This window comes from Hyperoodon ampullatus (genome assembly GCF_949752795.1).
Source record: "Hyperoodon ampullatus genome assembly, chromosome: X".
NCBI lineage: Eukaryota > Metazoa > Chordata > Mammalia > Artiodactyla > Ziphiidae > Hyperoodon > Hyperoodon ampullatus.
In genome coordinates, this window is record NC_136913.1 from 106,839,629 (window position 1) to 107,993,061 (window position 1,153,433).

At 38.5% G+C, this 1,153,433-nt stretch overlaps 5 protein-coding genes across 8 annotated transcripts; 4 read left to right on the forward strand and 1 right to left on the reverse strand.

Annotated features, from left to right (window-relative positions):
• Positions 1–17,657: 17,657 nt before the first annotated feature.
• On the forward strand, positions 17,658–136,053 carry STAG2 (STAG2 cohesin complex component). Its single transcript, XM_079727422.1, has 34 exons — positions 17,658–18,013; positions 59,775–59,918; positions 63,156–63,234; positions 67,514–67,678; positions 73,099–73,195; positions 77,646–77,722; positions 80,377–80,581; positions 82,535–82,686; positions 85,347–85,420; positions 86,552–86,675; positions 87,470–87,568; positions 87,665–87,744; positions 93,028–93,135; positions 94,182–94,293; positions 98,465–98,582; positions 99,013–99,116; positions 100,173–100,265; positions 100,412–100,501; positions 101,092–101,295; positions 102,840–102,910; positions 103,238–103,325; positions 103,418–103,498; positions 108,131–108,223; positions 110,536–110,710; positions 114,965–115,104; positions 116,569–116,670; positions 118,690–118,838; positions 120,438–120,566; positions 124,187–124,410; positions 126,503–126,692; positions 126,783–126,893; positions 130,336–130,462; positions 131,446–131,523; positions 136,024–136,053. The coding sequence occupies exons 2-34, from the start codon at positions 59,875–59,877 to the stop codon at positions 136,045–136,047; spliced, it is 3,807 nt and encodes a 1,268-aa protein (XP_079583548.1). The 5' UTR covers positions 17,658–18,013; positions 59,775–59,874; the 3' UTR covers positions 136,048–136,053.
• A 53,397-nt stretch (positions 136,054–189,450) lies between these two features.
• On the forward strand, positions 189,451–189,585 carry LOC307069102 (thymosin beta-4-like; the record flags this gene model as incomplete). Its single annotated transcript, XM_079727245.1, has 1 exon — positions 189,451–189,585. One exon carries the CDS (start codon positions 189,451–189,453, stop codon positions 189,583–189,585), a length of 135 nt encoding a protein of 44 aa, XP_079583371.1.
• A 150,590-nt stretch (positions 189,586–340,175) lies between these two features.
• Positions 340,176–341,837, forward strand: TEX13D (TEX13 family member D; the record flags this gene model as incomplete). Its single annotated transcript, XM_079728105.1, is given in 4 exon segments — positions 340,176–340,442; positions 340,501–340,956; positions 340,958–341,111; positions 341,530–341,837. Coding segments are annotated over 4 exon segments (1,185 nt in total).
• Positions 341,838–353,332: 11,495 nt separating this feature from the next.
• On the forward strand, positions 353,333–371,920 carry SH2D1A (SH2 domain containing 1A; the record flags this gene model as incomplete). Of its 2 annotated transcripts, none has more annotated exons than XM_079727170.1 (4): positions 353,333–353,469; positions 366,035–366,098; positions 370,724–370,868; positions 371,880–371,920. In XM_079727170.1, 4 exons carry the CDS (start codon positions 353,333–353,335, stop codon positions 371,918–371,920), a joined length of 387 nt encoding a protein of 128 aa, XP_079583296.1. The 2 variants fall into 2 exon arrangements, with proteins under 2 accessions (XP_079583296.1, XP_079583297.1); XM_079727171.1 differs by having other exon boundaries at positions 370,724–370,859.
• A 9,394-nt stretch (positions 371,921–381,314) lies between these two features.
• Positions 381,315–963,809, reverse strand: TENM1 (teneurin transmembrane protein 1; the record flags this gene model as incomplete). 3 transcript variants are annotated; one of them, XM_079727499.1, is made up of 32 exons in its annotated part: positions 381,315–382,073; positions 387,828–387,970; positions 388,549–389,769; positions 390,617–391,004; positions 397,075–397,371; positions 409,694–409,929; positions 411,070–411,242; positions 422,802–423,312; positions 425,112–425,478; positions 458,844–458,998; positions 486,983–487,215; positions 492,385–492,405; positions 500,449–500,698; positions 508,082–508,225; positions 522,665–522,932; positions 528,358–528,619; positions 533,240–533,359; positions 550,577–550,793; positions 562,021–562,167; positions 564,007–564,030; positions 565,579–565,764; positions 638,952–639,152; positions 642,831–643,025; positions 644,585–644,686; positions 649,462–649,672; positions 650,767–650,966; positions 675,347–675,496; positions 709,190–709,428; positions 734,420–734,660; positions 877,627–877,683; positions 879,308–879,568; positions 963,593–963,809. In XM_079727499.1, 32 exons carry the CDS (start codon positions 963,807–963,809, stop codon positions 381,315–381,317), a joined length of 8,196 nt encoding a protein of 2,731 aa, XP_079583625.1. The 3 variants fall into 3 exon arrangements, with proteins under 3 accessions (XP_079583625.1, XP_079583623.1, XP_079583624.1); XM_079727497.1 differs by having other exon boundaries at positions 675,347–675,499; XM_079727498.1 differs by lacking the exon at positions 492,385–492,405 and having other exon boundaries at positions 675,347–675,499.
• Positions 963,810–1,153,433: the final 189,624 nt, after the last annotated feature.

Sequence of the window (1,153,433 nt, forward strand, 5' to 3'; positions counted from 1 at the left end):
CTGCCACATAATAGGCACTCTAAAAATATGAGTTGAATGGATGGGTGGACAAATGAACGAATGAATGACTCCTGAAATTTATGAGTGATTCTTCTTGCTCTGTTATTTTAGCCATTTTTTAAAGATAAAAAATGCTTATAGAACTAGAAACATACTTCGATAAAGACCCAAATTATATTAAGGAAAAGAACAGAGAACTCTTCACAGGTGATAAATTTTCTGTTTACTGATGTTCTGTCAGCAGTTTAAAAAATGCAAGCAAAATAATTTTATTAAGAAAAAAATATGCAACAGTCTAATAAAAAAGGCACTAGATAACAGTAAGAGTTTAATTCTTCCTTCAACTCCTCCCCATTAAGGTAAGACATGAAATGAAACCTACTATTAAGGGAAGCTAGAGAGTGACACAAAGGCTGCCTTAGAAAGATATAACCTTGACCAGAATAAAGATATTAATAATACATAGAAATATAATACAATAATATACTGAAAGGTCTTGGTTGTAGTAGAAAGTACATACATTTTGCATCCTAATAGATATGAGTTTGAATCCTGCCCTGGCACTCTCTGTGAAAGTCATTTAAACTCTGAACCTCAGTTTTCTCATCTGTAATATGGAGATCATAATATCTACCTTAGAAGGATGTTATGAGGTTTTACAGAAAAGGTACCATGCCTAGCCCAGTGCTTGACATAGAATGGGTGGACAATAAATGGTAGTTTTACTTGTTATTTACTTGAACTTTTATATGCCTCAAATATATACATACATATTGTTGCAAAGTGATTGGGGATAGAGAAAGAAAATATGTCATGAAAACCTGCAGTATACTGTGGAAAAAGCACTGGACTTGAAGTCAACCAGACCTGGGGCTGAATCCTGGCTCGGCCATTTCAGGGCTTTGTGACCCGGGGGAAATTCCCTCAACCTCTCTGAGCCTCAGTTTCCATATCTGTAAAATAGGGATAATAGTACCTACTTATAGAATGAGGGGGTTTGTTCACTTATACCCAGGTCTAAAAACCAATTTAAAAATTAGTATTTTGGTTTGTGAGCTCTGAAAAAACAAAACTCATACTTATGAACGACAACCTAATTTAGGAGTCACAGCCATCAAAAGGCTCAAATAATCTGGTGTGATCCCAAAGACTTTGAGAAGAAATTTTTGTAAAAAGAACATGAAGTACTCTGGAAAATGTAAAATAAGAAGAATCTACCTACTTATACCTGAGGTGGCTTCAACAGTACTTGGATATTGGAAACACGGTATCACGATGGGTTCACTGAAAAAATTAGGTCCTGGATATGCAGAAATGAATTCTGGATCCAGAATTAAGTTGATTCTCTCTAAAGTACAGCCACTCTGAAAAGCCCTGTTTGGGTGGAGAGCTGGCCTCTTGCCATACCATCTCTACCTCAAGAATCTTTATCAAAAAGCATCAATTCATAAGATTACACACAAACCAAAAAGACTAGCTTAAAACTTTACAATCAGTTTTCATTAAACTAGTTTAGTTCTCTCCCATCAAAAGAAATACTGGACTTCCCTGGTGGCTCAGTGGTTAAGAATCTGCCTGCCAATGCAGGGGACATAGGTTTGAGCCCTGGTCCAGGAAGATCCCCATGCCATTGAGCAATTAAGCCCGTGCGCCACAACTACTGAGCCCGTGTGCCACAACTACTGAAGCCCGCGCACCTAGAGCCTGTGCTCCGCAACAAGAGAAGCCACCGCAACGGGAAGCCATGCACCGCAACAAAAAGTAACCCCCACTCGCCGCAACTAAAGAAAGCCCGTGCGCAGCAACGAAGACCCAACGCAGCCAAAAATAAATTAAAAACAAAAACAAAAAACATATGTGAATGAAAACCACAAGCCACAAAAGGATATGTATGATCTGATACCATTTATGTCGAATACTACAATACAATACTATGTATTTTTCTCTACCTATTTAGGTAGACGTATTTAAAAGATTTACCTGGAAGAATGAGCATCAAACTCAAAAATGGTTATCTATAGGAAGAAGGGAGGGGAACAAGTTGGGGAGGTGGCCAAGGGGACTGTGATAATCAGTTTTATGTGTCAACTTGAGTAGGCCATGGGGTTGCTAGTTATTTGGTCTAAGATTATTCTGAGTGTGTCTGTGAGGATGTTTTGGGGTGAGATTAACATTTGAATTGGTAGACTGAGTCAAGCAGATTGCCCTCTCTAACATGGGTGGTCCTCATCAAATCAGTTGAAGGCCTGAATAGAATAAAAAGGCTGACCCTCCCTCCTGCCTGATTGTTGAGCTGCTCAAACTGAAACATCAGCTCTTCTTGGGTCTCCAAGCCTGTTCACTCTCAAATCGGAACTAGACTGTTGGCTCTCCTGAGTTTCCAGCTTTTCAACAGCAGATCTTGGGATTTCTCAGCCTCCATAATTGTGTTGAGCCAACTCCTTACAATCAATCTCTCTCTCTCTCCACACACACAGATATAGATATAGATATAGATATAGATTATAGATATAGCTATGGATACAGATATGGATCCTGTAGGTTCTGTTTCTCTGGAGAATGCTGATTAATACAAGGATTTTACTTTTATCTTTTTTCCTTTTTAAATATTTATTTATTTATTTATTTATTTGGTTGTATGGGGTCTTAGTTGCAGCAGGCGGGCTCCTTAGTTGCACCATGTGGACTCCTTAGTTGTGGCATGAGAACTCTTAGTTGCGGCATGCATGTGGGATCTACTTCCCCGACCAGGGCTCAAACCCTGGCCCCCTGCATTGGGAGCGAGGAGTCTTATCCACTGCACCACCAGGGAATTCCCACCTTTATCTTTTTAGTGTCCTGATTTTTAAAAAGGAGAATAGATTCATTTGTTACATTTATTATTAAACATATCTTCAAAGAACCAAAGTATGTCAAGCCTGTATTATTCCCAGTTAACAGATAATGAAACTGAAAGGTTAAATGATGGCACAGTCCTTCCCCTTAGCTCCCCCCATCACAGTTGGCGCTTGCAAAGACAAATGCAACATTATAAAATAACAGTATTTGGAGCTCCTTGTTAGAAATTAAAGGTATTATAATTTCTTGATTTTTCCTTCTCACCTTCTTTTCTCAGATCTTCCACACCAAAGGGGTGAGCTCACACACATAGAGGAAGAGAGAGGAGGCAACAAATGTCTCATAAACATGGTAATTAACCCCATGTTCCTTTCAAGTTCTGAGGATGTGCTAAAAGTTGTCTGACCCCCAGAGTGTGGAGTGAATACTGCTTTGGAAATCATTGACAAGCAATGCTTCAGAAACATAATTCATGGGCACAGTAGCTAGACAACAACATTTGCAGTGGAAAATTCCTCTCACTCCCAGGTTAAAGGATGGGGATAATTATTCTGGACAGGAAAAATGTGCTTTGAAATGTGTAAGTAAGAGGAAGGCAGAAAAAAAATTAAAAGGGGGAAAAAACTACACGAATATTTATAAAATATCCGCTCTCTTGACTTTGTTGTCTGTGTTTCTAGGGGAAGAGATATTGACATGAAATCTGTGGGATTTTCTGTTTCACTAAAGAGGGGAGAATAAGAATAAAAGTGTTTCTTTCTGTTGTCAACAAAACCAGAAACCCCCTTTCCACCAAATTAAGAGAAAGTTACCTCATCTTAGATTTTAGGAGGTCTCCTGTAACTACCTGAATGTCTATAAACAGGGAGCTAGAACAGTCTCTCTTCTCCTCTGCCTTGCTCCAAATCAATGACTTGACCTTTAAATTAAAATGTGGGATTAGTTGTTACACAAATAAAATGTCCTATTATTCAAATAGAATTATGCATCTTTTCAAACCTGATCTTTTATCAGGATACTTCTGAAAGCTGTTTTCAGAATCCTTCCTTTTCCTTGATTAAGTACAACTTTCTTTAAGCCATGTAATTTAAATGTATAAACAACAGTATTGTATTCCAAAATGGTTATGTGGACTTCTGGTTTGAATTTGGACATGGTCTCTCAAGATACTGTATATGTTATGCTTATGTGAATGTATGCTAATAATATTTCATTGTAAAGTTTCATTACTTTTATCTGTAGAAACTAATTTTTTTAGATTGTATCACTGAGCTTTTATTAAATATCCAAGTGCATTTCAACTGAAATGAAAAAGGGTTTCTGAATTTCACAGAATCTTTATTTTGCATTATTTGTATAAATATTTAAACTACAATCAGAATTGTTTATTACATTGGAGATCCAAGACATATACTCTGGCTTTATAATATACCTTTTTATTTCTTCTGCTTAAAACTTGTTGTAAAAATTATGAAATGTTTTACAAATAAAGATATATAGAGAGAATAATATAATAAGCTTCATAGAGAATAATATAAACTTCATTGTACTCACTACCCAGCACTGTCAAGTCTTAAACGTTTCCCATATTTACTGAAGATCTTTTTTGTAAAAGAAATAAGACTTGATGGATATGATATAGCTGAAATTTCCTGCCTCCATTCATTTACCGTCTCCCTTTCTCAGGAGCCACATTTGTGGATTTGATGCCTTTCATTTCCATGCATGCTTTCATATTTTTACCACATATGTGTCTATCCATAAACTGTATAGAACATCGTTTTGCATATTTTAAGCTTTATTAAATGGTATCATACAATCAGTAGTAGAGGTAGTATAGTGCAGTGAATAAGAGCACAAACATTGGAGCCAAAGGTGGTCTAGAATATCTGCTGTACATGTTACCAGCTGTGTGACCTTGGACAAGTAACTTAATCTCTCTGTGCCTCATTTTTCTCATCTATAAAATGGAAATTCATAATAATACCTACAATGTAAGGTTGTTTTAAAGACTAAATGAGTTGATACCATACAAAGCACTTAGAATATAATAAACTAAGCATGATGTGTTAGTATTATTCTGCACCTTGCTTTTTTTAACATAACATTTTTGAGATTTATCCATGTTGATACATGTAGCATTAGTTCATTTTCACCACTGCATAGTATTCTATCATATGAATATACTTCAATACATCTACTCTTTTTTTTTTTTTTTCCTTTTTTGTGGTACGCGGGCCTCTCACTGTTGTGGCCTCTCCCGTTGCGGAGCACAGGCTCCAGACGCGCAGGCCCAGCGGCCATGGCTCACGGGCCCAGCCGCTCCGCGGCATGTGGGATCCTCCCAGACCAGGGCACGAACCTGCGTCCCCTGCATCGGCAGGCGGACTCTCAACCACTGCGCCACCAGGGAAGCCCCATCTACTCTTTTGTGATGGACATTTAGGTTGTTTCCATTATAAAAAGTGCGGCAATGAACATCCTTGTACGTGTCTTCTTGTGTACACATATGAGAGAATTTCTCTAGATTTCTCCATTTTTAATTAACTATTTCTAGAAAGGTACATTTTTAGGAAATATGGCTCTGATTTCTTTTTCACAGGCAAAGGAACTATGTATGTGTTTTATCCATTCCAGTGTCTTCAAAATCAACAGTGCTTGTGACTTTCTAAACATTTGCAGCTATCCTCTTGAGCATCAAAATCACAATTTGGTTGAAATAATGATGCCACGACAGCAAATACTGGTCTCATTAATTAATTTTTAAAGTTTTCATTATTTTTTTGGCTGCGTTGGGTCTTAGTTGCGGCATGTGGGATCTTTCGTTGTGACACAGGCTCTTTGTTGTGGTGCAGGCTTCTGTCTAGTTGTGGTGTGTGGGTTTTGTCTTCTCTAGCTGTGGCATGAGGGCTCCAGGGCGCGTGGGCTCTGTAGCTTGCGGCACGCAGGCTCTCTTGTTGAGGCATGTGGGCCTAGTTGCACCGTGGCATGTGGGACCTTAAGTTCCCCAACCAGGGATCAAACCCACATCCCCTGCATTGGAGGGCGGATTCTTTACCACTGGACCACCAGGGAAGTCCCTCATTAATTAATTTTTGATTGCCTTTTATTTTTAACATACTGTTATCTGCAAATTGAAGGATAGAACCTGACCTCAAATCAAACAGCACACAATTTTTCTACTATGTATAAAAAATCTGATCACTATACTTCAAAGGTTTTGAGGTCTATGTCACAACAGTTGTAACTAATGAATGTCTTTTCAAACTGACTGTTTTGTTATTTCTTCTTGGGAAATGACTGAATTGGTCAAGTGGCTTTTTTATTGGTCTTAACTTACTGAATGGTAGGCTGTAAACCTTAAGAATGTTTCAACAACTCATAAAGGAATAAATACCCCAGTTAAAAGTCTCTGATGATTGGAATCTTAGACTACTAACCTCATTAAGTTTCATCTGGTAGTCCTTTTGAAAATGTATTCAAATTTTATCATTTTCTCTTTCTGAAGATTGTAAGAAAGTGTTATGTTTTATAAATAGGGACAGACAACTTCTGATAGCCATTAGTTTTTGCATTTTCTTGTGCTACTAATTAATACACTTCTCCTTTAAGAATACCTAAATGGCTATAATATTTTGCTCTGTAAAGTGAGTTTAAATTGATTCTCAAAGTGTTCTATAAACCATATTTAAATCTGAAAGAATAAAACCTCAATAAAGACTCCAAGGCTGATCTCATTTTATAATTCGGCACCTAGACATTTGGATGTCCCACCCTCTGGGAAACAAGTCATCTACTTTCATTGTTGTTAGCCAGCTCTTCATTTACAGCTCTAAGAAAATACATGTCAGGTTTTATAGCTTCGTAAATAAATCAAAAGGCATCTTTGAAAAGAAAAAAAAGAGCACGCGAAAGGCATTCCAAACGAATGGATATATCAAGTGCTTATTGAGCACCAGATTTTATTCATTGAGCATTTACTGTGCTAGACAGATGTTCCTACTCTCGGAGGGAGTAAGCATACTAAGTTTGGCCAGGAAGCAGAAGACTATGATCTAATATTTAAGTCTGGTCTGGCAAGTGTGTGCTCTAGTGGTGTAGAGAAATAGCTCAGGGTTTGGGGAAGAGAGGAGGAGGGTGTGTTCCTCACTCTGTCACCGGACACTGTGTTATACTGGGGACATTACTCTCTTGGTCTTCAGTTTCTCCTCTGAAAAATGAGGAGGTTAGTCTGGATGCTCTTCTATGTACCTTCCACACAGTTCTATGAACTGTAAGGAAGGGACCAATGTGGAATGTGGTATTCAAGAGAGACCTTATGGAAGACATGAGGCTTCAAAAAGTGCCAGGAAGAATTCAGATGCTTGGGAGGCAAGCAGTGTTTGGGCATAACTAAATTGATTTCTACTGTTAGATATGTGATTGCTTTTAGTTTACAGTGTACAATAAATAACTACAAAACTAAGATCATGTATATATTTGCCTACTTTTTTTGGAAGATAAGTTTGAAAGATATTTTCAGGTGATTAGAGGATGACATATTAAAAATATTATTATTATTATTATTATTGAGTATTTAGCAGCAGTAGATCTTTTTGAATGTATCAACTCAGGTTAAAAGCAAATTATAGGGCTTCCCTGGTGGCGCAGTGGTTGAGAGTCCGCCTGCAGATGCAGGGGACACGGGTTCGTGCCCCAGTCCGGGAAGATCCCACATGCCGCAGAGCGGCTGGGCCCATGAGCCATGGCCGCTAAGCCTGCGTGTCCGGAGCCTGTGTTCCGCAATGGGAGAAGCCACAGCAGTGAGTGGCCCGCGTACCGCAAAAAAAAAAAACAAAAAACAAAAAAAAATTATAATAACAGAAAAATTTCATGAATCTAGACATTATCTTTTATTTTGATCCATGGCAAATATGTTTTAACAATTGGCTCTCCAGGGGAAAAAACAGCCCTGATCTATAGCATTTGCTGATTTTCATGGTGTCAATGCTCTCACCATGGCTGATTTCAAGCTCTCACTGTGAGGTCACTAACTGGAGCTGGGAAGACATGCATACAATCAGCTCTCGGGAGCTGGTGCTGGCAGGTTCTAGCATGCTACCATAATATGTAACGTGTATATAAAGAATATATTTACCTTTCTTTCTGAACCATTTGAGTATAAGTTGCGGACATAATGCCCCTTTTATCCTTAAGTACTCCAGTGTGTATGTATCTCTTAAGAATAAAGACATCCACTTAAGTAACTATAATACAATTATCAAAATTAGGAAATTAACACTGATACAGAATTATTATATACTCTACTAGACTGTATTCAATGTTGCCAATTGCCCCAATAATGCCCTTTATAGCTTAAAAAGAAAAAAAAAGGTTTGGGGCTTCCCTGGTGGCGCAGTGGTTGAGAGTCCGCCTGCTGATGCAGGGCACACGGGTTCATGCCCCGGTCTGGGAAGATCCCACATGCCGCGGAGCGGCTGGGCCCGTGAGCCATGGCCGCTGAGCCTGCGCATCCGCGGAGCCTGTGCTCTGCAATGGGAGAGGCCACAACAGTGAGGCCTGCGTACCGCAAAAAAAAAAAAAAAAAAAAAAGGTTTGGTCCAGAATCTAATCCAGTATTGTCTATATTTTGGAGATAAAATGTATTTTCTCCGAAGTTTCTATCTCTAGCCCTCTTCCACTTTGCAAATCTCCCTTCATCCTTTCTTCACACCGCTCAATCTTTCCACAAGCAGTTCTAGCATTAATTTCTAGAGTCTAACATTAGAAGTGCTATCAGCATATAACAGTAAACTTGCTACCAATGATAGACATCAAATGTTGACAGCGGTTCTAGAATTTGAATTTTACTTAATATTCATAGTTACTAGTAAGAAATACTGCACTTAAATTCAAGGAGTCGCCTTTGTTGCTATTAAAGGTAGTGTATGACTTTGGCTTTACAAATTTGCATGCATGCCAATAAAAGACAGTCTTATTGGAGGTTCTGGGCAATGCTAAATTTATTCATTTATTTATTTATTTTAAATATTTATTTATTTATTTGGCTGCGCTGGGTCTTAATTGTGGCTCGCGGGATCTTTAGGGATCTTTAGTTGCAGCATGTGGGATCTAGTTCCCTGACCAGGGATCAACCTCGGGCCCCCTGCATTGGGAGCACGGAGTCTTAGCCACTGGACCACCAGGGAAGTCCCTGAACAATGCTAAATTTAACCAAATCACTTTCCACAATATAGGGAAATAGCTAAAAATGTTTATTTGGGGTGGGTGTGTTGGTGTGTTGTTCTGCTAACAACAATGCTACTGCTTCCAAAAATTGCTATTTCTATAAAAGTGAATACCCAGCAACAGTTCCACAACGGCAACAAACAAAATGAAAAATAATGTAACCATTAAATGTGTATGGATTTGAAATGATAAATGTCTCTTGAACATATTGAAAAATCCTGCATCACAATAGGACCTTGAAAGTAATCCATAAGTTTGAGTTGATAGGTCTGCCTGTGCCATGATGTCTTTTTTGTTGTTGTTTATTAAATGTTGGCGCTCAAAAAATAAGGCAAATGTCATCTGTCTACATAAATCCTATGACATGTTTAACTACTTAATACAAATAGCTAGGATCAGTGGCAGCATTAAGTGATGAAAGTATTAGCTGCTGATAGGAATGAGTTATTTTGGATACTATTTCTCAAATGATTTAAGCAGAAAGTAGTTTTTTCCTTGAAATTTCCAGATAGTCATACCAAGTTTCGATTTTGCTTCCATGGAGATTTCGCCATTCAGTGAAGGCTGTGTCCCTGCATGCGAGAAGGAAAAGAAAAGAAAAGAAAAAAGAAAAAAGAAAGAAAGAAAAGAAAAAAGAGGAAAATCGAATGGGTTATCAAATAAAAACAAAACAAAGATGTTCACTGTAATTATCATCTTATTTCAAGCTAAAAAGCACGTATACCCTATCTAAATGCTGACTACATTTTCACTGCCACTGCTTATTTAGTCCAAGCCCCATCACCTCTCAGACTGCCTAACCCTTTCCAATCTGTCTTCCAGATACATCTTTCTAAAATGTCAAAATGAGCAGGTGGCTTCCATGTCTTCCTGTGGCCTGTGGGAGGACACCAGGCTCCTTCCTTAGCAAGGCATTCCAAGGACCCTCTGGGATTGGGCTCCTGCCTATGACTCCAGCACAAACTTCTCTAGCTCTCCTTTTTAATAGAGCTCTCTGCCTTCCAATTCCTAGGTGTAAATCAAACGAACTACTTGTAGTTCCAGGAGAGGGTCTCTCTGCTTTGACTTCCATGCCTTTGTTTACCCTCCTCCCTGGGCAAAGCTTTTTATCTTTTGTTTACCTGATGAATACTAATCTTACTTTGCTTACAAACCCTCTTCTGACTCCTGCCCATATTCACCTTTGTACACCCAATCTACTTTGTCAATCTTCTATAACAGCACCTCTAACACTTGATTGGATTTATTTGATCCTGTCTTTTCTTAATAGGTTGCAAGCTCTTTGAGGTCAAGGACCATGAATTATTCATGTTTGTATCATCAGCTCCTAGCCTATTTTGTGTCTGGCACATCGGAGGTACTCAGTAAATACTGCTGAATGAAGAACAATTGTAACTAGAATTATCTAGATAGCCATGGTCCAATACGTAGCCACTAGCCACATGTGGCCATTTACATTTTAATTAAATAAAATAAAAAATTCAGTTCCTCAGTTGTACTAGCCACATTTCATGTGCTCAGTAGCTACTTGTGGCTACCATACTGGACCGCACAGATTATGAACTTGCCATCATTGCAAAAAGTTCTAATACATTAGTGTTGATCTAGATAATTCTTTTATTCTCCCATTTCAGTTTAATATAAACTGATTTTCTACTATATGCTAACATTTGTGCTAGGCATGGTGGTTATAGCAAATGTGAACAAAACATGAACACTATCGTTATTATTTGCAAGGCATTCAAAATCTGGTAGGGAAGAGGCTTGCAAAACGAGAGAGGTCATTTCCGTACTGGGACATCGGGGAAGGCTTTATGGAGATTTTCTCCTTTAAACTGGGCATTTAAAGATGAAGAGAATTTGGGAATTCCCTGGCGGTCCATTGGTAAGACTGAGCTTTCACTGCCTCAGGCACAGGTTTGATCCCTGGTTGGGGAACTAAGATCCCACAAGCTACGAGGTGCAGCCAAAAAAAAAGCAAAAACAAAACAAAACAAACAAAAATGATGAAGAGAATCTGAATGGGGCAAATCTTAGGAAAGGAGAGAAAATAGAAAAGAAAAGGTATACGTGGGAAAGTACCATGAAAATGGGAAGTAATTTAGTTTGCTTAGAATGTACAGTATATGAGCAGGGAATTGTTGTTTAGTTCAGTCAGTCATTCCTTCAATCATCCATCTAATGTTTTTTGAGCACCTATCTTGTTTCAGGCTCAATACTAAGCGCTGGGGATACAACAGTGACCTATACAGACACTGGCCCAGCAAAGTTCACAGTTATGAGTGATGAGATTTGGATAAGACTCCGTGGAAGGCACTAAAAGCTACCCTAAAGAGTTTGTACTTTGTTCCTCAGGCCCTCACACTTAAAGTGTGGACTTTAGACCAGCAGCGTGGGCTGGGCACGAACTGGGAGTTTGTCAGAAATGCAGAATCTGAGGTACCGCCCTAGCCTCAGGCTCATTGAATCAGAATTTGCATTTTAGCAAGATTCCCAGGTAATTCTTAAGCACATTAGTGTTTGTGGAGCATTGTTGTTGGCCAGGTGAGTGAATAAGAGAATATGTAAGTGAATGAGTTAGAGTAAGTAAGGGAGTAAGAAAGAAGGAAGTAAGCAAACATAAAAGTAAGGAAGTAAGGTAGAGTATTCTAATCAGGATTGGATTGGATGCAAAAGAAACTGGACATAGGACTATTATTGCAGCTCAGACGAGAAGTTGGAAGGGTTGGATGTGAGAGATTGAATCTTTCGTATAAAGATATAGCTTCAGTTCCATTAACTGATACTGGAAATATTGTATGTTACTCAAAGTAAGAAAAAAAATCAGCAAATTCAGTAACATAACATTTGAGATGTCTCAGTAGGTACCAGCTATTCATTTCAGATAAGGCTTATTGGTATGTCTAGTTCCTGTTGACACCACAGTCCACAGTCTTCTCCTGAGTATCAAAGTATCAAGTCCTTAATCATATAAGTTCATAGAATATTGATAAGGATTTCAGAAATTAAGTCATTATACCTCAGTTCACAAGAAGTTGATTTGTATATGAGAAATTCAATCTATTAATTTATAATGGAGTAATTACCTTTCTACTAACCAGATATTTTTACTTTTATTACCAGCATTAACTTTATTACAACTTTTTATTTTGAAATAGTTTAGAACTTACAAGAAGTTGCAAAAATAATACAGAGAATTCCATGTACCCTTCACACAGCTTTTCCCAACAATAACAGCTTACATAACCATAGTACGATGTCAAACCCCGGAAATCGACATTGATACAATACTGTTAACTCAAGTACAGACATTATTTGGATTTCACCATTTTTTCATATAGTCGTGTGTGTGTGTGTGTCTGTGTGTCTGTGTGTAGTTCAATAAAATTATTATTATTTTTTTGGCCATGCTTCGGGTCATGTGAGATCTTAGTTCCCCAACCAGGGATCAAACCCACCCCCCCTGCATTGGAAGTGAGAAGTATTAACCACTGGACTGCCAGAGAAGTCCCAAGTTCTATAAAATTTTATCACATGTGTAGATTTAAGTTAACATCACCACAATCAGGATACACAACTGTTCCATCACTACAAAGAAACTCTCTCCCATTACTCCTTAATAGTTACACCCTTTCCCCAACCCTAACCATTGGACACCACTAATCTGTTCTCCATCACTATCACTTTATCATTCTGAGAATTTATATAGTGGAATCATACTGTGTGGCTCTTTGAGATTGGCTTTTTCCACTAAGCATAATGCCCTTGAGGTCCATCCCAGTTGTTGCATGTATCAATAGCTCCTTTTCATTGTTGAGTAGTATTCCATGGTATAAATGTACCATAGTTTGTTTAGCCATTTACCAGTTTATAGACATTTGGGTTATTTCTTGATTTTGGCCATTTAAATTTGCCATGAGCATTTATGTACAGGTTTTTGTGTAAACATAAGTTTTCATTTCTCTGGGATAAATGGTCAGGAGTAAGATTGCTGGTCATAGGGTAAGTGTATTTTATTTTTTTTTAATTAATTAATTTATGGCTCAGTTGGGTCTTTGTTGCTGAGCGCAGGCTTTCTCTAGTTGCGGCGAGCGGGGGCTACTCTTCGTTGCGGTGTGCGGGCTTCTCATTGCAGTGGCTTCTCTTGTTGTGGAGCACGGGCTGTTAGGTGTGCGGGCTTCAGTAGTTGTGGCCCTTGGGCTCTAGAGTGCAGCCTCCGCAGCTGTGGCGCATGGACTTAGTTTGCTCGGCGGCATGTGGGATCTTCCCGGACCAGGGCTCAAACCCGTGCCCCCTGCATTGGCCGGCGGATTCTTAACCACTGAGCCACCAGGGAAGCCCTGTATGTTTCACTTTATAAGAAACTGCCAAACTGTTTTCTGGAGTAACGAGTACAAGACCGTAAAAATTACCTAAGTAATACATGCTCACTGTAAAAAAAAAAAAAAAAAAAAAAAATTAACATAACAATGTATAAAGTGAAAAGTTAACTTACAAGCCCTGGAACCCTGTACCACCTATTTCCTGAGAGGTATTGATAACCTGTTAGGTTTCCTGTATGTTCTTCAGGAATGTTTTATGCCTATACAAGCACATATATATATTTGTAAATATACATATTCACAAATGGGATCATACTATACAAGCTATTTCAACTTGATTTTTTTTTTCACTTAACCCATCCTAGACACATTTGTTTATCAGTAGATAAATACATACTTAATTGCCTTAATGGTGGGCATAAAACCCTATTGTATGGATGTATCACAATTTCCTTAACCAGTCCCCTAATGACGCCATTTCTATCATTGTCAGTTTCTCTTTATTACAAAGCTATAATGAAAATCTTCTACATAATCTCTGTATAATTTGCATGAGCATCTCTGTATGATATATTCCTAGAAATGGAAATGCTAGGTCAATTTTTCATGTTATGACATACTTTTTTTTAAAACAATTTACACTCCCACCAATGGTATATAAGAATTCTTAGTTCTTCACCAACATTGAGTACTATCAGAATTTAAGGGCTTCCCTGGTGGCACAGTGGTTAAGAATCTGCCTGCTAATGCAGGGGACACGGGTTCGAGCCCTGGTCCGGGAAGATCCCACATGCCATGGAGCAACTAAGCCCGTGCACCACAATTACTGCGCCTGTGCTCTAGAGCCCGTGAACCCACTACTGAAGCCCGTGTGCCACAACTACTGAAGGCTGCGCGCCTAGAGCCTGTGCTCTGCAACGAGAAGCCACCGCAGTGAGAAGCTTGCACACCGTAACGAACAGTGGCCCCTGATCACAACTAGAGAAAGCCTGCGTGCAGCAATGAAGACCCAACTCAGCCAAAAATAAATAAATATATATATAAAATTCAAAAAAATTTAAAATCTCTTGCCAATATGGTAAAAGTGGTATTTAATTTGCATGTCTTAGTGGTGAATGAAGTTGAGCACTACTTTATATATTTTATATATTTAGTAGCCATGTGCATTTCTTGTCCAATAAGTTGACAGTTTATATCCTTTGTTCAGTTTTCTACTGGAGTATTTTTATCTTATTGATTTGTGAGAGTTCTTTGTATATAAGGAAATGAGCCTCTTTCATTCATGTAGCAAATATTTCCTCACAACTTATAGTTTATCTTTTGACTTTGTTTATGGTATTTTGATATACATAATTTTAAATTTCTGTGGACTCAAACATATTCATCTTTAGGCTTCTGGATTTTAGGTAACATACAGAATGGTGTTAGAAAATAAAAAAATATATATGTATGCTGTGTAAAGTAAGAGACTATCTGGAAAACCTAATTATAATCAGAAGCTTGCTCCGTCTACATGGAGTCAGAGCAAAGAGAATTGTGGTATGCTTTATTCAGACTGTGGTAAGACTGGAGGATCATCTCTGCTACACAGTGGGGTACGCATTTCTAAAGAACAAAATATTTTTGCATCAAATACTGTCTTGCCCCTTACACAGTATCAAATATTCTAACTATTCAACTTTACTTTCTCAGTATTTCTTATCAGGCACCAAAAGCTTCTGCCATTACAATATTATCTCATGAAGAACATGCTACAAATAATTAAGATTAAAGCTTATTTTACATCAGTTACATATTTCATTTGATGACATTTTCTCACTTTGTCCTCAAATTCTAAGGGTGTACTCTTGGTCTTTCAGTACCCTAGCAAATAAATTCCACTTCTCAGATAGGACCGGGGCACACAGCACTCTGGTCTGCACATATTGAAGGTTTAAAATATTTTTTGAATGAACTCTAGAAAAAAAGAGGAGCTACTGTGAAACATTCTCAAATATTGGTATATATTTGTTATAAAATTTCTGATGTTACACCAGTTACACTTATTAATTTTCTTCAGTGGTATTTTTTACAAAATGAAAGTAAGTTTACTAAACAGAGGAACTTTTCAATTTTGTTCAAAGTATAAAATTGTTTAAAGAAGTCTCAGTTGCTACATAGACAATCAGCTGAGAATGTTAATTTATAAAATAAATAAAAAACTATTTGCACCATGTACTATCAACGTGATGTTTGGACCAGAAAATCAGTAATTTTCAGCTAATACTAAAACGGAAATCATTTAATATCAATTGATATTAAATTGGCACAACTGAACTAAATTAATGTAAAATGATTTGGTACAGAGCCCAATATTTCTATTACTTTAAGTGGAATTTTGCATTAACTTATATAACTGTAAATTTTCCACTACTCCCTATTTAATGTTCTAGCTGCATCATTCTGTGACTTGAATCTGTTAAAAACTGAATAACATTCTACCAAAGATGGTCTATAAAAGAAACGGAAATTTATTTTGAACAGTATTCCACTCCCCAAAGTTTTTGAGGTAAGTAAAAATGTCTCAGATTTTATTTCTTGTTATTGATATTTAGATGTTTCTGTTTAACTTTTATTGTTCAGTTGATTAAATATACCATAACTCTTTTTTAAAGTTGCAGAAAAAATTAAAAAAACCAGTGAACACAGAGTTTCTCTCCTATCCTAAGACACAGGCGTGATAAGGATATAATTTAAGGATTGAAAATAATCATTATATTGCATTAGGAATGTTTTAGAAGCGATATCGGGTGAATTCTCCACGATTTACATGGGTCTTGCATTATTTCTCATTTGGAAAATTTGTCTTGTTATTAAATACATTTTTTCCCTTCTAATTGAAATCTAATTTAATATTAAAAGAACAGCTTAACCACAAATTAAAAAAAAAGAAACAAACAGCTCTTATTAACTAAACATTGTATAAATTTGTAACAGCAAGGGAAACACTAATAGGTCACTTCTTCCCGTCCTAGGAAAAGCGGCGCTTCGGAGGACAAGCCGTCCCCGAGTTGATCCTTCCCCCCCCGCCCCCCCGTCGCCCCCCCCCCCCCCCCCCGTCGAGAGCTTTCGGCGGTCAAAGGTCCGGGACGCTAGATTCGAAACAAACAAAAAAATAAATAAAAAGGATAAAGACTTAGAGTTTGGGGTCGAAGGAGCGTTAGGGTATCCTTTCGCATTTCAAACATCTTGAGGGAGGGGTGAGGAGGCAGGATAAGAAGGAACCCAAATTCTTAACTAAGTCGCGAGGCCGCCTCCACCCACGCTTCCAGGAAGACTGTGGATAAGCGGGGGAGGCGGGGAACACCGCGTAGGTGCTCCTCGACTCCTTCTGCCCGATTTTCGATTTCCCTCCACTTCGCTCCGTCCTGTTCCTTCCCTCCGCCCCAAGAGTGGAGAATAAATTGGTCCAGCGCCCGGCCTAGCCTAGTAGCCCAGTTCCCTAAGTCTCCTAGACCCTGGAGAGAGACAGACCACGTTTTCTGGGAGACGGGACTAGTGTCATAAAGGAAAAAAAAAAATTTTTTTTTCTCCAGTGCCAGGTCTTCCCGGTAGAGAATCAGCTCGCTTTCTCTCCACACCCGAAGCAAAAAACAAGCAAAACAAAACAAAACAAAACAACTCAAAAAGCAACCCCCCTAAATCACTTAGGATCAGGTGCCGGAGTTACGAGAGTTGAGTTCTTTCGGTGGGAAGGAGTAGGCAGCGCGGTGAAGCGAGGGTCCGGGATCTAGGGCCGGAGCCCTCTCGCTGGGGCCTGTCACAGAAGTGGACGTCGGAGGGTGATGCCCGACTAGGCTGCCACCTCGGGCTGCGCGGGGGGCGGAGAGGCCCGGAGCACGAGTCCCCAGCGAGCCCAGTTTCCGATTTCCCACAGCACGGGGGCTCCTCCGGACATTCCTACCGCCCTCCCCTCGACCCCCCCCCCAATAAAGAAAGAGGAAACGCGGCGCGACCGGCTGCGCGGCGGAAGCGCTGCTAAACGGATGAGTAAGTCAGGCGCGGGCACGCCACCTTGTTTACCCCACTCGGCGGCGCGCCCCTGCGGGCGCCTCGCTGGGAGGCGGCGTCGGAGACGCTGAACCCGGGAGGCAGTCGGCCCCGATTGGCTGGAGATTGGGAGGAGGACGCTGGGTGGGAGGGCAGGGGGCCAGGCGTTGCAGTGGCGACTCTTTGCCGCTAGATGACGCTCCCTCCCAACGGGAGCCGGGCGCGGGTTCGCGGCCGACAGATGGCGCCTGCGCGTTCCATTCGCCTCCAAGTCGCCGAAGAGCGAACACCCCAAACAATCCCGAAGCGCCACCAAAAAAAAAAAAAAAAAAAAAAAAAAAAAAAAAAAAAAAAAAGAGAGAGAGAGAGAGAGAGAAAAAAAAAAACCCGCCGGATCCGACCGCCACTTTCAAAACCCCCCACCGCTCTAGAACCGCGGGAGCTTCCGTCCCTGAGTAGAATTCGAGGGTGTAAAGAAGAGGAAGGGAAAAATATCTTGTACCAGCCCAGGGGTGAAGAAGCCCCCGGCCTGAGAAAGAAGGAAGGAGGGGAGGCGAACAGTCTCGTTGCTGCCTCTGTATACGCTGAGGGGGGAGGTAAGTTATAAAATGGCGGAGGCGAAGCTTCTAGAAGTTTGGAGGGGCACCCGGAGGGCGCGGGGCCCACCGTGAGGCGCGTGTGGTTGAAACAGGGCGCGAGAGAGGAGTTGGGAGGGAAAGAGACTGGGCATTCTTGCCGTTTAATTTCCTCTCTTCTTCCTTTGCCTCCAGCGGGGCCCGCCGTGGAGCGGGCGGTCAAGTGAAGGCGGGGAGAAGCCTCCTCGTCCCCGCGTAACCCCCAGCCCTTCTTTCTCCCCTCTTCCCCCAAGTGGCTCCCTCAGCACTACCAAGGAACTTCCAGCCCCCCTTCCTCCCTACCTCCTACTCCTAGAGTGGCTTTCTACCGCAGGACTCTTCTTTTCGACTACCCTCGCTGAAGGTTTTCTCTTCCTTCCCTCGCCCCACTCTCCCTCGGGGCCTCTACGGAGACCCCCCCCCCCATGGGTGGCCCAAAATGGAGAACGCGGAGCAGCGCAAGATGGAGGCTCTGCTTCTCGGTGTAGTGTTAGATTTAGGTGCCTTTTCTCCGGCAGGCTCTTAAGCCTGGGAGAGCCCGAACTGGAGGTGGGGTGGGGTGCGAGCCGTAGTGGGGAAGGCCGGGCGGCCGCGGTTGGGGTGGGGGAGAGCGCGGCATCGCGGCGAGGGGAAGGAAGAGAGCAAAATGGTGGTGCTGGGAACCTAGGGGGGAGGGGAGGCGAGGAGGCTCGCTTGTGTATATTTGGGCCTCGGACCGAGGGAGGCGAGGGAAAATCTACTCTGATCACACCCCTCCCTCGTGCCCCCTCCCTTCTCCCTTCCCCTCCTTCCTTTCCTCCCTCCCTCCTCTCCCTCCCTCTCTTCCTCCCTTCCTAGAGAGGGAACAACATTCATGTGACGGGCCCCTCTGCTTCTCCCCCGCCCCATCATCTCCAGCGCGTGGTGGGGGAACTGCCGGGGAAAGCGATTGGCATCGATCTCTCCATCCCTTCCGAGGCCCGACTTCGGTCAGTTTTCTTCGGGCAACAATTTTCTGAATAGGTTGGGGTCTGGCGGTGTTGGCCCCCGCGTGCAGACCTTGCCCCGAAGGGGGCCCTGCCTGCCTGGCATGGGAGGAGGGGGGAAGGGCGGGAGTGGAAGGCTGTTTGTTGGGGGGTTTTGGCGCCACTTTTGTTTTAGTTTTAGTGCTGCTTTTCGTTCCCACCCCCACCCGCACTGTCTTTCTCAAGGCACGAACTGAGCTGATCCTTGCCCCAGGTAGGCAGCTTCTGCTTTTTCCCTCCACACTTTTATTCTTGCTTGGGGTCGACTTTCTTTTTTCTTCTCTCACGTACCCGGTGATCTGTGGACGGCGATTTTAGGACGGAACGGGTCGGATGGGCCATGGGAGAGAGAAGGTGTGGGAAACAGCATCAAGTAGTTCCGCAAAACTTTGAGCCCCGTTCTCATTTTCTTCTGGCCTACATTCGTAAACGTATTGTTGATTTCTGCCCTTTTTTTCCCCCGTCGCGAGAATGTCTTGTTTTGCCTTTAGTTTTTTTTATAAACCGCTGTACTTTCGACATTTAGTTTCCGCTCCCCCTTGGTGTATATGCCATTTTATTTTTAATCATGAACTGTAATGGGTTTTATCGTGTGATTTTTCGTGCTGCAGTGTTCAGCTGTAATTTTTAATATTGCATTAGTAGTTTCATCTGGTTTGTGAGACTTTCTCTTCCGTGGCCTAGAAATGTTTTATATGTTGTTGCCTACCGCCCCCCCTCCTCCTTTCTCTTGGATGTAGTTTGTTAATTGAGGGTCATGGTATTTGATTAAATGGTTATTTACAGTTTACGTGATATATCTATTCGAAACTTTTGATGTGTAGGATTAGATTTAAGTAAACGAAGAGCTCGTGTTGGTTTGAAATGGTTCCTTAAAATGCGCGGGCCGCCCTCCCCCCCCCCCCGTAGAGCCCCATCTTCCCCTCACACTGGAGTGTAAATTCCATACCCCTTTTCTCCCACGGACCGCCGTATTTCACGGCAGCCACACCCTGTATTTGTCTCTGTGGATTGGGCTCATTATCAGCTTAATTTAGTGACTCTTAAACCACCATGATGGGACTTGCTTAAGCACGAAGCTTCTTTTCCTGTTTAGTCCTAGTGGTTAGTGTCGAAAGAGGAATAATCGAGGTTTCTTGATGAAACCTGGTGCGGTCCAACCTCTGCCTTTTTTCTGTTGTCTTTTTTCCTACTCCGGGCTGTTGGCGGTGTCAGCACCGCTGCTGGGGGCGGGGGTGGAGGGGAGAAAGAGTCGGGTTACCGAAGTGCGTCATTCCTGGCTCTAGCAGGGCCTGCTCGGGAGCTGCTGGTGTTTGTTACTGTCCTCGCAGCACTTTCCTGCCAACCTTCTCTCTCTGCGTATTGGTTAGGAGCAAAAGCAGGAGGCGGTCTCCTAATTCTATCTGTAGCCTAGCGCGTTGCGTTTAAGGGTATATGTGAACTTATTAAAAAAAAAATCGGCCTGGAAAGTGGATACATTTCTCTTTAATGACATACAATTCAGGTAGTTTAGACTTGATTTCATGTATTTTCCAGTGAACGGTGGGGTAATTTTGAACATTTTAAACCACTTACGGTAAAATGCCTGTTTTTTTTCCTACACTGATATCAATCTATAATTAGGAATCAGAAGGACCAGTTAAGGCATAAGTGTTCAGCGGTCTTTCAAGTGCTTGAACTGTAATTTTATGACACATTATGTTAAATAGTCTTTTTTTTTTTTTTTAGTTTTGAGCCAAGGTGCTACGTGAATGCAAGCTAATTGTAAATGTTTAAGTTCGTTTTCATCACGTTCTTATTTACCCTTTTAGATGTAATTTTAAATATGTCCTTGGGATCTTATTGGCTTTATCAGATTCTTAAAGCTGGGTATTTCCCTTTTTAAAAAAAAATCCGAATTCTTAAAAAAATTTACCACCTAACAAGGGGTTGTATAGGGTGGCTGTACAGTTACATTGTTAGATTCTTGACTTCTTGCTAGTCTTTGATACTTTTTTATCTTTGGATTTTTCTCTGTACATACTGAGCACAATTAAATTCCTTTTAATTCTTTTCTGAAGATAATTGGGGGAGAGGTGGGAGGTAGAGATGAAACAAAAGTGGCCTTGAGTTGATGATTGTAGCTGGGTGATGAGTACAGGAGAGCTCATTGTACTATTCTCTCTACTTTAGCTTGTACTTGAATGTTTCCATAATTAAACAGAAAAAATTTGGAAGAAAAAAATTCAGATTGTCTTGCAATTTTGGTGTAATGACTTAAGTTTATATTTACATATTATTTGCCTGGGAAACTTGGCCTTGTGTATAAGTAATTACACAATGTCTGACTTACAAACTCAAAAAATATTTAAATTGAACCAGTATAGAATAAGCAAGATAAATGGTTATAAATTGGTTGAACTTTAAATGTTTGTAACTTAGTCTGAATGTGCTCTACTTTTAGTTTCTTTTTTAATCCTTTGAAAATAGGAAAATTCCATTAGCAAATTTTGTAAATTCTGCTTGGTGTCTATTTCATTAAGTTGGAGTTCCAGTGAGTCAGTATGAAAGGGATTTACTATTAATAGGAGGGGCTTTGGCAGTTGGAATAAATGACAGTGGAAGGGATTCGGGTGCCCTAGGGAGCATTCCTGGTAAGAAGATCGAGGTAGGAGTTGAATTCAGTTTCAGTATTTGGTGTTTAATGAATGGGTAGAGAAGAGGATTGGAAAAGAAATCTACTTCTTACCTGTTCTTTCCCACTGTGAAATAACTATAGCATCCTAAGGTATCAGAGACGGGCAGTGGGGGTGGGGTGGTTTTTAAAAAAATTGATCTGAAAATGAATGTTTACATACAAAATGAGTTAAAGCTCCCCTCCCCCCACTTTTAACCATCTGATGCTATAAATAGGTAAAGGTTGATATGTAAAATATTTTAATGTTTTCTATTAAGAACATCTGACCATTACCCATCAACAGTAAAGTAAAAATGCGTTGCCATTAAAACCTTCAGTCTCCTTAATTAGTGTATTTGTAAATTGCTCCTACAAAGAATTTGTAGATCATTTGAAGTTAAGTGCCTTATTTTCTGCAATTTTGTGTTGTTCAGTGGCAGGTTTTTTCACCCTATAATATGTATTTTTGATCATACGTCAAAGTTTTAAAGGGAACTGAAAATAATGGATATTTAACTTCTGTATTTGGCGAAGTGTGATCCCTAATCATTATTAAAGCAAAAATTCCACCCTAGGCTGGGGACAGACATTTCATAATTGTTAATATTAGTCTGTTTGTATATTTCACATTCATCATTTTAGCTTTAGAAGGATATTAAGAGAAGATAATGTATTTTGAACTCATATGCGAATAATACTAAATGTTGAGGATTGTGACTTCAGATTTATTTTATTGTGAGGCAAGAGCTAAACTACTAAAGCAGCAAATTATGAGTTTGGTAACTTTGAAGTCTAGTTAGGTTTTTTTTTAAAGCCCAAGTACTCAAGATTTTAATGAAATTAAATTATTACTTTTTCATTGTTTTCTTTTTGAACCTTAATGACGTTGGTGGTCTCCTGAGAACCTATGAATTAAAATGGGTGGGTTGGGGTGGGGGACAGGCTCAAGCTCAAACCATCCTTTGGGAATATAGGGTTAGATGTGAATATACACCTTGGACAGTTTAGTAATGCTTAATACTCTGCATGTTTAACTGATGCCACCCACAGTCATGTGTGGGAAGGGAGTAAACAGTGAATAGCATATTCTTCTTTGGGTTCTTTATAATAGATGGAAGACTTCAGTTTTTGATGCTGCAAGTTAACTTTCGAGCTTAAAATTTACATTAGATGGATGCAATGATCTATTACATCTCAGTGGGATAAGGTTCATATCTTTAATGTGACTTTTTTGTCTCACATGTTAAAAAAACACTGGTCTTGTGTTAGTACTTTGGCATCGCTATTAGATTATTCGAAGACTTGAACACAACAGTTTACTGTGTAGTGGAGCACTATCCTATACCTATTTTGGGAGTTGGGGAGCATAGCAAAGGCAAGGGATAGTCCCAGTTATCTATGGGTGTCAGTATATATTGAAACACCGTTAATTATCAGAGAGTAAAGAAGAAACTTTAAAGATACAGATTATTTTAAAAGTTCTTTACATGTATTTTATTTGTGTAATTTCTACATTTGATACATATTTAGGACTTTTAATTTGTGGTTCAGTACTGCTCCTGTATAATAATTTTCTAATATCTCCTGCTATCATGAGTGGTGGTTATTGCGTGTTCTCTTTGCCAAAGGTACGTGAGAAAACAAAATTGTCAGTTTGATATTTTTCAGTCTCCTGAGTTGCCTGCTTTGCATTTAATTTAACCAAATTTTATATTTTGTCAGTGTGAGTGGTGTTGCTTGGTGGAGTCTTAATTTTTGTATATGTGCATTTAAAAAAAAACTACATCTCTTTAGCAGCTATGGTAATCTGCTACCTGAACTGTATTTTTTTTTCTGAACTGTATTTTTAATGTATGCTTGCTATAGTTCTGTCTTTGCTACTAGCCAGAAGAAAACAAATCTTTACATATGGTTGGTCTAGTCTAAGATTATTGAAATTGTTTTAAGCCCCACCCCCTCCCCCAAATGAGGGGAGGGTGAATAATGTTGATGGTCTCTTCTTTTTTATTTTAATTGGAAAATACACGACTAGGCTTGATGAGACAAACTAGAGCGATTTCTGTAAACTCTGGATAATCTAATGTACACCTCAAAGGTAAAATTCCTTTATAAAAATATATTGTTCAATCTTTGCGACTGGCTCCCTACTGTATCCCTTTAAATTCTTCAGGAACACCCAAACACTGGTAAATATAAACAGCTTGTGATCGCAAAAAATATATATATATATATTGTTCAAATTCTGTTGAATGTTGTTAGAGGGGGAAAAAGCAGGTCCTATTTACACTTTTGCATGAATAACATTTGTTGTAATGGGATTTGACCTATAACTTGTTGAATCCTGAGATATTCTAAGAAACTCTTAATTTAGTTGCCATTTGAGTGACTTTTAAATGCCAATAACTGTACTGTGTGTTTTAACATGTATTGTTTAAACTTCTCTGCTACCTTGCAAGATAGATGGTTGTCATTTTACAGATGGGGAAATTGAGGCTCTCAGAATAAATGACTTGTCACATGATAATAATTGACAGTCTGAATTCACACCCATATTAGTCTGGCCTCAAAACCTTTGTACTTTTTTGTTAAACTCAGTAATTTCTCTTAACTGTGTTAAGTCTTGGGATATCTATCACTGAAAGCATGTATCTTTTCAGTGTTAGGAAATGATTTTTTTAATGTATAGTACAAGGTTAATGTAGGTTTTTAATGTAGGGTTAGATGAGTTGCTGCCTGATGAACGGTCTCAATTGTGTTTTATACTAATAGTTGAAATAGTTGAAACAAATCTGAGCTTTAGTTTTGTTTGAGTATGCTCATTATACAAAAGTTTGTGGAATAATATATATATTTTTTTGTTTTAGATGGGATAATATGTTGAATTGTATTCTTGATTTTTGGTAGGTCATACTATGGTAGATAGAGTGGTTTCACTGATATTTTTTTTCTTTTGTCATTTAAGCTCTATATAGAATGGAGCTAAATGTGTCTGAGAATAGTTCCCCAATCATTCAGCATGTATATCGAGTGATTTGAAAAGAGAATTTAGGTGACTCTTATAATTCATTGCTCTGATTGGTTCTGTAGGGGGATTTTTTTGTTATTTAATGGTACCTTAAAAATATTTTCTTCTAAGTGTTAGTACCTTCTCTGTTTCTACTTTCTATTCTAGTTCATCTTTTCACTTAATTAAAATTTCTTGTTCTTATTTTTTATCAGGTAATAGTTAATATTGCTGCCCTGGATTATTTGGTTCATTAATGATCAGAATCTTGGTCTCAGCTTTCTTTGCTTTTCCTCTTTCTCCTTCCTGCTTTTCATAAACTATAACTAGAACTTTTCTAATCTGAAGGAATGCTAGGTATCATGTAGCTGGCCTAAGATAAATTAGTGGAGATGGGGTAAAACCGAAAATATTAGTGCTTTTCACAGCCATGAGTCAAATTTATATATTTTATGTTAATCATTTCCTTAAGCTTCATTCTGTAGGAACTATTTTTTTCCAGGTGATACTGTGTTCTACCCAGACTCAATATTGAGTCTTTTCATCCATATTTTCCCCTTTGTAGTCCAAGAATACCACTGGTGTTCTACCACAGAATTATGCCCCAAGGCATCCATTGTATATAATAAATTAGTTTCTCTCCAGTGCATCTAGAAAGATACTAGCTATGTACTGTTCTTGGGGGAATTCAGGAAATTGTCACTCATATCATTTTCTGAGTTCTGTGGTTAATAACATGAGGAACCCTGGTTGAGAAAGGTTGCTAGAATATTAAGGGACTTGGTTTGGTGCCAAACAAGGTTTTACTTTTCATGGTTTCTTTCCTGTCAGTAACCCTAATATAGCCTCTACTTAAAACTTAGGTTTGATAAAAAGTGAATGCAGTTGCTGATACTGCCATTTCTGTGGGATAAATTGGTCAGTGTTGATTTCAAGCAGTTAGTGCTACTTAGTTGCTTTAAAGAATTGAATATTGAATGTGGGAAGTTAAATGCATAATTTCATTTGTAAAAAAGAATATTGTAGGAGGTCTGTTCATTATATTATTCAAAGCCTTTTAAAAGAAGTCTTTGACAGTGGCTAACATTAGCAATAGGTAACACTAACTGTACTCTTACTGTGTGCCGGACACTATTACAAATGCTTTATGTGTATTAGCTCACTTAGTCTTCATAACCCTCTGAAGTAGGATGACCATATGATTTTTTGTTCAAACCAGGATACTGTTGAGAGTGAAAGGGGGCACTAACTGGATGGCATGCTAGGATAATAGTATAAACTAGGACTGTCCCAGAGTAACTAGGATGTATGATGACCCTAATTAGCAACCACCCCCCTTTTTTAGAAGAGAAAACCAAAGCTTAGGAGGCCAAGTAACTTGCTCAGTTAGTAAGTGGTAGGAAGAGATTCGAAACCCTTATGGAGATTTCTTTGGTCATGAACGTGATTTAAATTACTTTACACTGCCATATTCTTAGAGTTTGTTTGTTTTTACTCTTTTGGAGGAGTTTTTACTGGTATGGGGTCGACAGTAAAAGACAAGATACAGTGTTTTTAAAAACCCAGTAGAATTTCCAGTTGGCTTTTTTCAAGTGACTCTTTAAGACTTAAGTGATGATGTCTTAATGTTGAAAACCAACTTCTCTGAGTGAGGTCCTCCTAAATAAAAACAGAAAACTCCACGATAACTACTTTTACTATTTACATCTGTATTTGTTTTCCTTACATTGTTTAGACTCCCTTTACGGGTTTCTTAGGAGGAAATGTGAATTGTATGATATTTCATGGGGGCTCTTAGATGGAAAATTTCTTCTGAGAAGAAAGCTGAAAGAGACACAGTTTTGTGACTAAGGAGAAGTAGTATTAGAAAAGAAAGAAAAAGGTCTAGTTTAGAGACTTATTCGAAGTTAAACTGATTCTGTACCATAATTTGAAAATTAAGTCTTTTGGAGATTGATGTGTCATTTCGTAAAATTAATAGTTGTCTTTTATTTTTGGTGACTTTTGCAACTGCTTTGTATTCCCAGCCTGTTTGTTTGTCGTACACCCCCCCCACACAAATGATTCAAACATTTGGTGAAATGATTTCAGCATAATCACAGATTTTACTATTTTGTAAAATAAGATTTTTTCCCTCTTTTTTCTTTTAGTGAGGGTGAGTAGTAGCTGATCTTAAGAGGACTTCATACTTAGCTATTTTAATATTTCATTGAGGATTTTTTTTTTCCGCTAGCTAGTTCACTTTTGTAAGTTTTGTTGGCATCACTATCTTATAAACAACTGAGAGGCTATTAAGTAGGTCTATTCAATTCTTAAAGTCATTTATTTAGTTCATTAAAGCCATCGTGAACTTGGAAGGCAGGGACTGCATATCTGACCAGAGGAAGGAATTTGTGGGCCACATAATGACTGGTAAACAAAAGGTTATTTTGTGGATTTGATTTATTACAGAAATTAATACAGTTGGTTTTTTAAAAAAGCTATTGCTGGGTTTTAATATGGGGCCCATGGGTAGGGTGGAGGTGTGAGAACCCTGTGAAATTAATGTACAAAATGTATAACTGCATTTATTCAAGTTCTCAAAAGAGTTCATTCGTTGTTTTTTCAGCTGATACTTAAAGTGCCTTCAGGGATGGGATATACAGTGGTAAACTACATAGTCTCTGCCCTCAGTCAATGTTGTCAGTTTGAGTTTTATCACCCCAAAAGGGTTAAAACTAACCCATTTTGGAAACATTATGTATTGGGATTACTGTATATTAAAGAATACTAAGCTAAAACCAATAGCCATCAATGCAGTTTTTTTAAATTTTTTTTTTAAAATTTATTATTTATTTTGCGGTACGCGGGCCTCTCACTGTTGTGGCCTCTCCCGTTGCGGAGCACAGGCTCCGGACGCGCAGGCTCAGCAGCCACGGCTCACGGGCCCAGCCACTGCGCGGCATGCGGGATCTTCCCGGACCGGGGCACAAACCCGTGTCCCCTGCATCGGCAGGCGGACTCTCAACCACTGAGCCACCAGGGAAGCCCAATGCAGTTTTGATAGTGTCCTTAATTTAAGATTAGTGACAAGTATTTAAAAATAAGGACTACTCTGAAAAGCTTTGGGGGAAAATAACAATTAAGGACTGTTGATGTAGTATTGCAATGCTTCAGTTCAGTCTTCGGTGGTTGTTAATAAACTAAGTTTAAGGAGCCCATGATCATTCCCTGTAACCAGTTACTGTTGTCCAAAGGTTGAGACCTTCTAAGTGATATTGTGCTTCTGTGTAAAAGAAAAAGAGGCAATCAACAATCACTCTGTTATATGGGACTCCTGTGTGTCTTTCTCTACCTCAAGTTGTAAATGCTTGCGTTTAAGTAGGAACTTAAATTTATCCATGCTTGTGTTTTGCTTTTTGACTTTGGATTCTTTGTTGGAGTGTTAGCTTGAAATGTCTTTGTAGCAGTATATGATATTCATTAAATTCATTCTCTACATATATATGATGATGTAGGTTTGGTATATTTAAAGTAGTATTTCCATTTCAGGATTGGGATGTATGATACCCTCTTTTCTTGGGTTTCTAACATTTTTCTCTTTTCAAAAGCAAGAATTTTTCCACACTCACCAATGTATCTCCTGCCTTGTAACTAATTTGCAAACTTTATGGTGATTAGAATGTTACTACAAAGAACACATTTAATATTCTCTTACTAAAAAAGGCCTTTTTTGTGATTTAAAGAAGTAGTATTGAAGATAGTTGGGAACATGAACCTTTGAGAATTTCCCTTCTATGCTAAAGAAGTAGAGAAAATGTAGGAAATATTAGCAAAGCCATAATATTTTTCCTTTGGGATATGTCCCTCCCTGTTTCCACCACTCATTCAGGCCAAAAGACATTCCTCAGACTTTATTCCTGGCAGGAGAATTGAGGAAGTGGTGGTAGCCATGGCTGGCAGGGAAGTAGAAGCTTGAAGGTATGTTTTTGAAAAGCAAATTTGTCAATGACAAATGGATTTTTCCAGTTTGAGTATATGTACTTTTTTGAGTTTTGGTTACATGTCAATGCATAAAGTGCTACTATTCATTGAGGAATATTCAGTGGTTGCATTCATATTTGGGTGTTCTAAATATACTTGAAAAATTTCAGAGGGATTATCTGGACAATACAGGATTATATTAGAAAAGATCATTTAGTAGGGAATTAGTTCCTAAACCTTTGAAGTTAGACTGAAACAGTTATCCAGGTTGCTGCAGAAAAATAGCAAACCTAACATGAGAGATAATTATTTGTGTGTATAAATATGTAATGTTTATATGTACAATATTGGTGAATATCCAAACTTATGTCTTATAACTAGTTTACCTTTTTCAGACAAGGGATTACGTTTTTATCTGATTTTGAATTCTTGTCTCATTGTGTAATATGTATCATACAGATTCTGAAATGGTAATTAAAACCTTAGGTTTTCTAGGAAAGTAACCCTACATTATAATTACATTATTAATATCTCATCTTCAAGACCTGTATGTTGGAAGAGAAGTAGTTAGTTTCCTCTAGTTGGCTTTGCATTAATGATAAACTTTGTGTATCTACAGGATATCATTTATAGGATCTACTACACAGCAAGGCTCCCTAACATTTAATTTTTGTTTCTTAAAACAACCATGTGAGGTAGTTGGTGGTATTTTCATTTACTGAGGTTCAAAATAGTTAAGTGACTTGCCCAAGTTCACTCAGCTAGTTAGTGGCAGAGCCTACTTTTGAATCCAGTTCTGCCTAATTCCAGCACACTTCTTTACACAGTGATACACTGCCTTCCAGTGGGATATTTATAGACTTGTGTAGTGATAACTTTTGGCGGGGGGTGGGGAGAGTAAGAGGGGGCAAGCATCCTAACTTGATGAGACTGAGGAAGTTAGACTTCTCAAAGTAGAAAACTTTTGGAAATTAGGTAGGGGAAAGGCTTATTTTCTACCAAGAGCTGATAGGGAATAAATTATTCTCAGTCCGAAGTTAGATGTGATATGTTTCGTATTTTATAATAAGCATCAGATAACACCTAGGAGAGGGTTGGGTGGGGGAAGATGATAAAGCTTGTTACATTGAATTTGTTTTAATCCCCAGTAAAGTGACATCTGAATTAATTTTAAGGAATTAAACTTCTTATAAAATAAACTATGAAACAAAATGTTATCCAAAGCATTGTTGGCATATGTCTCACTAGTAGTGTTCCTACTAAAGGACAGTAATACTAATGGGAGCAAAATCTGTTCAGGTAAATTGGTCTAAATCCAGATAACATCATGATGCTACTTTATGTTCTTCTGTTCTGTTTTGATTTTCATTTTTCTCCAGCGCCCCTTTTCTGTTGCTTTTCCATCTCCAGTATCTGTACAATTTCTAAAATTCTCCATGGAAAGTAGAACTGTTTTTTGTTTGTTTGTTTGTTTGTTTGCGGTATGGGGGCCTCTCACTGTTGTGGCCTCTCCCATTGCAGAGCACAGGCTGCAGACGCGCAGGCTCAGCGGCCATGGCTCACGGGCCCAGCCGCTCTGCAGCACGTGGGATCCTCCCGGACCGGGGCACAAACCCCCGTCCCCTGCATCAGCAGGCGGACTCCCAACCACCGCGCCACCAGGGAAGCCCAAGTAGAACTGTTTTGATGATGATTTCCTTTTTTTACTTTTATGCTTTTACTAATAATACTATATAACTCCATATGCTAGGCACTGAAATAGAAGTGATTTCAAAAATAAACCCATTTTATCCTCCCAGCAACTCTCTGAGGTAGGTACTGCTATTGTTTTCTGTTTACAGGTGAGGAAACAGGTGCAAAACAAAAAGGTAAAATTGCGCAAGGACACATACCTAGGAAAGCGGTGGAGACTTGATGTGAACCCAGGCAATCTGATTAGTGTCCCATGTTCTTAGCACTACAGTACCATACTGCTGATTGTTAACATTAATGTGAATGGTTTCCTCATCTTGGCAGTGTATTTATTTTAAGTCTTCTCTTTAATCGTGAAGTATGTTTGCTCATCCTAATAGGAATTTTAGAGGTCAACAGAAGACTGGGAAAATTTCTGATCCTCAGGTTTCCTAGCTATAAAATGGGTAATCCTGCATGCCTTATGTTATTATGGGGATTAGATAACAATACTTTTCTGAGTGTTTTCTGTATGCCAGACAATATGCCTAGGGTTTTGCTGGCATGATAGGCCCCCAGATAACTGTAATATTTTCATTTATTGAGTACATTCTGTATGTCAGATACTTGATATACTACTTTTACATCTTACACTGTATAGGGGATATTGTACTCATTTTACAGAAAACTGAGGCCTAAAGAAATTTAGTAATTTGCCTAAATATGTTCTCACCTCTCGACTGTTGTATTTACTGTTCCCTTTGTCTGGTGTGGTTGCTCATTTCTTCAGGACATTTTGTTCCCTCAAGTAATTAGCCTTTCAGTGAAGTATTCCTTGGCCATATCATGTAAAATATCTTTTGCCCCCAACACTTCCTTTTCCCCTTACTGTATTTCTCTGCATGGCTCTTTTCATTATCAAACATAGTTTTATGTGGGTTATCTCTTTCCCCACCTTAGAATGTAAACTCATTGAGGGCAAGAATATTTGTCTTGTTCATTGCCTTAACCGCAGCACCTAGAACAGTGGTTGGGACATAGTAGGTTGTATAATATTTGTTGAGTGCATGCATTATGTGGTATCCCGAGACTCACTAGGCTTACTTGCAAGCTGATCCTGAATTAGACTGATTTAATCTTAATGGACCAAGATGGGCATTTTCCGAAACAGAGATGTGATGAGGATTGTGCTTGGGGCTGTTTTGGGGTGGGAGTGGGGAGGCAGTGCAGTCTCATGTTGTAGTTTTTAGAAGTCTGTTCTCATGAATTGCCTTGAATTCCGGGAGGAGTATGTGCCCTCAGGTCAGCTTCTAGGTTCTGTGAAGCCTTTTATCTCTTAGTAGAGGTCTGCTTTCCAGCTTCTTACTGTCTTAACTTTCAACCCCTCGTTTTGCCTAAAGATTTGTTCATTGACCATTTATAGTGTATTTGTGATGTGCGCAGTGTGGAGCTGTGAAGCAGGGAGTTGGCTTCATACAGGAAGATTCCTAGCTTTGTCGTCATAATATGTATATAAACATGTATGTATGGTAAAAAAAAAGAAAACTGCCATGTACTGAAACTTTAAAAAATTGTTTTAGTTAATATTTTGATAGCACATAAAATCATTATTTTCTGATATCATGGAATTCATACCTCTTTCTTTCTTTCTGCTTCTCATAAAATTTGTTGCAATAATGTATGTAGTTGGAACATGGTAGTGATAACACTGTACCATGCTCTTGCACTTAAATGATAGCTGATTTTTGAGAGAAAGACAAAATTGTATTTTTAGATATTTCAATCTTAAGCTGATATTAGTGCAACTGGAGTTCAGCAGATATAAGAGTAGGAGATAGACCTTAGGGATCCCTGTGCATACTGTACATTGGTCTTTAGAGGGGAGAAGTTATAAATAAAGAGGAGTAGAAGGCCAGGAGTGAAAACCTTATTATTAACTGGGTAGGAGGAAGAAGTAGGAACATTGATAGACTGGTCAGGGATATAGGAGAAAATCTAGGAAAATGTAGCATAAAATCCATAAGCATCTAAAATTTGAAAAGAATCCAGATGGCATGTTCTCCCATCTGGGAGATGCTTTTAAATTGTATATAGTATAAAAACTGTTGTTTCAATTATGTCAAGATGAAATTAACTTTAAAGCTGATATAATCAATGGTTATTCTTATGTAGATTGTTTTCTTTGTGGCATCTCTCCGGGAGTTGGGTTCTTCTTCCACCCTGGGTCCCAGGTTACCAGACTAAGCTGGGAAGTGGTCTGGGACAGGAAGGGAGGGCATATCTGGCTTATTGCATTCTGAAAAGTCAATGAAAATTTTACTGGAATTACTTTGTATGGTGCTGTGGATACTCAAAGAATTGATTGTACTTAAATATGAGTGGTATTAGATAATATACTGCAATTTGATGTCCTCTTCAAAATAGCTGTGAAAATTATGATTGGATTTGCTGGAGTCTGTTTTGAAAAGGAAAACCTTTTCTTTTTTTTCCTCTGTTCTTTTATATGAGATAAGTGTGTAGGCAACCCCTTAACTTTTCTTCAAATTTTGTGGAAAAACTATCTTGAGTAGAAATAAAGCCAGACGTGACTATCTTACAAAATTTTCTCACTTTTCTGCTTCTTGGGATAATATTGCAAAGAGAAATTATTGTTATCAGTCTAAAAAACTACTCATAATTCTACTTGCTTCAATCCAAAACTATTTATTTTTTAAAATTTTGGTAAAATATAAAATTTTACCATTTTAAGTATACAGTTTAATGGCATTAGTTACATTCACATAGTGGTCCAAACATCACCACCATCCATCTCCAGAACTTTTTATCATTCCATAATAAAACTCTCTACCCATTAAATAGTTCCCTATCTCCCCTCTGCCCTCAAACAGTTCCTGGTAACCAGCGTTCTGCTTCGTGTTCCTATGTATTTGACTAGGTACCTCATGTAGGAGGAAGCATAGATATTTATCCTTTTGTGACTGGCTTATTTCACTTAGCACGTTTTCAAGGTTCATCCGTGTTGTAGCATGTGTCAGAATATTCTTCCCTTTTAAGGATGTATAATATTCCATTTCTTTATATACCACATTTTGTTCATTCATCCGTGGTAGACACTTGGGTTGCTTCCACCTTTTGGCTGTTGTGAATAATGCTGCCATGGACATGGTATACAAATAACTGTTTGAGTCTCTAGTTTCAGTTCTTTTGTGTGTATACTGAGAAGTAGAATTGCTCCACAAATATTTGAGTGTCTATAAGTGGCAGGCACTGTGCTAAGCACTGGGGATATCAGTGAACAAGGCAGGCCTGATCCCTGCCCTCAGAATTTACAGTCTAGTAGGGAAAAAAGATATTAAATAAGCAGTTACAATTAAGTATGTTAAGTGTTACAAAAGGGCAAGTACAGAGTGCCATGTGTATATTTTATATGGTCGTAATAATGTATATATTGTTAAAGTAAAAAGAATACAAAACATCAAATGCTTTTTCGTACTCTGATATCCCCTGCAGCACCTCACTCGCCAACCTACCACCACATGGAAATTTTTTTGTTTTTTCCCCCCCAACACATTTAAAAATTTAATGCATCTGGAATATATATATATTTTTTTTTCTTTTTTTTTTGCGGTACGCGGGCCTCTCACCGCCGTGGCCTCTCCTGCTGTGGAGCACTGGCTCCGGACGCGCAAGCCCACTGGCCATGGCCCACGGGCCCAGCCGCTCCACGGCACGTGGGATCCTCCCAGACCGGGGCACGAACCTGCGTCCCCCGCATCGGCAGGCGGACTCCCAACCACTGCGCCACCAGGGAAGCCCTGGAATATATTTTTGACTCTGATGTGACGTAGGGCTATTGTGCTGTTGTGGTTTATAAGCAGTATATATTTGGTCTTCTCTATTTCTGGCACAGAGCTCCCCAAACCCTTCGAATTTCCTCAGTGTTCAGAGTGATAGAGGTATCTTTTGTTATATCAATAAGGTGACTTTTAGAAAGCACCTTAGGGTGGGGACTGGTTGGTTGCTAGTGGAGCCAGCTGTGGTTAGAGGGTTAGAACGTTCAATCCCCACCCCACCCCCACCTCTGGGGGCATGGAATGCAATCACCAATGGCCAATGATTTAATCAATCCCGAAGCCTCCATAAAAATCCGACAGGAAAGGGTTCAGAGAGCTTCTGGTTTGGTGAACTTATGGAAATTTGGGGAGAATGGCGAGCTCCAAGAGGGCTTGGAAGCTTCCTCACCCTTTCCCCGTACCTTGCCCTGTATCTCTTTCATCTGGCTGTTCCTGAGTTCCTTTTACAATAAACTGGTGATCTACTAAGTAAAATGTTTCTGAGTTTTGTGAGCCGATATAGCAAATTAATTGAACCCAAGGAGGGGTTCTTAGTGTCAAAAAAAATGCACAACCTAAAAGTTGAGAATTATGTTTTATTTGGAGGAATTTCTGAGGACTTAAATCCGCAAGACAGCCTCTGTGATAGCTGAGGGACTGCTCCAAAGAGGTAAGGAAGGGGCCAGGATAAATACGAGTTTTGCAACAAAAAAACATGTAGTTAGAATATCAAAAGATTACTGTTAGTTAAAGAGAAACCAGACATCTCAAGTTAATGAATTTAGCACTTTTCTTGTATGGGAAGATGCAAGAGTCTGGGCTCATTGAAGTCATTCCTTTGATAGGCACCTTAATTATAGGGCCAGTATCCTGTGCTTTCCCGTCCTCAGTCCCCTCAGGGTGCACCATTGCAGGGTGGCTGCTGTGGCTGAGGGTTTGGCAGCGGGAAGCCCGTTTGTCTCCATCCTGAGTTACCTCAGGGCTCACCATCGGGGCAGGGGTAGTGGCTGATGGCTTGATGGCCATAGATAGCATCCTTTGTTTGCTGATATGGCAGGCAACGTTTTCATTCACATTAGGAACCTCTAATTTATAGCCAGTCGGTCAGAAGTACCCGTAACAACCTGGACTTGTGACTGCCCTCTGAAGTGGGGTTGGGCTGGGGCACTCCTGTAGGACTGAACCCTTAAACCTGTGGAATCTGATGCAGTCTCTGGGTAGACAGTGTCAGAATTGAGGTGAATTGTAGAACTCCCAGCTGATGTCTGGAGAATTACTTGGTGCTGTATGAGATATCCCCACCCCCTCACCCCTGCCCCCAACACAACATTGGAATTGGGTCTCAGAACCAGTTTAGCTCTACACATTTTTGTCTTTTTGTGTGTGTGCCATACCATCAACTACCTAATTATTTTCCTTGCTGTACATTTGTCTGTCTCTTTCCTCCTCTGTTTTAGAAGGCACAGCTTCTATGAGTAACTTTGTTTTTTCCCCTTATCTAGTTATGTCCAGCAGTGGGGATCATGCTGTCATTGAGTATGAACACTTTGAAGCTCCTTGTAACTGAAGGTGTATTGTTTTCCAGTAGGGTCGTACCTACCTTACAGTCCCACCGTTGCTGTCGTGTATGGTAACCACATTATCCCTGCTTTGGAGATGTTATTTTAAGCAGTTTTGCTAGTGGTATCTCAGATTCCTTTAATTTGCATTCTTTGATTAATAGCTAGAATGAACATTTCCCTCCTGTTTTTTTTTTTTTTTTTTTTGCGGTACGCGGGCCTCTCACTGTTGTGGCCTCTCCCGTTGCGGAGCACAGGCTCCGGACGCGCAGGCTCAGCGGCCATGGCTCACAGGGCCCAGCCGCTCTGCGGCACGTGGGATCTTCCTGGACCGGTGCACAAACCCGTGTCCCCTGCATCGGCAGGTGGACTCTCAACCACTGCGCCACTAGGGAAGCCCTTCCCCTTATTATTGAGCAAGGTATTTTAAATGCGACAGCCAACACTTAAGTTTAACCTGAGGGCCTTTTAATTATGAGTATACAGTAGTTTTCTGGTTAATTACTGGTAGTGATGGTTTTTAGTATTAAGTCTCAATAGAAGTATCTAATTATTTTATATTGGATTTGTGTATTGTTTTGTAATGTCTGTTCACCTTATTCGTGGTGTTAGTTCAATTTACTAACAGCAGTTGCTTAGGAAACCTGCAATAATCTATCCATCCACTTGTCTAGCCCAGTAGTGTTAAGTTGCATTCAGTGGACAGTTTGTGGATGAGCTGTGCTCAAGTGTTTTGTAAACAGAGTATGAGAGAACCAGTGGGAAAAGCCCAGATTTTTTTTCTCACTGCAGTGTAGTCTTCTTAGCAATGAAGCCGACAGTGAAATTAAATTTTTATTAGTAGTTCAGCCTGTTTTTCTTTCTTTTTAAAAAAAAGTTATTTATTTTTGGCTGCGTTGAGTCTTTGCTGCACGCGGGCTTTCTCTAGTCGTGGTGAGCAGGGGCTACTTTTTGTTGCGGTGCGCGGGCTTCTCATTGCGGTGGCTTCTCGTTGCGGAGCACAGGCTCTAGGTGCACAGGCTTCAGTAGTTGTGGCTCGCGGGCTCTAGAGCACAGGCTCAGTAGTTGTGACGCACAGGCTTAGTTGCTCTGTGCCATGTGGGGTCTTCCCGGGCCAGGGCTCAAACCTGTGTCCCCTGCATTGGCAGGTGGATTCTTAACCACTGCGCCACCAGGGAAGCCCTCAGCCTGTTTCTTGATAGTAATGATTATTCTTAGTCATGAGCAGTGTAGATAAAGTGAAATTGGCTGTTCGACATCGTTCTTTGAAAAAAAAATAATTACATGATTGCATTAATGGTTGTGCCATGTAGTAGTCAGTCCATAGACTACTTCCAGATAGTAAGTTCATAGACTTCCCCTATTGAGAATTTGTCAGTGTCAAGGCATTGTGAAACCAATGGTAAAAGATACTCTTCTTTAGATATCTGAGAATGTTCTGGACTATCTAACTTTAGAGTGATTAAAGATACATTACCAGCTTTGTAGAGAAAAAATGTTCAGGTCTGGGGAGAGAAGTTCAGGGCAAGTAGAAATATAGAATAATTTGCAAGCATTTTTGGGGGGATTAGGACTGACTTTAGTTAGGAACATAAAATGTATTACTTATAACTTTAGTTAAAATGATCATGCATGTTATATTACGTTTAAATGTAGTGAATGGATCCCTGCTCCCCTCTCAACACAATCACCTTGTTTTATTCTCATGGTAGCTTTACCACTGCTTGGTATTTTCTTATTTCTTTGTGGTCTTCGCCCTACTGGAATTTAAGCACCATGGGAACAGGGGCTTTACTGTTTAATGCTGTTTTCTAACAGTGCCTGGTACATAGTAGGTCCTTAAGAAATACTTGTTGAATGAATGAATTATTCACTCATTTATCTGGATATGATTGAAATATTCAGAAATAAATTCAGTCCTACTTATGAATGTAACTAAACTTCTGAACTTAAGAATGTCTCAGAGTTTTTTGTTTTTTTATTTTTTAAATCAGTTTGAGAAGTGGGAAAAAGATCTGAGAGGCTTGTCAGTGTTACTATAGAATACAAGAAATTAGAGGTAAGGCTAAAAAGGCACCAGTCTCCAAAGATCATTAAGTAAATTTTTTGCTGTGTGTAACTATGTCTGAACTCATTATGTGAGCTATGACTATTAGCATATTTTCTTATCAGTTTTATCTTCACAAGTTAAGACAAGCTTTTACTCTTAAGCACCTGATTTTGTGTATTTCCAAACTTAGACAAGTTTCTTTTACAGGTTGCAAAAGTTAAGAAATCCGAAGCAGGTGAGAAAGAGTAGTTAGAAAACTACATTGCCGTTTTGCCACCATCTTGTAGGGGGATTGACAGAGGGGGAGGTATGTTTGCTTTCACTGTGTTCTCCTGTGTTGAACCTATTACCTAATACCAAATTCTGAGTATGCTGGTCATTACGTGTGTGAGTCAAATGTAATAGTAGTGATGATTCCATAGTAGTTTTAGTGCATTGTAGAGTTTACATAGTACTTCCACTTTGTTCTCATAATAATCCTTTCGGGAGGGAGGTCTTGTGGTATTCATGCTATTTTACAAATGAGGAATTACCCTTTTGGAGGAGCCAAACAACACGGCCCAAGGTCACACAACTAGAATTAGTAAATTAAACACTAGAACATACATCTTATGTGTTCTGGTTCTGTGTTCTTTAGAAGCATAGAGTTTTAGATCAGGAAGAAGCCTTAAAGATTCTAAACTATATATATACATACATATATATACACATATATATATGTGTGTGTGTGTGTGTGTGTATATGTATACACACACACACACACACACATATATATATATGAATTTAACATTACAAAGCTGATGTGCCAGGATTCTAACCCAGGTCTTCTCCTCAGATCGAATCTGTATCGTTTCTAGTCTTCCCTGTCTTTGATTTTGGAGATGTGTATGCTACTGGATGAACTGGCTGTCTGATAACAAAGGTATTTGGGTTTCTTAATATTTTTCTGATTCACATCTATGTTTGTAATGGTGAATAGCTTCCAAAAACATTTAAATGTATTTTGAGGCAGCTTGAGATAGTGGAAAGAACATAAGCCTTAGAGCCTAGCAGATTTAAGTTGGAATCCTATGACTTCTTTCCTCATTAACTGTGACCTTGTGGAAATTACCTAACTTTTTTGTTTCCTCATCTATAAAGTGGGTAGGATATTACCTACCTTGAAATAATCAAAGACAGTGTAGTATGTTAAGTTCCTGACACATGGAATATGCTCGATAATGTTACCATTGTTTTATTTAGCATTCATACAAATTGATATGAACAACTGTTAATGATCTTAAATGTTAGTGGATATGAAGTTTTCAATATTATTACTACTACCTGTTGATTTTTATTGGGTGCTAGGCACTAAGCTAAGTGCTTGATAAATCTGTCATTTTATTTTATTTATTTTTTAAATATATTTTTTAATACATTTATTTATTTTATTTTTATTTATTTTCGGCTGCGTTGGGTCTTCATTGCTGCGCGCCGGCTTTCTCTAGTTGCAGCGAGCGGGGACTACTCTTTGTTGCAGTGTGCGGGCTTCTCATTGCGGTGGCTTCTCGTTGCGGAGCATGGGCTCTAGGCACGTGGGTTTCAGTAGTTGTGGCACGCAGGCTTAGTAGTTGTGGCTCGCGGGCTCTAGAGTGCAGGCTCAGTAGTTGTGGTGCATGGGCTTAGTTGCTCCGTGGCATGTGGGATCTTCTTGGACCAGGGCTCGAACCCGTGTCTCCTGCACTGGCAGGCGGATTCTTAACCACTGTGCCACCGGGTACGCCCAAATCTGTCATTTTAAATCCTTAAGCAGGAACCACGCAAATTACAGGTGCAAATCTCCTCACTTTGCAAATAGCAAAAAATTGTAGGCATGCACCTTATCTCTAACCAAGAGCCCTAAAATAAATGTTGATCTACTTGGATCTAATAATGATAAGATAGGGAATAATTAAACATAAGGTATGTACACAGGAAGCGGTATTAGTTATTGTAATGAAATACTGGGGTCAATCTTAATGTCTAACAATAACTAAGTAGGTTATAGTACATCACGTGTGGTGGAATTTCATGAAACTATTAGTAGTAGTTATTACGAATATTACAGAAATGGTAGAAATGCATATAGAGATGAAAAATTATGCACAGTTACATCCATTCTGTGGTTATAGTTTTGAAAATTTTACACCTAGACATTCAGGCATGCACAAAGCCTGGGAAGAAAAATGAGAAAAAGTGATTTATTAGTGTAATGGATGCTATATGATTATTCTAAGCGTTTTAAAGGTAATTTCTTGTGTCATCTTGTGGGAACCAAGGTCATATGCTTCCTGTGTAGTGTGCACTGAAGGACATTGATTGCCCTTAAAATATTCAGCAGGTTTGACCTAGATGACAGGGTCCAGTATAATGTTTCTTATACTTTGTGGACACTTCAAGTAATCTCAACTATTGGCTTTTTATTCTTTTTGTGATACACGGGCCTCTCACTGTCGCAGCCTCTCCCATTGCAGAGCACAGGCTCCGGACGCGCAGGCCCAGCGGCCATGGCTCACGGGCCCAGCCGCTCCGCAGCATGTGGGATCTTCCCGGACCGGGGCACGAACCCGCGTCCCCTGCATCGGCAGGCGGACTCCCAACCACTGCGCCACCAGGGAAGCCCGGCTTTTTATTCTTTTAGTAAGCTCTCAGCACACATTATCATTCAACCCATTGCATTTTGCAATGGAATTTTAGGTTTTTTTTTTCCTCCTCCTTGTTCTTGAACGTGATAGCCACCACAAGTAGACCTACATATTATATAACTACTTTTGTACCTTAATGGATTTATTTGAGAATTTTCAAGTTCTTGGGCTTTAAACCCCAGATATATGTCCCACTGCAGTATTATGAGGGGAACCATCCATTGTAATCTTTTATGCCCATTACTTTTTCTTGTCAATCAGCAAAGCAAATACTTTACTGCTCTCTGCCTTCCGAATTACTTCATATACTTTATGGTTGATATATTTTATGGTATGTGTGTTCTTTTCTGTTTCATTGCTTCCATAAAAAAGACTGGTTTAGGTGTTTGTTTGATTCCTTCTGTTTTTCCATTTATCTGTGAGTACTACAAGACACAGTGCACCATTGATTCTTGCATTTCTCATTTATATTCTGATTTTAAAACAAGCTTATTAGAAAGAATTTGCCTGGATAAATGGTATGATGGTCTTGGTGGTTTGAAAAGTTACCAGAATGCTGCTTTTTCAGTTGTTTCCAGTTAAGGGTTGATTCTCTGTGTGTCTGTCTGTCTCTCTTACGTATTTTATTTATTTATTTATTTATCTATCTATCTCTCTCTATTTATTACAACAATTATTTATTTATTTAGGCTGCATTGGGTCTTCGTTGCCGTGCGCGGGCTTTCTCTAGTTGTGCCGGCGGGGGCTGCTCTTCGTTGCAGTTCGCGGGCTTCTCATTGCAGTGGCTTCTCTTGTTGCAGAGCGCGGGCTCTAGGTGCGCGGGCTTCAGTGGTTGCAGCAGGTGGGGTCAGTAGTTGCAACACGAGGGCTGTAGAGCGCGCAGGCTTCAGTAGTTGTGGCGCACGGGCTCTAGAGTTCACACTCAGTAGTTGTGGCGCATGGGCTCAGTTGCTCCGTGGCATGTGGGATCTTCTCGGACCAAGGATCGAACCCGTGTCCCCTGCATTGGCAGCCAGGTTCTTAACCACTGCGCCACCAGGAAAGTCCCTCCCTGTGCCTTTTAAAAATGCAGAATTTTTCTGGGCATAGGACATACATATAATTTAGTGTTTTTTATTCCAGAAAAAATGGTATTGTAATTATTTCTCTATAATAAGTTAGCTTAGACATTTTTTGTTGTTATCGTGTTGGGAAGTTCATGGGGATGTGATTGAGGATATATTTTATGTCAAAAGAATAGACTTTACTATACAGTTGTCCCTTGGTTTCTGTGGGGAGTTGGTTCCAGGACCTGCTGTGGATACCAAAATCTGCGGATGCTCAAATTACCCGTGGTCAGCCTTCTGTATCTGTGGTTCCGCTCCCGCAGATTCAGCCAACTCTGGATCATGTAGTACTGTAGTATTTACTGAAAAAAAAATCTGCATATAAGTGGACCCGCATAGTTCAAACTTGTGTTGTTCAAGGGTCAGCTGTATCTTTTCAGGGTGAATTGTATATAAGATGGAGTTTTTGTCCTCAAAGAGTCAACAGTCAATACAGAAGGTAATTAAGGAAACAAAAACATTAAAAATACAGGATCATTAGGAACAGAAAGAGGTAGTGATTATCTGGGAGACTTCAGGGAATGTGCCTTACAGAGGGTAGTGATTGAGGTTCAGAAGGAGCTGACCAGGGCATTCCAAACCAACCCCCCACCCCATACATTGCAGTAGTATCCAACTGCTCTTAGTTGCCTTAACATACCACGAGTTTTGATGCCTCCATGTTTCTTTGCTTGAGCTGTTTCTAATGCGTGGAATGCTCCTGCACCCACTTGCCAGCATACTGTGCATATCATTCTAGATTTAGATTGGGGTCACCTGGAAACCATGTCCGAGCTCCCCTTACCCAGTTAAGAGCCACTTCCCTGGGGCTTCCTGTGCATATTTATGCCAGTGTACTTTATTTTTTTAATTTTAATTTAATTTTATTTTTTTGGCCACGCCACATGGCTTGTGGGATCTTAGTTCCCCAACCAGGGATTGAACCTGGGCCCCTGGCAGTGATAGTGTGGAGTCCTAACCACAGAACTGCCAGGGAATTCCCAATGCCAGTGTACTTTCTTTTTTTTTTAATAAATTTTTTAATTTATTTATTTTTTGGCTGCATTGGGTCTTTGTTGCTGCACGCAGGCTTTCTCTATTTGCGGCGAGTGGAGGCTACTCTTTGTTGTGGTGCGCAGGCTTCTCATTGCGGTGGCTTCTCTTGCTTCAGAGCACAGGTTCTAGGTGCGCGGGCTTCAGTAGTTTTGGCTTGTGGGCTCTAAAGCGCAGGCTCAGTCGTTGTGGCACACGGGCTTAGTTGCTCTGTGGCATGTGGGATCTTCCCGGGACCAGAGCTCGAACCCATGTCCCCTGCATTGGCAGGCAGATTCTTAACCACTGCACCACCAGGGAAGCCCCTAAAAATATACTCTTTAATGCTTTTTTCCATTTGAGTAAACTTTTGTCTTGGGTTATTCAGAATTTCTAGAAACTGGCAGCTCCTGGTGTTTCTGTAGAAGATAGAAATTGGAAAGAAGAAGATCCCAGTGGCAAATTGAAGTCTATATGGAATTAACTTCGTGGAGATTTCAATCATGGTTAGCTTAAACTTGGGCAGTATCTTTTAGGAAAGGCACATTTCTTTCTTGTGGAAAGAAGAGTGGTATGGTGACCACTGGTGGCTTAGACTTTGGGAAGCTTCTTAAGGACATTCTGGGGGAAATGCATCATTGAGCTTTGGGTTTCTGGCATTTGTGTGAAGAAGGTTCAGATGATTAAGTGGCCCAAGCAGGAAGGGGGAAGTGTGTTTGCTTTTCTTCCCTAACTACTCATGCCTTCTCTGTCTCTAAAACTGGGTCATTCTGTATATCAGAGGTTGCTTATTCCATGACTTAACAGCAGCTTTTCTTAAAGTGGGATTGGACCCACCTACATAGGGGATTTGTGAATAATACAAGATGCCTGACACTTGTATACAGGTCTACTGAATGAGTCCCTAGTTGTGGGTCCTGTGACCCTGCATTTAAACAAGCGTTTATATGATTCTTTTTGCCCACTGGAATTTAAGAGAAGCACTCTCTTATAGATAGAATTTTCCATTATTTATTACGTGATCACCTAGAAGTATGGTGGGGGAGCTACTGTTCCCCTTTGGGGACGTACAATTACAAACAATAAGTGCTTCTTTGCTTTATAAGATTGATGGTAAAGTAGCTGTTGGGGATTTTCTGCTGCTCAAGATTTTGCTAGAGATCATTTTGTGTACACGAGTGTAAGGAAAAAATATTGTTTTTATTGCATGTATTGAACAAGGTGTGTAAGATATTTCAGGGGTTTCCTATGTGATAGTTTTAGACATTTATGTAAACATAGAGGAGGGAAACTAACACCTCTCTTATATTTGAAATTAACTGATTCACAGGACTTTAAGAGCATAATCTCATTTGTTCTGAAGAGCTGATATGTGGATTATCCTAACAGGGCACCCATCTATTTGTGAAGCAAATATGCAGAAGGCAGGTTCAGGCCCAGAGTTTTATCTCCTACTAGTTGTGTGACATTGGGCAAGACTTAATCTTTTAGAAAATAATCTTATGAGTGTTTAGGGGAAGTCAGTGATGTGTTATGGAAACCATTTCATTACTTAAGTATTTTGGTAAGACTTCTGGTCTTACCATGGTGGCGTGAGGGTGTTTTTCTTCTTGCGTCCAGTATAGAAATAACAAGGAGAACAGAAAAAAAGCCCTCTGTAACTAAATTCCTTTCTTTCTTTTTTACATACTTGGAGACATAAAACGTGCAAATCACAAAAAATGTGTAAGGGTGGGGGTGGGTAGTGCATCAAAGAAGCATGGAGAGGGGCTTCCCTGGTGGCGCAGTGGTTGAGAGTCCGCCTGCCGATGCAGGGGACACGAGTTCGTGCCCCGGTCCGGGAAGATCCCACATGCCGCGGAGCGGCTGGGCCTGTGAGCCATGGCTGCTGAGCCTGCGTGTCCGGAGACTGTGCTCCGCCACGGGAGAGGCCACAACAGTGAGAGGCCCGCATACCACAAAAACAACAACAACAACAACAACAACAACAAAAGAAGCATGGAGAGTAGTGAGCTAGTTAGCCCAGGGATGGCTGATCTGAGAAATGTCAAGTGCAAAAGATAATAACATCCTTTGTCTGTGGCAATGGGAGTAGATAAGGAGGTGAGCGGCCTGGAAGATAAAGCCCTTGTGGACAAGGTCAGATTAGGAGAGATGGTAGGGCAGTATGTAATAACTATTGCGCAAAGACGCCATTATAGCAGGAAGTGATCTGTCTCCTTGGAAGCAGTGGAGAGAATGTTTTTCTTTTTGAAGTCAGCAAGAAAGAGGTCATCAGCCCGTTAGGAATGTGCGCAAATGACATGAGCAGGAGGAGTTTATGGAAAAGACAGTAAGAATGGCTCTTAAGTATAAGGAAATTAGAGAAGTGCAAATTAAAACTACAAGTATCGCTTCTTAGCCAGACCTATTTGGTTCCTGATTTTTATTAGTGGGCAAATAGTGCATTATCCAAGTCTTCTGGTTTACAAGTTTTGAAAAACAAGGGATTTATTGAAAATGTATATTTGGTTTCTGAGTTTGTGAAGTAACATTTTGTGTAGGGAGATTCACCTATAACCTGAATTACCACTTTTCATTTTAGCAGATAGGCAAAAATTTGGAAGTCTTAACAGTGCTCTTAGCTGTACAGAAACACAACCATACATAGGTTGGTTGCTGGTGGAAATACAAATTGGTATAACCTTTGTGTATGGAGGCCAATTTTAATATTATTTGTTAATATTACAAATGCATATGGCTTTTGGCCAAAATCTGCAGTCATGTACCAGTTGGTATGAGGGACAGCTTATGTGTTAATTGACCAAAATGACCAGAGCAACATGGAATTAAATATTGTTCAAGTGGTTAAAACAGATAGTTTTGGTGTTCTAGTATAGATGTTGAAGAAATTAATTGGAAGAAAGCATTTGGTTGGTGGTGGGGGGAACAGCACTGATGGACACAGATTTAAAATTTTTTTATTAAGATATCATTTACATAAAGTGCAAGTCACTCTTTTTAGTGTACACTTCTGTGAGTTTGGGCAAGTGTATTATATAGTTGTATCACCATTATCACAGCAACATATATTACAGTTCCGATATCTCTACCCCCGAATCCCTCCAAAACTCCTTGGTATGTGTTGCTCTTTTTCCCCATTCTGAGCCCCTGGCAACCACTGATCTATTTTCCATCCATAGGTTTTTTGCCTTTTCCAGACTGTCATATAATTGGAATCATACAATAAGCAGCCTGTTGAGTGTGGCAGCTTTCACTTAGCAGAATACATTTGGGATTCGGCTGACTCTATATCTGAAGTTTGTTCTTTTTTTTACTGTTGAGTAGTATTCCATTGTATGGATATAACATAATTTGCTTATCCATTCACCAGTTGAAGACATTTGGGTTGCTTTCCACCTTTTGGTGATTACAAATAAAGCCACCCAATTTTAGGGCTTCCCTGGTGGTGCAGTGGTTAAGAATCTGCCTGCCAGTGCAGGGGACACGGGTTCAAGCCCTGGTCCAGGAAGATCTCACATGCCACAGAGCAACTAAGCCCGTGCACCACAACTACTGAGCCTGCGCTCTAGAGCCTGCGCTCTAGAGCCTGCGAGCCACAACTACTGAGCCCACGTGCCACAACTACTGAAGCCCGTGCGCCTAGAGCCCATGCTCCGCAACAAGAGAAGCCACCGCAATGAGAAGCCTGTGCACCACAATGGAGAGTAGCCCCCGCTCGCCGCAACTAGAGAAAGCCCGCGCGCAGCAATGAAGACCCAACGCAGCCAAAAATAAATAAATAAAATAAATAAATAAAATTTAAAAATCATATTAAAAAGCTATTTTTAAAAAAGCCACCCAATTATATAGTTGAAGGTTTTTACATTTGAGTCTAGGATTCATTTTGAGTTAATTTTTGCATATGGTACAAGGTATGGATTAAGGAACTTTTTTGGCAAATGGATATATAGTCGTTTGGAAAGACAGTCTTTCTTCATTGAAATGCCTTGGTGCCTCTGTCAAAAAGTGAGTGACCGTATGTGTGTGGGTCTATTTCAGGTCTCTATTCCATTGATCTGTCATAATCACCATTTACAACATCTTGATTACTGTAGCTTTATAGTAAGCCTTGATACAGTGTATAGTGTGAGTTCTCCAAATTTGTTCTTTTTCAAAATTGTTTTGGCTTTTCTGATTCCTTTACTTTTTCATCTAAGTATCAGTTTGTTGATTTTTTTTGGGAAAAAAAAAAACTTCTAGGATTTTGATTAGACATTTTAAAGTTTGATTTTGGTATAATTAATATTAGATTCATAGGAAGTTGCAAAAACAGGAGAGAGGTCCCATGTATCCTTCACTTAGTTCCTACCAATGGAAACGTCTTGCATAACTGTAGTACAATATAAAGACCAGGAAATTGACAGTGGTGCAATCCACAGTGTATTCAGATTTTACAGTTATATGTGTGCTTTTTTGTGTGACTGTCTTTGTGTGTTTTTAATTTTGTGCAATTTAACACATGTATAGATAGATGTAGCCACCACCACCATCAAGATACAGATCTGTTCCATCATCACAAAGATCCCTCATACTACTCCTTTATTGTTACACTCATCCCCCTCTCTCACCTTCTTCTATTCTGTTCCTAATCCCTGGCAACCACTAATCTGTTCTCCATAATTTTGTCATTTTGGAGGCTGTTCCATAAGTGGAAATCATACAGTTTATACTGTTGAGATTGACTTTTTTTCACTCAAAATAATTCCCTTGAGATTCACGCAAGTTGTTGCATCCCAACAGTTAATTCCTTTCTATTGATGACTCATATTCCATGTACTATGGTTTGTTTAACCATTCACCCGTTGAAGGATATTTGGGTTTGTATTAGTTTGCTTGGGCTGCCATTACAAAGCACCACAAACTAGGTGGTTTCAACAAATTTATTTTTTCACGGTTCTGGAGGCTAGAAATCCAAGATCAAGGTGTCAGCCAAGTTGGTTCCTCCTGAGGGCAATGAGAGAGAATCCATTCCATACCTCTTCCCTAGCTTCTGGTGGTTTGCTGGAAATCTTTGGGGTTTCTTGGTTTATAGAAGCATCACCCAGGTCTCTACCTTCATCTTCACATGACATTCTCACTGTGTGTATCTGTCTGCAAGCTCCCCCTTTTATAAGAATACCAGTCATACTGGATTAGGGCCCATCCTGATGGCCTCATTTTAACTTGATAACTTTTGTAAAGAACCTAACTTCAAATAAGGTCATATTTCAAGGTACTGGGGGTTAGGACTTCAAAATAGGAGTTTGGCGGGGGGGACACAATTCAACCTATAACAGAGTTGTTTCCAATATTTTGCTATTACAAATAAAGCTGCTGTGAACATTCATGTACACATTTTGTGTGTGTGTGTGTGTGTGTGTGGTACGCGGGCCTCTCACTGTTGTGGCCTCTCCTGTTGCGGAGCACAGGCTCAGCAGCCATGGCTCACGGGCCCAGCCGCTCCGTGGCATGTGGGATCCTCCCGGACCGGGGCACGAACCTGTGCCCCCTGCATCGGCAGGCAGACTCTCAACCACTGTGCCACCAGGGAAGCCCCATAGGCACATTTTTGTGTGGACATAGATTTTCAGTTTTCTGGGATAAATGCTCACAAGTAAGATTGCTGGTTTTTATGGCAAATGTGTGTATGGTTTTAATTTTTTAAATTTTTTATCAAAATCATCTATATATAACGTTGAATAAGTTTAACGTATACAATGTGCTGATTTGATACATTTATATATTGCAAATATGATGACCACAGTAGCTTTAGCTGACACTTATGTTCTGTTACATAATTATCATTTCTTTTTTTTGTGGTGAGCTGTATGGTTTTTAGAAGAAACTGCTAAACTCTTTACCAGAGTAAAGATATAGCTGAGACTACCTTACATTGTTCAACCAAATACTACAATTTTTTTAAAATTAATTTTTAATGGAGTGTAGTTGCTTTACAATGTTGTGTTAGTTTCTACTGTACAGCAAAGTGAATCAGCTATACATATACATATATCCCCTCTTTTTTGGATTTCCTTCCCATTTAGGTCACCACACTGCATTAAGTAGAGTTGATTTTTTTTTAAGCTAGATATTTCTTTGACTGTTTTGCCATAAAGATACAAGCTTTGTTTCCTTTTTACTGTATAAATAGGAGACAAATACAGTATTTTGAGTGTAGATGTCAATTGTCAGTGTCTTAATTTATAAAATTACATTTTAAAAGATATCAATAGTTATGTTGTATAGTATGCTTGTTCACTAGAAAGGTGTTCTCAAGTAATTGGTAAAATCTTGTTAATATTTGATACAAGAGACGCTTGATAAAAGGGTTTAAATTAAAATTTTTTTATTATTGTGGCAAAAAAACCCCGTAAAGTTTACCATCTTAACCATTTTTAGGTGGACAATTCAGCATTGTTAAGTAAATTGACATTGCTGTGAAACTGATCTCCAGAACTTTTTCATCTTGCAATTCTGAAACTCTGTACCCATTAAACACCTTCCCCTTTCCTGCCCCCTGCAAAATGTGGTAACTACCATTCTGCTTTCTGTTTCTGTGAATTTGATACTTTAGATACCTCATGTAAGTGGGATTGTACAGTATTTGTTTTTTGTGACTAACTGGCTTATTTCATTTACAATAATGTCTTGAAGTTTCATCCATGTTGTAGCGTGTGACAGGACTTCCTCTTTTGTTAAGGATGAATAATATTCCAATGTATGTATATGCCATATTTTGTTCATCCATTCAGCTGTTAATGGACACGTGGGCTGCTTCCACCTCTTGGCTACTGTGAATTTGCTGCTATGAATATGGTTGTGCAGATATCTCTTGGAGACCTAGCTTTCAAATATTTGGGATATATACCTGGAAGTGGAGATTTGCTGGATTATATGGCAGTTCTATTTAAAAATTTTTGAGGTACCTCCATACTGTTTTCCAGTGCAGTCGCACAATTTTACAATCCTACCAACAGTGCACAAGTGTTCAATTTTTTCCACATCCTTGCAGGCACTTGTTGTTATGTCTTTTTTATTCTAGCCATCCCAGAGGGTGTGAAGTGGTATTTCATTGTAGTTTTGATTTGGTTTCAATTCAAGTGCTTTGTCCCTTTTAAATTTGTGTTATTTAATTTTTTGTTGTTGAGTTGTAGGAATTCTTTGTATATTCTGGATATTAACCTCTAATCAGGTATGATTTGCAAATCTTTTCTCCCATTCTGTATGTTGCCTTTCACTCTGGTGGTTGTGTCCTTTGTTGTGTATGTTTTGATGTAGTCCCATTTGTCTATTTGTGCTTTTGGTGTCTTCCCCTAAGTTTTATTCTATGAATTTTATAGTTTTAGGTCTTACATTTAGATCTTTAATCCATTTTGAATTAATTTTTGTATATGGTGTGAGATAATGAATGATCCAACTTCATTCTTTTGCTTGTGGATATCCAGTTTTCGCAGCAGAATTTTTTTGAAGAGAAACCCCATGGAGTGGTCTTGGCACCTTTGTCAAAAATCATTTGAATGTGTATTCAAGGGTTTATTTCTGGCCTCTCCATTCTATTTCATTGGTCTGTATGTCTGCCTTTTTATTTTTTAATTAATTAATTTTATTTTTGGCTGTGTTGGGTCTTTTGTTGCTGCACGTGGGCTTTCTTTAGTTGCGGCGAGCGAGGGCTACTCTTCATTGCAGTGCACGGGCTTCTCATTGTGGTGGCTTCTCTTGTTGTGGAGCACGGGCTCTAGGCGCGCAGGCTTCAGTAGTTGTGGCACGCCGACTCCATAGTTGTGGCTCGTGGGCTCTAGAGTGCAGGCTCAGTAGTTGTGGCTCACTGGCTTCATTGCTCCGCGGCATGTGGGGTCTTCCCGGACCAGGGATTAAACCCGTGTCCCCTGCATTGGCAGGCAGAGTCTTAACCACTGCGCCACCGGGGAAGCCCTGTATGTCTGTCTTTATGCTAGTATTGCACCTTTGTGATATGTTTTGAAGTCAGAAAGTGTGTTTCCTCCAACTTTGTTCCTTTTTTCCTAAACTGTTTTGGTTATTTGGAGTCTGTTGAATTTTATGAGGAATTTTTCTATTTCTGCCCAAAAAGGCTCTTGGGATTTTGATAGGGATTGCTTTGAATCTGTATATTGCTTTGGGTAGTATGGACATCTTAATATTAAGCCTTCTAATCACTGAACATGGAGTGTCTTTCCATTTATTTGTGACTTCTTTAATTTCATTCAGCAGTGTTTTATAAATTTCAGCGTTTGAGTCTTCCACCTGTTTGGTTAGGTTTGTTCCTAAATATTCTTTTTGGTGCTATTGTAAATGGAATGGTTTCCTTTTTGGATTGTTCGTTTTTAGTGTATAGAAGCACAACTGACTTTTGTGTGTTGACTTTATATCCTGCAACTTTGCTGAATTTGTTTATTGTAACAGTTTTTTTTGGTGGTGGGGGTGAAATCTTTAGAGTGTTCTACGTGTCAGACTATATCATCCGTGAACAGAGATAATTTTGCTTCTTTTTTTCTGATATGGGTGACTTTTATTTCTTTTTCTTGCCTAATTATTTTGGATAGGACTTTCAGTACCATGTTGAATAGCAGTGGAGAGAGAGGTCATCATTGCCTTGTTCCTGATCTTAGAGGGAAAGCTTTTAGTGTTTTACCATTAGGTATGATATTAACTGCGGGCTTTTCATAAGTGTTCTTTACTATGTTGAGGTATTTTCCTTCATTGTCTAGTTTGTTGAGTGTTTTTATCATGAAAAAGTGTTGAATCTTCTTATTTATTTATTTATTTATTTATTTTTGTCTGCATTGGGTCTTCGTTGCTGCGCGTGGGCTTTCTCTAGTTGTGGCGAGCAGGGGCTACTCTTCCTCGCGGTGCACGGGCTTCTCATTGTGGTGGCTTCTCTTGTTGAGGAGCACGAGCTCTAGGTGCGTGGGCTTCAGTAGTTGTGGCACACAGGCTCGGTACTTGTGGCACATGCATTTAGTTGCTCTGCGGCATGTGGGATCTTCCCGGACCAGGGCGTGAACCTGTGTCCCCTGCATTGGCAGGCGGATTCTTAACCACTGTGCCACCAGGGAAGTCCCAAGGTGTTGAATCTTATCAAACACTTTCTCTGTATCAGTTGAGATGATCATGAAGGGTTTTTGCCTTTCATTCTGTTAATATGTACATTATAGTAATTGATTTTCATATGCTGAACCAGCCTTGCCTTCTGGGAATAAATCCTACTTTGGTCATGGTGTATAATAACTTTTAATATGCTATTGAATTTGGTTTGCTAATATTTTGTTGAGGATATTTGTATCCATGTTCATCAGGGATATTGGTCTGTCGTTTTTTGTAGTGTCTTTATCTGGCTTAAGTTTAGTTTTCAAAAAGTAATTTACATGTTTTAATCTTTATTTAGGAAAGCTTAAGTTTAGAGAGAATTAAAATAATTTTGGAGCACAACATACATGTGACCCTCCTGTCATTGTCATTGTGTAGAATTACCAGCCTTTTAGATTTGAAATGAGAAATTGGAAGTACCTATACTGTATTCATAAACTTTATTGTGAAAACATGATTTCTGAACTTTAATATGAATATAATTCAAGCCTGTGAATTGTGTACTGTGGATGTTAGTAGGAAGGTTAGTGGTTTATATCAAGTGGATGCGAATGCTGGGTATTTTAATAAAGTGTTACCTAATCAGAAGTGGAAGGGGCAAGAAATATTAAATATAGGAATTCCCTGGTGGTCCAGTGGTTAAGACTCCATGCTTCCACTGCAGGGGTTGCGCAATCCCTGGTTGGGGAACTAAGATCCACATGCCACGTGGTGCAGCCAAAAAACAAAAAAAGGTATTAAATATGTAGCATGTATGTTACGTTTGCTGCCATAATAAAATGAATAAAAAATACTATACTTGGTAGTAGTAACTGCAGTTCTAAATTTTAGATTAAAATTTCCCACTGTTCTCTATAAAGTGATTTATTTTACACTTTGTTTATTAACCGAATTGTATCTAAGTTACAGTTGTGTCTCCATCTTCATGTGAGTTATTAATAAACACTCAGGGTTTCATTTAGATACTTTTTAGTGCCTTGAATAAATGTGAAAGTTCTTTTGGTGTAATCAGTCTGAGAGTATATGAAATAAAAATTTGGATTTCCATCAAAATCTGGGTGGGATTATCCTGTCTTCATCAACGTTGTTATGAAATCTGCCTTGATAACCGCTATTGATTGAAATCTGCCAGTGAGCCAGTGGTGCCCAGTGTGAAGTGGATTTGATGGTAATGATGCACTGTGCTTATATCATGCTGTATACCATTTACAAGTGTTAACACATGAAATTAGCTCGTTGTTGTAAATTTGATTTTCAGACCTAGACATTCATTTATACCAGCTAATTTTGTCTCACCTCTGAAATGTCGAAAGCCACTACACCCACTAGTAATTGCTGCTGTTTACTCATGTCTTAACATACAGAAAGTTATGTCAGTGGGGCACATACATACTTTAAATTATTGCAGAAGGCTAACTTCAGAGTATGATATTCAAGTATAAGTGAGATGAAGAGTGAACATTGACAGTACTTTAAAAAATGATTCATGATTTAGCTGTTGATCTTGCAGACTGAGGTATGATTATGTATTTATGTATTTATTTTTGGCTGCACTGGGTCTTTGTTGCTGCGCGCGGGCTTTCTCTAGTTGCGGCTACTCTTCATTGCGGTGCGTGAGCTTCTCATTGCGGTGGATTCTCTTGTTGTGGAGCATGGGCTCTAGGCGCGTGGGCTTCAGTAGTTGTGGCTCAAGGGCTCAGGAGTTGTGGCTCAAGGGCTCTAGAGCGCAGGCACAGTAGTTGTGGCGCACGGGCTTAGTTGCTCCACGTCATGTGGGATCTTCCTGGACCAGGGCTTGAACCCATGTCCCCTGCATTGGCAGGCAGATTCTTAACCACTGCACCACCAGGGAAGTCCTGAGGTATGATATTTGATAGTATATGATAAAACAAATATTTACCTGTTTTGATATTTATTTTGCAGTAGGGCCAGATAATGTCTAGTCAACAGCAGCTGGTTAGGCAAACTGGGGAAGTAGCAGACTTGGAATTAGATAGTTTATATATGTCCACTGTATCAGGTATGATATGGTATCCAGTGTCTAGCAGCAGTCAGTGTCAGTATGGTAGACAGATGAGAGGAGGACAGTATTGTGGCATTTGGATTAGGGCAACTGGAGAGACACAGGGAAACTTTTTAGGGTAGGTTTAGGGGCAGAATTCCAGTTCCTGGGATGGAGCTGGTAGATATATTACAGCGAGAACAAGGCAGAGTATTGATCCTTGGATGACTAAGGCACAGGGTACGACTGAGTATAGAGTGATAGAGTAGTGGGTCTGCAGGAATAAGGCAGAAGCCTTTTCTTATCTCCCCCCTTTTCCCCTCTCCTCAAAATGGTAGCACTTTGTGCATGTGAAGTTAATGATGGAGTGCTAGATTTTCTACAGAAATCAGAACTGATGGTCGAGAACTGGGGCAAGCTGAGTAGGTTGGGCCAGGTGATCCTAATTGTGGTTAGTACTTGAGTCACATTTGGAAAGTATTGGGGAATGTGGGTAGACAAGAAAATAAGGAAGATTGCTGAGCATATACTATCATACATTTAAAAATAGGAGGGGAACAGGTGGATGTTTCCAGTTCTATCTGGCTTAGTTTCTGGCAGTGTATAGTGATGCCAGATGTGTGTAGACTGTGCCCCAGCTTGCTCCTTCCCCTCTTCCTGAAAGTAAAACTTGTTTTTGAAGTGTTGTGGCATTAGGTGTGTTCACTTTGTCTACTTAGTTATTTTAGAAAGTTTTTTTTTTTACTTTTGGCCTTCCCTTTCTTCTGTATATTATTTTTTAAGTTTGTAAGGGCAGATATATATATATATATATATATATATATTTTTTTTTTTTTTTTTTTTTGCGGTATGCGGGCCTCACTGTTGCAGCCTCTCCCGTTGCGGAGCACAGGCTCCGGACGCGCAGGCTCAGCGGCCATGGCTCACGGGCCCATCCGCTCCGCGGCATGTGGGATCCTCCCGGACCGGGGCATGAACCCGTGTCCCCTGCATCGGCAGGCGGACTCTCAACCACTGCGCCACCAGGGAAGCCCCGTAAGGGCAGATATTTGACCTCTCCTACGGTTAGTTAGGAAATGTAGACAGGATTATTAATTCTTTTACGTATTTAGATTTCTTCTAGTCCTACCTTCTCCAGATTACCTATTCCTGCACTAGAGCAGGTGCTTCCATTAGAAATTCTTTAGGACTCCTTCCTAGTTTGTGGAAAGGTAAATACATTTGCAAATGATTTATGTGGTAGGTGTAATGTGAGTATGCTATCAAGAAACACTTAGGTTAAAATTGTGTTGCTGGCCTGGATATACATGATCATTGTTTGATTTGTCATTCTTTTCACCCTGTCGTTTACTTAGAAGACTATTAGCAGAAATTAGGGAGATAAACAGAGGGAGGAAAAATATCTTTTTGAGCAAGGAGAAATCTTTTTTAAAGGCTTTTTTCATTTCTTGCCCTACCTATGTACTCAAAGTTGCCATGTATCATTTGACATAAGGAATGATAGTGACTTTCCTGCTTTGAGTAAATAACTCCAGGAACTAGTCTCCCTTTTCTTTCACACTCATCCTAAATGATAGACTTCTGTCTGCTATCTCCTAAGAAAGTAGATAAGCCAATAAAAGGAACATACCTTTGGGTCTTGTCGGGAGTTCATATGAAAGTTTCTGTTCCCTGCTAATCTTGAGTAGGTGAACATAATAAAGATAATTTTATGATAGAACTCAGTTTCTTTTTGTAGATGTGTAACTTTTTGACATTATGTATCTGAAATATGAATAGATCAGGTTTTAGCAGCAGAGATAGTTTTGTAGTTCCTCTCAGTTCAGATTTTAAGAGAAGACATTGAAAAATAAATATCCACCCTCATAATTTACTTTTTTTCTTACTAACGATAACATTGTAATTAAAAATTTAAAAATCAACCACACTTTCACCACTCTGATATGTTAACTGTTTTCCTTTGTTTTCTTTTTGGTTAATATTGTATCCTAATATAAGGCTTTTAACTTATCAAACTTTACCCATGTTGCTACACAGTCATCATATGTAGTTTCAGTGTATGAATATGAATGACATTTTTGTACCGTAAGTTAGTCCATGGCTGGGCATTTAAGTAGTTCCTATTTTTAAGTGTTTGCATTATAATGATGGTGGCGTTTCAGAAGGGTTTATACGTTTCCAAGATGTGATCCTTATAGATAGAAGAACGTAACCCTTTTGGGCTAGTGTTAAAATAAGGGTGTGACGTGTGGTATATGTCCTGAATTTGCTAGCTTTTAGCAGTTGAATATTTCTGCATTTTTAGGGAAAGAATTAATACACCAACTACTTTAAGTGCTTCCCCCACTCCCCAATAACATATGGGTTCTGAGGGACCTTGTTAGTGTTGTAGTTTTTTATTTTCTATCTTGAAACCACTTGGGATTGAATTAAAGGAACTTTGAAACAATCATTCTTCTATAAAAAGAAATCAGAATTACTTTAAGTTTCTTAAACAATATCAAAGAAAAACAGGTTGTTTTTTGTGTATTTTTACTTTTTTAGCAGTGGGTGGATAATTTAAATCAGTTAAGTCATTTTTTGGAGTTAAGGATGCAAGCATAATTATATATATTTAGTATATATTTGTGTTTATGTGCTAGAGTAGTAGGTATCCAACAGGTTTTCAGAAGTGGAAGAAGAAAGTTTTTTTGTTATTGAATTAGTTAACTCGGGATCTAAACAGAGTAACAGGCCCTAAACAGATTCATTATAGATAACTTGAAAAGTATGGTGATCAAATTTCAGCTTTTAGGTCTCTGTTTATATCAAAAGCATTACTGCTGAGAGCGTTTACTTGAATTTAAGGTATAGAATTAAAATATATATAATCACTTATTACTTTTTAATTTTAATAAATCTTTAATGGCAGTGTATTACACACTTGAGCCTAAGGAAGTGGTTTTACTTTAAAGTATGTTATTCAACCTATCGATAAATGTGTTTGCCTAGTTTTCAGTAAGGAGAAGCAGAAACTAGTTGTTATTGGATGTATTTTTTTCCCAAAGGGGAAATAGTGATTGAGAGTTAAAGCAAATTTTATTTCTGTGCTTTATCCTCCAAAGCTGTTGGAATGTTAACTCTCTTATAGTAGTTATAGAGGATTGGTACAAATGCTAAAAATCTCAGAGCTTTTCTTTGACATTAGGTGAGAGCTCCACCTTGTGATCTTTGAGCATATTTCTTAAAAATTAATAACCTACATACAGTAGGCCAGAAATGGTGTGGTGAGTTTGATTATTAAACTTATACTTTTATTTGAGCATTATGTATTCTTACAGTTTGGGGATTCCCAACTTAGGTCAAATGACATTAAGTACATTTAAAGACCTTGTTTGTGAATTTTTTAATGAAAATCTTTGGGGGAAGCAAATTGTATTTATGTATAGCTGTAGACATTTAAAATAAAAAGGGAAAAATTCGAAGTTCTTCCTGCAGATAAAGTTTATATTCTTTTTTTTTTTTTTTTTTTTTTTTTTTTGCGTTATGTGGGCCTCTCACTGTTGCGGCCTCTCCCGTTGCGGAGCACAGGCTCCGGACGCACAGGCCCAGCGGCCATGGCTCACGGGCCCAGCCGCTCCGCGGCACGTGGGATCCTCCCAGACCGGGGCACGAACCCGCGTCCCCTGCATCGGCAGGCGGACTCTCAACCACTGCGCCACCAGGGAAGCCCAAAGTTTATATTCTTGAAGAAAAAAAAAAAAAAAAAGCAAACCAATGCTAACATATCCATCGTTCTCCCTACCCCTTTAAATTACAAAACAACTTTAATATATATAAGTTTTTTGAGCTATGAAGAACTGTTTTGGTGGCAAATTGGTTATTTAGAGCATGATTACAGTAGTAAAAACTCAAGATACATGGGATTTAATATTATGTTTAATAATAGGTTGCAATAGAGGTAGGTGCCTTTTCCTAGAAATATATTTTCACATTTACTGTTACAGGTACTTCCATAAGGGCAAGGATCATCGCTCTCCTGTTCACTACTGTATGCCCAGTGCCCACTGCTGCATTTGGCACATGGTAGATACTTTTACTTGGTTGGATGGATTTTTAATATTTAGAAACTTTTAAAAACAGGTGTTTCACTGGGATAGGGAGTTGGCTAGTTTAATAATTTTTTCTAAACCTATCAGACCCTGGCATGATATTTCTTTTTAAAATACAGACACCTTGTCTGGGAGACTCACATCTTTATAAATTCTGTTTTTCTTTTATGTTTTCCTTGGTTTCTAATTACCAAGTACATGTTAGTATAGCCGTACTTTGAGAAAAATAATTTGACCTGGCAAGACTTCTTGTACACTAGAAATTAATTTTGTGCTATTTAGAGGAATGTAGTATATCATACAGTACCTGTTTTATTTAGTGCTCTCTGCTTTTCAGAGCTGATTCATTCTTTATGTCCTTTAGTAGAATACATTTATGGACTATCTTTAAAGTTTGCTTAAAAACTGTATATTTAAGGAATGCATCAAGTTTGGTTTTATAAAATGCTTAGAGAGAGAGGGGAGGGGACAGGTAGTCAGACAGACACAGCAAACTCTTTATTTCCATCTTGCTATCTAGATGATTTGATGTGTTGGTTAGAACTTATTATCTCTGTACCTCTCCAGCTCACTTAAAAAAACAAAATTGTTCTCTTTTTAAAAAACAGTTTTCTTTTTTAAATTAGTTGGGATTTTTAGGAGGCTAGAGTGTATTCTACATGTGATGGCAAGTCTCAGAACTCTGATATACTACTTAGATAATTCCTTAGGTTACAATAAAAATAAAACCAAATTAACAATTAGTGGTCTTGGAGGGTAACAATCCTGGGACCATGATTTAGTGTGAGAAGACTATACTAACAGTGATATCTAAATAAAGATTTTACAATATGAGTATTCTTCAGAAAAAAAGAAACTCAAAGTGGTGGTATAGACAACCCTTGATTAGGGCTTAATTTGTATATTATTGATTCTTGTTTCTCCTCTTCATTATTTTGCTATTCATAGTAGCTTAATTAGAGTGAGCAAGGAAGTGCAGTGTTTTGAACTTTTGTATGTTAATTACATATTAGTAGCCATTTATGATTTTTTGAGATTTAAACTTAATGGAAAAATTGAATGGTCAGTTTCTTATATAAAGTTTACTCTGCTGGAAGAGGTCCTTAGAAGTTCATCACTATGTGATATTTGAATATTTATTATTAATTGGATATGTTTAGTCTTTAGGTGGCCACCAAGTATGAGATTTGCTTGGAAATAAAAGCATAAAATTTTAAAAGAAAGTTATACATAAGATTCAGAGCTTCAAACCCAGTCTATTTTCTCTTTTTTGTTATAGACTTGTCATTTACTTTTAGGTCACTCTCTTGTTTAGGAACTGCATCTTCCTATGGCCAAACTTACTTTGGTCACAAATGGCATTCATCTGTTGTCCATATGACATTATTGGTATTTAAATTGATTATAAGTTCCTTGAGGGAATGGATCAGAGCTAACATTTTTTCCCCTTTCCTGTTCAATGCAGGTGGTATTATCATGAAGTGTAGTTATTTATTAATAAGCCAGGCTTTTGGACCGTATGTTTCTTCTATGGTAGAAGAACCTGTTTTTAAAGTATTTTAAAATTATATCTTAGATTTTTTTATTAGCTCCTTTTAACTATACTGTACATCATAAGCAGAAAGCTATAGAATTTTCAGGCATCTTGTATTATGGTTTAAACTTGTCATAAAGATTTTAGGATGAGTAAAAGTCACATTCTGTTCCTAGTTAGGGCATCTGTCTTTTTAAGCCAGGCTGGAGAATCATAACAAATTTAAAAAAATAATTGTAATAGAAGCTTCTTTCTTTGTATTTGTTGTTACTGTCATGGGGCTACAACAGTTGTAACAAATCCATATCTAGAAAAAGCAGTCAAATGCAAGGGAAAGAAATCCTTATTTACTAAAACACATTAGCAGACACTTGGAAATTTAGTTTTGGGGTAGATACCCTTCCCAATATTTTTGGTGTGTTTATAATAAATATGGCGTTCTCCCCCCCTCGCCCCCGTCCCTTTTAAAGGAATTGTCTCTCTTAGAAGAAAGAAGCAAACCATCATTTTACCCACGTAAATATATGAATATATTTCTGACATTGGGGCGTCCCAGAAGATGATAAAGAAATGATAGCAGCTCCAGAGATACCAACTGATTTTAATCTACTTCAGTAAGTATATTATGATAATTTCTAAATACTTGTTTTTTCCACAAAATGGGAACTGTATTAACTTCAGTTAAAGTTACTTCTGCTTGAGAAGATATAATGTTTCAGTATAAAATAGCATGCATACTTGGAAATAGTTTATATCAATGCTTATTGGGTTCTGTAACAGTAATTCCATGCCTTTTTTTAGTATATTTTATAATTTAGATCCTGGAAAATTTATTATTTTTGCTGTTCAGTTCTTTGAGTCCATACTTGGTTTTACGATAGCAACTGTTTTGAAGGGAGTGTCATGAAATTCTTAAAATGTTAAGTGTTCTCATTAGTAAGGAATATATACCATGCAATAGTATTTAGGATGTAATGTCAGATTTCTGTTTAAAATCAAATGACAGGCTAAAACAAACGTAGGAGGGTAGGACATGCTTTCCTTTTTTTTTAACCCCCCAGAAACAAATTATATGCTCATTGGTCCATAAAGTGACTTCAACATAGCTATTTTCTTTACCCTTGTCTTAAAAGCTACTATACTCCTTATTCAGCTTTTATTCTCATTACTCTTCGGTGTTTTGATGTAGGAAAGAATTTGAGCTGCTATATGCAGCAGTGGTTTTCATACTAAGCTCCAGTTTCATGAGGTACCTAAGTGAAGCGTGAACCTTTAAACTGCTCGTGGACCCCATTAACTTTACGCACACATATACCACATATTAGGGTCTTTATAAGACCTTGATTTAAAAACAGTCTGGTTGCTAAAAATTTTGAAAACAGCAGATATCCTTGTACATAATGGTGGCCAGTGTCTGCTTTTGATGTTTTATAGATTTTCATTTTAAAAATAATTTTATTATTTTCAGAGTGTTAAGGGTCTGCTGGGATATTGCCAATATTTCAAAGTATGATTTTTAATGTGATTTTAATCCCAGTTTATATTGACTCTACTTTCAGATTCTTGAGGAAAATTTCTTGTTTTTGTTTGAGGGAGGATATGGGATAGTCTGAGAAAAAAAATTAATTTTTGGTTTGACTACTATAAAATTATCTTATGAAATTTCTCAAATACATTAATACAGTAGAGGTAATTAAAAAGGTTTGCGTTATAAACTAGACTTAAATTAGAATATCTATAAATTAGAATATCTCGAGTAATTAGGGCCTGAAATAGGATAATGGATAAGAGGGAATCGATGTTGTGGAGGTAGAATAGACAGTATTTGATTGGGTATGTGAGGTGGGGGCAGGGTAAAGAGAAAGGAGTGGAAGATTCAGTCATGTGATGGATGGCTCATGAAGTTTCCAGCCACTAAAAGGTGAGACCAGTATACCCCATAAACATATTAGCATATGTTGATTTCACCTAGGATAGGTTTTTGTGGTTGTTCTTTTGATCTTAAAAACAGAAGGAAGCATTAGAGAAAGACAGACTGACAAGAATATTTCTTCTCTGGTTGGGGATATTTTATACTCTGATTACCCCATTTACTCACTTCAGTTTTCTTCAGAAGGTTTTCCAGTTAGTAATTAAGCCTCTAGTGGCTCATTCTTTTAGTTGGGATAGCCTGGAGATGAGGATTAAGAATGTAATTGAGCCTTTGATTACTCTTTGGCCGTCAGAATATTGGCAAAGACTAGTGATTGCAGACTTAGAGCATTTACTGAGCTCTCTAAGAGAGCTAGTGTCCCACAGATATCTTGGGGAAGAAAGAAGATTACTTACACACCAAGATGTTTAAAACCATTTTCAAAAATTTTTTTGCAAAGTCATATAGGCATGTGGGAAGATTATTGATGACAACAGTCTTCTTAAGGTGTAAGAGGCATGAGTTTCAAGGTTAATATTAAGTAGTCATTCAGTTTTGGGTGCATTAACTATGGGAAATGGTGTTTATTACAGGCTCTTTTCCTCGCAACATTATAGGACATAGTTAGGATTGCCACTATCTTCAATACATTGTTTAAATAACTTTGTAGGTAAGTGCTATAAATAGTAATTTTTTTTCCCCTGCTAGCATCTTAACCATTATTTTCGATTTATAAAGTATTCCTAACTCACAGCCTCTGGACAACTGGTTATTATAGCAATAAAAATGGAAATAGAAGAAATCTAGTTAGAGAAGACTAGCTTTAGAAAGATAGTCTTTCACTTTGATTCTATTTATTTTAAACAAAACAGACAATAGTTTTACACATTTAAAATGGTAAAACCTTTATCTTTTACGTGTGTTGTTCAGTTCTAAAATCCATTGTGACCCAAATATTGATACTAAGTATGCCTTGCCTTAAGCATTTAAGTGTGGGTCTGTTCCTTAAGCATTTAAGTGTGGGTCTGTTACTACTATTTAGATAGATAGACCCATGTTTACATATATAGGAAGCATCACACATGTGTATTTAAATTGGTTTACTTCCATTTTGCCTTAGAAAATCCAGATTATACAAAGCACCCCTCCTACTCCAGAATGAGGGACAGTTTCTAAGAACTATAAATCTATATTTTAGAGATTAAAGAGGCTTCAGAGATTTCATTCTTTCCTGCATAAACATTGTTTGTAGATGAGAAGATTGAGTGGTTGTCAGTTGTCCAAGATCACAATTTCCTAGTACCGTATTAACTAGAACCAGTTTTCCTGACTATAGCTCAACAGCTTTTGGCTTCATAAAGGATTTTGATCAATTAGCACACTTCCCTACCCCGTTTCAAATGATTTAGTTTATAAAAATGTTTTACGTATATTCTTTCAGAAATACATGTTTTGTATAGTTACACTTAGATTATGAATATTTTTGTGTTATATAGGAAAGGTCATAAGATCCTTAATATTGCTAAAATTCCCTAATAAAGATTATCCCATACCTAGTGCTAAAATACAGTTTTACCTGAACACCATGGTCTTTGAATCAGAAAATGAAACCAGCCATTCCAATAGAACACCACGGTTCCTAGAGTTACAAGTTTGAGAGCCCCTGGTTTTGTTTTTATGCTTTGGTTAAAAATTAACAAAATAAAAACATGCTTAGACATTTGTGTTTTAGATTAATGTTTTTGTGTTATGTAATTTTAAATGTTTGGTAATATGCTACGATATGTTGCTTTGGGAAAGCATCTTAATTACATTTAATGCTAATATAGTTTTGTAATGAGTTAACCAAGCCTTTCTTTTAGAAAATATGGCAAAATTTAGAAACTCCATCTACATTTCTAAGGAAGGTTTTAAATAATTGCTTATCTTTTTGTCATAGGGAGTCAGAAACACATTTTTCTTCTGACACAGATTTTGAAGACATTGAAGGAAAAAACCAAAAGCAAGGCAAAGGAAAAGTATGTATAGGATATGTGTCTTTATTTTGGTTCTTACGGTCATAAATATACATATATGAATAAATATAATTATATACTATATATAGTTGTTTTAGTTATGTCTCAGATGTTGTTGTCTTTTAAAAATGCTTTTTTCCCCTGACTGGTATGGCAAGCCTTTGAAAACTTCTACTACTGTAAAGTTGAAATTAATATGTCATTGTTTCTAGTAGTTTATTTTATAAAGCATAGTATGCTAAGCAAAATGTGGTATTCTGTTGGCTTTATTTTTATTTGTACATGAGTAGTCCAATGTAAAGCAAATCAGTAAATTTCTTATTCTAAAGCACCCTAAAAATGTATCCTACAAGCGTTTAAGTCTAATGGGTTACTGTTGACAGTGACTCTTTATAAGTAATGTCAAGGATAAAAACTAACAAAGTGAAGTTCTGAGTCAATAGAATGCAAGTTTAGAGTATGAGTGGGTAGCCCGAGAGGTGTGGGTAACTTAGTGAATGGTTAAATCATTTTGCTATTTTGGAAAGTACATTTGACTCTGTGCATGTGTAAATACATTGTGCAAAAGATGACTTGCTTTTGTTCAGCATTTTCTTTGCCAAAATTAATTTTGGATTTATATTTTCTCATGACACATTTACTTTTTTTCTCTCTTTTTTTTGATGATTCTCTTATTTATTTTTATTGGGGTATAGTTGTTTTACAATGTTGTGTTAGTTTCCACTGTACAGCGAAGTGGAGTTCCCTGTGTATACAGCAGGTTCTTATTAGTTATCTATTTTATACATACATGTGTATATATGTCAATCCACATTTACTTTTAAAAAGTTTTAAATAATGCAGAAATGTACAGTGAGCAAAGTAAAAATTTCCCACTTTAAATATGTAAACATTTTTGATGAACATACACATGTATATATACACCTATATATAAAAATGCACATAGAATTTTACTTAAATGGAATCATACTGAGCAGACTGTTTCATTTGGTTTTAAAACTTAATGGCATGTTGTCGGCAGCTTTCCTATCAGTGAATTTTTCCTGTCTGTAATTTTTAATGGTGTCATAGGATCCCATTTTATGTATGGAACATAATTTATTTAACTACTCCTTGGAACATCTTTTTAGAGTGCACATAATCCATGTGTTTCATAATTTCGTATGCATTCTTAGTCCCTTAAAAAGTGGTAGTTTGGCGGAGGGGAGAGAATGTGAATGAATACAAATGTTAACTCATGACTATCCAAAGACAGCCATAATTCTAGTGGGTAGTATATACTTATTCATTAGAAAACCACTTTTCCTTGTTCTGCAGTCATCTTTCAAAACCGCAACTCTGCTTTTGGCTTTAATTTGCAAGCTGGGATAAGACTTATAGTGGCATCTGAATAGAGTAGCCACTGCTGTGAGTGAGGTGTTAGGCGTCAGATCAATGATTTATTATAACAATAATAATATTTTGACCCTATACTATGTATGTTCCATGCACTGTGCTAATAATTTTACATGTTATCTAATTTAATATTTGAATAACCCTGTAGATTAGAAAACTTAATTTTTATAGATAGGAAACTGAGGTCTAGAGAAGTTTAGTCATTAAGGATTTGAGCCCACATCTGTTGAAAGGTGGTATACTCTTAATCCACTATAGTATACTACCTCATAGTCTTTTTTTTAAAAAATAAATTTTATTTATTTATTTTTGGCTGTGTTGGGTCTTCATTGCTGTGCATGGACTTTCTCTAGTTGCAGCGAGCATGGGCTACTCTTTGTTGTGGTGCACGGGCATCGCAGTGGCTTCTCTTGTTGTGGAGCACAGGCTCTAGGCACGTGGCCTTCAGTAGTTGTGGCTCGTGGGCTCAGTAGTTGTGGCTTGCAGGCTCTAGAGTGCAGGCTCAGTAGTTGTGGTGCAGGGCTTAGTTGCTCCGCAGCATATGGGATCTTCCTGGACCAGGGATTCAATATTTTATATTATTTTTAAATTTTTTTAACATCTTTATTGGAGTATAATTCCTTTACAATGGTGTGTTAGTTTCTGCTTTATAACAAAGTGAATCAGCTATACATATACATATATCCCCATATCCCCTCCCTCTTGAGCCTCCCTCCCACCCTCCCTATCCCATCCCTCTATGTGCTCACAAAGCACCGAGCTGATCTCCCTCTACAGTTGTATTTTTTTAATTTATATTTTTTATTGAAGTATAATGGACAAATTATATTAGTACAACATAGTGATTCATTATTTTTGTAGATTATACTCCATTTATAGTTATTATAAAATTTTGGCTATATTCCCTGTGCTGTACATTACATCTTTTTTTTTTTTTTTTTTTTTTGTGGTATGCGGGCCTCTCACTGTTGTGGCCTCTCCCGTTGCGGAGCACAGGCTCCGGACGCGCAGGCTCAGCGGCCATGGCTCACGGGCCCAGCCGCTCCGCGGCATGTGGGACCTTCCCAGACCGGGGCACGAACCCGTGTCCCCTGCATCGGCAGGCGGGCTCTCAACCACTGCGCCACCAGGGAAGCCCACATCTTTTTATCTTACTTATTTTTTTTTAAACATCTTTATTGGAGTATAGTTGCTTTACAATGGTGTATTAGTTTCTGCTTTATAATAAAATGAATCAGCTATACATATACATACATGTATCCCCATTACAGTTGTATTTTAAAGTTCATATCTTAGACCAACTTTGTCTTTTTCTTTTTAAATAAATTTTACCTTTTTTTTAATTTTTAAAAAAATTTATTTATTTTATTTATTTATTTTGGGATGTGTTGGGTCTTTGTTGCTGCACACAGGCTTTCTCCATTTGTGGCGAGCAGGGGCTACTCTTCGTTGCGGTGCCCAGGCTTCTCACTGCGGCGGCTTCTCTTTGTTGCGGAGCACAGGCTCTAGACGTGCAGGCTTCAGTAGTTGTGGCACATGGGTTCAGTGGTTGTGGCTCGCAGGCTCTAGAGCGCAGGCTCAGTAGTTGTGGCGCACGGGCTTAGTTTCTCCGCGGCATGTGGGATCTTCCTGGACCAGGGTTCGAACCCTTGTCCCCAGCATTGGCAGGCGGATTCTTAACCACTGCGCCACCAGGGAAGCCCCTGAAGTAGTTCGTAAGAGTAGGGTGGTTTTAGATTCTTGAAGGAGAAAGGACCCTTTATGAAACAAAGTATAGAAACATACAGACTGTCAGTGGAAATAAATTTGTAGATCTGGCTATAGATCAGGGATCTGCAAACTATGGCCTGTTTTTGTACTACCCACGAGTTAAGAAAGGTATTTACAGTTTTAAAGGATAGTAAAAATAAAGAATATGTGACAGGGACAGTATGTGGCCTGCAGAGCCTTAAAATATTTACTATCTGGTACTTTACAGAAAGTTTGCTGACTTGCTCTAGATCATAGAAATGGGTAGATCTAAAAGAGACCCTCGAAATCATCTATTCTAACCTGTAAAGATATTGATACAACTCTGGCATTTTAGAAATGAGGACTGTGAGTTGGGGAATGACATTTTTTTAAATAATAAGGTATAAATGCTGTTGGAGGTGTTTTATATCTGAGACATGTAGGCAGCCTTTTCACTGATTTATGAAGTCCCTCCACCCAATGTTAACTTTCTTATAAAGGGGCTTCATTTCCATAGTGTTCGTTAATTGAACTTTCATGATAAATAAGTGTTGGAGGGAAGGCCCAGAACAAGAAAGAGGTTGATATACCTATTCATACTGTTTAGAATTCCTTTGTCAATGCACTGCAGTGATTTATAAGACTAACAATAGACATCAAGTTAAAATGTTGAACTAATTACGAGTTACTTATTTCATAGAGTTTTGTTATTCTTGTTGCCCACTACAGTCTGCACCCTAAAGCAACAGTCCTATGAAGTAGGCACTTTCTTTTTTTTTTTTTTTTTTTTACTTTTATCCTCACTTTACAAATTAGAAAATCTCTCTGCAGCACAGTGTGGTTAAGTAACTTGTCCAAGATCACTCAGCTAACAGGAATAGAAATTTGGGACCTATGCAGTCTGTCAGTCTACAGAGACTGTGCTCCTAACTGCAGTGTCACATGAGGTATATGGTAGTGTAAGTTAAAAAAATTGATACCACAAAGAGGCTGTCACAACCATATCATTTTATTATGACGCATGTGTATGGCACTCCCCTTTAGGTCAGGTTTAAGTGTTTTATAATTATGCACGCTATCAGCTGCTTCTGCTGTAGCTTTATTTTGAACTCTCAAGGATAAGGATATAACTTAAGCAACTTGTATTTTTATGCAGACTTGTAAAAAAGGCAAAAAAGGCCCAGGAGAAAAGGGCAAAGGTGGAAATGGAGGAGGAAAACCTCCTTCTGGTCCAAACCGAATGAATGGTCATCACCAGCAGAATGGAGTGGAAAACATGATGTTGTTTGAAGTTGTTAAAATGGGCAAGAGTGCTATGCAGGTAATGTTTATTGTGTTCTTCCTGGTTCATTTGTACATTTTGAACTTAAATGAGTTATATAAAATATATCCCTGATTTTTGTAATTGTGTTTAAAAAATTTTTAATACTGTGTATTAGAAAAAAGCAACAAACTAGTCAGAAAAAAAGGGATCTGTCTATTCATACATAAGACGTTTAAGCTGTGTCTTGAGTCATTTTCTGCTGCATTATTTTCTTTTAATGGCATATAATAAAAACTATGTCAAAAAATATGCTGATGTAAACCCTGACTGTGACATTTCAATTTCCTTTGAGTTTATATAGTGGCTGTTAAAACATGAAGTTCTTTGCACATACAGAATTCTTGGCTGAGTGACCTAATGTAATCACTGTCCACTTTAGTGAATTCTTTTGATCACTGTTGTCTATCACAAATTTTATAACTTCTGCTGTTTCTTACCAGAAGAGTACAGAGTTGGAGTCATATCCATGTCAAATTATCCTAACTTTGTTTCTTCATAATTTTATGACAGTAGAAGCCTTTCAGCTTTACACTGGAGGCTAAACCCATATGGTTTTAAAAAATTGAATCAACACTATACTCAATATACACGCTTAATGAAATTATTATTTAATTTATAAAAACTATAGGGAATAGTTTTTTTCCTTCATGGAATTAACTTTCATCAACAAAAGGTGCACATGAATGGTTAGGGAAGGCTAGTCATTAAACTTTTTGTTATTAATGAATAACTGAAATGTAAATCTTGATTATAAATATGCATTTATCTAAATATGTATGGTTTTGTAAATAAATTTTAAAATATCAATTGGAACTAATAAGGCACATTTTTTATACGTAAAATGAAAAAGAATTGTTAGCTTTTGAACTATCACCAATTGTATAGTGCAACGTATTTTCTTAAACTTGAATTCACTGTCACTTATCCATATATGGTTAGCTTTCATAGGGTTGTGATTAGGATGTGGATTTTATTTCTTGTTTAATGTTTTAAATGATTATTTTGTGTACACATTTGAAAGAAATAATGTTTTATTATATTACTGTGCTATGGTTTATTTAGTCATTTCCTAATTTAAAAAATTATCCTCCTCTCTGGTTCCCATTTTGGGTTAATTTTATTGAAGGGATAAATTATCTCTGTTAAATTGTATACCATTTCATTATTTTCCTTTTTATATTTATATTATACTTTTCTCTATAATATTTTATTCTAAGTGGCTAAATGCATTAATTTTTTTTCTAATATCTTATCATTTTTGTTAACATCAGAAATCTCAACTTATATCTGCAGCTAATTAGGCTATTCTATTTTTGTCTAGTCTGTAGGGTTTTTTTTTTTTTTTAACTTTTTGGCTCATCAGAACTTTTTAATAGAAAATGTGAGGGCTTAGCTTTATATTTCTTTTTGTTAATGGTATCTCAGTGTTTAAAGAGTGAACATTTTCCTTATTTTTGTGTTGCTTATGGTTTGTCATATGTTAAGATTGTACCTCTATGCCATTTGTTTTTCTATTTCTAAGTGTGCTTTCCCGCTTAAAAGCAGTATATCCACAGTATCTCTCCATTGATTTCCCTGAATCATCTCTCCGCCTCCAGTTTGTTTTGTGTACTCCCACTTGTGTTATCTTTCTAACACCAAGTTTGATCAAGGAAGTCTCCTGTTTACAAACTTCTAAGAGTTCTTCCTTATCTAAAAGTTCCAGCCCAGATTTCCTTATGGCATACTTGCTGTTCTCTAGCTGCCATATGTTCTCTGCCCCTAGACCTTTCTTTTTGTTTTTCTTACTGCCTGGAATAGTCTTATTTTTCTCCCTTCCATATCACAGGATTGACTAATTCAAATGTCGCTCTTTTTTGGGGAAACATTTTTGGACTCTATCTCCTTCTCCCCTTGAATGTATTTCTTATTCTTCTCTTTCCAGTATAGCACTTAGTATATTGTATTATAGTTATGCACATGTCTGTATTTGCTTCTAGATTGTTAATTCCTTGATTGGGGACTGTGTATTATTCATTTTTTTGTATCCCCAGGATATCCCTATTTCGGTGATTATGAGTGAGAGTGAATAAGTACAAGACTCGCTGTTGGTTTTAAAATAGTTCTTAAATTTTAAGAAAGAAGAAATCATGCACGTGCCCCTAGTTCTATTAGATAATAGATGTTGAATTTTATTGAATGAGTTTTTAGTATACTATTTGATGATTAAAAATTTTTAATATATTTCATTGTGATAGCTTGTATTAGTTTTACTATTTATATTTTATTTGTATTTATTACAGCAGCCTTATGTAAACTCTAGTATAAACTCTTGATCTTCATGAATAACTTTTTGATGTGATGTGATTTTTTTGTAAGATTTCATTAAATATTTTTGTATCTTTATTGATGAGAATAACCCTTGTTCTAGTTATCTATTGCTGCATAACAAACCACCCCAAACTCAGTGATGTAAAAGAACAACCATTTTATTATGCTTAGTGATTCTGTGGATCTAGAATTCAGACAGAGGTAAATAGGGATGTCTCTTCTGTGCTTCCATCCATGATAGCTGGGATCTTAGCTGAGATAGCTTGAATGCCTGGAGATGACAAAAACAAATATGGACTATAATCATCTGGAGACTTCTTTATTCATGTTTGGTACCTAGTCAGGAGTGATATGAAGGCTGGGCTCAGCTGGAACTGTTACCTGGAGTACCTACAAATGGTTCTTCCACGTGGCTTTGGCTTCTTACAGTATGGCTTCTGGGTTTGGAGAGACTCCTGAGAGGAAGTATCTAGGTCTGTAGTGCTGCAAGAACCCAATGCAGAAGTTGAATAGCCTTCTATGACCTAATCTTGGAAGCATCATTTCTGCTGCACTCTGTTCTGGAGAAAGGAACATAGACCTCACTTCTTTTTGGGGAGCAGTGTCAAACAACTTGCGGCCATGTTTTAAAACTCCCATATCACATAATATATTCTCTTGATACTGCCCATATCATATTTGGGGATCATCTTAGAAACGTTTCTTTCATGAATTGAGTTGGTTAACATACACAAGCTGCTATAAAATATAGAAAAGGACTGAAATCTAGAAATTAAGCAACATTTTAGAATATGTCCAGTAAATCTCTATGAACCAGGTGATTCTTAAATAATATTTTCTTTTCTTTTTCATGTGATCTTATTATCTTTTTTGTACATCAAATTGTACATATTTTATTCATTCAGTTCATACCCAAATTCTGTATTTATTGGTATATAACTTAAAACATTTTCCCTCCTGACTTTTTGTTTTTTATATTAGCTGTAATTTATCATCTTAATTTTTAAAATCTTGTTTATTTAAAAATTGTTTTTATCTGTTTTGTGGTTTCCTCTTTTGTCCACAAAGGAATATAGTGCTGCTTTTATTTTTTAGTTCTGTTTTTTAAAAAATTGCTATATTGAAATATACTTCACAAACCATAAAATTCACCCTTTTAAAGTGTAAATTCAATGAATTTTAGTATTGGTACATTCACAGAGTTGTGCAGCCATCACCACAATCTAATTTTAGAATTTTTTCAATACCCCAGAAAGAAACCTCGTGCCCATTAGCAATCACTTTCTCCTCACCTGCCCCCAGGTCTAGGCAACCATGTATCTACTTTCTATAAATTTGCCTATTCTGGACATTTCATATAAATGAGGTCATATAAATGTATGGTCATTTTTGAGTGGCTTCTTTGACTTAGCGTGTTTTTAAGGTTCATCCATGGTGTGGCATGTATTATAACTTCATTCTTTTTTATTGCCAAATAACATTCCATTGTATGGATATGCCATGCTTTATTTATCCATTCATCCCTTGATGTACCTGTGGTTTGTTTCCACTTTTTGCCTGTTGTGAATAATGCTGTTATGAGTATTATTGTACAAGTTTTTGTTTGGACATACGTTTTCATTTCTCTTGGGTAATAAATACCTAGGAGTTGAGTTCCAGGGTCATTTAACTCTTTAGCCTTTTGAGGAGCTGCCAAACTTTTTACAAAGTGGCAGCACCATTTTACTTTTTTACGAGCAGTGTTTTAGCATTCCATTTCTCCAAATTCTTGCCAGCATTTATTTTTGTCTGTACTTTTTACTATAGCCATCTTAGTGGGAGTGAAGTGGTATCTTATTGTGCTTTTGATTTCCATTTCCTTTGTGGCCAGTTATACTGAGTGTCTTTGCATGTGCTAAGGGCCATTTGTATATCTTCTGTATAGAACTGTCTATTCCGATCCTTTGCCTATATTTTTAATTGGGTTATTTGGCTTTTTAAAATTATTGAATTGTAGTTCTTTATATTTTCTGGGCACAAGTTCCGTATCAGATATATGATTTGCAAATATTTTCTCCCATTCTGTGGGTTGTCTTTTCACTTCCTTGATGGAGTCCTTTCAAGAACAAAGTTTTAATTTTGAATAAGTCAAATTTATTTTTTATTTTGTCTCTTGTGCTTTTGGTCTAATATATAAGAAGGGTTTGCCTAACTCAATGGTTATGAAGATTTACTTCTGTGTTTCATAGGTTTAACTCTTACATTTAGGTATTTGATTGTGTATGATGTGAGATAGGGTCCAGCTTCATTCTTTTGCATACAGATATCCAGTTGTTCCAGAACCATTTGTTGAAAAGACTAGTCTTTCGCTATTGAATTGGGTTGGCATCCTTGTCAAAAATCAAATGACCATCAATCTAAGGGTTTATTTCTGGACTCTCAGTTTTATTCCATTAATCTACGTATCTGTCCTTATGCCAGTACTGTACTGTCTTGATTATTGTAGCTTTGTAGTAGGTTTTAATATCATGAAGTGTGAGTCCTTCAACTTTGTTCTTTTTTCAAGACTGTTGACTATTCTGGATACCTTGCATTACCCTAAGAATTTTAGGATCAACTTTTCAATTTCTGCTAAGCCAGCTGGGATTTTGATAGGGATTGCTTTGAGATCTGTAGATCAATTTGGAGGGTGTTATTTTATTTGCATTTCCTCAATGACCCAGGCATTCACTTCTTTTCAAAAATTTTGTAAAATTTTCATTCCATTGCAGTGTTAATATTTAGATATTACTTAGTACAATATTTTAGTCAAATATCAGTATTTTCTAAGATATCTATAATATCACTAAGAAATTTCAGCTTATAGAGTTGGGTCCCATATTTAGTTTTCAGATTCCTTTTAATGCAAAAATGAGGAAGATGGATCATTTATGTACAATCAGGTGATTAATTTACTGAATTAGATTCCATTTTATTGTTAAAATTTAACTTTAAGTTTTAGTATACAAGTGTATGTATTTATTGAAATAATGTGATACCACTTAATGTTGAATCTTAACTTTAATCTGACTTAGTTAACTCTTAGAACGTTAGAAAAAGCTAATGGTTCTTTTCCCCCTCTGCTGTAGTCGGTGGTAGATGATTGGATAGAGTCATACAAGCATGACCGAGATATAGCACTTCTTGACCTCATCAACTTTTTTATTCAGTGTTCAGGCTGTAAAGGTAAGGTATATTTATTTTGGAAGCAGAATGTTCTCAAATGTTCTCTTCTTTTTTGTTTCACCTAAAAATTATTAGCACTTTATGTGGAAACTAATGCCACAAAATGTATGTAAGGAAAAAAGAGCAAAGAACAAAGAGAGAAAGTCTGTTGAGACTGTTATATTCATATGTGAAAGTTAACTAAAAACTTGGCAATTTATAATTGTTATGTTACTTTATTAGATATATTTCCCACTTTCAGCATCTGGTTTTAGGAGCAAAGAAATGGATTAAGAAGAGAGGAGGGGGCTTCCCTGGTGGCGCAGTGGTTGAGAGTCCGCCTGCCGATGCAGGGGACGCGGGTTCGTGCCCCGGTCTGGGAAGATCCCACATGCCACGCAGCGGCTGGGCCCGTGAGCCATGGCCGCTGAGCCTGCGTGTCCGGAGCCTGTGCTCCGCAGCGGGAGAGGCCACAGCAGTGAGAGACCCGTGTACCGCAAATAAAAAAAAAAAAAAAAAAAAGAAGGGAGGAGGAAGATAATGAAGAGATACAGGTTCAAGTGGCAGGGAATTGTAAAGTGTAGGGAGTTAAAAAGTGCCATGAATAACAGTAAGTAGGTAAGTAAGTAACTAAGTAAGTAAGTAAAGTAAGGAATTGGTGACATTTACAGGTTTTTTTTCCTAAAAGGTAGAGAAACTGGAGTGGGGAGCGGGGTCTTTTTTAAAGTGTTTATACTTTATTTTAAAAGATTTTGAAGTAAGAGTAGGGAAAATATAAAATGTCTTCCCTGAGACAGAAACATGTAGCACACACATTTGGCCAGGGGGACAAAATTGTGTAAGTTGGGGGAGTCATACATCCTGATCTGGATCAGTAAATGAGTTAGTCAAGATCATGGGCAGGTTCTGATTTATTCTGTGTCTCCCTAATACTTGGCCCATCCTTGAAATTCTAGAAGATGCACAGGCTAATAAATGTTACAGAGTTTTCCAAGGGTATTACATTTTTTAATGAAAATGGCACCAAAAACATGGGCATTAGAAGTTAGGAGGAGGGAAGATTGCCTAAAAGTAGATCTAAAAAATTAAGGTGCTAAAGAATGACTGATTTAATAAACAAATCTGAAAAGAGATCCCAGAAAACAATTTACTTATGTCTACTCCTTTAATTCTACAAAACTTCTTTAAAAATCCTGTCATTGGAATTGGAAGACAAGTAACATTTTAAGAACTGATGCATTTTATGAGGTCGATCACAACTTTCAGTGCAGTCTGCATATTAAGTGTTATATATGTGAGGCCTGATAGACAAATTTATTAACTTCTTGAGTCTATGGTCTTCATAATGCCATTAATATGGCCATTTTTGAGAAATTTTAATGTCTTTTTAGAGTGCAGAGAGTTGCCTAGTTTACTTCTTAGCTAAAGGTAGCTGTAAATCAGTATTAGAAAATTCTACTGAATCTGCTCAGAGGAAGTGTTGTAGTAATGACAGTATGATGAACCAGATTAACTCTAGAAAATGAGATATGTTGATATTATTTTTTTTTGTCTATGTCCATTCCATCTTTCTGGAGTAAAAGGGTACAAGTACCTGTTTGTGGTGTTATGTAATCAAGGGCAATGTCCTTTCTCTTTAGATTCTTTGAAAATGTGAAGGTTGATTGCAGACCAACTGAACAGGTGCCAGAAATAATTTAATGAGTTGAAACTCTAATTTTTATATTCAGTCTTAGCTATTATACCATAGTTTGATCAGTTTTAGTTTCCTAACTAGGCTTCTGAATTGCAGTTTTAAAACAAAGCCGTAGTCAGAGCATTCCCCTTTATCAGATACATTCCTTTTCTGGCATCACTGTATTTATAAATCAGGAGCTTGCCCATTAAACATTTGGACATACCTTGTCACAAACAAGGTTGTGAAAATTTTTAAAAATTGAGGGTGTTGAAAACTTAGGTAGATTTAAACACTGCTATAATATTTATTTTAGAAGCAAGGAAGCTCCATAAAGAGGAATTTACCATGTAATCAAAGTTAAGGTCATTAAGTACTTACAAAACATACTCAAAATATTTTGGTAGAATTCTTTTATAAATGAATTAGAAACATGCTTAAGTATATACAGTGTACCTTTTCCTGTGGATTTAGGATTGTTATTATGAGCATCAGTTATTTTACTGTAGTTATGCCTTCTGAAGTATTGAGGTATGTGGAGAGATGTTTGGCCCTAAACTGAATGGCTCCAGACTGCTCTGTGGTTGGTGATTTTGTGGCCAGTTGTTTCCTTCTTTCTTTCCTGGTCAGCTGTCACTTTTCAGTTTACCAGTATTTAAAGCAGTCTTGCTTCGTGTCCCCCACACTTTTAAGGCAGTGGGAGCTGGCCTGATGTCCTGATGGCTCCTTTTACACCTGCCTCAGGAGTTATTATATGCATGGAGTTTGTGACAGCTATTTTGTTTTCTGCTTATATTTGGGTTTATGGCTGTTATATGGTCTATGAGATGAGAGGAGGAGCTTTAGAAGTTTGTCAAAATGTATGCAATATGTTTACTTGGAGATTTATTTATATATAAATGCTTATTTCGTAGAAATTATTTCAGGGATTGAGTTATTTGTCCTTCTCTAGCACTGCCAAATTTACAGTACCTGGGTATAAAGTATGAGAAGGTTCTGGAGATACATCCATGGCTCTAGATATAAATTAAAAACCCCTCAAAAGGTTTTTGAGAATGTGCTTCTTTAGTCAGGGAAATCATGCTTTCTTTCAAATTTGTTAATATTTTTAAACAATCATTTGGGTTTTTAATGTAAGTAAGGGGTCTTTCACAGTACCAGTAGAAATTGATCTCACCTGGGGCTGGGCAGCAAGATGTAGACTAATAATCTCATACAGATTATTTAACTTCTCTTTGCCTTAGCATCGGTTTCCTCATCTGTAAAGCCAGGATTATAGTACCTCCTATATAGGCTTGTTACCAGGGCTGAAGTGGCTGGTGCATAGGCAGCTCAATGGATGTTAGTTCCTATTCTACTCCTGCTGGTTTTGTTACGCTACTGGAAGGTCTTCAGATTGCATGCCCAGAGAGAAGGGAGCTTACATAGCAGTTGTTCTTTTCAGATTTGGGGTTGGAAAGAGAGTATGATGTTCTATTGTTGTTTTTAAATTTATACGCACACACACATGTGCATGCATATATAAAATAGAGCTTGGTCAATTGAAATATATCTGACTTTTATAATAAATCTCATGTTCCTGTACCAAGACATTCTTTTATTTTTAAATTAAAAAAATTTTTTTGTTTGGCTGTGCCGTGCTGCATGTAGGATCTTAGTTCCCCAACCAGGGATCGAACCCGTGCCCTCTGCATTGGGAGTGTGGAGTCTTAACCACTGGACTGCCAGGGAAGCCCCAAGACATTCTTTTAGATGTTACTATATTTATGGTATTCATAGTGATTAGACTGGCAAAGAATGAATAATCTAGCATTAGAAATGTGGTTTAGGAAATTCACTTTTTACATTTTTTCTTTTAAAAAAAAATCTGACATCCCATCAGTGGAAATTCATGTATGACTTCTTGCATTGTCTCCTACTCATAACTTTTTCCTAGAAACCCCTTTTTTGATATTTGACCTATACCTGGCTAACTTTTACTACTTTTTTTTTTGAAATACAGTTGATTTACAGTGTTAATTTCAGGTGTACAGCAAAGTGATACAGTTATACTACTTGTAATGTGCATCCTTTCTCCTTGCCTCTTCCATACTCCTTTAATACTCTAAATGTCCTTATAAGAAACACCTACTTATCCAGATCTTTTTTTTTTGTCTGAGCTATAGCCTTTCTTGGCTTTTCAACTAATTTGGGCATTTATTATGTACTAACTTTAATACTTTATTTTCCCCTTTCTCTCTGCTCCCCCCGCCCCCTATTATTCTTTGTTTAAACTTACAACTAGATTACAGGCTTCTGGATGAGCAGGAACTACAGCTTACTACTTATGTTTATTTGAAGCCCTTTGAGGGGATGATGGGATATAGTTGCCTTACATATTGTTGTACTTAATAAAGAAACCTGGCTAAAGTGAAGTCTACCTATTACTCTTTCCCTTATTTTCTTCAGGTTCATCCTCAAGGTTTTAAATGTTACCCTGGATGCTGCCTCATGCTTGATGACATATGCTTTATATTAAAGGGTCTTAGTCATTCTATGCATAAGTAAAGTTAAGCCAAGTAGAAATGGCTAAGGCTGATTGTTCTAGGAAAAAAAGATACCTGTCAGAAGTGTGGGGCTGTTTTCTTGTATATGTTGAGAATGGCATTTGTGCTTTATAGGGTTGAGTAACATGGTAAAGATCAGGTGATATTGAAGTACACCTTATTGTGCGATTGTAGACATTTTAGTGTTAGAGATGGGCTTAGAAGTTATTTTTTAAATTTACCATTAACTTCTTACACTTGCAAATTTCAGGTGTTGTCACAGCAGAAATGTTTAGACATATGCAGAACTCTGAAATAATTCGAAAAATGACTGAAGAGTTTGATGAGGTAAGTTATTACCCTAAATGTTATGATAATTTTATGCATCTTGATCTTGATTTACTCTTCAGAGTATTAAATTCTGAATATTAGTGTTGTGGGTAAGAGCTCTGGCAGTAGAAATCCAATCAAATGATGGCCATGTGACCTTGGGCAAATTGTCTTAGCATCAGTTTCATCATCTGTAAAATTGAGCTAAAAATACTTATAAGGCTGTTATGAAAATTGCATGCAGTAATGTTTGAAAAATTACTTAGCATTTTACAATGCCTGGCATATAGTAAGGACTTAATAAATGGTAGCTGTTTTTATTTGTCAAAAAAATAAAATTTCAAGGAAGAATAAAATTAAGTGCCTACAAACATACCTTAGAATATTGTAGAAGGAAGATTCGATAAATACTTGGGGAACCAGGTGGAAGCTTAGGCAAAGGAAAATACATACATACATATATATGTATAAAATTGTTTAAAGTCTTATTTTGTTTCAAATATGAGTAGTTAAGAACAATACAAATCCATAATAAGTAGTAGCTTAGACTTTAGTTGATCCTTTATCACAGTGATGTCTTTGAAGTATTGTTGCCAATAAAGACATATTTAGATTTACTATAATATAAACTCCTTCAGGGCAGGGATTTTTGTTTGTTTTGTTCACAGCTGTATTCCAGCACCAGTAGTTTTACTCTTTAAAGCTTTTCACCATGAATTTTCAAGTAGAAAGCCTTGTCTCATTTGAGTTTTATTTGATGTTTTTTGGGGGGTTTTTGCTTACTCAGATGAAGGAACTTTCAACTATCATTCTAAAAGATAGACAAGAGTTGTTAAAATGGCTTTGATGATCACTAAGTGCTATTAATCAGTCTCTAAGTAATTGAGATATAATTAAGAGGAATGGTATTATTTTAACTTTCTGATATTAAATGTTGTAGTGAGAATTTTCTTTCTTCTAAACAGCTATTTGAAACAAGAATCCTGAAATAAGATTTGAAAATATCAGCAAACCAAGTTGCTAACAGCAATTAAGATGACACTTTTCAATATAGCACTAAATGAGCCAATCAGAAAATGTGGAAGAAAACCTTTTTGTGGAGTATTAGGACCTTATTCTCAGATGAGACATAGTTCAACTTTTTTATGGCATGACTTAAAATTTTTAAAAATGTATGGCTCTAACGACAAAATTTAATTGTTAAAAATTTTTACTAAACCATACTGATAAAATGACCTTAAGTTTCTAGGACATTCTTGTCAGAAACTCTTAGAGGTTCTGTGTAGTATTGATCTCTGTTTTTATCTTTATGACTTGCTTGTTTTTAATGATTTATGGAGGACCTCAGTGTATCTTCATTGGTGAATGCCCCATCTTATATGTAGGAGTACTTGAGTACCTGTCTTTCCAGATCATTCTAGCTACATTTCCATTTTTTAAAAAATTATCTCATTGTTTACATCTGCTGACTATTTGATGTCCTGAAGCTAATGAAAACATACATTGTAATCCTTCGATTATTTATAACTCATACATCAATCTATTAGACTGGCTGAGAATGTGATTTCATCATTTTGAATCCATTAAAACATATAGCTTTGGTTTGATGTTGGTTTGGTTTTGTTTTAAAGAAATTTAGTAACCGTATCTTTGCTTATCAGAATAATGTTTTGTTTGATGGGAGAGGCTTTTTATTTTGGTATGTAATTGGTATATGTTTTCATTGGTTAGAGTGAATTCAGAATGTCCATTTTGTTTTTTTTAAAGATTTATTTATTTATTTATTTATTTTAGGCTGCATCGGGTCTTAGTTGCAGCATGCGGGATCTTTGTTGAGGCATGTGGAATCTTTATTTGCGGCTCACGGGCTTCTCTTTAGTTGTGGAGCGTGGATTCCAGAGTACGTGGGCTCTGTAGTTTGCGGCATGCGGGCTCTCTAGTTGAGGCGTGAGTTCAGTAGTTGTGGCTCATGGGCTTAGTTGCCCCATGGCATATGGTATCCCAGTTCCCTGTCTAGGGATCAAACCTGTGTCCCCTGCATATTGTAAGGCGGATTTTTTACCACTGGACCACTAGGGAAGTCCCATCCATTTTGATCTTAAATAAAAGAGATGTGTTCAAAGGTACCTCTACCTTTGCATATTATTCTCCTGCCTACTTTGAGGATTTATTATAGAAGAAAGATGAAATAAAGGAGTCTTTCTTTAAAAAATAAATTTGTTTATTTATTTATATTTTATTTTTGGCTGCATTGGGTCTTCATTGCTGCGCGCGGGCTTTCTCTAGTTGCGGCAAGCGGGGGCTACTCTTCGTTGCGGTGCGCGGGTTTCTCATTGCGGTGGCTTCTCTTGTTTCAGAGCATGGGCTCTAGGCGTGTGGACTTAAGTAGTTGTGGCACGTGGACTCAGTAGTCGTGGCTTGCGGGCTCCAGAGCACAGGCTCAGTAGTTGTGGCGCACGGGCTTAGTTGCTCCGTGGCATGTGAGATCTTCTCGGACCAGGGCTCGAACCTGTGTCCCCTGCATTGGCAGCCGGATTCTTAACCACTGCGCCACCAGGGAGGTCCGATAAAGGAGTCTTTTCAGCTTCTGCCTAGGGTATTTGAAAAAAAAAGTAAAAGTTTATTAAGTCATGTGTTTGAAATGAAATTGCTGTTTAAAATTTCTGTTTTAGGATAGTGGAGATTATCCACTTACCATGGCTGGTCCTCAGTGGAAGAAGTTCAAATCCAGTTTCTGTGAATTCATTGGCGTATTAGTACGGCAGTGTCAATATAGTATCATATATGATGAGTACATGATGGATACGGTCATTTCACTTCTTACAGGATTGTCTGACTCACAAGTCAGAGCATTTCGACACACAAGCACCCTGGCAGGTCAGTATTTAGAAATATTTTCTGTGCATTTTCTTAGGTTAGAGATCAAAATGATTTTCATTAAAAGAAATGAAATAATGGTGACAAATTAATTTTGTTTATTAAGTAGCCCCTAAGAGGACACTCTCCCCTCTCCTTCAGCCCTCACGAATTACTGGGAATGGAGTGATATTTTCAGTTTTGATTCTCTGAAGGCATAATTAATTTTCTTGTGGTAAACCTACTTGATTCCTATCCACCTCTTCTCCCTTTCTGTGGCATAGTGATCTGTTGGGTTCTTGAAATATGTTTTATCAAGGAAGGTATTGACAGCAAATTTGGGGAACAGTCATTTTGGATATGTAGTTCTAAATGACTTTTATGCATAGTCTCTGCTAGCATAGTCCCTCATGGTATGATGGTCACTACAGGATGATGCTTATTTAATCACACCACAAAAAGTTGATTTTTCTTACGCTTCTGAGTAACTTTAGGCTGAGTCAGATTCTTTGATCTTTAAACTTTAATGAAATGAGTTACATTTTTAAGGCTCACATGATTAATTCTAGAACAGTGGTTTTTAGTGTTGATGTTGATAAAATGTTCTGGTTTCTCTTTTGTGCTGAAAGTACTATTATTGAATATGTGCTTTTTGGTTTGAGTTTGAATAAATCAACTAGGCATTAATTGTTACTATAGTATTCTAAGCCTTAATGATAGAATATTTTGATTTCTACAAAAATTTTTCTTTCTCTAAGTTTGGGGATGTTTTTTTCCTTTAGAGTATTTCCCCAGAGAATTAAAGCTATGATTAAAGATGTACTTCTGCTCAGCCCTCCATTTAAAAAAAAATAAAATGCATACAATCAACCTGTAGGTTTTGCTTTTAGATTTGAGGTCACAAAATATGAATGTGATCTTGCTCTGTGAATTTAGGTAGCTTTTTAAGAACTTGAACAGTTAAAGTAAATTAAAACATATATGATGGGGTAAGGTGGGTAATTTTAGATCAGAATGACAAACTGGTTTGCTGAAGGTGTGGAATAGCTCAGAAGATTGGGAATCTCTTTTAAAGAGAGCCAATAGCCACAAATTAAGGTTTAGTTTTGTGGTGTTCTATCACACAGTGAACCAGGTCTGAGACATAGTCTGGACTAAGCTATATTAAGCATAAAGTGTTCAGATATTTCAATTAATAAGTTTGAAATCACAGGCAGTGAGTCTTGTCTCAGTAGCAAGAGTTCAGTAACAGAAGGTAGAGATCTGGAAGAACTCTGATAAAAAGCACTTTATTGAGTGATATTTTACTCTTTGTACTTTTGACTTTTTATCTAGATCTGTCCTTCATAATCGCACCATTGTCTTTATGATGATATGTAATAGAGTAAAATTAAAGGAAATCAAATACTGATAAAACTGTCCAACATTTCTACACACTGTACTTTGATAAAAAGCACTTAAGTTCCCTCCCCCTTTTGTTACTGGATAGCTAAACGACTGCTGTATGAATCAAAATTTATTTAGAAGGTGAATCGTGGTCTCTGGAAAAGGTCATTGTAGGGGACATATATCATAGTATAGTGGGATTTGAGCATAGTCTAGAGTCAGATTACCTAGTTTTGAATCTTGGTTTAACTATGTATATGAACGGTGTAGTCTGAGGCAGATTTCTTAATCTCCCTGAGCTTCAGGTTCTTCATGAATGAAATGAGGATAATACTTAACTTTGAGGGCTGTTGTAAGGATTAGGAGTTAATCCATGAAAAGTATTTAGCATAGGTAACTGACATATACTAAGTATTCAATACACATTAGCTGTTGTTTTACTATTGTTGTTTTCATTTGTAGCAGCTATATTTTTCTTTTCTGTTAGAAGCAGAACAGCCCATCTTGTTTTTAATTTCTCTTAATTTGATCTTAACTTGTAAATTTTTGTGTCTGAGACTAAGTTCAACATTTTCCATTTAAAAATAGCTATGAAGTTGATGACAGCTTTGGTGAATGTGGCACTAAATCTTAGCATTAATATGGATAATACACAAAGACAATATGAGGCAGAACGGAATAAAATGATTGGAAAACGAGCCAATGAGAGGCTAGAACTCCTGCTACAGAAGCGGAAAGAGGTACATACACTTTTGCACTGAATATTTAAGCTATTAATCTGTAACTAACTTGGTCACCATTAATTATGATATAACTTTGCTAGTTCATCAGATAAATTTTTTTGAAAAATTTAAACAACATGTTTCAAGTTGTTTATACATCTAACTTATTTTTGTTGATTATTCATGCCAACAATACCTTCTGTGTATATATTCTTTCTGTGTGGACTAGGATTAAGAGTTCAAGGCTTCACATAAGGAGTCCTGGGCCAGTCTGACAAGCTGCTTAATGCTTTAGTGTTGTTCATCTCTACTGTGAAAATATCTCTCCTAACTTCCTCCCTCAGCTTATTGTCAGGATGAAATGAGGTTTCACTTATGTAAAGTCACTTTGAAAAATAACTTATAAGCTATTTATGCTGTCATAATCTGTGTTTTTGGTTTTTTTGTAGTGTAAGAGGCACCTGGTTAACATTAATGACCACCAAATTCAACTTTGAATGAGGAAAATATATTTTTTCAGTTTTATGCTAAATAATAATAAATAAAATCTTTCGATGTTGTGTTTTTTGGTCGTTGTTGTTGTTGTCTCCCCTGCCCCCATGCCGTGCGGCTTGTGGGATCTTAGTTCCCTGACCAGGGATTGAACCCAGGCCCTGGCAGTGAAAGTGCCGAGCCCTAACCACTGGACTGCCAGGGAATTCCCTTGATGTTGTGTTTTTGATTTAAATTTCTCCTTCATTGGTGATGTAATATTTTGCTATCTGATATTGGGGATGTTTATTTTTATTTCTAATAGGCAAAGTCTGATGTTTCAGAAATATTAGTAATGCAGTTGAGTTAAAATATTTGCCGTGGTATTCCATAAATAACTTACTTGAGTTTGACATTTTTGGGGGGGTAGTGGTAACTATAATTTAAAAGTTGGTTATTTCTGAGATAGCCAATAACTTTTTAAAATGCCCCCTGCTCAAGAAAAGCCAGAAATATCTTGCCCACATTTCCAGCATACCTAAACTCCTCATCTTTTTCACGTACGGTTGACCCTTGAACAATACAGCTTTGAACTGTGCAAATCCATTGATACTTGGATTTTTTTTCAGTAGTAAATATTACAGTACTTACATGATCCACGGTTGGTTGAATCTTTGGTTGTGGAACCTTGTATGTGGAGAAACTGTGGACACAGAGAAACTGCATATACGGAGGGCCAACTATAAGTTTTATTTGGATTTTCAACTGTGTGGAGGGTCAGCGTCCCTAGCCCCTGCGTTGTTCACGGGTCAACTGTAGTTGAAATGAAGAATTGACCTTTTTGCCCCTTAATTTAGTTAATAAATTGCATTGGATGCTTTATTAGATGAACATAATGCATGAAATTATGGCCTGATTCTAAGATTCTGAACATAGAATGAGTGGATATAGGTAAAAAGGGGTTTTGAGTTTAAAATTCTTGTACAAATATAAGATATTAATACTTCTAGCTTGGGTTAAGTTTTTAAACATGTTGAAAGACCACCTGTGCCTTTGACTGTGCTAATGAATACAAGTGCATGCCCTTGTTAGCATTATTTGGAAATGTGAGATTATATTCATGAAAAGAAAAAAAATTTTTACAGAAACATACAACATAATCTAAAAGCTAATTAAGGGCTTCCCTGGTGGCACAGTGGTTGATAGTCCACCTGCCGATGCAGGGGACACGGGTTCGTGCCCCGGTCCAGGAGGATCCCACATGCCGTGGAGCGGCTGGACCCGTAAGCCATGGCCGCTGACATGGCCGCTGAGCCTGTGCGTCCGGAGCCTGTGCTCCGCGACGGGAGAGGCCACAACGGTGAGAGGCCTGCGTACCGCAAAAAAAAAAAAAAAGCTAATTAATACTTAGCGTGTGAAAGATTTTCCTTGTAATTCTCAAGCTCTGAAACAATTTTCTCTTAACTCTCAAGCTCTGAGTTGAAAATATATGGGAGTAAATAAGTCAATCAAGATTTGAAATGTTTAGTTGATTATTTCAAGTGAGCCTTGTTTTCCTCAAAAATATTTAGCAGGGAGACAAATTTTTTGCCAAGTTATTTTACTCAAATCATTTTTGTTCTTTGAGCAGGCACTAGTTAACATGACTTATTTTTCAGATGCTGAAGACCAAGATAATGAAACATTGCTATGCTTTTTTGATTATGTTATATAATATGTATTATAATAAATACATAACAGATTTCTTTATGTACATTTATACAATGAAAATATGTGACCATTTAAAAAATTAGTCTACCAGCTAAACATTAAAAACCAAGTACACATATTCCAGGTATCAAGGGACTGTGGCTACCTGATAGACAACAGCTCTTAATTTTTGTATGTGGACACTTTTTGTTTAGTGGAATTAAGAATTGGGTGCTCGCTTCGGCAGCACATATACTAAAATTGGAACGAGAAGATTAGCATGGCCCCTGCGCAAGGATGACACGCAAATTCGTGAAGTGTTCCATATTTTTGTTAGAAAGCAGAAACTAACACACCACTGTAAAGCAATTATACTCCAATAAAGATGTTAAAAAAAAAGGAATTGGGTGTAATAACCAAAACACTGGAGAAACCTGCATTTGTGCTTGCAACAGCTTTTAGATGTCCTTTTGGTTCTCTTCCATTACAATTGAAAAGAAATGATGTGTTCTTTTCAGCTTCAAGAAAATCAAGATGAAATAGAAAATATGATGAATGCAATATTTAAGGGAGTGTTTGTACATAGATACCGGTAAGTCAGGATAGTTCTTTTAATGTAACTCTTATTCTGTTCAAGTTTGGATATTTAGTGGTTTAGGTAATATAAGTTTAGTGGAAATCGTGTTAGAGTAAGATCAGTGTTAGAATCTAAGCTCTTCCACTGATTGAGACACTCTATGCAAGTTACTTAACTGCTCTCAACTTTGTTTTCTATCTGAAAATGGGGTAATATTGTGCTTGACTTGTAGATGCCCAGAAAATGGAAGCTACTGCTGTTATTAGGAGTCAGGGTACAGAATACTTAATTGATTTTGGAGGTACTATGTTAGTAGAGACTGTACGTTCTGATTCCTGACTCTTTCCTCTTCCATTTGAATATCAGTGGGAAAAGCTGGATAGATTTAAGTGAGATGTTTCCCTTATTTTGAATGAGTAGAGGAAAGAAATAGGTAATCTTACCACCATTTCTGCTGTAACCTATTCTTTAAATGTTGGTGGCATGTTTATTTAACTTCTCCGTCATTTCCTTAACTTGGCAGTTATTGAATCAGGTTAATACTTCCTTTGTAATATCCCTTTGTCTATTCTTACCTTTTTATTTCTGTTGTCACCATTACCTTAGTCTGTTCCCTCGTCATTCTCATGCCTAGAGATTATTGCAGTTGTCTTAAAATGTTCTTTTGTTGAATCATTCTTCTGCTCAAAAGCCTTGAATGACTTACCATTACCTACAGGATGAATTCAAAATAATTTAGTCTGACATTCAAATCCAAATTGAGCTTGGCCTCAATATTAGGTGTAACTAATTCTCACCTGGAAAATATTATCTAACCAGACTAGTGTTCCTGCTGTCTGAACACACCATGCCCAGGAGGTGTGAACAAAGGCTGGGGTATGGCATGGTATAAAAGGTGGGGATTGGATTCTGTTTGTAGGTTTATTTAACTTTAAATATTTATATGGTGATAATTATGCTTTGACAACTAGACTGTAAGCTCTTGGCATTCGGGGGCCATGCTTCAATTCTACTTTGAAATCCCCAATAATACTTAAGGTAGTGGTATATTCATAGTAGGTATGAAGTATTTGGCGCTGCTTAAATAAACCACAAATCCTGTGGTATGCTGGCACTAATATGCATAATTTTCCTTCCTCCATGCAGGGATGCAATAGCTGAAATCCGAGCTATTTGCATTGAAGAAATTGGCATTTGGATGAAAATGTATAGTGATGCCTTTCTTAATGACAGTTATTTAAAATATGTTGGTTGGACTATGCATGATAAGGTAAGATATGCCTTATAGACTGCTTTTCTTTTTACACATAGGCATAGCTATCTGCTGCTCTCATTCATAGTGACTTATCTGCATATAGGTATAACTGGGAGCACATTCCTATAGGCCTCTCTCCTTTATTCTTTTCTGTCCGCTCCATGAAAATATCGTCTCTATCACAAAGTTCCCTAGTTTTTTGAATCTTGGCCACTGATTTAGCCTTCAATCTTGAAACAATTTGTGTACTGAAACAATGGATCATGTAGGTGATGGTGGTAGTGGTGAGACATTTCTTAGAGCAGTAAGAATTCTTACTCTGTTAATATGTAAGTGCTATATACATTTTAAAATTTCTTTAATTTTGCTTCTCTTGATAAACATGTATCTTAGCCAGATTATAAGTTACAACTTGGCTTCTGACCTTTTTTATTTTTTTTTAATTAATCTACCTTTCTCTTAGTCTGCCTCTTCACAAGCCTTGAAGTTCTTTGTATATATTCCTTACAAATATTACTTTCTGTAAAGGAAAACTTACTGTGAAGTATGCTACTATCGTCTTTCACAATAGTATTGCTCTGAAAAAATTTTCAAAAAATTTTCATTTGACCTACAGCAGTAGTAACCCCAAGGTATTTAGTTTTAAATGTTTATGTATTGATTGCTATTTTTGCATTATCAAAGATGAGAGTTTCTGAAGAAATGCTATTGTATAGAACATTTAAAGTAGAAAATATTGTAAGTATCTTGAATGTTCAGGTTGAAAATATGCAGAGTTTTAATGCATTTTCTCCTCTTGTTTCATTCAGCAAGGTGAGGTAAGACTCAAATGTCTCACTGCTCTACAAGGGCTTTATTATAACAAAGAGCTTAATTCCAAACTGGAGCTATTTACCAGTCGGTTCAAGGTTAGTATTACTCTAAGTATTTAAAAATTACCTGTTATTTGAAAGTATTTTTTCTGGCTTTCCCTTTAAGAATATTTTAATTATTTTTGTCCTTAGGATAGAATTGTGTCTATGACCCTTGACAAAGAATATGATGTTGCAGTACAAGCAATAAAATTACTCACTCTTGTTTTACAGTAAGTATGGGTTTTTTAAAATATTTATTTATTTATTTGGCTGCCCTGGGTCTTAGTTGCGGCATGTGGGATCTTTTAGTTGTGGCATGCAGGCTCTCAGTTGTAACATGCATGTGGGATCTAGTTCCCTGACCAGGGATCGAACCCGGGCTCCCTGCATTGGGAGTGCAGAGTCTTAACCACTGGACCACCAGGGAAGTCCAACAGTAATAAGTATGTATTTATTGCATATTGCTAATGTCTAGTTATCTAAATAATACATTAGAATACTTGGTTTAAATTTGTCTAGATCTAAATTTTAATAACTTGGGGTTTTACAGCAAGAAGTTTAATTTTTTCATGTAAAGTTGAGAAAACAGGAAGAGAGAACCATTGGACTAGAAAATTCTGAGCTAGGAATTCATGTGTTCTCATTCTCTTGACTAGTTTCCTTTCAATTTTACTGTCTCTAGATGCTCTTGAAATAAAGTTAAACACTTGAATGTGTTAAATATGCCTATCATATTTTGTCACACTATTATTTTTTAAAGATTTTATTTATTATTTATTTATCTTATTTATTTTTGGCTGTGTTGGGTCTTAGTTGCGGCATGCAAGATCTTCGCTGAGGCATGCGGGATCTTTCGTTGCGGTGCGTGGGCGTCTCTTTAATTGTGGCGTGCGGGTTTTCTCTCTCTAGTTGTGGCGCGCAGGCTCCAGTGCGCGTGGGCTCTGTAGTTGTGGCACACGGGTTCTAGAGTGCATGGGCTCTATAGTTTGCGGCACGTGGGCTCTAGTTGAGGTGCGAGAGCTCTGTAGTTGTGGCGTGCTTGTTGCCCCTTGGCATGTGGGATCTTAGTTCCCTAACCAGGGATCAAACCTGTGTCCCCTGCATTGTAAGGCAGATTCTTTACCACTGGACCACCAGGGAAGTCCCTTGTCACACTTTTAGAAATTAGTATTTACTCAAACTTATCTGTAAAAAATCTGAATTTAAAATGTATTCTATTATGTTAAAATGTAAAAGTGATGGAATTCCCTTTTTTTCTTTTTAAAAAGGTATGATGGTATATATATAAGATTTACCATTTAAACATATTTAAGAGTACAGATCAGTGGAATTAAGTACATTCATATTGTTGTGCAGCCATCACCATTATCCATCTCCAGAACCTTTTTTATTTTCCCATACTGATACTCTGTAGACGACTGCCAAGTGTGATTTTAAGTCATATTGTCTACTCTTTATCTCTGAATTTGATTATTTTAGGTACCTCATATAAGTGGAATTATACAATATTTGCCCTTTTGTAGCAGGCTTATTTCACTTAGCATAATGTCTTCAGAATTCATCCATGTTAGGTTATGTATCAGAATTTTATTCCTTTTTGAGACTCAGTATGTTCCATTGTATGAATAACACTATTTATTCATTCATCTGTTAATGGACATTTAGGTTGTTAACATGATCCAAATAATTGCAAAAGGGCCTTTTCAAAAAAAATCATAGCATGCTAATTCTGATACTCATATGTACGGGAAAGTCATCATGTAAGAGTAGCCAGCAAAATTCTGATAAAAACTAATGAGAGACGACTACCCGGTATGATTTTAAGTCATATTGTAAAACCACAGTAACTTTTATTATTATTATTAATTTAAAAAATTGAAGTATAGTTGATTTACAGTGTTGTGTTAATTTCAGGTGTACAGCAAAGTGTTTCGGTTATACATATATATAGTAGGTCCTTGCTGGTTATCTATTTTATACATAGCAGTATGTATATGTTAATCCCAAACTCCTAATTTATCCCTCCCTCCCCCTACCATAGTAACTTCTAAATTTTGACACTAGTATGTGAATAGACAGAAATCAATGGCACAGAATAAAGAAAAGAGACAAACTTAAATGCATCCAGGAACCTAGTGTAGGGTAAGGGTCGTTTCCTATCAGAAAATAAATGGTTTTGTGACACTTAGGTTCTATTTGGGGGGAAATTAAATTGGATTCATATTTCGACCTTATATAGAAATGATTTCCAGGTGGATGAAATGTTTAAATGTAGATAAATGAGACCATTAAAGTGCTAGATGAAAACTTAGGGGAAGATTAAACATTTATATTTTATATGTAAACTGAGCAATGTCTTTCTAAGTATGACATAAAACCTAGACATTAAAAAAAATACTGAATTTTAACTACATGAAAAACTAGAAGAAAAAAAACTAGAAATGTGTATATGACATAAAATATAAACAAACTCAGAAAACAAATGACAGACTGGGCAAAATATTTGCATCATAGGAGTCACTTTCAATAAATCAATAAAAAGAACAGAAACCCAATAGGAAAACAGTCAAAAGTTAGGAGCCACATCATTGACAGAAAAGAAAATAAAAATTTAAACATATGAAAAGTTGTTTAGCCGTACTTAGAGACATGTATATTAAAATGAGACCATCTTTTACCTATTTCTTGACAAAGATACAAAATGTGTTTGGTAATACACTATGTTGGTAAGGCTATGCAAAAACAGACCCTTGTACATTATTGATGGGACTATGAATTGGTATAACCTCTTTGGAGCAAAGCTTGGCAGTATCTATTCAAAATATAAAATGCTTACATTCTCTAACATAGTACTATTTGTAATAGAATTTTGGAAATATTCTAGGTGATTATTAATAGAGGAAGAATTAAATTTATATATAATAACTAATAGAAGCACCTCATAAGGGTTATCTCATTTAATGCAGCAGTCCTGTGTGAGAAGCATGGTTGTTAACCCCATTTATATGAAATGGACTACATTGCAGTCATTAAAAAGAAGGCAGGGCTTCCCTGATGACGCAGTGGTTGAGAATCTGCCTGCCAATGCAGGGGACACGGGTTCGAGCCCTGGTCTGGGAAGATCCCACATGTTGCAGAGCAACTAGGCCCGTGAGCCACAACTACTGAGCCTGCGCGTCTGGAGCTTGTGCTCCGCAACAAGAGAGGCCGCGACAGCGAGAGACCTGCGCACCGCGATGAAGAGTGGCCTCCGCTCGCCGCAACTAGAGAAAGCCCACGCATAGAAATGAAGACCCAACACAGCCAAAAATAAATAAATAAAAATATGCATACAAATTCTTTGATGTTTAAAAAAAAAAAAAAAAGAAGGCAGCTCTACCTCAAAATTTAAATTAGCTGGTTGGGATTAATACATACACACTACTATATATAAAATAGATAATCAACAAGGACATACTGTATAACACAGGGAACTTTGCTCACTACTCTGTAACAACCTATATGGGAAAAGAATCTGAAAAAGAATAGATACATGTATATGTATAACTAAATTGCTTTGCTGTACACCTGAAACTAACACAACATAGTAAATCTACTATACTCCAATATAAAATAAAAATTAAATTTAAAAAAATCAGAAAAGAGAAGGCAGCTCTAGATACACTGACATTTTCTGAGAATTCACTTAACTGGGGGGATTTTGAGCAGTCTTAACAATTGCATTTTTCTTTAATTTTTAATTGGATTTAAAAATTATAAGTTTTTATATGCACATGTTATAAAAATATTGAAAGAATCCCGAAGTAAATAAGAAAATAATAGTATCCTACTTATATTTCTACAGCTTCTCCTCTTTCCCTCCGTAATACCCTGTGGACATCTTTTTTTGTTGTTTCTGGTATTTTAATGAAGGGTAATGGCCATTTTTGTTGACTCAGCCATGTATATACCTAATAACTGAAACTTGTCAGGAACATTCCTTATTGGTTAAAATGAGTGAACTACTACACATTTACTATAGTTTCACTGATTTGATTCAATATATATGTATATGTATATATTTTATTATAAGATGGCACAAGTGGTTTTTCCAAAAATGATGCAGTATTACACATCGAGTTAATTTAAATTAAAGTGCTTTTGAAACTTTTAACATTTTGTTTTCATTTTTCTCAAAAAGAAGTAATACTTCCTTAGACATCAGACTTCTGGAAACCTTGTGCACAGCGGAAAACCAAAAAGGATCTGAGCTCCTGAACTAACCATCTACTATCCTTAGGCTTTTTTCTCTGATGGTGGTCCTATGATTCCTAATTTACATATAATGGTAAAAAACCTAGATTGTTTATCTCACAGTAGACTAAAAACATATTAGGAGGGAAAGAGGTGCCAGAGGTCAGGACTTCAAATGCAGAGTCCCACTATGGAAGCACCCAACAAGGTTTACCCTGGTGTACTGTGGTTGATGGGCCTAATAATGACTTTGATTTACCAAGATTTTGTTAGGTTTATTTTGTTCTTTTAAAATAAGGTCAGTAAAATGAGCACTGCATTTTAGTAAGATTTTTTTAATGATACATTGTAAAGGTCTTTGGCACTTAAATTTTAATTATTTGCTAAAATGCTTTTGCATTGCCTTATATGGTGTTTAGTACATGGTGAATGAAGTATTATTCTTCATTGTGAGATAACTGGGGTGTTAGTATATTTTAATGTTGCAATATTGTCTCTTGCCTTAATATTACTATGAAATACATGCAAAATGTTCTCTGTGATTATTAACTCTAAGCTCTTAGCATACCACCACTTCTTTTCCTACGTTAGTTTATATTATTTTGTCTTCATTTCCCTTTAGCATATTTGTCACATTGTTATTTCTCTTAGTATATGTTTCATTATACTCGGTATTCACTCTAATTTTACCTCCCATTGATCTTAGGTGTTAACAAAATACTCAGCTGTTTTGTCAGGGGATGCTTTTACTGATAGACGATAATCAAATAAGATTGATTTCTTCTTTCAGCAGAAGTTTTTAATGAAGGTTTTTTTTAAAATAAATTTATTTTATTCATTTATTTTTGGCTGCGTTGGGTCTTCGTTGCTGCACGCGGGCTTTCTCTAGTTGTGGCGAGCGGGGGCTGCTTTTCATTATGGTGCGCAGGCTTCTCATTGTGGTGGCTTCTCTTGTTGTGGAGCACGGGCTCTAGGCTCACGGGCTTCAGCAGTTGTGGCTCGCAGGCTCTAGAACGCAGGCTCAGTAGTTGTGGCGCATGGGCCTAGTTGCTCCGCGGCATGTGGGGTCTTCCCGGACCAGGGCTCGAACCCGTGTCCCCTGCATTGGCAGGCGGATTCCTAACCACTGCGCCACCAGGGAAGCCCTGAAGGTTTTTTTTAAACACAAGTTTAAAAGTGAAAGTGTACTATTTTTTAATGTGTGAATATGAATTTTTGTAATCAGTATGCTTAAAATTGCAGCATTACTTTGAAAACTGCTATTGCTTATTTCTTTTTAGGAGTAGTGAAGAAGTTCTTACTGCAGAAGATTGTGAAAATGTCTATCATCTGGTTTATTCAGCTCATCGGCCAGTAGCAGTAGCAGCTGGAGAATTTCTCTACAAAAAGTAAATCTGTATTTCTGTTGTTCATTTGTCTAAAGTATACTTTAATGGAAGTAATTTATTGTGTTATAATTCATATTAAAATATATATAAATATAACTTAATAAAAATTATTCAGTACCGGTCTTAAGCCTATTTTTACATTACAAAAAAATATTTTTCAAAATAATAAAAGGTTTTACTTCGAGTACTTTGATAACAGTTTGATATAAGAACCACAAGAATCCTTTAGTCTCATCACTTTTATGTTGCTGTATAACACCTCAGATTAGGTAGTATAGATAGCAGTGTGAATATCTAATCACCGAAAATATTTAGCAAATGTTATGTAATGGCTTTTAAAGTGAACAATTTGAACCACTTGGACTAAACTGTAAGATTTTAAGATTGTAAAGTCTTAAAAGATTTTATTAAAATGCTCATTTGGGGTGAAGCATTTATTAGAAAGAGTACATGATATAAAACATTTACACTACAGTTTTCTATTCATTGTTATCCAGTGATAACTTTGTTGTTTATAAGGAAGAATGATCATGATACCCGTAGAAAGAGGCCACTAAGTTCAGACTTTGGGATAAATTGTGCAAGAAGGATAGAAGGAAAAGACATGTCATTTTTAAAGAGAAGAATGTTTATCATAGATTTATGTACATAAATGGTATAGGTTAGTCAAAGGATAGAAGGAAGAGACATGTCATTTTTAAAGAGAAGAATGTTTATCATAGATTTATGTGCATAAATGGTATAGGTTAGTCATTGTGATACTTTTATAAAAAGAAATGCTTGGTTAAAATGCAGTAAGGGTTTTAAAAAGAAATAATTCACAATGCAACTAACTTGAGAAGTTAATTTAAAAGGATTTAGAAGTACCACCAAGTGTGAAATGAAAAAGGTTTATAGCAATTACTTAGTATAAAGTTGGAAAATACTGTACCTACTCAGCTCCCATGTACTCCTTTGTTAAATGCTTAAATATGGAATTCAGACAGTTTTTTTAAATTAGGAAATTTTTGTTTATTTTAAAAGTAAGTACTTTGCATTTATCATAGGCTCTTCAGTCGTCGAGATCCAGAGGAGGATGGAATGATGAAAAGAAGGGGACGACAAGGTCCAAATGCCAACCTTGTTAAGACATTGGTTTTTTTCTTTCTGGAAAGTGAGGTTAGTTGATGTTCATGTTATACTTATGTTCAAAACAATTTGGAGGTGGGGTTCAAATGATGTAAATCTTAAAATCTTCCAAATATCACAGTGAGTGTTGGATAAAATAGAGTTCTACCAACTCCACACCAAAAAAATTTTTTTTCTGTGTTAGTAAGATACTCAAATGGTATATTTATATGTAGTGCTAAGAGCATGAATTTTGGAGCCAGAAAGACCTGATTGGGCTTCCCTACTTATTATTTGTATAACCTTGATTCAGTTACTTAATCTTTCTAAGCCCATTTTCCTTGTAAAAATGTGGATAATAATTTCTTAGATAACGCTGAGATAATCCATGTAAAACTATTAGCACAGACCTAGCATTTTGTTAGTTCTCAATGTTTGGTACCTGTGATTATTATTGTTGTTGCAGATACAGATTTACATTTAACATGAGCTCTTTTAGGTCTCCCTTAGGTTGAAAACCTACCTGTTCACCAGAATTTGAGAGGACCCAACATACATTTTTAGTATATGTGTATTATTTAATCGTGTTAGGGCCTTTTAATTAGATTTTCTAATTGTTTCTATATATAGAAATACAGTTGGTTTTTGCATATTGATCTCTTATCTGCAGTTTTGCTAAATTCACTTTTTAAAGTAAGTTTTTAATAAAATTCTTAGTATTTTCTATAATATAGAAAGTCATTTGCAAATAATGATGATTTTACTTCTTCCTTTGCTACATTTATGCCATTTTTTCCCCAGCCTTATTGTGGTGGCTAGGGCATCCAGTAGAATGTTGAATAAAAGTGGTGAGAGTAGATAGCTTTGGATTGTTCCTGATCTTAGGGGAAAAGCATCCAATATTTCAACATTAATTACGTTGTTAGTTATAGGTGTTGTGTAACTATTTATTATATTGAGGATGTTTCCTCCTATACCTATTTTTGCTGAGAAGTTTTTTTCAATTTTATTGAAATATAGTTGATTTACAGTGTTGTGTTTAATTTCTGCTCTGCAGCAAAGTGACTCAGTTATACATATGTATATTCTTTTTCATATTTTTTTGTTATGGTTTATCACAGGATACTGAATATAGTTCCCTTGCTGTACTAGGACCTTGTTGTTTATCCATTTTATACATAATAGTTTGCACCTGCTAATATCCCAGACTCTCAGTCCTTCCCTCCCCCACCTCCCCTCCCCCTTGGCAACCACAAGCCTGTTCTCTATATCTGTAAGTCTGTTTTTGTTTCATAGATATGTTCATTTGTGTCGTATTTTTAGATTCTACATATAAGCGATATCATATGGTATTTGTCTTTCTCTTTCTGACTGACTTCGCTTAGTATGATAATCTCTAGGTCCATCCATGTTGCTGCAAATGGCGTTATTTCATTCTTTTTTGTACTGAGTAATATTCCATTGTATGTATGTGTGTATACACACACACACACACACACACACACACACACATATATCTTTCTTTCTGTCTTTTTTTTTTTTGTGGGGGCTGCCCCGCAGGGCATGCAGGATCTTAGTTTCCTGACCAGGGATCGAACCCATGCCCCCTGCAGTGGAAGCATGGAGTCTTTTTTTTTTTTTAACATCTTTATTGGAGTATAATTGCTTTACAATAGTGTGTTAGTTTCTGCTTTATAACAAAGTGAATCAGCTATACATGTATCCCCATATCTCTTCCCTCTTGCATCTCTCTTCCTCCCACCCTCCCTATCACACCCCCCTACGTGGTCACAAAGCACCAAGCTGATTCCCTGTGCTATGCGGCTGCTTCCCACTAGCTATCGGTTTTACCTTTGGTAGTGTATATATGTCCATGCCACTCTCTCACTTTGTCACAGCTTACCCTTCCCCCTCCCCATATCCTCAAGTCCATGCTCTAGTAGGTCTGTGTCTTTATTCCCGTCTTACCCCTAGGTTCTTCATGACATTTTTTTTCTTAAATTCCATATATATGTGTTAGCATACGGTATTTATCTTTCTCTTTCTGACTTACTTCACTCTGTATGACAGACTCTAGGTCTATCCACCTCACTACAAATAGCTCAATTTTGTTTCTTTTTATGGCTGAGTAATATTCCATTGTATATATGTGCCACATCTTCTTTATCTATCTGTCAATACCACATCTTCTTTATCCATTCATCTGTCAATGGACATTTAGGTTGTTTCCATGTCTTTGCTATTGTAAATAGTGCTGCTATGAACATAGGGGTGCATGTATCGTTTCAAATTATAGTTTTGTCTGGTATATGCCCAGTAGTGGGATTGCTGGGTCATATGGTAGTTCTATTTTTACTTTTTTAAGGTGCCTCCGTACTGTTCTCCATAGTGGCTGTATCAATTTACATTCCCACTAACAGTGCAGAAGGGTTCCCTTTTCTCCACACCCTCTCCAGCATTTATTATTTGTAGAATTTTTAATGGTGGCCATTCTTACTGATGTGAGGGGATACCTTATTGTAGTTTTGATTTGCATTTCTCTAATGATTAGCGATGATGAGCATCTTTTCATGTGCCTATTGGCCATCTGTATGTCTTCTTTGGAGAAATGTCTGTTTAGGTCTTCCACCCATTTTTTGATTGGGTTGTTTGTTTGATATTGAGTTGTATGAACTGTTTGTATATTTTGGAAATTAAGCCCTTTTCAGTCGCATCATTTGCAAATATTTTCTCCCAGTCTGTAGGATGTCTTTTTGTTTTGTTTATGGGTTCCTTTGCTTGCAAAAGCTTATAAGTTTGATTAGGTCCCATTGTTTATTTTTACTTTTATTCCTATTGCCTTAGGAGACTGACCTAAGAAAACATTGGTGCAATTTATGTCAGAATGTTTTGCCTGTCTTTCTCTTCTAGGAGTTTTATGGTGTCTTGTCTTATATTTAAGCCTTTAAGCCATTTTGAGTTTATTTTTGTGTATGGTGTGAGGGTGTGTTCTAGCTTCATTGATTTACATGTGGCTGTCCAGCTTTCCCAACACCACTTGCTGAAGAGACTGTCTCTTCCCCATTGTATATTCTTGTCTCCTTTGTCAAATATTAATTATCCAAAGGTGTGTGGGTGCTGAGACGTTTTATCATGAATGGATGTTGAATTCTGTCCAATGCTTTTTTCTTCATCCCTTGAGATGATTATTTTATCTTTCATTACTTTAATGTGATGAATTATGTTGATTGTTGTTTTGAATGTTGAATCAACCTTGCATTCCTAGGATAAACCCCTACTTGGTCATGATCTGTTATCCTTTTTATATATTGCTGGTTTTAGTTTGCAAATATTTTGAGAACATTTCCTCCATGTTCATGCAGGGTATTGGTATATATATATATATTTAATTGTAATGTCTTTGATGGGTTTCGGTATCATGGTAATGCTTGTCCCCTAAAATGAGTTGGGAAGCTGTAGGGCCTTTTTAAGCTTCACAGAATGAAGAGAAATGATTTAGTTATATATTGAATTGATAAATAATCATGTATTTTGTATTTTAAGTAATCGTTACAGCTCCCATTAAGTTACAATAAATTTGTAGTATATTTTATAACTGAGAGTAGTTCACCCGTGTAATACAGTTGGCCCCCCATATCTGTGGGTTCTGCATCTGTGGATTCAGCCAACAGGGGATTCAACCAATAGTGGATTGAAAATATTTTTTGAAAAATTCTGGAAAGTTCCAAGAAGCAAAACTTGAATTTGCCATATACTGGCAACTATTTACATAGCATTTACATTGTATTAGGTATTATAAGTAATCTAGAGATGATTTAAAGTATATGGAAGGATGAGCGTAGGTTATGTGCAGATACTACACCATTTTATATAAGGAACTTGAGCATCCTCGAAAAATCTGACGGGGGGTCCTGGAACCAATCCTCCTTAGATACAGAAGGATGACTGTATTGAGTCAGGTACTAAATATGCATGCATATAGTCTCTTCAAAAATAATTTTCATGTGAATGATTTAATGATTATTGTGAGAAATGTTACTACCTAGCAGGGTTTACTTATACATAGCAAGCTAAGGCAGTTCTTCTCTGTCCTTTCTTCCATTTGACCTCAAAAAACAAATTGTTGTTTGAGTTTGCACATGGTGCCAACAAAGCTTCCATTCTTTTGATTAAGGCTAGTATGATATTTGTCTAAGAGCACATTGCTCTTTTTAAATTTTAGTTACATGAGCACGCAGCATACCTTGTGGATAGCATGTGGGACTGTGCTACTGAGCTGCTGAAAGACTGGGAATGTATGAATAGCTTGTTGCTGGAGGAGCCACTTAGTGGAGAGGAAGGTAAGGATGTTTAATTATGGTATTTTTGTTGTCTAGATAATTTTGAAAATAGAGTTTACTTATTCCATTTCTTTATCTTTTAGCATTAAAATAATGATTCAAAGTCTTTGAATAATTTTGTTTTCATACACCTGAATATTATGCTATGTAGAAAGATGTAGTTGCTGTCAATATTCTTTATTTTGTTTTATTATATTTTATTTTTTTGTATCTGTTCATATTTTCATTTCTCAAATTGTGGAGCAGTGTTTTACAGATTTGTAATGCTTAGGAAGGTTTAACTTGTTCTGATCCTTTTTGTGATTTAGTAATGGGATTTTCTTTAGTACATTAGGTCAGATTCTGTCACAGGCAGAAGGAACTGTTATGTAATATTATAAATGGCATATAAAGAAAAGAAATAGGTTAACTTTCTGATTTTTTTTTTCAGCGCTAACGGACAGACAAGAGAGTGCTCTGATTGAAATAATGCTTTGTACCATTAGACAAGCTGCTGAATGTCATCCTCCTGTGGGGAGAGGGACAGGAAAAAGGGTATGCCAACATATTTTCAGTATTCTAAATTATATGTCTCTTTTTCAATATCTTTTTTAAAGTTCTTATTTGTAACCATATAATCAAATTTTTGAATCTTAAATTTTATTTTTCAGGCAATCTTTGCTTATAAATATGTGTTAGAAGTAAATTTTAAAACATTAGCAGTTTGCAAAATCCATGTTCCTTCCATAAGATACTTTGTGAGTTAACTACAGGAGATGCAGTGATTGACAGTAACTACAGGAGATAAAGTGATTGACAGTCCCTGACTTTAAGACTGCCTGTTGTGCAACATTTTAGAATGGTGTATTTGTCTGTTTTGGTTTATTTATAGATTTGCTTTCCTTTTCTTTTAATAAAAGTTAGAAATAAAGACAGGATAATCATTCATTAATATGGGGGAAATTCCTATTTCCTGGGATTTGATTTTAATGCATTATTTCAAAGTTCACATATATTTGTATTGTAGACCAGAGTTGCACAGGCTTTCAAACTTTGTGAAGCACAAAAATACATTTTTATAATGTGACCTAGTACACATCTATATATATGTGTTTGTGTATAACTGAAACAGAATTTCATCAAACAATACTGCAATTTATGTGATGCATTCTATTTTCCTTTGTTTTCTTTTCGTGTTTTTTTTCTTGTTTTTCTAATTGCTGGTCGTTACTTATGTTGATTTCATAACTCATGGATCATGGCACAACTTATAGTAGACTGAAATCCTACTCAATCCTATTATTATATAAGCTCCTAAACTGCATTTCCTAACTGCTTCTCCTTTCATCCAAAGGTAGAGTTAGTTAATCTAATTGGGTATTGATTTTGCCTCTAGACCTATTCAAAGTGTTGCTATTTTTTAAAAATATAATGTGCAAGCTATTCTCTTTGTTACTTTTGGGTTTCAAGTTTTACAGTAGAAATTCTTGTATCGATCATTTAAAATGTCATTTTATTACTTATTTTGGATATCTTAACTTAAAGTTGAGCACCTAACAGTGTCAGTGGGCTTATTAATAAATACTTAGAAACTTCGTTGTGTTACCTTAGGTGCTAACAGCAAAGGAGAAGAAGACCCAGTTGGATGACCGGACAAAAATCACTGAACTCTTTGCTGTGGCCCTTCCTCAGTTATTAGCTAAAGTAAGTTTGTGTCAGTATCAGGAGTGTTACTAAGAAATTACAAGTTTTGTTTGGAAGTGCCACACAGAATTTTGCACTTATCATATTTACTTACCATTATTGTGATGTTTTTGACATGATTTTCTTTTTTTTTTTTAATTTCGAAGTACTCTGTAGATGCTGAAAAGGTGACTAACTTGTTGCAATTGCCACAGTACTTTGATTTGGAAATATATACCACTGGACGATTAGAAAAGGTATCGTGTTTCTGTGTATAAAAAACCTTGAAGAAAAATTGTTAACTTAGTTCATCCCATCATATTGTTTATTTATATTTTTTGAAATATGTTTTTATAACTTTTAATGTAAAAGGAAACCTGTATCTTGTATGCCATATATATTTTAGATAAGGTGGATTTATTAGAGAATGGCACTAATGAGGTTTCCCTTTGATGCACGCCCATATCCGTACCATCATTGCTAGCCATTATGTGACTATATCACTGACCATTTATGGAGATTAGGAGTGGGTAACTAGATAATAACAATTGCAAAATGAAAGCAGCTAACATCCATTGAATACATTTACTGTGTTCCAGGAACATATGTATTTATATGTATTAACATCTCACCAAGGCCCTATGAGATAGGTAATATTATTCCTGTTGAAGTTGGGGAAATAAGTTTGGGTGGGTCAGTGCATTTATTTATTATGACTAGAAGAACTTAAAGTATGCCCTACTGGTTATAAAGTTACTGTGTTTGAAGCTTTTCATCCCGGTTGTGTAGTCATTTTATGCCTATCATATATACCTTAGTTTTAATGAAGAAAACTTTGATTTTGCAGCATTTGGATGCCTTATTACGACAGATCCGGAATATTGTAGAGAAGCACACAGATACAGATGTTTTGGAAGCATGTTCTAAAACTTATCATGCACTCTGTAATGAAGAGTTCACAATTTTCAACAGAGTAGATATTTCAAGAAGTCAACTGATAGACGAGTTGGCCGATAAATTTAACCGGCTTCTTGAAGATTTTCTGCAAGAGGTATATATTACAAGTATTTTGTCAGCTGTGCCCCACTGCGCACCCCCCACCCCACCCCCCGGAACCAAATTAGTCACCAGTCTTGGTGATAATCCCTAGCAGTATGTTGAAAAGTCATTCAGACTTTTTGTTCTATGATTCATCGTGTTACTATTATTCATCCACCAAAATAGGAAGGTGGCAAGAATCTGCAACTAAGAGAGGGTGAAAGCAAAGCTAACATCTTTCCCCTTTTTTTAATTTAAAGAAATGATCTGGGAAGTTTCCAGGGTTTAGTTGAACAAGAGGCTGTTAGGGAACAGGGTGTTAACAGAACAGAAAAGTTGAGCTAGACTGTGGCCACGCAACCTCAAAAATTGGGGTATTTCTTTAACATTTTGGAAGTTTATTTATGGTCTTTGATATTATAAAGCCTTGATAAATTATAGACACTGTCGATTTTGTTGTTTTGTTGTTCTTTTGTATTTCCAAAGAGGCTTAAGTGTGGTACTCAAATACACTTGTATTTTTATTGTGATTTTTATCTTTTCTGGAAAGGTACACTTAACAGTTTAATTGATTTGCATAAAGTAAAAAGTTGTGATTCTCAAATTAATGCATTTAGCCTTTTCCACATCACTTTTGTCATTAATACTGCAAAAATGATATGGACTTTTGTAATTTCCAGTTATTTTGTTTAGCAGTTACTTCTTTAACTTTCTTATTTCTGTGTATAACATTTCATGCTTACTATGTTTTGCTTAATTGGAGGTTTGTGCAAATATGTTGATGTACAAATGATCATATTCTTAAAAATTGTAATGGCTCTACTATTGTCTGGATATGAATCTGATTAGGACAAGTTAATTTAAAATCAAACTATGTTTGTTAATTAAGTTTAATTACTTACCTTGTATAAAAATTGATGGTGAAAAACAAGCATTTTTTTTGAGAGACCTGGAGTTTAATACAGTAAGTTCGATAGTATTTTTGAAAATTTGTAAGTTTCTTATAGTGAGGCTCATAAAATTTTCAAAAACTTAAGTTACTCTAAATTGGAAAGTTGATACCCAGAGAAAGGATTAGTATATCTAGTCCTTATGCAGAGGATTTTTTCCAAATTAATTTTAATTGGTCTGATATATCTTTCTTGAGCACTATGTTTCATTTACTTAGTAGATTTTGTCCTTTAGGTATTACCTTTTATGATCTCTTGCTTGTCCTCTAATATATTTCTCTTTATTGTCCCAATGCATTTATTACTGTGAAAGAGTAGATGTCTTCATTGTTTTGTCTCAAGATCACTTAAAGGAAAAAAGGAGAATGTCATTCAGTTTTTCTCTCTTGGGTATAATGTATCTGTTATAACAACTCTATGTTGACCCATTATTCTGGCCACATTGCTTTAAATTTGGCCAGGTCTAAGTATTGAATGACAAAGTTATTTTGTGGTTTTTAATTAGTTTATTCTTTATTTTCAAGGTGTGGAAATCACCAATGTGATAGCCTAAGATTTTTCATTTTGTGGTTATTAATGTTTAATATGATATAATTAACATTCATAGGGCGAAGAACCTGATGAAGATGATGCATATCAGGTATTGTCAACATTGAAGAGAATCACTGCTTTTCATAAGTAAGTTCAATCTTAAAGTTTCTGATTTCTTAAAACTGTAGCAAAATCAGAACCAAATTGCATGTTTGGGATTATAGTGTAAAATTTTTTGCTGGATTTCTTGTGCTTTTGGGAAAAAAGTACTTGATAGAGTCATATTGTGAATTGGGGAACAACAAATTATCAACTAATATACTTTTTAAAAATACACATTTTTTGTTGTTGTTCTTGTGGGCACATGTTAGAAACTTTACTACATTTTACTTTAATAGTATTCTGTTAACACTCAAGTCCAGAACAAATGTGATTAAGCTTAACTTTTTAATATAACTTAATTCTTTTTTACAGTGCCCATGATCTTTCAAAGTGGGATTTGTTTGCTTGTAATTACAAACTATTGAAAACCGGAATTGAAAATGGAGACATGCCTGAACAGGTTTTTATTTATTTACAAGTTACATATTTAACTTTGAGAAAGAAGACTTGTGACTTTTAAAATTTAATTGTATTCTCTTTGTTCTTTTATAGATTGTTATTCACGCACTGCAGTGCACTCACTATGTAATCCTTTGGCAGCTTGCAAAGATAACTGAAAGCAGCTCTACAAAGGTTTGTGGTGGTTCAGTGGCGTCTTTATTAAATAGCATTAACTTTTCAGCAAACTTAAACATAAGACATATCATTAAAATCTTGCTTATTTCTAATCTACTATTTAGGCATGTTTACTTTTTTTTTTTTTACAACTTTATTGGAGTATAATTGCTTCACAATGGTGTGTTAGTTTCTACTTTATAACAAAGTGAATCAGTTATACATATATATCTGTTCCCATATCCCTTCCCTCTTGTGTCTCCCTCCCTCCCACCCTCCCTATCTCACCCTTCCTGGCAGTCACAAAGCACTGATCTGAGCTCCCTGTGCTATGCAGCTGCTTCCCACTAGCTATCTACCTTACGTTTGGTAGTGTATATATGTCCATGCCTCTCTCTCGCTTTTTCACAGCTTACCCTTCCCCCTCCCCATATCCTCAAGTCCATTCTCAAGTAGGTCTGTGTCTTTATTCCTGTCTTACCCCTAGGTTCTTCATGACATTTTTTTTCTTAAATTCCATATATATGTGTTAGCATACGGTATTTATCTTTCTCTTTCTGACTTACTTCACTCTGTATGACAGACTCTAGGTCTATCCACCTCACTACAAATAGCTCAATTTTGTTTCTTTTTATGGCTGAGTAATATTCCACTGTATATATGTGCCACATCTTCTTTATCCATTCGTCCGATGATGGACACTTAGGTTGTTTCCATCTCCGGGCTGTTGTAAATAGAGCTGCAATGAACATTTTGGTACATGACTCTTTTTGAATTATGGTTTTCTCAGGGTATATGCCCAGTAGTGGGATTGCTGGGTCATATGGTAGTTCTATTTGTAGGTTTTTAAGGAACCTCCGTACTGTTCTCCATAGTGGCTGTACCAATTCACATTCCCACCAGCAGTGCAAGAGGGTTCCCTTTTCTCCACACCCTCTCCAGCATTTATTGTTTCTAGATTTTTTGATGATGGCCATTCTGACTGGTGTGAGATGATATCTCATTGTAGTTTTGATTTGCATTTCTCTAATGATTAATGATGTTGAGCATTCTTTCATGTGTTTGTTGGCAGTCTGTATATCTTCTTTGGAGAAATGTCTATTTAGGTCTTCTGCCCATTTTTGGATTGGGTTGTTTGTTTTTATGTTATTGAGCTGCATGAGCTGCTTATAAATTTTGAAGATTAATCCTTTGTCAGTTGCTTCATTTGCAAATATTTTCTCCCATTCTGAGGGTTGTCTTTTGGTCTTGTTTATGGTTTCCTTTGCTGTGCAAAAGTTTGAAGTTTCATTAGGTCCCATTTGTTTATTTGTTTTTATTTCCGTTTCTCTAGGAGGTGGGTCCAAAAGGATCTTGCTGTGATTTATGTCATAGAGTGTTCTGCCTATGTTTTCCTCTAAGAGTTTGATAGTGTCTGGCCTTATATTTAGGTCTTTAATCCATTTTGAGCTTATTTTTGTGTATGGTGTTAGGGAGTGATCTCATCTCATACTTTGACATGTAGCTGTCCAGTTTTCCCAGCACCACTTACTGAAGAGGCTGTCCTTTCTCCACTGTACACTCCTGCCTCCTTTATTAAAGATAAGGTGACCATATGTGCATGGGTTTATCTCTGGGCTTTCTGTCCTGTTCCATTGATCTATCTTTCTGTTTTTGTGCCAGTACCATACTGTCTTGATTACTGTAGCTTTGTAGTATAGTCTGAAGTCAGGGAGCCTGATTCCTCCAGCTCCATTTTTCGTTCTCAGGATTGCTTTGGCTATTCGGGGTCTTTTGTGTTTCCATACAAATTGTGAAATTTTGTTCTAGTTCTGTGAAAAATGCCAGTGGTAGTTTGATAGGGATTGCATTGAATCTGTAGATTGCTTTGGGTAGTAGAGTCATTTTCGCAATGTTGATTCTTCCAATCCAGGAACATGGTATATCTCTCCATCTCTTTGTATCATCTTTAATTTCTTTCATCAGTGTCTTATAATTTTCTGCATACAGTTCTTTTGTCTCCTTAGGTAGGTTTATTCCTAGATATTTTATTCTTTTTGTTGCAGTGGTAAATGGGAGTGTTTTCTTGATTTCACTTTCAGATTTTTCATCATTAGTGTACAGGAATGCCAGAGATTTCTGTGCATTAATTTTGTATCCTGCTACTTTACCAAATTCATTGATTAGCTCTAGTAGTTTTCTGGTAGCATCTTTAGGATTCTCTATGTATAGTATCATGTCATCTGCAAACAGTGACAGCTTTACTTCTTCTTTTCTGATTTGGATTCCTTTTATTTCCTTTTCTTCTCTGATTGCTGTGGCTAAAACTTCCAAAGCTATGTTGAATAAGAGTGGTGAGAGTGGGCAACCTTGTCTTGTTCCTGATCTTAGAGGAAATGGTTTCAGTTTTTCACCATTGAGGACGATGTTGGCTGTGGTTTGTCCTATATGGCCTTTATTATGTTGAGGAAAGTTCCCTCTATGCCTACTTTCTGCAGGGTTTTTATCATAAATGGATGTTGAATTTTGTTGACAGCTTCCTCTGCATCTATTGAGATGATCGTATGGTTTTTCTCCTTCAATTTGTTAATATGGTGTGTCACATTGTAGGCATGTTTACTTTTAAAAATAGTTATTTGTAGTTTGATGTATATTCAGTGAAAGAACATTAATATGTTTTGTTTAGGGCATGATTCTAAATTTAAAAATTCACATTTATACGTGGCATAATTTATGGATTTCCATATCATTCTCAAAATTGCTGGGTACATAAAGAACTACAGATTTTGTAAATCATGACCAAGAGCCTTTGAAACATTAGATACAGCTATTGGGTTATATTAATTAATTATGACAAACCACCTGTCCCTAGATCTTATGCCTTGTATTGTTTTGGGGTCTCCTTATTCATACTCAGGATCTCTGTACTGATGTTCCAGATTCATGATAAATCACTTTCTGGTTGAGTGTAATGTGCCAGCTACTAGGTCATAGAACTTTCAAATTTTTATCTGTAGTGGTAATCCTTGATGTGTTTAGTAACTGAACTAAACAGTACTGCCTTTTTCGTTTGTAAATTAGAAACTTAAACTTTGTACTTGTAGTAGTAGATGTTGCCTTAAATATTAATTGGGCACATTTTTATAAATATTAAGTAATTTCTGTAAGCTATAGAATTAGCTGTTCATAGTTATTTTCCTTAAAAAGGAATCCTCTTGATAATCGGTTTGTTTTGCATAAAATCACAGAATAATTTTAGGATTTTTTTGAGGTTTTTAAGCACAAGATGCAATTATATCTACAAATGGATATTTTCTCCCTTGAAAAGACAATGTAGTACTATTGTTAAAATAGTGTACTTTTTGTTAGACACCCAAAAATTTTAATTCAATATCAAGCTTGTAATAGGAACAATGACTGTATTAGCAGATATGATTGCTCACCTAAATCAAAAGCATTGAGTTAAAAATTAACATGGAAAAAAATGTAATACTTTTAGTAGAGGAAAGAGGGTAAAAATGAAGGTTATTAAATGCAAAAATTATTTCTACTGAAGCTTGGTTGAGTTTTCTTCACCAAATCAAGCTCTAAGTTAAACCTGTTTTTATTTAACTTGTCTATTACATATACCAAATGTGTACTGATACTCTATCGTTTGGCATCTATTATCAGGAGACGGGCCAGAGGTTATGCCTTAAATAAATTAGTGTGGCTGATCTTTATAAAGTAGCTTTCTATTTTAAATTAACTGATGTAAATATTTAGAAAAAGAAAAGAAATTCTAAAAAAAAAATTAGAAAAAGGAAAAAGATTCATCCTTTTAGTGTAGGTTTATGAGACACTTAAATTTTTTTTTTCTTAAGTGGAGTAATACCACAAAACGAATTTTTCTTTGGTCCCTCTCTGTTTTTAAAAAGCACAACCACTATCCTACAAGTGAAAAATGAAACATGCTGTCCCTTTTTTATCATTTATTTCATTCCATTCATCAGTCGGCCACCCATCAAATTACAAAATGAGGATGGAACATAAATCTTTACTTGTTAAGCACTCTGAGGTAGTGGATTTATATGGATAGCCATATATGGTCATATAAGTTTTCTCATTCTAAAGGACCCAGATCACATAGGTTATTATCCGTTAATATACCTGGTATTTTTTTTGATAAAATTTTATTCTTATATACAGATGCTTTTTCTATACGGTGATATTTGGCTTTGAGTGAATATTCTAACACTCAGCTTTGTGAAAACATATATTTACTACGCCACCAGTATTTATATATTCATTAATGATATGCATGTACTACTAGTCTGAGGATTTTAAGTACTAGGCCTACAATATTAAGTACATAGTAAATTAAGTGTATTAAAGAATGAACAGAGAAATGGAAATTGAAAAAGTCTGAGTTAAAGATGATATAAACAATATTTTTAAATGTCACCTAATTATCATGAACATACCTGGTGTTTTTAAGGCTGTGATTTGTTGAGATTTTAAAAGTGGTTTTTGTTTTCCTTTTTGATAAATAATAAAGAATTTAAATCTAATGTACAAGCAGAGTTAACATAGTTAAATATATGGCGATGTTTTATGTAATTTAAAATATCTTAAATATGGAATGAGTTTTTAATACAGTATTTTAAAATGCTCATGTTAAATTTTTTCAAGGAGGACTTGCTGCGTTTAAAGAAACAGATGAGGGTATTCTGTCAGATATGTCAGCATTACCTGACCAACGTGAATACCACTGTTAAAGAACAGGTCAGTAATTACTATAGATAGCAGTCTTTTGTAAGCAACTCTGAATAAATATCTGAACTAATATAGAAAATTTAAGAAATACTGAAATTGGGCAAATTAGAAATATCTTGTATCTGTCTGTATATATACCATGCTCAAAAAATAGATTAACATTAATTCCATGTGGAGCATTATAGATTACCCGCATATTGCAGTTATTCTGTGTTATTGTTTCTTTATGCCACACATGGTAAACAGACCCATATATACAAAGTAGGTGTATGCAGTTACATAAATTATTCCTGAAAGCAACAAGTATAACAGGTATGCCTCAGGGAGGAAAGGTCCATCTGGTTTTGTTATCTCTGAGAGTATTATCAGATGTTGGCATTCCTGCCCATCCTGATTGTGTGAGTTATTTTTTCTTATGTGGACTTTGAAATAAAAATTTTAATCATTTCCGTCTTCAGAGTGTTACCTTCCCACCCCATATGCCCTCTTGATTCCATTGCTGCCAAGCTTCTCAATCTGGAAATATATTGTTACTTGGTGCCATGGGTAGTTTTCCCATCTGTAAAATAACTTCTGATCCTGGGACCAAGAGCCTATTTAGTTTTGAACTGTAACAATAAAGGACTTGGGACATTTTCTTCTCTACAATTCAGATAAGAGGGACAAAATTTCAGAAGGTAGTAAAATGAGTTTATAGTTAATGTCTTAGAATAGGGTTTCAATGAAGTATACACTGATCCAAACTTAATACATGAAGTATTACTTGATATATTTTCATAGGCCACCAAGATACTCAGCTTAATAGCCCGTATTTCTTACAGTGTTAGCACATAATTCCTTATGGGTTATTGTTGTAATCTCCTTTATATATAATCTGTTGTTCAGGCCTTGGAGATTAATTATTTGGTCATTAAATAGCCTGTGTACTAGTCTTCCTAACAGCTTCCAGGAATATGTCCTGGTTAGCTTACAAGACCTGTCAGTTCACCTAATTAGTAAATGTCACCATGCTTATCACTGTGTATCCTTACTGTGTATCCTTACTGTGTATGTTGCAAAAGCTTTTGTAACTCAAATATCTTGATAGGTATAAATTATTACTATAGTAGTAAAATGAGAGGAAGAGACCAAAAGAAGAGGTAAAAGCATAGAGAAAAAATAAATGTGGTTAGTTCCAAAAAGGCAAAGCTATTATTAAAATCTGCTTTGAGCTCTATATTATAATCTGTCCTTCTAGTAGTAGTCTTCCATTAAATGTAATTTTCTGTTGACTTTGTGATCACAAAATTTTATTTTCCTTATCACTTCCCAACAAATAACTAAATTTTTTCCAGTTACCTTCTGACTACTTTTACGAGTGTTTGACTCTATTTAAAACTCCTGGCAGAGTTTTTATAAAGCTCCTCAAGATATAACTTCATCCAAAAATATATATATATATATAACTTCAGCTTTATTGCTTTATTTATTTATTTGTTTGTTTATTTATTTATTTATTTAGCTGTGCCAGGTCTTAGTTGTGGCACGTGGGATCTTTAGTTGTGGCATACGAACTCTTAGTTGCGACATGCGGGATCTAGTTCCCTGACCAGGGATCGAACCCAGACCCCCTGCATTGGGAGCGTGGAGTCTTAGCCACTGGACCACCAGGGAAGTCCCACTTCAGCCTTATGTTTATTATACTGTCAGGTTTGCCTGATGATTAGTAAGCAGACCCACACTTGGTTATGTTTTTTTTTACTTAATCATCACATATACTGACAATGAAAGTGCTTAAGAAGTCCTGTAGATTTTGTGATCTCTCTTCTAAGAGATCTTCTAGGAGATATTCATCTTCTTGGTATAAGCGTTTTCTTCCATAGAAGAAAAGAATGGTACCAAGTTTATACACTATTTGATATTTGAGAATGTATACCATGAGATATTGTGGTATATATAGTGTAAAGGGTGGAGTTTGGAGTCAGAAAACCTGAGATTGAATCCTGATTGCATGTTCTGATGATGTTAACATATTGTACAAATCATTTAAAAAATTAAAAGAAAATTGCTGAAAATTAAAAAGAATATTTGTGAAATTATCTTGCAGTTAGTAAATCACAATGCAAATATCAGTAGTTATTGTTGAAAAAATTACACTCTTCACTTTTAAAATCTTAGGAAAATACTAGACATTGCTTTTTCTTATGAGTTTCAAATATAGAAAGTTGGGTTTTATTTCCACATTAAATATGTAAGTTACTTGTGGCAGTTCGTGAGAAACTTTGGTTTATGGCATGCTATCCTTTTTTTTTTTTCTTTTTCTTTTTTTTTTTTTATACTAGGCCTTCACTATTCTATGTGATATTTTGATGATCTTCAGCCATCAGATTATGTCAGGAGGGCGTGACATGTTAGAGCCATTAGTTTACACCCCTGATTCTTCATTGCAGTCTGAGTTGCTCAGCTTTATTCTGGATCATGTCTTCATTGAACAGGATGATGACAATAACAGTGCAGGTAATTTTATTGCCATCTTTTTGTTAAATCTGTGTATCTACTATAAATCAAGTTTAATTAACAGCAATGTAAAGTTTTACACTACTGTTTGATATTTTATTCTTAAAACATGAAACAGAGGTACATTTTCCAGTGCAATTTGTGTTCATTGCTTGTAATATTATAAAGACAGTGTGGTATCACAGAGCATAGGCTTTGGAATCAAATCTTTGTTTCTCACTAGTTGTGAGCTTGTTTTTCTAATTTGTAGCTACCTTACAGAACTGTACAAGTTAATTAAATTGAGCAAAGTGACTAGTATATACGTGCCTGGGCATGTAGTAGGTAGGTACTCAACAAAATTTACTTCTCTTTCCCCTTAATAATTGGTAATACCAATATTCAAGTAATTAGAGCAGAATAAAGTGTTTCTTTTTTTTTTTTTTTTTTTTTTGGCGGTATGTGGGCCTCTCACTGTTGTGGCCTCTCCCGTTGCGGAGCACAGGCTCCGGACGCGCAGGCTCAGCGGCCATGGCTCACGGGCCCAGCTGCTCCGCGGCATGTGGGATATTCCCAGACCGGGGCACGAACCCGTTTCCCCTGCATCGGCAGGCGGACTCTCAACCACTGCGCCACCAGGGAAGCCCTAAAGTGTTTCTTTAAATGACCTTTCTGTTGTATACTTTCATAGCATAATTTTTCTGTAAAAGTCTGGGGCAGTACAGAATGTTACAGGTAAATAATCAAGCCAACCTTGCCTAGTGTTAAGTTACTCTTCGCACCCTAATTGCATACACAGATGCCTTACTTGAACAAGAAATCGTGGAAAAACAGATAGTATTTGGTGACTTCTTCTGGGTTTTTTTTTTTCCAATTTGAAGTTAAACTTGAAGGATATATAACATCAGTATGTGTATGTCCATACATAAACTGACACATCACAGCAAAGCTTTTAACTATATATAATTCTAGACATGGCTTGTAGCTTATTTTTTTATCAATAGAGAGCTTTGTTCTCAAGTATTAAAAACTTAACCAGAACAGAATTGAGAAACCTAAGTAGCCAAAAGAGATATCAAAATCCATGTACTAAAGTTTATATACTTACAATTTTCCACCATTCACTTTCAGCTATTGGTTTAGTTACACTTTATTTTTAACATTCATTTGACATTTATTGGTCAGCAGGCAGTATACTAGATGCTATGAATATCAAAAAAATGAGACATGGTCTTTTCCTTTAAGAATTCAATTCAAGTGGAAAAGACATCTAAAAAAAGTAATTATAATGTAATTTGATAAGTAATAGAGGTAGCTACAAAGTGTTGGTGGGCATGTAGAGGAAGTTCTAACTGTTCTGTAGGAGTCAAAACACCATTGAAATAAGCTAACATCAGAAATGGATACTAAAAGATGAGTAGGAGTTTTTAAAACTTCTATAGGAAAACATAATTATATTCCCAAAACTGATACAAAATTGGTTTTGGTTTATAACCCTTTTGTTAGTTGGGGACTACCTCAACTTCATTTAGATCATAGGAAATAGGAATGAGAATAAGCTTGCCAATCCTCCTAAATTTTCTGGGAGCTTCCTGGAATTACACTTTGTCTTACCTCCTTGGACTTCATGTTTTTCTATTTCCACTTTAAAAATGAAATGTATTCCAGTTCTGTGGAAAAGAATAAAATGTAACACTTGTATATACCAACCACCAGCATTTGTCAAATTTTGCTCTGTTTCAGATTTGTTTTTTTAAAGGAATAGATAGATACAAAAGAAAGCCCTTGTTTGTATCCCTCCCCATCCCATTATTCTTTTTCCCTAGAGATAACTGCTATCCTGAATTTGCTGTTTATCATGCCTTTGCATTTTAATTTTATTTTACTAGGAATTTATGTATCTTTTAACAATATATAGTTTATTTTCTGTTGCTAGCTTCCACATAAATGGTATCATGTTGAACATTTTATTTTTCATCTTGCTTTTTTGAGTTAACATTATTTGTGAAATTTGTCAGTATCGACATGTGGTTATAGCTTATTCATCCTGACTGCTGAATATTATGTGATATGAATTAACCACACTTTATCCGTTTTCATATTGACGAACATTTAGGTTGTTTCCATCTTTTCTCCTATTATAAATAGTGTTACAAAAATGTTCTCATACTTATCTCCTTGAGCACATGCTTTTCTAGTGTACAGGCATACCTCCTTTTATTGCACTTCGTAGATACTGTGTATTTTTATAAATTGAAGGTTTGTGACAACCCTTCATCACACATGTCTGTGGGTGCCATTTTTCCAACAGCATTTGTTCTCTTCATGTTTCTGTGTCTTTTTTTGGGTAATTCTTGCAACATTTCAAACTTCTCCATTATTATAATATTTGTCATGGTGATCTGTGATCAGTGATCTTTGATGTTACTACTACAACTTGCATGAAAGCTTAGATGATTACCATTTTTTAGCAATGAAGTGTTTAATTAACTTATGTACATGTTTTTAGACTTAATGCTATTGCACACTTAGTAAGACTACAGTATAGTGTAAACATAACTTTTATATGAACTGGGAAACCAAAAAATTCATGTGACTCATTGTAGTATTCCCTTTATTGCGGTGGTCTAATCAAACCTGCAATATCTCTGAGGTGTGCCTGTATACCTAAGAGTGGCATTGCTAGATTATATAGTCTATGTGCATCTTAAACTTGACCACAAGTTGCCAGATTATTCTCCAAAGTGGTTTTATTCTTTTATCCTCCCACCAGCAACATATGATAGTTTCCATTGCTTTTCATACTCATCTAACCCCTGGTATTGTAGACCCATGGTTATTTGATTTGTTAGCCCACATCAGACTAGAAGGGGAGAATAAAATAGGGAATGCTTCTAGAGGCACTGGCAACACATAATAATAATGGCAACTGACATCTGTGGAAGGCCCAGTGTGTTAGACACTTCTCTAACATTCTTTAATCCCCACAAGAGAAAAAGGTGGCTAATTTTTGATAAGTAAGAAGTGAAGAAACCTAAAAATCAGGGCTCAAAAAGCTCTTAATATCTGGGTAACTTAGTCTGTAGGGGGAATAAGTCTGTATCCCTCTGGTTCCTGAGAACAGTACCAAACAATGATTGGAAACAATATTGTATAGAAATCCATTATAATCACAGAGTCATTAAGAAAAAGTTAGCTTGTATGTTTAGTGTACTCTTTTAAAAGAATGAACAGTATATTTTAGGTTTCTAAGCAAATGACTGGCACTCTGGAATAGGCACTTTTGATAACAAACTTTTCAGATGGTCTGTCTTAAACAAATTCCTATTCTTAAAATTTGGTTTTTATTTACTAGCAGTTATCAAGGATTATCAGAGACAGGGTAAAATAAATACTTGTTTAGAAAGAGTTCTTATTTTATACACAGTATTTTTTATGTAAGTAATTTCATTTGTAAAATTTGTCAAGAGGAAAATTCTTTGCATAGCTTTTTATGTAAAAGGCTTCGTTACAATTTTATGCACAGTATCAAATAATTTGAAAATCCTTTGGCAGCACTTGGAGGCTGTAATCCGGCTCTCTCAACTATGAATTTGGAAATAATTTTGTCCCTTTGATAACTGAATATCAAGATCTCACATAATGGATCAGAGCAGATATATGTGAAGTTACCTTAAAAAGACAGAATGGTTTCTAGGCCAGTCTAACCGAATATCTGTAATATGTATAAAGAAAGTATCTGTCAGTAAAAGTTGGGTTTGAGGTGGGGTCATCTTTAGAAGGGATAGGAGAATTTCTGAGGTTGTCTGCCCCTAGAGAAGAAAGAGCCTTACCCAACAGATACTGAATATGCAGGTCTCATCGTCAAACTATCCTGCTAGGGAAGTAGATTAATGTGTTAGGCAAGCTTAGCCTGATTTCACTAAACATCAGTTCCTCTCACTCACTCCACTTGTTCCTGTTCCATGTTCACTAAACAGCCTTCTGATTTGACATCACAAAAATTTTGTGTGTTGGAATAAATGGGCTGGTCATTCATGAAGATATTGAGTGATTATAATTTTTATTTTATTTAAATGTTTTTTCCCTTATTTTTCAAATTCTCCAAAATAAAGATGTTTTATATTGAATTTGATACACAGACACTCACACACGCATGCACATACACACGCGCGCGCGTGCACGCGCACACACACACACACACACACACACACACACACACACAAGGCTGAAGTAAAATACAGATGGCTTAATGTTGGAAACCTTTTTCCCCAGATGGTCAGCAGGAAGATGAAGCCAGTAAAATTGAAGCTCTGCACAAAAGGAGAAATTTACTTGCAGCGTTTTGTAAGCTAATTGTATATACTGTGGTGGAGATGAATACAGCTGCAGATATCTTTAAGCAGTATATGAAGGTAAAGTTGAAAAATGGATAGCGAGATATTTTTACGTCGCTTTTATGTTTGGTTGCCATTGAATTTTTTAATAGTAAATTACTTTTCTAGTGTAAAAGAAATCTCTTAAAATATTTAACATTTTCAGTAAATTTTCTCATACCTCTGATCCTCCATTAATGGACATTTTGGGTTTATTGAGTTCATTTGTGTTTGGAATATTGCAAACAGCTTGTCTTAGGTTAACTGTCACTAATAGAAATTGCTTTTGTGATTTAGTTTAAAACAACAGGATGGTGTCCCTACCCTGCTTGATGTAACATAAAAAAGTGTTTAGGAGTCAGAGAACTAGATAATACAGTTTTGGCTTGGTTACTATGCAGCTTGTGACCTTGAGTAATTCAGTACCTTTTGTGTCCTGAGTTTCTTCATCTGTTCCACTGTGATAGCTAAGGTTCCTTAAGCTCTGAAAATCTGATTTGAGTCACAGTGGGTTATTCACAAATTGTCATAAATATATGTGAGATTCTTTAACTTTTAAGTAGTAGTAGAAAGGATATTGTTGATTGTACTAACAGAATGTGACTAAATACGATGTGATGATTTTTCTGTAAGCCTTTTTCAAGTAAAATCTAATTATAAATGTAAACTTTTTTAAAGCTTTTGCTTTTACAGGATAAAATACGTAATACATTTATCAAAACCTAGTTAATTCTCTCTTCAGAATACTTTCCTATATGATAGAACCATTAATAAAGTACTTTGGAACTTAAGTTATTTGGCCTAATACTTGTTAGATTTTTTTTTTTAACTAAGGTTGTTTTTGAAGTCATTTTGCAAATTTTAAACTTTTAGACTTAGGTATTCTAGATTAAAGTCAATTTTGTTAGTCATACAGGGGCATGGTTATCCTGTTATCTCTGGTAGTTGTTAATGTATGCATTTTGAAACAAGATCTTAAATTAGAAAAAAAATTCCTGTGCAGTGTAATGTAAATGCCACATACAGTAAGTTTTCTTTTAAATGTTGTTAACAGGCTGTTAGTTTCTATAAGCCAAATCAATAAATTTGGAAACTGCTCATGAACTACATGTCATTAGCAATGAATAAGTTATGAAAGTAACTGATTACATTCATTGTCTTAATAGTTCACAAAGAGCACAAGAACTTTGTTTCTGTCCTTTGTTTTATTTCTGAAAATCTGTATAACTTAATTATTGTTAAACAATACACCTCCTTAAAACCAACTGTGGAGCTTAATGTGATTAGATCTTAACTGTCTGATATTTCTGAATTTACTGATGTTAGGGATTATGTGTTTAAAGATTATAATGAAGTTTTAGTAACATTCTTTCGTGTCTTTGAAGGCATAATTCTAGCCAAATAACATTCTTGTGATATGCTTATGTGACTAACCTAAAATTAGTCTTATTGTCCAATAGTTTTAAGAGACAAAGGCCTAATTTGTACAAATTTCTTTTCTAGTATTATAATGACTATGGCGATATCATCAAAGAAACAATGAGTAAAACAAGGCAGATAGACAAAATTCAGTGTGCGAAGACCCTTATTCTCAGTTTGCAACAGGTAAGACATGAAGAATACCAGGTTTAGGCTAACAAAATAAGCACTTAATAGTTTTCAAGGGTAACAGTTGAAAACTGGGCAAAGGATGCAATAGATAGTTCATAAAAGTGGAAATGAAAAATACTCAATCTCACTAGTAGACATTGTACAAGTGAGATCATTTTTTGCTTTGAGACTGGCAAGATTGGCAAAACCTATAGCCGCCTAAGGTATGGGAGAAACAGGTTCTGTCAGCAAGGTATATTGGTTCAACCTTCCTGGCAGGCAGTTTGGCAATATATGTCAAGATTTATAATGTGTATGCCATTTGAGGCAGCAGTTCTACTTCTGGAAGTTCGTCCACAGTGGTAATAGGATAAGTTTGCAAAAATGAGTGTAGAAGATTATACATTACCAAGTTATTTATAATAGCAAGAAATTAGAAAATAATCCAAATGCCTGGCAATAGGATATTAGATGAATATATTGTGTAGTATATCTCTGCAGTGGCTGTGTAGCACTTAAAATTGATGTAGGTTTGTATTCATTAATTTGTAAAGATCTCTACAATATATAGTTTGAGAATAAAAAAAGATTGCAGTATAGCATCTCTATAAAATTGTGCACATCTCTGTGTACCTATTTGGAAAAAATAATCACCAAAATGTTAGCTGTGGTTAACTTGCCTTGGTAGGTTTCAGGTGAATTTTACTTTATTCTTTGTACATTTGCACATGTATTTTAATGAGCATTTATCAACCTTATAATCAAAAGGTACCAGTCATTTTCATTTTGGCAGTGTCAAGGCAGGTTTAATTAGGCAAAAATCATTTGCTTAGTATACTTTTGTCTGTAGAGATCAAATGCATGCAGAACATAACCCAACCCATTTCACTTTGATAAATTTTCTTGCTTTTTAGAAATCTAGGTATGAAAGTTCTTAATTTCATTTGCATATTTTGATATTCTTTATTAAAATTAATAGACGTTTAAAGGTTTTAAAGGCAGCATTTAAATAACTTTTGGTGTAAAATAATAGCTGTTTGCTGTAGAAAGTTTAGAAAATATTATAGGAAAACTAGAAAAAATACAACTTATCCTTAATTTTTTTCACTTAGCAATGTTTTAATTTTTGACTTCCTAATCTTTTTTATGCCTACATGAAATCTTATTTTACAAAAATAAAAAATCTTATTGTGCATTGTCTTGAAATGCTGAATTTTTCATATTAATAAATCCTGAACACTTTCATGCCGTTAAATACTCTCCTCTGCATTTTTAATGACTGTGTAGTATTCCATTTTATAGAGGGACTATAATTTAACCAAGATCTCTTCTCGTTTGATGTTGAGGTTTTTTCCAATTCATGCCATTATAAATAGCACTAAGACAAACATTTTTGTACTTATGTATTGTATACAAATATTACTGTTATCATTCCTTTTGGATAAAGTCTGATAATAACAATTGCTTACTCAAAGGGCATGAAAATTCTAAAGCTTTCACTACACATCGCCAGATTGCTCTGTAGAAAGAAAGGTTTTCTCAGTTTATGTTCCCAGCAGATCAGTGCCCATTGCACTGTATTCTTAAGTAGTAGCCATTATCTGTTAAAAATCTTGGCAGCTTGATAGTTGAAAGATTGTATTTTGTTTTGCTAACTTTATGATGAAAGTTCTTGATGTGAAGATCCATCAGTTAAATGTCAATAAGAGCATAGTTGTTAGTTGGTTTCCTTTTTCTTTATATTTTTATATGCTATTTTAATATCCAATTAATACCGGCAGAAAAGAATTCTGTCATAACTAATCTAAGGAGTTTCTAAAGTCAATAACTACTTCTAGTCTGAATATATGAAGTGCTACAATTTTGGTCATTTGTATCATGTTTTTAAAAATCCATGTTTTAGAATGAAGTACAATGCCTTATTTATAGAACATCAAGTATATTTTAAATATAAAATGTAGTATTTTAAAATTAGTTGTTAATAATCCATAGTTATTAAAAAAACTTTAACATGCTTTCTTTCTTTCCAAACAGCTTTTTAATGAAATGATACAGGAAAATGGCTATAATTTTGATAGGTCATCCTCAACATTCAGCGGCATAAAAGAACTTGCTCGACGTTTTGCTTTAACTTTTGGACTCGATCAATTGAAAACGAGAGAGGCCATTGCTATGCTACACAAGTAATTTCCAAATATTTTATTCAGCTCTTCTGTTTGTTAATCATGAAGTTTTTTTGTATCTTGCTCCTTTGTTTAGAATAACCAAGTTCAATTGATGCTTTATTACTTGTTTACAAATCTGTGGCATGTCTCCTTTCTTAAGAACCAGTTATAGTGCTATCTCTTTTAACACATGAATTGGGACTAGAACACCTTTTATAGAAAAGTCTTTGCTTTAATTAAAACCATACAAAATCTTTATAAATTACGTGAAGAAAAGCAACATATATTCATCAGGTATTATAGAACCTCTTTTAACAGTTTTTGTCATAATCTCTCTTGCTGGGTAGATAATTTTTTGAGATTTGATTTCTTTGTTTCAAGTTTTCTGTTTCTGGTTCTGTTCTCTATTTTGTAGTGACCGTTTCTCTTGTTTTGAGCCACAATCTTTATTTTGTCTGCATGTTTTCTTTGCCTTATCAAAATTGGAAATCATCTGATTTTATTTTAGGCATGTAATTTAGTGATCAATTATACTTTTAAGTATATTTTAGAGCTCTAACATAACCAACATGTGGTTATTAATACCCTTTATGTCTTTATTGTGGATAAAGAGCCTTGCCTTTGGAAAAATCAAGAGGCTTGGGCTCTGTTTCATTGAAAGCTCTCTGTTTTGTGTCTTTTTAAAATTCCTGTTGCTTACTTAATTATGAAGTGTTAAATGTCTCCCTTCAGAAATTGTTCTGCTCTTTGTTAGTCCTATACCTTCCTCAACTTTAATTTACTCTCTCCTTTTCACTTTGCTCTAAAAGTCTCAAATTTCTTTTTATGCCTTTTAATACTATGGATGAGAATTTTAGGTAATATTTAAGGACCACACATGTAGTAATTATTTTGAGAAGTAATATATTATTTACTTCATATATATATATAATGTTGGGTAGTTGTCTTGATTAATAGAGGTATTTATTGTTAAATAAATATAAAGTGGGCCCTGAGTGGAGTTTAATTTTTAAACTTTACTCTTAAGTGGGTCATTACAGATAGTTTTGAATAATTATTTTTAAGTTGATCCTATGTGTTATAGTTCATCTCCTCTGTGTCTTGAAAAATACAGAAAATGTACTGATCATTATGTGAAAGGATTTGGGTTATTTTCTATGGAAAAGAGAACTGAGGAGAGAATGTAGATATACCAAACCACATTTTAAATAAAGACCAGCTGGTGTGTGTATGTGTGTGTCTGTTTTGTTTTAAAGAAAGTAACAGTTGGGAGTTCCCTGGCGGTCCAGTGGTTAGGACTTGGCGCTTTCACTGCTGGGGCAAGGGTTCAGTCCCTGGTCGGGGAACTAAGATCCTGCAAGCTACGTGGCGCAGCATGCCCCCCCCGCCCCCGCCAAAAAATAAAAACCAAAACAAAGTAAAAGTGACATAAAATGTAAATATATTTGCTCATTCTCGCACTATAGCCTCCTTATTCTCTCTATTCCTCAGATTAAATGCATGACAAAGGAAACATCTTAGTAGTGGGATGAAGTATAGAGAAATTCCCTAAGTTACTCAATTTTGTATTGTAGTCCTTTAAATATTTGTCTTTTTTTGTTGTTGTTTTTGTTGCAGAGATGGCATAGAATTTGCTTTTAAAGAGCCTAATCCACAAGGAGAGAGCCATCCACCTTTAAATTTGGCATTTCTTGATATTCTCAGTGAATTTTCTTCTAAACTACTTCGACAAGACAAAAGAACAGTGTATGTATTTGCTAGAAATACTCTATTTAATTTTGTTTTGGAATTCTTAAAGATTGTTATACTTGGTTTCCCTCTCAGATTAGATTAGATTTGTAGGATTGCATTAATGCACAAAAAACTTTATACTTCAGAAATTTTATAATTTAAGGATTATAACTGTTTTATGCATAATACTCCATTTTAATTCTGTGAATTCCCCTTACAGTGTAGTTGTGGCTTTAGAGGTGTAACTGGAATGCTTTGTGTATTCCTATTTGAGTTCTTGGCTCAGCCTAACTAAGGAAGGAGCATTTAACAGATAATAATATCTCTGATCCATCAGGAGCATCTTAGTCTGTGTCCTGAGCCGTGACTACACTGGAAAGTAGAAGTCCCCCTCTTTTATCTTTGTACTTTAACTACAAGTCCTGTTCTCAACAGGCCATTTAAACAGGATACTTTTATGGTTTGGTCTTCTAAAATGGTGACTTACGTTCTAAGAGAGCCTAACAAATGGAATTAAAGTCTCAAAATCTTCTTTCATCTCTTCCACCCCCAACCCCCAACCCCGGGCTTTGAGGTATAAAAAGACAGAAGAATATGAATAACTCATAGGTAATGTCTTCTGAAAGCCCACCAGTATTTTGCTTTTAAAGATTATATAGATCTTGGGGACTTCCCTGGTGGTCCAGTGGTTAAGACTTCACCTTCCACTGCCGGGGGTGCAGGTTCAGTCCCTGGTCAGGGAGCTGAGATCCCACATGCCTTGCGGCCAAAAAACCAAAACATAAAAAAGAAGCAGTATTGTAACAAATTCAATAAAGACTTTAAAAATGGTCCACATCAAAAAAGTCTTTAAAAAAACAACATTGTATAGATATTATATGAAATTCTAAGGCAGACAAAACGGTGATAGAAATCACAATAGTGGTTACTTCTTGGGGTTGGGGAGACTGAATGGGAAAAGGGATACAGGGTACTCTGTAGGGTCATAGGAATGTCCTGTATCTTGATAGGTGTATGGGTTACATGGCTGCATTAATTTGCAAAACTGATCCAACTTTACTGTTAATTTCTGTGCATTTTATTATATATAAATTTATCCCAGTTCAAAATTGCATTGAGGAATTACCTGGTGGTCCAGTGGTTAGGATGCCATGCTTTCAGTGCCAAGGGTCTGGGTTCAATCCCTGGTCTGGGAACTAAGGTTCCACAAGCTGTGTGGTGCACCCCCCCGCCCCGCCCCCCAAATTGCATTGGCACTATTAATTAGAGAAATAAAAATTAAAACAATAAAAACACATTTCTCACTTAGCATATTAGCAAAACTTAAGACGTCGGATAGCGCCAAGTATTGCCAAGGATGTGGAGCAATAGAGGCTTTTATACATTGCTGGTGGCAGAGTAAATTGGTACAAGACCACTTTGGAGACATTTGGCAATGTCTAGTAAAGTTTAAGATTCTCCCTACCTCATGATCCAGTAATTCTATTCATAGGTAGATACCCTAGGGGAACTCTTACACATGTGTAGAAGGATAACTATTAAAGTATTTGACTGTTGCATTGTTTGAATAGGGAAAAACTCAAAACTGACTAAACATCTATCAGCTAGAAAATGGTATCAATAGATTAATATACAATGGAATACTATACAGTGGTCAAAATGGTTAGATTTTTAAAAAGTAAACACAATTCCCTAATTTTATTAAAAACCCATTTAATTGTTCAAATTTCTAGTATCAGATGTCAACAGTGACTTTTATTTGATTGAATTGGGATTGAAATAAGATTCACACAATCCAATTGATCTGCTTTTAAAATCTTAAAAATTTTTTTCAAGTTTATTGAGCTATAATTGACACATAAAATTGTAATATATTTAAAGTGTACAACATGATGATTTCATATACATTGTGGAAGGATTCCCATAATCAGGTTAATTAACATATTTATCACCTCACATATTTACCATTTTTTTTTATCAGAACACTTAAGCTCTACTCTTTTAGCAAATTTCAATTATGTGGTATTATTTAAGTACACAGTATCATCAACTGTAGCCACCATGTTATACATTAGACCCTCAGATCTCATTCATCTTAAAAAAATTTTTTTTTCTGACTTCATTGAGATATAGTTGACATATAATACTGTGTAAGTTTGAGGTATACAACATGTTGATTTGATACACTTACATTATTGGAAAATGATTGCCACCATAGTGTTAGCTGACGTCACTCTTCCAAAATGGTTAGATTTTAAAATTATAATGTTGAGTGCAAAAAGCTAAGTACAAAATGGTGCTATGATGTTTACAGACAAATAGGTATTAAAACATTACAAATGGGGACAAAAAATAGCAAGTTCAGGTTAATGGCAACCTCTGTGGCTGGAAAGAGGACAAAGGGAGCTAGCATCAGGGAGGGCTACTTATCTGGAATGTTCTGTTAAGCTTTGTGGTGGATACATAGTTGTAAATCTCTCAACTAATGAGTATATTTTGGCTCAGACTGCACATCTTGTGTCAGGCTGGTAAGTTCTCAGACTAATAGCCAACTTCCAGACCACGCTTTGATGAGTACTGTACTACTGTGTGTAGCTGAAATATATTTACAATATATACAACTAACACTAAGCAGTATGTTTATAACTCATCTCTCCTGTCCTTTCTCTTATGGTGTCCAAAACTGGTAATTCTGAACTGATTCGAATTAGCCATTATTATGACAGCAAAATTTGGTTTGCACTTTACAGTTAGTTGATGAAACTTGTGTGAAGCATAATTTACACAATAAAGCACTGAACTCTTAGTGTCAGAAGCCTGGGATTTGAATCATGGTTATACTGCTTTCTCATTTTTATGACCATGGATATATTACTTAACTTTTCTTATCCTTTCTCTCCTTATCTGTCAAATGGGGAGAATGTCTCCCTCACAAGACTGTAAGAGTAAAGTTAAAGAACCCAAGAGGAAAATGCCTAGCACACAGTAGTCACACAAATGTTAGTTGATTTTTGATTGCTATATTATATATGTCATAAAATCCTTGTGATACTTGAATCCAAGGGTAGATGTGTGACTTCCATCAGGCTGAAAATATTGTGCAGGTAGGGACCATATCTGATTGACCTTTGTATCTACCCCCATTGCCTGGGACATAGATGCTCAACAAATAATAAGCTGAAATGCTATGAATTATTTCATTTAATGTGAGAATCTTGATAGAGACAAAATTGTTCATCAGTGTACTGATGAGGCTTAGATTGAGTAGTGAAGTAATATGCCTATGCTCACGCAGCTAGGGGTTGGTAGAACCCTAGTTGTGTAATTTTTAAATCCAGTCCTCTTTCCAGGAATATGACTCAGGTTTGTTCTTCTAACAGAGGACTTGTAAATGTTAGGATAGAACAGAGACTTCTTGAGACAGAATGCTAATAATCCTTCAGTTGTTACTGTATGCTTTGAGGAAATGTAGACCCATCAACCACTATTTTCATTCTAATTTACTTTTTATTTAACTCTCATTAAATCATGTATGTTCCATTATAGTGTGTGAGCCTATAGGAATAAGCAAAAAGCAAAAAAAAAGCTATGTCAATTTGATGTATCAAAGCTAATGGTTTCTACTCCTTTTTAAGGTATGTTTACTTGGAGAAGTTCATGACCTTTCAGATGTCACTCCGAAGAGAAGATGTGTGGCTTCCACTGATGTCATACCGAAATTCTTTGCTAGCTGGTGGTGATGATGACACCATGTCAGTCATTAGTGGAATCAGCAGTCGGGGGTCAACCGTGCGGAGTAAAAAATCAAAGCCATCTACAGGAAAACGGAAAGTGGTTGAAGGCATGCAGCTCGCACTCAGTAAGAATGTAGTTTATTCTCTTTATATTTGTCCTTTATGTTTACCATAAACCTTAATGACTGAATTGTCATTAAGGGTCACCTTATTTTTAAATTTGAGATATGTGTTGTTAAATAATATCTTGAACAATGTGTCCTCCAATTATGTGTAAATGTACTGTTCTAAGCATTTTACATACATAAATTCAGTTCTTACAACTTTTTAGGTACATACTCATTTTTCAAATGTGAAAGCTGGTACAGAGAAGTTAAGAACTTTTACCTAAGGTCACACTGATATTAAGTAGCAGAGCCAGGCAGTCTCACTCTAGAGCACCTGCTCTTAAATCACTGCACTATACTCTATGTATAGGGATATGGACTCAGTATTTTAGAGCTAATCATTACCTAAGAGATCAAATCATCTAGTTTAAGTGGTACAACAGATTCAGAGAGGTCCCAACTTTTGAATTTCTATGAAGAAGAGCATTAATCATAAAGAACTTGATAGAAATACAAGTTGCTGTCTATAATCTTAGGGTTAAGAATACATTATGACACTTGAATCTCTTGGACTGTTAGTACTCCAGGGTTGGTTCAAAATGGGTCTGGGGACTTTTTTCCTCTCTTTAGGAAACTTTAAACAAATTAGCATAGTTGCCAAAATTTGCTGCAGCTATTATTCCTGAGTAACAAACTACCCCCAAAACTTATGACATAGCAGGGACATGATGTCTGGTGCTTCCGCTAGGAATACTCAAAGGCTGGTGACTGGAATCATACGGAGGCATCTTCACTTACAGATGTATCTGATACTGGCTGTCAGCTGGGACCTCAGCGGGATTGTCTGCCAGGACCACCTTACACATGTCCTTTCCATGTGGCTATTTGGCTTTCTCACAGCATGTGACTGGGCTCCAAGAGCAAGTGTCTCAAGAGACAAGAACTCTGGAAGCTGCCATTTTCTTAAGGCCAGGAATTGGCATAGCATAATTTCCATCATATTCTATGGACCAAGCAGTCACAGGGCACAGGTTCAAGGGAATGGGACATCATCCCCCACCTGTTAATGTGAGGAGTGTCAAAGATTTGGGGGCCATATTTTAATTTTATTTATTTTTTTAGGGGCCATATTGTTAAATTGCCACATGGATTAATGGTTTTAGTACTTTTTATCCAATAATATAAATGCATAAACTCGTAACTTATAACTTAAACTTGTAACTTAGATTTGGACTTGATTGATCATATAGTCCCAACATCCCAGTCTGTGGAGAAATCTCTCTTACAGTGTCCCTGACCAGTTAAAATAGTTAGGGCTTGATAGCAAGTTAAAATAAAATTTCCTTTTTTTAAATAGGAAAGTTATCAAATTAAAAGATGTATTCCCTGCATGCCACTATAAATTTTAAAGTGTTCTGAACCTCTAACTCACCTGGTCTACACAGTTAACCTCCTAAGTGGCCTGTTTGCTTACTAGTCTTCATATTCTTAAGTCCACCCTCCACACTACCACTACATACTTTGTCTAAAACATGTAACTCACCACATTGCTTCCCATAAAACCTTCAGCAGTAGTTCCTTTCACCTTAGCACAGCTTATAAGACTTTGCATAAATTGATACCTGCCTCTTTATTCAGCCTTACCTTTTGCCGTCTAATCCAGGAGTACTAAACTCCTGGTTTGCAGGTCAAAAATTGCTGAATATCAGTAAATTAGTATGGTTCAGTCATTGTTGTTTCATGCCTCGGTGATTTTGCTTATGTCCTCCCCCCTGCCTAGGAGACTTCACAGTCCACACAGTATCTACTTTAGTCAGAAGTAACTTCTGGGTAGCTGGCTCTGATCCCTCTCATTGTTCTCATTCTATCTGTGCTTCCCTCTCTTTTAGCACTTACCACACTGTGTTATAATTGCCTGTGTTTTCTTTTTGCACAACTAGGCTGTAAGGGCATGGCAGGGACTGCACCTTACATACCTTTGTATCCTTCTGTTCCAAGCTCTAGCATGTGGAAAGCAAACAGATGTTTTTTGACCTGAACACATTGTATCAGACACTTGGTTAATCAAAATTAGTGACTGAACTTCATTGCTGTTAATTTTCTTTCTCAGCTGAAGAAAGCAGTAGTAGTGACAGTATGTGGCTAAGCAGAGAACAAACACTGCACACCCCAGTTATGATGCAGACACCACAACTCACCTCAACAATTATGAGAGAGCCTAAAAGATTACGACCTGAGGACAGTTTCATGAGTGTCTATCCAATGCAGACTGAACATCATCAAACTCCTCTTGATTATAAGTAAGTACATTTGATCATTTTCTGTACTATAACTTTATTAATTACATAGAAAAAAGTTAAGTTAAAAGAAGAATAAAATTCTCCTTGAAGCACGCAGGTAACATGGATGTTAGCTCAAAGACAACAAGAGGAAGCAAGGCAACAGCAGGAGAGAGCAGCAATGAGCTATGTTAAACTGCGAACTAATCTTCAGCATGCCATGTAAGTGAGAGTGCCTTATTGTCTGAGTACAGGAAGTTCACTAATTCATTTTAACATATTTTAATGTGTGCCTTATCTAAAAATTTCAGCAAACTCTCTAGAGTAACTAAGCTGAAATAATCAAGGAACTAAAAATTGGTCTTTCCAACAGAAAAAAAAAAACTTAAATATTAACTAGTTAGCTAAAGGACTGATCGTAGGTTGATCTGTTGGAAAAGTTTAAATATGAATCCTTGTTTATTTTGGTACACAGAACTATAGCTAAAAATTCAGTTTTGTTACATCTTAATTGATCCCTACCTTAGTTCAGGCCCTCATCTCTCACCTGAACTATTATATTAGCTTTCTAACTCGTTTTCTTCCCTCAAATCTCCCATTTATCCTCTCACCAACCCCTTCCCTCACTCCCCTCACCACCACTCCATCATTCACACTGCCATCAAGAATTGCTGTTCTAGAATAAAAATCTGATAATGTAACTCTTTTCCTTAAAACCTTTCCATGGATCCCCATTGCCTGCAAGATACAGTTCAAACTCCTTAGCTCATGGCATGCAAGATCTTTCTAAATATGGCCCCTGCCTACATTTTAGTATCATATCCTACTCCTTGGCAACTGGTAAAATCATCATAAAAGAACAAGCTCAGGTGTCACCTTATGTGAAGCTGTGGTGTCATCTATGCTCCCGTAACACTATGTATACTCCTATTTCTTATAGCACTTACCACATTGTATTGTAATTTGTTTATGAATTTGTCCCTTTCTCTAGACTGTGAGCTCCTTAAGGGCAGGGACCTCTTTCTTTCTTTCTCTTTTTTTAATTGAAGTATAGTTGATGTACAATATTATATAAGTTATAGGTGTACAATTTAGTGATTCACGGGTTTTAAGGTTATACTCCATTTATAGTTATTATAAAATATTGGCATTTCCCTGTGTTGTACAATATATCCTTGTAGCTTATTTTATACATAATAATTTGTACCACTTAATAAGGACTACTTTTGTTTCCTGTTAGTGCTCAGCACATTAAAAAGTACTAAGTAAATGTTCATTGAATGAATAAATGTCCAATGCTAAAAAAAATTGTAGTTTAATTTTCAAATACTTTGTTTTTACTGGAATCTGTATGAGATTTTTATAAATCTTTATTAGCTTTGGCTCCAAAAGAAATGGCATATAAGTAGTCTTTAGATGACTGGTACAAAGGGGGAAGATCTGATGATTCTGATTAAGTTTTTTAGTTTGAAAGCTTTGTATTTGTAATATAATGTGGTATATGTTTCAATGCTGGGAGATAATAGTTGTTACCTTTTTAAAATTTATATTTTGTTTCATTTTATTGGTTTTTGAATGATGAGAATTTTACCTATATTTCTTAAGAAATGATCATTTACCACATGAGTGGTAGTCTACTTAAATTCACTTTAGTTATCTGTAGTGGTGTTAAGAACCTCTACAGACAAGGTATACTTTATCACATCTATAGATTCTGATCCGAGTATGTCTAATATGTTCATTCTCTATACTATCCCTTGATTCTGTCCCCTATTCTGTTTCTATAGCCACATTCCCTTTAATATATGTTCTTATTTCACGCTGAATTCAACAAGTGATTTCTTAGCTTCTGACCAGTCACCAGTTCAAACACTTCAGAATTCTGCCATGCAATCATTTGGTCCTTAATGTCTCCCCTGAAAACTTGCCCACCGGTGCCCAAGATCTTCCACAGCATCTCATTACTCAGTACCATTTATCATTATTCTTTTGTTTGTAGATTGATTGATTAACCTTTTTTCTTCAAGTTTTATGGAGATAAAATTGACATACAGCACTGTATAAGTTTAAGATGTTCAGCTTAATGATGTGACTTACATACATCCTGAAATGATTACCACAACAAGTTTAGTGAACATCCATCGTCTCATATAGATACAATGTTTGTAGTTAGTTTTAATTCTTCTTAGAGATAAACTTCCTCAGGTGACTAAGAAATTATCCCAGTTAAATAATTTATTACCAGAAGATCCTTTTGGGTGTTGTACCATAAGTGTTCTATTGCTTGAGACTTTAAAGTATTTTTGTTTTACAACAATTGTTCTGTAATGGTATCTGCCCTATAACTAAAAATACTTCCAAATTCTCCCTCTCCCTCTCTCTCTCTCTCTCTCTCTCTCTCTCTCTCTCTCTCTCTCTCTCTCTCTCTCATAGTTTGTATCACATATATCTTTCTTATACTTCAAATGAAGTGCAGAATGAATTTCTGTTTTTCTATAATATATGGTCCCCAGAGCACACATATCCCCTTCACGTTGCCTCCACCAAATATAGTAAATTTGTCATTTACTATCCAGAACTCTTGGGAAATAGGGACCATTGTCAGCATATTTGTCCAGGTAGTCTGGACTAGACATCACGTCTTGCTATCTTTATCTTTTAAGACTCAACATGGTATTGTGTAAATTGTAAGCAAGCATTCAATAAATAATTGATTTTTGAGGTAGAATCTTTAAATGAGTGAGAAAAGAAGGAAATGTTAGCCAAACTGGGGAGTAAGAAGTCACCCTTAATTTCAGTATTATGTTGACTCTTTTATGCCGATCTGGGCTAATTTGTGAACTTGAAATTTGAGTTTTTTTCTTATAATAATGTGATAACAGAATTTTTGGTCTTAATTTTTATTTTACTTTTCTATATATGTCTCAGTTTTGAGTTTTATAGGATACAGAATGCAAATTTCAGCATAAATGTTGCTCATTTCTTCCTGAAGGAGAATTAATCTCTTCTTTCAGTATATCTTTATAGCACTAAAGGCATATTTCTCTTGAAATATTTATCACACTTTGTCATAATTAATTATCTCTGTTTCCCAGAGTAGACTGTGAGCTCCTTGAGGGCAGGAACCATGTCTTACTCATCTTTTATTTTGCATCCATAGGACACAGTAGAAGCCTGTCACATAGTAGGCACTGTGTGAATGAGTGAGTGAGTGCCTGGTACATTTTAGGTACTGAGTGAGTGATGGGTAAAATTAACAATATGTATTCATGAAAATATATGTATTCTGAAAATGTCATTTCTTTGGTCTCTGTTTTATACTTGTTTATTAATTTGTACCCTGCCTACTTTCAAAAAGGATTTGAGGTATCTTGTCTGTTCCCATGTGGGAAATTCTCATTGAACTTCTAAATGGGATATCAGAACTATCAAGCTAAATGTATTGAAGTAATATCGAATAAACCTAACTCCATAGCATTTTTAGACAAGTGAACATTGGGGTTTTGACATCATTGATGACATGATCAATGCCTAATCATTTTCCCTGACCTTTAATTCCATCATTTTCCATTACACTTGAATAGACAGAGCCACATAGTTGCTGCCAATATATTAATAGTCACAACTTTGGTTCAGATCTTGACCTTGTTTTGTATTTCTCTAGTCGGCGTGGTACAAGCCTAATGGAAGATGATGAAGAGCCAATCGTTGAAGATGTTATGATGTCCTCGGAAGGGAGGATTGAAGATCTTAATGAGGGGATGGATTTCGACACCATGGATATAGACTTGGTAAGATACAATGATTCTGTAGGATTTTCTATTTAGATTTTTTGGAAATTAAGTTGGGTATTATTAGAGGAGAGAAATACTTGCTATGAAAAGTAAGTTTTGCAAAATTCTTAAATAAAATACTTGCCAGGAGTTTAGATACATGAGAAGGGATTGAGGAAGAGGGTGAGGTTGGTGGGGGTGTTAGGTCCTAATTTAAGATGATGAACTTTCAGATTAATTTAGGAATATATAGATTTAAAGGATTTATTTTGCTTAATAGTATACTAGGTATAATATTACCTTATAATTTGCCCTCTTTTTACCATTATCAAAATAATACATTGTTAACATGATCTACCCTGTTATTGAGATCAACTTCCGTATCAGATAATAAAGTAAAATACTTAAACTTGGAAATTTAATATATATGAGGGTATATTCTTTGATAATTACATCATATATACAATTAGGGCTTTATTGTATACAAAATGCTTGTATATATTTCATTTTGCCACACAGCTCATTCAGCTTTGTGAGGTAGGTTGAAAGGCTTGAGGATATTGAAGCTTAGACAGCCTATCCAAGGAGACAAAACTAGTAAGCAGTAAAGCTGAGATTCATTATAAGCCAGGTCTTCTGATTCTATTTCTCAGTATACCTTGGTGTATTCTCCTTAAAGGGAAGAAATAAGTAAATATAGCTTCTCTTCAGAATAGCGTAATTCAGTATCTCGAAAGGAAAGTTGAGAGAGACATTTTTAAAGTAAAACAAAAAAATTGGTTTTCCAGTTTTCATCTTTAAGTATAATTTTCCACGAATGAATTGGTTTTGCATGTTTAAACAGTCTGTAGTTTGAATATATAGCATTTGAAATATTGTAGGGTACAATTGCAATTACATGGACCATGTGAACACTTAATGATAATTTCAATATTTTCAGTTACTATTTGGCTTATTATAGATATGACAATTGTCAACTAACTTCCTTTTTTCTCCCTTAGCCACCATCAAAGAACAGACGAGAGAGAACAGAACTGAAGCCTGATTTCTTTGATCCAGCTTCAATTATGGATGAATCAGTAGGTTTAATTTAAATATGCCTCAAGATTATAAAATCAAAAGTAATAGGCAGTCTGTAAGTCTGAGGTTGAAGAGCTGGGACAATACATTGAGAATGGATAAAAACAACTGGACAGGAGGAAAAGAGGAAGGCAGGAGGGATTTCGGGGTAGGGCTGGGGAGGGATTATGCAGTGGTGGTAACAGATTCAAAGTGCCTTTGAATCCCTGGCCAACTGGGACGTGATATGTTAAGGAATTTGGACTTTTCCTGTAGGCTTGAGTTACATATTGAAGGATTTTGAATCCTGTAGGCTTGAGTTACATATTGAAGGATTTTGAATGAGGGAGCGGCATGATCAGAATTGTGTTTCAGAAAGATTTCTTTGGATAGGATGAAAGAGAAGAAAAATAATCATAATAGTCATAATCATAATATGAAGGCATGGTGAAAAATAGAACTTGAACAGAGGCTTTGGTAATAAAGATAAGGGGATTGAGATAATCGGTTATTGTTAGGTATTGTCAATTCTGTTTCTTCTATCAGTCCCTGTTACCATGTTCTCCCTGAGAATGCCTTGGTTCAAATCTTATAGTTTCTCTCAGATACACTATGCTCTTTCATGACTCCATGACCTTGTAAAAGCTTTTCTCTCTGTCAGAATTGCCCCTTTCCTTTTCCTCGTAGTGAATTCTTTCTTCAGTAGTCAGTTTGGACATTACCTGCAGAGTTTTTCCTAACCTTTTTAGATAGATACTTTATTCTCAGTTCCCATAACACTTTGTATATACTTCTATTTTGATAACTACCAGATTGGTGTAGTGAAATAAGATACTACATTTCACTCAGACTGAACTCCAGGCAGTGATGATTTTATTCATTTTGAGTTTTGCCTAGCTTAGTAGGTATTTAGTTTTATTTGTCAAATTAATAAATCCGTTAAGTGCCCTTCTATCTCACTTTTCAGTGTCTACCCATTTATGCTCCTTCTTTCTAACACCTCCTGCCTCAGGTGACTGTTGTATCATACTCTGAGGCCTGCCTTCTGTGCCCCTATCTCTGCCATTCTCTCCTTGCCCTCTTCTTGCCTCATAATCTGCTTTCAGATAGCTCTTGGAAGAATTTTGACAAACTAACTCATATTAACATGTTTATATTAATAAGGCCAGCTATTTGAGCTAAAAGACAAATATTTCATAGATCAGTGGGTGTAGAAATCTTTGGACAAGCCACCTTGGGATCCTTTAAACCAGTGTTTCTCAATCTCTAAGGTGCATATGAATCATCTGGAGATCTTATTAAAATGTAGGTTCTGCTTTAGTAGGTCCGAAGTGTGGCCTGACATTCTGCATCTCTAACAAGACCGTAATTTGAGTAACATAGGTGACCTAGGCCTACCCTTAAGTCTGTAGTTTAAGTGCCTATTGAAGTATGTGGTTTCCCTGATAATCTAGGAGTATGTATCTTCCAGTTCGTTAAATAAAACATTTAGGTAGTGATTGTGATGAGGAATAAAAGAGAATCTTTTCAAGCAGATATAATGAAATGCATTAATTCTGCAGTTTATCGAGTTGGAAAGTGGTACTAAAATGAATAAGATGCTCCCCCTGCTCTCAAGGGGTTTGTATTCTAGTCCAACTGTACTATCACTTTGAGGTGAAAAGGGATGGAAGCTAGTATTTGAAAACTTATGTGCCTGACACAATGCTAGGCACGATTTAGTTTGATCTAATCAGCAACCTTGTAAGAAAGGTGGTGGGATCCCACTTTTACACTCAAGCAAACTTGGACTGAAGAGGTGGTTCAGTGACTTGCTCAGAGTTATACAACTTTAGTGTCAGAGTAGTAATTTGACCTGAGTTCCTTTTGATTTAAAAATCTCATGCTGCCTCTACTGTGGAAGAAATACCAAGAAAAATATTTTAGAAATTGGAATGATTAAATGTAGTCAAAATTGATGTGGGCAGAGATCTCCTTATTTTTTCATGTGTTCATCTAAAGTCAGGAAAACTGTAGGCATTTGTTTCCTTAGTCTCTTACTAGATTTGCAAAAAGGTGCTCTTCACTTTAGGTTACTACAGTAGTTGAACAGCAATGTAAATGTGTGTGTATTTTTGACATTTAACATTTAGGGAAAGCTATAATCTGAGTGAGGCCAAAGATAGGGACCTAATAATTATTTGTTATTTGTAGAAAATTTTTGGCATTCTTGTGTTTATTGAATATGTCATAACTAAGAGGATAGTTCTGCTGCTTCTAAAACTGGGAAAATGAGCACATGCGTCTGTACCTGTAGTTTTATAGTATTACCACATGATGGCAGCAGTCACATAACTGAGTGCTCACTATCTTTAAAAGTGCAGGTATCTTTAGACATCTTTGACCATGTATATATATTTAAGTTAATACTAGTTTGTTAAAATATACATCAAACTTTACCTCATTATCTCAACAATAACTTAAGAGGTGGAATAATAGAAATTTTTAAATGTAAAAATCTGCATTTGCTTTTCTACAATAGCTTACATCTGTTTTTACTCAAGCCTGTGATAAATGAGTCATCAAAACAATAGTAAAATTGAGACTTTAAATCCTTTTATACTCAGTTCTAAGATTCTCTAATTTTAAGTGAAGTAACCCAAAGCATCCTATTGTAGATACTAGCATCCTAGTATAGATACTAAATAAATCCTAAATGTGTTTTTCGTAACATGTTATCCATGTAATTCAGAAGTGGTAATAGGAAAACTCTGAGCAGATCAGTTTGGGGTTGCATATATACAACATTCTAGATTTATGATTTATTTAGTTTCATATTTGGAAACAGTGTCAACATTGGTTTATCCCATTGTGCCAGTGGTTGCTTTCTGCTACTAGTGGGCCAGTATTGTCTCAACACACCAAAGCTTGCTATTGGTACTTTTAAAGTATATGCTTAAGTGGTTATTAATGTTAACACCAGAGACAGGTGTAGCTCATGTTAGCACAGAAAGAGAATAAGTATCACTAATATCATTCTTCCGTGTTGAGACTCTTACTAGAATTATCTGTAGTATAAAATTGGTAAAAGAAGGGTTTGGTATAATTGAGCTAATTTAACTGTTCTAATAGAAGAATCTACTTATAACCTAGTCTGTACAAACACAGGAGAAAACAAAAGACAACCTGTTCAGGCCATTTCTAGGTAGGCACTTGGTTTGGAAAGAACTTGAGTTCATCTTCATGCCACACTCTACACTAAAATTGCTAATTAAGATTTTATCCTTTCATTCACCATTAGATCTTCCTTTACCCAGAGTCACAGAGTGTTATGGCTAGAAGGGATCTTTAAACATCACGTATCACCTAGGCCTCTTTGGTGGAAACATTCTAATCACCCAAACTCTGACTCTAACCAAAAAAGGAGAACCCTGAAACTTGGGTGGGGGCGGGCAAGGGGTGAGTAGTGGTGGTGGTTTTGGTGGATGACAGGTAAGAAATGGGGTACATTAATTCTCTGTTGCTTTCATTACTGGGGATTCCAAACACTTTACTTGATAATTTACTACAGTGAGCTTGCAATGAGATAGATATTTGTTTTCTGGTCTGAAAATACACAGTTCCTTCAATTCAGATCAGAACAATTTGTGAGTTCTATGACTTTTGTTAAAGTGAGGTTTAATAATTTACAAGTAAGAGCCCTTTGTAATCTCAGTCTTAGCTCATTACCTCTGACTTTAATATCAGTTTTTTACTATTTTATTATAGTATTTTAAAATATTACTTAATTGTCATAGTAAGTGCTGGAATTTTAATTGAAGAGCCTAACTTTTAGTATGTACAACTGAAGGTTATATCTTATTCTTATTTAATGAACGAGAGGGAGTTGCTCCATTTATTACCTGCTTTTACTTTTTTAAGTTAGTGACAAGTAATTATTAGATTTTACTTAACATTCTTTTCCCAACTGAAATGTAATGAAAAGCATCAATATAACTTTGTTTGCTCAGATTTTACCTTACTTATTTGATTTCTTAAAATTTGTAGTCCTGTTCATTCACTCAGAAAGCTTCCTATTTTCTACATATTTATATTGTTTTTGGATGTTTTTGGTCTGCATGTTCAAATGCCTTTTTAAAAACTATACCCACTTCACAGTGCAAATGACCAAGTTTGCCATACATCTTGTGCCAGAAGTGTATGTCAAGAAGCACATTCATTTGTTCATTCAACAAATGTCGGGTGCCTATGTTCAGGGCATTATCTAGGCATTAGGGGTGTGTATAAACGTATAAATGAGACATGATCTTTGCTTTTAGTTATATTTGTGAGGTAAGTAGCATTGTGATTAGGCCTGATGTTATTTCATTATATGTTAATGATAATTATAATTTTAGAATTATATATCTGAGGAGAGGGGAATTTTTCAAAGTGATTTTTAGCATGTTATTAAACTTAATATTACCAAGTATCAATGTAATATATTTTACAAAGAAATGAATGACAATTTTAACCAGATTTTTTTTCCTCTCTCTCATTAGGTTCTTGGGGTGTCAATGTTTTAATACCAGTACACAATTAAATCTGTGGTGAAGTCATTTTCTAAGTGGAAGAGGAAATTTTAAAATAAAGTGTGGTAGATACAGTGAAATTCTGTACAGATTTTTCTCTAAGGAGAATATGACGTGCTTATACTTACCAAGATCAAGTGCATTTGAGGGGCAGTTTTGTTTGCCTGAAAAAAGTAAAGGACAAGTAAACAATTTGATGATAAGCTACAGTTTTTCTTAGAAAGTAAATATTTTATTTATGCGCTGTTAGTTGGCTTTTGAATCAATTATTTCATGCTTTTTTTAAAGAAAATATAACAATCTGAAGAGGCATTTGGTACAGACATGAATCCTCTCACATTTATTTACTGGGTGTACTAAGTAATGATGACCTCTGCTGGATTTCTGTTTACATCCAAGAAACAAATTTAAGGTTGAGTTTATTCCCCTACCCTGAAATTATAGGATAGAATTGTTTTTAGCATTATAAATTTAAATGCTTGAAACATCAATCAACAAAGCTTTCTTTTAAAATATTGTAATTGTGGAGAAAAGTAAACTTATAAGCAGAACTTTTACAATTTTTTCATCTAAAATGTATTTTAAGATATTTTTAAAATCCAAGAGCTTCTCTATACTTTTCAGAAATACCCAGATGCAGTGAACTGCCAGAAGGTAACCAGTCTCAAACATGCTTATCCCATTATCAACCCTGAAAGTTTGCTTGTCCTTTAAGATAAAAATGTAATGTTGTGATATTCCTTCCAGTAGTGCCACTGTATTTTGTCTCCAAATAAAAGAAGCTTATTGTAGTATGTTTGCAGAAAAAATTCTAAACAAAAATTATACAGCTTATTAGAGTGTGGGAATAGGGATCTAAATTTTAAATAAAATTATATATATATATAAATTGGTGCTGATTTTATAATTGCGCAGTTTGTTTAGTTTTTTCTTACTTTTAAATTCCAACTTAAAATTATGAGGTTTCAGAAATATATTGAAAGTTTAACAATGTTTAAAAATAGAAAAGCATGAGTGTTCATGCTTTAAAATGATTTTTAAATTTGTATTTTATATTGTTTTATCTATCTGTCTTTGCAAGCAGTCTTCAGGTTAAAGATACTTCTAACAGGTTACAGTACATTTCCTCTGTATGTAAATTAGATGGGATAATAGAATTCATAACCCATAATATTCTTTGAAAGCTAAGCTTTAAACTTCATTTTATGTCCTTTCACAAATTAGTTTAAAACAGAAAGTGGCTACTTGCCATTTTGACATCAACTCATTTTGCGAGGCTTAGGCAGCTAGACATCGTTTAAAACAAAATATTAACTTATATTACATGTGTATCTATCTTTTGTCAGTCGTCTCTCAGTTCTTGAGGTATATTATTTTAATCATTCCATGCCTTAATATGCTTGCAATACAAGAATATCTTCAGATGGGTGAATACCAAAAGGCTTCCAGTTCTTAGAGTCAGAAATCAACAAGCATTGGGCTGTGGTAGCCAAAAACCATAGGTTAGCTAAAGATCATGATAAAATACAATTATTTTATTAAATCATGGTTAATAACAAATGAAATCAGACTTGTCTAACAGATTTTCCATCAACAAATATTGTTATGTGCAAAAAAGTATTGCCTATGTTGTTTTTCACACCACTGCATTTACTAGAACTGCTGAGAGGACTGTATATATGATTTTAAACCTAAGTTGATTTTTTTTCTCACTCTTGAAAGGAGTACTTCTTTGTGAAAGCAGTTCTTACAGCTTTGTTTTCAACCAGCTAAAAATGTTTTATATATTACTCTAACCTGTTGTCCTCCACATTCTATTGTCCTAATTGTACTGTTTTCTGATTTGTATTTATGTCTTGAGACAGTAACTTTTTGAATAAAAATAAACCTACAGTATGTTGTATGTTTTATCTTTTGTAATTGAAGGAGGAGGGTGGCTATAAATGGTTTAGAAAGTGTACCTGTTATCATATCTTTTAACATGTTTGGGTGGGAATAATTTATAGAAAACATTGCCATTTTATATTTTTAATAAATCATACTTTTTTTAAATGAGACTAAATCCCTAATTGGGTTATTACTTTAAAATAGAAATCTGTGACCATTATTACTTTAATTTTTATCTGGTATGAGTTAAATGCTCTTTAAAATATCTGCATTGTTCATCCAGGACACATTTGAGTGCCTGCTATGTGCTAAGGCATGTGTTAGAGATCTAGCAGTGAACAAGATAGACAGGGCTCCTCTCTCGTAGATCTAGTGTGGCAAACAAATAAGGAAAGAATCAAATAAAATAATTAAACTTGTAATAAGTGCTAGGAAGGAAACCAGCAGTGTGTGCTGAGCTAGAGAGTGAGAGAGAGAAAGAGTTTGTGTGTGTGTAAAACCTCCCTTAGATAAGTGACTGATGCTTGGAGGTGAGTGAAAGCCCATAATTGAAAAAGAATTTACTAATTGAATTCTTATTGAAAACTCTTAGTCTTCAGTGTGTTAAGATTTGTATTGTACTCTTTAATTTTAAATTTTTTAAAAAATTTTTGGCTGCGCCATGCAGCTTGTGGGGTCTTAGTTCCCTGGCCAGGGATTGAACCCAGGCCATGGCAGTGAAAGCACCGAGTCCTAACCACTGGACCACCAAGGAGTTCCCTACATTGTACCCTTTTTTTTCCCCCATTTTCCCCCAGCTTTATTGAAATGTAATTAACATATAACATTGTATAAGTTTAAAGTGTACAATATGAATATTTGGTACATGCATATATTGTGAAATTATTACCACAAAGATTAGTTAACACATCTACCACCTCATGTAATTACCATTTTTTTTGTGTATATGGTGAGAACATTTAAGATCTACTCTCTTAGCAACATTCACATATACAATACAGTATTATTAACTATAGTCACCACCCTGCATTGTACTCTTAAAAAATGATTTATATCAATGTACACTGGCACACTGGTCGTTTAGGCTGCTTTGTAGATATTATAAGCCCAGTCTTCTGCCATTGGTGATGTGGAACTGAACATAATAAATGACAGCTAAAAGCTGGGCACTGTTTGGTTTACATGCAGTAACTTACTAATAAGGCTCATGACAACAGGTGAAACATGTTATTATCATCCCCCCTCCCCTACACCACCCCTGTCCCTCCCCTCGACTTTTTTTTTTTTTTAATCAGGAGGCAGTGAGGAAAATGAAGCATAAAAAAAGTTAAAACACCTTGGGCAAGGTTATATGGCTAGTAGGTGATGCGGTTGGCACTCAAGCCCAGACAGTCTGGCTGCGTTAAGTCCTGGCAGTATTGAAACTATTTGATACATAAGGATTACATAGATAATTGCATAAAGATAAAATAGCACATATTCATTGTGCCATGGTGAGGAAATGGAGCATCTTTAAGGAGTCCAGGTGGCTATAGAACTGAGTAATATGAGACAACATAGTCCTTAATATGCTGCCCAGCTGGCTTCTGTAAAGAGTGTAAATTAAATCTGAGCCCTGAGCGCATCGATAGTTACTAGTTAATAGTTTTTAAAGTTGAGAGACTGGGGAAGAGGAGTAGGATTAACCAGAAGGGATGTCTTCAAAATCTTGCCAAAAGGGGAACTTGTAAGGATTCACATGGATGAATTCCAGGTCAGATAGATTATTCTGGGAGCTGTAATGATTCAGCAAAAGAAAATGAGCCAAGGTCTTTGATTATAAGGAAACCAGGAGATGAGTTCACTAAGCATCACTTCAGGTCAACAAGTCTTACTGTCTACTGTGTGCCTGGCCTTGTGCTAGCTGCTGAGACCAAGAAGACAGACTTTGTTTTCAAGTTAATTACAGTTCTGCTGGGCGTTGGGATGCAGATACAGAACTAATAAAATGGGGTAAGTTCAATGTTTTTACTGGGTGTTATGGGAGCCCAGAGGAGGGGCACTTACGGTGGGTGTGCTCTGGGAGGCTTCCTATAAGGCTGACACTTGAGTTTTTCCCTCAGCGTTTTACTATTAAAAATTTCACGCAGCAACGGTGAATTTTACAGTGAACACATTTTACATTCTTGCTTTACCATATATCCATCTATCAATATGTCTTTTTCATGTAATTTAAAAGTAAATTGCAAACATGGGTACACTATCCCTTAAATATTCCAGCATTTATCATTAGGAGTTTAATATTTACCATGTTTTCTTTTTGATATAAAATTCATATATGATGAAATACACAAACTGTAAGTATATATTTGCTGAGTTGTAACAAATGCTTACAGTTGTTTAACCCAAACCCCTATCAAAGATATTGAACATTACCATCAATCTAGAAAGTTCATTTGTACTCCTTACCAATCAATCTCTGCTTTCATCCCCTCTGCAGCAACTCTTGTTTATCTTTCCACCATAGATAAAATTTGGCTGTTCTAGAACTAGATATGAATGGAATCATACAATATCCTTTTGTGCCAGGTTTCTTTCACTCAGCCTGTTTTTGAGATTTATCCATACTGTGTGTATCAACAGTTTATTTGTTCAATAGCTAATGGACATCTGGGTTGTTTCCACTTTTTGACTACTATGAATAAAGCTGCTACTTGAGTTGAATTTTAAAAGCTGAAAGGTGGGCTAGGTGAAATGGGGGCAGGGTGACCAAGGCCAAGAATTCCAGGCAGAGGGGACAGCATAAATGAGCATCATGGACAACACTGTAAGTCACCTGTACTTCAGTTTTTAAATAAGTGGCCATCATGGGTGTAAGAACTATTTAGTAGCCGCTTAGGGGTGGGTGGGGCAAAACTGGAAGATAGTTGGCCACCCACTACCTCACATCAGATTTAAAAAAGAAAAAGGACATTCACAGCTGTACCTTTGGTCACTTCATTGTTAAATGCAGTGTTCTCAGAATTGGCAAATATCCAAGATAATAGTAGTTTGCCTTTAAATGAGCTGTAATAAATTGATTCGTATACTAATATGGATTAGTCACATTAGGCCTTATTCTACCATTGAGAAAAATAATACATTCCCTACAGTTTCAGTTGTGTAATTGTATTAAATTCCTGAGAAGTAGGTTCCTCAGTAGAAGTCAGCTTGGGGCTGATCGTGCAAACTTAAAATGGAGGGTCAGCTACAGTAAGTTTACTTGCTTTTTATTTTACCTCTTCCATCTTAAGTTCAGGATAGGCAGGAGGAGTTTAGTGAATCTTTGGCAAGTTAGCTTTTAAATAATTTTATGGTACTTATAGCAAAATTATAACTAATTTTGAAGAAATAACAGCCAATCTTTGTTGGATGTTTACTGTATGCCAAACTATTCGAAGCACTTCACTGGTAGTTAATTCTTGCATCAGATTTCTAGTTGATATTATCCACATTTTACAGATAAGGAAATGATGCGAAGGTTAAATCAACTTGCCTAAGGGCACATAACTCAAAAGTGATGGAATTTAGATTGAACCCATCATCTGACTCCACACTGCATGCATGCTCTTAAACCACCTCTCTTCATCTTTGTGCTACTAAATGTACCCAGCTACTTGCCTCTATTTGTATACACTGCATTTCCTTTTGTTACAGTGGATAAACTGTCCCTGTATCAAAGACACTGGATTTCCCTCTCTCCCCTGCCTGCTTTATCAGTTTTCCCCTCAACTCGATCATTCCTAACAACATGCAAACCTTCCATCTTCAAAACTAGGGAAAAAAGCATTCCCTGGATTAATCATCTCCCTTTAGCCACTGCCCTGTTTTTCTCCTTTTGCTGTCTGGACTTCCTCTTCTCTGATTCTCTCTTGAAAGCTCTCCAATCAGGCCTTCCTTCCTACCACTCCAATGAAACTCTTCTATGTCCCAGTGACCTTCATTTTGCTGGATTTCCTTACCAATATTCTCTCTAACCTATCTACAGAGCTTTGTTTCCTCCTCCAAATCACAGTTTCTCGCTCTGTGCCCCAAGCTAACTCATTGATGGCAGGTTAAGAATCGCACCCTTTTGGTGGAGTTCTGGGGATGCCTTTCTTTGGCAGCCATCTCTCAGGGAACTGACAGAAGGGTGTTCCCATGTGGCTTTCCCATAGCCTGTGCAATAGTAACTGATAACTGTTACATGAAGCCCCCAACCTCCATAGCTGTCAGGGTCTGACTTATGCCACATGGAAACTTGCCACTGATTTCCTGGCTTTCCTTGTTAGTGAAGCAACCAATTTCATCTCCTCCTTTGCAAATGGCTTTGGTAGTGAGTTGAGAGAGGTTTGGATGGGGTGTTAAGATTAAACTTGGAGCAGAGCGTGGCACTCGATTTCACGCCTGCCAAAACGCGTTTGGGTCAGATTCATTTTCTGATTCTAAATCTCTTGGGCCCAGTGTCCTTTGTACCAAGTTTCAGTATAAGTGTAGACACATTTAACTGGCCCTTCCATAGCATTTAAAGGTTTATCTGGCATTTCTTAGGATTTTAGCACCTTCAAAAGCCTTTTGTTAAGAATTGTCTGCTCTGAGAGCCCCAGTGGCCTCTGTATTAACTTCAGAAGGCTAAGCTGTTGCAAGGAGAGACTCAATAGCGATTCAGTGGTTTAATACATAAATTTTCTCCCGCTGGTAGCAATTCAGGACAGCTCTTCCAAATTGGCAGGTGCCTTTTCTCTATGTGGTTGTTGAAAGACACAGGCTCGTGGCAGGCAACTCTGACATCTTTAATACATGGCTTCCCAGGTTGTTTGGTCATCACCATTCTAGCCCACAGGAGGTGGGGAAAGATCATGGATGTGCGCCTGAAAATCGCACACATCACTTCTGTTCACATTTCATTGGAGAGAACTTTGTTATGTGGCCACACCTAACTTGCAAGGGGGCTGGAAAATGTAGCCTAGCCATATGCCCAGGAAGAAGGGAGGAATGGATTTTGGCTGACCACTGACATTCTCTGCCTCAGACTTTCCCCTCTGGCCATCCGTGTATATCCCTCTTGCCATTCTTAGGACGTGCTTGCCCCATTCCCCAAGGGAAACAATCCAAAGTCCTATCCAGTTACTACATGCAACTCAAAATTTAGTTTCTCTGTGTTATGCTCAGTCTTCTCCATCAGGTCCAGATACAGATGGGTATCCTCTAACACCCAATATAAAATAGTGCAGCGTGGACAGAATAACCACAATGGCCCACATTCAGAAGAAAGAAGGATGGCAGTGGAGGAAGTCCTTTGGTCAGATTCTCGTTCTGCTCTCTGGATGGGATTTCCTTATCCTTTGTCTTTCTTATCCTCCTCCTGGAAGTTTTTCCTTGTTCTTTATTCTCCATGGCCACCTCTGAATTGGACAGTGCCAAATACTTTATTTTGTTTGGCAGCATGCCGCTTTAAGGTACCTGATCTGTACTAGTTGGTGCAGGATACCCTGCTGTTAAGATCCAACGATGGCTTACATACAGTGGCTTACATAAGAGAGTTTTTTCCTGCTCTTCTATAATCCAGGGTAGCTGTTCTAGGTTAGGATGTCACTCCTATGTGGTTATCCAGGCCGACAGTGAGAAGTTCTGTCATTTTTTGCAACTACTTTTTAGTATTTTACTGCATTAAATTTAAAAATTAACACGAGGAAAACTGATATCTTTATGATGTTAAGCTGTTCTATTCAAGAACAAGGGGTGTCTTTCCATTTGTTCAAGTCTGCTTTGTATCTTTCAGGAGCGTTTTAAAGTTTTCCTCACATGGGTTTTGCACATTTCTTGTTAAGTTTATTTCTAAGTATTTTATCTTCATTATTGCAAGCTGAATGGGGTTTTCCTCTACCATTATCTCCCCTATTATTGCTTGTGTATATGAAGGCTATTCATTTCTGTATCTTAATTTTATATTCTGCTATTTTACTGGATAAAATGGTGCTGGAATAACTGGTTAACCTCAACCCTTATCTCACCCTATGCACAAAATCAATCTGATATGGATCATAGATCTAAAGCTTCTAAAAGAAGACAGAGGGGAGGGACTTCCCTGGTGGCACAGTGGTTAAGAATCTGCCTGCCAATGCAGGGGACACGGGTTCAATCCCTGGTCCGGGAAGATCCCACATGCCGCGGAGCAACTAAGCCTATGCGCCACAACTACTGAGCCTGCTCTCTAGAGCTCGTGAGCCACAACTACTGAGCCCGCGTGCCACAGCTACTGAAGCCTGTGTGCCTAGAGCCTGTGCTCCACAACAAGAGAAGCCACTGCAGTGAGAAGCCCGCTCACCGCAACGAAGAGTAACCCCCGCTTGCCACAACTAGAGAAAGCCTGCGCGCAGCAACGAAGACCCAATGCAGCCAAAAATAAATAAAATTTATTTTAAAAAAAAGAAGCAAAGAAAATACATCATCAGTATCATAAAAAAAAAGAAAGAAAACAGAGGGGAATATCTTTGTTATTTGGTGGTAGGCAAAGGTTTCTTAGGAGATAGATAACAATATTTACCAAAGAAAAAATTGATAAAATAGACTGCATCAAAATTTAAATTTGTGCTATTGAAATGACACCATTAAGAAAATATATAGGGCTTCCCTGGTGGCGCAGTGGTTGAGGGTCCGCCTGCCAATGCAGGGGACGTGGGTTCGTGCCCCTCTGGGAGGATCCCACATGCTGCATAGTGGCTGGGCCAGTGAGCCATGGCCGCTGAGCCTGCACATCCAGAGCCTGTGCTCCGCAACGGGAGAGGCCACAGCAGTGAGAGGCCCGTGTACCGTAAAAAAGAAAAGAAAAGAAAAGATATAGTCAAGCTATAGAGTGGGAGAAAATACAAAACATATGTCTGAAAAAGGAGTGGTATCCAGGATATATAAAAAAAAAAAACTCCTGACACCTCAAATGAAATAAATACCCAATAAAAATGGGCAAAAATTTGAACACACACTTCACCATGAAAGGTAGACGAATGGGAAGAAAAACCCATTAAAAACGTGTTCTATAGTATTAGTCATGAGGGAAATGCAAATTAGAACGAGATACCACTACACACCCACCAGAATGGTCAAAATCAAAAAGACTAACGGCATAAAATATTGGCAAGGATGTGGAGAAAGTGAAACTGCTATTTTGTTTTGGAAAAAGGTCTGGCAGTTTCTTAGGAAACGAAACATACACATACGTACCCTATGATCCAGCAATTCTACTCTTAGGTGTTCACCCAAGAGAAGTGAAAGCATATGTCTATAAAATGACTTGAACAAGAATATTCATAGCAGCTTTAGTTATAATAGCCCCAAACTGGAAAAAGCCCAAGTTCCATCAACAGGAAAATGGATAAGTAAACCGAGGTATATTTATACAGTAAATATGACTCAGCAATAAAAAGAAATGGTGGAAAAAATCATAACAGTGGTTGTCTCCACTGTGTAGAGGCCACGATTGACTGGACAGTGACACAAGCGAACAATATGTGGTGATGGATAAACTCTGTCCTGTGTGACTCAAACGCTTAGACTTAAGATTTGTGCATTTCACGTTATTTATATTTTACCTAATAACAAACACCATAAACAAATATTTAACTCTAGTTAATATTTATACTGAAGTGTTTAGGTGTGAAATGAACTTCTGTCTTATTTCAGAACGTACCAAAAATAAGAGTAATTCATGGATGAGCTGGATTAGATGGATAGATATGTGTAATTAAAATGTTAGTTGTAGTCTCCAGGTGGTGGGTATATGCGTGTTCATTGTAGAAATCTTTCAACTTCTGTGTTTGAAAATCTCCATAGCAAAATGTTGAACAGGAAGGACTGAGCAGAGAGGAAGGGTGGAGGAGGGGAGGAGAAGAGAGGGAGAGGGAAGAAAGAATCACTTATCCCTAGCTTTAAGCTAGGACTATGTGGTCCGTGGAAACAAGGAAGGTTAACAATCTGTTCCTAGTACCAAATAAAGAGACTAGGTAGTTCACCAATCGTACGCAGACAGTATACGGTTTTGGAAGACCACTTAATTTACCATTGTTTTAAAAAGTACATACGGTTTTAATTCAAGAGTTTAAGTAAAAAAGCAACAAGAACACCACTGATGGCTTATTCACTTCCCCTATGGCAGAACTCCTCAAACTTAAATCAATGCAATCTATTTAAATAAGATTTTGCCTTGTTAAATAATTGGTAGTGTGGCTGCATTCAGAAAGCTATTTAATTTTTGTGACTTATCATAGAGTGGCAGAGCTGGAAAGACCCTCAGAAATTTCTAATCCAACTCACCTCGTTCTACACAGAAGAAAGCATGTCCAGGGAATAACAAAGCAAGTTAAGGGCAAACCCAAGTTTTCCAACTACCTGTCTCTTGGTTTTCTCACTCCCAGGGATTTTCAAACATTTTAGGACTGTTTTGTAAACTGAAATTGTACATGGAACCCCTATATGTGAAATGGATGAAAGTAACAAATGAGTTCCGTAGGTAGTTTGAATCTCTGGTAGAAAACATTTAACTGAAGAACCTCTACTATTTCTAGGATCCCATTTTAGACAGTGTGGATAAAGGTAAAATGATTTTTTTATTTATGTCTTGGTAACTTACAATTTTCCACCTCTGCCTTGAAGGCAGTTATTGAAATTTAAGAGGATGTGTATATGGTCCTCTTGCCCAAATGACTTCTAGTTTGCTTTCTCTCAATATTCAAGGCCTTGTTTCTGTTCAGTCATGACTTGTAGAGGGGGCTAAATGGCCACTAATGTTTATACCCCATGCTGTTCAAAAAAGGATAATAGAACAATATAAAAATAAGCAAGCAATCAGGACAAAAGACAATTACAAGTAAAAAATCAAGGTCCTGTATACCTGCTAGAAGTGGGCCATAAACTTGTTTCCAAGCTTTCTAAAGTGAACACCAAGAGTGAAAAAATAGTTACAGGATTCAGTGTCTCTAAGCATCTAAAACAAAACCAGTTCTTCAGATTAAGCTTAACTCTTATGAATTCTTATAAATAGGATCCTGGGCAATAAATTTTGCTTACTGTCAAAAATCTCACATTTCTAGTATATTTCTTGTGATATCCCTCAGTGTAAGCTACTAGTGTAATGCTAAAGTGCAATTCATTAGAAGTAATTCCAGGGAATTCCCTGATTGTCCAGTGGTTAGGACTTGGTTCTTTTCACTGCAGGGGCCCAGGTTCAATCCCTAGTAGGGGAACTAAGATCCCACAAGCCACGCAGCATGGCCAAAAAAAAAAAAAAAGTACTTCCACAGCAGCATTATTCACAATAGTCAGAAAGTGGAAGCAACCCAAGTGTCCATCAACTGATGAATGAATGAGTAAAATTTGGCATATGCACGGGCTTCCCTGGTGGCGCAGTGGTTGAGAGTCCGCCTGCCGATGCAGGGGACACGGGTTCGTGCCCCGGTCCGGGAAGATCCCACATGCCGCGGAGCGGCTGGGCCCGTGAGCCATGGCCGTTGGGCCTGCGTGTCCGGAGCCTGTGCTCCGCAACGGGAGAGGCCACAACAGTGAGAGGCCCACATAACCGCAAAAAAAAAAAAAATTGGCATATCCACAAATGGAATATTATTCATCCATAAAAAAGGAATGGAGTAATGATGCATGCTACAACATGGATGAACCTTGAAAATATACTTAGTGAAAGATTCCAGTCAGAAAAGACCACATATTGGATGGTTCCATTCATGAACCATTTAGAAAAGGCAAATCTATAAAAGAAAAGAGAAGTGGTTTGCAGTGGATGATGGTGGTGGTTGGTGAGGGGAAAAGGGCTGTGACAGCTAATGGGTATGGGGTTTTTTTTGGAGGGGGGTGATGAAAATGTTCCAAAGAATAACTGTGGTGATGGTTACACGACTCTGTGAATACACTAAAAAAACATTGAATTGTATATTTTATTTATTCTTTTTAAAAATAAATTTATTTATTTTTGGCTCTGTTGGGTCTTTGTTGCTGCACGTGGGATTTCTCTAGTTGCGGTGAATGGGGGCTACTCTTCGTTGCGGTGCGTGGGCTTCTCATTGCGGTGGCTTCTCTTGTTGCGGAGCATGGGCTCTAGGCTCTCGGGCTTCAGTAGTTGTGGCTCATGGGCTCTAGAGTACAGGCTCAGTAGTTGTGGCTTGTGGGCTTAGTTGCTCCGCGGCATGTGGGATCTTCCTGGACCAGGACTTGAACCCATGTCCCATGCATTGGCAGGCGGTTTGTCAACCACTGCACCACCAGGGAAGCCCAAATTGTACATTTTAAATAGGAGAATTTTATGGTCTGTGAATTATATCTCAATTTTTAAAAAAGCAGTTAAGTCGAGGCCAAAGCAATTCAGTCCAGGGATACAGTTTTCTTGTATTCAGGGGTACACTTTTTTTTTTTTTTTTTTTCGCGATATGCAGGCCTCTCACTGTTGTGACCTTTCCTGTTGCGGAGCACAGGCTCCGGACACGCAGGCTCAGCGGCCATGGCTCACGGGCCTAGCCGCTCCGCGGCATGTGGGATCTTCCCGGACCGGGGCACGAACCCGTGTCCCCTGCATCGGCAGGCGGACTCTCAACCACTGTGCCACCAGGGAAGCCCCAGGGGTACACTTTTATCCAGGGATAAATTTTAGACCAGAGAAATGGATGGACTTCATAGCCTTCAGGCAATCCTCCATAAAATTTGATTTCTCTCCGCAGAGCTTTTGATAAGTTGAGCAACCGTGGGTTTGAGGGTATGCGGTCTGACAAGTCCTTAGAGCACAACTAGTCTGTGTTTGCCAAAGTACAGGCCCATGTGTTTTAAAAGTCAGCCTGAGTAAAAGATGAGCCAAACAAGAACCCATCCCAGAGTAGAAAGCCACTGCCCTTCAGCGTGAAGGCAGGCCAAGGGAATACTCACTGTCAGGGCCAGTATAAGTCTCGAGAATTAAGTTGGGATTTGCTTTAGCACACAGATGAATCAGGTCCCCAAATTCTAAAGTAGAGAGCAACACTATAGCAATTTTAGGCTGGAAAAAATTTAAAGAAGTAACCAAATCTGCCATGAAAAAACAACAGCAGGAAAGATTTAGCTTTGAACAGTGTGACTTCCTGATGAGCCAGCCACTGAAGAGGAACTAGTTGTAAAAGGTATGCCCAGATAACCGAATGAATTGACTTACCGAATAAGATTGTTAGTGCTGAACTTGATAAATGTTGGGGAATGTCTACCCAAAATGGTGACTTTGATTTTTTAAAAGTGATATTAAGTTATGAAGGTACACCTAAACTGAGGAGGAGCTAGAATACATGCCCATTGGATGAATCAGAAAACTTACAATGGGTTAAGTGAAATATTCCTAGTGATTCTGCTGTTCTTGTTTACTTGGTGACTAGAGGTGCACTGAATATACATTTAGGCAAAATGCTATATGGCCACATGTTAAAAAAATATTTTCCTGAAGCTAAGGCCAAAACTAAATAACACTATCGTAGAAAAAACTTCAGGAATAGAAGAGTAAATCCAAAATTTTATTGAAAAACTATTTTAAATTTTTGTTTAAAAATGAGGTTTTTCACATTAAAAAATTTTGACATTATGATGCAGGAACACTAATTTCTCAGCACTGTCAGTTTTGTGCACTGCTTGAAGAAAATGTTTTCTGAATATTTTTTAATAGACTTTATTTTTAGAGCAGTTTCAGGTTCACAGCAAAACTAAGTGGAAGATATAGAGATTTCTTATATACCTCCTTCCCCCCCTCACATGCATAGCCTCCCCCATTATCCACACTCTGCACCACAGTGATACATTTGTTAAAATCAATCAATCTATATTGATACATGATTATCATCCAAAGTCCATAGTTTACATTAGGGTTCACTCTTGGTGTTGTACATTCCATGGGTTTGGACAAATGTATAATGACATGTATCCATCATTAGAGTATCAAAAAGAGTATTTTCACTGCCCTAAAAATCCTCTGTGCTCCACCGATTCATCCCTCATCCCCACCCCAACCCCAGGCAGCCACTGATCTTTTTACCATCTCCATAGTTTTGCCTTTTTCGGAATGTTATATAGTTGGATTCATACAGTATGTAGCCTTTTCAGATTGGCTTCTTTCACTTAGTAATATGCATTTAAGATTCTCCCATGTCTTCTTATGGCTTGATAGCTTATTTGTTTTTAGCACTAAATAATATCCCATTGTCTAAATGTACCAGTTTATCTATTTACCTGCTGAAAGACATCATGGTTGCTTCCAAGTTTTGGGAATTATGAATAAAGCTGCTATAAACATCTGTGCACAGGTCTTTACGTGGACCTGTTTTCAGCTTCTTTGGGTAAATACCAAGGAGCATGATTGCTGAATTGTATGGTAAGAGTATGTTTAGTTTTTTAAGAAACCACCAAACTGTCTTCCAAACTGGCTGCACCATTTTGCATTCCCAGCAGCAATGATTGAGAGTGCCTGTTGCTCCACATCCTTGCCAGCAATTGGTGGTGTCTGTGTTCTGGATTTTTGCCATTCTAATAGGTATGTAGTGGTATCTCATTATTATTTTAATTTGCATTTCCCTGATGACATATGATGTGTAGCATCTTTTCATATGCTTATTTGCCATCTGTATAGCTGCTTTGGTGAGATGGTTATTAAGGTCTTTGGCCCATTTTTTAAAATCAGTTTTTTTGTTTTCTCATTTAGTTTTAAGACTTCTTTGTGTATTTTGGATAACAATCCTTTATCAGATACGTCTTTTGCAAATATTTTCTCCCAGTCTGTGAATCAACTTTTCATTCTCTTGACAGTGTCTTTTGCAGAGCACAAAAGTATTAATTTAATGAAGTCTGGCTTATTAATCCTTCCTTTTATGAACTGTGCCTTTGGTGTTGTATCTAAAAAGTCACCATAAAATACAAGATCATCTAGATTTTCTCCTATGTTATATTCTAGGAGTTTTATAGTTTTACATTCTACATTTAGATCTGTGATCCATTTTGAGCTAGTTTCTTGAAGGTCTGTGTCTAGATTCTTTTTTCTTTTTGCATGTGGATGTCCACTTGTTTCAGCACTATTTGTTGAAGAGACTATTTTTGCCCCATTGTATTCCTTTTGCTCCTTTGTCAGAGATCAGCTGACTATATTTATGTGGATCTATTCCTGGGCTCTCTATTCTGTTCCATTGATCTACTTGTCTGTTCTTTAACCAATACCACACGTCTTGACTACTTTATAGTAAGTCTTGAAGTTGGGTACTGTCAGTTCTCTAACTTTGTTTCTCTCCTTCAATACTGTGCTGACTATTCTGGGTCTTTTGCCTCTCCATGTAAACTTTAGAATCAATTTGTTGATATCCACAAAATAACTTACTGGGGTTTTAATTGGGATTATATCGAATCTGCAAATCAATTTGGGAAGAACTGACATGAATGTGGAATATCATTCCATTTATTTAGTTCTTTGATTTCTTTCATCAGAGTTTTATAGTTTTCCTTATATAGATCTTGTATATATTTTGTTAGATTTATAGCTAAGTTTTACATTTTTTGGTGTGGTAATGTAAATGACATTGCATTTTAAATTTTAAATTCCACTTATTCATTGCTGGTATATAGGAAAGCAATTGACTACTTTTGTATACTAACCTTGTATCCTGCAACCTTGCTACTATAATTGCTTATTAATTCCAGGAGTTCTATTTTTTTTTTTTTGGTCTGTGCATTCAGATTTTCTACATAGACAATCATGTCATCTGGAATAAAGACAATTTATTTCTTCCTTCCCAATCTGTATACCTATTATTTCCTTTTCTTGTCTTGTTGCATTTGCTAGAGTTTATGATGTTAAAAAACAGTGGTGGGCTTCCCTGGTGGTGCAGTGGTTAAGAATCCGCCTTCCAATGCAGGGGACATGGGTTCGAGCCCTGGCCCAGGAAGATCCCACATGCCGCGGAGCAGCTGGGCCCATGTGCCACAATTACTGAGGCCCAGGCACCTAGAGCCCATGCTCCACAACAAGAGAAGCCACCACAATGAGAAGCTCGCGCACTGCAACGAGCCCCTACTCGCTGCAGCTAGTGAAAGCCCGATGCAGCAACGAAGACCCAAAGCAGCCAAAAATAAATAAATTAATTAAAATTAAAAAAAAAAAAAGGGCTTCCCTGGTGGCGCAGTGATTGAGAGTCCGCCTGCCGATGCAGGGGACACGGGTTCGTGCCCCAGTCTGGGAAGATCCCACATGCCGCAGAGCGGCTGGGCCCGTGAGCCATGGCCGCTGAGCCTGCGCGTCCAGAGCCTGTGCTCCGCAACGGGAGAGGCCACAGCAGTGAGAAGCCCACGTAATGCAAAAAAAAAAAAAAAAAAAAAAAAAAAAAAAAAAAAAAAAAAAAAAAAAAACAGTGGTGAGGGGGAAATTTTGCCTTGTTCCTGTTCTTAGTGGGAAAGCTCCAAGCTTCTCACCATTAAGTATGATGTTAGCTATAAGATTTTTGTAGATATTCTTTCTACAAAAGTTGAAGAAATTTCCCCTCTATTCTTAGTTTACTGAGAGTTTTTATCATGAATGGGTGTTGGATTTTGTCAAATGCTTTTTCTTCATCTACTGATATGATCATGTGATTTTTCCTCTTTAGCTTATTGATGTGATGGGTTAAATAACTGATTTTTGAAGGTTGAACCAGTTTTGCATACCTGAGATAAATCCCACTTGGTTGTGGTGTATAATTCATTTTATGCATTGTTGGGTTTGATTTGCTAATATTTTGTTGAGGATTTTTGCAACTATGCTCATGAGAGATACTGGTCTGTACTTTTCTTCTAGTGTCTTTGTCTGGTTTTGGTATTAGGGTAACACTGGTCTCACACAATGAATTACGAAGTATTTCCTCTGCTTCTATCTTCTGAAAGAGATTGTAAAGAATTGGTATTAAATATTTGGTAGAATTCATCTGGGCCTAGTGCTTTCTGTTTTGAAAGGTTATTAATTATTGGTTCAATTTTATTAATAAATATAGGCCTATTCAGATCGTCTATTTCTTCTTTTTTTTAATTAAAATTTTTTTTTTACAATTTTTAAAGTTACTTTCGGGCTTCCCTGGTGGTGCAGTGGTTAGGAATCCACCTGCCAATGCAGGGGACACGGGTTCGAGCCCTGGTCTGGGAAGATACCACATGCCACGGAGCAACTAAGCCCGTGCGCCACAACTGCTGAGCCTGCACTCTAGAGCCTGCGAGCCACAACTACTGAGCCCACGTGCCACAACTACTGAAGCCCGTGTGCCTAGAGCCCGTGCTCTGCAACAAGAGAAGCCACCGCAATGAGAAGCCCGTGCACCGCAACAAAGAGTGGCCCCTGCTTGCCACAACTAGAGAAAGCCCATGCGCAGCAACGAAGACCCGACACAGCCAAAAATAAATAAAAATAAATAAATAAAGTTACTTTCCATTTACAGTTATTACAAAATATTCCCTATATTCCCTGTGTTGTACAATACATATTGAGCCTATCTTACAGTACTTCGTACCTCCTGCTCCCTGTCCCCTATATTGTTCCTCCCCACCCCTTCTGCCTCAGTTATTCTGCTATTGATTCCTTCTAGTGTAGTTTTCATTTCAGTTATTGTATTGTTCATCTCTGTTTGTTTGTTCTTTAATTCTTCTAGGTCTTTTTAAACATTTCTTGCATCTTCTCGATCTTTGCCTCCATTGTCTTTCCAAGGTCCTGGATCATCTTCACTATCATTATTCTGAATTCTTTTTCTGGAAGGTTGCCTATCTCCACTTCATTTAGTTGTTTTTCTGGGGTTTTATCTTGTTCCTTCATCTGGTATATAGCCCTCTGCCTTTTCATCTTGTCTATCTTCCTGTGAATGAGGTTTTTGTTCCACAGGCTGCAGGATTGTAGTTCTTCTTGCTTCTGCTGTCTGCCATCTGGTGGATGAGGCTATCTAAGAGGCTTGATGGGAGGGACTGGTGGTGGGTAGAGCTGACTGTTGCTCTGGTGTGCAGAGCTCAGTAAAACTTTAATCCACTTGACTGTTGATGGGTGGGGCTGGGTTCCCTCCTTGTTGCTTGTTTGGCCTGAGGCAACCCAACACTGGAGCCTACCTGGGCTCTTTGGTGGGGCTAATGACAGACTCAGGGAGGGCTGACGCCAAGGAGTACTTCCTAGTACTTCTGCTGCCAGTGTCCTTGTCCCCACGGTGAAACAGAGCCACCCCCTGCCTCTGCAGGAGACCCTCCAACACTAGCAGGTAGGTCTGGTTCAGTCTCCCCCAGTGTCACTGCTCCTTCCCCTGGGTCCCGATGCGCACACTACTTTGTGTGTGCCCTCCAAGAATGGAGTATCTGTTTCCCCCAGTCCTGTCAAAGTCCTGCAATCAATTCTCACTAGGCTTCAAAGTCTGATTCTATAGGAATTCCTCCTCCCATTGCCGGACCCCCAGGTTGGGAAGCCTGACGTGGGGCTCAGAATCTTCACTCCAGTGGGTGGACTTCTGTGGTATAATTGTTTACCAGTCTGTGAGTCACCCACCCACCAGTTATGGGATTTGATTTTACTGTGATTGCGCCCCTCCTACCGTCTCATTGTGGCTTCTCCTTTGTCTTTGGATGTGGGGTATCTTTTTTGGTGAGTTCCAGTGTCTTCCTGTCGATGATTGTCTGGCAGCTAGTTGTGATTCTCGTGTTCTCGCAAGAGGGAGTGAGAGCACGTCTTCTACTCCGCCATCTTGTTTCCTCAAAAAACATGATTTTTAATGGCTAATATTTCACCATAGATATGCACCAAATTTTATTAAATTAACTCCTTTATAAAATTAAGTCACTGTCAAGGAACATGGTATATCTCTCTCTACTTACTCAGTTTCTCTTTATATCTCTCAGTAACATTTTGCGGTTTCTTCATAGCTATCATACATTTGTAGGTTAACTATCTTTTGATGGATTTTATTTGTTTGCTGCTATTGTCAGTGGAACCATTTTTCTCTTATCTTCTAATTGCTTATTACTAGTATACAGAGCAGCTGTTGAGTTTTAGATATTTATCTTTTATCCAGCCACTTTACAGAAATTTATTTTTATTTTTGTGGGGCTGTTTATTTTCTTTTTTGGTTTTGATAGACAGCCCTAGTCATCTGCAAGTAGTAGTTTTGTCTCTTTCTAGTAGCTATAACTATTAGTTTTGCTTCATGTCTCATTACACCAACAAGAATTTGGAGATCAATGTTAAATAATGATGATGATTTATGTTTAGGTCCTGACTTCAGTGAGAATGCCTTAAGTGGTGCTTCATTGTTGAGGATGTTATTGCCTGTTGATTTGATAGGGTTTTTTAAAACCATATTAAGAAACTGCATTTATTTCAAGTTTGTGTGGTCTTTAAAATGGTGAATGTATATTGAATTTTATCAAACGTCTTTTGTATTTATAGAGATGGTTATATTGTTCTTCCTTATTTGACCTATTGATGGAATGTATTACACTAATTCCCTAATATTAAACCCTCTTTTGTTCATTATTCAACAAATATTTGTCGAGTGCCTTCTATTTGCCAGGCACTATTCTAAGTGCTGCACAATCAGTAGAGAACAACATAGATAAGATTGCTCCTCCAGCTTTGGTTCTTGCTTCTGTGCTGTTTGATACTAGTGTCACATAGATGCCTATAATCCATTAATGTATTCCATAAACATGTGAATACCTTTCATGTGCCAGGCACTGTGTTCTGGGGATATAGCAGAAAGCAATATAGTCATGGTAATTCATGAAACTTAGTGAAGGAAACAGAATTTAAACTGATAAGGTATAGTCGTATAATTGCAGGGGTGTTTTTTGGTTTGTTTTGGGGGGGGGTTTGGCCACACTGCGTGGTTTGTGGGATTTCAGTTCCCTGACCAGGGATCAAGCCCAGGCCCTCTGCAGTGGAAGTTCAGGATCCTAACCACTGGACTGCCAGGGAATTCCCCATAATTGCAGTTTTGATAAATGCTATCAAGGAGAAATACAGAGAGTTTATAAGAGTGCTAACTAAATTAGGCAGGGTACTAAGGGAAGGCCTCTTTGAAGAAGTGACATTTAAATTGAGACCAGAGGGGATAAATAAGAGACAGGTGAAAATGGGGAAGAGTATTCCAGGTAAAAGGAACTGCATGTGTAAAGGCCCCAAATTGGGAAGTAGCTTGACACTTTCTTTGAAATGAAAGAAGGCCAGGATGCCTGAAATAAGGCTCAGCACCAAGGTAGGACAGGCTAGGACCAGATCCAGTAGGGCCTTGTAAGCCATGATAAGGAATCTGGATTTCCAGATTTTTAAAAATTGAAAGAATATGAAGGATTTTATGCCTATGTTGGGGTGCCAGTTAGGAGGCTCCTTCAGTAGTTTAAGCTAGAGAGTGTGGTGGCAGTAAGAATGGAGAGAAGTGGACAGATCTGATAAATGTTTTTGGAGGTTAAATCAACAGAGGTTGGTGTGGGTGTAGGGGGTGAACTGAAGTGTCAAGGATGAATCCCAGATTTCTGGCATGAATGTGGATGGTGGTACCATTTGCAGAAATAAGAACATTGCAGGAGGAATGAGTTTTCCTGGGGTAGGGGTCATGAATTCAGTTTTAGCTATGTTTACTTTGAGATTTCTTTGAGACATCTGAGTGTAGGTGATAAATTGGCAGTTGAATGTATGCATCTGAAGCTCAGAAGTAAAGTCTGGGTCTCTAGCACATAGAGGGTATTTGAAACCATGAGAGCTGATGTGACTGTATATAGAGCTGTGCTCTCAGATACCATAGCCACTAGTTGTATGTGCCTATTTAAATTAGTTAGAACGAAATTAGAAAATCAGTTCCTCAGTTCCTCAGCACTAGTCACATTTCAAGTACTCCTTAGCCACATGGGGTCATTGGTTACCATATTGGACAGTGCAGTTAAAGAACATGTCCATCATCACAGAAAGTCCTATTGGACAGTGCTGATACACAGTGAGAAAAAGGTTTAAGATCGAACTCACTCTACTTTTTAAAGTTCAGATAGAGGAGGAGATGCTTCAAAGGGCACTAAAAATTAGTGACCAAAGAGAGAGATAAACTAGATGAGCATGGTGTCATAGAAGCCTTTGGAAGAGACTATTTCAAGGAGGGGTCAAGTGTTGATTTCTGCTGCTAGGTCTGATAAGATGACTGAAGAGTATCCATTGGATTTAGCAATATGGAGATTATTGGTGACCTTAACAAAGCAATTTCAGAGGGGTGGTAGAGCCAAAGTCATATTGGAGTGGATTAAAGAGAGAAATGGCAGGTGAGCAAGTAGCAACTGTGTGTCTTTTAAAGCTTGACTGCAAAGGGAGAATGTAGAGGTGGACCGGAGTTGGAGGGAGATATGGGGTCCAGGAAGGTTTTTTGTTTTTTAAATGAGGAGGATTTAGAACATGATTTATTTTAATGCTGATGAGAAGGAGCCTGTGTGAGGAAGAGGTTAAAGATACTTGGGGGAGGTGTCTAGAGAATGATTGTGAGATTCCTGAGAGAACCTGAGGGGTTGCAATTCAAAAAGAAGATGGCCTTTGATAGGACTCTTCCTTCGTGCATCAGAAGAGAAAGGAGAAGATGAGTACAGATACGGGTAGGTTTCCATGTGATGGCTTCCGTTTCCTGTGAAGTATGAGGTAAAGCTCATAAAGTATGAAGAGAGCTTGAGAAGAGGGGGATCCAAAGATTGAGGATAAATGAGAAGGTGCGAATAGTGGTTCCAAATAGTAGTGGGAGACAAGCTGACTATGGAAACTTAGGTTGCCTCCTATCATAGAGGGCCCCATTGAGGTTAGCAGTCAGTTTATAATGTGTGTGTGTGTGTGTGTGTGTGTGTGTGTGTGTGTGTGTGGTTTTACTCCCTCAGACGTAAGTACAGAGAAGGCAGTTAGTTGGATTTCTGAGGGTTGGGAGTTAGCCAGGTAGGTGTTAGCCAGAACAGAGTGGTAAGGCAGTTCTGGGTTTTTGCGACAGAGTGAAACAATGGCATCTGTTTGCAGGTGACTCTGATTTTCAGTCTGGATGCACTAGATCACCTGGAGGAGTGTTTTAGAAACTCCCAGTGTCTGGGCTTCACCCCCAGAGATTCTGTTTTCTTGGCCTGGGATGGGGCCCCAAGTGTCAGTATTTCCTAAAAGCGCCTCTGGTAATTCTAATGCACGCTTAGTTGAGAACTACTGAGAGATGCAGGGAGTATTCAGAGGAGAAGTTGAAGGTAGAGGAGTGTTTGCTGATCACAAAGAGGCCAGAGGGGCTGGGAGGGAGGAGAGTACAAGGTTGGGTGGTGGGGGTAATTTGTCCTCTTTCCCATGCAACATGGTGAGGGAGCATCCAGTGTTATTTTGTAAGCAAATTCTGGAGTCTTTTGTCCGTTAAAGAGAGAGTCAAAGGTTCAGAAGTGGATTTCTACCATAAAAAACTAGGATTTTCATTTTATTTTCTCATGTCTTTGTTATTTACAAGTGTGAAACAGTCCAGTTTGGTAGTCATTAAATGCCTTCTGTCTGTGAAGTCTGATGTCATTGTTATCAATAAAGTGACCGATGAGCCAAGTTTGCCTGGGACTTTCCCAGTCTTAGCTTTGGAAGTCTTGAGTCCTGAGAAGCCCCTCCGTCCCAAACAACCCCGGGAGACCATTGAGAGTGTTGTGTTGGATAACCGGTATGTGCAGCCTGCCTCTTGCCCTTAAGGAGCTTATAGTTTCCAGGGCCATGAGAAAGCAATAAATGTAATAAATCAGTTAAAACAAGAATGTAAACAAGGACATGGGTTTCCTGGGTCACCATATCCAGACAGTCGACGGTAAATAGAGGGCATTAGAAAAGGGGAGACAGTATGTTATATACATAAGAAACTAAAGTCCCAGATAACTTTGCTTCTAATTATACTGTTTTCCAATTGACTGTACTTGAACCAGACCACTCCTGGACATGGGTCATTATATTGTTTTTGTGAGTTTATTCAAGACATACATTTTTCACTTGAGGTAAATGAGGTATAGATGCTTCTTTTCAGAATAATTCAAACCAATCCCATTATGCTTTTCTTTTTTAATTAGCTTATAAATTCAATTGCCTGGGTACAATCTGTACCTAGGAACAAACCATCATATATCCTTTTTTCCCTTCACACTTCAGAGACTCTTACTATATGATTTGGATTTGAAATGGTAGGAATTTCCAGCTAGGAGATGGGAGGAGGGTGGTTGAGGAATTGATCTTCTGCTAGATTTTGGAGGTTCCTACAGTGACATTTGAGCAATATATCAGAAAGTAGGAAACTGTGATTTCAGTACGTATCATATCACTGTATTGGGCTGCTCATTGACACAGTTTATCAGCCTTCATTAGATTTTCCTCTGTGCATCACCCCCAGCACCACCACCACACCGAATCCCTTGATCTTATAGGCATGCTTCACACGTTAGAGGTCTGGAATATTTGCAATCTGGACCTTCTCCTATTAAATTGGTAAGTTGAAAATATCTCAAGAAAACATTATTTTCCATAGCTATATGTACATGGATTTCCATTCTTTTTAGGTGGCTGCAAAATTCGGATTCAGGGGGACTGGACCAGAGAGCGCCGCTTTGAAATCCCTGATGAGGAACACTGTCTGAAGTTCCTCTCAGAGGTCCTTGCTGCTCAGGAAGGTAACTCAAGCCTCAGCAGTTTTCTTTCTACTATTTGCATGGGACATGCTGTACAGAGGCAAGTGGCCATTAGCAAAGTACCTCGCCCGTAGAGCCTTGATAGGCGATTTTTTTTTCTTCAGGAATGGTCCCAGGGATAGGTTAGGGAATAAGTCTATTCAGCTTTAAGGACACTGAGTCAATTTCCAGAATCTTCAGTTTCATTCCTTGTACAGCTTACTGCAGACTGTAATCCTCCTCTGGTCCCAGATGATCCCAGAGCTGCCCTCATTTTCTTAGTCTCTTCCTTTGTATTCAGGAATGGCGCTGGCCCCTGCACTTGAGTGCTGAGTGTGGCCTTTGGTTATGGTATATTCCATTCTGACTATGACCCTTATCTCTCCAGCACAGTCACAACTTCTTGTTCCAGAGCAAAAGGACTCATCCAGCTGGTACCAGAAATTAGACACTGAGGACAACTCTTCTGTTTTTTCAGGTACTGAGAAGATTCTTTTTTTCCCTGGTTGCTACGATTATTGCAGAGTCAATAGATTTTATCTGGGCAGATAAGATCATGTGGATTAATGTCAGTGTCAGATACCTTCTCCTATGGAGTGGTTTTATCAAGTCCGTACCCACTGACTCATGTTCACTCCCGATCCTTTCTGTGGCACATTAGCTATTTCAGTGCCAGCTTAGCAGAGGGGTAAAAACTGCAGGCTCTGGGGCCAGACTACCTGGGTTTGAATCCCAGTTCTCTGACTTACTAGTTATATGACCTTGGTCCAATTACTCTAACAACTCTGAGCTTCTGTTTCTTTTTCTGTAACATAGGAATATTTTTAATAGCACCTACCCCATGAGGTCTTTGTGACAGTTAAGTGAGATAAAGATATAGTTCCTTACTATCAACCAGGCATTGTGCTAAAAGTCTTCTATAAATACTAGCTCTTATTATTCACGTTCCAAGTTAACGTAACTTACTGTCATTCTAGTTAATATGTCAGTGCTTCAGGGACAGATGTGCTTCTTCCCCCAGTCTACGTTATCACTACTCTTATACCTTTCTGTTTGGTAACGCCACTGAGTAAATAGTGATCAAACCAAAACCGCTGATGAAAGCAAAGTCCTATCAGTCCTGGATAAGTTGGATGTTATCTTTTCCCCCCTTCCACTCTGGGTTCTGTGTCCTTCAGGGCTTCTTGGATTTGAGGATAATTTTTCATCTTTGAATTTGGACAAGAAAATAAATTTGCAGAATCAGCCTACAGGGGTTCATCGGGAACCGCCACCCCCACCGTCTTCAGTGAATAGAATGTAAGTCCTATGTTGAAACAGATTTCCCATGTGTGAGACACACATGGGAATCGTTTAAGGCAATTTCACTTTTGAATTCCTCCTTTATTTGCTAGGCTTCCACGTGAAAAAGAAGCTCCTAACAAGGAACAGCCCAAAGTGACCAATACCATGCGGAAGCTCTTTGTACCAAACACCCAGTCTGGGCAGCGGGAGGGTCTCATCAAACACATCCTGGCAAAGCGAGAGAAAGAGTATGTCAACATTCAGACTTTCAGGTTAGTCTCTCTTCTACTTACTGAGGCTAAACGTTAGTACGTATAGGAAAAAATGGTCTTTTGGTATTTAAGGTATTAGTTTAATTAGCTTAATTCAGAATAAAAGCATAAAGAAAAGAATGGTGAGCTGATTCAAGCCCCTGTCTTTATGCTGGTCAGTAACATACATATCCAAAATAATGCAAATGCTACAATTTCCCTTGAATTTTCTTTTTTTTTTTTTTTTTTTTTTTGTGGTACGCGGGCCTCTCACTGTTGTGGCCTCTCCCGTTGCGGAGCACAGGCTCCGGACGCGCAGGCCCAGCGGCCATGGCTCATGGGCCCAGCCGCTCCGCGGCATGTGGGATCTTCCCGGACCGGGGCACGAACCCGTGTCCCCTGCATCGGCAGGTGGACTCTCAACCACTGCGCCACCAGGGAAGCCCTCCCTTGAATTTTCTAATTACTAATGAGACCACATCTACTAATCTCTCTATCCACTCTTAGAGAACCAAGTCAAGCTCACAAGTACTAGAGAATTGTCTCCTAGTACATTTCATAAGCAAGTGTGTTTATCTATCTGACCTGCTGAATTTCTTCTTGCCAATATTGGAAAATTAAGTCCGCCATTACCACTAGACTTTAATTTACCTACTTTGGGAAGTTAACTGAAGGAAGTTTCACCCAAGCATCTTGATTGGGAGGTCCGTCTTGGATTCTTTCCTCTATTATATTTTTCATTTCATCTTGGTGATATCCTCTTTTCTGGACTCACTATGTGTGGTGTGTGGCGTGTATCCCGATGTTCAAAGCAGCAACACTTTTCTTTGTTATTTTCGAACAGCATGTACCCTTTTAGTCCAAGATTCCAGTCCCATCTGCTATCCCATTATGCCTCATTTATTCTAATTCAGTCATGACTATATCCCTATGCTGAAACCTCCAGATCTTCAGATTTCCCGTGATGCTTATATTTGTATGTAAACAGTTAAGACAGTCATGAGTTTTCCCTTCTGCTTTCCCCCTTAATACTATATCTGTCTCAACAGAATTTCCTACACAGATGTCCTTGTAATCCTTCGGGAAGTGAGTTTTTGGATTTAACTACAACTCCTTATGGAATAGTTATCCATATTAGACATCCTTATAGCATGAAGATACCTCTTTCCCATCCACAAGCTCTCCCTTCAAATATGAGTTTGGATGGAATGTAATAGAAAGGAAATGTGGTAGAGCAATTAAATTTGTGTTTTTTAAATAGAGACTTGGTTCCTTTCTGTAGGTTTACCTGCTGTAAAATTTGGAGAGAATAAGCCCACTGCCTTTGTCTTCTACACGCAAGAGGGTTTTGTGTGTGTGTGTGTGACAAAACAGTTTGAGACATTATGTTGCTTATTGTGAACATTCACACTTGACCTTTGTTTTTAAATTATTTTTTGGTATCATGTATTAGATTCTTTGTTGGAACATGGAACGTGAATGGCCAGTCTCCAGATAGTGGGTTAGAACCTTGGCTGAACTGTGATCCGAATCCTCCTGATATCTACTGTATTGGGTAAAATACACGTCTGGAATTTCATTTTGGCTGTATGTTTGGTGTTAGTTTATGTGACATTTTGCTTTTTTTCCCCCCACCATTTGTAGAAACCTACTGTAGACTATATGTGAGAGTTAACCTGTGGGTCAAATTTGTGAGATCATAAAGGAACAGATACCTAAATTGGCGTAAGGAAGCATCTAATCCTCTCAAAACCCATAGAAAACTATATACTTCATAGAAACTGAGATTTGAGGTTAATTCTAACAGTGACCATTTCTAGGATATATAAGCAAAGCTCTATTTTTGTCCCTTATGGAGGTTTTTTTGTTTGTGTTTTGCATAGCCTGTGCATATACTTGTGGCGGGGAGTCTTTTGAAAAGAAAACTACTTTGTCCTTACTGATCACCTGAGTCAATAGAGCAGTTCTCTAAAATATATCTTTTCCCCATATTTTCATCTAATGTCTCAGAAAATGGGACAGGAAGTAGTCAGAGATAATTATGGGATGTGTGTAGATCCCACATCCTCTTGTTTTCTCAGATTCCAAGAGCTGGACTTGAGCACAGAAGCCTTTTTCTACTTCGAATCTGTGAAGGAACAAGAGTGGTCCTTGGCTGTGGAGAGGGGTTTGCATTCCAAAGCCAAGTATAAGAAAGTAAGCCACATTTAATTATCTTTTTTAGTATACAACTAAATAGAACTCACTAGAAGTTACTCTGTTATCTATAGCTTGTTCCAAAAGAGTGGTTCAATTGAATTCTTCCCCATGTGTAATACTGGAATAGGGCACACTAATCCTTTTTATTCCTATTTCCTAGAAAAAAATTCTCTAAGTTTCCCAATCTTATAGTTTCATTGCTTAGGTAGTTTTTAGGAGAAAAGAAGAATTTTATTGTTCTCATAGCAATAATTAACTCAAATGATGACACATAAGGTAAGTGATTTTTGCAATGAGAGTTTAAGATTGAAATTGTTCGCTGACATGGTCAGAACTGGATGCTTTACAGAAAAGCAGTTTGAAGCATGTGGGTGCATAGGGCAAGCTTTGGAATTGGAGCAAGAACAGAAGTGTTGTGGAATTTAAATGAGCTCGAAACTTGGTTGTAAGTCAAGAATAGAGTTGACTTTAGCAAGGTCGCCCAATTTGTTGGTCTCTAGAAGGCACATGGTAGAGGCTACCAGGAGAGTTATTTTAATTATGGGGCTACCATACCAAGCCCTTTAAAAGGAATCATTTGTCTAAGTAATTTTCATCTGCATCTTTTAACAGCTGATATAGGTGATCAGACTCCTGAAGATATTATTCCTCTCATATAGACTAATACACATTTCAGACATATTTCTAGTTCACAGACTTAAAAGTAAAAACGATTGTTATTTTATACATTTTAATTTCTTAGGAAATTGTAAATCAGAAACTAGGAAGAAGAGGCAAAAGGAACAAGCTGGGATAGAGGTTTTGTCATTATTATTTGAATTTTTAATGCTGCCTACTCATGGTAGGCTAAAAAGTGATTAAAATAATTAATCTAGAGCTGAGTGTACTCGTGTCTCCAAAGACTTTTAACTCCTACTGGTCAGAGCCAGATTAAAGCTTTCCCAGAGAAATTTTGTTTTCTCTTTATGGGAAATTAGAGGATTTGGATTCAGATTAGGGCATGGTTATATCTTCTTGGTGGAAAATTAGTTGTGGGAATTCGATATGTGGCAAAGAGTGGTATTAACATGAACCTCTTCTAATTCCCTGCAACTCATAGGTTCAACTGGTCCGCCTTGTTGGGATGATGCTCTTGATATTTGCCAAAAAGGATCAGTGGCCATATATCCGTGATGTTGCTACAGAAACAGTTGGGACTGGAATCATGGGGAAGATGGTGAGTTACTTTGGAAATGAGCTCAGTTATGACTTATGTCCATGTGAAGTTCAGGTGCTAGTTGCATCCTTGTACTAACTGTGAATAATTACTCTTGCTAACAGGGAAACAAAGGTGGGGTAGCTGTGAGATTTGTATTTCACAACACTACCTTTTGTGTTGTCAATTCCCACCTGGCTGCCCACGTGGAAGACTTTGAGAGAAGGAATCAAGATTATAAGGACATCTGCGCACGAATGAGTTTTGTGGCCCCAAATCAGACCCTCCCACAGCTGAACATCATGAAACATGAGTGAGTGGTTAAGTCTTCCTTAGCCTTTGAATAGTGGAGGTGAGAAGAGACTAAACGTGGTGAGAAGCTATAGAAATGTGAAGAGTGAAGAGATTATTGTTTAGGGATTGGGGTCACAAAGAAGGGGGTGGGTTTGAGTAATAGCAGATGCATTGAGTCAGAGGAATTAGATTTGCTATCAGAGGAAAGGTTAGTTCTGTTAGTGGGCATCTAGAGTAATGGTAGAGGGGGTCTGTCAATTGACATCAGTTTTTATTATTTTTTATTATAAGATAGAAATGTTCATTGTGAATGTAATAAAAGGTAAAAGTAAAAAATCCCTCATTTCTTACCTCTGCTCTCCCCAGCCAGTCCCTCCTTCCAAAGAAAAACACTGTGGACAATTCAGTGTGTATCCTTCCAGATCTGTGCTGTCCATTATGACAGCCAGTAGCCATAGGTGGCTGTTGGGCACTTGAAAGTAGCTAGTCCAAATTGAGATGTGCTGTGAGCATATACACTGAATTTAGTAGGGAAAAAATGTAAAATATCTCAACTTTTTAAGTATTGATTACATGTTGAAATAACAAAAGTTTGCATATATTGAGTTAAATGGAATTTGTTTTTTTTTAAAGAAGGCATTGGGTTTTTTTGTTTTGTTTTGTTTTGTTTTAATTTATTTTTGGCTGAGTTGGGTCTTCGTTGCTGTGCACGGGCTTTCTCTAGTTGTGGTGAGCAGGGGCTACTCTTCATTGTGGCGCATGGGCTTCTCACTGTGGTGGCTTCTCTTGTTGTGGAGCACGGGCTCTAGGCATGCGAGCCTCAGTAGTTGTGGCACATGAGCTCAGTAGTTGTGGCTCACAGGCTCTAGAGCACAGGCTCAGTAGTTGTGGCACACGGGCTTAGTTGCTCTGCAGCATGTGGGATCTTCCTGGACCAGGGCTTGAACCCGTGTCCCCTTCATTGGCAGGTGGATTCTAAACCACTGCGCCACCAGGAAGCCCTGGAATTTGTTGTTAAAGTTATTTTCACTTGTTTCTTTTACTTTTTATATTCAGCTACTAGACAATTGAAAATTACATTTGTGATGTGTGTCCTATGTCTTCTGTTTGTTTTTTTAATTAATTATTTAATTTAGTTTTATTTTTGGCTGTGTTGGGTCTTCGTTGCTGCGTGCGGGCTTTCTCTATTTGCGGCGAGCAGGGGCTTCTCTTCATTGTGGTGCACGGGCTTCTCATTGCAGTGGCTTCTCTTGTTGCAGAGCATGGGCTTTAGGCACACAGTCTTCAGTAGTTGTGGCATGTGGGCTCAGTAGTTGTGGTGCACAGGCTTAGTTGCTCCGTGGCATGTGGGATATTCCCAGACAGGGATCGAACCCGAGTCCCCTCCATTGGCAGGTAGATTCTTAACCACTGCGCCACCAGGGAAGTCCCTATCTCTTCTGAATAGTGCTGTTGTAGACTTTTCTCTATGCACATACAAACACACACATACTCATTATATAGGATTGTATTATCCTATTTACTGTTAATCTCTTTCCAAGCCAGTAAATATAGATCTACATTATTCTTTTTACTGGCTGTGAAACATTAAGAAAAGGGGCTGTGGAGATTTAAAGACACCGATGGATAATGTGAAAGGTTAGTGAAGAATGGGACTTAATAAGGATAGAAACAAAAATCGGTTGAGGAATGGATTGTTAGTAGAAAATGGTTAGTTGTAAGGAAATTAATACTAGTAATTGAAATTCTGAGAGGGTGATGAGATTTGGAATAGTGGTTTGAGATGTGAATTAGTAGGAAAACAAAAGATAATTTGGGGGTATTAGGATCAGTAGAGAGTGGGGTAATTGAGGAAAGAGTAGGGAAAGGTAGTGATGTTGGCCTCTTTCCATATTGTCTCAACAATTAGGATCATATAGAATTCTGTTTCACAGTGGTAAAACAAAACCGTCACATCAGTAATCCATTCTTCTGCCTCAGTTACTCTGCTATTGATTCCTTCTAGTGTATTTTTCATTTCAGTTATTGAATTGTTCATCTCTGTTTGTTTGTTCTTTAATTCTTCTAGGTCTTTGTTAAACATTTCTTGCATCTTCTCGATCTTTGCCTCCATTCTTTTTCCGAGGTCCTGGATCATCTTCACTATCATTATTCTGAATTCTTTTTCTGGAAGGTTGCCTATCTCCACTTCATTTAGTTGTTTTTCTGGGGTTTTATTTTGTTCCTTCATCTGGTACATAGCCCTCTGCCTTTTCGTTTTGTCTATCTTTCTGTGAATGTGGTTTTTGTTCCAGAGGTTGCAGGATTGTAGTTCTTGCTTCTTGCTCTACATCTGCATCTTTATTCCTGTCCTACCCCTAGGTTCTTCAGAACCTTTTTTTTTTTTAGATTCCATATATATGTGTTAGCATATGGTATTTGTTTTTCTCTTTCTGACTTACTTCACTCTGTATGAGGTCCATGCACCTCACTACAAATAACTCAATTTTGTTTCCTTTTATGGCTGAGTAATATTCCATTGTATATATGTGCCACATCTTCTTTATCCATTCATCTGTTGATGGATACTTAGGTTGCTTCCATGTCCTGGCTATTGTAAATAGAGCTGTGATGAACATTGTGGTACATGACTCTTTTTTTTTTTAAGAAGATGTTGGGGGTAGGAGTTTATTAATTAATTAATTTATTTTTGCTGGGTTGGGTCTTCGTTTCTGTGCGAGGGCTTTCTCTAGTTGTGGCAAGTGGGGTACACTCTTCATCGCGGTGCGTGGGCCTCTCACTATCGTGGCCTCTCTTGTTGCAGAGCACAGGCTCCAGACGCGCAGGCTCAGTAGTTGTGGCTCACGGGCCTAGTTGCTCCACGGTATGTGGGATCCTACCAGACCAGGGCTCGAACCCATGTCCCCTGCATTAGCAGGCAGATTCTCAACCACTGCACCACCAGGGAAGCCCCATGACTCTTTTTGAATTACGGTTTTCTCAGGGTATATGACCAGTAGTGGGATTGCTGGGTCATATTGTAGTTCTATTTTTAGTTTTTTTAAGGAACCTCCATACTGTTCTCCATAGTGGCTGTACCAATTTACATTCCCACCACAGATTGTCTATTTCTTCTTAACGTGAGTTTTGGAAGATTGTATCTTTCAAGGAATTGGTTCACTTCATCTAGGTTATCACATTTGTTGGCATAAAGTTGTTGGTGGTATGCCTTCCTGTGTTACGTTTTTAATGACTATAAGATCTATAGTTCTTTCTTTCACTCCAGATATTAGTAATTTGCATCCTCTCTCTCTTTTTTTAATTAGCCTGGCTAGAGGCTTATCACTTTCATTGATCTTTTCAAGGAACCAGCTTTTGGTTTCAGTGATTTTCTCTGTTGATTTCCTGTTTTCATTTTCATTGATTTCTGCTCTAATTATTTTTTAAATTAATTAATTAATTAATTTTTGGCTGTGTTGGGTCTTCGTTGCCGTATGTGGGCTTTCTCTAGTTGTGGCGAGTGGGGGCTACTCTTCATTGCAGTGTGCGGGCTTCTCATTGCGGTGGCTTCTCTTGAGGAGTACAGGCTCTAGGCACACAAGCTTCAGTAGTTGTGGCACGCAAGCTCAGTAGTTGTGGCTCATGGGCTCTAGAGAGCAGGCTCAGTAGTTGTGGCTCATAGGCTCAGTAGTTGTGGCTCACGGGCCTAGTTGCTTCAAGGCAGGTGGGATCTTCCCAGACCAGGTCTTGAACCCGTGTCCCCTGCATTGGCAGGCGGATTCTTAACCACTGCGCCACCAGGGAAGTCCCTCTGCTCTAATTCTTATTATTTTTTCCCTTCTGCTAACTTTGGATTTAATTTGCTTTTCTTTTTCTAGTATGCTAAAGTGGAAGCTTAGATTATTGATTTTACATCTTTTTTATTTTCTAATATATGCATTCAATGCTGTAATTTTCCCTCTAAGCACTGTCTTTACTGTACTTTACAAATTTTGACAAGTTAAGTTTTCATTTTAATTTAGTTCAAAATATTTTCAAATTTCTATTGAGATTTCTTCTTTGACCCATGTGTTATTTGGAAATGGGTTGTATTTTGGAATTTTCCATCTACCTTTTGTTGTTGTTGTTATTGATTTCTAGCTTAATTCCACTGTAGTCTGAAAGCATACATTGTATGATTTCTACTCTTTTAAATTTGTTAAGGTGTGGTTTTTGGCCCAGAATGTGGTCTATCTTGGTGAATGTTCCATGTGAGCTTGAGAATAATGTGTATTCTGCTGTTGTTTGATGAAGTAGTCTATAGATGTCCATTATATCTAGCTGGTTGATGGTGTTGTTGAGTTCAACTTTGTCCTTACTGATTTTTTGCCTGCTGGATCTATTTCTGATACAGGGGTGTTGACGTCTCCAACTATGATAATGGGTTCATCTATTTCTCTGTGCAGTTCTATCTGTTTTTGCCTTACTGGTTTGATGCTCTGATTTTGAGCACATACACATTAAGGACTGTTATGTCTTTTTGGAGAATCAACCCCTTTATCATTATATAATGCCCTTCTTTATCCCTGATAACCTTCCTTGGTGTGAAGTCTGCTCTGTCTGCAATTAATATAACTACTCCTACTTTCTTTTGATTAGTGTTAGCATGGTATATCTTTCTCCATCCATTTACTTTTAATTTATATGTGTCTTTATATTTAAAGTGGGCTTCTTGTAGACAACATATAGTTGGGTCTTGTTTTTTCAATCCACGCTATCTCTGTCTTTTAATTGTTGCATTTAGACTCTTGATATTCAAAGTGACTATTGATATAGTTGGATTAATATCCACCATATTTGTTACTGTTTTTTACTTGTTATCCTTGTTCTTTGTTCCTATTTTTGTCTTCTCCTCGTTTTTGGCCTTTTATGGTTTTAACTGAACATTTTATATAATTCCATTTTCTCTCCTTTCTAAGCATATCAGTTATACTTCTTTTTAAAACTTTTTTTAGTGGTTGCCCTAGAGTTTGCAATATACATTTATGACGAATCCAAGTTCACTTTAAAATAAGACTATACTGCTTCACAGGTAGTACAAGTACCTTATAATAACAAGATAATCCTAATACATCCCTCCTGTCTTCTGTATTATTGCTGTCATTTATTTCACTTATACATAAGCGTATACATATCTCATTTTATTGCTCCTCACTTCATTGCACTTCATAGATATTATGTACTTTACAAATTGAAGGTTTGTGGCAACTCTTCATCGAGCAAGTCTATGGCACAATTTTCTCAACAACATTTGTTTGTTTTGTGTCTCTGTGTCACATTTTGGTAATTCTTGAAATCTTTCAAGTTTTTTCATTAGTATTATATTTGTTATGATGATCTGTGATCAGCACTCTTTGATGTTACTATAATGAGTTGCTGAAGACTCAGATGATGATTAGCATTTTTTAGTAATGAAATATTTTTAAATTAAGGTATATACATTGTTTTTTTAGACATAATGCTATTACACACTTAATAGTCTGCACTATAGTGTAAACATAACTTTTATATGCACCAGGAAAACAAAAAATTTGTGTGACTAGCTTTATTGCAATATATGCTTTACTGCAGTCTGGAACTGAAGTTGCAATATGTCTGAGGTGTGCCTGTACACACACACACATACACACAGGCATAATAGTTGAATACAGTGTTGTTATTATTATTTTGGACAAACTATTATATGTTAGATCAATTAAGAAAATAAAAATTAAAGTTTTAATTTTACCTTCAATTATTCCTTCTCTGATGCTCTTCCTTTCTTTATATAGATCTGAGTTTCTGACCTCTATAATTTTCCTTTTCTTTAAAGAAATTCTTTTAACATTTCTTGCAAGGCAAGTGTACTGGCAACAAATTCCCTCAATTTTTTTTTGCGAAAGTCTCTATTTCTCTTTCATTTTTGAAGGATTCTGTTGCAGAGTACAGAATTCTAGATTGGTGGTTTTCTTTTTTTTTTTTTCACTCAACACTTTAAATATACTCACTCTCTTCTTGCTTGCAGGGTTTCTGAGAAGTTGGATATAAATCTTATCTTTGCTCCTTTATAGGTAAGGTGTTTTTTTTCCCTTTGATTTCTTTCAGGAGTTTTTTCTTTACCTTTAATTTTCTGTAACTTGAAAATAATATGCTTAGGTGTAGTTTTTTTGGCATTTATCCTGTTTGATGTTCTCTAAGCTTCCTGGGTCTGTGGTTTGGTGTCTGATATGAATTTGGGGAAATTCTCAGTAATTATTGTTTCAAATATTTCTTCTGTTCCTTCCTCTCTTTCTTCTCCTTCCAGTATGCCCATTATGCAAATATTACATCCTTTGTAGTTATTCCACAGTTCTTGGATATTGGGGGGTAGGTTTAATCTTTTTTTTTTTTTTTTGCGGTACGCGGGCCTCTCACTGTTGTGGCCTTTCCCACTGCGGAGCACAGGCTCCAGATGCGCAGGCTCAGTGGCCATGGCTCACGGGCCCAGCCGCTCTGTGGCATGTGGGATCCTCCCGGACTGGGGCACAAACCCGTGTCCCCTGCATCGGCAGGTGGACTCTCAACCACTGTGCCACCAGGGAAGCCATAGGTTCAATCTTTTATCTGCTTGCTTTTCAGTTTTGGAGGTTTCTACTGAGATATCCTCAAGCTTAGAGATTCTTTTTCTCAGCAATTTCTAGTCTAGTAATAAGCCCATCAAAAGCATTCTTCATTTTTGTTAGTGTTTTTGACCTCTAGCATTTCTTTTTGGTTCTTTCTTTGTTTACATTGTCCATCTGTTCTTGCATGCTGTCTACTTTATCCATTAGAGTTCTTAGCATATTAATCATTGTTGTTTTAAATTCCTGGCCTGATAATTCCTACATCCCTGCCATGTCTGAGTTTGGTTATGATTCTTGCTCTATCTTTTCAAACTGTTTTTTTGCCCTTTAGTGTCTTGTAATTTTTTCTTGATAGGCAGGTATGATGTACTGTGTAAAAGGAACGGCTGTAAATAGGCCTTTACTGGTGTGGTGATAGGGTGTGGGGGAAGGGGACAGGACTCTATAATCCTGTATTAGATCTGTGGAAGAATGTTGCCTGCAATATCAGTAAACAAAAGATGCCATCAAGCCTTCAGCCACTGCAGCCACCCTCAACTGTGCCCCCTGAGGGGATTCAGGATAGAGAAAAGCAGGGTACTGGCCCTTAAGGTGCATATCAAAGGAATGATTTAAATGAGCCCAGACTCTTACATTTTTCTATACTTAGAAAAGTGCTAAATTCATTAACTTGAGATGTCTGGTTTTCTTTAATTAACAGCAATCTTTTGATGTTCCAACTACCTGGTTTTTGTTGCAAAAACTCCTATATATCCTGACTCCTCCCTTACCTCTTCAGAGCAGTCCCTCAGAGCTATCTAAGAGGCTGTCTTCTGGGTTTAAGTCCTCAGAAATTCCTCCAAATAAAACATAATTCTCACCTTTTAGGGTGTGCATTTTTTGGGGGGTTGACAGATCTCAGACTTTAAGGGAGACCTGTCCCTCTGGACTGTGAACTTCACATGTGCTTCTCAGGTTTTTTTTCTCCCCCCTAGGTGGGACAAGATGGCTTGAGTGAACTGGAGTTGGGTATTTCCCTTTTCCCAGGTGGAAGGCTAGAGTTGGCTGTATTTATTTCCCTTCCCCAGGTCAGTTAGGCTCTCATAAAACCCCAGCAAGTTAGACTTTAGTTATTAAATAGTTTCTCCTTAGGGCAGAGCTTGTTAAGGAGAAAAGAATGCTCCAGCATATTTCCTTTTCCCCTCCCCTTGCTGGAAGCAGGAGGGGATTGTTCTCTGACATTCACTATGAGAACCTGGTAGAGATCCAGGAGGTAAAACTCACAAAAGTCTGGGGGACTCCTGATGGCTGGGTCCCCCTGCAGTTTTAAGGATGACAAAAAAATATGTTACAGATGAAGGAGCAAAGTAAAACCCTACAAGACCAAATAAATGAAGAGGAAATAGGCAACCTACCTGAAAAAGAATTTAGAGTAGTGATAGTAAAGATGATCCAAAATCTCAGAAATAGAATGGAGGCATGGATCGAGAAAATACAAGAAATGTTTAACAAACACCTAGAAGAACTAAAGAACAAACAGTGAAGAACAACACAAGAACTGAAATTAAAAATACACTAGAAGGAATCAATAGCAGAATAACTGAGGCAGAAGAACAGATAAGTGAGCTGGAAGATAGAATGGTGGAAATAACTGCTGAGGAGCAGAATAAAAAAAAAAGTATGAAAATAATTGAGGACAGTCTCAGAGACCTCTGGGACAACATTAGACACACCAACATTCGAATTATAGGGGTCCCAGAAGAAGAAGAGAAAGAGAAAGGGTCTGAGAAATTTTTTGAAGAGATTACGGTGAAAAACTTCCCTATCATGGGAAAGCAAATAGCCACCCAAGTCCAAGAAGCACAGAGAGTCCCATACAGGATAAACCCTAAGAGAAACACACAAAGACGCATATTAATCAAACTAACAAAAATTAAATTCAAAGAAAAAATATTAAAAGCAGCAAGGGAAAAGCAATAAATAACATACAAGGGAATCCCCCAACAAATAACACACAAGGGTTATCAGTTGATTTTTCAGCAGAAACTCTGCAGTCCAGAAGGAAGTCGCAGGATATACTTAAAGTGATGAAAGGGAAAAACCTACAACCAAGATTACTCTACCCAGCACTCATTCAGAGTCAAAGGTGAAATCAAAAGCTTTACAGACAAGCAAAAGCTAAGAGAATTCAGCACCACCAAACTAGCTTTACAACAAATGCTAAAGGAACTTCTCTCAGTGGGAAACACAAGAGAAGAAAAAGACTCACAAAAACAAACCCAAAACCATTAAGAAAGTGCTAATAGGAACATACATATCGATAATTACCTTGAATGTAAATGGATTAAATGCTCCCACCAAAAGACACAGACTGGCTGAATGGATACAAAAACAAGACCCGTATATATGCTATCTACAAGAGACCCACTTCAGATCTAGGGACACACACAGACTGAAAGTAAGGGGATGGAAAAAGATATTCCATGCAAATGGAAATCAAAAGAAAACTGGAGTAGCAATACTCATATCAGATAAAATAGGCTTTAAAATAGAGACTGTTACAAGAGATAAGGAAGACGCAGACGTACAGAATGGACTTGAGGACACAGGGAGGGGGAAGGGTAAGCTGGGATGAAGTGAGAGAGTGGCATGGACATATATACACTAGCAAATGTAAAATATATAGCTAGTGAGAAGCAGCCACATAGCACAGGGAGATCAGCTCAGCTCAGTGCTTTGTGACCACCTAGAGGGGTGGGATAGGGAGGGTGAAAGGGAGACACAAGAGGGAGGATATATGGGGATATATGTATATTTATAGCTGATTCACTTTGTTATAAAGCAGAAACTAACACACCATTGTAAAGCAATTATACTCCAATAAAGATGTTTAAAAAAAGAGAGATAAGGAAGGACACTACATAATGATCAAGGGATCAATCCAAGAAGAAGATATAACAATTATAAATATGTATGCACCCAACATAGGAGCACCACAATACGTAAGGCAAATGCTAACAGCCATAAAAGGGGAAATCGACATAACACAATAATAGTGGGGGACTTTTAACACCCCACTTACACCAATGGACAGATCATCCAGACAGAAAATAAATAGGGAAACACAAGCTTAAATGACACAATAGACCAGGTAGATTTTATTGATATTTATATTTATAGGACATCCCACCTGAAAGCAGCAGAATACACATTCTTCTCAAGTGCATGGAACATTCTCCAGGATAGAGCACATCTTGGTTCACAAATCAAGCCTTGGAAAATTTAAGAAAATTGGAATCATATCAAGCATCTTTTCCGACAACAGCACTCTAAGATTAGAAATCAATTACAGGAAAAAAAAAACCGTAAAAAACACAAGCGCATTGAGGCTAAACAGTGTGCTGCTAAATAACCAAGAGATCACTGAAGAAATCAAAGAGGAAATAAAAAAATACATAGAAACAAATGATAATGAAAACACAGTGACCCAAAACCTATGGGATGCAGCAGAAGCAGTTCTAAGAGGGAAGTTTATAACAATTCAATCTCACCTTAAGAAACAAGAAAAATCTGAAATAAACAATCTAACTCCCTGCAGTTTTAAACTCTCAGACTTGGCCACACCGAGCTTCCAGCAATTTGTCAATTACAGTTTAGGTTTCCCTGCCCAGCTCTGGTTCCCACAGAAGTTTCTGCTCAGGTAAGTTGTGATTCTCCTGCATTCACCCGTTAGTCTCTCCCATTTGATGAGCAGCAGTCTGCCCTGTGACATCATTTCTGTCACGGATCTAAGAAGAGTTGCTGAGTTTTCAGTTTGTTCAAGCTTTTACTTGTTAGGTTGGAGAGGTGACTTCTAAGTTCCTTACATGTTGGACTGGAAACTGGACCTGTATTGTTAGTAATCTCTGAGATCCTTTAGGCCAGAAACTGTGTCTTGAACTTTGTCATAAACTCAGCAACTTACATAACGCCTGGCACATAATAGGTGCTCAGCTAATACTTGTTAAGTGAGAGAATAAATGAATGAAAGAATGAGTATTGGCAGAACAACTCACAGATGTCCTCAGCGAGATCTTCAAATGTTTTATAGCTTCCTCATGAACTCCCCAATTCTTTGCCCAAATGTATAGTATCAAATATGGGAAAAGAACTATTTTCCCTCCTAGTGGAGACTTATAAGCTTCTTTCATGCTGGACTGGAAACTGGAAGTTTAGCTTTTTTAAGATTTTTTAGATGCCATTTTAAGATTGCTGCCCTCATTTATGTTTTTGTTTCTGATATTTTGTATGCCCTTGGTGTTTTTTTCCTTTTGATTAATTTTATTTATTTATTGTTATTGGTTTGTAACATTATATGTTTCATGAGTATAATATTACATTTTGACTTCTGTATACCCTACAGTGTGCTCACCACCAAGAGTTTAGTTTCCATGCATCACCACACAGTTGATCCCCTTTACCAATTTCACCCTCCTGCAACCCCCTTCCCCTCTGGTAATCACTACTCTGTTCTCTGTATCTATGTGTTTGTTTGTGTTTGGTTTGGTTTGTTGACTTACTTTGTTTTGGTTTTGTTCCACATCTTAGTGAAATTGTATAGTATTTGTCTTTCTCCCTCTGACTTAGTTCACTTAGCATAGTAACCTCAAGGCCCAACTATGTTGTTACAAATGGCAAGATTTCACCTTTTTTAAGTGCCTGAGTAGTATTCCAGTGTGTGTGTGTGTGTGTGTGTGTTTCTATACCAACCACATCTTCTTTATCCATTCATCTGTCAATGGGCATTTAGTTTGTTTCCATACCTTGGCTACTGTAATGCTGCAGTGAACATAGGGGTGCATATATCTTTTCAAATTAGTGTTTTTGTATTCTTTGGGTAAACTCCCAGAAGTGGAATAGTTGGATCATATGGTAGTTCTATACTTAATTTTTTGAGGAATCTCTCTATACTGTTTTCCATAGTGGCTGCAGCATGGTATTGGCAGAAAAATAGACACATAGATGAAAGAAACAGAATTGAGAACTCAGAAATAAACCTGAATATATATGTACAATTAATTTATGGCAGAGGAGCAAAGAATATACAATAGAGAAAGGATAGTCTCTTCAATAAATGGTATTGGGAAAACTGGACAGCCACATGCAAAAGAATGAAACTAGACCACTATCTCACAAAAATCATAGACAAAAATCAACTCAAAATGGATTGACTTGATTATAAGACCTGAAAACATAAAACCCCTAGAAGAAAACATATGCAGTAGATTCTTTGACATTGGTCTTAGCAACATCTTTTGATTAATTTTTTATTTTAAATAGTGTTTATCTTGTTTTTCTTCTATTTCTCAATTTAACATACAGTAAAATTACTTTATTTTTGGTGTATAGTTCTATAAGGAGTCCATAAACCACTTTTTAGTGTCATTTTCCTGAGTCCCTCCCTCTCCACCAACTCCCTGGTCCTTTCTGGTTCCTAGGGCTCCCCTATTCGGTCCTCTGGCCAGAAAGCTGGGACTTTCGTTACCCTGTTCTGCCATGTACCTCTTGTGACTGTGTCCATGTCTGGAGTAAAGAGAAAAAAAGCAATGGTAGTTTGCCTCACCCTTTTGGTACTACATCTTCCTGAAGAGGAAGGTTCCCCTCTCTGAGAGTGTTAGGCTTCCATGGGTCCCTGCTACTGCTACTGTCAGTGCTGTTTCCCCTGCCATCACAGGATTGCTTAAGGGTGCCAATTTTGTGGTACCTTGAATTCTTATTTTCCAAGATGTGTGCTAGCACTTACTTTACAGAGTTCTTAAATAGCTGCTCCATGCATTCTGTCCAGGTTTTATAGCTGCATTCAGTGAGAGAGACAGAATGGAGTGTATACATCTTGGCAGGAATGGAAACCAGCCCTTGCTGTTTTTTAAAATCATTTGAGAAAATTTGCCTTTAATTTTTGGATCTAGAAATGTGACAATGGAGTGATGTAATTGACTCAAGGTATTAAAATCATCTATGAATTTCCACCTATATCTTAGTATTCGTTGCATGTATATATATCCAATCAACCCCCAGAGGCAGATTTACCTAGTTGACCCACAGCTGCTCATAGACACATGAAGAAGCTCAGCTGAGACCAGGACTGCCCAGCTGAGGACAGACTGAACTGCCAACCCCAAAAATTGTGAGCTAAATAAATGATTGTTATATTATTAAGCCAGTAAGCTTTGGGGTAGTTTTTTTTTTAACATAGAAATAGCTGATTCTGTAAGCAAGTAAAACAAAAGCATTAATCCATTGTGCTGTCTGATTAAAAACATTTTTCTGGGTGTTTCTGCATGCCCAAGTGTATGATGCACAAAACTTAAAAAATAGCACATCTAATGGTATCACTAATCATTTTGTGCACAGTAGAATATAATTCAGAAAAAAACGTTTTCCAGTAACTTAATTTCTAGCAGAAACTTTGTACCTGGGATTTATAGCTTGGGCACATCTCAAAATCCTTCCATTTCAACTACTGAAAATCATTGGCAGTCTATAAGCATCATTTCAACAAGTTTTGTTTAGATTTTTGAACTCCATAGACCTAAAATTATGAGGAAGTTGAAAGCATTCCTGTAAAGTCTGTTGTTTTGAAGTTTGCTTAGTGAGAATCAATCTCTGGCTATCTCACTTGTCTCTAATACCTTCTTCTCTTTATAGTCACTACAATCTTTATCACTACATTTGGATAGAACACGATTTATCATGGGTGTTGTGCATGGTTTTGAAAATTTTCTTCGTTATAAAATTTTGAGATGGAAAAGTTGACATTTAGCTTTTATTACAGCTTCATACACCATGAAGGATTTTCAAATAAGGCTTTTTCTTAAAACATTCATTATAATTAAATAATTAAAAATCAAATATAGTCCTTAAAGGCTATTTTGCTTACTGTTATGAATGCTAATACAAAAGACAACTCTACAAAGGTTAGAATATGGCATCTAATTTTTATTTTTGTCTTATACTTAATTTAAAAATTACTGGCTCCAAGAAGATGATGCTTTTAAAGTTATTTGGTCACTTCGTGTTTTCTTAATAATTATGTTGACTTCACATATTTCCCTATTTAACTGTAAGTTCCTAATAATTATTTTTGTACATAAAATTGAAAGTTTTCATAATCATCAATAAGTATCATAGCATTTTACTCCTGCCATGATAAATATGCATTTCTACTTCAAATGACTGAGAGATTTCAACATATAAAGCATATAGGGAGATTTTTCACTCCAACTGATGTCTAGAATGCTTACCTATATTTGAAAATAGATGTTTAGCTATTACAAATAAATGTAGGTGATATTCTTTGTTCATTTTTTTCTGACATTTGGAGACATTATAAATGATGGTAACATACATGATTCCATTCTGCACGTGTTCCAGGATGGCAGAAGTGATATTGAGGTCGACATTTGGCCTTTAAAAGAGTGAGGCCATAGCTGAGAGATTTTGGCCAAATACTTCAGTACATCCCTACAGTTGACATTCAGTAATTTCCCTGCTCCAGAACTTTCCTGGATTATGTGACTTGAAAGAGTTCTGGGATGATTTTTATCCATAGCAGCACACAGAGGAACGTCATAAAATCCTGCTTCATTCAGCTCCACTTCCACATAGCATCATGTGTTTTCATTAACACCCCATACCTGCCCCCAAGAAACGCTAATCTCTTCCATTTGTGAGCTGGGTTCTTTTAAGATTAATAGGGGGGACAGTAAGTGGGGAGTGCACCTGTAGTGGGGAAAGAGAGATACTAGAAAGAGATGAACGAACTTGACTAAGAGAGAATATGAGAAGAACCAGGGAGGACTCTGGTTTTCTTCAGAGAACACAAGGCTGCAGAGGTAGGGCATCGTTTGAGTTATTAAACGATTGTTGGAGGTTACTCATTGTTTCTAATTTCCCCGAGGTATGGGTGTGAAAATTGTTAAGTTTTAAGGAAAACACCGTTTGATGGAAGAAGCCATGTTAAATGTTGAAGAAAGTTGCTGAGGCAGGGTCTCAGGAGCAGTGAGGAGGAAAAACCAATGGAATGATGATATTCTCTGAAACCAGCAAACATTCTTACCAGGCAGACTTTCCAGTTTGACGTCTTTATGGTTTTGTAAAAAGTGAGAATCACTTTGCTATAACAAAGCACAAAAGATGGGTTTCCTTCAAGCTCCTGGTTGTCTATTGCAGATTAAAAGGAAGGCCTGCTGAATGCAATGCGGTCTCCTGGATTGGATCCTGGGACAGAAAAAGGACATTAGTGGAAAAAACTGGTGAAACCTAAGTCTGGAGTTTACTTAATAGTAATGTACCAATGTTGATTTCTTGGTTTTGACAAATGTACCATGGTTATATAAGATAGTAACCTTGGGGGAAACGGAGTGGAGGTAAATGGGAATTCTCTGTACAAATTTTCTGTATATCTAAAATTACTAAAAAAACTTAAAAATAACTAAAGCTGGGGGTAAAAAAAGAAGGCTTCAATTTGAAAGAAGGATGCTGGGCTTTGGTAGAGAAGTGTTGCCTTTGGGGCAAGACAGACTCAACAGAGGTCAGATTAGAAAGATGAAAGGACTGCTCTAGTTATGGACTAGAAAGTAAGGTGATGGAACACAATTAAGGAAAGAAGTAGGCAGACTTGCATCGGGGTACTTAGTATAAATTTTAAGGAAAATATCTCAATAGTAATATGCATATTATAATGAAATAGTAATGGTTGGCCTAATACAAACTCATTCTCTAACATAGGTTATCTAGTCATTAGCCAATGTTCAGTTCACATGGAACTGATACCTGCCACCTTTGGTGAGAGTTACAGGACACCAGATATATTTCTTCCCTTCTTCCCTATAGATGTGAGCTGCAGTTAAACTCCAGTTTTTGAGTGAGATGGTTCAATTTTTTCTTCTTAGCGTGTTATTTCATAGTATCAAATTCTGCATTTAAAAAATTAAACAGCTTCAAACATGATCATAAACCACATCCACCTTTTTTTTTTAAACCACATAACACAAGAAGCATGCTTTGGTAATGAGACTAGGCCTTCTTCATGTCCCCTGAGTCTGTAAATGATGGCTGGGCCTTAGATCACAACTTCTTGGATTTCTGAATGGTTACTACGCGTGTAACAAGTCACAAGACATTCCACCACCTAGCCTGCTCTCTAATGCTAGGTGTGTAAATTGTGCCAGCCAACCAGTTTAGTTGCCTCACTCCCTTTTGGTAGACTTGGATAAAGAAGGTGGACTGGGTAAGATTTTGGTTTTAAATAGTAAATAGTGTCTCAAGCCAGCTTAAGCAAAAAACCTATACATTGTCATTTACAAAAAGGAAATGGTGGAGGCCTCATGGTATCTACAGGCAAGAATGTAGGTGGGTCTCAGGCGGAAACTAGAACCAGGAACCAGAAAGCCAGCAAGGAACCCAGGAATCATACTCTCTTTTGGCCTCTCATCTTTGCTTCTCTTTGCAGAATGACTTCCTTGGCTTCTCTGTCTACACAGAGACTGACTGTCTGACTCTAGGCCCCATGAAAAATTCCCCAGAGAGAAAAATCTGATTGGCTAACTCTGGCAGACACGACCCTTAGTCTAATAAACTGAAACCATGGAGGCAGAGTCACATAGTGTAAGCGTGGGTTCCTATCCATATAAGTAGAAGAATAGTACTGAGAGAAACAAGAAGTGTTGTGAGCTATGCAGACACCTCAAAGGTTATCTACTACAGGAAATGGTGATAACCATAATGCAGAGCAGAAAGAAGAGATGTGATTGTTGTGTGAAACCCACACAAGCACACAAACCATGTGATACTGGACATCCTCTTAGAGTTAAGCATCAAATGTTGCTTCAATTCCTCAAAGAATATTGAATATTTATTTTGTGCATAGGTTTGTCTAAGTACCATGGGCAGAAAAGAAGTATTGGATATGGTCTCAGCCCTCACTTGAGTTAGGAAGATGTGTCTATGAGAAAATAAACCAACACTACAAGGGAGTATAATATTAAATATCAAGTAGTACAGATGTTAAGTTCTACTGGAGTTCACGTCTAGAATTAAAACTTTTTGTTTACCTTTTGATTCAAGGTCCATTTTATTAATGGGGCAAATGCATACTGGTGTTAGTTTTATCTTATATAGTATGAACACTGTAGGGGCTATGGAAGGGCATAGGGTTAAAAGTCCAACTACTGTGTCTCAACAAGGAAGTTGTTTGAAGAAATCTGTGCAGCAGTGATCTAATTAAGCCCAACACCTCCAGGTCCTGCCCCACTATAGGTGGGCCAAAAGACACAGTCTCATCTCCTCTGGTCATTTTTATGAACATTGCTCCACAAATTCCTTTTGAAAAAAGCATATGCTCTCTGGACTACCCTATTTGAGTGCAACTGCTCTTTGGAATACTGTATGATCAAGCATAACTTAGCATAGATTGGTTTATCTTATCCTAGAGACTGGTAAACTTGGATGAGAAATCCGAAAAGATCTTGAGAATAGAGTATGGGCAATAGCCCCTTTGGGGGTCTGTGGAGGTGAATGATGAGGTGTAGAATGAGATGGTGAGAGGCCACTGGAAGTTACCTCACTTGGTTCAGGTTGTTGCCAAGTGTTCTGAAGTCTCCCCTAACTTCGGTTCCCAGAAAGCTTCTGTAGAAGTCTTAATGGCAAAGATTAAATCCTCTGTTGTCTTTTTCTTTTTTTAATTTTTATTTTATGTGATCCTCTGTTTTCTTTTTAAAGTCCTATAAAGGCTTATACTCATACCAACTTTCCTCATTCTTGCAGAATCCTGTAAATAAATCTTCAGTTGACTGAAGGATCAAGATTAGGGAACATACTGAGAAAAAGACACTCTGACTCCGTCAGAAGAGCCAGTCATCTGTGTAGCCTCTTCCTCCCACCCCAAAATAGCTCTCTGGCTGGTCTGATGCCAGGAAATTTCTTATTAGAGTCCTTGCTTTGGGGTATTATTAACCAAGCCTGGCCAAGATGGTGTTCAACAGTATTTGTTGTAAGATATGGTGATGACATCAGGGATTAGCATGAATGTCTCTCAGTTTAATGAGATCAGATTACCCATATAAAAGATGTTGGGTAGGGGAAAGCTGGTAAAATATGTCATGGTTCTATTTATTCTATGACAGTGTAAACATAGGACATTTTAAAAGACCAAAATAGAAAGTAAAAACGCACCATGAGCACCATGTCAGAGAGAGGCTTACCACTACCACATCACATTGCTTCCCTTCTGTTCAATGACATCCTAGCCACCTGCCGATGGATGTCTGCTAATAAGACCAGTGGTGGAGGCTGAACAGCTCTGCCAAAGTGAAATATACAAAGCTACTGCTCATCCCTCCTCAGCTGTTTCAAACAAATCATCAGAGGGTGGAAATAACTCAGTGGCTAGATTGCCTGCTTTGACTGGTTCAAAGCAATTTATCCAGATAAACCTTCCTATTTCCTCCATCATTCTGTGAAAAATACCATCAGAAAAGGTCATGCAAAGTAAATACACTAGGTTTTAAGAAAGTCTTTATATATTCCACTTTGAAGAAATATGTTTAAGAGAAACAAAATGAATTACGGAGTTTTCACTGCTGGTTTTAACACAAATCAACCATGTCTTCATCACCTGGTAATAACCTCACCTTTTGTTTCTAAAAAATTAGATAGTGGTTGTATATGGTGGAAAGTATGCTGATAAATCAAGAGGAAAAATTTTTAAATTTTAAAGTGAAATATTGAGATTAAAAAATTACATGGAGAACTTGGAGAACAATTTGACAGAATTCAAATCAACCTTTGTCATTTTATAATACAGTACAATTGACTCCAAGGACTGTGTGTCTAAACCAGATTAAAATGACTAGTCCCTGGAGAGAAGGGATTTTAATGCATAAGTACTTTTCTATGTCAGCCATATTTTTAGTATCTGAGAAGACTTTAAAGCTCACATTTGCTACTAAAATTTTTATTTTTTAGAAATGTAGATCATGCAAATAAAGGTCTCTTTGGGCCCAAATGAACAATATTTTATGAGAGAAACTGTCTCTAGTTTCAAAACTATACCATAAGGTACCTATCAGTACAAGAAAACAGTTCAATTATTTTTTAATATTTGTCCAGTCAAAACTGCACCATATCTGACTTAATTCCATTATAAGAATTTCAATACCCTGCTATTACAGTATTGATCCCCTGCTGCTTTTATGGTATGCCTTATTTTACACTAGCAACGAATTCAGAAAAATACACATGGAAATAGAATCCTATTACCCTCCACTGATACTGTCTAATATGGTTCTGCTGATTAAGGAGACTGCTCATTTTCCCCTCCCCCCTTTTCCCTCTTTTGTCCCCATCCTCACCCCTGCCCAGTTCAGTAAAGTGTACTAGACCAATGGGATGGGGTGGGAAGGATTGAAAAATTGCTGAATGCAAACCACCTCAGGGCAGTATAAAAACACCTATAACAGAGGAGGAGCTTCAAGATGGCGGAAGAGTAAGACGTGGAGATCACCTTCCTCCCCACAGATACATCAGAAATACATCTACACGTGGAACAACTCCTACAGGACACCTACTGAACGCTGGCAGAAGACCTCAGACCTCCCAAAAGGCAAGAAACTCCCCCAGGTAACTGGGTAGGGCAGGAGAAAAAAGAATAAACAGAGACAAAAGAATAGGGACAGGACCTGCACCAGTGGGAGGGAGCCGTGAAGGAGGAAAGGTTTCCACACACTAGAAGCCCCTTCGCGGGCGGAGACTGAGGGTGGCGGAGGGGGAAAGCTTCGGAGCCACGGAGGAGAGCGCAGCCACAGGGGTGCGGAGGGCAAAGCGGGGAGATTCCCGCACAGAGGATCCATGCTGACCAGCACTCACCAGCCCGAGAGGCTTGTCTGCTCAACCGCCGGGGGGGCGGGGCTGAGGCTCGGGCTTCGGTTGGAGCGCAGGGAGAGGACTGGGGCTGGCGGCGTGAACACAGCCTGAAGGGGTTAGTGCGCCACGGCTGGCCGGGAGGGAGTCCGGGAAAAAGTCTGGACCTGCCGAAGAGGCAAGAGACTTTTTCTTGCCTCTTTGTTTCCTGGTGCGTGAGGAGAGGGGATTAAGAGCGCTGCTTAAAGGAGCTCCAGAGACGGGCGCGAGCGGTGGCTAACAGCGCGGACCCCAGAGACGGGCATGAGACGCTAAGGCTGCCGCTGCCGCCACCAAGAAGCCTGTGTGCGAGCACAGGTCACTATCCACACATTCCCTCCCGGGAGCCTGTGCAGCCCGCCACGGCCAGGGTCCCGGGATCCAGGGACAACTTCCCCAGGAGAACGCACGGCGTGCCTCAGGCTGGTGCAACGTCACGGCAGCCTCTGCCGCCGCAGGCTCGCCCCGCATCCATACCCCTCCCTCCCCCCGGCCTGAGTGAGCCAGAGTCCCCGAATCAGCTGCTCCTTTAACCCTGTCCTGTGTGAGCGAAGAACAGACGCCCTCAGGTGACCTACACACAGAGGAGGGTCCAAATCCAAAGCGGAACCCCGGGAGCTGTGGGAACAAAGAAGAGAAAGGGAAATATCTCCATGTAGCCTCAGGAGCAGCAGATTAAATCTCCACAATCAACTTGATGTACCCTGCATCTGTGGAATACCTGAAGAGACAACGAATCATCCCAAATTGAGGAGGTGGACTTTGGGAGCAATGATATATATTTCCCCCCCCTTTTCTCTTTTTGTGAGTGTGTATGTGTATGCTTCTGTGGGTGATTTTGTCTGTATAGCGCCGCTTTTACCATTTGTCCTAGGGTTCTGTCTGTCCTTTTTTTCTTTAATTACTTAAAAAAATTTTTCTTAATAATCATTTTTTATTTTAATAACTTTATTTTATTTTATCTTCTTTCTTTCTTTCCTTTTTTTCTCCCCTTTACTCTGAGCCGTGTGGAGGACAGCCTCTTGGTGCTCCAGCCAGGAGTCAGGGCTGTGCCTCTGTGGTGGGAGAGCCAAGTTCAGGACACTGGACCACAAGAGAACTCCCACCTCCACGTAATATCAAATGGCGAAAATCTCCCAGAGATCTCCATCTCAACGCCTAGACCCAGCTCCACTCAATGACCAGCAAGCTACAGTGCTGGACACCCTATGCCAAACAACTAGAAAGACAGGAACACAACCCCACCTATTAGCAGAGAGGCTGCCTAAAATCATAATAAGGCCACAGACACCCCAAAACACACCACCAGATGTGGACCTGCCCACCAGAAAAAACAAGATCCAGCCTCATCCACCAGAACACAGGCACTAGTCCCCTCCACCAGGAAGCCTACACAACCCACTGAACCAATCTTAGCAACTGGGGACAGACACCAAAAACAATGGAAACTACGAACCTGCAGCCTGTGAAAAGGAGACCCCAAACACAGTAAGATAAGCAAAATGAAACAGCACATGAAGGAGCAAGGTAAAAACCCACCAGACCTAACAAATGAAGAGGAAATAGGCAGTCTACCTGAAAAGGAATTCAGAATAATGATAGTAAAGACCGACCTACCTAAGGAGACAAAAGACCTGTATGCAGAAAATTATAAGACACTGATGAAAGAAATTAAAGAAATTAAAGATGATACAAATAGATGGAGAGATATACCATGTTCTTGGATTGGAAGAATCAACATTGTGAAAATGACTCTACTACCCAAAGCTATCTACAGATTCAATGCAATCCCTATCAAGCTACCACTGCCATTTTTCACAGAGCTAGAACAGAAAATTTCACAATTTGTATGGAAACACAAAAGACCCCTAATAGCCAAAGCAATCTTGAGAACGAAAAACGGAGCTGGGGGAATCAGGCTCCCTGACTTCAGACTATACTACAAAGCTACAGTAATCAAGACAGTATGGTACTGGCACAAAAACAGAAACAGAGATCAATGGAACAGGATAAAAAGCCCAGAGATAAAGCCACACACATACGGTCACCGTATGTTTGATAAAGGAGGCAAGAATATACAGTGGAGAAAAGACAGCCTCTTCAATAAGTGGTGCTGGGCAAACTGGACAGCTACATGTAAAAGAATGAAATTAGAACACTTCCTAACACCATACACAAAAATAGACTCAAAATGGATTAGACCTAAATGCAAGGCCAGACACCATCAAACTCTTAGAGGAAAACATAGGCAGAACACTCTATGACATAAATCACAGCAAGATCCTTTTTGACCCACCTCCTAGAGAAATGGAAATAAAAACAAAAATAAACAAATGGGACCTAATGAAACTTCAAAGCTTTTGCACAGCAAAGGAAACCATAAACAAGACGAAGTGACAACCCTCAGAATGGGAGAAAATATTTGCCAATGAAGCAACTGACAAAGGATTAATCTCCAAAACATACAAGCAACTCATGCAGCTCAATAACATAAAAACAAACAACCCAATCCAAAGATGGGCAGAAGACCTGAATAGACATTTCTCCAAAGAAGATATAGAGATTGCCAACAAACACATGAAAGGATGCTCAACATCACTAATCATTAGAGAAATGCAAATCAAAACTACAATGAGATATCATCTCACACCAGTCAGAATGGCCATCATCAAAAAATCTACAAACTTAAATGCTGGAGAGGGTGTAGAGAAAAGGAAACCCTCTTGCACTGTTGGTGGGAGTGTAAGTTGATACAGCCGCTATGGAGAACAGTATGGAGGTTCCTTAAAAAACTACAAATAGAACTACCATATGACCCAGCAATCCCACTACTGGGCATATACCCTGAGCAAACCATAATTCAAAAAGAGTCATGTACCACAATGTTCATTGCAGCTCTATTTACAATGCCAGGACATGAAAGCAACCTATGTGTCCACCAACAGTTGAATGGATAAAGAAGATGTGGCACATATATACAATGGAATATTACTCAGGCATCAAAAGGAACGAAACTGAGTTATTTGTAGTGAGGCGGACGGACCTAGAGACTGTCATACAGAGTGAAGTAAGTCAGAGAAAAAAAAATACCTGGCACGTATATACAATGGAATATTACTCAGCCATCAAAAGGAACAAGACTGAGTTATTTGTAGTGAGGTGGATGGACCTAGAGACTGTCATACAGAGTGAAGTAAGTTGGAAAGAGAAAAGCAAATACCGTATGCTAACACATATACATGGAATCTAAAAAAAAAGTTCAGAAGAACCTATGGGCAAGACGTGAATAAAGATGCAGACCTACTAGAGAATGGACTTGGGGATACAGGGAGGGGGAAGCGTAAGCTGGGACAAAGTGAGAGAGTGGCATGGACATATATACACTACCAAACGTAAAATAGATAGCTAGTGGGAAGCAGCCGCCTAGCACAGGGTGGTCAGCTCAGTGCTTTGTGACCACCTAGAGGGGTGGGATAGGGAGCGTGGGAGGGAGGGAGATGCAAGATGGAAGAGATATGGGGACATATGTATATGTATAACTGATTCACTTTGTTATAAAGCAGAAACTAAGACACCATTTTAAAGCAATTATACTCCAATAAAGATGTTAAAAAAAGAAGGAAAGATACCTATAACAATGGAAACATTGGCATGATTTGAATTAACTCTTTCATTCAACAAACATTAGTTGAACATCTGTGTGCTCATTGTTTTAGGCATCGAAATACAAATATGAATAAGATAGTCCCTGACTCAAAGAGTTCACTCTTTTTTTTTTTTTTTTTTTTGCGGTACACGGGCCTCTCACTGTTGTGGCCTCTCCCGTTGCGGCCTCCGGACGCGCAGGCTCAGGGGCCATGGCTCACGGGCCCAGCCACTCCGTGGCATGTGGGATCTTCCCAGACCGGGGCACGAACCCATGTCCCCTGCATCGGCAGGCGGACTCTCAACCACTGCGCCACCAGGGAAGCCCCGAGTTCACTCTTTTAAGGGACATCATGGGGGGGGAGAAGTGACAGAAAATTTGTATGTGTGACTGGGTGTAAAAGTTTGAATAGGACTTTGCCAGGTGGACAAGGAAGAGAAGAGCTCCCAGGCAGAATGAATAGCAAGTGCAAGACAAGAAGATGTGAAATGACAAGACGTTTTGGGAACTTATATGCAAATGGTGATGGGAGGAGAGGATGAGAAGTGGCCAAAGATGATGTTGGAAAGGGACAAGAGCTAGATCACAAAAGGGCTTTGTATACCACTGATCACTAGAGAGGTGTTTTCTCTTGTTGGGCAAGGATGGTACATATAGCTTGGATGAAATGAAATGAAATATTCCTGAGCCATGTATTTCTTTTGATTCTCATTTCATGCTTAGCAAGTTTTTTTCTGACTTGGTCTTAGAGATACCATGATATCAGGAAAGGAATATTCAGAGCACTGAGCAGAAATAAAATGGTAACTGGAAAAATAGAACTCCACTTAAAATTCATAAATTAGAATAAAGAGTTCAGAAACAGACCCAAGTCTCTGTGGAAATTAATTACATGATGCAAGTAGCATTTCAAACCAGTATAGAAAGGATGGACTTTTCAGGAAATGATGCTGGAACAATTAGTTAGCCTTGGGGGGGCAGGGGGAAACTGATCCCTACCTCATTCCTTATACCAAATAAATTCCAGATGGATCAAAGATTTAAATATTAAAACAAAAATATTACTAATTTTTTTTTCGGTACGTGGGCCTCTCACTGTTATGGCCTCTCCTGTTGTGGAGCACAGGCTCCGGACACGCAGGCTCAGTGGCCATGGTTCACGGGCCCAGCCGCTCCGCGGCATGTGGGATCTTCCTGGACTGGGGCACAAACCCGTGTCCCCTGAATCAGCAGGTGGACTCTCAACCAGTGCGCCACCAGGGAAGCCCCAAAACAAAAATATTAGAAGAAAATATAGGTAAACATTTTGTTAATCTTGAGGTGGAAGATATTTTAAAGTATTGATATTATCCTAAACTCAGAAACAACAAAAAACGTATAGCTTCCTACTCGGCGGCAACCACCTCGCAGGCCAGACTTCGCTCGCTGGCAACTCGCTCCGCTTCCTCGGCAGCCATGTCTGACAAACCTGATATGGCTGAGATAGAGAAATTCGGTAAGTCGAAATTGAAGAAAACAGAAACGCAAGCGAAAAATCCACTGCCTTCAAAAGAAACAATTGAACAGGAGAAACAAGCAGGCGAGTCGTAATGAGGCGTGTGCCGCCAATATATACTGTACATTCCATAAGCATTGCCTTCTTATTTTAATTATTTTAGCTGTTTCACTTTGTAAGATGCAAAGAGGTTGGATCAAGTTTAAATGACTGTGCTGCCTCTTTTCACATCAAAGAATGGACAACTACTGACAACGAAGGCTGTGCCTGCCTCTCCTATCCGCCTGTCTGGCTGGCAAAGAAGGAAAAGAACTTGCTTGTTGGTGAAGGAGGAAGCTGGGTGGGACGACAGTGAAATCTAGAGTAAAAAGCAAGCCGGTCCACGGTGTCCTGTGGGCTGTAAAATGCAGTTTAATCGGAGTGCCATTTTTTGTTGTTGTTGTTCAAATGATTTTAATTATTGGAATGCACAATTTTTTTAAATATACAAATAAAAAGTTTTAAAACCTGAAAAATATATATAGCTTCCTAATAGCACATGAAAACTAAAATAAAAACAATGATCTGTGGAAAATATTTGCAACATTTATGATAAAGAGAAATTTTACTTAGTATATAAAGAGCTCTTTTAAATCCAGTAAGAAAAAGCCCAACACCAGAATTAAAAAATGGCCAATGGATGTTGATTACCTGATTAGTCTCTCCATAATCAAATAACTTTGTCAAGTATTATAAATGTTAAAAATGCAACTAAAAATCCTCTAATACTTTATTTTTTTAATCTCCTTTGTTTTTCTGGACCAAGACTGACTCTTTTCTCAAATAACATATATCTGAATCTCTGTTCAGATGAATATTTTGCCATCTTTATTTTGACTGCCCTTGTTTTCAAAATGTATACTTGAACTGCTTTTCAAATGTACATTTACCTTTTGAAATATGTTTACTTGTGAGCACAATGGCCTCCCTTTCCTGTGGATCCCAAAAGAATACATGAAAAGATATGGGGATAGATCTTTGTACTCATTTGAAAAGAAATGTAGAAGTGATGTGCTAAGATCCGAGAGTGTGATAGTTGCTGAATTCTGGTTGGTTTCACTCAATCCCTCTCATTTCTTCTTCCATGCTGATCCATGACAAAAGCCATACTTCAAAATTTCCAAGGCTGTGGTTTTATTTCCACAACATATATGAAAGAGTAATTCATTTAGAAAAAAACCCAAATGGTCAATGGACACATAAAAATACTCAACCTCACTATTAATCAAAGGGATACAAATTAATACAACATTGAGATCGTTTTTATCTCTTAGATTGATAAAAATTGAGAAGACTGATAATTGTGTTGACTTGGGGGTGGAGAAACAGGGCACTGTTTTGGTAAGGGCTTTTGTGGCTGGGTCTAACTTGACAGGTTTCCCGAACTTAGAATCTGAAAGTGAGCAGTTCCCTTCTCATTCCCTTCCATCCCAGAAGGCTCTACGCTCTATGGCCTTTTTCCCAGCTCTGCGTGCCTGAGAGGCAGATGTTGTGAGGACATGAAAGATCTGTTATCCCTTTATTTAGAGTATTAGCTAGCTCCACTCCTCTCCTTTGAGAGAGAGGCACTCTTCAAGACATTCTCCCTGAATGAATGTGATCCAACAGAATTTTCTGAATCTCCTCTACAGGGAAGAAGATGGCAGTTTTCTTTTTGTTTTAAGAAAATAATAATTTGTTCAAGTTACTCTTTTCACCAGCACCCTACCACAAAAAAGAACTTCCTGCCAGTTTGATTAGTGTGCAGTAGTTCTGTAGAGACTGAGCAAGTCTTGGTACCCTGACTGAACCAAATTTTTAGACCTCTAGAAGTGAGGATCAGACCCTAGACTATTGTGATCCCACTCAGGCAATAGCCCCTATAAGAAATCAGCAAAACTCTTTTATCCATTCCTTCAGGAAGTATTTATTGCATACTGACCACATGCTATGCACTATTACAGGCATTGGGAAATACTGCAATGAATAAAATACACAGAACAGACAAAAATGTCTGTCCTGAAGGAGATTACAATCTAGTATGCTTGATGGGTATTTCTGTTTATTCATTTACTCATTTGAGCATTCATTCAGTAAATGTTTATTGAGCATATAATAGGTGCCAGACACCATATTGGATCAGTAGTTAAGTCTAGCATAATCAGAGTTAATGGCCCTAGGAATTTTTTAAAAATTGAGATAAAATTCATCACTTTAATTATTTTAAAGTATACCATTTCAGTAGTTTTTAATATATCCACAGTGTTGTGCAACCATTACTATTGTCTAATTCCAGAATATTTTCATCACCTCAGAAAGAAACCTTGTACCCATTAATTAGTCATTTCCCATTCCTCTCTCCCATAAGCCACACTGGCAAACACTAGTCTGGTTCCTATCTTTATGGATTTGCCTATTCTAGACATTTCATATAAATGGAATCATATATGACCTTTTGTGTCTGGCTTCTTTCACTCAGCGTAATGTTTTCATGATTCACCCATGTTGCGGCATGTATCAGTACTTCATTCCCTTATATGGTTGAATAATATTCCATTATGTGGATATACCACATTGTGTTTATCCAGTTATCAGTCAATGTACATTTGAGTTGTTTCTACTTTTTGGCTATTATGAATAATGCTACTATGAAGGTTTGTTACAAGTTTTTGTGTGAATGTTTTCACTTCTCTTGGGCATATGCCTAGGAGGGGAGTTGATGGGTCATATGCTATCTCTATGTTTAACTGACTCAGGACGACCAAACTGGTTTTCACAGCAACTACACTATTTTATATGGTCATCTGCAATGTATGAGGGATCCTATTTGTCCACATCCTCACCGACACTTGTTACTTTCTGTGTTTTATTTTATTTTTATATTATTTATTTATTTATTTATTTTTGCGGTACGTGGGCCTCTCACTGTTGTGGCCTCTCCCGTTGCAGAGCACAGGCTCTGGATGCGCAGGCTCAGCAGCCATGGCTCACGGGCCTAGCCGCTCCGCGGCATGTGGGATCTTCCCAGACCGGGGCACGAACCTGTGTCCCCTGCATCAGCAGGCGGACTCTCAACCATTGCGCCACCAGGGAAGCCCTCTGTGTTCTATTTTTTTTTAATTAATTAATTTATTTTATTTATTTATTTTTTTTGCGGTACGCAGGCCTCTCACTGCTGTGGCCTCTCCCATTGTGGAGCACAGGCTCTGGACTCGCAGGCTCAGCAGCCATGGCTCATGGGCCCAGCCACTCCACAGCATGCGGGATCCTCCCAGACCGGGGCACGAACCCATGTCCCCTGCATCTGCAGGCGGACTCTCAACCACTGCACCACCAGGGAAGCCCTGTGTTTTATTTTTTTAATAGCCATCCTAGGTGGTGTGAGGTGGTGTATCATTGTGGTTTTGATTTTCATTTCCCTGATGACTAAAGATGTTGAGCATCTGGTCATATGCTACTTGGTCATTTGTATATCTCATTGTCTATTGAAGTTCTTTGTCCATTTTTAAATTTTTTTTTGTTGTTATTGCAGTTGAGTTTTAAGAGTTCTTTATATATTCTGAATACAATACCATTATCAGATATATGATTTGCAAATATTTATCTCTCATTCTTTAGGGTTTCTTTTCACTTTTTTGCTGGTATTCTTTCAAGCATAAAGTTTTTAATTTTAATGAAGTCTAAATTATCTATTTTTTTCTTTTGTTTCTTGGGCTTTTGGTGTCATATCTAAGAAAACATTGCTAATGAACATGATTTACTCCTATGTTTCCTTCTAAGAATTTTAAGGGTTTTTTTTTTTGTGGTACACGGGCCTCTCACTGTTGTGGCTTCTCCCGTTGTGGAGCACAGGCTCCAGAAGCGCAGGCTCAGTGACCATGGCTCACGGGCCTAGCTGCTCTGCAGCATGTGGGATCTTCCAGGACCAGGGCACGAACCCGTGTCCCCTGCATTGGCAGGCAGACTCTCAACCACTGTGCCACCAGGGAAGCCCAGAATTTTAAGATTTTTAGCTCTTATATTTGTCATTGATATATTTTGAGTTGATTTTTATATATGGTGTGAGTTAGGGGTCCAACTTCATTCTTTTGCATATGTCTATCCAGTTGTCTCAGCACCAATTGATGAAGAGATTATTCTTTCCCCATTGAATGGTTTTGGTACCCTTGTTGAAAATCAATTGGCCAGAGATATGTGGGTTTATTTCCGTACTCTCAGTTCTGTCCCATTGGTCTGTATGTCTGTCCTTAAGCCAATACTACACTGTTTTTTTATTTTTTTTTTGCGGTACGCGGGCCTCTCACTGTTGTGGCCTCTCCCATTGCAGAGCACAGGCTCGCGATGCGCAGGCTCAGCGGCCATGGCTCACGGGCCCAGCCGCTCCGCGGCATGTGGGATCTTCCCAGACTGGGCCATGAACCCGCGTCCCCTGCATCGGCAGGTGGACTCTCAACCACTGCGCCACCAGGGAAGCCCTACACTGTTTTTGATTACTGTAACTTAATAGTATTGAAACCAGGAAGTGTGAGTCCTCCAACTTTGTTCTTTTCAAGATTGTTTCAGCTATTCAGGGTCCTTTGCAGTTCCATATGAACTTGAGGATTGGCTTTTCCATTTCTGCAAGAAAGGCCATTGAAATTTTGACAGGGATTGCTTTGAATCTGCAGATCACTTTGGATAGTATTGCCATCTTAAACAATATTGCCTTCCAATCCATGAATATGGGGTGTCTTTCCATTTAGTTAGGTCTTTAATTTTATTCAGCAATGTTTTGCAGTTTTCAGAACACAAGTCTTGGACCTCTTTGCTTTAATTTATTCTTAAGGATTTCATTCTTTTGGATGCTATGGTAAATGCAAATGTTTTCTTAATTTTCTTTTTGGATTGTTCATTGCTAATGCATAGAAATACAATTGATTTTTGGATGTTGATCTTGTATTCTGCAAATTTGCTGCATTTATTTATTAGCCTAAGTAGATTTTTCTGTAGTCTTTGTAATTTTCTGTATACAGGATCATGTCATCTGTGAATAAATTTTTCTTCTTCCTTTCCAATTTGGATGACTTTTCTTTTTCTTTCTTTTTTTTTTAAACTGTAGCTTTTTCTAAAAAACAGATTTATTTAATTAATTTATTTTTGGCTGCGTTGAGTCTTCGTTGCCATGTGTGGGCTTTCTCTAGTTGCAGCGAGTGGGGGCTGCTCTTCGTTGCAGTGTGCAGGCTTCTCATTGCAGTAGCTTCTCTTGTTGCGGAGCACTGGCTCTAGGCACGTGGGCTTCAGTAGCTGCAGCACGCAGGCTCAGTAGTTGCGGCTCGCAGGCTCTAGAGTGCAGGCTCAGTAGTTGTGGCGCACAGGCTTAGCTGCTCTGTGGCATGTGGGATCTTCCCGGACCAGGGCTCGAACCCATGTCCCCTGCATTGGTGGGTGGATTCTTAACCACTGCGCCACCAGGGAAGTCCTGGATGCCTTTTCTTTTTCTTGCCAAATTGACCTGGCTAGAACTTCCAGTACTATGTTGAATAGCAGTGGAGAAGAGATATCTTTGTCTTGTTCCTGAATTTAGGAGGAAAGCTTTCAGTCTTTTACCACTGTGTATGATGTCAGCTGTGAATTTTTTATAAATGCCCTTTATCAGGTTGAGAAATTTCCTTTATATCCCTAGTTTTCTGAGTGTTTTATCCTGAAAGAGTGTTAAATTTTGTAAATTTTTTTCTGCATCAGTTGAGATGATTGTGTAGACTTTTTCCTTCGTTCTACTAATGTGGCGTATTACTACATTGATTGATTTTCTTATGTTGAACTACCCTTGCACTTGTGGGATAAATCTCACCTGGTCATGGTTTATAATCCTTCTGATACACTGCAGAATCCGGTCTGATAGTATTTTCTTGAGGATTTTTACATTTATATTCATAAAGGATATTGGTCTGTAAATTTCCTTTCTTGTGATGGCTTTGTCTGGCTTTGGTGTCAGGGTAATGCTAGCCTCAAGAATTAGAAAGTATTCTCTCTAATTCTATTTTTTAGGGAGAGTTTGAGAAGGGTTGGTGTTAATTATTTTTTAAACGTTTGGTAAGATTCACCAGTATTAACATCTGGTCCTGGGCTTTTCTTTACTGGAAGGTTTTTTGGTTTTTTTTTTCCCCTGTTTTTGTTTGTTTGTTTTTTAGGCCATGCTGCAGCATGTGGGATCTTAGTTCCCCAATCAGGTATCGAACACGCACCCCCTGCATTGGAAGCACAAAGTCTTAACCACTGGAATGCTAGGGAAGTCCCTGGAAGGTTTTTGATTACTGATACCATTTCTTTACTTGTTATAGATCTGTTCAAATTTTCTATTTCTTCTCAAGTCAGTTTCAGTAATTTTTATCTTATTTTTTTAAAGTGTTATTTTAAAAATTAATTAATTAATTTATTTTTGGCTGAGTTGGATCTTCATTGCTGCACGCAGGCTTTCTCTAGTTGTGGTGAGCAGGGACTACTCTTCGTTGCAGTGTGTGGGCTTCTCATTGTGGTGGCTTCTCTTGTTGCAGAGCAGTCTCTAGGTGCACGGGCTTCAGTAGTTGTGGCACGTGGGTTCAGTAGTTGTGGCTCGCAGGCTTAGTTGCTTCAGAGCATGTGGGATCTTCCTGGACCAGGGATCAAACCTGTGTCCCCTGCCTTGGCAGGTGGATTCTTAACCACTGTGCCACCAGGGAAGTCCCTTTTAAAAGTGTTTTCAACATATGCATGAAATCTACTTTTCATTTCTGATCTTGTCTTCCTTATTTATGTCTTCTTCCTTTTTTCCTTGAATAATCTCACCAAAATTTTGCCAATTTTATTAATCTCAAAAAATTTGGATTTGTTGATTTTTTCTATTTTATGTATAGTTTCTATGTCACTAGTCTCTATGTTTTTTTCTTGTTCTCTTTCTTCTGCACTTTGGTTTTTGTTTTAATTCATTGATTTTCAGCCTTGTATATATATACATATATATATTAGGCTAGGCTATATAAAATTGTCTTTTTTATAGGGAAATGATGATCAAATATTGGCAGTTTAATGTGATTCATTCTAATACTTAAGGCTAAAAAGGTTTGCTGTAAGCAATATTTACCACAAGTTAAAAAAATGATATTACAAAGTTATTTATTGTTTATGAGTGCATTTATTGGTAGTAAGTGCAAGTCATACATGGGAAATATACACACCAATTTCAGGGTAGTAGTTACCTCTGGGAAGGAAAGGAGGTAAAGGGATATATGTGTAATATTTTATTTCTTACAAAGAAAACTTTAAACTTTAATAAAGATGTAAAACAAATAAGGCAAATTATCAATATCTGTTTAATTTTGTTGGTGGGATAATCCCACAAGATTTGATACTTAGAATTTTTGTTATCATTCAGTTCAATATATTTTCTTATTTTAATATAATGTATGATTTCTTTCTTCCTTTTTTAACCTTTGAGTTGTTTGGAAGTCTATTTTCAAATTCCTAAGCGTATGGACATTTTCTAGTTATCTTTGTGTGTGTGTGTGTAAATAAAGAGAGAGAAAGAGCGAGAGATGTGGTAATACATCTACATTTGAGGAATCTGGGTGAAAGGTACATGGGAATTATTTTTTAGCATTCTTGCAACTTTCTTATGTCTGAAATTATGTCAAAATAAAATGTTTCAAAAATCTTAAAAAAAAAGATTTGCCTTTTCTAGAGACTCATGCTTAAAATGAATTTTACTTCACATAATATTAATCCTAAAAACCTTGTATTTTAAACTTTATCCTTTTAGCTCTTCCTTTTATAATACATTAAACAAGTTGCTATGCTAAACAATTCCATTACTCATATTTGATATTCACTATACCTCATGACTATATCCAACTATAGCATATTGGGTTCTGTTAGTGAAATTAGCCTGTTTTTTTCTTATTGGGATAAATGTATCCTGTTACTAAATATTATTATTTAATTTTCACAAATCTCCATAAGAATTATTAATATCATTTTATATAGTCAATATTCACTTACACTTACCTATGTACTCATACATATATATATATATATATACATTTTTTTCATCATCATTTCTTTCTAAATCTCAGGTTTTATATCTGGAATAATTTTCCTTCTGACTGAGGTATGTCTTTTAGAATTTCCTTTAGTGTGAGTCTCTTGCAAGCAAGCTCTCTTAGGTTTTGCTTGTCTAGAAATGTCTTTATTTCATCTCAAAATTTCAACATGGAATTACCAAAAAGTACATGTAAAAAATGAACACTGTCATTACTTTCTTATTGTTTCCTTTTTCACTCAATATCAAATTTTGCTTTATTTTATTGTTGTTCTTCTTTGTATAGTTTTTTCCTTTAATTTTTTTTAACATCTTTATTGGAGTATAATTGCTTTAAAATAATGGTGTGTTAGTTTCTGCTTTATAACAAAGTGAATCAGTTATACATATACATATATCCCCATATCTCTTCCCTCTTGCATCTCCCTCCCTCCCACCCTCCCTATCCCACCCCTCTAGGTGGTCACAAAGCACCGAGCTGATCTCCCTGTGCTATGCGGCTGCTTCCCACTAGCTATCTATTTTACGTTTGGTAGTGTATATATGTCCATGCCACTCTCTCACTTTGTCACAGATTACCCTTCCCCCTCCCCATATCCTCGAGTCCATTCTCTACTAGGTCTGTGTCCTTATTCCCGTCTTACCCCTATGTTCTTCATGACTTTTTTTTCTTAGATTCCATGTATATGTGTTAGCATATGGTATTTGTTTTTTTCTCTCCGACTTACTTCACTCTGTATGACAGACTCTAGGTCCATCCACCTCACTACAAATAACTCAATTTCGTTTCATTTTATGGCTGAGTAATATTCCATTGTATATATGTGCCACATCTTCTTTATCCATTCATCTGTTGATGGACACCTAGGTTGCTTCCATGTCCTAGCTATTGTAAATAGAGCTGCAATGAACATATTGGTATATGACTCTTTTTGAATTATGGTTTTCTCAGGGTATATGTCCAGTAGTGGGATTGCTGGGTCTTATGGTAGTTCTATTTGTAGTTTTTTAAGGAACCTCCATACTGTTCTCCATAGTGGCTGTATCAATTTACATTCCCAAAAACAGTGCAAGAGTGTACCCTTTTCTCCATACCCTCTCCAGCATTTATTGTTTCTAGATTTTTTGATGATGGCCATTCTGACCTGTGTGAGATGATATCTCATTGTAGTTTTGATTTGCATTTCTCTAATGATTAATGATGTTGAGCATTCTTTCATGTGTGTGTTGGCAATCTGTATATCTTCTTTGGAGAAGTGTCTATTTAGGTCTTCTGCCCATTTTTGGATTGGTTTGTTTGTTTTTTTGTTATTGAGCTGCATGAGCTGCTTGTAAATTTTGGAGATTAATCCTTTGTCAGTTGCTTCATTTGCAAATATTTTCTCCCATTCTGAGGGTTGTCTTTTGGTCTTGTTTATGGTTTCCTTTGCCGTGCAAAAGCTTTGAAGTTTCATTAGGTCCCATTTGCTTATTTTTGTTTTTATTTCCATTTCTCTAGGAGGTGGGTCAAAAAGGGTCTTGTTGTGATTTATGTCATAGAGCATTCTGCCTATGCTTTCCTCTAAGAGTTTGATGGTGTCTGGCCTTACATTTAGGTCTTTAATCCATTTTGAGTTTATTTTTGTGTATGGTGTTAGGGAGTGTTCTAATTTCATACTTTTACATGTAGCTGTTCAGTTTTCCCAGCACCGCTTATTGAAGACGCTGTCTTTTCTCCACTGTATATTCTTGCATTCTTGCCTCCTTTATCAAAGATAAGGTAACCATATGTGCGTGGGTTTATCTCTGGGCTTTCTATCCTGTTCCATTGATCTATATTTCTGTTTTTGTTCCAGTGTCTTGATTACTGTAGCTTTCTAATATAGTCTGAAGTCAGGGAGCCTGATTCCTCCAGCTCGATTTTTCTTTCTCAAGATTGCTTTGGCTATTTAGGGTCTTTTGTGTTTCCATACAAATTGTGAAAGTTTTTGTTCTAGTTCTGTGAAGAATGCCAGTGGTAGTTTGATAGGGATTGCATTGAATCTGTAGATAGCTTTGGGTAGTAGAGTCATTTTCACAATGTTGATTCTTCCAATCCAAGAACATGGTATATCTCTCCATCTATTTGTATTATGTTTAATTTCTTTCATCAGTGTCTTATAATTTTCTGCATACAGGTCTTCTGTCTCCTTAGGTAGCTTTATTCCTATATATTTTATTCTTTTTATGGCATTGGTAAATGGGAGTGTTTTCTTAATTTCACTTTCAGATTTTTCATCATTAGTGTATAGGAATGCAAGAGATTTCTGTGCATTAATTTTGTATCCTGATACTTTACCAAATTCATTGATAAGCTCTAGTAGTTTTCTGGTAGCATCTTTAGGATACTCTATGTATAGTATCATGTCATCTGCAAACAGTGACATCTTTATTTCTTCTTTTCCAATTTGGATTCCTTTTATTTCTTTTTCTTCTCTGATTGCTGTGGCTAAAACTTCCAAAACTAAGTTGAATAAGAGTGGTGAGAGTGGGCAGCCTTGTCTTGTTCCTGATCTTAGTGGAAATGGTTTCAGTTTTTCACCATTGAGGATGATGTTGGCTGTGGGTTTGTCATATATGGCCTTTATTATGTTGAGGAAAGTTCCCTCTATGCCTACTTTCTGCAGGGTTTTTATCATAAATGGGTGTTGAATTTTGTCGAAAGCTTTCTCTGCATCTATTGAGATGATCATATGGTTTTTCTCCTTCAATTTGTTAATATGGTATATCACGTTGATTGATTTGCATATATTGAAGAATCCTTGCATTCCTGGAATAAACCCCACTTGATCATGGTGTATGATCCTTTAAATGTGCTGTTGGATTCTGCTGGCTAGTATTTTGTTGAGGATTTTTGCATCTATGTTCATCAGTGATATTGGCCTGTAGTTTTCTTTCTTTGTGACATCTTTGTCTGGTTTTAGTATCAGGGTGATGGTGGCCTCGTAGAATGAGTTTGGGAGTGTGCTATATTTTGTGCTATATTTTGGAAGTGCTATATTTTGGAAGAGTTTGAGAAGGATAGGTGTTAGCTCTTCTCTAAATGTTTGATAGAATTTGCCTGTGAAGCCATCTGGTCCTGGGCTTTTGTTTGTTGAAAGATTTTTAATCCCAGTTTCAGTTTCAGTGCTTGTGATTGGTCTGTTTATATATTCTATTTTTTCCTGGTTCAGTCTCGGCAGGTTGTGCATTTCTAACAATTTGTCCATTTCTTCCAGGTTGTCCATTTTATTGGCATAGAGTTGCTTGTAGTAATCTCTCATGATCCTTTGTATTTCTGCAGTGTCAGTTGTTACTTCTCCTTTTTCATTTCTAATTCTATTGATTTGAGTCTTCTCCCTTTTTTTCTTGATGAGTCTGGCTAATAGCTTATCAATTTTTTTTATCTTCTCAAAGAACCAGCTTTTAGTTTTATTTATCTTTGCTATCGTTTCCTTCATTTCTTTTCCATTTATTTCTGATCTAATCTTTATGATTTCCTTCCTTCTGCTAACTTTGGGGTTTTTTTGTTCTTCTTTCTCTAATTGCTTTAGGTGCAAGGTTAGGTTGTTTATTTGAGATGTTTCCTGTTTCTTAAGGTAGGACTGTATTGCTATAAACTTCCCTCTTAGAACTACTTTTGCTGCATCCCATAGGTTTTGGGTCGTCATGTCTCTGTTTTCATTTGTTTCTAGGTATTTTTTGATTTCCTCAGTGATCACTTTGTTATTAAGTAGTGTATTGTTTAGCCTCCATGTGTTTGTATTTTTTACAGATATTTTCCTGTAATTGATATCTAGTCTCATAGCATTGTGGTCGGAAAAGATACATGATATGATTTCAATTTTCTTAAATTTACCAAGGCTTGATTTGTGACCCAAGATATGATCTATCCTGGAGAATGTTCCATGAGCACTTGAGAAAAATGAGTATTCTGTTGTTTTTGGATGGAATGTCCTATAAATATCAATTAAGTCCATCTTGTTTAATGTATCATTTAAAGCTTGTGTTTCCTTATTTATTTTCATTTTGGATGATCTGTCCATTGGTGAAAGTGGGGTGTACAGTCCCCTACTATGATTGTGTTACCGTCAATTTCCCCTTTTATGGCTGTTAGTATTTGCCTTATGTATTGAGGTGCTCCTATGTTGGGTGCATAAATATTTACAATTGTTATATCTTCTTAGATCGATCCCTTGATCTTTATGTTGTGTCCTTCTTTTTTGTTTGTTTGTTTACATCTTTATTGGAGTATAATTGCTTTACAATGGTGTGTTAGTTTATGCTTTATAACAAAGTGAATCAGTTATACATATACATATGTTCCCATATCTCTTCCCTCTTGCGTCTCTCTCCCTCCCACCATCCCTATCCCACCCCTCTAGGTGGTCACAAAGCACTGAGCTGATCTCCCTGTGCTATGCGGCTACTTCCCACTAGCTATCTATTTTACGTTTGGTAGTGTATATATGTCCATGCCACTCTCTCACTTTGTCACAGCTTACCCTTCCCCCTCCCCATATCTTCAAGTCCATTCTCTAGTAGGTCTGTGTCTTTATTCCCGTCTTACCCCTAGGTTCTTCATGAAGTTTTTTTCCCCTCAGATTCCATATATATGTGTTAGCATATGGTATTTGTCTTTCTCATTCTGACTTACTTCACTCTGTATGACAGACTCTAGATCCATCCCCCTCACTACAAATAACTCAAGTTTGTTTCTTTTTATGGCTGAGTAATATTCCATTGTATATATGTGCCACTCTTCTTTATCCATTCATCTATTTTTTTTGTTTGTTTGTTTGTTTTTTATAAATTTATTTATTTATTTATGGCTGTGTTGCGTCTTCATTGCCGCGCACGGGCTTTCTCTAGTTGCGGCGAGTGGGGGCTACTCTTCGTTGTGGTGCGCGGGCTTCTCATTGCCGTGGCTTCTCTTGTTGTGGGGCATGGGCTCTAGGCATGCGAGCTTCAGTAGTTGTGGCACGTGGGCTTAGTAGTTGTGGCTCGCGGGCTCTAGAGCGCAGGCTCAGTAGTTGTGGCACACGAGCTTAGTTGCTCCGCGGCATGTGGAATCTTCCCGGACCAGGGCTTGAACTCGTGTCCCCTGCATTGGCAGGCGGATTCTTAGCCACTGCACCACCAGGGAAGTCCTATCCATTCATCTGTTGATGGACACTTAGGTTGCTTCCATTTCCTGGCTATTGTAAATAGAGCTGCAATGAACATTTTGGTACATGACTCTTTTTGAATTATGGTTTTCTCAGGGTATATGCCCAGTAGTGAGATTGCTGGGTCATATGGTAGTTCTATTTGTAGTTTGTTTTTTTTTTTAGATGTTGGGGGCAGGAGTTTATTAATTAATTTATTTATTTTTGCTGTGTTGGGTCTTCGTTTCTGTGTGAGGGCTTCCCCTAGTTGTGGCAAGCGGGGACCACTCTTCATCGCAGTGCGCGGGTCTCTCACTATCACGGCCTCTCTTGTTGTGGAGCACAGGCTCCAGACGCGCAGGTTCAGTAGTTGTGGCTCACGGGCCTAGTTGCTCCGCAGCATGTGGGATCTTCCCAGACCAGGGCTCGAACTCGTGTCCCGTGCATTGGCAGGCAGATTCTCAACCACTGTGCCACCAGGGAAGCCCTATTTGTAGTTTTTTAAGGAAACTCCATACTGTTTTCCATAGTGGCTGCATCAACTTATATTCCTACCAACAGAAAACACCTTTACTCTTGATCTCAAATTATTCTTACAAAAAAAATTAAATACAATGAGCAACACAGAGTCCAAGATGACCAAGCACACAAGGAAACTAGACTCCAAGAGAAAGAACCAGTAGAAATAACCAACAAAATCAACATTGCATTTTAAACAAAGTGCAAAAAACATGATACTAAATAGGCTGAAAAAAGGACACCGTTTATAGCAGGAGAGCTAAAACAAGAAGGCAGAGCATCACCTTGTTTGATCTCAGCTGGGAACATGCTCATCAAGTGACTCAAAGTTTTTGCCACTCTGTGCATGTCCAGGAATGCCCACAAACCCTACAAAGTATTGATTTTGTGGTTACAAATAAATTTTAGCAAGTAGGTGAATTTTCAAGTATGGAACCCACAAATAATGAGGATTTACTGTATTTCATAAGAGTTCCAGAGAGAGAGGAGAGAAAGATTGGACAAAGACAATATACAGGAAAGTAATGACTGAGAATTTTCCAGAACCTATGAAGGACAGCAATAAACAGATTAAAGAAACCCGATAATTCCCAAGCAGAATACATATAAAGAAAGATAGTTCTTCATGCATCACAGACAGGACAACTAAATGTACGATGGTCCTGGGGTGGTTCATGGATTTTTAAAAAAATTGTAAAGGACATTATTGGAATAATTGGGGAAATGTAAATGTGGACTTAATATTTGGTAATAATATTGTATTAACATTACTTTGGTCATAATATCCAAAGAAAACTCTAATTTGAAAAGATACATGCACCCCAATGTTCATTGCAGAACTATTCACAATAGCCAAGGCATGGAAGCAACCTAAATGTCCATCGACAGATGAATGGATAAAGATGTGGTCTATATATATATATTTATATATATATATATATATATATATATGTATACACACACACACACATATATATATATAATGGAATACTACTCAGCCATAAAAAAGAATGAAATAATGCCATTTTCAGCGACATGGATAGACCTAGAGATTATCATATTAAGTGAAGTAAGTCCGAAAGAGAAAGACAAATACCATATGATATCACCTGTATGTGGAATCTAAAATATGACACAGGTGAACTTATTTACAAAACAGAAACAGACTCACAGATATAAAAAACTTATGGTTACCCAAGGAGAAAGGCAGTGGAGGAGGAGTAAATTAGGCGTTTGGGATTGGCAGATACAAACAACTAAATATAAAATAAACAGCAAGGTCCTACTGTATAGCACAGGGAACTATATTCAATATACTGTAATAAACCATAATGGAAAGGAATATGAAAAAGAATATATACATATATATATGTGTATATATATATAACTGAGTCACTTTACTGTACACCAGAAACTAATACAACATTTGTAAATCAACTATACTTCAATTAAAAAAAAAAAGCACAGGGAGATCAGCTCGGTGCTTTGTGACCGCCTGGAAGGGTGGGATGGGGAGGGTGGGAGGGAGGGAGATGCATGAGGGAAGGGATGTGGGAACAGATGTATATGTATGACTGATTCACTTTGTTATAAAGCAGAAACTAATAAAAAAAAAAAAAAGAGTAACGGTGTCTTCCTCCAAAGAGGATATGGATTTGTTTCTGTTAGGCGCTTGGGGGTACCAGCAATATGGGACTGCCTTAAGTCTAGTTCAAGGATTGAAGTTCTCAGAATGACCCAGAGAGTCAGATTTGGGCTGTATCCTATGTAAGGACTGTCCCAATTCTGGTTCACCATTTCCCTGAGGGTGTAGCATTTTGGGGTCCAAGCTTATTGTGGGGAGAGTCTCCTGTTTGTGAGGGCTCTGGGCTTTGACTTCTGTCCTGCTGCCACTTGTTCTGTGAGTTTCCAATGTGAAAATTTGAAGTTTTTGGAATTGTCAAAAAACCCCAGGGAAAAAGTTCCTTTCGTTCTTATTCACCTCTCTGGTGAATATTTTCCCTTTACTTTTGGTCTGGTAGTTCCACACTGTCTTGTTGGGTCTTTTATGCTTTTAAGATGGTGATTTTTATATTTTTATCCAGGGTTTTCAGTTGTTTTCGGTAGGAGGGTTGTCCAAATAATCTAGCCCTCAATGACCAGAATTCGGAAGCTAGCATTTAATTCCATCCCATTTTATTTTCTCTCTCTTCTGAAAGGTGAGAGCCATTCCTGTCTGTTCTTTCAGGCTCAACTTCTCATCTCCTGTATGTGAAGATATATTTCCACAAGAATAAGCAGTAGTTATAAGGCAAAGGACAGTTCCCCAGGGCAAAAAAACAAAACCCTGCAGAAACATAAGTTAACTCTAGTTCAACTACACCCAACGATTTTTGCAACACTTTACATTACCAAACAGAACTCAGTTCATCAGTCTAAAAACATCTTCATTCAGGTTGCTTCATAGTTTCCTTCAAGAACAAAGCATCTGGGCTTCCCTGGTGGCGCAGCGGTTAAGAATCCGCCTGCCAGTGCAGCGAGAAGCCCACGCAACGCAATGAAGAGTGGCTCCCGCTTGCCTCAACTAGAGATAGCCCGCGCGCAGCAACGCAGACCCAACGCAGCCAAAAAACAAAACAAAACAAACAAAGTATCATTACTTGCTTTGCATGTCTGGAACTGAAGGGCCCGTTCAAGGGTTCTCCCCAACCTCTCCCCAGGAAGGAGCAGTTTGAACTAAAGATGGATTCACCTTTCCAGTTTCCGAGCTCTGTGCTTGTTTTTTGTAAATAACAACCTTCTCAACTTTTATGCACCAATATTTTCAAAAAATTCCTAGGCCTCACAATTCATTCTAGGCACCTTGCTAACTTTCCATCATAACAGGCAGAGTCCAACTGACTCTTTCCTCCATTGTTCATGTTCCCAACCTTGGATAGTTTAAATGGAACAAACGTTGATAACCTGCAATGCTGCCTTTCGTAAAAGCTGCCTGTTGCTGAATAGGTCTTGCCAACACATTTGTTTATAAAAAACAGGCACCTCTGTGGCAATATGTTATTCCAATGATGCTATTTCCATTCTACCAGTACATGCCAGAAATGCAATTGTTCTGGTTAATTGCCCTTAGTACAATGGAGTCAACTGTTTAGCTTTACATTTTTTGGTCTTGTGTTTTGGCTGGCTAAGAAGCCCAAGCTGAGGTGTTTACTGAATAGGAAGAATATGAATAAGAAAGAGGGTGGTACTTGAAGGGGCTCTCTATTGGTTTTTAAATTTGAAAATTAGTGCTCACTGTCCAGCAAGTTTTCATTCATTATTTGATATAAGTACAGGATATTTCAAAGAAGCATCTTAAAATATTGAGTTTTAGAACAATTTGTTTTAACACGAGGAATTTTGTATAGTGGGTATAGATGGGAAATGGAGGGAGAGTGTCTCTGTGTAATAGAAAATCCATCAGAAAAAAGGATGAAGGGAGGGAGGGAGGGAGTCAGCTGCTTCTTAGGCAAAGGAGAAGAACGGACAATTTGGTTAAAGCTGGCCACCTGCCTCCTCCTGTCCCTCCAAGTCTGTAGGGACATTAGTTTAGGATATTCTAGGTTATGACATGGCAACAAATAACTCCCAATGTTAGTGCCTTAATGCAACAAAGATGTATTTGTCTCTCATATCCAATGTAGGCCTGAGGGACTTCCTAGCACAACTGTACCTCTATGTGGTAACTATTCCCTCCTGACTGATGGGGACTTTGCCATCCGATAATTGTACCCTCTTAAACATCTGGTTGTTTTAACCTTAGTTGATGTAACATTGGAAGAAAGAGAGTTTGAGGATCTTGCACAAGCAATTAAATACTCTGTTCCAGAAGTGATACATGCCACTTCAGCCCGTAAGCCACTGGCCAAACTTGTCATATGGCCCTGACCAAGTTCATGATGGATGGAGAAGTGTAATCTCCTATGTGCTTGGAAGGAGAGGAGAATCAGACATCAATGAGCGTGAGAAGTCTCTACCACAGAGGTGCACAACTGAGGCTCTTTCCCTGGCTTGCAAGTTATTGTGTCATAAAACATAAGTGTAAATGTATGGTTCTTAGCCACAAGATACAAGCCTGTCAGATGTATGGCTGTGGCACACGGTGTAGAGGAAGGAGCCATTTGTTTTTAGAAAAACTCACTCCCACTCCTACTGCCATTAGGATAAAGTCCAAGTTCTGATTTCCTGGTTTGCAAGGCTCTCCACTACCTTGTTAAAAAGAAAAGCTCCAGGCCCAAAATAGCGTCACTTGTGCTAAGGCCTATGATACCAAACCTAGATTTAATGCCTAACATAATTGCAATGTTGACATTCACTGGAAATATAATCTTCATCACCCAGCCTGGAACTTTCTGGTCAGCACTGACAAGGTCATTTGTCATGTGGGCTCTCTCCATCTCCTGGAGAAAAGACAGTTTATTTGTCTTCCTCACCAGGATGTGAGCTCCATAAGGGCAGAGACCACCACGTCTGTCTTGTCCAATGCCTAGCGCATGGCTTAGCAATTAATGGGTGTTCATAAACATTTGTGAATGAATTACTAAGTAAAGGAATGAATGAATGTCAGACATTCTGTAACTCCTGATGTCAGGATTCTCCTGGTACCTCAGCCTCCAAAGAAATTGCTGAGTTTTCCTGGGAAGGAACTCCCACCGATTTTCTTGTTAAATTTGACCCATATATGCAGCACAATCTTCCAGATACACACAGGGCAAAGCAGCCAAGTTCAGGGGTTGGAGGATGAGGCAATAGGGCAGTGGTGGTACTTGTGTTCCTGGTAGGTTAGTAGTATTGCCTGTGTAGATGAAGGCTGTTTTTTTCATACTTGTAATTACAAAATTTTTTAGACAATTTCAACACAAGGTAATAAATGTTATCATAAAGATATGTGCAGGAAAGTTCTAGTGATTAGTTATTCATTTACACTAGTATAGTTATTCATTTACACTACCTACAGCATTTCCTCTTCATTTTTGGGTCCTCAGTGTCATGGCCATTGCCTCTTGCATCACAGAGATTTTTTTAAATTAAAGTATAATTGACCTATGACACTATGTTAGTTCTAGGTGCACAACATAGTGATTCCTAAAATTTTTCTTAATATCACATCTGTCTCTCTCAAGTGGAATGCCAATTCCATGAGGACTGGTGCCAAGTTTTCTACTACTTTTGGAGGCCTCCAACTTTGCTGGTCCAGTGCTTACCAGTAGATAAAGCAGCAGCCCCAGGGGCTGATTGAAAGTTTGTGTGCAGGGAGATTGATTGAATGCTTTGTTTAGCTCACCTTGCCAGAGGTAGCAAAGTTTGGCTGTTGCTGATTGGTTGCTGATGATTTTGAGGCTCACTGGCAAAGATAACCGGATGAGAAGCGTGCTCTTGCCCTTGTTTTATAGTGGTGTGGGGTGTCCTCTTGAGTGCAGGCATGGCCATATGCTAATACTGGGTTATTGTTATAACAACTTTGCTGTGGGAATAAAGTTTCTCCCCAGGTCTTTGTTATTCATTTTAATGTGTAAACATGTCAACTACAGAGTCTCCTTGGAAAATCCCACCAGCCACTTCTGAAAAGAAAAAGGGGCGCTTTACATCTGGAGGAAGAGATTACTCTTGTCGTACCCTCTGTATAATGAATGTCACAGTTTTGATTTTACTGTGCCTTTTAGTCTTCTCCTGGAGTTTAACTAACCATGAACCCCAGAGAACCTATGGTGACTTCACCTAATAATTAACCCAGGTAGGACTGGTGCCCTCTCAGCTCTATAACAATTGGAACCCTGGAAGGTAATCTGTAAGCTGGTACAATTCCCTTCCAGAAACCCTCCAATCCTGTCTCTTCCAGACCAGAGGCATACTGAACTACACTGTAGGTCTTGTAAAACAAAAATTCGAGGGCTATCTGAGTCATGATTCCTTCAGTGACTATTCTTTTGCTAACAGATCCTCTACCCTTAGTCAAGAGGTGACCACCTGACCTGAAGTGGACTAATCAGAATCCTTCCCCAGAATTTTTCATACTAATATAGGACATGAGCTGTAAAGATATAAGCCAAGATCTGTTTAAAGCCTTCTTCCCTACCTTGTGTAGAAAATCTGACAGCAGGAGGTAGAAAAGTTAACATTCCAAGAGAAGCAGCGATGAGAGGTAGAGAAATGGAGATCTAGAGACAGTGAGCGAGAGCCAGCTAACGGTATTTGTGTCCCTTCAGCCAGTCATCACTGAGGTCACCTCCATCCCTGCCATTTATACATTTTTGGTTCTTGAGTCAATAAAGGTACTCCCCCACCCCCATTGCTTATTTGGCTCAGGCTAGTTTGAGTTGAACTTCTACCACTTACAACTAAATGAGTCCTGATTAATAAAGTGGTTTAAGCAACTCTCTCTCTTCTTATTCTTATTTTAATGTGACTTTATGTCAGTGTTTCCCAACTCTTTTACATCACAACACAAATGGAAAGTGATTACATTTGTATGGCACCTGGGGGTAAGCTGGAGGGGATTTGTGGGTGTCTATATGGGACAACATTCATTACTTGTTTGTATCATTCAATTATGGTAAGAAAAATGAATAGAAAATATTCAAGAACATATTAAATTTTTTTTTTTTTTTGCGGTACACGGGCCTCTCACTGTTGTGGCCTCTCCCGTTGCGGAGCACAGGCTCCGGATGCGCAGGCTCAGCGGCTCCCTAAAAGCTCCATGAGGCCAGGGCCTAAGTCTGCCTTGTTCTCCACTGTACTTGCCACACCTGGCGTAGGCTCTGCCTGGCATAGAGTCAGCATTCAGTACATATATATATATATTTTTTAGTATGTATGTATGTATGTATGTATGTATGTATTTATTTATTTATTTATTTTGGCTGTGCCGGGTATTAGTTGTGGTATGCAGGCTCTAAGTTGTGGCATGCAGACTCTCAGTTGCGGCCTGAAAACTTGTAGTTATGGCATGTGGGATCTAGTTCCCAAACCAGGGATTGAATCTAGGTCCCCTGCAGTGGGAGCACAGATTCTTACCCACTGGACCACTAGGGAAGTCCCCTCAATATATATTTATTGCATGAATTGAACCAAACTCTATTTGGCTTGGTGACCCAAGAAAATACATTCCTTTCTCTAAGCTCTATCTGTAAAATGAGGGCTATGGGGTAGATACTCTCCAAGGTCCTTTCAAGTCCTGACATTTTAGGGTTTACTTTCCTCAAACCTCAATCCAATCCCAGTCATATTTCTTACTGATGACTTCACCTTCCATTTTGTAATCCCCAAATTGTCCACTGAGATCTTGCAATATATCCTGTCCATTTCAAAATTAGTTTGCATAGCTTCCTCTTCCCCCTTTTATTGCCTCTTGTTTCAAAGAAGAAAGCTTTCTCCTTCCAGCCAAAGCTCACTCCTTCATCCATACTCTCTACCCATCCCTGCCATTCTCCTCTGGGAGCTTACTTTCATCCATTCATTCAATGAACATTTGTTGAGCATCTACTGTGTGCCAAACCCCATGCTAGACACCAAGGATAGAACTATAAGTGTCTAAGCCCTACCTTCAAAGGCTTTATACTCTTCCTCTATCATATCTCTGTAGATGCTCTCAAATCTTTATCTTCAGCCTAGATACTTTTTTCCAAAGCTTCTAGTTTTTTTTCCTGGGCATCTCCATACAGATGTCCCATCAGTCCCTCATATTATATATGACATAGCCCAAACTAAACTCTTCTCCTCCAAACTGTTTTCACTTCTTGTTGATATTCTTACTTGTGTTAATAATTCTATCATGATTTGAGTCATGCAGATTTGAGGTCCCAGAGTTACAGTTGCTTTCCTTCCTTTTACTACCTGTGATAGGTGAATAATGCTCCTCACACAATATTCACACCCTAATCCCTGGAACCTGTGAATGTTGTCTTGTATGGCAAAGGGACTTTGTGGATATGATTAACAATCTTGAGATGGGAAAATTATCCGGGTGAGTTTGATATAATCACAAGTGTCCTTAAAAGGGAGAGGCTGAGGGAAATTTGACACAGAAGAGGAGAATGCCATGTGACTGTGCAGGCAGAGATTGGAGTGATGCAGCCACAAAGCAAGGAATGCTGGCAGCCACCAGAAGCCAAAAGAGGCAGGGAACAGATTCTCCCTTGGAAACTTCAGAAAGAACCAACCTTGCCTAAGCCTTGAATTTAGACCCATAAGACTCCTTTTGGATCTCTGGCCTCCAGAACTATAATAGAATAAATTTCTGTTGTTTTAAGCCACTAAATTAGTGGTAGTTTGTTACAGCAGTAATAGGAAATGAGTACACTGTCCTACCTCAAGTCCATTGCTAAGTCCTTTTGAGTCTCCCTCTACCTGTCTTCCAAATCCATTCTTCCCCACAGCATGGCTACCACTAAGGCCCAGTTCAAGTTCTCATGACCTTTCCCCCATGTTACTGAAATAGCTTTCTAGCTAGTCTCCCTTTCTTTTTTTTTAAAATATTTATTCATTTATTTATTTATTTGGTTGCAGCAGGTGGGCTCCTGAGTTGTGGCTCACAGGCTCCATAGTTGTGGCTTGTGGACTCCTTAGTTGTGGCTCACAGGCTCCTTAATTGTAGTTCGCTGGCTCCTTAGTTGTGGCATGCATATGGGATCTAGTTCCCTGACCAGGGATCGAACCTGGGTCCCCTGCATTGGGAGCATGGAGTCCTATCCACTGCGCCACCAGGGAAGTCCCTAGTCTCCCTTTCTTAAGTCTTACCTCCTCCGATTCATCTACCAGACGAATGATGTTTTTTGTTCTAAAAACAAAGTGTGGATCCTAGCTGTCTTAAGTATTCCAAATATTTTGGCTGTAAATCATTACTTGAATACATCCAGAGATGAGGAGCTTCCTGACTTATGATATAGTCAAAACGATTATCAGATAACTCAAGTTGTTTGACAGTTATTCCTGTAACATTTATTAGCCGGAAGTCTACCCATCAGGCCATTCCTGGTTTCCAGCCTCTACTTCTGTCCTTACTGTGCAGTTCATTTGGCTGAACTACCTTTCCCAGAATTTCCTTCCCTGTGTAGGGAAGACAGATTCTTGTGTGACATTTGCAAGGTGGAAATGAAGCAGTAGCCATTTTGTAGCTCATACATGTTGTTCATCTGTTGACTCACTTTGTTGGTATGAGGCAGTCTGGGCCTGCCACTGCCCTACCTTCCCACGGATCTCTCTTCAGCATCTCCAACTCCTGGGACAGGTGTGTGTGTTTCTCAGGACACCTGTACTACCAAAGTCAGTGGTGACCAGAACTGACCCGGGTTTTTGTTTGTCCTCCCGAGCTTCAGCTTGTGCCTGTGGGTTTCAGCGTGTCCTTGCTCTGCTGCATTTTACATCCATCTTCCCTTGCCAACTGCCTGCCCTGTGGACTTCAAGCTGGAATATCCGATGCAAAGACGACAGCCTGATAGAGATCCAGAGAATGCTTAACCAGCTTTCACAATTATATAATGTCAAATCTCTGTAGCAAACCCATATAACCTACATCTATACAGGATATAGATGTAGGTATAGTGGCTCCTAGTGGCTAGGGCCACTCCTAGCGCCTCTGCTTCTTGAATTAAACCCTGACTGATGCACTCCCCCTGCTGGGACCATTTACTAGGGGATCATCCAGTTCCTGAGCTACAGTGCCAGCTCTGTCCCAGGCTCTAGGACCCACCCTGACCACAGGCCAGAGGGAAGTCGGTGATGGTAAGCCAGCACTCTGACACTCTTCCTCAGGTCACTCTTGCTTCTGGGCCAGCCTCGAGTTAAGGTCCCACTTCTGATAACTGGGCAGCTGCCTTCTTCTTGAGACCCAGTCTCCTCCAGGTTTGATAATTGGGGCCTGAGTGAGGTACACTTTTGTTCTCACCACGTTCTCACTGCAGCCCACATATGAGACACTGAGAGGATAGAAACCAGAGAAGCTCCTGAGTGGGGACTCATGAACCGCATCTTTAGAGTGCTGTCATTGATTTACACAACTCCCATCTCCTTCGGCACTTATGTGTCTCCCCTTAAGTCAGATTCCTAGAAGAGGGAGTTAAGTTGGTCTAGCTCGGGTCACATGCACATCCTTGTGTGCTAGTGATTGGCAGTACAACAGAATCCTAAGAAGTGCAGGGGACGCAGATCCTGGGTGGACAGAAGTGAGATGTGCATCACATGTCTGCCAGCTTGGTTTATCCCCAAACCTTCAGCTCCATCCAGAAGTTCACCTTTCCTCAAATATTTATATCCCATCAGAGGGGGCCTAGCAAATTTCCAACTATAGCCCTTCCCAGTGCTGTTTGTGGACTACATTTTTTTTTTTTTTTTTGCAGTACGCGGGCCTCTCACTGTCGTGGCCTCTCCCGTTGCGGAGCACAGGCTCCGGACACACAGGCTCAGCGGCCATGGCTCACGGGCCCAGCCCCTCTGCGGCACGTGGGATCTACTGGACTGGGGCACGAACCCGTGTCCCCCGCATCGGCAGGCAGACTCTCAACCACTGCGCCACCAGGGAAGCCCTGTGGACTACATTTTGCTGTGGTCTCAAGGTATGAATTATTCTGCCTTTTGGAATAACGTAGAATAAGTCAATTCCTCTTTTATACAACATTTCTTTCAAGAGTTTAAAACAAGCTTCAGACTCTGCTTGACCTCGTTCCTTCCCTCTACCTTGGAGCGGTGTCTTTTTCAGACTAGACATACTTCCCAGTTCCCTCAGCTGTTCCTCATGGTCCACTTTGAGTCTGCTTTTTGACAGCAGGAACTATACCTTAAGGCTTGGCACAGAGTAGGTGCTTAGTCACTGATCCATTAACGTGGTTTCTATACTAATCACTCTCCTGATCAGTCTTCCGGATGCAGTCAAATTGGCATTGGTTTCTTTCTTTCTTTCTTTCTTTCTTTTTGCGGTACGCGGCCCTCTCACTGCTGTGGCCTCTCCCGTTGCAGAGCACAGGCTCCAGACGCGCAGGCTCAGTGGCCATAGCTCACGGGCCTAGCTGCTCCGTGGCACGTGGGATCTTCCCAGACCGGGGCACGAACCCGTGTCCCCTGCATCGGCAGGCGGACTCTCAACCACTGCGCCACCAGGGAAGCCCTGGCATTAATTTCAATCGTGCACACAGACTGGTGCAGAAGAGAGTTGGGGGGATTCTTTCTTTGGCCGGGATGCTATGTTTATCTGAACATAGTCCACTGAGCTCAGACCACATTTGAGAACATGATAGCAATAGCTCCATGATGACTGTTGAGCTCACTTCTACTCCTCACAAACCCCACAAAAAAAGTCCAGAAGCTTGCTTAATTGCATTTTCTTGAAGCTGCTTCAAGGGGATGCACTGGCAGCAAACCAGTTGTGCCTGTGAAAGAAAACATCTTAGCACCCACCAGCGTGTCTGCACCGCTATGCTGCCCAGGAATGTTAATTCTAGAGAAATAAGGGAAAATGAGCAAAAAGAAGAAAGTGAAATCCCACAATTCTGCCATCCTGAGGCAACCACCATTAATACTTTGGGTACAATATAGTTTATAACCTTCCAGGTTTGAATTCTGACTCTGCTAATGCTTTTTGACTTTGGGCAAGTTTTTAACTTTTCCTAGCCTTAATTTCCTCATCTGAAAAACTAAGATAATAATGCCAATCTAGCAGGGCTGTCGTGAAGATCTGACAAGATAATTTATGTAAAGCACTTAACCCATAGTTACGCTGAAAATTGTAACTATTATTATTTTACCAGGTTATTCCAATTCCAAGTAACAGTCTTAACCACTCTTCTGATCTTTCTTGTGATGCTTTTCTTCCATAAAAAAAAAAGAATGAGAATATAGATGGAACAAAATTGGCCATAAGTTGATGATTATTGAGAACGTGGGTTCATTGTACTCTTCCCTCTACTTTCTTTTTTTTTAAATTAGTTTCTGCTTTATAACAAAGTGAATCAGTTATACATATACATCTGTCCCCATATCTCTTCCCTCTTGCGTCTCCCTCCCTCCCACCCTCCCTATCCCACCCCTCTAGGTGGTCACAAAGCACCGAGCTGATCTCCCTGTGCTATGCGGCTGCTTCCCACTAGCTATCCACCCTATGTTTGGTAGTGTATATATGTCCATGCCTCTCCCTCACTTTGTCACAGCTTACTCTTCCCCCCTTCCCTCTACTTTCTATATGTGTGTGGGAATTTTCCATAAGAAAATGTTTTTAAAAGACAAAAAACAGTAAGAAACCCTGAATTTAGATGTTGCCCCAATTTCTTGTTACAAACTCATTTTCTACAGCTTAGGAGCTAGCAGGAAGGGACCTTGCAAGTTGGGGCTTGCAAGTATGAACTGGGGCCCAGAAGTAAGGGTATTTTGAGATGTAAGTGTGTAGCCATGAGCATTAGTTTTGGATTGCATAGTTTATGGATATTGAGGTGAATGTGTGACTTTCCCCCTACAGGGCATAAAGCCTATGAGAGGTGGTCGGGGCAGTATAAAGGTCTGCGTAGAGAGGCTAATATGGTGGTGACCCGACTGTGATGTTGAATAGTTCTTGCTATGAAGACTCTCTGGTACTGCCTAGTTGCTGACCTTCTTCTGTCTCCCTTCCATCCTGTGAGCTTCTCCCTATCAGCTCTGAGGGCCTATTGTTAACTTTTCAGGAATTTTGGGAACCAGATAATGTCACATCAGTAGCTTGCAATTGGCCATGCTGGGAATATTTATATGATGGAAATAAGTAAACCGTACGAGTCAGATTTTTTGTTGTTGTTGTTCTGAAGAGCTGGTTGTTAAATATTTACCAGTGTACCACCGACCAGACCATTCCAGTAAATTCCCTTTTTACTCAAATGAGCCAGAGGTGGATTCTGCCACCCCTCTCCTAGCTTCTCCGAGTAAAACAATTAGTAAAAATGTATACCTCGAAGAGAGAGAACAGCTTATTACTGCTGCTGCTTCGAAGAGCTAAACATGGCATGGGGCTCTTTTAGAGTCGGTGACTCCACAGATACCGTTAAAGTGCTTAATTTCCTTTTCTAATTGTCAAACAGCTCTTTGGGGGAATTCTAAGTGACAGGTACCAGCACTGGAGGCCTCAGAGTAGGCAAAATGCACAGCCTCTTCTTGAACACCTCCAACCTGATACATTCCGTGGTGTCATAACAAGCCTCTGTCTTTCTCTCTTTCCCTGTTCGCTGAGATGGAGGACTGGGTAGCACACGTCTCAGATTTAGTGGTTCACTGGTTCCTACTATCATTTCCAGTTTTCTCTCTGGTTTTCGAATACAGTTTTCCTATGGCATTGAGGAGACCTGGGTTGTACACTTAACTTTGTCACTAACTCACTATGTCAACTTGGGCGAGTCGCATCTCTTGAGGTTGTGATCTATAAATTCACGCTGGGCTCTGGCGTTCTCTAATTATGCTTGTTGCTGCTAGAGTAATGGGGCTACTACCGATTTCCCCCATCCCAATGTGTGTTAATGTTGTCTAAAAGCTTATCTTAAACAAGTTTTTGAACTAGATGATTTTTTTTTAGTGAGCTGAATTGACTGCTGTTCTAAAGGTTCAAATAACATAGAGTTACATAGAGTAAAATGTGAGAGTCCTTCATTCCTTCCCCATTCCCCCATTTCTCTTCTTAGAGGTAGCTATGGTTATTAGTTTGTGTGTTTCCATCCACTTCTATTAAAATGAATTTACATATATACATAAATACATATACATGTATGCAGTATACACACACACACACAGGCCAACGGGATTATACTACACATCTTGGTTTATTACTTGCTTTCATGGGCTGAATCTGAGGATATCGAATCAGAACAATAGTGTAGACAAGGGACTCATCTTCAATGCCCCATTTCCCTCTACATGGCTATTTTGCTGTCTGATTTTGCTCTCCCCTCCAAGTCCCAAATTCTCTCACCCTCCCCCCTGACACTATAAGATAAGAATATTTGGCCTCCCCATCTGAGATTTGGGCAGAGGAAGAAGCCAATTGCCGATGATGTTAGGTTGGAATTTCTGTCACCATAGGGTGTATATTGCAGGGTCTGTGATGCCATAATTTACTTAACCACTCTCCTATTGGGCACCCCTGTTTGCCTTCAGATTTTCACTATTACAATCTTGCAAAAAACATCCCTGTAAATATATCTTTATGCATGCGTGTGAGTGAATCCATAAGCTAAATTCCTTGAAGTGGAATTACTGAGTTTAAAGGAATTCACATTGAAAAATTTGAGAGATTATTACCAACTACACACTAAAAGTTATTATTTCATATACCACCAATAGCATGTGAGGGCCTATTTCCTCACACATTATTGTCAATACTAGATATTCTCAATCTTCTTAGTTTTTGCTAACTAATAGACCAAGGATAATTTCATTTTAATCAGCACTTCACTAATAACTAGTGAGGTTGAACACCTGGTATTCATGACAAGTGATCACCTATTTTTCATCTTAAGAATTGCCTGAGACATCAGTGAAATGGCAAAACAGGGAACTCCAAAAGTCCATCCCTCCAAAAAAACAATGAAAAAACCTGTGAACGCCGTCAGAATAAACTTTTTCAGAACTCTGAAAACTAAACAAATACTTACAACAACCAGGGGAATACTTAATCAAGAAACTGTATCTGAATCTCAGTAAGAGAGATTTGTGGCATTTAAACTTACCCTGGTACCACTCCCTACCCCAAGCTTGGCAGTGGCCTTGAAGACAAGAGCCCATATTCCTGGTACAAGCACCCAGTACTGGAGGAAGTAGAACAGACCTTATTCTCAAAGAACTGTGGTTAATATTTTGACCTATCTGGTATCTCCCTGGAGGATTAGCTCAAAAGGCTTGCATTAATTTTACCTAACTTGGAACTTTCCCAGGGCTAAGGTGGCTACCCAGGGGATATTGGTTGAAAATATTTAAAGGCAAGTGTTTTTAGCTGCTGCTCCCTGGAGTAAGGGATAACAGTAGTAGCAAACAATAGAAAACTGAAAAGCTTGGGAGGAGAGGCTGGGAAATGAGATGCTTTGGGGGACAAGAGCTTTGAAAAGCTATGTATTCCTGGGAATCTACAAGGCCACGTGTATGCCCAAGGCTGTGCAAATGCTCAGGAAAGATCTGAGAAGGTTGTAAGCTCTCACCTATGGCTCACTTCGAGGATCTGGAATCAGGGAGGGAAGGTCAGGCAGAGCTGTAAACTGCCTGATTGCTAGTTGATGGCTCAGCACAACACACACAGAGCCCCTCTGCACAGACCAGGAGATTGTTGCTGTAGTTCCAAGGCATTTAAGGAATTCTCTGTTAAATAACTAGCTGACCACTAAGTGTATGGAAGAAGGAGTTCAGTGGCCACACATGACAAAGAATACAAACCTTACAAAATTAGTTCAGAAAAGTCACTAAAGAAAGAAACAACAACCCTTCTCAAACTCTTCCAAAGTACAGAACAATAGAGAACACTTCCTAACTCCTTCTATGAGGCCAGTATTACTCTGATACCAAAGCCAGACAAAGATCCCACTGAAAAGAAGAATACAGACTAATATCCCATATGAATATAGATGTAAAAATCATCAACAAAATACTAGCAAACTGAATCCTGCAGCATATTAAAAGGATTATAATCCATGACCAAGTGGAATTTATCCAAGGTATGCAAGGGTGGTTTCAACATATGAAAATTAAACAGTGTAATATGCCATATTAGAGGATGTTAATAGTCTCTAATTAACATTCTCATATTAAAAGAATGAAGGATAGGACTTCCCTGGTGGTGCAGTGGTTAAGAATCTGCCTGCCAGTGCAGGGGACATGGGTTTGAGCCCTGGTCTGGGAAAATCCCACATGCTGCAGAGCAGCTAAGCCCGTGTGCCACAACTCCTGAGCCTGTGCTCTAGAGCCCATGAGCCACAACTCCTGAGCCCATGTGCCACAACTACTGAAGCCCACACACCTAGAGCCCGTGCTCCACAACAAAGAGAAGCCACCGCAACGAGAAGCCCGCGCACCACAACGTAGACCCCACTCGCCGCAACTAGAGAAAGCCTGTGCGCAGCAACGAAGACCCAACCAGCCAAAAATAAATAAAGAAAAATAAATTTTAAAAAACTCTTAAAAAAAAAACAAAACCACGAAGCTACAGTAATCTCAACAATGTGGTACTGGCATAAGTACACACATAGAGACCAAAGGAATAGATTTGAGAATCCAGAAATAAACCCATACATTATGGTCAATTCATTTTTGACAAGTCTGCCAAAACTGTTCAATGGAGAATAAATAGTCTTCAATAAATGATGCTGGGACAACTGGATACCCACACACAAAAGAATGAAGCTGGACCCCTATCTTAAAACATATACAAAAGTTAACTCAAAATGGATCAAAGACCTAAATGTAAGAGCTATAAAACACTTAGAAAGAAACATAGGTGTAAATCTTTGTGACCTTGGATTAGGCAATGGTTATTTGAATATGATACCAAAAGCACAAGCAACAAAAGAAAAAACAGCAGATAAATTAGACTTCATGAAAATTAAAAACTTTGGGCTTCCCTGGTGGCGCAGTGGTTGAGAGACTGCCTGCTGATGCAGGGGACACGGGTTCGTGCCCCGGTCTGGGAAGATCCCACATGCCGCGGAGTGGCTAGGCCCGTGAGCCATGGCCACTGGGCCTGCGCATCCGAAGCCTGTGCTCCACAGTGGGAGAGGCCACAACAGTGAGAGGCCTGCGTACTGCAAAAAAATAAATAAATAAAAAATAAAAACTTTTATGCTGCAATGGATAATACCAAGAAAGTGAAAAAACAATCTACAGAATGAGAGAAAATATTTGGAAATCATATATCTGATAAGCATCCAGAATATATAAAAACTCTTACAACTTGACAACAAAAGGAAAAACAACCAATTAAAATGTGCAAAGAAATAGACATTTTTCCAAAGAATATATGCAAACAGCCAACAAGCACATGAACAGATGCTTGATATCATTAGTTTTTAGGAGAATGCAAATCAAAACCACAATGGGATACTACTTTATACCCACTAGGATAGCTATATAAAAACTAACAAACAAAAAATCTGAGAAAATAACAAGTTGTAGCAAGGATGTGAGAAATGGGAACGTTCATACATTGTTGGTGGGAACTTAAAATGGTACAGCCGCTGTTGAAAACAGTTTGCCAGCTCCTCAGTAAATTAAACAGAATTACCAAATGACCCAGCAATTCCACTCCTAGGTATATATCTGAGAGATTTAGAAATATATGTTCACACAAAAACTTGTGTTTTTGGACAGCCCAAATGTCCATCAACTTATGAATAGATGAAAAAATGTGGTATATCCATACAATGGAATATTTCAGTCATAAAAATGATGTATGTATTGATACATAATACAATGTGGATTAACCTTAAAAACATTATGCTAAGTGAAAGTAGCCAGACACAAGAGGTCACACACTCTATGATTTAATTTACATGAAATATCCAGAATAGGTAAATCCATACATTTATGTCAGCGGTCCCCAACCTTTTAGGTACCAGGGATGGGTTTTGTGGAAGACAATTTTTCCATGGACCTGGGGTGGGGGGATGGTTCAGAGGGTAATGTGAGCACTGGTTCAGGCAGTAATGTGAGGGATGGGGAGCTATGGGGAACGGCGGGTGAAGCTTCGCTTGCTCGCCCGCTGCTCACCTCCTGTTGTGTGGCCTGATTCCTAACAGGCCTCGGACCGGTACTGGTCTGTGGCCCTGGGGTTGGGGATCCCTGATTTATGTAGATTGTGGATTTATGTAGAATGTAGATTAATGGTTGCAAGGGGCTTGGGGTAGAGAGGAATGGGTTACTTATTAGGATGATGAAATGTTCTGGAATTTGCATAGTGGTGATGGTTGCACAACATTGTGACTGTATTAAAAACCCTCTAATGAAAAGAATTGCCTGTTTACATCTTTTGACTATATTTCTATTGTATAGTTGGTGTTTTATTAATTTGTGGAAACTCTTTATATTTGGTGGATATTTATCCTTTGTTTTATATGCTGCAAATATTTTCTCCCAGTCTGTTGCTTGTCCATTAAATTTGTTTGCATTATTTTTTGCTGTACAGAATTTGAAAATTTTTACATAGTATGATCTGTTAATATTTTCCATTATGGCTTCTGAATTTGAAACTTAAGAAGATATTTTCCATCCCAAGATTATAAAAATGTTTTCAACATTTCCCTCTACTCTTATTGAGCTTTTTATAAAATGTAGATTTTTAAAAGGAAGTAGAATTTTTATATGTTTAGCATAAAGTGGGAGTTTAACTTTATTTTTTTCCAAATGGTCCCACACAATTCATTGAATAATTCATGCTTTCCCCACTGATTGGAAATGTTCCCTGTACATATTTTGATAATAACATTGAAAATGTAGTCATCTTTCACACTTAGGTCTTTCAGAGATTCCTCCATAACAACTGATGGTCAGTGTAGCCTATTCTATTTGAATTATAGACATAAAAACAATGATATTTATACCTATGCAGTTATTTTAACTATTTTCCCCACAAGGCACTTTTGTATCTCTTAAATTATTTGATTGTCTCAACATTTTTCATGGTGGGTGTATTTGTTTGCTAGGGCTGCCAAACCAGAATACCATAAACTTGGTGGCTTAAACAACAGAAGTTTGTTTTATCATAGTTATGGAGACTGGAAATCCAAGATCAAGGTGCCAGCAGGGTTGGTGTCTGATGTGGACTTTCCCTTTGGGTTGAAGATGGCTGCCTTCTTCCTCTGTGCTCACCCAGCCTTTCCTAGGTGTGTGCATGGGGAGAGAGAGAGAGAGAACTCTCTGGTGTCTCTTTTTATGAGGACACTAATCCTATCAGATCAAAGCCCTATCTTTATGACCTTATTTAACTTTAATTACTTCCTTAGAGGCCCCATCTCCAAGTACAGCCACCCTGAGGGTTAGGGTTTCAACATAAGAATTTGAGAGACACAAACATTCAACCCATGATACTCCATTCTTTGTCCCCCCAAATTCATGTCCTTCTCACTTGTAAAATATATTCATCCTACCTCAATAGCCCCCAAAGTCTTAACTCATTTCAGCATCAACTCTAAATTCCAAAATCTCATCTAAATATCATTTAAATCAGATATGGGTGAGGCTCAGGTATGAGCATCCTGAGGCAAAATTCCTTTCCAGTTGTGAACCTGTGAAACTAGACAAGTTATGTGCTTCCAAAATACAGTGGGACAGGCATAGGACAGACATTTGCATTCCAAGAGGAAGAAATAGGAAAGAAGCAAGGGGTGACAGGTCCCAAGCAGGTCTGAAAGCTAGCAAATTCCATTAGACCTTGAGGTTTGAAAATAAGCCTGCCATCCAGACCAACTGGGGTTTGCAGTGTTGTCCCCATGGCCCTACGTGATGTTCTCACCCCTGAAGCTCTGCTGGGTGGTGTTCCAGCCCCTGTGGCTCTGCTCCAGGTTGTGGCAACCTGGTCTGTTGAAACTTGAGAGGTGGGCCTACCCTCAAAAACTGGGGAGGAATCAAGTGTGTCCCCTGGGACTGTGGTGGGAGTGGTGGCCCCAATGGTCTCCAGTCATTCTTCTCTTCTGTGGAAGGCTGACACACATTCACAGCCAGATAATTCTATTATCCCACCTTATAGAACCCAAGAAGTTCAACGGCCTTCTTTCTTTTTGAAGCCTCTCTCCCCCTTCAGTGGGAACTGGCAGTGTTTCTGCTTGTCTAATCCCAACATCTCTTTATTGAGTGATAGTCTAGCCACGCCGTACATGTTCTCCTCAGAACATCCGTTTTCATATTTTGCAATATGAGCAGGATGAGAATTTTCCAAATGTTTAAGTTCTGATTCCTTTTTGCTTAACAACTTCTTCAATTTCCCTCTCCTCTCACATTTTACTATAAGCAGTCAGGAGGACCTGGGCCACACCTCCAACATTTTTCTTAGCAATCTCCTCAATTAAATAGCCAATTTCATTGTTCATAAATTCTGTCTTCCACAGAACACTAGAACACAATTCAGCCGGATTCTTTGCCACTTTATAGCAGAGATCACCTTTCTTCTAGTTTCCAATAACCTGTTTCTTGCTTTCCTTCTGAGACCTCAACACCATGAACTTTAATAATATTTCTACTAACATTCTGTTCATGAATATTTATGTGTTCTCTAATAAGATGGAGGCTTTCTCTCCAGCTCTCCTCTTTTCTTTCTGAGCTCTCCCGAGAATCGCCTTTAACATTCACATTTTTACCATCAGTCCCTTTAAGGCAATCTAGGCCTTTCCTAGTCTGCACCTCAAAACTCCTCCAGTCTCTACCCATTACCCAGTTCCATAGCCACTTCCACATTTTAGGTAGTTGTTACAGAGGCACCACACTTCTTGGTACCAAAATCTGTATTAGTCAGCATTCTCCAGAGAAACAGAAACAAACTGCCTTCCCTAATGTGGGTGGGCCTCACCCAATCAATTGAAGGCCTGAATAGAATAAAAAGGCTGACCTTTGTGTAACATAGAACTCCTCCTGCCTGAGCCTTTGAGCTGGGACATCTGTTTTTTCCTACCTTTGGACTCAAACTGAAACACTGGTTCTTCTTGGGTTTTGAGCCTGCTGACTTTCAGACTGGAGCTACACCTTCAGGTCTCCTGGGTCTCCAGCTCACCAATTGCAGGTCCTAGGACTTCTCAGCCTCCGTAATGGTGTGAGCCAGTTCCTTATAATCAATCTCTGTCATTCATTCTCTCTCTCTCTTTCTCTCTCTCTTCTCACACACACACACACACACACACACACACACACACACACACTATAGTTTCTGTTTCTCCCGCAAACCCTGACTAATACAGTGGATGAAGCAAGTATTATTAACCTCATTTTGGTGATGGGTAAGTTAAAGCACAAGAGTGGTTAAGTCTTACTAAATAAAGCTCATTAAATGAGTTACAAACTATGACTAGGTCTTTCAGTTCACAGCCTCTTGTCTACTCAGTATCCCTACTGAGAATGCACATGGTGAAGGTCATTGTACCTGCCTACATTTTATAGTGTATCAACTCCTCTGAAGCCATGAAACCTCCTCTCAGTTCCTTGCATTATATTGATACTGGATAGCAAAAGCCCCTCTCACTTTAATATCCCTTTGAAAGCAATTTCCCTGTTTTGGGGTCAATGACTTGTCCCCCATAGAGAGTCCCAGGAGGCCTGACCTCTAGGGCAATACTTAAAAACATTACTTAGTAATTTTTCTTATTAAGAACTTACTTTTGGACTTCCCTGGTGGCGCAGTGGTTGAGAGTCCACCTGCCGATGCAGGGGACACGGGTTCGTGCCCTGGTCCGGGAAGATCCCACATGCCACGGAGCGGCTGGGCCCGTGAGCCGTGGCCGCTGAGCCTGCGCGTGCGGAGCCTGTGCTCCGCAACGGGAGAGGCCGCAACAGTGAGAGGCCCACGTACTGCAAAAAAAAAAAAAAAAAAAGTTTTTAAGTACTTTCTTCCTAAGTACTTTCTTACTTAGCCCTTAGAAAAAGACTTTATTCCTTTCTCCTTCCTTTCCTGCATCCATTCTACCTACTTTTGGCCAGAGGTCATCAATTCCATTTTGGGAAATTCTCTCTATATGTAATGGATAAAGTCTGGCAGGAATATTAAAGATACCTTGTCCTCTCCTAACTCAGGAGCAGTGATGGTGACCCAAGCTGGGTCCGTTAGAAGCTTCCACTTGGATTTGGCTAGTGAGTAGAGTGATAGAGACTAGACAAGATGCTAAGCAGTTCTTGCTCAACACCTTCTGGAGTTGCCTGGTTTCTGCCCTAGTTTCTGGAGAGCTGAGTTCGCCAGCCTTTTCTTAAACCTGTTTGATCCCCTGTATCTATCCTTCAATTAAATCCCTCTTTTTTCCCTAAGTTAACCAGAATTGGATTTTGTTATTCACAACCAAAAACCCCAATTCATATAGTACAGGTGATTCATTCAGCAGATATTTATTAAGTATTTACTATTTTTCAAGCACTGTGCTAGTCAGAGGGGAGGGCTTTCCAAGTGCTTAACAGGCTGATCTCTTTTTGTCAATAAGAGAGAAAACCCGGGGTTAACTCTACAAGCCTTCATTATAAGTGCCAGGAAAGAAAGAGACTCTGGGAAACTCTCAGTGAAGTACTGAGAGTTAATTATTAACTACCATTAAATAAAGTTTAATAGAAACAATAAAAACATGAATGTTGGAATTGTAATACTTTTCTCTAACTGAAATATTTAATTCAGAGCTGTAATAATTTTTAACTTTGTAATGAGTTTCTTTGGAGATCACATGTATTGTTATATTCTGGTGAGGTTTGAGTAGATCCCTGTTGCTAACCACTCAGGAACACAGTACATAGTGTTGCCTGTATGAGAAGTAGCTCCATCACAGAACAACGTTGATTATTTGAAACATCTGTGCTTGTGATTTATTAATAGCCATGAGGTGAAAGATACTCGGTATTTCAGGCATTTAAAAGATGAAGGGGTAGTTTGAGGGAATGAGTGGTTTGGGGGAGTTAAATACTGATTCCTCGCTACTGCACCCCATGGAAATATACAGTTTAAGCTCTGATATTATCTTAAAGATCTTGGCATTCTGGATGCTGCTTCATTAATAAAGATTTTAGCAATTTTGGGGGCTTAGTAATTGGCTCCGACATGACCTTTTCATTGGAACATTTAGGCTCTCCTTTCAGATTCCAGACATAGAACTGGTGTAGATTCCTTGGCATAATTGATCTGGAGCTCAAATTTAAAGGCACTATTTTCTCTAGCAGAAGCATCTGAATTCACAGCTCACATATCTCCTGATCAGTGGCCAAGTGTCTCTTTGAACTGGACTTTGGTTTCAACTGCCTGTGAAAGAACATGATTCTCCTGATCGCCCACCAAGCATTCTTCTCATTGCACTTTCATGTGCCCTTGAAAGAGCCTATCTTTCCAACTGACCCTCACATGGGTATGCCTTTCAAATTGGGTTTCCATCTCTCTTAAAATTCTCATTTAAAAATGCTCTTGGTGACGTGAAGCTAATATTTATTACAAATCTTTGGTGTGAATTTTGTGGTATTTAATTTCTTTGTGTTCAGAGAAAAAACAAAATTAAAATTAATACGTTTGAAAAACTAATGCAATTTTGGAATGTCCTCTTCATCCATGACATTTTATTTTAGCAAAATTCATAAGGTGTACATTTCTTAACTCATACAAACCTTTCAAATGATGGGCCACGTAATTCACTAAAAAAGGAAAAAATAACCAAGGCACCCTCCAGGGTCCCCAAAGTTAGTTTTGTCAATACAGTGCATTCTAAATCACACCATCTTAAACATAGCCTGCAAATTTGGTGGAAATCTGTGTAGCTGTCTCCATACCACAAAGAAACAGACAAAACTGGATGTTAATTACATATAGATAAGACACAGGTAATCTGTCCAATCAGTGATGACTCTGGCCCTTTCTTCCTTGACTCCTGCTACTCCTTAGTAACTCCACCAGAGGGCAGGCAGTAAACGAGAAAGGAAAGGAGAGGCCTGGCTGTGAGGCCCTCACGACATGAGGAAGGACTCAAGCTACCTAAACCCATTTCTGTACTCACTCCCCCATGGTCCTGGTGGGTCTAGCTTATTTGAGTGAAGTTCTTATTTCAGATAGGGACACTGGGTCCAAATCATGGCTCAGTCAGTTCAGGCAGTCAAGAACTATTTATTGAGTGTCCGCTGTATGCGAGACACTGTTTTAGGCACTGGGGATGCAAGACAGACAAAAACATTAGCTTCTGGAACTAACATTCTAGTATTGTATTTTCATAATCCCTGTGAGCCTCAGTTTCCTAATCTGTACCATGGGGGCAATAATACTAGAGTTTCTGTGAGCATTTAAATGAGATACTTACACATCTAATGAAGTTTCTGGATTTATTATAATTTACAGTTTGTACACAGTTTTACATAGTGTTTATAAAGTTTTGTGTCTGGGACTTCCCTGGTGGTCCAGTGGGTAAGACTCCATGCTTCCAATGCCCAGGTTCTATCCCTGGCCAGGGAACTAGATCCCACATTCCACAACTAAGAAGTCTGCTTGATGCAAGTAAAGATCCCACATGCTGCAACGAAGATCCTATGTGCCACAACTAAGAGCCAGCGCAGCCAAAGTAAATAAATAATAAAGAAACATTAAAAAAATAATGCTGCTTTAAAAATAAATAAATAAAATTTTGTCTTCTACTTTACATTTTCATGAACGTTTTCCTATGAATATCTTTTCTACTCAGTATTTTAACAGTAATGTAACATTTCATTGTGTCAATTTATCATAATATTTAAACGTGACTCTGTTCTATTGTATACTTGGTTCATAGCAGGTTCTCAGTAAATATTTGTTGAAAGAATACATGAATACCACACATTTATATTATTTGCATCTTTTCATTATCACAAATAATACTCTTTTTAGCTTTTGAATAATCTTTCTGGGAAAAGTTCTAAAAGTAGGATTATTATATCAAAATGCATGACACAAGGCATGAATATTTTCATGATCCTCAATATATATTACCATCATGCTGCCATGAAGACTGTACTAATTTACAATTAATGACAACCACATTGTGGTTTAATTTGTATTCTATAATTATTCATATTATCTAAGTTCTTTCATATAGTTACTATGTGGATATCTCTGTTGTAAAACTTATGTGTTTGGGCTTCCCTGGTGGCACAGTGGTTAAGAATCCACCTGCCAATGCAGGGGACATGGGTTCGTCCCAGGTCCGGGAAGATCCCACATGCTGTGGAGCAACTAAGCCCGTGTGCCACAACTACTGAGCCTGCGCTCTAGATCCCGTGAGCCACAGCTACTGAGCCCACATGCCACAGCTAATGAAGCCCGCGTGCCTAGAGCCCATGCTCCACAACAAGAGAAGCCACTGCAATGAGAAGCCTGAGCACCGCAACGAAGAGTAGCCCCCCGCTCACTGCAACTAGAGAAAGCCTGCGTGCAGCAACGAAGACCCAACGCATCCAAAAATAAATAAATTGATAAAAAAACAAAAACAAAACAAAACAAAAAACAAAAAAAAACTTATGTGTTTGAGGGGCAGGATACTTTGGGGGGAAGACAGGGAAGACCCTACATGTAGGATGCTAATTGAGGAGGGCGAGCCTCAAAACTACCCCCTAAGCCATCAGGCCAGCAGGAGCAGAGAATGAGGTGACAGAGGAAGAGTGATGCAGAAAATAAATCAGAGGGGCATTGAAGAGATATGTTACCTTTTTGCCAAAGTCTAACAGATGACAGATAAAGACTGTTACCACAAAGGAGTACCTCTTTGTTACATCACAGCAGGGGTGGGGCTGTTTTGTGCAATGAGCACCTGTGACATTGGAAGTGAAGTCTGCAAACCCTGCTGTCTCAGTTGGACTTGAGAGAGCTGATGCAGCACTGGGCATGGAAATGTTGATGAATTAGTATGAATTGGGGCCTGGTTAGCAATGTGATTTGCATACCTGTGGTTTGGGGTTAGGCATGCCATATCTTTACCTCTTTGCCCTGACGAATACAATTGGTTGAGAGGTTGAAATTAAGCAATGAGCCTTTGATCTGAAATGGTTTGGTAAAATAAGCAATTGTGTGGTTTTGAAAAATAATGTATTTTGAAATGTTTTCAAACCTACAGAAAAGTCACAAGTGCAGTACAAAGAACTTCCACATCCCTTTCATCTAGTTTCCTAAGTGTTAACATTTCACTGCAATTGTGCTCACTTGCTCTCTTTCTCCCTGTATAGTCCCCAGACTGACCCAGCAATGTTTCATTTTCCTCACTGGTCCAGGATTCCATCCAGGAACATGTGTTGCATTGAGTTGTCATATCTTTCAGGCTCCTCCAATTTGATTTTTTTTTTTTTTTTGGCCACGCTGCACGGTGTGTGGGATCTTAGTTCTCGGACCAGGGATCAAACTTGCACCCCCTACAGTGGGAGGTGGAGTCTTAACCACTGGACTGCCAGGGAAGTCCCCAGGGTCCTCCAATTTGAAATAGTTCCATAGTCTTTTCCTATCTTTCATGTCCTTAGCAGTTTTAGAAACTTCTGGTTTTATATTTTGTAGGTTGACCTACATGTTTCCTTAGGACTAGACACAGGCCATGTTTTCTTCTCAGTGCATCACATCAGAGGGCACACAATGCCAACCTGTCCTGTCACTGGTACCGTTAACCTTGATCACCTGGTCATGTTGGTGTCTGCAGGTTTCTCCACCATAAAGACACTACTTTTTTCTCTTTGTAACTAGTATTTTGTGGGGAGATATTCCCAGATTATGCCAACGTCCTGCTCCTCATCAGTCCTCCGCCAGCCACCCTTAGCCTCCTGAATCAGCCACTGTTTGTCATGGTGGCCAAATAGTGATGTTCTAGTTCCATCAATCTTTCTACATTTATCAGTTGGCATTCTACTATAAAGAAAAAACAGGATCCTCTCCTGTTCCAACTCTCTATTGCTGTGTATCAAAATATTCTCAAACTTAGTAGTTTAAAACAATAATCATTGATCTAGTTCAGGAATCTGCATCTAGGCAAGGTGACGTATCAACCAGTGCAGTCGACTGGGTCTGGAGGATCCACTTCCAAGGTGGCTCACTCACGTGGCTGACAAGTTGGTGCTGACTTTTGGCTAGGACCTCAGTTGGTCAGCCTGAACCACTACATGAAGCCTCTCCATGTGGCTGCTTGATTTCCACTGTAGCATTGTGACTGAGATTCAACAGCAAGCATCCCAAGAGAGTAAGGTGGAAGCGCATGGCCTTTTTCTGATACAACCTCAGAAGTCACAGGGCTTCACTTTCATTGTACTCTCTCGTTTAAAGAAGTTACAAGTATCCACCCAGGTTCAAGGGGAGGGGACGTAGCATTTACCACTCAGTGGGAAAGTTGTTAACATCACATTGTAAGAATGGCATGTAGGATAGAATATATTGTGGTGGGCTTCGTTGTAAACTACAGTCAGCCCCATTCCCCATTTGTTTATTCATTCGTTTATATCAATATGGACTCATGGATTCCAATTTTGTATAATCGGCTGTAATTCATTACTATCATTATTTATTTTGATGCTCAAACTGTCCCACATTTGACTATTGGGAGCCCCTTCCAAGGTGGTAGCTGTATTCTTTTGACATGTTCCCATTATTTTTTGTGCATTTTCTTTGGTGGAGGGTGGTACATATAAACCATGATCTGGGTACTTGGTGTGCTCATTGCTAACAGGCTGTCATTGCCTTTAGGTCCTCTTATAGACAGAGCTAATCTGTAAGAGGGCCTAGAATAAACACACACACACACACACACACACATAGATAAATACATTTCTCCATCTCTCTGAGTATAAATGTTAAAAAAGCATGGGTTGGGCTTCCCTGGTGGCGCAGTGGTTGAGAGTCCGCCTGCCGATGCAGGGGACACGGGTTCGTGCCCTGGTCCGGGAAGATCCCACATGCGGCGGAGCGGCTGGGCCCGTGAGCCATGGCCGCTGAGCCTGCGCGTCCGGAGCCTGTGCTCCGCAATAGGAGAGGCCACAACAGTGAGAGGCCCGCGTACTGCAAAAAAAAAAAAAAAAAAAAAAAAAGCATGGGTTCATATCAAAACCTCCAATTTCAACTCAGAATCTTGGGGTTCAGTCTGGTCTTGCTCCTTTCCATGATTTTTCTATATTCTCCAACAGTAAGAAACCTGGTGTTTATTATCTTCAATAAAATCCTCACTTATTTGGTCAATTAATATGACCAGTCTCCCAACTACACTAGCTTTTCTCCTCCACCTACCACCCCTGCACCCTGCCACCAGCACTCTGCACTCTCAGATATCAGCAGGCACGTTGCCAGTGTGCTTCAATGTGGCATCCTATACTGCTTCAACAACCCATATCTTTGGGCGCTAACAGGCACACCTCCAATGCATCTCTGTGCCGCTCCCCTCTTCTCCCCCTTACCATCCCATGTCCTTGGGTGCCACTGGGGATAATACTGACATCCCTCCATACAGCACCTCTTGTATCCCTCCCTAGCACTATATCCTCAGGCACCAGCAGGCATACCACTGACGTGTGTCCACATGGCAGCTCTCTTCACTGCCACTGACTCCTCCAAGCTTGGAAGGGAAGATGGAAAGGGAAAGTAAGCAATTGTGTTTTAACATGATTGAAACTAGCCAACACGTGGTCCAGAGTCCTCTGTCTTTGAACATCCACACTAGCTCCTTTTTAATCATTTAAAAATGCAAACTTGATCTTGCTGTTCTGTTTCTTAAAACCCTTGGATGATTTTCAGGCCCTAAGGCTAAAATCCAAAAACTCTAATATGACCTACAGGACCCTACATAATTTGACCAACTGCCTATTTTTCCAGTATAATCTCTGTTTTATTTCTCTGGGTTCAGTCAGTTTCCCAGAGCAGAATCTTCCAATCTCCAACTTGGAGTGTGTAAACTTTGGCTGCCAGTATTTTTGGGAACTGAGCCAAGGAAAGGGACCGGAGGTCTCAATGATCAGAATGCAGACTTTAACTTAATCCCTATTTTCAGAATGTCATCTCGTGCTTGGTTTAAGTGTCTCATCCTTTACTCAGATGGAGGAAGGGATCTGGGAACTAGCTGCTCCTTATAAATATGTTCAAGCAATCATCCTGATTCCAACTCCATACTCCCACTTTCAGAGATACCTGGTACATTTAATGCTTGAGACTTTTGGGGTTTGCAGTACAAATAGCTTTCTTAGGTTTCAGCTTTCTCTAGTCTGCTAAATCAGTTACTACTCGTTTATCCATTTTCTAGTTTCCACATTTTGCTGGAGGTAGGTGGGGGGAGGGTGTTGTCTTGCCTGTTGTAGCCTCTCTTCCCATTTCCTTTGTCCTCATGGTGTTTGGCCTTTTAATTCCTTTACTGTCTTTTTTGTGGGGTCTCAGGAAGGAGCTAAGTGCATGTGTTCAACTCACCAAAGTTAACTGGAAGTGGAGTTGTCTTAAATAGCAAACACCCTGGTTCCTTTTAAAGCAGATTCCATGAACACAAATTGGATTTCATAGAATCATGAAATATTATATTATAATTAGAAACACTTATTCAGTCCAGTGGTTTTTTTTTTAATAGACTTGATTTTTTAGAGCAGTTTTAGGTTTAAAACAAAATTGAGAGGAAGATACACACATGCATAGCCTCCCCCATTACCAACATCCTCCACCATAGTATTAGTACATTTGTTACAATTGATGAATGTACGTTGACACATCACCACCCAGAGTCCATAGTTGACCTTAGGGTTCACTCTTGGTATTGTGTGTTCTATGGGTTTGGTCAAATGTATGATGACATGTATCCATTATTATAATAACAATCAGAGTATTTTCACTGCCCTAAAGGTCCTCTGTGCTCTGCATTCATCTGTCCCCACCCCCACCTCCGGAGATCACTGATCTTTTTACTGTCTCCATAGTTTTTCCTTGTCCAGAATGTCATATAGTTGGAATCATACAGTATGTAGTCTTTTCAATTGGCTTCTTTCACTTAGTAATATGCATTTAAGCTTCCTCCATGTCTTTTCATGGCTAGACAGCTCACTTATTTTTATTTATTTTTTTAAAACATTTTTAAAAATATTTATTTATTTATTGGCTGCATTGGGTCTTAGTTGTGGCTCGCGGGATCTTCATTGCGGCATGCGGGATCTTCATTGTGGCATTCGGGATCTTTATTTGCAGCATGCAGGATCTTTAGTTGCAGCATGCGGGATCTTTAGTTGCAACATGCGAACTCTTTTTTTTTTTTTTTTTTTTGCGGTACGCGGGCCTCTCACTGTTGTGGCCTCTCCCATTGCAGAGCACAGGCTCCGGACGCGCAGGCTCAGCGGCCATGGCTCACGGGCCCAGCCGCTCCATGGCATGTGGGATCTTCCCGGACCGGGGCACGAACCCGCATCCCCTGCGTCGGTAGGCGGACTCTCAACCACTGCACCACCAGGGAAGCCCTGCAACATGCGAACTCTTAGTTGCGGCATGTGGGATCTATTTCCCTAACCAGGGATCGAACCCGGGCCCCCTGCATTGGGAGTGCAGTCTTAGCCACTGGACCACCAGGGAAGTCCCAGCTCATTTATTCTTAGTGTTGAATAATATCCCATTTTCTGGATGTACCACTCCTTGTCTTTTTACCACCAGGTACCTCTTTTATTATATTTATTATATATTATATATTATATATATATTTATATATTATATATTATATATATATTTATTATATTTATTATATACCTCTTTTATATTATATTCACCTTCCCTCACCAAATACCCATATTTGAAAAGAGTTAGACTTCCAAAACTCAGTTTGAGAAACTATGGTCTAGTCAGTGCCCTCATTTTACAGATGAGGAGACTGAGCCCCAGAGAGGAGAGGTGATTCGCCAAAATCTCACAACTACTGATGGGGTTCAGGGCAGGCCATCCTAAGATGTGCCACTTTGGCATGCAGATTACTTTGAGCTGAAAACAATCAAGGCCCAAAAGCCTCAGAAAGAACTTTTGACCTCTCCTCTAACTGCCTAGAAGAATTTACATAGAGGACCTGTTCTAGGAAGGGAGATATCACCATGGATAACTACAGCATAATATGAAGTAGGTTTGGTGGGCAGGGAGGAACCTAGCAAAGTCTGTTTGTTAAAATTTCCCTCTGTGTCCCACTGTTTCTGTTTGGCCCAGCAAACGTTTGTTTACAAACATTTGCTCTTTTTCATCTTCCTGTAAATTGCCTTCCTTCCCTTTGAAGTCCCAGACCCTTACCCGCTTCTCCTTAGTCCAGGATGACATATATACCCTATTTTACCTGACTGTCCTATGGGCCTCATAGTCCTACGGAGCCCGCATATGCACAAAATTAAATCTGATTTTCTCCTCCTATTAATTTGTTTTATGTCATTTAAATTATTTGACCAACTAAAAGAACCAAGAGGAGAAGAGGGAAATTCTCTCCTGCCTGACACTAATGAGGGGCCACGTTAGGATGTGAACCCAGGTCTCCTGCCTTTTGCTCTAGCGCTCCTTTTAGATCTATGATATAAGATTTATGTTCCCCCAAACTGATAAGCAGGTGAGGGAAATCTTTCCTTCTGACTCCATGCAGTGGTTTTTTCTCAGCAGTATCATTCGTGGCATTGAAACATTACTGCTTCTGGTGCCTAGGAGGAAAACGCCTCCCTCCCATCTTGAGGGCCACAGAGGGCTAAACGCACTGGGAATCACTGAAGCTTTCTCAGGGCCCTGGGGGAACTGTTTGCTTGAAATGTAATAAAGGTTCCTCTCCACCAAACATGGAGAAAAAGCAATGCTGGGAACACGTCAGAGTCAGCGTGGGAGGTCTTGTCTCTCCTAGTCAACCAACCAATCATCAGGGATAGATTAGACTCCTACTGTGAGCTCTTCTATGCTAGAAGTTACCAAGGATACATAGGCTTTGCCCTGAAGGGATTTATGATCAAATTGCAGAGACAAAACGTTCTATCCTCTCAACCTCTCTGAAGGCACGGCCTTTGTCTTCCCCATTTCTTGCCAGCCTCAGTGCACCTGGCCTCCTTCTGGATACATGTTCGTTATCTATGGTTTGATTAAAGCTTCTTTGTTGCACTATTTCCTCTCCTACAAATGAGGAGGCTAACGATAAAACCCCTACTGTTTGTATAGGCTTTGTAGTTTACCGTGATCTCAGTTAATCTTCTATCTTATCTTTTTCCTCAGCGCTTTGTACACAAATGTTATTGATTCCCTCCAGAGGCAGCCATGTGTGATGGAATAAACAGCATTAAAACTGGGGTCTTAGGGCTTCCCTGGTGGTGCAGTGGTTGAGAGTCTGCCTGCTGATGCAGGGGACACGGGTTCGTGCCCCAGTCCGGGAAGATCCCACATGCCGTGGAGTGGCTGGGCCCGTGAGGCATGGCCGCTGAGCCTGCGCGTCCGGAGCCTGTGCTCCACAACGGGAGAGGCCACAACAGTGAGAGGCCCGCGTACCGCAAAAAAAAAAAAACAAAAAAAAACAGGGGTCTTAGCACAAAGCCCTTCAACTAACTATCTGAGTGTCACTAGGCAAGGTGCTCCCCCTCCCCGGGCCTCAATTTACCTACATGCAGAAGGAGGAAAGGGTTTGGATTCCACTGAGGCCCCTTCCAGTTTCTAGTTTGAGTGCAGCACCATTGTGTGGTTTTTGCTATGGGTGTTGGTCCAAACCAAAGGGCAGGAACAGGATGCAGTCTGATAACCAGGGACAGAGGAGGAGTGGTTGAGCAGCTTTGCACATTTGTGGGTGCCTCACTCCCTGTCCTTAGATTTCCCAGGCTGTTTAAGTTCACGATCCCAGGGCACTGCTTGTCCGCCCCCTGCCATACACACCATGCCATTCAGGGTTTCTTTCCCAGGGTCTGCTTTGAAGCCAGAGGAAGATTTTCAGAGCTCTCGAATCTTCTTACTTCTTGCCCTCTTGACATCTGAGGCCTGAAAAGAACTTGGGTTGCCTGCCTAGGCAGGCTTCCGGAGGCCACAGCCTTCTGTCTTCAGGGGCTGGGGGCAGGAGGATGCCCGAGCGAGCGCAGGCAGTCATTGTTTGGGTATTGACTCAAAGAAGGCAGAGCCACAATGCACAGGAAAAAGGATGAGCTCATGACGGCTAAATGAAAAGATTCTTATCTTGGAAACAGCGGTTTCTTATGCAAAACAGGGGGCGGCAATGTGATTGTGCCCCACGGAGTACATTCAACAACAGGGATTTCAAATGAAGAAGCTGTTTTGCATACCTACGGGAGCGGCAATGGGCCAGATTGTTCATTAATTTAAAAGGTGGGGGGGGCGGGTGCTGAAAAACCCACGCTCGCACTTGCTGCAGAACCGAAATAATTCATTTGCCTTCCTCTCAGTCCCAGTTGATCAGCTGGGAGACAAATGTTGTTTTTTCAACCGTAGCCACCTCTGGAGAAAGGAGGGGAGGGCAGAGGGGGAGGGAGGACGGGAGAAGGTATGGGCGGGGAGGGCAGCCCGTCACAGATAACTGGAATAGCGGAGATCTCCCAACCATTTCCACTTGGTGTTCAAATGTATTGTACAGAGGTGGGTGGCTTTTTTGTTGCCTTCTTCCCGCCCCCCCGCCCCCAGGAGATTTACCTTCCTAGTTCTGTTTGATTTCATATGAAAGAAGTCTAAGCGAATCCCCATTGATGGGGTGGAGAGGAAAGAAAAGAAGAGGGTGGGAAAGGGAGAGGCTAGGAATGTGTCCCTTAACTACACTCCCCCTTTTTCCCCAACTCTGACATGTGGTCCCCTGAGTGGATGGACCAGAGCTGTAGCTGTCCCGGAAATTCCAGAATAGAGGTCACCCACTGAATGGGTAATGTCACACGTGGAGAGCTGGGTTGAGTGTGGTTGCAGGTGGGAGGCAGTAACCCCTCCCACGTAACTTTCCTACCAGCCAGACTGCTCTGCTTCTACTGCACATGATCTTTTGAGTTAGGAATAAGATTGGTTATCATTGATCAAGCACTTTCATATACATTACTTCCTATGTCATCTCCTATCACTATGTTACACCTGGTGTCAGGCACTTTCACTTATGTTACTTATTTGAGCTTCTTAGTTACCCAGGGAGATAACTGGGTATTATTGCTCCTGTCTTAGAAATGAGGAAACTGTGGCTCGGACACATTAAGTGGGTCACCCAAGGTCACAGAAGTTGGAAATAACAAAGCTAGGATTTGAACCCACATTGGTCTGATGTCAAAACCTGTGCCCTAAACTACTGGGCAACGCTGACTCTCCTCCCTTTCCTCCCTTCTTCCCTAAATAGTATTTGCCCAACTGTTAATCAAAAGGCAAACCTCCCAAGGATGGCATTCTGGCAAGCAGGGCAAGGATGAAGGTCCTTCCTGAATGTGCGACATTCCCCCCAAACACGCATACCTTCAGTATGGAAGACAAGCTAAGGAAGACAAGCTTGGTAGACCTTTTCTCTACCATAGGCTCACAATATGATTCATGTTTTTCAAAGTCCAGTTTATGGAGGTATAATTTTCATACAGTAAAATGCTCCTTTCTAAAGTGCTGTTCAATGAGTTTTGACAGACGTCTACTGTTGTGTCACCACCAACACAATCAAGATATAGAATACATTCATTACCCCCCAGAAGTTCTCTGAGCTCCTTTGCAGTCAATCCCTTGCCCCTATACCCAACCTTTGGCAACCACTCATCTATTTTCTATTTCTGTAGTTTTGCCTTTTCCAGAATATTGTATAAATGGAATCCTATAGTATGTATACTTTTGAGTTTGACTTCCTTTATTTAGCATAACGCTTTTGAGATTCATCCATGTTTTAGTTCAGTCCTTTTTATTATCAAGTAATATTCCACAGTATGATTGCACTATAATTTTTTTTTTTTTTTTTTTTTGCGGTACAGCGGGCCTCTCACTGCTCTGGCCTCTCCCGTTGCGGAGCACAGGCTCTGGGCGCGCAGGCTCAGCGGCCATGGCTCACAGGCCCAGCCGCTCTGCAGCATGCGGGACCTTCCCGGACCGGGGCACGAACCCACGTCGCCCGCATCGGCAGGCGGACTCTCAACCACTGCGCCACCAGGGAAGCCCTGCACTATAATTTTATACATGCATCAGCTGATAGACATTTGGGTTGTTTCCAGCTTGTAGTGATAATTAATAAAGCTGCTATGAATATTTATATACAGGTTTTTACATGAATATATATCTTCATTTCTCTTGGGTAAATAACTAGAAGTTGATTGCTGGGTTATAGGGTAAGTGTATACCTAACAACAAGAAAAATTCCCTGCCAAACTTTCCAAAGTGGCTGTACCATTCTGAATTCCCTTAGCAATGCATAAAAGTTCTAGCTGCTCTGCATCCTTGCTAATACTTGGACAGTCTTTTTAATTTTAGTGATTCTAATAGATGTGAATTTTAGCTGACTGTAGTTTGACTTTGCATTTTCCTAATGAGTGATGATGTTGAAGGTCCTTTCATGTGCTTATTTGCCACCTGTGTCTCTTCCTTGGTGAAGTATCTATTCAAATCATTTGCCCAATTTTTAATTGGGTTGTTTGTGTCTTTATGATTGAGTTTTGAGTTCTTTATATAGTCTGGGTATATGTCCCTTATCAGGTGTGTGTCTTGCAAATATTTTCACCCAGTCTGTGGCTCACCTTTCATTTGCTAAGCCTACCTTTGGAAGAGCAGAAGTTTGTCATTTTGATGCAACTCAATGTATTAAATTTTTTCTTCTATTGTTCATTATTTCTTTGGTTGTATCTAAGAAATCTTTGCCTAACCAGAAGTCACAGAGTTTTCTTTTTGAATATGTTTTATTCTAGAAGTTTTATAGATTCAGCTTTTACGTTTATGTCTATGATCCATTTTGAATTAATTTTTATATATGTATATGATATGAGGTAGGGGTTGAGGTTCATTTTTTGGCGCATACATGTCAAATTGTCCTGGTGCCATTTTTTAAAAAAAATAAGTTTATTTATTTATTTATTTTGGCTGCGTTGGGTCTTCATTGCTGTGCGCGGGCTTTCTCTAGTTGCAGCGAGCGGGGGCTACTCTTCGTTGTGGTGTGTGGGCTTCTCATTGCGGTGGCTTCTCTTGTTGCGGAGCACTGGCTCTAGGCCCGCAGGCTTCAGTAGTTGTGGCATGCAGTCTCAGTAGTTGTGGCTCACGGGCTCTAGAGCACAGGCTCAGTAGTTGTGGTTCATGGACTTAGATGCTCCGCAGCATGTGGGATCTTCTCAGACCAGGGCTCGAACCCATGTCCCCTGCATTGGATTCTTAACCCCTGCACCACCAGGGAAGTCCGCCATTTGTTGAAAAGATTATCTTCTTCCCACTGTATTGTTTTTGCACTTTTGTCAAAAATCAACTGACCATACATATGTGGATCTACTTGTGGACCCTCTAGTCTGTTCCATTGATATATATGTCTATCTTTTTTTAAATAAATTTATTTATTTTTATTTATTTATTTTTGGCTGCATTGGGTCTTTGTTGCTGCTCACGGGCTTTCTCTAGTTGTGGTGAGCAGGGGCTACTCTTCGCTGTGGTGCACGGGCCTCTCATTGAGGTGGCCTCTCCTGCTACAGAGCATGGGCTCTAGGTGCGCGGGCCTCAGCAGTTGTGGCATGAGGGCTCAGTAGTTGTGGCTCGTGTGCTTAGTTGGCATGTGGGATCCTCCCAGACCTGGGATGGAACCTGTGTCCCCTGCATTGGCAGGCGGACTCCTAACCACTGCGCCACCAGGGAAGTCCAAATTACACTGATTGATCTTCAAATGTTTAACCAGTCTTGTATTTCTGTGATAAACCTTACTTGGTCATGAGGTATTATCCTTTTTATGTATTGCTGAATTCGATTTGCTGATAATTTGTTGAGCATTTTTTGGCCTGTGTTCATGAAGGATATCGGCCTATAGTTTTCTTATAACACCTTTGTCTGGTTTGGTATTTGTCTGGATTGGGTTTTGAATTGGAGTTATTTTTCAAGCGGAGGGGCTGAATTTAGGGCTGGTCTGATGAAACAGTGTTATAAGAAGGCCAAGTTTCTCAGAGGCACTCAGTTTGCCTTCCTTTACTCTGCTGAGCCACACTACTGACCTTCCCACAACTGCAGATGGTGCTCGATCCTCAATAGTCCCTGTGCTGCTCAGAGCACTGGAATTTTCTGTCTCCCTTCTCTGTTCCATTTCCAAACCAACACCATGATGCACAAAACAATAGAGACCTGCTCCCTTGTGTAATATTTACCTAATCAGTTACATCAAACATCAGAGGCCCAAGAGACCCGTAGTCATATCTCTGTCTATGCTTCGAGTCAACTTGAATGCGCTCCAGGGATGCCTGTACACATGGTCACCAGGGTGCAAGGGATGTCGAGGGAAGATTGCATCCAGCTTGTGAATGGGAGCACTTTCAAATCATCACCTGTACTTAGCAAAGGTTTGAGAGTTCTCTGTAGTATCCTGAGTATTTGACAACCATTCTGATGCTGAGTAATGATTACAGCCGTACATAAAATAGAAAGATTAGAGTCTCCGTTGCCTGCTTAATACGTAAATGTATCCAGTTATGTGTGAGTGCTTTTAATGAAGTAACTTGCACTTCTGTTTCCTACACTGAGAGTGATTGATGCAAAAAACACTTTATAACCCCATCAGAAGTTAGCAGCCCTTTGAAAGGGCTCTGTGGTGCTTGCCTGGCCTGGGGCTAGGAGGCAGTAGGAATGGGTTTTAGCCCTGGCTTTACAGTTAATTTCCACTTTTTTGGGCAATAGGAAGTAGACTGCCTTATCCCCAACTGAGCTCAGAGAATTGTTGGTGATGGATTGTGAAAGAACTTCACTCACTTATTTACTTTAGATTGGTTCTCATTCCAACATACAGGAATGGATAATAAAAATAGTAGCTACCGGGCTTCCCTGGTGGTGCAGTGGTTGAGAGTCCGCCTGCCGATGCAGGGGACACGGGTTCGTGCCCCGGTCCGGGAAGATCCCATGTGCCACGGAGCGGCTGGGCCCGTGAGCCATGGCTGCTGAGCCTGCGCGTCCGGAGCCTGTGCTCCGCAACGGGAGAGGCCACGGCGGTGAGAGGCCCGTGTACCGCAAAAAAAAAAAAAAAAGTAGCTACCACGTGCTGTGCTAAGTGCTTTGCTTATATCATTTCCTTCAATCATCATACCAATCTTGGAAGAGAGGAATTAATATATCCCTGCTTTATAGATGGAGAAACTGAGGTTCAGAGAAGATAAGTCCTTTGCCCAACCTCACCTTGGTAAGTTAACGGCTAGGCTGGGATTGGAATTCAGATTTCCATGGCTACACCTCACTGTCTCCCAATACTGAGGATGCTGACATCTGTCTGAATTTTCTCACATACCCGTAACAGGATGAGCTTGGGAGGACAAGGAGCATTCTGTGTGTCTGTGATGAGGAGCTAGTTGCAGACAGTGACTAGGGTTGAACACTTCCTTCTGCACCCTACCACACACACACTGTTCCCAGTCTTCCAGGAGAAGGGCCATGATTTGAAATGCATCTCTTCTGAAGTCTGGCTTAAGAAGCATGAATGAGTTCCACCTATCTCTGTAGCAGAGGAAGGTCTTTCTCTGCAGAGGCCTCTCAGTGGCTGTGGGAATGCTGCTCTACTGAGTGTCTCTAATTGGAAAACAATTATATATAGCACTTATTAAGCACCAGACACTTCTCTAATCCCTTTATACATAGTAATTCCTAGAATCCTTATAACAGTCCTGTGAGAATCCTTATTATTCCCATTTCACAGGTGAAAAAACTGAGGCACAGGGATGTTAATTTGCCAAAGTCTCCCAGCTAATAAGAGGCAGCTCTGGGATTTGAACCCAGAGAGTTTGGTAACTCTAGACCTGTGCTGGTCCATGGTAGCCACTAGCCATATGTAGCTATTTAAGCTGAAATTTAAATGAATTAAAATTAAATAAAATTTAAAATTCAGTTTCTCAGTCATACCAGCCACATTTCAGGTGCTTAATAGCCACATGCGGCTAGTGGCTACCATACGAGATAGTGTATTTGTAACACATTTCCATCATTACAGAGAGTTATATTGTGTAGCACTCAGCTAGATTCTGTGCTCTTAAATGGCTAAAAGGCATTTAAATGGTATGGCCCTCTCAGAGAACAACCTGAGTACAGCTCCCTATGTTCCTGGGTCGGTCTCCTCTTAACTTTCTCTCCAATTTTCTGTCCCATTCCCGTCCCTTCCTTTTTTTTTTTAGCTTGACTGGTGAAAGGAGAGCATTTTCAGCCCCTTTAAAAACTCTGAGCTAAGTCTCATCTGCGGACTCACTCCCGCTGCCCCCTCCACCACCCCAACCGGGCTCACCTGACCTCAGACCCCTACTTATGCTTTGATGTTTGAAAAGCCACAGCCTCTGCTCGGGACTTTGTGTTAAGCCTGCAGACCCCTCTGGAAGCCTCAAGTCATGGCAGTGAAAGGAAAGACGCCAAGTGGGTGTTGGCTGTTAAGCCCCTTGCTACTTCTGTCTCTAGACCTTGGCCCTTATCAAATCAGTGCTGCCTACAGGAGGAGAAAAAAATAAAGGAGCTTTCAAATAAGTGTCAAAGTCTGTAGCAGCTCTCCTCCGCTACACTGATTTATAGGCAATACCACAAAATTCCTCATGACTGGGGCCAGCAGCCAAGTGATGGACAGTGATTACCAAAGGAGATTTTTGTGAGTTTTCAGAGGCCTAACAAAGTAGGGTCCTCCTTATTAGCAGGTGGCTATCTATAGGGAAACAGACAAACCTCCACCCCTAAAATAAATCTTCCTCTGGACCTTGCAGGAAGTCTGCGATGCTTCCTCCCCTTCAATGTGAGTGTGCTGTTGACTCGTTGGCCAACATATCATGTCAACGTCAATGGGGCAGAGTGTTGCCTATTCTCCCCCCGCAGGGCCCTGAGATGAGGGTGGGGATGTTTTGATGAGTGGGGAGTAGTTTGCTGAAAAGTTACAAATACGCCAGACACACTCCAGTTACTTCTCTCTTTAGCCTGTGGTCCTGTCTGCAGGTTCAAATTCAGTTGCAAGGAAGGTTTGCAAGGGTTCTTCAGCAGCACAATGCCTGTCATAAATGGATATTTCTCAGGGTGTGCCAGGACCAGAACTTTGAGAATGATAATGACAAGTTTTCCAAAAGAATGGGGAGGCCACGGAATGGTTATCTGTGGGTAGGTCTTGGCATCTGTGATTGATACAGCAGGTGCTTTGCTGTCATGTTGACAGGAGGTGAGGGAGGGTGGTGACAAGTATCTTACCAAGTACCCAGCACCTGGGTGAGAGGTGACTTGGAGAGACTACCTTTGAGTCAGGGTTGTCCCCTCTCCTTGTTATTATTCTTGGAAGCAACCTGTTGCCCTCATGTGTGTTGTTATGAAACCTTTGAAGGCGAGAAACAACAAGTGTTGGCAAGGATGTGGAGAAAAGGGAACCATCACGCACTGTTGGTGGGAATGTAAATTGGTGCAGCCACTATGGAAGACAGTATGGAGGTTCCTCAAAAAACTAAGAATAGAACTACCACACAATCCAGCAATTCCACTGCTGGGTATTTATCTGAAGAGCACAAAAACACTAACTAAAAAAGATACATGCACTGCTATGTTCATTGCAGCATAATTTACAGTAGCCAAGATATGGAAACAACCTAAGTGTCCACTGGCAGATGAATGGATAAAGAAGGTGTGGTATATATATATACAACGGGATATTACTCAGCCATAAAAAAAATAACGAAATCTTGCCATTTGCAGCAACATGGATGGACCTAGAGGGTATTATGCTAAGTGAAATGTCAGACAGAGAAAGACAAATACTGTATGCTTTCACTCATATGTGGCATATAAAAAAAAATCAAACAAGACAAAAACAAAGGCGTAGATACAGAGAACAGAGTAGTGGTTACCAGAGGGGGAAGGGTGAGGGTGAGGGCAAAATGGGTAAAGGGGATCAACTGTATGGTGATGGATGGAAACTAAATTTTTGGTGGTCAGCATGCTGAGGATACACAGAAGGAGACAACATAATGTTGTACACATGAAACATATAATGTCACCTCAATAAAAAATAAATCTAGGGCTTCCCTGGTGGCACAGTGGTTGAGAGTCCGCCTGCCGATGCAGGGGACACGGATTCGTGCCCCGGTCCGGGAAGATCCCACATGCTGCACAGCGGCTGGGCCCGTGAGCCATGGCCGCTGAGCCTGTGCGTCCGGAGCCTGTGCAACAGGAGAGGACGCAGCGGTGAGAGGCCTGCATGCCACACACACACACACAAAAATTAAAAATAAATAAATAAATAAATAAATCTAAAAAAAAAAACCTTTTCAAAATGCCTTGCTGGCCCATCTGAATAGTAATAATGAGCTCTCATGCCTGATTGGCCAGCTGCAGTTGATAGAGCATTCTTGAGCCCTTGTTCTGTCTTTACTCTCACCTGCTGTCTAGGAAGTTGGGAGGATGACAGTATCATCTCCATTTTTTTTTTTTTAGCCTCGCTGTGCAGCATGTGGGATCTTAACTCCCTGACCAGGGATCGAACCCATGCCCCGTGCAGTGGAAGCAGGAAGTCCTAACCACTGGACCTCCAAGGAATTCCCCGTCTCCATTTTAATGATGAGGAGATGGAGGCTGAGAGAGGCCTCAAGCTTTCTTTGCAAGGTAGTGTTTGAATGGTGCCTGACTGGAATCCCAGATATCTGGCTATCTTTCTGCTTCTCAAAGTTTCTAGTAAGCCCATCCTGCTGTCTCCTTTGCTTTTGGGAGAAGGTAGAGAAGTTTGGTTGCTGGGAAGGGGAGGCACCACAGCTGGCATGATGTGCTTCTTCATGGCATTGAGGTGATTATAGGGGTTGACAGCACTAGTAGCTTCTGTAGGCTCTCTTCTGCCTCACTTTTTTTTCCTTAGCTCCTCCCTTCTAGCCCCGTCTCTCTTTCCCTGGAGTCAGAAAGCCCCTCTAAAACCGTGCAATCCAGATTGGGACTTGAACCCATGTTTTTTTAATTCAGATCACACACCTGGTCTCAGGACTTAATGAAGGTTGGGTTCTTTATGTCTCATCGCAGAAAGAATTCAGTGAGAGACAAAGTGATAGGTAAGAAGTGAATTTACTTAGAGAGATACACATTCCATAGACGGAATGTCATCCGTCTCAAAAGGTGAGAATGGCCTTTGGAGAAACACACTCCACAGAGTGCGGGCCATCTTAGAAGGTGAGAGGCCCCAAAATATGGGGTGGCTAGATTTTATGGCCTGGGTAATTGCATAGGCTAATGAGTGGAAGGATTATTCCAACTATTGATATATTGGGGGAAGGGGTGGGGATTTCCAGGAATTGGGTCACTGCCCACTTTTTGGCCTTTTATGGTTAGCCTCTTCAGAGGCTGTCAGCACCTGTGGGTGTGTCATTTAGCATATGCTACTGTATTACAATGAGCATATAATGAGGCTCAAGGTCTAATGGAAGTCGAATCTTCTGCCATCTTGTACCTAGTTGGTTCTAACCAGTTTTTGTCATGTCCCATGGCTGTCATTCTTTTAAAGGTTGTGCCCTGTCCCCTTCCCTGCTGTTTCACCTCCAGCATAACCCACCTCCCACCACTGGCCAAGGTCCAGCGAGGACAGCATAGACGCAGGAATCAGGGAATGTTCTGTGCTGCCCTGTCTTCTATCTTCCTGAGCTAGATGTCCAGTATGCCTTGCTGATTGCTGATGCTTATGGGGATTAAGCCATCCTTTCAGGACCATGGGGTGCTTGAAATGGCAGGTTAACAAAATTGAGCTTTATCTTGTAGGCAGAGGTTAGCTGTGGAAGGGTGGTGTGCTGGGAGTTAGAAGGAAACCCTGGGGGAGAGGTGTGCTCTGGGATGTTGTTGTAGAAGGATAAGCAGGAAGCAGGAGCAGCTCTGCAGGGTAAACAAGGTGAAGGCATCACCTCAGAGGGATGATCCAAAGAAGACTTTGTGCCAGTGAATCACAATAGCTGGTTCCTCACCTTCCAGCAAATGATTACAAAAAGCTGGTCACAGCTCTCAAGTGTGCTGTAATTATCTGTTTACTTGTCTGCCTTCCCTGCTTTTCTATGAGTTTTGAGAGCAAGGGGGCCTAGTTTTATTCCCCATTTCCTAGCACAGGGCAAGACCTGGAGTAAATGCTTGTTTGAATGATGGGAATTTCATAACTTTGCTCACAGATACTGCAAACAAATGCCCATCAAGGACTGCCAATCCTTAGCAGTCTTTCCTACTTATATATTAGGCACCTGGGTAGAGCCATTGGGGTCCTGCTTAGCAGGCTGAAGCAGGCCTTGACTAGCCAGAGAATAGTTGGCTAAAATGGAGTACTGGTGCCTGGCAGAGGTATTTTTTTCCCTTAAGGGCCTGTTAAAAGTTACCCTGAGGCTTGTTAAAATGGTAAAGAAGACTTTCTTCAAGACTGTTGCAGTAGGGGAGAGAGACTGAACTCAACTCTTTTTTTCTTTTTATAAATTTATTTATTTATTTTTGGTTGCGTTGGGTCTTCATTGCTGCACGCAGGCTTTCTCTAGTTGCAGCGAGTGGGGGCTACTCTTTGTTGCAGTGTGCGGGCTTCTCATTGCAGTGGCTTCTCTTGTTGCAGAGCATGGGCTCTAGGTGCGTGGGCTTCAGTAGTTGTGGCATGTGGGCTCAGTAGTTGTGGCACACGGGCTTAGTTGCTCCACGGCATGTGGGAGCTTCCTGGACCAGGGATCGAACCCATTTCCCCTGCAGTGGCAGGCAGATTCTTAACCACTGCACCACCAGGGAAGTCCCTGAACTCAACTCTTAATGTAACAAGGACAAGTGAAGATTTAAAGCCAATGAGCAGGGTGAGGGGGTAAGTGGATGCAAAATTACTAAGAGGAATTTGATTAGATGTTGTTATGGACTGAATGTTTGTGTCTCTCCCATTCATATGTTGAGACCCTAATCCCCAATGTGATGGTATCTGGAGGTGGGGCCTTTGGGAGGTGATTAGGTTTAGATGAGGTCATGAGGGTGAGGCCCTCATGATAGGATTAGTGTTCCTATAAGAAGAGGAAGAGAGGCCAGAGCCCCTTACCCTGACCCCTCACTCTTCCCTCTTTCCCTCTCCCATGTGAGGACACAGTGAGAAGGAGGCCATCTGCAAGCCTGGAAGAGGGTTTTCATCAGGAACTGAACCTGCCAGCTTCTTGATCTTGGACTTTCCAGCCTCTAAAACGGTAAGAAATAAACGTTGTTTAAGCTATCCAGTCTGTAGTAGCTTGTTACAGCAGCCCTAGCTAAGATAGACTAAGGGTGAGGAAATTCTTGCTAAGCTGGCTTAACAGTATTATTACTAAAGTGAAACCAAAGACTTAGAAATCAAAGGTGAGGGGTAGGAACTTGATCAGACATCAAGGGTGATCAGGTATCTCAGGTGGGGGAATTTTCTGCTAAACTGACTTTGCAGGATTCTTTGCCAAAGACAGGCTAAGGACAGGGCTGAAGAGGAGGTCTGGTTGAAAAGAGGGCTTAGAGGAGCCTGATTAAATTTTGGTCAAGGCGGGAGTCTCTTTCAGGCCTAGTCTGCTGGGGCATAGCTTTTCTCATTATGTCTGGCATCTGCCACACCACTGTGATCTCCATTTGCCCAGGCAAATTTTGCATGGGCAGGCACACCTGGTGGGAAACCTAAGCTGATGCTGGTGGTTGCCAGGTGGAGCCGTCCATTAGAATCACCTGTGGAGCAGCTTTAACAATACCTATGCCTGGGCCCCATACCTGCTAAATCTGAATTGATGTGGGGATGAGGCATCTATATATTTAAGAAGCTTTCCTGGTGACCTTCATTATCAGGCAGGTTGGGGACCCAGAGGTTTACACGATGGATTGACCAAGAGGGTGATAAAAAGGGAATGGGAACTGATTGTTGGGGAGGGGTGGGGAGAATGCTGGAGGGGATCCAACGTCTACTTTGCTCCCTCTCCCCATAGACATGGGTTCTCTCCACATTTGCAGGGTGCCAGGACTTGTGTACTCAGCAAAATAGCAAAGTAAGCGAATAGTGTTTGTAATGTCTGCCACTTTTGCTTCTCAGGTCTTTGTTTTTTTCTTTAACCCCTTCAGAGCATCTGTTCCCCCTCAGACATCTGGTACCCTCACCTTCTCTCTACTCTCTTCTTTCTGAAAGAGGCTGTTCACTAAGGTTCGTACTTTTGATGAGGCAGATTGGCATTTTTTAAAGGGGGCAGATCCAGAAGTTAAAGAACTAGATGTTCCAAAGTAGGAAATTCAGACATCTGAGAGGTGGCAGCAAGGTTGTGTGTGTGTGTGTGCTTGCGCGCGTGTGTGTGTGTGTGTGTGTTCGTGTGTGTGTCCAGAGGTGGTGAGGGAAAGGCTCTCTAGTATCCCTACAACTGACACAGACATAGCTGCTTTCTTTCCCTGTGCCTAAGGTTGGCTCAGATACGTTGTCTATGCCCCAGATTCCTAGGACTTTCTGGGAGCTATCAGGCAGACTTCTATCTTTTTCCTAAAAGAACAGAAAAATGAAAGGTTTAAAGCTAAACACTGACTCTCAGGTAAGATGCAACCCTTACTGAAATAGCACTATGTCAGCAGAACACGGTCTCATTGGTTCATTCTCAAGCAAGGTCAGGACATTATTTCTGGCAGCTTCTGAAAGCCACAGCCTGTTAGAAAAAAGCCTTCTTCCTGAGGGTTTAATATAGCTTGCTCTCACTCGCTCTTCTCTGGAGCGCACGTGCTCTCTTTCTCTCTTTTCTTGGGCCTCCTTTTAAAATGCTAATTAAATTTGTTTGATCTCTGCTGCCCCCCACCCCTAGCTAATTTTGGAGATCAAGAAAGGGAGCTTGATATCTATAAAAGATGTGCCTGTTTTTCCACCTGAGCTACCTTTGTATTTCATTCTGTTTTATTACAGGAAATTGTGAGGGGGCCCTAAACACTAACATACATAACATTGATTGTATTCTGCATAACAAATTGGATTAGGATACTTACCACACAGATGTTAAAAAACGCTGAATGCAAATCAATGCAATTAGTCATGACTTAATATACTATAATTCACACATTGGAATGTCTTATTGTGATTATACTATTTTAGAACAAAATGCTTTAACAAAAAAAGAGGAAGAAAAGAATTCTTTTACTCTGGTGCTGCACGTGCTCTGAACGAGAAATTGTTTTATGCTAATTTGGAATTTCACTACTCAGAATTCTTATTAACTAATCAGATCCTTCAATTTCTCTTGCCCCCTTTTATATAGAGAAAGCTGCTTCTTTAGCAAGACAATTTCATGCGCAATTCAACTTAAATGCCACCATTATGAACAAAGGAATTTGCACACGGATGCTTTTGACAAACATGGCTTTAGAAAAGCAAGCCTTGGGTGGTGGGGGGCAGGGCCACCCCCCCACCACTGATAGCCGGGACCCTGAAACAAAGCAGACAGAAAGTAAGCAGTTGGAATGAATCCAAGTCAGCCAGCAAATAGGCGGATCTGTCACAAGGGCAGTAGGCTCAGAGCCGCCACAAAGGGTTGTGCAGCTTGTACCTAGCTGAGGGGGCCCATGGGGGCTGAACTCCAGCCCAGGATCCATGCACCAAGCTGCACAACCAGGTGACCCAAGGAAAGGATGCCTTTTTCCAATTCACACAAAGGTGCCTTATGGGTACAAGGCAGGAGTTTGGTCAAAGAGAGGAAAAAAATTCTCATGGCCAGAAACTACAGAAGCTGGGACCTCTGGAGTCTGAACTGTGAACTTGAATATAATTCCTAAATTTTCTGGTTTATCCTAGAGCACCCCCCCTGCCCACCTTGTTTAGAATTCCCCGAGATCTAAGTTTTAGACTCTGGAGTGCTTGTTCTTTGTAATTGCTATCATGTCAAAGCTTTGCACACCCAACTGAGCTGGGGGACCCTTGAGGGTGTGTGTAGGAGGAATTATTTTCCCTCTATTCTTCTAGGTTCTTGGCTTAGACTCCCCACCCCGGAATAAAAACTGATTAACAGGAGAAAAACAAGTTTAATAACATGGTGAGAGACCGGGAAAACTAACTCCTTGAAATAGGCTAAGCCACCACCTTAAATACCATCTCCAGCTAAAGACAAAAGATGCTGGGGGTAGGGTGGCCAGTTACGGGAGGATATCAGGAAGAGCACAGTAAATGAGGGTATGGTTGTTATGCAGATTGAAGTGATTGCCTTCTCCATTGATATTGGATATATTTACACTAAAATTAGTGTTGTTTATCTGATATTCAACTTCAACTTGGTGTTCTGTGTTTTATCTGGCAACCCCACCTCAGCACAGAGCACAGAGCTTGTGGATTAAAACAGATCTAGGCCAGTGGTTAGCACATTTGAGTGTGCACCAGAATCACCTGGAGGTGATTAAGACACAGACTGCTGGTTCCCACCCCCAGAGTTTCTGATTCAGCAAGTCTGGGGAGGTGCCCCCAAATTGGAATTTCTAACAAGTTCCCAGGTAATTGGGTGCTGCTGGTCTGGGGACCACACTTCAGGAAACCACTGCTCTAACACAGCCTCAATAAATACATCCAATGGGAGTGAAGCTCTTGTTGCCAAGTTGATGATAAGCAAGCAGAAAGCTTCGCAGACTGCTTGCAGCAGGTCTGGGGGCTCCCAGGCAGTGCTCCTTCAAGGGGAGTGTAGTCCCCCGTGCTGCCCTCAGCTACCTCCCTGCATAATCCCTCTTGACTGTGTTAGGTTGATGATAAGCAAAATTGTGGTTTGGATTCGTTGCTTCTGGTCTTGTTTGTACCTATAGCACCGTTAACTCCTCTACCTCTGTCCCTTCCTCTAGGTGCCAGTGTCTTTCCATTCTCTAAACCAGGGATGTGAAGACACTGATTCACTTTGAGGCTTTCTTCTTTTCTTCCGGGCAAGTCACCAGAATGGCCCTTTAGTTACAAAAATGGAGATGACTCCATGCCCATTGTCATAGGATATTGACACTTGTCAGGATGTTATGGGGGAAATTTGTATAAGGAGTATCAGGATTTCTATTTGAGATTGAGATCCCGAATTTCTGACTGAGATCCTGACCCTTTCTACTTGAGGCCCAAAGTTATTGTAACATAATTGGGATGGACTAGGGTGGCCCTGGCCCACTCCAGGGTTCGAGAAAGGGTAACAAAGCTCCAGAGGTAAAAAGCATGAGGGTAGAAGGAGCCAGAACCAGGTGGCTGGCCTCTGCACTGGAGGTCCTGTGGTACAAGGGGGATTGGGAGACATTTCTGCCAAGTCTTTGAAGCCACTGATACCAAAATCTGCCTCAACATAGCCCCTCCCAGGAACAAAGTTAAGCCACAAGCAAAGATCCATGTGTATGAAAGAGTTGGAAGAGCTGCAGCCTACTTTATCTAGAAACATTTGTCTGGGGCAATCAAGTCCCATCATCCTTATGGGACATAACCGGCCGAGCAGTCAAGGTCGTATACAGTCATCCCTCAGTATCCATGGGGGGCTGGTTCCAAGACCTCCACGGATACAAAAATCTCAGATACTCAAGTCCCTTATATAAAATGGCAGCATAGTATTTGCATATAACCTAGCACATCCTCCCCTATACTTTAAATCATCTCTAGATTTCTTATAATACCTAATACAATGTAAATGCTATGTAAATGGTTGTAAATACAATGTAAATGCTATGTAAATAGTTACCAAGGCATTGCAAATTCAAGTTCTAGTGTTTGGTACTTTCTGGAAGTTTTCTTCCAAATATTTTCAATGCGTGGTTGGTTGAATGTGCAGATGTGAAACTCACTGTTACAGAGGGCCAACTATTGTGGTCTCAGGGAGTGTCTGATGCCCTGTGTTCTAAGGGACCCCAAGATAAAGGCTGCATTTTCTGTCAATATGGGCATATAAAAATTCAGTCATAATAATTTGAACACTGAAAGAAATGTTAAAATTTGTACTTTGAGTTGGTGAAGTGGCAAGTACTTCTTATGCATAATATATATATGTTGTCACCCCTCTCTTTTGCTCTCATGGTAGACACTGTTATGTGATCACAGCCCTCTTTCCCATTGAGCCTGGGCATGCCTTTTTGTATCCTTCTGTTATTAGTTAGGGTGTTCTTGGTTGCAAGTGACAGAAAAACTTAAATCCTTATCTAGCACTTACTATGTGCCAGGCACGGTTCTAAAGGCTTTATAAATTTTCACATTCACAGACTCTTTTAAATAAACTATAGAAGGTAGAGTTATTATCCCAATTTTACAGATTGAACAAAAAGGGGATTTTTTTTTTTTTAGTATGGATTCAGGGGTGTCTCACAAAACCCAAGTGAATGTAAGTGAACTTCAGAGATGAACTGGGACTATGGGATAAATACTGTCTGGGTTCTCTCTCTACCACTTGTTTCTCTACCTCTTTGTACTGTGTTCATTCTTTTCTCTTATATTAGATCACCTTTCTCTTTCTAGTCCATATGGAGGAAAATCTGGTGGATAATACCACCCAAGTTTTACATGTTTTGAATCTGATCACCCAGAGAGAGAAACTGATCTCTCTCTTAATTCACACATCCTCTTGGAGGGAACTTATTAGCTCAGTTTGGGTTAGGTGTCCAGCCCTGGATTCAGTCTCTTGGGGATAAACTTTGGCTAACCAAATGTAACTCATAAAAGAGGGGTTTACAAAACCATGGACAGAGGGCTGCAAGTCATGTTGTAGGAACAAGTAGTTCCTACTGATACCATGTGGAAAGACGAAGGAAAGGGAAAAGTCCTTGAAATGAAGTATAGGGAAGACAATAGCTGTTCACAAAATCTTAACTCACCATCCCATCTGCCTTCTACCAAGTGATCAGAACTGGTACATGGTACTATTTGTCATCTCTGCTCTGACGTCTTCCCTTTAGTATAGGTAATGAATGTGGTCGCCTCATTTACATTCATTGCATTGGTCCAAAGGGAGGATCCTCATATCTGTCCCAAGTTGTCCCTGTTCTCTGCCCCTGTGGCACTTTTCTGTTCATGTGCAATATTGCTTGATCTCACCCTGCAGGTGAACTCAGTCAACTGAATGCACTTTCAATGAGCTTTTCCTAGACATGGTGACAGAGCTGTTATGGACAAGGAAATTACCCCAGATAGGGATATGGCAATTAGAGGAGTGAGGCAGGGTGGACGTGTCATTAAGAACATTTGTCTGTCTGGCAATTTAGGCAGGACCTCATAGGGTAATAGTTAGGCCCAGAAACTGAATTTTGTTAGAGATGCTTAGAGGTCAGTAATCTCCTGGGGATGGACTCATGCTAACCAGATTTAAATAACAAGCGATAGCGATCCAAAGCCAGAATTCCAACTTATTCATTTTCAGGGGTACAGATAACTGTTAATCAGACTGGAGTTGGCATGTCAGCCTGTCAGGCCAGATTTGAAAGGGAAGTTTAATGATAGTAGAAGGTTGTTTGGGGAGGAAGGAATGAGAACTAGGGGAATTCCTTGAACTATCTCAAGGGCATCTGCCATCCACCTGTGATAGCCCCACCCTAGGAACAGATCAGAGAACAAAGACTAAATACTCATATTTGTTTATGAGAATGAGCTTTTCTGGACCAGTTGAGCAACAATTGAGAGCTTCTTGTTCTTTGACTCACCACCTTCTAGATCTCCACACTAAACTCTGCTTTGGTTAACACATCTATCCTCAGCTTCAGTCAAATTATCATGCAATAATTACCTCAAACAAGTGTTCTGAGAAAGGAACCTGGTTCTGCCGGATGATAACTGATGGTTGCAGCTAAAAATGTTTTCCAAGTCAACACGAGTTAAACTTAAATAGGTTTCTTTTCCATAGGATTTCTCAGAGCCTTTAGTGAACTAACATGCACTGCGAATTTCTAATAGAAGTCTGGAGATCACAGATTTATTTGACCACTTAGTTGTATTTTTCAAAAGAAGTCATGACGGCAAGTATATTGGTTTCCTACCGTTGCTGTTAACAAATCAGCATAAACTTCCGGGCTTGAAATGACACAAATTTATTATCTTACAGTTCTATAGTTCAGAAGTCCTGAAATCAAGGTGTAAGCAGGGCTGTGTTCCTTCTGCAGGCTCAAAGGGAGAATCTGTTTCCTTGCTTTTTCCAACTTTTAGAGACCACCCACGTTCCTTCTCCATCTTCAAGTCCACAGAATAGCAACTTTAAATCCCTCCCCTCTTTTTTCCCCTCTACTCTGCCATCACATCTTCTGACTCTGACACTCCTGTCTCACTCTTACAAGGACTCTTGTGATTCAGGATAATTTTCTCAAGATATTTAACTGAATTGCACTTGCAAAGTCCTTTTTGCCATGTAACCTAACATGTTCATAGGTTTTGGGGATTAGGATGTAGATATCTTTTGCGGGGTGGGGGGGGTCATTATTTTACCTACCACAGGAAACAATGGGAAACACTGGACTATGGTATTAAACACGCTAATACAATCATAGTCTTTGGAGACTGTGCTAAGGTCAAACTTCATTGAATTTGGGCGAGTTCCTGACATTTCTCAGCTAACTGTTTAGAGGTTAGAATGGGCTCCTGTACATCTCACAGAATTCTCAAAGGGTACTTACTACCTGTACGACCTAATGCTCTCTTCTTGCCGGGCAGTGGCAAAAGCTCCTGGATGGAAAAAGAGGAAGGGCTTGTGCACTGAAGAAGGGGACTTTCCCCAAGACTCCTTCCCAGAAACATGCAGTTCTCAGAGACCAAAGTCATGTATAGGAATTCCATGGCAATGGGTTAAAGTTACTTGTTTAATCGAAAGTAAAGATAATCTATTATTTGAAATGGAAATTAGGGCTCCAGAATGTCTTAAATGAGAGTGTTACCACGCTGGGAAACCCCCTGTCGACTTGTGAGCCAGAAAGTAAGGCTGCAAGCAGGTGACCTTTTCATGCCACCCAGACATATTTGTGACAGGTGCTGCTCTGCGTTTGCAGAAATTGACACCCAAAGTTCTTCACTTTCCTGCAGAGAAAATTTGATCTCTTTTTCTCTTCCTCTAAAGATATTTTAACACATGATGGTAATAATTCTTGACTTTGATCTAGTTTCTGTTGGGTATAGGGTCCCCAAAGCTGATGATGTCACCAGAAACCAAACTGAAGATGGAGTTACTGAAATTCCGTTAAACACTACTTTGACTACTTAAGCACCTGACTGTGCTAAAGATTCCATTGCAGGGCTTCCCTGGTGGTGCAGTGGTTGAGAGTCTGCCTGCCGATGCAGGGGACGCGGGTTCGTGCCCTGGTCCGGGAGGATCCCACATGCTGCAGAGTGGCTGGGCCCGTGGGCCATGGCCACTGAGCCTGCGTGTCCGGAGCCTGTGCTCCACAGCGGGAGAGGCCACAGCAGTGAGAGGCCCGTGTACTGCAAAAAAAATAATAATAATAAATAAATAAAATAAAATAAAATTAAAAAAATAAAGATTCCATTGCAGAGGGCAAGTAACTCAGATTGTTGAGAAATAATTCCACATGAGGCTTTGGGTCTGCTTGGGAAAATACATGCCAGAAGTTCCCAGACATTTTTTCTCACCAAATCTCAATAGCCTTTTCTTCACTCCCATGTTTTTCTTGTTCCCACTGACTACCCTAACTTACTAGATTTTAAAAATATTTTGGCTCCAGTGACCAAGCCCTATGCTAGTTGTCCTTCTATCCCTTTGGCCACACTTCTTGTACTTCCCAATTCTCTTTTTTTATTTTTTAAAATTTATTTATTTGTTTGTTTTTATTTTTGGCTGTGTTGGGTTGTCGTTGCTGCGCGTGGGGCTCTCTCCAGTTGTGGCGAGGGGTGGCTGCTCTTGTTGCGGAGCACAGGCTCTAGGCGCGCAGGCCCCAGTGGCTGCGGCACGTGGGCCCAGCAGTTGTGGCTTGCGGGCTCCCGAGCGCAGGCTCAGTAGTTGTGGCGCACGGGCCCAGCCGCTCTGCGGCATGTGGATCCTCCCGGCCCAGGGATCGAACCCGTGTCCCCTGCACTGGCAGGCGGACTCTCAACAACTGCGTCAACAGGGAAGCCTTCTCTCTTTTCTTCATTCGAACTATGAATTCTCCTGAAGACACAGTCATTGGCACTCTTCTCTTTTCTTTATGTGTTCTTTCATCCATCCATCAAACATTTTTAATGTTTATTTATTTATGTTTGGAGACTTAAAGTGCACTCTGGGGATACAGAAATGTATTAGATATAATCCTTCTGAGAACTCAAATTAGGGAAGGAGACGGACAGGAAATCAATGAACACGATATAGTGTAATATCTACTGTGAAATATATGTGAAATCTTTTAATGGAAATCCATGGCAGAGGCATCTATATGTGTTTCCAAGTGGGACGCTTTCAGGTGCAAGTAACAGAAAACTCAAGATGACTTAAACCATAAAAACAAATATTATTTCTTATAAAAAGATATATCTAAAGGTAGAGAGGTCCCAGAACTGCTCAGTTCAGTAGCTCAAGGACCTCACTAAGAACCCAGTCATTTTCCATCTTTTCATCTGCTATCTTTAGCATATCCCTTGCAGAACTGCAAGATGGTTGTAGCAGTTCCACATATTACATGTAGAAATTATGACGTTCATCTAAAAAAGTTGTTTCCTGCAGTGTGTTTAATTTTATGAGTAAGAAAATCCATCTCCCATACCCCCACCCAACTTCCCCTTGGGACTCATCAGCTATAATTACCTAAGTCAATTACTGACAAGGGGAATGAAACTACCATGATTGGTTTAGATGAGTGGATCTCAACTCTGCCTGCATATGAGAATCACCTTGGAGAGCCTTTTAAAAGCCCATGCCCCAGGACTTCCCTGGTGGCGCAGTGGTTAAGAATCTGCCTGCCAATGCAGGGCACATGGGTTCAAGCCCCGGTCCGGGAAGATCCCACATGCCGTGGAGCAACTAAGTCCGTGTGCCACAAGTACTGAGCCTGCGCTCTAGAGCCCGCGAGCCACAACAACTGAGCCCATGTGCCACAACTACTGAGGCCCACACGTCTAGAGTCTGTGGTCTGCAACAAGAGAAGCCACCGCAGTGAGAAGCCCATGCACTGCAACGAAGAGTAGCCACTGCTCACCGCAACTAGAGAAAGCCTGCATGCAGCAACAAAGACCCAACGCAGCCAAAAATAAAGAAAGAAATTTATGAGATGCAGACGTAGAGAATGGACTTGAAGACACAGGGAGGGGGAAGGGTAAGCTGGGACGAAGTGAGAGAGTAGCATGGACATATAAACACTACCGTAAAATAGATATCTAGTGGGAAGCAGCCACGTAGCAAAGGGAGATCAGCTCGGTGCTTTGTGACCACCTAAAGGGGTGGGATAGGGAGGGTGGAAGGGAGATGCAAAAGGGAGGAGATATGGGGATATATGTATATGTATAGCTGATTCACTTTGTTATAAAGCAGAAACTAACACACCATTGTAAAGCAATTATACTCCAGTAAAGAATGAAATTTATGGAAAAATGAATAAATAAAAGCCCATGCCCCAGCATGTCTTAGAGCAATCAAATCAGAATCTGACTGTAGGATCTGGACATCAATGTTTTTAAAGTTCCCCAGATGACTCCCCTGTGCAGCCAAGGTTGAGAACCATTGGCCTAGACCACTCCCTCTGAGTTTTTCCTCTGCAGCAAAGGCATGCCTAGCCTCCCTTAAGAGCACAAGTATCTGCTATAGGACAAAACTGGGATTCTGTAAGCAAAGAAGAAATGAGGAAAAGCTTTGTGGTAGGCAAAGCACAATGTCTGCCACAGTAACTAAACAACATTCATGATTTCAACTAGCACTTCTATGTGGAGACTGACGCTTCTGGTTCTGACTTCATCTGAGCTCCTGACCTATTTCTTCAACTGTCTCCTGGCATTTCTACTTGGAGTTTTTGTCTGCACCTCACTCTCAATTTGTTCCAAGCCAAGCATTCCAGCCTGCTTTCTGTCCTGATGACATTATTTCTATCATGTGGTACCAGCATTCTCAGCGTACTTCAGGCTCAAATTCTTGGAATCTTTTCTTATCCATCCTATTTTTAAAGTCACCCTGTTTTTGTTTAGTTTTGTTTTGTATTTTTTTTACCCTTAAGCTGCAACATTTTAATTCTACTCCATCATATCACCTTCTCTTCTTGTTCAGGCTGCCCTACAGCACTGCATGCTTGCCTTCTGTAACAGCTACCTAGCTGGTTTCCTGATTCCAGTCTTTCACTCTTTGGGTCATTCTGCATATCACTGTAGCTTCATATTCCTAAGATAGTGCCTTCTGCAGGTGATTCTGCCTTTTGATGGTTACAGATTCTTACCTGTTTTCAAGGCCCTTCAAATTTCAAGCCCTCCACATCTTTTAAGGCCTGGTTCAAGCCCTAGTTCCTCCAGGAAGCATTCTCTGTTTACTCCAGTCCTCTTGCATTCAGACAGCTCTTGGTTGAACTCTTGACTCTGCTACTTACTACCTATGTTTCCTGGGCAATTTGCATAACCTGAGTTACGGGTTCTCATCTGTACAGTGGGGATGATACTAGTTTCTACCTTGTAGGGTTATTAGAAGGATTAAATGAGTTCCTTTTCTCCCTGCCTCTTTTCTGACCTCTTATGTTGCCTACTCTTTACTACATAACTTTGCCTTTTATTATCTAATGCCCTGTACCCTGGCCTCATTGTTTCATGGATATAAGTATCTTTTCTCCCCAACTTGATAGTAAAGCTCTTTTAAGGGCAGGCACCATACTTACCACTTGTCTCTGATGCCCTCTGAATTCTCCTATGGTACACTGAGCCAATACAGAAGGTATTCCACACATGCTTGCTCATTTTGTAAGTATTTAGTAGCACAAACTAAAAGTACTATAGGAGCTGGGAGGAAAGAACTGTCTGCAGCTTAAGGGGATGGAGCTTCCATGCAGAGTTACTTGCTTTTTCTACCTCCCTTCCTGTCAGCAACTTTCATGCTTGCTTCCCGGCACTGAGTTTCAAGCCAGAATCTTATTTGGATGGAAGAATCTCCACCCCAGTTTGTATTGCTTCCACCCTTGGGGCAAGGTGGAGGCCTGAACTGCTGTGGCACTGAACTTGCATTCAGCGACCTGTTCATCACATCAGTAAAGGCCAAAGCCTTTGCCTTCCGGTAGGGTGGGTGGAGTAGTTCTATGTGGTGGTGATATGATTTTTCTCCTTTGAATCTCTATTTGGCTGTTGCCTCTGAGTGTTACCAAAGTTGTTGCAAGATGATATTGCAAATGGGGATTTAAAAAAGTGTGACTCTGGGAATTCCCTGGCGGTCCAGTGGTTAGGACTCCACGCTCTCACTGCTGAGAGCCTGGGTTCAATCCCTGGTCTGGGAACTAAGATCCCACAAGCCGTGCGGCGTGGACAAAAAAACAAAACAAAACAAAAAAAACAAAAAAAAACTGTGAGTGACTCTTTGGAGAAAAATGTGTCATGTATTTTGCTCTGTGGCTTTACACTGTTTGGTTTCTTTTATTTAGTTGTTTGATTCTTTATCTCAATTGTGATATTCTCCTTGCATGGAACCCCATTTGAACCTGAATCTACATAATTGGAAGTTGAGTTGAAAAAAGCTCTGGGAGGAGAATTAGAAGACCTGAGTCCTGTGTGTACCTTTAGCCAAGTTACTCCCTTTCATTGTGCCTCAGTTTCATCAGTAAAATAAGAATAATGCCTGCCTTACCTACCTCACGCTGGTATGGAGAGAATAAGATAATTAGCTGTGTGAGCATGCTTAGGAAAGTGAAAAGCCTTAACAGCTTAGAATGTGTTATTTTAAATGGAGTTTAAACACAATCTGGCTTCAGGGGAACATTCTTTAACCACTGGGAGTTGGTAAATTTGCTTGTGTGATTAAGCATAATATATATATTATTGTCTAAAGGTACTTGATGGCTTCCCTAGCCTTCTCCTTACAGCGTTTATAGTTCTGCATGTGTGGTGGTGGTGGGCTTCTGGAACCTGTACTCTATATGATTGTACTTTGGTTAGATGTGATTTATTTAGAAATGCTCTTTTTTGCACTATAACTAAATCACACCCCTCCCTTTTCACTGTTTTTGTAGGTTTTAATGTCATAATTAAATTCATTTCAAAACATAATAATAACAATGAACATTCTCTGAACCCTTACCATGTATTGTAAACTGGCCTTAGTCAATTTAACTGTATCTGTGTTTATTTGTTTGGAGATAATGGGAGCTGACAAAGAAGTTTGAGTTTGAGATGGGTGAGGGTCTCACTTTTTCACAATCTCCCTATGAGTTTATAATGAAAGAAAGTCTTGGATGATGAAATTTTGTCATACACATTAACATTTATTAAATGAATATTCATTAATAGCAATGACAAAATATTTCATGCAACCAGTTCTATAAGCTTGATAATGTCCCAGCAATTAATATCCCTGTCATTTAAAAGGCTTTGACCACAACATGCCTAAGAAAGGTCACAGAAAGAAGGTACAACCACACTTCAGAAGCAGGATTTTAAAAAATTATTCCTTTTGTTAAGGTAAAATTCAGACAACAAAAAATTAACCGTTAATCATTTTAAAGTGTACGATTTGGTGACATTTAGTGCATTCACAATATTGTGTAAGCATCACCAATAATTCCAGAACATCTCATCATCCTCAAAGAAAATCCTATACCTATTAAGAAATCATTCCCCACTTACTTTCTCCCTCCCCCCTTCCCAGCCCCTGAAAACCACTAATCTACTTACTGTCTCTATGGATGTACTTATTCTGGGAATTTCATATAAATGGAATCATGCAACATGTGGCCTTTTGTGTCTGGCTTCTTTCCTTAGAATAATGTTTTCTTTTATTTTTTTTATAAAGATTTTTCCTTTATTCTGTGCTGTGCCTTTCAACTTGTCACAGTCTTTTTTTTTTTTAATGTCTGAAACATTTATATTAACATATTTCCATAAAAAAACCCAAAGAAAGTTTAGTATTAGTTGTTTTTTTGTTTGTTTTTTTATACTGCAGTTTCTTATTAGTCATCAGTTTTATACACATCAGTGTATACATGTCAATCCCAATCGCCCAATTCAGCACACCACCATCCCCACCCCACTGTGGTTTTCCCCCCTTGGTGTCTATACGTTTGTTCTCTACATCTGTGTCTCAACTTCTGCCCTGCAAACCGGTTCATCTGTACCATTTTTCTAGGTTCCACATACATGTGTTAATATACGATATTTGTTTTTCTCTTTCTGACTTACTACACTCTGTATGACAGTCTCTAGGTGCATCCACATCTCAACAAATGACTCAGTTTCATTGCTTTTTATGGCTGAGTAATATTCCATTGTATATATATATACCACAGCTTCTTTATCCATTCATCTGTCGATGGGCATTTAGGTTGCTTCCATGACCTGGCTATTGTAAATAGTGCTGCAATGAACATTGGGATGCATGTGTCTTTTTGAATTATGGTTTTCTCTGGGTATATGCCCAGTAGTGGGATTGCTCAATCATATGGTAATTCTATTTTTAGTTTTTTAAGGAACCTCCATACTGTTCTCCATAGTGGCTGTACCAATTTACATTCCCACCGACAGTGCAAGAGGGTTCCCTTTTCTGCACACCCTCTCCAGCATTTGTTGTTTGTAGATTTTCTGATGATGCCCATTCTAACTGGTGTGAGGTGATACCTCATTGTAGTTTTGATTTGCATTTCTCTAATAATTAGTGATGTTGAGTAGCTTTTCATGTGCTTCTTGGCCACCTGTATGTCTTCTTTGGAAAAATGTCTATTTAGGTCTTCTGCCCATTTTTGGATTGGGTTGTTTGTTTCTTTAATATTGAGCTGCATGAGCTGTTTATATATTCTGGAGATTAATCCTTTGTCCGTTGATTCGTTTGCAAATATTTTCTCCCATTCTGAGGGTTGTCTTTTCGTCTTGTTTATGGTTTCCTTTGCTGTGCAAAAGCTTTGAAGTTTCATTAGGTCCCATTTGTTTATTTTTGTTTTTATTTTCATTACTCTAGGAGGTGGATCAAAAAGATCTTGCTGTGATTTATGTCAAAGAGTGTTCTTCCTATGTTTTCCTCTAAGAGTTTGATAGTGTCTGGTCTTACATTTAGGTCTCTAATCCATTTTGAGTTTATTTTTGTGTATGGTGTTAGGGAGTGTTCTAATTTCATTCTTTTACATGTAGCTGTCCTGTTTTCCCAGCACCACTTATTGAAGAGGCTGTCTTTTCTCCATTGTATATCTTTGCCTCCTTTGTCATAGATTAGTTGACCATAGGTGCGTGGGTTTATCTCTGGGCTTTCTATCTTGTTCCATTGATCTATGTTTCTGTCTTTGTGCCACTACCATATTGTCTTCATTACTGTAGCTTTGTAGTATAGTCTGAAGTCAGGGAGTCTGATTCCTCCAGCTCCGTTTTTTTTCCTTCAAGACTGCTTTGGCTATTCAGGGTTTTTTGTGTCTCCATACAAATTTTAAGATGATTTGTTCCAGTTCCATAAAAAATGCCATTGGTAATTTGATAGGGATTGCATCGAATCTGTAGATTGCATTGGGTAGTAGAGTCATTTTCACAATATTGATTCTTCCAATCCAAGAACATGGTATATTTCTCCATCTGTTGGTATCATCTTTAATTTCCTTCATCAGTGTCTTATAGTTTTCTGCATACAGGTCTTTTGTCTCCCTATGTAGGTTTATTCCTAGGTATTTTATTGTTTTTGTTGCAATGGTAAATGGGAGTGTTTTCTTGATTTCTCTTTCAGAATTTTCATCATTAGTGTATAAGAATGCAAGAGATTTCTGTGCATTAATTTTGTATCCTGCTACTTTTCCAAATTCATTGATTAGCTCTAGTAGTTTTCTGGTGGCATTTTTAGGATTCTCTATGTATAGTATCATGTCATCTGCAAACAGTGACAGTTTTACTTCTTCTTTTCCAATTTGGATTCCTTTTATTTCTTTTTCTTCTCTGACTGCTGTGGCTAGGGCTTCCAAAACTATGTGGAATAATAGTGGTGAGAGTGGACATCCTTGTATCGTTCCTGATCTTAGAGGAAATGCTTTCAGTTTTTCAACATTGAGAATGATGTTTGCTGTGGGTTCGTTGTATATGGCCTTTATTATGTTGAGGTAGGTTCCCTCTATGCTCACTTTCTGGAGAGTTTTTATCATAAATGGGTGTTGAATTTTGTCAAAATCTTTTTCTGCATGTATTGAGATATCATACGGTTTTTATTCTTCAGTTTGTTAATATGGTGTATCACATTGATTTGCCTATATTGAAGAATCCTTGCATTCTTGGGATAAATCCCACTTGATCACGGTGTATGATCCTTTTAATGTGTTGTTGGATTCTGTTTGCTAGTATTTTGTTGAGGATTTTTGCATCTATATTCATCAGTGATATTGGTCTGTACTTTTCTTTTTTTGTAGTATCTTTGTCTGGTTTTGGTATCAGGGTGATGGTGGCCTCATAGAATGAGTTTGGGAGTGTTTCTTCCTCTGCAATTTTTTGGAAGAGTTTGAGGAGGATGGTTGTTAGCTCTTCTCTAAATGTTTGATAGAATTTACCTGTGAAGCCATCTGGTCCTGGACTTTTGTTTGTTGGAAGATTTTTAATCACAGTTTCAATGTCATTACTTGTGATTGGTCTGTTCATATTTTCTATTTCTTCCTGGTTCAGTCTTGGAAGGTTATACCTTTCTAAGAATTTGTCCAAAGTGAAAGAGCGGCATGGACATATATACACTACCAAACGTAAGGTAGATAGCTAGTGGGAAGCAGCCGCATAGCACAGGGAGATCAGCTCGGTGCTTTGTGACCGCCTGGAGGGGTGGGATAGGGAGGGTGGGAGGGAGACGCAAAAGGGAGGGGATATGGGAACATATGTATACATATAACTGATTAAATTTGTGATAAAGCAAAAAATAAAAATAAAAATAAAAATTAAAAAAAATAAAATAAAATAAAATAAAATAAAAAAAAAAAAAAAAAAAAAAAAAAAAGAATTTGTCCATTTCTTCCAGGTTGACCATTTTATTGGCATACAGTTGCTTGTAGTAGTCTCTTAGGATGCTTTGTATTTCTGCGGTGTCTGTTGTAACTTCTCCTTCTTCATTTCTAATTTTATTGATTTGAGTCCTCTCCCTCTTTTTTTTGATGAGTCTGGCTAATGGTTTATCAATTTTGTTTACCTTCTCAAAGAACAAGCTTTTAGTTTTATTGATCTTTGCTATTGTTTTCTTTGTTTCTATTTCATTTATTTCTTCTCTGGTCTTTATGATTTCTTTCCTTCTGCTAACTTTGGCTTTCATTTGTTCTTCTTTCTCTAGTTCCTTTAGGTGTAAGGTTAGATTGTTTACTTGAGATTTTTCTTGTTTCTTGAGGTAGGCTTTTATAGCTATAAACTTCCCTCTTAGAACTGCTTTCGCTGCATCCCATAGGTTTTGGATTGTCGTGTTTTCGTTGTCATTTGTCTCTAGGTATTTTTTGGTTTCCTCTTTGATTTCTTCAGTGATCTCTTGGTTATTTAGTAATGTACTGTTTAGCCTCCATGTGTTTGTGTTTTTTACATTTTTTCCCCTGTGATTCATTTCTAATCTCATAGCGTTGTGGTCAGAAAAGATGCTTGATATGATTTCAATTTTCTTACATTTACTGAGGCTTGATTTGTGACCCAAGATGTGATCTATCCTGGAGAATGTTCCATGCGCACTTGAGAAGAAAGTGTAATCTGCTGTTTTTGGATGGAATGTCCTATAATATCAATTAAATCTATCTGGCCTATTGTGCCATTTAAAGCTTCTGTTTCCTTATTTATTTTCATTTTGGATGATCTGTCCATTGGTGAAAGTGGGGTGTTAAAGTCCCCTACTATGAGTGTGTTACTGTCCATTTCCCTTTTTATGGCTGTTAGCATTTGCCTTATGTATTGAGGTGCTCCTATGTTGGGTGCATATATATTTATAATTGTTATATCTTCTTCTTGGATTGATCCCTTGATCATTATGTAGTGTCCTTCCTTGTCTCTTATAACATTCTTTATTTTAAAGTCTATTTTATCTGATATGAGGATAGCTACTCCAGCTTTCTTTTGATTTCCATTGGCGTGAAATATCTTTTTCCATCCCCTCACTTTCAGTCTGTATGTGTCCCTTGGTCTGAAGTGGGTCTCTTGTAGACAGCATATATATGGGTCTTGTTTTTGTATCCATTCAGCAAGCCTGTGTCTTTTGGTTAGAGCATTTGAGCCATTCACGTTTAAGGTAATTATCGATATGTATGTTCCTGTGACCATTTTCTTAATTGTTTTGGGTTTGTTTTTGTAGGTCCTTTTCTTCTCTTGTGTTTCCCACTTAGAGAAGTTCCTTTAGCATTTGTTGTAGAGCTGGTTTGGTGGTGCTGAATTCTCTTAGCTTTTTCTTGTCTGTAAAGCTTTTGATTTCTCCATCGAATCTGAATGAGATCCTTGCTGGGTAGAGTAATCTTCGTTGTAGGTTCTTCCCGTTCATCACTTTAAATATGTCCTGGCACTCCGTTCTGGCTTGTAGAGTTTCTGCTGAGAAATCAGCTGTTAACCTTATGGGAGTTCCCTTGTATGTTATCTGTTGTTTTTCCCTTGCTGCTTTCAATAATTTTTCTTTGTCTTTTATTTTTGCCAATTTGATTACTATGTGTCTCGGCGTGTTTCTCCTTGGGTTTATCCTGTATGGGACTCACTGCGCTTCCTGGGCTTGGGTGGCTATTTCCTTTCCCATGTTAGGGAAGTTTTTGACTATAATATCTTGAAATATTTTCTCTGGTCCTTTCTCTGTCTCCTCTCCTTCTGGGACCCCTATAATGGGAATGTTGTTGCATTTAATGTTGTCCCAGAGGTCTCTTAGGCTGTCTTCATGTCTTTTCATTCTTTTTTCTTTATTCTGTTCCGCAGCAGTGAATTCCACCATTCTGTCTTCCAGGTCACTTATTGGTTCTTCTGCCTCAGTTATTCTACTATTGATTTCTTCTAGTGTAGTTTTCATTTCAGTTATTGTATTGTTCATCTCTGTTTGTTTGTTCTTTAATTCTTCTCGGTCTTTGTTAAACATTTCTTGCATCTTTTCGATCTCTGCCTCCATTCTTTTTCCAAGGTCCTGGATCATCTTCACTATCATTATTCTGAATTCTTTTTCTGGAAGGTTGCCTATCTCCACTTCATTTAGTTGTTTTTCTGGGGTTTTATCTTGTTCCTTTATCTAGTACATAGCCCTCTGCCTTTTCATCTTGTCTATCTTTCTGTGAATGTGGTTTTTGTTCCACAGGCTGCAGGATTGTAGTTCTTCTTGCTTCTGCTGTCTGCCCTCTGTTGTCACTGTCTTTTTATTTGCTATATAATATTGTTAGGATAAAGCTGAGACTGGGAAGCATGGGGAAAGGTAACTGGAGAAAAGGAAAAGGTGAAGGAATAATTGCTCTGCATAGGCACAACTAAGGCACAGATTTCTTCACAGGACGCTGGTCCAGAAAATCAGCATAATGTTTTCAAGGTTCATCTATACTGTAGCATATGTCAGTACTTCATTCCTTTTTATGGCTGAGTAATATTCTGCTGTATACATATTCCACATTTTAAAAATTAATTTTTATTGAAGTATAGTTGATTTACAATGTTGTGTTAATTTCTGCTATATAGCGAAGTAATGCAGTTATACATATATATTCATTATTTTTTAACATCTTTATTGGAGTATAATTGCTTTATAACGCTCTGTTAGTTTCTGCTTTATAACAAAGTGAATCAGCTATACATATACATATATCCCCATATCTCCTCCCTCTTGCTACATTCTTTTTTAAATATTCTTTTCTATTATGGTTTATCATCATAGGTTATTGAGTATAGTTCCCTGTGTATATTCCACATTTTTAAATCTATTGATAGGGCCATTTGGGTTGTTTCTACATTTTATTTATTGTGAATAGTGCTGCTATTAACATTCACATGCAAGTACTTGATTAAGTTCCTGTTTTTAATTCTTTGGGGTATATACCTAGTAGTGGAACTGCTGGGTCATATGGTAATTTTATGTTAAACTTTTTGAGAAACTGCCAAACTGCTTTCCACTGGACTGCCACATTTTACATTCTCACCAGCAATCTATGTGGGTTCCCATTTCTCCACATCCTCACCAACTCTTATTATTATATTTTTTAAAATTATACTCATTCTAGTGGGTATGAAGTGGTATCTCATTTTGGTTTTAATTTGCATTTCCCTAATGATTAATGATGTTGAACACCTTCTCATGTGCTTTTTAGCCATTTGGATATCTTTCTTGGGGAAATGTCTATTCAGATCCTTTGCCCATTTTTTTCATTGCGTTTTTCTCCTTTGGTTGTTGGGTTGGACCTTTCTTGTTCTTCAGTTTCTCCATTACTACCTTCTTTTATGGTTAACTGATTTTTTTTCTAGAGTACAATTTTGATTCCCTTCTTGGCTTTTTTTCCCCTGTATATTTTAAAGTTTCTTTCTTTAGATTTTACCCTAGAGATTACAGTTAATATCTTAATTTTATACCAATCAAGTTTGAATTAATACTAATTTAGTATTAATAAAATCAGTAGTATACAAAAACTGCTCCTTTACATCTCTGTGCCCCTGCATTGTGTTGTTATTTTCATAAATTACATCTTTATATATTGTGTGCTAATTAACAGGGCTTTGTAATTATTATTTTACACATTTTTCTTTTAAATCATATGGGGACAGAAAAGAATGATAAAAAGGAGTTAGAAATCATATATGCAATATCACTGGCTTTTATGCTTACCTATGTAGCTTCCTTTACTATTGTTCTTTATTTCGTCATGTATCTTTGGATCATTGTCTAGTGCGCTTTCATTTCATTCTGTAGGATTCACCTTAATATTTCTCGTATGGCAGATTTACTGGTGATGAACTCCCTCAGTTTTTGTTTATCTGGAAATGCCTTAATTTTTTCTTCACTTTTCAAGGATAGTTTTGCTAGATGTAGAATTATTGGTTTACATTATTTTTCTTTCAAAACTTTAAACATGTCGTCCTACTTCCTCCATGGTTTCTGAAGAGACATTGGCTAACTTCTTCTTTTGAGGCTCCCTCATATGTGATGGTCTGCTTCTATCAAGATTCTCTCTGTCTTTTGACAATTTGACTTATGTTTCTTGCTGTGAAGCTCCTTGAATTTATCATGACTGGGTTTAGTTAAGCTTCTTGGATGTGCAGATTCATGTTTTTCATCCAGTTTGGGAAATTTTGGGCTATTATTTCCAACATTCTTTGTGCTCCTTTCTGCCTCTACTCTCCCTCTGGGAATCTGTTTATGCATATGTTGGTACATACTGGAAGGTGTCCCACAGGCTTCTTAGGCTCTATTAATTTTTCTTTACTCTTTTCTCTTTCTGCTTCTCTGACTGAATAATCTCAACTGACCTATCTTTAAGTTTGCTATTTCTTTCTTCTACTTCCTCAATCAGCTGCTAAACCCCTCTAGTGGATTTTTCATTTCAGTTTCCATTTGGTTTTTTATAATTTCTATCTCTTCATTGATAGTCTCTATTTATTGAGACATTGTTCTACTGGTTTCCTTTAGTTCTTTGTCCATGGTTTCCTTAAGTCTTTGAGCATATTTGACAGTTCACTTAAAGTCTTTGTCTATTAAGTCCAACACTTAGGCTTTCTAAGGAATGGTTTCAATTTGTTCCCTGTGGATGGGCCATACTTTCCTGTATCTTTGCATTCCTTGGACATTTTTTTTGTTGAAAACTGGGCATTTTGAATATTATAGTGTGGCAATTCTGAAAAACAGATTTTCCACCCTACCCAGAATTTGTTGTTGCTGCCTGTTGTGGGTTTTTCTAAACTATTTTCATAAAGTCTGTATTCTTTGTTATTTGTAGCCCTGAAGCCTCTGTTCTGTTAGCTTAGTGGTCAGCTGGTATTCTGACAGAGTTACCTTAAATGCCTACAGCCAACAAAAGATAAAAGGAAGAAAAAATAATAAAGAAAGAAAAAGGACTACTCTCCTAGTCTTTGCAGGTTGGTTCTGTGTTGGGGTTCTCCTTCAGTGCTTAGCCAGGCTGTTTACAACTCTTAGTCTTTACTTCCTACTTCTATAGAGCCTGAAAGCTAGCCAGACACTAAAGCTTAGGGTCTTCTCTGGCCTTCTATGAATATGCATCCCACGTAGGGCATGTGTATGCATTCCTCGATTCCCTGGTATACATGGGAGCTTGTTAAAGCCTTTATTCCCACATGTAGCTCCTTTCCCAACCTCTTCCTTCCAAGACTTCCTGGTTTATTTCTTGTTGCAAATGTTCCTTTCCCAGACTGCTTCAGCTAATACCTGTACCTTTTTGAATGCTTTTGCCCAGTAAACTGCCCTAGCACTGGGAACTCAGAGTTGGGCAAAACAAAGGGGAGTTGGGCAAAACAAAGGGTAGCTGGGCTCTGGTTCTTGAGAGAAATGCCTTACAGGTCAAGGCCCAATTTTTTGAGAATAAGGTCCGTATTGCTCCCTCTGGCATTAGCAATCTGCATCAGAGGTGCAGGCTGTGGTTTGCACAGCCACTGCTAGTCTGATGTGTGTGGGGGGGTGGGTGGGTGATTTAAAACAACACTGCACTCTATTACCACAAAGCAGCCTCCTCTTTCTTCAAATCTCTCCCTGGTTATTGTCAGTTTTCGATTTTATATTCAAGAGTTCTTCAAAAGTTGATTTTGGCAGTTTTTGCTGGGTCATTAGTTGCTTTTAGGGAGGATTCTTGTAGTCCTCTATTCTTCTATATTCAGTGACATTCCTCCCAGAAGCAGGATTTTTGTGCCTTATAGTAGACATTAGACAACCAAGAAAAAAAATTTATATCAATGGCTGGAATAAGGCTCTTTAGATATTTTCAAGTCTTTCATTAACGGTACAGAGAGGTTACAAGATTCGTTAGATTCTTATACCCTGTTCATGCAAGGATGGGAGTGTCTCTAAGATATTTTTTTAACCAGTTAGAGCCAATTTTTATATTTATCATTCAAGTTAGCAGGCATCAATGAAACAAATTTTTGACATTTGTTATGCTAATTACCAAAGTATAGGTTCCGTTTCGGAGATATAGGTAACAGAAACACTTGTGGTCATCAGCTCTGTATTGTGGCCCTTTCTGCTATAACTCTGGCTCCCTTCCCCCATCTATATCCTGATGAGGGCAAATGACTGACCCTAGAAGTAAAGCTAAAACCTACTGTCCCATATATAATATCACACTGTGTATGCAGAAGTGTTATAAAGTTGATGGCAGACATCGTACCACATATATTATGTTTCATACTCACAACAATCCCATGAAGTAGTAGTATAATTATCATCTCTATGTTATAGAGTAGGAAACTGAAATTTAAGGAGATAAAGTTATTTGTTTAGGAATGCCCAGCTAGTACTGCTAGAAGTTGGATTTTAACCCAGCTCCTTGAGACTCTACATATCTTAAGTATTACTTTATGACCCAAAGCATCTATTTTATGGTATTTTTTTGGTCATGTGAAGAATGCTTTTAAAAACTTCTGAACACCAAATGTTTTTAATGGTTGGAGGCTAGCCCATAGGTAGAATGTGGTTGCCTGGCTTCATTACCTGCCTTTGGTCCTCTTACATGCTTGCCACATAGCAAGTCTCAGGTCCAAAGAAAGATTATGGGAAATGGGAGCAGTGGCCTCCTTTGGGGGGTGTCTGGGAGGATCTAGTTATGGCTTTAGTGCTTGTGTTGTCCTGCAGTGGACGATGAATTGGACTGGAGCATAACTTTCTTTTTCCCCTCTGCCCTGCCACTAGAGTACTGCAGTGCTTGCTGAGAATTTTAGTTCCTCTGGCCTGTCACAGGGCCCTAGGAGCATACACAAGATGAGATGCACTTATGTTTGATAGACATAGAGAAGGACAGTCTTTTAGGACAGACTACTAGTGATTGTTGACTGGAAATAGTTAGGAACATGAATTCAGTTTTGCTCTTGAAGTATCAGACGGGTATGTGTTCTCATTAGGGTTTTCTGGATGGACTTTCCACTGACTGAGGGGAGCATATTCAGCTTTCTAGTAACATCTTCAAGTTAACCCCAACAGAGTTAACTTTAAGAAGTGGCAGAAGACGTGGTCATCTACAGAATGAGATTTGAGGAAACCGCTGGCAGTGCATTACTCCCCCCAGTTCTCCTGTCCGTCATTCCACCATTTCTCAATTTGCACCTAGCAAAATGCCAAATTTGGTAGATTCTACTAAAGCCTTTTCAGAATAGACCCCCAACGAAAAGTGACTTCTTTTCCTTTTCATCAACTTTTGGAAGGCAGACAACAGCATAGGGATTGTCAAACTTACACTGAGGGAAATGAGGATGTCAGGAATTTTCCAGATGGCTTGAAATGAATGCAGGTGTGCCTGGAACTCTGCCATTGCTCTTCATCTTGAAATGGTAGTCAGTAAATGCACTTTTGGTGAACAATTCCAATTTTAAATATGCCAGTGGAATATGCTAGCTAAAGAAACCCAGCTATGAATCTGTTTATTCAGCAAATAAGTGTCCCTGTTTCTGAAATTTGCATTTTTATTTGGGTTCTTTAGATTCTTAAAGTGGTTTCAGAACTGTCATCACAAAAGAGAGTTAAAATAAGTAGAAAAGCTTATTTAGATGGTGTGAGTTGTAGGGGACCCAGAAGGAGAGAAGAGGAAAGATTTATACTGATGGCCTACGGGGTGTGTGTGTCTGCGTGTCTGTCTGGCAGGGAGAGGTAGCTAACATGTTTACTCTCTGCGAGGCACTGTGCTAAGTGTTTTTCGTGTATTATTTCATTTAATTCTGATGTCAACTCTAAGGTAGATACTATTAGTCTCCTTTTGCTGCTTAGAGAGGTCACAGTACAGTAGAGATTTGATTCTAGGTCACAGGAGACCCAGACCCAGATCCGGCTGTGTGACCTTAGGCAAATGACTTCTCTCAGGGCTTCAGTTTCCTCACCTGTAAAATGAAAGATTATCTTTTAAGTACTTTTAGCTGTGACAGCCTATGGTTCCGCACCTGCGCTTCTTTCTACTTTTTTCTGGCTGTTGTTTCCTAAAGAGACAAAGGCCAGAAGTCAACAATGACCGACTTGCAAGTAGGAATATTTCAAAATGTAGCTTTACTGTACAACTGAGCTGGTGTCAGAGACGGCAGGTTACCATGGACAATATATTTGTTTAGGTTTTTGTGTTGTTATTAGCGGTAGTTTTTCATTATGTTGATATGAGTTCTCGACACTATTAAAATGCTTTGTTATCACCATTAGCTTTTGTTTTAAGAGAGATTGACACTTACAACATTTATAATAACTTTTTTCTTGACTAAATTTGGATTCCTTTAGTGCTTTTATTACCCCAAAGTGCCGTCCCTGTTGACTGGTATTTTATAGATTCAGTCATTCAGCCACACAAATTAATTGAGCATCTGCTATGTGCAAAATATTTTTCTAGGTACTGGAGATATATCAATGAACAACAACCCCCCCCACATTTCTGCCCTCATGGAGCTTACATTTTAGTGGACTGGGCAAACAATAAGCAAAATATAGTAGTTCATTGTACATTATGTTAAATAAGTTCTATGGCAGAAAATAAAGCATGATAGGGGGTTTGGAGTTCTGAGTACAGTTGCTTACTATCTCCCTGGAAAAATCAGTGTTGGTTCTCATCAGGGCTGGTGGGTGGGTAACAGGAAATTCTGTTAGGTCACAGGAAATTCTTAATTCCTAGGCAATTAAGTGTGGACTTTGGAGTCAGATAAACCTATTTGAATTTACAACTCTGCTCCAAGCTTTATGACCTTGGGCGAATAATTTTACTTCATTGAGCCTTGTATCACTCAGTGTTGAATTAGAGAAGCAGAACCATTAGGAGTGATATAAAACAAAGGATTTATCATGGGGATTTGACCTTAGACAATTGTGGGAGCGGATTAAACAGTTCACATCAGGCTGTTGCTTCTGCATTTGGTGTTGGGCCTGAAGTCAGCAGGACAGATAGTCAGGAAAGATGAATGTGAAGTAGAGGAGAGCAAGGTCAAACTAGAACTTATAAGGACCAGCTGGAACCCATGAAACAAACTGGAATCCACATCAATCTCTCATAGTCTTTTAAGTCTCCAAATTCAAAGATGGGGGTGTCCTGCAGGAGAAGGTGGTGTGCTTCATTATGGAACTAAACTCACACCTGGCCCCTGAGTCAGAGGGGGCTGAAGGAGGAGGCTTGGCAGTTGGCTGGGGCCTCAGACACTGCCCCACTCCAAAAGCAGGGCCAGGAGAGAAGAGGCAGATGCCTAGGCTGGAATAGCACCTGGCACCCCGCCCCTACCATCTGGGCATAAGAAAATGATGGCTGCCACTTCACTTACATCTTTCAAATTTCATGCAAAATCTCTCTCATGGCCCTGATAAAATTATTTGGAATAAGGAAGGAAATTCTAGAGACCCTAGTTCCAGCTTAGCTAGGTTGACAGAATACGAATCCACCACAAGCCTATTTCTTAACTGGGATACTAATACCTAACTCATAGGATTGTTGTAAAAAATTAATGAGATAAAATTTGTGTAAAAGCATCTAGCGCGTAGTGGGTTGTCAATTTTCTTCCTTTCTCCTACCCTTTGGCCAAGGGATAGCAGAATTTCCGGTATCAGGGCCTGTGGAGAAGGTTTTACTGTTTTGGGGTTGTTTGGGGAGTAGTACTGGGGGAGACTGGGAGGGGGACTTTTTAATCGCTAAACAATTATATCAGATTGCAAGCTGTCTGTTATGTCTACATTTGAGATTGGCCCTGTTTGAGGATGTGAAATGAAAGAGAAACTGAATGACCTAGACCACTGAAGATATATCCAGCATACAAACATACACACATGCAATGAAGATGGATTGGAAAAGATCACATAAGTTGGTGGAAGGCCAATATTTAATCAAGTCATAGTCTAGGAATGTCAGAGCTGGTAGGGAATGATGGGGAAACCGAGGCTCAGAGGGGGCCAGTTAATTTGCTAAAGGCATAACTTGTTTGACCCAGGAACATTTTTTACAGGATTTTTTTTTAGAATCCTGCAGAAACAGTTAAATACATTTTAAGGATGTTGTCGAAGACTCCATCCACTCTATATTATTCAGCGTCCTCCATATGACATCCCCACATGAGAAATTTTAGAACTAAGTGCCAGGAAAAAACTTTTTTTATCCTGAGGAACTGGTATGCTTTTTATTCCTCATGGACAATACAAATCTGGTAAATAATCCTGCATGATCATATTGCTTTGGCTGCCAGGATGTTCAGAGCCAAATTTGAAGCTCCAACTTTATTAACCATGTAGGATTCTATGGCTTGAATATCTATGTCCTATTCTGCCCTCTGGCTTTGTGGCTTTTTTTTCTCCCAATTTTAATTTTTAGTTAATATAATTTTTACATGTAATGTGTTGTATGTATAAGTTTGTATACGTAAGTATGTATAAGTTGCCTCAAATCCTCTGTGGTATGAGGAAGGACATTAACATATAAACAGACGAATCCTATATTATTTTACCTCTGTGGTATAGTGAAAAAGCACTGGATTTAAAATAGCTTCTAGTCTAAGCGCTATCATTTTAATAGACTTCTTAGAACTTCAGTTTCCTTTGATCAGTTTGGATAGTGTAACCTCTGGCATCATTCAGATGATTATTAAAGAGGAGAGGTATCTGAAACCTATGTGATGATTGTCCCTGATTTATAAAAGGTGTGTGTGATTTGAAAGAAACATTTTACTCAATTCTGGATAGGAAACAAGGATTAGAGTAAGTTTTAAGATTAGTTAGAGAACAGTACTTAAAGTAAAATATATTCACTTATTTGATTTGATTTTAATTTTTTTTAGTTTTTCAAATTATCATACAGTAAAATTGACTTTTGGGGAAGTACACAGTTACATGAATTTTAGCACATGTATAGATTTATGTAAACCATCTCCCCAGAAACCTTCCTTGTGCTATCATTTTATACTCACACTCTCCTCCCACTCATATGCCTTGATTTTATTTTAAAATGTTCTACCCCAAATTTTAAGAGACTACATTAAGAAGATGAATTTGATTCAACCATTCATTTACTCTAGAGTTCCTACCAGATGCTCACCTCCATGGTAAGTTCTGCAGGCTATGTAAGAAGTATCATATGCAGACCAGGGCTTCAAGGATGTTACAGTATGGTTGGCAAGATCAGCTTAACACATTGGAAGCAATTAGAGGACCATAGAAGACACTGTATAAGCAAGTGCAAATCTGGCACAGATCAGGAGATGGGGAAACATCTGTCTAGGCTGGACTAAAGGCTTCTGCAATTGATGACACACAACTTGTATGTGTATATTTCTTTCTATGTGAGGACAGGTTGGAATGTATTTAGAAATGTAAAGAGTTAAGTTTTGCCTCTGAAAGTGATATAATAGTCTAAACAGATGAAAGGGAATCACATGCTTGTGAGAATATTTACAAAAGTCTTCAGACTCTACAGTCAAGGAAGTCTACCTAAGTACAAAAAATTATTATTTTACTTTTATAAGACGTGGAGAGACATATGACTGCCAAATGGCTTTGCTCTGTGTCCAGAGAAATTTAACAAAGCTGACATCCAGATATCTATTGCAGAAGTCTAACTAGAATTTTCCATTATGAATACAGTACATGTAAATTCTGAACATATGGCTCCCATCAGTGATCTATGAGGAGGTGATAGAATGTAGGTTGGGGAAGACAAGAGGAAGGCCAAGTCTCTGACGCTGAAGTGAGAGGCAGCTGGACACCATATGTGTGTGTTTGGACTTGGAGCCAGCTTTATGTCGAGGGAAATAGGCAGTCACCTAAGCCTCGTGATTTGTAGGGTGTGGGGAAAGGATCTTCCTTTGCCAAATTCTTCTCCTACAGGCAAGCCCCAAGGCCTGAACTTCCCATTAGAGAAAGAAACAAAATATTGTTTGTTCTGGAGCCCCTCTCAAAAATGTAGGGAGCTGGATGGGGAGGGACACCAATACATTTTTTTTTTTTTTTTTTTTTATTTTTTGCTTTATCACAAATTTAATCAGTTATATGTATACATATGTTCCCATATCCCCTCCCTTTTGCGTCTCCCTCCCACCCTCCCTATCCCACCCCTCCAGGCGGTCACAAAGCACCGAGCTGATCTCCCTGTGCTATGCGGCTGCTTCCCACTAGCTATCTACCTTACGTTTGGTAGTGTATATATGTCCATGCCGCTCTTTCACTTTGTCACAGCTTACCCTTCCCCCTCCCCATATCCTCAAGTCCATTCTCTAGTAGGTCTGTGTCTTTATTCCTGTCTTACCCCTATGTTCTTCATGACCTTTTTTTTTCTTAAATTCCATATATATGTGTCAGCATACAGTATTTGTCTTTCTCTTTCTGACTTACTTCACTCTGTATGACAGACTCTAGGTCCATCCACCTCATTACAAATAGTTCAATTTCATTTCTTTTTATGGCTGAGTAATATTCCATTGTATGTATGTGCCACATCTTCTTTACCCATTCATCCGATGATGGACACTTAGGTTGTTTCCATCTCCGGGCTATTGTAAATAGGGCTGCTATGAACATTTTGGTACATGTCTCTTTTTGAATTATGGTTTTCTCAGGGTATATGCCCAGTAGTGGGATTGCAGGGTCATATGGTAGTTCTATTTGTAGTTTTTTAAGGAACCTCCATACCGTTCTCCATAGTGGCTGTACCAATTCACATTCCCACCAGCAGTGCAAGAGTGTTCCCTTTTTTCCACACCCTCTCCAGCATTTATTGTTTCTAGATTTTTTGATGATGGCCATTCTGACTGGTGTGAGATGATATCTCATTGTAGTTTTGATTTGCATTTCTCTAATTAGTAAAGATGTTGAGCATCCTTTCATGTGTTTGTTGGCAGTCTGTATATCTTCTGTGGAGAAATGTCTATTTAGGTCTTCTGCCCATTTTTGGATTGGGTTGTTTGTTTTTTTGTTATTGAGCTGCATGAGCTGCTTATAAATTTTGGAGATTAATCCTTTGTCAGTTGCTTCATTTGCAAATATTTTCTCCCATTCTGAGGGTTGTCTTTTGGTCTTGTTTATGGTTTCCTTTGCTGTGCAAAAGCTTTTAAGTTTCATTAGGTCCCATGTGTTTATTTTTGTCTTTATTTCCATTTCTCTAGGAGGTGGGTCAAAAAGGATCTTGCTGTGATTTATGTCATAGAGTGTTCTGCCTATGTTGTCCTCTAAGAGTTTGATAGTGTCTGGCCTTACATTTAGGTCTTTAATCCATTTTGAGCTTATTTTTGTGTATGGTGTTAGGGAGTGATCGAATCTCATACTTTTACATGTCCCTCTCCAGTTTTCCCAGCACCACTTATTGAAGAGACTGTCCTTTCTCCACTGTACATTCCTGCCTCCTTTATCAAAGATAAGGTGACCATATGTCCGTGGGTTTATCTCTGGGCTTTCTATCCTGTTCCATTGATCTATCTTTCTGTTTTTGTGCCAGTACCATACTGTCTTGATTACTGCAGCTTTGTAGTATAGTCTGAAGTCAGGGAGCCTGATTCCTCCAGCTCCATTTTTCGTTCTCAAGATTGCTTTGGCTATTCGGGGTCTTTTGTGTTTCCATACAAATTGTGAAATTTTTTGTTCTAGTTCTGTGAAAAATGCCAGTGGTATTTTGATAGGGATTGCATTGAATCTGTAGATTGCTTTGGGTAGTAGAGTCATTTTCACAATGTTGATTCTTCCAATCCAAGAACATGGTACATCTCTCCATCTATTTGTATCATCTTTAATTTCTTTCATCAGTGTCTTATAATTTTCTGCATACAGGTCTTTTGTCTCCTTAGGTAGGTTTATTCCTAGATATTTTATTCTTTTTGTTGCAATGGTAAATGGGAGTGTTTCCTTGATTTCACTTTCAGATTTTTCATCATTAGTATATAGGAATGCCAGAGATTTCTGTGCATTAATTTTGTATCCTGCAACTTTACCAAATTCATTGATTAGCTCTAGTAGTTTTCTGGTAGCATCTTTAGGATTCTCTATGTATAGTATCATGTCATCTGCAAACAGTGACAGCTTTACTTCTTCTTTTCCAATTTGGATTCCTTTTATTTGCTTTTCTTCTCTGATTGCTGTGGCTAAAACTTCCAAAACTATGTTGAATAAGAGTGGTGAGAGTGGGCAACCTTGTCTTGTTCCTGATCTTAGTGGAAATGGTTTCAGTTTTTCACCATTGAGGACGATGCTGGCTGTGGGTTTGTCATATATGGCCTTTATTATGTTGAGGAAAGTTCCATCTATGCCTACTTTCTGCAGGGTTTTTATCATGAATGGGTGTTGAATTTTGTCGAAAGCTTTCTCTGCATCTATTGAGATGATCATATGGTTTTTCTCCTTCAATTTGTTAATATGGTGTATCACGTTGATTGATTTGCGTATATTGAAGAATCCTTGCATTCCTGGGATAAACCCCACTTGATCATGGTGTATGATCCTTTTAATGTGCTGTTGGATTCTGTTTGCTAGTATTTTGTTGAGGATTTTTGCATCTATGTTCATCAGTGATATTGGCCTGTAGTTTTCTTTCTTTGTGACATCCTTGTCTGGTTTTGGTATCAAGGTGATGGTGGCCTCGTAGAATGAGTTTGGGAGTGTTCCTCCCTCTGCTATATTTTGGAAGAGTTTGAGAAGGATAGGCGTTAGCTCTTCTCTAAATGCTTGATAGAATTCGCCTGTGAAGCCATCTGGTCCTGGGCTTTTGTTTGTTGGAAGATTTTTTATCACAGTTTCAATTTCAGTGCTTGTGATTGGTCTGTTCATATGTTCTATTTCTTCCTGATTCAGTCTTGGCAGGTTGTGCATTTCTAAGAATTTGTCCATTTCTTCCAGGTTGTCCATTTTATTGGCATAGAGTTGCTTATAGTAATCTCTCACGATCTTTTGTATTTCTGCAGTGTCAGTTGTTACTTCTCCTTTTTCATTTCTAATTCTATTGATTTGAGTCTTCTCCCTTTTTTTCTTGATGAGTCTGGCTAATGGTTTATCAATTTTGTTTATCTTCTCAAAGAACCAGCTTTTAGTTTTATTGATCTTTGCTATTGTTTCCTTCATTTCTTTTTCATTTATTTCTGATCTGATTTTTATGATTTCTTTCCTTCTGCTAACTTTGGGATGTTTTTGTTCTTCTTTCTCTAATTGCTTTAGGTGCAAGGTTAGGTTGTTTAGTCGAGATATTTCCTGTTTCTTAAGGTGGGATTGTATTGCTATAAACTTCCCTCTTAGAACTGCTTTTGCTGCATCCCATAGGTTTTGGGTCGTCGTGTCTCCATTGTCATTTGTTTCTAGGTATTTTTTTATTTCCTCTTTGATTTCTTCAGTGATCACTTCGTTATTAAGTAATGTATTGTTTAGCCTCCATGTGTTTGTATTTTTTATAGCTCTTTTCCTGTAATTGATATCTAGTCTCATAGCATTGTGGTCGGAAAAGATACTTGATACAATTTCAATTTTCTTAAATTTACCAAGGCTTGATTTGTGACCCAAGATATGATCTATCCTGGAGAATGTTCCATGAGCACTTGAGAAAAATGTGTATTCTGTTGTTTTTGGATGGAATGTCCTATAAATATCAATTAAGTCCATCTTGTTTAATGTATCATTTAAAGCTTGTGTTTCCTTATTTATTTTCATTTTGGATGATCTGTCCATTGGTGAAAGTGGGGTGTTAAAGTCCCCTACTATGATTGTGTTACTGTCGATTTCTCCTTTTATGGCTGTTAGTGTTTGCCTTATGTATTGAGGTGCTCCTATGTTGGGTGCATAAATATTTACAATTGTTATATCTTCTTCTTGGATCGATCCCTTGATCATTATGTAGTGTCCTTCTTTGTCTCTTCTAGTAGTCTTTATTTTAAAGTCTATTTTGTCTGATATGAGAATTGCTACTCCAGCTTTCTTTTGGTTTCCATTTGCATGGAATATCTTTTTCCATCCCCTTACTTTCAGTCTGTATGTGTCTCTAGGTCTGAAGTGGGTCTCTTGTAGACAGCATATATATGGGTCTTGTTTTTGTATCCATTCAGCCAATCTGTGTCTTTTGGTGGGAGCGTTTAGTCCATTTACATTTAAGGTAATTATCGATATGTATGTTCCTATTCCCATTTTCTTAATTGTTTTGGGTTCGTTATTGTAGGTCTTTTCCTTCTGTTGTGTTTCTTGCCTAGAGAAGTTCCTTTAGCATTTGTTGTAAAGCTGGTTTGGTGGTGCTGAACTCTCTCAGCTTTTGCTTGTCTGTAAACGTTTTAATTTCTCCATCACATCTGAATGAGATCCTTGCTGGGTAGAGTAATCTTGGTTGCAGGTTTCTCTCCTTCATCACTTTAATTATGTCCTGCCACTCCCTTCTGGCTTGTAGAGTTTCTGCTGAGAGATCAGCTGTTATCCTGATGGGGATTCCCTTGTGTGTTATTTGTTGTTTTTGCCTTGCTGCTTTTAATATGATTTCTTTGTGTTTAATTTTTGACAGTTTGATTAATATGTGTCTTGGCGTATTTCTCCTTGGATTTATTCTGTATGGGACTCTCTGTGCTTCTTGGACTTGATTAACTATTTCCTTTCCCATATTAGGGAAGTTTTCAACTATAATCTCTTCAAATATTTTCTCAGTCCCTTTCTTTTTCTCTTCTTCTTCTGGAACCCCTATAATTCGAATGTTGGTGCGTTTAATGTTGTCCCAGAGGTCTCTGATATTGTCCTCTGTTCTTTTCATTCTTTTCTCTTTATTTTGCTCTGCATTAGTTATTTCCACTATTTTATCTTCCACCTCACTTATCCGTTCTTCTGCCTCAGTTATTCTGCTATTGATCCCATCTAGAGTATTTTTCATTTCATTTATTGTGTTTTTAATCGATGCTTGATTCATCTTTAGTTCTACTAGGTCCTTGTTAACTGTTTCTTGCATTTTGTCTATTCTATTTCCAAGATTTTGGATCATCTTTACTATCATTATTCTGAATTCTTTTTCAGATAGACTGCCTATTACCTCTTCATTTGTTAGGTCTGGTGGGTTTTTATCTTGCTCCTTCTCCTGCTGTGTGTTTTTCTGTCTTCTCATTTTGCTTATGTTACTGTGTTTGGGGTCTCCTTTTTGCCGGCTGCAGGTTCGTAGTTCCTGTTGTTTTTGGTGTCTGTCCCCAGTGGCTAAGGTTGGTTTAGTGGGTTGTGTAGGTTTCCTGGTCGAGGGGACTAGTGCCTGTGTTCTGGTGGATGAGGCTGGATCTTGTCTTTCTGGTGGGCAGGTCCACGTCTGGTGGTGTGTTTTGGGGTGTCTGCAGACTTTTTATGATTTTAGGCCACCTCTCTGCTAATGGGTGGCGTTGTGTTTCTGTCTTGCTAGTTGTTTGGCATAGGGTGTCCAGCACTGTAGCTTGCTGGTCGTTGAGTGAAGCTGGGTGCTGGTGTTGAGATGGAGATCTCTGGAAGATTTTCGCCGTTTGATATTATGTGGAGCTGGGAGGTCTCTTGTGGACCAGTGTCCTGAAGTTGGCTCTCCCACCTCAGAGGCACAGTACTGACTCCTGGCTCCTCAATTTGGGATGATTTGTTGTCTATTCATGTATTCCACAGATGCAGGGTACATCAAGTTGATTGTGGAGCTTTAATCCGCTGCTTCTGAGGCTGCTGGGAGAGGTTTCCCTTTCTCTTCTTTGTTCTCACAGCTCCCGGGTCTCAGCTTTGGATTTGGCCCCGCCTCTGCGTGTAGGTCGCCGGAGGGCGTCTGTTCTTCGCTCAGACAGGAAAGGGTTAAAGGAGCAGCCTCTTCGGGAACTCTGGCTCACTCAGGCCGGGCGGGAGGGAGGGGCACGGAGTGCGGGGCGAGCCTGCAGCGGCAGAGGTCGGCGTGACGTTGCACCAGCCCGAGGCGCGCCGTGCGTTCTCCCAGGGAAGCCGCCCCTGGATCCCGGGACCCCGGCAGTGGCGGGCTGCTCAGGCTCCCGGAAGGGCGGTGTGGACAGTGACCTGCGCTCGCACACGGGCTTCTTGGCGGCGGCAGCAGCAGCCCCAGCGTCCCACGCCCGTCACTGGGCTCCGCGCTTTCAGTCGCGACTCGCGCCCGTCTGTGGAGCCCCTTTAAGCAGCGCTCTTAATCCCCTCTCCTCGCGCAGCAGGAAACCAAGAGGGAAGAACAAGTCTCTTGCCTCTTCGGCAGCTCCAGAGTTTTCCCGGACTCCCTCCCGGCTAGCTGTGGCACATTAGCCCCCTTCAGGCTGAGTTCTCGCCGCCAGCCCCAGTCCTCTCCCTGCGCTCTGACCGAAGCCCGAGCCTCAGCTTCCAGCGCCGCCCGCCCCGGCGGGCGAGCAGACAAGCCTCTCGGGCTGGTGAGTGCCGCTCGGCACCGCTCCTCTGTGCGGGAATCTCTCCGCTTTGCCCTACCCAGGTATGTGGGGAGTTTCTTGCCTTTTGGGAGGTCTGGGGTCTTCTGCCAGCGTTCAGTAGGTGTTCTGTAGGAGTTGTTCCACGTGTAGCTGTATTTCTGGTGTATCCGTGAGGAGGAAGGTGATCTCCGCGTCTTACTCTTCCGCCATCTTACCCGGAAGTCGACACCAATACATTAAGGTGGAAACAGTTATCAGAGACTTGCTGGGGAGGGGTTTATCTAATTAGTCTAGCAGAACTAGAGGGAAGAATAGGACCCATGGGATAGGGTAGGGGGGTGTGTGTGTGTGTGTGTCTGAATCTGTGTGCACGTGCGTGCATGCTAAGAGTCAGTGTGTTCGCAAAAGCTGACCCCATACAGATTACAATGATAGTATTTAGTGCACATGTATATATCTCAACTCATTGACCATATGTTTGGTGTCTGCAATGGTTTACTCTCTGAGATATCAGGTTGATTGCAGAGATTTACTAAGAATTGATCGAGAAGATGGCCCACTGAAGCGTCGCTGTCCTGAACATCTCAAAGGGCTTTTTTTTTTTTTTTTGAGGATGAGGAAGAAGTTTATTATCTTGATTACTGTGGCAAAAGTTTCATGACTATATACATATGTCAAATCTTATAACATTATACATATTACTTACTTTCAGTCATTGTATGTCAATTATACCTCAGTAAAGCTTTTAAACCCACACATATAAAACACATTTTTTAAAAGCCTGGTCATGGGCTGAATTGTCTCCCCAGAATTCATATATTCAAGTCCTAACCCCTAATACCAAAGAATGTGACTATATCTGGAGACAGAGTCTTTAGAGAGGTAATTGAACTGTAATGAGGTTATTACGGTGGGGCTGAATCCAGTATGATGGGGTCTTCATAAGAGGAGGAAATTAGCACAGAGACACACATGTATACAGAAAAAAGCCTTGTAAAGACACGGGGAAAGACAGCTATCTACAAGCTAAAGAGTGAAGTCTTAGAAGAAACAACACTGCCAACATCTTGATCTCAGACTTCTAGCCTCCAGCACTGTGAGAAAATGAATTTTTGTTATTTAAGCCACCCAGCCCATGGTGATATATTATGGAAGTCCTAGCAAACTAATATACCTGGTAAGAGATTCCACAATTTATATATGTAACTCACGCTCTCCATGTGGCTATAGCATGAGTGCTTTCTTTCCTATCTCAATGATTTCCAGAAAGTGGGGGCAGAGTTAGGAGTGTGAAGCCCATGATGTGAATGGAGAGATTAGCCATTACAGAAGTTGTCACTTCTCTACAAATAACCTAGATACTTTAGGTTAGAAGCAGGACTGTCTGGTGTGTGCGATGCATGCCAGAAACCCCACCCTTTCTAAGCAAATGAAGTGATGTGGAAAGCAAAGCTTTCTGATTGTGTCCTCTATACTCTGTACTCTAGGTATGGCCCAGCCTTGCACCCTGAAAACTGACCTTACTTCTTAAAACAAAATTGCCTCTTGGGTCTTCTTTCCAAGCTATTTTCAGCAATCAGTCCAACCTCACTAAGCTGGGAAAACATAAAGCTCCCAGTTTGAAAGTGAAGGAAAATGTACTCTAAGAAGCTATGAAGATGGGCAGGATCTCAATAAATGTTGGACTTGACTACTTGAAATGTACAAGTAAAATCAGTCTAGAGTCTTGTCTAACCCTCAGAATATAGAAGGAGCATTGGACCTACAAAGAAGGAACTTTTTGGAACTTAAAATCTAAGGCCAAAAGGAATGCCATGTTCATCAACACCTCTTTGACCTAAAATAGTTAATTTATCATCTCACAATCCCATCTCACTTTGTTAATTCTACAACTGAGCCTTTTGTATTCAGAAAGAAATGTACTTCTCAGATTGGTTTGGGGTACAGAAAATCAACAAAACCCCATGTGGGTGTGGTGTTGGCTTTTCTGAGTTTAATGTTGGATGGAAAATTCAGATTACTTCTCCATGAGTCATCTGAAAAAACTGGATTTGCTCATTTGCAGGCGGAAAATTTAATGTGCCCATTAATTTCTTCAGACGATGACATTTAAAGGTGAAAGTGATAACGGTGCTGGGAAGGTGCCTGGTGATCATGATTTTTATGGTGCCGGGGCAGAGAACTACTGTTGCGGTCATGTGAATGGGCTTTGTCAAAGGCAGAAGCCAGGGTTCCCGGATGGTTTCCCAGTAGATTGATAATGGAAATTTCCCATTACAGCTGGTGGGCATGTGATGTATAAGAGATTCATAAATACAATTCTTGGGACCTGAAACCTACTTTCTGCCAGATGAATGGGTGTTTGTAACTTTTGGGTGGTATCTAGGGTTGGGGCCCCACTGGCTTTCTCAGCAGCCTGCTCCATTTCCAGGGAAGTCAGGAAACTTTATTTCCAACCATGTCCCTCTTACTTGAATTTTGCTAATTTCTCCTTGATCAGTGTTTCATTTACAATGAGAACAGCTCCTCAGCGCTGTCCCCATCCAACCCCTTCATGGACCATTGGACCATACTCCTCAAGCCTTCTCTAGGCTAAATAACTTTCTGTAGTGACAACATAGGCTTTTCTCAATTCACTCCAGAAGAAATGAATCTTTAGGTTTCTTGCTTTTACAATAATAATGATAATAATAATAGCTAATAATCATCATTTTTTAAAAAGCTAACATTTATTGAGGGCAAATTGCCAGGTAGTGTGCTAAGGATTTTACATGTATTAGTTCATTTTATCCTCCCGATAATCCAATGGGGGTAGATATTATTATTTTGCCGTTTTAAAGATTAGGAAACTGAGACTGAGAGTTAATTTGCCCAGGTTCACATACTCAGTTTAACCCATATCCTTCTGTGATGCTCTATAGCTTCTCTAGTTATTAAGAGCACTCTGGTTTTCGTGTATGTTAATTTTTCAAATATATATATATTTGTGTGTATATGCATAACACATACATATATGTGTATATGTAAGTATGTATGTAAATTTGCTAAATGAGTGCCATGCTACTTTGTGCCATGCTGAGGTATTAACACTTTTTAAAGGAAAGACTAGCTGACCTTCATCTGTACTGAAATTATTCCCTCAGGAATATTCCATTTCTTTTTTCCATTAATAAGCTGCCTTGAAGAACAAATTAGTTCTATGAAGGATGCTACATTAAGTTTCAAAGTGCTAAATCCAAAGGAATTTTAATATTTTCACCTTTATTCTATCCACATGTCATAGTTGATAAAATTCTGCAGTAGCTCCTACTCTGTGCATTGCCTCCCAGTCCTAGGAAATGTCATGTGGTAACTAAGAGGAACCAATGCATATCCCCAGTGAATGGACCACAGGCCACTTTGCAACCCTTTATAGTCTGGTAGGAAGAATAAACTTAAGCATACACTGTAGGTGAAAACATCCCACGCTGCATGTGGCTTTTGTGCACTAAGTATATTTCCAGAGTTGCTCCTGGTCCTTGGAAGACTGAGGAATACAGATAGCAAAGTGGACATTTTTAGGGGGTTTAATAGTGTCTGGGAAGTCAGGGGTCCAGGATAAGCCATTCTGTTTAGGATTTGAAGGCAAGGACCCAAGGAGGATTAGAGGAGTTCCTGGAGTGGAATTCATTAGTTTTGTATTGGAATTGAGCTGCTGGCCCCAGATTGGCGCTGCTGTGTGCCATGTTAGGCTGGGGGCAGAAGGAAGAGAAGCAACACTTGAATCCTAAGCTTGGCTTTGCCATTTTTAGGTGTGCAACCTTGAGCAAGTAAAGTCTTCCCTCTGGGCCTCAGTTTCCTCACTTATAAAGTGGGCATGAGACTACATATATCTCATAGGCTTGCTGTGATGATTAAACAAGTTAATAAATGGGAGACTGCTTTGAGTCTATAGGGAGCATTAGAAATGTTAGTAATTACTAACAATTATATTTTAGATATGTTGTATTCTATATGAAATTTCTTTATTAGCTTTTCTTTCTCAGAAACATCTATTACTTTCATAAGAATGTCTCACAGTATGGAATTGAAAATATTGTTTTAGCACCTGATAGTATTAAGTTTAGCCACTGATCCTCTTTTGTCTTAGCTACTCCTTCAGCCCACTTCTGAGCAGACCTAGGATGGCCTTCCCCTGGTTAAGGACACTGTGTGAGCTTCTCAACTCTCTTAATTACTCTCCCTACCACCCACTTAGTCATTTGGCTTTAAAGTTTATGGCTTGCACTTAATCAGTAACCTAGGCCAGTGGTCTCCAAAGTGGAAGAAAGATGTATGGACCCCCAGGGGGTGTGCAAGATGACCTATTTGAGTATGGGGAAAACATTAAAATTTATATTGAATTTTTATCTCAAAAAGAAAGAAATTAAGCCTTACTAAAGTTTAATCTTTGGATTGACACTGCTCCCCTCACTTGGATCTCTGAGTTAGATGTGTCACATATATCCATCAGCACCATGAAGGAAGAATGAGTGCTTCACAATTCAAAGTGGTTCTCAGCAGTGGCCTCACTTGTTCTTGCTTTCAGTATATTGCAACACGCTGTGGTCCACCTGTGCAGGGAGAAGGTTATGGCTCATATAATCTTAAACAATAGAGTCTTTTGAATACTTTGTAGGGAGAATGACCATCGGAAATCTTTTGTACCACCCAGAGGGTTCACGAGTTATCTTGAGGAAAAGATTTGAAAAGTAGTGGAACTTAGAGACGTTATACTCTTTTCTTTTAAACAAAAACGAGTATTCCACATTTGCTGACTTTTACTTGCTAAGTAGTTGGCAATAATATGATATCCAGAAGACATTATTTAAAAAGAAAAAGACTTAATCTATCCCTTCAAGGTGACTTTTAATGAGTGAAAAGTAACTGCTTTTAAAAAAAGTGTATTTTAAAAATGGATACTGGAAAATGTTTTTATCTTTTATGTGGTTTTGTTGCTTTGTCACCTAAGAAAGATCTCTGGTATCTGCATAATTTTTAAAAATTGAAAAAATATTTCTAACCTCTTTAAAACTTTTCCAAATGAAGAATTTTGCAGGCATAACATCAGGGAATATGGAAATTTGCTAGACAAATTACAACAAAAACCCTTGCATGATTGGAGTATGAAATCTTTAAAACCGCTTTTGTGATGATACATTAAGCACAGACAATGATGTACTTTTTCTGTTTGGATCTATGTGTCTTTGTGTCCTTTCTTTTTCAACCAAGATATCCAGTAAAACCTAGTATTGAAATAACCTAAATTTAGAACCAGTCCTTCAAATGGATATAAGATTTTAAAAATTAAGAACCTGTGTTGTCATATTGCTCTCATTTAATAAATTAAGCTGAATAATACTTTTAAGTGAGAACGAAATTATTTTTGTACCATTAATAAAAATAGTCTTATTTCACTTATTTTTATGGAGATATAGTTGATTTGCAATGCTATATTAGTTTTAGGTGTACAACATAGTGATTCAAAATTTTTATAGATTATATTCTATTTAAGGTTATTACAAAATATTGGCTATATCCCCTATGCTGTACAGTATATCCTTGTAGCTTATTTCCTTTATACATAGTAGTTTGTACCTCTTAATATCCTACCCCTATCTTGCCCCTCCCTCCTAAAGTTTTATTTTAAATACGACTGATTTTATCTTTTCTCATCCTATTAAAATTCATATTTTGTGTATGTTTATATCATGATATATGCAATCCATTAGTATAGTTGTAGTATGTATATATAATTTGTAAATAAATTTATATTTACTTTTTTTGGGACTATACACCTTTTTTAAACTTAATTGTGTTAAAAATTTAGAGGCCACTGAACTAGACTAACTAGACTACCTACTTGATAGGGAACATAACCTTGAATTGTCTGCCCTAGCTCTTATCAAGAGCCTGGCTGAGATAACTGACATTAGGTAAGGGACATGTTACCCACTCCCACCCCCTCCACTCCTGTAGGTATTATGTGTTCTATCCTTGGCTCAAGGTAGACCACTGAAAGGCTACATATCTAGGAGGTCTAAAGATGGGTTAAAGTGAAAGAGTAGAAGCTGGAAAGGTACTAGAGAATGAATATGGGTCAGTAACCAGAGAGGGAGAAATGTACCACCGTATGGTGAGACTGAAATTTTTTGACGCTCTCCATCTCCAGTTTGACCCACCTTTAATCCTTAGAAAGGTCATCCCAAGATAATATTCTACAGCACATCTCATTCTCCTTATGAACCTCCCTCCAGTCACACAAAGCACACAAGACCATAAAGAGGAATGAGAAGTGCTGAGCAGTATTATCTGGTATTGTTCCTTAGTTGTTTTATGCACGTAAGCCCTGGATAATGGAGTAATAGTTAAAAGCAAGAACATCAGACAGACCTTAATTTGAATCCTGATTCCATAGGTTGCTTGCTGACTGTGACTTAGGGCAAGTAATTTAACCAATTTTTTGGTTAATCTTTTTCTTGAATCGTAGTTCCTTCATCCACAAAATGAAGATACAGTTGTCCCCTGGTATCCATGGGGGGTTGGTTCCAGGACCCCTGTGGATACCCAAATCTGCAGATGCTCAAGTCCCCGATATAAAATGGCGTAATATTTGCATATAACCTACGCACATCCTCCCGTATACTTGAAATCAGCTCTAGATTACTTCCAATACCCAATACAATGTAAATGCTATGTAAATATTTGCTGATGCACAGAAAATTCAAGTTTTGCTTTTTGGAACTTTCTGGAATTTTTGTTCCCTGAATATTTTCGATCCATGGTTGGTTGAAACTGCAGATATGGAGGGCCGACTGTACTAAACCTATCTTACAGGGTGGTTGAGAGGATTAAGTTCATGTAAATTCTTGGGTAGCATTTAGTAACGAATCTGGCACAGAGCAGGTACTTAAGAACAACAGCACTATCCCCCAGATTGTTACCTCCTGATGGTTGGGACCATGCTAGATGCTCTATGCTTCTTTCCTATCCCCACACTGCCTAACACAGAGTTCAGAGTACACTAGGTGCTCAGTTAGTACTTGCTGAACTGAGTAGAAATAGTGGGAAAGACATATCAGGACAAGGTTGATTTAGGAATCTAGTGCAAGCTGAGATTAGAAACTTTCAATCAATTTACCTCCTTCAACCCACCAAAATACCTTCTTCTGGGACAGCATTCTGAATTTTTTCTAACCTCAAATCTTAGTGCAGCATCTCTTTTCATAGATTTATACAAGTTTCATCCCTTTAGGGGAAAAACAAAAAGCTTCCCATTTCCATCAGTGGTATCACTTTTTATTAGTAAAGTTTGAAATACTTGGCTCTATTCTCTCCTTCAACCCTAATAGGCCAGTGCTAGCAATATCATTATGCTTCTCTCTGCATAAACACCATTGAAAAATGGCTCTTCCCTGTTTGCCAGTGAAGCCCAAAGTCCTGAATCTGGCACTGAAGGCCTGACATTTAATCTGGCCACATCTGACCTATCCAAATCTGTTTCCTACCATGCCTCCTGCTCCAGCCAGATGGGCCTTACCACTGGGCTCTAAGCACTATGCACAACCCAAATTCTTATCTTTTCCTTTTGCTAGGGAGGGAATCTCCCATTTCCAAATGTGACACTCTACCTAGCTACTGAATGCCCACTGAGTTCTTGTACAATGCTCACTAGCTATACTGCTCAGATTCTTAGCTAAGTGTTGTATGTTGTATATTTGTTTTCCACAAATGAGATTTGACCCCCCCTGAAGGCAGGGAGAGTTATCTATCGCCCGCAGTGCCATGTATTCTGCAGAGCACATAGTAAGTGATTGATTAAGATGAAAGAACCACGAAAGTGCTTTGTAAACCTAAATATATATCAAAATTCATTCACACATATAATAATGGTTTACTGAACACTTGCTGTGCTGGATAAGTAGGATAGATCTAAGGAATGTGTAAGTATTCCTTAGGGACTCTCAAAGACTCCCGGGGAGGGAAATCTGGTAAAAGATTAGATTTTCTGTAGTTAAGTGGGATAATGCTCAGATTTGGTCATTAAAAGGTTGCGTGACCTCACAGATCAGTGAAATCAGAGATAATTAGGGGGCTTCCCTGGTGGTGCAGTGGTTAAAAATACACCTGCCAATGCAGGGGACACGGGTTCGAGCCCTGGTCCGGGAAGATCCCACATGCCACAGAGCAACTAAGCCCGTGCGCCACGAGTACTGAGCCTGCTCTCTAGAGCTCGTGAGCCACAACTACTGAGCCCGCGTGCCACAACTACTGAAACCCACGCGCCTAGAGCCTGTGCTCCTCAACGAGAGAAGCCACCGCAATAAGAAGCCCGCACACCGCGACGAAGAGTAGGCCCCGCTCTCTGCAACTAGAGAAAGCCCGTGCACAGCAACGAAGACCCAACGCAGCCAAAAATAAATAAATGAAATTTATTTTAAAAAAAGAGATAATTAGGTTGTAAGTGTACTAACCTAGTTGAAAAAAGAATGCACCCATCAGAAGGGATTTGTTAATATCTGTATTACTCACCATTACATCTTACTGCCCAGAACACAGAGTCAGGCACACAGAAGGCTCTTAAGGAACACTGTTGAATGACTAAAGGTGAGACTCCTGGGAGATTCAATTTACTCTGGGTATGCTGACAATATAAGGCTCCCGAGATCATAAGCCTGAAAGTCAGACAATGGTAAATTCACTAAGTTGCCGTTGCCCCAAAAGAGTTCTTGGAAAACACCCAGCCAGGTTGCTAAAGAGCCCCCAATCTGTCCTTTTCTATTTGAAACTTCCTTAAAAGCACCTTTTGGCAATAATAACACCTCTTCCTCTCATCTGCGAACTAAAGTAACGATATATTTTTCATACATAATTAAAACACTGGATCTTAGTTTATCTTCTTTTCCATATCTGGCCTACATTCACTGTGTTACATTTTGTAAGTACCACTCTGAAACAACCTACCTTAGTCAGTGTTTATCTCTTACTTGCGGTATTTGACACTCAAATTTTCAGTTAGCCGCCTTCTTCACTTTTAGCAACCTCATAGTAAACCACACAAAAATATGAGAAAACAGTTGCTCATTCTGTCGCCTCAGAAGGCAGGTAATTTGGGAGTCATTTAAAAATACATGTAAAAAACTCGAGCCCAAGATGGGCTTGAGGACTAATTACTATTGCTGTTTTTGCTACTCAATCTAGGGAGGGGAAGTTCCCCAAATGATTTGGGAGTCATTTTCATTCCACTGCTCAGAGCCAAATCATCTGGTTTGTGTGCTGAGTTCAAAAAAAACACTGCTGCATAGTTTCCCCAAGGAACAAGCCAGGGAGAGAGAATCTGAAAGATCACAGTAGGTTTTAGGTGAGAACTTCCAGAACTTCCTCGAAAATAAAGGTTACATGTGATAAAAATACTGTTTTCCAGCCATTGCCTCTGTGTTTTCTCTCTTGTATTAAATGGCAACAGAGGCAAAATGCCATTTGCCTCTCTGTTCTCTCTTGACCTATTTTTGGTGCTATTTCCTTCACTTCAGCCTTTTAAGTTGCTGTCCTTTAGTGTGAAGAGTGTGAAAGCAAGCCTGGGGTGAGGATTGATATCTTGGGGGTTACAGGATGCATTTACCAGGCCGTATCAGCATGGGTCCTGTTACTAACTCTGGGAACAAGCATTGTGGCCTGTGTTCTGCTTGGATTGTCTTCCTTTGGCTCTTGGCATGTTGAACTCCTAGTTCTTCATGCCTCAGGTTATATGTATGTTATGTCTTCAAAGAGGCCTACCCTGACCACCCCTTCTAATGTAGCTGGTCTCTCCCCAGCCTATTCGCTCTCTGTATCATATTCCTCTAATGTCTTTCAAAGCAACTTATCACTATCTGAAATAATCTAGTTTATTACTTATTTTTCCCCTCTTTCCTCCCCACTAGACTATAACCTCTACGCAGGCAGGGACCATGTCTGTCATGTTTAGCTGTTGTGTATAACCAATGCTTAGCACAGTGCCTGGTGCATTCTAGGTGATCAGGAGCTATTGTTCGTTCAATGAATGAATGAGGGGGACAGAGGGCAATGCAGGATCGCCACAGTGTTCCTTCTTCCTGGAGTGTACAGCCACAAAACAGAGATTCTGCCAAGATTTGTCAAGCTCACTGACCTCTATCCACATTTGTGGATTCATGTGGGAACAAATGAAATAATCAAGAGACTGAACTGGTTTGTTAGTGATTCTGAAGTTGGATGTGAAACTTGAAGGGCTTGGGAGTTATAGGTAGCATTTTTATTTCTTTCATAGGGTGAAAGGGATGACCTTGGCAGAGAATGGAAGATACAAGAAATGAACAGTTGACCACATTCATGATGTTGAGCAGGATCTAATTTTCTGGACTGTGCCTCATGGTAGAACCATGAGGCTTCTGCTTAAGGATGAAATGTATCTTGTGAAGACAGAAAAAATAGATTTGTTTAGGAGACTCATGAACCTCCTCAGTGTAGGCTTGCCAGATTTAACAAAATCGAACAAACAAGAAACCCAGGATGCCTAATTAAGTTTGAATTTTGAATTTCAGATAAACAATGAATACATTTAAAAAAAATTTTTTTTTGCGGTACGCGGGCCTCTCACTGCTGTGGCCTCTCCCGTTGCGGAGCACAGGCTCCGGACGCGCAGGCTCAGCGGCCATGACTCACGGGCCCAGCCGCTCTGCGGCATGTGGGATCCTCCCGGACTGGGGCACGAACCCGTGTCCCCTGCATCGGCAGGCGGACTCTCAACCACTGCGCCACCAGGGAAGCCCAACAATGAATACAATTTTTTTTTTTTTTTTTGCGGGACGAGGGCCTCTCACTGTTGTGGCCTCTCCCGTTGCGGAGCACAGGCTCCGGACGCGCAGGCTCAGCGTCCACGGCTCACGGGCCCAGCTGCTCCGCGGCATGTGGGATCTTCCCAGACCGGGGCACGAACCCGTGTCCCCTGCATCGGCAGGCGGACTCTCAACCACTGCGCCACCAGGGAAGCCCTGAATACATTTTTAATATAAGTATGTGCCATGCAATACTTGGTGTCCTGTATTTTATGTGGCAACCCTACAATCCAGTTTTCATCCAGTTCTCATTACTCTATAGTATTCACAAGAATATTATAAGAACTTTATCAGATGCCTTGCTGACTTCTGGATATAATGTTCCGGTGGCAACATTTCCCAAAACAGTTTCCACGAAACCATAGGGTCCCACAAGATGTGGATATACCTTGATAAATGGTCAAATATGTTTGCAGAATAAACCATCCCCTTTCTTAGACAGTAACAGTGCATATTAGGATATTAAAGGTGCTGAGAAGTACCACAGGAAAGACATGCACACACACACTATCCAGCAAATTTGCTTCCGTTTTAAGGCTCCACGCTCTCTAGTTGAATTCTCTCTCCTTGAGATTCCCATCCTCATGTCATGTGACCAGCTTTGCTGAAAGTTTTGGCTCTGTCACTGGGCCAGGTTTTGTACTGGCTGACTTTACCTTTCCTCATGGGTACAAAGAGCACAGAAACCTGAGATCTGGGCCCTGAAGAAAAATTTTACAGTCTGGCTTAGGGTCTTGCTGCTATCCTCAGCTGTGTGAGCAAGCCAGGACTGTTCAGGAGCCTTCTGAGGTTGTGTGCTCCTGACCGCATATGTGCCCAGCTTAGATGAAACCCTGTAATGGCAATCATTCATTGCTTTAGACATATTTTGTTGTTATGGTTTTTAAAGTAGAGTATAACAATCTTAGTGTGGAAAAAACTAGTTTATCGTAGGAATTAATTTGTGCATAATTTTCTAGGTAAAGTCAAGAATGCATCTTCTTCAAAGGTAAACTTAATGACATTTGGTTTATAAATACCATCATTCCTCACTGTCAGTCCTCTGTGAATGCTCTAGCCTCTGACATTAAATAGAGCAATAAAGAAATCAAACATGCCTACCTAACCTTTAGGAAAATATTTTAAATTATGATTTAATTTTTAATCTCCCATGGCAGCAGTAAAATAAATGATATAAATCTCAACAGGACCAACTGCCTGCTTTGCAATAACACTTAGGGTATGGCCTAGACAGTCAAGATTTCCTCTTAATCATAAACCAATGTGGCACGGGCTGGGAAAAGGGAGGGTGATAGATGTGAACATTCTGCATTTCCTGCGGACCATATATGGTCTTTCACAGCGGTGGAGAGTGGAGAGACGGTTTTGACATGTCCTGTGTTAACAGTTTGGGTTTTCAAATAATGTCTTGTTCTTCCTTGCCACTAAACTTCTCCCTCTTGGCATTAAATAAACAAATACCAACAACCTCAAAACACACAAAACAACCACCACAACAAGAATAAGGTGCTTCCAATGCAGGGGCTGTGAGTTCAATCCCTGGTCAGGGACCTAAGATCCCACATGCTGTGTGGTACAGCCAAAAAATTTAAAAAAAAAAAAAGAAGGCAAGAAAAAACGTGGCTTTTCTGTTTAAAAGAAATGAAAGAATTACTCAGTAGTCTAAAAAGATGGGATTTAAGGTTTATAGAGTCCACTGTGAAATCTCTTACACAAGTAGATGAGGCCTGGGGCACTAAGCCACAGAAGTGGGAATGGCTAAATTGAGGGATGCCAAATTAAATAAGTTGGCTTATTGTGTTGAAATGATACTAATACAATATATTGTAGATGTAGTAACTAGTTTCTCAGTGTTTCCACAATTTAAAAAGCTAGAATCAAAAACCTCACACCCTTAGGAAGCAAATTTATTAGCTTTATAACATCTTGTGTATAATATATATTACATAAATGAATGGTTATATGAAGCTTAGGTTGTGAATACTTTGAGGCAGGCCAGAATCAGGCTCATATATACATGCTCAGTACATCTATGTTGACCATGAATGTCTTATACATAACTGCAGTTTCAAGACAACGTGATTAGATCTATGAGCAATTGTCTATCCTACCAAATCTCTCTGGAACCTCTGGCAACTCAGCTAATCTCTTAGATTAAATTGACATGGTTTCTCAACCTAGGCATTGTTGACATTTGGGGCCAGATATTTCTTGTGGGTCCTGTCCTTTGAATTGTAGGATGTTTAACAGCATTTCTGGCCACTACCCACTAGATGCTACTAGCACACCCCTAGCTGTGACAACCAAAAATATCTCCAGATACTGCCAAGTATCCCCAGGGGGCCAAGGGGTTGGGTTGAAATTGCCCCCACTTGAAAACCACTGGGTTAGAAGATGGTAAAGGTTCAGGTTTCCACAAGTTGACTATAGTTCTGTATAGATCACAAGGTTCTGCCACACTTACTTTGACAGACAGGATCCAAAGACTTTCATGATTACAAGAGGAGGAGGCTCAAGATGAGAGGCCAGCCCAAAGGTCCACTAAATGGATAAATGGATAAATAAAATGTGATACATCCATATGATGAAATAGTATTTATCCTTAAAAAGAATGAAGTACTGATGCCTGCTACACTGTGGATGAATCTTGAAAACATTATGCTAAGTGAAAGAAGCCAGACACAAAGTCACATATTGTATGACTTCATTTATATGAAACATCCAGAATAGACAGATCCACAGAGACAGAAAGCAGCTTGGTGGCTGCCAGAGGCTGGGGGAGGGGAGATGGGGAAAACTGCTTAATGGGTACCGGGTTTCCTTTTGGAGTGATGGAAATGTGTTAGAACTACACAGAGAAGGTAGTTGTACAACATCGTGAATGTACTAAATGCCACTGAATTGTTTACTTTGAAATGGCTAATTTTATATTATATGACTTTCAATCAATAAGTTAAAAGGAAAAAAAAAAAAGGCCAGACAGATCCAACAGAGGCTCCACCAAGGGAGAAGGGAGCAGACTGGAGGAAGTAGAATTGCCCAGGTTTAAAAACTGTGTTTCATAGAAACAGAGTGAAAAAAGTGGTTGCCAGGGGCTGGGAGGTGGGGAAACAGGCAGAGATTGGTAAAAGAGTACAGACTGTCAGTCATAAGATGAATAAGGTCTGAGGATCTAATGTAAAACATGGTGACTACAGTTGACAACATTGTATTGTATAATTGAAATTTGCTAAAAGAGTGGAACTTTATATATATATATACACACACACACACACACACACACACACACACACATATAGTGACTGATGTTTAACTAGATGGGAGGAATCCTTTCACAGTGTACATGTATATCAAACTATCACAACATACACTTTAAATATCTTACAATTGTATTTGTCAATTATACTTCAATAAAGCTGAAAAAATAAAATGCAATCTTCATAACTTTTCTCTTTCATGACACATTTCTTAAAGGGAACTATGAGAATGTGTGGGTGTAAAGGGACATGAAGAAATGTGCCTGTGAAGAGAAAAACATTGGTTGAAGGGACTTTGAAATGAAATGTATTTTGAGTGATCTCAAATTCCATACTGGGAGTTTAGGTGGCTCTTTCAGCTCTTTATGGGGAAAAAAAGGCTTTGGAGTACATCCTTTTCATTAGTATTAGACCAAGTTATTTTATATAAAGAAGAAAAAGAAAGGCAAATGGGGGCTTTATGCTTTGGGCATGCTATTACATTTTTTTCCTTCTGATGCCATCTGTCTTCCCAACAGATTCAGGAATTAGAGGGAGAGGTGAGGTAGAATTTTACCTACATAGAATCACAAACAAATGCATATTTGATCCACTGATGCTTTTCAGACTTCCTCTTTCTTTGTTTTTCCCAGTAGTATCGAAAAGTATTGGCTTCATATCAGATCTAGAAAAAGTTGGAGGGAGCTGTGCACTGACGTGAAAAAAATCACCTGATGAAAATATAATTCCTTCTATATAGGAGATCCAAAATTGAATATAGATAAACATCTTTTATTGTTTGATTTAAGCATTCCATTTCAATGGTAAATTGTATGAGCCCTGTTATTCTAGTGATGGATGTCTTTTAGGAATAAAGACCCAGTGAGTGGTTTTGCCTTTTCTAAATTCTGAGAAGGAGGTCTCAGAGGTTTCTGGCACATTTCCTACAGCAAAGCACTGGCTCCTTTTGAGAGGAAGGTTGGTTCTTTGGGCTGGTCATCTGGGGCACTCCACCTCGCTGCAGACTGCCTGCCCTGGACTAGTAGAGACTTCAGCTGGCTGCAAAACATGGCCATCAGAGACACATGCTCTTGCGTCTCTCGACAGACCAGAGATCAAGAAATTAGGCCCTGGACAAGGAACCTTGTGTTCAAGCAAACAGTAGGCGTTGTGAGCACAGTAGAAGCCTAAGCAAAGTTCTGACAGTGTTTCTTGTCCCTGAGAGAAGACAAGCCCCCTCTGTTTCCAACACCTTTGTAGAGGCCTTAACAGTTGAGAGGCAAAGCCGGGAAGGGAGAGGGCCAGACCTTTCAACTCTTCTCCAGTTCCAGGAAAATAAATAAGAATGATTGATTTTTCAGGAAGGGAGCCATGTGCAAAAGAGGGCTCCAGGACCCCAGAAGAAGGCAAGGGGAGGCGGGAGGAAACAGATGTTTGAATAATGGCAAAGGGACCCAGGAGGCTGTTATGCCTTGTCAGTGATGTAATGCTCAATTGAAATGACTCCTAACTAGAGATGTGCAAGCTGTCCCTTGTCTTGGGAGTAAAGACTGTTCCCATGCAGGTGCACGTTCCTAAGTCCCAGACAGCAAGTCACAAATAAACTTGTGCGTGCTCCAATCTGTGTATGTCACTTTGGCCCAGTCTGGGTCTTAACGCCTGGATGATGATTACTCTGGGGATAGAGACGGAAAAAGCTTTGCGATGTGATTCAGGAAGAGCCCACGAACCAGGGCTGGAGAGGGCTGGTGACAGACCTTGAGCAACAGGTTTCTAGCTCTCCCAGTCTTATGCTTTCTTACCCTGCTTTCCTTGGACTGAAGTTCCCCTTTGATAAGACCCAGAACTTTTCTTATCTGTGCATTTCTCCTAGAAATCCCCAGTGCGCAGTGCGCAGATCCTCCCTAAGGGCACGGATTATCCCTAAGGGCTGGACTACACACTTTATGGTGAGAACTGGCAGATGCCATGAAAGAAAAAAAAGAAAAAAACCTAGTAGAAAACCTACCATTTCCTTTCTTTTTCCCATCTCTACCCCAACTTTATGGTGAGAACTGGCAGATGCCATGAAAGAAAAAAAAAGAAAAAAAACCTAGTAGAAAACCTACCATTTCCTTTCTTTTTCCCATCTCTACCCCAACTTTATGGTGAGAACTGGCAGATGCCATGAAAGAAAAAACAGAAAAAAACCTAGTAGAAAACCTACCATTTCCTTTCTTTTTCCCATCTCTATAGATTCATCTTATACCACTCCTCCCCCCACTTATTATGCTCTTGTCTCCCTGGCTTTCTATCAGTTTCTAGAACACTCCAGGCTTTATCTCACTACCAGGATTTGGCACTAGCTCTTTTCTCTGCTTAGAAAGCTCTTCCCTAAGATCCCTGATGGCTGGCTCCTACTCATTCTTCAGTTTTCAGGGCCTAGCCAGTGCTTAGTACGTACCTGGCACCAAGGAAACACTGATTGGGAGCAGACTGTAGTGGGATGGCTGTGTTTCTTTTGGCCTGGTGATAGGAAGGGGCTGCAGAGAGTTGGTGGAGGGGCCAGGATTGCGGGTGAGAATGAAGATAAAGATGGGGCTGTGAGGCAATTTGTAGCTAGAAGGAACAAATGGAGAGAGTAGAGTGAGCAGGGGAGGGGCAGCGGGTGATCCTTGGGTTTAATCTGTTATCCAAGGCGGGTGGAGTTCTAGTACTGGGAATTCACTGATAGGTGCTGCTATAACCTGAAGCAAGGAGTAAACACCTGGTCAGACTCACTTATTGACATAATCTAAGAAAGCCAAATAGCAGCCCCTGGGATTGCTAGGGAGAATTTCATTTACATTTTTAATTAAGAGACTGATTATTGAATTATCATCTCTTCTTGGCTGATCTCCATCTTTGAGAGATCTTCTTCCAAACTCCTTCCCACTCATGGCTGGAATAAGTGTCCTTCCTCTGCATACTTCACAGTACTCTCTGCTTCTCTCCAACAAGACACTCATGTCACTGTACTGTGCTTGGCAGGTATGAGTCTGTCTTCCCCATCTGGCTGTGGGCTTGGTGAGGGAAGGGTCTATATCACTAGCAGGTGCCTGGCAAGCGTTAGGGATTTGTTGCTGGATGAATGAATGAAACATTCTCTGAACTTCAATATAGCTGCCCCTATAGTGTGTGTATATATGTGTGTGGGGGGGGCCACACAGTGTCTTACCATACCCACTCACTCAATCACTCATTCATTCAACAACCCTTTTTCTCTTTTTTAAGCAATGAACTCTATCAAGACTTCTACTAGGCGCTAGAGCTACAAAGGCAGATAGTGGAGGAGACAGACAAGCTAACAGGTTATTGCAGTACAATGTGGTGAGTGCTAAGAGAGGGAATGTAAAAGGTGCTCTGGGGCACAGACAGGAGACTAAAGAGCATTCCAGGTGGAGGAAACAGCATGCGCAAAGGCCTAGAGGAAAGACAATATGGAGCAATTGAAAAAAAACTGGTTGGAGCAGACAGTAAGTCTATTGTTTTTAGATCTGCCGCCAGCCAGAACTTGTGGCCTTGGAAACTACGTCTTCTGGGTGTGTCATCACCCTGGGCAAGTGAGATAAGTCCTCTGACCACTAGCCCACAGACCACGTCCTCAAAGATCTCACAGAGATGAAATGCACCTGCCTCTCACCCCATCCAAAACACCAAAAACAAAACGACTTACCATAAACAAAGTGAAAAGACAAGTATTAGTATCCAGAGTATATTGAGAACTATAAATCAAGACCAAAAAGGCAATCAACCAAATAGAAAAATGGGCAAATGAAAGGGAATTCATAGAGTAGAAAACACGAATGGACCATAAATAGGAGAAAAAATGCTCAACCTCACTAGTGATCAAGGAAATGAAAATTAAACACAATGAGAAGTCATTTTGTACCCATCAGAATGACAAAAAGTGAAAGTATGACAGTACCAATTATTGGCTGGAACGTGAAGCAAAGAGCAAACTCAAACTCAAAGCAAACTCAAACTCATGTTGAGTAGGAGCATAAATTGGTTTTGCACACTTGAGAGAGGAATTTGACAGTACGTAGTAAACTTGACGCTGTGCACATAACCTAGCAATTATACTTCTGGGTAAATACTTAGATAACTCATGTACATATGGACAAAAGCCATTCATTTTAGCATTGTCTCTAATGGTGAGAAATTGGAAACAACCTGTATATTCATATGTAGACTTCTAAATAGCAGATGAAAGGAATGATCTATATCCATTTGCAACAAAATGTTGCATGAGAAAAGCAAGTTGCCATATATGTACATTTTAAAACATACCAAAAGTATACTCTGTTATTTATGGAAGCATGTAAATGTATTTAAAGTATAGAAGATGTTCTGGAATAACATACACCAAATTTATAATGGCAATTGCCTCTGAGGAGGGGGAAGGATAATGGTATTGGGAGTGTGGGTCCAAGACAAGCTGAATTTACCTGTAAGGGCTTTCTTTCTTTTATATATAAGCAGTAGTGTGCTGATAAATGTTTAACAACTGGTTCTCCAGGAATTAAAAAAACCCTGATTTATAACATTTGTAGATTTCCATGGTATAATACTCCCACCAAGGAAAATTTCAACCTACCAAAGATTTAGCAATCAGCTCTCAAAATTCCCCAAAACTTAGCAAAAAGCTCTTGAGAATAAGTTATGAACTGGCTGCAGTGCAACAGTGTGTGTGTGTGCACGTGCACAAACTTGAAGCCTTGATGACAATATTAACAATCCTCAGTTCTGTATAATGAAAATATAGGTATTTTTTATATTATCCTCTGAAGTTTTATATACATTTTAAATTTCTTAGAAAAAAAGACAATCTTATAAGAATCAGAGTGAGTAGAAATACCTGACAGTTTAAATTGTAATTGGAAGTAGAATAAAGCAGGGCTTTGTCTTAGATGTCCTTCTCTAGACCTTCCATTTAAATAACTTGATAATTGAATATACTGGATAAACACATAGTAAGTCAAGCACCTTCTTCTCTGCTGGTGACATAGTTTTATGAACCAGAAGGAGCCTTCAGAAACAGCAAACTTTTACAATCAAATTAAAAAAAAAAACTTGTAAGAAAAAACCCCAGCAAACTGAACAGAATGGTGTGAATAATTCCCCAGTATCTCTCACAGGGCCTGACACTTTGTTGATGTGCTGTCAGAATATGTCTCATTCCATGGATGCACCATAAAAACAATTGCTAGATTATTTGGACAATATATTTTTTAATGAGCTTCAAAATCTTAGAGAAGTGATGATATATTATCCTACTGTATATATGCTGTTACTTCTTTCTGTTACTGCAACTGAAAGAGGCTCAACTATTAGTGTGGAAGGAACAGAGCAGTTAAATGTAATAAATAATAGTGCCTTGGTTCCCCATTCCCCTGCTATTTAGTGAGTGCCGAGAATGAATCTAGTTCCTATGCCTTTAAAACAGTTGTGAACTAATCAGGCATGCACTCCACTGAAGCATACACAATGAGGAAGCTATTCTTTCCTTAGTGATTGAATCTTTCCTTTGATTTTTGGAGATCAAAATGGGAAACCAGGAATCCAGAAAGAAATGCCTCAAAATGCCTCCTTTCTCCCTCTTTTATCAACCATTTATAAAACAATTTATTTTAGAAATAATATTCAGAAATTAATTCTATAAATAAGCTATATGATATCTGTTAAAATATATTTATACTTAAAATTAATATTTTATAAACAAATTCTGTTTATAATATTACAAATCAAATTTATAAAAAATTACAAATTTATTTATAAAATAAATTAGGAATAAATGTAGATTTATAAAATATGCATTTAATAAATAATTTATTTGTAGATTTATAATGTATATATGAATTTTCTATATTTTCTAAATAAATTTGTAATTTACAAATAACACTGGAATAAAATGAATATTAATAAAGGATATTTGTGCTTTAGAATTAGATATAAAGAGAATTATTACTTGCTATGATAACTGCATGTAATAAAAAGTCCTGTTATATTAAACATTTGTGTAAAATCAAACATTATAAGTAAAATCCACCCATGGAGGTGCCACACATAGGTTGCATGTTCTTGACCATTTCTAGCTTATGCAGCATGCTTTTTAGACAGATGATCCTTCCATAGATCCAGGTTCATTATAAATAAAGATATACTCACATTCTTGATCAACTGGGAGTCCAGACCTCACTTAGCACATGCCACTGAAGAAGTTGAATTTTCTTATCTTTAATGCAGCCTATGCTTCCAAATCTTCAAATTGGATAGAGCAGAGGGAATTGTTTCTAATACATTAATTTGGACTGTACCACTTATTTTCCATGTGATGTTTTCTTTATTAAAAATACTTTATTTCTTGGAAAGATATACCGTGCTCTTGGATTGGAAGCATTAATATTGTTAAAACGGCCATACTACCCAAAGCAATCTACAGATTTAATGAGATCCCTGTCAAATTACCCATGACATTTTTCACAGAACTAGAACAAATAATCCTAAAATTTATATGGAACCATAAAAGACCCAGAATTGCCAAAGCAATCCTGAGGAGAAAGAACAAAACCGGAGGCATAACCCTCCCAGACTTCAGACAATACTACAAAGCTACAGTAATCAAAACAGTGTGGTATTGGCACAAAAAACAGACATATGGATCAATGGAACAGAATAGAGAGCCCAGAAATAAACCCACACACAGCTATGGTTAATTAATCTTCAACAGAGGAGGCAAGAATATACAATGGAGAAAAGATGGTCTCTTCAAGTGGTGTTGGGAAAGCTGGACAGCTGCATGTAAATCAATGAAGTTAGAACATTCCCTCACACCATACACAAAAATAAATGCAAAATGGCTTAAAGACTTAAATATAAGAAAGGACACCATAAAACTCCTAGAAGAGAACATAGGCTAAACATTCTCTGACATAAATTGTACCAATGTTTTCTTAGGTCAGTCTCCCAAGGCAATAGAAATAAAAGCAAAAATAAACAAATGGGACCTAATCAAACTTATAAACTTTTGCACAGCAAGAAAACCATAAACAAAACAAAAATACAACCTACGGACTGGGAGAAAATATTTGCAAACGATGTGACCTGCAAGGGCTTAATTTCCAAAATATACAAGCAGCTCACACAACTCAATAACAAAAAAAACCAAACAAGCTGGGAATTCCCTGGCGGTCCAGTGATTAGGACTCTGTGCTTTCACTGCCGAGGGCCCAGGTTTGATCCCTGGTCAGGGAACTAAGATCCCACAAGCCATGCAGGGCAGCAAAAAACAAAAAACAAACAACAACAACAACAAAAAAATCAAAAAATGGGCAGAATACCTAAGTAGACATTTCTCCAAAGAAGACATACAGATGACCATGGCACATGAAAAGATGATCATTATCGCTAATTATTAGAAAATGGAAATCAAAACTACAATGAGGTACACCTCACACTGGTCAGAATGGCCATCATTAAAAACTCTACAGGGCTTCCCTGGTGGCGGAGTGGTTGAGAGTCCGCCTGCCGATGCAGGGGATGCGGGTTCGTGCCCCGGTCCGGGAAGATCCCACATGCCGCAGAGCGGCTGGGCCCGTGAGCCATGGCCGCTGAGCCTGTGCATCCGGAGCCTGTGCTCCGCAATGGGAGAGGCCACAACAGTGAGAGGCCTGTGTACCACACACATACAAAAAAAGTCTACAAATAATAAATGCTGGAGAGGGTGTGCAGAAAAGGAAACCCTCCTACACTGTTGGTGGGAATGTAAACTGGTGCAGCCACCATGGAAAACAGTATGAAGGTTCCTTAAAAAACTAATAATAGAGTTGCCTTATGATCCAGCAATCCCACTCCTGGGCATACATCTGGAGAAAACTCTAATTCGGAAAGATTCATGTATCCCAATGTTCATAGCAGCACTATTTACAATAGTGAAGACATGGAAGCAACCTAAATGTCCATCGACAGATGAATGGATAAAGAAGATGTGGTATATACATACAATGGAATACTACTACTAGGCCATAAAAAAGAATGAAATTATGCCATTTGCAGCAACAGGGATTGACCTAAAGAATATCATCCTAAGTGAAGTAAGTCAGACAAAGACAAATATCATATGATATCACTTACATGTGGAATCTAAAATATGATACAAATGAACTTATTTACAAAACAGAAACAGACTAACAGACACAGAAAATAAACTTATGGTTACCAAAGGGGAAAGAGGTGGTGGAGGGATAAATTAGGAGTTTGGGATTAGCAGATACAAACTACTATATATAAAATTGATAAACAACAAGGTCCTGCCATATAGCAGAGGGGACTATATTCAATATCTGGTAATAACCTATAATGGCAAAGAATATATATATATATATATATATATATATATATAACTGAATCACTTTGCTGTATACCTGAAACTAACACAATATTGTAAATCAACTACACTTAAATAAATCCTATAAATTCATTTTCCTGTTTTACTAATTGCAATTTTAGAAAATGTACTTAATGCTGATTGTAGGGGGAATTCTTGTTTTGTCCCTGACTTTAAAGGAAATGCTTCTAGTGTTCTACCCTTAAGTAAGATTTTGGCATTTGGATTGAAAAACATTTTTATCTTAATAAAGAAACATCCTTGTATTTCAAGTTTATCAAGAGATTTTTTTCATTCTGTTTTTTAAAAGTGAAATTAATCAAATGTACTATTGCCATTGTGTTTATAAACACAATATTTTCTTCCTTTGCTTCACTGATGTGATGAATAGTATGGATAGGTTTCATTGTATTCATTATATTCCTGAAATAAACCATATTTAGCAACATATTATTCTTTTTACATGCTGTTGGATTCATTTTGCTGGTACTTTATATGGAATTTTTGCACATATACTCATAGCTAAAATTGGTCTTATGTTTGTGTGCACACACACTATCAGCATGGAATAAGGATTATGATTACTTTGAAAAATAAATTGGAAGGTTTCCATTTTTATCCTTGTTTTTCTATTTAATAACTGTCATTTTGATTTCTTCTTTTTCTTTTCTTGTTAACCTTTTGCTTTGCATTTCTGCTTTATCCCACCTTCAATGTGACTATTACCTGGTATCATTTCACTCAACTGTGAGCTCTAAGAGGGTGGGGACAGGGTCTATATTTGCTCCCCACTCTATCCTCAGCTTCTTGGAGCAGAGATGTAAGAAGATGCATGTGGAAATGATCTATTCTATAACCCAGGGAACTTTGGTGATAGACTTTAGATATTAGGATTGGTTATTTCTTTATATTCCATCATCCTTCTATCACTTGCTTCTCCTATTTATTAACCATTCCTTTACTCCTTAACTTCTTGTAATCTTGCCTCCATTCCCAGTATCTACTGAAACCACTAGCGACATTTTAATTGGCCAGAACCTTTCTCAGTTCTCATTTGTCTTGCTCTCTCTGTAATAATTGACACTGTTGGTGTCTTTAAATTCTCTCTTCCCTTGGCTTCTGGTACTTTCCTTTCTTGCTCTTCCATCTCTAGCCGCTCCTGTTTAATGACAGAAAATAGAGATTGAATGAAATTGGTCTGCTGTAAGACAATCCAGTGGTGGGAGCTGTGGAGAATGGACAGTATGTGCTTTGTGTAACAGGGCAGGTGTATCAGCAAATTATTGTCATGTAAAAATGTGGGCCCAATATTGTAATATCTCAAGATTTTTCAGGAGAAGCTGGACTTTCTTTTTTTTTTAAACTTTAATGTCAATTTCCAAAGTTGGCAACTAATTCAGTTTAAAAAATGGAATCCAAACAAAATATATCTGTGGGCTGCCAGTTTGTGATCTCTGGGCTAGAGAGTTTTCAGACTCATAATTATGATGCTATTTTTCCTATAGGGATTTTTAATAATCAGCTTTTTTGAGATATAATTTGCATAAAATACAATGCATATAGCTTAAATGTATAGGTCAATGAGGTGGTTTTTGTTGTTATTTTTAACAAACGTATACACTTGTGTAACCATTACTCCATATCAAGATGAATAACATTTCCTTGAAACTTTCTAGTAAATCCTTCCTGACCCACAGCTGCTGTTCTGATTGATACCACCATAATTTAGTTTTGCCTGTTGTAGAACCTGATTTAAATGGAATCAAACAGTATGTACTCTTCTATGTCTGGCTTCTTTCACTCAGAATAATATTTTTGAGATTCATTCATATTCTTGTGCATATCAATAGTTTATTTTTTTAATTGACATGCAGTATTTCATTTTATAACTATAATGCAATTTGTCTATCTAGTTTTGGGGTTGTTTCCTATAGGAATTTTAGGTAACAACAGAGTTAAAAAATATGGCTATAAATGTTTAGTTATAAAACCTAGACATCACTGAGCAAATCCAGCTTTTGATTAGTTAGTTTTTGTTCAAAAGTAAGTTGCCTTTCTGTTCCACTCACTGCCATTTTCTTTTGCTTGGATTTCTTTCACATCCTTATCACCTTTATCATTCATCATCCATTGTTACCACCAACAAACCACCAGAGTACACTGCAAACAGAGAAACACCCCCTCCCCATTTGACATACTAGTTCCTGATGGCAGTGCTCACTACCTGGTTATAACCTTTATAGGTCTATATGATGCAAATCATATATATCCTAATTAATTAATTGTGTTTGGAAACCTTACTAGTAGGAGAAATGCCTGTTTGTCATCCCTGGATATTTGGACTAGAGACCTTGTTTGATGCATAAACAAAAGGACAGTGAGTGAATTTATTACTGCTCTTATGTTGGCTAGCCTTGAATAATTAGCCATGAAATCTTTGTGAATCTAAACATCGAGATGAAACTACAAATATACAAAATATCAGGATATTTGATGTATACATTCATTAATTCACCATTCATTCAACAAACATTTAATTTTGTTTGTTCTGATTTTTAAAAAATTAACACAGTAAATTAAATGACTCAATAGATTAAAAATAGAACTACCATACAATATAGCAATTCCACTCCTGGGTATTTATACAAAGAAAATGAAAACACTAGTTCAAAAAGATACATGCATCCCTATGTTCATAGCAGCATTATTTACAATAGCCAAGATATAAAAACAACCTAAGTGTCCATCAATAGACAAATGGATAAAGAAGTTGTAAGAGACATATTTATATACACCACACAAAATGGAATATTACTCAGCCATAAAAATGAAATCCTGCCATTTGCAACAACATGGATGGCCCTAGAGAAGTAAAATAAGTCAGAAAGAGAAAGACAAATATTGCATGATTTCACTTATATGTGGAACCTAAAAAACAAAACAAAGTGGACAAACATAACTAAACAGAAAGAGAGTCATAGATACAGAGAAGAAACAGGTGGTTGCCAGAGGGGAGGAGGTGGGGCATGAGAGAAATAGGTGAGGGAGATTAAGAGGTACACACTTGCAGTTACAAAATAAATGAGTCACAGGTATGAAATGTAGAGTGTAGGGAATATAGTAAAAAAGTATCTAATATCTTTGTATGGTAACAGATGGTAACTAAATTTTTCATGGTGATCATTTTGGAAGATATGGTTGAAGCACCTCCTGTACCCTTCCAGGGCCCCATTTTCCTCCATCCTTCCCTGCCCCCCCACCCCACCCCATGCACTATCCTGAACTTCATATTTAACATTTCCATGCATAGTATATACTTTCAATGTATACATATCCATAAATGGTATTTAGTATTAGTTTTCCTTAAAACTACGTAAGTGGCATCATTGTGTATTTATTATCTTGCAACTTGCTTTTTGCTCAGTCATGTTTGAGAAATTTTCCATGTTGATACACGTAGCTCTAGTTCACTCATGTTGACTTATCATAGTATTCAATTGAATAACTATATCACAATATTCATCCATTACCCTGCTGATAATCATTTAGGTAGCTCTAAGTTTTGTTATTGTAAGAAATACAGCAATGAACATTCTCATACTAGTTTCCTTATGTGCATATGTAAGAGATTCTCTAAAGTATTTACCTAGAAGTGGAATTGCTAGTGCTCCCTCCCCCTCCTTCTCATCAAATGCTTTATTGGCTTATTAACAATTATTTAACTTCAGTTTCTCTGAGACTTTATAAGAGTGCCTTGTATTAGAGTTTAGACTAAGTCAATATAACGGAGATACAAAATATGCTGGCCAAACAAAATAGAAGTATGTTTCTCTCATGTAGTACTCTAGAGCTCAGTTCAGATAGCTGGCTCTGTTCCATGAGTTGTTTCAGAACCCCAGGTTCCTCTGTCATAATGCTCTGACATTCCCTAGGGCAGGGAGCCACAAACTATAGTCCTAGGCCAAATCCTGTCCACCACTTGTTGTTTTTTTTTCCCCACCACTTGTTTTTTTTGTTGTTTTTTTGTTTGTTTTGTTTTTCTTTGTTTTGGCCACGAACTACGAGTGGTCTTTATATTTTTAAATGATTGGGGAAAAAAGACTATTTTGTGACATGTGAAAATTAGATGAAATTAAAATTCCGGTGTCCATAAATAAAGTTTTATTGGAACACAGCCATATCCATTTGTTTCCATATTGTCCAAGGTTGCTTTTGAGCTATAGTGACAGAGTTGGGTAGTTGGGACAGAGGCTACATTGCCCACAGAGACTAAAATCTTTATTTTCTGGCCCTTTATAAGAAAAAGTTTGCTGATTCTTACCCTATGGTGTAGTCCATGTCTACATGGTTCATACTGGATAATGAGCATGACTTCTTCACTCTAGCCATGGAAAGAAGGAATGAGGGGTGGAGGATAGCCAGTTTCCTTTTCAAAGGATATAGTCCACTGATATCTCATCGGCCAGAACTTAGTTATCTTTTTGCTCTAATTTCAACTTTATTTTATTTTATTTTATTTATTTCTTTTGCTGTACGCAGGCCTCTCACTGTTGTGGCCTCTCCCGTTGCGGAGCACAGGCTCCGGACGCACAGGCCCAGCGGCCATGGCTCACGGGCCCAGCCGCTCCGCGGCATGTGGGATCCTCCCAGACCAGGGCACGAACCCACGTCCCCTGCATCGGCAGGCGGACTCTCAACCACTGAGCCACCAGGGAGGCCCTCAACTTTATTTTTGAGCTTTATTTTCATTCTAATTATTTTTTTTCACTCTGTTACCCAGTTTTAAATTTCTAACAGCCTTTCCTTTTGTTCTCCAAATGTTCCTTTTTTATAGAGCCATGTTTTGTTTTGTGGATGCAATCTCCTTTCTTATCTCTATTAAGATATTAATATTTTTAAAGTTTCCCTCAAATAGTCTGTTTCCTCCAAATTGCTTTTTGAAAAATATTTTATTGTAAACCAAAGATGCAGAAAATAAACAAAACATATAGTTCAATGAACTACTATAAAGAGAACATTCTTGTAACTATTACCCAGATCAAGTGACAGAACTTTGCCAGCTACCCCAGAAGCCCTTCCATGACCCCCATCCCAATCGCAACCCCCTCATTCCTGTCCTAAGAAACCACTATGCTGACTTCTAGAGTAATTGCTTCCTTGTGTTTCAAAAATAGTTTTATCATTAAAATATGCACATTTTGATATATCTTTTAAGTTTGTTTAATCTTTAGGTTCACCCTTTATCCCTCTCTTTTCTTTACAATTTAACTCTCAGTGAACTCAGAGAATAAAATCTGTCGTTTCCCAGTCTGGTTTTTGCTGATTTCACGCTCATGGTGGAATCCAACATGTTTCTCTGTCCTCTGTGTTTCTGGCAAATTGGCAGGTGAATGCAGAGACTGCATCAAACTCAGGTTTGATTCCTTTGGCAAAACTATAGGTGGTGTTTGGCAAGAATATGGGAGGCATATAGTGTCTGGCCGTCTCTCTTTTTGTGATGTTAGCAGCTATTGATGCTTAATGCTTATATCTATTAAGCCGTAGAAGTTGCAAAATGGTGATATTTTAATTTTATAATTTCTTTTCCACTCATTAGTTGGAATAGATTTATGAAGAGCAATCACCCTCATCTACTATTGGGTTAACCAGTGGCATAGTTCCTGTGATTTAAACATATTAGACCTGTTTCAATTCTCTGTAATTTTTATCAGCTTGGCTAAGCTGGAACGATGTTTTTCAGAATGTTCTTCCCTTTATGGTACCAGGTTAGAATTGGCCGAAAGAGAAATTTGTTTGAGATTTGGAAGGCAGAAATGAAGCAGCTATTTCACTCTCTGAAGGCTGTTGTTACATGCAGTGAGAGCCAGATGCGGAGGTGCCTGCCAGTTCCAGCTTGTCCTTGCTTTCCCCCAACTCAGAGTCCTGCTCTTCTTCCCAACTGCCAGACTTGCTGACTAAGGGTTATCCCAGGCTAGGGCTGTGAGTTGCCAGGTAAATCAGGACACCAGTTAAACTGAATTCAGAAAAACAATGGATAATTTTTTAGTATAAGTATGGCTCATGGTATATACACACACTACATATATATGTATATATACGTAATTTAAAAATAGAAAATATATTTATATGTAAAATATGTATATAAACACATACATATACACACATACACATATGTGTATGTTTTATACACATATTCAAAACATACCTATATATACATATGTGTCTTTATACATATTACACACACAGATTTCCATAGACTTCTCCATCATCAATCCTGTGAATTCCCACTCTGACACCAGGACATGCCTGGATGTTTTGTGTCTTTCCCCTGATCTTCCAACTCTCTTTCTGATCCTTACTGTCCCAGCCTCTTTCACAATTATGTAAAGTTATATTCGTACAACAAATCTCTTATTCCATAATACATATAATGGTTCAGCTTTCTTGACTAAATCCTTTCTGCAAATACAACCACATGTTTCATGCCTTGTCCATAGGCCAACTCTAAAATTAGAAAACTAAGTAAAAAATTATATATGTTCATATAATTGTTATTCGATACTGAGTCATGTAATGTTGGGCCAAGAAATGCCAAGCCAATCTGTGTTAAAAGTACATCACATTGGGCTTCCCTGGTGGCGCAGTGGTTGAGAGTCCGCCTGCCGATGCAGGGGACATGGGTTCGTGCCCCTGTCCGGGAAGATCCCACATGCCACGGAGCGGCTGGGCCCGTGAGCTATGGCCGCTGAACCTGCGCATCTGGAGCCTGTGCTCCGCAGCGGGAGAGGCCACAACAGTGAGAGGCCCGCGTACCGCAAAAAAAAAAAAAAAAAAAAAAGTACATCACATTCTCTGTGGGTCCTACTATCAAGGTGAAATGAATTTTCTGTATGTGTGTATTTTATAGTATTTTCTTACAATACATCAGTTGAATAAAACTTATACTAATTTAGTTTGCTTGACGTTTGGAATATGGTTTCTTGTACATTTAAAATTTTTTCTGGTGTTTTATATTAGCTTTATTTCTTTTCTTCCCTCCTTCCCTCCTTCCTTCCTCCCTCTCTTCCTTCCTTCCTTCTTTCCTTCCTTCCTTCCCAATGATTGGCAATGTTAGGTTTTTTTAATTTTTAAAAACTTTTTATGGGAACTCCCTGGTGGTCCAGTGGCTAGGACTCCACACTTTTACTGCCAAGGGCCCAGGTTCAATCCCTGGTTGGGGAACTAAGATCCCACAAGCCGCACAGCGTGGTCAAAAGAATAAATAAATAAAATCTTTTAATTAAAATATAGCACATGTAGAGAAAAATAAAATGATCATAAATTTATTACAAAGTTAACAAACCCACATAACTACAACCAGGTCAAAAAAAGAACATTACTAACCTCCCAAATGTTTCCATCATATAGCCTCCCAATTACCCCTCCTCATCTTCCTCCAAAATAATCACTGTCCAAACATCTAGCGTTAAAATTATTTTGCTTGTAGCTACAGTAATCAAAACAGTACAGTAGGGCTTCCCTGGTGGTGCAGTGGTTGAGGGTCCGCCTGCCGATGCAGGGGACATGGGTTCGTGCCCCGGTCCGGGGGGATCCCACATGCCGCGGAACGGCTGGGCCCGTGGGCCATGGCTGCTGAGCCTGCGCGTCTGGAGCCTGTGCTCCGCAACAGGAGAGGCCACAGCGGTGAGAGGCCCACGTACCGCACACACACACACAAAAAAACAGTACAGTAGTGGTGCTGGGAAAACTGGACAACTACATGTAAAAGAATGAAATTAGAACATTTTCTAACACCATAAACAAAAATTAACTCAAAATGGATTAAAGACCTAAATATAAGACTGGAAACCATAAAACTCCTAGAAGAAAATACAGGCAGAACGAACACTCTTTGACATAAATTGTAGCAATATTTTTTTGGATCTGTCGCCTAAAGCAAAGGAAACAAAAGTAAAAATAAACAAATGGGACCTAATTAAACTTAAAAGCTTTTGCACAGCAAAGGAAACCATCTACAAAATGAAAGGGCAACCTACTGAATGGGAGAAAATATTTGCAAATTATATTACTGATAAGAGGTTAATATCCAAAATATATAAACAGCTCATACAACTCAACATCAAAAAAAAGAAAAAAAAACTTGATTGAAAAATGGGCAGAAGACCCAAATAGACATTTTTCCAAAGAAGACATACAGATGGCCAACAGTCATGTGAAAAGATGCTCAACATTGCTAATCATCAGAGAACTGAAAATCAAAACCACAGTGAGATATCACTTCACACCTGTCATAATGGCCATCATCAAAAAGACCACAAATAACCAGTGTTGGTGAGGATGTGGAGAAAAGGGAACCCTTGTACACTGTTGGTGGGAATGTAAATTGATGTAGCCACTGTGGAAAACAGTACGGAGGTTCCTCAATAAACTAAAAATAGGACTACCATATGTATGACCCAGCAATTCCACTCCTGGGCATATATCTGAAGAAAACTAAAACACTAATTCAAAAAGATACATGCACCCCAATGTTCATAGCAGCATTATTTATAATAGCCAAGATATGGAAGCAGCCTAAGTGTCCATCAACAGATGAATGGATGAAGAAGATGTGGTATATACTACACACACACACACACACACACACACACAATGGAAATACTACTCAGTCATAAAAAAAGAATGAAATTTTGCCATTTGCAACAACATGGATGAACTTGGAGGGTATAATGCTTAGTGAAATAAGTCAGAGAAAGAGAAATACTGTATGATATCACTTATATGTGGAATCTAAAAAATAATACAAATGAATGTATATACAAAACAGAAACAGACTCACAGATATAGAAAAAAAAAACTAGTGGTTACCAGTGGGGAGAGGGAAAAGGGAGGGGCAATATAGGTATAGGGGATTAAGAGGTACAAACTACTATGCACAAAATAAATAAGCTATAAGGACATATTGTACAGCAGAGGGAATATAGCCAATATTTCACAATAACTAAAAGTGGAGTATAGGGCTTCCCTGGTGGCGCAGTGGTTGGGAGTCCGCCTGCCGATGCAGGGGACGCGGGTTCGCGCCCTGGTCCGGGAGGATCCCACATGCCGCGGAGCGGCTGGGCCTGTGAGCCATGGCCGTTGAGCCTGCGCGTCCGGAGCCTGTGCTCTGCAACGGGAGAGGCCACAACAGTGAGAGGCCCGCGTAACGCAAAAAAAAAAAAAGTGGAGTATAACCTTTAAAAATTGTGATCACTATGTTGTACACCTGAAACTTATACAATATTATAAATCAACTATACCTCAATTTTAAATAAATAAATAAATAAATAAATAAATGATTAGTTCAGTTAAAACAGAAAAAACACTGCTCAAAAAACCCTCAACCACCAGCAGTTTTTTAAAAAAAAAATTAATGTTCATACTTGAAAAATTATAAATGAGTATGGTTAAACTGAAAAAAAACTATTTTGCTCATTTTGTGACTTTATATAAGTGAAATCATACGGAATATATTCTTTTATGTCTGGTTTCTTATATTCAATCTTTGTGAGATTTCATCAAACGATTGTGAATAGCTGTCATTTGTTCATTTTCATTTCTATGTTGTATCCATGGTAATATTAGTTTTGATCAATTGGTTAAGTTGCCCATTCTTTTTTTTTTAATTGTGGTAGGAATACACATGACATGAAATTTACCATTTGAGAAAGATATTTAGTACTTTTACAATGTTGTGCAAGTATCACCCCATCTAGCCTTAGAACATTTTTGTCATCCCAAAAGGAAACCTCATACCACTGAGCAGTCACAACCCATTCTCCCTTCTCCCAAGCCTCAGGGAAATTCTGATCTGTTTTCTGTCTCTATGGATTTGCCTATTTCAGATACTTCATATAAATGGAATTATATAGTATGTAGCCTTATGTATCTGGCTTCTTTCTCTCAGCATTTGAGTCCAAGGTTCATCCATGTTGTAACATGTATCAGGACTTTATTCCTATTTATGGCTGAATAATATCCCATTGTATGGTTATCCCACATCTTGTTTAACCATTCATCAGTTGATGGACATTTGGGTTGTTTCCACTTTTTGGCTACTATGAATAATGCTGCTATGAAGATTTGTTATAAATTTTTGTGTGAACATATGTTTTCAGTTCTCTTGGGTATATTTCTAGGAGGAAATTCCTGGGTCATATAATAATTCTATGTTTAACTCTACTGAGGAATCACTAAACTATTTCCCACAGTGGCTACCATATTCATTCCTACCAGGAATGTATGGGGGTGCTAATTTCTCTACATCCTCATTAGCATCTGTTATTTTCTCTTTTTTTGATTGTAGCCATCCTAGTGGGTGTGAAGTGGTATCTCGTGGTTTTGATATGCATTTCCCTAATGACTACTGATGTTGAGCATCTTTTTCTGTACGGTTGGTAGTAATTTCTCTACTTTCATTTCTGATTTTAGTAATTTCCATCTTCTCTCTATTTTCTTAATCGAGTTAAATGTTTAACAATTTTGTTGATCTTTTTTCAAAGTTCAGAAAACCAACTTTTGATTTAATTGATTTACTTCATTGTTTTTATATTACCTATTTCATTTATATCTGCTGTAAACTTTATTTCCTTCCTTCTGCTAGCTTTGAGTTTAGTTTCCTCTTTTTTTTTCTTCTTATTGATTATGGTGGAAAGCTAGGTTATTAATTTGAGATCTTCTTTTTTTATTGTAGGTGTTTACATATATAAATTTCCCTCTGAGCACTGATTTCACTGCATCTTGTAGGTTGTTATGTTGTTTTTTCATTTTCATTCATCTTAAAATATTTTCTAATTTTTCTTCTGATTTCTTCTCTGATCCATTGGTTATCTGAGAGTATCCACAAACGTGTACATTTTCCCAAGTTCCTTCTGTTGTTGATTTATAGGTTCATTCCATTATGGTCAGAGAAGATACTTCGTATGATTTTAAACTTTTCAAATTTATTGAGACTTATTTTGTAGCCTGCCATATGGTTTATCTGGGAGAATAGTCCATGTGCACTTGAGAAGAATATACATTCTGCTCCTTTTGCATGAAATGTTCCGTATACATCTGCTAGGTCTAGTTGGTTTATAGTGTCCTCATTTCCTTATTGACCTTTTGTCTCTTCGTAATTAAAAGGGGAGTACAGAAGATTGCAACTATTATTGTAGTACTATTTCTCATTTCATTCCTGTCAATTTTTGCTTTATATATTTTGGGGCTCTGATGTTAGGTATGATATGTTTAATTACATCTTATACATTGCATGCACATTAATATAGATTTATAATTATTGTTTTATTCATTTGTCTTTTAAATCATATAAGAAAAAAGGAGGAGTTACAAATGCAAAATACTGGATTTTATATTTACCTCTGTATGTAAAGAATATTTACTGGTGTTCTTTATTTCTTTATAGGGCTTTTACTGTCTAGTGTGCTTTAATTTCAGCCTGCAGGACTCCTTTTAGTATTTCCTAGAGGGCAGGTGCACTAGCAATGAACTCCTTCAGGTTTTGTTTATTTGTAAATGTCTTAATTTCTTCTTCACTGTTGAAGGATATTTTTGCCAAATATATAGAGTTCTTGGTTAACAAGTTTTTCTCTTTCAGCACTCTAAATATTTTATAGTCCTGCCTTCTGGCCTCCAAGGTTTCTAAAGAGAAATTGGCTGTTGATCTTATGAGAATCCCTTATACATAATGAGTCACTTCTCTCTTTCTTATTTCAAGATTCTCTATCTTTCAACAATTTGATTATAATATGTTTTGGTGTGAGTCTCTGAGTTTATCCTACGTAGTGTTTGTTGAGCTTCTTGGATGTTTAGATTCATATATTTCATCCAATTTTGGAAGTTGGGGGCCATTATTTCTTCAAATATTCTTTCTGCTCATTTCTCTTTCTTTCTGGGACTTCCATTATGCCTATGTTGGCATGCTTGATGGTATCCTACATGTCCCTTAGGCTCTGTTCATTTATCTTCACTCTTCTTTTTCTGCTCCTTAGAACCTATCTTTAAGTTCTCTCAACTGTTTTTCCTGCCTGCTGAAATCTGATGAACTGCTCTAGTGAATTTTTTGTTTTAGTTATTGTATTCCAGAATTTCTATCTGTTTCTTTGTTTGTTTGTTTGTTTTTTCAAACATCTTTATTGGAGTATAATTGCTTTACAGTGGTGTGTTAGTTTCTGCTGTATAACAAAGTGAATCAGCTATACATATACATACATCCCCATATCTCCTCCCTCTTGCGTCTCCCTGCCACTCTCCCTGTTTCTTTTTTATAATTTATTTTGCTTTATTGGATATTCTCTATTTGACACAGTATTCTGTTAGTTTCCTTTAGTTTTCTGTCCATGATTTTCTTTAGCTCTTTGAGCATATTTATGACATTGATTTAAAGTCATTGTTTAGTTAAGTCCAACGTCTAGGCTTTCTCAGGGAGAATTTCTATTGATATCATCTTTTCCTGGGAATGGGCCATACTTAGTTTCTTTGCATGCCTTGAAATATTTTGTTGATAACTGGACATTTTGAATATTAATGTGGTACATCTGGAGATCAGATTCTCCCCCCTTTCCATAGCTTTTTGTTGCTACTTGCTTTGGGTTACAGTTGTTTGTTTGTTTAGTGACTTTTCTAAACTATTTTTGTATGGACTCTATTCTTTGTTTTGTGTGGCCAATGAAGTCTACAATCTATGAGCTTGGTGGTAAGCTAGTGTGTTGACAGTCTTCTTAAATGCCTGGGGCCAGAGAAGGAAAAAATATCTGCTGCCATTCTTGACATATTAGCTTTGTCTTGGGCACTCCTTGAAACAGTAGCCACGTTGTTTACAACTCTGCCTCAGCTTTCACTTCATGCTTATACAGAGCCTGAAGGTCAGCCATAAGTGAAACTTACGGTCTTCTCTGGCCTTCTCTGTTTAGGCATTCAGCCCTGGGTATGTACATGGCCTTCTCAATTCCCTGGAATATCTGGGAGCTTTCAAAATCTGTTATATCCACACATAGCTCCTTTCATAACCTCTTCCTTCCTATATGTTTTGGTCTATTACTTGTCCCCATTGCTGCCCCTTGCCACAATCTGCTGCAGCCAATACCTGTGCCTTTAATTGCTTTTGGTAAATACTACCTAAGAAGCTGTCCCAGTTGTGAGAATACTCTGTTTCATGTGAAACAAAGACAAGCCTTTGTGCCTGTTCTTCAAAGGGCTGCCAGATAGGTAGAAATGGACAAGTCTTTGAGAATAAGTTTTGTTGCTCCCTCTGGTACTAACGACCTACTCCAGGAGTGTGGGCTGCCATCTTTGGAGCCACCGCCAATCTGGAGATTGGGGGATGACAGGCAGGCAATTTAAAATGCTGTATCTCTTTCTTTTACCATGTAGCAACCACTTCTTTCTTCACCAAGCCTTCTCTGTATGTTTTAAGTTTTTGAGTAGATTCCAGAGTTCTGCAAAAGTTGATCCTGACAGTTTTTGCAAGCTCAATAGTTTCTTTTGTGAAGGGATGGAGCAGTGGAGTCCCCCACTCTGCAATTTTTGGTGCTGTCACTACCCTGTCCATTTGTTTTTATTTTTATTTTTTTATTATTTTTTTTAAATTAATATATTTATTTTTGCTGTGTTGGGTCTTCGTTTCTGTGCAAGGGCTTTCTCTAGTTGTGGCAAGCAGGGGGTCACTCTTCATCACGGTGCGCAGGCCTCTCACCATTGCAGCCTCTCTTGTTGCGGAGCACAGGCTCCAGACGCGCAGGCTCAGTAGTTGTGGCTCATGGGCCTAGTTGCTCCGTGGCATGTGGGATCCTCCCAGACCAGGGCTCGAACCCGTGTCCCCTGCACTAGCAGGCAGACTCTCAACCACTGCTCCACCAGGGAAGCCCCATTTGTTTTTAAAGAAAAATTACTGGGTAGCTGATGTGGGTTTTCTTTTTGCTGTTTTGGAAACCAGGTCTGTTTCCCAGGTAAAGCAGGTCTGTTTTCCAGGTAGCTCTCTTCTCTAATGGCTGAGTGGGAATTCTGACAGGGAAGTCTTTATGAGGTAAGGCAGGCTTGGCAAGCTTTATTTTCAGGGTTGGTAAGCTGGGAACTGATTATCTGGCTATGAGCCCTCTAAATGCCCAGTGAAAAGGGCATTTCTCTGAGAAGCTGATATCCAAACTAGAAGTCTTAACTTTCTCTGTGGCATTCATTAGTTTTTAGATAAAAGCCCTCTAGTTTTTGTTTTGTTTTTAATTTTTTTGCTTGTTGGCAGATGCCAGTAACTGGTACTCTGGGCAAAGAATTTGGGGAGGATTTTGGTGGTGGAGACTGATGCAGCTGTTCTGTTTTACAAATCTTCAATTAATTCCCCAGTTTAAATCCCCACTTCTCATTCCTGCTCCCTTCTGTACTTGCTGACTCAGAGCCCAGAGTATCTCCAGGGTTCTGCCAGGCAGGCTGGCTCCCATCTCCTCTGTAGCTTCCTCATAATATATTCTAGATTGTGGTTTCATCCATCTGTTTCACCTGCCAACTTGCTCATATCCACTTTCCTTCTCCCAGAAATTTGCTGGAACCCCTTTTGTTGGCAGTCCCCTCACCTTCAACTCATTCTTTTTCCTGTTAGAGGTTTAGTCCTTTATGTACTGCTGTACTTTTATTTTAGTGGACTATAGGAGGGATTGTGAACAATGCATATACATAGGTCAATATCTTGAACTGGAGTCTACAAATAGTTTTGAGCACCTTCCCTATACCAGATACTATGCTAGGTTCTGGGGGTATAAAAGTGAGTCAAACTTATTGCCTGGTGTCAAGAAGCTCATAGTGTAGTAGTGAATGCAGTCCTATGCAAAAAATATTAAGATAGAACTTCCCTGTTTCAGTTTTAGATGAGAATCCAAAATTGAAAACAAAGGGATCACATATTTAAAGCAAGGTGACACACCATTTTAATGGAATTTGCTAAAGGATGACTTCCAAAACATGACCTGTGGCCCCTTAGCCCGAGAATTGATTGAGAGAAAAGTAGTAGAAAGGATGATTTTGAAGAGAATTTTAAGAATGCCTTGGAGTCTTTCCTGCTCCTGGGGGAGTGGAGGAGGTACTTCCCACTCACTTAAGTGGAATGAGGCTACAAGAAAAACAACCCAATGGCTCGATATGTATTCTCTGGGGATCGACATTTGCAGGGACTGGCAACTGACTTACATCTGAAAACAAAATCTTAAGGTGAGAGAGGCTATGGCTAAATCAGCCTGTGATAACAGAGGAAAGGGTTGCACTTGCAAAGAGCTGTATTTCCACCAACATATGGGCAAAGCTGTCTGTTTCTGAGGGGCCAGAAATAGTCCCCATGGTAGGAATTTAGAGTTGGGTCATCTTATAAGGGATGTCCCCTAAGAAGAATACTCAGAGGTGTGAAGCGACTGCAACAGAGGAATGGACTGACAGAAACCAGGGACAGAGGAGTTGAAAGAGGCTGTTGCCAAAATAAGTTCAAGTGCCCAACACACAGTGGGGCCAAACCAAAACGTTTGGAGTTTGGAGCAGAGAAAGGTTTATTGCAGGGCCAAGCAAGGAGAATGGGTGGCTCATGCTCAAAAGACCTTAACTCCCCAATGCTTTTGGGGAAATAGTTTTTATAGGCAAAATTTGGGGTGAGGGCTACAGGATGAATCACTTTTTTCTGATTGGTTGGTGGTGAGGTAACAGGGCGGTGCTCCAGGAATCCTGTGCTCAGCCTGAAGTTACCATCCTCCACCTGGATGGGGACATTAGTTCCTGCAGAAGAACTCAAAGATATATATATTGGGTTGGCCAAAAAGTTCCTTTGGTTTTTTTTTTTTTTTTTTTTTTTTTTGCGGTACGCGGGCCTCTCACTGCTGTGGCCCCTCCCGCTGCGGAGCACAGGCTCCGGACGCGCAGGCCCAGCGGCCATGGCCCACGAGCCCAGCCACTCCGAGGCATGCGGGATCCTCCCGGACCGGGGCACGAACCTGCGTCCCCTGCTTTGGCAGGTGGACTCTCAACCACTGCGCCACCAGGGAAACCCCCTTTGGTTTTTAAGTAAAAATAAAAGACACATTTTTCATTTTCACCAATAACTTTATTGAACAATGTATTCACCCTCTTGTTCCACTACCTGCTGCCATTTTTCAGGCAACTTCATAATTCCATCTTCCCAAAACTTTTTATCTTTTTGAGCAAAGAACTGTTTCAGGTGCCTTTTACAGTCTTCCAGGGAACTGAAATTTTTTTCATTGAGAGAATTTTGTAAAGACCTAAATAAATGGAAATCCGAAGGTGTAACATCTGGTGAATACAGCAGATAAAGCAAAACTTCCCAGACAAGCTGTAACAGTTTTTGCCTGGTCATCAAAGAAACATGCAGTCTTGCATTATCCTGATGGAAGATTATGTGTTTTCTGTTGACTAATTCTGGATGCTTTTCGTCGAGTGCCGCTTTCAGTTGGTCTAATTGGGAGCAGTACTTGTTGGAATTAATCGTTTGGTTTTCCGGAAGGAGATCATAATAGAGGACTCCCTTCCAATCCCACCATATACACAACATCACCTTCTTTGGATGAAGACCGGCCTTTGGTGTGGCTGGTGGTGGTTCATTTCACTTGCCCCACGATCTCTTCCGTTCCACATTATTGTACAGTATCCACTTTTCATCACCCATCACAATTTGTTTTAAAAATGGAATGTTTTTGGCTTCCCTGGTGGCGCAGTGGCTGAGAGTCCGCCTGCCGATGCAGGGGACACGGGTTCATGTCCCGGTCCGGGAAGATCCCACATGCCGCGGAGCGGCTGGGCCCGTGAGCCATGGCCGTTGAGCCTGCACGTCCGGAGCCTGTGCTCCGCAATGGGAGAGGCCCGCGTACCACAAAAAAAAAAAAAGGAACGTTTTTGTTACGTTTAAGTAGAGAATCGCATGCAGAAGTATGGTCAAGAAGGTTTTTTTCTCTTAACTTATGTGGAGCCCAAACATCAAAGTGATTAACATAACCAAGCTGGTGCAAATGATTTTCAGTGCTTGCTTTGGATATTTTGAGTATGTTGGCTATCTCCCGCATGGTATAACATTGATTGTTCTCAATTAATGTCTCGATTTGATTGCTATCAACTTCAACTGGTCTACCAGACGGTGGAGCATCGTCCAGTGAGAAATCTCCAGCATGAACCTTCACAAACCACTTTTGACATGTTCGATCAGTCACAGCACCTTCTCCAGACACTGCACAAATTTTTTTTGTGTGTTTCAGTTGCGTTTTAATAAAGCACAATATGCCAAAAATGTTGCTTTTTCTCTTTCATCTTCAATATTAAAATGGCTACACAAAAATTCACCATAAGTTTTTTTTTAAATGAACACTGAAATGACAGTTGTCACAATACAATCTAACAAAATTGTTTCGAATGAAGTTAAAGACAAGTAATGCTACTAGAGCCATCTTATGGGAAAAAAACGAACAAACTCTTTGGCCAACCCAATATATATACATATTTTTTGGCCACGCCGGGCAGCTTGTGGGATCTTAGCTCCCCAACCAGGGATTGAACCTGGGCCATGGCAGTGAAAGCGTGGAGTCATAACCACCAGACTGCCAGGGAACTCCCTCAAAGTTATTGTTATGTATAGTCCTTGAGGAGGAACTAGGACTCTGCTTTATTGCTGTACTATTGCTTCTTGATTGCTCCTCCTTTGTTCTTGACTGCATTCCTTCCCTTCCCTGATTAGCAACTGTTTGAATTTGCCCTTTGGTACTCAGGGAAGGTCTAGGAGGCAGAAGCCTTTTTCCTGCAAACAAGAAACAGGACACAGAGAGGCTTTTGTACCGAGGAAGGCCCCACAGGGTCCTGCTCAGTTTCAAGGCCAGCCAGAGGAGGTGTTGCCCAGGTCAAGGAAACTGCAGGTGAGAGATCTCCAGTGACAGGGGAGTTCCAAGTAACCCCCTGGAGAAAGTATCAGATTTGGACATCTGTGACACTCTCCAATGCCAGGTTAAAATTGAACCAGTGAAGGAAAGCTTGTTTAGGTCCTTCCTTCTAGTCCTTCCCTGTGCTTCAACCCTGGAGGCAGGGTTTAAGGCAGTACAGTGAGTGGGGGAGGAGGGATAAAAGAGAAAAATGGATGAGGGGGGAAGCCAACCACACTCCATACCCTTCGCCCACTGCAAGTTTCCTGGCTGAGTTAGACCTGAGCTGGGAGAGGGGAGAAGCTTGGAAATAGGTGACAGATTGAAGCTGTGATATATTAGACTGGACTGGAATTTTTAATGCCTAAAAAACAAAACTATTTTTTAATATCTGAGAGTGACTGAAAAAGGTATGAGCTCTGTCTGAAATTTCATGCAGGGGTGGGGAAAAATGATTCCACAGAGCTTGTGGTGTGAAGCAGTGGTGTGAAAGAACTATATTGCTTTCTGCTTACACCCTACTGTGTCTAGCTCATTCAATAAACTAGTTTATATAAGTGCCACACTATATGTATAGTCAAGCTTCAGTGAGTGGTAGCACATAGGAGAAAGTAATAAACTCTTCCCAGGGAGGCCAGGGAAGGCCTGACACCTTCTCTCAGAGGAGTTAGTGCTTGAGCTGGATTTTAAAGTACAAGAAGGAATTTTCTGGGTGAGGATGGGGTGGGAGGACATTCCAGGAAAAGGGAAGGGTATGTACAAATGTAGGTATATATGCGCGACTGTATGTGGTTTAGTGATTTTGAATTACTATAGTATAAACTGTGGTTGGGTAGGGAAGGAGGTAGGCTAACATGTGGAAACATGCTTATGAAATGCCTTTTTTCTGAAAGCAACAGAGGGCCAGAAGAGCCAAGTATTTTAAGTAGGGGAGTGACACGATCATGTTTGCATTTTAAATGATCACTCTTGTCACAGTGTGGTGGGTAGATTGGTAGGGACTGTGGATACTGGGAAGCAATGCCAGGTTAAAACTGACCCAGTCAAGGAGATCTCTTGATTATGTAGAAATATCCTAATAATAGACCCATCTAGTTTTAAAAACATTTCATCTAAATATAGTAGGGTTCCCAGCTTGAGTCCTGGCTGGGATTTGGATTTGTCTGGGCTTATGCAATGAACTGCAGGGATGAGCAGCTATAAGTCTTTTAGGATGAGGCCCTATGAGTACTCTTTAAAGAGAACTCATTCTAAGGCAGTGATTCTTAACCTGGGCTTCAGGAATAGAATTCATGGGGTCTGTGAACTTGGAAGGGAAAACAATTACAGCTTTGAAATTTAGCATTTTCCCCCAATTATGAACATAGGCAACAAACCACAATGGAGTAGCAGTATTTGTCACTCTGTCATGGAAACAAATCATAGATATTTTTATACCACACTGCAATTTTTTTCAAATGTCTCAAAATATTATTTACTCATGCACTACTTTGAATTATTGTGGTGTTAGACTTGCTGCTAGATCATTTATTTAACAAGCTAATAAAAAGCATATATATTACCATATAAAATTTGTGTTTAAAAAGTGTTTGATAGGGACTCCCTGGTGGTCCAGTGGTAAGACTTGTGCTTCCACTGCAGGGGGTGCAGGTTCAATCCCTGTTTGGGGAACTAAGATCCCACATGCCACGCAGCGAGGCCAAACAAACAAAAAAAAAACCAAATTGTTTGAAAAACTGTATTTCAACATAATTGGTTTCCTTTGTAATCTGATGTATTTTATTTTATGCATATAGGAACATTATTCTAAGAAAAGGTCCATAGAGTTCTCCAGACTGCCAAAGAGGTGCATGGCATACAAAAAGGTCAGGAACTCCTATTTAAGGAAAATAGAATCACTCAGATTTGTTTCCCTGTCCATTTAAATGTGAGACTGAGTACTGTAGGGGAGGAAACATTATTTCCCCTCTACCCTCTACATTCTTGGCTGAGACCCCTCCCTGTAATGAAACACTGATTAAATGAGAAAAATGAACAGAAGTTTAGTAGCATGTATTCCTCCTGCATACATGGGAGAGACCCAGGAAAACAAAGTAACTCTGAAATGGCCCAAGTCAACACCTTAAATACCATCTCCAGCTAAAGACAAAAGATGTTGGGGGCAGGGGCAGTTATGGGAGGTTGCCAGGAAAAGCACAGTAAACAAGGGTAAGGTTGTTATGACACTTTAAGTCATTGCCCTCTCCATTGGTAAGAGTTTCTAAAGATTTAGTCACCTTCCCCTCCTTTTCTTGGGGGAAAGACAAGAGAGAAAGAGAGACATGAGTGCCTTACAAATGGAGGTTTCCCTAATGAATTCTAATATATGTAAATTTCTCTCATAAAAGGGTAACTTCTACATGGTTTTCAGGGCTTCTCCTGTGTCTGCTGTTTTTTTAAAAAAAAAAAAAAAACAACTTAAAATAATCCTTATGCCAAAGAGGTATAGTTTCATGTTGCAAATTCTGCTCCCCTTTGGTAGCTTATGATGAAAACGATATCTGCATGCTCCCAATAAGAATGATGAGGCTTTTAGTTCACTTATAGTATCCACTCTTCCTCCTTTCACTAAAAAAGATAATAGGGCATAAGCAGCCTTCTTCCCCACTTGTCCACACAGCACCATGCAGATCTGACATCTCTAGACTCCAGTGCCTCAGCTTCAATGAGACATCGAGAAGCCTGGTAGAAGATGGCAGAAGATGACTAGAGGGGGACAGTGGTGCCTGGCTGATGCCATAATGCCCAGCAAAGAGAGTGGGTATGGAAGGTAGAAGCAGAAGAAATGGCAGAAACCACATGGCAGTTGATTAGACAGTGGTTAGAGTTGTTTGTGCTCGTAGGTGATATCCATTCCCCAGGAATGCCTAGAAGCCCCTTAATTGAAGAAGTTGGGGTTTTGGGTGCACTGAGTGGAAGAAACAGTAAAATTTGGTGATTACATTTAGTTCTATAGTATCCACAGGCTAGAGGGGCCTGAAGAAATTTGTGTTGTAAAGGTATTTGTTGTGAGAGTAACAGCCATCATGTTGACTTTTATTATTACTTTTTTATATAAAAGATAAAAACCAAGTGAGTTCTCCCTTTTTGTGTTCAATATTCCATTAGCTGAACATCCTCTACATGTGTTCATAGAAATATTTTATGACCTGAGTGTAACTTCAGAGGCTGAGAACATATTTCCCCCAGCAGTTGCTTTAGAGCTCACTCGAGTAATCACTTCCCAGCTTCCAGAACAAATCTTAGTTTTCTTGAACGGCAGTATCATCAGTCATTCACTGATGTATATTTGAATGGAAAAAATGCCAGGTGCTTCAGCTTCATCCCTCGCAGGTTTACAATTAAGCTGTCAGTAGTTTGCTGTTGGTTTTATAAGGTTTGTTTGGTTGGTTTGGTTTGTTCGTTTTATGAACAGAAAAGGAATTCTCTAATCCTTTGGGTGGAGATGTGCCACTGGAAATGCTGCTACCCTGTGACAAAAAAACGCTGGGTCTACCATCAGCGGTGTCCACTGAGATTTATCAATTGTAAACTGAGGCTCCTGCATTACAAATGCAGGGTATTCTCTTTTTTTTTTTTGCGGTACGCGGGCCTCTCACTGTTGTGGCCTCTCCCGTTACGGAGCACAGGCTCCGGACGCGCAGGCTCAGCGGCCATGGCTCACGGGCCCAGCTGCTCCGCGGCATGTGGGGTCTTCCCAGACCGGGGCACGAACCCGTGTCCCCTGCATCGGCAGGCGGACTCTCAACCACTGCGCCACCAGGGAAGCCCTGGGTATTCTCTTTTTCTGCGGGGTATTAATTAAAACTAGGCCATGGTATTAAATAAAACGATACGTGACAAGTGCTTAGAACAGAGCTTATTGGTACAGAATGAGTGCTTGATAAACGTTAGCTATCATCATCATTATCACCATCACTATCACCATCATCACCCCACTCAAGAAGCATGAATTTGAATTCTACTCTCTAGGCTGCTGTCCTTCTGTATAGAGTATATATGTGAGCAGAGGGGCAGTGGAAGGGAGGAGTTACAGACAAAAAAAAAGTCTTCTCACTTAAGTATGTGTTTGTTTGCAAGGTTATAGTTAATGCAAAAGGAGATAAACTAAAGGTTCAGCCTGGTAAGGGCCTAATTTGTTTAGGAGACAATTTCCCTAACCTTTTTCTGTGGAAAATTAGTCCTGCATGATTCCCTAGGAGAAAAGAGGTCCCTTGTCAAATAAGTTCGTGAAGCACTACATACTTTAGTTCTCTCTCAATCCCCACTTCGGAGAGTCATAATGTCCTTTAGCACATTAAGAGAGCTGAGAAGTCCTCCAGGAAAAAAAGCTATTTAATTTTTCAAACTCAGTTTGACAAAGTTCCTTGGCCACATAACTCCTTTTCCTGTCACACTTATTAACATCACCAAGCACTACTGTTCTACATGTAGTGAGTGTCCTATCCAATATACAATCAGCACTCTGTATACACAGGTTCCAATTTCATGGATCCAACCAACCACTGATCAAAAATATTAGAAAAAAATTCTAGAAAGTTCCGGAAAGCAAAACTTGAATTTGCCACGCCAGCAACTATTTACATTGTATTTACAACTATTTACATAGCAGTGACAATGTATTAGGTACTACAAGTAATTTAGAGATGATTTGAAGTCTATGAGAGGATGTGTGTAGATTATGTGCAAATACTATGCCAGTTATGTAAGGGACTCGAGTATTCAGATTTTAGTATCTGGAACCAACCCCCTGAGGATACCGAGGGCTGACTGTAATTATATTTTCTCCTCTTCAGAGAAAGAAGCTGCCAGTTACTTTCCGTACAAGCAGTCAGAAGGGCACCCTGGAGCAGATCTTTGAGAGGCCATCTCAGTTATGCAGATGTTCACCAGACAGATGTACATACGTCTGGGGCAAGGGTGGGCCAGTCACCATGAGAAGTCCAGGGAGGGAAAAGAATGATATGTCCAGCCTCTCTGTCCTGAGATTTGGAGTTAGGAGGATCTATCAAGGTAGAGAGAGTGGCCATTTTTAAGGCCTAATGCCAGGGAAGGATAATAGGACCCATGAAATAAATTTACCAACAATTTAAAGAGAGGCCGGTCTGGTGGGCTGGCACTGGCACTGAGTAAAGAGGAGTGCAGGGAGTGGCAGCAGAACTGACAATATAATTTGTGGCGCCCAGTGCAAAATGAAAATGCAGGACCGCTTGTTCAAAAATTATTAAGAATTTCAAGACAGTAACAGCAAAGCATTAAACCAAGGGCGAGGCCCTTCTAAGCATAAGGCCCTGTGCAACTGCACAGGTTGTACACCCATGAAGCCAGCCCATGGTTTTGGTTTTCTGAGGCTGTGCACAAGAGAACTGTTCTTGCCCTGGCTCCTCTAGAGCTGCCTTACTAGGGAGGAAGGAGTTAGGTGTAAAATGAGATTGCTGGCCACTAAGAGCTATAACTAGATCCACTGAGGTCAGTTGCTTCGTATTCTATTGCTGCTGTAACAAATTACTACAAACATTAGTGACTTACAACAACAAGACGTTAGGATCTTCCAGTTCTATAACTCAGAAGTTTGAAATAGGTTTCACTGGGTTAAAATCAAGGTATTGGCAGGGCTAGTTCCCGCTGAAGACTCTAGGAGAGAATGCATTTCCTTCTCTTTCCTAGTTTCTAGAGGCCACCTGCATTCCTTAGCTCATGGTCCCCTTCCTCCATCTTCAAAGCCAGATTATGTTGCATTTTTCTGATCATTCTTCTGCAGTCACATCTCCCTCCGACTCTACTCTTCAGCATCCTGCTTCCCCTTTTAAGGACATTGGACCCACCTGGATAATCCAGGATAATCTCCCTATCTGCTGATTAGCAAATATAATTTCATCCACAACATTAATTCCCTCTTTCTAGGTAACCTATCATATTCACAGGTTCCAAGGATTAGGACATCTTTGGGGCATTATTCTGCCTACCAAACTCAGGGAGAACCAAACCAAACTGGACCTTGCCTTTAAAACAAATTATTGGTTTTAACATATAAAACATGTCCAAATTTTAAGTGTACAGCTTGATGAACTTTATATAAATATACACCTGTGTAGTGTGTAAATATACACCTGCATAACCACCACTCAAATCAAGATACGAAATAAATCTACCATGCTATCACATGCTCCTTCTCAGTCAATATCCACCCCCAAGAGGTAACCGGTATTCTGTCTTATATCAATGTATCACTTGTCTATCACAAACCACTCCAAAACTTGGTGGATCAATACAACAAAACAACCATTTTATTTGCTCATAATTATGTGGTCAGGAATTTAGGCTGGACTCAACTGGAAATTCTTCTGCTGGTCTCACCTGTGGTCACTCATTGGTTGCAGTCATTTGACAGCTTGACTGGAGCTGGATGGTCCAAGATGGTGTCATACATGTATCTGGTGGTTGGTACTGGCTGTCAGCTGGGCCCCACTCTCCACAAGGGTATTTAATCCTCAAAGAGGTTAGACTGGGCTGCTTCACATGGAGATCTCAGGGCAGCAAGAAGGCACAGCAAATTGCCCAGAAGTTGTACAGTATCACCTCCACTGCATTCTTTCAGTCAAAGTAAAACACAAGGCCATCCCAGATTCCAGGAGTGGAGAAATAAACTCTACTGCCTGATGGCAGGAGCTGCAAAAAAGCTTGTGGCCATTTTTTTCATCACATTACAATTCATTAATTTTGCCTGTTCTCAAACTTCATATAAATGGAATCATACTGAAAGTATTCTTGTTTCTGGCTTCTTTTGTTTAACATTATGTATGTGAAATCCAACCATGTTTTTGTGTGTGGCAGTAGACTGTCCTTTTCTATTGCTGCTGCTCATATTCCATTGTATGAATATGCCACAATTTATTTATTCATTCTACTACTGATGAACATTTGACTTGTTTCTAGTTTGTGGCCATTATAAAAAAGCTGCTATTATACCCTTGTGCATGTCTTTTGAAGGGCATATGCACTCAACTATCTTGGGTATCAACTATCTTGGCTATGTACCTAGGAATAGAATTACTGGATCTGGGAGTAGGCTAGTATTAAGCTTTAGAAAATATTGTCGAATAGTTTTCTGAAGTGATTGCATTAATTTACACACCCATAAGCAATGTATGAGAGCTTTGGTTGCTCCACATCCTTGTGAACACTTGGTACTGTCAGGCTTTTAAATTTCAGCCATTCTAATAGGTACTTAGTGGTGTATCACTGTTTTGATTTGCATTTCCTTGATGACTAATGATGCTGAACATATTTTCACGTGTTTAACGGTCATTTGGCTATCCTTTTTGTGAAGTGCTTATTCAGTATTTTTGTGACGTGCCATTTAAAAAATTGGGTTGTCTGTCTTTTTCTTGTTGATTTGTAGAAGTTCTTTCTTTAGTCTGCCATGAGTCTGTTATTGTATATATCAACTGGGCCACACAGCAGGAGGTGAACAGCAGGCAAGCGAGTGAAGCTTCATCTGCTGCTCCCCATCAGTCACATTACTGCCTGAACCATCCCCCCAATCGCTCACATTACTGCCTGAACCATCCTCCCCCCCACCCCAATTTTTCGTGGAAAAATTGTCTTCCACGAAACCAGTCCCTGGTGCCAAAAAGGTTGGGTACCACTGGTATATATGTATTACAAGTGGCTTGTCTTTTCCTTTTCTTAATGGTCTCTTTTGATGGACAGAAGTTCTTAATTTGAACAAAGTCCAAATTATCAATATTTTCTTTTTCCTTTTTCTTTTCCAATATCCAATCCAGGATACCACATTGCATTTAGTTGTCATGTGTCCTTAGTCTCCTCCAGTATGTCACAATTTGTCAGTCTTTGTCTTTCATGACCTTGGCTAAATTTGAATGATCAAGTATTTTGTAGAATGTCCATCAATTTGGGTTTGTTTGATGTGATATTTTCTCATGATTGAAATTTCATGATTTCTCTGGGGTTATGGGTTTTTGGAAAGAACACCATACAAGTGAAGTACCCATCTCTTGCATCTTATGAGGGGGGTATGTGATTTCAATATGACTCATCACCAATGATGTTAGCTCTGATCACTTGGTTAAGGTGGTGTCTGCCAGGTTTTTCCACCGTGAAGTTACTATTTTCCCTTTTTCATAGTCTATTCTTTGGAATTGAGCCATTAATTCCAGCCTACACTCAAGGAATGGGGTGTTATGCTCCCCCTCCTTTAGGGTAGGGTATCTACATAGTTTGTTTCAAATTCTTTTGCATGGGAGATTTGTCCCTTCTCCCCCATTTATATGTTTATTCAATCATTTATTTATATGTGTAGAGACTCTTGGATATTTATTTTATTCTGAGTTATAATCCAATATTATTATTTATTTTGTTGCTCAAATTGTACAATGAACAAATTTGAGCTAATGAAAGGATATTGAATACTATACCAAAAACTGCAGAATATAACTTTTTTCAAGGACATGTGGAACACTTATCAAATATGATCATGAACTGGGCTGTAATAATATGCCTAACATTTCAAATAATTAAAATCGCAGAGAATATACTTTCCAACTTTGATGCAATTGAATTAGATATGAATTACAAAAATATATCCAGAAAACCCTCACATTTGGGAAATTAAGAAATAGATTTTGAAATAAGACTTGGATCAAATAAGACGTTGGAAATTAAGCGATATTTTGAACTTCACAACAATGAATATATTACATATCAAAATTTGTGGGATGCAGTTAAAGTAGTACCTGGAGGGAAAGTTACAGCCTTAAGTGTGTATATATTAAAAGGAAGAAAGTTGAAAGTTAAAAAGCTAACCTCATAAAGTTAAAAAAAAAATTGGTCCAAAGATTGCAGAAGGAAGAAAACAATAAAGATGATGTGAAAGACAAAATCACTGGACATTTAAGGAGATAATTTTATACAAGCTATTGCAATCAGGTGAATATTCCTTAAGCATGTCTCAAAAGGAAGGGGTCTGGGGTTTTATAGAAGCAGGTAAATAAGGGAATTGTAGGTAAGTCTTATGAGATTTATGAGGAGTGATGAAGATGGATCTTACTTGAGGTGTTGAGGAAGAGTGGAGAAGGTGTGTCTTCTTTAGGGATATGTGAGGGCAGGGTGGTCCTTTGCAAGTTGGCGGGAGTACTAAAGGGTGGGAGCACAAAGCTCAGATAATGTTCAACATTGTCAGTAAGAACAGAAATTAATGAAACAGAATATAAAATAATAATACAACAGAGTAGACCAGCAACACCAAAAGTTCTTACAAAAAAGAACAATAAAGTTAACAAATCTCTAGCAAGACTGATCAAGAAAATACGAAAACAAAAAATTAGACATCACTACATATGCCACAGACATTAAGTAGATGATAAGAGTATATTATAAAAGACTATATCGAAAACATTAGATGAAATTGGAAAATTCCTAGAAAAATATTACTTATCAAAACTGACTCAGGGTCTTCCCTGGTGGCGCAGTGGTTGAGAGTCTGCCTGCCAATGCAGGGGACACGGGTTCGTGCCCCGGTCCGGGAAGATCCCATATGCCGTGGAGCGGCTGGGCCCGTGAGCCATGGCCGCTGAGCCTGCGCGTCTGGAGCCTGTGCTCTGCAACGGGAGAGGCCACAACAGTGAGAGGCCTGCGTACCGCAAAAAAAAAAACAAAAAAAAAAAACTGACTCAGGAAAAATTAGGCAATTTTACTCCTACTCATCCTTGCATGCCATGTCTCTATAAATTGAAGAAAATTCATGAAAAGTTGTCAGGTTTTTGTGAACACTCCTTCTTTCCTCAGTACTAATTATGGGAATGGAGGTGGGTTTGGAAGCACTAGATACTCCTTTCCTCTGGTTATCTCTTTTGAAAATTTACAGCATAAGGTTCTTCCCCTTTCCTTGTCTGGCTGCTGTTGATGAATTTGGGGCAGTGAAAACAAGACTATTTTTTCTTAATTAGCAATCTTAATACAGAATACAGCAGAATGAAGCAGAATTACCTAATTTCAACCCTCTTCCCTCCCAATTCTTACATGGTTCTTCTATGACAGCCCTTAGTAAAAGCCAAACACATATTCTATGGTAATGTGTAAAGGGGAGCAGCTAATGCAGACATACTTGTTGCTTTCTAATAGTCTAAATTAACATATGGTTAAAGATGAAAAAAATCTTGAATAGTGAGGGTATGGTCAGAATGTAGCTGAGACCAGTGGTCTACAAACTCTAATTAACAGATCAACTGCATCAGGATCACCTGGGAGCATTTTGTCTGGGGCCAGGCCTGGAGATCTGCATTCTGTAAGTCCACTGGATAATTCTACTGGACATTGGGATGGGAACCAATGGCTTGGGAGCCACTATCTTACACTGTTTCTCTTAGGCATCAGTTGTCTCAGCTCTGCTATTATGTTTAAGATGACTCTGTTTAGTAAGTTCTGAAATGCAGAAATTCTGTATTTGTAATCAGACTGAACTATAAACTGTTAAGACCATTCTGGAGAACAATTCAGCAATGTATAATAAAATTGGAGGTGCCTGTATGGGGAAAATTCCACTTCTAGGCATATACTCACATATATACACCAGTAGACATGTACAGTGTTGTTGATCACAGCTGTTGCTAATGGTGAAAAAACTGGAAAATGCACATAGAGTGAACTATTAAACAGCAGTTAAAAATGAATGAACTGATTTATAGTTATCAACATGTGAGGATTTAGAAAACATCATGTAAAGTGAAAAATGCAAGTTTGAAAACAGTTGATACCATTTACCACAGAGGTAATACTATATATTATTTATGGGTAAATACATATTTATAAAAGCATACCCATGAAGGTATACACCAACCTTGGGTTACTTTCAGAGGAAGAAGGAGGAAGGGAGAGAGGGAGAAAATGTGATGGAGGAGAACTGTAGTTGTATCACTAACATTAAATTTCTTTAAAGAAAAAGATCAAAAACAAGTATGCAGTCTTCACCAACGTGTTAGATCCACCACTTCCTAGCTGTGTGATCTTGGGCAAATTACTTAATCTTTATGAGCCCCAGTTTCCTATCTGTAAAAAGGGATAATAATTGTACCTGTAATTCATAAAGTTGTTATGGGGATTCAATGAGGTAATATATAGGTGTTTTGTTTTTTTTTTTGCATAGTCACCACGTGAGCATTCCCTAAATCACAGCTGTTATTATTACCAGCAAGAAAGTGTCCAAAGCATTCACTCAGCTTGGGTCAGAGCAGATGGGAAAAAGTACATTCCAGAGAGAGATGATGGGTGGCACTTCAGAGCAGATACACCTCTGGGGAGTGTACAGTGCCGAGCGTGCCCTTGAGCAGAGAGAGCAGGGCAGGAATGTTGCCCTCTCATTGTGCTGCTCTGTTGGGTACAGTGTCTGTCTCCCCTGAAGCGTTTGTATAAGTCTGTGTTTCTTGGGGTGGTGGGTAATGAGTGCCCCTATCTAGTACAAGGTTTTAATCTCAAATTTCCTTAGAAAGAGGTGGTGCCTCTAGAGTGGTCTGCTGTCTTCCTAGCCACTGACTTGTGAAGAGCAGGACAGTAGTGGAGTGTGGAACTCAGACCCTGGCAGAGCTGGTAAAGAAGTCACCATCCTTTCTTCTCAGCCTTGAGGCAAGTCTGGAAGGATAACTGATTTCTTCTACCAATGGCTTTATGTCCTTCTCAGGTTCGGGAACTCTGGATAAAGTCCTATCAGCACTGCCTGTTGCCCATTCCTTTCTAATAGCTAAATGGAATCCACTGAGCAAGGGTCAAAAAGGTTATGGAAAAATCACAGGGATACCTTAAGTGGCATTAAAAAAAAAAAAAAGGCTGTGAGGTGGCATGGGGTTAGGCTTGTCAGTGCTACCCTCACCAGAGAAAAACAGAAGTTGACTTCACCTCTTCCTGTTATTCAGTCATCAGCTATAGCCTATTGACCTTTAGGTATCCAGTGCCCTCAAAAGTCTCCTCCTTGCCTTCAGGTCAAAACCAGAGCAGTAGTCATTTTACACTCTAGTATAAATGAATGTATATTAATAATATAAATGTATTTTGGAGATGGTGCTGTTGGTAAGCTATTTCTAAGAACTGCTAGGGCAAAAAGGGCCTGTTAATTTCCTCCAATTCTAGTCCAGTGATTTTTCCCAAAGGCTGCATCCCCAGTTTTTCTGTACCAGTCAGCCTATGCTTGTCCTGAGATAACTAGCTGCTCACAGATCTGCCACTTACTTGGTTCCTCCCCTTCTGCTTCAGCCCCCTACCTTCTGTACCAATCTTAAGACTCTCAGATCCTTGGGGACTGAGAGTCCGTTCCTCTTTGTTTCACACCGCGGCACTTGGCTGATGGCTCATCTGTCCTTGCCCTGTCCACACCAAGTGTGGTGATCCAAGCATGACTTGCCAGTCAGTTAGTCAGCTGGAGCTTAATGCCCCAGAGTTCCTGCCTCCTTGAGTTCTCCAGGGCACCTTGGAATGTGAGCAGATGTAAGAGGTTGTGTATATGAGTGTGTTTGTGGTGGGAATGGGGGTAGGAAGACATAAAATTGTGAGCGATTTCAGGGAAAATGTTCAGTAGTGATGTTACTTACAGATACTTGAGAACTAACATGGAGAAAGGAAATACAAAAATCCAGTTTGTCTGTGTAAAATGAATTTACAGAATCTGCTTACTCTTCGTGGCTAATTTTACCATATAGACAATAATAACTATGCAAGTTGTCAATATGGGTCAGATGAAATTAATTGTAGGCTATATTTACTTACAATGTGATATTGTGTTCAGCTATGCTCACACTTGGGTTGATTATCTACTATGGTTTCCTGCCCATGTATTGTGCTCACATGGGGAAAAGAATTCAGGGAACGTGGCTCTAGTATTTCTGAGATTAACTGCCTAGGTGCCTCTTCTCTCTTCTTTTGGCATCTTCTGGGCAGCTATATCGCAGAGGTCACTGTGGGTGCAAAGTACAAGAAAAGAAAGCCTTTGTAATAAAAGGTGTAAATTTTCCTAAAGCAGTATAAAACTGTTCCTCAGTACTCAGCATATATAGCTTATATTTACTGTATATGCTTTTTCTCTATTCTATTTACCACCTCTGATTCCTGGGAGATTAAATCTGCACAAGCGTAGATACATACTAATATGATGAACTTTAAAATGTTATTTTCCTTCCTTTATCATCAATGATTATCATTTAAAGTTGTTATGAAGGCTTTGTGACAGAGGTTACACTAAAATTGAAAGTATATGAACTTACTGAAAATCATGTAAAAATTAGCTATGTTTTTAATGTGGTTTCTCAGATTGATTAATTTATGCAATTGAATTGTTCTATTCTCTTGTAAACATATATTCGCACTTTGCAAACTTGCACACCTGCAAAGTAAAGTGTGGTGGTATTTGTGATGTTATCATTGTTTCATCAAGAGTGATAACTCAGTCAGGTTACTTTTAAAATCTCACTTTACAGGCCATTATCTATCACTTTCCTGTTTCAATACAGTGGAAATTGATTCCATAAAGGTCTTAAAGATCAAATGTATCTTAAATTTAATAATTTTAAAATACCTTGGCATTTATGAAGTGTTGTTGCATTAATTTAAAAATAGTTTGACGTTGTTATAAAGTTTAACATTGTATGAAAGCACTTCCCCACAAGATACACGCATCAGTTTGGCTATGGTGAATTTTTTTCTTTAGGGATGTGTATGTCTTTAACAAAATTACTTTTTTTGGGGTGGGGGTGGTCACGTCACGGAGTCCTAACCACTGGACCACCAGGGAATTCCCAAAATTACTTTTTTAAAAAATTGAAACCATGACAAGGACATCCCCTTATAGGTTTCAGTTTGAATTTTAAACAGGATTATAGAAGTCATGGAATCGTCTGTTTCTGTTTCTCCCTCTTTCTTTACCCCCATCTTCCATTATTCTGTTGCTCCTTCCCTTTGGCATTTATAAGCGCTATCATGTAAGTAGAACTATGTTAGGTGCTAGCGATCCAGAAATGAAAGGATACAGTCTCTGCTCTGGAGCGACTAGGTCTAGTTGGTGAAAAAGAAGAATAAAAAACTAATTACAGTATGGCTTGTAGAGTGGTCTTCCTGGAGGAGGTGATAGCTGAGCTGGAAGGATGAATGAGAGATGACAAGGAGATGAAATTAATCTTACTTGGATTATTAATGGTTTGGGGCTATGATAGCTTTCTTTATACCAAAAATGACAGAGTAGGGAACCCCAGGGCTCCATCCCTCCATTAAAGCAACTAATGAGCTGGCAAAACCTGTCAAAATCAACTTTTACAGAACTCTGGAGTCTAGTTGAAAACGTATAACAACCAGGGGAAAGCTTAACGAAGAAAGAAGCTGCTGCATTGCAGCAAGAGAGTTCTCTGGTGTCTTAAATTGTCTACCAACCCTTCCCCACATACCAGATGGGAGGCAGCCATGAAGACAGCAGCCTGTACCCCTGGTGCAGGTTGCCGAGTACCTGAGGGAGCCATTACAGACCTTATTCTCAAAGAATTGTGGTTGTTTATTTCAATCTGTCTAGTGGCTCCTGGAAGGACTGGTACACAAGGGCTTGCCTTTGTTTCACCCAGTTCAGAGCATTCCCAGGTCTGGGGTGGCTTCCCACAAGTGGCATTTGCCAAAAGCACTTGAAGGCAAAAGTATTGGCCAGAGCAGCTTGGGGCAAGGGATAGCAGTCAGGACAGGCAAGAGACAGATCAAAAAGCCTGGTAAGAAAGAATTTGGGAAAGGAAATCTACAGGGGAGTGAGAGTTTTTAAAAGCTCCTGCTTAAGTCAGGGAATTGAGAAGGCCATGCATATGCCCAAGACTGGACACATGTTCAGAAAAGGCCTAATCCTCAGAAAAGATCCTAAACTTTCACCTCTGGCTAACCTTCAGGCTCTGCACAAGCAGGAAGTAAAGGTGAGGGCAGTATTGTAAATGGCCTGGCTAAGCATTGAAGGCGTGTCCCAACACAGACAATCTTCAGAGAGTGGGGAGAGTTTTAAAAACTCTTTTAAAAAATATTATTGGGCTTTAGGTGTTTATAGATACTCTGTCAATACACTAGTTGACCACTAAACTAATGGAACACAGACTTCAGTGGCCACATATGATAAATGGAAATTTTACAAAAATAATTTAGAAAAGTAACTAAAATGACAATAACAAGTAGCAACAACAGACAAAACCAAAAAATTGAGTTAATTTTTGTATATGAGCTGAGGTAATAGTCTACCTTCATTCTTTTACCTGTGGATATCCAGTTATCTCCAAACCATTTGTTGAAGAGACTATTCCTTTCCCATTGGCTGGTCTTGGTGCCCTTGTCAAAAATCAATTGACCAGAGGTGATAGATTTATTTCTGGACTCTCAACTCTATCCCAATGATCTGCATGTCTATCTTTATGCCAGTATCACTCTGTTTTGATACTCTAATCTTATAAGTTTTGAAATCAGGAAGCATGAAAGCATGAATCCTACAACTTTATTCCTTTTTTTTGGCCGCACTGCGCAGCATGCGAGATCTTAGTTCCCTGACCCGGGATCCAACCCGGGCCCCCTGCAGTGGAAGCACAGATTCTTAAACACTGGGCTGCCAGGGAAGTCCCTATTCTTCTTTTTAAAGATTGTTTTAGCTATTAGGGTTCCTTGAAATGCCATATTAATTTTAGGATCAGCTTTTACATTTTTGCAAGAAAAGAAAAAAGTCTGTTGGGGCACTGCATTGAATCTGTAGATCACTTTGACATCTTCCAATTCATGAACATGAGATGTCTTTCCATTTACTTAGGTTTCCTTCACATTCAGCAGTGTTTTGTGGTTTTCAGTGTATAAGCCTTGTACCTCTTTGGTTAAATTTATTCCTAAGTATTTTATTCTTTTGATAGTATTGAAAGTGAAATTATTTTCTTAATTTTCTGGAAATGGAATCACTCATTGCTAGCGTACAGAGATACCACAGATTTTGGCATGTTGATCCTGTACCCTGCCACTGTGCTGAATTTGTTTATTAGTTTTAGTAACTTTCTTGTAGATTCTTTGGGAATTTCTCTATATAGGATCATGTCCTTTATAAAGAGAAACAGTTTTACTTATTCCTTTCCAATCTGGATAGCTTTTCTTTTTCTCGCCTAATTTCTCTGGCTAGATGTTCTAGGACAATGTTGAATAGCAGGGGTACAACTGGCATTCTTATCTGTTCCTGATCTTAGCGGGGAAGCTTTGAATCTTTCACCATGGAGTATAATGTTAGCTGTGGGTTTTTCATAAATGCCCTTTATCAGGTTGAGGACATTCCTTTCTACTTTGTTTTTTGAATTCTTTTTTTTTTTTCTCATGAAAGTGTGTTGCATTTTTTTCAAACGTTTTTTTGGTATCTATTAGATGATCATGTGGGTTTTTTCCTTCATTCTAGTAATATGGTGTTTTACACCAATATTTATTGAGCCATCTTTGTTTTCCTGAGATAAATCCCGTTTAGTCATGTTTTATAATTCTTTTAATGTGCTGCTGGATTCCATTTGCTAGTATTTGGTTGAGAAGGTTTACATCTATATTTATAAAGGATATTGGTCTATAGTTTTCTATTCTTGTGATGTCTTTGTCTGGTTTTGGTAACAACATAATACTAGTCTCATTAATGAGTTAGAAAGTGTTCCCTCCTCTTATATGTTTACCTATTTACCTCCCTAAACTAGGGGTCTTGCAGCCCCAGTCTCCTCCACCTCAATTCCCTCCCTCCCCCAGAAGTTCTCTGGCCTCCATTGACTCACCCTTCCTTTTAGAACAGGAGTGTGTGTGTGTGTGTGTGTGTGGTTGCAGGCCCTAGGTGTGGGATTGGCAACTAATAGCATCTCCAAGGGATCCGTTACGCCAGCTGCCACTGTGCGCCTGCGCCCCGCTGCCTGCTCCAACTCCCCCCTCCCCTCTGCCACGTCTGGGTTCACTGCGGCACGCAGTGCAGCTTCCGGCCTGCTCACCCGGAGTGGGGCTCTGGCAGCGCGGTTAGTCCCAGCAGGCCTTGCGGGGGCGACTTGGAGCTCGCCCGTGACGCGTGGTGCCTGCGTCTGCCCTTTTGGGGTTGGCGCAGTGAGGGGCTCTGCTTTACTTTCTGTGAGGAAAGCCAGACCGTGACAGAGGAAAGAGGCCGAGGAGGAGGCCAGGACTGGGCTAGAACTGAAGGCGGACTGAGCCGGGAGGTGAGGGGCTTTACCGGCGGCGGCGGCGGCGGCGGCGGCGGCAGCAGGCGGCATCTCCCGTGAGGCGGTTGCTTGACTAGGCCGCAGCGGCCATGGACGTGGACTTTGGGGACCGTGCCAGCGGGTTCCGCCACAACGAGGTGATCAGCTTCATCAACAATGAAGTCCTCATGAACGGGGGCAGCCCCGATTTCTATGTGGCCTTTTGCTCGCGGCCCTGGAATGAGGTAGAGGATCGGCTGCGCGTTGCCGTCGCTGACTTGCAGGTGCCGTGCACCATCAAGAGGGCCTGTGCCTGGAGCACGCTGGCCTTGAGCGTGCGTGTGGGCGCCAGGCAGCGGGAGCAGCAGGCGCGCTGGGTTCGGCGGCTCCAGCAGAAGCTAGAGGAATGCGAGGCGGCTTCCTGGGCCCTCTGAGCCGCGGCGCCTGCGCGAGGAGCGCGAGGAGGTGGTCATGCAGCTGCGCCTCACGCGGGCCGCCTTGCAGCAGGCGCTGAAACAGCGCGATGTGCTTTGTGGGCGGCTGCTCCTGGTCGACAGGTCGGCACAGGTCACCCCACTGGCCCAAGAGTTGGTGCCTGGGCCTCGAGCCGAGCAACTTGGGGCTGCAGAGTGGCCCATGAGCGCAGAGCAGCAGAGAGATGTGGTAGCCATGGGGGAGCATGACAGGCTGTATTTCAAGAGCCAGGTGCCAGCCCCGACAGATGTCCTTTATGTGCCGGGACCCCTGAGTCCCTGGGCCCAGGCCGTGCAACCCCCTCTGCCAATGCCATTTCCATTCCATGCACCATTCCCGATGGGATTCCCATTCTTGCCGCCTGTACCACCAGCAGTAGTCATGGAAACAGAAGCTGGAGTCGTCCCATTTCAGGTGAGGGCCTCCTCCGGAGATCTATCCACCTGGCCCGTGGGCTTTCGGGGAGATGGCCCCACTGTGGAACCAGAGGAGCTACAGCCAGGGGGAAGGTCCTGAGATCCTGCAGGGTACAGTCCCCTTAGGGGATATCAGAAATCTTAACCAGGAAGGAAGTCTATAGAGGCCCTAGGGGATGGTCCCCCTTAAGGACAGCTGTGGCCTCAGTCACGAAGAAGGTCCAGAGAGGTCCGAGGGAATGGTCCCTCTTGGGGATAGTTGGAGCCACAGCCAGGAAGAAGTCCTAGAGAGACCCCAGGGGACGGTCCACTTGAGGGTTAGCTGGAGCCTCAACCAAGAAGAAGGCCCAGAGAGCCCCCAGGGGATGGTCCCCCTGGGAGCCAATGGGAGCTACAGCCAGGAAGAAGTTCCCAAAAGATCCCAGGGGAATGTTCCCCTGGGGGACAGCAGAAGTCACAGGCAAGACGATCCAGAGAGGCCCCAGGGGACTGGCCCCCTGGGGGTCAGCAGAAGCCAGAGACAGGAAGGAGGTTCACAAGGGCCCCAGGGGATGCCCCCGCTGCTGTTCAACAGGAGACAGCCAGGAAGGAGGTCCAGAGAGGCCTCAGGCAACCGCCCAGGGGGACAGCTGGAGCCCTAGTGGGAGAGAAAACCCAAAGAAACAACAGCCTCAGGGGCAGAAGACCAAGCGGCCAAAAGGGAAGAAAAAAGCCTCAGAATCACACCACCAGGAGAAGTCTGCCTCAGGCTGCAGTTCAGTCAATTGGGAGTGCCCGTGGTGTAAAGCAATGAATTTTCCATGGTGCAAGGCCTGCTATGAATGCAAGAAAGTCTCCATGGCAGTTGAGAGTGGAGGCCCCGACCCAGGACAAACCCACTGATTTCGGGAAGGTAAGTAAGAATGGAAATACTCCAAAGAAAAACCAGTTTCCTAAGACTCCCTCCTGATTAAAAAGTAACTCATTTACTTCACAGAAAATTTGTAACTAAAATTATGATATAGAAAATTAAATAAAATAATTCATTGTCCCATTACCCCAAATAACAACTTTTTATCATTGAGTACACATACACACATAGATACATATGGATTTATATGCTTTCTTGTTTTTTTTCATTTACTTGAGCAAAGACGGATTGCTTTTGAGTATCACACTCATTCTTTAAGGAATTTCTCCTAATGCATTTATGTTTGCAAGTGCTGAATTCTGGATGGCTGAAGCTGATTGGTTGACACCCTGCAGAAGCTGAAGTCAAGACTGTTTTTTCCTTTTTCACTCTTTCCTGTTTTCTTATTAACCTTGTTTTCCAGAAAATGCCATGTCTTTGGCTGGGAACAGCCATGTGTTTTTGGTTATAAGCTATAAGGAATTTTAGGAGCACTGCTTTTCCTTGAAAATGCTATCGTTCCTTTGTAAACTACTGCGGTGTTCATGTTTGCTTCTTGTTCTCGTTTTCTAAGTTTTATAAGTGAGGGCCTATTTTTGTGTCTCTGAGCCGCACAGAATTTGCTTGTTGCTGAAGAATCTGAACCTATCCCATTAGAAGATCTTCCAAGAGCCTAAAGAAATAACTCTTCGTTTCTGACTGACCCACACCTCAGTGAGACCCCCATCCCCCCACCACTGGCTGAAGCCAAGAAGAGCGAGAAGTCGGGGAAGAAGAGATGCTTTGGCACTTGGGGGAAAAGGAGGGCAAAATAATTTTGTTAGGATTTAATTTCTCTGTTGGGACAAGGAATTAATTCATAAGATTTGGGGGTTGCAGTGTTAAATTGTATAGATGAGCGCAAACGTGATGAATTTCATTTAATTCATTAAACAGTTATTGTCTGATATGTCTTAGGAGCTGGACTTATATGTTATTATCTGGTGCACACATTATAACCTGATTGGTGAGTTTGGTTAGATAACAGGAGAGAGCCTAATTTGGGATACAAATTATATCAGGAGTGACTTCTTTGCCTTGCATGTAGTGTGGCCTTTGGGTAAGCCCAAATGAAATAACATCGAGATATTTCTGCAGTTCCGGGGGCAACAAAGAGACTTTAATGGAAGGACTTGATTGCCGAACTGCTCATCTCACTGGTCCCATGTGAGACAAATGAGTAGTGGCAAAGAGTGGAAAAGTGGCCTAACAAAATTGCAGGCAGGACTTTTCTGATACTCTCCTGATTTCCTCCCTTGAGAGGGACAGCTAGTTTCCTGGTTGCCTGAAAGACCACTGGGCAACTGTCTTAAAGAAGGACAGTGCTTGGGGGAATGTTTGAGCCCTCAGCTTCAGGCAGCCACCATCCCAAGCCCCTTTCTGGTCAGTAGATGAGGAACAAAATGGATTCCAAGGACAGACATCGTGCTATGGATGGCGCTTCTCTTGGGAGGACTAATTGGATTAAAAATAGAACTGGACTGGGACAAGCACTCTTGAGAATGCTCCTGGGCCCTTCTCTTCCACTTGGTGTGTTCTCTGCCAGCTTCTCAGAGGCAAGTGGAGCCCAGGGGGTGGGAAGTCAGATCAGCCTCCAGTCTGAGCAAAAGGTCTCCTCGAGTTCCCCCGGGAGATCCCCATTCACCAAGCTCCACCTTTGTCAAAGGTTTTCTGATTCTAACTAGTAATACAGAGTGTGCACTTACTTGCTGTGTCTTCTGTGTAGTGTGTACCTCGCGGCAGGTTTGCTCAGAAGCGGCAGTTTGAATCTGCATGTTCCCTGCATCCCACTGAGGTGACAGAAAATCCAATCTCGTTCACTATTGAAGGCCCCTCCTCTTCCTGTGAGTTACTCAAGAATGGGAGGGCAGAGGGTATTCTACAGGGTCTTCAATCCATTGTGATTGTCCCTGCTCCCCTCACTGTCCAAGTCCCCACGGTTCCTTGAAGGTGGGCATCTCTGCTACTCCTGGGCCCATGGGGCACGAGAGGTGAGGTGAGGAGGGGGCTTCTGCCTAGGCTGGGAGCCCTAATGCCTGGTGTCTAGCCTCCCTACATGCACCGAGAAGCCATCTCCCTGAGGCCCTGACTCCCAGAGGTCCCCTGAGCAGAAATTTCCCCCCTGCATTTCTGCCCTGCAAGGCACTGCCCCCTCCCCCCATGCATAATCCCATCAAGGTGCGCAGGATTCTGGAGAACAGCCAGGCTTAGACAGTCAGCTAGCAAGACAAATGTTCCCTGAGGCAAAGGGGGGTAGAGTCTGGCTACCTGCTTGGTGTAGAGACAGGAAAGGGGCAGAGAGCAGACGTGACCCACCAGCATTCTCTTTTCCCTCGGAGTCCTGATTGCCAGGAGGCCTGGGTAACTCGGGAGGGCGCTGGGGAGGAGGGGGACCATCAGGGACATCAACCCAAAGCTAGGCTTTCTGGGTTGGAGAATGGCTTTGTGATACACTTGTATATGCTGATAGCTCTGTAGAATTCTGGGACGATGAGACTTGGGAATTTTCCAGCATAATCCATTTTAGTGTACCAGCAGATCATTTTAGATCTCACTACATTTGCTTTAATTTATGGTTTCAAATGGACTCTGTTATTCATTGGCATGACTTTAGGTCTACATGAAAGCACTCACCCTATGCATAGCTTTTATATAGTTTAATATGATTACAGTCTTTCAGGGTTGACTTTTTCCAAAGCAACCTGAATAACTGAGGCTGTCAAATCACTACTTTCTTCTGGAATGGGTATACACAAGAAAAGGCAGGAGGTTTCTTAGGCAAGAACCTGGGCTTTGGAATTAGACCTGAGTTCAGATACTTACTCTGCTATTCACTAGCTATGTGAACTTAAACAAGTTATTGAACTTCTCTGAGCCCCAGTGAGTGGTTGTTCCCTTTCCCTGCCCTCAGGGTTCTGCTCTGGATGCTGTGGTAATGAATATAAGGGATTATCAATGGTCGTAAGATCATTAATACCATTGAGTGCTTACTATGTGCTAGGCACTCTGAGCACATTACCCTTTTGGTGACTGTAAGGTATAATAGGTACCTGTATTAATAGTTCTTCAAAGTGAATATTATTACCCCCATTTTTTAGATGTGGTAACTCAATACCCAAATTTGGGAATTGGTGAAGCCTGGCTTCAAAATAAAATTTTACTGATTCTAATGTCTGCGCTCTTTCCATTATATCACACTGCCTTAACCTTTTACCCTTACTAAGTAATATATTTGTATGTTAACATGGATTATCAATGCCTAAGCCCAATGAAATGACTATAATGGAGAGACTTTGAGGCATAGTGGCGGTCCGGTGGTCAGGAGCTGCGCTTTTAGAATCTCTCAGGCTTTGGGATATGTGATCATCTAGGCTGCCAGTAAGTAGGACCACTTATTATCTCAGGACTGCAAAAAATAAAAAGGGGGGGGGGATGGTAATTTAGGCAGTGGGAGTGGCTTGTATCTGATTCAGCAGACTGGCCTTATGAAAAGATCTTTGAGCTGAGTTCAGTACTATTAAGATAGAGCCCATCTTGATTGCTTACCTAAAGTCTGTCTGAATTACTCAGTTTTTAAGTGGGTAAGGTGCCAGCTGTAACAGTCCGATAGATATGCATATGTACTTTTCAGTGAGGAAGTAGGGGGAAAGGAGACTTCAAAAGCTCCAGGCTCATGTTGCAAATGGTAATGGAATCGATGTTTTGAAAATCATGGTACTTTACAGATCAAGCAAACAGCATCCATGGAAAGACTTCCTATGCACTAGGCAGCGTGTTAGACTCTGTGAAGGTGATCATTATTGCCCTCAGCGATCTCCTGTTCTGTTAGAAGAAATAGGACAAATATACACCAGACACCAGTTACCAGTCCTTTTTCTTCCATTTTTCCAACATATTTTCTGGCCTGTAGATGTTGGTTTTCGAAGGATTCTGTGCCTCAAACAGCATTATTTAATAAATGATTATTTTCTCAGTTAAAATTAAGAAACGTGGGAATTCCCTGGTGGCACAGTGGTTAAGAATCTGCCTGCCAATGCAGGGAACACGGGTTCGAGCCCTGGTCCGGGAAGATCCCACATGCCGCAGAGCAACTAAGCCCGTGCGCCACAACTACTGAGCCTGTGTTCTACAGCCCGCAAGCCACAACTACTGAGCCCGTGTGCCACAACTCCTGAGGCCCGCGCGCCTAGAGTCTGTGGTCTACAACAAGAGAAGCCACCGCAGTGAGAAGCCCACGCACTGCAACGAAGAGTAGCCCCCGCTTGCCGCAACTAGAGAAAGCCCACGTGAAGCAACGAAGACCCAACGCAGCCAAAAATAAATAAATTTTTCTTAAAAATTAAGAAAGCCTGTATAAAGTTTCCTCACACAAGGTTGATATAATTCCAACTACGAGCAGTCATTTGCCATTTAAGTTTAGGATTTTTGTGAGGATTCAATGAATATTATTATTATTACATGCAGCCTAATCACAGGCAAATGGACCATTTTACTAGGCTGTTTGTAATACTGACAATACCTCAGAATCCATCATTATTGCCTTCTTAAACTTCTATGGACTTTGGGAACACAAGTTAGGAACAAGTTGTATAGAAACCTAGTAGTTTTAATACATGTTAGATACCAGTAAGTGCTAAAGGATTTTAGAGCAGTCCAAGTTCAGTATGGACCATTTTAGTTTGCAAAACTTCCATGATAGCCAGATGGTTTCAGATTGTGCCCTCATTTGATGAAACAGTTGCTAGAAAAGTTGAGTGTGTTTTACTTCAAAATAATATGCAATATTACAGTTTCACTTGTGACATTCTGCAGCTTTTTGTTTTTATGTTTATATCTACTATTTTATGTTTTATTCTTCATTCTGTACTACATTACAAAAATAATTGCACACAAGACAGAAAGTTGTGATTACTTTTCTGGTAGGCAGCAATAAACCATACTCCAGTGTTTATAAAATAATGACAAAGAGCCCTCTGAGGGTTTTGTCTGTAAGTAAAAGTTTTAGGATATTTAATCTCATTTATTTTTTTGTTTGATATATATTTACTTTGATCATTTCAGTGAGCCATATTAGTTCCAGGAAAGAAAAGACTGAGCAAATATTGAAAATTTCATACTTTTACCACTAAAATGCCTGATATTGTCTAGACAGTTTTGAAACTTCAGAACATATATGACCTGCTTTGTAAAAGACTCATACTATTGAACTCCCCGCTGATCAATGTTTCTAACATTTTTTCATGACATATTTATTATTGAGAAGGAAAAGAAAAATAACGCCAGTGTTGCATCTGTAACTACAAAATTCATTCAGAAATCCATCATTAGCTATTTTGCTTGCTGGGATATAATTTTTTTTTAAGATTTATTTATTATTTATTTATTTTGTTTATTTTTGGCTGCATCGGGTCTTATTAGTTGCGGCACACAGGATCTTCGTTGAGTCATGTGGGATCTTTCGTTGCGGCACACGAGCTCTTTGTTGTAGTGCGTGGGCTTCTCTATAGTTGTGGTGTGCGGGTTTTCTCTTCTCTAGTTGTGGCACGCGGGCTCCAGAGCACGTGGGCTCTGTAGTTTGCGGCACATGGGCTCTAGTTGAGGTACGCAAGCTCAGTAGTTGTGGCGCACGGGCTTAGTTGTCCCACGACATGTGGGATCTTAGTTCCCTGACCAGGGATCGAACCTGCGTCCTCTGTATAGGAAGGTGGATTCTTTATCACTGGACCACCAGGGAAGTCCCTGGGATATAATATTTCATTTGTATTTACAAAGCTGCTTAGGGAAACATTTATAAAGTCCATTTCATTCTATTCCTTTGCCAAATTTTGGTGTTTGTGGTGTATAGGTCAAAGTGATCATCCATGTTTCAAAGCATCAGAGATTTCCTAAAAAATGTTCAGGCAAAAAAAAAAGTATGGATAAAATAGTCTCTTGGACTTTAATCTTTTAGTTTAAGCATCAGTGGTAGAACTTTATTTTTGAGCTTCCAAGAAAGAGAATAGATTTTTACAAGGAAAGCTGGAGGCTCCCTTCCAAAGAGGTGATATTTTCTTGTCCTGATATCATACCTTGAGTGCCCCCAGCCAGGATGAAGGGAGGTAGAAAGAAGATTCAGACACGATCCAAAGGCAATGGGTTTGATGAGACCAAAAGGGCTACGTCTGTCAGGTGCTGAGATGTGAGTTATGAACTGTTGTTTCTATAAACCCAAATGAGGCAGACCACAGGATTGTCGTTGATAAACAGTGAATGTGAAAGAAGTCAGCGTCAGAAATGATATACTCCTTGTGACAAATTTGCAAAGGGTTCTCTACGAAGGGAAAGAGGAAGGGGAAAGCAACGGAGCTAAGTAGGTGCAGATTCTGTGTTAGGATCTGAGTATGTAAAGAGGAATACGACATCATCCCTGTCTTCCAGGAGTTCACAGACTAGTAGGAAAAAGAAACTTTGAGTGTCTCTTAGTTTCCGGGCACATCGCATATGTCATTTCATTTTATCTTCACAGGGAAAGATAAGTAAAAACTGGCTAGGAGTGGCCCTCATTTGGTGTGGAAAAAGAATTGGGCAATAAGACTTTACCAGTATATCCAGGTCTTCCCAGGAGAGAAGATGTCCAGACCACTTAAAAATCAAACAAACAAACTACTCAGGGATCTATTTGCATGCATAAGCTGATGATCCAGATCCCAGATCTTAAAGCCTGGACGAATAGACCTTGACTCTGGAAGAGCCTTCCAAGGCATACTGACCAATGAGGCCCAGGATAGAACAGTGTATCTGATCTCATAAGGCATATATAGATAGACATAGACATGCTACAAGTCAGAGCATGGGAACATTTGGCACTTGAGAAGTGTGAGAAGAATATTCTAGAAGTCAAAATTACAGTTGCTAGATAGGAAACTGAAGCCTGACCAATCCGGTGCAGTGACCTCAGAATTAATATTGGGAGACAGAAGAGGATATGGTGAGATGCACAGGCTCTGAAGTCAGCTGCCTGTGTTCAAATCCCAGGCCTCACACTGACCAGTTGTGAAACCTTGAGCAGGCTACCCAGGATCTCTGAGTTTTGGCTTCCCCATTGGTAAAATGGGGATAATAATAGTATTTGCTTCATAAGGTTGTTGATATAAATAAATGAGATAATATATGCAAAGTGCTTAGCAGGAAAGCCTGAAATGTAGTATTCAGTAACATATATTAGCTATTATTCCAAGAATAAAACCTCAGAAGCAGGCAGAGTTTCAGCTAGAATTAGGGAGTACCTTCTGAGTCATGAAGGAGGTAAACTTAGGACGAGTGAAAGGAACTGTACATAACAGACAGAAAGATAAAGACATTGTCTCGAACAGGTTGTGCAGGTTTAGAATGTAAGTTGAGTTAAATGTCCCATTACTGTGCCTCTAGAGCCCCATCCTTCCCTCTATCGCAGCTCTTATTGAGTTAATTGTAATTGTTTGTTTGCTTGTCTGTCTTCACTAGACTATGAGCTACTTGAGATCAGGTATATGCTTTTCTTCTCTCTAACCTAAGTACCCACCACAGTGTCCATCATACAGTAGATGCTCATAAATGTTGGTTGAAAGAATAAACATTTTTAGAAGGCTTAAATAAACACAACACTGTTTCTGAATCTTCACTTACAAAAGGGCATTAGGAAAATTAACCTCATAGGTAAACCAACATATTATCAAAAGGAGGTGCTCTTTTTTTTTCTTTTCTCATTTTTGTAAAGGAAGTCAATTTTATTAAGAAAGAATGTGTAAACTCACCACAGGTGACAATATCATAACACTGTCACAGGAGAATTCACACCTATAGATGAGCTAGTTGAAGAACAAAGTTAGTTTTGAAAGGTTAGAGAAAAAGATTTTGAAATGTCAGATCCACTCTATAAAACTAACCACCCTTGCCATCATCCTTTTAATTTGTCTGGGTTTGAGAATAGCCTAGGGCATTTGAAATGAAGACAATTAGCACCTCAGACAGGGCATCCACAAACAAAATGCTGTCACCTCTCAGAGACCTCAGGAGGTGACAAGTTTAGATAAGAAGATACTTTTGACCTTGGCTGACAGTTTGTCAATGCTTTTATATTTGATTTAAATGGCATTTATATTCTAAAAGGTTGTAGTTTGCTTTAAGCTGTGAAGCTCTCTTCCTCTACCTCATGGTTTTTATTTCGTAGGTTATTTAAAAACAACAAGAACAAAAATCTTTCCTCTATTGGGTAAGACCTGAGGAAACAGCCCTTGCTTCTTGCACACAAATGAGTTCAGTCCATTCTCCCCTCCGGTTCTCTCTAAAGTATGCTTGGCTTTCGTTTAAAGCACAGAACGTTAAAGTTGGAAGTAGCCTTAGGGGTCATCTGGTTCAACTCCATTTGACAGATGGAGAAAATAAGGCTCAGAGAGAGGAAGTGATTTAGTGGCAAAATATGGAGTATAATCAGACTCTCATAATTGCTGGACCAGTGCTTCCAATTCATCTTGCTATTTCAAAAGTGGGCCAGAGGCACGTAAGAACCAAATTTGTGTGTGTGCATGTGTGTATTTTTTCCTCTTATTTTCTTGAGAGCACTAATTTCACTCATTCATTCACACACTCAACAAATACATTTAGCATCTAATATGTTCCAGACACTGAGGCTATAATGGTGACCAAGGTACACAACATCTTGCCATCATGGACCCTATGTTCTAGTTGGGGAGACAGACAATAAACAATCAGATAATTCTGCTTCTAAGGGAACTATATTTGTATTACGGGGCCCATTCTTCCTAAGTCTTTCTCTATTGGTGCCTCTGCTATCTCTATTGCTCCCCCCTTGTATTTTTTGCCCTTTCCTCTCTTGTGGGTATGGTGAGAGAGAAGAAAGCCATTACAATTCTTCTTTCTCTATACTTCAGGCTCAGCGTGAGGTTTTGAATTTGCTAAAGTCAGGTTTAGTACTGGTGTAGCACTAGGGTGAAGATAGTATTTTTCATCAACACTGCAGTAGTGGGCTGGCTCAGCTGTCAGGTTGCTTGTGAGATGACAACGAGAGACTGGATGTGAGAGTTGTACTATTACCTTATAATTTATCTGTTCCTTTTTCATACAGCTTTAGTTGTGCTGAACCCCATCGTACCTGGCTGCTTTGACAGGCATGCTATTTTAGCAACACAGGACAAAACAGAGAACGAAAAGAAGAATGCATGGTACACTTTTGCTGTCAGCTTGAGGTTGCTCTGTTCCTAAATTTGTGGATGATTTGTTCAGGGTTGTTCAGAGACAAAAAAGCTTAGGTTTTGTTTTTGCCTATGTGACACTGAATGTTCTCACAGTTCACCTCCTAGGTGGGCTGTTGTCCATAGGGAGTGAATGAGGGGATCCCCTTCCCTATCTTCTCCTTTCGGGTTTGAAATTCCACCACTCTGGGCTAATCATTTGCCCACTAATCTCTGGGCTAATCATTTGCCCACTCAAAACATAAAGAGTTCAGGGTGGACTAACTTCTCAAGTCCTTAACATTGGTGTATGCATTCACTTATCACATCAATTTCTTCCTTGACCCAAAGCATGAAAAAGGGTGAGAGGTGGAGTTGGCCATAAGCAAGTGAGGTAGGGAGATAATGAGACAATCTTGGCTCAGTTCCCCAGAGCCATCCCCCAACATCATCTTGAATGCTGTTTTATATTTTTATTCTTGGTGTTGCAGATGAATGTAGGAGGCTTATGTTTACAGTTTATCTACCAAGGTTGATAGATTCTAAGGCCGAGTATGCATCAATCAAGGAGAGTAACTGCGAGCTGCCACTGAAATCGTAGAGGATTGTTTTCAACCCTAGCAGATGGACAGCAAATATCTGGCTTTTGACGTAAGGCAGCTCTGCACGTCTGATCCATCTGTAGGACTAGTGAAGATTTAAAAATTGTTCTCCCGGGCTTCCCTGGTGGCGCAGTGGTTGGGAGTCCGCCTGCCGATGCAGGGGATGTGGGTTCGTGCCCCGGTCCGGGAGGATCCCACATGCCGCAGAGCGGCTGGGCCGGTGAGCCATGGCCGCTGAGCCTGCGCATCCGGAGCCTGTGCTCCGCAACGGGAGAGGCCAGAGCAGTGAGAGGCCCGCGTACCGCAAAACAAACAAACAAAAAATTGTTCTCCCTATTGGGCTCCCAGCTGTACCAGGTTCTCAAGGAACTAGGTGCTGATGTTGTTGAAGAGATACAACAGACAACATAACTTCGGCTACTTAAATTCCAATTTAAAAAATTATTTTACATACTCAAAAGGAAAAATGTAGAAGACCGTTCAGCTTCAAACATTAAACAAAGTCTTGTTCTAGTGCAAAAGGAGGAAGTTTGGGGGAAATATTAACAGCACATCTTGAAATAGAAGAGAGAAGGAAATAAAGGTTGAAAGGTTCTAAAAAATTTATGATAGTTTAGCATCAACTGAACTAAAACCATATTCTCTATTAACAACAGATGATAAAAGTTACAACACAATTCTCAACACTCACAGTGTGATTTCAAACAAGTTCAATGCCCCAAATGCTAAAAGGTGGGCCCTATACATCAAAGGGCAAATACAAGTCCACATAAAGAAAGACAGCACCAATTAAATGATTTATTCTCTCATCTAAGGCCCATCAGATAGATAAATCTGGAACATTTTTGGATGCAGACTGATTTTTGTACCTCAACCAGCACTTTGGGATCTTGGACAAGAAGGTTGGGAAACTTTGATTTGTTCAGGATCAAGATGGCTGGAGATGACTAGGGCAGGGCGGGAGGAGCCACTTGTCCCAAGTCCGCCGTTCACTTACTACTTGTGGTTCTGTAGGAGCCTCCTGGCTGTGCTCAGGGGTGGCCGTTCACCGACAGTGTTTTGGTCTCAGAACTTTGGGGCCTTTCATTCTCTGTCAGTATGTTTCTGCCCCACATGAAGGTCATGTACAACTTGCCTCTATCATCAACCCCTTTGGGGACTGATTAGTTAAGCTAATTAAGTTAAGTCAGTTAGTTAAGCTAAGTCATGGTGGCCCCCCGGGAAAACCGCAAGGACAGGAGCATTAGCAAGCATTCCTGTTGGCGTGCGTTGGGAGTACAGGCCAAATCTTGCAAAGACCTTCTTCCAAGGGTCCTTCCCTCTCTGTCCACCCACCCACCCGAACCCTGTATTGCGTGGGCGGGCCTGGGAGGGGGATCGAACCCTACGGCAATAACCAAGCTGCTAAACTGCTGAGCTGGCTTTAATTGAACCGTGAGAGGGAGGTTTTCAGGCAGGTAGACAACATCCTGTTGTTCGGGCGCTCCTCTCTCTTTTTTGCACATCTGGCTGAACTGGGAGGCGGGTGGCTGACTCGTGTTGGGTTGCGGCGGCAGCAGCAACAGCAGCAGCAGCAGCAGCGGTGGCACCTGCCTGCTGCCGTCCCGTGCCTCGGTGCTCCCAAGAGTTCCCCAGGCCATGGACGCGGTGGCTGTGTATCATGGCAAAATCAGCCGGGAGACGGGGGAGAAGCTCCTGCTCGCCACGGGTCTGGACGGCAGCTATTTGCTGAGGGACAGCGAGAGCGTCCCGGGAGTGTACTGCCTGTGTGTTCTGTGAGTACATAGTGGGAGCCTCCAGTGCCCACTGCGCGGTCCCAGGCCCGGCCCAGGCCCCTCCCTGGGGGTTTCACGCCTGGGCCTCCTGCGGATGCCCTTTGGGGTGGGGAAACGCAGTCTAGAATTTACCTTTGCTGCCAAAAGGACTCAGGCTCCCGATTTCAGTTTTGGCCTCTAATAGAGGCCAGCAAGGTGGAGGCCTGCGATGATGGTGGAGCGGCCAGCTTTGGGGCCGCCAGCTCCTCAGGGAAGGAGAAGCCTCTCTCTCCAGCTCTCTTGAAATGGCTTTGGAGGTGCCTTCCCAAAGGAACGTCAAATTCAAGGAGAGGAAGAAGACTAAGAAACTGAATCTATTACTTTAAGACATCAATACCAGTTAGGTCAGGATGCAGAGAGAGGGATGTTTCTGAATAAAACCACCTCTCTGGATCTACTTATTGAGTTTTCTTTAGAGGAGTTGGCAGGGGGAGGGGGGTTTCAGAAATAGGGCCTTTCTTGATAAAAGCTTGGACTGACAATAGTCATAAAGGGAATGGAGGGAAAACACCCTTGTATGATTCAGTTTTGCTCTTTACCTAAGCATCTTAGTCTAACGCCCCGTTTTGAATCAGATGCACCTTCATCTTTGCTCCAGGGCTCCAGAGTCAGGCAGACCTGAGACCTAATCTTGTGCTGGTCTGATGCTGACTTTGTCAAGTTAACCTCTCAGCCCCTCAGTTTTCTTGTCCATAAAATGTAAATAATATTACTACCTACCTCATAGGCGTGTGAGGATTAAATGCCATAATGCAGGTAGAAAATTTAGCACTGGACCTGACACATACTAAATGTTCAGTAAAAGTAAGCTGTTGTTGTTGTTGTTGTTGTTATTATTATATTATTATTTTTTCAGTCTCTTTCGGTACTCAGTATTATTATTGTATTCTTTGTTTTTTTCAGTCTATATCTTTAAGTACTCACAGGGCATTTCTAAGGAAGTACCTAGCTCGATCACTCTTTGTTAGCAGGACAAAAACATCCACGAAAACACCAGCCCTGCACAGTACCTTCTAGACAGAAACAAAATGAGGGAAAATGCTTGGTAGTAATTTCGGTGTCTGACGATACACTGCAAGGTTTTGAAGTTCCTTCTGGGTCATTGAAGAGAGATTGTATTGAGCCTGGTGTTAGAGGATTTTCATTGTTTATTGTGTTTTTTTAAACGGTCAAGACATGTTTGTGGCAACTCTCAGGCCATGCTAGATACATTTGTTATAAAGGCTTCCAGGGCAATACGTGCAAGCTATTGAATCTCTTGGGCTCAGATCTTACGTTTTCTTTATATTATTGCTTTTCCCAAGTGGAAACTGGAGACGGTCAGTGAAAGGCAACTAGTATTCCTAGGCTCTTTTCTTATCAAAAGAAGGTGGAGGAGTGAGTAGACTGGTGAAAGGGGCTTCTTTAGGGAAGCTGACAAAGGAGGTAATGGGCCCCTTAACCTAGAGGTAAAAAATAAGGTACAAAAGAAGCCTAGGAAGGGGTGGAAGAGCAGGGGACAGTGTGTGGCAGGATGCTCCTAAGACTTCAGACACACTGGCCTCTTTGTTGTTTCTCGAGCTTGCCAAGCTGCTCCCTGCTTATGATCTTTGCACTTAACTATTCCTTCTGCCTCTTCCCTCAGAGAGGACTTCCTTGACCATCCTATCTAAAATAAGTGCCCTCTCCCCGTCCCAGTTACACTCCATCACTTTATTTTTCTTCAGGGAACTTTAAACTATCTGACATTTGCTTGTCTACTTTTGTCTTGCTGGGCTTTCCTGCTAAAATGTAATCTCCGTGAGGACAGGGACATTGTCTCGCACACCAGGAACACAGCCTGGCACGTAACAGGCATTGTGAGGCACGCAATAGGTGCTCAATAAACGTTTTTGAATTAACGAATGAACTGTCAAGACAAATACTGTTCTTTACTGCAGAAAGCTTTGGGGCTGATATCAGGAGGCGAGGGTGTGGACTCTGGGGAAATCACTCAACTTCTCTGGGTCTTGGTTTCCATATTTGTAAAACAGGAATAGTAATGTGTGTTCTACCTTCTGCATAAGATTACAGTTGGTAAAAGATGCAAGAGAGAAGGATAATCTTAGCCTTTTTCCCACGTAGGCCAGGACCACATAAGGTATTAATTTAGGCAGGTGGGAAATTCTCAAGTTTTCACCCAAAGTAAATCTTGCATAAATGCAGTTTTTATGACTCTTAGTTCTCCGTGCAAACCTCCTTATGAAGTAGCAGAAAATTGTCAGCAAATTGGGAGTCCCCCTAGCATATCTTTCGATGGGCACACTGAGGCCTCTGAGTCCTGGAGGGTGATGGCCAGACTGCTCCAGAGGAAAGACACAAGGATACGTTGCCTTTTATGGCAGTTTCTCAACCTTTTTTGAGCCAAGGATCCCTTTTGATAAACATAAACATTTCATTTCCTCCTTTTTACTACTATGCTGTAGTAACAAAATCAAATTTTATTTTGAAACAAACCACATACTCATTTTAAACCAAAACATCTATGGTTATGATATACAGCAGAAATAACAATGTAAATGGTGTCATATATATATGAACAGCAAGGTATAGCTAACAAACATATATTTGACTGTAGGGTTCACTCAGAATAGTTTCTCAATCTGTCTTTTGTTTCTTCTCATTATCCAAGAAGGTTTGGTTGAGCTTCAGTTTCTGTATTTTTATTGTAGAAATAACACATTGCATATGCCTTTCGAACTCTACTTTAAACTATACTTTCTAACTAGGTTTGCTCCTTTCCCCAGTTCTGAACCCCCAATCCTGGCCTTTAGATAAGGCCTTTTTCTCTGTTCATTTTGGGAAATTGAATCTCATAAAGTATTAAATTTTCCGTTTATAGGATTGCTCACTTTCATTTAAAGCGAGAAGTTTTTCTTCCAATTATTTTCAATAAGTAAATCTAGATTTTGGTATAAGTCTATTAAAAATAGTTCCTAAACACTTATTCATATTGTAGAAAGTTTTTAAAATGTAGATAATGGAAATGAGGGAAAATCATCTATAGTTTTATAACCTAAAGACAATTATTGTTGAAAATTAAGTGGTTTTTCTTCTGTATTTTAATAAAACAAATTGCTTTATAAACACATGTGCTCTTACACTGTTGTATTCTGCTGCATTTTCCACTTAATGTGAAAAAAACACATTTATATATAATGTTCTTACAAATGATTTTAAAACATTATTTTTAATGATTTCATGATAGTCCAACCAGTCCAACTATATTTTCCTTAACCAGTCATCTATTTTTAGACATTTGAATCATTCCAGTTTTTTGCTATTATAAATTCTGTCATGATTCATATTTCAATCCATAAAGGTTTCCTTGTATTTATGATGACTTCCTTATAATGAATTTCAAGATGTGCAATTTTTAGGTCAGAAAACATGAACAGCTTAAGATTCTTGATGTATACATGATCACCAAATATTTTTTCCTAAATGGTTATTCCAGTTTATATATATGCTCACCAGTACTGCATGAAAGTGTCTGTCTCACCACACCATCCCTAGAAATGGGTATTCTTGTTAAAAAAAAATTCTTCTTGAAATTTGGTGTCTCACTGTTTATTTCATATTTCTTTAGTGATTGAGTGTCTATATGGTTGGTAAACTTGTATTTCCTTGTTCATGAATTGGCTCTTTGTGTACTTTGCCTATTTAACCATTTGGATCTTACTATTTTCCTTAACACATTATGTTTTTATATACTAATCCTTGATCTATTGAAAGTATCTTTTCTCAGTTTGGTGTTTGCCATTACTTTTCTTTGACACACAAAAAATTAACATTTTTAGTAGTCAAGTCCGTCACTCATTTTCTTTGTGTTTGACTTCCCCCTTTGCTTCCCAACTTAGAAAGTTCTTTGACCTGCAGAGATGTCATAAAACTTCACTTCAATTTTTGTTTTAAATTTATGGTTTGGTTAGTTTACACTTAACTCGTTAATTCCATTTGGAATTATATTTTTGTGTGGAAAAAGGATCTAATTTGATTTTGTTTCGAAATAGCTAATAATTTATAAATAGAACTTCCATTCCTGATTGATTTATTAGCCTACTTTACTATACATTAAATTCTTACATATAACAGTTACTGTTTTGCAGTTATCTATTTGGCTCAATTGATCTATTTATTCTTGTACCACTAGCACTATATATAGTATGATAATGTTTTAATACATTTAAAAAATTATTTGCTGTTCTTACCTGTTGGTTCTTCAAGATGAAATCTAGAATGATTTTGTTAAATTAAAAAAAATCCCATTGGGGTTACATTAAACTCATTAATAAGTTAAGGAGGAATTGTCATCTTTAAAGAATTTAGTCTTCCTATCCAAAAACCTGATATGTCTCTCCATTTATTAATTTTTTCATTTACATCCATCAATAGAGGCTTGTAGTTTTCTTTCCATAGGTCTTGCATAGTTTTTGTTGTTTATTTCTAGTTATTGTGAGTATGAATGTATGTGTCTATTTTTTTGTTTCTATCATGAATGGAATCTTTTCCCACTATATTTTCTTTTGCAACAGGAAAGCTACTGACTTTATGGGGTTTTTTTGGTATCCATCCAATATACTAAATGTTCTTATTAATGCAAATAGTTTAAATTTAATTTAATTTAATTTTACTCTTTTTGGTTTTCAAGGTATATCAAGTTTCTTTTCACTAAGGTACATGTGAGCCCTCACGTTTCTCCCCTTTTCACCCCTAATGTAGACAGCCATTGGGAAAGTCCTAAATGCCCACTGGGATAGTTTTATGGTGATAAGAGAAAAACAAATTTAAAATATTTAAAATAATTACTTTGAAGAAATAGTTTATTTCTGTACATCCTCTGTACATATCTGAGTTTGCTACTTTTATCTGATGGAAGATTTGGAAAAAGAAATGCTATTATATTCTTTAGCCTCAAGGACATATAATGAAGTTATTTGACATATATGTCTTTAGATAAAAGGATAATTATCTTTTTGTCCTTTAAGATTTAAAGGATGACTGGGAATAAAGTGCCTATCAAACAATTGAACTGGAGAAATGGGTGAAGGAACAGTGACAAAATAAAACTCCAGCTTATCAGTTGTAATTGCAGGGAACAGAAGAATGAGAAATTAGAAAACTTAGTTAATTTTTGAATACAGTTGGATATGTGTGTTGGCACCACATTTATCTTCATGATAATTGAGGCTACTAGAATTACTTTGGATTATCTAAGTACAATCCATTAATGGCAGAGCAAGCCTGAAGGCCAGCCTAGGATTAAATGTGCAATACACAAACCACCAAATGGACAATTCACAGGCCAATAAATCAAGTGCTGACTCTGGTTGACAATGTAAAATTAAGTTGCAAGATTAGTCTGAAGATGTCATTTAGTTTAAACCAAAAGGAAGCCTAGGTTGACCTCTTTTGGGCTCTCCCCATCTTGTCTCTATGCTTTAACCCCTTCCTTTGCCCTTTCTCTCCGATCGTAAGGCCAAGCAGACTCCCTCCCTTTTTGAGAACTATGCTTTTGGATTCACCGTAAGATCAATTTGTTAACTCATTCCCTCTGATATAAGAGAGAGGCAGCATAGAAAGATGGTTAAGAGCCCATATCTTACAGCCAGACCCTCTGGGTGTGCATCTCAATTCCGGCCCTTAACCAGCTATTTTACCTTGAGCAAGTTACTTAAACTTTCTGTCTCAGGTTCCTTAACTGTGGAAAGGGTGACGGCAATAATAATACTACAGTACTTACCTCATAGGGTTGTTATGAGAATTATTGCATGAGTTAACATTTATAAAGTTAATATGTAGTAGGTGTTTGTTAATATAAATAAAAGCTCCATAAATAATTGTGAGACAAAGTTAGACCATTGTATGAGTACATAAATAAAACGTTCTGTGGCACTTCAAGGGAAGAAGAGATTATATTTATTGTCATGACTCATCGAAACTGGTATCACATAGTTTTACCATCAAACTTGAAGCTGAATGACTTTTGATGGTTCTGAAAATTCAAATTCACTGAAAGAATGAAGATTGGGCCATAGGAAATTCGAAAACTTCTTGGATCAGAGTGGCTTTCTATAGGATACCATTCCTCTGGGTATAAAAGCTCTGAAATATTTGTTTAAAAAAACAGTCACATTATAATTGTGCCTTGAATTTTGCATGTAACATTCGTTTGTTTAGACATAGACAGCCTGGGCACCAGCTTGCTTTATTTGTGGTGTCATGAAGAAGTCAGATGTACCTAAACCTTTTCTTTTGCGTAGTCCTTGAAGTGGTATAAAGAAGGAATTGATGTGGTTTTGTCAATTGTAAAGCAAGATCTGTCCCCAACGCTGACCCTTTGAGAAAAGAAAAAATAAGTCAGGTTGCTTTCTTCTTGTCTCTTTCTAACCAGAACACTTTTTTAAGAGTTGGGGACAGCTTTTGAAAAAATAAAGGCAAATTTTAATATTAGCAGGGACTGAATCAACACATGCTTTGTAGTCATTAAAATGCAAAATATTTGTTTTTTTTAAGAAATTAATTTTTTAAGAAAATTAATTAATGGCAACAACAACAACAAAAATTTCTGTTGTTTTCTACCAATTATTTATTTTCTAGATTTTTTCATGATAAATTTAAAATTCCAGGCTTATCATCAAGTGTGACAAAAAGGTTTGAAGGAGGAAGGAAGTTAAAATTACACTACATTCTTGGCTTGTCTATATTAATGGGGAGTCAGAGGAAAAATAATCCTAAAAGGGATGTAACAGTTTTTAAAGACGAATGATATTTTTCTGATTTGTGATTTGCTTAGGCTAGATTTGTAAAGCTCCAAATTGTAATTTTACTTCTGTTTCTTTTAAAAAATGTTGTTAGTCACTTGTATAACTTTATAAGGGAAATTACAAGACTTCCCTGGCGGTCCAGTGGTTAAGGCTCCGTGCTTCCACTGCAGGGGGCACAGGTTCAATCCCTGGTCGGGGAACTAAGATCCTGCATGCCGTGGCATGGCCAAAAGAAAAAAAAAAGGAAAATTAATATGCAAGGATGCATTTATATTCGTTTAAATTTACTTCTAGTTTATATACATCTGGGGATAGTTTTGAACAGTAATCAGAGTGGCGGCTCTCCTTGTGTCCACTTCTTTCACATACCATCATTTTATATCAACATGGTCCAGGTGTTTAAAATTTTCTGAAAAATGTAGCTCTCTAATACCTTTGAACTTTGGTATAGTTTTGAACCATTCTTTCTGCTGCCATTTCCTTATTTTGAGTAACATTCCTTAGGTTAATTCCATTTTTCATTATTAAAATAGAACTACTATGAAAATCTTTGTGAAATTGCTTTTTCCATTTGATTCCTTAGAGTGTATGAAGATAAAGAAGGTCATTAGGTAAAAATACGCACAGTTTTATGGCTCTTGTTATAATTTGTCAGTTTATTTCCTAAAAGAGTGATTTTTCAGTGGACAGGGAGAGAGTATGTGTAGTTTGGAAAAAACATAATCAATATTTTCATTTACTTTTGTATTATAGAATTATTGTTTCATAATACAAGCTACAGAAAACAAAACTATGAAATCTTGTTGGGGAAGAGGGAGTAAAAAGTTCAGAAACACTGTTCTGTGAAGACCAAAAGCATTGAAAAAGCTTCAGCTTATATTTAAATAAAATTTCATTCTTAAAACATAGACTAAAAAAAAAATTGAGTGACTATGGGGGTGGTGAAAGAAGCCAGCTTGACTTTGGAGAAATTGCCATCAATATTCCCAATGAGGTGTGAGCATTTTCCATGCATTTTAATCAATCCTTCTGTAACTTTAATGTTCCTACAAATCATCTGGAAATTTTGTTAAAACGCAGATTCTGACTCAGCAATTCTGGAGTGGGGCCTGAGATTCTACATTTCTAGCAAGGTCCCAGGTGATGCACTGTTATTACCCTGGGAACATAGTTTGAATCGCACTGTTTTAAATCTCTTCCATCAGTGATATATGAGAGTATATCAATGAGAGTTGGCTACAGGGGATCTTTGGTCAGTGACTTCAGCAACTTGGAAGTGGAAGAGATGAACTGCTGGCTTGTTTGAGGGGTGAAACAATTTTGCTCATTCAGAAATTTGAGGAGTTGTGGAGTAGGAGATTGTTAAAATTGGATGGGTTAATCACAATGAGCTTTATGTGCCACCAGCACCAGGTTGTTCAAGACTGAAGGAGGTAAGGACTTTTGAAGTGGTACTCAGGTTCCTGCTGCTTAACTGAAAGTGCGATAAGATCAGATTCGTTAGGAAATCATTTTCAAAACAGACTCATTTATTTTGACTAAAGGAGGCTGAATGATAGTAGGGAGATAGATTCATTGTATCTTTTAGAGACCCACTGTTTGAGAAAGTGGAAAACTGATTGCCTATGATTTTGTTTGCATCGTTGCTGAAATTTTAAATAATGCATTTCCACAACACCTTTAATGATACTGAATTATTGCCATTAATCTCTTCCCATAGGGAAAATGGAACTAAAGGCCTATGCTATTTCCCTGCTCCTACCTCCATTTTGCTGTGACTTTTTTTTTCTTTTCTTTTCTTTTTTCGACACCTTGTGGGTCTTAGTTCCCCGACCAGGGATTGAACCCAGGCCCTGGCAGTGAAAGCACCGAGTCCTAACCACTGGACTGCCAGGGAATTCTCTGCTGTGTGACTTTAAGAAAACCACTTAAACCCTTATGTTTGGAGTTCCCATGGTGAAAAATGGAAATCAAAGCTCTTGCTTTGTTCCCTGTAGCGTACTTACTGAAATCAGTGAGGTACATTTCAATTGCTTAAAAAAACAAAAGACTTTACAATGTAATATTTTATATTTATTTAGCATATTATATATGCTAAAAAGTATACTATATGCATATATCAAGCTATTTCATATATGATCTAAATATTCTGGCAAACCTTTATAACAAAAATGAAACATTTCCTGTAATTGCACCAGCAAATTAAATTGACCCTTCTTTTGGGTTTCACAAATCGAATGAACCTGATTAGAGTGTTTTAGACCTAATTTTTTCATACTTTAGGTAATAGTACTGATGGATAGTGATTAAAAATATAGTAATTTAATCCACATAAAGACTTTTAGTTCTATAGGGGATTAATGGTAAGTGAGGTCAGTTACTCAAGCTTGACCCTGTTTGAGATACTTTAGGTTCTTTTTAGGTTTAAACACATTTAATTTTACCAGACTTTAGCATGTATTTTTTTTTCTTTTTTTAAAAAATTTTTGGCTGCACCATGCTGCATATGGGATCTTAGTTTCCCAACCAGGGATGGAACCTATGCCCCCTGTATTGGAAGCATGAAGTCTTAACCACTGGACTGCCAGGGAAGTCCCAGCATGTATTCTAATCAAAGATATATTTTGACCCAAACTTGTGCCAAAGAATAGCAATCAGAAAATGTCTGAAATAAAACTCTGTGAAGATTCAGAGTCATAATTTGAAGTAATTCAGCATAAAGTTTACCATACTTTTCTAGGAAGCAAAGGTTTGTTAGGCAAGTTAAGTAGCAGTAAATAATCTATATCCATTACAGTGTGGGGATCAAAAGCCAGGGCTCTAGAGTCAAAGATGCCTGATTTAAATCCCATCTTTGATGCTTGATTTGTAGTGTGGCTTTGGTTACTTAACTTCTCAAAGTCTCAGTTTCCTCATCTATAAAATCAATTTCACAATATAAATTTCATAAGATTACTGTGGGGCCCAAAAGAGATAATGCGTGTGCTGTGGGCTGAATTGTGTCCTTGTCAAATTCATGTATTGAAGCCCTAACTCCCGATGGGGATGTACTTGGAAGTAGGGCCTTTAGGAGGTAATTTAGGTTAAATGAGATCATAAGGGTGGGTCCCTAATCCAATAGCGTTCTGGCCTTATGAGAAGAGAGAGAGCACCCTCTCTCAATGAATGCACACAAAGAAAAGGTCATGTGAGCACACAGCAAGAAGGTGGCTGTCTACAAGCCAAGAGAAGAGGCCTTGGAATGAAACCTATGTTGCTGGCACCTTGATCTTGGACTTCCAGCTCCAGAACTGTGAGAAAATAAATTTCTTTTGTTTAAGCCACCCAGCCTATGGTATTTTGTTATGGCAGCCTGAGCAGACTAGTACAGATTTTGGTCCTGAGAAGTACAGTGCTGCTGTAACAAGCACCTAAAAATGTGAAAGTGGCTTTGGAACTGGGTCATGGGTAGAGGCTAGAGGTGTTTGGAGATGCATGCTAGAAAAAGCCTACCAATACTGTGAACACTGTGAACACAGTATTGGTAGAATGATGGATGTTAAAGGTCATTCTGATGAGGTCTCAGATGGAAATGAGGAACGTGTTGTTGGAAACTAAAGGAAAAGCCATCCTTAATTATAAATGGCAAAGAACTTGGCTGAACTGTGTTCTAGTATTTTGTGGAAGGTAGGACTTGCAAAGTGGATATTTAGCTGGAGAGATTTCTAAGCAAGGTGTTGAAGGAATAGCTTGGTTCCTCCTGACTACTTATAATAAAATGCAAAAGGAGAGACATGAATTGAAGAAGGAATTGTTAAGCAAAAAGAAACCAGAATACAAAGATTTGGAAAATTCTCAGCCTACTCATATGGCAGAAAAATGAGGAAGCTTGGTCTGGAGAGAATACCAAGGGAATGGCTGGATAATCACTCCTTAAGGAGATTGCCCATGATGTTAGCTAGTCATCTCAACAGAAGCCAGGAATAGAGTTTGGACCAAAGCATCAGAGACACTGTCAGTTTGGACCAAAGGGAACAGGACCGGACAATAGTGCAATTTGGCTGCAAACATGCTTTATCTTTCAAGAAAATGGAAAAATGATCCTGAAGTTGTTTCAGAGATCATCAGGGTTACCACTCCCACCACAGGCCCAGAGGGCCTAAGCCCAGGTGGGCAAGGCTGCTTCCACCTAGATTTCAAAGGTGGGATCAGCTGCCCAACAGAGCCAAGTGGGTGGGGCTGCCCCTGCAGAGCCATGGGGGTGACAGTGCCACCCAGTAGGCCTGGAGGGCAGAGCGTCAATCCAAAAAGGATTATTCTCAAGCATTAAGATCTAATGGAATTTGCCTTAGGAGATTTCGGACATTTTTGGGACCTGTCAACCCTTTCCCCTTCCGATATCTCCCTTTTGGAATGGGAATATCTGTCCTATGCTTGCCTTCCTGTATTTTGGAAGCACATGACTTGTCTGGTTTCACAGGTTCACAGCTGGAGAAGAATTTTGCCTCAGCAGCAGTCATATCCCCAAGTCTCACCTGTATCTCATTAGATGATATTTAGAAGAGACTTTGGACTTTATTTAGACCTCAGAGTTGATGCTGGAATGTGTTTAAGACTTTTAAGGCTGTTGGGATGGAATGAATGTATTTGGTATGTGAGAAGGATGTGAATTTGGAGGTACCAGTGTTGGAATGCTATGGACTGAATCATGTACCCTCTCCCCCCATATTCATATGTTGAAGCTCAACCCCCAATGTGGCTGTATTTGGAGATAGGCCTTTAGGATGTAATTAAGGTTAAATGAGGTTGTAAGGATGGGGCCCCAATCCAATAGGACTGGTAGACTTATAAGAAGAGAGATCTCTCTCTTCACACACACACACATACAAAGAAAAGGTCATGTGAACACAGCTGAAAGGTGGCTGCCTACAAGCCAAGAGTAGAGGCCTCAGAATAAAACCTATGTTACTGTCACCTTGATCTTAGATTTCCAGCCTCCAGGGCTGTGAGAAAATAAATTTCTTTTGTTTAAGCCACACAGACTGGTATTTTGCTATGGCAGCCCGAGCAAACTAATACAACATGTAAAACTCTTGGCATGTAGTAGAAATCAACTATACAGATATACAGTATGCGTACACAGTGAATAATGGGGGAAAACGTTTACCCCATCTAAAAGGACAAGCTAATTTCAAGTACTTTAGCAGGACTCCTTTTTAATTTGAATTACTATTAGTACTATATTATAATGTATTATAAAGTTATATAGTAATAGTAATATCGTATGAATATACCACATTTATTATATTTATAATTAATATTATTATTATTAACTTAAGTGGGCCTGATAGTACCTTATCCCCAGTGAAATATTTTTACCTTAAGGCTCTGTATGTACTCAAAAAATAGTATTACTATGCTTTGTTGAATCTGTTTAATAATTCATAATTTTTACCAATTACAACAGGTCTCTAGTTTCTTTCTGTCCCAACAGTCTCTCACCTTGACAAATCCTTAGAAGTGTGAGCTCCCATGTTTGAAAAAAAATGAAAAGATAAAGAAGGCTTACTAGAAACTGTGATTAGCTAGATATAATATGCAAGCAAGTTAGATTCCACAGACTTTTCTTTCTATGAATGCAGTGGTGCAATATACGTGTGTCCCAGTATATGTATCATTTATATGTAATAGTTAAAGCTCAAATTTAGAGCATCCATTGTTCTTTTGGAATTTTTCAGTAATGGAAGTTTATTCTTTCACAGGTATCAAGGTTACATTTATACATACCGAGTGTCCCAGACAGAAACAGGTTCTTGGAGTGCTGAGGTATAGCTCTTTTATTTATTTTTGCTTCTGGGGGTATCAGGGAGGTATTTGAAATTTAGACTGCTTTTATAAAAGAGCTGTCAAATCCTACATTCCCAAAATATTCATCAGATTCAAATCACTAAAGCTCCAATCCAAAATTGTTCATGGATCATTAAGAAGCCTTTAGAGAATTTTGGTCCCAGTTCTGTTCAGCCACCACTGTATGGAGTGGTCTCACTTTGGGGGAAAGATAACAAAGTTAAAGGATTGTGTCAAACTTTTAGTGCCTATGTGAAATTTTAGAAGGCGTATCAAAAATATATAAAAAATCAAATCGACAATTATTTACCAAATGATACTAATGCAAGTGTTGGTTCTGTGGGGGATTAAACAACATGACTCCTGTTTTCTAAGAGCCTGTAAGACCCTTGAGAGATACAACATGAATTAAACAGCAATGTGAGAGCCTGGTGTTTGCTGTCAGGTGGATGTGTGTTCCAGGTCTTATCTACCCCCAACCCCTTTCTGAGAGGTCTATGACCTTGGGTAGGTTACCTAATTTTTCTTTGAACCAGTTTCTTCATCTGTAAAATAAGCCTAAAAATAGTCCCTTACTCATAGGGCTCATTTTGAAGATTAAATGAGATAATGCATATAAAGAAAGCTCTTAGTCACAGGACTAGCAAGCAAGCCCTCAAAAATGGGAACTCACCCAAGTTGCTGAACAATATGATTGTATATAGTCAAGTGCTATCTAGCACAAGCATTTGAAGAATAGAGGATTTTCCAAGTACTAATCAAGGCTGCTCTTCTGTGGAGGCGGGACTCCCAGCTTAGCCATATGGGAAGGACAAGGATAGGTAGAAAAGAGAGAGAGGGAACATTCCAGTGACTCTTAAGCTATGCTCTGCAAAATCCTAAGGTTCTTTCATCTAGTGCCTTGGAGTTGCCCAGGGGGTTACAGAAGGATAGGAGGATGTGTGGGTATGCTTTGGGTCCCCAATTTGTCTTTAATCTAAGCAGTCCTTTTTATTTTGCTTATCAACGGGGGCTCTGAGAAAGATATCATTAGAAAAATGGGTTCTTATGGCTTTGAAAACATTTGAAAGTCACAGTACCATTGCAAGAAATGCCTGCAGAGTGAATCTCTTTCCACGTACCAGGGTAGTATCAATATATTACCATGCTAGCAAAGTAGAAGTCTCTACAATGGAAACTTCTGACTTCAAATGCTTTCTCTGATTTCTGACTCTTTATAAAAACCGTCCATCTTTATAATGAAAGCACTTCATTATGAGCTGTTTGAAAACGTAAATGCTAATATCAACCTCTATTAATAATTCAATCAGTCTATGCATTTAAGAAACTCTGAAGTCTAGACTTAAAAAAAAAAAGTAAAATAGCTCTAACCTTTACAGATGCACCGGTGAACTAGAGAGCACAAATTGCAGACTACAAATGTTTTGAACTACTGAGATGAATTAGGGCAAGTTTTCAAACACATTGTTGCTTTATATCAGGATAATTGATGCTACCTTTCTAATTAGAGGAAAAGCAGTACTATTTCTAATCAAAACGGTTTATCCCCGTTTATTTTTAAAAGTTCTCTGCATCACTGCAGAGATGATTGAATAGGATATTAAATTTCATTTATTATGAGGAATAGTAGTGTATGATATATACATATATAGTTGTATATAATTTGACCAGAAATAGCCCTTCTCCCTAGAGAAGTAGCTTTCAGCTGCTGAAGAATATTCTTTATGGAAAGGATCTTAAATTAGTAGGGCTTAGGTACCATTTTCTTTAAACTTGTTTTCTTCCATTTCAAGTATAACATCATATGCCGATTGTTACATGTTTTTGATCATGTTAGGGAAGAAAGGGCTTATTGAACACAAATGCTCTCTCATTCTGTTGTCTGGTCTGACCCGTTTATCTAATAATATTGTAATTATCTGCACCAAGAGAGCAGAAGATTGGCATGTTTTCTCCAAAGGGAAAACAGTTAAAAAAAAAAACTCTTTAGATTTATTTTTGAAATGCATATTGCATTTTTTTCTATCTACTAAATTTGCCTTCTAGTTATGTTTTCTTATGGTGAATATTAAACTAGTGTGTATTCTCAGAGCTCATATCACCTGACTGGAAGAAATTTCTCTAGAGCATATTGAAGACCAGCTATGATCCACAGCATGTTTCCATGGATAACTAAGAGATGACTGTATGGGAAATGTGCAAATTTGAACAATAGCTGAGTTCAGTGACAGGATGGGAGATGTCAGTGGTACAATTCTTGTGGTAAATGTATTTTCAAAATGGGGTAAATAACAGATATTTATATTGCTCTTTGGAACAATGCTTTAGTTTGCCACATTGCGGGAAAAATCTTGACAGTAGCACTAAATTTTCTGTGCAAAGATTGTGCTAGAAATCTAGGTGTGTCTGCAGTTTGTTTCAAAGAGTGGAGTGAAATTGAACCCTGGATCCACTGAACTGCGAAAGAAATATTATGTGATTTTCTAGCTTTAGGTAGACTTTTAGGTTTTATCATTGCCTAGTATATTAATTTATCTCATATGACTCAGGCTAAAATTTTGCCAAATTGTTAATTCAGAGAATTCCACATACAGTCACCTATCATTTATTAATATGTTCATTGTCTGCGGTACATTGTAAAAAAATGTACTAACATCTCCCTGCTGACTTCAGTGCTTTGGGGCTTTTCTGGATATTTGATCATCAGTAGATCAGTGGATGTTAAATAATTTTACTTATTGACCTAAGCAAAGCACTATAAATTCAGTCAGTTATTTGCCAATGCAACATTGCATGCCAAATTCAAATTGCTTTTTTACATTCAGTGCTATTATTCCTCTCCGTGAGCATGGAGGATCAAGTGTTAACTGCATACAAATCCTCATAAAAAAGATGCTTCTGTTGATAAATGGTTTTACAAGCCACAAGAACAGGTAAAAAAATGTGTGGTTTGAAATCTTTCCACACCGGGGGAGTGGATTAGTTTCTCTTCTGGTTGGTGACTCTAAATTCACTAGAACCTGTTTGGTCTCTAATCTGCCTAATCTGAAAGGCAAGAGACTGGGTCCTGGGATCTAGAGCCAGTTCTGCCTCTGGTTATCTGTGTGACCTTGGGCAAGCTGAATTATCTCTTTGTATTTCCATTTTCTTATCTGTCAAATGGGAGTAACCAAATCAGCCAATAACTGCCAAGAGATGGGAAAGGGCTTTGAAAATGAAAAAGTACTCTAAGGAAGACATAAGAAGGTTATTTTGTGCCTATGGCCTGCCTTTGACATTTGGAGATTCTATCCTGGAGCCAAATAACTGTTTGGACCCCTGTAAGAATGGCCATATTATTTTGGATGAGGTCTCAATAGAGTTCTGGGAAGGTGTTTTGACTGTAAGGTTGGAGCTGAGTGGGAGAGTATTCTGTATCTACTGAGTAGCTGTGTGAGCCTATGAGCTGACACTAATTTAAAGCTAAAAAGAACTTTTTCAGTGTTTTCAATGAAAAACTCTTTACCCTAGTGTAGGAAATGACCAAGAGTTATAGTGGACAGTGTGCTATCTTTAGCATTTTGTCTAGCTGACAGACGTCTGTATGCCAGCCTTCATGTTTTCTCATTAAATGCTAACAAACAAACAGCTCCCACCTCAAAAACTTTCTAGATGGAATAGCTGAAAAACAGCTTTCTAAAAAAACTGGTCATTGTTCAATTGCTTATAGCAATACTATTTTATTTCATGTAAAATGACAGTTTTGAGCTGATGCTTAAAGCTTGGCTCATAAGCTTTTGCAGGAAATTGTTGTTGATTTCAAGTAGTGTCTTTACAAGAGAATTGATGTCAGGAGAGGAGTACATTTTAATAGTCACCTGCAAATAATGATCCCTTCAAAACCAAACAAATAAATAAAGGTGACCTTAGTCTTTCATTTTCGTGTCATAGAGAAAACCTTGTCACAGTGAAGTGTTGACATAAAGAGCAATTTGGGGAGGATAGGGAAGTTTCCCAAGGAAGAAAAAATTTAATGTGTAGGATGAGGCAGGACATATCTTGAAGTGAAAGAGTGTGAGGACTAACTAGCCCTGCACTGTGTGCCTCATAACAGCCAATTTTTAATTTCCTGTGTAGCATTTTATACTGTGGAATGATGGCAGGGAGGATGGGTTGTAGTTGTTGTTTTATTTGTTTGTTTGCTTTTTTTTTTTTGGTTCTTTAGGCTTTTTATTAATGACCTGTAGGATCTGTGTTTTTTCTCTGTTTAACTGCATCCTCTCTGTTGGTGAATTCATTGTGGGTAATGGCCTGTATACCCTTAGAGGTTCGGGATGTATGATGGGTAGCAGGCAGGAAGGGCAGGGCGGTGAGCAGCAGCTTGTACAAACTAATACCACCCTCGGGAGAACTGAAATGACAGCTCATTAGCTCCTCTTGCAGGGAAATTCAGCCAACCAAAGTAAGCTCTTCTAGAAGGTTGTTTTTCCTTCTTCCTTATGTTTTCAAATATTTGAACAAGTTACACAAATGTTACCTCTCTAAGCATCCCTTGCACATTTTGTAGGCCCTTTTTGTATCATTATGAGGTAGGTGAATAATCTGCTTGGCCTTTTATTTTCCAGACAGCACCTGGGGTACATAAAAGATTTTTCCGGAAAATAAAAAATCTCATTTCAGCATTTCAGAAGCCAGATCAAGGTATTGTAATACCTTTGCAGTATCCAGTTGAGAAGAAGCCCTCAGCTAGAAGTACACAAGGTGCTACAGGTATGGTTTACTGTTGATTTTTGACAGGTTTGGAAGCTTAGGGCTATGAGTCACCCTAGTCATAAACATATAGTTATAGAAAAATGCAATGAGAAAGAAGATGGAGCCAGCAGCCCCAGTGAGAGGGGGCTGTTCACATGCTATGATTTCCACATGCTATACTATAAACTTTTAATAAAACTCTGCAAAAATATAAAAGATTCTATGAGCCCACAACATTTTAATCTCTCTTATCCCGTCTTTTTTTCCCCAGCCTGTTTTGTTGCTCCATGAGTACCATTTCACTTCACTAATTCAGACACAAATAATTTGAAAGATGGGACAATTCAGAGAACATCTGGACTTGTCCTTTACTTTTGCTTATTATCAGATAGTGTTTTCCCTTCAGGGATGGAAAGGCTAATGTTAGCTTGGTCCACGTGATCCCTATTTCTGAATTTGTGGTGCTTGAATTAATAAAATTTTATTGTAGCAAAGGAAAGGAAGTTAGTAGACTTTACTTTTCCACTAGCGCAAATTGTTACATCTCCTGAGCAAAGCTATTTTAGTGGACATGTCAAGCTAATCACCGAATACTAGCCAATGTCCTCAGCTGTCAGATTTGTGATAGTTGATATCTATTGAAAGGGGTTAATCATCTATCTGGAGTAAGAGGATACGTGTTGATTGAAACAATAAATATTTATGATAAAATAAAATGAGTTGTTATTTCTTTTTTTGACAGGGACCCAGGCTCGGGCATAAACTGACAATTAGACTCAGACTCAAGTGGTGAATTAAATTAATGAGTAGCTAGCTTTTTTAAAAGAAATGTAAATAGAATTCCAATTTACAAACTGGCTCAGTATTCCATTCTCTATAACAGTTTTAAATACTAGTTGCTTGAGCTATATCATTGGATTGTATCTTTGTGAACTTTATGCAGTTGGAAATTTTATGTTTGAGTTAACCTGTAATTTTAATAGCTTGTAAGTTTATCTCTTCTTGATTTTTGTTATTATTTTTCTTTAGGGAGAAGAGAAGATCCTGATGTCTTCCTGAAAGCACCATGAAGAAAAATAAAACACACCTTGTACTTTATTTTCAATAATTTAAATATATGCTAAGTCTTATATATAATAGATAATACAGTTCAGTGAGCTACAAAAGTATTTCTAAAACCATCATAGTCCTGTAATGGAAGCATCTAGCATGATGTTAAAGCTGAAATGGACTTTTCGGATAATGAGGAGCTTTGAAATGAGGATTGGGGAAAAATAATTCCACAGGTTATTTTCAGTTATTGTATTTACAAATGGGAAATGATTTAAAACATAATGATACTTTATAAAAGATTAATGTCAATTCTTGCCAAATAAAAATAAAAATAATCCTCAGTTTTTCTCAAAAGCACCATTTTTAGTGAAATATTATTTGATAGCTACTGATTTTAAAATGTCTTGCTTGATTATATGGCAGGAAGCTGGTTCGTGTCCCTCGTCTTTGTCATGTGCGGTTCTACATTAGGTATTATGCTCTCCGATAGCTATAGTGTTATAGGCTCTCTGGGGATATATGAAGCTGTGTGCACTGTGTGCTAAAAACAAGTACTAGATAGAGAGTGAAGAATTTCTGTTTAATTCTGAAAGCAACCTTCTTGCCTAGTGTTCTGACGTTGGACAGTAAAATCCACAGGCCAATCTGTAGTTTAAAATTCCCGTAATTTAAAATATGCTCTAAATGTTTATTATATTTGATGCTACAGGATTTGAAATTATATTACAAATCTGAAGTAGACTTTTCTTCTTTTCATTTACCTCTGCCCCAGTAGTTGCCACTCCATGTAAAAACAGCAGCTGCGGCTCATCAGCTGTGGCTCATGAGTAGCTGATTTACAAGCAGTCTCCCTATCAGGTGGCCCTACAAGACCATTGGAAGCTTACAGGTTACATTAATTTTTAACAATTCCAAGTAATTGTAACCTAAGTGAGAGCCAAGATTTTAGGCAGTGATGGGTATTGGTATTTTTCTTCTCACATTTATATTTTCATGACTCTTACAATTCAATTATATGTCAAGTTGCTTCAGGCCTCATAGCATTCATTCACTTAGCAAACACAATAGGCACTGGGGTAGAGAAGTAAAAACACCTGGCCTCCACGCTCAGGTAGCCCCCTGCCTAGTTGGACAAGAAAACAATAGCGATAAAAGACAATAAAAGAACATAACAATAAAAGACAAGAAAATAACAATAAAAGGTGATAAGTACATGGTAAGTGAGGGTCCCAACATGTAGGTAGATCTGTCTTTTTTTTTTTTAAGGTTCTACTCTATTTATAGTTATTATAAAATATTGGCTATGTTCCCTGTATTGTACAATATATCCTTGTAGCTTATTTTATACAGAATAGTTTGTACCTCTTAATCCCCTACCCCTATATTGCTCCTCCCCGCTTCTCTCTCCCCACTGGTAATCAATAGTTTGTTCTCTATACCTGTGAGTTTGCTTCTTTTTTAAAATATTCACTAGTTTGTTGTATTTTTTAGATTCTACATTTAAGTGATATCATACAGTATTTGCCTTTCTTTGTCTGACTTATTGCACTTAGCATAATACCCTCCAAGTCCATCCATGTTGTTGCAAATGGCAAAATTTCCTTCATTTTTATGCCTGAGTAGTAGTCCATTGTATATATATACCACATCTTCCTTATCTGTTCATCTGTTCATGGACACTTATGTTGCTTCCATAGCTTGGCAGTAAATAATACTGCTGTGAACATTGGGGTGCACGTATCTTTCAAATTAGTGTTTTTGTTTTTTTCGGATATATACCCAGAAGTGGAATTGCTGGATCATATGGTAGCTCTATTTTTAGTTTTTTGAGAAACCTCCATATTGTTTTCCACAGTGGCTGCACCAATTTACATTCCCACCAACAGTGTACAAGGGTTCCCTAGGTAGATCTATCTTTAAAGGAAGAATGAGTTAACCCAGTACTCTGGCCCATGGTCCATAGGAAGCTGGTTCATTATAAGTTTCATTATAAACCAGTAACTTGGAATTCTGGGTTGTACATGAGAGGTGGTGAGCTTGGTTAATAATTAGTGAACTGCCAAGAGACAAAGCTACTCTCTCTGCCGGCAACATCTGATTTCTGAGCATTTAACCTGGATGCTCTGGGAGTGCAAAAGTGGAGTATGGCCACAATGATGTATTGTGCTCCAGTTACCATTTCTAGAAGTAAAAGCATCACTTTAAAGGAATTCAGAAAGCTGACTTTCCAAATAAAATGCATATGTTTAGATACTTTTTAATTATTTGTAGCTTGGGTTTAAATTTTAATAGGTGTAACTAATTTTTAATTTGTTCATTATGGAATAATCCTAAATATAGGAATTGTTTGCATGTTCCTTTACCAGGGCCTTTTTTGAAAAAGCTTTTTTGAATTATTTATGGTTTTTCATATTTTAATAAAGTATTTGAAAGCTTTATTTTTCTAATTTGTCTTAAAATATTCCTTTCAAAAATATTCAAAGATAGGTGCTATTAATATACTAAATAAAGCATCGATGAAGGTCATCTTACTTTTCTTATTGGACTGATTCACTGAAAAAGGTAAGTGCTTTTCTGATTTTGCTATTGTCAAATTTTCCAGTTGATGTGCCTACCCACTGTCTTCTTTTGCTGGCCTTTTATTCATCAAGTTTTTTGCACTTTTTCTTTCCTGGCATGAGCATCCTTGCTATTTCCCAGTACATAATAGCTTGCACCTTTACAGAAAGGTCATATCCTTGCCATATCTAAAATATTGCCATGTTAACATATACCTGTAAGATGCTGAGTAAAGGTAGAAAAATGCACATATATTTCTAAGTGCACACCTTTCTTCAGGAAAAAACGTATGTCAGCAAGCCCACAAGGAACATGACAGTTTATCAAATACTTGTTCATTTTCTCTGAAATTTGTTCTGAAGAGATAAGGTCAGTAGGGAGACAAGCTTAGGTAATTGTCCATTTGGCTGTTACAGGCAGGGAACCTTTGTGGTAGTACATAGGTAGAATAGGTCTACAGAGGATGCCTCTGATTAAGTCTTCTGGTATAAATCAAGGGCTGGATTTAAGATATTATTTGTGGTAGAATGGATAGAGAAGTTAAAATGTGAGAACCAGCTTTAAAATCTGTTAAGAATGTTTAGACATCAGCTTATGCTTTATTCGATTCACTTTATTGAGTTCAGAATCCAAAGTCTATTAATAATAAAACCCAGATTTGCCCTTGAGCATTTCAAGGTTACAGATGCCTAGTCTTCCTGTTAGTAGGCTATAAATTCAACTTTGTCGCCTATGTTTGCCCTTGCAGTAAATGGGACACCATAATTTTGCAGTTTGCAGCTCGGGGTGAAGTTAAACTGCCCAGTTTGGACACTTTCATAATTTGGGGTCATTGGCCCAACTTGTAGTAAAAGGCTGAATTTTCATCATTAGGTCATTTGCTTTTTAGATGAATATTTTTATGTGGAAAGAATATAACCTGATCGACTGGAGAGAGCCCATCAACATAGCAAATGAGACTTGAATTTGCTTTTCGGCTTTGTCACTGATTATGCCAGTGACCTTAGGTAAGTCAGTCTGTTGCTGGTATTGCATTTGCCAAATAGGAACAATTAAGTCTTGCTCACCTCACAGGATTATTGAGATACTAGAATTATATAAATTTACGGTAGTAATATTACTAAATGTTTAAATAGCATTGATATTTAAAGATCTCTAAAAGTGAGGGTGAATAGGGAAGTAACATGGAGAAATCCCTTATCTCCTTTATAATTCTCGCAACGTAGGCGCTCTTGCTTCTTTCTTTTTGTACTGAGGGTGGGATGCATATTTTGAAAAAACAATCTCCTGGTGTTACCAATATCCCCCAACTCCACTCCCCACCCCCGTTGCTTTTTGCTGATTTGGTGTGTTGAAACAATCAGGATTGTCTTCTGCTCTGTCAATCTTTTCACTGTATCTCTGTATATATCAGTGAATAAAAAGGCAGCAGGGCATTTTAGAGTGGTGTAAATTCCAGGATTCCAAGCAAGTTTCAGTAACAGGCTGTTTGGACTATAGGTACCCCATTACTATCAAGATGAATTTTGGAAGATCTGTTGGCCAGCCTTCCCAGTGTCAATCGTAAATGTCTTTTTGTGAAAAATAAGTGCCAATGGCCATTGTAACTGCCCAGGCCTTCAGGCCTCAGAAGAGTTGTTGTTTTTCAGTCTTTCCTGATTGCTTCCCCTGCCCCATTCATTCTTTGCCAATGTGTTGGGTTGCCTTGCTCTCTTAGCTCCCTCCCACCCCTGTTTTTCAATTCTTAATTTTCTTTCTATTGCCGAGAAAGGCATCAGCAGGACAGAGAAACTTTATGAGTCCTAGCCTAGAGGCATTTAAACTTGAAACAGCTACTCTTTTTTAATTTTTATTTTTAGTAAATGGTCATTTTTGTCAGAGATCCTATATGTATGAAAAATAAAAGTGAAGAGGCGTCTGCTTAGGATTAGTGCCTTTTTGACTTCTGCACCTATATTTTCAAGGTGATGTGGTTTTATTGCTCCCTGTTAGGGAGCCACTTTTCAAATCTCAGGTGACCAGACTGACTTGAGAATGCAGTTTGGCGCATGAATAAAATGGGACACAGTGTTCATTTGCAATTTTATTTTTTAAAAATGAAATATTCAAAGTACTTTTTTCTTTCAAATATCGACACATAATGTTTAACTTTAAATATTTACAGCATGTTGTTGTGATGCTCTTGTAGAAAAATGCATGCTTCTGGCCTGAAAGCCAGAGCAAAATGCAAAAGACCATTTAACTGCAGCCAGAGAACATGAACCTGTACAGTATCCAGTCACTTTTCAGCACAGGATTGAGAGCAGGAATACAAAACTGGAACCTATTGTTTCCTAGCAACATGGCTCAGGCCATTATAACACAATTTCCGGTATGATTAGAACCTCTAACTGTTGTTATATAGAAACTGAAAATCTTGGCATACACTGTAAACATCTTTACTTCTCATGAGAAAGTAAGCAGCTAAAAATAATATTTTTCTGACGTAAAGGCTATACTTCTCTTTTTCACCTTCTTTCTTACTGATGCTTTTGCCAGAAGAATAGTAAAGATTTAGACATTGTCATGAACCATACAAGTAAAATATTTTCAAGGACACAATCTGATATACTAACATTTATTTAAGAGGTTAAAGTCCACCACTAAATCTAAGGAAAGATTTTTTAACTGCCAAACACGTTTCCTTTGACAAATAATGTAAGATGACAACTGCCAAGACAAAATCCACAGCAAGTTTAACTCTAACTATTTTCAGTTACTGTTTAGGAAGTAATTTCTTCTTACACACGGTAGTATATTTGGTCCTTAATAGCTTTCACGTGAAGGACACACTGAAACAGTCACTATTTTGTGGTTGAATTCTTTTTTGTTGTTGTTTTTTTCTGGTTTTTTTCTTTGTTTTGTTTTTTTGTTTTTTTTTTGTTTTTGTTTTTGTTTTTTTGCAGAATAAAGAACCTTATAGAAGGCTGTGGAAGAGCAGTCTGAGATCTGAAGTACTAGTCAGGTCAGCTATGTGTATGTGAGTTCCTCTAAGAACACAAGAACGTTGCATCCAATCTGTAGCCTTCTGTTTTTCCACAAGCTATAATACATTCCAGTCTCTCCAAAAGTTCCTTTCAATACTTGATTACTGTACTTTTGCTTCCATTACCACTGAACTCCATTACAGTTGCCCTTACAGGAACATATCTTTATAAATGCAAAAACTTTGCCCTGACTCTCTTAGGTGCTATTACAGTAGGGCCTGGTATGGTTAAAATTTTTTTTTTAAAAAGGAAAGAGAGGAAAAAAAGTAGAAACAACATGATAGGATGCTTGAAACTGTGTCAACAGTAATGAAAAAGAACAATCTTACAAAAATTAGAATTGTATACCTCTCTACATAGCATGTGAGTTCCAAATTATACATCGTTAAGTTTTCATACATTTGGCTATGTTGTATATATTATATTATATATATAGTCTATATATTATAGATCTTCTAGATAAATTGACAGTAAAGGACACGCTTATTTTATACATTATTTTGTTGGGTTAAAAATAAAACATATGCCTATTTATATGGTGAGTGTTTTACTAAAAATTAGTATGAATTGGGCTTTATATCCCTTTCCTTCAGGAATCATGCTTCTAATCAGTAATGATTAGAATGACAACTAAAAATAAATATATTTAAATGTCTGTTCAACTGTGAACTTTTCAGCTCATTTGGCTCTCTAGACTGTAGTGCAAGAGTCAAAACAAAATAAAACAAAAAAAGCACAAATAAAATGGGCCTAACTAGGAAAAAGAAACAACCACGGAGTATTCCCTGCCTCCAGCCCAGAATATTCTTCATAGGAGAGCCCAACTGCTGTGCTCTCACTTGAACTTACTTGAATGGTGTGTGGCTGTGTAGTGTCAGCCACCTGTCTTCTGGGTATGAGAAATTCATATATTTCTCTTTAAAATGCTTTTACTTTCATCAAGAAATACAAATGAATTGTTCTTTCATTAATTTAAACTTCAGAACTACAAGTCAATAAAGGCATTCTTTGTAGTCACATGAATAGGAAGTGATGTATTCAATATCTCCATGTTCTTATTAAGAAATGCCAAAATGTTTCTCTTAGATTTACTACTCATTAGTGCTAACCTTTTGGGTTTTTTTCTCTTTCCTCCTAAAAAACTTTGGAAGTGGTAAAGAGAACAGTAATAGTTCAAGGCAGTATTAAAACCACAGCTCTAAGTGATAAAAAGTGCATTTTCTGAATATAATACAAATATAACCTTAAGAAACTAAAGGCACAAATTAAATAAATATGTATTTCAAACTAGAAATGCACAGTTCATGGTAATTACTATTAAGTAAAAGCTTCAAATACTTGTTTCTAATGGATATTTAAAGCAGTTTGAAAATGATACATCATCAGTGAATTGCAAAAAAGTATAATTGCTTAAAGTATAAGCAAAATAGACTCTAATATTGAAATCTTGGATTAGTGATAAAATACATCATCACATTTATGAATGCACTCTTTATATACAGTTCATAAGTTATTTTTCCATTGATTTAAAAGAACATCAGAGGTTCTAGGAACTTAAGGTCCATTTTTAGGCTGGTGTGGAGGTATTCAAATTTTCAACAAGTTTGCTAGTAATTTTAGATCCTGTCCTGAATAAATACTATACCATTAACACAGGCCTGATTCAGGGAAAAAAACCCCAATATGAGTTCATCATGAATTCTTTCTCTCTCTTGGAATACATGTGTAATCCCAACCTGAAGGTTTTGAAAATGAAATGTTTGGATACACCCTCCCCTACTGTCAGCGGGCCCTTGCCTTTCTCTCATTCTACTTTGCGTAGTTAGGAGCCAGACTCTTTAAAAACCTTAATGTGAGCCTGGATTCTGACTTTGCATATTTTCAAAAAAGACTGTCATCACAAAGCAAGGCAATGACCCCACACTGCATTTAGGTAGTGGCTGGAAAGAATCCAAACTGCGACATTCCATCATAAATTCTTCAGACATAGTGAGTGTCCAGACCTGGTGATGAAAGTGCTGAAGCTGGCTCAGGAGAATTTTCCACAGGCCACATTGTGCTGTCCTGTATTTTCATTTGTGGTAACTTACAATTGCACAGCAGTTTACAAACTGTTTCTTTGTCACTGGGCACAAAACTCCCAGCTCACCAAGGGGCTTCTTTTACGACAGGATTCATACAGATTGAGAAACTGCAGCTGATATTAACACTAATCCTGATCTTTTTCTGCATTTTAAGTGATCGTAGAACAAAATAACCCTTCCTGGAAAATAGCTATTTTCCTAGGCAGGAGAGATGATTAAATCAAAAATAAATGGGCGGGCCTCCCTGGTGGCGCAGTGGTTGAGAGTCCGCCTGCCGATGCGGGGGATGCGGGTTCGTGCCCCGGTCTGGGAGGATCCCATATGCCGCGGAGCGGCTGGGCCCGTGGGCCGTGGCCGCTGGGCCTGCGCATCCGGAGCCTGTGCTCCGCAACGGGAGAGACCGCGGCGGTGAGAGGCCCGCGTACCGCAAAAAAAAAAAAATAAATGGGCAAAGACAGAGAACTAAAATAACTAACCATATAAATTATCTTAGTAAAAAATAGTCTGCCTCTCTATAATTAGTTGAAATGTTTTAGGTTGGAAAGGACTCACTATTAAATTTCCTGACTATGGCTGGGAGATGTTCAATACAGAATTGCACATTTGAAAGATAAATCTAAGCGGGGTGAAACAATGTGGCAGCAACTTCCCGTGATGTTTAGTTTGGTCTTCCCTTTGGTACTTTCCTTTCACCTTAGTACTACGTCTATTTTTTTTTAAAAGGTTTTGGCTCTTATGAATTTCTGCAGTAGTAGTGAGTGTAATGTGTCGGCATCCCAGGCATGTATGCCTGTGAAAGCCTATTTTTTTTTGTACCAGAATCACACTTTGTAGTAAATTACCTTTCATGTGCACAAAACCATTGGATTAGTGTATAAATACTGAATCACGAATGTGAAACTATGACCAAAACACACCCTATATATAAATGACGAATTCCTACCCAGGTTAATAAAAGCTATGTTTTCATGACACCAGTACAGCTGGACAACTGAGTACAAAATGTAGTCAAAACAAGTTGGGTGGGAGGAGTTACATTGGCCAGCTGCCTTGGTATCATGTACACACGAGCAAATAGTGGCAACTGGGTTTGGTGACCACACCCACAGGGAAGCGTGGTAGACAGAACCCAGCCACCACACGCCAAAACACAGCACAACAACATGGCATCTATTTCAACAAGCAAGGAGGAATCATCAGGGACGAAGGGCAAATGGGTCCTGACTCTAGGAGATGGTGGCCGAGGACATTTTACACTTCTTTCAAAGTTTCCTATAACAGATCTGGAACACGTGAAAGAGCTGGCAGTCTTTCGAAATGCAAGGTTCAGATATGATTGCACCACCTTTCAAATAGCCCGCAAGTTCTGCCAAAAGCTGAGTATGAAACCACGTGTCACAATTGACATAGAGAACCTTGGGGTCTTTCTTTATATTTGAACATCTGCATGGCTCCACAAACTGAAAGCGGTGCTTGCTGAAAAATTTTTTTTTAGTTGTTTGAGTTCTACTTGTGTTATTTTGAATACTGCCACACAAGAACTAAAAATTTCTGTCATTTCTTAAAGAGTTTAAACAAACAATATTAAAATACCATCTTCCGTCACATTGAAAGGCAGTTGGATATGTTTTTCCTCCATATTTACATATACAGAGTTCTGATCTAGAAAACCAATACAATAAACCATTTTATGTTTTAAAAACAGGCAGTCTTTGGTGACGCAAAGGCAGAGATTTTTTTTGTTACCTCCTGCCTATTTCGCTCTGTCTCATAAAGTGAATATTGTTGGCACTGTCAGAAAGTTCTAAATACTGCTCAACAGACAAAACAAAATACCCATCATAACTTTGTACTCTCCCAGTGCTCAGCAGCTGCTGCTTTTCCCCCTCTGTCCATGCCCGGATACCCTCTTCCCCTTCTTGCAGCCTTCTTTGTTCCTTAGTCCAGGCCTGGGCCACAGCACGCTGTCTGGCGATCTCCAACACGTGATTCTTTTCCTCTTCGACAGTTGTCCCATACCGGATGTTAAAGCACAGAGCCCCGTGCTGGAGCTGGATATCTGCAAACCGTCTAGTCCTCCCATTCAACACCGAAGTCATCTGGGACACAGTGACATTGACACCATTCTCCAGAATGCGCCTCCCCCCAGTGTTACCGATGAGCACCAGGTCTTCCTCCAGAGACCCAAGCTTAATGAAGTAGTGCGTGTCCCTCCCCTCTATGGTAAAATGTAGGTTTTCCAGGTAATGAGCATTATTGAGAATGGCAGCCAGCCGCCTGCTATCTTCATTGGCTACTCCTATAATATCGGCTGTTACTATGCCATCCTTGATGGCGAATTTTATACCTTTGCCAAAAACAGAAGGAACAGCAGCAAACCTTGGTTGCTTCCCTCCTTCAAGGCACCGTCCATCATTATATCGGGGAGTCATAGGAAGTTGGTCCAAGGAAATGAAATTCCTGAGCTGTTTCTGGAGCTCACACTGGATACCCAGGATGGTCTAGGAAAGAAGAAAGGCACAGAGCAAAGGCAGCAGACGATTAGACACCTAGCATAAGCTTGGTGATTGTAGAAAGCAAAGGCTCGCCAGGTTGCTTCCTTCTCTCTTTAATTTGCTGGTTTGTGATTTAAAAACAAACCAAATTTGGAATCTCTTCACCAGAGCTTTGGAAAAGACTAACAGGTGACTTGATCACCTGGCATATATTTCTTGATATCTTGGTGAGTTAAGAGTTAAGCATAAGCAAATATGTTAACTTGATACCATAGAATCACAGAGTGAAAAGGCACTTAAGTGGGTCTAGCTCCCCCCAAACAAAGACATTTTATTTTTACCCATTCAACGGACACTGACTAGCTGTTTCTTATTGGATGTAGAGTAATACATTAGCCACAGTGAGGTATAAAGAGACGGTATAAGGCAGCATTCTTGCTTTCAAGTAGCTTATGACCTTATAAATCACAAGGGCAAATCAGCAAGTCCATGGATCTTTTTATGTGGTTTAAAAAAAAAAAAAAACGTTTTACTATGGCAGATTTCAAACATACTAAGAAATAAAGAGACGAGAATAATGAACCTCCAAGTATCCACTACAAAGCATCAGAAATTTTCAAAATTTTGTTAAACTTTTTTCAGGACGTTTAATTACAAAAAGCATTTACATGTTATATGTATTTACAAAAAGGGATATGCCTATAGTACTTACTTAGAATTTCGTTTCCTTTATAATTTTTATACTTGAATTTCAAGCCCTCTCACCCAAGTTTCAGTTTTATTTTGTTAAAGTCTTTTTTTTTTTTTTTTTTTGGCAAACACAGATATTCCTCTTTCTTTCAACTGAAAGATAAAGTACTTTCTTGTTTTCATTTGTACCACATTAAGTGATGGAATTATCTGCTGAACCTTGAATGTTTTGGTATTCCTATTTTTCCAGACTTTCTCTCTGTAATATTTATTATTTTGCTTCATTACTCTTTTTTTTGTTTGTTTTTTTTTTAACATCTTTATTGGAGTATAACTGCTTTACAATGGTGTGTTAGTTTCTGCTTTATAACAAAGTGAATCAGTTATACATATACATATGTTCCCATAACTCTTCCCTCTTGCGTGTCCCTCCCTCCCACCTTCCCTATCCCAACCCCTCTGGGTGGTCACAAACCACCTAGCTGATCTCCCTGTGCTATGCGGCTGCTTCCCACTAGCTATCTATTTTACGTTTGGTAGTGTGTATATGTCCATGCCACTCTCTCACTTTGTCACAGCTTACCCTTCCCCCTGCCCATATCCTCCAGTCCATTCTCTAGTAGGTCTGTGTCTTTATTCCCGTCTTGCCCCTATTTTCTTCATGACCTTTTTTTTTTTCTTAGATTCCATATATATGTGTTAGCATACGGTATTTGTTTTTCTCTTTCTGACTTACTTCACTCTGTATGACAGACTCTAGGTCCATCCACCTCACTACAAATAACTCAATTTCGTTTCATTTTATGGCTGAGTAATATTCCATTGTATATATGTGCCACATCTTCTTTATCCATTCATCTGCTGAAGGACACCTAGGTTGCTTCCATGTCCTGGCTATTGTAAATAGAGCTGCAATGAACATTGTGGTACATGACTCTTTTTGAATTATGTTTTTTTCAGGGTATATGCCCAGTAGTGGGATTGCTGGGTCGTATGGTAATTCTATTTGTAGTATTTTAAGGAACCTCCATACTGTTTTCCATAGTGGCTGTATCAATTTACATTCCCAGCAGCAGTGCAAGAGTGTTCCCTTTTCTCCACACCCTCTCCAGCATTTATTGTTTCTAGATTTTTTGATGATGGCCATTCTGACGGCTGTGAGATGATATCTCATTGTAGTTTTGATTTGCATTTCTCTAATGATTAATGATGTTGAGCATTCTTTCATGTGTTTGTTGGAAATCTGTATATCTTCTTTGGAGAAATGTCTATTTAGGTCTTCTGCCCATTTTTGGATTGGGTTGTTTTTTTTTTTGTTATTGAGCTGCATGAGCTGCTTGTAATTTTGGAGATTAATCCTTTGTCAGTTGCTTCATTTGCAAATATTTTCTCCCATTCTGAGGGTTGTCTTTTGGTCTTGTTTATGGTTTCCTTTGCTGTGCAAAAGCTTTGAAGTTTCATTAGGTCCCATTTGTTTATTTTTGTTTTTATTTCCATTTCTCTAAGAGGTGGGTCAAAAAGGGTCTTGTTGTGATTTATGTCATAGAGTGTTCTGCCTATGTTTTCCTCTAAGAGTTTGATAGTGTCTGGCCTTACACTTAGGGCTTTAATCCATTTTGAGTTTATTTTTGTGTATGGTGTTAGGGAGTGTTCTAATTTCATACTTTTACATGTAGCTGTTCAGTTTTCCCAGCACCGCTTATTGAAGACGCTGTCTTTTCTCCACTGTGTATTCTTGCCTCCTTTATCAAAGATAAGGTGACCATATGTGCGTGGGTTTATCTCTGGGCTTTCTATCCTGTTCCATTGATCTATATTTCCGTTTTTGTTCCAGTGTCTTGATTACTGTAGCTTTGTAACATAGTCTGAAGTCAGGGAGCCTGATTCCTCCAGCTCCATTTTTCTTTCTCAAGATTGCTTTGGCTATTCGGGGTCTTTTGTGTTTCCATACAAATTGTGAAAATTTTTGTTCTAGTTCTGTGAAAAATGCCAGTGGTAGTTTGATAGGGATTGCATTGAATCTGTAGATTGCTTTGGGTAGTAGAGTCATTTTTACAATGTTGATTCTTCCAATCCAAGAACATGGTATATCTCTCCATCTATTTGTATTATGTTTAATTTCTTTCATCAGTGTCTTATAATTTTCTGCATACAGGTCTTCTGTCTCCTTAGGTAGGTTTATTCCTATATATTTTATTCTTTTTGTGGCATTGGTAAATGGGAGTGTTTTCTTAATTTCACTTTCAGATTTTTCATCATTAGTGTATAGGAATGCAAGAGATTTCTGTGAATTAATTTTGTGTCTGGCTACTTCACCAAATTCATTGATAAGCTCTAGTAGTTTTCTGGTAGCATCTTTAGGATACTCTATGTATAGTATCATGTCATCTTCAAACAGTGACATCTTTATTTCTTCTTTTCCAATTTGGATTCCTTTTATTTCTTTTTCTTCTCTGATTGCTGTGGCTAAAACTTCCAAAACTATGTCGAATACGAGTGGTGAGAGTGGGCAACCTTGTCTTGTTCCTGATCTTAGTGGAAATGGTTTCAGTTTTTCACCATTGAGGACGATGCTGGCTGTGGGTTTGTCATATATGGCCTTTATTATGTTGAGGAAAGTTCCCTGTATGCCTACTTTCTTCAGGGTTTTTATCATAAATGGGTGTTGAAGTTTGTCGACAGCTTCCTCTGCATCTCTTGAGATGATCATATGGTTTTTCTCCTTCAATTTGTTAATATGGTGTATCACGTTGATTGATTTGCATATATTGAAGAATCCTTGCATTCCTGGAATAAACCCCACTTGATCATGGTGTATGATCCTTTAAATGTGCTGTTGGATTCTGCTGGCTAGTATTTTGTTGAGGATTTTTGCATCTATGTTCATCAGTGATATTGGCCTTTAGTTTTCTTTCTTTGTGACATCTTTGTCTGGTTTTGGTATCAGGGTGATGGTGGCTTCATAGAATGAGTTTGGGAGTGTTCCTCCCTCTGCTATACTTTGGAAGAGTTTGAGAAGGATAGGTGTTAGCTGTTCTCTAAATGTTTAATAGAATTTGCCTGTGAAGCCATCTGGTCCTGGGCTTTTGTTTGTTGGAAGATTTTTAATCACAGTTTCAATTTCAGTGCTTGTGATTGATCTGTTCATATTTTCTATTTCTTCCTGGTTCAGTCTCGGCAGGTTGTGCACTTCTAAGAATTTGTCCATTTCTTCCAGGTTGTCCATTTTATTGGCATAGAGTTGCTTGTAGTAATCTCTCATGATCCTTTGTATTTCTGCAGTGTCAGTTGTTACTTCTCCTTTTCTATTTCTAATTCTATTGATTTGAGTCTTCTCCCGTTTTTTCTTGATGAGTCTCGCTAATGGTTTATCAATTTTGTTTATCTTCTCAAAGAACCAGCTTTTAGTTTTATTGATCTTTGCTATCATTTCCTTCATTTCTTCTTCATTTATTTCTGATCTGATCTTTATGATTTCTTTCCTTCTGCTAACTTTGGGGTTTTTTTGTTCTTCTTTCTCTAATTGCTTTAGGTGCAAGGTTAGGTTGTCTATTTGAGATGTTTCCTGTTTCTTAAGGTAGGATTGTATAAACTTCCCTCCTAGAACTGCTTTTGCTGCATCCCATAGGTTTTGGGTCGTCGTGTCTCCATTGTCATTTGTTTCTCGGTATTTTTTGACTTCCTCTTTGATTTCTTCAGTGGTCACTTCATTATTAAGTAGTGTATTGTTTAGCCTCCATGTGTTTTTTTTTTTTTTTTTTTTTTTTTTGCGGTATGCGGGCCTCTCACCGTTGTGGCCTCTCCCGTTGTGGAGCACAGGCTCCTGACGCGCAGGCTCAGCGGCCATGGCTCACGGGCCCAGCCGCTCCGTGGCATGTGGGATCTTCCCAGACCGGGGCACGAACCCGTGTCCCCTGCATTGGCAGGCAGACTCTCAACCGCTGCGCCACCAGGGAAGCCCATGTGTTTGTATTTTTGTATGTTTTCTTTTTTTTTTTTTTTTTTAGTTTCTGCTTTATAACAAAGTGAATCAGTCATACATATACATCTGTTCCCGCATCCCTTCCCTCTTGTGTCTCCCTCCCTCCCACCCTCTGTACGTTTTCTTTATCAGAATAATTTTTTTTTTGGCTGCATCATGAAGCATGCAAGATCCTAGTTCCCCAAACAGGGATTGAACCTGTTCCCCGTACAATGGAGGCTCAGAGTCTTAACCACCGGACCCCCAGGGAAGTCCCATTTATCAGAATAATTTTTTTATTTTTTTTTTTTGCAGTACGCAGGCCTCTCACTGTTGTGGCCTCTCCTGCTGCGGAGCATGGGCTCCGGATGCGCAGGCTCAGCGGCCATGGCTCACGGGCCCAGCCGCTCCGCGGCATGTGGGATCTTCCCAGACCGGGGCACGAACCCTCATCCCCTGCATCAGCAGGCTGACTCTCAACCACTGTGCCACAAGGGAAGCCCTATTAGAATAATTTAATTTGTTATTCCCATGCTCTTAATGCCCTGAATTATTTTGCAGTTGGAGATCTGATGTTTTAGGTCTCTTAGTGAACAATTTTCTCTATATAGAATCCATAATTGCCCCCTCCCTTTTTAAAGATTTTTTTTTGATGTGGACCATTTTTAAAGTCTTTACTGAATTTGTTACAATACTGCTTCTGTTTTATGTTTCGGTTTTTTGACCATGAAGCATGTGGGATCTTAGCTCCCCCACCACGGGTCGAACCCACACCCCCTGCATTGGAAGGCAAAGTCTTAACCATTGGACCGCCAGGGAAGTCCCCCTCCATAATTGCCCTTGGTAGCCCATTTTAGAATTGTTAAAGTTCAGTTCCACTTTCTTCTTCTGCAGCAGTCATCAAGTCACACGTTAGTCTTTTCTTTTCCCAAAGCTCCAATTCCCTGATCCTTTCCTCATGGAAGCTTTTTTCTACCTCCTCATTAATCATGGACATTTAAGTGAATATTCAAGAAGACTCAAACATAAGTAAGCAAATATATGTTTCATGGTGTTGGATGCTCTTCTGTTTTTTTCAGCTAAATAGAGATGGTAAAACATATACTAACCTTTCCAGGATCCCACTCTTGAGTTTTTGTCTGAAGCTGTAGAAGCTCGTAAGTTAATTCCAAATTTTCTAATTCTGGTTTGGGAAATCCAGGTAGTACATTGTGTAGTTGGAAACCAAATAGCTCCAACCAACTTCCAATGTCTGTGAGACACAAATTTAAAAGAAAAAAAGATTTTAAAGCCCATACTTTACAACTTTTGTGGAAAGCTTGAAAGATGCCTCTCCTGCCTTCAGTATGTTTAGCCAATGGTAAGTTAGGGATAAACTCCCCCTTATGTCATCCACTCCAAACATATGATCCTTTCCCCAGGGAAACCTTTTGATTCATGGATAATCACAGAGATCAGCTCAGTTTACTGTGTGGAAATTCTCAATGTGGTAGTGGTAATAAGGCCACACAGACTGTGATGTTAGATTTACTTGATGCAACAGAATCCCGATTTTTCTTCTATGAAATTATTTGTAGAAACTTTTAAGAGTGAAAACTACAAAAAGAAAGCTTAAAAGGAAAGAGAAAATGTACTGGGATGCAAAAGCATCATGTTTTATGCCAACATACACAGTTCTGCTCACTCTAGAAGACTAAGGAAGAGAGTGACTGCACAATAACTTGTGGGCTAGCTGGCAGGAAGAGGAAGCATATTTACAAAGACATTGAGATTATGTGATAAACGAGTTTTCTCTTTACCTTAGCATAAAGTATTACACCGTTTAAATACCTGTGGTATACTTCACAACATCTTGAATTTTGCCAACTGGATAGTTATTTTCAAAAGAGTAGAGGTTGAATGGTTTAGGAAGGAGGTTCAACTGTTTCCATATGTGATGATTAGGCGTCGTCCATCTACCAGCAACAACATCATAGTCTCTTTGCCCCAGGTGCACTAATTTAGTAAGGAAATCATAGAGTCCTCCATGAAAACCAATGATGACCTGAAAGTCAGGGTAAGTGTCATGATAGATATCTCCATAAGGCGTGTACAGTATCTCTTTTATCACCTGACCTCGACTGCTGAACACGGCTAGCGGGGTTCCTGTATTATCACACGCTACGTAATATTCTTCACCACTGCTTAGCTCCATGGCAATAAGGTGACCTTGGAGATCATAATACAGGGATGTAATCTCTGAGCTCGTGTGGTTGTACAAATGAGTAACTCTTATGGGGTTGGCAAGGTCTGCATAAAAGAACTGGAGGTGCTGTCCTAGGCTGGACTTACTGGCGACACGTCGCCCAAGTCCGTCGTAGTAATACTGCACAGTCCAGCCAGAAGCCTTATTGTAGGCTTTCTGCAGCAGACCATTAGAATTATATTCAAATATGTCATTTCCCCTCTGCCTCAGAAAGCCATCTTCATCCATTTTATACTGAATTTCTCCTAGTCTGGTGATGCGATCTCGGAGGTCATATCGGAGAGGAGTAAGACGAGCACTATTCCCGTGGCTTAAGAGGTTGATGTTGCCATTCAGATCATAACTATAACGCCACTGGGTTTTATCATTTACAGAAACAGTTTGAAGTTGCCCATCAGCATCGTATTCATAGAAATATCTTGTTATATTGGCATCTACTCCTACTCTGATATCACATATTACCATTCGGCCCATATTATCGTATTGAATAGTCATCCAGTAGGCAATTGCCTTTAGGATTTCATACTGGACTTCAATGACTTGTCCATTGGCGTTGAAGATCTTGGTGTGCTTCATCACTGTAGTAGTTATGACCTGATTTAAATCGTAATTAATTACACTGAATTTTCCAAACTGCTCTGTTCTACCAGAGACATCGACATATCGGTACAGATCTATGGGCAAAGGGGTTTCATTTATCACAGCTTGCATGCTGGTGACGCGGAAGTTGTTGTAGCTGTAGTCAAACCGAGCATTCACAAGGCCTTCTTCACTGAATCTGAAAATCTGGCGCCCAATAAGAGGTCCTGAAGGGATCAAAATAAAAATAATGAGAACAAAGCTAGGCGCTCAATACTGAACAATCAGAAAGTTCTAGTGTTCTTTTCTTTAGTATGGATGCTTTTACATTCAAAATAAAATATTAGAGATTGACCTCTGATATCTAATACCTGGGCATCTCATCTCATAGATATATATATTCTCATAGTTGTGGTCACCAAATATGAAAAAAATTTAAATACTGTATATTATAGTTATAGAATAATTTAACTATAGGAACTTTAAAAGTAATAACCCATCCAGTAGTTGAGGTGATGAAACTGATATTATAAACATGCTTTTTTAAAAACAATTACGGACAAAAATACTTTCAGTTTATATAACCTGTGCTACAAAGTCAGAGAGTCAGGTTTTGACCAACTCCAGCATTCAAGTAACTGGATATGGGCATTTTATAAACCAAAAGGATGAAATATAATCAAAAGTTGTGACTTTTAAAGACATGTTGCCATCAACTGAGGCTTATAGAGGTTATATAGGGCTTGAGTTAGTTTCAGTGAGACTCATATCTTGCAGCTGCATCTTTGGGAAGATTTGGTGGTGAGTAGGGACTGGTACACAGTTAGACTAGGTACCTAGAATTCAACTTTCTTGAGAGCTGAGACATAGAGAAATGTACTGTATGTTTTTAAGGAATCAGCTTTCATGTCACTTATGTTTTTCATTTTCAATGGAAGATAATTTGATAATGCAAGTGAAATTTGGTTGAATTGAAGAATGTCTATAGGTTAATGCTTATATCTCAGACTGTGGCCAGCAAAAATTTCATAAGACTGATGTGGTTGTATACATCACCACCCTTTCACAACAAACCTGTTTGCCTGTATCTGATTGTGCAAATGAAGCCATCATGCATCAGGTGTATTGTCTTAATCACTCCAGAAGACTCTTCATATGTTAATGTGACCTGGGTGGTATCATACAGAATCTCGGACAGCCTTGCTTGCTTGGTGTACTTGTATAAAACTCTGCGCCCTGTCCCCAGCTGCAGGGTCTGTAGTAGTCGGCCATCTCGACTATAGTCTTGGATAAAAGAAGTGCTACTGTCTGGTGGGGAGTAGATGTTCCGGTAGTAGCCCACTGAAAGCATGGTTTGTAAACTGTGGCGCACCATACTAGGCATGGTGACTGAGAGCAGACAATCCGATTGGTCATACTCAAAGATATAACGCCGCTGGCTATGTAAGAGAAGCATCACAGACTGAAACGAGACAAAAGCACGACAGCATAATAGTACCATTGGAGTTCAGGAGATTAAAGAAAATACACATTCATCCATTCAACACAAATTTATGGAGCACTTACTATGTGCCAGGCACCGTGGTGGACCCTAGTGGATACAGTAGTGGGCAATAATGGGTCTATCCTAAACTTACAGTTTAATGGAAGAGAAAGACAACCAGTCAATTATAATATAGTGTGAAATGTGTTATGACAGAGGAAGTACAGGGCGCTTATGGGAAGCGGAGGAAGAGCAGCTAACTCAGACTTAAGAGGTCAAGAAAGGCGTCCTGGAGACTGGGACATCTGAGTTGAGACCTAAAGGGTGACTAGGGGTTGGCCAGATGAAGGCAGGGAGGTGGGTGGAACAGGATGGGGAGAGTATTCCTGACACAGGGCATAGCATTGTGAGGGTCAGGATAAGAAAGAGAACATAGCTTTTTCAGGGAATGACAGGAATTTTGTGTGGCCAGAGTATGGGTGTGTTGGAAGGGGTGGGTGAATGGCAAGAGATGAGGCCAGGCAGGTAGGCTGGATCTAGATCACACTGGGCTTTCTAAGCCATGCTAAGAAGTTTGGACTTTAACCTGCTGGCAACAAGGAAAACACTGAAAGCAAATTGAAGGACAGGGCAATCCAGTAGGTATTCCAGAAAGGTTACTATTGCTTCAATGTGGAGGTGGATTGGAGGGAGGTAAATGGGGGGCAAGGCATGCCTCATATTAAGTATTAGTCACCAAAAAATACTTATTGACTTTATAGAGTAGATGTCTTTCTGAAAAGTTGTATATAAAACATTACTGTTACAGTAGTCCCCTCCTTACCTGCAGTTTTGCTTTCTGAGTTACCCACAGTCAACTGCTGTCTGAAAATATTAAATGGAAAGTTCCAGAAATAAACAATTCATAAGTTTTAAATTGCACGCTGTTCTGAGTAGTGTGATGAAATCTCACGCTGTCCTTCCCAGGATGTGGATCGTCCCTTTGTTCAGTGTATCCACGCTGTATATGCTACCCGCCCGATAGTACAGGAAATATCAGTATATATAGGGTTCCATACTATCCACAGGCATCCACTGAGGGCCTTGGAACATATCCCCTGCAGGTAAGGGGGGACTACTGTATTGCTCTGCAATTCATGTTTTAAACTATCTTAGGGAAACATGCCATTAAAAGTGAAGAATTCTCTGGTTATGCAAGCCCTCTCCCCCAAACTGATCTGTATTTCAGAAACAGTTACTTGTTGAGGTATAACGCCTTGCACGTTATGGGTGTTTCATTGATATTGGTTTATCTTATTTTAATTTTAAATATAGACATAAAAAGAACAGTATTGTAAGGAGAACTCAAACCCTATTTCTAATTGAAAAGCATTTAAATCTCATCTTTCAATAAAAATAAACATTGTTGACCCCTGGAAATTCTGATATATCTCCCTAAGGGAGCTTTTACCCCTTCTTTCTTGAGAATTGGCTTATCAAGCAAAAAGATTTAGTTGAGTTTTATTTTCTGAAGTTTCTGTTATGAAAACAATAGGTATCTTTTCATTTTCTAAATATAAATTACATGAATAGTTATGAATATGAATTACATAAGCATATATAACATACTTTTAAATCTTCTAAGTATGAAATTATACTCTAATATTGAACATGCTTCTTCAAACTGCATGTCATCCTTGCTCGTCTGAGAGTTGATATGGAATCACATGTCAGTACTGTGAAGTCAAAGTCAGCACTTATTTGCTTGTTCACTTATCCTTTCCTTCTTTTCCACCAAGTACTCTGCCTGGGGATACAGAGCTGTGTGGAAATCCTATCACCTCATCACCTGTGGACACCCTGCAGCTCCAGAAAATCTGCTGAACAGAAGGCTAGAGACTTGGAACTCCTGCGTGGGCACGAGGACACAAAGGGACCACTGAGTCCTTGACCAAGGCAGAACTCAACAGAGCCTGGGAGGAAATTGGTGGGAAATGCCTTTGCATCACCTCTATGCTGAAAGCCAGATTTCTCAGCTACTTTCCACTCTCTTCTGTCACTATGCCATGAACAAATGACATCTGTCACCTGCGATGTGGGCCAGGGACAATCACCATATGGCTCGCACACATTATCTAGTACCAGCCTGCCTGGGCCAGGCCTTTTCCAGTCACTGTACCAGCCTTGCCAAACATTTATAGCACATCGCCATTGTATTCTCTCCCTGCTCTCATCCTCTGCGCTGCAGTAAACTACTGCCTGACCCTGTTCCTGGGTGGTGCTGATGCTGCGCTGTCTCGAAAGCTCCCTGGTCTGTTTTAAAGCTTCCTGCCAATGGCAAAAATGTGGATGATGTGATTGGAAATCTCATGAATGTAACCATTGCGTTGCCAGACTAGCATTTAGCTCTCACTTGCCTGCTTTTTCACTTTGGGTGGGCATTATTATCAGCTTTTTCAAAAATAATACTTATGAGTCCATCCAATGCCCATAGTGCAGCTATATGGTAAAAGGCCATTTCTTATTAGTTGAAACAATGGAGTGGGAGACTTTGTATTTTTTAAAAATTGATTGTGAGATCCGAAAAGACTGTGACATCATTGTAAAGAAGAAAACAAGAACAATCATGGCTGTATACTCATTTGAACACGAGTAGAAATGAGAAATGGCAGAAATTTGAAAAATTAAAGCATTTGAATGACCACCAGATGGCAGTCTGGGGCCACCTGGAAGCACAAGCCAAAGGCTGCATTCTCTCCCTCGAGGCAGCCTTTGAAAATTTCAGCCCCGAAGAGGCAATTTTGTGTAAATGTATCAGACTAAAGCATCTTATTAAATGATTATAAAATATATTTAAATGTATTTAAAAATGAAGTTCTTAAGAACGATTTTAGGAAACGGAAAGATGTAAATGTAAATTTACTGTAATACAAAATTTTAGCCCCACAAGTCTTCAAAATATAATTAACTCAGGGAAGGCTCATAAATCAAGATAGAGAATTAATGACCACACAGAGAAAATTTAAGAAACAATAATTGATTTTTTTAAATAGAGATGAGATCATTTAAGCCACCGCAGCTATTAGCCAAATAATTATTTTTCTCCTAATGGCTACAAACCATTGTGCATGAAAATGATACGAGTAATTTTTACTTACTCTAGAGGAAGTCAAACAATTTTTACAAAATTTCTGCACATTAAGGTGAAATATCTGCTGTTTGATTTTTAATATATCATGGTATAGGGATGGCAAGCAAATTTACAGAGGTACTACCAGAAGCATTTTGAGGTATAAAAAGAGACATATTTTTAAAGTTTGAGAATTCTTACTTCAAAATATGCTACTAGAGCCAGCCTCTTTGTCTTGCTCTGCCCCAGACATAGTGAAAGAATGTTCCAGCGAAGGCCATGTTAAAGAGAGGACTTAAAGAGAGCACGGGGAGGCAGAGAACCTCATCACCTCACTGGAAAAGTTACATGTTAACTGGATTTTGGTAAATTGAATATTCTTTACCTTTTCTTTCTTAGAATCACAATTTCAAAGTTGCTTTAATTTCCTTCCTTTTTTCCTTCCTTCCGTTCTTTCCTGTTTTAATTTACCTTCAAGTAGCAGTGACTGCCAGCCTTTAAGTTCTTCGACTTATATAAATACTAGAATAAATACTAGAATGCACGATTTAAATGGAAAGGAATTAACTTTTATTGAATGACTAGATGTGCTGGGTGCTTTATATTGTTATTTCATTTAATCGCTGCTTCTATTCAGTGAATTAATTATTATCACTGGTAATAATAATGTTAATAAAATCAATCTCGTGATAGATGATTTTTGGAAATTAAAGAACCATTCCATAATTATGTGTTTTGTAGGTTCTGAGTTTTGCATAATAGCATTGCTTAAGTCAGGGGCTATCTTGTAATTAGAGAACAAATTAAATGTGAAATCAAGAAAGGGAGAAATGTCAACTAAAAGGCACAAGCGATTTGGCTGTCTCACTGGTCAGTTGACTAGTCTTTGGAAGTCACTAGGGCTTTTCTCCATACATTGTTTTGTGACAATAAGGTCTTATTTCTGTCTACTGAAGACACTGACAGTCTCAGGGAGCTCTCTTTGTTGTGTTTTGTTTTTAAAGAATTATTGCCAAGTAAGTTTCTGTAGCAAAACAGATGTATGCGAAGTTTGCTTCACATCATTCTTTGCTGAAATAACTGTGATGAAATAATCAGTTAATCCAGAAAAGGGGAACAATAAAATTGCTTCATTGGTGTCAGAGAAGAGGCTAAATAACTATATGCAGGGCTGAAATTTAAGTTTCAACAGGCTCTTTTGTCATTGTATGGACACAGCCTAAAGGGAAAGTTCTACAAGACATAGAAGCAACTGTCTACAGGCAGTTAGCTCAGTGGCCAGACTGTGACGCTAATGAGGCTGGGGCTCTGAGTTCAAAATCGTACATACTTTTTTTTTTTTTTTTGGCTGTCCCCCACGGCTTGGGGGACCTTAGTTCCCCCGACCAGGGCTTGAACCGGGCCCTGGCAGTGAAAGTGCTGAGTCCTAACCACTGGACCACCAGGGAATTTCCTCAAAACTGTACATACTCATAAGGCGTGCCAGCTCCTTCACTAGTCACACGTAGACCTGTGGGAGGATCAGTGCAAACCTATCCTCATTCCTGGAAAAACTAATCAGCCTACATTCTGCTAGAATCAGTGGCATCTTTTTTTCATACGATGGTCATCATTACATGCCTTGCCTCTGTGAACGTACACCAAATATTTGAATTCAGTTAATTTTGTAACAAGTTTAGCACTTTGTGGACAGTAGTCATACGATTTTGCCAGTCATCCTTGTTACTAAAATTCAAAAGATAAAAGATCTACTCTGTAAAATTCAGATGTTCCCAGTGTAGAGTACAGATTAGCGATTTCATCGATTTCTTCAGCAGAAAAGGACAGGAGGTGGATAAGGCAGAGAACTCCCTCCTTTACCCTGGCTCCCAAGTGGAGCTCTGCTTTTTCTCCTAGGCATTCCCAACTTGGCAAATTCCCCAGCAACTGACTCTGGGAAATAATGCAATAGTTTTATAATAACATACAACCGCTGGCACACTTTTTTTTTTTTTTTAACTTTCAGGGGTATATCAGAAAGGCTTAGCATCATTTGGTGCAAATAGTGAAATTTTGCGATGTGAGCTATGAATGCCCATGACCTTTCTAAGAACTTCTAGGGGTGACTTTGCACCGACCACCCTTGAATCCTCAAGGGAAGGCATCTTCCAATTTTCCCAGAAATTAATTCAGGACTGATAAGTTGAATGGATAGATTTGGGAAAGAAGAGACAGTATCTTAGGACATCAGAAATTGAGATGGCACATAGAGATCAATTTCTCTTATTGTCTTCTGATACTGATCCGGCTAGAAATCATTTTGCTGTGGGGGGGCTGATGTTTGACAAATGGATCCAGTGATGGGATTAAAATCCTTGCCCATTCCGAGCAGACAGAGGCCACGAGCTCCTATTACAGATGCTACTGGAGAATCATTACGTACAAAGGACTATTACCAACGAGGCCCCACTGCTACCATTTCCTCAGACCGATTACTTGGGAAAATTAGTCCTCAAATGTATACCGCTAAACCTTTACTGACTATCCTAACAAAAGTAGAAGTCCTTATCCTCTGTGTAAGAGGCTCTTTTCCAGAGCTGCGATACATTAACACGCAATTTTATAATTTTCTACCTATTTCACTTCAGTGTGAGCTTTCATAATAATAAAGATACATTTTCAGGAGCATGAACAAATATGCTCAAATGAGGAGAAATCGAAGCCATTATCCTGACTTCAGTTTGAAAGAGTACCTGGCAGAGCGTGGGGTTTTGGGGAAAGTTTTCAGCTGAAAAACAGCTTATCCTTACAGGTATAATTTGTTGTTGTTACTTCTATAGAGCAGAACAGCCAGAACACAGACTTTTCTCCTGCAGGTCCTCAGCAAGGCGGGTAGTCAGTGCCGCTTTCAATATTCTCATTCGGGAACTCAGAACTAGTTTATTTCCCCTACATGCTTACCTTTTCTAAGTAGGTATAGCTCCAAATTTTCCCATCAGCCCAAGTTCTTGAAATTATTTTTCCACTCTGGTCATATTCCATTTTTTCATTCCATGTCCCTCGTTGAATAAACGTCACCAATCCTGAAGGTGAATATGTGATATTCACTTCATTATATCTGCTTACGGGAGACCACAGAACAGGTCGTCCAGTCTGGTCATAAAGAATTCGAAGGGTGAATTTCCGATGGTCGTCATAGATCTTTCCTGTGCGAGTCATATGATCAAAATCTATGGAGAGCAGGTTTCTGTTATGGGCCTACAAAAAAGAGAGAGGAAATACATTGGAAGCACTGCCTTAGTTCCCCTCATCAAGTGCATTCACAATCGAAAAGCTTTTTCTGTTTCTCCAGCAATGGGGTCTCTCTTGCCTTTGAATCCGCCTGGCTTCTCCTCGATGAGACTTGTCTTTATTCTCCCAGCAGGCTGTACAATCTTGGAAGGTTGGGGCTATGTCTTAACTACTGGTATGTGCTAGCTCCTCAACATATGGTTATTGGTTGCTTTTTCCCAACTCAAGCCTCAAGCGTGCTGATACAATTTTCAGTGATTATGTAATCTTATTTTATGTGAGTCAGATGCCTACCAAGGAACGGGATTTCCTCCCCCTCTTTTACCAATGAAGTGGCTAAAACACAGAATGGTGAGTTATTTACATAATTAGAAATCAGAAAAAATGAATATAGAGAGCCCCCTCTAATTTATACAGAGATTCCCTTCTTTGGCTTCCTGTTCCTCTGGGCATAGAGCTTTATTACTTCACATCTATCACGGGGGAACACAGAGCAACTCAGATTGTCTCCTGGAGATGGAAGCCCACTCAGCAATGTTTTCATGGAGGCCAGAAGGTAAATGTGGCAGGTGTTGGTAGGTCCCCCCAGTATTTGCGAGGGTGGCACCACTCAGTGAGATTAGAGCATAGAGTTCAATCTGGGTACCAAGTTTAGAAACAATTAGCTCGGCTTGGTTCTGGTCTTAGGCTTCCTTGACTGCATGCCAGCATCCCCTCTGTGTACTTCACGGCCCCGAAGTTGTCCTAGAGAAATCCTGACTCTGAGGAAATTCAGCATGGTCTACACAAGATAACCAAATAACTAAATGGCTTAGTTAAAAAGTTTTTAAATTGGCAAAAAGGCCACTTTTACTGGGTTTTCAAAGCAACTGGACAACTGACACGATCTGTTCTACTCTTCAGCTAGTAATGCCAATGTTTGGCACTCCCACCACTAACTGCTACAGCAAGCTGATGGCAACACAGAGCTGAAGAAGGCTCTGGAAGACAGGGGTTTTGAAGTAGGTGGGTGGGAGGCCAAGGGGAGGGCTTTAAAAATTTGTTTTATTTATTTTAGTTTAGCTCAGTTTTCATTTCAGTGAGTCGTTTGTTTTGTTTTATTATAACTTTTTATGTGGAACTAGTCTGACTCACAAGAAGTTGCAAAAGTGGGGAATTCCCTGGCGGTCCAGTGGTTAGGACTCCAAGCTCTCATGGCCCAGGGCCCAGGTTCGATCCCTGGTCGGGGAACTAAAATCCCACAAGCCTCACAGTGCGGCCAATAAAATAAAATATGTAAACTGTTGGAGCTATTAAAAAAAAAAGAATGGGCTTCCCTGGTGGTGCAGTGGTTGAGAGTCCGCCTGCCAATGCAGGGAACACGGGTTCGTGCCCCAGTCCGGGAAGATCCCACATGCTGTGGAGTGGCTGGGCCCGTGAGCCATGGCCACTGAGCCTGTGCGTCCGGAGCCTGTGCTCCACAACGGGAGAAGCCACAACACTGAGAGGCCCGCGTACAGCAAAAAAAAAAAATTGATAAAAGAAGTTGCAAAAATGATACAGTAGCCATGTAGTCTTCACCCAACTTTCAAGAAAAAGACTTTTCTTTTGGGTGAAGGGGGTCCAAGCATATCTGGAAGGAACCTTCTAAGTTCTTGGCTGAGACCCCCCCCCCACTGCCATCCTCACCCTGTAATAAAAACAGGAGAAAAACAAACAAGTTTGATAACATGTATACCTCCTGTACACATGGGAGGGACCCAGGGGAACTGAGTAACTCTCTAAAATGGCCCAAGCCACCACCTTATATACTATCTCCAACTAAAGACAAAAGATGTTGGGAGGAGGGAGCCAGTTATGGGAGGTGACCAGGCAAAGCACAGTAAACAAGGTTGTTATGCAGATTTAAGTCGTTGCTTTCTCCATCAGCCTAAAATAATCTTTATACCAAAGAGGTATGTTTTGGGGTGGCAAATTCTTCTCCCCTTCAAATAAAAAAGGGGAAACTTTGAGAAGTATAAACAACTGTGGTTCTCGGGAGTCAGGAGACTGAATTAGCTGCTTGTCTGTGCACCAGCCATCTCTTGTATTCGGGCCTTAGTTTTCTTATCTGTGAAAAGGGAGTGATATTTACCACTCTACACCACACACCTGTGTTAAGAATTAAATGAGATTACATATACAGGTACCTGGTGATGTGTAAAAATAATATTAGTAGTTGTTGTTTTTAGATATCATTACTTTTTGCATTTTAGTTAGGCTTCTGAATGGGCCCATGTGTCAGATTCCAAGGACTGTAGCTTGGTGTATTAGATTTCTATCTGTAGGAATTGTCAACACGATCCTGAACAGAATATTAAATATCTGTTTAATGAGGTAGGGGAAAAAACCAACATTAGGATTTGACTACATTAATAATAGTCGGACTAAATGGATTCACTAGCTATTCAACTAAACTTCATGTTCATTTATAATTTTTGTGGTCAAGGATTCCTTTAAATATCTGAAAGCTATATACTGTGTCCCCAGAAAAATGCACATAAGTACATAAATAAACATTTTAAACAAAATCTCAAGTGGGATCTGAAACTCAAACATGAAACCTTTAGGGATCTTGAGTCCAATTTCAAAATCCTGGCTCAGAAAGACGTTTTTAAAATTTTTTTGTCGAAATTATTTTTTGCTATTTAAAAAATTGAGATATAACTGACACATAACATTATATTAGTTTCAGGTTCAATATTTGTATATATTGTAAAATAATTACCACAAAAATCTAGTTAACATCCATCACCATATGTAGTTACAACTTTTTTTCTTGTGATGAAAACTTTTAAGATCTCTTAGCAACTGTCAAATATACAAAACAGTATTATTAGCTATAGTCACCATGCTGTACATTACATCCCCAGGACTTATTAATCTTTTAACTGGAGCTTTGCACCTTTTCACCCCCTTCATCCATCTCACCCACCCTTCACTACCTGCCTCTGGCAACCACCAATCTGTTCTCTGTATCTATGACCTCTTTTTTTTTTTTTTTTTTTTTGATTCCACATCTAAATGAGATCCAGAGTTTTTATCTTAGTGGCCTGCATGACTGCAAAGCCAGCATTCTCATTTCAGACTCTGGTTTCCCTTTGCTCAGTAATTTTGTGCACTTTGCTTTTTAAAATAACCTCCTTAACTTCTACCCCCATTATAAAAGTGATATTTTTTCATTGCAGAAAAATTGGAAAATATAGAAATATACAAAGAAAATAATCACCTGTAATCCCATCCTTCAATGTGAATCATTGCTAGTACTTTGCAGCATTTCATGCCCACTTTTTTTTGCATAATCTATGCCCATACAGTTAAAGAATACAATTAGAATTGTACTTAAAGTTTTGTGTCCTACTTTTTCAGCTAATATTTTGTCTTGAGCATTCTTCATGTTATTAAATATTCTTAAAATGTGGATTTTAGTGGTTACATAATATCTTCTACATGATAAACATTTATTTTTCCTTTCTCCTATTGTTGGAAAGTAGAGTTTTTGTTTTCCATTTTTCTATCTTTCATGTTTTGTTGAACATTTTTGTAAATAAATATTTCCTTAATACCAAACCCTATAAGGGAAATTACGGGGTCAAATGATAACATATTAAAGACTCCTGATGCAACTCGAGATATTACTTCATGGTGCACAAAGGTTTACAAATTTATGCTCTTATTAACTAGCAGTGGAAGAGTTCATCTCATTCCATCCTTACCACCACTGAGTATTGTCATTGTTAGTAAGCTTTTCCCAACATGAGAGTGGGAAAATGGTATGTTACTGTGGTTTAAATTTGCATTTATTTGGTTACTAATGAGGTTGAACCCTTTTAAACGTCTATTTGCCACATGTACGTCTTCTATGAATTGTCTGCTATTTTCAACGTCTTTTGGTTTCAGTTTCTTCATCAGCCAGCTGGGGCTAATGATATTTGCCATTAATTTTGAGCTTCTGCAAGAAAAAAAAAAAAAAAAAAAAGGACAGGAAATGTTCCATGCCATGAATTCCAGAAGGCTAGTGATTAGATACTCCAATTATTTGGGAGGAAGTCTTGTCAGTTGCAGGGGTAGGTTTCATTCAGGGAATAGAGACACAGATTGGGAAACATGACTCTTTAACCATCTGTAGCCAATGTGTGCAGTGCCGTGGTGCATAAATACACAGTAAACTGCTGTTATCACCTAAAAGGTGATAGAGAAGCGCGTATTTCCTGTCTTTTGATACACAGGGCTTGGAAACCTATACGAAACCAGGTGTTCTTTCTTCTACTACCTTTCCTGTGGTTTTATAGCCACATATCTCTAACTGTAATACTGTTCATTTACAATAGCTGTAAAATATCCATGTACTCCCAGAGACGGTTGTAACTGTTACAATTTATGTTATAATGATAGTTAAAGAGCCAAAGTAACAAGTGATTTCCAGTTCAACTAAATTTGTGGTTTTATTTGTCTGATAGATTAAGTTTACTACTCAAGAACACATTTCTTAATAAAGTCATTACAGCTACACAAGCAGGGACCACTGTTAAAAATCCACTACAGGCACTTCCCTGATGGCACAGTGGTTAAGAACCTGCCTGCCAATGCAGGGGACACGGGTTCGAGCCCTGGTCTGGGAAGATCCCACATGCCACGGAGCAACTAAGCCTGTGCACCACAACTACTGAGCCTGCGCTCCAGAGCCTGCGAGCCACAACTACTGAAGCCCGCGGGCCTACAGCCCGTGCCCCGCAAAAAGAGAAGCCACCGCAATGAGAAGCCCACGCACCACAATGAAGAGCAGCCCCTCTTGCTGCAACTAGAGAAAGCCTGTGCACAGCAATGAAGACCCAATGCAGCCAAAAATAAATAAACAAAATTTAAAAAAAAATCCACTACAAAGTGAGCAGAAGAAAACTCTGCCTAATGTTCTTTCCCTGCCTGTCAAGACTTCTGCAACCATGCTTCTGTTTCTGGATAATGCACTCGGATATTCAGATGTTGCTGAAACGCTAGGGGTTTTTTTTTGTTTTTTTTGTTGTTGTTGTTTTTGCGGTACGCGGGCCTCTCACCGTCGTGGCTTCTCCCGTTGTGGAGCACAGGCTCCGGATGCGCAGGCCCAGCGGCCATGGCCCATGGGCCCAGCCGGTCCACGGCATGTGGGATCCTCCCGGACCAGGGCACGAACCTGTGTCCCTGCATTGGCAGGCGGACTCTCAACCACTGAGCCACCAGGGAAGCCCTGAAACACTAGTTTTAAAGTCAGGTTTGGAAGATAATGTAAAATTTGGCTAAGAGCTGAAAGGGGATGAAGGAATTGAAGATGCCACAGCCCCCCACCCTGTGAGTCTCCTATGGAACCCACATGTGAGAAGGCTGAGAGAAAGAATGCTAGGCTGACCACCTCTGACTGCTGGGGTCATGAGCAAGGGTGGGAAAGCAACACGTTCATACAAACTCTTGTTTGCCTGAAAGACAATAATAGCCCTTGACCTAAGTGTGGGTCATCAATCCTTATTTTGGCTCTTCCTCCAAACAATCTATACCAATCTTTGCCCTGGAAAAGAGAGGGGCAAAGAAAAGGTTGACATTTGAGAATAGCCCCAAGTTAAAAAGAGTCTCTTTGGACATTGAGCAAGACACTTGAGTTTGGCAACTGATGAGTTGTATGTTGGGGTAAGAAAGTTGGACTTGGTAATTTTTTTAATAGGGAAAGTATTTATGCTTTAATTTATTCTTTGGTTTTCTTTAGGCTTTTTTTTTTTAGCTTTGCTGAAGAGAAGTAAAGAGAAGGGCTTGCTTTTTTGTTCACACTTCGACCAGAAAGGAAAGAGGAAAGAGCATGCGCTGGGGAGCCATGGGTTGTGTTGCCAGCAGAAATCAAAGTGCCTGCGAAGGGTGGGTACAGGCAGAAGCTCCAAAGAAAAGTGTCCTCTGCCTCCCCTCACATCCTTTCCTTGCTCTTTCCTAGGAGTTTGAGTTTTAATTGCTTAAGAGAAAGTCCTTTCAACCCCTTGCAATTTGAGATTCATTCAATGAGTAGGATAAAGATATATTAGGTTGATATATAGATATATAAGATATATAAATATAAAGATATATAAATATCCATAGGCAGCTGCTGATATTTGAGTGTTTTGGGCCTACCAAAAGGGCAGTTTCCTATGGTTCAACCCAATACACACACACACACACACACACACACACACACAATGTGCTAAACTCTAAGCTCCAATCACGGCAGTTGATTTTCTTCAGAATAAAGGAGGAGAGGGCTGAATTTTCAAGGACGCTGTCTAGCATTTCAACTCACAAGGCAACTGAGGTACCTGTTTGATTTTTGCTGAAGAAGTTGAAAGGTGAATAAGTGAGATGGGCCAAATAACCACGCTACAGTTTGGGAGATGCCCTGCACTTAATTTCCATGAAGCTGTGAGAATGGACAGAATCACAGCTGCTTTTACATTGGTACACGCTACTCTATGCTCACTGGTTTCAAGGTAATTAGTACGTGATTTTTAGAAATCGAGCAATACAATTCTACAGATTTTATTTTTTATTGATATTGCTATGCTGACAATCAAAACCGACTTAGGCTTGCTTCTGTTTCACAGAGTTGCCTACAAATGAACAGGGCATGTATGCAGTGTTAACATCAGCCTCCACTGCTCCACCGGGGATTTCTTTATACCTGTTTTTCTTCTTTTTTCTTTTTTCCTCCCAAGGCGCTCTCTTTACCTCGCCAGCCCACAGAATCTTAGTGCCAGAAGGAATCTTACGACATGGGCTATTGACCTGGACTGCCTGGGTTCAAATCCTGTGTCACCATTTACTAGCTGTGTGCCCTCTGTATGCCTTGGTTTCTTTATCTGTAAAGTGAGAATGTTAATAAGAAAACACACCTGAGGGCTTCCCTGGTGGCAAAGTGGTTGAGAGTCCGCCTGCCGATTCAGGGGACATAGGTTCGTGCCCCGGTCCGGGAAGATCCCACATGCCGCGGAACGGCTGGGCCCGTGAGCCATGGCCGCTGAGCCTGTGCGTCCGGAGCCTGTGCTCCACAATGGGAGAGGCCACAACAGTGAGAGGCCCGCGTACCGCAAAACAAACAAACAAAAAAACACACCTGATAAGGTGTTATGAGTAATAAATGAGTTAATATATGGCCATACACAGATAAGATTTCAATGAATGTTAGTTGCTATGATTATGATTAATGGTAATAATACTACTAGTCATAATCATAGAGATTGTATAGCTCATATCCCTCATTTTAGGGATGGGAAAAGTGGTGTAAAGTTATGGGCATACCAGTTCTTCTTCAAAACCTTACGCATTCCTCTCACTTGATTTCTGCCATACCATTTAACTTGGACACTTTGTGCACTAAAATAATTTGCTCTTGTTTAATTACTTTCCCGTTGGCAAATTCATCTGGGTAACCGTACAACAGGCATTTAAAAATTTTAATACCAAATCATTAATGCTTATATACAAGTGAAATAGTGTATGAAATAATACTTTCTGTCTAGCTATCTTTGTGGAGTTGACCCAAGATTAACAAATATAGTAATTTGTTAAATTTACAAATCACAGTAAATTTCTGTGATTTGAAGGCCACAAGAATCCCCTGACCCCAAAAACCAACACTGCCCAGTGGCCTTGATTCCTTAAATCTCCTGTCTCCAGGTGACTCCTTAGGGGTAAATGCACTGTTACTTGGGACTGACAGCCACAGATATATTTTAAAAATAGATGAATCTATCTGCAAGCAGGGTCCTTATCTAAATTTTCACAAAATGAAACCCTCCAGCAAACCTAGGGAGAAGGAAGTTAAAAGTGTGAAGCAAACACATTTTCTGAGAAAGGAAGGAGACGCTGGAACCCTCTTGGCTGTCTCCCACATTCCCCATCATTTGTCAGCCTGGGACCTTGTGTTTCACCTGGGCTTGTTCCCCCTTTCAGAGCTCAGCTCGCGTATGAACAGTCACATGTTGCATTTCAAAACAAATCTACCCTGTTCTCAGTTATCTTTGAATGGAGAGAAAAACAATCAATCGTGAGGGTTTTTAGATTAGTCTTGGCTTCAGTTTGCTTGTAAACACATAATCATCTTACTTGATTTGATGACTTTGGTTTGAAGTGCTAAGCTTCTTGGGGTTTTGTTTTTTCTTTAAATAAAGGAGGCTGCAGTTCTGGAGTTTTGCTGTAACCTCACATCTCAGTCTGCGAAATCTTGTAAAGAGCTCTGAGGTCCAATGCTGGGATAAGTCTCATTTAATAGCATTATTATCCACGGACACAGCAAGGTGCGATCTGGATGTAGTTCCTAAACCAGTGTGCTTTTGGTGCATGTCTAATTTCTCTATTGTCCAGGGAAATGTATTTATGGAGACAGACTGATGCAGCAGATGAGAAGGTATATAGACTGGATGGGAAAGTACTTTGCAAGGAAGATGATTCAAATACAACTCAGGTTGGGGGGAAACGGCTTTTTAAAATAAATGAAATTTCAGGACGTTAATGTGATTTATTTCACTTAATGGAGCTGGTGCAGGATGGCCCAGAGGTAACAAATCCCTTGCCTGCTCAGGCTAAGCAGGATATCATGTTTCCCAGCAGTTTGTTTCCTCACCTTGAAGAGGACCCCGAGTGTGTATGAAAAAAGAAAATCACCAATGGTTGGAGAAAAGCAACTCTTGTTGCTTTATCTTCAAGAGAGGTCTATCATTTTCTGATTTTTTTTTCTTTCCACCTAGAAGGTCTGGGGTGGATGTGATAGGTAGCTTGGGGGAACATTTGGTGTCCATCACCTTACCAAGGGAGCCTTTAAACGAACCTGTCATTCTGTGCCCGAAAAATTAGTGTTTTATGACCTGCTGCCCAAGCACATTTGCAAATTACAAGCACACCTCTGTGTGGTTTTTCAGAGAGGAGCCCTATTTCCCCCAGGACAGCAGGGGTTTCTATGTTGTGTGATTATCTGAACCTGTAATTCTGTCTGGAGAGCTCTGGAACAGCAGCTCCTCCAGGAGAAATAGAAGATTCGGTGCAAGGTCTCCAGGTACCTGAGGGCACCAGAGAGCCTTAATCTTTACATGGATGTTTACAAATGGGTCACCGCATATTTGGCCCAGAGAGAGAGAAAGTTACATCTCACATGTCATCAGCTTGCCTCTTGAAAGCTACCATAAGTGAAGGGGGCACCATCTATGAAATAATAAAGTCAGTAAGGAAAAAGAATTTGCCTGGTTAAAACTGGATCCACACCTGCCTTTGGGGAGCGTATTCATTCCATTAAATTGGATATGTCTAATCTGGGGAAACTGAGGCAGTAATATAAGCCAAAGTGCCTAAGGATGGGGAGAGCACGTAAGGATTACCCAGTTAAACAGCCATCCTCTTGCCGCCTCAGCACTTTGCCTGCCCGGAGGCCGGTTGTCCCGCACCACCCACACTTGCCAGTACATTAGAGTCGATTATTTGTCTCTTTTTGTCAGCACTGAAATGAGGAGTCAGGCCCTGCCAGGGTGGCTCCACTGAGCGGGGCAATGATTTATAGATTAATTATTTTAAGGAACAAGGCAGCACAGCATGATGTAGTGGAAAGAGTGCTGCGCTAGGCGAAGACCTGCATTTTAGTGCTGGCTCGGATCCTTAATAGCTGTTTGACTTTGGGCAAATCACTTAACCTCTCTGGGCCTTAGTCTCCTTATCGGGAAATTGGGAATAACAATAATGGATGGTTGTTGGATTTCCCTGGTGGCACAGTGGTTAAGAATCTGCCTGCCAAGGCAGGGAACACGGGTTCGAGCCCTGGTCCGGGAAGATCCCACATGCCACGGAGCAACTAAGCCCGTGAGGCACAACTACTGAGTCTGTGCTCTAGAGCCCGTGAGCCACAACTACTGAGCCTGCGTGCCACAACTACTGAAGCCCATGCTCTGCAACAAGAGAAGCCACCGCAATGAGAAGCCCATGCACCGCAACGAAGAGTAGCCCCCGCTCGCTGCAACTAGATAAAGCCTGCACGCAGCAAGGGAGACCCAATGCAGCCAAAAATAAATATAAATAAATAAATAAATTTATTTTAAAAATTGATGGCTGTGGTGATCAAATAAAATCCTGACCATGAAAGCATTTTATTGATTGTAAGGCACTAAACATATGTAAAGGATTATTATTGTTGTTAGATTTCTAGGAACATGTACAGTAACACCACCTAGCCATTCTTCAGTCCCAGAACCTCAGGAAGAACCCTAGAAGTCATAGAGGAGAGGGCCCTGAATTTGTTGCCCTTATAAGCCGTTTCACAAATCTGCCCAACTCTAGCACGGGATGAGAAACGGGTCAATTATAAATGGTACTAACTAAATAACACTTCACTCTACTCAACACGAAAGAGCCCCCATATGTTTTATGACCACTAGCTTCTCAGTATTAAGAACAATTTGGGATATGAGGTGCAAATTACAATTTACAGTCTCTCTCCATTATCCGTGCATATGGAAGGGAGAAAACAGGGTGGGTGATCGTAGAAAGTAGAAAATACTAAAGTCACACGGTATAGAATGAGTTCTCCTAAAGAATATAAAATCCTAAAGTCACATAGTGTATGATATGATTCATAATCTTTTATTCAGACTATAAGCTGGGGAGGCACTAAGAGACCATTTATTTGATATAATTGTTCTGGGGTGAGTCCCTGAGGTTGATGAGCCATATGTAGATAATTCTGACTTTTCTCTAGTATGACATTTCATTTCACAGGTGAAGAAAATAAAGGCATTCCTTAAGCCAGTTGTAAGACTTCCCCATCGAGGGTTCTACCCAGGAGATCTCATTTCTAGAAGAACCCTGATAGAAACCCTCACTGCTGTCACACAGACAGGTTTGACTATTTGGACTGGTTTCACCTCCCAATTCAGTGGCATACCTAGTAAATATTCTGGCCAACGGAATCAAAACATACAAATTGACTTGTGCATGTAGACAACCTTAGTAGCTGTTACAAAAAACAAGCATGGAAGTCTGTGTCTTTGTGTTACCAACAGAACTGACTGGAAAGTGAGCGCTAGTGTACATCATTTTGTCCGTATCAAGCCATGGGACTGACTTGACGGCTTGTCACTGGAATTGGGTGGTTGTTTGGCGTTGCATTGCCACAGCCTAGAGGTTACCACATTTTTACTGTGAGTGAAATTTTACTGTGAGTGAAGAAAATGCAAGTGTTCCAGGTATCCCAGGCATGACACAGGTGCTCAAAGCAGGCCTCAGTAGTGAGTGATCATCTCCCTCAGGCTGGCAGTTGCTCTCGGGCTGATATTGAATGTTACTATACTTGGAAAGTTGGTCACGTCATCCTAACATTGGTTCACGTTCAAGAAGGGACAGGTAGACAGAGCGCTGTGGTGTCTGTAGGCTTCGTGTGCTGCAGAAAGGCAATTGTGATTGAGAGATCCCTGGTTAACTGTGGTGAACCGTGCTTGGTAAGAACTTGAAAACCCCCAAATCTTTCATTTCCCCGGGGCAGCTGTCTCTGAGCACCATTAGCCCAATCTGAGTCCTAGTCCTTGACCCCTTTGGCCCTTAATATGTATATTCATGACAATGACATCATTCACTGTTTTCGTCCTTTATCTTGCTTTTGTCCAGATGTCGCCTGATGTCTCACATCCTTCTGTGTGTGCCTGCCTGGCCTTTCCAAATGAAGTGGCAACTACCCCAAAGCAGGGGTCTGGGACAGCTCAGTGGACCTGCTGACCATCTCTAGGCCTTGTGAGGGATTCTGGAGGGCCTCCCGACTAAACACATTTCTCGATCCAGATGTTCTTGGGGCCTGAAATTGCTACTGCCAGAGCACTTTAGCTGGCTAATGACAAAGAAAGCTCCTATTAGGAGGGGGAAGGGTAAGCTGGGACAACGGGAGAGAGTGGCATGGACATATATACACTACCCAAGGTAAAATAGAGAGCTAGTGGGAAGCAGCCGCATAGCACAGGGAGATCAGCTTGGTGCTTTGTGACCACCTAGAGGGGTGGGACAGGGAGGGTGGGAGGGAGAGAGACACAAGAGGAAGGAGATATGGGGATACATGTATAAGTATCACTGATTCACTTTGTTATAAAGCAGAAACTAACACACCATTGTAAAGCAATTATACTCCAATAAGGATGTTAAAATAAATACATAAATAAGAAAGAAAGCTCCTATTAGAATGTTCATTTCAGGATACTGAACCGTTATCAGCCATTAGCACCCTCTCCTGAATTAGTATATCATAGAGCCTTACCCTCAGCCTTCTTTCAAAAGCTGAAACGTTGCCTTTGTTCTGTTCCTTCCGCTGCCGCCACTCGATGAGGTTGGCGTTGTGCTCTCCGGGCAGTGAGATGTTGCATTTGCCCAGGGTGGGGTTGACCGCCCCGGACAGGATGTGGGGCTCTGAGCTGAGGTTGATCTCCATCCCGCTGGCAAAAGTGACACGTAGGGAGCCGTCTGGACTCACCCGATAGGTACTCTGGGTATTTTCTGCAGACAGAGGAGCACAGGAGGAAGACGGGGAAGAAAGGGAAGCACAGAAGCAGAGGAGAGACAAGTTTAGCTTTAGGAGGTTAAGTTTAGGAAAGGATGAGCAGGTGGGGTGCCGTGGGCCTACTGCCCTCTGGGCTAGACAACCACTCTGACAGGCCGACACGCTCTTTGTCCATTTGGGTCTCGTTATGTTCACAGCTGGGCTGTCTTGTTTCTTGGATAAAAGACTCCTGTGTAATACTGCAGGCTGTTTTTGTTTTGAAAAACGTTCTCATTTTTAAAGAATTCCCTCACAAACTCCCTTTCTGACTCGGTGGATTGGCCTCCTCCATTGGATATGCTGGGAGCTAGAATGAGCCTAGTATGAAGTTTAACTCAGCATCATCACTGCCTGGGGACACCAGCACAGTTGCTGGACTCCACAAAATGATACGCTGACAAAGGTCGCCACCGATCCTTTTAGAGTGGCTCAGCCTAACACTAGAAAGAGTCCTTAATGACTGGGCAGAGAGAAAACAATTCCTCTGTGTCCACTTCCCTCGGCTTCCAAGACATTCTTTCCAAATCCACCTCCCTTCCCCCCTTCCTTCCAGTTTACTCCTCTTTCTCCCCTCTCTCCTTCCTTCCCTCCTTTCTTCCTTCCCTCTCTCCCTTCCTTCTTTTTCCTTCCGTTCCTTTACTTTCCTCTCTTTGAACAGAATGAGCTTTTAATTCTCTCATTTCCCTTATATTCCTGCTTGGTGTGTATCCTCATTCATCCTTTTTATTCACCCATGTCAGCATTGCTCTAGAATGCTAATCTCAGATGGGACACAGACTTCATTTCTTTAATATAACCCAATCAGAGCTTAAAGAGCTTTACAAACAGCTCCGTGTTGGGAAATGACTTGATGGGAGAGTAGATTTGGCAGGGATTTAACCTCATAACTCCCACAGGGATGTGGTCCAATGTTGCTATAGGAACTTTGTGAAAGGTGTGACTTTGTCTGGGTTTCAGCCTCCATAGCTGGAATATCGGGAGAAGAAGTCATCTTCTCCAGCCAAAAGTGAATTCTACTCATTGACGGTGTGCAGAGGTTTGATGGTAGAAGTAAGAGAGATGCTGTTAGAGTCAGGCGAAGTTGGAAATATTCTTACCTTGTTTTAAAATATATATGGTACTAGTTGCTGTCAAATTGGTTGACATGAGGACGTTTTCGCGGTTGGAAGTATCTAGCTCCACTTTTGTCAGCTTCTCCAGGTCACTGTGGAAGCTGCTGACCTCTCCAGTGGGAAACGTTGCATTGGTCAGATGCCCCTCGGGGTCATACCTGAGGAATGTAACCAATCCCAATGTTGAAGTCTCTTGGCAGTGATAACAGGCTTTTGCAAAATAAAAATCACTTGGCAGCTAATACAGTTTAACTTTGAGTGATAACAAGTATTATTAACCTTGTTCAATAAGAAGAAAAAGGTCAGAGAGATGATTAATCAAACGAAGGTATTTTTTGCTGCTTCTGAATTCTTGATAACTTCCTTGAGCTGTGCTGTTTTACAGAAAAAATATATCTGGTAATGAATCACTAGGGTGGAAAACTGATTTATGAATCATGTCCTGCTGTGTGCAATGTTGCAGGGAGCCCTCCGTTTGCAATTTGGGTCGATCCCATCAGATGTGATGGGTCACAAGGACCAGCAGAGGGTGCTGTTGACAAAGAAAAAGGAGGCATGACCATGCGCCGCCCCGCCCCGCCCCGCCCCCACCAGCCTGAGAAGACCAATAAACTGATTTTGCACTGTGATAGGAAAATTGTTTGCTGCTCTTTAAGTTGCCAAATTTGAAATGAATGAATCATTCTTCCAACAAAATGACCAAGCATAGAAGACAATGGAAACATGTTCATTAAAACATTCTGGAGCCCTCTGATCTCAGTGTCACTTAATTTTTTAATCTTTTTATAATATAGTACATAATGTGTTGTAATTTGCCTATATGAGTAAGACACCAAAAAAAATAATTACCCAGGATAATAGGCAATAACCTATATCTAGAAATATAGTCTCGTGAGTTGACTTTTTTTAAAAAAATCAGAATTATTGGCAATCTCACTGTCCTCCAAATGGAAACTGCTTCCCTGAAGGCTTTTGATGTGGAGCTGTTCTTTTATTGCCAACAGAACCATGAAAAATAAACACTTCATTAAAAGTAAGGACATGCACTTGGAAACCCATTACTGTTTTCAAGTTGCAAATTACAAAATAGTTAAGTACTTTTATTTGCTTTTAAAATGTTAAACAATTATATTCCTTTTATCCAAAGTGAGCAGGATACAGCCTGGACACAGTGGTGGAGTCTGGCTCTACTGCCTTCTCCCTCCAAAATTATGCAAAATGGCCTAGTGATTCAGTGTTAATCCACTACGCTATAAAGAACTCAGCCTGGATAGCTGCTGAAATTTTAAAACTTAGACCAGCCTTTGGTAGGCTTGGGAAAAGGGGCTAGACATTATTTTATAGGACAAAACTGAACTTGAGGCTATACACAATGCCATCTCAAGTTCAGTTCTGTGTGTACATGAGTGTGTGCACGTGCACACACATGCTATCAGTTAAAACAGTCAGGCATGCAAATAAAAATAATCAAATAGGTCATTTGACATCATAGATATGGCAAGCCCTAGTTGTTTAATTGGATGCACCCTTTGCTTAAATGGATTTCAGTCAAAACGGTTATTGGCATGTTGCAGCTATGCTGCTAAGGCCTCATTATCGAGGAAAGGCTGAAGGGTGCTGTTTGCGCCTGGGGTTAATGGCAAAATCGTCCCCCCTGCTCAGCCCGTTTGCCCATGGCCTGCTCGGGGCTCTGTGGCTGCAAGAAGAAGACCCCTGATGAGAAAGGGGCATGGAAGGGCCTGAACACCTAACACAGCCCCGACTTTGTCTGCCTGGTCTTCCTTCCAGGAGAGGAAAACAATATCCAGTTTTGATTCTTGCAAGGTACCAACCTGCTTTTCCCCGTAGGGAAGGGTTTCCAGGGAGCAGACAGAAAGAAGCTGCTGCAGGCCCCCCTCGCTAGGGAGACTGTGGTCCCACAGCCTGAACTACTCAGGCAGTTCCTCTCTGTTTCACATCCATCACCAGCAACTCTGCCTCATTGGTTTCCCTTTCCTGATTTCTAAAGGGTTTCCTCAGCACTTGGCAAGGTCACTCTTCATTATTCCTCCAGGAGATCTGACCTAAGATGCTACGCATGCAGGTTTCCAACGGGCTTTCCAGCTCAGGGCAGTTTCTTACTTTCCCAGTCACATCGCCCCTTGTTTTAAAGCAAGATTTCATTGAAAGGTGACGGCAGTGGTCGTGCCCACTTCTCAGGGCAAGATGACAAGATCAGATGCTAACTGAGCCATCCATGAGCAGAGGTCAAAAATCTGAATGAACCTCAGCAGCGGCCTGTGGTGTAATTCCCTGGATAGATGTAGCTGGGAGGCTGCTGCCTGGCTCCTTGTCTGCTGAGAGAGGCTATGGGGTGGGGATAAGATAGAATTTCCCATAGTCCTGCCCAGGCGCTAGAGAGCTAGAAGGTTGTATTGTCTGATTTCCTTCCTGTGGCTGGATAAGCCTCCTTATTTGAAAGTGTACATTTGACTTTATCATAAACAAAGCACTCTACCTTGAGGGCGTTATGCTAAGTGAAATAAATCGGACAGAGTACAACAAATACTGTATGATCTCACTTATATGTGGAATCTGAAAAAAAACAAAACCAAAAACCCGAACATACAAAACTCATAGAAAGAGAGATCAGATTTGTGGTTACAAGAGGCGGGGGCTGGGTGGAGGAATGGGACAGAGGTGGTCAGAAGGTTGAAACTTCCAGTCATAAGATACATAAGTACTGGGGATGCAATGTACAACACGACAATAGTTAACTGCTGTGTGGTATGTATGAAAGTTCCTAAGAAAGTCAATCCTAAAAGTTCTCATCAGAAGGAAAAAAATATTTTTCTTCTTTTTTTTTTGTATCTATATGAGATGACGGACATTCACTAAACTTACTGTCGTCATCATTTTGCAATATATATAAATCAAGTCATTATGCTGCATGCCTTAAACTTATATAGTGCTGTATGTCAATTATATCTCAGTAAAACTGAAGGGAAAAAAACCCAAAAAACAAAGCACTCTACCCCCCAGTACACTCACCCACCCCAATTCTGCTAGTCACAGTCAAAGCAATGGCATTTGGTGGTGTCTGCAGTGTGGTGCCTCTCCTGGGCTCAGTCAAAACCTACAGGCCCAAGTCTCTTCTGTGGGGTCATGTTCAAAGGAACAGCAACAGGCAGATCCCACAACTTTGGAAAGATTGCTCCAAACTGGATAAGAAATAAAGGAAGCCTTTGATTTCTTATGGCTTGCTTGAGGTTTTTTTTTTTTTTTTTCTTTACGGTACGCGGGCCTCTCACTGTCGTGGCCTCTCCCGTTGCGGAGCACAGGCTCCGGATGAGCAGGCTCAGCGGCCATGGCTCACGGGCCTAGCTGCTCCGAGGCATGTGGGATCTTCCCGGACCGGGGCACGAACCCGTGTCCCCTGCATCGGCAGGCGGACTCTCAACCACTGCGCCACCAGGGAAGCCCAAATATGTTTTTTGTTTTTTGGGTTTTTTTTTTTTTTGCGGTACGCGGGCCTCTCACTGTCGTGGCCTCTCCCGTTGCGGAGCACAGGCTCCGGATGCGCAGGCTCAGCGGCCATGGCTCACGGGCCTAGCTGCTCCGTGGCATGTGGGATCCTCCCAGACCGGGGCACGAACCCGTTTTCCCTGAATCGGCAGGCGGACTCTCAACCACTGCGCCACCAGGGAAGCCCGAGGTTTTTTGTTGTTGTTGTTGTTGTTGTTGTTGTTTCCCCTCCATCACAGGGGGCTGCATGTTTCCAGACTGAATGTCAAAGAAACAAGTTTAATCAAAATCTCTTACGCTGTTCTGTGGGTTTCCCTCTGGTGCCTGCATCCTTTGGTGCAGTGAACACAAGCCAATATGCTGCAACTGATCCCCTCAGCCCGTAACAGGGCTGTAACTTCCACCTCCCTGCCCCCACTCCCCCTCCCTACCCTGGGCTGCAAACTCTGGTTGGTGAATTGTGTGATCAGGCATTAACTGTTGCCTTCATGGTCATCAGGAGTGAGCTTGGTGAGAGGAGATTTGCCATCACCTTGACCCTTCCCGTCCCTGATTTTACAGAGTTCCACTGTGTGCGTGCGCACAACACGTCCCCGTGGATCAAAGGAAACATTTGTAAAGGAAATTCAGAATTCATTCTTGTCCTTGAGGAACATATAGTTTATGTTAGGGGAGATGATATTTACATATTATTAAAAATATATTTGGTCTGATATTCTCTCATAAGGGATAGCCTGCCCTTTCCCTTGAGGACAATTTAAGCCAGAGCTAAACCATGCAGGGTAAAAACTAGGAGCTCCTCCATCTTTGCTCTTAAGAAAATATTGAAGATTATAGAAGAAAAATTCATTACTTTTTTTTTTTTAAAGGAAATAGACCCTCTTTACCCTCTCATGTCAGAAACCTGACCAACCTAATAAGCATTCTTTAGGAAATACTGGATTACCCTTTCTTCACCAATAACTTCATGTGGCTTCCTATGATTCAGCCCAAGTCCATAATACCCTTCTATCTCCACTTGTCCTTCATTCAATAAATATCAGTCTTGTGCTAGGTACTGGGGATACTGTGGTGAATGAAATTCAAAGTCTAGTAGCGTAGAGAAGATATGCACACAAATCACTCTGATGCCAGAATATTGCCATATACTTCTGTAAACAAGGAGCTGCAGAAGCTCAGAAGAGGCAGAAGTTATTTCCAGGCAGGCTGAGCAGAAGAGAAGGAGGTGGTATTTGAATCCTGGAGGGTAGCTGGAGATCAATCCCTTGGTAGGTAGACACTGGGGACGGGAGGAAGGCATTCCAAAGGCAGGCACACCGGTGGCTGGGATGACCATCGAGGGACGCGTGATGCTGGAGCACAAGGGTCCTCTCGCAGGGGAGTGGGAGGTGAGGCCGGAGAGGCACGTTGGAAGCAGAGCAAGGGGAAACTGGGGTGCCAGGCTCTGGAGGAAAGCATGCAGTCAGTAGACAATGGAGAGGCATAGGAAGCTCTTCAGGGGGAGAACAGTATGATTCAAGCACTTCTTTGGTGGCAGTGAATCTCGGAAGGGAAGCTATGGAGCAGGGAAACCTGTTGGGAGGCTAACGCCTCAGCTTGTGTAAGAGAAGATGGTGGCCTCTTGCCTTTATGAAATGCATTGTGATTGCCTATCCTTGGGACCAGCCTTCCTTCCTAGGTTGTAAACTCTTGCATCTTTAGAGACAGGACACGGTGTCTCATCACCTCTGTATTTTCGGTGTGTGGCACAGAGCAGACTCTCACTGCATATACTTGTTGAATGAGAGAAACAGGATCTGCCAGTGGGAATGGGAAGGAAGGGGTGGGTACGAGAGTCAGCGTGGTGAGAGGATAGACAGAGCCATCCCAGGTGGTGTGGAGGCTTAGCTTACACGGACGTCCTGTGACGTGCAGCTCATCTTCCCAGCCAGGCTCTGAAAGCTCGTTCGGCCAGCAGCCTCTCTTCCTTCTGTTCAGTCCCTTTCTCTTTGGTAGTTCTCTCTCCCCAGCATGAGCCACGACAGTTCTCTCTGCCCATTCCTGAGCCTTATCAAGGGCATAAAGCACAAGGGGAAGGAACTGAGCAAAGGTGTCCAGTCTGTCTCTGGAGTCCTGAAGGAACTGTTGGCAATTCTACGTTCTTCTTGCTTAAATGAAATCCCTCACCTGCCCAGAGGCAGGGGCCTGGACCATGTGGTGCCTTAGTTCTCTCCCTACTCTGAGATTCTCAAAAGCACTGGAAACACTTCGATGTGTTCGGACTGACTATTCACTTACAGAACCAGTTCTGCATGGGAATCACATCCTCTGCTTAGGCAAATATCTCACCCAGAGACGTGGCTTGTTTACCTTGCGCCGCCCCCCGTCCCGCTAATCTAATCAGGGAGGAGGGAGAACCTCCCATTAGCCATCTTCCATAAGACTGAGCATTTGTAAAACAGCCTAGAAGGCACCCGGAGCTATCGTGAGGCCATTTCCAAGTTGTCAGTGAATGGCGTTTTCTTGGGGGGTTGGGGGTGGGGAATGTGCGAACCAAGTCCCGGGATAGACAGAACATAGAAAACCAGGGATCAAGAGATCATGCTCCCACAAAGGTCAAGGGCCTGAGGAACTGTAGGCTCGGCCTGCACTGGCAGCAGTGACAAAACTGACACTTTGGCCTCAGTCTGGGACCTTTTCAGTTGAGCGTAGCAGAAGCCTTTGCCAGGGAAAAACTTGCAAAACAAGCAAGGGCATCCTGGCTATTCTTGCAGCCTCTGCTGGGGCAGGGTCATTGCAATTAGGAGCCCGCCAGCCCCTCAGGCCAGAACCCCTGCCTCGTTCCTAGTTCTGCTTTGTCACCTCCCTGTTAGCCATTTCTCTGTGGTCAGCTTTTCCCCTGACACTCAGGACACTTAGGGGCAGTCAAGCATCAAGTACTAATACTTGGGGTGTGCAACTTTGATCCTGGTCCAAGTCAAACGGAATTATGGAAAGCAATGAACTATTTAAACAACATCACACTACACAAGACAAGCCCACATACTACCACGGCACCAGATGCATTTTAAAATCCCATTTGGACTGTCCACACTGTTCACGGTCATCTGTGTCATTTCTCCCTGCCGTCGTTGCTGATAACCGAAAGTTGAACGGATTACTGGCTTAGCTACCTCTAGGCAGCAGTCTTCCATCCTTCCAACTTTTGCTTCTGTTTCTCTTTTTCTGTTTCTCGTCTCAGAACAGAAATCTGACGTCCACCTTGGCAAAGGATTTGTCACCTTTTGGCCAAAGAAGGCAGCCTCTCTCTCACCCCAGAGCAACGCTCAAGTTCTTTTAGGAGGGCCTGGTAACAGTGTCCCAAGGCCGCCTTCTACCGACCTCAGCGTGGCTGTAACCCTGACTGGAAGAGCAGGTCCGATTCGGTGCTCCCTGGCTTCAGAAGGAGAAGGAAAACCTCGAAGGAGTGCTCAGAAGCGGCTAAAGTGTTGGAGGATAAAAGTGAAAGGAACCAGAGTTTGTACAGAGTAGTCTGGGAAGAATTAGTTTCATTTTGAAGGTTGGGAAGTTGCTCATTCCCATATGTACAGGCAAGAACCGACGGGGACAGCGTTCCGTCGGGGACAGAACGCACTGCTTCAGGAGGAAGAGGAACCTTCTCTCCACAGAGGGTTTCGGCATAATACTGGCTAGAGTTGCGAAGGTGGGAGAAGGAAGAAACGGATATCCAGCCCCTCTTTCTCTTTCATGGCGCTCTCATACTCCTCTTGTCCTGCTACCGCAGCAGAAATCTTCTAGCTCCCCAGACTTCCCATGGTCACTCTTGTAATCCCAAATCCTCTTCCTTTTTCTGGAAGGCAGTGGGGGTAGTAGTGGAACAAGCAGTGGGCTAGAAGCTCAAAGATCCGACTCTAGACCCAGCCAACCAGCAACATGAATGGGCAAATTAGTCCCCTACTCTGGGCCTCCGTTTCCTTATTTGTAAAGTAACCTCTGATGTCTCCTTGTGGCCATAACATTCCATGATTACCCCCACGTGAATGCCTGTGTTTCTCATCTCTTAATGCCTCAAGATTGGTTACCCAACAACAATGACGTTAGATGCTACTTTTTTCTCACTGCCCGCCGAGTCCTGGTAACAGGCCTGGGCTCCGCTTGCTGTAAGTATCCGTCGGGACCACAAACTATCCGACTACAACATCCTGCTCTCTATCTGACATCATCAGTTCTCCCCTCTGTATTGGATTATTTTCATCAGCACACAAATGTACCATTATTTCTTTCATTTTAAAAACCTCCTTCTGATTACTCTGTTCCCCCTCGACTCCAATTTCTCTGCTTCTCGTTACAGCAGTGCTCTTCAGAAGAGTTCTTTACTCGCTGTCCCCAAACTCTCCTCCCAGTTTCTCTCCTTATTATTATGATTATTATTATTGAAATATAATTAACATAGCATAAAAGTCACCATTTAAAAGTACACAGTACACAATTCCGTGGCTTTCAGTACATTCACAACATGTGCAACCATCAGCACTATTTCTAGAACCTTTCCATCACCCCCAAAATAAACCCCGTACTCACTGGCAGTCACTCCCCATTCACTCCTCTCCCTAGTTCTTGGCCACTGCTAATCTGTTATACTTGGTCTCTATGAATTTGCCTTTTCTAGATATCTCATATAAACGGAACTATATAATATTTGTCCTTTTGTGTCTGGCTTCTTTCAGTTAGCATAATGTCTTTGAGGTTCATCCATGCTGTAGCATGTACCAGAACTTCATTCCTTTTCATGAATGAATAATATCGCATTGTATGGATGTACCACATTTCATCTGGTTATTCATGACTTGATGGACACGGTTCTCTACACTTCTTGGCCATTATGAACAACACTGCTATGAACATGTGTGTATCCATTATCTCTTAAACCTCCTCTGCTAAAGCTTCTGTCCCCCAGTGCCCACAGCACTGAAGGTAAACAATGATCTCCACAGTGTTGGATGGAACGGTCATTCTCCGTGCTTATCTTACTTGACTTATCAGGAGTATTTGACATGGCTGATCACTCCTTCTTCCTTGTGTCCCTTGCTTTACTTCGCTTCCAGGACGTCCCACTCTCCTGGTTTTCTTCCTACTTCACTGGACTTTCTTTCTCAGTCTCTTTTGCTGGTTCCTCTTCATGTCTTCAACTCAGTGTTGGGGTGCTCTAGGTTCCATCATCAGATCTCTTTTCTTCCTTGACTACACTCACTTTTCCATGAAGATCTCGTGGCTTTAAACACAACCAAAACACTAGTGGACGCTAAATCTGGATCTCCAAATTTCACATGTCCAGCCTCTCCCCTCAATTCCAGACTCATAAATCCAACTGCCAACTTGCTATTTTCCCTTGGACGTCTAAACTGATCATATCCAGCCCTGAACTCTCACCCAGCATCAGGTTACTCCTTGCCTGGTCTTCCCCATCCTGGTAAATGGCAAGTCCAACACCCACTTGCTCAGGCCAAAAACTTTGGAGTTATTTCTGACCCTTTTTTTCCCTCATACCCCACATCCCATCTGTCAGTCCTGACGGCTCTATTGTCAAAATATATTTAGAATATTATCACTTACTGCCCTCACTCCCTGGTCTAAGTCACCATTTTGCCTGGATTATTGCAATAGCCCCTTCCCTCCATTAGGTTCCTCTACTTCCACCATACAGTCTGTTTGCAATACAGAGTGATTTACAAATGTAAGGCAGATTCTGTCACTCCTTTACTTGAAGCTCTCCAGTGGTCCAACCTTTTACTCAGAGTCAAAAAGTCTTTACAGAGGCCTGCAAAGCCCTATGTGAAGTGGCCCTGGCCACTTCGTTATCTTGTCTCCCTACTATGATTGTTCACTCCACTCCAGTCACAGTGGCTGCCTTACTATTCCTTGAACATTTCAGATTTGTTCCTGCTGCAGGGCCTTTGCACTTGCTGTTCACTCTGCTTGCAATGTTTTCCCCCTTCCTCCCCACCAGATACCCACACGACTCACTCCCTCGCCTCCTACAGGTCTTTACTCAAATGTCACCTTCTGAGTGAGGCCTTCCCTGACCACCCAACCTGAAATAAAAACCCCTTCTGCTCCCAAATCTTGATTCCCCCTGACCCTGCTTTATTTCCTTCGCAGAACTTATCACCATCTGAAGTTCTGTGCATTTTACTTGTCTCCCTCCAGTACAATGTAAGCACTATGAAGGTAGGGATTTGTATCTGTCTTGTTCACGGCTATATCCCCAGCACCAGAACGCTGCCAGGTGTATACTAGCTGCTTAGCAAATATTTGTTGAATAAATAAATGAATGGTTAAATGGGTTATTTTGTGGGTTTTTTTTCTCTAGTTTTATTGAGGTATAACTGACAAATAAAATTGCATGTATTTCAAGTGTACAATGTGATGATTGGTAAATAAGTGAACGGTTGAACTGGTTATTTTGAAAACTAGTTAATAATTCTGCCATTTCTTGTTGCTTAACTGAATTTAACCATTAGCTTTCAAAATAGTTATTCGTCGGGCTTCCCTGGTGGCGCAGTGGTTGAGAGTCCACCTGCTGATGCAGGGGACACGGGTTCGTGCCCCGGTCCGGGAAGATCCCACATGCCATGGAGTGGCTGGGCCCATGAGCCATGGCCGCTGAGCCTGCGCGTCCGGAGCCTGTGCTCCACAACGGGAGAGGCCACAACAGTGAGAGGCCCGTGTACCACACACACACGCACACAAAGTTATTTGTCTAATTTCAGCTGCAGTGTGATCTTGCGTGAATTTGTGAAAAAAAGAATTCTCATTAGAACTTTTATCTTTCTTAAGGGTAGTATATTTCAAAATGTGGGCTCTTTAGTCAGACTGTTGCAGTTTGAATCCTGGACATCTCTGTGAATCAGGACAAGCTCACCATGCTGGGCCTCAGTTTCCTCATCCATAAAATAGGCAAACCAGGAGCACGTATCCCATGTTGTTATTTTGGGGATCAAACAAAATACTTTATGTAAATCACCTACCCTAGGACCTAGCACATAGTAAACCCTCAGTGAACAGTAGCTTTTATTACTTTCATTAAGATGTAAGAGAAATTTTTCAAGAAATAGAGGAAGACCTGCAACAGAAACTGAACACATTTTTCCCAGTGAAACTAAAATAGCTGTCCAGCTCTTTTGTATAAGTGGCATTTCTTTGGGAAATGATCCAAAACTTGAAGGCCAACTGTTTTGTCCCTTTCCTCAGGAGGGTTTCGTGGGATCTATTCTCTTCATATTCCCTGCATTCTCACGGAAGAGTCACACCTGGAACTCCTCGTGTTTAGTATCTCCGCTTCTCACGTTCCTCAACTTGAATGCCATTTCAGGCTCTGGGTTCAGTTCCATGGATTATCTTCACTTGGTAAACTGGTTAAAAATTCAGCAATTCCCTTCATGGGGAAGATGCTTGCCGAGTGCTCGCAAACTAGCTTTCTAAATGGGTTGACTTGCAAATAACATTGTCCAGCCTTAAAAGGCAAGGACAGTGGTCTCTATTTCCATGACAGGACACCTCCTAGTAGCCTGCCGTCAGACACACCTTCTGTTAATTCCCAGTTAAACAAAGTTATCACAGATCCGGTCTGTGAATACCCAAATGTATTGGAGTCTTTGCCTTGTGCAGGGAAACTGGGGGGAGGGCGCAGGACTGTACTGAAGCTTTTGACTCCACATTTCCCAGAAGCAGCCAGTGGAGTGCAGCTTCTCCTGTTTCAGCATTTGCCCCACGTCATTTCACAACTTAAACTGAGTTGGGCTGGGCTGCACACACATTCATTCATTCATTAAACCCCACAGGGATCAATAAATACTAGTTAAACTACACTGCTTCTTTGCTACTTTAGAACTATTTTCTAGTTTTGTCATTTAATTTTCCCTTGTTTTCCCAGCTATGCTGTAAATTTCTCGAGCACATGGACTTCCGCCTCATTCTTGTCTCATGCAGTGCCACGCTTGATTCTTCATTCAGCCTATGGTTTTATTATTATGCCCTGCAAAAGTGCTCTGGAGAAATGGGTTCAAAGCCTAGGAGTTGGGTAAAATTTTCTCCTTGACTTATTTTTTTTTTTTTATTGTGGCTGTTAGGAGAAAATAGCATGCAACACTCAGCAATTACTAAGTCATTTTCCCACTGTAATACAATTGCAAATGCAAACCTAACAAACCCCATGTTGAGAATTTGAAACTTACTCATAAACGGTTGTCCATCCATTTTCGTTACTTTTGGTAGCCAGAAGCCCTGTGTTCCCTGGATAGGTCATCAAGGCCAGATTGTAGCCTTGGGCTGACACTCTTTTCAGGACTCCGTTGCTGCTTATGGTCAGCCAGTACACCTGCCCGCCAGGCACCACAAGCCAAAGGGGCATCCCGCTTGCGTCTCGGCGAATGTGCACAGAATTGCCGTTGTTGCTGGTAATCGCACCCAAGTCACCTTCGGCATTATAGGTGAAATTATACACATAGTCCCTCGTTATCAAGTTCAAGGTGTGCAGGTGGGTTCCATTGACAGTGAACTGGTACAGTTCCTGATCAGCAGGTGATGCAATCTCATAAAGGTTCATGTCATTCAAGTGGGCTTGGTTCCTGCTAATGGTACGAATTCGAACATTCCCAAGGTCTGCCACGTAGAGGGTACCATCAGGTGACACTGCTAAGGAGGAAGGGGCTTTCATCTTTGCATCTTTGGCATAGCCACCATCACCTGTGGGAGAAAGACCCTGATGTTAATAGTTGTGGTCACAAGCATTTATACAAACATACCATATACAGAAATCGCTGTGCATCAAGAATCATTTTAAAGGGAACAATCAGTGAACCAACATTCTCCACATGCCCCAGCTGGATATTTGAAACCCATTATTCACAATTCTTGAGTCAGTGCCACTAAAGATAAACAGTGAGATGCAATTCTCTCAGTTAACACCAGTTTTGTGAAATCGTCAATCCTGCTCTTCTGTATCTATTGCATTGAAAGATACAAAAACAGCAAATGATGACAGCCACCCCAGACCTAGCCAGAGACTTACGCCTGTCCATGCTCACAGCATCTACCTCAGGGCTTTCCAGTCCTACTGTGCCCAGACACCTTTCTTCTGTTAACTTTCATTGTCACATTGTCAAAGTACACTAAGTCTGCAAGTGCGACAATGATTCAGTACATCAAATTTGATAACTGGAATAAACATTCCAGTTTTGCCTTGAAAGAAAGATACCAATTAGCAAAATAACTATAAAACTAGTTGTCTAGGAAAACATTGGAAATATCAATCAAAAGTCATATTGACCAAGTTGCTCACTCTTGATTCCTCTGTCCCAAGGAAAGGTAAAGGTTAAAAGAACCATTTGGGCGTGGATGAGCGGTTTAATAGGACTGCATGCAGCATGGAGGGATGTCCACGTACCAGCAATAAATGCATCTATTGACATTTACAGGTCTGTTTACTGTCTGGAATATCCACTCCGTGATTTGGAGAAAAGGCTCTTTTTTCCCCCCTATTTCAATTGGAAGTAAAGGGCACTATTGGTTATGGAGAAAATTTTGGATTAAAAAAAAAACAGTGTGGGCTTCCCTGGCGGTGCGGTGGTTAATAAGAATCTGCCTGCCAATGCAGGGGACACGGGTTCGAGCCCTGGTCCAGGAAGATCCCACATGCCGCAGAGCAACTAAGCCCGTGCGCCACAACTACTTAGCCTGCGCTCTAGAGCCCACGAGCCACAACTACTGAGCCCATGCGCCACCGTTATTGAAGCCCGCACGCCTAGAGCCCGTGCTCCGCAACAAGAGAGGCCACCGCAGTGAGAAGCCCGCGCAACACAACAAAGAGCAGCCCCTGCTGGCTGCAACTAGAGAAAGCCCGCGCACAGCAACAAAGACCCAGCGCAGCCAAAAATAAATAAATTAATAAATAAATCTATATATATAAAAGAAAACCAGTGTAAGTAGGAGACTGATGTCCTGAGAACCCTCCATTGTGAGATTTAATTTTGTCCTTGTATCCTGAAAGCAGTCTGCTTCTAGTCCCTTTGGGTTTCAAATAGCACACATTGTTAATCTGGAAACCAGTCACTTATTGGAAGTAATTTTTTCCTTAGCTAAATCAGTAAATGTAGGTTTTACCTAGCTTCCCTTTCTCCAAAGTACAAATAATATCATGATCTTACATTTGTAGAGTGGTCTTAGCTTCTTAGAGTACCAAAACTTTTATTATACTAGTTTATCTTCAAAACAGCAAGGTGATATAACTGAGACACGTGGTCTCTCTACTTAGCAGATGAAGTGAGTCATGAAGGGGTTTTATGGCTTTCCTAGGGTCACTCAGTGAGTCAGTTGCAGAACAAGGACAAGATACTAAGCGGTCTGACCCCCAATCCATTGCTTTCTCCACTGCCTCACACCAATGTTTACAAGTAATACTTTTCTTCTTTTTTTGACTTTTCTGATGCACGTTTTTCTTTTGAAAACAGAGAGGGGGAGCTGCTGAATTGCTAAAAAGGTCATACCTGAAAAACAGTCACAGTTGGGATCAATTTTGCAGTCACAGTCAGTGGGGGCACCAGCCATGATGGAGATCTCGCCATTGGTGGTAACTTGCTGAATGCGGTTTACTTTCCTCTCGTCTGTTTCAGCTATGAAGAGCAGCCCGCTGTGGGAGACGCTGATGGCCCTTGCCGACTCCAGAGTGGAGTGAATTGCTACCTTGCTGACCAAGAAATGATCGATGCCTGGCACCTGGCAGTGAATGGGGCGCCCTGCAATGATCCGCACTCGCCTGTTCTCAGAAATTTGAAGCACAATGTTGTTATCCAAGACATACAATGAATTGTCCAAGGGATTGACTGCAAGGTCTGTTGGCCACTCTAATCGCACCTGCAAAAAGAACAGAACACACACCATTAGGTTACAATATCTTTCTGGGGCCGTTTTACCTTGAAAGAAAAATTGGTTTATTGGTTCCCTGTCTCATGAATTTCAGCAATGTTGGTGTTATCTGGCAAAGTTCGGAAGGACAGTTGATTAAGTGCTCTGGTAAACACATTTACCATTTATGCCATTTCCAACATAATGTGAATCATTTGCTGCTATAATTCCAGAAGGATCCTTCTCAGAGTGTGCTCTCTGGACCAGCAGCAAGAGCATCACCTGAGAACCAGTTAGAAATGCAAATTCTCACGTCCCAACCTAGACTTATTGAATCAGAAACTCTGGAGTTGGAGCCCAGCCAGCCATGTTTTAACAAGTCCTCCACGTGATTCTGAAGCACAATAAAGTTTGAGGACCACTGCTCTAGGGCTTCTGTGGCACTATGAGATGCAAATCTCTCTCACTGCTCTGTAGATGCATGGAACAGCAAAGTCTTAGAGGCATCTGGACAACAGAGTGCTAGAGAAACCCGATTTTACTCTATCAGCAACCTTTTGGGACAGGACCTTTCATTGGCACAGACCTAGCATCTGTCTTGTGGAATACTCAGGTACAGTTCATCAGCTGGGGATTTGGAATCCTAGGTTGTAATGCACTGCTCATGTGGCTTGGCCTGGTTCACTCCATATCCTTCTTTCCTCAGCAAAGAAACAGGTTGGTTTGTTCTTTCATTGGATGTTTGCTGAGCACCTTCTCAGTGCTAAGCCTTGTGCTAGGCTTTGGGCATTCAAAAGATCTCCAAAATGACACAGCTTCTGTCTTCGAATGCCTCATGGTCTACAAGAACCCTTGGAGAGCCATCAGGCAATTACTCTCCATGTCATGAGAAGGATGCAGCAGAGAGGACGTGAGAGCTCTTTACCCAGACTAGGAATCAGGAGGCAGGGTATTTCCAGAGAAGGTGGTACCCAAATAGGGTCTGCAATGACCAGTAGGAGAGGAATGGGGTGGAAATGGCAAGCAGCAGAGTTGAGGGCAATCCAGGGAGAGGGAGCAGCATGGGTAAAGGTTCAGAGATTAGAGACAGTATGGCCCATCCAGATACTACAAACAATCCAGTAAGGCTAATACAGGCTGAGTGATGGGAGAGGTGATTGGTGAGAATCAGGAGGTAGACAGTGGCTAGGAATCAGGACTGAATTGTGCCCCCCTAAATTCATATGCTGAAGTCTAACCTCTAATGTGACTGTATTTGGAGATGAGGCCTTGACAGAGGTAATAAAGGTTAAATGAGGTCATAAGGGTGGGGCTCTCAGGTCCTTATAAGAAGAGGGAGGGCTTCCCTGGTGGCGCAGTGGTTGAGAGTCCGCCTGCTGATGCAGGGGACACGGGTTCGTGCCCTGGTCCGGGAAGATCTCACACGCCGTGGAGCAGCTGGGCCCGTGAGCCATGGCCGCTGAGCCTGCGCGTCTGGAGCCTGTGCTCCACAACAGGAGAGGCCACAACAGTGAGAGGCCCGCGTACCACAAAAAAAAAAAAGAAGAAGGAAATACCAGGAATGTGTATGCACAGAGAAAAGCCCATGTGAGGACACAGTAAGAGGATGGGCGTCTGCAAGCCAAGAAGAAAGATCTCAGGAGAAGACAAACCTGCCGACACCTTGATCTTGAACTTCCCGCCTCCAGAACTATGAGAGTATCACTTTCTCTTGTTAAAGCCACCTGGTCTGCAGTGTTTCGTTGTGGTAGCCCCAGCAGACTAATACACCAGGTAATGGAGAGATGTACATGTCCAGTTTTATTCTGATGGCTTTAAGTAGGGATGTGACATAATCATATTTGGGTTCTAGAGGGATCACACTGTCTGCTGTTGAGATCACATTGGAGGAGGAGGTGAGGTGGGAGACAGGCCGCTAGTTAAGAGGCTCCTGCAGTGGTTCAGGTGAGGGATGATGGTGGCCTGAATTAGGTTGGCGACAGTGGGGGTGGAGAGAAGTAGATGGATTTGAGACACATCAAGGAGTTAGAAGCGAAAGGACTGGTGTGTGTGTGTGTGTGTGTGTGTGTGTGTGTGTGTGTGTGTGTGTGTGTCTGGCGTGCTGGTGCCAAGTGCTGTGCTGGGTACTGGGACACACAGGCCAAGCAAACACGGATCTACTCTAGTTCCTTTCTCGACACAGGAGTCAGCCCAATGCCTACCCTGACATTTCCTCGACAGCTGCTATTTATCACCGGGCACTTCTCAGAGAACTATGTTACGTGCACTCTCGACTCCACCACTCACTTATTCTGTACTTTATTTCTCTTCTCTTATGGCTAAGCAAAGGCAGAAGAGTCTGCCCCATTCCTGGCCAAGATAGTAACAGTAATGTAGCTGCAATTCTTTTTGCCTTGAGTGAAAGCCCGAGGAAAGCTTTGTTTTTCTCATTGAATCCCAAAGTCTGAAAACAAGATATATGCTATCATTGCGTTCTGAGGCCCACTATTTCCAGGTTGGAAGAGGCCTTCCACTCAGTAATGAAGTGGACAAAGGCCAGTCTGAGATAAAGCCCTTCTCTCTAATTCTGTCTCTTAATGGAGGGCAACTGGTGATGTTATAAAGAAGACAAAGGTTGTCTTTGACCTCCCCTCTTGTACCACTTGGGACTCTTTGCCCCCTGTCTCTGAGTGTCTCTCCCAGACACCCAGCAGCCTCAACCTGTCCTCCTGGCTCTACATGCCCTCAGCCTCGACATAGGCTGGCCTTCTCTGGTCAGTACCATATGCCTCTGGACAGCTAGGAATTTGAATGCTAATGGAGTATAAAGCTGAGCTTCTGTTATGCATGTTCTACAGAGCCTTTCAGACTGAGGCCATTGGATAAACATTAAACACCAGCCTTAACAGCTCCCAGAGCAGTTTGCTGTGATGTGTGCCTCAGCACGTCTGTCTGAGGCCCTTGCATGTCAGCGCCCTGCCACGGAGAGGGAGAGCAGGGAGACGGAGCGCCTGCGCTGTGGACCCCTCCACAGCCCTCACTCTGGACCTCTATACACACCATCAGGCTGCTACAGAAGCTGTCTGTGCACGCTGGGCCTCTGGAGCACAGTCCCCCAGGAAATAAGCTGGGGCTGGCTGAGGAAGAGGAAACCAATTGATTTCAGTCCAACACTCGTATTTTGATCAAGTCTGAAGTCAGTGACCCAGAAAAAACAAAGCTGGCAGAAATGACGTTCTAATTATCCCCACTCTGAGAGCTGAGGCCGGGGCAGAGGCCGGGGACGGCACACACCTGGCAGAAGTCAGAGAAGGACATGTTTTGGACTCTGTTCTCTGCTGTCAAGGCTGCCTCTGAGACAAAGGCTGGTAGTTGGAAGATGAGCTGTTAAATTCTCCAACTCGCCCAAGCTGATTTAAGTCAACACTATTGGTGTCATGTTTATTAGGTTTAAAATTGCCTCAAAAATACACCAGCTATTGTGTCTGTTTGTTTTCTGTTCCATCAAATAAGTCACCCTCTGGCAGTTTCCTGTGACTAAAGTGGCCTCTGTGCTTCTGAGACACTTTCTGTACGAGCTACACAGAATCCCTTTAATTCCCATTTGATTTGTCTCTGAAAACGCCTCAGATGAAAGATGTGTGGCTACTTAGTAGTCTAGGGTCTGTCTTTTCAGAAATTTGATCTTTTCACCTCTCGTAGGTTGTTAGTTCCTTCTATCTGCTTCTCATGTTAGATACTCCCTTTTCCACGTAATTTTTCAAGGAACTGGTGCTTTATACCAAGGCATTTCCATAACACACAACGTAACATGCGGATTGGAGTCTTTGTGCTCATTCCGGCTGTCAGAATTAGCATCTGTTAGTTGCAGAGAGACCCCAGAATTATAGACTACTGAGGTGGGGCTAACGTAACCCCTGAGGGCTGTTGGCATTTATCCAGGTGGAGAGAAATAAACATTTCTTTTGGGGGTGGTGGGAGAATCTTTGCACAGTAACCCGGTCTGCAGGCAAACCATTTGGCCTAATTTGTGGTCATCGCCCCACCTTGTAAAAATACATTAATTTGCTTGAAATGTCAAAACGTATTCAAGCTAAACTAGCATTAAAGGTCACTGGTGTAGCCGCCAGCTGGTAGAATGTGCCCATCTCCCAACAACCTTCCCTGAGAAATAACCCAGGGCAGAAAGGGGCTCTTGGTCTGGATGTCAAGCCTTGACAGCAACATGTCTTCCTTTGCTAATTGAAAATCTGCCTTGAAGGCACTTGGCTCTCAGGTCAGCCAGTCCCATGGCTGGTTTAAAGAGCCAGCTGATTTTGACCTAAGTAGTAGTTTATAAAGCAACAGAATCCTATCGGGGAAAATCCACGTGTAACAGCAGTATCTAAATATGAGCCCTTGATTAGATTAAACTAGAAAATTCCTCAGTTATCTCACACTGTAGACACAGACCATAATTTGTAAACGGAGGCTGGTTCCTTCCCATACTACTGTGTAACCCTAGGCAAATGAGGTATCTTCTATGAGTCTCTGATTTCTTCATCTGCAATAAGGAAAAGAAGCTAATGATAGTCTATCTACTTTTCAGAGATATTGCGTGGATTAATTGTGATAAGGAGGCAAGGTACTTACTGAGCCCAGTGCCTGGACAAAGTATGGGACAGCAAATGGTATTAACATGAAAAATGCTCTCAAAGTCATAAACCTTTAGCGCTAGAAGGAACCTAGTCCAGTCACCATTCAATATAGTTCCTTTTCAGCTCCTTTTCCCAGACTGCAGGTGTCCACATAACAGCTTCATGAACTTTGCCTTAGCTGTCCACCACTTGCACTATTATTGCCTTAATATTTTTCTTTAGGGGCTTCCCTGGTGGCGCAGTGGTGGAGAGTCCGCCTGCCGATGCAGGGGACGCGGGTTTGTGCCCCGGTCCGGGAAGATCCCACGTGCCGCGGAGCGGCTGGGCCCGTGAGCCATGGCCGCTGCGCCTGCGCGTCCGGAGCCTGTGCTCCGCAACGGGAGAGGCCATAACAGTGAGAGGCCCGCGTACCGCAAAAAAAAAAAAAAAATTTTTTAATTGACCTACTTTTTAAATATAAATAGGTGCTGCCCCTTCCTTTGAACTGGTCCTAATCAATAACATCTATAAAATTACAGGCCCACTCATCTGAGCCTTTAATAAAAGTAACTACTGTTTATTGAGTGCTTCCTATGTATGAGGCTCTTTACATGGATTATTACTTTATATGCTTAGAGCAATCACTTGAGAAAGTAACTATCAATATCCCCATTTTCAGATGTCTGCTCTTCGCCTCTATGCCGTCTGATTCCTCACCTAGAAGAGTGGACAGGTTTCTTCACGCTCTCCTCACCAAGTCTGGCCTCCCCTTTACCTGGTTAGATTCAACCTAAAGGTTGATTTCAACCTTTTTTTGTTGTTGTTGCTGCGAAGGTCAAAGCTCATTAGGAGTTGAGTGATTTGTCTTTCTCTCTGTCATTTGTTATCTTTCAGTTCAATGCTTTGTGGTGCCTACTCTGTCTCAGGCACTATTATAAAGGTAAATAAAAAAGGTCCCTGCCCTTTATGAGTTCACGGTCAAGTGACAGAAGGCAGATACAGAAACAGGTCATTTCAATATCACGTGGTTAAGTGACACGATAGACACGTGCCCAGGATGACATGGGAACACAGAGGAGGAAGTTTGGGGCAATACTCCTAGAAGAGAAATGTAAACTTAATCTTGAAGGATGAAGCAAAGGTACTGAGAAAAAGCAAGGTGGGAAGAGTGATCTCAGCAGAGGGAAAAGAATGAACAAAAGCACAGAAGCACGAAACCATATGGGAGTGTGGAGCTCACCGCAGTCTGGGGTTGCTGGAGCGTAAGTAGGGTAGGTAGTGGTGGTAAATGAAGTTTCAGTGTTTGCCGAGGACTAATTTTAAGTCTCTCCACTGAGGCACTATTGTCACTTGGGACCAGATGATTCTTTGTTGTGGGGCCTGTCCTGTGCAGTACAAGATATTTAGCAGCGTCTCTGGCCTTTATTCACTAAATGCAAGTAGCACCTTCCCTTGAGCTGTGACAACCAAAAATGTCTCCAGACATTACCAAATGTCCCCTAAGGGGAAAACTGTCCCTTGTTGAGAACCGCTGCATTAAGCCATGAAGGGCTGTGTAGGCTAAGGACTTTAGACTTGAACTGAGGGTGTTGAGGAGTCAATGAAGATCTTTAAAGTTGGGGGTTGACATGGTCAGACTAGGGCTTTAGAAAGATTACTTAGGCTGCAGTTTGGGGAGCAGGCTGGAGGGAGACCAGACTCATGCAGGAGAATCAATTTGGAGGCCAGATCCTCACCAGTACATTCACACGTTAACATAGCTGTCCCTCCACCCCTCTCGCAAATATCCGAGTGCTGATTCAGATATAGTCCCTGCCTTCATGGGCTTAGAGTCTGCTACACTGTTTCTCATACTTTTTTGGATTTACAAAGCCCTTTGAGAATCTGATGGAAGCTATATACTCTCTCTGTAGAAAAAGGCTCAGATGTAGTAGAAGGAAGTGGTTAGGAGCTCAGGCTTCAGAGTTAAGACTTCCTGGGTTCAAAATTTTGTTATTTGCTAACTCTGTGACCTTGGAGCAAATCAGTTAACCTCTCTGAGCCTCAGTTTACTTATCTAGAAATTGGGTATAGTAATAATACCTTCTCAAAAATTTATTATAGGAATTATACAAAAAAAATCTACATAAAGCACTTAGCACAGTGCCTGGTACACAGAAAGAGCTCTGCAAAGGCTACTTTTTATTATGGAACATGCCTGTATTTCTTCTCATTCCTGTCTGACTACAGACATGTTCTATTCCTTGGCTATCTCATGAACCCTTATTTGATTTTTTTTTTTTTTTTTTGGCTGTGCCTCACGGCTTGTGGGATCTTAGTTCCCCAACCAGGGATCGAACCTGTGCCCCCTGAAATGGAAGTGCAGAGTCCTAACCACTGGACCGCCAGGGAAGTCCCTCTCATGAACTCTTTTTTTTTTTTTTTTTTCGGTACGCGGGCCTCTCACTGCTGTGGCCTCTCCTGTTGCGGAGCACAGGCTCCGGACGCGCAGGCTCAGTGGCCATGGCTCACGGGCCCAGCCACTCTGCATCATGTGGGATCTTCCCGGACCGGGGCATGAACCCGCGTCCCCTGCATTGGCAGGCGGACTCTCAACCACTGCGCCACCAGGGAAGCCCCCTTTCATGAACTCTTTTTTTTTTCTTTCTTTCTTTTGCGGTACGCGGGCTTCTCACTGCTGTAGCCTTTCCCGTTGCGGAGCACAGGCTCCGGATGTGCAGGCTCAGCGGCCATAGCTCACGGGCCCAGCAGCTCCGCGGAATGTGGGATCTTCCCGGACTGGGGCATGAACCCGTGTCCCCTGCATCGGTAAACGGACTCTCAACCACTGCGCCACCAGGGAAGCCCGTCATGAACTCTTAAGTGCAGTCACATCGTCATGCTCTTTCAAGGTTTCCCTTGCTTCTCTGTCACCAGCCATGCCCTCCTTGTTCATTTATTCCATTGCTTGAGAGTCCTTTTAAGCTATGTGTCCTCCAAGAAACATTTGGCTTATATTGGGATATATTATTTCACATACATTTGTCAGCCAATTTCATGGCTAATATTTCAGCTTATTACTTGGATTCCCCACTGTTATTTGTAACAGTACTCTTGGTGCAGTTCCAAGTGTAGAACATGCTACTTCATTTTCCTTTCTTCTGCCAATAAGTGGCTCTGTATCCCATTTTAGGCATTATGCTAGGCATTAAGGAGCCAGCTCTAACCAAGACAGACTAGGCCCTGCCCTCATGTAATTGACAACCTTTGGCTGACTTCATTTCCTTCCTTTTCTAATAGATACAGGGTGTTGCTAGTGACACAGAGCAGTAGACTACTTCTGTTCCACTCCATCTATTTTAAGAAATTACTTTTCATGGAAAAGCCTCAGAAACACATCATGACTGTTACTATATTTTGCCATTGCTACCAAGTGCTAATAACTTCTTTTCCCCAAGTTCAACTGTGCTGAAGAAACCAGCTGTTTCCCAAACGGCCCTGTCTCCCTATCCTAAACAGGACACTTCTCATCTCCCTCCTTTAGTACATTTCCAGCCTTGTGGCTCATCTGAAAAGTGACTGTTTGCTTTTGATCTCTGAGGCCTCTTAGGCAGGAATTTCCAGGAAGCGTATGATTATCGCTTCTGTAGTACGCCAACCTGGGGGAAGATGCAGTGACGGGACGCAGTGCTCTCTGCCAGCTGTTCTGCCAACTCCATGTTAGACTTCCCCATGCTTCTAAAAGCTGACAACTGCAGACTGTTAGCATCACTTTCTGTCAGTTTGCAAATGGCCTTCTCGTTTCTTGACACTGATACTGTCTGAGCTTCTTCAAATTTATAAAAGAGGGAAAAAACCGTTTGGAGAAAGTTTGGTTTTCTGCAGTCGGAAAGCAGGATGACACCTTTGAGAGTGATGGCCCTTATTGATCTTGCTTTTAAAAAGTGGAAATTATTAGAAGATGAAATACACTAAGACGACACGGACTCGTCAACCGGCAAATTATTTCCCATTATCTCAGATCCACATTCTTGTGTTTCTCTGAATAATGGCTGGAGAGTCTGAGGAACCCCTCAACCTTTGGTCAAATGTGTCAGCCTGGTCTGTGTCCACGGCTGCCCAATCAGAATAACTGACACGTAAGTCACATTATTCATTGCAGATGAATAGCCAGGATCAATCTAATCAAGAGCTACAATTGCACTGATCTTTAGAATCATTTTGCTGCAGAGCCTACAGATTAAATCACACCTATCCCAATGTTTCAAAAACATTTTGGAAGTTGAGGAAACAAAGCAAATCAAAACAAACAAACAAAAAACCCCCCAAAGCAGAGCCGGCATGTTTCACCTTGCAATAATTTACTTTTTAAAAGGAAGATCAATAGGAACCATCACTCTGAAAAGTATCATTGTGCTTTCCAAGTGCCCCAAACCAAACTTTTTCCAGATGGCTTTTAGAAATTTGAAGACGCTCAGACAGTATCAGGGTCAAAACAAAATGCTGAACTTGTGGTTACTAAGATGCCTGCGGCAGTGACTACTAGTTCTAGACATACCCTACCATTCTTCCACTCCTTCCTCCTCCTTTAGTGCACTAATCTTAAAATTTGGGCATACTGCTGTCTAGAACTGAAGACATTCCAGCCTGATTTGCAGTTATCTGTAGCCATGTGATAAAGTTCAAGGCAATAAGATGTAAGAGGAGGTGTGGAAGTATCCACACTTTTAAATTGATGCTGCTTAAGGAGAGCTGACCCAACTGGAAGGAGCCTCTTTTTGCCCTTTCTTCCAGTATGCAATATGGATATAAGTGGTGGGAATTTTAGCAGATGTCTTAGGCCATGAGGTGGCCATGAAAATGGAAGTTCTGTGCCAGGTGGGCAGGGCAGAATTATAGGAGCCTGGGTCCCAGACGACCTCGTGGAACTGCCATCCAGTCCTGGACTATACTAGTCTGGCTGCTATCTTGCTTATATCACTGGTGTGTGTGTTGGGGGGGGCAGGGGGAAGGGGCTCTATTATTCTCAGCTGAATCCAATCACAACCAAGAAAATGTTCTGTTAGGCTTTGTTTTTGACTGGCGCTACTGACTATACCAATATGGTCAATCCGGTCTAACAAATTTCTAGGTTTACATCTCTGGATAAATTAAAATAAAGTGTTTGCAAAATTAAATTAAATTGACATAAATTAATGTCCCAAAGAGACTGACACATGTGCCAAAGTCCACTAGGGCAGCCCTTTGTTATGAGGATGACTAATTGCTTAAACTTAGTGATTAACCTCAAGCATTCCTGAACACCCAGGGCTCCATCTTTGGGTACTTCAAGCTGTTCTTCCAGGTCCATGACTCATTCAGATCCAATGCTTCTCCATTATACTATAAATATTTGTTTGCCTGCCTTTGTCTTCTATTAGGTCTGTGAGTCCTCAAGGGCAGGAATGAGGTCTCATTCATTTTTGTATTTCCAGTATCTGGTATTACAGTTGGCAAGTGTCTATTGAATGAAAACATTAGTGCCTCACTGACTGTAACATCTTCAGTCCATGAATGCATTTTAAAAATTGTAAAACACAAATTAGCTCTAAGAAAAACTAATTTTCATCAACATGTTTCAGTCAGTAAATCTGCGTTTCCAGGGACCCACTGAGGTTAGTGGGAGTTGCCATATTTCCTCAATCTTAAGAAGTGTATTTCCTACCCCTTCCATATTTTAAATTTTCTGAAGTGAGGTTGTGCCTTATAATCAACGCATACATTTAATGGAGCATCTCTCCTCACTACCTAAAGTTATCAAATTGATGCTATGTTTTAGAATACATGCTGTCTTAGAATTGAGGAAATATGGTATTTCCATTTTGGTCTGCAGACTTCGGGGATCCCTGAGACTCCTTCAAGGAGGTCTGTGAGGTCAAAATTATTCTTAATACTATTTGCCTTTTGTACTTTCTTATGAGTATATAGTGGAGTTTTCCAGAGGGTGTCTGAGGCTACTATAGCTTTGTGTTTAAAAAAATTCACACTTTTACTTTCTAATAAGGTAAATAGATAAAACCCACATAGAGAAAAGCTCTCTGAAGTCTCCGACAATTTTTAGGAGTGTAAAGGGGTCCTGACACCAAAAAGCTTGAGAATAGGAAAGACACAGTGAATGAAACCACTCTGTTACATAAGAGTTTCATTCAAGCTCATTAAGAAAAAAGCACATATCCCTTCCAAGATGGTTCCTGGGGCCATAAGCTCTGTCCAAAAGCACACTGACCGAGTGGCTGAAAATCTTTCCTTCCTCTAGAGACCCAAGGCCTGATGGGTGCTATAAAAGTTTGTTCTCAGAGGCTCCCTCAGAGCAATCAGCACGTACACACTCTGTATGAGTCTGCTGTGTAATTGCCACTACCTCATCTTCATAACAGGCATAATTGCTCTGAGTTTCCATCACCCTTTCTTGCATCTCCTCTCCGAAGCCTCAATTTTGGAAATGGCACTTGTGAATACACAGAATGTTTAACCACTTCCAGTTTTCAATTTACAGTCAAAGTCATCTATCAGCAGGAGATGAAGGCCCAGTGTGAAAACTACAGAATGTCCTTCAGACTCCACAGCTAATTTGTTTGTAAATTTGATTGTTATTGTAAGAACATATTGTACATGACACTACTTGCCGATTTACTATTTGTATCTCTCTGTATCTTGGGCTTTATCATTACAATCAAAGAACTTAACACTTTCAGCACTTTTGCGGGTGGGGAGAGGAACATGAAAGTTTTACTGTCTTTTTGCTTTTTCTTTTGTGTCTCTATTTCAATTTAATTTTACATGTATTTCTTAAATTCCCAGTGTATAGCCAGCACTGTGGAAGATACACATACAGAAGGGGAGATGACCAGAGAACACTCCAAGGTAACACGAAATCCAATGTGAGACCAGGTGATGAGACCATGCATTCTGAGAGAATTTGGAGTAAAGAGAAGACCACTGTGGGTCTTCATGCAGTAGCGGGTGGGGCTCTTGTTGAGAGCCAAGGCTTTGCCTGCGTAGGAGCCAGGGAATTTGAAGAAGGCCCCGGAATCATTTGGTAGCGTTTCTTCCTGTTGAGCAGTTGCAGAAACTTGTCTGTTGCAGGTTGTTAATATTATAGTATTGGCTCGACAGGATAGACCAAGCTTCCAATTCCCTTTGGCACCTAAAGCAATTTACAGGCCAGAAGTATGACTGCACTGCTTTTATGAAATGTTCTGATTTCATTGATCAGCCACTCTGAGATTATGTTTTCATTTCTGTAGCTACTGCTAACCCTGTTTTCCGGTATAATATTTCAGGAAGGAACTATTAAAAAATTTCGCCATGGAGATCTTTAGAAGTGGGCAGGGTTCTAAGTGGGAAGAGAAATGTCACAAGTCATGATTGCTCTACTCAAAAGTTTATTTCAAGTTAGACTAGAAGTCCACCACAGATTGTGTCTCATCTTAACTCTGTAATGTTTCCAAATGATAAGAACACTAATAAGAACAGATGGCCTAATGAACATTTAGAGGGAAGATTTAACTGGTCTTATTTTCATTAGGCCTCCAGTGCACTTCCGGGTTTTGCCCACCACTTCCCTGTGTGTAATACAAAACAGCACATCCTCAACAGATGGCCCAGCTCAGGCTTCGTGCTTCTAGAACTCTGGAGACTGGCCACCTGACCACTTATCATGTGTACAGAATCATTTAAGGAAGCAGGCAGGCTACGGACTTGAGCCTGAACAAAAGCAAAAAATGGTGATGCATGTTGAGTACCCGAGCTTCAACAAGCGGGGAGTCAGAATCACTCTAGCAAACAAACTGAGCAGCTCTGGTTGAGGTCTCCCCATAACAGCTTCTTATGGATTCAGTAATGATGAAATCCTCTGTGGCAAACAGTCCACTCTAATTAACATTTCATCCAAACCGTAAGCATATGTGAGTGACTCCGGCAGCAACAATGACATGGAAATCCAACACCTCATTGCACAGTGTGTTAGTGAGCTGTTGTCTCCCAGCTACAGACTCACCCCTTTAAAGACACTGCTTTGGATGAACTGGTTTGCAGGGCAGAACTAGAGACACAGATGTAGAGAAACAAACGTATGGACACCAAGTGGGGAAAGCGGCGGGGGGTGGGTGCGTGGGATGAATTGGGAGACTGGGATTGACATATATACACTAATATGTATAAAATAGATAACTGATAAGAACGTGCTGTATAAAAATAAATAAAATAAAATTGAAAAAAATAAATAAAGGGCTTCCCTGGTGGCGCAGTGGTTGAGAGTCCGCCTGCCGATGCAGGGGACACGGGTTTGCGCCCCGGTCCGGGAAGATCCCACATGCCGCAGAGCGGCTGGGCCCGTGAGCCATGGCCGCTGAGCCTGCGCGTCCAGAGCCTGTGCTCCGCAGTGGAGAGGCCACAACAGTGAGAGGCTCGCGTACCACAAAAATAAAATAAAATAAAATAAAGACACTGCTTTGTGATACTGGGCCTGGGACTCTGCAAACTACATTTCTTTTTTTTACCAGCTGGATTTTTGATCCATCCTGACAATCTGGGAAATAAAGCGATTCTGGAAGCCTAGAGGAGGGAGAAGGCACTCACTCCTTCCTGCTTGCTTTCTGTTCCAGTCAGTGTTGCTGTAACAGTAGCCCTTCATCCTGGTGGCAGTGGCTGGCTGCACTTTCCAGCTCCTCTCCGTAATCGGAGAATTGGTCTCATCATGCTCCCTCTCAGGGACCGGAAGCAGGCTGACTGGCATCCTCTTCTCAGAGGAGTAGGTCCCACTTCGATGGATCGAATCCTCCACCTCTCTAGGTTCTGACAAGTCCAACCCCTTTCTTTTGTTTCCCCAGCCCTAGAGGTGGTGACTGCCTCCTGCAGATACTATCTCTTTTCTTGCAACCCTCTAACACCTGTGCAGCCCATTCCCTATATTAAATCTCTCTCTGTTAAAATAACTAATTTCTGTTTTTCTGACTGGATCTTCACTGAGATTCACAGCATCAACCCATATACAACGACAAAGGAAGAGCAATACCCACTGCAGGGCAGTGGTAATAGAAAACTAGTAAAAGTGAACCAGAACCAGCAAAGAACTATCTCGTACTGAGAGAATTTATTAGTCAGTAGCATCCTCGGTGTATCTACTGGCCTGTGAAGCTGCCATGTCCAGAAAATAGCCACATAAAATAAATCCGCTGTGTGTGGACTTTAATGAAGTTGGCTGTGATTGACTTTAACCAGAGCTTCTCTGACTCTCTGGCACTGCCATGTTGATGTCCTTACTGTTTAAAAGCTTCTCACCCTTGTGATTTTTGAGGATGATTTCATAGTGGATCATGCCACTCTCCCATATGTCTTTTGGAGAAAGAATTCTGTACTGAATGATTCATAAGGTGGACCCATGACAATAGTTCCTGTGTGCTTAGAATTTACTTATTAAATAATAACACAATGGGCGTTTACTACTAAATGTCTTTTATATTTTCTCTTGCTAGTCTCCTTGTCAGAAATTAGGATTGCTCCTTCAGAATCCTTTTCCCCTCGATTTGGAATGGGGAGTGTATTCTGAGGCGGATCAAATGAACACCTGTTTTTCTTATGTATCTCAAGACAAACACCTCTCAGCAGGTGTAGCCTCTTGGTAAGTGTTTCATATGTTCCTGTGTTCACTTTTTACAAATATACTAACTTCTGCATGAAAAGATGACACTCCTCATGACAGCTAACGGAACTTTCTCTTTGAATTGTGTTTCCATTTAATAAATATGGGTTGGCACTGATTCATGCACTTCCCCCTCCCACAGTTAACAGAGAGTAAGGCTATATTTAAAGATAAAGTCTGAAAGATAGTTAGGCCAATTGGCTCACATACGGACTTAGCCCAGGATGTTGGCCATATAAGCCCTAGATGCTAACCACTGAATCTGCCAACCAGATACCTCTGCATCTTAGAGAGTTCCAGGTTTATTTCAGGTTATGGCGCCTGCCAGGCAAAATGTGTGCAAGACTGACTGGTTCAAAAATAGTTTGCAAGCTTTGCATCTTGTGACTCTCCCTGAACTTTGAAGATGCTCTTCCTCTGGTGCTTAATAGTTTTAATAAGAGCTAACATGCCAGTGTCCTTTGTGTGGAAAGAGGACACTGCTGAGGGAGTTTTATTTATGTGATAAATTATGTTTTCGATATAGAATTGAGCACGGTACTTGACTTTTATTTTAAGGCCCCTGACAACTCTGGCTATTTGCTTGTGTGCAGACATTTCAGCAGAATTTGGATGTGCTGGAGTTGAAGATGTTGGCCTGCTGTTCTCCACTTCTTATATACACAACCGAGCGTTCACTTTGGAGGGAGCAATGCAAATATCGTTGGTAATAGGCTATTCTACCCTGATTGTGATTTTACCTAAGAGATGTAGGCCTAAAAAGTGCAGTTAAAAGAAAAAGAGTTTGAATGAATTTGGAGAAGGGAAATGATTGATATTTAAAGAAACTCTGGGACTTCCCTGGTGGCACAGTGGTTAAGAATTCGCCTGCCAATGCAGGGGACATGGGTTCGAGTCCTGGTCTGGAAGGATCCCACATGCTGCAGAGCAGCTAAGCCCGTGCGCCACAACTACTGAGCTTGCACTCTAGAGCCTGAGAGCCACTGCTACTGAGCCCACGTGCCACAACTACTGCAGCCCACGCGCCAAGAGCCTGTGCTCCGCAACAAGAGAAGCCACCGCAATGAGAAGCCCGCGCACTGCAACAAAGAGTAGCCCCAGCTCACCACAACTAGAGAAAGCCTGCGCGCAGCAATGAAGACCCCAACACAGCCAAAAAAAAAAGAAAGAAAGAAACTCTGTGGGTAATTTTATTGTAATGCTTCTCCCAGTTTATAATTTTGTTAAATTTGGGTTTTTATACATTAGACTTTTTAAAACTGATTGACATGCTTGGAACCTGAATATCTTGATTAAAAAAAAAGAAAAAGACAAAGCAACTCATAGACTAAACTTGCTTCAAAAATTTTAGGACACTGCTCTCTTTCTTATTATGAATATATTAGCCTCATAACTTCTTTCCTTTTGATTTTCCACTTAGCTGGGAGCCTCTGTTTTGTCTTGGGAGAGTCATATTCTTCGTATTGGCCTAGAAAAGCCCTGTCATCTTACTTATCTACTTTCATATTTAATTTTTTTGTGAAATTGACCCACCTAGGATGGCCACCCACTGAATCAGCTGCTCTTTACCTCTTGATTTCAAAGTGATGGAAGATTATCTAAAATCTATACATCTCAAATTCACAGACGTATGAAACTCACACTACATTCCAACCCTAGCTCCACAGTCTGCGTGACACTTCTTGAAAGTACAAAGAAAATGAAGGATTTGGGGCACCATTCAATGACTGCAGTGAACACGCTTTAAGTGATCTAGATAGAGCGTCACATCAGCATTAGGCACATGAAACATTCTGTGAAGGTCACAGTAGATTAAGACCAGTCTCTGGAGCATATGCTTGATACAGCCCATCAAACTCATATACAGGTTTATGCGTGCCTCTCTGCAAAAGGTACCCCTACGTACAAAGGATGGAAGGGAAGATTACACAATTTCTATAGCAGTTCCAAACTTCTTGGTCCTTTTATATCTTGGTTCTGTAAATTATCACTTCAATTTTCTGTTCTGTGAATGGAAGGTCAAATATTACTACTGGTGCTGCTGCTGCTCCTCCTCCTAATTTATTGAGCACTTATGAGCCAGGTACTTTGCTAAGTGATTTTTTATATATCAGTATTATCTCATTTAATCCTCACAACTTCCCTATAGAGAAAAGTATCACTGTCATCTCCATTTACAGATAAGGAATTTTTCCAAGAGACACACTTCTAGCAAGTGGTGGAGCTGGGACTCAAATCCAGGTGGTCTGTTTTCCCAACCATTCAACTTTACTGACTTTTTATATTAATATTATTATGAAGGAGAATCTACCCTAAAGGCCTGATTTTTGTCTCCCGCACCCTCTATTAAGGGATTAGAGAAAAGTTTGGCTCTCCTTTGCAGTCCCAGAAGGTGTTTTCCTGCATTTGACAGAGCAAGGAGAGTAGGTCTGGACTGAATGAGCAATAAATAACATTATCCAGGAATGCATTTAAAAGAGAGACTGACAATCACAGATATTACAAAATCAGAATAAACACCTTGCAGACTTATTTTGTCCTTGTGTCTTCCCATTTTAGCACGTGTATGATGAATCAACAGAAAATATTTCCTGAAGATGCCAATTAACATCTTACATCATCCCTTATATTTGTAAAGCAGTTCATACTTTTCCAAGTGCTTTCACATTAAAAAAAGCGATGACACTTAATCAACAATTGGGTCATTTACTGAATTAGCCCTCATAAGGAGGAATAATTAACCAGCTCTAAAATTCTAATGTCTGTTTTCCAAGTGTAGTGCTGAATTGGAAATGACAGAGAAACCTCTTTTGGGTCAAGAAGTAGACAAAAACGATTTAACTTTTAAAAAATATATTGCCACAGGGAGAGACCTTCAAGAGGCAGAGGAGTAAGACATAGAGATCACTTTCCTCCCCACAAATACATCAGAAATACATCTACATGTGGAACAATTCCTACAGAACACCTACTGAAGGCTGGCAGAAGAGCTCAGACCTCCCAAAAGGCAAGAAACTCCCCCACATACCTGGCTGTGTGGCTGACAGGGTCTTCGTGCTCCAGCCGGGTGTCAGCCCTGTGCCTCTGAGGTGGGAGAGCCGAGTTCAGGACATTGGTCCACCAGAGACCTCCTGGCTCCATGCAATATCAAATGGCAAAAGCCCTCCCACAGATCTCCATCTCAACGCCAAGACCCAGCTCCACTCAGCGACCACCAAACTACAGTGCTGGACACCCTATGCTAAAAAACTAGCAAGACAGGAACACAACCCCACCCATTGGCAGAGAGGCTGCCTAAACTCATAAAGTCACAGACACCCCAAAACACACACCGGATGCGGTCCTGCCCACCAGAAAGACAAGATCCAGCCTCATCCACCAGAACACAGGCATCAGTTCCCTCCACCAGGAAGCCTACACAACCCACTGAACCAATCTTAGCCACTGGCGGCAGATATCCTAAACAATGGGAACTACGAACCTGTAGCCCATGAAAAGGAGACCCCAAACACAGTAAGTTAAGCAAAATTGGAAGACAGAGGAACACACAGCAGATGCAGGAGTAAGGTAAAAACCCACCAGACCAAACAAATGAAGAGGAAATAGTCAGTCTACCTGAAAAAGAATTCAGAGTAATGATAGTAAAGATGATCCAAAATCTTGGAAATAGAATGGAGAAAATACAAGAAATGTATAACAAAGTACCAGAAGAACTAAAGAGCAAACAAACAATGATGAACAACACAATAAATGAAATTAAAAATTCTCTAGAAGGAATCAATGGCAGGATAACTGAGGCAGAAGAACAGATAAGTGACCTGGAAGATAAAATAGTGGAAATAAGTACTGCAGAGCAGAGTAAAGAAAAAAGAATGAAAAGAATTGAGGACAGTCTCAGAGACCTCTGGGACAACATTAAACACACCAACATTAGAATTATAGGAGTCCCAGGAGAAAAAGAGAAAAAGAAAGGGACTGAGAAAATATTTGAAGAGATTATAGTTGAAAACTTCCCTAATATGAGAAAGGAAATAGTCAATCAATACCAGGAAGCACAGGGGGTCCCATACAGGATAAATCCAAGGAGAAACATGCCAAGACACATATTAATCAAGCTATCAAAAATTAAATACAAAGAAAAAAATATAAAAAGCAGCAAGGGAAAAACAACAAATAACATACAAGGGAATCCCCACAAGGTTAACAGCTGATCTTTCAGCAGAAACTCTGCAAGCCAGAAGGGAATGGCAGAACATATTTAAAGTGATGAAAGGGAAAAACCTACAACTAAGATTATGCTACCCAGCAAGGATCTCATTCAGATTCGACTGAGAAATTAAAACCTTTACAGACAAGCAAAAGCTAAGAGAATTCAGCACCACCAAACCAGTTTACAACAAAAGCTAAAGGAACTTCTGTAGGAAGGAAACACAAGAGAAGGAAAAGAACTACAATAACAAACCCCAAACAATTAAGAAAACGGTAATAGGAACATAGATATAGATAACTACCTTAAATGTAAATGGATTAAATGCTCCCACCAAAAGACATAGACTGGCTGAATGGATGCAAAAACAAGACCCGTATATATGCTGTCTACAAGAGACCCACTTCAGACCTAGGGACACATACAGACTGAAAGTGAGGGCATGGAAAAAGATATTCTATGCAAATAGAAATCAAAAGAAAGCTGGAGTAGTAATTATCATATCAGACAAAATAGACTTTAAAATAAAGACTGTTACAAGAGACAAAGAAGGACACTGCATAATGATCAAGGGACCAATCCAAGAAGAAGATATAACAATTGTAAATATTTATGCACCCAACATAGGAGCACCTCAATACATAAGGCAAATACTAACAGCCATAAAAGGGGAAATCGACAGTAACACACTCATAGTAGGGGACTTTAACACCCCACTTTCACCAATGGACAGATCATCCAAAATGAAAATAAATAAGGAAACACAAGCTTTAAATGATACATTAAATAAGATGGACTTAATTGATATTTATAGGACATTCCATCCAAAAAGAACAGAATACACTTTCTTCTCAAGTGCTCAGGGAACATTCTCCAGGAGAGATCATATCTTGGGTCACAAATCAAGCCTCAGTAAATTTAAGAAAATTGAAATCATATCAAGTATCTTTTCCAACCACAGCGCTATGAGACTAGATATCAATTGCAGTAAAAAATCTGTGAAAAATACAAACACATGGAGGCTAAACAATACACTACTTAATAACCAAGAGATCACTGATGAAATCAAAGAGGACATCAAAAAATACCTAGAAACAAATGACAGTGAAAACACAACAACCCATAACATATGGGATGCAGCAAAAGCAGTTCTAAGAGGACAGTTTATAGCAATACAATCCTACCTCAAGAAACAAGAAACATCTCAAATAAACAACCTAACCTTACACCTAAAGCAATTAGAGAAAGAAGAACAAAAAAACGCCAAAGTTAGCAGAAGGAAAGAAATCATAAAGTCAGATCAGAAATAAATGAAAAAGAAATGAAGGAAACGATAGCAAAGTTCAATAAAACTTAAAGCTGTTTCTTTGAGAACATAAACAAAATTGATAAACCATTAGCCAGACTCATCAGGAAAAAAAGGGAGAAGACTCAAATCAATAGAATTAGAAATGAAAAAGGAGAAGTAACAACTGACACTGCAGAAATACAAAGGATCATGAGAGATTACTACAAGAACTCTATGCCAATAAAATGGACAACCTGGAAGAAATGGACAAATTCTTAGAAATGTACAACCTTCCAAGACTGAACCAGGAAGAAATAGAAAATATAAACAGACCAATCACAAGCACTGAAATTGAAACTGTGATTAAAAATCTTCCAACAAACAAAAGCCCAGGACCAGATGGCTTCACAGGCAAATTCTATTAAACATTTAGAGAACAGCTAACACCTATCCTTCTCAAACTCTTCCAAAATGTATCAGAGGGAGGAACACTCCCAAACTCATTCTACGAGGCCACCATCACCCTGATACCAAAACCAGACAAATGTGTCACAAAGAAAGACAACTATAGGCCAATATCACTGATGAACTAGATGTAAAAATCCTCAACAAAATACTAGCAAACAGAATGCAACAGCACACTAAAAGGATCATACACCATGATCAAGTGGGGTTTATCCCAGGAATGCAAGGATCCTTCAATATATGCAAATCAATCAATGTGATACGCCATATTAACAAGTTGAAGGAGACAAACCATATGATCATCTCAATAGATACAGAAAAAGCTTTTGACAAAATTCAACAACGATTTATGATAAAAACCCTCCAGAAAGCAGGGCACAGAGGGAACTTACCTTAACATAATAGCCATATATGACAAACCCACAGCCAACATTGTTCTCAATGGTGAAAAACTGAAACCATTTCCTCTAAGATCAGGAACAAGAGGAGGTTGTCCACTCTCACCACTATTATTCGACATAGTTTTGGAAGTTTTAGCCACAGCAATCAGAGAAGAAAAAGAAATAAAAGGAATCCAAATCGGAAAAGAAGAAGTAAAGCTGTCACTGTTTGCAGATGACATGATACTATACATAGAGAATCCTAAAGATGCTACCAGAAAACTACTAGAGCTAATCAATGAATTTGGCAAAGTGGCAGGATACAAAATTAATGCACAGCAAACTACCAATGGCATTTTTCACTGAACTAGAACAAAAAATTTCACAATTTGTATGGAAACACAGAAGACCCCAAATAGCCAAAGCAATCTTGAGAAAGAAAAACGGAGCTGGAAGAATCAGGCTCCCCAACTTCAGACTCTACTACAAAGCTACAGTAATCAAGACAGTATGTAGTGGCACAAAAACAGAAATATAGATCAATGGAACAGGATAGAAAGCCCAGAGATAAACCCACGCACATATGGTCGCCTTATCTTTGATAAAGGAGGCAAGAATATACAATGGAGAAAAGACAGCCTCTTTGATAAGTGGTGCTGGGAAAACTGGACAGCTACATGTAAAAGAAAGAAAACAGAACACTCCCTAACACCATATACAAAAATAAACTCAAAATGGATTAAAGACCTAAGTGTAAGGCCAGACACTCTCAAACTCTTAGAGGAAAACATAGGCAGAACCCTGTATGACATAAATCACAGCAAGATCCTTTTGACCGACCTCCTAGAGAAATGGAAATAAAAACAAAAATAAACAAATGGGACCTAATGCAACTTAAAAGCTTTTGCACAGTAAAGGAAACCATAAACAAGACAAAAAGACAGCCCTCAGAATGGGAGAAAATATTTACAAATGAAGCAACTGACAAAGGATTAATCTCCAAAATTTACAAGCACCTCATGCAGCTTAATATCAAAAAAACAAACAACCCAATCCAAAAATGGGCAGAAGACCTAAATAGACATTTCTCCAAAGAAGATATACAGATTTCCAACTAACACATGAAAGAATGCTCAACATCATTAATCATTAGAGAAATGCAAATCAAAACTACAATGCGATATCATCTCACAGCCGTCAGAATGGCCATCATCAAAAAGTCTACAAACAATAAATGCTGGAGAGCGTGTGAAGAAAAGGGAACTCTATTGCACTGTTGGTGGGAACATAAATTGATACAGCCACTATGGAGAACACTATGGACGTTCCTTATAAAACTAAAAATAGGGCTCCCCTGGTGGCGCAGTGGTTGAGAGTCCGCCTGCCGATGCAGGGGACGCAGGTTCGTGCCCCGGTCCAGGAAGATCCCACATGCCGCGGAGCAGCTGGGCCCGTGAGCCATGGCCACTGAGCCTGTGTGTCTGGAGCTTGTGCTCCGCAATGGGAGAGGCCACAACAGTGAGAGGCCCGCGTACCGCAAAAAAAAAAAAAAAAAAAAAAAAGATGTTCTTTTCCTCAAATCTAGATAAGGCAACTAGAAGCATTGTTTATTTAGTGCTATTTTGTAATTTCCAGCCATAAACGCTAATGGATCACTCCTTTACAGGTGAGTAATGTGGAGAGTCACTAGGGACTCCTAAAGTCAACTTTCTTTATGGTTCTTGGTGCTGTTGTCAAATCAGAGTCTGAACAACATTAACTGCCATCTCATGCTGTGTGACAGTATAATTTGATTGCTATATAGTTGGAGGTTTGTGAAACCTTCTTTCCACATGCCAATCACCTAACTGGTGGGGCAAAGGAAAACAAAAGCCAAGGTTACATGTAATGCCATATGACCTCTCTCTTCACTTCTGATTAACACCAACAATTTACAGTTGCAAGTGCTTTTCAGAAAACAAAGGTCTTTCATATTTGTTTTCTTGTTTAACTATCACAATGGCCTTAGGAAACAATACGGGCTTTTATCCCACTTTCTATTGTTGAGGAAGCTCAGACGCAGAGACTTTAAGTAACTTGCCTGAGGTTGCACTGCTAATAAATGGCAGAATCTGGACTCACACCCAGGACTGGCTATGTTTTTTCTACTAGACATGCTACCTTAGTCACAGGGAAGTGGGTGATTAGGAAATTGTCCAGAGAACTGATAAAATATGCCTTAGTACTCCTGAAGAAGTGAATAATTGTTCCAAGCTTATAAACGTGTCTGACAGGAAGTTTGCTCATTTTTAGTCAATTGTCATCACTCTCTAATTTAAGTACTTTCACATTTAAGGTTATCGATATTTTGAGCTCTTTGAGAAGAGCGTGGCTAAGTTAGCAGCGCCTTCCTGCCACAGTTGGCGTAGACTAAGCTTCCTCTTTACCTTAGAGAGTAGCACTTCCCCCTCCCCCATGTTTACGTTCATGAGCCTTTGGATCTGCGGGAGGGACTGGCTGTGACTGATGTGGGTTGACAGAGTGCACGTGGCTCAAATGAATAGAGCAGAACATTCCTGACCTAGGATGCTTATATCTGGACTGCTGCAAGAACCGACTGCTGAGCAGCAAGACTGCTGCACTACTGATGCTGTCCAGGCATGAGAATAGGGAAAGAAAGTGAGAAAATCCATTGGAGGTTTGGTCGGTATGAGTTTATCATTATTATTGTAAAAAAAAAAAAAACCCACACATAACATTTTTACCATCTTAACCTTAAGTGTGCAGTTCAGTTGTGTTAAGTATATTCACATTGTTGGGCAACAGATCTCTAGAGCTTTTTCATCTTGCAGTAATGACACCCTATACCCATTAAACATTAATTCCCTCTCTCCATTCTCCTTGGTATCTACCTTGCTACTTTCTGTCTCTATGATTTTGACTACTTTAGATACTGCATATGAGTGGACTCATACAGTATATGTCTTTTTGTGACTGGTCTATCTCACTTTGCATTTCCTCAAGTTTCATCCATGTTGTAGGATATGACAAGGTTTCCTTCTTTTTTTTTTTCCTTTGTGGTACGCAGGCCTCTCACCGTTGCGGCCTCTCCCATTGCGGAGCACAGGCTCTGGACGTGCAGGCCCAGCGGCCATGGCTCACGGGCCCAGCCGCTCCGCGGCATGTGGGATCTTCCCGGACCGGGGCACGAACCCGTGTCCCCTGCATCAGTAGGCGGACTCTCAACCACTGCGCCACCAGAGAAGCCCCAGGTTTCCTTCTTGTTAAAGGCTATATAATATTCCATTGGCTGTATGTACCAGATTTTCTTTCTTGTTATATGTTTTAATACCATCCAATTCATTATTTGGTGGTCACTATTGAAGTGGTTGATTCAGGGATTTCCCTGGTAGTCCAGTGATTAAGACCCTGCACTTCCACTGCAGGGCACGTGGGTTCGATCCCTGGTTGGGGAGCTGAGATCCCACGTGCTGCAAGGCAGGGCCGAAAAAAAAAAAGTGGTTGATTTAGTTGTTTAAACTAACCAGCCAAATAGGATGAAGTAAATGGTTGGCACAAGGGCTGTCAAATAACTTTTTTGGTTTCATTTTACTACTCCCTGGGCCTCATTCATCTGCTCTTTGAGCCATTCTCCACTCCCTAAACTTCTCTTATCCTTTTTGTCACCTTTCTTTTACTCCCACCTAGCTGTCCCTGCTGCCCACTGGCATTGCTGGCTCCTGATAGAGGTGTTTACAGATATTTCAGATTAACTTGCTTACATCTTCCCTGTCTTGCCATTTACCGGCAAGTCAGTCCTTCCTTCCACCGCACATCCCTTGGTCTGAATTATCTGGAGTGTGGCCACAGACCGTTTCTTTGCTTTGACAGTGAGATAGGTTCCATAGTCACTGAGGCATTGCGAGGGGGTGGTGGAGGGGGTGGAGGTGGTGAGATTTATCTCTGGTGCCAAGAACTTTTAAAATAAACTTTCTTTTTTTTTTCTCCCCGGGAAACCCCTTTATTCAAGCAAACTTATTATAATTCATATTTTCTTGGTTCCCTACAGAGCTTCACAAAATTCAGAAGTCTGTCCCTGCAGGGAATTTCACTTGTAATGGCCTTCATTCCAAAGATATAATTCTGTTCTCTTTCAGTGTGCACATGGGAGAGTGATGGAAGTGCACGAAGAAAGGCAAGTAACCCCTGAAGAACTTGAGTTTCAGTAGCATCCATATCACTCAGGGTGATGGAGGACATTCTGTAGAAATGAAAAGGTTGGCAGGGGAGAGAAGAAGAGATGATGAGGTACATTAGGCAAGAGTTTAAAAAGGGGAAAAGAAGGTGCCTTTTCTGTACTAAAATTACTGTTTCTTTTCTTTGCTCTCCCTGGATTGCTGTAACTTTTCATGCATGAATGTTATTATATATAGTTTTTCAAAACTACAAGAAATGCTGAATCCACTTGTGTAAAATTGAATTGACATGTAGATTTCAAAGAGGAGGCTTATATTTCTCCTTCTATCCAGTTGTGGTTAGGGTATTTGAGACTTGCAAAACGTTGAAAGAACAATAGAAAATAGCTTTTCTTCAGGCACATAGAGACATGAAGACTATCAGGGAAGGCAGAGGTCCGTGGCTTGGGGCAGGTGGTATAATGCAGATGGATGAGAGAGAGGAAAGTTTTGTTTCCTTTGTTAAACAGAATGACCACAAAGAACATTGAGTCAAAGTTACTAAAGTCCAAGATGGGTGAAGGGACTGTAAAATAGCACCAGACTTCTTTAAACTGAGTTCAAGTTTCCTGGACAGAAAGAATTACCTCTTAGAGAGAATTGCAAACGAGTTTTTAGAGCCAATTTTTACAATTACTGAGAAATACTGGGCAGTAGAAGATGTGTTGGACGATTAGAGGTGGTTAAACATAGGTCTGACCTCAAGAAGAATCCAAAGATGTGCCCCACAAACTTTAAGGAGGGAACCTGATGTTGATTTAGGAAAGGTCTTGGAATGGGTTATTAAACAGTTGTTTCTTAGTTCTTAGATGAGGAAATGGTGTTTATAGGTACTATGGCTGGAAACAAATTATGTCAAGGGATTCTTATTTTCTTTTAAACAGAGTTACCAACTTGGTAAGGTTTCTCATGATACCTTTGTGGATAAGTTAGGGGAAATATAGGTGAGTGTAGTGGCTTTCAAGCTTGTTTTGACTGTGACCCTCAGTAAGAATTATATTTTAGACCATTATTCAGGATATACAATTGAAATAAAAGTTTCATGAAACAATACTTATTTACCCTTATCACACATCATACACTCTGATTTTTTTTTGTTCTATTTCATTTTTCTTGAAAACTAGTCATAGGCCATCATATTGCTTTCCTGATCCACTATGAATCACAACCCATAGGTGATAGTTCAAACAGATGGATTCACAATGTAAGAGATGACTACACTAGTGGTGCCACAATTTCATCTTGGCCTATCTATCCATCAATTTTATCGTGGATGAAGACATAGAAGGCATTCATCAAGCCCATAGGTGACACAAGGCTGGGAAGGGTAGTGAAGATATTGAATAATAGCAGAATACAAAGATAGGGACTGAATCTAATGAGATGGAATTGAATACAGACTAACATAAGATCCAGTACTATGATGTATGTGTAGTAAGGGTAAGTCAGTATTGTTTCATGAAACTTTTATTTCAACTATATATCCTGAATAATGGTGTAAAATATAATTCGTACTGAGGGTCACAGTCAAAACAATCGAAAAACCAACAGTGCAAGTACAAGATGAGGAGATGGGGATGAGAGACATGTGAATTTTTAGTCCTCTGTAATCACGTCGTATGTCAAAAGTGTCCAAAAATCCAACTCAACTTTAACTGTGGTTTCTTAACCTGTGCTCTTTATTTCCCTAGCATTTTGCACAAGTGCTTTGGGGGTTGCCATGCAAACTACCACTGGGTGGGAGTGAGCTTGAATAGAGAAGGTTCTAGGATACTACTTCTTGTTTGAATTTGCTGTTTGCATCAGTTTTATAAATGGGGACTTCTTTTGTTTGAAGTAAATGTTCTTTGGCAAAAGTCCTTCTGAAAACCACCAGGCAAAATGACCCAAAACAGAGAATATAGAAAGAGGGTTCTGGTAGTCCTCATTCTACCTCTGAGTTAGTCAGAGCACATCTGGATTATCTTACTCATTTCTGGAAGCCTCACTTTCAAAGAGATATTGATAAATGGGAACATGTTCAGAGAAGAATGAGGAGAATGGTGAAGGAACTCAAAACCGTGGCAAGTGAGGTACAGTTAAATGAATCAGGGCTGTGACTTAGGAGGCCTGAGAGAGTTGTTCACATATATTGAAAAGGCTGTCATGTGGAGAAGGCAGTTTGGTATAATAGTTTGGTGAAAAGAATGTGAACTTTGGCATCAGGTCAACCAGGTTCAAATTTCAACTCTGCCACTTATTGGTTGTGTGACCTTGACCAAGTTTCTCAACTCCTCTGAACCTTGTTTTTCACGTTTATTAAAAATAGGGGAACATAATACTTCCCTTGAAGGACTGTCATGAGGATTAAATAAGATAATATATATGAAAGTACTCAGTATAGTGCTTGGTTCACAAATATATTTATTTCATAGAAGACAGATGAATTCATACCACGAGGCCTAAAGAGTTGCAGTAAAGACTAAATGGTGAAAGTTAAAGGAAGATTAAAAAGTTAGAGGGATCCCAGAAGAGCTTTCCATTAGTCAGAGACATTCAAAGATGGAATGCGCTGCTGGGGAAGGGTAGTGAGTTCCCTATCCCAAGAGGCATTTGAGGAGAGGCTGGACTATTACTAAATGGTGAGAATATTCTGGAGGGAATGACTGGGGAGAGGAGGAGAATTCCCAGTAGACTAGCTCAATAGATTGAATGAATGGGGTCATGGTTGGTTCCTCCAAAGAACCAGATACTGTTCTTCTTTCATAACCATGAAGGATGCTTCCTTCCACTTGTTAGGCCCATCGGACAAATGAGTGCTTTGGGGAAGCACTTTGTAGTATAAAGATGATCCAACAAGCATATACAGAGGACTGGTTATGTACTGGATACTCAAAGTGTGCACATTATGGACAGTGGGTCAACAGGATTATCTGCATACAAGAGTTCCATGTTGCTTGTGTATCTGCTATTGGGCTGATTTTGGGGAGAGCACTGGGCTGGCCCCAAGGAGTAAATCAGCTCTCAAATTTGCTAGCACACCAAGAGACTTGGTCTAACTCCCAATTCCATTCTAGTCAGGCACAAGATGAAAGTGAGTTACCAGAGCAAGATGGTTCAAAAGCAGCAACGGAAATAAAGAGCCCAATCTCTTCATAATCAACTCATCTCCTGAAGTGAAAGGCCTGGTTGTTTATAGCAGTGCTTACAATGGGCAGTTATGTTTCAGAGTTTATACCGAGAGTTCAGTTTCACATTTCAGTAAATCAAAAAAAGATATTGATTTTGAACAAATGGCTGATTTTATTGTCAAAGCAAATTTCATTTCTTGAGATGATCAGATTTTACTAAACTCTTTCCTAAGTGCCACTAAACATGCATTCTGTGAATCAACAGTATATTCCTCAACCAAATGACATTTGTCACCCACTAAATACAATTATATTTGGTCATCTCCAGTTGTCATTGAAAATGCAGAAGCGGGAAAACTGCACACTGGGAGTCAGAAAGTTTTTGCTCAACTCTTGGCTGTATGATTTAATAACTCTATGGTCATAGCACAATACATAATCCTTCTGACTACCAGTTTTCTTCTCTGTAGATGGGGAGGGTGGCTTCTTCTCTCATGGGTGGTTGGGTAGTGGAGATAAAATGGAACAGTGTGAGTAAGATGCTTAGCATAGTTCCTGGCACATAGTAAGCTCTCAATAAGTAGTAGCAGTTATTATTAGAATTAACAGAAGGAGAATATTCATAATCTGCTGAGGATTAGGGCACGCTTTTGAGGATTGATTCTTCCCAGGGGCTCAGGTTTGCCTCAGAAAAGAACAGAAAACAAAGGCATCACGTCCCAGCTTCCAAAGGTATTATACTATGCTAGCATGAATGGGCCTTCCCATGTTGGGGACTTTTTTTTGTGTGTGGGGGGGATTTTAGTTTCCCGACCAGGGATCGAACCCAGGCCCCCCAGGCAGTGGAAGCGCCGAGTCCTAACCACTGGACAGGCAGAGAATGCCCAGGACCTTTTGGTTTTGAAATGTAGGGAGAGTAACAAGGAACTTTAGCAATTGGGTTATATTTCTGTAGAGAAACCTTCATGATGTTGTAAGGGCCCTTGAGAAAACAGTTGATCCATCTTCCTGATTCCAGAGAGGCCTGTATTCCAAGCATTCATAGATTACTGCTATCCAACATTTGCTTTAAAAGTTTCAAAAGGTGGGGATTCTATAAGATCTTTTGATAATGTATGATACTGCCACATTGTCTTAGAATCAGTAAGCTCTTCCTAAGGTCTGATTCAAATCTTCATGCTGTAGCACAGGCCTTATTTTTTCTCTTGCCTGTGCCTGTCAGCAGAATCTGTGTGCTCTCATTTAGACATTTGTCTCTACCCTCACCCATCAATATATTTTGATTTACTGAAATATAAAACTGAGCACTGTGTAAGCTCAGCTGGATCACTGTGAGTACTACTATAAACAACTGGGGCTTTCCTCTTGGAAGGTGTTATGAAGCTCCCTACTCAGCTTTCTTCCTTCTAGCTCAAGACAGCCCATGTTCTTAAGCAGAGTCATGGGAAACCTAAGTCCCCAATCTGCCACCATTGTCTAAACAGACAGTGGAAACTCTGTCCATAGAGGCTGAGCGCCTGGGAAGCTGTGCCACACGCTGGCTTCCTCCCAGTAGACACTTTGACCCAGAGCATTTCCTTTGGTGTCTTCCAGCTTTTGTCCACCTGTGCCGCACCTGAGTGCTGCTTTGCTTCAATGCCAGATCCTCCCCCTTCCCAGCTAAACATCTCAAAAGAGTGATCTATTTTCACTTTCTTCACCTCCCACTCTACCACTGCAGTCCAACTCCAATTAAATTGCACTGTACCAAAGGCACTCTTATCAGAGTCTCGAATGCTGTCCAACCAAATGGCTTCTTAAAACAACAACAACAACAACACACCTTATTTTACGTGACCTCTAAGCAGCATTTGATATTAACTGTTCCCTTCCTTTTGAAAAGCTTGCTTCCCTTGCGTTTTTGGACCACATGCATTCCTGGTTTTCTTCCTACTTGTCAGGTCTCTTCATCTCAGTCTCCTTTTTGTGGGTTCCTATTCCTCATCCTTCTCTTGAATATTGTTATGGTTGGAGTTTGGTCTGAAGCCTTCTCTTTCTTTCTGCTTATGTACCCTCCCTGGAAGATCTCACCCACTTCCCTATTTGCCATTACCATGGGATAAAACTGATAATCCCAAATCTCATCTCCATTTTAGGCCTTGATATCCAATTGCCTGCCAGATGTATTTACCTGAACATGCAATGGTACCTCAAACTCAGTTTGCCCCCAAATAAACCCCTCACCCAACCCTCACCCAAACCTGCTTCTCCTCCTCTTGTATTTCTTATCTCAGCGAATGGTACCACTATACATATACTTCCTTAATTCCAAAATTGTCAGTCGGCAAGTTCTTTGATTGTAGCTCCAATATTTCACTAATCTGTCTAGCTTTCTTAATCCACACTGCTGATACTTTAGGCTTGGCCATTATCATTGCGTGCCTGTGTAACCTGCATGAAGCTGAGCAGCTTCATGGTCAGGGTCATCACGGAGTTGTATCTCAAAGAAATGTCACCTGAACAGCCAAAAAAAAAAAATTGGAAAGCAATTTAATTTGCACTGAAGTTTCTTGGAAAGGGACTAATCATTTATTTATTGATGTTTTGTCCCTGTCACACCTATATTGCTTTGACTGCCTCTTAAGTGGTCTCCCTGCCTCTAACACTGTTTCCCTCCACTTGATTCTCTATACTACAGCTAGAATGCTCCTTTAAAAATGAATTTCCGGGCTTCCCTGGTGGCGCAGTGGTTGAGAGTCCGCCTGCCGATGCAGGGGACACGGGTTCGTGTCCCGGTCCAGGAAGATCACACATGCCGCGGAGTGGCTGGGCCCGTGAGCCATGGCCGCTGAGCCTGCACGTCCGGAGCCTGGGCTCCGCAACGGGAGAGGCCACAACAGTGAGAGGCCCGCATACCGCAAAAAAAAATAAATAAATAAAAATAAATGAATTTCCATGTTTAAGACTATTTTAAAAATGCATTTTCCTGCATAAGGCTCTCATTGGCTCCCCATTGTCCACTGGATAAAACTGGAACTCCATCAAGCTTATAAGGTCCTTCACCACATTGTCCGCACTTAACTCCTTCACATTCTTTGTACCATAGTGTCTTTTTCGTATTGGTATATGCGTTAACTATGCCTGCTGAGCACTTACTATGCATGTCCAAAGAAGGTACAGTGGGAAACTCGCTGGATACATAGTTTGGCAACAGAGAGTGGATTATATATTAAACATTGTGATATTAAATTCCAGGAAGGGAATGAGACCACAGAGAGGATTAGAAGCATTAGGGAAGGGTCCCGTGAAAGAGGTGAGGTGTAAGGAGGGTAGGGAAGGGGATTTGGACCAGCAGAAGAAGTTCCAGTCTGAAGGATTGGGGCCATGAGAAGCAGGCTCCTAATAAAAGTGGAAGGTCATACTCTGGACACTGAAGTAGACATCAGTCCAGCCTCATTGTCCTGTGCCGGCCTAAGAGGAAAAATACCAGATACTCTTTAGGGTGCTTGAAGCACACAACACGAAGAGATGGACAGCCGCGGAGATAGAAGCCAAATAATTTGGACATGAAGCCTGATATCTCTCCCAGGCTGTCCTGCTGGTTTCGAACATGGACCCTGACCCACCCCACTTAACTCTCCATTCCTCCCCACCTCTCCCCCCAAAAACGACTGTTTTTCTCAAGCTGATGTTGTGCAAGGAATAGGGAAGGGGGCTACTGTCAGGGAAACTGAGGCTTGGAATGAAATGCCATAGAGAAACTGTGACTCTGTCTCCTGTTCAGTGGGCTGCGCTCTGCCTGCCAACCTGAAAGGGATGAGGTAGCTTTTACGGTGGCAGTTATGGCTTGCGAGGTGTCGTGTGAAAAAGAACCCTTCTCATGGTGATGAGGATCCTATGTTTGCTCTATTTAGACAAAGAATTCTCTTTTCAGCATAACTTTCCACACCGAAACAGATAAATTGTTTAGAGCTGACTGACTGCAATACTAAGTGTTCCATTTGAAGTTAAAACTATCCCACAAGTGAATCATATACGTGCATCTTCTCTCTTTCGTCCCCCTCCTCCATATAAACACATCCACGCTCTTCCTCACTGCCATAAATAATGCTCCTTTTGCTTGCCTCCCGCAGGACTTTGCATCGTGGAAAGTTAGGCTGCTCTAGGACTTGATAGCCTGATCCACTCTTACCTCTCTTAAAGAGGGTTCATTCATTTTGTCAGTTTTCCAGGCCTTCCAATTCCTATGTTATTTTTGTAGTTGACTCTATTTGACTATTTTCTGAGGTTCTGGGGTGAGGCAGGGGCACCTTAACCGTGGAGAATATTGCTGGTTGCCTACTGAAGAGCAATCCTTCATTCCTTGCTAACAGAACCCTGATTTGGGTTCTAGAATTAGGTAGCAGTCTGCTCAGGGAGGTTGACCCAGTTCCAGAGGGTCTGAATCCATTTTGGACATCCCATTTCCCCTTTGCCAGTGACTCACTTCTGGCCAATGTGACACAAGAAGGAAATCTGCCGGCATCTTTGCCTACTTCTGGTCATCTCACTATGTGAATTAATGAAACCTTATTGTTCAAATCACTTTTAGTTAAGTGTCTTACTACTTGCAGTCAAAACCATCCTCTCTGATACACTAACCAATTCTAAAACTCTCAACTTCTACTGTGATTCATTTGAAAAGATAAATAATCTACTTCATCAGAGTCATAGATTCATGGAATGTTAGTTTGAAAGTCCCTTTGACGACTGTCTAGTCTGTTTCCCTCACTGAACATACCAACTGCTTGTGTCTGCAAACTAAGAAAGTCATCCACAAGGTGCTGGGACTGTGCTCTATGCTCTGTAATCTCTACATGTCTAATCCTGATTTTGCATAATTCTGGTAAAATCAGAATTTTGAACTCAGACGGGAATTACACTGAATTTTCCCTTTTATTCTCATTGGCAAAAGGCTTTCCTAAATACATGTAAAATAGATCTCAGAGGGAATGTTGCTTTTACTTCAAAAAAAAAAAAAAAACCCACAAAGAACCGCCCTAGAAATAGCTATTTACATAGACATGAATAATAAGTCATGCTCATATATTCATTAAAAAAGATTTCCAGACTTTAGTAGTCAGTACTTTTCCAAATGTGAGTTATTGTATTATTCAAAAATAATAAAATTACATATCTTGGACCATAGTCAATAAGTGACATTGGCCTTACCCTCTAATTGATTCAAATTTGAGAGACTTTCATGTTCACGCCAACATTCCACCCCCAGTGTTACTCCCATCCTAGTTTACTCTTTTCTCTCAACTGAGTTTTTCTGAGGAGGAAAAAAGTAACTTACATAAAGAGAAACTTCTGCTATCCGGTGTTATAATGGATACGCCAGGCTTCCTTTCTACCTAATTTCTGTATGAGAAAATTGTTATCCATTTCCATGATGCCAAATGGCGATAGCGCTTGAAAACCATTGGTGCCTACCTGAGTGATGTCCATTCCCGAGTCACAGCTCAGTGGCTGTGTGGAAGTCAGACCGTTTGAGCCGATTACAGTTGTGATCACAGCATTCTCATCAATTCTCCGAATCATAGTCCCATCCACAAAGTAAATGAATCCATGCCTATCAACTGTGATGCCTGTTGGGGAAGACCAATTGAGCATTAGTAGTCTAGAGGGCCACATGTGCACCAAGATCAGTATTTTGAAAGAAGCCACAGAAATGAAAAGGCATTTTAAAGACATATGGATTCAATTTTGCTCAGCACAGACAGAACAGTAATGGGGGAGGTTTGTTTGGACACACATTCACTCCTCTGTGTATTGAGAAGAAACGACAAAATGTGATATGCGGAGAGAAAGCCAGTCTAATAATTTTGTTGTCCAGTTTTACATTTCCACCCCCCTGATACTTGCTTACTCCCACAAACAGAAAAAAAAAAAATCTTCTAAGACAAATGGGAAAAGACAGGGGAGGCAGTGTATGTTACATTTCTTTTAGAGTGCAGATGCATAGGCCGCTGCTTATTTTCATAGTTGCATTAGAAATAACTGACTTGGAAAGCATTAAACTTATTTTCATCAATTCACACTCAGTTAACAAGAGTCTGTAATAATCCTGATAAACTGGACTGAGTTTTTTCTCTGTATTATCTGTTCAGAGGGGAGCTGGAGAGAAAAATTATGGTGTCACAAAAGGAATGGTTAAGCTTCTAGAAAAAATAAAAGTCAATAAAATTCTCACAGTAGTTTTACACACTGTGCTAATTACAGTATTGTTTCTTGGAAAATACATAAAAGCAGTTAGAAGGCTGGGGTTCTAATACTGAATGCACCACTTACAACTGATGTGTGACTTTGATTGAGTCATTCAGCCTCCTCTTTGGTAAAATATGGAAAAGATGATCTGCCTGTGATATTGTGATTTATAATAAAGAATTTTGGTCTCCATTCCATTTTCTAACACAGAGCTCCTAAAACTCTTGGGATTGCTTGTGGTGAGAGAGATAAAGGTGACTTTTGTTATGTTAATGAGGTGACTTGGGCCGCACTTTGGCCGAAGAATAGGCTGGTTGCCAGGAGAAACCAACCTGGTGATTAGAGGATTGGAACTTTCAGTCCCACCTCCTGACCTGGGCTGGAGATTGAGTTCAAACGCCAATGGCCAATGATTTAATCAATTATGATTATGAGGCCTCCATTGAAAACCCAGGACAGGGTTTGGAGAGCTTCCATGTTGGTGAACACAGGGCGATTTGGGGAGAATGGTGCACCTGGAGAGGGCCTGGAAGCTTCCTCTCCTTTTCCCCATACCTTGCCCCATGCATCTCTTCCATCTGGCTGTTCCTGAGTTACATCCTTTTATAATAAACCAGTTATCTACTGAGTAAACTGTTTCTCTGAGTTAGCTGAGCCGCTCTATCAAAATAATGGAACCCAAGAAGGGAGTTGTTGGAACCTCCTATCTATAGCAGTTCTGTCAGAAACAAAGGTGACAACCTGGACTTGTGATTGGCATGTGAAGTGGTGTTGGGGGGAGGCAGTCCTGCAGGACTCACCCCTTAACCTGTGGGATCTGATACTATTTATGGGTAGATCGCGTCAGAATTAAGTGAAATCGTAGGACACCCAACTGGTGTAGAATTGCTTGGTGGTGTTGTTGGTGGTTCTCCCCATGTTGGAAATTGGTCTCAGAATACCTTTTATTGCTTTACTTGGCTAAAATGACCAACTGTCCTGGCTTGCCTGGGACTGAGGCAGGGTTCAGTTTTAAACCTGCGACAGTCCTGGACAAACTAGGATGAGTTGGTTATTCTATGCCTAGGTTGTAGTAAGTATCTGATGAAATAATGCATTTAAAAAGTGTCAGACACTGATAAAGAACACATGGTTCAACTCCTGCTTCCCTTGCTACTTTGAAAATAACCACATGGCATTACTTTAAAACTAGTTTACAATTTAGTCTTTTCCTAGTTCTCCTTTATTCAGACCTTGTGAAACTCAGAATGTATGTTAAAGTTAGGAAGATCTGTGATAACCAGCATGTCCTCTTAGTGCTCATGCGTGCACCCACACACACGCACACACACACGCACAATAATTTTCCTGGCAAAGAGTGAACTCATCTAAAGACAGTTTATAAACCCAACTTAATAAACTGCCTTTAGATGAGTTAATTCATTGGCAGGAGGTTAATATTAAGGCTCGACTTTATGATGTACTTGGATTAATCCTGATGTTCCTCATGAAGTATTAATCCTTAACATCTATAAAAGTTACAGATTCATTTTTTAAAAATAAATTTATTTATTTTATTTTTGGCTGCATCGGGTCTTCGTTGTGGTGCACGGGCTTCTCATTGCGGTGGCTTCTCTTGTTGCAGAGCACAGGTTCTAGGCGCACAGGCTTCAGTAGTTGCAGCACGTGGGCTCAGTAGTTGTGGTTCGCCAGCTCTAGAGCACAGGCTCAGTAGTTGTGGCGCACGGGCTTAGCTGCTCCGCGGCATGTGGGATCTTCTGGGACCAGGGCTCGAACCCTTGCCCCCTGCATTGGCAGGCGGATTCTCAACCACTGCACCACCAGGGAAGCCCCAGATTCATCTTAACTTTCCCTGAATGCCTCTAAAGTCATCTACATTTTGGTGAGTTCTCCAAGGAAACCAGCATGTCCAAACAAGGGGAATTCCATGTCAGTAAGTCCCTTTATTATTTTTGGTGGCATAAAGACCTTAAAGAAGGTTTTTAAAAAGACTTTTAAGACCGTGGCAGGTCAAAGGATGATGGCATAGGAACATTTCTTTCATCTCCAGAGTATCTGGACTGAAGACGAATCAAGGGCTATCTCTGCTTTATATTTTTCTTTGTGTTTTGGCGAAATCAGTTTCTTTTTTTTGGGGGGGGTAGGAGTTTATTAATTAATTTATTTATTTTTGCTGTATTGGGTCTTCACCTCTGTGCAAGGGCTTTCTCCATTTGTGGCAAGTGGGGGCCACTCTTCATCACAGTGCGCAGGCCTCTCACCATCGCGGCCTCTCTTGTTGCGGAGCACAGGCTCCAGACGCACAGGCTCAGTAGTTGTGGCTCACGGGCCCAGTTGCTCCGTGGCATGTGGGATCTTCCCAGACCAGGGCTCGAACCCATGTCCCCTGCATTAGCAGGCAGATTCTCAACCACTGCACCACCAGGGAAGCCCCCGAAATCAGTTTCTTAAATGCCTAGAATTTGGTCTGGTGTGTGGCAGGCCTATGATTTGGGATCACCTTCTATGACCTCTGTATTCAATATCACTGAATGTGAACTTGGAAATTTGGCTGTCATAAGAGGATGAACTGAAAAGATCAAGACTCAGATCTGGAGAGAGAAAGGCTAAGAGCAGACAGGCTTGAAGTGTATGAAATCATGAATTATTTACCAAACGCATACTGAATGGCACTGTGCCAAGTTCTGTGCACGCTAAAGGACGAAGAATTCAGGTACATGGAAAGCAAGACTAAGAGGATACTGTGCAAGTGCTGCTCTAACTGGGAGATGAAAAACTTAGAGAATCAAATCCCTGAAAATTGAAACATTCCCAAAAGGTATAGACAAATGTATTCCTCCAGAAACTAGCAGTACAGAAACATACATCTTTATGCTGACATCAGGGAGGACCGTTCTGTTCCTTGACTACTACACTCCTCACCCCCATCAGAGGGTGGAGTTTGGCCTGATCTGGGGAGGATAATCTTGGACTTACATGGTTTTCCCACTTTTAATTTTTGTGAACTTCTAAACACTGAACTGCTCTCTCTCTGTTCCTGTCAGCTGAACTCCACAGATGAGGCTTATTAAATCCTCGCTGTTGGCCTTCGGGGCTCATTTGGCTGACAGCTTGTAGGATACTCTCCTTTCATATATTTGTGTAGCAATTTCTTTTATCGCAGTCCAAATTCCAAAATACTCCAATTTTTGAGATTCTTTAATTAAATTTAATTGGGTTATACTGATGTTTGGAGTTGAAAAAGAAATAGTAGAAAGGGCTTTGAGGGACTGTGTGATAGGTGTTTTATTTATGCATCTAGGCATATTTTATATGTACATATTTTCACTTCCTCTCATTTTCCTACCCCAACCAATGAACCAACCAAACAACCAACACACAGACAAATTCCCCAAACAACTAGTTTTACACTCTTCGCTGGTGAGGTTTAAAGGGTATTTAATTTTCACTGAGGTTAAAAACCAAACTGGAAATCACGGGTAAGAAAAAGAGAATTATTTCTGCCATTACTTGGCTGGGGAGCGGGAGGGGGCGTGGTCATCTCCCATAATGAGTATCGTTATAGCCCAGGGATGTTGATGACGCAGTATGATCTATTACTGTTTGTTAGACTGAGTGGGAGGAGGTAGCACATGCCCAGTCTATTTTAAGTTTTATTCTTCAGAGATGGGAACGTGAGTGATTTCAGAGCACATAAAGCCATCTGGGGCTAGCAAGATCTTACAGATTCAGTATGACGTTCATATTTTGATATAGTTGTACCCAGATTTCCAAAATTTGTTACCCAATGCTGTGGGCATAATTTGTTCCAAGTGTCAGGTCCCTTGATGTGCTTACTTGACAGGGTTTTCATTAGCACTTAAAACACAATGGAAGGCACAGTCTTTGAATGAGAAAGGAATTAAACTGCATTGAAAAGACTCACTTCCAGGGTTTAACATTTTAACCAGTATTCATTTTTAGAGCAAGCAAAAAATATATAGATCTGTGCGATTACCACAAGCTTAGGCAGTGATGCAGGGTGGGTGGGATAGAGGTGGGACGAACAACCAAGGAATACACTTCCCTCAGATGCCCAGACAGCATATTTAGCTTGGAGCACATTTTTACATTTGTGAGAAAATAAATAAATCCTTGTAAATTAGTGGATATAATGAAAGCACTGACAGACCATAACCTGGAAGTGTGAATGGTGCTGTCTCCATTCATCAGCATTAAGCCCTAACAAGCTCTTTCTATGGAGGAACCTGCTCATAAATAAAGTGCATCTTGTAAAAAAAAAAATTATTCACAGTGTCTTATGCAAAGTAGGGGACATTATATAATATCTGAACTGCAGGCTCTTTTCTCTGTGAAGCATAGCTCTGTATGAAACAGCTGCAAATTAACGGGCCAAAGTATTTGACTTCTTCCCTTGTCTTATTATCCTCCAATGAATAAATACTATAATTCTTAAGAAGACAATTGCCTAAAGCTGGGGCAGCCTGGATAGTTACTAATAAATTTATCACCTGTTGGGGAAGAGGATGCTTCTGATGGATACTGAAGCAGCAGGGGCAACCTGATGTGGTATCACTGAGAGTCCAGATGTGGAGGTTAACAGCCTGGAAATAGTAGCTAAAATCCCAAATTAGATAACAGAGAAGATCAGAGTTGTTGGCTGTGCAGAATGCCAATTTCAAATGTTGGCAGAAGGCATCCTTGCATTTAATTTATAAAAATTACAGCTGTTGAGGCCACCTACATTTTTATTATTTCTGTATTAAAAATGAACCTTCTTTCAGAATATAAGCTTTGGAAAGTAGTCATAAAATTCTCTCCATCTACAGCCCTAGCAATCAGAAAACTGAAATACTGCTTTTTTTTTTTTCCTGCCACAATCTGCTCTTTAATTTTATGAGACAGAGGTAAATGGTTAAAAATAAACTTTCAGGGGAATGTCCTAAGTGCAATATGGCATCAGCTCAATCTCCAATACTGAGTGTGCTAAATTGTGTAGCTGACATTAGCCAGTTGATCATAAAGTGCCCTTTAAATCAAAGAGAGTTTAAATTTTTTGCTTTGTTTCTGTGCATTTCAATTCTCTGAAAATTGGTATCATATGTGTGGTCTATATGGAAATTCTCCACTAGGCAGAAAAGTCCATTCCCCAACTGATCTAACTACTGTCCACTTATAACTACCTACCAAAATCAGAAAGGGCCAAGTTACTTCTGTACAATAAGCCTGTTATCTTGCTAGTTAGACACCAAATGGAGCTTCTAGAATTTGGAGGGATTACAAATATCTGTGTGTTACTAGGGTTGGAAGGAAGCAGAGCTTAATGACCAGCTGAGATGATTTCACTGTGTGGTTAACAATGAGAACAGGAGTTCTCAAATAAGAGAGTCTAATAAACTTACCGTAACATTACAGGACAAGTGAATAGTGTGAGTTATTTAATCAGATGACCTCTTTAATTAAAAAAAAGTTACACTATATTCTAACAGTAAAGGTCAATTTCCAAAGAATTTAAATACAAATTAAAATGATAAGCATTCAGACTAATATGTCCTTCCTTTCAAGACTCAGAAGGCACTCAGAGACATCACGAGGAACAAGAGATTCGTGGGCTAGTTGACCAAGAATTGTGATTGAGAGAAAGACAGGTAAAGCCACTTGTCTTCACTTTCACTCCTTCTCATTCTCTTAAAGCTTTAGCCTTCCAGGCAAGGCACAGTGAATGAAGAGCTCTCCCACCTCCACCAGCACTATTTTCCTAAAAGTTTACTGGGAAAGTTGTTTTTGTCCTCACTTATTAATTTATTCAGGATTTATTTTGAACCTATTATATGTCAGGCACTGTACTAGGCACTGGGACTACTGCAGACTATAAAACAGATATGGCATTGCTCTTGAGAAGCTCAGAAACCAGTGGGGAAGATGGAGAAATACCCAGGCAATTACAGTGCCTTGAGATAAGCACTAGTTTGGGGCAAGTCCACGGTACCATGGGAGCAGCCTTGGGGGATGGGCTGGGGAAATGAAGGTCACTAGTGTTTTCTCAGATTATAAATCACAGGTAAGCAGAAATCTGAAGGACTATGTTGAATTTCTGATGAGCCCAGTGTGAAATCCAGGTAAGCACCACAAAAAACCCATTAAGGCTGACTATTATCACTAAATAATAACCATTTTCATTTGCTGAGAATACTAAGATATTCCAGGCACTGTGCTGGACTCTTTACATACATTTTCTCTTTTTAATCCTCACAGTAGCCCTGTGAAGTAGGTATTATTAATGTCATTTTTTAGAAGAGGAAATAGAGGTTCAGAGGTCAAATGACTAACTCCAGGTTGCCAATGCTAGATTTAGCTCATGTTTGTCTGACTTTCAATGTCCATTCCTTTGATCACTATCCCATGTAGCCTAAATGGGGCTATCAATCACTTTACCACAGGAGTGGTGTACAGAATGGTTTCTGAGGGTCCAGAAACTCCATGAAATTATCTGCAAAATGTTTCGTGTATGTGTATCGTCATGAGGAGATGGTCCATTGCTTTTGTTAGATGGTCAAAGTGATCCATGATCCCTCCCCTGAAATTGTAAGAATTCTTATATTCCTGTAGAGCTCCTGGACCTCTTCAGAATTATTCTTCAAAGATATTCTGCAGCTTCATTCCTACAGAGCTGGTGAGTTTCAGGAAAGCACCCAGAGCTTCCGTGTGATAGGGACTTTGGTAACTTGACTATTATTTATGATCTACTAAATAAAAAGGAGACCCCAGAAACAAGGGTCACAAACTCATATGTCATCAGGGGACAGGCAGGTGACATTAGTTTGTAAGTTAGGTCAGGTGTTAGATTACACAAGTTCTAGGGGAAACAAAGGTTAACTAAAAAAAGCATGTCCCACCTAAATGCACTCAATCTTTTTTTTTTTTTAATAAAGACACAGAGTGGGACAAATGAATTATATTTTGAACCTGATTTATTCTCTGAGTTGCCAATTTATGATGCTTGCTAGAGGTCAATCAAGAGGAATATATCGTCAGTGAAGAGGCTGCTGTGAGCAGACAAGATCCATGAACTTAGAATAAATCTAATAACTAGTACTGCTGTTAAAAGTTATGTCCTGATACAGAGATTTCCCATAAACCCCCTGCCTCCACACATGCATACCTCTCCCACTATCAACATCCTGCACCAGACTGGTATGTTTGTTACAATTAATGAACCCACACTGACACATCATTATCACCCAAAGACCATAGTTTACATTAGGGTTCACTCTTGGTGGTGGACACTGTCTGAGTTTGGACAAATGTATAATAGCATGTTTCCACCTTTAGAGTATCAGACAGAGTAGTTTCAGTGTATAAAGATTCTGCTTAATTTTTCTGTGAACCTAAGACTGCTCTAAAAAATGAAGTCCAGTTAAAAAGAAGTTATGTCTTGGTTTATAAGCTCTGAGAAACCAAAGATAATCAAATCTAGTTACAATTCTCCATCACGGGAAAATGAAATCCCTGGATGGCTAGTGACACAATGCTTGCTAAGCACGCAGCTTCTTTTGTTCCCACCAAGATCAAAGCTCAGAATTTATGACAAGTTCATCAAACCAGAAAAGTAGGTGTTCAAGCTGAACTTGACTTTGCTCTTGCTCTGCCCCCCTTCTCTTCCTCATCCTTCCTTCAGGAAGCTCTCCCCCTTTAGTACGGCGGAGACAATGCTATGTATTCAGGTCATCCTATCTATTTTTCTTTCTGAGAATAGAGCTAGATTACATTTCCCAGCCTCCACTGCAGTTAGGTGTGGGAAGAAGTGATATATGCTACTTCTAGGCCTGGCCCCTAACAAAACCTCTGTTGAGCTCCTTTATGGAGCCCCACCCCCACCCCCCTAGGCTGGCTGGATGCAGAGTACCCACTGGAGGACTCCACGGCCTAAGAGATTGACAAGGCACTAGATGGAAGGAGCCTGGCTCCTGAGTCACTGCTAGGAGCAGGGATTTCTCCTATCCTACAGGCAACCTTTACTGGACTGTGATGTGAGCAAGAAATAAACGACTATTTTGTTAAGCCATTGAGATTGTGTGTGTGTGTGTGTGTGTGTGTGTGTGTGTGTGTGTGTGTAATATATAGTTGTTAGCTTGGCCTCACTATTACATTCACCAACCACCAATTCAATTCCTGTTCATCTTCTAAGGTTTTTATGAGATGTTTCTCTTCCAGAAAGCCTTTTCTGCAAACTCCACTTTCTGGTCTCTCTGTTTTCTAACCTAAAGAAGCTTCTTCTTCTTTTTTTTCAAATGTGAATTATCCAGTCATGCTTTGTCTAGGCAATAAGCTCCTTGAGGGCAAGAACTGGATTTTATGCTTTAGTTTTATATCTCAACAAATCCAGTAGACCCGGGCACAAATGTTCAATAAACCTTGTTGAATTATAGGCTTAATTGCCATGCATCTATAATGAAGCACATCTATCCTGAATCAAATAAAGCATGCCACGATGTCAATATCTGCATATGAATTTCTCTAAAAATGAGTTTAGAAAGGAGGCAATGGTAATCTCTTTCTCCAAAGACCTTGAAGAGGAGTACAGCCCCCTATCAATTAGTGATGATGAGAATATGGGAAAAAGGGGAATTGACCACTCAGAGCAAATAGCATAAGGACCATGGATCAAATTAACTGCAACTGAATTTGATCCATGTAGATAGCTACACTGAATAGCTCAGGTTCCCTGCAAATCCACTTTGCTCTATCAACACAACTTTGTGTTATGATCTTATGATCTCTTCCAACCGTACTCTAATCTTAGAAGTTCTAAGGAAACAGCAGTATCTCAAGATTTCACTTAATTTGCTTCACTCTGGACCACACAAGGGAAAGTAGGGAGAACACTGGCTCCAGGGTCACATCAGGGGATCTGGGCTTCAGGATGACCTCTGTTACAGATTAGCTGTAGGACTTGTCTTGATTTCCTAACCCACACCCTACCTACTGCACAGGGTTAAAACAGTGTGAAGCTCACAAGAGCCAATGAAATGAGAGCCCTTTGAAGAGGACGAAGTCTTACAGTGGTGCTAAGTGGTGTCCTAATTGCTCAGTCATTGCTGTAATTCTTTCTGAAAGTGACTTTTCTAAGCCTTAGAACCACAGACAAAGATTTCCACATAGGCTCTGCTTCAACATTTTAGGCTCTTCTATGTTGGACAGACATAGTAGAAGCTTTAAGTCCATAACCCGGGTCAGTGGCAGAGTGCCCTATGTTAGATTCAGCACAGAGACAAGGCAGAGGTTGAAAACAATTTTGTTAGCTTAGGGGAAATACTGCACTACTGAACTACTGGTGTAAAAGCCTTCAAGCTTTTATAAGATAGCTAAAGTTTTCATCCAGAGAATCAAATAAATGAAGCTCCATGCTGTGCAACTGGCTCAGGGAGACCCTGGGCTGGGGGTGGTGCTGGTGTCTCAACATTTAACAGTGACACCAGACACTAGGGATGGTATGAGTTATTTTTCCTTGCTTTATAGAGGTGTGTGTGTATGTGTGTGTGTGTGTGTGTGTGTGTGTGTGTGTGTGTAAGTGATTGGGTTAAATAGACAGTTCTAGTTCAAGTTGAAATGCATATCTCATGTTTTATTTTTGTGCTAGAGTTCTTGCTCAAAAGATGCCTATAGGCTGAGATTTAAGGGGACTCAGTACATATGGGCTAAGATAAATGAGGTTTATTGGACACGAGCTGAATATTTTATATACCCCCCCTTAAAAATTCTTCAATTATCAAGCAACTGTATCTGGGACACTAGTCAGATATATTTTGTAGAAATGCCTTTGTCATCCTAAGGAAACAAACCACCTCACAAGAACCTTACGTGAACAATTAGCTTGAGGAGGGAAAGTTCATTTATTGCCCATGGACCAGCAAAAAACTAATTGCAGTTGTTACACTCTGGGGGAAAATAAGTCTCTTTCAAGATATGTGAACGACCAAGAGGTTCTGATAAAAAAGCAAACTAAGTAGAATACCTTGGCCTGAATACTCAATAAAAGGAGGATATGAGGAATTAAGCCTGACAGTGCTTACTATTCACAATAGTGGGCTAACTCAAGAAGAATGAAAATTTCTGCAGGAAAGTTATTTGCATGTAGTATCTATTCAAAGACAACGCGGAAGGCCCATTTAAAATTCTTCCAACGGCCGTACATCTTGACTAATGAAGCTAACACTAGAAGAGAAGTTCAGGAAGTCAGAAAGGCAGGGTGATGAACACTCTGTGAATACAATTTTCAAACCTTTGAAATGAGGTTTAAAGAGACACTTAGGAGGACCAATTTGGGCTTAATCAAAAATATATTATTATAACAACAACAACAAACACAAATATGACAGTTGAGTAAAAGAAAAAAATTAAGCAAAGCAGTTGTCTAATGAGACAAACCACTCTTTGACTTTTTCTTTTCCACGCTCTGACCTACAAGTTTGACAATCTGAGTGCAGAAGAAGGTTACATTGAAAGGTATTGAAAAAAACTGGGATTCGCTGTTCAAAGGGGGCTGGTGACATCTCTGGCCTTGTCTTGATTGAGACTGGGGTTTCCAAGGCCATTTCCCCACCTTTTTTCCTCTAAGTTCAATTACCCAGACATGTTCAGGAGAGCTATGAGAGTAGGAGGAAAGAGTCTGGGGGGTAGAAGCTACAAGGAGATCCCGTTGTGAGGCTGACTGTGACTTTCAAAAATTTACACAATCTCCCAGTCCTTGAGATTTCGTCTTTGTCTAATTGCGAGAAGAAAAGCTGAGACGCCCATGTCAGTGGATTACTGTAAAGATCAAATAAAATCACATCGAAACAGAATAGTCTGTGAAATCTTTTTGAAAGGTTAACACAAGTGGTGTTAATATTTCTGTTTTTGATTAACTGTTAGTTTTCTGGCATCTTGCTGTGGATTATCTGTTACATGATGACCTGCTTCAGCACAGCTTGACTTAGATGGCAGGAACCCTCTGTGCCATTCTGTCAGCGTCTCCTCCATGCTGATAGTGAGGAGCAGTCTGTACAGGGGTCCTGTGTTACTTTTCCAGTCAAACTGGTCTATTCACTGTCTCTGAAACACATCTTTCTCTTTCCCTGGTTATCACTTCATATTTGCCTGCACTACTCCTGTGCCTGGAATCCCCTCCCCCTCTCCCAGTATCCAGATCCTACTCATTTTTTAAGACACAGTGCCAAGTCTAGCCTCAATAATTATAATATATAAACTAACTCAAAGACTTGCAAATATCTTGATGGAGGTACTTCCTTGTCGAGTATATCAAACAATTTCATCAACCTTGTCTGACGGTAGAAATCTGAGCCTCTTAGAAGAGATGTGTTATTCCGCTGATGTAAGTGGCTAGGAATGAGGATCACATCAGGTATATGTCATTACGTTGCAAATCTAAAGCTTGGCCTGTAACTAAGAGTGTGAGGCTTTTTGACTAGACTCAAGAATGAATTTTACATACTGAGATAGGGCCATTTTAACCAATCCATTTCAAGACCGCCCCAACCTTCGTAGGAAGAGCTGAGTCATTCACTTCCCACTTAGATGGCCTCTTTGTTCTCCACTGCCCTACCCTTACTTCTTTGCCTTGTTCTTTGATCTCATTCCTTTTGGAATTCACTTCACCTACCAAGAAGAGAGGTTAGAATCTAGTCCCTAGTTTTTCTTTACCCACGTGTCCAGTCCTTTTTCAGATTCCTTTCCTTTCTTCCACATCTTCCCCCTTCTGCTCATTTTCCTCTCCCCTTTTCTCCAAATCCCAACCAGCTCTCCATTCTCTGAGCCCCTTGAGTGCTTACAGTTTATATCACACAACCTAATGCTGATTACCGTTTCCTCTGACGATTCCTCCCTTGTCTCTCTAACCAGATCATATTTCACTCACAGGCAGGGATCAAGCCTTTTTAAAGCACTTATAATTTCCCAATTTCCCAATGCAGACCAGATTGTCTGCTGCTTGAAAAGCTTAACAAAACACTGAAGGTCAGTGAACATGGTTCTTTTTCTAATAAGATATACCAGGAGCATGACATGGGTCTGACAGAGTAGCTAAAACCAGTGGGAGTCTTATAAAGAGTATAGTGGGTCATTGACACTAGTGTCTCATTGACACTAGTTAAATATGTTGAAAGTATTAGTTAAGATGATGCACACCTCTGGGCACCTGCTTGATAACCAGGAGATCTTTGTTGTAACAAGAGATGGTTGCAGTGTTTGACGACAGCACTTAGCATAGTTCCTGCCATACAGAAGTGCTTTATGTGTTTATAGAATAATAAATGACTAAGCTCTATATTAGAAAGAGAACAATTTGAGCAATTAGAAAAAAACAAATTAATAACAGCCAGCAAGTCTAATAAAGAAGGTAAAACAAAAGGAAACAGGCATTTACAAATACTGCTAGATAACATTTTGCAGCTGCAATGGTTCCTTAATTCAACTGTTCAAAATATATTCAGCATTTCCAGGAACTAGGAAGATAACAATTTAGGGCCAATTCAGAAGGCAGCGGTTTTGGTCATGTGTTAACTGACTAATTTTTTTTTTAAACATTCAAATAGATTATTTGAATAAAGTCATGCTGTTAAAACTAGACCAGATATACTTGGGAAATAAAATAGTGCCCAGCATAACTAAAAAAACCCAACCAAACAAACAAAAAACAAAAATGAACACCCCCCCCCCACAACCACATAAAGAAAGGTTTTGAGGGCGCTAAGTGTTGATCTCTGGGTTCTCAAAAATTTCAAGCCTAACAGGCTAAAATCAGAAGATTTAAAAGTAGCCCTTCTTCAGACCGCTCTCCCCAGAGATGCCCCCAGTTTTACCATTCTGGGAAAAGTGGGAGGCACCTTTTGAGGGACCTCAAGCCCTAAGGTAGGGCTGGGGCAGTTGACTGCCTACAGTTCTGGTTTTACTTTGTTCAAGAGAACACAGAGAAAAGATTATAGAAACCAAAGTAGGTAGTCTTGGCAGAAGGCATTCTGATGGGTTTTTGACTGGGGGGTGGTGATGGGGAGGAGGACAAAGCAGACCTATCAATCTATTACCATGGCTTCAGTTTCCTTGGGTTAGAGACGCCTTCCACAATGAGGAATGATTCCTGCCTTCTAAGGGAAATTACTGCTGTAATCAGCTTTCTTTCCTGAGCAAATACTGGTAAATTGGGGCACCCATCCACCTTCCTTTCCCCAAAAACCTACTATACAGTGTAACAAGCCTTCTGAAAGACCAAATGGAATAGCTAGGAAATGAAACTGGAAGAAAAATAGAGCAAAAAACACTGCAGCTTCCTGGCTAGGCTTTGATATTTGGGGCTTAAAGACAACCTCACATTTCAGTCATTAAGCCTTTGATTCCTCAGAGAGAAACCTGAAATGGCCCAGGACTCACTCCCGAGGGAAGTGACTTTCTTTGGTCAATGATAAAGCTGACTCATTATATCAAGGCTCTTTAATACTGAGGAAGTTCAGTGTCAGCCATTTAGGGAACTCCACATACGGACACACACTAGATGTGTTGGTGAGCTCTGCAGCTAATGGAAGAGCCTCACTCACATCCAATCAGTTCAGAAAATAAGGGATTAATACTGGCCACTGTAGGGTCCCTGAAGACCCTACTCCAGGGCCAAAGCTGGTGTGTGTTCTGATATGTTGGTTCCTGTGCTTTAAAGGTTGTTAAATATTTTGAACACTGTCTCTGTATGAGTGAAAGCCTTATTTAAAACACTTTTTAAAATGGAATTTTCAGGTATAAATTTGCAAGTTGTTTTCTAAACCCTATTTCTGACTTAACATTTTTTTTAATTATGAAAGATTTCAAATGGTCGACAACTCAGAAAATCATTACACACTGCCATGCATCTACCACCCCAATTTAATAGGTGTTAACATTTGTTTCATATAGCTCTTAAAAAAAAAAAAGAAAATATTATGAATACAGCCAAAACCCATGTCTTTATCTCTGTTCCCTTTTCCCTTCCCTCCCCAGAGGTAAGCACTAGTCTGCAGTTAGTGTGATCGCCTTGCATGTTTTTTTTACATTTTCTACATATGTATATGTCAAAAAATAATATACAGTATGTTTTTATGCTTCAAAAATTTATGTAGGAGATGGATGGTGGTGACGGTTGCACAACAATGTGAATGTACTTAATGCCTCAGAATCGTACACTTAAAAATGGTTAAAATGGGGAATTCCCTGCTCCAGTGGTTAGGACTCCACGCTTTCACTGCCGGGGCCTGGGTTCAATCCCTGGTTGGGGAACTAAGATCCCAAAAGCTGCAAGGTACAGCCAAAAAAAAAAAGTTAAAATGGTAAATTTTGTTTTGTATATTTTACCACAAAAATATGCTAATGATATCACATGTATATTCTTTTGCAATTTTCTCTTGCATTCATGCAACCTTATGTTTTGTGACTATTAATGTTTTTACACGGGTATCTAGTTAGTTCATTTTTACTGTTGTATAATATTCCATCGTTCGACCAAACCCGATTGACAGATTATTAGGTTGTTTCCATTTTTTACACTGTAATGACAGCGTAGCATGTCTCCTTATACACATGTGTACTTGTGACTTTCCATACATTTTTCTTCAGCCAAGCTCCCTTCAGTACCTCTCTCCAAGTATTTTAAAAACATAGTTGCAAGTTTTCCTTTTAGTTGGACAATGTATTTTCCAGGCAAAGAGAATTAAAGTAGGGCTGTGTATATACAATCAACAAAGTTTGACAGAAGAGAATTTGAATACAGTAAAACAATTTTGAAAACAAAATGTTTACTACTAGTCTTGAAAACAATCCAGTTAATATTAGTTTAAAAAATTATTTACTTATCCTCCTTCTTATCATCATACTTTATTTAGTACTTAATCTGTGCCAGATACTGGCTTAACCCATATTGTGTCATTTTATCCTCTATAACCCTATAAGGAAGGTAGGAGCACTGTCTCCATCTTACAGATGAGAAAACAGTGGCTCAGAGACGTTAGTAATAAATTCGAACTCATTCCTACCTGCCTGATTCCAAAGTCTCTGGTTTTAACTACTCTAAACACTTCCTAAATTTTCCAGATTTCACGGGGCCCAAATGGGAAATACAAAGAGTACGATTTAAAGGTCATTGAAAGGCCTGCCCACTTGCCTTAAAAGTACCTTTACTACAGGAAGGCTTTTCTAGAAGGACACAAACTTTAGAGACCTTAAGGACATATATTGCATATATTGCTAAATCTGACCAAATAAAGTTAGAAAACTTCTACATTGTTAAAAGAAATGACAAACTTGGAAAATATTTGCAACACATAGGAGAGACAAAGGGATGCTTTTTTTAATTTTCAAAAGAGAAGGATCAACGGCTCAGTAGAAAAACTGGCAGAGGATATGAAAGTGAGTTTACTGGAAAAGAAATACACATGGTCACAACAGATATGAAATGAAACTCCTCTTCACTTAAAATTAAAGAAATTCAAATTAAAGCTACAAGCTATGAGATAACATTTTCCACTGATCAGATGGGCATATATTAAGAGGTTTAATGATACTCAGTGTGGCTGAGGGTATGGCAGAATGGGCATCCTTACACGCTATTGGTGTAATTGTGTTCAATCTTTTGGGAGGGCAATTTGGTAATATCTACTACTGCTGAAAATTAATCTGGTGTATATACTCACAAAAGTGTTCCAAAACACATGAATTAGGTTGTTCAATGCAGTGCTACAGTGATAAAGGATTTTAAAAAAACAACATCAATCAAGAAACAAATTACTTAATAAATTATGGTATGTCCATATGTTGTAATATCATACATCTCTTAAAAACAGAGGCAGATATATACATGCTTTTATGGAAAGATCTTCAAGAAATATAATCACATGAAAGAAGGAGGGTGAAGAGTAATGTATATGATATGATTCCTTTTATGTAAGAGAAGAATACATATAGAGGTCTCAAAGGAATCGCAAGAAACTGTTAACACTGGTTACCTTTAGAGAGAGGGACTGGGGTGTGTGTGTTTGTGGTAAAGAAGCCTAGAATTTTCTTTCTGTGATTTTCTACAGAGTTCCGACTTTCAAACCACAGACACATATTACTTTCATATTTTTATCTTTCAATATCAATGGGGCTTATCTAGATGGTGAGATTTATAGGCCGTTTTAATTTGTATTCTTTATATTCCTCTTTCTTAAAAAATAAATATAATTAAAATGTCTTTTACTATGGGCCTGCCAGGATGCCTTCAAGGTCTTCCACTGAGCTTTTTTCCTTGGCTGATGGTACAGCCCCTCCAGCAGGTCTCCAGTAACATGCTCAGATGAGAGCAACCCATTGGCAACCATCAGTACTATGAGACCCTTTCTGGAGAGCTGTCATTTATGAAAGCAAAGAGACCTGGGTCCTCAGAGGTTGGTCATAGGACAGGACAGAATGTGTGTGTTTTAAAATAATATGCTGGGCTTCCCTGGTGGCGCAGTGGTTGAGAGTCCGCCTGCCGATGCAGGGGACATGGGTTCGTGCCCCGGTCTGGGAGGATCCCACATGCTGTGGAGCGGCTGGGCCCGTGAGCCATGGCCGCTGAGCCTGCGCGTCCGGAGCCTGTGCTCCGCAGCGGGAGAGGCCACAGCGGTGAGAGGCCCGCATACCACAAAATAAATAAATAAATAAAAGAAAATAATATGTTTTGTCTTTTGTTGCATTATAAAAATAATAAATGCTCAGAAAATTAAAGAGAACAAAATCAAATCACTCAAAATTCCTTATGCAGCAATTATCATTGCTAACATTTACTTTATTTTATTTTATTTAAAAAATTTTTTGGCCATGCCGCACAGCATGTTGGCTCTTAGTTCCCCGACCAGGGATTGAACCCACGCCCCCTGTATTGGAAGCATGGAGTCTTAACCACTGGACCGCCAGGAAAGTCCCATTGCTAACATTTAGATAAACTTCCTCTCAATTTTTTTTCTCTGTACATATGTACCACCCCTGCCCCCTTACAGATGTAGCAGTATACAGTACATAGTTTTGTATCCTGAACTTTCTACTGAATATTATTTTGTGAGTATTTTCCTTATACCTGCAGGTTTGGGGGCTATGGGAATGGTCTGTTCTGGGTGCAGACAATGAGGGGAGTGCATTTTTGATAGGAATATTCAAAACAATAATAAAACTGATGAATAACAGGACTGTGTTTACTATCCCCATTCACCGGAAATTGTAAACAATGTCAGGATAAAATATTCTTCCCACTGTCCAGTCTCCCTTTAGCATACACCACTGTATGCCCACACAACTCTGACCAGGGGAGAGGGAAGGGAAAGGCTGGATTTCTATCTGGGGAAGACAGGCTGAGGGCTGCAGGGAGGGGGCTCAGAGTTAGCCAGGGGAGTCCCTGAAAGAGGGAATGAAGAGGAGACATTTCAAACAGCCTCTCCTTTACTGCTAGTTTGCTGCTTAGTTAGATTCAGTTCACTTGAGAATCTGCTTGACTTAAAAAAAAAACTTAGCAGTTGTCTTATGTGCATATAACTTAAGTCATTAGTACCTTCAAAATGCTGGTCTAAATACCCTCTGTTGTGCCATCTCTAATCCTTGGTCTGAAATGGCCAAAACCCGCAATTAACTGATCAATTATAAAATAAAAATGGGCTTCCTGACTCCATTTCCAGATGTGTTTTAGCCTGTAATGATGTTAAAATAATGGATTTCCAAAGTTATCTAGGCTTGCTGCATGTTGTTTGAGTTTTACACTCTACACCTGCTAATTCATCCAGTATGGCTGGAGGATCAATGAAGCTAAAAACATCTTCTGATGACTCCTCTGTCGTGGAGCGAACATTCTTGGTTCCCTGGGAAGTCAACCCACGGTAGATTTCAGATTCCTTCAAGAATCAGCAAAGCATGCTAGACTCACCAGGAAATGACTTCCTCATTTCTTTGATTTTACAGTCAGCTCCATGCATTTGGTAAACTTGAAATTACTGGGCCATCTCGTACTGATGGTGGAGCAATATGGGGCCATGATCAAAGCTTTAGCTCTAATACAGTTTCATGTTTTAGAACCTTAAAAACAAACATTTTGCATTGAAAGAAATTTCTTAATTAACTTCTGAAGAATTTGTACATTGAAACATCTTACCCTGCTGGAGAAGACTGATAGAGCAAACGTACTACCTTCTGCTGAAGAGAAACTGTATTTAGAAGGAACTTGCTATTCTCATAAAACTTTTAATAGGAAGAAGTGAATCAAATTCCTTAATTACCATTTTACGGTTGGTAAAAGGGCAAATTACATGCCATCCATTTCTAAACTTCTAAATGTCTCTGGTGCTTTTAATTAAAGCTGCCATCTAGAAACTACTAAAGCAATTTTACGCAATTAGTTATTTATAGGTTACCATAATACACCACTCAAAATATGATTTTAGTGATTTGCAGTCTGTAAGTGTGTGATCCCTGTCATTTTTGTTTGATGGAGAGGGGGTTCTTTTTTTAATCAGCTGAGGTGATGTGACACTGACGAGCTGTGATAAGGAAAGTTTTGGGGGCTAGTGATCTCAAATAAAAAGAGGAAGAATCATAATCCCATTCTGTCTGTCCTGATTTGTAGGGGTTGAAGTTTCATTCTAGACAATACTGCAGAGAAGTATATCATCGTTGTTCTCCCATCTCTCTCCACTTTGCTGCCTTTCTGCCCGATACCTAGCACCGCCCTTCCTCATGCTACCTGGAGTAGCTGCCACCTTGGCTTGTCCCCCTCCAGTGATCTCATCTCTCCAAACACATCCATCCTGTGCTCCATGTCCTTAAAGCCCCCATAAAGTGTTTTAATGAGGAATTAATGTGTTGCTCTCCTAGGCCATATCCTGCATTCAACACTGAAGTTCACATCCAAAGAAAACCCTCATGGAGTGAATTTAATGGTAGGCTTCTAAGGGAATTATTTTGGTTACATGGGTCTTGGTGGGGGAGGGGGCTCCTCAAAATACAACATGTAGAAAGAACCAGCACTAGAATCACTGCATCTCAAGGTCGGGAGGGATCAGCTAATCAAATCACATGTAATACCCGAATCCCACCCTACCTTGACTCCTGCTTCTTTTGTGGCACCATTCTACCCTAGAAATGACCAAGTCTCCTTGGACAATTTGGAACTTGCCTCCTTTAAAAGTAACTTATTCCACGTTTGGGTCACTATTATAAGCAGCATTAGTATTAGCAACCAAACAGCAAGCCTGATCATAATGGCAGGTAACACTTAATGTGTACACCCCACAGGCTGGGCACTGTGCTTTACAATGCACTTCACCTGCATTACCAAACACTCTCATGTAGGCACTATTACTCGTATTCTAACTTCATAGATGAGGAAGTTGAAGCTCAGGGAAGTTAGGTGACTTACACAAGGTCACACATTTAATGAGTGGTGGATCTGGGATTTGCATCCAGTTGTTTGACTCCAGAACCTGGGAACTTAGCTCTCATGGTATTTGGCCTCTAAAGTATTATCTGTTTGCTAGAATGCATGAAAATTAAAATAAATGCAGAAGAAAAAGTCATTTAATGTTGTATTTGTAGCTTTATAAAACCTGAATGAACTTAATACAAGTTCCGCTGTATTAACCATGGATGTGACCTGGACCAATTAGCCAAGGCTAGATGTAAGTGCCTTCCTTTTGTCTGACTTCTCCACCAACAGCTTATGGCTTTAGGATTGTGACAGAAAAGGCAGAAAGGTTCTCAGATTCCAGCTGCTGACATAATGTAAGGTCTAAATCTTTTGACTACTCATAAGCAGATGCATTAGACCAACTGTGCAAATAACAAGTTAAGCTCTCATTCTGGCTGTGTCACAGGTACTAAGTCATCAGGTGTAGCTACCGTAAACTGACAGACCAATGACATAGTTTAGGAAGGAAATACTCAGGAGTGGAAACAGCACAGGATCACTGAGTAATAAAGAACAAATATTTTGCCTGAATTCTAAGGCTTTGCCAAACATATTTTTCTCAAGATGCCTCTGATTCTAGGACAAGGATGTGGGAGGAAAGTTCTCACAGGAAATGTCTTGACACTGAGCTGGGAATTTGGCATGGGTGGTAGAATGTTGATCTTACCCAAAAAGCTGACTTCACTAAGTGGTGTTTCCAAACCATTCTCACATACCTCAAGGCCTAACTGTACTTCCTCATTTTTAGCAGAATAGACCCACTTCTCTAGAACACTGAGGCTATCAGAATGGAGTACCATCAACTTTCTAGCACCTTCTATCTCCAAACAAAGTTCTCAGCCTTACACCTACACATTATCTTAGGATGGTCTCTTCAATCTCCCCTCCCATTCAAGGCCTGCTCCAGTTTCCTCAAGATCTGGTTTCATCATTTATCCTCTGTCTCCTGTATCTTCCCATTTACCTATCATCATTGCCATGTCTCCCACAGAAAAAGCCTCCCCTGAGTGCCTTGTCCTCTTACTACTTATCACTCTGTCTTTCACATCCTAGCCTCTCAGAAGAATGATCTTCACTAATCATATTTACTTCCTCACCTCTCACTGGCTCATCAAATGCCTGAAATCTGGCTTCCACCTCTACCACCATTCAGACCACCAAAGGCAGGGTCACCAATGAGCTCCTCGTTGCCTAATCCAATGGCTACAAATGTGTGACATCTGATATTGTTTTTCACACCTTCTTGAAACAAACGATTCCCTTGGCTTCCTGGATACCAAGCTTTCTTTGTTCACTTCCTCTACCTGTGAAGATTTCCTCTCTGTCTCTTTCATTAGATCCTCTTCCATTGCCTACCCTATAAATACTAGCATTCCCTATGATTTCTTTGCCCCAGCCTTGCTCCTGTGCATTTACCCTGTCACCAAAACAATGTATCAAAAATGCATCCATCAATACAGACTGCCAACAAACACATGAAAGAATGCTCAACATCATTAATCATTAGAGAAATGCAAATCAAAACTACAATGAGATATCATCTCACACCAGTCAGAATGGCCATCATCAAAAAATCTACAAACAATAAATGCTGGAGAGGGTGTGGAGAAAAGGGAACACTCTTGCACTGCTGGTGGGAATGTGAATTGGTACAGCCACTATGGAGAACACTATGGAGGTTCCTTAAAAAACTACAAACAGAACTACCATATGACCCAGCAATCCCATTACTAGGCATATACCCTGAGAAAACCATAATTCAAAGAGAGACAGGTACCAAAATGTTCATCGCAGCTCTATTCACAATGGCCCGGAGATGGAAACAACCTAAGTGTCCATCATCGGATGAATGGATAAAGAAGATGTGGCACATATATACAATGGAATATTACTCAGCCATAAAAAGAAACGGAATTGAGCTATTTGTAATGAGGTGGATAGACCTAGAGTCTGTCATACAGAGTGAAGTAAGTCAGAAAGAGAAAGACAAATACCATATGCTAACACATATATATGGAATTTAAGAAAAAAAAATGTCATGAAGAACCTGGGGTAAAACAGGAATAAAGACACAGACCTACTTGAGAATGGACTTGAGGATATGGGGAGGGGGAAGGGTAAGCTGTGACAAAGCGAGAGAGAGGCAGGGACATATATACACTACCCAACGTAAGGTAGATAGATAGTGGGAAGCAGCCGCGTAGCACAGGGAGATCAGCTCGGTGCTTTGTGACCGCCTGGAGGGGTGGGATAGGGAGGGTGGGAGGGAGGGAGACTGCAAGAGGGAAGGGATATGGGAACAGATGTATATGTATAACTGATTCACTTTGTTATAAAGCAGAAACTAAAAAAAAAAAAAATGCATCCATCAAATGATCATGTCACTTTCCTGCTTCAAATCTTTTGCCTACAGGACAAAATGCAAACTTCTTATTCTTGCCCTGCTCCTATTACCTCAAATATGTTTACTTTAATAATACTGGATTATTTATATTTTCCCAAATATACCATTCATTTTACGCACGCTGCAGCTTGCCTGTGATTTTGGTGAGGGCTGGCCCTGGTGCCAATCCAAATGGTTATGTCACCATAATGGATCATGTACTAAAGGAATTTAGGAAAAGTCTTACTGCACCCTAGTTGCATAGTAGAACCAAAAGAACATTCTCATATGTGTTTATGCACTATACTCTCTCCCTCATAGATACCAGTTACATGAGCAAGATGTCACTGATGAGAGTTTTACCATCTTTCCACTAACTCCAAATTTAGCCTTTCAAAATAGCATTTAGATACCAGGGGAATCAGTAGAGCTTCAGGATGCACCTCGGATAGATCTGGGTAGGGACAAAAACAGATTGTTTTTGTCTAGTCTTTATCATACCCAGCTTTCTTAATTGCCAATAAAGTTAAAGGAACTCCTGTGTGATTAGTGTCATGAATAACCTAAAAACACTTTCGGAAGCCATCAAGATTTAAGGATCATTTCCCTCCTTGGGAGTGGCTCCAGGGCTGTTTGCGTTTGTGGGGCTATTGCCCAATTCCTGCTGAGTTCTGAGGTCAGTATGCTTAAAGATGCACATGAAAATAGAAATATACTCCTTGGTGAGGTCCAAGGAAACAAAATTAAGTCATTGATTAATTTCATCCTGTCCAGTCGCTCCTTCACCCTCTGTAGCTACTTAAAAAAAATAAATGTATTCAGCTTGTCACAAATTTTATTTTATATCTCCACCTAGTAGCATTTCACATTCTGCTCAAGTACTTGGTCATCTATTACATGACTCATTAGTTTGAGTTCTCTGTAGAATTAAAGAACGTTGCAGTAAAAATAATAAATGGAACCTAAGTTTCAACTACATCATCCATGCATGTTTTAAAAGCATCTTTCAAAGTCAGTTCAAACTCATATACAATGCCAGGGATTAGCACACCATCAACTTCTTTGCTAAACTTTTTTCCTTGCCCCATTACATTGAAGTATTGATGAATAAAATGGCAAATGTTTCTCTTTACTGGGATTCAAATCAAAGTGCGTAAAACTGGATCAGATAAAGACTTCTTCCCAGGAGAAGTACCCAGGGGCTATCTTATATAAAACTCTATTCAGGGGTACTTCCAGTTTTCCTTTAAACACAATTTTTAGCTACCAGTTGTAGTCAGTTTAATGAAGTTAAGGTTTCCTGACTCCACCTCTTAAGAAAAAGTTGAAGTTCCTAATTGCAGAATCTTCCAAAGAGATGTGACAAGGTTTCCTGGAGATTTATTTGAACAATTCCATTTACAGATTATGCAAATGCTATGGAGTGCATTATGGGTACACTATCAGAAAAATCAGAGGAATAGTTTTAATAGGAAAAGGAAACTGGACTGAAAGTCATTCATCTTCCAAATAAAAATATTTTGTTTTCACTGAATACATGTCATTAGATTGAAAAGCACTTTCCACTATTTCCTACCCTCCTAGAGAAGCCAACAGAGATCATGGATGTTAGCTGAAGGGAAGGCTACCCCGCCCCCCACCCCACCTCATGGGTTTTGGAGTCAGGCAGACCTGGTTTGAATTCCAGTGTTATCTGTAAACCGTCTGACCCTAGATAAATTTCTTAAGGTATCTGAGCCTCTATCTCCTCGTCTTTACAATGGGGATAATACTATTTACCTTGTGAATTGTCAAGATTAGAGATACCCTGTGTAAAATATCTAACACAGTGTACAGCACACAGTAGACACTAAATAAGTTAGAGCTATGGTTACTTTAATACATTAGAGCTGGGAGGGAGATCATCCCAAGCCCTTCAGTTTACAACTGAGCAATCTCAGGACCCAGTGTGTATATGACTAGCCCAATGTAACAAAACTAGTCAATGGCATCATTAAGTCTATTTCAGCGTTCAGGGAGGTACGGTGACTTTCCAAGAAACAGTGGCATTACATGGACTGAACACGAAAGCCTAGGCTCCCTAACCCAGTATTCATCACAGTTTGCTGCCATTTCTCAAAAAAAAAAAAAAAAAAATCCTATGGCTTCTGACCTTTTTTTTTTTCTGACCTTTTGCTGACTGGTTTTAATCCCATTTGATAATTTATTCCAACGTTAGGACAAATGATCTCAAAAGCAAATTTTATTTCATCCTATTTTTAGAATAGATTCAGAAAATAAATTAGCTGTCTTGCAGATTAACATTTATTTGACTTACCTTGCATAATTAAGGACATGCTGGAGAGCCTGCCTGTAATTGCAATATGTTGCTTGTTAAAGTCTTAGAGCGAGCTCTCTTTCCTAACCTAGAAATGATACTCCCTAGATGTACATTTCCATTTTCTACTGATCTACAGCTTTTCTTTATTAGCTTCTAGGTGGAGAGAAAAATCAAACCTCTCCTTCAAGAAATCCATTAAACATTTGCTGTCTTCTAAGGGGGAAGGATGAAGGAGCTGATGTTCATGGTAGCTGTAACGCCAAAAAACAAACAAATTGGGCTTTCTTGAGAGATAAAGAACCTGCAGGAGAACCTCCAAGACATAATTAGCAATTAGCAATACTCTCCTCTCAATATGCACACCGTGCCCTAATGACTTCTTGCATGATATTTCCTTCCTCTACGGAAGTCTATGAAATTGCCCTGCAGCATTCCATATAATGAGAACCTCACTTCTGATTCACTGCCAAGGGTAAGTGCTATCTAGATTCAGCGTGGAGATAGGTGCCCTAGCTAGGCACCTAAGTGTTCTGACCAGCATTTTCAGATCAACCGATGTCTGGACATAGGTCCTGCCATCTGAGTGATTTCGAAGATCACTAACAGGGTCCTCAAACACTGTGAATACGGTTGAAGGAGATGTGATGGACACTTAGTGTGAGTCACACATTCCCTCCCTTTAAACATCCTCATTCACTCACTGGATCAGAGCAGATGTTGCCAACAGCAGCTTTAGTACATTATGTGAAAGCTGTCTTGGATGGATTAGACATTCAGCTGTCTGAAGACTGGGCCAGCTGTTCTTAGGGCCCCTTACTGCTTTGGGATGAATAAAGTGTACCAGATTACTTTAAAAGCCACGCTCAGATAGAAGGTTGCGTAAGTCAAGCCAAAGGAAAATGCGCTACTAGCTATGACAAGAAGAAAAACTTAGTTTAATGTTAACTTTAATAGATATATAAATTTTGGCACTCTCATTACTGACGTTTCCAGAGTTCATGTAAATCCTGCTCATCAGGACTCTATTACTGCTGCTTTCCAAGCCAAAAAAGAAAAAAGAAAAAGAAAAAAAAAAGAAAAGCAGAGCTGCAGGGAACCAATTATTTGCTTTATTTGGAAAAGCTGACATTCATCCTCTATGTGGCAGGTTGAATGTGGTAGGTGAGATGAGTGGTTTTCATACCAGCAGCAACTCAGGAGGATGTCAATTTCAGGCACAATACAAGCTTGATTCCTCCCTATTTCTCATGCAGAAATACTTATAATACCTGTAAGCGTTTTAAACCTGTGTAAAAGGTGGGACCCAGCCTGATGTATTTCCTTGAAAGATGAGCTGATTATATGTTGCACCTGAGTTATGCATTCACTCATCAAATATTTACTGCGGACCTACTATGTGTAAGGATCGAGCACAGGTACAAGAGGAAAAAAGAAACATTTCCAAACACTTTACCATGATACTTATGGGTGGGGACGCTTATGGCCCCTTAGGGAAAAAAGGTCATCCCCTTTAAGTGCCATTGAAATTCCTCTTAGGAATACTTGGGTATGGATAAGTTACCTAATTGGTCAATTACACAAGAAGCATGTGTAGTGGATCTCACACCGTGCAAGATATTGCTGAGGAGGTGGGGAAGAGTCATAAGAAATATTAGATATAGTTTCTCATCTCAAGCAGCTCACTTTGGTAATAAAAAACACTCCATTCATGAAAGGACTGGAAAGTAAAAGAAGGCAAAATATAATCAGGTACTAATTGGGTAGTGGAGACACTTAAAAGAAATTCAGATTTAATGGGCTGGGTTAGCCAGAGGGGCTTTATGAAAGACACATGCCTTGAGTATGGCGTTGAAGAAAGGGACGGCTTTAAACTCCGATTGTAGTTGAAATTTAATCCCCATATGGCAAATGTCAAATAGCTAAAGAGTAACCTCTTAATATTTGAAACAGTAAGTTGACCATCTAACAAATTAAACACATTGACCTCACTATATTTTTTGGCATGGAAAGGTGTTCATAATACATTAAGTATGAAAAGCAAATTACAGAACAGCATTCTATAATGTGATTCCATTATTAGAGAATAAAATATATGATATGCATAGAAAAAGGTCTAGAAGGATATATACTAAAATGTTAACAGTGGTTTTCTAGATGTGGTAGGATTATGGGTGACCTCAATTAAAAACATTTTTTGTGTTCTCTCTTTTCTAATTTTTCTGCAACAATTGTGTATTATTTGTGTAATAGTTAAAAAAAACACATTGGGTTCTTAAAACCCACTACAATGAATACTTCATAAAACCCGCTGAAATAAAAGCACACATACACACAACATCTTGGAGAAGGAACAGAGAAGAATAATTAAATAATAAAGGAGATAGGGTGGATGATATATGATGACAGACTCAAAAGTTGACTATCCTTCAGCTTAGTGGCCTAAGATGGGAATATGATCCAAGTCTATAAAATCATGAAGCTGACTGGGAGAACACGTTTATTTACAAATCCCAGGCAACAGAATTGAGGGTTGGCCCTTAAAGATTGAGAAGCTGAATTTAGAAAAAAATAATAGTAAGGCTGAGCTCTCACAGAAGGCCAAAAAAAAAAAAAATTGGAATTTGTTATACTAGGGGTAATATAAATTGAAAATATAAATAGCTTTAAGAATGATTTAGATAAATTAATGGAAGATAGGTTCATTAAAGGTTGGTTGTTAAGGAAAAGCCAGGAATGTCTAAAGTCTGTGAGATACTCAATATATTTGAAAGCGGTAGAAGGTGGCACAGACCTGACCCCAAACCAGTGCAGGCCACAGTGCTAAGTCTTCCTCCTGGAGGCTCTCTGCTGGCCAGGAGTTAACCCTTTAGTTGTTGGACTATTGGAAGTTTCCAGGAAGGAGATCATGGGGACAGGCTGGGGTGTCCGGGAGGCAGAGGGTTCTGGGCAATAACTATTTATCAACCAGAAACATTCCAATATTTTAATAACAGTTATGACTACACTAATGCATATTGGCTAAAAATTAGTCCTGGGTGTGCCTATCTTCCGAGATAGACTTCAGAGATGATGTCTGTCAGAGGTACATTGGGATGGATGGACTACAGCGTGATAATGATCTTAGGATTCTGAGAAGTCAAATGAAACCTTTAAATAACCAAAGGATTTTTAATTTTTACCTCGAGGGCTGTTCAGTGAAGCTTCCGATGCTCTCCCTCCATCTCCACAGTGACTCTGGTCAAAGGGAAGGCACTGATCTCCTGTTCCTGCCACCACTTCAAAATTCTTGGTCAAATCTTTTGTTTCCACAAGAGATTTCAACTTGTAGACTTTTCGAGTATTGGTGTCTGATAGATAAAGTGATTCAGACACAGGGTCCATAGCCAGATAGTATTTGTGAGCAGGACTTGTGCTAAGGAAGAGAAAAGTAAAGTTATTCAAAGCAATTTGTTCAGCATACACTCCCTGGGGTCTGCCTTTTGTCACAAATGGAAAATTCTCTTAAGAGATAAAAGAATTAATGTATCTTCCTCATGTACCGAGGCGATAGATACCTCTTTGTTTTTCTAGTAATGGGTCTGGTATTAAAATATAATTCAGTGCATACTGCTAACCTGTAATGTTCCTGATATTCCAATACCGTCCATTTGGGGGTAGAGAAAGAAGCAGAAGACAGAAAATCCCAGGAGATACTTTTTCTTATACATACCTTTCATAGCCCCCTCAGTTCTCCAATTACCTACTAGATGACTGCCTGGATGTCTAAGTCACCTCAAACTCAACAAATCCAAAACAGAAGTTATTCTCTTCCTGCCTTCCCCATCCTTCAAAAACCTACTTCTTGTCTTCTGGGCTTCCTGCCTCACTTGCGGTCACTACTACCCTCCCAGGGTCCTGCTGGAAATTGAAAGGCACGTACAAAAAGTGAGGAGTGTGTCTTAGGCAGGGCTGCGCTGGAGATACTTTTCCACTCCAAGCTTCCTTTTGTTAGCTGACCACTGTACTTCTCTAATACACTTTTTCTTTTTCAGGACATAATAGAAGTGATCATATTTGACCTTGTTTTGGTTATAATTACAATCATCCATACCTCCAAAAGGTGACACTCAAGTAACCTTGATCGGATTTTGGTATTCCTGAAACTCTTCAGTTACATATTTACATAGGATCTTGTGTTATTTTTATCTGCATACGTGGCTGAGCTCATTCATTAGTTTTGACTATTCCTAATATCATTTTTCCAATAGCTGCAGGAACTTTGGTTTGGGGGACATTTTGCTTGAACTTAAGGTTCATGTACTGCTGATATCATCCAAGCTCCCAACATGGAAGTCTAACCCTTACTCTCCCCTTTTCTCTCCACATTGTGCCTAATTGTGCCTGAAAACAAGCTTTCAGAAGCTTTGTCCCTCCTGCCATCACATTAGTTCTAACTCTTATCATCTGTGGCCTGGAATATTTTCTATAGTCCTGCCCATAGGAGGTGTCTTTGAAATCTTAAATCCATTTTCCCCCCATACTGACTCCAGGGTTATTCTGATCATTTGGTTCCCATCTTTAAAAACTGTACAAACTTTTAAGTGTTCCTTGGTGTGGTGCACATTCCTTTCTTCACTTAGTAATTAATTCTCTTTAACCTTTTAAGGCTTTACTCAGGCATCACCTTCTGAAGAAAGCCTTCCGGAAATGTCTAGGCTCGGTTATTTGCACTATGCTTACCTCTATTCTCGGGGATCACACATCATATTACTTTTTAAAAATGTACTGGTATGCCCCAGTAAACCACGAGAGCTTGGAGGAGAGCAATCTTGTCTTATCTCTAACGTGCTCACTGCACAGCACTCTGCCTCACACCCAATGGTCTAAGCCAGAAACCAGAAGCCATTCTTTACTTCTTCTTTCTGCCATTCCCCATATCCAGGAAAACATCATTAAAAAAAAATTCTACCTCCTAAACTCTTTTCCAATCTGCCCACTTCTCTTTATCTCCACCGTCATTAGTCCTGACATCTCTCAGCTGCACTCCTTGCTTGGTAATACCATTTCTGTATTGTGGATTTGTTCATCAAGTCGTTCAGAAGTATTTACTAAGTGCAAACAATGTGCCAAGGAACTGTGCTATGGTCTGGAGACCTACTTGTGTGCCCAATACAGCACCTTGCTGCATGAAACTCACAGTCTAGTGGGGGAGTCAGATCAGTAAATAGGCTATGATTGTCATAAATCCAAGTGTTACAGTAGAAGTAGAAAGGGAGAGAAATGAGCAGATAGGAGGGACGCGTGACCTAGCAGCAGCTATCACATTGCATTAGCATTATTTTTTTTAAATTATGAAGTCCATACTTTACTCATATTTCCTTAGTTTTTAATTAATATCCTTTTTCTGTTTCAGGATTCCACCTAGGATACCAAATTATATTTAGTCTTCGTCTCCTTAGGCTCCCCTGGGCTGTGACAGTTTCTTAGACTTCCCTTGTTTTTGATGACCCTGATAGTTTTAAGGAGTACAGGTTAGATATTTTGTAGGATGCCCCCACGGCAACATGTCTGATTTTTCTTTTTTCTCATAGTTATACAGCGATTACAGGTTTTGGGGAGGAAGACCACAAGGGTAAAGTGCCATTCTCATCAAATCAAATCAAGGGTAATAATATCAACATGACTTACTGTTGATGTTGACCTCGATCGCCTGGCTGAGGTAGTGTTTGTCAAGTTTCTCCTCTGCAAATTTACTTTCTCTCTTACTTTCCACATTATATTCTTTGGAAGGAAGTCATTCTGCCAAGGCAACACTTAAGGAGTAGGGAGTTATACTCCACCTCCTTGAGGGTCGAGTAGCTACATAAATTATTTGGAGTTCTTCTGCATGAGAACCTTATCTTTTCTCCTCCATTTATTTATGAACTCAACCATTTATTTATATCAGTATGGACTCATGGATATTTGCTTTACACTTTGCATTAAACTCCTGTGACTTTATTTTGTTGCTCAAATTGTTCCAGCTCTAGCCATTGGGAGCTCTTTCTGTGGGCTTATGTGCCCCTCATAAACCCCCATCAATGTCGGTGCGTTTTGTTTTTTTTTGAGCACTTCCTTACTTTCTGGAAGTACAAGATGTTGCAGACTCATCTTGTATAAGTCCTGCTCCAGGACTAGAATGAGTCATTTCTCCAAGGACCCCTGGTTCCTTTTATTGAAGAATGGTATTAGAAACTGAGACCTGAGTGCTGGGTGTAAGCACTATTTTTTCCACATCTCTCTCTCTCCAGCTACACTGTGAACTCTTTGCAGGCAAGAACCTTATTCCTCTCTCTACCTCAGTGCCAACAGAGGGTCCGACAGGGTTGATGTTCAGGAAGTGCTGAACTAAACTGTAGGACATGAAACTAACTAAGACATAGAGGAGTTCGGGCCTTGGCTACTTAGCCAAGCAAAATGGAGGGGAGAAGGTCATTAGAATGATTAAGATACTTCTTAAGGACTGGCATGTTCCTGATTGTATTTGTAATTGCATTTTCCCTCTAAGCATATTTATATTAATGATAGTAAGGCTGGCAAATACTGATTTGAGACCCAGTTTATGGTTTTAATTGGAAAAAAATCAAATCCAATTGGAATACTTGATTTTTTTCTACTTACCTTCATCAAATAAGAGAATCCGGTAGATTCCAGGGACATCTTCAACCCTGGAACCACCATGACAGCTGCTGTAAATAAACTGTAAAGGGTCCCAACAGATTCCAGAATTGATTTGGCAGTCATATCAGACAAAGCATCTCTGTAGCAAAGACTGCTTAAATAGGGGTTTGAGTAAAAGTTTTGACATATTTACTTGCACTTTTTGCCTTCAGAATAAAATTTTTCCAGTGCCCTTAGATCTTTCTAGAATACAGAAGGGGTCACAACCCTTCCCTGAAACAACCTTCAATACTTTGGTAGCCAGTCTGTGGAAGTTTCAACTGAGCCAGATCAATCATGTTTTGTTTAGGAAAAGTCCATAGGCTATTTTTCTATGAGAAATGTTATTTGCACAAAAGCACTTTGGAATGCATTCCATTCATTTATTATTGAATATCCCCAATGTGCCTGTGAGGGAAGTTGGAATTATCATTCTTCTCAAACCTCGGCTGGGAAAACCCAGACACATAGAAGGCTCGCCCAAGGTTGACAACAAGCCTGTGCTTGGACTAATATTAGATTAGATCATATGTGACTGTGTATGAAAATAAATACCTACAAGAATAGTCTTGTTCTGAAAGTGGCAAAAAAAAAATCACTGTTACTGTCTTCTTCTAACTATGTTGCTCAGCGAGGCTGTTCTCAAACTCTGCACACTGGCCTTTAGAAAATGGAACAGCCCAATGCACCAAATTCAAATCTGATGGTTATTTTCTTGACAGCCAACAGTCAGGAAGGTCTCCTATATTGAGATGTAATTTCTTGCCATTTCATGCCATTTCCCAAGTGCACATCAGCTCCTTTGAGATTGTTTCTTTCTACTTTGTGAAAACATGCCAAACCTGAGAAAGAAAAACCACTGGACTACATTCCAATTTGTTCTAATCCCTTGTGTCTAAACGTGTATTGCAATTTGAGATACGTGAAGATTTCTCTTACAACTTCAGTGTTACACTTATTGTCACCTTCTGGTTAGTTTTATATGCAAGCAATGCCCTTCAACTTAGCAAAGATCCCTTCATTCATGCTAGTTAAAATCACACAGATTGTTAAATGGGCAATTAATGCTTATAATTAATGCTGGGCAACATTTTACCAGTAAGCAATTTGATAACCAATTTAATTTGCTTAAGGAATCAGTTATGCTAAAGTAGCAAGGCTGATCTTGTGCACTGGTATTTAGGAAGTGGCATCTCCCAAACAAAATCCAAATTACAAACCCTATCAGTGCCATTTTGATGACAATTGGCATTTGAAAGTGAACAAATTCAATTTTCTCCTTTGCAATTTCAGGTAATTTAGAACAGTTTTGACAAGTGTAATGCATAAACAAATTGAATACAAATACTCATTATGACTAATTTCAGAGTTATGTGTCCTTGTCAGTAAATGGTCAGTTTAAAGTTTATTATTTTTTGGTGGGATAAAATAGAAAACATGAGGTCACATAAGAGGAAAATGGAAAAATCTTATTCGAGAAGGTCATCATGGGCATTCTCTCTTAATACACACGTCAACTACATTCCTGGAAGCAGGAAGATTGCTGTGCTACCTCTCGCTCTACCTGCAACTTGAGAACATCGAATCTATTTGAACTTACAGACTCACTTGTGATATCACCTAAGGAAAACACAAGCCTGAAAGTTTTGCTTTCCCAGGAAGTACTGAACGGCCAGCTTTCACTTATCTTGTTTTCTTTTTGGTATATTCTGATCCTCCAGCAAATTCCCACTTAGTGGAGCTCTCTCCTTTTGGAAGACACTTACCTGAGTTATAACTTCCAAGTTCATGTTCACATTATGCCTTTAACCTTACTTAAGAAGTTTCCCTGTTAGCGCATTATTAGGAGGTGGCGTCTTAGGCAAGAAGGGGCATTAGGTAGCCACCCATGTGATTTGCTTACCTATGTCTGGTATCTCTGTTTCTAGGGTGCACAAGGTATCCACGAGTGGCAAGTAAAAGCAAACAGAGAGTCATCAGTATCATTCAACAAGCCAAACCTAACCAGACACACCTATTCCTAACTCAGCTTGTGGCTATTAGAGGGACTCCACAGGGATCACTTAGACGTGCAAGCCAAAGTGGACCCAATCCCTCCAGGCTGCTCCTCCTAAAATGGTGTCAAGGTGACTGAATATCCTGCATGGTGGGTGGGCAAAGCTCTAAGGCAGTTTTTTCAAAAAGTTCACTCGGGACTGTTTTCATTGGAATCGGTTGGGTTCTTGCCACATATGCAGTTTCCTGGGGCTCTCCCCAGTCATATGAATCAGGATCTTGAAGTGGGAGTGGAATTCCTAGGAGTTCCATTTTGAACAAACTCAGGTGGTGATTCTGATGCAGAATAAGGTTTAAGAACCACTAAGCTAGGTTTTGAAGAAGTAGCCACTGCAAAGGGTCTGACTGTTTTAGGCTCTATTTTGTTTTTCTGTTTTGTTAAATTTTGAATATTATTTTATTTATTTTTTAATATAGCACGTTCTTATTAGTTTTGAAAGCCACTTTATCAAAATGCAAACTCTTTCATTATCAAGTCTTGCGTGCAACAGACATCCCAAACCCAAGTTTAAGCCACTTATATGATTGCAGAGATAAGATAGGGACATGTCTTGTGAACATTAGCACATTATTTAGCAATATTAAACAATTTAACAAATTGAAAGTATAAAAGTTTTCTCTTCGACCATGATAGAATGTCCCTGGCATCAAAACTGCTGCATCAAAATAGCTTTGATAAAACACCATTTACATCAAACTCTTAGGGCCTTGTGTTGTCCAGTTATCCATGCACCAAGGGGGCAACCGGGGTGGGCAAAACAGAACTGTGTCAGAAGCAGCAGAGCGCTTTGGGGAGCCCCTGATCTGTAATCCTCTTGGCACAGGGCACTGCCTAGGCTATTTCACTCTGGGACCTGGTATGGGTCTTCTCACACCAGGAGCGCAGTCCGTGGACAGGCCTGACTTTGGGTCAAATCTGCCCAGAACTAAAAGGCTATAATCATCTGTGAAATATAGTCATTTAAATTTTAAAATCCTTTTAAACCTGGCCCTTATGTCATTTTGAAAAACATGAAGATAACAAATCTTTTTATCTAAACTAGAAAATGTTCTTATTCTTTGGAACATCAGGAAAGAAGAAAAGATACAAAATGATTTCTTTTGAAGCCATCTGCAACTACTGATTCAAGTCTTTTTAAAGAGAATCTTTCTGGGATTTTACTAGTTGGGTTATGGTGAGGATCCACTGGCTTTTCTGTTTCATGGGGCCACGTCAAAAGGGTGGGTATCCCCTGGGTTGACACAAAAGATCAAAAGGTAAGGGTGGGGAGATGTGATTAGAAATCTGGCCCCAGACATTTGAACCTCTTTGAGTTTTTTTGTCTTCAGACACTTGCTTGTTTTTGTGGTCTCTAAATTACAGGGTGAGTGTGCTTGAGGCTGGCTCTAATCACCGTTACAGGGCTGATCTTCCTGAAGGAAGCTGAGTTGTAAAAATACTAAAAGGATCTCATTAAAGCATGGTTTCATCTACCACAGAGTCTCATGGTACAGAACCATTTGTGTGGCTACAAAGGGTTCTGAAATTCTTAGGTGATGGCAAGGTGTGGGGAGGGGGATGGTCTGACTTTCTTGCAGCTTCTTCTGATCCTGCCAATAATGTCACTGTGAATTTGGAAAGATGTCCCATATTATGCAGAGCAGCTTCTCTCGTTAGCATCTCAGAGGGAGGAAGTGAAAATGACGGAATTTATTTCCGGTGTATGACCTTGTTCTGTCCCAGAATTACTTTTAGTTATAGATTTAGGATTGAGCCACCACCAAAGTCGGTCTGCTGTCTAGCTGGCAATGGACTGCATGCTGAGGTGTCAGCGTGTGAGCGCTTCACAAGGGCCTGGGCCCGTCAGCGGGCATCACCACCTGGCAACTGACTGACTTGAAGCTTGCAGTGAGTTCGGAGAAAGGAGTGGAATGGCAAAACTTTTTAGAGCAAGAAATGCTCCTGATGGTAGGACCTTTAAGTAGATCTTTGATTTTGTTCAGGACCTACATGATTAAAAGGGCTGTCTATTCTTTTTTAATTAAAAACTTTTTATTGAGATATAATTCACAAACCATAAAATTCACGCTTCTCAAAGGTGCAATTCAGCAGTTTCCAGTACATTCATAGAGTTGTGCAACCATCACTATCACTGAATTCCTGAACATTTTCATCATCCCATGAGGAAACCCCATGCCCATCAGCAGTCATTCCCCATTTCCCCGGCTCCCCCAGCCCCAGGTAACCATTAATTTGCTTTCTGCCTCTATGGATTTGCTTATTCTGGACATTTTATATGAACAGAATCATATAATACATATCCTTTTGTGTCTGGTTTCTTTCACTTAGCATCATTTCTGACCTATTCTTTGTACATCCAGTGAGGTGGGGGATGGAGAAAAAAGGGACATGCCAACTTCGGAGTTGCTGTCTCGTGACCAGTCGTCATGAGAGTTTGCCTGGCCTGCTCTGTGTTGGTTGCAGCACTTTGCTTGTTCTTCATGCTGTTTTCAGCTTCTTCCCTTATACGTAGCCAGAAATATCTGAAGTCAAAGAACGGACTTCCCTGCCTGCTCATCTTCCCATGGTAGTCTTCCTTTGAAGACCGAGTTCCCACTCCTGCCACTGGTTGACTTCTTAGATCTTCCAACTTCAGCAAACCCTCATCTAAGACTGTCCTCATTCTCTGGCTCTGTCCCTTGGCCTTATCTCAACTTACCTGTCTTGTGTTTAGGGTCCTGCTTTCAGCTAGCAGTTCGTTTGAAAAGCAATCTCACAAACGAATCCATGCCCACGGATTAATGATGATTTTAGCTTGATGGGTCATTCTAACACAGGTTTCTGTGTTGGGGACTCTTGGAGAGGCAATGTCTCAACTCAGAGGAACACATTTCTTAGAGTGGAAATTGGGGCACTGTGGAAGGCCAGCGAAGATGTTTTGGGGTGAGGTAAAGGGAGCCTTTGAGTGTCAATGCTAATACATGAGGTTACACTGGGAAGGTAACCACCTATTTCATCTACATGTAGTTTGTTTCTGTCTTTGTAGCTCCAGTGCTGCTGACAAGAGGAAGGTTCTTGGTCATTTCTCAGATATTTTCAGAGCCCTCAAAGTCCACGTTCCATATGCTCCTTCAGCAGAGTACTCTACAAGTTCCACTGCCTCTCAGCATGCTAACTGCCCCTAAGTGGGTGCTATTCCAATTCTACTCAATCCCTAGTCAATGACAGGAGTTGAGTCCTGAGAACAATGTAGGAAATATTAACCAGTCACTCTAAAAGAAACAGTAACATCTCGAGAAATTTTCATGTCACAGTGACATTTGTCAAGTCCAAATTACTCAAGGTACCAAGAAGCATCTGCCAGGCTCTTATTTTTTTTTCTTTCTTTCATTTTTAATGAAAGGACAAAATAAATATCTGGAGAATAACAGCATCTTGAAGAATAACAGCATGAGGTTTTTATAAAGAATAAGTCATTTCCAGTTATGCTTAATAAGTTTTCTAATAGATTCGTGAAATTAGAAGATGAGAGGGGAGCAAGAGGATATTCATATTTAAATTCTTGCAAAGCACTTGACATGGTGTCTCCTGTTTTTACTTATATAACTATCCATGTAAGTTTTAGAAAACTGAAAAATGACCCTGAGACCATAATCAAAGGAAGAGGAAACAGAGTCATTAATTGATGAGAAATAGTTGAAGGACTTGGGAATGTAGAGAATGAAGAAGAGAAAGCTCAGGAACCTATGGTAATCTGTCTCTACACTTGCGAAAGTTTCTCAGGTAAACGAGGGAAGTGGCTTCTGTGCTTCAGATGTTAACATTTGCCACTACTGAGTGGATGTTTCATGAAGGCAATATAAGGAAGAATTTTCAACAGAGCATTCCAAAGATGCAATGGACTGTCTAGAGAGATACGTAAGTTTTCTGTTACTGAAAAGGATCAAACAAAGTACAGATGATCAACCGTCAGGGATGCAGTGGGCACTACGTTGTACCAGATGCCTCCATGGACTCTTTCTATTGCTAAGCTCACAAATCTGTGATATCACTTTTGTGTTACTGAAATATGTGTGTGTGTTTAAAATTTTAACACGAGAAGCAAGTCACTAGGGATACCTAGACCTAAACTATCTCATATAGAAATAAATCTATCTTAAAAAAAAATCTTCACAGAATGTATTTTTGCAACTCCCTAAGGTTTAATTGCATGATCTTATAAGCTTCCCTTCTTTATTATTTTATCTCAATTTCTCACTGGAAGGAAGCACTAAGATGTATATGTGCAGATGAAATCTGCAGTAAACAGGCAAAGGGATACTATATACTTAAATAACAAGAAATAATATTGTTGTTCTTGGCATGTTGCTAATAATAATCACATAACTGACTTTTCCTTGCCCTCCCCATTCAGCCAATGGGGGATCAGCTTGAGGAAATAAATGATCATCCACCAATGAAAATGAAATTATTTTTGAGGTCAGATGAAAGAAACTCAATTGGGGACAGTTTGGATCGGTACAGCTGAGAGGAAATATCTATAGTCTTCTAATCTTTGAAATGTCAAGGGGCATCTGGAATTGTTCAATGTGCCCCCAAATGGAACAAGAGGATGAAAGAGAAGGAAATCTAGAAGGGCATCCAGTAGGAGTAAGCTTTATGTCCTCTCAAAATGTCATCAAACTCTGGGCTGAGAAGTACACATCTGTGGATCTTAAAACAAGTTAAACCGTTTAAGACATGTAAGAGGATGCTCAAATATTAACGTGAAGCCAATTTTATAGATAGAAAAGTAGAAAACAGAGTAGTTAAGTTATATAATGAATAACCTGACAGACAGTGAAGATCTAGAATGTTCTGTATCCCTTTCTGTAACAACTTATTGAGGATATTGCTCTTTCATTCACAGCTTTAAATGCAACCAATAACATAATGACTATATATAGTCTGTGTTTCCAAGGAAACAGGTGACTCAACCAAATAAAATGACTAATATGCACTGGAGGGGGGCAATTAAATTAACTGATTTTAACATCAACCAAAAACTGGTACGAAATGAAGTTTCTGTCTATATACAGTAGAATTCAATGACCATTATGGTTGTGAAGCTAGCAAAGCCCCTTATATCAACTTATTTCTCCCCAGGAAGTTTAAGCCTGGAAAAGTTACAAAGCAAATATAAAAATTCACCAATTGTATGTGAAAGATGCAATGTGTACAGTACAGGCTACCGATCAGGATAGATACTTTTTTAAAAAAAGTGAATCTAATAAGAACTGTATTAGTTTCTGAGTAAACATGACAGATAATGTTTGCTGTCACAGACTGGGTGGATGGTATTGACTGCAGTCAAATAGGGAGTTACCTGTTAATTAGGTCAAAATGATCATATATATATATATATATATATATATATATATATATATATTCAATCAGCTTATTCCTCCGATGGCCAGTCAGAGGAGTGTCGGAGCAGAGAAGGAAGAACTATTTTTTTCTTCTTGAACCTAATGCAGGGAATCTTAACCATGAGTCTATGAAAGGGCTTCATCCACGGGTGGGGGCGGGGGATGTGGGGAGAGGGAAAATTTGTGAGCCCTGAATTTTTTGTGAATGTTTTTTTCTGGGGAGAAGGCCCATAACATACAATAGATTCTCAAAAAGATCTGAGAATTAAAAAGAGAATGTTAGGAAGAATTGCTCTACAGGAAGTCAGCTCAGAAGAGCCAGCCAGGGAGACTCAGGCTAAGTGAGGGCCTGGGTGTATGAGCTCATTGTGTGCACTCGCCTATGCATTTGAAGAGCTGTGACAGTGAGAGAGAGCGGTGTTTTGGAGTAAGAAGGAGTAGAGGGATTGGAAAATACTTCACGCCATCAGAAATGAATTTTCCTTTATACTGAGAAAATCACTGCAATTAGGGTCCAAGTTATTCTACTTTAGTCTTCAAATGACTTTATGTTGAAGGTCATAAGGTACTTTGGACTAAAATTCAAATTTGTGAACTGTTAAGGATCCTTGACGAGGGAGAATCTCCTTGATGAATGACAATTGCTCCACCTTAGGTAAATTTGCATTTAAATTACAACGGAAAGGACTAAATTTAGCTGGGTTTTCTTTTTTGTTTTTATAGATAATCCTATGGTTTTTTCCTCAGAGGAGTTAGCTATATAGGGGCTAGCTATATAGGTTTTATAGGGTTGGCTATATAGGGTCAGCAAGACAAGGTCTCTGTCTACCGGACGGCCAAGATCTGCATGCCTGGAAATATTCAGATGGTGAATGAATTGTTCAGTGCTCCACCCATGTTCCGCATCAGGTAGACAGAACTTCCCTAGGATTTTGAAAACAACATAGAATGCTGTATAAAACATTTGCAAATCCAGGCATACAGCCATCTTGGCCTTCCTTATTGACTTTCCAGTAAGTAGGTGCCCAAAGGGATATAGTGCTTGTAATGACAAATCCCAGTGAGGTATGACATCCCGAGGTACATGAACATTTGATTAGGGCAGGGTGCTATGAATTAGTACCTCTCTAGACTCTGTAGATGTGCTTTATCTTTATAAAATCTTAATTTTACAATCTATTTTTTTATCAGTCAAGGGATTTAACAGCTTCGTTCTCTATGACAGCGTTTGCAATTATAATTAAGCAATGTATTAAAACTGGAGTGAATTAATGTGAAAAATGGATGGGGGCTTGGGACTAGAAGATTTCCCCAGCTAGGTATGAAAGACTAACTCAGTCTGAGAAACAGGAGGTAGATTCCAAAGCAAAGCACGAGAACCTGAAAAATTTTGAGGACTGTCCTTATGTATTCAAATTTCCATGTTTGTGTCAACATGAGTGTTAAATGAAAATGACCCAAGATTTTGCATGTGCTTTCACTGGTCTTGACTGTGCTCCATACATACAAGTTGTTCCATCATTGTCTCTATTCTCCCAGTCACTACTTTTCAGGTCAATGAGGTGATGAATGAGGCAAGAACTGTTTTGTCGAATAGTTTATAGAGTGGCGCCAAAGTCTCCTGGAACAGAGGGAAATTTTCAGCCTAATGCCCTGAAGGCATGTGTCAGGGATAAAGCTGTCATAACCAATGAGAAGAAAGGCTCTACCAGTTTACCCAGGGAAAGGGAAACAGGTCTGTTTATCTCTACTGGGATGAGAGAGGATGTTTTCCTTTTCTAGGGCTCTGGGGGACATATATTTGTGTCTTATATCCTTATAAAGAGAAATAAAGCTGATTAAGCCATGGTCTATTTACTTGCTATCTTTGTGTAACTTCAAAATATGAAATACCAAGAGGTATGAATTCCTTTCAAAAGGTGCCAAAATACTTTGTACTCTCAAGAAAATTTCTAAAACAGAGGGAGAAAGCCTAAAGATGAATGCTTTAATCATTTTTTCCCAATGGATTAGAGCTTGTAAGGATAAAAAAGTAATCCTTCCTCAAAATGCCACACAAACACAGATGGCCATTTTCCTTTTGATGAAATGACCACTTCAAAAGACTGGACCTGGGGAACTTAGAAAATTTAGCCTTTTGGATTTGACAACACTTCTACCTGCTAGAATGAATACCAGATATTGCTGATCAGTCTTCATAGTGGCCAGAGCAGGGGTTGAGTGACTTACCTGAGCACTCAGAAGTACTGAGATCCATGTCAGTGACAGGAATGCACCCAGGGAAGGCCACACATACAGGGATGTCAACACTTCCTGGTTCTCCAAAGCAGTGCTCAAAGGTTTCTTCAAGTACGAGTAGCCATGGTGACCTATGTCTGTGTCCCTATTCCTGCATCTTAGCTCAGTACTACAATATGGGCAACTGCATTTTCTGCTCCTTCTGGCAATGCCTTGTCTCTTCCTGTTTTCTTATTCTTGCTTTTTCCTTATCCACTAAAGCAAACAGGGATTAGAGGAGACTTACCTTAATTCCAAAATACTAACGGAGTTTCCCGAGGGAAATATTCGCCTTACAAAATTGAAGTCACCAACATACACACTACCATCAGGGCCAGAAGCTAAGGCAACGGGAGCAAAGAGTTTGTTGTTGTGGGCGAGGCCATTGCAGTTGGTGCAGGCAACACTCCGTTGGTGTCCATTACCCATTATGGTTGATATGACTGGAGGCTGCTGGGAAATGAACATATTTTCTCCATTCCCTTTATGTATGATTCCTAGATCCAAGGGAAAAAAAAAAAGAATTAAAAAAATTACCACACAATATTCTCAGTGATATTTTAATTTCTCATTGTTCAAAGCAGGAAGGAGCGTTGGCCTGCTATAAAAGAACTTGAGAGTGAAGCACATTGCCCCAGGTTTTATTTAACTGCACAGCTACAACAAATGGCAGCATAACACTTTGCCTCAGTTTGCCCATCTGTGAAATGGAGTAATATACCCAGTCCCTTTAATGTTGATTCTAAATGCCTCAATGAAGCATTTAATGACTAACTTTTAATGATCTCCTATTCACTTTGGGCTCTGTGAATCATCCGTGGCTCATTTTTCATCTCTGGCTGACTTTCTTCTGATGCCTGGTGCACACCTGTCTGACTTCAAACCACCCACACTATGCAACGGGTTTGTGAAAAGGGAGTATCAGTCAATTTTAATATTAACCTTAGCAAAACACAATCAGGAAGGTAATCTACTTCTGTGAAAAGAAAAGAAATCATATTGCTAGAATGCACTTCAAAGATATAAGAAAAGGACTTGAATTTTCCACTCTTTTGGACCATATCTCACTATCATCCGTGCAGGAAATAGAGATACTGACTTATGAGAATGCTGGAAAATACTTTGCAGTCATTTTCTGTGGGCAATCTCATCCATTCTCACGGCTTTAACTCCCATCTCTCTATGCCGAAACTTTCTCCTGTCTAGAGTTTTCACCTGACATGCAATTTCCTAGTAGATCTCTTTACTTGGATGCCTCACAGGTACCTCAAACTCAACAAATTGAAAACTGAACTCATTATTTTTATTTTATTTTATTTTTCTGCACTCCCCTACCAAACCCTCCTCCTCCTCCTGTGTTCCCTACTGATCTTCCGAGGTATCACTAGGCGTGTATTTACCCAAGTTGGGAATGTGGGCACCACTGTGGCTCTTCTTTTCCTCACTCTCTAAACCTAATTAATTACTAAACCCCCACTGAGTCTACCTCCTAAAATATGTTGAACCAGTTTCATGGTCTCCGTTCCTACCACGACTGCTTTCGTTCAGTTTGTCTTAAGTTCTTGGTCTCCTGGTCTCCATGCATACCCATCTCCAAACCACTGTCCACACTCCTGCCATAGAGATTATTTCAATCTGTGGCTTAAAACCTTTTAATAGTTCCACACCCTCTGTGGAGTAAGGGGTCCATTCCTTATTATTAAGGAATACAAAGTCCTTCATGATTTGGCTCTTGCCTCCTTCTTCAGCCTTCTGTCTCATCGCCCTCTCCTGTGTCTCCTGAGCTTCAGCTACAGCAAACTATTTACAAGTGTTTTCACATGCTTCCATTACTCTCTGCTTTTTTTAAAAAATCATTTATTTATTTATTTATGGCTGTGGCGGGTTTTTGTTGTGGCACGTGGGCTTCTCTCTAGTTGCTGTGCAGCATGTGGGATCTTAGTTCCTCGACCAGGGATCGATCCCACGTCCCCTGCACTGGAAGGTAGATTCTTAACCGCTGGACCACCAGGGAAGCCCTTCCTCTCTGCTTTTGTACTTTGCTAGTCCCTCTATCCTGAATGCCTTCCTCATCTTGTTTGTTTGGGAAACTCTTACCTATCCTCCAAAGCTCAGCTCAGTTCTTCCCCAGTGCTCTATCCAGCCAGAATTAGTTACTTCCTCCTCTGTATGTGCAGTTTTCCATAGCTCTGTTATAACACTTGCCACATGTGTGATACAGTTTTCATCACTTCTCTGTCTTCCCTATTAGAACATGAGCTCCTTGAATGCACACCCTCTGTCTTACTCCTTCCTGCGTTTCAGTGCCCATCCCTGTGGCCAAGTTGTTATAAGTGCTCAGTAAATGTTGAAAATAGGCTTTGAGTCTCTTATAGTTTCCTTGTCCAAATTCCAATGATTTTGAAAACCTGCTGAGCCTGGGCAGAAAACCCAAGGAACAAGTACTGCTGTGCTAAATAGCTCACGTCTGCCCAGAATGAGCCAGGACAGGTAAAAAAAAAAAAAAACAAAGCCATGTGGTGAGAAGGCATGCCAATGTGTCAGGCTGAAGTAACTGACAGCAAATGAATGAATGCAGTTATCCTGTCCAGTCTTATTTTTTCTCCCATGACCCCTGCTATCTATCTCCTCGGACTACCTGTTACTCTCCCTAAACATTTCCTGAAATGTCTCCCTCAGTTTTCTTCCAACTTTTAGTCCCACAGTCCTACCATAGAAACTACTGATCACTCTGAAATAGGAACGTTGCTGGCAAAAATAGATAAGAGGGTGAAACATGCACAAAACCATGGCACCAAATATGATCCTAGAAGGGGCCTTCCAGGAAACAGAAATCCCATACTCATATAGCCTTTGGATTTCAAATCTTAAGTAATTTTACTTTCCCTCCCAAGGTGATTTCTGGCTATTTTTTCAACATATGATCTGCAGGACCAGCTATGAGCTTATGCCCCAACAAATTGGTCTGTCATTGTAGAACCATGAGATAGATATCTTGAGGCTCACTACTTTCTTATTTATTTTATTAATAACTTTATTAGGCAGTAAAGAAATTTCTAAAGGTTTAGAATAGTTAATTAAGGTAGATTAATAGGATGGAATTTCATTTCTCAAAAAACACTTAATTGCAATGTGATCAATACTGCAATTTAAATGAATTGGGAGAAAGTGAATGAGAACTGGTATGACAGTTGCACAACATCATTGAAAAGAAATCTCCTGATGATCACTCACTGAATATCCTACCAATGAGACTATGATATGTTCTTTAATAAATGAGAAAACCAACTGTTTAGCATGTCAGTATTTTAGCAATGCACTACAGGGTATATCATTCAAAAATATTTCCAATTATGGGCTTGGAAATAGCAGATTTGCTATTAACATCTATTTTCACAGATAGATCTCCATTTTTTTTATATTAATATAATGGTATAGTTAACAATTACCTTCAAAATGACATGTTATTACCAGGCTCCTGGCAATTTAAAAACTAAGGTGGCTATTCTAAACCATTCTTCTAAGCCTGCAATTCTAAAACTCCTCTTTTCCATTAGAAAGCCCAGCACTCCATCAAAGAAGAAGAATGATTAAAGGAAATAAAACATAAGGCAATGTACTTTCTGATTACATCTCAACAATTGATGTCTTGCTTTCATGCAAGGTACTAAAGTGCCCGTGTACTGAAATTACCATTCCTGTTTAAAGCTGAAGCAATCAAAACAAAAATGGGCAAACCCCTTTTGTATTGCCCCGGAAAGATAGATCATTTTGAAGGGTGTTTTTGTTGTTTCAAGAATCTGTTTAACCTTCCATTACATAGAACCGGGGCATACCATCTAGCAACAATGATTTAACACCAATTCTTCTGCAAAAGGTTGCTTTGAAAATATTTTGTTTATGTTCCTGGAAATCTTGATCAATTACTGCTGCCTCCTTTCCAGTTTATTCTGCCACACATGCTCATTTTGAAAACAGAATCAAATGATCCTGAGACTACACACATTATTTATATGAAGGCCAACTTCCTGCTAAGGACTGGGTGTCTTGTTTACAGTCAACAAAGAAACTCCACTGGCTGGAGCCCTACAGCACATTTTCTCCCTCAAGGTTTCCTTTCCTCTGCCAAAAAGTCAAGCCTGTTGTATAGTAAGTTAAGCACACTTTTAAACACACTACTCATATCTTCCTGCTACCTTGCTCAGAACTTCTTTTGAAGCTTATAAATAAGTTTGAAGTAAAAATTCCCCTTGGGAGCCAGTGGGTGGTGCTTTATGCTGATTTCAAAGAAGAAACCATTTTTCAGGCTTATGAACAACATGGGACCCAATACATATTTCTCTTAGGACTTGACTGAGAGGATATAAACACAAACTGGGAGATATGCCAACGTGATCAATGGAAACTTACTTGTCCTCCCACTAAAACCATTTGCCAACAAACTACTGGCCTATCTTGGAGGCTAAGTTAAAGGAAATTCTTTATCCATTTCAGACAGATGACAATACCCAATCAGAACCCTGGATTGTTTTTCCTAATAATTTTAAACACTCAACTGGCATAATTTTAAAGAACTGATTTATCTTAAAAGAATAAATATGTACTCTCTGTAATCACTAAGAAGATGTATTTTGAAGGAATAATATTGAAAAACACAAGTTCCTAGTTTTTTTTTTAATCTCACAGTGAAAGCAGGAACCATCTCGATATATCAGGCATAATATTTGGAAACAATGCTCCACAACCAATGGTTAATTGTCAGGTAAATACAGTTGCTGCAACTGAAATGACAAATGGTCTGAAAACACTGCCTACTAGAAACTACCCGCTGCATAATGATGTTGGAGCCAAAGAAAAACTGCAGAATTGAATGGCAGCAGACATCCAATCTAATTACAGGTGTCTTTTTAACCAGCGAGAGGAAACTGGGGGAAGACAGATTCTTGTTTCTAATCTGCTATCTGTCTCAGATCAAAAAAGCGGGGTGTCTAAAGAGTTAGGCTCTGGCCTTAATCAGTCAGAAAAGACGGTCTGACCTGAGGGGGAAAGAGCATTGCTTTCTAATTGGTCCTCTCAAAGCTGCTCCTTCACACTTATCATTCCTGCTTCTAAAACTGCGTTTATGGGTGGGATTTAGATTCTGAAAATGTCCCAAGAGAGGTTTTCGTGTCCAAGGGCAGGCTGAAAGGCACTGGCAGAGCTGCCTTCAGATCTGTTTCCTGGCAAGTGTGACCAGTTCTTGGTTAGAAATACAATGTGCCAAAAAATGAGATGATAACATGAACAAATCTTCCTTTTAAAAAATCTATCTTAAGTAAGGTTTCTTTCTCAGAATAAAAATTCTCAGAAAGAGACAGAAAGTAGATTTAGTGGGGTTGGGGTGAGTACAAGGGATCTTTTGGGGTGATAAAAATATTCTAAAACTCTGTGGTGGTGATGGTTGCACAACTCTACCATTTACTAAAAATCATTGAAGTGTACACTTAAAATGAGTAAATTTTGTGGTGTATAAGTTATACTTCAGTAAAGCTGTTAAAAAGATTCCCAGAAATAACTTGGTACCTATTACCTAAAAACCAATTACTGGTGAATCAGGGGTGAAAAGGACACATTTGTGGAAATCAGGGGGGCCTCTAAAGCCAACTTTCTGAATGGCTCCCCTCTGTTCTGAATTTTTAAACCTGGGTGAAGCAAATGGTAAGAGAATATAGGACTGGGAGCACACAGCTGGGGGCTGGAGTGAGGTCATTTCCACTCTGTGTTTAATGTCAATGACAGGCATTTGAAAGAGACAATCCATACAAGCCAATAAAAGTGAGTGGAAAAGAAACGGCTGCTTAAAATGTCAAATTCTTTCAAATCAAAACAAAAAACCTAATAATTTAATAAGTGGCATCTGCCCTTTCGTTTTTATACTTTTAAAACTGTGATTCTCCTTTTGACAACAGAAAAAAAGTTGACATTTTATATCCGTGCCTGAATCTTTGCTCTTAAAAAAAAAAACAGTTGGAAGTGGAATTTAGGATCTTCCTTGAATGGGGGGAAGGAGGTACAACAAGGGCATATAGCAATGGACTCCGGTAGGTGGTCTCATTCTGTGGTTGAAGCAAACCTGGTTAGCTTTGCCGATCAAAATTTCCCAGCCTGTGTGGCTGGTTGGATTGGTTGATTTAACTACGGTGCAAATGAATAAGACCATAGGTGTGGTTATAAAACGGATCTCTTAGCCTTGGTCAGTTCATGGCCTTACAAGATAACCCGGCCTTTCACAAAGGTAAGAGGGATACAAGGGCAGCTGGATGGAAGGGTGTAGCTGCCTCATATATACATTCATTTCCCCAGTCCTGGAGAAATAACCCAAAGTACACATTCTACTAAAGGTTGGTCAGAATCTGCCTCTTTAGATGAAAAGGAATATCATTTCACGGTGAAAACTTACCAGTAGATGTTCAAATGATGCTGGATGGAAACACCAACGATTGGTTTCCCAGCAAAAGGAGATGAAGTGACTTGGATGAAGCATTTATAACCAGGGTAGCAAAATCAGTTTGAGAGAAGCATGGACTTAAGGGCCACCTGTGGTCTCCTCTCCTGATTTATTTAACATTTAAATTACAAACTAGGAGAGAGTGACAGCAGGAGAAGTGGTACAAAGAAGGCAAAGGTTGAAGATGGGAGTGTCCTGATTCTCACTGCTTTTCCCTCTTTCCTAAGTCCAGGACTTAGGAGGCTTAAAACTAAGTGAAGTCTAGAGCTGTACTCTTTTCCCAGATTCTTTCTCTTCTTCCCCTGTGTTCCTCTTACCTCTTTTTCTCTATTACCCATTACTGTCCCTTTACTCTACCCCTAGCTTCTTATTGCATATACTGACATTTATGTGGATAAAAAACTGGCGTAGAGAAAGAGCACATGGACAGCTCTTGGCCACTTACTGTGAGCCCTAGGGGAAAGTAACGTGACTCAGCTTCGGAGTCTTGATTTTTAAATGGGGTTAAGGCCACACTGCAGGGTTGTTGTGTTTAAAATGGGACAGAGTTCACTAAAACTCTTTAAAAACTGTATCACTTAGTTGATTCATTAATTCTAAGATGCACATTTTGCTTCCTATTTTCACATCTCTGGAATAAGTATGTATCTTGCAATCAATGTGTGTCACTGTTTAATTGACAGCATTTTCCATAAAATAATGGTGTACTTATAATCGATGGTGTCTTAGATCATATGAAATACGGCAAATATCATTCCAATTTTTAGAAGTTGGTTACAATGTCAGATAAACTGGTTAATCACCTGGGATAGTGCAGTAATGACAGATGATTTTTTAAAAATAAGTTTATTCATTTTTGGCTGCATTGGGTCTTTGTTGCTGCGTGAGGGCTTTCTCTAGTTGTGGTGAGCGGGGGCTATGCTTCGTTGCAGTGCACGGTCTTCTCATTCTGGTGGCTTCTCTTGTTGCGGAGCACTGGCTCTAGGCGCGTGGGCTTCAGCAGTTGTGGCTCGCGGGCTCTAGAGCACAGGCTCAGTAGTTGTGGCGCACGGGCTTAGTTGCTCCGTGGCATGTGGGATCTTCCCGGACCAGGGCTCGAACCTGTGTCTCCTGCATTGGCAGGCGGATTCTTAACCACTGTGCCACCAGGGAAGCCCCGACAGATGATTCTTAAAACCCAGTTTCATATAACTTTGTGAAGAGGTCTCACTCTACTAGCACTAATTTGAAATCAGATCCATTTGAAAAGAAATATAATGTGGTCATCTCTAGGTGGTGGACTTATAAGTACTTTTTTCCTTGTACTTTTCCAAATTTTCTGCAATAAGTATTACATATATATGTATATAGCATTAGGAAAGTAGTATTAATAAATATCAAAAAATGTGCTTACCACTTTGAGGATTCAAAATATGATGCTTATTCAATGACCAGCCTCCTAGGTTAGAAGCATCCATCTCGAAACCTTGTAAGATAACAGTCCTTTTTTCCCAGAGAATAAAGTCGGGGCACATTTCATATTCATATCCCACAGACACTGCAAACAAAGAGTTAATAACACATTAGAACATTTAAAAAGATTTGCTTCATTTTTGCACTGGTTGGTAAGCCTCTGGCTAACACACCTGCTATTGAATTCTGATTTGGGTTGAAATTTGACCAGAAATACTTTTCACCTAGCATAGCATCGGGCATCCAAAAGTGACCAGTCAGTGCATATTGGATAAATATATGAATGAGTGACTCACTGAGGCTGTCATTAGGTACGCACCATATGTTCTGGACATCAAGCTTTAGTATGGGTTTTTGGGTAAAAGGCTGTGTTGTAAAACTGAAGAAATAAGCTCCCTGAAGGCTTAAGCTGTGGTGATACAATTTCTTTCTTTACCTTTGTAGTAGAAGTGCAGGGAAAGTTGTTTTCTGATCTCTCTGGAGTGCAAAATGCACTTAGGAAGCTGGCTTTGGAGTACTGGGCCACTTATACAACAACTGACTACACATGAGACTAATAAAAATTGATTTGCCCATTTATATTTTCTCCCATGCTAACTGGCCTTTAGTTTGCCAAGAAGTCTGAGTTTGCTTAGAGTGCTACAGGCACTGTGAGTGTAAATTCCACTTTGTGCATGTTAGGCTTTGGTTTCTAACCAATGGGACATCACCCAACATTTGGCTCCAACCCTTATGAAGCACGGATGTCGTGCATTAAACTGGGAACCCCAGTATGCTGCTAAAATGGGAAGTGCAGAATGTGGTAACTTGGGTGCCTCTGCTCTACTGAAATATGTAGAACTCAAGTATCCCAAGTCCGAACCATTTTCTCAGCTGGTAAATCTGCTTACCTGTTGGAACCCCAGAGTTCTGATTCTTGAATTTAAAATGCTTTGTGTCCTCATAATGTTCTAAGCCTGAGAGTATTAGCTCACTACACTGCATAGCCCAAAGCTGCTTTTCCCCCTTTCTGGCAGCTTAAAATATCCCTAGCTGGTCGTATGCCATTGCTTTCGAGGACCTGCCTCTACCTGGCTCTTCAGATGCCCCTGGAGAACTCGTTTCTTTTTTGGCATCTGGTTATGAAAACTGGTAATGAAAATGTGTGCTTAAACAATGCCAGTGCAATAGGTCCTAAGAGGAAAAATTCAAGCAGACTAGTGTTGGATTGGGGCATTAGGTGAAGAGAAAAGACGGTAATTTTAGTCCAACTGATTCAGGTGTGCACGTGCATGTGTGTGTGCAAGCACATGCACAGATAAGCCAAAAAGTCCTTATGATTGTGAATATACAACTCATTACCTTTGGGGGTCATCTGTGGCCAATTTCAAACCACAGGCTTACTTCTCTTTGTCCCCCCTCCATCAAGGCTTTAATAGGGATCAGGACCATCTTCACGGGTGCGTGACTTGCGCAGCCACACAGGGGCCCACGCTTAGAAGGGCCCCATACTTGGTTTAATGTTCTCCTGTCACTGTCTTGAAATCCTTAATACATTTTTAACAAGAGGCTGGGTACTTTCATTTAATACTGGGCCCTGCAAATTATGTAGCTGGTCCTGATGGGGATGCCCTTCTACCCTGCCATCAGCTGGTGAAGACTCTTGGAATGCAAACTCATTTTAGTATTAGCTCTAACCAAGCACTGTTAGCAAGGGAGATCAATAGGGAACAGGAAAGACTAATCATACAGTGGAAATGATTTCTAAAGGGAAATTAGTTTGCGATCATCTGGTTCAATGCTGTTCTCTATTAACATGGATAGAAACACAGAATTTCAGTGGTGAAGAGGATCTCAAAGGTAATCTAGTTCAGGTTACACGTGTGGCACAAATCACTGCTGTCTACAATCTCCTTGATATCTTATCATGTCCCCAGTGCTTTGTTAAAACAACTCTGTTATAGTGGAAATAACTGGTTTCAGACCTAGAGTCAGAAGAGACTTCAGTTCTTGGGTCTGCCATTAACTAGCTGTGTGGTTGCAGGCATATTATTCTCCGTCTCTGGGAGTCTGTTCTTCATTGGTAACAAAGGAGGAAGGGAGAGGATGGACTAGAATTGGTGGTTCTTAGACCCTTTTGGGTCAGGGAACCTTTTGTTATGAATGTGATAAAAGTTATGGATCTTCCTCCTAGAAAAACGCATAGGCACACAAAATTTTATATATAATTCTAGGGGGATCACTGATCTCCTGAAGTCTAAATAAAGATCTCAGATCAAAAACTGCTGTACTAGATAATTCTTATAGTCCCCTTTTAGCATTTCACTCTATGATTCTAGAGTGCATTCTTTCAAGATTGTATTTGATCAGTTCAAGTTGGGGAATCAAACCCAAAAGCCAAAGAGAGCACTGTATCTCATGTTGGAAAAATCAGGGGGTGAGAAAGCACACTTAGGGCCATGTTGGTGTGAAGAATAACACAGTTTCTGCTTCTCTTGCCAACATTTTTTTTTTTTTTGCGGTAGGCGGGCCTCTCACTGTTGTAGCCTCTCCCGTTGCGGAGCACAGGCTCCGGACGCGCAGGCTCAGCGGCCACGGCTCACGGGCCCAGCCACGAACCCGTGTCCCCTGCATCGGCAGGCGGACTCTCAACCACTGCGCCACCAGGGAAGCCCTCTTGCCAACACTTAAAAGTCTTGATTAATAAATAATCACAACGATAATGATTACAAGTTCCCTTAAAGCCACATCTCCTTCCCTGCTATTGTCAGGATCTGCCTCTTATACATTTTAAGCCTGATGTGCTCCCCTAGAATCTCTTCTCCAGAAGGTGACTGTGCAGTTTTGCAAATAAGTAGTGTGCCCTGGTGACCTCTGATGGTGGTTTGGAGCCTGCTTTTTTCCTCTCAGGAACAAAGATCCTCCCAACTCTGTGGCAGGAAATGCTTACATAAAGTATCCTCAGTGCAATGGTAATGAGTCATTCTCTTCACCTCCTCATGTCTGAATTGCTCTCTAGCCCACCACAAAAAAGTGCACTGGCTGCAAACCCCACAATTATATTATTTTTTCCCCTAGTCATAGCAAATAGCAACAAGGAGGCCACTTAATAAGTTCCCTCTAATTTTTATTAGATTTACTTTCTCTTGAGAAAACTCTCTGAGCTAATAATGTTATGATTTATACTTAAGACTTGTCCAAAATTCCAACTGACTTTAATGAGAATGGCTGTGTGTCGGGGTATTTTTGTATGTGGCTCCTTGCTCAGAGTAACAAGGCAAGGTTTCTTCCTGACAGCAGCCGCTTTAACAGAATCCTGGAACTTGCAGTCGGTGCATGAGAAGGCAGACGTTTCACCCCACGGAGTTGAGCTGCTCTCCAAATGCACAAGGAACTGGCAAATACAGTAGCAACCAATCCTAGACTTCCTCTCATGGAAGCAGACTGTAACGCACTGAACGCCTACTCTTTTTCATATAATTAAATATGGGGGAAAAAAGGGCTACTCAGGGGCTGGCACTGAAAAGGCTGAGCCCCGACATTACACTCTGCCTGGTACTGTGACAGCTGAGTCTCAGTTAAATAAGCAGAGTGGACCCACTACCACTTTCCAGGTGGCCTGGTGCCTCTCACATCTGATCATCAACACAGCACGGTGTAGGCAAAGGATTCAGCCTCTGGCATTCTGGAGTGGGACCTGGGAAGAACAGTGTAATAGGAAAGAAAGAATAATTATTCATCAACACTTCAGAGGCGCTATGGAGGATAGACCAGTCTGGCAGTGAGTGGAGATAGGTGGGGAAGGAGGGGGTCCCAGGCTATTCTTCCTAGGAGCTGGTATAGTGGTCCCATGCTGGTGTGTACATACTGGGAAGGCAGTTGAGAAAGAGCCGTTAATATGGCAGAATACTTTCTCTGAACCATGTGACTGCCTCTCTTGTGACACCCTTAATTCCGTCTGGATTTCTGTCTTCCCTATTCTCTCCCTCACCTTGACACAGAGATATTAATGGGATGTTCCTTAACCAAGAGTCACTGATTGTCAAGATAGCCTTGCTACTTTTGTAGAGGATGCCGTCCTCTGGTCACAGGATTTGCACCTGACTTCACTGTTAGTCATCTTGCAACAACACTGGCTTATAAAGAAGACTTTATTCTACTGGCTTATAAAGAAAGACTGCAGCTTGCTCCCCCAAAGCCATTTGACATTAGAAAAATAGTAACTGAATTACACTCTACTTAGAGTAGCAGCATTAGTGTGATTCGGGGACTGAAAGAAGGTGGAGGGCCACAGTGCTCCTGACACCCGATTTAGTGACTGTGACATTCACCTATAAGGGCTGCGATAGGAGACTGACATTAAACAGCCAAGGTAAAGATGCCATGCAATGAAGCTGATGTGCAAAATATGACAAGATTAAGCAGATGATTTTCAACAGCTTCAGGCTAAGGCTTCAGAATTCATAATGGTTGCATTTATGAAGGCAATATATAATTAAAAGTAGCCTGATAGTCAGTGTAAGAAATTTATGTTACCTTCATGAACTCAAGGAACATCTAAAAATAATTTCATCACATTTAAAAGGTAAGTAACAACAAGATCGAAACCTTCTTATTGAAAAGAAATCATTAAATAGAACAAGAAATATTTCCCATACTTTTAAAATAGATTAATATAAAACAACAACAATAAAAGACAAGAGGCCTAACAAACCAAATGAAGGCCACGGCCACAATAGACAAAAACTACAGATAAAATGCTATCTACTGAGAACGGGTACCTGCTCCCAGAATGACTTCTACTTTCTCCTATTCTCTAGTGATTACTCAAAGATAGGATAACCCCAGAGACTCCTCAATTTGACACAGTGCCCAGTGGCCTGAAATGCTTTGTTTATCTATTATTCCTGGCTTACTAAGAGTGTCAGAATCAGGTGATGAATTTTTACCAAGTGCCTTTTCAGTACTTATGGAGATATTCACATAGTTTTCTCCTTTAATCTATTGAGGTGGTAAATTATAGCAATACATTTCCTAACGCTGAACCATCTTTGAGGTCCTAAAATACACTCTACGGTACTTGGTTATGATGTATTATCTTTTTTCTTTTTTTTTTTTTTTGCGGTATGCGGGCCTCTCACTGTTGTGGCCTCTCCCGTTGTGAAGCACAGGCTCCGGACGCGCAGGCTCAGCGGCCATGGCTCACGGGCCCAGCCGCTCCGTGGCATGTGGGATCTTCCCGGACCGGGGCACGAACCCGTGTCCCCTGCATCGGCAGGCGGACTCTCAACCACTGCGCCAGCAGGGAAGCCCTGATGTATTATCTTTTTAATGAATCACTGGATTTAATTTGGTAATATTTTACTTAGGATCTGCACCTTACCGGTTTACAAAAATAACCCTACCAGTTTAAACATCATAGTGCTAAAAGCGACACAGTAGTTGAATGAAGAGAAAATACAGGTAGAAAAGGTAAAAAGCATCCAGGAGTGAGGTAGCCACACAGCGCTTCGGCCAAGAGGTCCTGTACACTGACAACTTACCTAAGAATTTTTTTTTTCGGGCTGCTTTGTCCGAGCCTAGCTGCATAAAAGCGAACCTGGAACCCAGATGACCTGTGTACCACAGAAGGCAGGGTGAACAAATTCACGATATTTAATGAGTACTTCCTGTCGTCAGGCACTGGGAATGTGAGAAGGAATAAGACGGAACAAGATAGCACTCCCCCCAGTGGAGCTCGCGTTGCTCACATTCTAGCGAGAGGAACAAATATGAAACAAGACAACACGCACACACACAAATCATGATAACTGCTATGGTGGGAAAGCGCAGGGTATTATGAGACAGCGTAACACGGGAATTTAAGTTGGAATGGGAAGACAAGGGAAAGCCTCTTCATGTAGAAGGGGTTTACCTCATGAAGAACAGGGAAGAACATTCTAGGCAGAGAGCGCGGCATGTGGGCAAGGCTTTGAGGTTTCATATCTTTGGGAGATTGAAAGAAGGTCAGGGTGGCTAGATAGTCGGTGTCTGGGTAGTGCATCAAAAACAAATGAACAGGGCTTCCCTGGTGGCGCAGTGGTTGAGAGTCCGCCTGCCGATGCAGGAGACACGGTTCGTGCCCCGGTCCGGGAGGATCCCACATGCCGCGGAGCGGCTGGGCCCGTGAGCCATGGCCGCTGAGCCTGCGCGTCCGGAGCCTGTGCTCCGCAGCGGGAGAGGCCACAACAGTGAGAGGCCCGTGTACAGCAAAAAAAAAAAAAAAAAAAAAAAAAAAGAACAACCCCTTCCCCGCTCCCCCGCCCCTCACCCAGTACAAAAGAAAACAAAAGGTTACTACCTTCTAGCAGTATTTAGGCATTTTTCTTTGGGAGGGGGTTTAGGAAATGGATTCACCTTGAAAATGGACTAGCTATCCTTTGAAACAATGTGATTGATTAAAGGGGATGCAATACTGTAATGGAAAGAAAGGTGCTGGTTATTTAATGACTCAGCAAACCTTCGCTGAGCAGTTCTATGTGCCAGGCAGGTGATTTGCTAAGCACTGCAGACACAGTGGATATTACACAGGGCAGTATACTTTGTCATGTCAGAGAGGCCATACCCTGAAGGGTTACCTGCCTTTTGGAACTTTCATCCATGGCCTCCTTAAAATAATATCACCTGACATTTGCATAACACCTAACAGTTAAATACGTTTTTGTGTATATTACCTAATTTGAAGACTCATGCAAGCTCATGAGGAAGATATACTTACTCCCATTTGATAGATGAGATAATAGACTCAGAGAGGTGAAGTGACTAGTCCAAGGTCATCTGACTAGTAGTAAATGGCAGAACCAGAGCTCAAACCCAGTCACTTCTTAGCAAGTGCCTTTTACCTCTATGCTAGATCACAGCTATTAAGGGCAAGACCCATGATTCAGAAGTGCTTTACATAAATAACCTTTTATTTGCTCTGAATTTAAGGTATAAGGATTGGAAGCTAGGGATAACCTTGAAGCAGAAGCACCATGTATCCTGGTTGGCCCCAAACAGTATCCAGTTATGCTATTGTTAACAGCATCCTCTTTCACTCTCAAGAGTATATTGGTTTGAATGACAAATTATATATATGGTCACCTAATCTTGAAGAGATATCGCCATAATGCCCTGAGATGGGTTGGTAGAGGGGACTGGGAGGCAAGAACAGTCATAAATGCTGACTTGGAAAATAAACCATATGGTTTGGTAAATCATTTAATTTTTCTGTCTCGACTATATTAGCTCGCCAATGGCTTTCAAATTCTTATGCCTGAAAGTCATTTAATTGTGACCCAACAATGTGACCCACACATACACACACGTATAAGTGAAAGGAAGTTTTCCAAAACCATACTCTCCTCATAGTTTTACATTCTGATCTATTCTATTCTATTCTATTCTATTCTATTCACTTATGTTCCATTCCATTCCATTCCATTTTATTCCATTAAAAAATATTGATTGACTCACCAAATGGATTTCACAGTCTAATACTGGGTGTGACCAGCAGTTTGAAATGGGCACGGACCACTTGCTTACCAGAGTGTCAATCAAGGGTCATTTAAAAACCCTGGTAAGCTCTAGGTACTCTTCGGAGGGCCGGTCTCACATCTTATGAGAAATATTAAAATGGATACAACCCACAACCCATATCCAACATTAAACACATTTCATGTGTAAGTGTGAAAATTGAGTTGGAGTTGACAAGCTGACATAATGCTCCATTTTGCAGACATTTATTTAATCGATTTATTAATGTTGATTCCTGGTTTTCTTAGTCAGCCAATAAATTTATTTTTCAGGTTGTGAAGATTTTTGTAGGTCCTTGAAAAACTCACATCCTTGGTGCTGTGCCTATAAAGCTGAATGGATAAAACAGCCCTGCTCTCAGTTAATGATTACGAATTCATGAGTGGAGAGAAATGATGAAAGATTATTATCTCTGCTAGCTTCTTTGACAGAAAGCCACTGGGGCGTTGAATTGGGTACTCAGTAAAGTGGGTTGGTCCCTTTAGTGAAGAGAGGCAGCAGTAAAAGGCATGCAGAACTCAGGACTGGGAGACCCGAGTTTGAATCCCTGCTCTGGAACAGTCTTTCGGCAAATCACTTGTTCTTTCTGAACCTGTTTCCCGCTCTGTAACATGAAGATCATATTCATCGTGCCACACCTATCAGGCAGGAATGTTATAAGGATTAAAATGAGAAAATGTATGTGAAAGAACTTTGTAAATTGTAAAGCACTACCCATTTATTATCGAAATATTCAGTGGATGCTATTTTTCTGGCTGACCAGCCTGCTTAGGTTTTACTGAAGGGAAATTTATGAACACTAAAGCCTCATTCTTGGGGATGTTTTGTGTGCACAAAGCAAACTTAGCTTAGCGCCTATTACCATTAATGTTGCCCTGTTTCTCTCTAACACAATTTAGACAGACTCCGTTGCGTCGTGAACCTTTAGGAAGTCTAGTTCTCCCTGAAACACCACTCTTTCTTGCCAAACTACTGTACTAAATAATTATGCAATTGTTGTTGCCAATAACCTTGAAGAAAATAGAATTGTTTATAGCAGTGCTACTAAAGGCAGATGGCTGATTTCCTGCACTTCCAGGACTCCAAACCACTGCAGTTTAATTTAATTAAAATGAAGACCGGGCAGAATGCATTATTATATATTGATAAGGTATGTGGACACAGGCGGACATAGGGAATTATTTTGACAAAATTCATATAATGGATGCAGATCAGAGCCCCTGAACAAGCCTGTTTGTCAAATTAAATAAGCCGTCTCTAGAATTTTAACAGCACTGTGAACTTAAAAAAGTTTTTTTTTACACTGTTTTGCAAGCAGCAGAGTTGGGAAAGAAACTAACTAATATACAATGATTTCCAGATATCATACCTTATTTAGAGCCAGAGAATAAAGTACTAAGGCCAAATTATTTCAAATGCTCACATGGAGTTTTTAGCAGGGGAGTCTTGTCTGTGTATCAGACAACAAAATCTTTAAGCCGGATGAACTAGTGATTGTGGTTTTTGTATTGCAACCCTGAGGGAGATTTTATTCTTCTTCCACTTGATCAATATTGTACTTGGATTAATCAATCTTATCAGCTGCCATTGATACTTCTCCAAGGAATTAGTTCACACAACCTCTGTTGGTAATTTATTCACTCTGGTATTATCCCTCTAGTTGCAAAATCTGTGTCACTGTAAAAACTGGTGGGATACCCTAGGATCTCAAGTACTCCTTTTCTCATTTTGCCTGTCTCTCAACAATCTATTCTTCTTTTGTGACACTCTAGCCCTTAGAGATCACACCAATTTCCCACAGCTGAGCCATGGGGGAAACAAGAGTCCCACATTTCACACTAAGTGGGCATTTCAACTTAGATATTCACCATCATTTCAAATTCAGCTTGTTTAAATCTGATCTCTTTCTCCATCACCCAGAAACAGGTGGGAGAGGTTCATATTTAACTGGCATGGGAAGGAAGAAGAGTGGGAGACCTTTCAAGCCATAGTTTTAATCAAAATCCTAGCTATAACTGGGACTGTAAGAATAGTGGTCAAGGTTGGTTTCCTATTGCTGTTGTAACAAATTATGACGAACTTAAAGGCTTCAAACAAGACAGATTTATCATCTTATAGATAAGGAGGTCAGAAGTCTGAAAAGGGTCTCACTGAGCTAAAATCAAGGGGTCAGTGGGATGAGTTCCTTCTGGAGGCTCCAAGAGAGAATCCATTTCCTTGCCTTTTCCAGCTTCTAGAGGCCACCCACATTCCTTGGTCCTTGGCTCCCTTCTTTTATCCTCAAAGCCAGCAAAACTGCATCTTGCTGTGCCTTTCTTCTATAGTTATATTATCCTCTAACTCTGACCTCCCCTCTGCCTCCCTCTTCCACTTTTAAGGACCCTTGTGATGACAGTGGGCCCACCCGGACAATCCAGGATAATCATTCCATCTCAAGGTCAGCTGATTGGCATCCCTAACCCCATTTGTAACCTTAATTATCGTTTGCCATGTAACATAATATATTTACATCTTTAGGAGGTGGTGGCTATTATTCTACCTACCAAAAGCCTATACTAGGATTTCTGAATTTGAAGCAAATCTGAGAAGTGTCATATATAGTACCATTGTTAATATCTGGTGCAAAATTTAGCCTGTTTCTTCTAACATCAGTTAAGTGATTAAAAAATATGGCTAGGAGTACAACTAAATGTTTGCTTCTTTGTTTAGATTCAATCATATCTATTAAGGTGTGAATTCAATGGTAACATACTTGATCCCTTTGTCTCCATCCATTTATCACCTGAACTATTTATTGTCTGTTATATTCTTAAGGCACTCACAATCCATCTTCAGAGAAGTAGATTGTCCATCTTCATTCTACCACTCATCCTAATGCTTTACCACTGTCAGGAAAATTCCCTTAGTCTCCGCGGAAGTGGAAATGGAGACTAGGTAGTAAATAAAATCCCTTTAACCATGATTAAGTTATCAGGAACACTTCCTACAAGGTAAATAATCCATATTCCATCTTAGGTACCACACCTGAAATTATTTTGGCTGTTTTCCTTGGGATCCTTGCCAATTTTCTTTCTCTACTCTAAAAAAAAATGTCCCTTAAGTACACATAAAACACCACGAGGAACATTTTTTCCCTCTCCCTTGGATATTTCTGAGTGAGTCAACTGTCTCTTGCTTTTATTACTGTTACTAGCCTTAAAAAGGAACCAACAATATATATTTCAGCATTTTAATTAAGGCCATGTTTATAGTCAGAATGCTGGAGCAAGTTTTGACCAGGAACATAACTGTAGAAATAGGAAGTAAAACAACATCCATAGACAAACAATACGGATGAAGCCTTCATCACTGGTGTGTATACTAGAACATCTTTGCTTTTCTTTGTGTTTTAGTTGTTTATTCAATCATCCATGGATATATCAGAAACTAAGTCATTAAGAGTGCTTAACTACAACAAGGAGGAAAAGTTTAGAATCTTCAGCACTGGGAGTATTTAAAAGGAAGATGTATAACACATTTTTATGCATAAAGTGAGGTTGATAAAATAGTGCAGTCACTGTGGAAAACAGTTTGGCCACTCTTCAGCAAGTCAAACAATTACCATATGACCCAACAATTCTACTCCTAGGTATATCCCCCAAAGAATTGAAAACAGGTATTCAAACAAATACTTGTATGCAAATGTTAATAGAAGCATTATTCACAATAGCCAAAAGGTGGAAACAACCCGTAAGTCCACCAGTTGATGAACGGATAAATGAAATGTGGTATACCTATGCAACGGAATATTATTCAGTCATAAAAAGGAATGAAGGACTGACACCTGCTATGACATGGATGAACTTTGGAAACACTATGTCAACTGAAAGAAGTCAGATACAAAAGACCACATATTATCTGATTGCATTTGTTTGAAATATCCAGAAAAGGTAAATCCATAGAGACTGAAAGGAGGTTGGTGGTTGCCAGGGCCTGGAGGGGAGTGAGGAGTGACTAGTGACTGCTAGTGTCTATAGGGCTACTTTGTGGGGTGATGATGCAAATGTTCTGGAATTAGATGTTGGTGATGGTTGTACAACATTGTGATAATACTAAAACCCACTGAATGGTACACTTTAAATGGGTGAACTTTATGGTATGTGAACTATATCTCAATAAAGCTGTTACTTTTTTTAAAAAGTCAGGCTGAGTTGCATTTATGTGAACCCTAGCAAGAAATGACTGCTAGACACTGCCTTGGTCAGCTCTTCATCAGAGTACTGGGTAAATTGCTAAGTGTCACAACTTAAGAACAAAATAAAAACAAAAAAACCCCCAAATCTCACAACTTGGCAAGGGTTCTGAGGAAAGCCACAAAGAATTGGAAAACAAAGCCCTATGGAGAAAAGTTAGAGGAATTTTAGATTATTCTAGTGAAGCAAAGGCTTTAGGATAATATCCTGGAGAGGGGAACATGAGGCTTTGAGTAGGCATTAGCCAGGCTGTGATATTTGACTCCCAGCAGGAGTCAGATATCACACTCAGAAGTGTTCACAGCAAAGAGTTGCATGAAGGGACTATTTAAAGAGGCGTGAGCAGGGTGAAGGGAATCAACAAGGGTCGTGACCCACCCAGGGATTGGCAACATTGGGAAGCTGTCTGGGCTTGCAGAGAGGGGTAAGGGGAGGGAGTGATACCAGAGAGAGCTTGGGGATTTGGAGGAGGGGCTACTCAACAGGAGCTCCCATCTTCCAGTGTAGTCACTGCCAGAACTGCAGTGAAGCAGGGAGAGGGATAAATACCCTGACCTCTCTCTCCTTCCACCCTGCTGTCTCCTGATGGTGCCATCCATTGACCAAATCAAGAGGGAAGCCAGAGAGCAAAGGAGTCCAGGCAATGTGGTCCATAGAAGCCAGTCTTTCAAAGCACAGAGAAGGTCACAGAAGAGACTGTGTGTGCGTGTGCGTGTGTGTGTGTGTCTGGGAGGGCAAATGGAGAATAATTAACACAGTACCTACCTGTTAAGCCCACAGCTCCCTTATTAGAGAAGCTGAGGCAACAAACACCTGCATAGGCGCCATGCTATATAACTTGTGATTCCAATATGCTGACCATACCAGCAACCAGCACTCACTCACCTCATTTAATCGTCATAGCATAATAACCTGTAACATTCTCTTTATGATACCCATTTAATAGATGGAAAAACTGTGGCATTTGGAGATTAAGTAATTTACCCAGTGTTGCATAGCTGCTAGTAAGTAGAGAAGGGATGATTTGAACTCAGGGAGGGAGTCTGGCTCCAGAGTTGTTCTCTTCATCACTACACTCACTGGACTAGGGATTGGGCAGGACTCCACAGGCTGGCCACTGACCTCATTGGTAGTTAGCCTAATGGTAGAGCTCTGCCTTCGGATGTTCTCTACTGCATGGCGATTGGCTGACAAAACCCAATATTGTAAGAGAGATCTGAATGCAAGATACAGAGCAAGACACCAGATCATGGAGTTGGTAAGAGCTGAGAGAAAAAGAGGGTAGTTAGTACCACGGGAGAAGTGATGAGCTCTGTCATCAGTATGGCTGGGTCTCCATGGTGGGAAGCAGTGGACTCCTGCTGCAGAGGGGACAACCAGAGCTGTTGCTCAGCTGACAGAGCAGATGCTGATCTTCTAGGACTACAATGTATCCCGAGCCAGGCTGCAATTTGATGAGGCCTACCTTTGAGGCTGCTGATGCCTTTTCTTGTTCCTTCCTTACTTTCCCCTGTGTCGTTACAATAATTCCTCACTAACTGAGGAAATCTGAACCACTCCACGGTCCTTGTATTCTAATAAAGCCCAACAGAGATGAGTTGATTATTTAAATATATGAGGGTCTCTTGGGCAAAGAAGAGTCACCAGTCTTTTTTTTCCCCTCCCTATGCTTCCCTCTGGAAAGAAAGAGAGGAAATTGACACACTGTAGTCTAAGAAATATAGGTCAGTTATATGCGGATTATACCATGATAGACACTTCCAAGGGAGAATATGAAAAGATCTCCTCTGGAGAACTTTAAAAATAGTCTTCTCATCTGTCCAAGGGTGGTTTCCATGAGCTACTGCCTGAAGGCACAAGAGTCAATGGCTCCTAACTGTGGTTCTGAAGACCTGTCAGGTCTCTTAGGAAGTTTTCACTGTCTTCTACAGACTGAGAGAAATAAAGACATCGGTGTCTCTCTGCCTATCTGTCTGTCTCTCTGAGCATCAGTATTAGATTGCTTACTATCATTTCTTAAGACAGACTATTCCTTTTTTTGATGTTAAGGTATTCCTCCTTGATGAAATTATGGTACTGGTAGGCATTAGTAGATTGTAGGGGCTTTTTTTTCCTTTAAAAAATATTCTTATTTGGCTAAATAAAAAGTTGGCAAATCTGTCTCAGTCTCATTTTTAAAAAATGCCGTTTGTCTGAAGGAATTAAATATCTGAAGACCATAGACCCCCAAGGACCTCTTAAGGTCCCCGCTATTTGTAAGATTCTAGGTTTTAAAGTCAAAAGGACTAGGAAGGCAGGATGACTTTTTATTTAACCTACCACAGTAACAAGTTAATGGAGTCTAACTATCCTAGACATAAAAGATAGTACATGGAGAGGCTTGTAAGTTAAAATTTTGTGTTTTCTAAGTGGAAATGACAGTCTAAATGTCAAATATGAAAATGTGACCTGAAGAACACCACACCAAAGGTCACAGTTAGAAGGCAACATTCAGCGCTGGAGACAGTTACAAGTCAGATATTGTGTGATTCCACTGGTATGCAGCCATGATGAAAGAGGAACTAAAATCGTTTTGAAGCAAAAATGTGTCAAAAGGGAACTCTAAACAGGCCCAAAGGGAGTGTTTAAATGAAAAAGTGCCTTAGATCCCTCAAATAGAAGAAAACCCATAATTATTCCAAATACAAATTAATATGCAGCTAGTACTTTCTGTTTTGTGAACACAGCACTGCTATTTACACAGAATTATTTCAACATACCCAAAGCCTCTGCCAGGCCCCAAACCTTCTGTCCATAGATGTCGGTCTTGTTCCAGGCAAATGTGTAGACAAGATTAATTGCAGCAGGAAACCACTTCTGTGTGAGTCGCCCTTCCACAGCTACTGTGAGGTGTACTTTTATCATCCCCACGGGAATGGTTGAATGTGTTAAAAGGATCCGTAGCAGGGTTTTATACCCGGGGGTGCGGCTGCTTAGGTAACTCAGCCTCACAAAGCTGGAAGGAATGGGGATCTCCTCCTGTACAACCTGAAAGAAAAAAAGTCACATTGGCTCTTATCAGTGGTCACAGGTAGGCAAGGATACTGCATGCTTTTGTCTTAGAAACATGCCAAAGGAGAGAGCTTAAAGGGATTATGGATGTCAAGGCGTTTGGTCTAGAATCTTTGTGAGGCTACATGACCATAGGTTTCGAATTTTGCACCAAATCTGCATGCGGACAAGATGTCCAGCCTATCCTGAGGATTGCTCTCCTTTTTCTCCTTCCAGGAGAGACTGTGAAAATAACAATTTTGGTTTTTCAACAATGTTCCAAAAATTGCTTTGTAGGAGTTGGAGAAGATCACACTGCTGAATGTCAAGGATTTCAGTGCTATGGGTTCCATCAAAGGTTTTTTCTCATATATTCAGACACAAAAGCTTGTTCGATGTGTTAAGTTATATATCACAAACCACTGTTGTAGCTCTTATTCCGGTTAGACTCTCTAAGAGGAAGGACTCTGGAAGCAGCCCCAGCAAGTGATATTTTATGACAGAGAATATGGTGTCCCTAGAACTAATCTTTCCTGATGCCATCAAACTTGCCTTCTTTGGAGCTTTGCAATGACCCCGAGGGCCAACTTTTTAATCAAATTTTGCTTGCATATTTCTCTGTGTTTGGATGTATCAATAGCTAGCAACAAGTTTTTCCAAGCTGGCACCTGTGACTGAGAAGCAAATAACTCCCATTAACTCCTCTGCAAATCTTTTACAAACGTTGGTCCCAGAGTGAAAATAACTCTTGGTTTCCTTAATTAATTACTATTACTTATTTGTTCGTTAGCATGGATGGAGTTAACCAAAAGTGGTCACTAAAACTACATCTTGTATTCTGTGACTTTCAACTTTCCAAATACAGTTGAAGAAAGAGCCCATCCTATTTAACACATTTAAGGGGACGTGGAGAGTGTGGATATTTTTCTGCCCTTATTCATTTTTATCTTACAACCTTGTCCCTTCTTCCTTTTCCAAACTGGTGCACATAGTAGAACTGATTGTTAAATACTCTCTGTCTCATACTGTCTAGGATTTCTAGTCATTCTTTTCTTTCTGAGGGCACAAATCCCTTCTGTCTATTCGTCTATTCTTTGCTCAGTTTTTCTTCCTCTACATTAGCTTTTTTTTTTTTTTTTTTTTGCGGTACACGGGCCTCTCACTGTTGTGGCCTCTCCCGTTGTGGAGCACAGGCTCCGGACGTGCAGGCTCAGCGGCCATGGCTCACGGGCCCAGCCGCTCTGCGGCATGTGGGATCTTCCCGGACCGGGGCATGAACCCGTGTCCCCTGCATCGGCAGGCAGACTCTCAACCACTGCGCCACCAGGGAAGCCCTACATTAGCTATTTGATACCAAAGCTGTCCACTGGCTCTATCTTCTTAGGTGCTGGCAGAAGTACAATAGTGAAGGATAGCATGACACTCACCACCATGGTATTTCATTTCCCTAAGGAATCATGCAATCCTAGAGCAGTTTGAAAACTTGTATTGAAAGAGACCCATGCTTCCTAATATCTGTGAAAGGACTGGTGTACCCGCTCAAGGTACTCATTAAATACTATCTAACACCTATCCTTCTCAAACTCTTCCAAAATATAGCAGAGGGAGGAACATTCCCAAACTCATTCTACGAGGCCACCATCACCCTGATACCAACACCAGACAAAGATGTCACAAAGAAAGACAATTACAGGCCAATATCACTGATGAACATAGATGCAAAAATCCTCAACAAAATACTAGCAAACAGAATCCAACAGCACAAAAAAAGGATCATATACCATGATCAAGTGGGGTTTATCCCAGGAATGCGAGGATTCTTCAATATACACAAATCAATCAATGTGATACACCATATTAACAAACTGAAGGAGAAAAACCATATGATCATCTCAATACATGCAGAGAAAGCTTTTCACAAAATTCAACACCCATTTATGATAAAAACCCTCCAGAAAGTAGGCATAGAGGGAACTTTCCTCAACATAATAAAGGCATATATGACAAACCCACAGCCAGCATCGTCCTCAATGGTGAAAAACTGAAACCATTTCCACTAAGATCAGGAACAAGACAAGGTTGCCCACTCTCACCACTCTTATTCAACATAGTTTTGGAAGTTTAAGCCACAGCAATCAAAGAAGAAAAGGAAATAAAAGGAATCCAAATCGGAAAAGAAGAAGTAAAGCTGTCACCGTTTGCAGATGACATGATAATATATATAGAGAATCCTAAAGATGCTACCAGAAAACTACTAGAGCTAATCAATGAATTTGGTAAAGTAGCAGGATACAAAATTAATACACAGACATCTCTGGCATTCCTGTACACTAATGATGAAAAATCTGAAAGTGAAATCAAGAAAACACTCCCATTTACCATTGCAACAAAAAGAATAAAATATCTAGGAATAAACCTACCTAAGTAGACAAAAAACCTGTATGCAGAAAATTACAAGACACTGATGAAAGAAATTAAAGATGATATAAATAGATGGAGAGATATACCATGTTCTTGGATTGGAAGAATCAACATTGTGAAAATGACTCTACTACTGAAAGCAATCTACAGATTCAATACAATCCCTATCAAACTACCACTGGCATTTTTCACAGAACTAGAACAAAAAATTTCACAATTCGTATGGAAACACAAAAGACCCCGAATAGCCAAAGCAATCTTGCAAACGAAAAATGCAGCTGGAGGAATCAGGCTCCCTGACTTCAGACTATACTACAAAGCTACAGTAATCAAGACAGTATGGTACTGGCATAAAAACAGAAATATAGATCTATGGAACAGGATAGAAAGCCCAGAGATAAACCCACGCACATATGGTCACCTTATCTTTGATAAAGGAGGCAAGAACATACAGTGGAGAAAAGACAGCCTCTTCAATAAGTGATGCTGGGAAAACTGGACAGCTACATGTAAAAGAAAGAAATTAGAACACTCCCTAACACCATACACAAAAATAAACTCAAAATGGATTAAAGACCTAAGTGTAAGGCCAGACACTATCAAACTCTTAGAGGAAAACATAGGCAGAACACTCTACGACATAAATCACAGCAAGATCCTTTCTGACCCACCTCCTAGAGAAATGGAAATAAAAACAAAAATAAACAAATGGGACCTAAGGCAACTTAAAAGCTTTTGCATAGCAAAGGATATCATAAACAAGACGAAAGGACAACCTTCAGAATGGGAGAAAATATTTGCTAATGAAGCAAGTGACAAAGGATTAATCTCCAAAATTTATAAGCAGCTCATGGAGCTCAATATCAAAAAAAAAAAAAACCCATCCAAAAATGGGCAGAAGACCTAAATAGACATTTTTCCGAAGAAGATATACAGATTGTCAACAAACACATGAAAGAGCGCTCAACGTCATTAATCATTAGAGAAAAGCAAATCAAAACTACAATGAGATATCATCTCACACCAGTCAAAATGGCCATCATCAAAAAATCTACAAACAATAAATGCTGGAGAGGGTGTGGAGAAAAGGGAACCCTCTTGCACTGTTGGTGGGAATGTAAATTGATACAGCCACTATGGAGAACAGTAGGGACGTTCCTTCAAAAACTAAAAATAGAACTACCTTATGACCCAGCAATCCCACTACTGGGCATATACCCTGAGAAAACCATAATTCATAAAGAGTCATGTACCAAAATGTTCATTGCAGCTCTATTTACAATAGCCAGGCCATGGAAGCAACCTAGGTGTTCATTATCCGATGAATCGATAAAGAAGATGTGGCACATATATACAATGGAATATTACTCAGCCATAAAAAGAAACGAAATTGAGCTCTTTGTAATGAGGTGGATAGACCTAGAGTCTGTCATACAGAGTGAAGTAAGTCAGAAAGAGAAAGACAAATACAGTATGCTAACACATATATATGGAATTTAAGAAAAACAAAATGTCATGAAGAACGTAGGGGTAAAATAGGGATAAAGACACAGACCTACTCGAGAATGGACTTGAGGATACGGGGAGGGGGAAGCGTAAGCTGTGACAAAGCGAGAGAGAGGCATGGACATATATATACTACCAAACGTAAGGTAGATAGCTAGTGGGAAGCAGCCACGTAGCACAGGGAGATCAGCTCGGTGCTTTGTGACCGACTGGAGGGGTGGGATAGGGAGGGTGGGAGGGAGGGAGACGCAAGAGGGAAGCGATATGGGAACAGATGTATATGTATAACTGATTCACTGTGTTATAAAGCAGAAACTAATACACCATTGTGAAGCAATTATACTCCAATAAATTTGTAAAAAAAAAAAAAAGAAGATGTGGCACATATATACAATGGAATATTACTCAGCCATAAAAAGAAACAAATTTGACTTATTTGTAGTGAGGTGGATGGACCTAGAATCTGTCATACAGAGTGAAGTAAGTCAGAAACAGAAAAACAAATACCGTATGCTAACACATATATATGGAATCTTAAAAAAAAAAAAAAAAAAAAGGTCATGAAGAACCTAGGGGGAAGATGGGAATAAAGACAGAGACCTATTAGAGAATGGCCTTGAGGATATGGGGAGGGGGAAGGGTAAGCTGGGACAAAGTGAGAGAGTGGCATGGACATATATACACTACAAATGTAAAACAGATAGCTAGTGGGAAGCAGCCGCATAGCACAGGGAGATCAGCTCGGTGCTTTGTGACCACCTAGAGGGCTGGGATAGGGAGGGTGGGAGCGAGGGAGACGCAAGAGGGAAGAGATGTGGGAACATATGTATATGTATAACTGATTCACTTTGTTATAAAGCAGAAACTAACACACCATTGTAAAGCAATTATACTCCAATAGAGATGCTAAGAAAAAAAGAAAAGAAAAATGCTCAGGAATCCTAAAATATGAAGTTTCAAAAATGTCTTCCTCTGACTATAAAGCTTGAACACTTAAAAAGCAGTGTTAGACAAAATGCATAGGGTTGACAACTACCTTTACTAAGCACAGCTAAACAAGAGTAGTTGTCATGACTTCGAAGAATAACGACAGCGGATGCAAATTAGACAGTGGAAGAAAACTAGATTTCTTAAGGAGCTTTAATTTCAGAACCACAAATGATCCCACCTCATTGATTATACTGTTATCACTATTGAGCCAGCAAGCTTTGTTCTTTTGAGCACAGTGTTTATCAGGTCAAGGTTTGGGGTCTAATCCTAATGACAGCTAGTTCATCTTGCTTTGTCCCATGGCCAGAGATAGCACCTTATAGCCCCAGCCAATCACCTTGTAAATGTGTGCCAGAGAGATTACATTTGAAGGCTTCTCTTGAAAAATAAAGGGCAGCACATTATAGGGCTGGCAGGAGTACCAGGAAAAGGAATCTAGCCATTATACACTGTTGAGCACCCCATGGATACTATGATTTTATACTTTCAAGGTCACTGTACCCACCTGCAGCTCAGGAACAATAGTTCCCCTCTCTGGACAGGACCCTCCAAATGATGTGAGTGGTGAAGGAAGCACAATAGGGTTTGGGCTGATAAAGTTGGAGATATCGCAGGATGGTGGGTCTGACACAACTCTCTGCATGGTCACTTTCTCCACCACAATAAACTGATTCCAAGGCAACCAGAGTGTCCTCTTCTCAGGTAGGAAAGGTGACCGATCAAAGATTAAGACGACAGAGATACCACCGACAGCTACGAGGTCAAAGCTGAGAAGGCAAAACAGAAGACAGTTTCAACCAAATGAACAACTAAAATAAACTTAAAGTTTAAAAAACAGGTAATTTCAGTGCTCTTTCCTTCTTTGGGGATGCAACTATATCCATTTGTATTCTCTATTTTATTCCTTCTATTCCGTCTAACTAAATATTCATTCCATGGAGAGTTCTTTTCACTATCCAGTAGACTTGGTGAGAAAAAATTCCACATCACCGGTTGATATTCACCTAGGATTTATAAATCAATTTTAATGCTATCTTAAACAAAATCACTGCACGTATTTCTGCAAAGCCAAATTTGACATCACTGCTACTCCCTGTGCTAGAGAGAACTGAAAGATGGCCATTGAACATTAAGCAACATCTGTAATATGCTGCATTATTCATCTTAAAAAAAATTCCTATAATGTAACTCAATAGAAGTAAGGAGCCAAAAGGTTAAATACCTTGTTCACAGTCACAAACATAGTGTCAGAAACCTGATGGTGACTTTGAGATGGCATCTGGAGAGAGATACCAGCTGAGGAAATTTGTTCAGTGAAATTTTCTTGAACAATACCATGCTTGAACCCTCCACATCTGGCTACCCCCTTTGGCTCCTGATTCTACTTGAACTCTAGATTTAGGATTTCTGGTTCGCTCTAGAATGCCTCTTTGTTTCCTGTTGTAAGGAAGTCTGTAATGGACCCTGTCCATCTCCACTGACAACTCCTTCCATATCTCTGACTAAACAAGACTACCTCTTCTGTAAGTCCATCTCTTGATGTTGTCTCTGAAATGACTCTTCAGCTGGAGCATAATAGACTCAGATTTCAGTTCATTCTGCACTAGATGGCTCTACCTTCCTGCTCTTTTACGTACAATGATGTCTTTGAGATAATGTACTTGAAAGCATTCAAAAAGCATAAAATACTATGTATACAAGATAATGATAAATATTATCATTATATCTTAAAAATGGATAAAGGGCAATGGATGCTCCTTAATATTCAAGGCAACCTAAATCCACAGGAGAGAGATGTAAACAATTCTGTGTTAAAAAAAAAAAAAAAAAGAACTTTCTTAAAACACTTTTCAATGGTAAAATGCTCTGATAGTGAATCAGACTTAATTATGGATATCTCACCACTCCCTTCATATGACATTTATTATATTTATTATAGTATTACCAATTGTGTCCTGTTGCAGAAATCTTTCATGTAAAGATAAGTGGACAGTAACAAAGGATAGCTAATACTGCATTTTTTATTGTTGCTTTTTCAGTCAAGTAGCTGTAATATTAAGGCAGTTTCCAAAAAGAGGATTTGAAGAACTGCATTAGCTTTAGAAAATAATTTAGGTTTGAAGTAAAAAAAGAAAACCCCAAACAGCTTACGGTTTAAGACAGAGAGGCTGAATTCATGATAATACAGGAGCAGTTTAAGGCAAGCGTAGTGGGGGAAAATCCGACGTTACTTGTCAAGAGACCTTTTCTCTGGTTCACATTCTACACTGATTCAACTGTGTCCTTGGGCAAGTTTATTTGCTTCACCCAAACCTCAGCTCGAGTCCTTAAAACTGAACTGCTTATTTATTTGAAAACAAAAACAAATGCAAACACAAAAACAAAATAAACTACCCAAACAAGAACATATGTACCTGGGAATTACTCTCTACTTCTAGAAAGATTAAGCAGACAGGCCAGGCGTCTTGTTTTGTAGAAAGAATGTGATTTTGGCTTCGTACACACCTGGGTTCAAATCTCAGCTTTGCCATGTTAACTTTGTGTCTTTGGGCTAATTATTTAACCTTCATGAACTTCAGTTTCCTCATTAGTAAAATGGGGCTAATATGGTCTATCACTCAGCTACTACCATAAGTGAGTAAATAAGATAAAGACTTAAGAGCCAAGCACATAGTAGGGACTCAACAAATGTTAACTTTCTTCTCAAATCAGATCCATTGCCCTATTAAATTTACAGATGTCTTCTCTTGTAGTTCAAATGAACTCTAGGCCAGTTTTTGATTATCTCCATAAGCAGATACTGAGTTTTAAGTTCTCCTGGGAACTTCCCCTAAGCGTCCTGTGTTGGGTTAGTTTTATGTGTCAACTTTGTTGGGCTACAGTACCCAGTTATCTATTCAAACACTAATCTAGGTGTTGCTGGGGAGGTATTTTGTAGATGTGGTTAATATCTACAGTTAGCTGAGTTTAAGTAAAGGGGATTACCCTTGATAATGTGGAAGGGCCTCATTCAATTAGTTGAAAGAGCAAAACTGAAGTTTTTCAGAGGAAGACTCAAGACTGCAGACGTAACATCTACTCCTTGCTGAGAGAGTCCAGTCTGCTAGCTTACCCTGCAGTTTTTGGAGTTGCCAATCCCCACAATCACATAAGCAATTCCTTGAAATCTCTTTCTCCCTCTCTCTATATACAGTTACCCTTGAACAACGTGGGGGGTTAGGGTTCCATATCCAGAGTTCCACATCCATGGATTCAACAGACTGCGAATTGTGTAGTACTGTAATACATGTTTATTGAAAAAAATCCACACGTGGACCCATGCAGTTCAAATCCATGTTGTTCAAGGGCCAACTGTATATATATTTATATATATTATATATATATTATATATATATTATATATATATATATTTTCAACTTACGATGGATTTATCGGGATGTAATCCCATCATAAACTGAGGAAGATCTGTAGTTTCCCTATGATATTCTACTTCTGAAATGTACTTAACTCAGTCTGAGGTAGCAACCAGCAGAGACATATAAATGGAAACTCTCATCACACTGTCACTTTATGTCTAAGAGATGATAGTGGGACTGTCTGGTTGGCATTTGGGGCACATATTTTGAATGCCTACACCCTTTGTGGAGCCTGAGGGAAGAGTTACTGCCAGAGGAGACTCTGGCTAGTATCTGTCATCTATATAAACCTAGTTCTCACAGTGAGCTCAGTGGGAGGGTCCTGGCATTTTACTTAAGATTAAAACCACAAAAATAACAATAAAAACTGTCCTTCTTTAATGCTTTCTGTAAACTGGAAACAGAAAATTTATAGACTTTTTAGACATCGCATTTCTTTTAGGTTCTTTTGTGAATATTGAATAATTCACTGAAACCTTTGTAAACAAGCTAAAAAACCTAAGGCCCATCATTTCTCCATGAGAAGCCAAATGTCCCTGTGGGCATATTCTATTTAAAGAAATAATCCATTTCTCAATTTCTGGCACATGGTTGAACCTGCTGGCAAGGGAGAGGCCAGTTTTCTGTACCAGCTACTGGTGCATGAACTACCAAAATTCCATCGTTCAATCTAATTGAGAGAAAAGCCCATTTGAATTAGTAGAGAGCTCTGATTATAGAATATTTGAAAGGAAATAGTTTTTATTGCATATATATATATATATATATATATATATATATATATTCAGACTAGATGCTCCCAGGGTAGTTCTGCTGAGCTTGTTATAATGAATAGATGGCTCATTACTAAATAGCAATATAATTTACATACAAATAATTCATATAATTTCCTAAAATCTTAAAAAGTTTTTCTTAAGTAGGTTTACACTCTTCCTTATTATCTTCTTTAACTAGTTTTTGTAAGCCTTTTCTTGAGAGGCAGTTGAAAAAATAAATTCAGCATAGCCCAAGTTGAACAATTAACAATTCTGAAGTGGCTAGGACTAATAATAAGGTCTGACTTTAGGTTCTTGAAATGACATAGTCTCTTACACTGTGATAAAGCTTCAAGGCAATAGGTCTCTTTATATGAGTACTGAAGCAGCTTGTTATCAGTAGGACATTTCAAGGGTAGCCATCTGGAGACTAGGGTACCTCAAAGCCATCATTACAATGTTCCTGAGAATTAAAAATAGGTACCTTTAAGCTGGATACATGGGCCTATTGACTCAAATATTCTAAACAAATGTCTACCTGAAAGATGGCAACAAAAATGTTTTTGTGAGTAAATCCTTTTCCAGGAGGAAAAGATTTAACTAGTGGTCTTGCTTTCCAGGTCTCTGAGAACCTGGGGAAGCCCTTAGAGAACAGCTTGGTGGTTGGTGCTTAAGGTTAAATCACTATGGTTATATAGACACCAAGGGAAATTGGTTAAGCTGGCCATGCTTTTCGACCTGTTATAGCCACTAGTAAAATAGGCAGTCTAGGGAGGACACATTTTTTCTTTTAATGTCTTAATGTGGTTGAATTGTATACCTTTGGAAGAAACCTTTTGGACAACTTTATCTCTGAAATATTTTGAGGCTATCATGGAAAGAACAGCCTAGGTGTTCAATGCTTCATTACCTGCATCATCTCACTGGATTTTGAATCTGGATTTATAAATGATGAAGGCTTAGATGAAGGCTAGACAACTTTCCACATGGCCAGGGTTTCAGGAAGACTTGACAGTAATAGTACAGGGTTGGTTAGAAGTTAAACTTGGTTTGATTTAGATGGGGAATAGAGGAAATAAATAACACCGATGACTTTTTTAGATACAGCTTGAAGGAAGATGGGCTTATAAACAATGTATCACTGGAGCCCTGGTTTGACTCATGGCTAGAAGTCGGTATTTGGCCTGCACAATGATCAAAAGCAGTATTGACGTACCTTCCATCTTGCCGGCTGATGGTAAACCCATAATCACTGTGGTGCAAGAAACTAACATTCACCCCTACTAGAGGGGTTCCATCTACAGCCATCACTTGGCCTCGAATCACACAAGCACGCCTGCAACACAAGATCAAAGGCAAATATAAAAGCATGCAGAAACTAGATTCTAGAAGCCAAGTTGGAGAAAGTTTGGAAAACACAGTTCAGTATAACAAAGAAAACAATAATTTCACCAACGAGTAGTAACTTTTAATAACATTTTGGTGACGGTATGAATATCTTTTTTTACCAATAAAAATTGGGATTATACTCGGTATAGTTCTGAATCCTGATTTTTTTTTTTTGCGGTACGCGGGCCTCTCACTGCTGTGGCCTCTCCCGTTGCGGAGCACAGGCTCCGGACGCGCAGGCTCAGCGGCCATGGCTCACGGGCCCAGCCGCTCCGCGGCATGTGGGATCTTCCCGGACCGGGGCACGAACCCGTGTCCCCTGCATCGGCAGGCGGACTCTCAACCACTGCGGCACCAGGGAAGCCCATGAATCCTGATATCTTTAAGTTGGCAGTATATTATTAACATTGTCCAATGTAATTAGAAATTCCTTAATATATCATTTTGATATTAGATAATATAGCCCTAAAACAGTATTCCTTGTTTAATCCATTCCCTATTTTAGGATATTTAGTTGTTTCTTATTTTTTTCCTGCATTGAATTTCTTATTATTTCCTTGGGAGATAGTCCTAGTTGTGGAAAGATACTTTTCTCTTATTAAAAGTAATTAAAATGAAAATTAGTTAATACATAAATACACTGTAGATGTGACTAAAGTCCCTGCTGACCACCTCCCTCCCAGTTCCTGGTCTTCTCCCCAGAGGTAATCAGCAATATCATTTTGTTGAGGGCATTTTCTTTGCATTTACATACATAGGCTTTTTTAAGGCTCTTAATACATATTGCTAAATTGCTTTTTCTGGAAAAATAATTTTTTAAAAAAAAGCAGACTTAGTTGGGAAAATTTTAACAGTTAAAGTCTGCAAAAGAGACATGGTCCCTGACTATATAGTACCATGTTTCTCTGGCCTGATTGAAATAAAATATTTCAGGAGATTTTCCCTTTAAACAAATGAGTTTCATCTTTGCCAAATAAGGGGATTCCATTAGACTAGCCCTTAACAGAGCTGTCTCCCAGGGACAGAGTCCACTAAAACGAGTATACTTTCAGCTCTAGCTTGGCCAACAAGTTGTAACAAAGTTTAGGAGCTTGGCAGTTAAGAAGGCCCAGGGGCAACCCCCAAGCACAGATTTTTCACTTGTCTATTGTTACTGGGGTTGGGGGGAAGGGGTCTCACCAGAGTCCAGTCCTAGCGTTGGCAGCCCTGAGCTCTAGAATGTGCATTTTATAGCTGGAGCTGGTAGGGTTGAAGAGGTTGGGCAGGGTCAATGATTTTTCCTAGGGCATTAATGTCATTTTTTTCACCAAGTGAGATTCAGGGTATCCAGGCAAGCTCAATCTTGGATTAAAAGGGGCCATGTGATTTGGGCAAACATGACTTTCCAAAGTAACCATAATAATTCCACCCTGGCATTATAGATTCTTTCAATCAGCAAGTCAAGGCAACGTGTCTAAAGGCTCTTGGCCACAAAGATGGTTCAAGAGAAAAAAAAAAAACTGTGAAAAAGCAAACGACAGTTACCAGCCAAAGCTTATGTTATATGTTATAGCCAATAAATATCACTACTAAATTCTACTGCAATCAGAGGAACTGGGATATGTTATACTGATAGGATTTATCCTGCATCACCTAAAGCCTTCCCCCAACACAAACTATAAGCCATTAAGTATTGCACAAAGCTAAGCTAGTATAATTGTTGCTATTAGTGTCTTTATTGAGCTCTTCAGACCGACATTCCTAGTTCTGACATAAATTAGTGGGTTTCTTCTTTCCAATGAGCTGTCCATCTTATGAATTCTGTAAATAATGGTTCTGAATGGCATGCAAGTGGCACACTGGCACTTGCTTTGCCTTGTCTGATTCTTCCAGTTCCTTTTTGGGGAGATTTTGAAATCCCATTTGTTCTAATAGAGAAGATATTTGAAAGTCACCGAGTTCTGGATTTTTGAACTAATCCTGACAGATCTGGTCCCTGGTTCTAAATCCAATGTAACAAGACATGAAAAGAGAAGGATGTCTCTAGTTTTATACAGTAACATTTTGAAGGTCTTTACAAAGCAAAATTTGACAAACTGGGTATAGATTAAGTAGAAACCAGCTGAGAAAATCTCCTGCAAACTACACAGGGATCGGAGCCAGAGGGGCTGAGAAGAGATGTGCATTAGTGAGGCCACCTTCATTTGAAGATCAGTTCAACATTGCTTCCTGAGCCCTATGTGCTGATGGCTTTTGGGGGGGTGTGGTAGGGGCTAATTATGAACTTGCCAAGGCTTCACCAGTTAACAAGGTGGGCTTTTCAACAATGATGCCTACTTAGGTGGTCACTGATTCCCTACTGGCAAGACAATTCTACACACACTTATTTTATTTGTTCACATTAATCTAGACATTGTGTCTCCCCACAGCTGTACTAGGCTCAATTATTTTTGTTTTTATTTTGTCAAGCCTAGTTGACATTATTTGCTCATATTTTATGACAGACACAGACCTGTCTCTTCTCTTTGCTGCTCTTTTATTTTCTATACAGCTTATATTTATGAAGGATCCAGGCTGGTGAGTGAAAGTCTCATAAAAGTCATCATTATTCTGTGCACTTGTGTTCTTCTCTTCCTTCATTCTGTATCTCACTCTGAGTAGACTTGTCTTTTGACTCCTCTGCTCTTTAATATTCCTCATATTTTATGAAGCACACAGATTTGTGTGATAACGACTCATCAAAGTCATCATTATTCAAGACATTGTCTACCTGTTCTCACTCATTTCACTCATCATTCATAAATAATGTTCAGACTTGTCTTTCAACTCCCCTTTTTTTATTCCTCATATTTTATGATCCACACCAACTTACAGCATATGATAAAGCCCCATAAAACTTACTATTTTACATTTATCAGCATTGAACTCTCTTTGTAACGTATTAGACTTTAAATGTTATAAGATTCCCTGTATCTTGCTGCATTTGCTTCCATTATTTATACACTCCATGTCATCCATTTTTCACAAGAATAACTCTTAGCTCCTTTCATTCCTGGGTTACTAGTACTTACTATAATCTTTGACCACCACCAGTCATGCTGCATCAGTATAAGTTGTCTAAATTTCGGGACAGTATTATTCTTTTTTAATTGGCAGTAATTTGGATTGGCACTGCATGCAGAAACCTAGGATAAAAGTCTTCTCAGGCAAACTCTCCACTTCAAAAAGAATGCTCTCAAGTCTGCTCGCTTCCCCAGGCTACTCCAGCTCCAGATGGCCCTTAGGGAACCTTCAGATATAGTCTTGGCAGATATGGTGTATTGCGCCACTTCATACGGCACAACTGCCGCTTTGTGCGCTCCAGCTTCTAAACTCAATTTTCTTCATAATTGTGGGGGGTAGCCTTGTATCTGCTTTATTTTTCCTGATTTACGCAACCACTAAAATATACTTTCTCCCCCATGTATATAATCTGTTTATGTTTCCAATATCCAAGGTGGCCTGCATAATTCACCTTTTTCCTAGGTTAGATCCTTGCTGAAGTAGTGAGGCATCTATGGCTGGGGTCTGTCTTCAGTAATCCCACAATCCTACTTTCTGTGTTTTTTGTCATGCCCAATTGCCGTGCCTCCCTGTTTCCTGTCCAGCTTCTTCAAATCACCCTTTAAGTGAGGCAGTCATACTTGGCCTGTCCTTGGCCTGTCCTGAGGAAACATCTTGAACTCTTAAACTTTTGCCACATGAAAAAGTTCAACGTTGAGTCCTAAACCTTTAAGGACCTGTCTTTTCCGGAAACTTTTTCAATTAAGTAATATACGGAACTCTTCTGAACCTTTCAAACTAGATTACAGAAGCTACTGTCTGGACTATCATGAAGCTGGCCCTGCTCATGTGTATAGGAGGTATGTACCCAGTGTGACTGTCTTTTGTGTTGGCTGTGTGTGTGTGTTTGTGTACTCTCAGTGGCGGGTACTGCATGCTTTCCATCTTTGTCCGGGGCCCTCCTTCTTTGATCCACAAACTTGGATGGGATATTTTGCTTCCTTGAACCTCTAAAATCAAGGACTTCTCCCTGCTATTGTGGGTTAGAGCAAGATAACTTGAACTTGGATGAACGTGTCCAATGTGACTTTAAAAAGATGTATGGGGAAGATCACCCCTCACAAGTGTCTCTTTTCTTCTTCTCTGGATAATACAGGCCAAGCTGTCTACCTGCCGTCGCTATGCTAAAGCAGCAACCTCAGAGGAACTGCTTCTCCCTTTAACTAAATGCTGAATCCTCTAGGTGTTTGGAGCTTGGTCTGAAGAACAGGGCATCTTGGGGAATGCAAGTCAGAGTACACTTTACCAAGAGGCTTATTTAACTAACAAGCTGCTTGTTAGACAGTTCTGATGCAAAAGGTCTAATTCATTCTGTATTTGCTATTTTCGTGGCATAGTCAAATTATCCCTAGCCTTCAATAAATTCTTGGTTTCATTTTCCTCTTCCCTTCTTTGTTGTCTTTTGTCTTTGGTGTCAAATTTCCAATATTCATTCAACACCTCAGGCAAAAAACATTAACCTCAAGCACAAAAGTTGGTTTGAAAAACAAGGCTGAAAACTAAATTGCTGAAAGAAGATGTAATTTACTGCATGGTATTTCTGATTAAAATCTTTAGTAAGGAAAATGAGGCTCAAGGGCTAGGGAAGTTATAGCTATTTGCTTTTGTTGCTAACAGGAGCATAAGCAACCTTTGAAGGGTAACATTCAAAATCAAGGACCTGGCCAGCAGGGGATCTAGCAGCAGGTGGACAGGTTAGGTTGTTTTTTCCACAGGAACAGATGAAATCCTTTCCGCAGCTGACAGCTCTGGTCAAGAGATAGCATGGAGAAGGACTGGGCTGAGAGAGGCTACGTGAATCCTCTGCTCAGTGGCGTTGGAATCCTGCCCTGTAAATTCCTCTGTGAGTTGTCAGTTGGTTCAAATCTCCAAGGGACAGAAACCTGCTGCACGTGAGGTGTGGTTTCATGGTTCTCCTGACATCTTCTCCGCGGGCTTATTATACCGTAACATTGCACAGCTGTAGATTGTGTCATTTGGGCTAAATCACTGCTGTTTCTGGGGGTGCTACTGGAATGCAAATACCTCTGAGCGGTTGGGACAAAAGGCTTATGATGCCCTCTTATCCACCGTGGCACACAATGAATAAAGGATCTTCTTTTAAGAGTGTACTTTTGGGACTGTAGTATTGGTCCTCAGTCCTTTCTGGTTATCTTTCTCTCGTATACACCAGTGACTCTCAAACTTGATCATGCACCAAAATCACCTGGAAGGCTTGTTCAAACACAGGATGCTGGGCCCGCCCTCCAGAGTTTCTGATTCACAGGTCTGGAGTGGGGCCTGAGAATTTGCATTTCTTGCAAGTTCCCAAGTGATGTTGATGGTGCTAAAGATGGAACTTTAGGGAAAGCAAAAACAGTATATACTCAGCCAGTTAAGGTGTATGAACTCCTGAGGAAGGAGCCAGGAGGCGTAAACCACATGTATAAAGGCAGGCAAGTCACCAACTGGTTCACAATCTCACCATTATGAAATCTGAGGCATGAATTTTTAATACTTCCATACAAACCTCTGGAATAGGGTTTGCAAAACTGCAGTTTGGGGAGTCATGTTGAAACTGTCATGACAAAGTGGTGGTTGGACTACAAGATGAACTGTAGGATCCCTTCAAACCCAGAGATTATGAAATGGAAAAATATGTCTTAACCTGATTTATCTGTCCCAAATAAATGTTAATTTCTTCCCCAGCCCTATTATGCTCATTAGTGCTCATATCTGTGCTATCGCACTTGTCATAGCCTGTCTTGGATGAGAGTTATATAGGTCTGTCTTTCTCATTAGATAGTCACTCCAGGGTAGGGATGGTATGATTTTCCTCTGTCCTTCCCAGTGCCTGGTGTACACAGCATGTGCTCAAGAACGCTCCATCGAATTTCAACCCAAATATTTTTATATGAAGTTGTAAAATACTTCCAGCCTATCCCATAGCACTACTTCAAGGGTTTCAGAGACCACTTTGAGGTTCCTGTGTAACAGTTCATTTATTAGAAGCCAGCATTCTGGATTGTGAATTACGACCTTCTCATCATGAGAGTTTTGTCTGATAATTGACTACTTCAGGGAATTAAATAGTACCCCTGTGATTGCAAAGAATGAATGAATAGTCCTCCTCAAATGCTTAATTTATGAACACTAACCCCATTATTCCTTTATATACAACCATGTAATTACAATTTGGTATTTCATAACTCAAATACCTTTGAGGGTTCTAATATTCAGATATTTTGGGGGTTTCCACACATCACATGCTAGTTTTTTTTTTGATGTATGTCATCTAAGCTGGTACAGTACCATGAAAACATTTACTTCTATAGCATAAACCTGTTTTCATGTTCTGAAAATGTGAATGCAGTGAATGTTCATATGCAAACCCAATAAAATCTCATGAGTTTTTAGTTAAATAGAGCGGGCTGGTTTAATCCTACTCAGTTGGTCACTAGCCCAAATAAATAATACCTACCAAATGGGTAACATTAAAAGCAGCTGGAAGCATTACCCATCAACATTCTAGGACTTTGGGAAAGGTGGTGCTATTGCAAATGCAGATAGCTTTTTAAGCAGAATTATTTTCCTCATGGCTAGTGATGTTTCAAGTAAAACAAAATGGGGGCACTCACCCTGAGGTAGGGTGCCTATTTTCCCATCTGCCCTGGTAATTGCTTGTCAAAAGTAGGCTTGCTTTGGATGCCTGAAGTCCCCAAAGTAATGGGAAAAAGATCAAGTGTTTTGAAGCAATAAGAAAACTGACAACACAGTCACATTTTCAGGACTGCAGAAGTGCCAGTTTGCTTCATTTAGACACATGATTATTTTTGTCCAGAATTTGAATCCTGAAATATTTGCCCTGGAAGCCCTTGCAACTCTTGAATAGTCTCAAGTTTTATTTTATTTTTTTGGTTGGTTTGTTTTTGTCCTGTTTTCCGCATTACTCAAATGGTTTATCTTTGTAATCAGCCTTACGGGGTTTTGTTAACCTCATTAACCTTTCCTGTCACTTCTCTGTGAATCTGCCCTTCAAATAATGGATAGTCGTTAAATACAGGGCAAGTCTGTCTTGTTGGCTATAGCATGGCCATGGATTACTCTTCCTTCCAGGAGGAAAAAGTGTGGCCTAACTGTCCACGCCAGTTCTAGCTCTGGCTTGTTAATAATCATCGATGTGACTTTTCCTAAGAAATGGGATTACTCTCAGCCTCCTTTGTTCCTTATGGAAAATGACAGTGGTAGTTCTTCCCTGTCTTATCCCCAGTCACCTCACAAAGATGCTGTAACAGTAAAGTAACCCAGTAAAGTGATTGTCTTTTGAACTGGACCTTTCAAATTATATTCTATTATGTACCCTATATATATAAAGTATATATATATGTAAATATATGTTTGTATAAATAAGATATTAAGCACTTACTATGAGTCAGGTACCATGCCAGGCACTTTCCTTATTGTATTTCACTTACCATCAATATAACCCTGAGTAGGTACTACTATTAGCCTGTTTTAAAAAATGAGGAAACACATTCAGAGAGGTTAAAAAAATTGCTCAAGATAACACAGCTAGTAAGTGGTAGAAATGGTGGACGTCTTTTGACCTGGACTCTAAATGGCCTAAGCTGTAGATTTTTTTAGTCAAGATGTAAATAATGTGGCTACAGATGAAAAGAAAATGCTCACCCACAAAGATGGCGCTATCCATAGGATGTCACTACTTTGTAGACATTTACCAGCTGCTGAGCACTTTCTACGTGCAGGGTGTACGGTGGAGATGCACCACAAGATGTCATCTGTTCTTTCTCCCTAGACTTGGCATTGACTCTGCCCTCTCCAGGGACAAGATAAGATGACAGAACTAGCTAGAGTCACTGCAAGCAAATCGTATGGCTGAGAAGTAGGTATTAAGGATTTGATCCTTTCGAATTTCAATCCTAATTGAGCAGTAAGTAAGATAGACAAAATATTAGAAGACACCTATTCACACCGAGATAAGCTGTAGACAGCTAGTGGTATTACTAATCACCATTAGTAAGCACCTCAGAACATCTGAGTTTCAAAGTATCACAAATAATCAATTGAACAGCTTTTGAAAGATTTGTGCTCAGATTTCTTTGCCCAAGAGCATTTGCAAAGAAGTGAAAGTCACACATTCTTTCTTTTTTGGTACATTTAGGTGTTGACTGCTGATTTCAGGAGCTAGTCAGCACTATAAATCTTGGAACCTTCAGCACTTTGTAAGTTTTTAAATGTGTCTTGAACATGTTTCCTGAACTTTAGCATTAGACAAAATAGTTCTCTGAAAATCAGGAGATCCCATCTTCACGCACATAACACCTTTCACATAAACGAGATCAAAGTGCTTTATTAGCAAGTAGCAGCAATCTTACTTCTCACTTGGGACAACTACAGAAGTGATAAGCAAAGGAGGTTGCTTAGGAAAAGCAACATGGGAAGACAGACAGACTCACAAGGAATCATGGCAGAGCCAAACCACTCTTGGGTCCCCTTTCCAAATGTGGGCAGGTTATGTGCAGTGCCTCACTTTAGAAAGAAAGGTGAACACAAGATAGATTTGCAGGTGCTGATGCCTTAGAAAGAGCTTCCCCCAGTCCTTAGTTTATTCAATTTATTCGGCAATTGTTGCATTGTGTGTTTATCAACCCCTAGTTGTGTACCTGGCATAATGTCTTTCACATTCTTAAGATTAAAAATACACAAAGATTTGCCATTAGTTAAGTATACTTGGAGGTCCTTAACTACTAGATTCATGAAAAAGTTAAACACAAAGCAAATGAATTCAAATTTGTTCCTCAGCAAAATTATGAATGATCAGGTACAGACCTTCTGGGGGATACCTGTACATAGACTGTGAATGTTAACTCAATGAATGCTTTAATATTGTAATAACATTGCATTTCCTTATAAATATTCTAAAATATAAGCTTTCCTTACCTCTTCTTTTTCATAATTCCAAATCAGGATGTGGTTTCTACGTATCTGATTTCTTTTAGGGTCAACACTAATTGATGACAATCTGCTATTTTTTAAAATTCTTTTCATGACTTAAATGGTCGAGGGCTGTTGCTGATTTCTCTTTCAGAGGCCATTCAGTTTGTCTGAGGTATTCAGTTTTTCTCAATGTATTCCTGAAGGACAGGCACCCCATCCATTTATCAGTAAAACCTGGTACAATAACCAGTATGTAGTATTTCCTTGAGAAAGGTTTGTTCTACCTTTCTGTTTCACACAATGCCACAGATTCTTGATTCAGTGGACCCTAAAAGTGACAGCCAGGCTCTGGATTGTGTGATAAGCTGCTGCAGAAGGGTCCAGGAGGCAGGAAACATTCTTGCCAAGATCATCTAACATATAGATGAATGCTATGAGCTCTCTGCTCTAGTGTCATCTGCCCAGAGAGGATTTCCCGGACCACTCTGTCTAAAATGGTCACTCTCTGTCCCTAAATTTTCTTTATCTTGTTTGACAGTACTTATACCTACCTGACATTTACCTTTTTCATTATTGTCAGTTTTCCTCACTAGACTGTATGGGGAAGGCAATTTGTCTGCTGTAGGCCAGAGCCTAGGACAGTGCCATTACGCAAACCAAGTAAACACTGTCATGTTCATCAATCTCAAGAGTGAAATGATTAATCTTCCCCAATGTGGATTATCTTGAAAGAAACTGTAGGATCTATCATTACAAATGACGCCAAAGTGTGGTTAAATGGGAATTTTTTTCAGTGTGGTAAATGGGAATTTTTTTGGATGATTGTTTTTTCCCCTTGAATTCATCTGTTTAACACAAACATTTCAAATTGAACTAAAATTATTTATAGGCCCAGATGTCAAAGGATGAAACTTCCTGCAAATAGTTAAGCTGCTCACCGTCCAAATAAGCTTTGTATTTTTTCTTGCAAGCCATCCAGGAGCCTCCTCAAGCTCACTTGAGTCAATTAGTCCCATCCATGAGTTTCTGCTGAAAACTTCCAGGTCAGTCTCACTTCTGTAATTGTTTAATGACTTTGTCTCATTTGCTAGAATACCTTGTCTTACATCCATTATGGTTACCTGACTGCTTCATCAAGGCAGTCGAACTTGGGACCCTGAGTTGATGAACCCCAAGCTCCCTGATGTTCCATTATCCACAGAAGTTACTGCAATTTATAATTCATTTAATTCTTTATGCATCTACTTGATGTTTTGACTGCTTCCACCACTAGAATGTAAAGGGAGTTCTGTGAATAAGGGGACTCTGTTTCTTTTGTTTACCTCCATCTGTACAGTTCCTGGCACAGAGTGGGTGACTCAAGAAATACCTGTTGAATAAATGAGTGAATACATATCCTCATCACTTTATAAAAATGAGTTGATAGGAGGATATTAGATTACATTAGAGACAGCAGAGGACTTTGGTATCTCTTGTAGAGAAATTTAAAGTTCTCAGTTACTCTGGAAATACTAATATTTCAATAAAATGTACATTTAAAAAAATAGTAATTTGTATCTGTCAAGTATGGTTATTCTTAAGTCTTCATCAAATCCGAGATCAACAGCAGTGATCATTTTCCTGCAACTTTCGCCTTAACCTCATTCTTGATTTAATAACTCATTCTGCCATTCACAGGATTTCAAATGGTATACGTTCCCAGATCAATTAAGTGCAGAAAGGCATAATTTATTAAACAAGTTATGATAGTAATCATGGCTGTTGCCAGGTATCATGAATAATCAGGTGCATGAATCAAGATTTCATTACTGAATGGGGTATAGTAAAGGAAGGGAAGGACTCGGGTAGGTAAAGAGTTTGCCAAGAATGCCATGCTCAAGGCATTTGTGGTACCTCAATTTGTTTTGGGGTGCTTGTCTTTGGTTTTCTCATGAGCTGGAACACCAAAGTGAGCCAGTTCACAGCAGTATTCCTACTGACTTCCTGGTATTGCTCCTTATTTTCTAATTTTTTCTTGGTTTCAAATTTTGATTATCTAGCCCACTGAAGGCAGAGAGGATTATTGATGCTTACACAAAGTTATAAATGATGTCAATTATGGACAGGCTCTGGCAGTGGTGGAATGTCTCATAAGTTAAAAAAAAAGAGTAATTACTTTGCTACTGTTATATAATCACTTCGTCCTTTATGAATTTGTTCCTGTGTTATTTGGAGAACAGTAATCTTACCTTTAGGCTGCTTCTACATTTGGGAATCGACTTATTTGAGGTCCTAATATCATCTGTGTGTTCTAGGCAACCAAAAAGAGTTTTTCATTAGCAAATATGAGAAGAGCACTTCAATATCACTACAACTAAGCCACTCACTCATTCACTCATTTTCTTACCAATTTTCTGCCAGATGCTGTGTTTGGATCTGGGGATACAGTGGTATGGTAGATTAAGGATGGCCACAAATTCTTTGATACTTCTCTCTGCTAGAGGTAGGATTTATGACCCTCCCTTTGAATCTGGACAAACTCTGTGACTACTTTGATAAACAGTATATAACACAAGGGACACTGGGACAATTTCTGGACCCAGGCCTTAAGAGACTGGTATCTTGTTGTTTCCTGTCTCTTGGAACGCTCCCTCTTGGAGCCCTGAGCCACCATATAAGAGCTCTGACAAACTTGAGACTGGCTGCCATGCCCATAGGAAAACCAAGTCGAGAGGCTGTAGGTAGAAAGAGGGATTCCTGGCTGCTGTCCAGCTGTTCCAGCCCCCCAGCTATTTGAGTTATCCCAGCTGAGAGCCCAAATATCATGGAGAAAAGACAAGTCATCCTGGCCATACCCTGTCTGAATTTCTTTCTTTTTTCCCTGCCCGGGAAAAGAAAAGAAAAGAAAAGAATTTCTTTTCTTTTTTCTAACCCACAGAATCATGAAATGTAATCATAATAAATTGTTTTAATCCATTATGTTTTGGAGTAGTTTGCTACACAGTTTGATATTTATTTGATAGATAATCAAAACAGGGAGAGAACAAATCAGACTTGATCCTTGTCCTCAAAGAACTTAGATTTTAGCAATGAGGACAGTTCAGAACTTAAATATTGCACATCCCAGTGTGGAGCAAGAAATGGAAATACAGCAACTTCACAGAAAGTTAGCACTAGAAGAAACCTATCACCCTGCTCAACCTCTTCATTTTGTAGCGTGTTAACAGTGCTGTCATGTACTTAGTGCTGGATTAAGTTTGGTCCCAACTCTAGAACTTTTCAACTAAGGCTAGGGATTCCACCAGGAGCAGGCACAAGAGGCAGCTACACCCACACCCAGCAGCATAGCTGCAAAGTTTTAGATCTTTAAATTGTTCTTAAAACTTACTCTAAGTGACAAACAATTGTCAAATGCCTCTCAACATACACATCTTTCTCATAGAAAGTGGACATTTTGCTTCTACTATGGTGGGACCTGGGGGTTTATTACTCTAAGATGTGAGGCAGAACGCACACCAACTTATTCATGAGGTGTCCACAGGTCCCCCCGTGAACTAAGGGGGGAAACATCCTTCCATTAATGTGGTTTTTAGTTTATGTTCGGTCACTTTTTTTTCTCTTTTTAAACCAACACAGCAAAGGTTCAAAAATTAAGTAAAGAGTTAAGATTGGGGCTTCCCTGGTGGCGCAGTGGTTGAGAGTCCGCCTGCCGAAGCAGGGGACGCGGGTTCGTGCCCCGGTCTGGGAAGATCCCACATGCTGCAGAGCGGCTGGGCCCGTGAGCCATGGCCACTGAGCCTGCGCGTCCGGAGCCTGTGCTCCGCAATGGGAGAGGCCACAGCAGTGAGAGACCCACATACCGCAAAAAAAAAAAAAAAAAAAAAAAAAAGAGTTAAGATTGGATTTTTAAAGACTCTCAGGGAAACAGATCAGAAAGAAAAAACCGAACACTTGTGGCCTTTCCATGAAAAGCTATAGAAGCTGTGTAGTCCAGAGGTTACGAACTCAAAGGCCAGCAGGGCCAGGCAGGACCTTAAAAGTGAGGGAAGTGAGTCAGGTGCAAGGGAAACAGTGAATGGTGAGCTAGAGAGGCATGTCATAGTCATTCCAGAGGGGTAAGTGGCCCTCAGCTCTGGATGGCCTCTATCAGAGATGTCAAACTTTGTCAATTTTCTAGAGAAGGAAGACATTCCAATTTTTATGTTAGATCTCTTAGTTTCTAAACGTTGGGCCAAACAAAATACATCTGTGGGCTGATATTAAGCAATGCCTGATGTAGACACTTGACATGGATTGATGTGGGGATCGGCCTCTCGTGGCTACAAAACAGACAAACGAGTTTGGCCAGACCTTGCTGTCAGCGGTTGCACTAACCCCAGTAGGATTTTGTTTTTTAAATGCACTTCTCCATTAGTGATGTTGAGTGAAATGTCCGGCTTTGCAAATTACTGCTGTCGTTTAGTTTAATGTACTCTTGTTTTTACATATTCATAGAAACCTTTTACATTATTAATAGTGATTAAATGCTTAGACACTGAAGATCAATAATGCTTCTGTTCACCTATTTACATTATTAAAAAGTAATAAGTCACACAGGGCACGTAGAATATGTGGTTTACTTTGTAGTCATGTTTGGAGTCGACTGAAAACAAGAAACTCTGGCTACAGGGTAAAATGTATTTAAGGAAAAAATGGTAACTGACTTGGGCTTGCTGGAGACTCTACCATGGGCAAGTGGCATGTTCCCAGTGACCTTACACCATGAGGGGCACAGGAGGTCTATGTTCTATGTGCTCTCACATGCCAGTGCAGCCAACTCAGAACAAGAAAGGCTAGTCTCACTTGGATGCACAAGGATGCACAGTTATTTAACCTTTATCTGTCCTTGCAACAGTTAGTCACCTGTATGCCACCATCTTAGCTCAAAGGCCTCTGATGGTGGCAACACTCAGCAGCAAGTCCTCCGTGTGGGTCACATTTTGCCAGTAGGCAAATGAGCCCCTTGGCAATGCCTTCTTCATCCACCTACTCAGCTATCACTCACTTATGTGGCAAAAGCCAAAGAGGAGAATGGTTCCCCTGATTATAGTACCTAAGTGTTCTAGATCTGTGTGAGGAGGGCAACCCCACCGTCACAGATGGATAAGGGTCATAAGTCTTCAGCAGAGCTTTCTAAGTAGCCAAAGTGGCTCAGCATAGTGGTTTAGAGGTCAGGCTCTCAGTATGAATCTGCTTGGTTTCAGATCCTGGCTCTGACACTCACTGGTTGTGACCTTGGGCAAGTGACTCACTTGAAATCTCAGTTCTTGTTTTCTCACCTGAAAAGTGGGGATCATAACGGTGCCTACCATATCGGGTTTTTGTAAGGATTAAATGAGATAACACATGTAAAAGCTTAGCAAGAGACCTGACACATAAGAAGTGGTTAATAACAATTTACGCGTAGCAAAAGGCCTGTTTTACCAGTTGTTCAAAAGTGTTCTTCTGGGCTTCCCTGGTGGCGCAGTGGTTGAGAGTCCGCCTGCCGATGCAGGGGACACGGGTTCGTGCCCCGGTCCGGGAGAATCCCACATGCCGCGGAGCGGCTGGGCCCGTGAGCCATGGCCGCTGAGCCTGTGCATCCAGAGCCTGTGCTCCGCAACGGGAGAGGCTACAGCAGTGAGAGGCCCGCGTACCGCAAAAAAAAAAAAAAAAAAAAGTGTTCTTCTACCAAGAAGCTCATTACCATTGACTCGGAGTTTGTAAATAATGTCACTGAAATGTGTTAAAATGAGCTGGATTTTACAATATCGCTCGGTTTCTAAGTTTCTTGTGTTAACCCAGATGTCATTCATCCAGTATAAATGAGATCTGAGTCACTAGGCTCATGTAAGGACAAGTTGAAATGGGGCAGCAGTGGTATAACAGAAAGATTACAAGAATTGCTACAAAGAAACTCGCTGGCTGTGTGATGTTGGGCAAGTTATTTAATCTCTCTGAAGCTCAATTCCCTCATATGTAAAATGCACCAAGACAATACCTACTTCACAGGGATACTGTGAGGATAAGATGAAATAATGTATGTTTGAGAGCTGCACAAACTAAAAAGTACTATGGAGATGTAAGAGCTTGTACCTATTATTACTTATACTCTACATGATCAGAATTGGATTGATTTTATCCAGAGATAACCCGAATAACACTGCATGAATTGATTTTTTAAAGGAAATATAGTTACATTTCTTGTCCTCAACCGTTTCCCTTGGAAAAGGCCTGCACCTTTTCTGACAGATTAGACATGTGTGTCAGAGCGGAGACCACTGGATGAAGGAGCCCGTTGTTCTGAATTCAAATGTGACTTACAGGCCAAATGATAACTTGGAGCCTTTTACAAAAGAATGAGGAAAACTCAATCAAACCAGGAGGAGGAGAAGGGCAGTAAGTACCACAAGTAATAGGCTTGTTCACTCTGTGAGTGGCTGGCAACGCTGCTGAAGCATGAAGCTGAACCGCAGGGGCTGGAGTTTCTCTTCACTTTTCTAAGTTTATTGCTCAAATGCCCTCCTCTGGATCACAGTGACTTGGTTCCTGTCTCTCTCAGGTCCTGACTTTCTCCCTTTACTTGAGTTCAGTGAGTCATTTAATACATATCTCCGTGTCATGGCGGTGGTTATTTCATTTACCTCTTTTTTTTTTCTTTTGGACTGACTTTTCCTTAAGCATGAATAATGCTTTTTGTTCCCTTTGTTCCTCTGGTGTGCAATAAGTAAGGCTTCACTATCTCAAGAATTACTTTGACTACAGCCACTTGAAATTACCCCAGAGTTGTTAATGAGCTGGGGGAAATACTTCAAAATGGGGATGACTGAGTCTCTTGGGAGAAGGCAAACTTTGACTAGATCCCCTGGCAGAAAAGGCCTTTCTTGTGATGCACTGGCAGTTGGTTTGGGGTTCTGTCAAATACTTAAAAGGTTAGAACTGCACATAATAAACATAATGAGAAAGTTTTAAGTTTCAATGACAGTTCTAGTGTACAATCTGTGAGAAGGATGCTGAGTGTTTTAAATTTCCATGCACATCATTTTTTTTCCCTTTCCTAGTGTGTATAGGTCAAGATTGAGCTGTGATTTTCTTAGATTATCACTCATATCAATATAAACTCTTGACGGAGTTTTTCTTGGGGCCTGATAACACCCACCAGGATGCAACTGAGTGGGTGGGATGTAGACAGGAGCTCCTGGACAAATACTTTCCAAGTTTTTTTTTTTTAATTTCTGTTTGTAATAGTCTAGAAGCTAGTGAAATATGAGGAACAGTCAGAGTGAAGGGAAGAGTTTATATTCCATGCTTGGGGGAATATTTTTCTCTTTCTTCCTTTGGTCCTTGTTGTGTCTGAAGTGAACCTGCAGCTGCCACAGCCATCTTGCTACCAACCTAAGAATGAAGCTTATGCTGAAGATGGTAGAATAGAGAAATGGAAAGGACCTGGGGCCTAGATGATGTTACTAAACCCTTAGGTCGGCCAACCCCCAAACCCAACTGCTGGACTTTCTGTTCTGAGAGATAAACATCCTTATAGTTTAATAACAATATTTAAACATGTTGAATTGTGGCATGAACAAGGCATGAACATTTTTAAGAGATCAGAAATGTTGACTTCAGTGACTTACTTATATCTAGTGCTAATGACTAAAATATGTCATTGCTGAAGATGAAGCTGAGAAGAACAATGAGCAAATTCATGTTATTACACTTCAAATAAGTAAGTTAGTGTTTTAAAATTTCTTCATCTTATGGGTTAGACTTCGGTCTCAGGTCTTTAGTGACAATTCACGCATTTGAGCTTCCCTAGAAGACAGATTTTCACAAGTCTTGCATTTCACATTGGGACATCAGACTCACCCAACTCTTTCATATGGAAACATTTTACACCATGGAATAAAACTTAAAATTTGGCTTTTGAAATTCAAGAATTTTTTTAAGGGATCAATCCAGAAGCTGAACAATAAATTTGAAAATTATACTTCTGTTTTTGTCATTAAAAGCCCCATTTATACTTTACTACGAATAATACACATCATGTGTTTGTGTGTGTGTGTGTGTGTGTGTGTGTGTGTGTATCTTCCTTTCACGGTTAAGGAAAAACATGACCACTGTTCATTAAGGAGTAGAATAAATACATATATACCTGCTGTCAAATGAGATCTCTGGAGGAATGACATGAGTACTGTCCTTGCCAATGAGGAATTTGATTCGATCATAGAAGAGTCTTGAAGTATGCTGAGAGAAGAGCGGTTGGCTTTGCTGGATGAGGTCAAGAGGATCTGGTGAGCCTTGGCAGAGAGGACTTACATAACAGTTGCTTTGTTGACAACAATCGGGGTCCACACAGTCAGTCAAACCATCTGAAAAGAAATTTTTGAAATTTAGTGTCAAGAGAAGCAACATAGTTAATAACATGCACGAATGGAGAAATATCTAGAATACAGCCAAAGGTAACGGTCCACATTTTGAGTTTAGAATCTATTAAATTCACATGTCTCTCATGAATTATCACCCATTCTGAATTTACATGGCACATCAGTGAAATTCAAACTATTTTGTTCATAAATCTTTCCTGAATCCTCCAGCAGTACTACATTGTTTAGCACTTGAAGAGAGTATTCTGTTAGTTATCACTCTTTTGAAGTTTCTTTCTTCCTCAGCAAGACCATTCCTCCAGGATTGCAACTATTTCTTATAATTTTTTTGAATTTCTCACATCATGTACATTTATGAACACATAATTAACAAATGCTTGCCAACCTGACTTTGTATTTTTTAAAAATTCTCCCAATATACTTGTCTATTCCTAATTCCCACAATAGAAGCTGGTATTCTGATGGTGACAAAGTGTCTAAAGCAGGGCAGTGATTTTCAAATGTGTAGTCAATTACCTGGGGAGTTTATTAAATTTGTATATTCTTGAGTCTCGCCTATTGAAGCAGAATTTCTTCAGAGCCCAGGATTATGCCATATTTAATTTGAGTGATTCTGAAGCATACTAAATTTTCAGAACCACTTTTTTTAGGAATCTGTAGAAGTGACTAGAGCTTACTTGTTCCTAACTGCAGTTATTTGAAGCAAATACTAAGAAATTTCCAGTATATAGTGATGAATGGCTCTCTTTCATTTCCTAGGCCTTCACCATTTACTCCAGACTCCTGAATCCATGGTTGTTCCAACAGATAAATCACATAAAAGCTTCATTCTTTGGTACAGGAATGATGTGGGACACAGGGGTTACAGGAGGAGGGCAGACTGTTGAGAACCTGATATAGTTGTTCCTCGGTATCTGAGGGTGATTGGTCCCAGGACCCCCGCGGATACCCAAATCCGAAGATGCTCAAGTCCCTTATATAAAATGGCACAGTATTTGCACATAACCTACGCATATCCTCCCGTATACTTTAAATCATCTCTAGATTACTTATAGTACCTAATACAACGTAAATACCATGTACATAGTTGTAAATACAATGTAAATGCTATGTAAATCGTTATGAGGCATGCGCCAAATTAAAGTTTTGCTTTTAGGAACTTTCTGGAATTCTTTTTTTTCCAAATATTTTTCATCCATGGTTGGCTGGGTCCAAGGATGCAGAACCTAAGGATACGAAGGGCTGACTGTAGGTGCACAAGACTGTGTTAGATGCTTGGGGAAGGAAAGAGGTAAAAAGAACACTTTCCCTGTTTTTAGGAGCTCAGAACTTAGGAGGAATAGGTGCATAAAACAGCTGACTCTTACACTAGTTAAACCTGCTATAAGTGTTATAAGAATTACGTGCAAAGAGAAGGGGTTGGAGTGATTATTTGAGCATATGGACACTTCATTCCACACCCAATAAGCATAAAAAAAAAGGTAAAGCCCTTCCATGGTCCTTAAAGCAGACCAGTAGCTCTAATTCAGATGTTTAACAAGGGTAAATATAAAGATGCTCATCTTCTTGGCTTGCAGTGGAATAGGGAGGTTCAGATGGATCACCCGCTCCTTAAGGCTGATGATGAAAGTTACTGGCACCGGTTTCACGCAGCTCTTTTGCTCGCTCTCTCTCCTTCACATGGCTGCCCCTGTTGAGCTGGAGGGGGAAGTACCACAGCTGGGGGCAATGAAAGTCAGGAACACCAAGAGAGCAGCCGTTTGGAACAGTAGCCCTAGGGCACCCTGGAAATATTCTTCCCCACATGAGGTCCTTTCAAATTCCCTGTACCATAGACACTACTTTGATTTAAAATGCAGTTTGCTGCTTCCTGGCCTACCCTGTTTGTTCAGTGTATTTTTGCCCCTGATTTTTACTTCTCTGTATATATATTTCTTTTTCACTGATGAATAACTTTTGTGTGGATTAGTTTCACTAAGAAGTTCCCTTCTGCTCCCCTTTCTCCCCTCATTCAGCAAATTACATTAACAGGTTTTCTATAGATTTTAGATGCCACTATCACCTCTCTCTCCAATGCATTGTTCTCAGCCTCCTATTAGCACATTATCTCTTTACTCTGCCAATTAAACATCTGGATGCACTGGAAAGCTGGCAAAAATATCAATCTGATTAAAACAGTTTTCTGAGGTCTGGAATTGATGCATAATATACTAAACAATGAAAAACTGCTTTTCAGATGGGCAGTCACCTTTATCTTTCAATTGGCAGCAAATGCAGTAGTAATAATCAGATTGGGCATTCACAGGTTTCGACCTGTCAACCACACAATTCTAACTTATTTTTGAAAAGAAATAGATTTTAAATAAATAGTAATGCCCAAACGATCTTCAAAACCAGATTCTAAAACTAAACACAGAGCCAATTCAAAATTGGGACTCACATTCTCATCTAGTTATGTGCTATAAATTCCAAGTTAATGTTTCATATTCACTAATTGCCTATTATACAGGGTTGACCCTCTAAGACCTCTGTTTTCTGAGAACAGCAAGACTTCTGTTGAATCTAGAAAGGCTGCAGGCAAGCAGACCAACAATGGTATGCAACCCCGAATTATATTTCATAGGTAAGCCCAGTACATGGGCAAAGATCTACTTACCAATTATCACATTGGGTAACACTCCATACAGTATGTCTAGACTGTTACAAAGAAGTGCAAATGATATCACACTGCTTGTGTGGGTTTCCTTTTTTCTTTTTCTTTCTTTCTTTTTTTTTTTTTTTTTGGCTGTTAATGGTTCTTTTATCGCCCTGAATTGGAAGCTGTGGCACCCTTGACAGCCAGGCTCAAGGTGTCAGATATGGACATATCAAACGTTAGCTTATTTTACTTTTAGGGCCTGTTCCCTTTAAAGGAATAAAAATAAAAGCTAGCAAAATAAAAGGGAGGTTAAATTGTCTTGAAGGACTAAACAGGGCATTCACTGATCCTAGCTTTGCCAGCCAGTTAGGGACTATGCCAGCTGGCTCAGTTGGGGTTGATGAAGGTCAAGGACACTGGTTTCTTCTGTACATGATCAAGTCACTCACTATTAAACTTTTACCTACTAGATGTATGCCCTTGATTGAAAGCAGGATTGGACAAGGGAATATGAACAATATAGGGAAAACCCACATTTTCCTAATCCTTAAAATGAATTTACAAATATATATCCTCTTAGGGACAGCACCCATATTATCACCTTGATAAAAACGGACAACTAGTTCCATGGCAGGCTATCCAAAAGGATTTGGCAACACGTATAGATTAGTTAATATTTGTCAGGTATGGCACTAGTTACTTCCGCATGTAGTATTTTAACTAAATCCTTGTGACAACCCTGTTAGGTAGACATTCTCATCTCCATTCTACAAATAAAGGAAGGGAAGCTGAATGTGGTTGGAAGAAATATGGGAGTCATATTAACACCCAGTGCTCTGACTACAAATCACACGTCCGACATCACCATCCAAGCAGTATGACTAGTACTACTGACCTAGGCTGTAAGACCTCCAAGTGACTGATCAGTGTAGTATTTAGAACACATGAAGTGGTTAAGGTGAAAGAATCAGACGACTTTGATTCTAATCTTGACTTTGCCACTTACAATGTACACGATCCTGGACAATCAGTGCAACTCCTGGATTCTCAGTTTCCTCATCTACTAGATAGGATGAGTAGAATTGTTGTAAGGATCACATGCTCTCATAATCCTATCAGCATAGTGCTTAGTGTTCAGTAGCTAGCACTCTCGATAAATGTTACCTCTTGCCATTAACCAAATTATAGACTGTACAGGCTACAAGGAGTCTAGGGATAGAGTCCTGGGGTAGATGCCAATGGTCTGCAGTGGCAGCTTAAAATGTTCATACTCACTTCTATTTAAGTTGCCTTATCACTGGCCAGAGGGCAGTTAACTTTTCTGTAGCATATTCAGGTCGTTAGAATGTGTTCATTTTGTGAACTCTGCTTGGTTAGGTTGTCAGATAGGTAGGAATCTATGTGGCTCTAAACAGACACTAATGCTACAGTAAATCTTTATTCATTGAATTTCACAAATTCAGAATTTGTTATCATTTGGACAGGGGCTGGACTGAAGCTTAACCTTTTCAGCATCGATAGAATAGAGCGTCTACCAAGCAAATTAATAGTGAAAAAGAAATTGAAGGGCTGATCGTTCCAGTGATTCACTTGAACAAAATCTTCTCGGGCATTTTAGAAACCTACAAACAATGGACTCATTACAAATCATTCAAAAATTTTTACTAAAGCAGGCCCTCTACTAGGCACTCCTGGTAGCTTAGTTGTTGCCATTATATGCATTGAAGGTAATATGACTGTATTTCCTTGGGAAATAGTCTCTAATTCATCTTTTTTCATTTATTCAGGCTGACTTTCACCCTACTATTTTGCTGTATTGGTAAAAAGAAAGTGGGAGAAGTTCAAGTGCACTTAGTACTGGAACTGCCCAAATCATTGTTATTTCTATAACCTATACATTTATTTTTGCTGCATCAGGAAAGTAAATTGTTTATATGCCACTAATGTTCACGTCCTCCCCACCTGCCATCAGTGGCTTCCCAAATTGCTCAGAATAAAAGCCTGTGTCCTGACCAAGACCTACTTCCTCACAGTTTGGTTCTTTACCATCTCTTTCTTACCTCTCTGACCTTACCTCCCATTACCGTATCCCACAACCCCCTTCCCCACTGTTCCTACGCCTGGAATCTTCTTTTCTCCAATGTCAGTATGGCTCACCCCTCACCTCCTTTAAGTCTTTACTCAAATGCCACCTTCTCAGTAAGGCTTCCTCTGGCCACATTATTTAAAATGCCACCTCTGTCGCACACTCCCTATCCTTTATTTATTTATTTATTTTTTGCAGTACGCAGGCCTCTCACTGTTGTGGCCTCTCCCGTTGTGGAGCACAGGCTCTGCATGCGCAGGCTCAGCGGCCATGGCTCACGGGCCCAGCCGCTCCGCGGCATGTGGGATCCTCCTGGACCGGGGCACGAACCCGCGTCCCCTGCATCGGCAGGCGGACTCTCAACCACTGCGCCACCAGGGAAGCCCTCCCTATCCTTTTTTAACCTGCTTAAAAAACAATTTCTCCATAACACTTACCATCTTCTATCAGACTACTTAAAAATTTTTTTAGTTTATTGTCTGCCTCTCAAAACTAGAATATAAGATCCATGGAACACGGATTTAGTCTTTTTTATTCATTGCTATTTCCTCAATGACTAGAATAGTGCCTGACCCCAAGTAAGCTTTCAATAACTATTTATTGAATGAATAAATGGATGTCCTAAAGGTCCTATTTTTAGGACATTTATAAATGCACCTAGAGATTAATAAGTGTTCAATGAATGCATCAAAATATGTTAAGTTACAAACAGATTCTTCATTGATACCACATCTTTATCACACACTTTATATTACTGTATTTCAAACATTCTCATTCATTTTCACCACTACAAAGTAGGAAGATGTCAAGTATTACTAGTCTTAGTCGATAAATAATGTGACAGATCCAGTTATAGAGGGGTTAACTGAATTATAGAGTTTAGATTTTCCAACTTCCACTCGTATCTGGAATCACTTGGCAGTTTAGGCTCTCATAACTAAGTGATGATCTTCTAATAAATGGGTTCCTTAGAAATGAGGGGGGTACGGTCAGAAGAGGATAATTAGGAATATGCTTTCTGCTGCCAGGTCTTTTTTCCCAGCCAAATCTTAAAAGTAAATGCAGAGAGGGGCCCTTAAACAGAGCAAATGTTACCCATTCATTGCTCCTTCTATTTCATTTTCCTATTTATTAAACCCTGCAGCATGCTGGTGACATTCAAAACATGAGGCTTATTGATCCATGAGCTTATATGTGTTCATAATTCACCCATGGCGCTGATTTCTAGATCTAGAAACACTGCATCATAAAACAGGCTTGCAAATAGCTATTGTTCTTAATGAATGGTGACTTGTTATGAAGAATGATTCCTGGAAGATCATTCTCTTTTAGGCAATTAACTTATTGATTTTACCAATGAATATGAATATAGACCACCGGAAGAGTTTATATAAGAGTTTATATAAGAGAAGCTTGGACAAACATGTGACCAACACTTAAAAGATCGGGGGAAAAAGACTGTTTTGATTAAACACTCTTTATTGTACATCTTTTTAACCTCCGTGACAATCGTTCCACAGTATCAGAAGTCACCTTCCTTCCTCTATGACTTGAGGGACTAAACTGTAATCTTTGATAGCTGAAGATCTTTAAAAATTTACAATGTTCTGTATAATCTGGCCAGTGCCTACCTTTATATTCTCATCTCCTACCAATCTCTCCCCGACTCGTATTCCAGCCACAATGACTTACCTTTCACTTTCTAGAAGAGTCTAGTATATTTCCACCTCAGGGCATTTGTACATGCTGTTTCCCTGGCCTGGAACATTCTTCCCCTGACTCATGTGAGGCCTCCCTTGCCACATAGACTTGGTTAGGTCCTGCTATACATGTTTGTAGCACTCTAAAAACTTTATAGCACTCTAAACAATTATAAATATATAGTTATTTGTGTGGTTTCTTGTTTAATACCTAAACCATAAGCTCCATGAAGGCAGAAACTTGTTTGACATTTTCTCCTCAGTGTCAAGCACAGTACTCGGCACAAAGTAGTAATGAATGAATGGAAAATTGGGTGCCCAATCTGAAATGTTTGGCTGAAAGGTAAATAAATCTTTGAGTCAAACATTTGGATCAGCGCTATCCAACAGAACTTTCTCCATTGATAGGAATGCTCTAGATGTGCACCAACACAGTAGTCACTAGCCTCATGTGACGTTGAGCACTTGAGATGTGGCTAGTGCAACGGAGAAATGGAATTTTTAATGTTATTTAAATTGTATTTAAATAGTCATATGTGGCTAGTGGCTACCATATCAGACAATGCAGATTTTGGTATCTCCAAATAGATGTCGGATGGTCTATAAACTTAGCCAAAGAATACAAAGAAGTTGGAAACTTTTATGAAGTCCAACTTATCATTTTTTTCCTATTGTGGTTTCTTTCCTAGCTTTTATGTTTAAGAAGTCCTTTCCAATCTTGAGATCTACCACCTATATTTTCTTCTAATTGTGTTTGAGTTTTCTTTTGCCTTCAACTCATTAATCAGCTGGAATGTTTTTATTTATTTTATTCTTTTGGAATAAGATATGAATTGAAAATCTAAGTTTTTTTTTTCCTTAATAGTTGTCTCAGCACCACCTATTTCATAATGTTTCTTTTCCCCACTGATTTTTGATGCTGGTTTTATAATATCCTAAATATTTGTACCGGGGTGTGTTCCTGAAGCTTTTATTCGGTTGTGCTGATCTGTCTATGCTTACATCAGTACCATTTTGTTTTAATTATCATAGTTTTAAAATATTATTTTAACATCTGATAGTTCTAGCTTGCTCTCACTATTCTTTGTTTTAGCTATTCTGATTCAGTTAATATAATGTCTAAACTTTTTTTCTCATGTCAATTCATATGTGCATGTAATGTATGGTGATTGTATTTTTCAAACCCTAAATCAGGACACATGATGAACACATGAAAATGTGGTCACCATAAGGTTAAGTCTCCTCTTCCAAGCACAAGGTTGTGTCCATGGTATGTGCTTGTTAACTAAAGGGATACATGAGGTCAAGACATTTGACAGATTTGTGATTTCTGTAGTAATTAGTTCTTAAATATACAATGTAAAAGACAGTTTTCAATTTTTTGCATGTTAAGAAAAAAATCCAAGGGTTATTTGTTCTTAGTTCTGTTTTTATTATTCAAGAAGCTCTTAGGTAGCTCCTAGACCTGTGCCACCCACATATTCAATGAGCCCAACTAGTTACTAAGAGTCACAATGCATTGAATCAGAGTGTAACTAAAGTCAAAGCTTCAGGAAGTAGCAGTAATACTAATGAGTATTCAAAGCTGATTAGAATGCAAAAAAAAAAAATCCTGCCATTCTTTAAGTATCAGCAATGATATGGAGTAATCAGGAAGCAGCTACTTGAAGCAACTGCTTGAAAGTGATTTTTTTTTTTTTTGACTGGGAAGATTTCTTAAGAATTAACATTTAAAAAATTAGGACCACTTTTTTCCCCCAAAAGGTTCAATTGGCACTTTCTGATTTAATTAAAACTCACACACATACATGCACAAACAAGTATGCAAATATTAATCATTAGGCATATACAATCATTCTGGATGGCTGGAAATGAATCCAGCCATTCTGGATAGCTGGAAAGCTGAGACCACCAAATTCTGGGCATTTAATATATTCTTAGGGATGTTACTTAAACAGTATAAAAATGGATTTATTGTCCAAAATCTTAGTCATGAGACTTTCAGAGGTTATTTAATCCATCTTTCCATCTCAAAGTAGAACTAAATATTTATTTGTCATCAGTATCATCTTAATCCTACCAAAGGAAAAAATGGTAATTGAATATCTCAAGGAGCCTCCCCCTGCTACTCCCTAAGGAGACAATCATAAAAATACACTAAACTCACATCAGCGTCTTTGATTTTTGATTCCCACATAGATACACAATTTTAAAGGAATGTTCATAGGTCAATACGCATTCAGCAACATCTTCTATACCTTTTGTATCTATATATACCACAGATATTGAAAATTGATAATCCATTATTTCATTAATATTTAATTGATCCATTCCTTAAACATTTTTGGCTCCCTTGAGGTGACCTTGAGGCCACAGAAAATGCTTGATAATTATTCAATTATTTTTATCAAGCTGTACTTTATTCAGCAGGAAACTTATTTTAGCTCAACCCTGAGTCAGAAATTATACTTGGGACTTCCCTGGTGGTACAGTGGTTAAGATTCCGCCTGCCAATGCCCGGGGCACGGGTTCGAGCCCTGGTGCAGGAAGACCCCACATGTCACGGAGCAACCAAGCCCGTGCGCCACAACTACTGAGCCTGTGCTCTAGAGCCCGCGAGCCACAACTACTGAAGCCCGCGTGCCTAGAGCCCGTGCTCCGCAACAAAGAGTAGCCCCTGTTCGCCCCAACTAGAAAAAGCCTGTGTGCAGCAACAAAGACCCAACGCAGCCAAAAACAAATAAATAGAGAAGGAAAGAAAGAAAGAAATTATACTTGCATAGGTTGTTAATGTATTTTCTGAGCATAACATTTTAATCAATATATCAATTGAGAAATCTCCATTACTGCCTCCAATCTTTTTTGGAATGAAGCAGACCACCTAGGTTTACACCCTGACTCTATCGTTTACTTTCTATATGATCTTGAGCAGTTTGTTTAACTTCTCGGTGCCTCAGTTTCCTAATTTGTAAAGTAGTGTTAATAGTAGTTTCTACCTCACGAGGATTAAGTGAAATTATTCACATAAAGGACTCAGCACAGTGCCTTGTACATAGTAAACCCTGAATACAAGTAAGCTAATATTATTAGTAATTATATTGGGCATGAAACTATGGACTCTGGGTCATACTTAACATGTAACAAGGAAACAATATAGACAGGATATAATTTAGTGCTTGATTGTATGGTGAATATGATAAACACCATGGTAGGTTGGGGTGGTGGATGTCAGAGGTATCATGGGAGACATGGCTTGAGTTGGGACTTAAACGATGAACTGAGAATGATGGGTGTAGAAGATGAGTCTTGAAAAAAACAAAAAAAGAAAATGAGTCTTGGTGGACCACAGAAGTCAAGTAAATGGTTGATTATGTACCATTTAATTGAAAATCTCACTCTGGCCTCCCTAACAAAAATTTCAAATTAGATAGGAAGTAAATAGTCTCTTCAGAAAATGGTCTGTTATCCTAAATTTAGTGTGTGTGTTTGTGTGCACGTGTGCATTGATTGCTGTAGTTTATCATCCTTTAAGTAGTGCACATGAATTATCTTGTTTAATTCTTATAACAACCCTATTAGACAGTTATTATTATTATCAGCCCCATTTTGAAGATAAGGAAATTGAAGCACAGAGATAGCAAGAAACTTTTCCCAAACCCTACAGCCAGAAGTACATAGCAGAGCTAATATTTGACCCCAGAAATTCTAACTTCAAAGCCCTGTGCTCTTAACCAGAAAGTTGCTTCTACTTAAAATTCATAAGGTCTTATAACTTTTAAAGGTAAACTGTTAGCCAGAACAATAAAAGAGGACACTTTTACACCTTATTTGGTGCTTAAACGATGATTGCTACCTTATTGTTTTAAGCCCCATTTGGATTCAAATGACAAGGTATATAATTGTCTAAGCACAAATAGAAACCTTAAGGAGTCAAATTTAACAACCTACTTCATTTTAAGTTAATATACAGAAATTAGAAATAAATTTTTTTGTCAATTTCATGTTTTCTTGAGTAGAAAGTAAGAGGAAAGTGAGGATTTGTTGTTTTAGGCTCATTCAGAGGTGATTTGGCTGTTTTGAGGCCTGACTGTACAATGTATTAGATGCCTTTGTTTGCTTGATTAAAACAGAAGTGGTTACCCTGAGGCCTTGGAGCCACATATGGCTTTCTAAAACATGTGCAGCTCTTGAATTAAATGTAAAATACTCTACTGTGAATTGTCATGATGCTGTGTCCTTTGAAAGATGTAAAGTGGTACTAAAAGGTAAAGACACAAGAGGGAGCTCTAAATAACTAAGAACAAAGAAAACTACCTCACGATGTGTATAGCAAGCTACACTAGCATCTGACAGTTTAGACAGTGGTACGCTGATTTAATTTAGTAGAATAAATGCCACAGATATGGGAGGCAGCATGGTTGTAACAATTAAGAAAACAGAAACTGAAGTCATATAGCCCTGAACTGGAACCTTGGTTCTGTTACTTTCTAGCTGTGTGATCCTGGAAAAGTCACTTACCATCCCCACTCCAAGTATTAGTTTTCCCATTTGTAAACAGGGAAAATAGTACCTATATCTGATAACATTATTGTGAGAATTAAATGAGATATAATACATGGAAAGAGTTTGGAGTATTGCCTGGTTACTGTAAATATTCAATAAATTGAGATTTACAAAATAGTATGACTTTATAAGGATTCCTAATTTTCACTCTTGGCCAGATTGGTCATCACTGTGCTAGAGGCTGGGCTATTCCTTTCTTTTATGAACATTTAATAAGTGACTCACCTCCATCATTGTCCAAGTTATCTCCACAAAGCATTTCCATGACAACATTGCAGCCTGTCCCACTCCAACCCACCTGACACACACAGTGCCAACCATTTTGATCCAGGGTACATCGCCCATTTCCAAAGCAGAGCCCCGGGCAGCCATCTGAAAAGACAGCAGAGAGTAACAAATTCAGAGACATCAGAATGGGACTGGCCAACAATGATGTATCTGCCTAGAGGGAAAAATCGAATCATATGGGCTCCATTCAGATGAGGTGTTGAATAAATGGAAGAGGAGCTTGCTTGCTTATACCACCTTCCCAGGGAACTTGTTATCCCTTACTCTGCTGTGCTTTTCCTTAGAGAGCCAATTAAACATTATTAATGCTAACCCCAATTCCCAACCTCTGATTCAGACAGGATAAAAACTATGATGGGGACAAGACATGTTTTTGTTTCTTTTCGAAAAAGGTATCTCCTCATCTCAATCAAAACTGGATGGATGATATTGTATCTAGTTATGGCCAAAAAGTTGGGAAAAGACAGCAGTTTCTATGAAGAGATACTTCTCCTAACTACTGCTACTCTGTGCTGATTTTTCCCTTGTGATATGTTGCTTCAGGACTTAGGTATGTTGGTATACAGTTCAGACCATACCATTAATTGCCCATATGGTGCCTTAGAAATGTGCTGCAGTTGCTTTACATCTATTCAGCTCTTCTCTTCAGGATTATTATTGATCTGAAAGCTAAGGATTGATTTTTTTACTTATCTGGTATCTCTCTCAGAAACTAGCATAATAGTATACCTGTAGTAAGTGCTCAACAAATGTTTATGGAATTAATGCACACCAAATTTAGACTTTCAGAATTCTAGAGAATAATTGGATAAATATAGTCAAGAGGAAATTATAATGCTTAAATGACTTCTATCCATTGATAACCCTAACCACAAACACTAACGATGGTCTCTATTTAGACTTTTCTCAGGGATGACCTACTCTTTCTACCAGTGGTTCAGAGAGAGGCTCTTCCAAAGGGCAACTCTGCATGTCCCAAGTGCTCAGTGGGCAGATGAACAGAGAGAGCAATAATGGCATATAGCTTCTGGAAATTTCCCCAGTAGCAACACAGGACCAGATCTGGATTTTACAGGAGCGAGTCCAATCAATATTCTTTCCATTTTCTGTCTTTGAAAGAAAATTCCAGAAGTATAAAAAGCAAAAGAATTTTTTTTTTAATCTGTAGAAGTAATCCAGTGTTTCTTACAAATGGTTTTCCTAGCAACTCTCAACAGACTAGAGGAAGAAAAGACTTTAAAATAAAATGAAAGATGGCTGTTAGAAAATATGAAAAGATTATATATATATTCCTCACGCACATGTATAAGATTAAGAAAGAAATTTATCTAGTTCCATTCTCATGCACATACAGTGGATAAAGAGAAATTAGGGATAATTTGAGAAGGACATTTTCAACCTTCTGAGGCTGAGGTAATGAAAGGCACCAGGAAATCTGACAGAAAAACCCTTGCAGCCTCTATCGAGTGCAGATCCCTGGTGGGGATGGATGATGAGGTACTAACAGGGGAATAATTCTTCTGCCGTTGTAAGGATACTCTACACGGACTTAAAGCTATATTGTTATGTTAGAGAAAAAGTTCAGCTGTCTACCTAACCTAGTTTATTTAATAATTACCTCTCTGTCATATAAACAGACGGACACACACACACCACTCGACATCAAGACAAAGAAAAATAATTCTTAAAACTGCTTATCAGTCTATTAAACTCTACGGCAAAAAATGAATCTTTGATATTGGGAAAGCAGATTACTTTTAAGTCTATTACGGCATGAACCTGACAATATTGCACTTAAGTAAGACTGCCAACATTAAAAACAACAACAAACAACACCCAAACCCCACCAACACTTCCTTTCCCACATGCATATTTTCGGTTTAAAATATTTTTCTGTTATAAAACTAGAGAGAACGGGCTTACCTCGGACAGCATCTAAGTAGTGAGCTAAAAAGGGGGGAAAAGAGTGATTGAATGAATTTCTGGGAGACCAAAGCTATACAACAAGTACTAATGGTTTACCATCTGTTGCCTGGGAGAACAGCAAACTGTGAATTCTGAAATGCCTGCAGCTCAAAAGCTGGTACACTGGCCTGTGTAGTTTGTGAATAATATTTTCTGTGGGAAAGATATTAATGGCTTTTCTGCAAGAAACTCTACTAGGCTTCCTAAAAAAGTGTCATATTTCATTAAAAGTATAAGAACTGCAGTTTTACATTTCAGTAATAACTCATGAAAGAGTGCTAGCTTGAACTTCTTATTAGTAATATCTTTAGAAGGGAAGTTCTGGAGTAACCACCTTTGGTAATCATGACAATATTTAAATCCTCCTATGTGAAGGCAATAAACTTACTCTAGTGCAGGAATGTAATTACTCCCATCTCACCCCTCACCACCTTTTTAATGAATCTTAAGTATTTTCCACAGTCACAGAACAAGACTGACTGTAGTTGAGTAGTAATGCAGTTTATTAAAATTATATGTTATATATATTATACGTACTATACATTACTTTGGCAGGTTCCAACCATTATAACAAAAATCACCTAAAAATGAAAGCTGTAGTACAGTCTAGAGGGGAAAAAAAGCCCATAAACAATGAATTGTGTATCCAGAGGCCCACGCTTGCTTTTGCACTGTATGAATTTTCTGTGTGCTCATAGAATGACACTGGAACATTCTGTGACCCAGTTTCCTTAGCTGAACAATGGTAATCATACTTGTCCCTCTGTATACACAGGGAATCTTTGTGGCAGATACATGTGTGTGTCAAGGGCTTTGATATTTTTCTCAGAAAAATGTATTTTATAAATGAAACTTTCATTATTATTAGTGTTTTTTGTGGTGAGAAGACCACGTGATAGATTAATTATTACATAGACTTTCTCACACTCCCAGGAAGCAGCCTGAAAATTACTGAAATTGGTGACAAGGGATGAGAAAGGGTGGACGCCTCGGTACGAACTCTCTATACTACCCAATAAACAATTCAACACAGATGTTCTATTGATGGCAGGTCAGGAGTGTCTTCCTTATACACATTAAAGACAGCCCTTAATGATATTGAATGGCCCCTGATAAAGTAGTCCCATTTAATGAAACTGCCTCTAAGTGCTTTCAACCAAAACAACCTATACTTTTCAAAAGGAAAAATGGCCAGTGAATGTTAACTTTACAACAAAAGCACTTTTCTTATTAACTAATGACACTATATTCTAATGTATCATCTTTCATTTGAGTAACTCAAAGCACTTGAAAGCAGAAAATATAAAGAATAATGAAGCAATGAGAAAGGAAAAGACACAGAAATAAGTAAGATTATCAACAAAACAGGAAACCTCCCAGTTAAGGAAACTTTCAAACTTATGGCCAGCCCTCCTACTTCTTCCCTCTTCCCATCTCAAATTCTACAAACAGCTTGGTGATTGACTTGCTAGATTGCTTTACTTCTTCAATTAATCCAATTTACTTGGTTCAAAGTATGGTGGTACTTACCGATTGTACAGTGGTCGCCCTCCCATCCAGGGCTACACTCACATTTTCCATCTTTGCATTGGCCATGCTCAGCACAATGAGAATGACAGGAGCGTTCTTCACACGTTGGTCCTACCCAACCTTCTTCGCATTGGCAAATTCCCCTTGAGCAGACTCCATGGCTACCACACTCCATGGTACAGAGCTCTGTGGGGAATTCAAAGAAGATGTATTTACATATTTTATTACAACCAGAGCCTACTCTTTCAAAAACACATTAGAATTACCAAAATCTCAGTCTATACCTGTATTTAAAATATATAAATAAAATGTCACAAAGCCCTCTAGCATTTGAGTGAATGTACAAGGAACTCTGTTAAAAAAGGTAGTTATATCTCTATGTATAAAATAAACTCTAAATCATATTGCTTTTGAGCAGTCCACAAAATGATAACAGCACTCAAGGCTTAGAAGTGAAGTCAGTGCCAAACAAATGTCAAGCGGTTTTCACTAAACATTCATTAAGATTACAGATAATGTTGTAGGGATTTTGTGATGCTACAAGAAATCACTGGGGAAAACACACAGTGCCCTAACTTCATTCGGGTTTTACAATCAGAAAGATGATAACTTTCTAATAAAATTCATAATATACAAGAGGTAAAGCTGCCAGTGACAGTAATCAACTGCTTTCTCTGATCATACTAACAATATTTGCATTTATTTTAAGGATTTAAAATGACTCTTGGTTGATTAAAACACACAGTCTTCTTATCTCAAAATGCCATTCAATATTTAGCCAATATAATCAAGGTGTACTATTAGCTCTGCCCAGTTTCTCTCTTCTGTATCCCTGACTTTTTTTGAGAAACACTGAATATTAATAAAATCATGACAGTAGAAAACCAAAACAAAGTTTGGCTAGCTTGTTTCCTCATAAAATTCCCTTGCTGGAGGAGCAGAAGGGAGGTAAAAGCCTATCGAAAGAATGCAATAGGTTTTGGGTACAATTGGCCACATATCCTTGAATGAAAAAGAGGGTGTTCTGGAAGCCAAGTTGTCTATCTTTCATAGTCTCAAATTCTGAAACTGGTTTTATATATTGATAGATATTGACATATGATGATACAAGTATTACCCTATATTACATGTAACAAAGCTCTTCATATGTAACAAAGGTTTCTACTCTATAGATAGCAGTTATTTTTCAGTAGGTGAGAATATTCTTCTGATAAAGCCATGATTATGAATTTTATTACTATCTGGATCAATATATTCACAAGTATTCTTTGAGGGTCAAGATATCATAGAAAGAGTAAACGGTTTGGAATAAGAATTCCCCTGCATAAAAGCTCCGTATCCTTAGGCAAATTACTAATATGCTTTCTTAATCTCTGCTTGTGTAACTACACAATGAAAGTAATAATATTTACACCTGACAGGGTCATTGGGCAGCTTGAGATACATTTTGGAGGTAGAACCAATATGAATTCCTTAAGAGGGGATATAGGAAATGAAGGAAAGGGAAAAATAAAAGTTTTGGCTCAAACAAATGGGTGGATAATGCTGCCACTAACAAAATGGAAAAGGATAAAGGAAGAATAAGATGGAAGATCAAACAGATTAACATTGAGATAACGTATAGATAGCCAAATGAAGATGTCAATTAAGCACTAAGATATATGAATTTAACAGGCCAGGGCTAGAGATATGAAATTGGTAACCATTAGCATATAGGTGTTATTTAGCATCTAAGTTTGAGACCAGATGATATCCCCTAAGGAATGAGCCCTGAGGTGTTCCGTGATTTAAAGATAAGGTAGAAAAAGAGGATCCATCAAAGGAGACTGGGAAGGAGAGGGCAGTGAGTGATAGGAGGAAATCTAATAGATTGCGGTATAGCTAAAGCCAAAAGAGGACACTTTTTCAAGAAGAAGGGGGTAGTCATCATAGGGACAGAGTAAAGGGCCAAAGTAGGTGATTAAACAGTTAATCCCACTAGGGGATTATAAGTAAAGAAAAAAGTATAGGAGACCCCTGTAAGTTAATGATCACTCAAGAAAGCAGGTTTGCTTAACCACAAACCCAAGCAGGCTTGCTTAGCAACAAAACCAGGTAACAGAAACATGAGACATGCCCCCAAACAATGAAACAATGGTGGCATGAGACCCACATCCTTCCCAGTGAGCTCAGTAAGTTAATGATTACTAGGACACGCTCCTCTGCACGCACTAAAAACAAAAATATAAGGAAAAGGTGACATTATACTAAAACCTGAAATGATTTAACATATTTTAGTATATGTTACTGCCTTTTTGCTCATTTCCATTGCACCATGACAGTCCCAGCTTGACCATGTAGGGACAAGAAAACTCCCCCACCGACGTGGACGAGGGACTGATGAGGACGGAATCTTGATGTCTATTCCAGAATGAGGAAGAAGGTGGTTTTCTCCCCCTCCCCACTTTTCCTTTGATTATAAAACTGTAGCCCACTAAGTTCTTGGGGTGCGGCACCCTCTCGCCCACCTGCTTGTAAGCCTCACAAGTGTCCTATTCTAATAAATCACTTCTTATCTATCACTTTGCCTCTTGCTGAATTCTTTCTGCGTTGAGACATAAAGAACTGGAGCTCCTCGGAGCCCCTGAAGTGCCACCTAATGGTTTCAGTTACGTAAAAAATATTGCTCAGAGGTCAAGTGAGACATGGGCAGAGAAGTACCCATTGGATTTACCACATGGAAATTGTTGGTAACTTTAGGAAGAGCTGTATTGATAAAGTGGTAGTTGTAAAGCCAGATTGCACTGGGTGGAAGAGTGAATAGAAAACTGTGTGTGGGATCACCAGATTGTGAGAAAAGTCTAGGACCCAGACATAACCAAAAAGGGGGGACTTAGCCTAATAAATGGTAGTTCAAGTAGGTTAATCTTGAATTAGCACCAACACTCTATATCTTGATGTTGAATCTATGATTGATAATCTGGATTTTAAAATTCAGTTCTTATAGTGAATTTGATATTGTAATTCTGCTCCCCTTAATGGCCTCCCTCAAGACACTAAAAGCTGAACTGAAAGGGCCTTTCTAAGATTAGAAAGCTAAATTGGTCAAAGCCAATCAAGCCAGAGCTGACTGAAACAATGAGAGGCAAACATTTTGCATATATTGCTTTATACAACTATAAATTTTAGACATAAGAGTACATCATTCTGATGATTTCCTGAGAAGTAGTAGGACTAGATGAAATAGTATTCATCTAGTATTCATTCACTGTTCAGAACTAGATGAACAGTATTGGCAAAATGGCAGACTAGGCTATCTTTAAACCACCTTGATATAAACCCTTAGAAATGCTGAATATAATGTAATAATTTTTAAAATTGCTTGTCTTAGTTCACAAGAAAGAGAAATTCTCAAACACTGGAAGCAAAGAGGATGCTAACAGTCAAAGACGTAAGCATATAAGTCAACCCTCTGGCAGCATAGAGGGGTTATTATACCCAGTAATGACCAGGGGCTTGGGTATCTGTGTCCACAAAGGGAAAAGAGATGAGGTCTTTGTCCCATTTAAGATGGGGAGTTGGACGGAAACTCCTGCAGAAAGCAAGGACAATCCCTGAAAAGCTGCAATCTCAATGAGATGGGGACTACTAAACTATCCACTAGCCCAGAGAGATGGCAAAGAAGCATTGACTATATAATAGTAACAACAACAACATCAATAACAATTGGGGGGTTAGAAAACAGTAGTGAAATAAAATATTATCTTATCATAATACGTGCAATGGAGTGCCCTGTGTTCAATATTTCTAAAGCCTTGTATTTTTCAGGAGTTAGGTAAGAGATACTTTGTCAAGTATGCATATAAAAATGTAAAGGTGGAGATCTGTTTCTAGTGATTGTGACCTAAGTAATTTTTACTATTCTCTTCTGATGAGAACTAGAAAATCTAGACAAAATATATTTTAAAATTTGCTGGATGTTACTACTAGAATTCACAAAAGGGTAAAGAATTGCTGGGCCAAGTTCCAGGAGAAAACGAAAACCCAGAGAGGTGTCTGATATTTTCGGATGCTTCTCTTCTAGAAGTGTCTGTCAATTCTGGTAGATGCAGCTGGAAGGCTCAAAGGTTGGGTAAAGCTTTTGTCAGTCTCATGGGGACAGAAAAAATACTTGACTGGATAATGGCTAGGAAATTTCCAGTACTGAAGAAAACACCAAGCCAAATATTGAAGCAAAACTGAAGGAACAAAAAAGAGAAAAAGGCAGATTCACAATTATAGTCAGAGACTTTTATGACCCCCTTTCTCATTAACTAATTGACAGAACAAGCAGACGACTTAGAAAGAATATGGAATATTTGACCAACATAATTAACAAATTTGATACAATTGATACATACAGAACACTGCATTAAATAACTACAACATACACAGAAATTCCAAGTGCACATAGAACATTTACAAATATTGACCACATGCTAGGCTATAAAGCAAGTCTCAACATATTTCTAAGTATTGAAATTATATATAGCATGTTTTCTACCTACTATGGAATTAAACTTGAAATCAGTAACAAAAGATAATTATAAAATCCATATAATTTGGAAATTAAGAAATAGACTTCTGAATGAACTACAGAACAGAGAAGAAATCATCATGGAAATAGGAAAATTTTTTTTTTTTTTTTTTTCGGTACGTGGGCCTCTCACTGCTGTGGTCTCTCCTGTTGCGGAGCACAGGCTCCAGACATGCAGGCTCAGTGGCCATGGCTCACGGGCCCAGCCGCTCTGCGGCATGTGGGATCTTCCCGGACCGGGGCACGAACCCACATCCCCTGCATTGGCAGGCGGACTCTCAACCACTGTGCCACCAGGGAAGTCCCTTTCCTTTGTACTTCTAAAGACCAAGCCAGGATGGGAAATATGACTCAGTCATGGGACTTTGGGTTGTAAAAATCCTTCCATTGTGGCAAGTGAAATTAGGGTGAAACACTGGTGAAGACAGCTTGTATTAAACATGGACTTGAGGACACAGGGATGGGGAAGGGTAAGCTGGGATGAAGTGAGAGAGCAGCATGGACATACATACACTACCACATGTAAAATAGATAGCTAGTGGGAAGCAGCCACATAGCACAGGGAGATCTGCTCGGTGCTTTGTGACCACCTAGAGGGGTGGGATAGGGAGGGTGGAAGGGAGACGCAAGAGGGAGGAGATATGGGGATATATGTGTACGTATAGCTGATTCACTTTGTTATACAGCAGAAACTAACACAACATTGTAAAGCAATTATACTCCAATAAAGATGTTAAAAAAATGTTTAAAAAAACATTATTCACGGATAGTATGATTGTGCATGTACAAACTACAAAAAGAATCTGTATAGATAAATTATTGGAATTAATGTGTGAATTTAGCAAGATCTCTAGATACATGGTTAATATAGATAAAAAAGTTATTTCTATATATCAACAGCAAACAATGAGAAAATTTAAAAATACCATTTACAATAGCATCACAATATCATATACCTAGTAATAATTTTAACAAAATATTTGCAAGACCTATACTGGAAAACTATAAAACTTTATGAGAGAAACTAGAGAAGACCTGGATAAATGGAAAGCTATAACATGTTCGTGAATTGAAAAACTCAAAATTAAAGATGCCAATTTACCCCAAATTCTTCTGCAGATTCAATGCAACCCCAATCAATATCTTGGCAGTTGTGTGTGTGTATGTGTGTGTTTGTACGTTTATGTAAATTTTGATCAGCCAAAGAAAGAAGCAGAATAAAGTGAGATGACGTACTCTAGCTGAGAGCAAGACTTATTACAAAGCTATGTTAATTTAGACAGTGGGCTTTGGTACAATGGCAAATAGACTACTGAGAGTAAATAGAGTCCTAAAACAGATCCATACATATAAGGATACTTGATTTATGGTAAAGGTGGTACTGTAGGCAAGTGGGAAATGACTACTGTTTTATATTAAATGGTTCTGGGAAACTGAATATCCATTAAGAAAAAATTCATCTTTACCTCACCCCATATACAAAATCAACTCCAGATAGAATGTACTAAACATAAACTGATAAAGCTTCTAGAACAATATAAGGAAACAATTTCATGATCTTAGGGTACAAAAAAAATTTTTTTAACTGTACACAAAAATGCTAGCCATAAAGGTAAAAGACAATAAATTGGACTATATCAAAATTAAGAATTTCTTTTAATCAAAAGATAGAGAAAAAAACATGCTATCAGTGGTAGAGTATATTCACAGTGGTTACCAGGTGTTTCTTACTTGGATAGTTCGCTGTGCTGTACAGTTAGGACTTTTGTCCTTTTCTGTACAGTTAGAACTTTTGTCCTTTTCTCTGTGTGTGTGTTATATTTTAATGAAATGTTAAGAAATTAAAGATAATGACCACGGACTTCCCTAGTGGTCCAGTGGTTAAGAATCCGCCTTCCAATGCATGGGATGTGGGTTCGACCCCTGGTCGGGGAACTAAGATCCCACATGCCACAGGGCAACTAAGTCATGTGCCACAACTACTGAGCCCACGTGCTCTAGAGCCCACGCGCCACAACTAGAGAGCCCGCACGCTCTGGAGGCTACATGCCACAACTAGAGAGAAGCCCACGCACTGTAACGAAGAGCCCGCGCGCTGCAACGAAAGATCCCACATGCCACAACGAAGATCCTGTGTGCCGCATCTAAGACCCAACGCAGCCAAATAAATTAATTAATTAAAAAAATTAAACCTCCCTTTAAAAAAAATAAAGATAATGACCAAAAGAAAATAAACAGAATATATAACTTCCTAACCAGAAAAAGAGAAATAAGAATGAAGATAACCCAGTCAATCAGAGCAAAGGCAGAAAAAAGTCAATGAAAAAATAAATGATGTAAATAGGAGATACAAAAGAAGATTATAGGATATAACTCCAAACATGTCAGTAATCCTAGTAAATAAAAACAAATTGAACTTGCAATTTAAGAGTGAGACTCTGGAACTGAGTGAAGAAGAAAATCTAGTTATGTTCCTTCTGTTAATAAGAGATGTGCTGAAACACACTAATACAGAAAAGTTAGCAATAAGGGGAAAAAGGCACTGTAGTAAAGTACCAAGAGAAATTTGATATAGTTATAATATTATCAGATGAAATAGATTTCAAGGTATAAAACATTATTATGGATAGTCATTATATAATGATAAAAGGATTAATTCACCAGAAAGATGTAACAATCCTGATTCTGTAAGAAAATACAGCTTCAAGATATATAAAGCAAAACTCGACATACTTATAATAAGACAAATTGAAAATTTCAACTTCAGGAATAAGAAGATAAAAAATTAGTGGATGTAGAAAATTTGAATAGTACAATTAACAACTTTAATATAATGGACATATATAGAACCCCAAATATATGACTATACAATACATATTCTTTTCAAGAACACACAGAATACCCACAAAACTGACAATTATTAGTTCACAAAGCAAGGCTCAACAAATGACAAAGATTCTACAACATACAGATCATGCTGTTTCAGCAAAATGCACTACAATTAGAAATCAATAAACAAAAAGCAAAAGAAAAAATGCAGAAAAGTGTTCCTTAAAAATAAACTTTAAAATAATTTATGAATCACATAAAAATTATATTGGAAACTAGGAACTGAATAACAATGAAAATACTATTTATAAAAACCTGTGGGATACAGCTTAGACAGTAACTTAGAGGAAATGTACAGCCTTTCATACATTTAATAGAAAAGAAGAACAACTGAAAATTAATGAAGAAAGCATCCAACCCAAGGAGTTAGAAAAAAGACTGCATATAAGTAGAAGGGAGGAAACAACAAAAGTAAGAGCTAAAGTTAATGAAATGAGAAACAAAGAAACAACAGAGAAGATGAACTAAACCAAAATCTGTCTTTGACATGAGTAATAAAATAGAGAAAGCTTTGACAAAGTAGAACAAGAAATAAAGAAAGGAAATGAACAAGTAAGCATTAAAGATTAAAATATAAAAATAAATGAGAGAGTGCTATGAACAACTTTATGCCAGTAATTTTGAAACCTTAGGTGAAGTAGATTATTTTTCAAGAAAAAAAATGGATTTGAGAAGAAATAGAAAGCCTGAATACACCTTAATGACATTGAAAATGGCCCAGATGGTTTTACAGGTGTATTTAGCCAAACTTCTAAGAGACGGATAGATAATCTCTATTTTAAGTCACACCAGAGAACACAAAAAGAGAAAAGAATTCCTGAATCATTTTATGAGACTACTATAATCTAGTTCTAAAATAAGGTAAGTAAAGAAGAAGGGACTTTTTTGTAGGCCTATCTCATTTATAAACATGGCTGCAAAAATCTCCAATAAACCATCTGAAAATCAAACCAGCAATGCACACACACGCGCACACACACACGTGCACACACACACACACACACACATATAGAAAATTACAACCAAGTAGGCATGAATGCTAGGATGGTTTAACTTTTGAAAATCTATTAATGCAATTCATCACTGAATTAATCCGTTTCACTTTAATCTCATTTCATAATGTATTAAAGAAAAATTATCATCTTATATATGGAAAGATTATTATATAATATTATATATTTATAAAATAGCTCCTATTTATGATGTAATCTCTTAGCAAAATAGGACTAGAAGGGAATTTACTGAATATGATAAAGGTGATTTACCAAAATCCTAAAGTAAGCATCAAACTTAGTAATAAAATAATAGAGTTCCCTTAAAGTCAGAAGTACTACAATTAACTGCTGCTTCAAATTCAATGTGGTACTGGAGAATTTAGCTAGCACAATAAGGCAACCAAAAATATAAAATGTTTAATGTCTGGAAAGGAAGACACAAAATTGAATATACAGGTAAACTATGGAAACAGGAAGAGAGGATAGCAAAATTATTGTAAACAAGATCAACAGAAAAAAATCAACAGCCTGTCTATATATCAGGAACAGCCAATTAGAACATGTAATTTTTTAAAAAAGATCTCATTCATAATAATAACAAATCTAGCAAAAAAAAGTTCAACATTCTTTTATATAAGAATTTAAAACTTTTTGAAGAACACATACCAAGACTCAATCAATGGGGAGATATACTGTTTATGGCTCACAAACCTCAATATCATTAAGATGTCAATTTTCCTCTACTAGTTCAACAACCGTTTTCATAGAGCTTGAAAACCTGATCCTAAAATCCATATGAAACAGAAAAGACTCAGAACATTTTGAAGTATATTCACTGATGTATGTGTGTGTGTGTGTATGTGTGCCCAGCCTAAATGTACATCAATAGGAAAATGGATATATAAATTTTGGTGTATTCATACAATGCAAAAAAATACAGAAGTTAAGTTGAATGAAGTAGAGGTACATGCCTCAAAATGGATAAACCTTAAAAACATAATGATAATGGAAGGAAGCAAGTTATTCATATGAAATTTAAACATACGCAGAACAATATAGTTTTATGGGTATATACATATTTGTAAAAACCTAAAAATATGTACAAGAATGATTAAATTTAGGGTAGTGGCTTCCACTGCAGGGAAGGGAGGGGACTGGAAGCACAAAAGGATACACAGGGTCTTATTTGTATTTGTTACTTTTTAAAGCTAAATTGTGGGTTTACAGTTGTTCATTATGTTATTTTATGTGTTTGGAATATTTAGTAATAATATCCAAAAGAAAAGAAATAAAGAATAGATAAGAAACGACTGTCTTAGGACTTCCCTGGCGGTCCAGTGGGTAATACTCCTTCCTCCCGATGCAGCAGTCAAGGGTTCGATCCCTGGTCGGGGAACTAAGATCCTGCATGCTGCAGGACGCGGCCACAAAAAAAAAAAAAAAAAAAGAAAGAAACGACTTGTCCGCTCTGGCTGCCTCTGAGTCTGAATCTCCCAAAGAACAAATTTCTAGGAGGCACTAGATTGCAAGAGTCGGGGACAGCATTCTCTCAAAGACCTTACATATTATATTGATGCCATACTCAGCAGTGAGCTGTTATAACCATTTGGGGAAATCTCCATAATTTTCAACTTGTAATCTTTTTAAAACCTTCCTGTATTTGTTACACGTGTGTGACCTGAGTGGTGTTATCAGTGGTTTTGTAAATATTTACTATGTTTTTCTATTTAGGTTAATTCCAACAATTTTGTACTTTAATAAAATGTTGTAAACAGTGCAAGAAAAAGAAAAAGAAACAACTGTCTTTAGGGACCACTCTGTTGAATAAATAAGTGGAGATGTGACTTAACCTCAACACGAAACCCCCCACAGACATAAGCCACAACTACTAATCTGACTGACAGTTTCAGCACCGCAAGGATCCAGGTGGGATGCGATATCCGCATGAGTAAGGGAATCCTCTAAGAAATAAATTACTACACACAGAGAAGCAGATCTTCAACAAGAAGCATTCCTCACTTTGAACTGCATCAACATTCCTCCAATTGCCTCCATTTCCAAATGGAGTTTCTGGACTCATACTAAGATGTTTTTCAATCCTAATCTTTTATGATTAGCAGTGGGGTGGGCGTGGGAGGACTAACAGAAAACAGATGCTGGCAATTGTATAATTTATAAACATGCTAGAAATGATATTTGCTCTAATATATTTGTCTTATGAATAGTTCTATTCCATGTGTAATATTTTCTATCTGGTTGAAAATACATTAACATTACAGGCTACAAAATATGACAAAAGAATGCTAAAATATAAACATTCTTTTGTGCAAATGTATTGGAAAAGAACATGAAAAATATAGGCAGACACTTTAAAGTTCTATTGAGACATTTCATTTTTAATAAGTTTCTTTATGCATGTCAACAATGAACAACACTTGTATAAATTGAACTAGGATACAACTGGAACACTTCTTTGTTGCATGCTGACAGAGAACAATTTGATTAAACAGTAAATCCTTCAGAGCCTCCCTCAGAACCATTTCTCTTAGGTTTACTTCTTAGACAAAAGTTCCCAGTAAAGTAAATTCTGTTATTCTTAGCACTTTGGCTGTGCCCAACATTAGACAATGATAATATTGGGCACCCTGAAATATTAAATCTGGGTATTAGTTAGGCTCTAAAATACACATTTATGTAACATTTTCAATAATTCAATATGGTATTCTAAACAAAGAAATGACACTTTTGATGTAAAACTTCATGAAAATTAAGGAAGTATTACATGTCCACTTGTTCAGCATCTAGTAGAATCAGTTAAAGATCAAAGGAAATCAGGCTGGGAGCATAAGGAAAATCAAGAATTGGGAATGAATGAACCTGAATAGATAGAGACCTTCTCTTTGATAGACTATCATACAATTTTTATGGGGGAAACTATGCGATTTTCTCATTGTTTTATGTGATTAATATGGGAAATAAGAGTAAGGAAAAAAAGTAAGTTGATTTGATAAGTGTAAGCAGTACAAAGTCAAGCAGGTTAAGGACTGGAAAAGTTTTTACAGTGTATCCCAGGCTCTTCACTAAAATCAAGCAATGTATCAACCAAGAATAATAAATATTATTAAGAATAAAGGTTTGTGTACTTGGTATTATTTTTCAAATATTTGAATCATTTTTATTTTACTACTACAGGTCCTTGCATTCCTCAGTGGCAGACATTCTACTTGAGAGTGGGACTATTATAAATAACTGTTAACTCTGTAGAACACATGTTCAGGCTCGTACACATGCAGGTTCGCACACAGACATGCATACACACACACACTTTTGGGGTCCGTGTTTCTCTGAAAAGCAATTGGGAAAATATTATCTATTTTATTGCACAGAGTTAAATTCAATACCACCTCCACCCAATCTTTATCAGTACGTTGCTATGACAAAGATTTGGTTTTACTGTGGGCCATGTATCACATTTTCTGTGTTTCAGGTGTAATAGTGTATCTCTCATTTTAACACAGAAACCTATGACATAAGCATAACACTTGTCTTTCAGCCCCAACATTACAATGAGCTTCAATATATTTTAGTAATCTGAACACTGTCTAACATTTGAACAACAATTTGATTGAAGAGACTACAAATGATACATGTCAGTTAGCTCTTTCTGTACAAATAGCAACATAGAAGCAGCAGTAACGACAACAACACACTCCAGCCTATAAAACTCTTGAGATGAGTCTCAAATTCTCGGATAAGAACTAAATCTGAAGGAATCTAGTATGTGAAGATCAAAAGTTGAATTGACTTTCAGCTTAATGTTTCACGGATTATGGTTATCATATGGCTTTGGATTTCCTTTATAAACTGGTGAACTATTCTTCGGTAAATGTGAAAAACCTGACAAGACAGAAAAAATCATGCCTGGCTTACAACTTTTGAATTCAGTAAAATACTCAACTGGGTTTTTTCAGTAGCTAGACTCTTTCCTTTGGAATAAATCCTGTTTGCTCTTTGGCCAAATGAAATATCCTCCCATAACTCTAGAGATCATATTTTGTTTAACTCAGTGATCAGAAGCTGGAAACACTGAGGCTGAGGTGAATTTCTACTCATTCACGGCTACAGATGCAAAACTGTCTCAATCCTTTGATTACGAACCCAACATACTCATCTATCCAATAATATCCCCAATTGGCAAAGAATGTTGATATCTAGACACCTGTCTCACAACTGCTTTTCACTTGACCCAATCAGGTACCAGATTGTCAGGGTAACACCATCACCCTTAAGGAGAAAATATTAACTTTGGAAACTCCAAACATATGATTTGTAGCAGGCCCTGTGCTCTGAACTGATTGTTCAGCTGTGGAAAAGTTTGTGTCAGTCTATCCACAGTTTTGTGCTTAGACTTTCTTACCATCGCTGCTACCTATTTGCAGTCTGTGACCACCTAAAAGGGCAAGCCTAACTGGCTCATCAAGGTATTAAACTCATGTCCTTGGCCTCAATAAAACAGTGCCCTCACTCATTAAACTATATACAACTACTACTGGAGCAATTATCATTACATCCTGGCTCAGAGTGGCTACTTAAGAAGTATTTATTGGTTAAGTCAGAAAGCTGTTCTTTAGGGCTTCCCTGGTGGCCCAGTGGTTGAGAGTCCGCCTGCCGATGCAGGGGAAACGGGTTCGTGCCCCGGTCTGGGAAGATCCCACATGCCGCGGAGCAGCTGGGCCTGTGAGCCATGGCCGCTGGGCCTGTGCGTCCGGAGCCTGTGCTCCGCAACGGGAGAGGCCACAACAGTGAGAGGCCCACATACCGCAAAAAAAAAAAAAAAAAAGAAAGCTGTTCTTTATATATAACATTAAGCATTCTTTTTGTCATGATTAGACATAATGTTAAAATTGTGCTAAGGAGAACTTTCTCTTCCTTCTGATTGATATTAGACCTCTTCTTCCCTATTGAAAAAATTTTGACGTTACCTCTCTTCTTCCCAAAATGAATTTCATTAAGCACATCTAAAACTCCTGCTTGGTGTTTTTCTGAGGCAATAAGCCTTCCAAGTGAGCACAGAAAGGTCTATGTTCCCTGAAGCTCTACAAATGATGGACTGAGAGATCTTCAGACATATCCAAGCTCCAAAACACATCTGATAGCATACTTCAGGGGTGAAGCCAAAGCTGTTTGCTGGAAGGACACTTCATGCAGACTGGAAAATTTACTCTGAATGAAAGAAAGCTTATATAGCTGTTTTTACCCCATTCAGCACTCTTGCTAAGGGCTCTCTGGATTTAGAAAATGAAGTCTAATTGGAGTCCACAAGAGAGACAAAGCTAGCAGTCATCAGGCAATCTCTGAAACTGCGGTAGGTTCCACCTGCATCCTTAATGTGTAAGGTGTGTTCAAGGCATTACACAGGCACAGAAAGCAGCTTTCTGTCAAAGACCTGGGGAAGGGCTGCATACATATTTACAAAGCTGCCATCATTGCCCAGCAGACCATGCACCTACAGTTTATTTTTACCCCTATAAATAAATATGACATGGAGAAATGAAATGTAAAGAATCCAGAGTCAACAAAATCCTCTGCACGATGAAGACAAAGGCATATAAATGTCCTTATACATCACCTGAATGCACAATTTAGTGCTATTTAATACATTTAGTTTTTAATTTATAATTTTACTCTATGGCAATCACTAAAATGTTTAAATGCGGTATGGTTATTAGTGTCATCTGAACTTTAAGTGACATACTTTATATGTTTCCTAAGAGCTACCATAATCATTCTTCTAAGAACTAATAATGGGATTATTATTACATAAAGAATTTGACTTCATGTCTATCCTTGTTCCACAATATCAACATTCCAGAGAGGTTGTACTGTACTGTGGGAAAGCTATGGGTAGGGAGTATATTAACCTGGCTATATTAAGACAAAGTTAAAGTCCTTGACTTACTTTCAATTCAATTCAGATATCATGCTACATATTTCTTCTTGGCTAGGCCATCATCACCTTAAACTCAAAATATTTATAACCTACCTTTTAATTTCTACTCATAATCCCACTTTTTACCCTGATTTCACTTTTTTTTAACATCTTTATTGGAGTATAATTGCTTTACAATGGTGTGTTAGTTTCTGCTTTATAACAAAATGAATCAGTTATACATATACATATGTCCTCATATCTCTTCCCTCTTGCATCTCCCTTCCTCCCACCCTCCCTATCCCACCCCTCTAGGGGGTCACAAAGCACCAAGCTGATCTCCCTGTGCTATGTGGCTGCTTCCTACTAGCTATCTATTTTACGTATCATAGTGTAATTATGTCCATGCCACTCTTTCACTTTGTCCCAGCTTACCCGTCCCCCTCCCCGTGTCCTCAAGTGCATTCTCTAGTAGGTTTGGGTCTTTATTCCCATCTTGCCCCTAGGTTCTTCATGACCTTATTTTATTTTATTTTATTTTAAATTCCATATATATGTGTTACAATATGGTATTTGTTTTTCTCTTTCTGACTTACTTCACTTTGTATGATGGACTCTAGGTCCATCCACCTCACTACAAATAACTCAATTTCGTTTCTTTTATGGCCGAGTAATATTCCATTGTATATATGTGCCATACCTTCTTTATCCATTCATCTGTCGATGAACACTTAGGTTGCTTCCATGTCCTGGCTATTCTAAATAGAGCTGCAATGAACATTGTGGTACACGACTGTTTGTGAATTATGGTATTCTCAGGGTATATGCCCAGTAGTGGGATTGCTGGGTAGTATGGTAGTTCTATTTTTAGTTTTTTAAGGAACCTCCATACTGTCCTCCATAGTGGCTGTATCAATTTACATTCCCACCAACAATGTATGAGAGTTCCCTTTTCTCCACACCCTCTCCAGCATTTATTGTTTGTAGATTTTTTTTATGTTTCTAATTGAATTTATTTATTTATTTATTTATTTATTTATTTTTAACATCTTTATTGGAGTATAATTGCTTTACAATGGTTTGTTAGTTTCTGCTTTATAACAAAGTGAATCAGTTATATATATACATATATCCCCATATCTCTTCCCACTTGCATCTCCCTCCCCACCCATCCTACCCCTCTAGATGGTCACAAAGCACCGAGCTGATCTCCCCGTGCTTTGTGGCTGCTTCCCACTAGCTATCTATTTTTTTTTTTAATTAATTAATTTATTTTTTATTAGTTTCTGCTTTATAACAAAGTGAATCAGTCATACATACACATCTGTTCCCACATCCCTTCCCTATTGCATCTCCCTCCCTCCCACACTCCCTATCCCACCCCTCCAGGCGGTCACAAAGCACCGAGCTGATCTCCCTGTGCTCTGCGGCTGCTTCCCACTATCTATCCACCTTACGTTTGGTAGTGTATATATGTCCATGCCTCTCTCTCACTTTGTCACAGCTTACCCTTCACCCTCCCCATATCCTCAAGTCCATTCTCAAGTAGGTCTGTGTCTTTATTCCCGTTTTACCCCTAGGTTCTTTATGACATTTTTTTTTTAATTCCATATATATGTGTTAGCATACGGTATTTGTCTTTCTCTTTCTGACTTACTTCACTCTGTATGACAGACTCTAGGTCTATCCACCTCATTACAAATAGCTCAGTTTCGTTCCTTTTTATGGCTGAGTAATATTCCATTGTATATATGTGCCACATCTTCTTTATCCATTCATCCGATGATGGACACTTAGGTTGTTTCCAGCTCCGGGCTATTGTGAATAGAGCTGCAATGAACATTTTGGTACATGTCTCTTTTTGAATTATGGTCTTCTCAGGGTATATGCCTAGTAGTGGGATTGCTGGGTCATATGGTAGTTCTATTTTTAGTTTTTTAAGGAACCTCCATACTGTTCTCCATAGTGGCTGTACCAATTCACATTCCCACCAGCAGTGCAAGAGTGTTCCCTTTTCTCCACACCCTCTCCAGCATTTATTGTTTCTAGATTTCTTGATGATGGCCATTCTGACTGGTGTGAGGTGATATCTCATTGTAGTTTTGATTTGCATTTCTCTAATGATTAATGATGTTGAGCATTCTTTCATGTGTTTGTTGGCAGTCTGTATATCTTCTTTGGAGAAATGCCTATTTAAGTCTTCTGCCCATTTTTGGATTGGGTTGTTTGTTTTTTTGCTATTGAGCTGCATGAGCTGTTTATAAATTTTGGAGATTAATCCTTTGTCAGTTGCTTCATTTGCAAATATTTTCTCCCATTCTGAGGGTTGTCTTTTGGTCTTGTTTATGGTTTCCTTTGCTGTGCAAAAGCTTTGAAGTTTCATTAGGTCCCATTTGTTTATCTTTGTTTTTAGTTCCATTTCTCTAGGAGGTGGGTCCAAAAGGATCTTGCTGTGATTTATGTCATAGAGTGTTCTACCTATGTTTTCCTCTAAGAGTTTGATAGTTTCTGGCCTTACTAGCTATCTATTTTACGTATCTTAGTGTAATTATGTCCATGCCACTCTCTCACTTTGTCCCAGCTTACCCTTCCCCCTTGCCGTATCCTCAAGTCCATTCTCTAGTAGGTCTGCATCTTTATTCCCTCTTGCCCCTAGGTTCTTCATGACCATTTATTTTTTCTTTTTAGATTCCATATATATGTGTTAACATACGGTATTTGTTTCTCTCTTTCTGACTTACTTCACTCTGTATGACAGTCTCTAGGTCCATCCACCTCACTAGAAATAACTCAGTTTTGTTCCTTTTTAATGGCTGAGTAATATTCCATTGTATATATGTTCCACATCTTCTTTATCCATTCATCTGTCGATGCACACTTAGGTTGCTTCCATGTCCTGGCTATTGTAAATAGGGCTGCAATGAACATTTTGGTACACGACTCTTTTTGAATTATGGTTTTCTCAGGGTATATGCCCAGTAGTGGGATTGCTGGGTCATATGGTAGCTCTATTTTTAGTTTTAGTTTTTGGGGTTTTTTTGCGGTATGCAGGCCTCTCACTGTTGTGGCCTCTCCCTTTGCGGAGCACAGGCTCTGGACGTTCAGGCTCAGCGGCCATGTCGCACGGGCCTAACTGCTCCGCAGCATGTGGGATCTTCCCAGACCGGGGCACGAACCCGTGTCCCCTGCATCGGCAGGTGGACTCTCAACCACTGTGCCACCAGGGAAGCCCTATTTTTAGCTTTTTAAGGAACGTCCATAGTGTTCTCCATAGTGGCTGTATCAATTTATGTTCCCACCAACAGTGCAAGAGGGTTCCCTTTTCTCCACACCCTCTCCAGCATTTATTGTTTCTAGATTTTTTGATGATGGCCATTCTGACCAGTGTGAGATGATATCTCATTGTAGTTTTGATTTGCATTTCTCTAATGATTAATGATGTTGAGCATTCTTTCATGTTTTTGTTGGCAATCTGTATATCTTCTTTGGAGAAATGTCTATTTAGGTCTTCTGCCCATTTTTGGATGGGATTGTTTGTTTTTTTGATATTGAGCTGCATGAGGTGCTTGTAGATTTTGGAGATTAATCCTTTGTCAGTTGCTTCATTTGTAAATATTTTCTCCCATTCTGAGGGCTGTCTTTTCATCTTGTTTATGGTTTCCTTTACTGTGCAAAAGCTTTTAAGTTGCATTAGGTCCCATTTGTTTATTTTTGTTTTTATTTCCATTTCTCTAGGAGGTCGGTCAAAAGGATCTTGCTGTGATTTATGTCATACAGGGTTCTGCCTATGTTTTCCTCTAAGAGTTTGAGAGTGTCTGGCCTTACACTTAGGTCTTTAATCCATTTTGAGTTTATTTTTGTATATGGTGTTAGGGAGTGTTCTGTTTTCTTTCTTTTACATGTAGCTGTCCAGTTTTCCCAGCACCACTTATCGAAGAGGCTGTCTTTTCTCCATTGTATATTCTTGCCTGCTTTATCAAAGATAAGGTGACCATATGTGTGTGGGTTTATCTCTGGGCTTTCTATCCTGTTCCATTGATCTATATTTCTGTTTTTGTGCCAGTACCATACTGTCTTGATTACTGTAGCTTTGTAGTAGAGTCTGAAGTTGGGGAGCCTGATTCTTCCAGCTCCATTTTTCTTTCTCAAGATTATTTTGGCTATTTGGGGTCTTCTGTGTTTTCACACAAATTGTGAAATTTTTTGTTCTAGTTCTGTGAAAAATGCCATTGGTAGTTTGATAGGGATTGCATTGAATCTGTAGATTGCTTTGGGTAGTACAGTCATTTTCACAATGTTGATTCTTCCAATCCAAGAACATGGTATATCTCTCCATATATTTGTATCAACTTTAACTTCTTTCATCAGTGTCTTATAGTTGTCTGCATACACGTCTTTTGTCTCCTCAGGCAGGTTTATTCCTAGGTATTTTATTCTTTTTGTTGCAATGGTAAATGGGAGTGTTTTCTTAATTTCACTTTCAGATTGCTCATCATTAGTGTATAGGAATGCTGGAGATTTCTGTGAATTAATATTGTATCCTGCTACTTTACCAAATTCATTGTTTAGCTCTTGTAGTTTTCTGGTAGCATCTTTAGGATTCTCTATGTATAGTATCATGTCATCGGTAAACAGTGACAGCTTTACTTTGTCTTTTCTGATTTGGATTCCTTTTATTTCTTTTTCTTCTCTGATTGCTGTGGCTAAAACTTCCAAAACTATGTTGAATAATAGTGGTGAGAGTGGGTAACCTTGTCTTGTTCCTGATCTTAGTGGAAATGGTTTCAGTTTTTCACCATTGAGGGCATTGTTGGCTGTGGGTTTGTCATATATGGCCTTTATTATGTTGAGGAAAGTTCCCTCTATGCCTACTTTCTGAGGGTTTTTATCATAAATGGGTGTTGAATTTTGTCGAAAGCTTTCTCTGCATCTATTGAGATGATCATATGGTTTTTCTCCTTCAATTTGTTAGTATGGTGTATCATGTTGATTGATTTGCATATATTGAAGAATCCTTGCATTCCTGGGATAAACCCCACTTGATCATGGTTTATGATCCTTTTAATGTGCTGTTGGATTCTGCTGGCTAGTATTTTGTTGAGGATTTTTGCATCTATGTTCATTAGTGATATTGGCCTGTAGTTTTCTTTCTTTGTGACATCTTTGTCTGGTTTTGGTATCAGGGTGATGGTGTCCTCGTAGAATGAGTTTGGGAGTGTTCCTCCCTCTGCTATATTTTGGAAGAGTTTGAGAAGGATAGGTGTTAGCTCTTCTCTAAATGTTTGATAGAATTCGCCTAGAAGCCATCTGGTTTGTTGGAAGATTTTTAATCCCAGTTTCAATTTCAGGGCTTTTGAGTGGTCTGTTCATATTTTCTATTTCTTCCTGGTTCAGTCTCGGAAGGTTGTGCATTTCTAAGAATTTGTCCATTTCTTCCAGGTTGTCCATTTTATTGGCATATAATTGCTTGTAGTAATCTCTCATGATCCTTTGTATTTCTGCAGTGTCAGTTGTTACTTCCCCTTTTTCATTTCTAATTCTATTGGTTTGAGTCTTCTCCCTTTTTTTCTTGATGAGCTTGGCTAATGGTTTATCCATTTGTTTATCTTCTCAAAGAGCCAGATTTTAGTTTTATTGATGTTTGCTATCATTTCCTTCATTTCTTTTTTATTTATTTCTGATCTGATCTTTATGATTTCTTTCCTTCTGCTAACTTTGGGGTTTTTTGTTCTTCTTTCTCTAACTGCTTTAGGTGTAAGGTTAGGTTGTTTATTAAATGATTCTTGTTTCTTGAGGTAGGATTGTATTGCTATAAACTTCCCTCTTAGAACTGCTTTTGCTGCATCCCATAGGTTTTGGGTCATCGTGTTTGCATTGTCATTTGTTTCTAGGTATTTTTTGATTTCCTCTTTGATTTCTTGTGATCTCTTGGTTATTAAGTAGTGTATCGTTTAGCCTTCATGTGTTTGTATTTTTCACATATTTTTTTCCTGTAATTAATATCTAGTCTCATAGCGTTGTGGTCAGAAAAGATACTTGATACGATTTCAATTTTCTTACATTTACAGAGGCTTGATTTGTGACCCAAGATATAATGTATCCTGGAGAATGTTCCATGAGCACAAGAGAAGAAACTGTATTCTGTTGTTTTTGGATGGAATGTCCTAGAAATATCAATTAAGTCCATCTTGTTTAATGTATCATTTAAAGCTTGTGTTTCCTTATTTATTTTCATTTTGGATGATCTGTCCATTGGTGAAAGTGGGGGGTTAAAGTCCCCTAGTATGATTGTGTTACTGTCGATTTCCCCTTTTATGGCTGTTAGTATCTGCCTTATGTATTGAGGTGCTCCTATGTTGGGTGAATAAATATTTACAATTGTAATATCTTCTTCTTGGATTGATCCCTTGATCATTATGTAGTGTTCTTCTTTGTCTCTTGTAATAATCTGTTTTAAAGTCTATTTTGTCTGATATGAGAATTGCTACTCCAACTTTCTTTTGATTTCCATTTTCATGGAATATCTTTTTCCACCCCCTCACTTTCAGTCTGTATGTGTCCCTAGGTCTGAAGTGAGTCTCTTGTAGGCAGGCTATATACGGGTCTTGTTTTTGTATCCATTCAGCCTATGTCTTTTGGTTGGAACATTTAATCCATTTACATTTAAGGTAATTATCAATATGCATGTTCCTATTACCATTTTCTTAATTGTTTTGTGTTTGTTATTGTCGGTCTTTTCCTTCTCTTGTGTTTCCTGCCTAGAGAAGTTCCTTTAGCATTTGTTGTAAAGCTGGTTTGGTGGTGCTGAATTCTCTTAGCTTTTGCTTGTCTGTAAAGGCTTTAATTTCTCCATCAAATCTGAATGAGATCCTTGCTGGGTAGAGTAATCTTGGTTGTAGGTTTTTCCCTTTTATCACTTTAAATATGTCCTGCCACTCCCTTCTGGCTTGCAGAGTTTCTGCTGAAAGATCAGCTGTTAACCTTGTGGGGAGTCCCTTGTATGTTATTTGTTGTTTTTCCCTTGCTGCTTTTATTATTTTTTCTTTGTAATTAATTTTCTATAGTTTGATTAATATGTGTCTTGGCGTGTTTCTTCTTGGATTTATCCTGTATGGGACTCTCTGTGCTTCCTGGACTTGATTAACTATTTCCTTTCCCATATTAGGAAAGTTTTCAACTATAATCTCTTCAAATATTTTCTCAGTCCCTTTCTTTTTCTCTCCTTCTTCTGGGACCCCTATAATTCGAATGCTTGTGTGTTTAATATTGTCCCAGAGGTCTCTGAGACTGTCCTCAGTTCTTTTCATTCATTTTTCTTTATTCTGCTCTGCAGTAGTTATTTCCACTATTTTATCTTCCAGGTCACTTATCTGTTCTTCTGCATCAGTTATTCTTCTATTGATCCCTTCTAGAGAATTTTTAATTTCATTTATTGTGTTGTTCATCATTGTTTGTTTGTTCTTTAGTTCTTCTAGGTCCTTGTTCATCGTTTCTTGTATTTCCTCCGCTGTATTTCTAAGATTTTGGATCATCTTTACTATCATTATTCTGAATTCTTTTTCAGGTAGACTGCCTATTTCCTCTTCATTTGTTAGGTCTGGTGGGTTTTTACCTTGCTCCTTCATCTGCTGTGTGTTTCTCTGTCTTCACATTTTGCTTAATTTACTGTGTTTTGGGCCTCCTTTTTGCAGGCTTCAGGTTCATAGTTCCCGTTCTTCTTGGTGTCTGCCCCCAGTGGCTATGCTTGGTTCAGTGGGTTGTTTAGGCTTCCTGGTGGAGGGGACTCGTGCCTGTGTTCTGGTGGTTGAGGCTGGATCTTGTGTTTCTGGTCAGCAGGTCCACGTCTGGTGGTGTGTTTTGGGGTGTCTGTGACCTTATTATGATTTTAGGCAGCCTCTCTACTAATGGGTGTGGTTGCGTTCCTGTCTTGCTAGTTGTTTAGCATAGGGTGTCCAGCAGTGTAGCTTGCTGGTTGTTGAGTGGAGCTGGGTCTTGGTGGTGAGATGGAGACCTCTGGGAGATTTTCGCCATTTGATATTACATGGAGCTGGGAGGTCTCTGGTGGACCAGTGTCCTGAACTTGTCTTTCCCACCTCAGTGGCACAGCCCTGATGCCTGGCTGGAGCACCAAGAACCTGTCATCCACAAGGAAAAAGAGAAAAAGGAGGAAAAAAATATATATCATTGCTTCTAAAGTCCAGCTCCTCAGTTCGGGATGATTCGTTGTTTATTCAGGTATTCCACAGATGCAGGGTACATCAAGTTGATTATGGAGATTTAATCCACTGCTCCTGAGGCTGGGAGAGATTTCCCTTTCTCTTTTTTGTTCGCACAGCTCCTGGGATTCAGCTTTGGATTTGGCCCCGTCTCTGTGTGTAGGTCACCTGAGGGTGTCTGTTCTTTGCTCAGACAGGTACATGGGGAGTTTCTTGCCTTTTGGGAGGTCTGAGGTCTTCTGCCAGCGTTCAGTAGGTGTTCTGTAGGAGTTGTTCCACGTGTAGATGTATTTCTGATGTATCTGTGGGGAGGAAGGTGATCTCCACACCTTACTCCTCCGCCGTCTTGAAGCTCCTCCTGATTTCACTTTCGTTATTACCATGATAATATTCCTGGTTTCCAAACTAGGAACCTTGTCATTATGTGTTCATCTTCTTTTTCCCTTCTGCTCATATCTAGCCAGGTTTTTCAATTCTTCTGTTTTATTTTCCCCTTTTATTTCTCTCTCTGAGAGCCAGTATAGCATAGTAGTTAAGAGTCTGGACTCTGAAGCCTGAATTCGTGGGCTGGAATACTAGGTGAGCTATGGATTAACTATGTGACCTTGGGCAAGTCACTAAATCTCTCTGTGCTTTGGTTTCCCATCTATAATATGGGCTGCTGTAAGGATCAAATGAGTAAATATATGTAAAGTGCTTACAACAGTGCAGGGTAGATAATAAGTGCTATGTATGTGTTAGCTATCATGATGATCTCTGCTTATCAGGGCTTTCAACATCTTTTGTCCCGAGTCTCACAAAAGCCTCCTTATTGGTTTCTCAAATGTTCTGTTCTCTCTTTAAACACAGCACAACCAATTATCCTCTTTCTTTCACCAATTTATTTCTGTCCGTTTGATCTACCAGAAATTGACATACTCTCTCTTCCACTGGTCTGCCTCTCGGATAACTGAAAATAGTTACGTGATCTCAAAGTTTTTCTTCTACCATCCATGAGTTCTTTGGTGTTCTTCATATTACATGGTTTATTTACAGTTAACATCTTGGTTTCTCTTCTCTGGACAAAGCACAGCTCTGGTCACACATTATGTGTAAAAATATTTCATAGTTTCCCAAAGCACACTAATGTCCAAAATCCTTAGCCTAGAAATCGAAACTCTTCCCAACCAAATGATGCGCATTACCTTTCTGACTTTAGCTTTCATTATTCTCCTATTTGCATCCTTTGCTACAGGCAAATTTGACTGCCAGCTCTGTTCTGGAATCACCTTCCTCTTCATGCATCTGGAGCTACATCATGTTTTCCCTTCCTTCAATGCTCTTCCCTCGGTCTATCTCTATCTGCCCCAATGGTCCTTCAGCTTACAGCTTGAATGACACCTTCTTAAGGCAACAGTCTATGGTCCATGATGCTCCAAGGCAGGGATGATGTGACCCTCTTTGTACTCCTACAGTGCTTTGTTCACACATCTATTATGGCTGTTACTGCATATAGTCTGTTACTGTAGCTCTGTATACATATTCTCCCTACTGTATTATAAGGTGATGAAGGCAGTAGCTGAGTCTCAATCTTTTTTCTCTCGCTTACATTTCCTAACACATGATAAGCACTCAATAAATACATGTGGACTTATTTCATTAATTCACTTAGTAAACATTTATTGAGTACTTCATGTAGCTCAGGGTATAACAGGACCTTAATGTATGTTTTTTTTTAAGAACTTTCTGGATTGATTTAATTAATTAATTAATTAATTAATTTATGGCTGCGTTGGGTCTTGTTGCTGTGCGTGGGCTCTCTCTAGCTGCGGCGAGCAGAGGCTGGTCTTTGTTGCGGTGCGCGGGCCTCTCATGGCGGTGGCTTCTTTTGTTGCAGAGCATGGGCTCTAGGCTCACGGGCTTCAGTAGTTTTGGCACACAGCCTCAGTGGTTGTGGCTTGTGGGCTCTGGAGTGCAGGATCAGTAGCTGTGGTGCACAGGCTTAGTTGCTCCGTGGCATGTGGGATCTTCCCGGACCAGGGCTCAACCCGTGTCCCCTACATTGGCAGGTGGATTCTTAACCACTGCGCCACCAGGGAAGCCCCTTAATATATGTTTAATACATTGATTACTGATAAACATAAAAGTGTTTGACTGAAATTCTCAGTCTGGGTGACTACAAAAATGTTGGCACTATTGAGAGAAATCAGGAAGTCTAGAAAAAGCAGTATTGATTGGGATGAGCACTGTGTTTGGTTTTCGATGTGTTGAATTTAAAATGCTGGCAAAAGATGCAGAATGATAGATATTTACGAAGCTGGCACATTGCAAGCTCCATGCTAAGTACTGTTGTGGATACAAAAAGAAAGCAGGCACTCCTGGGCATATATCTGAAAAAGATGAAAACTCTAATTCCAAAAGATACATGCACCCCAATGTTCATAGCAGCACTATTCACAGTAGCCAAGACATGGAAACAACGTAAATGTCCATCGACAGAGGAATGGATAAAGAAGATGTGGTACATATATATATAATGGAATATTACTCAGCTATAAAAAAGAATGAAATAATGCCATTTGCAGCAACATGGATGGACCTAGAAATTATCATACTAAGGGAAGTAAGTCAGAGAAAGACAAATATCATATGATATCACTTATATGTGGAATCTAAAATATGATACAAATGAATTTATTTACACAACAGAAATAGACTCACTGACATAGAAAACAAACTTATGGTTACCAAAGGGGGAGGGGAGGGATAAATTAAGAGTTTGGGATTAACAGATACACACTACTATATATAAAATAGATAAACAAAAGGACCTACTGTATATCACAGGGAACTATATTCAGTATCTTGTAATAACCTATAATGGAAAAGAATCTGAAAAAGAATATATGTATATGTATAACTGAATCACTTTGCTGTACACAAGAAACTTACATAACATTGTAAATCAACTATACTTCAATTAAAAAAATTGTTTTTAAAAGGCAGGAAAGGGGAGAGTGTTAATTCTTACGCACTTGGCTGAGATTAACAATAAATCAAAGTAATGAGATAAAACCAGTGGCTATGAGCCACTAAGTTTCTCTGGTAGATACTTGAAACTCTATTTTCATTCTTATCCTCATTTAGTGAGGACTTCATACTATACAATCGTTGGTTTGAAAGGCCTAGAATGTGAGTATAGTTAAGTTTTGCCTAAACTTCAGAAGTCAGTTCTCACAAGTTACAACCTCCCAAGTCACTTGCAAACCAGCAATAAACACACTAGACAAATGCCTTTGCTCTTTTGGAGGAGCAAAATTTTGTTTTAATTTGAAGTTTGGTTTCCAACTTTTACGAACACCAAGAGCAATCCAGATTCAAAGGACAGAGGTGGCTTCCACTCACTCTGTTGTCAGCTACCTCCTGGGGAAAACAATGTTTTGATCCACCTCTGAGTCAATCACCCCCAGAAACCAAAGTGTCCTTTAACTTGAAACAATATGAAATATAAATGATCAGCAAATAAGTTACAATTATGTGAAATATTCTTTTATCAAAGTAGAAAATATCAGCTAACTTGAAAATTATAGAATGTATTCACAAATAAAAAACAAATATTTTGATCACTTTAAGGGAAAATAACCCCTTAATCTTTTTCATTTTAGCATCTAAGTCCAGGCTGAGATTTATTTGGTTGGCTCTTATAAAAGGAAATGAAAATCAAAATTCTTATTTAGGTTCTAATATAGTCAACCACATTTCAGATTTTCTTTAACAAGCCTAAATATTAAAACAGCTTTTAAAAATGAGCACATAAAATAAACAAATCATCTTTATCATGAAAGCACTCTGATTTTACTTTCCTGCATATTTAAATGATGACCCTTTTAGAGTTATCCAAACCCTGTAACTGTCAAATTCTTAACTTTCCACTTTTTAATAAAAATGATTTCCATAAAGTTAGAAATTAATCTAACCTGACTCTCAAATCTAATATATTTTAGTGCTGGAAGCTGTAAAAATTCACCTATCTAGTTTTAATAAAGACAGTTTTTTTCAATTTAAATATACATTGCATTGAATAAGCTTGCATGATAATTTCAACAATGTTCATGGGTTCTTTAAATTACCTTCCTGCCCTGTCCAGGATACAATCCAATTTCATTTTTGAGCAACTGAGTTAAGAAAACGTTTCAAAATCACAGAGTGATTTCTGAATGACACAAAGTGAAATTATTAGAAGCCAGCCAATCAAATTGGACCTTATGCCTGACTTTAAAAAGTAGTTTGCCTAGGGGCTTCCCTGGTGGCGCAGTGGTTGAGAGTCCGCCTGCCGATGCAGGGGACACGGGTTCGTGCCCCGGTCTGGGAAGATCCCACATGCCGTGGAGTGGCTGGGCCCGTGAGCCATGGCCGCTGAGCCTGTGCGTCTGCAGCCTGTGCTCCGCAACGGGAGAGGCCACAACAGTGAGAGGCCTGCATACCGCAAAAAAAAAAAAAAAAAAAAAAAAAAAAAAAAAGTAGTTTGCCTATATTTATGTAAACTTAAAATATGTGATTATTTGGATATATCTAAATGTTTGACTGAAATCTCTTACCCAAATATTTATCTTTGGGAGGATCAGTATTCCTTCCTTTTTTACTTACTTTTAACTTTCTATCCATTCATCCATCTCATAAATATCTGTTGAGTGTGCACCACGAGTTAAGCACAATGTGCTAACTGGTGAAATTACAATAAAGATAGATATGGACTCCTAGCCTTCATGAGCATAAAATCTACTGCATAAACATTCAAAGAACTATGTAGATAGAAACCACAGTAAGTACTATGGAGGGACAATACAAAGTGCAATGAAAGAATGTAACAGGATGACCTAATTTAATTTGAGGATGTCAGGATTTTGACCTCATTCAGGTACTGGTATTTAAGTTGAAACCCACAGGATGCGTGGGTATATGCGTGTGGTGATGGGGTAGATAAAACAGATAATGTGTGTTCGAAGCAGAGTAAGACAGAGGAGTAGAATGGTGTGAGATGAGACTGGAGAAAAGACAGAGGTCAGAGAATTCAGGGCCTTGTAAGCTTTGCTAAAAATTTTGGACTTTATAGTAGTAGCAATGGAAAAGTATTGAAAGGTAGTAAGGAAGTGACAAAAATCAGATTTGTATTAAAAAGGTCTCTTTGGATACAATATAGAGAATGGGGTGGAAGGAAGAAGAAGAGATTCAAGGAGATCATTTAGGTGACTACTATAAGAGTCCAGGTGACAGACGATGGTCGCTAGGGCTAGGGTAGGTGCAATAAGACTTAGTGAATTATTAGATAAAACCAGGGTAAAGGATATGGAGGTACCATGAATGATGTCTAGATTTGGCATGGGTAACTGCATGGGTACTTAGGCTATTTCTATCAATATAGGGAATAATGGAGGAAGAGCAAGTTTTGGGGGGAAGATCATGAGTTCAGCGTTAGACATGTTAACTTCAGGTGCCTGTAAGTAAAGATATCAAGTAAGCAGATGGGTTTATGGGTCTGGAATTAACAGAGGTTAGGACTAGAGATTAAATTTGTGAGTCACAAGTAAAAATAGTAATTGAAGCTAAGGGAATGAATGTAGACTAAGACGAGAAATGAATGGGGCCTAAGACTGAGGAACTTTAACATTTAAAGGTCAAGTAAAAGAGGAAGATCCAGCAAAGGAGAGTGAGAGGGATTCGCCATAGATGTAAGAAGAAAATCAGAAAAACGTAGCATCACAGAAACCAATGGAAGTGTTTTCCATAAATATGGAACAGTTAGCTATGCCAAATGCTACTAAAAGTCAAGTAAGATAAAGATTTAAAAGTGTCCATTGTATTTAGTAAAATGATGATCACTGGTAAATTGAGTGACAGCTGTTTTGGTGAAGTGATGAGGGGTAGAAGCCTGAATCAATAGGTTGATGAATGACATATATTAAGTACATATCATATATATGTATTATATATCTTAAGATATATTAAGAGTACATATATTAAGGATAAGGGAATTAAGGCTAAAAACTCAGAGAAGAGACGTACAAATATGGAAAGGGAGAAAACTAGAATAAACATTGTGGAATTAGAACTATTAATGGAAATTCATAGTTTTCTATAGATAGATAAAGTAATATAGATGTAAATAAGTATATTATGCTTGTAAATGTATGTGTATATTCCCTAGCCCTGTTCACTGTGAGGGTCTAGCAATGAACATACCTAGTGCCCAGAACTTGACTTCTAAATACCATTACACCAAAAGGAATCAAGCTCTCTGAAGAAATCCTGATTCCAGGGCTAGAACAGGGAAAATACAAAATGAGACTGGAACATCTTATTGTGCCAGAAAGTAATGAAGCGCTCAAAGAATGATGAGGATATGTCAAAAGGACACAAAAGCCAGCTTGAAGGGGTTATTACTGGCCAAAACAAAACAATTTGAGTAACAAAATAAAAATAGCAACAAATATATTTCGTTGAATTACAGGGGAAACCATGAGTTCAAACAGATATAAAAAAGTGAATGTATAAGGTGAAAGTTTGATGAGTAATAGAATATATACATAGTTTCAAAGTACCTCCCCACAAAATACTTATTAATTACAAGTGGAATGGGGGAGAGTACAATGGAGACACCTTGCAGATACCATCTTAAGTATTAAAAGTTAACTTCACTGGTAGTGGGACAAATCAATAATGGACACCACCTGATGGGATACAATGAGAAGAACACAGCATTAATTCTGTGATATTCTTGCCAAAGATGCATAACCTAAATCTCATTATGAGGAAATATCAGGAAACCTAAAATTGAGAATCATTCTACAAAATAACTGGTGTACAACCTTCACAAATGTTAGTCATTAAAGTCAAGGAAAGACTGAAGCACTGTTCCAAGATGAAGGAAAATAAAGGGACGTGACAACTAAAATGTAATGCTTCATTATGAACCAGATCCTTTTGCTAAAAGGGACATTACTGGGACAAATGGCAAAACATGAATGGGGTCTGAGCATTAGATGATAGTGATGTCTGAATGTTAATTTATTATTTTGATAGCTGCATTGTGGCTATGTAGAAAAATATCCTTATTTTAGGAAGTAGACAATAAAAGAATTGGGGGAAATGGTTCGACAACTTAATCGTACAGGTTCCGGGGGAAATTCTTTACTTAAAATTCTGTACTTAAAATTTTCTGTAATCTTGTGACTGTTTCAAAATGAAAAAGAAGTATGAATGGGAGGAAGTGGAGAAGTGAAGTTGAATCATGAAAGGGAGGAAAGAGATGTTTGGCTAGCTAGCAGAGAATGTAGGATTCCAGAAGAAAATTTTTTCAAATGAGAAAGACAAGATCATGTTTAAAAGCTCTTGAAAAAGATATAGCAGAAACTTTGGAGTTAAACTTATATGTGAGAGAAAATGAAAGAGGGGTAGGGTCTTCAGCACAGGTAGAAGGACTGACATTTGACAGGCAGGAGGAAGAAACAGGGCATGGGCGCAATCTTATTTAAGATTTGATGGCAGGAAATTGAGAGAGTTCTCATGTGATGGCTATTTTCTCTGTGAGGTAGGAGGCAAGGTCATCCATTGAGAGTGAATGGACAGTGAGGAAGTTGAAAGTTTGGGAAAAGTATTGCTGCGCAATATTACTGTTGAGGGCCAAGGTGAGGTTGGTGATCATGAATTTTTCTTGGTACCAATCTACACAAATGGTGATTTTTCTCCAACAGAGTTTGGCTGCTGGGTACAGACAGGGACAAGTTTAACGGGTGACATCGTTCCTTGTTTGAGTTTTGCCAGGAAGGCCCAATGGGGCAGGGGATTTTAGGGTATTTGCAAGAGAGATTGAAATGACAGACCATTTGCATTTGAACTCGGGGGAAATAAGTATTTGTGCATTCTCCCTTAAATGAACTATTTATATAGAAATTCTGTAACCTTTTACTGATGAGGAAAAAATAAAACCCGCTGAACCTATAATTTAGTAAACTTCTGAGGTGACAGAATAAATCTAAAGTTGAATACTCTCCCAGTTGAAAATCTTACTCTTCTCAATAAATTACAATAATGTTCCCTAGTTTGCTTATCGTTTGAAATCACTAATGAGAACTTTAAAGCACTAGCACATAATTACAGATTTTAGGTTGAAAAGGTCCTATCTGTTCAGTGTCATTACAAATGGGTTAAATAGATTGATTCTGGAGTCAAAGGACAGCTACTCCTTTGCAGCTAGTGCCTGAAATCTCAACAACTAAAATATTATCCCATTACAGTTCAGATACCTCCATGTCCACATGAACAGCTCCACTGTTATCTGTGTTATTTATTGGGGCTCTGAAGAAGATTTAACTGGAAGTTTCTGTTGCCAAAAACGGAGTTCAGAAGTCACTGACTGATCTAGTGAAAAGAACCCTTAGCCAGTGTGTCAGTTTTCTCACAAATTTTAATCTTAAGGCTGACATTATTTTCCTTACCAGATTTTTAGGAGAATGCACTAAAAAGCATTGTTAAAATAAATGATAATAAGATTACTGGGAATTTGCAAGGAGAAAATTAAGTCTTGAATCTGAGGTGCTGCTCAGGGTAAAGAAGACTTGGGGGGATGGCAGGTGGGTGTCCTAGGCAGAATGAGGGTGCTATGTGTAGAGGAGAGGAACAGGACAGAAGAGCCACATAGGGGAAGGCAAGAGCCTAGGGAGAGGTTATAGGCCACTGAAGATAAACTTTGCTATTTTCACAATTTTGATGAAATCATGTCTTTGAGACAAAAACAAAATGATACAACTCTTCTATAGATTGACTGTGTCCCCACCCCCCACCCCCAATTCATATATTGAAATCTCAATCCCCAGTGCGATGGTATTTGGAGGTGAGAACTTTGGGAGGTGATTAGGTCATGAGGGTGGATCCCTCATAAATGGGATTAGTGCCCTTATAACAGAGACCACAGAGAGCTAGCTCACCCCTTCTGCCACGTGAGGATGCGGCAAGAAGGCATCATCTATGAACCAGAAAGCAGGCCCACACCAGACACTGAGTCTGTCAGTGCCTTGATCTTGGACTTCCCAGCCCCCAGAAATGCAAGAAATACATTTCTGTTGTTTGTAGGCTACCCAGTCTGTAGCATTATGTTATAGCAGCCTGAACGAAAAAGCCCTTTCCCTGATGTATCACTCGAAGAGTTGATGAAGGCAGAGGAAATGAAACTACAGATGTTTTACCTAGTGTGGTGAGTAGAATAATATGTCCTTGTCATAACCCCTAGAGCCTATGAATTTGACCCTATTTTGAAAAAGGGTCTTTGCAGATGTAATTAAGTTAAGGAGTTGGAGATAATATCATCCTGGATTAACCTGGTGGCCCTAAATCCAATGATAAGTGTCCTTCTAAGAGACAGAAAAGGAGAAGAGAAGGAAGACCATGTAAAGATGGCTGCATAGATTGGAATTATGTCATAAGCCAAGAAATGCTGACAGCTACCAGAAGCTGCAGAAAGCAAGAAAGATTTTTACTCTAGAGCCTCCAGAGGGAGTGCTTCCCTGTTGGTATTTTAATTTCAGACTTCTAACCTCCAGAACTGTGAGAGAATATATTTCTATCGTTATTTAAACAAACAGTGGTTCTACTGTAGCTATCAAGACCACATAAAGTATTCTCAACCTGTACATCTCTGGCACTAAGCAAGAATAATGATAATAATAGCCATTGCGAGTATTTATTGGGAATTTTAGATACTAGACACTGTACTAAATGATTTAAATGAACTCTTTTCCTTAGTTCTCACAACGGCTCTATGATAGAGGAACTGTTATGAACCCCACTCTACAGATGAAGGGATCAAGGCTTAGCAATTTGCCTAACGTAATATAACTACCAGGCAGTAGAGCAGGGATTTGAACCCATACAGTCTGACTCTAGAGCCCACACTTTTAACCCCTATACTGGATTGCTTTCAAGAGTAGTTCGGATGCCCTACAGCAGTTGGTAGGCACTTGTATTCTGATGGGCTGGATAAGAAAGGGAATTTCATTTTTAAGTACAATCTAAATTCAGATAGTCATTGCTATATAATAAGTGCAAGTGTACATCAAAATGAAATGGAAGCTTTACAAGATTTCTTATCACTTAGTTCAAGTGACCAGAGGTGACAAAAGCAGAAAAATTGTAACTTTTGCAACACCATACTTACCGCAGCCAACATTAAATTGGGATGTTATTCTAATGTGCCCAATTTTTCTTTTTTTCATTTAAGCTATTTGCTCTATAATATATGCAAATGATACTTTAATAAAATCATTACATTATAAGAATAACGTTTTCACCCTTTAATTTGACTATATTCCTCTTTTATTCTCACACCTTTGCACTAACTTCTGTTGTCAATTTATTTAATCTACATAAATTATTTAGCATAATGGAAAAAAGACACAGTGATATGGTACCATCTCAAAATCAGCAGTTCCCCCTCAAAAATGAAGGCACCTCTGCTCTGCCTTGACATGTGGATTGCTCAGCTGTCATAGGAAATTCTTCTACTTAGACACCTTCCATTCCCTTGGCATTATCTCTTGATTATATTTTTATTTATTTCAGAAGCTAACAATGACATAAGAGAGTACTAATGTGTAGTAGGTTCAATCCCATATTTTTAATATTTCTGTATGTATGAGATATCTTCAAATGTTGCCTTCCTCAAACAGAATCACATTGCTTTTTTCCAAAATTTCATTCCTTCAAGGGATAGAGTTCTTTACTGTTCTGTATTAAAATGCCCCAAATGATCAGTTTTTAAAGCATTGGGGCAGAAACTCATCTTTAGGTACAAAGTCACTGATGTGTGACGTAGAATCAAGAGACCCAGCTGGGAGTCCCAGATCTGCTAATTATCATCCAGATGAACTTGGATATGTGATTTAATCTTTCTGAGTTTACGTCTTCATTTGCAAAAGGAGTACGCTATCACCTAACCTAATTTACAGGAATATCAAAAATATGGTGTAAATATGTGCAAACATTTTGAAAGCTTAAACAATAAACCAGAATAATCTTGATATACAGGAATAGTGTGAGCTTTCATGATAGACAGACTTAGATTTGAATCCTGGATCTGCCATCTTCTAGATGTGTGGACTTGCAGAAATTAATCTTAGTTTCCTAATCTGGCAAATGAGATAAAAATAGCTACTTAAAAGTGTTGTTTTAAACAGGTGATATGGGGACTTCCCTGGTGGTCCAGTGACTAAGACTCTGTGCTCCCAATGCAGGGGGTTGGGATTTGGTCCCTGGTCAGGAAACTAGATCCTACATGCCGCAACTAAGAGTTTGCATGCTGCAACTAAGGATCCCACATGCCACAACTAAAGATCCCACACCGGCAATGAAGATCCCAAGTGCCACAACTAAGACCCGGAGCAGCAAAATAAATAAATATTAAAAAAATAAAATAATAAATAAATATTTATTTAAAATAAATAATAAATAAATAAAATAAATCTTAAAAAAATAAACAGGTGATACGTATGAAAGTATTTAGCACACCGACTGTCATATCATATCATTCCCTTCCTATCTCTCCCCTTTATGCCCTTTCTATTTCTGAAGAACACCCATAGACCCAGGACAAATATGATAACCCATTTAGGACCAATATTCGGTTTCCTCTACATGGAGCTCATAAAAAAAAGCCCTGAGCATGTAAAGAGAGAAACCGGTCAGTGTATACCTTAGCAGGACTCTCAGGGTTTTCTGGAGACTTTATCAACAACTAAAATTGTTTTCTTTGATACCCTAGTTGGCCATCTCAAATAAAAAATAAAAAAACTCCAGCCTGAAAAGAAAAAAAAAGCCCTGAGGATGGAGCCCCAGGAACTACTGTGAAGTCAAAGTGTCAGGCTCCAAATTTTCTTAGAAAAATCAATTTGAGTCCAACCAGAAAGGAGGCTGCATTTTGGAAAATTGGCCTTTAATATCTAGAGTATGAGTTTTCAAAGTGTTCTCTAAATTCAATACCACTTTCACCATACTAGATGGGCTTTTCTTTCACTACAGATAATAAAAGGGTTGAATTTTACTACTTTTGACTGGGTGGCTTTGTGTGTATAAGAACAGTTTTGTCCTTTCTTAGGTCCAACAGAAAGTTTTACCTTAAAAATCACACATAAAACAACTTTTTTTCTCCTTTGGTCTAGTGCTCAAATAACTCCAGGTGTGATCTATATATGGAGTCAAGGGGCAAGAGAATTGCTGGTGAGCTTTGGGAGCAAATTCCATTTTCTAATCTTCAGTATCTTTTCCCAATATTGAAAGCACAGCTACCTAAAATTTATGAATACCCTTCTGGTTTTGTTTTGCCAATTTCATCTTTGGTAATGTTTGCTTTTCTCAGTGTTGTATTTTCAGCCTTTGAGGACTGATGTCACTTGTCCAGTAACCTAACAATGATTTTAAACTCCATTTTCCCATAATGAAAGATTATTAATCCTTGGGGTGTTTACTGTAATACAATGTATTGGATAATATGGAACATGATCTACTGTTCCACCGGAATGCCAATGTCATGCATCATTAATAAATGCACAGTTCCCATTAAGTGAGAGGGTTTTAATTAGCATACATACTTTTGTCATCATATATCAAACCAAGCAGACTTTTTTTCATCTTGTGTTACTTTTGCTGACTTGAAAAGTTGAATTCTTACTGTGGCAGTGTGTATTAATGTCTGAAATTTATAAACCACTTCAGTACGGAAATGACAATTGGATTTTCTCCAAGCTTTCTTTTTTTTTTTTTCAGTACGCGGGCCTCTCACTGTTGCGGCCTCTCCCGTTGTGGAGCACAGGCTCCGGACGCGCAGGCTCAGCGGCCATGGCTCACGGGCCCAGCCGCTCCGCGGCATGTGGGATCTTCCCGGACCAGGGCACAAACCCATGTCCCCTGCATCGGCAGGCGGACTCTCAACCACTGCGCCACCAGGGAAGCCCTCCAAGCTCTCTTAAATAAAGCAATGTGATGATGTTTTTCTTCTTAAAAATAATTTGTGGCACCTTTGCAACAAGACCATATACTGTCACCCTAAACCTGGTGCGTTTGGATTATATAAGTTTAGCTAAGTATGGCCCCCAGACCGCCTGCTGGAGATGCATTAAATATGTAGATTATTGGGCCCTACTCCAGACCTACTGAATCAAAATGTGAGGGAGGGGCCTGGGAATTTGCCTTTTAACAATATTCTAGGTAATTTTTATGCATTCTAATATTTTAGAGCCACTGATTTGGGGGAGCAAGCACTCTTCAATCCCTCTCTTCTTTCCCTCTCTAAGAGCCTTTATCATCTTCTTCATCTGAATCCTTTCTCAGTAACTTCAAGCTGCCCAGTTTGCTGTTAAGAGATGTGTAGGTGTTCCACTGAGAATACAAGATTGGGAATAAGAAGGTTCTAGTCCTCATTTTGCCTCTTATTATCCATATGACCTTGGACAAGTCTTAATATTTCTGAGCTTTATTTTCACCAACTGCAAAATGGTGGAAGGTAGGAAAGGAAGGGGAGGAAGCAAGATTATTAGATGAGTTAATGTTTAAGATTTTGTCTGGATCCAACATTCCTGTATTTTATGAATGTTCTAGCTGCTAGAGGGAGAGTAGCAGAGGGAAAAAGAGGACAGGAGGATAAGCTGAAAAAGTCACTAGGTTTGCAGGAGTGGAATGAGCAGGAGTTTTGGAATCAGACAGACTACAGTTTAGGTCATAGCTCTAATATACTATTTGAGTCATCTTGAGCAAATTACATTACTCTCTGGGCTTTAATTTGCTTGTTTATTAACATGAGGATAATATACCTTATAGAGCTCACCATAAGGAAAAGAGTGAGAACAATATCTGCAACAGCACCCAGCAACAGGTTCCCAATACATCATAGATGTGAGGAGGAAGGAGAGCAAGGGAATGAGACAAGATGGTGGGCCTTTTCGTGCTCTGGTAGATTTGTTTGATAACGAATATTGGTTGGGAACTTATGATGTGCCAGGTACTGTTCCAGGCACTGGAGATACAGCAAAGACCAAAACAGATCATTTCTACCTTGTGGAGCTTATTTTCTGAAATGTATGTGTATGGGGAGGGGGTATGGGTAAGGAAGACAATAAGTAAATGAATATGGAATATTTCAGGTGGTGATAACTGCTGTGATTAAATGTAAAGCAGTGTAAGGGGACAGAGCGATGGAGGGTGAGGAGTTGCCATTTACATAGGCTGGTCTCTCTAATAATGTATCAATTATTAATAATGTTTCAACTGAACAGATAATTGAAGTGAGAAAGCCTTGAAGCCATTTTGGGGAAGGGCAGAAGGAATAGCAAATAGAAAGGCCCAGAGTGTTGAGGAATAACAAGGAGGACAGAGTCCAAACTATGTAGCTGGAGAGAGTGAATGAGGGAGAGAGGAGACAGTGTGAGAGAGGCCTTGGGAGTGGGAGGGAACAGGTTGTGTAGAGCCTTGTAAACTGTGGTAAGGAAGTCAGCTTTTACTCTGAAATGGGAAGACAATAGAAGGTTCTGAGCAGAAGAGTGACACGATGTGACTTACGAAGGACCACTGTGTTAAGAATAGACTCTAGGGGGACAAGGTGGAAATAGAGAGACCAGTGAGAGGCTATTGCAATAATCCAGGCAAGAGATGATGGTGGCCTGGGACCAGGATACTAGCTGCATAGGCAGTGAGAAGTGGTCAGATTCTGGATATATTTTGAGGATGGAGGCAGTAAGATGTGTTGATAGACTGGATGTGGAAGGGAGAGAGAATGATGACTTCACAGTCTTTGGCATGAGCAACTGGAAGAACAAATTTGCATTTCCTGAGATGGGGAAGACAGTGGGCGTAGCAGGCACGGGGAAGATAAAGTACATATGCGAATCAGTTGATATCGTGAGAAGAGTCAGTCAACTAACATTTAGTGAGCAGTTCCTGCGTGAGGAGCCCAGGAACAGGTGCTCTGGGATTTTATTAGTAAAGTGCTCTTGTTAGTATTATAAGGGAACTAGGGAATGCTGTCTTTAGCTTTAGCACAGTGCTCAGAAAATTATTTTGGGAATAAGCTGCAGTTTTCCTCATGCAAGGGAAGTCCACATTCAGCGTTAATATACATCACTTTTCAGCTTTCCAAAGCCACATTCATTATCTCTGAACTTCAGCTTTAACCAAATCAAATGAAAACTAGTAAAGTTGAGGGGCTGCAACTTTGCTATTTGCTTACTCACAGTGATGCCTTACCATCGCTCCAGTAACTGCCTTAATTGCTTTCTGGAAATAATCCTACCCCATCTGGTGGGATGTTTCTGAAGCATTAAGTGCTCCAAGAAAAAGAGCTTCTGTGCTTTACAGTAAGCGCACTGCCATCAGGAGCCTCACTGACTGTTTTGTACTTCAGTTTGTGCTGCTTCCCAAAGAGCTGAATGGAACGCTATTGTGTCATTTAAATCTAAAGAAGGCATTTGCACGCTGATGATGTTATCTCAAGTCCTAATTTGTGCAAACATTGATCTGCTTTGAACAGAAAAGAAATCTCCACTCAGACAGCAAGGACTGAGCTCAGATTAATAGTCAGGGGAAAGGACTAAAGCACCAGGAAGGGTAAACTTTTTTCTTTTTTTTCATTTTAGGATGCTTTATCAGATTTTCTTTCCAGATTTATTTCTGCTCCAACGAAGAATATTCTTTTTGAGCTAAATCCAATTTGTACATAAAAAATACACACCCATATTGATTTCACTCTGGTTTAAGATGGTATTTTTGCAGTGCAAAAATCTAATCAATACAGTCTTATGAGTTGGACTGGTAATGGTAAACATACTAACAGATATTTCATTTCATCGGGCCAAAGCTCTGGAAATTGATACTACTGAAAAGGAATACTCATTCACCACTGGGTATAACTTTGTTTACCCAACCATGATATAGGTGTAAAGCAGAAATACAATTATGCTGTGGCCAACACACAAGGGGTTTTTGAATAGTAGAACTTGCCTTCCGCAGTCCCCCCTAGGGCCCATAGATTGCACAAGTTGGCAGATCAAATAAGGATATTGTGGGAAATCGTTTACAAATGAAGAAAAGCTTAATCTGATAGGGTGGAAAATTAGACTGACACAGTTGTTGAAGAAATAAGAGTCTCCCAAGCCAAGATCAACTTTTTAAAAGTTAAGCTTTTAGAGGAGATGGATTTGCAGATCCTTGAACCAGTGCTGTTGTTTCTTCTCTCACATGTTCTCTAAAACATTCGGTTTTGAGTAAGGCATGCTACAAGTGAAATTTAAGACAGTTGTTGCCAGGGGTTCAAATTGCAGCCAACAAGCCTTTTAACATGCTTAATCAAAATTGTGGCAATACCGAAGGAACTGTGTTCCATCATTTCTAGTGGACTTGGGGTGGGGAAATGAAATTCATCAAAAGATATAACTCAGACTTGCCTCTGTCTCATGCTCACGTAACCCTTGGCTGCCCTCACTGGAGTTAAGAGTACTTGAAACCTAGAGTGCAGAAGCACACAAAGAGTTGAGACTGGGAGAAATAATTCAGCTGGAGTACAGGAAAAAGCAACATTGCCCCTAAGGATTATGACTCTTGAATATAAGATTGATGCTTAAAGCCAAGGAAGCATGAAGGTAAGGAAAACATATGGCTATGGCTGTAAATATACCGTCACCATAAGAGGTAGATGTTAAAAATTCAGACATAAATTTTACCCTGGAATCACCCAAGGGCAGTCTAGGCAATAAAGATTAATGCCGGTACGCACCATGTTGTGATCACTGTAGGTGATCAGAAGATAATAATTGATATTTCCTATAATCGATTTGTAAGTGAGGGCTTGCTCACAATGCTTTCTAATTCTCTATCCCAAGTTAACATAGGCACATAATCACCTCATTAGAGATGGATAGCTATTTTTGTTTTGATAATTGAAAAAAAGAGGCCCAGAATAATTTGTTGAAAATCCTATAGCAGTTTCATTGTATTGCTTTAGACCCCTTCAGAAAGTTGACAATGTATAAGCTCAAAATATCATCTGATTCTGCTTATAGTGTGCAAAAATAGGAGCTAATAATTCAGAAATGAATAGGGAAAAAGATTGTCTTCCATGACATACAAATTTATACAGTTTAGGAAGTAGGTATTTGCTCTTTACCTTTGAACATATGAAATAACTGTAAGAGAAACATGTATTTTAAATGTCCAAATTTCAGTGTCCTTGGAATCTACTTTGTAGTAATTGTGTCATAATACAGAAAAGCTATGAATTCTACCTTTGTTTCTTGGTCTTTTACAAGCTTTGTAAAGTTTACTGCCATGTAAATTCTTTGATTATGACATGTCTTACATTTCTTCCTACTAAGTGTGTGTAGTCAAATCTCAAAAGGAAATATTATTTCTTGGTGGATCCTTAGTAAAATGAGTCAGCCAGATTTAGGTATACTAGTGGCTTGGAAAAGGGATGATGCCTCCTTTACATAAGATCTTTTCTACCAGGGGAGGTACTAGGCACTTGGGAGAAAACATTTAGGAATCTGGTCTTTTGTTCTCCCTTTTGGAGACATTTTCAGCATTATACTGATTTGCAAACATTTATATTGGTTAGAGTTAATAAAATGATACTATAATTAAATAATTATTCTTTCATATTTAATGTATCATTTTATCTCCTAAACATTCTATGAAGCATGCAGCTTACTTTTTTCTGCTTTTTAATTAATTTATTTATTTTAATGTCTTTATTGAATTTGTTACAATATTGCTTCTGTTTTGTGCTTTGGTTTTTTGGCCCCAAGGCATGTGGGGTCTTAGCTCCCTGACCAGGGATCGAACCCACACCCCCTGCATTGGAAGGTGAAGTCTTAACCACTGGAACGCCAGGGAAGTCCCTCTGCTTTTTTAAACAAGAGGAAATAGAAGCTCAAAGAAATGAGTGACTTGACTAAAGTCACAGTGTTGGTCAGTGGCAGAGCTGGAACTAGATCTAGGGCTCCTGACATTCAGCTCTTTCCATTATAGCAGTGGCTCTGAAAGGTAACTCTTGTACTAGTCAGTATAGGTTAGATCAGGTAACAAATAAGCCCTCAGCTCTCAGTGGCTTGAAACAACAGAAGCTTATTTCTCATTTATGCAACATGTCCAAAGTAGTTCAGGAGGTGATGTTGTGATCACTATTTAGAATACTGCCATTATGACATGAGGCTTTTCTTTTAGGGTTTTCCAAGACAGAATAAAAGAACTTGGAGAATTATGCAGTGGTTCTTAAGTGCTTCCCCTTGGAAGTGTTACACCTAACATCTGCTCACATTTCATAGGCCAAAGCAAATCATGTGGTCACACCCAATTACATGGGGGCCCCATGCCCCATAAGAGAAAACAACTGGAATCTTGGTGAACACTAATATGTCTACCACAACACATTTTGTTCAAATGAAATCTTAATTAGAACCCCTGTTTATATAAAACAGATACAAAATGGTGAAGACATAAAAACCTATTTAACTTCCCTTCGCTTTTTTTAAAAAAAAATTGTTTTTAACATCTTTATTGGAGTATAACTGCTTTACAATGGTGTGTTTCTGCTTTATAACAAAGTGAATCAGCTATACATATACATATATCCCCATATCTCTTCCCTCTTGCATCTCCCTCCCTCCCACCCTCCCTATCCCACCCTTCTAGGTGGTCACAAAGCACCGATCTGATCTCTCTGTGCTATGCGGCTGCTTCCCACTAGCTATCGGTTTTATATTTGGTAGTGTATATATGTGCATGCCACTCTCTCACTTTGTCCCAGCTTACCCTTCCCTCCCCGTGTCCTCAAGTCCATTCTCTAGTAGGTCTGCGTCTTCATTCCTGTCCTGCTCCTAGGTTCTTCATGACCATTTTAATGCACAGAAATCTCTTGCATTCCTATACACTAATGATGACAAATCTGAAGGTGAAATTAAGGAAACACTCCCATTTACCACTGCAACGAAAAGAATAAAATACCTAGGAATAAACCTACCTAAGGAGGCAAAAGACCTGTATGCAGAAAATTGTAAGACACTGATGAAAGAAATTAAAGATGATACAAACAGATGGAGAGATATACCATGTTCTTAGATTGGAAGAATCAACACTGTGAAAATGACTATACTATCCAAAGCAATCTACAGATTCAATGCAATCCCTATCAAACTACCACTGGCATTTTTCACAGAACTAGAACAAAAAACCTCACAATTTGTATGGAAATACAAAAGACCCCTAATAGCCAAAGCAATCTTGAGAAAGAAAAACGGAGCTGGAGGTATCAGGCTCCCCAACTTCAGACTATACTACAAAGCTACAGTAATCAAGAGAGTATGGCACTGGCACAAAAACAGAAATATAGATCAATGGGACAGGATAGAAAGCCTAGAGATAAACCCACGCACATATGGTCATCTTATTTTTGATAAAGGAGGCAAGACTATACAATGGAGAAAAGACAGCCTCTTCAATAAGTGGTGCTGGGAAAACTGGACAGCTACATGGAAAAGAATGAAATTAGAACACTCCCTAACACCATACACAAAAATAAACTCAAAATGGATTAAAGACCTAAGTGTAAGGCCAGACACTATCAAACTCTTAGAGGAAAATATAGGCAGAACACTCTATCAGATAAATCACAGCAAGATCCTTTTTGACCCACCTCCTAGAGAAATGGAAATAAAAACAAAAATAAACAAATGGGACCTAATGAAACTTCAAAACTTTTGCACAGCAAAGGAAACCATAAACAAGACCAAAAGACAACCCTCAGAATGGGAGAAAATATTTGCAAATGAAGCAACTGACAAAGGATTAATCTCCAAAATTTACAAGCAGCTCATGCAGCTCTATATCAAAAAAAACAAACAACCCAATCCAAAAATGGGCAGAAGACCTAAATAGACTTTTCTCCAAAGAAGATATACAGATTGCCAACAAAAACATGAAAGAATGCTCAACATCATTAATCATTAAAGAAATGCAAATCAAAACTACAATGAGGTATCACCTCACACCATTCAGAATGGCCATTATCAAAAATCTAGAAACAATAAATGCTGGAGAGGGTGTGGAGAAAAGGGAACCCTCTTGCACTGTTGGTGGGAATGTAAATTGATACAGCCACTATGGAGAACAGTATGGAGGTTCCTTAAAAAACTAAAAATAGAACTACCATATTACCCAGCAATCCCACTACTGGGCATATACCCTGAGAAAACCATAATTCAAAAACAGTCATGTACCACAATGTTCACTGCAGCTCTATTTACAATAGCCAGGACATGGAAGCAACCTAAGTGTCCATCAACAGATGAATGGATAAAGAAGATGTGGTACATATATACAATGGAATATTACTCGCCATAAAAAGAAACGAAGTTGAGTTATTTGTAGTGAGGTGGATGGACCTAGAGTCTGTCATACAGAGTGAAGTAAGTCAGAAAGAGAAAAACAAATACCGTATGCTAACACATATATATGGAACCCCTTGCTTTTTTAGAAGATAGTAAGGTACCTTTTAAGGAACCTCAGGATTTAGTGAACACAATTCAAAATCACTGCCCCAGTACACATACAAAGCAAACATATAGAATGAGTACCTTTATATTACAGATAAGAAGACCAATAATCTCTTTCAGGGTCATGAGATAAAATGGAAGCTATAATGGGAGCAAATCACAGAATGATCTCTTCTTCATCTCTTGTTTTACTCACTACACTTTGGTTCTCCCACTGTGATACCCAATCCTCAAGAGTATTGTGACTTTTTATGTCACAATGTATTAGGTGCACATAATGTTACCCATGGTGAATGCTGAATCTCAAGTGCACAGCATGGTTTAGAAACTAAATTCCAAAGGAGGTACACATTTTTAGATTCATTTTGAACTCCATAGCTGCCTCTTACCACTAAGCAACTTGCCTTATATGCAAGAGTAAATGTTTTAATAAAATATGCCTGTAAGTTTTTATCCTTGCTGAATTTTAAAATATGATTGGTTCAGAAAACAAAAATTCTTTTATTGGATTATGTCTGGAAGAAAAATGATCATTTTGAATATAAGAAAGGTCATTCAGTGTCACCAGCTTTTATGAGGAACAGTTTCAATCAAGACAGAAAAAAATCAAAGAGTATGTATATTTCAGGAGCACTTGTTTAGGCATAGAATAAAAATGGTTAGAACGGTGATGTCAAGGCGTGCGTGTGTGTGTGTGTGTGTGTGTGTGTGTGTGTGTGTTGGGGGACACATCAAAACCACCTGGGGGAGCTTTTTCAAACTATACCCACTCTACCACACCCATTCTGATAACTACCCCCTATTAAGAATCTATACTGTGAAAAGTTATCCTTACTGAGAGGAGGAGCCTGTCATAGCCTTCAGGTAGATCAGATAGAATAAAAACCTTCAAATCTAGTAGGTTGAAGCAATATTCTGTACTGCAAACATATGTGACAATGTTTTTCCTAGGAATTAAACCCAGAATTCTCTTTCCAGCAGTGTCATCCATCCATCACCAACTGTGGTGGTAAAAAGCATGCCAACAGCAAATCCCCAAGAGAGAAGACATTTCTTATTGTGTTATGCATTTGAAATGACAACTGATTACATAACTATACACAGAATGATGATATTTTTGTTCAAGGCCTATAATTTCCAAGTTAGGGAAATAGAGGGAAGAGGAGGACCTATTAATCTGAATGTTCTCCCTTTCTCCCTTCCTGCCTCTCTCTCACTCCCATCCATCCATCCATTCATCTACTTATCTATCTATCTATCTATCAATCATCTAAGCACATTCCCACATCAATTTTGTGTTCACATATGAATGCAAAGAATTTTCACATATAACACATATGCAGTCGATCATACAAGAGATTAGCAAATCAATCTACTAGTCCCTCAGTCCATTTTCTTCCCAGAGCAGGAAAGAAAAGAAAATCCATATTCCATTCTATTGCCTAGATGTTACCTTTCTTTGCTTTCTACATTCTGTAAAGCTGAGTGAAGGCCTTAGCTCAAAATTCCCTTTTGGTGTTGAGTGAGGGGTACTATTTGAAGCAAGTTTGCTACAGAAAGATGCTGTCTGCTAAGATGATCAACAAGTTACATTTGTATAGAATTTTACTCTTTACCAAGCACTTTCTGATCCATTATCATAATGCCTCAAGTCATGTACACCACCTTAAACTTTCCCTGCTTCCTATGCCTGAGGCATTATGAGGAAAAAATAGAAATGACCAGGGCAAGAAATAAAGTTGAGAAAATCCAGGAAAGGGCCACCTGCTGATCCCAGTGTACTTGATTTTAATGTATATGTACACTGAACTTATTACGAAAATAAAATAAAAGAAGAACAGAGTAAGTATCCTAGTTTCAATAAACCATTAAAAAAACCAAGTGTCTTTGAAAATTCAGACAGAATCCAGGCACAGAATGAAGAGACAGTGGGAAATGGAAGAACCAACTATAATATAGGTCAGGCGGTCATAAAGTATTTCATTCTACAAATTATTTTTGTAACCTTTAAATCTGCCCATCTCATCCTGTATTTCATTTCACTGCCTGATAACATCTCACCTGAATCACAAAACTCTTTTCCCCAATGTATTTTCTGTAGCACTAGATGGTTGGGCCTTAACAAGACTGAAAACTCCAAGACACTATATCACCCTTAGACCTGGGCAACTAGGGTCTCCTTTGAGCCCATTTTGAATGGCCCCACCTGGCCTTCCTACAGCCACACTCCTCCTTTGGGGCAAGAAGTTCACTGGGCCAATGGTATATGCCTACCTGGAGTTTCCATCTCCAATCCCCATTAGACCACTTCCTGGGCAGCTGGGAGCCTGGAATTCCCTGTCTAAATGGCCTGAGCCTACTATATAGGACTCTGCCTAGTAGGGAATGTATTGCCAATATGTGCACCACTAAGCTTGAGCAATGGCCAAAGGACAATTGTTTTCTGGGGGTGAGAGGGCATGGTATATGGATAGGGTGTATCCAGGAACATCCGTATGAAGCCCCTCATTGATATCAGTGCTGGGAGGAGATGGAGGTCTGGACATAGGCAGGTCTCCATTTGTATCCTTGCTTGAGGCTCCACAAATATTAGCACAAATTTTAGGGGTGGCCATGTTTGCCCCTATTATACTTGTAAAGGATGCAGCCCTCACATAAGATTCTCTTTTGACAGCCTAATATGTGGAATGTCAAGGCAATCTAAAAAATTAGCCGTGGTATAGATTGTTGCACCTAAGAAGTTAATATATCTACCTCCCAAGAAGCTCCATGCTATGCTTGCTGGTCCATGAAAACAGTCTCCAATTCTTCCACTTCTAGGTCATGCATATACAAGACTACACTGAAATGGGGTGGCTGCACATAGGACGGCATACAGGAGGAAAGGAGCCAGGGTTTATTCAAGCTAGAAGGGAGGTTACCCAGATAGCATTTTAGACATACTGAACAGTAACTAGAAGGCAGAACCAAGGATGTAAACTAGGAGGAATTGAACATGCTTCAAACTGGAGGGAATTCGGTTGAAGGTATAAATGTAGAAGGGGTTTAAATATCATAATTAAAGAAGTTTGAAGAAAAAAACAAGAATTGAGGTATGAGATGGTCAAAGCCAAATGGTTTAGGATCTAAATCTATAAAATCTGGGCACAGAGTGAGTAATTTCTTTTTTGTGTGTTTTGGTTTGCTTAGTGCATTGGGCCAAATGCCCCTATCTGGGAAGTTATGATAAAGGTATTTCCAAGAGCAAAATAGGGTCTCTTTGCTAAGAACAGGCCAAAGATTTAATATTAGGCCAGTAACTATAAACTATGTGACGTTACGCCTAGAATCCATCTTCTCTACAGCATTCTTAATTCCTGTTTCTTCCACAAAAGGAAGAAGAAAGCAATGTGTATTGATGATAATACAAAGATTTATATTTACTTTTTTTTAAATTACAAATGCATTGGAAGTTTCCTGGGTACTCTTTATTTTTTAAATTAATTAGTCCATTCATTAATTTTTATTTTTGGCTGCATCGGGTCTTCATTGCTACGTGTGGGCTTTTTCTCATTGTGGCGAGCAGGGGACTACTCTTTGTTGCAGTGCGTGGGCTTCTCATTGCGGTGGCTTCTCTTGTTGTGGAGCACGGGCTCTAGGTGCATGGGCTTCAGCAGTTGTGGCACGCGGGCTCAGTAGTTGTGGTGCACAGGCTTAGCTTCTCTGCAGCATGTGGGATCTTCCTGGACCAGGGCTCGAACCCGTGTCCCCTGCATTGGCAGGCGAATTCTTAACCACTGTGCCACCAGGGAAGTCCTATATTTACTTTTTAAAAAATGTGTAGCACTGGGTATAGCAGGACAATCAAAACAGTTGAGTAAATACTGGTTGAGGTAGCATTTCACGCCTAGATCAGACGTGTTTCTGCATGAGAGTGTCGTGGCTTCAAACCCTGAATTGAAAGGCTGTTGAAATTCAAGCACACTTTATTGATACTCAAGCATGATCTCAGTTATTAAACAACCTGTACACAGGGTGAACTGGACTTGCTCAGGAAACTTAGTCTTTACTTGAGGCACTTCATGGACTGGGTGAACTTGAGCAAATCATGTATCTTCTCAGGACCTTGGTTTCCTCATCTGTCTAATGGTAAGAATATTTCCTTACAGGATTGTTGTATCAAATGCAATAATGATTGGGAAAGAGCTTTGAAAAGTGCAATGCCACACAAAGGTAAGGTAGCATTTTTTAAAAGCCAAAACCTCTTACAAAAGCTAACAACTTCTAGGAAATAAGGTGGAAAAAGAAAGATAATTCATATATTACCTAAGTGTTTTCTCTTACTTTATCTTTTTATTTTGGTTTTTGGTAGTGTCATATATTCTACTATCACAACTACTTAATGACTTTTTTTTTTTTACTTAATGACTTTTCAATAGAGATTAACTTCTATGAAGTCTGGATCATTCTGTAGGAAAAGATATTTATTGAGCACCTACTGGAGCCATGAAATAAACATTTTTTCATATTATGTCATTTAATCCTGGCATTATTGGCATTATTATGTTCCTTTAGGAATGAGGACATAAATATTCCTTGCCATCATTAGTTGTCAACACTCAGATCTGAATCAGCCATTGGTGGATCAAAAAATTAAACCGTTTCAATAGAAATTACTTAGAGCGTTCTTCTTTACGCTTTGTCACCGTGATTAGGAAAGAACTAAAAAACCGTCCTTGCTGTGACTTGCCAGACTTTGGACATGTCTCAGTGTTAGCATGGCACCATCAGCTCAGTTATTTCGTTGGGCATCTTAATGGTTGAATTGACCACATATCTGTTCTGATAGATTGCACAGCAACTGGCTATTAATATGGCCGAAAGCCCAAAATCAACCACAAAATGGTCAATTCCGGGCTGTGTCTAGACTTCTTATATAAAGAAGATGCTAAGCATCTGTCTTCTGTGTCCAGAGAAGACTGGACAAAAGTTAATTGCCTTAAATTAAAATATGTGAAATACTAATTAGCTATGAGCAAAAGTGGAGGCAGTGTTCTCAACGTGTTGTCCTTCTATCATCTGCATCGCAATCATCTGGGAAGCTTGTTAAACATGCTGATAACTGATCCCCATCCCAGGCTTCCCATAATAGAATCTGGGGGGGGGGGAGGAGGGGGGAGTGCAAAAATCTGTATGTTCAATAAGCACTCCAGTCATTTCAGATGCACATTCAAGTGAACTTTAAGAAACATATTCAACAAGGGAGTGAGTCCTTATTCTTGGTGAGGGTGCTACGGTAGAAGTCGAATGCATGGTCTCTATGTACCAGACCACCTCAAGTGTGAGTTCTATGAAGGGAGGGAATGGGTTTGGATTCTTTCACCATTGAATCTGCATCATGTAAGCACAGTGCCTGGCATAGAGTGAGTATTTGTTAAATATCTATAGAATGAATCAGTGGAAGAACTTACATAGGAATTCAGAGAAGAGGGAAAAAAAAAAAACCTACCTGCCCAAGATATTTCTATCTGAAGGAGGGAGGCTCTACCTTATTGAGAGTCCTCCCCGCTTTTGGCCCTGATGCTAAGAAAAAAAAGCATCTAACAAGGGAAAGTGGTCTTTAGAAGAATCCTGAGACTCCTCAGGATATGAAGTTCAGTCGTTAGGCTGTTCGTATAATTTTTAGACTTCCTTTGGATCATGCCAAAGTTCTGAGTGTCATTACTACTGATATTAATTAGGTTTCCTTCTTTAAAGCAGAAATTAAGGTGCTTAGTATCTTGCCATATGTCCTAAGAGGTGTCACTGAATAGGTGTCACTAAATAGGAATGCCAAGGGTGACTTGAGACAAAAGGATACTAAGGGATTTCTAATCATCCCTCCCTAATTTTCATGCCTGACTAGATTGAACAGTGCCAAGTATGAGGAAAATGATATATGTGTAATAAAGGTAGGCTTTCTGGAGAAGGTTTATTTTTGAGATAACTGGAGCTGAAGCAGAGGGGAATTGAGAATTGACTAGATATAACACGAAGAGGAAAGGGGGCAGGGAAGAGGCAATATTTCTGACCCTCCTGCCGGTAATATCAAGCAGCAAATGATCAAGTAGAGGTTGGCAGGCTAGCCTCTGCCTTGTAGGTTGCCTCGCTGTAACTCTAATACCTGTGACATATCCTATCTCTCAAATCAATGAATGACTGCATTAGGCCCTTCTGGTTCAGCTTGGACTGGTTCCAAAAACCTAGGGCTTTCCATCTTGCTGCCCTATGATTTTTACTTTAAATTCCTCGGAGACTTGAATTAAGATTTTGTTCCTGTTATGATGATGATTTTTTTTCCCAGAAAGGAAACTAGTTCACCAGTTAGTTTCCCCCCTCCCTGAGTTCTTTTAGAGTCTATAAGAAATACTGAGATTCCTGGACAATGAGACCTTATTTATAAATTCACCAGAAGAGGCAAGAGGCTGTGGATGAAATGAAAGTGAGGGTTATATATTAAGGAAAATAATACCTGGCTTCTATTCACAAACATATTCATCCTTGAGAGCTTCCCCTATCATTTCCTGTGTCACCATAGGAAGTAAAATCTTTAAGTAAAAATATAGAACCTAAGAACCATGAAAAATCAGTATATTTAAACCAGTACCATTCAAACTTCTTTACGCTGTGGAATTACTCCTACTCTGGGGAATTCTATTCCACCCATCATTTTCGTACTTATTCAGAGAGATGTGGTAAGACTTTCACGCTGCTTGGGCTGGGATGAAACTTTTTGGAATATATTGGTTTATCCATCCTATCCTTATTGATTTATCATACTCCAAATTCTTATGTGTACTCAGTTGCTTTCTAGACTTTCTATCCCATTCCATGATGTGTCTATTCAGGCATCAATACCAACTTGTTTTATTTACTTAAGTTTTATAACACATTTTGACACCTGGTAGGGCATTACTCAGTAGTTTGATACTTTTCTTCACAGTTCTGCACATTTTGTATTATTTAATCTTAAGAATATTTTTTTGCTTTTGTAAGCATGATTTTTTTCCCACTATATTTTGTCTCTCCCTGCAAACCCTGTTGCCACCACCCTTTTTAGCTTTAGCCTAATCTTCCTAGTTTTTTTCCTTGTCAAATGTCATGAACATCTATTTTAAACACTTGCCTCCATTTCTATATTGTATACCCGTTTCCTAATTTTTATTTGTCTTTAATTACATGCTATTACAAGTAATTAAAAAATACATTTTAATTGTAAAACTTTTGACTACAGATAAAACAATAATACATCTTGAGCCACCAGTCGTAGTTACTTCTCAAGAGGGTAACCATCAATAACTCTATGATAAAATTCTCTCTGGACATCTTTTTATGCAATAAATTGATATACGTACACAGAGATACATGACTAAACAGTACTTTAACCTAAATGGTATAATACTGTATATATTTTTCTAGAACTAGGAAATATTTCTAAGACAATATTATTGTTCATTTAGAACTAACTCATTCTTTTGGTATATAGCATACCCTAGTCTGGATGTTATATAGTTTAATCTTTACAAATGGACATTTAGATAGTTTGTACACTTTTTTCTATTGTAAAAAATGCCTCTTTGTGCACATGTGCCAGTATTTCTCTAGGATATTTCTTAGAAATAGAATTACTGGGGTGAAGGCTATCTGCATTTTAAATTTTGATGGATACCGACAAAAGACTGTACCAATTAATACACCCACAGGGAGAGTGAAAGAACACTTGTTTCTAGACACTTTTGACCAATATGAGTGAAAAAAGAAGTCTCTTTTTGATTTTTATTTCCCTGATTACTAGTGAATTGAGCATCTTCTCCAGTTGCTTTCCTAAAGACTATCAAGATGGATTTGAACAGAATGGCCCATAAGAAAGGGTATAATGTTCAGAGGCCAGAGTTATACCATGTGCTCTGAGGGCACAAAACAAAAGATGTAATCAAAGGAGGAAGTAATTTCAAGATTATAATCAGTTAACCCTTCTGCCTTTAGGAGACTGCCCAGATTGTTCCTGAATCGTCATAGGCAGATGAAGAAATTGCTGTTCAAATCACCTAAAAAGGAAATGCCATGATTTGCCATCATAAGCAATTCTGATTTTTAAATGATCTCCTCCCCCTATGAAATTTTCCCAGATGGCCAAACTTGATTTCTTTTGCTGTATCTTACTTATATCTTTTTACTCTATATTTTTATGGGGTTGGGAACACCTGGTCACTATACCTTATCTGAAAGCTTTACAAGTACTTGAAGACTATTACTAAGTCTCTTACAAACTCTCGTTTCTCTGAATGAACAAGGGCCTTAACTTATCTTCAAGTATCTTTTTGCCCAGAATTTTAAATTATGTTGCTCTCTACATTCCTAAGTCCTGTGAGTCCCTAATACAGAAAAGAGTAAAGAAGAAAAAGACACCTCCCCAGTCTAGTGAAAAATGCTACTGATATTTTGGCATCTTTCCTTCTATTCTGTACTTCACGCACTTTATGGACATATTAGATACATTTTTTTAGTTTACTTTTGGAATTCATATATCTTGAGAACTTTCTAATATAAATTAAAAATTCTTTGTAAACATTGTAACTATATTCCAAAACGCACCCTAATCTACCTAACAATCCTGATACTATGGCACATTTAAGTTGCAGCTGATTTCTCTCTCCTTTGAATATCAGGCATACTGTTTGGATTACCATTCTGTTTGTATGTCCCATTCTCACAACACATAGGATTCAGCACGTAGTAGGTGCATAATATAAGCCTGTTGCCTTACACAGAGCCCGAGTAAGTTCTTTTTTCAGAGCTGAAATCATTCTTCTTATGGAGATAATTACTATAAATGGTCAAGGTCACAACCACAAAGCACGCAATATCACCAGCCCTGAAGTATAAATAACAGGAGCAGTTACCTAGAAGAAGGGGGTAGATTGTATCTTGTCACTCTACTCGACAGGAGTTGCTAGAGACCCAAGGAGATAGGAGAAGAATAGAATAGAACAAAACTGTAGGTACCTGTATTGACAGAGACTGGGTTCAATCCATATAATAGAGAAATCCAGATAGAGTTGAAGATTTCTTAATCCTCCTTATGCAGGGGTAGATGAAGATAAATGTCTTCAGCATGGAGATGTTTCAAATTATTAAGTATTATATTTGGCCCTGATAGTAAAAATGGAGAAACGCTTTGGGCAAGCTAGCTTACACACTGAGAACAGCCTGAATAAATGAAAGATCCAGACAAGGGAGGATGCACTTAAGTTTATTTGTATTGTAATTTGGACTGTTTAAAAACACACCTGCTATTTAATTTCATCCAGTTAACTTTTGAGTTATGTGTGGCAGGTTGGTTTTATTCCCATTTTTTAGCACATGAGCTACTAGCAATTAAGTAACTAGCTACATGTCTCAGAAATGATTTTGAGATCACTTTTATTTTCAGTATACTGCTGGGGTCAGCACTCCTTTCCCTCCGAAATCTAGTTTTATTGAAAATATTAGGTTGAATCATATGAAAATGTCACATTTATAGGTCAAATATCAGCAATTTCATACAGTTCAATCTAATATTAGGGGTGGGAAAAGAGGAGATGAGTAGCTTGACCATTTCCTCCAGGCTAGTGTCACCACCTTCCTTTGCAAAAAGATCACAGGGTCAAGTCTTCCACTGATAAGAGGTTTGCACGTCCTTTGCAGAATGTACCTCTTACACTGATATGTAATATAAGCAAAAGGACGTCCCACCAGAAACCAAAACAGAGCAGCAAACCCTCGGCACAGCTCAGTTTTCAAGAATATTTTAAGTAGACATATGTTTTCTTTTCATTGACAATCCTTGCCCTTGCCAAATCAGGATGACTGACACCATAATTTGCAATTTCCTAAATTTCAAGAGGTTTTTTCTTTTTGATTGCGATACATATAATGGTTTACCTAATTATTTTTTTTCAAGTTTCAGTTTTCGATGTTTAATTTCAAAATCAACTTAAGATGTCTCGAGCTCCATTAATACACTGTGATATTGCTTCACTCATTTTCTAGTGAGGCACTTACTTTAAAAAAATTCATCTTTCTAATGATTTTGAATTACTCTACAGTGCACATACCAATTTACAACTATTACAGAATTTTACATTTTTTTCCCCAAAGCACTTCAGTTTTAAACATGTTCTGTATTTGGAGGTAGAATGAGAGAGTTAACTTTCAAAAGGGCATGAATACAATTTGCAGCCTCTAAAATTCTCTACACTCTCTGATGTAGAATGTAACCTAAGTAAATAAATTCTTAAGTGTTCAATGGGCACATAAAATAAGCTTAGGCTGAGGATTTTACAAAATAATTTTCTTTTTATTCAAACTAATGACAATATTCTTTATAAATGGACATACACTGTGTGTGTGTGAGTGGAAGTGTGTGAATGTGTGCAAGCATGCAGGGGTGTGTATGAGGGAGCAAGCATGTGTTTGAGTGCATGCATGAGTGTGCGATGGTATATTTCAGTATATGTGTGATTGTGCAGTGTTAAAGAGTGTGTGCATGTTGTTTTTGGTGTCTTCCCCCAGTGGCTAAGGTTGGTTCAGGGGGTTGTGTAGGCTTCCTGGTGGAGGGGACTGGTGCCTGTGTTCTGGAGGATGAGGCTGGATCTTGTCTTTCTGGTGGGCAGGACCATGACTGGTGGTGTGTTTTGTGGTGCCTTTGACTTTATTATGATTTTAGGCAGCCTCTCTGATAATGGGTGGGGTTGGAGAACTATGAACCGGCAGCCTGTGAAAAGGAGACATCAAACACAGTAAGTTGGGCTTCCCTGGTGGCGCAGTGGTTGAGAGTCCGCCTGCCGATGCAGGGGACATGGGTTCGTGCCCCAGTCCAGGAGGATCCCACATGCTGCGGAGCGGCTGGGCCCGTGAGCCATGGCTGCTGGGCCTGCGCGTCCGGAGCCTGTGCTCCGCAACGGGAGAGGCCACAACAGTGAGAGGCCAGCATACCGCAAAAAACAAAAACAAAAAAACACAGTAAGTTAAGCTAAATGAGAAGACAGAGAAACACACAGCAGATGAAGGAGCAAGGTAAAAACCCACCAGACCAAACAAATGAAGAGCAAATAGGCAGTCTACGTGAAAAAGAATTTAGAGTAATGATAGTAAAGATGATCTAAAATCTTGGAAATGGAGTGAAGAAAATACAAGAAATGTTTAACAAGGACCTAGAAGAACTAAAGAGCAAACAATGATGAAAAACACAGTAAATGAAATTAAAAATTCTCTAGAAGGAATCAACAGCAGAAAAACTGAGGCAGAAGAACAGAAAAGTGACCTGGAAGATGAAATAACTACTACAGAGCAGAATAAAGAAAAAAGAATGAAAAGAATTGAGGACAGTCTCAGAGACCTCTGGGACAACATTAAACACACCAACATTAGAATTATAGGGGTCCCAGAAGAAGAAGAGAAAAAGAAAGGACTGAGAGAATATTTGAAGAGATTATAGTTGAAAACTTCCCTAATATGGGAAAGGAAATAGTCAATCAAGTCCAGGAAGCGCAGAGAGTCCCATACAGGATAAATCCAAGGAGAAACACGCCAAGACACATATTAATCAAACTATCAAAAATTAAATAAAAAGAAAAAAATTAAAAGCAGCAAGAGGAAACCAACAAATAACATACAAGGGAATCCCCATAAGGTTAACAGCTGATCTATCAGCAGAAACTCTGCAAGGCAGAAGGGAGTGGCAGGGCACATTTAAAGTGATGAAGGAGAAAAACCTACAACCAGGATTACTCTACCCAGCAAGGATCTCACTCAGATTTGAAAGAGAAATTAAAACCTTAACAGACAAGCAAAAGCTAAGAGAATTCAGCACCACCAAACCAGCTTTACAACAAATGCTAAAGGAACTTCTCTATGCAGGAAACACAAGAGAAGGAAAAGAGCAACAATAACAAACCCAAAACAATTAAGAAAATAGTAATAGGAACATACATATCAATAATTACCTTAAATGTAAATGGATTAAATGCTCCAACCAAAAACATAGACTGGCTGAATGGATACAAAAACAAGACCCGTATATAGGCTGCCTACAAGAGACCCACTTCAGACCTAGAGACACATACAGACTGAAAGTGAGGGGATGGAAAAAGATATTCCATGCAAATGGAAATCAAAAGAAAGCTGGAGTAGCAATTCTTATATCAGACAAAATAGACTTTAAAATAAAGACTATTACAAGAGACAAAGAAGGACACTACGAATGATCAAGGGATCGATCCAAGAAGAAGATATAACAATTGTAAATGTTTATGCACCCAACATAGGAGCACCTCAATACATAAGGCAAATACTAACAGCCATAAAAGGGGAAATCGACAATAACACATTCATAGTAGGGGACTTTAACACCCCACTTTCACCAATGGACAGATCATCCAAAATGCAAATAAATAAGGAAATACAAGCTTTAAGTGATACATTAAACAAGATGGACTTAATTGATATTTACAGGACATTCCATCCAAAAACAACAGAATATACTTTCTTCTCAAGTGCTCATGCAACGTTCTCCAGGACAGATCATATCTTGGGTCACAAATCAAGCCTCAGTAAATTTAAGAAAATTGAAATCGCATCAAGTATCTTTTCCAACTACAACGCTATGAGACTAGATATCAATTGCAGGAAAAAAATCTGTGAAAAATACAAACACATGGAGGCTAAACAATACACTACTTAATAACCAAGAGATCAGTGAAGAAATCAAAGGGGAAATCAAAAAATACCTAGAAACAAATGACAAATGAAAACACGATGACCCAAAACCTATGGGATGCAGCAAAAGCAGTTCTAACAGGGAAGTTTATAGCAATAACAATCCTACCTCAAGAAACAAGAAACATCTCAAATAAACAACCTAACCTTACACCTAAAGTAATTAGAGAAAGAAGAACAAAATACCCCCAAAGTTAGCAGAAGGAAAGAAATCATAAAGATCAGATGACAAATAAATGAAAACGAAATGAAGGAAACAATAGCAAAGATCAATAAAACTAAAAGCTGGTTGTTTGAGAAGATAAACAAAATTGATAAACCATTAGCCAGACTCATCAAGAAAAAAAGGGAGAAGACTCAAATCAGTAGAAGTAGAAATGAAAAAGGAGAAATAACAACTGACACTGCAGAAATACAAAAGATCATGAGAGATTACTACAAGAACTCTATGCCAATAAAATGGACAACCTGGAAGAAATGGACAAATTCTTAGAAAAGCACAACCTTCCGAGACTGAACCAGGAAGAAACAGAAAATATAAACAGACCAATCACAAGCACTGAGATTGAGACTGTGATTAAAAATCTTCCAACAAACAAAAGCCCAGGAACAGATGGCTTCACAAGCGAATTCTATCAAACATTTAGAGAAGAGCTAACACCTATCCTTCTCAAACTCTTCCAAAATATAGCAGAGGGAGCAACACTCCCAAACTCCTTCTACGAGGCCACCATCACCCTGATAGCAGAACCAGATAAAGATGTCACAAAGAAAGACAACTACAGGGCAATATCACTGATGAACATAGATGCAAAAATCCTCAACAAAATACTAGCAAACAGAATCCAACAGCACTTTAAAAGGATCATACACCATGATCAAGAGGGGTTTACTCCAGGAATGCAAGGATTCTTCAATATATGCAAATCAATCAATGTTAACAAATTGAAGGAAAAAAAAACATATGATCATCTCAATAGATGCAGAAAGAGCTTTTGACACAATTCAACACCAATTTATGATAAAAACCCTCCACAAAGTAGGAATAGAGGGAACTTACTTCAACATAATAAAGGCCATATATGACAAACGCACAGCCAACATCGTTCTCAATGGTTAAAAACTGAAACGATTTCCTTTAAGATCAGGAACAAGACAAGGATGTCCACTCTCACCACTATTATTTAACATAGTTTTGGAAGTCCTAGCCACGGCAATCAGAGAAGAAAAAGAAATATAAGGAATCCAAATCGGAAAAGAAGAAGTAAAACTGTCACTGTTTGCAGATGGCATGATACTATAAAAAAAAAAGTCTGTGCCCCGGCACCCAACCACATGTTTGCCATGTACCACAATGTTCATTGCAGCACTGTTTACAATAGCCAGGACATGGAAGCAACCTAAGTGTCCATCGATAGATGAATGGGTAAAGAAGATGTGGCACATATATACAATAGAACATTACTGACCCATAAAAAGACACGAAATTGAGTTATTTGTAGTGAGGTGGATGGACCTAGAGTCTGTCATTCAGAGTGAAGTAAGTTAGAAAGAGAAAAATACCGTATGCTAACACATATATATGGAATCTAAAAAAAAAAAAAAAGAAAAAGAAAAAGAAATGATTCTGAAGAACCTAGGGGTAAGACAGGAATAAAGTCGCAGATGTAGAGAATGGAGTTGAGGACACGTGGAGTGGGAAGGGTAAGCTGGGACGAAGTGAGAGAGTGGCACGTACATATATACACTACCAAATGTAAAATAGATAGCTAGTGGGAAGCACCCACGTAGCACAGGAGATTAGCTCGGTGCTTTCTGAGCACCCAAAGGGGTGGGATAGGGAGGATGGGAGGGAGACGCAAGAGGGAGGAGATATGGGGCTATATGTATATGTATAGCTGATTCACTTTGTTATAAAGCAGAAACTAACACACCATTGTAAAGCAATTATACTCCAATAAAGATGTTAAAAAAATGCCTTTTTAAAATCTGAAATAAAAAAAAGAGTGTGTGCATGAGTACAAGTGTGTTTAAGAGTGTGTGCATGAGTGCTTCGGTGTACGTGTGTTTGTGCATTTGTGTGGCTGTGAGCATGTTTGATTTGTGTGACTTTCTGGTTTAAATATGTGCTTGGAGATTAAATGCTATGTGCACTTTTATTTAGGCAGTCAGTAGAGTGTGCTCTAGCCTCAGCATAGAATGGGGGAAATGCCCCCCACCAAGTGTATCTGTAACACATCTATAAGATATTTGCATAAACACACATAGAATTTATACCTTGCTTGAAAATTTGCAGGGAAAAAATAGTGATATTTAAATTTTGCCCCAGGATTTTGCACCTGGTTATATCAGTTTAATAGATGTAAATCAGCTGCCGAAGTTGGGAAATGTTCCTTCCCCGTTGCTTTAAAACTTTTTTTGGATTACTTTATTCTCTCTGGGCTCCTTATTCTTAGTGACACATGTCACTTTCACAGCGATTGAGGATACTTTGAGATTGATAGTTAAAAGACTGTAATTAACATCGTTTCCACTTCAGACCACCTTGAGGGCGCCAGGCACATTTCTGGGACCAGACAGACGCCCATTCATCGATACACTTCCCTTTTGTTGGTTAAAGTATGCCGCTCTAGAAGGTAGAAGGCAAAGTCCTAGGGGCCAAACCTACCATGTCATGAGTGCCAGGTTCAGTGCTAGAATCTTTACATACATTACCGCATTTATCTTCATGGCAACCTTACAAAGTAGTGTTAATTCCATGTTTGAGATGAGGTGTTGTTGCTCAGAGAGGTTAAATGAGTTGCTTAAGGTCATGTGGCTAATTAGGGGTGAGGCTGGCATCAAACTCTGCCTGACACTGAACTGTGTTCTTTGTATTACACTGTGCTGAACCTTTTTGACTGAATCTGAAAGTATGACCTTTACAGAATTTATATCTTCCCTCCCTGGGCCTGGGGTTTATTTGATAGCCTGCTACTCTCTGGCCCTCAACTGCCTTCTCTAATGATGCCTAAAAACTTGATTGATACCAAGTTCACATCTATCTACCTTAGAGGTAATGAATAAATTCATGAACCATACTTCCAATGATGTTAAACCTCACTATGTGTTTTTAAAAAATATTTATTTATTTATTTATTTTGGCTGCTCCGGGTCTTAGTTGTGGCACATGGGCTCTTTAGTTGCAGCATGCAGACTCCTTAGTTGCAGCATGACAACTCAGTTGTGGCATGCATGCGGGATCTAGTTCCATGATCAGGGATTGAACCTGGGCTCCCTGCATTAGGAGCACAGAGTCTTACCCACTGGACCACCAGGGAAGTACCTCACTATGTGTTTATTTCAAAGTATACTGGCTTGATTACACTTGTTTTAGAAACTATTTACTAACCATTATGTGCCAGAGATATTACACCCATTTTACATATACTGACATTGAAAATTCAAGAGGTTAGGTAATTTGCTTAAGACTACATAACCAGAACCGGCCAGCTCTACAGTCCTGTTGACAGCCCTGGCTAAGCTTTTCTGGCAAGGACTGGGTAAGTCATTGGATCTAATCAAGCCTCATTTTCTTCATTTATAAAATGGGAATAACAGTACTCTCACTGCAGGATTGTTACAAGGATGAAAGGCAATATACATATAGCATATTGAACATAATAGTTAATACGTGATAACAATTATCTGAGTCATTACAGTTAATGATGAGTATGGGCTTTGGCAATAAATAGACCTAGCTTCAAAGGTTCTGCCTCCAAATGGCTACGTGATCTCAGGCACACTGCTGAACTTCTTTAGGTTTTCATTTCCTTATCTATAAAATGATGATAGCATTCTATAGCACCTTTCCCCAAAGTGGTTCCAAAGAACACTTCTATCTCCGCAGGATATAAAGAAATGTTAGGTGAAACCTGGGTTTACTGATCAAAATTTTGTGGGAAGCTCTGGTAGACAGCTTTCCTTATGCAGGGAATTTTTAGAATCTATAACATGAGAATGTGCTTTGTGAATTTTCAAGTGGGAGCTAACACGTAGATATCTCCTTTTACTTTTTCACCATAGAGTGGTTTTTGCTTGTCTATAACATCTTGCAGTAAACAGTTGTATAGAAAATACTTTGGAAATACTGACTTGTCATGAAGATTAAATAGATAATATTTGTAAAGCACGTATATAGTAAGAGCTCAATAAATGTAATATCTTTGTCACTATTATTATTATCATAATCATCATTATAGTCATTAATGAGCCCCACCATGGTACAGATTACCTGGGCCAGAAAAGGTATGTCTAATACATTTGCAGAAATAGGGGGTCTTCCAACTTTGCAGACAGAGGTTTTTGTCTGCCAGATTAGGTTGAACTAGTCCAGTGTTGGTAGAAGCTTCAACAGACAATGTACTATATAATAATTATATTGGATGTATCTATCTATATAAAATAGAGTCCTCAGAGTCACCAAAGTGTTCTTTGATGACCAGGATTTTTCTGGTACATCCCAGGCTGGAATTCCACAGGTAGAGACCCTGTTGTTACACTGTCTTTTCTGATTGGTTTAAACATGTTCATGAGACCTTGTGTTTAACACAGGTATCTTCTCATATATGAGAGTTTTGCCTCTTTCCCTCTCCACTTAGCTAAGAAACAATAACAACTACAAAACTTGGCAGAAGTAAGGTGAACCGCTATTGAATGTCTGACTTATATACTGGACTGTCTTCCTTTTGGTCCTGATTCAGTTCGCTGACAATCTGGAAATGATTTGCCCTTACCCTTGTATATCTCCTGTCAAGGTGCACACAGTTTGCTTAGATATACGACCCTTTTAAAATCATCTTTAAAATTTTATCCATTCTCTGCTCCTTTTGGTAGAATTAGTCATATCTTAAGAGTTGAATTCTAGGATGGTGGTGGATCCTACTGCTTTCTACCAGAAGTCTTCAGGGATTATGTGGGTTGCTTCCCCATCAACCAATCTTTTAGAGAAAGAGATATTTTTAGACGGAGATGTATTAACCCAAAAGGAAATTTCCTCACACATAAAAAATGTTTTTATGCACCAAACCTGCTGGTACTGAAGAGCAGGATATGGGATAAATCTACAAGAAACTTTGTCTGTATCTAGCCTGGAGGCCAACATTATAGATTTTATTTGCTATATAGGATTATTGACTAGGATTAGCTTCTCTTTCTCACTACCTTGCTTAGATGGATATTATGAAAAAGGCAGAAATTAATAATTTTGTCACTATTTTAACCCTTGGTATAGCTGTTCTAGAGCTTTTTTGCATTTATGTTTGGACTAACAATGCCAGGAGGTTGAGACGATTGAGATGGACTGGGAGCTATCACACTCCATTGATTCCCAGAGACCATTTCAATCCTTCCCTCATGGTCCTGAAGTGAGGGACATCTCTCATTATGAATGGGTTGATGATAATTAAAATGGATACACTCTCTGTCTCTACTGTCCTAGTATCTGGTTTGTCAAGAATGTTGGATAGAGAAAAACAAACGTGGTGACCTTCCTCAATAAAAAGAGGCCATTGGATTTTTATCAAAGTCAAGCTGTGTTTATGAAAAGCTTATTGCTAAGTAAAAACTCAGATTTCATATGACCTTGTGGAAAGATCTGAATTTGGTTGTTCCATCCCGTAAAGAGGCCAGGGTCTGTGGTAGTTACACAGGTATGTACTTGGAGAACAAGGTCATGGCATCTCAGATGACAACTGACAACTTGGTGATCCCGAGCCACCTCTGTCTATGTTTTAGTAATTCCCCCTTACATAGCACACATGATTTTTTAAACAATCAAGCTAAATAAAGCAGCTGAGGAAGATTTCACGGTTGAAGAACCACCCAAGAGCCACTCTGAATGACAAGCTCTAATCCGTGCCAGTTTGTTTATTATCTCTATAGGTTTTCTGGCTGGACTCAAGAGTGTTCTAACTCATTTTATGACACAAAAACTCTTTCGTCCATCCAAGTTAGAAACCTATTACTTCATTAGACATATTATTTAAAACATATGCTGGTTTCCTTCGAGAGATTAAAAGTCTGGGCTTCGCAGGCCTATGTTCTATACAAGAAGTAGGTTATCATTAGGCATTTAATTATTCTACTGTTGTCCCACATTTGTATTCTTTATTATATTTTGCAGAACTCTGAGTATAATGACTTGATGCTTCTCCTGTCTTAGGAAATATAAGTATAAGCATTCTTTTATACTTCTTTCTTATGGTTTTATTGTCATAAACTAGAACTGGATTTAATAATGGTTACCCTTGGTGTCTTAGTGCCAAAAAGGACTGTTGATCAATTATACTAAAACCCAAATCATCATTTTTAGTAAACCTTTTCCACATATAGCTGACTTTGTTGACAATCCTATACTACAAGGTACTTATTCAAGTTACCTTGCTATCTGAATATGTTCAGTTTAATTTGGAAGATACATTTAGTTATATTATGTTCAGTTTAATTTAGAAGATACATTTAGCTATATTTTCCAGGCTAAACTTAATACTGCCATATGCTAGAGCAATGCTGTCCAATAGAAATATAATGTGAACCTCAAATGCAAGCCACAGATGTAACTTTAAATTTTCTAGTAGCCACATTAAAATATTTTTAAATACAGGTGAAATTAATGTTAATAATATATTGTATTTAACCCAATATGTCAAAAATATTATCATTTCAACATGTTATCAATACAGTAACTAATAAGGAGATACCTTAATCCATTTTCCATACTAAATCTTGAAGAGGATCCGTACGTGAAGTGTCTCACTGTCCCAATACAAAGAAAGTTTTATTTCCATTGAGCTATGGGTTTGGTTTTATGTTGAGGACATGGTGAGTCATGGAAGTGATCTTGTTGCCCTGATGTGTTGGTTGGAAGCTAGAAAACTACAATGAAATTTGATGTTATTTAGCTGTGCACATGGCTTCCTTAAATAAAGATTACATTTCTTGGCTTCCTTTGCATCTAGGTGTGGTCACATGATTTAATTATTGGTCAATGAGATATAAATAAATGCTTCCAGCAGCAGCATCAATGAAGTCTCTTTAAAAGAGAGGAGACAGGCCCTTTTCTCCTCCATTCTTTCATCTTGCCTGAAATGAAGATGTGGTGGCTGGAGCACTGGCTGCCATTGTGTACTATGAGGATAAGGGTCCCATCTTAGGGATACTAGAGGTGTGAGCCAGCAGAAACTTTCTTTCTGGAGTCACCATATAAGCCTTGGTCTGCCTACCTCTAGATTTCTTTTGTGTGAGAGTAAGGTCAAAGTTATATCTTGTTAAAGCTACTCTTTTTTTTGCCTCCCCTGAGGGAGGTATTTCCTGTTACTGAACCTAATCTTAGCAGACAGATCAGGAATATAAATTTTCCTTGAATGTGATTTTATGATGAATAGCAGGACTTAAAATAAAGGGAGTGAAGAGATAGAATAAATACTTTTTAGCCAACTTTTCAGTGAAACATCTATTCTACAAACACAGGAAATAATACCATTTGGGAAGGGACCAAAAAAAAAATGTAATGACTTTGGAATAGAAAGAATTTTCATACTCCTTTAAATTAATTCAGCTTTATCACGTCTGAAAATGAATTTCTTTGAGACAGCTACTAATCTATCTTCTACTTACAAAAGATTTGTCTTTGAAATGTGTCTTTACAATGAGAATTGAAATATAATGACAATAATGGCTACCATTTATTATTATAATTTAATGTCTACTATGGGAGAAGCACTATGCTAGGTGTTTCAGATATATTATCTCATTTAACCCTTACAACTACCCTACAAAGTAAGAATTACTTCCCCATTTTACAGGAGAGGCTCGAAGAAACCAATTAGCTTACTCAAGGTTACACAGTAACTCTTAGAAGCAGAGCTGGGATTTGAGTTCATTTCTGTCTGAATTTTTCTATGCTGAATCTCTGACGATTTTCCTACCACTGTTTTTTTTTTTTTTCCAACACTGGCTCAGATCACTTTCATCAACCTACTTCTCCCCTAAATCATAACATTCTGATAGTCAAGGAAGAGATAGATGCTGGGATCCTGCCCTGTATATATGCTCATTGCCAATTTTCTAGAGATTCAGTGGCAGTGCTGACAAAGGAAAGGTAACATCTGTTGAATTTGAACAAGGCTCTCTGAATGGTATATTGGACAAAAGGTCTAAACCAGAAATCACGAGACTTGTCTCTCATATTAACTATATGCCTAATTAGCTACTTGACCTTACAAAAAATCATTCAACCTTTCTGGGCCTCAGTTTTCTTTTATAACAGGAAGGGCAAACCTAGGTGATCTCTAAGATCTAATCTAGTGTCAATATTCCATGATTATGCCAAAAGTCTGTCAAAGAAGAAATAAACAAAGATGGTTGGAAATGAAAGCAGGCAGTAGTATTTAGAATGCTTTACCTTTCACTGCTTGACATGCAGAATTCAATTTTAAAAATGAATGGACCTAGCAGAGAAGTGTGGGAAGCTCTCTTTGATTGCTGAAATTGTTTACTCTTGACTCCACCGTTAACTTTGACTGCTATGGCTTCAGAAATATCTTTTGAACAATACTTCTCAGAACATTCTTCCAATGCACACTAACTGAACCATTTTGCTAGCTGGAATAAACTCTTCTAGGTTTGTTGGACTCTAATGTGTTCACACATACCTTAGTAGAAAAAATTCTTGATTTAATTAGAACTTAAATATTTTTTCTCCACTTAAAGTGAAAACGTTAATTATTAAAAATAAATTGAAATGCGAATTTAGCTGAAAAACACATTTTGCAGGCGTATAAATTGAGATCCATAGTGGCTGATTAGCTTAAGATTATATGGAGAGTTAGAGGTATGCCAGTACACCAGAGGCATCTGCTGATCTGGGTGACCTAGAGTTCTGGTGAGGGTCCAGAGTGGGAAACAGATTGTTAGCTGAACCTTGGGCCTGCACAGGATCAGGGATCCATATTAAAACCAATCTAGATGAAAATGTGCCTTGCAGAAACAGACTAGAAGGAAATAATCTGTCTCAGGCTTGGGTCTGAGGATGTTAAATAACAAGCCTCCTCTGATACTTCATGGTGACTAGCCAAGTTTCATGTGGGTTTGGGGCCTGAATTTGTACCATCTGTATGGTCCGAAAAACTGTAACCTGAGATTTTTAATTTAAACTTTAAATTAGTACAAATAGTTACCATGTTGTACACCTGAAACTAATATAATATTGTAAGTCAACTATACTACAGTAAAAAAATAAAGTTTGCCCTGATCTGTAGTGCAGACAGGTTCTGACAGAAACAAATGTAAATCTTCCCCAGACTCAGAATTTAAACATATTTGAACCAACAATTAAAAAATAAAAGAAACAAAAAAGCAAGCCATCATATGCAAGAGTTGACAGAAACAAGAAACCACAGACCAGACCCACAAAGCCTTAACATGATCTATTTTCAAATATAGCATATAAAATAACTATGTTTAGTATGTTTAAAGAAAAGAGAGTAAACAAAAATAGGATTAAGGAGCAAGAAATTGCCAAAAATTAATGAGGCATATTTGAAAAAAAGCTAAATTAAAATTTTAGAAATTAAAAGATATCACTGAAATTTAAAATCTAATGGAAGGGTTAACCATCATAATAAACACAGCTGAAGAGATATTTAGTGAGCCAGAAGACAAATTTGAAGAAATCACCTATAAAACAACAGAGAAACAAAGAAATGTAAAATCGGAAAAAGAATAAAAGACATAGAGACCAGAGTGGGACAGTCTAATGGAACTTCTGAAAGGAGGTAACAGAGAAAGTGGGAAAATCAAGATTCAATGAGATGATGACTGAACATTTTCTATGATTTATGAAAGACATGGGTTCTTTTTTTTTTTAACATCTTTACTGGAGTATAATTGCTTTACATTGTTGTGTTAGTTTCTGCTGTATAACAAAGTGAATCAGCTATATGTATACATATATCCCCATATCCCCTCCCTCTTGCGTCTCCCTCCCTCCCACCCTCCCTATCCCACCCCTCTAGGTGGTCACAAAGCACCGAGCAGATCTCCCTGTGCTATGTGGCTGCTTCCCACTAGCTATCTATTTTACATTTGGTAGTGTATATAAGACATGGGTTCTTATATTCAAGAAGCTCTGCAAGTCACAAGCAGGATAAAAACAAAATTAATCCACACTGATCCTTAGGATAGGACACTGGGCTGTGAATTCTATTGTCAACCTCAACTCTGAAGCATACACAATAAAGTAACTTTTTCCCTGTGTCTCACAGCAAATTAGTTCCTTCAGCTATAAAATGAGGAAACTTATTACCAACCCTGCTTAGACCTTATGGATGTTACGAGAGTAATAGAAACCTGTTTGCTAGGTTATTGGGAATGTGGAAGTACAAGTACAAGTCAAGTTCTTTATAGCAGAGGCAAGTACCCGTTCAGAATTTCTATGAGCTCCACCTTATTAAGTTTCTAGGTAAAAATGTATTGTCCTTACTCTTTAATGAAGGACTAATCTCTGTCCTTCCTATGTCTCTTCTCCTTCTTTCCAATGACTCAGAAAAATACATGTAGAGCAAATCTCTGGAACAGTCCTGGAGGTATTTTGTAGCATCAAAGCTCAATATGCAATCCACATTCTAATAATGACCCCGGATTATGGCCATAATAATGAAATGAAGAAAATGGATATGTAAGTATTTGGAGAAAAAATTAAAACCAACAGATCAACGCAGGATGTTTTAATTACAGGAATGAAAGTATCCTTCAGTGTATTTGGGGGAGATGTATGGGGTGCTCTTCAATATCTCTAATCATTTGATTTTGCACAGGACTGGGACAACTTATTCTGATTCTTGTCCATGTCCTGGCCACCGATTGTGCACAATTGATTTCTGGCTTCCTTCGAGCCCTCTCAGCCATCTCCACTAGACAAGCAGGCGGCAGGTCAGACTGTGGAGGTGGGCACCCAGGTGGCCACTTGCCCCGCAGGATCTCACCTACAGGGCCAAATACACCTTTTAGATACACCCTTTTCTGGGTCTGTTTTCATTTCATGTAGATAAATGTGAATTGAGAAAAATGCCAAATAGAAAATGAATTGGAATTCAGAATAAGACTTTGGGTAAATGAGAGGAATGCATTTAATAGTGAAGCACAGAATTTTCCTGTTTTCTTTTGATGCCCCTATTGGTCTGTCCAAATGCATTCCTTATTATTAACTGTACTTTAACCATGTAAGTAAGCATGCATCTTCACACTCATGCTTACTTAATTACATTTTCTTGCCTCACAGTTGCCACCTTATTTTAATATATGTCCCTGGTTTCAAAAACAATTTTAAAGCTTTAATGTCCTGGAACAGTCAGTAGAGTTAGTTCAGATTTACAGAGAGGAAGCTGCAAACGTACCTCCTTTTTCAAACTTGTCAAATTGTCAAAAGTTTCGCTGGATTTTTGCATTGCAGCCAGCTAATGATGGCAGAACAGGCATGGTTTTTATTGTCTCAGAACAAAATGTAAAAGACGTATTTGGAAAACATTTGATATTTGATGTGCCTTGAATCACTGCACTATATATATAATCTTATGGCTATTAAATGAACTCTCTTTTATAAAAATAAGGGATTTTTGAATCTGAGAATATTTTGGGGTTCAATTTCTATTTTCACTTGAGACAAAAAAAACTTAGGGGGTGTCAAACCATCTCTGAGTAGGATGTGTTGCTAGGAAATCATGATAATAGTATGATTTTTTTTCCATTTCATATCTACCTCTCAAAAATATTTATGTGGATTCCATCTTACACCCTTAATTTGAATTGAAATTCTATTAAGGATGCTCTTGGGTTGTATTTCTAGTGCCACCAATGAACTTCATTTACTGATTCAGTAAATCTACAGTTAATGTTTTGACCTCACTGTAGTGTTAATGGTGTAGCCACTATGTTTCAAGCAGGGGTTTGTTTTATTAAATCAATCAAATCAGAGTCACCTTAAGGTTTACCCTTTATTTTTTTACTGAGTAGAAAAAGAAATACTTTAAAATAAATTTGATCAGAGGTTGTCATACTTTGAATGCAAGTTAAAAATAATTAAGCCTACATAGGAATTAGTCATAAGCCTTTTGTCCCTGTATGCTAAAAAGAACCTCCCATCATGTTTCGGTGACTAGTTGTCTATATTTGAGCTTTTCTTTAAGTCCAGGGAATTTGTAGCATTATAATATATTAACATTGTTTACTAATTAATAGAAACTTTTCTTCTGAGAACTCAGCTACTGTGCCTAAGAAATTCAAGTGTGTCCCCCGAACTGAAGAGGGAAAAGTACCTGCAATCCTAGGTTCCTAATCTGGGTACATTGATTATCTCTTTTCTACTGAAGATACTTAATAGTAGTTACTTTATATATGAGTGGATTTTTCTCTTCAGTGGCATGATGAATGACTATATCGTTGTGCCCGCAGCATGTACATTAGATTTGGAACAAAGCTTCTTTATCAAACGGCAGGTACAACCCTGCTGTTACTATAATATCTGTAGGAAAAATACAGCATACGCACTAATCATCTCAAATGGCCTAATCAATACCTGGAAATTGCAGGAAAGTGATGTATTGTATATGATAGGTATGTAGAATCAGATGAAAATCTTTTGATTATTGGCACTTTCAATAAAGGGGAAAACTAATAATGTTTTAAAAGCATATGATACTTGTGTAATCAAGGAAAGTTTTCCTAGCAATAATAATTATATGAGCCTTTTACAACTTCCTCCTCTAATTATCCATTTTATTAGTAGATGCATATCACCATCCATTAGGCAACACTTAAAAACATAACGAGACATTGTTATATATACACATGTATATGTGTGTGTGTGCATGTGTATCTCTACAAATACAGGTAGATTCTCAAAGAGCATGGTCTATATATCAAAGTATGGATGTCCTTATAACGAAAACAAAACTATTTACAATTAATATTTCCTCACCATAAACAATATGGAGTTAAGAGAGTTTATGGACTGCATCCATGAACCATTCATAATCAGTGTCAACAGCTCACTAAACAGTATCAAGAATCAGAGATCTCAGTGTTGAAAGGGGCCTCAAGGGCCATTTGGCTAATCTTCTACCATTTCAAAAATGAGGCAGCTGAGACTCAAAGAAGTTAAATTAGTTACTCAAAGTCACTGTGCTGTGAAAAGACACACAGGTGCACACGTACACAAATACACACATGCAGTGTCATCTCTCTGATGGACAAGATGGCCACATGTCATAGGATAGCCTGAAAACAAATATCCTTATAACAAAGCCTTATGGGATCTTCAGGAACTAACCCGGCTTGGATGGGGTACATGATGATAGTACCTCAGATGATTTGTTATATAGCAAAACAAACAAACAAACAAACAAAAAATATATATATATCTGAGGTTCAGAAATACTTCAGGGCGTAATGTTCCATCTCTCTAGCTGATTAATCCAGTTCTAAGATCCAGTATAATGAGAGGTAATCACGGTAGAAAGAGCAGAAGCTGTCTTCTCCTTGTGAATGCTTACCTTCTATGAATTTCACAGTCAGTTATCTGAGAGTAAGAATAGACGGGGTGACTCAGAGGAAGTTTCATCAGGAAGAAAGGAGTACAAAGCTCCAAACTCTGTTTTTGTGCTCCCCTTCAAAGACTATGTGACCAGGAGAAGCCAGATTTTATGAAAGACATGTAGTAGATGCATTTTACAATGCTGATATTAGAAGCCAAGGCCAGTTATCTTCAGTATAGGCTAAATGTATTACTGAGATTTCATGGCAAGGAGTTCTATTTTAAGGGAGTATGATTTGACCTGCGGTATATCCAAATCTAAACTATGTTATAACTAGCTTCTATTGTATTCCTCTTGAGGTATTTTTAAAGACTAATGAGTTAACCTTTGTGAAGTACCATGAGACCTTCAGGTTAAAGAATCCTGTATCAACTATCAATTCACTGCCACTAACAATACTCAACATACCTAGAAAACAGACTAAAAATAATCAGTAAACCATTCACTGCAGTCCCCTTGGTATCAGAGCAGCACAGTTAACATGCTAACAGCTAAGCGTCATGCGCTTAGAGGAAGAAAATGATCAATGGCAAAGAGCATATCCACCACCTTTGAAATGACATGATCCATTATAAGAATCAGATGTTAAATTGCATCCTGTACTGAGCACACTCAATTAAAAGTCTGCACAGTGAGATCATCTCGATGGTTAAGTATGCTCTGTGGGAACAACCTTTATGGAGCTTAAAAATCACAGAAGGACTATTCATACCATGACACCGGAGATTTGGAAGGCATTTCCTCCCCCTATTTTTCAAGTTGGTAGTTTTATTAGGAAGCCTTTTGCCTGAAAGGCTGCAAAGTTTTGGATCATACTTATTCACTCTTCTGATTCTTTGAGCAAGAGATGTTTCCAGTGTTTTTTCTACTGGGTCTAGAATGGATGAACGTGGCTTTAGTCTGCATTCTAATTTAGTCTACGTTTAGTCCACATTGTATCTGGACAAGAATGTGTCATTCATGCACTTGATATTTGATGCCCTTCATCTCCTCGAACTTTCCCTTTTCAGTAAGCTAATCTATACACCTGAGTCCCTGGCTCCTTGTCTAACTCTTCCTTTGGTGGGGGCGAGGGTGGAGGCTAGAAGGAACGCTAGATGTAGAATGAAATCAACAGCCCTGGTTTCTACTTGCACGTTTGCAAATTAGCCAGGTCTATGGCCTTGGACAAGTCATTGAACCTCGCTGGTCCTCAGTTTCCTCATGTTTCAAAAACTTGCACACTTCTTGTTCATTGTTTACTGTCTATCTCTCCCAGCCAGACTGCAAGCTCCATTAGTGCAGGAATTTTTGTATTCCTCACTGATGTATCCCAAGAGCTAGCACATGGCACATAGTAAGTGCTCAAGGAAAATTTGTTTAATAGAAGAAGTGTAGAGATATGTGGTTCAATGTTTCACAAATGTGGTAGCCTCTAGTTCACCTGTCTCAGCATCCTTAAGGATTCTAGTACACTGAAGCCAGAGAGGTGAAGCAGTTTGCCCCTAGATGTGAGAGCTAGGGAACCATTCTCACCTCCTCATTTAATTGTCCATTGGCCAAACATTTATTGAGCCCCTATTATGTCCCTGTCATATATGTGGAATCTAAAATATGACACAAATGAACCTATCTACAAAACAGAAACAGACTCACGGACATATAGAACAGACTTGTGGTTGCCAAGTGGGGGTGAGGGAGGGATGGATTGGGAGTTTGGGATTAGCAGATGTAAACTATTATATATAGAACGGATAAATAACAAGGTCCTACTGTATAGCACATTCAAGCTCCTGTGATAAACCATAATGCAAAAGAATATGAAAAAGAATGTATATATGTGCATAACTGAATCACTTTGCTGTACAGCAGTAATTAACACAACATTGTAATTCAACTATACTTGAATAAAATAAATTTAAAAAAATAGACTTTTCCAAAGTCTTCTTGGCTGTAGGGTTTCTTCTCAGAGAAATAACCCATGCCCCCCTCTTTGTGTTCTGCAGTACATGGCCTTGGACACAGCCTAGCAATGATACCTCTTTATACATGGTGAATTAGGTGATGGGCTCCCAGAGGACAGTATAGTACAATGGTTCAGTGCATGGAGCGTGAAGCCAGAATACCTCAGTCCAAATTCGGACTCTGATACTTGTTATAGGGGTGACTTTGGGCAAGTTATTTAATCTCTCTGTGCCTCAGTTTCCTCATGTGTAAAGTGGGCCTAATTACAGTACTTATCTCATAGGGTTGTTATGAAGATTAAGTGAACATAAGTCCAACAGTTAGAAAAGTGCCTAATACACAATAATTGTTATGTAAGTGTATGCTCTAGGCCATGATACTATATCTGACACATGGAAGGATGGAAGGTGTTTAATAACATTTAGTAAATAAATTAATAATCAGGTTAGAGCTATACTGTAAAGTCCCCTAATATGCAGTTACTTCCCTTTTGTTAACTATCTTCTAATTGTTCAATGTGTGTTCTCCACTAGCTCCTTGTGTGCAAGGACCACATCCATCTTGTTCATTACTATATCCCCAGCACCAAGCACCATGCCAAGCACATCGTAGGCACACTATATTTGCTAAGTGTATAAGTGAGTGATTTTTAAGATTTGCATTTTAGTTATTATTACACTGTCTTTAGCATTTTAATCATTCTCTGAAATTGTAAAATGCAATCCTTTCTCCCATATTATTTCTATGTGAGGCAACAAAATTTTGTACAGTGAAGTATTAGGTTAGAATTAATTCCCTTAACAGAGTGATTCTCCTGTTTCTTTATAGTACAGGATTACAGATTTTGGGTTCAAAACTATTTCAGGTGCTGACAGAGCACCTGTCCTTCTTGCTTATCACGTGCCATTTTACATCCTCAACAAAATTCATCAGCAGAGGCTTTGTAAGAGCTATTACTTATTAATTCTACTCACTTAATGAGCACATGGTCTGAGGATAAGAAAAAATATATAAAGGACGATCCCTTATTTTTGGTTTAGGTGGAAAAACAAATCACGTACTCAAATACCTACATCACAATGCCTTTTTGATTCTCTAGCAATGAGTGCGGTAGGATTTCAGAGGATCCTGTTGATGTGACCAGGAAAAGTTTTATAAAATGGCTAAAACTGTAGTTGGTCTGGGTGGATGAGTTGAATTTTTACAGGTGGAGAGGGATTAGCATCCCTGCTGAGGAAAGGGCATAAAGAAAAGTGGGGGTAAGGAGAGCATACAGATTACTTTAGTGCAAGGAGGGATCTATGCAGGAAGCAGAAGTAGAAGATAGGCTGGAGAGAGAGATATGGAATAGTTTTTACTGGGCTTTTGATAACAGGCTAGGATATCTGAAGGTTTTCTATAGACAACGGAGAACTGTGGATGATGTTAGGGTAGAGAAGCAAAGTTGTGGGACTAGTAATTGGGCAGGAACATGGCAATATAGAAATAGAGTAAAGTGCCTGGCTAAGTTGAGTTTTTACATGATGGGACACCCAGTGTAAATATTCTGCAGATGGCTGGAAAGGAAGGACTACTTAAATTTGGGGAAGACATAGATTTCAAATAATCTGTATAGAACTGATAACAAAAGACTTGAGAATGGATGAAATAACTACAGGAGAATACAGAACTATGACAATGCAAAATATGATTAAAAGCCCAGCAGTATGTTGTATATGAAAATCCAGTAAAATACTAGCCTAGGGAATACCTGGAAGCCCTTTAAAACCCACAAAGGCATACAGATCAGAGTTTAAGAGACACTACCTTAAGGTAAAGACCAGTAAGAACTTGGGAGTGAAGGAAGAAGAACAAGAAGAAAACTCTGACATACCTGTTGAGCAGTCAGATCCTGTCCACTTGGGATCGCAGCTGCATGTTCCAGTGTCCAGGAGAAAAGTCCCGTGTCCTGAGCACTGCTCTTGACATATGGGAAGTGGAGTTTCACAGTTGATTCCTCCCCAACCAGTAGAACAGTGACATTCTCCTTTTACACAGATGCCATGGCCAGAACACATTGGGTCTAAGCAGTCCTCTGAAGGCCCCAAAAAGGAGGGAAAAGGTTGAAAGTAAGTAAGTGTGGCCAGTTTACCTTAGGACAATGAAACCGAGATACACTGATTTCCTAATATTATATCATTTATGCTGTTTTAATTAGGCAATAAAATGACTCATGTAAATGCTGTGTTCAAACCAGAATATTATTAGCACTTGAAAATATGGTAGGCTATCATAAAGGTTGCAACCTAAATTTAGAAGAAGGAAACCACACATATGTTATGTGAAATTATGAGCAGTGTATAGTACTCCCACGCAAATGGGTGGGTGGACCAGTGTGGGCCTTCAATAAGAATTCCTTGGCTTTGTAAGAAAGATCAAGAATTTTTAGTAAGTCATTCCTCGCCTTTTCTGAAATTGGAATCATAACTCCCAGAAATGGCTTTTATTTAATGTGTCTAGAGGAGTTTTTATATATATTTAAGTTTGGATTATTTAAGGTATTAGGTGAGGTGACTGCTGTTTCATGAAATCATACAATATAATCAATTTCTTATAATTTCTCATTTATCCCTAAGAAGCACTGAAAATGCAACATTTTTAACGTAATTTAAAAATTCTTTTCCTCGTGGCTTCTCCTTCTACCAGGATGCTGTGACATAGTTTTCAATGCTTTAGAATATCACAGACTCAATTATATTTGTCTCGGATTCTGTGAAGTCTGGAAAATTTTGGACACATTCTAACAAACACTCTATTTTAGAAGTAGATTCCTATGTTTGCCTTGGGGAAAATCATTTTGTGCTTTTAATTGAGCGACCATCCCATGGGAAATGGGAAAGTTGATTTCCAAATTTCTGATCTTCCCATACAAATAAGATGAGAGCAAAATAACTTAACCATGATGAGGATGTATGCTTTGAATTACTTTTCGGGCAATGGAAATAGACTGATACAATCTGCCATCATCTGCAAGACTGGCCTACTTTTAGGGTGTGGCATGTACCATGGAACAGAGTAAGTCTAACTAAGCAGTATTATAATTAGTGTTATTGCCATTATAATTAGCCCATGATCTCAGGATCATTAGCACAATGCTTTAATACCTGAGCTAATCAGCAAATAAACACCAGAAGGTACACCTGATTTCATCTGTTCATTATTTGGAGGGAGAGGAAAAGTCTAAAATGTAGAATATTGTTTCAGAAGGAGGTAATTTTATTACATCAAAATACAATAATTTTAATAAATGAAATAGTATTTAACTTAATATAGTTTCTTTTTTTAGAAGGCCACCTTCAATGAATAGGCAAGTCATACATAAGTAAGAGGCACAAAGTCATATGGCTGAAAGGACCAGGTTGGTAGTATACATGAATGAGACGGGCTGGATGTAAGAAAACAGGGTGTCAAATGAGTTGAAAATTACACCCCCGCGAAAACCTGCCCATGGATGTTTACAGTAGCTCTATTCATAATTGCCTAAATTTGGAAACAGCCTTGATGTCCTTCAATAGATGAATGGATAAACAAACGGGTATATCGAGACAATGGAAATTCAGTGAAAAGTAAATGAGCTATCAAGCCATGGAAAGACATGGAGGAGACAAATTCATGTTGCTAAATGGAATAAGCCAGTTTAAAATTTTCCATACTGTGTGATTCGAATTATATGACATTCTGAAAAAGGAAGACTACAGAGACAGTAAAAAGCTCAGTGGTTGCCAGGGGCTGGAGTAGGACGAGGGATAAACAGGTGGAGCACAGAGGATTTTTAGGGCAGTGAAATGATTCTGGATGATACCATGATGGTGGATACATGACATTATCCATTCAGCAAAACCCATATAATGCACAATACCAGGCGTGAACCCTAAGTAAACTATGGGCTTTATTTAGTTACTAATCATAATGTACCAATATTGGTTCATCAATTGTAACAAAGGTACTTTACTAATGCAAGGTGTTAATAATAGGGGAAACTGTGTGTGTGTGTGTGTGTGTGTGTGTGTGTGTGTAGGGGTGAGGGCTATATGGGAACTCTGTACTTTTTGCTCAATTTTTATATCAGTCTAAAACTTCTCTAAAAAATAAAGTACATTAATTCAAAAATTAAAAAAACAAACAAACAGGGTGTGCTGGGAATAAGTGTCCAGTTAAAGGAAGCTGCTGCTAATTGGTTACAATCATTGCCACCACATAGGAATGTGGGCCCAAGGTTACCAGATTTTCTAGTTGTTCAAGAGAAGCTAGAAACAGAGACTTTTATATGACATTTCTCTATTTTAAATTTTGGGAAATACGTCACATTAAACAACAACGAAAACACCACCACTACCACTCTGTGAATCAAACAAAACTCATCCATGGGCCCAATTCAACCTGTGAGCTCCTGGTTTGTGATGTCTGACTTAAAATATTTTTTGTTAAAAAACTGTATTTGAAAAGTTTATACCTTTAAACATGGTATTCCTTGCTATCTTGGTTATTCTGTAAATTTTCTTAGTGGCCCCTAGAAGGCAAACATAAGCTAAGTCTTTTTTTCAACGACTTACAAAATTTAAATTAGAAAGGTCTAAATTAATTAGGTTAAATGTTTTTCAGGGCAGATTGTAGATGTTGTGATAGACACCATTTTTTGGTGAATGTCTGTGTGTCCATATAGCATCTGAATGTACAACTTAAAATATCATGGTTGCAGATGGATTCCCATAAAAACAGCTTCCAAAAGTAACTCAGGAACTCTACTGCCTTCCCTAGGACCAATGACATTCATATTGGAACAGATATAATCTTCACACCAAAATTCTACTATGGCTAATGGGAAGTGGAAAGCTAAACTCTGGCTTGCTCATGGAGTGGAATGAGATTAAACCCTTTAAAATGCTGTGTAATAGTCTCAATGAGCCATCTTTAAAAAGCAATTATAGCGCATTTTCAGCAGTCTCTTTCCTGAACAACAGTTGTGATGAGACCATCTCCCATGGTAATGGTTTAATATTATTTCTGAAATCAGTCTTATTTGAGGAATGTGACATGAAAAAGGTCTGATTACTAGTAAATTTATTTTCCAATGTGTCTTCTTTAAATTATAAAACTATTACTATTTTGAAGTATGTTTTGTAAATGATAAAACTATTGTGTGTGTATGTGTAAAGGCTCCTTTGGGGTGAATTTTAATATAAAGGCACTGCCTCGAAACTCATTAGTGGTAAGTCTACTTCCTTAGGCATGGAGGTCAAGTTTCAGCAGGAGGTATGTAAAAATAAACAATATAAAGCAATAATAATAATGGTAATTACAAATCACTCCCAAAGAAAACATTCGTGAAATGGTTCCAAATGTGCATGTATTATTATTTTTATTATGTGCTTTAAAGTAAGATGTAGCCTAGTGCACTCTGTAATAATGAAAGCATGTAAATTAACACCTAAAATCATCAGTATGGAAATTCTCAAGTTATAAAACTGTTAAAACGAGGGGGGAAATGCCATTTTTCACTACTGCTCTGCAAGGGCCACAGATAAAGCCTCATGTTAATATTAGAGGCTGTCAGAAGAGACACGAACTCCCCCGCTCCATGTACTAAGTAGACATGTGGAGCATTTAATGGTTTGCAAAGACCACTTACATCTCTACTAGAAACCCAGAATGACACCTTGGACAATTCAGTGAGAGAAAAGCCTGGAGCAATAGATTAACACAGGGCACTGACCTTCCTCGCATATTTCTCCTTTGTATCCTGGTACACAGATGCAGACTCCCATGATGCAGGTGCCGTGGCCAAAGCACGTTGGGTCAATGCATTGCTCTTCTGGAACGTCACACTCTGGCCCCTTCCAGCCATTTCGGCAGACGCAGTGTCCTTTCTCATATTCTCCGTTCCCACCACACAGCACAGGGCACGAATCTGAAGGTTGGCAAATGAACTTGTAATGTTTGCATAATGCTTTTAAAATCTCCAAAGAGCAATTCTCTATTGATTCTTGTATAATATTTCTGGTAAAAAAAATTGTACTATTTCTGTCTTAGCCTTTATTAAATTGGCACATGTTCGTGATTACAAACAGAATTTTCCTCTTATGGGATTGGGGGAAAGATAAATTATAAAAACATCCTGAGTGGAGAAATTATTTCAAGTACTTGCTTTTGATTTTCCCTGAAAATCTGTAAAACTAGTAGGGAGTTATTCATATTATAGAATGTTATCTTTAAAAAGTTGTGCATTTAAAGAGATTTATGCTAGACAGATGTCTTTGCCTATCCCACACTGTGCAGACCTTTATTAGAACACTCACTCCGCTTTGTCACTGTATGTCTCCTTATTAAAAATATGGGCTTCCTGAGGGCAGGGCCTGTACCTTCCTTCTCTTATTCATTTTTTCAATACCAGCCATCACCTCTACTTCTACCTCCCACCTCCTCAAGATCTATCAGAGAACTTGGAACCTAGCAAATGCTATAGGATTCTCTGTTGAAAACCAATATTGTATATTAACGCATATATTTGGAATCTAGAAAAATGGCACAGATGAATCGGTTTGCAAGACAGAAATACAGACACAGATGTAGAACAAACGTATGGACACCAATAGGGGAAAGCGGGGGTGGGTGGTGGTGGTGGTGGTGGTGGGATGAATTGGGAGACTGGTATTGACATGTATACACTGATATGTGTAAAATAGATAACTAATAAGAACCTGCTATATAAAAAATAAATAAAATAAAATTCAAAAGAAAAAAAGAATTCTCTGTTGAATAGAATTTAATCTAAAGAAACGGAGTGGCTGAGAAACCTGAGATTAAAGCATTAGCAGACTGAGAACTTAACGAACACACTGCGAACGAGCAGAAAGCATTTCTAAAGTAATAACTGGAAGTCTATGGGGAAAACACAGTGTGATTTATCTACAGCTTTTCAAGAATTAAACTATGGGCAAGTCTAGTTTAAGTCTAGTAAAGTTTGAAAGTTTAACTTCTGCCTTTCCAGTCTTTCCTTTCTAGGCTACTCACCGATTTGGTGACTGTCCACCCCTTCCAGTTTACCTTGGTGTGTATAACCGGTTACCCACTCTGCCCTTTCTTAAAGTTCATCCATTATAAATGAGTTTATGAAGGGAACAGAAGTATAATGGAGTGGTTGGGTCAGAGGATCCAGGTACAAATCCCAGCTGTTAGATAACCTTGGTATTTCACCTCTCTGAGGTTATTTCTTTGCCCATAAAACTGTGATAATAGATCTACATCGTAGGGCTATCGTAGGATGTAGGAATTAAAAGAAGTACTGCAAAGTGTTTAGAACAGTGCCTGGCAGAGCAAGTGCTCAGCTTTTGGTAGTGACAGTTCAGGTGTTGCTATTGCTGCTGCTACTGCCACTCCTGTCCCTCCTCTTCCTCCTATTACTACTAATTCTGAGTTCTCAAATGACATTGAGTTCCCCAATCAATCAGTATAACAGAGCAACCTCACCTCTAGCACAGTCAGGCCCAAGGAATCCTGGGAAGCAGTGACAATGGCCAGAGATACACTCTCCATTTCCATTGCAATTGGTCGAACAGTCATCCATTATTTCTATTAATAGAGAAAAAAAGAAAAAAAAGAACAAACCTATAGATTGTAGAGTCCTTAATTTTTTCTAAATTGCAGAAACTCTGGGCCTGTAACAATCTTTGCCCTCTGCTGTCTACAAAGCACTTACTATTTAAAATCAGATGCCAAAGACTTCTGTAAGATGTCATATGCAGTACCAAATTATTAAAAGCGTCCTGGATTTGCTGAATTGGCTATTCAGGAATGGAACTAAAAACCAACCTCACCTCTAAAGTGCATAAAGGGTCTAGTTGAGTTGTATTCTTATGAGACATTCATGATAAAGCTAAAAATGTACGAGGATTATAGGTCATTTCTCAAAAGCAAAATGGACTTTAAAATGTAACCCAGAAGACGAAGTCTATTGTTTATTTTTCAAATTTAGGTTGTAGCAAATAAAAATTTCTTCTCTAGCACCTAAAATGTTTAATCTACTATCTTGACAGCTTAAATATGATAATCAGTATTTCATTTTCATTAATAAGTGACAATGGAAAGCTTTTAAAGTAAGTGTTCATATTAAATTCACCACCACTAAAAGCATTAGAACCTAAGTATTTTGTTGAGAAATGCTTTCTTGACTGTAAATGCTTATCAGTTCTTTGCCACTAATTTCCCTTCAATCCATTCTTAGAGAAGAATAGGTTTCAGGGGAATTGAGAAGGCTTTGAAGGTGCCCATAGGTAGTTGTGGTGACATAAAGATGTGCAATGCAACAGTACTTTGATAAGTCTTGTGTTAAGTAACTTGATTGAAGAGGTATAAAGTTATACAAAAATCAGTCTCTGACGATGACGTTAAAAACTGTTTTTAGTTTAAAACTGTATTTGAGTATGATAGCATCAAATTCCAAGTCCATGAACTATTATGATATGCATGTTTTACTCCTGTAGTTTAAAAAAATAATCTTCTCATTACTCTTTTCTGTAAGTTTTCCATAACTTAGCACTCCTGGATTCGGACTTTCATGTTCTAGCCCATTACACTCATACTTCTCGTATGTACCAGTTTTTTCTTTTCAATCCAAATTATCTACTTCATCTAGTTTCACTCGGATAAGCTATTTCCAATTAGAATGAAATATTCCAGTAAGTAGTCTTGGCATCTTCCATTAAACTATGAGAATTTATAAAGAGAGTTGGGAAATAGCATTTCTTCAATTGTGGCCTTTTGACCACCTATATCAGTAGGATCACATGAGGCAATTAAAATGCAGATACCTGAGCTTCACTCCAGATTTACTGAATTTGTCTCTGAGGGATGCAGCCCAGTAATCTACATTCTAACAAACACCTCAGGTGACTCTGCAGGTGATGACCGAATTAAAGCATTGAGAACCAATGCTTCAGATAGTAAATTTCCAGGTTAGAGGAATTCTAGGCTAGACCTGGAATTCTGCAATAAAAGCAAGAGGAAGAAAGTGGTATCTAGTCCATTTAGATGATTCTTAGAAAGCTGAGAATGAATCCAGTGGCTGTGTGGATAGCCACCCTATTATCAATCAGAGATTATTCTTCTGACATCCGTGTGAATACATCAGATTCCTTTTTGCAGGTTTATGGTGGCCTGTTTTCTGATCCCTGTGCTAGAAAACTGAACTGGATAAGAAACTGACACGTGGCATTTGCTGAACAACTGGGCTGGCAGGAATGTAACATTTGACAATGAGCTAACCATTTTTAACTCATTAAAACATTAGTTATTTTCAGAAAACCATTAATTTATTTAAAAGGTCATTACGAAAAGGCATAAAGGGTCTTTTCTTCTCTTTTCATTCAGAGATGGAACAATTATTATCTATTTTCTTATCTTGCTTTCTTGTACCAAAAAGTAATGGTAGTTCTTAAATCTACATTTGGATTTCCCCTGCCCTGGATGGTTAATAGGAGGCCATGGAGGAAGCTTTCAAAGGTAAATATACTTGAATTTAATTTCACACCAGGTCCTATTGACAACTTTATGGAAGCAGCCTTGTGGGAATGTAGCTATTGTAGAAAACATGTTTAATAAAGTTTGCTACCAAAATGAATAAAAATCCCTACATCTTATTGACTTATCTAAGAACCGTTCCTGGGCCCATAATGCTGCACAGAGCTTAACACCTGCAATGCAAATGAGAAGAGAAGGCAATATAGGAGGTTTTGGAAGCTGCCACCTCCACTGGGTTTCAAAGAGACATCGGGATAGCCTAGGGACTCCAAAAGGAGGATGGCTACAGCAGAAACACACAAATAACTAGTGATGAAAAAGAATGTGCTTTTCTGTTTATACTGGCCTCCAGGAAGTTTGCCTTCTATCTTTTAAATCTTACTTCAGACTCACTTCCTAGACACCAGTTCATTAGAGTTGAGAATCATTTTAAAGTTCTATGCTTAAAACCCTGTTTTTATGCTACAGCCTAAAGCCCCTTGGTTTCTGCATCTGCTCTGATGATGGGTTTTGCTTCTGGCAGGTTTTCTCATGGGAAAAGCCAAAGCTAACGAATAATCATATGGAATGAGTATGGTCTAAAGGGCAGGGGTTTGGAATCAGAGATACTGAGTGTCTCCAACCTCAATTTTGCCACTTGCTGGCTGTGAGACTTTACCAAATTATTTACTCATACCAAGCCTCTGATTCCTTACTTGTAATGTACGTAGCACTATACCTATGCTATCGGGGTTGTGATGAGAATCAAACAAGATAACTGAATGTAAAGCATCCAGTAGAGTGCTTGGGGCAGAATGGCACTCCATAGATGGTATATATTATCATGTTATTGAGCAGGTTGGCTGAGATTAGGGGATATTGATAACTCTGTCTATACAGCTAGAAAATAACATATAATAATATAGGCTAGTAGCTAGCCTATATTAGTCATTCAATAAATGTTGGTTATTAATGCTGTTTTGATCCCTATGAGTAGCAGACCAAATATAGTTAAGATCAATCAACTGACTCTAACATTATCATGAAATAGACAAAGGAGCAACATTTAGAAAAGTTCATACAGACCTTAATTTGTTTAATCAAATACATTATCCTCTTTTTACTATGATTAAGATAAAGTACAAAAACATAAAAATAATGGGGAGAATTTAGAGTGAATAACTTATATACCCTTGACATTTTGGGAAATTTACTTGGATTCTCTTTAAGTGGAATTATAGGAGAAATGTTTCTGTTGCTTCTAATCTTAAAGATAACAGAAAAGTAAAGAAACTGATTTGCATAAGGAAAAGCAAATATGTTGTTGCAGATGAAACTAACAGCTTCATCTCTGGATAACAGAAAATTATATCTCAAAGGTTAGGTTCTTTGGGGGGAGGAAGTAAGGAACAGGAAAAAAACTTCAAGCATGTTTCTGGGTCTATTGATTTTTGAAAGGTTAATGACTTGGTTAGTGTTTTAACTTGAGCTTAGGGGTAAGGATAACAGGAAGAGAGAAAATCTTCTTCACAAATGTTTTAAATCTTCTAATTCCTCTGATTTCTTAGGAGAAACTCAACCTCTCATAACTCATTAGTATTTGCATTATCAAAACTAGGTCTTGGTGGACAAATATCATGAAAGGTGTGTCCGCTGAATTTGCCCCACTGAATCTGTGAGTGGCAAAACAGTGTCATGACTTAAATTTTTTTTTTCTAATTTAACAAACACTTTGTCTTTTGAAGATGTAAGATCAGTGGAGTTTTCTCTAGGGGGAAAATCATCAGTGCATTTTTATTGCCTTTCTGATTACTTTAGAGGAAAGTTTTTGATAATCTTGCAGTGGGAATACCATTTTCTACTGACAAAAGGTCTTCAGCATCAAGTAAAAATAAAACATAATTGTTATAAAGAGCAGATGGTATAACTATTAACAGTCAACACAACTTCCTAAACATATGGTTGAACAGGTTAACTAAAGGATAAAGTGGTGAGAGGTGTATAGAAAACTGACAGCTGTAAGACACTTTCCCTTCTTTTAAAAGACATGTGTTTTAGAAAATTCACACAGTAAAATACTGTGTCTATGAGTTGTTTACCCTTAGGGCTCTAAATCTGCTAAAGATCTCAGCTTTATTCACACAAAGGGTTATGAGGAATGACTTCACCCAAAAAAATGACAAGAGCTTGCTGTCTCTGATTAACTAGGGTGAAAGTGAATAACAGTGTGTGTAGACATTGTATTAAAAAGAACATGCTTTAAAGGGCTCTGAGCGCAGTGAAAGAGCCATTGTGATGATTTTTAAACTAAACAATTCTAAAGAAAGAACTTTGAATGACCCAAGTTATCCTTAAGACTCTTCTCTACTCTTAGGTTGTATTTTTAAATCTTAATGGTTCTAGAATCAGTTGTTGTAAAGAAGAACTGGATTGATGCTAGTTTTTTCATTTAAAAAGCTATTTATTCGCTTTTTCTTTTTTAATAGAACTTGAATTAACAGGGCTTCTCTTGCTTATTTCCCTTCTTCATGATGTTGTTCATCTATGTATTCTCGGTAACAGTATTAATATTATCCAGGTAAGTATTCCTGTTGAAAACATATAAAAAGGAGCATGGCAAGTAACCTAAAATGGCAGCAAATAAAGGAGCATTTAAAAAATCTTAATCAGCATTTAAACAACATTACTGACAACAACAATATAAACCTTTCTCATTGTGACCTATCCCGAGTAATGACTTTAAGGTAGAATGAGCAATATGCTTACATAACATCTGTATCACTTTCATCACTGATTATGTCTTTCTGGAGTTACATTGTCAATTCAAAATCATAGCCAAGGCAGCTTACCAATTGCTGTAGTTAACACAAATACTTGCTCCATCTTTTTTCCATCGTTGTAAAATGCCAGATACCAAGGCCCTTGGTCCATATACTCTATGAAACCTGTTTCCTGCAGTGAGGTTAAGATCAGGTTCCGAGGGGAGTGCTGGGTATCATCAGAGCTCTTGGAGTCCTGTTTGACCAGTTGTTTTCCATCCATTAGTTTTACAAAATCAAACTGGAACAAATACAAACACAAATATGAGCCGCTACTTTTACTTCTAAGGCTGATAAACATCTCTCACTTCAATTGTGCTACTTCATACTTCTTTGCTTTGGAGGTGGGCAAAGTGGGAGAAGAGGTTATTCATTCTTAAGAATATCTAAACCCAAAAGCATATTATTAATTCTGAAAAAATAACTGTTTAAAAATAATAAACCAAGAAATACAAAAATTCTTACTTAGTATTATGCAAGAGAATCTTGATATTTTACTAAAGTATCTGAGAGAAGATACTTGAAAATAGACATTTCCCTTGAAATGTTACCATGACCTTCTTTACAAATTAAAAAGAGTTTTACAGTTTTTAAAACAAATAAATGAACAGTTGAAAATTTGAGAACATTCATCATAATTTACTACCTTTGTGGTAATATATTTAAACATTCAAAGACCCTGTCCTTTTTTTTTTCCTAATCGGTGGACAAGCACATGGCACACATATCCCAAGCCCCAGATGGTTATGATTCCCTATGCTACTTCTTAGATGGAGCAGGGCCTCAAATGGGTTCATGTAAGGAAGAGATAAGGGAAGGAAATTAAGGGAAATGATGTGGCAAAGGTTTATAAAAGGGTCTTGTAAACCATAGAGGTTTTACATATTTGTGTTTTTATTAACAATAACAAGGAAAAAATTTTACCTGCAAGACAAAACGTGCCTTTTTGACTCATTTCCCTCTTGATTTGCATTGCTTTATTGGGACCACAGGTCAGGAATGTATGGAAGCAGCGGAGGAGGTGTGGGCACCAAAGCTAAGTAAGAGGAGGGGGCTGGGAAGGCTCATGACCATCCTGTTCCAGGAAGCAGAACTCAAGTTGCAAGAATGTTTCCTTAAACTCCCTTTTTTGAATCTGCTCTGCTAAATGCTAGTCCTTATTTCTCAGTACCATTTTTTTTCATTCGCTTGACTGTGATTATTCTCGATATTTGCTCATTACAAAAACTGTCTGCCTTCACCTTTGACTCCCACATACTTTGCAAGTCACAACCCCTAAACTATTCATCTCACCACTCTCTAAAAGGGTCAAGAAATACCTATAATATCAAATACCTGAGTATGTGTAGGTGGAATGTTTCTTCTGCCATAAATTCCCAGCAGAGAGTCCTTGGCTAAAGAAATATTGAATTTCAGATATATAGGATGGTGGATAGTAATCTGGAAACGCCAGAATAAGCCAGGTGGAATGGTCTGCATGACCTGTGCACCAATGTCAACTTCTCCGGTGTCTATTGCCCGTCCCTTCTGAAACACTGGTTTTAAAAGTAAAGAAAATTATACATAATATTAATCTTAATTTATAAAGCAATGGTTTTTAGATTTTCAAGAACAGGTATATCAAAAAAACTTACTCAGCTCTTTCTTCCTCCTCACCCCACCCATCTTTTAAGACCTTACCCAAATTTAATATCTTCCAAGGAGCCTTCCATAACCAACCACTATATCAGTCTCTCTTTCCTCTAAACTACTATTGCATTTATTTCCATCATTTGAGTCAGTTTAACCATTATTTACTGAGTTTTGTCTTGGTAGCTGTAGGAGATACAAAGATGAGTAAAATACAGTTCTCGCTCTCAAGGAACTTTGAATATAAGAGAGAAAACAGGACAAGTACACAAATATCCACATTGTAAAGGAAAATACCTGAGCTGGGTATACAAAGGAAGGAAAAGGTTTTGGTTGGAGGATACTCATCATTCCTAGTTGTCTCAGTCCCCTTCATATTCTTTAATTTTCTCCTTAGCACTTATCACCACCTAACATAGCACATGTTTTATTTATTTATTGTTTATCACCTATTTTCTCCCGATAGAATATAAGGTCCATGAGGCTGTGGCTGTTTTGTTTATTGCTTTATCCCCAGTAACTAGAAAAATATAGGCAAATAGTATGTGATCAGTACATATTTATTCAATGAATGAATGAAAGAATGAATCAGAAAAGCCTATGTATGGGAAGTGGTACTGAAGATGGGCCTTAAAGGATGGAAAGGATTTCAACAGAGCTGTTGGGAAGGATTTTCCATGTGAAGGGAACAGCTTGAACCAAAACAAAGAGGGAAACCGTAAAGCTAAGGTGCAGGGTATGGGTATATAGAGAGGAGCAGTTGGAGATAGGGCTGGAGGGAAAGGACGGCATGATAGTCTATAGCTCCTTGAGAGCCAGTCCTAAATAGTTTACTTAGTAAAGGATGGAAAGCCATTAAAGGTTTTTAGAAAGAGGGGAGAGGTTGGGTACATTAGAGAGGCTAATTTTGGGACTTCCCTGGTGGCACAGTGGTTAAGAATCTGCCTGCCAATGCAGGGGACACAGGTTCGAGCCCTGGTCTGGGGAGATCCCACATGCCCCGGAGCAAATAAGCCCATGCACCACAACTACTGAGCCCGTGTACTGCAACTACTGAAGCCCACGCACCTAGAGCCCGTGCTGTGCAACAAGAGAAGCCACCGGAATGAGAAGCCCACGCACCACAATGAAGAGTAGCCCCCGCTAGCTGCACCTAAAGAAAGCCCGTGCGCAGCAACGAAGACCCAATGCAGCCAAAAAAATAAATAAAAAAAAAAAAAAGGCTAATCTTGAGGCAGAAAGTAGGATGCATTAGAACAGGAAGGCACAAGAACGATATAGGAATTATGGGGCAATAATTCAGGTGAATGACATGAAGATCTAAATTTAGGGTAGAACCAACAGCTTATGTGGAAAAAGTACATTCCAGTCAATTGTAAAATTAATAAGTGGGACTACATCAAACTAATGAGATTCTGCACAGCAAAGGAAACAATAAATAAACTGGAAAGGCAACCTACAGAATGGGAGAAAATACTTGCAAACCATATGTAGCCAGCCCTCAGTTCTGTGGGGGATTGGTTCTAGTATCCCCATGGATCCTAAAATCTGTGGATGCTCAAGTCCCATATATAAAATGGCAAAGTATTTGCACATGACCTATGTACATCCTCTCATATACTTTAAATCATCTCTAGATGGCTTACAATACCTAATACAATGTAGATGCTATGTAAATAGTTGCTCACTTGTGGCAAATTCAAATTTTGCTTTTTGGAACTTTCTGGAATTTTTTTCCCCCGAATATTTTTGATTTGAGGTTGGTTGAATCCGCAGATGCAGAACCCGAGAATATGGAAGGCTAAATGTATCTGACAAGGCATTAATATCCAAAATATATAAAGAACTTATAAAATTCAATAGCAAAACAGCAAATAATCCAATTTTTAAAAATGGACAAAGGACTCGAATATATATAAGGACTCGAATATATATATTTTCCAAAGAAGACATATTAATGGCCAATAGGTATATGAAAGGTGCTTAACATCACTAATCACTGGGGGAATGCAAATCAAAATCACAATGAGATATCACCTCACACCTGTTCGGTTAGATATTATCAAAAACACAAGAGATAGGGCTTCCCTGGTGGCGCAGTGGTTGAGAATCTGCCTGCTAATGCAGGGGACACGGGTTCGAGCCCTGGTCTCGGAAGATCCCACATGCCGCGGAGCAACTGGGCCCGTGAGCCACAACTACTGAGCCTGCGCGTCTGGAGCCTGTGCTCCGCGACAAGAGAGGCCGCGATAGTGAGAGGCCCGTGCACCGCGATGAAGAGTGACCCCCGCTTGCCACAACTAGAGAAAGCCCTCGCACAGAAACGAAGACCCAACACAGCCAAAATAAATAAAATAAAAATAAATAAATAAGAAGACCCCAAGATCACTATTAAAAAAAAAAACAAAAAAAAAACACAAGAGATAAATGTTGGTGAGGATGTGGAGAAAAGAAAATCCTTGTGTACTGTTGGTAGAAATGCAAAATGGTACTGCCATTTTGGAAAACAGTATGGAGGTTCCTCAAAAAACTAAAAATAGAACCATCATATGATACAGCAGTCCTACCCCTGGGTATATATCCAAAGGAATTGAAATCAGCATCCCAAAGAGATATCTGCACTCCCATATTCACTGCAGCATTATTCACAATAGCCAAGATATGGAAACAACCTAAATGTCCTTCAGTGGATAAATGGATAAAGAAGATGTGAGATTTTATATATATATATATTACTCAGCCATAAAAAAGAAGAAATCCTGCCATTGGCAACAACATGGATGAATCTGAAGGGCATTATGCTTAGTGAAATAAGGCAGACAGAAAGAAGTCGATTTCATGGAAACAAGAATAGAATGGTGGTTGCCAGGGCTGGAGGGAGGGGAAAATGGGGTGATGTAGGTCGAAGGGTACAAATTTTCAGTTATAAGATGTTTTGAGGATCTAATGTACAGCATGGTGACTATAGCTAATAATATGGTAATGTATACTTGAAAAATGCTGTGAGTAAATCTTAAGCATTTTCACCACACACACACACACACACACACACACACACGAGTTGACTGTGTTAACTATGCGAGGTGATGAATGTTTTAATTATCTTGATCTTGGTAATCATTCTACAATATATATGTATACCAAATCATCATGCTGTATACTTTAAATATATATGATCATATTTGTCAATTATGCCTCAATAATGTTTTAAAAAATCACATATTATCTGGGAAGTGTAAAACTGGATTATCCTGAAGAATGGTACAAATATCAACTAACTTCAGATTATTATAAATTTTAAAAATCTTATAATTTCAAGCATAAATACTAAAAACTAAAAATTTATTTTTTGAACTAGCATAGAGAAAATAATACTGAGATTAAAAATAATTTATCTAAACAAAGGTAAGAAGGGGAAGACAGACTAGATGGGACAATTAGAAAACATAAAAGAAGATGGAAGATAAATTTCATATATCTATATCTATAATTAAAAATAAAGAGTAATGAGCTAAACGTTTGTGTTAAAAGGTAAGAACCACCATTCAGAATTAAGAAGTAAAATCTAATTATGTTTCTTACAAAAAACATATCTAAAATATAAAGAGTTATTTATAATAATAAAACAAATTATTTCCCCAGGAAGAAAAGACAAAAAAAAAAGAAAAAAAAGAATGGAAGAAGACAATGTAAAGGACAGTTCTATAGTAGTGCTTCTCAAACTGGAATGTGTAGGGACTTCCCTGGCGGTCCAGTGGTTAGGACTCGGTGCTTTTCACTGCCAGGGCCCGGGTTCAATCCCTGGTCGGGGAACTAAGATCCTGTGAGTTCCCAACTAATGCCCATGCTTCGTGGTCCACAGCCCACATGCTGGGAAGCAAGGTTCTGAGGACCCTGGGAACCTACGTGTGGGGAATGAGGCGGGGTGGTCAAAATTGTAATTTTGTGACTTAGTGACAGTAGCAAAAACAGGAAACCTAGAAGGAGCTGGTTAGTATGAGAGAATGTTAGTGTATCAGGTTTTTATTATTTCTTGCCATATTTTCTAATTATTTCAGCTGTGCTAGCTTAATATAAGTTTCTTGGGATTCTTTATTATGTGGTGGTGGGGAGGGAAGAGAGAGAAGCAGAGGGGCAAGAATTAGTTTGCCTTGATTTTAAGCAAGGAGGATTACATCTCAGGAGGGCAAGTTCAATTTGGCCTCATTTCACTCTCCCTTTATATTTTGCAGCCATCAACTCCTTTTCCACACCAAACACAGTTTAAAAACACACATGGTCTCTGTCCTTTGTGTTCACCCACTATAAAATTAACAGCCCATTAAGAAACACACCTGCAGTGGCTTTATTCAGAGGCCAATGCCTTGCAGCTTTTAACTCCCTAAAATACCTCCATTATTGCTTTCTGTGTTAAGGCTAAGAGTAATAACTATTTTAAGAATGTTCACTGTTAACTGTTAATAATAGATTTCAAATGCAATTTTGAACATAATTATGTACTACAGGACACATAATTTTGTGGAATTGACATTTATAATAAAATACGCCCTTTGAGATGATAAATGACCAACTGAGGACCTTATTTTTCAGTGGAAGTTACTTTTTTCCATGTGAGGCAGAACAGTTTGGTCCCTAAAGGGTTGATTATACATTTAACTCTTAAGGTCCTGGAGCAGACAAATCTCTTCAATCAGCAGTAATTAACAGACCATGTTTATGTGGACATGTCTGTTCTCAATTTAATGTTCAGTTTGTTCAACTGCTATCCTCATTAGGGGCTTTTATCACTTGTTAAAATGCATCATTTGGTCATGCAAACAATATTATAAACCTAAGAATTTAAAATGTTTTAGGTTTAGTTTCCCCAAAGAAGGCATACAGATGGTCAAGAAGCACATGAAAAGCTGCTCAACATCACTAATTATTAGAGAAATGCAAATCAAAACATCAATGAGGTTCACCTCACACCAGTTAGAATGGGCATCATCAGAAAATCTACAAACAACAAATGTTGGAGAGGGTGTGGAGAAAAGGGAATCCTCTTGCACTGTGGGTGGGAATGTAAATTGATACAGCCACTATGGAGAACAGTATGGAGGTTCCTTTAAAAACTAAAAATAGAACTACCATATGACCCAGCAATCCCACTACTGGGCATATGCCCTGAGAAAACCGTAATTCAAAAAGACACATGCACCGCAATGTTCATTGCAGCACTATTTACAATAGTCAGGTCATGGAAGCAACCTAAATGCCCATCAACAGACGAATGGATAAAGAAGATGTGGTACATATATACAATGGAATATTACTCAGCCATAAAAAGGAATGAAATTGAGTCATTTGTAGGGATGTGGATGGATCTAGAGACTGTCATACAGAGTGAAGTAAGTCAGAAAGAGAAAAACAAATATTGTATTAACTCATATATGTGGAACCTAGAAAAACGGTACAGATGAACCGGTTTGCAGGGCAGAAGTTGAGACACAGATGTAGAGAACAAACGTATGGACACCAAGGGGGGAAAACCGCAGTGGGGTGGGGATGATGGTGTGCTGAATTGGGCGATTGGGATTGACATGTGTACACTGATGTGTAAAAAATTGATGACTAATAAGAACCTGCAGTATAAGCAAACAAACAAACAAACAAAACAACTAATACTAAACTTTCTTTGGGTTATTTGTATGTATAAAAAAATTTGAAAAATAAAATTCAAAAATTCAAAAAAAACACACCCAGCATGGCACATGACAAGTGCTCAATAAATGATCGTTATTATTTGTATCTAGAAATGTCATCATTCCTGGTGCTGTGCAATGTAGATTTTCGCCATAGTATTTAGCTCATTAACAGCAAATAAATTCACTTTGAAATAAAAAAAAGTGACAAAAACATGTTTTAGGTTCAGCAAACAGTATTTTAAAGGTGCTGTGAACAGTCTCCAATGAATATAGATTCTGTCATTTTTAAAAAATCAGGACAAAACTGGCTGATGGACATTAACCTTTATATATGAGCTTTACTGAATGCTACACCATCTCTCCCTTCTGTATTTTATAGCATCATATATTGCATAATAAGGCCACTTAAATGTTATTCACCAAATCTAAAGAAACTCGTGAAGTTGTGTTGTTGGAGTTTCCTAGTTATTAGCATTACCAAATATCCAAAGCATATATACATGTCATTTATAAAAATGATTTTAAAAGAAGATGGTCTTACTCTTTGAGAGCCTGCATCACAGTTAAGACAAGGTAGGTAAAGAGACGTGACAACATGAATGAACATGTGGGCTATAACTTAAATAAAAATAGCAAAGCAAGCTTTTTGCAGTGATTTGGTATTAGAGAAATCTTCACAGCTTGCAGATGGAAAATTTCTCAGCCCCTAACCTTTTAGAGCTTAGTGCATCAGAAAGGAAGATATCTCCCTGTTAGCAATTTACTTCACTAAATAGACTGTTCCTTTTTCACTTCTCTCAAAATTAGTTATGGATTACAATGTAGTGATTATTGGTTAATTTATTATTTCATTATTTTTCTTAATGTACTTCAAAGGAGGAAACTAAAGAGAAGGAAATTACATGCAGAAAAACAACATGTAATGTGATTTCATGAGAAAATTCTGCATCAATATAGGTAAGTAGAATAATTTTGGACAAACTTAACACTGATTCTGATCCTTCATTTGCAAATCGTCAGTGGCAGAGTTAAAATACAGCACTAAGGTACAGATTTCGTTTTAATTATCATTTTAATACTCATGTTTTAATTATCATTTAATCACTTATTTTACTGAAGCATATCAGAAGGCCCAAGAGGGTCATATTCTTCAGTAACAGGCACTTCCTTGCACAAATCCAAGATGAAGTGCAGATAGCCACGGATTATATCAGACTTTGAAGTACTGTAGCTATCACAGTCTCACCAATATCCACCAATTTAGTTTGAGCTAAACACTCTCTTTATAGGTTGCAACACAGGCATCAACTGCAGAGTAGGAAAAAACAATGGCAGATAGGCTGGGTTGAAGGATGGCAAACTGATGGTGCAAAAGGAGAAGGCCAAGCTACCTGAAAGATAAAATACAGAGGCTGGAATTGGTGACAGACATCATATGTAGTAGTTCTACTGACTAAACCAAAGCTTCGTTCAGACACATACCTGACTACTAATAACATGATTTTAATAGCATTGTCCTTACAAGAGAGGGGGTAAATAACTGGACATATACATGTATTTGTTTTTTCTACTTAATATAGCTAGACTGGATTCAATGATTCTGTGCAAAACTCAGTGGGACATTAGTAGAAGATACTGACACATGGTTATTTAAAAGATTCCACTATCAGGTCCTTGTGTAAAAATGACTAGGTTAGAGGCTTTGGTTGTGTCCATAACAGCAATCTTAGAAGTCTTTTAAAGACATCTGCAAATTCCATAAAAAGTATCTAAGCTAAAAAAGTACCGTTTTAACTGAAGGGAATGTTGTCCAAAGAGATGAAAAAGAAATATGCCTTAAGATTCTATTTCCCCTTCACTTCATCCTATAGCACAAAAGACACAATCAAGTGGCTTTGGTACGTCTTTCACCTGAATTAGTCCTAGTGTGTCTCTCATGTTTTAAGTACCATCTTCTTTGTGTTCTTTCAAATACAGTGATTGTTTCACAGTAACAAGTCATTGTGAAATTTAGAATAACAGTGCTTGGAGCAAAATGGGCCTATTCCCTGTGATCAAAAGGTTAAGAGATGAAAAGGGGATGGGGAAAAACCTAACCTGTCCATCTATGTGGCTTTGTATAATTTTCCTTATACGAACCATTGAAGAAAAGTATGTATTCAACTCTCACTTTCTAGATGGTGTATTACACATGCCTTTTATATTGTTATACCCAGGAGTATGCAGGAGAAAGAAAAGGAAGAATGAACCTTGTACATAGTAGGTGCTTGGTAAATACTGTTTCAGTGAATTAATAAAATAGTAATCTTGATAATTTATTTAGTACTGTTGATCATTTATTTTGACATTTCAGTACAAGGTTTGGTGCGAGGAAGAATTGAAATCATCTACATACATAGACCTTTGGGAACTGACTGTGAATAAAATATGTTCAGCAATGAAATACCTCTGTCTTACTGACAATGATAATAGCTGATTTTGTAGAAAAGTCCACTAACTAATCTTACACTTGAGAAATACACTACTGTATAAGTGTAAATAGTTATGTCCACACACTGACAGACTTCAGATTCCAGTACAGTATCTTATCGAGTATTGCATACATCTTCTCACACAGAAATAAAATGGCATTGTTAAAATCTTACCCTTAATTAAAGGACTAATTTTGAATTGCATTTTGACTCTATAGATCTATTTTTGAACACATATCAGCATTATTCATAACAGCCAAAAAAGGTGAAAATCCACAAAGATCCATCAACTAATGAATGGATAAACAAAATACGTTATATCCATACAGTGGAATATTATCATACAATGGAATATTATAAAAAGGAACAGGGCTTCCCTGGTGGCGCAGTGGTTGAGAGTCCACCTGCTGATGCAGGGGACACGGGTTCGTGCCCCGGTCCGGGAAGATCCCACATGCCGCGGAACAGCTGGGCCCGTGAGCCATGGCCGCTGAGCCTGCGCGTCCGGAGCCTGTGCTCCGCAACGGGAGAGGCCACAACAGTGAGAGGCCCGCGTACCGCACAAAAAAAAAAAAAAAAAAAAAAAAAAGGAACAAAGTAGTGGTACGTGCTACAACATGGAGAAACCTTGAAAACTTTATGTTAAGTGAAGGAAGACAGAAAAGAAAAGGCTACACATTATGACCGCATTTATATGAAATGTACAAATAGGCAAATCTATAGAAACAGAATAAATTAGTGGTAGCCAGGGGCTGGGGGAGAGCTGGGGATAGGAAGTAACTGCCAGTGCCTATGAAGTTTCTTTTTGGCGTGATGAAAATGTTCTAGAATTAAATAGTAGTGATGGCTACCCAACTCTGAATATATTAAGAATCACTGAACTGTAGACATTAAATCAGTGAATTATACAGTATGTAAATTACAGTTAGCCCTCCATATCCATGGGTTCCATATCCGTGGATTCAACCAATGGTGAATCAAAAATACTCAGAAAAACAAAATCCCAGAAAGCTCCATAAAGCAAAACTTGAATTTGCTGCACTCAAATATACAACTATTTACATAGAATTTACATTGTATTCGGTATTATAAGTAATCTAGAGATGATTTAAGGTATAGGGGAGGATGTGCCTAGGTTATACACAAATACTACACCATTTTATATAAGGGACTTGAGCATCCACAGATTTTCGTCCCTGGGTAGGTCCTGGAACCAATCCCTGTGGATACCAAGGGACAACTGTATATGGATGTACATACTCCTGTCACTTAAAAAAAAAATTCTAATCATACAACTGTATATCTCAACAAAGCTATTACAAAAAATATGGTTGGAAGGTATAAATTGCCATGCATAACCTACACACACATTCACACAAACTATCGTGCACTGTCATAAGAGTTTTGATGTGTTTCTAAATGGTATTAGAAGGTCACCTGTTACCTAGAAGCTGAACTGTCTCCTGGCCAGTACTTTTAGGACATGTAATTGGTAGTTCACAGCAGGAATGCCTATTTTCTATATTTTATATAATGTTAGATGTTTGTTATATGTAGGTTACTATGATCACATCCTTCTGGACTTTGGGATAGTGGCAGGAGGGCAGGTCATGGCTCATTTTCTGTAGCTTCCCCCTTTGTATCTTAGAATATAAGTTCCCAGAGGACAGGACAATCACGTCTGTCTAAATTCTTGACATCTACGTACCAGGCATTTAATAAAGACAATTATATTATGACCCTCCTATCCCATAGCTGAGAGTAATGAGGGGGTTACATATCTTCTTGTGCCAGGTCTTGGGAAAGAGAAGCAGCCAGCATAGGCACCAGTTCTCATGGGCTGTCATATTGCTACAGATTTTGATACATTTTGAGAATCCAGAAAATCTATAATTATACCAAATTAAAACTCTGCGACTTCCCTGGTGGTGCAGTGGTTAAGAATCCGCCTGCCAATGCAGGGGACACGGGTTCAAGCCCTGGTCCGGGAAGATCTCACATGCCGCAGAGCAACTAAGCCCGTGCACCACAACTACTGAGCCCGTGTGCTGCAACTACTGAAGCCCGCGTGGCTAGACAGAGCCTGTGCTCCACAACAAGAGAAGCCACCACAAGGAGAAGCCCGCACACCACAATGAAGAGTAGTCCCTGCTCACCGCAACTAGAGAAAGCCCGCGCACAGCAACAAAGACCCAACGCAGCCAAAAATAAATTAATTAAAAAAAAATTAAAACTTTTCTTCACAAATAAAAGTCATTACAGAGAGTAATAATAATAATAGTAATCATAATAGATGGTAACATCTATTGAACGTATTTTGTCTTCTTTTTGAACTCCTACCTCTTATTTCCACAATATCAAAGTGTCTCTCTCATACACAGTGTGCCATACAGTTGGTGTCAGTTTATCTCTGAGGCTCCTCCCTCCCCATCTCTCCCCGAGAGACTTTGTCCCTTTACCATCTCCTTTCTTACTAGCACCCTCCATGTCTCCCTCTCTATTAGTTTCTTATTCTGTATATTCAAACAACCACATGTCTCTCTTCTTTAATAAAAAAATGGAATAAAATGAAACAACTGCTCCTTCATCTAGTTATCAAACTATTTATATCCTTCCTTTCCTTGCCAAACTGTCTCCATCTGCTGCCTCTATTGCTTCATTATTCATTTACCACATAGGCTATTACCACCTGCATTTCCCCCTTACCACCCTATCATTCCAGTCTCCTAAACATGTGGTCTTTAAGGTCAACTAGGATTGATTTTTCTTGTTTCTCAAGGCTCAGCTCAAGCTACTTCTATAATAACAATCATCTTTTCATCTTCTTTCTTTTAAGCCTCTTAGTCACCTAACCATCTTATTTCTATTTCTGTACAACAGTTGGTTGCATGTTATTTTGCACTGTGTGTGTATGTATGCATGTTTCTTCCAGCTCTACTATTTAATAGGGACCTTCTCAAGGGCAAAAGCTATGTCTTCTGCTTCATTTTTTAACTTTCCACAGTACTTACTACAGTTAAAATAGCACCTTGACTCAAAGTAGCATCAAAAATCATGAGCTTCTACTCTATGTTTCTGAATACTAAGATTTCATTTTTCTTCCCTTGATATTATTTTAATGGAGGGTTTGAGGTGGTCAAGAATCTCATACAATTCAACGTTTTACATGTATTCTTCCCTCTCCCTGGACCACTGGCAATGGCAAGACGGTATCCGTGTACAGTCCTGGTGAGGACACCTTTGGTAGGATATAAAATGGAAATAGGAAAAGGCAACTAAAATGACTAAGGGAGCACAGGAGCTACAAGTAGAGTACAGAAGTAAAACCAAAGACTCTTAGTATTAGAAAAGCAAAGGCTAAGAAAGGATTTGTGATTATTATATATGGGATTGCCAAAGTTATGAATAGGAAAAAATGCAGACTTGTGCATTAGATCCTGGAACTTCAGCACTTTATTTTCAAAAGTAAATTTTACATACTAGAGTTACCCTGACTTCACAAAAAAGCTACTAAATGTTTGAACTTCCTCCAAAAATAATACAGGCCAAAAGATATAACTGGACACTCAACAGGATTAGATATACACATGGCTGATAAATTTCTACAATGGACTGCTTCTTTCAAAAACCTAAGACATTATAAACATGTTATGGGAAGATCCCGTAGCTTTCAAAGGACTACTCCAGGAGGATAAATATGTCATTCTATAGCATACCATTTAGTGCCTCTGTCAGGTGTAGACTCTTGGGGTAGAGGGACCAAAAGGCAGACATAGTTCATAGGCATCACAGGAAAGGTATGTTTAAAAAAAAAGTTTAAAAAAAAGGAAAATGAGGATTAAAATGAAACAAGAATGAAACGTAAAACATATATGGCCAAGAACATTTAACATGAATTTTTTATACTGTAAATAAGTTGGCCTTTTAGCATAGTGAACCCTTTCCATAAATCTTTTTAGAAGTCAGGCCTCCAGTATGCTTTAGAAAAGCTTTTGTTAAAACTGAGGTATATTGATAAAGTGATTTAATATAGTTGAAAACAAGTTGCAGCACTCTAGCTGGGCCCCCTGAAACCTTGTGTTAGAGAAACATCTATATAGCATTATAGGAAACATTTACTGTAATTTGCCATCAATCTTTAAAACTAATAATGTTATGCTCCCAACACTGTTGTCTTTGTTAGTGCATTACTACTATTTTATTCATGTGGTTTGTTGTGCTTATATGAATTATTCGCAATTCTACAACAATATCCTAGACTCTAGTATCCTCTAAGTAAAAGATACTGAAACTATGGGCTGACTCAAATGGCAACTGAGTGCATTTTAATATCCACAAGTCCTATGGACGAATATTGAAGAACCACAGAATTATAATGCAGGACTGTGTTCCATCTGAATGCACAATGATTACCTGGGTGGGGTTGGTGCAGTTTTTTACTTTGGTACCACAAAATGAATCTTCACTTACTGACTGGGTCTGTGAAATAAATATCGGTGAAACTGTAAGTAAATTTAGAATTCAACCTGTTATTCAGGGCCCACAACTGTTATAGCATAAGTTGCCTCCAAATGTAACTATTCCGTAGGTGGAAAGAAAACAAAACAAAGCCAAAAAACAAGCAACACACACACACACACACACACACACACACACACCTCTTCAGCTAAGTCTACAAGGAAAGGAGGTCAGAAAGGTGCATTTTGTGCTGTTGTTTAATTTTCAATTCCCAAGGGTACTTGTGTGTGTGCAAGTGTATGTGTTCTCCTTTGAGGAGGAGGGAGTGCTTGGGGAACCTAGATCTTTGGTGTGAAATGTAAGATTTGCAAAGTACTCTTTGGGAGAGGAGGGAGATACAGATGGCAGAGTAAGAGGACATGGAGCTCACATCCCCCTACCAACGTATCAAAAATACATCTACATGTGGAACAATCCTCACTGAAAACTAAATGGAAACTGGTTAGAAGGACTCCTGTACAACCAAGGTTGTAAGAAAGATACACACATAATCAGGTAGGACAGAAAGAAAAGTCTCGGCTTTGGACCTGTGCACCTGGGAGGGGAACTGGAGGAAAAGGGATATCACATAGGTGGATACCGGCCCTGGGGAGTGAGCAGGTCGAACCACAGACTGGACGTCTCAGTCCATGGGTACTATGCGGAGAAGACAAGCCCCCTTAGCTGTCTGGAGGACTGCTGGGTCAGATAGAAAGTCTGGTGAAGCCTGGACTCTGCTTGTGAGGTCTGCCCCAGCAGTTGCTGGGTTTCCTGAGACCACCATGCCATGCACCACAGCCTGAGCTGAGTGAACGCTCTGGCCCCACTCACTCCATGCCATAGCACGGCACTGGATCTGGGGCTGATATGACCGGGGAAAAGATTAGATCACGGGCCGCAGAGGTGATCCAGTGCGGGGGCGGAGCTATTGTTGACACTTACTTAGGCAGCGCCTCAGAAGCAGCCCAGATCTCTGACGGCAGCCGCTCTACTGCAGCTCACTACTTGATACATGCAGAGAGTCCAAGCGGGTCCCGCCAGACCTGTGGAGCAATTCCACAAGGGGGCAGGGGTGGTGGAGGCAGTGGGCAGTGATCAACTGTGAGAAACGAAGGGGTCTCGCACCCGAGGCTGCCTCTGAGTGGAGCCTCAGACACCTACACAGGCAGTGCATCAGACCTCTGTCTGCACATGGGCCCCGCTTATTTCAGCACTCCCCTCCTCTGGGGCAGAGGTCTCAGTGTGTGGAGAGTGAAAATCACATACTTGAAACAGAGCCAGCTCGAGTCAAACCCTTGGGGCTTCTGCTCCAGCAACTTGATTAGACCCTGCCCCTGACAGGGCGGTGATAACCACTGAGCAGAGAGGAAGTCCCACCTCACACCCTGAGCAGCTCTAGTTCCTCCATTTCCAGCCCCACACCCTACCAAGGTGAGAGCTGCCAGCACACCCTGAGGAAAGATGTGATTTGCATCCACGTCAAATCCAGTCCTCCCATCAAAGGCGCTGGGCACAAGCAGTCTGTATGGGGCTGCTCCCACATAAGAACACTCCTTCAAGACCACAATAGGTAACTGTTTCACCTAAATTCATACAGATGGAGAAAGTTAAGCAAAATGAAAATGCAGAGGAACTACTTTCAACTGAAAGAGCAAGAGAAAAGTCCTGAAAAAATGAAAAATGAAACAGAAATAAAGTATCAGATAATAATTTATCAGATAAAGAATTCAAAACATTGGTATAAAAATGTTAACTGAATTATGGAAAAGAAATGATCTAAACAATGAACATTTTAACAAGGAACTAGCCGAATCAGAAATGAATAATCAAAAGCTGAAACAAAAAAAACGTATTAGAATGAATGAATAGCAGGCTAAGTGATACAGAAGAACGCATAAGTGGTCTGGAAGATAGAATAATGGAAATCACCCAATCAGAACAGCAGAAAGAAAAACAAATTAAAAAAAAAAATGAAAGCAACTTAAGAGATCTCTAAGATAACATCAAGCTTTCCAGCATTTGCACTATAGGGGTTCCAAATGGAGAATAGAAAGAGAAGGGGATCAAAAATGTATTTGAGGAAATTATGGCTAAAAATTTCGCAAACCTGAAGAAGGAAACAGATATCCAGGTACAGAAAGCACAGGGGGTCCCAAACAAGATGAGCCCAAACTGAGCCACAGCAAGAAATATCATAATTAAAATGCCAAAAGTTAAAGATAAAGAGAGAATCCTAAAGGCAGCAAGAGAAAAACAAAGGTTCACATACAAGGGAATCCCCATAATGCTACTAGCTGATTTCTCTTCAGAAACTGCAGGCCAGAAGGGAGTGGCATAATATATTCAAAGTCCTGAAAGGGAAAAACCTGCAACCTGAGATACTTTACCTAGCAAGATTGTCATTTAGAATAGAAGGACAACAAGTAATAAAATGGCAATAAGTACATACCTATCAATAATTACTTGAAGCGTCAATGGACTAAATGCTCTGATCAAAAGAAATAAGGTGGCTCATTGGATTAAAAAAACAAGACCCTTTTGTATGCCAACAAATTGGACAACCTAGAAGAAATGGACAAATTTTTAAAAGATATAATCTGCCAAGACAGAATCAAGAAGAAATGGACAATATGAACACAGCGACCACTAGTAGTGAAATTGAAGCTGTAATAAAAAAACTCCCAGCAAACAGAAGTCCAGGATCAGACAGCTTCACAGGGGAATTCTATAAAACATATAAAGAAGAACTAATACCTATCCTCAAACTATTCAAAAAAAATTGAAGAGGATGGAACATTCCCAAATTCATTCTACGAAGCCACCATTACCCTGATACCAAAATCAGACAAAGACATGATAAAAAAAGAAAATTACAGGCCAATATCTCTGATGAATATAGATGCAAAAATCCTCAACAAAATATTAGCAAACCAAATCCAACAATACACAAAAAGAATCAGACACCATGATCAAGTTGGAGTTATGCCAAGGACACAAGGATGCTTCAAAATTCACAAATCAATCAATGTGATACACAACATTGACAAAAGGAAGAATAGAAATAGAAATCACATGATCATCTCAATAGACACAGAAAAAGCAGTTGACAAAAATTTAACATCCATTGATAAAAACTCTCATCAAAGTGGGTATAGAGGGAAAAAATCTCAACATAATAAAGGCCATTTATGACAAACCCACAGCTAACATCATACTCAAGGGTGTAAAACTGAAAGCATTTCCTCTAAATTCAGGAGCAAGACAAGGATGGCCACTCTCACCACTTCTATTTAACATAGTACTGGAAGTCCTAGCCACAAAAATCAGACAAGAAAAAGAAATAAAAGCATCCAAACTGGAAAGGAAGAATTAAAACTGTCACTTTTTGCAGATAACATGATACTTTATATAGAAAACCCTAAAGTCTCCACCGAAAAACTATTAGAACTAATAAATGAATTCCACAAAGTTGCAGGATACAAGATTAATATACAGAAATCTGTTGCTTTTCTATATAATAATTAACTATCAGAAAGAGAAGGAATAAAATATCTAGGAAAAACTTAATCAAGGAGGTGAAAGACCTATACTCTGAAAACTATAAACATTGATGAAGGAAACTGAAGATGATACAAAGAAATGGGAAGATACCCCATGCTCTTTCATTAGAAGAATTAATATTGTTAAAATGTCCATACTACCTAAAGCAATCTACAGATTTAATGCAATTCCTATCAAAATATCCATGACATTTTTCACAGAACTAGAACAAATAATACTAAAACTCATATGGAACCACAAAAGACCCTGAATTGCCAAAGCAATCCTGAGGATAAAGAACAAAGCTGGAGGTATCACACTCCCAGAGTTCATACTATAATACAAAGCCACAGCAATCAAAAAGCACAGTACTGGGGCTTCCCTGGTGGCGCAGTGGTTGAGAGTCCACCTGCCGATGCAGGGGACACGGGTTTGTGTCCCGGTCCGGGAAGATCCCACATGCCGCGGAGCGACTGGGCCCGTGAGCCATGGCCGCTGAGCCTGTGCGTTCGGAGCCTGTGCTCCGCAACGGGAGAGGCCACAACAGTGAGAGGCCCGCATACCACAAAAAAAAAAAAAAAAAAAAAAAAAGCACAGTACTGGCACTAAAACAGACACATCGATCAATGAAATAGAATAGAGAGCCCAGAAATAAAACCCATGCACCTATCGTCAATTAATCTATGACAAAGGAGGCAAGAATATACAATGGAGAAAAGACAGTCTCTCCAACAAGTGGTACTAGGAAAACTGGACAGACACACGTAAAACAATGAGATCAGAACATTTCCTCATACCATATACAAAAATAAACTCAAAATGGATTAAAGACCTAAATGTAATACCTGAAACCATAAAACTGCTAGAAGAGAACACAGGCAGAACATTCTTTGACATAAATCATAGCAATATCTTTTTGGATCTGTCTCCTAAGGGAAAAGAAATGAAAGCAAAAATAAACAAGTTGGATACAAAAATAAACTCAAAATGGATTAAAAACCTAAATGTAATACCTGAAACCGTAAAACTCCTAGAAGAGAACGTAGGCAGAACATTCTTTGACATAAATCATAGCAATATTTTTTTGGCTCTGTCTCCTAAGGGAAAAGAAATAAAAGCAAAAATAAACAAGTGGGACCTAATCAAACTTAAAAGCTTTTGCGCAGCAAAGGAAACCAGTGACAAAATGAAAAGACTGCCTATTGAATGGAAGAAAATATTTATAAATGATATGACCAACAAGGGGTTAATACCTAAAATATATAAATAGCTCTTACAACTCAATATAAAAAAAAACCAAACAACCCAATCAAAAAATGGGAAAAAGACCTGAACAGACATTTTTCCAAAGAAGATATACAGATGGCTAACATGAAAAGATGCTCAACATCGCTAATTGCTAGAGAAATGCAAATCAAAACAACAATGAGATCTCACCTCACACTTGTCAGAATGGCTATCATCAAAAAGTCTACAAATAATCAATGCTGGAGTGGATGTGGAGCAAAGGGAATACTTATACACTGTTGGTGGGAATGTAAATTGATGCACCCACTGTGGAAAACAGTATGGAGTTTCCTCTAAAAATTAAACCACCATGTGATCCAGCAATCCAACTCCTGGGTATACAACTGGAAAAGTGAAAAGATACATGCACCCTAATGTTCATAGCAGCTCTATTTACAATAGCCAAGACATGGAAGGAACCCTAGTGCCCATCAACAGGTGACTAGCTTAAGAAGATGTGGTATGTATATACAATGGAATATTACTCAGCCATAATAAAGAATGAAATACTGCAAGCTGCAGCAACACGGATAGGCCTAGAGAATATTATGCTTTGTGAAATAAGTGAGACAAAGACAAATACTGTATGATATCACTTATATATGGAATCTAAACAATAATACAAATGAACATATATGCAAAACAGAAGGAGATTAACAGATGTAAAAAAACTAATGGTTACCAGTGGGGAGAGGGAAGTGGCAAATTAGGGATATGGGGTTAAGAGATACAAGCTACTATGTATAAAATAGATAAGCAACAAAGATATATTGTATAGCACAGGGAGTTATAGCCATTATCTCGTAATAACTTTTAATGGAGTATAATCTGTAAAAATACTGAATCACTATGCTGTACACCTGAAATTAATATAATATTGTAAATCAACTATATTTCAAAAAAAAGTTTTTTAAATAGAAAATGCAGAACACTATGGAGACAGGTGAGAAGATTAAGTATACGTCTGAAATTAAGTAGTGATGGCAACCAGAATGTTTTAGAAAATAGATGTTAAGGATACAGCAAGAGAAAATTGATAAAACATGGTGGATATGGTGACTATATTGGTAGTGGGACTAGAAAGGGTATAACTAAAGATGACTATCCACATGGGGAAGATATGGTAATGTATGTAGTGGGAGAATAAAAGACTTCAAAGAAATTATAAGGACAATAAAATATCAATAAAAAAAACAGTGCAGAAAATGGCAAAAAAAAAAAGTATTCTTAGGGAAGGGATGTGACTATTAGCATTGAGATCTTTAATCAAGACAGCTGTTACTTAAACAACTGGCCTTGAGAAAAGAATTTTGTAAAAAAGAAAGAAAAGACCCAAAAAAGGGTGCTGAGATAACAGTAAAGAGATTGGATCCTAATCTCAGCTCTGCCTGTAGTTATGTCTATTATGCAAGGCAAGTCACTTAACCTTCTTGTGTTCTCCTTTTCAACTATAAAACAAGGGTAACAATAGCTGCTACAGCATAAAACTGTTATGTGGATAAAAGACATTAAAGTATTCTGAAACTGCAAATGCTTTCTAAGTGCATATGATTATTGTTATATACATGTCAAAAACCGAAACTTATAATGCAGAAAACTGGGAATTAATTATTTGAATGACAACAGAATTCTCTGCAAGTACTTTAAATGGGAAGATGCGGTTTACAAATTTTACAGACACACATTTCCACCACTTCCCAGGAGTATATCCCCTTTTGCAAAAATAGGTCAACTTTTACTTGGAATGGCTAATTGATCAAAGGAGAAGGAAATGACTTAAATCTGCATAACACCCATGCTCCATTTACTGCGCTTTTCCTGATACCCTCCCTTAACTGACTCCCCTCACATCTTTTGTTTTCAGATGAGATGGTACCTAAGGTGATGGCTTGGGTCATTTCCCGGAGGTGCTCAGTTTTCCTGGGTCTCTCCCATGAAAACAGGAGGTGCACATGTTATTTAACTTGCTTGTTTTTCTCCTAATTTATCTTTCTTTTTATTACAAGGGGGTCTCAGCCAAGAACCTGAAGGGTAAAGGGAAAATTATTTTTCCTTCCCTGCAAAGCCAACTCCCTTTTTTTTCAGAGGAGAAACTGGAGCCCAGACAGGTGAAGCTATAGTCACAGTTTGGTCCTGGCTGAAGCATCTTCACGACAGGCTATAGATTGTGTCATATCAATCGGCTATACGTTGTTTACATGGTCGTATATTCAACAGACATTGACTAGAAAATGTCTTTTTTTTCCTTCAACTTTGCGGAGATAGATTTTGTAGGATGAACTTAAAAGAAATGTCACTTCCTCCCAAGGCCAGCCTTTTGCAAAAATTGTAAAGGAGATAAAGGTTGTCTTTAGTGTCCTTTAGTTTTCTGTCTCTCCATCCACCCTTTTTGTTCCTGGGCATCCAACCTGCAGGAATTCAGTACCCTCATCTACCCAATAAACTTCTTCCTCATTCAGACTGTTACTGACAATGTTGGATTTTACCTGAGCCCTATGCCCCTGGAAAACAGAGTTGGTTAAGAGATTACCCCAACCTTTTGCCTTCAGATATCCTTCCACCCTTTTATGATTTAGGAAGTGGCTTACCACAAAACAAACAAATAAATAAGCAAAAATAACCAAACTGAAAACCCTTTTCCCGAAGACTTATTAGAGAAGGCTCTCTGTCCGTTCTTTCTCAGCACTCCCATAAGAACTGCACATGACTCCTTTGTTTACCTGTGACAAGGCCAAACACAGACCTTTCCCCTTTTGCTGGAACCTGCTGAAAAACCAGATCCAGACCCTCCAATTTCCCGTTCTTTCACAAATAATTATCGGAGTTTAGAACTGTTTGTTCCCCTTCAACTAGCTAGACACAGAGAAAACATTTCCTGTTCATCTGACTCACTGAGATTTGCCCCGAGTACAAAACAATTCCAACTGTAAATCATCCCGCTTGTAGCTCATGTACTCCTCCTATAAAAGCCTTAGGCAAAACTGATCTTTGAACCTGGGGTGCTCTCCCTATTGCAATAGCCTGAATAAAATTAATGTTCTTACCAGCTCAGTTTCTGTCTTTGATTCCCCCTTAGAAAACCTCTTTAGGAATTTACATGTTTAGATTGTGTTGCATTATTACAATAACAGAAGAGAAAACAGAAGAGGTGGAACCAGGAGTCCTTGGTTCTAGTCCCAGTTCTCTGTGTGTTTTCTTTCTTTCTTTCCTTTCTTCCTTTCTCCCTTTCTTCCTTTCTCCCTTTCTCCCTCCCTTCCTTCCTTCCTTTATGGGTGTGTTCGGTCTCTGTTTCTGTGCGAGGGCTTTCTCTAGTTGCGGCAAGCAGGGGCCACTCTTCATCGCGGTGCGCGGGCCTCTCACTGTCACGGGCTCTCATTGCGGAGCACAGGCTCCAGACGCGCAGGCTCAGTAGTTGTGGCTCACGGGCCTAGTTGCTCCGCGGCATGTGGGATCTTCCCAGACCAGGGCTCGAACCCGTGTCCCCTGCATTGGCAGGCAGATTCTCAACAACTGCACCACCATCCCTGTGTGTTCTTGACCTCTCTGGACCTCAGTTTCTTCATCTTTAAATAATGATATTGGATTTGATAATCTTTAAGATTTTAACATTCTATACTGGTTGATAAGTTACACTGTAATTATTTTCAGTTCAATTTATGGACTTTACATGACTCAGGTCTAGGAACAAGTCTTTCATTTGTTCATATCTTCTGCTCTGTTTAAACCAGCTGTTACCTAATATTTACAAGTTAAAGAGAAAGAGTGAGTTATGACTAGTTTGTAAGCTTCTAAGGTAGTAGGGCCTGTTTTAGTGCAATACTTTCAATTTTACATTAGTGAACAATTGATAACTGATTTTTCTGGTAGATTCTGACATATGGTTGTGACATATCTTCTTTTTGAAATTAAGTTTAAATTATTCAAATAAATTTTAAAAAGAAAATTTTAGCATACTAAATATATATAATCAAATACACTTTTTTTCTTTCATTTTGAAAATTAAGTGGTGAGAAAATTCTTTAATCTAATGAGAAGCAGATACATATAGCTACTGTTAATGGGGAACCAATTCCAGTAGAATTTGATTATTTTTAAAGTGCCATTCTACTTATCCATGCCTTTGATGATGAAAGTGATGATAATTTAAAAATAATATATGTTAAATTGGTAAGTAAAGAGAAATCAAACTTTAAAGAGAGAAAACATGTAAATCCTAAGGAGGCCATCATTCATAAAAAAGTTGATGTCAGTTTGAAAGCAGGATCTATAGTATCCAATAGGGTGCCAATACAAGGTAATTTTCCAATCATCTGACCCAATAATAATTATTTTGCTAAATTAAACAATGTGCTTTACATCCATTGTCTCACTTACTCCTTACAGCCACCCTATGCGACAGGTACTATATTATCATCCATATGTTGCAGGTGAGGACACTGGTTCAGCAAGGCTGTGTCAATTAACTGCCTGAGGTTGGAGTGCCAGCAAATGACAAAGTCAGTATTCAAAGCCAAACCTGACTCCAGAGTCCAGGCTCTTAACTACAGTGCTATACTGTTCAACCCTCTAGGAGAGTAAAGAAAACAGTGTAAAAAGAATTACCTGGTTTTCGAGTTTAGAATTGTATTTATGGGGTTGTGTGATGTCTAGAAAATTGTAAAAGGATACAGGTGACCATCTGAAAATATCCTTATAGTATATTACATCTTCTGCAAGGCTTGGTTTAGTATACACAGGACTTTATAAAAGAGGAGCTATGTTTTTACTTGGTAAGTAATACACAGTAAAGACCTAATATAATATAACAGAACTACGATGTGCAGCTATTGTTAACGTTTTGTCCAGACTTCCATAAAAAGTCAGTTTAAGATAATAATTTGGTATATATGGCATCAACCTTTAATGATTTTTCTTAATAAAGAAATTGGTTTGGCCTGCTTGTTGTAATTGAGCAGAAACTTAAAAACATTTTCCATTTATGAAACTTGTCACAACACATTAAAATACAGAATTTACCTAAAATCTATCATGAATAGACACTGGGGCTTTGTTTTCAGGGCATAAAATGTCTTTTGTGGTTTTCATATATGTTTCATGTGTGGATTTCAGTATAATGCAGAAGTTAAGAGACAAGTCTCTGGAATCAGACCACCAGTTTCTAGCTCTGTGACCTTGGGCAAATGACTTAAACTCTCTGTGCTTCTATTTCTCATTTGGAAAATGAAGACCATAGCATTACTTTCATGATATAAATGCATGTTTAGTGTCTGGAGTAACCCTTGGCACATGGTAACTGTTTAATACAATTTAGTCATCATCATCAAACTATTTTTTGGAAAGGAATTCTAGAAATCTGAATTAGAATAAAAAAATGAATATGCTCTGATGACAACTATGTGATGACCTTCTGCTGTCTTGTATGCTTCATTTTCATCAAACAGATAATTCATGATTTTCAGTGTGACTGGCAAAAAAAATCCCTAAGCATATGATACCAAATGGTGGCTCTTGTACTTGCAGATATAAAGGAATCAAATAGCAGGAGAGAAGGTAAGGGAGAAAATGTCCAAGTGTATTCAGACCCTTTCCTCTGCCATTTCTGACCCCTGCACTACCCTCAGCCCCTCTCAGCAGCAACAATGAAATTGCTGGGAAAGTTCAGCCCAGGCTAGAAACAGTAATTCTAAAGGACATAAAGCAAACTGCACTGTGAATTGAAAACTGGAATAAACCATAATGTTTTCCTGAACCCTAAGCATTAATTTTTACTGAAGCATAGACCAAAGCAAAGTTCCTTTTTCAAAAGCAAACAAAAATAAAACAAAACCCACAAATAACTCCGCAGAAGGAACTAAAAACACAAGAGTAGTCATTGAAACAACTATAAAAATCTCTTATTTTCAACTAATGAACCAAAACTGATTTTCCACCTCTATAAAATTATAAGCTTCTTAATTTAAGGGTAGGGTTTGGGTCATTCATTCATTCATCTGTTTATATTTAATCTAAAAATGTTTAGGATAGTACTGGCTATACGTTTTGTTTTCAATTTCTACTTTTTGAATTGACATCCCGATATTTTACATGGCTCAAGGCCCTCTGTACTGTATCTTATATCAAGAGAAATCACAATACAAATTTCCAGTTATTTTCAATATTTGAATATTAAGACTAAGATCATTCAACATGAATAAAATGTTGGGACTGCTGGTACAGTACTGTGACATTTATTGTAAATGTCAGGTAGTTCAAGCTTATGTTGGTTAAATTTAAAAATTCAGTACTCAAAGTGCTTCTTTCTTTTCCCCAACTAGGAAGAATTCATGTTTCCCAGCTAGGAAAAAAATTCATATTCCCCCACTTTGACATAAACATTCGCCCTTGTATTACACATAGAAGGCATTTTCTTATTATAAACAGAAGAAATTTCCATATACCCTTTGTAAAGTGTTATATATAAATGCTGGGCTTGGACACAGAGAACTTAATCAAAATCCCACGTTGCTTCAGGGTACTTATATGCGAAATGCAATTTCCATTGTATTGAAACCTCCAACCTGTAAATATTTATCTATTTTCAAAATTGCCAACATATTTAAAAAGTTTAATTGGTTTATATTCAAGGCACTAGAGAAAGGAAAATCTGCTTTCACAAGATATTTACATGTATTTATTCTGTCCACGTAGAGTATTTCTTTCGAGTGATCATGAAATTTAATGTGAAGTGAAACCATCCCAGGTTTGGTTCTAATGACTAAATTAGAAGAAAAGTAATCAATAATCAATCAGTCACTTTGATCACTGTACCTTTTTTCTCTGATTTATTGGAAACTTTTCCTCCAATTGGAGAGTAAGTGGTATCCATGGATTCAGTCCCTCTGTTCCCCTTGCTAACTCCATTTTCATAGAGCTGTCCTTCAGCTGGTTGCAACTGCCAAGTCAGGCCGAACAAATGTACTGCTGCAAGAAAACAAGCCATACATGAACTTATTCCAGACTTGTCAAAAAAGGTCTCTAAACCAGCTGTCCCTTTCCACCCAAAAATGCCATGACTGGTTTTCTTTCAGTTAGGCCAAGCAACCTGGAGTTGATACCCACATCACACATGTAGCGACTTTCCCAAACAGTGCTTAAACTTTTGAGGCTGAAGCTATCCCAGTGATAGCAGAAATTGAAATTCTGGTTAAGCAATTACAGTGGGATTGGACTCTGCTCCTCAGTGCTGTGACCCCTTCCTCTTCCATTTCCCTTAGTCGTGTAACTCTAGTTTGCACATGGAAACCGCAGAGTAATGGTGGACAGGCTATCGCGAGAACATGAGAGACCTTCTCTATGGCCCTCGTTCAATTCAATTCAGCAAATATTTCCTGAGTGCCTAGTATGCATAAGGTCCTGTGATAGCTACTGCAGATGTTAACATCTAGATGCCTATTAGGGTAGGAGCTGGAAATAATACAAGTATAAAATAATGATAATACACAGAATAATTGAGGTAATACAGGTTCAAATTGCTATCATAGGGCTTCCCTGGTGGCGCAATGGTTGAGAATCTACCTGCCAATGCAGAGCACACGGGTTCGATCCCTGGTCCGGGAAGATCCCACATGTTGCAGAGCAACTAAGCCCGTGCGCCACAACTACTGAGCCTGCGCTGTAGAGCCCGCGAGCCACAACTACTGAAGCCTGTGTGCCTAGAGCCCGTGCCCCACAACAAGAGAAGCCACCGCAGTGAGAAGCCTCTGCACCGCAACGAAGAGTAGCCCCCGCTCGCCGCAACTAGAGAAAGTCCCCGTGCAGCAACGAAGACCCAACGCAGCCAAAAATAAATAAATAAATTTATTTTAAAAAATTGCTATCATACAATTAAAAAATACTCAGTGTTGATCAGCATGCAGGAAAGTGGGCACTCTCATACACTTTTTTTTTTAAGTCAATCTTTTTTTAGATTGACAAATCTTTTTTTAGATTGCACGGGGGCTTTCTCTAGTTGTGGCGAGCAGGGGCTACTCTTCGTTGCGGTGCGTGGGCTTCTCACTGCGGTGGCTTCTCTTGTTGCAGAGCATGGGCTCTAGGTGCCCAGGCTTCAGTAGTTGTGGTGCATGGGCTCAGTAGTTGTGGCTTGGGGGCTCTAGAGCGCAGGCTCAGTAGTTGTGGCGCACAGGCTTAGTTGCTCCACGGCATGTGGGATCTTCCTGTACCAGGGCTCAAACCCATGTCCCCTGCACTGGCAGGCAGATTCTTAACCACTGCGCCACCAGGGAAGCCCTCTCATACACTCCTGATGCGAGTATAAAAAACCAGTCACCTTCTGGAGGGTAATGTGGCACCATTTATTAAGAAAACTTGAAATTTGGCTTAATCTTTTAGCAAACAATTCAATTTCTATGAATTAGCTATGAATGTGTACCAAACTACAAGTCTACCCATTGTAACATTTAAAAATGAGTAGAAAGTTATGATCAATCTAAATATTCATCATGATGAGATTAATTAAATAACTGATGATATTATAAATAATACAAGATTAAGCACTTATTAAATCTTGTTGCAGAAGACTATGTAATGGCATGGGAAATATTTATGATGCATCAAATGAAAAACATCAGGCTACTAAACAGTATGAATAGTATGATCTACATTGTGTGTGTGTGTGTGCGCGCGCGCGCATGCACATGCGCACATATGTTGCTATGTGGCGAGAGAAAGGGCTGGGAGGATGTATTGCAACATAGTAACAGTATGCGGGGTTTATGGAGGATTTTAATTTTCTTCTTTATGATTTCTGTATTGTCTATATTGTTTACAATGAACATGTGTGATGTTTGCCATCTGGGGAACAAAGAAATTTTTGTTTTAAAAGAAATGGTCTAAAGGGACAATAGATTAAAATTGGCTTGGTTGATCAGGGATGATTTAAAGAAGGAAGTAGGATTAGAGATAGACCTTGAAGGATATGTGGGGCAGGTGTCAACAATGGGTGGGGTGAGGGGGCAGGTTGAACAAAATATGACTTTGTAAAGCACAGGATGTATTTGAGGCAAAGGATGTTGATGGGGTTGGTTGGAGTTTAGCTACGTAAAGAAGTTAGTGGAAGTAAAGGCTGGAAGGGTAGATAAGGGCCATATTGTGGGGGGCATTGAATGCCACACTTAGGTATTTGGATTCAATTTACTGGGCAACAGGGAGGCACTGCTATTTTCTGAGCAGATGAGGGCTATGATCAATTTTCTTTAGGAAGATTAATTTAATAGCAATGAGAAGCACTGACGGTTTCTAGGCAAATAAATGATATCATCAGAGCACCCTTTGTAGAAAGATAAACCCGGTAGTAGTGTGGAGAAGGATGGGTTGGAGGCCTAAAGATGTTGCAAGAACACAAATTGGGATGGCACTGCAATAATCTAGGTGAAAAATGATGAGTGTCTCATTTAGGGCCGTGGCTGTGAGAATGCCAAGAAGGCGATTCCTTAAGGAGAAATTGCATAAATGTCATTTCAGGATTTGGCAACAAGCTCTGTGTATGAGTGGGTGGGTGTGTGCTTGCACGCTTGTGTATGTGTGTAGGTGTGCTGGGGATGGGCATAGGAAAGAGTGACAGAAAGGGAGGAATCCAAAACGGTTAAGGTTTTGAGCCTGATAACTGAAAGCACTGTGGAACCCTTAACAGAGTTAGGGAATTCGCACTTAGCTCAGCACTAGCTACAAATAGTTGGTGCTGGATATGTGTTTGTTGAATGCTTACTAGATGGTTTGGGGAAGGGTGACGTGATGGGAGGAATACAATGAATTAATATTTGGAGATTCCAGGTTCCAGGGACTGGTGGGCTATCTAGATAGTCATGCCAGACACAGGAGTTTGAAGTTCTGGAGAAATATTAGGTCTAGGGCAAGACTAGAATCACACATGCACATAAGCAACAGTTGAAGTGAGAGCAAATGAGATTACTGAGTGGAGAGAACGTTAGGAGAAAACAGTGCCTAGGACAGAAGCTGGGGACATCCTTTTATTTGTTTTCTTACTGCAATTTTCAAATCAACCAAATCTTACCAAAAGGCAAAAAAAAAAAAAAAAAAGGTGTATCTGTTCATAAGCCATCTCATATTTTTCTTTATGTTCCTAGGCAGACTGAAAGGGGCTAATTTATATGTCTAACACAAATACATAGCATATGAATTAGCAACCGAGAACCAGAAAGCTAGCCAGATAGCCTATTTAAAAATCATTCATCCACTTTTAGTTGAGCTAAAGAGATTTCTAACACCTACCTTCTAATTTATCCTTAAAACTTTTAAGCATTTAATTGGTTTCTACCCTTTTCTTTGGATTAAGGCCAGTACTGCCTGATGAATTTCTCTTGCAATTACTGGAAACAAATGAAACTCAAATGATACTGGTTTTGAATAAGGTACAGTATGGCATGCTAATAGAGCTATATAGTAGGGACATCCCTGAGATTTCCTTGCCAAAAGACTCAAAGTACAGTTGGTTCAACATCCTCACTCCAATTAAAGGTATTTATCAGCTTTATAGAAAATTCAGTCTACTCAGTCCCCTAATAATTTGAATATGATGGATATTAGAAGCTAAATTGAAAATGTGTTTGACTTTCTTGGTTCAGTTACTTTTTTGAAATTAGATGGGCCATAAGGAACAAAAGGCATAGTAGTTCTCATTTTGCAGATCAAGGGGGTTATTTTATATACTTTATTTAAGTTAAGCCAGTTTCCTGAGGGCACTTAACAATGAGAGAGAAAATACATGTGCTGAGAACCACTTCAAAATAATAAAATAAGGTTTAATTTTTCACCATCAAATGAAATGGACTGCTTCTAGCCAATCATGACAGATAAAGAGGTATGCACAATTAGTCAAATACCTTTTGATAATTTTTTGAGTTTACTTATACCTTTTCTAGGCAATGAGCTGTTTGTAATGTACCCATTTTTTTTGTGTGATGTACCTATTTGTGAATATATAATGAAAATTACTTGCTACAGACTATGGGTACTATGGCAAGGCTATGGGTCTCTTCTCTCCTCCAAACTGAACTTCCATATACTGAGTTGTGAAAGGAAATCAAAGAGTGCATTTATGTGCAGGGTAGACTGAGGTAACTAAATAACTCCAGTGTTTGAGTTCTATTAGAAATAAATAATACTTTGTTCACACTAAGACCAATACATAAAACTATGTTGAACTTTGGGATATACCAACACACCACTAGAAAGATATGGTAATATTTCTATTATGGGGATGTGGGGATGTATTTATTGATTCATTCAACAAGTATTTTCAAAGCATATGCTGAGCACACAGGGAATGTTGGGAATACAGGAAAAGGTAATAAACAGCCAGGACTGCAAAGGTATTGGCTGACCCATACGGATGTTGAATGTAAACAACCAATATATCCTGACCAGGACCTACTGGCTGCATATCAGCCTTGGATACACAATGAGGAAGATACAGAGTCCTTACCTTCTAGTAGATCACCATTCAGATCTATGCTATGTATTTATAGCCACACTTTAAGCAAGTCCCCTAAACCCAAGTATAAACATTATGAGCCCACTGGTTAGAAATAAGGGTACAACTGGTAATGAACAAAGAGGGCAGTGTTAAGTTATATTCATATATTGATTCAACAAGTATTTCTTGAGTGCCTACTTTGTGCCAGGCACTGTTTTCCTAAGTTTACAGCAGTGAATTAAAAAAAAAATCTCTACCCCCCCAAAACTCATGTAAGAGGGTGGTAAGTTAAGAGAGGCAGACAATGAATAAATATATGGTGTAATATAATATGGCTATATAGAAACAAAGAAACAAATAAGTGAAATAATGTCCAGTAGTTACAAATGCTCTAAAGGAAAAAAAATAAATCCGAGTAGTCAGGGAAGGTCTCTTGGAGTAGGTAATATTTGAACCAAGATTTGAATGAAGTGAAGCCATATGAATATCTAGTTGAAAAACCTCCTAGGAAGAAAGAACAGCAATTACAGAAAACCCTGAAGTCTTGTACGGAATATATGAAGAACACTAAGGAGCTCAGTGTGGCCAGAGCTCAGTTAGGAAAGAGAAGAGTGGTAGGAAAACTCAAAAACAGGATTGGGGGCTTCCCTGGTGGCGCAGTGGTTGAGAGTCCGCCTGCTGATGCAGGGGACACGGGTTCGTGCCCCGGTCCAGGAGGATCCCACATGCCGCGGAGCTGCTGGGCCCGTGAGCCATGGCCGCTGAGCCTGCGTGTCCGGAGCCTGTGCTCCGCAACGGGAGAGGCCACAACAGTGAGAGGACCGCGAACCCCCCCCCCACAAAAAAAGCAGGATTGGAACCATAATCCTGTTATCTCTGTGCTCTAACCAACTTCACAAACTGGTCACCAATAAACTACAAATGAATAGAAAGTAATAAAACTAAAATCACACATGCCCCAACATATACCTACAAATGAACACTACTGGTAATAGTAGGTCTAATATAACTACTCCTGACCCCAAACAAAGTCAAAGTTCTTTTTCCTAAAGACATATATAAAAAATATACATACTCAATGAGCAAGGTTGGACACTAGCCAGATCTCTCAGGAAGTACCAGTTCCATTATTTGCACTTCACTAAAGTTCAATGGCCGGACAGAATGTGTCTGCCTATTCAGATATTCCAGGAGTAATGTCTTTTCAGCTGATTAAGAATGGCAGTCCCTAATGCTCTCCTCACAAATGTTCCTTAGTGCTGAGTCCTGTAGATTTTATAATTCTTATCCTTCCTGTTTTATCCAATTGCAAAGAGCTATGCTCCGAAATTATAAATTTATTACAAAGTTAAAGTAACAAATGGAGTATCTCGCTGTCCCCAAGTGTCAAACTTAATCAAGCATCTTGGATCTCAAGGCAGCCTGACTTCAGAAGAAGCTCTTCTTAACTTGCATATTTCTATAGGCTGGAGCCTCCAAGCCTCTCTGCAGTTATTTTTCTGTACTCTCTGTTAGGATGTTGGTCTTTGTTTCTCTTAAGTAAGACTGATGGTCTCTGGTAATGTTTATAATTGATAATGCTTCCCCATTCCATGTCCCTTCAAAAGGCAAATATTCACTTATAAGGGAGAGACTGCAGAAGTGCTTCAGAAGTAGATGTAGGAAATACATGCTGAATGACCTAGGTCTGTACTGTCTAATATGGCAGCCACTCACCACATGAGTCTATAAAACATTTGAAATGTGGTTAGTCAAAGTCAAAGACTTCGTATGAAAGTAAGAATGCAAATTATCCAATTAATAATTTTCATAATGATTACACGTTGAAGTGTTAATATTTTGGATATGTATTTCATTAAATTAAAAATCTATTTAAGTTAACTCCACCTGCTTCTTATTACGTTTTTAATGTGGCAACTATAAAATTTAAAATTATATGTTGGTGTGGGTTGTATTTCTATTGGACAGTACTGATCTTGACTATCTAGAACATTTCACAAAGAGATATATGGTGCTTCTCTTTTAGCACCTTGTTATAGAATGCACCATGCTATGTTGAAGATACCTATTTATATGAATGCCTCATCATTTTAAGCACTGAAAGGGTGGGTACCACGTCTTCTTCATCTTTTTGTCCCTGGTACCTAACCCAGCACCTGGTAGTCAAGAAGTACTCTTGCTTAAACACTGCTGATAAGACTGTAAAGTGGTAAATCAGCTTTGGAAAGCAATTTTGTGATTGCTATTGATTGTCTATCAAAATTTAAATTGGGAATGTTCCTTGACCAAGGAATTCCACTTCTAGGAATCTGCACTAAAGAAATAATCACATACAGGCATGCCTTGCTTTACTTCATTTCGCTTTATTATGCTTCCCAGCTATTGTATTTTTTACTAATTGAAGGTTTGTGGCCACCCTGTCTCCAGTAAGTCTATCAACACCATTTTTCCAACGGCATTTGCTCACTTCATGTCTCTGTGTCACATTTTTGTAATTCTCACAATATTTCAAACTTTTTCATTCTTATTATATTTGCTGTGGTGATCTGTGATCAGTGATCTTTGATGTTACTACCTTAATTGCTTTGGGGTGCCATGAACCGAGCCCATATAAGACAGAAAACTTAATCGATAAATGTTGTGTATGTTCTGACTGCTCCATTGGCCATTCCCCCGCCTCTCTTGCTCCCCTCCTGCCTCCCTATTCCCTGAGACACAGTAATATTGAAACTGGACCAGTTAACCCTACAAAGTCCTCTGGGTGTCCAAGTGAAAGGAAGAGTCACATATTGCTCACTTTAAATTAAAAGCTAGAAATGATTAAGGTTAGCAAGGAAGGCATGTTGAAAACTGAGATAGGCCTTTTGTGCCAGTTAGCCAAGTTGTGAATGCAAAGGAAAAGTTCTTAAAGGAAATTAAAAGTGCTACTCCAGTGAACACGTGAATGATAAGAAAGCAAAACTGCCTTATTGCTGATTTGGAGAAAGTCTTAGTGGTCTGGATAGAAGATCAAACCAGCCACAATATTCCCTTAAGCCAAAGCCTGCTCCAGAGAAAGCCCTCCTCCTTTAATTCTATGAAGGCTGAGAGAGGTGAGGAAGCTGCAGAAGAAAAGTCTGAAGCCAGCAGAGGTTGGTTCGTCAGGTTTAAGGAAAGAAGCCGTCTCCATAACAACAAAGTGCAAGGAGAAGCAGCAAGTGCTGATGTAGAAGCTGCAGCAAGTTATCCAGAAGAATTAGCTAAGATAATGAGCTGGATACCTTAAACAACAGATTTTCAATGTAGATGAAGCAACCTTCTACTGGAAGAAGATGCCATCTAGGACTTTCATAGCGAGAGAGGAGAAGTCAATGCCTGGCTTCAAAGCTTCAAAGGACAGGCTGACCCTCTTGTTAGGGAGTAATGCAGCTGGTAACTTTCAGTTGAAGTCAATGCTCATTAACCATTCTGCAAATCCTAGGGCCCTTAAGAATTATGCTAAATCAACCCAGTCTGTGCTCTATAAATGGAGGAACAAAGCCTGGATGATAGCACATCTGTTTACAACATGTTTTCCTGAATATTTTAAGCCCACTGTTGAGACCCACTGCTCAGAAAAAAAGATTCCTTTCAAAATATTCCTGCTCACTGACAATGCATGTGGTTACGCAAGAGCTCTGATGGAGGTGTACAATGAGATTCATGTTGTTTGCATGCCTTCTAACACAACATCCATTCTGCAGTCCATGGATCAAGGAGTAATTTCAACTTTCAAGTCTCACTATTTAAGAAATACATTTCATAAGGCTATAGCTGCCATAGACAGTGATTCTTCTGATGGATCTGGGCAAAGTAAATTAAAAACCTTCTGGAAAGGATTCACTGTCCTAGAAGCCATTAAGAACATTTGGGATTCATGGGAGGAGGTCAAAATATCAAAATTAACAGGAGTTGGGAAGAAGTTGATTCCAACTCTCATGGATGACTTTGAGGGGTTCAAGACTTCAGTGGAGGAAGTAACTGTAGATGTGGTGGAAATAGCAAGAGAACGAGAATTAGAAGGGGAGCCTGAAGATGTGACTGAATTGCTGCAATCTCAGGATAATACTTTAACAGAAGAGGAGTTGCTTTGTATGGATGGGCAAAGAAAGTGGTCTCTTACTACTAGAGCTAATCAATGAATTTGATAAAGTAGCAGGTTACAAAATTAATGCACAGAAATCTCTTGCCTTCCTATACACTAATGATGAAAAATCTGAAAGTGAAATTAAGAAAACACTCCCATTTACCACTGCAACAAAAAGAACAAAATATCTAGGAATAAACCTACCTAAGGAGACAAAAGACCTGTATGCAGAAAATTATAAGACACTGATGAAAGAAATTAAAGATGATACAAATAGATGGAGAGATGTACCATGTTCTTGGATTGGAAGAATCAACATTGTGAAAATGACTCTACTACCCAAAGCAATCTACAGATTCAATGCAATCCCTATCAAACTACCAATGGCATTTTTCACAGAACTAGAACAAAATATTTCACAATTTGTATGGAAACACAAAAGACCCCTAATAGCCAAAGCAATATTGGGAAAGAAAAATGGAGCTGGAGGAATCAGGCTCCCTGACTTCAGACTATACTACAAAGCTACAGAAATCATGACAGTATGGTACTGGCACAAAAACAGAAATATACGTCAATGGAACAGGATAGAAAGCCCAGAGATAAACCCACGCACATATGGTCACCTTATCTTTGATAAAGGAGGCAAGACTATACAGTGGAGAAAAGACAGCCTCTTCAATAAGTGGTGTTGGGAAAACTGGACAGCTACATGTAAAATAATGAAATTAGAACACTGCCTGACACCATAAACAAAAATAAACACAAGGGCTTCCCTGGTGGCGCAGTGGTTGAGAGTCCACCTGCTGATGCAGGGGACACGGGTTCATGCCCCGGTCCGGGAATATCCCACATGCCGTGGAGCTGCTAGGCCCGTGAGCCATGGCCGCTGAGCCTGCGCGTCCGGAGCCTGTGCTCCGCAACAGGAGAGGCCACAACAGTGAGAGGCCCACGTACCGCAAAAAAAAACACAAAAAACAAAAACTCAAAATGGATTAAAGACCTAAATGTAAGGCCAGACACTATAAAACTCTTAGAGAAAAACATAGGCAAAACACTCTATGACATAAATCACAGCAAGATCCTTTTTGACCCACCTCCTAGAGAAATGGAAATAAAAACAAAAATAAACAAATGGGACCAAATGAAACTTCAAAACTTTTGCACAGCAAAGGAAACCATAAACAAGACCAAAAGACAACCCTCAGAATGGGAGAAAATATTTGCAAACAAAGCAACTGACAAAGGATTAATCTCCAAAATTTACAAGCAGCTCATGCAGCTCTATATCAAAAAAACAAACAACCCAATCCAAAATTGGCAGAAGACCTAAACAGACTTTTCTCCAAAGAAGATATACAGATTGCCAACAAAAACATGAAAGAATGCTCAACATCATTCATCATTAGAGAAATGCAAATCAAAACTACAATGAGGTATCACCTCACACCATTCAGAATGGCCCTTATCAAAAATCTAGAAACAATAAATGCTGGAGAGGGTGTGGAGAAAAGGGAACCCTCTTGCACTGTTGGTGGGAATGTAAATTGATACAGCCACTATGGAGAACAGTATGGAGGTTCCTTAAAAAACTAAAAATAGAACTACCATATGACCCAGCAATCCCACTACTGGGCATATACCGAGAAAACCATAATTCAAAAACAGTCATGTACCACAATGCTCACTGCAGCTCTATTTACAATAGCCAGGACATGGAAGCAACCTAAGTGTCCATCAACAGATGAATGGATAAAGAAGATGTGGTACATATATACAATGGAATATTACTCAGCCATAAAAAGAAACGAAATTGAGTTATTTGTAGTGACGTGGGTGGACCTAGAGACTGTCATTCAGAGTGAAGTAAGTCAGAAAGAGAAAAACAAATACCGTATGCTAACACATATATATGCAATCTAAAAAACAAAAACAAAAAAATGCTTCTGACGAACCTAGGGGCAGGACAGGAATAAAGACGCAGATGTAGAGAATGGACTTGAGGACACGGGGAGGGGGAAGGGTAAGCTGGGATGAAGTGAGAGAGTGGCATTGACATATATACACTACCAAATGTAAAATAGCTAGCTAGTGGGAAGCAGTTGCATAGCAGAGGGAGATCAGCTCGGTGCTTTGTGACCACCTAGAGGGGTGGCATAGGGAGGGTGGGAGGAAGACACAGAGGGAGGGGATATGGGGATATATGTACACTTCTAGCTGATTCACTTTGTTATAAAGCAGAAACACACCATTGTAAAGCAATTATACTCCAATAAAGATGTTAAAAAAAAAAAGTGGTTTCTTGAGATGGAATTTACTCCTGGTGAAGATGCTGTAAAGATTGTTGAAATGACAACAAAGGACTTAGGATATTACATAAACTTAGTTGATAAAGCAGGGGCAGGTTTTGAGAGGACTGACTCCAATTTTGAAAGACATTCTACTGTGGGTAAAATGCTATTAAACAGCATTATGTGCTACAGAGAAATTGTGAAAGAAGAGTCAATCAGTGAGGCAAACTTCATCATAGCTTTATTTTAAGAAATTGCCCTGGCTACCCCAACCTTCAGCAACCATCACCCTGATCAGTCAGCAGCCATCAACATCGAGGCAAGACTCTCCACCAGCAAAAAGATTATGACTTGCTGAAGGCTCAGATGATGGTTAGCATTTTTTAGCAATAAAGTAGTTCTTAATTAAGGTATGTACATTGTTTTTTTAGACATAATGCTATTAAACATTTAATAGTCTACAGTATGGTATAAACATAATTTATATATGCACTGGGGAACAAAAAAATTCATATGACTCACTTTATTGCAGTGGTCTGGAACCAAGCCTGCAATATCTCTGAAGTATGCCTATACATGCATAAATGGGCATGTACAAGGAAGTTCAAAACAGCATTGTTAATATAATGATTTTGTTAATATAGTAAAGAAAAAAAACCCCACCAATATATCCATCTATGAGAGAATGGTAAACCCATAATATAAAATCCCACGTAAGAAACAAAAGGACTGATACTGACAAACTGTCAGATTAGAGGACACTAAGAAGACATCACGATTAAATGCAATTTGGTATACTAGATAGGATCCTGGAACAAGGAGAACAAATAGTGGAAAACTGAAGAAATCCAAAATAAACTCTGAGTTAACAGCATCATACTAATGCTAATTTCTTACTTTTAACAACTGTACTATGGTTATGCAAGATGTTAATATTGGCAGAAACTGAATGACAGGTTTACAGGAATTCTGTGCTATATTTGCAACTCTTCTGTAAGTCTCAATGCATTTCAAAATCAGATGCCAAAAAGAAAAAAAAAAAAAAAAGAGAGAGAGAGAAAGGACTGACCCAGTGGTGTGCTAGAGCCAGCTACTACTGGTTTACAAGAGCCAACTGTGCACATCTCTTCCAATTCCACCTTCAGGGACTTCACATTGGTAGTTGACCCATCACCATGGTGGGTGTTTTAACACTCCAGGAATCAGCAAGTGTTGCAAATCAAGGCTTTTTTGCCCAGAGAGCTGGTTGTTAAACATTTATCAGCACACCACTAGATGACCTATGTGTACTGACATAGAAAGAGCTCTAAGATTTGTATAAAAAACAATGTAGAACAAGGCACATCCAATGACCCTATTTAAGTAAAAGAAAAGGTATCTCTATGTATGTAAATGTATAGAAAGAGAAATGGAAGGATTAATATCAAATTATTGATCTTTAGAGTGGGGAGCTGGGGGAACTTCAACATTTTCATAGTATTGTTAGAATCTTTTACAGTGATACTGTATTCACATATTGTTATACAATAAAAAAAATAGTAGGTGCTCAACAAACCTTTTAAAAAGCTGAATGGATAGATGCATTCTTTTATTCCATCTCTTTAAGTTTTGTTTTCTGTCTAAAATAGGGCTTTTCAAAACATTTTAAAGCAGTAGAACAATCCAGCAATTAAATATGAATAACCCTCAAACCCATCAAAAGATAAAACAGAACTCTTTTGATTGAAAGGAATTGGGAGTCCAAAAGCTCCACAGATATAGTTTGAAATGTACTGGCCTAAAAACTTATCCTTGAAATATCTGAATCAGGAAAATTTGGGTGCTGGGAAGAATTCTTTTTAGGCAATTAAATTTATTGGAATAGTTTCATAATGCCAGCATCAGAAGATATGAAACCTTCTATGTTACTCTGTATCTCTTGGTGTTTTGTGTCCACTCTTTTACAGATAATATTCCAATCCACTTAATAATAAGGTAAATAGAGCTCTGATAATAAATACACAAGTAACCTTGAAATTGCAATATCTGCAAGGCAAATACAAGTTTGCTTTCAAGAAATTCATCCTGCATCTCAAACTGCACACATATTCAGCTAAGGATGCTATGTTACAAGAAATTTTTTGGTGTTATTTTCAAATTTGACTAAATAAATTTACTTAGAAAATTTGAAATCTCTCTTACAGATAAAAGTCCTGCCCATTATAGATGATGTCATAAGCTTCAAATCATGCCAAGACAAAAGCATGTGATATTTTTCAAGGTAATTTGTTTTTCCTTTTTGTCAGCAATTTTTTTCCCCACTAGTTCCCTTACATATCTTGCTTAATATTCCTTCAGGCTAAGGGATGCTACTGCTTTTGTACTTTACTTCCAAAGCTTGTCAAAGCTACAGATCTACTTGTATGTTGGACAGTTCCCTTCCTGAAAAATATACCAGGTACATTACCCAGATGGTGACCCCTGATGACTTCAGGCTTTCAAGTTAACTCCTGTTGGAAGCAATTTCACCAGACCAATACTTCAGTGGACATCGTGTGAAGCAAGAGGCTTCCACAATAAGGAACATCATTGCAAAAATAAATGCTACTTGAATTAAATGCACTGACTGCTAGCATTACAGAAACCAGGTTATCTTTCCATCTTAAAATAAATCCCATTTTCATTACATTAAACATCAAATTGGTGTATGAGTGAACTATAGCCCTTTGATAAATCACCTTCAGATCTTGGCTTTATCCTGGTAATAACCAGATTATATGCAGGATTGAAAACCATTAGTTTTCAGAGAAACATTTTTTAAGAACTAAATAGAGGAAGTAATGCATGTTTATTTATGGTACCTTACTTTTGCTTCAGCAGTTTCATTCAAATTTTCTCTTTTTTTCCTAGGGTTATACATATACATTTTCTACTAAAAATATTATCTGTGGTTGCACGACATCATAAACATAAATAAAACATACTTAAATGTTCCTTTTCAAAGCAATTTGAATGGAATCAGTATGGCTGTGAGATTCCTTTCAAACACTTTTAAAAGCTGTCATGTCGGGTATGGGTAGAATTTCCTTTGAAAGAAGGACGTCATTAATTTAAAAAAAAGTGAAAAAAAAAGAGTTTTATAATTTGAACAGTTTTACGTAACACATTTTGCTAGTCTGCCACAGTGAAACAGTAAAATTAAATGCCAATTAAAGAAAAGATTGAGACAGTACAACAGAGGTAATAAGGACACCTTTCTTGTGGCTCCACATGTTTGAATCCCTACATTTCCTCTCCTAAATGAAATGAAACATTCTCTACTGCAGCATACATTTTTTTTTTGCCTTAGTACAGTCCTAGTTTTATCCAATATTGAAGCTAGAAAAGATTCTATCAAGATAATAAATCATTTTAATATCCCAGTTCTATATTATATTATCTTAAAACTTTCATTTACTATGTATTTTATATTTTCCATTCCAAGGCTGCAGCAATATTTATAAATAACATGTCTATTTGGGTACCTTATCACAGGTTTAATATATGATCTCCATTTGCAGTTGCGTAACAGGCCCATCTGTGTATTCCTTATCAGACAGACACAATTATTTAGTGTTTTCATCTCAAGTCACAGCACCAATAAGTGCTCTCCATAACTCAAATCTTATTTACTTTTGTATTATTTATTTGCTTTGTGGAGTCAGGAGAAATAAGCAGCATAATGACGGGACACTTTTTTTCCCCCAAAACCCCCACCTTAATGAATAATGCAGCAAAAATGTCAAATTTAGCCAGGACTCGGCACTCTTGATTCTTCCTTAACATTTTCTTTTTCTTTCTCATTTTACTTCGTTTTCTGCTCAACGAAGTCTCCCTTTCGCTATGGTCCAAATCATCGCCTATCACTTCATCATTACTGATGATGGAAGTCTCTTAGATTCCTCAACAGTCTCTCATCCTCTTTCCTGGTTGAATGCTTATTGGTAATAATATGCAAATTCTTTTAAAAAGATCCATATAAAACTGGTGACTGGAAAGTGAGAAAGAGACTTACACAGAAGCTCTCTCCTCCTCTTACTCATTTGACCTGAATGTATTTAATTTAAAAAATGGGAATGTATTCATTGATTTATGTCCTCAACCCCTGGTAGCTGATGCTTTGAAACTCACTTTCCTGATGTGGCATCATGTTGTCACAGCCATAGATACCTGGCATGTGCTCTTCTGCAAATTTTTAGATTTTGAGATGTTAAAACCCTTTCCATTACCTGCTTATTCAGCATTAGCATTAAAGAGTAGGGCTCAGATGAGGTTGGGGAGTCAGAATATATAATAGAGAAGGTGGAAAACAGATGAGTAGGAGAAAACTACAGCTGGGTATGTACCAAGCCCTTCTAGCTGCCTTATAAGATTTGATCAGATGGGGCGATACAGAGAATGAACTGGTGGAGATTATAATGGCCCAGTTTGTTCTGAGTTTTCTGAGGTGGCATCATGACGGTGTTCTTCTGGAAGAGTCACCAATGTTTGGGCTAGATTCATGATCAGGATCCTCAAGCCTTTCCCTCCCTTCATGCAATAATTATTTGCTGGCAGACTACTAGGTATTAGACACCGTCCTATGTGTTGAAGATACAACAGTAACTGCTTGGTTACAAAAACGCTTGCCCTCCTGGAGCTTTACACTCTATCTAAAGGGAGGCAGTTGTCATGTGTCTGGAGCGGAAATGTCTTGTTTCAAATCTCAACTCTGCTACAGTTAGTATCAGAGTGACCTTGGGCAAGTTACTCAATCTCCGTGTCTCAGTAGCCTCACTATAAAATGTGCATAATAATAGCATCTTCCCCATAGGGTTCTAGTGAAGACCTTGTGAGTCAGTACATGTAAGGCACCTAGAAAAATGCTTGGTACATAATAAATGCTCCATAAATGTTAACCATTATTATTAGGCCTGGTTAATTGTCCCCTTAAGCTAGCCTTTCCAAAACTATCTTGGAAGTGGAGAAAGGCAGAAGGTCATTTGCCCATTGCATCCTTTGCTTTCTTGCCCTAAATGAGGTTTGTGTAGTTGCATTTTTTCGGCAAGAGCAATGTAGAGGGACTCAAGTCTCTAACAGAACTTCAGCTACCATCTTCACACAGCTCTACAGCAGAATTCAGACAAACACACACCTCACCTGATTTCCTAATTCCAAATCCTCGACTTAATTTAGAACAGACATTCATTTCTCTCCTCACCCTCACCAACATACCCCAAACCTGCTCGTTTCTTTTTCTCCATCATGTTGATCACTGGGATTTGGAAGTTGTAGATTTGGGGTTCTCTTGGTAAAAGGTTTCCAAAAATTGGAGCATCCTTAAAATTTGTAAAGTCATCATTTCTTTACTAAGAAATGTAGAGTGCACTTTCTACAAAGAAAGTGGTTAGAGTCTCATTCTATGAAACATAATGGAGATTTCTCACATAGCCATATAGTATGAAATGGGTCCCAAGAAAATTTTCAGCTGAGTTACCCAGCACAAGTATACATTCCTGGGTGATGGATGCAACTCTAGCAAATTGATCTGTGCAGATAAGGGAATCTGTATGTAACATAATAAAATCATGGTATATCAGAGCTCAAAAAGACCACAGGCTAATAGTTTAGAAAAGAGGGAGGGAGTAACTTTACAGTAGAGAAACCCAGAAACACAACCTCAGCCGCGTGATCAAGGTTAACATCATCAGTGATAGCATGTACATTGATAGCATGTATCCTTGACATGATGCGATGATAATGCACCTCTGTAGTCTTCCTCCTCCAAACCCATAACCCCAGTCTAAACATGAGAACAACACTGGCAAAACTCAAATTGAGGGGCATTCTGCAAAAAACCTGACCACTGCTACTCAAAACTGTCAAGGTCATCTAAGAAACTGTCACAGACTAGAGGAGACTAGGGAGACATGACACATAATGTAATATCCTATCCTGGATGGGATCCTGGAACAGAAAAATGACATTGGGGAAAAACTGGTGAAATCTAAATCAAGTGTCAAGTTCAGTTAATAGTAATATTCAATGTTGGTTTCTTAGTTGTGACAAATGTACCATGGTGATAGAAGATGCTAATAATAGGAGACACCAGATGAGGAGTATATGGGAATTCTCTGTACTATTTTTGCAACTTTTCTGTAAATCTAAACTTGTTCTAAAATTAAAAGCTTCTTTTGGAAAAAAACAAAACAAACAAACAAAAAAAGACCACAGACCAACCATTTGGTTCAATCTCATTTTACAGAAGAGGAAACTAAAAGCTGGAGAGGAAGTGCCCTGCCCTAGGACACACAGAGACCAGCTTCTCTCTTATTCGGGACCAAGAGAGGATGTGATACATTTCTGCTAGTCACTGACATTTTGTACTGAAGTAATTTGGTTGGAATATTGGGCTAATGACGCCAATATTATAGGTTAAAGTTTTATGCCAACCAGTTGCTTTTGCATAGAGGAAAACTCTGCTCTTTGCCCACAGAATCATTACTCAAACTAATTTCGTCCATCCTTCTCAGGTAAGTGCATAGGAGAGAACTGGAAGCTCTCTAACAATCTTTCATCAATTCAAAATACAGGAACATGAGTAGGATCATCTTTTTATATGGACACTGATTATTTTATTGGATTACTGGGTTACATGTAAGTGAAGTATACACCATATATTTTCTACTGGTTTTACAGTCTGTTTTCTTTTTTATCTCCACCTTCTTAGCATTTCTGTTAAAACTGATCACTTTGCTATCCAAGCCTTGTTTTCTATTTTTTTTTTTTTCTTTTTTGCGGTACGCGGGCCTCTCACTGTTGTGGCCTCTCCCATTGCGGAGCACAGGCTCCAGACGCACAGGCTCAGCGGCCATGGCTCACGGGCCTCCTAGCCGCTCTGCGGCATGTGGGATCTTCCCGGACCAGGGCACGAACCCGTGTCCCCTGCATCAGCAGACAGACTCTCAACCACTGCGCCACCAGGGAAGCCCCCTTGTTTTCTATTTTTGAAGCAGATTCAAATTTTGCTTTAAAGAAAAGGTAGGCTATAGGAAGTTTACTCAACTTCATATAATTATCGAAAATGGGTCTAAATTTTTTTTTTACTATTTCCTGAAATGTCTTACCAGGAGTTCAGGAGATGTGGGAAAAGAATACGGCAGTCTCTCAGTTTTATTTTTTTTCCCTATGATTTAAAATTGTAATTTTGATTCTTTTTTAGTCAATGTTAAAATATGCAGTTTATGTCAAAATCTTTAATATATAAAATTCCTTATAAATCAATAAATATCAGCTGACCCTCTAGTAGAAACACGGACAAAAGATATCAACAGGCAATTCACAAAAGAAGAAATGCAAGTTAGCAGTGACATTTTAAAATGTTCAACCACAGTGGTAATTTTTTTTTTTTTTTTTTTTTTTTTTGGTATGCGGGCCTCTCACTGTTGTGGCCTCTCCCGTTGCGGAGCACAGGCTCTGGACGGGCAGGCTCAGCGGCCATGGCTCACGGGCCCAGCCGCTCCGTGGCATGTGGGATCTTCCCAGACCGGGGCACGAACCCATGTCCCCTGCATGGCAGGCGGACTCTCAACCACTGCGCCACCAGGGAAGCCCCACAGTGGTAATTTTAAAATGCAAGCTAAAACACTGAAATATCATTTTGCCTATCAAAATGTCTTTTTTTACAATTGACGATATCAAAAGTTTTCAAGGGTTCAGAGAAATGAGCATTCTTGTGTACTGCTGGCAGGAGTGTAAACTGTTGCAAAATGTTTGGGCAAATTGGCAATATATACCTAAAGTGTTGGAAATGTTTTTAAACATTTTGATCTAGGAATTCCATGTTTAGAAATTTATACTAAGAAAAGGATCTGAATAAATTTTAAAACAACAATATTCAACATGATGTTGTATATAACAGCAAGATAAGGAAAAGTACTTAAATGTCCAGCAAATAGGGACTGATTATATAAGTGACTGTATACAGTAGAGGATGATGCTGCAATTAAAAATAATGTTGTAGAAAAATGTTAAATAATAGAAAAAGATGTTCCCAAAGCAGGTTATAAAACAGTATTTGTTATATGAGCTCATTTTTAGAGGTCAGTTAGTATAATAAGGGCACCATAGGCTCTTTCTGAAAAGTCAGACAGACCTTAAGAATGATGGTCCTTCCTCTAACTAGCTGTGCGGTTGAAGGCAAGCTGCTTAACCTCTCTGACTGTCAGTTCTCACATATAAATTAGAAATACCTAATTTGAAAGATACTATGAGTATGCATAAAGGGATCTACACGAATTACAATACAATTCAGATCTATTTCTAGAAATTAAGTGCCTTTTATTTTTAAAGTATTACAATAGACTCAGATTCTTTTTGTTGTTGTTCAATGTATAATCCATTACCATCATTACATACTCAAATTTGGCCAGTGGGAGCTCCTCCAAATTGGTTTCTGTGTCATTTTGACATGTCTCAACTCTTCCTTGCTTTCTAGCACAAGATATTCCAGGCTTAATTTGCACTGACTTTTTCTGACAGACCTAGAATCAGCCATTTCTCTAAGGAGCTTTCAGTAGGAAATGTATTTAGAAACCAAAGTCTAGTTTTAAGATATGCTCATTACTACTGAGGTGTCATTGTTTTTAAGTCCTTTCAGGGAACAGAGCAAGGATATAGACACACAGAACAAAACTTTTAGATTTTATCTTTGTTAATGTGTGTGTGTGTGTGTGTGTGTACACATATACACATGTACATATATCTGTATGTATGTATGTTTTTAAAAGAATGAGTGCATATTGACATTCCTAATTCTAATCCAGCACCACAGAGCTCTTTCTCTCCCTAATCCCATATTTTTATCTCCTTTTTCACAGAGTGAACCAAATTCTCAATAACATCAATGTATTTACTCATTTGCTTATTGTACAAGACACACAAAATAAGTATTAGAGTTACTACACCAATGCCACTACCAGAATTAATCCTACTAAGTTCAAAGTTTGTGGGTTTTTTCCTTAGAATATATCCTCCTGAGGGTGTACAGAGTTGTGTATTAAAAATAGTGAATCTTCCTAATATGTAAAGAACTCTTAAAAATTGAGACAAAGAGGACCAAAAAAAAAATCAATAGAAAAATGGATAAAAGATATGAACATACAGTTCACAAAAAAAGATCCCTAAACACACGAAAAGATATGCAGCTTCACTGAATATTCTTTCATAATAAGAGAAATACAAACTAAAACTACCCCAAGGTACCCTTTCTAACCTATCTGATTGACAAAGATCCAAAAACTTGTGACACACTGATGGGAAGTCCATCAGGACATGGGCACTGTCACACACTGCTGGCGGGTGTACAGAATACTACACCCCCTGTGAAAGAGATTCATGCAAAGCAGCCACTTATCATGTTTTTAAACTTTCCTCTGTATCAATGGATATTTCCCGTCATTTCTTATTTTGCATACATTTCCCCCTCTCCTCTTGATTTTGATTTAAGGTAGCTTGTGGTCTGTCTGTTTGTTGATTTTCTTTTTTTTTTTTTTTTTTTTTTTGCGGTACGCGGGCCTCTCACTGTTGTGGCCTCTCCCATTGCGGAGCACAGGCTCCGGACGCACAGGCTCAGTGGCCATGGCTCACGGGCCCAGCCGCTCAGCGGCATATGGGATCCTCCCGGACCGGGGCACAAACCCGTATCCCCTGCATCGGCAGGCGGACTCTCAACCACTGCGCCACCAGGGAGGCCCTGTTTGTTGATTTTTAACACCACTTTTCTATTATTTTTCTGTTTTCTACCCCATTTATTTCTGCTTTATTTTTATTATTTCCTTTCTTGTACCTTCTTCTAGCTTATTTTATGGCTTTTTAAGCTTTATTTTCATTCTTTTATTTTTACTGATACAAATTTTTTCTTGTAAATGGTTTACTTATATCCCATAAATTTTGACATGTGCTGGGTTCATTATCATTATTTCTTAGAAATTTTATAATTTTAAAGTTTCATTTCCCCCTTTACCTGAGACTTAAGATTTAAAAAATTTCCAGGTGGATGGACTTTTCTGGTTTTAAAATTTTCATCCTAATTTTCAGTTTCATTTCACCATGATCTGGGAATGATGTTTGTGTAACTTCTACTTTATGAAACTCACTGAAGTTCCTGTTGTGACCTAATACATGATCAAATTCTGTGAAGGTTCCATGAGTACTTGAGAAGAAGGTATATTCTCTATTATCAGGGTGTTAAGTTCAATATACAGCCATAGATCTATCTTATTGATTTTGCTTTTTTAGGTCTTCTATATACTTAATAAGTTTCTATCCATGTGACCTGAGTGATGGGTTAAAATATTCTATTACTAGTTGTTTTTGTTTATTTCTCCTTGAGCTCTTACAGTTTCTGTTTTGTAAAGGCAGTTGTTATTTGTGCATAGATAGTCATAGCTTTTTACAGAGTATCCTCTTTGTTGTGTTTAATGGTTTTTGGCCTGAATTCTACTTTGTCTGATATAAAGATTATAAGCTTTGCTTTCTTACTGCTTCTTCCATTTGCCCGATAAACCTTTTGTCTATCCTTTAATTTTTAGCCATTTCTGACTCCTTTCATTTCAGGTGTGTCTTCTAAACAGCATAGAATTAGGTTTTGCTTTGTGAGCTCTTTTGAAAATCTTTTCCTTTTACTAATAGGTGATTAAACCCACTTACATTTACTGATATGACAGATAAGTTTAGTCTCAACATATTATTTTGTTATATTTACAGTGCTATGTTAATTTTATTTTATTTCTTTATGTAGTTTGTTTCTTTGGTTTTTAAAAATTTCTTTTGATAAATTGGAAGACTGGGATTGACACATACACACTACTATATATAAAACAGATAACTAATAAGGACCTACTGCATAGCACAGGGAACTCTACTCAGTACTCTGTAATGGCCTATATGGGAAAAGAATCTAAAAAGAATGGACATATGTATATGTATTAACAGATTCAGTTTGCTGTACACCTGAAACTAACACAACATTGTAAATCAACTATACCCCAATAAAAATTTAAAAATTTTTTTTATTTTGGTATTTAAGAAGGTTTGTATTGTTGTTCTATTGATTACCTTTATGCTATTACTTTTTATAAAGCTCTTCGTCCCCCTTCTGCTTGCTTGGCTTTCTACTATTTGGTTTGTCAGCTTGAAATTATACTCTTTGACTCTATGTGACAATCATTGAGCTTATTTTACTTTTTTCTTTTCTTCTCCCAAGCTTTAATTGTAATAACTACTTTATCAAAAATATGTAACATTTGAATACAATTCCCCAGCATTGTCCTCACCTTTGTTTTAACCTTAAATCTACAATTAAGCATATTATCATTCACCAACAGCCCTTCTGCCAAAGTTTCCCTCATTAACTCTTAGGTGGATTAAGCTTGTTCTCTAGATCATGAGTCAAAAAACTACAACTCTTGGCCAAATCAGGCCTGCTTTCTGTTTTTGTATGGTCTGAGAGCTAAGAATAGCTTTTTGTTTTAAGTTTTCTTTTCATTTTTAAAAAACTTAATTAATTTATTTATTTGGCCACACAGCACAGCTTGTGGGATCTTAGTTCCCCAACCAGGGATCTAACCCGGGCCCCTGGCAGTGAGAGTGCAGAGCCCTAACCACTGGACTGCCAGGGAATTCCAGCTTTTACATTTTTAAATGGTTGAAAAAGATCAAAAGAATAACAGTATTTCAGGATACATGAAAATTTTATGAAATTCAAATTCCAGCGTCCATAAATAAAATTTTATTGGAACATAGTCACACTGATTCATTTACAGATTGTCTATGGCTGCTTTTGGGTATAAGCTGAATTGTTGTGATAGAGGCTGTATGGCCTGCAAAGCTTGAAATATTTACTACTATCTGGTCTTTTTTTTTTTTAATATAAATTTATTTATTTATGGCTGCGTTGGGTCTTCGTTTCTGCGTGTGGATTTTCTCTAGTTGTGGCGAGCGGGGGCTACTCTTCGTTGCAGTGCACAGGCTTCTCATTGCGGTGGCTTCTCTTGTTGCAGAGCATGGACTCTAGGCACGCAGGCTTCAGTAGTTGTGGCACGTGGGCTCAGTAGTTGTGCCTCACGGACTCTAGAGCGCAGGCTCAGTAGCTGTGGTGCACAGGCTTAGTTGCTCCACGGCATGTGGGATCTTCCTGGACCAGGGCTCGAACCCATGTCCCTTGCATTGGCAGGAGGATTTTTAACCACTGCGCCACCAGGGAAGCCCCCAAGGGCGTTTTAATTGATCAATTCTGCCATCGCTAGGCCCCAGCTCTCACATCTTCTTTTCTATTTAGTCTTCGTTTCACTCTTGGCTCTGGCATGGGCTACAGAGCTAGTTCTCCTTCTTTTGAGTATTTTTTCTCTCCTTATGTGTAATCGAAAGTGTGTGGAATTCCATCTCCTAGTTATGCTATTGAAGTGGGTTATGTGTGGTTTTATTTGCTCTCCTCGCTGATGTGAATTTCTTTCTGGAGGATGGTGTGGAGAGATTTGAATTTAAGGGGCCAGCATTATTCTATGGGAACTCAGAACTCACTATTAATATCTACTTTTACATTTATATAACACATATGCAGAAACATATACTTGAACATTGTGTACCCAGTATTTACAGGACATTCATTTGAAATGAGGCTCTAATAATGAAGATGTGTTATAAATTTACCTGTCACTGTTCTTTATGTTCAATTCCATGCATCTATGAGATAGTTGGCCATGGTTAGGGCTACCATTAGTAACTGTGAACAGGGTCAGGTTTACTAATAGGGTGATTGTGTTATATTTTTCTGCCCCTTACATAATTCCTCCTCCTAAACTTCTAATGATAGGAAATTCATAATGAGTATCTCATTTCTTTGGCTGAAAGTAGTGATGGCAAATATATTCCAACTTCTGAGTAAACTCAAATTGCAGAATCTAGCAGGAAAGAATGTTTGTTGCTTCGATTATTTATATCTTCCATGGGTCTGGGACAGGGAAGCAATGACATTAATGTCAGAGATTTGCCACTTTTGGCGTACGACTCTGTCTTCTGTTAAAATGCAAATAATCTTGGGGAGATATAATACATTTTCTTTGTCACAGCCCTTTTTACTTCAGTGTGAATTATCTTATTACATAGGTTGCAAGTGTAAATGCCAACTGAGAAGGAAGGCAGTAGTGTAAAAAAGTGAAGAGGGCAGTATGGCTACTCTGATGGACTGAAGAGTTTATGGGCCTTTTGGGAGCAGCCCCTATTTAGCTGCAGTCAATGGTTTTCATATTATTTTTGCAAAACAAAAGACTAGAATAGTGAGTAGCACATAGGTACTCAAAAATGTGTGGATGAATGCGTGAATGCACATCTGGGAATGTCAGATCTTCTTATTTTTAAAGAGAGGCTAGAAATTTTATGTAAACCAGAGATTTTATGTAAAATCTCTAGACTTAAGTTTTTAAATTAGTTGGCAGCATTTAACAAATTTTATGTGTGTCAAGCAAAACCTGCCTAGTTTACCAGATTCATTTCTGAGTTCAGGTTTTGTTAGGGGGTAGAAGGCAGGACTAGGTTTCTGATTTGGGGGATGGATAAAAAAGGGAGATTGAGACTGTGGGCTTTAGTAATGAAACAGAACAGAGCTAAAAGGTTGAAATAGTAACTGAGCCCATGACCTTGGCCTCATTAGTGGGAATGCTGCTGAGATAGTCAGTAAGTAATCTAAATATTTTTCTTTCCTACCTACTCAAATCACAAAAGATACACACACTATTATTTCCAATAAAAATAGAACTATATTCACCAGTTTGCTGTGTATGCTAACAATTAATTCTGTTTATTTTGGGCCAAAAGACATACCCATTACTGGACCCCATAAACTCATGTGGTTTTTTTTTGTGTGAATGTTTATTTATATATTTGATCTTGATTGCCCATTGCATCTCTTATTTTTAAAATTTAGTTTTTCTCCCTCTGTTGATGGGTTCTTATCTCTACATTTTATATTTCATTGTTTCAGAAGACTAGATTGGTGCCTGTCAGCAAGGAGACTTACGCCAGCTAATCCAAGGGCAGGATTTGGTCAGGGAAACCAAACTAATAACATACAGCAGACAGGAATAGAAACCAAAGACACTAATGGTTTATTTGGGTTTGTTCAATCTTGCAACAGGCTGTGTTTTAGCCATGACAAGGGAGGAATCTATTGTGCCATCTGGCTTTCAAAAACTCCCACAGCCTGGTATGTTGGTAAGTCTTAACTAGTGCCATGTCTGCAATATCCTATATGGTAATCCTTGAGCATGTGCTATTACAGCCTGGAGTAGCACCAAGCATGTGCAATGCTTTACCACATTTTCCCACTGGCATAAAAATTTTCATCTCCCCAACTAGGTTTTCAACTAGGTTCAAAAGTCATCTGACCTTTCAACTACTCATGGCTTGACAAAGGCTAGCTTTACCACCAAGGTCAATGATATAAAAAAACTTACTGCCTCTCTGTGAGGTGGTGGGGAAACTACTAAACTGTTTGATAACTTCAGAAGGTTTGGATTTATCAGGATTCTGTCTGGAGGCAGCACATGATCTTTTAATAAAAACTGCTTCATTTCCAAAATTTCCACTTTCTTTCATAGCAAAGTATACTTGTTCCTAATTTCTTAATAGCGGGCATCTCTCTTAAGCACTGTGCACCCAGTATTAGCTTGGTTGCTTGCTATGAGTAAAATCCAAAGTCTAATATGTACTCTCTCTTGATATTATTTTCACTTAACCCCATAATTTTATTAGTTAATGTTGCAAAGTATTTGGACATATGGAATATAGAAAAGACACTGTGGTACTGTTATTTGCTATATTTAACATCTATGTTTAATTAAAATAAAGTTCAAGATCAAAGGGAATCTAGGTTCTTCCTTCAAGGAACAAAAGGCAAAACTGAATTAAGGTTGAAACAAAGTTATCTACAACATAAAAAATGGGGCTAGTTGATTTGGTGAAACCTATGAATATCAAAAAGCAAAATCTGCCTCTTCTGTACCAGGTGGTAGAACAGCACAGATTGCTTGCTGTCAAAATCCCATTTGTACTCATTTTTGGCCATAGCCACAACTAGTTTATCTGAGAACTCACAACCTCCTCTGATGTTCCATGTACATATGCTAGCCTTCAGTCTCTTGATCATTTGATCAGGACATGAAGCTCATTTAATATAAAAGAAATGAAATGGAATCAAGAGTTTTTGTTTTTTACAAAGCACCATATCATAAGTCTTTTCTTCCAGTTAAAAATTTCCTGTTGCCAATTCAACGTGATAATGAGACATTTGTGAGGCCCTTCCTTAGAAACTCTCATGGTAAGCAATTACTCTAGATGTTAACTATAATTTGTTATATAAGGTCTACTTTAATCAGATTGGCAAAGCTATAATGAGGTTTTAATCAGTAGAAAATTACAGTGGGTCATCTTGGACCCTCTTAATTTGTTCATTATTATCCCATAGAGATCAACAGGATCCCCAAGAAAGGACCTCTTGAGGAGCCATACTGTGATCTAGAATAACACATGGGTCTTTTCTATATTGGAGGATCCAATATAATGTGGTGCTCTTATTTCAACACTATCCACACTTTGGTGAGCTTGTGAGTCTACCCAGGGAAGACCATCTTGTGAGATTATCCCTAGCTAAGAATCTAGTCTTTCCTGAACAAATGATTCATCTGGAAAGAGGTCCTCATATATGTTCCTTAACTAGGTCTAAAATATACAGGGGAGTCACATTTTTAAGCTCTGAGTCTGAAATCTAAAATTCTGATACACTAGCCTCTGACCATCTCATTTTAGCTATTCAGCTCGCTCATAGCTATAACTACCCTACGATATCATTGATAGTTCTAGACACTTGGACCCACCTCTTGTTTAGAATGCCATTAGTTTCTTCTTCCTATTTGCCTTCCCTACTAAGTTTGATACTTTGGTTGACCACCTTAAAAACGTTATTAGTAGCGTCTATAATTTCCTTATCTGTTTTGTCTTCTTTCTGCACTCGCCCTGCAAGCCTCCATTTTGGTGCAACTTGGTCCTGTCTGCCAATTCCAACTTCCATACTGCCATTAGGGTGATTTTTCTAAATGTAAAGCTGAGCAAATCATTTTCTTGCCCTAATGAAAAACTATTAAAAACTTCCATTTGCTCTTAGGATAAATTCCAAGCTCCTTACCATGACTTAAAAATGCCTTTCGTGATCTGCCCCTGCTTATTATCTTCATTTCCTGTCACCATATCCTCCATTTGTGCTGCCTCAGGTTTTCCAATGTATTTGTATTTAATAAAACATATGCTTTTTCATCTCTCTTTAAAAGGAATATAGCTAAGCTCCAAATGTATGTGTCTCCACCCTGTAAGATGCCACCTCTTTGTTTTGACTGTGATAAATCAGATACTCTGCTGGTGATCCTAGCCCTACCCATTCTGGCTGTTCTATATGAAAATTCAGTCACATTTCTGAAGTTTAAAATGGGTTAACCTGCCATCTGTTTCAAAGCCATTGCTCTAATTTAGTTTATTCTTATTCACTTCAGAGTAAGTATAGCTTAACGACTTACGCAATGTGGGTCTAAAAATATTCGTATAACATATCTATATATGTATCGTATATATATAATTTGGATGAGCAGAAACTAAGTTAAACAGGAGTGAAATTTCCTTTATGCAAAAGAATTCAAATTATTTATTTTGAAAGAGATTTCTTGAGAGAGAATTTTTCCCTTGAATTTGCAAGATTGATTCTTGCTGCTGTAAAACTTCTTAAGCGTGTAAACCTCCAAAATTACTAACATGCTGCCCAGTCCTCTTTTACTATGCCTTCCAGTGGATCTTTAGCTTTTGGGCTGGCCAAAAAGTTCGTTCGGGTTTTTCCACACGATGGTACCAAAAACCCAAACAAACTTTTTGGCGAACCCCATATTTCACAAAGCCTCATTTTAATTTCTCTACCCAGGCTTAGACAGTGGTATATGGGAAGTACTTAGTAGGGTGAATACCCCTCCTTGAGACAAAACAATAATCTCTTGATGCAAGACTTATGTTTAGTATCCATTACTCACTCACCCAAGAAATTATCTCTCTTTATGTCTTAAATCTACAGGATGCTAGAGTTCCAAAAAAAAAAAAAAAAAGAAGTATAGTATTTGCCTTTCATTAAAGTGCCTTCATTTTCAGCAATAGGTGCTAACAATGGTTCTGAAATTAGTTGTATGTGGCACAGGTTCTTCCTGTCATTTTAGTATGTTTAATTCAGATTGAATCTATACTTTTATTTATGACAGGTAAAAGTGCCACTTAACATAGTGGGGATAAAACTTATGGGACATATTACACCAAAAAGATGATGTCAGATGCAAATATAAACCTTTTTTAAAGAAGAGTTCTGATAAATGCATGAATGGCAGATTTATAATTAGACTGAAGTTATACCACCATTTTCCAGATCCCTGCCTAGAGAGATTGCTAGAAAGTTGGTAGATTCATGGGTAGGAGGCAAAGTCAATGTTAATGCAGAAACTGCCATCATTATCGTAAATGGGTCCACAAGAGTGAACTGAAAGTAGTAATAAGTATAAATGTGACACCAAAAGGATTGATAATGGTCTATAGGATAAAGTAAAATGCTTTTTTGCATTTTATGCTGAGTCATTTCTTGAATGTTATAAGCTATAATGCATTTTAAAGAAAATGTGTTTCAACCTAGATATGGCCTCCAGATAGAAATACGAACCATTTGAAGCACCAAAACACCAAGGAAAAGGGAAATTAGTAAAATAAAGGCAAAGTTACAGATATTATAGACCAGGCAGAAGGAAACAACAAACCCATTAGAGGATTCTTGTGAAACAGACATTCCAGCTCTGAAAAAACTGTTCTAGATGACTTTGGTAGGAAGGGAAACAAAAGTAGTTTATGTTAGGATAAACTGTATGCTCATTATGCTTACCTCCGCTCAAATTAATAATCCTATTAATAATCCTGTTCCACTAATAATAAGCATTAATCTTTACTTAGATCTGCTAAGCAATGTCCTGGGTGTTTTACATGTTTCCCTTCATTTAATTAAAAAGAAAATCTATCAGGAAGGTATTATCAACATTCCCATTTTATAGACGAGGAAACTGAGGCACAGAGGCATTAATGAAGCTACTAGTAAGTGAAAGAGATGGTTTTTGTTAAGTGTATTTATCTATACTCAGCAAACTTTGTGGGAAGGGGCATTGTCTATCTAGATCTGATGGGGGAAAAAAACCTCCATTTCAATTCTCTCCATTAAAAAAAAAACTAAGTTCTTGAATTTTCCAAAATCAAAATTTGCCTTACTCTATTTTGTTTCTTCCCTGTATTATAAAGTATTTGCATTTTTTGGTGTGACGGAGGCAAAGTAAACACACTCCACTCCTCTCATTCTATCACTCTCAGCACTCTTACTCCACTGTCATAACAACCCTAGAAAGTAGAGCAATTTGGACTAGTATAAAGGAGGCAGAAGAAAGCACTAAAATCATTGTTACTCAATTTTGATGCAGAGAGCAAGGTGCAGTAGGCCCTTTGCCCTCTTGAATAGTTTCATCCCTAAACTTTCAACACAGAATTGGGCTCAATATTCTATCTCTCCTAATTCTGTATTAACAACCATTCTGGTCAACTTTCTACATGTGGGCTATATAGTATGTCATGGCAAGGAGATTCATGGACTTAAATTATTTCATCTGTAGAGTTTGGACACTATCTGCATCCCCTGAAGGTGGTATGAATCACTACTAATTTCATGGCAAAAGAAAAAGAACATTGATATCATTAACTGATGATATTGGGTTTGAGAGACAGAAATCCCTACTCCCCAACTCATTCAATGCAACAGTCCATTTGACCCCAGGCACAATGTATTCTTGTGAGTTTCTACTGCCTCTTATACAAACTGCTGACTGTGGAGAAACTTGATCAAAACATCAAAGATTACCAGAGAAGCCGAGTTTGTGCCCTTCACAACCATTGATGAAGCACCTTAACCTCGCCTCCTCTTGATGCCTTGCAAATGGTCATCTGTCTTCCCGACTACTATTTCATATGGCTCACTTGTAAATTCAAGCAAATGTGCTTCTGACTGCCACTGATACATCACTGATGCCAAAATATCAGAGAGGATGAAGCGTAAGGACATATTTTTTGATTCAGATGGAAAATATTACAGATTTATGGGTAAGTGATGACAATAGCCATTCCATAATATGTATCTTTCCATGCCTCCCTTCACTGAATTTTATGACCTCAAAACTTATTCAAAGAAATTATTTACTTGCTGACCCAAAAGGTATAGTGGGTAGGAGTGGGGATGGGGCTGGTTGCCTGAATAATCCAGCTCTGACTTTTCACTTGTTGGATTTCCACTGCTTTCCAATGACCACTTACAGAGCCATAATGCACAGAACATCTATTGATGTCCCATTGATACTGATGTGATTTCCCCTAGTGGATTGAGGGCAGCACAGCCTATAGCCATTCATATCTAAAGGTTATGTATAATGGATAATAGAGGAACATGAAATAGCAGAAAGAAATTTGCACGGGAAACAGAAGCGGTAAATAGTTTCAGTGAAAGATCTTACTTGGGTTAGACAGAAACTGCAAAGGGGGATTGAAAAAAAACCAAATGACTCTTATAGACTCAGCAAGAGTTGAGAGTGAAATGGTTTCATATTTAGAAATATAATACTTTTTAATTTCAACCACCGAAAGCCATTTAAAAATCATCTTGTATGTTACAGTTCTTATGCGACATCTTTCACTTAAATGCCTCTTTATGAATTCTTACTCTGCCCTCCTGAGGTGGTCAGTGATGGATGGGGTAAGTGGAGGAAGAGATTTTAACTGATTATCCAAAGTCATATAATTTCCAGTCCATGACAGAACTCAGAACAAAGTTCCAGTGTTTGCCATCAACATCTCCTCATTTTGAACCCACTCAGCCTACTGTGCTAGTATTTAGCCCGATACTTCTGCATTTTCAAAGTCACACAGAAAAGCATTTCAACAGATATCTCTCACTGATCCACAAATCTCAGTTGCAGTAACTACTGCAATGGATGACCTGGTAAATCAAATTTAATTTGTGATTTAATAAGAAAAAAATGGTGGATTTACTTAGTAGACCAAGAAGTAAATGAACTGCAAGGTCTGCTGCAGTGCTAGAAGGGCAGCAAGGCCTAGCACTCAACAACATGTCCTCTGGGGTCAGTCTGCTGCTCTGGCTTAAAGCTCAAAGCTCAGGATCCCTACTTCTTAGTGCTGTGACCTCTATGTGATCTCTTACCTTGGCTGTGCCTCAGTTTCCTCATTTATAAAACAGATTTAATACTGATAGCTACCTTAAGGACTGTTCTGATAATGCAATGAGCTAATACAAGTAGAGTGCTTAGCATAATTCGTTTTTTTCAATAAACTTTTACCGACAGGGTTGCTATGCGCCAGGCACTGTTCTTGGTGCTGGGGTACAGCCATGAATAAAATGGCTAACTCTGAGAAGCAGTGAATTTTACTAGTGAATAATGATTATATAGGTAGTAATGGTAACAACAACAATAATAATATTTAACATTTATAGTATACTTACTGTGTTTTAAGTCCTATTCCAAGTTCTTTAGTTATATTAACTCATTTAATTCTTATGACAACCCTATGCTACAGGCACTGTTTTAGGACAGTTCTACAGATGAGGAAATGGAGGCCTTAAAAGGGTAAATAATTTGCCCAAGGTAACATGCCTAAGAAGTGGCAGAGGTCTGAAAAATCCATGCTCATAACCGTTGTACTATACGGCCTTACTGTCATATCAGATTTATATGCCACTGTTTACCCTATTAAAAAAGGCAGTCCTTGAAATAACTGAAACATTCTGCTTTCACTTTTTTTTTTTCTTCTGGCCACACCACATGGCATGTGGAACTTCCCCGACCAGGGATCAAACCCATGCCCCCTGCAGTGGAAGGCAGAGTCTTAACCACTGGACCACCAGGGAAGCCCTCCACTTTTGCCTCTGAATAAACATAATCTAATTAAACAAGTCTCAGAGTATATAATACAATTTTTTATATGAGTGGCCATATAATAAATTTAAATAGAAACATAGGTTTGAACACAGTATAAACCTATTGATAAGAAGCTTGCTATACCTGGATTTGTTTATTCCAGAGGTAAAGTCTTGAATCTAAAATATTATCTCTCTGTATAGTAAAAGTTAATAGAAGCTAACCTATAAGATAAGAGTTGGTCTCATAATTGAACAATAACATTTTAAAGGGCCTCTAATATATTTAAACTTTTCAAATTACTCCTTGTTTTGAATGATACCATAGTAAAACCCTGTTTATATTACAGTACTTTCTCATCTCCGACCTCCATTCCTTCAGCGCTATTCCTCATAAAACGTTATTACAAAACAAATAAACATACATGTTGGGTTATCCTGAAGTGTCTGAGATAAAGGACACATTTTTGATATTATAGGTTAATATTATCCACATATAATAGAAGCATTGTTCAAACATATTCAGATTGTACGATGAAAATAGAAAAGGGATAATCATGAACATCAATATAGGCTATGATCCTATACTGTTGACATTATCAGTGATTCCCCTGCAAAATATATCTGTTTATTTAACTTACTACCCTTTGTTCTGTGACTCTTATAAAAACTGGTTATGGGAAATTTCTTATTGTTCGCATTTTTTAATAAATCAGACTCAACAAAACTTACTTTTTTATAATTATTAAGAAACTCTAAATCACTTTTTAATCTATCTCTCAGAATCATATTCAATGTATCTTTGTGGGTAGTTCCCCTTCAATTAAGAAATCAGGCTAAACCTGAAAAGAAGATACAAGTGACATACTTAGAATTTTTTTTCTACCATGATATGCTATCCTTCTAGGAACAGTGCTTCCACAAAATACATGTTTTTTAAGTTAATTTACATCTTAGACTGTAAAACCACTCAGACAAGGAAATTAATGTTCAGTCAAAATAAAATGCCAGCCAGAAAAATCAATACGATTTGCTATCAAGTAAGGGCGACTTTAATCAAGATGCTTCAAGAACAACATTTTTCTTAAAAGTGGAAAGTGTGCCTCACTACTGTTTTCTCTTTTACCTTCACAAACACAGTAATCACACAATTTTGCAGCCATTTACCTAGTGAAAATAAGAAGACATTTTTTCAGTCCCAGTGTAAAACTCTGCGTTCTTGGAAAGAGATTATGCCCTGGATTTTCCAATAGCTTCCAAGTAACTACTACTTTAATGAAATTGCTACCTGAAAATTCGGTAGCAGTATTATTGTTTAACTATAATTTAAGAAGCTATTGTAGATTGGTACTTATGACTTCTAATGAGAAAACCATAACAACCTTTTAATTGAAGGGGAAATGGTTAACTACAGTAATTGCAATCAATAAGACTGTGCTAGTAGCATAAATATTTCTTCTCAAAGAGCGATCCTTATGCTCCTCAGCAGTATTTAAGGTCAGGAAGTACCAAAAAATAAATAAATAACCTAATTAGAAATCTATTTGTCATTGATAATACTGAGCCTTAGTTCAAATTTGTAGGTCGCAGAGTAGAGAGAGAACCCCGCCCCCCGCCGCCGCCCCCAACTCCACCACAAGCAAAACAAGACTTTGATTAAGAAGAAAAGCGAAGAATGGAAAAAAGGGCTTACCAATCACATAGGCTAGTAACAAGGCCAAAGTCACTGTGATTGCAGTGGCGCTCAAGGCCGTGCACTTCCAATTGCAACACCTGTAGGGTTTGTTGAAGGTAAAGGCAGGTCTGGAAAAGGTGCTTCGAGGAAGTGGCCTGGGAGGAGGCGAGTACACAGTATTGGATGTCAGAGGGTAGTTCTGACTGGCTGCACTGAAGATGGCCGAGGAACCAGATCCATGTTTGAACAGGAAATGCCTGTGGAAAGGAAACAAAAGTTTGGGCTATCAAAACCAAAGCCACTTGCTACAGAAATACAAATTCCACTAATTTAAAACAATCATGCTATGACAAAGCACAGGGCAGCTAGGAGGAACTCAACAAAATTTTCATATACCTAACACTTAACTCCAAAGCGTCATTGGTGGTCTCCTTTTTGTTTTCCTATTTTAGACTTTTAAGAGGAGGAAAGAGGTCTTCCGTTCCCTGACTTGTTGACTAATGAAATTCTCAAATTCTGAACATTAACATTCCACATTTGATGGTATTCACTATACTGCTCCCTTTCATTAAATATAATACTCAAAAACAGAAAGAGAAGTATCATCAAGCATTTTGATAATATGAATGGCCTAGAGACCAGTATTTTATTTAGAGACTAGCTTTCACAGACATATTTTCACCCAGTATTTTATTATAAAAACTGCCATACAGCCAAAGGAAAGAATTTTATAATAAACACACATCTACTCAAGAGAGTATCAAGTAAAGAGATTCAGTAAATCTGGAGTAGGTCCTAAGCATGTATATTTTAATAAAACGTCCTAGGTAAGTATGATGTGCATATCCAGTTGAGCAGCACTGGCCTTAAAAATGCTAGATTCAAATTTTAAAAGATTGTTATCAAATAAACAATTTTAAAAATAAAAAAACCCCAAAATCACAGATGTACTTGTCAACTAGATTCTATACTTAACATATGACTATATTCACTCTATCACATATTTATCCACCTCTCCATTCCTATCTTAGTCCATCTTTTTTTAAAACATTTCATTTTTTATTTCATTTTTCAAGCATTTCAAAGTAAGCTGCATACATCAGTACACTTCCCTTCACATATTTCAACTTTCATATTATTATCCAGAGTTCAATAATTTTTTTATAGATTTGTAATGTAAAATTTATACATGATGAGTTTGAGTTTTTTAGATCCCACATATGAGTGATATCATACAGTCTTTCTCTGTCTGATTTATCTCACAGCATAATATCCTCGAGGTCCATCCATGAACTTGTTAAAACGAAGAGCAGAGTGTTGGTTACCGGGAGCTGAGAGGTGGGGGATAGGGAGATGTTTAAGGTTACAAATTTGCAACTAGCAGATGAATAAGTCTTGGAGATCTATCTAATGCTCAGTATTATTATAGACAATAATAATGTAAAATAAATATCAAACTTGCTGAGGCAGTAGATCTTAACTATTCCCACTACAAGAAAGAAATAATTATGTGACACAGGTGTTAGCTAACACTACAAATGGCAATTAATTGTACTGCAATATATAAATGTACCAAATCAACATGTTGGACACCTTAAACTTATAAACTGTTATATGTAAATATAATATAAAAAATTATACACAATGAAATGCACAAATTTTAAGTGTACATTTACTGAGACTTGACAAATGCAATCACCTGTGCAACCTAAACCCCTATCAAGATACAGAACATTCCCATCACCCCAGGAAGTGCCCTCCTGCCTTTCAAAGTAAATCCCTATTCCCTAACCCCAGAGGCAACCACTATTTTGCATTTTTTCTACCCTACATTACTTTTTTTTTTTTTTTTTTTTTTTTTGCGGTACACGGGCCTCTCACCGTTGTGGCCTCTCCTGCTGCGGAGCACAGGCTCAACGGCCATGGCTCATGGGCCCAGCCGCTCCGCGGCATGTGGGATCCTCCCGGACCGGGGCATGAACCCATGTCCCCTGCATCGGCAGGCAGATTCTCAACCACTGTGCCACCAGGGAAGCCCCCTACATTACTTTTGCCTGTCCTGGAACTTCATATTGCTGTCATGTTTGAATTACTAGAGGATGATTATTGACAGCTCATGACTATTGTAATATGGGTATTTCATAAACAGTAGTGATTTATTCACATGTAAGGAGTTGCCATAAACATATGTTTTTGTGCAATACTTTACCCTTATCGGGTACTAAGTGCCATGCATTGTGTTAAACACTCATTATCTCAGTTAATATTCATTCACATGAAATAGGCTACATTATTATCTGCATGGTGTATTTAAGGAAATGGAGGCCGTAAGAGGTTAAGTAACTTGCTTAAATCCACCTAGGAAGTGAATAACAAAGCCAGAATGGGATCTCAAGCCATTCCAGCTCCAAAGTCTTCAATCTACTCTACTGTGCTGCCTGGGGCAGTAAAATACACTGCTAAACAAAAAACATTCTGGTGCCACATTTTCATGTAATACATCACAAGACCCTTCCACTGAGCAAAGAGCCAACATCACCTTGTACATGTCACATATGCCCAAATGCATAAATCATTAAGAATATTTAAAGACTGATTTTAGCTTCCATTTTTAAAGAACAAAAGCATACATGTTTAAAGGAAAAAACAACTGTCAACATGCCAGTTAATGAAAATACCCAATTAGAGAGTTTTGCTTTAGTATATGAGGATAAAAGTTATTTAAAGGGCAGGATTGCTGAGGGGAGTGGAGATTCACAAGGCTTTCTGGAAGATAATTTGGCATTATGTAACAAAAGACTTAAAATATGCATGTTCCTTGTCCAAAAATTATGCCTATAGGAATTTATCCTTAGGAAATGATGTGTATGACAATGTATATAAAAAGTCATTCATTGAAGTGTTATTTATAACAGCAAAAGATAAACACCCAAATGCTCATTAATAGATAGTTGGGTAAGTATATTATTTTATAAACACACAGTAGAATACTATACAACCATTACAAATTGCACTCTAAAAGAATATCTATTCACTAGGAAAAGTGTTTACAGATATCACCAGGTAAAAGCAAGTAGGTTTCAAAACAATATGGGCAATAGAATACAATTTTTAAAATAAAAAAATATATATGCTCATGGAAAGATAATAATTTGTGCTACCTTTGGATAGTAGGGATATTTTTTGAAGTTTTCTGCCTTGAGCTTGTATTGTTCTTGTAACTAGTATCAAAAAGATTGGGAGTGGGATCAGTGGGGAAAATGCAGTGACTAATACCAACCACATGAATAGTGGGTTCTATTTATGTGAACTTAATTTATTGAGCACCTAGAAAAGCCAGGCACCAAAGTAGTTACATTATATGCAATATTTTGATCCTAATATATCTGTGGGGTTGATATTATTATTGTTATAATCTTACAGATGATGAAACAGAGATCGAAAAAAGTTTAGTAGGAGCAAAGTGGTAATGATAATAGTTATCATAATAATGATAATAAGAGGTAACATTCATTAAGTGCTTACTTGTGCCAGACATTATTCTAATTAATTCAGAAAGCATTATATAATTTAATCTTCACAACAATCCCATTACAGTAAGTATGTACATTTACAGATGAGAAAACCAGTGCACAGAGAGGTTAAGTAATTTGTCCACAGTCACGCAGCTAGTAACTGGTAAAGCCAACTTTCAAGTCCAAGCAGTCTGGCTCCAGAGCTATTGATCTTAACCACGACATTACAGTACAGTATACCAGGGTACTGCAGTTAGTGGACACATGAAGCTTTGAATCCAGGCCTTATAGGGCACAGAAGAAGCATGCTTTGTGTTGATTTTGGCATGTGGATGATATTGGATTGAGCCACACTTTTACCCTGTTGCCTTTGGGACCTGAGAGAAAAACGTGAGAATGATGGCTACAGAATCACAGAGCTAAAAGGGATCTCAGAAATCAGCTAGCAGCCCAACACCCTCATTTTGCAGTTAGGGAAATGGAGGCCCAGAGAATAAAAGTGGATTATTTAGAAGAAACATCAGTAGTTAATGATATCAATGTAGTTAGAATCGAGGACTTGCAAAATAGTGTATTTCCACTACACTGTGCTACCTGACAACCAGTCTTCACCAGATTACCACCAGGTTCTATCTAATCTTCTGGGTTAACTGACCAGGGCTAACCAAATACAATCTATTCAAACGGTACTTCATAATACATATCTATTTTTCTGTATGTCACATGTTCTCATAGTAAGTTTTAAAGACCATCTTAACTTTTTTGAATGAATGGGGAACCATTAGAAAGAGGCTAGTCTTCAGTCGTTAAGACTGTAAAGGAGTTATTGCTGCTTCTAAAGGCACTGAACGTATGCCCAGAATGGACAAACAGTATGTGGTAGAAATAAGAATAAACATATTTTATTGAAAAAGTGACTCACAGCATTATGTTTCTTCCATTTGATTGTACTTCCTCTTTAGTCCCTGAAATAATCACCTCCATGTCATAAGGAGGTAGATTTCTTCTTTAATGTCTGGTTATCTCTCCCAGCCTATGTTTTCCCCTTTGGCCATCTAATTTACTAGTTGAGGAAGAAGTATAGCACTTTACAAACAGCAGAGTGGAGAAGCCTCCCCATTTCCCCACCACAACTTTGTGGTTACACTGGAGGCGATAATATGTCACTTGCATATAACTGATCCTATACAGCAACACTCTGATATGTTCCTATGGGATAGAAGAGAAATCTAGCAGTATGGGGCTTTGTTATTCAATGTTTGGAGATAAAAATCTTCGATCCTTTGCATATTTATGAAGGAGAACAATTGGATTTTTGAGACAATGTAAGTGGCCCCATATGCTGGATATTGATTTGGTTTTGTATATCATTAAGAGGTAAAAGAAAGACGGAGAATTGTTGGCTATTATGATGGCAATTACAAGCAATAATCAATATCCCTGAGCACTGTAATTTCATCTTGATATATACCAAAGGATTTCCAAATGCAGTTTCATAAGTAAAATATTACAACATAATGAATAAATTCAACGGTTGCAGCAGAGCGACATTTAAACTAATTCATATTTGAGTGGAATCCAAATCACAGTCCTCAGTGAGGGTAGATAATAAAATGAGTTCATATACTAAGGTTCCTGTTTTCTTATTAACAAGCTGAGATTAAGATTCTCTGCTGAAAGTGATCTATACTTTGATGTGCATCATGAACAACAGCAATGCAAATGCTATGTATTGTCAAAGGCTTTGCAGTCCATTGTTGGAAAGCGAAACTACTGCCTAAATGTGTTTTCATAGTCCCTGAAAAAAGTAGGAGCTTAAAGACAAATGCACACTGCTAGACTTCAGCTATGTGCTCATAAAATCAGATCATCTGTCTAAGCACATTGCTTTTCCCAGGGGACCTGAGGATATACTAAAATGTTGCTATCAATTTCATACAATTAGGTTTTTTTCCACAGAGGAAATGATAAAAATGCAGTTCAAGAGTTTGTGTGTAAGTAGTACTCTCCTTTGCATCTGTTTTAATATTCAATTTCAAATTTAAAAAGGAAAAGCAAGATATTGCCAAAAGGAAATGGGCATATAAGGAAATTGAAAAAAATATATATATCTTTAAGACTGATGAGACCCAGTGCTGGTAAATGGGAATTTAATAAATGTTCCTGTAAGGATTTTAAAATCATCTATAAAAAAGGGGAAAATGTACTTTCTCTTTTTAAACCCTACATACAACATAATTCTGAGGGTATCTGTTAGCACTAAATGATGTGATTTAATGTGGCACTTGAAATTCTATAGGAAATAGACAGAAATCTACAACTTTCTAACAACAGATGCATAAATAACCAATGAATTTTTTTTTTACATCTTGTAAACATACTTATGAGTCTCTAAACCTGCATTCCCTTAGCTACAAACATTAGACTAATTTTTATACCCAGAGGAAGGAATTCAACTTACTTCCAGTTAGAAGCTGAGGTTGATTTAAAAAAAATAATAAAGAAGAAGACTGCAATAAAAAGGCCTTGAGTCAAGGTGTTAGGGCCAAATCACATTCAGATAGGATAGCAGAATTCAGGCATTTATTCTTTTTAAAAAATTATTAAATGCATTTTTATTGTGATAAAAAACACAGAACACAAAATTTACCATCCTATACCATTTTTAAGTGTATAGTTCAGTACTATAAAGTATATTCACATTATTGAGAAAGAGATCTCCAGAACTTCTTCATCTTGCAAATGTGAAACTCTACACTCATTAAACAACTCCTCTTTCCCCCTCTCCCCAGCCTCTGGTAACCACCATTCTCATTTCTGTTTCTACGAATTTGACTATTTTAGATATGTCATATAAGTAGAATCACACAATATCTGTCTTTTTGTGACTTGTTTACTTCACTTAATTTAACGTCCTCAAGTTTTATCCGTGTGACTGGATTTCTTTCCTTTTCAAGGCTGATTAATTGTACGTATATACCATATTTTGTTTAGCCATTCATCTGTTGGTGAACATTTGGGTTGCTTCTGCCTCTTGGCTACTGTGAATAATGCTGCTATGAACATGGGTGTGCAAATATCTCTTTGAGATCCTGCTTTCAATTCTTTTAAGTATATACCCAGAAGTGGGATTGCTGGATCATATGTCAGCTCTACTTTTATTTTTTTGAGGAACCTCCATACTGTTTTCCATAGTAGTTGCATCATTTTACATTCCCACCAACAGTGCAAAGGGTTCCATTTCTCCACATCCTTGCTAACACTTGTTATTTCTTGTCTTTTTGATGATGGCCATCCTAATGGGTATGAGGTGATACCTCACTGTGGTTTTGATTTGCATTTCTCTGATGATTAGTGATGCTGAGCATCTTTTCATATGCTTGTTGGCTGTTTTTCATATCCTCTTTGAAGAAATGTCTATTCATAGGTATTCATCCTTATGCCTCCAAAAACATGAGAAAATAAAAGAAAATGTCATGCTGAGTCAGCCCCATTTTCTTCTCTGACAAGAATATCTAGTGAATATCTAGTTTTCTTTTGTGACAAAGCGTGGTTACTGGCAAGATATCAACCTCAACATCTCTAGTTTTTGCATAATAGCCTATTCTTGATATTCCTTTTTAGGATAAATGTTCCTAAAAAGAGTATTTATCCAAACTCTGTCTGAGCCTAAATGGTATTATCAGCTTGGACAACCTCTTGGGGGTAACAATTTTTTTTTTTTTTATTAACAGCTATACAAAGGTGGAGTTCATTTTATTTGCCCTAGGTTTCTTTCTTCCAAATTTTAAGTCACCCTGTCCATATGTCCCATTCAAACCTTATATGCCAAGTGTTCATAAAAAAGTTTATAGTCTCTCCATGTTCTCCATTGTTCATAATTTTTAAGAGATTTTTAAAAAAATATACTTTCAGGATATATATCTAAACCTTAAGTTTTCTAGGCTTAAGCCTTAGTTCTATAATCTATTCTTAAATGGTAATACTCTATGGTCTAGATTGGTATTCATGTGATTTTCCAAGTGAGGTAGTTAGCAGCTAATGAGAGAGCTCTTTTAAAAATCTTTTTTTGTGGCTATTATGCCCTCTTGTCTTTTAATCAGAAGTAGTATCTACCCTACCTCTTCAACTGCTTCTGTATGGTATATTCCGTTAGGGCAGGCACCAAGTCAACTTCTAGGTTCCTTGTCTCATACGTCAAAGGTACTCAATGAATATATATTGATTTGCATGATGTTTTTGCTTCTAAAAGGCTCTTGATTCTCTGTACAGAATGAATGAGGCTTGGGGACTCTAAAATAACTGTTTCACTTGTGAGCAAATATCTCCTGGTTTCCTGAATATAAAAGGACAATTACAAGCTTTCATTTTAATTTCACATAATCTAAAAGAAACAAATAAGTCAAAAAAATAGTTGAGTCACATTTCATCTCTACTTGAGACATCTGAGTAAGGAAAGAATTATTGTTAATAAAAATACTAATAATTAGAAATAATCGCTGTGAATGATAATGGCAATAGCAATGACTACTTACTGAACATCTATGTGCCAGGCACTCTGCTAAAATAATTTGTGGGGTTTTTTTTCTCACTAAATCCTCAAAGTAACCCTATAAGGTAGATGATATTATCCACATGTCATAGTTTAGGAAGCTGAGGTTGAGCTACTAAGTTTAAGTAAATTTCCCAAGGTCACGCAACCAATAAATGATAGAATCTACTTCAGTTTTTTTGATTACTAGGATGCAATCTACATGAGAGTAGAAATTTCTGTTTGTCTTATTTATTGCTGTATCCCCAGCATCTAGAATTGTGCCTCACAAAGAGTAGGTGCTCAATAAATATTTTTACTTCTATGCACGAACAATGAAACCCATTTACTTAACCACTGTGCACATACTAACTCATGACATCCCTGATGTCACTCTTACTGCTAATCATTAAGGTAATAAAATCTTCTTCAATCACATGATCATCTGGCATTTCTCTGTTCAGAATGAACATATATGAGCGTATTATTCCACTGAATATGTTTTTATGGAAATATTTATTTCAACTCTTTTAATTACAGAATTGACAAATGATATTAGGAGGATACATACTTATGAAAGTGAACTAATTGTCACGTCTCCTTGTTTAGAATACATCAGAACGTTTTTCATTCAACAGTGTATCAGACTTTCCTATATAAATTAAACATTTCTGTAACAGAACATTTAGAGATACATTGGAGCTAGTAGGGTTGGAATATATATATATATATATATATATATATATATATATATATATATATATATATATATACACATGGCATATATATAAATGCTAGAGAAAGAAAATACTACGTATTCTATAGTCTTTGACCGAGATGCTTTAGTAGATTCCAAAATAAATGAAAATAAACAATTATCCTCCACTTCATAATAATGCCCTTTCAAGTCATCCTCTCATTTTCTTTCTCTAAGTTAAATCCATGCTCTGTAGATGTAATTTTTAATTTAAAAATTGATATTAAAAAACCCTATACCACTTGAAGGGTAAATATCAAATTAGTATTTTCTATTAATATAAACGTTCCTGTATTAAAAGGATAAGGCCAACATATAAAAATTATTTACTTAGATTAGTAATCTTACCATTTTTTCATTCTCTTTGTATTTAAAGGTAATTTAGGTCCTGAGATATGGTGTGGAAGCTGTAATCCTTTCAAACTAGAAACAATTTGGAAAGCTACTGATGGGTGAGACTTTCAATCCTCTTATGATTTTATACATCTTCTCCATGAAGGCATAACAAAATGCCACCCCACAGTTTTCAAGAGTTCATTTCCCACCAGGGAACCATTTTAAATGGGAACAAACATGGAACCTAGGCAAAATTTATTAGCACACGTTTAAAATTAAACCAGACCCCAAATTTTCTAAGATTTAAGAGAATTTCATTCATTTTGTAAAGAAGTTCAATTATGTTTCCCTTTGCAAAAGCTGAAAGTCCATTCCCAATTTTACACACCAGAGCAACCTGCTGATTTTGTAGAATTGGTCTTCACTGGTTACTTGGCTTATTTATTTATTTCTCTTTTTAGAGGAGTGGATAGCGGGTAGAGTATTATATACCTTAATTACCTTTTTATTCACCCTCATTTTCCTCAGATATGTATTATCCTCATTTATTTTATGAGCCAGTTGACATGGTATACTTTTCTGTATCATTTCTTTTTATTGAATTGTAATCTATATTAGCAAAGACATTTTATTTTAAACAGAGTGTTTCAAACTAAATACAAAGGAGTATAATAAGGACAGAACCTGAGAGTTTACCACTCAGCTCTTCAGGTTAAAAATCTAGATTATCATTCTAATGCAACTTTTAAAGGATGTTGATCAGCACTTGCTTTCATTAGCTTTCACTTCTCTGAAAGTCTTACTCATACATGTATAATAAAGGCAAGAATGTTTTTTACAATGCTATAAAATAACATAAGAAATGCCACTCAAATCAGTCCTCTAACCTATTCAGCATAACGTTTCTCTAAGGGACAAACTGGCAAAGGGCATGGCTGTCCTCTGAAATATCAGCCTCAAAAATCAAAGATGTGGCCTGAGGCAGAAACTGTCCACTCCTGACCAACATCCATGTTCTTTTTCTCTTGGGCACACAGATAGACTACATTTCCCAGTCACCATTTCCATTAGGTATGGTCATGTGACTAAGTTCTGGGTAGTGAAATGTGAAGGGTGAGAAAAAGTGGTGTTTGACACTTCCAGTCTTCAGCCCTAAAAAATTCCAACCCATGATTCTCAATGTCCTTCTGCATAAGAGAGCAGATTCAAATATGGAAGGAGTCTAGTCCATTCATTCCATGGAATGTTAAGAAGTCATAAAAAATATTAAGAATTTTTAACCATAAAAGCATATTAGATATGCTGACCTTTGTCTCTCTGCAAAGAGCCCTGGACAGAGCATCCCTATCCATGACCTTCCCAAACCCACTCCCCACTGCTCACGGTTATAGTTAATTGGACCAGAATTGGACATCCAACCTCAGAGACAATGATATTTTCTCTCCCTCCCTCTCTTCCCCTCTCTCTCTTCCTCTCTCTCTCCATCTTTCTCTCTCTCTCTCAACTTCTCTCTCAGAAATCTAGACACAGAAACCTGTCAGGTAGGAAAGCCAAAATGCAAGGTCATTTTGAGCCAGAGCTGAAGTTGCAGCAGAACAGGGGAACAGATAAAAAAAATCCCATTTAGAATGAAGCCTGAGAATAGAGCATGTGTGCAGAGAGAAGCACGCATGTGGCCCCAGAAAGAAACAGAACAATGGGGAGAGCTCTATCTCTCATTAGGCCTTGTTGTACTCACTGTCCTTTCCCTGTGAGACTATCCTGTATCATTTTTTAAAACCTCCTTTTCACTAGATTTGGTTTTTTAGAGCATTTCTGTTCCCATTAACCAGATAATTTCTAAGGCAATAAGTGATTTTCCATGTTGGGAAACAAAACCCAGAATTCATATATACAGCACAACCACAACTACGTGCTGTCCCTTCCCACACAAAACCAACAACAATTCCAATTTCAAATCCGTATTCTGCAGAAATCTAACCCCAAAGAAAACGTATGGAAATCTTAATAGTAACTATCTTTGGCTAACAGAATTTGTAGATATATTTTTCTTTCTGATTTCCTGTGTTTTTCCTGTTTTTGAACTAAGGTCTATTACTTTCATAAGAGCCTTCATAATTTGGCCTCTGCAGGCCTCTCTGCCTCACCTCAGCTATTGTCTCCCATGCTCTCTAAGCTCTGAACATCCTATGTCATATACGGTTTCCCAAATATGCCATTTTTTTTCAGGCGTCTGTGTTCTCATGTAAGTTTTTTAGAAATATCAGAAGAGCTAAGAAATGCCCAAGAGTGGTGTAGATATAAAGATAGGAAAGAGAGAATGAAGAGTGAATATAGGAAGAATGAAGAGTGTAGGGGAAGAGAAAGGAACAGAATAAGAAAGGAAATTTTATAGAGAAGTAGATGATGGATAGATAGATATCTATCTAGGTAGATAGATATGGATGTATATGCAAGGGTAGGAGATCATTTGTTAGTTGCTTTAGGGGTCACTCTGGCCTCCCTTGTTATAGGCTGACTAGCTATTAGTCAGCAATGATACACTGACTAAATGGATTTAGTTTGGTGGTTGTTTTAGTCCGTCTGGGCTGCTATAACAAAATACCATAGACTGGGTGGCTTATAACAAACAGAAATATGTTTCTCACAGTTTTGAAGGCTGGACGTCCAAGATCAGGGTGCTAGCATGGTAGGGTTCCAGTGAAGGCCCTCTTCTGGGTTGCAGACTAACAACTTACTGCTGTGTCCTCATGTGGCAGAAGGGGGTAGGGAGCAATCTGAGCTCCCTTTTATAAGAGCACTAATCCCATTAACAAGGGCTCTGCCCTCATGAGCTAATCTCGAAAAACCCTACCTAAAAAAAATAAAAATAAAAATAAAAACAACAACAACAACAACAACAACAAAAAAACCCTACCTAATACCATCACCTTGGGCGTTAAGTTTTCAACATGTGAATTTTGGGGTGATACAAACATTGAATCTATAGCAGTGGTTTCCAACCCCAATTATGTTATAGACTGGATAATTATCTAAACCCTCCAACAAAGGCTTAAGAAGAAAGGAATAGGAAGGGGGAAGGTGGGAAGGGAAAAAAGAAATTGCAAGAGTCTGAAGAGGGGTGAGTAAAGTGAGCAGGTAAGGAAACAATAGATTTCGTCTAACCATTAATCTAAAAGGGTGTTTCTCAACTGGGGACAAATGGGCCCACATTTGGCAATGTCTGGGGACATTTTTAGTTGCCATGACTGAGGAGAGGGGACTCCTGGCATCTAATGGGTAGAGGTCAGGGTTGCTGCTATACGGCCTATAATGCACAGGACAGCCTCCCACAGCAATGAATTATTATTATTCAGCCTGGATTATCCAGGCTGAAATATCAACAGGGGCAAGGTTGAGAAACCTTGGTTGAAAACTATTCCTCCGATTGGAACATGCAGTTTTGAAGTATTCCATGTCCCTATGGGAAGGAATCTGTCATTCTTTAGAGACTCTCAGAGAAAGATTTTCTTGCCTTTCTCCCCAAGCTCACAGCCGTTTCTCCTATGAGACTATCTGCACTTGGGATTGTTCTATTATCCAAACAAATATCCTGAACCCTAGGGCCAGAGAGCATATACAACTCACTCATAATTACCTCCAACATTTACGCCGCTGACCAAATAAGAAATCTTTATGAAATATGGAGAATAGAAAACATTTTCTACTTTCAATTTTTTTAAATTGCTTTTCAAACTGTACCCCTCATGAACCTGTCATGAGACATAAATCCAAAACCTGAACTACTGATTAAAACATATACAGTTGGGACTTCCCTGGTGGCGCAGTGGTTAAGAATCCGCCTGCCAATGCAGGGGACATGGGTTGGAGCCCTGGTCCCGGAAGATCCCACATGCCGCGGTGCAACTAAGCCCGTGCGCCACAACTACTGAACCTGTGCTCTACAGCCCACGTGCCACAACTACTGAAGCCCGCGTGCCTAGAGCCCGTGCTCCGCAACAAGAGAAGCAACCACAATGAGCAGCCTGCGCACCGCAGCAAAGAGTAGCCCCCGCTCGCTGCAACTAGAGAAAGCCCGCGCACAGCAACGAAGACCCAATGCAGCCAAAAAAAATAAAATAAATAAATTAAAAAAAAACAACATGCACAATATATAATAATCACAGCAACTGAAATAACATTAACTCCCCTCAGGTTAGGCCACCTAAGAAACAGTCAAATTCAGTTTTGTGCCATGTTCTAAACTCAGTGATTATATTCCCACTTGAGCATAGAAGAATTTGTGGAAACCAGGTCTTCCTTCCACAGAAATATTCTCTCCCTGGTTCCCTGCTGAGCGGATTGAAGAACACAAAGGAGAAAGATTGGTTCACGTTAATTATTCAGGGACAACACAGAAAGATCAACAAGGTAAGACCAACTTCAAGAGTATAGTGATTTCATGTACTTCTTTGACCTCTAAACATACATCTCCATTTGGCAAATATATTATTAAACCTGAGCCTATTTTCTCTCTGCATTGTTGTCACTACACAGAAAAAAATTATCATGAATTTACACAATGCGATACAGAAGTGGCTGATTGGAACTTAAACCCAAAACAGATTGTATTTTTACCTTTGAATAAGAAACACAAAAATGAAGTTATATTTATATCACAATTAGACAAAGAATGACAATATGAAAGAAAATATTGAAACTACTGCTGCTTCACAATATGACCCAAGGCAAGATAAATTTCTGCATAAGGTGTTGCATGTTGAATCCTTTCTCTATGAAGGGTTTTGTTCTTAAATTCATTTATTCGGCAAACTTTTACTGAATACCGATTATGTATCAGGCAAAACGGAATCATAGACTAGTTTTGCACTGGCCTAAGACTGCCTTCTTAACTATACTTGCCTGTCATTATCACCACACTCTGACACACAGGGATATATAGTGTTTTCCTCATTTCCTCTTGACTACTGGAAATTCTGAAAGGAATCATGATTTTTCAACTTAAATTTATCTGACTTGTTTGGGGACCTCACCTAGAATTAGTAATCTTGCAATTAATTAGAATCCAACTAACTGGAAAGCTCAGTGGAGTCAAGGAGCAAATGACAAGAAGGCAAAAGCCATAGAATAACAGTTAGTAAAGCCAGAAACAATTTCAAATATCATTTAGCTTTATTCTCTCACTGGACTGTTGAGTAAAATGAAGTTGGGAGAAAGAAAGACACGTTATTGGGGCTTCCCTCATGGCGCAGTGGTTAAGAATCCGCCTGCCAATGCAGGGGACACGGGTTCGTGCCCTGGTCCAGGAAGGTCCCACATGCAGCGGAGCAACTAAGCCCGTGCACCACAACTACTGAGCCTGCGAGCCACAACTACTGAGCCCACGAGCCACAACTACTAAGCCCGCAAGCCACAACTACGGAGCCTGCATGCTGCAACTACTGAGCCCATGCCGTAGAGTCCGTGCTCCGCAACAAGAGAAGCTACCGCAATGAGAAGCCCACACACCACAATGAAGAGCAGCCCCCACTCGCCACAGCTAGAGAAAGCCCACGCAGCAATGAAGACCCAATGCAGCCAAAAATAAATAAATTAAATAAATTAATTTTAAAAAAAGAAAGAGACATTATCAAGGTCACACAACTATTTAGTGGCAGAATTGGACCTGGACTCATGATTTCTAACTCTAAATTCAGTGCTTTTTCAACTACTCACAAGAGGCCATCCAAAATTTACAAAGGATATCCTGGGACTGCTAGACATTTTGTCCTATCTACAATATCTTTTACATCTAGAGTGCTGTACAATAAAAAATCATGTTCAAAATGACAACCCTCACTTACTGTAAGATTTTCAATTATAAAAGTTTAAATTATGATCATTTGGATTAAAATGGAAAGTAGATTCACATTTAAGAATGATTTTCAACAAGAATGGTAATTTTTCAAAAGTTCTATTTAACCTTAAGCTAACCACCAAATCCAATTAACCAGAACCCCCAGTTTTCTGGGCATTTAGGCTCATCAAGATTTTAATATAAATAGAATAAAACCTAGATTATGTCTCCAGGCAGGGAAATTTAACTGAACTATAAATATTCACCAAAAGACAAAAAGGGATGACTTGGGATTCTTTATATTCCAGAGGCAAACAGTTATAGTACAAAGAATATTGGATTGGTTGCATGGAGACTCGCGCTCTAGCTCCAAATCTTGTAATAAACTGCCACAGGGAGAAATGAGTAAAATTTCCCAAGACCCAGTTTCTTTATCTTTAAACTGGGCATGATTTCTATTATGTCTACCTCCCAGGGTTGTTAAGATTTTAAAATGAGATAACGAGTGAAAGGACTTTGGACAGTAGATAATTATACATACATATTTATATATACACATATGCCTACATGTGTGTGCATACACACATGCACATATATACAATATGTTATCTAAAATCTGAGTCTTTTGAGTATTACAAATAAGGAAAAGTATTTAGCTACAAGCGTATCTACTAAAAAGCAACCAGCCATGGTGTTATAAAACTAAGTTAATGATACTATTCAGTATGGTAAGTGACAGATTTGAAAGATCTGACTGTCATAGACCAAAAACAACCAATTATTTTAGCTGAAAGGTTGAACAGTAGGGGAAATAGCGGATTGCAAATATTTTATTTGAAAAGAAAATCAATTTACTTAGGAGGCTAATATAATGCCACAAAAGGAAAGAATCAATGATATCTTGATATTATTTTTATATTGTACTTGACATTTTGATAGTTCAATCGGAAATAATCATAAGTTAGCATTTATGTTATCAATGAGGCCCTGGGCATACGTCACTATTGAGTACCTTCATCAACAACAGGGGACTGCCTAGAGTTTTGTATGTGCCAGGTGGAGACCAGAAGTCTGAATTATAATCTTGGGTTGGCCAATAATAGCTGCTTGCCCTTGGAAATGTGACTTATATTTGAAAGTCAACTTTAAATAAGCAGGGTATAATACTTCCCTCTAGTATGAGATTAGCAAAGACAAACTTTTTGTACCTAAGGGATGCATTATTCCCCAAAGGCAGTGTCATTATCAGTTGTATGCCCTTGTTGAGACTTGGCAACCCAGGATGCCTGTACCACTGTGGGATCACGCAGTTTTCCTCAGCATTATGTGATCATCTCTGCAAGTTTCCATATTCTTTACCATTAAGGAAACTTGATCTTTAACTTGGTCTGTAGGTTTCCTTCTGTCAATCACATCACCATCCTGGTGACTACTGTGTACCTCCTTATTAAATGTAGTTTTCCCCTTTTCTTTTTTCTCCTTCCAATTTATAAGGACGTTTTACCCAGATTCAGCTTGTTCTCAATCTACTGTTCCATTTCAAAACAGTACTCTACCTTCTATTTCCATTTTCTTCCCTCTTACCAATTCTTCAAACCCATTGCAGTCTTGCTTCAATTTTACCACTGTACTGAAATTAGCTGCTTAAAAGTCAAGAAGTCTGTAATGGACAGAATCAATGATGTTTTCTCATCCACATCCTATTTAATTCCTCTGAGACATTTGGAAATCATGATCACTATCTCCTTGAAATTTTCTTCTCCCTGGTTTTGTTCTATTCTATGATTACTCCTCAATCACCTGTACTGGCTTTCTCTCCTTCATGGACTCCCAAAAAGTGTTTCCACGGTTTGGTTTATTGTCCTCTTCTTTTTTTTTTTTCCCTGCGGCACGCGGGCCTCTCACTGCTGTGGCCTCTCCCGTTGCGGAGCACAGGCTCCGGATGCGCAGGCTCAGCGGCCATGGCTCACGGGCCCAGCCGCTCCGCGGCACGTGGGATCCTCCCGGACTGGGGCACGAACCCGTGTCCCCTGCATCGGCAGGCGGACTCTCAACCACTGCGCCACCAGGGAAGCCCTACTGTCCTCTTCTTACACTAAACTCTCCTATAGGTTTTTCAGTATTTCCTCCATCATTCATGGAAATTCAGTTATTATGTCTACCTATGAAATTCTTAATTATCCACGTCTATCATGAGCTGGCTTCATTACATACTAACTGGTGACCTTGTGGTACATTTTTCAACTTCTATAAACCTCAGTTTTAAAAACCATAAGTTGGAATAAATGTGATAATGGCTTGGCACAATATTTGGCACACAGAAAGCATTCAGTAAGTAGTAGTAGAAAAACGTTTTCCATTTTCCTTCCTTTCCTGGGACACAGATCCAGATTTGCAGCTATTTATTAGATATTGGACATTTCAAACTGGATGTCCCACATACATGTTTACAAAATAAAACTCACTGCTTCTACAAACTACTGTTTCTGATTTCAGAAATCTACTCCATCTGTAGTTCCTTGCTCAGTTGCTCTATCAGTCTATCCATATACCCTATAAAAATTTTGTTGAACTATATAAGCCAAGAACTAAGGAGTCAAAGTAAAAAAAGGGCATAGTCCTTCACTCACGTTGCAACGGGGAATAAAGACAAGTAACTGAAATATTTCGAGTGCAAATATACAATGGAATAAGGTCTTCACAGACACATGAACAGGGTGCTATGAGACCATAGATAAGGGGCAATTCTATGAAAGTTGCTGTGGGGAAGTGAAGGCAGGTAAAAGAAGACTTCTAAGAGGTATCTTTGTCCCCTCTCCCCTGTCTCCCATATTACATCTAGCCAGGCCACAATTCCTACAGTATTATTAGTCTGAATATAATTAACATTTTAGGGTAAAAACTGTCTCCCCCACTAGAATGTAAACTCCGTAAAGACAGAGATTTTGTCTATCTTGTTCTCTGATGTAGCCCCAGCAACTAGAACAGTGGATGGTACATGGTGGGCACTCAATAAGTATTGGTCAAAGTTTGTTAAAACTTATCTATGCTAGAATTAATTCCTCATAGTGTTTAAAATGAACTGTTTTTCATTAAAAATATTCACATTGTACACATTCTTATACCTTCAGATATCACACCAAAAAAATTAACAGAATGGTGAAGCAGATGTTACTGTTTATTTGCTTATTTGTTCGCCAAAGGGGGCAATTCTTTTTGAGCTTTCCTGTTCTTTAAATGGACTACTCAGTACCACACTTTCACAATTCTTGCAGAGACATTTTAAAGACCTCAGGACTTAACCTGATCTTGTCTTTTGCTTTTAAAGCTACAAACATTTTTGTGTTGTGGAATTAATAAAAAACCAGCTGGATTTTCCCAAAGGGAGATGTTTAGTAGAATGTCTTTCACACACACACACACACACACACACACACACACACACACACAAAAACACACGCACCCCTCTGTAGAAAATAAGGAGAATAATTGACAGGAAAATTATTTTTTGCTACTTCAAATATATTTTATACTTTTAGTAAAATATAACAGACAAGTATCTATTAACTCGACATGGCAATGAAAATATTTATTATGATTAACTGGATAAATAACTTTGTAGTCAATGAAGAACTAGTTTGTCTCTGGATCAAAACCAGATATTTTTGTTTAAACATACAACCCAGGATAGGGAAGTATATATGATGAGGGAGGGCAAAAAGGTTAGTACAGAGATTCTTCTAAAATGTATTTTTTGTTTGCTCTACTTATATATTTCACCGATCAACTCATTTTTTTAAATTCCTTAAAAACATCTGTTTAGATTCACATTTAGATTGCTAAATAAATATTCTCCATATTAAAACCAGATTTCATCTCACCTATAGTGAAATTCCTTTTCTTTATAAAATGAAACACATTATGTTTGCCTATGGTTTTAATTTTCAATTGAAACTATAAATAGTCAATTCAAAAGCATTAAAAAAAATAATACCACTACCAAAGTGACTAGAGACTATATCATGATAATCTCTAAAATATTGCTCTTCACTGTCCAAGTGCAATAGACTACTATAGATATATTTTTATTCTCAATATGTAAAATATATTTTAAAGGCTACAGAGTTCTCCTTCATGTAAATTTAACATATTCCACATCCATCATTTTGTGTAGGCTGAAAAGCTTGGTTGATTCCTGTTCATCTGTAGTAAACAGGATTTATAGGTCATAGATTAGTCCTACGAAGTCTTTTCTTGTCTTAAAAAGAATCTTTAAATCTGTGGCTGAAGATAGATTTTGCTAACCCCAGTGCTGTTAAAGGATTCAAGCATGCGATATTGTTGGATCTAAGCATTGAATATGTATATTCTGAGCTTGGAAAAAATGATCACTGAATCTATTTTTCCACAGCAAACACCCTAAGGGAAAAAAGAAAACCTACTTATAAATGTTAGGTAGATTTTAGTAGTACTATAAAATAAAGATAACTACCACTAGAGACCTTACATTTATGGGTTAATATTTAAAGAGTATTATCCCATAGATATTTAAATCACTGCCATCACCACTAATGAATATTTCTTCCAAATGATTCTTATTTCCCCAAGATAGACACTAGCTCTATAAGTCTGGTAAAAAGCATTGGTCATGTAGATTTCATTTCTCTTTCCATTCCTTGTCAACATCTCCTCCGCCAATGGCCCTGGCTCTTCTTTTGTAAAAATAACCCGTTGGCTCCCGTTAACTGTCACATTGGCCTAAAGCCACCAAGGTACAGCCATCTGTCAGAATACGCTAAAAATCAATGAAGATAGTTGCTACCCATTATTCTGGCCTGACTCCTCCACACAATTCTGATTTGTCGTTGTGAGTCGAAGTGGTGATGTTAATATCAGATCCAAGTTCTCCCTGGTATTGAATATCACAGCAAAATCTTTAAGCAGGATTCATTTTGGTGAAGAGATCAGGGAGTCTACAGTAAGCCACTTGGCCAGGTGGAGGAAATAGATGCTCCAACACAGATGCTCCAAAAGTGTTCTAAGAGTAAGTGTAGTAAACATGAGTGGTTTCAGCTCCACAGACATACGCTAGACGTATCCTTTAACTAAAGGCCAACATCTGACAAGTTTTCAACCTCCACTGTTGACAACTCCACCTCCCAGAAGGTAGAGAAAATGATAAGGATATTTGTTTCTCTCACTGACTAAAAAAGAGAAACTGGTGAGTCGAAGGCAATAGAAACCTTTAGAGAAAGCAACCATTTTAGCTGAGAGTTCATAAGTACTTTATGAAGCAAAATCCTAGACTTTAGGAAAGCAGTTCTCTAAAGTGAAGTAGGTATGATTCCACGCCCAGAGACACTCTAAAAAAGGGAGATGAATTAAGAGTCAGCTGGGGAGCTGGGGAGTTTTGCTGACTATTGAAACCAGTGTGCCTGTACTGGGTGCTCTCCATCCAATTTTGATTTCTAAAGAACATGTACTGAGATAAAGGGATGAAAATCAAGGCTAAATAAATATAAGAGGGTGTGGTGAAAAAAATGCCAAGAAGATTCATACCCAAAATGACCCTAAAGGTTGAAAAATACCTGCTAAAGATGACAGAACAGTTTTTGGTGTTGTTTTTTTTTTTTTTTTTTTGCGGTACGCCGGCCTCTCACTGCTCTGGCCTCTCCCGTTGCGGAGCACAGGCTCCGGACGCGCAGGCTCAGCGGCCATAGCTCACGGGCCCAGCCGCTCCGCGGCACGTGGGATCCTCCTGGACTGGGGCATGAACCCGTGTCCCCTGCATCGGCAGGCGGACTCTCAACCACTGCGCCACCAGGGAAGCCCAACAGAACAGTTTTTAAAAAATACGTTTAGAGCAAGAAGAGCAAGGATAGGATAGACATACAACTCATGGAATAATATCGAATGACTGTATCTTTTTTGTGAAAAAGAATGATTCTAGGCTTAAAAGGGTAGTCAATATCATAACCATAAATTGAAGCCTAAGATAGGCAAGGTGTCCCTAAGAAGGCACTCAACTGTTCTAAATGAATTAAAATTACATTGCAGAGTGGTGAGAGGTCTTGTGGATTGGATGGCCCTGTCATAGTTGCTAAAGCTTTGGGACTGTGGTATGGGTGACGTATGTCAGAAGACTGGAGACCTTAGTGTTGGCTTTGGTTTTGAAAAGGGACAGAAAGCACATTGGGTCCTTAGATTAGACAAGGGACATCATGTTGATTGAGTGCAAAATCCTAAAACAGGTTATTAAAAGGATGATTTGTTAACACTTAAGAAAAAAGTAGTAACCGTCAGAAGGCAGCATAAATTCTCTAAGAACAAGTCATGTTAGACGATTCTCATTTCATTTCTATTTTTGATATCATTATTGGATTGGCAGATCAGTAAAAATGTAGGCACTCTCTATCTGGATATCAGCAAGGCATTTGACAAGGTCTCTCATGATATGCCTGTGAATAAGATGGAGAAATGTGGGTTGTATGCTAGTAAAAGAATGCTGCCTGATGGATAAATGTCAACCTGCTGGGAGGTTTCCAGTGGCATGCCACCAAGCTCTGACCTTAATATTATCCTATATAACATTTTTATTAATGACTTACATAAAAATGAAGAAAACATACCTAACAAACTTACAGATGATACAGTTATGAGAGCAATAGAATGCAAATATTGGGTTGGCCAAAAAGTTCGTTTGGGTTTGCAACATCTTATGGAAAAACCCGAACAAACTTTCTGGCCAATCCAATACTTTGTATGGCAGAATTAGAATTCAGCTACATATCCACAGGTTAACAAGATGAAATCAAATTAGGCCAAATCAAACCTCTAAACCTATTCACACCTACATCTTCCCGATCCCAAACACACAATTAAAATACCCACCAACTCTATAATTATAGGATAACTAAAATGTGGCTTAGCCTCAGAACTCGTTTAAAAGTTTTAAGAGTTTAGTTACTTAGTGCTTTCGGTGTGTATCAGTAGTGTTATGTGTTCACCAAAAATGCTGATATTGGAGTAGACGGCATTAAGAGAAACTGTTAGTTAGAACAGGGGAGACATCCGATTGTTGGTCATAGCACAAATTCCTGAATGAGTCAGTCAAGTTGATTGTCTGCTGAGACTTCCATCTAAGGTACATAGATCTGCTCCCAGCTCTTGCTCAGGGGCAGCCATAGGTGTCAATGCTGTTGCTTTTTAAATCACATGATCTTTCTCTCCCCTTAGTCTCAACTGACTGAGAGAATAACTGACAGGGCTTGCCAAGAAACTTAAACACTGCCTGGTACAAAAGGGATGAACTGGGCTAATCAAATTCACTCTCTTAGGTTTAAAAACCTAGAGCTAGCAGGAGAATTAGGCAGGTAGCAATGGGACAGGCACTGAAGGGATAAAGTAAGAGGTGCTGGGAAGTATACTTGGAGTCACATAGTGCAATGAAAACCTGACATTGCTATGAGAAGGCAGAGACTATGTGGTAGACAAAAGAAATATCAAGCTGACGATAAGCTATTGGGCAAAGAAAAAGACAGAGAGTGGCAAAACTGCAGAGAATTGCTGAGTCATATTGGTGCCAGAGATCTATAGGCCTTATCCTTCCTTGTGGGTTGACCAGTATTTCCTGGGTTCCCAGGGAGAGATAACAGTCTTAAAAAGATGTTCTCAATTATTTGAGGCAATTTGAATGACCTCTGCTCCTTTCAACCAAAGAGCCTAATAACCTATACCTGCATTCAACCTTGGCCGTGACACTTCAAGCGCAGTCTGGACAGACTGAAGTGTGCTCTAAGGGAAGAGACCAGGATGGAGGATTTGACACCAGTTCATGTGAAGAGCAAGTGAAGGAACTGAGGAAACATTTAGAAGAGAAGTATCAGCAACAGTGAGGGGCTGTCAGGTGTGAGAGGGTTTTTATTTATTTTGTGAGACCCTAGAACTAGACCTGGGAGGAATGGGTGGAGTTAAGAGGTGGGAGATTTTGGTTCAATAAGACTCTTCCGGTAGTTGTCTGAGATGAAATGGAATGCCTTATGAATGAGTCCATTCCTTATTTTGGAGATATTTAGGCAGAAGCAGGTAACCACTTAGTAGGGAGAGCAAGATTACCTTTAAATTCTATAATGCTTTATGATGTATGAGGCACATTCTGTTACACTAGCTTGATCTTCTTAACAATCTGTTGAGACAGGCATTTTTATTTATTTATTTATTTTTAAATCGAAGTATAGCTGGCTTACATATCCACTGTTTTATTTATTTATTTTTTGGCCACGCTGTGCAGCAGGCGGGATCTTAGTTTCCCAACCAGGGGGTGAACCCGTTGCCCCCTGCATTGGGAGCGTGGAGTCTTAACCACTGGACTGCCAGGGAAGTCCCGAGACAGGCAATTTTATATTCAGGTTTGCAGATGAGGGAGCTGAGGCTCAGAGCGGTATGTCACACAGCTCATAATTAAGTGCCAGGGTACTCACAGAGCTACCTTCTATTGACTACATGTGAAATGAACACTGTAAAGGATATATTTGGAAAATCCTTGCTGATCAAGCTGATGGGGTTTCTAGGTTTTTTAAAATTCAACTTTGTGATGTTGAATATATTTTCAAATGTACTAAAAAGGTACTCTCTCTCTGCTCAGTCTCACATGAAAACTTATGTTCTTCTCTGCGTCTTATGAAACTGAGACCAATTAATACATTCCTTGCATAGATACAGAAGGTCCGTGGGTGCAGTTTGTACAAACATGCCTAGATGTACATTTCAAATAAGAATAGTTTTCTCTTCCCATTTGCCTGAGCCCATTCCCCACCCTCCTTCCAGATTTCCTGTTATTTGGCTTCTTAGATGAAAGAAGTGTGTTTGCTTATCAAGATTGCTAGTTAACCAGATTGGCCCACTGCTTTCTTAGCTATCAGTAGGCCCTGCAAAGGAATTAAAAGAAGAGTGAGTAAATCACCACCGTTAGTGAAAACTCCTTGAAGATATACACTGCTCTCTGCTTCTCTCACTTCATTCACTTCCCTGCCTTTCAATTTAAAAATCAAAAAAAAGGGAACGATACACAAACCTTATCACTAGCACAGTGATAATTCAGTTATCTTCACCACAGGTGCTGACTGCTATTTTACCTCTTGCGAAAGATTAGAAATATCAGTTTATGAAACTATTTAATCTAGTTAGTGATGGATGACATAGAGTTTCCTGGATTTGGGCCATAGTGCCATTAGTTTGTTGGTGGTGACATATTTCTGATGCTATGGCTGGCATTTAAGTTAATATGCTGCTAAAGAAAAATAGTCTTATAATGTGAGTTTATTAGTCTTCCCCTTTCCATTCCAATTCTCAGATTATTGGGATAGAAGTTGATCAGAGTTGACACCAGACATTGCTTATGAAGTGATATATTATACCCACAGTGTTTACACACAAATGTGTTTAGAAAAAGCTTTGGTGGTAGATCTAAAGACGACATATAGAAGACAAGGGGAAGTCCTTCAGTTTAACAAGATAACAGAATACTATGTTTTATTAGTTAATGTTTTTCTACTTTAATAGAAAGTTGTAATTTTTGACTTGAGAGAGTAACTAGAAATGATGAATAATTTCTCAATTAATCGCATCTAGTGCTAAAGTCTATTATGATCAAGGCACGGAGAACTGTGGAGGAGTAGAACTTTAATCACCTGACAAAGACTTGAGGAGGAATCTGGAAACCTAATATATGAAGCAACAGAAAAACAGAGGCAAACTTTTCGCTCAAAAGATCAAACTTCATCCTAAAGGCAGAATCAAGTTTTTGAAATTACACATGGACTTCCGATGGAGCAAATGCTTTTTAAAAATGTTTGAAGGCAACTTACTTTGTCAAATAATCTTAAAATAAATAAAATGTAAACTATCGCTGTTCCTCCAATTGTGTCTGGATTTTCCTGTAATATTGCAGCATCTGAAAACAAGGGACAATTGTCTTTTCCTTCGAGGATACAATGACAGTTTGGGTAATTGCTTGGTTTCCTATGTTTTTTGTGGGTGTCCACCATAGGGGTGTTGATGCATCTGTGGTTTCCTCTTTACACGGGCTTTGGTCTGTGGCTGTGCCTGGATAGATGGTGTGCCTGTGGAGGGGTCTGCCTTTTTGCCCAGGCATCTGGGTGTGTAGCTGTGTGAGTATCTGTGCGTCTCTGCAGATGTCTATACGTTTCTGCACTCAGTGGAATCATCCTGTGCCAATATTTAAGTTCAGTGGGATTGATAATAGCTCAAATACCTGGTCTCCAACGGAATGTTGCTATTCAAGACCCAGCTGTTATGCAGATGAACTGAATCCTGTGTACTGGTTGGGGGAGCTGGAGCGGCTGGGCTGGGCTGGCTGCGGGTAGTCATTGATCTCCTCTGGAGAGAGTCAGCCGCAGGGGGCGGCTTCCTGGCGCAGGTGCAGGCGTGCGGAGGCGGCGGCGGCGGCGGGAGGGGTCTGAAGGTGAACTGGTTGTGTGAGTTGCTCTGCATGTCTAAAGAGGAGAGAAGGAGAAAAACACAAAATAGACACAGACTCTCTCACTTGGCAGGCAGGAAAACAGCACGGCAGACTTATCAGGATTTCAGAATAATATAACCTGTGGGGCGGGGGGAGAGTCTGAAGTTCAGTCTACTTGTAAAAATGTCACTTAACTTACAAAAACACGTGCAGCACGCTTATGAAATGTAAAACATTCACAGTCGCATTTACATGTAAATTCTTCAGGGCTATAGCAGCTCAAAAGTAAATGAGGCCGCCTCACACAATTTGTCATCGTTTCTGCTACTGAACAAATAAATCATCAACAAGACACTGAATTACAGAACAGAAGTGAGCCGATTTCCATCGGCTGCAAAAGTCTCACTTCAGAAAACACCAGTGAAAGGGACAAATTTGTTGCAAGGAAGATCGTTCCACCCTTCAAATAAAAGTATAAGGCCACCTCTGGCTTTCCTCAGGAAAGGATGCCAGCCTGCCTACATGGGAGCAAATCCATACTTCGGAAAAACAGCTCCCAAGTGTGTAACTCAACTGTGTGAGACTGATGTCTCCGCCAGCCCCCCAACTCGGAGTGCTACTTATAAAAGGGAGGCTAGAAGGAGTTTGTTCAGGTTGTTACACATATTTCCACGGCCATGCAAAGCACAGTCCACACTCCACCCCCCTTTGCCACACCTTTCTAGAAGCTCTACCATATTAGCTGCAGCTTAGGCAGCTTATAAACTGTTCTTTCTGCCTGTTTGCAGAGGGGGCAGCCTGGGACAGCGGTCCTCAGACTTCTGTTGTTGCTATTGTTTGGTATTTTCCCTCTGTTTTCCTGGCAGGCACACGTACACACAGTAAGTTAGAATTTGGCCCATGAGAAATACCCCAATTAAACCTCTTTGAAAAGAAATCACTATTGTAGTTGATAACCACCTCTCTTTCACGGGAGAAACATAGTAGATGTCAAGTGATTTCTTGTAACACCAGCACATTCCAGATGAACTTTGTAGACAGCATGGCTTTATCCCACCTCCCAAATGACTGAGAGTTGAAAAGGAGAAAAATGCCACAGGCTTTCGATGCCCAGCAAAGGGCTCAGCTGGTTTGTGCTGAGACTCACTTTGCAGTGGCTGATCACAGAAAAAAAAAAAAAAAAAAAATCACTCTTTTCAACCCTTCCACCTCAAACTTGAATTTTGAAGACACTGGCATCATTTTCGTATTTTAAAACGATACTAGTGCCCCAAGAGCATGACAAATTCTTGGCCGTGTTTTCTAGTACAGGTGGCTCTCCCTTTAAATAAGCTTGCTATATGAAGAACGGAACTGTACAAAAGATAAGGAGTGGTGATCGTTCATTTTATACAAAGAATTCCTTTAGAAAGTCAGCTACCCTTGTATATGTAAAAGGAACTAAAATGCTTCATGAATTTTCTAAATCACCCCCATTACTCCAGGCCCAGCCCAAATCCCATACCCACTAAAAACATCATCACAAGTACTTAACATCTCGTTAATTTTTTTAAACCTCTGGGTTCATCCTCATAACCTTAACCAGAGCATGCTTTCCATCCTTGGGGCTCAAAGAAGCATTGAATGCTGGAACCCAAAACACCTGGGGAGACACTAATTTTGTAGATGAGAAAACTGATGCCCAGAGAATTGCTTGTCCAGACACTTGGCAAGTTAGTGGCATGGCCAAGATCAGAACCCACACCTCCTGACTCTGGCCAATGCTCCGTTCACTGTCTTGCAGATCTTTGTAATACAAGTTCTCTTCCTTAAGATACAGAGATACAGATTCCTCCACATTTTCTGGATTCTTCACTTATGACATACCACCTGCACTGCAGTTATTTGCTTCTATGTCTGCTCCCCTCTTAGACCGTTACAAAGGAATGCAACACAGCACAGTGGAAAGGGCACAGAATTTGCGGGCACGAAAAGCCTGGGTTTGAGTTCTGCCTCTACCATTTGGAAGTTTTACCCCCTCATATGTTAAATAGAGATAAAAATCCTTTTTCCTAATAATTAACTTTAATTCATGTAAAATGTGCTCAGACGTAGTATGTCAGTGACTGTCTTTTGAAGGTAGCAGGAGTATAAAACTTTAAGACTGGAGAATTCCTTGGTGGTCCAGTGGTTAGGATTCCGCCCTTTCACTGCTAGGAGCCTGGGTTCAGTCTCTGGTCAGGGAACTAAGATCCTGCAAGCAGCGCAGCACGGTCGAGAAAAAAAAAAAAGAGAGAGACTGGAATTGACCATAGGAATCACCTAGTTCAGCCCTCCCTCATTCCCTCTCCATTTTACAGCTGAGGAACCCAAGGCTCAGAGAGGTGAAGTGATTTGTTCAAAGTCATTCGCCTTGTATGAATTTGCCTGCCTACGTCTGATGATTCCCAGCCCAGAACTCTTTGCATTATACTACTCCAGAAAATAAATGACTCTCTTCTCTGACTTCAACACTCACTATTTTTATCATAAAATTGGCCTCTGAGTTTGCAATTTTACAACATTCCCTTGCTATTCCATGTTTTTGTCCTATCTCCCCAAAGGGACAACATGTTTCTTAGAGCAAATCACCTTCTACCTTTCTTGAATGCCACATAAGATTGAGCATACTGCTGGGTACAGAGTAAGATCCCTAAAAGTTTTTATTGATAGAAAGGTGTTTCACTGGTCTGTGGGACCTAGAGAACCACCCTTAAGGTTCCCTTGGCTCTTTCATTCTGATATAGCCACTGGATTTCTAGACAGCTCATAGAGCACAGGTTTCCCCCTTGGAGGTCTCAGTGACATCTCTCCCAGAGCCATGGGGAAGGACAATGATACCCTGAAGACGGTGCTTAAAATCATGCCCTCCAAGATGTGAAGAGAGCGGCAGTGACACACTCTACAGACTTGTCACCTAAATACGTGAACTTAATGATGCAAGGAAGGGAAGCAAAAGGTGGGAGCCCAGAGTTAGAAAGAAAAGGAATCAGTTTTAGGTCTTGTGTTCAGAACACCTTCCAAGCAACACGTGTGACATCTACTAGCCTAATGAGTAGGTGTTTCTGTCAGTACAGTTGTTCGAAAGAAAGAAAGTTCCTGTTCGGTACAATTGTTCAAAAGAAAGGATCACTCATTATCATTTGGATTTACTGCTTGTTGGATTTCCTCAAAATCTTTGCAACTCCTTTCTAATTATGAAAAATGATAAAAATTCTACTTCATTGAAAAGTACAATCATTCTATTGTTATAACATATTATATCATTTCTTCCACAGGTAGTACTGCTTTGTATAGTCATTATGATTATATATATCGATTATATGTATTGAAAACATATATTTTGATTATATATATGTATATTTTTATTTATATCTATTTTATTGTCTATTTTTGTTTCCACATTTTAAATATGCAGAGGTTTCCCTACTTGCTAATACTGTCTTTAAAATTCAGAATATTGGACTGAGTGGAATATATCCGGACCTTAAGCCTTTATGAAATGTAAATCATCTCGGCTTCATTCTTTTTTTCACCTCAGGAAGAAGATGGGGAATGCACTGGTTCCCTCCCAAATGAAGTAATTTAATCCTTGGGCTCCATGAAATGGGATTTCTCAACATTAAATACTAATAAAAACTACATTAGGGTTCCGTGTCAGGAGCTCTAGAACACCAGTTCCAAGGGGTTAAGAGTCACATGCACTCACTTCCAAATGTATCTGGCAACCATACGTTTCTGTGCCCAAGAGAGAGACGCAAGGGAGAAGGGGGGAGTAGTGATTATGCGAATATGGGTATCCAGACATACTTATAAAGCTTTCTGAAAGTAAATTAAGCTTTCAGATGGAAAGGTCTAATTCACATAATATACTTGGATGGGAGTCAGTTTCAGGTTTAAGGTCCTAAAATAACTTGGAAAGAAAATCTCTCGGGGGGTGGGGGGGGTACGAGTCCTCCAAACTCTATATCCAAGGCATTTTAGGTGTGGCAGAGCTGTTAACTGAAGTATAAGCCTTCAAAAAAACATTATCCTTGTTGTCAAAAGGTAAGTGGGAGAAGAAAGTTTTAATGCATAGACTTCTTTTTTTCTCTTTTTCTGCAAATAAACCTTCTTCTGGATCATGTGTTAGAGAAACTTTTCACCAGAAATTAGAATATATCTGCCCAGAAACACTGTGTGGGAACTTCTCAAGGTATCCGCCAGGGTGTTTTACCCCTTTCATTTCATTAATACATACGGTCAATTCAGCTATAAGGTGATGTTTACATTTTGAAAATTCATTGCATATCACAAAATCATGCATGGGTAAGGGGCTTATGGGAAAAATGGGGTTTGGGCACAATACCTGAATGTGCTTGTGAAAGTGGGTGTCAGAAGGGTTGCAACTTGTGAGTTATTGTGAAGTGGTGGAAGGAGGGTTATCTGAATCAGACAGAAAGTTCTAACACCAGATGTGGATGGGCAAGGCTTCTAATACATGTGGTGAACGAAGATAGCTGGTGGATGTTTCAGATGTAAGCATGTGTGCATTTTGTGTATTCCTCCATGGCTCTATCTGCTGTATGCAGTTTCCTGCACTCACCTAGTATTTTTAACAGATGGAATCGCACAAATGCAAACATGCAATTTCTCTTACGTTCAAATTGTTCTCAAATATACCAATAGAATGGGAACAAATTAATGTTTTCAAAAGATGCACTGTAGCAGAACTGACTGTACAGGCAAAATAACTTTCAGTAGGCGTTAAAAAAATATTGTCATTAATATGGTAAAGTCAAATAGATAATTTTTCTTGAACAATTTGACCAAAGTGGACACAGGCCTAGTTTTTTAAACTCCATGTACTTAATTAATTAATTGATCATTCTTTTCTATAGTGACACTATGACAATACCCCCCCAAAATATGTTTTTTCCCAAAGTCACTATACAGTATACGTTGCAAAAGGGGGCGCATATATTCCTATAGTTCTAGGAAAAGGTCACAGAAGGTCAGAGAACATGTCTGTACTTTCTCACTTTAGTCTTTGTTTCATTACCCCATTGGCCAAAGCAGGGATAGCTCCACAATGCTTTGACTGCAATTCTGGAATTGAAAAAATGTCTGAAAATGGAGTTTTCTTTTCTAACTCATTGGTGGGAAAACCTAACCAGAACTGATATGAGGATATTTACAGTCTTTATGTATTTCATTTAGTGAATTCTCCTACCTTTAGCTACAAAAATAGTGATGCATTTTATTAAGAGGTGCTGGCCCACATCCCAGTCCAGGGGTTGTACAATAGACAGTATATATTTATGCCATTGCTTTTATAAAGTCTGAAAAATTCTAAATTCTGAAACAAGTGGACCCCAAAGATTTTTGGATAAAGGATTATGGGGCTGTATTAGTATTTAACCACCTCTCTGAACTCTTATAAGGTACAATTAATTAATACTTCTGAAGACCTTAGTAATCTACATGAGCAAAGAACATCAGGGCACCAAGGGTTATGGCCATAACTACTTATGTCAAGTCTCTTGAGGCCAATTGTAAGCCTTTGGTTCCTTGGGTTGGTTTTCTGAGCTGTTCTCCCTCCCAGGAAGGAGAGGGGATATTAAAAAAAACAGGTTTAAAAGAAAGAAGAGAGGTTTATTAGTAATATTAACTATTCCTACTAATTCTAAATGTATCAATATATTACTACTTTATAGTAATTGTCACAAGGAGCTTTCACAACCGGTGAGGACATAGTTTATACATTTGCATGTTATGGCTAATATCCATTAACTTGATAGTGTTCAGGGATCATCAAATTAGTCTTAAGTGTATCTAGCTGTGGACATTTCTGTTCTTAACCTTATAATTATTATTAGAGGCTCAAAGAATTTGAAGGTAAGAAAATTGCTTTTCCAAAGAAAATTGAACAAGTATACCTTATTACTCTTCTGGCTCAAATAATACTGCCTTAATATTAATATGCTAAGAACCTTTAATAAAAGCAGATTCACTAGTTAAATAAACCATTAGATTGAGAACAGAAATAAAGTCTATTACATAGCTAATGCTTAATAGGTATTTGTGTATATGTATTGGCATGTGAATGAGTGAGACATAGAAAACAACAGAAAGAGGCAGAAGGAAAGAGAAACAGAGAGAATTCGCAATGAAAGCAGATGACTGCAGGAGAAGAGTCACAGAAGCCCTGGGGGGAAAGCCAACAATAATAAATTATAATGTTATCCAGTTTACATGGTTTCAATTGGGTTTTGGATTACTGCCCTCTGCCTGCTCCTGAGCCCTGCAGTGTTTTGTACTATCTTTGAGATTGTAAAGTCCATCCCTTTGAGGACTTTGAATGGTCCTCTCACTAAGCCAGCAAGTAAGAGAGTATGCTCTATTAATTTTTGTCAGTTAAGTTGATCTTCGTTACAACCACTAGAAATAAAGGTCAACGGTGAAGCACCTACTATCCTTTGACATGTTTGTGCTGAAACACATATTTGCACTTCAGCCTCTCCATAAGCTGATGCTTATCTTCAAAGGATGTGCTAGTCTACCTCCAGAAAATCTAAACTTTCTATCTTCTAGGTCTCATTAATCTCTTTTCCTGTTTTCCAGTGTGTTGTACAAGCATAACAAAGAGTTAAATATCCACAAGGCAGCCCTCCGGCAATCCATTTCTCCTTGTCTCTGTTTTTGGGGGAACCCAACTGTGCTGCATGCTGTATTGGCTTTACATAGTGCAATTAGCCAATCTCAGACATAATAGTCAATATTCCTGCCAATAAATGCCTGGTCTGTTAACTCAGTCAACTCTCTGACATAGATTAAGACAAACAAACTAGGACTTTACAACCAAAAAAAAAAAAAAAAAAAAAAAGAGAGGGCTGTGGCTAAATGCTATTTTGCTTAAATTACTAATGTAAATGTTTAAGCTATCTGATTTTCTTGGTTGTGAAAATACAAGAAGGATACATCTTTGTTTATGTTTTTAGAGTAATTTGGCAATGTTAAAAAAAAAAGAAAAGAAAAATGAAGCCAATATATTTATTACCTATTTATTTTTCTAAGCAGAATGGTAAAGAGCTCTACTTCATGGCACAATTTGAAATTTTAAATGTCAAATTCTAATTTTTTTTTTTTTTTTTTTTTTTTTTGTGGTACGCGGACCTCTCACTGTTGTGGCCTCTCCCGTTGCGGAGCACAGACTCCGGACGCGCAGGCTCAGCAGCCATGGCTCACGGGCCCAGCCGCTCTGCGGCATGTGGGATCTTCCCAGACCGGGGCACGAACCCGTGTCCCCTGCATCGGCAGGCGGACTCTCAACCACTGCACCACCACAGAAGCCCCCAAATTCTAAATATTAATATATGATATTAACAATTAAAATTAGTGGTCGGCCAAAGCCTTTTTTCACTATGGTCTTGAAGGAAACTCTGTTATCCATTATGTATGAAACATGAAATAGATAATTGCCCTGTTTTATCTTATGCTGACAATGATGCTGTGGCTTCCATTATTAGTCAGTGAAGTATATCAAAAGGAAAATATAAAAAAGTAATGATCCTTAAAAGTTCATATTTAGTTTATACTCAAACTAAAGTCGTATGTAGGTATTTCAATTATTTTCAGTCCCCAAGTTCATTATTTATTTGCAAGTAGGTAATGGAGGGTTATGAATTAATTGACAGTGAATCATTTAATAAATTAGCTAATAACAGATATTATAGAATTTGACAAAGTTTTCATTTTCAGAGCTTCATTTTTCATTAGATTATTAAAAATGGTCACCCTATATTTGTTCAAAAAGCAATGGATGAAAATCATTCTAATGTCATTTATGAAAATAGAATTCTGAATGTTTGAAGCACAAATTAAGAAAACATTGTGACTGTGTCTAAAGCTCTAAGAAAAATATTTTTCAAACTACCATATGTTAAATAATGAGGGCAAACTATATTGAGTAATAAAAAACAAAAAGCAAAAGACAAAAAATTCCTAGAGGATAAAAAGAAAGCATGGAGAACTAGGAAAGGCTGGGGAAAGTTTTAGCCCCTCCACCCCAAGCTTTTCTTTTCAAAAAAAAGACTGAAGAAAAAGTTCTTATTATTAACCATTAATAATGTTACATTAAACACCATCTAACAATCATTGCCTGGCTATTTGATGAGAAAGTTCCCCCATACCCTGTAGGTTCTCCCCCCATGAACAACAGGGACCCATGGATGCCCAGTGGAGTGGTGGAGAGGGGTTCCAACATCTATACTTGGAGACTGAAAACATACGTAGTCTCCACCAGGGACAATGGGAAGAGACAGCACTGTTATGGCAGTATTTACAAGACCCAGATGATTCTCAAATTTCACCCATGTTTTGGTCTATTGCTCTAACTCAGCACTTCTCTGCTACAGGATCTAAATAACCAATGTTTTGCAATCACCTGTTACTACAATAGAGGACTAAAGTTCACAGACAATTTATTTTAAAAATGGTAGATGAAAGTGAATTCAAGGTGATACCTCTAATACACTCTGAGTTACATTTGGATATGCTTTCCTGGATGGGAGAAAAAGGGGTGGGGCTAGAGTTAGTGCTAGTAATTGGGTACAACTCCGATCCCATAAACCAGTTCCATATCACATGCTTGTAAAATGAGTCTATGCATATCATAGGGATGATGAAAGTTTGGTTATTCTCACCCCCAAAAAAGAAAATGGGGAGAGGGGAATTGGGAAAAAAATCTTGGCATTCTCACAGGAGTGTTTTATACATGTACATGTTATTCAAATATATTGGAGCCAAAAAAAAGGAGAATTGTGATATAAAACACTACTGGCTTCCATCAACTATTCTGCAGGATATCTTTTGGATTACTGAGGGAATCTCCCAAAAGGTATGGCTGAGAAGCAATAGTTCTGCAGGAAGGAGAGTGTATGTTTTATTTCTGTCATGCATTCAAGCGTTGCATCTACTTGTCATATATCAAGACCCAGGTCTGAATCATCTTTATAGCTCCCACACACTTAGCTCATAATTTTATTCAATACAGCTTTATAATTTTGTTTGCAAATTTAATTAATTTGAATGAATTCAAAATTTTAAAGTTTGAATTCAATTAAATTTATTTTTAAAAAGCCAATTATAGCCACTATGGTGGGAGAGTATTTGATGATGACAAATACCTTATTTGACTGAGTTTTTCACATTCCTACCAGCTGTTTTGGCATTGTGTGGGCACAGCCTGTATCTGAAGCTTTCTGCCTGAAGTGTTCGGAAATGTTCATTGATTAATTCACTCATTATTACAAATTTTCATTTTCTTGTTTTTCAACATGTTATTTTAGTGAGACGTTAAATAGAGTTAATTTTTGGAGAGGTGCCGACATTAAGACCTATTACTAAGCCTGCCTTATAAACTTTGTTTATGCTAAGCTATGCATATTTAACTCATTTTATTTTTCCTTCAAATTCTGATTCATTCCCTCAATTACATTACTGCTTATCTCCCTGGACTCCCTCCAATTTAACTAGGTCTTTATGGTTCCCCAAACAAAATGCAACATTCTGGATGAACATCGCCCAGAATACAAAAAAGTTATCTGAAAAATTCTTTTGTAATGATGTCTTTTCACATGTATCCTCAAATTATGTATAGATTGCACTTGAGACTTCATTAACTGGAAGATGGCTAATAAAGTCATGAGAAAGTGGCTCAATTAGGAAATATACTGATATATTGGTATAGATGTGTCTGCTAGTGGATCAAGTGAAAGGTCCATCAAAAATAAGCAAATTAGTGAAATCTATTAATATAACGTTAGACTTGAATGAACAACTGGTGAATTCAGACAAGTTCCTCCCAACTCTCACCCACTGAGATTTAATGTATAGATGCCTTAGGAAAACTAAAAAATTAACTTGTCTCAAGAGGAAGAGTGTCAGCCTGCACAAACAGAAGGAAAAATGAGAACATATGTTGAGGAAACTATGAATATCTGAGACTGCAGTAACAAATAAATATAAATGGTAATCCTAGAAATTAAGAAAAATATTTCACAGGTAGTGATTGATCAGTGTTTCCTTTAAGAAAGTATCTTAAGCAACTTAATTCTTAGTTAAGGTCATTTAAGTAACCTTTTTCAAACGGTACTCAGGGGAAACATTTTATGTATGATAGATGAGATGCTGAGAGGGACAGAGGATTTAAACACACATTGCTTATGTGAAACAGTTCTCAAAGAGACCTCTTGTAGTGCCTGAAATCAGTGAATGAGTGCACAGAAGCTCCTTCCTGTGTATTAATAAGGGGGGTCTGCACCAGGCCAAACTGCAGTGGGATCTGGGTTCATGGTGGGGTGTGATGACAACCTGGACTTGACTCAAGTTTGCTTTGTCAACTGCAAGTAAGCACTACAAAAGATATTAAATAAAATTTGAACACAGGCATGTGTACATGGCTCCATTTGCCTCCCTTGTACTTCATGAAAGCAAGCCTTGATTTGGTGGTTGGTAGCCTACACAGAGTGAAATGTCTAACGGGGGAAAGAACATAGTATTACAGGATTGTTGTCTTTTGTACTCCCAGATTCATTAGCATTTGGAAACAGCTTATGTAAAGCATAATTCTGTGACTCAGTCATATCATGCAGGGTAAATGTCCAACCAGCTCCCTGATCTTCAAGTTCTTGCTATGGCCACACTAGGGAAATGTCCCCTTATCTCTCTGCACAATACAAGTTCTAGGTGTTTCCCATTTATTCCCACTTAGGGGATTTACATGGGCAAATTGGGCCACAGTATACCACAGGGCCTTCTAGTAGTAATCATAAAAAGTCAGGTGCAGGTCAAGGTATAGAAATAAAAGGTCAAGTGTGAACCACTATTGAAACATACTTTTTTGGGGGGGACTTCCTTGGTGGCACAGTGGTTAAGAATCCACCTGCCAAGGCAGGGGGCACGGGTTCAAGCCCTAGTTCAGGAAGACCTCACATGCCCTGGAGCAACTAAGCCCGTGCACCACAACTACTAAGCCTGCGCTCTAGAGCCCGCGAGCCACAACTACTGAGCCCCCAAGCCACAACTACTGAGCCCGTGAGCCACAACTACTGAAGCCCGCTCGCCTAGAGCCCGTGTTCCGCAACAAGAGAAGCCACTGCAATGAGAAGCCCACGCACTGCAACGAAGAGTAGCCCCCACTCACCGCAACTAGAGAAATCCCGTGAGCAGCAACGAAGACGCAACGCAGTCAAAAATAAATAAATAAAATAAATAAATTAAAAAAAAAGAAATACACTTTTTTTTAAAAGTAGGGCTCATATCTTACGAATATGTTATTACTGCTTATAATGTTCAAAAGAAATGACAGAGGAGCCAAGTAAGAGAGGGAATTAAACCTAATTAGTATGGAACACCTTTCATTCAGTAGCAGAAGACAAAGGAGGGGGTGTTTTGGTTTCATTTGTTTATTTTCAATAAGGTGAAACAAGTATAGAGTACTTTCTCTACTACTCATCTACTTATTTAGAGAACTCAATCTGCACATAACTTGTTTAAATTTGTAAGTACATCCTGACATTTCCAAATGACACAGACATTAAGATGAGATCAATCTGAGTTTAAATCATAGCTCTGCCGTTTACTATCAGTTTGATGTTGAGCAATCAAACCTTTTTGAGACTCTATTTCCTTATCTGTAAAATAGGGATAGTACTAAACATCTCTTAATGTTTTTGTGAAAATTAAACGAGGTCATGTGTATAAAACACTTAGTAGAGTACCTGGCACATAGTAACCACTAAATAATGTTATTAAATGAATGATCAGTTATTGAATCCAACAAAATCTATAAAATTCAGGCACTAGCTAGTAAGTAACCTAAGAAAAAAATCTATCTGATTCTAAGCTTTTTGATTATTTAAAACTTCTCCATTATAGTTAAAAAATATTTTACAATTTTCACACGTTTCTTATTTTCTTCCCAACGGTTCTAAGAAGCTATTATTGAAATCATGAGTCAATATAAGAACAGTTGAATCCTATCCTTTCCTCTTCCTCCAAGTCACACCAAACACTCTCTATTGATTAGCTTTATTATGCTCTCAGTCCCTTTTATTTCAGATAACAGACTCTATTTCTAAATGATAACACCTCAGGATTTTAACATTAGAGCAAAGGATGTGAAGAAAAACCATTTTCATGAATACAACATTAGTGCTTTGTATTTAGGAAGCAGCTTTCACCTGCATCTCTCAAAGACCTTCAGAATATTATCTGATGCTTTATTCACTGGGCCAAGCTGCAAACAAAACTGCCTTTCAATGAAGTCCGTCAAAGTACATAAAACCCCATGAGGGAAGGAACTGTAGATAGCTGGTTAAAGTGTCAAGAATATTCAGAGACATTTACAAATAGTATACACGAAAATATCAGCGAACAAACTATGACTACTACTTAGAAGTATGGGGTCCCATAGGTATAGCTTTCATTGTAAATACATACACAGGAACTTTGCTGTATTGGCACTGAGACCAACATCCACTTTATATGCTAATGATATTTGATCAATATTGTAACCTAATTTGGGGTAGATGACTTGATATATATACATATATATATATATATATATATATATATATATATATATATATAAACATTGCATATTAATGATAGTCCCTAGTACATATAAAAAGCATGGGTGTCAGACCAGAATTGTATGCCAAGTACTTAGCACAGTGCCTGGTCCTCAATTAATGTTAGTTACCAAAATAATTATTACTGTAATTATTATCATTATGAATTTAGATTAGGAAAATCATTTTCTTTAAAAGGATTCAGTGAAAGCTTACCTGTATTCACATAGTTGATGCTGCTGCTAAAATATGTACCTGTGAACTAAGAAGGAAAGAAAAATTCACCCCCTTTCTCTCTAGGAAGAGCAGCTCAAGATGGAGAGAGGCATGGCTACTTGCACGTTGAGACCTCTTCCAGCCTTCTGACTGGAATCATTTACATTTGTCACAGAGACTATGGTTGTGGATATGTCATTAAAACACATGGGTAATTCTGGGGGGGAGGGGAGGAGAGACTGTATCAAGTGAAAGCCTTTTTATAATCCAAATGAAATAACTGACAAAGAATTTTAATCAATTGTATTGGTGCCATGAAAACACAACATTAGTCTACACACATTCCCTGTGGAGATACCATCAGCTTCATTTACTGCTTCTTAGGGTTATTATTTTTGGTCCTCTATACTCTATTATTGTACCTTCTTGTTCACATAACTAATACGTTGTGAAATTGGACTATGAAAAAAATGTTAAGAATGTGGGATTATGAAAGTCTTCTGAGGCGATGAATAATTTCCACTTCTTTGAAGAAAATGCATTGTTTTAAAGTCATATATTGTTCCGCCTTTAGAGATGACGAATATGAGGCTAAATGAAGTAAAGAACCTGGTCCAAGGCCTTGATACCATAGTACTGAACTAACTCCATTAGCTGCCACTCAGCCATCTCTCCTGGGATTCCAAGCAAATCACACCAACGGTGCTTCTATCACACTTGCCATTCATATTTATTGCAACCAATGAAGATAAAATGCTGTGACTGAATTAGCTATGTAACAACTCATAATGAAATCTAGGTAGTGGGTTACTCTATTTGTAAACCCAGTTCAGTATGCTCGTTCACACATCATTAAGTTCTTCTTTTTAATTCTCAGTAGCAAACATCCTCATTTCAGAAGTGTCTATATAATTTACGTGATCCTTATTAACAGTCTTTAACTTAGTTGGTATATGATTTTATCCGAAGTTGATCCTGAAAATATCAGAAGAGATTGCTTAATGGGCTTGCTTTAAAAAGACAACTGAGCAATTTATTTATGTTATTTTTCTTCCTGCATGTTAAAACCTAATCATATTTATTAATGAAATACTATGGCTCTAAAATAAATTCTTGTACGACTGGCACTCATGATGACCATCTCTCTACTTATGGAGAGTACAAAATTGGTTTCAAACACATGCTATTAAAATAAAATGGATTTCCTTCAACTACGAATCACATGTAGGGATTTTCGCTTACTAAATATGTGTTAGAGTTACAACAATGGATAATCATGAGGATGGCTTAAGTTAGGGTAGTTCAAGTAGCAACCCTAGAAGTAGTACCACTACATGTCACTCAGTAAAATAGCTCTAACGGTTGGCTATATTATACAAATCCATAGTGTAATGCTTCATGGATATGTCAAAATCTAAACTCTAAAAATACTAGGGATATTAGAGGTGGCTTTTGTTTTTAAAGAGGAATTAAACGTTATTTTATATTTTATGGATTTTAGTAACTTGTTATGCATCAATTAGTGTATTCTTTATAACACAACCATTCTAATGTAATTTGTATTGCACTTCCATTTGAAAGACCTGAAAATGTAAAAAAAAAAGAAAAGAAACCAAAACACAACATTCTCTAACACCATATACAAAAATAAACTCAAAATGGATTAAAGGCCTAAATGTAAGACGAGAAACCATAACATTCCTAGAGGAAAACATAGGCAGAACACTCTTTGACATAAATCGTAGCAATATTTTTTTGGATCTGTCTCCTAAAGCAAAGGAAATAAAAGCAAAAATAAACAAGTGGGACCTAATTAAACTTAAAAGCTTTTGCACAGCGAAGGAAACCATCAACAAAACGACCTACTGATTCAGACAACCTACTGAATGGGATAAAATATGCGCAAATGATATGATCGATAAGGGGTTAATATCCCACATGTACAAACAGCTCATACAACTCAACATCAAAAAAAACAAACAACCTGATTTAAAAATGGGCAGAAGAACTAAATAGACATTTTTCCAAAGAAGAAATGCAGATGGCCAACAGGCACATGAAAAATGCTCAATATTGCTAGTCATCAGGGAAATGCAAATCAAAACCACAATGAGGGGACTTCCCTGGTAGTCCAGTGGTTAAGAATCCGCCTTCCACTGCAGGGGGCATGGGTCCGATCCCTGGTCGAGGAACTAAGATCCCACATGCCACAAGGCAACTAAACCCATGTGCGGCAACTACAGAGCCCATGCGCCACAAAGAAGAGCCCGTGTGCTGCGATGAAAGATTCCGCATGCCGCAACTAAGACCTGACGTGGCCAAAGATAAAATAAATAAATAAATATTATTTTAAAAACCCACAATGAGATATCACCTCACACCTGTCAGAATGACTATCATCAAAAATAACACAAATAGCCAACATTGGTGAGGATGTAGAGAAAAGGGAACCCTTGTACACTGTTGGTGGGAATGTAAATTCGTGCAGCCACTGTGGCAAACAGTATGGAGGTTTCTCAAAAAAGTAAACATAGAACTATCACACGACCCAGCAATTTCACTCCTGGGTATATACTGGAAGAAAACAAAAACACTAATTCAAAAAGATACACGCACCCCAATGTTCATAGCAGTATTATTTACAATTGCCAAGCTATGGAAGCAACCTAAGTGTCCATCAACAGATGAATGGATAAAGTAGATGTGGTATATATACACGATGGAATACTACTCAGCCATAAAAAAGGAAATTTTGTCATTTGCAGCAACATGGATGGACTTGGAGGGTATTATGCTAAGTGCAATAAGTCACACAGAGAAAGACAAATACTGTATGATATCACTTATTTGTGGAATCTCAAAAATACAACAAGCTAGTGAATAAAACAAAAAAGAAACAGACTCACAGATACAGAGAAAAAACTAGTGGTTACCAGTGGGGAGAAGGAAGGGGGGAGGGGCAACATAGGGGTAGAGGAGTAAGAGGTAAAAACTATTAGGTATAAAATAAGCTACAAGGATATATTGTACAACATGGGGAACATAGCCAATTTTTTATAATAACTATAATTGGAGTATAAAAAGTTGACAAATTGTGAATCCCTACACTGTATACCTGTAACTTATAAAATATTGTATAGCAACTATACTTCAATTAAAAAAAAGCAAAAAACAAAACCAAAAACAAACCCCTAATGCCCTAAACATTACAACAAGTTTGTTTATCCAGGAATCCAATGAGCAGAAGTATCAGAACAACATATTTTTCCTAAAAATTACTTTTTAAATGATTGTTCATTCTGTGAAGCAAAGGAAACAACCCACAGAATGAAAAGGCAATCTATGAAATAGGAGAAAATATTTTCAAACTATATATCAGATCAGCGGTTAAAATACAGAATATGTAAAGAACTCCTATAATTCAACAACAACAAAAAATCTTATTTTAAAATAGGCAAAGGAATTGCAAAGACATTTATCCAAAGAATATATACAAATGTCCAACAAGGCTACAAAAAGATGTTCACCATCACTAATCGTCATGAAAACGCAAACCAAAACCACAATGAGGTATTGCCTCATACCCAGTAGGATGGCCACTATCAAAAAACATGAGATAATGAGTGTTGGTGAAGACATGGAGAAATTAGAACTTTGTGAACTGTTGATGGGAAGAATGTAAAATGTTGCAGTGCTATGGAAAACATTATGGAGGTTCTTCAAAAAATTAAAAATAGAATTACCATATGATCTGGCAATCCCACTTCTGGGTGTACATCCAAAATAATTGAAAACAGGATCTCAGAGAGATATTTGCACACCCGTGTTTATTGAAGCATTAGTCACAATAGCCAAAATGTGGTAGCAACGTCAATGTCCACTGGTGGATGAACTGAAAAGGAAAATGTGGTATATACATGCTATGGAATACTATTCAGCCTCAATAAAGAAGAAAATCCTGTTGTATGCTACAATATGAATGAACCTTGAGGATATTATACATGAAATAAGCCCGTCACAAAAATACTGCATGATTCTACTTATATGCAATATCTAAAGTAGTAGTCAAACTATTAGAAAATGAATGGTGGCTTCCAAGGGTGGAGGGGAACTGGGGAGCTGTTCAATGGGTATAGAGTTTCAATTCTGCAAGATGAAAAAGGGACCCACTGCAAAACGATGTGCATATAGTTAACACAACACCACTGTATGCTTAAAAATGGTTAGGATGGTAAATTTTGTATGTTCTTTTACCTCAATAAAATTCACTAACTGAATCTTTATTTTACCTTAGTCATATAGTCATAGTGTGATAATGTGGCTTAGTGATATCACAGTGGCCAAATGCAAGCACTATGGACAGGGTGGACAAATTGTAATAGATGATGACATGGTCATCATCATAGATCTTGCTGGTAACACAAGAATTGTGGTGTTCCTGGCCATTTATGCTTTAATGGGCAAGAATAGTTTTAATGCACTGAATTGTGTAAATATGTACAGCCTGTTCCTTAATTTATACAATGGAAAGAGAAAACAAGTGATTGCATTTGGAAAATTTGGGCCAAATATTTACATAAATAGGATGATAAGCAGCCAACTCTCTTCATCAGATCAGGCTGCTATAACAAAATGCCATAGACTGGGTGGCTTAAACAATAAAAATTTATTTTCTCACAGTTCTGGAGGATAGAAGCTTCAGATCAAGGTGCCAGCATGGTCAGGTTCTGGCCTTACTTGTAGATGGCCACCTTCTCACTGTGTCTTCACATGGCAGGGAGAGGGAGAGAGAGAGAGAGAGAGAGAGAGAGAGAGAGAGAGGGAGGGAGGGAGGGAGAGAGAAACCTCTCTGATATCTCTTTTTATTAAGGCAATGATCCCATCGTTAGGGCCCCTCCCTCATGACCTCACCTAAACCTAATAATCTCCCAAAGGCTCCATCTCCAATATCACACTGGGGGTTAGGGCTTCAGCATATGAATTTTGGAGGGATGCAATTCATTCCATAGCATTCTGCTCCTGGTCCCCCCAAATTCATGTTCTCACATGCAAAATATTTTCACTCCATTCAAACAGCTCCAAAAGTCTTAACACATTCCATCATCAACTCAAGTCTAAAGTCCAAATTCTTATCTAAACATCATCTAAATCAGATTTGGGTAAGACTAGAGATATCATTTATCCAGAGGCAAAAAAAAAAAAAAAAAGAAAGAAAGAAAGGGAAGGAAGAAAGGAAGGAAGGAAGGAAAGAAGGAAGGAAATAAAGAAAGAAAAAGAAAGAAAGAAAGAAAGGGAGAGAGAAAGGGAGAGAGAAAGGGAGAGAGAAAGAAAGAAAGAAAAAAGCAAGGAAAGAAAAGAGAGAGAAAAGGAGTGCTAGTTCTCTGGTGTCTCTTGTTATAAGGGCACTAATCCCATCATTACGACCCTGCCCTCGTGACCTCGTCTAAACCTAATTGTCTCCCAAAGATCTCATCTCCAAATACCATCACACTAGCGGTTAGGATATCAACATATGAATTTGGGAGGGGGGATGGGACACAATTCAGCCCCTAGCACCAACATATTCCTTAATTGATCTAGATAATAATATATAAACACTAAATAAACATTTTCTAAGACTCATGCTTTAAAATCTTATTTTCTACCATATCTTGCATTCCATATTATGTTTCATACTTCCTAAAACTGTTGATTTAAAAAATTATTTCTCGGGCTTCCCTGGTGGCGCAGTGGTTGAGAGTCCGCCTGCCGAAGCAGGGGACACGGGTTCGTGCCCCGGTCTGGGAAGATCCCACATGCCGCGGAGCGGCTGGGCCCGTGAGCCATGGCCGCTGAGCCTGCGCGTCCAGAGCCTGTGCTCCGCAACGGGAGAGGCCACAGCAGTGAGAGGCCCGGGTACCGAAAAAAAAAAAAAATTATTTCTCACTATACTTTACCATCCCACACTACATGGCATAATTTATGAGCTAACATCCCTTTAAAAATTGTTATGCTCATTTAGAATTAGGATATCTAAACAATGATATAATTAATGTAGAACAGATCAGGTCTCAGACTTCCCGAGTAAATGTTTTTCTACTGTATTTAATTACTCTCAGTTCTCTGACACAGAGAGAAGTGCAAACATCATTCCATTTACATATCATTCCCATTATAAGATGTGGTAAATTATTATGATTTTACAGTTGCTGGTGCAATACATAAATACATTTAAATATAAGACGAAAATGAAGCACAGAAAATTTATGTTATTTGCCCAAGATCACACAGTCAAACAAGGGTGGCATTTCTGATGAAGGTAGCTTTACTCCATGTCATAATCACTTTCCACCTTTATACCAAATGATCCGCATCTTATGTCTTTCCCAAAACACACTATAGGCTGAACTAAGGAAGAACAAAAGATACATTTGTGTACTCTTTACTGACTAACCTCATTCCAAAGATTACAGACATAGATGTGCCATTCAACCCTTTCACCCTTCCCCTAACATAGGCATTGGCCTGAAAAATCACCATAAGAAACAATGGGTGGTCATCAGAGAAGGTAATACAACCGACACAGGGGGAGGGGAAGCACATTCATATGAACCTAACTGACTTAACCAGCAAGGAACAGTAAAGAGTGATACAGTTAAAAAGAGAGAGTGAGAGAACAGACGCGTCTATAAGGTTTCACAGAAAAGTTGAGTGATAGGGAAGGGAAATGGCCTGAGTGAAAGGGATCAGAGTTTGTTGGTGGCTTAGTGAATGACGTGGGAAGAGCAAGGTGGCAGAAGCAAATAATGAGAAAAAAGACGGGACAAAAAACTATATACATGCTAATGCTGAGTTAGTATTTTCCCTACTCCAAGCCGGTTATTTAATTCTCTAAATAAGCATCTATAGACTACTTATTAAGGGTTAGGCATGTTTTATACACAAGATATAATGGTGAAAGTGAATGTCACGGCTCTCAAGAGCTCACAGTGTGATGGGTTGGGGGCCGGAGCATGGAGGACAGACATGTATACAGTTAAAGCATATTACAAGACCATAGTTTTTTAAGTGCCAAGTCCATTTGTTTTAGAAATATTTTCTTATTGCTGTAAATTATTTTCCATGAATCTATTATAACTTTTTATACTGAACTAACGGTATCTTGTTTCAATACCTTATAAATACTATTAATCCAAGATACTAGAAAGAAGTTCAATAAAACCAATTACATGCTAAATCTTCAGCTTACATAAGAAAGCTTATTTCTATTATTTTATTTTATTTTATTTTATTTATTTATTTATGGCTGCGTTGGGTCTTTGTTGCTGCGCTCGGGCTTTCTCTAGTTGAGGTGAGTGGGGCTACTCTTCGTTGTGGTGCACGGGCTTCTCATTGCAGTGGCTTCTCTTGTTGCGGAGCACGGGCTCTAGGCAGGCAGGCTTCGGTAGTTGTGGCATGCAGGTTTCAGTAGTTATGGTGCACGGGCTTACTTGCTTCGCAGCTTGTGCTATCTTCCCAGGCCAGGGATTGAATCCGTGTCTCCTGCATTGGCAGGCGGATTCTTAACCACTGCGCCACCAGGGAAGCCCCAAGAAAGCTTATTTCTATTATCATGCAGTCATACACACACATACACATACATCTTCCCAGAGTCAATTTGAAGAAATGGTGAGACATGAGGTTCTTTGTTTCTGTAGAAACGTGTCTGCTATTCTCAGTAGAGCTGCCACTACTAATGGCCACATCATTAATCTGTATATAGTCACTCCACAAATATTCTAAGTTTCATGTGAGGACACGTCTCTGTTTCTTTCCAGAGCCATTTATATGTGTGCTTTACAAGGTGATCAGTGCTATGGCAGTAGTTGAATTAGGTATTAGGCATAGAGATATCTCTTGGGTTTGAAATTAATTTGGAATAGGTGTGGATGCAGTCTTCTCTTTCTGGAGGGCGTTCAAGAGAAGCAAGAAGATACCTTTCTATCCTGGAACAGACTGGGACTTTGTTGAATCCTATTGAATTAGTTAGCCTCTATTTCCTGGAGAATTAGTAAGAAAAATAAAACACTGTTGCTAGTACATCTCAACTATTAAACATATAACTGTTATTTGCAGGGTTTGGTTAAGCTTTGACCCAACACTTATCAAGGAATTTATGTGTTAAGCTCTTATTCATGTTACTTTATCAAAGGCAATCAAATTTTATCAGTCATTCATTGTTTGCTCTTCTGCCTTCTATTAAGAAAGACACTGAGATCCTCAAAAGACAGTATTTTCCAATGATGAATAAGTCTGAGACTCTGGACAGCAGAGCATGGCTAAGTACAAATGGGAACGACATAGTCAGATGAGTTTGGGGGTGGGCAGCAATTGATTGTTGGCCTTTAAGCCCAGGACTAGGTATTTCAACCTAGAACCAATTAGGTGTCTCTTTGTGCTGCTGAAGGGAAGAGGAGGAAGGGATCTGAAAAAAGGTAAGGGGACAAGAAAGCTAATAAGGGAGTTGGGTAGTACTACCTGTGTACAATGGTTAGGGATTATGCAAGCACTTGGTGACAGCTGTCTGTAAGTACCTGCTTCTGATACCATTATGTCTGTGTTTGTGCTTGTTTGTCTTGTCTCTCAACTAAATGGTGAATTCCAAGGACAGGGAATTTCTTATTTTATCAGTCCACACACTGCCTAGTGCCGTGCCTCGCTAAATAACCTTGTCAATGGAGTGACAAATGTCTTCCAATTTCTGCAAAATAAACAGAAGAAAAGGCCAGTGGAAGACATTTTTTTGAAGTATGCTCTGTACAAACTGTTTCTTAAAATGGAAAACTATTTATATATACAATCATTTTATAAAATATATTATTATAATTTAATATATATAGAGAGACTGGTTACATTACAATTCAATTCAAAATTTAAAAAAATATATTTGGGAGGTTAAAAGGGCATCATTTTGCTGCAGTCTACCTGTCCATACTTCCTCTTCTCCAACCAAATTGCAATGTTTGTCATTTAACAGACAATTAGTCCATTCCATCTCTGAATGTTTATTTTCATACTTGAATTTCCACTCTGAGTGTGCTTTCATCCCATATTCTGTCTACATCCCACTCCTCTGAGGCCAGTTACCAATGTTACTCCTTTCGTTAAGCATTCCTTGAAATCTGAATAAAGAAGGAATGTTTTTCTCTGCTGACCTCCTACAGCACTGTATTCCTCTTATGCTCTCAGCACCTCCTAAGACATGTGAAGCTAGGTGGTGGCGGGGAGAGAAGCAGATGGTCACAGAAAAAAGCAGACACGAGGCCAGTCACTGCGTCATACCAACAGCAGAAGTCTAGGTGAAGATTCACAAATTTGTACTGCTGAGGTTTCTAGAGCTGGATTCATTTTCAGTCTTTGGATATGCACGCTGACAATAAATCCTTATCACCTGAGCTACTCTGAGCAAGTCTATGTTTCAAGCAACCAAAACAGCCTAATATTGTGCCTTGTGTTTATGTACTTGTTTTACCTTCCCTAACAGGCCATAAATTCTTTGCAAGGCAGTGACCACGGCTTCTTTTTTTCTCATGACTCCACTAGTACCTGCAGTGTGGCACAGTCAGTGTGCCATTTATTGAGTCAGCGCTCAATAAATGCTTGCTGGAAGGATGGAGAAAACTGGGCAATTGATCATCAAGTCATACTGAATTTCAGGTCATTTGTAGCAAGGCAAGAACCAAATACAGGTAGTTCATAATAATATTTTACTAAACATTGCTTTTTCAAATGAGTGGCTTGTCTGTCTCTCTCTTTCTATTAGAGTTCTGCAAACGTGTTTATGACATATCTTTGCCAAAGGCTAACTTTAGCAGTAGTACCATGTATCATAAAAGATATGTCATATAAGCAAATTACATAATATGAAGCCATGCATTCCTCCCATTATTTTAACAAGTATCCTTGTTTAAAGGGTGGTGATCTGTATCAGGTTCTCTTCTGAGAGGCCAGAAATGTAAACTGTATTGAACTAATGTCACTGTTGTCTCTTATTCAGAATGGGAAACACTTTGTCAATCTTATTTTCATATATATCTGGTGTGACTAGATACCCTCAAGGAAATTATTTTTCAAGAACGAATTTGAAGGATTAAAAGATTCGCTAAAGTCACATGAAATACATAACAATGAAGTATAGTCTCATTTCATGGATATCACCTTTTTACACCTACATAGTGTTTTACGGTTTCTAAAGCACTTTGAAATACATTATCTCATTTGTTCTTCACAACAGGAGTCTGTGAGACAGACACAGAAGGCATCATCCCCACTTTGTATATTAAAAAATGGAGAAGTTAACTGTCTTTGCCAAGGTCACAGAGGTAGTAAATAGTGAAGAGAACTAGGAAAAGAGCCCAAGTCTTTCAACTTCTAATCCAGTAGTCTTTTGACTTCAGATCCAGTTTTCTTTCAACTAGTCTATCTATGACAGTGCTTTTTAAACTTCTGGCTATGACCAATTGATCGGTTGTGAGACCAACTTTGACCATCATTTAAAGAATGAAAGAACAGGGCTTCCCTGGTGGTGCAGTGGTTGAGTGGCCGCCTGCCGATGCAGGGGACACGAGTTCGTGCCCTGGTCCAGGAAGATCCCACATGCCGCGGAGCGGCTGGGCCCGTGAACCATGGCCGCTGAGCCTGCGCATCCGGAGCCTGTGCTCCGCAATGGGAGAGGCCACAACAGTGAGAGGTCCGTGTACCACAAAAAAAAAAAAAAAAAAAAAGAATGAAAGAACAGAATATATCATAGAGCATTAGCTCCATGGTTTCATTTTTTACTGAAAGTAAGTATTTGTTTAGTAAAGGAAAGAAGTGTTTCCTGAAACTTTTGTTTCAGTTTTGTCTACTATAATGTAAAATATATTTCTGTGAGAAATTTTGAGAAAAGTACATCGAAAGTCACTGATCAATATACCATGTCGCCCATTAAATCAAGTTGCTCAAAAGTAATTTATGATGCCAAAAGTCTCCATGATTTTGGTTTTAACATTAAAATAATTGTGGATAATAAAAATGTATTTTCCAGCAATCCTTCAGTTAGGTATTAATTATGTGGGGTAAGCTCATTGTTTGACCTCTTTTAAGAGTTCTACTTGAATATTATATTTTAAAATTGAGGGTTTCTATATAGACATGATACTGATTATATTCAAGCTTTTATGGGAAAAAATGTTAATCATGCTTTACTAAGAAATCATCTTAGAAAATCTTTACCTGACTAAATATATTCAGGGTAATGTAGGAAACACTGAATATAGATAACACCCTGGAATTCAAACATTTGATTCCTATCAAAGTAAGAATATCTGATAGCTCTGGGATTTATTAACAACGTATTTAATTACATATATGTATTATCAATGTATAATCAAAATGAATGAATCCACAACTGTTTTCTTAATTACGACTAATACAGTGGCTCTTCATTGCCTATAACAGGGGTTCCCAACCCCTGGGCCGCGGACCATTACCGGTCCGTGGCCTGTTAGGAACCGGGCCGCACAGCAGGAGGTGAGCAGCGAGCCAGCGAAGCTTCATCTGCCGCTCCCCATCACTCGCATCACCACCTGAACAATCCCCTCCCCCGCCCCTACCCCCAGTCCATAGAAAATTTGTCTTCCACGAAACCTGCCCCTGGTGCCAAAAAGGTTGGGGACCGCTGGTCTATAAGATATAGTGCAAAATCCTTAGTAGAGCATATAAGTGCCGGGAGCTTTATCTCCTGTCCCTCCACTTCATATAGGCCACGTTCTTCCATGTCTCTATAATTTTGTACATGCTTCCTTTGCTTGGATGCCATTGCCTCCCACCTTCCTCAATGAAGCTGGGTCTTAAAGGATGAATACAAGTCTTCTAGGCAATGTTACCTCCTCTGTGATGCCTTCATCCATTCCTTTTCAAGTGTTCTCACATAACTTATTACAGTTTATCTATCAGAGATCTCACATTACTATAATTATTTCTTTGTGTGAGTTTCTTCAGCTAGGCAAGGAGGTACTTGAAGGTGAAGTCTCTGTCTTATACATTCTTGAATCCTTGGTGCCCAGAACAATGCCTAGGACATAACAGACACCTGATTCGTTGCTAAATATGTGAGATATATTATTTAGTTTTAATGGACATTTTGCATTTTGTAAATGCAAAACACAAAGCATTTTACAAGAGGTCATAAGAATTTTAATCTATCATCTATTATCTATTATTTTTCACATTGAAATCTTCATTGTTCTCTTCTAAATTAAAATATTAATTTAGGGGCAGAAGATTATATTTCTATCTATTATTCTGTGGCCCATACATCGGCAAAAGAGCTGGCTGATTTGGTCTGTTCAAACCAACATTTAATCAAATTGCTGACATCATTTTATCTGATTATGTGCAAGATACAGACCAAGTCATTTTTACTTTTCTATAGGCTGAGATGGTGGCTTAGAGATATAGCCTACATGTTAGAATTTTCCCTCCAAATTTTAGTCATCATTGTATTAAGAAAAAAATGAAAACATAAGCAATTTTTCATGGATAGTTGGGTCATTTAGTATTTTGTGATATGGTAACATTAAAGTTTCATTTATATTCCTACAGGGTTTTCTCCTCACTGTTTCAGCTAATAGAGTTTGAAGTCCCAGTGTGTCTATCACTCCTTTGAGGGATTTTTTTTTTAATTGTTGCTCTGAAAACAGCACTAACTTCCTCAAAAGATAAAACAGAGAAACCACAGCTGGAGAAGTGTGAATGCCAATTTACCCTTCATAGCACAAAAAATTACACTCTATGATTGTAGAGGAAGGCAATATTTAATTGACAGATATTCTAATACATAAATGTATTAGGGTACCATCTGTTTGAGGGCTCTACTGTGTATATCTATGCTACAAAATATTTTCAAAAAATATATGGTAGGCTACGAATTCCTAACTCACATGTGAATCTGAGAGACAAGTATTTTTTATTTTCCTCATTTGAATTCTTCATACATTTCTCCCTTGTATTACGGCTGATTGTTTACATGTTTAACCTTCAACTCAATAGAAAGCTTAGGATGGTATCCAAATCTTACTCAGCTCCAGATTCCCAGTGTGGTCAACATCATGTTGACACATAATAAGTGTTCAGCAAATGTTTATTGGAAAAATAAATGAATAGATTATTAAAGCCCTGATGCTTTAAACATTTCCCCTAGGAGCCATTTGATATTTTCTCCTGTGTTATAATGTCACAAAGATAAAAACCTCACAATTTCTTTCTCTGCTTATTGAAAAAGATGGCAGTAATGACAGAGGGAGAAATTGGATTACTCATAACACACAAGACAATCTTTTATAAATATCTAACACTTTGGCCTCCAGGTGTGAAGCACCTGAACCAAAGGTGAAAAATTCAATAAAATATTTGGATTTGTATCTTCAACTAAAAACCAAACTGTTGGATAGTAGGAAACATCTAGGTGACTAAACCATTCACATATTTATTCAGTATTCACCCAGAGCCTCAAGAGTGTAAATGTCGGCTTTTGCTTTCAGATTACTTGTAGAAATCACAACTGGCTTCCCTGCCTTTTCATCTGAACTTCAGTGTAACCGAGGATTCATTATTTTTTTTATATTTTGAGGAGCTAGCAAGTCATATTGTGTATTTTTTCAGAACCTTGCCTTCTAGGTTAGTAAAATGCCTTTTAAATAACATTTTTTGGATAATAATAGAAATTATACCTATCTAATATTAAATAAAACCATTACCATAACAAATATAAAGAAGTATTCAGCAAAACATACTTTATCATCTGATTCTAACCAACAAAATATTTTTAATGAGTGCACATCTATTAAAAGAATCCTCAAGATGCTGTAATTATTATTCATTTTCTAGAATTGTTTCACCATGAAGCTTTATACTTCTATGGGGACTTTAATGTTTATGTTTTGTGACGGCTGCATTGACTATTAAAAAGCAATTTGGCTGACATTTTAGGTCTTTTGTTGCCAGTTTTAATTGGATTGTTCATCAAGCATCAACTCCCCCGTTAACTGCAAAAATTTCAGGCCAACATCAGTTTACAGTAATGACTGTTTAATGATTTTATCCCGTCAGTATGCAAGCTTCGTATGGATATATGCATGATTAGTTTCATATCAAGACCTGTAATTAAATAATTGAAGCTTAAACAGAATGGATATCAAACATGAACACATATTTAATAAAGACTCAGAAGCTTATCAAAATACTGATTAACAAGTAAAGTCAATGTTTTGAGTTCATCTGTGTTAGTACACTTACGGTATCTTAAAAAATATTTGTATAAAGTTTTTACCCAACGTTAAAAGAAATTCTCTTTAGCATAGCAGTAAATTTGGGTTTTCAAAAGGTAATTTATATCTACTTTCAAAAGGTAATTTATATATAGGCATCTATCTGCCTGAGTAAGAAAACTCACTTTAACTGTTACTTTTTCTGGAGAAAAATTAGCCAAAATAGAACACCCTAGAGCAGCAATAAATATTCTTATCAGCCACACACAATTCCAGTCCTTAAGAAGTTGACTTATATATACCCATATTATGCTGTCACCTATTTGCATTTCATAGAATGTTAGAGCTGGAAGGGACCTTGGAAACCATCTCTTCTAAATTCCTTATTTTACAACATTGAAGTCCAGATGAGTTGCTTAAGGTCATATAGCTAATTAGTGGCACAGCCAAGAAAAAAATCTAGGTCCAACATGTAAACTTATGTATTCCTGGAGAATCAACAGGTAAAAAAGAATTTTATGTATTGGTATTGGTAAATTCCTTTTCTCCTGATTCCAATAATTAACGTTTCAAAACTAAAAACAAACCAACAAACCCCAACCTGTATACAGAGATATACACTAAGAAGTTTCATTTTCTCTTGTTTCCCAGTCAACCCCATTCTTCCTCCAACCCCTGCAGGTAACCATTTTTACTAGTTTCTTATTCATCTTTCCAGTATTTTTCCATGCCAATGCACAATGTATGAATGTATATTATTATTTTCTCCCTTTCTGTACGTAAATATAGTACACCCTACATACGTCTTTACATCTTGCTTTTATTCACTGAAAAATACATCTTGAGATCATTCCATATCAGTGCATAGAAATCTTCCCTGTTATTTTTTTCTTTTAAGCTGCACAGTGCTCCCTTGCATATATATTACAGTTTATTCAATGTGTTGGCAAATTACAAATAATTAATTGAAAATGTTTTAGATGCTAAAAATTATTTCACTCTACCTATAAGAAATACTTATCTGCATAATGGAAAATGTAGAAAAAATATATATCACGACAAAGGCAGGGCAGTGTGCACAGCACTGAAGAAAAACTAGAAAAGCCATTACTTTCCCTTTGATTTAAAGTCCTAGTCTTGAAGCTCATTGCATAATTAAGATGTTTTCCCAGGGTTTACTGGTATGGGTAAGTGAAAATATGTGTTATAATGAAAATGTTTGTAATGCAGCACATAGAAACTTTTATTTTTATGTTATGTTCAGTAAGCATAGCATTTCAAAATCCTTCTATCTTCAGTCCAATAGATCATACTACTTATCCTCTGCTCATGGTAACCCACATATACCTTGCATTTTAAAATAGTTTCATTTCACATTGGAATGGAAGGCCTGCCTACACTGCTGTAGTATAGTGAAAGACATTAGGGGGACAGACCAATTAAGGTAGAAGGAGAATTCTTATCAAATGACAGGTCCCAGATTCCCATTTCATGAAACATGTACTCCTGCCACATGCCAAATTCCCATTAACTTCAAGAAGGAATTATGCACAGAAGAAATACGTAGGCTGAAGAGGGCAGGATAAATTAGTCCAGAGCGATCCTTAAATGTCAGTTTAAAATTCAGTGAATGCTTTAAATTATGTGTAGTCATGTTGTTTGCATTGAATATTACCCACTCACACCCTGTCTCTGACCACATCTTCAAAATAAATGAGACAAAAGATTACTTGAAATACAGAAGAGACACGAGCAGCTCGATTTGGGATTGTAAATAAAAATGGAATCCAAAGGTGTGAGTCATGAAAATGTAATGATTCCTTAAGAAACAGCTTAAGAAAAAGAAACTGTGCTTTCCCTCAGTTTACAAAATATTTACATTAAAAAAATGGGTAGAAATATTTTTCACCTCTATGAATTCAGCCTAATTCAGAGTCAAGTTTCATTGTTAAGTTTGAATCATATTTAAAATACAAGTATGTTGTATTTACTTTCACGTGCACTACAAATATGTTGCTACTACTAATGTCCTATAGAGGCACTTAGATTCACGGATAAACAAAAACTGTAAAAATGTCTATTGTATTCTTATTACTGCTTTTAATGTGCTTAAAATGGTTTATGCTCTTAAGCAGGTGAAACAAGATAGCTGTAATCTTCATAGTACCCTTTTCATGGGGTATTTCAAGGTAAATTTCAGCTCAACCCTGTCAATGTAAATCTTAAAATTATCAGATTTTGCTATATTAAATTAAATTAAAAATTGTCCCTTACATGGCATATAAAAGGTGTAAACATTTTAAAAAGCCAATCTCTAATTCCCAATAGTTACTTGGTAGACAACAATTTAAAATCCCCTTTCTAGGAACTCTAAAACAATATCACAACATACGGTAAAGGAGATACCTTATTAAAAAGCAGATGTTGAAAGGCAGATATATGTCATTCTGTGTCAATTATATCAAAGAATGAACCCGTTTTTATTTTTATTTTTATTTTTATTTTTTTATTTTTTTGCTGTACGCGGGCCTCTCACTGTTGTGGCCTCTCCCGTTGCGGAGCACAGGCTCCGGACGCGCAGGCCCAGCGGCCATGGCTCACGGACCCAGCCGCTCTGCGGCATGTGGGACCTTCCCGGACCGGGGCATGAACCCGTGTCCCCTGCATCAGCAGGCGGACTCTCAACCACTGCGCCACCAGGGAAGCCCCCGTTTTTATTTTTGTTAATTGTATGGACCTGAGTTTGCATTTGTCACTAGATAGGACCTTGAATCTGTGGTAATAATCTAGCAGCTGATTTCTTTTCACCCAGCACTTACAGGATTCAGTAACATAAACTTTCTTAAGAAAAGTAAGTCTTTATTGACAAAACAGAACTTTATAACTTACACAACTAGCCAACTGGGTCACAATAGGCTTATTTCCTCACTGTTTCTTACCAGATGATAGGAAACAGATAACATTAAGAGCAATTTCCTTGAAACCATGGCCTATGCTAAAAAAGGAGCAATGTACCTTTCCAAGTACTCTCTCTAAAAAAGACCACTGCTTTTTCAGTGATGTAATGGTAAGCTTGGTTAAAACATTTCAAGCATGTCTCTGCCTAGAATGTCTGAGACCTCTCTAGTTCCCCTAGAAGCACTACAGTTTTCTCTGAAGTTAGAGGAATCAAGATTTTTTCTAATAACATGATTTCTTAAACTTTAAAGAGAAGATGTGTCAATGGCAAGTGAAGTTTGATGCTTGGAAACCAAACTACAGGGAGATAGTATAGAGGAAGAATTAAGAATTCAGCTTCTGGAAATACTAGTAGACTAGAAAACCTAAAATTTTACACTACAAAACACTTAGAAATTCTGGACGAACACAGCATACCTCTACTCACATGAAGAATGGCACTCAGAAGAAGTAGGAAAAAAACAACAAAAGCCAAAGCCAAGATGGGAACTGTAAACAAGAGTGGCATGCCCACGAGTTGATGTTGCAGCTTCCCTTCAAGTGGTGATCTAAGGACATAGGTTTTAAGGCTAAAGTGAGACAGGCAGGAGGTAGGCTTTGGGTCTTTGCAAGGCAGGCAGTTGCCCATATATATATGGACCTTTATATATGCTACAGGCGAAAAAAGGGTATGAGTATGTTAGAAAAAGAGTCTGGTCTTTTGTGGGGCTAATGGTGGACTCTGGGAGGGCTCATGCCAAGGAGTACTTCCCAGAACTTCTCCTACCACTGTCCTTGTCCCCACGGTGAGCCACAGCCACCCTCCGCCTCTGCAGGAGACCTTCCAACACTAGCAGAATAAGTTGAGACCAGAGGGCAGACAGCAGAAGCAAGAAGAACTACAATCCTGCAGCTTCTGGAACAAAAACCACATTCACAGAAAGATAGACAAGATGAAAAGGCAGAGGGCTATGTACCAGATGAAGGAACAAGATAAAACCCCAGAAAAACAACTAAATGAAGTGCAGATAGGCAACCTTCCAGAAAAAGAATTCAGAATAATGATAGTGAAGATGATCCAGGACCTCGGAAAAAGAATGGAGGCAAAGAACAAGAAGATGCAATAAATGTTTAACAAAGACCTAGAAGAATTAAAGAGCAAACAAACAGAGATGAACAATACAATAACTGAAATGAAAACTACACTAGAAGGAATCAATAGCAGAATAACTGAGGCAGAAGAACGGATAAGTGACCTGGAAGACAGAATGGTGGAATTCACTGCTGCGGAACAGAATAAAGAAAAAAGAATTATAAAAAATGAAGACAGCCTAAGAGACCTCTGGAACAACATCAAACGCAACAACATTCCCATTATAGGGGTCCCAGAAGGAGAAGAGAGAGAGAAAGGACCAGAGAAAATATTTCAAGACATTATAGTCGAAAACTTCCCTAACATGGGAAAGGAAATAGCCACCCAAGTCCAGGAAGCGCAGTGAGTCCCATACAGGATAAACCCAAGGAGAAACATACCAAGACACATAATAATCAAATCGGCAAAAATTAAAGACAAAAAAAATTTATTGAAAGCAGTAAGGGAAAAACGACAAATAACATACAAGGTTAACAGCTGATTTCTCAGCAGAAACTCTACAAGCCAGAAGGGAGGGGCATGATATACTTAAAGTGATGAAAGGGAAGAAGCTACAATCAAGATTACTCTACCCGGCAAGGATCTCATTCAGATTCGATGGAGAAATCAAAAGCTTTACAGACAAGTAAAAGCTAACAGAATTCAGCACCACCAAACCAGCTCTACAACAAATGCTAAAGGAACACCTCTAAGTGGGAAACACAAGAGAAGAAAAGGACTTACAAAAACAAACGCAAAACAATTAAGAAAATGGTCATAGGAAAATACATATCGATAATTACCTTAAACGTGAATGGATTAAATGCTCCAACCAAAAGACACAGGCTTGCTGAATGGATACAAAAACAAGACCCATATATATGCTGTGTACAAGAGACCCACTTCAGACCTAGGGACACATACAGAGTGAAAGTGAGGGGATGGAAAAAGATATTCCATGCAAATGGAAATCAAAAGAAAGCTGGAGTACCAATACTCATATCAGATAAAATAGACTTTAAAATAAAGAATTTTACAAGAGACAAGGAAGGACACTATGTAATGATCAAGGTATCAATCCAAGAAGAAGACATAACAATTATACATATATATGCACCCAACATAGGGGCACCTCAATACATAAGGCAACTGCTAACAGCTATAAAAGAGTAAATCAACAGTAACACAATAATAGTGGGGGACTTTAACACCTCACTTATACCAATGGACAGATCATCCAAAATGAAAATAAATAAGGAAACAGAAGCTTTAAATGACACAATAGACCAGATAGATTTAATTGATATTTATAGGACATTCCATCCAAAAACAGCAGATTACACTTTCTTCTCAAGTGCGCACGGAACATTCTCCAGGACAGATCACATCTTGAGTCACAAATCAAGCCTCAGTAAATTTAACAAAATTGAAATCACATCAAGCATCTTTTCTGACCACAATGCTATGAGATTAGAAATCAATTACATGGAAAAATATGTAAAGAAAAAAACACATGGAGGGTAAACAGTACATTACTAAATAACCAAGAGATCACTGAAGAAATCAAAGGGGAAATCAAAACATACCTAGAGACAAATGACAATGAAAACACAACAATCCAAAACCTATGGGATGCAGCAAAAGCAGTTCTAAGAGGTAAGTTTATAGCTATACAAGTCTACATCAAGAAACAAGAAAAATCTCAAATAAACGATCTAACCTTACACCTAAAGGAACTAGAGAAAAAAGAACAAACAAAACCCAAAGTTAGAAGACGGAAAGAAATCATAAAGATCAGAGCAGAAATAAATGAAATAGAAACAAAGAAAACAATAGCAAAGATCAATAAAACTAAAAGCTGGTTCTTTGAGAAGATAAACAAAATTGATAAACCATTAGCCAGACTCATCAAGAAAAAGAGGGAGAGGACTCAAATCAATAAAATTAGAAATGAAAAAGGAGAAGTTACAACAGACACCACAGAAATACAAAGCATCCTAAGAGACTACTACAAGCAACTCTATGCCAATAAAATGGACAACCTGGAAGAAATGGACAAATTCTTAGAAAGGTATAACCTTCCAAGATTGAACCAGGAAGAAATAGAAAATATGAACAGACCAATCACAAGTAATGAAATTGAAACTGTGACTAAAACCTTCTAACAAACAAAAGCCCAGGACCAGAGGGCTTCACAGGTGAATTCTATCAAACATTTAGAGAAGAGCTAACACCCATCCTTCTCAAACTTTTCCAAAAAATTACAGAGGAAGGAACACTCCCAAACTCATTCTATGAGACCACCATCACCCTGATACCAAAACCAGAAAGATACTACAAAAAGAGAAAATTACAGACCAATATCACTGATGAATATATATGCAAAAATCCTCAACAAAATACTAGCAAACAGAATCCAACAACACATTAAAAGAATCAGACACCATGACCAATTGGGATTTATCCCAGGGAAGCAGGATTCTTCAATATACACAAATCAATCAATGTGATACACCATATTAACAAATTGAAGAATAAAAACCATACGATCATCACAATAGATGCAGAAAAAGCTTTTGACAAAATTCAACACCCATTTATGATAAAAACTCTGAGAAAGTGGCCATAGAGGGAACCTACTTCAACATAATAAAGGCCATATATGACAAACCTACAGCAAACATCATTCTCAATGGTGAAAAACTGAAAGCATTTCCTCTAAGATCAAGAACAAGAGAAGGATGTCCACTCTCACCACCATTATTCAACATAGTTTTGGAAGTCCTAGCCACAGCAATCAGAGAAGAAAAAGAAATAAAAGGAACCCAAACTGGAAAACAAGAAGTAAAATTCCCACTGTTTGCAGATGACATGATACTATACATAGAGAATCCTAAAGATGCCACCAGAAAAATACTAGAGCTAATCAATGAATTTGGTAAAGTTGCAGGATACAAAATTAATGCACAGAAATCTCTTGCATTCATCATACACTAATGATGAAAAATCTGAAAGGGAAATTAAGGAAACACTCCCATTTACTTGCAACAAAAACAATAAAATACCTAGGAATAAACCTACCTAGGGAGACAAAAGACCTGTATGCAGACAACTATAAGACACTGATGAAAGAAATTAAAGATGATACCAAGAGATGGAGATATATACCATGTTCTTGGATTGGAAGAATCAATATTGTGAAAATGACTATACTACCCAAAGCAATCTACAGATTCAATGCAATCCCTATCAAATTACCAATGGCATTTTTTATGGAACTAGAACAAAAAATCTTAAAATTTGTATGGAGACACAAAAGACCCTGAATAGCCAAAGCAGTCTTGAGTGAAAAAAACGGATCTGGAGGAATCAGACTCCCTGACTTCAGACTATACTACAAAGCTACAGTAATCACGACAACATGGTACTGGCACAAAAATAGAAACATAGGTCAATGGAACAAGATAGAAAGCCCAGAGGTAAACCCACACACCTATGGTTAACTAATCTATGACAAAGGAGGCAAGGATACACAATGGAGAAAAGGCAGTCTCTTCAATAAGTGGTGCTGGGAAAACTGGACAGCTGCATGTAAAAGAATGAAATTAGAACACTCCCTAACACCATACAGAGAAATAAACTCAAAACGGATTAGAGACCTAAATGCTTACATTACACTATAAAATGTATAGTTTTATATGTATTACCTAAATGCTTACCAGACACTATAAAACTCTTAGAGGAAAACATAGGAAGAACACTCTTTGACATAAGTCACAGCAAGATCTTTTTTGACCCACCTCCTAGAGTAATGGAAATAAAAACAAAAATCAACAAATGGGACCTAATGAAACTTCAAAGCTTTTGCACAGCAAAGGAAACCATGAACAAGACGAAAAGACAACCCTCAGAATGGGAGAAAATATTTGCAAACGAATCAACAGACAAAGGATTAATCTCCAAAATATAGAAACAGCTCATGCAGCTCAATATTGAAGAAACAAACAACCCAATCGAAAAATGGGCAGAAGACCTAAATAGACATTTCTCCAAAGAAGACATACAGATGGCCAAGAAGCACATGAAAAGCTGCTCAACATCACTAATTATTAGAGAAATGCAAATCAAAACTACAATGAGGTATCACCTCACACCAGTTAGAATGGGCATCATCAGAAAATCTACAAACAACAAATGCTGGAGAGGGTGTGGAGAAAAGGGAACTGTCTTGCTCTGTTGGTGGCAATGTAAATTGGTACAGCCACTATGGAGAACAGTATGGAGGTTCCTTAAAAACTAAAAATAGAACTACCATACGACCCAGCAATCCCACTACTTGGCATGTACCCGGGAAAACCATAATTCAAAAAGACACATGCACCTCAATGTTCATTGCAGCACTATTTACAAGAGCCAGGTCATGGAAGCAACCTAAATGCCCATCGACAGACAAATGGATAAAGAAGATGTGGTACATATATACAATGGAATATTACTCAGCCATAAAAAGGAACGAAATTGGGTCATTTGTAGAGATGTGGATGGATCTAGAGACTGTCATACAGAGTGAAGTAAGTCAGAAAGAGAAACACAAATATCGTATATTAACGCATATATGTGGAACCTAGAAAAATGGTACAGATGAACCGGTTTGCAGGGCAGAAGTTGAGACACAGATGTAGAGAACAAACGTATCGACACCAAGGGGGGAAAGCCGTGGTGGGGTGGGGATGGTGGTGTGCTGAATTGGATGATTGGGATTGACATGTATACACTCATGTGTATAAAATTCATGACTAATAAGAACCTGCTGTATAAAAAAATAAATTAAATTAAATTAAAAAAAAAACAAGTCTGCTCACTGGCATAAGGGGACAAGAAAGAATCTTTTCCGTTCTGGAATGACCTCCGGGTGAAAATAATAAACACTCATTCCTGAGAATTCATAAGCATGGGCCTATGTCATACATGGATTTACTGTTGAGTTTACAGGGACTTCCCTGGCATCCAGTGGTTAGGACTCTGTCCTTCCACTGCAGGGGGCATGGGTTTGATCCCTATTTGGGGAACTAAGATCCCACAAGCTGCACTAGAAGGCCAAAAAGAAAAAAAAACGAATAGAGTTGGGTTTACAATTTCTGTGTGGTCTCAAAATTAGCAATATGAGACCTTAATATGGAAGTATCTGGAGGCCTTGGCAGAGGCAACTGCAAATAAGATCACAATCCAAAGTTAAACATTATATGAGGAAACAGTTTACCTAAACAAAAGTCAACAGATTCAACAAAGTATAAGATTAGATCCCTGAGAATTTCAGATAATAGTGCCATTATTTAAAGACTGTAAAAAAGCATATGTTTATATTCCTGTTCTGCCCCCAGCTCGGTGCTTTGTGACCACCTAGAGGGCTGGGATAGGGAGGGTGGGAGGGAGGGAGACACAAGAGAGAAGAGATATGGGGATATATGTATACATATAGCTGATTCACTTTGTTATACCGCAGAAACTAGCACAACATCGTAAAGCAATTATACTCCAACAAAGATGTTAAAAAAAAAAAAGGTCTGTGCACATGCACCCAACCACATGTTTGCCATGTACCACAATGTTCATTTCAGCTCTATTTACAATAGCCAGGACATGGAAGCAACCTAAGTGTCCATCGATAGATGAATGGATAAAGAAGATGTGGCACATATATACAAAGGAATATTACTCAGCCATAAAAAGAAACGAAAATGAGTTGTTTGTAGTGAGATGGATGGACCTAGAGTCTGTCATACAGAGTGAAGTAAGTCAGAAAGAGAAAAACAAATACTGTATGCTAACACATATATATGGAATCTAAAAAGAAAAAAAAAAGGTTATGAAGAACCTAGGGGCAGGACAGGAATAAAGACGCAGATGTAGAGAATGGACTTGAGGACACGGGGAGGGGGAAGGGTAAGCTGGGATGAGGTGAGAAGTAGCATGGATATATACACACTACCAAATGTAAAATAGATAGTGGGAAGCAGCTGCATAGCACAGGGAGATCAGCTCGGTGCTTTGTGACCACCTAGAGGGGTGGGATAGAGAGGGTGGGAGGAAGACACAAGAGGGAGGGAATATATATATACATATAGCTGATTCACTTTGTTATATAGCAGAACTAACACAACATTGTAAAGCAATTATAGTCCAGTAAAGATGTTAAAAAAAAAAAGTATATGTTTAAAATGGTCAAATAAAGAATGGCAAACATAAGAACAAAGCAGTATTTGAAAAAAAAAGATCATGTAGACAATAAAAAGAACTAAGAGAAATTCTAAAATTAAAAAATGTATAATATTGAAGTGAAAAACTCAATGGAAACTAAAACATAAAGGACAAGTTAAATAGCAAGTAAGGCACAAATAAAGGAAGAATTAGTGAACTTGAATGTCTGTCTCAGGAAATTACACAGAATGCAGTGCAGACAGAGAGAGAGAGATGGAAACTTTAAAAGAAAGGGTAAGGGTCAAGGAAGACAGAATGACATGGTACAATATAGCTTTAATAAACGTTCTAGCAATAGAAAATAAAGAAAATGGGAAGAAGCAATGATGGCTGAGAATTTCCCAAGACTGATTCAAGAATCTCAGATTCTGGGAAAATTCTCAGATTCAGGAAGCACAACCCCCAAGCAGGAAAAATAAAAGTAAATCCATACCTAAAGAACATCTGAGGCAGCCATGAAAATGCACCACACAGATCTTCTATGGGTGCAGAATTGACCAGTTCTGGCCCTTTTGAATCCAGTACCAGGTTCATGCTAAGGCCTACTCCTAGGCAATGGCTGAATGAGGTTTAGGTATTAGTGCAGGCCATTCCTGCAAGATGGGGGACTCCTTTAATTGTAAGTTTGGTTCTAGGACTCTACATCAGCCTGGCTAAAACTTTCCTGGATCCACATTGTAGTATGAAATTCTTCCCACTCAATTTTTCCTCCCCTACAGGACAGACCTTGCATCTTGGTCTGAAAATCCTTCCTGGCTTCAGCTCTCTCTCCTGTATCCTTCAAAGAGACTTCCAAAAAACTCTTGCACATCTAATCCCATCTTGGCATCTGCTTCTTGAATTATGTGAATTATCACAATATCAAAGAGAAAGGGAAAATCTTAAAACAACTAGATAGAAAGAGATAACCTACAATGGAACTATATATACTTAATTAGACTGACAGCTGATTTCTCAATTGCACCACTGGAGCTGTAAGACAATGTGTGGCAACCACTGTCGTTTGCCTACCCAACAGTCATTAACCTCTTCTGCATTGCTAACAGAACCCTTAGTTGTTCGGGTATGAAAGATGTACCCCACCCTGAGTTCCATTACTGGTTTAAGCAAATCAGGGTATTTCATTCTCTTTTTGCCAGTGACTGGGTTAGAGGGTGGACATGTTTCTGGCAGAGAGGAAGTCTGAAAGAGGCTTTGGGGAAAGATTATCCTATCTGATATAGAGAGAGAGACAAGGAGAAATCTGTCCTCTCCAGCCTCTGGACATTGTCATTGTGAGGACATGATGTTTGGAGCTGTTAGCCATTTAGCAACTAAAACAGACAAGCCAAAAGAGTCACAGAGAAGCTGATGAACAGCTCTCAATTAATCAGCTGCTCTCAATTAATTGAGCTTCTCAATTAATCAACGCTGGCCTTGCCTAGCTCTGAACTGCTTGTTATGTGAGGAAAATACATATCTCTATATTTTAAGCCATCATTTCTGGATATTATATTACTCGTACCACACAATCGAACTGACAGAATTTTTTCAAAATGCTTAGAGAAAACTGTCAATACTGGATTCTATATCTAGTGAATTTGTTAGTCAAGACTGATGCTGAAATGAAGACAATTTCTGACAAGGAAGGAGAAATTACCACCAACAGACCCTTGCTGAAAGCACTATGAGAGGAGGCACTTCAGGAAGCATAAAACTGAGTCTAGAAAAAAGGAGTGAGCTACAAGGAGTGGTGAGTAAAATAACTGGTAAACACATGGGTAAATCTAAATGAATGTGGAAAATATTATAATAAATAATTTTGGTGTGTTAAGAAAAAGTGGTACCAAAAAACTAGATAATAATTACATGTAAGTGAAGAGGGGAGGATCAAATTAAAGCATTCTAAGCTCCATCTATTATTAAGGAAAAGAGTAGAGAAACTAATTTTAGACTTCAAGCCAAAAAAGACTGATAAAAATTAAAGTTATCTCCTAAAATAATGGAATTAAAATGAATAATTATTAATAGAGGGAGAAAATAATAAAATCAATTCAATAGAGAGCAGGAAAAGATAACAATTAAAAAGTAGTGATCATCTTTACTATTACTCTGAATTCTTTTTCAGGTAAATTGCTTACTCCTCTTCATTTAGTTGTGCTTGTACTCAGCCATGAAAAAGAACAAAATAATGTCATTTGCAGCAACATGGATGGACCTAGAGATTGTCATACTGAGTGAAGCAAGTCAGACAGAGAAAGACAAATATCATATGATATCGCTTATATGTGGAATCAAAAAAAGGCTACAGGGGCTTCCCTGGTGGCACAGTGGTTGAGAATCTGCCTGCTAATGCAGGGGACATGGGATCGAGCCCTGGTCTGGGAGGATCCTACATGCCGCGGAGCAACTAGGCCCGTGAGCCACAACTACTGAGCCTGCGCATCTGGAGCCTGTGCTCTGCAACGAGAGAGGCTGCGATAGTGAGAGGCCCGCGCACCGCGATGAAGAGTGGCCCCCGCTTGCCACAACTAGAGAAAGCCCTCGCACAGAAATGAAGACCCAACACAGCAAAAATAAATAAATAAAAATTAATAAACTCCTACCCCCAACATCTTCTTTAAAAAAAAAAAAAGGCTAGAACTGAACTTATTTACAAAACAGAAGTAGAGTCATTGATGTAGAAAACAAACTTATGGTTATCAGAGGATAAGGGAGGGAGGAATAAATTGGGAGATTGGGACTGATGTATACACATTACTATATATAAAATAGATAACTAATAAGAACCTGCTGCATAGCACAGGGAACTCTACTCAATACTCTGTAATGGCCTATATGGGAAAAGAATCTAAAAAAGAGTGGATATATGTATATGTATAACTGATTCACTTTGCTGTACACCTGAAACTAACACAACATTGGAAATCAACTATACTCCAATAAAAATTTTTTTTAAAAGTAGTGATTGTGAGACAATGAAAGAAAGCACACTATAGCCAGACTTAGTTCAAAGGCCTAATCCCAGCTCTGCCACTCACTTGCTAGGTAACCTTGAATAAGACACTTAACTACTCTGTGTTTCAGCTTCTTCAATTTCAAATGAAGATAATAACAGATTCTATGTCATAGGGATTTTGTAAAGATTAATGAATTAACCCACAGAACATACTGGGAATAGTGCCTGGCATATAGTTAGTACTCAGTAACTCACATCCGTTGTTGTTATCATTATTCATTCTTGCGATAGTACTGGTTTAATCAATTAAACATAGAAAAACATATTAATGTCATGAACAGAATGTCAAAAAATACTGTTTTTTTCAAAGAAGTAATAAACTTTTCCCACGAATACTGGCTGAAAAGCATTCCAAACTATATCTCTGTTCATATGCAAATTTATTAGGTTTAACATTTTATAAAATTTGATGAGTAAATATTAAACACAACTTTTTTTCAGTATGTCACAAGTATTTCATAACAGGAAAACAAAGGACAAAATAAGTGGGAGAGAGCAACCGAGCATAAGCCTATCAGGACATGCTGTAAATTAGATGGGCTGGACACACATATTCCATTTCTTTGAGTAAGCTTTCTGATTCACTTTCAGTAAGACACTGCTAACTGAAAATACATACTTCCTCTCCAGGGAAGACATAGACAGAAGAGAGAGATCCAAGCAAGCAGAACTTTAAGACTCATCTTCCCTAGCTTCATCATCACCTTTACTTCTTTGTTTTTCATAGCTTGCCTTTCCACTTGAAATTTTGTGAAGAAAGGGTTCTGCAAATAAAGTCTGAGTACCACTCCATCTAATTGTTTCCCTGTCTTCCTGATGCTGAACTCCTGTATTTCAGAACTGACTTTCTGCTTCTCCCTCAGATTCTGAGTGTCACAATAGCTCCCTCTGTGGGATGGTTTGATATCAGTGCTGGCGTTTGTTTGATGCCACTGAGTGATATTATGTCTGAGTGCATTAAGGATGTACAACAGGGAGGTTAAAATGTTCTGTTTAATTTTCAATACCCTTTCTGATAACAATTAACATTTAAAGTAAAGTGGTGTCAGGAAACTATAAGACACTGATGAAAGAAATAAAAAATGACACAGATGGAGAGATATACAATGTTCTTGGATTGGAAGAATCAATACTGTGAAAATGACTATACTACGCAAAGCAATCTATAGATTCAGTGCAATCCCCATCAAATTACCAATGTCATTTTTCACAGAAATAGAACAAAAAATTGACAATTTATATGGAAACACAAAAGACCCTGAATAGCCAAAACAATCTTGAGAAAAAAAAACGGAGCTGGAGGAATCAGACTCCCTGACTTCAGACTATACTACAAAGCTACAGTAATCAAGAGAGCATGGTACTGGCACCAAAACAGACATACAGATCAATGGAACAGGATAGAAAGCCCAGAGATAAACCCACGCACCTAGGTCACCTAATCTATGACAAAGGAGGCAAGAATATACAATGGAGAAGACAGTCTCTTCAATAAGTGGTGCTGGGAAAACCGGGCAGCTACATGTAAAAGAATGAAATTAGAACACTCCCTAACACCATACACAAAAATAAACTCAAAATGGATTAAAGACCTAAATGTAAGAGCAGACACTATAAAACTCCTAGAGGAAAACATAGGAAGAACATTCTTTGTTATAAATCACAGCAAGATTTTTTTTTTTTTTTTTTTTTTTTGCTGTATGCGGGTCTCTCACTGTTGTGGCCTCTCCCTTTGCGGAGCACAGGCTCCCGACGCGTAGGCTCAGCGGCCATGGCTCACAGGCCCAGCCGCTCCGCGGCATGTGGGATCTTCCTGGACCAGGGCACGAACCCGTGTCCCCTGCATCGGCAGGCAGACTCTCAACTGCTGCGCCACCAGGGAAGCCCAGTAAGATTTTTTTGACCCAACTCCTAGAGTAATGAAAATAAAACCAAAAATAAACAAATTGGACTTAATTAAACTTAAAAGCTTTTGCACAGAAAAGAAAACCGTAAGTGAAATGAAAAGACAACCCACAGAATGGGAGAAAATATTTGCAAATGAAGCAACTGGCAAGAGATTAATCTCCAGAATATAAAAACAGCTCATGCAGCTCAATATCAAAAAAACAAACAACCCAATCAAAACATGGGCGGGGGCTTCCCTGGTGGCGCAGTGGCTGAGAGTACGCCTGCTGATGCAGGGGACACGGGTTCGTGCCCCGGTCCGGGAAGATCCCACATGCCGCTGAGCGGCTGGGCCTGTGAGCCATGGCCACTGAGCCTGCGCTCCGCAACGGGAGAGGCCACAACAGTGAGAGGCCCACGTACCAAAAAAAGAAAACAAAACCAAAAAACCTAAAACTAGAACTACCATATGACCCAGCAATCCCACTACTCGGCATATACCCTGAGAAAACCATAATTCAAAAAGAGTCATGTACAATGTTCATTGCAGCACTACTTACAATAGCCAGGACATGGAAGCAACCCAAATGTCCATCGACAGATGAATGGGTAAAGAAGATGTGGCACATATATACAGTGGAATATTAGCCATAAAAAGAAACGAAATTGAGTTATTTATAGTGAGGTGGATGAACCTAGAGTCTGTGATACAGAGTGAATTAAGCCAGAAAGAGAAAAACAAACATCATATATTAAGGCATATATGTGGAATCTAGAAAAATGGTACAGATGAACTATTTGTAGGGCAGGAATAGAGACACAGATGTAGAGAATGGACATATGGACACGGGGGTTGGGGGGGAGGGGGGTGAGATGAATTGGGAGATTAGGTTTGACATATATACAGTACCATGTGTAAAAACAGTTAGCTAGTGGGAACCTGCTGTATAGCACAGGGAGCTCAGCTCAGTGCTCTGTGGTGACCTAGATTGGTGGGATGGGGGGGGAAGGTCCAAGAGGGAGGGGCTATATGTATGCGTATAGCTGATTCACTTTGTCGTACAGCAGAAACTAACACAACATTGTAAAGCAACTATACCCCAATAAAAAAATATAAAAAAATAAAGTGGTGTAGAATATTCTCCCTATATTTATGAATTTGCTTCCATAATCCTATAATTTAATATTGAAATATTAAATTAGAATTTAATATTTACCTGAAATAACTTAATACTGCATAAGTCAGCAAACGTTTTCTGTGAAGGACCAGACAGTAAATATTTTGGGCTTTGCAGGTCTTTATGGTCTCTGTCCAAGTATTTCACTCTCCAAAGCAACCAATACATAATTAATGGGTGTGCCTGTGATCCAATTAAACTTCATTTATAAAAACAGGCAGTAGGCCAGGTTTGGCCCACGGGCGATAGTTTTCTGACCCCTGTTGTACTGGTTTGGTTTTCATTACTCAGTGAATTCATTTCACAAAACGGAGTTCACTGCCAGGATTATTTAATTGTCCTCTTAAACTGAAAACTATTTTTGTTCCACCGAGTGGAACTTTTGTGAAAAATTTGCTTTTAAGGACTGAAAGAAATGCTGCCTTGGTTTTTCAATATTCTAAAGGTACTTCAGCTTACAAGTCAACAGGATGCATTTATTATTTTTTTAACATCTTTACTGGAGTATAATTGCTTTACAATGTTGTGTTAGTTTCTGCTGTATAACAAAGTGAATCAGCTATACATATAACATGTATCCCCATAAGGGGATGCATTTATAGTTCCAATATATTTTAAGTCATAAAAAAAGTAAAAGAAGGAATTTCATCTGTCAATGTGCGTAAATAATATTCAACTCAATCACCTCCAGGAAGATTATTACAAAATTTACATTTAAATTCATAGATAGCACCTAATCTGCTTATAATTTTGTTGACAACTGAAATTCTGTTCTTTTACCTACCTACAGAGAAGCCCTTGAAATTCAAGAATCTATGTAGTTTTAATGCTTTATTTGAACACAATTCCTAAAGATTTTGTAAAAATTTTAAAGTGAAACTTACATTTTTAATTAGCTGCCATTTTAAATTACCCAAACAGTTCATCTTCATTAAAAAATGTGGATATTGGCAGGGTCACTGTGTAATGGTCAGGAGGTTGCACACTACAAAGAGTGCACCACCCCAGGGAGTGACAATTCACACTGGGACACTATGGATCATTGAGTATACTGAAAATCTACAGATTTATTAAAACAGTTTTCTGGAAAATGGCTGTAGAGAGTCTTATTCTAACAACCAGTATTTTACAGTCATGTTTTGATGGATTGTAATAAAGTGTCTCGAGGAAGGGATGAAGTTTATATTCACATTAGAAACAAAAAACAAAAAAATCCATAAACATTTGTTCCAGTAGTAGCCTTGCATTATATGAGGGAATTAGTCCCTTCCTCTAATAATTGTGGGCACGGGTGGTAGCTATCCTCCTTGGCAAGACTGCAAGAAAGATAGGAAACCATGAAAAGTTTATACCTCCCTATTCAAAGGACATCCATTTCCATTTTCTTCTTTTTGAAATGCTAAGGTCAGTAGGCATAGTGCACAATTTTCTTGTAGGTTTCTACTGCAGTGATTTCATCACACCAACCATAGAATAAATATTTAGATCATACAGGGATCTATCAGAAACTATACAGTGTTTTCCTAATCATCTTGCTATTGTTCTTAAAGTTACATTTTAAATTTCCCCAGTCCTTTTAAATGTGTGCCACTGAGGGAATGGTTTTCAAATTGTGTTTCAGGAACATGTCTTAGGGACTAGGATGGGGGTTGGCGTTTTGAGGTCCTCACTTTCACTTTTATCTGTTGTGTATATTGCAGTTGCATATAATACCTTGGTGCAAAGGGGGGAAAGTTTTAAAAGTGTTATATATGCAGAGGACAGTTCCAAACACACTTTCCTCCTCCCCCAGAAAGAATAACTTTAATTGAAAGATGCAAACAACAACACTGGCAGCAATAGAAGTTTCCAATCTTTAAACACCTCATACTTGGTGATTTCCACAATATAATCTCTAAGCCTCAAACAATCCTGCAAGAGGGTAGCTGTTACTTACAGACTGCTATGGAAGGAATGTTTTGTCCCCTCAAAATTCATATGTTGAAACCTGATCCCCAATGTGATAGTATTAGGAGGTGGGGCCTTTGAGGGGTGCTTAGGTCACGAGAGTGGAGCCCTCATGAGTGGGATTAATGCCCTTAAAAAGAGATCGCACAGAGTTCCCTGGTCCCCTCCACCATGTGAGGGTACAGTACAAAGAGGGCCATCTATGAATTAGGAAGTGGGTTCTCACCGTAAGGCCAACTGGCCCGAGGCAGGGGAATGCAATCAGATTCACAGGTTGCATCAGACCGAAACTCTCCGGACCACCCAGTTCCAGAAACTGACCTGGAGACTTTCCGGACCACCCAGTTCCAGGAACTGACCTGGGGACCTTCCACCCGGCCCAGCCTTCCCGCCTTTCGAGGGGCGGGACTAGCGGTCTCAAGACTGATGTAACCGGCACCAGATATTGCCACGATACCCGAAGAGACCACCAAATAAGGAATACCCTGTGCTCTCCCAGATTCACCACACCCCTTTCCCTTCTTCCCCTATAAAATCTTGCCCAACCCTCGCCCGGGTGCGACTGCTCTGGCCCCTTTCTCTCGGACCAGTGAACCTGGCCCGGGAGCGCCCCCTAATAAAGCTCACTTGAAGCTTTCCTCTGTTTCGCAGTGCCGTTTGTTAAGATCCGACCTTACACTGACCAGACACTGGTTCTGCTGCTTTCTTGATCTTGGATTTCCCAGCCTCTGAAACTGTGAGAAATAAATTTCTGTTGTTTATAAGTGACCCAGTCTATGGAATTCTGTTATAGCAACCCAAATGGACACAGATGAAGAAACCAAGGCTCAGAAAGGCTACCTTGTTAGTAAGTGGCAAACCTGAGAGCTGAACTTCAGTCTGTCTGACATCAAATATTCACCCTACCCTTTTTTATTAATGTAAGGTATTTATTAGTAGGAAAACACCAAAGAAGCTTTAGGTATACCTCATTTTAAAAGAGCATCAATTCTGCCCAGGTAGATTAGGAATTGAGCTCATGGAAGATTAAACCACAAAGTTTAAATTATAATAGATACTTGTTTTATGCATAAACACACAAATGAGGATAGATACCAAAATTCCAATGAAATAAAATTACATTTTCAAACACCTTGCCCAAGTGCTCATTTCTTAACTTATTATCCTATTCTGAAATATTCCAGGTTAAAATTATTACCCTTTAAGGACCAAAGGGTACTTACATACTTCAAGTAGTAAATTTCACTAAGAAAATATGGTTGTTAGCTTTTAAGAAATATAGTTCTGCTACAGTAAGAGAAATTCAAACCACTGGTGATTCACATCACATAAAACTTTATTTGTTGCCTCAATCTGATTTTGACTTCAAGATGGTATTTGGTGACACTATTATTTCAGTTAGGCATCTCACTTTGAACAGAAATTGGGATTCAGATGGCTTATATCAGTGATGGTTTGCAACTGTGATTTAAAGCAACCACATACACCGGAAAATGACTTTGTAGCCTTAGGGGAATGCAAAGCGAGGTCACCAGCAGGGACAAGCAGAGCCTTCAACTACTGATGGAAAAATCATTATTTTACCACCTCTGTTAATTACTTTGATGTCTGAAGTTGGAGAGAAGTAAACTTAAACATACTAGCATGGACTACGAAAATGCATACAGGGATAGAATCCAACCTTTCTGAGCATCTGCAAAGGGCTAAGGACTATGGTAGGCAAGAGGGTACAGATATTAACACAACCTGGTTCTTACCGTCAGGAGCACTATACTTCACCTTCTGCCTACTCGTCATTTTTCCTTCTTTACCTCTGTATTGGAAAGAGCTTTCTTCACTCATCTTTCATCTTTGGTTTGTGTGATCACCTGCGCTCTTATTTCAAGACAAGCTCAAGGGTCTCCTTTACAAATACTTTCCTGAACACTCCTTCTTTTGTGCCCTGACTGGACCATTCTATCCTACCACCCGTTACACTTTTTCATACTAGTTGATTTACCTGTATGTTAATCCTATTAAACATATTACTTATTTCAAATAAGTCCCTCAAAAGCAAGGACTGTGGGCTTCCCTGGTGGCGTAGTGGTTGAGAGTCCGCCTGCCGATGCAGGGGACATGGGTTCGTGCCCTGGTCCGGGAGGATCCCACATGCCGCGGAGCGGCTGGGCCCGTGAGCCATGGCCACTGAGCCTGCACGTCTGGAGCCTGTGCTCCGCAATGGGAGAGGCCACAACAGTGAGAGGCCCGTGTACCGCAAAAAAAAAAAAAAAAAAAAAAAAAAAAAAGCAAGGACTGTGTTTTATTTGTCTCATTAAACAACTAATATTTAATTCAATAAAAATATTAATTCAGCCCCTTTATGAGCCAGGCACTACAGTTATCAAGCACACCATACATTTAATACATGTTTGTTAAATGAAGGAATAAAATCTAAACCCCAAACTTAGTCCAAATGATCCCATGTACCCCTGATCACAACTCTCCCCTGAATATCTCTAGCACTCTGGATTCAGTTTGTGGTGAATTAATTTATGTTACTGATACACACAGAATTCTCAAATTCTTCTTTTGGTATATTCTCCCTCCCCGGATAGATGAAAAACTCCTTGAGGGAAAGGGCTCTATCAAATATTTCTACTCTATTTGCCTATAGTTCTTAGTAAAGGGCACTGATCAATTAAGCACTCAGTAATTATGAGTCTAAGAAAGCAACCTTTTACTTTTGGATGCGCATTATTGACATGAAATAGAGAATTCACTGTTCATCTAGTTGGTCATGTTAACAACCTCCCCACCCCCAAAATCTCAGTCGCCTAATTCTGCCTCTGCAGTATATCCCTGTTTTACCCTGCTGCAAATGCCTTAGGCATTGCCTGAGGGGTCTCATTATGTCTCATCTGAACTATTACAACAACCTGCCTTTAGTATCCTCCCCTCCAGTCTAGCAGTAACATTGCCACCAGAACATGCTTTCTAAAAACTAAATCTGACTGTGCAGGACACAGACTACCTAGCTGTTCACCATCTTTTCCATCTTCCAAGGAACACAGTTAGACCACATCTTCCAGCCTTTCTTACAGGTAGGTCTAGGTATATGTCTGAGTCTAGAAAACAGAAGTGTTGAGCACCATTTCCAGGTCTGATCCATAAAAAACTCCTATTCGTGATCTTATTTGCCCCTCTCCCCTCCTTTAGCTTAATGCAGACAAACATGGCAACTTTTCAAGCCATGTGTAGAAGACAGTGGAGCCACAGAGTGGAAAGAGCCTGGGACCTGGGTCAAACCTGGGAAAACTGCCTACTAATGAGGAATTCTCAGGTTGCGTTTAGATGAACAAGAAAGAAATTACTACTTTTGAGCCAGTGTACGTTTTTCGATTAGTTTGTAACAGAAGCTGGTACCGTCTTTAACTAACACACCATGCTATTCTTCTGGTCAAAATCCTTCACCCATTGGCTATCATGCTCTACACAAATTCCTTAGAAGGACGTGTATAAGGCCCTTTATAATCTAAATGTGAATCACTCTACCAGTCTCATTCTACTTTAAATCCTTAACTTTTACCCTCCCACGGTCATATACCATAACTTCTGCTTCTACCACAATGAATTACTGTAGTTGGCATTCTCAGAAGGAAAAAGAATACATTCATGCCAACACCCAAGCTGTTCCCTCATCTTAGAATCCATTCTCTTTCTTCTGTTGCATACTTGAAATTATTTTTATCATTCATGGTCCAGTTCACATGTCATCATCTCTGAAGACATCTTTCTCTGTTCCTCTTTGTCAGAATCAATTGCCTTCCCATTGGCACTCCCATAACACATTAAAAAAAATCTGTATCATTAGCATTAACTTTATTTCTAAATTGAAATACATTGTGGCTGTTCATATCCCTATTTTCAAAACTAGATTGCTATCACCTTGAGGATAGGGATTGCTTCTCATTTATTCATATAAACCCCAGGAATCAGCACAGACTCTTATACACAGTAATCACTGAAGAAATATAGGTTGAATTGATATTACTTGGTTTGTTTAGCAATTTAAACTTTTCAAAGTATTTTTCATATATATTATTTCATTGTTAGCCTTATAATGATTATGTAGACTTAAATGATTTGATTAAAATAAGGACAGTTGGTTAAATGTATAGTCTAGATCTCAGTATTCTGACACTGGTCATGGGCATGGTTTAACCACCTAAGGGAGGAGGAAAAGAAAATTAGTTAGCGATGCTACCCTAACCTTAAAAATTCATTCATAAAAATGACCATTGCAACTTTCTCTATGAAAGTACCCAGTCTGTGAGTGTGTATGTGTTTTTGTGTGTGGATTGCAGTAGTAGTAGTAGTAGCAAATTTCTTTTAGATAATTCAAGATTTAAAGTGACTTGGAGAGATATCTATAACATAGTGTGAGTGTGAAAAAAAACATATTGCAGAAAGATGATATATAGTATAATCTCATTTGTGTAAAAAATATCAGGAAGAATACTCACCTCTCAGGGAGGAGAATGACAGGAGAAGTTAAACTTTTAAATGTACTTTACATCATTTTGTGGTACTCGATTTCATGAATTAGTTAATATATGTAAAGTGCTTAGAACAGGGCCTAGCACAAATTAAGTGGTATATACATGCTAGCTACTTTTATTATATTGTTTTTACAGTAAACATGTGTAACATTAATTTGAAAAATGAAAAAAGTTAACTTATCATAAAGAGCAGTGAGAGTTATCCAATAAGTGAAGAGAAGTGTATAGCTGAGTAAACTTCTACCTTACTCTGCCCTCCTATAGACAATAACCACTGGACAAACTTCAATTAAAAAAAAAATCAATGACCTTAGTCACTGGAAACTAAACAGAGGCAAGCAGATTCTGGTGGGGAATTGAAACTTGGAAGAAAAGAAAGTGTGAGTGAGTTTCCATTTTTTATGTTTTTTTAACCTGAGGGTAGGGAGTGGTCAGAGCTGCAAAAAGTGGCAAAAACTTTGACAGAAAACTCTTAGTATCTGTGAGTTAAAGAACCAGAAGACAGGGACTTCCCTGGTAGCACAGTGGTTAAGAATCCTCCTGCCAACGCAGGGAACACGGGTTCAAGCCCTGGTCTGGGAAGATCCCACATGCCACAGAGCAACTAAGCCTGTGTGCCGCAACTACTGAGCCCGCGAGCCACAACTACTGAGCCCACATGCCACAACTACTGAAGTCCTCATGCCTAGAGCCCATGCTCCGCAACAAGAGAAGCCACCACAAGGAGAAGCCTGTGCACCACAGTGACGAGTAGCCCCTGCTCGCCACAACTAGAGAAAGCCCACATGCAGCAATGAAGACCCAATGCAGCCAAAAATAAATTAAAAAAAAAAAAAGAACCAGAAGACAGAGTTCAGGCAATGACAGTCACTGAAAAATAAAGAGGGTGCCTCCAAAAGGAAATAGAGAAGCTACACCCCACATTCTTCATATAAACTCTGCCCCAATCTCTGGCTGACCCAGGAGCCATGCACGTGTGGGGCAGACTCCAACTGAGAATAAAGGAACTGAATTGAGATTTGAGCTGCAACCCAAGAGGCAGAGTTTGCTGACTGAGTGAAAAAAAAATTGAATTGCTTGCTAAAGATAAAAAGGAAAAAGAAAATCAAAATTCTTTAGCAGAATATAACAGAATCCATTTTTTTTTGCATCCAAAGGTCCAAAGTTTTATTGTTTTGAATACATTCTCCAGCAGCCCCCAACTTCCCTCCCCCCAACCTCCGTCCCCAATACAGAATAAGGCTTGACCACAGACCCCCCAGCCCAGGGGCCCCAGCTGGGAGGCAGAGGGGGCTTCCAGTTTGGTTTCAGGACACCCCCTTCCCACCTGCCTGCCTACAGGCTAGTCCTAGGAGCAGCTGGGGGTGAAGGGGTTGGACTGGTGCTGGGGTGGGGAGTAGGAGAGGGATAGCAGGCACTTGTAGAGATTTGTGGCCTATGGGCGGCACCTCTCACCCTCCTCCACCCCCAACTCCCCCACCCACAGAATTTTTGTTTCATCATAAAATGTTCCTCCCTCCTCTGCTGCAACCCTGTGGGGGGGTATGAGAAACCCAGGCACTCATGGCCCCTGGAGTAACATAACAATCACAATGTCCAAGATATAATCCAAAATTAATAATATGATAAAATAGGAAAAAATGACCCATTCTCAAGAGAAAAGATGACCTTATAGAAACTCACTCCAAGGTAACCGAGATGCTGGAATTAGCAGACAGGGATTTCAAAGCAGCTATTGTAACTATGCTCATGAATATGAAGGAAGATATGCTTATAATAAATAGAAAGAAAGTAAATCTCATCAGAGAAATAGAAAATATTTTAAAAGACAAATGGAAGTTCTAATGTAAAAATTACAATAATTGAACTAAAAGGTGAGGATGTGTAAGTCAAGAACATGACTAATTCTCATTACCCTCTTCATAGGTAACAGTCAATTTGGGGGTATTTGCTTAGTTCACCCTCCCTTTTGTTTGAAAACTGCCCAACACCTACAGAGAAAGGGCTCCTGTGACACTTACGTGATTCTTCTTCTAATATTCTAAGGGCTAAATATCTTGGCAGTGGGCCCCTGATCCAAGATTTACTAATCAGATATCTCTCCTGGGACTTTAGAATTAGAACAGAGCCTTAGTCTCAGTCAAGTTTTTAAATTGAGATGTCATATCAATTCTAAATCAGAGGTGTGGCCCTTCCCAGCCATGTACAGATTTAAGCAAACAGAACTCATCTGCAGAGAGAAATACATGGAGAAATTGAGACTTTGGGAGTTACTGATTTTTTTTTCCAATTCCTGGTTCCAGTCCCTCATTAGGCCTTATAATGATTTATGTTCTTGGGTTCTCTGATATGACCCTTTATTTTTATAAGAAATTCAGTTTCCCACTTTTCTTGTTTACATTTCTGTTACTTGCTATCAAAAGAGTCTTGATTATGTGGCTATGTATATATCTGTTCTTTGGCTATTCACCTATGCGTGAAGTGCGGGATGCGGCAATAACTCAAGGCTGAGAAGTGGAAGCAATAAGAACATGAAAATAAGGTATCTTCTCAAATTTAAAAGTAAAGGCCATTAATTGAGAATGAAATTAGGAAAATATGTAATGAGTGAGATCAGTTATTTGTAGAAGAAACCCATCCTGAACAATAATCTATAACTGAGTGGTCAAGTATTTCAGGAACAGCCAGATGTGATTAAATTGACATGCTAATATAGTTATAGTAGTTTATCTGAAGAAAGAACATGCTATCAGAAACATGAGTCATAGAAAAGGGGAATCAGAGGAAGAATTCATCATTGTCCCCCTTATCCATTTTGTCTAGTTAAAGGGGTCCCCTGATTCAGGAACCTAAGTATCTGGCATTAGACTAGGTCTATCCCATACTGGGATATTCAGTTTGATCTTCCAAACTAACTCCTTTTTTCTCTCAAATCCATTGTTGTCAAGTGAGGGGGAGCAGAACACACTGTCCCAAAATGTAACACTTTGGCACATGTATTGTTTTGAGATGAAGGCAATTAAGACCAGCAGACTCAGAAAAAGCTTTTTACCTTCCCCTTAACTGCCTAGAAGAATTGAGGTAGGGGGCCAGTACCAGGAAGACAGCTATTACCAGAGAGAACTTCTATATCACAAAGCCTTATCTGCATGGCATGGCAAAAATTTGTTTGCCAAACATTTGCTCTTCTCATCTTCCTGTGAATTGTTTTCCTTCCCTCTGAGGCCCTAGACCCCTACCCCCTTCTGCATAGCTCAAGATGGTATATGAGTATTTTTATGGGCTCCTATATGTATGAAATTTGTTTTTCTCCTGTTGATCTATCTTGTGTCATTTTAATTATTAGACGAGCCAAAGAACCTAGAAGGGAAGAAGGAAAAAATTTTCTACCCCTACACAAGAAGCCTTCTGGTTATCATTTGATTTCCCATGTAGCTTCCCAAAGGAAATTAATGCTTGGACCACTGACAAGAATATTTTAACCTGTTTAATAGCTATATTTCACATTTTAAAAGAATCAATTCACCTACTGGTTTTATACATCAGTATCTTATGAGTTTGGCTAAGGAAAGGCAGACTCCTGCTGGTCAAATAACTCTAGATGTCAAAACAAAATAAAATAGACTTAATGTGCCAAATAGTGGTATAGGATAGTACCTCCCCAAGAGGTCCAGATTTGCAATCCAGTCTTCCTAGGTAATGACTCTACCTTGTCATTCACCCAAAAAAAAATCCAAGTAGGTTAAATTTCAAATTATTCACAAATATTGTATTGTGCTCAACTGTGTTTACTCTAGTCCATGAATATTTGGAACTTCTTATAGGAGCTTCATACTGAAAATACATTTGTCTCAAGTAGGAACTATATATAGCTCATGTATTGTATTATTAGTGTAATAGACCAATGTTACTTTTGAATATAAAAAATATATAGATATATACAAATGTTCTAGGGCATTTCCAGGTAAAACTGGAAAATGTACATTGTAAGAATGTTGACTATAAAGCAAAATATATATTCACTATGATGTTATCTTACTTAGAAAGCAGGGAAAGAAAACCGCTCTATATTCTCTACCTTAACTCTGCACTTTCAAAGTGGGAAGCAGCTGATATTTATACAGGAAGACAAATTAATAAAGGATATTTGCTTTTGCCAATGAGTTTTCAGACATATCTCTTCCGTATGCAACATATATGCTCTGGCAAGTGTATATACATAATCAGTGCTCTGTTAAATTATATTTTAACCACATGATTTAAAATGAACTTATAATAAATTGTACTGCAAAATAAATTTTTTTTTCTGTAGATTACTCCCTCTAATACCTATACACACCAATTTAGGTTTATGGTATGCAGGAAGACTGTGTGGTCAACTTCAAAGGATTTAGTGGACCATCAGTCAACATTCAAATTATTTTCTCAAACATTCAGGGAATTCTTAAGTGAACACTACCCGCAAATTGAACATTTTGGAAATCAACTGTATTCAAATGAAAGAGCTTAAAAGAAATATATATAATTGTTACAAAGCAGAAATGAAAAACCAGTGGAAGCCTGGTGCTCCTATAGCTGAGTTTTAATATGGAATGCAATATTATCATGGTCCAACAACTTGATAGATTTTCATTTGAGCCACTATTTATATGGACAAAGCAAGTTATTATACAATGCTTGCCCTTCCTCTTCTTATCCATGATAATGCAAAAAGCAAGTCAGAAAGACAAAGCAAAGGAATGAACATGGCCTAACTCAATGCAAATATGGGATGGAGAGACTTCTTTCTATTCTTTAAAAAAATAATGGGGCTTCCCTGGTGGCGCAGTGGTTAAGAATCTGCCTGCCAATGCAGGGGGCACAGGTTCGAGCCCTGGTCCAGGAAGATCCCACATGCCACAGAGCAACTAAGCCCGTGTGCCACAACTACTGAAGCCTGCGTGCCACAACTATTGATGCCTGCGCGCCTAGAGCCCGTGCTCTGCGACAACAGAAGCCACCGCAATGAGAAGCCCGTGCACCGCAATGAAGAGTAGTCCCCGCTCGCCGCAACTTAAGAAAGCCCGTGTGCAGCAAAGAAGATCCAACGCAGCCAAAAATAAATAAATACATAAATAAATTTATTTAAAAAATAATGTAACTCACTATGAAAATGTGACACCAAAATCTCACTTTGAAAGAGGTTAATAGTTCTATAATCACAGGAGTTCTATACTTTCCTCTTAGTGTTAATGAAAACATTAGTAATTTCATTCAATACCCCTTACTCTATCATTTAAATGAAAATGTTATTGCTCACCCAACACAAATCTCAGTTTTAAATGTTATACAGCATTTCATTGCGGTGCTAATCGTTAACACGTCTATACAAAAGCAGATGCATGTTAGTTGCAACTGAAATATCTGAGATCAGCTATGGTATTGATCAGGCATCGAAGTTAATATTCTGCGAAACTGGGAAGTGTAATCCTACTAACAATTAACGTCTCTCTATAAACATTTTGTGTGTACCTTCACCATATGGAATTAATTCAGTTAAAGGATTTCACAAACTTTGGGAAAATTATCCTCTTGTAAATCTTGTCTTGATGTTATTGGCTGTAAGCAGAATTTGAGATCAGATTGTTTGTTTTTGGCTTCTTTCCAGTTTCTTTTAATTCTCTGACTTCAGGCCCTGCCTTTAGTAATACTCTTGATGTGGCCTGATATTCATAGTTTAGTACCAGGGTCAACCTCTATCAAAATGGTATTGGAGGGGGGCTTCCCTGGTGGCGCAGTCGTTGGGAGTCCGCCTGCCGATGCAGGGGACACAGGTTCGTGCCCCGGTCCGGGAAGATCCCACGTACCGCGGAGCAGCTGGGCCCGTGAGCCATGGCCGCTGAGCCTGTGCGTCCGGAGCCTGTGCTCTGCAACGGGGAGGCCACAACAGTGAGAGGCCCGCGTAGTGAAAAAAAAAAAAAAAAAAAAAAAAATGGTATTGGAGGGTCGCCACTTCCCAATAAGTTCTCGCTTGTCCCTAGAGATCATATTCAAATAACAGCATCAAACTACACTAGAGAAGCTCCTAAAACCAAGTAGAAGTTATCCTTTTGTAAGAGATATTTACATTTATGTGGAAAATCTCCATTTGTAAGGGTATCTCTCAGTCTGTACCAGGGAAAGAAGGATGGCCCTAAATATCTAGAAACGCTTTTATAATAGAGTGTAACGACTTAAATCTGCATAACAACCTTACCCTTGTTTACTGTGCTTTTCCTGAACCTCCCATAACTGCCGCCCATACCACCACAACATCTTCTTGTCTTTAGTTGGAGAAGGTATTTAACTTGGTGGTTTGGGCAATTTCGGGGAGTTACTCAGTTTTCTTGGGTATCTCCCAAGGTATACATATTATTAAACTTGTTTGCTTTTCTCCTGTTAATCTGTCTTTTATTATAGGGGTAGGGCTCTCAGCCAAGACCCTAGAAGGGTAGAGGGAAAATTGTTTTTCCTTCCCCACAAACTTTTAATATTATTTTATAAATTTCCAATTAAAACTACTTTAAACCTCCTCCCAGTTCCCTAAAGATGTGCTAAATGATTTACAGAAATCTAGAAAACAGTGAAATAAAGAGCTAGAATGTAAAAGTACATGCACTTGAACAGGAACAAATAGACTAGCAGTTTTAAGGCAGCATAAATTTGGCTAAGGCTTTCATCTGGAAAGTCTGTGGTTGCACTTTGTCATACCTTCCCATATTCTACTTTTCCTAACACTTGATGACAATTGTGTGGTGCTTTATACTTTATAAAATGCTTTCACCTGATCATTGGGTACAGTCAGAGAAAGTCAGGGACTACAAAAAGCTACTTCATAAACCATTTCCAAATGCAGTGTCATTTTCTCCAAAAGCTGTGAGGAATACTACTTCTCCAGAAACTTTTATTGAGAACATATCTAAAAAAAAGAATAGTCAATGGAAAAGAGGAACATTGAAGACTATTATTTCTATTAGCTGCCCCCAATTAAATACAACTTAACTTGATTAAGGACAAGTTTGTTTTCTCTTCCATACAGCAAAGAAAAACTCAAAAGCAAAACTACAGGAATAGCATTTAGTTTTGGCTGAAAGAGTTTTATAATTTTATTATTTGACTATGTATTATTTACCTCATTTTAATTTATATATACACTATTTACAGCCAACGACCAAACAGTAGGTAATGCTAGTAACAGAGACAAACAAGAAGTAAATGAATGAATCAGCATTTTACCTAGGCTTCTACTGTGATGAATACTAATTTGTTAATGTTCAAGTTTCCGCATTAAAGTGCTAAATTAGCCTTGGTCCTTGTTGTGAAATTTAGGCAATAAGAAAAGTTCAAATACATTATCACATATTAATTGCCAATAATGACTTGCATCAAGATAATCTGTGTTATTTAAAATAGGTTAACAGATACAGAAAGAATCCTAATTAATGAATTTACCAATTATCTGTCTTGCTATAAGTATGAGCTTCTGTTTTGTTTTTAGCCCTATCCACATCCTCTTTTGAATTCTACTTATAATGATTTCTGAAGCTACAAAGGTTGGCTACGTGACCTGTCCTATTCTCTGTGGCCATCATTTCTTTATTCACTCAATGCTTTGTCAGAGAATGAAGGTATCAAAGCAAATCAGAGTGTGTGTATATACAAAATATTTCATTAGGAAACAAATTCTTAAAAAAACTAACTTCATAAGGCACCCAAACAATACCACACATAAAAGAGAAATAATTCAAGTGAAGCATTGTATGATGAGACTTAATTTTCTCCCATTCTCTTAATATGCGTGGACCAAAAAAAAAGCTTCTTTTCCATTACCTCATCTTAAGTAGTTTTTCAAATCAAACCCATACTCACACTCATGCTGTCACTGATAATGGATCTTGTGTCAAAGGAAAAGAGTATAAAGGACCCGATAATAAGTGCAATTATCAAACATCAAAAATGTAGATCAAAGTGGATTTCCTGACTCTTCCATATGCAGTCACTTCACAGCATTTTAGTATTCATATCATGTGGCCCTGACAGGATATATTAATTTTCTGTATTATGAGAGCAATGGGATTGGCATACTTCAGTCAGAAGCTGGGAATAAGTAGATTCATTATTTCTCTATCTTATTTTAGTGGTGTGTGTGTGTGTGTGTGTGTGTGTGTGTGTGTGTGTGTGTGTGTGTGTGTGTGTGTGTGTAAAATATACCCCCCAGACACATCACACTGTGTCTCCAGAGGTGATAGCAAGCCTTCAGGGAAATGTTAACCTCCCTATGAAGGATGGATCCAGGCAAGGATTTTATTTCTTTCAGATAGTACAAAATTTCCTCTCTCTGACCTATCTTTGGGAGGACTGAATTATCTCAGAGGGAAACTGGGAGTATTTCTAGAAACTTGCCAGCCTGAATCATTTCAATAACTCAAGTAATCTGATTTTCCACCTCCCTAAATCCCATACTTTCTCCTTTCCCCAACACTTTTCCTTATACATTTTTTCTTTGAGAGAATTTGCATTTTCTTTTCTTACTCAATGCTGAATAAAAATTGTGTGCTAAGTATTCCGTAGGTAGATTTCCAGAATCCTGATAGCCTGCCTGCAAGCTTCCAGTAACTGTAGGTCATTTTGTTTTATAGATTTTTGTCTATTATTTGGTCAGGGCATTAAAAAAACATGTCAGTGACACAGGAATTACCTCTAAATCGACCTTCCACTGAAGTACTATTGATGGCGATCAAAAGAGAGAAAAATTTCTCATAATTTTTGCAAAGATCCATCAATAACTTCAAGAGACAGACTTTCTCAGTAATAAACTCTTTAGAGTCATAAGTTTTTACCATTTCTCAGCCACAGAATAAGAGCAAACTCTGTTTCATATTTACTATAAAAATTGGGAACATATTTATTAAAAGGGAAATAGATCATTTGCAAAAGAAAAAGGGCAAGACCATAGGCACAGGGACAGATGGGAACCAGGCATAAGGAGAAAGAAAAAGGTTTCTTTAAGATTTTTAAAAAACCATTTAAAAAAGGCAAAACATTTTCAAATTAGTAAGTTGAAAATCAATTGATTACAATAAAGTTTCAATGAGTTTTAAGTATTTTGAGGTTAAATAACAGCCAGTCATTAACATATAACTTTAAACTCAATAAAAGATCATTTTTGTTTTGTTTTAAACATCTCAATCAAGTTTTTCTCTACACTTGGGTAGTTCTTGAATGTTAGTTTGAAAACAGACTGGTTTCTAAACATGGGCCTAAATATATGACCAAACTAACTTAAAACTATCCCATTAAATAAATAAATATTATAATATATAGATTAGCCAATTAGCATGCTTCATTTCTCTCTATGGGGTAAAATGGCTCAGAATCTGGCACAGCTGCTGAGGTTGTTCACCACAATACCAGTTAGATACAAGTTTCTGGAATTAAATGTGCCAGGTAAGAAAATAATTTTATAGTCTTCTCCCCATGGGAGGAAATACGGTTAAAGAGTTTGAGATGGCAGACTTCATCAATAAATTATGGTCAGTATAACAGGGTTGCAGAATTGCACGGTGGTTTCTATCCCAACCAGTGAATACTGCTCTTGTTACTGTTTTTAAAGGGCAAAGAACTAGGAAATATGAAAAGAAAACAAAAATAAAATAAAGTAAAATAAAAATCATGAAATATGTAGACCAGGAAGCAGACATCTTCATGTTACAGAACCATCATCACAATTATTCTCCATGCCATAAAATATGTGGAGCTTACAGAATGAAAAATAATGAATATTAAGATGTCAGTGGCACTCATGTTGAGAGACTGACTTATTAGAGATACAGAAGGCCATTTACAATCACATTTTTATATTACATGCAAACTTAAGTGTATAGTGTAGTGTTTAGACCAAGGGTTCTGGAAACTGACTACCATGGTTTTAATCCTAGCATACCACTTAATATCTCTGTTAATTTAGGCATTACTGAATCTCTCTGGGCCTGTTTCCTCATGTAAAAGTGGTCAAATAACAAATATCCCATAGATTTCTGGAGAGAATTAAATGAGTTAATTCATGTACTTAAAATGGTGCCTGGCATATAGTAAGTGCTCACTAAATTTTGCAATTCTTATTAATAAAGAGGAATTCAGAATAATTTACATATAGATATTTGGTAGTAGGCGTGGTTCTATGTAAAGTTGTGAAATGACTCAAAGTTTTGTTTAGAGCATTTTCTTCCCTCTTTCTTTAAAACCCCCTTTCCTTTACAGCTTCCTCTTTTCCTCCCAAGTGGCCCTTTCCCCTCTGGCTAAGAAATCTCACCCAAATATACATTCTTAAATAAAACTATAATCGAGTCCCTTTAAAAAATTTTTCTGGGGCCTCCCTGGTGGCGCAGTGGTTGAGAGTCCGCCTGCCGATGCAGGGGATACGGGTTCGTGCCCCGGTCTGGGAGGATCCCATATGCCGCGGAGCGGCTGGGCCCGTGAGCCATGGCTGCTGAGCCTGCGCATCCGGAGCCTGTGCTCCGCAACGGGAGAGGCCACAACAGTGAGAGGCCCGCATACCACAAAAAAAAATAAAAATAAAAAAAAAAAAAAAAAAAAAAAAATAAAAAATAAAAAATTTTTCTGTATCTCAACAAAACTCATTCATCCTGTGGCACATTCTCTCAAGCCAGTGCCATGAGACAGCATCTGGAATGATCAGCTACCATGGAGGTGGTGCCGATATTTTGAGTAGAGCCTTCAATGCCTGAATCCAAAGGGGTAAGTATTCAGGGACTATCATCAAGAAATGATGACTCTAAATGTGGCTGTTTGCTGACTCCTCCCAGTTAGTTGAAGGCTAACTCCAGAACTCCTAGAGCCTAGGTTTGTATATCCAACTGAAATTCAAGATATAGTCTGGGTATCTCATAAACATGCATTTAACATCCCTAAACTATAATTCTTGATTTCCTTAATCTCACCACACTCTTTTCCTCATCTTACCTAGGTGACATCACAAGGTACCCAGTTGCTTAAACAAGAAAATGGAATTATCTCAGATTTCACCTTTTTCCATACCTCCTACATCCAATTCATCATCAAATTCTATTGGCTTCCTTCAGAAATGTATCTTGCACCTATCCACTTCTCCCTGTTTCCTATTCCAAGCTACTTTCATGTCTCACTTGAATAACTGCAATAATCTCCTTCTTGGTCCCCCGCTTCCAATCTTACCCCCTTCAATCTATTTCTTGTACAATAACCAGCCCTAGACACACCCTTCCCTTGCTTAGATCCCTTCAAAGCCTTCTTATTGCATTTAGGAAGACTTTTGAACTCATCACCATGGCCTCCAAAGCCTTGTGACTTGACCACTGTTTAGTTTATAGCTTCCTGCTGAGCTGTTCTCCATCTAGTCCACCACATTTTTGGCACACTGGTCCTCTAGAAGTCCCTAGATGGGGTCATCTTTTCCCACAAGTCCTTTGCCTATGCTTCAAAGATTCTCCCTACCTTACCCTTGCCTCATCACATCTTGTATATTTCCTTCATAGTACTTACATCTTTAATTCAAAATTTTGTCTTTGTTTTTTTGATGTTTCCCTCTTTTTCCCACTAGAATATAAGCTCCATAAGCAGCATTATTCAATGTTGTACATCTAGTGTCTGGCTGTAGTTGGTGCTCAACAAATATATGAATAAATAGTACGTTTCATACTTGTTTAATGAATGGTTGGGAAGGAACATGTTTTTTTATCTCCTCTAAAACTGAAAGATGTACATAGCTTCTCATTGCCACCATGTATAAGACCAACCCATCATCTAAAAATAGTTATCTCAGTACAACACCCACTTGTCATTTTGATTATCTAAAAGCTAACTATCCTTCAGAAGGAGTTAATACTTTAAACATGACAGTCAGTAAGTGTAATACTGCCTGCTTTTAACTGTCATACAACGTGTTCCAGTTAATACCTATAATATTTGCAAAATGTCTTTGCTTTAAACCTCCTATTGAAATAGTAGGTTCAGTCATTCCTTTTACAGATAATTCAAAAAAACACCCTAAGAAATGAAATGTCACTTTAACCTAAGGTGGTAGTTTCTGAGTACCTAATATGTAATGAGATGCTAAAATCTTGGAAGAAAATTAAGTTTAAAATGAAAGGCATGAGATGGCTCTGGACTCAAACTTATCTTGGGGATTTATTTTCTAAAGATGGCCTCAAAAAGCAACAAAAAGAAATTAGAATAGTAACTTTATAATAGGCACTTTCCTTTTAAAGATCAATAAGGGTTACTTGGTTCTATTTCATTCTAATAATATTCTAATGATGTCAATTAAAAGTCACTCTCATCTACTCTCAAGGACTGAGATAGTCTCTTAATCAAAGTCACTTTATTAGCTTTAGATTTGATCCATGCCATGACATTCAAAAATAATTTTTTTTAAAGAAATTTTTAGAAAATTCAAAATAGAGACAATAATATACTTTCACCTCCAGACTTACTATTCAAGCCTAAAGAGAATCTTATTTGTGTTATCTTCTGGTACCATAATTGCTGTCTGTGAGGAAGCAGTCATTTCTTACGGGGAACTCATATCCCTAACTCCTTTAAGTGCTTTTGGTATCAGATTAAATATTAATTTGAAGTACATCTGTGCTTATTCAGTTCAGCAGGTCCTGCTTATGAAGGGCGGTATAACACATTTTCATTTTGCAGCACATGGCAATATGCACTTCACTGCTTTTCCACCAGGGATCACTATTTTGGAACAGATAACAGACCCCTATGACCTTTGCATTATATTTTATGCACTTTTCTATCCAAGCCAATTTATAAAATCAGGACTTCTCAATCTTAAAACACAGGATAACCTTTCTGTTTTCTTCTTTCTAAAACAAGTACCTTGAGTACCACCGTCTTGCGACCAGCATCAAACATTAGATTTCGAGAATGTTGTGCTCTGCTGGAGAGAGCTCATTATTATACTAAATATGGAAGATATACTTTGTCAAACAGAATAAAATTTCTGTTTGAAATTTTATAAAATATAATGTACAAAGCTATATCTTCTGGAGTACAACCTCAGTTATTTAAACCACAACTGTAAGATTTATACTTACAGGACCTGGACATTCATTGTTATAAATGGACTTTTTATGAAGAAAAAAAAAGTTTCCCTGGATTGCAAAAGATAATCATACATCATTAATTTCACTTTGGTATTTAAAAGAGCCATTTAAACTACAATGAATATTTCTAGATTTCTACTAATTTGTCTTCCATGAAAATGTGATAAGAATAAGGGGTATCAGTCTAACTGGAACCGTTTTATCTAGGAATTGAAAGAAATAATAGTCATTTCCCATTCCCTGGCTACCTTTGCATGTCCCACTCTCCCATTCTTACTCCTATTCTGAAGTTAAGTAGAATCTGTATTTCATCTCCGCAAGTAGACTATAAACTCCTTGTGTATTCAGGTTGTATCCTACTCAGTTTTAGCCCATGAAGTGCCTTGCATATGGTAATGACTCAAATATTTGTTGAACTGAAATTTAGTCCTACTGTGAGTGAACTGGATGTGAATTTGGGTGGCGGTGTCCCACGCAAATTCTCTTTTCAAGTCATGTCAAGAATTTCAATTGCTGACAACTTTTATGAACAATTCTCCATGTTTCTGTCATTGAGGGAAAAGGAGGAAACAGTCTCCCTGGTGTATTTCTCGTCAGAGAGGCATGAGTATTCTACATTTCAGGAGATGAAACAAAGGAAACTGTTAACATCTGTCAATATGTTTCCAGTTCTTATATCAAAGAAAGTGAAATAGCCACCAATCCTAAAGAAAGAAATCAAGTTTTATAATTTACTTAATTAGAAGATGTGAAGTCTACTTTGGCAAGCAAAGTGTTGTTGACAGAAGCTTTCAGGAAGAAGCACCTTAACTGCATGAGCCTTTTTGGTTATGTTTCGAAAGCCTTTGGGCTTAGCTGAGCTCCCCAGATGCTCTAGCAAATGTGTGTGTGTGTGTGTGTGTGTGTGTGTGTGTGTGTATCTTCATTTTATTTTATTTTTTAAGCATCTTTATTGGAGTATAATTGCTTTACAATGTCATGCTAGCTTCTGCTGTAAAACAAAGTGAATCAGCTATATATATACATATATCCCCATATCCCCTTGTAAACCCATCATGTGCATTTCTCAAAATAAGCTTTAGTCCCAAATTCATTTTCATGTAGGTGAGTAGATGAACAAGAGCAATTTCCAGTTGATTATTTTCTAAGTGGTTTTCCATATCCCATAGTTTTGGGGGGCTTCGCAAAATGATTTATAGGAACCGTTTTCTCTCCAGCTTTTCACTCACTAGATATTCCTAGAGATTTGTTAATCCAGGTATAAAACCTTGATAAAGCCTAAAATACCACAAGAAATTCAAGAAATTCCTTTCAAGGATCTCCTATTTACTTGACTGCAGTTTTCAGAGAGGGTGGCATGATTTATTTTTCCTTGGGAACATAATTAAAGTCTTAACACTATAACTGAGCTAGCTAGGTGTTAACAGCATTTGATGCAGGATTGGCTTATTTAGTTGTTCTTAATACGGGGATTTGGCTACCTGAAAAAGTCCCACTATTTAAGTCCCACTGTTTTAGCCCCAAGTGGTCTTATAACTATAAAAACAAATTATGGGACCTAAGAGTGGGGTGCGGCAGAAAGATGTGCTTACTGCCGTGTTACATCTATTAATATCACAGTATTTATGTCATCTATAGGTAATGGGGTTTCCTAATAAGTGTCACTAGCAGCTAAGGATGTTGACTACCTCAAGCATATAAAGAGTATTTTTCTAAAGACTAAATTGAGGCAAAAACAGATTAAAAATTTTAACTCTACCTTATAGCAAATTAAACCCAGTTTATGCTACTGAAAGAAATTTTCAACTCCATCTCTTCTCATTTGCTTTTTCCCTTCACTGATCAGGTATTTCAATCACACAGGAAAGTACTGAGAGTAGATAACAAACATCCATAAATCCACCATGGGAAATTAACAAAAGTTAACCTTTCATCATATTTGCTTCATATCTCTTATTAAAGAATTAAAACATTACAGTTACTCTTGACGTCCCATTCTTACCTCTGCTAAATTCTATTCTGCTCCCTTGTTCCCCAGAGGCAACCACTATCTTGAAGTGGGTATTGTATTCTTTTTGTCAGTTCTTTGGAAGACATCAAGCTCTTTCCTGCTTCAAGGCCTTCCTAAGCACTCTTCTCTCTTGCTAATATGCTCTTCTTCACTCTCTTCACTAGTATATCATCACCTGCTCATCCTTTGGGTTTCAGCTGAAATGTTGCTTATTAATAGATAGCTTCCTAACTCTACCCAAATTGTGTCCGCTTGACCCCATCATGTTTTCAAATGGCACCCTCTCATTTCACATGAGTGCTAATAATAATATTAATATATTTGTGTGTTTATCTGTATGTTTGTGTGTTTACCTGTGGAGCCCAACTAGACTATGAGCTCTGTGAGGCACAGACCATTTCTGCCTTGTTTATCGCTGAATGCCTTGCACTTAATGCAATTCTTTACACACGGTAGGAACTGAATAAATATTATAACCCATAATAAAATCTCAATATTTGGCTATGATCAGTAACCAGCCAATGTACTTTTTACTTACCATTCTAACCTCATACATGACATTCTGCAAAGGAATAGCAACTTGATGCACTGTGTTATTAAAAGTACAAGTTGTACATTATATGCCTTCTATGAACCTAAAGCACTAAGATGTATATATTTTTTAAAATTTTATAGGTGCTATAACTGTGTTCCCATAGACGTTAATGTTTTTAAAAATATTAATTGGCAGTCATTGCATTATTTACATGTTAATGAACAACACCTGGCCTCAGCTGGGTATAAAGACGCTGACAATGTTTTTCTCTCACCTCCTTGGCAAGGAACTAAGCATATGCAATTTTAAAGAGACCTGCTTGCCAGAAATAACACATTCATAATTGGTAGGACTATACGAAGTTAGTTGACTCATTTCACCATTCTCAAACAAATGCATAATATTTTTCATGTTTAAAAGCTTTATGATTCAAAGAGGACCTTATTTCCTACACTTGGTGATTATTCACAATCATTAAATTATTCCTGTCAATGAATGTGCCAGTAACTGGCTAAATGGAGGCCCAAGTGGCCTCCTGTAATAAGGGCCCAGTTCCTGGCTTAATCCCTTGAAAAAAACTGAGTTTCCTTTGAAGTCATTCAAAATCTGTAATTAAATATGTTAATTTCCTGGTCCCTCTATCCTATGATATTTTAAATCACTACAGTTTTTATTCCATTTTCCCCTACAATCCTAAAACCAATTAAGAGGTATTGAAAAATGACTTTGAATAACGAAGATTTTGTGAGTCACAAAATGGTTCTTGCTAAATTTGTGTATCCAGTCATCTATAAACCAATAGACATTAGCAGGGACCACAACAAGACGAAAAAAGAAGTACCAGGTCCTCAAATTATATGTGTTCCTAGAATTATATCTTACCAATTGAAGAAAGTTTTACGCTGCTATCCTATTTTCACATATAGACAAACTAACCACCAAATATTTATTGAGTGCCTCGTATCCTCGGCATTATAACACGTGTTTTGGGGAGGGGGGTAGTGGACATACAAGGAGAAAAGTTTCACTTCAAGATGTTTATAATCTAGTTAGGGAGAAAAAAATTACAAATAGCATCACTGCAAGATAGCATTGGTTTGTGTGACACAGGGAGTATTTGCAGTTAAGAGGAGAGAGAGATTAGTTCAGAGGAGTGTGTATTCAGTGAAGTCTTCATCGAAAACTATGTGGAGTGAGGTTGGAAAGAAAAAAATTTAGTGTCCTCTAATGTGCCAGGAAATATGCTACCTGCTTTATCTCTTTTAACTTGCTCAAGGTCACACAGTTATTAAGAGCTAGTAAGATCTGGGACAAGAATCCAGATATGACATTATGTGTATTTCTCACTCAGAAACATGTTAGCCTTGAAGGATGGAGAAAACAGATAAGGTGAGAAGAACAACATGAGTAATGAGAAGAGTGATTTTGAAGTGTGCTGTGCTGAGGAGATTATTGCAAGAGCAAATATGTTGAGGAGTCATAGGAAAATAATATCAAATAGATACAAAGGGAAGTGACAGATGATATTTCTAACCTTGAAAGCCTCAAAGAAGAATTTGGATGTAATGAGGTAGAAATTCAAATCAAATGAGATACATGGTAAAATGGAACATACTAGTTTTTCAGAGGTTGATAGGGTAATAAGAGGTGAGAAAGGAATGGAGTCAGTATTATAGAGTAGAGCTGGAGAGTCATGATGATAAAAAAAGGCAACTTCATTAAATAAGTCAGAACATATGCACCTCAGTGGAGCTGTATCTCCAGCCCTTAGCACAGTCCCTATATAATAAATGCTCAATAAAATTATGGTGATTATCATAATGAGTGAATAAAGGAATGAATGATTACGGGAGATATTTGTGATATCATGGACGTAAACCAGACAGAAATTTAACTTGACACTAAGAAAATGCTTTGGAACACAAATGAAATTATTTGTGCTAATAACTAACAACCATTTAAATCATTTCTTAACAGTTATCAAATAGGCTTGGCATGTAATAATGAGTGCTCAAGATAGTATTTCAAAAATTAAAAGCAGCTAAAATAAGAAAGCATTTAATGTGTCATTATTGATGACTTTTTTTTTTTTTTTTTTTGCATTACGTGGGCCGCTCACTGTTGTGGCCTCTCCCGTTGCGGAGCACAGGCTGCGGACGCGCAGGCTCAGCGGCCATGGCTCATGGGCCCAGCCGCTCCGCGGCATGTGGGATCTTCCTGGACCGGGGCACCAACCCGTGTCCCCTGCATCGGCAGGCGGACTCTCAACCACTGCGCCACCAGGGAAGCCCTGATGACTTTTAAAATATTCATGTTTGGCTGGAATGAAAAGAAACAGGTGATCTCAATCATTGCTAAATATTAAGGTTTTATTTTACATTCCTATAGATAAATACAACTACCTAACAAATGGCATGACTTTATCAGTAGGATCAATGACAGTATCAGTATCATAAAATTTGATAACTTTTTATAATCCATTTTGGAAAAAGTTTTCCAATTTGTTTCCACAAATCAGAAACAAGGATCACAACAAAAAAATTATGCTGAAAGGTTTTCTTGTTTCTTCTTATTCTGTTTTTACATTTATATGAATACACTGTGGTAACAAGAAATTTTTTTTTTTTTTTGCGGTACACGGGCCTCTCACTGCTGCGGCCCCTCCCGCCGTGGAGCACAGGCTCCGGACATGCAGGCTCAGTGGCCATGGCTCATGGGCCCAGCCGCTCTGCGGCATGTGGGATCCTCCCAGACCAGGGCACGAACCCGTGTCCCATGCATTGGCAGGCGGACTCTCAACCACTGCGCCACCAGGGAAGCCCAAGAAAAAATATTTTTATGTATTTTATATGACACACTGTTCCAAGCATACAATGAATGCTTATACAAAATCATTTTTAGAATTAAAAATCTAGAATAGAAATTTTGAAATAAAGGATAAAAGTAAGTAGTTTTGCTTAAAATAAACCACTAGAACCTTCCCAACTACATCAAAAATGACCCAGCCAATTTTGAAACTTTTTTCCTTCAGATTTCTTGATTAGTAAGTATAGTCTGCTTTTCCCAGTACAGGTATTTTTAAACCATATAGAACATTTTTTAAAAACTATTATTCATACACACACACACACACACACACACACACACGCACCATTAAAAACATAAAAGAAACACAATGAAATAGAAAAAGTATTTGCAAATCAAATCCCAAATAAATGACTGGTTTCCTTAATATACAAAGAGCACCCTACAAGTCAATAATAAAAGACCAACAATCCAATGTGGTAAACAATATGGTTTATAGAAAATAAAATATCAGTGGCTCTTGAACATATGAAAAATCCCCCATCATTCATCGTTAGTAAAATGCAAAATGAAAATACAGTAATATTGGATTTTGACTCTATCAGATTGGCAGAATTCAGTAAGTTTGATAACACCCTGTGTTTGCAAGTGTTTGAGGAAACCGGCACTCTCACACATTGGTGATGAAATTAAATTCATCTAACTTCTGTTGATGGCAATTTAATAATATTTGACAAATATTGTTAATGTTTATCAAAATTTAAAATGCACAGATACTTCAGAACAGAAATTCTACTTCTAGCACTTTTTCATGTATAAATGACATGCATAAAAATATTAACTATAGTATGTTTTTATAATAGCAAATGAAAAAAATGAAAAAAATAGCAAATGAATGAAACTAACTTAAAGCAGTATTGGTAAACACATTACAGTACATTTGTGTAACTGGAAACTTGGCAGCTGTTTAAAATAAGGATCTTTAAGATATTGCTAAATGACAAAACACAAGGTGTAGAACAGTAAGTATAGTGCGCTTCTATTTAGGCCAAAAGAGGGAATATATCTGCATATGTGATTATATATTTACATATCTCTGGAAAGATACCTAGTATCTAGTAGGAGTGGTTGATTTCAGAGAAACTGGGAGGGGGGGAATGGGAGATATTTACCTTTACTGGATAACCTCTACATTAGGTTGAACTATAAGAAATTGCCAATACTGAACTATTTTTGATATACAAAAACATCAATTTCATATGGTTCAAAAATAACATTACAATATCTACTCCTCCATGCATGTGTTTCCTATTATTAAAAAAGCATTTTTTTCCTTTTTTTATTGAAGTATAGTTGATTTAAAATATTATATTAGTTTCAGGTATACAACATAGTGATTCAAAATTTTTATAGATTATACTCCATTTAAAGTTATTATAAAATATTGGCTATATTCCCTGTGCTGTACAATATGTCCTGGTAGCTTATTTATTTTATACATAGTAGTTTGTACGTCTTAATCCCCTACCCCTGTCATGTCCCTCCCCTCTTCCTTCTTCCCACTGGTAACCACTGGTTTGTTTATATCTGTGAATCTGTTTCTATTTTGTTACATTCATTCATTAAGTTTTACCTTTTAGATTCCACATATAAGTGATAACATACAGTATTTGTCATTCTCTGACTTATTTCACCAAGCATAATAACCTCTAGGTCCATCTATGTTATTGCAAATGGCAAAACTTCATTCTTTTTTATGGCTGAGAAATTTTCCATTGTATATATATATATATACCACATCTTCTTTATCCATTCATCTGTTGATGGACACTTAGGTTGCTTCCACATCTTGGGCTCTTGTAAAAAATTCTACTATGAACACTGAGGTACATGTATCTTTTCTTTTTTTTTTTTTAATTTAATTAATTAATTTATTTATTTTTGGCTGCATTGGGTCTTCATTGCTGTGCACGGGCTTTCCCTAGTTGCGGCGAGCGGGGGCTACTCTTTGTTGTGGTGTGGAGGCTTCTCACTGCGGTGGCTTCTCTTGTTGTGGAGCACAGGCTCTAGGCACACAGGCTTCAGTAGTTGTGGCTCACGGGCTCTAGAGTGCAGGCTCGGTAGTTGTGGCACCTGGGCTTAGTTGCTCCGTGGCATGTGGGATCTTCCCGGACTAGGGCTCGACCCTGTGTCCCCTGCATTGGCAGGCAGCTTCTTAACCATTGTGCCATCAGGGACGCTCACATGTATCTTTTCGAATTACTGTTTTCATTTTCTTTGGCTATATACCCAGAAGTAGAATTGCTGGATCATATGGTAATTCTATTTTTTGTGTTTTGAGAAACCCCATACTGTTTTCCATAGTGGCTGCACCAATTTGCATTCTCATCAACAGCGTTCAAGAGTTCCCTTTTCTCCACATTCTCTCCAACATTTGTTATTTGGGGGGTTTTGATGATAGTCATTCTGACAGATGTGAGGTGATATCTCATTGTGGTTTTGATTTGCCTTTCCCTGATGATTAGTGCTGTTTGAGCATCTTTTCATGTGCCTGTTGATCATCTGTATGTCTTCTTTGGAAAAATGTCTATTCAGATATTCTGTCAATTTTTTAATTGGGTTGTTTGTTTTTAAATATTGAGTTGTATGGGCTGTTTATATATTTTGGACATTAACCTCTTATCAGTCATATTATTTGCACATATTTTATCCCATTCAGTAGACTGTCTTTTCATTTTGTTAATGGTTTCCTTTGTTGTGCAAAAGCTTTTAAGTTTGATTAGATCCCATTTGTTTATTTTTTGCTTTTGTTTCCTTTGCCTGAGGAGACAGATCCAAAAAAATATTGCTACAGTTTCTGTCAAAGAGTGTCTGCCTATTTTTTCCTCTAGGGGTTTTATGGTTTTCAGTCTTACACTTAGGTCTTTAATCCATTTTGAGTTTATTTTGTAGATGGTGTGAGAAAATGTTCTAATTTCATTCTTTTAAATGTAGCTGTCCAGTTTTCCCAGCAGCACTTATTGAAGAGATTGTCTTTCTCCCATTGTATATTCTTGCCTCCTTTGTTATAGATTAATTGATCTTAAGTGCATGGATTTATTTGGGGGCTCGCTATTCTGTTGCATTGATCTATGTGTCTGTTTTTGTGCCAGACTACAGGGTTTTGATTACTATAGCTTTGTAGTATAGTCTCTAGTCAGGAAGCATGATACCTTCAGCTTTGTTCTTTTTTCTCAAGATTGCTTTGGCCAAAAAGGAAGTGTTTTAATAAAAGCTGCAAGGCATGCAAAAGGTTTTGTTGTCTCTTACCAAAATTATTATAGTGTCATCAAATTAACTTAGGACACGGTCAATTATGTAGATGGCTGGGGAATGGAATGGCCAAGAAGGAAGCAGCATAGTTTTTCTTTGGGAGGTAGTGTAGAGTAGAGGTTAAGAGCCCCATTTATGGAATGAGACTGCCTAGATTTGAATCTTAGCTGTGTGACTTTGGGAAAGTTAAGTTACCTTTCTGTACCCCAGCTCTGTCTGTACAATGGAGATAGTAGTAGTGCCTAACTCAGCAGGCTATTGTTGGATAAAATAGACCTAATGTCTAATGTGCTTGGATCAATGCCTGACACATAGTGCTCCACAATGTTAGCTACTACTATCATCATCATCACCACCATTATCATTGTTATTATTATTATTAACATGGATTACTCATTTCTCCAGAGCTTCAAGCTCACTTTCATCCTTTTGTTCTCTCCTCATTTTCCTTCCAAAAGCCCACAGCAATTGTGCTTGTTTTGGATCTGTTTGCCCTCAGGTGCAGTATTCATGGTTCTCCTCCTCTGTTCCTTATCCCTGCTCCCCATTCCTAGGTTTCCATGTCAGTTGACTCTTCCCTTGTCCCTTCACCCCAAGAGGCAGCGGTGGCTTCCTTCCGTTGCTTATCGTGGTGGCCTCAGTGTCCCATATTCAGTTCTTCAGTTCCTCCACGATTTGTGTAACCAAGTTCCAATGTTAACTCCCTCTATTTTAATTTCTATTTCTCTCTTCCTGATTAGACCTTAACTGACACAGTAGGGCCAACACAAAGAGGTGTGATAAAGGATGGAGGGCAAGCAGGATGTGATTCACGTTGGTGGCCAGGAATGATTCCAGTTCCTGACCAGTCTTATTTAACTGAATCCTATGGATATGAACTTACACTCAAAGTATTCTCCAATGTTAGTACTGTGGTAACCAAGTCTTAACAGGATTTAACATTTTCACTAAATCAAACAAATAAGTTATGTCTGCCTTGACGGCATATATCTAATGTTTCCATTAGCAAGTGCTGGAAACTATTAATTAAAACTCTAGAGTAGGCCTAACCAGTACTGAAAGGCAATGCAAGCATCAGTAGTAATGCATAATCAATTGAATGTATTTATGACTGTTTCCTCATTATTTCCTAATGAGGAATTCAAGAGGCTATGCATGACTGTAAATGGCTGGCAGGCTGCTACATCAATACCTTGGGTCTGTCAGAGCCAACTCAGGGTTTTAGAAATGCTTGTTTATACACTCCACGGAGCCCATGTGCATAAAATAAAAGGTTTACTCTCTACTTATCCTCCATCAAATCATATGCTGTAGCCCAAGTAAATACAAATAAATACATAAAACAATGTAACTTACAGTGCTCTACAATGTTTATAAAGACAATTTTCAATTTGGTCGCATGAAACAATACATTAAGGAAACTTTCCTAAAACCAAGACACAATTGACTTACTCTGTTAAATCCAGGGATTTTTATTCCAACAGTGATTTCATTATACAGTAAATTATCACATTCTCATTTGGACCCTACAAAACACCAGACAATATTAAATTTTAAATGACTATTGTCCTCTGAAATCGTTGCCAGAAAAATTATGGGCAGAAGCTAAATAGATTCTATTTTTTTTCTTTAAAATACCATCAGTATGTACATAGCATTTTATAATTCAGAGATAATTTTCAATAATAAAAGATTCTCTGTTAATTAAAAAAGAAGTAGTTTAGGTGAATAAAGCAAATTTTATCTAAACACTGTACTCAGGGAAATAAAACTGATTTAAGACATTGTGAATTGTTCGATGAAACAGAATCGTTCAATTAAACAATCTGAAAAGACTTGGCAAATAGTTATTTGAACATTAGATAGACTAGAACAACTCGTATGAAACAAAAGCATGTAAAATAGCTGAGAGAAGGATTCCTCTGTGCAAAAAATAGTATTTGTTTCAAATTTTAAGCAATTTTAAAGGAAATTACTTTTACTTAGGGGTTTAACATATTTGAAAATAAGTAAAAGTATTTTAAAATCTTGTAAAACTGTGTTAATGAAAATAAATTGGGGGCTTCCCTGGTGGCGCAGTGGTTGAGAGTCCTCCTGCCAATGCAGGGGACACGGGTTCGTGCCCTGGTCCGGGAAGATCCCACATGCAGCGGAACAACTAAGCCCGTGTGCCATGGCCACTGAGCCTGCGCATCCGGAGCCTGTGCTCCGCAATGGGAGAGGCCACAGCAGTGAGAGGCCCGCGTACCGCAAAAAAAAAAAAAAAAAGAAAAGAAAAGAAATTGGGTATGAAGTTTGAAAATGAACGGAACATGTTTCTGTTTCTTTCTAAATATTCTGGAAATTATTCTATCTGTGAATGTATCAAGAGATGATTACAAAGATGAAAATCATACAGCTGTCATAAAGACAAAATCAATCACTGGGCATAAAATGGTAATTACATTAGCATGCTGGAAAGAAAGGAGATGATAAAATACAACAAAATAACCTTTTTTTCGGACCAATTTGCAAAAAGACTCATAAGAATTATAGTTCATTAAAAAGCAAACGATTAATATATGCATGTATGTATATATGTGTGCATGTGTGTATGCAGTTGTGTATGTGTTCACGCAACATATTTTAAATATATACAAGAGTTCAACATAGGCTAAAGAAACACTCCTAAGCACTTGCTTTTGGAAATATAGAAGAATGATTCACAATTTGCATATCAGTTATTTCTATGTAAACAAGTGCTTACAAAGTGTTTGAAAACACTTTGGTTTCCCTCAAGTATTTTATGCTATTTGCCACCTTATTCTATGTCTGAATTTGCTTATCACCTTACACAGAGCAATGGGATGTAGCCTAGCCACTGCACTCATAATCATAAATAATTAATAGTTTCAGGATTAATAGATTTTACTATACAGAATTCATAAAATGGACCATTTGCTGTAAAACTTTAAAAATCACCTTAGTTATTTTGGATTAGTATTTTATCATTGTCATTTGTTATAAAAGGAACAAAGTACTTTCGTAATTAATTATTTGTATACAGCCCATTCAAGATTTGTCAACTTTCAAAGAATATTCTCTTGCCTATGCACCATACTTCATGTGTTTCTAAAGCAAGATATATGTTTTAAGTTGCCTTTCAGAGTGCATGAGATTCTCACAGCAGCAGCAACTATGTGATTTACATACACTACTCGTTCAGTCTTCACAACAAACCTGAGACTAAGTGGGATTCTCCCCATTTCATAGACGGGGAAACTAAGACTCCGAGATGTTAAGACAACTGCCTAAATTACATGACAGCTAAATGACAGAACCAGGATTCTAATGTAATCTTTTCACACTCCAAAACCTGTGTTTTCTCCACTGTGCACTACTGGCTCTCCATGAGACCACTGGCAGAGGAAAACAAGGCTATATTAAAACATTAACAGCGTAACCCTGCCCACACTGGCGAGAAAGAAAAAACAACTTCTAGAGAATGTTATGAGATTATTTATGCATTTAATCTAATGTGTTACACCTTCTCCATTTATGATTCTGTGTGAAACAACTGATGCTTGAAGCTTCTCCTGGGACCCTGAGAAAACCTTCAATCAGCTAATCAAAAATTCAAGAATGTCCTCTAGATTCTATTTAGTGAGCCAGGAAAGTCACTGATTTTTTTTTTTAATTTGCAATGAAAAGGGTTAAGATAAAAAGGAATTGAAGTGTGATGCTCTGTTAACTATAAAATTCAATCAATTAATATACTTCATTTCTAGAACATTTATATTAGTAAAAGCTTTACTCTATTTAACTTGCTTTTCACGTAGGTTTATATGGTGAGTAAATGTGATAATGCCTAGAACAGTGCCTGGCCCATCAGTTACTGAAATTTTTAGCTGTTGCTGTTGTCCATTTGTTCATGCAACAAAAATTTACTAAGTGCCTAGTATGTTCCAAGCACAATCCTAGGTGCTGGAGATAGACTGGTAAATAAAACAAAGTTCCCGCCCTCATGAAATTTACCTTTTGGGGATATCAATGTGATGTAGTAATGTGGTTGCTACTTTTATTGTTATCTTCTTTCTTATCATGCTTATCATTGTCATTTCTCAACCAACCAACAACCAAGGATACACCATCTCTGAACTTAATACCATGATTACATAGTCTTCTCACTATCAGGAGCACCTTTTATAAGACAGGATTAACCCATAATATCTTTTAGAACTCTCAGAGAAGTTGTCTGGCTGAATCTCTTAAGCACCTGAAAGGACAGTGAACTGGGATTTCCTTGAGTTTAGATAACACGCTGAACAAAGTGTTTTGTATGCTGAACTGCTAATAAATGTTTAAATAATATATGTGTATATGGCAGGATTTGTTTTGAGATTTGCTTTTACTGTAACCTGATAGTGAGATTTTGGAGATAGTAACCCTCAATCATCTCAAGACTTCTCCAGAGGCTACCGTTACTTATTAAAAAACCCTAAAAGTTCTGCATGCTCAGGTCAGTTCACAGCAGAAAGCTGTCAGGTTGTGTAAGAATACTTTAAACATTAAAGAAGAACTAAACAATTTGCCTAAGAGCAAACAGTAACCTCACAGTAAGGTCATTGCAAGGCTATACACCCCAGGCCAATTTTGGACAAAATAAGATAATGATGACATGAAGATAAATGATTCCGGGAAGATAACAATTTAATCTAATCCAAAAAGTTTTAAACAATCCAGCCACAAATTTCAGTGCCTCCTGGTCTTAATCAGGCTATGGATTATTCTTATTATTAACAGCAATATCAAGAAGGACTTGCATGAAATAATTTGAGAAATTTATCTGAATTTCAAAACTTCCAGGTGCTCCAACCAATCCTAAATTTAAAAATATTTTCATTGCACAATCTTATGAACTAAGTCACTTAAAATTAAAAAAAAAATAGGACAGCAAAGAAAGAAGGTATAAGAAATTGGTGAATTTTTATAGCAGCTTAAAAATCCCAAAGTGATATACCCCCTATTTGATTCTTATGACATTCAACTCCATGAGGTGCAATCCCTATTGGCTATATGAGAAAAGTTAGATAGGTTTAGTGACTTGGCTAAAAGCTTGACATGTCATTGATGTCACTGGCAGAGTGTAGACCAGAGTCTAGAATTGCCACTAGATCATGTGGTCTCAATGGTTTGACACCTAGAGTCTAAAGCTCTAATTCTTTCTTTATTACAGTGTTATAACGGAAACTTTTCCAATACAAAGTCTTTTTCAGGCAACAGGCAAAAGAACATAATGCCTGAGAGAGGAGGAGAAAATGTTTCTGGCCTATATAATTGTAAGAAACTTCTTCCCCTTCTTTAATTACTGCTAACCTTCACTCTCTCTCACGCACAAGCACCATGAAATTCTCAAGTTCCAAGTTTTTAAATTAATCTGAATGATACTGGGCCATATGAATTTAAAATATTCCAGCCCCATTCCTTTTTCATATATCGGTCAATGTATTTTTGTCCTAGTGTTGCTGTCCCAATTTCGCTTTCTGACATGCAGCCCATCACTTTCATTCCAGTTCTTCCCTGTATCAGACAACTCATTTCTCTTTCTGCTTGGCTTTTACTTACACTTTTCAGTAAGTCATACATTATTTTCATGTCTTCTCTTATTCTGATTACATAAATTAGAGTTTATTATCTTGCCCAAAGTCAGAGAACCAACCCCCGCCCCTTCACTGTTGAACACACACAGACCTTCAATTTTTATTCTTTCCATCTGGGTTCTCTCTTAATTCATCTGATGAGTAGAGATTCAGTTGTGAAAATAGCATCCAATTTATATCTTCTAAGGGTTTCAGAGAGAAGAGAGATCTCACTGTTTGCCCAACAGTAATCATAAATTCCTCGCATTAGAAGCATTCTTGAAGGTCACTGAAAGCAATCACTCGAAAAATCTTAGATAATATTTCTCTATTAAATCTTATCGTTACTGGGAAAGTGAACTTCTCACACTTGTATTGTTTTCCCTCAGTGTTCTCTATTCTCTATCAGTAGGTAGTTTCTATTAAGTGTACAGCTACATAATTCAAATAACCACATAATCTCTTTGGGATCATAGTCGACTTAATGCAACCCCCTCATATTGCAGGTGGGGAAACTAAGGCCTAGAGAGAAGCAGAAACCTGCTCAGAGTCGCATACTCAGGTGGAAGATATCCCGGAAGCCACATCTCCTGCCTTACAGGCCAGTCCTTTTCTTCTAATATAACCTATACTTAACATATTGCCTTGTCCTTTTGAGTAAGTATATGCTGTCTTCTATTGGATAAAGGCAAAGATCAACCAAAGGCTGAGTTCACTCTTCCTCCTTTATGTAACCCTCTACAACATCAAGAATAATATCTGGGACCAGCAGTTAATTTATAAAATTTCATAAATATGCTCTTATTTCCTTCTCCTAATTTTCAAATATCTCAACACATTAAGATAAAACAGATTTACCAGTGACTTACTAAATACTTCCCTTATTTGTCATTTATCAATATCTTGTACTTATCATCATTTAGTTGACTATCTAACTCCAAGACTGAATTAGCATTGCAATTAAAATTCCATAAGACAAGTGATCACTACAGACAGGTGGCTTCTGGTCCTTCCATTTCTGAGTTACAAATAAATCATTATGTCAACAAGATACAGAATGAAAAGTTGCTTAAAAATAGACATTTCTGCGCAGCGTTCGATTGGTATAATTCCCAAGCTTGGATAAGATGATGCGCTACTTCCTATCCAAGATGACTATGAAAAATTAGAACAATTAGAAAAGTACACATTGTGAAAGCTATAAACTTCTATGACATTGATTATTATCCATTTAATTCACTATAAAATATTTCACAAATAGACAACTATTATTTTAAATTTAAAAATGAACTGTTGAAGATTTTTTTCTGTAAGTGATTTTTAAAAGGCAAAGGAGGGCTTCCCTGGTGGCGCAGTGGTTGAGAGTCCGCCTGCCCATGCAGGGGACACGGGTTCGTGCCCCAGTCCGGGAAGATCCCACATGCCACGGAGCGGCTGGGTCCATGAGCCATGGCCGCTGAGCCTGCGCATCCGGAGCCTGTGCTCCGCAACGGGAGAGGCCACAACAGTGAGAGGCCCGCGTACCGCAAAAAATAAAATAAAATAAAATAAATAAAAGGCAAAGGAGAAGAATTCAGTATAGAATAAAATATTTCACCCAATTTTCCCTTGCCACTCTACTGTGAAATGAATTAATCAAAAGAGCAGGGCATTTGGTGCTGGTGGATGCACTGGTTTTGCAATTCACTCTTTTATAACCCATTGCTTCACAGCCTGATACTTAGGGGCAAAGATATAAGCTTTAAGCAGTCAAGGAAGTTTACTCAGTGATAGCTTGAGCTAGGCTTGGGAATGGTTTAGATCCTATTCTATAGAAATAATGACAAGAATATCTTGGGTTTGAGTCACTTACATAATAGAAAATTCACTGCTTAGGGAGATGGACTAGCCATCTCAGATCACTGTGGTCCATTTATGGCATGGTAATAATAGTGTACTGTGCAATAGGAATAATAGCTGTGGCAGACTACAAGCTCTATCCACCAAAATCTGTCTTCTCCTTCTTCCTAACATTTATAGAAATCACATGACCACCCAGCCAGAGACCACATTTTCCAGCCCAGTTCAAGCAGGTGACCATGTGCTCACCAGTGGAAGCCTTAACACACTGCAAGTGTATTCCTCCATTCTTTCCAACTTCCTGCCTGGAATTATGATGTAGTAAGAGAAGTTTCAACTATCCAGATGATAACAGTGGCCCTAGGGATGATGGAATAACATGAAGAGATGAATCTGGGTCTCTGCATGGCTGAGGTGTCTGCTCACCCACCTTGGACTGTTGCATAAGAATGTAATAATTTTCTTTGCTGGGTCATTTTGTTACAGCAGCTAAGCCTTTTACCCTAATAAATGTACAAATATGCCAGAAACTTATGACACACCAGAAAGTATTTAAAGAGCTTATTATTACTTGTGTTCATTGCATCCATCTACTTGTGCCAACACTGTCCCCATACTTTGGGTCATAACTGAAATGCAACTTCTCCACAAATCTTCTCCCCATTTACGTCCAAGCTTCCACTAGCTGAACATAACCTTGCTTGTTCCTTTCTCATGGGACTTCTCATTTTCTAACCTCATAATGTAAGTTTTGTTTGTGTTTGTCTTATCTCTTCTACCAGAGCAAACTTCATGAGAGTGAGTTCATGTTTATTCTCCTGTGTAACCTCTAAAGTGCTAGTACTGTGCCCTTCTCAAGAATTGCTTATTGTCTGAATGAAGGACGGAAACATTTGAGCCTCATGCTGTTTGTCTATAATCCACTGTTGTAGCTGAGTGAACCTGGAGCAAGGACATATTTGTCATAGGCAACAGAAGCAGAAAAGAATCTAGGCCCCTGAATCGATGACAAGTTGACCTCAGAACAACTTTTACCTATGACCTTGCTATCTTATGTCTTATGCTGCTTTCTGTTTCCAGCATTTCATAGCACCAAAGAAGATAAAGGATGCATGTTAGTTACCTTAAAGAGTTTACATTCACTTCTGACCATCCCCTGACTGGACTGTGGCAAAGTGCTCCTTTGTAACAACTTTTGTCCCTTTACAAAAGCTTAGTAGAGTCAGGCACTGAATAGGCCAAGAACCATTTCGAGTCGAAAACCTACACTGTTACGTTAAGCTGCTTTTCTTTCACTTGTCCTCACGTGCCACCATCATTTTTACAATATGGCAGAGACCTATGTGTTATATTTCATACTAAGGAGCAATAGGAATTGGTAAAAATGGAAATTTACCTGAAATTTTCAAAGAAATTACTCAGAAACAGATAAATAAATATGCTTACCAATTTGCACATGAGATCTTGGGCTGAGATTTATTATTTTTTTCCTACCATTCTAAATCAATGTAAAACAGGAAAGTTTGAGCAAACAGTCTAACAAACTTATTTTCTTCTTTGTACTTTGATATATCATCATTCAATAACATTTCTCAATTCCCTGTGCCAGGCAAAGAGGAAAGTGAAAAGACAAAAGTGTAAAACACTAAATAATAGTTTTTTTTATCTGTGAGCCTAAAAGGCTAGTATGGGAATATACTATCCTTACAGAGTTCGTTTTCTTCCTTTACCTGAAAATATTTTAAATTTATGAAAGTAATGTAGGTTTCATACACTCATTGCCCAGAGATGACCATCCTAAACAATTTTGTGGACATTCTTCTGGTTGATTTAAAACACATATAATTATGTTTTCCAAGAAATTGTGATCATTACATAGACACTGTTTTATAATTAGTTTTTTTTCCACTTAACACATCATGAAAAATGTCTCATGTCATTAGTCTTCTAAAGCATTATGGTTAATGCTGCATAATGTTCTGCTGTACAGATATACCCTAACTTATTTAACTAGACCTCCATTATAGGACTTCCCTCCTGTCTCTATGTCTCTTTCTTCCCTCACATTTATTTCATTTATACCTAATTCACAAAATGTGGGGGTAAAAATACTTATCAATTATTTAATAAGATATTTTAAGAGGAGTTTGCTTTTGTCAAAATTTTTCTTTAAAAGTTTTAAAAAGAAAATTGCTGCTTCTTTAGCTCAGCCAATTAAAGGTAAATGAGGCAATGGGCTGGCTGTCTAGTCGTTAAGATTCCACACTTCCAATGCAGGGGGCACGGGTTCCATCCCTGGTTGGGAACTCAGATCCCATATGCTACACGGCGTGGCCAAAAAATAAAAAAATTAAAAGGTAAATGAAGCAAATATCCTTGACTATGGCTCTCTGCACCTGTCAGCGTATCTTTTTCTTAGCTGCTATATCCACTGTAGACCTTTTTTGTTCATGCACTTCACGGAGGGCCACAAAACAAACACATGAAGTGGGGTTAGTAGCCACGTGATGGAAGGAAGAACCAAATAGGTAAGTATAAGAGGGAGTATCACATACATGCATTTACATGGGCAGCCTGTAATGAAATGTGTGTGTACTTAATTCCCAATAATCTTATAATTTTCATCCCCAGTCTTAAAATTACTATTATTTCCATTTTACAGATTAGAAAACTTAGTTTCCAAGTATTTAAACTAAGATCACACAACTGGTAAGGGGCAGCATCAGAATTTGAGACTTTGAGTCTGTTTGACTTCAAAGTCCATGCTCCAAACCACTGCCAGGGTGTTCTTATCATGTCCAAATAAAACAATAGCAGGATGTAACTTAGAAAATTACAAACACAATCCATTTAATGTGCAATATTACTAATGTGCATTATTACTTCCTTTTTGAAAATTCTGCTTTACAATGTTGTGTTAGTTTCTACTGTACAGCAAAGTGAATCAGCTATACGTATACATATATCCCCATTTTTTTTGGATTTCCTTCCCATTTAGGTCACCACAAAGCATTGAGTAGAGTTCCCTGTGCTATACAGTAGGTTCTCATTAGTTATCTATTTTATACATAGTATCAGTAGTGTATATATGTCAATCCTGCATTATTACCTCTTACCTTCCATACTTTAAGGCTAGAGTAATGTTATTAAAGGACAGCATTTTTTCCAATTAGAGGATTTCTAGAAATAAACTGATTTCACATCCCAAACTTTTCCTTACCAAAAATAAAATTTTAAAAAGGACAGAAATTCTTTTCTCATTTACACACATTTCCTTCCGCTGAAATAAAAAAATGAAATGGGAAGGTGATGAAATATAGGAAAGTGAGGAAAATATTATTATTATTTTTACCAGATACAGTTAATTTCTTAACTCTCTACCCATGCTTCCAGGTCTGGTTGAAAGAAAACATTTATCGCACATTCAGGCCTGGCCACAAACATCACACCAAACCAAACCAAAGCACTCCAGGATGGGAAAGACAATGCTTAACATTTTTTTCTCTCAAGCTCTTCCCAGAAAGGTGATAATTTGGAAAACACTGTTATACTATAGACTGATTTTGAATTGAATGATATTCTAACAAGTAGAAAATGACAAGTTTCTCTTTCACACGAGTCAACTTTATCCCTTTTTAGGTAGAAAACTGGGCAGAATATATCAATCCCAAAAGATCCAAACAATTCAGGATGACAACTTCTGCATGTTTTTACTCGTTAAGTCTATGGCTTATGATATCCATGATTGAAAAGAAAAAAAGAATCAGGCATTAGTTATGCAAGCATTTTTCCTTTTGAACCATCCTAATCCCCAATTAACCATTTTTTGATTTAACTGATATAAAATATGTGTGCATGATATACTTTTTATATCATTTCAAATATGCAGCAATACTGAATAGGCAATTTTTACTGTAAAGAACGTGTCTCACCTCCTGAAGAAGAGCCTGTGGTACAGGATCTGGCCTTCAGGTCTGTCATCAAGTTTATATTAGTTTGAAAATTGATCAAAGGCAAAAAAGGTTATTAAAACACAAAACCACCCTTAACCAACAAAATTAACAAAGATTAAAAACATATTAAAACAGCGTTGGGGAAAGTGAGTAATGAGACACGTCCTCTCATACACTGTTGTCTGTAATATAAATTAGTTATGTTTTTCTGGAAATTAATTTGAAACCATAATAACAGAAATCTTAAAAATGTTCCTCTGTTTGACCTATTATTTTATTGCTGGAAGCTCTCCTGGGGAGATAATCTGAAATGTACGCAAAAATTCATGCAAAAAGTAGTCAGTGTAGAATTATTCAGAATACCGAAAAATTGGAGACACCCTAAATATCCAGCATCAGGGGAATATTTAAGTAAATTACAGAACATGATAGAGCCATTAAAATAATTTCCAAAAAGTTGTTTACTGGTATTATAACTTACATGTGACTAGTGTTGAACAAAAGGCAAGATATGGTATAAATAATACGATACACGTTAAATAAAAAATGAAAAACCTGTAAGAAAATAAGCCAAAACGTTGACAGTTGTTCCTTCTGGCTTGTGGGAAAATAAACAGTTTTCCCCCTTCCACTTTTATACTTTTCTGTATTTTTGAAATTTATTGCTCTGTGCTTTCTAAATTTTCTAGTGATCATCTATTTCCTCAAAAATCAGAAAAAAAATTTTTTTTAAATCACCTGACAGCAAAGGTTTGGACTCTTTTATTGACAGGACCAATATTGGTGAAGGTCACACTTCTGTCCACTGCAACATCCCTTGGTTGTTTCTTACACTAGTGTTGTTTCAAATAGCGAAAATGTGTCACTTCTCTCCAAATTGCAGATTCTTTACAAGAGCACAGCAAGGCAAGAAAAGTGAATTTGCTAAAAAGTCTATGTGGGTTTTCTGATTTTTATCAAGCCCACCTGGATGACTTTCACTTTCTAGTTGAGAGGTTTGCAGGCAGTCAATATGGAAGCGTAAATACTGCCCAAGCAGCCCCATGTGACAAAGGGGCCTCTCACACTAAACCTGGGAGGGAGTGAAAATGCGATTATGTTGCAGTGAAGTGAATCTGAGGAATTCTTGTGTGAAAATTTTGCTTGGGAGCCCCAAATAAAACTTAGACCTTTGGCTCAGATCCAAAGTCTGTGACCTTCCCAACAGCCAAGCTTCACATTATTATTTTTTATATGAGGGAAGCCCTGACGCTGGGATTTACACCAAAGTCAATAAAACTATCTCCTGCTTCTGAAAAAAGTGTCAATCAGATAAGCAGCATGTGTGTGCCCTTATTATCCTGAGAAGAGCCTGGTTATAATGCCAAGTCAAAGGCTATTATCTAGCCTCACTGCATTAAAAAAAAAATTAATGTGCAGTTTAAAATATTTTTGGCCTGATTTAACTAGTCGCAGGTTTTCCCCTTTAGGAAAAGTCAATATAGTGAACACAGACTCAAAAGAATAGGCAAAAAAAGGTAAATTATTATTCACATAGAAAGTCAATCCTTTTCTTTCTATGTATATATTTCAAAAGAAGGTGACCCTTAAAATAGAAATGGCCCCAGTGCTAGTACTATCAGATGATATAAAGAAAGCAAGAGATTAAAAACTTAAGATAAAACATTAGGAGTCATGGTCAATTTCAGAGCAATCAGAATGGAAGGTAACAGATTTCAGAAATTTGAAAGTAAATCAAATCAATTTAAAGACAGGCTTTGATTAACAACCATTTACACACATTTTCCAACGATATTTTCATTTCAAACAGTGACTTATCTTACTCTAGGGTTATCTCCTGGAATACTACAGTCCTTCTGCTCTGATATTAAAATCTAAGTATTTATAATGGCTAAAGGATACATTAGAATATCATTCTTTTGAAACACATTTTTCATAATTCTCAGATCTGTTAGAGTCAAGCATGGACCACTAGCAGTGTCTGCTGTATGCTATACTCCTAGTATACTCACTATCCAATTGTTTTAGCCATGACTAAATAAGAGATAAATTTAATTTCTGGCAAGCATTTGCAATTTATGAGTCAAGAACTCTCCGAGAAGAGAATTTGATGCACTTTCCACCTGCCCTTTTATCAACATTAAACAAACAGTATGTTTTACTACAACTCACTTCTGACATTTATCAGTTGCTTTTATTTGTTTCTCTGCCAACCTCAGCCTTGTCAGCGGGACTTCAACGTGACAGCAACGGCAGCTCATGCCAGTTAGACCCTTTTCAAATAAACTGTTCTTTTTAGCACAGTACACATTTGATTAGACAAAAGGAATGTAGAGAATGATTATCAAAGAGGCCAAAGGCAAGGAACTAACCCATTCTACATGTACCCATTCCTTTCCTTATTGAAGCAACAGAGACTCCCAACAGAAAGAAAGAAAGAAGGAAGGAAGGAAGGAAGGAGGAAAGAAAGAAAGGAAGAAAGAAACCACAGAATGTAAGTTCTTTGGTGACTTGAAACACACCATGATATTTATATGTTGTTTGGAAACAATATTGATGATTAGAGTATATTCCCAGGGCTTGAATTAATAACAAGTGATAGAACTCCATTTTTTCATGAATTATTATGAAAGTAGTAGACGGGAATTTTTGTCCTGAGGATTCTACCCACACTCTTCCCACACACATATGTACAAATCCTCTGAAAAAATGGCCTCAAGAAAGTCTCCCCTCTCTTTTATTTAACAAGGCACTATGCAGCTTGCCATCCTGGGCTAACAGCCAGAAGAAGATTACGGCAAAAATAATCACCTTTGCAACATTAAGGAAAACTTGAAACTGGCACTATGATTCAGGGGCTTATTTCTTTCCCTCTAAATATGATACCACGTTTTTGTATTTTATTTGGGAAATGCTTTTCTGCAAGACGTATCTGAAAAAAAAAAAAGAGTTGTTTTCTTTTCAACAAATAGCTAGAAGTGCTGAGAGATTTCCTGTTAACACCATGTAAGGCATTCCACTACTTAAAAGGGAATTTAGTGTTGATGAAAGATGCCAGTTTGACAGCCATGGAAAATGAAGGAAGCATCCTTTATTCCCAGGGCACATCATCAAAACGAGGAATCATTTCTTATGGTTAAGAGGGTCATACCTTATTGTTTAATATTCATTGAGAGTGCACGCATGCTAGATGACGGAAAGATACACAGGAGACACAGTCTGTGTCCTCTAAGACATTACATTTTTCAAACCAACATATCTCAAGTCTCAGGGGCATCATATATGAGACCAGTGGCCTCTACTTTTAAAAGGTCCAAGGCAGGGCTTCCCTGGTGGCGCAGTGGTTGAGAGTCCGCCTGCCGATGCAGGGGACACGGGTTCGTGCCCCGGTCCGGGAAGATCCCACATGCCGCGGAGCGGCTGGGCCCGTGAGTCATGGCCGCTGAGCCTGCGCGTCCGGAGCCTGTGCTCCGCAAGGGGAGAGGCCACAGCAGTGAGAGGCCCGCCTATCGCAAAAAAAAAAAAAAAAAAAAAAAAAAAGGGAGGGTGAAATCGCTCAGTTCAGAAATCTTTACTATTTCCTGTAAGTGTTCACCCTATGTAATTAAAAGTTGGGACTTCTTGGGCTCATAGTTGTGTGCTGGCTGTTACATAGTTTATTATGTTATGATTTGTGGGCAATATTCATCACATACTACCTCTACCCCACCTCCCCATAAAACAAAAACAAAACCCAAAACACCTCTTCTTAAATACTCATTCCTCATGTTTCTTCAAATAGCACATAAAACCTAGAAAAATCCATTTGGCCCCAGTACCTCAAACAGAGTAAGTATCCGTGGCACTAGGTATCCCAAGTTAGGTGGTTAGGTGGTCCTGACTTAGCATAAACTGAGAGTGAGCATGGGAGATATAAGAACTCCCAGGGGAGTTTATTTGTATGAATGAATTAGATAGGGAGTAGGGAGGAAAGGTCTTTGAGTACATGTATTGTATGGAAATTTGTAGCGAGGGATATCTGGCAGTCAGAGATGCAGAACTGAGACTGGCCTGACAGAACACATTTTCTCTGCCTGCCCCCGGGAGCCTGTATGTTAATAAGGGCTGCTGACAAAAATGGAAGGATCTGTGTTCATGAAGGATTGAGCAAAAGTAAGTGGTGATGCTTCAGGGACCAGGTGGCAAAAATGGACATAGAATAGGGGAGAGGGACAGTTTGCTCATTTCTGTATGGGACATAGTATGACTCTGGCAACACACCAAGGGCTGAGAAGTAGTGGTAGAGTTTGGTACATTGAAGGGGTGGGTAACGTTCGGAGTCCTGAAGGGGAAACTGGCTACATAAAGAGTGTAGCATTAGTTGCAGCAATGGCAATAGAAAGGCAGAGCAGAAAACCGTGAAAGGATTGGCCTTGAGCATGTAAGGTACTGGGTGATTCCAGAAATAATCAGAGAGACAAAGGCAGCAAGAAGCTGTGATCCTGCACATTGCGGGGAAAACCTGTGAGTGCTTATTGGGATGTTAGGGAAATCTGAGTACTGACATCCACGTGACCTCATTCGTTTCCAGACAGATGAAGGCCTATGGTCTTTGAATAATGAAAAAATTCAAGGCATTTTCTAAACAGGCTGTTGAGCTTATTCGCAACCAATCCTACCTCTTACACACACAAGGCTGGCTACAAAGTTAGGATACTGAACTCCACAAGCCCTCGCAAGGGGACCAAAGAGCATCACATACATGTCAAAAGACACTGGAGTTCCAGACTGGTTTTGTTTGTGTTCCAAGTTTTCAGATATTCCTGGGAGTAATAGGTTGTGATGATTTAGCACGGAGGCAAGTCCATAGTTGTCTTCGTCTTAGTGAAGGACAATTTTTGAAGATCTGAATGTCCCTTGACTTTGTTCCTTGTTCCCAACACAACATTTTCACAGCTTCATTCTCTGTCCCGACTGCTCTACCTCTGGAGATTGTTTCTTTAGTTTTCACAATCCACTGGAGCCTTCTGCCTCTCCTCCCTTAAATTTCTTCTTAGGGCCTGAACTGAGAGCTTCCCTAGACAGCCTCTCTTTCCTAATCTCTTACTCAAAAGTTCTGAACAAAATCCTAGAGCATCTGGAAGTTCCTGCTGATTTAAGGCAGCTCACTCACTGTACCAGTATCCCACAGGCCGCACTGAATACTGAAGTGTATATGTGTGTGATGAGAAATGGTACTCAATGACTCTTGTAAATTTGGAAGCTGCTTCTTTTTCATTATCATATTTTATTCATCAGTGACCAGAAGGCTGAGACTCTAATGAACTTTGTACCAAAAGAAATGTATTATATAAGGAACTTCACTCACTGTTTATCCAACAGTCCAGAGAAAAAGGAAGTTTATAGTCTATTAAGGCATGATGAAGAAGAACTTCGGAATTGTCTTCAAAACAGAGTAGTATTTAAAGGATTCTAAACCTTGGAAGTACTTTAATATAGGATCTGCTGTTTTAAAACTATGAAACCCTGAATTCCCATCCTGAGAACTAATAATGCAACATGTTAGCATCAAGCTTCAGATGGAGTGGTATTTATTGCATTATGAAAATTGTGCCCTCTGTGAAGTCACCTAAGCATAGCTTGGGAGGGAAAAAGGAAAACCTTCAAGATACGGCAGCAGTCAGTGACTTTCCAACCTCTCCAAGTACATGTTTATCTCAGAGAAATATTTCACTGACTAGCACTTTGTCACACGGCTCACTTCTCATTACCATTTCAAATGCACTTTCTGTGCTCTGAGGTACCTCTCTGCTACCCCAGGCTTTTGCCAAGACACTAAAAAGTTTAGTTGCCATGCATAATATACAACACAAGTTACTAGTATGAATTTTTAACATTGTTCTGCTTTATCACATTCCAGAGTCCCTGGAGATCCTGGCAGGGGGTGCTTATTTACTTATTTATCCCCACCCCCTTCCTTTTTTTGTTAATGCAACCCTTGTTATTGCCCTGAGCGTATGTTCATAATAAAAAACTTAAACAAAATTTGAACAAATGAATGCATCTTAAGGCAACTGGCAAAACAGAAATAAATGCCTGGATGAAAACTTTAGCAGAGGAAAATGAGAGAAATAAATATTATTAAGGGAGTTATAATCATACCTGAACAGAACAGTGCTGTGTAATGTTCAAAACAGTGTCTGTTTCTTAGCCAGCAAAACATATTGGTTAGTATGATGAGAGGATAAGAGCCTGGCTCTGGAGTCAGACTGCCACTGCGTGTGTTTGAACACAGGCTCTGCAATTTACTAGCTGTGTGGCCTTGGCCAAACTACTGAAGTTCTCTGACTTCGGTTTCCTCTTTTGTGAAATGGGAAACATAATAGGGTCTCTCTCATGTAAGGATTAGAGGAGTTCATATACGCAAAGCACTTAAAACAGTGTCTGGCAGATAGTAAGTACGCAATGAACACATTAGGTGTTATTGACACTATTAGATGTAATAGGAAAAAAGGTTTTGGTGACATGCCTTGTGGCCATCAAAGGACGTCTTTTATGGAAATAGCAAAAAAATAAAAGTAGCTGAAAGAAAGGTCAATAGAAATTTTATGTCCTGTACTGATAGGTGGAAATTGCCAAGAGCCAAAAGCTAAAAGTTAGGTACACATTACAGGTGAAATTGGTAGAGAGAAAGATGAACTTCTAAATGTAGGCTGAATCACCGCAAGAGATTTTTACTAACACTTTTCAATGCTAGATCTATGAGTGGTTATCAAATGATCCCTCTAGGTCTGGAGAAGCATTTCATGGAAAATCACCACCTTACTTTCCAAAAAGGCTCTGCCCGGGAGATACTGAGTTGAGTGAACCACAAGTAGAGATGCTTATATGCTTAGTGGATTCTTGGAGTTGTAGGTTTGGCAATTAAACTGGACAGACTCTACAGTTCATTTTGGCTTTAGGATTCTATGATTCTATGACACACAATATTTCTCATACTTTTAGTACATTACTTTCATGCTTAAAACTGTCCATTAGCTTCCTACAAAGAGTAACTCATTACCTCAATGTCCCATCTATCTTGCTTACCTTTCTTTTTATCCCTAGTTCTCTACCCCATAGTCACCAGACACTGTTCCTATTTTTAAGCCATATCCCCAAATACAAATGTACAAATAAGATTGTATACTTTTTCTCTCATTATTGAGAAACAACCATTTATGCCACTCTTCAACTTCTCAGGGGCTTTGCTTGCCACTGACAACTTTATCTGAAGGGAAAACTTGGGGGTCATCGTAGATTATGTTCTTTCTTTCAACCCCTAGGTACAACTGGTTACCAACTTCTGTAGATCACAGCATCCAAACAGTAAAATAATATTACTTATTAATTGAAAGCTCACACCAGGCACCATGCCACATCACTGTATGCTCAAAGAAGTTAATAACTTTCCCAAAGCCACAGAGATAATAAATGGTAATTGCTGGAATTAATAGTTATTTCTGACAGACTCCAAAGCCCATGCTCACACCATGCTGCCTCTTCCGTCACCTTATTTCATCTTCCACAATGTTAGTCCAAACCATTATTTCTCATTTGGATCAATGGAACAATCTCTTAATTGGCTTCCTTGTCTCCAGATTTAACCATCTTTCATTCAGTCTTTATTTCAAGCTGCTGCTGGATTTAGCTTTCTGAAATGCAAATGCAATCATGTCACTTGCGTGTTCCCCATTGACTTTAGAATGAAGTCCAAATTCCACAGAGGACATAGAAGGAAGGCCCTTGGTAAAGTAGTCCCTGCCCACCTCTCTAGTCTCAACTACCCCACGGGTACCTTTTGTTCTGGGTAAACTAAACTGGCCTTAGTTTCTCGAATAATTCCATGCTCTCATGTCTCTGGGTTTTTTTTTTTTTTTTCCACTTTTTTATTTTTATTTTATTTTATTTTTTTTATTAGTTTCTGCTTTATAACAAAGTGAATCAGTCAAACATATACATCTGTTCCCCCATCCCTTCCCTCTTGCATCTCCCTCCCTCCCACCCTCCCCATCCCACCCCTCCAGGCGGTCACAAAGCACCGAGCTGATCTCCCTGTGCTATGCGGCTGCTTCCCACTATCTATCTACCTTACGTTTGGTACTATATATATGTCCATGCCTCTCTTTCGCTTTGTCACAGCTTACCCTTCCCCCTCCCCATATCCTCAAGTCCATTCTCAAGTAGGTCTGTGTCTTTATTCCTGTTTTACCCCTAGGTTCTTCATGACATTTTTTTTTCTTAAATTCCATATATATGTGTTAGCATACGGTATTTGTCTTTCTCTTTCTGAGTTACTCCACTCTGTATGACAGACTCTAGGTCTATCCACCTATTTACAAATAGCTCAGTTTCATTTCTTTTTATGGCTGAGTAATATTCCATTGTATATATGTGCCACATCTTCTTTATCCATTCATCCGATGATGGACACTTAGGTTGTTTCCAGCTCTGGGCTATTGTGAATAGAGCTGCAATGAACATTTTGGTACATGTCTCTTTTTGAATTATGGTTTTCTCAGGGTATATGCTTAGTAGTGGGATTGCTGGGTCATATGGTAGTTCTATTTTTAGTTTTTTAAGGAACCTCCATACTGTTCTCCATAGTGGCTGTACCAATTCACATTCCCACCAGCAGTGCAAGAGGGTTCCCTTTTCTCCACACCCTCTCCAGCATTTATTGTTTCTAGATTTCTTGATGATGGTCATTCTGACTGGTGTGAGATGATATCTCATTGTAGTTTTGATTTGCATTTCTCTAATGATTAATGATGTTGAGCATTCTTTCATGTGTTTGTTGGCAGTCTGTATATCTTCTTTGGAGAAATGCCTATTTAAGTCTTCTGCCCATTTTTGGATTGGGTTCTTTGTTTTTTTGCTATTGAGCTGCATGAGCTGTTTATAAATTTTGGAGATTAATCCTTTGTCAGTTGCTTCATTTGCAAATATTTTCTCCCATTCTGAGGGTTGTCTTTTGGTCTTGTTTATGGTTTCCTTTGCTGTGCAGAAGCTTTGAAGTTTCATTAGGTCCCATTTGTTTATCTTTGTTTTTATTTCCATTTCTCTAGGAGGTGGGTCCAAAAGGATCTTGCTGTGATTTATGTCATGGAGTGTTCTGCCTATGTTTTCCTCTAAGAGTTTGATAGTTTCTAGCCTTACATTTAGATCTTTAATCCATTTTGAGCTTATTTTTGTGTATGGTGTTAGGGAATGATCTAATCTCATACTTTTACATGTCCCTATCCAGTTTTCCAGGAAACCACTTATTGAAGAGGCTGTCCTTTCTCCACTGTACATTCCTGCCTCCTTTATCAAAGATAAGTTGACCATATGTGTGTGGGTTTATCTCTGGGCTTTCTATCCTGTTCCATTGATCTATCTTTCTGTTTTTGTGCCAGTACCACAGTGTCTTGATTACTGTAGCTTTGTAGTATAGTCTGAAGTCAGGGAGCCTGATTCCTCCAGCTCTGTTTTTCGTTCTCAAGAATGCTTTGGCTATTCGGGGTCTTTTGTTTTTCCAAACAAATTGTGAAAATTTTTGTTCTACTTCTGTGAAAAATGCCATTGGTAGTTTGATAGGGATTGCATTGAATCTGTAGATTGCTTTGGGTAGTAGAGTCATTTTCACAATATTGATTCTTCCAATCCAGGAGCATGGTATATCTCTCCATCTATTTGTATCATCTTTAATTTCTTTCATCAGTGTCTTATAATTTTCTGCATACAGATCTTTTATCTCCTTAGGTAGGTTTATTCCTAGATATTTTATTCTTTTTGATGCAATGGTAAATGGGAGTGTTTTCTTGATTTCATTTTCAGATTTTTCATCATTAGTGTACAGGAATGCCAGAGATTTCTGTGCATTAATTTTGTATCCTGCTACTTTACCAAATTCATTGATTAGCTCTAGCAGTTTTCTGGTAGCATCTTGGTTTGTTTTTTTTTTGTTTTTTTTTTGTTTTTTTGATACGCGGGCCTTCCACTGTTGTGGCCTCTCCCGTTGCGGAGCACAGGCTCCGGACGCGCAGGCTCAGTGGCCATGGCTCACGGGCCCAGCTGCTCCGTGGCATGTGGTATCTTCCCGGACCGGGACACAAACCCGCGTCCCCTGCATCGGCAGGCAGACTCTCAACCACTGCGCCACCAGGGAAGCCCTGGTAGCATCTTTAGGATTCTCTATGTATAGTATCATGTCATCTGCAAACAGTGACAACTTTACTTCTTCTTTTCCAATTTGGATTCCTTTTATTTCCTTTTCTTCTCTGATTGCTGTGGCTAAAACTTCCAAAACTAAGTTGAATAAGAGTGGTGAGAGTGGGCAGCCTTGTCTTGTTCCTGATCTCAGTGGACATGGTTTCAGTTTTTCACCATTGAGGACGATGTTGGCTGTGGGTTTGTCATATATGGCCTTTATTATGTTGAGGAAAGTTCCCTCTATGCCTACTTTCTGCAGGGTTTTTATCATAAATCGGTGTTGAATTTTGTCGAAAGCTTTCTCTGCATCTACTGAGATGATCATATGGTTTTTCTCCTTCAATTTGTTAACATGGTGTATCACATTGATTGATTTGCATATATTGAAGAATCCTTGCATTCCTGGAATAAACCCCACTTGATCATGGTGTATGATCCTTTTAATGTGCTGTTGGATTCTGTTTGCTAGTATTTTGTTGAGGATTTTTGCATCTATGTTCATCAGTGATATTGGCCTGTAGTTTTCTTTCTTTGTGACATCCTTGCCTGGTTTTGGTATCAAGGTGATGGTGGCCTCGTAGAATGGGTTTGGGAGTGTTCCTCCCTCTGCTATATTTTGGAAGAGTTTGAGAAGGATAGGTGTTAGCTCTTCTCTAAATGTTTGACAGAATTCACCTGTGAAGCCATCTGGTCCTGGGCTTTTGTTTGTTGGAAGATTTTTAATCACAGTTTCAATTTCAGTGCTTGTGATTGGTCTATTCATATTTTCTATTTCTTCCTGATTCAGTCTTGGCAGGTTGTGCATTTCTAATAATTTGTCCATTTCTTCCAGGTTGTCCATTTTATTGGCGTAGAGTTTCCTGTAGTAATCTCTCATGATCCTTTGTATTTCTGCAGTGTCAGTTGTTACTTCTCCTTTTTCATTTCTAATTCTATTGATTTGAGTCTTCTCCCTTTTTTTCTTGATGAGTCTGGCTAATGGTCTGTCAATTTTGTTTATCTTCTCAAAGAACCAGCTTTTAGTTTTATTGATCTTTGCTATCGTTTCCTTCATTTCTTTTTCATTTATTTCTGATCTGTTCTTTATGATTTCTTTCCTTCTGCTAACTTTGGGGGTTTTTGTTCTTCTTTCTCTAATTGCTTTAGGTGCAGGGTCAGGTTGTTTACTCGAGATGTTTCCTGTTTCTTAAGGTGGGATTGTATTGCTATAAACTTCCCCCTTAGAACTGCTTTTGCTGCGTCCCATAGGTTTTGGGTCGTCGTGTCTCCATTGTCATTTGTTTCTAGGTATTTTTTTTATTTCCTCTTTGATTTCTTCAGTGATCACTTCGTTATTGAGTAGTGTATTGTTTAGCCTCCATGTGTTTGTATTTTTTACAGATCTTTTCCTGTAATTGATGTCTAGTCTCATAGCATTGTGGTCGGAAAAGATACTTGATACAATTTCAATTTTCTTAAATTTACCAAGGCTTGATTTGTGACCCAAGATATGATCTATCCTGGAGAATGTTCCATGAGCACTTGAGAAAAATGTGTATTCTGTTGTTTTTGGATGGAATGTCCTATAAATATAAATTAAGTCCATCTTGTTTAATGTATCATTTAAAGCTTGTGTTTCCTTATTTATTTTCATTTTGGATGATCTGTCCATTGGTGAAAGTGGGGTGTTAAAGTCCCCTACTATGAGTGTGTTACTGTCGATTTCCCCTTTTATGGCTGTTAGTATTTGCCTTATGTATTGAGGTGCTCGTATGTTGGGTGCATAAATATTTACAATTGTTATATCTTCTTCTTGGATCGATCCCTTTATCATTATGTAGTGTCCTTCTTTGTCTCTTCTAATAGTCTCTATTTTAAAGTCTATTTTGTCTGATATAAGAATTGCTACTCCAGCTTTCTTTTGATTTCCATTTGCATGGAATATCTTTTTCCATCCCCTTACTTTCAGTCTGTATGTGTCTCTAGGTCTGAAGTGGGTCTCTTGTAGACAGCATATATATGGGTCTTGTTTTTGTATCCTTTCAGCCACTCTGTGTCTTTTGGTGGGAGCATTTAGTCCATTTACATTTAAGGTAATTATTGATATGTATGTTCCTATTCCCATTTCCTTAATTGCTTTGGGTTCGTTATTGTAGGTATGTTCCTTCTGCTGTGTTTCTTGCCTAAAGAAGTTCCTTTAGCATTTGTTGTAAAGCTGGTTTGGTGGTGCTGAACTCTCTCAGCTTTTGCTTGTCTGTAAACGTTTTAATTTCTCCATCAAATCTGAATGAGATCCTTGCTGGGTAGAGTAGTCTTGGTTGCAGGTTTTTCTCCTTCATCACTTTAATTATGTCCTGCCACTCCCTTCTGGCTTGTAGAGTTTCTGCTGAGAGATCAGCTGTTAACCTGATGGGGATTCCCTTGTGTGTTATTTGTTGTTTTTCCCTTGCTGCTTTTAATATGATTTCTTTGTGTTTAATTTTTGACAGTTTGATTAATATGTGTCTTGGCGTATTTCTCCTTGAATTTATTCTGTATGGGACTCTCTGTGACTCCTGGACTTGATTGACTATTTCCTTTCCCATATTAGGGAAGTTTTCAACTATAATCTCTTCAAATATCTTCTCAGTCCCTTTCTTTTTCTCTTCTTCTTCTGGAACCCCTATAATTCGAATGTTGGTGCGTTTAATGTTGTCCCAGAGGTCTCTGAGACTCTCCTCTGTTCTTTTCATTCTTTTTTCTTTATTTTGCTCTGCAGCAGTTATTTCCACTATTTTATCTTCCACCTCACTTATCTGTTCTTCTGCCTCAGTTATTCTGCTATTGATCCCATCTAGAGTATTTTTCATTTCATTTATTGTGTTTTTAATCGATGCTTGATTCATCTTTAGTTCTTCTAGGTCCTTGTTAACTGTTTCTTGCATTTTGTCTATTGTATTTCCAAGATTTTGGATCTTGGAAATAGAATCTTGGATCATCTTTACTATCATTATTCTGAATTCTTTTTCAGGTAGACTGCCTATTTCCTCTTCATTTGTTAGGTCTGGTGGGTTTTTATCTTGCTCCTTCTCCTGCTGTGTGTTTTTCTGTCTTCTCATTTTTCTTATCTTACTGTGTTTGGGGTCTCCTTTTTGCAGGCTGCAGGTTCGTAGTTCCCGTTGTTTTTGGTGTCTGTCCCCAGTGGCTAAGTTTGGTTCAGTGGGTTGTGTAGGCTTCCTGGTGGAGGGGACTAGTGCCTGTGTTCTGGTGGATGAGGCTGGATCTTATCTTTCTGGTGGACAGGTCCACGTCTGGTGGTGTATTTTGGGGTGTCTGCGGACTTTTTATGATTTTAGGCAGCCTCTCTGCTAATGGGTGGCGTTGTGTTCCTGTCTTGCTAGTTGTTTGGCATAGGGTGTCCAGCACTGTAGCTTGCTGGTCGTTGAGTGAAGCTGTGTGCTGGTGTTGAGATGGAGATCTCTGGAAGATTTTCGCCATTTGATATTATCTGGAGCTGGGAGGTCTCTTGTGGACCAGTGTCCTGAAGTTGGCTCTCCCACCTCAGAGGCACAGCACTGACTCCTGGCTCCTCAATTTGGGATGATTCGTTGTCTATTCATGTATTCCACAGATGCAGGGTACATCAAGTTGATTGTGGAGGTTTAATCCGCTGCTTCTGAGGCTGCTGGGAGAGATTTCCCTTTCTCTTCTTTGTTCTCACAGCTCCCCGGTCTCAGCTTTGGATTTGGCCCCACCTCTCCGTGTAGGTCGCCGGAGGGCATCTGTTCTTCGCTCAGACAGGACAGGGTTAAAGGAGCAGCCGCTTCGGGGACTCTGGCTCACTCAGGCCGGGGGGCAGGGAGGGGCACGGAGTGTGGGTGGAGCCTGCAGCAGCAGAGGCCGGCGTGACTTTGCACCAGCCCGAGGCGAGCTGTGCGTTCTCCCAGGGAAGCCGTCCCTGGATCCCGGGACCCCGGCAGTGACGGGCTGCACAGGCTCCCCGGAAGGGGGGCGTGGACAGTGACCTGCGCTCGCACACAGGCCTCGCGGCGGCGGCAGCAGCCCCAGCGTCCCACGCCCGTCTCTGGGGTCCGCACTTTCAGCCGCGGCTCGCGCCCCTCTCTGGAGCCCCTCCAAGCAGCGCTCCTAATCCCCTCTCCTCGCGCACCAGGAAACAAAGAGGGAAGAAAAAGTCTCTTGCCTCTTCGGCAGGTCCAAACTTTTTCCCGGACTCCCTCCCGGCTAGCTGTGGTGCACTAGCCCCCTCAGGCTGTGTTCACGCCGCCAACCCCAGTCCTCTCCCTGCGCTCCGACTGAAGCCCGAGCCTCAGCTCCCAGCGCCGCCCGCCCCGGCGGGCAAGCAGACAAGCCTCTCGGGCTGGTGAGCGCTGGCCGGCACCGATCCTCTGTGCGGGAATCTCTCCGCTTTGCCCTACCCAGGTACTTGGGGAGTTTCTTGCCTTTTGGGAGGTCTGAGGTCTTCTGCCAGCGTACAGTAGGTGTTCTGTAGGAGTTGTTCCACGTGTAGCTGTATTTCTGGTGTATCTGTGGGGAGGAAGGTGATCTCCGCGTCTTACTCTTCTGCCATCTTCCCTGGAAGTCATGCCTCTGGGTTTTTGCACATGTGAGTCCCACTGCCTGAAAAGGTCAACCTCGTTTCGTGACCTAGACTCCCATCTGTCCTTTAAGACTCCTCAGCACATAGGATGTGCTCAGTAAATATCTTTTGGCTAAAATAACAATAATAAAGCCTATTTCCTTTTCAGAATTAAGGGCTAGAGATGAACATGGGTAAATACAGTAATCTGATTTGCTAAAATGCTATGAAAAGTACATTTGGGGCTTATGCTTCTAGAAATTGTTTTCCCAGCCATGACCTCTCATCTGTAAAATGTTGCCCAGTGAGCAGATCATAATTATGAAATATCATGTTTGGATATTAGGCAGTAGAATCCTTGCCATGTTCATTAAATATACATTAGTTGATATTTATAAATGTTTCATATAAACTGCAAAATGTTAAAATACATTTCTGCTCTATGAATGAATTCATTACAACATTTGACTCTAGTTTTTATTAACATCTTACCCTAAGTGTTAATATTTCCCATCCTACTGGGAGCAACAGGATGCATTCCCCACATTAGCTTCTAAGAGGTCACTGATTTGTTTTCAGTTTGCTGGTCACTAAGAGTTGGCACAGAGAGTTACCTTCATAAATGATTCAACGTAATGGGAAATATTAAAATTAAAGAAATAACAGCAAAAATGGGGCTCCAGAAGTGAAAAATGATCATTGGACTATCACTCCTCAGGGGAATCATCTCACATAGCCATTCATTAAAAGTTGCTTCAAGGACATAGGAAAGAGGCACAGCTGTTGCATGCACAATAGGGATGTTTTTGGAGGGGGTGAAATTCAGTTTAAAATACATAGCGTGGGCTCTGGAAAGGCTCATGATGACTCTGCCCATAAAATGATTTTCCACAGACCACAGGTGGCTTAGTGATATTGGTTTAAGGGATAAGCAGGTGAACATTTTAAATCACAATCTCATGTCAGACCAGTAAAACAGGTTCAACATAACTTGATTTTAAGAACTGTTGTCTAAAATATATCACTTCCTAGGCCCACATCAGTACTTTGTACAGACGAGTACATATATACCCAAATGATAAATATATTTGTGATTATGTAGGAAAATACGCCTTCCCTCCTTTCAAAGTACCATCTCTCTTTTACCTCCAGGTCCTTTACAACCCCCGCTTCATCATTACTGTCCGAGTCTCTCTCCCAGCTCCCTTACAACCCTTACTTCAAAAACTTTGTATCTTCTTCCTCTTTCTCCTCCTACCTTTTCCCTCCTTCTCCCACTCCTCGCCAGAGTACTTGTAATCAGTCTATTACCCTTTATCTCTACACAAGCATAATAAAATCTTTATCCTTTTGAGAAGGGAGACATTTTTCTTGTAATTTTTTACCTCTTGCATATCCAAGCTCTAGAAAATATATAAAGATTAAAAATGCAGAACAACCACCTAAGTATTCTGTACCACCATCTTATTTGCCTGACTGTTGAACTGCCCCTCTCATAAAAGTAGACAGTTTCCTGATATCTGGATTTAGCATTAGTCCTCTTTGATGTGTCACATCCTAGAATCAGACTTAAAACACTTAGGAAAACAGCCTCCATGCAATCTCTTGATTTGCTATTACTTTATCTTTGCTTTACTTCCTAGTGCTCTGGCTTTCTAAGTTTGGATCTTTGTCACTCTTAAAGGATTTGTTTGGATCCTTGCTCTCTATCTGGATTTGGACTCTTACTCTACTGATTCCAGTTTGTTAATCCCATGACTTGTGCTGTTAATCAGGTTATGTCCCTGGGCTGCTCACTTGCCTCAACCTGGTATGATCTAGATTGTAGTCTGAGCCTTAAGTTTTGCCATCCAACTATGACACATAGATCTTATTCTCTCTTACTCGCTCTGTCTTGACCAGTTGGTTCAGTGACACATACTTCTAATAAAACAGAGTTGAAAAAAAAAAACTACTTCTTTCCCTTTAAGGCAATTATGTCTAAAGATGTGAATATGGCTCCATCAGCATAGGAAACAAAGGCAGAAATGTTCTTTGCTTGGTGCAAATCAGTGAAGTGTAAAATGGGTTATGCTCAAACTATATAAATGCTGCCTCTAAACATATCATATTACCATTCATCAGGAACCTGAAACAATCAAATCTGAGTGAATGCAACACAGCCTCTTCCATACCTAAAATGTCTACTGGGCTTATGGGATAACAAAAGGGAATTACTGAAACTCACAAGGATGATGACAATGGAAAAATATTTTAAACGCGGCTTTATTTTAATTATAGGTTAGACAGGGGAAAAAAACACATAGAGTTTTGCAACACTGCAGAGAGGGATGTTAACGGTTGCATAGTTAAGGTGCAAAAAACCAAAAACGCATTGCCAAATATTTTGTATTTTACAGATGTGTATTGGAAAAGTATGCTCCCTAATGTTATTCACAAGCAGAAAATACATAGCTCACACTTAAAGAAAATGAAATCAAACAGGATAAAACATGAGCAGAGAGACTTCACACATATCCCCCAGGCATACCAGCTCGTCAAACTTGTGAAGAAGAGCAGTTCTCTAGCTAGATAGAGAGATTCTTCCTCCACCTGAGCAGATGCGCCTGGTAAATGCATAAGCAATTAGCTTTTGTGCTGAAGCAGAAAGACCAAGAGGAAAAGAAATAAATGTGCACCACATCAGTGCAATCCAAAATTAATCTTATTTTGCTCTGTAATCATAGAGATGCAGTAATCGTTTTAGAATTTGAGCTGGGTTTTTTTTTTTTTTTAAGTTTGAAAGTTATATGGAAGACAGGAAGATCAAAACAATTGTATTTACAGAAGGCATCTGTCTCTTAATAGGGTATGAAGCTAAGTTTTCCATAATTCGTTTTCCATCAGAAAATTGAAATAAAAGAAAAAGATTGGAAAAGGTTACAAACCATAAACAAAGTGAAAAGACAAGCCATAGACTGAGAGGAGATATTTTCAATGTGTACAGCTGACAAAGGATCATATCCAGAATATATAAAGAATTCCTACAAATCAATTAGAAAAACATTAATTACTCAAAAGAAGAAACAGGAAAAGGACAAAATGAGGCAATTTACAGAGGAAGAAACTCCACTGGTAATTGGTTAACTCTGGGAAGGAAAGGAGGGGGTAGAGCTTTACATAGGTCTTTAACATTTTATTTCTTTAAAAAGAAAGAGCGTTGTGGAACAAATGTGGCAAGATGTTAATATAGGTTTAATATTGGTTGTGGACACATAAATTTTATATTTTCTGCACTTTTTTGATATGGTTAAAAGGTTTCATACAGAAAAATAAAGTCTGTGTTTGTCTTTAGAAAAGACTAGGGACAGAAAATGGAGTGCCTCTGTACAAAAGGGCAATGGAGAGTTGCTGATTAGACAGAAGTGACATCATCTGCTCTGTTCACCCAATGAAAATGTTTATCAGCTAGTCATAAAAGGATACCATATTCAGAACAGGGAAATTAATGAAACATCTTCACAGCACTTTTTTCTTTTTTTTTTTTTTTTAATTTATTTATTTATTTATTTATTTTTTATTAGTTTCTGCTTTATAACAAAGTGAATCAGTCATACATACACATCTGTTCCCACATCCCTTCCCTATTACGTCTCCCTCCCTCCCACCCTCCCTATCCCACCCCTCCAGGCGGTCACAAAGCACCGAGCTGATCTCCCTGTGCTATGCGGCTGCTTCCCACTATCTATCTACCTTACGTTTGGTAGTGTATATATGTCCATGCCTCTCTTTCGCTTTGTCACAGCTTACCCTTCACCCTCCCCATATCCTCAAGTCCGTTCTCAAGTAGGTCTGTGTCTTTATTCCCGTTTTACCCCTAGGTTCTTCATGACATTTTTTTTTTTAAATTCCATATATATGTGTTAGCATACGGTATTTGTCTTTCTCTTTCTGACTTACTTCACTCTGTATGACAGACTCTAGGTCTATCCACCTCATTACAAATAGCTCAGTTTCGTTCCTTTTTATGGCTGAGTAATATTCCATTGTATATATGTGCCACATCTTCTTTATCCATTCATCCGATGATGGACACTTAGGTTGTTTCCAGCTCCGGGCTATTGTGAATAGAGCTGCAATGAACATTTTGGTACATGTCTCTTTTTGAATTATGGTTTTCTCAGGGTATCTGCCTAGTAGTGGGATTGCTGGGTCATATGGTAGTTCTATTTTTAGTTTTTTAAGGAACCTCCATACTGTTCTCCATAGTGGCTGTACCAATTCACATTCCCACCAGCAGTGCAAGAGTGTTCCCTTTTCTCCACACCCTCTCCAGCATTTACTGTTTCTACATTTCTTGATGATGGCCATTCTGACTGGTGACAGCACTTTTTTCTAAATGAAGTACATCAGTGGTCATTTTAGGCATGGACCAAAAAAAAAAAAAAAGTCCTTTTAAATCATCTGGTCCCTGTCCTTCAGATGTAATCAGCCTCAATCCATTCTGTCAAGTGATTGGAACTTACCTCTTTGGCATATCATAAGTGAAGGAGATCCTGCTGTTTTTAGTTCTGCTTATAGTAGATCCTTGGCTTCACAGCCTAGTGACAGAAGTGGATAGAGTACAGGACTAGAGCCTTGAGAATTCAATCTCTGGCAATGACTTCTTAAAAGTTGGACATGTGGTTTGACCTCTCTGGACCTCTGTTCTTCCATCTTTCAAATGAAGATGATAATATCGACACTACTTTTAAAATATACTTCTTTTCTTGGATACTCATCATTAGATAAATGCACGGTGCTACACAAAAGCCTTATGATAATGATGTCATTGGAACACGTGGCATAAGATTTCCTTACAGTCAAAGGCCACCTTGATAAGTTCTTTTGGTACCCACCCCCCATCAAATAAACTGTCTTGGGAGGGCCTAGAGATTCATCTACTTCACAGTGATTATAATATGATTATAAAGTATTTATTAAATTTCCCGATTAACCTTCACTGAGCTATGAGTATTCGCCATTCATTTTGCAATGAGACTTAGTAATAAACATAGCGGAAACATGGAAAAAAACATTCAGACATTTATTTAACTCTCAGAATGACTTCTAAGGTATCTTTATGTGTTCAAATTATGTTAGATGGTAAACTTCAGAAATGGCTTAGGACTAACCTCTTCAATGCACATTTGTAGATAAATGTGAAAAAGATAAAGGAGAGGGGCTGCCATATAGCTAAAAAATCATAAAAATCTGCCAATAAAATAAAAATCTGCATGTAGCACATCTCTGAAATGCCTTATATTCCAAAAAGCTGCTGATCTATTCTCTTTAGGTTAATCAGATCATTCTTAAAATATGTGATAATCAGTACCCAACTGCCTATTTGACAACCTCAAGTGAAAAGAGCTAAAAATACCTGGAGATATGCATACATATCTTCAGGTACACACACACACACACACACACACACACACACATATTATAATTTTACTTAGGCATTAATATGTTACAGCAAAGTTAATATGCCATTTTACTTTTACATTTCAGCTCGATTTCTCTAGCAAAAAAGGAATGAGGTTAGAATATGATTCGCTCTGCTTATTTCAAGGTGATTTACACTTTTTTGTTGATCAAAATAGGGACTTAGTCACCATGGATAAGATATTTCTATGCCTAAAATTACTTCTAGAGAGTTTATACCCAAGGGCTCAGAAAAGTAACACCTTTCCATGTAACTAGATACTTTTGGTAAAACGACAGGCAACAAAAATAGAAAATAGTTAGCTGTTTCTAAACATTATCCTCAGTTGGGTGGAGAAAGCATTCTTCCTGACACCTTCCTACCTCAGTGGAAAGCACACAGTTAGATAAACACACCATCTTTTGTCCTTTTGGCTAAAGAAAGGGAAAACAGGAGAGCAACCAGATAAGCAATAGAATTTAAACTAAAACTAAACCTACCTACAATATTTAGGGAGCTTGTATTCTGTAAATGAAAGCAAGGACTCCTGGACTCCTGCAAAGGCAAAAAGACTTCCTTGGTACACAACATGTGTTCCCCATTATTAGAAAAGAGTGGACAAAACTCAGCTCAGAGGAGTACCAATCATGTACAATTGCTTCTGCATCATTCCCAGTAACCTGGGGCTTCTCAAAAGCTCTGCATGCAGAGCATAGGTTGTGACCCATCTTGGCTAGCAGGTAAGTAATCTGGCTGCTTCTTTCTGAGAATGATTAAGAAAAAAAAGGAATGAATTTGGAGAGGATTTGATAGACACAGAATCAACATGCCACCTACTGGTCCTTTTACCTGTGGTCAAGACCTACTATGTCTTTATCACCTCAGATGCTCTCAAACCACCACCCACTTACGGAACAGGAAGATGTGTGATGCCAGGATCACCTCGATGGAAACAAGAGACCCTGCTGGGGATTATATAAATTTCTGAAGATCTGTAAATAAAACCTCCAGGACATATCAAGAACATGTTGAATAACTTTGTCTCTCATGAATAATCACCTTAGGTTTATTTAGGTGATCTGTTTTGTTTTGTTTTGTTTTCATTTTTATTGGGGTATAGTTGATTTACAATGTTGTGTTAGTTTCAGGCATACAGCAGAGTGAATCTGTTATACATATACGTATATCCACTCTTTTTTAGATTCTTTTTCCATATAGGCCATTACAAAGTATCGAGTAGAGTTCCCTATGCTATACAGTAGGTCTTTATTAGTTATCTATTTTATATATAATAGTGTGTTTATGTCTGTGATCTGTTTTTCAATAGCTAGTTATACTTGCCATTGAGCAGTTGGCCTCTAGAAAGTCAATGTGGTTTCCTAGAAATATTTCCAAGTTTGCAGCACTTAATGTCTTACTTGCAGTGTTATCAGAGCTGAGTGTAGACAAAATCATGACACAGGTGTTTACCTTTCTTCCCCCTAAGTTTTCTATGTCTCTTCTGATATTTTTTCATCACACCTTGGGATTTCCATGCTCTCAGTCTACTGCCTAGAAATCCATATTACCATGACCAAATGCCTAGTCTACCCTCTGATGCAAAGTATGCACTTAACAAATATTTGTGAAATAAATAAATGAATCAATGAAAAAAACTCCAAGGCCTGACAATTTCTCAGAGATGTGGGAAATGACTAGAAAAATGAGATAAACTCATGGGTTTGAAATAATTAAGTTTGATATGCAAACATCGTCCATTCTTTACTCCCAAGCAGCAGATTCCTTTGCTGATGCTCTATTTATGAAAAGGAAACTAAGTTGGAAGTTGAATGACAACTACACTGTGTCTTAGTCAGCTTGGGCGCCATAACCAAATACCACAGATGGGGTGACTGAAACAACAGGAATTTATTTTCTCACAGTTCTGGAGGCTGGAAGTCTGAGATAAGCGTGTCAGCATGGACAGATTCTGGTGAGGACTTGCGGATGGTCACCTTCTTGCTGTGTCCTTACATGACAGAACAAACACAGAGACAGCAAACTCTCTGTGTTTCGCCTTATAAGAGCGCTAATGCCATCATGAGACTCCCACTCTCATGACCTCATCTAAACCTAATTACCTCCCAAAGGCTCGATCTCCAAATACCATCACATTCGGGGTTAGGGTTTAAACATTTAAAATTTCAGGGACACAATTTAGTCCACAGCACACTGGTTTCGTTTTTAAGTTAATTACTAAGGATTTCTAGTCTGAAGGTCAGAATACAGTTAGAATAAATTTCTGGAAAAAAAAAAACTGCATAGATTTCTTTGACACCATTACCATCAGCCATTCTATTCGGGTTCCCTTGTATCAACTGATGCCACTGCCTACATAGTCCCACCTCTTCTTTCAAACCTCAGGTCCTCTCATCAAGCATGAACATATCTGTATTAATGAAAGCCTCAAATGCTGTCATTCATTTTGCCTTATCCGAGCTCAAATGCAAGCAGTAACAAGAAGTAATCATGTACTAAGTATTCCTATTGGCACACCAGCCATATTAGAACTAGATAGCTAACAGCATTTCTATTACCTGTAATTAACAAATAAAATTTGTTCCCACTAAGCGTTGTTTCACTTTCAAAATGAGATAGTGTTGTGTTTTTTTTTTAATCCAAGCTGCACTCTCTTCGACTTTTCTAGACCTATGCCATTAACTCTTGGAGCAGCTTTGCCCAGCATTCTATTCATCTGGAACCCCTTGTTCTTACAGCTATTTGCCACTTCATTCAGAGCCTAGGAGTGTGTTAGCCACAGCTGATTCCTGTTGCCTCTCCACTCCTCCTTTCCCTATCCCAACCTCCCCCATTTCAGAGATCCGATCCTAACAGCACAACTCCTCCTTAGTTGTTCTGCAGCTAATTTGAACGATGCTCAAAGCTGAGTGGAAGCTAATCAATTTATTTTTCACCTATTTCATAAAACACTGCAGCAGCCCACTGGGAGGAAATTCAGATATCATTAGCAGTTTTCTTTCAACCAAAAAAACTGCTTTTTCAAAGGAAGGGTCCAAACTTGATTCTGTTTCTTCTTTATAAATCCGTGTAAGTAATGACGCAGCTCTCTGCTGGGCTCCCCTACCTCCTAGGCAGCACCATGTGGTACTCATAGATCCATTCACTGAGATGCCTACTTTTCTTAGTGTTCTAGTTTGTGTTTTTGTTGAACTTCCTTGAGGTTTTATGTTTGATGGTCCTCTCCTCCTGGGATGCCCGAGGAATGCAATGAACAGATGCATTCAATGATTCATTACCATTAGCAGCCAGAGTGGAATCAAGAACTTTATCAACTTCCCTGCCGTCTCGTTTGGTTCACAGTGGAAGTACATTATGCCTCACCTTCCTCTCTAGATGCACAGTTTATGTAACAGACTTACTTCCTCTAGTTCAGTGCTCTGTGGAATCTTTACTTACCATAGGCAAAGCCTCTCCTTTACTGCTACATCTAGAGTTTACGGCACTGGACCTTCTAGCCAAGTAGAAAGGAATTTTCAAGGGCACACAACTACAGAAATACTTTACTATTTTTAGCACACAAACTATTGTAAATGTGTCTTCGAGGTTATCATTTCCGATGTATCTAATAACTCAATACTAGAATCTGTTGCTAGGCAATAACCCAAGTTATTCTCAAGTTCTTATAAATGCACGGGCTACAGTCTATAGATCTACATTGGATCTTTAAGGGAAAGTTCCCCTTCTGCAACATTCCCTTTGTTGCTCCCAGCAGCAATTTCTCAGTCTTGACGGACTATGTGGTTGAATGGGGTGGTAGCAGTGGAGGAGGAGGGGTGGTCATTTTGTACTACGTTTTGAGTGCTTCCTGTAAAAGACTATATACACTCTGATAGTTAATGATAGCTAAGGCTTTTAACCACAGGCCCTTCCACAGAACTAATACTTCATGTTGAAAAATTATGTGTCACTAACTGTGGAGCTTTGGCAAACATGAATAAAAGTTGTGCTGGAGGTAAAACATGTTGTTCACCGGGTCCCTTGAAAATAAACTATCTGGCATTTGGTATTGTATTTTTAAGGAAGTATCTACAATTGGCTTGATGCAGATGGTGTTTATTTTACTATATTTATATTGCTTTCTCTCTCCTTATCACTCCCAATCTCCCACTGTTTTTCAAAATGAGATCCATGGACCACCTGCATCACACTCACCTTTGCAGCTTGTTAAAACGGGAGATTCATGAACCCATCATAGGCCACATAATACAGAATCTCTGGGGCTGTGGTTGAGAAATCTGCATGTATAATAAGCACTCCAGGTGACAAGGGGGTTAAAAATAAAAAACACAATTATTCTAAAAATTAAAAATTAATATTTTGTCTCATTTTATAAAACACTGGGACTTATACTTTTTTAAAAAAAGTTTGACAAGGCGGGGAAATTACACGGTGTGACTGGATGTGTACGGGAGCGGGTATGGGAAGAGTCGGGGAGAAACTAGCATTGAAGTTTAGATCTAAAGGCTGCATAGGAGTCTGGTAGGCTGGGAAGGAGATGGGTGAGTGGATGGGGGGAGAAGAGAGAGGAGGAGAATGTTTCAGGCACAGGGAACAGATTATACGAAGTCTTAGAAGTGATAAAAGTTTTGCATGAATAAGCACTTGGCCAAAATGTACCTTTCACAGAAAATATATTTAGACCCAAAGGAGAAGGTAATATGAAATTTCAGGCCTTGTGACAATTGTATAAATACTTTTTTTTTTCTTCTTGGGGGGAGCAGAGTAGTTGGAGGGAGGTTAGGAAGATATATGCCCCAAATCAGACTAGGTGTAAGCCTTGCCCATGATATAGTGCAGGGAAAAAAGGAAGCTTTAGTACTTTCGTCCTGCTAGGAAATTGCTGACCTGCTTCTTTTGATTGGGGAGAAAAACGACTTCAGTGGGTGTCAAGCGGCAGGTGGTGACCACTGTTTCTTTAAAGACAATGTATGAAACACTGAAAATTTATTTCCTCATAAACTTGACTTTCTGAGCTGAACCAAAAAAAAAGTGCCATACGATAAAAGCGTAAGGAATAAGAATATTTCCAATTGCTATTAAATATAATCCAAGTGAAGTGATTCACTGTGGCTCAGGTGCAGGCTCCCCATCAATACAATTTATAGTGGTTCAGCTTCAAAGCTACACTTCCATTTGACAGTAATTTCCTTCTTTATTTTGTTTTGTTTTAAGTTGACTACAATTTTCAATCACAGTTATCAGTTCATCACTTGGATGAAGGTGACCCAGCAGCCCTTCTTTATCAAATTCCCGAGGTGCCCTTAGATTATCTTTCACAAGCAAAGTCTACAATGGTAACAGGAAAAATAAATTCAAAGATGAGGGTTTATCAAATGCCATCTTCTGTGGGCTGTGTTTTTTATTAAACATGAATCAAATAATCTTTTGAAATGAGGGGTGTGGTGATCCAGAATCACCTTCTTCCCCATTGCATGGCTAATTCAACAACCTTAATTAATAAGGCTTTTATGATGAGTTTTATAAACAAAAGCTGTCATCAATTTGCCAGCCAAATGTATTATCTTATTATTTTGAGATATATTTGTATTTTTAAAAGGAATGAAATTTTTCATCAAATGAATCAAAAGGAATGACATGAAACTAGCACGGTAAATGTTGAAATAAATATTTTACAGCTAAATAATTCTAATACTAGTAATGATATCTCTTAAATCAGCATTTCCTAATGTATGGGAATGTTCATGAGTGTTTCAAGAGAAAAAAGTTCTCAATACAAATAAATTTGGGAAACTTTGTGTTAAACACATGTTTAACAGGTTTCTTAATTACAGGACGTCTCAGAGTCTTTAATATGCTGATAGGTATCATCAATTACCAAGAGAAGGATATGGTAAGCAGCATTTCCTAGACACATTGACTGTTTATCTTTTTCAGGGCATAGTTCAAAACTTGGGCTTCACTTTAACATATTTTGAGAAATTAGAATATATTGGAAATAATCATTATTTCTAAACTTAAGAAATGGTATAAATCTTGTTTAATCACTCCTTTAAAAACTGCCTGTATTAAAAATATCTTCAAATCTCTCAAAACATTTCACCAATGCTGTCCTCTAATCAGCAACTTTCAGCGTTGGCAATGTAGTGTGTCTATAACTTCCAGATTGGACATGTAATTCAGGGTAATTAAACAAATTGGACTAAGCCAAGATTACCACTTTACATGATCGATCCACAAATTGTCGACATAAAATTAATTAAAAGTGTGTGTGTGCAAAACAGAAAGCATGGAGAAAGAAGGTTTATTTGCTCGTTGTATTCCTCCTATACATTCTCGTTCAAAACAGAGAAACTAAATTGGAGTAGCTATCGGAATGGAGTTGTCTAGAAATTGGATAAAATTGAGTATTTCTGCAGCACTGATAATTACTTTCAGAAGACTAAACAAGAAATGTGGGTCTCAACAAGACACAATGGTTTGGAATGAGCCTTGGTATTCTGAGTAGGCTTTGTAATCAGCAAATTGAAAAATCTCCATGCAGCCCCAGAAATACCACCCTACAGTGTATCTTTTGGCATTATTATATATTATGAAGGCCACTGTATTTCTTTTTTGGGGGTTATGTATTGTGACATTTTTACATGATAGCTCTCAACAGGCTTTTTAGTACTCTGAGAGATAACCTAGTTTACAGAACTATTTTACTTGTTTTAAGAGGTCTCTAATCATGTAATCATAGGTGATTTGGAAATGGCTTTGAAGAAGGACTCTTAGAGCTGTTGAGTTAATAACATGCGTTACCAACATTACATGATACTTCTTATACTCCCAAAATGTTCACTCTCTAAATGAGCCATTCTCATTCTCTTTCCCTCCTCCTCCTCTCTCCCCATCTATGTAGGTATGTGTACATAATGTGGGCTGAATTAGAATGAGTACTCTAATTTTATATACCACAAAAGATAGCATCTCTTGATATAATACAGCCCTGAAAGTCATTTTCAAACACTGTTAGTATACTTAAGTTTTTTGGGGCCAGCCAAAAGGGCACCAACCTTGCCCACCGTTTCCAGTGCTTTCCCACTCCTACTCATGCCTATGCTCATCGACTTCTACTGCTCTCCTTATGGAGTTGCTAAAATGTAAAATGTTACTGATTTTGGAAAAGGCCATTCTCTGAAAAAGAATGGGTACTCTCGTGTACACACTGTTGGTAGGACTGTAAACATATGTGGACTTTGGGAAGGACCTTTTAGCACTATATATATATCAGATATCCTTGATTTATTTTCCTATCAAGATATTAAATGCATATACCCTTTGACTCATCAATTCCACTTCCTAAAGGATAATTACGCAGCTGCACAAATATGTATGCACATGGAATTCACTGTAGTGTTGCTCATGTAAGTAAAAAAATTAGAAATGGCCTAATTGCCCCTACATATAAAGGAATATCAAGCAGCAGAGGTAGATCTATATATACTGACATAAAAGGATCTCCAATGTACATTGTTAAGAAAGGGAAGAAGCCAGTCATAAAACACATATAGCATGATCCTATTTAGGTTTTGAAACTATTACAGAAGCATACCTCCCAAACTATTATCATCGAGTACCTCTGGATAGGGGGATGGGTTAAGACAGGGTGGGGTGGAAAATAAAGGACTTTTCAGCTTTATACTTTTGTATGGTTTGTTTCATTTTTGCAATAAGCGTATAATGCTGTATTAATTGTGTAACTAATATTTTTACAGTAAAATGATACTGCAATAATCTCCAAAACATTAGTTTCAAAAGTCATACACTCAGAGAAAAGAAATGAGAGGCATTTGATAATAGTTCTCATCAGGCAGATTAAAGAATTATTAAAGGACACACCCATTATTTCTCTTAGGTTTTAGGCCAGTGAAATATCTATTACAGTAAGTCCCCCCCACACGAACCTTCAAGTTGCCAAATTTCAAAGATGCAAACGTGCGTTTGCATGTCCAATCATGTAAGTTAGTTCATGTGTCTGGCGTACATTGTCACATGTGTGCATCCTCTACAAGTGGTTGTGCTTCTGTGTACTTTACTGTACAATACTGTATACAGTACAGTATCTTTATTTCAAGCTCAGGATGTCTGGAAGCAAGTGTAAAAGAAGTGGTGATGTAGCTGGTACTACTGTACTTTTCAAGGTACTGTACTGTAAGATTAAAAATGTTTTCTTTATTTTTTGTGTTTGTTTTTTAAGTACTATTTGTGTGAAAATTATTATAAACCTATTACAGTACAGTAATATATAGCCATGTTAGTTGTGTTAGTTGGGCACCCAGGCTAACTTTGTTGGACTTACAAACAAATTAGACTTACGAACTCGCTCTTGGAATGGAACTCATTCGTATGTAGGGACTTACTGTACTTCTTTGAGTACTGTGGCTCATGGACCCTAGAATGTCCCCCATGTTCATGCCCTTATATAACCCCCTCCTTTGAGTGTAGGCACAGTCTATGACTTGCTTCTAACTGATAGAATATGGCAAAGGTGATGGAATATCACTCCCCTAATTATATTACCACTTAGACATGTAAGACTCATTTTACCAGCATATAATAGAGAGTCTCTCTCTCTCTCTCTCTCTCTCTCTTTCTCTCTCTGATGCTGTCTTTGAAGAAGCTGCCATGCTGTGAATGGGCCTATGGAGGCGGTGTTGGAGGAGGTCATCGAAAAGACATGACCGCCAGTTAACCCTGGAGCTGAACCTGGGCAATCAGAGGCTCCTCATCCCCTCCTCTGCCCTTGGATTGTACATTCTGCCCACAGTTCCCACAGTAGGAGTTCTTTCAAAGAAGCAGCCTTGAGAAAGTAAAATGTTGTGGAGACCATCTGGATGGTATAAGTGACCAAACCCAGTTAAGGTCTCTATGTAAACTTTTAAGATTCTGACGAGCTGGTGCAGAGATTTACTCATCTTGCAGCCACCCAAGACAAACCTTGTGTGTAAGTTTCCTTGCTTATTAAAACTGCTACCTACCAATCTGGAGTGGCCTGCATCTTTCTTCAGTCTCTCCTTGCCCTCCATGTATGGGGGCATTTCAGATTTTACCTGGGGAACTCCTGAGTTTGCATACCAACAAGGGGGCCATGTGGCGAGGACTGGAGAGTAGCCTCTGGTATCTTGAGAGCGATCCCTGGCTTATAGCCAGCAAGAAAATAGGAAAGTCAGTCCTACAACCACAGGAATTTAATTCTGCCAACAACCACATGAGCTCAGAAGAGGATCCTCAGATGAGACGTCAGTCTCAGCTAACATCATGATTTCAGCCTGGTAAAACCACGCACAGATAATTCATTTGAGTGTGCCCAGACTCTTGACTCATTGCAATTGTGAGATAATAAATGTTTGTTGTTTTAAGTCCTTAAGTTTGCGCTCATTTGGTACACAGCAATAGGAAACTAATATAATTACATTGTTTTACAATCTGTCTGATGCCACAGTAAGGAGTAGAAGACAAGAGAATGCACTCAATCAGCTAATTTGTCTACCAACTCCCTCTCACTGAATCATTAATGAGTGCACACATGCAAACTTTATAAATCACTTTCTGTATGTTAGGCACTATCCTATGCATTTACATCCCTTATCTTACAACATCCTCACATGACTCCTATGAAGTGGCCACACATAAGGATGCTGTGGCTTTAAAACGTTACAAAATTTGCCCAAGGTGGCACAGCTAGTAAGTAGCTAAGCCAGGATTCATACCCCAAATCTGTGTTTAACATGACTAAAAAAAAAAAAAAAAAGAAAAATCAACAAATGACCCAACGTTTAAAAAACTCATTTCACTTTCAGATAATACATTCAAAATCAGTGATTAAAAAACAAGATGGTAGTCTGGCAATCCACCCAAATAGTAGATCAAATGCTACTTCCTTCCCCTCAAATATGTTACATTTTCCAGTGATTTAAAATAAAAACTCAGTAAGAGTTATTAACAGTAGAACTTGGCTACAATACCACACAGCTTTATGTATTCTGCCATTCACATAATTTCCTCTTTCAGTTACACCAAACAGAGTAGTGGTTGATAACCCATGTCAAGGGTAGTTCTGTTCCTCAGTATCAGAATATCAGTGATTTTTTAAGTTCACATGGACTTCCTTTTAAAGGAAGTAAACCCTACAAAACTAAAAAGCCAGAAGCATAGAGCTGCATATCAGAATATGACACAATCAATGTAATCATCAATAGGCAAGTTGAGATAAACATCATACTGACAGGATATGCTGCTGAAAAAGGCCAGAGGAAGAATGACTCAATTTTATTTTTCCCATGGGCAAAGGCAGAAAGAGTGTCATCATGAACAAATTAAAGTCCTACCACAAAGCATTTGTACACTGTGCCATGCCAGAAAGCAAAGGGCAAACCACTAATCTCCACAGATAATAATTAGAAAAAAACAGTACAGAAAATATCAGGAATACGAAGGGCAAAAGGATGTTAGGAAATATCATTATCAATTGTGATTACTCTTCTAGAATGTGCATTTTGACTGATTTTATAGGTTGTGATTTTCTTACCGCAGGCACTGAGAATTGGCATTCATACACTAGGAGAGCTAAGTTTAATTAACATAGACTTCTGAATAAAGAGACAACCAGAAAGCAAAAGGGACATTCAATGCTATGGCTCAAATTTGCGGTTCAAACTGCAGACTATATGCACTGCTGCTTTTATTGCCTCTTCACCTTACCAGCTGAAAATTGTTGCCACATCAAGAAAATGATCTCTGTGATCCACACTTTATCCCATTTATGACCTCTCATCTTTCTGCTTTCCCTTCAGAATCAGTGCAATGTATAACTTGGACCCTGAGATCAGAGACTGAGGTCAAAATGAATGGAGTAGACTCCAGAAGGACAGCATTGAATATTACAGGATAATGCAAGAGGATAACCAGATAGATTCTCTGAGGACTCCAGAAAACTTTTGGTTTAGATCCGGTCATATTAGGATGAGAGTGGATAGAAAAGGACAGATAATAGGGCAAAATATATCTTGTATCTAAGTGGCACACATGTGCCTAGGCACACACATACCCAATACGAAAATAAATTCATGATATTCAGGCAACCCATAATCAAGTTCAAATTTGCCTATCCCAATATGCATCTCACTACTCTTCCACTTGACCTTGAGCAGGATGATGAAGCGACATCAGTGGAGTCTAAAAATTTTGGAAAACCTAGAGAAATCATTTTTCCCAAGGGAACAATTGGATAATAGTACTAATTTCTATGGAAAGTTTAAGTAGGATGAGAACTAAAATGAGGATTTGGCCAAAATGTTAGTGATGATCTTTATGACTAATAGAATAGTGGAAATAGAAGTCAAATTACAGTTTATTTTATTCATTTGATTCAATAACTTATTTTTCTCCTACTATGTGCCAAACATTGTTATAGCTGGTAAGGATTCAGACAAAAAACCCTGCCCTATGGAGTTATATTCTAGTGGGGAAAGCAGATATAAATGACAAGACAAGTTAAAGTATGTTAGATGGTGACAAGGGCTAAAGGCAAAATTAAAACAGAGAAGGGGGATAGGGTGTACATGCATGGGTAAGGAATCCAAAGTTGTCATTTTAGATTACATGGTCAGATAAGGACTCACGGAGCAGGTTATCATTAGGTAAAGACCTGAAAAAATTAAGGAATAATCCATGAAGACTGAGGGCTTACTGGTAAAGGAAGAAGTATTTACAAGGTAACGGAGAAATTAATAATACAAGTGAGAGAGAAGTAAAGGTTTAAGCTCCAAAGGAAGTGAAGAATGTACAGGATTGAAAACACAGAATGGGAATTGACATTGAAAAGGGGGAAGGCAACTTCTGACTGTGAAATTTCTGGTGAGACTGAGTATAAATACAGGAATGTTAAAGGTGGGGTGATAGGAAGTTGAGACAGGAAGCAAGATTTTCTGCTGTCTGTGAGGGTGTGAGTAAAGCAAGTAGTTCAAAGAAGATGGCAACAGAGCAGTAAGAATGGAGTGCTTAGAAAAGAAGCTGACTTAGGGATGAAAATAAAGACAAGGGGTAGTCTTAAAGACTTGACTAAGGTTTGATATTATGAATTTGAAGTGGCACCAATCAATCAGGCATGCGATTTTCTTTGACAGTTGTCAGCACAATGGGAGAAGGAAGAAAGAAAACGTCAAGTGAAAATGATCAACGTTGAGGACTGGCAAGATGGTGCAATACAAGGATGTCAATGAGTTAATGGTTAAGAATGTGTTGGGATTAGTAAGAAAGAAAGCATGAAAAGATCTGAATGGTAGATAGGTAGCTAGGGAGTTGTGAGGGCCTAGAGTTCTTGATGATACCAGAGGCGATTTAATGAGAGGAAAGGAGTGGAAGCAGTGGAAGTGACTTGCTGATGAGGAGTGCAGGCAATGATCACCGGCCTGAAGAAGGTCAAGGAAGTATGAAGTAAGATAGGGTTTCAGATGAGTTATCTATTAAAACATACAGGCAAATTATTTCAGATGAATACTTTTTTCTATCAAAAAAGTAGATTTCAGTCCAAACCAAAAATTCAGCAGAGTATAAATCTAGTACATGTTGTATCATCCTCATGATCCAAAAAAACACTGAAATGCCAATTATAAAAGCCCAGCTAGAATTTCCCTTCAAGTGAAGGCTCCTTGCATCCCTCTTTATTCTGTCTCCTGGCCAAATTACTTACTTCCTCCTCTGCATTCCTTTACTCCTTTCTTCATATCTCAAGTATGGCATATATTACACTGTTATTATAGGATACTTACTTTTCTGCTTGTACCTTAATCTTATGGAGAGCAGGTACAATATATTGTTTATCTTTTCATCATTAGAGGCCAGCATGGTGAAAGAGGTAAATAAATGAACAGAATCATAGATCTATTTACAATTGTCAACAGCCATTTAATAAATGAGAAAATATCCCCCAAAATGCCAATTATAAAAGCTCACTTCAATAGAACAACAAAAAATGTTTTGTAAATACTATTTGGAGAAAGAATCTCAAAATCTGAAGACACACTTTAACTAAATAGATACTCTCACTGTTGTTAGGTAAAATAGTGGAAAACACGTTTAAGTTTCAATAATGACTTTCAAAGTAATAAAATGCATTAACTCTGGGCAAGTAGGATAAACTTATTCAGTAAAAGATAACACGAGTCCAGCTATACTGCATTAAACTCTGCCTGGTAGGATAAGAGAAAAATGTAAAATTGAATTGGGTTAAAAATGATTTTTTTGGAAATGAACATGGAAAGAATATTTTATACTTGAAGACTGAATATTAGCCAACATCACTAAAGAAAAAAACTCATTAATTCAAGTCCACTTCATAGTCATCTAACCTATGTAATTGTCATTAGTGTTATTTTGAGATGTTCTGGCTTAAAGTCATTAGTCCCCAAGAATAAATGAAAGCATGTTTGCAATTTCGCAGGTAGGTGAGACTTTCATACGCTTTACATTTGACAACTTTCATATATTTTACATTCTTACATTTACCTTTATAAGTCATAATTCTTAACTGAAATCAGGATAAAGCTTGACTATAGAAGCACATACTAAACTTTTCATCTATGTTTTTTCTTACCTTATTTGGGCATTATCTGCCATTTAGAAGATATATATACAAAACCGTCTTTCCTAGCCATTACTGGGCATTACTTAAATGCAGTGCTTTGTGTGAAATTCTCCACCCAAAGAAATAACAAATTGATACAAAAAAGGCTAAAATTGGATGTTTGATGGAGCTGTTATGATGACCCATGCTGGAAATATAGATTTTAAAAAGGATAGAGTTTGAATAAATAAAATGAAGAACATGCAACATGCTGGAGGGTTCTAATATCTTTACGTTCTTCCATTGTAGGATTCCCTCAGCCCTCACTGTGTGTGGTTACTTCTCAGTTTTGATTTTGCAGTAATTTTGCAATCAAAACTTAAGTTCTCTGAAATATCAGGGTGATAGGTAAAGAAGAAAAAAGAGAAGTTGAAGTTTCTGCCCTTCCCTCTAATCCAGATTGTATCTCCTGTCAGTTTTACATTTTGGATTCTTTTGGAAATGAAGGCCACAAGTATAAGAGGGAAAAGAAGACTCTGGATGGGGTGGTGCGGGAGGAATAGGAAGTAAAGATAAGGGGAAAGGAAGGTTTGTGTATATGAGGTAGGAAGGTACTTTAGAGCAGTTTTCCCAGCTTATATGTGTTTGGGGAGAAGTGTGGGAAGGGGAAAAGAGTAAATTCAGCAATAATGTCATACAGGAAGAGAATAAGAGTACTCTTCTACTTAGGAACCATGAAGAGGTGCTATGTAAGGTTGTAGGAATTGTAGTTTTAAAGAAAATACGTTGCTATTATATATTATCATATTGTGTCCTAGACACACATTTTATTCACAGCTATTTCAATTCTAACTGGCAATTATCCTTCCTTCTAGAACCTGAACTGTTAAAACCAAATTTAGTAAAGCAGGGCATATGAAAAAAAAATCTCAATAGTCTTTCAGGTTATTCTAGTTTCCATAGGGAACATTTTACTAATGTTTCCTTTGGACTTGTCACTCCAGAGAAACCTTGTCACCTTAAGACATCCTTTAAAATACAGGTGGGGCACATGAAAAGATGCTCAACATTGCTAATCATCAGGGAAATGCACATCAAACCTACAATGAGATATCACCTATCACCTCACACTTGTCAGAATGGCTATCATCAAAAAGATCACAAATAACAAATGTAGGCAACGATGTTGAGAAAAGAGAACCCTCATACACTGTTCATGGGAATGTAAAGGGCAACACGGGGTTAGGGTATTATGAGGGACAAACTATTACGTAAAAAAATAAGCTACAAGGATATATTGTTCACCACAGGGAATATACCCAATTTTTTTATAATGACAATAAATGCAGTATAACCTTTAAAAACTGTGAAACACTATATTGCACACTTGTAACTTATATAATATTGTAGAGCAACTATACTGCAATCAAAAAAAGGAAAAAAAATTTAGTGCACATGACAAATAACAAAATGAAATAAAATAAAACACGGATGGGAAGTCCCATAAAGAGTTTGTCATGGTAACAACGTTTAAATGGTAAATCTTAGATTCTTGGTACAAAAGAAATATTATGGGTCATAATAGGGAAGTTGATTCCTAAGAGAAGGGAATAATATGCATAGCACAATTACTCTAATTGTTCCCAACATGACAAATTATGCCAGTAATTACTCTTTTGCTTCTCAAGGTCAGTAGGTTTAGAACAGAGTTGTCATCATAGGGGCTTTCTATTATCCACAAACATTTGATGGGTATCAGACAATAAAAAATCATTCTTTAGCCATTACCTCAGAAAGATGAGAAAGTATCTTTCTGGATAGTGTTTTTGAATCTTCAGGTGGTGATCCATTAGTGGGTTGTGAAATCAATGTATGGGGTGATGAAGGGCACTTTAAAACAAAAGAATATTGTAGGGTAGGGTAGAAAAGAATAGACTAGAATAGGATAGGATATCACAGTGCATTGGCATGTAGTGTTTGGTGAACTGTTTTGTGAAACTTTAGTATATTCATATATATTATGTGTTTACTGGGTTGCAATGGAAAATGTATTTATTACGGTGGATCACTGCCAAAAAAGTTTGAAAGTTACTGTTTTAGGAGCTGCTCTACATCTCACAGAGAGTAGAGAAAAGCTTTACTTATGACCACAGATATGACCAGAAGATTATTTTCCTCTGAGGGAAAACCACATTTATCTCATTCTCAGGAGAACAAATACTTCTCAACTGGGAAAAATGATATAGATGCATATGAATCTCCAAGATGATAAAAAAATTCAGCAAGATGGAACAATAGAAACATAAAAGAAAAAAGAGTAAACTCCCTGTGAAAATTTCCAAGAACTGGTGGATAGATAAAAAGATGTGTTGTATCCATACAATGGACCATTATTTGGCAATTAAAAGGAATGAAATGCTGATGCATATTATGCCATGAACAAACCTTGAAAACGTACAAAGGGAAAGAAGCCAGATGCAAAATGCCACATAGTATATGATTTCATTTCTGTGAGATGTTCAGAATAGGCAAATCTATAGAGACAGCAAGTAGATTAGTGGTTTCATAGGGTTGGGAGATACAGGGTTAGGGGTGTGATAGCTAAAGGGTAGGAGTTTATTTTTGTGGTAATGAAAATGTTCTAAAATTGACTGTGGTTATGGTTGCATATAACTGTGAGTATACTGAAAACCAGTGAATTGTATGGCATGTGAACTATATCTCAATAAAGCTGTTGAAAAAACAAAGAACATTCTTCAAAAACAAGAGGCTCAGTAGCAATCTGAGTATCAATATTAAGCACAGGTCAGGAGAAAGAACAACTAAGCCAAACAGTGTTGATGAGCTGTTGTTTTTGCTAGCCAGCACTTTTCAACCTTCTTTTTGTAAAACTGTACCTTAAATATTTTTTTGTAAACTACCCCTCTACAACTCTCATGTTTTGGATGAGATTGATCTCATTCTCAGCTCCATAGGTAGGCCCTTAATGGGCTTAAACAATCAGCAAATCTCACTCCTCTGGCCATGGTGATTAGTTCAGGGTTGGGCAAATGACTAACAACTAACCAAAGGGAATGAGATGCACTTAGACATTTCCTAGAGTTTCTGGGAAAGAAGAAGGTTTTCCTCCCCCCTCCAGAAAAGTTTCTGTCACCACTACATAGCCTGACAATGTAGCTAAGACCCCAAGAGTAGACCTGAGCCAAGAAACAGAGATAAATTAGATCTTGGTGACATAAATTGAGCCCTGATCAAGCCATATCTGAAGACAAATATAAACCTGAAGTCCAACATTCATCTCGTCCTTAGGCCAAATTAAATCAGGTGATCTGTCACTCTCAAGCTGAAGGGTACTAACTGATATAGATACTAGTGCATGTATGCACAAACACACATACATACACACACACTTATACAAGAAAATAAAGAAAAATACAGATGCTTGTTGTGAGGAGAATAAGACTTGCTAGAAACCACAAGAAAAAGTACAATTTACTTGAAAAGTATATCCATCCTGCTACAGTAACCTTAACTAACTGCCTATCACTTCATCAATTCAGTTCAAGTGCAAAACCACCACCACCTAGTATTTGCAGTACATAGGATTATTGCAAAAATGTACTTAAAAATTAACTCAGCAAAATCAGAGGTACCTCTCTGTTTCCAAACAGACCTCTATGGAAACAAGTGTGGAAGAGGGAAAAAAACAAAACAGCGGGCTTCCCTGGTGGTGCAGTGGTTGGGAGTCTGCCTGCCAGTGCAGGGGACACAGGTTTGAGCCCTGGTCCGGGAGGATCCCACATGCCGTGGAGCAACTAAGCCCGTGTGCCACAGCTACTGAGGCTGCACTCTAGAGCCCGTGAGCCACAACTACTGAGCCCACGTGCCACAACTACTGAAGTCCACGTGCCTAGAGCCCGTGCTCCGCAATAAGAGAAGCCACCGCAATGAGAAGCCCACACACCGCAATGAAGAGTAGGCCCCGCTTGCTGCAACTAGAGAAAGCCTGCGCACAGCAAAGACCCAATGCAGCCAAAAATGAATTAATTAAAAGAAAAAAAGTTTAAAAGAAAATCAATAAAATTTAAAAAACAAAAACAAAACAGGGACCTAAGAGCCTAACATATAATGTATTTAGGTTAGTAAAAGTTCATTAAAGATATGTATTTACAGAATAGACAGGTAAGGCAGTTATTGTCTGACTTGAAGAGGCATCAACAAGGGTCCTTTTGACTAACAAATACATTACCAACTAGCCTCATTGCCTGAAATCAATGAATAACTACATATACTGCCTGTCTACATTAGACAAAGCATTGTGATAAATCCTGTGGGATTGTATAAGGCATTCTTACTGTCTAGGAGCCTATAGACTATATGGGGAGAGAGGAAAATACGTGCACAAACACGCACATAAAAAGAACAATGAAAGATAGTATACAGAGTTAAGAAAACAGAGATAGAACAAAATGTGAGTACTGCAGGAGTTAAGAAAAGGTCAGTGTGGGCTAGAATACATAACAAGCAGACTCCTGATGACCCCATATATGAGATACACTTTGAAGAAGGGGTAGGATATGCCTAAGTAGAGAAAAGATTCAAGCCTATTCTCAGTAGAACAATCTAGGTAAAATCAAAAAGAGACAGAGCTGACTATAATAGAGTTTTCACATTGTTAAAATTAAATTAGAGATGAAGAGGAGTCAGATGATGGATCATTTTAAATGCCAGGAAGGAAAGTTTAAACTTATTATAAGAGAAATTAGGAAGTAGAAGGGATTCAATGTGAAGAAGGTTCTCTGTTGCTGAGATGGAAGAGGCTATAGGACAAAGACCTGAGACGTGTTTCTAGGAGCTAAGAGTGGTGCCTTCTTTTCTCTTAATTGATATGGTATATATTTTCTCTGCTGTGTATTATACGTGCATATTTCTTCTGATAATGTGGAAGTTTTGTATTCTGTTTTTAGTTCTACTATTACCTACGAATGGTTACCTTTGCAGTTATAAATTATATATTTACATTTATAAAATATTATATACTTTCGTAGCCAGTATCTGGGGCTGGTATTAGGGAGAGGCAAGTGAGACTCCTAGAGCACAGAATTCAAGAAGGCACTAACTCTTTCGTGAAGAGTAGTGTTGGCATCTGAGATTGAGTGCTACCTTAAATTCAGTGGTCTAGACACCTTGCTTGCCTCACATTTCTTGAGCTCTATATTTTACCCCAATGACTTTGTAGGCACTGATTCACTATTTGCTAGTGTTGAACTTTATTGTGAAGTAGTCTCAGGGCACCCTGTTTTACCTAGATGTGCTAAAGATTCTTGAAGTCTCATCACTTTACCAGTGTGTGTCTCAATGATCATCCTTTTAACACTTTTCCTGGGATATGTTGTGCTTTTTCAACCTACAAATTCAAGTTAAATTTCTAGAATGTTTTCTTGAATTTTATCTTCACATATTTTTGTTACTTTTGTTTGGTTCTCATCTTTGGGAATAACGTGCACTTAGATGGGATCTACTTTGTCCACATTAAATAGATTTGACTTTCTATTTCTTTAAAACTATTTGTTTATCCCATTAATTTCTTTTGCTTTTTTCTGTTCTGTTCTTCATGTGTCTTAACTGTATTTTTGGCAGTGTCTGTTCTCCTTACTGCTGCTTCCAATGTTTTCTTCATTTTCATGATTATTTTTTGCTCTTTTGTTATTTTCATGAGCTTCACTGTCTCACATTATTTCCCTTTATGTTGTTTGGTTATAACTTTATCACTCTCTTTGAGCTCTCTGATTTATATACTATGTCCTTTCATGGCTATATCGTTTGTTCCAACTTTTTTCTGCTTGTGGGTCGTATTTCTCTAGTGAGTGCTTAACTGCCATTTGTTTTTCCTATTTTTTATTTTTCTTCTAGTTCCTTTGTATAGATTATGTTCTGGTTCCATTTAGATTATTACTCATCTTTGAATAAGGTTAGTTCTTTCTAGACCAGCTATTAGTAATAGGTTCAGGTAGGGGACAGGATAATGCACTGTTCCTGACTAACAGAAATTTTCCCTGGTTCAGAATAAAGATCCTTTCAACACGGGGTGTGCATGTGTGTGTGTGTGTGTATGTGTGTGTGTGTGCGACAGAAAGAGACAATTGTTTTAGCTTTTATTTATCTCCAGTCAATGAATATTGGAAGTTGAATGGCTACTCAAAATTCAACCCCTCTCGTCTATCATTCCTCAAAATGATTACTGCAAAGATGATGTATGTACATGCTTCCTTATTCAGACTTGAACTCCCTTTGGCCCATGGGAACTTCCACCAACAGTCTATAACCCTATTCCCATCTTTCTAAATAAAGGATTATTGGTTTATTTCACAGTATGAGCTGATTACTTTGAGAATGTATGCTCTGCTTTGTCTGAAAACTAGTCATCTCTAGGCATCTTCCCACACTCCTTGATCATTATGGCATTTGGCAGGCTTTATTCATTCATTGTGATTCAGACATAAGGTTATTCTGCTTTTCATTCTCCTTTTGTATTTGGGTAATTTTAGAGAAAAGAAAGGGCAGGGTCCACTTTACTATGCCACTGTAAAAATGTAAGTCACCTCTAGATTTTCCTTATGCCACAATGTCTTTCTTCTCTGCCCATGTGACAAAGTTCTACTTTTCCTTTAAGTCTTAGCTAAACTGTGAACATACTTTCTGAACCGTTATCTTACTTCCTCAAGATAACTTAGGCACTCTTTGCTCTCTGTTCTCACTGTATTTTGGGCATAGTTATAATAAAGGACATATTATGTTGAATTGTAATCGTCTGCATATCTGTCTTTCTAACCAGGCTGAGTTTTCTAGGGCAGGGGCTATGATTTATTGGTCTTTTTATCTCTACCACTTGCTTGACAAATGGTAAGTATTCAATAAATACTGTTGAATTAGTGAATGAATTCCAATCAATACTCTGCAATGCCATAAAAGTTGTCTTTCGAAAGTACAAATCTTATCACATTAACAAATTGGTGGAGCTCCATATTTTCAGGAGAAAAATGACAAGCATATGAGGCCCTTGCAAACTGTCCCCAAATTATCTTGACGTATCATCTTTTATCTGTCTCTGTTAGTATGCTATCACTTAGCCAGACTCAAATTCTTGCAATTTCTAGAATATGCCATGCCCTTTAATGCCTCTGTGCTTATGCACATTCAGTTCACTCTGCCTGAAATATCCTTCCTTTCCTTTTCTGTGGTAAATCTGTATTCATATTTCAAATATCACCTTCTGTGTGATGGCTTCCCAGATTTCCCCTGTTTGTTATTTTATTCTCTATGCTTTCATTGCATGCATTTTGCTTATATCTTTATTATAAAACTTATTACATCAAACCATAATTATTAGTTTGTCTACTCCTCCACCCTACCAGCTGACTGTGAACTTCTCAAGGTCAGGGAAAATGTCTAATTATTCATTTCTGGGTCCCCAGTCCTTTGCATATGGTAGGTGCTTGACAAATGCTTGTTGAATAAATAAATTCTAGTGTTGAAACATTCTTTAATAAATGCTAACAAATGTTTTCACTTTAAATTGCTAAAAACATCTTTTTCTACTTATATCTTTAAGACCCTTCAAATGACTTTGCTCACTGAATAAATTCTGGATATAAATAATGACTTGCAGAAATCATTTGATGAGCTTGCTCTTATGGAACTGTTCCACCACATGGTACTTGCCTACTAACTTGCATTTGAGTTTCCTCCAAGTGTGATTTATTTCAGTAATCTTAACTAACGAATTGGATCAACTGTGCAGTGATCCAATCAAACCCATGGTGATTGGCTGTCTTGACAATTGGGAAAAAATACTGATCTTGTTTGGTCAATTGGCCTAGTTGTATAGAGATAGGCTAATAATGCCATCAGAATTACTTTTATCAACACCATTAGGTCCAAGTAAGCAAGCTGCTAAGTAGAAGGCCTGTGACCACATTTGTTTTTAATCCTTATCTCTCCCAGCACAACACCTCCCCATATCTTTCCTATAACAACGCCTTGCCCTCAAAGGGAATTCTAAAGTGTTTAATAACTTTAGAAGTCTCACAAAATGGTAATAATGTTTCATACAATATCTGAAGTAAAGCAAATTCAAACATTGTAGTTAATTATGTTTAAGGCATCAAACTGATTCTTTTTCTCATTAACTCACTGGCATATGCAGCGTGCTGCTAATTATATAGGGAAATCTTGTCACAATGGCTTGGTCTAGAGAAGATTAAGATTGCAACATTTATATTTAATAGTCCAAACATATATCCATAATACATTTTTCTCTTTTAGAAAATGTTTTCCAAAAGAAATTTATTTCCCTTCTGAACCAATAAAACTAAATTTAACTGAGTTTCTTACTAAAATTCCTCCTTTTGTAAATATGTTCACCATTTCCATCTTAATTTTTTAATCTTTTGGCTAGAGGTACCTGGGAGTTTAAATATTTCTGGAGTCTAGATGAGCAATTAAACATAGTAAGGCTTCAATTTGGTATGGGGTACATCATGTAGGAAAACATTTATTACTACTTAATATATATACTATCCCCAAAATGTGTGAAAAGTTTGAGGTTCATTTCTTTATTACTCTAACTGTTGAGGTGCACTGTTAATATAAGACTTCAAGTTTTGCAAAATATATGGGATAAATATAACCAGTAATTTAAATATTGTTCACAATGCAGTATCTTGAGAAATGATCCTGCCTGGAGCAAGTGTTTGGTTTTCTTATGTCCATATCCCTCCTGGGTTAATTAAAAATGTATTTTATCATATCCATGTTAGAAAATGTGACATTTAACAGAACTAATTTATTTAACAGAAAAAGAGGAACAAACTGCTGACCTAATTTTTTCTCCCACACATTTCACATATTTGAACGTCACACCTATCACATAGAATAAGAGTTATATGATGAAACAATTAAAATCATAAGAAACTTGAAACACTAAATATTTTTCCATCAAAAAACACAAATTTCTCCTTTTCTGCAAATGGCTAATAAGTTTTAATTGCACTAGAAATAGGGGCCACCTTAAATAAATCCAGCAAACAAAAAGCCCAAGTCATGAAAATCATCAATTTGGGAACAGGGTAATTATTTGCATGATAATGTGACCAGATTTTCTAAAAAATTAGTTTATATACTGATCCCCTACAGCAGGTAAACTATGAAAAGATTTGCATATGACGCTTTTTAAGAACACGCTTCATGCGGGGATTAAGAGACACCTGAGCTTCAAAGGGGCACTTAAAAATCTACATTCTTAAACAAGCTAGCAAGTACTCAAATGCACCATGATAAGGCAGCAATTGCTATGCATTAAAGTTACAAGACCTATAAATATATTATTGGAGAATGATTTTCTGAAGCAAAACAAAAATTGAACTGGCATGGAGAGGGAAAAAGCCAGAACAGTGAAGAACAAGCAGCAGTCTTTTCTCATCCATATCAGGACTGTGTAATAAATTACCCTCTTCTCTCTCATACTGTCAGGAGAAAACGATGTTTAGATTAAACCTCGCTAAGGCCTAAAAGGATAATTTGTCAGTATTTTCCAGTTTACTACCAATGCAGTATTGATTTGCTAGGGCTCTTCTTTCTATTTTATTTACACTAATTCAATCTGGAACAACTGAAACTTAACTTGTTGGAAGGCAAGATATTTCTTTAAGTCTCACAGGCCCAAGGTATAAGGTACAAGAAAATATGTCCAAATTATTCTTTCTAGTTCTTGTGGGTAAAGACCAACCTCTTCATTGGAGGCAAACCATTATCAGAGAAAACCACTTTTCTGCTGAGATTTACCTTGGGCTAATTTCTTTTTAGAAAAAATTATGGTTCTTAGAAGAACGTGATAAAAAACAAGTTCCAAATGACTGCCCAATTTAGCAGACTAGTGACTCAATTTCTAGGCAGCTGCTTAGAAACAAGAAGTGAAACAGAAACACCTTGATAAACCTTCTTGTGGCTGAAGCTGATAAAAATGGCAGTGTTAGTTTGATGTACAAATGACAGAGCTCAGGGAGAAAACTACACTTGAGGGAAAAGATAAAATTACTCTCCAAATCCTTAGTGCTTCCTGTGCAAGTTATACAAATAAATAAACGGTATCCTACAGATCCAGGACTAAAATGAAAGCAGCCAAAGGTTAAAATAATTTATGCACATATGTTGTGGGTAAGTAAATACATATATATCAAGTACTTAATCCATAGAGCTACTGTTTCCTTTCTTTCTTGTTTGTGGTTGTTTTGTCTTGCTTTTCCTTCCTGAGGTACTTCAATATCAGTTGTGGCACTGTTTTGACACCAGTAAGTATGGGAGAACTGGTGAAAATGTCATGAGTTGATGGGTTCATGACTCTTTCAAGGCTGAAATGTTGAAATTTCATTTCCCACTGTTTTTTCAACTTGTACAGACATTTCCTCAAACTCTGACATGACTCAGGATTAGTAAAATCTCACTTTAACATCTTCATATAATTTCTTATCCTAGTTTTAATTTAAACTTGACTGTCCTATAGACTCACATTTCAATTTTGACTGAATTGATTGATCAATTCTAATTGGAATTTTTTAAAAAAAATAAATTGATGCGTCATTTGACAAAATATGGTTGTATCTTCATAAACAAAAGGTTCAGTAACTTCCACCGGAATGACCAGGCAATTCAGTCAAACAACATATCAATTTAGGCAATGTCTTAAATGAATCAAACTGTTTGACAATTTTGATTGACTTGCTTATTTTCATAAATCACTCAAAAAGATATATGTATGTGCTTATTTATTTATTTATTTATTTATGGATATGCAACCAATTGGTATTTGCTATTTCTTAGTCTTAAAACGAACTATGCTGACTATAAAGTTCTCCTACAATACTCATTTGACTTGTAGTCTAATTGTGATTGAATATGGTTATGTCTACATGCATTGATTTGGCATATCAATTGCAGTGGTTTTTCCATGCATAAATTAGCTTGAATATTTTACCTATAAAAGCCAGTACAAAGGGCTTCCCTGGTGGCGCAGTGGTTGAGAGTCCGCCTGCCGATGCAGGGGACACGGGTTCGTGCCCCGGTCTGGGAAGATCCCACGTGCCGCGGAGCGGCTGGGCCCGTGAGCCATGGCCGCTGGGCCTGTGCGTCCGGAGCCTGTGCTCCACAACGGGAGAGGCCACAACAGTGAGAGGCCCACATAACGCAAAAAAAAAAAAAAAAAAAAAAGCCAGTACAGTCATCACAAACTGAAACTAAACAAATCCAGGAAACAAGTAAACAGGTCTGACTGATTCAACTATTAACAAAGGGGATTAAAAACTATTGAGTTTATTGAGCTGACTGATCAAATCATTCAGAAACCAAATTGGTTTACGCATATAGACAAGGCACTCAAAAAATCAACTGTGCAAGAAATAACAGTTCAAATCAATCAAAAACAGTTATTCAGTTCTGTGCAAAGACACAGTCAAAACATATATAGCAAGAATTACATCTCTATATTTATTTATTTGTTCAAAATATTTGTTGAATACTTACTAAGTGTCCAAAACTATTGTGATAGAAGCTTTAAATACTTCAGTGAACAAAACAGACAAGGATTCCAGTCCTTGTGGAACTTATAATTCTGATGGGGGGAACAGACAATAAACAATCATCACAGTACACAAGTAAATTATATAGAAGATGATACATGCTATGGAGGAAAAAAGGGCAGGGTAAAGGGTACTGGGAGTTTGGGGTTGGGTGAAAGTTGCAGTATTATATAGTATGGGTCAGAGTCGGCCTCACTGAGAAGGAGACATCTGAACAAAGACATGAGGACGTGTGAGAGTTAAAGATGCAAGATCTGGAGGAAGAGAGTTCCAAGCAGAGGACTTAGCTAAGACAAAGTCCCTAAGACATAGGTGTGCTCCAGTTTTTCTGGAGAGGGACAAAGATGCCATTGAAGTGGAAGCAGAAATAATAAGGGGAAGTGTAGAAGGAAGTGAGATCAGAGAGATATCAGGGAGGGAATTTTAGACCACTGTAAATATTTTACTCTGAGTGAAATGAGAAGCCACTGCAATATGTTTAAGCAGAATAGGCTGACATTTTAAAAGGATCATTCTAGGAAGGAGGGAGACCTATTAGGGGGTCTTATCCAGGCGAGAGATGACGGTGGTTTGGACAAGGGTGATAGTAGTAGGGTTGGTAGTAAAGGAACAGTGTTTGCTGGTAGAGTGGATGTAAGGTGTGAGAGTAAGACAGCTTTCAGGACGATGCCAAGGTTTTTGGCCTGAGCAAGTGGTAGGCTGGCATTTCCATCAACTGAAATGGGTGAGTCTGCAAGTGGAGCAAGTTTGAAGTAGAGGGAGGGTTAGGAGCTCAGTTTTGGACAGGTGAGATTTAAGATACCCATTAGCCATCCAGGTGCAATCATCAAGTAAGTTGAAAATGGATGTTGGAAGAGACGTCTTGGCTGAGATATGAATTTAGGACTCATTTGTGTATTAGATGGTGTTTTAAGCATCAAGACCAAATGAGATCACTCAGTGAGTGAGTGTAAATGGAGAAGACTCTAGGACAAAGACAGCACTGGGACATTACAATATTAAAAGGTCAGAGAGAAGAGGAAGAATCAGCTAATAAGACAGAGAAGTGACTACTGAGATAAGAGGAAAACGAGGAGCATGGTAATCTGGAAGCCAGGTGAAGTAAGCACAGAGAACTCACGAATTCATCAGGAAATGAGATACTCCCTTAGTTTTAACCTTCTCTTGTCTTGGTCCTTCTTTAGCAGAGGTAACCCAAGGTTTATAAAAAATGTGGTAGAAGGGAAATTCTTGGATTATTTCACAAGGCTGCCAATTTTCTCATAGTAAAAGTTATTAAACTTTTGCACAGAAGATTTCTACAGGCCACACAACCTCTCTAGCTGCAGGATTATTTCAGTGAATATAAACTTGCCAAGGGACAATGAAAATAAAAGACAAGTTATCTCAAAAAAATTAGTTTTGCACTTACAAACAACAAAATAAATGAAAATTATTTAAACACAAATTTCTAGATGATAGGAGAATAAAACTGAAAACAAAAAATTAAAAATATAGACCTTGGAGAATAAAGAAATGCTATTTAAAGTCAACCGCCTAGTATAATAGTGATTTGTTCATGCAAACACAATTATGTGTACACCGCTGAAACTGTTAAATGACAAATACATGTTTTTGGTTTCAAAGGAAAATAGTATGGTATATATTACATGAAAGGTTTGAAATTATCAGCTGTCTTTGTTTTAAAACTGCTAATTTTGGCAGACAACTTTTAAACATAAAACTGCTGGTTGGCTGGATAACAATACTTCAATGCCTTCCTTGCTTTCTCTGTAAGACAGAAACAATCTCCAAATACAGCTTTTTTCCAAGTAAATAGAAGAATATGGCTCTTCCATAGATGTGGCTCTAATTTCATAATGACAATTAAAATGAGCAAGTGACTTAATAGTAATGTAAAGAGCAAAATATTACCCTTGGTCTAACAGATTTGTTTCTCATCTTATTTTTACAAGGAACACACACCAAAAAAGCTGTGTTAAAGGAATAAATCAAGAGCTACACCTGGAGATTGCCATAAAGGGAATATTTAATAATCTTGCGCTCATTTTTTTAGGGAAGCTTTTATTTTTTTCATTTAGTTTCAAACACTGGAAAGAACCCTGTAAGCAGCAATTAATTATTGGTTATTTTTCTTTTTTTTTTCTTTAAACATCTTTATTGGAGTATAATTGCTTTACAACGGTGTGTTAGTTTCTGCTGTATAACAAAGTGAACCAGCTATACATATACATATATCCCCATATCTCTTCCCTCTTGCATCTCCCTCCCTCCCACCCTCCCTATCCCACCCCTCTAGGTGGATACAAAGCACCGAGCTGATCTCCCTGTGCTACGTGGCTGCTTCCCATTAGCTATCTAGTTTACATTTGGTTATTTTTAAAAAGTGGTCTAGAAAGCAAGTGAGGTGGATTCATTCCTCCTTGATACCATTGTCATTTTATTTACTTTTTAGTTATGTTAAATTAAAAATTTTAATAACACATGGTACAAAGTTCTAAAAGTACAAAAGAGCACAGATGAAAATAAATCTCCCTCCAACCCTATCCCACTGTCACCTACTTCCCTTCCACAAATGCAATCAGAATAATCCATCTATTGTGAATATTTCCAGAGAAATTCTATATACCTACAAGCATATATACATGTTGTTCCATTAAAAATCACACATCAAGTGTAGTGTACTGGACACCACAGTTTTTAAATTGCAGGTTGTGACCTATGAATTGGTTAAGAAATAAATTTACTGGATCACAGTTAACATTAGAATGACAAGAAATAAAACAGAACAGAAAATGTCAGAGTGCGCTGTTCATAGTAAGCGTAGGTATTGTCTTATGAAAACTTTTTCTAGTTTTTATTTTTGCTTATAGATTCATTGAGAACTGGATCACAATGTAAATTTTATTTCTTACTCTGGGTCACAGACAAAAAGGCCATTTCTATATACAATGATTCAAACCCTGTGGTTTTTGTTTAATGATGTATGTTGAAGATAGTTTTACTTTGATACATAGTTGTCTCATTTTGTTTGTGTTAAATTTATGAAAAAATATTTCAGACGTCCATAAAAGTGTATAAAGAGCAATAATGTAAACACTAATGTACCTCTACCACCTAGTTTAAGAAATAAAATATTATAAATAAATATGCAAATATAGTGTCAATAGAGTTGAAATCCCCCTGTGCAATTCCCGCTAAGGCATTCCACTTCTCCTTCCACCATGTATATTCACTCTTTGTAAGGCTACAGAGTATTCCATTGCATGACTCTACCATAAATTATACAAGTAGCCTCCTATTGATTTACATTTTGATTGATATCCCTGATTTTTTGATATTTCAAACGATGCTACTATGAACATCCTCACACGTTTCACTGCATACCCACTGACTAGCTGTCGGATAAATTCCAGGAAGTGAAATTGCTAAGTAAAAGGAGGTATATTTTTTGCTAGATATTGCCAAATTTTCTTTCATAGAGATTGTATCTATTTATACTCCTATAACCAACATTTTATACACATTTGCCAACAAAGTATATTATCAAATTTTTTATTTCCAATGTGATCAGTGATAAATAACATAGTTCTATTATGCATTTCTCTTAGGAGTCAGGTTAACATATTTCATATGCTCATGAACCATTCTTATTTCCTTTTCTATGGCCTAGAGTCACTTTATTTTTCATTTTATTGTTGAGACATTTTTCTTATTGACTATGAGTACTTTTTACATAAGAGAAATTAACCCTTTGTCTTTGGATGCTAATAAAGATAGCATGACAACATTTTTGTTTATGGCTTCTTTTTTCTTTTTCTTTTTTTTTGTTGCTGTATCTATAAAAGCTTTCCTACTCTAGGTTAGGACAAAATTCTTCCATATTTCCTTCTACTATTTATTTTCACATTTAAAATTTGATTCACCAGAATTTATTTTGGTTTAGGGAGTGAGGTACAGAATCCATTTTATTGTTTTCTCGACAGCTACCCAATTGTCTCAACACCTTTTTAAACAATCCATGTTTTCCCTATTGATCTGAAATGCTATCATTATTATATATTATATTCCTATTTGTATTGGGCCCATTTGCAGGCTTCCTTTGCCATTCTAACACTTTATTCATGTATTAGAATATTAGTTTAATTAAAATGAACTTAAATATATTTAAACATCTGGCAAACTTATTATCACAACATTATGTTTTTTTCCAAATATTTTCAAGGTATTCTTGCATTTGGCTTTTTTTTTTTTCCCATTTGAACATTAGCTCCAGTAAATCAGAGTTTTTACATGACCAATTGATATTGGTACTGGAGCTATGTTAGAATTACAGATTAATTTAGGGAGAATTTTATGATAGTGATACTTATCATCCAAGAACAGGGTAAGGCTTTCCATTTATTTATGTTTTCTTCTATATTCCTCAATAGCATTGTTGTGTGTGTGTGTGTGTTTGTGTGTGTAAATGTATGTGTGTGTGAGTGTGTGTCTTGGCCTTTTTGCTAGTTTATTGCTAGGCATTTTGGTTGTCATTGTTGCTTTTGTAAAAGTAATAATTTATTCAACCATATTTTCTAATTGGTTGTGATTTGTATGGAAGAAAACTATTAATTTGGTGTCCTAATGTTATACCAAATTAATTTACTGAATTTTTATCATTTGTATTAATTTATTGTTCAGTTTTCTTAGATTTTTTTAGATGTACAACTGTATAACTTACAAATAATAATTGACCTCATTGTTTCTAATTTTATTCCTCTCAGTTCAGTCTCTCTTCTCATGGCTACAGTTGCTACCTTCATTATAAGTTTAAAGTAATTGGTGAAAATGGACATCCTTGTTCTGTTCTTGACTCTAACAGAAATCTTTGTAGTGTTTCCTCACTTAGAGTAAAACTGGATTTTGTGATTTTACATAAGAAATTATATATATTATATATTTTTTAAAATCAAGAGTCTCTATCAAAAATTAATGAGCAATAGTATAGTATAGTGGATAAATGCAAGGGTTTGGAATCGGACTGGGTTTAAATCCTGGCTTTGCCACGTACTAGCTAAATGACTTTTTACTTAGCCTCACTGTGCCTCAGTTTCCACATTTGTAAATGGGGATGTTATTAGTACCTAAGTCATAGAGTGGTTGTGAGAATTAAACTCATTAATATCTAAAATACTTAACAGTATCAAGCAGAGAGTAAATATTATGTGTTTGTTTAATACAACATTGGGTTTTATGAAATGTCTTTTTGTTATCTATGCAACTTTTCATATGGTTTGTCTATACTTATCTATTCATATGATAAATTAGAGTAACAGAATTCCTAATATTGAACTATCCTTGCATTCCCTAGTATGAATTGCACTTAGTTGTACTGTATTCTTCTTTTACTATATTGCTGGACCTTGTTTGCCAGTATTTTACTTAAAAATTTTGCATCAGTATTCACAACTACAATTGGTTTGTAGATTTACTTTGTGATTTCTTTTTCTGCTTTAGATCTCATTGCTTTTCTTCCTTTCAAAAAATTTTAAAAAAGATTTGGAAGCTTCCACTTTTGTTATGCTCTGAAAACATTTAAGTAGCATTGAAATGATGTATGTGTTCCTTAAAGTTTTGGCAGATTTTGTCTATCAAACTGTCTAGATCTGCCACTTTTTTTGGTTTGGGTGGTTCTTTGGAAATTTTATTTCTGTAATATAAATTAGAAAGTTTATATTTATCTATCTTCTCAGAGCATTTTGGTCATTCATATTTGTTCTATAAAATCATCTATTCCACCCATGTTTTCAAGCATATCTTAAAAGAGGTACACAAAGTAGTCTCTTATGAAGCAGTTGCCTCTTTATTTATAGTTATTTTGACATGCTTATTCCTTTTTTTTTTTTTTTGTGATACGCGGGCCTCTCACTGTTGTGGCCTCTCCCATTGTGGAGCACAGGCTCCAGACCGGCAGGCTCAGCGGCCATGGCTCACGGGCCCAGCCGCTCTGTGGCATGTGGGATCTTCCAGGACTGGGGCATGAACCTGTGTCCCCTGCATCGGCAGGCGGACTCTCAACCACTGCGACACCAGGGAAACCCTGACATGCGTATTTCTTATCTTCTCCCATTTTCTTGATTGTCTTATCTATTTTATGACCCCCATCCCAGAATTGGCTCTTGGATTTATTCATTAGTTCTAGATTTTTATGATACATATTTTCATTTTAACTAATATATTTTAAAATACTATGAACATGCCTATGTTTTAATTCAACTAAAATATCAAGTTGCATGGATCCTTATAAAGTAACGTGATGTACTGTAAGCACATTAACTCATTTTGGGTTTTGTTTGTTTGTTTGTTCGGTTGGTTGGTTGGTTTTTTTTGGCCTCACCTCGCGACTTGCAGGATCTTAGTGCTCCGACCAGTGATTGAAACCGGGCCCTCAGCAGTGAAAGCGCTGAGTCCTAACCACTGAACTGCCAGGGAATTCCTCACATTAACTCATTTTGGCTTCTTAGTACACTACTCATTAGTACACTATTTAATGTACTAATAAATAAGTGATTAAACAATATATCAAGATCAATCATGAAGACTAACCTAAATAATTCTAATTTAAAAATTACATTATTTATGCTGTATTTATACTGAAACTACTTCCACATTGAAGTCTGTTTTCAGGTAAATATAACCATGATGCATACTACATGCATGCATACCATCCATTTAGATTTATGATCTGTATGTAGATATTTATATTCTAACCTAAAATTAAAATAAATTTTCAAGCAGGTTACTTTTAGAATTGGGGATATTATAATATTGTTAACAATTATATCTGTATCTTTACCTACTATCTATCTATCTCTATATCTATTTATCTATCTAATCTTCATATACTTCCATAAGCTATAAAGTATAGATGGTTGAATTTGACCACTTAAAAATATAAAGCTCTATATCTACAAACACAAATGCATCATATGAACCTATTTCAAAAGGCAAATGACAAACTAGGAAAAATGCATAATGTGTTCAAGGTTTTTTTTTACCTCTTATATAAAAAATGTTCTTGAAAATTAATAAGAAATATGAAAATTTGTATTACATATAGAATGGATAAACAACAAGGTCCTATTGTATAGCACAGAGAACTATATTCAATATCCTGGGATAAACCATAATGGAAAAGAATATAAAAAAAGTATGTATGCGCATAACTGAGTCACCTTGCTGTATAGCAGAAATTAGTACAACCTTGTAAATCAACTGTACTTCAACTTAAAAAATTAATTTAAAAAGAAATAGAAAAATTCAAATAGAAAAGATTGGTAAAGGATGTCAACAGACAATTTAGGAAAAAGAAATGTATATGGTCCATTAACATACAAAAAGATGCCCAAGCTCACTCATAAGTAAATTGCAAAATAATAGCACAAAAAGATACCATATTTCATCTAGCAGAATGGGTATTAGAAATCTTTTTCATTCCTTGCCAGTGTTGAAAAGGATACAGGAAAACAGATGCATTAGTAGTATATAGCATTAGTAGGAAGATAAACTGGTTGCTTAAAGGGGAAATTTGGTAATATCTATAAAAAATGTCAAACGTACATATCCTTGGCCCATCATTTCTACTTCTAAGAAATTATCCAACAGGTATGCAAAAAGATGTGTACAAAGATATTAAGTACAGCATTGTTTTTAATATCAAAGCCCTGGAAACCTAGATTTCCATAAACAGGGGACTAAGTAAAAAATGATACATACAGAAACAGAATACTATACAGCTATTAAAAAGAATAAGGCAGGGGAATTCCCTGATGGTCCAGCAGTTAGGACTCGGCGCTTTCACTGTCGGGGCCTGGGTTCGATTCCTGGTCGGGGAACTAAGATCCCGCAAGCCACTCAGTGTGGCCAAAAAAAAAAAAAAAAAGAAGGCAGATCTATACTGCAAACATGGGAAAATATAATATTAACTAGATAATAATATTATATCTATTATATAGATATAATTTAATATTATATATTTATATATTTAATATTATATATTATATAGGTATAATATTAACTAGAAAAATGTTATTGGTCTTTTTTTTTACTATGTTATCCCATTTGTACATGTACAGAACATTTGGGGAATGATACATAATACACTGTTAACACTGGCTACCTCTCAAGAGTGTCTTGATAATTTCTTGCCCTGGTGATACAATTGGAAGTCCTAGTTATAAAATTACCTAAAAGATTTATATGCCGGTTAATAATTTTTATTTTCTTGCATATGCACGATGGAATGTTTGTAATCCTATGACTTTTATACTTTATATAGAAGCGTAAAGAGGGAGAGGATTTTCACTTTAAACATGTTTTTACTGTTTTAATTTTTAAACCATCAACTGATATTACTTTCATACTAAAAAAATAGTAGTTAAAATTCCCTACTAAAAAGGAAAATATAAGTTTGTTATATCTAACTTTATAATGGCTTGAAATTTCAATATCATCAAAATTGTCTTCAACTGTAAGAGTATCATTGTCATCACAGAAGTGTCTCACCCACACATAAAGTAATCCCAATGACTTACACTCTTCCTCTGATCGTGTAACATCTCCAAAGGAGCCATTACAAAGTCATCTGCACTGTCTTATACATGCCTAATGGGTCCAACAGAGCCATTAGGATGTCAGTTATATGGCAGGGCTCCTGCCAAAGCTATTACCAAGTCATTGCATTGTTCCACACACTTCCTTCGACATTCAGATGGTTCCCAAGGAACTGTTATCATGGCTATGGAAGTGTCCTGTATAACTTACACTACCAAGGGAAAACAAAAAAAAAGCAAAAGAAAGAAGTGTAGAACAAACAAATCCCTTCCATTAAATGCACACGAATGGCCCCACATGGTCAAATATCAGAAGGCATAACTCCTCATTTGGGTATAACTATTACATGTCATTCAAGAAACCCAGGTGTTAGGCTAGCTATTTTTTCACCACTCCTGCCTGCTGTTCCAATGAAGCAATTCAGGGTCTGAGAATGACAAAGGCATGGCTATGATGGTATGGTGTTTATTGGTAGCACATGGTATATTACCAGGTTTCTGTGGTATGCAGTACAGAAGCAATAGGGAGAAGTACTAACGGATTTTTTGGCTATCATGGGATTGTATCAGATAATCCGGTACCTGTAAAGTTCCTGAGCAGTGCATAGGGAGCTCAGCTGCCCAACAATCATGGAAATCAACAGGGCTTCTGAGTAGTTGAAATCCCAGCTCTACCTTAAGGGGCTACTACAATGACAATAGGACATACAATAGTACAAAGTTAACCCTCAGCCAGGTCTGAAGTGCTTCACTGCATTCCCTCTCATAGTCTTCTCTACTTAGCAGAACAAGATTGTTGGCTATTAAAATGATGTATTATTTAAGGTAAGACAAGTGCAAGGAATTTTACCCATTTTGAAATGAGAAGGTAGGCTGAACTCTGCTACGCTAGTGTTTCCTGGGACACCAGATGTTTCAGGAGCCACACTGCATGTCTGGCTAATCCTTTTCTCCCCCCCCCGTACGTGGGCCTCTCACTGTTGTGGCCCCTCCCGTTGCGGAGCACAGGCTCCGGACGCGCAGGCTCAGGGGCCACGGCTCACGGGCCCAGCCGCTCCGCGGCATGTGGGACCCTCCCGGACCGGGGAACGAACTCCCGTCCCCTGCATTGGCAGGCGGACTCTCAACCACTGCGCCACCAGGGAAGCCCTGGCTAATCCTTGATAAAAGAGACTTCACCCTGTAGCACCTACCTCACAATACATGCATAATAAATTCTTGTTGTGTGAAAGATAACCACGACTAAGATTTATTGAGCATTTAATATAAAACACTGTAAAGTGCTATATGCCCATTTTCTCATTTAATCCTCACATACAAAAACTAAAATAGGTAATGTCTCCATTTGACAGACAAGGGAACTGAGGCTTGGAGAGCTTTAGTTACCGGTCCAAGGACACACAGTAAAGTGGCAGAACCAGGGCACAAACCTAGGTCTATCTTATACCACAGTCCATGTTCTTAATCACTCACCGTCCGGAGAACATTGTTATTTAGATTGCATTAATACAACAATTTTTACTTTAATAAATGACTTCACATCCCTTGTGTTCTCATAGCAAGCTGCACATATTTTTTTTATCAGGGTACTAACTAAATCGTATTAAAGTTAGCTCTTTATCTTCTCTGGTAGACCTCACTGGGTATACATGCTCACTTGACTCTGACCGCCTGCATTGCAAACTGCTCCAAGAATCCAGTGGATGGGTTCCCAGAAAGCAACATTTGTATTGCTGACCTTACTCCCTGGTTGTAGCTGATGGGACCAGTGGTAGACATCTGACTCAAGCTGGGAAAATTAATGTCTCATTGGAATTTAGAAACGGCATTGAAAAACATCCAGTTAATCTCAACTTCTTTCCTGAACAGAAGAAATATAAACTGGAGAACTGTATGAGGTTTTATGCCTGCCTTGTGGATGGAGATTTAGAGAAAGTAAATCTGCAGAGACAGGACTGAAGGAAATGGATTCAGAAGCAAGAGGCAAAGCCCAGGCAATTCTTCAAATCTAGTTCCTTCTTTGTCCTGGTCCCATGAAGCATTCACATGCCCTTTTTATGAATTTGTTTTTCTCTCTTTAAGCTAGCTCAAGCTGTTACCTGCAATAACAATAATAAATAATAATAAACAATCCTAATTAATAGGGCATCAATCTTGCCCACTAGACTGTAAATTCCTTGAGGGTGGAGATCGTGTACTGGTCATCTTTTATATATCCCCAGTCTCCAATACAGAGCCTGGCAAAGAGTAAGTGCTCAATAAATATTGCTTACACAGAAATAGCATTATCAACAAGAGCATAGCTATAAATAATTTCTTTGCAACTTATACTTTATTAGTTAAAGGTTATAAATGTCTTTTCTCTACCTATTTCCCTCTATTTAGCTTCTTGATAAGCAATTTCGTTTTCACATTTTCTAATCCAAGTGTTTCATTTAGGCCATATGTGAAAAACACATTCTTGGAAATTGATTATTCAGATTTAGCTGCTGATACAGTTTTTTGCTCCAGCCTAATGTAGAGTCAAATGTAATTATTGAGGAACACCCTAATCACTGAGGTTAATGCTCAAGTAGGACTGCGAAATCCTTCTAAGAAAAGCCCACTGGATCACCTGTCAGAGGCAGAGTTGTGTGTTAGATGACCAGAGGTCTGACCCACTGTAGCACTTCTATTAGAGAAGATCTACAAAATATATTATCTCTCAGTTTTAATTCTTCCCCTCAGAGCAAAACATATTTTTCATTTATTTAGTGCCTACTGGGCTCCAGATCCAGTGGCTAAGTACTGAAGCAAAAATATGGAATAAACCAGGCTTTGTCTTCAGGTAGCTTCCTATCTAGTACTTATTAAAAACCATCGTGAAGATAGAAAATACACAACTCAAGTATTAGACTATAATGAATAGTAAGGTTGGTAGTAACGTGGAATGGGAGTAGAAAAGGAGTAACATGAATAAAGTATTATGACTGATATCAAAGTGTCCTGCTCATGGGCCTCAGGCTGAAGCTAACTTGAGTAAATCTGCATTTTTCCTAACAGCCAATTAAGCGTCAACAGACAACAAAGGGTTTACTTAGGACAAATTTCAGGGAATGGAAATAAAGTGCATTAGTGTTCTGATTGCCCTGTGAAAGACGAGAAATCCACATTCTCTTCTGTTACCTGCTGCTCTCCCTTCCTTGCACTGCAGACCTCTCAGTCTGTTTCGGTACTGAAATGGAAGGTTATTTATTTTAATTTTTCATGGGTTAAAGCATATCAGAAACTTCAATTCAATTAAGGGTAACCAAATAGAGTTTACGAAAATGAGAAAAAATAAATATTTTCAAAGACTTGATCGATTAATTAAATGAAAGAAATAAGTCCTTATAGACATGATTTTGGAAATATAAGTAGAAAATCCAAGACATTATAGCCTAGGATGGATAGAATTGAAAGTGTCTTTGAAATCACATCTCAGAATCTTTCTCAGTTGAACAAAACACCCAAATTAACAATTTCCCCTATCTTCACTTCTCTCCCAAATTTACAGGAGTGAAGCTTAAATCATCCTAAACCGATCCATGATATTGTGCCCACTGCCTCATCAATAATCTAAAAATCAGAATGTATATAGGAACACAGAAACAAAATAAAATGTCATTGACACTAACTGAGACACAGGGATGGAGTGGCATGGAGTCTGAGGTAGTGAAGTATATAAATCCCCCAAATTTTAAGCTATTTACTCTTTTCAAACATAGTATATAGAAACTCAAATTACTGAAATAGATTCCTTGCTAGGCCTGCTTTCATGAATGTATGAGATCAACGGGAAATAAATAGCCACATTTGCACACAAATGTTAATTCGTTAAAAATAACTTGTTTTTTCAAATTAACATTTTTTTAGAAAAACCATTTACACTCTCAACTCAAACCTCCTCTGTGAGAATCTATGGAAATGTTGAAGGCAGGCCAGGCCTGGTTATCACTGACTGAAAATTTTTGGAATCTAAATTGGTGAAATCTTACTCTAGGTCGTAAGATTCCAAACTGTATACTCCTTACTGAAAATTACTAGTAGGAGCAGAGTGAAACTTACAGAACTCTGAGTAGAGAAAAGTTGTTCAAGTTCATATCTTATATTCATTCATGATACAAGGGAGGAAAAAAGTGGCTATTTGGAAAACAATCAATTGTATTTGGCTAACTTGTTTCTGAATTGCTGTTTAACTCTTTCTCCTATGTAAAATGTTGATAACAACAGAATCATTCCACAGATGGGTCAGGAGGATGAACTGAGATAAAGATATTAAAAGTGTGTTTGGAAATTGTGAAGTGCTGATCAGTAAGAATAGTGAACATTCTTATTGTACTTATATGTTACAAGTAGTATTCTAAACCTTTATATACATTAATTTATTCAATCATCACAAAATCTTAGAGGTAGATAGCAATATTCTCCTTGTTTTACAAATGATGAAGTTCAGGCACAGAAACTTTAGACAACTTTCCCAAGATCACACAGCTGGGATTTAAATCTAAGCTGTCTGGCTTCACAATACAAACTTTTAATCACTATGTTCTATTGAAATCCTCCTTGGAGGTGCACATTGGGTCAAAAGAGGCTTACAGTTAAGGACTAATTTTTTGCAGAGTGGATCATAGTTTTATATTGGTGCCCTGCCCAATTTTGTGGTAGCGCATCCAGTTCCTAAGATAAATCATAAGGAAAATAAACCTATAGAGAAAAGAAAAGATACACGGCCTTTACTCCTGAGTCTTCCAACTCTGTCTCAGTAAATAGTGTTACATGATCAAGGTAGATGGCTGATTATAGACTGAAGGCGAAACGAAACTGAACAGCCCCAAACATTCCTGAAGGTTCCTAACACATCCAAGGGACGTGGCACGTGAACACAGTGCGTATAGTGGCTCATCACAGTAAGCAGTTCTCATGGTGGAAGAAGGGGAGGATAATGCGCATTTTGATGAAGCTGATTCTAATACATCTTCCCTCTGATCCATTTCCCCCAGTTCCTTACATATTTTGAGTCATTGCCCTGTGGTCAGATGTGAGGATTCCCTCTGCCACAAAGTGTTTGATTTTCATTAAAATCATTAATAAATATTGCTTTCAGTATCCCTCTGCAAAGGGGCAAAGCCCGGTGAGCACAATCAAGGCAAAAATAAAAGGACACCAATGTCCCCTCACTGAGGAATGACACAGTATAAAAACAGGTCTACAGAAAAGAATGAACGACATTTCCTTCATCTGAAGGTGTTATTTATAATTGATGACATGGGTATAGTGTGATTCTTAAGTCAAGCCAGAGCATCGGAAGGAAAAGACCAAGACCATTTGCTAGGTGTAAAGTTATGACAGTATCTGAACTATACTATGTTAATGGCTAGAGTCATGCTAAAAATCATAGATAATGTATTGATACAACAGAAAGTCATGAGGCCAAAACCAACCCAACCTGATGTAAATCTCTGCCCTCATGCTAAATCAATGTTTCCCTATTCTACCTAGCTCCCCCCCACACCTCCTCATTACTATCAACATACACATACATGAAGTCTTCCAGAGGAAAGCAAACCAACAAGCTACCAATAAACTAATCTTTGACAGGTTAATTAACCAGGCCTGTGTGTTGTTTATCAGACTGGCAGGGTTGAATGTTGTAGGGTGGGTTTCAGGGATGGGGTGAGGTAAAATAATTTGTCGTCAAATATTTGGAAACACTTGCCTTGAGTAGATCCAGCTTGAGCCTCCATGTCACAACAAACAGGAGAGAACTTAAAACCTGTAATAGCAAACATTTTTACTAATTAATCCTTGTCCAAGTCATCTGGGATTCTTCAATCTTCAATCCTTACCCTTCATCCAGTAGTATTTTTTAAATAACAAATTCAGTGAAATACGATTCACATACCATAACGTTCACACTCTTATTAAAGTGTACAATTCAGTGGCTTTTAGTATTTTCACAGAGTTGTGCAACTACTACCACTATCTAATTCCAGAAGTTTCATCACCCCAGAAGAAACCCCATACCTAGGGTCTTGCAGGAGTAGAAGAATGGTGGAGCCCTACGGGGAAATTCCTTTCTTTTATTTTAATGTTTCAACCCAGTGAACTGGCTATAACTTCCTTATGTCAGGAGTGAGATGAGGAAGAACAATAAGTCTTTGAAATACAGGAGAGCCTCTATCACCCCATTTCACATAAATTTGGTCGTTATTTTTCCTGTTTGACAGCTGAAGCCCAAAAACTGTAGGGACTAGTCCAAGGTCTCCCAACTTCCATCCTAATGCTGCTTCACTTACATGAATATGCATGACATAGATCAAATATGTTCCCTTCTCACTTCCACACTTCACCTCCTCTACACTCTTCGCCTAAGTCAACAATACATACATACATACATGAAAATAAACCTAAAATATCAAGACCCTCAAGGATATGTGGTGATAGGATATTTAGTGATATTACAAATATCATTCCTGATTATATCCTTGTGGCCAATGTCTCCTACAGGCTGAAGGAGGCAGAGGAGGATAGAACAGAAAAAGCTGCAGGTACAGGGCTGTTGGCTACCTCTCTGACATCTGAGAAAATACTCATTAGCCACTGCTAACAGACCAGGCTTTGTGGTCATGGTGATGGGACCTATGAAATTTAGACAAACAGAATGAGGAGGAGATTAATGTGTTTAATAAGCATTAATGTGATTTTTATGAAAGGACTTTGTTCTTCGGTAGAGACAGAAAAGCAGACAACAAAATAAATTAACCTCTTTCCAACAAATCAAAATGACAAAACTTTTCCATTTCTAAAAGTTGTAAGAAAATAATACATAACTACAATTTAATGATACTGCTGTTACTACTTATTGTCTGGCAAATGGCTGATGTTCACCTTCTGGTTTTTTTAAATCATTTCAGTCCAATCTGGTTAATTTGCCTTTCTCTGTACACTTGACAGGTTAATCTGAATCAAAATAGAGAGCACATACAGAAAAAGCTTGCTATACGGCTGTTTGTCTCATTGTTCATATATTGATACAAAGCCAAAATACATGACATGAGTACTTCTAAAATAAATATCACTAGGATTGCACTGGAAAATAAAGATGAAAATAAAAGGTGAGTAATGAATAAGACATGCACAATATTGCTGACTCTATGGGATTTATTTCCTTTGGGGGAATCACCAGAAATAAAAAGTACTTCGTCTATTATTGTAAATGAACGTGTCTATTTGCCAGATACTTAGGTACATGCCTTGTCCATGGGACCCTGCTAACCTGCATCTCCATTCTGCAGACGAAATGAAGGGTAGGCAGACATAGGGAAGGAAGACAAATCAAAGGCTAAAACCTGCATCCTCTCTGGGTTTTATGTAAACAATATAGATAGTTCTATTACCATTCTCTCCGTCAGACTTCCTTTCGTGGTCAGTGTCAGTCAAGGACAATGCGGAGTTGGCCCGGCTGGACAAACAGGAACTATGCTCTGACTTCATCCCCCTTATCCACATTCTCAGCGCATGGTCAGGTGAGGCAGCACCTTCTGTCTCCGTGTCCACATCGGATCCCATCTCTAGCTGGTAGCCATGCCGAGAAACACTGTGCATGTCTGTCTGGTAGCCAGAGCACAGAGTGTGAGGGGTTTCACAAAATTCCATCTCTGAGAAGACACAACGTTCAGAGAAAAGGTTTATAAACATACAGAAATACCCGGTAAAATTCGACCTTTTTGTCCTTATGTCCCTCTCCCCCATTGCTAGTATTTATGTGTTTTTGCCAAGTTAGAATTCTGGCCTTTATATTTATGGTAGCTAGGATTCTGTGCTTATTTTGCATTTCTGTAGCTTAAAATTATACTCCTGTTGATTCTTACAAGGTTCTGGAAAAAGCATGCCCAAAATAGCTTTATACCTACAATTTTAGGTTGCACAAATGTAATGAAATAAGTGAGTGCAGGGGAGCATAAAGTGTAGAGAGCTGTCCCTTAAAAGATATTTCTCTTCTAGGAAGAATATATATGATCTGCAGAGCATACCTATGCTTAAAACATTAAAATTATTGGCTTTTCTAAGTACTTAATACACCTTAGGGTTAAGAATAAATAATTCAATGTGAAAACTCTGAGGAAAAAACATTAAGTATACTTTTTGAAAGTATTTTTCCTAAAACACATTAGTCTAAACTCTAAAATTATGAGTACTTAATATCACTATTTTCCATGGTCTCCAAAGAAGTATGAGGCTGACTTTATGCTAATTATTCTGTTTCATTCATTCTTTCAAGAAATACATAAAAAAACTTTCAATCGTATATTGCACCTCAGCAGTGCTTCAAGGCTTGGATTCTCCCCCCAATTCCCCCTAAGCCTTAGAATCATAAAATGTTTAAGATCTTAGAGATGCTGTAATGAATCCCTTCTGTTTACAGTTGAGGAAAATGAAGTCCACAGGGTAGATGTCACTTGTCCATAGCCAATGTTAGATAGCAACAGAGCCCCTTTTCCTAAAACACCCATCTGGGCATGGTGTCTGCTAGACACCAAGGAAGTCCCATCAACTTACTGCATGAATATCAGGCATTCATTCAGTCTTACAGTCAATTTTGCATTCAATTATGGCAAGGTGTCAAAAAGGGGAAAAGATGCTTTAACAGACCTTAATAAGTTAATGAAAAATGACCACATGCCAAGACATATCATCTGAAATGTCCATGTAATACTTAGATAAGGTAATCCGGGGATGTTGTACACTATATAGGATTTTCTCAGACTGACATCAGAGACAGGGTATGTCATTTGGCCAGGAAGAAGCTTAACTGAGCACATCTAATCCTTAGCACATATCAATAAAATGCAAACCCTAAAATGAATTTAATTCTTTGAATACAGAAAGTGCTAGAATTTAGACTGACCATATACTAGAAAGAAGAGTACAGAATACAAATATATTTTTTAAAATAGCAATTTTTGTGACATGTAATTGCCAAACAAGGGTTTAACAAATCAAATCTTAATGCTTATTCAACAGCCATTAGGTACCCAGCACCGTGTTCTCTGAAACAGGTATTACAGGTAAATAAAGCTACTATATTTTATTATGAAAAGTCAATTATAAATTTTTTCAGGGTTATATGTCACTGTTGAGGATGTTACTTATGATTTCTATGATGAATGTCTTTTTTAAAAATAAATTTATTTATTTTTATTTATTTATTTTTGGCTGCATTGGGTCTTCGTTGCTGCGCGCGGGCTTTCTCTAGTTGCGGCGAGCGGGGGCTACTCTTCGTTGTGGTGCACGGGCTTCTCATTGTGGTGGTTTCTCTTCTTGCGGAGCACGGGCTCTAGGTTTGCGGGCTTCAGCAGTTGTGGCACGCGGGCTTCAGTAGTTGTGGCTCGCGGGCTCTAGAGCGCAGGCTCAGTAGTTGTGGTGCATGGGCTTAGTTGCTCCACGGCATGTGGGATCTTCCCGAACCAGGGGTAGAACCTGTGTTCCCTGCATTGGCAGGCAGATTCTTAACCACTGTGCCACCAGGGAAGTCCTGTGATGAATGTCTTTAAGAGTAATTCTATTTTTCTATCAAAATTGTCTAAATTCTATAGGAGTGATCCTTAAAAAATGGCATGGTTTCCACTTGTCAAACATAAAACCTTATGAAACTGTGCTTCTTGACATAAGGCTAAAAGTAAAAATCCATTTTGCCCAATATAAATCTTAGTGATCTAGAATATGGGATTGGTTAATATTCATGCCTCTTAATTTCACAAAGTTTCATTATCCAATCCTATTGTGCAGTTGTTGCTACAGCAACCTCATCATGAGCCTGTCGGCTTGGAGCTGTAGGAAAGGAATTTTATAGAGGCCTGCATTCACAACTTCCTTCATTCCCCTAGACCAGTGGTTCCCAAACTTTGGCATGCTTCAGAATCACCTGGAAGGCGTGTGAAAACACAGACTGCTGGGCCTGCCCTCCCCACACCCCCAGTTTCAGTGTCTGATTCAGGTGGTCTGCAGTAGGGCCAGAGGATCTGCATTTCTAACAAGTTCCCAGGTAAGGCCTATGCTATTTGTCCAGGGACTTTGAAAACTGCTTCTCTAGAGATTTCTCTGAAATCAGTGGGAGCCAGGAAAAGGGGAGAAGTGAGAGAGCAACCTTATTGTGGCATTACCAAAGATTTTTCAACAACAGCTCAAATTCTATTCGGAGACACTAGCAAGAAAGTGTTTGAACTGAATTACTGTGAACTGCCGCCCCCCCCCCGCAACCCCCCCTTTATTTGCCATGGATTCAGGGCACTAATTAGGAAATTTACTTTAGGAATTAAGTTTACTTTAGGAATTAAATTTACTTTAGTGAATTAAATTTACTTTAGGAATATTTAGGAAATAAATTTACACACTTGCATTTATTTTCACTCATACGATGGCATATGAGATGAGACTTTCCAAAGATTTTAATATGAGCATCTGAGTCATAGTAAAGACATTCATTGGAAAAGGATGAGCAAATAAAAATAAATACATGGCTAATCTGTCATTTCAGGTAATAACAGAGAAGTTTTTAAAAATAACCACTGATGGATGTAAGCACAATCCCTCTTTGTTAAAGAGATTTGTTTCCCATTCAAAAAGAAACTTGAACATGGATTTGTTCCCTTGTAAGGAAATGTGGTGTAACACGATAAAAAAGTTACATAAGATTTCTATTGGAACTATGATTTGAATACAAAGACTAAACCCCACATTCTCTTAGATACAGTCAGATAAAAGTACACTGCCTTGCTGATAAATAACTTTTGAATGAAACAATGCAAGTAAGTTATCAGTTGTTCATTTTTTAATGATAAAGAAAGAAATTAATAAATAAATAAGGAAAGAAAGAAAAGGAAAAGTTTCACTTATTTACAGTAAGTGTTATTCATTGAACAGCCTCGCTTCCCATTCTTGAAATCAATGTTACCATTGTAAATTATTTCCTTAAATACACAAATGTCTTGGCGGCGTTCAAAATTCCCACAGGATGCATTTTCTATAAAGCACTTACAAAGCACCATAAGTGGATGTTTTTAGCCTTGCACATATAACCTTGTTACCTAAAATGCTACAGATTCCCTAGAGAAGATAAAGTTCAATGGATTTATTATAGATCTATTCTTACCAAAAAGCTAGTCACAAGAGAAATGTAAGTATAATCTTAGAATATCTAAGATTTAAATGGATAGACTGGAAACATGAGAAACTACATTTCAGGAGTAAGCAGACACAGATGTTGCCAAGTGAATGATGTATGTGGGCCTTACAAACATGTATTTAATTCTTATTGTAAGGAAAACCTATTTTGCAGCCTTGTAGGAGACAAAATCTGAGCAAATTAATAAAGAGTTGAAATCCAGTTTTTAAAATGGGCAAAAGATTTGAAGAGATACTTCACAAAAAAAGATACAGGAATGACCAATAAATGAATGAAAAGATGCTCAACCTCATTAGTTATTAGGAAAGTGCAAACTAAAACCACAATGAGATACAACTACAGACCTACCAGAACGGCTAAAAAATTCTGATCACACCAAGTGTGGAGCAACTACATACACTGCTGGTAAGAAAGTAGAATGGTACAACCACTTTGGAAAACAGTTTGGCAGTTCCCTAAAAAGGTGAAGCTAAATTTAACAGGAGAGCAAGGCACTTCTGGTCATTTATCACAGAGAAATAAAAATTTCTGTCCACACAAAAATCTGTACGAGGTTATTCAGAAGGTTTACTCATTAACAGCTAAAAATTAGAAACAACCCAAGTGTCCATGAATAGCTGAAATGATAAGTCATCTGTGGTATATGCACACTATGGAATACTACTCAGTCAAAAAAAATGAACTATTGATATATAACAAGATGCATGGACCTCAGAATAAGTGAGTGAAAAAAGACCAACAGAATGTGTATGTAATGCATGCTTCCATTTAAATAAAGTTCTAGAAAATGCAAACCAACCTATAGTGACAGAAAGTAGATCAATGGTTATCTGGGGAAGACAATAAGGGAGAAATGGAGAACAAAGGGGCACAAGGAAACCTTTGGGATGATCTAAATATCTGCTATCTTGACTATGGCAATAGTCACACATGTGTATACATACCAAAGTTTATCATATTGTACACTTTGAGTATGTGTAGTTTATTGTACTTCAATTATACCTTTATAATTGTTTTTTTAGTGGATTGTACCCCACCAGATAGTAAGAGAGTGGAGCTAAGGGTCTCTGAGCCAGAAGGAGGCCCTGCTTTTTTCCTCCTAGTGGAAGAAAGCACATGTAATATGAACAAAAAGGTAGTCAAAATTCTGTTTTGCTTATTTATAAGTCAAGAGGCAATCAAGGCTAAGTGACTCATGATTTCTCACTGATCCTCTAGGGAGCACTTTTTTCCTAGGAACATTATTGAAAACCATTTTTCGAAAACCAGTTTTAGGGGGGAAACTGAAGATGAAACTGATCACTGGTCAGCTTTCAGCAGCTAAGGGAACATTCTGTAGTTGGAAATCATATGACTAGATTGAGTGGATTGGCACGAAGGATCACTTTAGGCCTCTATTAATGCTAATAATTTAAATTTTTTTTTAAATTCTATGGAGTGCTGAATAAAATGAACTATTGTATATTCTCTCTGAATCTAGGGCTTGATCTTCAGGTGTTCAGCCTGGAGAAGTCATTTATCAGAACTTGAAAGGGAAAGTAATACTTATATCAGCATTTTTCTAGAACTTCTGAGTTTCTGATGAGCTCAAGACTTTATTTTTCTTTAAATGCTACCCATCGACACTTCCTCTTAAAACGGAGCTTTAAGTCATCACACTCCAAATAAATAACTGGAGGCCAAAAAGCATGGTAAATCTTAGCCATGACCTGAGTGATTTGGAATATAACTTCCAAAGAGTGTAGTCCATTTCCAAAATAAGAAAGAGGGAGAGGGGATAAAATTATTAGCTTTAATTACTGTAATGCATAACAAGCCTTACAGACTATATGCAAAGACAGCTGTTATTAATTAGCCATGCAGTTTTTGGGTAAGTCACTTAATATCTTGGAGCCTCAGTTTTCTCATTTGCAAAATGTTCAGGTCCAACTAGAAACAGATCTCTAGGTGACCTCCCTTGACCTCTATAAATTTCTGTAATTATAACTTAAGCCTGTTATGGCAAAATGTGGAATGGTTAATATTTTCAAATCGGAATGGGAAAAGAACTAGTGGTTTTATGAGTCAAGGTGCTACTCATACTTCTACTGTGAAAGATAATCAGTCACATTAGCTAAGTAAGATCTTGTGTCATGATTACAAGTCTTGCTATGTTAAAGTACTGATACAGCCTAGGTATCCATTGTGAATTGCAAGATTATTAATAACCCGAGTACATAAAATATATCATGTAAAAAGTCTACTTAATAAATAGTTCCTCATCAAACATGAAATTATCAGTTTATAAACATGGCTATTACAAACTGCACTCTATGGCATAGTGAATAGAAATTCACACAATTAAACATACTACAGGGCTTCCCTGGTGGCACAGTGGTTGAGAATCTGCCTGCCAATGCAGGGGACACAGGTTCGAGCCCTGGTCTGGGAAGACCCCACATGCCGCGGAGCAACTAGGCCCGTGAGCCACAACTACTGAGCCTGCGCGTCTGGAGCCTGTGCTCCGCAACGAGAGGCCGTGATAGTGAGAGGCCCGCGCACCGCGATGAAGAGTGGCCCCCACTCGCCGCAACTAGAGAAAGCCCTTGCACAGAAATGAAGACCCAACACAGCCAAAAATAAATAAATTAATTAATTAATTTAAAAAAACCCTACAGACCCACTAATAATTCATTACTGGCTCTAGGGAAAAATACAATGAGTTATTACAGTCTTAAGCAAGAAATACAAAGGAAGGAATGAAGGAAGGAAGGAAGGGAGGAAGGGAGGGAGGAAGGAAGGAAGGAGCAACACTAGACAGGAGGCAGATAATTTTCACAACTGGGTACCATTTTATATTTCTCAGTTTGGGGGCTTTGAAGGGGAAATGATATCAAATTGTCAAACAAATCAGTTCATCTAAGTTTACTTAAACACAGCTCTGCTGAACACCCACTCAATTTCAAGTCAAGAAAACAAAATAAAACAGACATCTCTGATTTCTCCTAGTCTTAGAAAATCAGCCCAATTTAATTTCCTCTTCTGTTACTTTGTGAAAAAGCTGTATCAAATGCACAGTACTGTACTAGGCACTAAGCAGAGTGAGTTAACAGGACCATGTCATGTCCTTTGGCAAGTATCACAGAGAGCCTTTTTAAAGGTCTAAATGACAACGGAGTATTAAAGGCACACCACCCAGACCTGACCTTTGTTTTTCTGCTCAGGGCTCATCAGCCTTTTCTGGGGCACCAGAGTGAGAGATGGAGTGCTCCCACATGCAAGTCTGGAGCCTGTGGATATCAGATGACTTAAATAACTAAGCTTCCTGAAGCCTAATCTCCCCCCTCACAGTTCCAAATGCACCCATTATTTCGGTACTCAGGACCTACCAATTTTGCCTTATTTAATTTTCAAGATTTCCCCATCTGTCAGTATAGTGAAAAGTAAGGCAAAAAATCTGGCAGAGTTAAAAGCCCGAAGTATAAACATTCATCCTTTGTGACCGATATTGGCTAACTGGAGCCATCCCAGAACATAGTTAAAAGACTATGTTAATGTAAAAAAAAGATGCTCTCAAAAGTATAGTGATTTGTACACACTGCTATATTTAAAATGGATAACCAACAAGGACCTACTGTATATAGCACAGGGAACTCTGCTCGATATTCTGTAATAACCTAAATGGGAAAAGAATTTGAAAAAGAATAGATACATGTATATGTATAACTGAATCACTTTGTTGTACACCTGAAACTAACACAACACTGTTAATCAACTGTACTCCAATATAAAGTAAACAGTTAAAAAAAGTATACTGATTTGCAAATCTGTAAAAATGGCTCAAACCAGAGAAGGACACAGAATTATAGCATAAAGTCAAAAGGAAAGGAGATGAGATAGGAACCTAGAAGAAATCAAAAGGGACTCCAATCTTATTTAGAAAGAGATGAAAATATCCTTCAGCAATCTAAGAAGGAAGGAAATTTGATGTGGGAATAAACAACTTCTATTTATTTCCTTGAACTAATATTCATCTTAGTGCAGGGTCCAGCTTAGACAGTACTCACATAAGATGGGAGAATTTGCTCTGAAGCTAACTCAGACAGCAGTTACCACTACAATAAAAAAAGGTGAGGCCTGCTCTATACCCTTCATAACAAGAGTCTGGAAAAAGAATCAAGGACTAGAAAAGATGGTCCTGGACTTCAACAGAAATTTAGATCAATGAGAACCTGTGCACGTTCTCTTTATTTCAACATTTCAAATGAGACTGAGACTTCCTGGCCTAAATGAGAGATTTTCAGGGCTACTGAACACTGAAAATGCATGATGTTCAATGGCCCTAAAAATTTCTCATTTCTTACCTGTGCTGGTCCAATTTTCTGGCTGTTCATATCACTTTGGAGCCTGAATCCTTACTGACCACTGTGGTCTTCCATGTATACTTCCATATTTTCATTATGTTCACAAAGTATGTGAAGCTGTTTGTTTAATGTATGTATTTGTATGTGTACGTGTGTGTGTGTTAAACTGCATTAATCTGCAGCACAATTTCATCTAGAGAAGTGAGAACAGTGAGCTAAAAAGTTAGGTGACCACTAAAAACACTTGAGAGTGCTTCAAACACATACTCTTAAAAGCAAACAATGTGACTTCTATAACATTCTACCCTAATCCGTAAGCATTTATTTTGTGATGGTTCAGTAAAGATGTCAAGGTAGAACTGTGCACCAGAGTCACTGTCCACAAAGAACTACTGAATAAACTACATTCTGCTCCATTAGGGGACTCCTGTTACCATCTTTCAAAGATGACCTATTTATCTGTGCCTCAGTATCTTTGGACATGTTGTGTCAACCACCTGGAATATGGCCCTCCGATTTTTCACCAATCTAATTCCTAATATCCAGTTTGGGTCAGTACCTTCACAAAGTATTCTCTGACTTTCTTCTCCCTCCTCCCAATAATCTCATCCTTCCTTATAGCATTTCTATTCTTTACTACATGGCTTTAAGCTTGATTTTATATTTTTTCTCTATATGTATATCATCTGTATTACCTCCTGAATCAGACCTCTGAATCCTAGAGTTTTCTAAACTTTTTAGTATCTCTCAAAATCAAATGAGATAATTTCTGCAAAGTGTTGTATGATCTGTGAAGGAACATATAAATATAAGGTAGTATTGCCATCCCTTCCAGCCTTAGAATAATTCTAGGCAAGGAGTGAGCATAAAATACCAAAGTTTTAAAGTCAGTACTTAATATGAAACCACTCTTGAAAGGGTTAAATTCCTGAATCCAATTCTGACACATATGAGATGGTTTTATTTAACATAAAACAATGCCTACCACTGCAAATTGAAAAATTGCTATTTTGGTAAATTAGCTATGCATTTTGACTGATGCTCCACAAATGTGGCAGAAAGAGAAAGACAGCAACACACTGGCTGTGGATTTAGGGAAAAAAACCAATTTATAGCAATCTTAAACTAATGCGGAACAAGTTCTCTGTACCATCTTCTGACTGAGATAGTCTCACCAAGGAAGCTGTCCTCACTATTCTTTTTGGCTTAAAGAATTGGGAAACTAATTCCTATTAAAATTCTTCAAAATATACCCTAGGGTATAGAACTGGGAGGCCTTTGATCAAACCAGCCACAAAGCCTTGGTAGAAGACGATCTCTCAGCTGACTTGAGTCAAAACTTCTTTTGTCCTTCTTACCCATTGGTTCCATCCCATATACCAGAAAGAAATTACCATCTTGGCAAATTTGTAGAGTGTCCTGGAGTAAATAGGTGGCTCCTCTGAGAGACTCTGTTTTCATGAACTCAGAGAATGTGTCTTTTTTTTTTCCCCAGAGATAGAAGAAACTTTCCAAATGGGCAAAAGTTGTAGAAAGAAATTTTAGGATACTCATCAGGGACTTCTGAATTTGAATTGTTTAGAGAAAAACATTAAATTCTGGAGAAGAATTATCCAGAGAAGAATTCTCCAGAATTTAATGTTCTCTTGCTTCCAGTCAAGAAAAACATGTTTAGAGAAAAACATTAAATTCTGGAGAAGAATTCTCCAGAATTTAATGTTCTCTTGCTTCCAGTCAAGATAGGGTGACAGGGACGAAATTTCTTCTCATGCCTGAAACAGCAGCAACAAAAACCAGACAAAATATATGTAACAATGGTTTTCAGACATTGGGCAAAAAAGGACGGTAATCCCTGAGATGTGGGAAACAACTGGGATGAGCCCTATGAGTGCGCCAGCTCACTGCCTGCAAAGAGTTTCCAGGCCTTAGCACAGGGGAGGGAGACTGTAGGAGAGCCTGGCAGTCTCTCTGAGTTGTGGAGACGGACCTGGTAGTCTGGGAAAGCCAAGACAGCTAGAGTTGGCAGTACAGAGTACCAAAGAGGAGAGAGCTGCAGAGAAAGAAAATTCCAGAGATCTGCAGAGGGTCCCCCTGGATGTTCACCGGAGTCCGGAACAGCACATGGATGCAAGGAAACAACTTGAGACTGGAGAAAGAACCATCTGAAAGGATTAAAGGAAGCAACTTTGAATCTGAAACAGGGCTGCAAATCTGAAACAGGACTGCCAATAGTCCCTGTTCTCAACCAGAGTGAAAAATCTCATAATTCGTGAGCACTGAGTAGAGTACGCAAAAAGGGTTTTGCATTCCTATATCTATTATTGAACTTTGTTTTGGTGTGTGGTCCATACTTGGCAACGGTTTTATCCTTTTGGGTCCTGCTATTAAGCTTTGTTAGGTGGGTGGAGTGCAACGTTTGTTCTAGGGCTAATTAGACCTTCACGTGTTATCAAGTTAAAATACACCTACCATATGATCTAACTATTTACCCAAGAGAAATGAAATCATGTGTCCATACAAAGACTTGTACATAAACAACAGTTTTTTTTTTGTTTTTTTTTGGCGGTACGCGGGCCTCTCACTGTTGTGGCCTCTCCTGCTGTGGAGCACAGGCTCCGGACTCTCAGGCTCAGCGGCCATGGCTCACGGGCCTAGCCGCTCTGCGGCATGTGGGATCTTCCCAAACCGGGACACGAACCCGTGTCCCCTGCATCGGCAGGCGGACTCTCAACCACTGCACCACCAGGGAAGCCCCTAAACAACAGTTTTATTTGTAACAGCCAGAAGTTGGAAATAGCTCAAATAGCCATCAACAGGTGAATAACTGTAAACTCTCATATATCCATACAATGGACTACTATTGAGCCATAAAAAGGAATGAACTATTGATACATACAAAAACATGGGTAAATATCAAGCTATGCTGGATTTTTTTAAAGGGTCAAAAAGTCTACATACTATATGCTTCCATTTATGTAAAACTCTAGAAAATGCAAACTAATCTACAGAAAGCAGATCCCAGGTTGCCTGGGAGTGGAGTAGGTTGGGAGTGGTAGAGGAAAAAGCATTACAGAGTGGCAAGAGGAAACTCTGGGGTGTTATCGATATGCTCACTATGATGATTGTGGTGATGCTTTTGTGGGTCCAAATTTGCCAAATTGCACACTATAAATATGTACAGTTTATTGTATATTAATTATACCTTAATAAGCAAGTTTTTAGAAAATGGAGAAGACAAGAATGTTTTGGTTGCCTAATTCAAATGTCACAATTGAACACTGGAAGCAGTGAAACAAAGTAACATAACTGATAAGACTGAAAAACCAATCTGTGTTCACAAACCACCATGAATGAGGGGAATCACAGGTGAATTTCTCTTGACTTGTCTGCCATTTTGCCTTCATTATGGTGAAATCAGAAGGACTTCGATTCCGGACACTAAAATTCCTGAATGCTTTGATTGTTAGACTGATGCAAACATGATCAACAAATTAGGTATGATCCTAATGTGGCAGGAAGGATTCATGGGCCAATCTGAGCTCAGCGATAAAGTACCACGACAGATCAGGTGGACTCAATACCAGTGACACACATTTGCCATTCCTACCTTAACAGGCTAGTTGCCTTTGTTTAGTCTACGGCTATAGATTTCTCACATAATCCTGGCTAACTATTCTGTCCAAATGCATGTTATTTGTTTCAAAGAAGACTTAGATGAGAGGAAATGGTTAACTCAGTGCAAATGCAGCCCTAACCTTCAAAAGCTACCTCTCACTAATGGGAGGTTAGTAATGTCCCCTTTGTTTACCACTAATTTCTACAAGGGCTCTTTAGTAGCATAGTGTATATAAAGTCAATGGTAGAATAGGTTATTACACAGAAACAGTAGCACAGTAGTCAAATACTCTAGTAATCAGGGCCAGTCTTGACCTCATTCTAAAGTACAGTTCAACTGAACTAATAGAATTATTTTTGAGAGTTGTGTTTACATTACAATCCTACCTGTACAAACCTATATTTAGAAAGAAAGGCCATTCTCTATTTGCTGTGGAAATTGAGAAACTAATCTACCCCATGTACCAGGAAATTCATTTGTAACTGACAAAGTACAAGGTTTTAGACTTAAACACTTGGACTAGTAATTCTGATTTCAAAGCACACATTCTCCAGTCCTAGGGCACAAGCGGATGGAACTCAAGCTACCAAGGAACATGCAGGGGTTTTTTTTTGCTTTTTTTTTTTATGTATTGAAAAAAAAGTACATCTGAGGCAGGAGATAGATGGGCCCCAGGCTGATACGCCAAGATAAAGATAATGGCAGGAGCAAGGTGGAACTGAGTCCTGCTTGGATAAAAGATAAAGAGACCACATATTTCTCCTTCTTGAGGTCAAGGAGACCTCCCAGACTACACATGCACAGGAAGCTCCTCAGAGGTCAGAGAAGGGAGGGGGCGCCAGACCATACTATGTTTGGTCTATTTTCCAGAAACCCTTGGAATCCATCTGGCTAAAAGATGCATGCACACACAGGGGAGGGCCCTGACTGAGACCAAATATGGACACAGAGCCTGGCAAAGCAAGATGATTGGCCAGAGGAAACCCGGAAGAATTGCCTCCATATAAGTGATTTAAACTACCACAAAGACGTGACTCTTTCTCTGAGCCTGCCCATATGTATCTATCCACACGTGCTTTTTTCCACCTAGTAAACACTTTACTTGTTTCACTACTTTCCGTCTTTCTGTTGAAATTCCTTTCTCCAAAGTAGACGAGCCAGGGCCTTGTAACCAGCCACTGGCCCTCGTGGTCTAGTGGCTAGGATTCAGCGCTCTCTCTGCCGCGGCCTGGCTTCAGTCACTGGTCGGGGAACTGAGATGATGCTTCAAGCCGCCGCAGGCCGAGGCCACCAAGATCACATCCAGGTGTAAATTTAGCATCTTCAATGTACCAGGTCCCAAGACATATATTACTTTATATAATTCTCATAGTATGCCCTGTGAGAAAGGTTATTATTATCCCTATCATTTAAATAAAGCAACTGAGGCTCAAATAGAGCTTATGTAAATTGTCCAAGGCCGCATAGATACCAAGTGGCAAAGCCAACTTGGAACAATTTTATCACTGAGTCCTAATCACCTTATACAGCATGTTAAGTTATAAGTAGCACATTCGAATTCACAGCCTAGTTTTCCTCTTTTGTACAGTGTGCATGTGGCTCATGCTAGAACTTCCTGCTTCTCGCCTTCCCAGGTTTCATTCACCTCGCTGCTGTTTCCATCTGGATTTTCACAGCCAGCCGCCAAAATACTTTGAGGGATATGGCAGCTGGGAGGCAATGAGCATTTCCTTTGTTACTGACAGTATGAAAAAGAGATCCTTAAACTATGCATATATAAGCTCATTGTTCTTATAAGAGTTTAACATATTTTTGTACCTTTTGAAGTATTATTTCACTTTGTACAAATTCTTATGGATTCACTTCATCACCATCATGGCACTTTAAGTCACTGAAAATAACAGTGATATTTTAGAGCATATTCCAGGCTTCCAGACAACACAAACAACATCTGTGTCTACAGGCGGACAAATAAAACGCTGGCCTCTCCTGTGTTTAGATCCCTAGCTCACAGCAGCTGCCTTGAGTTTTGAAATTATTTAACATTAACAAAATTGAGAGGAATATTATTCATTGGGAAATGCGTGTTGGAGTATTACTTCATCACATTATCACCCCGCCAGAGGAGACCATCAGATCAAAATTGGGGGCATTTCCTGTTTACAAGGTAGCATTACCATTTCAAGCTAAATAGATTGAGGCTAAATCTGTGATCTACATTCAGAACTTCACATGTAGTACAGCATTCAGAGAATGGCTTTGAGTTCAAAATATTCCACAGTTTCTGATTAAATGCTGAGGAAGTTTCTCTTTATTTTAAATTTATCAAGGAGGTATGAACTTAAGATAAAGGCATGCTTCTCTTTAGCTATCATTTAGTGCTAACACCGCAGGCGATTTCTACAAAATGTGTTTTCCAAAACCTCTTAAAGCTAGAAAGCAAATACAAACAGCAACAATAACATTAATGCTTTTGAATTGGACATTCATATGGCCCAATTCCTTATTAACGTTGGCCTAAATATTTAACCCAAACAAGCAAACAAACATTTCAGGCACTTAAAAAACAATGGTCAATCTATATACACGAATGCAATTGTGTTCATTTTACAGATTTTGGAAAGATATGCGGGTGAATCAGTCTATGAGAATTGCCCAATGACATTAATGATATAAGGACAGATATAATATGAGTCTACATAATGCCTGAACAGTTGACTCCATTCAGTCCCCAAATCATCACCTTGGGAGAAAAAAATCAACCTACACAAACAGCCAAACAGTGATTTGATGTTGTATTGACAAAACATCTGCTTGGAAACATCTGTTCCTTTTGTCCACCCACTTGCCCGTTAGCCTCTCTGACTCCATATCCAGCATCCATTATTTTTATTGTGTCACCTCCTTGCCTAGAACTTTAACTCCATCTGTTTATTCTCTTTCTTTTTCAACTGTTCCTTTGTGTGGCCAGTTACCTCAAATCACAGCACTGTGCTAGCAAATCTGATAAATCTAAGCCAGGTTTAGTACACTTACTTTTTCCAAACTCATGCCAAATTATATATTATCATTTTTAATAGAACACTCCCACCTTTAGTTTTCATACACTCAGTTCGTAAGTTATTCAATAAGCATTTATTAAGCACCTACTGTGTGATATACACTATGATATGATCCAGGCAGATAAGAAAGAAAGGGAAAAAAGACAGGTCCTCTGCCCTTGAAGGGCTGACAATCTAGTGCAGACCTGGAAATGATGACAGGACAAGGAGGTAAACGCCATGACAAATTTATGCATAAAGTACTGTGGAGTCCAAGGGACGTGAGGGACTCCTCCTGCCTGGAAGATTGAGAACGGCTTCAGAGAAGAGATGCTACCTTGAGTCGCACCTTAAAAAAGGATGAATATGCCTCTGGCAAGTTAAAAAGGTGGTAAGAGCATTTCTAGCAGAGAGGAAAGCAAAGGTATGTGCAAGGAAATGGTAAATTCAAAGAATAGCAAATGATTTGCTGTGTCTATGCTATAGGTGTATAGGTAGAGGGGCCAGTTTGCAAAGGGCCTTACTTGTCTCAAATTATATCCCATGCTGCTTACTGTGCCTTATATGTAAGGGTGTCAGAATCATTACACACAAATAATCAAATTTTAAGAAATTTTCAGAAATCTATGAAGCATCCTGGAAATTCTGGAGCTCTGAGTTTTCATCCAGAATGTAAGAAAATTCATTTTTTTTAGCAAATATTTATTAACCATATAATGTGGCAGGCACTGTTCTAGGTACTAGCGAAAAAGCAACGAACAAGACAGACAAAAATCCCTGCCATCATGGAGCTCATATTCTACTTGGAATAAATTTGTAAGAATGGTGTTCAGACCAAACTCAGTATCAGTGTTACACAGATTTTCATCTGTATATTAACCTGTGTATTATTGTCTGTGTATTTCATCTGGGTATTAATTTAAGGTCTTTCCAGAGGCTTCATTAAACCTTGTGTGTATGAAAGCAGTGACACGCAGGAATTTAGCTTCTTGTAACACCTGAACCTACTATGTGAAAACAATGTCTTCTGTGCATCCTCCAGCAGGGAAGTTGAGGACCTCAGGAAGCTAGGCTGAGATATGCTACATATGGCCCTGCTATATGTATTCACTTTGCTTCCAAAAATATTTTTGGCTAAATACTTGAGGGGTTAAAATAATCTTGAGTGCAGGGGAGGAAGTGGGAGGCTAGCCTGCAGTGACTGGAATTTGGTAGGGGGGAGGAAGAGAAAAACTGAATTATTCCACAGTTTATCTATAAAATGATACGCATATCACTGTTCTACTTCATGATATATAATCAATAAAAAAAGTACATTCTGGATAGGGTGCCCCATTTAAATACCAAATAATAGTTGCTCTAAGAATTTCAAGTCTGGGGCTTCCCTGGTGGCGCAGTGGTTGGGAGTCCGCCTGCCGATGCAGGGGACGCGGGTTTGTTCCCCGGTCCGGGAGGATCCCGCATGCCGCGGAGTGGCTGGGCCCGTGGGCCGTGGCCGCTGGGCCTGCGCGTCCGGAGCCTGTGCTCCGCGGCGGGAGGGGCCGCAGCGGTGAGGGGCCCGCGTACCGCAAAAAAAAAAAAAAAAAAAAAAAAAAAAGAATTTCAAGTCTGGGCAGGGTTATTTAAAACAGTCGATTTGTGAAGAGTTTAATTTTAGCATTACGCTAAAATTATGGAAAGATAACTTTCACTCATCTAGGAAATCAGTTTTATTTCTTAACCTATGTAAAATTCAAATGGGCCTTAGGAGAAGTGTGAAAAGAAAACTGGAAAGGCCATTTGGAATTCTAATTATTCATATATGAAATTGAAATATATATTATCTACTGGTATATTAAAAATGCAACTGGATTCCAAATTCACATTTCAATAAAAAAGCCCTTTACATTAAGAATTAGTAGAATAATTTAAGTATAAAATTAGACTCGGTATGTAAAAGATTGGAAGAACCTTTATCATAACTTTTTTTTACTACTACTATTCATGTAAAAGAGACACTGGATTTTTATAAGCAGAGGTAGCAATTTATGTCTACTATGCACTTATATACATTCCCAACATGATTCCATACATAAATATTTCATTAATTTAAATAAGGGGAAAAAATCCACACGACCTCCCAAGGCTCTTCATGTTAAAAAAGAAATATCCTAGTTCTCTTGGTGAGGTGACAGAAAACTACTTAGTCTTCAGAGATACATTACTGGGGGGGGGGGGGGTGACTAGGGCACCATTAAGGCAACTGGAACAAGTAATTTATAAAAAGCACCCCCTACTTGTTTAAAGAGTTAATATGCTTCTCTCCTCTAAAATGAGTGATTTCTTTTTAGTTGTTAGTAACATAAAAACCAGTACATGGCACGCACCATAAGCAATGGGTCCTCTTAATAAAAATGATTAATAGGTACATATTTATGTACATATAGCCACATGTGCACACAACTCAACACATTGCGATTTCCAGCCATACCTTAATTTATGCTTTCTGAAACCCAAGAGACTGGCTCCACTAGAACGTTCTCTAAAACCAGGAGCCAAGCTCCAACCAGGGATAATGAGGACAAATTGACGGCTGATCTCCACTAAATGTCACATTAAATTATGGTACCTTCTGATCCTTACCAAAATAATAATAACAACAACAGCAACAACAAAAAAGTTACTCTAATGCTTACCAGGTGCCAAACACTATGCTATGCACTTGGCAGACATTATGCATTTAATCCTAACAAGAACTCTCTGAGCAAGGTATTAGTATTATCCTGAATTAACAAATGAGGAAACTGAGAAGAGGTTAAAATACTTGACTATAGCCACCATTGCTAGTTAGAAGTGAAGTCAAAATTCAAATCGCAGCAGAGGGGGAAGATGGCGGAAGAGTAAGACGCGGAGATCACCTTCCTCCCCACAGATACATCAGAAATACATCTACACGTGGAACAATTCCTACAGAACACCTACTGAAGGCTGGCGGAAGACCTCAGACCCCCCAAAAGGCAAGAAACTCCCCATGTACATGGGTAGGACAAAAGAAAAAAGAAAAAGCAGAGACAAAAGGATAGGAACGGGACCTGCACCAGTGGGAGGGAGCCGTGAAGGAGGAAAGGTTTCCACACACTACAAGCCCCTTCGCGGGCGGAGACTGAGGGTGGCGGAGGGGGAAAGCTTCGGAGTAGCGGAGGAGAGCACAGCAACAGGGGTGTGGAGGGCAAAGCAGAGAGATTCCCGCACAGAGGATCGGTGCCGACAGGCACTCACCAGCCCGAGAGGCTTGTCTGCTCACCTGCCGGGACGGGCAGGGGCTGGGAGCTGAGGCTCGGGCTTCGGTCGGAGCGCAGGGAGAGGACTGGGGTTGGCGGCGTGAACACAGCCTGCAGGGAGTTAGTGCGCCATGGCTAGCCGGGAGGGAGCCCGGGAAAAACTCCGGAGCTGCCAAAGAGGCAAGAGACTTTTTCTTCCCTCTTTGTTTCCTGGTGCGCGAGAAGAGGGGATTAAGAGCGCTGCATAAAGGAGCTCCAGAGACGGGCGCGAGCCGCGGCTAAAAGCGCGGACCCCAGAGACAGGCATGAGACGCTAAGGCCGCTGCTGCCGCCACCAGGAAGCCTGTGTGCGAGCACAGGTCACTCTCCACACCTCCCTTCCAGGGAGCCTGTGCAACCCGCCACTGCCAGGGTCCCGGGATCTAGGGACAACTTCCCCGGGAGAACGTACGGCGCGCCTCGGGCTGGTGCAACGTCACGCCGGCCTCTTCCGCCGCAGGCTCGCCCCGCCGCCGTGCCCCTCCCTCCACCCGGCCTGAGTGAGCCGGAGCCCCTGAATCAGCGGCTCCTTTAACCCCGTCCTGTCTGAGCAACAGACGCCCTCCGGTGACCTACACGCAGAGGCGGGGCCAAATCCAAAACTGAACCCCGGGAGCTGTGCAAACAAAGAAGAAAAAGGGAAAGCTCTCCCAGCAGCCTCAGGAGCAGCGGATTAAATCTCCACAATCAACTTGATGTACCCTGCATCTGTGGAATACCTGAAGAGACAATGAATCATCCCAAATTGAGGAAGTGGACTTTGAGAGCAAGATTTATTATTTTTTCCCCTTTTCCTCTTTTTGTGAGTGTGTATGTGTATGCTTCTGTGTGAGATTTTGTCTGTATAGCTTTGCTTTCACCATTTGTCCCAGTGTTCTATCCGTCCGTGTTTTTTTGTTTGTTTTTTTACTTTAAGAACTTTTTTTCTTAATAATTATTTTTTTATTTTAATAACTTTATTTTATTTTACCTTATTTTATTTTCTTTTATCCTCTTTCTTTCTTTCTTTCTTTCTACTTTTTTCTCCCTTTTATTCTGAGCTGTGTGGATGAAAGGCTCTTGGTGCTGCAGCCAGGAGTCAGTGCTGTGCCTCTGAGGTGGGAGAGCCAACTTCAGGACACTGGTCCACAGGAGACCTCCCAGCTCCATGTTAATATCAAACGGCAAAAATCTCCCAGAGATCTCCATCTCAACGCCAACACCCAGCTTCACTCAACGACCAGCAAGCTACAGTGCTGAACACCCTATGCCAAACAACTAGCAAGACAGGAACACAGCCCCACCCATTAGCAGAGAGGCTGCCTAAAATCATAAGTCCACAGACACCCCAAAACACACCACCAGATGTGGACCTGCCCACCAGAAAGACAAGATCCAGCCTCATCCACCAGAACACAGGCACTAGTCCCCTCCACCAGGAAGACTACACAACCCACTGAACCAACTTTAGCCACTGGGGACAGACACCAAAAACAACGGGAACTACGAACCTGCAGCCTGCAAAAAGGAGACCCCAAACACAGTAAGATAAGCAAAATGAGAAGACAGAATAACACACAGCAGATGAAGGAGCAAGATGAAAGCCCACCAAACCTAACAAATGAAGAGGAAATAGGCATCTACCTGAAAAAGAATTCAGAGTAATGATAGTAAAGATGATCCAAAATCTTGGAAATAGAATAGAGAAAATGCAAGAAACAGTTAACAAGGACCTAGAAGAACTAAAGAGAAAACAAGCAACGATGAACAACACAATAAATGAAATTAAAAATACTCTAGAAGGGATCAATAGCAGAATAACTGAGGCAGAAGAACGGATGGGTGACTTGGAAGATAAAATAGTGGAGATAACTACTGCAGAGCAGAATAACCAAAAAAGAATGAAAAGAACTGAGGACAGTCTCAGAAACCTCTGGGACAACATTAAACACAACAACATTTGAATTATGGGGGTTCCAGAAGAAGAAGAGAAAAAGAAAGGGACTGAGACAATATTTGAAGAGATTATGGTTGAAAACTTCCCTAATATGGGAAAGGAAATAGTTAATCAAGTCCAGGAAGCACAGAGAGTCCCATACAGGATAAATCCAAGTAGAAACACTCCAAGACACATATTAATCAAACTGTCAAAAATTAAATACAAAGAAAATATATTAAAAGCAGCAAGGGAAAAACAACAAATAACACACAAGGGAATCCCCATAAGGTTAACAGCTGATCTTTCAGCAGAAACTCTGCAAACCAGAAGGGAGTGGCAGGACATATTTAAAGTGATGAAAGGGAAAAACCTACAACCAAGATTACCCGGCAAGGATCTCGTTCAGATTCGATGGAGAAATTTAAACCTTTACAGACACGCAAAAGCTGAGAGAATTCAGCACCACCAAACCGGCTTTACAACAAATGCTAAAGGAACTTCTCTTTCAATAATCCCTGGCTTAGATGACTGCAGTAACCTAACTGGTCTCCTTGCTTCTAATCTTGTTCCGTTCCAATCCATTCTCTGCATAGCCACCAAAGATATGATAAAACTAACCACATCACCCCCTTTCAGTACTTTATTGTAATGTTTAGGGTAAATCCCAAAGTCCTTAATATACTGTTCAAAGCCCTGTATGATCTGGCTCCCTATCTATTTCTGTAGCCTCTTACTCTCTTCCTCCAGCAACCTTGTACTTCTTCCACTTTCTCAGATGTCATCCTCCTCTTCACCTCATGATATTTGTACATATCATTCCCTCTTCTCCTTCCCATCTCTTTACTCTTTACCTGGTTAATTCCTTCTTATCTTTCAGATTTCAGCTCACTTCTTTGGCCCTTCAGCCCAGATTAGGTCCTTCTTTCTTCATAGCACTTACCACAGTTATAATTTTCGGATTATTTATATAATTATGCAATGACTGTCTAACATGACCAGAGTGTGAATTCCTTGAGAGCAGGGACCATATCTGTCTTGATCATCATTGTATATCATTGTATACAGCCGTGTCCAAAACAACTTTTTTTTTTTTTTTTTTTTTTTTTTTTGCGGTACGCGGGCCTCTCACTGTTGTGGCCTCTCCCGTTGTGGAGCACAGGCTCCAGACGCGCAGGCCCAGCAGCCATGGCTCACGGGCCCAGCCGCTCCGCGGCATGTGGGATCTTCCCGGACCGGGGCACGAACCCGCGTCCCCTGCATCGGCAGGCGGACTCTCAACCACTGTGCCACCAGGGAAGCCCCAAAACAACTTTTTATACAAAGAAGCATCAGTATATACTTGGTGAATAAAGGATTGCATTGGGAAAGCATTCTAAGCAAAGAGAGTAGCATAAGCAGACAGATGCAAATGAGGATGTCAAATCTAGGGGACCGATGATAGCATGAGAGTAGCTTCAGCACATGGTTCTCTGCTCAGTCTGGCTGGATTAGAGAGTTCATATAGAGCATGAAAAGAACGATAATATTATGAAGGACCTTAATTAATAAGGTAAGTATTTCAGAATTTATTCTGTAGGCAATAGAGAACAACTGAAGGCTTGAGGTGGTCCAGACATGCCTCTTGGTATCTGCTGCTCTCACAATCGCTCATGTAGTTTCCATTTCAGCCTAGAGTTTCCAAATACCTGTCCCAACCTTCAGTATCTCTAGACCAGCTGTGTTTGGAAAGGTTCCTGCCCAGTGGAACTGCCACATGTTTGAATGACTGGCTCACAGTGATTTTCCCAGTGACCACTCTATCTGTAATCTCACTTCTTTAAGGAAATCATTCTTTTTATCACCATTTTAGACTTGTGCTTTTGGAAAACAAGCTCCTACCTTTGTGTTGAAGTCTTAGCCACAGCGATTATTCAAGAGGTGGACAGCTGATCTAGTCTGGGACCTAGGCCAGGCCAATCCAGGTATGTCCTCAGGTTTTCTTCCTTTGCTTTTTAAATGTTTTCTGCAAATAGGCAGAAGAGGACCCTTTCCTCTTAGTCAGCTAGGTAGGTTGATGGCCCAGAGCAGTCAGCACGGCCAGATTTCCAATTTTTGTACACAATGAAGCTGACATGCAGAGAGAGCTAGGCTTAAGAAGAGGTCTTGGCTTTCCTCAAGTCCATGGTTCTGACCTGTGTTCTAGCTTTCCCTAAGACCATGTCCACCGGTTCTGACCTGTGTTCTAGCTTTCCCTAAGACCATGTCCACCTCATTGATTGGTTATATGAACCAAAAAAATTCTTTTCTTTTCTTAAGCTAGTTTGGGTTGGGTTTCCATCGTTGCAATCGGAGTTCTGACTACTAAAAAAAATCAGAGGAAATAGTTGTAGAGTTGGATTTGGAAAATATCTTCATGGTCAAGTCTCTGCTAATGGATGTTTGTACCTCATCCCTTAACCCCACACAGATTTACTGGCTCTTGTTTCTTGACTTGGATTTTTAACTGTCCTTGGGTGTATTCCCTGTACATCCCAGGACCAAGAGGAGAGCCTGGTCCATGATTAGTGCCTGATAACTGCCTACTGAATTGAATTGTGGTAGATTCCTCCTGTAGATTTTTAATTTTCTTATCTCTTCAACTCCAATAAACTCTGTTTATGTGCTTGTTCTGCTAGCTGGTCACACTATTTTGCTATCGCCTGATATGATTTAACTCTGGACACCCCTGTTTAACTTATTCACCCTCTGCTTCTTTCTAGTACATTCACTGGCTCATCTGACTCTCTCACCTTTATCAAGTAAAATTAAGTCTCTTGGCTCAACACCCCTCCGTGGTAGCCAGGTAATGTATATACTCAGAGCTCTCTATACTCTGACATCAGCTCTGCCCCCTAGGAACGAAACAGAAAGGGAACATGTAGCTTATCAGATCTGGACTCAAATCTCAAACCCAATTGTGATGCTGGTTTCTCAGCTCAGGTTAACCAAACAAAAACCTTGTCTACATTCTCCCTTCTTTCTATCCAAACTCCTTGGACTTAGTTTCATATCCTGGCTCGGGCTGTCTCTGAAGTACAGGAATTAATATTTACATATAAGAATTAGGAAGAGGAAGACAACTCGATGAAGATGCTGAAAACTTGAGTCAGAGAGTAGTCAGTTTTCTAACAGAAGCAAGGAAAAGTGTCATGGTGGGGCTCTAAGCCTGAAGAGAAATTCCAAGAAAAATATACTGCCCATTACCTATTCAGCCAAGTGAAAGAGGCCTTACTCAAGTCAATGTCAAGGAAGAGACGGGAACTGACTTCAGTAAGGGCCTACTTTGTGCCAAGAAAGAGCTTTACATAGATTTCACATTTAAAGATATAGTCATCACAGTTACTCAGAGAGGTAGCCATTATTAACTTTATTTTACAGATGAGAGAACAGGGTCAAGCTAAGTAACCTGGCAAGTTAAGTAACGTTGCCAATTTTTTAAAATGGAGCTAGAATTTTAGAATAGAATTAAAATGGAGCTAGAAACATATCTGTTTCACTCTAAAGCCTGTTCCTGCCTAGCCTGAGTCAGGCAGGTCTTCAAGTACCTACACTCCAACCACACCTATGCTATTCAGTATTTGAATATTGTCCTTAAATTCCCACTTTTGCACTCAAGTGACTCTTTTGCACAGAAAGTTCAACCTCTCTATATTTGCCTGTTGAAAGTTATAATCATTTTTCAAGGCTCACTTCAAATCATCTCTTTTCAAAGTCTTGTTCTAACCACTTAGTCTTCTATTTAGTTTTATTTTACTCATTACTAAATACTCATTATTAAATGCCCTGTAGTAGTTCAGAAAATGAATCAATTTTAAAAGATTTTCAACAATTAAAGGTTGAAATTTTTTAAAAGTATGGTTAACCCTGAATCAACCAAAAATATGGATTTACCTGAATTCCTCATTCTGTAAGCATCATATTAACTGATACATATCATAAATTCTGTAACTTGTCTCTCTCACCTCTCAATACTATATCATGGACCTTTACCATGTCAGAATATATAGATCTACTTCCTTCTTTTTAATACTTGCAAGGAATTCCATTGTCTGAGGATATCATGATTTATTTAACCAGACCTAAATATTTAGATTGTTTTGAAGTATTTACTATTACAATCAAAGTTCAGTGACTCTCCTTGTACAGACATCTTTCTGCACTCTTGCTATATTTATGTAAGATATATTCCTGAAAGCCTGATTGCTGGGTCGGTCACAGCATATATGCTTTTTAAGTTTTGTTAGGTTCTGCCACGTTATGCTACAAAAGATGATTCTAATTCACATTCCCACCAACAGTGTGCCCAAGTGCCAGCTTCCTTATGTCCTTGCCAACAGTAGATCTTAGTCATCTTTTTGTTCCTTTTGCCAAATAAGAAGGTAAAAATGTTATTTCATTTTTATTTGCATTTTATTTATATGTATTTATATTCTTTTTATTTGAATGTCTTTTTATATATTTATTGGTAATATGTAATTCTTTCATTTGTATATGAAATGTGCTATCCCATTGCATTTTATATGTGCCAAATATTATCTCTCAGCCTATTGCTTCTCCCTTATTGTTGCTTACGAGTGTTCAATTTTCATGTTATCAAATTTGTCAAGTTTTATCCTTTACAGGTTCTGGGTTGCATGCTTTGCTTAGGAAGGCCTTCTACATAACAGAATTGTTTTTATACTTTTTTCCCCTTTAATCCTACCCTCCCTTTATTAATGACTGAATTATGCTATTAACTCAGGCTTTGACTCCATCAAGAGAGATCAAATCCTTTCTACTCACCAAGAGCCATTGCTGTTTATTTCTCTTTCTCAGTCCATTTATACTATATAAGATGTTTCTGAAATTACCAAAACATTCCTCATTATAATGGTTCAAACAATACAGATGTTCAAAAAGACAAAATGAATTAATAACTGCTTCTCTGCCTCCTCCAATCCCATTACAAAGCAACTGATATTCATTAAAGAGTGACTGTCTTTCCTTACCTTTCTCTAGGCCCATAAACATATATACAAATGTATAGACACATATGAAGAGACTTTCCTCTTATGTTTATGAAAATGGGATATTTTATAAATTACATTCACTTGTTTATTTTACTTAATGATATAATATGGATGTTCTTCTATAATAGGATATGCATCTAATTCATGCTTTCCATATCTAGGAATATTCGATGTTATGAATGTGCCGTTAATTATTTAAACTAGTGTTCTATTGTTAGATATCCAGGTTGTTTCTTTTTCTTATTATTGTTAACCCTAAAAACAATATTACATTCAATATCTTTCTCCCTTATCTTCCTGACCTCATGAGATCTTCTGAGTGCTGTTACTTCCCCCCTTTTCCTCACCCCCAACTCTTATGTTTTGCTGAGATGGTTTAGTATTTTTAGTTATAGGTTTGCATTGTCCAATTATGGTAGCCTGTGACTATTGAGCACTTGAAATGTGGCTAGTCTGAACTGAGATGCATTATGAGTATACAATACATATGTGGGGTTCCTAAGATTTAGCATAAAAAGTAAAGCAAAATATCTCATTAATAATTTTTTACACTGATTACACATTGAAGTGTTTTAGATATATTGAGTTAAATAAAATATATTCATCTGTTTCTTTTTTACTTTTTAAAATGTGTTTACTGAAGAGTTTTAAATTAGATTTCATATTTCTATTGGAGAATCTGTTCTGAATGTTATTACATTTCCCTTATAAAATATCCTTTCTGTTTAAAGAATACTAATTTAGACCTTTATCCGAAGCAATCTGCCTTTCTATTTAGATTTAAATATTTTTCCAGAGAGCAAGGTTCATTGCTCATCCTTGTTTCCTCCCTTATTTATCTTCTCTCACCTTGAGGTCTCTGTTCTGATTAATTTATTGTTGGGTTTGAGTTTTTTCTCAAATATTTTTTTCAATGCTGTATGAGAGTGATATACTTTCTGAATTCTGGTATGTCCTCAAATATCTCTCTCTGAATCAAACAGGTGAATGATATCCTGATTGGGTAATAAGATGCTTGGATTGTCCTTTTTTCTTGGAAATTTCTAGATGCTATTACATTATATTCTAGCTTCCACAATAGAGATGAGAAAACCAATACCTGTCTTAATTTTTTTCTTTGTAGATAACTTGCTCCTTCTGCCAGGAACACTGCAAGATTTTCTCGTTATCCCTGGAGTTCAGGAAATTTATCAATGTATGTTTAAGTGTAGAACAAAGAACTCCTGTTCTATACATCTTTTTGTAGAACCAACTTTTGGCTTTTAAATTCTTTAAATAATTTTACCTTAGTTTCGTATGACTACTTTCATGTGATACATATATTGTTTCTTTTTCTGTTCCCTTGAATTGGATGTTTTTTTTCCAATATTTCCTTAAATTCATTTAATGCTATAAAATTTCCTTTGTGCTGTTTTTAGCCATATCCTTAGGCTTTTTATGAAGTAATCTGATTTTTGTTTATTTTTAAATAATTTTAAATTTGTTTAGACTTCCTTTCTCATCCAAAAATTATTTACAAAAAGTATTTTATGATTCCAAGGTTTTTTCCTATTTACTTTTTTGTCACATTTTTTATTGTTTATTTCTCAGTTTTATAAAATTCTCATCAGAGAATGTCACCTGTCAGTTCTCTACTTGGGAATTTATCCAGGTTTTTCTTGTGGCAAAGTACATGATCAATTTTTTTTTTGATGGTCCAGGGCATACGATATGAATGTGTATTCTTTTCCATTAAAGTCTATAATTCTATGTATTTGTCAAAATATTAGGTCAAGTTTCTTAATTATATTATTCAAATACATTGTATTGTTACTTTTTTGCCTACTTATTTGTCAAATTGTGAGAGTTGCATCCCACAACTGTCTTTGTAGTTTTACCAAATCATTTGTGTATCGTTCCAAAGTTATGTATAATAAATATTTCTTGAATAAATGAATACATGTAGGTTCTACTTTAACGCTTTTGGCCTTAAATGCCACATTACCTGATACTGGCATCTCTCTACTTACTCACTATTTATTGAAAGTTTTCTTACACCTCTTTGTTTCTTTATTTTGAAACACTTTCACCATTTTGTTTAATGTTTCTCTCTTTTAGGCATACATAGTTAAAATTTATAAATCTGTGTGTTTTACTCCAGGAATAAGAGATGTCAACCCATTTTTATTATTGTGACAAACCCAATGTCTTAATCAGTGTAATAATTTATATTTATTATATTTGTGGTTGGCAGGATAATGGTCCCCCCAAAGATGTCTATGTCCTAATCCTGATGCCTTGATTTTAGCCCAGTGAGACTCATTTCAAACTTCTGACTTCCAGAAGTGTAAGATAACAAATTTTTGTTGTTTAAACCCAGTAAATTTGTGGTAATTTTATTGCAGCAGCAACAGAAAACTAATACAATATTGTAAAATGTAGATAACAGTACGTTTCCAAATTACTGGGGGCAGAAGGGAGAGGTAGATGGATAATGAGAAAAAGTCAATTCAAGAATTAAATAAGGATATTAATGTTCACCTTTGTTATTTATTCTTTACATTTTCTTATTTAATTTTTAAATTGGCTTTTTCTCCCTTACCTGCCCCTTCACAGCAATTTGCAACTTTACTGGTATCTTTATTTTACAGTATATCTCAACCTAAATTAACAAAAGCTTTCAGTTATAGTGGCCCATTCCTCAAGCACTAATACTAACTGAAGTCTTACTATCCTTTTAATTTATAACCAACAGATAACATGAGGGTTAGCCCCAGGGAGGGAGTAGCAGGAAGTAGGTGAAATTTAACCTTATTTCACTTTTACCTCCCCATTTTACTGTCCCTGTCCTTTATCCCCAACCAAGAATGGACTGTTCAAGGCTCTCCACCAAAGAGTGCCATCCCAGGCATGACCTTCCTGGTGAATATCTTATATCTGGATCCAATTATTCTCTCTCTTCCCTTAAGAGTTACCTGTTCTGTGTCCTGTTCCCCTAGGGACTTGCTCTATGCTCCATGACACTTTGGCATGCAAAGCAATGAACAAGTTCATGCTGTTAATGAAACATATATTATTTATATGGGGGACAATGGCTTCACCTTTTTTCCTAAGCAGTTTTGCTTTCCAAAAGGGAACAATAACTATACTCAAAGAAATGGCTCTCCAAGGCTGGGAATCCCAGGCATTGTGGCCGGCTACATAAGGAGACATTTGTGGCTGGGACAAGGGAAGGGAACTTCACATCATACTTCACCCTGCACTATGTAAGTGAGCTCCTACTACACCTGTGTGAAATCAAACAAGTAACAACAGAGTATGAACCACCAACCAAGACTTAGAGGCGATTGTGCCTCAGGGCAGCTCTAAGGCAACTATACGGACAGATAATTGGGCCTATGAGATGACAAAACAACTTGTACCCATAACATTAAACACAACTGTAATTCACTCTGACTCTAGCAGAGGTTCCATTGTTTACCACTATAAAATAAATGCTATAAATCTTATAAATATGGAGAGAGAAAGAATTTAACATAATAATGCAATAGGGTACCTTATATCACAGAATACTAATAAAAACTTTTATATTATAGAAATACATTTTAATAATGCTGTGCTTAAGAATAATTATACTTTGATTGATTTTCATAAAAGAGATCTTTTCCCACACACTTTTCAGTATTATCATTGGATTTCTCGTCTCACTAAAATTAGCTTAATATATTATTTGGATCTTAAAGGTTATGGTGAGTGACAGACTTAACTAAAACATGGACTTCTAAACTGGCTTACATGCTTCCACACTGGCAGAATTCAACTACCATTATGAATTACTTGTTAATTATGCTGTTTATATTTTATATGCATGCTTGAGACTTAACATGTTTAGCATGTCTCACATTTCTTTCCTTCATAAAGACTCACTAGATCATATTTTTAAATGGAAAAATAAAGGAGTTAGTGTGCAGTTTTGATTACCACTTACATGGTTGCTAAACCATAAAATATAAGCAAAGTGAGAAATACATGAAGGAAGAAAACTCACTGAAATATAGCTAAGGCTGTCATATAAATAGTTAAAAGCTTAAAAGAAAAATATAATGTTTATAACTGAATTTTCAACATTGGATTATATTTTGGAATTGGAAGGGGCTTTTCAGACCATGTGGTCTAGTGAGTCACACATTCAAATACCTGCATGGGTTGGGTAAGTGAGTAATATAAGCGAGGGAAGTGGGTGGGTTACGGCCATAAGGATTGGTGGAGAGCCAGAGAATATACTCTGTCTGAAAGAGGTGCTACTGCTCAGCTTCAGCTGGTGTTGACAAGTGGTAATACAGGCCCGGAGGGGGCGGGGGGCAGACTTTCCAATACTTAAAGACAAGTTGGAAATCAATAATTTTAGATGAAATATTTTACTTTTCAATGCTAACTACTTCATTTTTTAAAATGTTACTATCTGCAAGACATATAGGGTGCATAACATGCCAGATTTAAATTTCTGATCAAGAACATTCTTTTTTTACAGAAAGGAATATGGAAACATAGATGAAGTCACTTAAGTACTTAGCCACATGTAGCAGAAAGAAAATGGGATTTGAACTCTGGTACATCTGAGTTCAATTCTAATTCTGTTACATAGCTACTATGTAACCTTAGGCAAGTTTCTTGAACTCTGAGCCTAGTTTCCCTCTCCTTAAAACAAAGGTAATAATATACATGACATAAGATACTTATGAAGATTATATAAACATAACATATGGGAGGTGCCTATATTGGATCTTTACACATAGAAAACATCCACTATTTTAGCCTCATTCATCACTCTATGACCCTACAGTGCTCTATTTTGTTTCCAATAGTAATTCTGTGCACCTGTAGTTATATTATGCCCCACCTCTTAACTAGAAAGTAAGTTTCATGAGGGTAGGGAATGTGTCTATTTTTTTCACTACTTTATTGAAGGCTCTAAAATATTGCTGGGCATATAATAGGTGTTGAATAAATATAGGCTGAATAGATTAATTAATGATTTCAACAAATGATAATGCCTTGACTCCTTCCCTTTAATGAATAAACAAATGCAAGTACATGTATGTGTATGCTGCCCAAGTTCAAAATGCAAGTTAATAACTGTACCTTGAACTTAAATTCATATCAACTTTCTTCTTTAGGATTATTTCCATAGCACTAATGAAAGCTGCCAAAATTACGTAATGTCCTACAAGGACATAATCTTTCAGCTTTATAGAGGGCACAACCTTTGAGGAAAGAAGCCTTTCAAAAACAGTCTATTTCTTTCACTTCTACTGAATTTGATGGTTAAAGGCACTTATAGTGCTCTATTGATTCTTCCAGGCTTTTCATCCTGACAAAAAGTCTATTCGCTGGCTTTATAAATCATAATAACAATTTTACATATATCTAGCTTATTGTACTTAAAAATACCGTCAAATGAACACTCATAACTATAAATTTCAACTGAATTGCACATCAACCCTATGAAGTAGATAGAGCTGAAACTATTTTCCTCAATTTACAAAGATCAGAGACATCCAGTGACAAGTGCCTTACCTAAAGTCACAATGCAAATAACTAAAAGATCTAGCAATAGACTACAGTTCTAAAGTGGCATTTTCTATCCACAGGATCTAGCCAGTACTTTCCCGCTACAGCCACCACTAGCGCCTCCTACAATCTGGATTTTTCCTGCCCCTCACCGCTTATATAAAAACTCATGTGTCCTGGGTCCTATTTCCAATCCCAGTTACCACTTATACCTCTACTTAATATTAATTTAACGAACTTTACTGACCACAGCCCAGTGAGTGACATAAAAGGGAACAAAACTAGGATCTGCCCTCGAGAGCTTTCAATCATCAGTGTAACATTAGTTTTTAGTCTCGTTAAAATATATGTCCTTTGCAAAAAGTGTTATGCCTTAAGGGACTATATAAGAAGGGAAGAGGGAAAGATGCTGGCTACCTGTTACAATCCCCTAGGGACCTTTGGAAAATACCAAAGCTTGAATTAATCTAGGGTGGAGTCCGGGTAGTGAAATTTTTTGAAAGTTCCCATAGAAATCCTAATGTACAGCCAGCGTTGAGAACCACTGGTCTAAAGGAAAGAAATCATGCTGTAGGGGAAGAACAGAGGAAGGCAAAAGACAAATAAGTAAAGATATACTTGACTTTTTCCCTTACAGTGTCATTTAATTACCCTCTCTTCTTGATATCAATTATCTTTAAAAGGTTTTCATTGTAGAAGTAGCTTTCCTGAGTCTTCATTTCCAATTTTTTAAAGAAAAGTACTTCCTTCCCTCAAATCTAGCAATCAAGTACCCTTTGATGATGATATAAATATAACGAAGTTCACGCTTACCAAGTTTAATAGGGAAATAACCAAGTGCATGAATCAAAACTGAAATAACTAATTGTCTTAATGTTTATGTATAATTCTGGTGATATTTAGTTTATGTCCGGAGTTCTCTGCAGTGCCCATCTTCTTATTCTAGTTTGTCTTTCTTTGGGATGGCACTTGTTTGCTTTTCTCTTTTCAGCTACATCCTGGGTTTTGGGTCACCCACCTAAATTATTTTGATTTGCTTATATTTTCCTCTTGAAACATACTGTTTCTCCTAAAAACAAACAAACAAAAGAACTCCATCTTTTTTTATATGCTCCACTTTTCCTACAGTAAGAGTTGCCAAGCTATTTCATCAGCCTTGGAGAAAATTTGAGTGGTAGCTCTAATAAAAAGGAGTGATAATTCCTAAAAGGAAATCTGTAGAAACCGAATCAAAATTAAGAACTGGAGATTTTCTACCCTGAGGTAAGTGCATGGTCCCTCTAACAACGGAATCTAGGATGTTAGGAATGGCCTGCATGACTTCTTTGAAAGGTGGGATTCAAGTCAAATATGTGCTTCTTTTTTTTTTTTTAACATCTTTATTGGAGTATAATTGCTTTACAATGGTGTGTTAGTTTCTGCTTTATAACAAAGTGAATCAGTTATACATATACATATGTTCCCATATCTCTTCCCTCTTGCGTCTCCCTCCCTCCCACCCTCCCTATACCACCCCTCTAGGTGGTCACAAAGCACCTAGCTGATCTCCCTGTGCCATGCGGCTGCTACCCACTAGCTATCTACTTTATGTTTGGCAGTGTATATATGTCCATGCCACTCTCTCACTTTGTCACAGCTTACCCTTCCCCCTCCCCATATCCTCAAGTCCATTCTCTAGTAGGTCTGTGTCTTTATTCCTGTCTTACCCCTAGGTTCTTCATGACCTTTTATTTTTTCCTTAGATTCCATATATATGTGTTAGCATACGGTATTTTTTTTTCTCTTTCTGACTTACTTCACTCTGTATGACAGACTCTAGGTCCATCCACCTCACTACAGATAACTCAATTTCATTTCTTTTTATGGCTGAGTAATACTCCATTGTATATATGGGCCACATCTTCTTTATCCATTCATCTGATGATGGACACTTAGGTTGCTTCCATGTCCTGGCTATTCTAAATAGAGCTGCAATGAACATTTTGGTACATGACTCTTTTTGAATTATGGTTTTCTCAGGGTATATGCCCAGTAGTGGGATTGCTGGGTTGTATGGTAGTTCTATTTGTAGATTTTTAAGGAACATCCATACTGTTTTCCATAGTGGCTGTATCAATTTACATTCCCACCAGCAGTGCAAGAGTGTTCCCTTTTCTCCACACCCTCTCCAGCATTTATTGTGTCTAGATTTCTTCATGATGGCCATTCTGACTGGTGTGAGATGATATCTCATTGTAGTTTTGATTTGCATTTCTCTAATGATTAATGATGTTGAGCATTCTTTCATGTGTTTGTTGGCAGTCTGTATATCTCTTTGGAGAACTGTCTATTTAGATCTTCTGCCCATTTTTGGATTGGGTTGTTTGTTTTTTTGTTATTGAGCTGCATGAGCTAGTTGTAAATTTTGGAGATTAATCCTTTGTCAGTTGCTTCATTTGCAAATATTTTCTCCCATTCTGAGGGTTGTCTTTTGGTCTTGTTTATGGTTTCCTTTGCTGTGCAAAAGCTTTTAAGTTTCATTAGGTCCCATGTGTTTATTTTTGTTTTTATTTCCATTTCCCTAGGAGGTGGGTCAAAAAGGATCTTGCTGTAATTTATGTCATAGAGTGTTCTGCCTATGTTTTCCTCTAAAAGTTTGATAGTTTCTGGCCTTACATTTAGATCTTTAATCCATTTTGAGCTTATTTTTGTATATGGTGTTAGGGAGTGATCTAATCTCATACTTTTACATGTACCTGTCCAGTTTTCCCAGCACCACTTATTGAAGAGGCTGTCTTTTCTCCACTGTACATTCCTGCCTCCTTTATCAAAGATAAGGTGACCATATGTGCGTGGGTTTACCTCTGGACTTCCTATCCTATTCCATTGATCTATATTTCTGTTTTTGTGCCAAAACCATTATGTCTTGATTACTGTAGCTGTGTAGTATAGTCTGAAGTCAGGGAGCCTGATTCCTCCAGCTCTGTTTTTTGTTCTCAAGATTGCTTTGGCTATTAGGGGTCTTTTGTGTTCCATACGAATTGTGAAATTTTTTGTTCTAGTTCTGTGAAAAATGCCATTGGTAGTTTGATAGGGATTGCATTGAATCTGTAGATTGCTTTGGGTAGTAGAGTCATTTTCACAATGTTAATTCTTCCAATCCAAGAACATGGTATATCTCTCCATCTATTTGTATCATCTTTTATTTCTTTCATCAGTGTCTTATAACTTTCTGCATACAGGTCTTTTGTCTCCTTAGGTAGGTTTATTCCTAGATATTTTATTCTTTTTGTTGCAGTGGTAAATGGGAGTGTTTTAATTTCATTTTCAGATTTTTCATCATTAGTGTACAGGAATGCCAGAGATTTCTGTGCATTAATTTTGTATCCTGCTACTTTACCAAATTCATTGATTAGCTCTAGTAGTTTTCTGGTAGCATCTTTGGGATTCTCTATGTATAGTACCATGTCATCTGCAAACAGTGACAGCTTTACTTCTTCTTTTCCAATTTCGATTCCTTTTATTTCTTATTCTTCTCTGATTCCTGTGGCTAAAACTTCCAAAACTATGTTGAATAAGAGTGGTGAGAGTGGGCAACCTTGTCTTGTTCCTGATCTTAGTGGACATGGTTTCAGTTTTTCACCATTGAGGACGATGTTGGCTGTGGGTTTGTCATATATGGCCTTTATTATGTTGAGGAAAGTTCCCTCGATGCCTACCTTCTGCAGGGTTTTTATCATAAATGGGTGTTGAATTTTGTTGAAAGCTTTCTCTGCATCTATTGAGATGATCATATGGTTTTTCTCCTTCAATTTGTTAATATGGTGTATCACGTTGATTGATTTGTGTATATTGAAGAATCTCTGCATTCCTGGAATAAAGCCCACTTTATCATGGTGTATGATCCTTTTAATGTGCTGTTGGATTCTGTTTGCTAGTATTTTGTTGAGGATTTTTGCATCTATGTTCATCAGTGATATTGGCCTGTAGTTTTCTTTCTTTGTGACATCTTTGTCTGGTTTTGGTATCAGGGTGATTGTGGCCTCGTAGAATGAGTTTGGGAGTGTTCCTCCGTCTGCTATATTTTGGAAGAGTTTGAGAAGGATAGGTGTTAGTTCTTCTCTAAATGTTTGATAGAATTCACCTGTGAAGCCATCTGGTCCTGGGCTTTTGTTTGTTGGAAGATTTTTAATAACAGTCTCAATTTCAGTGCTTGTGATTGGTCTGTTCATATTTTCTATTTCTTCCTGGTTCAGTCTTGGCAGGTTGTGCATTTCTAAGAATTTGTCCATTTCTTCCAGGTTGTCCATTTTATTGGCATAGAGTTGCTTGTAGTAATCTCTCATGATCTTTTGTAGTTGTTACTTCTCCTTTTTCATTTCTAATTTTATTGATTTGAGTCTTCTCCCATATGTGCTTCTTTTACAGCTATGGTAATATTTGTATACCCTTCTCTCCCCTCTCTAACCTGTCCTGTATATCAGTATCATATTCACCTTCTTAAGATACTCCCTTAACGATCATGCTATACTCCTATCTTGCAACTATCAATGGTTCCCCATTTCTCAATATATTTAATTCAAAATATTTGACCTGGTTGTTAAGGTCCTTTGACAATCTGGCCCTACCTAACTTATTTTCTACTGATCTCAAACCTGTCTTCCATGCCAATCAAACCAGTCTCCTTGTTAAACTATAAAAACACCAGGTTTCTTCTTTGCCTTCCTTTGAATTATTCTTCACATAAACAGATTTCCTTTTTCCACTGTTTCTTTAAATTCTACCTATCTTTTGAGTTATAGGACCAGTTTATTTCCTTCATGAAGACTTCCCCAATCTATTGAGCTAACTGATCTCTCCGTTTCCTAACATCCTAAAATACTCACCCTTCTCCCAACATGGCACTTGATTCAATATAGCCTTGTCACTATTTTAGTTACTTTAAGTATGTCAGCTCGGTTGCTCAAACTAGACTAAAGTATTTGAGGGGATTGTGTATGCCTCTTCTTTTATACCCCCCTCATTTCTAGGTTGGTGCTAGGCACACAGTCAAGACATAATAAATATTTGCTGACTGCTAACTGATTGCTGGCGTTGTCTAGTAGCCTGCGCCGATAGACACTGTCAGTTTTGTCAGCAGAAGCTGTGAAATTTCTGCCAGAGATTATGTCTGCATAAAAATAAGCCTCTGGGAACTTCCTTGGTGGCGCAGTGGTTGGGAGTCCACCTGCCAATGCATGGGGCGCGGGTTCGTGCCCCGGTTCGGGAAGATCCCACATGCCGCGGAGCGGTTGGGCCCGTGGGCCGTGGCCACTGAGCCTGCGCGACCAGAGCCTGTGCTCCACAACAGGAGAGGCCGCAACAGTGAGAGGCCCGCATACCGCGCAAAAAAAAAAAAAAAGCCTCTGGCATAAACTGTGATAACGGCCACTAGAGCATTCACCTGCAGGAAAGGGACCTCAGGCATATTACTTGGTGCTCTAGGAGGCTCTTATGCCAGCTTTTCCAGTGTCATAATACAGCTAAGCCATGTGCTAATGTGATGATGTGAGTTTCTTAAATAATTCACTGCAAATCTCTACCTGCTTAGTTTTCTGACATGGCTTTGGCATTCTAATTTCCAATAGGCTATGCCCTAGACTAACCATGGATTACAAATATGTGGAAAAATTGGACATACTCTAGAAGTCAAGAATTTAGCATTTTAAAGAAACACTTTATTTTCTGTGAAAACACTCTTTTCAAATTTAAATGTTCTATTTCATTATGCATGAGCAAAATAAGTCCAAGGTTTCACTGACAAATCCATTCAGAAGGTAAAGAATTTAACCCCAAGATATAGAACTATGAATTCTCTTTTCTTGTGCTCCTTTCCTCATTTAACTTACTATTCACCTATACTGTAACCCCTAATTCCCAGACCCTGCCCTATTCTCCAAGTTTCTCTCTCTCCCTCTCTCTGTCTCTCTTTGCTTGTCTTTGTTTCTCTGCCTCTTTCCCTTTCCATCTGTTTCTGGCGCTCTCTCTCTCTCTGTCACACACACACACACACACACACACACACACACACACACACACACACCCCACCCACCTCCCCAGGTAGACTGCAACACATGGTCATACACTTAACACTTCAAGAATGTATTTCTTGGTAATTCCCTGTGGTCCAGTGGCTAGGACTGCACACCTCCACTGCCATGGCCTGGGTTCAATCCCTGTTCAAGGGACTAAGATCCCGCAAGCCCTGTGGCACAGCCAAAAAGTTTTTAAAAAAATGTATTTATCTAAAGCTTATATTTTCTCATTCTCTTAATTTTTCCACTCATTGTACACTGACACAGAGTAAAAATTCAATAAATAGTAGCAGTTATTATTATTATCCTATAACTCTATCAGAAGACAAACCTGTTTTCTTCACTGTTCATTCATCACCTTTACTGAAGTCCCTGAAAAGCCTCATGAGAAAATCTCTTCCACTCACACCTTTCACTCTTCTGAAGCTCTCACTAAAGACGCCTACCTCCTTCCAACTGTGATCACACATTCATTTTATGCATCCCCCCCCCCGTTATGTACCCGATGGGCACTTGTGTCACTCTTCCCCATCCAGTGCCTTCAAAATACACATAAGCCTTTTATTTGTATGCACTCTGTCTCCCTCAGTTCATCTTAAGTTCCAGGTCCCTTGATTCCTTGAGTGTTGGAATGGTATGCTTGCTTCTTTTGTATCTTACCAGGGGACCACTATAATGGTCCTGCACACTGTTCGGGCTCAGTAAATGTTGTTATACTGAGAGCCGAGTGCATGCCTGAAAGTATCCCTTTAAAGCTAACTCTCAAATATCTACAAAATGCCCAAGGGAGCCCAACAGAGGCAGAGGTAAGATTGAGCAGCAGTACTTATTAAAAATGATCTGGGTCTGTAATATAATTTCCTTGGGACTGGATTTTTCCTTAGGCTTAGGACATGTGCTAAGTCTCTCAGCTGCTTTAATCATGTAGATATTAAACAACATGGGGGCATCAAATAGTCCTTTTAGAGTTATGAGAAGTACACGCTATGAATAGAAACAAGGGAGGATAAAAGCCAAGCATGTTGTGACTGGCGGTCCCAGCAGCAGGTGTCTTGACTGAGGACAGATCCCAAGATCTACTGGAAGAGGCAAAAATGGAGAAACCCAAAGCTGTCACAGAAGAAGCCTTCAAAACTCAATCCAAATCAAAGAGGGCTGCAGACTTTCATGGAGGCTTTTAAAAGGAAAACGTTAAGTTTGTCTGAATTGTAAATAGAATCCATCTGAAGATATATTTTCCCTTTTAAAAAATCAACCCAAAATACAAAGGCAAAAAAACAAACAAACCAACAATGACATTTCAACAGAATATAAAGTCCAACGATGGCGGTTGACAGCCAAACCTTTTTTAAAGTAATGGTAGCCAGGAAAGAAGATGATGGGTTGTAAGAATTCACCACCTGGAAAAGGGAGTTACCTGGGGAGTGACAGCTGCCATATGAAAAGTAGAACAAACACACCTGCTGTCAGGCACACCTGTTCTTTTCAGGGAGAGGAACCATGAGGCTGAAACAGCAGAAAACGCCCAAGTGCAGGATAGGATTCCTTTTGCGACCCTGAACTATTGTCCCTGATTCCTCTGGAGTTATTTCCTTGGCAGGGCTGGCTTGCATAAGATTCCATGCAGGTCTCTCAAATTTTATAGTATCTCAAGTTGTTTTTCTGGCAGATAGAGGGAAATTTCTTAAAGATCTGAGCAGAGGAGGGAGGCAAACATTTTCTATGGCCTACGTTGGAGAAAGAAGATAAATTGTGATGTGCTATATTAAAATATGACATAGGTATTAGAGCTCAGGTGGCATGAGGCCTACTGGGACTGGTGGGGTAGATAAAGAGGCCAAAAGGCCCTTCGTCACCACAGGAAGTGTTTGGCCTTTAAAAGTGTAGATGGTCACTTGTGAACATGCCATTACTTCTGGTTCCACAAGTTACTACCTGGTCACTGATGCTTGCAAAAGTCGAATTCTGAGCTTCCACAGTCACCTAGAGAATACTGCAGTCCCATGAAAATAAATCAGACCAAAAGGGTAAGATAGCTCTATAACAGATTAGCTATACTAGCTTTGTAAACGCTCACAGTGCCCTACAGGAAAGCCTGCTGCCAGCAGATAAGCCAAACTAGAGTTCAGTATCAGTGGCAATATTTTGTCCTGCTTTGTAAAAAAAAAAAAAAAATGATATAGTAAGCGATGGAACTAATTGAGGCAGTGGCAATAGTGAGATACAAAGAATTTTTAATGTAACTTGCATTAACAGCCTAAAAATGGACTAAAAATAAATCCAATATTACTGAGCACCCACTAAGTCCTCTATGTTAGGTGCTATAAGGAATTCAACAGACCTCTATGTCAATACAATTAAAACTATTTACAGTTCCTACCCTTAAGGAAGCTACCATTTCTTTGGAGAGACAAGCTTTATTACCAATGCTTTAGCTAGTAGTAAACAGTCAACTGCAAGACTGTGAATGTCAGACAATAAAAACCATAGGAGTTCACATAAGGCAGTGTGCAATACATGCGGAAGTGGGGAAGGAAGACTTTATCAAAGGCAGGAGACTTGAGTTAGGCCTTGAGGGATGGGTAGGATTTGCAAACGCAAGAAAGAATCCCAGAAAGAATGTTTGTCACCAAAACTCAGGGGAAATATGAGATTCCAAATATGACCTTCAGCATGAGTCACAGTTACTATGTTTACTCTTGAGTATAAGAATCAGTGGAGATATTCTTATTAATATGGAAATTAAAGTCCCTAGAGATTAAAACGAAATAAATCACAATTCATGTGGGGTTTTTTCTAAACTTGCCTATGACGCAAACAGAAAAGTAAATTAAAAAATTTTTATTTTAATTAAATTTCAGGCATCTCTGCATGCTTCCGTTCAAGATCAGAATCAGTGCCAGAGTAAAAAAAATCCCAAGAGGTGCCTCTGAATGTGTTCCATAATAAAGTCAGTACACTTGGTGAGTTTATGTTCAAATCAATCATAAATTCTGTTTAAAAATAATCCCAGGAGTAATCGTAAAACCAAATCCTCCAACTCTACATCCTCTACTCTCTGACTCTTGATTATCCATGTGGTAGCAGTAGAGAAAATTAACCTGTGGTTTTCATAGAACCCTCCTCCTAGATTTTTATCCTGGGGACAGCAGTATTAACCAGTTTGTATTTCACCTTTCCTTTCAGTTCCCAGCACTCTCAGGAAGGTGTTAATGAGCAGCTAAAAGGCCAAAGGCCAGCAGCCACAGAAAGAAAGGCACCCACAGTCTACCAACTGGGAAAGCCCTCTTTCAACAACCCAAAGTTGGGAGCATCTGGCTCACCAAACAGAACATATCTATGATTTCAAAGAGGAAAAATAAATCTAAAGACACATCAAGGGTGATTAGAGCAATCGAGTGACTTCTCAACTTACAGACAATATTCAATTCAGTGTTTCAAAGAGTACTTTAAAAGAGGGATTAGATATTATCCATTGTTAATTTTAAAAAATGGGTAAAATCTTCTTTCATGGTCTACAAATCCAGAATTTGTTAAAATTCCAACAGGCTTTGCCAGAAATTTACTATTAGTGAAAAAATACACGTAAGACAAATCAATTGCAAAATTAAAATTTGAAGAGAAAAAGCTTCAGCTATTTAAAATAAGCCTTTTAAAAAGTGTTTTAAAGGCATGCATTTACATTTCCAACAATTGGTAATCATTCTTATCTGTTCATTAAAGCAGACACCAAAGAATCTCTATTTGGCCACACTTTATTTACCCAGTTTAAGTTCCTCTGCATTTAAAAATCATTTTGATATATTTTATTCCATAATTTTTATATAGCTATATAACACTATGTATATTATTTTGCACAATATATTTTCCATACAAATATTTTCACGTTATTTCATACTTTTTCATTATAAAAAAAAAAGTACCTGCACATGGTAAACATTTCCAAAAGAATAAAAAAAAGTATAGAATGAAAAGTGATACTTCCTCTATCGCTGTTCCTAAGTGCTACTCTCCATAGGTAATAGTTAAGAATATCTGTGTATCTTTTACGCATATACACACCTATATGTGTTTGTAATTGTGTGTGTGCACCTTTGTATATGTGGATCAAAGTATAGTGCATGCATATTTTTTGTATGAGTGTATGTATAATATATTTTAAATAAAATTTGGGAACTTTTCACATAGACTATTCTATACTTTGTTAATTTTGTTTAACAATATAATATCTTGGAGATATATCCATCCACATCCTTTTTAAGGGCTGCATAGTATCCCATTATATGGAAGAATTGTTTGGTTTTTTTGAACCAGTCCCTACTGACAGAGATTAAGATGATTCCGTTTTGTTTTTGTCAGATACTAGCACAATCTTCCCCCAAAGAGACTGCATGGACTTGCATTACACAAGAGTGTTGATTCACTATATTTTAGAGTAATAAGATTGCAATTCTTACTAATACATTCAAGCATTCTGAGGAGCTTCTTCTCAACTGGTCTAAATTAGTGAGGACCAGTATACAATCCTTTCCTTTGATTCTGAAGATACTGCTGCTACTGTGACATATTTTGCCCTCTTTGCTAGTTTTCAGCTCATTTATACTGTGTTTGGCATTACAGGGAGAGGAAGAAGATGAAAACTGTGTTATTCTCTGCTTTTGTATTATTTTGACTATATGGTTTGTGAGCAGCTGCTTTTCCTAGTATGTACAAAACTACAAACAATGGTGGCAGAACAAGTAGGAAATCAATGGTACAGCTGAACAGAGAGTTAGTCTGGCAAAGGATAGGAGCAGTAGAAACAAAGGGCTAAGAGACAACCAAATGTAACTTAACTATGAATAGTCAGTTCTTTCATCTTTCCCCCAAAACACTGGTATGTCCTGTGCAAGAAATGGAAACATAAATGGCTTAGGAGGTAAAAAGAATGTTTAACATTCTTAACAATTAAGAACATTCTTTTGAAAGACTATATGTTAATATTGCCCTATAATGTTAAACAGGCTGCTTAATTGCAGATACCACTCACTGAAGGATTGCTTCACATTATTCCCTGTGAATTAAGGGGGAAAAAAATAACAGAGCAGAATCAGGGTATAAACACAATCTGCCTGAGAATAAAATACTCTTTTGTAATAAGTGAACAATTCAGTGGTTTAAATTAATGCTTTGGGAGAGGGACCTTCAAGATAGCAGAGGAGTAACACGTGGAGATCACCTTCCTCCCCACAGATACATCAGAAATACATCCACATGTGGAACAACTCCTACAGAACACCTACTGAACGCTGGCAGAAGACCTCAGACCTCCCAAAAGGCAAGAAACTCCACACGTACCTGGGTAGAGCAACAGAAAAAAGAATAAACAGAGACAAAAGGATAGGGACGGGACCTGCACCAGTGGGAGGGAGCCGTGAAGGAGGAATGGTTTCCACACACTAGGAAGCCCCTTCGCGGGCGGAGACTGCGGGTGGCGGAGGGGGGAAGCTTCGGAGCCGCGGAGGAGAGCGCAGCCACAGGGGTGCGGAGGGCAAAGCAGAGAGATTCCCGCACAGAGGATCGGTGCCGACCAGCACTCACCAGCCCGAGAGGCTTATCTGCTAACCTGCCGGGGCGGGCGGGGGCTGGAGCTGAGGCTCAGGCTTCAGAGGTCGGATCCCAGGGAGAGGACTGGGGTTGGCGGCGTGAACACAGCCTAAAGGGGTTAGTGCGTCACGGCTAGCCGGAAGGGAGTCCGGGGAAAAGTCTGGAGCTGCCAAAGAGGCAAGAGACCATTGTTTTTGGGTGAGTGAGGTGAGGGGATTCCTCTCCTGTCTGGCCACAGAAGGCAGAGCACCACCTAGACGAGCTCCAGAGACGGGCACGAGCCGCGGCTATCAGCTCGAACACCTGAGATGGGAATGAAACGCTAACACTGCTGCTTCAGCCACCAAGAAGCCTGTGTGCGAGCACAGGTCACTCTCCACACCTCCCCTCCCGGGAGCCTGTGCAGCCCGCCACTGCCAGGGTCCCGTGATCCAGGGACAACTTTCCCGGGAGAACACACGGCGCGCCTCAGGCTGCTGCAATGACATGCTGGCCTCTGCCGCCACAGGCTCGCTCCACATTCCAATTATAACTACTGTATCCCTCCCTCCCCCCGGCCTGAATGAGCAAGAGCCCCATAAACAGCCGCTGCTTTAACCCCATCCTGTCTGGGTGGGAACAGAAGCCTAAGAGCAACTTACACGCAGAGGCAGGGCCAAAACCAAAGCTGAATCCCAGGAGCTGTGCGAACAAAGAAGAGAAAGGGAAATCTCTCCCAGCAGCCTCAGGAGCAGTGGATTAAATCTCCACAATCAACTTGATGTACCCTGCATCTGTGGAATACCTGAATAGATAACATATCATCCCAAAATTGAGGTGGTAGACTTTGGGAGCCACTGTAGACTTGGGATTTGCTGTCTGCATCTGACATGTCTCTGACTTTCATTTTTATCTTAGTGGAGATTTTAGTGCCTGTTATCATTGGTGCGTTTGTTTATTGGTTTGGTTGCTCTCTTCTCCTTTTATTTTTTATTTTAATAACTTTATTTATTTATTTATTTAGTCAGCCTTTGTTTTTTCTCCCTTTTCTTCTGAGCCGAGTGGATGACAGGGTCTTGGTGCTCCGGCCTGCTGTCAGGCCTGAGTCTCTGAGGTGGGAGAGCCAAGTTCAGGACACTGCTCCACCAGAGACCTCACAGCTCCACATAATACAAGTTGGCGAGAGCTCTCCCAGAGATCTCTGCCTTAACACTAAGACCCAGCTCCACCCAATGGCCAGCAAGCTGCAGTGCTGGACACCCTATGCCAAACAACTAGCAGACATGAACACAACGCCACCCATTAGAAGAGAGGCTGCCTAAAATCATACTAAGGTCACAGATACCCCAAAACACACAACAGACACAGCCCTGCCTACCAGAAAGACAACATTCTGCCCCACCCACCAGATAACAGGCACCAGTACCCTCCACGAGGAAGCCCACACAACCCACTGAACCAACCTTACCCACTGGGGGCAGAAACCAAAAACAACGGGAACTACGAACATGCAGCCTGTGAAAAGGAGACTCCCAAACACAGTAAGTTAAGCAAAATGAGAAGACAGGGAAATATGTAGCAGATGAAGGAGCAAGGTAAAAACCCACCAGACCAAACAAATGAAGAGGAAATAGGCAGTCTACCTGAAAAAGAATTCAGAGTAATGATAGTAAAGATGCTCCAAAATCGTGGAAGTGGAATGGAGAAAATAAAAGAAACGTTTACCAAGGACCTAAAAGAACTACAGAGCAAACAAACAATGATGAGCAACACAATAAATGAAATGAAAAATTCTCTGGAAGGAATCAAGAGCAGAATAACTGAGGCAGAAGAAGGGATAAGTGACCTGGAAGATAAATTGGGGAAATAACTACTGGAGAGCAGAATAAAGAAAAAAGAATGAGGAGAATTGAGGACAGTCTCAGAGACTTCTGGGACAACATTAAACACACCGACATTCGAAGTACAGGTGTTCCAGAAGAAGAAGAGAAAAAGAAAGGGACTGAGAAAATATTTGAAGAGATTATAGTTGAAAACTTCCCTAATATGGGAAAGGAAATATTCAAAATCAAGTCCAGGGAGCTCAGAGAGTCCCATTCAGGATAAATCCAAGGAGGAACACACCAAGAAACATATTAATTAAACTATCAAAAACTAATTAAAAAGAAAAAATATTAAAAGCAGCAATGGAAAAGCAACAAATAACATACAAGGGAATCCTCATAAGGTTAACAGCTGATCTTTCAGCAGAAACTCTGCAAGCCAGAAGGGAGTGGCAGGATATATTTAAAGTCATGAAGGGGAAAACCCTACAGCCAAGATTACTCTACCCAGCAAGGACTTCATTCAGATTCGATGGAGAAAGTAAAACATTTACAGACAAGCAAAAGCTAACCAGTTTTACAACAAATGCTAAAGGAACTTCTCTGTGCATCAAACACAAGAGAAGGAAAAGACCTGAAATAAAAACCCAAAACAATTAAGAAAGTGGTAATAGGAACATACATATCGATAATTACCTTCAATGTAAATAGATTAAATGCTCCAACCAAAAGACATAAACTGGCTGACTGGATACAAAAACAAGACCCATATATATGCTGTCTACAAGAGACCCACTTCAGACCTAGGGACACATACAGACTGAAAGTGAGGGGATGGAAAAAGATATTCCATGCAAATGGAAATCAAAAGAAAGCTGGAGTAACAATTCTCATATCAGACAAAATAGACTTTAAAATAAAGGCTATTACAAGAGACAAAGAAGGACACTACATAATGACCAAGGGACCGATCCAAGAAGAAGATATAACAACTGTAAATATTGATGCACCCAGCACAGGAGCACCTAATACATAAGGCAAATACTAACAGCCATAAAAGGGGAAATCAACAGTAACACAATCACAGTAGGGGACTTTAACACCCCACTTTCACCAATGGACAGATCATCCAAAATGAAAATAAATAAGGAAACACAAGCTTTAAATGATACATTAAACAAGATGGACTTAATTGATATTTATAGGACATTCCATCCAAAAACAACAGAATACACATTCTTCTCAAGTGCTCATGGAACATTCTCCAGGATAGATCATATCTTGAGTCACAAATCAAGCCTTGGTAAATTTAAGACAATTGAAATCATATAAAGCATCTTTTCCAACCACAATGATATGAGATTAGAACTCACAGGGAAAAAAAATGTAAAAAAACACAAACACATGGAGGCTAAACAATACACTACTAAATAACCAAGAGATCACTGAAGAAGTCAAAGAGGTAATTAAAAAATATCTAGAAACAAATGACAATGAAAACACGATGACCCAAAACCTATGGGATGCAGAAAAAGCACTTCTAAGAGGGAACTTTAGAGCAATACAATCCTACCTCAAGAAACAAGGAACATCTCAAATAAAACTTAACCTTACACCTAAAGCAATTAGAGAAAGAAGAACATAAAACCCCCCAAAGTTCACAGAAGGAAAGAAATCATAAAGATCAAATCAAAAATGAATGAAAAGAAATGAAGGAAACAATAGCAAAGATCAATAAAACTAAAACCTGGTTCTTTGAGAAGATAAACAAAATTGATAAACCATTAGCAAGACTCATCAAGAAGAAAAGGGAGAAGATTCAAATCAATAGAATTAGAAATGAAAAAGGAGAAGTCACAACTGATATTGCAGAAATACAAAGGATCATGAGGGATTAGTATGAGTAACTATATGCCAAAATAATGGACAACCTGGAAGAAATGAACAAATTCTTAGAAAATACAGCCTTTGGAGACAGTACCAGGAAGAAATAGAAAGTATAAGCAGACCAATAACAAGCACTGAAATTGAAACTGTGATTAAAAATCTTCCAACAAACAAAAGTCCAGGACCAAATGGCTTCACAGGCAAATTCCATCAAACATTTAGAGACGAGCTTACACTGATCCTTCTCAAACTCTTCCAAAATATAGCAGAGGGAGGAGCACTCCCAAACTCATTCTACGAGGCCACCATCACCCTGATACCAAAACCAGACAAAGATGTCACAAAGAAAGAAAACTACAGGCCAATAGCACTGATGAACATAGATGTAAAAATCCTCAACAAAATACTAGCAAACAGAATCCAACAGCACATTAAAAGGATCATACACCATGATCAAGTGGGGTTTATCCCAGGAATGCAAGGATTCTTCAATATACGCAAATCAATCGATGTGGTACGCCATATTAACAAACTGAAGGATAAAAACCATATGATACTCTCAATAGATACAGGAAAAGCGTTCTACAGAATTCAAAACACATTTGTGATAAAAACCTTCCAGAAAGTAGGCATACAGGGAACTTACCTCAACATAATAAACGCCGTATATGAAAAACCCACAGCCAACATTGTTCTCCGAGGTGAAAACCTATAACCATTTTCTCTAACATCAGGAACAAGACAAGGATGCCATTCTCACCACTATTATTCAACATAGTTTTGGAAGTTTTAGCCACAGCAATCAGAGAAGAAAAAGAAATAAAAGGAATCCAAATCAGAAAAGAAGAAGTAAAGCTGTCATTGTTTGCAGATGACATGATACTATACATAGAGAATCCTAAATATGTTACCAGAAAACTACTAGAGCTAATCAGTGAATTTGGTCAAGTAGCAGGATACAAAATTAATGCACAGAAATCTCTTGCATTCCTACACACTAATGATGAAAAATCTGAAAGAGAAATTAAGGAAACATTCCCATTTACCATTGCAACAAAAAGAATAAAATACCTAGGAATAAACCTACCTAAGGAGACAAAAGACCTGTATGCTGAAAACTATAAGATGCTGATAAAAGCAATTAAAGATGATACAAACAGATGGAGAGATATACTATGTTCTTGGATTAGAAGGATCAACATTGTGAAAATGACTATACTACCCAAAGCAATCTACAGATTCAACTCAATCTCTATCAAACTACCAATGGCATTTTTCACAGAACTAGAACAAAAAATTTCACAATTTGTATGGAAACACAAAAGACCCCTAATAGCCAAAGCAATCTTGAGAAAGGAAAGCGGAGCTGGAAGAATCAAGCTCCCTGACTTCAGACTATACTACAAAGCTACAGTAATCAAGACAGTATGGCACTGGCACAAAAAGAAATATAGATCTATGGAACAGCATAGAAAGCCCAGAGATAAACCCACGCACATATGGTCACCTTATCTTTGATAAAGGAGGCAGGAATGTACAGTGGAGAAAGGACAGCCTCTTCAATAAGTGGTGCTGGGAAAACTGGACAGGTACATGTAAAAGTATGAGATTAGATCATTCCCTAACACCATACACAAAAATAAGCTCAAAATGGATTAAAGACCTAAATGTAAGGCCAGACACTATCAAACTCTTAGAGGAAAGCATAGGCAGAACACTCTATGACATAAATCACAGCAAGATCCTTTTGGACCCACCTCCTAGAGAAATGGAAATAAAAACTAAAATAAACAAATGGGACCTAATGAAACTTCAAAGCTTCTGCACAGCAAAGGAAACCATAAACAAGACCAAAAGACAACCCTCAGAATGGGAGAAAATATTTGCAAATGAAGCAACTGACAAAGGATTAATCTCCAAAATTTACAAGCAGCTCATGCAGCTCAATAACAAAAAAAACAAACAACCCAATCCAAAAATGGGCAGAACACCTAAATAGACATTTCTCCAAAGAAGATATACAGACTGCCAACAAACACATGAAAGAATGATCAACATCATTAATCATTAGAGAAATGCAAATCAAAACTACAGTGAGATATCATCTCACACCAGTCAGAATGGCCATCATCAAAAAATCTAGACACAATAAATGCTGGAGAGGGTGTGGAGAAAAGGGAACACTCTTGCACTGCTGCTGGGAATGTGAATTGGTACAGCCACTATGGAGAACAGTATGGAGGTTCCTTAAAAAACTACAAATAGAACTACCATATGACCCAGCAATCCCACTACTGGGCATATACCCTGAGAAAACCATAATTCAAAAAGAGTCATGTACCAAAATGTACATTGCAGCTCTATTTACAATAGCCAGGAGATGGAAACAATCTAAGTGTCCATTATCGGATGAATGGATAAAGAAGATGTGGCACATATATACAATGGAATATTACTCAGCCATAAAAAGAAACAAAATTGAGCTATTTGTAATGAGGTGGATGGACCTAGAGACTGTCATACAGACTGAAGTAAGTCAGAAAGAGAAAGACAAATACCATATGCTAACACATATATATGGAATTTAAGAAAAAAAATGTCATGAAGAACCTAGGGGTAAGACAGGAATGAAGACACAGACCTACTAGAGAATGGAGTTGAGGATATGGGGAGGGAGAAGGGTAAGCTATGACAAAGTGAGAGAGTGGCATGGACACATATATACTCTACCAAACGTAAAATAGACAGCTAGTGGGAAGCAGCCACATAGCACAGGGAGATCAGCTCGGTGCTTTGTGACCTCCTAGAGGGGTGGGATAGGGAGGGTGGGAGGGAGGGAGACGCAAGAGGGAGGAGATATGGGAACATATGTATATGTATACCTGATTCACTTTGTTATAAAGCAGAAACTAACACACCATTGTAAAGCAATTATACTCAAATAAAGATGTAAAAAAAAAAAAGAATAAAATACCTAGGAATAAATCTACCTAAGGAGACAAGAGACCTGTATGCTGAAAACTATAAGACACTGATGAAAGAAATTAAAGATGATATAAAGAGACGGAGAGATATACTATGTTCTTGGATTGGAAGAATCAACATTGTGAAAATGACTATACTATCCAAAGCAATCTACAGATTCAACTCAATCTCTATCAAAGTACCAATGGCATTTTTCACACAACTAGAACAAAAAATTTCCCAATTTGTATGGAAACACAAAAGACCCCTAATAGCCAAAGCAATCTTGAGAAAGAAAAACAGAGCTGGAAGAATCAGGCTCCTTGACTTCAGACTATACTACAGAGCTACAGTAATCAAGACAGTATGGTACTGGCACAAAAACAGAAATATAGATCAATGGAACAGTATAGAAAGCCCAGAGGTAAACCCATGCACTTATGGTCACCTTATCTTTGATAAAGGAGGCAAGAATACACAATGTAGAAAGGAGAGCCTCTTCAGTATGTGGTGCTGGGAAAAACTGGACAGCTACATGTAAAAAATGAAATTAGAACACTCCCTAACACCATACACAAAAATAAAATCAAAATGGATTAAAGACCTAAATGTAAGACCAGGCACTGTAAAACTCTTAAAGGAAAACATAGGCAGAACACTCTATGACATAAATCACAGCAAGATCCTTTTTGACCCAACTCCTAGAGAAATGGAAATAAAAACTAAAATAAACAAATGGGACTGAATGAAACTTAAAAGCTTTTGTACAGCAAGGGAAACCATAAACAAGATGAAAAGACAACTCTCAGAATGGGAGGAAATATTTGCAAATGAAGCAACTGACAAAGGATTAATCTCCAAAATTTACAAGCAGCTCATGCAGCTCAGTATCAAAATAACAAACAACCCAATCCAAAAATGGGAAGAAGACCTAAATACACATTTGTCCATAGAAGGTATACAGATTGCTAACAAAGAAATGAAAGGATGCTCAACTTCCCTATTCATTAGAGTAATGCAAATCAAAACTACAATGAGGTATCACCTCACACGGGTCAGAATGGCCATCATGAAAAATGTACAAACAATAAATGCTGGAGAGGGTGTGGAGAAAAGGGAACCCTCTTGCACTGTTGGTGAGAATGTAAACTGATACAGCCACTACGGAGAACAGTATGGAGGTTTGTTAAAAAACTAAAAATAGAACTACCATATGACCCAGCAATCCCACTGCTGGGCATATACCCTGAGAAAACCATAATTCAAAAATAGCCATGCACCACAATGTCATTGCAGTACTATTTACAATAGCCAGGACATGGAAGCAACTTAAGGGTCCATCAACAGTTGAATGGATAAAGAAGATGTGGCACATATATACAATGGAATATTACTCAGCCATAAAAAGAAACGAAATTGTGTTATTTGTAGTGAGGTGGGTGGAGCTAGAGTCTGTCATACAGAGTGAAGTAAGTCAGAAAGAGAAAAACAAATACCGCATGCTAGCACATATATATGGAATCTAAAAGGCTAACAAAAAAATGGTTCTGAAGAACCTAGGGGCAGGACAGGAATGAAGTTGCAGGTGTAGAGAATGGACTTGAGGACACGGGGAGGGGGAAGGGTAAGCTGGGACAAAGTAAGAGTGTGGCGTGGACATATATACACTACCAAATGTAAAATAGAGAGTTAGTGGGAAGCAGCCGCATAGCACAGGGAGATCAGCTTGGTGCTTTGTGTCCACCTAGAGGGGTGGGATAGGGAGGGTGGGAGGGAGACACAAGAGGAGGATATATGGAGATACATGTATACATACAGCTGATTCACTTTGGTATACAGCAGAAACTAACACAACATTGGAAAACAAACTCCAATAAAGATGTTAATAAATAAATAAATAAAATTAAGGAAAACGAAAAACAATAAAATAAAAAAATCAATGCTTTGGGGCACCACTTAGACTTTGCATTCACAGCATACTTACAATATTTGTAAAGGAAAAAGTAACGGTGGCATTGATTCTTTAGACAGGCCTCTTTTTTCAGTCTAATTCTGCACCTGTAAAACTAGGTGGCTATGCTGGATGATTTCTAACAGCTCTTTCACTTCTACGATTCTGATATTGGGGACATATTCAATAATCATATTGTATAGACATAAAATATTCTGTGGTCAGAAAAATACTAAAATGCTCCTTTTCAGATTTATCATAAGTCCATTATTGACACTATTCTTTCCAATAAAAATAGTCTGGAATGACTTTTGCTTCTCTGTGCCTGGCTAGATTTTACTTTTGAACCAAACTCAGATATCATATTTCCAGGAATCTTTCCCTTACCCTTCCAACCCCCTATTTGAGTTAGATGTTCCTTCTACTGTTATTATCACACTGGATTTTAAATTATTCATGTTTTTTTCCAGTCTCCTCATTAGATTATAATAAACTCCTTATCGGCAGTGACTATGACTTACTATTCCTAGTGCTTAGTATAATACCTGCCACATAGCAGAGACTCAACAAATGTTTGCTGAATTAATTAAAGCATGACAGTCAAACCACTCTTGTCGATTATTTTCATGGAAGAAACTTCGGAACTTCCTACATCATTGTCTAGCAAATAAAAATACCTATTTATATTCTCAGATATCTAATGAGTGTCTCTACTCTAAGTGAAGATGGTTAAAACAAAATTCTTCATTCACAGCCTAAAACCCATTCATTTCTTATTCTTCTTCATATCAGTTGCTCCAGCCAGAAACCTGACTTGTTCTTGATTCTTCTCTCTCCCTCTCCACTTAAATATAACCTGGAACAGAAAGTCCTATAGGTTGTATCTCCAGAATATATATCAATTTAGTCCACTTCCCTCTAACTTTACCTCTTACATGAACCTCTGCAATAACTTTATAATTGATTTCTCCTATCCATCTTTTGTATTCTCCAGTCATTATCCAAACAGCAGCCAGAGTAATCTTTTAAACGTGTAAATCCCCTCCTATCACAGATTAAAACCCATCAATATCTTCCTATTACCCTTAAGAGAAAGACTAAAATCTTTAGCATGACCTACAGAGCCCTAAGTCTGGTCTTTTCCTATCTCCCCAGCTTCAAGTAGCACCTTTTCCCTCTTTCTTTGCAGCACAGCCACAGAGGTCTCCTTAAAGTTTCTGAAACATACCAAACTTTTTCATGCCTTTGAGACTCTGCATATGCTGTTCCCCCTGCTCAGAGTGCTCTGTCCCTAGTTCTTCATGTGCTTGGTTCTTTCTTATTCTCTTATCTCAGTTTAAAGATTACTTCTTTAGACAGGCCATCCCTGAACACACTAAGTAGGCCCCTAGCCTCATCCTCACATCTTCTAACAGTACACTCTGTTGGTTACCTTCATAGCACTGTTTGCTGTGTATATCCCCTAGTAGACCATTAACTCCATGAAGGTAGGATCTATATTTCTTTCGTGTACCACAATAGTCAGCACATACATTTCAGTATGTTGAAATGTAATCCTAAGCAAATGCATAATAGATACCGATGGAGAGCACAAATAGTGACAACACTGTCTTTGGTGCAAAAGCAAAATATGGTTAATCATGGGGGAGGGGTGTTCTTAATAAATAGATCTTTAGTGGTTAGTCACAATTCTTAAAATGACCTGTAATTATTTAGCACTTATCCACCACACCTCACCCATAAATATTGGCAAGAAACACTGAAAACATTCACCCATTTATTCAGTCATTCATTTAACAAATGATATAGTAATATGGAATCAATAATGACTATGATAATCTATATGTATAAAAACTGTTATAAATGGATGGATCCAGTTAAAAATAAAATGGAACTTTTTTTTTTTTTGGTAAATTATATTTAACTGCCTGTAAACTCCTCCACAGGTATGTGCTTATTCTTCCTATATATTGAGAATAGACTCTATATGTGGAGAGTAGCAACTGTAGATTTTATTTTTATCGTTGCAAGAGTGCCTATTGCAATGCTCAACAAATAAACGATGCTCATGTCAGGGCTTCTCCCTGTATTAACAGACACAGACCATGAACTTTTCCATTAGGAAATTCACACTAAGATTCAAATGGAAAAGTTCCCTGAGAAAGCACAGAGAAAATATAGATAAAAAGAAAAAACCCTAATGAGAACTGGAAACTTAGTCAGTGATGATGGGCCCAGTCACACTAGGAGAAGCACTATCATGTGGCATCGAATGCACATTCACATTTTTTGTTTTGTTTGTTTTTTTGCGGTACGGGGGCCTCTCACTGTTGTGGCCTCTCCCGTTGCGAAGCACAGGCTCCGGACGCGCAGGCTCAGCGGCCATGGCTCACGGGCCCAGCCTCTCCATAGCATGTGGGATCTTCCTGGACCGGGGCACGAACCCGTGTCCCCTGCATCGGCAGGCGGACTCTCAACCACTGCACCACCAGGGAAGCCCCCACATTCACATTTAATTTAGGAGTGGTACTAGGCTCACCACTGTATGTATACTAAGTTGTTTTTTTTTTTTTTTAAATAAATTTATTTATTTTTGGCTGTGTTGGGTCTTCGTTTCTGTGCGAGGGCTTTCTCTAGTTGTGGCAAGTGGGGGCCACTCTTCATCGCGGTGCGCGGGCCTCTCACTGTCACGGCCTCTCTTGTTGCGGAGCACAAGCTCCAGACGTGCAGGCTCAGTAGTTGTGGTTCACGGGCCCAGTTGCTCCGTGGCATGTGGGATCCTCCCAGACCAGGGCTCGAACCCGTGTCCCCTGCAATGGCAGGCAGATTCTCAACCACTGCGCTACCAGGGAAGCCCTTGTATGTATACTAAGTTTGATTATCCCTTCTAGTAGCTTACCATCCAAGATGCTGATCATACTGTAAGGTACGTAAATAAATCAAGGGCTATTATTCATGCTGCCTCATATAGCAACTCGATGGGCTATGTCATTGCAGTATATTATTTGTTATTGAACTTCCTCATTTTCATTTGCTGAGCTGATTTTTATCAATACTATCACAGCTTCTTTTTATTTATAGCTTCTATTAATCTTGACTGTGTATTGTTTGCATTAAGGAGTGGTCTGAAGTGTTTCTATTAAAATGATTAACTTTTTTTTTCACTGAAATTTAGCCAAAATACTAAAGAAAATACATTGTGATAGAACGCCATATATGTTGGTGAAAAGAAAAATGTAATTTAATTTCAGTTGTAAACAATCCATTCTCCATAATATTATAAAACACAAATATAATATAAACTCATAAATGCTTGGACATGGGTGCCATCCCCAAAGTAGCATAGCAATGAGGTAATATTTGACCAGAGAGAACAAGCAAGATTTAGAAAATATCTTCTTAAAGGTAGTAATATCCTTACAATTTCAACTTCAAATTATAAGGACAAACTTGGGTAATTCAAACTGTTTTCAATAAGAAAAAGGAATTTAGGAGTGCCCTCGTGTTTTTTCTGCCTATGAGATGTCAAGTATCTGGTTTATTTAAACTGTTCAACTTTCAAGTGACTATTTCAGTATCATATAAACATTGTCAAATGACCTTTACAATGAGCAGGCCTGTGATATGTGTGGATGACTACCATAATTTTAGGTTTCACAATAGCCACAGTAAGTGATTCGCGTCTAGCAATTCCATCTACCTACATGTCAGGAGAAGGACATGGTTTAATAAATTTGAATTGGTTCGGAAATAAGAATTGCATAAGGATGACGACAGTGAGAAATATGGTAAAATGGAAGAACTATTTTGAAATCTCTTTTCTTCATGTAGAAGACTACTGAGAGTTTGAAGAATTACTGAAAAGGGCGAAAACTGCATTTGTGGATTTCTTAGTGAACTTAATCTCTCCACAGATTCCTGGCTAAGTTGTAAAACTGCAGCTTCTGGTAAGTAATTGTATATACAACAATGCTCAAATGAAGGCATTCTGTAGAAGTTGTATGCACAATAAATTACCATCTGTACTTGGCCCTTGGAGTCTATTTGAATGCCCGTTCAGTCCAAGGCGGTTGGCTAGATATGTCACTGATTTTCTTCTTCAGTACCATCCCTGGGAAAAAAGCCAGTGTTTAATAATGGAAAAGATCACAATTTAAAAACGGAGGGAGAAAAAGAGAGGGTATTTTGAACTCACATCAGAAAGTTCCTGGAAATTAGGTACATTAACAAAGTATTCAAGCATGTAGGTTAGACATAGGTAAAAATATGAAAACAAATATTTATCTGAACGAGAAAGGGCATTACAACACCTTTAACTAGGAAATCCCCCTCTGACAATGACTTCCTACCCTTCTACCTACTGGATTTTATCATGGCCGTAAAACCTACTCTTCAATTTGGTGGTCCAAAAACCACAAGGCTGAGGACATCTTCCTATTCTCCCAGCCTATCAGCCCCATTCTGTTTTACTTTATTCAGTCTATCAGTAGCCAGAAACATCTTGTTTATTATCAGCCTCCCTTTACTAGAGTGTAAGTTCCCAGAAGTAGGGACCATAGGGACCATGTCTATGCTTTTTATCACTGTGTAACCAACACCTACAACAAGACCTGGCACACTCTAAGCACCCAATAAATATTTACTGAATTGATGTAATGAATTGCCACAGTTGATCAGTTCATATGTGAGCACCTGACCCAAGCTTTATCAATCAAGGTACATTTCACAGGTCCCACCCACCTTGGTCATAACTGATGGATCCAGAAGTAGGCAACTGAACCATGCAGGAATAATCAGAGTCCTTGCTTACTGTTTTAGGACTTAGAGTCCATAGAATAGACTATAAGAGGAGAAGCTCATAAGTCCTTACCAGCCATGTTTCTGACTCTGTGGAGAAATTCTATGTGCATAAAAGAAAATGAAGCTTAAATATAAAGACCACTAGAAAGATTTAAAGACTATGCTGGTAATATTTGGTTCATTAGCTCTAGTTGTTTTTGGTGTCAGTCACAACCCTACCTTTTCCGAAGTTTGATATTCAAAAATTTTTTTCTAAAATTCTCTGAACAAATAAGTTCCCCTTTTCTGCTTTGGTTAGTTTGAGTTGACTTTATCACTTAAAACCAAGATCCTAATTTATATGTTAACCTTCCTTGCAATCCTAATACCACTTAGCATATTTATTCCTAGTCTGTTCAATGTCTTAATTATTCACTCTGCTAATGTCTTACTCCATTCACAACCGTCTCTCACTGAGTATTGGTAAATGACATTGTCTCCTACTTAAACATAGAGAACAGATATTAAGAGACATCATGAATGCCTTCAATTATCCCTCCTTCTCTCATGTTTCAGAGACTAACTCTTTCATCTGTATTCCAGATCCCATCCCTTTTGGCTTTCTCCAGGACCTTGCTCTATCATTTATTACCTGTCTTTCCTATCACTTAAAATTTTCTTTCTTCATTAGTCCTTTTCTTTCATTGTATAAGCATCCATTCATTCACACTTCAAATATTTATTCATTGCCACTGTGGGAGATACAGGACTAGGCCAGCCTACATGCTCAAGTTTTTCTTTTTTTCCCATAAAATAAATAAACAAGATGAGAAAAATTCCTTCCTGGAACCTGTGCCTTCCTTAAGCTATTGCCCCTATCCTTGACCATCCCATCCCTTCTCAGCCAAGCATATTAAAAGCTTATACTTAACGTCTCCACTTCTTTCCTTTCCTCTCATTCTTCAATCCACTGGAATCTGTCGTCTGCCTTTAATATTCCATTAAAAACTCTCTTGGTGAAGTCAGCAATGAACTCCTAATTGCCAAATCTGGTAAAGGTTTCAGAGACCTTTTTTCATATATGATACTGTTATCCCCTCTTTCTGGATTCTGTTCTTTTTTGACTTCTGTAATTCTACTTTGTCTTCATTCTCCATCTAGTTCTCTAACTACTCAGCATTTTTCCTGGGCTCCTCTTCCTACCAGTCCTTTAAATGTTTGTGTACACTATGATTTTGTCCATTATCTGCATTTTTCTGTGTTCTTCTCACTGTATATGCTCTTTCTGTGTGATCATATCCAATCTCATGTATCAATTATACATCAACAACTCCCAAATCCATTTTCCAGCACCACTACTCCAAGTTTATATCTAACTTCATACTAGATATTTCTACCTGGAAAACCTGCAAAGTCATGTTCAAATGAGAACACTTTTTCTCCAAAACACTGTCTTTCTTGCTTCCCTACCTTAATTGTTAGCACCCCTCTTCACTCACTTACCAAAGATGGAAACCTTCACTCCTCTCTCTCCTTCATCACCCACTTCCAGTCAGCCACCAAGTCCTGCAAACTCTAATTTCTCTCTCATGTATGTCTCCTTTTCTTTACTCAGAAATTCAATGCTTATGTTAAGCTCTTCATCATCTCTTCCTCTGGATTATTGCAATGCCTTCCTAACTGGGAACTTTTCAACCTGTCTTTTACTCTTCCAATGGGCCCACTACATTCACAGCAGAAACCACAAAAGTTAGGAAATCTCCCCCAATGTACAGGAATGTGCTTAAAATACACCAAAGTCCACCTTGAGGACTGTAAATTTTCCCCCCACCAGGCTCATTATAAATGATTCAAAAATGTACCTTTGAATGTTTCAAAGTTACTTTGATAAGGCTGTAATTAACCAAGTAAAGTAGAAGTCTATCAGTAGCAATAAGAAGTCACTGAATACTGGTAATAGCATTAGACAAAGAGGTAAAACAGTAGAGAAAAAGAGATGGAAATGTAATTTAGAGGAGAATTAAATTCTTACCTGACTTCTTATTACAATTTGGATATTGCCAGAGTTCAATCACTTCTTCTGAACCATATCTATATGCAGATCAAGCCTGATATTATATGATTAGCATATATTGGAAGTAATTGCTGTTCTCTTGTACCTTAACACAGGCATCATAAAGAAATATCACCAGTTTTACTATTTTTATTTCAAATAGATGTCAGTCTCGTCATTTTCTAAGGTCTGTTCTTCAAATGAGGAATTATAAAGAAGAATCTCAGAAATGAGTATTTCAGTTTTAGGAGACTAAGGAGGATCAGACAGGCCAGTGGCAAAAAACAAAATCATCACACAGAGATATTGTTGATTATCTTAGCAAATCTCCCTTTCCATTTCACTTTTCTTCTTTGGTTCAAAGATTCTCTCTAGAGGCAGAAGGGAGGGCTGCACAGTTCAAATTATTTTTAGGACTTTGATTAACTGTGCCACAAGACCCCAGGTGACTATTAATATACTAGTAAAGGCAGTTAAAAGAAGACCTAAGGTCATTCAGTGAGTGAATGAAGCAAAATTGAAAGCATGAGTCTTGACCCAGTGATGTGATCTTTCTGGTAGACAATATAGTAGAGGCTATCCAAAAGGGGGCAAATGGGAATAAGGGACACTATCTGCACAAAAGGTTAGAAGACAAGGCTTCTCCGCATGGAATTCTATATTAAAATAAAAGAAGTTACCAAGTGAACTTTCAATGCATCCATTCTATCTCAATAAAGCACAATCCTGTTACAATGCAGCCCATGATTATAAGACTGCAGATATACTATAGAGGAAATCCTGTGCCTTGAAATACAAAGGCTCAGTAAGACAAAAGCCAAAATAAAAAAGCTATCAGCTATGCTTCCAAACATTAGCTTTACAAAGGGCTGCTGCTGTATTTAATTTGTGACAGTGACCAAAAGGAAATTCTCTGAATAGTAAATGCCCCATAAATGCTTGTCCAACTGAATTATCTAACTGGCTAATGGCAATTTTTTAATGTTTAAGGAGCATTTGGGATTATACATTGATTAGCTAACAAGTACTTCTCATCCAAAGAAAACCGGAAGCTCATGCCATAGCTTGCCAAGGTGTTCGCAAGAGGAGACAAACATTTATAAGATCGCTGTTAATTATGTTTCCACTTCTCATGAATTGTTTACTTTTATTATTTACCTATGTCTTGAATGGTATTGAAGCAAGCCATGTAAGTCCCTTTGTCAACTGCCAGAAGTATAATTCTCCACAATTAATCAGTAAAAAGAGAATTAAGCGTTGCTTCTTTAGAATTAGGAAAAACCTGCTGCTGATAAATTGAAGGCATTAAGAAATTAACATACCAGTAAATGATTGATCATTATAATTACCTGAATTTGCATTTCTAGAACTCTACTGAAAGAACTCAAAATCACTCTTCTAAGATATTTATAGCCACATTCCCCAACTGGATAAGGTGCACAAGAGATGTGCTACTTTTTATTACAATTAGAAGTTCAAGCTTTTTAAAAATATGTTCACAACTGGACTTTAAATAAGCTAATCCAATGTTCTAAAACACGAACTTCCTACAAGGTTTTACCAGCTAATTTTTTTTATCTGCTCTGACGTATAAAAGAACAGTTCATCAGTATGTCAGGAATCACAAAGGATTGTAAGTCACCCAACTATGAGGCATCTTGATTAAAAAACTGGAGGAGAGCAGGCCATTTCAATAAAAATTATTTGGCAGTTGCAAGCATCTCCATACAGGTGGCCCATGAAGATATTACTGGAGAGTAAATAAAATAGAGTAATGCCACCTGATACACCATTCTCAGTCAGAGCTAAAAGCAGTCACTTCTGTTTGATGATAAATAGTAAGTAGTGGTAACAATAACTAATATTCATTGAGAGCTAATTATGTACCAGACACTCTTATAGTGGGTTTGCATTAATTCAATAAATATTTATCAGATGCCTAATATGTTCCAGGCAATGTTCTAAGTACCAGGATTCAGCAGAAATCAAAACAGACAAAAAGTCCTGCTCTCATAGAACTTAATTCTAGGGGAGGAGATAGAAAATAAATGAGCAAAGTAAAATATAGTAAAAATATAAATAACTATGTATTTAATTATACATTATGGTATACATACATAGTAAGTATAAATATATACAATATAAATAAAAATAAGCAAAATAGTACGTCAGATGGTGATAAGTAGGGTGACCATAGCATCTCCATTGTCTCAAACAGTCTTGGCTTATATCTGTGGTCCTAGTGTGATTTTTCCTAGTGTGCTCTTTCACTCTCAAAAATGTCCCAGTTTGGACAATAAATTATACAGTCACCTAAGTGATAAGAACTATGAAAAACAAAAAAAGCAGAAAAGGGGTGTATGGGGGGAAGATTGTAATTTTCAGTAGTATGGGCAGGGAATGTCTCACTGAGGTGACATTTGAGTATGGACCTCCATCAGGTGATAGACCAAACCTGGTAGTTATCAAGGGGAAGAACATGCCAGGCAGAGGGAATAGCAATTACAAAGGCACTAAGGCAGAAATATGCCTGTATTGGAACTATCATAGAGGCCACTGTGGTTTTAGCAGGACGACTGAACAAGTTAGTAGTAGATGAGGTCACAAATGTGAAGGGAGACATTACGTAGATTCTTGTGTTCTGAGTTAGATGGAGAGCCATTGCAGCTTTTTTTTTTTTTTCCTGCACCGTGCGGCATGTGGGATCTTAGTTCCCCGACCAGGGATCAAACCAGTGCCCCCTGCATTGGGAGCGCAGAGTCTTAACCTCTGGGCTGCCAGGGAAGTCCTGCCATGGCAGCTTTTGACTGGGGGGTGGGCATGATCTGCCTTAGGTTTTAAAATTATCATTCTGACCATTGTATTGAGAATAAATGTTGGAGTAGAAGGGCAGAATCAGGGAGACAGGTTAGGAGACTACTGCAAAAATCAATATGAAAAATGATACTGGCTTAGACTAGGCGAGTAACAGAGGAAGTGGGAAAAATTAGATTCTGAACCTATGTTGAAGGTAGAGATGACAAGGTCTCCTGATAAAATAGATGAGGTTAGTGACCTCACCAAGGTTTTTGAAAAGAGGACCTGGAAAGAAGAGTTGCCATAACCTGAGATAGAGAAGTAAGTTTTGGAGGGAGAACCAGGAGTTTGGTTTGAATAATGTCTCAGTCAGGTTTCCCATAAAGCAGAGCCTGAGACAAGAGATTGTGTTGCCGGGAGTGAACTTTGGGAAGTGATTCCCAAACAGGAATGGAAGACCAGTATGGAAAGTCAATCCAAGGGTGAGTGTTTGAGCCAGTCACAGCTATGGGTAATTGAAGCTTAATCTTACTGGGGGCCCTCTGAGGAGCTTGTAAAATGCCTGGAAGATTATCTGCTTGAACTTAGAAGAGGGAGACGTTCATGACTGGCTTTCTGTCTCTTATAGGTCAGGAATTGTCCCATGCCATATTAACTCTCTCACACTTTCCTGTTTACACATGCTTCAGATTGACTGAGTGGGCTGCCACAGGCATTCCACACAGAGGTAGCAGAAAAGGCAGGAAATAGAGCTATCTGGTGCAGCTGAGAGGAGATGTTGTTAGTGTACATATGCACAAAGCTGGTAGCTGCAGTAACAGCTGGAATAAAAAGGTGGGATGAGAGAATGTGAGGTGGAGAACAAGAGGTGTTTGGTATAGATATGTTAAGTTTGAGATACTTACCAGCCACCCAAGTGGAGATAAAAAATAGCCAGCTGGATATACGAATCTGAATTTGAGGGGAAAGTTCCAAGCCGGAGCTGTGAATTTTTTTTCAGCATATAAATGGTATTAATATCATAAGACAGGATGATAGGACCGAGGGAATAAGTGTATCAAAGATAAGAGAAGAAGTCTTCGGGCCCTCCAATGTTTCATGGTTGGGAAGATGAGGAAGATCCAACAGAGAATCATAGGATGACTCAGAAGAATATAGATATCCTGAAAATCAAGTGAAGAGGAAGGAGGCGTGATCAACGGTGTCAAATGCTGCTGAAAGGTCAAGATGAGAACTAAGAACTGACCACTGAATTTAGCAACGTGGAGGCCTTGGTGATCTTGACAAGTGCATTTACTAAAGATGTCAAAGAACTCTAAGGGTTAGATGTTAGAAAAATTGTTAACCTCAATGTTGGATTTCATGTAGATATTAGTAGAGAATGAAATGATGCAACATTCAGACACTGAAAAACACCTGTCAGTAGTCTGAAGATTGATAGACCACTTTAATGAGGCAGAAGGAAGGAGAAAACAAAAGTCAGATGGTATGAATTTCAACAGAAGAAAGGCTGTTAAACTAAAGGCCTGGAATAAATTGTTTATCAGTGAGTACACTACCTCTGGCTCAGTTAATTCAAGTAGTTAGAGCATAATGTCAGAATAAAGTCAAGAATTTGACCTTAATCCTAGATAGCTATTCTGACAAAGAAAAGAACACTGTCCCATGGCCATGGCATACACTATAGTCATGCACAGCCATACTGGCCTGATGCCAATCACAGTGGATTCCTGCATTAAAGAGCAGAAGGCTCAGGGTGTTTCCCTATATCTAGGAAAACCATACAGATATTTCTAATGGTAGGTAAAGAGCATCATCTTCTATTATAGACCTATTTGAACATCAACTACTATATCTGATGAATGAATTTTATATACACAGTATATTGATTAAGAACATGACCTTCAGGGACTTCCCTGGTGGTCCAGTGGCTAAGACTCCACGTTCCCATCACAGGGGGCCCGGGTTCGATCCCTGGTCAAGGAACTAGATACCACATGCCACAACTAGGAGCCCGCATGCCACAACTAAAGAGCCCACATGCCGCAACTAAGATCTGATGCAGCCAAGTAAATAAATAAATAAATAAATAGTTTTATAAATAAAGCAAGTATTTACCCTGTGTTTAAAAAAAAAATAAAGGACATGATCTTTAGTATCCAGCAGACATATGTTTAAGTCTCAACTAGGCCACTTACTATATGTGTCATACTGGGAAAGGTAACTTCCCTCTCTAAGTCTCAATTTCATCACCTGTGAACTGGGGTTATAAGTGTGTCTAAATGTCATAGGGTTGTCTTAAAGTTCATGCTTAGCACAGTGTCTGACACATAATAAATATCAGATCTTAGTGTTCTTGAAAATGGGAAAGCATGAGCATTTATTTGCTGAGATATAATTGTTTACAGGGTCTTACTGTGCTGTCTTTGTTAGCCGAGAAGCGTTTTTCTGCAACAGCTTTCAACTTTATTTTAAACTTGGGAACTCAACAGAGACTGATTTTTGTTTTGTTTCAGCTTTTCAGAAGTCACCTATGAAGTTAAGCCTCTTATGTGGATTAAGTCAATGGCAATATTGATTTGGGCTTTTTATGAGCTACAAATTCTAGTTATCATAACCTTTCAAGGAAGAAAGAAAAATCCCCTAGAAGATTAGAAACTCTCCCATTCTCACTCTGAGTAGACTAAATTGTAAAACAATCCAGTGGATGCTTACTTAGGAAGGCCGTCAGGATAATAAAGAGCAATATTTCCATTTATTCAAACTACAACATCAATTAGAATGCGCCTCCTATATTCTACCAATGAAGGGAAGTGTTCAGATAAATTTGTTCCATTTTTTAACAGTTCCTGAGAACTCCCAACATAATAGACCTATTAATATGTACAGAGTTTTGATTATATATATAGGTGTGCAATGATAGTAACTGAAATGAGATTGGATCACAAAACTTTTCAAATGGGTTTGTGGCATGAAGGCAATAGAAGGTGATAAAGAATCCAACAGGATAAGACTCATCTGCTACTGAAAGGTCTTTGAGGTCAGTGTCATCGGCAACTATTAGAGGGGGTCCATGCTGAACTACTTTGGATAGAGTTTTTAGAGACCTACAGTGTAACAAAAGCCATGAGGCTTCTGGTAGATTATAGCAGAGGAAGACTCTTCTAATCGAATTGGTTAATATGCATGACTACAATACTGAAAAAGATGGATGTTAGACATTTGATTTTCATCAATATTCTTTCAGGATTTAAAATTTTTATTATCTGGTGTTAATCATGTCATTTTTAGCAGACATTCTCAAGAAGATCTGAAGTGAAAACCATTCTCTGGTGGTCCACAGCAACTTAATTGGAGGTCTTACAATTACAGTCACTGTGACAGAGCCAAAAAGTTTGTTAAGCCTGTTTCCACTACTGCTCATCCATATAGTTAAGCTACAGAGCAAATACATGAGAATTTACGATCCTCAATGAACTCAGACCAGCTGGTGTGGACATAGCATGTGCCCTTATTCCCATACATAATGTTCTGCTTCATTCATTTTCATATTATTTCCAGTGACACAATTTCCTAGATCCTAAGAATGGGCAGGAAGTCACTCTCTGAAAATGGCTGCAATTGGTATTCTGTAAGTAGAAGGCACCTGTGAAAGGATTTGACAATTGGGAATAATATTTGTGTCCCAGCAGCTTTCAGAATGATTTATGTATACAATCTCAGTTGATCCTCTGTACCTCAGTAAGCAAATATCATCTTCATTTTACATAAGAGGAAACAAAACCTTGTAAAAGTTATCTTATTAAAAGAAAAAATATGTTTTGGGAACTTACCTATGTAGCAAAGTCTACAAGAATAAGAAAGACAGTCCCGGGCTTCCCTGGTGGCGCAGTGGTTGAGAGTCCGCCTGCCGATGCAGGGGACACGGGTTCGTGCCCCAGTCCAGGAAGATCCCACATGCCGTGGAGCGGCTGGGCCCATGAGCCATGGCCGCTGAGCCTGCGCGTCCGGAGCCTGTGCTCCGCGACGGGAGAGGCCACAGCGGTGAGAGGCCCGCGTACCGCAAAAAAAAAAACAAACAAAAAAAACCAGTCCCTGCCCTCAAGAAGTTTACAGTTTAGTTGGAGACACAAACAAGTTAATAGTCAGTTACAATTAAGAGTGATTGGTGCTTTGGTAGGAATATGTACTGAGTGCTGTAGGAGCACATAGGAGGGGCATCTAGCTGAGACTGCACAGGACCAAGAGAGGCTTTCCAGAGCAGGCAGTGTCTAGATGGAGACATGCAGGCTAAGAAGGACCTAGCCAGGTGATGAGATAGGAAGAGCAGGTTTATAACAATGCTTCAGCCACAAATGAAAGCTGGTGCAAGCAAACCTGGGGCTATACCAACATTTGGAATGAACAGGAAGAATTTTACCAGTTCCCAAGACAATACAGAAATAAGGGACCATGCCAGTAGGGTTGGTAAAGTGGTATAGCTAGATGGCATGCACCACAGAGGAGCAGGATTTTTGTTTTATTGAGGTTTGTTGGTTTTTAACATAAGGGTTTTAGTGCTGCAGTGGGAACTGAGGTTTGTGGAGTGTGAGAGAATGAAGAGTAGCTCCAAGAAAGTGGCTGATGGAGAAATAGTAGCCTCAGAGGAGAGTCATGTCTGAGGCAGGACGGAAGGTATGAGGAATTGCCTGAGAGGGTTGCAGGGGAAGGGGTGCCCAAGGCTTCATTCATTCAATTCAATGCCTTCATTCTTTGAGGAAATAGTTACTAAGCACTTATTCTGTAATGACACTGTGCTAGGCTATTAAGTAAATCACTGTTAGTTCAGTAGTCTTTCTCTTATACCATCCTGAATAATTTATCAACAAATACATCAAAACCAAAGTATTCAACTTTTTAATTCAACTTATAAATATTTGTTCAATTCCTGGCTCACTATGTGCAGAATATTGCACTATAAAAAATGCCCAGTTACTGGTTAATAATGTCTGGTTTTAATCCATAATCTCCAAGGATGGGACAAGGGGAAAGGGGCTTAAAGTTTCTACCTGTGGAATTCTGGTAAAATACGCTCAGCAATAAACATTGTCAAACAGTAGAAAACGGTACAAATTCCTTGATGCCTTCAAAATCAATATCAACAAATACTTATTGAATGCTTCCTCTGGAAAACAATGATTACTGCATGGAACTCTGGTGAGACTTAGGGTATAAAGAATGAATAATTAGAATTGCTACACTTACATAGGGAGGGAAAAATCAACACACCCCACTATCACCAAAGCTTGGTGATACAACTGAAATAGAACCAAATTTCACAAAACTCATAGAGGGGTAGGTTTAGTGTGTTCCTGCCTGAAGGCATGTTCTCTGAAGGTCCTTGGCAGCCTTGTGATTCAATTTTAAGTGCTTTGAACTTTGGTTCAGAACCTGAGTAATAAAAACTGCTTAATTGGGTTCCTTTTTACAGCTTCTATTTTTTTAAGCTTTATTTTAGCAGAAGTTCAAGTGTTTTACCAAGAGGATGACTCATGAGAGTTTGTTTAGTTTGTTGAAAAGGTAACTTTCTGATGGTACTCTTGTTGAATCTGAACATCACATAAGATTACAAATCCAGGACAACAGCCCTCCACAGTGTTCTTAGGAAGGCAGAATCCTAACAACGTGGGCTCCAAACTTTACACTGAAATGTACATTTCAATCCCACAATATTTAAGTATGTGCAAATAAGAATTGCAAATAGACCTTTTAGATCATCTTATTAGTACAGTATAACCATGATTAAAAGTCTAAATAATAGGGAGTCTCGTTTAATTGGAATTATCTCCCTTTCCACTCATCACTGGCAGCTGGCATTGATAAGAATGAGATAAATATGAACAATACAAAGCCACCTCTGAGCTTTGTTTCTATATTTCTACACTGAGGTCATTCTTCATTGGCTTCTATATCTATAGCCTAGTACAATAAAACTGGAAGTAACTGATCAGAATAACACCCTCCTCATACACAGAAAGTCACTTAAACCAATCCCACATCCAAATCCAACTCTACAAACTAAGGCATGGGAAAAAAGAAGACTCACACATTTTAGAAAGCTTTTTGTCAATGAATTTTATGCTAACTGTTGTTAACTGCAAAAGGTTTTGAACTTATATTTCAATTTTATCTAAACTTGTTATTTATGGTATGGCAAAGACTACAAACCATTCAGACAAAGCATCATACACTAAAACTATCAAATACTCTTCTATGAAAAGTAAAAAACATATATAGCAATCAAGGTGGGCAAAATTCAAATTTGAGCCTCTTACAAATTTAATTTACCAGAAGAGAATATTAAGTGCGACATAGTTAATGAATTCATTTGTTCAATAAATATTCATCAAACACCTATTATGTGCCAAATACTGTTCTAGGCTCTAAAGTTAATTCCAAAAGCATGGTGGCAGAAAGATGGCATAGCCAGCCCAATTGTAAGTCAAATAGATCAGACAGGTTGCATAGCCCATTGACCATATATACCGGCCCTGCCAATCACAGTGTGGCTTGGAAACAGCATGCTGACTGATGGACTTGGCAATGTGTTACAGTTAGGATGTAGCAGAAATCAGCTTTATTGCCATCTATATAAGAGGTAGTTTGAGAGGAACAATTGAGAAACACATAGTTTGCCAGCCACTAACACTTGCTGAGAGTACTTGGAGCTTAGGGCATTTGGAGTGGGAAACTATGGGAAAAACAGGAGGCATGTATCCATGTTTGAATTTTAGATGCTACTTCATATAGCTTCTCTTCTGTTTTGCCTCTCCATTATTATATACAAGTATGTCTTGCTTAAGAAAATGCAATCAATAGGAAAAAAATCAGAGAGCCATTCCATTAAAAATTAATCTACCTCACTGTTTCTTTAAGTTACATATATAAATTATATAAATATAAAACTATAAATTATGTTACATACATATAAATGATGATCACAAAGTATATGATATAAATATGTGTATTTATACATAGAAAATGTACAATAAAATTCTGCATTTCCTGTGACTCTCTCATTTTTCAATACCACAGATTACTTTTTTTCCAATTAGTGAAGGTGGTTTTGGACCATATTTATTGATTAATTTCAGACACATTAGCATTCAGCCTACTTGTATGTCAATGTGATAATTTTTTAAAGTGTTCTTGAAACTCTAGACTTGAACCATTAGACATAATTGGACTTTAGTATCGAAGCCTTGTAAATGTCTTAGTTGAAGGTAGAGAAATGAATCTTACCTTACACCTTTAAATTCTATGAAAGGTTTGGGCGTGTCCTTTATTAATTTCATTTTTTTTTTTTTTGCCTTTGAGCTCATTTCTAACTTTTTCTTACATGACATAAAAGACACAAACGGTCATTTGCTCAAACAGTTAAAGGCTCAAGATTAATAAAATTAAATACTTCATGTGTTACAGGAATGACTGGCACCAAAATAGCACTGCATATGGTTCAGTTTATACTGACGGGACAGCAGAATCCTCAGCTTTTAGTATAAAGGCTTCAAATGAGACTATTTCCAAGGTTCCAGAAGATTCAAGATTTATCTTCTGTCACCTCTAGACCCTTTCAGAATTATAATGAGAAAGAAAAGTGCTGTAGATAATAAATAGAACTTATTTGTATATGGAGCTAGTTCTGCATCACAGATGACCAAAAAAGCAGAATAACCGTTTTCTGACAGGGCAATTTCCTCACAGGACATGTTGGCATACCTCACAGTCATTCCTTTGCAAATATTTAAAACTGTTTTTTGCTGTTCACAGAAATATAAAGCTACATTTTCAAATGCCAATTCTGAAATCTTGTTCAAATCTTTGTAATAAAAGAGAAGCAATATGTAACATGGATATAGTCTCAATCAACTCTATGAATCCTTCAAGATGCCACAGCTTCCCTGTTATGTATTGAAACAAATCCATGCCCCTTCACTTCACTTTTTAGGTTTAGCAACTGCTTTCTTCTATATTTCACCAACCTCCCTTTTTCATCAATCTTCAATAGTCTCTCTGCCTCAGCCATGTTATCTATCATGTTTGTCATTCAAATGATCTGACTTACCCTTGTCTGGCCTTTGTGTTAACCATATAATAAATGGGCCCTAAAGAGTTAAAAGGAAAAGAACAAAGCTTTTTTTCCCCAGTCTTCACAACCCCGGGGTATATATCCCCTTTGAACCTGCCCTGTAGCTGAAGCAGTTCAAAAAGAGGAACCAAATTATGCACCTAAAAAGAGGACAGTTGCTTTGTTTCCCAGGGCATAGTCATTTCTGTGACACTCAGCCAGGGAGCCAGTCTTTTCCTTCTGAAATCATGTAGATCCTCAAAGGAAAATACATAATTCCACTGAGTAAAGAGTTATTTGAGTAGAAAACACCAGAATTATTCTCCATACTGTGGTGTAGGTTTTAATCTAGATTGAGGAAGAAGCATTAAAGGGTTAAACAAAGTATTAAGCAAAGTGGGCTCAGGGATAGGCAGTTGAATGGATGAGTGTGCAGAGATGAGATATTTTCAGACAGAGCAAAAGGCCATGTAGCCTCAGAAGCAGCAAGGCTGAAGAATTGGGAAACTGACCTAGCTATTCCTGGATAAAGAGTGTCCATCAACCAGAGAGATGGTCAGAGGTAAAACCACACTGTGTAATATGTCTATAATTAGTGGTAACTGCGTATTGTTTTATAAAGTTAGTTTAAGAATCTATATAGAGAATTACTTCCATGAAATTTAGCCCTACTAGGTGAACCTCCCATTTTATAATGACTTGGTATCTAGGAAGCGACGAATTGTGACTGACTGGCTACCTATACTCGTGGCTAAATGAAGAGCAAAGGGGAGTTTTACAGAAATGAGGACTTCCTGAAGGTTGCATGAAGGTACAACTTCTATAGTGCATCACTGTAAATATCCTTCCTCCAATTTTCCACCTATTTGGTTCTCTTCCCTTCTCCAAAGTTGGCTTCCAAACTTACCTGTGCAATATATATTTTTGTACATATCAGCCTAACTTAAAATCGTTTGTATGTAGGGGTGTGTTATATACATGTCTATATAAGGAAATATTGTCTCCCTTGTCGGAAACAAAATGCAGACCACCTGTGGATTTAGCACTGGGTAGAAAACTTCCTAGCTGATGATGAACATAATAAATCAAGGTGACTGAGTGCCAAGGGAAGGTGAAATTCAGAGGCTGAGTCTTCCACCCCCAACAGCTTCTCCTTGTAGCTTCTACTTTTAGTACTAGATCGTGGAAGATCTAAGTTGCATTAACTCAGAGGAGATGAAATTCCCTTAGAGAATCTTAACCCATGGTCCATGGATGTAGAATGACTTCAAGCTTCCTGAAACCCTTGAAATACATGGCAGATATTGTGTGTGTGTGCATTTTTTTCTGCAAAGAAGATACAGAGCTTTGACTAGACTCTCAAAGCATTTAGTAGTGCGCCCCCCTCTACCCCCTGCTGTGAAGAACCACTTCTCTGGACATTGGGATGTGCTGAAGGATTTTCAGAAGAATGGTGTAATCTGATTTGTGTTTTTACAAAGATCACCGGTAACAATATGGAGGAGAGTCTGGAGTTCCCTTTTCATTAGAAGAAGAAACTTTAACACATAAAGTAAATACCCTATCTCCTTTAAATCTGTTACAGAGTGGCACCCCCCAAAATAAAGAATTTCCAACTTCAAGTTGGCACTCAATACTGTTTGGAAACCATTTTTTCAAATGAGAACACATATTGAAAGCATGGAGCACAGTGTGGACATCATGTACTAGGGCTGCACCTAATAATGTAGTGGAAAGAACATCGGTCACGGATTTAATTTTTAGCTCTGCTATTTACTCAAGCTACGTACTTCTATAAAATAGGGGTCATGACGATTATCACTACATCATAGGGTTATGACAAGGACTAAATACAAGCGATATGTGAACCCACTCAGCAGACTACTTGACACATAGTGGTCAATGATATTTATCATCATTAATATTCCCACATCTCCATCTTCCGTCCTGCGTCACCTGAGCTGCAGATATGTATGTACACTCCATCTTGGCCAGGTCAAAAACCTCCCTCATTACTCATCTGAAGCTCTTGACTTGATGCACGCTTTCAGCAGACAACCTTCCCCTCCTTTATCCAAGACTCGAACTTCAACACTTGCCACTCCGTTTTGGAATTTACTTCCTGTCTCAGAGGAAGCAATGAACCCTTTCAAAGCCTTTCCTTCCACCTGAGATTCCGAAACATTCTCCAGTAGAGCCTTATTCCAGTCATTATATTCAGTTGTACTCACTCTTCAAATCCTTGGATTTGGTGTCTTTCTCTAAGATTATTGAAACTGTTTACTCTAAGGCAGTGGATCCTCATCTGAATGCACATTGGAATTCCCTGAGGAGATTTTTTTAATGCCTGGGACCCACCACTGAAAATTCTGATTTAATTGGTCTGAGAAGCAGTGTTGGCACTAGGATTTGTAAAACTCCCTAGGTAATTTTAATGTCCAACCAAGGTAGAGAACCTCTGGTCTAAAGTCAGAAATGACCTTCTAATTGCCTGTTTTATTGCTTTTTCTCAATTTTCATTCTATTTGTTGAAGTGTTTGACTATTTAGTCACATCTTCCCACTGGAAAGCCTCTTCCCTTAGCTTATGTGATACCACTTCCCCTTGATTCTTCTCTGACATCTCAAGACCAACTCTTTTCTTCTGCCCACTACTTTAAATTCAGATGTTTCTCAGGGTATTATATTTGGCTCTCTTTATTTCTGACTGTACATATTCTCACTGGATGATTTTTTCTACTCACTACTTCAGAAACCATCTATTTCTAGATGATTACACACACACACACACACACACACACACACACACACACTGACACCATTTCCTTGAACTTAAGATCTGAATTTGGAGCAATCTCTGCATACAGCAGTTGGATCTAATGTCAGACTGCCTGGGTTCCAATCCCAGTCCTATGACTTACTACCTCTGTAATATTGGGCAAGTTATTTAGCATCTCTGTGCCTCACTTTTCTCATCTTTACAATGGGGATAATAATGATCCCAACCTCATAGCATATTGGGAAGATTAAATAACATAATCCATCTAAAGTGCCTTACTCAATGCCTAGTGCTTAATGAATGTTAGATATTTCACTTATAATCATCATTATCATTCCCCAAAGAGAGTACATGTTTCTAGCTTCTAGACTCTCATAGTACTTTACCTACACCACTATTGCAACATCAATCATACTGCAGCACTGTAGCTGGTTTATACCTGCCTTCCTAAACGTACTCTGAATTCTTTGAGGGCAAAGATTGCTTCTTATTCATTTATATCTTCAGAATTTAACACAGAACTTGGCACAGATAAGCAGACCACAGATAGGAAATAGGTTTCATCTCTCTTGCCAACTCTAATTGACTGACAATGTTTACATGGAATGCTGTGTTGATAAGGATGTGAGGCCGAAGTTGGGCTCAACAAGAAAGAGCACCACTGTTTGATCAGGGATGTCTGCCATGGGACAGGTAGAGAGAGCAGTGGCACAAGTGCCGCTGATATCCCATACCAGTTTTAGACGCTACATAAATAACTGTTTATTGATTAAGTTTTCATGAACAAATTATGCTGGCTGAAAGACATGAGCAAATTGGAGTTGTTGCTAAATAACTTACTTTTCTCTTAGAGTTTAATTTTTGGGGCAGTCATTATAGATTTTTATGCTAGCAACTTGTGACAACTAGAGGCATAACATGCTTACAGCAGAAAATTCATCACAGGTGATCAAATGCTGTTGAAATTTTCATTTCATAGGCCTTGCTACATTATATTACACCTGACATCTGTGATATTTACCACGTAAATACAGATTCTGAGGTTGAGTTCTTTCAAGATTTTTGTAGGAACTGTTATCCAAACTGTTTAGACATCAGCCAACAATAGTTTATACTACTGCTAAGTGCTTGAAATAAGAGTCAAGAAATGTGCTTTTCAAATCTGGGCTTCTGTCTACACCTTGAACCCACAAGTGGCAATACTGTTTGAGCAGCTTCTGCTGTGGGATGAAGTGGCTTATTAGCCAGGGGCAATTAAGAGGAAAATAATAGTCACTTGTGCCCATTTGTTTCAAGATGAACTGCATTCACCTAACAAAGTACCTGGAACAGTTGACACTAAATGAATGTTTGATGCATAAATGAGTAACTGAAAAAATGGATGGATGGATAGATGGATGACAGATAAGCTTTGCTCCCATGTAATCTTGGTAAATACAGATTGGCAGTTTTAGTTTTTATCCACCAGATGGCGATAATGTGAGATTTAGGTTTAGGTTGTAATACAGAAAGCAGAAAACAACCAAACAAACAAAAACCATAGTAGGAGAAAAAGAAGCCACAAAAGAGACGTTAAGAAGGGAGAAATGAAATGTCTGTGTCAGCTGCAGTATCTCAGGAGTCTACGATCTTCTGGGATTTGTAATAGGTCCTCCCTATACCTTTTTTTATGCATGGGTGACTTTCATTCATAATTACTTTTCAGTAAAACGGCTATATTCAAAACTAATCTTACCTGTTATAAAAATTATAGGGCAATTCTCATAACTAAAATTATTATCTTTGATTTATATATCCATATTTTTTTCCATTTGTTTTTTACTAATTTCTTAGTTAACGGATGCCTCCCTTGGAAGTGAGGCTGCTTGGGAAGAGTTGCTAGCCTGTGTGCCTCCAGGAAATGTACCCCTGCTATTAGACCTATCAAAAATCATATAAAGTAAGCTTGCCTAAGCCTCATTCATCCTATTAGCAAAGAATTGTGAATAATATTAGATTAGTGTCCATCTCTTAATTCAAAAGCTTTTGGAAAATAAGAAAACCAGTTTTAAAATCCAGCACTCTGTGTACATGGTGGAGGGGGGATTCTGCTTTCTTGGCAAATAAAGATAAGAATATGAAGATACTCTCAAGTGGGATCAAGTATTTCCTCTTATTAGTGTTTCCCCCCAACAAACCCTGAATTGAATGACACAGTAACTTCCCTAAAAAGTGGAAAACAACAAACAGACTCAGGAATATTTCATTAAAAATTACATAGCATACCATCTACCCTTTACTAAAGAAAATCAGAACAGAAAGCCTTTTTAAACCTCCTAAACCCTTGGTCATCGGAACACAAAGAGGTTGACAAGGCTTTTAGGGAAGGAAATGAAGGGAAACTAACAATTACTGAGTCCCTAAAAACTTTCACACTTATGATCACAATTAATCCACATCACAACCTCATGATGTACATACGAGAGTCACAGACTTGATTTCCAAACCCAACTCTTACTACTTCTTAGCTGCAGAAACTGGAAAAGTACTTCTCTCCAAGCTTCAGTTACCTCATTGGTAAACTGGAGATAACATTTCATATCTCATAAGGCATGCATGAGCAGTAAATTTAAGCATGTAGCAGAGTCCTGGAACAGAGCAGGTACTATTCAAGTTTTTTTTATTATTATTATTACTACTTTTATTTTTTATTATTGTGATTATGGTGTTGATGATGATGATGATGAAGTCAACTTTGCAGTGAACTTTACAGGCTCAGAGGGCTAAAGTAACTTGCTTAAGGCTGTACAGCTAGTGAGCTTAAAAGGCATCTAGCACAGTGTCTGGCACTGGAGCAGGTGCCCAATCAACACTATGTTACCTTTCTTCCTTCCTATCTTAAAACTCAATGATTTTCTGAGAATTTTACTCCTTAAAAATAATGTCAGGCTCACCTTTAGCTAGGTTGATGCAAGATGCTACCACATATTTGTGAAAATCAACATTTTTTTTTACACATAGGTAGCAATATATGGACTAGAACAACAAAGAGGATTCCAGACTTCACAAAAAAGATGATCATGGGGCCCACAATTTTGCCTAATGTAGGTTAATTCATTTCTCCCCCAAAGAGGCACATATTTTCCTTCCTAGGTGTCTCTAAAGGTCATGAAGTCAGTGGCAAGAAGACCTTAAGTTTCTAGACCTTCACCTCCTGGATCTTTATACTTTACATAAGTCAATATAGCAAAGGATGGTGCTAGGTAAAAATTTAAATAGGTTGAAAACATGTTTATTTCAGTTCATGACAGAATCAGGTTTTTGTCCTTGACTATTTTCAGGTCTCACTCTACACATTCTACCTGGGTAATCTCATCCATCCCCAGGCATCTCCTACTATAAGAAACCTGTGAATTCAAATCTACTTACATCAACAGTCCAGATCGTTCCTGAACTCTAGGCACACATTAACAACTGCTTGACAAGAAAATCCACCTGGATGCCACCCAAGCAACTTAAACTTAACATGTTCAGAAAGAAACTCATTCTCTTCCCTTCCAAACCCACTCGTATTTTACTTCTCTTGGTAAATGGATCGCCATCCTCCCAGTTTTCCAACCTTGAAATTTAGAGTCATCCTTGACTCTGTTATCTCTTTCAACCTCGACAAGTAATCAATTACTCTTATCAATTCTACCACACTAATACCTCTTGAATATGTTTCTTCACCTCTACGGACACAGCCAGAGCTTAGACATTCATCACCATTCTTACCCTGGGCTAATTCAGTTCCTTCATAGATTGTCTCCCTGCACCCAATTTCCCCCAATTGCAATCAATCTTCTATACGGCTGCTTACACATCTACAATTCGCTTCTACAATTATCATCCTAAAACTTATAATTCATCGTGAAATTCTCTATCACTTAAAAGCTTTTAAAAAAAAGTTTAAGGAAAAAAATGAACTCCTAAATTGGGCATGCAAGACTTTTTGTCATCTGGCGCCAAGGCACCTCACTCTTTTCATATTGAAAGTTTCATCATGCTAGGCCTTTTCACAGTTTTATGCTTTTGCACCTGCTAATCTACCCTCTTGGAATGTCCTTTTCCTAGTAAACTCTTATTCAAATGTTAAGACCTTGATCAAATATCACCTTTCTATGGACCCTGACTCACCCATGTACTTCCATAGCACTTTATCTGTAAAAGTACTTATTACATTCAATTGTAATGATTTGTTGGATATCTATTTTCTCCACCACAATATGAGTTTCCTACAAGCAGAAACTATCATGGTCATCTCCATCCCCAGCATGTGACTTGAGGCCTAACACACAGCAAGTGCTAAATAAAAAATTAATGAGTAGAGAGCACTTCAAGATGGTGGAGGAGTAAGAAGTGGAGATCACCTTCCTCCCCACAAATATATCAGAAACACATCTACATGTAGAACATCTCCTACAGAACACCTACTGAACGCTGGAAGAAGACCACAGACCTCGCAAAAGGCAAGAAACTCCCCACGTACCTGGGTAGGGCAAGAGAAAAAAGAAAAAAGAGAGACAAAAGAATAGGGATGGGACCTGCACCTCTGGGAGGGAGCTGTGAAGGAGGAAAAGTTTCCACACACTAGGAAGCCCCTTCACTGATGGAAATAGGGGGTGGGCCGGGGTGGGGGAAGCTTCGGAGCCCCAGAGGAGAGCACGGAAACACGGGTGCAGAGGGCAAAGAGGAGAGATTCCTGCACAGAGGATCGGTGCCAACCAGCACTCATCAGCCAGAGAGGCTTGTCTGCTCACCCGCCGGGGCAGGCGGGGGCTGGGAGCTGAGGCTTGGGCTTCGGTCGGATCACAGGGAGAGGACTGGGGTTGGCTGCATGAACACAGCCTAAAGGGGCTAGTGCGCCACAGCTAGCTGGGAGGGAGTCTGGGAAAAAGTCTGGACCTGCCTAATAGGCAAGAGACCATTGTTTCAGGATGCGCCAGGAGAGCGGATTCAGAGCACCGCCTAAACAAGATCCAGAGACAGGCGCAAGCCACGGCTATCAGCACGGGCACCAGAGACAGGATGAAACGCTAAGGCTGCTGCTGCAGCCACCAAGAAGCCTGTGTGCAAGCACAGGTCACTCTCCACACCTCCCCTCTGGGAGCCTGTGCAGCCCGCCACTGCCAGGGTCCCATGATCCAGGGACAACTTCCCCGGGAGAGCACACGACACGCCTCAGGCTGTTGCAAAGTCACACTGGCCTCTGCCGCCACAGGCTCGCCCCGCATTCCATACTGCTCCCTCCCCCGGCCTGAGTGAGCCAAAGCCCCTGAATCAGCCGCTCCTTTAACCCCGTCCTGTCTGAGCGAAGAACAGACCTCAGAGGGTGACCTACACACAGAGGCGGGTCCAAATCCAAAGCTGAATCCCAGGAGCTGTGCGAACAAAGAAGAGAAAGGGAACTCTCTCCCAGCAGCCTCAGGAGCAGCGGATTAAATCTCCACAATCAACTTGAGGTACCCTGTATCTGTGGAATACCTGAATAGACAACGAATCATCCCAAAATTGAGGCGGTAGATTTTTGGAGCAACTGTAGACTTGGGGTTAGCTGTATCCGACTGACTAGTTTCTGATTTTTTTGTCTATCTTAGTATAGTTTTTAGCGCTTGTTATCATTGGTGGATTTGATTATTCATTTGGTTGCTCTCTTCCCTTTTTTTAAATTACTTTTTAAACTTTTGTTAAATTTTAATTATTTTATTTTATTTTTTTCTTTCTTTTTTTTTTTCTCCCTTTTCTTCTGAGCCATGTGGCTGACAGGGTCTTGGTGCTGCAGCCAGGTGTCAGGCCTGAGACTCTGTGGTGGGAGAGCTGAGTTCAGGACAACGGACCATGAGAGACCTCCTGGACCCACATAATATCAAGCAGTGAGAGCTCTCCCAGAGATCTCTGTCTCAACAGTAAGACCCAGCCCCACTCAGCGACCAACAAGAACCAGTGCTGGACACCCCATGCCAAACAAATAGCAAGACAGGAACACAACCCCACCCATTAGCAGAGAGGCTGCCTAAAATCATACTAAGGTCACAGATACCCCAAAACACACCAGCGGAAGCAGTCCTGCCCACCAGAAAGAAAAGATCCAGCCTCATCCACCAGAACACAGGCACAAGTCCCCTCCACCAGGAAGCCTACAAAACTCACTGAACCAAACTTACCCACTGGGGGCAGACATCAAAAACTATGGGAACTACGAACCTGCAACCGGTGAAAAGGAGACCCCCAAACACAGTAAGTTAAGCAAAATGAGAAGACAGAGAAATACACAGCAGATGAAGGTGCGAAGTAAAAACCCACCAGACCAATCAAATGAAGAGGAAACAGGCAGTCTACCTGAAAAAGAAATAAGAGTAATGATAGTAAAGATATACAAAATATTGAAAATAGAATGGAGAAAATACAAGAAATGTTTAACAAGGACCTAGAAGAACTAAAGAGCAAACAAACAATGATGAATAACACAAAAAACGAAATTAAAAATTCTCTAGAAGGAATCAATAGCAGAATAACTGAGGCAGAAGAAAGGATGGGTGACCAGGAAGATAAAATAGTGGAAATAACTACCACAGAGCAGAAAAAAGAACAAAGAATGCAAAGAATTGAGGACCATCTCAGAGACCTCTGGGACAACATTAAATGCACAAACATTCGAATTATAGGGGTGCCAGAAGAAGAAGAGAAAAAGAAAGGGACTGAGAAAATATTGGAAGAGATTATAGATGAAAACTTCCCTAATATGGGAAAGGAAATAGTCAATCAAGTCTAGTAAGTGCAGAGAGTCCCATATAGGATAAATCCAAGGAGAAACATGCCAAGACAAATATTAATCAAATTATCAAAAAATAAATACAAAGAAAAAATAATGAAAGCAGCAAGGGAAAAACAACAAATGACATACAAGGGAATCCCCATAGGGTAAACAGCTGATCTTTCAGCAGAAACTCTGCAAGCCAGAAGGGAGTGGCAGGATATATTTAAAGTGATGAAAGGGAAAAACCTACAACTAAAATTACTCTACACATCAAGGATCTCATTCAGATTTGACGAAGAAATTAAAACTTTACAGACAAGCAAAAGCTAACAGAATTCAGCACCACCAAACCACCTTTATAGCAAATGCTAAACAAACTTCTCTAGGCAGGAAACACATGAGAAGGAAAAGACCTACAATAACAAACCCAAAACAATTAAGACAATGGTAATAGGAATATACATGTCGATAACTACCTTAAATGTAAATGGATTAAATGCTCCAACCAAAAGACATAGACTGGCTGAATGGATACAGAAACAACACCCATATATATGCCGTCTATAAGAGACCCACTTCAGACCTAGGGACACATACAGACTGAAAGTGAGGGGATGGAAAAAGATATTCCATGCAAATGGAAATCAAAAGAAAGCTGGAGTAGCAATTCTCATATAAGACACAATAGACTTTAAAATAAAGACTATTACAAGAGACAAAAAAGGACACTACATAATGATCAAGGGACCAATCCAAGAAGAAGATATAACAATTGTAAATATTTTTGCACCCAACATAGGAGCACCTCAATACATAAGGCAAATGCTAACAGCCATAAAAAGGGAAATGGACAGTAACACACTCATAGTAGGGGACTTTAACACCCCACTTTCACCAATGGACAGATCATCCAAAATGAAAATAAATAAGGAAACACAAGCTTTAAATGATACATTAAACAAGATGGACGTAACTGAGATTTATAGGATATTCCATCCACAAACAACAGAATACACTTTCTTCTCAAGTGCTCATGGAATATTCTCCAGGATAGATCATATCTTGGGTCACAAATCAAGCCTTGGTAAATTTAAAAACGTCGAAATCATATCAAGTATCTTTTCCAACCACAAGGTCATGAGACTAGATGTCAATTACAGGAAAAAAACTGTAAAAAATAAAAACACATGGAGGCTAAACAATATGCTATTAAATAACCAAAAGATCACTGAAGAAATCAAAAAATACCTAGAAACAAATGACAATGAAAACACAATGACCCAAAACCTATGGGATGCAGCAAAAGCAGTTCTATGAGGGAAGTTTATGGCAATACAATCCTACCTCAAGAAACAAGAAAATCTCAAATAAACAACCTAACCTTACACCTACAGCAATTAGAGAAAGAAGAACAAAAAAACCCCAAAGTTCGCAGAAGGAAAGAAATCATAAAGATCAGATCAGAAATGAAAAAGAAATGAAGGAAACAATAGCAATGATCAATAAAACCAAAAGCTGTTTCTTTGAGAATACAATAAACCACTAGCCAGACTCATCAAGAAAAAAAGGGAGAAGACTCAAATCAACAGAATTAGAAATGAAAAAGGAGAAGTGACAACTGACACTGCAGAAATAAAAAGGATCATGAGGGATTAGTACAAGTAACTATATGCCAATATAATGGACAACCTGGAAGAAATGGACAAATTCTTAGAAAAGTACAGCCTTCCAAGACTGGACCAAGAAGAAATAGAAAATATAAACAGACCAATCACAAGCACTGAAATTGAAACTGTGATTAAAAACCTTCCAACAAACAAAAGCCCAGGACCAGGTGGCTTCACAGGCGAATTTTATCAAACATTGAGAGAAGAGCTAACACCCATCCTTCTCAAACTCTTCCAAAATATAGCAGAGGGAGGAATACTCCCAAACTCATTCTACGAGGCCACCAACACCATGATACCAAAACCAGACAAAGAAGTCACCGAAAAAGAAAACTAGAGGCAAATATCACTGATGAACATAGATGCAAAAATCCTCAACAAGGAGCCTGTGCTCCACAACGGGAGAGGCCACAACAGTGAGAGGCCCGTGTACCGAAAAAAAAAAAAATTCCTCAACAAAATACTAGCAAACAGAATCCAACAGCACATTAAAAAGATCATACACCATGATCAAGTGCGGTTTATCCCAGGAATGCAAGGATTCTTCAATATACACAAATCATTAAAAGTGATACACCATATTAACAAACTGAAGAATAAAAACCATATACTAAGCCCAATAGATGCAGAAAAAGCTTTCAACAAAATTCAACTCCCAAATATGATCAAAACCCTCCAGAAAGTGGGCATATAGGGAACACACCTCAACATAATAAAGGCCATATATGACAAACCCACAGCCAATATCGTTCTCAGTGGTGAAAAACTGAAACCATTTACTCTAAGATCAGGAACAAGACAAGGTTGCCCACTCTCATCACTTTTATTCAACATAGTTTTGGAAGTTTTAGCCACAGCAATCAGAGAAGAAAAAGAAATAAAAGGAATCCAAATCAGAAAAGAAGAAGTAAAACTGTCACTGTTTGCAGATAAAAGATACTATACATAGAGAATCCTAAAGCTGCCACCAGAAAACTACTAGAGCTAAACAAGGAATTTGGTAAAGTCGCAAGATACAAAATTAATGCACAGAAATCACTTGCATTCCTATACACTGATGATGAAAAATCTGAAAGAGAAATTAAGGAAACACTCCCATTTTCCACTGCAACAAAAAGAATAAAATATCTAGGAATAAACCTACCTAAGGAGACAAAAGACCTGTATGCAGAAAACTATAAGACACTGATGAAAGAAATTAAAGATGATAAAAACAGATGGAGAGATATACCATGTTCTTGGATTGAAAGAATCAACATTGTGAAAATGACTATAGTACCCAAAGCAATCTACAGATTCAATGCAATCCCTATCAAACTACCAGTGGCATTTTCCACAGAACTAAAAAAAAATTTTCACCATTTGTATGGAAACACAAAAGACCCCGAATAGCCAAAGAAATCTTGAGAAGAAAAATGGAGCTGGAGGAATCAGGCTCCCTGACTTCAGACTATACTACAAAGCTACAGTAATCAAGACAGTATGGTACTGGCACAAAAACAGAAAAATAGATCAATGGAACAGGATAGAAAGCCCAGAGATAAACCCATGCACTTATGGTCACCTTATCTTTGATAAAGGAGGCAAGAAAATACAATGTAGACAAGACAGCCTCTTCAATATGTGGTGCTGGGAAAAACTAGACAGCTACATGTAAAAGAATGAAATTAGAACACTCCCTAACACCATACACAAAAATAAACTCAAAATGGATTAAAGACCTAAATGTAAGGCCAGACACTATCAAACTCTTAGAGGAAAACATAAGCAGAACACTCTATGACATAAATCACAGCAAGATCCTTTTTGACCCATCTCTTAGAGAAATGGACATAATAACATAAATAAACAAATGGGACCTAATGAAACTTAAAAGCTTTTACACAGCAGAGGAAACCATAAACAAGACAAAAAGACAACCCTCAGAATGGGAGGAAATATTTGCAAATGAATCAACTGGCAAAGGATTAATCTCCAAAATTTACAAGCAGCTCATGCAGTTCAATATCAAAAAAACAAACAACCCAATCCAAAAATGGGCAAAAGACCTAAATACACATTTCTCCAAAGAAGATATACAGATCGCCAACAGACACATGAAAGGATGCTCAACATCATTAATCATTAGAGAAATGCAAATCAAAACTACAATGAGGCATCACCTCACACCGGTCAGAATGGCCGTCATCAAAAAATATACAAACAATAAATGCTGGTCGGGGTGTGGAGAAAAGGGTACCCTCTTGCACTGTTGGTGGGAATGTAAGTTGATACAGCCACTATGGAGAACAGTGTGGAGGTTCCTTAAAAAACTAAAAATAGAACTACCATATGACCCAGCAATCACACTACTGGGCATATATCCTGAGAAAACCATAATTCAAAAAGAGTCATGTATCACAATGTTCATTGCAGCCCTATTTACAATAGCCAGGTCATGGCAGCAACCTAAGTGTCCATCGACAGATGAATGGATAAAGAAGATGTGGCACATATATACAATGGAATATTACTCAGCCATAAAAGGAAACGAAATTGAGTTATTTGTAGTGAGGTGGATGGACCTAGAGTCTATCATTCAGAGTGAAGTAAGTCAGAAAGAGAAAAACAAATACCGTATGCTAACACATATATATGGATCTAAAAAAAAAATGGTTCTGAAGAACCTAGGGGCAGGACAGGAATAAAGATGCAGATGTAGAGAATGGACTTGAGGACACAGGAATGGGGAAGGGTAAGCTGGGACGAAGTGAGAGAGTGTCATGGACATATATACACTACCAAATATAAAATAGATAGCTAGTGGGAAGCAGCCGCATAGCACAGGGAGATCATCTCGGTGCTTTGTGACCAGCTACAGGGGTGAGATAGGGAGTGTGGGAGCGAGACACAAGAGAGAGGAGAAATGGGGATATATGTATACATATAGCTGATTCACTGTGTTATACAGCAGCAACTAACACAACATTGTAAAGCAATTATACTCCAATAAAGATGTTAAAAAATAAGCTTATTGAGTAATAATAGGTTATTAAAAGGAAATGAGGATGACATCTTTAAAGACAAACTTCTCTCGTCTCAAAATTCATTTTGATCACAATGCAGAGAGACAAAATCCGAGGCTGGCTAGCTCTTTATATTGACTTAATATAAAATTGCTTATACTTTTAGAACAAACTGTCACCAGAAATACATTCTTATTTAAATTCACAACATTATTAGGTCAAGCACTCTACACTCCAATTCCATAAGCCACTAGTCACAATTGTAAGTTCATATTCTGTAAAGACAAACTTAATAGAGAAATATTTTAATGGTAACTACACATTTCTTAAAGCATAATAGAACACCCCCAAAAAAATTCCCATAAGAAGACATTTTCCAATTTCCAGTTAAGCAGAAGAATAAAATTACTCATAACAAAGTTTCAGTCTTTAGCTGAATAAATAGGGAAGATTAAAATGAATTACTTGAAAAGACAGATATAAGACCTTTAGCAAGTATGTTAAGAGCTAAAAAATGAGTAACATAGTTAATATAGACATTTAGTGTATATCTAAATGTTGGTATGAATATCTTAAATCTGTGGCTCCATTTAAAGCTTTTCTAACATAAGGTTCCAATACTAATTAGAATACAGCAATTTTCATTTGTAATAACCACACTTTACATGATTTGTTGTGGTCCCTGAGAATTTGCCTTTCTAACAAGTCTGTGGGTGATGCTGCTCCTGCTGGTCCAGGGTCCATGCTTTGAGAACCACTGATCTAGATAATCAAATTAATTTTTTTTTAAATCTCAACACAGACTTATTCTTTTTTAAAAAAAGTAACCTGTGCCAATGTCAGTATCTTTTTTTCCCTGTGTAGTTAAAATAGTCTAATACCGTGTATCTATCAATTGAAAAGAAATAAGGAAATAATATTTCTATCTACCTGTTTTCTATTTATTAGAAACTGTCTTGTCAATCCATAATTGAAAAACCAAGGCTGTCCAAAGGATATGCCCCACATTATGGCTGTGGTAGGAAGGGGTCCAACCAATTCTTACCTTCCCTTAGGACTGTGTTGCACAAGGTTTCAGCATTCTGTGGACAAACTTTCTGGACCTTTGCTTGGTAGTCCCCACTAACCTTTTTAAAGCTCTTTTAGATGCCAAATATTTATTTGAGACTTTTGTCCCATATAGGCAATGGCTTGAAAAGCACTTAGCTGTTTACTTTTCATCTTACTATAAATTATTTATCCTTCAGTCTGTAAATGGCTATTTGTAGGATTAGACAAATTTTGAATGCTCTGATAAGAGGATTGTTGCATCCAAATTCATGCACAATCGGACAACGTCAGCTGGATTGGCATATGAAACAGATTCACTAAGCATATGTAAGTAGCGCGAATTATTAACCAGTTAACATCAGCAAATTTGTTTTTGAAACTTATGTTTATGTATACAAACATTCCCTAATGAGAAATAATATTAGCTATAAAAATCCAGTAAAAACATACCTTGAGTAGATTTCTCTACTTCCTTCCTCTTCCTACTCTGGCTATTGTAATTCATCCTCAGCTCTTGGTTATACTCATGCAGAGTTTCTCTGGAGTTGTATGACTGTCTTGGTTTTCTTCCATCTTCACTCTCATCGGAAGAACTAGTATAAGCTAGGTCCATTTCATGCTTGACTTTTGACAGAGGCTGATAGGGTTTGCAGTCTGTTTGCTCCATCTCTGATTAAGCAAGCTCAGTTTCATGAAAAAAGGAACTCCTTTAATGTAAGCAGTCCTGAAAGAAAGAGGGAAAAACACAAGTCTTAGATTTGTCCTTTTGTGAGAAAATGCATCTGGCCGATGCACAATTGGTCCTGATAATACTGTCAAAGGAGGGGAGCAAAAGACAAACTAGATGACATGAAGCTAGCCGGAGGCAATAATAACACCGTGTTACACGCATACCTTGTCAAGCAGTTAGGATTAAGCTGGAGGTAGCAGTATTAGAAAATACTCAAGGTGAAAGAGAGCCTTCAAAAATATTTGTATTGGAAGGCAAATAAAGGACAGCGTTGTTCTATGGTGTGTGCATGATTTTAACGTTAAAGTCTGTGGTCAGATTAAAAAAACATGATAAGACTTGAAAGTGGCCAGAAGTACAAATATTAACCCAGCACATCCTACATCTGAAATGAAAACTGGTAAGAGAACTACATTCAGAAAAAAACACATACTTGCCTCTGGTTTAATATTGCATTTAAGAAAGGGGCTCTGAGGAAGAGAATGATTCTGAGTTAGAGAGGCTCATGAAATAAAGTGTCCTTAAGGGGGACTGAGCTCTCTGTGTTCATACTGTGGCTTCTGTGCCTCAGGCTTGCAGAGCATTTTTAATGAGTTAGGTGGTGGTAAATTTTTGTTCTTCATAGTACCGAGAGGATATAAACAACACTTCTGGTGAGTATACTGGTGTAGGAACAGCAGGATCTAAATTGGGTTTAGAAACAGAGATTTAACACTTCATGATAAATCACGGAAAGAACCCCCCTTCCCCACAGAATGCTGAGCTAGGAGCCACTAAGGCTCTTAAGACCCATAGAGGCATTATCCACCTTACTTAGCCCAGAGTGGTTTGAGAAGATCAAACGCCACCTGAGATGTCAAAGTCTTCTGAAAAGTTTAAAGTCCTGTCAAAATGTCCTTATTTTCATTCTCTGCATTATTTTATCATCATTTTCATCCACTGTTGCAACTCTGCAACTTGGTCCTTTCATACAATGTTAAAGAAACCTAGCTTGAAACCAAATAATGCCATGATTTTATTTTGCAGTGAAAACGACTCCCTTATTTTTCTTCAGCTCTTCACCATATGCATTGTCAAAGAAATCTTCAGGCATCTAGATAGTGGCTCCTTTATCATGTACAGTATCTCACTTTTTGGAATTTCTATTGCATGTACAGAAAAAAGAACACTGAAATCACTCAATAAAGCTTATCGATTGACTGATATGCATTCAGTGGTACATAATGCTTCGTAGTATGAGCAAAGTTTCACCAGTTGAAGCCTTAGTTCCCTAACCAGGTCCTTGAAGGCAGACTCTGAGTCTTATTCCTCTTTATGTCCCCCATACCACTTAGCACTACTCTAGGCACATACCTAGTAAAAACTATTTAACTCCTGAATCTACAAATTCCATTAAGTGGCCCACGGAGACACCTAGCTTGGTTGAATTGACAGCAGAGTTGAGCATCCTTGGAGAGAAAGCAGATAAAGTATTATAAATGAATATATACTGATGATTCAACAATAATCTAAGCTCATGCCATCTCATGGCTTCACATACTGACTATACACTCACAGTCCCCCAATCTGTAGCTCCAGCATAGGTCCCTCCCCTGAGCCATAGACTTGAATATCCAACTGCTTACTCAGTGTCTCTACTTGGATATCTAAAAGGCATCTCAAACTTACTATGTTCAAAACTGCTTCCCTTCCCAAAACTGCTCCTTTCATAGTCTTCTCCACCTTGGCAAATGGCAACTTCATTCTTCTGTTTGCTCAGGCCACACTACTTGAAGTCATCCTTGATTCCTGTCTTTCACATCCCACATGCAATCCATCAGTTCATCCTGTAGGTGTTACCATTGAAATATATCCAGAATCCAACAACGTCTCTCCACTTCCCCACTACCACACCAGGATTATTGCAATAGCCTCCTAATTGATCCGCTGCTACACCATCGGTCCCTTATAGCACGTTCCCCACACTCCAGCCAGAATGAAGCTTGTAAATCTAAGTCGTATCATGTCTCTTCTTGGCTCAAAAGTAGCAATGGCACCCTATTTCCTTTAAAATAAAAGCTGAAATTCTTACAATGACCAAGTAGCAATGGCACCCTATTTCCTTTAAGATAAAAGCTGAAATCCTTACAATGACCTAGGTGGACCCCTACAATGTCCACCTCTCCCTCCCCTAACGTTTCCAAACTCATCCTCTGATATTTCCCCCATCTCATGCACTCTAGATGTATTAGCCTTCTTGCTGTTTCCAAAAATACCAGGCACGATTCCACCTCAGGGCCTTTGCAATCTCTCATTGTGAACCGCTGAAAAGTATCATTTCTCATCCTCCTTCCTGTCTTTCATAGCACTTGTCACTAAATGATATACTGTATATTTTGTTTATTGTCTGCCACCTGTCTCTCCCCTCTAAAATGCAACCTCTATGAAGGTAGATATTTTTATCTGTTCTATTCATTCCTATATCCCCAAAATGAGCACAGTGCCTTGCATATAGTAGACCTTTGATCAATACCTGTTAAATGAAGTGAATAAACCATTGCCAAGACTCACAAGAGGGGCCAGAGAGAATATAGAAATGAATAGGCCATAGTCTCTGCCTCCAAGGAACTCACAGTTGTTATGTAATATAAGTGATAAATAAACAACTCTACTACAAAGCAGAATGAAATGACTCAAAAAAAAAAAAAGACAAAGTAACGTTTGAGCACCAAAGATGAAGATATTGGGAAAGGACTGCTTATTTGTTCATCAATAATACCATCACCACAACCACTGAAATTCCATTGAGCCTCTAAAGCCAATTTTAATCTCTTTCTTCTTAGGTTCCCATAGCATATTCTTCAGAAAGTAAACAGTTGCCTGGATTTTAGACCTTGACTTAGCTACAAACAGTGCAAAGTGAGAAATGTACCAATAGCAGACTTCCCGAGATGCATTGTTGCAGCTGAAGATTGGACTTTCACCCAGAAAAGGAGGCATCAATAAAATTCACTTCACTTCACTGTAACCAACACATACAGTTCTTTGTTCATTAAAGACTGAAAGTTTACTGAGCAGGGGTGGAGAGTTATTTTCCACATAAGGCCATTGATAATGCAAAAATATCAATCAAGGACCTTATAATTAAAAATAACAGTAACATGCTTGATAAAATGTTATCATAAGGAGATAAATAGATATTATTTTATTTTCTAAAGCACACTTCCGATCTCTCACTTGCTCTTTCAGTAAAATCTTTGGTTCACTCTGCTTGGGATTAACACAGCAGAGGTATGGCCAAAATAATGCTCCCTCTTAAGCCTCAGCTGGTTATAAATTTACACCACTCGAACCTGAAAAGTTAAATTTAAAAATGAAAAACATCTCACTTCTAATGCCTAACGTTGTGCTTTGGTTACTATGATTTATCATGTTAAAATCACCTGTATTTTTATGTATGGAAATCTAGACATTCTTCTTTCCCTCAGTATGTGTACTTGCAACATGAAAATGAGATGAGAAAAGAGAGAGAGAGAGAGAGAGAGAGAGAGAGAGAGAGATTCCTATAGCCATTCTGAACCATTCTTGAAGTTCTAATCACAGCTATTCACAGCTATAATCATTGAGTGTCCCTTGGAAACAATCTTACACCACAAATTGGTAAAAACCAAGAGAAAATAATCTTTCCCTGTTCCCTGGCCCTCAACCACAATTTCTTATGTTAAAATCTACGTCAGTGGACAGAGATGGCAGAAGATATACTCCAGCTCTCTTTAGACACATGATACGGAGGCATACATAATCGTGTGCCTAGAGCTGTGAAAGTATACAACTGTGAGATTTACCAAGGTCTTGAGAGACAGAGCTTGACGTTACTCAAAACTAGTTCACCTTTTGAAAATAAAAGTGGTAAAACATTAAGAAAGAGATTAATATTTTAAATGTAACAAAGTTTGAAAACACAATAATTCTGAAAAGATGCTGTTCTAAATACTCTAAGGTAAAGAATAGGTTCATATCTGCTTAATTGACTTTTTCATTCAGTGCCTGGAGGTCCACTGACAAGCCAATGTCATTTAGACACGATGATGACATTATCAACTCATAGAAAAACCAAAGGTACATATAATGCAATTCACATCAAAATAATTTTTAATTTCTCTATTATTTTGATAATGATAAACTTTTTTTAAAAAGCAATTGTGTAGGTAAACGCATGCTGCTAATGTAACAGAGTAAAAAACAAAGAAGTCAATTATCTTTGCTACTGCAGAAGATCCATTCAGATAGATCACATAGTATAAATTCAAATGTCACCACCTGTGGTTTACCCTCATGTTTTCCACTTTCTACTTGCTAACAAGATAAACTCCAAGGTGACTTCAGAGGAGACCCAAGGAGGTTTTATGTTTATTTCTTTAGTCACATAAGGCTATGGAGAGACAATTTAGTATGGGGAAATCACTGGCCTTGGAATGGCAGGATTATCACAACAAAAGCAGCAGCTGCCCCAGCAGCAGCTAACTCACAACAGTTAGCAGGTATCAGGTCTACCAGACACTGTTGTAAATGCTTTTCATATATTACCTCTTTTCATTCTTATAGCACCCTATGAGGTAGGTACTACTTTTATACCAATTTTATAAAGAAAACCAAGGAACAGAACAGTTAGGTGACTTGCCCAAGGTCACACAGCTAGTAGGCAGGAGAGCTGAGATTTCAATTCATACAACCTGTCTCCAAAGGCCACACTCTTGATCACTATTCCACTTTGTCTTTCAGAAGAATACCTGGAATACTGGCCTAAGGTACATCATCTTCCCTCTCTCGGGGCCTCTAGTTTACCTAAATATAAAAGGAGATTAGATTATCTCAAAGAGCTCTTCCAGCTCTAAAATCCCATGATTGTATATGAAATTGAAGGGAAGCTTAAATTGACTGCCCCCCAAAATGGTGGGTATATTCAAAGCCAAGTTTACATTATTTATCACTCCTCCTCCTATCAGCTTGCCTTCCTTTCTTTCCCCTCCCTTTTCCCAACCCTTCATACTCATTCCAATCTATTATAGGGTAGTTTAAGTAAAATACTGCTTTTGAATCCGTGGGTCTGTGTATACATCTATGCATTGAGGATAACCTCTCTTCCTCTTCCTCTATTCCTGTTACTTTATTTCCATATCTTGTTCTTTATCATATATGGCTGCCCTCTCAAATCGGAAAACAGACTTGTCCTACTCATAGCAACTGTTGGGGCTTTCACCAAAAAGGCTCACTCCACCCTAGAAAAAAAATTAAAGGGTACAGAGCATATTGCCCAAGGAAAACAGGCCTTCATAGCACACCAGACAAGACCAAATGAGGCCACCAGGTACCTGGAGAACAGCTAGCAAAAGAGGGATCGTACTCTTTGGAATTATTACAATAATTTTCCTTAATAAGGACCTTTTATTTTAATGCAGATTGACTGACTCAGAAGACATTGGACTTAGGAAGTAAATGTGAATTCTTGGCTGATTCTTCTCTCACCTGTCTGTTTTTCTTAAGAAACATTTAAGTAGTGAAATGTTGGGGGGCGGGGGGAAGCTTTAAAAGTAACATGATCACTTGCATCTTTGCAAAATTGAGGGAGGAATCTCCCCCATAATCCTACCAGCCTGTAAGAGTGACTGCTGTCATTCTGGCCCATTTCTTTACAGTCATAATATACACATTTTTTTTTTCATGTTGTTTCCTTCACAGTAGATGTTTTTTACATGTTTCTGTAGAATTTGTGTAACCATCATTTTTAATAGCAGTGTAGTGTGGATGTACCGTAATTTACACACCCATTCCCCTATTATTGGGTATTTATATTCTTCCCTTTCTATTTACAAGTATTCTAACTGGAGTCAAATAAAAATAACATGAACATCTTTGATATTTTTTATTATTTCCTTAGGGTAGATTCCAAGAAGTTGAATTAATGAGTCAAAAGGTTTGGAGGATTATAATGATTTACCCTGCTATTAGCAATGTATGGGAACACTCTCCTTTTGCTGTACCCTTGTCAACTTTGAGTATTAATTTTTAATGTCTACTTGAAATAAGTAAATTAAAGGTATCTTCACTTTTACTTTGCATTTCCTTGATTATTAGTGATGTTGAATATTTCCTCTGCATGTGTTTGCTAATTCTTTATCCTCTTTTGTGAACTATTTATGGCTTTTGTGCATTTATCTACTGGGGTCCTTAGTGAGTTTTTAAAAAATTAAACTATATTGGTACAATACGGCAAATAGATTAAGCCTTTATAATATTTGCTGAAACTGCCTTTCATAGTTTGTTGTTTGCCCTTTTTATTTTTGTCCTTTTTAGATGAATGAACTTTATACTAAGAGGAAAGCATGATCACTGGCTGGACATAAATCAGTTGCTTTAGATGCTTTAGAAAAATATGACAAACTTGATAAAACCAAGAGCCTTTCTGAAGACAATCTGTTAGTATCTAACTACCCAGCAGCTGTTTGATTGACTCCATTTACTTATACACCAAATGAATTGTAGTTTGACTGAATTCTATTATTTAAAAAAAAAAGAAAACCTATTAATATGTGTATGATGAGAGCCTAGATAGGTACATAAAGCCTAAAGCACTAGTTTGCTTTGTTATGGAATTGGCCAGGTATTATGGTGTCTCATGGATACTGCTATAACATTTTAGTAAATAAAAAGAGAAATAAATCATCATTTTTCAGGAGATAGGCTGAGAATTTTATGTACTGCATATGGGGCTTCTCTATCCAGGAAATGATACCTTTAGAAGTAGACTGCTTTTGTGGTACATAGATATCCTATTATATCAAAGAGATAATACTCAAGAGTTGAAGTGAAATTCTGTTTACCGCATTGGTTCACATGAGCTTGTTTAACCTAATTGTTCTATTAGCGCTTTTAAAGTCTTACAATGGAAGCATGAAAGGTCCCTCCTGGAAAAATATTCCTCTAAAACTGATTTGACTCAGTTGTGAGAACAGCTGCAGTGGATTTCCTCCCAGTGCCTCGGCAGGCTCTTTAGGCCATTTTGAAAAAGAAAAATGGAAGTCATTTAATTCCACAACTAAATAGTGATGATTAATCTCACATCTCTTTCTGTAGATGCTCTGTTTTCCTCTGGCTTCTTGTGTCTATTTTTTCTCATTATTTTTGGATAAAAACTCTAAACACTTTTATGGATATGGATGCTAGATCACATGAGACAAGCAGGGAGAGAGAAGAATTAGTGAATGGCTAAGTTGGTGTTGTTGCCAGACTCCACAAAACACTCTAATTTGGAAAATGACTTTAAAAGGAAAACATCTAGAATTCTAGACCAATTATTTTAGACACTCTAATTTTGTATTCCCCATTGCTGCTTAGGGAATTTGGACTCCAAAACTCACACACAGACACAGACACACACACACAGACGTTTGGTCAAAGTTCTTGGGAACTGGAACAATATATATCATAATTTTAAAGACTTATTGAGTATTTCATAATATCCCATTAGGTAAATGGCAACAGCTTACCACATGCCAAAATGAGGGCCTAGAATCTCTGGTTCATATTTCAAATTTGTTGAGGCAGGGATTTTTTAAAAACTGTGTACAAATACCTAGCACATCTCTATACCTTAGTAATTTGAAAATAATAATACATCTCTGAGTTGCAGCGACATCTATCTGCATCACACCATCCCTCTTTTGGAACTCCAACAACTACCTGAAGTAATTTCAAATTATCTTTCTCTTATAACTTCTCAATATCCTTTGTGGCAGATTATGTAAATCAGCTAAACACTTAATATGGGGAACACTCTTCAAAAAAACTGAAGGTAACTCAATGTATAAAAGTCTTTTCACTCTTTGGAGAAGAACAATAGCTGCTTATTTCCCCAAATAAACAATCACAGTCGATTCATTTTTCTTACAATGAAATCCACTGGGGTGGTGTAAATTTCATAGTAATTTTAGCATTAACACACTTATCCAAAATGTAGCATCAAATTTAATACAGTATCTTGAAAAGTAATAGGCTTTAACTATGACATTGAACAACCAGAGATATCACTTTCTTCCATAGTTTGCAAATAGCAAATATTAATCATAGCTTTCTGTTGCCACCCATCTTCTACATTAGTTCAGTGAAATTCGCACTTTATCAGTAACCCTCTCAAGTTTCATGTAAAACAATTGGGAGCAGAAACATTTTCACTACTTACTGCTTGAAATTCAATTTCAATTATGTTAAATATTAGGTGGAAAAGAAGCTAAGCAAATTAGCATAACATATGCTACAAAGATGTAGACCCTTTAGTGACTTAATTGTAGAGGTGGATACAGGGGTTGATAATGATTGCTGAGTTTTGCACCAAGTATTTTGCTCCTTTGGGCAAATGCTAACTATGTTAAAGACAGCAGGCTGTATTAGAAAGAGCCCTATGAGAGAATCTTAAAATGTGTGTTCCAGACCCAGCTTTATGACAAAGTAGTGTACCACTATTTTCTTTTCTGTAAAGTGGGGAAAATACCTAATATCATTAATCGTATGAGCCTCACAGGGCTGGTATGGCTAGCACATGAAAATAATATGATTGAAAGTTGTAAAAAACAAGTACCAGAGGAAAGCCTGTAGTATAAGTTCAAGTTTTCAGCTTGCTTAAATAATAATTCTTCCTCTTCTTCTTCTCCTTCTCCTTCTTCTTCTTCCTTCTTCTCCTCGCCCTCCTCCTCCTTATTATTATTATCAGAAGTAAAACGACTAAAAAGAAGATCCAGGAACTTTTTTAAGCAATATGCATCCATGATTGCATTTAATCCTCAAAATTTTCATAATGAGATATGTTTTCCTCATTGACAGATAAAGAAACAGAAGCACTGAAAGGTAAAGTAATTTCACCAAGATCACACAGCTAGTGAAGCTAGAATTCAAATCCAAAATGTCCAGCTCCATAGCCTGTACTCTTAATCTCTTTGCTATGAGGGTCACAGATTCTTCGAAATAAGATTCAGAGGAAGCTGCTGGAACCGGAGTGGGAAACTCAGGCAAGATTTTAGTTTGCAGCTTAGCAGCTTAGAAGGAGACTAAGTGGCTTCTAGATCCTACAAAGCATCTGAAAGGTATTGCATATGTAACAAAGAGAATAAGCTTCATGGACAAGGATGGCATAAAGATGCCCAGGAAAGGAGGAATTCAGATCTAAGTGGAAGGGTCCTACAATGCCATGAGTGATACCAGTAAACCTATAAAACCATGGCTGTTCTGCAAACGCTATTGGGTATAAATCTCCAACACAATTTCTCCTGCCTACCGCATTTTGCCTTTACTAGACACCCAGAGGAAAGAGGCCTAGAACAGGCTTGGTGTTGCTGGGTCAACGTGTGATCAGTTTGATACAGATTTCTGCACCATTCCAGGCCACAAGCCGGAAGTTTACTAGACTTCCTCAGTCTCCCTACCAACAAATGCCCAGTAAGAACACAGCACACATTGAGTTGTAATTTTCACCTTTGTGATTCCCTCTTCCAATATCTAAGTTTCCATATTTACCTACAGGGAGTAGTACAATGTAACTGCAATTGGGTTGCTACCACAGAGAGTGGGGTTGATATAATATAGCAGAAAGGGCACTGAACTTGGAGTCAGAAAGTCTGAGTTTGGGCCCATCTTGTGTCACTTACTGTATGGCATTGGATAAATCAGCTAACCTCTTCTCCTTTTTGCATAATAAAGGCTAAACGACCTTCCTCCCCCAGAGTGCTGGCAGATGACTCCAATAAAATATATGAAATATATGAAAGCCCCATGTAAACTGCAAAACAATTTATACAGTTATGATTATTAATTAATGACTTTTGCAACTGTAAATGTAGCAATCCTAGGTTATCTATTGTTTTGAAAAAATAATATTCAGGGAGTCAATTGTTACTGATCTTTTTGTTTTGTTTCTGTTGTTGGTTTACTATTTCTTTTTTAAACTGCTTTATTTAGATACATAATTTATATAACATTTATAGAGTTCATTTATAGAGTTGTGAAACCATCACCACCATCCAGTTTTTAAACATTTCCATCATCCTAAAAATAATCCCTAAATCCATCAAGCAGTCACTTCCAATTCAACCTCCCCCCCAGCACCTGGCAACTACTAATACACTTTCTGTCTATGGATTTGCCTATTCTGGACATTTTCTATAAATGGAATCACACAATATGTGGTCTTTTTGCATCTGGCTACTTTCACAATGCTTTCATAATGCTCTTGTTCATCCATGTTGGAGCATTTATCAGTCTTTCATGTCCTTTTTATTTCTGAACATAATCTTTTTTGTATGTTGTGTTAAATCTGCAAATATTTTTATTAAGCATGTTCTGCCACCCCTTTCTTTTTCCACTTCCTTCTGGGATTCATACTATGTATATGTTGGGTTTTTTTGTGTGTTTTTGTTTTTTTTTTTTGTATTCTTAATGTTGCCCCACATGTCCCTGAGGCTCTGTTCATTTTTCTTTGATTTTTTTTCTCTCTGTTCTTCAGATTAAATAATTTCTATAGATCAATCTTCAAGTTAACTGATTGTTTCTTTTGCCATCTTGAATCTGCTGTTGAGTCCCTCTAGTGAATTTTTTATTTCAATTATTTCCATTTGGTTCTTTTTATATTTCTACTTCTTTGTTGAAAATCACTAGTTTGTTCATTTTTGTCACAATTTCCATTGTCTTTATTCATGGTTTCTTTTTCTTCTTTGAACATATTTATAATAGCTACTTTGAAGTCTTGTCTGTTAATTACAACATCTGGAGATATTAAGAGACAGTTTATATTGACTGATTTTTTTCTTTGCATATTTCATAATTTTGTGTTGAAAACTGGACATTTTGGAAATATAACAATTCTGGATTCTGACTTTTCCCCTGAAGGTAACTGTTGCTGATTTTTTAATTTATTTACTAACCCGCCTGGGCTAAATCTGTGAAATATGTCATCTGATGATGTACGGCTGGTTTCTCTGGTCAGCATTTTTGTTATATTCTTTTTTAAGCTTGGTTTCCTAAGGGTGAACTCTGTGTCCCTGTAGCTTTGTGATCAGTCAATAATTGCAAAGAGGTTGTCCTCAACCACCTCGAATCTATAAGGGTTCTATCTTCTGCCAATGGATCTGTGTGTGGAAAAGGGAGCACATTCAAAGTTCATGACATTTTTTTTATTTTTATTCTTTTTGCAGTACACGGGCCTCTCACTGTTGTGGCCTCTCCCGTTGCGGAGCACAGGCTCCGGACGCGCAGGCTCAGCGGCCATGGCTCACGGGCCCAGCCGCTCCACAGCATGTGGGATCTTCCCAGACTGGGGCACGAACCCGTGTCTCCTGCATCGGCAGGCGGACTCTCAACCACTGCACCACCAGGGAAGCCCTCATGACATTTTTAAGTTTGCCAAAGCTTTCATTTTCCACTGGGCCTCTTCACGTCTCCTCTGTGCACTGCCTCAGGGTTGATGAATAGAGCTGGCTTGAGGCTCTCTCAAGTCTCCATTGCCTACTGCACATGTGCACAGTCTCAGACAGGAATACACTTACCACAATCTCAGATTAGCAGAACGGTTGGCCCGCCCCACTGGTCAAATTCCACTGAGATTATCACTTATACCAGCAATATCACTGGACGTGGGCATCGTGCACCTCTCCACGTTAAGTGAACCACTGTCAACCATGGCAGTGCAGCTACAATTCTTACTGCCTGTCCCACCATGGGCACCTACCAGTCTGTGTGTGTGCGCGCGTGTGTGTATGTGTGTAAAGGGGGGAGGGGTGTGTGTAGAGCACGAGTAGTCCCAGGCCAAAAAACCACAGAGTCCCACTACTGTTACTTAAAGTCCAATAGTTTACTCAAGTATGGGTGACTTTTGGATTGCTGGAGGCTTTTGGTTGATTTCCAGAGTGCTTAAATGGTTGTTTTTGTCAACCTGTAGAGCTTCATAGTTTATAGCTGTTTTTTAGGAAGTGGTTTTGTAGATCCTTACTAGGCCACAGCCAGAAATCTAGCCCAAATCACTGATCTTTTAACGGCAGGACTCTATAAAAATGCTACACATTAGGGATTTATAGCCTTTTTGCTTAGTATTTCAAAGAATATAATAAAAACCATTTTAAATGCCTCATTAATAATTTTATATTGATGTGATAACAATTGAGCATATTGGGTTAAGTAAAATATATTATTAAAATTAATTTCACCTGTTTTTTTCCCTTTTTCAATGTGGCTCCCAGAATTTAAAAACTACATATGTGTCCTGCATTCTATTTCTATTAACCAGTGGTAGTCCAGATCTAACATCCAGTTAATAGGAAATACTAAAGACAGAGAAACACATCAAATAATGCAACAGGAATGCAAACAGCAAAATCAAGAGTGTGAGAAATGATCGAGTTTCCTCAACAAATAAATTGCAAGGAAAAAAATTAATAGCAGGAAGGGAAATACAGGAATTGAAAGAGATTTAAGAGACATAGCTATAAATTGTAATATGTACATCTTACTAGGATTCTCATTTGAACAAAGAAATGAAAAACTACACATACATTTATGAGATAGTCTGAGAAATCTGAAAATGTACAGCATATCTGATGATATTAAAGATTTATTGTATATTTTTAAGGTGCAATATGGTATCAAAATTAGGTTAAGGAAGAGTCTTTATATCTTGTAGTCATATACTAAAGTTTTATGGATTAAGTGATATGATATCTTGGACTTCAAAAAAGTCTAGGGAGGCAACAGAGGGAAATGAGTGAGATGTAGATAAAGCATGATTGCCCATGAGTGGAAAATTACTGAAGTTATGTGATGGCTAAATATTGGATTCATTCAATCATGCTCTCTACTTCAATATATATTTAAAATTTTACGTACTAAAAAGTTAAAATAGTTTCAGAGAATTTTTAATGATTTGGGGAAACACTAGAATACAATGTTAAATGAAAAAAATAAGGTACAAAACTGAAATACTGAAAAATTGTTAAAACTAGTTTCATGGGAAGAGGGGTTGATTACAGAGAACTATTAAATTTTCTATAATTAACTTCTATTAATTTTTAACCAGAAAAGCAGTGCCCCTCATACACAGAGGTTTATTACCAATTATTTTTTGAAAATTAAAAACTGAAAGGAAATACATCAAAATACTAATGGCAATTATCTTTGTGTTGTGTGACTATGAATGATTTTTATTTCCTTTATATTTTCCCTATTCTCTACATTGAGGATGTATTACTTTTTCACCAGAATATTAGGAATGACAAGTTTTGTGTGGAAAACTTGAAATTTTTACTGTCCTTCCTGCTTTTCCTATCCATGTTCATATATGCATGGCTATTTGGCCATTCATTAGAAGGTATATATTAAGAGTACCTTGCACTTTGCAAAGTACTTTAGACATTTTCAACTTTGAAATTTCACATACAATATTACAATTTATATGCTTACGCCCCTTTGACATAGCACGTTGGCAGGATATCATTACTCCCACTTCCAGATGAGAAAACAGAGCCTCAAATATTTGCAAAACACAGCAAGGCAGTAGCAGACTTTGGACGAGAACCCAGGTTTCATTATTCCTAGTCTGCTCCTCTTTTCACTATAACATGTTACCTCCCATAAAGAGTATCAAACTCAGAATACTGTTAATTTAGCAAATAACTAACTTAGGCCCAAATGAATTCAAGTTATTTACATCAATTAACTGTACTATTCATTTTACTTAACTGCAACTGAGAGCCATGTGCAGGAAAGAGGCACTCAGATGAAATAACAGGGAGGAAGCAGTAGAATTTTGTGACATATGGCATGCTTGCCGGTGAAATCAAAGGTATGTTTCATGCCAGCTTTTGGTCTGCAAAGTGTCTTTCGTTTCACTAAGAGGTATACTCCATGCCAGGAAATGCACCAACCTCCTAGCCCTTTCTTTTAAAATCTAAACCTGTGAGAGCATGGACTTGGCATGACTTGATGGTACACTGAATGCAATATGCTTGACCCATTTGTGGGTACAAACTATCCAGATTATCCACTGTGGAGAAGGACTCTAGGTTGTCATCTGGATTCGTCATCAGTTCAAGGAAAGTGGGGATACAACTGAGCCTTATGTTTATCTCTGGCTAGAGAATGGGGATTTATCATTTCAGAAAATGAAAGTAACCCCCAGGAAAGAAAATGAAAGTTAAACCAGGAAGCAACCCAGAATACTAAAAGCGTAAGGGCAAAAGTAGCTAAGGGCTCCTATGCAGAATAATATCTTTACCCTTTTTGCCCTCGGAGGTTGTAAAATCTCCAAGTAGCCCTTAGTTTGATACAAAGGATTTAATCATTGCAAGTGAGTCTACTTCTTCTCTAACAGGGAGGGAAGATGCTGGAGAGCAGGGCACTGTGGAATATCTGAAGAAGACGTTTCTGGTCTTGTCTGTTTGTTCTTGGCTGTGCCACACGGCTTGCGGGATCTTAGTTCCCCGACCAGGGATTGAACCCATGTCCCCTGCAGTGGAAGCGTAGAGTCTTAACCACTGGACCACCAGGGAAGTCCCATGAAGAAGACATTTCTGTAGATTTTTAAGAATAAGAAAATTTTGCTTTATCTGCTACAAGAACATTTGCTATCAGTTTAATAGAAACTCTCAGGGAAAATACCTCCTGTTTAAGTGAAGGGGTTCACTGAGTGAGACAGGGGACTTTTCCAGAAATATCACTGTCACTTTGGATGACAGACAGTGTCACTTGGTCCTCCAGCAGGTATGGTCAATCTTTTTTATTTGGTAAACCTTGTCTTACATGCATATGACTCCTTACTGGCAAGTTGTTTTGTATAGGGGAAGAAATGAAATATTTTGGAGTTCAGTCTAAGTGCAGATGTCTACTTGGCTAAAGGGAGGAGTATGTATCCTCAAATACCTCTATTACAGAAGAGTGAGAAGAAGCATATTGGAGAATGCTCTTGAGTCAGAGAGACCTGGGTTCTACTACCATCTCTTCCATTCACTTAACTTCATGTTTGCTCATCTATAAAATTAGAATAACAATATCTACCTTGCAATGTTGATGTGAGAATTAACAAAAACATACGCTGGATGTATTTTGTAGCAAAAAGTTTGAAAGTATATATATCATCAAGGTATCAACAATGGATAAGATGGTAGAATTCTTAGGTTAATTATTAAATAATAGCACTAAGGTAAATTTTTACTGTTTTCTATCATCTTATTTTTTCTTACAATGAACATATTCTAATATTATAATGAGGAAAAGGATATCACATACTATTTTAAAATAATATATGTGAAGTTCCTATTCTAGTGTGGGGAACAGAATAAGGACTCATTCCTCATTGGTGGCTGCCATCATCATTGTCATTGATATCATCATCATCTTATTCTTCCTATTACAGGTGTGAAAATAGAGGCCTAAAGAGGTTTGGTAGCTTACTTATTAATTACATGTATCTCAGAAGCAAGCAAAATGCCTAACATACTGCTTGAAATCTACACATATATAAACACATCTCATTTTATGAATCATGAATAAGTAGATTTGGTTGAGAAAGTCACCAACCCAAACTTGAGCAACACATAAGCCCTCACTCAATCAGACTGCTTAAAATGGAGCAAAATTTTGACAAGGGGACAATGTATGCAAGAAATTATATGAAGATTTGACAGAGTCATAAAATCACATCAAGAAAAGGAAGGGATTTCCAATACTGAAAATTAAGGAATAACAATAGTCTTCAATAATAATTTGCCAATTCTCATAGATTTCCATCACTAGGTAAAGCTTTTCTCTCTCTCTCAATCTTGTATAGGTGTCTGAGCACCCACACCCACACCCACACCCACGATCCCTTCCCCTTGCTTCTTTGGAATTCCAGTGGCTTTTTGTTGCTCCCAGACTGAATAAAAGATCCTACTACAGTACCTTTCCTTCATCCCTACTCTAAATCTATCCCTCTTTCCTCTCCTTCATCAAAGGTTACTTGATCTGTCTATATATCCCTTTCTCTCATGTCTTTTCCAGATGTTACCTGTCAACAATTTATTCAAAGTGATTAATGACTAATCAGAACTAAATGGGTTATCCCTACCAGAAGTTAATTTTTACAGGGGGCATTTGGAAATTCAGTATCTTTGACTAAAGGTATTAATTTCTAGTTTTGAAAAATAAGCCCCATAGTAGACCATTAAGAAGATATCCTGTGACTAGAGAGTGCTTTCCTTTGTGCTTCTAAAATCAAAGTATTCCAGCAACCACCAACTTTACAGGGCTGAGTTCTAGCCAGGCATGATTCTTTAAGCCTTAGGGCAGAGACAGGACTGGCCTGAATCCTCACGGAATGTCTTCCATGGGTTTAATATTAAGTGAGGAGAATTGAGCTCATCTCTAGATAGAAACTAACAAATGATAAAATTTTTCCCCTCTGCAGCCTCAGAGGGACTCAGTGTTACATCACTGGTTGCTTAAATATATGATTTAACACTGCTGAATAAGATTAAGAGCTTGTAACTTCCTATGAATTGTTGTATTCCTGTGCTTATATAAAATTCCTCTAATAGGATTCAGTGATGCAAAGCTAGGGCTCTTTTCCCCCTCTGCCAATGCTGTAAGAGTCCTGAAGAAGCTACTGGCCTCAAGTTACTGAGAAGGAATTGGTATTTCTAGAATTTTTTTTTTCCACTGAGTCTCATTTAGTGTTTGTTTCAAATATCTAAGGTTAAAAATGCCCACAGTAACTGACTCTGACCCTTTTGTCATCAACAAAGCATGTGAATTACAGTCAACACTCTGTGTTCTAGCATTCTGTCAGTAAGAAATCTCTCTTGATTGGGGCTTCAGCCAGTACTATAATAGATAATTCTAATGATGACCCTGAAGAAGAGCCTCAACTGGAAGTGCCTTCTGAATATTCAAAGAAAGACTGTACTCCACTCATTGAAGTTTTACATTTAAATATTGTTTACTAAATTCTCATTCCTTGGAAGTGCTACAAAGCATATTATTTGATTAAGCTGGGCATCTGATTATTCAATCATACTGAAATTATAAAAACACTGCCATCAAGACACAGACCTCTGAATCACCCTCTAGGACCACTATAACTTTCTTTGATGCAGTGTCACCTTAAAACATTTACTCATGAACAACTGTGACTAACACATGGGTGACATCCACTATGCTTAGAGATAAGTAGTCATTTGTATCTCTAAAGTATCTTGACATCAGAATATACATAGGTTGACAAATGTGGCAATGAGCTGTAATCATTTACAAACTCCTTGTCACAAAAAATGAACTGGGTGTGGGCTATCTTTTGGCAATGCTGTCAGTGTTTCATATAATACGTAGCCTGGACCTCCAACTGTGTTTAATTAAGAGAATATTATAAACACTAATTGGCTGCATTTAATTTTTAAAGCAATTCAAAGTTCATAGTTTAAGGGGAAAAAAACTGAAAACAATAGACATGGTCTCTGTGCAATGTAATTAATGTTTGGGAAAAGCACAGCATAATGAGGCTGACAAGTCAGTAGCCCTGACATTTCTACACAACATCACAACTCAAACATCATTTTGAAAAGCATGGAAAATTAAATGTGGCACATCAAATGTGCTCAGCTGCAGTGCCAGTGATGGGGGGAAATCTGGTAGTTAAAAGTTTGCAGTCTCTTACTGACATTCAGGACATAGGTTAGAAAGAATGGTGTATGAGCTGACACAGTGGGGGAAATATAAGGAGAGGTGATCACTATTAATTTTTTAAATAATACTACTACTAATAGCTCTAGGGGCTTCCCTGGTGGCGCAGTGGTTGAGGGTCCGCCTGCCAGTGCAGGGGACACGGGTTTGTGCCCCGGTCTGGGAAGATCCCACATGCCGCAGAGCAGCTGGGCCCGTGAGCCATGGCCACTGAGCCTGCACGTCTGGAGCCTGTGCTCTGCAATGGGAGAGGCTTATATAAAATTCCTATGAACCAAAAAAAAAAAAGATGACATAGACTATCTTCAAAGACATTTATGTAATTTTCAGCAAAGATTTTATACTTCCTAACAAGCTTTATGTTTCTCCCCCTAGGAATTTAGAAGACAATCTCTAGAACCATGAACTCTGGCTGATTAATTCAAGCATTTACATTAACACCAGATTTTTGGTTGTTCCTCAAACAATCTGAAAACTTACTGTAGCTTAAAGTTCAAAGTGGTAGCTATTTTTGGAGTCAGGTTTGATTGGCTCAAGGTAATGGATTGTTTCTTAATGATTAAAAATTCCCTGAAAAAAAATAGCAGTAGTTTTTGTTTGTTTGTTTTTGTTTTTTTGTTTTGCAGTATGCGGGCCTCTCACTGTTGTGGCCTCTCCCGTTGCGGAGCACAGGCTCCGGATGCGCAGGCCCAGCGGCCACGGCTCACGGGCCCAGCCGCTCCGCGGCATGTGGGATCCTCCCAGACCGCGGCACGAACCCGCACCCCCTGCATTGGCAGGCGGACTCTCAACCACTGCGCCACCAGGGAAGCCCAACAGCAGTAGTTTATACAGAAAAAAATTGTTTTTCTGTCACAGACATAGAGAATAAATCTGTGGTTGCCAAGGGGGGTCGGGGGTGGGGGAGGGAAGGATTGGGAGTTTAGGATTAGCAGATGCAAACTAGTATATATAGGATGGATAAATAATGAGGTCCTACTGTATAGCACAGGGAACTACAGTATATTCAGTATCCTGTGATAAACCATAATGGAAAAGAATATATATATGTATAACTGAATCACTTTGAAGTACAGCAGAAATTAACACAACATTTTAAATCAACTACACTTCAATAAAATATTTTTTAAAAATGGTTTTTCTGGGTAATTGTAGAATTTTGGGAAGGATGGAGTGGTGGATTATTGAAGAGAAGGAGAAACAAGTGCCTAGACTTTAAGAAGCACTGACTATGGAATTCAGGATTGACCTATTTCTTCACTACCACCAAATAAAGTGGAAGACATATCAGGAATGAAGGTAGGGATATCAATACAGATCCCATAGACATTAAATAGGACAGGGACAGCTTTACAGCAATAAAAACATAGATAAAATGGGCAAATTCTCTTAAAAATTGGCAAACTTACATAAGAAGCAATAGAAAATCTAATTATGCACATATCTATTAAAAACATTGAACTTGTAGTTTTCAAACCAATTTCAGAAAAGAACTTTTGACCCAGATGGTTTTACTGGTGGATTCTATCAGACATTTAAAAAAAAATAAATAATAATCATCTTAGACTATTTCAGAAAATAGAGGAGGAAATATTCCCAACTCATTTTACAAGGCCACTATAACACCAATACCCAAACCTGACAAGGACATTACAAGAAAAAACATTATGCATCATTATCTGTCATAAACATAGACATAAAATCATCAATGTAATATTATCAAAGGTAATCAAGCAATATATAAAGAAGGACAATAAATCATAAATACATAGGGTTTATCACAGGGATGCAAGGTTAATACAGCATTCAAAAACCAGTCAGTGTTATTCACACTATTGAGAGGATAAAAGATAAAATTCATATGATCACCTCAAAAAATGCATGCAGAAAATATGTGACAAAAATTAACACCCATTTATGATTAAAAAAACCTTTTGGCAAAGTATTAAAAAAGGGAACTTTCTCAACCTGTAAAGGCAATCTATAAAAAATTTATAGTTAATATCATAATAGTGAAAGACTAAAAATTTTTCTCCTATGATCAGGAACAAGCAAAGGATGTATGGATTCACCACTTCTAGTCAATATTGTACTACAGGACCTAGACTATGCGATAAGGTAAGCAAAAATACAAAATAAAAGAGATACCGGTTTTGAAGAAGGAAGTAAAACTGCTTTTATTTGCAAATTACAGGATACATAGAGAATCCTACAGTGCTAACAAATTAACTACTAGAAACTAATAAGTGAATTTAGGAGGGTCACATGATTCATGATCAATATATGAAAATCAGCTGTATTTCTACATACTGGCAACAAACAACTGGAAAATCAAATTTAAAATGCCAATAACTATAGCATAAACGAAAACAAAATATTTAAGAAAAAGTTTAACAAAAATGTGCAAGACCTCTATGCTTAAAACTATGAAATGTTACTGAGAGAAACTAAACAATATTTAGATAAATGAAGAAATATACTATGTTCATGGATATATAACATTAAGATGCTGATTCTCCCCAAATTGCCTCCCCAATCAAAATAACAGGCTTTTTTTTTGTAGAAACTGACAAGCTGATTTTAAAATTTAGGTAGAAAAACACATAACTCAGAATAGTCAGAGCAATCTTGAAAAAGAACAATGTTGAAGGAGTTATGCTACTTGATTTTAAAATGCATTACAAAATGGCAATAACCAAGAATGTATAGTATTGGTGTAAGAAAAGACAAATAGACCAATGGAACCAAATGGAAGCAATTTCTTAAAGAAGCCTTATGCAGGAAAAAAAGTCTGAAACCCCAGGTTTGGCTTGAGGATATATGAAATGTATTCACTTATTAATAATCTTCACATTCCCCATAATGCCTTTCACAGTTCTGGTACATAGTTGGTGTCCATCAAACATTTGTTGAATAAATCCATCTTAAGCATTCACGCTAGGGCAATAATCCATTTGGCAGAAATTTAATTAATTCTCTGTGGTAACTGACATCATCATATTATTTGAAAATAATCTAACTCCATCAACCTCAAAATTAATCATTTATGTGTAAAAGCAGATTATGTGCATATATCTTAGCAAAGTAAAATTAGCAAACCTTTTAAAATCTGTGGTAATATACTTCTTATGACCTCTTTTTTTAAATACAATTTTTAAAGGTTATTCTTACGACCTCTTAAAGATATAATTGACCCCAAATGGAATACACCATGGTGAGTTAATCTGAAGCCTCCTGGATAATAGAAAGTTATAGAGTGAGATATTTTTCTCCTCTTCTAAGATGTCCCACTACATGCTCCCCTTCCCAGTACCAAGAGAAAAATTACATTCAAAGTGGCATACTGTACGCACTACAAACAAACATTTCATAAGAATACATTTTGGATAAATTTTATCTGGAAAACAATTTCAATTCAAATCCTAGCTAATCTAATTTCACAGCACCATGCATCTTATTAGGCTTAGCCATTCATCTTTGCCCAAAAGGTCTTGAGGTTTTGCTCTAGAGAATCCACAAATCTAATAAAATACTAAGGAAGGACAGCCATAGATCATAATTCTGGCTTTTAAAAATTACTCATCAAAGCTGGCACAACACATAAGTGGAGTAGGTAGCTGTCTATATGGTGTCACTTCTGAGATATGTACATCACCACCTTCCTCCCCACCCCTACAACTGCAGCTTGGCACTGACTCTGGCTTTCTTACCCTCAAGATTCAGTCCTTTGCCTTAAGGGATTATCTCCAGAATTGCTCCATTAAAATGCAAATAAGGTATGTAGGAGGGGTGACACATTAACATACTCACAGTAATTATCTGCTGCTATCATCCTATCAGGATCAATTTATCAACTGTCCAGCAGAAACAAAAGCCCTGAGGGTATCTAATGTAGGAAAGATACAACTTAATGTGGGTGGAGCTAGGGATGAGCTCAGGTGTTGAAACCTAGGTAGAGCACTGTGGTGGCGGGAGTTTGAGCAGCAAGGGAACAGCACTCACTCCCTCAACCAGTAATCTTCCATTGAGTGCCTATAACATGACAGCCACTGTGTTAGTCACTAAGGCTAGAAACAAAAATAAATTCATTTTTCACCTTCCTCACAGACATGGAGAAGAACTGGTGCCTGGAAAGACAGAGAATGTGCCTCCCTCACAAAATTGTGGTAAGGACTGAATGTGATAATGTATTAAGTGCTTAATATTGTGCTTGGCATGACATAAGAACTCAAAAAATGGTTGCTGTTATTATTATTATTAAGTTGGTTCTAGTACCAATTCCAATGTGGCAGTGGGGGTGAGTCCCCACACAGACAAGCACTTCTCAGGACACCAGCTGGGTGGCCTACAATGAAGTCAACTCAATTCTAACGCCTATCTACCCAGGGACAGCATTACATTCCACAGGTTAAGACTGCCCCCCTGCCCACTTTGGCCAGCAGTTGCAAGCCAAAACTATTTACCTGTGCTTCTGATAGACCAGCTATAGACTGGAGATTCCCATGACCTACTCCTTGGACCTTAGGTGGCAGTTGCAAGTCCAGGTTGTTACCTGTACTTGTGACCAACTGGCTGTAAATCAGAGGATCCTAAGACCCCCTCCTTGGGTTCGATTCATTTGCTAGAGCAGCTCACAGAACTCAGAGAAACATTTTACTTACTAATTACTGGTTTATTATAAAAGGATATAATTCAGGAACAACCAGATGGAAGAGATGCATAGGGCAAGGTATGAAGAAAGGCTGCAGAGCTTCCATGCCCTCTCCCAGCACCTCCACATGTTCACCAACCCGGAAGCTCTCTGAACCCCGTACTTTTGAGTTTTTATGGAGGTTTTATTACATAGGCATGAATAATTAAATCATTGGCCTTTGGTGATTGAACTCAATCTCCAGCCCCTTTCCCCTCCCCAGAAGTCAGGGGAGTAGGACTGTAAGTTACAACCCTGTAGTCACAGGGTTGGTTCTCCTGGCAACCAGTCTCCATCTTTAGGTGCGGTCCAAAAGTCACCTCATGAACATAACAAGAGACACCTTTATGGCTCTCATCACTTAGGAAACTCCAAGGGTTTTAGGAGCTCTGTGCCAGAAAAAGTGGATGAAGACTAAATATCTATTTCTTATTATAAATCACAATATCACAATATTCTATTATCACTGAGTGACAGTTAATTAAAAAGTTAATTATCGAAGTGAAAGGAAATGTTGAAATAGGTCCAAAGCACATGAAATAATATCAGGAAGAAATTTCATGAAAGAGATAGGGTATTTAAGATATGATCATAAAACTAATTAGAGTTATTATATATTGAACATATTCTATGTGTCAGGCACTGTGCTCTGCACTTTTTATTCATTTCTCATTTAATTCTCACAACCCTCCTACAGGAAAGGGACTATTATTACCATTTTATACACGAGGAAATTAAGGTTTACAGAAGGTGAAATAACTTGCTCGCAGTCACACAGTAAGTGGAAGAACCATGATATAAATAAGAGGGGTTTCTGGGCATAGGGAACAGTTTGAGCAAATGCAACGTAGTGGGAATATGCTGATGTTATTCACAGAATGTTCAGTGGGTCTATTTGTCTGAAGTAGAGGGACAGTATAGGAGAGCATGGAGTGATAAAGCTAAATAGGGAGATTAAAGCTGTATGATTGGGAGTTTTGTTATTGTGCAGAGGAGTCTGAATATAATTTGGTAGACTTGCCATATTGGGAAGAAGGGTATGAAAGGGGAGGTGGGAGAGAGGCAAAGATCGATTGATTTCACCCCTACTTAAGAATTTTGTACAGGACTAGCCCTGGACAAAGAGACACTTGCTACCCATTCTGTGTCTTCCCTTAAATATCTGGAATATCTCAAAGAAACCATTTAGCAACCATCTCTTTTTCTTCCTAAAGGAGCAGCCAGTGCAGGAATTTCAGGCCAGTCATAGTCGGAAATGGATACAGTTGGGGGAGAGCACAGCTCACCACAGACAAGACTATGTACACTTAAGGCTGGCTCTTCTGTCTTCTTGTGGATCCATATATTTGTGAGAGTGGAAGTGGTGTGTGTGTGTGTGTGTGTGTGTGTGTGTGTGTGTGTGTGTGTGAGTGACAGAGAGAAAGAGAAAGAGCATTCAAATTCATGTAGCAAAATTGTTCTCATGACTCTATCATTTTCAGTCAAATGATTGATGGAAAAGGGAAACTTATCATCCTGCTCTGATAATGATAGGATACTTGACTCCATATTCTTCTAATATGAGCAGCCAGTGTCACTAGGTACCCACATTTGTGTTCAATGCTCCCCCCTCCCATCCTTGAATCTGGGACCAGTTAGACAAGCGGAAAAATTTTTTAAAGTTCTAAGTGACTCAAGTGTATGGCATCCAATCAACTTTGCTGCTAGACTTGCTCTAACCCTGTGAACTCTTAGTATTTCACTATTGCTCCTTTACAATTAAGCCCCACCCATGATCCTAGTTCCAGGAACCAAGTCTTTGTCTTGCCTTCTCATAACTCTCTAGCCTAAAACTACAGTTCCCCGGTCATGGCTAGTACCTTCACTCTAGTGTTTCTGGAGAATGGAAACCTGGCTCGGAATCTCAGGCCCCATCACCTCCTGGTAGAGCTAGACCTGACATTTAGCGACTACCAGAATACCTGAATATCTGTCACTGGCCTTCTCTGATACATGTTAAACTTGCTTATTAAGACTTTTATCTACTGCTTGGTTTCCCTGAGGACAATTCTCTACGTGTCTAGATTTCCTTCTATTTATTCCCCACAACCAAGACCTTCCTGGGTTTTTGTAATGCTCTGTCTAGTCCCTCTCCATCTGCCTGGCTTCCAGATTTTGGTCTCTTTAGTTCGCCTTCACTGCTGGTCATGTTCCACTCATGATAGGCAGAGACAGTGGCTTTGACTCAATGGTAGAGCAAAACTTTTGCTCAGAATTGGTGTCAACTAAGACTTGACAAACTCCCTTCTTTTCCCCCTGCAACCATCTCAGTCTATAGTGTTCAATAAATATAAAATAACAATAATATAGCATGAAGTAAAAGTATCTCATTAAATAAATCATGGAAGTGGCAACCTACCTGTCTCAAATTGAAAGAATTTTATGAAAACTATCTTTGGTTTTAGGCTTAGCTTCCTTACATTCATTCATGACAAGCTGTAAAGAATGGAAACGAACTAGTATTTCATAAGGATGAATTATGGGTATGATTCGATTAAAATTTTTACTTTTTCCTGAGATACTCAATTATTCACCCAATTGCCATAGTCCATATACTCAGAAGCCTCATTTTGCACGCCTATTGCATAAGTCATGTTCACGGTTAACCCTTGATCATCCCTGTTAATGGTGAGAAGCAGAAAAACATTTCATCAACAATAGTATATTATTCAAAACTTAAATCTTCTAAGCTTTGGGAGTACATTATATGATGCTTCTACCCCGTTCCCACACAAACATTTATTGAGCAGTGGCTACAGACAAAATATACACCAATTAAGGATGAGAGGAAGCTATTTCAGAAAACTTTGAGTGGCAAGGATAAAGCCAAAGGAGACTTAAATACAGACAATTCACGAAGCTAAGAATAAGCATTTTTCAACAAAAAAGTTTATAAAATTGAGATGTCCAAAACATTAAGTTGAAAAATCAGATTACAATATAATATTCTTCATATAGTTTTATTTTGCCAAACGTGCACGTACACACATATCATTTATGTACCTGGGCTGTCCCACTAATCTGAGGCTGCAAAACAAGAGGCAAAGGCAACACCCATGACTGGAACAGGAAGTAACATCTGCAAAAACAATAACTTCTATTCAGAAAGTAAATGCCTAGTATAGCCCTCATTTCACAAGGATTGCTCTGATTTGCTTTGTTTAGTTATTGCATTGGTGGGGGTAATCCATACCTTCCTGATTGCCACCCCTTAAGTTGGCAGCTGGGTCTGTTATAGTCATAATACATATACTTATGTCCATTCAAGTCTACTGCTTCAATTAATTTTACTGATTTGACTCATTAACTGAATATACAATCAGTCCTTCATTGAATTGACTGATTATCTCCTGCAATTGATCAAATCCGTTGGCAGGTTTATGTTGACGTGGTCTAAGGACGTTATATCTGATAACTGAGGTAGAAAGCTTTAATCCAGCTACAACAGCTAAGTGGAGTAGTTGCAACAGAGGCCGCATGTTTCACAAAGTCAAAAATACTGTCTGGTCCTTTACAGAAAAAACTTGCTAACCTCTGCTCTAGAGGAGACAGAGACCTCAATGAATCATCACCCTCATCTTATAGATTAGGAAATTGAGGCCCAAACAGGTTAAATGACTTCAATATATCTGATTTAAGAATGCATGGTTTTTGTTACCCTCCTGGACCCCCAAAATAATCACAATTCTTCTACAGTGTTCTTCATTTCAAGGAACGACACACCATCTACCTAGTTAGACAAGCCTGAAATCCACAAGTCATCTAACAGACCCCTCTATATCATCCCTAGATCCAGTCTAAGCTCTTCCAATTTTGTGTCCTCCCTGTTGAATCTTTCCACTTCTCTCCACTGCCACCATTCTAGTCCAAGCTGCCACCACACACACACACCCCGCCCCCGTACCACTGCAACAGTCTCCTAAGTACTCTCCCTGCTTCTCATCTGGCCCTACTCTGATTTGCTCTTCATGCTGTAGTCAGAGTGATCTTTCACAATGCAAATCTGATCACAACTTACCTCTGCCTAAAAGTCTTCAAAGGCCTCTGACTGATCTTAGGATGAACAATAAACTTTTAATGTGGCCCAAAAGGCCCTATACTATCTAGCCTCTGCAGACCTCTGCAGTCTCATCTTGTTCCATCTGCATCCTCACTCTTTCTGCTCTAATCATTCTAACTTGCTTTCAGTCCCTTAAACTTGCCAAGCTCCCTCACACCACAGGGCCTTTGCACATGCTTTTCCTATGTCTGGAATGATCTTCCCTTCCCCTCTTTGCCTAATTTGTACCTTCAGGTATTAATCATCACTTCTTCAGGGAAGCCTGTTCTGACCTTCCTGACTTGTTCAAATTCTCCTATTTTATGCTCTTATTTAGCACTGTGTCTTTCCTTTCACATACTTATCACAGGTACAGTTTTATAGTGTAGATGTGTGATTATTTTAATAATGTCTGTCTTCACCACCAGACTATAAGTTACATCAGGGCTGGGATCCTGTCTATTTTATTTTACTGTAGCCCCAATACCCAGCTCAATGCCTGCCCTTAGCTCAATAAATATTAATTTAATAAATTAATGCATGAATTTCCAGAAGTTCACAGAGTTAGAATTCAAGTTTCCTGAGTCCTAGTTTGGAACTCTTCACGGCACAATGCTGCTTCTCTTTAGGCCAACAACACAGGATTGGGACAGTTTTCTATTTCTTGGCTTTATATTAACCCCTTAACTTCTGCCAGCTGCTACACATATGTATGACATTTTTCACCAAGGGGAGTGTATGAATGCATTAGCAACTCAGTCCCACTGGTAGAACAATAAATCACATGCTTTAAAGAATGTGAGCACAAAGTGTTTTTATTATCATCAAAGTAGTACGTATATATGTGAATTTTAAAGGTAAGTATTTGAGCATTAACCATAAAAGAAAAGAATGTAGTACTATTACAAGTACATTTAAGTTTCTTTTGAAAGTTTTTCCTCAGTACTTTCAGTTTGCTGACCTGGGTTTCTGAATTTCATTTTTCTTTAAAATGCCTAATGTTTTTATAGAAACATCACAAACAACCTTTCACAGACTAAGTTGTTTACTTATTTGGAAGGAAAAAACAAAACAGAACACTGTTCTTCCTTAAAAAAACATAAGTGGAAATATGTATTTACATTTTTAGATGTTTAAACTTAAGTGACATAATAAAGAAAACTGATGAAATGCTTTTCTGGAAAAACTACTTATAGAAGGTTTTTATTTTAAACTCATAAGTAGACTTTTAATAGTGAAATCTGAGAATTGTGCATATTCTTTAGAAAATCCAAGTTATAATCCTGAAGTACTAAAAGCATCTAATAGGTGCCTGATCTTTCAAATTCTTTAATCCTTCTCCATATTAACTTTTCGACCTAGCTTTTTGCAAACCCTCTTAAGTCCCTGAAAATATGTTAGTGACACAAAAACCTAATTTATTCAGGTTGCCCTATGTTAGCAACTATCTTACAGATGTAGTTTGGTTCTGAGTAGTCCATATGAAAACATATGTCTAATACAGCACTCCTAAAAATAGATATTCCAGTCGAAAGTCCAATTTTATTTTCTGGATTGCAGGATTAGAAACCTAACAGCTGCTTACCAACAGATTCCATGTTATATCAGAAGGGGATTTACTGATTCCATTACAGCTAAAAGGCAAATAACCAAATAACAACAACAACAAAAAAAACCCCAAACAAATAAAAAACCACAACTACCACCACCACAACAACCAACCACTTTTATCCTTCCAGAATAATACAATTGTATTTTCAAATGAAATTCAACCCTGTATTTCATTCACATGAAATTCTCACTTTCTCAGAATCCTCCTTATAGTAGGCAATATATACTCATCAAATAAACAATTTCAAAGGTACATCAGGCCAATCAACTACTCGGTCATAGATCAGTAAGTGTTGTTTATATGTTTAGCACTGTGCCGGGCACTCTGGAGGATTTATAAGTGAATAAGATGTGGTCCTTGCCCCTTTAGCCATTATAATCTTGTTAAAAAGATCTATCTTTGTAAAAACATTTATCAACTAGCCAGCAGAATCTAGCACCTAGCCCCCAAAAAATTAAAGAGGGAAAGCATAGAGGAGGCTATACTACAAGGAAAACTTTCAAGAAAAGGTGGGATTTCAGTAGGCTTTAAAAGACAGGTAGTTTGAAAGCACAGAAGTATGAAGACAGCAGCTTGATTAAAGTACACGGAAAGCTGGGAAAAGGAGGAACATGCTTGGTTCATAAAGCAACTACCTTGTGCAGGGAACTTACAAGGGAATTTATGAAAGGAAAAGGCAAATTGGGACCAGATTTTGGAAGGTCTGAAATGCTAGTGGATTAAGGAGTTTGAATTTGAGCCAATAGCAATTAGCAACTCTATTCCAAAACCTCTCCAAAGCACAACTTTAGATGAGAGTGCCATTTGTCTATGGCCCTGAGATACAGTTAATTCCAACTCTTCAAGGTGAATGAGTTGAATAATGGTCCAGAATATGGTAAGTATAATTAATTAAAGGAAGAAGGTCTTTTAATTTTATGTTGGGGCAACAGGATGCTCAACTATAGAAATGAAATCCAAATGGCAGCAAATAAATTGGGTCACAGGAGAGTCCAACCCAGATTAAATGTGGGTCCTCTTAAATCTCACTTTAAAACCAAATGTCAAGTATCAACAAACGCAGATGTACATAGTGATTTGGCTGTTTCATTACTTTGTGTAATGAGAAATCTCAAAACAGAACATTATTCTGCAGAGACAAAAGGTCTCAGTTTAATGTGATTTAACATAACTGGTGTGCTCTCATCACAAATGCTTCCATTAATTTAGGTCAAGTGAACGATAAGAACTTTGACCATGTGCTCTGTCAAATGCCAAAGTCTCAAATTCCCTGGTACAGTTAGTGCCAGGTGTGAGGCAGTGGTTCTGGACACCACACGAAGACACAGAGGAGACCTGAACACAAACTGGGCTGTAATTTTCGACTTTAGATCTGATTGCTCCCTTGTCCCATTTTCAACATGGATAGTAAGGTTGTTCAAGTAGAACATCTGACCATTTTTTAAACCACTCTGAAAAGCCTCCATCTCCTAAACCACTCTGTTTTCATCTATGTACAAGGTCAAGGCAATGATCCCTGAGTTTGTTTATTAACAGCATCAGTTGTCCATGTTCATTTTAGAAGGGATGAGTTTTTCAACTGCTTCACCTGTGATTCTATATTATGGCCAATCACCATGTGGCTTTGAACTGGGGAGTTTCATTTCAGAAAAAAATTTTTGTTTCCCACAAGTGCCTTTCTGGTTGCTGCTAGTTCTTCAACGTAGCTCATTATGGTATTACTGTTATTTATTAACATAATTTACATGATGCTAGATACCATAAAGATGTATAGTCTCTGACTTCAATGAGTGTAATAGGATATAAGCATTGAAACTGGCATCAAGGGGTTTTAAGTTAGAACAGAATTAAATAGGAAGCTACTGAGAGGTTTCAAAAATAAGAGAAAGCTCGGAAACAGATAAAGATGATTTTAGCAGGAGTGTTGTGCATGGTCACTTAACATAAGACGACTGGGATCCAAAATATGAAATGTGACCAGAGGATTTGAGAAAAGAAGGTAGACAAGAACAAGGGTTTACAAAGAACCAATGTTAACAATAACAAGAGCAGTTAATATTTACTGAATATTTACTGCATGGCAGGCTCAATGTATAACTGCTTTCTATGTATTCGTATTTAGTGTTCACAGTATCCTATGAGACAGGCCTTATTATAACCATCTGACTTATGGGAAAAGTAAGGCACAGAGAACTTAAGTAAGTTTCCTGAGATTAAATGTCAGGTTGAGGCATGAGGTTACATTCTGGTTGAGGCAATTTAACATATGCCTCCTGAGAACACAGCAACCATGGATGATTTTTAACAATACAGCAGAATTTATACAAACAAATGAGGACTGTCTTGTTCAAAGAAGTCACCTTAGGGAGCCATACACTTATTACACTGCTGCAAACATTTCAAAACTCTTTTTTTAGTGACTGTGTTCTAAACCTGAAACACACTTACCCTATTCACTAGTGGAAACCTTCTATCCTTGAGGTGAAGTTTAAATTTTGTAAATACCTGAAAATAAATAAATAAATTGGAATAAAGTCTGTCAAATGAAGTAAGCTATCAAGCTATATAATTTCATTGGGGATCAAGAACATGATGTGACATGAAGAAATCAGACGGAATTTTTCTCGGAAAGGACTCCCCCCAAATTCTGGAGCAGTGGCAGCATCTTTAAAATCAGCAATAACTTCCCAAGAAGAAAACCGAACTCTATAAATTCTGGTTCTAGTATGTGCGCTCATATTAAAATGCAAATCTTTATATTAAAATTAAGAGGTTATACATTTTACATCACACATTTCATGTAAGACCATTAGAGAATAATATTCCTACATGTGGATATCCATGCACAGATACATTATAAATACTATGGGTATTCAAATTATGTGGAGATCAGTATGGACTAGACTAGCTGACAAGGGTTTTATTGGAGAGATGTAGGGATGACCCGAGCTTGAAGAATGAGGGAAATTACAGTAAGGGAAAAGATCTTCCATGTAGTGTAGAAGAATCTACCTTGATGAGTTAATAAAAGTGGACTTGAAAAATATTTTAATCCATGAAATAGAAGCCCACCTGAAACTCATTTTTAAACCAAACATCAGCAAAAGCAGGCGTTAATATTAGACCCAGATTACAGGGGGAGGAGGGCTGCCAATGAATGCTAGCTGGGGAGTTTGAGCATGATCTAAAGTTAGCCTAGGGACTTCCCTGGTGGCGCAGTGATTAAGAATCCACCTCCCAATGCAGGGGACACAGGTTCATTCCCTGGTCTGAGAAGATCCCACATGCTGCGGAGCAACTAAGCCCGTGCGCCACAACTACTGAAGCCCGAGCGCCGCAAGGAGAAGCCCGTGCACCTCAACCAAGAGTAGCCCCCGCTCGCTGCAACTAGAGAAAGCTAGCACACAGCAACGAAGACCCAATGCAGCCAAAAAAAAAAAAAAAGTAGAAAAAAACCAAAGTTAGCCTATTATCCCTCCACCTGTGATTTTGTAAATCTCAAGGATCTGTCAAGGCCCATTAATAAATGTCTTGCTCTACAAAGGCAATTTAAGAAAAGAAAAGTAACATGGATACTTCAAATTCTCTCTCCCTTGAGTAAAGGCCCTCCCACTGACCTTGCTTTAAAGACAGGGCGAGCTGGCAAGATCGAAAAGGGGCCATCAGCAGCGTGTAGATAAGCTTTTATAAATGCCTTATTGGCTTTCAAAAGGATGAACGAGTTTTCAGGTAGAATTCAGTACATGCAGAGAATTCTTTTTACCAAGTATGAGTTTCCTTGGTTATTGGATAATTCTTTTCTATATAAAATATGGCCCTAAAAAAATCCTTGCTATTTTCTTAATTAAATACTTGTTTACACTACTCTACTGAAAATCTTTAAAATGCAAGACAATAATGAATCCCATTTCACAGTGCATTGTAAATCATATTAGTAACTTCTGGTGTTCTCCAGGTTCAATAGGTGATAGTTTATTATTCATGTTCAGCATAAACTAAGTCATTAAAATTACAAATCTACAAGTAAGCTACAAAAATTATGCTTATCTTCAAGATTATGATTTTAATAATTGAAAATACTATCTGACCTAGAGGAAGGAAAATGTTGAAACTTGAAAGTTCATCTGAAATTCATGGTTGAGAATAACAGAAGTCTCTGAACACTGGGGCCATCTTTTTATTTATGTCAGAATAGAAAAATATAGAATACATGAACAAAGAAAATTACATTGTTTTGTGGAATTTATAGTTCCAGAATTCCTTTAAAACCATCATACTTCCAAAATGCATGTTACAAATATGAGAGGAGCAAGTTAATGTACATCGAGTTAGAGTCTGGCATGAACAGATGTTTGCCTTAATATCAAAATAGTAAGTTTGTTTTTTTTCACTAAGTGATAAACTGTATGGAAAATTCTGAACCCTGTTTGAGTCTGTTTTTTCATATAAAATGAGAGATGACCATGTACACGTTGTATTTGTTGCAGCCAGATGGTTTCTTGCCGGCCCGCAAGCCCAGCCATCTAAGAAGTATATTCTGAAATAAAGCCTTTCCCAAACTCACCTTGAGCTGCTGACGCTATGACGGTGAGGGTTCTGTTTCTCGTTTTTGAGACTTCCAAAGGCTTCTAATCACAACCAGAGACTGACTCCACTGGAATTCAATTTACTGTACTTGAATGAGCTCAATTTTTCCCCCCACCTGTTTCAATTCAAATTAGTGTCTTGATTAAATTCCAGAGAGGACTTTGCTTACAAGCCTGCCAAGGGCTTGCCCGCTGTCCTAAGAGTGTATTCCAGTCATCCCATACATACATGTGCAACCTTGTTTTTATTTATTTTTGTCTAATTTCAATTCTTTTCAAATTCTGCTATATATTTGAAAGGATCCTTGCACATATAAATTTATGAGATGAGGGAGGCGAATCCAAGCATCAGAAACAGTGAATAATGTGGATTAACTAAAACACCCCTCCAGCCTCCCTTGCAAAGTAAAAGGAAGCAGGGCCCACCATAGTTAACTACCTTTTATCATCTCCTTTGGCCCCACAATATCCTTTCCACACGAGATAGGACACACTTGGCTGACTGTGTCAGGTGAGATTTATTGACTGAAATGATAGTCTTAGAACTATTTGCTAGATTTCAGTTTTCTTGTCTGTAAAATGAGGTAGTTGGGACTAAATGATGTGCAAATTCTTTCCCCTGCTTTAACCATCTACGATTCGACTCACTTTAAATGTGCTCTATCATTTGATTTAATAATCTACACACATTTAGAAAATTATCTTCAACAAACATGATAGGCACTGGGGAGACAATGAGGTCTAAGATTCTACAGGTGGCTAGAAACCCAGTTAGAGAAATAAGATTATATCCGTACAAGGATACAAAACAGTGCAGGGTAGGAAAAGGCTACTATGTACCAAAATGAGAAGCATGGTGCATAGAGTGGAGTCTCACCAATCCACATTGGACTAAGAAGTAAGCAAAAAAATAAACTTTCATTGTGTTTAACCACTGTGATTTGAGGGTGGTTTGTTCCAGCAGTATTACTTACCCTAACTTCGTATATACTTCTACATATACCTTTACCTCTATTTGTCTAAAGAGGTTACACACACACAGGCACACGCACACACTTCAGGTCAAAGCATGAGGCCCTACTGCTCATCAGGAAGGTATCTATCAATACGACCCCCATCCCCCCACCCCCATGACTAAATTGATCGCACTGGGGAGTATAGCTATAGCTATTGAATTTTCATCCCTCCTAGACTATAAGCTCCAGGAAGGCAGGGGTCCTGTCTTTTATATTCATCACTGCCTTCTCAGTACCTAGTGCCAGGATCATAGTAGGTGTCCAGTAAATATTTGTTTAGTCAATGAAAGAGGCCTTAAATTACATGGTGCTTCTCACCTGGGCTTCCTGTACCATCCTTGCACCTATCACTTTATACTGTAATTGCTATATATTGTCTGTCTCCTTCTTTAGAGAGCAAGGTGCTCAATAAGTATTTGTTTAATCAAGGTCTGAACTCAGTGAATGTTTTCATACTGTAAGTGGAGAATGCCTTCTGGGGCCAACAAAAGAGCTCTTGCCTTGTGTACATAAAGGCCCTCAGTCAAACCTGCCCTCTAAGTTGCTTTCCCTTCCCCTGAGTGACTGAGGGTCCTTCCCTGCTTAAGACAAAGCTCAAAAGTGTCTTGGTACCCCCAAATCTCCTGCACCTTGTCCTTGTTCATTGCAAACTGGCCTGTAACCTGTCCTAGACCGAAAGCCTGGTTTTCTGCCAGAGGACCCAATATCATTAAGAATGGTGGTGGCCAGGGGCTGGGGGGTGGGGGGAATGAGGGAGATGTTGGTCACAGGGTACAAACTTCCACTTATAAGATGAATAAGTTCTGGGGTCCCTGCAGCGTGGTGACGATAGTCAACAATACTCTACTGTGCACCTGAAATTTGCTGAGAGTAAATCTTGCGTTCTCACCACACAAAAAGGGTAACTATGTGAGGTGATGGATGTGCTGATTAGCTTGATTGTGATCAGCATTTCTCAGTGTATACATATATCCAATCACATGTTGTACGCCTTAAATATTATACAATTTTTGTCAATTATACCTCGATAAAGCTTAAAAATAGCCTCAACATTTATTGGTGTACATTTGACTCATAAAAGTAAGCCCTTTCCAAATGGGTTTCAGTTAAAATACTTCATATAGATTTAGATGAAAATAAAGTAAAAGAAGAAAATGAACCACTTTCATAAGACCTGCTCCTTCATCTTTTCCTCTTTACTAGACTCTGTTGTAGCAACTGCCAGAGAAAGACCCAGTAAATGGGTCCTTCCTTTACACACCCAAGTGATTCTACTAATTAAAGGGCCCTCTGGTTTCTACAATTCACTTCTTCATAACTTGACTTAACTCTTGACTGTCCCAAGAGATTTGTTAAATGGAACTGGAAATTTTTCACAGTCTAATTGCTCTAGAATTGAATAAATTAAAAGTAGGCAGGAAAGGAAACACTGTAAATGATAAAACCTATTGCAATACTGACTCATTGTACAAAGTGAGAACATGCCCTTGATTTGCCAGCAGGATAGCGCCAGTAAATCTCATACTACAGCTGTCAGGATTAGAAATGGCCATGGTGTCTATGAAGCCAAAAGCTTCTGCCATTTTTTGATGGGGCAACAGAAATAGGGAGAAGGTTTGAGGAAATTACCTGTAATGCTATGTCTGATCCTGTGTTTCCATGAACATTTGGGAAGAACTTTTGCCAAGTGTTAGCATAAAAAGTGAAATGCGATCAACAAAATGGCCTTCCTCATTAAGAAATGTAAGAACAGAGGGTTATATTGCTTTGCATTTAGAATACATATATAATGCCAAGTATGCAATTAGAGAAAAGTTCCCAAATTTCCATTTTCTCATCAATCCCCCCCCCGTATGGAAATAATTCTCCTCTTCTCTAATTCAACAAGTTAATAGAGGAATGTAGAGCATTGTGAATTCCTCTGAAGAAGCTTGATTTAGGATTTTATTTTCAAGTTATAAGATGTTAGCCACCTCTACCATAAAGCCTCAAAGGACAGAGTTTGGGCTGCTTTATAATTTTTGGAAGCCTCAGCCTGATGACTATGGTTTCCTTTTGCTTTTTACCAAAACTGAGAAGGACATTTCTACTTTAGTAACTAGTTCTAGTTAAATAGTAACTGAACCCGAACTCTGTGATCCAGTAACTTGAGTGCTTTTATATATGCTGCGGGCATGGAGATGGGATGCGACCCATCATCTATAGATAAGCAGACCCTGCTAGAGAATATCCTTGTCACAAAAAAACAATAAGCCGTCCACAACAACTCAGAAGATGTGTCTAAAAATACCTGCACAATGAAAGGTTCTCACTGCGTGCCATAAGCATGCCTTGTGTGGATGGGGCACGCAGCAAGGCTCTCAGGTCATTAAGATAGTAGACACATTCTCAGCTCCTACCTCAATCTACTCACCCTATGTAAACAGTGCTCAAAAGATGGAGAAGCAGCAGGTTAAGTCAAGCAATGATACAATCTCTGTTAACTTCTTCCTATTAGTATAGAGTTAAGAGAGAATTTACACAATGCTAACGATAGTTTTCATACTGCACTTCAGTCTATGTAGATCGACACAATAGGTTAGAGCAGTGATTAGTGATTTTAAAAACTGAGCATGCATCGAAATCATTTGGGGGGGCTTGTTACAACACAGATTTCTAGACTCCACCCCCAGAGTTTCTAACTCAGTAAGTCTGGGATAGGACCTGTGGATTTGCATTTCGAGCAAGTTCCCAGATGATGTCAATGCTGCTGGTTCAAGGAACACACTTTGAGAATTACTGTGCTAGAGCACGGTCATAATCAGCCTAAGGTTTTAAGTTCAAATCTCATTTCAATCAGTTGGTTTTACACAGATAAAATTCTGATGTGATCACCCTAACCAGATATGACAGTTCAACATTTGTCTGCCCTAGGTTACAGGGAGGACAAGATGGCAAAATAGGCACGCTTCTTTGTAATCTTATGCCCTGTTCTGTACAGTCATGCAAACATGTCTAAACTGTAACTGCAGCTTTACATACAAAGAGCATACCATTTTTTTTAATTTTTAAAACTTTTAAGTCAAAAAATTTTCAAACATAGATTAAAAATAGAATAGTATAATAGACACCAACATACCTATCACCTAGATTGAATAATTATTAATATTTTGCTAAATTTGCTTTATTTTTCTTTTTTGCTGGAGTATTTTAAAGTAAATCCCAGAAATATCTTTCCCCGAAGTATTTCTGTATATAAAAAGAACATAACCTTTTATATTGTACTTTTACTTTCAAAATATTTAAATTTCTACCATTTTCTCAACATCTATTAAGAACGTAGGTCAAGAGATCTTCCTTTTTTTAAGACAAAGAAATTTAAGGAATGTTCAAAAGACTGGTCCGAGATACCAAGGCAAGTTTGTAAAAGAACAGAAACGATGGACCCCTTTTCTGTGTCAGACACTGGGCTAGGCACTAGGAATAAGGTAATGACAACTTGCCTGCCTCTTAGCTCAATGCCCTTTCCAGGAAACTAAGTTGCTGTTCAAAATTCATTCCAAAAGAATATTGAAAGAAATTAGACTGAGTCAGCATTAGCCAAAGCGTGTTCCACGTATACTCATTCATTAGGATGCTAATAGGTGTTACACACACCCACAAAAAGACTGCTATGGTCGGGCTTCCCTGGTGGCGCAGTGGTTGGGGGTCTGCCTGCTGATGCAGGGGATGCGGGTTCGTGTCCCGGTCTGGGGGGGTCCCGCATGCTGCGGAGCGGCTGGGCTCGTGGGCCGTGGCCGCTGGGCCTGTGCGTCCAGGGCCCGTGCTCCGCGGCGGGAGAGGCCACAGCGGTGAGAGGCCTGCGTACCGCAAAAAAAAAAAAAAAAAAAGACTGCTATGGTCAAATAAGTTTGGGAAACTGTGGTTCAAATAAACAGGTTTCTTTGTTGCAGAACTTTATAGAGCCCCTAATTAACTAATATACATTGGGAATCTCCAAGATAATATTACAGTTTGTATGCAGTATTTCTCCATTGTATTAAACGATGAACATTTGATTGTTGTTGTTGCTGTGTGTATTATTTTTGTTGTTTAAGGGGTATCTTGAGAAAACATCTTGATAAATGCTCCACTAAGAGAATCTAGGGTTTGCTTTACTTTACATGTTGGAGAAAACTTTCAAGGAAAAATGATGGAATATTCCAGTGATAGAAACTAAGAACAGATTCCTGTCCACTTTCAAATATTAAAATGAGACTACACATGTAGAAGTGAATTGCTTCATTACAACTTAAAAATATTAAAGTAGATATTCAAATTAAATATATTTATAACTGTACTTTAAAATAAAAGTATCATATAATTATAATAATTTAATCATACCATCATACCCAGAGCCAGTTTTTTTAGGTTGTAATAATTTAATTAAAGTGTTCTTTTTGATATATATCTTGATAATCTCATTATAGTAAATTGGAAAGTGACTTAGATATTCACAGAATAGTATAATAATTATATTTGCAAAAAACACTCTAAATCAAGTGAGAATTATATTTAACGCGAATTATACTTTGTTATCCCTAAAATCAATTTAAATAAAGGCTAAAGGAAGGAAACATGAAAACACTGATACGGCACAAGACCAAAGATGGATGTGCATGAGATCAAAACAATTCAGATATTAGCTGAGGTCATTTGGTGTCTAGTTGATTGATTAACATGGTATTTTAGTTTTATCTAAAAATATACGAGATGGCTGGGGCAACAAGCTTGTCAAGCATCTGATTTACAGATGAAAATAAACAACCAGATATTTTCAAAGTATCTGAAAGTTGGGCATTGTATAGATTGACTACCTAGTTAACAGGCAACATTTCACTTTTTCTATGAATGTTTTTTTTTATCTGGAAGACAGAACACCCAAATATTCAATATCTACAATTCTGTCTAGTGCTGGCTGAGGACGAAGATTCAGAGAAGTCCTTTATGAAGTTACCTAATCTTCCTGCACCTCACTGTCCCTCGTCTCCAAAGGAGCTGGTAACATTTTTAGATTTATATGATGATAAACAGAAAAGACAAAACTGGTTATCTCAAAAATCAAGATGTCTACGCAAATGGGGATGGGCAATCATAAATGTAGAGTAACTACAAAATGATTGTTTTAGGTTAGAATTTTAGACACTTTATCTAAATTTTATTGCTGTAGAAATTTTGTTTCAAGACAGTGAATTTTAAAGTGAGCCTGATAAATATCTTAGTATTTAATTTTAATAATAATCAGTGCTTAATACTTTAATCTGCAATAACCTTAAAATACATAATTCATATTACAGTAACCACTAAAGATCCTGATTCTTCATTTCTGCCTTTGGTTAACATGAAGAGCTAATATTGGATGTCAATTAGTAAAATGGTGTTTTCACACCTTTCCACCAAAAAATTTCACGGGGTAATTTGTGTTTTCCTTTATTTAGGAGGCCAGGATATGCCACAATGATAAACGATACTCTGTGCTTGAGTGATATTATGTGATAAACTCAGAAATCAGTTTAAGTTTGGTATTTATTTTAGGTTGATTAAATCAAAGGGTAAAGATTTGAGTCACAGTGCTCTCCAACCTGAAAAAAATCAGTAAGTCCTAGTTAACTGGCAGGCAACAGCCTAACCCAATTAAGCGTGTGAACCCTGGGCTGCTACAGCATTTCAGCAAGCTTAATCCACAAGTGGATGATACAATACAAAACACTGCTATTACATATTTTTTGCATGATGATAAACCTATCATTTGGATGAAAATAAAACAAATATCTACAAGGAGAATTAATACATATCTCTAAGCTTCTTTCCTAGAGCTGTAATTGCCTAGATATTAATCTTCTCATAAAAACTTCCTCCTTTAAATCTAATAGTTCATATATCAATAGACACTTGAAGCACAGAAATGTGCAATAATGTAATTTTTTAAATTAATTCAATAGAAATAAAAACAAGCTATGGTTTATAATAAAGATTATGATCTGATCCTCAATAGTTTAACCAGGTATCTCTCCACTCTGAGTTTTAGTTTTTTCATCTGCAAAATGGGAATAATATAATCATATCCCAGTGTTGAAAAGATAAATTGAGAAAAAATGCTAGGTATTATAATTTTACACTTGTTAACAATAAAAGGCTTTTCAGATTTGTATGTGGCCATTTTTAAAGGCAGCAGTCTTCTGCTTACCTATTTCTGGGCTTTCATATGGACCAGTGGTTTCCAAAATGAAGCTTTCTACCTCTACAACAGAATGGAAAACTGTAATTTTGTAATACACATTAAAATAACTATATAATTATTATTTAACCTTTGTTGAAGTTACTCTTTGAGAAACACTGATTTAGCAAAAAAGAAAGAGAAAAATTTAAATGGGTAGCTTGATTGAATACTTGACTTTTCACTGATTGGTTTTGGCATCTCTTAGACCACTGATTCTCAATTGGGGGCCTAATTCTCCAGGGTTGGATTTCAAAATCTCAAGAACAATGTTATGTGGAGTGTAACTTGAAAAAGCATACTTACTATCATAATATAATTTTATATATGTAAAATGGAAAAGATTAAATATTTTCACAAAAGAATCTACAGAAAATAACACTCTCAAGGGAGTTCAGAGCCATAAGTTTTTATGTTTCTTAAAAGGAGACATGTGCTTGAATAGGTTAAAAAATAGTTCAAAGGTTTAGCCCCAGCTCCCAAAAGGCTCTGGGGAAAGGTTTCTGTTATGCCTGGATCACTAATCTGTTAACAGGTCCTGTAAATTGCTAGCATTAGCAACTGGCCCACAGTGATTCTCTGAAGATTCACTGACACACAGTAAAGAGAACAGCGAGCAAAGCAATCACCACCACTATTAAAATCAAGCAATGAAGAGCAGGCTGTCAAAAAGCAAATCAAGACAACTTTACATGGTAGATAATCTAGGATTGCCAGATTCAGCAACTAAGTCCCAGATGGGACATACTTACACTAAAAAGAAATATTCATTGTTTCTCTGAAGTTACAATTGACTGGGCATCTTGTATTTTATCTGGCAACACTTAGTGAAACCTTCCCTCTAGTGCATCAATAAGATAACACTTCCCAAGGGATTATGCAGTATATCATAGAGCATACATGTAATATATCAGAGCAAGCAATTCAACTTGATCATTTATTCAGAAAATGTTCTTGCTCCCAGTGTTGCCCAATAGCCCTTTAATGAGAAAAAGCTGTGCTGCACATTAGTTTCAGCTGTCACTGCTGAGATCCAACCTATAAAATAAAAACTGACCCCTTTATGGAGGAATCATTATTAACCTTAAAAGCTCCATATATATGCTTTGATATATTATCTATACTTTCTTTGTTTTGAGAGTGCAGCCTTATACTGGGACAGAGTCTAAATAGCCAATCACCTACCCAACCCAAGTCATTGGAAATTGGGATTGAGGAAGCAAGGCAAATTAATTGAAAGAAACATGGTGCTGTAGAGGAAAGGGCAGTGAGTGGAAGGGGATTCAATTCTTTCCTCATCTACCATTAACTTGTGTGACCATGTAAAAGTCATTTCACCTCTTTGGGCCCCAGGTTCAAAAACAGTAAATAATAATGTTAGACAACTGACTTACTCATCAAGTTGTTTACTGAGCACCTTTTATACACTAGAGCCAGAGCTAATCAGTTGAGACACACCTCTCAAGGGGCTCATAGTCCACTATGCTTCTGGTTCGAATATTCTACAATTTGGATTTTGAAATGACTTTTCAGGTCTTATCTATAGGGGAAAAAACATCTCTAAAACTCACAACGTTACTTATCCAAACTTCTCCAAATTCTCTGTAAAAGTCTGAGTAATCTAAAAATTAAAAGCAGACTATTTTGATGGTAAATTTCCTAACTCCTTCCTCAAAACTAATACTACACGCATCTAAAATTAACTAAGTTACAACCTTAGAGATGATGACACTGCAGTCTTTGAAATTTGCATCCTTTCTTTAGAGTGTGTCACAACTGTAATGTTAAAGTGTAGATAACCTTTTGAATATTGTTTTATTAAGAATCACTTGAATTATAGGTCACATGTAAAGCAGTTTAAAGGCCTTATTGACAAGCACCTCCCTGCAGACTAATCTGAGTGGACAGATCTTAGCTTGTCAGTTCAGCTTGGATGAAAACATACAATTAACAGACTGAACAAGCAATATAGATGTTTCACATCAACCTTTGACAAATGAAAGGTAAGCAGAGCTGTATGACTCTCATAAATTGCTGATTTTGTTGTGCTGAAGCTTGTGTTATATTGAAAATGCTTTACATCTGTGAATGGAAAATGAAAATCCTGTCAACCATAGCCAGATGTGTTTTGCACATAAGACAAAGTGCACTACTTCAGTATGGACATAAAGTCAATGAATACCCCACAAACCCAGGCCACTGCAGGTGGGCATTTTAGCATTAGTGCCAGGGAGGCTCAAAAATAAAAACAAAAAGCAAAAAAGAAAAGAAACCAAACAAACCTCACTGAATTGCAAATTTACACTATGACTAATTCTATGCTCAAAGAACAATTCCCCTTTTAAAAATAAACCAATAACAATATTGATATTTACACAGGTTGAGTTACTTTGAAAAGAGGAAGCCCAAAAAACTAAACATGGGTAATCATGTGTGATACTATATAAAATCAATCATATCCTCTATTTTGATCACAAATCATTGTGAAGTTTCAGATGGAAAATTTTGTTCTGATTATTTTTCCTAAGTAGTACATATTAAACCATCTTATTTTATCAGACAGAAATATGTTGTCTGTTGTGGATATTAATTAGTATTCAGACATTTATAATTCCAGGTATAGCTTAAGATGGAATGGTATAATAAAATGAGCAATTTGGAAATTTGGAACAAAAAGTCTGAATTCAAGGCCCTATCTGCACAATTACTAAACTGTTCTCTCAGCGGATTTGGGTAAGCTACTTGAGCTCCCTGAATGCCAAGTCTTCTTTTCTATAAAACGGGGATATTATTAGGACCCACACCACATGAGGTTCAAATGGTATGATATATGTGAAAACATCCCTTAACTCTAAGAGTTATAAAATCTTAATCATAATCTAACAAAAATAATGATAGCAATAAAATCCATGTCATAATTGTCCCTCAAAGGTGTTTTTGAGAATTGATTGGAAAACGTAGGTTGGGTTTCAATGTTGAGCAAAATCAAATAGTCTCTGGAATGAAATCTGCCTCCATACTGGGGTTAATTTCACATATTTCCATGTATCTTCTCTATAAACTCCCCATGACCAGCTCCTTTTCATCTTTCAGGTCTCAGCTCAAAAGCTACTCCTCAGGGAGGCCTTTGCTGACCATAGAGTAGTACCCTCTTATCTCAGTCTCTGTGGAATGACCTGTTTTTTTTTTTTAATTACATGAAACTCATTGCTTCCTGAAATGTTTTTTAAATACAGTTTTCATCTATCTCCCCCAACAAGAATGTGAGCCCCAAAGAGGCAGAGAACCTATTTGTCTTATCCACATGTTTACCTCTGTATTCCCAATAGTTCCGTAAGTACTTCGTATATAGAAAGATTTCATAAATATTTACTAAATAAACAACTGAATAGATCTGCTAACTTCATGAAGCAATATAACTGAATTTTTTTTTTTTTTTTTGATCAAGAAAGGGTTTGGGGGCTTCCCTGGTGGCGCAGTGGTTGAGAGTCCGCCTGCCGATGCAGGGGACACAGGTTCGTGCCCCGGTCCGGTTAGATCCCACATGCCGCGGAGCGGCTGGGCCCGTGAGCCGTGGCCGCTGAGCCTGCACGTCCGGAGCCTGTGCTCCGCAACGGGAGAGGCCACAACAGTGAGAGGCCCGCGTACCGCAAAAAAAAAAAACAAAAAACAAAGGGTTTGGGCCTGTCGCTTCTGGGCTCAAATGTTTCCAAACTTATTCCCTGGAGAGTTTTTCTAAATGGAAGGCCCGGGTTTATTTTTTTTTCCTAGTCAAATGCTTCAAAATTCAAGTTAATTCTCCAGGTGAGTAATTAGGATAAAACTTAAGTCTTCAGATGAATTCTAAAGAATTGATTATTTCTCCAGAGGCCATTGGGCTGCATTTAAATCACCATTTCACTTTGGACTCTGAATGATCCAATTTACAAATCCCCATGAATCAAATTAACTAGGTAACTGCCAAAATGTAATCCCATTTGGGGAGTTAAGTATCTGGTTTTAGTGCCTACATTAGTTAAACGAACTCCATTAGTTAAACTTCACTTCCATTTGTGCAGTTTTAAGATAGCCTATGTTGTAAGTTTGTAGTCCTAAAAATGGCTGTAGTCCTAAAATCTGCCGAATTTTCCTTGTATTATTCAAAATTTAATATTCCATTCTTTTTCTCCCTCCACCACTGAATTAATATGCTACACGCTTACCCCATAGGAATATAAATATCTCACCAAGGCTTTATGTTGTGATTGTAAATAAATTGCCAAAATTTTCTATATGACTCATTGTTAATAAAATAAAATGTAACTTTTACTTGAACTGGTTGATGTTATGTAAATTTTAAGGAAGTTAAGGTTTTGCCTTAGAAAACTGCTTTATGGTCTAGTAAAATTTATTGAGCTTTTGTTGGGCTGTCTATTAAAAACCCACCCCAGGGATTATACACATGAATTAAAGACAAACAATTATTTTGCCTGTGCTTCTTAACAGGTCTTTGGTGCAATTCCTATTATCATTTATCCTTTTTTTTTTTCCCAGTGAAGACTTTCACATTTCCGTTTCAGTTCCTATTCTTTAAACATCTGGCTGCAGCTATACCTGTAGTTTTGTATGAATGTGGACAATTATGATAGGAATTATTGTTCTATTCTTGTGCATTATCACCTGTTACCATTAAAAAGGCCTGCAAGCAAATAGCTCAGAAATAATAGCAACAGATTTAGAAATGAAAGTCATAACGATTTGTGTTTATGTTGCACTGTTTTTCCCCTAGTTGGTTTCTTTATGAGAACCATTTCATCAATCCTCTAAGTCAGGGGTTGGTAAACTTTTTTTTTTCTGTAAAGAACCAGATACTAAATTTTTTAGGCTTTGCAGTTCATACAGAATCTGTCATACACAGCTCTTCCTTTGTAGTGTGAAAGCAGTAAGTATGTAAGTAAATGAACGTGGCTGTGTTTCAATAAAGCTTTGTTTATGGGCACAGAAACTGGAATTTCATATAATTTTTACATATCACAAAATATTATCCTCCTTTTGATTTTTTTGTTTCGACCATTCAAAAATCCTTCTTAGCTCACAAACCACACACACAAAAAAAAAAACCAAAAGAAACAGGAGGCAGGCTGCATCTGGTTGAGGGTTGTAGTTGGCTCAACCCTGCTCTAAGTTGTTCCATGACACTTGTACATGGCAGAAATTATTATCCTTTTCTCCTCTGATGATGATACAACACTAAAAAATTAAGGAAGTTGTAGCAAGTACTAGCACAATATATGGTCATTCATTCATTCAGCAAATTATTTGTTGAGTGTTTCTTTGGCTAGAAATGAATGTGTTAGCAACATCAAGCCCCTCCACCCCAATATTCAAATAATTGATATGTGCCTCACCCCTGTAGGGCAAATAAGTAGTTTTTCCACAAGGAAAAAGACCTCACTTTAGAGCTTAGTGACTCTATACTCGGTGGCTGAAAGACCCAGAGAAACTCAAATGGTAGAAAAAAATAAAACCAGAATCTTACAGGTTTCAGTCTTCTTAGTATTGACCATATCTAGTGTCCCTCTGCAAAGAGGAAGCCAAAGAACTAGCAGAAGTGGTGCTCAGGTTCCGTAAAAATAGGCTGAATACAAGATGAAAGCTCTCAGGTCAAAATGTATAAAATACATGATCTTCTTTTAGGTTAACTCCTCAGAGATTCGGGTGGTATTATAATATGGGGGGCAAGTAGCAAAATTATTACAGTAAACAGAGTTTGATGCTTGGTCTTAGCAACTTCAGTAATAGCCCAGTGCTCTAAAACCTCCAGTCTCAAATATGATATATAATGAACCTTTCAAAGAGCACTTCTATGACTACTACAAAATTACTTTAAAAATTTTCTGCTTAGCATCCCAAGCATCAAGGGGCTTAATTAATTTAGAGTAAGGCACTTTCTACTAAAACAGACCATTTATCCCTCCGAGGTATGAGTTAAAGTACAATTGATTTTATATTTGAGAAACTTAGGTCTGCATTAAATGTGCATATATTCTCTGTGGATCCCCAAGAAATACAACTTAATTCTGTAAGACTTTTTCATTTCTCTTTCTTGTGTTATCTTTTTAAATGTAGATTTATTATACATCACATATTCTGCATATTGAATGTACAAAAATAATATGCAGGATTAAAGGAATAAGTGGTCCACTAAGCTTTGGGCCACATGAGTTCTAAAAACCACAAGTATCAGGTTGTAAATCCACCATTTGGCTAAGTTTTAGGCATGGACATGTGACAATATATTTCGAAGACTGACCAGAGTCTTACAGCTCTTCATCAACTGGGCAGGTTAAGATTCTGGAAAGGAATAATGCTCCGGAAGAGTAACATTGGATGATGACAGATGATAACATGCATACACTTTTACTGAGTAGATTGTGCCTCATGAATAAGGACAAAAGAACCTAAAAAAAATTCACTGGATGGGTCAGTGGTATAAATAATGCTCCCAGATGATTCAGTATAAAGCATGTAGCCACTGTTCTCAGTCATGGATGCTGGTAGAAGAGATGCATTCTACAATGCCTCCTTTAACCCAAAACTTACACTCTTACTACCCATTAAAATATGCTTAGAATAATGCAGTTAGTTAGCTTTATTATTCTCAACTAATTACTATCAATATGCTTTACCTAACGCAAAAGGGATCTTTACATTTTTAGCTGTTTTTGCAGTGAAGTGATTAGCTTTCACTAAATCTCCTGATAAGCCCCGAGAATGCAGAGTCCTGCCAATTCCCAATCAATTCTGTTTGGCCTTATGATTCACTGTTACTTGAGTGAGCTGGTTATCAACAGGCAGCATGACCTTCAGTTTTATATTGAAAAGTTGAAAGTTTTAAAAAAATTATGTTGAGAATATTCGACACAAAAGTATTATTTTATTTGGGAATAATCACTTCTGAAGGCTCCAAAAAACAGGGTAATGTTCCTATAAGTATTGAGCTGCCTGACCATAAAGCAAAGAGCAATTTTCAACATTGCATGAAGAGGGGTGTTTAGTCAAAATAGAATATTAATTGAGGCTATAAGTATATATACTGTTGCTTGCGGGGCAGGGAAGTGAAAGTGAAGATGTTATACCAGTTCTTTATCTTTACAAAGGAATAAAGTGCCTTAACAATATGAAAGCTACTGGAAGTCAAAATGACTCATCCCTCTATTCTAAATACACAGAAATGATAGATAATTCATACAAAGGGAAAAGCAAAACAGAAAAAAAACATAGCTGGTTTCAAAGACGAGATTAGCATCTCCTTGGACTAGGAACAGAAGAGAAACTGCAAAGTGGTGTGAAGCAAATGATGTGCTGGGTTCTGAGTCCAAAAGTATGTGGTGCTAACCAAGACTTCAGTTCCAGAGGACTGTCAGCAATAGAAGTGCTCTCAGGCAGGCTAGGTGAATAGTAAAACGTCTTGATGGCAGGCCACCTGAACAGGGTCACAGATTTATAAGAAACTGCTGACCTAGGGAGAAAAGAAAACAAGGCACAGACACCAGCACTGAGCTAAGTACCCACTGGCTCAGGGACAGGATTAGTGAGAGCCCTTGAACACAGTGATGAGCACTAAGAAATCAATGTTAACAGGACAGTCCTTAACCCATAGATGTATGAAAACTTTAAATGTACTGCTAAATATCTAATGAGTTAAATATGAAATCATAATGGAAATTAAAAAACACATTTAGAACTTAGAGACAGCAAGAGTCCATGTATCAACATCTATGGGACACACCTAAAGTTATACAATGAAGGAAAGAGATAGCATTAAATGCCTTTATTAACTAACAAGAAAGATGGAAATATAAGTGAGTTAATATTTATTTCAAAAAGTTAGAAAAATAACCTCAGACTAAACTTACAGAAAGTAAAAGGAAGGGAGTATAGAAATATGCACAGAAATTACTGCAATAGAAAAAAGAAAGCAGAGAAAGGAACAGTAAAGCTAAAAGCTGGTTCATTAAAAAAAAATACATAAAATGAACAATCCTTTGGCAAAACTGATAAATAAAAAAGGAGAAAAGGCAAAGTAAGACCAAAAAGAAAAAATACTGCTATAATGAAAACTACAAAAACCATAAAAGAAAACAATACACATCTCTATGCAAATATATTTGAAAAATTATATAAAAGGAATATTTTTTAGGAAAATGTAAATTACCAAAGCACTTTAAGGAAGAAATAAAAAACTAAAAATGAACAATAACCATTATACAAATGGAATGTGTAATCAAAAATCTCCCACTCTAAGATACAAGAGGCTCACACAATTTTAAATGCAAAATTTATAAGACTTTCAAGGAATAGATAACTTCTGTCTATATAAACAGTTCCAGAGACTAAAAAAAGAGGGAAAGCTATCCAACTCATTCACTGAGGCTTGTATAACCATGATAGAAGAACCTGACAAGGGCAATTTAAGAAAGGAGAATTACAGACTAATCTTACTCATGCAAAAATCCTTTAAAAAAAAAGAAAGAACAAACCAATCCAGGAATGTGTAAGAAAAGATAATATATCATAGCCAAGCTGAGTTTATCCAAGAAATGAAAGGCTGGTTCCACATTAGAAAAATTAATCAGTGTAATTAACCAAATTAACAAATATGGAAACAAAAATGCATGTTATCGGAATAGATAGAGAAATAGCATTTAACAAAATCAGCATCTTTTTATGTTTAAAAATCTATTTTTATATAACAAATTAGGAATACAGCAGTAGTCCTTTGACTTCTTAAAGGGTATCTATTAAAAACCTGTGGTAAACAGAATAATCAATGGTATAATTTTGGAAGTGTTTCCATTAAAGTCAGGACAAAGACACCCACTCTCATTACTTCTATTCAACATTTTAATGGAGGTCCTGGACAATGCAGTAAAATAAGGAAAATAAATCAGGTATAAAAATGGAAAGGATGAGACAAAATTGTTATTATTTGCAAATGATATAACTGTCTACATAAAAAAAAAATCCGGGCTTCCCTGGTGGCGCAGTGGTTGAGAGTCCGCCTGCCGATGCAGGGGACACGGGTTCGTGCCCCGGTCTGGGAGGATCCCACATGCCGTGGAGCGGCTGGGCCCGTGAGCCATGGCCGCTGAGCCTGCGCGTCCGGAGCCTGTGCTCCACAACGGGAGAGGCCACAACAGTGAGAGGCCTGCGTACCACAAAAAAAAAAAAAAAAAAAAAAAAAATCCAAGAGTCAGTAAAAACTATTAGAACTAACAAGAAAGTTTAGCAAGGTTTCTGGAAACAAAATCAATATACTAAAATCAATAGCAAACCCCTATACAAGTAATAACCAATTAGATAATTCAATAGAAAAAAAAAGTAAGATCCTATTTATAGAATTAACAAAAGCTGAAAAGAACCTAAGAATAAATCCAGCAGAAGCTGTGCCAAACCTTTATGGAGTAAGCGGCAAAAGTTACTGAAGGACATAAAAGATTATAATGAATGGACGAGTTAAAATATGTTCATGAATTGGAAGACTCAATATCAGAAAGATATGAACTGTACTCAAATTAATCTATAAACGTGTTGCAATGCCAATCAATCAAAGACACAAGAAACAAACTGAAAACACAAATCACAAACTTGGAGACAAAAACTGCAAAGATCCTAACTACAAAGATTAGTGTCCAGGATTTACTTCTTTAAAAGCTACAATTAAAAAAAAAAAGTAGAAAGATAAACAAATGATACCAACAGGCAATTCTCAGACAAAGAAATCTGAAAAAGCCCTTTACTTCACAAGCAATCAATGACATATAAATTAAATCAGTGAGGAACAATAACATGCATGCAGACTGCAAAAATTTAACAAAAATAAATGTTGATAAGAATATAGAGAATTAGGAATTTCAGGTACTGATGGTGGAAGTCTCACCTCGTGCACCTTGGAGAGCGATTTGACAATATCTAGTCAAGTCGAAGGTACTCATGCTCTTTGACTCAGAAATTCCACTTCTAGGTATATACTCTAAAGACTCTCACACATACACACAAAAAACACTCACGAGAATTTCTACTGCAGCTGTTTGTAAAATTAAATTTGAGGAACAGTCTAAATGTCTATTAGTAGGGGAGGATTAGTATATTAATTTATATAAGTTAACAGATTGAAACAGAGCCTCACGTACCAGTATAGTTAAATCACAGAAACAATGTTAAGAGACAAAAGACCATTGATGAAGGATATGTATTTAATGAAAACTTATGGGGATGCTGAAAAAAAAGTATACATGAGAATGATAAATATCAAATTCAGGATACTGGTTACATCTGAGAATTGTATTTGAGAGGGAGGAAAATGAGATGGGGGATACAAAAAAAGTTTCAATTTTGTCTGTAATGTTTTATTTCCTGAAAATAAATCTAAAGAAAATATGGTGACATGTTAGATCTGAGCTGAGAAAAGCGATGGGTATACGCATATTTGCCATGTGAAATTCCTGTATATTTGACATATTTCATCATTAATAAAAATATTTAGAGGAAAATAAAAACCATTTCACCCAATGTTCCTAAAAATTTCTCCCAAGTTTAGGAACCAGCCTGGCATTAAAAACCCAGGATAAACTCATCCAGAATTAAAAGTTCTATCTGAGGTACTAGTTAAGTTGGCATTTAGCAGCTGTATGCTGACTTCACATGCCACTAAAGATTTCCAAATATTGACTCCAAAGATACCAAATTCTATAAAACATCAAATGATTTAAATGAACAGAGAAGTTGGTTTAAATATATATTAATGCATCTTAATGCCCCCCCCAAAAAAAACAGCAGCAGTTAAAAGGGAAACCAAAGAAGCCTAAAAATTGTGAGCTGAGCAGAAATTTTTAAATTTCTTATGAATTGCTGCTAGGTTAAAGATGCCTTTTAATGATATTTGACTTTAGAAGTCAAATATCTTACACAGTAATTACCCAAAGCTTCACATAAAGAAGACAGTAGAGAGAGGGAGAGGAAGATAGGGAGCGGGGGGGAGAGACTATGTTCTGGGTGTCTAAAACCCTGGAATTCCCCAAAGAGCTAGAAACCATTTCCAAGATTTTTAAGGGTTTCTTCCCCAAGTCCTTAGCCCTAATGGCAGACATGATTTCTGTGTCCATATCCCCAGGTCCACTGTGGTCAAGAAGTAGCTGTTTGCAGGAGATGTGGATGGAGTTTACACATTGGCTGGAATGTCAACTGTGTATATGTGAGGACACTTAGAAGTGTTCTAAATTTGAACCTGACCCTCTAGGTCACTATTAAGATAAATTTCATAGGCAGGAAGGTATAATACATTTTATTTAAAAGTATGTCAGTTTAATATACAGCTTTAAAAGTTTTAGTCATATGATAATATATATATTCTTACCCTGAGGCCTGGCAAATGTTAGGGGTGGGCCTGTCTTGATCTTTTATCCTTTTACTGCTTCTCCCAAACCTGTTTCCTGTCTATTAAAAAAAACTTTTTAAAAAAGATAAAAATAGCTGTCATGCCTCTCCCACAGATTTGTGATGAGAATTAATTGGCTTTATGGATGTGAATCCTATTGTCATTAGATAAAAATATCACTCTTGTTTTCCTGGTATAGTCCTCCATTTTATAGGTGCTGGCCATGAAATATTCTGAATTCCTGCTCTGCGACTACCTTGGGCACTGCTGATCCTGCCCTGATGCACACTGAGTAATGATGACACTGGGCTTCAGGCTGGTCCTCAGGCTGCCTGACGGTGAACTTATAGGTAGTTCTTTCACCCTTCTTCTGGAGAGCTCTCTGGCTCCAGTCCATTGAAGTCTCACTTTTATCCTGATCTATGTTCTATTTGATTTTCCTTAAATCTATTCATAAGCCAGATGTTAAGAATAGTTCTTATTTATTTTTATCATCATGCTAAATCTCAACAACAGGTATTAATCACTCTTGGAAGCAGTCTATATTATATCAACTCTTTCCAACATCCAGAAAATACCCCATCTCTTCTTATGTCTTGCCACCCTTTAAAATCAAAGCATTCTAGCAGGTAATAGGCATACTTTTGGCCATTTTACACATGGGGAGCCTAGACTCAGAGTGGTATAGCAACTTGCCTAAGGTGACATGGCAAAGCTCATGTGTGTCAAACCTGGGATTGGAATTTAGGTTGGCCTGATTACAAAGTCCATGTTCTTCTCCTATGTTTACGATAACTTAGTTAACCTCAAAAGTAAATATTACACTGCTCTGCTCTTCTACTTTTTGGAACTCATGCAACCAGCACAATAAGAAAGCAGCGGAATCCTCCTGTAGGGAACACAGGCCCAAGTTCACCACAGGCCTCTTAGAAGGCCAAGAGGAAACAAGTGGCACTGCATATCCCTATAGTCTGCCCATGGCCTAGGCAAATAGAGACCTTGCAGTTGACACATGGACCAACCCAGTTCCCAAGGTAGGGCACTGATGAGAACTGAGGACCAATGTTACCAAGCAGGGGGCACATTGGCCACGGTAGATATTAGGAGGCCTTTTTCTCCCTCTTCAAATTGCAGAATCATAATTGGCTAAATATTACCAAAATTAAATCCTGAAAGGTTCAAAGGTTGGCATTTAGGGACATATGAAGCTCAAATGAACTCTTATGGGAAAAATACATTTCTCACTCTTAACTACATTGTTGTCTTTGCTTCCTAAATGTATTTACTTTAACCATTCTTTTATCGGCTTCCCAAAAGACTTCAGTTCAAAAAGATGTCAAAGAAAATTTAATTATCAAGGTAAAAAGCCACTACACTCTAGTTTTGAGCCACCAGAGTGGCTTCCTATATCATGTAGGATTTTGTATTCCATACCTTCTTAACTACCTGTTCATGAAAAACGTTCAATCTTATATTTTCTTTTCCCCAGAATTCTCTTTCAAACTATATATATGACAGATGTCAGAAGTTCATTTATCTCTACCCAAACAGTCTAACAGTTGTTCTGCTTAATGTTATATGTTAACACATGTAACATACGGAGGGTAAAATCTTAGTGGTATAAGAAAATTGTGAATTTTTTTAAAAAGGTGTAAATTTTAAAATATTTTAATTAATGCAATAGTTTCATTAATTTGTAAACAATGATTCTTGTTAACTGCTACATGATGTTCCCTTAGGGACATTTAATGACTAGTTAAATATAATATGAAATTGGTATATTGATTGTATATAAATGGGCACTTGAGTAAACCTATGTTTTGGAAATGTATTTCTTCCAAAGTTTAAATCACCAGCCTAGGAACCTTATATTAGTTATTAATCTGAATTGTTTTATAAATTAATAGACATTAATGAGTTGTTGCCATATTATATTGCTATATTAATAACTATATTGCCCCTTTTCTCGTTACCTTAAGTAAGTAACAATTGTTCTGAGAAGTAAGGACATATATCATTCCTTCTTCTAACCCTCTTCCAACTGAAATTTTAAAACACTGACAATTGAATAAAAGAATCTGCTAAGAAAAACACGAGTTAATACAGTCCAATTCATCGTCAAGTTTTTTGTTTTTCAGAAATTAGAAGGCATTGTTCTTCTGTGAACTTCATCCATTCATATTTAAGAATTAAATTTTAGAGTTAAATGTTTCCTCTTATGCTCCCATTTCTCCTAGGAGCAGAGCAGATTGATGACTGAGTTGATTCTTGTTTCCATCTTCCAGTACTTTAATTTTAAGGTTTTAAAATGTGAAATAAAGACTAGAAGATAAAACTATGCAGATTTTTAAAAATTATGCAAGTAATAGAATATGTTCCATTGGTACTAGAAAGGCAAGGAGAAGTAAAAAAAAACATTAACAAATTTTGGTATCAAAATACCCCAAAGAGATGAAGAAACAGTAAAAGAAAAATGTGGATGGGAAAACAAAAAAGAAGAGGGAATGACGTATTTTCCAACTAGATTATGGTAACAGTTCCTCACTAGTCACCACTATGTGCCTTCTTATATCCAAATTATACCCAAATAACCAAATTCATCTTCATAAAATAAGACTTCCACCTTGTTATAACCTTGTACGCAAGCCTTTGGGAGCAAGGCTCAAGTCTAGACTCTTCAGCTGTCTACAGTCCGGTCCACTCCTACATAAACAAACATTTCTTATACTATCTCCCCAAACAGTCTTCCAACCCAGTCAGCATGGCACCTTCCAAAACCTACTTTTATTTAATTTTGCTACTCTTACTTACAGGGGCTGCTAATCTCCCATTCAGTTTTGAAAGTCTACCTAGCCTTTAAGGCACAGCCCAAGGTAACAATTCATACAGCCCAACGTAATACAGTATTGCTTCCCAGAGCCCTAATGTACCAGTATTCTGTTCCAAAGATTCTTACGTGTGATTTCATGTTCTTTTGAATTATTCTCCAATTGTTATGTTTTATGAATTCATTCCTTCAGAAAATATAAACTGAGCTCCCATCATGTGCAAGGTAACATCTATGAGGCTATAAAACAGTGACTCTCAGTTGAGGGGACAGTTACCCCAAGTGTGGAAATGTGCGGGGGTGGTTTTGGTTGTTACAGTGACTGAGAGATGCTACTGGCATTCAGTGTACAGGGTCCAGGCATAATAATTCTCATGCAATGGTGTGGAGCAGTCCCATATATGAAGAATTCTCCCTCCCAAAAGGTGAGTGAAGACCCCAAGATGAATCAGACATGGCTCATGGCCTCAGTGAGCTTACTGGTTCAAAGGGAAGATAGCATGAGCGTTATATATAAAAATGTTACATCTCAACATGTAAACTCCTTGGTGTCAGGACTGTGTTGGTTATTTTCCATCAGTCCCTTGTGGTATCCAACACTAGTCTGGATACACGGTAGACACTAGGTAAAGACTTACTGACTTGAAATCTATTTTTTTTAAAAAACCCAAAATTCAATGTTTATTATGTCATCCAGGGGAAGGATAGTTCTACAGATAATCATATCATCCTTACTGCATTTTAAAATCAGTGAAGAAGACAAAGCTGTGACAGTACAGCCTGCTAAACCTCCTGAGGGACAGCAATGGGGTTTTAAGAGTGGAAAAAGCAGCCTCTGGCAATAAGTAGTAGGAGACAGGGAACAACAAAGGGTGGGTAAAACAGTGGAAGTCGCAATTCCTTCTCTTGAACCATGAGTTTGCTATAGAACATTTTACTTTACAGAGGTTGGTGCTGAATTACTGCCGATTTACTTTCTTTTTTCACATCCTCTTCCTGACTGTAACAATCATAAACTGCATGCACTGCAGAAGAAAAATGTACTCAGCTCATCTACACAATATACTTCCTTTGTTCATAACCAAATTTTCTTCATCTGTACCTCTTGTTGGGCTGCAACAGTTAAATAAAATGACAAATAGTTTTCATTATACATGCCAACAATGAAAAAACACATCATACGTGCATATCTAAGAACACTACTTTGGATGTATATTGTGCCTTTCTTCTGAAAGGAACACTTTTTTTTTTTTTTTTTGCATTTGTCCTTATACTAGCACTATGAGATAGACATCATCATCCCATTTTATAGCTGTAGAAACCGTGGCCCCTAGAGATAAAGTAACCTGCTAGAAGTTACATAGTCTGTGTCAAGGCCTGGACTAAAAGCTAGAGTCCTTGACTCCGTAGACAATATATAACTCAGGAGACTTTATTTATCTGCCTTTATTGCTTCACAGATAAGAGTCCTCCAGGAAAAGCAACAAATCTACATACCGTCCGAGATGCTAGACTTCTGCAATCTGTTTGGTTTTGCAGGATTTTCTTAGTTAAGTATACACCAGAGGAGGCGGGAGACCAAAAATTGTCATTTGCAAAAGTTGGCATCAATATGCACCGATCAACAAATTCTAATTCAGTAAGTTGAGCCTGCTCTAAAGGAACAAGCTTGGGACTGCCTCATGCCTGCAACTCCCATGGAAAAAAAATGAAATTTTGATCTAAGATCACCGGTAGGATTATAGTAAACTCACAAACTAACACAAACCCAACAGGGCTGTAGACTACTTAATAGAAGATAAAGATCCTGTTATATGTAATGAAAAGCTTTGGAATAAAAAGCACAAAGGTAGATTGGTCAAATGAAGATTAAGATTTTACTATAATATCCTACTATAAATAAATAAATAAATCATTATAATAAATCATTATAATATTCTATAAATCATTTAAAATTAGACATACAAAGGTTTTAACTTCAGAGACACCTACTTGAATTACCAGAAATTCTAAATTAATTGGTTTGTGAAAAAAATGAGAATGCAATTGACTTGGAAAACTGGATGTTGGACTTCCAGTTTATTTTCGGGTAAAACCCCTTATGCCTCTCAGGCCATCCTAAGGAACCAATCAGATGTAACTTTTATGACATCACTTCAAACAGATTACAGACTCCTTAAGAGCAAGGAGAATCCCTCATATGCTCATCATTAAAAGTAATAAGATATAATGCATGTAAAGGGATTACCCAATGTCTGACATATGGTGAGTGAACAACAAATGAAAGCTTCTATATTAATATCTTTATACACTGTAGTGCCAAGCACAGTGTTTGGATATAGCAGGTATTTAGGGCTTATACATACTGCTATTTAGCATCTAATTTTCAGATAAATAGAATGCTCTCTAAATTCTTAATAGTAATATAAGTAAAATTTACTAGAAATGATATACTACTTTTGGGGGTATCAAAAAGTGAGCATGGATAGCAGCATTTTAAAAATCTTTTTTAAGAAGCCCTCTTTGGGGATTCTTTTGTGCAGAAAATCTCTTAATTTGCAATCCATAATCTCCACATTATTAAAGTAAAGGTACATTGATTCTTTTAAAAAAGGCCAGTACTGGTCTTCAACACCTATGATGTAAAACATTTTTCTAGATTTCTTTGTAGAGTTGATATTAGCACCAAGAGTCCGTTAAGATTCAGATGCTTCTGATACTCTGCTCTAATAACCAGTGAAGAGCGACTTCCAAGCTCATTAAGGTAGTAAATACAGTAGATCCTTGGAATTTATGGATTTAACATTCGCAATTTCGACTATTCATGAAGTGACTCCATGGGTCCATGACCTGTAGTAACCGGTTGTGTTGCTGACACAGGAATTTGGATCTTTGGTGTTGAGAGGCTGGTCTACTAAAGTTGGTATAGCTACTGAGTAGCTGGCCAACTACCCAGCATCCAAAACTCTATGCCCTTCTATATGTGTTGGGGTGTATGCAGCAAGTCTACTGAAGTGATAAAAGCTAACTTTATTTCTGTGTGAAAAATGGCCCTGAAAAGAAAAACAACTGCTAGTGAGAATCCTGGCAGTGAAAAAAAGTGCTAGTTCTTAGCTAGAAAATGGCTTTGTAAATGACTTCAGTCTTGTATTTATAGAATCATTAATGGTCTGAAAAGGGTCTGTTAAATTTTTCAGTTATACTTTACTACATTTTATGAGGGAAATTATATGCTAAAGTGATATTTGAGGACGTGGGGAGTCAAGAAGGTCTCAGGGCCTATCCCTCGTGAATGGAGAAGGTGTGCTGTCCTCCCATTACGGTGCTCCACTAGAAACAATAGCATGTCACTCTCAATGGACAACTTTATAAAAAAAGACTGCAGGAACTATCTTGTGTATTATCTCAGGCTACTCTGGAGACTGAGGGCTAGTAATTGGGTTAAAAGGACAATCTAATCATTATTAAAATTCCACAGAAACAATTAAAATGCATGCTCACTCTAACAAAAACTGCAGGTCCTTAGTAATTGACATTTCACAAACAGAGGTGCCTTTAATCTTTCCTAAATAAATGTAAATGTATTCTTTAAGTCTTAGCAACATTATGTAGCAGTTGGCACTTAGTCAAAATTTTCTATTTCCACCTGATTTATCTTTTAATGTAATTTATGCTTGGTACTGCTTTTGCTATACTCATTTTAAGGATGCATTTGTTGAAAGCTCAACCACTGTATCTTTAAAAAGAATGATTTTTCACCCTAAATAAAGCATCACGGTTTTGCAACATATTTGTGTTGATTTTAAACATCTGAGAGTTAAAAAAAAAAAACATTTAAGTTTGAAATGTTTACGAGTTAAGGTGTCAAAATGTGCAAAGAATTGTAAAGGGGAAACAAAGACAAAAACCCCATAGAGTTCAACCATAATACAGGGTACTGGGGAGAGGTTAGACACGATACACTTGTATTTACATGTACAGCAATGCCCACCACAACTTGGAGTGTCTATGAGAATATTCGAATGGCCAACTGGGACTTTCAACTTAATGAACATGCGTGATTTCTAGTGACAGAGAATCAAAAGGATAAGCAAATGCTTTGGCAAGCTATTGTATAAAATAATCTTCATTTCTTCTACCAGAACAATGTTGTGAAACATGGTGATTTATTTTTCTTTTCGGCGGCACCGTCAGGCTTCTACTCTGTGCAGAATGACTTAATTTGAATCCAAAAGTGAGTGCTTCAATAGTGGCTCATTCTGAAGTCCTGATGTCAGGCTCCACACACAGTAGTTAACTGACCTAATGAGTATGTATTTTTTGCTAACCATGTTTTACAGATTAGGATATTTTGATTCAATGAGATTTGTTCATTCATCCATTTATTCAGTCTATAAATAAGTGAATACTTACTATGTTAAGTAAAATGCCCAATTTGCAATGTCTAATCTCCTGAGTTCCAGCCTCTGGTCTCTGCTTGAAACAACACTTCCTCCCTCAGGAGAACAGGTTTTGATTCTCACTGATGCCCCTCTTGCTGTAGCAACACCTATCCAGGGAACCAGGCACAAAAACTACTGGACATGCCACTGGGCAATAAAAAGAAAAACATGGGCTTCCCTGGTGGCGCAGTGGTTGCGAGTCCGCCTGCCGATGCAGGGGACGCAGGTTCGTGCCCCGGTCTGGGAAGATCCCACATGCCGCGGAGCGGCTGGGCCCGTGAGCCATGGCTGCTGAGCCTGCACGTCCGGAGCCTGTGCTCCGCAACGGGAGAGGCCACAGCAGTGAGAAGCCCGCGTACCGCAAAAACAACAACAAAAAAAAAAACAAAAAAAAAAAAGAAAAACATAACAACCTTAACCCTCACTATAACATTGTTATGAGCTAGATGGACAATGGCCTTCCCAACTCTAAGGGATATCAGACTCTAGAACCAGAGTATTTAACCTAGACTACACCTCTTGATATACGTCACTGCACCTTCTTGTAAAACCTACTGATATTCTTAAAACCCATATTGGGACCTTTTATGTTTTGTTTTATTTTCTGAATCTATTTTACAGTATAGTAGATATCACCTGTCAAGAAGGTTTATACACCCAATGATCCATTCTGTAATTTCAACTAATGTTTCTAGTTCATCTATAAGTAAATCCCTTCTCTCCTTGTTATATTTGTTCTTCAAATACTTATAGACAGGTCTCATGTTTCTCATTAGTCATTACTTAACCAAGCTGTATATAATTAATCCTTTTAATCTTTCCCCATAAATTACTCTCTAGGCTCTTAAAATATTCTCAGTACTGTGCACTACTTTCTCCCAGACTTTTGTTATAAGCTGCCCTGTCTTCCTCATGCCATTACGACAGAACCAAGTGGGAAAGAACTTTATCTGTTTCACATTGGTATATGGAACACCACATTCACAGGTGTATTTCTGCAGGGGCTGTAATCATTATCCCAAGGCAGAAAGACAGAGTCAGTAAAACAAGAGCCTCACAGCCCTGTTTTCCACACTTCTCCAGCCATGCTTGTCTCACATTTCCTCTCTGTCTCATACTAGCCACTCTTGTAGATTATTATGATAAGTAGCTCTTAATAACTACCTATTCTTTAGAATATAGCTTTGTAGATGTGAAATAGCTTTGCTTGGCTACTTCCAGAGATGTTTCTACACCCTTTGACAGCTTAGCCTTCCTTTGTTTTCCTTTATTCAGTATGACTCTGGAGTCAGAAAGTTCAATCCTTCCATCTGCCACTTTGAGCTCTGTGAGCTTAAACAGGTTACTTAGCCTCTCTGTGTCTCAATTCTATCATCTGTCAAATGGACATAATAAGAGTGCCAAACCTCACTGATGTATTAAAAAGAGTAAATCAGTAAATATATTAAAGCACTCAGAATGGTGGCTGACTCATAGTAAGTGCTATATACATACATTTACTGTACAAAAAGCACCTTATTGTTTATAACAGCTATTATAGGCACATGGCATTCTCTGCTATTTAAACTGAGACCTCTACTATACTTTTCTCTGAGGGCCACATCTAACTATCTGCAATAGATATCATGGTCACAGGGACATTCACACCTGTTTTGAAGTAGGACATGCATGTCTACAGTAGATGATTTTCAAGTTAAAATTTTAAATCAGCCTATAAAGTTGTCATTTTTCAATTTATTTTTCATCTCACAAAACCACTGTAATTGACCTAGACCTCTATACCAAAAGTGAATAGCAGAAAAGGGAGAGTAAATATGAATTTAGTAGTGCATGAGCAGATGGTGACTGCAAGGCTCATCAGTGGCAAGTGGCTTACAGACCTCAGTTTAAAGAACTCCAGATTAATATTCCAGAAGACTAAGCTAAAAAAAGTTTGATGCTCAACATGTATTTAACTAAACAGACTTTTGTCACTGGACGGGACTAATTCCTATATGTTACAGAGAGGGACAACTTACAGAATTCAAGTGACGTTCCTGAAGTCATACAGTTAGCTAGTAACCAAGTCAAAGAGTAGAACTAAGGTCTCATTCCCAATGAGCCAATTTATCACACTTATATCCCTAAATTCAAGTTGCGTGTGTATGAATACATTCCAATAACATTCATTATCTTCTTCTTGACTACACACCTTTAACTGGATTTATAGCCAAGCTCTTATCAGTTTTACATTTGACATGGATCGATATCAGATAAGGTTATTTTCCTTCCAGCAGGTTTAATTTTTCTGATGATTTGTGTTTTCAGACCAGTGTTTTAACCCCAAACCATAGCCAAAATGGTGAGAAGAATTTTAGGCACCAGTGCAGAACAGAGGGGGAGACATTCTGCAAGTGATCTTGTGGTGATCTTGTGGTCCCCCACAAATGGTACTAGTCAGCGAGCCAAAAGCTTCCCTAACCTATATCACTGGTCCCAAAAGCATGAATCAATTGTGCTCATCCACCATTAGTAACCATCAACATATATTCTAACTTTTCTGCTAGTAATGATATACATAGACCTTAAAAAAAGCTTCTAATGAATTACAGAAAAAAAAGACATAATTAAACTTGAAACTGATAGATAAAAAAGTGTGTGTACAAAGGGTATTGAAGCTGAAATCAACTCGATGCTGTTACTTTGTGAACTGCCCAGACAATAGACTCAGATGCCTAAAACTACAGTGATTCTAGATTAAATTGCAGACTATATATCACAAATTAAAAAATGAATCGTTACTTTAATCCTAGATTTCATTTTACATGTTATACAAGACCATCTGTTTAAGAGGGCATTTATGAAAATGTTGAGCCTTTTCTTATTAACCTTGATCAGACTGAATGTATTTCTTGGTAATTCCCATTTCATTGGTATAAAATGTACTACCAATGATTTAAAATAATTGTAACTAAATTCCTCAAGATGCACTGCATAAAGATATACCAGATTGTCACAGCACTATCAAAGTTTAATTGATCTAATTTAGATCTCATCAAACTGTGCATTATAATTTCGTCTTTCTTTGACCAAATGATTGCAATCTTGTCACTTGTATTTATACATGTCATTAGCATATCAAAAACGCTGCCAATATCAAAGGGTTGTGGCTTTTGAAAAATTTCCCTTTCCTTCACTGATCAACTACTGAATTATTTAGTGGTGTGTTCTGCATGCCAGAGTGGATTTACCTTGAAGCTTAAGCCTCAGGGCACCTCACTTGCATAGGCCCCTTCTAAATATTCACTTTCATATCTAATTTCGCATTTGTGATCTTGTATTCTTTTTTTAAAGAGGGGCCCCCAAATTGTATAAACCTCAGGCCTCCAAAAAACCTGGATCTTCACCTTCCTGCATGTCTTCCAGAAGTGTTTCTGAAGGAAAAGCTGTAGAAACTTGGACACCAATAATCGAATAATTGGAACTCTATGGAAATTAAACGTAATGATATGATATTTATTTCTCTCCCTCATGGTCAGCACCTCTTTAATGCTCCGATTGCAATTCTCAAAAACTGGGAAATCTCCCATCCATTGCAAAAACCCATTCACATGCTTAATATAGGCAACTTTCATCAGTTACAATATTTTAAAACATCTAGATACATGTTATGACATTAACTGTCTTCCTAATTAATATGACATATTTTAATTAATAAGATTCCATTTGGATCCACTGTTTCACTGCACAGTAACTGTTCTATTTGGATTCACTAATTACATCTGTTTTGCCATATATAACATCCTTTCCTCTGATTTAAAAAATCTGAGCTGAAGGAAAAAAATGGATACTATTCATCATTTGGAACTTTGCAGTAAAATTTAGGCACATGACCTCAGTAAACTGGTTTTCACCAGATATTGCTATTTGTTTTCAGAAAGTAATCTTCTAGAGTTGGGAGAATCTGACCTACAATTCACTCTCCTTTCTATTAAAGGCCACTTTCATTGAATATTGTTTAATGTCAATTAGGGAGTCATTAAAAACAATAAAAATTGCTAATAATACAACACCCCTCCCCAATCTTCCTAGCCATATTTCAGAGATTCTCTTAAAAGTTGTAGACCCTGCAAGGAAGGGTTCTATTTCAGAACCACCCTGATTCCTTCCCCTTTGGATTATTTTCCCTATGGTTGTCATTTCTCTATTTAGTATTACTGCAGTATTATTATGTAGCATGTTCATATGCATATTTCCACAGAATAGAAGAAATTTGAGGGAGTTAAACAAAAAGTAATCACTGGACTAGTTCAATGGATAGAAAGAGGATGGATTAGGAATCAGAATCAGGGCTTCTAGTAACACCTTTCTCCACAAAATAGTTCCAGGACTATGAGTTCATTTTAAAGTAAATGGAAGAACTAAGCTTCCACAGAACTGATAATGACCAGAGAAGGTGAGCCCTAATGTTCTCTCATTCATCTATTTTACTCACTGAACTTTCATATCAAATCTCATTTAATGAAAGAATTCTGAAACAAAACAAAAAGAAACAAAAAAAAATCCAACTTTAATTAAAAACTGGAGAGGACCTCAAAGACCCTTTCCAACTCTAACATGCCAGGTTACCTAAGTCTTAAGGAAATGGAACATTTAATCTTCTCTCTGCCTTCTAAGAAATAAATGTAAGTATACTTACTTTGGACATAGGCACCACCCGTATGCGTTTTTTTGTTTGTTGTTTTTTTTATTTTTTAGGCTTAGCCACAAACCATAACCAAAATGGTGGAAATTTCAGGCACCAGTGCAGGACAGAACAAAAGACACTAGCAAGTAGACCTTGTGGCATCCCTCAAATGGTACCATTCAATGGTACCAGTCAGGGGACTATATATTACTTTAGCCTAGCAATGTTGTGAACAGCTGAAGGAAGCATGAATGAATAGTAAGGAGGATAAAAGGGAGAAAGAATAGAAAAAAAAATTGAAGAGGATACACCCACAAAGGTATATACCGGCAAAGCTTATGTAAACATAACAGGTCAAGTAGAATGTGTGCGCTTTAATGACTTTTAATGATTATTCATTGTACTTTCCAAAGGATAATAAAACCTCTCATATCAGCACATATCCCACACTTCAATTAATGGGCACTTTCTATTCAACAGCTTTAAGTATGACTCTAGTGCACTTTAAAAAAATACCGAAAAGCTGAGGTTGTTCATTAATTTCTCTTCATCACAGAATTAGACACAGTTTAAGTTTAAAAGCAGCAATATACCTTGAAGTGAATGCCAGTAATGAGCTGAGTTACATTTTTGAATCAGTCTTGGGCAGAACAGTAAAGTAGGTAATGTTGGTCTTTGCAGATCTGCTTTTCCTTCTAAGTCCTCTTTCCCTGTTTCTATAGCCCTCCCCTTGTTTATCTTAATAGGTAACACTAGTAATTTTAAACAGTCTTCTCACTTAATAGCAGAATGGACAATAATAGGATCTTCAGACTTGTTCCTCTCATTCCCAAGCCAAGCCAAAACTTAACCTTTCCCTTAGGACTCTGCTCTCAAATGAGAAACCTGAAAATGACTTGGATAAACTAATCAAACAAAATATGTCAATACAAGTAATTGCATTTATAGCATGGGACTCCTAGAGCAATGATGCCTTAACTCTCAAGAAGGAATTTTAGGCACCATAGTGGGGTTGGTCAGAGATGTTTGGGGAGAAAATAAAAATATGTAGATACCTAAGGAGAGGGCATTGATATGAAATTCCTCCTCTTTTATAATATATACCAAGTGGAGCTCTTAAAAGAAATATGATGGACCCATTAGAAGAGGATATCATTAGGTAACAAAGTTCAAGACCCTGACTAGATGCTGACATTTAAAAAATACCTGGAGGGATGGATGGTAGGTGACAAAAGTCAGATTCAGGCCTAGAGTTGAACAACAGGTTGGTCAGCACACTATACAGACTAGGGTATTACAAGGCAAGAAAATCATATCTGGGTATAAAGTTTAGGAACAGGTTAACTGGACCTTCATCTTTAAAGATGACTAAGTACCTAACAAATTACAGAGACTTAAAAATTATAAAATCATCAAATCATATGTAATCTTCCTTAATAAACCCCAAATAGAAATATATCTCTTTGGCAGAAGGATTCCTCACTAACCACAACAGAGACTATATAAATTCCAGGTGGTGGTGTATTATCAGCCTAGAAAGCATTCGCATCTCTCTATTAAATCCAACTCATTATACAAGGATATTCTTCTACATTAAATGACAAATGACAACAACCATTTGCAGGAATGGAGAGCTAACATACTACCAAATCTTGCAACTTGATGAGTAATTTCAAATTTGTTACAAGATATGACAATGACTTTATTATCTTTATACTAACGTTCGTATTCCATTACTGATTCAATTCTTAATAGCTAGTTCTTTGATTTCTTTCTGAAATATACCTAAGAATAATGATATTCTACATAATCTCAAAGTTATGGAGTGGTCTCTAGTTTTGTTGTTGGTTGAAAGTAAACTAGGTTGTAGATTGACATATTCCATTCCTATGCATATATCCAAAGGGAAAGGTGGAACGATGTTTGTTTGTTTGTTTATTTTTCCTTTTTCCTTTACTCCTGAATGTTTTACTACCTGTGGCTATAGCTCAGCATTAAATGCCAGAGAAATTATCAAATCTATCTTCAGGATTCAGCAAATCCACATTCCTTAATCATTATGCCAGTTAGGCATAACTCTTGTCAATGGAAATTCTGACCACCATTGTGACTTCAGTGAAAGTAGAAAATAGTCCCAACACTCAAGTTACTGAATTATTGTCACGAGTCAGCTCCAGATTCTTTTCTCCATCAAATTCTTCATTTTTTGCGAGAGTTTAAAGCACATTAATGACTCATTCAGTTTAAGCCAAAAACAGTTTTACCAATTAAATTCAACTTAATTTCAATTAAAATATTTTCTCTCCTGAGAGAGATGTGATCAACAAGGGCTTAATTTCCAAAATATACAAACAGCTCATATAATTCAGTAACAAAACAAACAACCCAATCCAAAAATGGGCATAAGACCTAAATAGACATTTCTCCGAAGAAGATATATAGATGGCCAATAGGCACATGAAAAGATGCTCATCACTGTTAATTATTAGAGAAATGCAAATCAAAACTACTATGAGGTACCACCTCACACCAGTCAGAATGGCCATCATCAAAAAGTCTACAAATAATAAATGCTGGAGAGGGTGTGGAGAAAAGGGAACCCTCCTACACTGTTGGTGGGAGTGTAAATTGATGCAGCCACTATGCAAAACAGTATGAAGGTTCCTTAAAAAACTAAAAATAGAGTTACTATATGATCCAGCAATCCCACTCCTGGGCATATATCCAGAGAAAACTCTGATTCGAAAAGATACATGCACCCTAATGTTCACTGCAGCACTATTTACAATAGCCAAGACATGGAAGCAACCTAAGTGTCCATCGACAGATGAATGGATAAATGAGATGTGGTATACATATACAATGGAATATTACTCAGCCGTGAAAAAAGAAGGAAATAATGCCATTTGCAGCAACATGTATGGAGCTAGAGATCATCACACTAAGTGAAGTCAGACTGAGAAAGACAAATATCGTATTATATCACTTATATGTGGAATCTTAAAAAATGATACAAATGAACTTATTTACAAAAAGAACTAGACTCAGAGACAGAGAAAACAAACTTATGGTTACCAAAGGGGAAAGGGGGTGGGGGTGGGATAAATTAGGAGTTTGGGATTAGCAGATACAAACTACTATATATAATATAAAACAGATAAACCACAAGGTCCTGCTGTATAGCACAGGGAACTATATACAATAACCTGTAATAAACCATAAGGGAAAAGAATATGAAAAAGAAATATATATATATATTATATAAAGTATATATATAACTGGATCACTTTGCTGTACACCAGAAACTAACACAACATTGTAAATCAACTATACTTCAATTAAAAAAAAGAAAACTTGGGGGGGGGTGATGAACTGGGAGATTGGGATTGACATATATACACTAATATGTATAAAATGGATAACTAATAAGAACCCACTGTATAAAACAATAAATAAAATTCAAAACAAAAAAAAGAAAACTCTCATATGCATTAGTATACCATTTTCCATCTACAAATACTAGAAACATTTCTTTGTCTCTTGAAGAAGCAGAGTACGCACGTCCTATCTTTGCACTCCTGACTTGGAGGTAGTTTGGAAAAAGCAAAATATTGGAAGAGTAGTACTAAAAATAAACAAAACCTCAAATTCTAACTTTTGCCCGTCCATTTCTGGTGATAGAAACTAAACTGAGAGGAGGTCCACTAGGTAACCAAATCTGTTCACTTTTTACTGATGTTATTAAAGGATGAAGGAACTAAGTACAAAAACACAACCCTTTTAGAAAGTGTTATTTTTATTTGTATGCCTGCATGTAAAAAAGAGACAAACTTGCTCATGCACTCATACCGACTAAAAATCTCTCTTTGACCTCAGTCCAAAAACCTACAGTGTGTCTGAATTCAGTCTGAATCCGTTTGAAACCTTACACGTGAGATATCTTAAATGGCTCTCCAAAGAACTCAAGCCCTTGAGCCTTTCAGAGGCATTCCTAATGAAGAAAATGTCCTAGATATCTACACTATATCTCTGTCATATAGCCATGAACTTGCTAGTTGCCCTTTGCTACTTGCTCACTTCTATATAATCCCATATCCATTGGTTAAAGCCCAGCACTAATGAGGCCGAGGTAGGGGTTTGATCTTCAAATGGGCCAGTTCCCTTTTCTCTCTTCCATGGATACAGAAGAAAGCCTAACCCCAACCAGCTGCTGCAGAAATGTTCACCACAGGGAACAGGGGAACTGGCAAGGTCATCTGCATTTCTAAACTCAAGGGACATGGCCTACTGACTGTGGGTCAGGGGGGTCATCTTCATTTCACCTCTAAATCCTTCCATGCCTCCAAATGAACGTCCCTAAAAACCTGGCAACTGAGAAGGTTAAGACAATGGAACCCACAGCGTATCTGCTCATTCAAACGTGTGTTGGGGGATGGGGTGAGAGGAATACATTTGAATAAGTAAATAAGGCTTATTACTACCCAGGCACCATTTAATAGAAATACCAGAAGAGAGCATGTGCACTTCTGGGGGAACAGTTCAGTTTTGAATATTCCAAAAGAGCAGTGATATTTTTCAATCCTTTCCCCAATGTTTCCTGTTCAGTAGATGATTATATTTATATATTTCTGCTCCTAGAGGTCACAAACTGACTTCCAAAAACTGAGATTCTAAATGCTATTTTAGAGTAAGAACCTTGTTGCATTTAGAACCAATTTTTAGAATTATTTAAAAAACGCTGGCATGCCTGAATTATTAAATATTTTAAGCATCCACCATGCTTTGAGTATATCAAGCACAAAATAGGTGCTTAAGGTTTACATAATAAGAATAACAATATTGTTACCCACTTTTAGCTCAGAGTTGACAAGCTACAGGCCTCCATTATGAGTAATGCATATTAGTTAGAATTCACTACTAAGCTGTAAGTTCACTATAAATCATTTTTAGAAACCCCAGCTATATTTATTATGCTATCTTTAAAAATTAATCATGAAGAATTTCTCAGGGCATTGTGACATTGCCAAATATCTGGCCAGGTTAAATGAGAAAACACTAATTCTTAATTCCAATGATATAACACTCATAAACATATTTCAGAAATTAGTGGTAATTAAAACTCAAGGGCATTAGTATGTGCACTGTGAGTGCGATCACAGAAACAGATTCCCAGAAAGAATATCTTTCTACTCGTTTTGCCTAAACCACTAATCCCTACTAAACTATACAGATCCTCTCTCAAGCATATACCCTCTCTCAAATACCTAGCCTGGTACTTAGTCAAGTACGGTCAGTTTCATTAATTCAAAGGTGACTTTCTAAATCCAACTCCAATTTAGAAACTCCCTTTCATGTTTTTGTTATACTTAATGAGGATTTTAAACTCCACCTTTTAATTTTTAGGTTAATTGTAACCCAGGAGGCACTAGTTACCTTTTGACACTCCCCCAAATTACTTGTTAACTGGAAGACATGCACTCAGACTGAAGTCAAGAGGGTCAGGAGGAAAAGCAGTAGCTTCAGGACAAGGAGGGTAGGAAAGGTTTTCTTGCAAAGCCACTTAGCAAAACCATTTAGCTAGAGGGCACTGTGCCAATTTCAAAGTCAAGGAAAGTGCCTAACAATTTCTGTATCCTTGCTCAGAAGCAAAGCAAAATATACTTTTTGCAATCAAGATTTCCTTTTTTTCCTTTTTTTTTTTTTTTTGGTTAGACCCAGCTCCTCAGTAAAATAATGTAATTCCAGAAACAGGGCAAATCGACAGCTGCAATGTCCCTCCTTTGCCTTCGGTCCATTTAAATCATATTCAGTTATTCCCTTTTCTAGCCATGGAGGTTTCCAAGCCATTTTTAAAAGGAATTCTACAGTCTCAATTCCTTGGTTGTATCTGTATCGACTAACACAATTTTAACAGATTATACAGTGATGCAAATAGCTACAGGTAGCATTATCAATCTACCAGCACAGTGACAGATTAGTGGTTACTTAGGGCTGGGGGTGGGGGTAGGGGTTGTATGTGTTATAAGATGAAAATGTCCTAAAATTGACTAGGGTGACAGTTGCATATATCCGTGAGTATACTCAAGCAAAGAAACAAACAAACATTGATGGGTGGTTCATTTAAATGGGCAAACTATATGGTATGTTAATTATATCTTAAAGTTATTATAAAAAATATAGGCAGGAAGAAAATGTCGTAGTCAAGACGGCCAGATGGCTATCTAGATGCTAAATTCCAGTCCTTGGACTTTTTAGCCTATGGGACCTTGGGTACATTATGAAGTAACTTAAGTAATGTTACTAAGCTTCAATTTTCAGATCTGTAAAAAGGAGAAAACGTATATTATCTATGCACATACAGTTGTTCTGAACATTAAATATGATCATGTGTTGCAAAATGCTTAGCCTAATGCCTAGAATCCAGTAAGTGCTCAATGTTGGCTATTATTCTCTCCCTTTAAAAAAATTAGTAACAGCTTTATTGAGATCTAATCTACATACTATAAAATTCACCCCTTTTTTAAAAAAAAGTGTACATTTCAGTGATTTTTAGTATAACCACATAATTGTGCAACTATCACCAGTATCTAAACCCAGAATATTCCCATCACCCAAGAAAGAAACCCCATACTCATTAGCAGTTAACTCCCCATTGTCCTCTCCTCCCTCAGTGGCAACCAATAATCTTACTTTCTATCTCTTTGGATTTGGCTATTCTGGACATTTCATATAAATGGAATCATATAGTACGTGGCCTTTTGTGTGTGGCTTTTTCACTTAGCATAATGTTTTTGAGGCTTACCCACATTGCAGCATGTATCAGAACTTTATTCCTTTTTATGGCTGAATAATATTTCCTGGTAAGGATATTTCACATTTTGTTTTATCCATTCATCACATGATGGACATTTTGTGAATTTCTATTTTTTCACTATCATGAATAATGCTGCTTTGAACACTCAAGTAAAATGGACATAGGTTTTTTGTTGCTGTTGCTTTTTTCATCAAGAGGGGGAATCAAAACTCCTGTGTGCCTTCCTACCCAACATCCCATATAAATATAGACGGTCTTAATGACAAAGATATGTGTATAGGATAAAATGGTAACACTTTAAATGTTAATCACTGACAGGATATAAAAGTAAATGAAATCATCTTTTTAAGTTATGAAAAAGGAAAATATCTACTTCTATTTTATTTACTTATTTATATTTTAAATTGAGGTATAAGTAACATAGAACATTATATTAGTTTCAGGTGTATTAATGATTCGATATCTGTATACATTGTGAAATGATCACAACATGTCTAGTTAACATCTGTCACTAAAGAGTTTCAATTTTTTTGTGTTGAGAACTTTTAAGATTTACTCTCTTAGCAACTTCCAAAGATGCAACCTGTACGTTACATCCCCGTGACTTACTTTATAACTGGATGTTTGTACCTTTAGACCCCCTCCACCCATTTCGCCCAACCCCTGTCCTCCACTTCTGGCAACCACCAATCTGTTCTTTGTACCTAGGAGCGCGGAGCTTTTTTTTAAGGTTCCACATATAAGTGAGATCATAGGGTATTTGTTTTTCACTGTCTGACTTATTTCATTTAGTATAATACCCTCGAGGTCTACCCATTTCGTAGATGGCAAGATTTCATTCTTTTTTATGGCTGAAGGATATTCCACTGTATGTGTGTGTGTGTGTGTGTGTGTGTGTGTGTGTATTTATATATAAAATCACATTTACTCTCTCCATTAATCCATCAGTGGACACTTACATTGTCTCCAAGTCTTGGCTATTGTAACTAATGGTACAATGAACATGGGGTGAATAAATCTTTTCTAATTAGCGTTTTCATTTTCTTTGGATACATACCCAAAAGTGGATTCCTGGATCATATCATAGTTTTATTTTAATTTTTTAAGGCACCTCCACAGTGTTTTCCATAATGGCTGTACCAGTTTATATTCCCACCAACAGTGTACAAGGGTTCACTTTTCTCCACACCCTCACCAATAACTGTTATCTCTTGTGTTTTTGATAATAACCACCCTAACAGGTATGAGGTGATAATATCTCATTGTGGTTTGGATTTGCATTTCCCTGATGATTACTGATATTGAGCACCTTTTCATGTACCTACTGAGCATTTGTGTGTCTTATTTGGAAACATGTCTATTCAGGTCCTCTGTCCGTTTTTAAAATCACGTTATTTGTTTTTTACCTATTGAGTTGCAGGCGATCCTTTTATATTTGGATATTAACCCCTTATCAGATACATGATTTGCAAATATTTTCTCCCTTCCCCTAGTTTGCCTTTTAATTTTGTCAATTGTTACCTTTGCTATACAGAGCTTCTTAGTTTGATATAATCCCACACTTTTATTTTTACTTTGTTTGCGTGTGCTTTGGTGTCATATCTAAGAGCATTGTACATTAAAAAAAGATAATCATTGCCAAGACCAATATCAAGAAGATTTTACTTTATGCTTCTTCAAGAAGTTTTATGGTTGTAGGTCTTACATTTACATCATTAATCTATTTCAAGTTAATTTTTGTGTATGGTGCAAGATAAGGGTGCAATTTCATTCTTTTGCATGTGGATATCCAGTTTTCCCAACACCATTTATTGAAGACACTATCCTTTCCCTATTGTATATTCTTGGCTCCTTTGACTATATACGTGTGGGTTTCCATTCTTTTTTCTTTTTGTTCCTTCAACTGTCTAATTTCAGATGACCTCTGTGGGTTTGATGACTCTTCCTTCTGCATGATCGAGTCTGCTGTTGAAGCTCTCTACTGAATTTTTCTGTCCTATCATTGTATTCTTCAGCTCCAGGATTTTTATTCCACTCTTTTGTGGTTTATATTTCTTTATTAAACTTCTCATTTTATTAACACATTGTTTTCCTGATTATTTTTTAGCTGTCTATCCATGTTCTCTTACAACTCATTGAACTTCTTTAGGAGGATTATATGAATTCTTTGTTAGGCAATTCATAGATCCCCATTTCTTTGGGGTCACTTACTGAAACTTTATTAGTTTCTTTTGGTGATAGCATGTTTGCCTGATTCTTCATGATCTGTATAGCCCTGCATTGGTGTTTGTACATTTGAAGAAGCAAACATCTCTTCCAGTCTTTAAAGAATAGTTTTGGCTGGTAAAGTCTTTATGTCAGGTCCCTCATCTGATGGTACAGTGTCATAGCCAAGCCATTTGGAGCTAGGTCATGTGGCTGTTTTTAAGTCCACAGCGGAGTGCATGGTTGGCGGGCCTATGACCAGGGTCGCAGGTGAGTGTGGATTCTGTCTGGTCCCTGAGTGGACGAGACTGCCTCCAGGACCTTGGTCAGTAGCACTGGCACTGTGACAAGCGTTCCCCAGTGTCTTCAGAAAGCAAGCCTGTTTTCCAGGTATGCAAACAGTTGTGGCTCCTTCTGAGTCCCTGGGAAGGATCCCAACAGGTCATTGGGCGGGTGGGATTGGCCCCGGATCACAGCTGAGTGGGGCTGAAACTGAGTAACAGGACTTCTTCAGGGCCCACAATTGGGACCAAAGATTATAGGCCTGGCTCAGGGCCACAGACAGGCATATCTCCCTCTGGGTCCCTGGGCAGACAGGACTATTCCCAGGCCATGGCTGCAAGCAGCTGGAGCCAGGTTACAGGACTGTTTCAAGGCCCACAATTGGACCAAGGTCAACAGGTCTATCTCCAAAGGCACAGGCAGGCATGGCTCCCAGTTGGCTCCTGGGTAGACAAGAATATTCTTGGCCCATGGCTGAGAGGGGCTTGAGCTGAGTTACAGGGATCTGCAGTTGGACCAATGTCACAGGGCCTGCTTCAGGGACATGGATGGGTGCATGTCCCACCCGGTCTCTGAGCAGGCCATGGCTAATGTTGCCATGTGTTGTCAACCCATGGCTGAGAGGGGCTGGAACTGAGTCATAGGCCCATTTCAGGATATGAAGGCCTGTCTCAGGGCACAGTCAGGCATGTCTCCTGCCCAGTCCCCAGGCAGGACTGATGACTGTGTGGGACTGGAGCCGGGTCATAGTCACAGTCAGGATTAAGTTCAGCAGGCCTGTCATCTGGGGCACGAGTGGGCATGATTTCTGCTAAGTTCTTCAGCAGATGGTGCTGGTAAGGCAGGACCAAAGCCAAACAGGGCTATAGCTGAGTCCACGAGGAGACAGAACTGTTTTGGGGGACCATGGTTGGGGAATCTGCCACCTGGGCAGGGGCCTGACTTCTCAAAATGCCCTCCTCAGTGTTGGACTCCACCAAGGTTTTACAATCTCCTACCTGGAGCTCAAAGCTCTCACAAAGGTGCTTTTGTCCTTGGATGGCTGTCAAATTATTTTTGCTGAGGAGACATATGAGTGTGATACCTTCTATCCCACCATCTTGCTGATATCTGCCCATTTTTTAATTGAGTTATTTATTTTTATATTATTGACTTCTAAGAGTTCCTTATATATTCTGGACATAAGTCCTTTATCAGACATACGGTTTGCAAGTATTTTCCCCATTCATTTCACTTTCTTGATGGTATCTTCCCCTTCCCCATCCTTCACCTTCATCCTCCATCTTCCATTATTATTATTGTTGTTATTGTTATTATTACTATTACTTCATCTATAGGAAGTAAAAAAGTGCTCATTAGAAACACTGATGCAATCACATTCATGTTTCCCTGTAATTTCTAAATGATTCTGATGTAAGCAACACAGGCAGGTTACTCCAGAACCTGACAGCTGGAGAAGTATAGAATCTTCAAAGTGACAGCAGAAACAGTATCAAATGTCAGCCAGAAAGCAGGGTCTCAGGGGACATTTAATGTGCTGTTGAAAATAACGAGTGAAGCTAACCAACCATGCTTAGGGAGACAGACCAAAATCACAGAAAATCTGGAAATATCAAATGAACGGGGTCAAACAGGAACAGCACCAAATGGCTCTTCAAGTGGTTGTTTTTTGCATTGCTTTACTTTTTATCATCCCATAAATTAAAAGAAATGCAGAAACGAGAAAACATAATTACAGTGGAATGCTATCCTTTTCAATTACTGAAGTAATTGGATGCAGTGGAGAAATTTAACGCATTCAGTTTTAACCAAAGACACTTTATACAGGAGAGAGCAAGCTCAACTGCTACCATAGTGCCACACAACAAGCAACCAGATTTCTCCCCTCCTTCAAAGACATCACCACCATCATCATCATCATAACAATAATAATATGAAAAGGACATTTAGTTCATTTTGCACATGAAGACCAATATTGTTAAAAATTTTTAAAAGACCTGCAATCCAATGGATAGATCCCTCAAATAAAGCAGACAATCCAACTCCCACTCCACTGCTTGCCAGCACCAAGTACTTTTATGAGCTGAACACAAATGTTTCAGGCTTTGCCAACAGAAAACAGAAGCAGAGAAATGGTTGTTCTCCCAAACACGTTTTCCAAAAGTGGCACAAATTTAATTAAATAAATTTTAAGGTAGCATGTTGACATGATAGTTGCTAAAACTATTATAAAAAACAGTAGAAAGTGACTGAAAACTGTAGGAAAGAAAAATACTAGGTAATATTGATTGAAAGTTTACTATATTCTAATTTACTATGCTCTAATTTAATTGAGATTAAACAAAGTTGAGATGACTTCAAAATCAAATATCTAATCTATGACAATGTCCTCTTTGGGGAAGATGGTAGATGTGGGAGCCAACATGTAAAAATACCTGTATCCTTTGACATGCTTTTCTGCATGGGTTCAAATTCCATCTCTGCAGTTTACTAGTAGCATGACCTTGAGCAAGTTATTGAACTTTTTCAAAATGGGAACTTTTGTGAGGATTAACTGAGTTAATACACCTAAAGCAATTTTCTCATTTGCAAAAACAGGTGACTGGCTTAGATTGGTGGTTTTCAAATTATTTCCAGGTTTCAAAGTCTCTCCAGACTGCCTCTACTGGAAGAAAAAGGAATGGCTCCACATTGGTAGTGGCTGTAGGGTGGAGTGTGGCTGAGCAGCGCTGTCGCTTCTGTCACCCTCTCCCATTCAACCAAAATGGTTTTCTTTTGTCTGCTGTATAGGTTTGGGTTCTATAAAAGATTATTTTTTGGAAAAATATTACACATTTTAATGACACTTTCTTGGGTGCCAAGCAGTGTTCTAAGCCTTTTTTTATGCATTAGCTGATTTAATCAGCACATGATCCCCATTTTTTCAGATGAGACAATTGAGACACAGAGAAGTTAAGGATCTTGCCCACGTTCTCATAGCCAGTAAATAAAAGATGCAAATTTGAACCCAGGCAGTCTGGCTCCACCACGCACACTGTTCACCACTACGGCTATGCTGTCTGAAAAACAGAAGTTTCTGTTGCTTAAAAAATAAAAGGTAAAATTTTGAACCCCATTAGACTATATAAGCTCTAAAGACCTCTTTAGCTTTAAAAAATTCCATAGCTCTACAATGAGCTAATTAAATTAACATCAGAATTTACAGCATGGACACAAGGGTCACGATACAATCAACTAAACCACCTATACCATCCATCTCTAGGTACAATCCTGCACAGCAAAAAAAGAGTGTTTCAGAAGAATGAACATTATATACCCCAAATTTTGAATTATTTTGAAGAAATATTCACTTATCTACAATACTTTTGTATTTGTTCCTTCACTAGCAGGAGATACACAAGAAGCTTCTAGTTGAGACAGTTGTTTCAGAGGTTGGGGCCTCAGGATGAAGATGTCCTTGCTAACAGTGTCTCATGTTTACTATCCAAAAGCTATCCTAAATCCAGAGTATATCCATTACCTAAAGTAATCTGTGTTTTCTGTGCCCTGACTTGTAACTACTTAACTGACTCCAAGCCTCTAGCTGCATTTTCTGGGTTTTCCAGCTGCTGACACCCCGGCCTTACACTTCACCTTAGAGGACCCTAGACACTCTCCTGCTCACAGAATGAGAATGTTGCAGAGCCCAGGGAGCCATGCCCACACTGAGCCTGATCTTCCCCTCCATCCAGACCATGTTGTGCCCCACAGTTCTTTGCCCAAAGTGTCTACAAAGAGCTGTGGATGGCAAGGAAGGGGGTCAGTTCGCAGGCCTGAGGCTACATTTGTATTTTTGTTCCAGGACCCACTGGGATGAGCCTGCTTGCTAGCTTAGGGAATGTCATACCCTTCTCTTGTGTTCCTAAGCCTTAATTTTGGCTCCCTAGTCCATTTCTAAGGTTCTGTAGTCCATTTTCTAATTCTCTGCCCTCAGTGATTCCAAAGGTTTCAGAAAGATTAATTCTTATTCACAATTTAAAATCTATTCAAGTGTCTTATCTGTAGGGAAGCTTTTCCTGACCTCTTCAAAATGTGTTAGTCACCCCTTCTCAATGTGTCCTTTGCACAGTATAATTATTTATATCACTTGTACTATTTCTGGAGTTTACCTATGTTTTCCCTAGTAGATTAAGCTCATTAAGGAGAGGAACGATGTCTTTCACCCTCATGCCTAGTACACAATACATACTCAATAAAGTTTGCTGAACTGAACTCAGGTTTCTCTTGTACTATTTCTGTACTTTTCCCCGGTACACTGATCTTCCCTTCTTTTATTAGAATCCAATGCAAGGCTTCTCAACCTCAGCACTATTGACATTTGGGGCTGGATAATTCTTTGTTGGGGGAGGGAGGAGCCCTGTGCATTGTATGTTTAGCAGCATCCTTGGCCTCTGTGCGCCAGATACTAAGTAGCATCCCACCCTCAAGTTGTGACAATTAAATATGTCTCCATGAATATCCAAATGTCCTCTGGAGGGCAAAATCACCCCCAGTTGAGAACCACTGTCCTAACGCAACAAATTGTTGTCCTTTCTTTGCATTGATCATTCCTGCCTTTCCTCCACCTTTCAACTTAAATGTCACTTGCTTAGGGAAGACTTCCCTGCCCACCAGAATGAGTTTAAGGCCAATATATATATATATTTTTTTGGGGGGGCCATGCCACGTGGCATGTGGGATCTTAGTTCCCCGACCACAGATCAAACTGCACCCCCTGCAGTGGAAGCGCGGAGTCTTAACCACTGGACTGCCAGGGAAGTCCCCTCTGATATATTTTATACTATTCGGTAATTATCCTTCAGCATACTTATTACAATTTTAATTTTATAACTATTTCTTATCTGTCTCATTATTAATTCCAGAAAGCAGAGACTGAGCCTGTTTTTTCATTGCTAATTACCCAATGCTTTGCATAGTAACTAGCATATAGTAGGTGCTCAAGAAATATTTCTTAAGTGAATGAATGATAGTTATTGAAAAGATAACTGCCCTATCTTATCTGTTCATATTTCTATCATAGCACTCACCAAATTTCTACAGTAAGTCTCTATTTACACTGTGACCCTTCTTCAAGATGAGGGAAGGGGGTAGCATCTTATCTGCTTCCTCAGTATGCTTCACAATAGCTGGCACATGATACACACGTATTCCTTAATATACACATATACAGTGTGCTATCCAAGCCTTTATTGAATTTACTAAGGAAGTAAAATTACTTACTGGGCTTTTTACTAGTAATAAACTAAAAATGAATTTAGGCTTAATAGTTAACAAAAAGTGATTAAGTTGACACTCCCACTCCAACGCAAATATTATCTCTCATTTGAAAGATACATTTAAGTCTGTACCAACATATCATAAAGTCAAAAAGCTCGAGAAGTGCAGTCAGTTAAAAAAAAAATCTGTCTATAAACTGCCAACTAATTTGGCTGATTTTTTCCCAATGACTGAATGTTTCAGCATTAAGTAGAGAAAGCTTGAAACCAGAGACATAAAGGACAGAGACAGGAAAACAGCACATAAAACTTTCTGCCATAAGTCAGGTTGAAGTATTTCTGTTTCTTTATTCAATGCTGGCTTTTCATGTCCTAAAGTGAGTCCAATTTTAAGGCTTCAATTTGACAGGGAAGGTATCAGAGACTAGAAAGGAGACATGTGGAGGAAGGGAGGGTAACGTTTTTCTGTGCACACTTTTCCTTGGCATGACCCTTACAAGGGAAGTATGAAGGAAAAATGTGTGAGACAGGAGTTAAGTGGCAAATGAAATTATTGTGTTTAAGGCAAGCGTAATATGCATTCCATGCTGGACAGATAGGAAATGTGTCACCATAAAAGCATGTTTGGTGTGATCTATAAGCACTTGTAAGGCTTGGGGAAAACAGTCATTTTCTTTTCTAATGTTTGTCACTTTTTAAATTGTAAAAATCATGTTTCCAAAAAGAAAAGAAAAGAAAAAAAAAACCTCAGCCACACAATTGCAATCCATATAAGCAAATTATATATTAATACTCATGATCTTACCATTTATTTGACTGTTCACAAAAGACTAGTCACACTATATGCATAAATTATAAAGCTCACTGAAATTCTGTGAGGTAATTATTATGGGATTTGAATTCAGGTGTGCCTTTTATTTATTTAATGGAGGAGGAGATGGAGAAAGCCTTTAGTATAGTCAATCAATACCATAAAGACACTTCTTTCTCAGCACCTTACTCCAACCTCTGTCCTCAGACTATGAGTTCCTCAAGGGCATATGCCATCTTCTTCATTTCTATATTCCCAGCACCTACCACAGTGACGGGCACATAGTAGGTATTCAACACATGCTTTTTGAATGAAGGAATGACATCTTGTCAACATAAATTCTATAAAACCATTTGAAGACGATTCTACCCACATTTTGCCCATTAAGTTGCAGTGAAGGGCCATGTTCCAAAAAGGAACAAACTAGTGAATAGGAACATGGAAGCCCATATTTAACAAGAACTGGGACTGCCTGACACGGGCTTCACTGTATATAGACGTGAACAGTTGTATATTTAAAACAACGTATTAACAACATAGGATTAACAACACAGGATTGCCCCATCACATTTCATCTGAAAAAAAAATATGTTGATGGAAATGTGCAGTTAATTTAGAGGACTATTCTTCATTTTGAAAGTCAGGGCTCTTACTAAGAATCCAAATCATTGGCCTCCTCCTATCTACCCTGTCATATTTAGAAACCAAGTTTCACTTCTTATGAATGGCTTTTATAATTACTTTCTTTCATGCCCAACACATGGTACCACAAATCCTCTTTATAATCACAGTGCAATGTTTTTCCTAGTTCTACTGCATCTAGCATTTGTACATGTTACAGAATGAAAAACAAAGAGCAATTATTTGTGCCACAATTCTTACCTAAACCAGGAAAGATTGACCATAGATTATTATTGTGCCCTTCATTAATTTAAATCTTAAGCTTCTATACAGGCCATCAAAGTCAATGAAAAGAGCAGCTGTCCTGAAGCAAGAAACTCTTGAATATCAGGACATAATAATGATTTCATTAAGTGACAGCTTTTGAAAAGTTTTTTTAAGTGTCTCAATGTGAATGATGATAGAGAATGTCATAAGATGTATATCTTACTTCTCTGAAGAGATAAGAGATGAATTTAAGCCAAACTAAAACAATATATCTGTGTCAGAAACAGACTATAATCAGACATCCTTTTAAAAATAGGTTTCTTTTTTAAAAAAAGAGTCTTTGTACAACGGGTTATTAAAGACTGCCAAAAAAATTCAGGGGGCTCTTCCTCACCTCTGCGATTGTCATTATACCCCTCAGGGCTACTGTCAGAAGCAGAAGTCTATGCTGGATGACCCACACTGCTGACCTAGAATGAGGCTTCTTCTCTTAAGCAGGGGAACTAAGGCAAATTTTATAAGTTGAACTCTGACATCCAAACACCAGTACAGTGGAATTCATACATTCAAATGAGCCTTGGCTCTTTCATTGATTCTGTCATCTTGTGATGCCATAAACATACAAACTATGTTGTCATTACTCAAAATACAATTCCTCATTGATGATTATCTTTAGTGTTTGTTTATGGGCTGCTTAATAAATCAGCTTTACTGTTCTGGAGTTTTTGATCAAAGGTCATACTACATATTTTGAACACCTATATTCAACAGACTTGACTCCAAATAGCATTTGCTTATTCCCCCCAAATCAGCTCCATCTTCAAAGAAAACAAATTCCACCAGTGAGTACATTTCGTGATAATTCGCAAGGTCTAAAAGCAGTTGTCAGAAAGAAACCCTAAGAAAATGTTTAGCAGTGATGGCACTAGATTTAGTGTATAGGCTGAGATGATTATTCCTAAGGGAATCACACTCATTTGTATGCATATATTCTTGCAAGATGATATACTGCACACCCACACCCACATACCCATTTGTATTTCCATAGGAAATTTCAAGAAAAATACATTAAAAAAACCTTGTACCTTCTGGGGCATTTCAGTGGAGAGTTGGGGGGGATGCAGAGTAGGGGAGGTTTTACTTTATGTATCCTGTTTCTAATGATATATCTATATCTATCTACACGCACACACACACACACACACACACACATTTTTTACCGTGTGTGTAATTGCTTTCATAACATGGAAGGGAGGGAGGAAGAAAGGAAAGAGGGAAGGGAAAAAAAACAAAAATGAAAAAACTAAAATAGAAATGAAGGAGAGAAGGAGGGAGAGATGAAGAGAGGGAGGAAGGGAAGAGAAAAGGAAAGTAGTACTAATAGCTAATACCCTATTGTCAGGTCTTCTGTGTTTTTAATTGCATTTTCTACTTTAAACCATTTTCTGTGCCTTTTTGTCTCCATTACAAAATTGTGTGCTGTAAAGACTCTTATCTGGTACATAAGAAAAGAGTAATAGAGTTAAATTAGAATATAATGTAAGCACTGTGGCAGCTGTTATATTGAGTGAAGTGAGAATGACCTGGCAAAACAAAAATGATCTGAAATCTGTTCAATGTTATCATGTTTTTATTGATCAATCTGTGTCCAATTAAAAAATAAACAACCAAAAATACCCTTAAACTTGAGGATGAGAATTAAGGAATATCTGATATCTATGAGGACAAGGGTCTGTGAAGTGGAGTATTGACAGCACTGGTAATTTGAGGGTTTCCTCCAGAGGGGACTTCATGGCCTCATCGAAAAAAAATAAGTCACATAAAGGTGTGATTTTAGTGTGAACTATATTTTCTATTGTACATCCCAGTCTCTTTGAAAGCAACAAAGCAAACACTTTAAAGAAGTACCCATCAAAAAAATATCATAAACAGACAATAAAGAAAAATGAAAAAGTGGGCAATCTTGGCAGCATTTATGACAGACAAGGGGCTAATTTCCTTAATGTTTGAGAGCTCTTATAAATCAATAATAAAAAGACCAACAGCCCAATAGAAATGTGAACAAAGCATACAGAAAATTCACATGAAGAAAACATATGAGAAAATATAAGATGTACAACTTTCTTCACAATTAAAAACTGAAATGAGAAAAAAATTTTTTTACTCATCATATTGACAAAGATTAACGAGTTTGATAATACCCAGTGTTAATTAGGAGAAATAAGTGCTCTCAAGCCCTGTCAATGGGAGTCTAAATTGGTCCAACTATTGTATAGGGCAATGAAGCAATCAATACTTATCAAAATCTAAAATGCACATTCCAGAAATAGAGACACAGATGTAGAGAACAAATGTGTGGACACCAAGGGGGGAAAGCGGCAGGGCGGGGGGGTGGTGGTGTGCTGAATTGGGCGACTGGGATTGACATGTATACACTGATGTGTATAAAATGGATGACTAATAAGAACCTGCTGTATAAAAAATAAATAAAATAAAATTCAAAAATAAAATAAAATAAAATGCACATTCCCTTTCACTAGACAATTTCATGTCTCAGAATTTATCTTACAGACATGTTTCTACTGTCTTGTGAATAGATATGAAAGAATGACTATGCAGCATCTTTGCAAAAACTGGAAAGAACTAAGAATTCTGCACGAGGGAAACGTTTAAAAAGATTGTGATGTACCCACATAAAGGACTACTAGACAGCTGTTTAAAAGAATTTTAAAGCTGTATATGTGCTGATACAGAAAGTTTTAAAACATCATGGAGTGAAAAATCAAGGGACAAAACAGTGTTTCACCACTGAGTGAAAAATCAAAGACAAGACATATTAACAGTGGTTACCAGAAAGGAATGAGTCCCGGGGTGAGTGCAGATTGGGATGGGAGTGAAAGGGAGACTTTAACTTTCCAATATATATTCTTCAGTGTTGTTTGAAACTTTTCCTATGTGTACATTACTTTTCAACAGCTTTAGTGAGATATATTTCACATACCATACAATTCACCTATTTAATATGCACAGTTCAGTGGTTTTTAGTCTCTTCAGAGTTGTGCAACCATCACCACAATTGATTTTAAAATATTTTCTTCACCTCAGAAAGAAACCCTGTACCCATTTGCAGTCATTCCCCATTTCCCACTCTCCCCCTCAGCCCCTGATAACCACCAATCTAGTTTCTGCTCTATGATTTACCTATTCATGATACTTCATACACATGGAATCATACACTATGTGGCCTTTTGTGAATGTCTTATTTCACTTAGCATGTTTTCAATGTTCATCATTACTGTAGTATGAATCAGAACTGCACCCGCTTTTATGGCTGAATAATATTCCATTGTATGTATATACTACATTTTGTTTACCTATTGACCAGTTGATGGATATTTGGGTTGTTTCCACTTTTTAGCTATTAAGAATAGTGCTGCTATGAGCATTAATGTACATGTGTATGCATTACTTTTAAATAAAAACTACTTCAAATATTAAAAATTAATATAGCCACCACAACTATTAGTTACTCAGAGGAAACCTCCGTAAGATGGTAAGATGGTGGAAAAGCAGATAAGGGTGGGTTTTCTACGGAGAGTTACTGTACCATCAGTTACTTATAGAATAGAAAATTCGAGGAAGTCTTCAATAGGAAACAGATATAAACACGTTTTTCTTTTCTGAAGGCATATTTCTTAGGATGAGTTTGTTACAAATACAAATATCTACTTTTATATATTATATTCATGACAATGTTGAATTATACCAAAGCTTCAGAGCTAAAGTTTCACCTTCCCAATTTACATTCACGTTCCTAAAAGATAATCCACAATCTGGAGAAGCAGACCCTGAATAGTACAAAATTCTCTTGCTATAAAGACTTAGATGGTTATTTTTATGTGTAAACTTGGCTAGGCCATAGTACTCACTTACTGGTCAAACACCAGTCTAGATGTTGCTGTGGAAGTATTTTTTGGATGTGATTAACATCTAAATCATTAGACTTTGAGTAAAGAAGATTATCTTCCATAATGTGAATAAATCTCATCCAATCAGTTGAAGGCCTAAGAGAAAAGACTGAGGTGGCCTGAGGAATAAGGAATTTTGCTTCCAGACTTCAGACTCAAGCTGCAACACTAACTCTTCCCTGGGTCTCCAGTCTGCCAGCCTACCCTGCATGTGAGCCAATTCCTTAAACTCCCTCTCTCTCACTCGTGCTCTCTCTATCTCTCTATATATATGTATATATATAGTTATATATATATGATATATATTTTTATCATAGATCAATCAATAATCAATTGATCCTATTGGTCTTCTTCTCTGAAGCACCCTAATTGTTGGAAAATACTTTAAATATCATCTAAATCGAATATATCATTTTATAGTTGGGAAAATTGAGGACTAAAGAGTTTAAGTGATGTGTATTATGTACAGATAATCCTACAATCAAAGGAGAGTAAGCTAAGGACTTCCCAGGATGATAATTTATTCCAAAAATTTTTTAAAGTACATGAGACTAATGTCACAAAACGTGCCCCCATACCTGCGTGATTAGGAAAGGTGAGAGGGGAAGGAAAATTATCAAATTATCATTTAAACATATACAGTATGTTGAAAAACATTCAGTTCCCCAGTTTCCCCAAACTACTTTATAATATGATTATATAGTTCCTGGAGGCTAGTTATAACTGAATTATAGGGTGTCTTGTTCACATTCTAGCTGGTGAAAAAAAAATTGCTCAGCTCTGCTTCGTGGTTCTCTAAACCCTGGCTAGAATACTCATGAGGCAGCTTATAATTCAATTATAACTCCCCTCTGGGAACCATATAATTATATATAAAAGACCTAAGCCATCATATATTCTCCATTTATTTTTTGTTATGAAAAGATTTGTCTAAAGTCTGATATTAAAATTTGAATAGGTCTGAGTCAATTTTTACCTCAAGATTTACCCAGATACTAAGATAATAAACTGTATTCACCTACATGAAACACACGACAAGTTGATCTGTTTACCCAAACAAAAAACACATAATATTCTTATCTGCCTTTGGAGATTATATAGATAAACACACATCCCATACAGATACACACTTGTGTTTTTAATTGAACTTGTGATGAGACAGTATAGTAAACTGCTGGCATAATTACTATGACTCAGATCTGAATAAAAGACTTTAACACACTGGATCAATTAGTTAATGGTTCAAAAGAGTATATATTTTGCAGAAATAAGGTAGGGGGAACACTGATATGGATCTTAATCCAAGGAAGCTCTCTCTGCCTCTCTGACTCATTCATTTATTCATTTAGCAGTCAATGAGCACTGCTCCATGCCAGGTATTGTGTTTCCCCTCACTACTCACAGCTCATTTGAGAATGTGTTTCAGCTCCTGATGTGCACAGGCACACACACCTCCTCTAGAACACAGCCCATTATATGTTTTTGAACAATGAATTCCAAAGTTTGTCACTTATTTAATTCCACAAGGATTTCACATACACCCCACATTTAACATTGTGCTTGGCTATAGTATGTGGGAAACATAAACCATACCCTCTAGAACTTTACAATTTAGCTGAAGATCTAAGGATAGCTTACAAGTAGAGAAAACCTAGAGGCTGGCAGCAAGAAGCAGTAGGGTAGTTAAATGTGCAGAAGAGGAGATGAGGCATGCCAAAAACTAATTCTGTACACCCCACAAGTTTGCCTGTAAGATGTTCTGAGACTGCATCATGATTCCCCTGACAATTCAGCCTTTCAGTGTCTGACCTGTGTTCTCAAGCAGTAGAGTAAAAGTTTAGATCCCAGGCTACGGAATCAGAATGCAGGGCTTCCAGCTCTGAGACTTACTAACCATGGGATTTGGGGCAAGCTACTTTACCTCTCTGTGCCCTCATATGCTCATATGTGAAATGGAGATGATAGGATTGATCTCAAAGGGTTGTTGTAAAAATTAAGAATTAACAAGGGAAAAGCACTAGGAATATGTTATGGATTGAATGTTTGCATCCACACAAAACTCATGTTGAAATCCCAACCCCCAATGGGGCAACATTAGGAGGTGGGGCCTTTGGAAGGAGATTAGGTCATTTGGGTGGAATCCTCATAAACAGGATTAGGACCCTTATAAAAGAGACCCCAGAGAGCTCTCTTGCCCCTTCCACCATGCGAAGGTACAGAAAGAAGTGGGCCCTCATCAGAACCTGAGTCAGCGGGCACCTTGATATTGGACTTTGCAGCCTCCAGAACTGTGAGAAATACATGCTTGTTGTTTATAAGCCATCCACTCTATGGTACTTTGTTACAGCAGTCTGAACAGACTAAAACAGAATAGCTCTTGGCACCTAGTAAGTGCTTAATAGCTGTTAGCTCCTAGAATACTTTTGTTGCTGTCACTGTCATTTTCATAACCTTCATCATCATTATCTTAGTACTCTTGACAGGAGATAAAAGGGAAATTTCCTTAAGATTAAGATATGGCTACAACTGGGAACTTTTTCACAAAGTCAGATTTTTTTTTAAGATGATGCTAAAAGATGAGGATAATAGCATATCATCAAGAATAGGGTCTGATTAGCTAAACCTAATATAACCTAGGAAAGATGTGGAGGCCAAAAAATTCAGGGGTGGAGGGCTTTTAAGGTATATCCAGGGCATGATGAAAAATGAGTGAATATGAACCCTGCTCGAGTCAGTGGTGTAATGATGATAGTCGTCAAACAAACCCTGGAATCACTAAGTAGATAACCCCTATTTTGCACCTGTCTTTTCTGTCAAAGAGATTTTTGAACTCGAAAGAATAACAGAATCATTAGTAAGAATAAATTGAAGCCCAGGGTTCATGAGGAAGTACTGTTAAAAGCGCTTATGTTTCTTGGCCCGCATGAGAGACTTCTGAGAGTACTGGCTTAGCTCTGAGACTAGGATGCATCCAGAACCATTAGCCAGCCTAGGCAACTCTGAATATGTCTTGACAGACTAACTTCACTTTCCTTTTGAGCAGGCTGACTGATTGACAGAACAGGGAAATAGGTAGATGTGTTTCATATTCAGCAAAGCATTCTGCAAAATCTTTCGCGATATACTATTAGATGAGTTTAAACAATATATGAGACAAATGACAGTGCCGATTAACACATAAATGAATGAACAACCATACCAAGGTTTAATTTGGTTAATTTGTCTCTAGCGATCTCCTTTCCTTCATCCTATTTAACACTTTTTTAAATCCATGCCATGGGTGAGGAAGTAGTTTTTAGGTGACACAGAGCTAGCCAGAATAGCTAACATGTTGAATAATACTATCATGATGCCCCAAATTCATGCCAGGATGGAACTATGAGCCAAATATGACATGTTATAATTTCATACACAGATATATAAAATCTTGCATTTGCATTAAAAAATATCTATACTCCATAAGTACCTCGTGGGAGAAATTGGCTTTAAAATAGTGTGTGTATAGAGACTAAGAGATTTTAGTTGACTGTAAGCACAATGAGCTGGCAGGATGATGTGGCTGACGTGAGCATAGGCTGTGTGACTGGAAACGTAGACTCTAGGAAGAGAAAGATGATATTCTTGATCTAATTTGGGCAGCCCAAACTATACCTAGAGTGTTGTATTCAACTATGGGTTCCCTGTCCTTAAAAGGCCATGGACCAAATAGAGCATGTTCAGAAGAGAGTGACGAGGATAGTTGAACAGCATGAAGGTATGTCATCCCTGCATGTTTTTAATTGCCACTTGTCAAGAAAGTTGTGGGGCTTCCGTGGTGGCGCAGTGGTTGAGAGTCCGCCTGCCGATGCAGGGGACGTGGGTTCGTGCCCTGGTCCGGGAAGATCCCACATGCCACGGAGCAGCTGGGCCCGTGAGCCATGGCCGCTGAGCCTGCACGTACGGAGCCTGTGCTCCACAACGGGAGAGGCCACAACAGTGAGAGGCCCGCGTACCGAAAAAAAAAAAAAAAAAAAAAAAAAAAGGAAAGTTCTGGAAAGGACTCAAACAACTGGAATAGATGACTTACATACCTATAAGGATTTTGCCAAGCCTATGTCTGTGCCTTTAAGAGGCAAACTGGTGGGAAGCTGGGAACTAAGGCATACAAAATTGGTACAGAATTAAGGGTATTTCACAGATAAATTTCTGTCTGGGTCAGCTTTTCTCTGAAACTCAGAGAGTCTGTGACAACCTTCCCCAGTTCCATCTACTACCGGCTTCTAGCCAGGAGTCCCTCCCGCCAATAAGCCTGATTCTGAGCCTAGCTACTTATGCTAATGAAGAGGAACAGAAACTTAGTGGCAACTTTTAACGCCCTTCATTATTGTTCTCTTCAAGTTACAGTCCCCAAAGAGTTGACTACAGAGGGAGCAACTTGCCGTATTGGAAAGATCACTGAACTGAGAGGATACCAAGGTTATATAAGACCTGCCTTAGTTCATTTTCTCTGGGTCTCAATTTTGTCATCTGAGAAAGGAGGCAGTCAGATGAGTCTCTAAGGTCATTTTCAAATTGAAAATATACTATAATTCTATCACTGTTGTGTTAATTTTTAAAGAATATCTTATGATTTTTTTCAAAGGCAGCAACAAAGCATGAAAATAAGCCATCATTTGACTTAGTGAATTAAACTGAATGAAATAACTCCACACTACATATTCAGTTCAGAGAATGCTAAGAACTTTAAGTTCAGTGATTCAGGCAAACATAGTTTTATTTCCAGTTCTAATTGCTTTAAATGGTCTCTTGTTTGTTGTTTGGTTGGTTGGTTTAAACTCAGGTCCATTTTTTACAACATTAGTTTAATCTGGTAGAAATTCACACTATCCTTCTTTAAAGAGCTGTCTCTTCGCAGAGCAAATGCCAGGACAAGCCAAAAAGGAACTTGGAGCCAAAATTCTATGCTTGAGACAGAAGGTCAGAAGCCCTAAAAGGCCACAGAAGAAGAATGAGCCTGCTATGAATTTTCCCAAGCAGGGTTTCTTCAAATTAGAATAGCTCCTTCTAGTTTTTGATTAAGGTTACATATTTGAACTTAAATGTGTCATTTATTTAAAGGCAGAAATATCTCACATTAGGAAAAAGTAAAAGGCCTAAACATACAGTATTTATAGACATAGAATTTAAAGCATAAATGCTTCATTTTCAGTGACTTTCAAATGTAATTTTTCTCAGAAATAGAAATGGCAGCTCAGAGATCAATGTTCACTTCTCACCATAATAAGACATCAGTTTGCAGAGATGCACACCAAATGTTAACAGCTCATTCTTGCCTCAACACCCCCAAAGAAAGGGTTCATTCTCCCTAGAATTCAAGTCAAGGGATCTGGGGGAAAATCCAGTCTCATAAAAAATCCAGTGGGGCTTCCCTGGTGGCGCAGTGGTTGAGAGCCCGCCTGCCGATGCAGGGGACACGGGTTCGTGCCCCGGTCTGGGAGGGTCCCACATGCCGCGGAGCGGCTGGGCCCGTGAGCCGTGGCTGCTGGGCCTGTGCGTCCGGAGCCTGTGCTCCGCAGCGGGAGAGGCCACAACAGTGAGAGGCCCACATAACGCAAAAAAAAAAATCCAGTGACATGAAGAGCTTCCCAAGCATTTTAGGGCATTTATTCCCAAAATAACATTGGGGTTCAAATAGATTTCAGTTTATCATGTTGGAGCCTTCTCGGTAAGGGACATTTTGCCAGAGACTCTAGGTTAAAGAATTTGAAATACTATTTGTTGACAGGGAAGGGAAAATATAGTTTATCTAATGAAAGCTTTTCCTATTGCTCCCCTGTATTTTAAAAACCATTCAACTTTGCTCATCACTTCTTGGGTTCCAGTTGATCGACTGTTATCGCTTATCTGGGCTTTCAGTAACCCAAGTTCAGTCATTAAAAGGAATTGCTATTCAAAGACTGGTGAGGCAGGCAAACTTCTATCATGTCTGATCTATGTAGCAGGCCACAGCTTTCTTCCTGCTGCCAAAGTTTGAAATGGCCTCTCTAGGTGGTTGTTTCTTGCTTTTGTTCTGTTTTTTGTTTCAGAAGGAGACTGTTTCTGTTTTCAAGTTTTCACCTAAAGAAACTGACTTCAGGCTCCCATTCAACCTTTATACTTTTCCTTCTCATCCTTCCTCTCCTTTTTTGAGAGAATAAAAGTTGGCTTTGAAATATCCTGTAATTTTATAGAAATTCCAGTGAAAAGTTGATTTAGAATTGATCTGCAATGCTTTGGAAGATGCATGTTCAAAGGAAGAGTAAGAACTAACATTCTAGTACCACACACTAAAATGCACATAATTTTAAGGACGACACTCTCTGGATTTGCATTATTGAGCAAAAAAAGACAAACTAACAATAAGCCACTGACCAGGAAATAATCACAACTGCTATGTGATTCAGTGAGAATCAGAAGCTGTCCTGGGGGAAGCAAGCAAGAATGAAAGAAGTAGTGATGGTAGTAGAACTATGCTGAGAATTTTCACCCAGGATGAATGGTGCTATCAGTTGCCATGGTGCCTCTCTCCCCACCCCTACCCCAATTATTCCTGCTCAGTGTTCTGCTCCACAACAGTTATGGAAAAGATGCAGAAAAAACCTTAATTAATGGAATGGAGGACAAAAGAAGGTTCTTCAATCTGGAAAGACAAAGGTTGAGAAGAGAAGTATATGATAGAAATCCAACAAAAGAAGTTACAGATTGAATGAATCACATTTCAGAAAGGTAAAATTAGGTAACATCCTATGAAACTGATGAATGAAGTTTATGACCAATGAAATGAAGTACTACTTTATATATCATTATACATTAATTTTTTTCAAATATGTTAAATCTATGGGAAAGAAATATGAACAAGATATGGTATTTAACCTCAAGAGTTCACATACCAGCTGGGCAAATACATAAAACCTAAACATGATAAAATGTTATAAATGATTTAAAAGAGTTATGGGCTGTGAGTATAAGAACATATTAGGGGACTTCCCTGGCGGTCCAGTGGTTAAGACTCCATGCTTCCAATGCAGGGGGCATGGGTTTGATCCCCGGTCAGGGAACTAAGATCCCACATGCGGCGTGGCCAAAAAAACAAAACAAAACAAAAAAAAGATGCTGTACATATATACAATGGAATATAACTCAGCCATAAAAAAGAATGAATTTTTTTTTTTAAAGAACATATCAGGGAATAGTTTTCTGATGGAAGGAGATGGGAATGAAGAGAAGCATAGGAAGATTTGACAAAAGAGAGGACATTTGACCTGGACCTTGAACTTGAAAGTTCACTGGTCTCAGAAGCGAAAGAAGGCTATTCTAGAAGAGGGGCATGAATGAAAACAAAATAAATAACTCATTAATAAAACAGAGAAAGGTCAAAGGAGGTTGGAGTAAAGCCGGCATGGGAGAAATAATGGGAATTAAGGCCAAAGGTAGGCAGATCCTTAAATGCCATGATAAGGAACTTGGTACAATATCTTGGGCAACAGAGAGCCAACAGCAGATTTTAAGCAGTGGAGTGTTCTTGGTGCTACCTCCACCCTCTGGAGAACCAGTCTACTTGTTAAGATTCTGGGGCAAAAATCAGATCCAATAAGAGGACATGATTAACTGTTATTCAAGTATCTGAGGGGTTATGGTATGAAAGGGGTATGGTATGAAAGCTGTATTCTGTACAGCTTAAACCAGCAAGCAGATGGACATATTTGAGATCAACATAATGAAAAGCTAACAAGGGCAATCATGGGTGGAATGGGCTGCGTCAGAAGTTCTCCAGATGATCTCAGTCACTTAATGGAATGCTGTAGAAGGGATTCAAATATTATACGGATATGTATAAGAGGAGGTATTGGAATAGACAATTTTTCAGATCCCTTCCAAGTGGAATTCTACTCACTCTTCCATAAGAGAGCTCTTCAAAGAGATGAAAGATAGATCTATCTCCTGCTCTTTTTTCTTCAACCCGAATATATATATACATATATATGTGTGTGTGTGTGTATATGTGTATGTATGTATGTGTGTGTGTGTGTGTGTGTATATATATATATACATATAGATATATATAGATATATATATAGTTTTTGTGGGGTTTTTTGCCGTGCCACGCAGCTTGCAGGATCTCAGTTCCCCAGTCAGGGATTGAATCCGGGCCACGGCAGTGAGAGCACCAAGTCCTAACCACTGGACTGCCAGGGAATTCCCTCAATACAAATATTTTAAATTTCTTTATCCATTTTGCATAATACATCTTTTTTTTTTTTTTTAATTTTATTTATTTATTTATGGCTGTGTTGGGTCTTCGTTTCTGTGCGAGGGCTTTCTCTAGTTGTGGCAAGTGGGGACCACTCCTCATCGCGGTGCGCGGGCCTCTCACTATCACGGCCTCTCTTGTTGTGGAGCACAGGCTCCAGACGCGCAGGCTCAGTAATTGTGGCTCACGGGGCCAGCTGCTCCGTGGCATGTGGGATCTTCCCAGGCCAGGGCTCGAACCCGTGTGTCCTGCATTGGCAGGCGGACTCTCAACCACTGCGCCACCAGGGAAGCCCCCTGCATAATACATCTTAAACTTACACAATCTTATATGCCAATTATATCTCAATAAAGCTGGGTAAAAAAACAGCAACTCCTGCATACTTTACCTTTACTTTCTGGTTCATCTCTTCTGGATACCACAGTCAGCCCATGTTCCTAACCAAATCTGGCACTGAAAGCTGAATGTACTAATTCCCAAAAACCCAACCAGATTCCCATGTTACTAATTAGGATTTTATGTACAGTAAAACCTTAATTAACTGAAGCCAAACTGATGAAACATTTTATTTCATGTTCTATACTCAACTTTTATGAGAAAAAGAAACATGGTGACTAAGCAAGCAGATATCTTGAATGTACTTAAAGAAAACCAAACTCATCTCCTAAGAAATAGTGTGGTCCAATATAAATTCATCACAATCTCTTGCTTTTCCTGTACAATAAGGACTGATTTCAGAATTATGAACTTGAGACCCTGAAAAAATATTCCAAATACTAAAGTAAAACTCAATTATGTTCACTAAACTACTTATTAAGGTAGTAAAATGGACTACAGTTTTATAAAATGTTTTAAACACAAAGACTGAAATAAAAGATAGCTGTACTACTTAATTTTTTAAAAGCCTCAGTTAACATCCCTTTCCCTAAGTATCCAGTTAGTCAAGAATTTTCTAGATTATAGAACCATGTCCTTCACTATTATGTGTGAAGGGAAAGAGACTATTTCATTTCCACTTCTATATTGCTGTCACGTCATACAACTAAGGTACATAATTGTAAATAAGGTACATATGTATTATGTACATTAATCATTTTAGACTATAAGATATTAAAACCAAAAGGGAACCTGAAGGTCATCTAATTTAACCATAAAATTGTACAGAGGTGGAAACTAAGGTGCAGAGAACTTAAGTGGCTTGTTAAAGGTCATACAGCTTGTTAGTGATAGCAGTAGGACTGAAACACTGGCTTTTCTTTCTCTTGGTCCTGTGATTTTTCTTCTACAACAAACTGGCTCTGCATATTTTAAAGTCAAGTATGAAATAGGTATACATTTTTTTGTGCTGAAACAGAAGTTTCTCAGAAAAGTCATTCCATTTTGACACTAGAGTGCTCAAGCACAAAGAAGGCTGGTTTTCCTCTCCTTTATGAGAAGGTATCTTGTGTATTTAATATTATATTCTTGCTACTCTAAAAATCAACCTGATGATGTTTTAAGAGACAATAAAAGCTGTAATAATACATCATAGATTTATCTTTTAGTGGCAGTAATGCAGGAACTGCCATCTACTATTATATATCAGTAATTCATAAGCATACCTGTTGAGCACCACGATATGAAGAATTGATTTGTGTTATCAAACTAGTATCTTCTCACTTTCTTTTTAAGAAATTATAATTCTTGGTAAATGAGTTGCTCACACAGGGACTGTCATGAAGCAAGGTTTGGGGCTGTAGTATTCAAATTTTGAGGGTCTGTAATGAACAAAAAACGTTCGAAGTCTAGGGAAGAAACTTCAAGGCAACACTGGTAAGCCTTCCATCTCTAGTGGAATCTTCCATGCCACCTTGGTTTTATATCTCATTTGGTTTTGACCATTATGAATGTTACATTATGTTCATGTTCGGTAAAGCCTTTTTATGATGAAGGGGGAGGTTTTCATTCATTTGCCTTATGATCACATCAAGAGAATATCTCTAGAAAGAAGTTTCAAAAACTATATATAGGGGCTTCCCTGGTGGCGCAGTGGTTGAGAGTCCGCCTGCCGATTCAGGGGACACGGGTTCGTGCCCCGGTCCGGGAAGATCCCACATGCCGTGGAGCGGCTGGGCCCGTGAGCCATGGCCGCTGAGCCTGCGCGTCCGGAGCCTGTGCTCCGCAATGGAAGAGACCGCAGCGGTGAGAGGCCCGCGTACCGTAAAAAAAAAAAAAAAAAAAACTATATACAGTCTGGAATGACGTGCTAAAATCTAACCTGGACCAAAAAAAAAAAAAAAAAAAAAAAGAGTTACTCATGGCAAACAAGCCTCAATAGGGATTCATGAGCTGCTAGTCTATAAGAGTATCAAATATTTCAGACTGTACCCTGTGTATCACATTGAGGCACAAAAGCAGGAGGCAGAAAAACGAATATGCTGTATGCTGTCAATCCTCTAAGCACTCAGTAATCTTTGTGGATACAGAGGGAAATTGTAACAGAAAGAAACTTGATAACTCATGAAAATATTAAGAAAAGCAATAATGACCAAAATAATCCCATTTCTTCAGTTTGTGAACTGTAGTATCTATGGTCTTTGGGAAAATGGGACACATTGATGAAGAAGAGATTAAAAGCATTCTAAAACTTAATGGATGATCAACTCAAAAATATCACACACTTACTTTGTTGTTATGACCAATCATAAAGTGTACCCGAAAAAATAAAGATGCAATTTCAATTCCCTTGATCTTTTATGTTTGTATTATCAAAAAATGATAGCATAGCTCTTTAATTTATACATCAGAACAGCCCTTTGAGGAAAGATGGGCTTTCACAACTTTAATCCTTTATAGGCACTTTTTTTCACTTTTATAATGGTGATTAAAACTCAAGATAGGAGTTACCCGCAGTATTTTTCATTTCTGTATCTGTTGATTGTCAACACTGGTTTTTCTGAGTCATTGTAGGTATGTGGGTAAGAAAATGAACAGTCACCATTTTCAAAATAAATCACAGTATGGATAGTGGGCAGGAGGGACTAATGGCTGTCAAGGTTTCTATTTAGTTTATCACTTCAAGGTCTACTTAGTGCATTTTTACTTCATTAATCAATGGCCAAATACTTAATAATTTCCTTTCAAGTTAAAGAACATCACTCACCAGACCCCATCATTGCAGAGCTGAGTTGCAGCAGATTATTGCCACAGTAGATTACTGAGATGCTTGACAAACTAGCTTATAATGTTTCATTCTTCCCCTGTCACGTAAAATTTAGCGGAATTGGGACTGACAGCAAGGGCATTTCTGAAAAGGTCATGATCTTATCACATCGCCTAGATTAAGCACTGTAAGGATTAGATTCAAGTTAGGTGGGAAATCTTTAAAATTCTAGACAACTTCGGGAAGACATGTGGAGACTTCTCCCCCAGAGACCTCACTGAATTTGTTGGAAAGCCATAAAGCAGCCGGGGCTGCTTACGTAATTAACTCATAAGACTGGAAGGTAGTGTAGTCAGCACTTCTTACCTAATTCTGGAGCAGCCAGAGAAAAGATAGCCAGCTGGATCACCACTTTTTTTTACCTACATGTCTCCACAACTCTATCTTTACCTTGCCTGCTCCCAAGCTAGTCACTCTGGGCCTGACTCCTCAGGCTGGCCCTTCTAGCATACTTGCTCAGACATAAAACTGATCTTACTATGTAAGTTACTGCTTAGACACCTGTCACACCACATCACACCCCACCAGTATCACATCCTATCACCTAAGCTCTTCCAAACGAAATCGGCCTCTAAATGGTTTGGATCAGCACCAGCCAGCTGACAAACTGTCACTATCACCTGGGTCCTCTATCACTCAGACCTCTTCATTTCTACCTACTCATCACCGGTATGTGTCAGCTGTGCACTACCAGTCTTCAGTCTGATTGCAGCAGTTCCTTATCTACCAATAGCCCCTAGGAGACTCCATACTCTAGTTAGCTCTAAAGCAATACTCATTACATTAGGCCTATTTCTCACTCCAGGCCACTACTCACACTATTTCCTTATCCTTCCTTCTTTCCTTCCCCATTATCTAGCCAAAACCTACCCACCACCCATCATCAAAGGTCCCTTTCTTCAGAAGGCCTTCCCTGATTGCTTCAACAAAGATAAAAGCAATTATATTATAATATATTAAGCATATATTACTTGACACTTTGAATCCATTACAGTTTTATTGTGGTATAATTTACATACCATAAAATGCACCGATTTAGAATGTACAATTCAATGGTTTTTAGTTAACTTACTGAGTTGGGCAACCATCACCACAAACCAATTTTACAATACTTATATTACCCCCCAAATATCCTTTGTGCCCATTAGCAGTCACTCCTTGTTCCCACCCCCAGCCCCTGGCAACAACTAATCTATTATTTGTCTCTACAGATTTGCCTTTTCAGGACATTACCTATGAATGGAATCATACGATATGTGGTCTTTTGCATCTGGCTTCTTTCACTTACCATGACATTTTTGAGATTTATCCATCAGAACTTCATTCCTTTTTATGGCTGAATAATATTCCACTGTGTGGATATTTTACATTTTACTCATCAATTCACCAGTTGATAGACATTTGGGTTGCGCCTGCTTTGGGGCTATTAGTAATGACACTGTTATGAACATTCAAATATGTTTTTATTATTCTTGTCTCTATACCTAGGAGTAGAATTATTGGATCATATGGTAAATTTTTTCAATTTGGTAAATTTATGTTTAACTTTTTGGATATATATATATATATATATATATATATATATATATATATACACACACATCACCTTATAATTCACCCATTTAAAGTATACAATTCAATGGATTTTAATATATTAACAGAGTTGTGCAACCATCACCACAATCAACTTCTGGACATTTTCACTACACCAAAATGAAGTCCCAAACCAATGCATCCATTATTGACAATCTTCACAGGATCCCCTACAAGTTAGGTATTACACCCCTAGTTTTACAGATAAAGAAACAAGGGATCAGCAAAGTCACACACCCGCTAAGCATCAGAGCCTGCATTTGAACACAATCTGTATGACTCCATAGCTCACAATATTTCCACATCACCATGTAGTCACTAATCCTCTTCTTTGAGATCACTCTAGGATATTCACTTGATTTCCTGTTTACATCTTTCTTTTAGTATTTAATCATCAACTTTCTTATCTATGTCTTACACTTCAAAACAAATGCCTTGTATCTACGACCAAACCGTAAGTTTATGAAGAGCAAGAAGTATGTACAGTAGCCCGCCCCTTATCCTTGGGGGGGGTGATGGGGGAATATGTTCCAAAAGCCCAAGTGGATGCCTGAAATCTCGAATAGTACCAAACCCTATATATACCTTTTCTCCTATACATACATACCTATGATAAAGTTTAATCTATAAATTAGGCACAGTGAGAGATTAACAACAACTAATAATAAATAGAACAATTATAACAATATACTGTAATAAAAGTTATGTGAATGTGATCTCTCTCTCAAAATATCTTCTTGTACAGATTTAATGTCTTTTCCATCTTAACTAACCGCTTATCATGCACTGTGGCCATAACTTTAGCAGTTTGAGGTGCAACAGCAAAACTAGCACGAATTTCTTTTTCTTTCTTCACAGTTTTGTGGAGAGGTTTGTTCTTACCATAGAGCTTAGCAACCTTAGCATGCAATTTTTTTTCTTTCCTTATGAAGTCAAGAACTTTCACCTTTTCACTTAAAGGAAGCACTCTACAGATTCTCTTTAGCACATCAGAATTGCCAACATCACTCCACTCGCGCGTTGAGGCCGTTATCAAGTAAAATAAGGGTTACCTGTTGATCTGATACCCGAGGTGGCTACTGAAAGGCAGGCAGCGGGTTACGGCGGACAAAGGCCAAAGGCAGCATGAGATTTCGTCACACTACTCAAAATGGCACGTGATTTAAAACATGAATTGTTTATTTCTGGAATTTTCCACTTAATATTTTCAGACCACAGTTGACTGCAGGTAACTGAAACCACGAAAAGCGAAACCGTGGGTAAGGCAGAACCACTTACTATATTTCCTTTGACTCCTCCTCAGCCCCAGAAAGTAGCATAAACAGAGCTCAGTATTTTTTTTTAATTAATGAAAGTTATTCCCTAATATTAACCTAAATCTTACTCGTATTAAGGTCAATATTCCGTCGTTTCCTTTAGTGTCAGTATGGCACCAGCAGCTGAAGCACCATCATATTTAGTCACGTCACCCCATAACAATCTACCTTTACTCGGAATTGCTCCAACAGCATGTATTTAGTCTGCTCCAGGTAGTCTTTTAGAGCCTTATGTTTTACCTGAACTTGGACTTGTCCTCTAGGTGTTGCTGTAAATATGTTAGACCCTTGTCTTCCCTAATTGATAAAAAGCTTCTCATGGGAAAATACCATGTCTTTTTGTTTTGGATCCCCTGTGTTAACCAGCATAGTGATGAATAAACAGCATGTTTCTAATAAATGCTTCTTCCCGTGTTTGCATACTACCATCATCTCTCATGAGGATGTGTTATTTTTCTCTAGAAGAGTGGAGCTTGGCATTCTTCTATATGCTGAGGCTGCTACTATTTCGTTGTGTGCCTTTGGAGAAATTGCTGCCCAGCCCCGGGCCCGTTTTGCCATCTGTATCATGGGCATCGTTTGAATGAGAAAAATCTCAGCAGTGCTTCCCACTCCTGAATCATCTGCTCAATATGCTTACTAAAACTCCTCAGTTATACATTCAATAGTTTCAATATTCAATCATTTTTGCCTTATATTAATGATGTGGTAACTAAAAACTCTTACCGCCTTCCTAAATTCATTTTTATTAACCTGGGCCAGTTTTCACTTCTTTGTGGAAAATAAGTATGTAATATCTTTCACTCAACTTGAGATACTTTTGTATCCTTATCATACTTTCAAATTGCAAAAATATTTTCTCATGTCTAAAATTTTTTCCTTCAGAGGACAATCTGCTCTCCTGGATTCCCTTCTTAGACACATCCTATAGCAACTTTCCCACGTCATTATGCTTGTGTTTGCATTTTTCTTTTCTGCTAGTTTTTTTCTTTAGAAAAAACTGAGACAGAAATAAGACTTGGACATTAAATGCTGTCGTATTTCAAAAGAAATGGAGCCTTTTCTCATTAACTGATAGAAAAAATGAGCATAAAATTTGATAAGGAGTAAAATAATTGAGAGAAACTGGAAGTTTTCCAAAATTTTCATCCAGAGAAACCATTTAAACAGACTATTTTATTTTTTAATTTTTTTAACAGCACCTTACCTTTATATATAGTCTTGAAAGTACCTAAGCTAGCATGTTAATTTCCAAATGTTATTAGATAACATTCATACAGTTAATAATAGATCTTGTTGCCATGGAACCTTAACTGAATTTTCTAGCTCTGAGAGTTGATTTTTCAGCAATTAAGTCCTTAGCGCTAATGTTTCATTAACAGATTTTTTTATATGAATGTAATTATTTGGATGAGGATATTGAAAACATTTCCTAGTTTGCAAATGATACTCAAATTGGAAGAAAAGCAAATGATGAAGGAACTGTAATCAAAACCTTAAAGACACATATTATTCAAGTGACTGAATCAACATAAGGCAAAGTATATTCTCATATTAAGGATACTCGGGCATAAAAAAGTACATTCAGGATCTTCCTACCCTCTGATCTATCACCATCTCTATACCTAGCCTTGACCAACTCCCCCACTGAACACACACTCCATAAGAATAGTAAGAAATAGAAGTGATCAGGAGAGAAAGGAAAAACTCTTGAAATTATTGGCCCCAGGCAACGTAGAACTAGGAGATTATTAGTGGTTTAATAATCTGCCAATGCCAAGACTATAAGTCAACCGAAGTAATCCTATTTATAGCCAAGATACTGATTATAGTACAACTGCACTTGAACCAGCAGTATTGATCATTCTCTTCCTGTTCCGAACCACTGCTTCAGAGTAGTACTTACTAATTAAAATGTGATCGCTAGCCCAAGTATTGAAATAGATGGAGAAATACAATGTTTTCACATTTGGATTATTCTCACTGAATGGAAAATCAGAAATGCATTATCATAACTCATACCTACGAAGAAAAAGAAGACAAATCCTGGGGCATAATAACAGAGGATGTGCCGTCTTGGGTTGGCAGTAACTAGGGAATTTGGAGGAAATGGTCAACTCGTGTGGTTCTGGAGGCAAGAGCAGCAGCCTAGCAGGGAAATGGCAAAGGATGAAGTCTTTTACAAAGAAGCCTCAGATTTACATTTAGAGAGTCTTTCTGCACAAACATGGGTTCTGAATTCCAAGTTGTCACGTGGTTAGTGAGAAGCAGAACTGTTATGTGAACTCAATTCAGCTGTTTTAACCAAGAATCATATCTCAAAAATTTTTTAAAGGGATAAGGCAAAGGAGTATTTGCAATTAGTAAGTAATCAGTCTGAATCCTATTTGAGTGGCCTGAAACTTGCTACTAAATTTCTGTGAGTTTCAGTTTTCTAATTCATATAATTAATGTGAAGAATAAAGGATATGACATAGTGTCCAACACAGTAAAGCAGGTACTTGATAAATAGGATTATTATAATTAGTATTAATTATTAGTGAGAAAATGTTTTCCATTTACCCCACCTCATTACTTGCTTATTGATGGCAGCGTTTCCTAATTGCAGTTTCTAATTTTTTATGTATAATTTACTTCATGGTAGTTGCATCTGCAAACCAAATCTAAAGTGATGATGGCAAATGTACAGAAATAATAATGCATTGAAGGAAATAAACAGAAAATAAAAGATATTGCTCCCATAATTAAAATGTATTTGTAGTCTGGCTGGGGAGATGAAACATGAGCACTGATATGAAATGGTTTACCATTTAACATCATTAATCAGATTATCCAAAATATTTTGAATGCTTAGTAAGTGTTCACAAGCATACTGGTCATAGTTTAGGTTGGTTTAAAGTATTAACTCATTTATTACTTACAACAGCTCTATAAATTAAGGACTATTATTATTCCTATGACTATTATTATTCATCATTTCACAGATGAAGAAACTGACATCAGGACCTTAAGTTAGTTCTCCAAAGTCACACAGGCAATAAGTGGCAACGGCAGCATTCAAATCGGTCTCTAAAGGCTATGCTCTTAAACACTTCGCTATACTGCCTCTCGTATCGATCAATCAAGTACAGAAAAAATTCCTAAAGGGCTGTGGATTGAAGACTAAACAATTTTAAACAACAAAGAAAGACTGAACAATATACAAAGATAATAAATGCCTCTAAAGTAATGGGATAAAACTCAATGTTTTATTCATTAAGAGGGTGGCTCATGTTGAAAAGGCCAAGATATCTAAGGATATTCAGCAGTATCTGAATATACTGTCTATTTCAATCTCCATTTATCAGAGGCCTTTCTTGAGGAAGGACTATCTTTGCAAGAAAATATGCTGGTCATACTGGAACAATATATTTGAAAGCCACATTTTTTACCTCAATAATCATAATGAAAGTCTTTCTGTATGTTACAAATATTTCTGATAAAAAATATGCAATTTATATTGAATGATTTTTCAACTTGCCCGAATTTCATTTTTAATGGTTGCTTATGTTCTGCCACAAACACTTCTCAGATAAACTTCTTTTAGTTGTGGGAACACTTTCTTGGCTACATTATTTCTCCATTGTCCTATCCATTCAAACAGGTTACAATAAAATCCCATTATGTGATTTTTCATGGAATTGAGAAAACATCATAAGGAGGAAAATGATAAAAGTAAGATATATTGCTCCATGGAGACTTTCCTCAGAAGCTCTCTTTGTAGTAGACAGCCGTGCACTCACATCTGTTTCAGGACAACATGGAGGCAGTAAGGGATCACATGCAGCGTTCTTATTTTTGTTACCAGGGTTCCCCACCCCGAAATGCTCTCCTTACATGGGGTGTAATGTGAGAGAACCACTTCAGGCTGAGATGAGAAGCAGAAGTAATCATGGCAAGTGTGCCTCACTTATTTGAGGCTCACATCACTGATTGTCCCAGCTCTATATTTTCTAGTGTTCTCCAGATTGGTTTCCTAGCTCAATGCTACTCAAAGTTTGGTTCATGGAAAGCAGAACCAGCACCAGCAACTCCTGGGAACTTGTTAGAAATGCAGAATCTCAAGCCCCACCCTAGACCTACTGAATTGAGATCCGTATTGTAACAAGATCCCATGGTGATTCCTGAGCACATTTAAGAAGCACTGCTCTAGAGATAGTAAGATGCCCAGTCGAAGAAAATATTTTCTTTCTCTCTGAGATAGCTGAGAGGGGACATATGAAAAGATCTTGACCCACAAACAATGAAAAATGAAAGGATGAAATTAAGAAAAAAATTTAAAAGTGCAAAACCAGACATATTTACCAAGCATTGACATCGATTACCTATGAGCCTCAATTAACCCAGTTTCTTCCCTCAGTTTGTTGGGAGGAAATATCAGACTGATGGAAAGCAATACTAGCTCAGTTGTAGAAGATTCTCAAACTTTATTATCATCAGAAGCAGTATTATTATAAGATAACATTTATTCACTGTGTACTATATACCAGGCAACTTCTTAGATACTTTCCATACTTTTCCATACTTTTCACTTTAATCCACACATGACTTTGGAACCTGAGCTCATAACTAGTTACTGCCTTTTTGATCTTTTCTCTACTTGTGACTCTAGGATGCCTTTTCTGGCACAATGTGAATGTACTTCTATTCCATATCTACCCTGAGTAAGAAAGATATTTTCCCATAGACTCAAAAACTTCTATCCAAGGCTTCCTCTCTGCCTGTATGTTCTCCAGAGATACCTAACCTCACTTCTGGAGGGGGTCCCTGACTCTGATCCTCTTCTGCTTCCCAACAAATATCCTGAATACTCATTTTCTCTGTCTTCCGGTTTAACTGGAGGATATTGACTTAGCAATTGTTATGTTTGTTTTATTCTTTGTAAAGCTCAACGTTTTAATCTATCTTTCTGGGCGACACTTTTCTCCTGATCCTTTTATCAGCCATGCAGCTTTTCATTCTAAGCTCTGTAAGGACAGAAGCTCTATTTGGTTCTCCACTATATTCCCAGAGTTTAGAACAGTGTCTAACCTGTAATAAGCGCTCAGAAACATTTGCTGACTGAACAAATAAATCTCAGTGAGAGCAATGTCTGTGGAATGCATATCTGTTGGAGCTCTTCTCTATCTACACCCATTCCCTAGATTATTACATCCAGTCTCACAGTTTAAATACTATGTATCCACTCCTCAAACTGTAACTTCAATCCTGACCATACCCTGAACTCATGCATCCAACTACTTACTCCTAATGGCCACTTGGTAACAGTACAGACATCTCAAATTTAACATGTTCAAAATCTGTCCCTTGATTTGCATCCCAAACCTTCCCCACCTTTATAACCCCACCTCTATAAATGGCATCACTACTTACCCAGTTACTCAGACCAAAAACCTTGGTGCCCTCCCTGGTTCCTCTCTCCCTTTCATCGCACAGCCAATCAATCAGCAAATTGTATCAAGTTTACCTTCAAAACATCTGAATCTAGCCAGTCCTCACCACACCCACTCTCATCCACCCACTCTCATCCACACCACCATTAGCCTGCACCTAGACTATGGCAATAACCTCTTAACTGGCCTCACTGTTTCAATTCTTGCCTCCCTAAAGTCTCTTCCTACCTAGCAACCAGGGTAATCTTTTTAAAACATAAATCAGATCACCTAACTCCTCTGCTCAAAGGCCTCCAATGGCTTTCCATCAAACTTGAAGTGAATTCCCCACCATGGCCTACAGGGTCCCACACAAACTGCCCCTGCCTCCTTCAAAATCACTCAGCTCCAACCTCACCGGCTTGCTTTCTGTTCTTCTAACACTCCAAGCTTAACACCACCCCGGGGCATATTCATTTATTGATCAATCTGTTTGCAATGCTGGTCCCTTCCCTGCTAGGCTTTGTATGGCTGCCTCCTGCACTTCATTCATGTCTCTGTTCAAGTGTCACCTCCTCAGGAAGAAGGCCCCTGATGACCATCACAGCCAAAATAACACTCCAACTGCACTATACCATTCTTTATCCCCTTGTCTTGGTTTATTTTCTTTATAACATTTATCCCTAGCTAACACATTATACATGTATTTGTTTATTCATTTATTGTTTGTCTTCCCATTAGAACGCAAGTTCCATGAAAGCAGGAACTTGGTAGATCTTGCTTCCTGTTGTATCCCTGGTGCCGAGAACACTATCTGGCACATGCAAGGCACGCCAAAAAGTATCTGGTAACGGAATGAATACTGGCGGACACCACCTTTGTCTTTGAAACCTTCCTCATTCTAGTATTCTCTTTTCAAGCCAGCTAAGTATGCGCCCTTTTCCTCTTTCATAAAGCCTGACATCTCTTGTGGTCTTTCCACAAAGATTCACTTTCTCTTTGAACAAGTGTATGCACTTTTTGGTTTATTTACAAAGCATACATAATAATCATACTCCAATCCCAAAAAATGCTTAATCCTCCCTTTGAGTCCCATTTTTATTCCTGAATTCCTGGGGTCTAGATTCTATTATGTTACCCTTATCAGTCAAGTCTGCTTAACATCACGTCTATTGGCCCCCACTCCTCCACCACTTCTGAAGCTGAACGTGTCCTACCTGGGCTTTTGTACCCTGGTCATGACTATGGAAAAATCTACCAGTCTGAAATCCTCATAGGACTTCCTACAATAAAGAAATGTGTGTGGGGCTTCCCTAGTGGCGCAGTGGTTGAGAGTCCGCCTGCCGATGCAGGGGACACGGGTTCGTGCCCCGGTCCGGGAAGATCCCACATGCCGCGGAGCGGCTGGGCCCGTGAGCCATGGCCGCTGAGCCTGCGCGTCCGGAGCCTGTGCTCCGCAACGGGAGAGGCCACAACAGTGAGAGGCCCGCATACCGGAAAAAAAAAAAAAGAAAAGAAAAGAAATGTGTGTGTGTGTGTGTGTGTGTGTGTAATCTGGGAGATTACTGAATTTTTTGAAAGCCCCTCAGACTCCTTGTATTTTAAAAGATTCCAAAAACCATGGCAACCATGTGCTTCCAACTTTTTAGGACAGCCTTAATTTCAGAGAATTTTATTATTTCCAATAATGGTAATTTATTAAAGGATATGTGACATATATATCTTTTGAGATTGTCACCATGAATGCAGTCACATATTAAAAAAAATCTTTGATCAGACCATGTGTCCCAATTTAAGGCTCAGAAAATAGGTCACTCTGGCCATGGTCCCTTTGCTCTGTTAGCCTAGATTCTGGATCCCCACAGACTTCAGAAATAGCTCCCTGGAGTAGTCTCTGCCTTGTCATCTTGTCACTAATTTTCACTAGGAGGGTGGAAGTGAAGGAGTGGATTCTCAAGTTCATCAGTAAGGCCATAAGAGTTTGCCTTTCTTACAGTATGTTCCCTGCTATTTTAGTTGGGTGTGAAAACAACATAAAGGACATGAGCATCGTAATTCAAAAAGTTGAAGATGTCTTCACACCCTTGCATCTCCCTTTATTGTACCTTTCCCGTCTCTTCCCAGTTACCTATGTCCTCTCTTCTCCAGGCACACATGCACTATATTCCTTCACACTACTCCCTGGCTACAAGGGGCTTTGATTTGTCACACCTCAGCCAGCCAGCCAGCCAGTCAGCCATCCATCCATCCATCTATTCAACAAATCTTTGTGTATTACTACCTGCTGGGAACTATGCTAGGTGCTGGGGATAGAGAAATGGAAGTAATGGATGAAGTCTCTAAGAGCTACTTGCTTAGAACATTTCCTGAGAGCTACTTCTTTCCTTTATAACTTAAGTACTTAGACTGGCAGCTCAGCTGATATTCTGTCCTTCTGGTAGCATTAGCTGTTAATGATAACAATAAAGTACCTTTTCCTAAAAACCTCAGTATTTTCTTTAGAAATTCATTGTCTCCTCCAGTCCCTGATACACAATAGTAGTAACAATAGCTACCATTTTAATCGCCTACTATATCTCAGGCAATGAACTAAGTGTTTTATATATATTTTATCTTTTAATCCATAACAAACTAAGGCTCAGAGAGGTTAAGCCATTTGCCTAAAGTCACTACCTAGCTGGTAGAAAAGCTAGGTATATCTGACCCCAAATTCTATGCTCATCATTCTGTTTCATGATTGATTAAGTGTCTTAACCCAAAGTACAGTCATTTTCAATGGCAGAGGGTTGTTTGGGAGACCTACATGGTATCTCCCCCTTCATACTAGGGAGACAGTAGAGGACAAATTTGAAATATGGGTGAACAACCAGAAAGAGTAGTGACCCAGCAGTAAGGAAAAGAGAGTTTCAGGAAAGTGAATGATCAACCTTTTGATGTACCTACTTGGGAGCAGAAACTGAGTTCTTTACTGGGACATAGTTTCTGAAATCTTTTCAGCGTTAAGGGATCTAAGCAGGTCGCAAGTGCAAGTGTAATTTGATACCTACAAAACAGCAAGAGCACGATCCTGACCCAGGCCAAAAAATCCAACTGGAAACAGTGAATAGCACCTGTGTATAGTTTTGGAAATTCTATAAAGTTTCCTTGCTTCAAATATCAATCTTTTAATTTGATAAGGCTCAGGGATGAAAAGTGCAGGATGAGAAAAAGTTACCTACTCAAATGACTACTCAAATCATGGTTGTAAACGCCTGCACATTATTCTAATGGGTGCACTATAATTTTCTTTTAATATTTCCATCTTGTAGGCATTTAGATTTTCCCCAGTCTTTCACCACTGGTAATAATAATAAAATGACTGACCTTGCAAATATCTGTCCACATCCTGATCATTTTCTCTTGATTGTTTTCTAGGTACAAGATTCCTGGATTAAAGCTTAATAGCTTTGTAAATCTCTTTGTACATATTACCATTTGCTTTCCAGAAAAAATATATTAATTTACACTCTTCTAGTAGTACAGGAGATTGCCTGTCTCACAGTACCTTCACAAGAACTTCACAAGAACTAATCTCTGTGAATATCATTGGCAAAAAAAAAAAAAAAAATCTGCTTTTCCAAATGTTTATTGTCCATGTGCATTTCTTCGCATTTTCTACTCAGATCTTTGCCTTTTTCCTACAGGGGTGTTCACCTTTTTCTTAATGATTTATGAGAGATATTTATATATTATTAGGCCTTTGTTATATACATTGCATATATTTTGCATGTTTATGATTTGCCTTTTCATTTTGTTAATTATGTTTTTTAAGAAAAATATTGGTTGTTATAGATTTAAACCCATCAACCTTTTCTTCTCATCATAAAATTAGTTAATAGCCAACTCTATTTGTTTTTATTTTGAAACTTTTAAAACATTTAACTCAAATGTTTCAAAAATTTATTTAGGCATATAGTGTGAAGTGAGGCTCTAACCTGAGATTCTACAGTAAATTCCCTCACCTCTCAAACAGCCAATTTTCAAAGAACTATTTATTGAATTATTCTTTTCCCCCTTTTTCATGTTTTTTATCATAAAAATAATACTTTTTCAAGGCTATCTGGTTCATTTTATTCACCTTTCCATTCTTACAACCTTACCACGCTAATAATTATAACTCTGTGATACATTTTAACATCTTTTATTGATGTTTTTAAAACACATTTTAACTATTAAAATCTGCTTATTCTTCCAAAATGAACTTTAGAAACATTGTCCAAAAAGTAAACAGAAATTTTTGTTGAATTTATATGAAACTCACAAATTAATTTTTAATTTCCTACACTTGTAAACCTATAAATTAATTAAATTGGAAAAACTTACATATTTTAGATATTCGGATATCCTAGCCAAGAACATGATGCATCTTTCCATTTAATCAAATTTTACTTTATGTTTCTCCAGAAATTTCGGTAATTTTGAAGAAAATATAGGCCTTATATTTTTCTTGTTAAAACTGTCCTTAGAATTTGAAGATATTTATTTTTAAGTATTGCCAATAAACTTTTTTCATATTTATAATTTCTAACTGGTTATTGTGGATACATCAACAGAGAAGTATAGCACAGCCCATAGGGACTACATTAATAGGCTATTTTTTAAAAAAAGGAAGACGAAACACTGTCATTTCAGAAACATATTCTCTGCTGGAAGTTGCCTTCTGTAGAATCAAAGAGTTATGATATTACACATCACCCATCAAACTCAGAGAATTTAAGGCCATGTTCTCATTCCACAGTCATCATTCTCAGATGAGAGAGAAACCATTTATCAAGACACAGGAAGAAAGTAGCTATCCACAAGTCAAAGCACTGGGACAAAAACAATGATTCTGATTAAATTTTCAAAGGAAATTTTCACAGTTTGCAATTGTGTTTGGCAAGTTTAAATCCCAAATGAAATTTTAGAGATGTTATATGCCCTTGAAAAGCAAGTTTACAGTGAAAATGCTGACAGACCTTATGAGAGAAAACTGTAGCATCATGAGCACCTCTAATGTCACTTATGTGTAAGTGACAATCTCTGTATACATAGGCAGTATATGTAAATTGATAAGGTTTTTTTTTTATCTGAAAATCATTTTCTTATTTATCATATCCAGTGTCCATTGTCTCCCTTAAAGTTACTATTAGGACATAATCAATCTACATAGCCTTTCAATTATTTAGACAATATATCATATTTTCAATATTTTATACTGAAAAATGTCTTCTTCTAACTCATTAATTGTAACTAATGCCTATGATGTCTGGGCACAAACATATCAACTACTTTTTTCTAAAGACTAAGGTTGATTCAGTGAATCTAAAATCCACAGAAGGCTTTGTAAATTTATGAAAGTCATCACCCACAAATTCCAGTTTAGTAGTATAGAAAACAGTTTAATTTTTTGGGAAATCAATATAAAGCATGAGAAGAATTCTTATTAACTGCAATCTGAAGTCACAGATGAGAGACTAGTAAAGGCTTAAGTCATCCCACTTTTCTAAACTATTAATCAGCTTGTTCTGGTCATCTGTGATCATCTAACAGCTTCACAAAAATCAGTAAGATTAAAAGCAAAGAGCTAAAGGTACAAAATGAAATGGAAATGAAAAACAGGAGCATCCCATTGTTCCAAAAAATAAGTAAATGCTTTAAAAAAATAACTGACATTGATGGGAGTATGTCAGAGGGTCGCAGGAACCAAGTGAAAGATCTCTTAAGTTGGAACAATTTGAGCAACAAAAAAAATAGTATTGGACTATAACCCAAAGTATAAAATAAATATCCATGAGTCCCTACTGATATAAATGAATGATTGAATAAATAAATGAATGAGGGAGAAGAGACAAATATCCTGTGCAGTACTGCAAATAACTTGTATAGATATTCTACCTTCAAGGAGGTAGACTCTAACTCTACTCATTAAGTGTGGGCTGCATATAATGATTTCTTTCCAGAGAGTATACTATAGAAAGGAGGAAAAAGAGTAAGTTTACAATGGAGAACCCTAACAAACACTATCCCAGTAAGGTGATGCAAGGCCAATATCAACAATAAGTCTTGTCGATAATATGTACCTGTGATAATTTGTGAAGAAGATTTTATTTGCCTCTGTGGTCTTCCTCCCAAACACCCATGACCCCAGTCTAATCATGAGGAAAACATAATACACATTCCAATAGAAGGCCATTCTACAAAATGCCTGACCTATACTCCTCAAAACTGTCCAAATCATCAAAAAAAAAAAAAAATCTGAGAAACTGTCACAGCTAAGAGGAATATAGGGAGACATGACAAGTAACTCTAATGTGGTAACCTGGGTGGGATCCTGGAACAGAAAAAAGGCATCAGGTAAAAACTAAGGAAATCTGAATAAACTATGGACTTTAGTTAATGAATCAATGTAAGTTTCACTAATTGTAACAAATGTACCATAATAATGCAAGACGTTAATAAGAGGGGAAATTCTGTTGGAGGGGGGTATAATGGCAAATCTCTGTACTATCTGCTTAATTTTTCTGTAAACCTAAAACTATTCTAAACATAGCCTATTAATTTTTTTACTTCATTTTGTAAAACAGCAGAGGTCAGAAAACTTAGGAGATTATAGTGAAGAAAGAGGAAAAAACTGAACTCCTGGACCTCTTGGAGGAAAATGGGTATAAAGACAACACCAGACAAGCTTTTCCTAACATCAAATCCACTTCATCTAAATGTCAATGTCATAACATAGCTCATTACAGTAGGATAAATTACAATATGAACAAATTCATATATCATGAGTCAAATCATAGCTTCAAAAATCCCTATACATAGTAAAATCTTGATATATAACAGTTCTCCCCCATCACCAGTGATGTAAAGAGGGCTCACTGTACTCCAAATTAGCCCAAAGACTTCACTTTCCTAAATGGGATGCCAAAAAAGGGATAAGAGAGCTGAATAGAGGTTTGTCCTAGAATGTATGATATCAAGCATGCATTCTAACCATAGGATCTTAGACCTCAAAGGACTTGAAAAAGATAATCTGGTCCAAGTTTATTATTGCCTGTAACATTTTACTGGGATGTTGATCTTTTATAAAGATCTCCAGAGAAGGTTCATAAATTATCAGGGTCATCCTCACAGTTAAAGATCCCTCTGTTATGGTTTTAGCAATTACTTTGTGAGACCCCATTTTGCCAAACTTTTCTTGGAGTTACCTGCACTAAGATACTTTTAAGACTGTTGGCTCTAAGATTATTGATTAGTAACACCTAACTTTAATCACCCTTATAAATGACTGGTAACTAAATTCCAAAAAACTACTTAAAAATTAAAAAGCAAGAGGAATGCATCATTTCAAACTAGTATATGGGAATATGACATCCACATAGGGCATGATGAACATTTTTCTGAGTACTCTGTGGTTTGGCACACAGTAGGTACTCTTAATCTGACTGTTGAATTAATGAATAAATGGGGCAGTCTCTCAACACATTTGGTTTAGAAGCTCATAATTTAAACTCATGTTATGCCTCTTAGTGGGCGGTTAGATCTATTTAGAGTCTTTTGAGACAGAAGTCAATAAAAATATTAGGCATGCTGTATGGGATAAAGCCAAATGGGGGGAGTCCGATGATGGTAGCAGGTGAGGAAGGGAGTAAGTTGAACCATCCTCCTTTTGGTGTTTCTACCATGGAGAAGCACAAGGAAGGACATTCAGGAACACCACAGTCAAGCGGTAGACATGACCCTTTGGGAAAGTATTTCTGGAGAGAAATGAAAGATACGGACTTCCTATATCCATCTAAGAGGACTACAGGAAGTGCCAGATAGAAAATCTAGAAGTGTGTGTGGAAGTCATGGGATGGACAGGGGACCCATCATTGTCGGCCATTTTGCCTCCCTGTTTCTCTTTCTATCCCTGCACCCCTACTCCCCCACCACCAACACAAAAGCCTCAGCTTGTGTACGGCTTTAGCAATCCCATAACTATCTCTGCCACTATCCATGTCATCTCCAACTTTGACTTTGCCAGTTTTGTTGTAATGCTGTTTATCTTTTCAAGTGTCTGGAGTTTGAGGCTTCAAGTTATGCTTGACTATCCAAAATGAAGCATGTTCTGCTCACTTGTACTTCTTCTACTTGCTCATTCAATAATATGGAGTATCCAATGCATGTCAGGCACTCTGCTAGAAAACTGAGAAACAAACATGATTAGGACACGATGCTCACCAAGCTAGTAAGGATAGAAAGGCATGTAAACACATAATTGAAGGCAATGTGGAGACCCTGTACAGAAATATGCAAACGGGGCCATGGAAATGTATAAAAATTGAATGCTGCCTAGAGGTGGTCTTGAAAAGGCTTCATATGGAGGCAATATTTCAATGAGGTCTTGTAGGATGAATAGGAACTTACTATGTCCAGAAGATGGGTAAGTCATTGTAGGAAAAGGGAATAGGGATAGCTTCATGAGCAAAGCACAGAGATATAAAATTACCACTCAAGTGGCAAATCGCTCTGGCTACACTGAAGAGAATGGATCGGTGGGCTGGGGGACAAGACTGGAGACAATGGTAGTTATAAGATGACAGATGATGACAGTCTGAATTATGGGATTGTAGCAAGAAAGTAGAAAGCAAAGGGACAAATGAGCAAATACTGGTGAAACAGGTTTGTTACTCAAAAACAGGGAAAGAGGAAAAATGCTTTGAGCATATTTTTAAGCCTATTTTGAAGACTATTTTGAAGACAGAGGTGAGGAAAGTTGAGGGCGTTCATGCTTGACAACCTCCATTTTCCTGGTGAAATTAGAAGGTCTAATCATCTACTGTGAGGCAGACATGGCTGGAGACAGCTATTGAAAGGAATGGAAAAAGAAGCTTGTCTTATAAAAGAAATGCAGAGAGCTCAGCTAAGTTGGGAAGTGTTAAATGGTAGTATAGTCAACTCACAGGAGACCAGGTAGGTTAAGTGTGTTAAGTAAATGACACAGGGTGTCAGGAGAATTGATCCATGGGGGAGCATAAAGACAGGTGGCCAGAAACCTGCTCCCAAGCAGACAGAATACCAAGAAGGCCATCTAGGGGTCAGGAGGGCTAGCCCAAAGTTCCTTCACAATAAAGAGTCATAAGATCCAAATCTATCAGCTAGGGGACATAGGATAGAAAAGAAAGTGTTTCCTTTGCATCTAATGTGGACCTATAATCCAAACCATGAGTAGTATTTCTAAGGGGAGAAATGGATGATTTTGTGGTAATTAGGACAAAGGATTGTTAAAACTTTTTTTTTTTTGGCTTGGGATATTTACACCATTATCTGCCAAAGTGATGTTTTGAATAGAAAGATAACCACATGAAAGTAGGAAAAGAAAATGTCCAAATAATCCCTACCAACGGCAGAAATCTTGTCCCACCCTTGTATATAAATTCTTTCAATCAAAGCACACATCAAATGAAACTCTCTAGAATGTGACAACTCAAACAATCTACCAAACAAACACATGCCTTGCTTAACTAGCTTATCAATCTAAGGATCCCAACAGAAGGAAGCTATTCAATCAAGAAAACGAAGGTGGGGTGCAGAGTCAAGATGGCGGACTAGGAGGACTTGGAATTCGCATCTCCACACAACTAGGGCACCTATCAGGCATCAGTGGGGGACCACGGACACCTAAAGGGATGGGAGGAAGCCACAGTGACCAGGTAGGATGTGGGCCATGGGGGGAGTGAAGGGGGAGGAGAAGTGGAGGTGGGATGGGACTGGCGCCCCTGAGGGGCGGCTGGGGGAGGGGACGGGATCCAACGCCAGAAGGGGGAAATTGGGGGACCATTGGGAGGGCAGAGGATCAAAAGGGAGCATGGCCAGTTTTCTGCTGCCCACTTGGACCCCCAGGAACCTGCTGAGATCTGGGGCCTGATCCTCTGCCCACCGAGGCCCCCTCCAGCGGAGCGGGTCCTGAGGGAGTGGGAGGGACGGAAGGGGGAGCAAAAGTAAAGGCCGGATCTACAGGACCGGCACCCCTGAGGGGTGGCTGGAGGAGGGGAGGAGTTCATACACCCAGCGGGACCCACCCACGGTTAGGGGTGCAGAGGGGACGGGGGAGACCCTGAGGGAGATGATGGGGGGGCACGGAGGAACAGAAGGGAACGCGGCCAGCGCTTTCCCTGTCCACTTAGGCACCAGGGAGCCTGTTGAGCTCCCAGGCCTAATCCTCTGCCCTCGGTGCCTCCCTCCTGCCTCGCAGAGCCCAAGCCCCGCCCCTACACCCCCACCCAGGGCCCCACCTCTACACTCAGAGACCCCCTCCAACGGGCTGGGCCTAAACCCCACCCACACACCCTCACTCAGGGCCCTAACTCCAAACTCCGGAACCCCACACTCCAGAGGCCCTCCTTTCCATGTGCTGCCTCCCCCTTCCACTCAGGTCCTAAGGAGAGTCCCTGCCCCATGCTTGAACTTAAACGTTTCCCTGCCTAAGCCCCGCCCCCAAGGCCTTTTCCGGCTGCATGGGTCCTGAGCCTAGGTCCCACCCCACCCTAAACCCCACCCCTGCCTAAGTTCCACCCCCGCCTAAACTCCACCCCAAGAGACAAGGCTTTTTTTTTTTTTCCTCTTTTACACTGGGGTTCTGTTTTACCTCGTTGATTCATTGTTCTTGATTCATTTATATTTTTATTTCTCCTAATAAATATTTTATTATTCTAATTTTATTTTATTCTTTATACTTTCTTATTGTTCTTTCCTTCTGGCTTGTTCCCCTACACCCCCTATTTTTTTTTTTCCTTTTTCTGTTGTGGTTTTATTTTAACTTGTTGCAGGTGTTTTAATTATAATTTTATTTTTTCCAACTATATTTTTATCTTTCTAATTTTATTTTGTTTTTTATTCTTTCATATTGTACTGCTCCTTTTTTTCTTTTTTTTCTTTTCTTGCCATGTTATGCAGCTGGCGGGTTCTTGGTTCCCAGGCCGGAGGTTGACCCGAGCTCCTGTGGTGGGAGCTCCGAGTCCAAACCACTGAACTAACAGAGAACCTCAGACCCCAGGAACTATTAATTGGAGTGAGGCCTCCTGGAGGTCGTAACTCAGCGTGAAGACCCAGCTCTATCCAACTGCCTGCAAACTCCAGCGCTGGACGCCTCAGGCCAAACAACCAATAAGAAAGGAATACAGCCCCAACCATCAAAAAAAAAAAAAAAAAAGAAAGAAACAACAAAAAAATACGTTACAGATAAAGGAGCAAGGTAAAATCCTACAAGACCAAATAAATGAAGACGAAATAGGCAACCCACTTAAAAAAGAATTCAGAGTAATGATAGTAAAGATGATCCAAAGTCTCAGAAACAGAATGGAGAAAATACAAGAAACATTTAACAAGGGTCTAGAAGAACTAAAGAGCAATCAAACAGAGATTAACAACACAATAACTGAAATTAAAAATACTCTAGAAGGAATCAATAGCAGAATAACTGAGGCAGAAGAACAGATAAGTGAACTGGAAGAGAAAATGGTGGAAATAACTGTCAGGGAGCAGAATAAAGTAAAAAGAATGAAAAGAATTGAGGACAGTCTCAGAGACCTCTGGGACAACATTACATGCACAAACATTTGAATTATAGGGGTCCCAGAAGAAGAAGAAAAAAGAAAGGGTCTGAGAAAATATTTGAAGAGATTATAGTCAAAAACTTCCCAAACATGGGAAAGGAAACAGTCAATCAACTCCAGAAAGTGCAGAGAGTCCCACACAGGATAAATCCAAAGAGAAACAAGCCGAGACACATATTAATCAAACTATCAAAAGTTAAATACAAAGACAAAATATAAAAAGCAGCAAGGGAAAAGCAACAAATAACATACAAGGGAATCCCCCATAAGGTTAACAGCTGAACTCTCAGCAGAAACTCTGCAAGCCAGAAGGGAGTGGCAGGACATATTTAAAGTGACAAAGGGAAACACCTACAACCAACATTACTCTACCCAGCAAGGATTTCATTCAGATTAGACAGAGAAATTAAAACCTTTACATACAAGCAAAAGCTAAGAGAATTCAGCACCACTAAACCAGCTTTACAACAAACGCTACAGGAACTTCTCTAGGCAGGAAGCACAAGAGAAGGAAAAGACCTACAAAAACAATCCCAAAACAATTAAGAAAATGGTAATAGGAACATACATATCAATAATTACCTTAAATGAAAATGGATTAAATGCTCCAACCAAAAGACATAGACTGGCTGAATGGATACAAAAACAAGACCCATATATATGCTGTCTACAAGAGACCCACTTCAGACCTAGGGACACATACAGACAGAAAGTGAGGGGATGGAAAAAGATATTCCATGCAAATGGAAATCAAAAGAAAGCTGGAGTGGGCTTCCCTGGTGGCACAGTGGTTGAGACTCTGCCTGCCGATGCAGGGGACACGGGTTCGTGCCCCGGTCCGGGAAGATCCCACATACCGCAGAGCAGCTAGGCCCGTGAGCAATGGCTGCTGAGCCTGCGTGTCCAGAGCCTGTGCTCTGCAACGGGAGAGGCCACAACAGTGAGAGGCCCGCGTACCGCAAAAAAAAAAAAAAGCTGGAGTAGCAATTCTCATATCAGACAAAATAGACTTTAAAATAAAGACTATTACAAGAGACAAAGAAGGACACTACATAATGATCAAGGGATCAATCCAAGAAGAAGATATAACAGTGGTAAAGATAAACGCACCCAACATAGGAGCACCTGTATACATAAGGCAAATGCTAACAGCCATAAAAGGGGAAATCAACAGTAACACAATCAGAGTAGGGGACTTTAACACCCCACTTTGACCAATGGACAGATCATCCAAAATGAAAATAAATAAGGAAACACAAGCTTTAAAAGACACATTAAACAAGATGGAATTAATTGATATTTATAGGACATTCCATCCAAAAACAACAGAATACACTTTCTTCTCAAGTGCTCATGAAACATTCTCCAGGATAGACCATATCTTGGGTCACAAATTAAGCCCTGGTAAATTTAAGAAAATTGAAATCATACCAGTTATGTTTTCTGACCACAATGCTATGAGACTAGATATCATTAACGGGAAAAAACTGTAAAATATACAAACACATGGAGGCTAAACAATACATTACTAAATAACCAAGAGATCACTGAAGAAATCAAAGAGGAAATCAAAAAATAGCTAGAAACAAATGACAATGAAAACATGACAACCCAAAACCTGTGGGATGCAGCAAAAGCAGTTCTAAGAGGTAAGTTTATACCAATACAATCCTACCTCAAGAAGCAAGAAACACCTCAAATAAACAACCTAACCTGACACCCAAAGCGATTAGAGAAAGAAAAACAAAAACCCCTCAAAGTTAGCAGAAGGAAAGAAATCATAAAGATCAGATCAGAAATAAATGAAAAATAAATGAAGGAAACGATAGCAAAGACCTGTAAAATTAAAAGCTGGTCCTTTGAGAAAATAAACAAAATTGATAAACCATTAGCCAGACTCATCAAGAAAGAAAGGGAGAAGACTCAAATCAATAGAATTAGAAATGAAAAAGGAGAAGGAACAACTGACACTGCAGAAATACAAAGGATCATAAGAGATTACTACAAGCAACTCTATGCCAATAAAATGGACAACCTGGAAGAAATGGACAAATTCTTAGAAATGCACAACCTTCTGAGACTGAACCATGAAGAAACAGAAAATATAAACAGACCAATCACAAGCACTGAAACTGAAACTGTGATTAAAAATCTTCCAACAAACAAAAGCCCAGGACCAGATGGCTTCACAGGTGAGTTCTATCAAACATTTAGAGAAGAGCTAACTCCTATCCTTCTCAAACTCTTCCAAAATATAGCAGAGGGAGGAACACTCCCAAACTCATTCTACGAGGCCACCATCACACTGATACCAAAACCAGACAAAAATACTACAAAAAAAGAAAATTACAGACCAATATCACTGATGAATATAGATGCAAAAATCCTCAACAAAATACTAGCAAACAGAATCCAACACACCTTTAAAGGATCATACACCATGATCAAGTTGGATTTATCCCAGGAATGCAAGGATTCTTCAATACATGCAAATCAATCAATGTGATACACCATATTAACAAACTGAAGGAGAAAAACCATATGATCATCTCAATAGATGCAGAAAAAGCTTTTGACAAAATTCAACACCCATTTATGATAAAAACGCTCCAGAAAGTAGGCATGGAGGGAACCTACCTCAACATAATAAAGGCCATATATGACAAACCCACAGCCAACATCACCCTCAATGGTGAAAAACTGAAACCATTTCCTCTAAGATCAGGAATAAGACAAGGTTGCCCACTCTCACTACTATTATTCAACATAGTTTTGGAAGTTTTAGCCACAGCAATCAGAGAAGAAAAAGAAATAAAAGGAATCCAAATCAGAAAAGAAGTACAGCGGGCTTCCCTGATGGCGCAGTGGTTGAACGTCCGCCTGCCGATGCAGGGGACACGGGTTCGTGCCCCGGTCCGGGAAGATCCCACAAGCCGCGGAGCGGCTTGGCCCGTGAGTCATGGCCGCTGGGCCTGCGTGTCCGGAGCCTGTGTTCCGCAGCGGGAGAGGCCCCAACAGTGAGAGGCCCGCATACCGCAAAAAAAAAAAAAAAAAAAAAAAGAAAAAAAAAAGAAAAGAAGTACAGCTGTCACTGTTTGCAGATGACATGATACTATACATTGAGAATCCTAAATATGCTACCAGAAAACTACTAGAGCTAATCAATGAATTTGGTAAAGTAGCAGTACACAGAATTAATGCACAGAAATCTCCGGCATTCCTATACACTAATGATGAAAAATCTGAACGAGAAATTAAGGAAACACTCCCATTTACCACTGCAACAAAAAGAATAAAATACCTAGGAATAAACCTACCTAAGGAGACAAAAGACCTGTATGCAGAAAACTATAAGACACTGATGAAAGAAATTAAAGATAATGCAAACAGATGGAGAGATATACCATGTTCTTGGATTGGAAGAATCAATATTGTGAAAATGACTATACTACCCAAAGCAATCTACAGATTCAGTGCAAGCGCTATCAAACTACCAATGGCACTTTTCACAGGATTAGTACAAAAAATTTCACAATTTGTATGGAAGCACAAAAGACCCTGCATAGCCAAAGCAATCTTGAGAAAGCAAAATGGAGCTGGAGGAATCAGGCTCCTGGATTCAGACTCTACTAAAAAGCTACAGTACTCAAGACTGTATGGTACTGGTACAAAAAAAGAAATACAGGTCAATAGAACAAGATAGAAGGTCCAGAGATAAACCCATGCACATATGGTCACCTTATCTTTGATAAAGAAAGCAAGAGTATACAATGGAGAAAAGACAGCCTCTTCAATAAGTGGTGCTGGGAAAACTGGACAGCTACATGGAAAAGAATGAAATTAAAACACTTCCTAACACCATACACAAAATAAACTCAAAATGGATTAAAGACCTAAATGTAAGGCCAGACACTATCAAACTCTTAGAGGAAAACATAGGCAGAACACTCTATGACATAAATCACAGCAAGATCTTTTTTGACTCACCCCCTAGAGAAATGGAAATAAAAACCAAAAAAAAAACCAAATAGGACCAAATAAAACTTAAAAGCTTTTGCACAGCAAAGGAAAACATAAACAAGATGAAAAGACAACCCTCAGAATGGGAGAAAATATTTGCAAATGAAGCAACTGACAGTGGATTAATCTCCAAAATATACAAGCAGCTCATGCAGCTCATATCAAAAAATCAAAACAACCCAATCCAAAAATGGGCAGAAGACTTAAATAGACATTTCTCCCAAGAAGATATACAGATTGCCAAAAAACACATGAAAAGATGCTCAATGTCACTAATCTTAAAGAAATGCAAATCCACGCTACAATGAGGTATCACCTCACACCGGTCAGAATGGCCATCATCAAAAAATCTAGAAACAATAAATGCTGGAGAGGGTGTGGAGAAAAGGGAACCCTCTTGCACTGTTGGTGGGCATGTAAATTGATACAGTCACTATGGAGAACAGTATGGAGGTTCCTTAAAAAACTACAAATAGAACTACCATACGATCCAGCAATCTCACTACTCAGCATATACCTTGAGAAAACCATAACTCAAAAAGAGTCATGTACCACAATGTTCATTGCAGCTCTATTTACAATAGTCAGGATATGGAAGCAACCTAAGTGTCCATCAACAGATGAATGGATAAAGAAGATGTGGCACATATATACAATGGAGTATTATTCAGCCATAAAAAGAAATGAAATTGAGTTATTTGTAGTGAGGTGGATGGACCTAGAGTCTTTCATACAGAGTGAAGTAAGTTAGAAAGAGAAAAACAAGTACCGTATGCTGACACATATATACGGACTCTAAAAAAAAAAACTGTTCTGATGAACCTAGGGGCAGGACACGAATAAAGATGCAGACGTAGAGAATGGACCTGAGGACATGTGGAAGGGGAAGCTGGGACGAAGTGAGAGAGTAGCATTGACATATACACACTACCAAATGTAAAATAGATAGCTAGTGGGAAGCAGCTGCATAGCACAGGGAGATCAGCTCGGTGCTCTGTGAGCACCTACAGGAGTGGCGGGGGCGGGGGGAGACACCAGAGGGAGGGGATATGGGGATATATGTATGCATGTAGCTGATTCACTTTGTTTTACAGCAGAAACTAACACAACATTGTAAAGCAATTATGCTCCAATGAATATGTTAAAAAAATTGAAAAAAAACACTCAAAAAAAAAGAAAATGAAAGGGAAAGTTCAAATTAAATTTAAGTGTTTTATGCATTATAAAATTACTATTTTTGCCAATATTACTTTTCAGTTAAAGGTATGTAGACTTTATAGCAGCCAAAAAAACTGCGGAACTAATTTAACGTTTCTCCCAAAAATGTTGTCAATAAAGGCAACAATAAAAAACCAAAGACACATTAAAAGTAATCATATGAAAGACAATATTCTTCAGGAACATAAAACCCAACTGCAGATGTGATTTCAATTTTTGGATGAAGCTTAATTCTATGGTCTAATATGGGAGTAAGGCGCTTCAGAAAAGTAGAAATTTGTGAACCAGGGAAACTACAAGTTAATATGGGTTCTGACCCAAGTACCACCAGAAAATAACAAGGATCATATATGGAACAGAACTAAATATATGGATCACATCAAATTATAAAAACAACTAGCAAACAACACGCAGAACATTCTCTATGGATTCAATGTTCTTTACTAAAAGTATTTACATGAAAGGAAATCATTTTTTGTAAGACTTCTTCCCATATTCCTAGAGCTAGTAAGAATTATGGGGATATTATTGGAGCTTGATATTTTTAGTTATGTATTTCTTAGGTTACACCTCAGGATTCCTGCAGAACATCTTGTGCCTGACTAACAACTGCAGAATCTATATACACTGCATATTCAAATGATGAAAACTACCTAGAACCTTCAGTTGGTTTTTCCCATTCCTGTGTAAACAAGAACTTTGGAATATTGTTGCTGATAAGTATATTCTATATGCAATAGGCTCTTCCCCCAGAGAACTATCTCTACTTGGAAAATTAAAGGAAAACACAAAAAACTTTGTTAACAGAATAGGATTTTTGTAGGTCACCTATCCATTTCTGAAATATACTTGTAAGGCTGGCTAAGTGGACGTTGCAATGTGACCTGGTTTGCTGCTCTTGAATCTCAAGCTATTCAAAATGTAGTAGTGTAGGGCATCACCCCTGTGCAGCTCAGACCCCAGTGGGCCAGATAACAGCATGGGGAGTCACTCCTTCTAAATCCTAGAGGTAGTCATTATATAGGAGATGGTTCTCTGAATTCCAGAATTCACACAGTTGTAAGAATCATACATATATTCTATCAGTCAACGTGAACCAGAGGTGATTTTTACCTATAGCAAATATTGTAAGCAGGATGACTCGTTTGCTTTAAAATAGCAATCTAGTCATTTCTTTGTCTCAAAAATCATTCCTTTCTACTTATGTACCAAATTTCACCAAAATTTAGTAAAATTCACAGCATGTATGATCATTTAAAATGTTATAGAGATGATGTACATCCCAAATTTTTCATTAACTTGACCAAGGTCACAAAGCAGTAACTGTTGAAATTAGGATTAAAATCCTGGGCTTTCTGACTACAAAGTCTCAGTTCTTTCTATTATAACACAAACGTGATCCTTGTATGATTTCTAGAAATATTATGGAACTCTTCTGGTATTCTGAGACTCAATTTCCAATGGACGGGGGTGGGTGAGTGGGGGAACACCAGCTGGGTGTCCTACAATTTAACTCAATTCTGACACTACACCTGGAGACATAATTGAGACAGGAGCTCGATGGGCCCCAGGCTGAGCAGCTGGAGCTCATCCCCTGTGGACAGACTCCAAGATGAAGTCAATAACAGGAGGGAGGAAAAGCTAAGCCCTGCCCAGATAAGAGATAAAAGACCACTTATTCGTCATTCCTGAAGTCAAGGAGACCTTCCTGACTACACACGCGCAGAGAGCCTCCCTGAATGTCAAAAAGGGAGGGGACGCCACCCAAAGTAGGTGATGTCAACCTACCCATAGGCCTCTTCACTAGAATCCATCTTGGCTAAATGATGCACACGCACACACATGGGAGGACTCTGAGATAAACCAAATATGGACTCAGAACCAAGCAAAGCAAGATGACTGACCAAAGGAAACCTGAGAGAAATGCCCCATAAAAGTGATTCAAACTACCACAAGGGGGCTTCCCTGGTGGCGCAGTGGATGAGAGTCCGCCTGCTGATGCAGGGGACACGGGTTCCTGCCCCAGTCCGGGAAGATCCCACATGCCGCGGAGCAGCTGGGCCCGTGAGTCATGGCCGCTGAGCCTGCACGTCCGGAGCCTGTGCTCCGCAACGGGAGAGGCCACAACAGTGAGAGGCCCGCGTACCGCAAAAAAAAAAAAAAAAAAAACTACCACAAGGGCTTGACTCTCTGAGTCCACCCGAGTGTCTATCAACTTGTACTCTTTTTCCTCCTAATAAACACTTTACTTGTTTCACTACTTTCCATCTGTATGTTGAAATTCATTTCTACACAGCTGATGGGCCAGGACCTTGTCACTGGCCACTGGTCCCTGTTGGCCTAGTGGCTAGGATTCAGCGCTCTCACTGCCACGGCCTGACTCAATCTCTGGCTGGGAACCGAAATCCTGCTTCAAGCTGCTGCAGGCCGAAGCCACCCGAGATCAAAATCAGCTTCCCCACAGGTAAAAGGCTGAGTCCCACAAGACTGTCCCCCTGCCGCCCCCTCCCCCAACTTCAGAGGGAAGTTGCAAGTTCAGGTTATTACCTGTACTTCTGACCAACTGGTTATAAATCAGAGGTTCCCATGACCACCTCCTCAGGTTTGATTAATTTGCTAGAGCGGCTCGCAGAACTCAGAGAAACATTTTACTTACTATGTTACCGGTTCATTATGAAAGGATATAACTCAGGAACAGCCAGATGCAAGAGATGCATAGGGCAAGGTATGTGGAAAACGGCGAGGAAGCCTGCATTCCCTCTCGGAGCTCGCCATTCTCCCCAAATCTCCACGTGTTCACCAAACCAGAAAATTGCCTGTTGGGGTTTTATGGAGGCTTCCTAACGTAGTAATGTTCAGTGAGATCACTGGCTATTGTCCAGTAATTCAACCTCAAGCTCCTCTCCCCTCTCCGGAGGTTGGAGGGTGGGGTGGAAATAAAAGTTCCAACCCTCAATCACTAGGTTGGCTCTCCCAGCAACCAGCCCCGCCCTTAGGCTCTTTCCAAAAGCAATCATTAACATAACAAAAAACACCTTAATCTCCCTCAACACTTGAAATTCCAAGGGTTTGGGGAGCTGAGATCCAGACACCATGGATAATGGCCAAATATATATGAGAAATATATTTTGGTCATCTATATGACCAAATATATATTTTTCTTATAAATCACAATATCACAGAAACCAAGAGGGACCAGGTTATGCCTTTTCAGCCCTTACCGTAGCACAAGTTCTCCATGAAAGTGTTCTGTATCTTTAAGGTACAGTCAGAGGCACATGAGAGTAGAAATATCTTTGTGCAAAATAGAACAAGACACTCCCTCGAGTTGGAGGAATTACCACAGGGTACCATCTCCAGGTAGAACAACTACAAAGGGCCCACAGTGAGTGGAGCGCAGACTAAATTTCAACCCAAATTCATGTCCCCTCAGTAGGGCATCCTTGTACACAAAACAAATCGCACAAGCATCTGTGAGGCCCTGCTGACTGCCTAAAATCATCTATTGGATTTGTTCTCTGGAGCTATCACTCCAGAGGACTTGGGCTGTTGGCTGGTATTTTCACCTTAGGTCCTCATAGCATTGGTGATCAATAAACCTGTATATCGCCAGCCACTTCAGTAAACAAAGGATGTGGCCATAATGCCACCTGCCCCTGGTGCACCCTGAAGGGAATTCAAGATGGAAAAAGACAGGATACTGGCTCTAGATAGTTAAGGTTTATATCAAAGGAATAATTTCAATTAGCCCAGGCTCTTGCCTCTTCCCATCCGTAGAAAAGCACTAAAATTATTAACTTGAGATGTCTGTTTTTTGTGATTAGCAGTAATTTTTTGATGTCCAACTACATGTTTGGTTTTTTTTTCCCAGCAAAAACTCCTACAAATTCTGGCTCCTCCCTCACCTTGTTGAACAGTTTCTCAGAGCTCTCTACATGGCTGTATCCTAGGCTTACAGTCCTCAGTAATGCCCCGAATAAATCATCATTCTCAACTTTTAGGTTGTGCATTTTTTTTCAATCGACAAACCTCATTGTCCTTTTAATATTAAATAGGGGTCTACTCTACCCAAAGACATTTTACTCTGAGCCATGATGCACCCTGCTGTATTTTTGTAACTTAGGCTGTTCCTAAGAAATGAAAAATACCCAGAAAAAATTTTAATCAAACTAGCTGGCTTTGATAAGGAAACAAAATATCCAGAACCATGTCCTAAACTTAAATTAACTTAAAAAAGCCCATTTGCACTTTGACAAATTCAGAGTAGTCAGATGCCCCATGGAAAGGGCCTGTCGTTTTGTTTTGTTTTGGTTTTTTCCTACAGACTGAATAGTGCACTGTGGTAAGTGCTGTGATTGAGATATGTTTTGGATATTATTGGATGGTGGCTATATGAAATAGACTGTCTAGAACAGTCTGAATTCCAACTATGCTGCCATGTCGTATGACTGTGAGTCAGATAATATAAATCCACAGTCATCATGAAAATTGAAGACTTTTGAGAAATATAACCATTTTGATTGCCAGAGCGCTGTGGAAATAAAACTTTGACATAATATGCCAAATTTTTCTGGACATTTTAAGAGTTTTGCTTATAGATGAAACTTAACAGATTGATTATCACTCATCCAATTCTCAGTGTGTGTAAAGCAATGTGGTAAGTGCTTTCTATAAATACTCTCATGTAATCTTTAAAGCAATCCTATGAGGTAAGTATCCATCATCATCCTCATCTCATAAATGAAGAACTGAGGTTCAGAAACATTAAATAACTTACTCCAGGTACCTCAGCTAGAAAATTGCATGGTGTCAATTATGAACTCACGTGTTTTCAGTCTCAGAACTTGAGGTTTCTACTGCTTCTAACACATTCCTTTCTAAGTCAAGCTTAACAATGAAACTATAAAGATGCTCTGATATTGAAAAGTAGATTCAAAATCTCAATAATACTACCCTAGTGATTTGCACACAATGCAAAAATTCTTCTCCAGGATTCGATTTGGTGGAAATAAATAGTTGGGGCTAAACTTTTGCAAATATACTTGCACAAATATAAATAAACTATATTAAAAATAGTATATTTGGGGCAAGTTTGGGAAATCATTGGACTTTTTTTTTTTTTTTGCTTTGTGCGGAGATTAATTAAAGTAGACCCCCCCCAGGGACTTCCCTGGTGGTCCAGTGGCTAAGAATCCACCTTCCAATGCAGGAGACCTCGGTTCGATCCCTGGTGGGGGAACCAAGATCCCACATGCTGCAGGGCAACTAAGCCCGCATGCTGCGATGAAAGATCCCACATGCCGCAACTAAGACCCGACGCAGCCAAAAATAAATGAATAAATAAATATAACAATAGACCACCCCAAACCTGCAGTTATAAGAAAAATTAATTAATACATGTCTTTTAAGTGAAATATTTAAAGAGCAATTATTTTTAAATGCTGCATTTGAAAGCCTTACCTCCCACACATTCAAAACTATTATTTTACAAACTACACTAATTAGTGTATACAATTTCAAAAGACTATTCCTCCAGATAGAAAATTACAATACAAGTATACTGAAACCACACCAACTAAATTATCTAGGCACAGAAAGACACCCCAGTGTTATAAGACATTCCAAAAATATTTTCTGCAAAAATAAAGCAGGATTTTGACCAACATTACTTCCTGAAAAGAGGTGGCATTGGCTTTATGAAGAGTTGATGAGCCACTATATTTAGAAACAAAATTATTACCAGTTTTGCTCTGGAAAAAATTGGGAGAGCTAATAATAGGAAAAGATGATTTGCCTCTTGAAAAAAAAAAAGGTTTGCAAACCACAAAGACCAGAGGCCTGGGCAACTGGAAATTCTCTTCTCAAGGATTTGTTACTGATTAGGGAAATTAGCAATCAGAACCAAAGGGTGATGGTTTATGGAATGATACCAACCTTGCCCAGTCCTGTTCATCATTTCTAATCAACAATTTGAATAAAGATGTAGATGGCATGCTCATGACATCAGTGAATAGCACAGATCTCAGACTGCTGATGAATGTACGGGATGACACAGTCAGGATCCAAAGAGGCAAGCTGGAGAGGTGGGCTGGATCCAATAAGATGAAATGTAAAAAAGAAGACCAATACTTGAATCCAAAAAGCCAAGTGCAGCAAAACAGGAAGAAGATGTGACTGAACAGCAAGTTTTAGTAGAGAATAAGACTCAAGGAGTCTAAGGTCAGCTTGATATGAGTCCAAAAAGTCAATGCAATTTTAAGTTGCTTTAATAAATATGTATTATCTGGAAAGACATACACTGAAGCATTTTCTGTAGAATGGATATTAAAATATGTTATATGGGAGAAAGAGGTTTCATGACCAAATCAGTTGAGGGAAGCTCTAGGTTAATTTAAACAAGTCTATTTTCTGTAGGAATACTCAGAGCCTAAATGGTGACCATTACTTCTCAAACTTATTTGACCATGGAACACTTCTTTTTGTAAAATACCTCTTGGGACTGCCACTAAAGAGGATACCCCTGAGGAAACACTGACTAAGGGCTGTCTCAGGAGGCAATGAGTTCCTTGTGAGGTTCTTTTTAAAAACAGAAGACAACCAAACATCAGATGAATGTTGGCCTAAAGACCAGAAGGTTTCCTCCTACCGTGGAAGTCTGTGATACCTGATTAACTAGACCTAATACATAGCACTAATTCTGTATGACACCTGGAGCACAGTATCTAGTGAGGAAAATTTCTCTGGAGAACTACCACAGTAGCAGAGTGATGGGAAAAGCAGTTTCTCCAACAAGCACATGCTTCAGAAAGGCTATCTTGGGACTTCCCTGGCCGTCCAGTGGTTAAGACTTCACCTTCCAATGCAGGGGGTGTGGGTTCGATCCCTGGTTGGGGAGCTAAGATCCCACATGCCTCGTGGCCAAAAAACCAAAACATAAAAAACAGAAGCAGGGCTTCCCTGGTGGCGCAGTGGTTGAGAGTCCGCCTGCCGATGCAGGGGACACGGGTTCGTGCCCCGGTCTGGGAAGATCCCACATGCCGCAGAGCAGCTGGGCCCGTGAGCCATGGCCGTTGAGCTTGCGCGTCCGGAGCCTGTGCTCCGCAACGGGAGAGGCCACAACAGTGAGAGGCCCACATACCGCAAAAAAAAAAAAAAAAAAAGAAAAAAAAAGAAGCAATATTGTAACAAATTCAATAAAGACTTTAAAAATGGTCTACACCAAAAAAGAATCTTTAAAAAAAAATACATTTAAGATGCAATCACTCAGGCTGTATCATAAACACACATGTGTACAAATACACACTGACATTTAGAAAAAAAAAGGCTATCTTTTCAACTATCTTAACGGTAAAATATTAGGAGAAGGATTATTAAGACTGGTGAAAAGAGACAGCAGTGTGAAAACAAGAGCCCAGTAAGTCACAGAAAAAGCTGGTCAAAGAGTGGCACCGTGTTTCGTGTGCTCAGCCACCATAGAAGAGTGCGGCCCTGCGCTCCAGGGCTGTCCGGTCTCCACATTCACCAACCACCACTACCCGACCCTCCTACTAGAAAGCTGGCTCCTCATCTGGGCCTACCTACTGAAGACTGGGTTTCTGGTACTGAGTGGTAGTTGTGACCTGATGCCTGAGAACAAGTTGACGTGAGAGGGTATTTTCTGTTCCTTCTTTACCCCTTTCAGGATAATGTAAACTAGCTCAAACTCCAGAATATTTTGCTGGCCTACACCATAACCAATCAGGAGGTATACATTCAATTAGACAAGTGGATTCATTAACTATGCTGTGTCTACCAGTTTTGACTGAATCCAACCTTCTTTTCTCAACTGGGGTCTCAACTGGTGTGTGTGTGTGTGTGTGTGTGTGTGTGTGTGTGTGTGTGTGTGTGTGTAGAAACAATCACAAAGCCCCATTTCTACAAATTCAAACAATGTTGTAAAGCAACATTAAGCATTTTTTAAAATCTCACCTAAGGTGCAAAGACCTGTTACCAAAAATTCCAAATAACCTTCTCACAACCCAAAAGTCTCACTGATTTTTAATTTGTTCAATTTTATTTACTAAATGCATTAAAATTGAGGTCTGTGACACAAACATAGTACAGTATTTCTTTTTTTTTTTTTTTGTGGTACGCGGGCCTCTCACTGTTGCGGCCTCTCCCGTTGTGGAGCACAGGCTCCGGACGCGCAGGCTCAGCGGCCATGGCTCACAGGCCCAACCGCTCCATGACATGTGGGATCTTCCCGGACCGGGGCACGAACCGGTGTCCCCTGCATCGGCAGGCGGACTCTCAACCACTGCGCCACCAGGGAAGCCCATAGTACAGTATTTCTTATTTTGATCCTGAGGTAATGTGCCTTCCCAGGAAAAAAAGCTTAGCAATGTAAATCACATGATTACACAGACCATTACAGAAAAGTCTGTCAGTGTTTTCTTAAAAGACTACCAGTCAAGCAATTTAAATTTTCAAAAAAGTCACTAATTCAGCAAATATGTTGCTCTTTGCACAGTTACTAAGTATTAAAGTTTTGAAACTATACCATGCTTACTGATAAATATTGCCACCAATTTGGCCTCATTCTGCTAAAAATCTGATATTTAAAATTTTTAATTTTATTAACTTCAAATTTTAAACTTAAGAAATTGTCCTGCTATGTTCGCAAAAAGCATCATAAGGTATATTTAGCACAATGCCTTGAACAATGTGGTCAGACATAAATATTTGTTGAGTGACAGAATAAATGAGTGAATGGATAAGTTTCAATGTTGAAATTTACTTTTAAATCGCACTGGTAGACAAACTGATGGAATGATTGTAATTGTACTTGACACTTATGTAGGAAGAACAAAATAAGTGAATATTGGCTTAAATTGCGGCCAAAAATAGTCTTATTTCTTTTCAAGTTCATAAGTAGGGATTATCAAGCCTAAAGAAAGCATCAAGGAAATGAAAAACATATTATCAAAGCAAAAAGGAGCATCTTCATCTCTGTATCTTTACAAGGCATGGAAAACTTTTGCTTAGCAAGCTGAAGCCAAGGTTTTGTTCTGCAGCTCTGTGGATCAGAGACTGTGATTAGACACTATCTTTTGCCCAGGAAAACAAGCTAATGAAATTTACCATCCAATTCATGTAAAGAGTAACAGCAATTGCTGATTAGGGACTAAAAACTAGTTGCAACAACATTTTAATTACATTTCAATGCAAGACCATAAATTAATTTATCCAGATGAAATACTGTACTATATTGGTTTACAAAATGGCTAATTAGCCCATCCAGAACTTGAAGGAGACCAAAGGACTTTCTATTTAATATATAAAGAAAATAATGAATAAACAACCACCAGCAAATTACTTCAAGGACATAAACATTTATTTCAGGCCAGAATCAATATTAGCATAGATCTTACTTCAACCTCAGTCCTTCCTAAGTCACTGCTTAGCAGCAGAAGGCTCAGTATTTAATGAGTGTTAAGAAGTACTTCTGATACTTGCTTCATCTTTTGAGCTGCATAAAGACCAAAGGGTTTAGAAAAGAGTGAAAGAGGTTTTTGTTTTTATGTCTGTCTGTTTGTTTTTTATTGTCCATCCGACTCAGTCCCATAAGCTCTATTGAGCAGAACCCGGACGGTAGCATTAATCTACCCTACCCATGCGGCTGCCTTTAGAGAAATGCTTTTAGCCGAGTATAAGCTCGTTTAGGCTATGTACAGATTCCACGGCAATTCCCCTTTTTAATATATTGAAACCATTCTTTAAACAGTGGCATTATTTCTCTTCTATTATTTACAGTAAAGATACGGATGCACACCTTTCAAGAAATCACAGTTATCAGAGAATGAAGCTTGTAATTTGAGGCTCTAACAAAGGACCTGGAATGTCATCACATCAAAGGCAGTTCTGCCCTCTCCAGTACTTCTGGCACTACACCTCAGAGACCAAGTGGCCAAAGAAAGCAGCTTTCGGTGAATCTGAATGCTATCAGTTCCATCTCCTCTTTTTAGGATGCATTCTGTGTGTCTAGAAACCAGAGGTAACAGTAGTGCCTAATCATATCAGAAACTTTTTAAAGGTTAATGAATTCTGGCATAAAGTAATGTCAGAGCCATAAACAACTCATAAATACAAAACCTAGGAAAACCACGGAAACACCACACTTTTGAGAATAGTAGAACCCCGGATGATAAAACCACCATGGACTTTTAAATTATTCTTTTAGTAAACGTGGTGGAGTATTATACTATATATCAATATTTATGATACCAGCTAATGATAGTTTAGGGATACAGAATGCAAAATTCAGTCTGCCTCAGTTTAGTTGTGCACTGCCTTGGTAATTACTTCTAGAATGGAAACGGGATTCAGTTCAACTTAGGTAACAAGGAAATCAGTTTCCAATTTGGCAACGTAGACATCTAATTAGCAGTCTTCTTCCTCTTTGTCATAAACCCATCACCACATTCAGGTCAGTATGTGGAGTAAGCTTGGAGAGAACTGGAATTATGTGTTATATTATACATTGTGTTATTTATTTATCTGTAGAATTTACAGGTAGAACACATTTTTAAAGTCTCTCGAAATTTAGGGGGAAAATGTATCTACATCTAAATTACTCAAAATTAAGCTTGCAAGGGGCTGAGTAGAAATGAGTTTACCTCATACGGTGAACTTGACAAATTAAGAGAGACAATAGAGTCCTAAGAATCAGGTACCATACGGTAGAATTGGTAGAGTGAGGCTTAAAGCCATAGAAGCAAAGAAAGCTGCAGTTAAGGATAAAAGTTCCAATATCTAGTCATCATGTATTTCTAGTCTTAACATTTCAAAACAGTACCACTGGGTGCTTTAATGCTGTACTACCCAATTTGATCAATCCGTGAATCTGAGAATCTATACCAAAACTTTACAGCATTTACAAAATGAAAATATATGTGCTCTGGTAAACATTCAGGGCAGCTGCAACTATTTGTGTGTGTGTGTGTGTGTGTGTGTGTGTGTTCTTAAAAGTCTAGCACTTAGCATTATATGTTATGAGTGAACATGTTTCCTGGGACTAGTTGTTGCCTTCTTCTTCCTCCTCCTCTTATTTTTGTAAAGTACAAATGCTACTTGTGTGGCACTTCTTTGTCAAAATATGGTAATATAAATTCAATTCCTTTTATCTTTAAACCAGCATTATTATTTTGATGTGACTCATAGATAAGGAAATTAAGGCAAGATTGACTGATTTGTCCAAAACGCTCGTGCATAGCTAATTGGTGGCAGAGTCAAACATGAGAACCCACTATACAAGACTCTGTCACTGTTTGATCTGGAACAAATCATTTAATATAGCGGAACCTCAGTTCCTTATCTTTAAATATAGATAGTAATACCTAATTTAGGGTCTTATTGTGAAAATTCGATAAGCTAATATATACCTGACACAGAATACCCACTAAATGTTATTTCTCTTCCTAAGATCAAATATGTTTGCTAAATGCCAAGTTAAACAAATTAAACAGATCTTTTTGCTGCAAGACTCTTTGGAGGCTTTAATATGCTATGTGATGCTCCAAGAGGCAGAGTATGTCACATTTCTCCTAGCAACCAAGCAAGCAGTTATTTTTTCAGGAAGCATCTATTCATATCTCATGAAATACTAATATTCCATAGGACACACTTTGAGAACTCTGCTGCAGACCATAAAATAATTTGGGAAATATGTGAATAAGTTATTTAGGTATATAATTAATAAATCACTGGTTTAAATAGTCTGATCGGAATTCCTAAGCACCTTTTTGAGGTCACCCAAAATATCTAATACATAGGAAGTAACAAAGACTTGGAAATGGAGCCCCAAGCTCAGGAAAACACTTGAGTGGGTCAATTTTATTGCAGGTCTCTGTGAATGTTGGACACATTGTATGGTTATTTGTGCTTCCAAAGTAAAAATACAGGCAGCTTTCAAAAGAAGAAAGGTTCTTAGTGATTCTGCCTATATTCCCCAGTGTGCTACATCACCTTTTCTGTGGTTTGTTACTATATGGGTCAAATCTTCAGGACAGTAAAGTGAAAGGGGAAAAGTGGGGGAGGTTTTTCATTTTTTCTCTATCACTCTTAATTAACTAGAATCCTTTGTGTCACAATGGATGAACTCTGCTCATTGAGTGGGGTACTGACCATTAAAACTGTGCTCCAGGGCTTCCCTGGTGGCGCAGTGGTTGAGAGTCCGCCTGCCGATGCAGGGGACAGGGGTTCATGCCCCGGTCCGGGAAGATCCCACATGCCGCAGAGCAGCTGGGCCCGTGAGCCATGGCCGCTGAGCCTGCGCGTCCGGAGCCTGTGCTCTGCAACGGGAGAGGCCACAACAGTGAGAGGCCCGCGTACAGCAAAAAAAAAAAAAAAAAAACTGTGCTCCAGTGCGTGGGAGCTGTGACCCACATATGTGTCATCAATTCAACAACAGTTATTAAATGCCCAATTCTGTGCTAAGTAGTTCAGGTTGTAAGAAAATAGATTTGAGCAACTTAGAATCCTGCAGGTGAGATAAGACATATTCAAAGGGAGAAGTGCAGGGAAAGTAGACCAAAGAGTACCTAATGAAGAGCTAGATCTTGAGGAACAAACTGTAACTGTCATATGAACCCAGAGAAAGAGGAAAGATCACTGAGCATCATGGGCTGGAGTTGGCACTTGAGCTGGACCTTGAAAGCCTGTAAGGGGGTTGCCACAGGGCTTCTGTAAGCAAAGCCAGTTCACCCCCTAATGTGCACCAACTGTCAAGGGAGTATTGGGGCCACTCTTCCTTTTCAGGAACAATAGAGGAAATGCAGAGATTTTTGCTTCTTTGCCTCTCCTCCTCTCTGCAACGGATGGATGTATCAGCTAAAGAGCCTCAAATCAGTAGCCCTTCCCTCTGGGTCACAGTGAGGATTTGGCTGCTTGCTTGCCCAATAAAGAAATAGAAAAAAAAAAAAAAAACATCAACCATAACAACAACTTGAGGGTTAGAGCTGCGTAAGAACAATTCTGCAATAAGAGAATCTACACGGGCTTGTGTGGAAAGACAAGTGCTATTTTCTGCTTGAGTCTGTGACTGGTAGAGAATCACTCAACCCTATGATTGTATTATTTATACAGAACTCACGAGGGCACCATCTGGTGCTAAGCTAACCGCAAAAACAGGAAAATCAAACCCAAAGCCAACTGTCTTCATTGGAGTTTTTGCTAATGACCTGTTCCTCGCCAATATTCCAACTGATCACATTCTAGTTTGAAACAGGAAAAGACATTTAATGCTTTAAAGGTAAGCTTAAAGGGAATTTAGTTAGACATACCCTTGAAAAGATTCTGTACCTATCTAGATCTTCTCAGTTGAGAGGGCACTGCCCCTATTTCAGGTCTTATTACATCTTATTAAGTTGTCAGATCAAGTTCATAATGTCCCATCTCAGTACCCAGTCACCAAGAGATAAGGGTGACAGCTGATCTTGCAAGATTATGTCCTGGAGATGGAAACTTAAGCCAAAACAGTGAGGAAATTTCTGCTGAAGTATAAGAAACAAACTAACAAATGGCATGATGAAAATAATTCTAATCTGAAATGATTTTTAAATCCCACATTTTGACTCTCAATAAATTATTCTCGTTGAGGTAGCAGACTTGACATTGCACATTTTCCTTTGTAATCAAAAAAATTTTAAACTATGATGCAAAAGGTAAGTATGTGTGTTGAATTTATATATACTCTTAATTTTTAAAAATCCAAATATAAAGATTTTCCATTTTAGTTTTTTAAAATTTATTTATTTTATTTTTTGGCTGCATTGGGTCTTGTGTGTGTGTGTCATATTTTATTTTACTTTTTTATTATTATTTTTTAATGTTTATTTATTTATTTATTTATTTTCTTATTAGTCATCCATTTTATACACATCAGTGTATACATGTCAATCCCAATCTCCCAATTCATCACACCACATGCATTGGGTCTTTGTTGCTGCACGCGGGCTTTCTCTAGTTGTGGCGAGTGGGGGCTACTCTTCATTGCGGTGCGTGGGCTTCTCATTGCCGTGGCTTCTCTTGTTGCGGACCACGGGCTCTAGGCGTGCAGTCTTCAGTAGTTGTGGCTCACAGGTTCTAGAGCGCAGGCTTAGTAGTTGTGGCGCAAGGGCTTAGTTGCTCCGCATGTGGGATCTTCCCAGACCAGGGCTCGAACCCGTGTCCCCTGCATTGGCAGGCAGATTCTTAAGCACTGCACCACCAGGGAAGCCCTCCATTTTAGCTCTTATTGGTTTTTCTTAGATTCTCCCAGCTCTAGTAATTTTCTTTTTGACATAGGTATTGTAAAATGGTACCCCAAGTTAATTTGGTTTCAATATTATAAATTCATCATGAAAGCTGTGAACATTTCTAGTCCCATTTTGTTCTCATTTGGAGCTAACACTTCAGGTCTTAATGATACCTCAGTACATAATCAGGTGCCTTGGTTCCCATGCTGGCTAGTGTTTGGAGTTCTCTTTGGCCCATGGTGTAATTGTTCACATTTTTAGGGCTCTGTTTTCATTATAACCCTTTAGATATTTTTGACAATCCCAAGAAAAAGCTAATCACATAGCCCAAAACTGTGATATTAAGATGGATTGCTCTCCTAAACTTGACAGCAAAATGAAGTATCATATAGAGTGGTTCCATAAAGTATCTTTCCATAATTCAACCATCTAATTTCCAGAGTTAGGGAGGTCAATCTTGCTTGCTTAATGTAAAATTGAGACTTACTTACAGTCAGAAGCTTAGTTATGATGCACATTTAAAAATACAAATAAACCAGGGCTTCCCTGGTGGCGCAGTGGTTGAGAGTCCGCCTGCTGATGCAGGGGACACGGGTTTGTGCCCCGGTCCGGGAGGATCCCACATGCCGCGGAGCGGCTGGGCCCGTGAGCCATGGCCGCTGAGCCGGTGCATCCGGAGCCTGTGCTCCGCAGCGGGAGAGGTCACAACAGTGAGAGGCCCGCATACCGCAAAAAAAAACAAAAAACAAATAAACCAGCAATTTTATTTTATTTATTTTTTGCTCCGGACGCACAGGCTCAGCGGCCATGGCTCACGGGCCCAGCCGCTCCGCGGCATGTGGGCTCTTTCGGGATCGGGGCACAAACCCGTGTCTTCTGCATCGGCAGGCGGACTCTCAACCACTGCACCACCAGGGAAGCCCCAAACCAGCAATTTTAAATAAGGCAGTTCATTCATGTCATCACAAGGGCTGTAGTGTAAAGAGAAGGTAGGCTGTGGTTTGAATCAGGAGTCTGCCACTTACCAGCTTTGTTCCTTGAGCAAGTTACTTAAACTCTTTAAGGGTGAGTGGCATCCTTTCATCTGTTAAGAGGGCTTTATATTTCCTCCCAGTGTTTTTGTGGAAAGTGGATGGGATAATATTTAGAAAAATCTTGCAACAGTTCCTGGCACATTGTAGGAGGTTTGTAAATCTGAGTTCAATTGCTCTTTCTCAGTTACTTCCAAAACTTTTCCTTAAGACCAACAACTCTGAAAGGGAAGTGATTTACATGTAGCACATGACTGATTACAAAAGCCTAGGGAAACTAAGATCTATCTCTAACTCCATCCTTCATTTAAGATATCGTCAAATGTCCTTGACAAAATTCCGGACCTCCTTGGACCCAATTTTTCACTGTATAGCTGAAGTGTGCTCTCCATTAGTAAGAGCTTCTTCAAAGATCCAATTCCCTCCATCTTCAACCATATCAACCCACTAAGGGAAACAACCAATTTCCTCACATTAAAAAAGGAAGTTTTACATTAGTAAACAGAGTACTTATAAGCAAACAGAATACTTACAATTGGATGACTTAATCTAGAGCTACCCCAAGGATGAAATAACTAGAAAGGAAAAAAAAAGAGAAAAGCCTTCCTAAAAGTTTTTATTTTAGTTGTCGGAAACCTAAACCAACAATGTGTTGGAAGAATTAATAACTGCTTTCTAGCAAGAACTATAGACTAACCCTAACTAATTCAATTTCTCTGTCTGTAACAATGACAAAGCAGCTATATTATTCATCTTCCACATCTAATCCATAAAAAATATCCTCTTGGCTCTATTTCCAAGATATTCACCACATTTTTTGTTCATTTCCCTACATTTTATGTAAAGATTGATATTTTCTTGGGGGCACTTTCTATGAGCTTTAATTTCATAATCTTTGACGTATAATAAACCCTACCTTATAGGATTGGTTTGATGACTAAACTAGATTGCATATATGGCAATATTTGTGAGCATAGTACAAATAGAAGTTGCTTTTCACAATAAGAAGGCAGTTTGGTGGGCATAGAATCTGAGAAAGTGGCTTGGAGAATTCAGTAGGCAATATTATCCCCACTCTGGTAGAACCAAAAAACAAAAAAAAATCCTTACTGCACTATAGAGACAGCTTTTCTAAGGACTCAAAGCCACCACATGTAGTCTCTGTGCCTTGGACATGTAGAGAAATCTCAGTCTCTAACACCTTTTTCAAAATTCCTTATTAGACACCCAAAGCTTCCATCCTCCTGCTATCTCCTCACGAAGCACATGCTGAAATGACTGATGCTGGCTGCAGGGTCACTGCCATGAGCTCCCTCTGAGATGGACACCCTCCTGGAGACACTGCCTTGTCTGGTGTCAGACACTCCCCCCGCCCCGCACCGCCACAGCTGCACCTTCACTCCTCTGTCTTGAGGTTCGGCTGCAAGAAGTGGCACTGACCTACTCCAGGAAGATTCATGTTGCCTTCCATCTTGGGGGGGGATTCTCTTTCTGATCTGGTCCCCCAGTTCCGGCTGTGCCCCTCTGTTGAGAACAATGAGGGGTTCCCACTCTGAGCCGGGGCAGGGGTGAAATTGGGGAGGAGCAGTGACAGCCTAGAATGGATGGTTCTAGAATACCGGAGATCGAGCATTCCTCTGGGACACTGAAAAACAGGATATCATTCACTATAGCAAGAAACAGGATGAGGGGACACAAGGGGGCCCAAAGGCAAATCTCAGAAGCCAGACTGGTAAACCCAGTGTGGACTCCCCACTGTCCTTGGAATCAAACCCAAGCTGCATAGCCCTTGAGGCCCCAAGTGACCCAGACTCCACCTGCTTCTCCAACGTCACCTCATATACTCACTCCCCCCCATCCCATCACTAGCTCCGTCCACACTGACCTTCTTTAGGTTATTTAGACCTGCCAACTCATTCCCAGCCTGGAGTCTGTGCATCTGCTCTTCCTCCCGTCTGGGACCCTTTTCTCCTATATGTTCTATATCTTTGCCTGGCCGAGTCCTTCCCCCCATTCAGGTTTCAGCCCAAATGTCACCTCCTCGGGGGGAGCCTTCTCTGACAACAATCTTAGTTGATGTTTCCCAGCTATCCAATACCACCACCACCAAATCATTCTATCCCGTTATCTTGTTCTATTGTCTACATGACACTAATCTGAAATTACCTCATTTACTTATGTATTTGTTTGTCTATTGCCTTTCTGTCTCATTACAGAATGTATAGTCAGGATCCTTGCCGGTTTTGCTCACCACGACAGCTCCAAGGCCTAGCGTGCTACTATAGTAGCTGACACATAGCAGGTACTCTATACACGATTGTTAAAGTTTGAATGATTTAATAAATATTTCAGGACATGAGAAACGGCAATTTATAAAACTATCTGGGATATTAAGAAAGGAAACAACCTTTACTATGATGCAAAATACCACTGGGAGTAGGAAGATCTCATTTACGAGCTGTGTTATAAAATGGGTAGTAGGGGCGACTACCCTGGCAGTCCAGTGGTTAAGGCTTCACCTTCCAATGCACGGGGTGCGGCTTCCATCCCTGGTCAGGGAGCTAAGATCCCACATGTCTCACGGCCAAAAAACAAAACATGAAACAGAAGCAATATTGTAACAAATTCAATAAAGACTTTAAAATTGGTCCACACCAAAACATATCTTACAAAAATAAAATGGGTAGTAGGGATAGGGAGAAGGGGAAGGAGCATGGAAATGCCAGTTAGTTAACGTTCTACTTCAGACAGAATGATAGAAAACTATTAAGACCTTCGGCATCAGTGCAGCTGCATGCTTTCCAAATGGGCTCTGCATCAGTTAATTCTCTATTTCTAAATGTTACTGTTGTAGGCTGGGTCATGGTCCTACATTTAGTTAATCTGAGGTTAAAGATTTGCATGGCTGCATGTACTAATTCAGAGTAATCAAGTATTGATTTTGTCTTTTAGCAACAATGAAATAACAATAGTCGGCTTTTATTCGGTGCCCTGAGGCTTCTCAAATCCCAGAATAACCAGTGAATAGTTCATTTAAACAGTTGCATTGTGAGGCATAGTTGAAATATTATTCCTAAATTTTAAAACAAATAAAAACTCAGTTTGTTCAATATCTTGTAATAACCTATAATGGAAAAGAATCAAAAAAAGAATATATATATATATCCGAATCACTTTGCTGTACACCTGAAACTAACACAATATTGTAAGTCAACTATACTTCAATTAAAAAAAAAACTCAGTTTGTCATTTACTCAGTTTGTCAAAGCTTTACAGAAGTTTTCTTCACAATGTGAAAGTTCAAAATGAAGACTTCTCTCTGCCTCCATTAAATTCTATCAAACATCAAGCCTGAGAATATTTACTTAACAAAACACAAAATTAATACTTTCGGAAATGACTATATTTCCACCTTTAAATGAGGGAAGTAGACCAACCCTTGGTAAGACTGGAGCAGTAGACACTTTCTCCTCGATTCCATTGCTCCCGATGCACAGCTCTCACCCAAAGCCCCTCATTTATGGTTTCTCACAGTCCTATCTCTAACACCATCCCATGTTCCAAGGCAATCCAATATAATGAATTCACACTATGCACAAGGCTCTCTGCTAAATGCGTGCAGAAATTAATCAGAACTGTCTCGGTCCTCAAGTAGCTGATAATCCACAGACATCAGACAGATTTAAAACAAAACTCTATATAACACTAGGAAGCTTATGCTATTTAGCAAGGAAAATGTAAACAATTTTCAAAGGAAGGAGCATTCTATCCTTGGTGCTCCACTCTTTTACTTTTATGCTAAACTCCTATTATTGCCAATATACTGATGGTTCCAGATCTGTATATCCAGTCCAGATTTCTCCATGTGTATTTATAAATCTCTAGTGACCAGCTTCAATCCCCTGGAAGATCCTGAAGTTTATGAAACATCCAAATCCAAATTCATGAATGCTTCCCACCACTCCTCTCCCTCCTAATGCAAATGGGTTTACCATGTCCCCAAAACCACATCTCCCCAGGTGGAAACCTTAGAATCATCCTCTATGCCTCACTCTACTTTATCCCTCTACATCAAGCCAATTACCAAGCCACATCAACACTATCTTTCTACCTCATAGGATGCCTCAGAGGATGCAACTCCCCCTGCTCTATATCCATGTTGCTAACGTCACTGCCTCATTCATTCATGTTCATGGACTCTGCGGTCATTCAGACCTAGGTTTGAGTCTTAGCTCTGCCTTTTCCAGTTGGTGATCTTGGGCAACTACTTATTTTCTGCCTCGGTTTCCTCAACTATGAAATGGGGATAATAATATTCCTTATATCTCATATGTTTGATAGAAATCTTTGGAAAAGGCAACGTATATACAGCATTCAACACACAGCAGGTGTTCAATAAATTATAATTGCAATTATTACTGTAATATGATCCATAAACTGGCTCTAATCTACCTTCAGAGCCTCATTTCTCATTATTTTCCACTCCCTCCTCACCCCAATTCTATACTGAAACCTCATTAGACTCTGTGATTCCCTGGACACACAGAACCCTTTCACATCCTCAATCCTTCTGCATCTTCTGTTCCCTCTGTCTCAAATGTCCTCCCTGTCTTACCATTACTCAGTGCTCTTACTCACCTTGAAATTTTACATACCTCCAGTTCACACTCAAATGTTACCTTCTTAGTGAATGATTACCTACACCCATTTGCCACACCTTCCTCTGTGTTTCCATAGAAGACACACACAAGGGTACACACACACAGAAGGCTAGTACCACATCATATTACAATTTGTAAAAATTGTTTTCATGTGTGTCTCCTGTTTGTGATGAACTCTCAGGTCACTTTGGTCCTCATTTCTAAGGTAATATCTTACATACAGAGTTGGTGCTCAGTACCTGGTCTTTTTTTTTTTTTTTTTTTTCAGTACGCGGGCCTCTCACTGTTGTGGCCTCTCCCATTGCGGAGCACAGGCTCTGGACGCACAGGCCCAGCGGCTATGGCTCACGGGCCCAGCCGCTCCGCAGCATGTGGGATCTTCCCGGACCGGGGCACGAACCCGTGTCCCCTGCATCGGCAGGCGGACTCCCAACCACTGCGCCACCAGGGGAGCCCCTACCTGGTCTTTTAAAGTAACACTCCCTAGCTGAGATAACCTGGACGTACTTCATAAAAGGATATTTTACTGGGAGAGGGGAGCAGAGAGAAAAAGAGAAAATTTTTTCTCAATCCTGCCCTCCCCTCTCTGAAATGCTATCAGCACTTCCATCATCACACCACCATCCACCCCTGCAATACCAAACCTCCCTATCCTTAAACAACAAGCACTCTGACCTACTGAAGAAACCCTGGGGTCTACTAATTGAGCTTGAGCGAAATGTTCACGTAGAGTGGTAGGGAGGAAACAGCTGGGGTCAGATTGTGGAGGACCTTGAATTTTGAGCTAAGAAGTTTGAACTTTACCCAGTAGATAATAGAACACCATTGGACACTGTGGCAGGGCACAGCAGGATCCAAAAGCTATTTTTAGGAGATTGCTATGGTCGTAGTATACAGGATAGTTTGGACTGGGGAAGGATGGGATGTATAGAAGTTTATTAAACAATAAAGTCAATTCTTAGGGGGACAGAAGAGAAGGACTAACATTTGTGGGAAACATCTATGTGGCAGTCATTATTGTAAAAGCACTTTATATACATTAACTCATTCAATCCTAGCAATAATAATATATCCATAAAGTACTATCATTAATTCTGAGTTAAGAAAGCAATACTTTAGAGTGGTTAAATAACTTGCAAAAGTAAAAAGGTAGTAAATGGAGGAGCTGGGACTCAAATGCTAGTCTGCTTGATGTCAAAGTCTAGACTGGATATTCTTGATTTACTTATGTACCCTGGAGGCATTTGAGGACAGAAACTCAACAAAATGAAAAGGCAACCTACAGAATGGGAGAAGGTATTTGCAAACCATCTATCTGATAAGGGGTTAGTACTCAAAATATATACAAAAACCCATACAGCTCAATAGCAAAAAAAAAAAAAAAAAAAAAAACCGGACTGAAAAATGGGAAAAGGATCTGAGTATAGACACTTCTCCAGAGAAGATATACAAATGGCCAACAGTTACATGAAAAAGTGCTCAACGTCACTAATCATCAGGGAAATCCAAATCTAAATCTCAATAAGATATCACCTCACACCCCTTAGGATGGCTATTATCAAAAATACAAGGGATAAGTACTGGCAAGGATGTGGAGAAAATGGAACAGAACCCTTCTACTCTGCTGGTAGGAATGTAAATTGGTACGACCATTTTTGAAGATAGTGTGAAGGTTCCTCAAAATATTAAAAATAGAACTACTCTGTGATCCAGCAATCCCACTTCCGGGTATAAATCCAAAGAAAAGAAATCAGGATCTCAAAGAGATACCTGCACTCCTATGTTCACTGCAGCATTGTTCATGCTATTCAAAAATATGGAAACAACGTAAATTCTGATGGATGAATGGATAAAGAAAATGTGGTATATAAAACATATATATACAGTGGAATATTATTCTGCTTTTAAAAAGAAGAAAATTCTGCCATTTTCAACAACACGGATGAACCTGGAGGACTTTTGGCTAAGTGAAACAAGCCAGACACAGAAAGACAAATACTGCATAATTGCACTTACGTGGAATCTGAATAGTTGAACTCATAGAAGCAAAGAGTAGAATGGTGGTTGTCAGGGGCTGGGGGAGGAGGAAATGGGTGATGTTGGTCAAAAGGTACAAAGTTTCAGTTATGGTAAATGAATAAGGTCTCGAGATCTAATGGCAGCAAGGTGAATATAGTTAACAATACTGTAATGAATACTTGAAATTTGCCTAGAGGGAAGACCTTAAGTATTCTCACAGAAAGGAAGGAAGGAAGGGAAGGGGGGAGGGAGAAAGGAAGGAGGGGAGGGAAAATGGTAACTTTGTGAGGTGATAGGTATGTTAAATAGCTTGACTGTGCTATTTCACAATGTAGACATGTATCAAAACATCAAGGTGTACACCTTAAACATACACAATTTTTTATTTGTCAATTATACCTCAGTAAAGATGGAAAAACAAACCCAAAAAAACCCTCATTCTAAGTGAAAGAAGTCATATACAGAAGAGTAAAGACTATACGATTACACTAATTTGAAATTCTAGAAAAGGCAAATTTAATCTATGGTGACAGAAGGCAGATCAGTGATTGTTTGAGACTGGGGATAGTGCAGAATTGACCAGGAAGGGGCAAAAAAAAAAAAAAAAAGAAGGAAATCTACCTTAAGAGATGATGGAAAGTCTTGAGCAGTGGTGGTGATTTTATGGGTATATATATTTATCAAAACTCATTAATATATGTACTTAAGATGAGTGCATTTTATTGTATGGTAATTATACCTAAATACATTTGATTTAAAAGGGAACAAAAAATGTTCTCTAATTCCCTCAAAACTTTTTGCACAAATTTTCCAATTTAAATTTAGTAGTTAATTAGAAGGAACACCAGGAGACTTACTTTTACGTGAAAAAGGATTATATGAAAATATCATAATACTTATTTAGAAATATTGGGGTTTTCTAAATGCACACTTCTCTGGGATCTCAGAATCAACAATTTTTGTCATTTAGTGCTTTTTCTCTTCATGGTAATGGATCTAACACCTTCTATTCACATTTTCTTCTGTACTACCCAAAGCAGAACATAAAGAGCATCTGACCCAAGACAGATTTTCTCATCTAAGTGTCCAGTGTACTTGTTAGGGGTGCTTTGACTTTAAGGTAAGAAATGCAGAATGCTTTCCAAGTTTGTTAATTAATAGCATCCCTAGACAAATACCTTCTTACTGCTGTGCCTGATTACTAAATCTCTCTGCTTCAAGGCAACAGATGGCTTAAGTTCTCCCAGAATTAAAAAGGAAATAATCTAGAATTCCTTGTGATTCAAGGGACTAAATTTAATCAGGTTATCCTATTTTACAAGCTATAAATATCCTAGAAAAAAATGAAGATGATCAAAATGGAAATGAATGGTTGCTATCTTCTAATTGTGTGAGTAGTGAGTAATAATCTTTATAGCACCAGTTGATGACATACTGTTACCATAAAATCAGCATGTACTAAACCCAACCAAAGCCTCCAACGGTCTTTCTTCATGAACTTTTTCTTATGATAGCACTCTTCCACTCTGGACTTAGGAGATAATATAGATTGCAGGGTTCCTTGAGCAGTCTTCAATACATCTGATTCAAAAGTACGAGTAACAAAACCCTTTCCGAGAAATTTCCTCTTAAGTTTCACTTGGTTCAGAGACCTTTTCTGGATTAATCTGGATTATAACAATTCTATGCACTAACAATATTTAAATATCTGTCTGAGCAACATTTAAAAAATTGTTCGTCTTTACAGTGTCATATGGTCCCCTCTAGACTGAAAGTCGTCTAAAGGCAAGAATCAAAATGCCTGCATCCATTATATTATTAAAACACACTGCTCATAGATCCTCAACAAATGCATAATTATTGACACTATTTTAACATCTGCCTGTTGTACGGGATATGCCATGGCCAACGTGGCCTTATAAAGTATATCACCAGCTTGTTCCATATTGGTATTTTCTTTTCTTTCTTTTTATTGGAGTATAGTTGATTTACAATGTTGTGTTAATTTCAGGTGCACCTCAAAGTGATTCAGTTATACATATACATGTATTGGTATTTTCTATTATCATTCTACTCACTCAAATCTTTGTCTGTTACTATATAACTATAGTCAGGCAGGTTGCTTGCAAAAATAGGGCCTGTTTTTTCACACAAATATCTCTCCAAATCTCTCTCATCTGTATTTCTTGCAGATGTTCTGGTCTTTCCACTGCATTTTCCAAGACATTCTCTTTGAACAGAGATTAATTTTTACTTCGAAAGCACATTTTAATATTCTTTATTATTTAGCAATACGTTACAGTTCTTTAGTTATACAATTTTATAAGTTTTACTTGTTTTATGACACAGAAGCAGGGAATCAAAATTTTTTAAAAATCAAGGAAAATGATGCCCAGCCTCTTATACCAACTGCATACATCATTCTCCACTCCATCCCCACCTACCAACCCCGACCTGTAGCACAACTATCAACCACTTGCTACTTTGGTAGAGAGAGGAGACAAGAATATTGAAAAGAAAGGAAGTGGGTACCTTATATTTTAATAATGTGACAAGGTTTAACCAACAAAATTAACCAACAAAATTATTAAATATTCAGATTATTTTAAAGCAAGCAATATGTGAAACAGTCATCCTCAGCCTGTCTTTGAGCCTCACCCCATCCCTGATCTACATGCCGGAAGAGTATGAGATGACAAGAAGCTCAGAAATAGAGTAAAAGATGAGGTTGGCCTTCGGCACCATCTGGCATCCACATGACATAAAACTAGGAGCCACGTGCTTATCACACATGCTCTTCTCACAACGGAGTATCAGTCATAATTCATTTTGTTTACTGAATGGTCACCATTTCAAATTGGATGATCTCTTAAAGTTACAATGGTCATACTTAATCTCTAGTGATATACAGATTTAGCCTTGTAATCATGGAATTTGTCCTCTTTTCCAGTAGAATATGTTTTTTAAATGGCTATTTGTTTTTTGGTAGGTTTCTTGATTTTGCTAACCCCATAAGACACTGGGGATGATGGATGAGAATAATTCTTCTAACTATTTCCACAGTGGTATACATACATTATATGGTAGCACTCTTATAATCATGGTTTTGGAAGACAAAACTACCCCTCTCCCTTGGAGGTTAACTCAATTGTATGCATTTTTAAAATAGTTCTGTTTTTTATGACTATAAAAGCAATACATTTTAATGAAAAAAAATCAAACAATTTAAATACGAGTAAAGCAGGAAGAGAAAGAGCCATGCAGTCTGAGTGGTAGAGACAGAACTAGGTTCAGTAATGTTTGATAAGATATACAATCCTTGGAAGGAAAAAAAAACAGTGATTTTATATTTGAAAGTATTATTTAGATGTGGTTATGTCAATATGTTCCATCAAAACAGTCATGTCAAAGAGCCATATCAAAACGCTCTGCTTTGAGAGGGAAACTAGTGAAACACAAGAGGGAAAGTATAGGGTACGATGTGGTAAAGGAGGCATGCTCTTGAGAGGTCTATGTCATTTTGATCAATGTTGGGGAAGCTATCAAAGGGATCTGATAAGCAGCTGCAGTGTAATTGAGGGTTCATTCATTTTAAAGATCAATTTCTGAATCAGATTTTAAGACATTCCTAAATCATGTTTCAAAAATGCTAAATTATATGCACAAACATTAATTGATTCCATAATAATTTGATAGCTACTCATTGCTAGGCACTGTTCATTACCCTCTTGTACACTATATCGGGTAATTATCATAGCAGCCCAGTGTCGTAGTTATTACCCCATTTCATAGATAAGAAAGGAAAGCTATGGCCTCAGAGAGGTTACAGAACTACAAGGTCATATGGACTTCAAGGGTTATCATAGGTACTTAGCACTGATTCATCTGGTAAAGAAATAAGAACTTATTTTGCTGCACTTTCTGGCATAGTTACTATTTCTAATAAATACATTTCTAAGTTTAGGCTATTCTTTCTATATGTCTGCAAAAAAAGTGTCATTTAAATTGAAAGTAAAAAAAAATAAAAACATTCATAAATGATTAGTAGCAAAATAACAGGAATGCAATTATATTGTAAGATTTCTACACATGTAGAATGATACAATTGCTTTCCATAGTAATTGGCCTCTTTCTCCAGCAGAAATATGTCAATATTAAACTGCAGTGAAATAACTGTATTACACCCTAAAGCCAAAAGTATATTATACAATTAAACATATTTAAGTCCTCTTTTTAAAGAGTAATTTGCATCAGAATATCTTTAACAATCTTCACACCTAGCAACAGATAGTTCAAATCTGAAGCAATATCATTTTTCAGTTTTGGTAGTTGGCTTATTTTATATATGAGGTTGTAGAAGATAGAAATTCCAGCTTTAAAACCCATAATTTTATCAATGTGTGGGTGCAAATAACTTTATTTTTTCCATTAAGTAGTTGTGTAGACTGTTTCTATATGAAAATCATTACTATAATTTATAAAATAGCATGAATATAATAAACTCAATTCTGTACATTCTGATATCATTCATGCATTTAATTTATCCCAGCAGCTTAAATAAAGCAATTTAACAAACTAAACACATACTTTACCTTGATGAATGGTATTATACAGATTTACTCCAATGTATTACAATATAACCACTATTATCAAACATATTCTCCACGTTTATTTAAAAGCTATGTAATGTGGTAGTTAGAACCAGGCAGATGTACATTTGAATATTGGCTCTGCCACTGAGTAGCTGGTGTGTCACTGGAGAAGCTCCTTAACATCTCTGAGGTTGGGTTTCTTCCTCTATAAAAAGAGCGATAAAAATAACTACCGCACAATGTTGCTGTGAAGTTGCTGTTAAATAAGTTTACATACATGACACTGTTTGGCCCAGAGCAGGCACTCAGTGCACGTAAGTATATTTCCTTTCTCAAAATATTACATGACTAATTTGGAATGGGGTGCTTTCAAGTATTCAGTTAAAAAGGCTTATCTCTGTGTTTTAATTTAACTACCCTATATAAGCAACCAATTCTCAATATTGTTTAAAATCAGTTAGTATAAAAAATACACTCTAGCTATTCTTTGTCAATTGTCACAAGATCTGAGAACTTAGTGACATGTGTTTTGGACTGGACTAAAAAACCCAGGGTTTTCTTCAAAATGACTATGAGTATGCATTCAGGTAACAATAAAAATGAATGCTGGGTCATTAGGTTCATCTTTTGGCTTTTCCATTATTTAAAAAGATAGATTAAATAATTATTACACAAATCACTTGGGTGCTGTGATGAGAGAATGAGATTAGGAAGGAGCTTTATTACCAGCCTATAAATGTGTCATAAAAGTACAAAGTCATTTTATTGCCTTTTCTATTTCAAGCAGCTGTCATTTTAGTCATATGTGTTTTCTGCCATCTATGATACATAAGTATGTATTTTCAATATTTCTGACCAGTTAACAAGACAGGTAAGTAAAAGGCAGAATTTCCTAAGTCCAAATTCGAAGTTTTTAAGAGGCGAATGCAATTTTTTAAAGCTAAAGCAATTTTTAAAGCAATTTAAGGAAAAAAAGTCACTTGCTTCATGTTTATGTATCTTTGTCTAACCTAGTGAATTGTAGACATCTTAAAGTGGAAATAACCTCTAAGCCTCTTTTGACAGTTGGTGAATATTTCTGTCTGTGGTCTACATATTAACCAGTGTCCTGGCATAAAAGTGTTACTTATTTCAAAGGACTAGGTCAAAATAGTCCTTAATTCTTATTTCAGAGGGACACTTCAACCCCCCACAGAGAGTAAATAACAGTGTTAATGATGGCCTGTACAATTAGAAAAACATTTCTGAATCATTTGATCATTTCACTGAAAAGGATGGTCAAGATATCATTAAAAAAAATAAATGTCAAACTGATTATTTAAAGTGCAATGAATGGTTGTTTACTTGCATTGACTCATATCTAGATAATTCTGAGTGAGAGTGGCACATAATCTACCTTAAATAAATGTGTTCCTTTGATCCTGCCAAGAAATCAACAAATGACCTCCTCGGGTTTGGCTAATAATAGACTAGTGAAGAAATAACTTGAAACAAGTATCCAATGCAAACCTTTTAGTGGAGAATTCCTATAAAAATAACCTCTCTCTTGCTACATCTGAGCCAGTGCTCACCTATTTGTCCTATGTTCAAATTTCAAGAAAACAAGGGCACTTACAGAGCCAAAATGGCAGTTTGAGGTTTACCTTTTCCAAGGCTTTAGATGCCAGAGTGCTTTAACATTGCCCAGCTGTTCCAGTTACTTCCACATGTCTTAAATTTCCCCTTCACTGCGACCTTAATGTGCCTGTCTAATGTACAGCTGCACTCTCTTGAGTAGGCAGGTTCCTCCCACAGCATAGTTAGTAACTTAGTGGTACAGAATCAATACATCATAAGAATCGTTTGACTCACTTTGGAGGAAGGCAGGTAAACTTGACATCTGTAGCCATGATTCTTTACTTTCCAACCAACAGGAAACTTTAAAGCCTATCAAAAGATGCCATTCAAATACTATGGCTACAGATAAATAAATCCCATCACGAGCCTATGAGCCCATATGCCAGTCCCAAAGCATTGCTTTTTTTCCCCATCTTAAACTCAAAAATATATTTTTAAAATAGTTCAAACTGGCTGTTTCTAAACTTTTACTTTAATGCACACTAAGCCTTCAGAAATAATTATTCATAGCAAGCCAATTTATGTGTAATGTGAGTCTAGGAGATTATCACACTTATCTTACCATTTATTTGAAAATACTTTATTCCAGGAAGACTCCTTCTGTGTCACATTTAATTGCCTTTGAAGCTCCTGCCATTTGAATCTGTCTTCTGGAACATGCATTTCATCATTATTTTTTAGCCTTGTTACATCAATCACCACAACTGCTATAGAAGATTTCTGGGCTGTGAAGTGATAATTTGTTCCAGTGGTATTAATGAGGCAAGCAGTGGTCTTGAGGGAGGTGACAGCCCATTGCTTTACAGACAGCACCAGATTAAGGTGCTGGACAACATACGAGGATTTCAACATATACTCTAGAGCCTTTGGAGCGTTTTATAACTTTCCTTATCAAACTTAACATAGAAGAGATACCTCCGACACCTTATCTACAATGAGCTAGGCATATCTAATCACCAAGGGGGGAGCGTTATTAGTGTTGCTCAACTTACCCTGAGTCACAGACACATAAGAGAAACTTTGTACTGCTCCCAACTTGAAGGCTCCCTAATGCCTTATAGGCTCTGAATTGGTCTATTTCCATTACCATGGTTGTAATGGCATGTCCCTAGCCACAAAGGAGTCTAATTCCCTGAAGTGCAGCCCATGAAAACTTGTATTTCTGGGAATTAAGTCCCAGAACTAGGAATGCCGATTTGTTGTTGTTATAATAACATGCCCATGAATACTGCCTCTAGGAAGCAGTACATCTGGAAACAACAGATGGTACATGTGGAAATGGGTTGGATGGAGTATTTTAATATCCACACATCTCTAATTCGGTTCTACAAGTCTGGTTTCAATGTTTTCTCAGATTATAAAGTGTTTCAGACCTGGTAAGACAGGCCTGATCCATATTATTGCTACTATCAACAGCACCAGATGAAAGCCTAATGTTGTAATGTCATTGTCTATGAACTCTCATTTGACCACATATATATGCACAGGCAACAATCTGGACTTAGCTTTTAATAATGGAACAGGTCAGTCCAGTGCACTTCCCTATCTCTTTACCAACAACCACAGAACACAAATTTATTTTAAGATGAAAGTATCCCAGTGTGCTACTCTCCTTAATATAGGAAGGAAACATTTAAGCTCTTTCACACTCTGTCTAAACACTTTATCTCCCTCCACCTTCAAAAGCTACCAGAACTATTATAGTATTGGAGAGATTTCACTTAATATGGTAGGAGAACAGCTTTACTAGAGCAATACTTCCTTCTTGTGTTTCAAGAAGGCTGAATTAAATTGTCTTTGAGATATGTTGGCACTTTTAAGAAACATACCATCTGAATGGTAGAAAAATAACTTTTAGGAGCTTAGAATTTCATATTCTGTAGTTTGTTAGTGCAACTTAGCTAGAATTAGGATAGTATTGTACTATCTATCAAAAGAAAATGAACTCTCTTCATAGACTGGAAGAATTAATATTGTTAAAATGATCATACTACCCAAGGCAATCTACAGGTTCAATGCAATCCCTATCAAAATACCAATGGCATTTTTTCACAGAAATAGAACTAATGATTCTAAAATTTGTATGAAAACGCAAAAGACCCTAAATTGCCAAAGCAATCCTGAGAAAGAAGAACAGAGCTGGAGATATCATGCTTCCTGACTTCAGACTAGATTACAAAGCTACAGTAATTAAAATAGTATAGTACTGGCACAAAAACAAACACATAGATCAGTGGAACAGAATAGACAGCCCAGAAATAAACCCACTCACTTATGGTGAACTAATCTACAACAAAGGAAGCAAGCATATACAATGGGGCAAAGGCACTCTTCAATAACTGGTGCTAGGAAAACTGGACAGCTACATGTAAGAGAATGAAATTAGAACATTTTCTCACACTACATACAAAAATAAAGTCAAAATGAATTATAGACCTAAACGTAAGATCGGAAACCATAAAACTTCTAGAAGAAAACATAGGCAGAACACTCTTTGACATGAATTGTAGCAATATATTTTTGGATCTGTCTCCTAAGGGAAAAGAAATAAAAGCAAAAATAAATGAGACCTAATTAAACTTGAAAGGTTTTGCACTGCAAAGGAAACCATCAACAAAACAAACAGACAACCTATTGAATGGGAGAAAATATTTGCAAACAATGTGACTGATTGGGGTTAAAATCCAAAATTTATTAACAGCCCATACAACTCAATATCAAAAAAACAAACAATGCAATTAAAAAATGGGCAGAAGATCTGAATAGACATTTTTCCATAGAAGACATACAGATGACCAACAGGCACATGAAAAGATGCTCAGCATCACTAATCATCAGGGAAACGCAAATCAAAACTACAATTAGATATCACCTCACACCTGTCAGAATGGCTATCATCAAAAAGACCACAAATAACAAATGCTGGCAAAGATGTGGATAAGAGGGAAACCTTGTGCACTGTTGGTGGGGATGTAAATTGGTGCAGCCACTATGGAAAACGTATGGAAGTTCCTCAAAAAACTAAAAATAGAACTACCATACGATCCAAAAATTCCACTCTTTTGTATATATCTGGGAAAAAAGAAAACACTAATTCAAAAAGATACATGCACCTAAATGTTAACAGCAGTATTATTTACAATAGCCAATATATGGAAGCAACCCATGTGTCCATCAACAGATGAATAGATAAAGGAGATGTATCAATAGTATATATATACAATGGAATACTACTCATTCATAAAAAAGAATGAAATTTTGCCATTTGCAACAGCATGGATGGACCTGGAGGGTATTATGCTAAGTGAAATAATTAGGACAGAGAAAGACAAATATGGTATGTTTTCACTTATACGTGAAATCTAAAAAATAAAACAAATGAATGAATGTAGCAAAACAGAAATAGACTTATAGAGCAAAAATTAGTTGTTACCAGTGGGGAGAGGGAAGTGGAGAGGGAAAAGATAGTTGTAGGGGATTAACAGGTACAAACTACTATGTATAAAGTAAATAAGCTACAAGGATATATTGTACAGCACAGGGAATATAGCCAATATTTTATATAATAACTTTAAATGAGTATAATCCATAAAAATTTGAATCGCTATGTTGTACACCTGAAACTAATATAATACTGTAAATCACCTATACTTCAATAAAAAAATTTTTTAACTCTCAACTACAATATAAGAATGGAAAAAATAGATGTTTATTGAATATTGCAAATCAACCAATGCACCATTTAATGTGGTACAATGGAAAGGAAGCCCAATCCAAGTGGCTGTACGTCACCCCAGATACAAAAAACAAGTGGCAGCCTACCTACTGTCATTTATATTTAGTACTGTATTCACTTAGATAAAAGGGATGGGGGAGTCTCTTATCCCCCCCTGTCTTGGATCACTTCAGGAACCTCTTAGCTCAGTGGGAAGCAGTATCCTAGTTCTTGACCTTTCTACTGCTGGTCAACACAGACAAATGGATTCAGATTCCGAGATGAGTTTGCGTGGTCTCTCTGGACAGTACAACCTCCTTTGTTGAAGAGGTAGTTATGGGGGGACAGACAAAAGACTTCATATACTTTGATATCACCATCATACCCTAAACACATTCCAAGTAACTCTATTAATTTATGCCAATGAAGAAAAGACCCTAATGGTGAATAAGCTTCTATTAACAAGTACACATAAGATTGAATATAATGAACATCATCCAACACTTCCACCAAAAGCTTGTTATTTTTGTTTGTTCTCCCTCTCTCCTTCCTTTAATTCCTTTCTTCTTTCCTGTTTTGTTTCCTTCCTTCCTTCCTTCTTTCAGCAACAAAACAAATTAAAACTAAACAAACTGATCTATTATCCAAACATAGCAACTTGCTAAAACATCTTTGAGGGATGGTTGAAACATTTCAAACATTCCTTATAGTAATGAAATAATACTTTTATCCCTAGTTCAGAAAGAACAGCATAGCGTTTAAAAGCAAACCTCTGGGGCTTCCCTGATGGCGCAGTGGTTGGGGGTCCGCCTGCCGATGCAGGGGACGCGGGTTCGTGCCGCGGTCTGGGAGAAGCCCACGTGCCGCGGAGCGGCTGGGCCCGTGAGCCATGGCCGCTGCGCCTGCGCGTCCGGAGCCTATGCTCCGCAACGGGAGAGGCCACAACAGTGAGAGGCCCGCGTACCGCAAAAAAAAAAAAAAAGCAAACCTCTGAAGTTAGACTGAGTTCAACCCCAAATTACTAGTTGTGTTACTTTCAGCAAATTACTCATCCTTTCTTCATTGGTAAAATAAGCACAATGATGGTATCTACCTCAGTGGCTTACTGTGAAGATAAAAGAGTATGCTAGAGATTGCTAAAGCTCACCAAGCTCTGTATTTCTTTGTTGTCCTCTTCCTCAACACACAGGTAGACTGCATCTCTCAGCTGTTAGGTATAACCATGTGATTAAGTTCTTGCTAATGAAAAGTGGTAAAGTATCATTTTCAGGCATAGACCATAAAAACCTCCTTTTGCAATCCTCACTTTTTTTTTTTTTTTTTTTTTTTTTTTGCGGTACACGGGCCTCTCACTGCCGTGGCCTCTCCCATTGCGGAGCACAGGCTCCGGACGCGCAGGCGCAGCGGCCATGGCTCACGGGCCCAGCTGCTCCGCGGCATGTGGGACCCTCATAGACCGGGGCACGAACCCGTGTCCCCTGCACCGGCAGGCGGACTCTCAACCACTGCGCCACCAGGGAAGCCCCTCAGTCTTTTTTAATCACCCACTGGCTGGACTCCTAGGACTTAGAGGAAACCAGAGCCATGAGATGGAAAGAGTCTGTGTTTTAAATAATTACATGGAAAAGAGCTCCTCTCACTGACCCTCATGGGATTGTGATGTGAATGCCAAATAAATACTTATTGTGGGAAGTTACCAAAATATTTGACTACTACAATGGGATCATTCATTTAAAGTGCCTATTACAGTACCTGGCACATCCAAAAAAGTGCTTAATAAAAGTTACTCTAGACATTACTGTGGTGATGCTCTTGCAGTTTGTTATGGATTCAATGTTTGTGCCCCCCCTCAAATTCTTATGTTGAAGCCCTAACCCCCAGTGTGGCTATATTTGGAGATAGGGCCTCTAAGGAAATAATTAAGGTTAAATAAGATCATAAGGGCAGGTCCTGATCCAATAGGACTGAGGTCCTTATAAAAAGAGACACCAGAAAATGCTACACAGCTGCTCAAAACAGAAATAAAAACTGAAATTAAATAGTAAAATGCTAGTAAATTGTAGTGTTATCACTCCATTTTGGTTAACTTACTACTGGAATTTCTTCAAAATGGCATTATGTAAAGGAACAGTAACCTTGTTTTATTATTATTAAATCCTAGACTGCTGTGCTTAACAAAAAGGATTTCTTTCCTCATAGGTTCTGTTTCAATATTTCATGGGCTCACATTTTCATGTATTCTCCTTTCTCTAAAATGACAGCTTTATTGATGCATTGGTCTAAACATGCATTTATAGAAATCCCTTACATTTATATTAAGGATCTCCTGCCACGTAGTGAATAAAGAGAACACTACTTTGATTACGGTATCAACTGCCCCACAGGTCAAAAGTCCCAAGTCTCAGAATGTGGGAAATTTCTACTCAGAACTTAAAAGTCCCACTTGACCAAAAATGGTTAACTCTTCATCAGCTATTGTCCAATAATTTTGTATGTTGAACTTCAATACTCATGAAAGTAACTCAAGCTTGGAACCAGGAATTTCTCAGGTGGAAGGCATCTGGCTGGATACCCTTGGAAAATGGTGTAGAGACTAAGAATGAATTAGTAGAAATGGTGATCAATTACTAGAGGAACAAGTGAAAAGGATCCTATTTATTCTCACTTTTGTATTAAAATGAAGGTCAAACCAGCAATCGCAGGAATCAGGCTAATTTAGCTCCATCTGCACACAGTTGGTTACTTTGTTGAGTGCTGTAAGAAGAAACATGGACGTTCAGGCAAGTGATTTGAAATTGAGTTAAAGTGGTCCAACCTAATAGTTTCACATAGCTTTTGCACAATTTGAATAATATTTGTCACACAAAAAATCCATGGCTTTGAAAGTTCAATAGATTTAATTGATCAATTTAATACTTAATGATCATTCCTTATATCTCACAGGTAATGGAACTGATTTAATTCAGTAACACAGATAAACATGTTGGGTTGACCATTATTTTCCATTGCATGTGCATGGCCTTACAACTAGTTTTGAACCTCTTTGAGTTACAGGCCAGAATATTAGATGAATTTTACGTAGTAGGTTTCTCAAACAGAGCTTAATGAAAGCCAATCAATCAATCTCATTGATTGATCACATGTTTGTTTGTTTTTTCTCTACAATCTAATGACCTTAGGGGTTTAGAAAGGAAGGGTTGTTTTAGTGTAGGACACACTGAGTGTGGCACCTGAGACAATTGCTAGCCAGTGGCTTTCTAGTGACCATGCCTCTAAGTATAAAGTTCCCTTTATCTTTGTTTTTAAATTTTGCCCTTATTTTTTTCTCACTGCCTTATCTTTTCATCTTCTGCTTGTACACACTGACTTACCCTGTCTCTTCTTACCAACACTCTTACCACTTGGAAGCACTATAATGTTGTGGAAATAGCAAGAGCTTTAGTGCCTGACATGTTTGGGTGGTAAAAGGGTGGTGATGATGATGATGATGATGACAAAGATGATGACTACAAATAGATATCCTTTCTGAGCACTTACTAACAGTATGGGACAGTGCTAAGTGACTCATACACATACGTCATTAAATATCCACAAAATGCCTTTGACTATAGGTGCTATTAAAATGTCTGTTTCAGAGATGGTGAAAACAAGGTACAGAGAAAGTTTAATGATCTGTCCCAAGGTCATACTGCTAGAAATTAGGGGCAGCTAGAATTCACACTCAGCTTCCTCTGCCTCCAGGGCCCTAATTCTTAACCACAATGTTTAACTGAGTTACTTAACCTCTCTGAGCTTCAGTTTACTCAACTGTAAACTGAGCATACAGTTTACTCAAACAAGGATGATAATATATACCAACTCATAATGTTATTATGAAGATCAAATGCACAAATGGTGGGTGGTTTTCTCTCCCATTTCTCCCTCTCCATTTCTTAGGAACCCAGGAGAAGCTTCAATTCTTCAGGTATCACTGAGAACTTATTTTTGTCAGACTCAAATGGAGCCCTAACTTTCTTGGACTTATTGCCCCAGAATTCTTTAGGGCAGTCTCCCCTATCATCTTTCCTGCCCTCAGGGTTCCAAGTGATACTCTCTGGTTCATTGCTTCAACATCAAGATAATCCTTAATGCATGTACAATGGCATAATGCCATCAAAAGTAATTAGCAGCTTGTTAAGCATCCCCTTAAAGACCTTGCCTCCTTCCCCTCTCACTCGCCCAAGGGCTTATGTTTGCCTTTATTCCACAAAGGGCACTGGTATCTGTTTATCAAATCACAGTTGACACTATGAAGAAATAGTATACATCACTGTCTAAGTTGAAACCAGTATAGTAGCCAATGTGCATCAAACTAAATGATGACTAGAAGTACAAGTTGAATATTTTAAAATAAATAAAAATTGAAAAAAAATTTTAAACAGGGACTAATTTGGTACTTACCACTGTACTTAACAGATTCACTGATCACCTGGAATTTACCACAATCCAAGAACTCTTTCTGGGAAATCTACTGTCTTTAGGGACTAAGGGATAGGAAAAAAAGTTCTGTTCAGATAGCAATTGGTTTCCTCTGTTCTAAATGTTAAAGCTGCTTTGATGGGAGTCAGCCTATATTCTGTATTTCATTGCCAAGAAAGAAGGAATTGTAAGAAAAGGTCCGATTCACTGTAGCCCTCAGACACTAGATATCATTTGACCTTCAAATGAATGTTTATTCATATTAATATGGTGCCAAAGGTAAAATTACAAGAGCTCACTCCAGGATCCCAGTCTGTGTTGCAATACCCAGGATCAGTAGCAGCTTGCCTCACCTGAGGAAGTAGCCGAAACCAGTATTCCTAAACCAAATATATCAGAAAAGTTGTTTAAAATCAGGGCAAGGGGAGGAATATAGATTCCCACCATGGCTGTGTTATTAAGTAGACATGCCTATCTGTTTTGAATCTGGGTCAAAACTCTATCACCTGTTTCTTCTTATCTGACATGAATGTACTTGGACTCCATTCCTGCCTGTACCCTCTAGCTGTGCTTGATCCTCTGGATGCAGTCCTTTCTCCCATGTACACAAACTAACCAGGCTTCCATTTGTGTCCCTATCATGGCTGGACTTCTTATATGGCCTCCCAGCTCCCCTGACATTCCCAGTTGTGACACAGGTCCTCTGGTTTGAACTGACAGCCTGACCCCAAGTTTGCTCACCAAGATCACACATCACCTCGTCCTTCTGCACAGTGACCCACCAAACCTGGCACTTACTCTTAAACTTGAACACTCAGAGGGCAGAAAATGTGTCTCTGTAATTCTCTTGGCATAGCACACACGCAGTTAAGTGCTTTTTGATTATGATAACTGAATGTGCTCAGAAGTTCTCATAATGGAAACAAATTAAGTCCCTTCACAATGAAATTTATGAAGGCTTAGCAGATTAATACTACCTCAGAGTGGTGGAAGAAAATGCCTTTTCACCACCAGTAGAAATGAATCACCCTCAACTAACAGGGCAATGTCTTTAAGAACAGGTAGAAAAGGAAAGTTGATGGGGGAGGAGAAGCAGAAAAGGCCCTGAATAGCAAAAGGCACAGAGACCTGCAGAAACCAAACAAGAAGCTTACTAACACCCACTGCCTTCAACATCCTTTACCTAGATTCACTTCAGTTAGTGCAATTTCTTTAGAAAAATCAGGAGAAACAATGGTGTTGGGTGGGTATTCTATGAACATGATTGCAAAGTGTTTTTTATCACTGAAAGTTGCTGGGTTTCCTCCTTATTAATACAACTTTTTCAAAAGCCTAAATTATATAACATTCAGAGTAAAAAGAAGATCATTCTACACGTGTGATCTGTGTTTTAGCTCCCTGGGGATCTGACTGTTTCTAACACAGGCCTATAAAGCAAATTCTGCATTGTTGGCTCTCAAATGTTTTGCAGCAATGATTGAAAGAAATTGGATAGGAAGTTTAAAAATTAAAGTTCTCGTTACAGTGGTAATTGGTTATATGCAGGATTTTGGATTCACTGGATGACTACTAAATGATGTCTATCAAACCCTGGGGCTAATTATCTTTTTCCCCCCTCTGAATATGCATCACTTTTATCAACACCAAAATTTAGGCAAAGCATGTGTTTCTGTAAACTGAGCATTGCATTAATAAGAGTTCTACAAGTGAAGCTATACACCAGAAATCCAAGGAAACTCTAGAATGAAGTTATTAACATTGCAATAGATGTTAATCACCTTCTACCTTCTACTTTTCAAGGAGATTCGAAAGATCACTGATAGGCTTTTACTGGAAAGAAGGATGTGGAGTAGCACATGTCCCTGATCTTCCGGAGAGTTCAACTCTATGGAATTCCTATATTTTTTTCCCATAAAAGTGATGCATAAAATGTATAAACGCAATTTAATTGTTACGCGTCCATAAATCTTAGCCTATATATCAGACTAAATATCTGAAAAAAAAATTCTTTGTTAGACCATGTGTCCCAATCTTTGTTTTGGAATATATAAGAATCACAGGGCCAGGTAAATAGGCATGAATTCTGCTCTTACAACATTTTAAAGGTTTATAGTGCTAGAACACATATGATTTGATTTGATTGGGGTTAGTTTATATTTTTGTGGTTATTCTTTGGACCTTAAGGATGGGAAGACAGGCTCCTAAAAAATCTAAGTTTGAGAAACAAGATTCTTTTGCAATGACAGCCTCCATTGGACAGGTGAACCTAAACTCTGGGTGATAAGAAACATTTTCTGGCCCTGTTGAAACAAGAAAGCCTTCTGAGGGAGGCAATCAAGTTAAATATTGAGCAGGGGAAGAGAGACTGCCAAGGTCCTATAAGTTCAAAAACCATTCCTAGTATCATTGTTATTAATATTTCTTGAACACTTACTACGTGCTCTTTATTATTTTGATATATGCTTTCATTTGCATCATCTCATTTAATCCTTAAGCTAGCTCTGTGAGGTTGGTTCTATTATTTGATCGACTTCACAGAAGAGGAAGCTGAAGTTCAAAGAGGCTAATTAACTTGCTACAGGTCACATAGGTGACAGGAGGAAAAGGCAGGCTTCAAACCTAGGACTATCCAATTCTAAAACCCAGTCTTACCAATATGTCAAAAATGACTGGGAAACAGATCAGTTGAGTGTAGAAATATATCCAAATCAGCAGTTGTGTCTGTTTCAGAGACTTATTTTAAATACGCCAGGGTTCCCAAAGTATTAGGAAAGTATAATGCAGAAAAGAAATGTGGGCCTTGGAGTCAGATAGACCTGAGTTCATAATTCAGTGCTTGGAAAAACCAGCTATGTGACTGAGGGCTAGTTATCTGACTTGGCCAAGACATACTTCCCTCATTTATAAGGGAAGTAATAATGATACCTACTTTGCTGGATCACTGAGAGAATTAAATGAGATAATATATGTAAAGTGCCTACCGGTTCCTGGCACCTAGTATACACCCAGTAAGTAGTCTAAGTGGTATTGATTACTATTGTGTATGGAGCCATAGTGGCCTGCAAAGACCTCTCAAGTGATGTCTGGCCTGGTTCAATATGCAGTTCACACAAAATTGTGGGTTTTAAAAGTGTCATTTTGACCACTTTAAAAGGCAATAAAAACATTTTAAAATGAGGCCCAGTAAATAATAGCTCTTTACTCAAGCAACAGCACAACACCTTTTTTTTTTTTTTTTTTTTAAATGTGCGGTGCTAAGAGTGGAAGGAGGAAAATAAATGGTGTCTTTTGCCTCCAAGTGGTCTCTGGCATAAAGTCTGAAAATGCTTGAGAGGGAGACAGACACACTGCATGAGCCAAAGGCACATCTTATTTCATTCCTTAAGTTTTAAAGCATTTTTCAGGCTTGAAGAACCCTGATCACCATCAAATGTAAAGCGAAAGGCCTTTGCCTTCTAAGATCATGTCAACCAGCCCCCTGGCTCCAGGCACACTTGCCTGAGACTCATGCTGAACAGATGGCCACCGATTCCCCAGCTTTCTTCAGTAATTTGTGCAAGTGTTTGGCAACCTTGTCTGTCAGCGAGTGCTTCCTCATTATATTGGACTCTAGAAGAGTTACTCCTCACCATCCATAGATTATTTGATGCCACATGTATTTTTGAAAAGAGATTTTCTAAGGGAAGGTTATTAAGGTGTATTTAATTAAAGCTTCTACCTTTCACTGTCACAAAAACATATAACTCATGATTAATAACTCAAAGAGATTTCTTCATCCCGAAGGCCTGTCCTTGCCAATTTTAAATCACACATAGTATCCTATTTTTATCTGTCTCTGTGTTAAAGTCCAGAAACTTAATCAGTTTTTTCATCGCCCCTCCCCCCCGTAGGTCTTCTCATAACCTCATGCATTGAGAAGGAAAGAACAATGTTCCAAAACTCAGTTTAATAAACACCTTCAGGACATATGCATTAAGAATCAATAATTAAATGCTGCCCCTGGTATAAAGAAGTGGTACTACTGACACACCTCAGGGAGAGAGAATGGGCTCAAAAGATTTTTTATTGTTTTGCAGTAGCAGAGACGGACTTCAGTGGATCAGTAAGTATTTTTCCCAAGGGAAAATATTTGTAAGCTACACGTGTAAGATTTGGGAAGCAAGGGTAGAGGAAGCAAAGAAGGCCAAATGAATTTAATAGAACATGGCTCACCTCAGTACATAAATCCCCAATCTTCACTCTGTATGACTAACCTCTTTCTCCCATTACCTTGGCCTCTCACTATGTCTTGGGATTCACTTCCACTATTTAAGAAGATTAAGTGCGGACATGCAACAATATGGCTGATGGATGAATCTCACAAACACGATACTGAAAGGGTACAAACTATGATTCCATTTATATAAAGTTAAAATGGACAACTAATGTATGCTGTTAGAAGACAAGATGGTGGTTAACCCTGAAGGGATAATAACTGGAGGAAGGCATGAGGGGAGCTGCCAGGGTATTGGGGATATTCAGTTTCTTGATCTGTGTGTTGGTTACATGTTCAATGTATGAAAAACATTGGCCTGCACATTTATACTAAGAGAGCCTTCCTACATTTATATTAAACTTTGATAAATATTATTTTTAAAAGGTAGGTGTGAGGACTTTCCATGTAGTAAGATTTGCTCAAGTTCCTCATCCCTTTCTGCATGGATGACACTAATACTAACCAAGTGAATATGAGAGACACAGCCAGTGTGGCAATAGATTTCTTATATGTTTTCTAAAGTGAAACAATGGCTTCTGTGGCTCCTTTGTAATTGTGGGTGATAGTGTTCCATTGCTTTGTTCATTCATCCATCCATCAAATACTTACTGAGAACCTTTTACGTGCGAGGCACTGTGTAAAGCACTGGGGATACCAATGGTGACTGACATAGATATGGTCCTTGCCCTCTCAGAGCTTACAGTCTGATGGGAAAACGTTCAATAAAGCATAAAATGATTAACTAACTGTAGATTGTGATAAAGAAAATGTAGAAACTTAAACAGAGTGTAAAGTGAGATAATACGAGGGGTGAGGGGGTCTGTTGTAGACAGGATAGTTGGGGAGGGCCTCCCTGAAGTGACAAGTCATCATCCATGAAGTCTAGGGGACTCATCACATATGAAGGCCCTGAGGTAGAAAAGCTTGAGCAACCACAGAGTGGCTAGCCCTCGCTAAGCTAGCACTAAACCTGCTGACACTGTGGGGAAGGCAAGAGGTAGTATCTAGAAGCAAGGCATCTCCAGGAAAAACTCTCAAACCTGAAAGTGATATGCTGCCAAGTTTGAGGAGCTGTTGATTATGACCATCTTCTTTACTTCCTCAGTTAAATGTTCATAGTGAAAGATGCCCGAGGAGTACCAAGGAAGCCTTTTTAGGCTTTTTAGAAAATTAAAGAATTGCAAACTCACAACATGATACATCAAGACTAGACTCATGTACCCTAGAATTATCTTAGCCACTTCCTTATATATCACAACTCTTATCATCTAGTTAAATCATAAGGGCCAAAGTTTGATATAACCTTATTAGCCTATAATGAAAGCATTACTCCAGCCTCACACTGCAATTCTCCATTCTCAACATAGACAGACACGCACGCACACACACACACACACACACACGAGTATAAAAGGGCTGCACTGTAGTTTGAGGATGTTCTTTGAAGTCCTGGGCCTTAAATGGCAGCAGCATTATGGATACTTCTCTTTCATGTATAGATGAACCTACGAGAAACAAAGCATCCAGTACATCTTATTCATAGAAATACGTTTCCTACTATTTGCACAAGTAAGAAAACCCCAGGCAAGGTGGACTACATTCATGTTTCTTACCCATGACTAAAGCAACTGTTCAACATGGTAAAGGCTTTTTATGTTGTTCATTCTAATTCAAAAAGTAGTTTTATAAGGATTGACTCCATACAAAAACAAATACCCAAGAACATTGTTTTCCATTTATTTTCCTACAAAGGTCTCTGAGCCCTCTGCCACTCTCTGGGATGCCCAGGTCCAATTGAACTTAACACGTCTCCTACTACGAGTCGTGCATGGAACAATGTGACCTCCTTTGTAGGAGAAAGTCCTGCTAGCTGCCACAGTCCCTCCTTCCCTCCTATCCTAGAGTCATTCGGGTACAGGGGAGAAGAGTACACGTGGAAGCAAAGTCCAGTAAAAAGGAAAGTATACATGACATGTCTTGGGTTCAGGCCCTACCTAGAGCCTCTACTGAAGGGACTATATCTGAACCTGTGAGCTGCCACACCAATATAGCTGACTGGACCAGGGATGAATACCTAATGCAAGAAGGAGGGACTCTTCCAGAGCTGGGCCGAGCCAATCATAAGCCATCAGGAATTTAAACCTAGAGATGTGGAGGAAAAGTCCAGGTACTGGATCTGAAAGCTCATGCCAATTTAGGGCTTGGACATCCATAGTGACCAATGCTTCAGAGGACTAAGAAGTGGAATCCAATTAAGGGGAGTAGAGGTGTGAGGGGAGAAAGAGCAGATGTTCTGTGAGAATCCGGGAGAAAGAAGCGGGCATAAGAAAAACCATGCACTTGCAGAGAGGTGGAAAGAGATGCCTAAGTTTCTAATATAGTATTCGTGGTTTTTTTGTTTGTTTGTTTGTTTTTTGGTCGTGTCACGCGGCATGTGGGATCATAGTTCCCCGGCCAGAGATCGAACCCATGTCCCCTGCGGTGGAAGCGGGAAGTCCTAACCACTGGGCTGCCAGGGAAGTCCCTAGTATTCGTGTCTTGCCTTTGCATTCTGTGAGATAGCTCTATGTTTTTTTCAATAACCTCTCCACTTTACTATCTTAAGTGAATTTCCATTTTTTGTAATCAAAAAGAACCTTGACTAGAGGAGAGGAGGACCTAGCCCCCTTAAGACTGTGCAACTCTCTCCCTACTGAGAGAGAAGGGAAAGGAGTAAGGAGAAAGAATCTACTAAATATATTGCAAATGAAAGGAAGAGATACTAACATAGTAGTACACTGGCAGTAAATGAAAAAGACTGCATTTGTGGTCAAAGGCATCCTTATGCAGATTTTCCAGAACTCTCTTGTATTTCCCTTTCCTGATATCCTTGCCTCCCCTCATTATATTATTGGGAAGGTAGCATAACATTGGGGAAAGCGTATGGGCGTGTCAGCCAGCCAGTTTAGGGTTCAGAATCCAGATTCTTCACTTCCTAGCTGTGCGACCTTAGATAAGTTTCTTTATCTCTACAAGCCAAATTTTCATTATTTGTTAAATAAGAATAATGGCTATCTCCCAGGGTTGTTGTGAGAATTAAATTAGAGAATATAATACACATGGCAGGGCACCTGGTAGGCCGTAGATGCTCAACAAAAATTAGTTCCCCTCCTGCCAGCGGGGTGGATATGGGGGTAGGTGTGGAATCCAGTTTTCAAATTACATGAAACTTCATCACATTTCTTATATTTACTTAATCTTTTGTTAAGATGGTAAAGATGGACAGGTTTTTAATTCTTCCTGCATCCAGTTTGCATAGCAGGACTATTATTTTTATGTGAACTGATATGACTTTCCTAAACAGCTGACACTCCAATTTTAAAATGTAAAAAAAAACTTTTAAACATTCCAAAGTCAATGATCAATGATTTTCCAAAAAATTCTATTACTACCCCAGTGGTTTTCAATCTCATTTTTCAGAGCACTCAGGAATCCAAAGAGGTATGGGATGACGAGGAGGTCACGCAGAAGGCAGAGCAGATGAGAGACTGCTCTAATCCAGGCAAGTTCATTTTCTTAATTATTTTAGATATTGGAGTTCCACATAGGATTTTACTTAAAAAGATGGCTGTATTTCTTTAAGGAAAAAAGCTGTAAAACCCCACTGCTATACAACATGGCCTCTTTCCCTTGGCATGGACAGTCAAGCCTGGTCTGCAATTCCACTTGAGTCTAACTCTTCCACATTTCTAGCCATCTCATTCTAGTACAGATATAACCGTAAGGCTTCAGGTCATTCTAACATGAATCAGAATTGCTATCTGAAAATATAACCTATCTTAAGTATACTGGTATAAGTGTATGCTGCCCAAACACAGTCATGAACAAACTTATGAACAAACAAAGGAAATAGCAGTAGGGGTTTGGATTCACCAGACCAGTGGTATGCAAGAACCCTTTGGAAATAATATGTAGGCCCCTGAACTGGCTCTCCAAGAAAATGTCTGTTAATGATCAGTAATACTTGACAGGCTCTACCAAAGGAGAAAAAAGAATGAGATAAAAGAATATGAACACTGAAGACAGTTCAAGTATGAAGCATCATCATGGGATTCATACACATGCACAAGCAAAAAATGTAAAAAATAATAATCTCAGAAAGAGAGTCAAACAGGGTTTTTCAGGCAAGAGAAGCTATCTCAGAGGGTCCTTCTGGAACTGAACAAACTGATTGTTTTTCAAGTTGCCCAGAGTGTGTATGACTACTAATAACATGATTAGTCTCAGAGTCACAGATAAATGGGTTCCCAACAGAGCAAGAGTATGTATCTCCACTGTACACAGTATTCCAATATATTTTTTTACTCAGTCTCAAACCAACTCCCTCTAATTTTATTTAAAGGAAAGGTTGTTATTCCTGAATGTGTAATGATACCAGAGCTAAAAGATTTCCCAATATAGACTCAGCTGGGATGTTACTCTAATATTATTAACCTAAATGAAAACTTTCTTGAGCAAAGCTGATCTTATTTCTATATTGTCAAGACTGACAATAGCTTATGTATCTTCTGCCATGGAAACTAATGTTAGCTACGAGGTAAAAGTAGTGCAACCATTTGTGACTTTCTTTAAAGTACCTATCACCAAAATACCTACATGCTAACATAGTGGTATTAGAAATCTGAAATTCTGTCAAGGAGAAATTAACTATCCTCTACCAAAGCAAAGGCACATAACAGTCTAGATTGTGAAACAAGAATTTTTCTAATACTGTAATGATTAATCCCATGAAGAAAAAAATCAGAAAAAAAGCCATAAGTCTTCTTGGAAAAGAGACTAATATAGCATTTACTTTTTCTCCCTTTACATTATCTAAAGTATCAGTAGCAGATTTGGGAAAAATAGACAATGTAGAGGTTAATTTTCCTAGACCATGAAATTAAACACCTGGATGTCTCAAAAAACATATGGATAATTTATACACTTTTATTTTTCAGAGTTTAAAAAAAATTTATTTTATGCTGGAGCATAGTTAATTAACGATGTTGTGTTAGTTTCAGTGTACAGCAAAGTGATTCAGTTATACATATACATATATCTATTCTTTTTCAAATTCTTTTCCCATTTAGGTTATTATGGAATATTGAGCAGAGTTCCCTGTGCTAGACAGTAGGTCCTTGTTGGTTATCTATTTTAAATATAGCAGTGTGGTGTACATGTCAATCCCAAACTCCCGGTCTATCCCTCCCCCCCAACCCTTCCCCCCCTGGTAACCATAAGTTCATCAGATATATTTCTGATGTCTTATTGACACTGAGGAATTCTGAGTCATAATGCAAATCCTTTTATTTAAGAGAGCAAGAAGTAACTAAATTCCTCAAAACAGAATGATTTTGAAATGTTTTTGTTCCCTAGTAAAGTACAGAATGGTATGTTACTAAATCCAAATGTACACGATGTCTGAGGATCATTCTGATGATAACTTTTGGTCAAATTCATTAGCATTGTTAGTGATCCTGAGTCATCTATAAGTTAGGAACACTAACCTTCCAATAAATCCAAAGATGTAGCTCACTTTTTACATTGTTCCTCTCTTATACATTAATACTTGTTCTGATAATATATAAAAATGTAAACACTGAATAAAACAGTTACATTTATAATCACAGCTTACATCATAAAACTAAAATAAGAAAGAAAATGGTCTGAAATAAATGTCACTTCTACCTCCTGTGTAGCCAAACTGGGCTTCTAATTCCTGTCACTTTCCAAAACAATCATGAAAAACTTGAAATGGAGTCCTGTGCTGCCTATAGAACACATCCTATTTGCTAACCCATTGTGAAAGTTTAGGCAGGCAGTCAAAAAGGGAAAGAGGTAAGGAGAGAACAGCTAAGTTCTTCACATCAGTTTTGCTCAGCAATAACTCTCCTCCCTTCTCTCCACCTCTAAATCTTAATCATCTTTACTAAGTTAGGACTTTGACCAGAAAGATCCATCCAAATTCCCCAAACAACTAACAATACCATGGAAGCACATGAGCACCACATTTGAGAAGTAAAGGGATGAATATCCATGAGGGCAAGAAATGTCTTATTCACAGGACCCATCATAGACCTGACTCACAATAAAAGTACTCACAAATATTAATGAATGAATGAGTGAAATGAAGACATGTCCAAGGCTTTCTCCTTTCCCACTTTCCATTTCCCCCCTAACTATTATTTTAACTACCATCTCCCACAGAAAATCTGGGCCTGACTTTTTCTTTGAGGCTGTAAGCATTTCACTGCAGCCAGAACATGTGACTCCCTTATGGGGTTCATGGTGGTGGGACTGACTTGTATTAGAGCATGGAGGTTTCTGCTTTTCAATTACCAGATACCTATATGTTTTGCATTAGTCCTCATTGTTTAAGTATGATGATTGAGACATCACTACAAATACTGGAAATCATTAAAGCTATAACCAGATTTTCTCATAAATATTTCAAATAAATCCAAGTGATTCTCCAATTTTTAAAAATTTACCAACAAATAAAATGCACCTGAAAATTACAACTTAGCCTTAAGCTCTATAATTGTTATAGATTCTTAGTTTGCAAAATGTAACCTTGTATTTATTTAGCAAAGCTACATTATGTGCAACTTCAATATTAATAAAACAAGCCATCTCATTTATCTTTATTAACAAGACTGTCACTTCATAAATTTTCAACTAACACTCAATGACTTTTTATATTTGAATGCAAAAAAGACAAATTAAAATTCCTCATCCATTTCACTTCCACTGAGGGAAATCAAGCAGAAAACACTGAGAACAAATGCCCTCTTAGATCTGAGAACTTGAGTTTGGTTTGATCAAGGTTGGGTTCACTGGCATAGGACAAAGTTAAATTTTTACAACTTGCTTTCTAACTTTCTTAATCATGGAAACCATACTGATTTAGGACACTATGATAGCAAAACTAACTAGAATACTGTCCCTTTTCAGAGAGAGCCTTTATACCTTTTAATCAGCACAAATGATCAGCAAAATTTACTAGGCAACATATGTGAATTTTACACAAACATGAAGTCAATACATCAACATAGAGGTATAAAGATCAATTCAAGAAGACATTTCTGAGGTACAACCAACCATAATTAGGGACCAAGTGGATAGGGGATGAGAGAGAGTTAATGGTAAATAGAGTGAAGGGTAGAGTTAATTGGCAGTTTTTTCATATTAATAAGGAAAATTTATTCACATTTTAAGTTAATGCAACACATATTTAGTGAGGTGTAAAAAAACTTAAAAGGTTCATGATTAGCAAGCCAGACCTTCCTCATCCATGGTTCGTTTTTGCCTCCCAGTTATCCCAAAATATGCCATAATTGAATTTGGTTGATTTCTAACCATTTCTTCAATATATAAAAGTCATTTTTGAATTCTAAGCCCACCTACCAAGAATCTAAGCATAGCCCCTAATAGTTTCTGTTAGCTTCTCTCAGGTCCAATCTTTCCCTTTTCAGTTAAACACAGATTCATCTATTTGTTCAAGCTTTTCTTGTTTCAAATAGGCTGAAAGAAAAATATATCATATATATCATATATAACAAATATTAATATATATAACAATGTATATATGTTTGTGTATATATAAACACACACAATATATATACAGAGAGAGAAAGAGTATTCCAGCTTCAGTTTTTCTGATTTTACTCCTATAAACTTGTGCAACTCTAATCACAGGCACACACACTTCATGGGAGTCTAAAGATGCTTTTCATGTTCTACTCAACATTACTTTTTAGTTATAAAAATTAGTTAAGCCCTAATAGACTCTTTGTTTACATCTGCAAGACTCTAACATTATAATTAGATGTTAAAATATACTTTTTCACTCCCGCTAAATCTGTTTTTCAACCTCAATGAAACCTCCAATTACATCCTAGTCTATCAGCCTCTTCCTGACTACCCTTACATGCCCACCTGACCCTCATCAGTAATCACAGTTCCCTTATGCCCCTGACCTGCCAACACATCGGACCTGCCAATTCACAACCCTGCACCCATCCTTCCTTCGTTTTTTTCTTCTTTTTTTTAACTCTTCAAGCTCACAGGCAGCTGAAAGCAAGAGAAAACTCACATGTCCTTGCTGATTGGTTCCACTGTAGAGCTGGAATTTTTTTTAACAACCGTTGGTCCTTAAAAATCTAACATTGATGCTTTTACTCAGCCCTACTTCATTCAGGCCAACTCACTCTCTTGGTCATGGATGACTTTTTCCCTTATTCTTACAGAAATCAAGGGTCATCAGGTCTGAACTCTCAAATTCCCTTACCTATACCTTCAAAATGTATTTTCATCTATTCTTACTCTTTTCTGCATCAGAGGAAGAAATGTCCTCCTTATTTTCCAAGAATCTTCCCACATCTGTGCTTTTAATTCCATCTCACTGTATGGTCTTTTCTGAAAATTTGCTGTCAGCTATATTTCCTTTCAAAATTCTGTCTCTAACTCTGTGTGTGTGTATCTATCTATCTATCTATCTATCTTTCTCTCTCTTGCTCATTCTCTTGCTCTCTCTCTCTCCCTCCAGCATTCAATATCTTTCTCAATCACTCTGTCTCAATTTCTCTCTCAATCTTTCTCCCTTTCTTAATTTCTCTCTTCTCATTCTTCTGTTTCTTCTCATTCTCTTCTTTCAAGTTCCTCAGCAGCACTGTATCCAAGTTCTCCTCTAGTCTGATCACGACACCTCTAGCTTTACCTGCTTCTTTTTCTCTACCAGCTTCTTAAAACCTGTCTTTCCCCTGAGTTTTGTCCTCTTCCCTGTACCCTTCACAATTCTATATGCTCTCACTGAGCAATTTCACTCAGGTCATGGTTTTAACTACCCATATATGCTGATGACTCTCAAATCTGTGTCTGGCTCTAAATTCTCTCTTGAACTCCAGTTCCATTGTTCTGAATATTCTGCATGCCTAGCGTTCTACAGTAATCTTATAACAAACACATCCAGCTTCTCCTTCCCCAATCAAACCTCCTCCTCCTCCTCCCCCTCCCCTCCTCTTCCTCCTCCCCCTCCCCCTCCCCTCCCCCTCCTCCTCCTCCTCCTCCTCCTCCTCCATTCCCCTAGGTGGTAGCTGAAGCCTTTGGGTCATTCTTCTCTATTGTTCCTTATGCCCCAAATGTAATTAGTTACTAAGTTCTGTCTATCATATTTACAAAATATTTCTTCCTTTCCATTTATATTGCCCATGAACTAATTCAGACACTCATTATCTATCACCTGTATAATTGCAGTGAACTCCTAACTGATTCCTTTACATCCCATATCCTTTCCCTCTAATGCATCTTCAATCCTGCTACCAAAATTCTCTCTATAAAATGGAGATCATGCCAGAATCCTGCTTAAAACACTTCCAATGGCTCTCTATGCCTACAAAATAAAGTCCAAATTAATTAATTGGCATTCGAGGTTCTATCTTTCTAGTATTATATACTTTAAATTGTCCCAATGCAACACTGGAACATATGACACAGATGTCAAGCAAGTCATGTACTTCCATGCAACAAAGGATAAATTCTAATATACCTCGAGTGCTATGGAATAGAGCATATCTAAGCAATTGTACTGTAATGCTATATAAAACATTTTTCTGTCCCCATCTGGGAAGAGGAGTTAACTGCGATCATTGAAGGAAGTAAACGGAGAAGAAAACAGAATCATTTTTCACTTCTAATGTAAGAATACCCTAATCAAAGGAAATAAAAGTACCTTTCATATGTGAGGCACTGAACTAGGATGGAAGTGTACAATGAGGGAATATAACATACAATCTAACCACAACTTACATCTTTTAGGTGTCTGAGGACCCACTTCCTCTAGGGTCCAACACAGGCAACATTCTTATTTTTTAGCCTAATTATACCATTATTTCAGCAACGAACACATGTTTGTAAAATGTGTAATGAGTATCATCACTAGCTAAATATTTCTATAAGAAATGGAAGGAAGGAAGAGAGGGAGGGAGATAAGGAAAAGTCCAAAATGGTGGTTAGCTGTGAAAAGGGACTTTTCACATAGCAAACACAGACTCTGTTTACGTAAAGCCGGAATGAATAATCTGAGTTATTATTTGGTTTTCACTTCTATTTCCTCCTCTCAACTGTTCTAAATAGATCTACATGAGCTGTAAAAATTAAGGCCTAGTCAAAACTCACAGAAAGCATACTGTAGTTGAAAAATACTAACGTAAATAAACCTAGTACTTTATATTATTCTAGCAAATTTTCTCTATGGTGACTGAACTCTGCTGAGTCTACATTCCTTTCACATGGTCTCTGTTGTGACAGCTGGCCTGGGTAAGAGGGCACAGCCTGGCAAGAAGACAGAGTGAAAATAGGTGGCTCATTTGGGGGAATTCTAGCTTATTTGCTTCAAAGCAACCAGTCATATACTATTAAACATACATGTGGCTATTCTACCACATCTCCTAGTGAATATTTAACCTAAAATAAAGTTGTAATCTTGTTTTGTCTCTAAATATATCTACAGATAAAGATTTAATAAATTAAAAGCTATCAATATATTAAAAGTATGCTTTTTATTCATAAAAATATGGGTAAACAAGCAGGACAAAGCATCGCAATAGATTTTAACCAGACATAATTTCCAGCAAAATTTGAGCACGGAGAAAACTTCTGTGTGATGAAAGTCTTTCTAAGAAAAATTGTTTCAGTGAGATCGTGATTCAATGTTTGACATTCCCTATTGTTTTCTATTAAAAGGCTTTTAGCAGTTCTCAGCAGAAAGTCAAACCAGTTCATGCACCAATATTTATTACTTAAATGGCACAGTGAGGTTTATAAAAAATCAAAGTTATCTTTAAATAGGAAATCTGTCTGTATAAAATTCCTGCAAATGTGACAGGAAAAAAATCGAAATTCTGGTGGGCTGACTGTTCTTGAAAATGTATGATGCATCTCAAGCTTATAGCAGCAGTTATGTTGAAAGGGTACACTTAACAAATAAATCATCAGAACATGATACCTTAAAAAGCAATGCTGGCTAAAAATCCTTAGTAAAAAAGAAATCCCCCAAAATATTAAAATAAAGTGTCTTTAATCTTTCCAGCAAAGTTACAAAGCAATGAAAGCATTTATCCAAAATAGTTTAGCATCACTGCTTTAAAAATAATGGCAAGTCAGCATAACACACGGATCAGAGACCAATGCAGAAAACAACACAGATGAACTGTTTGTGGTATATTATAGATTATTGCTTTGTAAGAGAAAATGCTTGACAATGGGGCTTGGGTAAGGATATTATAAATTACTTTGATAATCATGTCAGTCATAGAAAAGCGATGAGGCTATTTTTAACTCTTCAAATATAGGAAGTATATTCAGAGTCATGAGGGTATTGTATATATAGTTTATATTGGAAAGTGATTGTATCTTTTTAATGAAAGGCCAGGCCCAAGATACTCAAACCCAGTAGGTATCAACTGGAAGAAATTTTCTCCCCATCACCCCCCACCCCCCCCACGGGGACATTTGACAATGTCTGGAGAAATTTCTGATTGTCACAGTTAGTGGGGGATATGCTACTGGCATGTAGCAAGTAGAGGCCAGGGATATTGCTAAATATCCTACAACACAGAGGACAACTTCCTCACAACAAAGGATTGCCAACCCCAAATATCAATAGTGCCTATGCAGAGAAACCCTGTTCTAAGTGACTATACTGAGACCTCACAAACCTTAGATAACATCAACTGAAATTTGTCACAAAGAATGTCATCTTAGATCGCATGTCCAAGCATTGTACAAAACATATTAAAAGATATTTTTAGCTAGGAGTTGATTTTACTTTTAATATGTGTGTCTTCCTAGAAGGCATTATAATAAATCTACTCTGTGTATTCATCTAGTAGGGCAGTACACTCCATGGAAGGCAGTGAAGAGTCAGAAGTACTGTGAATATGCAGAGGAATATGTGTGTGAATGTGAGTGGGTTTAAGAAGATAAGAGATGACTTGATCAATTGAAGGGGAGCAGAATATACCATCCCAAAATGTGCCTCTTTGGCATAAGAATTATTCTAGGCTGATTATTTTTAAGAAACAGCAGATATAGGCTCTTCAGGCAAGGGAAACAAAATAAAGAATAAGCCAATAGGACTACATCAAACTAAAAAGTTTTTGCACAGTAAAGGAAACTATCAACAGAACTACAGCACAGCCGACTAAATGCGAGAAAATATTTGCAAGTGGTACATCTGATAAGGGGTTGATACCTAAAATATACAAAGAACGCATACAAATTAACATCAGAAAAACAAACAACCCAGTTAAAAAGTGGGCAGAGAACCTGAATAGACATTTTTCCAAAGAAGACATACAGAAGGCCAACAGACACATGAAAAGTTGTTCAACATCACTAATTATCAGGGAAATGCAAATCAAAAGCACCATGAGATATCACCTCACACCTGTCAGAATGGCTATCATTGAAAAGACCACAAATAACAAAGTGTTGGTGAGAATGTGGAGAAAAGGGAACACTTGTGCACTGTTAGTGGGATTGAAATTGGTGCAGCCACTATGGAGAACAATATGGAGTTTCTTCAAAAAATTAAAAAATAGAACTACCATACGATCCAGGAATTCCACTTCTGGGTATTTCCACAAAGGAAACAAGAACACCAATTTGAAAAGATATATGCACCCCTATGTTCATTGCAGCATCATTTACAATAGCCAAGATATGGAAGAAATCCGTGTCCATTGATACATGAATGAAGATGTGCTATATACATTACACACACACACACACACACACACACACACACACACACACAGTGGAATATTACTCAGCCATAAAAAAGAATGAAATCTTCCCATTTGTGATAACACGGATGGACCTAGAGGGTACTGTGCTAAGTGAAATAAGTCAGACAGAGAAAGGACAAATACAGTATGATTTCACTTATAAGTGAAATCTAAAAAACAAAACAAACATAACAAAACAGACTCACAGAGAACAAACAGGTGGTTGCCAGAGGGGAGGGAAGTGGGGGGATAAGTGAAATAGGTGAAGGAAATTAAGAGGTACAAACTTCCAGATACAGAATAAATAAGTCAGGGGGATGTGATGTACAGCACAGTGAATATAGTCAATACTATTGTAATAATTTTGTATGATGACAGATGGTAACTAGGCTTATTGTGGTGATCATTTTGTAATGTATAAAAATATCAAATCACTATGTTGTACATCTGAAACTAAAATAATATTGTAAGTCAATTATACTTCAATAAAAAATTTTAATAAATAAATAAATGAATGAAATAGCAGACAAAGGGAAAGCTTGCAAACCCCTTTTGTAAGAGATATTTACAAGGGAAATCTCCATTTGTAAGGGTGTCTCTGTCTCTGTATAAGGAAGAGAAACATGACTCTAAATCTCTAGAAACTCTTATCAATGGAGAAGGCAAGGACTTAAATCTGCATAACAACCATACCCTTGTTTACTGTGCTTTTCCTGGTAACCTCCCATAACTGCCCCCCACCCAAATCTTCTTTTGTCTTTAGCTGGAGATGGTATTTAAGATGCTGGCTTGGGCCTGGAGTTATTCAGTTTTCCTGGGTATCCCCCATGTTTACAGGAGGTATACATGGTATTCCACTTCTGTTTGTTCTTCTCCTGTTAACGTGTCTTTTATTAAGCGAGGTCTCAGCCAAGAACCCAGAAAGGTACAGGGGAAATTATTTTTCCTCTCCCACACAATGCAGATATGGTTGAAGAAGAAAAAACAGTTACAAGTACTACTTAGTTGTCATTAAAGGAGAGGACATGAATTATACAACAGAAAAATGATTATTTTTGTTCAGTTGGTCAAAAACAACACATGCACTTTGAATCTCTGTTCACAATATTCAAAGAAAGCTTTCCATATGACTTAGGAGCCCTCCTTACATAAAAAAATTTTGAAGAAGAGAGCTACAGCCATATAGTTCTAGGAATACACAGAAGCAGATTTTCCTGACCAGTTTGTGCAAACTATGATATTGTGAAGAAGGAAGCTTGTGAAGACCAAGATTACTGCCACCCAAAAATACCTTCTGGATTCAAGATGTGTTATATGGTCAAGAAGCTGGTAGATGTTATTAAAAAGGACAGTATGACGAGGCTAATCCAAAGTATGCACACTGGAAATGTTGCTTCAGAAAAGGGAAAAGAGGGAAGGAATAGAGAACGATTAAGTCAGTGATAATGCAAAAAATGGAGGTGTGTCTTAAAATCCCAAAGAAACAATTCCTTCCTGAGCAAGCTGAGTCTCAAACGAAAAAGCAAATCATAAGGCTAGAGCCCCCCAACTGCTGTTTCCTCACCGGAAGAAATGTCTTAGTAATTCAGTTACCGCTTAAAGGAGAAAGGAATCTGTCAGGAGCCTAGGAAAAGCTTGAGGGAGACTCTTGTTTCCCCCAGAAATAGCTAAATCAAGGAAATTTGGTGCTTAAGAAGGACTGCCACCAAGTGTTCTTTTTTAACACTGGAAAGGTAAAACAAGCTGAGTTCTCCGAGTTTCAACTGTTAGAATGCCCTTGGGCCGGGGTGGGGGTGGGGGACGGGGGACGGGGGACAGGGATTCTATTCAAACGCAGTTTCCAGAATCACTTACTGCATTGATTATAGGCCTTTCTACACTAGTTCAATCCTTTGGAGAAAAAGGTCTTTTCCGCTTTTAGATGTAAACTGAATTAATCTCCTGAGTGAAAAATAATAATAAAAAAAGCCTAACTGGCTTAAATTCCTCAGGTGAGTCTACTAGAACAGAAGTGAAAGTTACTTCTTTTTTTCCCCGTTTCTTGATGGGTAATCAGAGAAAGTTTACTAATCAGCAAAAAAGAGGGTGTTTTAATGCCAAGCATACTTGAGTACAATAACCCCATCTAACATTCTGAAGCTTTCATTTTCACAAAGCACTTCCTCACTGGAGTCCTCTTATACCAACTGTATCTACATAAAGCTGGGATTTTCAGATTAAGCTATTCTTTGACCCTTAGTTTCTCCCTACTCTGGTACTGTGATTCTGCTAAAAGTCAAATTGGGTGTTAAATGTAAGGCACAAATTCACAGACAGCAATTCAGCATGAAAGTGCTTCAAAAGGGAACACTTGGAAAGGATTTGAATGTAGTGTCTGAGCAGAGATGAATAATGCACACTCACGTCTTCCAGCAATGACATAGAAATCTTTTACACAAGACATCTGTCTCCACACTTAATAGATAGGTTGATTGTCATTTTCACTGCATGTAAGTTGTATTGACTATTGTTGAGTGGTATTTCTTCCATAAGCTAAAACTGCATTTTAATCCTCACGTTGTCTCCTTAAACATTAGTATTCTCAAGACACTGTGCGATAAAATATAACATCATTCTCAAAGAACAGCAGGATGTTTTTACTGCTTCATACATAACTCAATTGCAAACATGGAATTAATAAAAAGAAAATACAATCAATTAGTTAAATGTTACCTGATTCACTACCTAACTAGATTTACTATAGGCCAAAGTAATTATCAAATCCCAGCTATGCCAGCATTTGGAGCCAATCTACACTAAAAAGAAAGGGCACTGGCATTACATTTCTTAAATTTACATATTTAAATAGGAGTCATAACCCTGGGGTATGGGATAAGACTCTGAAGTCATTGAAGTTATGACAAAGAGTAAGAGATGGAAACTAGTTTGAAAATTTTCTGTTTGGAAAAGTTTCTGAGATGCAATTAAGAGTAAGCTAGATCTCAAAGTAGGAAGTTACACCGAGAATATAAACCAGAGACATTACTGTGCTACCAGACTTAGAAACTACCTTGAAAATTCTACAGAGGTCTCTTGCTCTGTTTACTCAACATATTTTCACCTTCCTCCTCTTTATATTATTATGAAAAGAAAAAGCAGACCCACCTGAAGTAGTATTTGTTCCCATTTCTTAAAGGAGTAAAGACCAGGAAGGAGAGCACACAAAATGGAGAACATGGAAAATTAGTAAAACTATGTAGGTTACAAACACCCTGAGGTCAAAGCCTGTATATTTTTGTTTTTTGACACTTCTGCATTTTAGGCAAGACACAAACATAATGGGCCATTAGTTAAGAAACCCTCCTAATGAGGGCTTTTGTGAGATTATATTCTTTGTAACCACTCACAGCTCTCATTAAACATTTAGCAAATGTTGCTATTTGAATGCCTAAAAAACTGAATCTAAATGTTCATCTTTCTACCAACTCAACTGCTGATAACTTTGCATTTAACAAGTATTTATTGTGTCAGGCACTGGCCTATTCTCACAAGGTATACAGTTAAGCCCAGTAATTCTCAACTTTGGTTCAACATTAGAATCATCTCGGGGACTTAAAAAAAATACTGATGCCTGGGCCCCACTCCAGAGCAATTAAATCAGAATTGGTGAGAGCAGAGAGTGAGTGTCATTATTTTTTAAAAATTTCCCTAGTGGATCCTAATATGCAGGCAGAGTTGAGGTAGTCATACATGTAGACATAGGCTGTTTGCCTTATATTAGAAGCACTGGGACAATGTTATACTTTTGTTTAACTAGCTTGTTATAGCAATCACCCCAATATGCAATACAGTTTGAAAATAGCAGCACCAGGTCACAATCCAAGTACTCAGCACAAGGCTGCACGCAGATAGACACTTATACATTACATATACTTTTGTATCCATTGACTGATATCATGTTTTTGTTGCTCTTATAGATTTTGGAGCACTTTACACTATGCACATGTAATAAAATTTGATGATGATTGTTTTCCCTGGGAGTAATTTCCAAGAATGGCTGACCTCCTAACAAGTCTATCTGGTGTGAACAAACATGCCACAATTTCCAAATAACTTTGCATTATGAATTCAACACTGATGGCCGTGTTTGGAATGCATTTCTAAAGTGAAAGGAGTCCACAACCAAGGTATAAAAATAAAATCATGTTATTCAGAGCTTAATTAGATTACAATTCACAAAAGAAAACCTAGAAATGTCGAAATATGTTCCCCAGCACACTACACTGGAACATATATCTGAGCAATAATCTCACTAAATCAGGGGAAAAGGGTCATCATTTGAACAAACTCACTAGCTGATAAAAAGTAAAAGAGCAGAATACTCAATATGCTTCAGTATTCCTAAAACCCATCTTTTCAACTGAATGTATACAGCATATATCACACCAATGTGAAGAAACTGAACTTTCTATGATACACATCCCTAAACCAAAAATAAAGACATCGAATTTATGGATGGGAAGGAGTATTTTTTTGGATGTATTCTTACCTACATCCTGACATAGATAACAAATATATTTTTTGAAAATCACAGAAAATACCAAACTGAATCAATAGGGTCCTTCCCAGGCAAGATGGTCTTTGTAGAGGTATCAAGGAGCATTTTGGAGTAGGGATGAAGGGTTGTGAGTGTCTACATGATATCAACCAGAAAAATTTAGGGTAGTATCCGAGCATAGCCCTTTATGGCATTAATATCCATACTTCTCAAAGCAATTTTTTAGGAAGTTAGACTAGCTTGCAGCTCTCAACACTAGAGGCACATTTTAATTACTCTTGGGAGCTTGTAAAGTACCAATTTTGGGTTCCACTCCTAGAGATTCTGATTTAACAGGTTCCCAAGAGAGAGCAAGGGCCCATATGGTATTAGTAGGCAAAATATGACGCTCAGACCTGTTTCAAGGAACCACTGTATAAGTGTGAACCTGACTACTAATAGAGGTTAGTGTTTGAGATGTCAAGCCTATAGGCTTGAATGTAGTTCCTACAGTTAGAAAATGAGGACTAAACGACTTTTAAGTTCCCTCCATGTATAAAATATCAAGTATGATTATGACTCTAGGATTCTAGGATTCCTGAAAAATATCTGATATTAACAAAAAAGAGCAGATGGTTGCTGGATAGGCAAGTAGTGGTATCTGATCTTATTTATGCGCTTATTCAAACAAGGAGAGTTACAGTCATCTCCAGAGATCCAAGCTGTGTAGGAGAGCCAAGGCAGAAACAGTCCACAAACACATGAAGAGGTGAGATTTTGAGATGCAAAAAGGGCACAACTAACCAGTAGGAAACCAAGTTCAGTCAAAAAAGAAATTTTACAATGACCCATAAATAATCAGGGAGGCACACATAAAGCACTATGGGCATATAATTGCTAATCACAAGAAAGAAGCTATAGACTCTCATTTGGTTTTAAGCCCCTTAACTTCTCATGTTAACCCCCTTGACATTCTCAGACTGAATTTAGCTTTGGCCTATGGATTTACAGGACTCACACCCCCATCTCCTGAATAAGTCTTCCTAAGTGCATGATCATGTTTCTAAAAATATTTAACTTTGCCATTCTTCACCAAACCCAACTCCCAGTCCTGGGATAAATGGACCTGACAAGTATTCCTGGTCTTCTGGGAATTGATGTTATAACATTGATCATTTCTTGTATCATCATACCATCTACTGGGGGTAATTAATACATCAGCCCAAATGAATTTGAAGAGTTATATTTTTCATACTATATTTTAGTTATAGAATTGATTATTCATGGTCTTACATTTAGGTCTTTAATCCATTTTGAGTTTATTTTTGTACATGTTGTGAGAAGATGTTCTAATTACATTCTTTTACATGTAGCCATCCAGTTTTCCCAACACTACTTATTGAAGAGACTGTCTTTTCCCCATTGCATATTTTTGCTTCCTTTGTCATAGGTTAATTGACCATATATGTGTGAGTTTATTTTTGGGCTCTCTATTCTGTTCCATGGACCTATGTGTCTGTTTTCATGCCAGTACCATGCTGTTTTGATTTCTGTAGCTTTGTAGTATAGTCTGAAGTCAGGGAGCTTGATACCTCCAGTTTTGTTCTTTTTTCTTAAGATTGCTTTAGCTATTTGGGATCTTTTGTGGTTCTACACAAGTTTTAGGATTATTTGTTCTGGTTCTGTGAAAAATGTCTTGGGTATTTTCATAGGGATTGCACTAAAACTGTAGATTGCCTTGGGTAGTATGGACATTTTAACAATATGAATTCTTCCAATCCATGAACATGGTATATCTTTCCATTTATTTGTATCATCTTCAGTTTCCTTCATCAATATCTTACAGTTTTCAGAGTATAGGTCTTTCACCTCCTTGGTTAAGTTTATTCCTTGGTATTTTATTCTTTTGATGCAATTATAAGTGGTATTGTTTTCTTGCTTTCTCTTTCTGGTAGTTCATTATTATTGTACAGAAAAGCATGAAATTTTGCCATTTGCAACAACATGGATGGACCTCAAAGGTATTATACTTAGTGAAGTAAGTCAGACAAAGACAAATACTGTATGTTATCACTTCTATGTGGAATCTAAAAAATAAAACAAATGAATGAATATAACAAAACAGGAAGACTCATAGATACAGAGAACAAACTAGTGGTTGCTGGGGGGAGGGGGTGGTGAGGGGGGCAAGATTGGGGAATGGAATTAAGAAGTACAAACTACTACGTATAAAATAAATAAGACACAAGGATGTAATGTATAGCACAGACAATATAACCAATATTTGATAATAACTTTAAATGGAATATAGTCTATAAAAATATTGAATCACTATGTTGTGTACCTGAAATTAATATAACATTGTAAATCAACTATACTTCAGTTTTTAAAAAGGATGATTATATCCAGATATGTTTGCTTATTATACTGAATCTTTCTTGAGTCAGTAACTGAGAAATTCTGAGAATTCAAAGAAATGGATAGAATATGAAGTTGAAGGGGGACTAGAGAGTGACTACTTAAAGGGTATAGGATTTCCTTTAGGGGTGATATAAATGTTCTAAAATTGACTGTGGTAATGGTTGCACTACTCTGTGAATAGACCAAAACCATTGAATTGTACACATTAAATGTGTGAATTGTATTGTGAGTTATAGCTTAATAAAGCTGTTTAAAAAAGTCCATCCACAGCCCCATCCTCAGTCCCAGCTAAGGCTGCAAGCCCAGACTCAGACCCAGACTCAATCACAGAGTGTCACTCTTGATTAGTGTACGTAGATTATGGTAACTCCACTTTCTTTGGTCAGCAATTGGCTAAGGAAAACTCATGCGACCCAATTTTAGCCAATAGGATGTAAGGGAATGGCTTCTTGAGGATAAAAGGATGAGAAAGATTTCTTAGCACTTAGAGACTTACAAGAAACAAATAATTCTTTTTTTCTGCCCCTTTCTGCATTGTTGTACGACGATGTGATACCTGGAGTTGTTGCAGCCATATTGATATTATGAGGGGCAAATTACTCTACGTATTGTGGATGGAAGAGCAGGAAATAAAATGATGTCTTTATGCTACAGAAGTGACAAACACTACCTTTGGAGTTCTTGTTATGGTGAGATAATAAATCTCTTCATTGTTAAAGCCATTCTGAGTTGCATTTTTTTCAATTTGTAGTTGAGAACATCCTAAATAATAAGAAATATTTATTTACATTCCATCTTATACCGAAATCACTTGAAGTACCTAAATAATCATTTAAAATTAAGCGTTAGAAAAGTCTTTAGGAGCTCATATTACCATGTCCATCAACCCTATCTGGCAGTGAACCCTGCACCCCATTATTGAAGAGATGATAATTATTTAAATCGTTAGTAGACTTTTAGAGAATGAATGCATTCCTCTCTCTCCATCACTTTTCAGTGTTTAACAGATCTCCCGGAAAGTTCTTCCTTGTATATAACCTGATGTGAAAAATCTTAATATTATATAGAAACATGCAAAACCACTGGTGATATAAATTTTAGGCACTACAAATGTTTAGAATTTGTAAGTTAACAAGTAGTTCTAATGATAATAACCAGGTTAAGTAGATTTGATGCAGATGCTTAAGTCTGGATGATAAACAAATTAGATGAAAGAATGTCAGCAATGTTTTGTCTGAGAAATCATGACAAATGTTTAATGAAACAAAACTCTAAATCATTCTCAATTCTAGACAGAAAAGCCTCCATTTCACAATAGACTTTAAGTCAGTGTGTGTGCATGTGTATTTAGGTGAGGGAGTTTCTGGAGTTTCTGTTAAGATCATTTGCTAATATACATGAAGTCCCTAGTTATTACAATTGCTTTGTAAAACAGACAAAGAAACTAGGGGCATTTCACCACAAGCCTAGTACCAAACACTGACACTGAAGAATAAAAATGTCAACTTCTCCTTTCTCAAAAGACATGGGAGCGTGTGTGAGCCCTTGCCAGTGGAAAAGCTTTTATTTGGTTGTTTTTCCCTGAGGCAATCAGTGTGTTAAGACAGAGATTCTCAAGGGAGTCCATTCAATTCAACTAACAGTTGTTGAGTGCCTACTATGTGCCAGGTCCTGGGAGACCCAGAGGAACTCAGAAAAGGATTCACTAAGGGAATGGCTTCCTTGACTTCATCTCTGTTGCTCCCTGTTTTGGCTGCAAAAATTACAGTGGCTGTTGACAGAATTTCCCAGTGCTATACTGGATTCATGGGAGATACGCATATGGACTTGGGGATATACCTAATGAAGCATTTGTGCACTGTCAGAATTAAAATCCATAACCTTAAGGAAGTTTTCATATTTCTTTTTCCTTTATCACCATAGTTCCTATCACTGATGATATGTGCCCTAGCATGTATTTCCTACTTCTACTTCTTCAGTAACTCATTGCAATCTGATATCTGCTCTTTCCACTCCACTGAAATTGCTCCTGAAATAAAGGTCACCAAAGTGTCAAAGTGCCAAGTGCCTTTTTCAGTCCTCAGTCTCTTCAACTTTTCTGAAACATTTCATAGTGCTGACCACCCTCACACCTCTTGATTCCCTCTTTTCCCTTAGACTCCAAAACACTACATTATCATGGTTCTCATTCTATCTCTTTTTTTTTTTTTTTTTTTTTTTTTTTGCGGTACATGGGCCTCTCACTGCTGTGGCCTCTCCCATTGCAGAGCACAGGCTCCAGACACGCAGGCTCAGCGGCCATGGCTCACGGGCCCAGCCGCTCTGCGGCATGTGGGATCCTCCCGGACCGGGGCATGAACCTGTGTCCCCTGCATCGGCAGGCGGACTCTCAACCACTGTGCCACCAGGGAAGCCCTCATTCTATCTCTTTGACTGCCCCTTCGCTAACTCTTTGATTGGCTACTCTTCCTCCACCAGCACCTCAAGGTCTTTTCCTCAGTCCATTTTATTTTGTTTTGTTTTCTTTGCTCTCTATATTCTCTCCATGGACAATTGTATCCATTGCCACAGATTCAGTTAACACCCAAACTCTGAATATACTGATGACTTCCATATCTACATCTCCGGCCCTAATCTCTTACCTAAACCCCAATCTCACAATCCCAACAGTCAGTTGACTTTTACCCCTTGGGCACCTCAAAGACATGTCCAGGATGGAACATCTTTCCCCATCACAAACCTACTCCACCTCCTAAATATCCAATTTCATTTAATGGTACCCACACTCCCAGTTGCCCAAGATTGAAACTTTGGAGTCATTTTACCTTCCCTCTCACTCTTAACATTGCATATTCCCAGAGTTACCAAAGTTTGAATGTCTCAATCATATGTCCATCTCTTAACTACCCCCACTGCCAATCCTTTAATTTGGACAAATGTCAACTCTTTCCTGGGCTGTGCCAATGGCCTCTTAAATAGTATTCCTGCCTCTAGTCTCTCTGGATGCTGTATTACTGATATAGCTATAAATTGGAAGCTGGAAATAAATTAGTAGTGGCAGCATGTGGTTATTGGGCAAGAACTGCCACAGAGAAGTGCTTCTTTTCTCAAAGGGACTTTCTTGCTTCATATTGCCCCACTTACCCTAGGGCACATGCCATTAGTCAGTGAGTAACCCTTGCCATTGGTTGTCACAATCAGATTAACTTACTCAGCATTGACAATGTCATCATAATAGCTATCTAGAAAGCATTGATAGCTAATGTTCAAGAGAGACTGATATAACTAACTATTCTATGTAGATTGGCTATGAGAAGCAAAAATAAAGATGTCCCAGGATATCATTAAGGATAGAGCAGTTGGTTGGTATTCCTTCAGGAAAAGTAAGTTTGAAACATCATTCAGATCTGAGAAAATGAGTGTTTAAAAAAAATTCATGACCTCTGCTTAATGTTTGGCATGGTACTAACACTTTGGAATATGGTTTTGACAAATGAACTCCTTCTCTTCAGAAAAGACTGTTTCCTAGCAATATGGATTATTTTCAACATGATATATGAAATAAAGTGCTTTTAAGTCACCTTTTTCTCCTCAACCAGTCTCCATTCTGTAAATTTTAATTTATAAGTTAGCAAATTCTAAACCACTGAAAGTAATTTAATATACCATATGGGGTTTTGTAATTTCTTTGCTCAAGGATTTATTTTGCTACGGGAGATAACCTAAGTCTTTCCTAACACCTAGAAATTCTAACATATCTCAGTACTGCCTGCCAATATCTTATGTAACTCTTAAAAGGCTGTATGGACACAACACTGAAACTTCCAGCTGAAAAGCCAAATTTTTAGGTAATCTACAAGCTGGTTTGCTTGTGAGCCATGAAACAACAAGCTTAAGTGATTTTTTTCTGAGTGTAATTAACACATAGTGCTTCTATAATAATGAGCTGATTTGGAGAGAACCAACTGAATTCAATCAAACTGGTTGCTTTCACAACAGTTCCAAGTCAATTTCAAAACAACTAGGTCTTTGACTTATTGCAGTCACCTGTGAACACAAAACCTGAACTGGCCATTTGTTTAAGTAATGTACAAACATAGCTTACTGTGGTACCCTTTTAAATGATAAACCCCCATCCTCCCAAGCCACTTTCAATCCTTCCAATACTATCATTTATCATGTCACATACCTGCTTAAAATCCTCAAGTAATTTTTTCTTGCCTACAAATAAAGTCTGAGCCTTTGATTATGTCATTCTGCCCAAATGGAAAAATTTCAATCTTCTTCTCAATCTCTCCAGATTATAGATTCTCCTCAAGCCCCAGTGTCTCAACTCCTCTACAAAAGCAACCATAACGACTACAGTGTGCACTAAGTTTCTCTTCTCTGAGTATGTACTGCACTGAAAATCTAAAGAACAGAAAGTTAACACGTGAAAAACACGTGTCAAAATTATTGCTCTGTACCTGGCAGAGTACCTAACAGAGCACCTAGCACATAGTAGATCCTCCATGGACACTTGTAAACTTGCCTCATCGACTTCTTCCAATGGAGTAAGAATGCACCTAAGGTGTGATAACAACCTTCCAAATTATACTTCACTTAGTAAATAACAGGGAAAATCTCCTTTCCTGTGTGCCTTTAATTCTTCACTGAATCAATGTTTATTTGTATAAGTATACCATAGTTGTAGGCACTGTTCTATCACTGAAGACATAACAGAGTGGGTCAGCCTGCAATGGGCAGTAAGTTTCTGGAGAAGGAGTTAGGGCTTACTTCCAATACCAACCACCTCCTCCATTCAACTTCTACCAAAGAGGTATTCATGACTGAATATCATGTTTATGACTAGAAAACAGACTTGATTCAGTAGGACAAGGGTTGCAAAAGCTGGCATAAAAAGCTGTCAGTGACACAAATGATACTGAGTATCATTACAGATTAGTTTACAGTGAGAAAGCGATTCTCATTCACATTACCTGGGCCATCAAAAGAAACCTTCTGTATTAATTTGCACAACCTCTATTTAATGAAATTATACCAATTCTTAACACCATTATGAGGATAGAAGAGACACAGGAGGAGAAGGCGGGAAAGAACAGGATGGAGAAGGATTGGTTTTGCATATTAAACAGAAATGTGGAGGAAGTTGGATTTTTGCCATATTCTCTGGCTCTATTAATAGACAATACACCAATGGTTCAAAACAAAATCATCAGACACTACCATAGAGAAATGTGCATGCAGATCTGAGACATTATTTTATTTACAAGATGTCCTCTCCATAGGAAGACTAAATTTACTACACTGCATGAAATAAAAAGTGGAAAAAGAAATATTTGGACATCTGCATCATAAAGGCATCACAATGACAGGTAATATTCCTTGATGTGGTGAGACTCCCATGGATACAGGTAGGGGGAAGAGAAGCAGAGATGCTTTTAATGACAATAGGAAGACAAAAGCTGAGCTACTTTTCTGTTCAACTTCTGAGAGACTGGTGGTACCAGGTCCACAATTCAGGAAGTGCATTATGCTAACTCCTTAAGCTTGCTTCAACAGAGAACACAGGTAGTGAAAATTACATGGACTTTTTTTTTCTGGGAAAACATTTTGTCTTCTCCCTGTTCACCATATATTTTATCACTACTATAATTAACAAAGTAGTCACATTTTTAAGCCATCATGGTTGGTCTGAGGTACTTTCTGGGTGCTTCAAGAGCCACAATTCTTGCCATTAGAGAGAAAAACAATTTTAGTAAAGAATGAATCAAATGACTTGGTGCTGATGACATTCAAGTTTTGCACATGTGATATATACTGACATAGAGCATGTTTTGAAATGCATATGGATGCACAACAGCACTGCAAGCAGAGCAAACCAGTATCTGTTCCTCATTCTGTACCCTACTTGTTAGGAAGTAGAATCTAGTAACATATAATGCCTTATTTAAAAAAAACATATCATTAGGAATCTTTGAGAAACTTGGCCCTTTTCATTTACACCTGATAACTTTAAAACATCATAATCTCTTTAGGAAACAACATTGAAGTTCAGATGAAGCAATGTTAACTTAAGAATGCACATATTCACACTAGGGAATGAACACCATTTACAAAAGTTTTACCATATGAATTTACCATATGAATTTAAATAGTAACCCCAACCAAGTTATCAACATTTGCTATTATTATTAATAGCTACTCCTTCCACTCCACTTCATTTTCTGCAGAGTATTTCTGCACACACTATCTTGATTTTTCATCACAGTAGCCTTGGGAAATAAACTAGAAAACCAAGGCCTAGAGAGGTTATGTGAATTCTTCAATGTCACACAGCTAGTTAGTAATAAAGTCAGCAACTGAAATTAAAGGACCCAGATTACTAATCTAATGTACTTATAGTGTAAAATGAAAGGCTCATTATGTTTATACTATAACATTAAATATTGAAAAACTAGAAACATTTAAATTTATTCTTCTTAAAGAGATTTTTAGAGAAACAGGATACCAAAAATGGCTGGCTGTAAGGGTTGGTATAACTTTAATATGTCTGTGAAATGAGATACAAATAATTGAAGACAGATAAAATTGCATATTAGGTGGTATCTAAATGGCTATGGAATCATAAATTCCATTTCCCCATAATCAAATCCCCATAACTAGTTTGGTCTGCGGCTGTTAGCTTCAGCCAGATATGACACTGTTGTTTAATCTTTGAGTTTCACCTGCAGAAAACAAACAAACATTGCAATAGAATCCTGAGAGGGCTTTTGCAATTACCTTTCGAGATACCTATATGAAGCAAATGCCCATTCCTCTCAGGATTTAGTGCCCAGCACACTCTCTCACTGACAGGATGAGGCAGCTCTAGGTGACTAAGCAGTATCTCCAGTATACCATGTAAAGTCTGGATGCAGACAGTAAGGATATAAAACTCTTAAAGGAAAACATAGGCAGAACACTCTATGACATAAATCACAGCAAGATCCTTTTTGACCCACCTCCTAGAGAAATGTAAATAAAACCAAAAATAAACAAATGGGACCTAATGAAACTTAAAAGCTTTTGCACAGCAAAGGAAACCATAAACAAGATGTAAAGACAACCCTCAGAATGGGAGGAAATATTTGCAAATGAAGCAACTGACAAAGGATTAATCTCCAAAATTTACAAGCAGCTCATGCAGCTCCATATCAAAAAAACAAACAACCCTATCCAAAAATGGGCAGAAGACCTAAATAGACATTTCTCCAAAGAAGATATACAGACTGCCAACAAACACATGAAAGAATGCTCAACATCTTTAATCATTAGAGAAATGCAAATCAAAACTACAATGAGATATCATCTCACACCAGTCAGAATGGCCATCATCAAAAAATCTAGAAACAATAAATGCTGGAGAGGGTGTGGAGAAAAGGGAACCCTCTTGCACTGCTGCTGGGAATGTGAATTGGTACAGCCACTATGGAGAACAGTATGGAGGTTCCTTAAAAAACTACAAATAAAACTACCATATGACCCAGCAATCCCACTACTGGGCATATACCCTGAGAAAACCATAATTCAAAAAGAGTCATGTACCACAATGTTCATTGCAGCTCTATTTACAATAGCCAGGAGATGGAAACAACCTAAGTGTCCATCATTGGATGAATGGATAAAGAACATGTGGCACATATATACAATGGAATATTACTCAGCCATAAAAAGAAACAAAATCGAGTTATTTGTAGTGAGGTGGATGGACCTAGAGTCTGTCATACAGAGTGAAGTAAGTCAGAAAGAGAAAGACAAATGCCGTGTGGTAACACATATATATGGAATCTAAGAAAAAAAAATGTCATGAAGAACCTAGGGGTAAGACGGGAATAAAGACACAGATCTACTAGAGAATGGACTTGAGGATATGGGGAGGGGGAAGGGTAAGCTGTGACAAAGTGAGAGAGTGGCATGGTCATATATACACTACCAAACGTAAAATAGATAGCTAGTGGGAAGCAGCCGCATAGCACAGGGAGATCAGCTCGGTGCTTTGTGACCACCTGGATGGGTGGGATAGGGAGGGTGGGAGGGAGGGAGATGCAAGAGGGAGGAGATATGGGAACATATGTATATGTATAACTGATTCACTTTGTTATAAAGCAGAAACTAAGACACCATTGTAAAGCAATTTTACTCCAATAAAGATGTAAAAAAAAAAACAAACAAAAAAATTAAAAACTGACTAAACATTTGGCCTAAAGTAGTCTGAATAATATTTAGCACATAAAATCTGGGGCAAAATTGGATGAACTGCAAACATCCCAAAGTGGATTTGAAAAAGCAGACAGCAGTGTCCTGAAATTTATTATCATCACTGTCAGTTGTGCAATAGCCTATATGAAATGATTTGGTGATTTCAGTCTCATTCCCAACGGGGCAGATATTCACATCATTACAATCACTGTAGACTGTACGCTTGTTTGTAGTCTCAGTAGAAATATCAAGAAACTTATGGGGCATGGAGAACCTAATCGTAAGAAGTGGTCTCTCTAGGTGTGTGTGAGGACACTTTTTAGGGACAATGACTTTTACTTTCATAAACTCTTGAGTATAAATACTCTGACTCCATAAAGAACTCCAACCTCCGTGACTTGGGGCTTCAAAATGAATAAGGTTAAAAAAGGGCCCACCAAACACAGAATAAAATGGGAAATCTGTATTACAAAATGGAACTAGAGAAGCTGGATACTTTTGTTTTCTATACTATTTTTTTTCTCTCCACCTTACTTCCTTCCTGTTAAATTGTAAGTATCCTATAGAAAACTCTGGATATGGAGTAAGAGAGACCTAGGTTTTTGCCCTTGTTTTCCGCTATATTGCTTATGTAATTCTGGACAAAGAATTCCTCTGTAAATTGGGAGTGGAACTTTGCTCTGTGTATGTGATAGGATTCAGATCCAAAAGAGTCAAACAAATTGTAAGTGATATGTTAAATGCCCTGACTGATCTGAGAAGCTTCTTTGCCCACCACATACATTACC

Bases quoted from the DNA above. Each gene is read 5' to 3' on its own strand.
- STAG2 (XM_079727422.1), top strand. From the start codon at position 59,875: ATGATAGCAGCTCCAGAGATACCAACTGATTTTAATCTACTTCA. The intron at 87,569-87,664 runs GTTAGTATTACT...TTTTGTCCTTAG, and splicing joins TATTTACCAGTCGGTTCAAG to GATAGAATTGTGTCTATGAC. The intron at 94,294-98,464 runs GTTAGTTGATGT...TTTAAATTTTAG, and splicing joins TTTTCTTTCTGGAAAGTGAG to TTACATGAGCACGCAGCATA.